Genomic DNA, 1,153,433 nt, shown 5'->3' on the forward strand with positions numbered 1-1,153,433 from the left:
TTCATGAGAAGACTCAACAAAGCATTAGGAGAACTGATGCTCCGACTGATACTTGACTCTATCAATGCATTACCTTAAGCAAATTACCTAATTATTTAAGACTGGTACCCTGTGGGTAGGACTGAAGCAGCAATACTCTACCTATCTCAGAGTTGTGTTCACATTAAATCTGTATATAAGCTTTATGAAAAACTAGAAGCCCTATTTTATCACAGTTGTTCAGCAAAACATACATGTAGATAGAAATTTCAAATGCAGATAGAAACTTGATTATACATTATGATTACTCAATTGTGACTTTACGCTACATAGGCTGACAATTTTAAATAGCAGAATCACATTTTACAGTTAAGAAATAAAAATACATTTTATCATAGCATCAGAAAAACACACAAAAAATGTTATTGTAGATATTGAACTACTGACCTTTATGATGATTTCAAGGTTTGAGAATTCTTGCATATTCATTTATCTGAAAGATGAGGAAGACCAAGAAATACATCACTTCAGTCTGTGGTAAATTCCCAGAAGATATACGGAAGCCGATGTTTCACATACTAAAGGTATTCCTTATACCACGTAATCTGATACAAACTTTCCATTACACATGGTTCTTACAGTGTACCTTAACAAGAGAGTCACTATTGCTGACTGGATTTTTCCTCAAACCACTTAATGAGGTTATTTAAGGGAGCCAACAAGTTCAGGACCAACAGTTTTTAGGTTCTCTCTCTCTCACATCCCAAGTAATAAGCACAGATGCCATGGATGTGACTGGTACATAGAACCCTGACCAAGAGCTGGGGACACAAACCACCTCTGGACCGGAGACAGGGCAGCTAGTGTCCTGGGGCACTTTCATGACCTGATGTGTCCTTCATGATAATGGGGACATCGAGGCCTCTATACTGAAGTCTCAGGTGTGCCAATTAAGAATTAGGACCTAGATGGGGGCTGGCCTGGTAGCATAGCGGTTAAGTTCACGCGCTCCACTTTGGCGGCCCAGGGTTCGAGGGCTTGGATCCTGAGTGCAGACCGATGTACCGCTTGTCAAGCTATGCTGCGGTGGCGTCCCAGACAGGGGAGAATGGGCACGGGTGTTAGCCCAGGGCCAATCTTCCTCAGCAAAAAGAGGATTGGTAACAGATGTTAGCTCAGGGTTAAAATGCCTCACAAAAAATAAGAACTAGGACGTAGAGCTCTGGTTAGTTGTAAGGCAACCACCTTCTATACTGCTGCCTTTATATCAACCACTAAGCCCCACGGTGGCCCCCAGAACCTCTGACTTCAACTCATTTCCACAACAAAGCAGGCCTTGGTGAGGTTCATGAACAGAATATCCCCATAGTTCACTCTTCCACTGCTCAACTCCACAACATTCTGTGATGGCAGTTTGTTAACTAATGCAATGTCTTATGGTAAGTGTGACAGCCTTGGATTTAGATCTCAGCTATCCTCCCTACTGTTATCAGAATCAGACTTCACTTCTCTAAGCCTTGTTTTTCTCTTGTTATTTAAAAGGGGACACTACAACCTGACCTTGGAAGGCTACCGTCAGGATCAATTACGGGAAGTATCTATGAACCTATGAAGCATGGAGCGCAGTCTACCTCTCACGCAGGACACTGTCTTGCACATAGTGGGTGCTCAGCTGGGATCTGGAAACTCCACAAAGCATCCTTCCCTGTAGCAGCCAAGTCCTAGCTGAACAGGCCAGGATCCCTACAGCCACACCCTCCTCCCCTGGAGAACGTTTGATACTTACCACATCCGGTTCTGTAATGGCATCTCCTGCATCTCAGATCAGCTGAGAAGCAGGCACAGGAAAAGGGTCAAGTACTGAATTAGTATATGATCAATGAGTCAGGATTTGATTAATGACCATTAGGTTGGTAGTGTAACAGATAAATTTAGTGCTGGAGCTTCTTCTTCTCTCCAATAGTTTCCAGGCTTCCACGGCTTTTTGCTCACCTCCACTGTCCTCCCATCCATACACCTCCCAGGCCTGACCTCCGCAGGTCTTTGACCCACAAATCTCCTCCCTACCACTCTCTCTCAGGCAGCAGTGAGTGACTGCAATCTGAACCGACACCTAATGCTCGGCCAGCAGCCATAGCACAGGAGCAGAAAGCCTGGCTGGCAACCCTGCGTCAGGCCACAGCAGACTGGGTTCTCACAAGTTGTATCTCTCCATCATGACACAGGCTGAAGAACAGCACCCCCTTCCTTGAGCAATAAGAAAGCCGGGGCAGATCAGGGCAACCAATGAAGAAACAAACTCAAAAGAGACTCTGCATCATGCCTGCTCCAACAGAAAGCAAAGCTAATGCTTCACAGATACATCATGGTTTCCAGAATAAGCAAAGAGATATAGCAACCACAAGAAGGAAGGACAAAAAGAAAGAAGTCATCAACACTTCTGGAAGAAGAGAATTTTTCCCAGCGTGAAATGCACAGATAATTTAATGGAATTTACTTGATTTTCCCCTCTCAGGGTCTGACTTCAGAAAATCAACTTACAAAGTCATCATCACATCCTAGATTTATTACAACTGACCTGCAGGCAAAAGGATATAACTATTACATAAACACTTCGATTCCATGTATATATCTTAAATAGAGGAGGAATTCAAACAAGAATACAGGATAAAATATTCCAAAGCTCCAAGAAGCAGTTATGTTACTGAGCTCCATTTTTACAGACAAATAAGGCAATATCCCTGCACATTAGCTTTTTGATAATTTTTATACATTTTTCTATGGTACAAGAGAAAAATAACCAGAGCTCACAATGTACAGTTCTTACACTATTTTCACAGTTTGTGAACACTATACACCCTTTTGTTTTAATAAAGATACATTGTAATAAACTCATTGCCCTTAAGTTTATAGTTTATAATAATCTATGATTAATACACTAAAATTGCCTTTTTATGTGGTCATCCACACAATAGAATGGTCAGATTAGCTCCTGGACAGTCAGAACTGCTTTTATCTCCATTTGTATAATGGCAAAGTGACCCTATGCTGCGCCAGACAGGAAGTTGACAGCAGAGAAACAGATTCCTCTTGAGTCCCCGGGAGCAATGGAGGATGATGGCTTGGTGTGGAAGGAAGACATAGAGCAATGCTTCCTTTCAGAACACTGGGAAGTCTAAGGTTTAGGATGCAGTGGGGGAGAAAATAGGAAGATTAGGCATGTGGACCAAAGCGATAATTCATTTTTGAATTTTGAAATTTACAGGGATGTAACTTTATACAGCACCATTCTCCCTTTATCGTAGTGTTTATGACTGTCACTCTGGGAGGAGACACAGCAAGACCTGCCACCATTTAGTTCTGTAACGGCATCATCTGCATCTCAGACCACCACTGTTTTGTATTCCAGTGTGCTCGAACCGTTGACAGTGCTGCTTAACTGTCACACAAAGCCTAGTGCTCAGTGCCTGCGACCAGAGCGAAACCTAAGGAGAACCTGGCTAACGGGTCAGTGAGGAGGCACAGCAAAAGATGGCAGATTTAAATGGCCTCTTCTAACTGTGAAGGGTTTGTTGGTTTGTTTGTAGAATTCCAATTTCAAGAAATGGTGGTGACTTGCTATAGATTCTCAGAGGTGACGAGCTTATCTACAAGTCTGCCATTTCAGATCTTCATCTGGTCAAATCTGTCTAGAAAAGATGCTTCCTTATCACCTATCGCATTGGCTGGGCCCCACATTTCTCAGCCTTTTAAACATTAGAGCATATGAGAGATTTTGGGCTAAAAATCCTTGGTAAAGAACATCCCTGGTAATTATAAAGGTTTTTGATATAGGAAACAAAGGCGAAATATTGGATTAAGCAAAAGTCACATGGTGGCAATAAACCACATGGGTAGGGAAAGAGATGCAGAAACTGAAGACCTGGACCAGTGATGGCAAACAACTGAGATTTGGTCTTTTGCTGCCTACAAGAAATCTTTATCTAATCAATCAAGGCACATTGCTACCAGCTACTTCTCCCCGTTAGTGAGTTACGATGGCTAAGGTATCAGGCTTGGGACCAAGGGGAAATATATAGCTGCTACAAGTTGTTCCAGATAAGATACTAGAATTAAAAACATCTGTAAACTTTGCCCTCCGTACTTTTTCTTCTTTCAGTCCGGGTGGTTTGTGGCAGGTGGAACATCAAGTTGGCAGCACACCAAATTCTGAGAAGGAAAATTCTTAGGGTCAGCACCTTCTTTGACAAGTGGCAGACTCCTGAGTCTTCCCAACGAAGAGTAGAAGGACTGGTAAAGGAGAAAAGAACACATTCTGTCCTGTCTCAATATTTTAATGTTCACCTCTTTGAACGCAACATGGTTTTTGGTAAAGATAAATTCATTCTAATTTAACATGATATTTCAAACAGGAAATTTGGCTGAGCACATCCATCCCCACACATCGACTGTGACTGTAAAGCAACAGAATATCAAATCAGTAAATCTATTGCACTTGGTGAAGAAAGTAAATTCCTCCTTTGTCTCCCCGCTCCGGAAGGCAATGTGTCTCGTTGGCTGTGCAAGCTCTTCTCACTCAAGCCCAAGTCTCTATGTTCAGACATAGCACATCCATCACCACATACTTCCAGGATTTGGAAGTCTCACAAAACACCATTCCAGTAGCTGCGTCTCCAGGTTTCGAGTCTAGAAATGAATTTAAGATGTGATCTAATCACGGTCAACGAATTGATCGTACTGACTTCCACATTTCATGAATATGTTCATCACGAAAGAGCAGGATGAGGTCTCTCTGACCAGCACTAACACTGTGTGATCAATTGGTATTACAGGGATGCACGCTCTAGGTGACAGATATACAGACAGGATGGAAACAAACACCAATCTTATTGCACATGGTGTCTGGGCGAGCAATAAAAACACTGTGATACGGGATGAAAATTCTTTACGTCTTGCTTCCTCTCAGCCCTTTTTCCTAGAGTCTGACGTAGCAGCGATATCAATCGACATACATGGGAGAGCTGGGAGTAGCTGGCATTTGATCCAGGATTTTACAAACGTAGCATGCGACCTCTACGGTACGTTCTTCATACATCAAAATAAAGGGATGTTTCTGCAAGAAAATTGAAAAAAGAAAAGAAAAAATATCAAAATTCATATCAGAGCCCAGACTGAACTTTTCCCAACTTTGATACAGCACAGAACCAAAGTCTCCAACCACCTACGGCTGTAAAATATTGTAGCACAAACTCAGACAGGCAAGCACAGCCTGTATTTCATGCAGATAGGTTAGAGGGTCTGGGCGTGCCCAGATAAGATGCACGGCGTTATGACTGGGAGGAGCCACCCTGACCGTGAGGTCTGGAAACTTATCTGTGTACCAGGGAGTATTTGTCGAGGCACAGAGTAGAGTTGTTCCTGAGCACAAAACAGAGCTGGAGCCTCTGCCACCCCCTGAGAGCCAGGAAGAACCACATGAACACCGGCTACTCTTCCTCTTGGGACAAGCATAAACTCCAAGTCCCCGTGTCTCTCCGTAGGGCAGAAGGATCTTACAAAAAGGTTTCAGTTTCAATCCTTCTGACTCCCACTCCAAAAGAGGCTCAACAGAAACTGATCCTATGAGCTTCTCCAAAGCCTGCAGCCCCATACCTGCCTCACAAACCCACCTTTTCATATTCCATCTCCATCAATACTTTTCTTTCATAGCTTCTCTAAGTACGTTGACTGAATATCTTTAGTCATTGCTGGGGTTGACCATAAGTTTGACCTAACATCCTAGAGAGCTAGAAGCTAAGTGTGACAAACAAGTAGGTCGTTTCTTAAAATATTCCCACATTATTAGATCATAGCACTTTCTTCACTGCCAAGACCAGGGGCACATCACTCTTCCATTACTCTACACTGCTTAAAACGCCCAAATTCCACGGAATGGGTGAGAACTTTCAAAGAAACAAGAATTGGCCTTATGATGTAAATTTGCGTGAAAGCTTCTAATAAAGGCAGAGTAAGCACAATACATTCTTACAGATGCCTTATCATACATAGGCCATGCAGTGGAAAACGGTTCCTTAAAGTGAATGTTAAAAGTCTTCAGGGTAATTTTTATAACATGTCAAGGCCAAAATTTTTCATGAGAATCTAGCCAGTAAATTAGTCGGAAAATTCTGACTAAAAATGTTCTCTTTCCAAATATCTTTGTTTAAAAACATTACAAAAAATACTCAATAAGGTCAAGCTGTTTGTCCATGACAGAGTGGCCCACTGCATGCTTAGTGAACCAGCATGCTAAGAGGATCTGGGGTGAGGAAATACCTAAAATTCTCCAAATCTCATACTCACCAGAAGTTCTTTATACTTTGGCCTTTTGGATTCATCCTTCGTAAGGCTAAAATAACATAAAAATAACATTATTAAAACGGAGACACATTTATCCAAGTATTTTTATTTCCACAAACAAAATATTACAAAGAATCAAGTAGTTTTTTCCTTCAGATACTAAAGTAACAAAGCAAGCAGACAACCCGCCAAACATAAAAAAAATTAGAAATAAGTTAATTGTTGAAAACTGCATAAATTGTGGCATAGCTACACAGTAGAATACTACGTAGTTAGATACGTGAATGTCTGTATAAGTATAAAACTGTATGTGTCTGTGTTTCTGAATATATATGCACATATTTATAGATACCACCTAAGAGAAACCAGGTGGTTTCTATTAGAATTCCAATAATTCTCAGTAATATATATGAATTTTATCAATTTATCCTTCGATTTAAAAAATTTTTACACTCTGTATCTCAATCCTATGTTCTTTGGGCCAAAAGCTGACAACAGTACAACTTCACTAAGGACTGTATCAGGATATTAAAAGCATATCCTCTGCTGGTATTTTCCCCTTGAATTCTACCTTGTCTAATCAATGTAACCAGGAGTATTTTCATTTTGTTTGTACTTACCTGATCATCTTGGACCACATCGTAATCACCACTCTCCTCCAACCTCAATTAAATTTACTTTTTACCATCAAAAGTTAATATTGGTAACAGTTCATTTATTTCTAAACTCAATGCTGTTTTTCACATCCCGTGCCTTTTGTAGTGGACGCTGCGCTGTGGTACACAGACGCCTTGTTTAGGAAGGAAGGACTTATCCCTCCACTGCAGGGAGGGCTGCCGGCAAACAACCTTCAGTTGTCGGCTCTCAGGGATTACCTCAACTGAAGAGAGCCAACTGAGCCTTCCTGGGGGCAGCCTGTATCTAATGACTGATCCACAAAGGGATATAAAAATCCAAGACCCATACCTCAGGTCGAGTCAACCTTGGAGGACCAGCCCAGACTCATAGCTTCTTACAAGGTCAGCTGAGGCCTTTGCTGAGACTGCACTGCAGCCCACCTTCTCTTTCTGCCTAATCCTACCTTCCTTCTCTGGTTGTTGATCTTAAGATCACTACCTACTCAACTTCCTGTACACGCATCTCTGTCAAAAGCCTGATTTCCAGGGAACCAAGCTGCAACACCCTTCTGCTAGGTCTACTTTTATTCCTGGTCAAGCATATCTTTTCAAAACAATCTATGAATGGTAAACTCTTAGTCCTTTCATTCCTGAAAAAACATCTGTATTGTCTCCTTATTTTGAATCATTGAGTGCCCAGGTATAAAACTTTAGGATGAGGTTGACAATTATTTCTGCTCAGCACTCTGGAGCTGACTCCACCGTTTTCTGGCAATTATTGTTGCTATAAAATGTTTGCTGTCAGTCTAATTAATTAATCCTTAGCAGGTACTCTATCTTCTCTTCCTGCTTTTACTTTATTATTGTTCTGCAATTTTGCTTCAGTGCATTTGGGTAAAAATTTACCTTTGTTTATCCTACATGATACAGAGACTTTAATTTCAATGAGAACTTATCCTAGATCAATTTTCAAATGTTTTTACTAGTATCTCCTTAAATACTGCTTCTCCACTTTCAGAGTTGTCTTCTGTTATTTCCATTATATACAGCTTAGAACTACTCATTCTGTTCTCCCTAATTCTTATCTGCTCTTTCAGATATTTTAATCTGTGTCACGCTGGGGAAATCCCTCAGGTCTATCTTCCAGTTTCCCAATTCAGGCTTTAATTGTTTCCGGTCTAGAGTACATCAAATCTGTTGTGTCTTTTGTGTCAATAGCTATGTTTTTTTCATTTCCAAGACTTCTAATGAAAGAGTTTCCATATCCAACTGTTTGTTTCATTTGTTTTACTTCTTTCTCAGTTTTAGTGGAAATTAAACCTTTATTTCCTTGGGCGTCGTAAAAATGCTTATTTATCTTAAAGTGTATTTTAGACTACCCCATAAACTCATCTCAATTTAAAGTAAATTCATATTCTAGTTTGTTGGTTGCTTTTCTCAGCATCAGACTCCATGTATTTTGGAATTCTGGTTGGTTTGCAGACTCACTTTGAAAGACCATGCTTACATTCCATGCCAATCCATACATTTGTTCAACAAATATCTGCATGCCTACTAAGTACTATGAACTGAAGCAGGAGCTCGAGACACATCACATAGAGCAGTTTCAATACTGCTGCTTCTTTTCAGGCCCATCACTATAGAACAAGGTCCTATAAAGGATCTTTGAAGTTGCAGTCCTCTGTTGACACTAGGACTATTACAGATCCAGTCCCCTGGTTGCAAAAACAGTATCTATATCCTTGCCATTCTGTAGTCCTGCAGCTTGCTGTTGCCCAGGCAGTGCTGACATCAGTATTTCTTCAGCCATCAGATCCTGACTTCTACGCAGTGGGTCCTATCCTGGACCCACAACAGAGCAGTTGCAGAACTTTGGTCCTACAGGAAGTAATGTCCCAGCTGCCACTGCTGCTTCTGGACCTGGATATAGCCAGCCCATGGCTTCAGACCTCCACAGCATTTATACATATATCCGTTGTGCTCTTCTTCCACACAAGATGTGTACTTTCTTTGTAAAACTGCCACCCATTTTTGGTTTTCTATTTTTATATCTCATCTACTAGAGCAGAAAATTGTGTCAATGTATAAACTCACAATGCCATTTGAGTAGAAATCGTTAACCAAATTATTATTACCTTCTGTTTCAGAATTACTGCTGCCATTGGTATGGCTATCAATAATCACATTAACCTCAATTAAGCCTGTGCCATCCAACAAGGCAGGCACTAGCCAAATTAATCTCAATTAAATAAAATAAAAAATTTGTTTACTTAGTCACACTAGCCACATTTCAAGTGCTAATAGCTACCACACTAGAGAGAACAGATTATAGAACATTTCCATCATCTCAAAGAGTTCCAATGGCAGAGCTTCAGATCTCCTTCCAGTTCACTAATCTCTCTTCAGTTATATCTAATCTGCTGTTTAATCCAGCTATCGAATGTTTTAATTTATGCTTTTTATTTCTATAAGTTCTATTTGGTTCTTTAAAAATTTCTGTTTCTTGCTTATATTTCCAAACTTCTTGATTTTTACCCACATTTATGAAAAATCATTTTTTTTCTATTTCTGATTATTCAAATATCTGAAGTCTTCACAGATCTATTCCCACTATCAGTTGTTTCTACTAATTCTCATTCCTTGTGTGAGTGTTGGAATTTTTTTCTGAAACAACTCATATTCCGTTTATCTTTGGGAATTCTTGGAGTCCTAGGATTTGCTTTTGCTCCTGCCCATCAACTGAGGAGTACTTCCAATCAGGGAGGGGCCTCTTACAATCCTTACCTCCCATAATTTCTGATTTCACTCAGTGTTAGAGCACTATAGACTTCTTAGTTTTATACCAACTCTGATACATTTAAAAAGATACTTTAACATGCTTCTCCAGTATTTTGGTAGTTTCACTGAAGTACTGTTCAAGATGTAATCCACCATAATAATCTGAAGTGGTCACACTCATCATTCTATAGCTCTTCTCTACTCTTCAGGTATTGTTCTGATTTTGTGTCTTTCTACACAAACACACATACATTTGTGTGTATGTGTTTTAACTGAATGCTTGTCAAGTTTTCTTTATCTTTGAAATGCTTAAAACAAAAAAAATCTTACAACATACCTAGCCGTGCCTTTTTTTTTTCCTTTTAGTTAATTTGGTCTGGTATTTTAATCTAAAGACTCAAGTTTTTCTTCAAGGAAAGAGAACTTTCATTTTAATTCTTTCTCTGTCTACTATCAGTTAAATAGAATCTCCTGGATTTTTCCTCCATGTCTCTTATCATTTGCCTCATAATCATCTTTTTGTCTCTTTCTTCTGGAAGATTAACTCAAGGGTATTATATGACCTACTTCATACATTTGGTTAACCTGTAATATCCAATATGCCGTCTACCCCCATTTTCTCCCATTCAATTCAGAAATTACACTTACTATTTGAAAACCTTTCCTGAATTCGAATTATTCCATTCTTACAATTTTTCTCTGACTTTTTCAGTGGTAACTTGACAAGGGAGTATTTGTTAAATTTCTCACCCTGATACAATTCTCTGAACCACTGACTGTTTTCATGTGCCAGTGATCTTTCTTTCTTTATTCATCCCTAAAGAGCATCCATGTTTATCAAATATCACAGGATGATCTTGGTGACAGAGCTAGGTGACTGCGAGAAACAGTGGAGAGCCATCACTAGAGCGTCACCACCTTGCCAAGGAATCTGTTTTCTGGGTTTGTTGTAACAACTCCCAGCGTGCTATCCATCCTCTAACCAACCAAGAGTCCTCAGTAGAAGTGATCTCAGCAAAGCTTGAGCTTTTTTTTTTTTTTTGGTGAGGAGGACTGGCTCTGAGCTAACATCCATTGCCAATCCTCCTCCTTTTTTTTTTTCCTGCTGAGGAAGATTAGCTCTGAGCTAACCTCCGTGCCCATCTTCCTCTACTTTAAATGGGACACCGCCACAGCATGGCTTGAGGAGCGGTGCGTAGGTCCGCGCCCAGGATCCGAACCCTTGAACCCCGAGCCACGAAGCGGAGCAGTCGAGCCTAACCACTACTGGGCCACGCCCCTTGAGCTTTTCTTAATAGGTCCTTCCTGCCAAGTATAAAGCAGGAGTAAATACTGCCACGGAGTCCCAGCCATGTGTGGGATCTAGTATATAAAGCATTTCCTCAAGACACTTTTAGGATCAAGATTTGCTTCCTGATTGTCTGTCCCACAAGTTGCCTTCTATTGCAGGTCCTGCTGTTCCAAGCTAAGGATTTCCACTGCAGGTCTTATATCCTCCTTCTGTATATAACAAACTGGAGATTAGTCAATCTATCCCTGATTTCAGTCTCATCTACACAATTTCACAAAAACTCCTTAAGGATAGTACCTTTTGCTCTCTTCTAGAATAAAGATTTTTTTGCGTTTTAAAAAATTCCATTGATGATTTTTAGCAGGAAGTTAAAGCAGGGAGGAATTTAAAATGTGAGCTGAGATCATCATTTTGATCCATAAGTCTTTATCTCTTTTTTATTCCTTAAGCAAACTTTTAATTGAAGTATACATACAAAAAAGAAGTCCTAAGTGTAGAAGAGTAACAATATTCCGACTTCTTTTATTAATTCTGTCTATTAAATTTCATATAAATAATTTTTTATGTCCTTCTTTCACTCAACATCGTTTGTGAGATTTACTCATGTTGTTGAGTGTAGCAATAGTTTATTCTTCGATGCTATTTCCATACCATTGTATAAATGCTATAATTTATTATTCATTCTACTGTTGATAGATGTTTTTTCTAACTATAAATTACTATGAATATGCTGTTAACATTCTCACACGTTTTTTAGTGTATTTATGTCTGTACCTTTTTTCTTGGGTGTGTAATTAGGACTTGAGTTGCTGGATCATAACACAGGCATCAGCCATATTAGATCAGCTATCTAAGACACTGCCACAGTTTTCCAAAGACACTGCATTACTTGACACTCCTACAAGTCATGTCTGAGACTTCCTCAGATCCTCCTGGTCCTGTCAGTCTTACATTGCAGTCATTCTAGTGATTGCAATGGTATTTCATTGTCGTTTTGATTTGCATTTCCCGGATGACTAATAATGCTGAATGAACACCCTTTTGTATGTTTACTGACCACTTGAATATCATCTTTTGAAATGCCTTTTCAAGTATTTTGCCATTTTTGGTTGTCATTTTCATATCTGTAAGTGTTTTGAACTTATTAAATACTCTTTACGTATTCTGGATAAAAGTCTTTTAGCAAATATCTATAAGGCAAATCCACTGCGTAGGTTGGCATTTCAACCAGCACTGTCTTTTAATCAATAGAAGTTCTTAATTTTAATGAAATCCAATTTTATCAGTCTTTTCTTTTATGCTTAGTTGCCTTCTGTGTGCTGTTTGAGAAAAGTTTATCTATCCAAAGGCTATGAGAATATTCTCCCATGTTATCTTCTATATGCTTTTAATATACACAACTGAAGAAACTCAGTATGGCAGAAAAACAGTTCAAGGGGACCACTGAGAAATGTGGCCATACCAATAAACCAGGTCCGGATCATAATGGATTTTGAAAGCCATGTTAATTTAGACTTTATTTTAAGGGCAAGGGGAAGCCTCTAGACCAGTGCTTCTCAATCGTTTTTTTATTATTGCCCTTCCCTCCTGTGAAATTTAAATACTGTAGATCTGTTTATATGCTGTAGCAGCCCTTTGGAGGCCTTTTACAAACCATTATATTATTTTTTGTCTCTCCAAAACAAATTTTTGCCCTGTTGGGGGTGATATCACTCCATTAAGAATGCATGCTTAGACAGTTTTAGAGAAGTAGACACTTAAAGAAGTAACATGATCAGATATGCATCATAAAAAATACAACTCTGACAAAAAGGAAAATGGTTTGAAACAAGGCAATACTGGATTGTGAGGAAACCAATTAGAAATGTGAATAATCCAGGTTAGAGATGATCGAAAATGCCCAAAGATAGTGGAGGGGAGAATGGACAAACGTGGAGAGCTGATAGGAACATCATAAAAACAAATATACTTCAACGGTAGACCATAATGATTTGGAATGAGATGGAAACATGACCCTACTCAGGGAAAACAATGGGACATTGATGTCTATTACCATTATCTATGGGAGAGACCTGGCACAGAAATAAAAAAATATACAAGCACTAAACGTTTATAAAACAAAACCAATAAAGAGATCAAGGAATTAAGAAGAAAGCAAACTCACTGAAGGGTTTACAGGTGATCATTTTAGACATTATGCTCTATGACTCACAGATTCTTTTAACCAAATATTTCATTAAAATGTAATATATAAAATGGTCACATTTATGTAATTATATAAACTGTATACATGTGTGCAAATTGGTATAAAGAGATTGTTTTTAAAAAGGAAGAAGCAGTTATCCTACAGCCTTCTTCTGTCTAGAAAATCTTGAGGTATTCCTCTCCCTTCTGAAAACCAACACAAAAGTAGAATGTGGTTAGAGAAGATGAAAGGGAGTTGAAAACTAGAGTGAAACAAATGTTTTCTAATTATTAGAAAAGAGGGCAATGCTAGACCATGAAATATAAATCCTACAGAAAGTATGGAGAGAAACAGCATTCAAGGCAACAAAAAAATTATGTGGACAAGAAAAGTGTTTTAAAGAATGAAAAGAAGATAAAGTAAATGCTCTGGCTTTTTGCTCATAAACACATCTCATTTTTAAATCATGTTAGAAAAACAGAATAATTATCAAAAATATTCAAATAACAAAAAAAAGTTTTATTTAAATAGAGTGAAACAGTAGAAAGCATGACTGTATTATTGCCGTATCTGCATATATTTATTCCTATGCACTACACACACGTAAACATACATACACACACAACTGTTTAAAAGGTGCACAAACAACATGATCAGGTGTGGGGTTCACACTTTCTTTGGAATAGGTTTCAGAGAGCCAACACATAGCTCTACCAATTGAGCTCTGGGCCTGACTCTACTACACACACCCAACTATGTTATATGTATGTCAGAGCCGAGATCCACCCTGGAAAGTCTGATCTGGTAGGGTCTTGACTTAGTAAAAGCTTCCAAGTGATTCTGGCACAATTTCATTGTGAGAACCATATCAGAATAAGATGATCAGTCTCACCTAGGCTGTATCTCTTGTACAAGGTATTAGAAATCTGAAGGCAGCAGCTTCTCCACCACCCACATCTATTTTTCATCAGTACCTGAGTAGTAGAATAAGAGAGTGATACTTCTCCAGGCTAGCTGGAACCTTCCATGTAGCACAGTGATCCAGTGTCCCAGCTTACAAGGCAGGGTGATAAGAAGGTGGCTCCCCTTCCCTGGTGCAAAGTACCGATGTTGCTAAGATTAAGTAAACCTCAGCGTTCTCAGGGCGTGTTTTCGAGTATTCATAAATCACGTACTCACCACAAGTTGACAAAGTTGATGAAACTTGGGGAGAATTCCCTTTCCTCAGAATTACTCAGCTGTGGAGGATCTCCTTTTACGACTTGTGTTAGTTGATCAAATACACTATTCCACTTTGGATAAGGAAATCGGCCTGTGGCCAACTCGTACTAAAGAGAACACAGAGGAAAAAGCAAAACACACTAGGCATTATTTACTACTCCTCACTGGAATGGCCACCTTGAAAATCTAACCTCCAAAGCTCTTGCAAAAGCCTTGAATCAAACCCAGATCAGGCTGAGGTGGAATCTTCAGAGTTATTAAGGCTAGGTGTAGGTGATATTTAGAAATCAATATAGAGAATGCTGTATCAATCAAATTCAAGGACTTGGACTAAAGGGAAACACCAAATTTAAACCCTGACAATGGTCCCACAGTGCATGCTCCAGGGCAGCCTGTGGTTCTGAATCCTTTGTAACAGAGATTCTGGAAGGCTGGTTTTAGAACTTTTTTAGCACAAAGTTTGCACAATTTGTAGTCATCTGAACAGAACGTCATGGCCCAGAACAGCGGTCAAATTCTTTCGTAAGGTAAAAGAACATTCAACAAACAAAAGCCCAATCTGAGCTGAAAGGAAACAATTTGCAAGTCCTAATCTACAGCTATTCTGTAATTACTACAGTTTCAACCACAACCAGATATTCCTATTACTGAAGAAATCAAGTCAGGATCAAACCCCCACCCTGAATCCCAATAACAATGCTCAGGACAATATTTCTAAACCATACTAAACCAGATCTGAAGAGTCTTATGGATGTATGTCCCAATCTGTCAAGGGTCAAAAATATTTGTGAATAGTATTCTCATCTTTTCCTCACTCTGTTCTGAGAAGAATGAAAACCGGGAAATTGTGCTTTTTCCAAGAAATAGGTCTAAACCTGCAGCATGGCCTAAATGAATCCCATTTTATGTGCATTGACAGGTGATTGATATATGAGGATGAGACGTCAAACTTATTAGAGAGGAAGATGGCATATATGAGAGAGAGAGCACTATCTGAGAACACTGTTTTGGAGTTTCTTCAGCTTAGATTTGATCTTCTCGATCTGGTCAGATATTAAATTACTAGCTTATACAATGAAAGGAAAGCTATCAAGCAAACACAAAGCCATCTTCAAATAGAAAGCTAGTAGGGGAAGGCCTTCTTCCCCAAAAGATGCCTCCTTCAGCTCACTGCTGTCTCCAATTACACACACATGCCTGTGAAAAAGCAGGCAGGCATGCATGCACACACTCGCAGAAATTCATTCTTTTGGCTGTAGTTTCTTTTGGATAAAAATACAAATGCTTTGCAAGAAGTAAACTTTATTGGTTATTCACAGCATTAGGAATAACTTCATTCGATTCATTCTTGAGAGCAGGTTTTAATAAGAGAAGGAACATTCAGATGCACATCATAAGTGAAGGACTTAGGATCTTAGAAATTAATTTCTCATATTTCTTATAATTTTGATAAGATTATCCATATGAAAAATAAACTATGAAGCAACTGTGAGTACTGAATTTGCTTTTATTTTTTTTGCTGAGGAAGATTTGCCTTGAGCGAACAGCCTTGAGCGAACATCCATTGCCAATCCTCCTCTTTTTTTTGCTTGAGGAAGAATAGCCATGAGCTAACATCTGTGCCAGTCTTCCTCTACTTTGTATGTGGGTCGCTGCCACAACATGGCTGACGAGTGGTGTAGGTAGGTCCATGTCCAGGATCTGAACCCGGGCTGCAGAAGTGGAACGCACGGAACTTAACCACTAGGCCCCTTGAATTTGCTTTTAAACAAAGTTTAGCCACATGTACTAAAGGAACTTGCTGAAAAATTTCTATGTTAAAACCTTTCACAGAACAAAATTTTGTTTTCATACTGAAGTAAATACTTGCTTTTTAAACATAGCTGGTTTGGTCATAGGTAGGTATTTCTGAATCATGAATATCCCTTACACACAAACAGTTGCCTCAGCTGGAAGCTACAGATCTTGCTGTAGTCTCTGGGACAGTCACCAGACCTAAAAAGATGCCCAAGTTCCATGTTCTCTCCTGAATATGGAGAAGGCATTCCTTCTCCTTTAGTCAGTTGGCTTCAAAATGAGAAAAGACACCAGGAGGTATCTCCCATATTTGGTCACAAGGGAAACTCGAAGAAGTCCTCTACAGAGGTGAGCTATTAGTCTCGCACTCTCTTATAGAGAGAATTCATTAGGCTTGTCAACATCACTCACCAAGAATAACTAAAAAGGGTATGTGATTCTGATCTACAGGAAGAGGATCCTGGGACCATATAACGCCAATGAACAAATGGAGATTATTTAATAAGCTACAAGAAAGTTCGTTGCTCTGAATCTGTGTTATCTCTGGGCCATGTGGTTTTACTGAAGAGGGGAGGAAAACCGAAGGAAAAGTTTTGCGTTGCCTGCCGAACAGAACACAGCCCCATCTAGTGATGGGAAATTACGTCAAATGTTGAAGAAGCTGTAGAGGCTGTCCAAAATCAGAAAAATGTCATTAAGCCCTGGTCAAACAGCAAGAACGAGAAAAGACATCTACAACTTCAAAACGAAATTTGGTAATAAAGAAATAAGCAATTAAAGATACTTTTTAAATAGAACCAAAATTTCAAGTCAGTCCACAGGTGAGAAAGAAGTTATTTAATTGTGCTTGTTAGTTGCAAATTAAGTAGCATTCTTACTATTCTCTCTGTGTTGTTCTAAAGTAGAACTTTCATTTCGAACAGTCACCTAGGTAGTTCCTCAACAACTGAATTACTGTCAGCTCACTCATTTTTTATTTTTCTAGTCAGTGAATAGAAGATTCCAAACAGAAACTACTTCCATGCATATAAACATGTCTACCTAATACATACACCGTGTGCTGTATTACCGGACACACTACTCTTGCTTGAGATGGAAGGGGTCTACGCGCCTTCACCGCTGCACCGGCTGCAGTGGGCTGCCTCCCTCCCTCGTCCTGCTCTTAGTGTGGCTGTTGACTTGTAGTATCTGTGGCCAAGACACCCAGCGTGACAACATTAAAGAGCTCTAGGCACGTCATAAAACCTTGAGGGAAATAATCAACTCTGGTTTGATTTAAGGTAAAAAACATATCTTTTTTCAACAACTAGATAATATAGTCCCTGTGGCTATAGCTGGGAGGGCAGGGGAAGACAAGTAAATAAAATCAACGACTACAAGAGAAAAGCAGCAGTTCTTATGAGGGGTGGAAGACTGGTTAAACTTTCTTGCATTTCTGAATTTCTTGTTACACTGCTGTTACAAGATAGAGTCAACATAAACATACCAACGTGATCCCCAAACTCCAGACATCGGAACGGACGTCGTATCCTTGTCGTGATGCACTCGGGTCTATTCTTTCGGGCTGGAACACAGGAGAAGTCAGTCATTAATTAGGCATACCCTCACGGAGCAGACAAATGGAAGCAAAGCTGGGTGAGGTAGTCAAAACGCCAGCATACTGCTAGAGGAATCCATGCCTAGTGTCAGACCTGGAGTAACAGGAAGTCATCATCATATTAAAAACAAACAAAAAAACCCAACTCAATGGCTACCCCCATAAAGGGCACACAAAGCAACTCTTCTAATTTTTCCCCCTAAGGACTTACAAGCATTTACAAAGCTGAAGCTGAGAACTGACAAAGGGAGAGAAAGGGAGAAAAACGGAAAAATGGAAAAAATAAAGAATTACAAGGCCAGATTAGTAGCAAGTGGTGGTAAACAGAAGAAAAAAAAAAAAAAAAAGACCAGGTCTTCTGATTTTACCAGTCTTTGTTTCAGTGACTAAGGCCAACCAAAATATATTTGAGATACAAAAGCAAACATGAGCTAAATTTATTATAATTATTCCACCCATTCTTCATCATAAAGCTAAATTTATCACTATGTATATCTTTAAAGATATTTGTCTCTTAGTCATTTTTAACCAAATTAAGGTACTCCCAATATCATAATATATTATCCTATCATATAAACAGCAAAAATCATTTTTAGTAATTTCTGTGAAGAGAGCACTTCATATTTCCTTGAAATAAGGGACCATTATTTACAGCGTGTCAAGGAAGGAGAAGAAAAGAGAGGGAGGCTATCAGTAGCACAGAGCTGACAATGGATCCTTAGCTAAGATGGAGAGAAATGGCTGCTGAAACAAACATCCAGAGAAGCATAATAGTTGACTGTATTATCTCTGCCTGACAGCAACAACTAGTTTGGAGACCTATGTGTTTTGTTTTGAACATGAGTAGTGTTCACACTGAAAACTACAAAATGTTGCTGAGAGATAGCAAGAAGACCTAAATAAATGGAGGTACTAAAAAACTAATGTCAAGATATCCACAGGCGAATGGATAAATAAATTGTGGTCTACCGACACAATGCAAAACTTCTCAGCAATAAAAAGAAAGAACTAATACACGCAACAGCATGGGTGTATCTTTAAAACATTATGCTGCGGGAAAGAAGGCAGACACAAACAAGTACATACTGTAAGGTTACATTTATATGTAACTCTAGGAAAGGCAAATCTAATTGATAGTGACAGAAAATAGGACCAATAATCTTTTTTAGATGATAGACATATTCTGTATCTTGATTGATGTGGTGATTACATGAGTAACTACATTTGTCAAAATTCAAATTGTACACTAAAAATGGGTACCTATCACTTGTGGTTATGGACGTAATGTCATTCTGAAACTGTTGTCTGTTTATGTCCCTGAAAGCTGGAATTTCTAACGTGTGTGTGTTAGGAAAACTTATCCAACACCCAGAAATAAATTTAAAAAAGGATTCCATTTCCTTTCAGTGTCATACTGGAGCACTGTCTAACAAGCCTACCCAAGGATTATTTAAGTATACTTTTGTTCCACTTGATACTTGGTACTCATTAGGGCTCAGACACTTAAGTTACATGATAACTTGTAGATTTTTGCCAAGTAGAGATGCAAATGACTTCTGTCCAATAATCTCAAAAGTTACTGTTTCACTGACCTGGAGATAATTAGCAGTTTTGTATTTAAATTAGCCATCTATTCCAACATTCTCTCTCTAGTGACCATAAACACTGAATTACAAAAATGCTCTTGGAGCCAGCTTCACCATCCTGCCTGTCCAGTTTTCTTATTAATGAGTTAAATACATCTTTGACACATGGTCCTTCTTTACTTGTATGTGTAATATTTTTAACATTTTGAAAGCTATCCTTTGAGAGGAGTAGAGATTTAAGATCTATGAAATTAATTAAAGACTCTGTACCCTAAATCTAAATCAGAAGTATAGGATTGAAAAACAAAAAGCTTTTAAAAAGTATAACAGGAAAATACCAACTTGGAGAATAGGACATGTAACATTAACAGCAAAAAAGTATTAGATAAAAAACAATTTTATCCAAAAAACACAGAATTTACAATAAATACACAACTCAAGTTACTTTCTATTGAAATACATAAAATAAAAAGCAAGGAATAAGGAGAAATTGGCAATCACAATGTTAACAAGTTTTGAACAAATCCTCAATTTTTTTGGATTAAAGAGATAAGAAGTGTTGAATAAATGTGATTAATAATACAAAACAAACCTTTTCCAATATTTTGTTTTTTAATTGACCATTTATCATGCTAAAAAGAATCTTAATATGTCCCAAAAGGCAGAAATGTACAGGCTAAAATGATTTGAAACCAAGTAATAAGCCAAAAGATTAAAAAGAATCAATGAAACACATGTATCAGTTAGCTATGTTGTGTAACAAATTACCCCAAAACTTAAACAACAAACATTTATTATCTCAAGGTTTCTGTGAGTCAGGATTCAGGGCACATTTCCCATGGGTGGTTCTGACTCAGAGTCTCTCATGAGATTGCAATCAAGGTGTCAGCTGGGGCTGTAGTCTTTACTGGGGCTGGAAGGTTTGTCACCAAGCTCACTCACACAGTCACTGCCAGGAAGCCTCCGCTCCTCACCACAAAAGTCCCTTCCTGAGTGTCTCTACAACATGGCAACTGGCTTCCCCTAAAGTGAGCAATCCAAGAAAGAAAACAAGAAAGAAGCCACAATGCCTTTTTACGACCTACTCTCAGAAAGGACACACCATCATTTCTGCCATATGCGATTCATCAGAAGTGAGTCACTACGTTCAGTATACACTCTAGGCTGTACTTAGTCTCCACCTTTTGAGGTAAGTGTATTAAAGAAATTGTGGACAAATTTTAAAACTACCAAACACTTGGATATTAAAAAACACTCCAGGGGGCCTGGCCTGGTGGCTTAGCAGTTAAGTTCGCAAGCTCCACTTCGGTGGCCCAGGGTTTGTGGGTTCAGATCCTGGGCTCGGACTTACACACGGCTCATCAAGCCATGCTATGGCGGCGTCCCACGTGCAAAGTGGAGGAGGACTGGCACAGATGTTAGCTCAGGGACAATCTTCCTCTCAAGAAAAAAAAAATACACTCCAGTAAACAGCTCTTACACCTAACATTTAAAACAACTAAGACAACGAAAATATGTATATGTATACACATACATGTGCACACATGTGCTGATGCTAAGGAAAGAGGAAAACTTTCTACTTTCAAGGAATTATCTATCTTTCTCCAAAGATTCCTGCCCAAGATGGATTTCAACCTCAAAGAACAGAAAACTATGCCACTACAACTGTTACAAACTCTGGGGAAAATTTTTTGAGCTTGAGGAGGCCAATGATATGTTTCTGATCACCAGATGATCAATAATTTCTTACTGCATGAATAAAATAAATACAGCGGGCAATTTTCCCAATTCGATTTCTAAAAGCTAGCATAACCCATATAAAACTTTTACAATGTAAACTATAAACCAATCTCACTTAAAAATCTTTATGCAGCAATCATATATATTAACATACCAAATGTAAAAATATATTAAACATACAAACTATGAGCCACGTAGGCATTATTTCTGGAATGCCAGAATGGTTCAACCACAGGAAATATATATTACTATGATTTGTCATAACTGTGCAAAGAGCAACATTTCACCATGTCCTGAATGACGCCAAAAAGGCATTTAATAAAATGTAATAGACATTCCTGAGTCATTCTCATTCTCTCTCACACACACATATTCTCACACACAGATACACACAGACACTTAGTAAACCAAAAAAAGACATTTGCTTTTAAGTCAGAAACACAAGAATTCTACTATCAACACTGTCATTCAACACCGATCTAGAAGTTCTAGGCAAAGCAACAAAAGTAAATATGGGAAAAGTAAAATACATATATATTTATATTTACATATATGAGAAAGATCAATAAATATGAGGAAGGCCCAAGCAAAAACTATTTGCAGAATGGTACCTTGAGTACCATCTGAAACCTATTCAAAAAAGAGGCAGATCAGTACTTTGGCTGGTTAAAAAAATAAACATCTCACTCACTATAAACAGCTTTCCCATATATCAGCAACTATTAGTCAGGAAAACTATTCAAAATAGTTCAAAATAGCAACAAAAAACTGTCTTAGCACCCAAGTACACAGCAGGGAACTAAACAAAGACTGTGGACTCAAAGGGCCCACAATCTAGGAGACACATATACTAAGACAAACAGTCAGGTTAAAGGTTATGAAGCCAAACAGGGTTAAGGAGATAAGAGAGGAATGGATGGTGCTATTTCAGATGTGGAGGTCCGGGAAGGATTCCCTAAGGATGTGACATCTGCTCCGAGACCTAACTAAAGTGAAAGATTGGCGCATGAAAAACATTCACAGGGGAGAGAGTTCAAGGAACAAAGGAAAAGACCCTGAGGTAGAAACATCCTCCATACGTTTGTGGAACAGCGAGGTCAGTGTGGGGGCTGGAGCTGGGCAAACGAGGGGGAAGGTAAAATGAGAACAAGTGAGAGGGACAACTGAGGGTCAGATCATCTAGAGCCTTACAGGCCCACTACAGAGACTTTGGAAAGAGTTTAAAGCCGTGGGGTGGAATGACCTGGCAATGCTCTGAAAGGAGAACTCTGGCTGCTACGCTGACAACAGACTGCAGCAGAGCAAGGGTATGAGCAGGGAGACCAGTCTGGAGACTACAGCAATAAGGCAGGTGAGAAATGCCAGTGGCTGGACCAATGGGCAATGATGGTTTTAACAAGAGGGTGGGTTCCAGATACACCCTGAAAGTAAAGCAGAAAGGATTTGCTAACGGACAGGATGTAGAATATGGCAAGTAGAAAGAAAGGACACTCCAAAGTTTGTGTCCTGAGCAACTGGAAAGAGGGCGTGAGTATTTACTGAAATACAGAAGAAATAAGGAGGGGGAGGCAGCTCATAGATTCCGTAGGGAGCAGAGAAGTGACAGCAGATCAAGAGTTCAGTATTGAACATATCATATTTACAACTTCTATGGAATCTAGAGGGGATATAAAATAGCAAACTAGATACATGATTCTGGAGTTGACAGGTGAGGTGTGGGCAAGAAAGAAAGCATCAGCATTCATCATTTTCCTGAGCGTCTACTAAGTGACAGGAACTGCAGTTCACTGAACAAGACAGACAGGTCGTATTAACCCTAAGACTAGATGAACTCACTAAAGTAACTTCGGTAGTTAAGAGAAGAAAAGAGACTGAATACTCAGCCCTCGGGCACACCAATATGAAGAGATCAGGAAAACCAGGAGGATGTAGAGAACCAGGAGAGAGGGACTAGCCAGTAAGGTAGCCAAGAGAGTGAAACGTCTTGGAAACCAGGTAACGAAAGTGTTTCAAGAATATGGTATTTCAAATATTACAGGTAGATTAAGGAAGATTATGACTCAGAATTGACCACTGGCTTTGGCAATGTGGAAGATAATGTTCACTCCGATGGCAGCAAGTAAAATGGAGTGATGTGAGTAAAAGAATCCCTTAAAATGGGTCCAAAAAGAATAAAAGGAGAAAAAGCGGAGACATTAGGTGTAGACAAGTATTTAGAGTTGACAATAAATTTGAAAGTATTTATCAAGAAATGTGTACAGCCTTTAAGAAGGAAAAGTTAACAAGAAACATTAAGACAACTTGAATGAATGGAGAGAAATAACATATTCATTGAGAAGACAAATTATAAAACAGCAATAATCAAATTAATTTATATGTCTAATGAAATGCCAATAAAATTCCTGCTGAGTTTTTAATAATGATATCAATATTCATACGAAAAATACAGAAAAATAACACAACAAAGGCCAGAAACATTCCCAAATCCAAGAAAATTCTAAACAAGAGAGTTTGAATGAACAGATAATTAAAAATAAAATTTTTAACTGGTTAACCATTTGTGGGTAGAAAAGTTATACTCTTTCCTTTGATAATATACCAATATTGATTACAGTAGGATTAAAAAAATGAAATGTAAAAAACCAAAGCCTAAACTTAGGTATTAAAATAAAATTTCTAATCTTGGCATGAGAAAGATCTTTCAAGATATGACAACAGCCAGAAACTTCAAAGTTAATGATTGATAAGCTCACCACATTAAAATTTTCTATTTCTGTAATTCAACCAAGAAATATGTAAAATTTAAAGACAAATGACAACTTCTGAGAAAACATGTAACATAATAAGAAAAAGGTTAAAATTCTCCTTATATTTTACATCAATACAAAAGATTAACATTCTAACAGAAAAATGGGCAAAGGGTAATGTACAAAAGTAACCCAATATAAGAAAAAATGTAAAAGTATCTAACTTTGTCAATAATTTTAAAAGATATAACAAAAAATGCAATAAATTAAAAAGAAATTCCATTCTGGCCTATCAACTTGACGAAGATAAAACTGTAACATTCTGATGCAGACTGACACCTATTTAGAAAACACACTCTTTCAAGCAGTATTTAGTATAACAAAACACAAGAAAAACTTAAGCAGGCAAAAATAGAAAGTTAATTTTTAACGGCTAAATTCATTATATATGAAGATGTATCAACCTAGAAAAATGCCTACAAATACCTAAAAAAGCAGATGAAAAACATATATGCAACATGATTATATTTACATAAAAGTGTAGCAAGATGTATACTCACACAAAAAAAACAATTTTTTTCCCTTTATGAATGAATTATGGGTAATTAATTGTCCATTTTACTATTCTATATTTTATTTTTTATATACTTAACAGGGACATAATCTTCCACATTTACAAAACTACCAACAGTAGAGTTCTTCAAATGTAGAGTTATTTTAACATTTTAAAAAATAAGAATAATGCAACGGGATCTCAAAGTCACCAGGAAGCGAAACTATCAAGCCACTGGGGTAAACTATACATCTCCAAGTTACAGATACTTACAGAAAAAGTGCCACATAAGTCTCATTTTGGAATGTGCATATATATGCATTCAAGGGAGTAAAAAATCAAACCTAGAATCTTTCCCTGAATATTCCAGTATGTTTACTAGGCAATAAATATTAGGAATCTTTAAGAAATTCAAAATTAAAGTAAAAGGCTCTTCTTGGAAGAAAACTGTCATGAACTTGTACCTAAGATTGAGGGGCAGTTGTTTTCTAACATTCAGAAATAAACAATTCAAACTGCTAAATAAACAGAGAGTATTGGTTACTCAATTGCAAATCCACATTTCCAAAGATGGCAGCAGCAGTATTGCCAATGGATAGTGGTTTAGTAAACTTGATTTTTGTGAAGTCAAAACTCTCAGGGACTGTACACACCTCCAGCAGTCTCAATACTGACTCACAGAGAACAGTGGTCTTCAGTTGCTTTTTAAACAACTTTACTGAGATATAATCCACATACCACACAATTCATCCATTTAAAGTAAACAATTCAATGGCTTTTAGTACATTCACAGATATGTGCAACCATGACCAGAGTCAATTTTAGAACATTTCCCCACCCTACACCCTTTGGCCATCACCACCCCACTCTACTGCATTGTCCCACCACCAATAGCTCTAAATAACCACTCATCTACCTTCTGTTGTGATAGGTTTCCCTATTCTGGACTTTCATATGAATGGAATCATAGACTATGTGGTCTTTTGTGTTTGGCTTCTTCCATTTAGCAGAATGTTTTCAAGGTTTACCCACGTTGTAGGATGAATCAGTACTTCATTCTGTTTTAAGACTGAGTAGGGGGCCGGCCCCACGGCGCAGTGGTTAAGTGCGCGCACTCCGCTGCTGGTGGCCCGGGTTCGGATCCCAGGCGAGCACCGATGCATCGTTTGTCAGGCCATGCTGTGGCGGCATCCCATATAAAGTGGAGGAAGATGGGCACAGATGTTAGCCCAGGGCCAGTCTTCCTCAGCAAAAAGAGGAGGATTGGCGTGGATGTTAGCTCAGGGCTGATCTTCCTCACCAAAAAAAAAAAAAAAAGACTGAGTAATATTCCTTTGTACAGATATACCACATTTTGTTTACCCATTCATCCACTGACAGACATTTGGGTTATTTCTACCTTTTGGCTATTATACATTCATGTAGTTATGTGTGCCATAAACATTCATGTGCCAGTTTTTGTGTGGACATATGTTTTCACTTCCCTTGGGTATATGTATCTAGGAGTCCAATTACTGGGTCCTATTATACTTCTATGTTTATATGTTTGAGGAACGTTCAGTCTCTTTTTCCAAATGGCTGTATCATTTTACATTCCTACCAGTGGTGTAGGAGAGTTCCAATTTCTCCACACCTTCAGCAACACTTGTTACTATCTGACTTGTTGATTCTAGCCATCCTAGTGAGTATGAGGTGGTATCTATCTCACTGTGGTTTTAAGCCTTCAATTTTTAGACCAATAAAGAACTAGAATTTAACTGATTAGCAAAGCTGTAAAAAACAATTATAGTAGAATCCTGCCTGACTGCACTGAAGCAAATTAATTTTTTCCCAATTGAAAAGCCAATTTTAGACAGTTACATCATTTTTAACACTACTGAATAAATTCTTCTCCATAGAATAGAAACTCTTCTAGTTACTAATAGGCATGCCACAAAATAAAGTAGGTTCCGCTGACAAATATTTGGGAAATGCTAGATTCAGAAAAGATATTTCTTTACTGAGGTTTTCCTCAGTACTTTTAATTAGTATGCTAATATACACTATGTATCTATAAAACTAAAATGGCATACAGTGATTCTCAAATTTATTTGGACCTAGAAACCTTTTTTCACAAAATACCTAAAACATTTCACCCAGAAATAAAATTTTTAGGGCCGGCCCCATGGCTTAGCGGTTAAGTGCACATGCTCCGCTGCTGGCAGCCCGGGTTCGGATGCCGGGCGCGCACCGACACACCACTTCTCCGGCCATGCTGAGGCCACGTCCCACATACAGCAACTAGAAGGATGTGCAGCTATCACATAGAACTATCTACTGGGGCTTTGGGGGAAAAAATAAATAAATAAATAAAATTATAAAAAAAAAAGAAAGAAAGAAAACTTTTAAAAGGCCACTTTGTACATTATCTGCCAGTTCTTTAAAGAGGATTAGAGTAAAGCCATAGTGTCTTCATTAAATACGATATATAGAATGACATCAGCAAAAATGGCAGAGCAGGTAGTTCCAAGGGACCATCCCTCCAGAGAAACATTGAAAAATAAAGCAAAAACTGTCAGAATCAACTTTGTTAGAACTCTGGGAAAAAAACTGGGGAAGAAAATCAAAGGTTGACACCAACCAAGCAAACCCTGAATCAAGAAAAAGGCAACTTAAAAATGGTAAGAAACCTTGCGACATTTTTACTTAACTTGCCCCAATCCCTGCTCCAGCTCAGTGGCAGTCTTAAAGATGGCAGTCAGCATTCCCAGGGACCTTGGTCCCTGGGTCCAGAGGAAGGAGGAGGCAGAGCAGACCTTATTCGTAAAGAACCGTGTTTCTCTGTTCTAACCTGTCTGGGGACTATATGAAGGATAGACGTGCCTGCCTTTGTTTCGCCTAACTTGGCACTCACTCAAGGCAGAAAAGCAGTGGACATTCCTTGAAAACACTGTAAGGGAAGTGAATAACCCACAGATGCCTGGTGCAAATATAAGAATTGAGGCATACATTAGAGCATCAAAAGCCTGGGGGAAAAAGCAGAGGGTTGCATTTCTTTGGGATATTAAGCCATTCAAAATCACCTGTGTATACTGGGAAATTTAGGGAGCCATGTGCACACCCAGGGCAGGACACATACTCAGGAAAGACCTGAGAAGATGCTAAACTTTAACCTCTGGTTGATCTATAGGCTGAGGGCAAGTAGGAAGTGAAAGTTAAGGCAGAGTTGTAAATGGCCCAGCTAGCACTGAAGCAGTGCCCCAACACAAAGCTAATCTGCAAAGACTGGAATAGCTGGGTGTTTTTTCCTTTGTTTTCTTTGCGGAATTGTTTTTTCTTTTTGGATCCTGGTATCCAAAAAAAAAAAATCTCTGTTAAAACACTAGCTGAATACAAGCTAAGGGAACTGAGACATCAGAGATCACCTAGGATTAATAATACAGACTTTAAAACAATACTTTGGAAAAATCACTAAAGAAACAGCTATATCCCACAGCAAGGAACAAAGCAAAGAATGAGGAGGGGGAAAGAACCTGAGTTCCAGAGTCACCACATTATAATATTCAAAATGTTCAGTTTTTAACAAAAAAATATAAAGCATGCAAAGAAACTGGGGAGTATGAAACTGTGTATTTCTCCCATTCACTGGAGAAATACACAGAAACTGTAGCTGAGGAAGCACAGACATTGAACTAACTAGATGAAGACTATATTCATTAACTGTCTTAAATATAATTGAAGAATAAAAGGAAACCCTAGACAAAGAGTTAAAGGAAACCAGGAGAAGACGTCTCAACAAATTGAGAATATCAATAAAGAGACAGAAATTTAAAAAAGGAACCTAACAGAAAAACTGCTGCTGAAAAGTATAACTGAATTAAAAATTCACTAGAGAGCTTGAATAGCACATTTGAGTAGACAAAAGAATCAGTAAACTTGAAAACAGGTCAACTGAAATTATCCAGTCTGAGGAGCAGAAAGAAAAAAGTATGATGAAAAACAGAGTCTCAGAGACCTGCAGGACACCATCAAGTGCACCAACATACTCATAATGAGAGTCCCAGGAGGAGAAGGAAAAAAAGGGCAGAATGAATACTTGAAGACATAATGGCCAAAATCTGTCCAAATTTGATAAAAGACACAAATCTATATATCCAAGAAGCTTTACAAACTCCAAATAAAAAAGTGCAAGTCACATCAAGGCTCATTATAATCAAACTGTGGTAAGACAAAGGGAGAATCTTGAAAATAGCAGGAAAGCAGCAACTCCTCACATACAAAGGATCCTCAAGAATAACAGCAAATTTCTCATCAGAAACCATGGATGCCAGAGGGGACTACAATGACATATTTAAAGTGTTGAAAGAAAAACACTATTAAGTAAGAATTCCATTTCCAGCAAAACTGTCTTTCAAAAGTAAAGGAGAAATTAAGACATTCACAGATAATCAAAAGCAAGAGAGTATGAAAAGACACTAGAGAGGAACTCGGAATTACATAAAGAATTCCGGTAAAGGTAACTACATAGGTAAATATAAAAGCCATTATGATTATATTTTTGGTTTGTGACTCCTCTTTTTGTTTCTTATATGATTTAAAAGACAAATGCAAAAAATAATAATTATAAATCTACGTTATTAGGCATACAATGTTTACATATATGATTGGTGACAATAACGTGGCTTGATAAGCTGTGTGTATGTCCGCGCCTGGGATCCGAACCTGCGAAGCCGGACCGCCCAAGCAGAGCGTGCGAACTTAAGTGCTACACCACCAGGCCGGCCCCTAGTTTTTGTACGCTTTTGAAGCTAAGCTGGTATTAATTCAAACTAGACTGTTATAAATTTAGGATATTAATTGTAATGAACATAATAACCAATAAGAAAATACCTAAAAAATACACAGAACAGAACGAGAAGAAAATCAGAAAGGTACACCACAAAAAAATCAAATAAAAAACCAGGCAGCAACAGAGAAAATAAGTAACAAAAAAGGTATAAGATACACAGAAAACAAACAACAAATGGCAGAAGTCCTATCTTATCAGTAATTATTTTAAATGTAAATGGATTCAACTCTCTAATCAAAAGGTAGAGAGTAGCAGAATGGATAAAAAAAGATGACCCTACCGTATGCTGTCTATAAGAGACTCATTATAGATCCATAAGTACAAATAGGTTGAAAAAGAATGGATGAAAAAAGATACTCAAAGCAATAGTAACCAAAAGTGAGCTGGAACAGCTATACTAATAATATTAGACAAAACAGTCTTTAAGTCAAATATTGTTACAAAAGACAAAAGGTCATTAAATATCTATAAAAGGGTCAATTCATAAAGAAGATATAACAATTATAAACATACACACTGAACAATAGAGCTGTAAAACAAATGAAGCAAACCTTGACAGAACTGAAGGGAGAAATACACAGCTCTACAATAACAGTTGGAGCCTTCACCGCACTTCAAAGAATGGATAGAACATTTAGACAGAAGGGCAATAGGAAATAGAGAACATGAACACCACCATAAACCAACTGAGCCTAACAGACATATACAGAACACTTCACCCAACAACAGCGAGAATACACATATTTCTCAAGGAAATATGGAAATATGCACATGGAACATTCTCCAAGTCAGACCATATGTTAGTCCAAAAACAAGCCTCAATAAGTTTAAAAAGATTGAATCATACAAAGTTATCTTCTCCGAACACAATGGAATGAAGTTAGAAATCAATAACAAAAAGAAAATTGGAAAATTCACAAACACGTGGAAATTAAACACAACTAAACAACCAATGGCTCAAAGTAGAAAATACTAGGAAATTAGAAAATATTTTTAAATGAATGAAAATGAAAATACTGATTATCAACATTTATGGGATTCAGAGAAAGTAGTGTTCAGAGGGAAATTTATAACTGTAAACACCTGCATTAAAATGAAGAAGATCTCAACACAACTTTATAGCTTCAGTAACTAGAAAAAGAACTAAACTCAAAAATAGCAGAAGGGGGCCGGCCCCGTGGCTTAGCGGTAAGAGTGCGCGCTCCGCTGCTGGCAGCCCAGGTTCGGATCCCGGGCGCGCACCACTTCTCCGGCCATGCTGAGGCTGCGTCCCACATACAGCAACTAGAAGGGTTTGAGAAAGGCCCAAGATAAATAAATTGACATATTTCAAAAAGCACTGCTTTAAAATGAGTTCTTATTTCTATTACCAATTAAGACTATCTTATAGGGCTGCCCCGGTGGCTTAGCGGTTAAGTGTGCGTGCTCCGCTACTGGCGGCCCGGGTTCGGATCCTGGGCTCGCACCGACGCACCGCTTCTCCGGCCATGCTGAGGCCGCGTCCCACATACAGCAACTAGAAGGATGTGCAGCTATGACATACAACTATCTACTGGGGCTTTGGGGAAAAACAAGGAGGAGGATTGGCAATCGATGTTAGCTCAGGGCCTGTCTTCCTCAGCAAAAAGAGGAGGATTAGCACGATGTTAGCTCAGGGCTGATCTTCCTCACAAAAAAAAAAAAAAAAGACTATCTTATAAACAAATACAGATGGGCTTCTATGATAAGGAGAAGAGGAAATGCTATTAAAAGACAGGGAAACTGACACGACTTTATTTAGAAGTCTCCATGTTAGAGGGCAGCAGGGCAGCAGAAGAGAAGGGTGAGAGGGTATTGGGTGAAGGAATCCTTCGAAAATAAAAAGATTATGAATTACTCATTTGGAGGGGAACAAAGGAAAAAATTTGAGGAAATGAGTTTCTATTCTGCAAATATTTCAACTTCTTAAAAGAAAAAAAACATATCTATCAGCATTAGTGAAATAATATTATGTGCCTGTAATGTGATACAATATAAAGTACACATCATCCATAAAATATTCAAGCCAAAAAAATTTATAGTCTGAAACCAATCATGAGGGAACAACCAGACAAATGCATAATGTGGGACCTTCTAAAAACACTCCCAAAAAATCAAAGTCATGGGGAGAAAAGAAAAAAAAGAATGGTCTAGACCAGTTTAGATTAAAATAAAGAATGTAACAGTTAAAAGCAATGTATAATCTTGATGTGATCCTCGACTGACAGCTAAAAAATAAATTTATTTTGGACAACTGGGAAATTTGAGTATGAACTGTATATTAGATGATACTATGAAATTCTTGTTAATTATTTTAGGTTTATGTTTTAGGTGTGGTAATGATATCGTGGATATGTAGAAGAATGCCCTTTTTCTTGGAAGATATGCGCTAAAGTATTTAGAATGCAATTCATGATATCTGCAACTTACTTTCAAATGGTCCAGAACACATACATATACACATATACAAATATATGTATGTATATACATGTATATACGTACATCTATATATACACCTAGATGTGTATGTATACACACACATATACACACCTAGATGAGGAGCTCGGGAGGTAGCAAAATGTTAATTTGTTTATGGAAAAACTTATGTTTAAACTCTATTTTTACACAGTTTTTATATTAAATAATAAGAAATCACAATTCTTATAGACTAAATACAAATGATAAATCTTACATAAAAAGACAAGATACAGTTCTGATACCGTCTGTCAAGATACATCAAAGCAGAGTCAAGTCATCTAGAGGCTTGTAAAATTAATGCTGATTACATTCTTGTGCATCAGACAGGCCTCGGAAGACGAACAGACAGAAGCATTTCATTTAGTTCAGTAAAGACCAGAAGCAGAGTTTATTACCACCCTGCCTACTCCACAGCCGAAGACGGCTGGCAGGAGAAGAAAAGCCCGGCACCTTCTGGGCCTGGGAACCTTATTTCTGCACAAAAACTGAAAGTCTACTTCTTCCTTAAAAGTTACCTGAATTCAAATATTCAGCTCTATCTGGGCTGCAATTACATTTTTTTTTTTTTTTTTGTGAGGGAGATCAGCCCTGAGCTAACATCCGTGCTAATCCTCCTCTTTTTTTTTTTTTGCTGAGGAAGACTGGCTCTGAGCTAACATCTATTGCCTATCCTCCTCCTTTTTTTCCCCAAGGCCCCCCAGTAGATAGTTGTACGTCATAGTTGTACATGCTTCTAGTTGCTGTATGTGGGACACGGCCTCAGCATGGCCGGAGAAGCAGTGTGTCGGTGCGCGCCTGGGATCTGAACCCAGGCCGCCAGTATCAGAGCACGCGCACCTAACCGCTAAGCCACCGGGCCGGCACTGCAATTACATTTTTAAAACCTGCATAAATCCGGGGCCAGCCTGGTGGCGTAGTGGTTAAGCTTTCGCGCTCCGCTTTAGTGGCCCAGGGTTCACGAGTTTGGATCCTAGGCAGGGACCTACGCACCACTCATCAAGCCATGCTGTGGCAGCGTCCCACATACAAAATAAAGGAAGATGGGCACAGATGTTAGCTCAGGACAATCTTCCTCACCAAAACAAAAAAACCCTGCATAAATCAAATATAATTCTTAGCCAATGTTACACAGCAAAAACACTTAGTCAACCCTGGAACGGGGACAAGCCCTAAAAGTGTAAATAACAGTTTACAGTTCATTCTCAGGGTGTCATTACTAAATGTATAAATTATATGAATTCCCAAATGCTCCATGTTTCAATTTTTTTTATTTCTTGCTTTTGAATTTGTGATGAATGCAAGATCTTTCAAATTTTCCCAAGAATCTGACTGGCCAGTCAACATCCACGGAGCCCAAACTTAAAATGAAGGTCTCTTTTTGTATTAATATACACACACACACCCTCACACACCCTCTTACATTTTCATTTGTAGAAAAGGTGACAAGAAAAGATATAACAAAAATAGGGTATTGAAAATTGCAACAATTCTAAAATATTGTCAACAACTGAAAATTTTCAAATACAATATTTTTCAAATACAATGACCAGAGTGTAAATAGGCAACAGAACATGTACAAAGAATATATGTAATACCGTATCTTACACTATTTACAGACTGAGAGATAAATAAAAAGAGAGAAAATCGTTCATGTTAAATTTATTTTCAAATGATGCTGAAAATAAAATGTATTTAAGTTTTTGAAGTAAGTGTGAAATGCGGAGTAGCACTAAGCACACCCATCTACAAACAAGATAAAAAGGCTATAATACATAGACTATGATCATCCTTACTTTTCTATTGCTTATACCACTGGGTTTGGAAATACATAAATCAAGAGAGAAACTAACAAATAAAAGGAGAGAGAATTTCATTCAGTTCTAAGCTTGTCTAAGCTTTAGAAGAGTCTACAAAGACTGACACAGGAACCGCTGACAGAAGTGCCTCAACAGACGACTGCAAACCCTACTGTCACCATTTAGAGTGGTGTGCTGGCCCCAAAGAACCACAGCCGCACAAAGGAGACACCAGCACATAGGGAAAATGTTTAAAATACAAACACTAAATTTCCAATCAAATCTACAGCAACTCCAGGCTGTAGAACAGTCTGTGCACATACGCTGGGGTAAAATGAGTACGATACATGTAGGAGGGAGGTAGAATGGCAGAAGACCTACGCACACGGTACGTGTAGGTCTGTCTCCCTGAGGAGAAAGAGGCTCCAGGTTGGTCAATACCTAAGGCCTCTACCATCGCATTTGTTAGTGTGCTTCATCCACCTCTACAGAAGTGACCAACAATATTCAAAACACAGCCTCAGGCTCCGTAAGACATACCAAGTTCTATTAGGAATTCAAGTCTTTCCATTCTTCTCTAACCGGAAATAGAATCACTTAGTGGACTGACATTATTAACGTGTCTACTACATACAATGTTATCTACCACAGTCAAGATAGCACATGGGGTGCCAGAAACGCAAAAAGGCCTTCTGAGAACGAACCATCTGGTTGATTAACAGAGTTAATATAATGAAGAAACAGTAATCAAAGAAGACCACAAATGCTAGGCGCCAGATTAGAGGAACAGAGTAAGACAATGAAACAGGAGTTCGCTAGGATAATTTCACAAAGTATCATGGGGAAGCTAGAACCCGAGTTTGGTCTTTAGGGAAGAGAAGAATATTCTAGTATGGTGAAACTGCGCGACCAATGGCAGAATCCTTAGAAGTATAGCACCCAAGGGCACAGGCTCTCTGTGCAATGACTGTCACACAAGAAGGCTTGGCCTTTGCACTTACTGCCATGTATGGCCTACACCCAGCATCTCTTGTCTTGGCAATGGAGTCCACAAGCTGTCCACTGATGCCAAAGTCACAGAGTTTAATATTTCCACTTCTGTCCAGAAGAATATTGGAAGGTTTGATATCTGCAAGAGATAGATGTCACTCAGTGTACAGTAGTCAAATGAGCTATATTCTAAAGTACTTTAAGCAAAAATATTGAAAAACCTTAGACAACATAAGTGATCAAGTCCTTAAAATTCAGAGATGTAAGAAGAAGAGAAAAATGAGAAAACAATTTTCTAAATGCTGATGCTTAAAAACTCAGTATCAAAAAATGCTTCACAATAAATTTAGGCATTCTGTTTTCATCAAAAGACATATTCATTTACTTGTTTCAAATTCATTACTCAAGTCAAAATATGAAAAATGAAATTAATCTATAAGAGTATACTAAACTACTTTACAATATGTGCCCAAGACTATACAACTAAATGCAAAGTAAAAAATTATAAACCCACAATGTAAAGTAGAGCTTTATCTAACTTAGAAAAAGTATCCAATCCAGTACATCTAAAAGACCACAAGGTTTGGGATCACAGAAGCAAAGCTTCAAAATCTGGGTCTGAAATTCACAATGTGACCTGAGGCAAGCTACTGAACTTTCACTTAGCAACCACACTTTCCTCATCTACAAAAGTAAAATAATAATTCCTAATTCACAGAGTTGTAGAAATTAAAACACCTAATATGGTATCTGAACATTATTTGTACTCAATAAACGTATCTACTTAATAATTATGTCTCCTTGAGAGATTTTTCTGATTTTAGATGGCTTCATCAAGTTTCTCCCAACCAACCCTTTCTTAGAGTCATCCTTGAGAAACCAGATTCATTTTTACCACTCCCAGAATGTGGTCTTTCCCACAAATTAGAGAAAGCCAAAACCCTTCCATCTGGTTCTCAGGTTTTATACAGTCTTGTCAAATTGGCCCCTAGGTTATCGCCTCTTCCTCACTGACAGTCAGATCACTGCCAGTATATGCTAATCAGTTGTCTGGCCAATTCTCCCCCTTTACTCAGTAATTCTCTATACCTATCTCAATCCTTCTATCCATTTCGTTGTCACTGTCATGGCTCAATGAATAAAAAGTAAGGATAAAAATAAATGTAGAATACAAATATTTATCTATAACTCAGGTGACTTACAAAAAAAATCCAGATAAGATCTCTTACCATCACTGACACACTGACTGCCTACCAAATATCCATTCCAAACCACACCATCCTTTCTAATGGAACCCGCATTGGATTGAGGTATCCATCTCCCTCTGTGTAGCTCTATCCACACCTCTAAAAACTGGGTCCTCACTGGTCTAAGCTTATCAGGGTAGTTTCACGCTCCCTGCCAAGGGACCTGGTTTAGGTAAGGGCATGAGCAATCCTGGTGAATGAAACAAGAGAAAACATTAGAGACACGTAAGGAAGATTTCCCTGCTCCGACGACAGCCACACAGGAAGAGAAAGCTCCCTTTTCAATAGGTTGTCGTATCTGGATGTGACACTGGGGACCTGAGTTAGCTGTTACTACCCTGAGGATGGAGCCAACACACTAAGGAGGGCAGAGTCAAAAGAATGGACCTTGAGCCCTAATCATATTGTGCTTGGAGCCACCCTATCTTTGGACTTATTACGACAGATAATGAAATCCCTTGAAGCTTAAGACAGTTATCAGGATTTTCTGTTACTTGTGATCAAAAGTACTCTAATTGCAACAAAAAAGCTACCTGTCCCAATTAATAAAAAGACTGCCATAAACTCATCATTTTATTTAGTAAGAGGAAAACCAAAGTTGTTTTTGAAGCCTTTCCCTTTAATTCAGCTATGCCTCAGGCAATGTCTTAGTGCTTTACTGTGATCAGCAAGTTCCCCTAAGGTAATTGCCAAATGCTCTAAAGGTGATACTCTCATAATTACAAAACAGCCAGAAAAGGAGGGAAAACCCCACAACAAGAACAAGATGAACTACAAGAGAAAGAAAATAAATTTATTTAGGGACCTGACCCTACATAATTTTAGGCCAAAAGAGAAAATAAGAAGCCTACCTAATATTATTTTCAACAAGCATTAAGCCTGGCAAAATCAAATGAAATATTCTGATGTTCAAGGGTAACTAATTTCAGTGTTCCAGGGTGAACCCCAAACTAAAATTACTTAAATAAATGCCCCAATTACTAATTTCTTTAACCATGAGAAACTATGTTTCTTAGAATTCAAGGTTTTTCACTTCTCTGAATACGACCTTTTACTGTCTGTCCTATTTATTGTCATGTATTGTCTTGGATTTGTCCATTACAAATTTATTGAGGACAGTGAACTTGTATGCCTCTTCAAAGCCACCACCTCACTACCCTGAGTCTGGCATAGTAATAAATAGACCAACTATTTAATGTATTTGCTGAATTAAATTCAGGATGCCCACTGTCTTCCAATAGATCTACATCCAATGTTTAAATTTGGACCTGTGTCTAATAAGGCCAAGATCACTGTTTTCACAAATACAAATGCTTTAGAGGAATTTCAATGTACAATACCAATTAAAGAATCTCTCTCAGTTTGCAAAAATATCCTCTAAAGTAAAGAAGAAACACTTAATAGGGACAGTAACGTGCCTTTAAAATGCTCTAAGGTACTATCCCTCAGATTCCTCTTTGGACGTCCACAAGATGACCTTCAGGCCTTATTTGTACACAGAGAAACATTAACTATCAGGCACATGAACAACTATTTTTCAACTAAGAGTAATAAGAACTTAACGCAAAATCTATTTCAATTTCTACGCCCATACTAAGCACATGCTAATAAGTTAGACTGAAATCTATAGAATCCCACAGGGAAAAAACCCTAAATTAATAATAAAGTTGTAGGGTACACATAGTATGTTTTGCTAAAAATACAAATATTTCAGGAAAGTTTATACAGTGACACTGTAATTTTCAATAATTTTTTCCTATTAAGGAAAAATATTAATTTCTAGTCTATAAAAAGCAATTCATACCCACCTCTGTGAATGATTTTCAAGTTTTCTTTTAAGTGGTTTAGTGCTTTCACAGTCTAGGGAGAAAAAGCAGAGATGGGATAAACAATCAATTTCCTTTTAATCAACACAAGAGTTCATCATACGTAACAGCCCACGTAGCCCTCTGCACTCTTTTAAGCTTAATGTTTCAATATTCTATTTTTTATGAATGATGATTTTAGATCTGAAAATTTAGTTGCCTTACAGGCTGTTCCCCAACAACTAAAAAAATCCTGATAACTTATAATTTTTTAAATGAGTCATTAAAAAGTTGTATAATGTTTCTTGTACCTTCAAACTTTTCAAGAACAGAAATATTTAGTACAAGAAAGTCCAACAGTCTTGTTCCATTATCAACCCTCATTTAATGTTTTTCCAAATTCTCAACTGCTCACAATCATTCACCCTCATTGAGTGCTGAGCCTTTAAAGTAATTTTTGCAGAGCCAGAATCTCTCTGCTCAGCCACTATCGCAATTTATCCATAATTTATCCTATTGTTAGATCATTGCTCATGATCAGAAAATCAGAGATTTCTTCAGGAATGAAGGGAACACAGACTTGAATTAAAATTTCCACAACCTCAAACTGAAAGAGAACTAAAGAACCGGCCAACCATCTGCTATAGAAAGGTCAAGTCTCTGCTGCCATCGAGCTGCTGCGAATCAGGACTGCAGAAGAGGCAAACCTGTCATGTTTCCAGTAGCTAGGCTCCTGTGTTCACTGGGTTATTAGTCAGCAAGAAGAGATTTAATACAAAGTAATTTTAAATGTTGTGCTTAATGTAAAGGGTGATCACCAAGTCTAGAAACACAGGCAAATACATAATAAATGATTTATTAGAGTACTTATACTACACATATTGCGATATATGATAAAACAATTTTATCTGTTTTTCGACTTCATGATCACCCTGTTGTCTAGCGGTTAAGAGCAGGATTCTGGGATCAGGCTGCCTGGGCTTAAATCATTTACCACTTACAACTGTATGAACTTCAAAGCAAATTAATTACTTAACTTCTCCATGCTTCAGATCTGTCATCTTTAAAAAGGGGGTTATACTATCTACCATAGAGAGTTGTTACGAAGAAAAAATGTCATAAGACCTTGGCCTAATGAAAATAAACATTCAATAGCTATCATCATTATTCTACTATTGTTCCACTATAATTATTATGAACAGTAACAAGTTCCAAGATAATACTGGGTTTGGTATACTGGAGAGAGATGACTAAATTGATCAATACAAAATTCCATATACCTATCTGAAAATAAGTAAGTTTCTAAAATAACTCAGCTTCTTTTTATAAAATTACCTGAAAGGATATATATCTTAATATTTAGCTCATAAAACATTTAAATTTAAGCATTAATTCAGCTAAATAACTTAAAATATTAATATGAGTCCTATTAATCTTAAGATTATTAATGACTAGTTTAATCAAATTTTTAAAATTCCAATTATACACACACACACCTCTTACAACTAAAATACAGCTCAGAACTGTCTATATATTTTTAACATTAATTGGCAATTATCAGGTAGACTACATGGGAGGTGGAAGATGTAGCGAAGAAAGAGACAGGAAATTACATGCAATCAGAATATCTATCTTACAACTTCCTATAAAATTTAGTTTACACATCCACTAACCCAGGTCATGAATTAGCTCAGATTCTCAAAGGTTTGTAAGAATCTTATTAATTTTACTCCAAAAAGAAATTTTTTTGTGAAAAAAATTGTCGACTAAATGATTCAGAGCAAGAAAGAAAACGATCATGAATTCACTTTCAAAACTATAAACACATATGCAAAAGAGTAGCTCTTCTCTTTTTGGTACTCTGGTAAAAGTGAATTGACAAAATTAGCAGTAATGCTGGTTACTGAAATTGCTTGTCAAAAATTGAAATGGTTTAGACTGGATAACCCCAATCTTAAACCACAGGAAATAAACTTTGTCTAGAGTTTCAATCAAGGGACTTCAAGCAGACTGCTGTGATTCAATAACTGTGATAACATAACTTATTTAAAAATAGTTAAAGCAACAGGAGAAAAAAGAAACGGAAAACTGCCTTTTCTAGTCTTCTTTACAGCACACTCTATTAGGGTTCATTGTGATTTTAACGAAAAAAATATTGTAGTATTTATGTAGACCATATTTTGAAAACTGTTCTTATGACTTGTGTTAATTACCCCATAGAAGTGATTTTGTCTCTATTCCTACTACAAATGATTTTCCAGGAACGTCAATTACATTCTGTGAAGGACATTCAGATATGTGCATTCAAAACTCCAGCAACATCTTTATATAAGTTTATATAAAATGAACAATTTGAAAACCAGGTACTTACTGCTAAAGTGATTTTGCCTAAAATTTCTTCTGGAATAACATCATCTAATACACTATATACATATTTGTAAAACTTATCAAACGAGGTAGACATGAGTTCCATACAGATCCAACAGTCACCCTATAAAATAACAAATACATGTTATTCTTATACATCTTAATATTAAGTACCACCTTTCCTTTACTTAAAATAGGAATACAATTAGAGAAGAAGCAATCTTCTTCTTCTTCTTCTTTTTTTAATCTCAAACTAGTGGTAGTTTTTGGTTCCTTATTAAAGCCCTGGGCAGAATATTCTCCTCACGTTTAAACACAAACTTATTTGCCCAATTTTCCCCACTCTTAATTGTAAGGACACAGACAGTCTCACATAGGAAACTTTTGTCTTTATAAATATTTCAAATTTTGCCATAATTAAATATAAAAATAGAAAATATGTAGGAAACTGTTCATTCTCACTAACAAAGAAAATAGGTTACAGCAATCTTGAGATACTACATAAACTTCTTACGTTAGTAAAAAAGAAAGAAAAAAAATACATAAAGCAAACCCAATGCCTCAAGTCCTTGTCAAATGCCACCTTCTCAGTGGCTAATACTTAAAATGCCTAACATTTAAAATGCAAGTCATCCACTCTTAGCATCCCCTTACCCTGCTCTACTCTGGACAGCTCTTATCATCTTCTAACATAAAATATAATCTACTTATTTATTATGTTTGTCATCTATCTTCCCTACTAGCACTTATCCTCCACCAGGACAGGGGCTCAATAAACACTCCTTAAATGAATGAATGCTGGCTATAATTAAACTGAATCATTCAAAAACTGCTGGCTGCATTATAGAGTGTTTTTAACCAGTTTGAAGGCAATTTGACAATAAAACAAGAGAAATAAAAATGTTTATACCCTTTGATGGAGTCATCTCATGACTGAGAATCTAACTTAAATAGTCCATAAATTACAAAAAGAAAAAACAAAAACAAAACTAGCAACCACTGAAGTATCTCACAAGAGGGAATGGTACATTATTAAAGGGATTATCTAAAATTAAATTATTTGGAAAACTATATAGTTCATGAGAGGTATGCAAGAGAAAATGTAGAATATAAGCAGATATCATGTTATAATGATGTAAAAGTATGTGCACATACAAACAAGTACTACAAATTACCTTATAAGAGTGAAAACAGCTATCGGGATGATGACAAAAATTATCTTAGACGATTTTGTCGTTACTAATTTATGGATCCAGTTGTATCCTTGGAAATTTTCTACCACTATTCTACCCCTCAAGCCTGACCTGGATTGATTATATAAGAGATTAATGCCTGTTAAAGTAAAATGGCTTGCCCAGAAGAGCACTGCTAATTAGTGATAGAGCCATGAATAGAATCCAGTCTACTTAACTCCTTTCTCCTATCAACACCTTCGATGCAAGGATACTTAGATGCAAGGATACTTAGATGCAAGGATACTTAGATGCAAGGATACTTACCTTACTCGAGACAAAGCATATCTTATGATGGCTATTGAGATGGTAATAGCACTCTTACAATAGGACCACCTGCTAGAGGAGTCATGTAGCTACAGGGCTTCACAGAATGCTTCTTTTAAAGCATATTTGACATAGTGAACTTTTACTTATGTTTTCTTATTTAAGTCTTTCTTCTCTGTCTCTTTTTCTTTTGAGTGCTCTTGCAGAATGACTCTCACAAAAGACTGAGCAACACCCTTCACCCAAAACACACACCTGAATTTATTGTAATCTAAAGACACCATCTCAATAGATTCACTAGAATTTTTTTATTAGAGAAAAAGATAGCACTTAACTCATCTACTTAGAAAAACAGTAAGGAAGGAACTTAACTTCAGTAGTACAGTGAAGTGGAAAGATCATTGATTTAGCATCTGAAAGGCCTGACTTACTATCCAGGCTCTCCCACTTTCTACTGATATAAGCTTGAGCCTCCGAAATGGGGATTGCCCCATCATCCTCAATGGTTTACTATAATGATCAAATCAGTTTACATATGTAAAGCCCAAAATGAAGTGCCTGACAGGTGCTCAAAGCTATAGCCAAGAAAATGAGGAGAGAAAGGGGAGAGATGGAAAAATAGGAAGGCAACCAAAAGAGACAGACAGACCTGGGCAGAGGGGAAACAAGGGAAGAAGGAAACGGAGAACTGAGGCTGAGACGAGGAGGTGTGAAGGAGCAGTCAGCTCCAGAGAGGGAGGTCTTTGTGGTTTCTAAGGCACACAACCTAATGTCAACTTCTCATTTCTTCTAGCGGTTCCTTTTGGCCATAACTGAGAATAGACAACAGCAATGAGTTGCATTTAAAAAAATGGAATGGTCTGAGCTGCCTCGAAAAGCGGTGACAGCAACATTACTTTCAGGTTCAAGCAAAGATGAGATGATGACACGACTGAAATACAAAAGTGGAAGTTACTATATGCGGTGCTGCGAAAAAAGATGGAGGATAATGAAAAAGTGAACCACTAAGATCAAGACAAGGGTTCCTAGAGATAAGATCCAGATAAAACCAATAACGTATTTATATACCAACAGGAACAACTTAGAAAATAAAATGCTTAAAAAGACACCACTCACAATAGAGAGAAAAATTATAAAGCACCTAGGAATCTATCTAACAAAAGAGGCAGAATATTTATGAAAACAAGTATAAAATGTTACTAAAGGACATAACAACCTGACCAAATAGAGAGGCAAAGCATGTTTACAAATCTGAAGACTGAAGATCATAAAGATCTCCAATTCCCCCAAACTAACCTAAGAATTCAGTTAGATTCTAATCAAAATCATCATGCATCTGGACAAGCTTATCCTAAAACTTATACAGAAAAGTAGAACCAAAAAAGACTATTTTAAAGGAGGAGGACTGATCTAAGAGACAAAGACTTTTTATAAAGCCATCACAACAAAAGACGGGGGGGGGGGGGGGGGCGGGGGGGGAGTAAACATATCAATGCAACAGATTCAAAAGCCCATGCACATATGGAAATTTGATATATGATAGATGCAGCGAAGCAAATAGTGGCAAAAGGATGGAATATTCAATGACTGCCATTGGGACCAGTGGCCTTCCATATAGAAAAAAGTTAAATTAGACCATTACTTCAAATCATTCACAAATAAAAATATGAAAACTCCCAAATGGATATTTTGAAAAGCAAAAGTTTAAAACTTTTCATAAGAGTTCTTCATGACTTCAGGGTGGGAAAAAATTTCTTCCCAAAAATATATACGAAAAGAATAAATCACAGGGCCGGCCCCATGGCTTAGTGGTCAAGTGAGTGCGCTCGGCTACCGGCGGCCTGGGGTTCGGATCCTGGGCCAGCACCGATGCACCGCTTCTCTGGCCATGCTGAGGCCACGTCCCACATACAGCAACTGGAAGGACGTGCAGCTATGACATACAACTATCTACTGGGGCTTTGGGGGGAAAATAAATAAATAAATAAAATTTAAAAAAAAGAATAAATCACAAAAGATAAGACCTGTTAGGCGCTGGCCCCGTGGCGTAGCGGTTAAGTGCGTGCGCTCCGCTGCTGGCAGCCCGGGTTCAGATCCCGGGCGAGCACCGACGCCCTGCTTGTCAGGCCATGCTGTGGCGGTATCCCACATAAAGTGGAGGAAGATGGGCACAGATGTTAGCTCAGAGCCAATCTTCCTCAGCAAAAAGAGAAGGATTGGCACGGATGTTAGCTCAGGGCTAGTCTTCCTCACACACACACACACACACACACACACACACACACACAAACAAGATAAGACCTGTTAAATTTAATTCCATTATAATGAATATTTCAGTATGATAAAGGATACCATACCAAAAGTTCAAAAATAAGACAAAAACATCTATTGAGATGTAAAGACACAAAGGATTGGCACTGTGAATAATAAAGCACCATGCGAAATTAATTAGAAAAAGACAAAACTTAACAGAATAATGGCAAAGGGAGATGAATAGGCAATTCACAGAAAAGAAAACTTAAACACACAAGTAAAAAATTCTGTACCTTGCCAGTAACTAGGGAAATGTAATTTTAAAAGTGAGATATCACTTCAGACCCACCTGATTGCCAAAAATAAAACATTTAATAATACCAAATGTTAGCAGTGAGATCTGTGACAATAAATGCTTATAGCCTGCCCAACAAACACTCCCCCTTTGTTAGGTACAATGTGCCCAGCTAAAACTACATTTCCAGGCCCTCTGTGTAGAGAAGGGCAGCCAATGAGCTATCAATACAAACAGCTGGTTGATGAGTCCAGGACAGCCTGTTTAGTCCTTCCCTCTTCTCTTCCTACGTGTGGGCATGATAGCTGAACTCTGGGAGCCAACTTAGACCACAAGGCAACCTTAACAGTGGAAACCACAAACTAAGTAAGCCATTAGCAGTCTCCATCACTGACACCTGAATACAATTCCTGATACAGAAATCTTCATTCTTACTGGTAGGAATATAAGTTAGCATAACCACTATGAAGAGAAATATCACAATATCCACTAAGGTTGAAGATATTTATATCATTTAACCTAGCAATTATATTTTTAGGTATATACTCTACAGAATCTGTAACCTGGGTTGTCAAGGAGACATGCAAAGGGAAGTGCATTTTTACATTGTTTATAATTGCAAAAAATTAGAAATAATCTACATTAGGATTATTAAAGAAACATAAAAAATGGTATATTTAATCATTAGAATACTAGATAGCAGTTAATATAAATTAACCAAACCCATATATTACAGATCTGTATTTACATGGACAAATCTTGAAGATTATGCTGAATAAAAAATGCTATGGGGGATACATACAGGATGATTCCATTTATGTAAACTTTGAAAAAACATAAAGCAATACTATGCATTACTCAGGGTAAAATACATATTTGGAAAGCCTAAATAACAAGTTGAAGAAAACATTAACTTCAAGGTAGTGTTTAGATCTGGAGAGTAAAAAGGGGAATGGAATGGGGGCTTCAACTGTATCTATAATTTAAAGACAGCTAAAGAGTAAATATATCAAAATACGAATCTGTGGTGTGGGTACACTGCTATTCTCCTGTAATTTTCTGTATGTTTGAAATATTTCATAGTCTACAAAAAGCAAGAACTACCTTAAGAAACTAGAAAAAAAACAAATTAAACCAAAATAAGTAGGAGAAAGGAAATAAGAGTGATCAGAATGAAAAATTTAAAAAACAGAAAATAGAAAAACAATACAGAAAATTAATGTAACTGAAAGTTGGTTCCCTGAAAACCTCTAGCTGGACTAATTAGGAAAAAATAGAGAAGGTGCAAATTACCTGTATCAAGAATAAGAGGGAGAGGGATGAGGTAACATCACTATAGATTCTACAGATATTAAGATGATAATAAAGGAACATTATGAATAACTCTATGCCAATTAATTTGACAATTTAGATGAAAGGGACACATTTCTTCAAAGAAACGAACTACCAAATACCAAAGATCATTCAAGAAGAAACAGATAACTTGAATAGAATTCTATCTTTGAAAGAAATTGAATTTGTAGTTAAAAATCTTCTCACAAAGAAAACGGCAAGTTCAAAGGAGTTCATTGGTGAATTCTACCAAATATTTACAAAAGAAATAATACCAATTCTATGTAAATTCTTCCAGAAAATTGAAAATGAGGGAATATTTCCCAACTCACTCTATAAAGTCAGCATTACACTGATACAAAAGCCAAACAAAAACATTATAAGAAAACTATAGATCAATATCTCTCATGAACATAGATACTAAACTTCTAAATAAAATTTTAGCAAATTTAATCCAACATATAAAACGAGATAATACACCATGATCAAGTGGATTTATCCCAGAAATGCAAGGTTGGTTTAACATTTGAAAAGCAATCCACATAACTTACCATCATAAAAAAGAATTTTTTTTAAACACCATACAATCACCTCAAAGATGTAGAAAAAGAATTTGACAAAACTTTAACATCCATTCCTGATAAAAACTCTCAGCAAACCAGGAATAGAAGGTAACATTTTCAACCTGATAAAGAACATCTACGAAGAAAAGCCTACAGCTGACATCATATTTAATGGTAAAAGCATGAATGCTTGCCCCCTAAGATCAGAAACAAGACAAGGATATCCACTCTCCCCATTTCTATTCGACAGTGTACTAGAGGATCTAGCCAGTGCAATAAGGCAAGAAATAAATAAACATACAAATAAAAGGAACCCAAACTGAAAAGGAAGAAGTAAACTCTCTTTATTCATTGATGATGTGATAACCTATGTAGAAAATCTGATGGAATCCACAAAACACTACCAGAACTCCTAAGTGAGGGCCGGCCCTGTGGCTTAGCGGTTAAGTGCGCACGCTCCGCTGCTGGCGGCCTGGGTTCGGATCCCGGGTGCACACCGATGCACCGCTTCTCCGGCCATGCTGAGGCCGTGTCCCACATACAGCAACTAGAAGGATGTGCAGCTATGACATACAACTATCTACTGGGGCTTTGGGGAAAAAAGTAAATAAGTAAATAAAATTTAAAAAAAAAATTTAAAAACAAAAACTCCTAAGTGAGTTTAACAAGGTTGCAGTACACAAGATAAATAAACAAAAATCAATTTTATTTTTACATATTAGTCACAAAACAAGAGGAAACAAAGTTTCTTAAATATCACTTATTAAAGCATCAAAAAATTATTAAATACTTAAGGATAAATTTAACCAAGAATGTGACAGACTTGTATAGTGAAAACTACAAAACATTGCTGAGAAAAATTAAAGATATAAATAAATGAAGTGAGATGCCACGTTAGTGGGTCATTACACTTAATATTGTTAAAATAGCGATACTCCCCCAATTGATCTATAGATTCAGTGTAATCCCAACCAAAAACCCTGGGATTTTCTTTGTAGAAACTGACAAGCAGATTCCAAAATCCATATGGAAATGGAAAGGATCTGAAAGAGCCAAAACAACTTTAAAAACAATAAAGTTTAAAGACCAGCACTACCTGATCTGAAGACTTTCTATAAAGCTAGAATAAACAAGACAGAAGGAAATCAGTGCCAAGACAGGAATGTGGATCAGTGGAACAGGCTAGATAGTCCAGAAACAGACCCACACACATATGGACAACTGACTTCTGACAAAGGTGCAAAGGATATCCACATACAAAAATGTAAACATTAATTCGTACCTCTCACCACATAAAAACTAACCCCAAATGGATGATAAATATAAATGTGATATCTAAAATTGCTAGAAGAAAACATAAGAAAAAAATCTAAATGATCTCAAGTTAAGCCAAGATTCCTTAGATACAACATCAAAAGCACAATACATAAAAGAAAAAACTGACAAATTGGCCTACATCAACATTAAAAACTCACAATTTCCCAAAAAACACTGTTAAGAGTATAATAAATAAGCCCCAGATTGGGGGCAAATATTTGAACTCATATATCCGATAATAAACCTGTGTCCAGAATGCATTAAAAAAAAACTCACAAAACTCAATAACAAGAAATAAACAAAACAAGAATTTTTAAAGAAACGGACAAAAGATTTGAACAGAAGCTTCATCCAAGAATACATATGGTTGACAAATAAGCACACAAAAAGTTGTTCAACATAATTAGAGAAATGCAAATTAACAGTACAATGAGATTTCACCATACATCTATTAGAATGGCTAAAAATTAAACAGACAGACCATACAAGTGTTGGAAAAGATGTGGAAGAAATAAAACTCTCAAACAGTACTGGAGGAAACTGACAATTGTGCAACTACTTTAGAAAACAGCTTGCTCATTTTTTGAAAAAGTTAAACATACACCTACCATCTGATCCAGCCATTCCACTCCCAGGTATTTACCCAAGGGAAATCAAAGTATATGTCTACTCAAAGACTTGTACACAAATGCTCAAAGCAGCCTTGTTTGTAAGAGACTAAAACTGGAAACAACCCAAATGTCCATTAGCAGGTGAATGAATAAACAAACTATGGTGTATCCACACAATCGAATACTACTAAAACTACTCAGCAATAAAATGGAACAAACTATTGATACATGCCACAACATTAACTGCAAAATAATCATGCTGAGTAAAAGAAGACAAAAAAAAAAAAAAAAAAAAGAATACACACTGTATGATTACATTTACATAAAATTCTACAAAATGCAAATTCATCTATAGTGGCAGAAAACAGATCTGTGGTTGCCTGAGGATGGTGACAGCAGAGAGGAAGTGCACATTACCTACGGGGCACAAGGAAACCTGTGAGTGATGGATATGGCATTGTCTTGACTATGGTGATAATTCTACAGGTGTATACATTTGTTCAAACATATCGAATTGTATACTTTAAATATGTGTGGTTTATCGTATATCAGTTTTACCCCCATAAAGCTGTATTTAAAACTTGCAAAGGGGAAGGAAAGGGAAAAGAGAATAGGAGTAGAAGTTGAGGACAGAAAGGGAGGAGATGATTAAATTCAGCTATTATCACTGACTTTACTGTAATCTGATGAACTTCTATAATCACAAATTACTCAGAACACTGTCTCCTAGGGGGGTCGGCCAGGTGTTGTAGTGCTTAAGTTCGCATGCTCTGCTTCGGTGGCCTGGGGTTTGCAAGTTCAAATCCTGGGTGCGGACCTATGCACCACTCATCAGGCCATGTGTGGCAGCATCCCATACACAAAATAGAGGAAGATGGGCACAGATGGTAGCTCAGGACTAATCTTCCTCACCAGAAAAAAAAAAAAAAAAATCCACAACAAAAAAACCTATCTGCTACACTAGAATTTCCCCAACCTCAAAAGATATTTGAAATAAGGGTTTCCTTGCTATTATATTCTGAAAATTTATATATTAAAAGACACTTTTTAAGTGATTCTAGGTTTCAGTACTGATAAGATAAATGGTGGGTACAGGCCTTTAAGGAACCTATAGGCTAAAAGTTACCTTTATTATTCAACACTGTCAAGCTCTTTTTTTCCCTGTCTACAAAGTCTGAAAATGACTTTAGAAACCTTGCAATTAGGTGTCTTACTAACTTATCTAAATCACATCCAAGTTGTACTTTGGGCTTTTTATTTAAGTTTAGCCCCATCCTCAAAAGAAGTATACATGGGTGGATACAATGGCAACAAATAAGTTACAAACCTCACTGTTAACATTATCCACTGCTCTGAAGGAAGTTATGGAACTTCCAGAGGCTCAATATTACTCCACCCAAGATTAGTCTCTACACAGTAGCTGCAAGAAGAAAAATAACATTCACAAACTCCTTGATTCACGGTTGATTGAACCAGACCAAGAGCTGATGTCTTGTGGTCACATAAATTATGTGAGATGACATACTCTGGAGGGTTTCTCACAGTGACAGGAATTAGAAGCATTTGTCTCTCTCATAGGGATGGTACGGTAAGAAGTCCTGACTGCATACCCTCACCTCCATTCTTTCCTTCCATGAACCCAGAGTTCTGTGTCTATTATTGGAACTGAATGTCATGTCGCCAAAAAGATCCTTTTCTTTTAAGTGATGAATTTGGAAAGAAAAATGTTTCTCTAAACCCTTATTAAATCTGGTGAATATTCTGAACCTTTGTAACTTCAGGAAATACACTTTGACTATGTACTCTTTAAAGGTGAGCTTTCTATTTCTAAAACTTCATTTTTTACTATTCAGAAAGTACCTATCACTTCTTCCATTTTAAGATTTATGGGGAAGTTTATGTTCACTCTATCTAGGCACTGTGACTTTATACAACCAAACTGTATAGTTCCTAAGCCTTCATTCATCATATTCAAAAATTGTAATGTCTAAAAAGCAGATTTCTTTTTTTTTTTTTTTTTTTTTGCTGAGGAAAATTTGCCCTGAGCTAACATCTGTTGCCAACCTTCCTCTATTTTCTATGTGGGTTGCTGCCACAGCATGGCCACCGACGAGTGGTATAGGTCCCCGCCCAGGAATGGAACTTGGGCTGCCAAAGCAGAGCATGCCAAAATTAACCACTAGGCCACAGGGCCAGCCCCCAAAAAGTAGATTATTTTTTAAATGAAGCTAAAAGTTCATCCCTGGACCACTTGTGGTATAACAGAAAGAAGAGTGAGATTTTTATCTTTGAAGTTCTGTCTCTGACACTTACTGGCTGTGTGACTTTTGTCAAATTAGTACTCAAATCGCACTTTCCTCTCTGGAAGAAGGGAGATAATACCACCGGACCCCTGACACTGCTGTGAAAACAATATACGTGAAAACTATAGAACATTCAATAGATGTTAGTGCTGACAGCTGTATATCTCAACTCCCTTCAACCCTCCTGAGATATAAAACTGAATTTTATCCAGCTATTCATAAGAAACCATAAGGATACGGTCCATATACTATTCCAAGCTTTCTGTTTTGTTTCCAATAACTTTTCAATCATGGATATCACTTACTCTGCCTTCTTTTCATAAAATCAGACTTCCACACTATCTAGCCTGGGGCTATAGATTTAAATGTTGTTTAAATGAATGATTAAATAAACATGAGAAATAAATTGGTGTATTCCAGCAATCAGGAGGTGAATTAGGGTTAAGATACAGCCAGTGAGAGTCGACAGTGACAGTGAACACAGCGCTGGGAAAACTGACTGTGGCATCTAGTTAGGAGAGAAAATCTAGTCCATCCTCTAAATAACTACTGTTCAGCATAAGATGTGAAGAGTCAAGTGGCCAGAGGATTTAGTTATTATGAAGAATAAACTCACGGTTTAGGGGAAGTAGGGAGGAGAAGATGGCAAGATTCTTGTGCAACATGAAGCAAGTTCCAGATTCATGACCTTACAAACAGAACAACACTATGTAATACTTAGGTCCAGGATACAGTTATGTACCTGAATACACGACTGTATACTGAGGCGATGTAACGCTGACATGTGCAATGACGAAGGAAGTTAACGAATTCACTGCATCTGGTCATAAAAATGAATATTCAAGTCATAAAAAGTACAAAGATAGGAGTAGACAGAAACTATATAAGTGTAGAATTAACAGTGATTAGTTAGTGATTCCACAAAGAAATGGGCTCTACGATGAAGTAGAATGCTTCTGGTTATTAGTCACCTGTTAAGAGCACAGAAAAATAAATTAAAAAAATTTCAGGATTGGGTGGAGAATTAATTGACTAACCTTCAAGGTCTTCTCCAAGTATAAGATTTCATATATTTCTATTCAGTGTTACATTCAGTCTTGTCTTACAACATAGTATTTTTTAAGTCAATAACTACAATAAAACCCCCAAGGCTACACTCTTTGTGATCCAGTGCCAAAAAGAAGAGAGGGGTGGAAAGGGTTTTTTTCTCTCCAGTTCATAACAACTCCCCGGCACCAGCTCATCCTAACATTTGCAAAATGAGAATGGTATTTTCTTAAGAGAATTTAAGGGCCAGCCCCCAGTGGCCTAGTGGTTAAGTTCAGCGTGCTCAGCTTCTGTGGCCCAGGTTCAGTTCCCAGGCGTGGACCTATACCACTCATCTGTTAGTGGCCGTATTGCGGCAGCAGCTCAAATAAAAAAAAAAGCAGGGGGAGAAAGACTGGCAACAGATGTTAGCTCAGGGTGACTCGTCCTCAGAAAAAAATAAAAAAAAAAAATAAAAATAAGGGCAGGCCCAGTGGCATAGGGGTTAAGTTCATGCACTCCACTTCAGCAGCCCAGGGTTTGCAGGTTTGTATCCCGGGCACGGACTTAACGCACTGCTCATCAAGCCATGGTGATGGCAGCCACATATAAAATAGAGGAAGATGGGCACAGATGTCAGCTCAGGGCCAATCTTCCTCAGCAAAAAGCAAACAAAAAAAAAAAAGGAGGAAGACTGACAACAGATGTTAGCTCAGGGCTAATCTTCTTCACTAAAAATAAATAAATAAAAATGAATAAATAAATAAAAATAAAGAGTATTTAAAATGCTTAAGAGTTCAGTTCAAGTCCTCCTCAGCTAACTAAATATCACAAGTGTTTGATGATTGTCCAGGAGACCATACATTATTTGATTCATTTACAGCCAGCTTTACTCCCTAGCCCTAACTCAGTTCCCTGCTTTAGGTACTGGGATGACTGGAAATGAGTAAATGAGCTGACAGCTGGAGGCAGAAGTGATAACCCCACATCAGGACAAAGAATAATCAGAGGTCAAAAGGAGAAACATAATCATGAGACAAAGAAATTAGAGTTCTAGTTTGTACATAAAAATCTGGATAACAGAATTAGATAAAAGAATTTCTATTATAGTTGTTAATTTCCATGTTTGATGGGTTTTCTTGAGGATTGTGGGTAGGGATGAATAAATGCTTACATTAAATGTGGATACATTTGATGACAGAAATGAATAAAAGTTTTTAAAAAGGGGGTGGGGAGACACTGATGGAGCTCAAGGCCAAAACAGATAGATCTAAACCTGCAGCAAAAGGGTTAATATTTAGAAGTCAGCTGATATGTCAGGTTCCTAAAGAACAGAAAATATTTATAAATGAAGAAAGGAAATACAGGATTCACAAATGACACTCATAAAAAAAAGTATGAGATTCACCCCTTAACCAAAGGAACAATAAGTGGTAGAAATTAATGTGTAGATTATCACGGCTATATACTAAAATACTGAGAAATTAAGTTACTACTAACGTACGGCATTTAACTGAAAATTAGAATCTAATCCTGCCATCCTCTTATTTATTCCAATTAGATTTTGTCAGCTAAAACCCAAATAGTTTATTCCTACCTCTCTGAAGAGTGCACCATAAAATTGAACAATGTATGGGCAATCACTACTCCGCATTACTACATCCAAATCCATGAGAAGTTGTTTTTGTTCTTTTTCATCCACTGTTGACCGAATTCTCTGGAAAAGAATGACAAAAGATGTCATAAAACCATAAACCAACTTCAGAAAACAGAAAAACCACTACCACAACAAGACTGAAAATTTCCAAGCAAATTTCACAAATACTAACCAGACATAAAAATTATCATCTTCCTTAAACTTTACAAGAACAATTTTTATCACAGAAAAACAAAACAGTACTTAGGAATTTTTTTTAATTTTATTTCTTTTAAGAAAACAGCACTTAGGAATTCTTTGAAGGACACAGGGCTTTTAAGCAGAAGCATTCACAGATGATGCTGGAAGTTATGCAACAAAGTTCCTGGGCAGTGAAAATTAACCCCAGGTGCAAATGTAAAGAAAATCATAATGAACTACACTTTAAACTGTTTTCATGTGAAAAACCATAGCTAGCTTCACATACACTTTTAATCACCATTTCAGAAATGTATGGAATCTAGGCATTCAATGCAAGAACAGCCCTCCTCACTCCCTGGCTCCCTACACCATAGCATCCTCATTCATTAGAGATGGAAAATCCTCCAGAACAGGTAAAAGTGAGAACTACTGTAGGGGTAGCGCACAGGCAACAATCCATGTCTCCCAAATCCTAGGCTAGAATTCTCCCACTTCACCACACTTTCTACATGTTAAAAACAAAAAGTTCCACCTGACTCTCCAACCCATGAGTCAGAATGCAGGCCAGCATAAACATGCAGAAGAAAATCTAAAAACGAGGAAACAGAGGGCTCTTTGTCTATTCCCAAGCTGAAGAGGCCCTCCTCTGTACACTGCAGACTTGGGCCATATCCCTAACCCACCTGTACAACAACTTCTCTGTACAATTCTAAAGACTGCCACAAAAGATCAGTACTCCCTCCTCCCACCACCCCCCAGGAACAGAATAGAACATGGAGACGTTCAGAGGGTCAGTTCCCACTGCACTAGAGAGAGGGGAAAGAATCAAGTTCAGAAACTCTAAAACATTAGTAATGAAGTTATAGTTTAACATCAAGCCATGCAAACAACTTTTGTCCTCATAAAAAAGTTCACAATGTCACACTGTGTCACTGTGTACAATACATAGCACATACTTACAAGGCAAGTTAGTATCAAAAAATACACAAGGTGGCATTTTGTCTTCCAAAGACTTCAAAGTATTTGTCCTCAATGTTCTTGAAAGGGTTGAAGGCAGTCATTAAATTCTTGAGCCCATTTTAAAGAAGAGAAGCCAGAGGCACAGAGAGATACAAAAGACGTATTCCATGTGACAATAAGCAGTTGTATAAGGAATAGAAGTAGGTCCTCTCATTTTCATTTTTCCACACTAAATGAGGAATTCCACATATTCCAAATACAAACAAATTTAATTTTGCTACTTAAAATGTATAACCTGCTAGCTACAATACTTCACACCAAACAAAATTTACTAACTGGCATCCATCTTGTATACACTGATTTATTTAAAACTTGTACAGTGATTATCACTGCCCAGATAAACAACAAAAAAAAATGAGAATGAAAAACAAAAACAAATTAAGACTAGTAATTTTAAAATTAAGAAAATTTCCCTTCTCTCTCATTTCTATATTTTCATAGTTTGGGGATTAACAATCTTGCTTTTAAATCAACATCAGCATAATGTTTGCTCAAAAAAGGATATTTTTAAAAAGCCAAAATAGTCCAGAGATGTAATTTGCATTTGTTCAAAACATAACATCAGTAACTTTTATAAACATTTTAATTATATTTATTCCTGCTTTAAAAATATAACCTTAAAAATGTAGTTGTAGAAATACTAACTTAGGAAGGCAACTATTTTTAAAAAGACTTAATCCCACATATCCTAATTTAAAAGACAAAGAGCTGGTAATTAGAGAAAAACAGGGAAGAAAAAGCAAATGACCCTCTGGTTGGGGAAGATTTCCAACTACTAAAGAATTCTCATTTTAAAAGGTTTAAAAACATATTTTTTTCCCTATTTTTACTTGTATGGATACATTGGCAAGTGTAAATATACTAACACACACACTTATAAAACACTATTTTGAAAGATGTCCTCTGCTGGTTTATTTTGTTTCCCTAAACTGGTTATATGGTTTTCTGAATTTACATTTGTATACATGCTTATATTTCAACTATTAGAAAGCATATTACAGTCAAAACCTCAAAACTGGCACACCTTGGAGATATTTCGGGTTCTGTTCCAGACCACTGCAATACAGTGATTATCGCAATAAAGCGAGTCTCGTGAATTTTTTGGTTTCCCAGTGCATGTAAAAGTTATGTTTACACTATACTGTAGTCTATTAAGTATGCAATAGCATTATGTCTAAAAAAAAATACATATATTAATTAAAAAATACTTTATTGCTGAAAAAAATGCTAATCATCATCTGAGCCCTCAGCAAGTCCTAATCTTTTTGCTGGCAGAGAGTCTTATAAAAACAAAGCAAAACAAAACAAAATACAAAACACAATAAAGAGAAGTGCAATAAAATGAGGTATGCCTGTAGTTATCAGTAACTGACTCTTGGGGACCAGTTTCTAAAAACACTGCTGTAGCTACAGAAAGGATACATGTTACTACATGAATGGGAGGCCTAATTGAAGTCCCAGCATCTGAGTGATATCTAATACTCAATCCCTGACAGGATTACTATTAACCAGAGTGTAGCAATAGTGCCTGGCACAGCTCTAACCTTTGAGATCATCATTATGGTAGGAAAATCTATTCATCTGTAAAATATTCTTCAATGCCATTTTCTAGTACAAAATAGAGCATGGGGCTGCTGGATGGCCTAGTGGTCTCACATGAAATTGATTCTGGCATCAACAGGTCAACACCTCAAGCTCTCTGAACATCCTGTCCAAGTGACAGGCACAGGGCATAAGAGTAGCTGCTGGTATTGCATCTGAATGGTTTGGGATTGAGCAAGCACAGCTAACTCTTAATTATACTCAAGTCATAGGGTCGTATTGCAACATTTATTGTATGTGAGCACACAACAAAATAAACTAATTCAAAAGGCCTAAAAGACTACAAGCACACACCTACAATAGCAGTAGCTTCAAATTAATGAGTTTAACTCAATAAATGATTCAAGTTGGAGAACACTTAATGATAGTCAATGATTCAAATGAGTGAACACTTAGTAACAAACATCACTACCAGGAAAATTCTTCCAACGGAACATCAAAACAATGTGTATGGAAAAGACTTCTACTACTTGAAATAAGTAAGGCCAGGATTTTCTAATATTAAGGAAGCATAATCACCTGAAATGAAACACATCAACGAGAAGAAACTTCCCTTCCTTTTACAAAACTGTCCTTCATCAAGGACACTGGAAAGTGGAAGTGCAAAGGTGAAGCCAATTATACTATAGTCGAGCATCGCTTAACGGGGATACGTTATAGGAAACGCGACATGAGGTGATGTCGTCGCTGTGTGAACATCATAGAGCGTACGAAAAGGGGACGAAATTTGCCACCCCAAAATGTGTCTCTTTAACATGAGGATTATTGTAGGCTGATTATTTTTAAGAAACAAAAGACTCAAAGTTTTTGTTGTTGTTACCTCCCCCTTAACTGCCTAAAAGAATTCAGATACAAAAACCTGTCTCAGGAAGCCAGCTATCACCTTAGCAGAACATGAACTGGGTGGTAGACAGGGAGGGACCTAGAGAAGCAATGTTTGTTCCTCTCCCCTCTGTGTTCTTCTGTTTCTGTGTGGCCAAACACTTACTTTCCAAACATTTGCTCCTTTTCACCTACCTGTGAATTGCCTTTGAAGTCCCTGACTATCCCCACTCCCAACATCTTCTCTTGTCTTTAGCTGAGGATGGTATTTTAGGTGAGGACCTTGGCCATTTTGGTGAGTTACTTGGTTTTCCTGGGTTTCTCCCATGTATACATATTATTAAGCTTTTTTTTTTTGTTTTTCTCCTATTAATCTGTGTCCTGTCAATTTAATTCTTAGACCAGCCAGAAGAACCTAGAAGGGTAGAGGAAAATTTCTTTCTCCCTTAGAGTACTTACACAAACCTAGATGGTATAGCCTACTACACACCTAGGCTATAACGGTACTAATCTTATGGGACCACCGGCATATATGTGGTCTACCATTGATCGAAACATCATTATGCAGTGCATGACTGTACTTGAAATTCTCTTGTAATTGGAATGTTCAGAAATCAAATGTATTGATAAACGCCTTGACTTAACAGAAATTTTTCATTTATTTATATCATAAATTTAAAAGTTAGTCAGACTAATGTTTATTTGGGCTCGGCAAACCTTTTTGTTTTCTCTCATAAAGAGTAGGGGATGAAAAGCCCAGACAAGACCACAAAATATTTAAGAAAATCATCTCAAGGACCTTAAGTTAAAAAACATTTTATTTTCACCCAAATATCAGAACTCATTAAACTCTTGTTTCTTCATTACGGGGCTATTGACCTCTTTTACTTGTCAATATTTTATTAACCTAGCTTAAGTTATTACATGCTCTTGGGACAAATTAAATTGTACTTTTTGAAAATCAATCCACACTGCTTTCCAATAATGAAGTATTTTCAAATTTTTACAAGTTTTACTTTATTTGGAACATAATATAGAGAAAACAATTAAAATCAAAACAAAAGTACTACCCTACATATAAAATTAGTTTTCCACAGTGAAAAAATTTATATACTTGAAGCTAAAAAAAATTTTAAAAATTATTGTCCTAATCTGTATTCAAGGTTGTTTTATATTTTATACTCCTAATAAAACTTTAAAAGCAGGTAAACATCAATAAAAACAGCATATAGCTACAGTCACAACTTCAAAACGACTCCAATTGAAAGTCACTTAGATACACAGGGGAAAAAAACAAATTAAATTCCCAGTTCTCTGGTTTTATGACTATTAGTGTTATACACGGTTCCTGTCCAAAAAAAAAAAAAAAATCAAAAGAGCTTCACTTTTGGAAAATAGCCAATCCAACTCATGCCATTGGCTGGAGCAGCCACAAGTTCAGTTACTAGGAATTCTGTATGGATTAAGCTACAGTGATGGAAAGTTAACACATTCCATAAGACAAGCAAAAAACTTAAGTTAGAAATTATCTTCTTGCCCTCTCCTACCTCATGCGCAAAACACAGCAATGTCCCCTTTGAGAACAGTCCCAATCATACAGAAACACCAAGAAGTTGCTGAAAGTGTGCTTCTCTTCTTTCTGTGCAAGGTGGCATCTAGAAGTCATTGGTAAATTTAAATGTATCAATGCATTCATAGTTACATTTATACAATACATTATACTTGGCCTCATTTGGAATGCCTCAACTTTTAACAACTTGAATTTAAAGTATAAATACTCTTTTACTGATACTGAACAACTATTTAAATATGGTCTAGCTCCAGATGTCCACTAACTTTACACCAGGATCCTCAGAGCAAACCCTGCCAACTCCACCTCCCACACACAATTTGTAGGCACTCATCAGGGATGAACAGCTACGGAAAAAACTAACATTAGTAACTATGAAGAACCTTCAAGGAGATTAAGACACACTGTTAAAATGGAAAGAGATTGAGGGAATTATTAAGTACACTCACTGAAGTACTAGAGATGGGAAGGGCAGAGAGAAAGAGAGCAAAGAGGATGGATGGAAATAAGCAGCATATACTCTCACGGACACTGATTTCACCCCTTCTTACTGAGATATTATGACCGCATTAGTGTCATTTTTTTGTTTCTCTTCCTTTCCTAAATTTATTTTCAGGGGTCAGGAGAAATAGGGTGAAGGGCTAGAAGGAAAAAGTATGATGATGACCCAGTCGCTATTATGGGGTAAGGCAAGGATGGCTCAACTGTGGCAAGGAGGACGGGCTGACAACACAGCAGCTAAGGGACAAGCTGTAAAGGAAGCAAAATCAGAAAGGCCCACAGGTAGGTCCTCAGAAGCAGGGCACCAAAGAGCATTCTGCCTAGGTGCTAAATAAATACCTAGCTGATTCTGGTAGTGGCCCTTGCCGTTCACTGATTCAGTTAACCCTTCCATCTCCATATCAGAGTTCTCATAGATAACTCAGTTGTTAGAGAGACCAGGCATACACCAAAGCACCAGGGCCTGCCTTCAAATGAGCCCAGTCTGTGTCTGCCTGTGTCCTGACGTGAGGACTCCTGACTCTCACCAAAAACCCAGGGTTTTTCTTCCCACCAACTGAAGCTGTAAGAAAAGGTTAGGCCAATGACAAGCTCTATCTCTTGAACAACATGTGTGTGAAGAGGAGGCCCTCGGGGTTACCTGATCCCATTCCTGCTTACAGAAGGGAAAAATAGGTCGGTCATCATACTCAAAAGACTCAAAAAGAGATTGGTGACAAGTCATACATGCTCTTGATTAAAAACAGTAGTATGACAGTGTATAAGACAGATGTTAGCTCCTAGGATCTGAGCATTCCAGGCAAAAAAGATATGAGTCATCTGCAAACATATCAGGAATCAAGAACTGAGGAGTCCAGGAACTGACTTTAGAAAGACAGACTTGAAAATAGCAACACAGTCAAATAAACATACAAAATGTCTATCAGTTCTAACCAATACTCTTCTTTTGCTGTTGTTTTGAAATGCAGAAAACATATGGGGGAATGAGATGTGGGGAACAGAAGAAATGGGAAAACTTATGTGGAAGGGCATGACCACTAGTCCTGGCAGATAAGGTCTCTAAATTCTCACACAACAAATTCTCGTCAGGTTTTTGTAGGGCTCAGCTGAAGGTCCAGAGGGCAGTAGAACAGGGTAATAAGGGGAAGGTAGGTGACCCATATCCCTGCTGTACATGTTCCTCTTGAGCTGCTTAGAGTAAGTTAGGAATAAGGTGCTAGTATTCAAAAGTGAAAGAGGGGCTAGTTCCCCAATCAGAAATTAGGGCATGGACACAAGGAAACTCAGCAAGGTGACAGATACAGTAACTATAGAGAAAATCAATGCATGACTTTAAAGATCACTCTAGGCATCAATTAAAACAATCTGACATAGGCTAAAGCAATGCAAGCTATTAGCATTTTGGCCATTAGCAAGGCAAGGGCAAGTAAATTTTCAATTTACCTCCAACCAAAATCAGAACACCAGAACACTTACTCTTTAGCAAAGCTGTGTGGGATCTGCTATCACTTGCAGGCATCTAAAACGCGCACCTCAGTGATTGTGGCTCATTCCTCCACATCAGCACCTATCATCATCGAAGGTTACCAAAAGTATCTATAGTACATATTTCAAGTAATTGCCAAATGTCTTGCCAAAATGGTATGATAGCTAGAACAACCACTCACAGGACAAGAACGAAATCAAAAGCTCCCTGTGTCGACTTTTCGTGCCAAGTGGACACTGCTAAATACCACCCATGCAGAAATCCTAGAACTGGTACATGAGCGAATATATCACCTGGGATCTTAGGTGGAACTCCCCTACACAGAAAATAAAGACCCTTCCCGATACAGGGAAGGGTCGACAATATTTCATTTAAAATCAAAATATGAAAAGAACAAGAATTATCTTAATTGATATAGATGTAATAATGATATTTTGAAAATGCGTCCAGTTCCTGGGATCTACAAACACCAATACTGCTACGCTATAGATGCACCCTCGTTCATGAAGCATTCTTTGCTAAAGATCCCTCCCAAGGTTAATATCTGTGAATAAAATAGGAAGGGGAGTCCACTGCCAGTCAGTGGTTGACTTCAGATCAACCTAAATCAGTGATGTAGGGGATAGGAGAGCAAGGCTCACACTGAGATCCCCAAGTGTCTCCTTGGATCCTTACAAACATTCTGGTCCTTACAAACAAATATGCTGCTTTCCCAGCAGAACTGTCCAGAATTCAGTTCTAATACAAAGCTGGAAAACCCCAGAACCACTGCAGCACATCCGTGTGCTATCACCTTCCTCTGAGCTACAGGAAAGCTTAGACATTCTTATTTTCCCAATTTCAAAACCAAGACTCTATATCCCACAGATGCAGCAAGATTCTTATCCCTGCTGCACAGGTTCATCCCTAGCTGCTGAAGAGTCTTCCAAACAGATCACACACAAAAATGCCCGTGATATCTCGCAACTCCTTTACTAATATGGTCAAAGCAGATGGCAACAGCAGCCAAAACAAACAGTAAAAAAAACCAAAGTATTTGGAATGCTGATCACAGATGCAAAACTGATTTTCATGTCAAAGAGTAAGAAATAGTAAGTATCTGTTAAATCAACTGTTTTAAATTATCAAAACACATGATTTTACTAAGGCAGGAAGAAAGGATACTAATTCTTAATTGCAAAATCATCCAAGTCTTTAGAATCAACTTAATGAACTCTCAATCGTATATTAGTCAAATTAATTAACAGTAGTTCTTCCTATTCTTCTCACAGGATACCGAGGACCAATTAATTCCTTTGCATATCTTCTGCTATGCATCATCAGAGAACTTGGGAGATCAGTTCCAAAAATATATGTTATATTACATCATGGGAAGAGCTGCCCTGATGACAAAGTTAACGGGACAAGTTTGGTACTCCTGATGAGGGTAGTATCATCTTCTTCCTCTTTACTAATTATATCATCTACATAGAAAGGGTACAATGTTAATCTTAGCACTGAAATTTTTAAGGGCCTAAAGATCATAAATGACAGATCATTACTTTAGTGCCCATGACGATAAAGCGAGATAAAAGTAGAAATCTGGTGTATAACCAATTTCAGAGGCATGGCCATAAGATAACAAACAACAACAGAAAATGTGCAGGAGGTATATCAAATATTGGTTCAGATGACCCTCATTTAGAGTGCAGTGTGATAAGACAGGTTTTTCTCCAAATAACTACATAAATGGCATATAGTCGTACATCACAATTCAGTCAGGTCAACTGAGTGATGGTACAGGGTTTCAGAAATTAGGTATCCAGAATGTTCAGAAACACATAATAGTTGATTAAAGTTCTCCTGGAACAATCATTTCCAAACTGTCCCACTTGGACCCCAAAGCTTTCCTCAGAGCTCACGCCCCCAGGGCTTCCAACACGGGCAGGCAGGGCTCCCATCTCCTATCCCTTACATCAACCAGAATATTACTAATTTTGTCTACTTTATTTATTGAGGTCTACATACAATTTTGTTAACACAAAGAACCCAGAGTCTGAAAACTACTAGGAGTAACAGCAAAAGAAACACATGTATACCAGGAGTTCCAACCCCAACTTCACAAAGGACCTGAGTTAAAACCAAGGCTGACTGGATGGCAGCCCGACCACATCCTTGGGATCTGCCCACTCCTGGAAGCACTCCACTTATACTTTTCATTTGCAACACCACAACATTTAAGCAACATTAGGAAGCATAGAATAATATGGCTCAATCAATCGTGAATTTCTTAATAAAGCCACATGATCTAGCCAATCAAATGAGACCATAAGACACTGGAATTCAGTCTCAATTTAAAACAAGATAGCCATGACTTCTGCATCCCCCAAGTGATCTGGATAATCAAATATTAGCACTGTGGCCTTTCAAAACTCAACACAATTACCTAACAAAGCACTCTATACCATCGAAGGAGCTTTTCCAACTTAAGGCCACTCCTGCCAAATATCATTCTAGTGCTTTCAGAAGAATGTGCAAGACTAACGTTTAAAGACTAAAATGAACCCTCTCCAATATGTTCACAGTCCCCACCAAAATTATTTAGCAATGGAACTCCTGACAGAAATGGCAAGGTCCCTGCAGTGACCGGGACAACAAGCCCAGCCATATTTTGCCCGCCCCTGCCTTCCCACTTGCAGTACCATCTGCACCAAGGAGCCTACCTAACGAGCAGATGAAAGCCCCATCCTGCTCAGGGGAGGGCTGAGCTATGGGCTGCGGATATTGTCGGACAGAGGGCTCTGGTCCTTCCCACCAGGCATCCGGGTTAACCTAGGTCTCAATTCCAGGTCAAGGACACTGGAGTCAAGATCCAAATACTAAGGAGAGGCAAGAATGCAGGAATCAAGATCAAGTTACCAGCCTAGGATCAGAAGGACTTAAATCAATGCAACAGGAGAGTTGGAAGAGTAGAGAAAAAACACTGAGGGATGAAGGACAGACAAGTTAGGCAGATCACGAAGAAAGGGAAAACACCTTATCATCACTAACTCAGTCTGGCCTAAGCACCTAACCTCAAACAGCCAATCTGGTTTTCTGATTAACCCAGATAACTTCTCAAGTAGAAGACTGAAAGCTCATCATAATGATCAACAGAGACAACCTTAACATTACACCTTTCTAGCCACCTACCTGCCCAATATTAGTTCCATTCTCCAATGAGATGACAGCTTTACTCCAGCAGTAACCCTCCAAATAACAATTCTACTCCCTTCCTAAATCTATAGCGATAGCAATTTTATGCCCTTATATTCCCTCTCATTTCCATTCTTTTCTACTACCCCCTGTTTTTTCTCTCACAGCCTACACAAAGGAACAGGGCATGCATACTTTCAAGAAATCAATATGGACATGAGTCTGTGAGAAAACAACAGGGAAGCTGGCAGACTAGATATGCAGGATTTATGCTGCAAGCAGGGTCAGGTGGGGAACACACTGTCAGGTCTTGAAGGTTCATAATCATTCCTCCCTCTGTTAGCAGTCTGTGTTTGTCATTCCACTCAGTTCCAGCCCGTGGGCCTGAACTGTGGCAATACAGCTACTCTTTCTAACGCTTTACTCCTGTGTCTCTGGATTTGCTTTGACATCTTGATTCTGATCATCTGTGGACCTAACTATGCTGGATGTTTCTCCCAGATCTGAATTTCTCTAACCCTAGCTCGGAAACTTAGTCCTGATTGCTTCTTCAAACATTCAGTCTGAATCCTGGGCTTTTCCCCATTATAATTGACCCTGCCAGAGAGCTAACCAGACACCGACTTTACTCTTAGAGCACAGCCATTGTGGGTATCTAATTTTTTCACTCTCTAGTTATCCCACCATCACGCAAAATAGGGCATTAACTAAATGTTATTTGCAGAGGATGTTGATCAAAGCCTAAAGTACCCAGCCAGAGCTGAAGGTCCTCCTTCCTAACCCTGTGGCAACAATGGCTTTGTCCTCGGCAGCCCTACGACTCAGTCATTCAGGCAGAGATAGACAAACCAATAGTATTACTCTCAAACACAGAAGAGAAAGACCTGTCTCCCCAGGCATGTGCAATTAAAACTGAAGGGTTAAAATCTTCCACATCTTAGGTCCTAACACAGAACCTCACTGGCAGCTTGGGGAACTGTCTTCAGGCCAAAGGTCAAGAAATTGTCGTAAGTATAACTCTTACATATGCTGTATGTTATCTTGCTGAATCTGATTTATTATATCCTGATTTTTAGATCACATGTCGGACATAATTATTTCTGGTAACTAAGAAGTCATCTTTTCAAACATTTCTTGTATGAGGCAAAATAAATTTGGGGAAGGGCTCCCTCACAACTAAAAATGAGGGATAATAAAAAAAATCAGGCTAATAGCACAATTCACTTTTGTACAGATATTGCAAGTAAATATTAAGAATAATTTCCAGGATAAGCTTAATATCTAATAAAGTAATTCTTCCATATTCCTAAAGTACATATTGAAACACTAGTATAGAGCTACTTCAAGTGTGTTTCTCTTTTCACCAACAGCAATGGAAAACTCGCAGAAGTGTGAACCACTGTCTCATAGTTCCTTTAAATCTCTACAGTCCTTAACAGAGCTAAACACAGTGGGTGCTCAGTAATTGAGCTGTCTACATGTAAAATGTCAAATTAACTCCTTAATCATACATTGCCTCCGTGTATGTACTTGTCAATCTAGTCTGTTTCTAAGCAATGAGGGAACAAACTCTCTCAGGTGTGATGAAAGGCTGCTTTTTCAAAGAGCCCAACAATAACTACATTTTAAAACTTGTAGTAGATGGCATATTTCAGTCATCAAATTGATATCAAATTTTAAAGTATATTAACGCAAAAACACTTATTCTTCCACTATTATATAAAGTCATGCAATCCAATGGTACGCCTCACCAATATGTTGATTGATATGTCATCTTACCCCCCTCCCCATGCTAAACTATCATGCTTGATCAAGAATTCAAGGTGATAAACAAAGGTAGACAGTATCACCTGGTGGGCCGAGATGTGACAGTTGACAGTATGTAGGTCCCATGACCACCTTAGAAGTATTCCTTAGAGTTGGGATTTTTAACAGCATTCCAACAGGGGCTCTCAAAATTAGGTCAGATTACAAATGGCGGACAACAATTTCCTATTTTCACTCCTAAATTCCCTCAAAACTTGAATAAGCATTACACAGTTCCAAATGTTATCAAATTAAGAAAAACTTTTTTAATGTCAAATGAAGCATCCTCCTTATTTACCTTTAAAACCTATTAACCATGGCTCAAGTCCGTCCAGATTACTAAAACAGATTATGATGCTGACCAACATAGTAAGGCACGCATAGCACAGAATGAAAAAAGCAGGACAAGTTATTTAAAAGTACTTTCTCTAGGATCTGGGAGAAACGTTTAGAACTTTAGTTATATAGGACAGCTTTCTCTTAAGACCCAGCCAAGTAAAAGTAGATGTCTTGCACAGATAGCCCATAAGGGCAATGCAACACACTCCAAAAGAGTCTAAATAAAATGACTTTCTTTCCACTTATACTGCAGTGGTACAAAATAAAAATAGAGAAAATCATTTCATATTCCAAGAAATACAGCATTTTATTTCAACAGATAGTTCAGAGCAGAAGTCCTAGCCTGTGCATCTCTGGAGGTCTATGGGTTATAAGCAAAATTTTGTATATGTGCATCTTCCTAACAAAAAAGTCTATAGTTCTCATCACACTGTAAAAGAAGTATGACCAAAAACAAGGTTAAGAACCCATAGAGAGAACTGTAAAATTTTTCCCCACCATTAATTTCTCATTAGTTTTACATGACACAGCAAAGAGAAACGCTCAACAAAACAGCAGGCTAAAAATTTGCAAAATAGGAGGCTAAAATTTTGGAGTACCATTTTGCTCACAATAAACTTCAACACAGGCAGCATTTTATACTAATACAATACAAATCCACTCCCAAAAGTCAAGTAAGAAACTGAGGCTCCTCCTCGCATCAAGCCAATTTAATAACTTTCAAAATAGGGGATTAACAGGAAGATGATTAGCTTAGACTGTCTGCAAACTCACTCTCAATACGTGCAAACTAGGACATAAATTGTTCCCACAAGAATTTTCAGTTTGATGAACATATAGCCATATCTTATTTTTCCCTTTTCTTTTTAAAATGCCCCCCCTTACCCCAACTGTCAATTTTCCTGAAATACCTTACATAGAGCAAATATCCGTTAAACATCCGAACAAACAAATGAATGGATTACAATTACATGGGCCCACTAGGAGTTGATGGAAACCATCAGTCCATTACAGGTACCAACTTAAGCCTGCCCAGTACAGTCTACGGGCCAATCTCCATTTCTGGCCATTCTTGATTTTTTTTTTAATGAACATATTAAGAGGCATGACACACACAATAAGGACAGAACGTGACAGCATTATCACAAGGTATGCATTTCAATACAGCTTTCAAACCAGGGAACAGGGCAGTACTGAGTGGAGATGAAATAAACAAACAGAAGCCGAGCCGGTCAGGACCGAGTAAGGTTGAGGTTAGTGGCAACAGCATGTGCGTGGTTTCCAGGAAACCTTCAGTAAGACTGCTGTTAGCCCTAGCCCCGCACCTTGCCCAACCCAGTGTGCTGCCTCTTCTTCCAGCTCCCCGCCTGGCTCAGTGCAGCACTGCCCTGCTCCCAGGGTGCAGCCTCCCGGCCTGAACTCACCTTGGCAGTAGAAGGGCCTGAAGTTTAAAACCTGTTAATGCATCATGCCAAAAGTGCAGCGAACACACGCACACTTCACACACGCATGCTTCCAGAGACAGAAAACGCGCCACCATTAAGACCACCTCCATACAAAACACCCTAAAAGAATTTGAAGAAACAATTTCATAAACACCCAAATTTACCACAGAAGTAAGAACAGAACAATAGCAGTATTACTGCACCAAGAAATTGCACCTAATGGATTAAAGTGCCAAAATAATTATGGGCATCACCTACTTTAACTGCCATTATTTGCCCACTTGGTTTGTGGACCATTTTGTTGACGGAACCATAAGCTCCTCGTCCAATTTCTCCAAGGTCTTTCAAGTCCTCTGCAGTGAAATCCCAGTGTTGTTCAGGGGAGATCTTCAGTTTTCCTGACGATTCAATGCTGTGTGTTCTCAGTCTCTCTCTGTTAAAATATTGGGAAGCAATTTTTCCACATTTTAAATAGGTTTTGACTTTTTTCTTTTAGCTAGCACTGATTAATGCACGGGAAAATTTGTTTTCTCATTTACTGTAGAAACTAATTCTGCAGACCAGTTTTCATTTCCAAATATAAGATCTTTGTCAAACTTTGCAAAACTGCATTATCAAACGCAGAATCTCAGGAGCTATAAACCTCATTTCCAAAAAGTTCTTATCCTAGCTTACCAACGTTAATTATTCTAGGTTCTCAATCCCTGGTACAGCTGTTTACAAAGTCTGCTGCACATCAGAATCAACTGGAGAGATTTTAACAATCCCAATGCCCAGGTATCATGCCATCGCAATTAAATTAGAATATCTGGGGATAGGAGTCAGAACACAGTATTTTTAAAAATCCCTGGGTGATGCTACCAAAGTTTGAGAACCAGTCCCTTTGTATACTGCCCTGTTCACATTAATGCCATGCTGAGGTGGGGGGATAGTTAAAGGAACAGCCAGCTGTCTCTAAGAGGAAAACTGTCACATGCCAGTCAAAATTGAACCGTTCAGCCCTTGTGCAATAAATGGAGCAACGAAGTGAAAAACAAATGATTCATGGACGAAAGAGCTCACTCGTTACAGCTTTTCATCAAATAAAAAAATCATCTCCAAAACTCCAGCCTGGAGGTCAGAGAACTAACTTCTAACCATGCTTGTAAAAAAGCGAATCCAATGAAATATATAAAATCAATCTCGTTTATCTCTTTCTCTCTCTCTCCCTCTCTCTCTCTCTCTCACACACACACACACTCACACACACTCCTGTGAGGAATGAACTGTACCAAATCAGAGAGTGCAACATACGTAAACAGATTCCATTGAGTATCATCTACATTTTTTCAATTTCGTATCAAATGATCAGAATCTCTTTTAAAGTCTAGTCTGGTGATATAAGCAAGAAATGTTTATGTGCTTGGTTATTTTTCTCTTCTTCCAAAATGTAGGAATGATTTCTCAGATTAATAGAACTGGTTTTTGTAGCTACTTTTAAGGTTCTCAAAATATTTATAATTTTAAAATTGCTCCCCCAGAATAATCATATATGATAGTATTAATAATAACCAAATTCAAGGGTATAGTTCAAAGATTAATATGCTTTGTCTAAATAAAAACTTAGTGAACCAGTATTTCAAATGCCAGATTCTCAAATCATAATATTAATGTCATAATTCCGGCTTTCATTCATACAAGTTCTTTTCAGTCTACAAAATACTTTCACCAATATTATTTATACTGTAGCATCTAGAGTCACAAGAAGCCCAGACAGAAATCGGTGGTCTGAGTGACCATTCAGGTATGGAGATGAAGCCTCAACTGACCTTTCAAGATGGAAATCAGACCTAGGCAAGTAGATCAGGCCCAGTGACTAATTTTCTCAGTAACTTTTTTCATGAAGTAGACCGATTAAGCCAGGAAATATTCTAACATGAAGAAGTTCCATGTATAATCATTACTTTTCTATGACAATTGGCAAGTAAACACCATCTCTATGGCTCAGTTTAATCACTGGTGAAACATACAGTACCGGCCTACCGTTGAGTGTACCTGAAAAAAGTTAATTAAAATTATATGTAAATTAGAAGCAACATTTTTAAAGCATTCACTAATTTAAAGGCTGTGGCAGACAGGCTCTCAGGTGACCCCATGATCTCCATCTTCCTAGCATTCACATCTTTGCGTAAGCTCCTCTCTCTGAGTGCAGATGGCACCTGCAACTTGCTTGCAACTAGTAGAATGCAGCAAAGGATATCCTCTCATGATTACATTGTGTTATATAACAGTTGTTGCTAGCTTTCCTGAGAAATGAAATGAATGATATTTCATTACTATAAAAATTTACAGGGGCCGGCCCAGTGGTGTAGTGGTTAAGTTTGCATGCTCCGCTTTGGTGGCCCTGCTGTGGCAGCGTCCCACATACAAAATAGAGGAAGATTGGCACAGATGTTAGTTAGCTCAGGGCCAATCTTCCTCACCAAAAAAAAAAAAAAAATTACACAATAACAACAGTTAAAATATTATCTATTACTTTAAAGATTATGTTTATTCTAGAATTATGCACTATCTCTGCTAATAGTTCAGCATACTGTAGTCTGCTATGTGGTCTCTGGATAAGGTCCTTTTTTCCTTTTTGGAAGTAAACAGATTGACAGACAGCTAAGGGATGTGGATTATCTTCTTAGGCTAACGAAAATGTTCAAAAAGTCAGTAAGGTGATAGACACATAACTCTGAACATACTAAAAGCAACTGAATTGTACAGTTTAAATGAGTGAATTGTATGGTATGCAAATTATATCTCAATAAAGCTGCTAAAAGAAAAAGATGGAGAGGAGAATGTGATGACTACCCAGAGTTCCATTTTCTCATTTAGACAGGAAAAGAATTATGAAAACCACAGAAAACCATGCTACAGTTATGCCATCACCAAGGTATGCTCATAGAGTCTTCATTCATACTGGGCTGGCAATCTTTCCAGTGAAACTGAATCAGTTTCACAGCTATTGTTTTAAGAGTTAGTCCAACTATGACGGCTTCCAAAGAAGGACTGTACACAGATACAGTACTATAGTGAATAGATCTGGAGGCCTGACCTGAACGTTTACTATTAAACTCTAGCTGCCAATCACTAAGGCAACTATACCAAGTGGCCAAAACTTTAGTTGCAGTTTTTTATCTTGAGACAAATTTGTCAAACAAGACTTCAGTGTTACTTCAACTAGACAGTATCAGAAATTCTCAGTCATTTCATTATTTAATTTCTTACCCCAAAATTAGTTCAACTTGACTCCACAAACCTGTAAGTTATCCCCAGTGCCTTTGCCCTATCGGTAAATAAGTTCAGCCTACAAACTTACATTTACTCTTATATTCCTTCTAAAGTGTATGTTAATTGCTCTGCATAAGTAATACTTAACCAAGACGTTCCACTATTCTCTTTGTTGGGTCCATTCAAGAAACGAGCAAGGGACTGAGGTTCCAAGTTTCAAACAGGAAAATAATCCCAGCCCCATTTCTAACCTTCTACATAGAAAAGTTCAGTAGAAAAAGTCCATAGAAAAATTAGTAACATTCTCCTTTGGATTTAGAGGTCTTTAACATGAAAACAAGTTTTAGTAGTCTTTGTTGTAATAGGACTTGTAATTAGACTATCAAATGATACACATTCCAGGGCCGGCCCCGTGGCTTGGCGGTTAAGTGCGCGCACTGTGCTGCCGGCGGCCCGGGTTCGGATCCCAGGTGCGCACCGACGCACCGCTCCTCTGGCCATGCTGAGGCCACGTCCCACATACGGCAACTAGAAGGATGTGCAGCTATGACAGACAACTATCTGCTGGGGCTTTGGGGGAAAAATAAATAAATAAAATCTTTAAAAAAAAAAAAAAAAGATACACATTCCAGTTAAAAAATCAGCTATACACATTTTTTAATGCCTACAGATCATAAATCTGAACTAAACAGTATATCTCTTGAATACAGTATTTGAAACGTTATGCATTTTTGGATAGATACTAACACCAGGGAAGCTGTTTAGATATAGATTGATGTTACCATTAAAATATTTTCTCCTATATAAAAGTAAGTAGAAATTTAATGGCAATAGTAAACTTTGGTGAAATCTACAGACATCAACACAAAGGATTAAAATCTAAAAAAAAACAATAAACCTTATTAATCGATTTGAATCAAATTTGAAAAATCAATCCATGGACATAGTATATCTTACCACCAAATTTGCTGGTTAATATAAATAGACTGGGTGTCTGTCCCATGTGGTTAATATCTTCATGTTCCTTTTCAAAAGACTACATTCCCTGGCTTTTTAAAGGGATGCCATTCAAATAACTGGAAAATATCAAAGATTTTAGGGCTTACGTCTCCCAACTGTTTAAGGGAACACTTATTCCTCCCATGCCTCATCTTTCCATGCAGAGGGATCTGGTCTCCCAGCTCAGCCCTTACTGGCTGATGAGTGAATATGGAAGAAGAAACTGAACACACTCCGTTCAATTCCTCTCTTTTGAAGCTGGCCTGCATACAGAGAGGGTACATACACTCTGGCTGTCCCTCAGTCATGCCTTATAAGAGGCTGCCACTCATGGGGCAGGTAAGTCTAATTATTCGAGGGCAGAGGGAGTTAGCAAACTATTCTGGCCTCAAATGTAGAGCTATATTTCCAATTTTATCAAGAAAAAGATGAATCTTATCATCTCCGTCTGTCTGGCTCCTGCATCTCTCTCAATTGGTTCCAAGCACAAATGGAAAGGAGGCTGTTTCATTTTTTACTAGACTTTCATATAAACAAGACCCCAAAATTTTAACAATTCCTAGGGTTCAAAGAAAATAACACAATTTCAATGTGACCTAAGGTCTTCCAGGCTCCAAGAGTTTCAGAGCTATGTAACAGACCCTATAATCTAAAATCAATTCCCTTTTGTCCCCTTGTAGAAGTGCAGAGAAGTACGCAAGACAAATATTTTCGGTGAAACTGAGTTATACCTGTAGCTTCAAAGTGCTGGTTTATTCCATCCCTGGAAAAAGTTCGCCAAGAATCTCAAGGGCAACGAGGGATCGTGTGCAATCTACTAATTGTAATTTCTGTCCTAAGATACAATTTTTCTCCTAAACTATATAGGAGGCCTAGGAAAAAAAGAATATGAATAGTAGAAAACATACTCATTGCGAAGATTAGGGAAAACTAAAAACCAGCAGCAATGTAAAGTTGCCATTATTTGTTGGCAGATATTTACCTACAGTTATAGTCTTAAAAGGAAAAAAGGTTCCCTGACTTCTCTTTGGGATATCACTTTCTTGAGAATAGGGACTGTATTTTATCAGAAATAATTCCTAAATATCACTCATCTTTCCTTTCATAATTTTCTATGCATACTTTTATACAAATCATCCTTGGCTGCCTTCAGTGAACACTCCACAGGGTTCCAACTCCAAGCCCCTGATTATCAACCCGGGAAACTCAGCCAAGAGCCCCTGTGACAGTTACTACCAGCTGCTACCCAACATCCATTCTCTTCTCCTTTTTTTTTCTTTTTCTTTTCTTTTTTTTTTTGTTTATTGCAGTAAAATTGGTTTACAACATTATATAAATTTCAGGTGTACATCATTATACTTTTATTTCTGCCTGGATTACATCATGTCTCTTCTCCTTCTTAATGGGATCTTCTTTTATTGGGGGCAGCAACACACTCAGCTAAAATACTTCCCAACTGTGGTGGACTGAACTGTCTCCCCCTCAAAATTCATGTAAAAGTCCTAACCCCCAATATGACTGCACTGGAGACAGGGTCTATAAGGAGATAATTAAGGTTTAATTAATTAAGGTGGAGCCCTAATCTGATAGGATTAGTGTACTTATAAGAAGAGACATCAGAGAGTTGCTCACAGGAGAGTCTCTTCTCAACCTTCACACGTGCACAAAGAGGTCATGTGAGCACACAGCAACATGGCGGCCTCCTAACAGCCAGGAGAAGAAGCCTCACGATGAAACCAACCTCGTTAACACCTTGATCTTCCCAGCCTCCAAAACTGTGAGAAATAAGTTTCTGTTGTTTGAGCCATCCAGTCTGTGGTATTTTGTTATGGGGGCCCCAGCATAAGAGACTAAGACACCAGACTTCCTTGCACTTAGAGGCAGGAATATGAATGCAGTACTTAAAAGAAGCTGACTCAGCTGGAAGGAAGGTCTATTATTTTCTTTTCCCCCTTTCTCCTTCTGGTTGCCTGGAATGTTGGTGATGACTGGAGTTCCAGCCACTCTCAAGGCCCTTGAGAATGGAAACCATTACTGAGAATGAGGAAGCACAAAATTAAAGCACTCTAGAACTTTGATGCCCATGAAGCCACCACACCAACCACAGGCTGCCTATCCCCAGGCTGCATCTATGGAAAAGAGAAATAAACTATCTTGTTTAAGCCATTATTTGTTCTTGTCATTGTTGTTGTTTATATGCAAACAAACACTTTTAGTTAACACAGCCCCTAACAATATTTTATTTCCCAGTGATTCTCAAAGAAGGAGGCACTACCCAACACCCCGAGCATCTGGAAGTGATGGGAAGGGAGGGTACAGGCAGCTGTTTGGTCATCACAATGACTGGGAAGTGATGTGAGTATTTAGTGGCTGGGGGCCAATGATGCTAAAAGTCCTCAAATCCACAGACCAGTTCCAGACAACAGGCCAAAAGCACTTCCTTGAAGAAAACCCATAACTCTGGTGTCCCTGATTTCTTAGAGCCCATCTAAATCCCATAGCTAATAATTCTTGGTTCCCAGAGACTAGCAGTTCCATACCCTGGCAACACACATACACACAAACAACTGACACGGATGCTATGGGCATCCCCAAAAAGTGAAATATGTGTTAATAAATGTAACTTTTACAAAATATGCAAGATTAATATACAGTTCGAATCCATACAATATGGGCCTTATTAAAATACAATTCAATGTACAGAAGTTATTTTTTGAAATCAGGGAATTATCTTGTTACATGAAAATCTGAAAACTGTAATTTTTGAGCCCACATGTTTGCTCTGAAGTCTGTTCTGAGTACTTTCTCTGATTATTGATCTTCTGGATAGAAATGACTAATTTTTCCGTTTACTATTTAATACTGAATCATCACTACTATATTTTAATTGTCATTCTTTCATTGATCCAGACTAATCTATAAATTACTGAAATCCTACAGGTTACAAAAAAACCAAAGAACCGTGACATAATGCTCCAGAACATTAATGAGACTGGGCACTGAGAAAAGATTTATTTCCATCTACCGTGTCTAATAAAGCTGCATGGGGCTTTGTATATAGGTGGGTGGACTTGTTTTTTTGCGTGTGTGAGGAAGATTGGCACTGGGCTAACACCTGTGCCCATCTTCCTCTACTTTACAGGGGACGCCGCCACAGCATGGCTTGACAGGCGGTGCGTCAGTCCACGCCCAGGATCCGAGCCTGCGAACCCCGGGCCACCAAAGCCGAGCATACGCACTTAACCACTATGCCACCGGGCTGGCCCCCTGGACATGTTTTTTAAAGAAATACAGTGGCCCAGCCAAGGTTCCCTGGGAGAGCTCAAGCCCCCCCCTCCAGCCCACCCTCCACTCTACTAAATAGTGTTTGCTGTGCAAGTACAGCAGCAGTACCTGAACCTCTTTTTCCAACCAGTTACCTAGTCCTAAATCCCCCCTACAGCTACACAGAAAGAAGTTAAATAAAAAAATAAAAATCAATCATAATCCAGAGAAAACCACTATTAATAGTTTAGCATATATCCTTTATATTTTTCTGTACTATGTGTCTAGGTTACAAAATGAATCATCACACCTATTGCTTTACAGACTTCACTCAATATATTTGACGTATCAGTCATTCCACAGTCCCCATGGTCACTGTAACGCTGCAGAGCGAGTGGCACTGACTGAGCAGCACCATCAGTGAAGTGCCCACTGTGCCCAGTCAACAGCACCCTTTGCTCTTACGCCGACCTGAAAGGGGATTAGGGTTAGATCACTCTTTTAAGCTGCGTTTTGATTTATTACTCTTAGAGTTGGGCATTCTTAGCTATTCTGTGAACAAGTGTTTCTTCTTTAGTTAACTGCCTGAGGTAACACCACTGAGCCCTCCATGCTCAGGCATCTGTTTTGTTGTTGCTGCTTCTGCTAAAAAGTTCTTTATCTATTAACACATCTAACAACCTTTTGTCCTGTGTTGCAAATATTTCCCCATGGTGTTGTTTACCTTCCCATTATATTTATGAATTTATGTATGTAAAAAATTCGGTAACTTGTATGCTTTCAAACCAATCATTTCCTTTGTGTTTTCTTTGACCATTATGCAGTATCATTTATGTTCACCTCTGCATGCAATATGGACTTCATCCCACCACTGCATTTTCAGTTTCCTAGCAATGTCTTTTTTTCTCATCTATCAACCTTTTCAGTAATCCTGTTGCCTAGTCATCCAAATTTGTTCTCTCCTCAAGATTTTCCAGGGCCGGCCCTGTGGCTTGGTGGTTAAGTGCGCGCACTGCAATGCTGGTGGCCCGGGTTCGGATCCCGGGTGCGCATCGAGGCACCACTTCTCCGTCCATCCTGGGGCCGAGTCCCACATACAGCAACTAGAAGGATGTACAGCTATGACATACAACTATCTACTGGGGCTTTGGGGGGAAAAAATAAAATAAATAAAATCTTTAAAAAAAAAAAAAAAAAGATTTTCCAATCCTTTTTTATAAATGTCATGATTTCTTCTACTCTATTAAGAATGCCAACCATTCTTGTAAAAAACTATTTTGAATGCTGCAAAGTATATTCAGAGATGCTCTTTCTCAAAGTCATGAAGATATTGTTCCCTAGTTGCATAATTCCAGCTCCCATCTTAACAATGAGTATCAGTGTGGCTCTCAGGCTTGGGCTACTATGGAGCATCAGGAGATAGACTTACCCTCACACTTGAAACAACCAACAAAACAGACAAGATATATGAGATGGTCTTGAAGACACCAGACATCAGGCAACAAAGGGCGTTGAGCACTGAGAGAGAGGAAATACACAAGGTGAGCCCTACAACTGCCCCCAGCTTACTAGGGGGGAGCCTGGAGAGAGTTCACAGACTGTGATGCAGGGAGCAAGGGATCCAGGCAGATCCTGGCCGTATCCATGTGTTGAGGAGATGGATCTAGGAGTCTAGGTAGACCATGGTAGCCAGAATTCACAAGGCAGAGTACCAGATAAGAGAGAGCTGCACAGAAAGAGAGAAAGAGAACTCCAAACATATGCAGATGGCCCTCCTTGATCAGCCACACTTATAAGGAACCTACACAAGCCTGAGGAAAGAACCACCCAAATGGATTAGAGGGAACAATACCTGGCTCATACAACAATTCCTGTTCCTGTCCACTAGAGTGGAAAACTCCATAATTCATGGAGAATCCAGTAAAGTACTTAGAAGGATCTGGTCTCTATACCAAAGCTAAAAAGCAAGACCCAAAAGGATCAAACTATTTATAAGTAACTTGACCAAAGAACAAAGCTCAAAAATATTATAGGAATATAAAAACATCCACCACCAATGTCTGGCATGCAATCCAAAATCACCAAGTATGCAGAGAAGCAAGAAAATATGACCCATAATGAAGAGAAAAATCAATCAACTGAACTTGACCCAGAAATGACAGAGATGCTAGTATTAGTAGACAAAGACAATGAAAGTGTTTATTACTGTATTCCATATGTTCAAGAAACTAAAGGATGGAGAGAACATGTTAAATAGACATGGAATATATTTAAAAAAAAGAACCAAATCAAACATCTAGATATACAAACTACAGCAGGGCAGGAGGAAACTCTTGGGGATGATAGAGATGTTCATTATCTTGCCTGTGGTGATGGTTTCACAGGTGTATACATATGTCAAAATTTATCAAATTGTACACTTTAAATACATGCAGTTTATTATACATCAATTACACCTCAATAAAATCGTAGAGAGAGAGAAAAAGAGAGAGGCAAAAGACTGTCCTTGGTTGGGCCTCACTCTTCTTGTGTGAAAGGGATTTGCCTCTCACATGTGAAAGGCAAGTCTATAGTTTGAGACATCCAGGACTCAGTGTATTACCAATTAGAGCACTCACTGCTCCAATGGCCAATTCTCCTATACCTAGTCTCCTTGTTCTTTAATACCACACTCTCAACTGACAGTAACAAATACAAAAATACAATTCTCAGTCTACATTGCTACTACAGTCCTTCTCTATGTCCACCTAAAACACTACTCATAATGACCACAATCCCCAGATAGAATGTGTCTGCATCCATTTCTCCTTCCTCCTCCCATCCCTCCCCAACGTTATTTTCTGGTAGTTACCAGTGAGGGGGGAGGGAATGAAAGGAGATGAAGATGCTGTGTCTTTGAGACTAGCGGCTCAGATGGTCACCTTTCCTCAGGCAGTCTCTGCCGGTATGCTGTAATAGAAACCCTAGGTAAATTTTTTCTTTACTCTGGATGTTATTATTATTACAGATCCTATATAGACTTGAGCATTAAGTTGTCTTAATTTTGTGTTTCATCTTCGTTTCTTAATAAATATTTTAGACAGACACTGCTACTCATACATCATTTTGTACTACAAATCTGAAATTGCTTTCACATACTCAGAACTTTAGTTCCAGAAGCAAGTAAGTACCAAGAGTCTTAACTACTTTTCATTCATAATCTGTAACTAATTTTTAATACTATTACTATGTGAATTGTCTTTTAAACACATACCTATAAAATAACTACATTCTCAAGCTTACTTTTCTTATTTTGGGGGACATTTATCCGAACAAGTTAATGAGAGAAAAAGATTTTATAGAAATAAATTTTACTAAGAGACATTTAGGAACACATTTCTAACTATATAATATACATACTTGAAACCCTTATAGTGCTTACATTTTAGCTTGTATGAACTATGATCAACTAGTTTAAACTTAATCCCAATCTAAGATTTAAACCTTATCTCATTCTATTTCCTCATGTATACTCCAGATGCCAACAGAAAAATAAAAAGTTAAAGTCTAATTATAGTTGAATTTGAATCTTTCTGTGAAACTATTTAAGCTTAAGCATACAATACACAGGGGGCACTTACTGCACAAAATATTTTGTTAAAGGAAGAAAACTTTCATTGCCACAGCTTCCTAAAATCTCAATTTGGTGTTCAGGATAGACACAGTCACAGACTAACAGAATTTGATTAGAAAGGAAATACAGATTTCATCCAGTCTTGTCCTTCAGGAAACTCTGCCTGAAAATCCCGGATTGGGCTTAAAATTCCTCCTCTGTACCCATTATGTTGAAATCAAGAAACACCTAGTCCGTGGCAAATTCCTAATCTACAGTCCCAGTAACATTTTTTAATAAGTATTTTAGGCTAGTTTGGTACTGCTTATTCTTGGTGAACCTAATTTGGGTTCACTTCTAACAGCTTGTGCTAAATTCTTCTGATGATTATCTCCATAAAGTCTAAATCAGAGGTTTCATTTTAAGGTACAGAGGTGAGGATACAGGCATTAGGCTAGGATACCTTAAAATACAGAATTAGGAGGGTTTTCTCTGCTGCTCCAGCATCCACACTGGAACCCCCTGCCTATTAACATGATTCTTCACCATGAGCATGTATCACTTAAACATTTCCACATATACCCAAATAAGCTAAATGAAACTTCCAAGGGATGCAAGGATAGATATCTACTATCCCTACTACGACTTACAAACGTGCTGAGATGATGAGGAAACATCACAGATCTCTCCCTGCCTAGGCCGATACTCCCATAATGATACAGAGGTTCTCCAACCAGAGTCAAGTCTCCAACTCAGCAGTCTATACGCTGGTGTACACATTCTACATTGCCACTCTCCACTCATTTATGAACTACCTACTTCTAATCCTATACATATTTCCCATTGTCATAATCTAGTCATGAATCTAATCTCTCAAAATTCTGATTCTCATTTTGGTGCCAACTATCTTTCATTAAAATTCGAAATTCACTTGGTTGTTTTTTGGGGGTGGGAGTTGAGGAGAGACTGACAGAGACATGAAGCGTTAGACACTGCTTATCAGTTTCCTGGGAATTTTTTGTACTTTTTCTCCTGTGAATATTCTAGTACTACCTCTACGCTGCTGCTTATGTTTGCATCACAGAGGCTGTCTTCTATAATTTTAACTATGCCTGTATCGCCCTGTCCTCGAAAAGTGAGTTTAATATCCTCTCCGGGAGGTCAACACGACTATTGCAGAGTACACTCTTCATAGGTTTCCAAAGGAAACTTGCCAGGAACTAGCTATTCTTAACATAGAATGTGGTCTAAGAAGCCAAAACCCAGTTCTTCAACACCATATGCAGTATGCTGAATTGTGGCCCCCACAAAAGCTATGTCCATCCAGAACCTCAGAACATGACCTTATCTTTACAGATATAATTAAAGATAAGGATCTTGAGAAATGATCACGCTGGATTAGGGCTGGCCCTAAATACAAAGATGAATGTCCTCGTAAGAAACAGAAAAGGAGAAGACAGAGACACAGGGAAGTAGGCCAAGTGAAGACTGGCAGCAACTGGAGTTATGCTACCACAACCCAAGGAATGCCAGGAGCTATCCAAGCTGGAAGAGGGAAGGAAGGATCTTCCTCTAGAGCCTTCCGAGGAAGCATGGCCCTGCCAACACCTTGATTTCAGACTTCTGGCCTCCTGAACTTCAAGAGAATTAATTTCTGAAGTTTCAAGCCACCAAGTCTGTGGTAGTTCGTTACAGCAGCCCTAAGAATCCAATGCACCATCTAAACCATGAGTCATCAAACTTTTTCTGTAAAGGAACAGATAGTAAATATTTTAGGCTTTGCTGGCCACATAGTCTCTGTCATAACCCAATGGGTGTGGTTATGTTCCAATAAAACTTTATTTACAAAAACAAGCAATGGGCCACATTTGGCTCAGCAGCTGTAGTTTGCTGACTAGTACATGATCTAAACGATAGCTAGTCACCTAAATGATAGCTACCATTTAAACGATGTAAATCCTATCTATTCAGTTTTCAAATCCTTTCTCTTTCAAATTTATAATTATGCTCTGGAAGATAAGAAACTCCACGTATCTACCCAAATCCTGGAGTTTTATGTCCAGAACTTAATCTCGAGATACATTTCAGGCTTTTTCTTGAAAATCCCCCACAAAGCAACACGCAGTGGGATTAGGGGTCTGGTACCCTTCCCTGACACTCTTATAGCTTAGGTAAATAATAAGTACAGTAAGAAGGCAGCACCTTGGGCATTTCTCATATCTATGTATCTTTCAGCAAGTAAGAGCTAATTGCCTTAACAGATTTCTTCTTCCTGGACATGAGAATTCGATTCCTCAAACTTGCCAATGCCTACTATTTTCCTTTCATAAATAAATATCTTCTTGTGCATAGAACCACCACCAGTAAGAACCTTTTATTACCTAATTAGTTTGAAGTGTGTCTTTTCCTCTTATTTCATTACCACATTCTTCCATTTCATTTATCTGGATCTTGATTTCCTCCCAATGCTATCAAGCATATCTTTCTTCTCAAGTTATTTCTTCCTTCTCTTCCCCTAAGCATCCTTGACTTTATCAAGCCAGCATATACTAAAATGCCTCAAGCTGTTTCACTCTCTTCTCAGCACATACATATAACTAGTAATCCTCCTCAGACAGGAAAATAAACATAACACATACCCTGCACACCACTGCAACTGTTCCTCTGTGTCCATACTGTTAGGAGCTCTAGACGAATACTGCTTTATGCATCCTTCTGCAATGCAGCTCTGTTAATTCCGGAAATTTCCACAGTAAACTCAGTCTGTCAGTTACCATGGAAACTGCCTGCTTCCTGGCACAACTAACAAAATGAGTATCTCTGCTAAGATATAAGATGAGGCAAAAGGAAAAACTGAAAAAAGAAAGATGTTGCTCAAACACTCCAAATATAAATTTTCAAATTCTGACATGTATATTCAGTGAACAGAAAGTCTCAATTATACAAATCTGCAGTATTTTGAAGTAGTACTGATTTATGAAGTAGAAAGCAATTTTTTATCACCAAGGAAAAGACCTATATTAGAGAGAACACGACAAACGTTCACATTTACATCTTGCTGCTATGGGTGGCATATTCCCTAAGAGCTGATCGTGTGTCAGCTGCACTCAAAGCCTACCATTAGAATAGTTTTTATGGGCTATGCTTCTTACCGAAAAGGTTAGGAAAGCTGCCCTAATTCAAGAGGTTACAAATCTTCTTAAGACTCTTTCCCTGTTTGGGCCCCAATCTCCACTGGTGGCTAAAACCCCATCCCCCCAAGTAGTACAAGAAATCAGAGTAGTGAAGTGTATCTCAGGAGTCTTCAGCAACAAAGCAAACTTATTAGTACCCTCAGAACATCAGACACAGCTGACCATCATCCCCCCACCACCCGCCCTTTGAAACAAAGCTTGGTTTCTATGACATCACATCCTACCGATGTGCTTCCTACCTCTCAAGCGTCTTTCCTATTTCTGCCCGTTACTCCTCTTTATCCCACCTCCAAATGTCATATTTCCTCAGGGTTCAGCCCTGGCCCCAGTTCTCTCATCAAGACACGCTCTCTTCCTAGACAACATTCTCATCTATATGGCGACAACTCTCAACTTACTATCTCCAATCTAAGTCCTCTTCTCTGGGCACCAGATTCCTATTTTCAACACCAGAGTGTGTATTACATTTATCTCGTTGATATCTCTAACAGGATACTCCACAGGCATCACAAACTTAACATCTCTAAAGCTGAACTCTAGCTCTTCTATGCGCCCTCATCCACAGATGTTTCATATCCAGTGGTCTCCATCTCAGTAATGGCAACTGAACCCATTCACTCAAGCCAGAATTCTGGAAGTCGCTATGAACACCTTCCCCTCTTCACCACCCACATTCAAATTATTATAATTTTCATTAATGCTACCTTCAAATCTCTTTGGAATCTGTTCATTTCCTTCTACCTCCACTGTCATCAACCTAATATCATCACCCATTATGTTTCAGCTACACTATCACAGCTTTACTCAGTCTCCCTAATTCTACTCTTGCCTTTCTCCTAAACATACTCCACACAGCAGCCAGAATAATCACTTTACAATGTAAATCAGATTGTCTCACTCGCCTGCTTATAATCCTTCCAGAGCTTCCACTGCACATTGAATATCATCCCAACTCTTCACCTACAAGGCCTTATATTATCTGGCCCATGACTACCTCTCCTCCCTGATTTTAAACCACCTTTTCCTTCCTCATTCAATCATTCTCCAATCAAACTGGCATTCTTCCAGCTCCATGAAAAGTTTAATCTCTCCCACCTTGATACCTTGCAATTTCAAATACATGCCGTTCCCTCCACTTGAAACACTCTTATGGGTCCCTTCCCCAAATCTAGTCAAAACCTACACAGGTTTAGAAGCCTTCAGTGGCTACCATCTCTACTCTAAATTAGCCCGTCTTTTATCCTCTCATGACATCTGTTCTTTTCCTTCAACAGCATGTAGACTATTTATAATTTACTTACTTCCTCACTAAATATCTGTGTATACCTCTAAACCTTAAGCTTCACGAAGCAGCAATCACATCTCTGTTTTTTAACATGAAATACCCAGTGCCCATTACAGTACCTAGTAGATGGTAGGCATTTAACAAACACTTGCTGAATAAATAACAGAATGTGTATTGGGTTACTTTGGTTTCTGACAGCTATCAGTTGCTCACACAGCTTTGATGCACTCCCTGGACTCCATGAGATATCGCTACATCCGTTGCTCAAACTCTCCTTTTTTTGCATCCATTCAAACCCCAAGATAAAGAGGAATATGCCTCATATCTGACTTCCGGAGCTCCTGAGTCACGAGAGAGGTAACAGTAACCATCTGTGTGAACCTGAGATGCTTTCTGTACCACTGGTCCTCAACCATCAGCAATTTTGCACCCCAAAGGTCATTTGGCAATGTCTGGAGATATTTTTGGTGGTTATAACTGGGGGAGCAGGGTGTTATGGCAACTAGTCGGTAGAGTTCAGAGATGCTGCTAAACATCTTACGATGCACAGGACAGCCCCCTACAACAAAGAATTATCCAGCCTAATGTCAATAGTGCCAAGGTTGAGAAGACACAGCTATTTCCACAGTCTCCTAAAATAGAAGAATGTGGGGCCGGCCCGGTGGCGTAACGGTTAACTGCTTGAGCTCCTCTTCGGCGGCCCGGGGTTCACAGGTTCGGATCCCGGACACGCACCGAGGCACTGTTTGTCAAGCCATGCTGTGGCGGTGTTCCATATAAAGTAGAGGAATAGGTTAGCCCAGGGCTAGTCCTCCTCAGCACAAAAGAGGAGGATTGGCCTCGGATGTTAGCTCAGAGGCCAATCTTCCTCACAAAAAACAAAAATAAATAAAATAAAATAGAAGAAGGGCCAAAAACTGCCAATCTACGAAGGCTTAAACATTTTTTAATCAAAAAGATACTGCATTTCACCAGCACAAAGTTGTTTTTTAAAACATTGTTTTAATTAAAAAATGAAAATAATCTAAATGGCCACCAGCAAGGAACTAGTTAAATATACAATACACCTATACAATGTAATGAAAAATATCTAACTCATAGAAAAAGAATAGTGTATATACTAATTTAGAAATATCTTCAACACGTACTAAGTGAAAAAAAAATTAAACTACAAAAGCAGTAGTTTTTTGTATAAATATTTTCAAGGATCTACATAAATTATATTTTGATTATTTGAACAAGTTTTTCTTCAAGGACATATTACACTTAATAGGGTTTTATTTTTAGAAAGAAATATTAGGGGCATGAAGCTTATTTCTTTTTTTTTGGTGAGGAACATCAGCTAACATCCATTGCCAATCCTCTTCTTTTTGCTGAGGAAAATTAGCCCTGAGCTAACATCTGTGCCTACCTTCCTCTATTTCGTATATGGGACACTGCTACAGCCTGGCTTGATGAGGGTGCATAGTCCATGACCGGGATCCGAACCTGTGAACTCCAGGCCGCCGAAGCAGAACGTGCAAACTTAACCACTAAGCCACCAGGCCGGCCCCAAAGCTTACTTCTTATAACTTTCTGTACCAACTGAATTCTCTTACCAGAAGCGTGTATTACTCATTTTTTAAAGGATAACATGAACTATCTGGATGGTGGGATTATAGGCCATTTCAGTTTTCTTCTTTATACTTTTCTGTATTGAAAAAAACACTAGTAAATGTTCTTTTTAAAGCATAATGAAGACATATTCCCACACTTTTTTTCGGGACATCCAGCTACTCAGAGTTATACCATACCTGATGTGACTTGACAGATGCTCTAGATTAATCCTCAAAAGATATTTGATAAACTTAAGAATTTTACTCTACGTTTCTTCAAACATCATGACAAGGGAAACCAAATGGGCAGAAATAAAATTTGTCACAATATTGTTCTACAGGCATCAGGGCTGAATTCAATAAAAACAGTGTTCATATACTTACCAAGTGATTGCTGAAACGCATAGGTGCTTTGAGAACAAGGACAGAAAACCACAAGTACTGTTCAGTCACAGTAAATAATATGCTCACAACTTTTATTGTTTTTATTCTGGTTTTTTTTAACTGAAGTATCATTTTGATATAGTGAAATGCACACATCATAAGTATACAGTTGGATCAGTTAACAAATGCATACACCCTTATATCTCACAATCCTAACAAGACATAGAACATTCCATCACCCCAGAAAGCTCTCTTGTGCCATTCTTGTCATTCCCTTCCAGAGACAAACGCTGTTCTGATTTCAATCACCACAGATTGGTCTCGCCTATTTTAGAATTTCACATAGACAGAATCAAGCAGTGTGTTCTCTTGTGTCTGGCTTCTGCTCAGCATTTTTGGAGATTCATCAGTGTGACTGCAGGCATCAGTATTTTGTTCTTTTTTTTATTGCTGAGGAGTATTTCATTGAATAATATACCACAATTTGTCTATCCATTCTTCCATCATTGGACATCTGCCTTGTTTCTGGTTTGGGGGCTATTACAAATGAAGTTTTTATGAACATTCATATGAAAGTCTTTCTGAGGACATTTTCATCTTGGGTAAATAACAAAGAGTAACATTGGTGAGTCATGGGATAGACATATGTTTAACTTTATAAGAAACTATCAAAGAGTTTTCTAAAGTGGTTGTACTATTTTCTACTTCTTCAACAATATATGAGAATTCCAGTTACACAAGATACTTGCCAATATACTGTGTGGTCTTTTAAATTTTATCCATTCTGGTGGCTATGTGATGGTGTGAGACAATAGAAAATATATCTTGGTCTCTGCCCTGGGCTCTTGGCACAGAGCTCCTAAAACTCTTGTAATTTCCTAAGTGATAAGAGCTCTAGGAGCATCTTTTGTTCTAATGAGGTGACTCTAGGAGGGCTCCTGGATGGGGGCTGGTCACCAGAAAGACCAAGCCGTGATTAGAAGCTTGGAATTTTCAGCCCCACCTGCTATCCGCCAGAGAGGGGAGATGGGCTAGAAATGGAGTTAATAATTGATCATGCCTACATGGGCAAGCCTCCATAAAATCCCAATAGTAAGGGATTCAGAGAGCTTCCAGGTTGACACCCACACCAAGAGGGTAATGCACCCCAGCTCCACAGGGACAGAAGCTCCTGTGCTCGGCACCCTCCCAGATCTTGCCCTATGTATCTCTTCATTTAGCTGTTCATCTGTATAGCAGTAAAGGAGACTCACAGGAAAGAAACACACAGGATAAAAACCTGAGGTTTTTTCCTTTACAAACGGTATCTCCTTGTGATTTTTTAATTTGCATTTCTCTAATTACTAATGTTGTTAAGCATGTTTTTCATGTACTTATTATCCATTCCTATACCTCCCTTGTGAAATGTCTATTCGTCTTTACCTCATATTTATAATTGGGTTTTTTTTGTGTGTATATACTTTGTCAGAAATATAAACTGTGAATATTTTCTCCCAATATGTAGCTTGCCTACCTATTTTCCAAGAAACCTTTGATGAACAGAAATTTCTGATTTTGGTGAAATCCAATTTATCATTTTTTAATGGGTATTTCTTTCTTTGACCTCTCAAAGAAATCTCTGCCTATGCCAGATCACTAACTTATTCAGATATTTTCTTTTAGAAGCTTTATAGAATTTTTGCTTTTAAGTCTACGATCTATCTCAAACTAATTTTTGCATGTGAAGAAGGAATCAAGATTTATTCTGTTCCATAACTTTTTCCAGTTGTTCCATCACCATGAAAAGTCTATCTTTTTCCCTACTGAATTCTACAGGCATTCTGGTCGAAAATCAATTGACTGTATGTGTTTTTGTCTATTAGACTTTCTATTCTATTATACTGATCAATTTGTCTGTCCTTAATGTCCTTCCACAAAGCCTTAATTACTGTAGCTTTATAGTAAACCTTGAAATCAGGTAGCTTGAGTCCTCCAACTTAGTTATTCTTTTACAAAATTCTTTTGACTATTCTAGGTCCTTTACATTTCCATATAAATTTTAGAATCAATATGTCAAATGATATATATATTTTAAAGTTTGCTCAGATTTCATTGGGATTACACTGAATCAATAAACCAATGTGGGAAGAACAGACATCCTAGTAATATTATACCTTCCAATCCATGAGCATGGCATCTTGATCCATGCATTTAGGTCTTGAATTTCTCTGCAATGTTTTGTAATTTTCAGTATAGAAGTCTTATGCATTTTTCATTAAATTTATCCATAAGTATTTTACACTTTTTCATGCTACTAAAATCATTTTTTCAATTTCACTTTCCAAATATTTTTTTGCTAGTATTTTTTAATTGATTTTGGAATAATGATCATGTATCTTGTGATCTTGCTAAAGTCTCTTAATAAATCTAGTAATGTTCTGTAAATTAATTAGGATTTTCTACATATACAAAGATATTATCTGTAAAAATAACAACAACACTATTTTGCTTCTTTTTCTCCAATCTTTATGTGTCTTTTAATTCTTTTTCTTACTTTATTGCAGTGGCTAGGAACTCTGTTATAATGTTGACTAGAACTGGTGAGTGCAGACATTCTTGTCTTGCTACCAATCCTACAGAGATAACATTAAGCCTTTTGCCAGTAAGTATGATATTAGCTATAGGTTTTTCATAGATGTCCTTTAAAAAGCTGAGGAAGTTCACCCTCTTTTCCTACTTTAATGAGAACTTCTATAATGGATGGATATTGAATGCTATCAAATGCCTTTCTTGCTGCATCTACTGAAATGATTACACGATTTTTCTCCTTTATTAATGTAGTAAATTATATTAATAATTTTCAAATGCCAAATTAAGATGAATCCTATTTGGTTGTGACGTATTGTCCTTTCTATATACTGCTGGATTCAATTTGCTAATATTTTTGGGGGGATTTTTGAGTGTATGTTCATGAAGGATAGTGGTCTATAGTATTCTTTTTTTTACAATGTCCTTGTCTAGTTTTGATATCAGGATTATGCTGACTTAATAAAATATGGTGGGAAATGTTCCCTACCCCTCTATTTTCTGAAAAAGCTTGTGGAAACTTAGTCTTATGTCTTTTAGTGTTTGATAAAATTTACCAGGATAACCATCTGGGGCCTCAAGTTTCCTTTGTGTGAAAGTTTATAATTACAAATTCAATTTTTTAACAGATATAGGAATATTCATATTTTCCATTTTCTTCTTGGGTCAGTTTTGATTATTTACATCTTTCAAGGAATTGGTCTGTATCACTCAGGTTATTGGATTTATAGGCATAAAGTTATTTATTGTATTTCCCTATTATGCTTTTATTGTCTGTGGGATCTATAGTGATATCCCCTCTTTCGTTTCTGCCAGTGATAACTTGGGCTTCCTCTTTTCTTTGATCTGTCTTGTTAGGGGTTCATCACTTTCAATGATCTTTCCAAGAAACAACTTTTGAATTTGTTGATTTTCTCTATTATTTGTCCATTTTCTATTTCCCTGATTTCTGTTCTTATCTTCATTATTTCTTTTCTTCTACTTACTTTGGATTTCATTTGCTCTTCTTTCCTAGCTCCTTAATGTTATTCATTACTCTTTCTAGTGATTCTGTGTTTGTTCCTTGCCTAGGCATTTAAATATCTGGGAGCAATAAAATCACATTTTCTATTTCTTTCTGATTCATTCAGAATCTATAATCATTCCTTCAAATGAGTTTAATTCATCCCATTTCTTTTTTTTAAATTCCTAAATTAAGAAACAAATATTTAGGGCCAGCCCCGTGGCTTAGCGGTTAAGTGTGTGCACTCCGATGCAGGCAGCCCAGGTTCGGATCCCGGGCGCACACAGACGCACTGCTTCTCTGGCCATGCTGAGGCCGCGTCCCACATACAGCAACTAGAAGAATGTGCAGCTATGACATACAACTATCTACTGGGGCTTTGGGGAGAAAAAGGAGGAGAACTGGCAATAGATGTTAGTTCAGAGCCGGTCTTCCTCAGCAAAAAGAGGAGGATTAGCACAGATGTTAGCTCAGGGCTGATCCTCCTCACAAAAATAAATAAATAAATAAATAAAATAAAATAAAAATAATAATAAGATATACTTCCCACAAATGTGGGGGAAAACTGAAAAAAAAAAAGCACAAAATCCCAGAAACGGGGAATCAAAATCAGGAGTAACATAGGCATTTACAAAACAACGGCAAGAGCGTGAAGCAGGGCTGACATGCAGCCGCTCCAGGTCACAGCAGGAATACGGGTGGAAAGATGGCTCTAAAACAGAAAAGAGCTGAGTGATCACCTAACGTATTTCATCATGTTGAAGAAGATTCACAGTGAATCATTAAATGAGGCAGTTATTAACTCAACGGAAAACAAATTTGCTCAAGAACAGTAATGTAATCATAGCGTGACTCAGTTGTTAATAATAAAAAAGAATACTCTGAAAAGATATGTTTCCCTTAAATAGTATAATTCCTTATTAATAGATAAGTTTCCAGAAACATGTCTACACTACAAAGGCCAAAGACTTCAATAATATTCTGAACTGAATCAGAACTCGACCTTGCTGCCTGATTAGAAATGGCTGGAAAACTCATCGAAAGCAACGAAACCAGACATTTCTTTAAAGAGCAGAACTTTGCAGTACTGTAGGTTAAAGAACCAGGTATACCTTTTAATGTCTGTCTAAGTTTCTGACTCAAGAACAAAGATGATTTAAAACACCAAAACTAAATTCCTTTTTCGTAGACAAGTAACTCAACAGCATTTATCTTTAATTACTTTAAATAAATATTCCAGAATTAACATCCAATACCTTGGCTATAAACACCCAGCTCGAGAAGAATTACATTAGTGAATCTCCAAAGGTGGGGGCCACAGAGGGAATCAGGTCAACTACACCTACTACCACCACCCTCTGCTGGGAATCACTTCTCCAGTGAATCTCTGACCTAAGAAATGTACCACAACCATCAGATGCACTGAGGTAGAATGTGGGGCTGAGGAAGATTCAACACCTGTGAACTTTAAGAAGTATAAGTAATGCAAGCTTTAAAAGATTATCTCACACAGCAGCATTCACTATTCACTCTGGTCAAAAGGTAGAAACACCCAAATGTCCATCAACGGATGACCGGATAAACAAATGTCATATATACATACCATAAAGTATTATTCAGTCTTAAAAAGGAAATTCTGACACATACAACAACACAGATGGAGTACGAAGACATTATGTTGCATAAAATAAGCCAGACACAAAAGAACAAGTATTGTATAATTCCACTTATATGAGGGAGCTAAAGTAACCAAATTCATAGAGACAGAAAGTAGAATGGTGGCTGTAGGGGCTGAAAGGAAAAGGAATGGGGAGTCAGCGTTTAATGAATACAGAGTTTCAGCTTGGGAAAACTCAGAAAGAGTTCTGGAGATGGATGGTAATGGTGGACACACAACAATGTGAATGTACTTAATGCCACTGAGCACTAAGTACTTAATACTTAATTTTACTTAGAAATGGTTAGGATGGTAAATTTTGTTATGTATATTTTGCAACAGTAAGAAAAAACAGTTTGCAGCAGTAAATCTAAACTAGCAAAAAATAAAAAGATTATTCCACAGAATTTAACACATTTGGCATTTTAAAATTTGGGGTATTAACTTGTACCTTTTAATATTTCTACCATTACTGCCATTTCGTGAAGGTAGTCCAACATAGAAATGTAGAAATTCCAAATTACTATGATTACATCAAAAAATTTCAGATATGGAAAAAAATTTTAAGGTCATGTAGACTAGTGGTATTCACATTTAGGAAGTGACCAGAGATGTCCTAGGGACTATATTGGGGAACGAGGGCAGACAAAACTACAAAGCCTTCTCCCACCTCACAAACACTTAGCCTACCTGGCTTGTGCATAAGATTTTATTTGAAGAAAGTAGCACAAAACTGGCTTAATACATACACATACACATACACACATACACACACACTCTCTCTCTCTGTCTTCTTATTCACTGCGTAAAATAATGAAAATCACTATTCTAATTGAATGCCTGAACTGAGATCAAAGATTAAGTGACCCACTCAAGGTCACAGAGATAGTGATGATGCTGGGATAGAAACCAGGACTCCAACATTAACTAAAACCATTAATCCAACATAGTAAAGTTTAAAGGATAAAGTTTCTACAATTTAACCAGCAGTAAGTACCTAGATAATTTATAATTGCTGTTCTACATTTTAAGATAAAGCTCTACTGAGTGGGCTCATCATAGAATTAAGAATACCAGTGACTAACTGGGGATTTGAAAACTATTTCCTAAATGTCCTATAACACAACTGAGCCTTTTTCTGCTCAAATGTAATAAAAATAAATGAGATCCTCTTGGTCTCAACAAAGAGATTCCCTTAAACTTAGAACATATGGTTCCAAAATGTTTAGCTTAAGCCCCAAAATGTATCTGTACTCATCATTATTTATTTCCAATGTTAGCTTTTAAGCTAGTGTTTCTTCTCATACAATTCTAATACGTTGTGAAGATAAAAGGGCTGTTCTTTCAGAATAACAACTGTATTTGGAGCATTCTAAACGATTCAGTACACTGAGAGCACTCACATTACTCAGCATGATGAAAGCAGAGAATATAACAGTAGAATATCTATTTCTGTTCATGTCACATTTATATAAAGAACATGATTTTAGCACAAGCCTGCCACATTTATCAGAATACCCCTGGGATATCAAAAAGACTTATAGTGCCTAGTATAATCCAATCCTGATGGAAATTTAGAAGGTAGCCACATGTTTTTCCTTTAGTTTTCCCTTGTACTCTCTAGTTTTACAGCTTACTCTTTCGTTTAAAAAGCCAAAGGGCAAAGTTGTAACATCTGTTACATGTAGGTAGTAGTTACAAGAGTCTCTATTATAATACTCATTTTGTATGTCTTGGAAATATTTATAATTTTAACCAATGATAATTAAAAACCAAGGTTTCCTGTCACATGAAAAGAATGTTTTTTTTTAAAAGAAAATAAACAATGAAGAAACTGAGAGATTTAAACAAATTTCTTAATGCCTGAAAGCAGACAAAAATGTATAGACAAAGCAAAACTAATCAATTCCAAGAGAAGGAACTCTGTAGTTTCAAAGACTTACCAGCCAACTGATGCAGGGCCTTGTTTAGATCCTGCTTCAAACTATAAAAAAGCTGACAAAGTAATCTGCTTATTTGATGATATTAAAGAATTATTTATTCTACCAGATGTAATAACGGTACTGATTATGTTTTTAAAAAGGCATCTTTGTCTTTTAGACAAATACATCCTGAAATATTTATAGATGGAATAATCTATCTGAGGCTTGGTTAAAACTAAGGAGGGTGGAGAAATAGATAAACACAATATTGGCCATATTAACTAATGAATCTGCTAAAGCTGATTGATAAATACATACAGATTCATCTACCACTCTCTAGTTCTGGATATTTTTGCCACTTTTCACAATAAGGAGTTTAAAAAACAGTAATAGAGAAAACTACCACCCATAACACATGGTGGGAGGCGAGCAGGCAGCAGAGACGAGAGTTAAATAATGGTCCCAACAAAACATTAGAGAGGATCCATAGTTGGAAAGTATGAGGGCCTAGAAACAGAGTTCATTAAAATTCTTTCTAGAAAAAAGGTCTCATTAGTTCCTCCTTTCCTCTCCACACTCCACTCAAAATGAAGAGAGCACGTCTCTAAAGAAAACAAACATCCTATGTGGAGAGAACTAGACCTCCTAGAGTGAATGTTGGCCCTACTCATTCTGGCATCTAGATTATTCCTGGCATAACAGCCAGCTCTCAAACACTCAGAAAAGTAAAGTCAAGCCCACCAGAGGTTGCAGTTGGTCTTTTAATTTTCTCATCCTCAACTATCAATGGAGAATCAAGAATTACAAGACACACGGAAAAAAACTAACACAAAGGAGAAAGACAAAAATAAAAGAAAAACTGACGCGAGGAAACAGATTACCTAAAAGATAGAAAAGAACTTTAAAATTTCAGATTTTACAACCATAAATTAAGAATAGGATACTAAGAAAAAGCCACAATCAACTTCTGGAAATTAAAATCAATTGCCAAAATAGAATATTGCAAAGAAAGGTCAAAAATAAAGGAAATCAAGAAAAAAAGAGATGGAAAATACGAAAGAAAAGTCAAAGACTCAGGGAATTCAGGAGATCCAACATCCAAATAACACACAGCAAGAAAGAAAAGGAAAAACATGAAGGAATCTATTCAAAAGAAAAGCAGCAGAAATTTCCTCAGAAACAGAGATAAACGAATTTTCAAACTAAAAGGGTTCATCCAGTGCACAGAAAGATGATTCAAGAATAAAGAAAAAATGCTAAAAGCTCCCAGAGAGATAGAAATAGGTAACTTATAAGTAACATCTCTGCTATGGTTAAATAGATCTATCTACACGTGATCCCCAAAACTTTCTTTGTCCTTACACTCACAGAATGCCACCCTCCCTTCCCTCCACCTATCCTTCTCTACCCATCTTTCAAAATCCAATTCAAATCTTGTTCCTTTGTGAAACTTTCCACCAAATTGCGTATCTAAAGTGATCTTACCGCCTCCTGACCATTTATTTGAAATTCCACCCGTATTACCTTGTGCCTTGCTTCTTCAATTGCTCTAGCGAACTGTCATTTCCTGGAATTTTATTTAAACTGTTGGTTCTCAGAAAATAAGGACGTTGTCTGAAATTTTTTCTAAATCTTCTACAGAATCCTGCTCCCAGGAGACATCAGATGCCCGATGGATGTGAAACTAGTTCCTGGAACATCTCAACTTCATTAGTTGCTTTTACTTCATCTTATCTTTCCCTAAATTCATGAAAAAATTTTATATTTACGTCTGTAACTAAAGTTCAAGGAAACTTGAGTTCAAAGAAATTTTAGAAGGAGAAAACACCTAAATGGCACAAAGGTATCTTTTCAAAACCCCCACAAACTGCAAGTTATATTTTTTAATCGCAAACTACTTATCCTAAACAGACCAGTAGCGGTTTTAGTGCCTCACAGTACAGAACTTAGAGGAAGAACACAAAGGATCCCTCATGGAAGGCGGTGGGGAGGTTGACGAGACACGCTGCCCTAAGTGACTGTCTCTGAGCAATACCAATGCTAGTACTTGCATATTCCTGATCCAGACAACAGACCAGTGCCATAATTAAATTCAAACAAAGTCTGGATCTAAAATCTTTCCACACCAGCATCAAATTCTAAAGACTCTATCATCAAGTAAAAATGCCTATTACTATGTCATCTCAAACTTTCAACACCTGCTAGGAAGAGACAGAGGATAAGAAACCTAGCTGGTTATAGGATTACTATTATGCAGGTGTTGTTAGGTGTTTTTTTAAAAAAAAAGAAAATCTGATCAACTCAAATTCTGGAAGGAAGTTTTTTTCACTGTGTTTACTGTTAAAAAAAAAAAAAAAGATTTTTGTCCATGAATTCCCTATATGTGAAGAAACTCTTAAGGGAAGAGAGTACAAATATGTGAATATTTTTCCAGTTCTAAATGTAACTCAGGTTATCTTTCTCTTTGTCCAAGGGACCTTTAAAAAAAAAAAAGACCTGTCAAGTTTGGCAATCACCACGTATCCATTCTTTCTTTGACTTCAAATATGTGGTTCAGCTAGCAACCAAGTTAATAGAAACAGACTACGTTCAAGAGTTAGTTTTGTACTAGCTTCCACGAGAAATTCTAGGAAATGAAGAAGCAGCTTCTTTTAAGAGGGTTTCCTTACTGCTGGAACTCTGACTAATTAAGAAGTACTGAGTTTCCTTCCTCAATATAGCCCCCGTTTGACGTTTCAGAGAAGGTAAAAAGGCTGGGACTCTAGGCTAAGCTCTGACAAGAAATCTCATTATTAACACCAGTCTAATAAAACTGACAGACACCAATCCCAGTCAAATAAACTGCTACTCCAGTTTTCCTTTAAAATATTTTTCATTCCCTTTAAGGTTACAGGTGAAAGCATAACAGTGTATACACACACACATACGTTGCTTCCTTCTAGACACTGCTGTTTTTAAAACAACAAAATATTTTCAGCATTCCTACTGCGAGACACTCTACCTGCCACCAATTTGTTACTGTTTGCAAATACAATGCATCAATCATCAAAAGAAAAGAAAATAGCAGTAGATATGCCTCTTTGGGAAGAAATAAATATATTTGTATTCTAGTAAGGTTTGCATACAAATTGTTGAGGAATTATTAAAAACTATAAAATAATGTATTCTGACAGCTTTTTTAACCATACCTTCCACCACTTGCCTTATAGTTCTCAACACCAGAACTAGGTGAAAATTATTTTTATGGACATGAGCACAAATGTAAAGCCCTGGCTTTGACCCTTCATGTTCACGTAGGTTTTGGGAGGAAGAAGACATTATTACTTAATACATCACTTCACTTCTATTCAATCAAATGTTTCTGTAAAATGTTATTCTGAAGATATTTTAAATTAACCAACAGATGTTTCTAATATTTTCAGTGAGATGCTACAATATCATTTCCATTTTTTAATAACAAACATTCAGGGAATAAATTCAAAAAATAATCACTGACCCCTGTATACTGACGTGTACATACCCTTTCAATTTCCTGTGACATGGAAATCTTACAGGAAATTTAGTTTCTCAAGAATGGGAATCTATTTTGTCACCTAGTAAGTGGGGATGATTTGTGCAGATGATGGGGGAGAGTGAAGTTTCCTAAACAACACTTACAATTTAACTGGAAATCCAGAAGGTAAGATATAAACAATATTCTCAGAGAGCTCAGTAAGACAGAAATTTAAAAGATATAAATGTATCTGGATCTTCAGCTCTTTTTTCCCTTCAAGTAAACTTTAAAAAGGAAAATTGTGTTTACCTACTTCAGACCACAGAATCAATAGCTTTCTATTTAAGCTCAAATAGTAATATTTCAAATGGCCCATAACATAATGGAAATACCAACCCCTCAACTTGAAAAAAAAAATCATAAAATACAGTAACTTTAAAACCTTTGCTTGAGTTGAGCCTTTCATTTGACAACCAGGAATACTCACATGTGTGGGTTTTGAACTCCTGTAGGATTGGGATTCAGAGTAAACCTTGCTGTAGATTTGAAAGGTGGATTTGCAAAATTCAACTTCAGTGCTTTGCGTTTACCTAAGAAATAACAAATAAAAAGTAAAAGTTTCAAGTACTATAAAACAGGTACTATTCTGAGGGCATACGAAATTCACACCAAAAGGCAGAAAAATTTGCTTTAACATGTAATTAATATAATATTTTGAAAGGCAACAAAGAACTTTTCAGAATTAAGAAAAAGTAAATAAAAATGATCTAAAGTTGTTACTAACCACGAATCACTCATTATGCTCCAATACAACAGAAAACTATGCTCAGTGCTTCCAGTTTATATTGTTCAGAGATGCTAACACTTTTGCAAATGAAAATACCACTATAAAAATCATTTACCTCTGCAGATATATTGAAAAATACTAAAATATTACTACCTTTCCAGCGTTACACTTTAATGCCTTGGTTTAATAAAAATCATTTTCCCTCAAATGTAATATAAACAATTGAGTAAAGAATCTAAAGCATTCTGCAACCATAACAGGCTAAAACACTCACACTATAGTCAACTTCAAGTTAATAACAGGTATTCTAAATAATCATTTATTTGGAGCAATTTCTTTGGGGTGGGGAGGAGGAAAATATCAATCTTTTATATTATACAAACAAAACATGCCCATTACAGAAAAGCCAGAAAATTCAGAAAAAATAAAGAAAACAAAAATGTACAAAATATTATATACATCCATAAAATACACAGGCTTTAAAAAAAATTTTATAAATACTTTTAAGTCCAATTATCCCAAAATAATCATTATCTATTGTAGACTATTTTCTATACATAGATACAGACATTATTTTTTTCTCTACAAGTAAAATCAGACTACAATACTTTTTGTAACATGCTTTACTCACTAACCGTATTTCCTTCTACAACAATAAATCTTATAAGATCATTTCTTTAGGATTCTACTATACGGAAACTTTGTAAGAGTTGGGTTTTTAAGCATTTGTAGCACACCTTGGTTTCATGCACATATTAAGGATACTTTTTCCAGCACTCACTCTTCAGAGTTTATTATACATATATCTACCTACTCAAACAACATCTCTGCAATCCAAACACTTTCCCACCTCGGTGGATGCAGAAGATCTATTAGAGGGCTCAGCCTGGTGCTTTCAATGAGGTGTGTAAGTTTGAGTGTGCCACACTAGCTGGACAGGACTGCAGGACAAGAGCACAGAGCTCCTGGCCGTGGCTCCTGATCAACTCTCAAGGACGGATCTTTCTTTCTACAGGTTAATGTGAATTCCCAAAACCAGACACGTCATCTCAGAAACAAGCATAGCACAATGTGAATTTTCCACATAACTTGCCCTTTCAGATATCAAACACTTATTTTAACATAATTTTTATTCGACAGCAAGTAAAGAAACGACATTCAAACTATACATGCAAAAGGTACTCTATGAAAAAAGGGCAAATTTGGCTGTATTAAAAGACAAACTCTGGTATCTTACCAACAAAAACTAAAAAATTAAAATGAAAACTTGGGAAAATCCTTACAATACAAAATCAGAAACTCTAACATATAAAGACATCACACAAATCAAGAAAAATACAAAAATTGGCAAAGGTATGAACAGTAAAGCAAAATTGAGAGAAAGTACGAAAGGCACTCACCAACACCAAAAACAGTTACAATTTTTGTTCATGTGAAATTGGCAAGGCTTAGAGGTTTTATTTTATGCATAAACATACATTTTTTTTTAAGGATAACGTGTTGATCAGAGTGACCAGGTAAAAGAATCACTAGTACAATACATTGCTGATGGAAAAGTAAACTGATTTAACTTTTCTAGTGAGAAGTTCAGCAATCGACAGAAAATTTTTAAACAAGTATGCTCTTTTACTGCTTAGAAATTAGTCTTTAGGAAATATTTAAAGGCAGAGGATTATTCCCAGACCTTGAAACTTAATGGAATTTGCCCTGTTGGATTTTGAAATCGCTTAGGACTGCTGACTCCATTCTTTCTTCATTTTTCTCTTTTTTTTGAATGGGAATCTCTCTAACTGTTATCCAATGCCTGAACCACCATTGTATTTTGGAAGCAGATAACTTGTCTTCTGGGTCCTGGGTCCACAGATGGAGAGGAATTTTGTGTCACGATGGATCATACTCACAGTCTCATCCATACCTGATTAACATGATTTGGATGATGAGATTCGGGACTGTTGAGATGATGATGTCTAGATGAGATCAGGATTTGAGCTGATGCTGTGGTGAGTTAAGACTTTTGGGGATGTTGGAGTAGGGTGAATGAATTTTGCATGTGGGGCAGACGTGAATATTTGGCCAAAAAGCAGACTATAGGGGACTCAATGGTGGCCTCCCAAAATACCAAGTCCTAATCCCTGGAACCTATGAATGTTACTCTATATGGCAAAGTTTCTAGAGATAAAATTAAGGATCTTTGCAATCATAAATTTGAATGAGCTCAATGCCCACAAACTCCCCAAATCAAAAGCTGAACACCACCTGTCATGTGGCATGTGTTTGAAAACACATGGTCCCTCATCCATGATCTCCATATGGGGAAAAACTGATAAAAGACTAGGATCAAATGTAGGACAATAACAGAACAAAGAATCATTGTGAAAACTATCCAAAGAAAAACACCAAAATTGGCCCTTGCTTCAAAAGCCCAATTTGAGGAGACAGTAGCCAACCTTTGCAGGCAAATAAAATATATCACTATAATTAAAATAAACTTTTCTTGGAAATAAATATTTATATATAATACACACACACGCATACACACAGAGATTCTTTTTCAACATTGCGTTCACATCTAAACAAAGATAAATTGAGGTCTTTAAAAGACATATACTGCATAAGTGAACAAGCACACAAGTGTAATGGAATGTGACTTAACTTACATAAATCAGACTGAAACACACTCTACACTTCAGAAACATCTGCAACTATCTTGAAAACTGTCCAAGTACATATTCTGGTCATTCACTAGCAAAATATACTAATTAATTCTATAAAAGTTCAAAGCCTCTCTAAGCAGAGATGACTCAGAGCCTAAAACTGGTGCCAACGGGAATGGGGCAAGATCAAGTTACATGGCCTGTTCTCAGTGGTCACCAAATGATGATCAGTTTAAGATGAATCATAAGGCAGTCTTAAGGAGAAGGAACACCTCAGAAAATCAATCAAAGGTGAGATTCAGGGAAAGGCAGAAAGCAGCAGCTTTTAGAATACTTTAGGGCCAGCCCCGTGGCTTAGCGGTTAAGTGCGCGCGCTCCGCTGCTGGCGGCCCGGGTTCGATCCCGGGCGCGCACCGACGCACCGCTTCTCCGGCCATGCTGAGGCCGCATCCCACATACAGCAACTAGAAGGATGTGCAGCTATGACATACAACTATCTACTGGGGCTTTGGGGGGAAAAAAATAAATAAATGAAATTATAAAAAAAAAAAGAATACTTTAGAGAGGCTGTTTCTGGCTATCTGTAGGCATGAGCCCCCCTTTTTTTTTTCTTTCTTTTTACCATCTCCTCCTCTCCCATTCACTTTCTCTAAGGAAGAACCTCTATTAGGACTGGTCCTTCTCATCTTTACTTCTCTTTCTCAAGGGCCCCCAAAAATACTAAGCCCTAAAGACAACCTGTCACCATGTATTCAGATATTTTTCATGAAAAGACTACAAACAAATGAGACATTAGATCAATACGGATTTCTTTTAAAAGCCTGCAACAACTTCCACAGGGAGAAAAGGGTACAAGCAAGGAAGTGATACTATAAATGGCCTGTGAAGATTTTAGAAAACTAACGGGGAATAAAATATTTACAACAGGGCTTAAAGTAATTGATCAAGAAAGATTATAATTTTGTGATTATAATTCCCCCTTTGGTGACACTGTCACCAAATAATCAATTCCTAACCAGTCAACAGAGATAAACAGAGCCTCCCCTTTATCTACAGCAGGATAGAAACCAGGCATGATCAAACACCTTTATTTATATGGAAGGAGTTTCCTTTGAGAGAAGATTGTATACTTAAAGCCTAAGTTCAGTGCCTGATACAGAAAACGCTTTCAAATGTCTATTGATCTGGGAATAAATTTGACATGGACAGCCCCAGACAACTCAAGTGTGGGTTAAATTAACCAGAATAAGTTCCCGTTGTCTGCAACCAAGAACCCTGACTGATAAGGAAAACTGTTATCTGTCGTCATGCCATCACATGTCCGAAGCACTGCTATGTCCTTTAAGGCAATACTGCCTCTCTCTTTTCAGGTCGTGGCTTACACAGAAAATGAGGACATTTGTTCAACACACTGGGAAGATCAGAATCATAGCTAGCCCAGAGGCTGGCCTAGGGGGTTCAGCCTCAGGCCCCACTCAGCCACTCCAAGAACTGAGGGGATCAACCTCTCTGATCAATCTCAATCACCCTTGAATTCAAAGCCCTGCCTTAAGAGAACACCCAGTTCTATTTAAACAACCTTTGCCACATCGTCTACATACAATTTCCTCCTCAGAGTTCTCTTGAGAGACGCATTCCAAAGCAAGAGATCTTCAAGCATATTCAGAATTACGATTCTGAAGAACAAGGATTTGTCTAAGCATATCCATACTCACTAAGGTCCAGGAATATCTTTTGCCCTAACTCTGACCACAGAGCAACTCACAGACTCACAGAATATTGAAGTTGGAAGGAAGACATCTTTCAGCTTTTCTTGGGCCTTAAGCAAGATGATAAAGAGCCCTGAATATTCTCCCTCCACCAACTTCCCAAGCAATACAAACCTTTAACATCATTTTCCACAATCAGCTAAGCTGACCCAAAAGTTGAGTTCCACCTTGGCCAAAGATCCCACCAAGGGCAGCAGAGAGTCCACCACTCCAATATGGAAGATGACCACTAGGTTATCTGCAATCTAAGTTACCAAAAGCATCTCTCCTTCAACCTTCCACAGATGAGGAAAAGATGTCATTTCCTCATTATTCATTAAGAAGCAACATTATTTACAGTTTCCAAAAACATCAAAACCTGTCTGTCCTCAGAGAGATACTTACTATGTTTACACTGGGTCCACCTTGTCACCCTCTCCCAAACTCCTCAAGCTTGTTCTCATCATTAAATTGTGAGCAATTTTCTGTTCTAAATGTTTAACTATCTTTATCTTTGAACTCCGCAAATCACCTGTAACAGGTAACTAGAACAAAATAGCAGTTCAACAAATATGTATTGAATTAGAATTATTAGATTTTTTAATCAACATTGCACTATCCTCTCATACAACCTAGTGGGCTTATTTTCTTTTATTATATCATATCAGAAAGCAAGCTTCTGTTACCCTTATGGTCAGAATCAGAGAACCAGAATCCTGCCACCAAACCTGTAAGACTGGAGACCATCTCTAAAATATGTCAGTCAATCCACCTATCTTCAACACCAGTGATTTCACCAAATTTGAAATAGTAATAGCAAAGTTCTTATTGTTGACGGCAATAAAGATCTCTGAAGGACCTGTAATAGCTGCATCTAGAGGATGGCTTTTTTGATATAATGCTAATGGATTACTGTGGGTTATGTGGTAGACTGTTACAAAAATAGCCACCAATGAATTACAGCTCCCTGTGTCCATACCTCTTTGCAATGTGACTTCAATGCTCCTCCCATCAACAGGTGGAGTCTCTCTCCCTACCTCTTGATTCTGGGCTGGCCTTGGGACTTGCTTTGACCAGAATATAGCTAACGGGATGTTGTATGACTTCCAAAGCTAAGCCTTATGAGGTATTGCAGCCTCCACTTTCACCCTCTTGGGAAGCTACCAAGTCTAAACGTAAGGCAGTTCAGTCTAGCTTCACTGATGATGAAAGGCCACATGGAGCGAGAGGTCCAGAAGTCCCAGCCATCCCAGCTGAGCTTAGTTCACCCCAATAGACCTACTAGCTGAATGCAAACACCTACTAGCGAGCTCAGGTGAGACCAGCAGAAGTACCACCCAGCTAACAAACAGAATCTGGAAAATTAAATACTTGCTCTTTTAAGCCATTACTCACAGGCCAAAGGAGCTAGGTAGGAATAATCAAAAAGCAATCAGAATCGGTCACTCTTAAGGAACCCCTACTACCACCACAGGGGATTTCCTAGAACCAAGCATAGGAAAAAGTGAGAACTTGAACTACAATGTAGAAGCCACTCATATAACACCTTCAAGAATACTGGTGATTGACCTGCAAGTGTTCGGAGCATCCCACTGGGGGTAGGGAAAAAGGACTGCCTTAAATTCTCAGTTCTCCCTTAGCTCTAATTCTTAGTACCTCATTTTCAAAACAAAAAGAGTATCCAGAATAACTTTTTTAATTATCTGTAATCACTGATTATGAAATGAGGAACACATAATTCCAAGTACGCAATTTTATATTCAAACAATTTCTGAAATGAGGAAATAAAGTGGAAGACAAGAACTTACTTTCATTCCCTTTTCTGCCTAAATTACTACAGTGACCAGTGTCCTAACTTATTTCACAAGCTCAAGAGAAGAAGAGAGGAAGGATGTTAGACTTGGAATTAGAAGAAACGGGCAACTTTGTCAGTTCTATCCTAGACTTGCAATCTCAGGCGTTTCAAGTACTAAATGAGCTACTATTAGCTAATATTATATTGCCCCTCTCCTCCAACCTTTGATACACAACAGTGAGCAATTTCCAAAAATTCATAAAATCTCACTTAGAACTTTGTACCCCCATCAATAAAATAAAACACCATTATTCTTCCATGCAGCTAAGCACTTTGGAAACTGGCTTGTTCTGAGTTTGTTTAAGAAACCAAGTAAATATGCCAACAGCCCCTATTAGCCCATTTTAACACTTTTGTGTGTAAAACGGATTTTTGGGAAGTCCAATATAATAATGTACGTAGCCATAGGTGAAGAAATATCACAATTATACACAAGCTATTGTACCAGGCAGTGGAGACAAAAAGATAGGTAAGGTAGCTGATCTATCTACAGACTGTTTTGTTTGGCATCCTGCCAAAACTAAAAAGGACTGTGGCAGGAGGAAGCTAAAGAGTAGAAATAGAGGGGAAAAACTCTTTTGAAGATGCTAAGTGATCACCACTGAAATACTGATAAAGAGGAAAACAGGGATTTTTCTGTGGTCCAGTAATTTACACAGCTATAAAACCAAGACAAAAACAGTCCCTTACTCGGCAAGCACTGCCGTGGGGAGGATTAATGTAACTTAAAAATGCAATGGCTGGTAAACAGTAGCTATGAAAAATGATAACTACTATATTAGTTATAAGTATTAAAACCTAATTGAAAAATTAACTGTTAAATTCTCCAAAAAAGAAAAAAACTGGAAAAAGTTTGTCTGATACGTTTTAAACCAACAAAACATATGAGCAAGAAAGAAAAGAAATTCAGCTTGCTCTGTAGATTTGTTTAAACTACTATCTCATAAAAACCCCATTCCTATCCAAATCCAGCAACCCAATGGTGTTAATTAGAAACTAGAAAAACCAATGTGGAGCGGTAGAGCCAGTTGACCTAGTTTTGAAACTATATACTCTTGAGCAAGAGTACACAGCTGGTATACTCTGCCTCAGTCCCACTCTTGCCAAATGGGATTAATACTACCTTCCTCAGATGGGCGTTGGGAGGAGTAAAGGTGTTACTATGTGTAACAGTAACGTCACTCATTTTTTCCCAGCGTTTATCATCAGTTACATCCAAGTGTATGATGGCGAGGTCCTGAACTAGGATGGTAGATCAGCAACACCAATGCTTCCTAAATGTGAAACATTTTCCTCATCTGACAAGCTTGGGCCTCAGAGGCTCCACTGCCAAAGAAAGAACCAAAATAATTCACTCTCACCTTTCCTGACCTCTGGCAGACGATTCACAGTCCTCTCCTTGGGTAGAAAGGTTTTTTTAACCTGAAATATCAGGGACTCTGTTATTCCTCTATCAGTTCCTGAAGGGGTACTGCTTTGACACAAATGCATAACAGCTTCTAGTAGATTCTTACTGGACTCCACACAAAGGCAAAAGAAGCATTTTACTTGTTGTAGACTGCACGTTACTATGAGGCCCTTGTTTGGTTAACGAAAGTCTTCGGGGAGAGTCTGAAGGCTTAAAAGCCCCAAACTCACTCCCAAGTTGATCATCCAACAAGGAAAAAAAAACTTTAAACTCATTTTCTATCACAGTTAAAATAGGGAGTTTATTAAGTTTCATGGAATGAAGCTCATAATACGCCCTGAAATCCTTCCAAACCTAATAGCAGAAACTCATAATTGATTCTTCCTTCTCTGATTCAGCTAACCATCAACTCTCACATTGATTATACGAGCCCCTCTATGATCACCAGTAATTTTACCTCAGTTATGCACAATGTCATTATTACGGGTTTCTATAGGTAGCCACACCTTTGAGCTAGCAATTAATTAAAGCCAATAACAGCATCACTTTTGATCAGACTGAGCCAGATGTCTACTACCAGCAAACAAATATAATTCCTCATCCTAAACTGGCCAAGTCCTGATTAGTCTAAATTCCTCAAAAGCACCCAGGGAGCTGGCTAATTCAGGAAGACTCTACTGGGATTACCAACACAGCACAAATGTCAAGGCTTTATTGAAATACATGGGATTTGAGATGCCTGCCCACACAGTCATGCAGACGGAACCAAACAGATTCTGCTGAGCAGAATCTTGGTTTTCGATCTCCGTGGTCCCAAGTTCTCCTGTGAGATCCCCAGCTTCACTGAGGAGCAAAAAGAAAATACTGAACTACATAGCGCCAGCTGAAGTCACTACCTTCTGAAATGACAAACGGGGGGGGGGGGGCTTATCTAATCCATATGACAGCAAATATCCCAATTAGAAAATAAACAAAGCACACAAACAGCTAATTAACAAAAGACTACAAATAGAATACAAATAAATCATTAAAATGAAAAAATCATCAAATTATAAAATTCTTCTAGTTATGTAAAAAATTAAAATTCCGTTTTTGCCTTTAATACCACACATAAATAAAAAGAATCCTAATATCTATGTTAAAAAGGGTATGAAGAAGTCTCTTCAGAACTTATCACAGCTGTACTTTTACATCTATTTGTGGTTATTTGATGTCTACCTTCCCCACCACACCCTAAGCTCCAGGAAGGCAGAAATTCTATTTCTCATGCACCTCAATGCCTAGAATTACATCTGACACATAAATCCTTAACATATGTTCAGTAAACAAACGAACACAGACAAATGAATGAACAAACAAATTACTGCTGTGAACATAAATTGGTCCACTTTCTAGAGGGCAATATTTAGCAAACATCTCAAAATATCCTTACAATTAACCCAATAACTCCATTTCTAAGAATTTATCCTTTAGGAAGTTAAAGATTATGCAAAGAAAGTTATTAAAAGCAGTGATATTTATGTTATATTAGTTGCAAAAATTATGGCACATCCATAACTGGAATACTACACTGCCACCCAAAAAAACACACATAAAAGACTACTGACATCAGAAAATGTTAATTACAGTTCGGGCTTTTTAAAATCAGGCCCTGTGTCTAATAAATTATCATTTTAGTAAAGCACATGTGCTTATGATAATTTATAATACACACAGGTCATTCTCCAAAATATCACTGGTGATTAATTCAAGGTGCTATAATTATAGGTGATTTTTTTCTCTTTCTACTTTTCTGTGTTTCAGTGTTTCTACACTAAGCACTTATTGTTTCTGTTTTAATTATAATCTCCTTGCTACTCACACTAGAGCTTTCTAAAAGGGACCAATCTGTTCTCTAAACCCAATCTTACTGAGGTCTAGAGAACAAGTAAAAACATGGCCTTAAAAAATACAAATATAGGCACTTTCACATACCGCTAATACAACCTGGACATTTCCATACCCCTATAATCTCGGAATATTTCACAAACGATATCTTTTAAGGTTTTTCAAGGTATATGTATCAGCTACATTTAACAATAACTTAATCTCCAGCAAAATAGGAAAAGCTTATCCAACACAATCCCCCCCACAATTCCATGCTCCAATGATTCTCCAAGCACAGCCTCCATGGGAATCTAAAAGACCTAGAATTCCAGGTACACACCCACCTTGAGAAGGTTCCAAATGGATACCCAAAAGGTGTCAGCCATTACTGTCACACATCTCCACCCCCAGTTTAGGCAAGAGTGAGGAAGCATGTGCTAATTCTCTGAGTTCTTCATGTGTCCCCAGCATCCTTCACAATCCTTAATAAGAAAGGCCTAACCTGCTACACATTTGCACTAAATCCATTCACACAGAAGCACTATTGCTATACCTGGTGCTGAGAGCTCTAGCTGGGAAGGGGGAATGTTTATAGCCCAGGAAGTTGGTAAAGGTACTCAACACCTTGTCCAGGTGCTCAGAACACTTTAAATCCATGTAATGCCTAAAACTTGGCCAAATCCACAGGGCATTGATGTTCTTAAGCCCCAAATTTGTGAACATATCAATAGGGGCCCCATGGAGACAAGTGAGACAAAAAACTGGTGTTAACCAATTCCAACAAAACTTTCTATGCAGAATGGTCAAAGTGATCCCATCTTCTGTGATGTGTAGGCCATACGGTGACATCTGCCTCCCAATCAGACCCCTCACCATTCTAATTAAGCTCCTCATCAGCTCCCCAAAGTTTTAAGTTAAAGTCGCACCAATAACAAGATACTAGGATTTCTGGAAAACAATCCACATAACTGACTTAAACTTCTTGATAGCCATCTTTCTAGTGGGACAAAGCACATAATACACATACTTATGAAAACTGTGTCACGGAAAGTCACAAGGCTTGTTCCGGTTTTCATCAATACCCCAGAGCCCACGCAGCGGCTTACAGTTGACCTCCCTGTTGAGGCAGAGGCACACAGCACACAGCATATATTCTCAGAACAGCTTCCTTGGACTCTAGCAAGGAACCAAAGTGCCCACTGGTCTTAGGTCATGTTTATTTTTCCTTCTTGGTAAACCTCACAACATCCTATCATTGCTATTTTAACCTTCCCCCACCCATAAAGGATATAAGCACATGAACTATATTTTCTAACTATACCATCAGTATTTTCTCATTCAGTGTGTCAAACCTTTTTTCTATGTGCCATGATGTGAAGAAAAGAACATCTGTACCACACAATGAAGGAAAAACAAGTCTGTTCTTGGCTAAAGGCCAATGACTTAGCGCTCTAGTGAGTTGCTTCAGGCCACAGGGCTAAGAGATCTATATTTCGGCTGCAGATAATGTATTCAAAGCAGCACCCAAACTGAGGAGCTACTCAAACAACCAGATCTGACTTCTCCTTCTTGAAGAGTTTACTTAGAATAATATTATTAACCACACAACAAAGCCAAATTTTTGTCAAACATTAATTTCTTCCCTTATCTGCCCAAAACACCAGTCAGGATTCCCACCAGTCATAAATTATTATATATGTAATGATATGTATGTAATATGTAGATAAATATATAAGTAATTACATATTACTAATCTCTTCCAGACTCAATTCTATATGAACTTCATTAGCAAGTAGATTAGGATAAAGAAAGTTGTAAAATACATGCAATTTAGCATTATAGCAAAGGAACTCTTTTGGTCCTAAGGGATAGGTCATGTTGATCCTTCTTTACTACAAAAAATCAACCACCCACTGGCCAAAATGATATTAGGTACCCACTCTTCTTTCCAGGTAACTGTAGATCAGCCCTCCATAGCTCTGAAACCTTACAGATTCAAAGCTATGGGTCTATTGTGTGCAAGGTAATTTTGCTACAGACAGTGTCTGTAAGTGATAGAGAAGTGTCTTTTGTTACTCATAACAAGCCCCTTTCAACCATATCTGAGCTTATGCTAATGAGGTTGGAGGGGGCACGACGACGAGGACAACCTACATAACTTCAGGATGGGAGCTGGTCTCCAGAAAACCCAATCAACTGATTAGAGGGTTACAACTTCCAGCCCCACTTAACCTCCATGGAAGGGAGAGGGGCTGGACGTTGAATTCAATCACCAATGGCCAATGATCTAATCAATCATGCCTACATGACAAAGCCTCCATAAAAACCCCTAACAATGAGTTTGGGGAGCTTCTTGGTTGGTAAATACATCAAAGTGCCAGGAGGATGATGTACCCAGAGAAGGCATGGAAGCCCTGCACAGTCTCTCTCTCCATACCATGCCCTGTGCATCTCTTCCATTTGGCTGTTCCTGAGTTCCATCTTTTCGAATAAACTGGTAAATGTACGCAAAGTATTTTTTTGTGTTCTGTGAGCCATTCTAGCAAATAATTGAAACTGGAGTGGGGGAGGGTCTCAAGGGAACCCTCTAATTTGTAGTCTGTCAAGCAGAAGTGTGGGTAGCCTGGGCACCCCATCTGCAGCTGGATCTAAAGTGGGGGCAGTTTTGTGGGGCTGAACCCTTCAACTTGGGAGATGTGACGCTAACTCCAGTAGATAGCCTCAGAATTGAAGTGAATTGTTGGACACCCAGTTGGTGTCAGAGAATTGGAGAATTGCCTGGTGTCAGAAAACACCTCAGTGTCAAAATTTGAAACACTGAAAAGTGAGGAATATTAAGATTTCCTAAAGGCAACAAAAGTCAGTTTCAAAAAATAAATCTTTTCTTATTTCCATTAATACCTGTAATTGATGTTTTATGCTATCCAAATCTATAAGCAAGCCTAAAAAGAGGTGAAATACATTCCAATCCAATTAGAGATAAAGTGGGAAGATACAGTTTATGAATATATTTTTTCTCTATCATATACCAACAGTTGATTTATAAATTGATATGGTAAAACATTATCAAGGATTATCAAGCCAAAAGTCCTTCAAATACCTTGGCAGACTCCTGATTTCACGCAGGTCTTCTTAGAGCAAAGAATGAACACACATGACCACATTATACTAGCTCAGGAAAATCAGACAGGGGGTCTTATTTACTTCTTTTCCTTTCTATTTGGCTCCACAATGGATCACAGTTAACTATTTACTCCAGGCTCCAGGGAACACTTGACTCCCTTACCCTATTTTGCCCAATTAGCTTATCCCCAAAGCAAAAAATCCACACCACCATAAAAACTTCACCTGTAATAACCCTGCTTTTCACCATGGCCTTAGGAATCCAGAAAGACAAAAGAGGGAATCAATTGTGTTTATATACATAATTTTCCATATATTTTAATTCAATTAAGATACTTTGGAAAGCCTTCAGGTAACCTTTTACCACTAAATGGCATCTTTAAATGACAATAAGGCTAAATTTTACTGACCATTTGTATTGATGGTTGAAGACAACCTACACTCAAACAGGTGAGCTACTTACTTCTGTGAGGCAGTGGAATACAAGCGTTTTCCCGTTAGCTTACTCTACCTAAAGCAGAAGTAAATCTTTACTTCAAAGATGACTTCCCCGAGGCCGGCCCTGGGGCATATCGGTTAAGTGCGGTGCTCCACTGCTGGCGGCCTGGGTTCGAATCCCGGGCTTGCACTAATGCACCATCGTCAGGCCATGCTGTGGCAGCGTCCCACATAAAGTGGAGGAAGATGGGCATGGATGTTAGCCCAGGGCCAGTTTTCCTCAGCAAAAAGAGGAGGATTGGCATGGATGTTAGCTCAGGGCTGATATTCCTCACACACACACAAAAAAAGGCGACTTCCCTGATTCTAAAACACCATCAATAGATTAGCAATATTTAATAACTGCAGAGGAGGGTAAAAAAAAAAAAATCACACTATACAATTTTTGACTAGTCATCAACAGCATACTCCATTTATCTATCTAAGAACCCCTTTCTTCTTCAGGAACACAGTCAACATTTGAACATAAGCATTCTTCACAGTCAGAACCTAAACATTCATCTGGATGACTTTTGACCACTGGAAATTAGATAGAGCACTCCAGTGACTCAGTGCTTTTCATAACAGCACCTGGCATATCACAGGAACTCAAATACTTCTTGAATAAATGAATAATTCAAGCTCAAGTTTTTAATTTAACACCTTTAGGACAAAATAGTTTCAGATATCTCACTTGGGGATTTTATCTGTATCTCCTGATAGATCTAATTTGTTGCTCTTCATTTTTTTCTCATTAATCAAAATATGTATAACTAGAAGTTAAGTAGGTTCTCTGAAAAAGTTAGCTAGAAGCTTTAACTAGAGAAATGCTCCTGACAGAACTTCCTGACACATGAATCAGTCAGCCATCTTTTGGCTTTAAAAAAAGATATCTGAGGGTCCGGCCCAGTGGCATAGTGGTTGAGTTCGCACGCTATGCTTCAGCGGCCCGGGCTTCACAGGTTCAGATCCCAGGCACGGACCTACACACTGCTCGTCAAGCCACACTGTGGTGGCATCCTGCATGCAAATGGAGGTGGACTAGCATGGATGTTGGCTCAGGGACGATCTGCTTCACACACACAAAAAGATATGTGACATTTTTAACTGCCTTGAGTTGCATGACGTGACAACTTTTGTATACTCAACTGATTTTTTCCATTTCAGTGCTGAATTACACTATGTATCCTTTTAAAGAAATTTTAAGTAATAATTTGATCCAATTTTAAATTCAAATCCAACTGTGTTACTACCAAAGCAAATAACAGAGGTGGAAAAGTAATAAGCATCTTCTACACAAAGCTAATATTATAAGTATATGTATAAGCAATAACTATGGCACTAATATACTCCCCTTCTGAACAGCTTCTTTGGATCCCACTGAATAATACCTTCCAATTTAAAAAACATTAAGATGTAACACTTCCATTTCTTAGTGGACACAATTAAGCACTATTTGTTGTCCACAAATGTATTCTACAAACTGAGGTTTTCAAAAGGTTAGAATAAAGTAAGATTAATCAAGAGAGTAAATGGCACTCAGAGAGGACATGTAGCATCCTATCTACTTCCTGAATACAGTATATGTAAGGATCCTCACTGAAATTTCTCTAATTTGTTATTTACAAATTGTGTAAGATAAATCAGTTTTAGAACATCATGAAGGAGAGACTTTAATAATTTAGTTACAAGACAGGTGACTGAACAGGAACAGCACAAAAGGAAAGCTGGTTGAGAAACTGTTACTACTGAGGGGTGAATAATGGCACCTGTGGGACAAGAATTACAGGTCACTGAAAAGGTCACTGCCAACTGCAATACAGGTAGTTCACCAGGTTTCTCACATCCTGATGAGAACTCTTATTTACTTCCATTCTCACCAAATGGCCTTTCAATGGCTAATTCTGGTTCCCCAGTACTGAGAATGCAATGCCCAAAAACTGCATATAAATTAACAAACAAAGCTGGACTCTGGTTTGGGATTCATCTTAATTTGGCAGAACTGGTCTCACATACCCATCAGTTTTTCAACTTCACCAAAAAATGTCAAAAATTATAATTTGACATGGTTTTTGATTATCTTCAGAGATTAAGAGATTCTACGAAGTTACAAAGAACCCTGATTAATGAATAGGTCAACTCATATCTCAGGGTATGAAGCATAGATAGATGTCCATTTTTAATTCTCTCAAAGTACAGAAAAGCACAATAAATGTTTGTGTATATGTGTGTGCATATATACACATACTTGCATATCCATCAACGCCGGCAGTCAAGTCAGAGATGACTAATGCTTAACTCTCTAATTTGCATTCGATGGTACGCCCCAAACACAAACTTTGTTTTTTGGCTGACTACAGCTACTATTTGGAGAACCTAAAAAAGTTTGGAAACACGAGTTAACCAGTCCCTAAAGAAATAATTTAGACAAAAATCATTGATGGTGGCCAAAACCACCACATGAAAGACTGAAGGGGAACTTTATCCTATATGAATCACACTGACAGCATCTAAACCCACTGATCAATCTCAACAAGAGCTATAACCAGAAATCATACCCCTCCTGATGTGATGCAACAAGAAACACCCCGCACCACCTATGAAGTGTTCTTGCCAAAAATGTGAATTTCTGTGTGATCAAGCCTCTACATCTAACCACCAATTAACAGGAAATACAGGGCAAAGCGGAACATGTGAAACACTAATTACTAAAAGGATGTAATCAGCCAAATCCAAAATGTGCCAAATGCTACAAAATACATGACCCAATGTTTTCAATGAATAAATGGCAAGAAAAAAAGGAGAGAAAAGGGAACTATTAAAGATTCAAAGAAACTTATGGGACATATCAACCAAACACAATACATGTGTGAACCTTGTTGAAATCTCAACTTAAACAAATCAACTGTAAATGAGGCATTCGTAAGGCATTTGAGGAAATCTGGACACTGAGTGGCTATCTGATAATACTGTTTTGTTTATTTAACAAAATGATAATGTTACTCTGTATGATAATAACACTGAGGTTATGTATTTTAAGAGTCCTTATCACTTAGAAGGCATGTGACTGACCTATATGTGGATGAAATAATGATAATCAGAATTAGCTTTAAGATATTTAAGTAGAGATAGGTGGAAGCAGGAGGAACAAATGAAATAATTATATGCTGATAACTGTTGATGCTATGTAGTGGGTACATGGGGCTTTATTACACACTATTCTATTTTTGTATATATTTGAAAACTGCTATCATTAAAAGTTTTTCAAAATTAAATAATGTTCTTTCTTCCACCTCTAACTAAAAGAAAGTGAGAGGGACACCAATCTTTTGCTGAAAGCATCAACTCGTTGTTAAGACACCCTGTATACAAATCTGTCCTCACGCAGTGCATGGCTGTGCCACCTCATTCATTGACTCCCAAGTCTCCTGACCTACTCATCTTGGTCAGCTGTTCCCCAGACACGCAAGGCCTTTGAGAATCCCGGAGCAATTCATTCTCCGCATCTGTCTGGGCCAGAATAACTTCTGTTTTTTCACTAAAGATTTTTTCCCTCGTGGTAGCTCTCCTATGTCCCCAGCTTCAGAACCACAAGAAAGAATCTTTCCAGGGAATGTTCAGTCAGGCTTATTAGACAACACTACGAAACTCGCTGGAGCAGGAAGATCAGAAATGACATGAACGGTAAGTCCAGATCTCGTGACCATTCACAAGAGAAGACCCCTCCAAAGGTCTGGTTTAGAAAATCATTCCTCGGTGCCAGCCCCGTGGCATAGAGGTTAAGTGCGCACGCTCCGCTGCTGGCGGCCCGGGTTCGGATCCCGGATGCGTACTGATGCACCATCGTCAGGCCATGCTGTGGCAGCATCCCACATAAAGTGGAGGAAGATGGGCACGGATGTTAGCTCAGGGCCGGTCTTCCTCAGCAAAAAAAACAGAAGGATTGGCATGGATGTTAGCTCAGGGCTGATCTTCCTCACAAAAAAAGAAAAAAAGAAAAAGAAAATCATTCCTATAAGCACCCACACTGCTTTCTTTCAAGAATCAATAGGGCCGGCCCTGTGGCTTGGTGGTTAAGTGCGCACGCTGCGATGCTGGCGGCCCGGGTTCAGATCCCGGGTGCGCATCGAGGCACCGCTTCTCCGTCCATCCTGAGGCCGAGTCCCACATACAGCAACTAGAAGGATGTGCAGCTATGACATACAACTATCTACTGGGGCTTTGGGGGGAAAAAAATAAAATAAATAAAATCTTTAAAAAAAAAAAAGAATCAATAAAACACTATGGTTTTTAGCATGTAATCTGTGACCAGACCAAGATCACACAGTTCTGCCACTCATCAGCTGTCTTACCTTGGAAAATTTACTTAACCTTTCTGTGCTTTTGTTGCCTCATCTATAATAATTATTATACCTACTTCATAAGGCTGCTGTAAGAATTAAAGGAGTAAAGTACTTAAATATATATCTATATATATAGTGCTTAGAACAGGTTGAGCACACAGTAAATAAGAGTTATCTATCATTGTTTCTACAGCATAGTCTGTCTCTACATGTTCAATCTCTCAAAGAACATAATCTTCTTCAGGGTAGACTCTAGATTTAACTCATCTTTAAAGACCACAGTGTTACCATTAGTTGTGTACATATATTTGTTAAATGTTACATTTGTGCCTCTGTTTATTTAACCTTATAAGGGGTTCTCTAAAAGGGAGGGAATATGCTTGGATACACTTGATTTTCATTTCTGATTAATGTTCACTTAATTCTACCTAATGAGAGGATGAACACCAACATGGGAGTTGCAAATTTCTTCTAGTACATCTTTTCATCTAGACACTTGTGTCTGAATTTTGAAAGCACTCATAATACCATGTAGTGAGAATTCAAGTATTTACTACACCTTGTCTGAAAACCATTACCCTAAACTGATAAGTAAATTGAAAACCACTTTGAGTAACTGGAGGTTTGGTTGGGAATACTCTCTGGAAACTTTCCACATCCTTTCTGCCCTGTATCTGTTCAACTACAAAAGTTCTGTCAAATGTCCCTTCACCGCTAGTAGTAAAGTTCAACTGGCAGATGAAGGGAAACTTTTTGCAATGTGGGAGAATCACTAATTTTGTTCTCGTTCAAAAATATCAGACATTAAGCTTCTCTAAATGATTTTTAACATGCAATAGCTATTCGAGGGCCGGCCCCGTGGCTTAGCGGTTAAGTGCGCGCGCTCCACTGCTGGCGGCCTGGGTTCGGATCCCGGGCGCACACCGACGCACCGCTTCTCCGGCCATGCTGAGGCCGCGTCCCACATACAGCAACTAGAAGGATGTGCAGCTACGACAGACAGCTATCTACTGGGGCTTTGGGGGAAAAATAAATAAATAAAATCTTTAAAAAAAAAAAAATAGCTATTCGAAACCTTACTTCTTCTAGCAACAAAAACCATTTTTCAGGAGGAATTAATGTTCCCACCACTTCCAAGATCAGAGATAATTAGGCAATATTCCCCTTGGAGTGGTACAAGGTATACAGAATTCGTGAACCTTGACTCTGCCTACACCAGTACTACAATTCACAGGCTTTAGTATAAAAGCTGTTTCCAAGCTGATGGACTTTCCATTGGCAGTTTATTGTGGTCCACAAAGATAGTGATGACTACACTAGATGCAAGTAGGGCTTATGGCAAATCCTACAAAAGTCTCATCTTTCAACTAACTTCAGCATCTATATAAATTTAAATAGAACTTGTTAACCTCCAATAGTAGCAAACGTGGTTATTTTGTTTCTTAGGATTGCTGAAAAACTTAGTTGAGTTTAATAAATTCCAAATGATGAAATTTTAGTTATTGGGTATAGACTTTTACTACACGAAATGGGAAATTAGAAATCTACTCAGCTGAATTTTCTAAGTTCTTAGTTTTAAATGCAGGACAGTTTGACCCTCCCTCCACTCCTTACCTCCCCTGGTTTTCTACACTCCACCTCCCATAAAGTCAAATACTCTCTTGAGCAAAACACCATCTTTTACAAACACTTCTTATCAGGTCAGTAAACTTACTAACGACTTCCTCAAATTTCTGGGAAGATTCACAAAACATCCTTCCTTTTCTTTATTGTTTCCTTTTTACTATTACCAATTTAAAAACAATTAGGGATACTTATTTAAAAAGGATAGTGTCACAAAACAATGAGAATCTGTCATTAGGATACCTCCACTTTTTCTCCAAATATTCTATGTGCAGTGTTACCAAAAGCAATCACTATCTGTAATCTAATTTCTATTAGTGACTTCAAGGATAACAGCCAGCTCTGGAGCATATAATTTTCTAAATAAAGATCCCATTGCTATGCAAACATTCCCAAGTAAAACGATTTTTAAAAGCCACTAAAAGTTTTTAAAGTTACCAAAAGTCTAAGAGGCAAAGCTACAGAAATCCAACACTACCCAAACCTGTCTTTAGCACTCAAAAACTCTACAGCCATGGGCTGAAAATACATAGCAGTACAGGGGAAAAAGAAAAAAAGGCTAAAAATGCCCTTGTGAGAAAACTGAAGTATCAACAGAGTATTTGCCAAACCCATAACTACTATCACTTTGATTAGCACAGGATTCTGTTAGGCATTTTCTGGGGAAAATCCCTATGCCCCAGGATCCTTAATGGGTCACAATTCTCATACAAATAAAAAATCAGAATGTTGATACATGAAGTTAAATTTGCCATTTATAAAAGCATTTCTAAAAACTTTGTTTCTAGGCAAATCTCATGCCCCCTCCAAAAAAATTAGTTTTATTAAGCAAAGCAAATCACATTCTAAAGAACTATGTTTACAAGCCAGCTCATTAAAGCCAGAGATATAATTCAAATTTGGTCATAAATCACATTTCACAAGTGCAAAATCATTATCTCTAAATGATAAATGATGAATTAATCAACCTTCTAAATGTAGGAGCTCTACATCGAAAAGAGTATTTTTCCCTAAAGTAGTTTTACACTCAGACTTCAGAAAAATTTAATGCTCCAACAGTGTTAAAAGACATATAATACTGATGTCTTAATTATAACTTTATTTACTTATCTTAAATATGTATTATCTTAAACATATATACTTAGAAAACCAAAAAGCAAATAAATGCACAAACTACAATTGATAAAAAGGAGGATCATGAGGTGCAAAGTGGATTTTTACTGAATTTCTATAAAAATCTAGTTCCAAAATTAAATGTGTAATCTCACACTATTTGTTTGCGTGTGTGAATACCTACACACACATCTCCAATAAAACTCCACTAACTTGTAACAGGCAGTTGTAATAAACTGATTGCAATAGTCATATAGCAATATAAAAAACAAAAACTGTGTGCAATTCAAAAGATGGGAAAAAATTAATCCTTCAGAGCTTCCATTAGTCATCAGAATCATTTTACAATAAGTCTTTTTGATTTGTGAAGGAGAATTGAGCATTTGAAGCAGTGGTACTCAAACATTGGACTTTTAACATCTAATTTTGTGCTTAGTGCCCCTTCCCCTCCTACAATTATTGTATGATACATAATTATTTTTAATGAATTAAATGTAAGTTTTCCTGGTAATTTTGAAACACTCAGAATAAAACTGGAGATTCTGGCACTAGAGTATGCCCTAGTGCCTTGGTGATTTCAAGACCTTTATTTTTAAAGAAATGAGTGACCACTTTTAACATAAAGTTAATGTCTATATTCCAGAGCAAACTGGAAGACAGACTGTCTGCAAACATTACAAAATTGCTCTTTTAATTTTTAAGTCACGAAAATCACAGGACCAATCTTGGAAAAAAGTGTTAATATAACATTGAAAGTTAACTGAAAACTTATCATAAAATATAGGTACCAATAATACAAAAATAAATGCTGTCAACTTAGAGCTGGCCATCCCTTCCAACATCCCAGCTCCAACCCTCCCTGATACGTGTGCTCCCTTTCCTCGAGTCATCCAATGAGGGCTGAGCCAGCACAGACAGCTTTGCTTAACTCCAAAGGAGGGCAGGCCCATTGCTGGATCTCTGAGCCACGGCCTCCCAGGAAAGCAGCTATCACGAGACACACAGCACCCTTCATGCTTGCTCTCTCTCATGACAAAACAGCAGGAACAGAGGTACCCAGCACACATCTGCTCCTGCACCACCTCACCCTGGGTCCAGCTACTCATCAACCTGTAGCATCAGTAGTGGAACACTTACAGTCAATGCAGGACAAACCCCAGTCCACTACACTAAGAGCCTGCTAAGGGCAGGGACCTATCCTGTTCACTTCTGTACCAATAATCTCCCTCACTTTATGGTACCCAGGTATCCAATATGTGCTTTGTGAATGAATGTACAAAACTGTGTTGAATCCCAGAAGCTGGAAAATAAAGGAAGGCCTCCCAAAGAGAGAAGGAGAATTAAAAAAGGAGATGTGGGAAAGCAGTCACGGTGTGAAGACAACCAAAGGTGAGCATTTCAGGGGGACTATATACGCCTCCTTGTTAGACTCTTCCACGTGTAAGAAAGCAGGCAACACTGCAAACCCATCATTTCCATAGCAATGGGAAAAGGACAGGACCATGTAGATAGTCTAAAGGTGTCTTTAATCCACCTACAGAGCTATTTATAGACACTGTAGTCACCATTTTAAACTTGAGATCAATACATTTCTCTTGTTTTATGTCCACAACAGGACCAAGAGAGAGAAAAGAGCAACAACGTGAATGCAGTTTTAAATTTTCAAAACATCAGCATTTTTCTTAAATCAGATTTTATGTCAATATATACATTAAAAACTAAAAATTATATTAAGTATTAAATAGAAATATTTTATGTTACAATGTAAATGAAAGCTAAAAATTTTCATAGTAAATGTGTTAAAATTAAAACACAGCATAAAGTAGAAGTTGTACCATCATTACATATAGATATATATCATGTACAGAGGTTCATTAAGGGCAGAAAATCATATACTATTTTTAGTTTAAGGTAAGTGAAGGATGATAATAATGGACCAATTAAAAAATTTTTATCCTGGGGTTTAGCTGCCCTACTCTACTACTCATTATATATTTATATCATGAGTGATCCATTCAAGAAATAAATTTTTGCTAACTACATTTCAAAAGAAGTCACAGTGTTCAACCAATGGAAATTAAGCATTTTGATTCCATCAGAAAATTTAAAAACAACAAAAACGTTGTCTCCAGGTTAAGCTTTGTTTCTTTTGAACTAACTTACTTAAGAATGATACGTATCAGGGGATCTGAAACGTACAAGCATGGTGACTATAGTTAACAATATTATATTATATACTTGAAAGTTGCTAAGAGAATAAATCTTACAGGTTCTCACCAAAAAAAGGAAATATTAATTATGTGAGGTGATGGAGGTGTTAACTAACTCTACTGTAGTAATCACTTCACAACATATAAGTGTATCAAATCATCACGTTGTACACCTTAAACTTACACAATGTTATATGTCAGTTATATCTCAATAAAGCTAGGGGGGAGAATGATATATATCTAAGAGCAGTCATGATTCTTCCCCACTCTATGAATAAATCAGCAGAAGATGAAACTAGTTACATTATACTTTGGGATATTTTTATGTTAACTGGAAAGTAATTTTTCTACCTGCATTTTATACAAATGATATCTAAGTTTAAAATGCATTTGTTTTAGCTTTATAAATTTTGTTTTTTTATAGAAATCTATGCTGTATTCTATGCAGACTAGTGTCCCAATGGAGAACACTAGTCTATACTAGGGGCTGGGAGGAGGCAAGAGGAAGAAACAAGTTTTGTTTTAAAGAAAAAAAATTAAAATGTATTAAAAGTATGGTTTAAAATAAGTCAATTTGTGTGTGTGTGTGTGTGTGTGTGTGTGTGTGTGTGTGAGGAAGATCAGCCCTGAGCTAACATCTGTTGCCAATCTCCCTCTCTTTTTGCTGAGGAAGATTGGCCCTGGGCTAACATCTGTGCCCATCTTCCTCTACTTTATATGGGATGCCGCCACAGCAGGGCTTGACAAGCAGTGCATCAGTGGGGCCCCGGGATCTGCACATGATCTCTGAGTACAGTTATATACTTTTTGCACCACAACTGGAAGAGTGAACTTTCCTCAACTTGTGATTTAAATCATGGTTAACTCCAAATACCTACATACATCTTTCTATAACTGTATATACATGAATACCTATTTATATCTTTCTATACCTGTATATATCTTTCTAAATCTAGTATATCTTTCTATACCTATATACATCTGAATAGCTATATATATCTGAATATCTAATATATATCTTTCTATACCTATATACATTTGAATACCTATCTATATCTTTCTCCTATTTCAATTTCAAGTGAAAACAAAAACAATTTACAAGCAAGAATGTAACACAATTTTTTTTGTATTTGGGAAAAGAATGAAAAATGGAAGCTCTTTTAATGTAAAATTGCCATGGTTGGTTAGTTGAAACAATAGTGGACACATTCCCAATACCAAGATGGATATGAAAAAAATAAGTAGCATAATATCATAAAATTTGTAGCTTACTTTGTGCCTTTTCACAGCAGTTTATCTGAAAGCCTAAAGTAAAAGAGATAAGTTCCAGTTCATTTACTGTAAATCAAACAAACCAAAATTAGAACATGACACTGCATTTTTATATTACATTCTGAATAAAACTAATTCAAGAAATTTCAAATCACATAACCTCGGCCATCACAGAGATAACTGTAACACATGGGTTTTCTTTAAAAATTCAATTCTTTCTGATATAGATGTAGTGTATTACATGGAACTGAAATCAAGTTTAAATTATAGGAGTTACATGTCTTTACCTTTATTTTTCACATCTATTCAATAAAAAGCATAGCTACTAGCCATTGGAAGTTAAGAATAACTTTTAGGGTAGTTTTCTCAATTTTTTTAATCTACAAATTCAGAACATATTACAAGTCATTTTATTAACTCAAATTACTGATTTAGAACTACTCATGATTAATTACTACCCCTGATTCAAAAGCTTTCATAGTTCATAAATTGTGAAACCTAAAGCACACGAAGCAACATTTTCTAGTCAACTAGGTAACTTCAAATGATACGACAATGAGCTACGGAAGAGGTGCTGAAATTCTTCTAAAGCTGGCCTGAGAAAAGGCCACGTCCCTAGGAACAAGGCAGAGTAGGACTTTACAAGTTATAAGAAGAAAATCTGCGAATTCTCTTTGGAAATATGAACACATTTTCCACATCCAACCAGATCCGGTTACACCTTATGCACACATTGTACACAGAGGTAATTTTTCGTAAAACTCATCCAGTAAAATAAGCTGCTTCAAACAAAAGCCTGCTCGGGCCGGCCCGCGGCTTAGCAGTTAAGTGCGCGTGCTCCGATGCAGGCTGCCCGGGTTCGGATCCCGGGCGCGCACCGACGCACCGCTTCTCCGGCCATGCTGAGGCCGCGTCCCACATACAGCAACTAGAAAGATATGCAACTATGACGTACAACTATCTACTGGGCTTTGGGGGAAAATAAATAAATAAATAAAATTATTTAAAAAAAAAAAAGCCTTCTCAAAATATTCTTTCACCCTTTTAGTTTATTGGGTGAATGTCTGGTTTTCTTAGTGGTCTACCTATGCTTTTGTTTACGACTGCTTTGGGGAACAAAATGGGGAAAGTAAATTTAGAATGAGTCTCACTCAGACTTGTTCTTACACAAATTCAATCAAAACTCCTAGAAAAAGAACCAGGACTTAAAGGAAGTATATGTTTAAGTAGTCTTTCCCATTCAGTTATCAAAATTCTTAGGATTCTAAGAAGATAAAGATATCACCTATATGTACAAATACTGAAAAATGCTAATGCAGCTACGTTAACACGAAGGCACCTTTGGTGAACGAAAGTAACCCACTGCTCGCCACCTAATCACACAAAGGCAACGCAGGAGGAAGTGAGAACAGAGAGACTTCATTCGACAGAAGTACAAGGGCAAACCTGGAGGCAGTGCACTGACACTCATCTCTCTACCACTGAAGCTCAGTATGCTGTCCCCCAGATGCGCAACAGGAACAGACTTCAGAAAGAAAAACTCGGAGATTCGCGGGTCTTATAAGCCTAAACAACTAAAAGCCAGCCAGTCTCCTATCAGGCAAAATGAGGCAAGCACAAGTCAGGAGACAAGGGAATTGGCTCTCGGGAAGCAGCAGTGGGAAAGAACACAGAAGAGCCTCAGCCACAGTTCAGAAAGAAGCCAGTCTCCCACCCCCTCCCACTGCAGGAGGGAAGGAAAATTCACCTAGACCACAACTGGAGACAAGCTGATGAAACACTGAAACAATTTTAAGGCAATAGTTACTCTTCTCTTTTTAGCTCTTAATACAGTCAATGTTTGCTACTAGGTATCAAAAATAAAAGGTGAGAGAAGAGGCAAACAAAATAGCAATATGAATGAGGAAAGGAGCAAGAAAAATAAATTGGAAAGATATTCTTTGAAAATAATGAGCTGAATCTCTATGTACGGTTATATAAAAATAAGTTGCAAGATAAAGTATAATAAGTAGAAGAAAACTTAAAGGTATATGTAACTGAGAATGTTCGAATGTCACCAATTACTGCTCTAACAGACATTAGAAGTTAAGCTCACTTTAAAGTGCTAAAAAATTCTCAAAACTTGAAGTTCTGTCATCAGTACAGAATCAATGCAAGTGGCTAAAAAGGGAGGGAGTGAAATTCTCAAAGCATAACTACAGATTTGCTCTTTTTACCTAATTATGGATGAAGTGACCAGGTGAACGGATTCTGAGGCCTCATACCAACATCCATCTCTGCATTATTTCTCACTCAGAAAAGAATTGCTAACTGACCCAGAGTTCATCAGCGAGCAAGGGCTAACTAACTGGAACATGGCTCACCTTCTCCTTATTGGAATTCCATTTAATCTTATCAATCAAATGAGATAAAAAGCTATTAGCTAAATCTTTCTAGAGCTCTAAAAGACTATGTATATATAGTCTATATATAGCCTATAAGACTATATATATTCATATACATAGACAGAGCCTCTCTCTATATATGACTATACAGAGAAAAAGATTATATATATGAAAAAGAACCTGCGAAGGTCAGAAAGCTGTGTGCTTACTGTACAGATTTGGGAAAGTACCAAATAGTCCCCCTAGCTCATAATACTCAAAGGGTAGGGAGGGGCCAGGGGGCCCCCCAGCAATCTCGTACAAGAGGAGAAAGACGGTAGGAAAGAAATGGTGAAGAAAACTTCCAAAATCTTCAACTTCATGAAAAGCAATCGTATCTGTCCCCTGGGACTTAATTTTACATGATCCTCCACTTGAAATTTGAGTCTCTTTTATTTTATCTGGCCCCAGGCAAGATTATTTTCACTAAATCTCAGACCCTCAAGAATAAATACTGAGATGTATAGGGCGCAGGGCTAGGAAGCCTACAAAAGAAAAGCCTATGTGAGGCTTTTTTCCTCTCTTTTTTCTCACTAGACCTCTCCCACCTTCTTTCCCACATTTTCCCCTCTTCTCACCCTTTTACCTCAATCCTGCGAGCTCTTAACTGGTCATAACTTGAAACTTAAAATGCACAGATCTTCCTCGACTTATGATAGGGTTATGTCCAAAAAAGCCCATCATAAGCTGAAAATATCATAAGTTGAAAATGCATTTAATACACCTCTCCTACTGCACATCATAGCTTACAGTAGCCTACCTTCAACATGCTCAGAACACTTACATTAGCCCACAGTTTGGCAAAAAATCATCTAACACAAAGCCCATTTTATAATAAAGTGTTGAATATTTCATGTAATTTATTGACTACTGTACTGAAAGTGAAAAACACAACGGCTGTCTGGGTACAGATGGTTGTAAGGGTACCGGTTATTCACCCTCCTGATTGCATGGCTGACTGGGAGGTATACGGCTCACTGCCACTGCCCAGCATCACAGAGAGGATCCTACTGCAGATCGCCAGCCCAGGAAAAGAGCAACATTCAAAATTCAAAGTACAGTTTCTACTGAATGCATATCGCTTTCACACCGTTGTAAAGTCAAAAAATTCTGTCAAATGATCATAAGTCCAGGACCTTCTATACTGTATTTAACAAATAAGGAGCCTGTCTATATTAGTTTAAAAGGCTCTTTTGGATGCATGTAAGTGTATATTAAAACAATAGGCAGGGCCGGCCCTGTGGCTTGGTGGTTGGGTGCGCGCGCTGCGATGCTGGTGGCCCGGGTTCGGATCCCGGGTGCGCATCGAGGCACCACTTCTCCGTTCATCCTGAGGCCGAGTCCCACATACAGCAACTGGAAGGATGTGCAGCTACGACATACAACTATCCACTGGGGCTTTGGGGGGAAAAAATAAAATAAATAAAATCTTTAAAAAAAAAAAAAAAAAAAAAAACAATAGGCAAGTACTATTTGAGAAAGTAGAAAACGAAATAAAGAATATCAGGAGACCAAGGTTCTAGTTCCAACTGTGAAACTCAAACAGGTATATTTCACTTGAGCCCCAGCTTCCTCATTTATATATAAAATTAAGAATATCAGGAAATCTTAACCTAGAATTTGAAAACAGTGTGTCTACACCTAATTCTGCATGTGTAATGGTCCTCATAGGGTGCTGCAATTATCCTGTTCCCCTTCCTCTGGGTTGATGGTATAATCCAGGGAGGGTGCAGAGCAGGGGCATAAGGCGTTTCCCACCTTCTCAGCAGTTACTCATGGTTCCCTGGACATCTGGGATTTTGGTACTGCTGAAAGAGGATCATGAACGACAGTATGAACCCACACTAATGTAAAGAAAATCAGAGCTGCCTTACCAGGTCATGCCCATAAACCAAGCTACCAAGTCTTCCCCTGACACAAGCACGAAGAGTCTAGTTGTTTTCTGCCTTCCAACTTCAACCTCAAAAATGTGGCATGTGCCTTAAACTGCAAAGTTACTCATAGTACATCATTATGGCTCTAACATCTAAGGATTTATCTAAGCTTGTTCAAAATTTGTATTTTCATTGTACTTAGAGTGAGTTCCACAAGATTTATTTCCTGCTGTGTTATTTCCTTTAGCTTTCCTTACTTCATCTTTCTCAGACTTAAAAGGGAGCCACCTTAATTTAGTAATTCCGGGTTGTTGGCATCATCCAGAAACATTCATGATTTTATAAATACTACTCAAATCCTTTCCACGTTTTTTTAAATTCAGGATGTTGTCAATCTTCATATGCCAGTTCTTTTCCCTCCCTGTGGCCAATAACTACCTTATTTACTCTTTGCTTATGTAACTAAATGCTACAGTATTATCATCTCAAGCCTGTTCAATGAAGCCTAGTACACCCAGGGAGAGCAACTTATTAACTGTGTGGCTATGGGCAAGTATCTAACCTTTATGAGCCTCAATTTTCTAATCTGTATAATAGAATAATAATACCCAACAGTGCTTTGTGATGAGTAAATAAGGTAATATATCTAAAACGTCCAACACAGAGCCTGAAATACAGCAGGTTATTATTATTATAGTCATTATTATTCCCCATCTCTCCCCCAGGGGAGCAACAATTGTGGCACCTTCCCTACCAGACCAGCTTAACCTACACAAAACCAGTCTCTCTTCTTTCATTCCCAGTCATCTTGAGATCATTCCCAGTCACCTTAAGAGAGTTAAAAGGGAAGGACTCCACACCACACGGGGATCCCCACCCCACTCTCTACACCTCTGCCTCAGCCCTTCCTAGACACGGCCTAGTGTCCTGAAGATTCTAACAATTTCAAAAAAGTGGATACTGTTCCCTGGCATGAACCCAACCCAGATCTCAGGGATACTGGCAAGCACATCAGGGGAGCCACTTAATGTCACTTATTTTTTAGCGAAGTCAGGCAATAAAGAGACACAGGCGTGTCAGATATATATCAGAGGTATATCTGGCAACACTTTTCTTGTTTCTCTCTTTTTAAAATTTTGTTTGAGTGACTTTGGGTAAGATGAAATACAATACGGCTTGAACAGGCCTGCTGTAGTGTCCACTTCAACTGTCTTTCCCTGTGGTGGGGAATGATGTGGTGTTCTTCAAGAATCAAGCTGTGTAGGGTGTAACTGTTATCTTCATTCAAAAGGCCCATCTTGAGTTGTGTTAACTTCTGGCCAATGCTCCCTTTCACTGTGTAGCCACAAGTTAGGCCAATATTATCACTCCTTGCTCTTGAATCCTTTCTGTAAGTACACATTAATTCCCGCCCTTGGCAAGAGTGTGAAGAGACACACGGAGACTTTCTGGAGTTTGGAGGAAAAGGCTAGAAGCTAACCCATGCCCATTCGCAGGGACAGTAATTTGCCCAGATAACAAATTTAGCCAGAATGGCAATATGTGTTATTAACTCTTATGCTAAATGGGTTCCTTTTATATATTATATAAATATGATATATATATATATCACATATATATAACATAATGGAAAGAGTTCCATTATCGTTCAAATCTACATTGGTCTCCTGGGCCAACGCCTAATTAAAGTTTTCTACTTGCTTGTGGATTCCCAATCAAAATGTCTCCAAATTCAAAATGCCACTGTTTAGAACTCTATATCATAAAGGAGCATCAGGAAGCACCATGGCTCCAAAATCAACCCAAAAGTGGCTGCAGGCTTAGAGCTTCCACCCCCTGACTATAACCTAAAATAATCTCTCTCTCCTACTCCTGAATCGGCATCATTTCCGGCAAAGATTTTTCTCTCTGACCTGAATGGCTGAAATGACTCAGAGAGCCTGTGTGAACCCGTGTAGCAGACTAGTAAGAAGAGCAAAGGCGACCAGGCATCCAGGTGAATTAAAACCCACCTCGACTAGGGCAAATTACATAACTTAAATGTCAGTTCCCTAATCTATGCAGGGGACTGTGCCCACCTACCTGTAAAGGGTGCACACGAGCATCAAATTAGGTAGGGACAGGGAAAAAGCCCTATGCTAACTATTAGCTTCCCTTTCCTAATTTTAAGTCTGAAGTAAAGATTCTCAGGTTAGGGGCCGGCCCAGTGGCGTAGTGGTTAAGTTCACACGCTCCACTTTGGCGGCCCAGGGTTCATGGGTTTGGATCTCGGGCGTGGGCCTACATACCGTTCATCAGCCATGCTGTGGCGGCATCCCACATACAACATAGAGGAAGACTGGCACAGATGTTAGCTCAGGGCCAATCTTCCTCACTAAAAAAAAAAAAGATTCTCAGGTTGTATCATTTGGGCTGTCTCTATCTCCTAGAGATGGAGACTGTGAAGGAGCTCAACCTGGATATGTATAATGGAGTTGATTATGATCTCCAGACCCCTACAAATAAGCAAAACTCTATGGGCCAAAATCAATCCAGCTTCTCAAATTAGGTAAAAGAAACAGAATGAAAAAAGGGAAATTTATGAAAAAAGAAAACCTGACTCAAAATACACGGTTAACTAATATCCCATCTTCAACAAGTTTCAGCACACATTCACTCTGATAAGGTACATTAGAGGAAAATGTGAGAAAATTAGTATCCTAAAAGGAATATGTTTTCCAATTCCTTAAGTTTTAATACTAGGGTTGCTCTCATTTTTAAGGGAACATAGAGAAATGTAACATGTGCTTTGAGGCGGGACTAATTTGCTGAGCTGGACTTATAACAGGTTATGTTAAATAAATGGTAAAAAAAAAAAAATTGTATGCAACACACTGGAAAAGACAAGCAATTTGAGTTTGGAACTATATCCACTGTCCACACAATTCAGTTCTTTAAAATTAAGATAAAGGAACCCTCCTATGGTTCTTGAAAACCACAGACTAAATGGAAAAAATAAACAGATAGCCAAATATCATCACAAGTAGGGCATTTCATACATATTTTATATATTCAAATATTATTGCGAGAAAAAAGTACACTGATTTTAAACCTTTCTTCACCTTTTCTTAACAGATAATGCTTCATTACACTTGAAAGTTTTGTGTATTTTTTTAAAGTAGAATCAAGCTATCATCTTTTTCCTTAAATTAGTATTTATAAAATGTTCAGCCAAGGGTAAATAAGTAAGGACTGGACTAGTCCATAAATTTTCTGTGATACATCTATATTTGAGACCCAAGAAGAAGAAAAGAAAAACTGCCTAGATCAGCACATTAAGAGAATCAGAGGCACCTACAACATATACTTTATAACTATTTCGTAACAAGCACTTTACAAATCCCTCTGTGTTTTTTGGAATCAATTCTAGATTCTAACCATTCGAGCCATTTTTTAAAGACATTTTTAAAAAACTGACATTTCTCAGCTACCCAAGTAAAGTTTAAGGGAAAGTTTTATTTTTCCCTGCTTTAAGTCTTCCATAATAAATTTACTTCTTGCGTTTGTGATCTTTTAAATCTATTACATTTTAAGTGACAGGTAACTATAGCAGGTGAATACCCAAAACAGGTGAATAACCATGTCTACTAACAATCCCTGCATACTTATAGATATTTTATAATTTTCAAAGCACTTTCACTGCATTAATAATGTGATTCTCACAACAGCCCTGTAAAGTATTATCCTTATTTTAACAGAGGAGAAACTCAGGGTTCAGAAAAGGTGGATGATTTCCCCAAGGTCACAGAGCTTGTACACGGCAGAGCAGTCACCTGAACCCAGGTAGGATAAAGTCACATCAAGCATATTCTGCAAGGAAATGCTCAATAATGAAATCAACAAGTTAGAGAGAAGGGTAGCACCCAGTAATAATGAAGCTAAAGAAACCGTGTGGTGGATCATGAGGGGTCAGGGACTCATCTACTAATAATGAAAGAGACCATTAACGAGACCATTACAAATAACAGTATTGTTGCTATTAACAATGATGAGGGCTAACACGTATCACATCTTACCATACGTCAGGCCCATGCTTTACATGCATTCTCAACGTACCTGTGAGGTAAACATTATTCCTACTTTCCAATTGAGAAACTGAGGCTTGAGGAGGTTAAATATTCTGCCCAAGGTCACAAAAATCTTAGGTCCTGATGAGGGGATTCAAATCTAGGACTCCAGAGCTCTGGCTCTTGAGCATTATGATATTAAGAAAACAGTATTTCCCAACTTCGTCCACTCTGGGGCCACAAATGTCAAGCCATGAGAAAGCTGCAGGGTTATCCAGTGCCCAGCTCAGTACTTATCACACAGAAGGACCTCCAGTGTCTGTTAAATGAAATATATTCCATATGTCCCACCACTGAATATTGCTGTTTGAATGAGCCTGGTCATTAACAACTCCCAGAGAGGCAGTGTTCTGGGGTGGCGAGTGGAGGCAGATTGCGGGGAAGGGGTGGCATATACCACTCTCTTCTAAGGATCTGAAGTCTAATCTAAAGCCAAAGATCTTTATAGATGAAATATGGGAGGTTAGGCTCTAACATTACAAAACAAACAAAAAAGAGAGATCCTAAACGGCTGCCTAAGCTCGGGCTTTATAACCCAGATGGATTGAGCTAGACAACATCCTGAGAACTTCAAGCGCTTCTCTTCATTCTGAGTAACCAAAAGAGGTTCAAGAACAAGATATAACTAGCAGGTTCCTGAATCAGTCAAGGCTAGACACAGTGCTGATAAATAAAATTCATCAGTAATTCAAAGAGACATCTCATGCCCTCCTTTTCTCCCTTTTAAAATGGGTTCTGCGGGCCGGCCTCGTGGCTTAGTGGTTAAGTGAGCGCGCTCCACTGCTGGCGACCCGGGTTCGGATCCCGGGCGCGCACCGACGCGCTGCTTCTCTGGCCATGCTGAGGCCGCGTCCCACATGCAGCAACTAGAAGGATGGGCAGCTATGACACACAACTATCTACTGGGGCTTTGGGGGGAAAAAATAAATAAATAAAATCTTTAAAAAAAATAAATAAATAAAATAAAATAAAATGGGTTCTGCTTACTAGGAAGTTTAGTTTACTGGGTGTCAAAACATAGGTGTCAGGGAGGAGAATGGAGAGCATCAGAATAATTCCTAAGCACAAAGACTCTCTCTGAGTTCCTAGAACTCTCAAAGCTCTTTCCCACTTGGGAACCTTCACACGCCCTGCTCCCTCTTCTTTATGCTGAGAGAGTCACCCTTCCAGACAGGTATTCTTTGATCATCTTATCAAAGCAGACTGGCCTCTCCCCTATCATCTTCTATCCCAAAACCCAGCTTGTTACCTTCATCACACTTTTCTCAATTAGTAATTTTCCTTATTTACCTGCATATTGTCTTCCCTCCCCCGCCCTATCAGGAGGGTAAGCTCCATCAGGGACAAGACTGTCCCATTCACTCTTTTCTGTATACCCAGCACTAGAGTACTATGCCTGGCACTCTGCAAATGCTCAATAAACTTTTTTTTAACAAAAATAAATAAATTTATACAGCTTTTTCAAACTACCAACTTCCTACCCCGCCCCGGCAGAAAACCCCCCAGAAAAACTTGCATTATTTTTATAAGCTTTGTAAGTCACCCATTTTGGATAAGCAATACAATCCTAAAGTGTCATTTTGCTGTTTCATTTCCCCACCACCACCAACTAGACTGTAAAGCTGTAAGATCAGGAAACCCATCTTGTACTTCATTTGTATATTGTGCTGTGCAACATAGTTGCATCCAGTAACTAATTCAATTTGAATTAATTATCTGAGGGCCTGCACAGAAAGTGTCCTCTGAGCTCTGACATCATCCTGTCCATATATCTATCACCGTTCTGTATGTATACTAAAATTATCTCAGGGGGAGGGCGACAGGAATATAAAAATGAATAAAATCCTGTCTCTGCTTCCTGAATCACACACCCTCTCATAAACACAAAATATTCCATAAATGTTGAACCTAACTAGACACATGGTTAAGACAGACCAAGGAGCCCTTTAGAAAGAGTTTAATCAAAGAGTAACCATGGTCACACTAACCACCAAGGGTACCCCGACGGATTCTGCTAATAATTTAACATAAGCAGTTTGCTAAAGTCGTCATGAGATATTTTGAAACTCCGGTTTTAAAAATAGTATTACTACTCGAAATCCCCTAGTAAACTCAAGGAAATGGTCCCCAATGGGCTAGGGCCTGGTACTTTCACAACACCCCCTGTCAACAGCCATACAGAGCTAATAAGCATTCCCAGCGGGGAAAGCCATTAATTAGGAGAGCTGCCTCAGATGTCCAGACACTACACAGTACCACTGTGACCCCTGCCTTGCTATTTCCTGTATCTCTCCTTTTCCACCGAATTCACTCTCCATTTATTTACTTATTTTGTCTGCACGCAACGCTAACACAGAAATTCCTGGCCCGGAACAGACGGCCTCTCCAGGTCAATGGCTGTCTACCTACCTTACAGGTGGCACAGGCCTGAGCGACCCCCCGCCCCTCCCAGCGCACAGGCACCCTGCAGAAGTTTGGAAACGTGGGGTCCACCCAGCCCGCGGAGCCCAGAGGGCAGCTCGGCGGTCCGGCTCCGGCCGTGCTCCGCAGGGAACCAAGATGGCCCTGCGCGGGGCCCACTGCGGCGGCGGGGCGGGCAGCGCGCCGGGGCGCACGGCCGAGGGGCGCGGGCCGGGACGCCACCGCCGCCGCCTACCTGAGCGGCCGGGCACCGGGGCCAGGCCCCGCGGCGCCCCCGCCCCCGCAGCCGGGCCGGCGCGTTCCCGGAAACGCGGGCGGGGCGCGCGCCAGGTAAGCGGCGCCGCGAGGGGGCGGCGCGGGGGCGGGCCCGGGCCAGGTGGGCCCCGCGGCCGGCGGGGAGCCGGGCAGGGCCGAGGGGCCGCGCGGGCGGAGGCCGCGGCCGGGCCTGCGCGGGCCGGAGCGCGGATCCAGGCCGAGCCCGGGGCGGGAGGCCGGAGGGAGGGAGGGAGGGAGGCCGGCGCGGGCGGCTCCGGTGGCTTCCTCAGCCGGGTCCGGGGGCGCCCGCGGCCGCGGGGACAGGCCGCGACGACGCCGACGGCCGCGCCGGGGCGCCGGGGTCTCGGCGCGGCCGCGCTCCTTACCCTGCATGCTGCTGATGGCCGGGTGGCCCGGCGCCGGGGACCCTGCAGGGCCCGGGGTGCCGCTGCCGCTGCCGCCCCCGGAGCCGCCGCCGCCGCTCGGGCTCGGAGCCGCCATTGTTGGGAGTGAGGAGCCGAGCGGCGCCGCGGCGGCTGCAATGCAGCAAGCTCGGCCTCTCGCACGGCCGAGGGGCGCGGCCTGCGCCCGCCCGGGCACGCCCCGCCCCGCCCCGGGCACGCCCCCGGGCGCCCCGCCCAGCCTGACGCGGAGCCGCCCCAGATGCTGGGCTGCAGGGCCGCCCGGGTGCGTGGGGCTCCACCCGAAAGGCAGGCAGAAATCCTGCAGCCGGGCAGCGGGGCCTGAGGAGGTTTGCAGAATTAGGCGAGTGTGTGCATTTTCAGGAAAAGAGGGTACATACAGAGCTTTCGTCATTCCCACAGAGGTCTGTGACCCCAAAAGTTTAAGAACCCCCTTGTTGCAATCTCAGAATCCAAAATCAGAGTAGTAAAGCTGAAAGGGATCCTAAGGGTCAGCCTTCTGGCAAGGCGCTTCCAGTGGGGACTTGGCTCTACCTATGGTTCCATCTGGAGCTCCTGTTAAGCCCTGCCCAACACCCCAACCCTCCACACTGCCCTGGTGCTCCTAAGGGGTGCTACTCAAAGTACTGTCAATGGACCCATCGCAAAACTACTGAATCATAATCTACATTTTAATCATATCCCCAGGTAATTTGTATGCACATTAATTTGAAAAACACTATCTTAAACACCCATTCTCCCTGGCCTCCCAAAATATGCTGTCCTACATCCCCATCTTCCCCCAAACACATACTGGATTCCCTCCTCCACCTCCTCTACACCTTATAAGACCAGCCATAGTCATTTTTATGAAGTACATAAAATGGCAGCCCAAAAAACAAAATCAGGTTTCTTTCAGCACTTTGCACAGAGACTTTGATTTTAGGAAGGCAGCGGCTAAAAGCAAAAAAAAAAAGTCCTCTGTGAGGTTAGGGGTTTGTGGGCCAACAGAAATGTAATTGGAATGATGAGACGTGGGTCTCCGGGCAGAGTTATGTCTTGCCTGTAATAGAATGACCAACTATGCTACGTCCCAAGTCGTCTACACCACGGAGCTGATGTTCCCTGCCCCTTGGAAGCACTGCACAGTCTGTACCAGGACCCCCTTCTCTAACTGCCCTCCACGTAGGCTTTATCTGTGCTGCAACTTGCTCCTAGCGTATTGGAAATGTGTCCTCAATCGAAACAGCCCTGCCTTCTTGCTCCAAATCCAACCTCGGCCATCACCTTGATTGCTCAGATGCTAATAGTGGCTAGAGACAGGGCTTAGGGAAAGTAAACTGGGGAGATCATAAAGGCAAATTGAAGGTGAGAGCAGGTAGGTGTCCTTGAGTGGAGAGCCTCGCATCCAGTCTGCCAGGACTCTCCTCGGCAGGCTTGGCTGACTGAGCAATATCTCCAAGTCTAGGTCGTTATAAACATTCCTAGATCCCCATGTGGGAATCAGTAGCCCACCCTGCTCTCGTTGGTCCTGGAATATCCTAAGTGTGGGGTCCTTGGAGGGGAAATCTTATCTAAGCTCGAAAGGAAAGTTCCCCATCCAGGCTGTTCAGCCCAGAGTACAGGCCGAGTATTCTATCTACATCTTCTGCATATTGCTGATGGGAAGAGAAACAACAAATGAAAAAGAAAAGGAGGAGCTGCGGCTCCCTAACATTCTCTTAAGATACATACTAGAAGATGGCTTTCTTTTCTTTGGAGTTTATATTTTAGTGCCTGGAGGGGTTAGTATCAAAATCGAATGAAATTCTTTCAAAACATCAATGCAGGGCCAGCCCCGTGGCTTAGCGGGTAAGTGCGCGCACTCTACTACTGGCAGCCCGGGTTTGGATCCTGGGCGCACACCGAAGCACCGCTTCTCTGCCATGCTGAGGCGGCGTCCCACATGCAGTAACTAGAAGGATGTGCAACTGTGACATACAACTATCTACTGGGGCTTTGGGGGGAAAAAAAGGAGGAGGATTGGTAATAGATGTTAGCTCAGAGCCGGTCTTCCTCAGCAAAAAGAGGAGGATTAGCATGGATGTTAGCTCAGGGCTGATCTTCCTCACACACACACACAAAAATCAACACGGCATGCCAACGATTAGAAAAGATTGATGCAGAAAAATAGGGACTCCCCCCAACCCCAGTACGATAGTTTTGCATTTCCCTTGGCTTTGCCATTTTGGTATACTGAGAGAAGTCATCAACAGCCTCATAGTTCACTGGTAAATGATCCAGATGTAGTATCCTATCGTTATCAGGCTCCAGACACAGGATGACCAGATGCCAAATAGTTCTATTAGAGTAACTTTCTGATACTTCATTCAGTACCTGCCAGTAGAGTTCCCAACCAGTTCGTGTTGTCTGCCATCCCTGTTGTGTGTGTGTGTGTGTGTGGTCTCATTTCTCGTCTTCAGTTCCTTGTGGATTTGAGTGGTGCCAAGAAATGGCTTGAAGGACTTCTAGTCTCCTCAACCCCATAAGCACCGTGAGCATCCCTCCCTCATTCTTTTATGTGGACAATTGATATATTCACAGTCTTATGTAAAGTGCAACTAGCCCCCTTTTCCAATTATACATATTTTTGTAATAGAAACTTACTTCTTTAATAGAAATCCTAGCAATACCAGATTAGGCAACTACTAGAAAAAAATTTTTAAATGTATAGTTTTCCAATATTGTTTTAAATTATGTATAGGTTACATTTATGATGGTTCAAAAGGAGTTTAATTAAGTAAAAAAAAAAAAATTGGCCTGATATAGGTAAATGAACATAGGTGAGAAAAATATGTGACAAATAAATCTAAGGGAAAGCATTCAACTTAGGAAATTCATTCAGTAAAGTTGAATTAAAGGAGTCATATATAACAAATGAGGTTTTTTGTCTCATAACACCTAATGCTGGGTTTGTGATAAAACTGACAGTGTACTTGCATTGCTGTTAATATTGTAAACTTGTGGAAAAGAACCAGGAGTAAGAACCATCATTAGGTCTGCATATGGGCAAAAAGGAAAAGGACCTTGATTTGTTCAAACTAATGAAGCTATGAGTTTTGGCTTTTTCTAATGCTTATATTTTTCTCATATATTTATGTTTTATGGTTTGTTATGAACTGCATTGTGTCCCCACCGAATTTGTATGTTGAAGTCCTAACCCCCAGTACCTCAGAATGTGACTGTATTTGGCGATAAGGCCTTTAAAGAGGTAATTAAGGTAAAATGAGGTCATATGAGTGGCCTTAATCCATTATGAGTGGTGTCCTTGTAGGGAGAATAGGACACAGACACATACAGAGAGAAGACTGTGTGAAGACACAGGGCAAAGACCAACATCTGCAAGCCAAGGAGAGAGGCCTCAGACAAACCAACCCTGCCAACACCTTGGTCCAGGACTTTTAGCCTCTAGGACTGTGAGAAAATAAATTTATGTTGGTTAATCCACCCAGTCTGTGGTACTTTATTATGGCAGCTTGAGCAGACTCATACATGGTTCAAAAAAATGAATTGCTTAAAAGAAGTTTAACCTAGGGCCGGCCCCGTGGCTTAGCGGTTAAGTGTGCGCGCTCCGCTACTGGTGGCCCGGGATCGGGTCCGGGTGCGCACCGACGCACTGCTTCTCCGGCCATGCTGAGGCTGTGTCCCACATACAGCAACTAGAAGGATGTGCAACTATGACATACAACTATCTACTGGGGCTTTGGGGGAAAAATAAATAAATAAAATTATTAAAAATTTTAAAAAAAAAAGAAGTTTAACCTTTTTAGTAATAATAGTAGTAGCTGGCATAATCTTTGGGGAGAAGGAAGGCAATTATGTATCAATAACTAGCAAATTCACATTTATAAAAGCTCCTTGAAAAAAGCCCCAGATGGGCCTGAGACTCTTGACTCAGCCATGTAATGATCTTTCCTTCCCACCAGAGAGGATGCGAATAACAGATTAAGACCATTGCTCTGAGCAGTGTATGACAAGATCAGGGTGACCTGTCCTGAAAGAGGCTGCGGGGAAGAATGACATCTGCATATCCCTGGCTTAGAGCACCTTTGTTTAGAAATCCATCTTGCTGGTTCTTTGCAATACATGTCTCAATGGTTACATTAAGGGGACATTTCTCACTTCACATTCCAATTGGATTTTACCTTAGGACCCCAATTTCACTCTAAGAAAGTGAGAAGAAGGGTCAGACACCTCTATTTGGCTGTAGCAATCACCAGATAATCCCTCTAAGGGCTCAGCAGTTGGCTTTGAGCAAAACCCATCTCCTGTCCATCCCCAAATCGCTGGCGGCTCAGGACCAGGCCATCCGATGACTGATATTGCCTCTGTGCAGGTTTCTGGGTATTGGTAGAACATGGCGTTTAACTGGAAATAAAGGAAATGTGAGGGGCCGGCCCGGTGGCGTAGTGGTTAAGTTCTCCGGCTCCGCTTCGACTGCCCGGGGTTCGCAGGTTCAGATCCCGGGTGAGGACATATGCACCGCTTGTCAAGCCATGCTGTGGTGGCGTCCCATATAAAGTAGAAGAGGATGGGCACGGATCTTAGCCCAGGGCCGATCTTCCTCAGCAAAAGGAGGAGGATTGGCGACAGATGTTAGCTCAGGGCTAATCTTCCTTACACACACAAAAAAAGGGAACGTAGGAATCTTTGACTGATTCATGCCATCAAAAGAACCAAAGTTCAGTCTGGTTCAGATAAAAAGAGATGTTACTAATTTGACTATTAATAATCATGCATACATATACAGATTTATCAGCAAATGTTCATCACAACATTATTTATAAGAGTTAAAAAATGGAAATACTGCTCTCTAAGTCACTACCACTAAGTGAAAGATAATACTGATAGTGTTAGCCGTGCTCTGACCAGATACAAATATACTCTAGAAGGATGTGCTTCTCATCTGCCAGAACTACACCCAGAGCCTGTCCTCATATTCTATATTCTGTTGACCTATCCTTACTATTTTTTAAAAAACAAGATGAAACTAAAATGGAAAAAAAGAGAATAGCGGACACCTTTTGGGGAGGGAAGGGAGTGCAGCACAGTTGCCTGGGAAGGGGCAGGAGGAAACTTTCTAAGGTAATGGTCGTGTTCTATGCCTTGATGAGGTTTGGGTTACACAAGTACATGCACCTGTCAAAATGTAGCAAATTGGTGCTGGCCTGGTGGCGCAAGCGGTTAAGTGCACGCACTCCGCTGCGGCGGCCCGGGGTTCGCCGGTTCAGATCGTGGGCGCGCACCAAAGCACTGCTTGTCAGGCCATGCTGTGGCGGCGTCCCATATAAAGTAGAGGAAGATGGGCATGGATGTTAGCCCAGGGCCAGTCTTCCTCAGCAAAAAGAGGAGGATTGGCAGATGTTAGCTCATGGCTGATCTTCCTCACAAATAAAAAAAAAAAAATGTAGCAAATATATGCTCAGGATTTGTGCATTTCTATGTATGTAATCCTGTATCAAAAGGAAAAACTGTAAACCAATATTGAACTCTAGCTAATGATATGAATGCTGAAGTGTTCAAGAGGACATGTATTGATATCTGCAATTTACTTTGAAATGTGTCAAAAAAGATGGGTGAATGGAAGGATAGAGGGATAGATAGATGGATAGATATGTGCTAAAACAAGCATAATAAAATGTTAATGGTAAAATCTAGGTGATGGGTAGACTGATGTGAACTACAATCTTTTCAACTGTATGTTTGAAATTTTTCAAAATAAAATATTAGGGGAAAAAGAAAAACGTAATAAAACAAAAAAAATTGCACAAAAATTAAACATATTGCTAAATCATATTGCCCCTAAAGCAAAATTACAAACCAAGTAATATAACTTCTAATGACTAAGTATAAATTTGTCTAACCAGGGCCGGCCCCATGGCTTAGCGGTTAAGTGCGTGTGCTCCGCTGCTGGCGATCCGGGTTCAGATCCCGGGCGCGCACCGACGCACCGCTTCTCCGGCCATGCTGAGGCCGCGTCCCACATACAGCAACTAGAAGGATGTGCAGCTATGACATGCAACTATCTACTGGGGCTTTGGGGGAAAAAAATAAATAAATAAAATTATTAAAAAAAAAAAATTTGTCAAACCAATTTAATCTAATTGGGTAGGTATCTTACAAAAATCAGGACTTATTGAAACCTCTCATCTAAAGGAAAGGAATCACCTAAGGTAGAGCCATGCAGGGTTCTCACGTGCAAGGGCGTATATCAACTATGGACTTACGTGAGACCACAACAGGCATCTCTGGCTAACTCAAGATTGTAGAATTTATTTTATTTTATTTTATTTATGTATTTATTTTTTTGTGAGGAAGATCGGCCCTGAGCTAGCAACTGCCCATCCTCCTCTTTTTTGCTGAGGAAGACTGGCCCTGGGCTAACATCCGTACCCATCTTCCTCCACTTTATATGGGACGCCGCCACAGCATGGCTTGCCAAGCGGTGCGTTGGTGCACGCCCGGGTTCCGAACTGGCAAACCCCGGGCCACCGCAGCGGAGCGCATGCACTTCACCTCTTGCGCCACTAGGCTGGCCCCAAGATTGTAGAATTTAATAATTACTTAGGGGAGGACATTGTGGTTTTTGTTATTGTTGTTGTTTTGAGATTAAGTAACAATATCTGGTTTGAATTTAATAACATTCTTTATGTTTCATTGTGGTTTTTTTGTAACCACTTTATTGAGCTATAATTCGCATACCATCCAATTCACCCATTTGAAATATAATATTCAATAGTTTTTAGTATACTCACAGAGTTACGCAGCCATCATGATAATCAAATTTAGAACATTTTCATCACCCCCAAAAGAAACTCCATACACTTTGCAGTCACTTCTAATTGGCCCCAACATCCCCTACCTCCGGCTCTAGGCAACCACTAATCTACTTTCTGTCCTCATAGATTTGCCTATTCTAGACATTTCATATAAATGGAATCATATAATATAATGGGATCATATAAGATGTGGCTTTTTGTACCTGAATTCTTTCACTTAGCATAATATTTTTAAGATTCATCCATGTTGTAGCATGTATTAGTACTTCATTTCTTTTCAGGGCTGGATAATATTCCATTGTATGGATATGCCACATTTTGCTTATTTATTTGTCCTTTGATGGATATTTTGGGTTGTTTCTACTTTTTGGCTATTATGAATAATGCTGCTATGAACATTTGTTTACACGTTTTTGCGTGAACATATGTTTTCAAATCTCTTGTGTACATTCCCAAAATTGGAATTGTTGGGTCGTATGGTAACTCTATGTTTAACCATTTAAAGAACTACCAGACTCTTTTCCAAAGTGGTTGCACCATTTTACATTTCCACCAGCAATATACAAGTGTTCCAATTTCTCCACATCTTAGTCAACACTTATTATTATCTGTCTTTTTGATTATAACCACCCTAGTGGGTAACATTGTGTTTTGAGGCATTTCATCAATAGTATCCACTGAACTGGACATTGGCAGACATTGTATATTTTATAAACTAAAAATGAAATGTTCATTTCAAGAGGAGCTACCACAACATGAACTCTTGTGACATAGATCAGTCACACACAATCAGACCACGTTAAATCCACCAATCAGAGCTCAAGAAAGTTGTGCCCTTTTCCAAGAGTTACACACAGAGTTGTTGGCTTACTCTAACCATCAGAAATCAGTAACTAAATTCTATTAGTAGTTGATGAAGCACTTTAGCAACACAGATTAACTGAAAAAATTATTGCTGGACACATAGGAAATTCTCTATTTTTGGAATGTTTAAAAAAATTGAATTATTCAACATTCAGAATTGATAATAAAGTTATACACTACATACACGCAAAAATATTAATGAGCAGGAGAGATGTCACAAGAACAAAAAGTCTGAATTAGGTTTTACAAAAAGACAAAGTGGACACTTAGGAAAAATGTAACTTACCTTATATTAGTCAGATGCTGAGAGCTTTGTTAACTCTAAATACATCTCTGAAAACTATACCTCATTGTAACCTGGAACACTTCATATGTTTCTTTTTTTTTTTTTTTTTAAAGATTTTATTTATTTATTTTTTCCCCCCAAAGCCCCAGTAGATAGTTGTATGCCATAGCTGCACATCCTTCTAGTTGCTGTATGTGGGACTTGGCCTCAGGATAGACAGAGAAGTGGTGCCTCGGTGCATGCCCGGGATCCGAACCCGGGCCACCAGCATCGGAGCATGCTCACTTAACCACCAAGCCACGGGGTCGGCCCATTTCATATGTTTCTTTGTGATACATAAATGGTAGACAAACTTTTATTTATTTTAATATCTAAAGAGCACATAAACCAATAAATGAATACTGACAATGCAATAGGAAAATGAGTAACAGATAAATATAAATGGCTTATAAACCAATGATTCCAAGTCTCATTCATAATTATAGTCATATACATTAATATATAATGATATACAATATTTTCCTTTAAAAATTGACAAATAGAAATTAAATATATTTGGTAATATATTTTTCTGTTGACCTTTCTAACATGTGAGTTATATCAGATACAGTCTCCCATTAGTTGAAAGAAAGGACGTCTTTAACTAAACTCCATTCATTTAAAGTCTTTCTCTCCCTGATCCTACCTCAGTTCTTAGATAGAAACTAGCAGACTGCCTCTGATAGCTCACAGAACGTAGGTACATCCCAATACCAATTTAGAGTTGCAAGATTTTCACATGATACTACATCAAAATTTGTTATAAATAAAGAGCTGAAATTTCATAAACAACTAGAATTTTATCACTTCCTATCTCCTTTGTGCACCTTTTCTTTTTCAAGATCATCTCCATCTTCCCTTTCCTTTGTGATTTTCTTTAAAAAAAAAAACAAGACTATCTTTCTCCTTCTCTCTCCAAATTGTGGTTTCTCAACCTCTGCACTACGGCATGTTTGTACCAGATGATTTGTTGTGGGGGAGCTGTGCTGTCCTGGGCGTTATAGGATGTTAAGCAGCATCCTTGGCTTCTTTTTTTTTTTTTTTTAATTGTATTTATTTATTAAGTTTTTCCCCAAAAGCCCCAGTAGATAGTTGTATGTCATAGTTGCACATCCTTGTAGTTGCTGTATGTGGGACGCGGCCTCAGCATGGTGGGAGAAGCGGTGCGTTGGTGCGCGCTGGGGATCCGAACCCGGGCCGCCAGCAGCGGAGCGTGCACACTCAACCACTAAGCCACGGGGCCGGCCCGGCATCCTTGGCTTCTACCTAGTAGATCCCAGGAGCACCAACACTCTGCTCCCAGTAATGACAATAAAAAATATCTCCAGACATCACCCAGTGTCCTTTGGGGGCGAGATTGCTCCTGGTTGAGAACCACTGATCTAAACTCTCCTTAATGTGGAGTTGAAGTGTATTTTCTTAATTTATTACATTTATTAAGGGAAATTTTATCGATCCATTTCTTTAATTCAAGAGAATGAAATTGAACATTTTGTCATTATTATAAAACCTAAATGAAGTTACTTTTTACTTTTTATATGACCCACAATTACACTTTTCTATGGGTTGGTCACACTTTATAGAAAAAAAGATTTCCTATTTATGGTCTGAATAAAACTGGACAAGGAGATTATAAAGTTCATATGGAAAAATAAACCAGAATAGTCCCCAAAAAGTCTGAAAAAGAAGAAAAATAAGGGATCTAGCTTGGCTAGATATTAAAATATTTTAAATCTACAATCTATAATCTAAATATATTTTAGATTTTAAAATATAAGATTTTAAAATATGAATTTTAATTTAAAATCTAAAAATATTTTAAAACTTTATGGAACTGATACATGAATAGACAGAGAGATGGAACTAATTAGGAAGACCAGAAATAAACTCAAAAACTTGTAAGAATTTAGTGTAATTAAAAGTAGGATCTCAATTCAAAGGTAGAAATCTGGGAAAAAGTAAACTTGAATTCATACCTCAAACTTTAAATCAGAATAAGTTCCAAATGAATAAAAGATATTAATGTAAAAGAAAAAAAGGAAACTATTAAAATAGAAGATGAACCCATCTTTTCTAAGGATGGCACAAAGCCAATAAAGAAAATTTTTTAAAAATTCTTCTTGGCAAAAACCACAATAAGCAAAGTGAAATGACATACAACTAACTGGGAAAACTATGTTTCAACTTATAACACAGATAAAGGGTTAGTTTCCCTAATAAAAATTTCCTATGAATCAACAAGAAAGAGACCAGACCAATAACCTAATAGAAAAATGGGCCAAAGATGTCAAATACACAGAGCTCAGAAAAGGAATATAAATGTCTCTTAAAAATGCAAAGATGTTCAACCTTGCTCAAAATAAATGAAATGAAAATTAAAACTACACTGAGATATCATTTTTCAATTATCAGGCAAAGTTTAATAACACAATATGTTGATTAGAGTGTAGAAAACTGGCATTCTTATACATTGCCAGTGGAAACATGTTTGTACAACTTGGTGGAAACAATTTAGCAATGGCTATCAAAATTACAAATGTATATGCCCTTTAACCCAGAAATTACACTTCTAGAAGTTTATTCCTACAGATATTCTTACATGTTTGCAAAATGATATAGGTACAAGGTTATGGAGTATGGCATTTTTATAGCAAAATATTAGAATCAAACTACATGTCCTTTAGCAGGTGAACAATTAAATACAGAGGGAATACTAGCAGCTGTAAATAGCAGTAAAAATAAGGGAGCTCTTTATATAGTGATATGGAATGATTGTCAATATTTATTGGTAGGCAAAAAAAGCCAGAGGAAGAGCATCATGATTAGTATACTACTATGTGTATGAAAAGAAGGTAAATGTATATTTAATATACGCATACTTGCTTAAAATATATTTGGAGGGATACCTAAAAAACTAAAAATATTGATTATCCCACAGGAGAAAACCGGGTGATTGGGCAACAGAATTGGGAGAAAGTCTTTTCATCATGTATTCTTTGGTAGCTTATGAGTTGTGAATATTGTGAATGTAACACCTAGTGAAAATTAATTAATTAATATGTAGCTAAATCAGGAATGATCGCTGTCCTTTCTTTTGTTGTTGCAAAGAGCATTCTTATAAAACAGTTACAAAATATTTATTACCATGTATTTATATTCTGTTCAACAGTTTCATTTAAAAATGACTGAAGGAGGACCGGCCCCGTGGCTTAGCGGTTAAGTGCGCGTGCTCCGCTGCTGGCAGCCCGGGTTCCGAACCCGGGCGCGCACCGAGGCACCGATTCTCCGGCCGTGCTCAGGCCGCGTCCCACATGCAGCAACTAGAAGGATGTGCACCTATGACATACAACTATCTACTGGGGCTTTGGGGTGAAAAAAATAAATAAATAAATAAAATCTTTAAAAATGACTGAAGGGGCGGGCCCTGTGGTGTAGCGGTTAAGTGCGCAGGCTCCACTGCTGGTGGCCCAGATTCGGATCCGGGGAGTGCACCAAGGCACCGCTTGTCAGGCCATGCTGTGACGGTGTCCCATATAAAATGGAGGAAGATGGGCAAGGATGTTAGCCCAGGGCCAGTCTTCTTCAACAAGGAGAGGAGGATTGGCAGATGTTAGCACAGGGCTGATCTTCCTCACAAAAAATAAATAAATTAAAAATAAATAGATAAGTAAAAATGACTCAAAAACACAAATTATTTTTGAAAAGTCTGTTTTGTAAAAAGATATGTCCTTTCCTTATAAATATATTCTATTTTACTTGTACAAAATGTTTCTATTTTTCTCTTTATTAAACCAGGAAATAAATGTACCAAGTTTTTATTCTCTGCTCAGATTCTACTTGAATAGCAAAGAATTATAAGATATATAGATGATAAGTCCTGTAAGAATTCATTCAGTAAACATTTATTACTAGATTAATAGAGTAAAATTCATGGATAGTACTTTTTACTTAAAAGTCTTCATTGGTTCTCTTTAAGCCTGAGAATAAAAATCTATTAGGCCATCCTTTCTATTTCTCTGTGTATTCTAACCTATTCTTGATAGGTGCTACTGTAGAGTTTTTGAAGCCAGGTACCTGAGGGTTACTATAAATATTCAATAAGAACATGATTACCCTTTGACCTTGTTCCCAGCACAGACACAGATGAAAAGAAGTTAATCTTGTTAATTTGCTGTTTTCTTGTTTAACCTGAAGGGTGACTCAAGGTTCACAAGGATTTATGAGCTTGTTTTGCAGAAGAAAAAGAATGACTTTGAGGGAGCTAAGATCACCAGATAACCAGTCCCCAGCTGCTGTTGATGCCCAGAAGTCTGATTGCTCAAGGGCTTATCTGGAGTGAAAGAAACAAGGATTTCCCCTTTGTTTCTCTAAAACTCCTCCTCCCAAGTCCCTTAGCTCTATAAAACCTCTGCTTTCTTCTTTTGTTAAGGGGTATTTGAGAGAACCTATCCTCCTGCCTTCTCCTTTTGGCCAATTTGAATAAACCTTTCTCCATCTATAAGCACCAATGTCTCAATGATTGGCTTATTGTGCATTGGGCACACGAATTTAAGATTAAGAGGTTCAGTGTCATTTTCACCCTATTTTTGGTCTCTTATGCCTTATTAAATCCAGGCCATATGTGCATCAAAGAGAAAGTGATATTCCTTCGGTCGTTTTTAAATTACCCTCTTCTGATGTTACCTATATAAGCCATATTTTAGCTCTTTTTTTCTATCATCTCACAAGTCCGTGTATTAGAATTCAGGAATATATTTTTAGATAGTTTGGTATGGTTAGTGGTTTTCAGGGCATAGTTAAGGGATTTCTTGTTTCTTTTCCCTCTCAGCTAGTCAGGAGCAAGGAGACATGATCTTAAAATCTCAGGGATGCGTGACACAGAAATGAGTGGAATCTGATCATGGAGAACCATAGAACCCTGCAGGGACCTAAAGATGACTCCCATCATTGTTTTCTGAGATCTCAGTGATGCAATTTGGAGTAAAAAGTATGTGGTTGCCTTGAAGGCAAGGCTGTCCTCTTGGAACCTTGGGTGGTGTGGGTGGTTCTGGGAGTAGCCCTGTAGGGAAACATAGGCTCACAAAGAAGGTTGTCTACACCAGTCCGTGTCTGTTTGAATATGTGTGTTTTCAGGTGTGTAGAGGAAACCCAAGATCATTCAGTGGATTCTTCACTGAGAAAGAAGTCCAGATCCCAGTTTATAAGTGAGCGTAACCCTGAAAACTTGACTCCCCCTCCCAGATAGGGCTTGAGGTTCTAACTCCTACTCTCTCCCCCCTGCTCCCCCCACCCCATCCTGTGGACACTGTCTGAGATCTATACAACTCTAGTGCTTACATGTCATGAATTTTCCAGGACAGTCACTGTTTCAGATACTGTGTTCCCAATTTTGAACCATGAGATCTGAATTTTGGTTCTGGAAATAGAGTTAGTATACACCTAGGCTAAATTCTTGTCTGTTGACCTTGGCCAATTCCTTGATATTTCTCTCTTGGGAGTTCCATGAATAATGCAAAAATTGGGAAAGAACAGTTCCTAGATGCCTACTGCCTGGAGGAGGCAACAGACTGGTAAGCAGGCTGTGAGTGTGCTGTGGGATAAGGCTCTGACAAGGGCAGTGCCCTGCAGTAGTTAGCCTTGCCTCTTCCTCTGAACCCCCCTAGACCCTCTAGCCAGCAAAGCCCTCAGGCATCTCCAATGTGTTCTAAAACCCAGAATCCAAGGTGAGCATCCTTAGCTCTCATCTCCTATACCTTCTGGAGAATATTACTGAGCAATCCTGTTCAAATGACTTCAGAGGCCAGGTAGTAAATTGCTGTAAATATGTAAAGGGACCTGATTTAAAGGGATGACCAGACTTAACTGTGAGTGAAAAATTGCACCCACCATAAAAGGCATTCAAATTCAACGTAAGAATTTTTAAAATTGTGCTTGCCAGAAGAAATATGTGCTGCCAGTTTCCAACTCCTGGTTTGGAGGGTCCACGTTGGCATCAGAAGATGAGATCTTGGCTAGAATTCTGTAATCTTTAATAAATACATTCCATACCTAATTCTTAGTAACCAGCTTCTTCCAGAAAGGGGCTTATGTTTTCTGCCTTTGGCTACATGCTGTTTGTTCTGCACATCTCCATGGGCAAAACGAATCTCTTTGTGGTGACCCTCTTCAAGGCTTTCTAAAACACACTACTGACGCTGATTAACTTTATTTTCTCTCTGTTCTCCTAACACCACATAATGAATAGGCTACATTCTGGAAAATAGTTTTTAAAAAAACCAAAAAACCCTGGTGTCTGGTTAATCTCAATCCTTTTCTCTCTGTGTTCCCCAATGTTCAGATCCTTTTTGCTAATTAGCAGTGACAGATGAGTCACCCGTCTTGCTGTCTCCTCAGGGGAAGAAAATCTTGCTTCTCTTATTGATCTAGGAGACCTTCAGGAGTCACCACATGCTCCTGGAAGCTTCTGTCAGAGGGAGAAAAGTTCAATCTGAGAAACCCAGTGCAGAATGAAGCTCAACACGGGCAGATGTCCAGCCATCCCTAGCATTAGACAGCAGGGACAGATGGGGCTTCCACTGTTCAATGCTGATGGGATTTTCAGGAGTCCTGGCCATCAAGAAAAGGTATATGTCACAAATCCAGCAAGGGCAAGGTCTGGTTGTCCAAAGTCACCAGGGTTGTCAGCTCAGCAAGGGATTAGGCAGCTTATAGCAAAGGAGGTCCCTGGGTGGCAGTAAGTGACAATACAAAAAGTAGAAGTCAATTAACAAGGGGTCAAGATCAGGTCCTTATGGGGACCAAAGAAGGAGATTCTGGGTGGTGGAAGGTTTAAGGGAGTCTGAGATCTCTTACTCTATCCTCTAAAATCGTTATCTGACTAGAACTCCCCAAGTTTTAAAGGGACCCTGGTCAGTTGATGAGATAAGGAATCGCCTACAGAGTCAGAAGCTTTGCAGATCTTCCTCTGAAGCCTGGAGCTCTTTTTCTAGCATGCACTGAAGTTCAAAACAGGGAGCAACATATAGACAGAGTCTTGACCAGGTGAGATCCCAGCATTCAGTGAAGTTTAGGCTCTGTGGTTGAGGCCCTAACCCCTTCTTGATGGGAAAGCTGGGATCTTGATATCTATAAGGACAGAGATTAAGCTCAGAGGTACAGGCAGACTCTAAAAAGACAGACATAAAATAAAATAAAGGTTGGCCTGTCACAGAACACTGCATTAGTGATAGATAGGTATCTCTATGAGATGGCAGCCATAGTTTTTCTTTGGGTTTATTTATTTATTTTTTATTTATTTATTTATTTTTTGAGTGAGGAAGATCAGCCCCGAGCTAACATCCATGCCAATCCTCCTCTTTTTGCTGAGGAAGACAGGCCTGAGCTAACATCTATTGCCAATCCTCCTCCTTTTTTCTCCTTTTTCTCCCCAAAGCCCCAATAGATAGTTGTATGTCATAGCTGCACGTCCTTCCAGTTGCTGTATGTGGGACGCGGCCTCAGCATGGCCGGAGAAGCGGTGCGTCGGTGCACGCCCGGGATCCGAACCCGGGACGCCAGTAGCGAAGGCGTACACACTTAACCGCTAGGCCACGGGGCGGCCCCTTTGGGTTTATTTTGAATCTTGAAGAAAAATATGATATTTATTACACTATTGCAGAATGTGTCACATTCTATGTAACTAAATTCATTCAGTTGAGACTTTGATTATATTTCTAATTATTACAAATCAGTTTTTTCTTCTGGGATATCTGGACGTTATGTTGAAACACTGTGGCAAAAGCAGTGAGACAAAAACAATGTTTATGATCAGGTACAATAATTTTTGATTACTATTCTCTCCAGGAATCTCCTATCCTAAAATGGATGGTATATAAAAATTATAATATCAATAACAACTAGAATTTACAACATGCCAGGCACCATATATTATCACCATATATTAATTCTCTTCACAATCCTAAGAAGTGGTATTATTATCTCTCCTTTTACTGAGGAGAGAACTGAGGCAGGAAAAGGTAGCTGAGCTGTTGTACTAAACAGATTTCTATGCTAAGAGTTCGCAGAGAAAAGTCAGCACTGAATGCTTGTTCTGTTTTAGCTTCTTGCAAAGTCATCCTGATTACCAGTCAACTGTGTTACTCCCTGTGTTGTGTTATCATCATTCCCGCCCATGTAAGTTTTGTCAACTAACTGGATCTATTTGTCTCTTGAAGTTTGAGTTAATAGATGATTATTTATAATTGTGCATAGTAATGCTTCTCCTCAGATCAGTGCCAAAACCATAATTTTGGAAGTTTGTTAAAAAAAATCATATATCCAGGCCCCACCTCGTAGAGAATCTGATTAGAGGAGAAGGCAAGAAATCTGGATTTAACATGTTCTCTGTGTGAGTCTGATGTGGAGCCAGGTTTGAGAAGCCTGATTCAGAGCAGTGGGCTCTACCCTTTGTTTTTGTTTTTTTTTTTTCATGAGGAAGATCAGCCCTGAGCTAACATCCAGGCCAATCCTCCTTTTTGCTGAGGAAGACTGGCCCCCCGGGCTAACAATCGTGCCTATCTTCCTCCACTTTATGTGGGACGCCGCCACCGCATGGCCGGAGAATCAGTTCGTCTGTGCGCGTCCAGGATCCGAACCCGGGCCGCCAGCAGAGGAGCGCACGCACTTAACCGCTACGCCTTGGGCCCGCCCCTCTACCCTTTGTTAATCAAGCACTCTTTACCAGTAAAAATATTTGGGGCTAGATAGCCACTATTTGCATATGTATTTTTTATAAATAATATGTATGTATTATTTTGCCTACATATTATATATTATAAAACATGCAAAAAGTAAAAGTCAAGAAAGGCTGAGGTAAGAATGAGAAAATAGTATCTGAAAGATATTTATTTTTCTTATTGAATAAAGTTCTTACTAAAAGTATAATGAACAATGAGTATGCCTCATTATTTGAGCAAATCTTGGTTTAATACCTTGTCATACAGAGATTTCTCAGGTCTGGTTCTAAGTTTAGTTTATTTTTCACATTTAGTTTTAATGGTTTTCATAAGTGAAAAAAGAAACCTCACAAAACCTCCAAATGGAACAAGTACCTCACTGGCAGCACATATTCATTTTTCAATACCATCTGCTAATTAGGCAAAAGTTTTTGATGAAATGTGGCTAGTAATTTCCATAGTCCCTGATGTAAGTCTGTAGTAGCTCTTACAAACTAATTGAAAGATATGTTGCATTTTAATAACTTTAATCTGTGAATTTAAGATGAAAAGCACTGAAACTTTTTATATGCAACATTTTTGTGTGTTGATTTTCATTCATTAGGACCTTAAAGAGGCTACCAAACATTTTTCATTAGATTTAATGAAATTTCATAAAGTACTTGATAGGATATTGTATGACCTTAAACATTGCTGAAAAATTGTCTTCATGTTCTGGAGCTGTGTGTGTATATATATATATATATATATATATACACACACACACACACACACACACACACACACATATATAATCTGTATTATATAATCTCTATATTTCTAATTCATATATATTTAGTAATTTGTATATATATACACCATCACATATACATACATGTATATTTACGTATAGTATATATACTTATATTTACTAGTTTAAATATCCATAAACATACTCATACATATTTATATATAGTATATATAAGCAGATATATTTTTGTATATATAAGTATATATATACTATATGTAAATATACACACATACATGTATATAGTTAAACTGACATCATTAAGAATAGTGGATATAAGTGCACCTCTCTAGTAGACTTCTTTTTTTTTTTTTTAAAGATTTTATTTATTTATTTTTTTCCCCCAAAGCCCCAGTAGATAGTTGTACATCATAGCTGCACATCCTTCTAGTTGCTGTATGTGGGACGCGGCCTCAGCATGGCCGGAGAAGTGGTGCGTCGGTGCGCGCCCGGGATCCGAACCCGGGCCGCCAGCAGCGGAGCGCGAGCACTTAACCGGTAAGCCATGGGGCCGGCCCTCTAGTAGACTTCTTAATATTTGAAATTATTTTGCCTGAGTTTTGGTCAGATCTGATTAGGTTGGCACTATTTTCCAGTGTATCTGAAAAAGGGCTCCAGCTAGAAGTGTAGTTCTGCCATTTTCTTGTTATTTACCTGTGCCTGCATTATTACTGTAATCTTCAAACTGAGATTACTTTGCAGGAAACTTTTAAAACTATGTGTCCATTTTGTTAGGGTTAGTTTAGTTAAAACTAAGTGATGTAATCCATAAATCCACTGAATCCAATACCTGTCAACTTCAGTATGTCTCAATATGTTGCAAGCAATAAAAATGTGGGACCCAACTGTCAACTACTGCATGGCGTGGACCTCCTCCTCTTCCCTCAAAGCACCTCCCATACTGTGACCCAAATCTGCTCAGTGTATGACAAATGCGGGGACCAGTCAGCCCGTTGTATTCAATACTGGTGGAGCTGAATTTCTTTTTTGTCTCTCCAGGTCCATGGATTTAGAAGTTTACAAGAGTCTGCTTAAGCAGGCAATGACTTTTTAAACTTAAAAAAAAAATCATAGATCCATTTGAGAACCTCCCTAGAAAAATTCCCATACATACAAACATCTGTATAGAGGGTTGGTCACTGAAATCCTGCAGGCTCAGATTGAGGACCCTTTGTCTGAAGACATTCTACGTTCTCAGAAGGAATTTGGTTTGGTTAGAAAAGCATCAGGATTTATCCACAGATTTTTTAAAAAGATAAAAACTTTAGGACTCAGATTTCTCCAGCCGAGTTTGTGGTCCCTTGTGTTACCTGGAGGCACTATAGGAAGTCATTTCCTAGCCCCACCTGAACCTTAGTGAATATCTTAAAGCTCTCCTTCAAGACATCCCACGTAAGACAAGTGATACATCAGACTTCTCCTAAACAGAAAAAACAGAATTAGCATCTTGTTGAATTCTCTAGTCTCTAAATAACCCACAGAAGACAATGCAGGTTCCTTCTGCCATGAGTTAAATCACTACTTGCTCCAGTGAAGTCAACAGGATGTAAACCACATCTTGATGGCAGAGAGAGTGTTGGGACTGGTTTCTGTTCTGGTCTCCCCTCCCTGGTCTACATGGTTGGCTGCATTTTTTTTTGTGTGTGTGTGTGAGGAAGATCAGCCCTGAGATAACATCTGCCAATCCGCCTCTTTTTTTTTTTTGCTGAGGAAGACTGGCCCTGGGCTAACATCCATGCCCATCTTCCTCTACTTTATACGGGACGCCACCACAGCATGGCTTGCCAAGCAGTGTGTCAGTGCGCGCCTGGGATCCAAACCGGCCAACCCCGGGCCGCTGTAGCGGAGTGTGCGCACTTAACCCCTTGCGCCACTGGGTCGGCCCCATTGGCTGCATACCCGTGCATCCTTAACCTTGAGTCAGTCTGAATCTCTCCCTCAATTCAACAACTCTTTTCAAATTTCTGCTCTTAGATTTCAGAGAATTGCTGGTGAAATAACTGATTTGGCCCACCACAATCTCATGCAATTTAACTTTATCCTTGTATTAATTTTAAATTCTTCTCATAGGAGGTCTCCCACAATAGTTCTCCCAAACCTTACACCACCTCTTTGAGCAGCGTGTCCCGGCTGCCCAGCTCTATCCTGGGGCATGGTGTAGCAGAGACAGGGGAGAACATGAGATTTGGAGTCAGAAAAAACAGTTTAAATTCAAGGTCAGCAACTGAATGTCTTTGTGGCTTTGAGTTAGGTACTCACCCTTTCTGGATCGCAGTTTCCTTCTCTCTACAATGGGAACAGGATATTTGCTATGTCTGACTCTCATGAAGATTTTTTTTTTTTAATTTAAAAAGTGAATATCTTTTAGTTTGTAAAAAACATACTTGGCCTGATAGTTGTATTTTGTTTCCCCCTTCCTACCCTTTTTCCTTTCTTTCTTCTTTTTTTCCCCCCATAATATTCTTTGTTTTATGGTTTCTATTTCTTTGACCTCTTTGAACAACTTAGAATACTTATTTTAAGATCTTTTTCAGATTGCTTTATTATCTTTAATTTTGGGGGTGACAGTTCTTTCATTTTTTTTTTGTTTTTTATAACTGGTGACCGTCCCTTTTGATGGATTGTTTTTGGTGTGCCTTGTAATTTTTGACTTTAAGCTCCTCTTCAGTGAAGAATGTTTTCTGTGGGTGCCCCACATGGCCTAGATTGTAGGAGTGCCCTCAAGCCTTGTTATTCAAAGATCAACCTCTCCTCTGCTCAAGGATACAGTTCAGGAGTTGTCCCTTCCCTCCTATGCAATGCAAATTTTTGCTCCCTGCTGGATCCTTCCAATCAGCATATAAACATGCTGTAATAGCTCCTAATTTGTCTTGTTTTGACTTTTCCCTTATAGGAAAACTTCTTGACTGACTTGTCTATATTTGTTACTCCAATTCCTCTCCTCTCATTCTCTATTGAACTTGCTCCATTCAGGCTTTCTCCACACCCAATTACTCTTGTCAAGGTCACCAATGGTTCCCCTGTTGCTAAAACCAATGGTCAATTCTCAGTCCTCAGTATACATTTGATCACTAGCATTTGATCCAGTTTGTACACTTGGCACCCAGGACATTACTCTCTCTTTGTTTTCCTCCTGCCTCAAGGGCTCCTCCATTTCTTTCTCCTTTGCTGGATCCTCCTTATCTCCCTGACCCTACATGTTGGTGTGTCCCAGGGCTCACTCCTCACACCTCTTCTCTTCTTTATTTTCACTCATTGCCTCAGGGCTTGGGCCCTGTTATTTCCTCTGCCTGGAAAGCTCCCCCCAGATATCCGCAAGCCTTGCTCCCTCACTTCAAGTCTGGGTTCAAGGTTGTTTTGTCAGTTAGCCTTTTTCTGACCATCCTGTATAAATTACACTCCAACTCTAACACTACCTATCCCTCCTTACCTTGATTTAATTTCCTCCACAACACTTGTCATTATCCAACATACTTATTATTACTTGTGTATTTATTTATTGTCCCGCTGCCTCCCAAAATATAAGTCCCATGAGAGCCGGGGCTTTATCTGTTTAGTTCACTGGTCATCTATTTAGTATACCCAGCTGTTGGAACAGTACTGGGCACAGAGGAGGCATCAGATAAATATTTATTGAATGAGTGAGTGAATAAATAAATGGAAAGCTGAAGTAGGTATCTCCTAACTTTTAAAATATCTTTTTTGGTTGTTCAGTCTGCTTGGAAAGAAGGGTATTTTCATGTTTCATCCCAAATTGACAGTTTATAAAGAATTATTATTATTTTTTTAAAGATTTTATTTATTTATTTTATTTTCCCCCAAAGCCCCAGTAGATAGTTGTATGTCATAGCTGCACATCCTTCTAGTTGCTGTATGTGGGACACTGCCTCAGCATGGCAGGAGAAGCGGTGCGTCGGTGCGTGCCAGGGATCCAAACCCTGGCCGCCAGCAGCGGAGTGCGTGCACTTAACTGTTAAGCCATGGGGCTGACCCCTATAAAGAATTATTAAACTGCCAAGTGTCACTTCCATTTCAGGAACCATTTACCAGTTAGAATTCTCAACCTGAGGTTCATGGATTCCAAGGATGGGCCACAGGGCTCTGTGAGCTCCCTAAATTTGTGTGCAAAATTTTGTGTGTAGATGTGTATGTGCATCTTCCTTGGGAAAAGATTTGTAGCTTCCTTCAAAGTCACAAAGTGGTCTGTGGCCCAATTAAAGGTTTTGAACTACTGTTATCTTCCTTGGATGTTGATCAGCTAAAAGACAACATGTTGAATCTTCATCTTCATTATCTTCTCCTCCAAAGCAGCTTAGCTCTTCACTTTCTTAGGAGCAAAAAACCTTGGTGCTGGAAGAAACATCCAATACAGGTGTCTGTCTAAATGTTCCCGATAAATTGTTACCCATGCTCTGCTCAGGAACTCATAAGGCAACATTGTTATACAAGTCAGCTTTAGAAACTGGCTCCTGGGTTAAGCTGAACTAGTAGTTTTCACACATTGGGACCTAGAGAATATGTTGAATCTCTTTTCCACTGGTTAGTTTTTCAGATATGTGAAGATATCATGATTCATACCTTCTCCTCTCGCCACCAACACTTTATTTCTTCAGAGGAGATGTCTCCAATTTTTTTTAAACATGGGACAGGGCATGTCACCGTACTGCAACTCCTTTTTTTTTAAAGATTTTATTTATTTTTTCCCCCCAAAGCCCCAGTAGATAGTTGTATGTCATAGCTGCACATCCTTCTAGTTGCTGTATGTGGGACACGGCCTCAGCATGGCCAGAGAAGTGGTGCGTCGATGTGCGCCGGGATCCGATCCGGGCCACCAGCAGCGGAGCGCGGGCACTTAACTGCTAAGCCACGGGGCCGGCCCTGCAACTCCTTTTTCGAATGCTGTCCAGTTTGCCAATCGCCCAAGATTGAATGTATAGTACACATGTAACTTCAGTCTCCCAGATTTGGACATGATACTCCCATTACATCTTAGTATCACAAGACAACTGCTGTGGCCAAGTGCAGGATGGCCTGAAAATGGGCAAGACTGGAAGCTCAGAAACTGTGAGACGACTGTGGCTGTTATCTCCGTTAGAAATGAGGCGGAAAAGAGCCGAGGTAGAGGTAGAGAATGGAGAGAGACAGATATCTGAGGAAAGGAGATCAAATCACAGGACGTGGCTATTGTTGGAGTGTGGGAAAGCGCAGGAGAAGGGGAGGAAGGAGGCAAGGATGACATCTGTGCTGAAGTAGAGTGAGCATAAAGGGGAGAGAGTTAGAGGGAGACAGACAGACAGACAGACAAGCGACGAAGGTGGGAGGAGAGGTTGGTGCCTCACTGAACTCCAACACTGAAAGGGGAGAGGGGGAAGGAGAGCGCCCAGGAAATGCAGAGTTGGTGAGAGTTGGAGAAGCAAGACAGAGAAAGGTCGGGGCAAATCGAATGCCCCAGGGAGGTCAAACGAGCTGAGAATGGCAACGAGGGGAGAGACTGGGTTAAGAACCGGGGATAATTGCAGGGTTTCTGCTTTGGGTGTGGGACTGGGCCGAGGAGTCTGGGGTAGACAAGGAAATTATCTTTGTAGCCCTCGCAGTGCTTGGCGCAGACTAGAAGCTCAATGAATGGCTGTTGGGCGAGATCCGCAAGAACACAAGGAAGCTTGAATGAATGACTAACTGGCCGGCTGCGGGCCTAGGAATGCGGCCTTAGAGCCGCGGAGGCGGGGCGGGGCGGGGCTGGGCGGCCCGAGCGGCGAATCAGAGCCTGCGCCTCAGCTCCGGCCCCGCCCCTCCTCCGGCCCCGCCCCTCCGCCCCGCCGCCGCCGCCGCCGCCCGCCGGCCGCCAGAGGCGCGCAGCCGCCGGTCTCCCGGAAGTGCGCCCGAAGCCGGCGCCGCGGGCCGAGGTGAGCGCGCGCGGGCTGGGCGGGCCTGGCTGCGGCCACCCGGGGTCGGGCCTGGCGCCTCCCGCGTCCGCGCCGGACTCGGCCGGGCCCCTGGGAGCGGCGGCGAGTGCGGGGGAGGGGCGGCGGGGCTGTGAGTGGACTCTGGGGTCGTGGGGACCCGGCTCTGCGTCCCTGAGCCTGTGGGCCCCGCCGGACTCTCCGGCCACGTCTCTGGACTGGGACCGAAAACGGGCACGTCCCCCCTGCCTTCTCCACGACGACTGGAAACTGGAGACTGGGAAGAGGGAACTGGGATGGGCTGATGCCAGAGTCTCTCTCTCCAGGGTGCTGTCGGCGTTGGGGCGGAGGGTGGAGAATACCTGGGTGGGGACCACTGCCCACCGCCTGCAGGGCTTGAGCAGCTCTGGCCTCTGGGGCGCTAAATGCCAGGAGCCCCTCCCTCCCCCTCCAGCCGCCCTCACAAATTTCTAAACGTTGACAGCTCTCCTCCCCAAAGCACGGGCGTTAGAGCTTCCTGGGTTTGAATTTGGACGGCACTTGTGAGCCTCAGAGGTTCCTGATCTGTAAACTTTAATATTTACCTTGCAGGGGGATAGCGAGGATTAGAAATGACATGAACGGGGCCTAATATGGAGCTGATACATAGTGTTAAAGAAAAAATTACTCAGACACTCGTTAGGTGTAAGGCAGACTCTTTTTAGGGGGTCTACTACAAGGGGGTTTTGCAGTAGCAGAGAGAAATTGGGCTATACTGTGAATACAGCCAAGAGGAAGTGCAGAATTATAGCCAAGGAGCAGGGTAGGGGTCAGTGGATGGAAAATTACTAAGAGGAAACGTCTGAGGTAAAGGAGGATTCAGTCTAAACCGACTTGACATGAGTTTTCCTGAAGGCAGGCCAGCGTGATAGGAATTTGATCAGATATCAGGGTACTCAGATACCAAGGTTGGGGGATGTAGAATTTGATCAGATATCAAAGGTGGGGGATTTTCTCTAAACTGGACCCAACAAGATTCTTGCTAAAACTAGACTAAAACGGCCAAGGACAGAGCCCAAGGGCCAGGTCTAGTCAAAAAAGAGGACTCAGGAACTTGACTAAAGTTTGATTAAGGAGAGAGTCTTTGTCAATAGTGGGTGCACAACAGTTACTCATATATGTATGTATGGTAGGTATACTTACCTAGATGTACATTTTAAATTCATTCTAATTTGTTATAGCTTTAATAAGTATAACAACTATACGTTTGGGATAACTTGAATTTTTTTTGTAACAGGAGCAGATTCTCATTAAGTCATTGGGATATAAACCCATAAACCCTCTATAAGTAATTTAATTTTGAAAAATTGAGACATTTTTCTTGCTGTTATATGAGAGTATAATTACTAAAATCAGATTTAAATATTTTATAAGATTTATAGTTTTTCCTAAATGTCATTTTCCCTAAATGTTATCTAAACTGCTGTCTTAATTCAGGAGCCAAATAAATTTGAATAAGTCTACCCATCAGTCTCTTGCTATCTGAAATCTTGCTACTTGTTATTTGAAACTCAGAAGCCAAATAGATATAGATAATGAAGGATACTTGTATATTTATTCAATTTTTAAATATATTTATTTAAAACTATACATTTCCCTCTAAGTAGTGCTTTAGTGGTTTCATACAATTTTGATATGTTGTATTTTCATTATCGTTCAATATGAAAATATATTTTAATTTCCTTTGTGGTTTTTTTTTTGAGCATAGGTTATTTTAAGAGTATTATTTAATAATTTCTGTATATTGGCATTTTCTAGATATCTTATTGATTTCTAATTTAATTGCACTGTGGTCAGAGAATATATACTTTAAGATTCCAGTCTTTTGAAACTTAATTATGCATGTCGTCTGTTTTGGTGAATGTTTCATATGCCCTTGAAATGAGTGTGTATTCTGCATTGTTGAGTCTTTTTTTTTTTTTTTTTAAATATTTTATTTATTTTTTTCCCCCAAAAACCCGAGTAGATAGTTGTATGTCGCAGTTGCACATTCTTCTAGTTGCTGTATGTGGGACGCGGCCTCAGCATGGCCGGAGAAGTGGTGTGTCAGTGCATGCCCGGGATCCGAACCCGGGCCGCCAGCAGCAGAGCACGCGCACTTAACCGCTAAGCCACGGGGCCGGCCCCTGTTGAGTCTAAATGTCAGTTAAATCAAGTTGGTTGATAGTGTTGTTCAGATTTTGTATATCCTTCTATATCCTATACTGATTTTTTTTTTTTGCTTACTTGTTCTATTATTTACTGAAAGAAGGCTGTTAAAATCTCCAGCTGCGATTGAGCATTTGTCCCTTTAGAGCTGATATTAGGTGCATATAGATTTAGGGTTGTTTTGTGTTTGACCCATTTATCATAATGAAGTGTTCCTTTTCTTCTCTTTGTCCTGAAATCGCTGGGTCAGATACGAATATAGCCATACCAGCTGTCATGTGCTTGCTGTTTGCATAGAATGTCTTTTTTTTTTTTGTGAGGAAGATCAGCCCTGAGCTAACATCTGTTGCCAATCCCCCCCCCCTTTTTTTTTTTTTCCGCTGAAGAAGATTGGCCCTGGGCTAACATCTGTGCCCATCTTCCTCTACTTTATATGGGACGCTGCCACACCATGGCTTGATGAGTAGTGCGTTGGTGCTTGCGGGGATCCAAACCTGCGAACCCCAGGCCGCCAAAGTGGAGTGCGCACACTTAACCGCTGCACCTGCACCACTGGGCCGGCCCCCGCATAGAATGTCTTTTTCCCACCATTTTATTTCCAAACTATCTGTGTCTTTATATATAAAATCTCTCTTCTAGACAGCATATGTTAGATTTTTTAAATCTAACAATCTCTACTGTATAATTCAAGTATTTAGTCCCTTTACATTTAATGTAATTATTAATATGGTTGGATGTTAATCTACCATATTGTCTTTTTTTTCCATTTGATCTTTCTGGTTTTTATTCTTCTCTTGATCCTTTTCTATCATGTTTTGGGTTATTGAGTTTTTAGTATTCCTTTATTGGCTTTTTAGCTATGCCTCTGTATAATATTTTTATAGCTAGCAGTATGCATCCTTAAAGTATCAATGTTTACTTTAACTTGTCAGAGTCTGCTTTAATATTGTATCACTTTATACTTCACAATTCACATTTCTCATTTCCTGCCTCTCACTTAACACCTTTAGACTTCCAGTTTGTCACCTGACACCACCACTCACTTCCCACTTCCTACTTCTCAATTAGCAGTTCATAAATGTAATAACCTAACAACAGATTAATTCCATTTATCCCTTCCTTTGTGCTATTTTTATATCTTTTACTTCTATTGATGTTGTGTTCTACTTATACTGTTGTTATTTTTGCTTTTAACAATCAGTTGTCTTTTAAGGAAGTTAGAAGAAATAAAAGCATAGTATTTTATATTTATTTACCATATATTTACCGTTTTTGGAGATCTTCATTCCTTTCTGTAGATCTGAGTTTCCCTTCATCTGAAAGAATGTCCTTTAGCATTACTTAAAGTACAAGTCACTGGTGAAAAATTATCCTAGCTTATTTATCTGAAAAATGTCTTTATTTTAATTCTTGTTTTTGAAAGATGTTTTTGTTGGATGTGGAATTCTGGGTTGATGGTCGTTTTTCTAGGATTTGCATTTGGTTCTTTTTGTACTTTCTATTCCTCTGTGGAAAGTCCCTATCTCTTCTTTCATTAAGAGTATTTTTTTCAGGGGCCGGCCTTGTGGCGCAAGCGGTTGGGTGCGCGCGCTCCGCTGTGGTGGCCTGGAATTCACCTGTTTGGGTCCCGGGCATGCACCGACGCACTGCTTAGCAAGCCATGCTGTGGTGGCATCCCATATAAAGTGGAGGAAGATGGGCACAGATGTTAGCCCAGGGCCAGTCTTCCTCAGCCAAAAAGAGGAGGATTGGTATAGATGTTAGCTCAGGGCTGATCGTCCTCACAAAAAAAAAAAAAAAAAAAGAAATAAATGATTTCCTGATATAGAATGAATTGTTTGGGTGAAGTGGTAGGGATGAGGACATTACTTCTTATACCTCAAGAAAAAAGCAGCTATTAAAAGCTAGAATATTGTACTGATCTCTGTTTAAGCCAGACACCCAGTGACTGGGTGTTTTTTGATTGTTGTGGTTAGTGTTATGGAGAAGTGATGACCTCCTGCTCCTTAATAACGTTTAAGAATTGACCCAGTAATCCAGTATTGGGGTTTACATGCAAGAAAGTTAATTAGAAATAGTGCATGATCCTTTCAAAATATCTTAATATTAACTTTGCCGTTTCATGTTTCTCTTTTAACTGTCTTATAAATTTTGATACCACTTGCCATAAATTGTTGATTACTTAGTTCAAGTCCATAGTAATGTTTTTGAGGTAGTCAGTATTTGTTCTAAACCTTCTTTAAGCGCAAGGTTGAAAGTTTCAGATGTGACAGATTTTTTATAAATTCCCAAATAGGCCAGTTTTCACCATGGCACTCAAAAGAGATCATCTAGAAATTTCATTGCACCTTTTGGGGAAGGGTTAATCTGTCCTCTTCAACTTCATATTTATTATCTAATCATTTCACCATTAGCCTTTACTTCTAGGGCATTGATGTCTTTGTTTGGCTTTATTGTTTAGTCTGCAGACGTATAGATGCAGATATAGAAGTGTTTTGAAGATGAGCTGTTTACCTGGAAACCCATAGTGAAAATGCGTCATGTGGTGCATTTCATTCTTCTACTCCATTTGGACATTTGAAGACCAAGAGAGAACATTGTGAAATGGTCAGAGTGATGGTGACAGTTTAGATATGGTATTAGTGGTTTGTTTTGTGGCTTCAAGTTTACAATCTTTCAAAATAGAATAGAGTATCCACTGATTTCAAAAGAGCCGTGGTTGACTCCAAGGCCTCTCAGGTAGGGCATGTGGATTTGTTCTTTCTGAAAATGTGTCTTCTCCTCCGTATAGCACTCATTGTTGTTCCTTCTCTAGGGTCCCTGTGAGAGACTCTGTGAAGACCTGGTTCTCCAGAGATAGCTCCATCCCAGAAGCACTTCACCTAAAAGGACTTGTCAAGCCAGACGATGCCCGTTGAGCTGGGGCAGGCCCTAGTCCTGCTGCCGCCACTGGCGAAGGCTGAGGACTCCCCATTCCCTGGCCCAGATGCTGTCCCTCGCGGGGAGCTCTCTAGCCCTGAGGCTGCACGCCAGCTTTTCAGGCAGTTTCGTTACCAGGTGATGTCTGGGCCCCACGAGACCCTGAGGCAACTTCGGAAGCTCTGCTTCCAGTGGCTGCAGCCAGAGGTTCACACCAAGGAGCAGATCCTAGAGATCCTCATGTTGGAACAGTTCCTGACCATCCTGCCCGGGGAGATCCAGATGTGGGTGCGGAAACAGTGTCCAGGCAGTGGAGAGGAGGCAGTGACCCTCGTGGAGAGCTTGAAGGGAGACCCCCAGAGACTGTGGCAGTGGGTAAGCAGAGGTATCATGATCTGTGAGTGAAGCACAGGGCTCTTCTGGGGTCTTATCAGATGTGTTGTCTTTTTTTTTTGACATCAAACATGTGGCATTTTCCACACCAACGATCAATTCTCCAATTCTCTGATACCAGCTGGGTGTCCTACAGTTCAGTTCAATTTTGACACTAACTATCTGGGATTGGCTCAGACCTCACAGGATAGGGGTCAGTCTCACAAGACTGCCCCCATTTCAGACACCAGTTGCAAGTTGCAGATGCCACCTATACTAATGACTGACTAGCTATAAATTTGGAGGTTCCCACGACCTCATTCTTGGGTTCGATAATTGCTATGGTGACTCATAGAACTCAGGAAAATACTTATGTTTACCATTTTATTATAAAGGCTATGACTCAGGGACAGGCAAATGGAGGAGATGGGCATGGCACAGAGCTTCCATGCCCTCTCTGGGCATGCCATTCTCCCAGCGCTTCGATGGGTTCAACTCAGAAGCTCCTTAAACCCCATAGTTGAGGGTTTTTTATGGAGGTTTCGTTACTTAGGCATGATTGATTAGTCATTGGCCATTGGTAATTGAAAATCCCTCTCCCTTCCCCAGAGGTTGAGAGGTGGGGCCCAAAGTTCTAACCCTCTAACCACCTGGTTGCTTCCTCTGGGGACCAGCCTCCATCTTGAAGCTTTCGAGGGGCCCACAAAGAGTCTCTCATTAGCATAAACTCAGGTATGGTGGAAAGGGGTCATTATGAATAACAAAAGACACTCCCATCCTTCAGGAAATTCCAAGGGTTTTAGGAACCCTGTGCCAGGAACTTGGGACAAAGACCAAATATATATTTCTTGTTCCACATCAGTGTGCCCCATACCTCACCTAATTCTAAGAATCTCTTTGATTCTCAACACTTGTTAGCCATTAGAGATTGGAGATCAAGTCTCCTATCCCATTCCATCTTTAGATTAGAATGTTTGAGAAGTTATTCAGAAGACTCTTGAGTTTTAATTGGTGGAGACTATCCAGTAGAAACACAGTATTAGTGGCATGTCTTGAAGATCTCCCGGGCCTGATTCAGGCCTCAGCTTTTGGTCTCTCTCAGGATGTTTCCCTCACTGGTTCCTGCTGGGCTAGAAAGAAAAGCTGGTTTTCTCTTTCCCTACTCCATATCCCTAAGGCCTGCCTTATGATCTGTTATGGAAGGTTAGCTTTGTATCTTTCAGAAACCCTCACTCTGGATCTTTTGGTAATTAGTACTATGTGGTCTCTAGATCAGCATCCAAGTTCTAGGACAGGAAATCTTATCAGAGAAGGTGGAATCTCCAACCCGCCGAGTGGGGGAAGTGGAGCCCCATCTTGAAGTGATACCTCAGGAACTGGGACTTCAGAATTCATCCTCCGGGCCTGGGGAGCCGCTCAGCCACATTGTGAAAGAGGAGTCTGACATGGAACAAGAATTAGGTGAGGGGCAGTTATTCATGGTGGAGTGTGTTGCTCTCTTGGAGAAACTTGAGGATGGTGGTTAGAAGGCCAGAGTGAGCTGCTCAGATGGGGATATTTCTGGAAAGTTTGGAGACATGGTAGACCTACATGAATCACTCTGATTTGGAGATTCAAAGTCTGTAATTTAAACCACGTTATGACTGGGCTGGACCATTTGGATTTTGGTTCTGAGGAAGGAGATGGAGGAAAATATGGGTGAGAGAATTTGGAAGGATGGAATTGGAGTTTGTTAGAAAGTAAACCCAAGTTTTTAAATCATGGATGGCAGAACAGGTATCAGTTCTAATTTGTCTAGATTTTATCTATACCCTCTGGGGAATTGTTGAGAGGACATCTAGATTCTTCAAACTTCCTGTTTCTCACTTCAGTGATGACTGCTTCCCAGCTTCCTGCCCAACCTGAGGAAAGGCTCATCAGAGACCAGGACTTCGGAGCCTCCCTTCTCCAAACAGCACCTCAGGTGAGCTGGGCTCCCCTGTTTATTTTATCCCTGAACCAGGCTTTGAGGGTGTGTCAACAGTGAGGAGGATTGAAAGGGGAAGCAGTCTCAGAAGTGGAGTTGAGAGGGGCCTCGCAAGGATAACAAGAATCATACACATGGAATGAAACCTGAGTTTCACTATTTCTCTAAGGCAGAATGTTTCCTAATTGTCATCTTGAATAATGGAATCTGGGCCCTGGAAGAAGTTGCTGTGAAGAGGTAATCTTGTCTCTACCCCACATACAGTTGTCTCTCCTTTTTTGATTATCGTCGGGTTATACTAAGAAAAGACTGTCTTTCATTTCCTAGTCTAGGCCTCTCATATAGAAGTCAGTTTGTGGTTTAGAATGGTTATATTTAATGTAGGACAGGTGAATCTTACCCCTCTCCCAGCTTTATGGAGGTATAATTGACAAACAATAAACTGCACATATTTAAAGTGTACAATTTGGTAAGTTTTTTGACATATATACACACGTGAAACCATGACCACTATCAAGATGATAAACATAGTCGTCACTCCCAAGGTGTCCTTTTGCCGTTTGTAATCCCTCCCTCCAGCCCCTCTATGCTCCTCCAATCCTGAGGCACCTACTGATCTGCTTTCTTTCACTATACGTCAGTTTGCATTTTCTAAAATTTTATATAAAATGGAATCATGCCATATGTGTTCTTTGTTCTTCTACATAGAACGTATGTTTCTTGCTTCTTTTAATATTTTGTCACTGGTTTTAAATGATGTGTCTGTGATGAGCCTTGGAGTCATTTTCTTCATGTTTTTTGTTCTTGGGGTTCATTGAACCTCTTGGTTCTGTGTGTTTTTTAGTTTTTATCAAATTTGGAAAATTTTTGGCCATTATTTATTGAATTATTTTGTTCTGTCTCTCTTCTCTGCTTCTTTGGGGACTCTGAGAAGAATACACATGTGGGATGTGTATAGTGATAACGTGTATACGTATACAGTCATGCACCGCATAACAGCGTTTCAGTCAATGATGGACCACGTATATGACTGGTGGTCCCATAAGGTTATAATGGAGCTGAAAACTTCCTATCGCCTAGTGATGTCGTAGCCATTGTAACATCTTAGTGCAATGCATTAATCGCGTGTTTGTGGTGATGCTGATGTAAAAAAACCTACTGTGCTGCCAGTCATGTAATAGTATAGCACATACAATTATGTACAGTACGTAATGCTTCATAATGATAATAAATGACTATGTTACTGGTTTATGTATTTACTATACTTTTTATTGTTATTTTAGAGTGTACTCTTTCTACTCATAAAAAGATTTACTGTAAAACAGTATGCTGTGTTGTGTCAGCAGCAGCCTCACACATCTTGTTTGCATCTCTTGATTGCATCGTTTTCTCTCTTGCTTGATTTAATCTCGTATTGTTTTGTTCATCATGGCCCCTAAGCATACACAGTCCACTGCTAATGTTGCCAGTAAGAAGGCATATTGAGTGACTGACCTGGAAATTAAAAGTGATTAAGGACTATGAAGTTAGAAAATCAGTGATGGTTATTGCTCGCCAGTCAGGCATGTCCCATTCCACCATAGCTGTGATCTTGAAGAACAAGAACAAAGTGATAGAAGCTGTTAAAGGATCTGCTTCATTTAAGGGAACGAGACTAACAAAAATTTGAGAAGGGCCTCTGTCAGACATGGAGAGACTTCTAATGACCTGGATTGAAGACCAAACACAGAAGTGTGTCCCTTTCAGCACCATAACAACCATGGCCAAAGCAAAAAGTTTGTGTGCAATGTTGAAAGAAAAGGCTAGACCCAGCTATGATATTGAATTTACTGCTAGCTCTGGGTGGTTTAAAAGCTTCAAGAATCGTTATTCATTACATAATGTGAAAGTGAGTGGTGAGTCTCTGAGTGCTGATGTAAAGGTGGCTGAAGAATTTTTGGAAACTCTAGATGAGCTGATTGTGGAGGAAAATTACTTGCCAGAGCAAATATTCGATATGGATGAAACCTCCTTATTCTGGAAACAGATGCCTGAAAGGACTTTCATCCACGAGGAGGCCAAGTCAATGCCAGGTTGCAAGGCTTTTAAGGACAGGATAACAGTCTTGCTTGGGGGCAATGTTGCAGGCTACAAATTGAAACCCTTTCTGATCTGGCACAGTGAAAACCCCAGGGCTTTCAAGCATATTAATAAACACACACTGCCAGTGTACCACAGGAGCAATAAGTCATGGATGGCCCAGCTCCTCTTCCAAGATGCCCTCCTGAATTGCTATGCCAGCCAAATGAAGAAGTACTGTTTGAAGAATAACATACCTTTCAAGATTTTGCTTATTGTTAATGCTCCTGGACATCGTCTTTTTATTGGTGATCTTCATCCCAATACCAAAGCAGTGTTTCTCCCTCCAAACTCCACCTCTTTAATCTAACCAATGGCTTAAGGAGTTAAAGCAGCTTTTAAGGCCTACTACCTGAGGAGGACCTTTGCCCAGGCTATTGCTGCAATTCTGGAAGGATTACAACATCTATGATTGCATCAAGGAGTGATGGAATCTATGATGTCACCAAGGAGTGTGTGAATGGCATCTGGAAGAAGACACTCAAGAGGTTCGTCCATGACTTCAAAGGATTTGCCTAGGATGAGGAAGTTGCAAAAATCAACAAGGCTGTGGCTGAGATGCAAACAACTTGAACTTGGATGTGGATGAGCATGACATTGAGGAGCTCCTAGAGGTGGTTCCTGAGGAATTTACTAATTAGGAGTTGTTGGAACTGGAACATGAATGCATAGCTGAAGAAGAGGCAAGAGAAAAGAAAACGGCAGGAGAAGAAAAAGAAGAAGCCCCAAGAACATTCACAGTGAAGAGTTTAGCAGAAGGTTTTACAGACCTCAACAAGCTTGTTAAAATGTTTGAAAACATGGACCCCAGCACCAAAAGGTTTTCATTAAAAGAGAGGAACATTATCTGCTTATAAGCAAATCTCTGATGAAAAAAAGAAACAAGCCAAGCAAACCACCATAAGACATATTTCTGAAGAGTGACACCTCCTCAAGAAAAGCCTGAGGCAGGGCCTTCAGGAGACATTCCAGAAGAAGGCATTATCATCATGGGAGATGATGGCTCCATGCATGCTATTGCCCTGAAGACCTTCCAGTGGGACAAGATGTGGAGTGGAAGACGGTGATACTGATGATCCTGACCCTGTCCAGGCTTAGGCTAAGATGTATGTTTGTGTCTTAGTCTTTAATAAAAAAGTTAAAAAAGTAAAAAAAAAAAAAAAAAAAAAAAGTTTTAAAATAGAAAAACTTATAGAATAAGGAAAAAAAGAAAAAAAATATTTTTGTACAGCTGTACAGTGTGTTTGTGTTTTAAGCTAAGTTATTACAAAAGAGTCAAAAAGTTAAAAAGTTTATAAAGTAAAAAAGTTACAGAAAGCTAAGGTTAATTTATTACTGAAGAAAAATTTCTTTAGATAAATTTAGTGTAGCCTAAGTTTACAGTGTTTGTGAAGTCTACAGTACTGTACAGTGATGTCCTGGGTCTCACACTCACTCACCACTCACTGACTCACACAGAGCAGCTTCCAGTCCTGCAAGCTCCATTCATGTTATGTGCCCTGTACATATGAATCATTTTTTCTCTTTTTTTGCTGAGGAAGATTCGCCCTGAGCTAACAACTGCTGCCAATCTTCCTCTTTTCGTATGTGAGCCACTGCCACACTATGGCCACTGACAGACGAGTGGTGTAGGTCTGCGCCTGGGAACCGAACCCGGGCCGCTGAAGCGGAGCATGCCAAACTGAACCACTAGGCCACTGGGGCTGGCCCCATTTTTTGTCTTTTATGCTGTATTTTTACTGTATCTTTTCTGTGTTTAGATACACAAATACTATTGTGTTACAATTGCCTACAATATTCAGTACAGTAACACGCTATACAGGTTTGTAGCCTAGGCGCAATAGGCTATACCATATGGCCTAAGTATGTAGTAGGTTATACCATCTAGGTTTGTTTAAGTATATTCTATGATGTTCACATAATGATGAAATTACCTAATGACGCATTTCTTAGTATATATTCCCATTGTTAAGCGACAGATGACTGTATTAGATCTCTTCAAGTTGTTCCACAGCTTACTGATGCTCTTTTCTCTTTCTTTCTTTTTAATCTCTGTATTTCATTTTGGATAGTTGCTATTTTTATGTCTCTAAGTTCATTAACTTTTCCTTCTCCAGTTTCTAATCTGCTATTAACTCCATCCAGTGTATTTTTCATCTCAGATATATTTGTCATCTCTAGAAGGTTGAGTTGGGGCTTTATTATATCTTTCATGGCTGTACTTAACGTGTTCAATCTTTCCTTCGGCTTCTGGAACATATGGAATATGGTTATAATGTCTACATTAATGTCCTTGTCTACTAATTTATCACCTATGTCAGTGCTGAGTCAGTTCTGATGGATGGACTGGTCTCCTCGTTATGAGATGTTTTTCTGCTCTTGGTATGTTTGGGAATTTTTGATTTGATGTTAGACATTGTGAATTTTACCTTGTTGAGTGCTGGATATTTTTACATTCTCTAAATGTTCTTGAGCTTTGCTCTAGGATGCACTTAGGTTACTTAGACATAGTTTGTTATATGGCACCAGAGAAGTCTTTAGGGCTAATTTTTCCCCTCTACTGAGGCAATACCCTTCTGAGTCCTCTACCTGATTGTCCTTGATGTACAAGGTGTTCCACTCTGGCTGGTGGAAATATGAAATATTTCCAGCCTGTATGAGCTCTGGGGATTGTCCCCTCTGCTTCTTTTGGGAACCTTTCCTGGACTTGAGGGGTACCCTCTGCAGATCTGTGGATGTTCCCCCTTGCCCCCCCTCAGGTCTTCTGCTCTGCTAACTCTGTAATGCCCTTGATCTCCCCCTGCTCAGCCCAGAAGGGCCACTGGGATCTGCCAGGATTCCCCCTCCCTGTCCTGCTGCCTGGATGCTTCTCCAGGCAGTAAGTTTGGGCACCTGTAGGACTCATCTAATTTGTTTTCTCACTTTCAGGGATTTCTGTTCTCTCTGCCTAACATGCAGTGTCTGCAGACCATTATTTTGTATGTTTTGTCTCCTTTTTTAGTCATTTCAGGCAGGAAGGTAAATCCAGTCTCTGTTCCTCCATCTAGGCTGTAAACAGAAGTCTCTGGGACAGTTTTATCTTGATTGTGTAGTTGACAACTCTGTAAGTTGGATTTGATAAAAAAAAGTTTTTCAGGAACCTATACACCTTAATCAAAACATTGTTTCAAACCTTTGGGGAACTCTTCTTGGGACTTGCCTCGTGAGGTACTTTAGAGTGAAGGGAAAGATAGGAAGCCGATAGGTGGTGCTTAATGCAGTGCTGAAGACCAGGTCTGAGCTTCAGCTTTCCAGGCTCAAAGATTTAGACACCAGAAAACCAACTTCACAGTTTACCCTGGGGGACAGAGTTAGGAGGGGGCAGCGGGGGATATACCTTTTTAGTGACTCAAAGGTGCCCTTCTTCCTCCTTTTAAGGTACCCAGAAACCAAACTGCTAGGCAGGAGGTTGCTTGGTGAAAAAGATTTGGGTATTCTGTCAAATGTTTCAAGCGGACTTGAGGACTACTGTTGCTTCTGTAGTAAGTACAGAGTATCCCTATGAAAGGTATATACAATTTATGAACATATTTTAACTAGTGGAGTTAAACATTAACTCTACGTAACATAACAACATTAACCATGACCTGTTCTGGATAGCTTAAAGTCAAAAGATTCAAAATGCTCACCAGCAGCACTGTATATATGTACATGTATGTATGTGTGTATATATTTATAAAATTCCCTATACTTAGCAGATAACTGATTAATAGTCACTCAACCCAAACAAACAAAAACCATCCCTACCCAATCCCAATATCCCTCCCCCAAACTAACAACAACTGTTTGCATCAGAAGGACCTTGATATTTAATAGAATTATCTTGTAAGTGAAGGGAATTTTTAAATATAGGTAATCATTCCCTCTAATCTCTTCCATAAGTTAGGAACTTCGTGAATAATGCCAGAGTAATGTAGTAGCATCGCTACTCTGTGGTACTCTGTTATTAGAAACCGTGACTGAGTTAGAACCTCAGTAGACTCAGGGATGCATGTACTCACATTCTGTGTTTTGAAACTTTGGAAAAGGAACTCAGTACAAATAACTGTGCAAGTCAATTGTGGCAATGTCTCAGAAACCCACAAGGTGGTGCTGTTTCCACACAAAACCGAGATTATTTCCCCATCAAATCCCACACTTCCCTCCTTCCAGAATAGGAATTTAGATTTTTTCCTCCTCTCATAAAAATGAGAAAAAAGCAAGATGGCTGCAGTTGGCGCCTTGCCTCTTAAGTAAGGGGTTTTACTCAAGTATCCCAGCTTCTTGGCAATTCCTTGAGTAAGTTCCTGGCTTTAAATTGGAGGTGCACTGTTGAGAGACTCCTGAAGCATCTTTTCTGGTGTTTGAAAGGGCTGGTTGTGGCCTGTGGGGATTGTGGTGGCTGTCTTCTTTTTTGCCTTGTGCTGTGCTTGGTAGTTCCCATTCTGGTGCCTACAGAATAGGCCCTGTATCTAGCAAGCCCGGTGGCCATGAGATATTACCGTGGTTGGCGTGCCTGTCCTCTTCTCCGCCAGCACTGAAGCAAGAGTCTGCGTTCTGACCGGGAAGCCTGAGGACTCCCGTATTCTGCAATGTTTGCTCAAGCTGGTTATTTTCAGGAGGTTGTTAAGGCAGCTTCATTCACAGAAGATTAACAAAATAAGCTGCTAACAATTCCTACTTTTAAAATAAAAAATTTAAAATTTAAATTCATACTAAAAATATGGTGATAGTTAATAGTTAAATGTATTGAGGTCACTTTTCACATTTTCACCCTAAAAAATCTAACCCTTTTTCTTTTTTAAATTTTTGCTTAGTGTCTGCTAATTAAAGACTTTTTGGTCTCTCCATTCTTTTTCACTTTTTCATTTTTTCACTTTTTCATTTCCACTTCCCTTTGTTGTGCTGGGGGCAGACTTGATTTAGGACCGAGGATGGCTTCCCTAAGTAGTATACTGTGTGTGCTAGGAGATGACTTCCTCTTCTCATCCTTCCTCTCTTCCTTTCTGCTCCTGTAGCCTGGCTATTCATGACAATAATGGATGGCTATCAACTTTGGGGTTCCTGAAAGTGTACGGAATCCCTTAATTCTCTCTGCAAACCCTTGGGGGTGAGTCTGGGAGACCGAGTATCCCACAGACTGCATATGATGGTAATAATAATATAGATCACCTACTGAGGACTTCTTTGCTAAGGGCTTTATTTCACCCAGACAACATGTATTGAGTGCCTGCTCTGTCCTGGGCAGGGCGTGGGGACTGGGAAAGAACAGTGGAGTGTCCTTTTCTCATGGCCGTTACATGTTAGTAGAGGCAACTGTCAATCAAATACTTATGTGTGTGTACATACACATAAATATTTAATAAACTGTGATGAATGCTATGAATGAAAAGTACAATGTGCTATGAAAACAAGTGACGCTTCGTTATTTCTATTAAACTTCCCGACAATTTTTTGAGTGCAATACTATAAGTAGGAGAGAACTGAGGCTCAGAAAGGTTAAGTTACTTGCTTAAGATCACACAGCTACAAAGTGGCAGAGCTGGACTTGAAACCTTGTATGTTTGACTCCAAAGACCGTGCTATTAATCACTCTTTCTATACAAACTGAGTTTCTAACAGTCGGCTCCTTATTGAGAAGATTGAAATTTGAATTCACAAAAGTAGGCTGTAGTTAGACAGGATTCTCAGTTTTGAGTCTCCAGTGCCCAGCTCCCTGGGAAAAGAAGGGCATGTTTGGGGGATAATTGAGGGACACTTTGCTCCAGAGAACCCATCAATTTCACACCACCTGGGAGGAAAACTGATTTAATTTTAGACCCTAAACTCAGAACTGTTGGGAGATTCCAAGTGTGTATGGCTGCAGCCTCTCTCTCTGCTCTGAATCCACCGTTCTGTGTTTCAGAGGGAGACTTACAGCTCAGTTGACATCGTTGTTGACTCTTGCCACCGTTTTGCTGATTTGCACTCGCCTTTCCAACAAATTCCTTTTAATTTTTTTGTTTTCCCTCTTGAATTTCCAGATTTTAGAGAACTCTTGGGAATATCAGGCTCCTACTCTTCAAAGGCCTCTGTTCTAAGCACTAAGGAGTTAAAACAAAAAGGACAGTGTGGAAAAGGCTCCTGCCTTCTCTTTGCTCTCCACTCTTAAATTCGTGCAGCTTAAAAAAATCCAGGACTTAAAACCTAAATGTTTTCTAACCAGGGTAAGAAATACTCATGTAGGGACTGTACTTTTTCCCTGGCCTCTTCCCTTGAACTGCCCACCATGATTTCTTAGATCTTCTGATGGCCAGGATCCTAAGGCACATTCCTTTCTTCTCAGCTTTCCCGTAGGCAGAGAAGGCAGAGTTCAGAAACCTTCATTGGAGTCACGGCATTGTATTTTTTCTAGGAGCAGTGGAGGCATCTGGATTCTATTCAAAAGGAGCAATACTGGGATCTCATGCTGGAGACCTATGGGAAAATGGTCTCAGGAGGTGAGGGCGGGTTAGCCTGTTGGAAGGAGATGGGAAGGCTGTTAAACATTTTCTGTGTACTCTTGGAGATAGCTGCTCTACTTGAAGTTCTCTGGGTGAAGGAAATCGCTAGAGACATGGTTGGGAACTGGAGATAGCAGAGTTACAGTAAGAACTTCCTTGTATTGAAAGTATTCTGTGTGCCAGGAACTGTTGTGGGTGCATTACATATAGTAACTCCTTTAATCTGTGAAATGGGTGATGGTATTCCCATTTTAAAGATGATGAAAGTGAGTGTCAGATCAAGTCACTTGCTCACTGTTACGTAGCTTATAAATGGTGAGTTAACGGTGGAACTCAGTGTGGCTGACTCTGAGTCCCTGCTCGTTTCTACTAAACCACATAGTCCCAATCAACCATTAGTGGGGTTCCAGTCATGACCCTTGCACTAGCTTGTCGGGTGGTCTGCAGGCCCTTCTGGCCATCTGCCCAGATTCTTCTTTTTGTGGCCTTCACCATATATCCTAGTCATCTTGTGAGTACTGGTGTCTTGGACGCTCCACACACCCTTACGTGATCTCCAGAGCCTTCATATTTCCACTTCACACTCAGGGTGTGCCTTTGAAAGACACAGCGTGGTCCCCAATCCTCCCCATTTATTGCTTTCTCTCTGTACCAGGCATTTCCAATTCCAAGCCTGACCCAACTATTTCAACAGAGTGTGGGGAAGAGCTGGCAGGACTGCACCTTCATGTCAGTGAGAAGACCCCAAGACCCATCTGTACAGGTGAGTGATCTTTCTTTGGTCCAGAGCCATTTCTGACCTCCTGTCATTAGATTGAAGGTGGTGGGGGAGGTATTAGGACTTGATTTCTATTACATTGGTTATAACTAGCCACGATCTGGTCAGTCCAGTTTGAATACCGAGGCTCGGTCTCCTCATCTCTTGCTATAGGGCTGTTGACACATATATTTAATCATGAAAGAAAGACTACACGTCAGATCTGCTGCCTTCAGTCTTGTCTGCTGTGACAGCTTTCTTTCTCAGAGAGAGTTAAGATTAGTACAGATTAAGACCAATACAGATATGGGTAAAATTCCATGACAAAAAAAAGATTATGTAACAGCTATTATTACCCTTCCTAACTCTTTTGTTTTTCTTTTTCTTTTCTTATTTTGGTTATAGTGAATAGTAACCAACCCACCATCACAAAATAAAACAAAACAAATAAACAGAAAAACATATTTTAGCTAATCTCCATGCATCTAACTTTCTTAAACAGCAGCAACAACAAATACTTCATGTAAATCACGTATTTTAAGACTGGAGAAGAAGAAATATGAACTTGTTCTGTTGTAAAATAGCAATCACTCTTTGCCTTCTACACTCTTTTTAAAACATTGTGGTTATGTGAAACCTAACTTTCAAACCTATCTACACACACACACACACACACACACACACACACACACACACACACACACTTTTACATATACAAAAGATCCCAGAACTCGTTTGGAGGAAGAAAAAGACCAAGGATGAGAATTGTATAACTTGACATTCTTTCTCCTCAGTGGGATCTAATTAATTATTTTCCTTTGCTAATATACCAAAGCATATGATTTTAATTTTAAGCAATATATTTATCATAATACTATTTCACAAGGATTTCTTTGGAGCAGTATTTTTCAAACTGCATTTCATGATCAATTAGTGGGTTGTGAAATCATTTTATAGAGTGGCAACCAGCATTTAAAAAAATGAAACGATAATATTGAATGGAAAATATCAGAATACAAATGGAAGATATCAGATGTTGGGGTAGATAGTGTTTCAGGAAATTTTTGTTCCAAACGTGTGTGTATATTCAATATGAATGTATTTCTTACTGTGGGTAGCAGACAAGTTTGAAAATACTGCTTTAGAGGTCGTTAGAGTAGGATTTTTGTTTTAATAGACTTTATTTTTTATAGCAGTTTTAGGTTCACAGCAAAATTGAGCAGAAGGGACAGAGATTTTCCATATACTCCCTTGCAGTAGAATTTTATTTGTGATATAGCTCACTGTATCTCCATATCGCTATTCTTTTTTTTTTACTTCATCCCACCTGCTGACATGATCCCGTTAGATCTTACCTTGAACCAGACTGTGGAGAGTCTACAAAGCCTGCCTGCCTTGATAAGGCAAAGAAATGCCATTGGAGGTTCCTGAGAGGGAGGATATGTGGAAGGAGGTTGAGGAAGTAGCCATGTGCAGGACCGACACTTGGAGCAGAGGAGCCCTGTGGGAAGTTGATGCGGGAGTCCAGGTGTTCAGGGATGAGACCCTAGACTTGTGTGGAAACAACAATAAGAAGATGGGAAAGGAGTAGTTCCATCTCAGAGCTACAACGGTTAGCCAGTCGGCCAGATCTAGACTCACACCAGAGGGCAGAAGTGACAGGAGAGAGTGTATATGCTATTTTATTTGACCATATGGAAGAACAGCTCATAGTTAAAGCAGGTCAGCAGGGGAGTAAGTCTCAAAAAGCTATGTACTCATACTTCTAATCAAAATGCCGAGAAATTAAAAAAAAAAAATTTGGAAAAATGTTTCGTAGGTAGTTATCTGGAAGAATTCTGCAAGAATAGGAAAAAGTTTTGAAAAAAGAATCAATATTAGATCTGTAGATATTGAGTCTGTCATTTTATTTTATTTATTCATTTTTTTGTGAGGAAGATCAGCCCTGAGCTAACATCCGATGCCAATCTTCCTCTTTTTGCTGAAGAAGACTGGCCCTGGGCTAACATCTGTGCCCATCTTCCTCTACTTTATATGGGACACTGCCAGAGCATGGCCTGACGAGCGGTGTGTCGGTGTGCGCCTGGGATCCGAACTTGCAAACCCCGGGCTGCCAAAGCGGAGCGCACGTACTTAACCGCTGCGCCACTGGGCCGGCCCCGAGTCTGTCATTTTAAAAAGGTAAAATCATTAAAATAGTGGGATCCTGATATAAAAATAGATGCACAGACCCATGGAATAGAAAAGGGAGCCTAGGAAGAGAAGCCAGTCTTGGTAAGAACTGAACGTACAGTGAAGGAAGCAGCAGCACGGGGCCCCGGGGTGAGTCGCTCTTCAATGAGCAGCGTCAGGAAAAAAGATTCTTTGGGAAAGGGAATCAGTTTAAATTTTATGTATGTCATATATTGAAATATTTTGGAAATAGATGAAAAAGACATAAAATATGAAAATAAATAACAAAGAGGAAAATGGGTGAATATTTGACTCATATCTGGATGGGGAAGATTTTTATAAGTATAAAAGCAATGTAAAAAAATCATTAAGGAAAAGATTTATAGACTATTTTTTTTGTGTGTGTGTGTGAGGAAGATCAGCCCTGTGCTAACATCTGCCAATCCTCCTCTTTTTTTGCTGAGGAAGATTGGCCCTGGGCTAACATCCGTGCCCATCTTCTTCCACTTTATATGGGACGCCACCACAGCATGGCTTGCCAAGCGGTGCGTCGGTGTGCGCCTGGGATCCGAACCGGCGAACCCCGGGCCACTGCAGCAGAGCGTGCGCACTTAATCGCTTGCGCCACCGGGCCGGCCCCGTAGACTATTTAAAAAGAAAAAACCACCACTCCTATACATAAATATAACCCCAAACAAAATTAAGGTAACTAAATTGGTGAAAAACATTTTTCATGAGCATGACAGATAAATGATTGTTTTTCTAATATAGAAAGAGTTAATGCAAGTTGATAAGAAAAAAATGACTTTCCCAGTAAAAAATGGACAGCAGACGTGGAGCATAAAAAATAGCTCATAAATGTGAAAAAAATTCATCCTTTAATAACTAAGAATTAACATTTATAACAATGAAAAACCATTTTTCACTCTCATTTGTCTAAATGGCAAATACTTAAAAAATATTCAATATTCAATTCATTTGAACATTCACCTCCCCTTTGCCCAGCTTCTTATACCAGAAGATGGCATAGTTGTTCTGGAAATCTATTTGCTAGTAGGTGTCAAGAGCCTTAATAATAACATTCATGCCTGTTGACGCATTAATTCCACTTCAAGAAACCTCCTCTAAGGTTTTGATCAGAAATGTGGGCAAGAATTTATGAAGAAAAATGCTTATTACATCGTTATTTATAGTAGCAAAAACACAATAAACAACTTAGATTTCCACAGTAGGAGAACTCTTAAATAAAATATTCATTTATTATTATGTGTTTATAATGACATCTCCATGCTGGACCATTATTCAGCTCTTTAAAATGGTATTTATAAAGGCTTCTTTAAAAAGAGAATACCTTTGCCATTTGAGGGGAATGTGTTTTAAGTCTTTGTGAATTAACAAGTTCAGGTTTCATTCTCTAGCAGGTGCCTGGGTCTCTAGCAGATAATTTGAAAGATACTAATACAGGAAAGAGAAAGGTAAATAGTTTCTTTAGATCTACAGGAATAAAGCAATTTATAAAAGTTGAAAATAAAATCCACCACCAAAATAAAACCCTTTACTATATGCATCATTAAGCAGCAATAACCAAAAACCTAAGTTATGATGAGAAAAACAAAATTTTAACTGTGATGCGAATTAATGAAGCACAAGTGAATGCTGGATTCAGGCATAGACTGAGAGGGCCTCACTGCACATTACAACCATAGAAAAATAACACATTAATGCATTTCATGAATTTTTGGATTACTTGTGGATGGGAGAATCCATGTGAAATTGATAAATACCACCACTTACAATTTAAATGCTGCAAAGCCACATATAGAACTGTACCTATAATATGGTATCAGTTATGTCAGAAAAAAGCACACACGTGCGTATAGGTTAAATAAAGACTGGGAGAAAGTTGATGCTTGTGGTGGGTACCCCTGGGTAGTATGATTGAGGTTGATTTGGTGGTCTTCTGTATACTTTTCAAATAGTTTTCAGGGATCCTATTTATTTTTTATATATAATCAGATAAAAACCAATCGTTTTTTAAAGTAGTACTCTCATATAATACACTTGTTTTTCCTGGGCCTTCACAAGTGCATGCTGCTTATTTATAGGGCGGTCGGCGAAGCCCTGTATGAGCCCTCCTCTGCTCTCAGAAGTTCTGCTTGGCTCCAGAGCTGAAACCCTTAGCCTGGACACAAGTGAAGTGAGGGCCAGGCACTCAGAGGGGATGATATTTTTCTTCCTCACTCACTGATGCCCTCTTGCTAAAAAGAATTAATGTTTTATGATGACCCTTTCTTTGACATATGAATTAGAAAACAGGGTATACCGTTTATTGAACTGTTTCAAATCTTCTTTCTTCTTTCAGGAAATAGACAGGAGAATGACAAAGAGAACCTAAACTTGGAAAACTATCGGGACCAGGAACCTCAGGCCTCAGGAGAGGCACCTTCTCAGCCTTCCTTGAGTGGCCTCTTCAGCGAGGATGCACCGAGAGGCTTTGGAGAAGGAGAGAATCTCCCTGAGGCTCAGGAAAACCTTCAGGGTGAGGGGGCAGGGGGACAGCTGTCTCCTCAAGAAAGGACTTCTGGGAAACAGCTAGGTCAGCATTTGCCCGGTCCTCATCCCGGAGAACTGTCTGTGCTGTGGCTTGAGGAGAAGAGAGAGGCCTTCCCCAAAGGGCAGCTGCGGGCCCCCATGGCCCAGAAACTCCCCACCTGCAGGGAATGTGGGAAAACCTTTTACAGGAATTCTCAGCTTGTTTTTCACCAAAGGACTCACACTGGAGAGACATACTTTCAGTGCCCCACATGCAAAAAAGCCTTTCTGCGAAGTTCAGACTTTGTGAAACATCAGAGAATTCACACAGGAGAGAAGCCCTGTAAATGTGATTACTGTGGGAAAGGCTTTAGTGACTTCTCAGGATTGCGTCACCACGAGAAGATCCACACGGGAGAGAAGCCCTATAAATGTCCCATCTGTGAGAAGAGTTTTATTCAGAGATCAAACTTTAATAGACATCAGAGGGTTCACACAGGAGAGAAACCTTATAAATGTTCTCGCTGTGGGAAAAGTTTCAGCTGGAGCTCGAGCCTTGATAAGCATCAAAGATCCCACTTAGGGAAGAAGCCCTTTCAATAGCCAGGTTCTCTTAACCCATTTCTATTTCCCGGTCCATTTAAAAATACTTAACTCCATCCACAGAAATTACATCTCTTAGAGGACATTCCTGTTCTCTCTTGTTTCCATGGATTGGAGAGGAGAGACTTAAACATGGTTTTGGACTTGGAGGATATATTGGCCTCTGGATTGGATTTCACACTGGTTATTTCTTGCTTCTACACCAGGAGAAGGAATGGTCTTCATCTTTCAGCTCATCTCTTCTTTTAGACCCCTTGGGAAAAAAGTATCACTTGGAGATCCCATTTTGGAAATGCTGTCTGGGAAGAGTTTGACTGGATTAGCTGCAGTTGCTGCTCATGAGAAGAACCTTGGATCAGCCCTTTAGAACTGGGGTCCTAGACCAGGTCTTCTGTTACAGAAGGGGGAGCAGAGAGGGCCAGTGAGCTCACGTGTGTTCTTTGTCATACGGGTGCAAAATTAACTTCAAGTGCCCCTTGTTTTAAATAAACGTAGTAGAGTCGTTGCTATCTTATTTGTGTCTGAAGTATCCACTGTGTGTTGACTGTAACTCAGTGCATTTTCTCACAGAAGACCCTAAATGGTAGTTGAGCTCCTAGATCAGCCTATACAAACCTATCCAGTTTATCAATCAGCTGGACAGTGATAGGAAAGTACTAACCTGGTGCCCAGGTGTGAGAGCTTGGCCAGTGCTGGGCACTGTTTGTCTCAGGTAAGTCTGTCTCTAGTGTCCTCTTTCTGAGCCCACCTCCCACTTGCTCATGCACCTCAAGCTGCCCCTCTTTCTCCTGGCATCCACTTAGGCTATCATTTTTGCCAGTGTTCTATGCTGTAAAATTATGTTTATTATCTCATTTTATCTGTAGGTGTTAGGAAGAAATCAATAGTATTGATCTAATTTATAGTGTGTCTAGAGGTTTCTTAACACATATATCTAACGTGTCCACCCATCCTTGTCTTCAAAAGTTACATGCCCCAGAGCGTCCTGCTGTCATATAGTGAGACTTCCACCTTCCTTCCGTCTTGGTCCTCCTCTTGCCTGCTCTTATTGTTCTGTGCTTGGTGAGGATCAGGAAGGATGATGCTAATGAGGACGACACAGCTGTCTCCCTGAAAAGAGATTAACCTGTAGGCAAGAAACTCTAAGTTGTTGGCAAACAATGGGAAGTACGTTACTGGTTGATGAGAGAAGAGAAAACTCAGGTTGGAATTCCTGGATTCCAGAGGAATTGATTATCTCCCTTATAGCATGAAGATAAAGCATAAGGCCCCTCTTCAGGGGATGCAGGAATGAAATCATGGGGCAGGAAGCAGGAAAGTCATAGTGGAATTGGCATTAGATTCTGTATTCTGCCTAGCAGAGATTTGTAGGATGGTGGAATTTTATGTTTTAAATCAGGAGTTCTCAAAGTGTGGTCCCTGGACCAGCAGCATCGGCAATTTGTTGGATTTATTGAATCATAAATTTTGAATGGTGGGGCCCAGCAATCTTTGTTTTAACAAGCCCTCCAGAGGATTCTGCTGCCTGCTCAAGATTAAGAACCACTGTTCTAAATAGTAATTAATCCAAGGATAGGTAGGAATAATGATCCTAGAAGGAATAGTGAGCCCTCCTAAACTTTTCTTACCAAACAATCTTCCCCATAGAGCTCTTTAAAACTCATTAAAACTGTGGAACTCTGGACTTGCAGTGAAAATTTGTTCCACAGAGGAAATTCTAGAAAACTTTTAGGTTAAACAGCTCTAGGTGAAGAGTTTCTCCTTGGGTCCCTCTTAAATGATCTGAAGGTTGATAGAGATACAAGGAAACAACCCACCTTGTTCACAATTGTGTTCTCAGCAGAGTAGATGTTAGATAAAAATTTATTGAATGAATATGTGAATTAACAGAGGGTAAATATCAAATATATACGTCCCTTATCGTCTAGAGTGGTGATCAGCAAAATATGGCCCACCATCTGTTTTTGTAAATAAAGTTTTATTGGAATGCAGCCACACTCATTCGTTTATGTATTGTCTATGGCTGCCTTTGGGCTACAGTGACAGAGTTGAGTAGTTGCAACAGAGACAAATGCCCTGCAAAGCCTAACATATGTACTGTCTGGCCCTTTACAGATCAAGTTTGGTGACTCCTGATCCAGAATAATGTTTATCAAATAATAATGTGCATACAAATCACCTGGGGAGGTTGTTAAAATGCAGACTCTGATTCATGGGTGATGCCAATGCCGCTAGTTCACATAGTACCTGGGAGCTACAGCACTGAGTATAGCGCCGTGTGACAACGTCAGGGCTCAAGTGTTTGTGGCTCATTTCTCGTGGTCTCTTTGGGATCATTGATGACTCTGCAACTCGCAAAGCCTGGATCAGACACAGTTGAAGACTCAATCACTTTATTAAGAAAGGTTCGGTGCTATGAAATGCTTCTCCCCTATTCCTGGTTATATACTCCTCCAACTCAGCCTCACTGTAGGCACTTCCCTCTGAGTTCCCTAGAAGCATTCTACAGAATTGTGAGTACTTATGATTTCTTGTCTTTCTATGTGTCTGTGCTCACCCCTCACCCACTTGTCCCTCTGGGCAGCCTCCAGCCCAGCCTTGTTTTCTCAGTGGCTCTGCAGGAAGCTAAATCTGGAGAAGCAAAGCTACTCCAGCTAGAACCCACTTAGATGGGTTCTCCTTAGTCTTCAGGTTGAAAGTCCACACGTAGGTGGGTCCCCGCTGACAAGTCTTGTACACAGGACAAGGATAGACACTGCGGCAATCCTGCTTCTCTGCGGGAATGGCCTTGATGAACATCACAGGCATGGGGGGTGTCAGATCCTTCAGCTTTGCCTCTGTAATGATCCCAGCCTGAGGACAAGAACATGAGAAGAGCCGTCTTAGATCAGACCCAGAGCCCAGCCAGTCAGCCTTCTCTTGTCAGAAGATCCAATAGATGAGAAACGAGGAAGGCCTGGCTACTTTTATGTCCACCCCCTTACAGGTTCTCTCAACAACTCACAATAGAATGCATCTGATAGGTGGAAAACATGTTTCTACTGGCTTCCAGCCTAAATCACTTTTTGAAGGAGAGTTCCAAAAGCTGTTATGTATTTATCAGATACAAATTAATCCCTTTGAAGCTTGAGTCCCTCCTACTTTTCTTTTTTCATTCATTCATTTCATAAGATATTGAATGCTACTATTTGCCAGATGTCATGCTAGGTGCTGGTGATTTAAAGATGAGTAAGACACAGTTCCTGCCAGCACATGCTTTAGATTTTAAGGCTTGGGTTATGTCCTGTTCAGTTTCATGTGTGAACTCATCCACCCTCTAAAGCATTTTCACTTTTTGAGCAGAGGAAGCTGTGTTCTATCTTTACTCAGGTAATAGGGATCTAACCATTCTGTAGCTTTCCAAGTGGGGCCTCTCTATAATTTTCTGAGATGTCTCTAAAGAGTTGACCAGGGCAGTTTTTCCTGCTAGTCCTGAGAAACATTTTGAGGAAGAAAAGGGTTCCTTCATCAAATGAGCTTGGGAAATGGTGCTTACCATACCCTGGACTTGAAGCTTTACAGTGCACACTAACACATTGAGGACAGGAGAAGTCCTAGCAATAAAGAAAACAGTTTGACTTTATTTAACTTGGTGTTTCCCAAACTTATTTGACCACAGGACCCTTTTCCTTGCAACCTATTCTTTTCCCATGGCACTTGTGTTTTATGGAACATACTTTGGGAAATGCTGATTTAGAGTGATTCACAGATTCCTTCCCTATGTCCAGGTAACACTGTGCCTCTTATGCTATAGATAGAGTTTGGTTTATTTCCCATGAAATTTATTTAAAGGGAAAGATGTTCCCTCTTCAGTTCTTTTAGATGCTGATATCAGGCATGATGAGTAATAGAACTAAGGTAAACAGTGGGAGGGCCGGCCCTGTGGCTTGGTGGTTAAGTGCGCGCGCTGCAATGCTGGTGGCCCGGGTTCGGATCCCGGGTGCGCATCGAGGCACCACTTCTCTGTCCATCCTGAGGCCGAGTCCCACATACAGCAACTAGAAGGATGTGCAGCTATGACATACAACTATCTACTGGGGCTTTGGGGGGAAAAAATAAAATAAAATCTTGGGCCGGCCCTGTGGCTTGGTGGTTAAGTGCGCGCGCTGCGATGCTGGCGGCCCGGGTTCGGATCCCGGGTGCACATCGAGGCACCACTTCTCCGTTCATCCTGAGGCCGAGTCCCACATACAGCAACTAGAAGGATGTGCAGCTACGACACACAACTATCCACTGGGGCTCTGGGGGGAAAAAATAAAATAAATAAAATCTAAAAAAAAAAAAAAAAACAGTGGGGACTCTCTTGCACCCTACAACTGAGTGTTTATGGCGGGGAGTGGGAGGAGGGGTAGAACGTTTTTTTCCTCACATACCATAAAACAAACTCTTTTAAAATGTACAATTCTGTGTTTTTAAATGTACAATCATCACTTTCTAATTCCAGAACATTTTTTGGGCCGGCCCGGTGGCGTAGTGGTTAAGTGCGTGTGCTCCGCTACTGGCGGCCCGGGTTCAGATCCTGGGCACGCACCGACGCACCGCTTCTCCGGCCATGCTGAGGCCGCGTCCCACATACAGCAACTAGAAGGATGTGCAGCTATGACATACAACTATCTACTGGGGCTTTGGGGAAAAAAAAGGAGGAGGATTGGCAATAGATGTTAGCTCAGAGCCAGTCTTCCTCAGCAAAAAGAGGAGCATTAGCATGGATGTTAGCTCAGAGCTGATCTTCCTCACACACACACACAAATAAATAAAATAAAATAATTCCAGAACATTTTCATCACCCTCAAAAGATACTCTGTAACCATTAGCAGTCATCATTAGTGGGGGGGTATTGACGACTCCAATTGTTATGGTTGAAGTCTCTATTTGAATGGCATGTTTTTTTCCATCTGTTTACTTCCAGTCTATTTGTGTCTTTGAATCTAAAGTGTGTCTCTTGTAGACAGCATATAGTTAGATCATTTTTTAAAATGTATTCTGCCATTCTGTGCCTTTTAATTGTCGTGTTTAATCTATTTACATTTAATGTAATTACTAATAAGGTAAGATTTACATCTGCCACATTACTATTTGTTTTCTGTACGTCTTATGTCTTTTTTTGTTCCTCTCTTCCTCTATTCCTGCTTTCTTTTGTGTTTAATATATATACTTTAGTGTACCATTTTAATTCTCTTATTTCTTTTTACTATATTTTAAAAAATTATTTTCTTAGTGGTTTCTCTGCAGATTACAATTAACATATCTTTTTTTTTAAGATTTTTTAATTAATTAATTTATTTTTCCCCCCAAAGCCCCAGCAGATTGTTGTATGTCATAGCTGCACATCCTTCTAGTTGCTGTATGTGGGATGCAGCCTCAGCCTGGCCAGAGAAGCCGTGCGTCGGTGCGTGCCCGGGATCCGAACCTGGGCTGCCAGCAGCGGAGCGTGCGCACTTAACCGCTAAGCCACGGGGCCGGCCCTAACATATCTTAATGTATAAAAATCTGCTTTAGATTAATACCAACTTAATTTCAGTAGTATACAAAAACTTTACTCCTAAATGGTTCCATTCCTTCTCCTTCCTGTGCTTAAGAACTTGTGTTGTTTTCATCATATAAATTACATCTTTGTACATTTTGTGCCTATCAACACAAGAGTTATAATTATTGCTTTATGCAGTTGTCCTTTAAATCAGAGAGGAGAAAAATAAAAGTTACAAACAAAAATTCATTTATATTATCTTTTATATTTACATATGTAATTCCCTTTACTGATCTTCTATTTCTTCATGTGAACTTGAGTTACTGCCTAGTGTCCTTTCTCATCCTGACAGACTCCCTTTAGTATTTCTTGTAGGGCTGCTCTGCTGGTGATGAAGTCTTTCTCACTCTTTTTTTTTGAAATCTGAGAATGTCTTAATTTCTTCATTTTTGAAAAATAGTTTTGCTGGATATAGAATTCTTGGCTGACAATTTTTTCAGCACTTTGACTATGTAGTTCCACTGCCTCTGGCCTTCATGATTTCTTATGAGAAATCAGCTGTTAATCTCATTCAGGAGCCCTTGTGATGAATTGCTATTCTTTTGCTGCCTTCAACATTCTCTTTTTAAATTTCAACAGTTCGATTATAACTTTTCTAGGTATGGATTTCTAAGTTTATTCTATTTGGATCTTGTTGAACTTCTTAGATGTGTAGATTAATGTTTTTCATAAAATTTGGAAACTTTTCAAATATTTCCAAATTTTTCAAATATTCTTTCTGGCTCTTTTTCCTTTCCTTCTGAGACTCCCATATACATATGTTGGTATGCTTGATGGTGTTTCACACGTCTCTAAACTGTTAATTTTTCTTCATTCTTTTTTCTTTCTGTTTCTCAGATTGGATAATCTCAATTGATGTATTTCCAAGTTTGGTGATTCTTGACTACTCAAATCTACTGTTGAATTCCTCTATTGAATTTTCATTTCAGGTATTATACTTTTCAACTCTGGAGTTACTACTTGTTTTTTTTAAATAATTTATTCTCTATTCAGTGAGACATTGTTCACATACTTTCCATTAGCTATTTAGACATGGTTTCCTTTAGTTCTTTGAACATATTTAAAATAGCTGATTAAAAGTCTTTGTCTAGTATGTCCAGCTTCCTCAGAGGCCATTTCTGTTGACTGCTTTTTTCCCTGTGTGGGGGCCATTCCTTTTTGTTTCTTTGCATGTCTCATCATTTTTTTGTTGTTGTTGAAAACTGAACATTTTAAATAATATAATGTGGCAACTCTGTAAATCAGATCTTCTCCCTTTCTTGAGCATGTGCACAGCCCTGGGCATGTGCACACCTCTGCATATGATCATGGTCCTCTAGGTTCTAGAGGACCTTGTTATTGTTTGTTTAATGACTTTTCTGAACTGATTCTGTAAAGTCTGTATTCTTTGTCATGTATGGTCTCTGAAGTGGCCTGCTCAGTTAGCTTAGTGGTAAGTAAATAATTGGACAGAGATTTTCTTAAATGCCTGGAACCGATAAGTCTCACAGTCTTTGCTTAGGAGCTCTGCATGTTGGGGCATGCCTTCAATGCTCAGCCAGGCAGTTTAAAACTCTACCTTAGCCTTCACTTCCTACTTGCACAGAACCTAAAGGTTAGCTAGAGGTGAGAGCTTATGGCCTCCCCAGGTCTTTCTTGAGCATGTGCACAGCCCTGGGCACATGCACACCTCTGCATATGATCATGGTCCTCTAGGTTCTAGGAACATGTTGGAGGTTTTCAAAGCCCCCTTTGGACATCTCATTCTCCAGCTTCTCCTCTTAAGCTTTTTGGTTAGCCTATTATTTGCTCCATTGTTATCTACTGCTTTAGGCAAGCTGCAATGTTAAACAGTTGTCTTTGGTTGTTTTCAGTAAATGCCTCTGGGCAAAAGGCTGTTGCCCTGGGTGAGCTCCAACTCAGGTCAAGTAAAGATAGACTTGTGAGTGGGGTCTTCCAGGGAACCATCAGACAGGGAAAATGACAATTTTCTAGGAATGGCGCTTTGAAGGTACTCCAACTCCATTTTGCCCCCTCCAGTGGCTGCTAGGTTGCTGTTTTCATTGTGAATGTAGCCTGTTGGTTTTCAAGGCTACTGTAGAGCTGGGGGGAGGGGATGGGAATAGGGCAAGTTAAAAGGCCACAGAGCTTGCTATTCTTACTGAGATTCAGCCATTTTTCTTCAATAAACACTCCTTGGATTCCTGAAAGCCTTTGGTTAGTTTCCAGAGTTCTGAAAAAGTTGATTCTGACAATTTTGGGGCCAGTGTTCTTATTGGTTTACAGAGGAGAGGACTTTTGGACATACGTACTCTTCCATTTTTGCTGAAATCTTTTTGGAATAGAAACTTTGAGAACAAGAGCTCTTGGTGGGCAGGTATTGCCTTTTGGAAAGTTTTTATTATTATTATTTAGAAACAAGGTATGAAAAATTGGACAGAGATGATTGGAATCAATATCCTTTTTTTCCCACAGTGCCAATGCTCTTCCTTCTGAGCTTCTTCCCTGCTTGTCTTTTTTTTTTTTTTTTTTTAAGATTTTATTTATTCATTTCTTTTCCCCCCAAAGCCACAGTAGATAGTTGTATGTCACAGGTTCACATCCTTCTAGTTGCTGTACGTGGGACTTGGCCTCACGTTGGACGGAGAAGTGGTGCCTCGGGGCGCGCCCGGGATCCGAACCCGGGCCGCCAGCATCAGAGCGCGCGCACTTAACCGCCAAGCCACGGAGCCGGCCCCTGCTTGTCTTTTTTGTACTTCTCTCATTTTGGTGTTTTTGGTATTCTAGCTCTGGCTCTCCCTAGGCCACCCTACACCTAATACAATCCATTTGTTATCCCCCTGACAGACTCTTGCACAAATGTTCAGGTGGAGAGAGGGAAGTCAGCTTCCTTCTCAAGGGTCAGGCTTTTGAACACTGCCCCACTTTACTGTCCTTTCTCTTGGCTCTTGATTGGTTTCCTAGGGCTGCCATAACAAATTGCCACAAACTGAGGGGTTTAAAACAACAGGAATGTATTCATTGACAGTTCTGCAGGCCAGAAGTCTTAAGGTGTAGGCAGGGTTGGTTCCTTCTGGAGGCTCTGAGGCAGAAACTGTCCATGCCTCTCTCTCAGCCTCTGCTGGTTGCCGGCAATCCTTGGCTTATAGATGCATCACTCCAATCTCTGCCTCCATCTTCACAGGGCATTCTCTTCTGTGTCTTTAACATGGCCTTCATATAAGGACACTAGTCATTGGATTTAGGGCCTACACTAGTATGGCCTCATCTTAACTAATTATATCTACAAAGACTCTGTTTCCAAATAAGGTCACATTCTGAGATTCTGGGTGGACAAGAATTTTGGGAGGACACAATTCAACCCAGTACAGCTCTCTCTCTATATTTACATGGACTTCTAGGATCTTTTGGATCTTCTAACAGTTTTTCCCCATTAGCTTTGTACTGACTGCTAGGAATAGTTTAATGTCACTTGCCAAATGGGATATTTAACTATGCACCCCTTCCAGATCATCTGTGTAAGAAATGTAAACTTGTTCTAGAGTTATCCATGCTTGCTCCTGTCATTTTCCCCAGCCATCTGTGCTTGTTTGCCAGTTTCCTATCTGTGAAAAACATCTCCAATCTTATGGTGACTCAAATTTTTATTAGGCCTCAGTGAGGAATCCTTTCAGAATGTTACTTTAAATGATATTTACTGGCCCCCCTTTGCAGACGGGGGGATGTAAAAGGGAGAAGGGATTCCTGCCCTCCTAGAGCTCATGAATGAGGAGAGTGGACCAGGGAGGTGCAATGATATCCCCGGGTCACACAGCGGCAGGGAGAGCTGACTCCAGCACTTTTTGAACACTCCCCATGTGCCAGGCACCATTCCAAGTGTCTTACATATTAACTCATTTAATTTTCACAGCAACTCTATTTTCCCATTTAAGAGTTGAGTAAACTGAGATCCGGAGAGGCAGAACTACATCCCAAGTTCACAGCGTTAATCAGTGGTGGTGCTGGGATTCAGATCCAGCCAGTCTGGTTCCAGAGTCCTTGCTTTTAACCACTTCACTCTACTCAGTCTGCAAAGTCTGTGCTCTTTGCACCATCGCTGGCTGCATAAAAATGGCTTGGCAGCCTGAAGCAAAGGTTATCTAGGTCTAAAGATTCACGGGCATTCCTTTTAGTAATCACACTTTATGGAAGGCAGTGTGTATTTAATCAGCACACAGAGGATGCCCTTTGGCTCATCCCAAGATTTACCTGTGTGTCCCAGCGAGCGCCTTCCATGAAGAGGCCATGGACGTAGACCCCTTCCCGAGGAGGGCTCCTGAATTCCTCTCTGTTCTTCTTTGTCACGTCATATTGCAGGGCCATCTGGTCCAGTGGCCATTCGTTCTTGCGGGCCATGGACTGCATGATGGCGGTCAGGAAGGACTGGGGGTTGAAGAAGCCTGTCAGCCACACGGTGGAGGGCATTGCCAAGTCTCCTACCCAAGCCTCCAACTCCTTGATTCGGCTGAGGAGATCCAAAAACCAGGCCGCCAGGCCCGCGGTGGAAGGGTAGGCTCGCCTGGCCCAGGACTCTGGCACTGTGTCTAGGTACAGGGCATTCTGTAAGTTCTCCATGTCGCTGGTCATGGTCAGCTCCCCCTGAAGACAAAGAGCAAGAGGGGAAAGAGTGAGGGGGCAGGAAGGCCCTGGAAACAACCGGCCTCAGGGACCTCTGGCTCACGGCATGCAGGCAGACAGGAGATGACTCCACAAGCGGGTGACATGGTGACTGTCCGTGACCAGTACTCAATCTGCAGGGTCTGTCTCACGAGGCTGGTGCTGTGAAACTCTCCCTGCTCCAGTGCCACCAGAGTCTACACCCATCTACTGACAACAGTTAAGGTCCACTGCGGACCTCAAACCACCTGTGGGCTCCATGCGGCTTCAACAGTACCCTAAAGCTTGAGTTCCACAGTCCTCTTCTATCCTTGGCAGCAGTCCTGCAGACTTCTGCACGCAGTTTAGAAACACACGCCAAAGCCTAGAAGATCTATATTCCTCCAAATTGAGGATTTTCTTCAGAAATCAAGCTCTTAAATACATAGTCAACTTTAAGGGGCTAGGCAAAATTTGTAAAGAAAAGTTTACATTAAAAATCATCTTTAACTTAAACTTTGTAGGGGCCGGCCCGGTGGTACAGTGGTTAAGTTCATGTGCTCCACTTCGGCGGCCCAGGGTGTATGGGTTTGGATCCCGGGTGTGGACCTACACACTGCTCATCAAGCCATGTTGTGGTGGTGTCCCACACACAAAATAGAGGAGGATTGGCACAGATGTTAGCTGCAGGCTGATCTTCCTCACCAAAAACAAAACAAAACAAAACAAAATTAAACTTTGTAACTTTAGTTATTCAAGGATCTTAGCAATTTCTTGAAGACCCATCTCTATTGCAGTGGTTTCTGCATAGGAGTTAGGATACCCGACGAGGTTCATGTTATGAACTGGATGTTTGTGTCTCCCCCAAATTCATATGTAGAACTCTTAACCCCCAATGTGATGGTATTAGGAGGTGGGGCTTCTGGGAGGTGATTAGGTCATGAGGTGGAGCCCTCATGAATGGGATTAGTGCCCTTATAAAAGAGACCCCAGAGAGCTCCATCACCCCTTCTGTCTTGTGAGGAGACAGAAGTCTCACCAGACACTGAATCTGCGGGTGCCTTGATCTTGGACTTCCAGCCTCCAGAACTGTGAGAAATAAGTTTCTACTGTTTATAAGCACCCCCAGTCTATGGTATTCTGTTATAGCAGCCCCAACGAACTAAGACAGCTTGGCTCACCCATTAAGTGCAGACTGCTAAAATGAGAGAGAGGCCTCCCTGGGGCCTGGAGGCACCTTGCCTGTGGGATGGGAGACAGGACCATGTAATTCTAGGTTCAGCTCTTTCTCTTGACTCTTGGAACTGTTAAAAAGAGTTCAGCCTCCCTTAAAGATGAACGTATTTCATGTCCTGAATGACAGCTAGAAACTAACCCTCTGACCCCCGATTTATAGGAAATATACTAATAACTTCTTTACGAACTTTCCAGAGAGAGTGTACTTATTACTATACACTTTCTATACCATAGAGTCTAGTGGCTGGGATATTTTAAGATATAAATACCTTCATATTTTAAAAGCCAAACATCCCTTATCAGACCAGTGCCAGACAGGACAGCATGAATGAGTACAGCCTGAATTACAGATTTTTTTTCTCTCTAGTAAATGGACTTTATTACAGGGATAGAAAATTGATTTCATTCCACATGTCTACTCAGCTGCACTGACGTGGCTGACCAGAGCAGTGTGTTCTGAAGGATTCTGAGGCCACCTCAAGGTTCAACGGGAGATGTAAGTGTCCTGTATCTGCCACCAAAGTTGATCACTTTCAGCTACACCCAATTACGTGAACAAAAGTTTCTTCTGGTGGATTTCCTTAAGGGTCTGCTGAAATAAATACTATTATTGCGTTAAAATAGAAAAAATTGTTCTTTTTTGGAATCTCCACTTCAGTGGAGGCTTCTGAAAAGAGGCTATAAAATACTACTTATATATTTGAGCCAAAATCAAGCTTCTGAGACAATATGGTTTTTCTTATGCCTGCAGTTATGTGATAATTCATTATTAAATGCAATTTACAATTTATGTAATAATGAAGTTTCCCTAACAATAGCTGATTATTTAATAAAATAACATTAGGCATTAAGACTAAATTTAGTGCAAAGGAAAAAAATGATCAAAGATGACCAAATCTTTTCTTTCATGAGACTCCATCTGTGTGACTTTTTCTTGCCTTAGTGCACTGTCTAGGACCTTTATTACAATGATGAATAAAAGTGATAAGGGTAGACATCCTTGCCTTGTTTCCAAACTTAGAGGGAAAACATTGTCTTTCACCATTAAATATGATGTTAAGTGTTTCTTAGATGTCCTTTATTAGGTTGAGGAAAGTCCCTTTAATTCCTATTTTTTTGATATTTTAAAATCAAGATTTGGTGTTAAATTTTGTCAAATGCTTTTTTTGTATTTATGAAGATGATTGTATGGCTTTTGTATTTAGTACATTAATACGGTGAAATTCAATGATTGATTTTTGAATGTTAAAACCAACCTTGCATTCCTGGGATGAGCCCCATGTGACCACAATGTATTATCCTTTTCTTGTATTGTATGATTTGATTTACTAACATCTTGCTAAGGATTTTTGCATCTGTGTTTATAAGGTGTATTTGTCTCTCATTTTCTTTTGTCATAATGTCTTTGGTTTTGATATCAAATTAATTCTGGCCTCATAAAATTTGTTGGGAAGTTTTCCCTCTGCTTTCTATTTAAATTAAACTTTTTATTTTGAGATAATTGTAGACACGCATGCAGGTCTAAGAAATAATACAGACTAGTCTTGTGTGTCCTTTACCCAGTTTCCCCCAATGGTAACATTTTGTAAACTATAGTACAATGTCACAAACAGGATACTGACATTGATACAGTCAAGATACAAAGCATTTCTACTGCCACAACGATCCCTGGATCCCTGCTGTTGCCCTTTTATAGCAACACCCATTTCTCTCTTATCTCCACGTTTTCCATAACCCTTAGTAACCACTGATCTATTCTCCATTTTATAAGCTTGTCATTTCAGGAATATTATATAAATGGAATTATTTATACAACCTTTAACCTTTTGGGATTGGCTCTTCACTCAGCATAATTCTCTGGACATTCATCCAGGTTCCTGCAGGTGCCAAATAGTTCATTCCTTTTTAATACTGAGTAGTATTCTATGATACGTGTGGTAGGAGGAGTAATAACCTCTCCAAAGATGTCTACATCCTAATCCCTAGAACCTGTGAATACGTGCCTTACATGGCAAAAGGGATTTTGCAGATGTGATTAAGTTAAGGAGTTTAAAGTGGGGAGAGGGCGGCCCCATGGCTTAGTGGTTAAGTGCGCGTGCTCCGCTGCTGGTGGCCTGGGTTCGGATCCCAGGCACGCACCGATGTACTGCTTCTTGGGCCATGCTGAGGCCGCGTCCCACATACAGCAACTAGAAGGATGTGCAGCGATGACATACAACTATCTACTGGGGCTTTGGGGGGAAAAAAATAAATAAATAAAATTAAAAAAAAAAAAAGTGGGGAGATTATCTTGGATTATCAAGGTTTGCCTAATATAATCACAAAGATCCTTATATGTCAGGCACCTTATAACAACGTTTCCGTCAACAGTCGACCACATATACAACAGTGGACCCATGAGATCAGTACCATATAGCCTAGGTGAGAAGTAGGCTATCCCATGTAGGTTTGAGTAAGTACATTCTATGATGTTCGCACAAGGACGCAATCACCTCAGGATGAATTTCTCAAAATGTATCCCCATTGTTAAGTGGCACATGACTGTAGGAAGGAGGCAGGCAGGAGGGTCAGAGCCAGACTGGAAGATGCTACACTGCTGGCCTTTAAAGATGGAGAAAGGGGCCATAAGTCAAGGAACATAGCAGCCTCTAGAAGCTGGGAAAGGCAAGCGAATGGGTCCTTCCCTAGAGCCTGCAGAATAAATACAGCTTCGCCCAAATCTTGATTTTAGCCAAATGAGACCCATTTCAGACTTCTGACTTCCAAAACTGTAAGATGATAAATTATTTTAAGCCACTGAGTTTGTGGTAACTTATTACAGCCGCAATAGGAAACTAGGGGTAGAGGAGGAGGAGGAGGAGGTGCAGGAGGAGGAGGGGAAGGTGCAGGAGGAGGAGGGGAAGGTGCAGGAGGAGGAGGGGAAGGTGCAGGAGGAGGAGGAGGAGGTGCAGGAGGAGGAGGGGAAGGTGCAGGAGGAGGAGGGGAAGGTGCAGGAGGAGGAGGGGAAGGTGCAGGAGGAGGAGGAGGAGGAGGTGCAGGAGGAGGAGGGAAGGTGCAGGAGGAGGAGGGAAGGTGCAGGAGGAGGAGGGGAAGGTGCAGGAGGAGGAGGAGGAGGGGAAGGTGCAGGAGGAGGAGGGGAAGGTGCAGGAGGAGGAGGGGAAGGTGCAGGAGGAGGAGGGGAAGGTGCAGGAGGAGGAGGAGATGAGCTCTGAGGTGCCAAAAGCAGCAGCGGTGGAGGAGGTAGAGGAGGTGAGGGGGTGGACAGCTTCTGACTTCTTATCTCTCTTTGTAGATCAAAGATTTTTAATTTTGATGAAGTCCAATTTTTTTGTTTTATGGCTTGTTTTGATATCACGTCTAAGAACTATTTTCCTACCCCTAGAGCTTGGAGATTTTCTCCTGTTTGTTTTTTTTTTTAGAAGTTTTATAGTTTTAAGTTTTACACTTAAGTCCTCAACCATTTTGAGTTAATTTTTTATGAAGTGTGAGACTTAGCTTGAGGTTAACATTTTTTTTTGCCTATTGTGTCAAATTACTCCAGCACTTTGTTGAAAAGGCTATCTTTCCTCCATTGACTTGCTTTTGCACCTTTGTCAAAAATCAGTTGGGCTATTTGGGAAGGTCTATTTCCAGCTTCTTTATTCTGTTTTGTGTATCTGTCCCTCCACCATTACCACACAGTCTTGATTACTGTAACTATAAGTAAGTTTTGAAATTAGGTAAACTGTTTCCTCCCAGTTTATTCTTCTTTTTCAAAATTGTCTTCACAATTCTAGTTTCTTTGCTTTTCCACATAAATTTTAGAGTAATCTTCTCTGTATCTACAAAAGATTCTTGCTGGGATTTTGATAGGAATTGTATTAAACCTGTATATAGATTTGAGTAGAATTGACATCTTTACTGTATTGAGTCTTCCAATCCATGAATACAGTATGTCCCTCCACTTATTTATATATTCTTTAATTTTTTTTGTCAGTGCTCTGTAGTTTTCAGCATACAAGTCCTGTACATGTTTTGATAGATTTGCACATAAATATTTCAACTTTTTGAGCAGTTATAAATGGTACTATATTTTTAATTTCAGTGTCCATGTTTTCATTGCTTGTATATAGAAATATTATTAATCTTTGTGTGTTTATTTTGTATCCTGATACCTTCCTGAATTCACTTATTAGTTCTAGGAGTATTTTTGTAGAGTCCTAGCAATTTTCTATGTAGACAATCATGTCATCTGCAAAGAGACACAGTTTTATTTCTTCCTTTCCAATCTGGATGGAAACGAAGAAATTTATTTCCCTTTTTTTTTTTGGCCTTATTGCACTGGCTACAACTTCCAGCACTATGCTGAATAAGACTGGTGAGAGCAGACATCTTTGCCTTGTTCTTGATCTTAGGGGGAGAGCATGCAATCTTTCACCATTAAGTATAACGTTATAGAGTAGGTTTTTGCAGATGCTCGTTATCAAGTTGAGGATGCCACCCTCTAGTCCTATTTTTCTGAGAGTTTTATCATGAATGGGTGTTGAATTTTTCAGACGTTTTTTCTGCATCAGTTGATATGGTCATGTGATTTTTTGTCTTTAGTCTGTTAATATGGTGGATTATATTGACTGATTTTTGAATACTGAACTAGCTTTGTATCTTAGTCATTTGGCCATGGTAAATAATTCTTTTTATATATTGCTGAATTCCATTTGCTAATAATTTGTTAAGGATTTTTGCATTTATATTTATGAGCAATATTGGTCTGTAGTTTTAATTTTCTTTGTACTGTCTCTAGCTGGTTTTGATACTAGCTTCACAAAATGAATTGGGACGTGTTCATTCCTCTTCTATTTTCTGGAAGACATTGTGTAAAATTGTTGTTAATTTGTCTTTAAATGTTTAGTAGAATTCCCCAGTGAAACTTTCTGGGCATGGAGATTTCCTTTTTTTGGAATTTTAAACTACAAATCCAATTTCCTTAATAGTTATAGGCCTATTCAAATGCTCTTTTTCACACTGTGGTATTGTGGTAGTTTGTGTTTTTCAAGGAATTGGTCCATTTCATCCAAGTTGTCAAATTTATGTGTGTAGAATTGTTTCAAGACTTCCTTTGGATATCTGCAGCATCTGAAATGATATCACCTGGTTCATGTCTGATATTGGTCATTAGTGTCTTTTTGTTTGTTTATTTGTCAGTCTTGCTAGGGTTTTGTTAATTTTATTGATATTTTCAACGAGCTAGCTCTTTGTTTCATTGATTTTCTCAGTTGTTTTTCTGTTTTCAGTTTCCTTGCTTTCTGCTCTATGTTTATTATTTCTTTCCTTCTCCTTGCTTTGGGTTTATTTTGCTCTTCTTTTCTAGGTTCTTGAGAGGGGAACTTAGATTATGAAAGTGAGACTTTCCTCTTTTCTAGCCTGTGCATTTAGTACTATACATTTCTCTCTCAGCACTGCTTTAGCTGTGTCCCACAAATTTTGATATGTTTTATTCTCATTTTCATTCAGTTCAATGTATTTTTTATTTCCCTTTAGACTTCCCCTTTGACCCATGAATTATACAGAAGTATGTTTTTTATTTCCAAATGGTTGGAGATTTTTCTGTTAACTTTCTGTTCTGATTTCTAATTTGATTCCATTGTGGTTATAGAACAAACTCTGTATGATTTCAATTCTTTTGAGGTTTAATGGCCCAGGATATGATCTATCTCGGTATATGTTTCAGGACACTTAGAAAGAATGTATATTCTGCTGTTTTTGACTAGATTAAATCCTGTTGGTTGTTGGTGTAGTTGACTTCTATATTCTTGTTGATTTTTGGTCTAGTTATTCTATCCAAGGGAGAGGGTGTTGAAATCTCCAACTATAATTGAGAATTTGTCTATTTCTCCTTTCAGTTCTATCAGTTTTTACTTCACACATTTGTGCAGCTCTGTTTTTTGGTGCATACACACCGAGGATTTGCCATGTCTCCTTGGTGGATTGACTCTTGTATCATTATGTAACATCCCTCTCTGTCTCTGGTAATTCCTTTGCTCTGAAGTCAACTGTATCTGATATTAATAAAGCCATTCCTGCTTTCTTTCTTTTGGTTTATATTTGCATGATATATCTTTTTATGTTTTTATATTCATCTTGTCTATAACGTTATATTTGGAGTGAGTTTCTTGAAGACAGCACACAGTTGGCTCACGTTTTTTAAACTACTTTGCCAATCTCTCTCTTTTAATTGGTATATTAAATGAGGTGAGAAAGACCCTCCCATGGACTGAATTGTGTCCCACCAGAGTTCGTATGTTGAAGCCCTAACCTACAATATGACAGTATTGGAGCTGGGCCTTTAAGGAGGTAACTAAGGTTAAATGAGGTCATAGCGGTGGCCCTGGTCCAATAGGATTGGTGGCCTTATGAGAAAGGAGAGGAAGATCAATTTCTCTCTCTCCCCTTCCCCACATCCTCCCTCTCTTCCTCTCTCCTTCCCTCCCTCCTCGCTGCAGTGAAAACACAGAGAGAAGGCAGCCTGAGCAAATCAGGAAGAGGGCTCTCATCAGAAACCTAATCTGCCAGCACCTTGATCTTGGACTTCCAGCTTCCAGAACTGTGAGGAAATGAATGTCTGTTGTTTAAGCCCCCAGTCTATGGTATTTTATTATGGCAGCCCCAGCAGACTAACAAACCCCAGAGAAGAGGACCAGGAGAGAGGTGAATGGGAGAAGTGTTTGCAGTGGGCTAAAACAATGGCCTGCAAGAGCTGCAAGCCATTGTGGTGCCGACGGGCTCGAATCCACCTTTGGGGCTGATGAGGGACTGTTCCTTATGGGAAAACCACCTAATGTTCTCCCCAGCAGACACAGCTGCAAGGCAAGTCCTTACCCATTGTTCTGGGCCTTACCCTGCAGTTCCCAAACACAGCTGCTTTAGACCCATCATATTAGTGTCTCATATGCTAACCACCAGCCCTATGTAGCTATTTAAGAGCAAGTGAATTAAAATATAAAATTAAATATCAGCACCTTAGTCATATTAGCTACATTTCATGTGCTCAATAGCACATGTGCCCTTATTAGTGCAGATATGGGACGTTCCCATCATCACAGAAAGTTCTATTGGATGGCATGGGTCTAAACAGAAAGGCTTCGTTCTCTGTTTGGTAATGTAAACTGTCGTACATGTGTTTTTTCCAGGGTTATGTTAAGAATCCCATATGTTGCATTTTTAATAAAACGCGTTTATGGGCATACAATAGTACATGCTTGCCGTAGTGTGGTTAGGAAGATGTGTAGATAAATCAAGACTCATTACAAAAAAATAAAGTCCAATAGACTTAAAAAAAAAAAGATATAGGCCATATTCATTTTTCCCTTTAAAATAAAAATTTTAAGAGGTTTTCAATGGCCAATTTACTTACATGACTGTAAAATGCTTTTATAAACAATACACCAAGAGAAATTTGCTTCTCCATACCATCGTGTGGGTTTTGTTAAATCTGGGTGTGTCTATGGAAGTACGTTGTATGTGTGAATGTTGTCTGCCACGAGAGTAGACAGGGACTAAAGGTCCCCCGTCCTGGAGTCGTCCCATAACATGACCTAACTGAAGTGGGTCAGCAGTACCAGAAAAACCGTGATGAAAATGTCCCGGGCCTTCGGCACATCCTCTGAGGACCATGGCAGAGGGAGACAGAAACTCCAGACTCTGCCAACGACTGTCCTGTGCTTGTACAGAGAAATCCTTTGTTTCCTGGTCATCTACCCCGGCTGATTAAACCGCTTACTCCGTGTCACCATGCCTCATACAGAGATGCGCCTCTGCTGAAAACAGTGAGGTCACACCAACCCTATTTCTCTGCATTTTGTTGTAAGAAGAAATGTGCCTAAGATTACAATATATGCAATAGAGAATGTTTAGGGTAGTGACACTATTCTGTAAGACACTATAATGGTGGATACATGTCATTATACATCTGTCCAAACCCACAGAATGTATCACACCAAGAGGGAACCCTAATGCAAACTATGGACTTTGGGTGATTACAATGAGTCAGTGTAGGGTCATCAGTTGTAGCAAACGGACCACTCTGGTGGGGGATGTGGAGAGTGGGGAGGCTGTGTGTGGAGGGGGGCAAGGAGTATATGGGAACTTCCCATGCCTTCTGCTCAATTTTTATATGACCTAACATTGCTCTAAAAAATAAAATCTGATAATAAAAAATACATATGTAATACTTAATTTTTAACACCCTTCAGGAACCTAAAATCATTTTTTATAGCAGAGGAACATAAAATGTGTAACTTGGCTTTCTATAAAATCTCTCTCATCTGCTTGTAATATAATTATAATTTATTCTGACAATGACTTTGCATTTACTAATTGAATGTGCAAGTGATACAGCCTTAAAGAATGTGCTGCCTCTTAGGTTTTTACAGTACGAGAGGGAGGCAGGAACAATTTAGGAAAAGAAGAAATCATTAACCTTGTAGTAAGGTTCCTGAACTAAGATATTCCCATGACCTTGAGTGGAAGTAGAAATGATTCATTTTCAGGAGAGGGGCTGAGAAGACAGAGAGAGAACCACACCCCACATTCACCAAGTGCAACCTGTGTCCCTCTCTCGGGAGAAGAGGGACACATCTGCAGACTCTAGGACGGCCCTTCCTGAAAGGTGTTCGGAAAGAAATAGTTTCCTAAGATGCTGCCAGGTTGGCGGAGGCTGGGGTGGGCGGACAGGAAGTTTCTGTGGCCAAACTCCGGGTAAGCAGGCCCTTCTTAAAGACAAGCTATGCTACTGCGGAGAAGTCTGCTTCCCTTTGCTCAAGCCCGAGTTTCTCGGACCCTCCTGCCTGGACCCCATGGAGCCAATCAACACACGCACTTGTTGGCTCACAGGTCAAGAGTCAACACAAAGCTTACAAAGGAATCACTAAATCCTTCTCTCAAGAAAATGTCGCATTTCAGGGTCCTGTGACTTGCTTGCTCCCTGTCAGCACTGCAGTGAAGTGTGGGAGAAGTAAAGGCTGGGGGGACCTTATGGTGGATGGGAGGGCCATCTGGCCGTGACCTTGACCACTTTACTCATCCCTATAAATAAATGCTTTCATAGTCTTTCTTTGCTATAGTATGAAATGGAAACCTTATTTTTCCTGCAGATCTTCATTGCTTTAAGTCAGTGAGCTGGTTCAAAGCTCAGATTCATGGGCTCCAGTCCAAACCTAAGGACTCCAGCCTCTGGAGGGCCAGGAACGTCCATCTGGAAAGGGCACCTCTGGTGCATCCAAAGTGGCTGGTGCTCTGGGCTCGCATTCTAGCCACAGGGGTCGCCGACACCCACACAGTCCCTTCTCGAGGGGCTGCGGGCTGCGCCTGTCCTGAGGGTCCACTCCTTTCCGCTTTTTCTTCCCTATGAAGACGGCCTTTGCAACCAGCTTTCATTTGTATGAAAAACAGGAGGGGAGGAAATGGGAAGAGAGGTGGGCATGACATGGGTTCCCCCCGTTCCAGTCTGGCTTCCAGACTGAGGGTGACAGCAGCCCACCCGCCTGGGTATTCTGATAGAGTGCTGGAAGACCAAAGGCAGACGGGTGGGGCTGCTGCCGGGTGGCGGGGGGGTGGTGACTGTAGGTCATTAAAGGGCCAAAGCGACACACCCCTTTCAGACCTGCGCCGTCAACACACGAGGGATCAGAGTAAGGGCCAGAGTAGCTCTCCAAGTCAGCAAGCGGGACTTGAAGTTTGAACATCTTTCACGTAGTTAGACACAAATTTTGTCAATCAGCCACTGAAGCGGGGGGAAAACGTCTGATGCCTTCAGACATTGGAGTAATAAAAGATAGTTTCCCGCCCTGACCCGATTCTAGGCTGGCCATGGCTCCATCTAGAAGAGCACTGCCTTAATGAAATATAATGCACGCCACAAACCTAAGCCACATATGTCATTTTAAATTTTCTGATAGCCACATTAAAAAAAGTAAAAAGAAATAGATGAACTTAATTTTCATATTTTATTTAACTTAATATATTTAAAATGTCAAATATAATTTCAATATCTAATCAACATAAAAATTATTAATAGGATATTTTACTTTTTTTGTAAACGCTAGACTTTGAAATCTAGTGTTTAATTTACACTTACAGCACGTCTCCATTTGGACTAGCCTCATCTCAAGTGCTAACCTGTCATTAGTGGCTACTGTATTGGACAGTGCAAGTCTGAGAATTTAGCTTTTCATGTAGCTTTCCTACATAGGCAGAGAATTTTCTGGGCAGGCTGTCAACAGTATATGGCTCTTTGAAAATTATACCTAGTGGTTATTGTAAAGGACTAATTTGGCTTTGGGGAGTTTTGTACCTCAGGCTTTTGTGTGTTTGGTGAGTGGGAGTCAGTACCTCTGACTAATCAACTCAGAGGACCTGGTTCTTCCTTGTGTAAGGCTGAGAGCCAGAAGTCTGACTGGTGCATTCCCAAGGAAATTCCTGTCTGTGGGAACATAGCTGTGGCTAGCCGACCTCCCCTAGGTGACTGCCATGCCTTCCCCTCCGACTTCTGTGTACTGTATGCTTTGAGCTCCCACAGTCTTGGGTGCTTGGCGTACCTCTCAGTTCAGCTAATACTTTTTGGGTAGCATTATGGTTTCCCATTCAGCCAATTATGAATGATGACAAATAAAAATTTCCTTATCGTAAATGCTAAGAGTATTGGCTTAATGACTTAAAAAGTTAGACGTTTTCCAGCCGTGGTGCCCAGTCTGAGCAGAGCATTTGGGTTTGCCTGTCTGATGTGCTGGGTAGCATGAGTTGCCCGATGTCTCCCTGTGCCTTACCTAAAGCACTCCCAGAACTTTAAAGTGACCATCAAAGAGAAAGAAAGAACAAGGAGGAAAACCTCCATCAGAACTTCCTCCTCCTCCCTGCTGCCTGCCAGTCACGCTTCCCACCAGCCTTCCAGGGTGGAGGAGTGTGGTGCCAAGTGGTTCCTCGCTGCTCCATTTATCAGACTGTCCTTCAGGGCCCTCACGTCTCCCTCACATGCCGGGCCGTCCTGTGACCACCTGGTCAAGTCACTCCCTCTCGCTGGTTCCTCTCCTGCTCTCCTTTCTTGCTAGCTCAGCTTGATCTCTTCCCTAGACTTAAACACTTCCCCTTTGAACTCTGCTGCCTCCCCTCGCACCTTCATTTTTCATGAACACATCTGTCCATCTTTTGCTTCCACCTACTTGCCTTAACGCTGTGCTTCACAAACTTGACTCATCACAAGAATTACCTAGCTGCTGGTTAAAAATATAGATTTCCCAACCCCAGCCCCAGAGGTTGGTAGGACTGGAGGGTGGAGATGGCAATAAGTGTTGTGATTAATCCCCCAGGAAGTCTGATGACCTGGCCAGTTTGGGGACCTGTCCAAAGGAGACTGGGTTTTCATGGCAGCATTTTTTTGATGGAAATTGCTCTCTCTGTTCTCCAGCTCACAGGGGGACCAGGAGGAAAAGGCAGTATACAGTTGTGTTGACTGCTTCTGGGTCAGTCTTCTGTCACCGCCTTTGGAAGTTCACCACCTCACTATTACTCACCGGAGTGGACCCTTTGCTCCGGCCAAAGCAGGTTAACTCTTGGAGCAGGCTCAGGGCTCCTCTGCTGGGATCCTCTGGAAGACTCTCTCCTTGTCCCCACCTGTCATAATCCTACCCTTCCTCCAAAGTCCCCTCAATGCCACTTCTCCTCCAGGACCTTCCTGATCCCACAGACGTGTTTCTTCCTTTCCTCCCCCACATCTTTCTATGTGGCATGTAATTAATTCTGCCTTGTGTTACAACCCGTTTGTGTGCCTGTTTTTCCTCCAAGACTGTCCCTGGAGAGGAAGGCTCTGCTTTCAGTCTCCTTTGCATCCTCCAGCACGGAGGGCCGAGACTTGCCCAAAGAGCTCGTCAATCAGCAGCACTTGAACAGACTGAAAAAGAAGAGGAGCTTCCTCCCCTGCCCCCTTCGTCTTTGCCTGGGCGCACTCTGATTCATGACACTGAACCACAGCCGAGGCTCTGGGAGGAAAAATGAGGGAGTAAATTGGAAGCTGAATGGATAAATAGACTGCACCAAATTGCATGAATTCAATAAGCTAAGTTTGCAACAAACCTACGCCAGATAATTACTAATATATACCTGCGCACCGCAGTAATGGGGCTGCATAATGTGACAGGAAAAGTCCTCATTTACATTTGAGATTGTTCCATGAAGGTTTGATTTCATTTGATTACAAGCTGGTACGTAATTTGGAAACATTACCAAACACCGTCAGTCTCCAACATCCCCTTTCTGGCTCCTTTCTCCTTATTTCCCTCCATCCATGTTGAGAGGAGAAGAGAAATGAACAGATTAAAAAAACCCCACTAACCTAGATTTTGCATCTGTTTCACAGTTTCTGTGTGACGACACGGGGAGAAACTCACAGCTGTTTTCCTGCGCACACGTGACCGCGGTTTGGAACGCCAAGAGCCAGACTCGAGGGCGGCAGGCGGCACACCACCCCCCGGACCTCTGGGGCTTAGTTGACCTTTCACGTCAGCTACAAAACTGGGTTCCCACGTTCCCTCTGTCTGGGTCACAATTCCTTTGATAAATGCGTCAGTGTCAACTGACAACAGTCCCCTTCCTCAGCTTGAAAAGGCAGCAGGCCCTCCTGCTTACCTGTTATCCAGGTGAAGGGTAACAATAGCGCTTATCTCCTAGGCTCTGCGCTGGGCACTTGACAGAATCATCTTACAGTGAGTGAAGCAAGCTTGTTCAAGTAATTGGTGGTAGACACAGTAGACTCTTTCATCGCTCAAGAGAAACGTCAGAGCTTGTGCAAGATCTTGGATCTTTCAGGCAACCGTGAGGTTAGAAAAGATTAAAATTCTTTCCTTTCCCCTCATGGGGTGGAAATAACAATACTGTCAGCTAATACTTTAGGGGTACTTACCATGTGCCAGGCATTGTTCTAAATATTCTATGTAAATCAGTTTATTTAACCCTTATAAAACCCTGTGAAGTAGGACCACTATCCCTGTTGTACAGGAGAAGAAACTGAGACACGGTGAGATTTAAGTCACTTTGAGGCCACGCAGCGAGGAAACGGAAGAGCTGGGAGTGGATCCAGGCAGCCTGGTCTAGAAGCTGTACTTTTATCCAGCACACGCCTTTGCCTCCCATGCAAGCAACTTAACCTATGTCAGTAGAAGACACCAGATGGTCAGGACTTCTTTTGCTTGGTGCTCAGAGTGTGGTCTTCCAGGGCGGCTCGTGTGCCCAGTGGCCTGTCCCGGCTCCCTATCATTTCAGCACAGCTTCAGGCTTCAGAGCCACATGTCTTAGCCTCCCCGCAGCCCAGCCAGACTCTGGTTCCTGGGCGTGACACCTTCCTGGGCATTCGGATTGCTGCGGGACAACTGCTCTCCAGCTGTCAGCTCCCCCGTGCCCCTCTCTCCCCAAGGGGTCCAGCTGTGTCCTCTGGCAGTCCCCCTCCCCACAAGACCTCACCCACCTTTAAGCCAAGGTCCAGCTCCCTCAGCGAGCGCTGGATCTCTCTGGTGAGGAGGTTCATCCGCTCACACTCCTGGAACACCACCACAACATAGGGGGTGCGCTCCTCCACTTTTGCCATCAGCTCTGGGATGTTAAACTCGTCTGTCACGCGCTCTAGTATTTCTTCCAGGAGGGCCTTGACCTGTCCCATGACAGGAAACACAGGGTTAAGAAAGGGCCCTGATTCTCCAGAAGGACTCCGTTCCCCTGCAATATGGCACTGAAGATGCCAACCATCCATCGCTTCGCCATACTCTTGTCTACTTGCTTAGGTGAGCTGGGTCAGGGATTGGGACGGATCACAGGTGGCCTCTCCCTAGGCTGGCCAGCTCCCTGTGTCTTGTGTGACCAGCTTAAAGGGATGAACACAGATGCCCTTCCAAGAATTAGGAGTTGGAAAAACTGGAACTGACCCAGTTAGCTGTGGGAATCAAACTAGAAAGGCACACGACAGACTTGGCCAAGGTGGTCATTTTGGGCCACGTGAGGCTGAGTGATGAGCAGCAGTGATGAATATATATACACTCTGCTCTGAGATTCCATAAGGCTGTACTGTGGTTTCTGTCCTCGGGTCCTGGAAGAAGCATCCCCATCCATCATGTAAACCTCCTCCCCCACCATGATTCCTTTACCACACAGACTTTCAGCTAATTAGACCAGAGGAGCCAGAACAACCAGGCTCTCTCCCCTGGAAATTGGAATTGAGGCGCTGAGATACTGGGTTATTTTGGGGCAAGCACTTGGAGGCTGAGTCTGCTGTTTTGAGTAAATGAGTAAGCCCAGGAGGTCTCTCAGCAGAGAAAGAAAAATGAAACCAGTGCAGACATAACAGAAGGTGTGGCCAGCAGAGGGATGGATAGAGGGAGGGAGAGAGGGAGCCTGCGCGAGAGTGCCAGCCAGCTCCAGGCACACTCGGTGGACAGCTGTTTTTCTGTCTGTTCATCTCTTTCCCCTTCTGCTAGTAACAGGTCCTGATCTCCTTTTGTGAAATTACCTCTTCCCCATGTTTTAGGGGTACAGTCACTGGGCCCAGCCATCCCCTCACCCAAATTAGACCAATCAGATGATCCTTCCCAGTACAATGACAATTTGACTCTCAAGCCTAGGATTGGGGGACAGAAAGTGGCTGGAGCCACTGACAGGATGGGAGTGTCCTGGAAGGACCGTCCACTCTTCTTTTGCCCTGAGGCCCTAGAGCCACTGTGGTTTCTGTCCTTTCTTAGGTCGAGTCCTTTGATATAGTGAGCTATTTCGTGCCTGTTTCAGCTAAATTGGTTTCTGTTGCTTCCAACCAAAGAACCCTGACTGAGTCAATACAGTTCTGTTGGGTGTCACCCATGTGAATTTAAGCAAGTCACTTAGGCCTCAATTTTCTCATCTATAAGAATTTCCAAGAACGTCTTTCTCCACTTGCCCCCTCCCCCAATCCCAGGGCTGAAGCGAAGATCAAATCGAATAAGTTGATGAATGTGGCAGCCTCTGAAAGCTATAAAGAACTATATAAATGTAAGGGATTATTAATACTCAGTTTGCCTTGTATTGTTAACATACAATACATTCTCTAGGAAAAGAGCTGATGTTAGAAAAGAGAAAGTAAATACTCATCACCTTGTCACAAACGGGTCGCTGGTGCTGTCATAGCAAAAACCGGAAAGGAATTTGAATGGCACCTGAAAGCCGCGGCTAGGGTAGAAGACAAATGGCTACAATTATACCATATTTCTGTCTCTGGAGCTGAATGTGAGGAAACAGCCCTATATCAGCGAGCTACCATGCGGACATTATTCACAAAGAGATGATAAGATAGTCTGCAGGCATTGGTCCAAAACACATTGAACATGGAGACACAGAGTTCTATTCTGTCACGGATCAGAAGGGAGGATTTGGAGACCCGACCTGAGGAGGCAGAGCACTGTGAGGGAGGAGCAGATCCACAGACATATAAGACCCTCTTTTGTTCAGAGAACCCCAAAGACCCCTTCACATGGGAGGAGTGGATTCCAAGGGACGTGGTCTACTTTATTTTTTTTTTATTTTTTAATTTTTTGTGAAGAAGATCAGCCCTGAGCTAACATCCGTGCTAATCCTCCTCTTTTTGCTGAGGAAGACCGGCTCTGAGCTAACATCTATTGCCAATTCTCCTCCTTTTTTTTCTCCCCAAAGCCCCAGTAGATAGTTGTACGTCATAGTTGCACATCCTTGTAGTTGCTGTACGTGGGACGCAGCCCCAGCATGGCCGGAGAAGCAGTGCGTCGGTGCCTGCCCGGGATCAGAACCCGGGCCGCCAGTAGCAGAGCGCGCGCACTTAACCGCTAAGCCATGGGGCCGGCCCGGTCTACTTTATTTTCACAAGCAAACGCCTCTGCCTTTTTTTTCTTTTTGGGAAAGTAATAAATGCTTACCATAAAATCTAAATATTATAGATACTTATGATATTAGAAACAAAATCCTCCCACAATCTGGCCTCTTCCCTCTGTTAACTGTTAATTTTGGGGGTTTATAATTCCTGCAGATGTCCTTCAATGCATATAACTCTATCCATCCATCCATCCATCATCCATCCATGTGTCTATCATGTCCATCTGTCTGTCTGCCTTCCTCCTTCCCCCATCCTCTCTCTCTCTCACTTTCTTTCTATTTATCACTAATGGAATCAAATGACACATAGCTTTTCCAGCTTGTTTCTTTTCACCTTATAATAAATCTTGGACACAGTCCCTCGTTGGTACACATGGATTTGCCTTTTTTTTTAAAACAGTATATATTATTTGACTGTTTTGGCATACCATAACTTATTATGTCATTCCCCTATTGATGGATATTTGGTCTGTTTATCATTTCTGCTACTACAAACAATCCTGAAATAAATATATATGTCAGAAAATCTGTGCACTTTTGAGTGTTTCCACTGGCTGAATTCCTAGAAATAGAATTATGAGTAAAAAATATGAACATTATTAATTTTAGTAGCTCTTGTCAAATTGTTCTATAATTTAAACCTTTAGCAGCAGAGATGACAATGCCTGTTTTCTTATGCCCGCACCACTGGATATTATCACATTTTAAAATCCTTACCATTAGGTGAAAAATGATATTTCACTTAACTTCATTTGTGAGTGACACTCAGAATATTTTACTATTTTTATTGGCCATTTGTATCACTATGTGAATTTCTTTTGTGTCCTTGTTTCCCCTCCTCTTCTCCTCTCTCCTTCTTTTTCCATAGGTAAGAACTCTGTATATTAGCAGAATCTGCCCACTTCCTGGACTGGTGCTGCAGATCGGTTCTCCTGCTTTGTCTTTGACTTTGGTCATGGTGTTTTTGCTTTGCAGATGTTTTACATTTTTTAAGTCATCAAATTTGTCAATCTTTTTCTTTACAGATTCTGAATTGCTTTTTTTTTAATGTTTTATAATGCCTTCCTCTTCATAAGATCATAAAAGCATTCACCCAAGTTTTCTTTCAGTACTTTTTATGTTTTCATTTAAATATTTAGCTATCTGAAATATACTTTGGTATAGGGAGTTAGGGAACTGCTTCACTTTTTTCCAAATGACTAGCCGGTCATTCAACACTAAGGCAATCCAGTGGTCAAGGGCAAATGAAGGAAACAGCCCACCTCACCACCAGGGAAGCAGGAAGGGTGGACGTCCAAGGGAGGCCACCAGTGGCCAGTGTGATGGGCTGAATCATGTGTCCCCAAATTCATACATTGAAGTCCTAACCCCCAGAACCTTAGACTGTAGCTATTTGGAGATAGGGTCCTTAAAGAGGTGATTAAGTCAAAATGAAGCTAAGGTGGGCCCTAATCCAATATGACTGGTGTCCTTATAGGAAGAGGAAACTTGGACGCACAGAGAGAGGCAAGAGGGGCATGCGAGCATTAGAGGAAAGGCCTCGTGAGGATACAGTGAGAAGATGGCCATCTACAAGCCAAAGAGAAAGGCCTCAGAAGAAAACAACCCTGCTGACACCTTGATCTTGGACTTCCAGCTTCCAGAACTGTGAGAAAACAGACTTTTGTTGTTCAAAACACCCAGTCTGTGGTACTGTGCTATGGCAGTCTAGCAAACTAGTACGGCCAGGTACCCCCCTGATTAGCAGCAGATTCATCTGCCTAAGAGAGGCATTTGGGGCCACACAGCAGTTCTGGCTCAGGTCATCAAATGAGCCCATGTTGCCCTAGAAAGAGAATCCAGGCTTGGGCCAAAGGCTGTGGTAGACTGCTGGTGTCTCCTCCCTAACTCCCCCACCCCCCACTTTTCTCTCTCCTTCCTAGGCACACGGCAGCCCAACTATGCATTGAATCTCCCAAGGTCTCTTCCGTATAGATGTAGACATGTGAGTAGATTTGGGCCAATACTTTGTGAACGTATGTGGAATGTGCAACCTCTGGGTCATTTCCAACTTAACAATACAACACTCTCTCCTTTGGCTCTTTGCTGCTCCTCTTGAGCTGTTCTGTGGATGTGAAGGAACATACCTCATGAGAACGTGTGAGCTATGTGAGAAACAGACTATCATGGTTGGCCCAAATCTACTGACATGTCTACATCTACATGAAAGAGAACTTGGGAAATTTAGTACATTGTTGGGCTGCCATGTGCCTGGGAAGGAGAGATAAAAGCCGAGGGGTGTGGGGAAGTTGGGGAGGAGACACCAGCAGTCTACCATGTACTAGTTTGAGGGCTGGGGTATAGCACAATTGACATACACAGTAACCTGCACACCTGTTGCTTCCTGCACAGCATGATGCTTGGCAAATGACCACGGTTCATTCATTTCTGCAACACACACACACACACACACACACCCCATTTCTTGAGTTGGACAAAGCGGATAAGCAAGTGACGAGAACTAGAAGCTTCTTTGAATCCCACCCAAAGCACCCTAAATCTATTACTTGTGTAGTCCCAGCCTTTTTCATTTTTAGAGCCAGGAACATTTTTCATTCTAGGTGGCTTGGATTCCGGGCAACATAAAATTTCTTCTCTTCCTTTTGTTCTCAAACTATGTCTCATGCATCAAATAGTGGAAGAGGCTGAGCAGTGTGATTTAGAGCAGCTTTCTCAAATATGCCCACCCGCATCAAAATCGCTAGGGTGCAAATTCCTGGGCCTAACCCTGGACCCCAGAATCAGGATTTCATGCCCCCTAGCTCACTCTGGGCAGATTAAAATCCGAGAACTGCTATTTTAATGACACCACTCCATATGTTCAAGCAAAGAAGTCCAGCTCTGTTAGTGTGAGTCAGTCTGTTTTCCTAAAATCAATCCCTGGAGCCTACAGGCTTGACAACTACCCAGGTTTCCTAACCCCTAATCTTCTAAGTATGTTTCACGTAAACCCAGTGGACTTTCTAATGGAAGGAATTAAAGGAATCCAGGCGGTACTGCGGAGTGGAGGAGGTGAAGGAGGCACATGTCTTGGAAGCTGAATTAGCTTGTCCTAAGAAAAGTTTCACTGTGGTGCCCATTCCTTTTCTGCCTCTGCTATGCCCACACCAGGAACAGAGCCCTCCGATCGCCTCTGGTTGTCCTAAAACCCAAACCTCATCCTCATCTGCCTTTGTACCCCATAATTCCTCTCCACCTTCCTGAAAATTCAGGAAGTCCTGTGCTTCGTAGCACTTAACCGTGTGTTAAGAGACACTCGGATTAAATGTCATTCACACCAAGAGAAGGCAGCATTTTGTCTTACAGAGGAGCGAGTTAACCCTAGTGACCATCTAGTTGGTGGAATGAGGGTGGAGGTGTTTAAGAATAGCTGCCCCCCCATCATCACTTAGTTTGCGAAAGAATCGTGAAGTCACCTCAAGGTTCGCAAACCACCATCATTCAGCCTTGCCCTTTCTTCACTTTGGCAGACAAATGGAATAAAAACTGCCTTTGAGTGGACTAGGAAAGCAAACTGGCAAACCCAATGGCAGGAACTTCCTATGATTTAACCCGACGGCCACATGGTGACACGACTGGGGAGGGCGTGGGGTTTCTGGAGGTGAAGGGCAAGCCCATCAATGCTGGACCGGCATGTGCCAGGGGAAGGTGTGCACCCTGAGGTCTGTGCTGTGTACCGCCAACGCGGCCAGTGGGAGAAGGGTCTTTCCCTGCAATCCTTGGGCTCCCCAGAAGGGTCTCAGGCAATCCCCTCATGTACCTTCTCTTCTCTGGAGGCCCCTGCTCCATCTCCAGCGTGGCTGTCCCGGGGCTGCAGCTCCAGCACGGTGCGAAAGAGCTTTTCCGAGTTCTGGGTCAGGAAGCCAATCTCCGCGTTGGGGTGGAGACCATAGAGATATGGCGATTCTGGGGGCAGCTCGGCATCAATGTACTGGAAGTCAAGGGCAAAACTCACTTAAAAACAAACCGAGATGCTCACCAATGCTGGCCGATGCCACCATGCTCTCCATCCATTAGTGCACATCCTTTCCTGACACCATCTGTTTTTGTATGCTGGGCCAGTTTTCCAGAACTTCCACATTCATGAGGTCATTCTCTTTTTTGGGAAGCTTAGCCGACTTTATCCATCTCCCATCTTACCCCTCCCACCACTCCCTGATAGACACCTAGCCCTCCGCACACAGGAGGACTCCTGAGTCCTATAGAAATGCTAATCCCTACCTGGTATTTTTACTCAAGCTTTTCTAGGATCCCAGCCCTCTTCCTCCAAATTCCTTTTCTCTCCCCTCTGTTTATCTAAATCAGGGATGACGAACCTAAATGCAAACACGGGATCACACATGCAAAATAAAAGTATGGAGCTGGCTGTAGGGCGAGGTGAATTTTGCTGTGAACTGAAGAGTTCCTGTATCTGGCGAAAAGCATTCGAATTAAAAACTTTTAAAATGACATGTCACCCCAACAACACATCTCTGTGGTCAGTTGTGGTGGGCACAGTCTGCCATCCTTGAAAAATCCTCCCCAGTTTTTAAGGCTCACTTCCTTCTCCAAATGTTCTCTGAGTTCTCCTTCACAGTTCTCTCTATTACAGCGAGAAAACATCCCTGAAATTTAGCTCCTCATTTGACTTTGATGATGTCTTGCTGTTAGTAACATCCCATCTAAGTAAAAGATTGCTCATTCTTTTTTTTTTTTAAAGATTTTATTTATTTTATTTTTTTCCCCCCAAAGCCCCAGTAGACAGTTGTATGTCATAGCTGCACACCCTTCTAGTTGCTGTATGTGGGACTCGGCCTCAGCATGGCCGGAGAAGTGGTGCCTCGGTGCGCGCCCGGGATCCGAACCTGGGCCGCCAGCAGCGGAGTACGCGCACTTAACTGCTAAGCCACGGGGCCGGCCCAAGATTGCTCATTCTTTAAAGGAAAATTTGTGGCTTATTTTTCTATTTCTTCCAGCACCCAGCACACTCCTGGACTCTCTTGGTGAGTGCCCTGGAACCATCTGTTAACTGACAGGTTAAAGAGAGGGATGAAGAAAAGGAAAATCTGCCTCAGTCATTGGGAAGCATGCAAACCATGTTACTGTTGCCCACCGCTACTCTAGCCTCTTGTTGAATTGTTCCATGGACACTAGGGGATGCTCTTGCACAATTTTCTTGAGTAGACCCTCTAAGCTTTTTGTTCAAGTAATTTATAAAAAAAATTCCTCTTATTTTCTTTAACTAGTCTTACTGTTTTTGATTTCTTCTCATAGGTCCAGTTTTTCTGGATCGAATGACTTTTACAACTTACCCTCTTAAATTTTATGAAGTAAAAAAAATTTTAAAGCTGTAGTTGATGTTCCTACGACCAGTATTTCCCTTAGGTTTGGTATTCAAGACTTCTTTTAGGCATGTTCAAAAGTTAAGCAATGAAAAAGATTTTTTTTTTTTTGTTTATTTGTTTTTTTTTAGTTTTTTTTTGTGAGGAGATCAGCCCTGTGCTAACATCCGCCAATCCTCCTCTTTTTTTGCTGAGGAAGACGGCCCTGGGCTAACATCTGTGCCCATCTTCCTCCACTTTATCTTCCTCCACTTTATATGGGACGCCGCCACAGCATGGCTTGGCAAGCAGTGCGTCGGTTCGCGCCAGGGATCCGAACCAGCGAACCCCGGGCCGCCGCAGCGGAGCGCGTGCACTTAACCACTTGCGCCACCGGGCCGGCCCCTGAAAAAGATTTTTTAAAAAATTATCTTTAAATATATTTTCCATGGCAGGCTAAGTAGGCAAAGACAAACACCTTAAAAATAGCGGTAATAATAGTAAAATGAAAACCCAAAGTAATAGTAAGCAAAAGCCCCATGAGAATGTTTTTCTTGGCATGTGTATGTGTGCCTGTGTTCACAGCCACCGACAGGGGAAAGGCAGGGTGAGTGATCTGCCCACAAGATCACGTCCCTCTGAAGATACTTAGCATCACTAGTATAAACTCAACCAAAAGTTGACTAAGTTCTTACCTGGAACTTTGCTTTTAATGGCTTTGTCAATATCCTGAATGAAAACAATCAAATGAGTGCCCCAGATGTTATTTGTAGAAAAGAGCAACAAATAGAATTATTGAACCAAACATCAAGAATAAAAAGATTTCCTAAGGCTCAATTTTATCATTAATTTGAGGCTAGAAATCCTATAGCTCTCAAATTGAGCAGGGTGAACTTGAGGCTGAGAACCACAATCCATATACGCTCAGCTTTCTAAGCGATTCTTCCCTGGGCCCGCTCGAGCATGCCCAGTGGTGCAGGTCCGCATGGGAGGAAGGGCCAGGTCCCGCGTGAGCACCACCACGCCGGTGTGAGGAAAGAACAGAGCCTTACCTGATGGTAACCGCTGTAGTCCATGTTGCCTGGGAGTGGGAACCCTGGGGCCAGAGACAACTCTCCTTCCAGCATTTCTGGTTTAATAAATTCTTCCAGATAGGTTCTGCAGAGTCTCCTGTCCCAGTCATCTGTGATGTGGCCTCCATACATGATCTCTCCAAAGAGGTAGCGCAAATCATCATAGGGGACCTGAGAGACAGGGGAAGGAAAGAAAGACCTCCACACAGGCATCGGGGCCGGCCTGATGTGTGGGCAGAGCATCAGCCACAAAATGGGATGCTTCTCGAGATCAGGAGCAATCTCTATTAACCTGCGTACCCCCAGTGCCCAGCAGAGTCAAGCACGTGTGGGAGCTCATTAAATGCTTGAAGAATCCCATCAAACGGTGAGGAGAAGTAAGTGCCAACCCTCTTGCATATATACCTTCTCTCTTTCATGGTCCTTGAAGTGGCAGTGAAGTCAGGGTCTACCTACAAGTCCTTTAAATAGGTGGATATCAAATGGAAGAAAGTGAGGACCAGGGTACTTTTCTAATTTCCTGCCATTAATTAGCATATTAATTAATTGTCTCCTTCCCGAGTTCAAAGTGAATGAAATACAGCAGGCAAGTTCATGGGTGTTGCAGTTGGGAGGGAAGCCACTTGAGGAAAGGCTGTGGCAGCGCAGCAAATGAAGGGATGGTGTTGTAGGGGGTGGGCTTCCCTGTACCCTGGAGCTGGAGGCAGAGGGATTGCTTAGGGTGTCTGGGCCTGATTCACTTCCCCACCAGGAAGAGGAGGTGGCCTTGCAGATGCTGCTATGTTTGGTGCATGAACTAGAAAAGCCTCGATGGTGTGAATGTTCCCTTAAATGGAAGGGCATGGATTGTTAGTGTAAGTTTTCTTTGACACAGAGATATCAGACAGAGAATGAGGGAGATGAGGTGTAGCAAGAATTTGGCTTCTTCTTCAACTTGAGCAAGACCTTACCTATGTGAGGAGCTGGGTGCCCCAAGAGAAGTTCTGCATCCCTGGCTAATTAAATTGGGAATGTGTATCAGGTGAGTGTGGGGTCTCTTCCTGCTAATCCACAGCCCCCTGCATGCTGCAAGTGCACAGGGGTGGTCCGGTGGGCCCTGGGATGAACGCTCATGGGACTGACCCACACCAGGCTTGAGTCACTAGTTTGGTTTTCTGAGCTTTCTTGGCTCTAACCTCTCTGTGGGACTCTTCTTGGCCTCACTCCTGTCCTGGGGTTGGCCGCCTGGTTAACCTCGCACTTCCTCACTGCACTTGGGGAGGGTGTAGACCTTCCCCAGTGCGCGCCCATTCTTCCGGGTGCTATGCTGCATCACCCTTCTCAGAGGCGTCCCTCCCGACCTACCCCTGCGCTGGAACCTTTACCTTTGCGTTGGCCTCCAGGAAGTTGTAGAGTACATTCACAGAGATGGTGAGGTCTCCAGTGTTGAAGGGGTAGGAACGATTCCATCCTTGGGGCCCAAACTTTCGTCTTTCTGCCACCACCGCATGAAAGTAACAAAGAGCAAAGAGGATGCTCTTGAACTCCGTCTCCCGGGAACACATCTCCAGGGTGTCCTGAAAGGAAAGTGTTGCCTCCAATGCTACTGTTACACAGTGCCGGCCAGGGGGTGGGTTATGGTGGCTGGGGGTTGTGTTGGATAAAGTTACTGAATGTCCTGGTTAGGGTTGAGCTACAGTAGGACTATAGATGGCACTGTGGATAGGCGTGGGCTCAGGGTTTGAGGGGACCTTGCAGAGGGGTGGGGTTTTAGTTTAGAATCTCAGTTAAGGCTTTGATTCAGGTTATAATGGGGTTTGGTTTATGGTTAAAGCTTGCACATACGGATGTGCTAATTAAGTTCTCAAGCATAGCTAATGGAAAACAGGGTAGTGGGCCACAGGAGTCTCATGTTTGTCATATTAATGTCACTTTGCACTGGGGTGTGGGTGGGGACTCCCACAGCATCTTCTCTAATTTCTTCCCTTCCTGTCACACTTTTCTTGCCCATCATGGAACCCTAGTAGGTGTGATTACTGCCTGTGAGACTGAGGAATCCCCAGCTCATCTGCTGGGGGAGTTGCCGAAAGGGGGGACAGGATGGAAATCAGAGCCACGAACAACAGGGCAGTGCCGAGCCCTTCACCACCCAAACTACTCCACTCAGCCCGAGCAGCGGTGATCAACGCGCGGCTGCGGAAACAGCACTGATGGGTCCTGGCTGCAGAGCACAAGGCAGGAGAAAGACGTGGCTCATGAAGAGGGGATAAAAGAAGCGACAGATAGAAGAAAAGAGAAGCAGGAGGTAGTCCAGAGGAAGGCAATGCAATTGTGCTTGGAGGATTTTAAGGAGCATGGTGATGATGGTGGGGAGGGGGAAAGTCTGAATTTTGAAGAGATGGTAGGACAAGAACCCCGGGACTTTTTGGAGTTAAAAATAATTTCCTCTGAGTGAGACCTTCTCTGCTCAGGAAGGAGCAAGATGTTGCAGATGGATCCCAAGAGAGGCACCTTCACAGCTCAGGCAAATTGGACGGGGTTCAGTCCCGGCATTTCTTCTAAGAATTGGTCCTTAGACTTTGCTCACACGGGCAGGAGGAGCAGAGGGGACAGGCCAGGTTAAGCTTCTGGCAGGTCTGACTTTTCCATGGAGAACCCATGACACTGTTTCCATCTCTCTCTGGACATGTGGGGATCACTCTGGTGCCTTTGCTGGGTACCAAGTTTGCCATGAAGGTTCAGATGTGAAAGGTCAGAGGTGGTGAGAGGAAAGTCACTGCCTCGTGCAAGCAGGAACTTAACAACTGCTGTCTGGACAGAGCTGTTCTCTCAAGACGGGTAGGGTGCTTCCTTTGGTACTTCTGACACATTTGAAAAAATTGGGTCCTGCTGAAAAATGCCTCTAAGCACAAAGACAAGAAGTCACCCGTTAAAATGCGGAAACTGGTTGACAGTGGCACACTCAAACAAAGGTCAGAATAAAATCATCATCCCTAAACAGCACAGCTATCAGGGAAGTGGGGATAAAAAGAGCTCAGTGCTGCAATTAGTCCCTTAAATGGTTAAAATAGGGCTCCGAAGAAACAGAGTGAACAATAGCGGGTATTAACCAGGCCTCTGCTCCAGGGCACTCGTAAAAGCAGAATGGAACAATTAAAATTCTCGTGAACAATAAATATGCCCATAAATCTCTCTCTCTTTCTCAGAATGAGTTACTGAAGATGGCTGCAAATGGCCAAAACACCAACTGTGGAAGGGACAGAATAACCAGGAAAAGCCAGTATCTCTTGGGATATATTTCCCAGTTGTCTGATAACCCAGACTGGACGTTGGGCTTGCAGGGGGATAAACCCAAGAACAAGGGCCCGTAGGGAGGCCAAGAAGATGAAGCCAGGTGTGGCTGTGGACGATAATACTTCTACTGAGGTATAATGTTATAATAGTAATTACTAGGAGATACGGCATGGGAGGCATCTGCTGCCCTCCTCCCTGGCTCTGTCTAAGACCCTCAAGGCAGAAAAGTTGGAAATGCTCTGGCCCTGCATCCTTCAAAAGAGCTAGCAAACTGCATTCCAATGCCTTTTATCCCCAACTTTTAATTTTTTAAAAAATTGTGGTATAGATGGCTAACAGGTAAATGAAAAGATGCTCAACATCACTAATCATTGGGGAAATGCAAATCAAAACCACAATGAGATATCACCTCACACCTGTTAGAATGACTATCATTAAAAAGACAAGGATAAGTGTTGGTGAGGATGTGGAGAAAAGGGAACCCTTGTGTACTGTTGGTTGGAATGTAAATTGGTGCAACCAGTATGGAAAACAGTATGGAGGTGCCTCAAAAAGTTAACAATAGAACTACTATATGACCCAGTAATTCTACTTCTGGGTATCTATCTGAAGAAAACAAAAATACTAACTTGAATATATATCTGCACCTCCACGTTCATTGCAGCATTGTTTACAATATCCAAGACATGGAAACAACCTAAGTGTCCATCACTGGATGAATGGATAAAGAAAATGTGGTATATGTACACAATTGAATATTATTCAGCCTTAAAAAGGAAGGAAATCTTGCCATTTGTGACAACATGGATGGAGCTTGAGGGCATTACGCTAAGTGAATTAAACCAGACAGAGAAAGACAAATATGGTGTGATCTCACTTATATGTGGAATCTAAAGAATAAAACAAAACAAAACAAAAAAATCAATCTCATAGATACAGAGAACAGATTGGTGGTTGCTAGAGGTGGGGGTGGAGGGTTGGCGAAATGAGTGAAAGGAGTCAAAAGGTACAGATTTCCAGTTATAAAAAAAATTGTGGTAAAATATAGATAACATAAAATTTACCAACTTAACCATTTTTTTTGTGTGTGTGAGGAAGATCGGTCCTGAGCTAACATCTGCCAATCCTCCTCTTTTTGCTGAGGAAGACTGGCCCTGGGCTAACATCCATGCCCATCTTCCTCCACTTAATGTGGGACGCTGCCACAGCATGGCTTGACAAGTGGCGCGTTGGTGCGCGCCTGGGATCTGAACCGGCGAACCCTGCAGCGGAGCACGCGCACTTAACCGCTTGCGCCACCACGCCGGCCCCGCCAACTTAATCATTTTTAAGTGCACAGTTCAGTGGCGTTACGTGCATTCACATTGTTGTGCAATCCAACGCCTTTTCAGGGCAGAAATGTCTTTGCTTGGAACCAGCAACACCCTCCTGTAAGGAAGGCTGTAGATTTTAAAGTTAAGGATGTATATTTCCCCTACATGGACTAGAAAACCTAGAAAATTTAGAAGTTTTGACCTCTGGTACAGAGTGCCTAGTAGTTTAGCCAAGGCCTATTGAGGAAAAAAGCAAAAAGGAAAGAAAAGAAATGCCCCTGGACGAGAGGGCACTCTACCTTCTGCCCCAGGTTGCAGTGGGCAGGCATTTCTTAACAAAAACAGCAAGCTAAAATATCCTGAACCTCCTGGTCATGTTCCGCCGTTCTCCGTTCCAGATTATGCGTGGGTTTTGGAGTCGGGTGAAGAAGCTGAGTGAAAAAGGAGGAGACTGGATAAATTCTGCTTCTCCAATCTCTGTGGCAGCTTCCTTCTCCAAGTTGAACTGCTTGACTCCTACGCTATGAGGGGTCTCAAGCACTTAGTAAAAGCTTGAGACTCTGACTGCCAGATGGTTTTCATCTTATTTTAAGTTAAACCAGGCCCCAAAGGGCTGCTGGTCCTGGAAGTTTATGTTGGGTTAACTAGAACAGTTGTGCTGTTGGACGGCCTGTTTCAAGTCACCTAGATGACCCTGCGGGGACTGTGGTGAGTTTTAGCATGGGTTCTGAGAAGCTAGAGACTCACTGGTGCTATTATAAGATGACATCAGAGAGGACAGATCCTAGAACCCTCCCCTTGGACTCCAGCAAGGCCCAGTGTGGCAGACGGACTTTAGTATGCCACTTTCCTGGTGTTCACACCTGTGTGTATTCCCCTTCCCAGGAAAGCGGAAGTCCCCAAGAAAGAAGCAACAAGAAAGGATATCTTCCTGAGAAGATTAAAGAGGCCTGAGCTTCAGACTTTGCAAGTGCTACTTTATATATGAAGTTGGCCTCCCATGGGCCTAGCCTTAGCTTTAAATAAACACTCCACAATACAAGTCTTAGAATTCCCAGTCAAGGAAATTCCAATACCGTAGTAGCCTGCATTTGAACCTTATGCCTTGATACTCTTAATCTCGTTGTAGCATAATGTCCTTAAAGTTGACTGTACAATAGAATCCCCTGGAGGACTTCTTAGAACACAGACTCCTGGGCCCCACCCCAGAGTTTCTGATTCGGGAAGTCCAGAGTGGGACCTGAGAATTTGCATTTCTAACAGGTTCTCAGGTGATGCTGATGCTGTTGGTCTGGGGGCCACACTTTAAGAGTCTAACACATGGCTACGTTCCAAGTCCAGATCCCCACTATCTGATGCTTGGATTATTTGAATCCTTGATACTCAAGAAGCATGCAGATGTCAACTATTTTCATCTAAACAAGAGCATCATCCCCCTGCTTGAAGATAGTATGCTTAGCCAATAAGTGTGTGACCAGTATATCATATCAGTTAGATTTATAGCAACATGTCCTTCTCCATCTTGGAATATTTAGTTAGCACGTAGACTTGCAGAAAGTTCCCCTACACCTCTTGCCAAAGAAAGACCCTAAGCTTGGATTCCCCAGGTGTATCTGGGAATTGAGAGCTGAGAGCTGTACTCATTGGGCAATGGGTGGAGGTCAAATGCAAAGGGAACACAATTCACTTCCATTGGGCATTGCTCCAAAGCCCACTTGGCACCCCACCGCACCCCTGGTTGCATGCTCTTCTCTCATCCGGTTTGAATCAGCTGTTTGCAAGCTGGGGTGCTCTTCTCCCCTCCCTCCCAGGGCTGTACCTGACTGAAGTTGTCCAGGGCCTTGTGCAGGTTGGCATGCATGCCCGTGGGAGGCTCATTGGTGATCTTAATGGAGTTCTCCAAGATGCCCTGGGGGATGATGTGGCCCTCAGGGGAGGGTGCAGGCTCTGCACTGATGAAGACCCTGAACTGTGGGTGGCTGTTCTCTCTGTGCTCCTCCAGCTTCTTCTCCAGGGTGCTGAGCCACTTGGCCACCAGGTGAATGTTCTGGTGGGAAGGAAGGAAGGACCCCCCAGTGCAGACATCTGCTTAGTTCTGTTAGCAGTAAACAGTTATTAGGAAGGCAGCTAGAGGAGGCTCCTGGCCTTAGCTGCAAATAAATCACATCGCAGCATGAGTCTTGGGATTCCCAGTAATGGGGACCTCCTAGTAATCTGCAATTGAACCCTACCCCTTGCTATCTTAAGTCTCTCTAGCACAATGTTCTCAAACTTGACTAGGCATTGGAATCCCCTGGACCACTCGTTAAAACAAAGATTCTTGGGCTCTACTCCCGAGTGCTTGATTCAGGAGGTCTAGGGTGGAGCCTGAGAGTCTGCATTTCTAACAAATTCCCCAGTGATGCTGATGCAGCTCCTCAGAGGAGCACACTTTACGTGGTGACATTCCAACTCCAGATCCCCATATCGGACACCTGGATTATTTGAACTGTTGATACTCAAAAGCGGGGCCCATGGACCGGCAGTGTTGGCATTACCTGGGAGCTAGTTAGAAATGCAGACTCTTGGACCCCACTCAGACTTACCACATCAGTGCAGTTTAATAAGATCCTCCAGTGATTTCTATGCACGTCAAAATTTGAAAAGCACTGATTGAGGCTCATTCCAGCTAGCTTTCCTTCCTCTCTCCCCCTCTCCAAACTATTCTGCTAATTGTCGCCAAACAGATCTTTCTAAAACGCATGGAAACATTGCTGCTCACGTCCAGGGAAGGCTCTCGCCTCCGAGCCCAGGCTCCTCTGTCTGGGTCTTTGAGCCCTTTTCCCCCACCATGTGATTCCTATCTGTCTTTCTGTCTACCAACCTACATTTGTTTCTTAGCACTACTTTGCAGAATGCACCTTTCACTTTAGTAAAAATAGTCACTTTGCTTCATTGCAATATGTTTCATTATGATGGACAGATAAAAGCTCTTCGATAAATATTTGAGGAAATCTGCTTGCAGAGCCTTAAATACACAGATCAGCACGGAGCACAGTTCTTGGGCCACAGCAATCTGGTCTCTAAGTGCTGCTTTCTCTTCTATGAAGAGAGAAATAACAACAATATTTCCCATACTTATTTCACAGAGTTGCTGCAAATAACCAATCGTATTGCATTTGAAAGGGCTTTGTATACTGTAAAATGCTAGTTAGTAGTGGTTGTTGAAATGAAAATTTGTTAAATTAAGGAATTCACTTACAATCACTCCATTGGGGTGGAGAATTTAGGGGCTGCCTGGAGAGCCAGCGTTCTGTTAGCTAGGCAGTGCCACTGACCCACCACAGAGGTGGGTATGGGGTCAAGGACGACCCCAATCAGGGCAGAAAGGACATACCTGCAAAATAACCCAGTGACCTTTCTTGGCAGCTAGGTCCAGCGCGGCCTCAGCCACGACCTCCTGTCCTTGCCCCAGAGACACGTTGTGAAAATTCCGATTGTTGAAGGTGTATCCGAGTTTTTTACCTAAAAGGAGTATGGAGTTGTCATTATTATCTCCTGTGTCTAATGATCTGTGTTGTTTTATGTTCAGAAGGAAGTGACACCTCCATACCACTCCTCAAACATGGGCGTGCCTGAACCCGGACCACGAGCCTCATGTACTGATGCTTTTCCTTCACGGTGCAGGGGTGTGTGTGTGTGTGTGTGTGCGTGCGTGCGTGCTACATTTCCAGCTTTTTGTTCCCAAATAAAAGGAAGCAGTTGTCCAGCCCCAAATTGCTTCACCCCTCCCTCCTCACTTAATCCCCAAGAAGGGGTAGAAGTGCTGCCGCTCTTCTGCACAGCTTCCATTTGAAGGCCTGGATTGGTCCACTACCCTAGAGAGTGCTGATGGGAAAAGGCTCAAAGAGTAGCCAGCACGTGGGTGTGGCCCCTTCTGACTTGCTCTGTCCTCTGAATTTATGTTTTCCCTGAAACTTTACTGGGAGGTGTGGCCAGTAGGGGCAAGATTCAGGTAGCTTTGACTTCCTGTGCTTTACTCCACATTTACCTCCTCCCCTGTTACTCCCAACACATAGAAACATTTTATCTCATCATTTTTCATGAATTAGAGTGAAGAGAGGCAAGAGGCAAGACAAGAAGGGGCGTGGTTGCCTTGGTGTGAACGCTCTGTTGGATGTATCTCGATAACGTCTGTTGAATGTTGCTGGTGCTGGGAAGAGTAAGGGAACAGCTACACGAACATAAATATCAGAACCACATCACTGGAGCAAGGCCAGTGCTCATGCGTTGTTCTTCAACCCCAAGAAAAACTACACAAAGAAATGACCTTAATATAGAGAACCAGTTCTGCTTGGACATCAGCTATTAGTGTGAAACAATAAAGTTTAGAGAAATTACATAATATTCTTTAGAGAAAAGGATCATAAAAATGTATTATACTGGGAAGGAATTGTTGGGCAATTTTTCTAGGAAGGTGGAGTACACAAGAGAAAAGAGGAGAAATTTAAAAAGAGAAAAAGAATAAAAATCTGTACTTAAAAATTTACTTTCAGGGGAACTAAAATTGAAGATGCAATCTGATACTTGTCAAGAAAATTTAAAAAACCTGTCAACATCGGCTATTTCTTTTAAACACTAAAAAAAGTATAGACTCTCTTTCAGTTGAAGCAGACAAAGCAAGATGATGATTTTTTGTAGTGAGGAATAGTTATTATAGATTCAACTGAGATGAACCCAAGAAATACCCTTATTAAACTATAAATCCCAGCTGGCAATAGATTTGATGTCCGTTTTAGAAGCAGGGGTATAGACAACTTATTCCAGAGAAAATACCAGGATAAAGATGCTGAGATTATTAGATATCATCGGTAACGTTTCTACTCACAAAAGAACCTATTTTTCTTTTCTTTACCAGCAAGAGAAAGATATGGGAAAAGAGAGGCTTAATGAAGACTAGTTTGAAATCTACAGACTGGAGGGACTTAGTGGCAAAGTCCAGCACTGCACAGACCAGCTAGGATCAGTCTGCATTAATCTAGGCTTGAGGCATGATGACAAGGCTGAGGAGAAAAAAATGGATCTCAGGATGCTGAGAAGCGGAAAAATTGATGGGGTTCGCACTGACTGAACACTCAGCCAAAGATAGCTGCACCTCATGCGAGCCTTGTGAAGTGCTGAGGCACCCTTGCAGAGTCCTTCCGTTTGCAACATTGAGACTCTCAAGATGCCTTGCTGGGTCATCAGCAAGCCACTCCAGCCAGCTATGTGCTCTTGGGTTTTCATCTTTATATTGTTTGTGCTATGGCTTCCAAGCCTCCACCCCTACCACCTTTAACTCGTTTCCCTTTCTGATCTTCCTTCCAACCCTCCATCTGGTGGTGTCATCTGGAATCTTGCCCCATTGTAAACCTTCTTTAACGTCTTCACAGCGTGCCTCTTCAACCTCCAGCTTCTTTGAGGACATTGCAACTTCTGTGGCCCTCTCCCTAGTTCCACATACCCATGGGGCTGGGAGGAAGGGGAACATTTTTCTAGCCTTCTCTTGCTACTTGCAGGCTATTTCTCCTCCCCCTCCATATAAAACCCTTTCTCTTCTTCTTTTTTTTTTTTTTGAGGAAGATTGGTCCTGAGCTAACATCTGTTGCCAATCTTCCACTTTTTCTTTTTTCTCCCCAAAGCCCCAATACATAGTTGTGTATCATGGTTGTAGAGTTGTAGCTCTTCTATGTGGGATGCTGCCTCAGCATGTCTTGATGAGCAGTGAGTATGTCCGTTCCCAGGATCTGAACCAGCAAACCCCAGGCCACTGAAGCGGAACACGTGAACTTAACTGCTAGGCCGCCGGGCTGGCCCCTCCTTTCTCTTTTAAAACACATGCCATCTGGCTATATTATCTACTAACTTTTATGTGCTCTGCATTGTACCAACTTCCCAGTGAGATTCGCTTTTCTTAAGGGCTTTGGAACATGGTTTAAAATCTTCCATACTTCCTGTTCCATCATTACCCTGGTAAATTTTAATGTCACTGTGGATGACTCAGCCAACATCTAGCCTCATGTTTCCTCATCTTCAAAGAACTTAATTCCACTCTATTTCTGTTACCCATTCCCATTGGCTGCACCCAGGACTTCACTATCACTGAGAACAGTCCCATGTCTAAAACGTTATTCGTTCATATCTGCTCATGACTATCACTTCCCACTGTCCAGACTGTTCGCTCTCTTACTCACTTCTCACCTATTGTTCTACTTTAGTGAATGTCAGTCCATTGGCTCCTCTATTTTTCCTAATCTTCACCTTTACCTTTTATTTTAATATAAACCCAATAATCCTTAATTTGAGCCATGATCCTACAAAATCCTCAACTCCATTAACCATTCTATTTCTGTATCACCGAACTTCTGTAAAACTTCAACCCTGGACAAATCTAAGCATTAACAAAAGAGAAAAATAATACATTTGGTGAATTGGAGCCACCAAAAGTTCATGACTCTGAACTTCAATGCTCTTTGGTAATCTTTCCATGTGTTCAGAAATTGGTGACATTGTCCACTCCCCTCTTTCTTTAAACTTCCTAATGAACCCTACCCTTCTTATGCTCAGCACTTTGCTTCACTCTCTACTTCCCTGAGAAAATATATACCATTGGTTAGGAACTCCTTCACTTCACTGCCACTTTATCTGCATCTCTGTGCATCCCTATTATGTGTCTATCCCTGCACATTCCCGTTTCAACGGAAGAGGTGCCCTCCTGCTGCCCATCCCTCATCTCTTCTCCAAATCTCATCTCTTCTTCTATCCTCAACCTTTATCTCTCTAGTCATTCTCCCACTTGCTGGCACATGAACAAATGAGTCTTTCTCAACACAAAAAATAACACTCCACCAATCTTGAAGCTGCTCTCTAAGGACTGCACTTGCTCCAACCTAGCCAACTTTCAACTGACTCTTAAAAAAAAGAGAATGGGGCCGGGAACAATGAAAAAGAGAATCTTAGCAAAGTGTTGATAATCTGGCTGTAAAGACATTAAACTGAAAACTGTTTCTTTGAGCACACCTAGTAGCAGGCCTATAGAAATCTAAGTGAGCTCATGGTTCTGACTAGCACACTGGAAAGAGAAAAAGGAGGCAGTGGAAGGCAAAGGTGGTAGACATAGCTTCTTTCTGATCACAAAATGGAAATGACAGAATTCATTTTGTCAACGCCAGCTCACTGGACAAAGGAGGATGGAGACCAAGCAAGATCATGCTAGAGTCAAGTGAAAGAAAGACCAGAGATCCCTGTGTAACGGCAGAAAGTGGAAGTTCCTCTTTTGGGAGGGCCAAAGATGAAGCTAGGCTTTGAAAGGATGTGACAAAAGGATGTAAAGGAAGGAACAAACTGAGCTGCCTCAAAGCACAAACGAATCATCGTCATCATTGTAATGCCATACAATACTACCATACTTTTAACGCTTCAAAGCCTTCTCACATGTGAGATTTCATTTTTATCCTCACAGTAACCCTAGGAGGAAGGTATTATGGATGATTGGAAACAATAAGGGATTGCTTTTAGATGAAGCAAAAGCAAAAATAAACGTGCAAATAAGGAAGCATGGCTCATTCAGGAAGAAGGTGATGAGAAAAAGAGAGAGAAGGAGGGACAAATTAAAGAGCTGTTAAAGGATTAATCCGAGAAAGCAAGAAGGAAAGCAGTGGGGGTGGGTGGCGGCAGGTTTCATGTTAAAACAGAGGCCAAGAAAAGTGGATGGAATTTCCTCTTCCTTCTCTTCCTCCTCCTCCTCCTCCACCTCCTTCTGCTTCTGCAAAATTGTTGAGGAAGGGAAATCTCGGAGGAGATTAAGAGACACGAAAGTGGCAGAAAAGCATAGATTCCTAATCAAGGGTCAATGGATGAGCTTCAGGGGCTTAGAAAACTCCCAAAATCATCCACAGAATTTTATTTGTCTTGGGTTCATGCATTTGGGGATGGTGGGGGTGGAATGATGATGAGGGAACAGATCTTTCATCTGGCTCTCAGGGTTTTAAAATCCTATCCAATATTAAGAACTGCCATGATGAAGCAAAGGGATAGAGAAAGGAAGGAGTTAAGAACATAAGTCACATACTCAAAGATAGGAAAAGATGCCAAGCTTTGTACGAGTCTAAATGGAGTAAAACAGTGACCTGTCTGATGCAGAGACTCTGCCTAAGCATGAAGACAGTTAGTTTACTTAATAAGCTGGGGCTAGGGGAAACAGGGGAAAGCATTTGAGTCAGTCACGTGGATTCCAAACTTGAGAACAGAAGCCCATCAGGCAAACTGGTTAGATCCAAGATGCAGAAAATATGGATGTCACCAGAGCATATGTTCTAAATGGGTGAATTAGAAAATAAATGAAACCATCAAGAAGGCAGGGAGGGAGGAAGAGAGAGAGAAAGAGGCACAGGTGCCTAAGTGATCTCTAGCTGATGAACAGCAATATTGCCTCTGGTAAGGAAATATGCGATAAGATTAAGCCAAGGGCAGGGCTGAGATAGTGTATTCAGAGACAAATAACCAATATGGATCAGGAAGGGTCAAGCTTGCCTGAAATGACAGAAAGCTTCACACTACATGATGGAATAGTTGAAGGTCAATTGGCAAAGAACAGTAGGAAATTGCTCATAAACAGGGCATATAAAAGCTTCCAAAAAGGAAAATATTGAATAAAAATGAGGAAACTAGATTTGTCAATATGAAAGGAATAAAACTTCCAGGAGACAGAAAGAATACAGACCTCTATAAAAGGGTGAAAGTCAAGAAAAACTTGGCAATGACAACAATCCCGATGATATTCGTTCATCATTTGTTTCTTAATTCATTCCACAAATATTTACTGGGCACTTGTCTGTGCTGGTTATGCTATTACGCACTGGTAAGAAAATGATGAGCAAGATAACACAGTCCCTGACCTCAAAGATCTTAGTGACAAGCAGGTAGGCACACATAAGTTAAAATTATAAAAGAAGGATTTAATTAGAATTGTATTAAATGCTCTGAAGCAAATATATGTATAATGGGGAACCAAATGGTCTTGTGAGGAGAAGGTCAGGAGAGGATGATACCTGCAGGATGAGTAGGCAGTGGATTGTTGAAGAGTTGGGGAGAAGTATTTCAGGGCTTGTGAAAATGCCCTAGGTCAGGAAGGTTTATGCTTTGACTGAGGATCTAAAAGGGCTGTGTGGCTGGAGTAGAGTGAGCTTGGGGGAAGATAAGGTCCAAGGCTGGAGAGAAAGGCCAGGCCATGCAGGCCACATAGATCATGTTAATGGTGTTGGACCTTACCTTAGGAACAATGGGAAGTCACTAGAGAGTTTTAAATAGGAGAGCGTCACGGTCAGATCTGAGATTTAGCAAGATGACTCTGGCTGCAGAGTAGCAAAACATTGCAGGCAGGGGGAGAAGAGTGGGGATGAGTTAGGAGGCTATTGTGATAGTCCCAGTGAGAGATTACAGTGACTCAGACTAGGGTAGGGAGGCAGCAATGAAGATAGAAACAATTAGACGATTTGAAACATATTTAGGAGGTAGAATCAATAGGACTAAATGTGGTGGGTGGAGGAGGAGGCGACTGGTTCCCAGGTTTCCAGCATGAGCAACTTGGTGAATGGTGGTGGCATTTACCAAAAATAATAAAGCAACATTTCTGGAGATAAAGAGAGGTATGACTCTTCCACTTGAAATGGCACGCTGAGTGTTGAGCAGATGAATGAAAAAGACCAAAACCTAACACAGCTCGTGAAATTTCAGAATACAGAGCAGAGAGATGATTCTAAAGTTTCAAAGGAATAAAAATAGGTCACCAACAAAGAAACAAGGAAAGAATAGCATCCTACTGGCATATGACCTCTCATGAACAAAACTGATTTCTAGAAGACAACTGAACAATGTGGACACATTCTGAGTAAAAATCATTTTGGATCTAGCAAAACTATCAAACAAGTATATGGGCAACACTGAAGTCTTTTTAGACACCCAAGGATTCAGAAATTTTACATCCTGTGATTTTTTTCTGTTGACTTTGCTAGCAAAACTAGGGTGGAAGTTGAAAATAAAAGACATGAGATACAAACATAGTAGAACTAAACTAGAACATAAAGAAAATAAGTCCCAGGACGATAATTTCCTATAAGGTTAAAGTATAATCTATTTCAGAACAGGATGTAAGTGGGATCTAGGTAGAGTATTTTCAAAAAGAGTTAAGTGGATTCTATTCAATATATGGAATGAATAAGAAGTTTGAGATATTAATGATAAGAGTAAAGGGGACATTTATTTCTTCTCCCAAGGACAAAGAAAAGGCATTTAGAAACTCCAGAAAAAACTAAAAACTACCTAAGAAAATTATCATCTAAGTATGAAGCAAACTGAAATTTCAATCTTTATGCTGAGAACATTCACTTTTGAGAGACCCCTAGAGATTATGACATTGGAACCATAAAGAAGAAAATGTAATCCTAGCATATTTATTTGCCTCTGTAGTGAATAATATGTATATATTAATTATGATATAAATGCTGTTTATTGGTTTTCAAATATTATAATTAGCTCATAGACTAGGCATGAAAAAAGTTAATAATGGTAACAGAGTAGAATAAATATATATCTATCCTTGACTGTGTAAAATAAAAGCATAGCTAATACTAGTTAGAAAATGGAAGCCTAATCTTACATAGAGGTAAGTCAAGAGAAATTATCTAAAATTCATGGAACAAAAAATTGTTTTAGTAACAACATTTAAGTTAACATAGTAGAAGAACTAAACATTTTAATACAGATATCAAAATTTTGGAGGTATTTGCCAACAAATTTGATAATTTAGATGAAATGGAAAAATTCCTAGAAAGAAACAAATTACCAAAACTGACTCAAGGAAAAATAAAAAATCTGAATAGACCCATAATAAGTGAAGCGATCAAACTAGTAATTTAAAAACTTCCCACTAACAAAAGCTCAGGCCCAGGTGGCTTCATCTCTGAATTCCACCAAACATTCATGAAGAATTAATACCAATCCTTCACAAAATCTTCTAAAAAATATAAGAGAAAAGAAAACTTCCTGACTCATTCTGATGTATAGATTACTAGTTTTATTATCCTGATACCCAACCAAACCAGACAAGGACATCACAAGGAAAGAGAACAATAGGTCAACATCCCTTCTGAATATAGATGTAAAAATCCTCAACAAAATATTAGCAAATTGAATCCAGCAACATGTAAAAATTATTATACACCAGGACCAAGTGGGATCACAAGAATGCAAGGTTGGCTTAACTTCCAAAAATCAATTAATGTAATACGTAATGTAATATTAATAGAATAAAGGACAAAACAATATTATCATCTCAATGGATGCAGAAAAAGCATTTTACAAAATCCAACACATTTTCACGATATAAGGGAAAAATTCAACAAACTAGGAGTAGAAGGCAGCTTCCTTAATCAAATAAAGGACAATCTACAAAAAACCCACAGCTAACATCATACTTAACGGAGAAGACGGAATGATTTTCCTCTAAGATTAGGAACACGACAAGGATGTTCAAGCTTGCCATTTCTATTTAATATTATATTTGAAATTCTAGCCAGGGCAATTAGGCAAGAAAATGAAATAAAAAGGCATCCAGATTGGAAAGGAAGAAGTAAAACTACCTCTATTCATAGATGACATAATCTTGTCATCTTTATAAAATCCTAAGGAATTCGCTAAAAAACTATGAAAACTAATAAGTTCAGCAAGGCTGCAGGATAGAAGATCGATATACAAAAATATACAAAAATCACTAGCAATGAACATTACAAAAATGAAATTAAGAAAACAATGCGACTTAGAATGGAATCAAGAAGAATAAAATACTGAGGAATAAATTTAACTACTGAAATGCAAGACTTGCACACCAAAAACTACAAAACATTGTTAAAAGAAATGAAAGAGGATCTAAATAAACGGAAAGACATTCTATGTTCATGGATCAGAAGACTTAATATTGTTAAGACAATACTCCCTAGATTGATCTACATCTTCAGTGCAATCCGTATTGAAATCATAGCTACTTTCTTTTTTTAACAGAAATTGACAAGCTTATCCTAAAACTTATATGGAAATGCAAGAGATCTACAGTAGCCCAAACAATCTTGAAAAACACCAAATTTGGTGGACCCACACTTCCTGATTTCATGAGTTAATACAAAGCTATAGTAATTAAGGCTGTTACTGGCATACAAATAGACATATAGATCAGTGGAACAGAATTAAGAGTCCAGAAATAAACTCTTATGTTTATGGTCAACTGATTTTCAACAAGGGTGCCAAGGCAATTTAATGAGGAAAGAATAGGCGTTTCAACAAATGATGCAGAGACAAATGGATATCCACATGCTAAAGGATGAAGGTGGTCCCCTTCCTCACACCATACACAAAAATTAACTCAAAATGGATCATAGACCTAAATGTAATAGTTAAGCCATAAAACTCTTGGAAGAAAGCATAGGAGAGTAAATCTTTGTGATCTTGATTTGACAATGGTTTTTTAGATACAATATCAAAGCACAAGTGACTAAAGGAAAAAAATAATAGATAAGCTGGACTTTAAAAAAATTGAAAACTTTTGTGCTTCAAAGGACACCCTCAAAAAAGTGAAAAGAAAACCCACAGAATGGGATAAAGTATCTGCAAATCTTATATCTGATAAGGAAGTTCTATCCAGAATATATAAAGAACTCTTACAACTCAACAATAAAAAGACAACTCAATTTAAAAAATGGACAAAGGATTTGAAAAGACATTTCTCCAAAGAAGATACCTGAATAGCCAATAAGCACATGAAAAGATGCTTAAAATCATTTGGGAAATGAAAATCCAAACCACATTGAGCTACTACTTCATACCAACTATAGTGGCTATAATTTAAAGATGGAAATAGGAACCCCATACATTGCAGGAGGGAATGTAAAATGGTGCAGTTGCTTTGGAAAACAGTTTGGTAATTTCTCAAAAAATTGAACATAAAGTTACCATATGACCCAGAAATTTTACTCCTAAGTATATATTCAAGAGAATTGAGACCATGCCCTCGTGTACATGGATGTTCATAGCAGTGTTATTCTCAATAACCAAAAGAGGAATGAGCCCAAATGTCCATCATCTGATGAATAGATAAATAAACTATGGTATAGCCATACAATGGACTATTATCAGCCATAAAAAGGAATGAAGTTCTGACAGATGCTGCAACATGGGTGAACCTTGAAAACATTACGCGAAGTGAAAGAAGCCAGCCACAAAAGACCACATAGCATATGATTTTTTAATAGGAAATTTCCAGAATAGGCACATCTTTAGAGACAGAAAGTAAACTGGCGATGACTAGGACTGGGAGGTGGTGGGATGAAATACAGAGTGATTGCTAATAGATGCAGGGTTTCTTTTTGGGTAGACAAAATTTTCTAAAATTAGATTGTGGTGACGGTTGCATAGCCTTGTGAAAATATTAACAAACATTCAATTGTATACTTTAAATGGGTGAATTTATGGCAATTATATCTCAGTAACTTTTAAAAATTTGAGAAAAAGAGGAGAGTTTTGTGGGCAGTAATGGGAGCTAAATTCTTATTTTTCATATCAGGGAATAAATAGATACCTAAAATTGATAAATTCAGAAATAGTGATATAAGATTATTAGCAGGAAACAGACAAGTAACTACAGGAAGACTAAATTCAGAAATGGGCAAAAGCACAGAGTCTGGGAAGGGGCTCCGGGTACGGGGAGGGCTGGAGCTGGGAACTGTTGCTTTTCATTTTAAATTCTTATTATCTATATTAAAAAAATATGTGCAAGTGTTACTTGAAATTTTTAGGAGACTACAAAAATATACATTAAATTAGTGAATATGATAATTCTTTCCCTTACACAGATCTTATCCATCCTTTAGGGCCAAGTTAGCTTCATCTCAACTAACCCCAAACACCAGGCATATGCTATACAGTCCTTTCCTCACATAATGAATATACTGCTGATGGACTTGTATTACATGGTCTGGATTCTTACCTATAAAGTCCTGGCTCTATAAAAACCTGTCGGGTCTTTATTTAACTTTGTGAAATGTTGTAGTTTTGCTAGTTTTATAGTTTTGATTAATTAGTCATTCATTTGCTCATTCCTTCATTTAACATAAATATTTGCTGAGTACTCATCACATGAAATGCACAGTGCTAGGAACTGGGGATACAAAGGTGAAAAGAACACCTATTCCTAAGGAGCTCTCACTCTCACAGGAAGACACAATAGTCACTAGACAATTACGATGGGATATACACAAAGAAGGGTACCCTAGAACCACATGGGAGGGGAACCTAGCATCTTGGAAGTCAGGTAGGGCTTCCTGGAGGTGGTGACATTGAAAGTGGTATCTGAAGGATGAGGAGAGGCTAGCCTGGTGAAGGGGATGTGGGAGGGGAAACAGCATATTTTGGAAAAAGGAACGGCTACTGCGTAGAGTGCAAAGGAGGGGAGAAGGGAAATGCAGGCAGAATAACAAGCCCCCAAAGACGCCCATGTCCTAATCCTCACAACCTGTGAATATGGCAAAAGGGACTCTGCAGATGTGATTAAATTAAGGACCTTGAGATAGGGAGATTATCCTGGATTATCTGAGTGGGCCCAACAGAATGATAGGGGGTCCTTAAGAGGAAAAGAGAGAGGCAGTAACACCCATTGATGACTTCTGACCTCTAGAGCTATGCTCAATTGACCATAAATGTAAGAGTTTATTTCTGGACTCTTAATTCTATTCCACTGAGCCATATGTCTATTTGTATGCCTGTTACAGTCTTGATTACTATAGCTTTGTATTAACCTATGAAATCAGGAAGTGTGAATTCACCATATTTGATCTTTTTCAAGATTGTTTGGGCTATTAAAGGTCTCTTGCATTTCCATATAACTTTTAGGATAAGCTTGTCAATTTCTGTTCAATAAAGGAAGTAGCTAGGATTTCAATAGAGGTTGCACTGAAGATGTAGGTCAATCTAGGGAGTACTGTCTTAACAGTATTGTCTTCTGATCCATGAACATAGAATGTTTTTCCGTTTATTTACATCTTCTTTCATTTCTTTAAACAATGTTTTGTAGTTTTTGGTGTATGATAATAAATTTGTGTTATTTTAAGCCTCTCAGTTTGGGGTGATTTGTGCCAGTGGCAGTAGGAAAGCCATAATGGAAAGTAGCCTGGAGAAATAGGGAGGGACTGGATGACGAAATTCCCTGTAAGCCACGTTAAGAAGCTTGGACTTTATTCAGAGGGCAAGAGGACCCTGTGAAAGGATTGTACTTGTATTTCAAAAAGATTGCTCCAGCTACAGTAAGGGGAATAGGTGGGTGGAGGGACAAGGTCTCCTCAAGAACCCGCTACTGTGATTCCACCTTATATAGCCCAGAGTGGTCCTTTCTCTGGTGATGGTCCCCTGGTATTGGTTCAGCAATGATCCTGACTTCTGTGTGGTTAGCAAATACAGAGGATTGTGTAATGAGCCTTGAGTCAGAAAAAGAGAAACCAACAGACACAAAGAGTGAAAATTCATGGAGTTGGTGCAGCTTTGGCTCCAAGTTGAGGTTTTCTCACCATGATTTTCCACGTCCTTCAGTGGGTCCACCCCTGGAGACAGGATAAAAAACATGGGAGTGGCTGGTCCTGATTCCTCATATGAGGTTGCAAAGTCTAGTGCTCTTCCCACAACGTATTTGCTTCCTAACTTCTCCTCAACAAAATCTCTGCCAGAAAAAAAAGTACACATATGTATATCAGTCACAAAATAATAACAATGGAGAAATGGAGGCCTATAGAAATGGGAGGATGTGCTCAAGGTCATGGGCTTGGTAGTTACAGAGCTAGGACCAACTCCAAGTTCACTACTTATTAATTAAGTCAACACTTAGACCTGTGCTGCGAGTTGCCAGCCTGCTCACCTAGATCAGGGCTCCTTCTGAATCCCCATCCATCCCAGCCACCGCTGACCCCTCTGTGAAGCCTGGCTGTCCTGTCGCATCACCTCCATCCATCAGAAGACTGCCAGGACCAATGCCTCTGAAAGCTTGCAGGCAGCTAAATCCTCCGCACTTCATATCCCTGCGATCCTCCCTTCCTATCCGAGATTTAAGGCCTGCCAGTCTTCTATTCCCTCATGTTCTGTCATTCTCTGTGTTTCCTTTCATCTTACGCCACATACTAATGTTCCTTTCCAAAGTGTTCCATTTATGCTAAACAAAACCTTGCAGCTAAAAGCACTTACTGACCATCCAGCCCAACTCCTGGCCTAAACTCTTCCCCCAGGACACTATTTTACCTGTAGCTTTCTCAACTGGGCTCATTCTCCTACATCTGACCTATCCTGGATAGGGAGGTGGGATCATGGTCCTGCTCACTGAGGACTGCTATTTCCAAACCACTACTTTTCCATTCTTTTGGCTCCATTGAGACCCAGTTCCCCTGGCTGTATCACCACTATTGTACATCAATGTCATCTAGTGTTCCTTTGGTCACTCTAATCATTCACTGAACACTTGGACACTTGGCTCATGGATTTTCTCTCCACCAGCCTGAGTGACATCAACCTTCATGTGGATAATCCTCCAGATTCTTAACAATCTTCATTTCTTCCCCACTTCAGCCACCTGACTCCATGGCCACACTCTCATCCTTGTCATTACTTGAGAACTTTTTTATATCTGAAACCATAAATGCAAACATCCCACTCTCTGACTAAACCTTCTATTAGCAATTTAGCAACTTACCCTTTCTTCACCTATTCTTTGCCTCTATTGGTGTCACTACAAATGCAGGATTTTCAGTATTGTGGCCTCCTGGGTTTTTTTTTTAGTCATTCTCTTGTTCTCTTTACTTCTTTCCTATCCAGTGCAGACTTCATGACCTATAACTTCTTTTTTTTTTTTGTAAAGATTTTATTTATTTATTTCCCCCCCCACAAAGCCCCAGTAGATAGTTGTACGTCATAGCTGCACATCCTTCTAGTTGCTGTATGTGGGACGTGGCCTCAGCATGGCAGGAGAAGCGGTGCGTCGGTGCGCGCCCGGGATCCGAACCCCGGCCGCCAGCAGCGGAGCACGCGCATTTAACCGCTAAGCTACGGGGCCGGCCCTAACTTCTTTTTTTTAAAAAAAACTTTATTGAGGTTCAATAGACATACCATAAAATTCACCCATTTTGAGTGTACTAGTCAATAATTTTTAATAAGTTTGCTTAATTGTAATTGTACTTCACCATAATCCAGTGTTAGAATATTTTCATCATGCCAATAGGATTCCTCATGCCCACTTAGATAATTCTTATTCCCACCCTCCAGCCCCAGGCAACTACTAATCTGCTTCCTGTCTCTATTATTATGACTTCTAAAATCATTCTCTTGCCAATATCCTCACCTCCGTTGCCTAACTCTTGTTCCGACACACCAACTTGTAATGATCCATGCTCTGGATCAACTTAACTCTGAATCTACACCTGGGATGCTGCTGTAGAAAACCATCCAATGTTGAAGACTGGTGCCAATACAAGTGCAAGATCTTAACTAGGTGGGCCCACACAAACTCAACTGATGATCTTGCTTCCTACTTCTGGGAGAAAATGGAAGTCATCAGACAAAATCCTTCTCAATTTTGTGTCATCCTTCTATCACCTTAACTATAGCCATATCTGTCTCTTTTTCTTCTTTGTGATAAAAGAGATGTTCTTCCTGCTAAGCATGATCCTTCCCTCTGTTCTCTGGATCCCATCATCTCCTACCACATTAGATGTGACCAGAATTCTTCTCAATGCTGATATTGATAAGTACCACTTTCCAAACTGTCCACTTAGGTATTAAGAAAATACATGGCAAAACAGAGCAACAGGCCTCATGGGATTTTGGATGTTGGCACAAAGGCTCCTACTACTATAAACACATGACCTTTGTGCTCAGCCCTGCTGAGATTGCAAGATGCCTGTCCTGGGCCTGCCCACCATCCCCTGTTCCCTACCGCATGGCATAGGTCATCCGGTCAGGCCGCATGGCTCTCATCATGCAGAGGCGCTGCAGGCCTGTCTTGCTCTTCCACTCCTGTGGGAACTTCTCCTTCTCGGGACATTCTGATTCCACAAACTTTTTCCAGCTCTTGGCAGATCCCTCAATGTCCCGATCCAGGTTATAGAATTCTTCCATTGATGAAAGTGCCTGGAAAATTTCAGAGAATCTTGCTCTAAAATGCAGTTTCTCCAGAAAGCTGTCATTCGCATTGTGTTGGGGGTTGAAGGACAAGATGATATTATAGACATAATTCTGTCTCATTTGTATTCTTATCTCGAGCCTTGGATCTACCCCCAGGTAAACTCAAGGAATAGGAAGGATTTTGATTATCTCACCTTCAGCAAATTGCCCCAATAACATGCAAGGTTTAGCAAATAAAGTGTTCGTGTTATTATCAGTAGTATAGACTGAGCAGCACCGGCCTACAGGGTATTACTTGGAAAGATGGACAAGACGGGATGCCATGATTTTTCTGGTCATGGTTCCCAGATACTTTAAGTCTTTGACTTCTCCCTTTCATCCCCATATTCACTCTGCCAGCAACTCCCGTCAATTCCTCTCTCAAAATGTCTCCAGAATCACTGACTTTGTGTTAATGCCAACTCTAAAATTTCCATGAGTTGCCTGCTTCCATAAGGATTAAGTCCAAATGTGTAACTTGGTAATCAAATCTCATTTACTGCTCCTCTCCAATCCACCCAGTTAACCAGGTAGCCTACTTCCCTCCCACTCTTGCCTGCTCCCAACCTTGGAAATTTGCCAGACTCATTCCCTACTCAATTCCTTGTTCACACTATTATCACCAAGTGAAAGGTCCTGTTCTCTATCAAATTCTACTCCTTCCTATTCTTGCGCTGGTAATGATTATCATTTGTTAAGTTTCTACAAGTTGTTCAAGTCCAGTTCAAAATCAGCAACTTCCCACAGGTACATCCTCTCTAACCTAGAACACATAGCCCTCCCACCCTTTTTTTGAGGACCACCTAGAACTACTCACAGAGTTGATATCTTTAACAAAGAGACTGACTCAATTTTTAGATGTTTGACTGCTGATAGCTTTTAAGCCTTATCCCTCCCTCTTCCTCTTCTGATCCACATCTGGGCAAGCTGATAAGTAAGCCTAGATACTCCCTCCTATGGTCCTGGAGGGAAGTTGTACCACGCAAGCCCCTGCCCATGCACAGGAACTCTCACCCTGGCCCCACTCTAACTACCATAAAAACTCCAAACTCTCTCAAGCCATTTTCAGACTGCTCGGGAGCTCTCCTGCTCTCTCAGAAAGTCTCATTACGTGAGCAGCAAACTTTTTCACACTCTCTTAGGTACGTGTGTGGCATCATCAGTCTTGACATCAGAACCAAATTTTGGGTGGGGCTCCATCCTGTTTCTTCAGAGTGCCCACATAAACATCACTCACTTAGACAATTAGTTACCTGCAGCCTTTCCATTCTTACTCAACTCTGCCTGGATGTTTCACCTCTCCAATGAGAGCACAATGCCATGAATTTTAAGGAACTCATACATTTTGTTATTCGAATTCATTCATTCATTTGATATTTATTGAAAGTGTACTACATGCCAGGTACATGGGAATACAAAGGTAAACAAAAAAAGATACACGCCTTCAAGGAGCTCACAATCCTAAGCTAAAGAGAAAGAGGAGATGAGGGAGGCCTTGGTAGTTATGTAAAATTCTGTTGGGCAGAGATAGAGGTCAAGAGAGGGGAAGGACATTTTATGGGGAAGGATCAACAAGAGCCAAAGCCTGGAGGGGGGAGAGTGTGGGATATGATAGAAAGCAGTATGATTGCAGTAGGGACGTCTTATAGGCGACAAGGAGAAGCTAAAGATGGAGGAGGATATATACATTTGACCTGGTCTTGCCTATGCTCTTCTCTTGTGTGGATGAACACATGTCCTGTCTTCACATGCCCTTTCACATGGGCTCTGTGGCTTCCCAACTTCACCCGGACCCCTGAGAGCAGGGAACGTACCCTCATTCGTGCCCAGAAGTGGTGTGGAGTGGTGTGTAGGATGGTGGAGGAGGCGCCAGAAGACGAGAGCTCTGGTCCCAGTGCCACCTCTTATGACTTGAAGCCTGTTTTTAAACCTTTGTGGGCTTTGATTTTTCTTATTTGGAAAATGAGGCCAAGTCATCGTTGTCTGCATAGCTCATACTCTAATGCAGATATGGTGCTTCGAGGACGATGAAGCTCTCCCTGTGCTTTGTCGGGGCTCCTATAGTTACTGAATTGCAATTGCTGGTTGACTTGTCTGTTACTCCCACAAGATTGTGAGTTCCCTGCGGGCAAGAACTTTCATAGCAGGCTGCCTGGCACTTAGGAACTGCTCAATTAATAAAGTTTGACATCTGGGCCGCCAGCAGGAGGGCTCTTGACAGGCTGAGAAAAGATACAGCAGCTGTAATTATTTCTCTCTGGGCTGAGGAACCAACCTTCATCTTCTTTCAGGCAGCCACTTCACCCCTCTTCCCAGCTTGCATCATCATTAACCCTTCTGCAGTCCCATTATCCCCTCTGGTGTCACCACAAAACTGAGCAAATTATGCTGTGATCAGTGTTCCCAGCTGCCATGACTGGGTCGGAAACACACTTTCCTGAAGCTCTGGATCGAAGGCAATTGCAACATTTAATCTTCCAAATGAGGGAAAGGGATTTCTAGCCTTCTAATAAGCTAAATGGAAATGACTAATTAACCTAATTACATTGGACTGTGCAGCAAAATACAACTGTGCTAAATTGGCATCCAGAGTGGTAGTGAGGTGCCTTTTCAAAGGCTAAGAAAGGCGTGCATTGCAGATGAGATTTTATAATGAAGAACAGAACATGCCCGTTGCCTTAAGTTTGGCATTTGATGAGACTTAAAAAAATCCTTACAGAAGATAATAATACAAGCAGTATTCTATCACAAAGATTTCATTCATTAGCTGCTTATCAGTTCTTCTGGGGAAACAAGGCAATCAACCTTCCTCATCGGTGGGAATGCTGAAAAAAATTTTTTTATCATGTCTTATTCAATTATACTTATTTTGTTTCTTTAGGCGAAAATCCAACGGAACACTTAAAAAGAGCATTCATCAAAGGCTTCAAAATGTGCACTGCTCATTGCATTGTGTTTCACCTGCTCACATCCTGTACTGTGCTTGAGTTTGATGGGTCTGGACTTGGCTGCTCCTCATAACACAACTCAGAGAGAGAGATAAAGCTTCCGTCATTTGCAAAAGCCTTTGAACAGCCAGATGAGCTCAGCCCACAAAACAAAACCAAAAAGCAAAGTGAGAAAAGGAAAGCAAACAATCCATTTTGTGAAAAGAAGAATGGAACTAAATGGCACAGCAGCTTTTGAGTTGAGCTACGTAAAATGAAAGCATAAAGAGAGCTTTTGAATCATTCATTCTTTACGACTTGCTGCAGAGGGTTTTGTGGGATAATATAGAGAAAGGCGGCTGGACTTGGCCCAACTGGGCAACTCACAATTCCTCAAAGTTTTTCCTTCTATGGGCAAATTCTGTCAGGCACAATCCATATCAACCACAGCATGTATACACCTTATTGCTGGGTAATTAATAATCGTAACCATTATGGGGTGAATTGTGTCCCCCAAAAAGATATGTTGAAGAACTAACTGCCTAGACTTGTGAATGTGACCTTACATCTGGAAATAGGGTCTTTGCAGATGTAATCAAGATAAGATGAGGTCCCCAGGGAGGGCCCTAATCCATTATGACTGGTGTTCTTATAAGAAGAGAAGAAGAGACACAAAGACACTAAGTGGGAAGATGGCCATGTGAAGACCACCATGGAGACAGAGGCAGAGTTTTGCTGCCACAAACCAAGGAAAGCCTAGGGTCACCTGAAGCTGAAAGAGGCAATGAAGGAGCCTCCCCTGGAGGCTTTGGAGGGAGCATGACACTGTGGACACCTTGATTTCAGACCTCTGGCCTCCAGAACTGTGAGAGAATAAATTTCTGTTGTTTTAAGCCACCCAGTTTGTGGTACTTTGTTATGGCAGCCCTAGGAAACAAATACAACAGCCATCCCCATCCCCATCCCCATCCCCATACCCGTAATCGTCTTCCACACACTGAACATTTACTATATGTTTGACATAACCCTGTGAGGTAGGTATGATGATGGCCATTTTGCAGGTAAGGAAACAAAGGTTCAGAGGAATTAGATAGCATGCCAGAGGCCACACACACTAAAACTTGAACTTGAACCCAGGAATGTCTGACTCCAGAGCCTGTGTTAACTAGCCCATCTCCATGATTGTTCTAGTTCTGAGAGTGGGCTTATTCAGATCTGCTTGCTAGAATTTATTTTCCATAAGGGCATCAGACATGATTCCTTATTCTCAAGCTCTAGGGCCATACTGTCCAACAAGGTAGCCACTGCCCATAAGTGAGTATTAAGCAAATGAAATGTGGCTAGTGTGACTGAGGAACTGAATTTTTAATTGTATTTCATTATAATTATTTTTAAATTTAAGTTTAGAAATTGGAACTTGCTTTAGTAATTGGAAAACTTAAGTATGTTTGGAACAACTTGGGTACGGAAATCAACTGTTTTAACTCTAAATTTTATGAAATCTAAATACATATCGAGTAATTCTCAGGAAAATTTAGTATCTGAATTGAGATGAGCTTTAAGTGTAAAAAAATACACACCAGAATTCGAAGGTTTAGTACAAAAATCTAAAATATCTCATTAATAGTTTTTATAACAATTACATATTAAAATGATAATATTTTGGCTGTATTGGGTTAAAGAAAATATATCAAAATATATCAAATTAATTTCATTTGTTTCTTTTTACATTTTTAATATGACTACCAGAAAATTTTAAATTACATATGTGACACGCATTGTATTTCTTTTGGACAGTGCTACTCTAGAGGGGGTCTATTCATTCATATCTTATGTAGCATATGAAAGTTGACGGTTTTCCACACATATGCTCTGCATTTATTATAATTATTCTTAGGCATTTTGGAATTTTGTGATTTTGGTTGGTGAATGGAGTTCTCCCATGTTTCTTTCCCAATATTTTATTCTCCTTCTTATTTGCCAGATTGAGTCCAGAATGGCAAATGAAGTTAATACATAGAAGTCAAATCACACCTTTATTATTTAGGTCAGGGATCACCAAACTACAGCTTGCAGGCCCCCTCTGGCTCACCACCTGTGTTCGCAAATAAAGTTTTATTGGAACTCAGCCATTTCCATTTGCTTACATGTTCTGTGTGACTTTGGCAGAGTTGAGTCCTTGTGACAGAGTCCGGCCCTCAAAGCCTAAATATTTACTATGTGGCCCTGTACAGAAGAAATTTGTAGGAGTCCTGATTTATACACAGACCAAAAGATAATTAAAAGAACAGCTACAGACTCTGAAAAAGCAGGTAGAAAAATACTTTGGGCAATGGCAGCATGAGTGGAATTAGCCTTGAATTTCCTACGATGGCTCCTGTGAAGAGGACAGCACACATACAAACACTCAGTTCTGGGCTTTTGTTATAAAGTAAACCAACTTGGATGGATCTCAAGGGAATTATGCTGCATGAACAAACCAGTCCCCGAAGGTTACATACTGTATGATTGCATTTATATAACATCCTTGGAACGACACAATTATACAAACGGAGAACAGATTCGTGGTCGCCAGGCATTAGGAATTAGGGGAAAGAGGAGGTTGTTGTGGTTGTAAAGGGCAACATGAAGGATCCCTGTAGTGATGGAATTTTCTGTATCTTGACTGGGGTGGTGATTACACGAATCTTTACACATGATAAACTAAACACACACGCATACACGCGTGCACGCGCACACACACACAGGAGTGCATGAAAAACTGGTGAAATCAGAATAAGATTAGTGGATTGTATCAATGTCAATTTCCTGGATGTGATATCGTACTATAGCAATGCAAGATGTTACCATTGGGGGACACAAGGTACAAGGGATATCTTTATTATTTCTTATCATTGCATGTGAGTCTACATTATCACAAAACAAAAAATTTAGTAAAAAATATAAAGAGAAAGAGAGCCAATCATATTACCTTAGACTCATACTTCTTTGTGCCATGAAATATGTATAAAATGCAACAAACTTGGGAGGTCATAAACAGGATTGATTTTACGCAGATGCTGCTCCTCACACACCACAGCGCCTGCCGCGGGCACTCATTTGGGTATGGACCGACAGCTGCCCACAGGGAGAGGGCCTGGGCTCCCTGGAGGTGGTGTCACTCAGACAACGTTTACTGCTTGGCATCATGTCAGGCCCTGTGAATGCAGGCATGGCCCCTGCTGAAAGGAGCTTACAGTTTGTCATCTTTTCAATGTTCCTGGAATCCCAACAAAGCTAAGTTGCATAACACGGAAAGAAAATGGGCTTTGCCACCAGACAGACTGAAATTTGTGTCCTGGATTTGCTACTTATAAGTTGTGTGACCTCAGTTTCCTCATACGTTAAATGGGAACAAATAACACCTATTGCCCAGGTGGACATGAGAAGGAGATAAGGTAATGCATCTCTGAGGTGCTCAGTGAATGTGAGCTATCATCAACCACTGGGACTCCCAGGCTGGAATGCATCCCCTGCTTTGAGTCTGAGTTAGGAGTCACATGGAGACGCCTGACAGAGCCCCGGGATTTGTCTGTTTCATGGAAGTGCTGTGACATCATCTTCACGCCAGCCCCAGGGCCTCACAGAGGAGCCCATATTCCAGACCTAGGCTCTGGCAGGTGAAGGGCAGCTCAGTGGAGTCCGAGAAGCTTATAGGGTCTTACTGTTCCCTCACACCCTGAAGGCAGAGCCCTCACACCAGCACGCACCTGCTCCTTGAAGCCCCAAAGAGAGCCCCGCTGGCTTCATGGGGACAAGTGTCAGGGAAAAGCTCCAAGAGATGAGAACTTGCCTTTTTCTCTAGGGGCCAGCACTGACCTTGATGCCACCCCAGGCCTGATGGGAGAGGAACTCCACCGGACTGGCGATGCCTGTCTGCACTGGAGACCGCAGCAGGAAGTCCAGCTCCGCCGCGCTGACTTCCTGGTTCAGGAGGAGAACCTGCAGTGAGGAAGGATAACACCGTGTGGCCTTAGCTGCTGGTAGTTATGGGGTCCCGGAGACCTAGCGCTGCCCCTCAGTGTAATTATCGCTGCTTCTAACACTGCGGCTTGTCCATCTTCGGTTGTTGAAAAAGGTTGGGGTGGAAGAAAGTGTATATCTGTGCAAACCACTTCTGTGTGCATGTGTTTTCACCCCAAATATCAGTGTGACTTAAATGCACACAGTGAATGATCATATATTTGGTTTGCAAGCATTTTACCTATCAATCATAAATGCCATAGAGTACATTCCTGCAATCTAATTGAGAACATGACACATACAAATGACACGATATGAGGAGAGTGTCAAAGTAATATATGAATGTATGCAAAATAGACGTGCATATATGAATCAATAATGCTAAAGGAGTTCCAGAACAGGGGAGTGACCAGTAAGCAGCGTTGTGGGGGTTAATTTGACTTAACTTTCTGTAAGTGGTTTTGAATTGGGTCTTGGAGAAGCTAAAACATGGGAATATTTAGACAGGAGGGGAAGGCTTTCCAGGGAGGGGGCTATGGAAAGTGCAGAGGCTTGGAAGGGGAATGAGTAAGGTGTGTGCAGGGTGGGTAAAGCATTTGTCTTGGGTAGAGCTAAGGATTCACACTGAGAGGTGCTGGGGAAACTGTTCTCCCTTCGTCAAATGGTGTTCTCTGCTGAGAGGTTACAGATGGGAATGCTGACTTCTTAGTGGTTTGGTCAATTTGAGGAAAAGTCTCTAAAGAGAAAGACTAGAAATCGCAGAAGACGTGGAGAAGTCCTTGTAAAAGGAGGTTGAAATATTTACGAGGAAAGAAGAGTGAAAGCTAGGGTGGAAGCTCCTTGGGGTCTGGGGGAAATGAGTGGCAAGAGGGAAACTGGTCTATACTGGGGCCCCCGTTCTTTTTTTTTTTTAAAGATTTTATTTATTTATTTTTTCCCCCAAAGCCACAGCAGATAGTTGCATGTCATAGCTGCACATCCCTCCAGTTGCTGCATGTGGGATGCGGCCCCAGCATGGCCGGAGAAGCGGTGCGTCGGTGCACGCCCGGGATCCGAACCCGGGCCGCCAGCAGCGGAGCGCGTGCACTTAACCGCTAAGCCACCGGGCCGGCCCAACCCCGTTCTTTTTGTGAAGGCCAAACTGTCATCTGGGCTGGAGTGGGGATACCGAGGGTGAGAGGGATAAGTCACACTAACAGTCCCCCAGGAATTCTGGCTCTGGAACGTGCAAACAGTTGGCACAGAAGTGATCACAGAATATCTGACTTTTAGAATTGGAAGAGGCCTTTAAGATAATCTAGTCTGTGCTCCCAATTTACATATAGAAAAAAATTCCCAATCCTCAATGATTAGAGGGATAAATGCCAGGAAATTGTCATGTTTTTTTATGTTGAGAATAGGCGGAATACAAGGGTTTCTTATTAACACTGGAGGTCCCTGATACTCCCAAAACCTTGAGGATCAGAGTTCTTAAGGACTTTCTTAAGGGTCAGGCTGCTACGGCTATAGGAAGACATGCTTAATTTCTTATTCCAGGGGAAGGTTGGGACGTTAAACTTGCAACCCTAAAGGTAAATAAATAATGAGGAATACTGTAACAAAGTTCTTACAGCATCTCAGAAGGTATCTAGTTACTGGTATGGCCATCCAGTTTCATCTTCAGTGCCAGTTTGGATTGATTGGCAGTGGCTGCTTGAGGGCTATGTTGAGGAGGATCTTAGATCATCCAGGGCCAATAAGAAAGTAAAATGATTGCTTAAGCATTTCAGCCATGAGTGGGACAATGGTGGGGGCAGCATGCATGCTCCATATTGGACCTTCTTGTCTGACACCTCTGCCTAGAGCTCGATAGTCTGCACATACTACGGGAAGTGATGATAAAAGAGGAAAATTTCTTGACACCTGCTGGTTGGGTACTAGAAAATGACCTGCTTTCTGGAAACTTCTTCAATGCACTTTTACCTGAAATGTGAGCTGGGCAAGGTAGGTCAGCTTATCACACTCAAAGAGCCCACGGGTGGTGTACTGGTACACAGAGAAGGTGATGCTGTCTATTAGATTGGTTACCCGCTCCTTGAGGCTCTCATCAGGAGCAGCCTTCTCCACAGCTTTCTGGAAGACGATACTGAAGGCCTGGGGGCAGAAGGTAGGACATTGGTGATTTACACAGCTCTCTTTGTATATAGCTAGTAGTCTTACCTGTGAAGAACATTATAATTTGGCAGCCACAGAAAAGTTTTCCCAGCATATCCTGCTAAGAAGGGACGTTGGCAACAAAAAACATGCTATTAGCTCTTTTCTTAGTTTGCTCATATGACTTATTACTTTGTCACAAAGTGGGCAAGAGCCTACAGTTTTGACCAGTGAAAAATAAATGTCCAGTAGCCAAAATAATTACATTAAATCCAATAAGTTTTGTTGGATAACTATCCAAATAAAAAGTAAGCGTAGTCAACAATAACCAGCTGAGATTAACGATTCTATCCACTGGATTATAAAATTCTTGATGGTAGAACAAACGTGTTGTACAACTTAGTCCTCCAAAAGAGACCATTGTGCCTAACAGGCCCTCAGAATATTTTTAATGAATTATCTTTTCTTTTGGTAATGATCAGAATCTCACGTATTCTTTTTCTTCCTATTAACTCTGCAGTCATTTGATGAGCCCTCTTCATGCCCTTTTGTCTCATGGACCTTTCCTGCAATGCTAGGAGCATAGCCTGCTTTGGTAATATCTTCTGAACACTATGAATATAACATGAAACTGAAATCATATGAATCAACTTTCCATTGTTTTAAACTTAGATATAGACTATTTATAAAAATAAATATTAGGAATGCTGCATTTTGAATGTGATATGAATAGAATGAATCATTAGAGAAAAGAAAATTCAAGATATAATTGGGCCTTTTCAATTGCTGGCTATGCAGATTTCTCTATTTTCCTTCTGTGGCTTCAAGGGCGAAAAAAAATTTAGGTCTTTCTAACACTAGGTATTTGAACCTCAACGGAAGCCATATAAGATTTGAGCCTCAGTATTTCCTCATTTGCAAAATGGGGGAAAAAACGTAAATATTCTCTCTGTTCCATAGGTCCACGGTGTTGCTTGTTAATGAGCCCTGGCAGCCTTTCTTCTATGTTCACTTTGATGATCCCGGCAAAATCTTCTGACCACCTTCAACCCAATTCATTGTGATGTTCACCCTCACTTGGTAGGTTTTAGATTGGAATAATAGCTCCTTAGGGGCCGATAATGTCCCCCTAGCCCCACACAGAGCAATTTGAGAAGCTTCCCCCATTTGCAGAACAGGCCCATAGAGACCCAGTGTATAGCTTTCCCTAGGTGGTTACTATGGCTTTTCTCTAAAACTCTATCTTTATCAAAATGACTTTAGTATGACTCAAAATAAATGTCTAGTTACTAGGTTTTAACACAGTGATTCACAATTCAGGAAAATAGCTAAAGAAAATTTTAAAACCTAGGTACATTTAGTATTTTCTTTACACAAAACTAATTTTGGCTCTCTTTTCCTTTCCATCCCAAAAAAAGACCTTCCTTTTTATCTTCCTTGTGGTGTCTGAACAGCCCTGGTGCTGGCCTGATCTCGGCTTCTATGGCTTCCACCAGAAGGTCTCTTCTCCTGCCCATAAGGTCTTATTGCTGGCTCTAACTACTCTTGTGCTCTTTTAGGGCCCTATCTGTTGCCTTATAGGTTAGATATTTTTTTAATCTTTTCACCTTCACCAGATTGCGAGCACTCTGAGGGTGGGGGCCAGGCTTTACTAACTTTCTTATCTTTCCCAGAATCCAGCCCAGCTTTTCCCATATAATAGGCACCGACAACATTTGTTAAATGAATGGCTGTGTCTTGCTAATGCCAGAAAGAGCTTAGGCAAAGCTTGAGGGCTGCTCTAGACCAAGGGTCTCAAATTCAAATGCCTTCAGGACCAAGTGTGTAAAACCAAATAGGGAGGGGGCAGGGACTGGCAACATGGAGGGCACATGCCCATCTAGGGAGCAGCCATCCCTCAGCCCCAGTGAATTTATACCACATGGAATGGAGCTCTGTGCTGCCAGACCTTCCAAACTTTCCTGAGAAACCAGAAATTGAGATCTATGTGAAACCTCCTTGTTTTTAAATCTTTGTAACCAATGAAAGTATTTGAAAAGCCCTCTGAGGATCAAAGAAAACAGGTCAACAGGCCTTTGGGCCTCCAGTTTGAGAGCAGTGCTCTGTCTTCTGCTTGCTTCTGCCTGTCTGATTCTTCCCTTTCCCATCTCTCTGAGAAACCTTATTTCTCCAGCCGTGCGCCTCCACACAACGCACCCAGCAGAGGGAGCTGGGCCTTCCACCAGCGCGCAGGAAACCCCAGCGAGGTGTCTTCTCACTCAGGACACCCTGGCACCCTGCAAATGTGTCTCATTAACCCTCTCCTAGCCTTTGACTGAGTTCTTGAAGAAAATTACTTTATAATCGCTTAAGTTCTATCTTAACCATGTTATGAATTCCCACACTCATTCAAAACTGGCTCTCGAAGACTGTTTGTTTGTATAAAAGCAAATACACACATTTTAATATATTCCTCTTCAAAACATTTTGGAAAATTGGGATGAGTGGCTACCGCCACATTGGCCTATCTGTGGTTTCCAATCTCTGAGAATGCCTCTCTTTTCTCTGCCTGGAGCAGGAAGTGTAAAATCCAACCTCAAAGCCGAGACCATGAGAACTCCAGTGGTTAGTTTTTCTTTAAATCACCGAAGGCTTCTAAGTGTACTATTGTTTTGGTAATTTGAAGACACTTATTTCAGCTTGTACTCATTAAGCATTTAAATCTGCATCCAATGATCAAGCTGGTCAATGAACAGTTGCCTTTGGCAGTTCTTAATAATAGCACGGGGACCCAAATTGCTCCCCCTCCCCCCATAAATAGTGCTTCCAATGACACAAGAAGCCTATATCAGGACGTTATTGCTGCAAAACAACTTACAACATGTTTTTGAACACATACTGTCGTGGGCTTCATTTGATTTCTTTTTTTCAGGAAAAGTCACTGCGGGAGATTTCAAATACTCTTGGAACTAAGGAGGTGATCCTGTAGTTATCAGGCTTATCATACTAACCTTTATACTGTTTTAAAATATTTCATAATTCTTTCAAACGTTGCTTTGACTCGAATACAAGGCCAAGTATTGGATTTCTTTTAAAAACATAAAATATTACAAACACAGTTCACCTAATCTACAGAGACTCTGAGTTGAGGGAAGGGGATTGGGAAATGACGAAATGCCATCTCCAATTAAATGACTCCCAGGTACTGGAGGCCTTCTGATTTCTCAGCTGCTCACCTCCAACCCCACACCTTGGCCTCCATATGGTAGTTGAGCTTCACAGAATGAGATGTGTTCTCTGAGTATGTGTGTGTGTGTGTGTGTGTGTGTGTGTGTGTGTGTCTTTATGTCTTCCCCTCACACTCCTTGTGCGTGTGTCCTCTCTATTTGTTGGGTCAAACCAAAGAAGTTGTTCAGAAGTGCTCCACCAGCCCCTAATGCCTCTTCAATTGTGGTCTTTTCATGACTGCCCTATGGGAGAAAGATATAGTTTCAGAGACGTACTTACAATTTGTGGGTTTTTATTTTTTCATGTGTAAGATGAATTTAGTCAGCACTTGCAGTTTGCTAACATCTTTGGTTTTGGAAATATTTCAGCAGTCCTAAAGCAGTAGCTTTGGGAATATTAGGGTAATAAGAAAAGCAATTTAAAGTTGGTCTATTATTATTGCCTGCTTTGGTCTTTAACCAATATGAATGATGTGCACTTTTGATAGTCCCTATTATATTTTAAGCTCTTTGGGGCCAGGGATCACTTCTGACATTTCTAGAGATCCTCTTCCACACATTCAGTAAACACAGTACCTGCCATATCATATGTGCTTACTGAATGAGTGAGGCTGAGACTTGCTGTGGTGTCTCCTTCTGTTCCAGCCAAAGTAACCAATGAATCACGAAAGACCTAATTAAACAGATGAGGACTGTAATATAGGTCTGAAGGCAATGTAGCTGCTCTCCTGGATTTGATCTTAAAGATCTGCCTTAGCTAATGAAGCACATGGGAAAGCTCTCTTGGAGAGTTGCATTGGCTATATTATATTGCTTTATTATGATTATGCAGAAAACTCTAGGTGTAAGTCACCTTGAGAGAAAACTGGTACATTGGGTGGATCTTGCTGAGGTCATTCATGATGAAGTAGAGCAGTGAGGCTCGGGCAGCTGCTGGCCGATAGTGCTCTCGGGCCTCGTTGATTTTCACTTCGGTCACCTTGGCCTCCTGGACCTGTTAGAAATATAAATAGTGGTCCATTATTCAAACCAACCAGGGCTTCCTGACAATCAACTTGGCCTCTCTGTGTAAGCACATATGTGTCTGTGTGGGGTAGGGTGGATTGGGATGGGGAAAGTGACTAGAGGGTTGGAAAGCTATTGTGGTATTTTTTAATAGAGCTTGAGTGAGAAAGAAGATCGTATACTTCTAGTCTTTCACAAGGGTGAGGGTGTCAACTCTTCCAGTTTGGAAATGTGAGCCATGCAAGCCTCTAAGCTCCATTTCTAATGAGAACAATTTCATGGAAATACAAAAATATACATATTACTTGAAAATAAACTAGAACTCCAGGGAGTGGGAATTCAGCAGAAGCATAATCTAATTTTCTGTTTTCTTAATTTTTATGAAAGAGGTAATATGTAAATTCACAAAAAAGATCTCTTTTAATGGAATATTCTATTGTTAGAAAATGTATCAGAGGTAGAAATAAGAAAAGAGATCTAAACATCAGAAAGAGTGATATCTGTAAGAAGATGTCACTAAACACAAACCTCAATATGCCCTGCTTTATGCTCCAGAATAGAGTGAAATTACTGATAATTCATGAGAGTCCATAGGAAAAAACAATGATCCCTACTGAAGATAAGCTAGCAATAAACAATTACAAACTTCAGGAGGAAGCATTACCAAAGGGGACAATTAGAAGAACCCTCCATAAAATAAAATCCCAGAAGGACTAGGATCCCAGGAGCTGAATATGATTAAACAATCTAAAACTCACCATTAACTAATTATGTTTAAAAGCATTAGAAATAAAAGAAAGCACAAAATTAGGACATTACAAAAAAGAAGAGGCACATCTGAAAAAGAACTAACTAGGACGTCTAAAAATAAAAATACAGTTATTTAAATGAAAAACTCAGTGCACAGGTTAAATAATGGACCAGAGTTGAAAAGAGAATAAGCAAACTAGAAGACAGATCTGAGAAAATCATTACAAAAGCAGCTCAGAGAGAAATAATGATGGAAAATAGGTAAAAGAGGGTATGAGACTTGGCAGATAGAATGAGAAGATTCAAAATATATCTAACAGAAATAAGTAGAGAATAGAGAGAATGAGAGAGAGGCAATATTTGAAGCTCTAATAGTTCAGAATTTTCCAAAATTGAAAGACCAGAGCCCTTACTTTGAAGAAGCAGTCAAGGTCAAAGAGAGCTTACTATCCACAGGCCCTTGAAAAAATAATGATTTGCTTCAACTAGAAGGAAATTGAATCCAAAAGGAAGAAATGCAATGCAAGAATTTCTTAAATATATGGTTAATCTAAATAACAAATACTGCAAAAAAATCACAACCAATTTGGGAGGAGTTGGTAAAAGCAAGGTTGAACTAAAATATTATAAAACAGTAACAGAAGGTGGGAGAGGATAATAAAAGTATTCTAAAGTCTACATAGTTTTGAAAGACGCTAGATATATTGCTTAATTTTAGACTTTGTTAAGTTAATATATATATTAAGACACATATAAGATGAAATATATATTTTTATATATAAATGAAACAATGAAGAATAATCAATAAAACAAAATATAGTAAATAACTTTAAAATCAGCAAAGGATAAAAGAGAAGTATAAAGAAAAATCAAGAAAGGAGAAAAAATAAAAAGAATGGTTAATGGAAAACAAAAATTAAGATAGAAGAAAGAAATTCAACTATATCAATATAGTTAATAAATGTATTTTGGTTAAATTCAGTAGTTAAAAGACAAAGATTTTCAGAAGTGGAACTGAACAAAAATAACATAATTTCTCAGATTGGTATTTCATACTCTTCAAGCTCACCTGGGTTCTTAATGCTGCCCATTAATCTGTGTGTCCCAAGTCGACTTTTATTCCCGTTTCTCACAGCAACTATTATAAACTTTCACTCCTCTCCCCAAGATCCCTACCTCTCCACCACGTCCTCCTTCTCAGTAGATGAACTTGACTCAGGTTTTCACTGATTATATAGAGCCCATCAGGAAGGGATTGCCTTAATTTCTGCCTTCTTTTCCATTTCCTTAATTTTCTGTCCCCCTACCCCAGTTGCTGACATGGATCCACAGACCATTTCTAGACTCATGTTTGCCCCCATCCTCTATCACACTGGAACTAATTCTTCATCATTCTAAAGACAAACTCTTCATCTGTGACCTGAAATATATTTCCCCTAACTTTCATATGTACCCCATTGTATTAATCATTCCTTCTCATTCTTGTACACTCAACTCTTCTTCTCAACTGCTCCTTTTCCTTTACATCCATGAATCCTCCCACTCTCAGCATGCTCAGTCCTTCCCAGCTCAAGGGAAAAATTCTCCAAGGATCTTATGTCCTCCTTAAGTTACAATCCTTTCTCTCTCCACCATTTCATAGTTTGGCTTCTTTAAAGAGTTGTCTATACTCACTTCCCCTTTCTCAACTCCCATTTACTCTCATTCTAATACAGTGTGGCTTCTGCTTCCACTACTTTACTGAAACTGTTCTCTCCAAGATCATTGATAGCTCCTTTTTGCACAATTTAGTGGAGACATCTCAGCCATATCTTATTTGAGTTCTCAGCATCATTCAACACGGTTGACATCCCTTCCTCTTGAAATGTTTTCTTTCATGATACCTTATTTACCTGCTTTTCCTCCCATCTCTCTGCTCTATTCCATGCTATACATCTTCTATAATTCTCTTAAAATTTATTAGTATTCCTCAATGCTCTTCTCCCAGTCTTATCATTGCACACACGTCTCCAGGTGACTTCATTCACTCCCAAAGTTCAAATGATTAACTACTTGTTGATGACTCTCAGCACTTTATTGCCAGCCCAGATCATATATCCAAAAACCTATGGGACATTCCTATGTGAATGGCCCAAAGGGATTCCCAACTCAATACAACACAAACTAAAATCATAATTTCTTCTCATCCCCAAATCCACTTCTACTCTCTTCTTTCAGTTATTGGCACCAATACCTATCTAGACGTTTATTACTAGAACCTGAGACATTTCCTTGACTACATTTTTATCCATATATAATTATATCCAACTAATTAACAAATTTTTCAATTCTACCTCCTTGAATTTGCCCATAGCTCTTGAATTTGCTCACTTCTTTGTGCCACCACTGCCCCAACTTTAATTCAGGATACCATCACCTATAGTCTGAATTACTGTACCTCCTACTACTATCTATGCCTCCTGCATTCCCAATCTGTCCTCTAGATTGTAGCTGGAGTGATCTTTCTAAAGCACAGATCTGGTCATGTTACTTTCTTGTCTAAAAAGGGAAAGAAAAACATCTTTAATGATCTCCAACTCCAATCTAAAGCCCAAACTTCTCAGTAGAGTCTACAAAGCCCTTTGCAATGGAAACACAGCCTACCTTTCATGTCTCATCTCCAATGACTACTTGTGCCCCCCTCTACAATCTCTCTATGTTCCAGTTACACTAATGGGAAGCAGCCCTCTCCTTCTCACCCAACATGGGTTGAGCACTTCTCTGCATGTTCATGGCTTCCTCTGGTTCCTCTACCCCATCATCACAGTTTTGTAATTGTCTCTTTACTTGTCTTTGTCCCTTAGAGGACCAGGTCCTGGAAGCCTGGGACTCTGGCAATTTCATTGTTATATCCCCAACTTTCGTCATGGAATTTGGAATAGAGAAGCCTTCAGGTAAGTATTCATTGGGTGAATGAATGAGAAAGAAAAGAAGACAAAAAGAAAACAATCAACAAAAGAAAAAAAAGGCTCCGTACAACACTTGGCACATAGCAGGCACTCAACAAATGTTCAATGACTTTAGAGAGAAGGATAAAGAGATAGGGAGAAGAGATCAACACAGTCGATTCCATCTCTGACATACTCCCTCTATGTGAGTTGGGTTCTGTACCCCAATCTCTCCTGCCCAAGGCAGTGGAACTCCTACTATAATTATTTTACAAACTCTGCATACTCCTATCTAGAGATATGGAGGCCACAGAGAACCTACAGTAAAACCTGGTGGTCACACAGTGGCCACGGAGACTATGTGAGGCTGGACCTTCCTCCTTTCAGTCTCTCCCTCCAACCTTAGTTGTCTGTTATCCCAGAGTGGGTATGACCTGGTTTATCTGCCCTGCCAATCATTACTTTTCCTTTTTCCTACCTTGTCCTTACCCAGGACAAAGTCTTTCAAATTTGGAGAAATCAGAATTCCCTCAAAGGTGTATTGTTCCTGGACACTGTTACAGACACTCTTATCCTGCTCAGAACAAGTATCTTAATTACTCTTCTGATCCAAGAGCAGGCTGAGAATGCGAAAGGGCCTGTGTAGGTTCAGCAGCCTGCTGAGAAAGGGCGAGGGGTTTGGCCTCATCAAGTCATGTCTTCTAGTCCCCCACACGAGGGAATAAAAGCCTTCCAAATGTTGTGAAATAAAGGAAGGAAGCTATGTACAAAATAGTTTCCCAGGCTGATATCATTTTTGAGAGCTGAGTTTCCTAGGAAGTTGTTGAAGTTTTCTCATTAAAATCCGACTTGTGAGATTTTTGCAGGCTGGTGGGTTTTCTCAGGGTGCAGTCATGCCTGAACCAGTCAACTCTTACAGCAGTGTGATTCTTTAGCTTCAGGGCAATTCCACAGGCTCACTGAGGTATTAAGTTTGAGTTACCATTCCCTGCACAGAATACGAGGTCCTGCACAGACTTAAGTGCTCATCAAAGGTTTTTGGAGTAGAGTTGTCAAGAGCATTTTCCAGAAGATGGGAACTCCATAATGCGGGATGTGAGGTAGTCATTTCAGGAATCCTACCTAGTTTGATTTTCTAACAGAAATGTGGGCAAGTGAAAAAGCCATCTCTTCTGCTGACTGCTTTTTTTCCTAAAAGTCAAACTCAGGGATGAGCAGGAGGGCCTTTGCCTCCTAGCCTAGGGAAGCCTTACCTTTCTCTCAACTTCTGCAGCGGTCTGCTTGGTGATCTCTAGGTTCTCCACCAAGGTCGTGTCTCCCAGGAAGTTCCCGGATGCTGAGGAGAGGCGGGAGAGCAGGTTGTCTTCTAACGTTTTGAGGGTGATTTTGAAGCCATTCTGCTGCTTCGTGAGATCTGACTGCAAATATCAAGTAAGGGGGAGTCAGGTGGAAGCCCAGAGCATCCTACACTTGGGGTAGGTCTGAATAAATAAATGCCCTGGGGTCAAGCTCCTTCCTTTAGAGGGACGAAACGGGAAGCAGAATAGCAGAGTCCTTGAGACCATGAGCAGGTAAGACGAGCAGACGAGACAAGTAGATGCGTTGAATCCCAGCTGCACCATTTACTAGTCATGTGACCTTGGGCTAAGTCACCCTCTTAACACTTCAGTCACCTCAGCTGTGTTAACCCCAGTCCCTACTCATAGGAGTGTTGTGCAATGCTTAGAACAATGCTGATACAGTCTGTTCACTAAATAGAACCTACTTCTGTGAATAGTTAGAGGTCAAGTTTTAGTTCTCTGGAGGGTCCTCTCTACCACCACTTTACTGCCCCTAAATGAACAGCTCTCCAATGGATTACGTTTAAAAAAAAAATCAACAGAAACTGTCTTACACAGTTTAGACAAGATCATCGCAGGAGCCCTTCTCAAGGCTGGAGTGGGGCACTGGTACCCAAGCAGATCTCCCCACACTTCCCTTTCTGATTGTTAGAGTCCATATCCTAAAGTAGGACACTCTACTGGGGAGGGGGCACACGTAATGTCAGGCGGCTGTAGTTTCTTTGCCCTTGTACAGTCTGGGATTTTGCTTTGGGATCCATGGAGAGAACAATCTTCCTGTTGGAGGCTCCAACCACAGCCACCCTGGCCTATCTTCTGTTTCTTAAAAACACACACCTCAATCCTGGCTATGACTAGGATTCGCTGTTCTCTCTGCTGGGAGTGCTCTGTGCCAGATGCTTTCAAATTATTTAGGAATTAGCTCAAATGACATCTCCTCATAAAATGTTTTTCTGCCTTCCCAGTGTAAATTAGCCCCCTGGCTCTCTAATATCACCCTGCTTTATTTTCCTCAAAATTCTTATCACTATCTGAAATGACATTCTTTTTTTTTGTTTACATTCTTATTTTCTGTGTTCCTCCACTAGACCATAAGCTCCTTGAGGACAAGGACATGGTTGTCCTTGTTCACTGCTGAAGCCTCAATAGCACCTCCAATCTTGCCAGAGTTGGTGTTCCATGGTTTAATAAATGAATGCTTGTAGGAAGCAGAGGCCCAGGGACCCCTGAACTCAATGTCACATGCACTATAATTTTGGACTTGCATTTTATAATCTAATCAGGTCTAAAGAGAGGGAAAAAAGGATACTACTTGCTGTGGGTAGAATTGTGCCCACCTCCCAGATTCATATGTTGAAGCCCTAACACTTACATGACCATATTGGAGATGGACCTTTAAGGAGGTGATTAAGGCTAAATGAGGTCATGAGATGGGGCCCTGGTCCAACGGGATTAGTGCCCTTATAAGCAGAGACACCAAAAAGCTTGCTCTCTCTCTCTGCACTCACAAAGAAGAGGTGGTGAGCACATGGTGAGATGGTGGCTGCTTATAATCCAGGAAGAGAAGTCACCAGAAGCCAACCACGTTGGCCCCCTATCTTGGACTTCCAGCTTCTAGAACTGTGAGAAAATAAATTTCTTTTGTTTAAGCCACTTAGTCTAAGATATTTTGTGATGGCAGCCCAAGCTGACTAAGACACTATCCTAATGTGGTTGAATCCATTTCTGGCCCTTGCAAGTTCAAATCCACATAGTTCTGAACATAGCATGTGAACATGTATGATGAGAGGCCCTCATGAGCTAGCCCAAGCATGTTCGTAGCATTGTGCCAGGCCCTGCTCTTGGCAAGAGGACTGTCTGTTCTCCCGGCTGTCTTCTGCCTCTTTGTTCTTTGGCTCTCTCTAGCCTCCATTTCCCCACTTGGTGTTCCAGGTGGCCTGATGAGGTTGACACTCCTCCAAGTTCTAGCAGAGGCCACACTGCTCAGCTCCAGGAAAAACAGCACCACCCCCCCCCGCGGCCCCGGCCCGAGTGAGGAGTGCTGCAGGATCTAGTGGCAGAGCATTTTCTTTCTCCCTTCATTGGTGGATACCCGACGCACCTTCAGCTGCTCCAGGTCTGGCCTCTCCATGCTGACCACAGCAGCCAGCAGCTGGTCCTCCAGGCCGTCCCTGGTCACAGTGAAGTTGATCAGGGTGGCCTGAGCCTGCAGCTCGGGCTGGTAGTGAGGATTGGCCAGCTTCGTGTGAAGGATGAGCCGGAACTTGGGATTATATTCACACTCTTTGTCTCCGATTTTAATGAATCTGGAACATAAAGGTTCATGTGAAGGTGGAGTGCCTTCCTGTGAGATTTGGTCAGGGACAGAATTTTAGGGTTTTTTTTTTGCAAAATCATATTAAATAATATTGCCATATTCAGATGGATTCCTCCTAAGCATGTCTAGCGTGAGCCCTAGGATCCCCGCTTGCCCTGTGTGGGGAAGGAGAGGGAGGGTAATAGACCCTCTCCCATGGCCACCATGTTTGATTTTGCATGCACAACTATAGGGAGAGCCATTCACATGGTAGTCAGTGTAGATCAGTACATTATGAAACATTTCCAGCAGATGGCAGTAAAGTGTTTGCAGGAAGGGACATCTTAGTTTGCACTAGGGTGCCTTGTAGGCTAGCAATATGGCTTACTTTTTTTGATGGCTTATGGAGAATAACTTCTAAGGGTGAAAATGGTTAATTAAGTGAATGAGCACATCCTAAGGATATGTAAAGGCAATTTATGGCCTGGGCAGTGGGTGAGGCTTCCAAGTCAGCAACCCTTCATGATAATTATCACTCCCTCTCCTATGTGTCTGTTACCCTTCTCCTTCCTCTCTTTTCCTCCTCCTTCTGCCAGACTCTTGCTAAGCCCTGATGAGCTACCAGCACCCAAAGCAACAGGAGCTCATTAAATTGACAAAGAGCTGAGTTCTCAGAGCTCATAGGTCTGGCTTGGACAAAATGCTCATGCTTAAAAGTCAGCCTGCTTTTTAATCACTTTCCTTTCAAAGTTCCTCTAAAATAGTGCACTGTGGCTATTTAGAAGGAAGTCAAGGAGGACACTGGCTGATGGAAGGGAAGTTATTCTGGGAAACTTTCTTTAGGAGATGAGGGCGGCTAAATTATTTCTCTTCAGGAAGAAAGAGGTGTGTGTGCTGCAGGGAGCTACTTGACGTGAGCTGAGGAGAGGATGTTCTAGGAAGAGCAGATCCGTCCACAGTTCTACTGGGGCGTAAACCAGCTCCTCACAAAGGATCGGCAACATAGCTGAGCCTTACCGTCCTTTTTTAATGACTTCTCTCCCAAGCAGGGGTCCCAGAACAGGATCAATGGACTCTTCTAGGTTTTCAATCAGCACCACATCTCCAGTTTCCAGGGCGTGCTCTATGGTTTGAAGGTAGCTGGGGAGAAAGTAGGGCAGTATGAGCCCGTGGCAAGGTATGGATCCAGGCAATTTAACAAGACAACTGTGGCCTCTGAAGCACAGTCATAAACTTGGAGGCACAGCTATCTGGGATGATTTCAGTGGCCACAGTTTTCTGCATTTAAAATGATATTTATGTGATCTTATACATTTTTTAAAATAGGGAAAAATTACAAAATACAAAAAAGAATATGAAAATTAATTGTAACCTTTCCATCTGTCATTTACATTCTGGTGTTTACTGTATACGTTTGGATATATTATATTTTAAGTTTAATGTTACTATTTCTATTTATTTTATATTAGTTATTTATACTTGCATTTATATTTATATTTATTTATTATTGGATTCATATAGCACATTTGTTTTATAACTTGGTTTTTGTACATAAAATGTATTATAAACATTTCCCCATGTCATTAAATATTCTTCTTATAACAATTTTTACCTGACTAGGTATTAGACCATGTTGATACATCTTAATTTAACAATCAATTACCAAAATCTAGGTTATTTAAAAATTTTCAATGTTATGTAGTTTAATAAACATGTTAAAAAAGGTTGTTATTCCCTAAATAGATCTATAAATTTGATGTAATTTCAACTCAAACAATAAATAACCATATAACTTGATAGACCTTGACCAAAAATCTTAAAGTTAACCTAAAAGAAAACAATGAGGATGGTAAAAAAAAATGATAATGAAGAAGAGGAGGGACTCAGCTAATACTGAAATATTTTCTATAACTTTAACGATGCAGATATGTGGAAAGAAGTCTTAAAGGATATCATATACCAAAAAGTGAGCAGTGTTTTTCTCTGAATGATGAATTATAGGAGTTTTTAATTTCTTTGTTTGTTTGTTGTTTTTTCTTGCAGCTCCCCTCCTTTTTTTCACTATGATGATATATTACTTTTGTAATGAGAAAGGCCACAATAAATGCTACTAAATATAAAACTAAATATTGAAGGCTGGTATAGTATTATATAAATAGAAAAGAATAAAGACTCTTTAATAAAATAATTTAATATGGAGTAAAATGTCATCTCCAATTAATTGAGGGAAGGATGGAGAATTTAATAAATGGTATTAGAGCAATGGCTAACCTCTTGAAAATGAAAATTAGGTCTGAACCTTATATGGTACCCAAAAATATATTTCAGGTGATTGGATTTCAATGTAAAAGGAAACATAAAAAAACTAAAAAATCTAGGTGAATATTTTATATAACTCCTGGAGAGAAAAAGACTTTTCTAAGCATGATCTATAGAAGAAATGGGTGAAAAATCTGGTCAAAAAAACAACCAAACCAACCTGTAGCATGTCAAACCCCACAAATGAAATTAAAAGGCAAATGACACACTTGAACAAATTTCCATTCATATGATGAAGAGAGACTATACTTAATAGTCTTAACACATTTTATATGTAATATAATGTTTGCATTCAGATAAAATACAACAAATCTAGAACACCATCCAACAGAACAGTAGTCAATGGATGGGAACAGAGAATTAATTGAACAAATATTTATTGAGGGCCTACTAAGTGTCAGGCACTGTTTTTGGTACTAGGGATATAGGAATGAGCAAAAACAAACACTTCTGTCTAAAATGCAGTTATTGGTCAATTAGAAAGGAATGTTTTAATCAAAGTTTGGGGAGAAGGCCAGGACTAGGTTACTCTGACTGATGACGCAGATAAAAATATATCATGTCATATCTTGCTGTTCATTTCCCATCATATCCTCTCTACAAGAAAGGATCCACTCTGGTATTCAACATTCGCTTTGTTTAACTATTCTCATAACATTGCATTTTGATTTAAACAACCCTGGCTGATCTGGACCTCTGGGCAACTGTGTTTGGGACGTGTGGCCAGAGCAGCAAATCTCACCTTGGTGGCTGTGTATTAGAGTGGATAAACCTTGGGTTTCTAAGTGATAATCACCTTGGTTCAAATAGAACCTCCATCAATTTTTTAAAAATTAATTAATTTAAAATTGTGGTAAAATATACATCACATAAAATCTGCCATCTTAACCATTTTTAACTGTACAGTTCAGTGGCATCAAGTACCTTCACATTATTCTGCTACCATCACCACCATCATCTCCAGAACTTTTTCTTGCAAAACTGAAATTCTGTACCCCTTAAACAATAACTCCCCTTTTCCCTCTTATCCAAGCCCCTGGCAACACTATTCTACTTTCTGTCTCTATGAATTTTGATTACTCTAAGCATCTCATATACAGTATATGTCCTTTTTTGACTGACTGGCTTATTTCACTTGCATAATGTCCTCAAGATTTATCCATGTTGTAGCATATGTCAGAATTTCCTTGTTATTTTTTTTTTTTGAGGAAGATTAGCTCTGAGCTAGCATCTGTTGCCAATTCTCCTCTTTTTGCTGAGGAAAATTGGCCCTGGGCTAACATCTGTGCCCATCTTCCTCTACTTTTTTATATGTGGGACGCCTGCCACAGCATGGCTTGATAAGCGGTGCACAGGTCTGTGCCCGAGATGCGAACCTGCAAACCCCGGGCCGCCAAAGTGGAGTGTGTGAACCTAATCACTAAGCCACTGGGCTGGCCCCAGAATTTCCTTCCTTTTTAAGGCTAAATAATATTTCATCATACAGATATGGCACATTTTTATTGTGAATAATGCTGCTATGAACATGAGTGTACAAACAACCCTTGCTTTTAAAATGGTGTACTCTTGGGGAAATTAACTTGCTTCTGTGAACCTCAATTTACTCAGATGTGAAATGGCACCACTAACACTAACCTTACCAGTTGTGTGGATTAAGGAAAGCATTTGAGATAAAGTCCCTAACATTAAGACTGGCACATACCAACCACTAACGAATGATCTCTGTCCCTCTCCTTCTCCCCCATTGCCCCATCCTAGTTTCCTCATGGATCCTAATGGCACAGAACAAGAATTGAGTGCTGAAACTATAAAGCTAAGTTATAACACAGTTAATGAAGCCGTGGGGTGAAAGATGCTGAGGTGGCCTGGGCCTGGAAGGTGCATGTGTGCTGGACAGACATTCCCTCTGGCACTTATGTCCCTTCATGTGCTAACTCCCCCATCAGGTATGAACAAAGCTGCGTGGCAGGTCCAAAGGGCTCTGAAGATTTCATCACTGACTCGGCTGCTGTGCGTCCACTGCAATGTCGATCATTCCCCAGGAGACAGTGTTTAGGTTTGTTCTGTGTGGCTCCGGAGCGGAGGTAGGAACAATGGGTAGAAGAGTGCTAAGGATGGCAGTTTTCGGCTAAATGTGAGCAAGACTTTGTAAAACACAGAGTTGTCTGACGATGGACTGTGATGTCTGGGGAGGCAGGAAGCGTTCAACGAGAGATGGGAGGATGAACGCCAGGGATGGCAGAGAAAGGACTCCTGAATGATGTGGGAAGCAGATGCACATGATTTCCAATGAGAAAGAAAAGCAGAGACTCAGTGCCCGAGCATCTCGCATTGAGATGTTTCCTAAATTGGAAGGAGAAACATGAGAAACGTCACAGAGGGACCAGGAGGGTAGAAACCATCCACTGGGGCTTAAGATCTGCTCGTAACATTTTTTTCTCTGCACAAATGGCAAAACTGGGAACTTATATGCTCCCCCACCTACCCCTTCTGGCCAATCTGGGTGACCCGGAGGTCTTCGCCATATTTGTTCTTGATCCATTTGATGCCTTGTAGCTGAGGGTCAATCATGAGCGGCCAGCGCTCGCAGTTGATGAGGATGGTGGCGTTCTCCATGGACATGCGGTCTGCAGGGAGGCCCTCGTTCTGCCAGGCAGCCACGTCGGCATCATCCGTCAGCATCCTCAGGGGATCCAGAGTGGGGGTGACAGGGATGGGAACCTGATGTGAAGAAACGCCACATACACTCAGAATGGAAACATGCTTTCTCAGCTGGGGGTGGAACACACAGTAGCTCACTAAAATGACACAGCTCCTTTAAAAGCAAGATCAAAATCCCCCTGAAGAGTGCTTTTCTGGCTGTGTGATTATTTATGGAAGCAGGTTTTCTCTTGATGGATGAACAATAGCAGAAATTCAGACTGTGTGACCCTTTGTTCTTCAGTATATTCACCCAAATCAAATTTCTACCCTAGATTATCTGTATTTTAATCAATAGCCTCCTATGTGCCATTCCCCATGTTAACGCCATTTCTGTGTTTCTCATGCATGCTTCATGAAGGAGGCCCCACACCTAAAAGGAAGGAGGCTTTATCCCGTCTGTGCCAGACCACAGTAACCACTCTTTTCCCTCATGTACTTCACCACCTGCCGACAGAGGCCTAGCTTGCAAAGAACTGTGCTGGGAAGCCGGTAAACAAATCATCAGGCCTGAGGACACCTCCCCATGGTCCTCTGTTTCCCTTCATGGCCCCTGTGTGTGCACCAGACCCTTCCTTTTCTGTCTCTTTTGACTTCTCTCAGCTCATTTAATTCTTCTGCAAGTAATCTTTTTCACTGGGGACACATATAGTTTTTTAAAAAATTGGGGTAAAATTCACATAAATTAACCATTTTAAAGCGCACAATTCAATGGCATTTAGTATATTCATGATGCTGTGCGACCATCAACTCTATCTAGTTCCAAAACGTTTTCATCCCCCAAAAGGAAACCCCACACCCATTAACAATCACTCCTCATTCCCCCTACCTTCAGCTGTTAGCAACCACTAACCTGCTTTCTGTCTCTATGGATTTACCTATTCTGGATATTTCACATAAATGGGATCATATGGCATGGCACCTTTTGTGTCTGGCTGCTTTCACTTAGCACACTGTTTTTGAGGTTCACACATACACCTTTTTGACCCCCACTCCCCGTCTCTCTCTCCCTTGCAGTTTGTGTTCCCAGTTACGTTGGCAAAACCTCTCCCAAGTGTCTCCTGTCCCTTTAACCATACCTACTAAGGGTACGAATGGCACGCGATGGAATCCAGCAAACCTCCAGAGGGAAATGTGCCCCTGGGGGGTCTTATCCTGGGATCAGAAAGGTATCTCAATGGAATTGTTTTCCTTTGCAGTCTTACGCATTCTACTTTACGCACCAAAAAACACTATTGTGAGAAGGATTCACAGGTCCTACCAGACTGCCAAAGGGGTCCATGGCACAAAAATGCTTGAGAACCCCCAAACAAAGCCAGAAAAGTTCTTGTTAAGCTGCTGCCGAGCTCCTCATCTTCACCCACTCAGTGAGTGAGCGTCCACTCCACAGCCTCCTTTTCCACTGATGCTCAGGATGAATACATAGCAGCTTTATTTTTTATTTCCTAGTACTGTAACAGTTTTAAACTACTATGTAACAAATCATCAGGTGCGTAAGATGGTATGAGCTGATCTGTGAAACCGACCATCACTGGACAATGTGGGTTTGGGTTCCAAGGAGATCCCTACAAATTTGGAAGACAATCCTTGCTGCACGTGCTGAATTTTTGTGCTCTTACGATAGCTGCATTTTATGCATCTAATCTCCTCCACTGGACCATGAGCGTCCTGCGGGCGTCCTGGTCTTGAACGTCTTCTGTATCTCCTCTCTAGTGGAGTTGCAGGACATGCTGAATACTCAGGGAATATTAGCGGATTGAGGACCATGAGTGATGTGGAAGTAGAAGGTACTATTAGGAATTATTCTGACTACAGGCTCTAGGCATAACCCTGAGTCCTCTTCAGTCAGGAACTAGCACTTCTGCCACTTTATCGTGTCAGTGTAGGGGGAGGGGTTGGGAGTAAAATCCCCCTACTTATACTAAGAGGACAAGCTGAGTACACGTGACTGAAGTAGAGGAAACGAAACTGTTTTCATCAGGGTGCCCATGAGCCATGGGCACAGACGGAGCAGCCCTGGGGCCCAGTGACAAGGTGCAATGCAGAACCTGGGAAAGGAGCCTTGCCCCACAGCTACTATGAAGTTTGCTCAAGAGCAGGCAGGTTGGGAGGAAACACAGGGTGCTTTTGGTGCCCCCCAGGTTTTACAGTTTTGAGGATTGCTAGGAGAGAGCCTGTTGGGCAGTGGATCAGAGTCCCCACTGAGGGCCCCATTAAGAGGAAAGATGCTGTCCTCGGGTGGCCTAGAGGGCAGTGGATGGCAATGTAGGGCAGTGGGGAAGGACATGGCTGCACATGTCTCATTCCTGGATCCCAGCAATCACTAGGGAATGCTCAGGTGGTGGTAAGTACGCAAGAAAGGACCAGAAGATTTGGGCTATTATTGACATGTGGGCTCACTGGTAGCCACAGGCTGACGCAGTTAGGAGAAATTCAGGCTGTACGTACCTTCAGCTGGCTCAGGTAGGGTCTCCAGGCCCCGTCCATGAGGCTCTGCCGGTATTTCTTTGTAAAGAAGCCAAGGTACGAAATGAAAGCCGTAATAAGTAAAATGTCTCCACATAATTTCCTTTCCTGTTGTTTGAAGTCCTGCACAGCTTCTGCCCACCTCACGTTTTCAGAAGCAAGTCCTCCCACCTACCATTTCAAAGACCAGAGAGGAGAGAAGACTCGTCATCCCGCAGGCTATACAGAGCCATGGATTCAGTCACAGAGAATGCACAGAGCATATTTAGTAGCAGGAAGACGCAGACATCATTTATGTGGCCCTTTTGATCAATGGGGATTTGTACCGGCTGCAGCGAACATTTCAGTAAAAATCCCCTGTTCTGTGCTATGCATTATGTGGGCTGTGGAAAGATGACAGGTCTTGAATGCAAGCTTCCACGCTCTGCCCTTTTGTAGGTATGGAGATGAATACCACCCACCTCGAAGGGCTGTTGAGGGGATTAAATATGACCGTGTATGTTAATCGCTTAGCACAATGCCTGGTCTGTAAAACATATTAGAAAATTATGCACCTCTCCCTTCTCCTCTCTAAATGCTGGGGACATGAAAATAAATAAAATCAATTCCATGAGCTATAAATAATTCACAATGGGCGGAGAGATGGACACGGTAATTAAGACACAGAGTTAGAAGTGCTGAATCATGGGTGTGTACAAAGTAGCAGGGATGTGGAACACATCTTGACTCTGCTGACCCACTTTGGTATGGCACTACTCTCCGAGGGCACCCCTCTCGGGGGTGGAGAGACATCCTTTCCATGGAGGACTGTTAGGTGTATGGTGGAGCTTAGCTTCTGTTATGACTTATCCTTGTTTCTTCCTTGAAGGATGGTGTCATAGAATGTCAGAGCTGAGAGAGACCACAGGGATTTGCCAACCCAACCATTCCCATGCCCATTTTTTAGATTACACAGATAAAGACCAGAAAGTTGAAGTATCTGGCCAGAACCTCTAAGCCAGTAGAGGCAGGGGTGGCCCCAGAGCCCATGCATCCTGACTCCTAGAGCAGAATACCACACTGCCTCCTACGAGGACCAACTCAGAAAATGCTCCAGCCAGGCAAAGAAGGCCGTGCTAAGTTCTGGAAAGCAAACAGGGAACTGAACGGACGACAGGCCAGCTAGGAGGTCTGGACCACTTCTTGCACGTTTGCAGAGGAGCTGTCTCCAGACCCAGCTGTTCAGCTAAACTGATCATCTCAAAGCTATGCAGCAGCAGGTTCAACACACAACACAACTGTGGTATAGCCTCTCCTTGCTAACGCATGGCTCAGTTCATGATTGTTATGACTCATTTCTCCCTAGACTAGAAAATCTGCCTTTGTTGTATACATAAACAGTGGCTGGAATAAATGTAAAGAGGTATCGACTCCACTTCCCTTCTTTGGTGAGGAGAGTGCTGTCAAGGCTCTTGATTGAAGAGAAATCACATCTAGTGGCCATGGCTTTGCAGGACTGTAGCTGATTGATGATGAGAAATACAAGCCACAGGGGATTAAAAAGGCCACAAATTCTTTGACACTCTTCTCATTAAGAGTCGGTGTTTGTGCTCCTCCCCTTGAATCTGTGACTGCTTTGACCAACAGAACACAGCAGAAGTGATGTTGTGCTGGTTTTCGGTCCCAGGCCTTAAGAGACCGGGACCTTCTACCTCCTGTCTCTTGGAACACTTGCTCTTGGAGCTCTGAGTCACCGTGTAAGACATCCGACTACTCTGCTGGAGAGATCTGAGACTACACGGAGAGGGCAAGGGGCCCAGCTGAGCCCACCCTTCCAGTAGTCCCTGCCAAGGTGATGTGAAGGAAGTTGTCTTGGACCCCCCAAACCAGCCCAGCCACCGGCTGAATAACCCCTAGTGGCCCCAGTTGGCCCCACATGGGGCAGAGCTGGCCAGTTGCACCCCGCCCGAGCTCCTGACCCACAGACCAGTGAGATTTAATGAAACAGTCATTGTGTTAAATCACCAAGTTTTGGAGTAATTTGTTATGCAGCAACAGACATCCATAACACAAGCACCCTGCTCTGTCCCTCAGATTTATCTTCTCAGGGAGACCAGAGCCTGTGTATGTACGTGTCAATGTTTGTGTGTGTGTGTGTGCGTGTGTGTGTGTGTGTGTATGTGTGTATGGGCAAGGTCATGTTCAGAAATGCTCAGGGTCAGTTGATCTCATCCTTTTCTGTTTCTGTCTCAGTTCTCAGTCCTGGCCACACACTTATTATCAAACATTACACAGGTAAAATCCTCCGAGTTTGCCTATCAAATGCTAGCTTCGTCTTTTAATGCTTCCACTGGCTGATACACACATACATAAGCATGTCACGTCTCGCACAGCTGCCCGACAGATCCACTGTTCCCACCCTTCCAACCATCTCTGTAGGAAAACTCCTGTGATCAGACCAGGGTATGCATTCACACTTTCTCAGGATTCGGTCCCTGCATCCCAGCGCATTTTAATATTTCCCCCCAAGTCACAGCGGTGCTGAGGTGTGCTCATCTATTTGCACCTCTGCGGCACCTGACAAGCTCTGCTAACATAATTAAAGCTCGGCTGCTGAAGCTCACACTCACCAGGCGATTTGCAAGGGAGATGGTGCCTGCGGTCACTTCGGCTTCCTGCTGACATTTGAGTTTGTCTGCCGTGGCTTTCTCAAACTTGGCTGTGAGTTTGGCCAGGTTTTCATTAAGGTGCTGTTCAGGAAGGAACACAAGGTCCATCAGTCATTCCAGCCCAAGTCACCTCCAGTGCTTCGGAGATAGGATTCATGTGGAGGTGATTCTCAAGGAAGGTCCCTGGGGGAAGCTGGAAGGGACTAGGGGAGGCAGGCAGGGAAGGAAAGGAAGGCAAATTAGGGGTGATCTCAGGAGGGTCCCAGCAGAAGACAAGAGCGGTCATGACCCAAGGGAGAGGGCTGAGTTTTCCTTCTCCAGCACCTCAGCCACTGGTTCAGGGCCGCGGGGGGTGGGGGCCATGGAGGGGATGCACAAATTCTGTCTCCCCATGTGCTGGGGACAGATGGGTTCCAGTAGCCTGTCAAAAAAGTGCAGGTACTGCTATTCGAAGCAAAAGCCCACTGAAGCCCGAGGAGGCCTGTAAATGGTCAGCCGGCTCCCAGGGGGCCCTGGGAGGAACACACACACAGTCTGCTGCAGCAAGTCTGAGGTTTGGGATCGGGCTGTCTGCAGCCTAAGTCCTCCACTTCTTTTAGGTCCTAGGGGTACAAGATAACTTTTGCTTAACCTGATCTATTTTCTCCCATTATCCCGAAGCAGAGGAACATTTTTAAAAAGGTCATGGTTTCAGTTTTTCTAAATTTATTAACAATTTAGAATTGAAGCACATAGCTTTTGTTGCCCCCGGAATACATATTTGCATACACATGGCAGATACCTCCAAGTACGTCTCATTTCTATGCAATAACCAAGGTTTGGGCTGCTCAGTCGGTCATTACCAACTCAAAAGAGAAATAAATTAAGGGCCGAGGTTATACAGCCAAGCAGTTTGAAAAGCAGGTGGTGAGTCATCCAATTAATGACACCAGACTGGCCACACTTATTTGCCTCCTCTTCTTCCAGATATTTCTCTATGATGATTATGAAGCAATTAAAAAAGTCGTAACACCAAGCACCTGTTGAGGGCCATTGGAAGGCAAAGGATTTCAATAGATTTATGCAAGATCACACTGATAGAGAAGTGGAAACTACCGGGGCACAGCAGAGGAAGCTGCAACCTAGAGTTGGCCTCAGTTCACCAAAGGGGAAGCCAGTCAGCCCTGCAGAGCCCCGTAGACACTGGGGACTTGGAAATGTCAGGTGTGATTGAGGGTGATGCTGAAAATAAGAGGGTTAATTGGAAGTCTATTGATTCCCCACCCCATATCTCCATCCCTGTGCCCAGCATGCAGTGGCACCAGGCATCTATGTCACCAGGCAGGAGATTCAGTAGTGGCAGAGAAAAGACAACACATTCTGGTATTTAGGATGCATCCAGCATAACTCATCTGATCTTGAAAGCAAATTCTGCCAGTCAACCAGTTCTGCCCTTGCCTGCAGAGCTATGATCAGCTTTTGATCACTACTCTCGCAAACATGAAAGGATAAGAAGACATTTGATGAAAGCCTAGATTAAGATAAACAAGAAGACGAAAATGACCTGGGAAAAAGAGATAACTTCAGCAGCAAAAATAACAACAAAGCATATAACCCTTCATAATTAGTTTCTCATAGAGATTCAAGATGTTTCATCTATAAAACAAGAAGAGGATGCTAGTAAAAAAATGTTGTGGAAATTCTCATTATTGTTAATGTGAAAAATAATAAATTCAAGGGGAGGTTAAAAGATGAATTTGAGGAAATCCAGAAAGTTTAAGAAAACATAAAGCGACAAAAAGATGAGAGAAAAGAGAGGACCCAGCAGAAGGTACAACATCCAACCAGTATGCGTTCCAGAAAACAAGATTAAAAAAGAAACAGAAGGGAGATTGCTAAAGAAATAATACAAAATACTTTTCCAGAGCAGAATTAAACAAGTTTCTATATGCCAAGCACAACAAATAAAAAAAGGATGGCAGTGAAGCACATCAATGTAAAGTTTCAGACACCAAGAATAATGAAAAAATGGAAATATTTCCAGAAAGGGGGAAACACAGGGCATCAAGGAAGGAAAGGGACCCTGACTTTTCATCAAATGAGAGGATAAAGCATTGAGAGTTCTAAGGGGAAAAAAAAATCAACAACTCAGAATTCAATACTCAGCAAAATTTTCAGTTCAGTTTAAAAATAAAGGCATTTCCAAACTGGAACTATTCAGAAAATTTACCTCTTAATATTTACGAGAAAGTTACTTAAGAATGAGCCTTAGCAAAACAAAAGAAGAAATCAAGAAAGGAGAAGGCACGGGGTCCAGAAGTCCTTGGAACCAAGCCGAGAAAGCAGTGAAATGTGTTTACTCTCCAGCACTGTTTGGAGCTGAGTCAGGGACAAGGGAGAAAGGTCTTGGGGGCAAAGGGGGACTTGATAGAATATTGGATTGGATGAAGAGTTTAAAAGTAATTGAAGCTATGCCAAAGGAACTAATGGAAGAGAAAGAAAATAAAGGAAAGTAGAAACTCCAGGGGGAAAAGAAGGTTGTACTAAAAAAGGCAATGTAATTATGGTGTACCACTTAGATCTGCTATGAACAGCATAGACATGTTCACAGAATATAAATGGAATTTACTGATTTTTCAACTTTTTGAGTTAGTAAATGGACAGAGCATGGGACACTTAATTTTGGTTATAGAGCAGAATGTAGATATTTTCAGTTTGGTGATTAAACAGCAACAGTAACAATAAGTAATGGTAACAGAAGTTGGGAGGTGGAAGGTGGGGAGAAGAGCTGAAGGACAGGGTACTAGCTTCATCTTGAAAACTGAGGGCTCCAAGGAAGCTGCGCTATGTGACAGAACAAGAAACAAAGGTTACATCAACTAAAAGTGGTTGCCATAATGATATTGGGAAGACATGGGAGGAACACCTTAGAGCCTCACCTAGGAGAAAGTCAACTGCCTGAATAAGATACATCAAGAAACAGGGATGTCAGCACAGCTCATAGACAGAAGTCAGAAATTCAAATGAGCGGAGGCCAGGAAGATCATGTAAACTGGTCAGATGAGTCTAGTGCTGAAAAAAAAGAAAAAAAGGAGTTGCTGGGGACTATGGCAACACTGTCTGTTTGAATGCCACGCCATGACTTAACTCCAGGATCAGTTAATGATACGTAGGAATCTTCTGATTATTTGAAGACTGGCCAGAAATCAGATTTTTACAAAATCTCCTGCTGTTTTAAACTTTGGCAATTAATTAAATCATTTCAAACACTATGTGCGGCCCAAATGAGACACATTTAAGCCGCGAGGTAGCAAGCCTGGAGCGGCATTGACAAGCAGCTGAAACAGACAAAAGAATTCAAATGGCAGGAAGCTGTTGTTTCTCGTTAGAAACCTTTCTCTACTATTTGACATTTTACTTATGGTGAGTACATGCTCAATGAAATGCCTTGTTTGTTTTTATTACTATCATTTTTATAAATTATAACATTAATATATGTCCATTATAGAAAAAAAGAAAATACAGATAAACAAAAACCATCTAAAATCTACCACCCAGAAATAATCACCACTATTTACATTTTTTTGTACTTTAATTACATATATAATCAAATTGAAATTATACTGTGTAATCTCTTTTGAAATATGCTTTTTTCACTTTATGCATCTCGAATATAAAGTTTACTTGGAATGATCCTAAAATCCTAAAAATAAAGCTTAGGGTGGATGCAACTGGTGAAGGCGGGCAGTGGCCTCAGTAGCACACAGGGAAGAATTTCCTTCCCCTGGGTGGGCCTCCTCAGTAGGGATGGGTGTTAGCCCATTTCCTCTGTCATTGGGGGCAAGTGTCCCAACTCTTGGGATGTTGATAGGCATGTGGATAGGCAAAGGATGGAGAGGAGGTTGTTAAAAGTGAGAATACGTTTTTTCAAAAAATATTTTGGCAGAAAAGAAGTGCCTTCCTAAGGTAGCCAAGTATTTTAAAAATATTCTTATTTCACGGGTTGAGTGGGCCCATCATATGAAATGTTGGCTACTGGAAAAGAATAAACATTTTGAAAACATTCCTTTTGCACCAAATGTTCCTCTAGTTAAAATAACTTGAGTAAAGAGATCTTTGAGAATGCAGTTCTTATAACACTTTTCTGGGAGAGACTGCAGGATATGAAAATTATCGGGAGGTCTTTTGCTGCAAAAAGCAGTCATGGGGATGTTACGGTGTTTTGCACTTGGTGTTCTTTGAAGAGCGTCATTGTTACGGTGATTATCACCTGTTTTAAGTAAACTGGTCCATGACCATCTGGGTTTATAAAGCAAACATATTGAGAGGAGGTTATTGCTTTGCCAAAGTGTCTTTTCTTTATAGATAGATTGGTTGCAAGGACCTTTGAATGAGAGCCTTTAGCCATAGATTTTAATCTAACAATCAATAAACCCACAAAACTTGAAGCATGCAGCATTTCTACAGTCTTACTTTTCACAATTAGTAAAACCCTTTTTATCATCATGCGAAATTTGCAACAAAAATCTTACTTGTCTGGAATGCACGTGTAGAAATGAAATATCCAGGAAACGTTTTGGATTGAACTTGATCACAGTAGTGACTGATTACAGGGCCTGCACGTGCATGTGACAGCACACGTAGTTGAGGAAGGGGGAGAGGGAGCTGGAGGAGAGCGGAGGTCAGCAGCCATCAAGGGTTATGGTAACCGCAGGAGTGGCCCAGCTCCCCGCACTCCTAGGTGCCGGGCTCTGGGCTTGGGTTTCATGCACTCTCTCCTTTCATCCTCACAGCAATCTCATGACAAGGGGACGTTACTGTGCCCACTTTACTCCAGGAAACAGAAGTTTGGGCTTTTTAAACACCTTTCTAAAGGTCACACATCAGTAAATATTACAGCTTGGATTGGAAGTGAGGTCTGCCAATGGACTTATAGCTGCTATGCCTCTCTGTGGGGTTCCAATTTCTACCTCTACTTGGGTGAGGCAGATATAATCAAACTATCAATGAGAGGTTAATAAAAGCTAATGACCCTCACAGTTTTATATTTATGGTCAAGGGACCACCCCCAAACCACAATATACTACTTGCTTTTAAAAGCTTCTATACAACAATGCGGATAACATAAAATACATCCTGCATGCCCACATGCCCACACTGCTGAGAGCGAGACAGGTGGACGGCTGGCCATAACTGAAGATAATAGGTGCAAAAGGTGGGATAAGGTGGATAAAACCTACATTTCAAAGGAGAAAAAGAAAGAATCTCCAATTTTGATCTTTTGTTCTTCACCATAGATGTGCAAAAATGTTAAATTCATTGCAGCTAATAAGATAACCATTGGCTCCGTGGATAACACTCTAGGTCTGTTATACATATCTATCTGTCATCTTTTCTTTCCTCAGAGGAAAAGGAGAAAACCTTTTAGGACCAAAGCAGAAACCAATGGTCCAGTGGATTTGTCCTTTTTGGACAATACAGTGTTTGAGAAAGAAATTTTAAAAGTTGCCTCTATTGAAAAACCAGGAGATTTTGCATAACAATTTGGTTTTCCTGCTTCTCTCTAAAAACCAGGATGCTAGGTGGAGGGTATTTGTAGTAGAGGCTGCCCAGCAGGGTGGGTGGGGGCTCTGGCTTCACTTACAGCGATCTTGGCTTTAATGGCTGCCAGCTTCTCCTGGGCAACACTGAGGTCCGAGGTGGCTTTGCTCAAAGCTTGGCGCTTGGGTTCCACATCACAGAACACCTCGTAGAACTTCACGATGTTTATGACCCAAGAACAGAGGCCCGCAGCCGCGTAGGACTTGGTGGCCACGAACTCTGGGCTGAACTCGGGGTCCTGCAGATACGGCCTGATGGCCTTGAGGCAGTTCTCGTGAATGTTCTCTTTGTCAAAGTTGATTAGGGAGTCCAGGAAGCTGTCCACTTTGGCCATGGCGACCTTAGCGGCCTTCCAGCTCCGGTCCTTGGGAACCCTGCCCCCGGGCGCCATGAGCGCCATCACCGCAGCGCTGACGTTGCTGACCGCCGGAGGTGGAGACCCGAATGACTTCAACTCCGTCAGGTTGGTCTGAGAAAAGAGAACGAGGTTGTTAGAGGAAAATGAATGGGCTTTCTTTGTCCTCGGCCACTAATGGAGTCAGGCTTTCGAGTGATCAATCTGAAAGGGCTGCTTTGAAGCCTGCAGCAGCCCTCTGAATTTTAAATATCATGACTCATCAAAAGCAAACCAAAGCTACTCCCCAGTGGCTTCAGACTTCCCTGAACGGTTAGCCGAGACTCAGTTACATTCTCCCAGCACTTGAACTGACTCGTAGCCCATTAGAAACACACAATTATTTCACATCCAGCTGAAAAACAGAAGGATGCTAACATACTCTGAAATATGTAGCACGCCATGAATACACGATAATGTTATTATAAATTAATTTCCATCCTGGATGGAAGAGAATAGCACTGTAACTCAACTAATTTTTTTTCTTTAATTAAACTGCTTTGTTCCATGAGCTTGTTCTAACTAGACTTGACTGTCCTGGTAGCAAAGTGGCATTTCCTGCCAAGAAATAATTCAGACAGAAAGCTAGGCACAGCCTATGCAGTGGCTGCCTCTGCCTAAATGTGGGTTTGCCCTTTGTTCTAAGTTTCACTTGCTCCAGAGGGATATGGCTGAAAGGGCTGACCTTGGCAAGTCACTTAAACCTTCCAGGGTCTCAGCATTTTCATCTGTAAATTGGGAGCAGGGAGACTCATTAGTCTGTAAGGAAAATTGTGTCATAAATGCATATGGAGTTGATTTCAGGTTTGTTGTGACCGTCAATGAGAAGCCTATGACGTCAGAAGCACTTGCTTTCTGGGCTGATTTTGTAAGTGGGGGGAAATCTTAATTTCAAGATTAGATCCTTGTGTCAAATTAATTTTGGGGTACTCTTGGGCCTGGAAATAAGCGAGGAGAATTATTTCTAGCACCTAAGGAAAGTACCTAGGAAGATGCTGCATTTGCTCTTGCAACTGTTTTCACATTTGGTCATGACCAACTTGTCAGGGGCAGGAATGAAGGACAGTACAGGTGTGGGAGGTGTGCTAGCATATCTGTCGTAGTAGCCTCCACTGGGTCAAAGAGGGCAAAGTGGAAAAACACAATCAGAAACAAAAAACCCAGAATTTAAAAATAGTTTAAGAATGTTCAATGTACTGAATCAAGAAAATACAAAAATGTGTGAAGATGAAATTCAATTTTATAACCTGGATACGTCATTGTTAATATTGCACTGTAATTATAACCCTCCAGGGGGCCCTCCAGGACCAGTTCAACTGACCCCCCGTGCCCCATATTATTAACAGAGTAATTAAGAGTGGTTTTTCAGGAACTGGGACCCCTTGTCTAGTTCAGGCTGGTTGAGACCACCAACCCATCAACTGGGAGTGCACAAATGCTCAATAAGTGATCTTTTTGATGTCAAGGACCTAAAAACTCCACCCTCAGATCATGGTAATGCCGCCATTTTGTGAACGTGTCCTCTGAAGAGTCATGAAGCTTGACTACGCTTGCGTAGATCATCAACTACCTCACTTCCCCCTACCTCCAATCATCTATCTCCACACTTAAGACCGCCCTGCCCTTCATCCCATAAATTGTGCCCCAAGGCCTAGATTGCGGAGACAGGTCTGAGAGCGTATGCCCCTGTCTCCTTGCAGATTGAGCTCACAAAATAAAGCTACATTTCCTCTTCCAAAAGCTGACATTGTAATAATTGGCTTTTTAAATGCACATCAGGTAGGAGAACCCCATTTGTGTGGTAACATAATTCCTTCCAGTCTTTTTTATATTCATGTATATCTATAAATTAATCTTGGCTCTTTTGGTATTAGTGACAGAAAAGCTAGCTGAAGTACAAAGGGGGATTTTCTCGCTCATGTATCTGAGAGGGTGGGCTTGGAGCTAGCTGCAAGGATGAGTGGGACTGTGTTTTGAACTTTTGCAGGATTCTCCGGACCTTCTCTTGTTTCTTCCTTCTGTGTATGAGTTTCTTTTCTGCATACCGCCTACCTCTCTGACCTCAACTTGGCCCACCTTCTCCATCTCTCGTGAAGCTCTAGCCACAGTTGCCTCCTCCCAGCATATTGACTTGCCAAGCTCATTCTCACCTCAGGACCTCTGCCTGGAACACTTCTTCCTAAGCCATTTGCATGGCTGATCCTTTCTAATCCACCAAGATCTCAATTCACACGTCCCTCACTCAGAAAGACTCTCCCTGCCAGCGCCTCCTTCCTAGTCACTTCCTATCCGAGCCCCCTGATGATCTTCAGAGAACTCAAGGCAGTCGGAAATGATTACCACTTTTTCCTTGTCAAATTACTTTATTCCTCTTCTTCATGAGAACAGGGACCCCACCTCTCTTGCTAAGCACTGTAGCTTTGGTGCCTAGAACAGAAGCTGGCACACAGCGGGTACTCATCGACACGTATATTGAACAACTGAATGGGATAAACGGGTGTCAGCAGCTCCAGGCTCATATCCATCACTTTGCAACCAGAAGGGAAGAGACTTTTTCTTTAATTCGAGTCCAAATAAAAAAGTCCTAGGAAATGATCTTGTTTAGTTAGGCGGGGCTCCTGTAGCCAATCACCATGGGGCAGGCAACATGTTATTACTAATAGGAACACAAGGATGGAAAAAACACTTCTCAGAAGAAGGCAGGTGTGGTTTTGAGCAAGCAAATGTTAGGCATGCTCCACTCCCTCCACCCCACCCCTGCCTTAGGGCTCTTGTTCTAGTCACTGCCATGGCCTTCACTGCTCTTCCCAGGTGTCTGCCTGATGAATTTGCTCTCCTCCAAGTTCTTCTCAAACTTCTTCTCAAGGAGGCCCCTGCTGATCACCTTCTTTAGTACTGCAACCTCCCGCCTCCTACAACCCTCCGCCCTAGCTACCCCAGCCCCAGAGCTCCTCCTTACTCTGCTCTACGTTTTTCCTTTTTCCACAGCATCTGGCATGTTCTAATACATGGTATAAATTACTTTTTATAATTTTTATAAAGTATTTGTTACTTTTTACGTGTCTCGTCTCTCACCCCTCACCTGTGCTGGAATATAAACTTCATAGAGGCAGCGATCTTTGCTCATCGATGCATCACATGCACCCAGAACAGTGCCTGGTGCACAGAGGGCAGTCAACTAGTCTTTGCTGAGTGAATTAATGAACAAATAAATGTGTGTGCATAGTCATTCACTTGGCGAATGGGGATACAATGATAAACAAGAAAGGCAAAGTCCTTTTACTCGTTCAGGTGGGAGAGAGAGGCAAGACAGAGCTCAACCTTTGATATTTTGGACAATGAGAAGTTCTTTGGGAAAAAACAACAGGGCTAATGGGATAGAGGATTCTTGAGGAGTGAGGATTCTGCTTTAGCTAGGGAGGGAGGTCTGGAGGACCACTTTGAGCACTGGGCATTTCAGCTGGGGTGTCGATGACGGGGAAGACGCAGCTCTAAAGATATCTGCAGGGGGCTGTTCCAGGAAGATGAATCTGCAAACACAGAGGCAGGAGGCAGAACAAGCCTGGCCACTGTGTAGAGTGTGGAGGTGAGGAGAGTGGTGGAGATGAGAGAGGAGAAGCAGTCAGGGCCAGACTGCCAGGGGCTCCAGAGCCGTGGGGAGGCATTTGATTTCACTCTAATTTCAATGGGAAGCCGTTGCAGGGTTTTAGGCAGGGAGTGAAATGATCTAGCTTTGAGAGCTTGTTGCGGTGTGGACCCACCGTGGCAGGGCAGGGGTGGACGGCAAGCACAAGTGAGGGAGGCTGTTTAGTTGTCCAGGCAGGGGACTGAGGCCCCTTGGGCCAGGGCTTTCCTAGAGCAGACGATGAGAAGCAACTGGATTTGGGACATGTTTTGGAGATAGTGTAGGCAGAACTTATTGATCATTTTAAAAAGAGCTATGAGAGAAAGTTCCTAGTTATTTTTAAAGTCGATATACCATCAGATGGATGAATCACAATTTATGTAAAACATAGTCAATTTCTGTAAACCTCGGTCATTTCCACCAATTTACCACATGGATAATGCTTTGCTGGACATTCTTCTATATAAATCTTTGTGAAAATCTTAGATTAGTTCTTTAGGATAATATTCCTAGAAGTGGATTTTCTGGGTCAAAGAGTAGAAACATTTTTACTGTTCTTTCTACATATTATCAGATTATTTCCCAGAAATTCCAATACCAGTCATCAGTGTTTGAGAGAGTCTGTATACACTCCCATCCTTTTCAACAACTGGCAACATTATTTAAAAATTTTTTTTCAGCCTGATAGGCTGAAAGTGGGATCATAATATTGGCATAATTCATATACGTATATATATATTTAGTAGTGATGCTAAACATTTTTTTTCAAGTTTTTAAGCTGTTTGAACTTCTTGTTTTGTGAATTGTTTGGCGTTGACCTTTGCCTACATTTCTACCGGGCTGTCTTTTTCTTTATGACTACTGTATTAGTCAGGGTCCCTGCAGGCAAAAAGCTGATACAACACACTGGCTCATTTGAAGAGAGCTAATGCAGGGAACTACTTATAAAAGCGTAGATTGAAGAAACCTAAGAGCTAGTGCGTTACCCTGGGCTGGTAATGTTGGGCAGATGGAGCTGGGGTGGCTCCATTTCTATCCCTGGGCCAGAAGGGACAAGGGGAAGATGTGGTTAGCAGAACCGAGGGGGCGCAGGGCGGGGGAGAGAGAGAGAGAGAGAGAGAGAGAGAGAGAGAGAGAGAATCCTGTGGAGAGGGACCCTGACAGGAGGTGTAATCTTCAGCTGAGGGCAGGTTGGGGCCAAAGGAATGAATACCTTGATCTCAGGCTCTCCCTCCCTCCAGTCCCCCACTGGCACTCGTCTTGGCCAAAGGTGACTGGAAGCTAGAGGGCAAGGGAGGGTCCTGGATGAGGTAGATGCAAGTCAGTCTCCCAGGTACAGAACAAACAGAGCTGGGAAGGGCAAAGAGTAAATGGGCAGGGAGGGAGACAAATGGCAGATTTCCAGCACAATTTATAAAAGCTCTTTACATACTAAGAACAGTAACTCTTTTCTTTTTAAATTTAAAAATTTTGTTTATGATATTTGTGATATGTAAAGATTTAGCTCTTATGTAGCCAAATTTAATAATCCTTTTCTGGATGATATCATCCTTTGTTTTTATGTTTAGAAGGGTCTTTCACATCTATTAAAACTGATCTGATCTGATGATAATTTTTCAAGGTTTTTTACGGTTTCATTTCTTTCTTATTGTTAACTGTTTTATAAGGAAACACTATTTTGTCCTTTTATTAAAAGAATAAATATTTATTGTGAGATATTTAGCAAAGGTAAAGATGAAAACAAGAAGCATTCATAATCTTACTACCCAGAGACAAACATTAGTTAGGTCTTGGTGTGTTTCGTTATAGATATATAACAGATAGACTAACAGGGAGACACAAAAAACAAAGATAATGAATGAATATATATATGAATATGAGTATGTATGAAGAGATATATATGTGGCTCATTCATCTACATACGTTTACATGTATATATACACACATATATACACATATTAATCACTGGTTATATTATTTTTTGAACCCGATTTTCACTGAAAATTGTATCTTAAACTTTTTATGTCATTAATTATTTTTATTAAAGCATGATTTTAAATAAGTATGCACAGTTTTCTTTCATTTAGATGAGCCATATTTCATTTAGCCAACTCCAAATTGCTGGATATTTAGGTTATTAAATCTTTAATACTGGTTAAATGATATGAACTTTTAATGACATTAGAAACAAATGGGCCAAAAATCAAATTGGAGTTAAATTAGACTTATATTTAACAATTAAATTACTTGAGTAGTGATATTCTTACAATATTGAATCTTCCCATACATAAACTTGGTATATTTATTTGTCTATTCATATCTTATTTTATATTTCTCAACAAAGGTGTAGTTTTCGTCACATAGTTTCAGCACATTTACTTATGCTTATCTGTACCTTGTGTTTTGGTTGCCATTTTGAAAATACTAGATTTTGTAATTGGCTACTTCTGATATTAGGGAAGCTATTAAATTTTGTAAATTATTTTGTAATGGGTTCTTAACCCTTCCCTTATCTTTGTTTTTAAATGTTTTTATGACATCTATGAATAATGATACATTTGTCTGATATTTTACATTTATAAGATTACTATTCTTCATTTAGTATTGCATTGGCTTGAAATTCTAGGGCAATTTTTTTATAATGGTAGTGAAGGGGATCATTATTGTGCTTTTTCTACGTTAATGGGAATGCCTCCAATCTTCTACCGTTAGATAGGATGTTTTGCTCTTGGATTGGGATTGACTGCCATCTGTAGCAAAATATCCAAATATCCTTTTATTCCTGCTTCACTTAGAATTTTAATAAGGACTGGGTGTTGAATTGCGTTAAGTACCATTTTGTCATTTCTCAAAATGACTATATAGATTTTCTTCTTTGATCTATGGTTGGGTATGGTTATATGAATAGTCTTATACATGAAAAACCAGCTGGTGGCAAAGAGAGTTTGATTTACTAGTATTTTATATAGATGTCTTACACCACTATTCATAAGTTAGATTAATCTGAGGTTTTATTTTCTTGTACTATCTCTGTCACTTTTAGTATCAAGTTTATCGCATAATAAAGGCCTTAAGAAGTCCTGTAGGAAAGAAGTCTGTTCAACTCTGTAACCCTAGAATTATCAAAATTATTTAATTATACAATCTGATTTTTATAATACTTGTCAATATTCAGTTAAAAGTCAAATGATAGGGAGAAAATATTTATAACATTTGTACCCAGGGATTAATAGTAAAAATTTATAAAGAAAAATTGTAAATCAATAAAAAGGGAAACTATCTTACAAGAAAATGGACAAAGAATCTGACCAGCAATGGACAAAAGAAGAAATCTAAATATTTGAAAAGATGCCCAGTCTCATTAGAATGAAACCATTTATCATTTTTAAAAAATGAAAAATTTTTTGCTCTCTTATTGAGAAAAATTAAAATGATTGAAAGTATCTAAGATTGGCTAGGATGTGGGTAAAGCAGTATTCACAACTATAAACAAGAACAACCATTTTGGATAGACACTGGGCATTGTTTATTAAAAAAAAGAGCATATTGTTTATATGAGTAACAAATTACTGCCTCTGTAACAAATTACCACAAACTTAGTGACTTAACATGAATTTATTATCTTACAGTTCTGGAGGTCGGAAGTCTTAAACTCAAGGTGTTGGCAGGGCTGGTTCCCTCTGGAGGCTGTTGGGAAGAATCTGTTCCTTGCCTTCTGCAGCTCAAGAAGTTGGCCTCATTCCTTGGCTCATGGACCCACAATCACATCAGCATTTTTCCCCCTGTGCTTCCGTCATCACATCACCTTTTTTTGACCTTCTTGTCTCCCGTTTCTAAGGACCCTTGTGACTGCATTTAGGGCCCACCTGGATAATGCAGGATAATCTCCCCATCTCAAGATCCTTAATTTAATCACACCCACAAAGTCACTTTAGCCAAATGAAGTAAAATTCACGGGTTCCCGAGATTTAGAATGAGAATATCTTTGTGGTGGAGGAGGCATTACTCAGCCTGCCATGTGGCTCTCTGAGACAACTGTACTTCTTTTTATTTGGCATAGAGAAATACGTGCACATATGCAATAAAGGTGTATGCACAAGAATATTTGTATAGAAAAAAAGAAAATTAAACACTCAACAACAGTTAAGTAGCTAAATAAAATAGAGTACAATTATAGCACGGAATACTACAAAGCATTAAATAAGGTTTCAACGTATGTACTGGCATGAAATAGTGTTGCTTCATGATAGAAAGTAAGTTGGCATTATCCATTCATATTTAAAATATGATATATTTTTATATGTGCATTTGTACAAACATAAATGCATAGAAAAATTGCTAGAATAGATATATCCCAAATGATTACAGGAGTTCTCTTTTGGGAGAGACCTGGGGCTGAGGGTGACTTTATATTTTACCCTATATATTCTATACTATTTGAGTTATTTTTAACGATGAAGATGCCATTATATGTTATTTGTATAATAAAAAAAATAATTTCACTGTGAAAAAAGAATAGGAAATAAATAGAAAATTCCAAGTAACTTTGTAGGGAAAAAAAAGGCGACGAAATTGCAAGCAAAACCATTTCTCAACTAAGGCAGGAAAAGTTATACCAGATTTATTTCAGTTTAGCTATAAAAGTGAAATAAAACTGCCTAAGCAGAGACTTAAAATGCACAGAGACTTACTACCAAGCTCTGATTTACAAGTGTTCTTTATGTATTAACTAAAGATTTATTGTTAACTTTGAAAAGGATGAGAAAACAAGGAAGTGGTCCTTAAATACCAGAGTCCCGTGCCTGCAGAAGGGTTTGAAGACACTCCAGAGGTCCTTGGGTTCATGAAGCAATACTTCCCTTATTACAGGCAGTACAGTCTGGTCCATTCTACCTCATCAGAAACAAATCAGAATAGGAAGTGTGGGGGGTGGGCGAAATGAGTGAAGGGGTTCAAAAGGTACAAACTTCCACTTATAAGATAAATATGTCCTGGGGATGTAACGCACAGCATGGTAACTATAGTTAATAACACTGTATTGTATATTTGAAAGTTGCTAACAGAGTCAATCTCAAAAGTTCTCATCACAAGGAAAGAAATTGTAACTACATGTTCTGATGGCTGTTAACTAGGCTTAGTATGTAATCATTTTGCAATACATACAAATATCAAATATTGCGTTGTACACTTGAAACTAATATAATAATGTTATACATCAATCATATTTCAATGCAAAAAATGCTGTTTGAGACACTGGTCCACAGTTAACTTGTTAGTGAGGCTGCTGTTAATGACCCTGCTCAACCCTCCTTAGAGACTTGTCACGTCACTTTCTGAGGCGCCACTTGTGCACCACGGCTCAGACACGCCACACCATTTCGTGTGTCCGTGTCTTCACACACATTGCTCCTCTCTGGGGTGGTCTTTTTTACATCCGTCTCCATCTAGTAAAATGCTCATCTTTGTTGTCCTTGCTTCCTGGGCTTTCTTTTTTTTTTTAAAGATTTTATTTATTTTATTTTTTCCCCCCAAAGCCCCAGTGGATAGTTGTATGTCATAGCTGCACATCCTTCTAGTTGCTGTATGTGGGACTCGGCCCCAGGATGAACGGAGAAGCGGTGCCTCGGTGCGCGCCCGGGATCCGAACCTGGGCCGCCAGCATCAGAGCGCGCGCACTTAACCACCAAGCCACGGGGCCGGCCCTGGGCTTTCTTTTCTCTAGTTCCTACCTGGCCAGGCAGTTAGCTATGCCCATTTCTGTGCTCTCAAGCCACTGAAAATTTAAAATTTTTATTTCTGTTGGTGTAATATATGCTCGGAGTTTACAAACTCCAACAGAGCCACAAAGCTTAGGGCAAAACACACGCCCACTATCCTCCAACTCCAGCTCTCCGGAAGCCACCGCTTACAATTTCTTCCATCATTACTTCTAGATCTCACTCCTTATTGATGAAGAACACGCTTATGCTGCTATGAATTTTCATTTTAGATGCTATCAAGTGACTTCCTATTGTAGAGTGGGATTATGTTGTCATTTTTACTGCCCTCCTTTCCCTCCGAATGGTCCTTCCCCCATTATGGTTATATCAAGTTTTTAGTTAAAATCACGTTCAGTATGTACATGATTATAAATATTGTTTACTTTGGGTTATATTTTCTTTCTTGTATATCTTAATTTTTTTTCTGAAATTAAGAAATACTTTTATTATTTGTTTTCTGATAAGGTAACTTACAGGAAAACGCCTTGAAGAAGAAGGGGAGGGAACCACGGGGATACTTGGGAGAAGAGCATTCTGCACAAAGGTAATTTCTCGTTCAAAGGCCCTGGGGTAGGATTGCGCTGGGAGTGTCTGAGACACGGTGTGGGTGGAGTAGAGTGACAAGAGGAAGAGTAGTAATTGATGTAGTAGAACAAGTGGACCAGGCAAAATCACGTAGGGCCTTGTAGGCCGTGGTGACGACTTTGGATTTTATTCTGAATATGATGGGAAGCCAATGAAGCTTCCGAATAGAAGGATGACATGGTCAAACTGCCGTCTTCAAGAGATCACTCAGACTGCTGTAGGGGGCAGAGGCATCACTGTAGCAAGGGTGTCAGCAGGGAGGCCAATGGACAGGCCGTTGCAATAGTCCAGGAAGAGATGATGGTGGCTTGGACCAGAGTGGTAGCAGTGGAGACAATGTAAAGCATTTGAATTATGGACATATTTTGAAGGTAGCATTGATAGAGTTTGCTAATAGATTAGATGGTAGTGTGAGATAAAGAGCCCATTAATTCCTATTCTGCCCCTTTCTATGTAATAGAGAAAAGAAACTGAGGGATGAAGAACTTCAGTGGCTTGTGCCAGGCTACATAGCCAGTTAGAAGAAAGCACCTGTCGTATCGACTGGCACACAGTAGGCACTCATTAAAAATGGGCTTCACTTCCGTAGTGGCAGAGAGATCTAGAATTCAAGTCTAGTGCCATTTTCAGAATCCTGTCCTGTCACTTCTGTGAGTTACATCTCTATGTTTTTTTCTACCAATAATCAACCAACTAACTAATAAGCCAACAAATTAATCAAAAGTATTTATGTGCATTCACATTGTTTCTAGTTTGTGGAAACAGAAGAGATAACGTGGGTTTTAATGACATCAACAACAACAACAAACATTTACTGAGTAACTGCCATCTGTTAGGTACTTTTCATTCATTATCTCATTTAATTCTTATAGCAACCTAATGGGGACTATACGACTACTACCTCCATTTTACAGATGAGGAAACGGAGGCTCAGAGAAGGTAAAATCATTCCCAGGGCCACACACAGTAAATAGGTCAGCCAGTATTTGGACTCAGCTCATCGTAGACAACATAATCCCTGTGTCAAGAGATCTTATGGAAGACATCAGTCTTCTTGGCAAGAAGTGATCAGTGACCACCATATGCGAGTGCATAAATAAAGTGGTCCATCTTTAGTGCTCTGGAAATCAGAAAAGGGAGAAATTGATCTAGAATGTAAGTTTTATACTGAAATATGGGTAGGATTTAGGCAGAATGAGAGGAAAGGAGATGGAATCCTATATGATGGGAGGGGCAGGGGTAGTAGAGTTTAATCAGAGGCCTATAGAGGTTGAAATGGATGCCACTGTGAGGGTCAGAGAGAAGCCTGGCCTGGCCGTATTAAAAGGTTCAGGCTAAGCGGTGGCATAATTGGGCTACACTTCCAAGTCCTGGTCTACTGGACAATACTCAAAAGTTCCTGGTGGAGAAGTCTTGTGTTTCCTATTGATGTAGGGTAGAGGCCCATTTGAGGCCTTTATAGACCCTAGGCACCCTTACTTTTAGGGAACCCCCACTGTACATCATTAAAAGTACTAAAATGCATATCTCACATTAAATACAATTCATATATTACTATATGTAACAGGATTTTACAATGTTCCTAGTTTAGTTTCAGATTTGCTGAGGCCCTAAGCCGACTGATGCTACCTTCCAAAATGAGGTGTGAGACAGCTATGCAGAACTAATAAAAGAAGGTTCCAGAAGACCAGTGTTTTGACTTTTAAATCCCTCACTTGCATTGAGCGTATAAAAGAGTCAGGAAGGCGAAGAGTAAGAGAAAATTTTTCGTAAGAATTGTCGCTGAGTCTCACCCACTCTGCCTTTAAGGGAGGATGCAAGGCAGCCGCCCCTTTCACATCAATGGTAGAGGGAGGGGCTTTAAGGAGACCACTCAGAGAGCTCAAATGTTTCCCCTGTAGTTTGAGCAACGCAGTGGACCAGGGTCTAACTTATGCCCCAGGAATCTAGAGTGTGAGAATAGTGGGTGAGCCTCCTGACAGTGAACTAGGGAGAGCAGCCAACACTCAGCGTGTATGTGGGGAAAGAAGACACAGGTGACTCCCACGGACCAGAGATGAGCTGCTTGCATGGCAGAGCTGGATAGGTTGCCTCAGACCTTGACGAAGTGGTCCATGTGAAGGGGCAAGTGAATTGCTAGACTCTCAGGAGAAGGAGGAGAAAGCAACCTGCAGGGCAGAGATCCCAATGACTGGTGGAGGGTCTCCAAAGAGCCTAGGTAGGCATCCCAATGGAGAAAGGGTCAGCTTTTCAGTCCAGCTCCTGATGATGTGAGTCTGCTTGCCTCTTTTTCCTCCTTCCTCCCTTTGCCCCTCAGCCATGGTTATCCAAATGGGAAAGAAGGTTAATTGTGAAAAATGATAGAAGTAAATAACCATATTCTCTCCCAACACATAGAATAAATTTAAAGGGAACCAAAATAAAATTGCCTTATGGCTACATCTCAAGAGTCATGCTTGTTCCACCAAATGGTTATATATAAGACTTGAATTTAATTTACAAACAATTACACATTGTTGCCACTTAATTGAATACTTGCTAATTTTGATTATCTAGATTTTTTTTTCATATTTTTGAGGCAACATCTTATTTTAATCTCATATCTTAAACATTTTCACATGGCTTTAAAAACCTCACGTGTCCTATAGTATCTAATGGGTAAAATGACCATGGGATGTACAGCCAGGAGATCTGTGGGCTTGGATTCTGAAGATGTGAGTTAGCAAGTCTAGCTCTAATATTGAGGTTTGCGACTTGGGCAAGTCAGTTCTCCTCTCTGGGCCCTGGCTTTCTCATCCATGAAGCGAGGAGGCTGGACATGTAGGCCTCTCCTGTCCTGACTGGTTCTGACTTACATCTCTGGGATTTCATAGGTAGCTTGTGGATCCTAGCAGACAGTTTAAAAAAAAAATTTGTTTGCTTAATGAATAAACCAGTGACAGCTGGAGCCCACCATAAGCCCTCCCAACTTTGCCTTTGTATCTCTTTGGAACTCCGGGGTATCTCAGAGGAGGAGTCGGCTCCGTCCCGTGAGGGACAAGCAGGCACGCAGACCATCCTACCTTGTTGAGGGTGTTGAGAGCTGCCTGGGCTGCCGTGAGCGCTGGCTCTGCTTTGGCCAGGTCCTCCTCACAGTCCTTCTGCTTCTGTTTCACCTCTAGCATGATGAGGGCCACCTTCCGCTCTTCCTCGTCTGCGACGGCTTTCTCTCTGCTCACCTTGTCTGTTTCTCTGCCCACGACATGAATCAGCTTGTCTGCATCTTCATTCTTCTGCTTCAGCTCCACTTCCTGGGTGGCCAGCTTGGCTTTCAGATCATCCACCTGCATCAGAGAAGCACCAGGCTTATCAAGAGTAGAGGGAACTCAGACCTGGCCCTGGGGATCTGACACTGCAGAACAGAGAAGAATGCCGACTCCCGATGTGAAGGTGCAAAGCTAAGCTCTCAGCTGGAACCGAGCTCCCTGACCTGGGAAAGGAAAGGAAGCCTGGACTCCCTCTTCCTTTCTCCTCTACAGTAAATGGGATAGAAGATTCTAAGCAACACATGCCCTGACCTTTCTTTCCCCTTGACGCCCAAATGACTTAGGCTGCTTCTTACTGACATTGGTGCCTGTGTCTTATAACACGTGCCTAACATAATACTTTGTATGTAGTAGACCCTTAATAAACATCAGCCATTATTTAATTGAAATTGGCCAACGTGGAGTGTACCAAGGATTTAGCAAGCTACAAAAAGTGAGTGTCTACTGTGCATCCTGAGAAACTGAATATATGAACAGACAGTGGCCAGACCATATATAAAAGTAGAACTCTGACTCACAGCCTGTAGCGACCTGTGGCCCAGGAAACCAATCCATTAGCTATAATAACCAGCTCAGGAAGCCAGCCTGTTGTAAGCAGACTTGTAGGAAGTCAGACGCCTCTCTAGGTAACAATCCAGGAAGACAAACAATAACTTCTCTAACAATTGAGCCCAAATGGCCAGGACTTGATTAATAACTGACAACTTCCTTAATTTTTGTCCTTGCTTCCAACTTAGGACCAACTAGAGAAAGCCAAACATGCACCCCTAAGGATCACACAGGACACCCCACTTCTACTCAGCCTGCCTCCAGCTTCCCCAGGCCAACAGCCTCCATCAGGGCACACTGAGGCCTTTCCTTTCTTCCCGCTGGAAAGCTCTCCCACTCCTCTGCTTGCCTTTGTGTCTCTGCCAAAATGCGAGTGATGGTGGCTGACCCTCTTGCTAGAACAAGCTCTGGCCAAAGAGCTTTTGCTTGTTCTCATTTGATTGGTCTTCATTTATTTCCACAATCCTTACAAGAAATAGATGACCAGGCTGAAGTGGGACAGCTAGAATCCCAATGGTCCAGACCAGCTGGGTTCCCCATTCAGCCTCTGTATTCACATGCGTTTTGGAGGCAGTAATGAAGTGATGGGAATATCAGCACCTAGGAAATCATCTATTTCTCTGATCAGCTGGAGAGGGAGGAATGGTTTTCTATATACAGTTAGTTCAATAGCGTGTGGTGGTTCTCAGAGTGTGGTCCTTGGACCAGCAGCATCAGAATCACCAGGGTACTTGTTAGAAACGCAAATTATCAGGCCTGCTCTAGACCAGCTGAATCAGAAATTCTGGAGGTGGGGCCCGGCAATCAGTGCTTTAACAGGCCCTTCGGGGGATTCTGATGCCCGCCTAGGTTTGAGAATAATTGGCCTAGTGTTATGGCCCTTTCACATGCAAAGAGAAGAGGCAGATCTATTTATTTCTGGAAAGTAAAATAGCCATTTACATTTGCAATATGGCCCATAAACTTTACATTCCAGAATGACCTCTTGTCTCTCATTTTTCTGCAGTCTATTTTACGCAACAACCTAAGAATACTTCAGAGCTCCTGGAACACGTGAAACAGATTCAAATGCTTTATGATGCAAAATGCATAAGGGGAAAAATAAAACGGAGGCTCAGACGCTGCTGATAATTTCCTTTTCATGGCAGATCAAAAGAAAAGAAAAGGAAAGCAAAAAAAAAAAAAAAAAGAATGCTCTTTAATTTTGTGTATTCATAGAAACTGGAGACTTTGCATTAACCTCAGATGGAGGCCTGCTCCCTAGAATTCGTCTTATATTCCCATGTTGGAAGGTTAATCCATTTCCATCTCCCGTTGTTCAGCTGCAGAGAGTTATTTCTATAAGGACAAAGATACAATTGTAAATCAAAATGACTGAACCACATAATCACTCCAGTCAGCAAACACACCAGTAACTTTTTGTTCCTGTTTAAGTCTTGGGAGATTTGAGAAAATTGAAGTGGTTTTTTTTGTTGTTGTTATTGTTGTTTGTTTTATTGATTGCAGATATGGCTTATGACCGCAAGCCCAAGGTAAATAATCACCGGCACTGTGAATGGGAGCTTTATAGCTCTTAAGCGGTGACATGGAATGACGTGAAGGGCTCAGCAGTCAGAATTCGGCTGCTCCCACAAAGCTAGAGAGAAGGTATAACTCAGGTTCATTTTATGGCTCTTCTGCAATAGAAGAGGAAACTGAAATAGGTTATTTAAAATTTTTCTCTTCTCTTTTTCCCTTATTCAAAGCATTCGAGCCACACTCTGGATCTCTTTTTCTTTAGACACTCTCTGCACCTGGAGAGGAAGATTAAGAGGGAAAGTGCCAGCAGCAGTGAAGAGACCCTTTCCCTCAGTCTTGCTGGCCCCACACATGTTGACCGTGTGAGGTAAGCGGGGGGATGTTGACTGAGTGGGGTGGTGACAGGATGGTGGTGGGGCACACTCCCTTCCTCAAGGACCAGGCACATGATGCTAGAGAGAGGCCAAGCCTCTCCCCAGAACTCCAGAAGAAGAAGAGGGAACCCAGGATAATCAACAGCAAAACATCCTCCACCGAGGGTTGAAGGCCTAGAGACATCTTCCTTCTTACCTCTGAGTCCATATAGTCACCCAATACTTTCTGGTCTGAATGTGGACTTCAGGAGGCTTTCCTCTTCGATATAGACATTTCCCATCCATAGTAGACATCTGTTATGTTTGCTTGCCTCAAAGAAAGTTTTCACCCCTGTTCTAGTAACATGGTTTGATTCTCCTTTGGAGAACTCCCCCTTCCCAAGTCCCTGTAGTTTGAGTGGGGCTGACTCTGGTGGTTGCATTTGATCCTGGCTTGGCCAGTGAGAGTATCCACGTCCCAGAGATTGGTTCAACTATAGGCAAACCAATGACCCAAAGAGGCCAATCAGAGGTACTGACCATTCACCCAGAAACTTGCCGAACATACTGGAAAAGAGGCACTCTTTTTTATACTGGGATTGCAAAGCAGACAGAATACAAGTCTGAGGTTGTCAGGGCCACGGGGGTTGCCCACCTGAACAGGGGCATCTAGGGAGTATCTAGTTCCAGCCTTGTCCAAATTAAGCTCTATCCCTCAATTTTCAGTTATATGAATCAATTCATATCCCTTTATTTTGTTTTGTTGTTTTGCCTAAACTTACTTTAGCTAGATTTTGGTTAGTTGCCATCAAAAGGGTCCTGATAGATATATCATGTAATTTCAAAATTTTCTCTCGCCGTCTCTCCTCCCCTTTCCTCTTCCCTCTCCTCTCCCCTCCCCCGTCTCTCCTCCCCTTCCGCTCTTCCCTCTTCCTCCACTCCCCTCCTTCTCCTTCCTTTCCCTCCTGCCCTTTCCTTCTTTTTCATTTTTGTTTTTCTTTTTGATACGTGAAATTGTGTTAGATTTTTACTTGCAACCAGGAGTGCTGACGAATACATCATCATAAATTATTATCTGTCAACTTCAGTTAAGTTTGGTGGCCTGAGATTATTTGAAACCCCAAGATAAACTGAATTTAAAAGTTTCCAGATTGACAGACTTACAGATTAAATCCTACATGCAGGGAATTGGCAGTGGTCTGTAGGCCTTTTCTGAAGATTTCTTCAACCCAACAGCCCCTCCTCCTCATGAGTATCCCTGAGTTAGATTCAGAAGCGAGGGTGACAGTGGGTTCTGAGGATGTCAGTGGGAGACGAAGTGAGACCTAAGTCAGGGTTGGGGGCTCTGACTGTGTTAAGAGAGAGAACACAGGTTGTACCAACTGTGAAGACTTCAGCTGAAGCTAAAGCAAAGAGAGAAGATGCCACCTAAAGACCTAGCAGGACCAGCCATTGTCATCAGAGCCAATGAGAACTGGAGGACCACACCATCTTTCCTTAGCTGCCTCCTGAAACCCAACACCACCACAGAGGCAAGGAGGAAAAGATTCTTCAGAGGGAAACAGCCCAGAGGTAGAGTTAGAACTCTGAACTGACAGCCCTCCAAAGACTGAGTTTTTGACTTGAAGTGACCAAGTCAACCTGGAATGTAAGATTAAGAGCTTTCTACTCTTAAATGAAAAAGACAGATCTAGAGCTAAGTTAAATTCAGTTACAGAAAAATAAAGTTACATTTCTGACCAGCTGAGTCTAAGCATGAAATTATAATTCTAAAGTTTATAAACTTTAGATTATCATACAGTTGTTAATTATTGTCATTATTACCATTATCATTACTACTTCTAACACTACTATTATTGCTAAATAAATTTGGAATCTGTCTGAGCCAGAGCTGTGAGATTCACTTAGCCTACTCCTACCAGATTATATACACCAGAAGCTGTCATAACTGGGTAGTAGGATACTGATACAACATCATTCAAGTCGTTACTCTTATACCAAGATTATCATGATGTGCTTCAAAGTCCTTTTCTTCCAAAGGAACAATTCCAGATGAAGGGTTTATATCAGAGTTAGGAACCTCAGATATCATTTGCACAAGAAGAATCATCATTTAACCATCAATAAGTATGGAATATATACCATGAACATAGTATTGCCAAGACCCATTCTCCACCCCTACTCTGAGCTTGTAGGTGATTTTAGAACTTGTTCATTTGTTTATCTGCCTATCCATCTATCATCTACTGACCTATCCATTTATAGAACACCTACTATGTTCCAATGAATCCTGGTTTCTGCCCTGAAGGGCTGATAGCAGTATGACATGATACATGCAAGAGACGAAACATAATTCAAAGACGGAACCACAGAGAAGGGAATGCATAACTGCTCAGAGCTTAGAAAGGCTTCTGGGCAGGAGATTAGCAAATTGTTAGGTCTTGACAGTGACAAGCTGACAAGGTGGGGTACATGTGAAGACACAGAGATGTGAACTAGCTGTGCAATTTTGGGGGAACTACCAATAGTCAGTACTGTTGGACTTCAGGGTATAATGTGGTAGACTAGAGGAAGAAAAGAATGGAGCAATATGCAAGGATACAATTTTAAAAGTTCTAGAAAAGGTTAAAAAATCTGAACTGTAATGTCTAAATCATTAAGACCTACAAAAGGGAATACTCAGACTTATGGTTTGAGCAAAGCTCACTCTAAGAGCAGGGTAGAGGTTGGTCCAGAGCTGTGCTGTCTAATTTGGTAGCCATTAGCCACATGCAGTTAACAAGCACTTAAAATGTGGCTTGTTCAATTGAGATGTGCCGTAAGTATAATCATACATACTAGCTTGTGAAGCCTTGTAGAAAAAAGGGGAAATATTTCATAAATAACTATTTTTACATTAAATACATGTCAAAATGATAATATTTTGGATATGTTGGTTTAAATAAAATATATTATTAAAATATATAATAAAATTATATATAATTAAATATACTGAAAAAATAAAATTCACTTGATTCATTTTACTTTTTTTGATGCAGCAGTTAGAAAACTTAAATTTGCATATATGACTTACAGGTATCTCTACTGGACAGTGCTGGTCTAGAGTGTTGTCAGAATATAGTCAGGGAGACTAAACAGAATGCTATTCATTCATTCATTCATTCATTCAACAAATATGTAATGAGGGCCCACTCTGTCCTGGGACTGTTTTAGGTGCTTTGGATACATCAGCGAACAAAAGAGACAAGGATCCCTGTCCATCCCAACAGATGGAGCTAGACAACAAAAAATAAACATGACAAATAAGTCAATTATATAATATGCTTGACAGGGTAAGTGCTATGGAAAAAGATAAAGTAGAGCAGAACAGAGAGATCATGAGTGATGTGGGGTTGCAATTTAAAATGGGGTCATCAGGGCAGGATTCATTGTGAAGGTGACATTTGACCAAAGAATTGAAGGACGTGAGGGAGTGAGCCATGGATATCAGAGAGAAGAACATCCCAGGTAGAGAGAACAGCCAACGCAAAGGCCTGGTGTGTCTGAGGAAAGAGCAAAGCAGCAGCCTGGCTGGAAAGGAGTGTCCCAGGGGCGGGTCTAGGAGATGAGGTCTGACAGCGAACAGGGCGGGGCTGGGGAGGAGCCTTGGAAGGCATTGTAGTGCAGAAAATAGGGGCCATCTCAGGGTTTGAGCAAAAGAGTGACGTGATCTGATTTATGTTTTAAATTGATCACCCCGACTGTTCAGTTGATGCTAGACTATAGAGGGGCAAAAGTAGAGGCAGACAAACTAGTTAGAAGGGCATTGTGGGTGTCCAGTAAGACACGTCCGTGGCTCAGAGTAGGGTAGTAGCAGTGTAGGAGGTGCAGTGTGGTAGGATTCTGGGCATACCTGAAGTTAGAGCCAACAGTGATGTTCTGATGGACTGGGTGTAGGTTGTAAGAGAAAGAGAGGAATGAGAAGAGTCCAGGATGACCCCAACGATTTTGGCCTGACGGATGATGCAAGAGGTTGTGGGTGAAACAGGTTTGGGTTGGGGCACAGATGTGAGAGTTCAATTTATTGAAATAATCCAGGTAAGAAGTGTCTACATCAAGACATTGAAAATTGGGGATACAGCAAGAGGGGTACATATGAGAGATATTCAGAAAATGTATAGAATTTGTTAATGCTTAAATGTGGGAGGTGAGGGAAGGGGAGGAGTCTAAGGTAATGCCCAGTTTCTGGCCTAGGCAACTGGGTAGATAAAGGTACTTATTCATTGAAGTAGAGAATATAGAAGGAGAAGAAACTAAAACTGATGCCAGGACTTGGGAGGATTCTTCACTAATTATATGCAGATAGAGCTGGATTCACTAATGGTATAACCAGGCTTCTGTTTGTTAAATAGAGATCACCTAAAACAGGAAAACAGACATTTACACTTTCTTCGTCGTCTGTTCAAAAACCCAGGGCCTGTACAAAATAGATTATTCTGTGCTGCTCCATGAGAGCATCAGAGTGCCTTTCCTATTGCTTGCTCCCTACCAAATGTCCTCTACACAGATTGATCAGCAGAAGGCAAGTGGGTAGGAGGTAGAGTAAGGGCTGGTGGGGGTGCAGAATGTTCTGAGGGTACTGTAGGTGGGGGGAGACAGGAAGAGGAAGATGTGGAAGATGTTAAAAAATCTGGTAGTACTGCATTCTGGGATTCTATCTTATGCTGTTTTCTAGAAGTTCAGAGATTGAGAGAACCAGAAAGTGATCGAGAGAGACAATGTTACCTTTCTAGAACAAAGGTGTACACCAGGTAAAGTCCTAGGACCTTGACTGGGATCTGTGTACCTCAACCTACCCTGAACTGTAGCTCTAAGAAGGGGTTTTGGTCATGACACAAATGGAAAGAGAGCAGCGTGATAGATAATTGTCACATGCCATTTGTTGCCAAATATTGAGTTTGAACAGATCTCACCATGCCTGAAGGTACATAAAGAAAAAAAAAGTCTTTATATAAATACAGAACAGGGAAAGGATTAGCATCTAGAAGGCTAAGAAGAAGAACACAGCTCTGAAAATGACCCATTACCGGATCTAGAAAAAACATTCAGAAAGCTGTTTGGCATCATCAGTAGAATGGTTTCTGTGATACAGTTGCAGAAAAACAGGCTGAAATAAAAAAGCAATAGAATGTGTTGGAAGGTGAAAAGATGAGATGAGGAAGGGCTGCTAGGATATTAAAAATGTAAGAGCAGAATTAAAGTCTTCATTGGAAGCATAAGAAACAGAAGCAATATTACACACTATTAGATTAGTATTGTTGAGGATAAACTTGAAAAGCTCTCCTAGAATGTAGAGAAAAAGGCCAAAGGGATGAAAACAATGAGTGAGAACATAAGAAATATGGGGCACAAGGAACCCATCTAGCTAATCATTGCTCCTGGAGGAGAAGCCAGACCAGATGAACAAAACCAGATAATAGAAGAAAAATTTCCCGAGCAGAAGAAATTCTATGTGTATAGATTGCAAGGGCTCACTGCATCCCACTAAATGAACTGAAATCCTTTAGATATATTACACCTATGAATCAAGCAGCTGAAGTCTGGAGAAAGGACAAGTAAGAAGGAAGTTCAAGTGAGCTATTCTAAAGGCAAAGTTCTGAGACAATGACAGTAAATGAAAGGCTTAGATATCTACAGGAATGTGTGATGTCCAAGAATTAAATCGATGACAGTTTTAGCTTAATTGTGCAACTGCATGAAATGTCACTACCTTAATGAGAGGCTGGCTCTGTTGCTGGTAAACAGGGCACAAAAAGGGGCCATCAAGGGACCAGCAATGTTTGATGGGCGTGAGCAGGGGTAGAGAAGGTGCTAGAGTTGTCCCTAATTCTCAAGGGAAGAATAATAAATTAACTGAAATAAACTCATTCCACTTGGAAGAGTAACTAGAAAATATAGCAAGGACAGGATGACAGGGGCCTTCTTTTAATGGCCAACCATTTAGCGATATGAGGAAATGAATGAAATGAGACAGGATTTGGTTCTAATGGCTCTTTGACAGATAATACAGCAAGACAAAAAAAAGAAAAAATAAAAAAAGAAAATGGGTATAACCCTGCAACCATTTCTCTCAACCATTCATCTCTTTTGGTTTTGAAGATGGAAGGAATGTGGACTGGAGAGGAAAGGAAAGTAGTGGAAAAGAAGGACATGGTAAAGAGGAAGAGAGAAGAGGAGCTTCAAGGGATTCCAACATCAGTGAGAGGAAGTGGACCAGATCTGAAGCTGAGAGTGGGCCCTTCTGCTGAGAGAGCTCAGCCTTTGGCACTGTTTCTGATGGCACTGGGGCCTCTGGAAAACCATCAGTGATCTCCAGACCTTGATTGTGATCCCTCCAGTTCTCTGGAGAGGGGCTGCTCCCACTCCCTCTCAGTGCCCCACAGGCAGGAGAGATGGAAAGGATGTTCCTCACCTGGCCAGAGGTGCTGTGGAGCTTCAGCAGCCCATTCTCAAGCCGCTCCATTTTGGACTTGAGCTCTCTTCCATTCCTGCGCAGCAAGCTCTGGTAGAGCCTGATGAACTCCAGAAATGATTTGGGAGTCGTGTAGTTGTAGCGCTGCTCATTGCTCAGATAAGACTGGGAGGTTTGGTTGACGCTTGTGTGGACAAAAGCCATGAACTTGCTAATCGACTGCTTGACTGTGGGCTAAAATCAAAGAGCAGGAAATAAAGGACCATCTCGCCACATACACTGGGGTTGACTGTCCACCTCGCTCATTGCTTCATCACACAGGAAGTTGTGCTCCAACAACCATCCAAGCCTGAACTTAACCTTGAAATTCTAGACATAGAATTCCTTGTCCCCTAAGGTTAAGAGGAACTTGAGGAGTGTCCCCTTTTCCCTCTCACCTCAATGCTCTCTGAGTTCTGCAGGAAGCGGAGGCTGACAGACTCCAATGCCTGCTGAGGCCACTCGTGGAACCAGTCAATGGCCGTGCAGTTCACAATGGCTGGGAACTTCCTGCTGCGGACCCTCAGCTTGTTCCCCACCGGGGAGAAACAGAGAGTCACCTGGTAAGTCAGAAGCGTGGGGAGAACCAGGAAGGTATCAGAGAAGTACTCATAGAAAGACAGATATGGCCTTAGATTCTTTATTTCCCAGAAAATTGGGAAGCACATCAACAGAGACAAAATCTATAAATGCCATCCAGCCTTTCTATCCAAGAGATTAAGAATGCTGGGACTACATGAAGGAAGAGGGAGGCCGTTGCCCATGAAGAAGATGAGAAGCGCAACCTAGCAAAGGTGCACAAGCTGAGAAAGGCACTGCATCCTCACCACCCATTCCCAAGACAATCAATAAGGACAGCCGTGTCCAAAATACCAGTAGAGGCTCCCATGAACCACCTCTGGTCCTCCCCGCCCTGGGCAGCAAATCCTTCTATACCTTCAGTTGTCGTCGGACTCGATCTATAAAGAACTTCCAGCAGTTCTCTCTGCTGTCAATCAGACCTTGGCTCTTGACTTCATTCCTCACATTGCTTATGATGTTTTCAACTTCATCATCAGAATAGAGATCTGGGATTTCTCCTGGGAAGAAATGGAGCACAGATGGGCAGCTTTGGCATCTCTCTGCACGATGTAATTGGACATGAGAGGTTATTCAACCTTGGGACACAGGACCTTTTGTTTTTAGGCCATGTTCCCGTATTCTTGCTAGTGAGACTGGACAGATACCAGGTCTACTCCAAACCCAGGGTGGCGGAATGACACTTTAAAGAATGGAACAGAGTGTATGGCACACTCTTGTCCTGGGTCAGCAGTTGGTAGCACAGTGTTTTCAATTGTCTTTTCTTCTTTTGCATAAAGAATTTATTTATTAACTATTGTTAGTAGGAATTGTGCTCCTAAGAGCTTAATATCTAGCAGGAAAAATAAAATGGTTGTAAAATAGCCATAAGATTATGGGTGAAAGGGCAATGAGAAACATACATTTAAGTTCATATATTTAAGAAGAATGAGCTATCACTTGCTATTAGAGAAGAAAGAAAGAAAGAGAGCAGGGAATTAGTATATGATAAGTATGACATCTTAAATAAATGAGAAAAAGATGAACTATTCAATACATGGTATTAAGAAAACTGGAGTCTGAAAAAAAAATTATGGTTTGATCCTTATATTCCACTGTACACTAGGATAAATTCCAAATGGATCAATGATTTAACTATAAAAAATAAAACCATAAAAAAGATAGAAAAATTGAGGGAAATACTTTTATAACCTCTGAGTGGGGAAGGACTTTCTAACCATAACTCAAAATCAATATGCTTTAAAAGAAAGATAAATTTGATACATATAAATTAATAAATTTTATACGAAAATATAAATATACATTTTGTATAAAAATTAAAAAATTTGCATGGTGAAAATATCATAGGCAAAGTATAACAACAACAACAAAACCCAAAGAACCAATTAAGAAAATATATCTTTTCCAAAGAAGACGTACAAATTGCCAACAGGTACATGAAAAGACTCTTAACATCATTAATCATCAGGGAAATGCAAATCAAAATGACAATGAGATATCACCTCACACCTGTTAGGATGGCTATTATCAAAAAGACAAGAGATAACAAGTATTGGTGAGGATGTGGAGAGAAGGGAACCCTTGTACACTGTTGGTAGGAATGTAAACTGGTACAGCCACTATGGAAAACAATATGGAGGTTCCTCAAGAAATTAAAAATAGAACTACTATATGATCGAGCAATCCCACTTCTGGGTATATATCCGAAGAAAATGAAATCACTATCTTGAAGAGATATCTGCACTCCCATGCTCATTGCAGCATTATTCACAATAGCCAAGGTTTGAAAACAACCTAAGTGTCCATTAATGGATGAGTGGATCAAGAAAACATGGTATAGATATCTCCAAGGGATTATTATTCAACCTTAAAAAAGAAGGAAATCCCGTCATTTGCGACAACATGGATGAACCTAGAGGGTATTATGCTAAATGAAATAAGCCAGACAGAGAAAGACAAATACTGCATGGTATCACTTACACGTAGAATCTAAAAAAAAAAAGTCATACTCATAGAAACAGAGAGCTGAGGGGTGGGAAAAATAAGGAGGGATTGGTAAAAGGGTTCAGATTCTCAGTTATAAGATGAATAAGATCTGAGATCTAATGTATAACACGGTGACTATAGTTGATAACACTGTATTGTATAACAAAATTTACTAAGAGAGTAGAATTGAAATGTTCTAATCAAAAAAAAGGGGGGAGGGAGAGAGAAAATATATGTTTAACTCAGATTATAGTTAAATAACTAATCTCTTTAATATGTAAAGAAACTCTCTACAAATACAGGAAAAGTTCAATAATTCAATAGAAGGATGGGGTGAGGGATACGAAAAGAGAGTTCAGTACGGGAAATACAAATGTCTCAAACACATGAACAAACGCTTTACCTCACTTGTAATAACAGAAATGTACATTGAAGCTGTGTTCAGTTACTTTTTTGTTTGTACAAATCAGATTGGCAAACATGAACACTCTCAATCTCACTCATAATAACAGAAATGTTCTTTAAAACTATGCCTAATTATTATTTTTTACCAGATTGGCAAAATTCTGAAAGTTAGATAAACTGTATTAATAAGGCAGTATATGATGAATAAAAATTTTTTAAAATCCTAACTAAATACATAAAAATAAATATATGATAATGAAGTAGAGTTTATCCTAGAAATGCAAGGATGGTTAAATATTAGAAAAATCTATGAAAATAATTCACTACATTAATAGATTAAAGAAGTAAAACAATATGACCATCAAAATACATGCATTTTAATTTCTAAAAATTTAGTTCATTAGCAAACTACGGATAATTGAGATTTCTCTTAAGCTGATAATTGACACCTATTGTAGACCTAAGGCAAACATCATACGTAACGGTGAAATATTAAAATACTCTCTTTCAAATCAGGAACAAGACTAGCATGACTGCTATTCATGTTTTCTATTCAACATTATAAGGAAGTCCTAGACTATAAAAAGTCAAGGAAAAGAAATAAAATGTACAAGGGCAGTTAAGAAAAGAATAAAGCTATTATTGTTCAAAATCTAATTTTCTACATAGAAAATCTAAGAGAATATATACATAAACAATCAGAACTCATAAGTGCATTCAACAACGAGCTTGCTGGATACAAAATCAATATTGGAAATAAAATGGCATTTCTGTACTTCAGCAAAAAAATGTTATTTTAAAAGTAATTTAGGATACCAACGAAAACTATAAGGCAGGCAGTAATAAATATATAAAAAGATATGCAAGATCTTGATGTAAAAGCTATAATATACTACTGAAGGGCATAAATAAAACCCTAAATAAATGGAGAGAAATATTGTGTTCATGGGTGGATGACTCAGTATTACTAGCATCACAAAGATGCAATTCCAATAAAAAAATCAAATGGGTTTTTTTTTTTGATCCTGACAAGCATATTCTAAAATTTATATGGAAGAGAAAAGGGTAAAGGTTGGCCATGATATTTGTGAAGAAGAATCAGAAGGAGGGATTTGTCTTACCAGAAATCAAGTCTCCTTATAAAGCTACATTAGTTAAAACAATGTGAAATTGGTACTGTAAATATATTGGTAAATAAATAGAAAAATGAGTAAAACACCTAGAAACAGACCCAGATATAAAGAGGAAATTGACATAAAAAATCAGTGTGCAGACAAGGGATGGACTAATCAATAAGTGATGTTAGGAGAATTCAATATTAATATTAAAAAATAAAATTAGAACACTATACAAAAATACATTTCAGGTACATTAAAGATACAAATACGAAAAGCAAACAGTAACAATTTAAGAATAAAATACAGGAGATTATTTTTATGGTGTTGGATACGACAAAATTTCTGAAACAGAGCACAAAAAGCACAAAGCATAAAAAAAGACTGTTACATTTTACAACATTTAAACTAAATCAGCATGACAAAAGTCAGATAGAGACTTCAAAAAGATATTTACAACCCATATAATGAAAAAAGTGTTAGTATCCAGAATACATAAAGAACTCTTACAAATCCATATGAAATGACAAAGAAAAGAGCAAAAGGGCAAGTTCTATAAATAGGCAACTAACAGAAGATGAATAGCCCATAAACACTTGAAAAGATGGTCCAAAGTCACAAGTAATAAGAGAAAGGAAAACAATGAGATTGCATTTCATACTAATTGGCAAAAGTTAATATATCAGATAAACCAAGTGTTGGTGAGTTTAGGAGGAAACGTATTCAAGCAGAAAGTAAATTTGTACAACTACTCTGGAGAGCAACTTGGCACTTTTTAGTAAAGTTGAAATGCACATACCAGACAATTTAATAACCTACATTACCTATTGTAAAGAAACTCTTGCACATGTACACCATAAGTTTCTATTTTGCAACATTGTTCATAATTTCATGGTTGTTTCTTTTATTGTCTTCTGTATATCCAAAATATTTTGTAAAGAAATATAGAAAAACATAAAGGGGAAGAAATAAATGTGGGTGGTGAGAATGTGAAAACTGTGAGGGAAAGTCAGAAATAGAAAGAAGAGAGAGAATGCAGCAAAATGCTGAATTAGGAACGAGGAGGTGGGCTCCTAGCTCAGATGGAAGACTTGGCCTTGGAAAAGAGAGATGATAATGTTGGAGGAAAGTGCAAAGAAATGGAGACATTCTGGGAGGTAGAAAGGTAGCTGTGAAGCTAATACTAAATGACACCAGTTTTCCCAACAAGAGAGAGGAGATTGAGGGAGGTAAGAATGAAGGAAGCATGGGTATAGCTAAAATCTTGAAAACACTGGATATGACGGAAGGTGAATGTGATTCATTCCAGGATATTCTATGGGTATCAGAAAAGCTCTTTCTTATTTCCAGAACAAGGCTTTAGGTAGGTATTGAAGCTATGTGGACATGGAATCATATACAAGCTCCCCTTTAAAGTTCTCTACACCCACATGCTTCTTCCTTCCTCCATAACCAACATGTCATAGAAATGTTAGAGATGGAAGAAGCCATGGGGCCACCCTACCCATGCTACTCTCTTGTGGACTTGGGTGAGGTCGTCAAAGATGGGTGGTTTGGCAAATGGTCTGTAACTAATCAGAGTGATGGGAATTATGATTCTATTTGTCATTGAAGCTGCCGCACTTCCCTGAATCTGGAGGAAACCATGCCAACTTTCCAACAAATTCTGGTAGCTTGACAACACTAATCCAGCCAAGAGTTTATGAAGAGTTTTATACTAATTAGACTTACTCATTTAAAAGGTCAAAATAAAAAAAGAGATTATCATGAAAATGATCATTTATTATTTTCTGTTAATTGGGAAAACTTGATTTAATTTCCATTCATTAAGATACTTCATAGCATGCATATAAAATACGCTGTGCTATAACTTGTCAGAATCAAGGTCTTATTGATGGAATAATGCATTTCAGCCTCATTTGATTAAAATAGGGGTCAGAGAAAACTGCTAGGACAATGAAATGGTATTTAGCATGGGGTTGGGAGTTAAGGAGTTCAGGGCAGTCTTAAAAAGAGAAACATTCCAATAGAAGTGGCATGAGCCATACTCATCTAGCTTAAGGGGCTGACTACCTGTAGTGGGCGGTATTCCTTTCTCCTTCGCCTCTCTGATAATCTACATTTCCTAATCTATTAATATCTTAGAGTCCTCCAGTGAGAACTTGGATTCCCTTTGGTCTCATTATTTGTAATAATAAAGTCACCTTTTTCTTACTTGAAATGTGTAGGATTTATGTTCTTTTGGTGTTTTATGTATAAAAGCTGGATATTGAAGAGGGAAACTATGGTCTACAGGCTAAATCTGGCCCTCCATCTCTTTTTATATGGCCTGCAAGCTAAGCTGGTTTTTACAATTTTTAATGGTGGAAAAAAATTAAAATAATAATATTTAATGACATGTGAAAATTATGAAGTTCAAATTTTATTGTCCATAAATAAAGTTTTATTGGCCACAGCCACACTCATTCATTTGGGTATTGTCTGGCTATTTTTGCACTACAATGACAGACCTGAGTCGTTGTGGCAGAAACTGTATGGTCTGCAAAGCTGAAAATATTTACTTTCTGACCCTTTATAGAAAAAGTTTGCTGACCCTGGTTTATGTGATACCCTCATAGCTGAGATGTAGAAAGTCTCCAGAATATTTTAGAGACTTTTTCTACGTTCTTAGGATGGTGGAGTTTGTCACGGGATCCCAAGAGCACGTAAGAAGAAGACCATCAGATGGAATATCTGGGGATAAACACCTCTGAATTGGGAGCGAAGTTTGCATTTTCAGATTTGTTCCTCCAACTTCTGACGATGTTCCTGTCACTTACTGTGTGATGAAGGTAGTCATGCTGAAAGCACGAAACCGAACTGCCAGAGGAAACCAAACAGAGGCAGAGGCCATTTACATATTTGAAGTTTCCTCCTGAGACTTAAAGTTGGGAAACCCTATTTCTGCCTCCAAGTGCTTACAGGTTTCATGCGGCCATTAACATGTCCTAATATTTTGCAAGTCAGACTAATCATCATCTTCTCCGTGTTAGTCTGGGCTCTCAGAGGCCACAGCTGCTTTTGGGGGAGGAGATCTTGATGGTTTTAAGTGGTTCGGTTAGTTGGAGCTTGGTGATATAAAGGGCAAAGCTAAGGGTTAGATTCTCCATCAACCAGTTAGCTTCACACTGGCTTAAGGACTTTGACCCCATCTAGGCCTAACATTTTTCAAAAACATTTCCCTGGTCTCAAGGCAGGAAAAAAAAAAGGGAGTGTTGTGACTTTCTCAGAACCCCTGCCCCCCTCTCTCTACATGGCTGGAAACCTCAAAGCACAGGTCCAACAGTAATACCTAATATGTAGGATGGCACATCACTCTCATGATATTATGCACCTTAGTTCAACAAATACCTTCTGAATGCTAATGATGGACCAGGAGGTGCGTTAAGTGCTGACAATATAAATGATGAAAACAACACAGTCTCTGCAGAGGGTTATAATTATATCAGTATTGTTTTGTTTCCTAAGCTGGGTAGTAGGTATTTAATCCTTATTTTTTGCATCTCTGGATTATTTAATAACAAAAAATTAACCAACAACAGAAAACTTAGTCTCTGCCTTTCATAAGTTTACAATGTTGTTTCAATGCAACGGTGGTGTGTGCAACCATTGAGTGCTACAGAAACATGGAGGGATGTTTCTCATTCTTGGGGGCGACAGTGGATCATTAAAGATTTCCTAGAGAGATAACACCCAAAATAAGTCTTGTAATACGGGTAGAAGTTAATTCAGACAAAGAAGGAGAAGAGCATGAGGTTCAAAAGAAACTGTGAGTAAGTAAGGATGTCAGGAAACAGGACAGCATGTTATCTCAAGGAGTTAGGATTACTAGATCATAAGGGGGGAAGCGAGGCTAGCAAGAAGGGAAGGAAGCAGGTCAAAGGCATTTTTTTTTCTGTACAAAAGGATTTTATTCTGCATTCAGTTAGGAACTAATGAAGAAATTACAGTTTAGATAGACTCTTTTGGAAGCAATGAGGAGAATAGATTGGAAGGGCAATTGCCTGGGAGGTAGGGAGATGAGTTCAACAAATGACCTATCCACATTTGTTGAAACAAAAGATGAAAAGATCAGTGGTAGCCATAACAGAGAAGATATGGATTCAGAAATGGTTAAGGGGTAAAATTGATGGCAACTGATTATTTCTTGGATATAGGTGGTAAGGGAGAGCTTAGCAATGTAGGAGAATGCAAAAAGACATAGTCTCAAATAACTTGTGTGAGAATTCAGTACTACATGAAGAAAAGAAAAGGCTGATTACTCAAGCATCTTTTTGCATTACCCTTTTGGTATTTCTGTTTGTCAGTTGGAAAACCAACTAGCTGCTGGTTTAAATTTCCACTGGCTGTGGCTTGAGAACACATCTAGTGAACAGATCTACTAAGACCACAAAGTACGTTTAGGAGATCTGGTGCATGCTTGACAGCTTCTCTTTTGTCCCACAATTTGTCATTTTTCCTTTCAGGGAAATTGAACCAGAATTCAGCATATGTAAAGCATAGATGGCCCATCAGGAAATCCAGTTCTAGGTGCTCATGGGAGAAGAACAATCCAAGTCTGTTACAAATATTTCCAGACTCCACATTCTCATGTGATGTGTGCATTCCACTAGCATGTCAATCTGGGATCTAATCCTAAAGCACCTGGAAGATGAGGTGATCTTTTCATATTCTGTATACCAAGAGGAGATTTGGTCCAAATATAAAAAGGACAGTCTGGTTCAGAGATGGAGAGGCATATGACTTTACAAGAGAGGAGACCCAATTTATTATAAAGTATTCCAATAGACTACATAGAGGCTGTGTGATATTCACTTTTGAGCACAGCACCTACTGAATGGAACATGGGAGCTTAATAAGTGGTTTGGAATATATGAACAGATGGAAAGTCATCTGGTTTGGGCCAGGGAAAATAAATCCTAATTTTGGAGTGAACAATTAAGCCTTTTGAAAAGCAAAAGGAAAGTCCCAACATAAGATCTTAAAGTAAAATGAAGTATGACATCTGGCAGAGTTAGAAGAGGAAGAGACACCACACCTGGAGCAGACTTCTTATCTGGGACTGCAGTAAAATGGGCTTTCTGGAATGCTGGAAAGCTGGAGACGGATGTGCTACACCAGAAAGCCAGGGAATGATTCTATTTTCTCCCTCTAGATTAGGATGGAGCCTTGATGATGCTGATTTTGGTTTAAGGACCAAGAGAGAACAAATTTTGTAAAATTGTTTTAAATACCTGGGTTTAATGGCCAGTGTACATTCTTCAGGAATTATTATGCAGGGCAAAAGGGACATGGCAAGAATTGAACTTTTCAGATACAGCAAGGACCAATATTTCACGCATAGTTTCACCCACAGCTGCATGACCCCCCATTAAGCACTCTGGCAGCCAAGGGAAGTGACTCAAAGATATGCTTCACTTATTCTGATCTGGATGGCCATCTTGCTTCTTATACAATTATGTGTCCTTGCTAATTAAACCAGGAATTTAATTTAATTTTTAAACTTCATGTGTAGGATTTCTTCTTATCGATCTGTAACCCACCTGAAATGCAATCTACATAATGATGGGTTCTGAAATGTTTGGTTGGTGTCAGAAGTGGGATTTATGCAATGAATTACCATCACGTTTTGATTTTGGAAATGGTGTCAGGAATCCAAGGGATGAAACAGTGAACTAAAGAAGTGTGGGAGGAAACAAGATAGCCTACGTGTGAGATCATTGGGTCATTGAGGAAGATGTTTTTGGGGGGAGTCGAATCAGTGGGATTCACTCACTTTACCTTTATGTCCAACCTAACAGGACTTGTAGATAACTAGAGAAGTCTGAGTTGATGCCAAGGGAGCCCAATGTATAGTTTCCTAGTCTTTACTGTGTTATACAAGAATGGAGTGATTGCGCAACCAAATAAAATTGAAAAACTAAGGGGATGGGGAGGTTCTGAGGAATCCCTGTAGCTCTGCCTGGACAGGTAGTCAGTGAATTTCTAGACAGAAATTATTTATTTGACAGGGAAAAGTAGAACTAAGATACACTTTATTCTTCCCATTAAAGTGGTTAAGAAAATAGGGGAGGAAAATTAGAAAAGCATTACTTATAATTGTATCTCCATTTTAACATGTGTGTGTAAATCTTGTTTTTATATAAAAGTCTTAAAAGGGAAATATGAGCTTGAAATGCCATGATGTTGGAGCAGCTTGATTGCATTAAGTTTCCACTGGGCAGGACTTCAGAAATTCATCTGAACTTAAAAAAAGTGGTTTTCTAAATTAAAAATTAAAAATACTTAATTGAGGAATAAAACTTCAATTGGTAAAACTACAACATCTTCTGTGTCTCAGACATTATTTTAGGAGAAGGTGACCTGGCTGGATTGGAGCCAATTGAGATAAAGGATGAGGCTGGCAATATGCCTGGCATCTCCAAAGCTATAAGTCTTTGGAAGCACAATTTTACCCTTTTTGATTGTTTTAAAAAGCAGACTTTAGGTCACAGCTACAGGGTGGGAGGGCAGTTGGACCCCTCTCTCATTATTTAGTGAAATAATAAAAGTTGAGGCAATGTTGTAGGTGAAATACTATCGTAGAAGGTGGTGTAATGTTAAAAAGACAGTATTTAGGAAAGGAAAAATTTATTGTATTGGAGGAGAAAAGGTGTAAGAGTTAGTAGGCAAACTCCTGGATATAAAGCTAACTTAAATAGGGTGTGTTGGGAAAGAAATGAGAGTGTGGGATTTGTGTAATGCTGGGCCCCAGCACAGTAAGGAGCCTGGGACTCTGGTTCTCATCAGAAACAAGCCAAAGTTTGTTCACAGAGCCTGCTAGTGCATGATCTGGACCAGGGACCAGTGGCTCCTCATGGAAGTGTAGTAAAATGGCCTGGAGTACAAGGGCACAAAATTTGAAGCAGACAATGATTCTGAAACAGTGAAATTCCTAGAGATTGTATGGCAGGAGACATCCTGAAATATATTTTATATGACATGGAATAGACTATGGCGAAGTATATTGTGATCATGGTCTGTGGACTTTATAAACTAAAAAGCATTCAGCCAAAGAGCCAGAGGGTAGAGAAATAGTCTTTCTGAAATGTTGAAAAGCTGAAGGCAGAAATTTTGTTCAGGAACATCTGTGCACTGACTATTTTCTTAACCCAGATGAAGAGGTGGTTTTGCAGATGCTGAATTTGGTGTAAGAGCCCGGAAAGCATCTTCTCCTTTTAACTAATATAAATATTAAAATATACACACACACCCCACATTTCTGAAAATGCATAATGCATGTACCATACTGTCTTGTCTTCTTGGGTATATATATTTATATACACCGTGGGTATGTTTATATATGTATTTATATATATATACATATATACATGTATATAAAAATTTTTTTCTAGAGTGTTTGACATAAGTCCTGAATCCCTAAATAAATAAGGACAGTGAAGTATCAAGAGTTGAACTTTCCACTGAAGTCCTATCTTGTACTGAGAGTGTCACAGGGCAGTTGACAGCCCCTGTTAAGTTCTTTGGAAACCAAGGAAAACCATGTAGAGGTATTCTACATCTGTTCTTGCTTCCACAAAGTTCTGAATCCTTGGTTAATTAAATTGGCAACCTAATCTTGCCCTGTTATGTAAGTTTTGTGTGTGCACATTCTCTGTGTGTTTCTTCCTGCTAATGCCTAACCTACCTGAAATACTGCACACATTCTAGTTTCTCTCTGTCTTGGATATGGGAAGGGAGCAGCAACTTCTCTCTGGGCTCAGCAGATCAGCAGTCCCTTACCCTGCTCTTTTTCCTATTATCAGATCTAGCCCCACTAAGAGAATCTCAAGATTATTGTCTGTTTTGCAATGAAAGGAGAATGAAAGAGCCAGGACAGCAAGTCCAGCACCAATCCCAGAAGGACCTTGACGAGCCAGTTCTCCACTGTATCAGTTTTCACCCTCATTTCTACAACCTAGCCCTTCTGACCTTGGACCATATCTCCACTATGGAATGACTCCGACTCCAGGGGAAATTTACTAGAGATATTCAAGTGCAAAGAGTCTCTTACCAGACGCCAAGAGATCATTGATGAGCACAAGGAACTTCTCATCAGCCACTTGGGCATCAGTCATGAGAAACACCGTGCTGAGATTCTTTACCCCGGCTTTCAGGCACAAGCTGGCCAGGTCCATCTGCAGAAATAATCCAACAACAGTCAGAGATCTCTGAGAAGAGGGCCTTCTTGAAAGAGATCCTCATCCACTCTTTAGGAATGGGACCGTTTTCTTATCTACTTCCATGGGAAATAAAGCAAGATGGTAAGGGGTATCTTGCACTGACAAGCAGGAAATATGCCTCCTTCCTAGGCCTGGATCCCAATAGTGGTGGGCAAGTAAAATTAAAAAATGATGATCTTTAATTCAAACAACCACTTGTGGCTCCTGTATTAGCTTCTGGAGCTCCTGCTTTGTGCAAAGAGGTAACAGCTTTCCAAAGGACAGAGATGGCTCCCAGTTTATCTGTGTTACTTATATCATCATACAAGTGAATGACCAGCCCCAGGAGGCAAGTGATTGCTCTTGGTCTTGACAGAAGAGTAATGTACTTGGGGCTACTGGCCTGGGGGATGAATATATCTTATGCCAGCAGCCTCTTGTGCTCTTATGGCTAGCTCCAGCAAAAGACTTGTGTTGGGAAAAAAATATATTGGGGAACACACACACATACATATAATCACTTGGTAGGAAGTTACATCCATTCAAAACTGGAAGTGCGTGAAGTTTTAGGCTAGGAGGCCAAGCCCTGAATTTTTTCCAGCTTGGTCAACCTTGGTTCCTTTGTTGTATCCCTCTCACAACGCTCAGCCATCAGTCCCTAATCTTGCTCTTCTCTCTCTCTCACACCACTCAAAGTCCATTCTCTAACAGCCTCATACATTTCCTTATAGCAGAGCTTCATTAATGTCTAAATAATTCCACTTTAAAGTTAATAAACTTCCTTTTAGATCAACGGTTTTCAACCTTATGCATTTACAGAATTACCTAACACAATGTTTTTCAACTCTCATTAGAATCATCTGGGACATGCTTTGAAACATCGTGATGCCCAGGCCACTCTCCAGATTAGTTAAGTCGGAATTTCTGGGGGGTGGGATACAGGCATCAGTATTATTTGAAAGGGATTCCAGTATATAGCCAAGGTTGAGAACCACCGTCTTAGATCATTCAGTAAACGCATAATTCTCATATGCACTATCTGGTCTTCTCTTTTTTTGGAAGTGTTCAAGATTGACCTCATGTGAACCTGATGTATGACCTTAGATTCAGCCAATGACCGAGAGGCTGGGCTGTGGTTTCAGAGCAGCAGTGAGCATCACTGGCTGAGAGATTATGAAGGCGATGGGCAGGTCTGGCTCAGTGCTGGCTGGAATTCTCCCAGGGAAAGCGAGAGCAGCATCCTGATGGAAATAACATCATGACTCCCTGCCATGACTCTGTTGTGGCCAGGGATAAAAGAGAGGAAGCTGGACAAAGTGACCTTTGAAAAATTGTATATGATGCCTTTCTCCACTTTTCAGAGTGTGTGCATTATCTTTTAAAATATGAATTTCTTATAAAATTTGGGCAGACTGTCAGAATTCCTCCTAAGTTTACTAGAGCTGCTAGAGAGTTGTGTGCTGAATTTGAGGTAGATATGCTTCTGATGTGGGTGAGAACTGAGGCGCCACACACGTAACTAAAGCAGCTGAGGTTGCACAAATACAGACTTTGGGAAGGACCCTGCTCTCAGGCTGAGTTTAATGAGAAAAGAGCCCCTCATGTCACCAGCCCAGAATCTAAGAAGAAAATGGACGGACAATTAAGGGCAAGTTCTGGGCATGGGAACTGAAGAGCTAATGAAGGGTGACAGGGAGCTATGGGTAGTTGGAGAGAGGTTGAATCTCCTCCCACAGCCGCCAGGCTTTCTTACCTTGAAGTCAGGGATCTGGTAGCCTTTTCGCAGAGTGATCTGGAATACATCCATGGAGCTGATAAAAGCCGCCAGTCTTGTCAGACTCTGCTTGCCGCTCCCACCTACACCAACCAGCAAAGCGTTTCCCCGTGGGGACTCCAAGATGCGATTGATATGGCAGCTAAAGAGAAGGAAACAGAGCATATGGCTTTGGTCAGACTTTCCTCTGTGAGGAGCATGCATAATGGTCCGAGTGAGAACTAGAACCCTCTTTGGAGGCACATCATGGGCTGAGCTGTGGGAAACTTGAGTTAAATTGTCCCCAAACTTGGTCTCACCTTCTTGCTCAAGTTGATTGAAGTCGCCGCTGCTTTGCTTTAAGCCAAAGCCTCTGGTGAACTAGTGGCAGTGGAGGAAGAGCTCATGGCAGCCAGGCAGGATGGGAGAGGGCGCGTGATGGTGAGGGGGAGGGGACCTGGCTCACCCTCTGTCTCCTCCCCAGCCAAGCCTGACTCTGCCACATCTCCCCACTTCACTTTGCCTCACATGTTTGTCGTTTTAGGCAAGAAAAGGGGACAGAGAAAAGAGAAAAGTAGAAAGCAAACAATTAGACAAAAAAATTCAGAGAAGGCTAGAGGACAAGCAGGAACAGAACAGTTTGTTCTTCTTAGGGAAGAAGGAGCAAAATTAAAGTCAGCAGAATAGCAGAGAGCCTTGACACAGCTCTTGTCTCTCCCTCGTTTGTCTTCCCTGGATGTTGACGCCCTTGTAACGAATATCTGTGGATTCTTAGTGTAACCTACAGGACACCCACTTCCCTGGCTTCTGGATTCTTCCCTTTGCAGCTATACTTACCACTCTGAGTGCCCCAGCAATGGGGAAAGGTTTCCAGGCCCTGGGCTTAGACCAAGCCCTCCAGAGGACCCCCCTCCTCCTGCCCCTCCAGGCCTTCCTCAAACGGTGCTCTTCTATCAAGCTGTTCACAGCCCCTCCTCCAGGATGTTCCACCAATCTTTTCTTCAATTCCCTTCAGCACTATATATATACCCTATGTAAGGTACTTACACTCTTTATAAAAATAACTCCTACTTCCTTTTCTTTTTTCATCCTAAAAACAATGACTATTCATTATACAAAATGCATAAAATACAGAAGAAACTACAATTCTACTATCTAGGAATAAACACTGTTGACATTAATTATATGTCTTTCTGGACTTTTTTCTGGTGTCTGTCTGTATAAGTATGTATTTATGTGTATATACATTAAGTAATCTGAAAACTCAATATATTTCTACCCTGTAAATTTTCAAAATTGGGTTCACACTGTATACTGATGATGGTGCTCAGGGCAAGCTGCCCCAGGAAGCACCACTCTGGTATGCGGATTATTTCGAGCTGAAGACAATAAGGACTCAGAGAGCTCAGGAAAAATATTTGAGTTTCCCCTCCCAAACTGCCTAAAGAATTTAAAACCAAAAAATCTGTTTTAGGAAGGGGTTATTATCATGACTGTTATAAAAGATAATTTAAGATAGAGGTTACAATAGAAAAGGCACCAACAAGCCCATCTTATCGGGAGTTCTGTCTCTCTGGCCACATTCTTTGTATGGCCCTGCGAGGAGTTGTCAGACAATCATTTACAAGGGAAGTCTCCATTTGTAAAGGTATCTCCCTCTCTGTATTGAGAAAAAGGGGGGGTGAGCTCATTTCTAGTAACTTATCAATGTGGAAGATGAGGCCTTGGGGCTGTATAATAAACCTTACTCTTGTTTACTGTGCTTTAGTGGTAATCTCCTGTAACTGACTCCCCCCACCCCCAAATCCTCCTTTGTCATTGGCTGAAAATGATATTTAAGACGAGAATTTCTGCTATTGTGTTGAGAAACGCAGTGTCCCTGCTTTCTCCCATGTATACATGTTATTAAACTTGGTATTATTTTCTCCTGCTAACCTGTCTTGTTGATTATTTGGCCAGCCAGAAGAACCTTAAGGGAAAGGGCAGAGGGAGATTCTCCCTCTTCCCCCGACACTGAACATAGTGTTTTGAAACCATTTTTTCATGCAGCAATATACTGTGATTATTTCCCTATGACACTGAGTAATCTGCTAAGCCATGCTTCTAATGGTGGAATGATAGTCCATCGTATAGAATAAGCTCCTTGACTGCAATAGCCTACTGTTGGATATTTAGGTTGTTCTCAACATTTTCTAGTCATGAATAATGTCATATAAGTATTTCTAGTTTATATCTCTAATTATGTCCATGGGATAAGTTCCTAGAAGTAAAACTGCCAAGTCAAACAGTAAGACAATTTTTACAGCTTTTGATACATACTGAAAAACTAGTCCCCAGATTGGTAGCACCAATTTGTACTCTTCCTAGGTAGAATAGATTAAAAAGTGAATCTGTTATATTGGAGGATGAGCCTATGTTAGATTATTTTAGTTGAGTTAGAATGTGTTAAGTCAGGGGCGGGGTCCGTGACGTAGCGGTTAAGTGCGTGCATTCCACTGCTGGCGGCCTGGGTTCAGATTCCGGGCGCAAACCGAGGCACCGCTTGTCAGGCCATGCTGTGGCGGTGTCCCATATAAAGTGGAGGAAGATGGGCACAGATGTTAGCTCAGGGCCAGTCTTCCTCAACAAAAAGAGGAGGATTGGCATGGATGTTAGCTCAGGGCTGATCTTCCTCACACACACACACAAAAAGAATGTGTTAAGTCAGTGAATTTGGGGATACATAACACAGTGATCAAGCCACTGAGGAGAAATGGATGAGATAAGGAGGGAGAGACAACAGGTGTTGGTGATCTTAGAATCCAAAGAGTGTGTAAAACAAGAACTCAAGTAAAGTCCAACCAAAGAGATCAGAGGACACGTCTGAGACTGCATTGCAAAGGCTACAATCCTGGGTTCCTGTCTTTTGTTAATGATATTATGAGAAATGCCATATTCAAATTAAGTAATGGTAATTAGGGGTGCCACAACCAGCTAACCTCAATTTTGAGGAAGGGCTGGGGAAGTTTTAGCAGGTGGGGTTTGACATGTCAACAAAATATGAGTGTGTATGAGGTTAAACGGTCCATGAGTTTCTGTGGGTTGAATTTTCTTATTACTGCAAAGTTCTTTCATATACTGATGACTTAGTCATAATTACCATCATTAAACTAAATGTTTATGGGTCTTTATTGCCTCATCTCTTCTATGGGATGTGTTCGGTATTTGAAAGGAAACCCTAGGAGAAGGGTAGGTGAGTCAACAAGTCCCACCACCAGCAGGTAGGAGAGTCTGGCCCCCACACTTGTTGACACTGGATCTTATATATTTTTTAAAAATCTTTGCCAATTTAATGGTTGAAAATATTAAGGGTTTAATTTTTACTTCTTTGATTTCTAGGGAATTGAACATTTTTCTTATTAATCATTACGTATTTTTTCTTTTGTGGGTTTTCTTTTCACGTCCATTGCTCACTTCTCAATTGAAGTGTTCTTCTAGATTTGTAAGACCCCTTTATGTATCTTTCAAAATATCCCACCAATTTGTCACTTTTACCTTTTAGTTTTAATATTTTTTGGATGTATAGAAATTTTTAGCTTTTTGGACTTAAAGTTGTAGGTCACTAAATTTACATAGTTAAAACTTATCCCCCTAAATATTAAGGAGTTATTTATTGACCTATATCTAGTTCTCTTATGATTTTACTTTTTTCACTTTATAATTATTTAATTGTGATACTTATACTCTGTCTTGTATCAGATAGATTCACACTTCTCTTCCTCTCTTACTAAACCATAGTTTGTAGACATCTGAAGCGTGTGTATACTCATCTTGTATTCTCTATAGTGCCAGCGCATTGAAGGTATTCAAACTTTTCTTAAATTTAAACAAAACAATCCATTTCTTATATTCAGCATCACATTTGGGGTGATGTACATAATCATTCATTATGCCAAGTGCAAAGAATCATCTGCTTTGTGTCTATAAAAGGAGGGGGCAGGGGTGGATTAATGGAGGAGAGAGGCAAGCATGGAGGAGAAGCCCAACTGGGTTCTCTGTGCCGCCTGACACCCAGCTCTATTCTGGAAAGCCTGAGCTCAGCTTCGCACAGTCCACACTATTCAGTACCTAAATGGGAAATGCATCATTAGTGATGAAGTTTCCAAAGAAGAATGGTTAAGTCTGCAACTGTCAGCATTAGACTCCAGCTGGGGATTCATTAACAACCTCTGATGAGGCCAAAGGACTCTGCATTTAAATTACAAAATTTAAAAAGAAGATCAATATTCTAAAGGGCTCCTGGGCCAGAAAACCAAGGCAGTCTAAGTTAAGCCCATTACTGAATTTCTGGGAGATTAAAAAGAAAAGCTGAAGATGTACCACAGCACAGCTGGAGGAAGCTAGCTTATTGAAGACTAAACACACACACACGCACCCTGGAGGACTAAGACACACAAAAGAAGGGGCACAAGAGAGTGCATCTAATGCTCTTTTTTTGTTAATGATTGAGAAGTGATTCTAAGGGAAAAAAGGGGAGGCAGAAAAATATATGTGGCAGTGGAAAAACAAGAAAGAGATAGATTAAGATTATGCCAAGAGCAGGGGAAAAGATCTAGTGGAAAGCTTTAAGAAAAAGCAGAACAAGACTCTGCTGAAATGGTGAGAGAAGTCAGTAGGAGAGCAGAATGGTACCACTAAAGGAAGAGAACAAGCCTCTAACATTTATGGACCGCAAAGCGCTTCACGCAGACAGCAATAACCCTACGACGGAGGTATTTTTATTATCCTTGTTTTCCGGAGGATGAAATTGAGGCTTGGGGACCTTAGGTGTCCTTTGCAAAGCACCAATAGCCAATGAGAGACAGAACCAGGATTTGGACTTGGGTTTGGCTCTAGGTCCAAAACCTGTATGTGTAACCACTACGCGGTGCTCCATTATTGGGTTCAGCATAAAAGCAGTGGAATGACAGCAGTGAAGGTTGGGAAAGGTGTAGAATCAAATAGAAGAAAATGTTATGAATTCAGGTGGTGAGAACAAATAGCCAGATAATATAGTCACAATGATCATAAGCCTCATTGCGCCTGTAATATAGGCCCTTACCTCAGCTCCTCGGCCAGCCCTGTGGGCGCCTGGGAAAGCAAATACAGACTGTCCTTCTCTGCCCTGGCCTACTCCACCTTGGGTATCAGAAAGTGGGACCTTCCTGGAGTGAGTCCAAGCCCTCTGCCTTGGGCATGGTATGGAGTGAGGCAAGGCCATGGGATCTTCTGACATTCTTAGGTTATCTGTGTTTCTCGCTGTATTGTTCGGCATTCCTTTTTCTGGTATAAGAGGGGAATACTTCTGCTCTGTCCGGCTAGTTGAGGCAGCAAAGATGGTTGAGGAGCCCCAGGGAGGGGAGGGGAGGAGAGGGCAGTGCAAATAAGAAGTCATGGCACATTGATATTTTTAAACAAACATACAGGAAATTATACTTCCGCATACAGTTTATTCTTCAGAATTGCCCCCCTCAAGGCAGTTCATTATTCCAGTTATTTTGCCAGAGTCTGTTTAGGATCCACAGGAGAAAAGCTAATTTTCATAGCCTTATTTATTTATTTTGTTTTGTGAGGAAGATCAGCCCTGAGCTAACATCCATGCCAATCCTCCTCTTTTTGCTGAGGAAGACTGGCCCTGGGCTAACATCTGTGCCCATCTTCCTCTACTTTATATGCGACGCCGCCACAGCATGTCCTCGCAAGCAGTGCCTCTGTGCGTGCCTGGGATCCGAATCCGGGCTGCCAGCAGCAGAGTGTGTGCACTTAACTGCTACGCCACAGGGCCGGCCCCCTTCATAGCCTTATTTTTCCCTAAAAACAATATTAGTTGGTTTGATCATCCACTTTGGAAACCACATTGACTTCATCCCTTGCCATTCTCCCAAATTAAATTCATGCTTAAAGGATGGGGATTTTCCTCAATTCCAAGACTATGACACAGGCTCTGGTAGCTCTTAAAGAAGAGGGAAAATACTCACTGAAACTTCACAAGGTTAGTCAACAGACTTTTTAAAACCCTTATTTACTGAGCATCTGCTATGCACCAGATACTGCCCAAGGTACTGGGGATTCAGCGGTGAGCAAGACAGTGCACATGCTCAAGGAGCTTACACTGGATCAGGGGGAGACAAAGAAGCCCATGAAGGAGCATCACAGTGTGACGGTCAAGAGCAAACACTCCGGATCCAGGCTGCGTGAGTGTAGGCTTTGGCTTACGTATTTCTGGGGGGTGTGACTTTAGGCAACTTCCCTCATCTCTCTGGGTATCAGTTTCCACATTAATAATATAGGGATAATAGAAGACCTTACTTTCTTCAGGGATTTTGTGAAGACTAAATGAATTGATCTATGCAAAGAACTATGGACTAGGCCCATAGTTAAGTGTATAACTTCTATGTTAAATGTAGCTCTTACACATCATATCAACTGCTGCCTTCTCAGTGAGGTGTTCTGACCACCCTGTTTAAAATCAAAATCACCCCCAGCACTCTCTATCCTCCTTCCCTCTGTTTTTCTCTACATCATTCATTCCCATATGACATGCTAAGAATTTTTATTGAATACCTGCTATGTTCTCGGTACTGGGGATCTAGCAATGAGTTTAAAAAAAGATCCTTGAACTCATACTGAGATGGTCTAATCAATAAATATGTGTTGGGTGGGTGGATGTAAACAAATAAAAAGAGTGGTTAATCATGACAAATGTGGCAGGGCACTCAAGTAATACAAGGTGAGGACCCAGCAGTGACAACTGACTTTAGCAAGAGGTAGGTCTGTGGCAACTTAGATAAAAGCTTCTTTGTTCAAGTGATTATAAGTGGACTGAGGAGAGGATGAGAAGTGAGAAAGTTTGACAAGTATAGACGACCATTTTGATGAGTTTTGTTGTGAATAGGAGCAGAGAATGGGGTAGTAGATGGAAAGGGATATAAGAATCAAGAATAGTTTATTATTTTTTGATAAATGCTACCATGGCATGTTTGTATGTTGATGCATATGATCCAGAAATCAATGAGTTAATGACAATGGGATAAGAGGGAAGAGGGAGAGAGAGAAAAAAGGAGAGAGAGAGTAAAATAGAGAAAGAAAAGAGGGGAGGAGAGGGGAAGGGAGGAGAGAAGAGATAATTTCAGGAAGGAGTAAAGTCACTGAGAAGGTGAGAGGAGATGGGATCCAGTGTGTACATGGAGGGACTGGCCTTAGGTAAGAACAGGGACAGTTCATTAACTAAAATAGTAGGGAAGGCCAGATTTGTGGGCGGGATGCAGGTGGGATACAGATAGGCTGTGAAATTTGATGGCAGGGAGATAAGAGAATTCTCTTCTGGTCACTTTCATTATCTCAGTAAAATAAGAGATATGCTTATTAACTGCAAATAAAGAGAAGGAAGAGATGTTAGAGGCTTGAGAAGAGAAGAAAAAGGTATGATGCAGTCATCACATGAAAGGAAAAGAGCACACTGCCTAGGGTAATGGAGGAGAATTTCTAGCAAAGTTGAGGGCCCATCTGATATTAGTGGCTGAAAATCTGAAGCAAACCAAGTCAACATGGTGGCAGATTTTTCTTCAACAATCTTCAGATGCTTAGGGGCAGGTGTGGAATAAGAAGACAGTAGAGTTTAACTAGAGTGTGGTTTTGTCACACGGATGCGATGACAGGAAAGTTAGGGGTGTTTACACTGGGATGATGGAGTCTATGGTGGTTGAGGAAAGGAAAGACATGGTGGGGAGAGGGATAAAGGAGTCTGAGAAAGTAGTTGGCTCCATGAAATGAAGTCTTGATGAAGTTTAAGAATAGCTGGAATAAAAACTAGAGCAGGTGAATGGAAGTGTAGGAGGTACAAGTAAGAGAGTGGGATGCTTGAAATTGAGATTTTGGAGGTGGGTTCATTATTGATGATAGAAATTCTAGGGTAGGAACATGTGAATGGCTGAGGTGGGATGGAAGAAAAGATCATTAGAGCTAAGGAGGCCAAGGAAGAGAAAGACCAGGTGTTAAACAGATGCCAAGAATGAAGAAAGGTATGATTGAGGAGAGAAGGATAGTTCGGGCACGAAGGTCGTTGGTAAGGCATGGGGAGTAATTGGATGTCAGCAGATGACAGTAACAAGGAGAGGCAATGGGCTTGAAAGTCCAATTAGTTGTGCTTCAAAAGAACTGGGCTTTGTGAAGGATAAAAGGAGAAATGGTTTAAATACGCCATTGGGGTGGGGTAGGGGTAAGGAGGGTGCTTACCTCTCTCTGGGCTCTAGGGTGCATAGAATGGGGAAGAAAAAATAGCTTTCCTCAACGCAGGGTCAGTCAGGTTCCAGTTAGAGTTCATCAGTGAAGGGACAGTTCAGAGACGTTGAAGATGTAGTGGATTCTGCTATTGAAGGCCATAAGTACTGGAGGCAGAGTGGAAGGATTTGGACAGGCAGGGAGGGGTGGTAAACGGGACCCAGACTGGGGGATGTAAGGAGAAGTACAGGGATAGCACTGGTGTGAATATAAATGACCTGGGAGGCTTGGTGACTACTGTCAACGATTCATGTGATAGCAACAATTGAAAGGATATTTAACTTTTGAAATACATGAGCACTTAAAAACCTTCAATCTCATTATTTTAAAATTAGGCCTTGGACTAGTACGGGATGGGGATGCAGGTCTGAGTTGTTCTGGTGCCTCTTTTTGGGATCTCAAAATTGCCCTTGGTGTCACTGTGATCATGGCCAGGGATTGTAAATGGCAGACAAGGAAGCAAATCCATTTGTGCCTAAATTCAGCACTACGCTGCCTCCTAGGGCCAGTGGCAGAAGCTGCAGTGGCTGCTCTACCAGCTGCTATCTTGACTTTCATGGCAGAAGCAGTAGCTGCTTTCCTGATTTTAACAAGGTGTCCTCAAATGCCCAAATGAGACCTCTGAATTGGGAAGAGGAGGGAACTGAGAAAGGGCAACAAGAGAAGCACACTTACACATGGCGCATGGCATCCTCAAAGAGAACCAGGTCCATCACTGTGTTGACTTCATTGTGGTTCTCTAAGGCTTCCACCAGAGTTTGGGTCAAAAGTTCCCATGATTGTACAGGCATGTACTTGGGCTCACCAATGCCATTTGCAAAGTGGCAATACATGTTCAGGCTTCGGGTCTGCTCCACAGGATCTTCAATATCCTGGCAATGAGACACAGGGACAAGACTCTCCTTACTGGCTCTCAATTCTGATTCCACACAGAGTGGAGACACTTGATTTGCCTTTTCTCTCTGCACACTCTTTAAAATTAAGTATCAGTGCTGATTCCAATACTTCCTCCCTCTTGAGAAGCCCTTATAAAGTGGACGTTTAACATTCGTTTAGCAGATCCGTGAAGTCATGGATGATATTTGTTATTCCTTGTGGGCTGAGGATGGGAAATGGTAGGTGGGAGGTGCCCTTCCCACATACACAATAAGAGCCCACGTCTCAGCAGAGGAGTGGACGGGGACACATGGGTGGATTCCCCTGACCAGGGGCTCTTTCACCATTGTTGGGTGAAGGGGATCATGGCTCGATGGCCTTATCTCCCCTACACCCATTCCGACAGGTCTTGCTCCCCAATATGCAGCAGTGTCATAAAACATCCCTTCCTGTTTCCTATGAGATTACACACTATAGATTGCCAGTCCCAACTTCATAGGCTCAGCCCAGAGGGCTTGGCTTCTGAAAAACATACCATCTTGGGTACATCAAAAATGAGCCATCCTTAGGTAACTGGTTTGTTTGATGAGAACATTCATAATTTTAAAGCATTTACAGTAGAACCTCCTATTTATAAATCTTCCATAAAGGTTCGGGCTTATTGTGTGTCAACTCTTGCCCACAGGACAAACCTTACCATGTTTAATAAATACCTAGTATAACTCAATTAACTGAAAAGATATGGAGTCTATGTCTTCACCACCAATATGTCCTTTAATTGAAAGGCAGCTAATCTTTTTTTTTTAAATTCAGAAAGGAACTACTTACTTATCAAAACCTGAGATTTCGAGAGGAAGAAAGGCTATAGAGGAAGTAGGTCCAAGAAAGAATGGGTTTTCTAGTGTATAAGTAGGAATTTATACCAGCACGAGCAATTGTCCCCATTTGTCATTCTTTTCTCCTAAGGTTCAGACTGGGAGACCCACCTGGGAAAGAGGTAACCAGCATGCTATTCACCAGCAGGGATATTGCCCAGGGCATAAGTCACTGTAGGGTTTGCCTTGTAAGCCCATGGGACAAGATTCATCAAACCTAATGGAGGAGGGAAAGTGAAGATGACAGTGACAACTATAGAGAAACCAGGACTGCTGCCTGGTTATAAGAAGAAAGAAGAGGAGAAAGTTAAATATCAAAGAGTTATATTTTGAAGGTGCGTTAGGTCCACAGAAAACCCTTAAACTATTCTGGCTTTGCCAGACAGTAACAATAAGTGTCCAGCCATTTGGATAAAACGTTAATGTAATGCAGGAGACACATTCTTGCTAGTTGAGGAAAACACATGGGAAAACGATATGGGAATACATTTACCTAGTTTGAAAATAGGCTAATATACTGGGAATTAGTCCTGTTGGCAGTCATTTTACACTCATGATCCAGCAGAGGACAACAGAAGCACAGTTCTGAAAAGCCTGGCCTACAAAGACTCTTTGATGAACAAAACAATAAGTCTCCAATTTCATGATCAGAGCCATGCTGTGTAGAAGGGAGAGAGAAAACCAACCCACACAGTGAACAAAAGACTTCTTAATAGTGGCACCATATCACACCAGGCCCATCAAGCAGAGAACTTTAAGCTTTTAAATGTGGAAACAGGACTGTGTTGCTTCCTTGGTGGAAATTTGGCAACTTTTCTTTGATACTATTACCAAAATTTGGTACAGCCAAAGGTGCTTCAGGTTGGCTTTTCATATCCTTCTTGGGGGAAGGATAATGGCACTATTAATTCTATCTGGGTCCATGATCAAAAGGATGTGTCTTTAGTATTCAGACTCACATAAGAACCACTATTTCAAAGACTGAGTGTTGTTACTCTGAAGTGCTAGCTCAGACCAGCTTAAGAAGACAGCTAAGGCTCATTTGCAGAGCTAGCAGTGAATACAAAAATTGGCAAACTCTACAATGCTCAGAGAGGGGCATCTAAGATGTGAGAGTGCTGAACAACAGGCCATATAAAAATGATGGGATGACTGGAGGAATTCAGGGTGTTTGGCCTAGTAAAGAGCAGATCCAAATAAGTTACTTAAAATGCTGTGCAAACATTCAAAAAGCTGTCATATAGGTCCAGATGGACTGTAAATATCTTCAGAGGTAGACCCAGGATCTTATCAGGAAAAAACATGGAGGTAAACCTAACAAGGTGAGCATGGGGACAACATGGTACACTTAAAGAAAAGATCTAATTATTTCTAAGTTCAAGAGAGGACAGACAGCAGTATGTGTGGAAAATATGGGGCTTTGGTCAACAGAAGGCTTGTGTTAGTCATGCAGTAATTTTGACACTAAGAATGTAATATGATCTTAGGCTGTGTTAATTTATCAGTGTTTCCCAAGGCATATTCAGTGGACCATTCATTCTGCAAATTATTAATAGGTTTTATGAAGGGAAAAGAATTTTAGGGTCGAATATGTTTGGGGAATGATATGTGAATCAGGGGTATTCAAGATTTTCAGGGCTTTAATGTGCTGAAGGCACAGTGAATTTCCAAGAGAGGGATATAACATGAAGTACTTTTTCAACTTACGTTATCATAGGTACCTTCTTTCCAAGGAGTACACTGTAGTACAACTCTTTAGCAGGACACACTTTGGGAAACACAGTAACAAAACTATAGCAGATGAGAAAAGGAGAATGATGATCTTGCTTTTGGTCAGACCCCATCTAGATTGTGTGATGAAAGTTGGGCACCACAATTTCAGAGGCAAGAACTGATGGAAGAGTAACCAAGATGATGTCAAATTTCTCTGGCTTTGAAAACAAGCCATGTCGGAAATGACTAAGAGGACAGAGGCTATTTGGCCTGGGGAAGAGAAGACCCAGGAAGGACAAGATAAATGGTCTTGAATATTTGAAGGTTTGTCATGTAGACATAGGATTAGTGGACAGGGAAATAAATTTTAGAATTCATTATTAGAATAAATTTCCAGTCTTTAAAATTGTTCCAAATTTCAAAATTGTTCTAAATTTTCAGTCTTTAGCAGTTCCAAAATGGTTGCCTTGGGAAACATGAGATTGTGCATTTCCAAGGATGCTGGAGTGTCAACTGGAATGACTAATCTGGGAAATGCTGATAGGAGTTAGTGCAGGATGAGGATTTGGATCAGGTGACCTTCAAGACATTCTCAACACTGAGATTCTTTGACTAATTTGTGTCTCTTCTTGCCCCAGCAATTTTTTCCTTGGCAAAATAATGATAGATTTTCTTTGCTTATCTAACCCCGGATTTTCTCTAATTTATGGGCTAGATTTTATCATTTGGGTGATCATCTGCATAATTATCATTATTTTTCAAATGTAAAAGAAATTCACAGGGCAATACTCACACCAAAAATTTTCTTGACCACTTCTGTCTGGATTTTATCAAAAAGATCAAAGTCCTTTTCTTCCACCATCTTATCCCGATAAACCCGATTTGATTCATGAAGATAGAGCTTTACTAGGTCCTGTGTGGATTTTACACATTCCACTGAGGAGAAGAGAATGCCCTTTAAGAAGAACAGACAAAAAACAAAAACACATGAATAACAACTTAAAGCTACAACAGCTACAATTTATTGAAGCCAGTTATGTGATAGGTACTGGACTAGATGTTTTGCCAGACAGAGCTCATTTGACCATCATGATGATTCTACAAAGTAATTTTTACTATACTCACTTTTTTTTTTTTTGTGAGGAAGATCAGCCCTGAGCTAACATTCATACCAATCCTCCTCTTTTTGCTGAGGAAGACTGGCCCTGAGCCAACATCTATTGCCAATCCTCCTCCTTTTTTTCCCTTTTTCTCCCCAAAGCACCAGTAGACAGTCGTATGTCATAGCGGTACATCCTTTTAGTCACTATATGTGGGACGCCACCTCAGTGTGGCCGGACAAGTGGTGCGTTGGCGCGCACCCGGGATCCGAACCTGGGCCACCAGCAGCGGAGCGCGCGCACTCAACTGCTAAGCCACGGGGCCGGCCCCTTACTATACCCATTTTGTATAATGTGGAGATTGGGATTCAGAAAGATTGGAAGCATGCCCAATGTCATACAGTTAAGTAGTCTTAGTTCAAAACCACAATGTCTGCCTGACCTCAGAACCTGGAATTTTAACCACTACACTCTAAATCACCACAATGATGGGCGAGGTGGCTTCTCTGCTGTATTTCAATTCCATAAGTGCCATTTTGAAAACTTATCTAGGTGACAATTGCTTATGTAAAATCGGAACGATGACGAAGGGCTGGAATATAGCCAACCTTTGCAGGTCAGCAAATAATTTATTCATCTCTAGTAGGTTCTCCTTCCTATATGCCACAGGGATTATTCCAAATCTTTACTATTCTTTACAAATTTCTCTGTCACCTATCTCTGTCACTATTAGTCAAGGTCTTAGCCTTCTTTTTCATTGAAAAATGGAGACCACTAAGATTAAAGCCCCTCAACAACTTCAACAAGTCCTATAACTTCAAATTCACCCATATCTCTGCTTGCCCTCATTGCTTTCTTTCTCGCCTTAAAGGAAAAGGGGTCATTGAATGGTTCCTCACGACTGACAGAATAATGCTCAGCTTCATCAGCATGGCATAAAGGGCTGGTCATAATACGACTACCAGTCTGCTTTCTCATGATCAATCTTACCACCACTTCCCATAAAATCTAGATTTCAGTTTCACAAAATTCAAATTATTTTCTAAGCCTGCGTACTTTCTGTGCCTTCGTGCCTTCTACTTTGCTTGCTATGCTCACATCTCAAGATCTAGGTCAATTGACATCTCTTTGTTGAAGTCTTCCATGACATCTCCTTTCCTGTCCGACAGCATTCCTTCTGATGTGCTCCACATAACCCTTTATATATAAATCTCTATTATAGAAGAATTATTAGTTTCTAAAATTATTTTTCTTTGTGCAGGTTTATTTCTTCCAGGTCATGGTGAATGTCTCAAAGGCAGGGAAATTGAGAGACTTCATTTTGGATGTGGTTTATTTCTATCATTGTATTATTAGCACCTAGCATGAAGCCTGGCATAAACTAGATTTTCAATGAATGCTGTTGAAAAAAATGAATGGACTAATATTGAATCCTTCAACTGCTATAACATAGCAAGAAGCTCCACCAAGATTTCTGGTTTTGGTAATGGCAGAATAGCTGATCATAGACCAAAGTATTGAGATCAACTAGAAAAGACAAGAGAGCTATTCTTTTTTTTTTTTTTTTATTTTTTTTTTAAAGATTTTATTTATTTTATTTTTTTCCCCCCAAAGCCCCGGTGGAAAGTTGTATGTCGTAGCTGCACATCCTTCTAGTTGCTGTATGCGGGACTCGGCCTCAGGATGAACGGAGAAGTGGTGCCTGGATGCGCACCCGGGATCCGAACCCGGGCCACCAGCATCGCAGCGCGCGCACTTAACCACCAAGCCACAGGGCCGGCCCAAGAGAGCTATTCTTAAAGCTTCATCTTTTTGTAGGCATTAGAGAGTAACCAAGGCAATGGGGGCTTGAGGGGCTGAGATAACAGAGAGAAGAGAAGGAAGATAGAGGAACCCAAAATTCAGCACCATCTTTCCTCTTTAGACATTTGTCAATTCACAAGCAATGGCTTACAGGTTCAGAAAATGAAAAGGCAGAGACAAGAGAGAAGTTAAGATGCTGAGCAAAGTTTTCTTGTCTCATGGAGTCTGGAAGATGAAAATTGGAGTTCAGGGATTACCAAGAAGGGAGTCTAGCTAAAAACCCCAAGGGACCTCCTCAGAGGGTTATACACTAGGAGTATGCATGAACCACAAATCATTCAGCCCTCATAGAAACTGAAGCCGAACTTCAGTCTCCTCAATCCCTGGTTACTACTTGCCAAAAGCAAAAGTATATATTCTCTGAAAGAATTTATCATCATCTAAACCCCCAAATTATCTGCACATTTTAAAACTCATAATATCTGGTAATCAAACAAAAATCACCAGGAATAACAGACAATATGACTGAGACCAAGGAAAAAACTGAACCACAGAAGATATATGTATTGGAATTATTATACACAAACTTTAACAAAACTATGATTAATATGACCAAGAAATTAGATGACAAGGTAAAGAATTTCAGCAAAGAACTAGAATCTTTAAAAATGAATCAAATAGAAATTCTCAAATAAAAAATTATCACAAATTACAGTAACTGAAATTAAGACCTAACAAATGGGTTAACAGCAGAATAGACACAGCTAAAAAGAGAATTAATGAACAGGAAAAGAGATTAGCACAAGATATTTAGATTGAATCACAAAGAGAAAAAAAAGGAAAAGAGCATATAAGACATATGGGATATAGTGAAAAGGTCTCATATATTGGAATAAAAGAAGAAGAAAAGACAGAGAAGCAGAAGCAATATTTGAAGAGATATTGGCTGCAATGTCTCTAAAACTGAAAAAATACATCAAACCAGATTGAAAAGTTCTACAAACGTTAAGCAGGATAAATATAAATACTACTGCCTTGGACAACTTAGGCATAATAGTAAAATTTTTGGAAAATCAAACAGAAAGAGAAAATCTTAAAAGCTGGCAAGTGAAAAAAATATGTGTGTCCTCAGAGAAACAGTAAGACAGAGATACTTTCTCAACAGAAACAATGGAAACCAGAATACAATGGAATGACACCTTCAAAGTGCCAAAAGAAAACAGCTGCCAACCTAGAATTCTACACCCCCTCCTAAAATTCTTAAGAAATAAGAAACAAATGCATTTCAGTCAAATAAAAACTGAGAGATTCCTCTCTAGCAGATATACACTAAAGTAAACACTAAAGGAGTTCTTCAGGCAGAATAAAAATGATTCCAAATGGAAGAACAGAAATGCAGCAAGAATAAAAAGCAAGGGGAAGAATAATATGTGAATAAATCTCGATAAATGTTGACTTACTAACATAAAAACATTTGTGTATTATGGGTTTTCAATATACATTGAATTAAAATGAATAGCAACAGCATAAAAATTGGAGAAAGGTAAATTCTTCTAAGATTCTTGCATTGTATGGCAATTGATAAAAGTACTAATTTATAAAAGAAAAAAGGATAAAATGAGGTATTTGGTAACCATTAGATGTATAGTAAAAGGATGTATAGCATGATAAAGAGAGAGAAAATAAAAGAAGAAAAACTTATATAATTTGTTCCATAGAATACAAGGAATGAGAGGAAAGAAAACATAGACTAGGTAGTGCATATTGAAAACAAATGGTATAAAGTAGAAATAATCCTAAATATACTATTATATAAAATAACATCAAATATAAATGAAGTAAACATTTGAATTAAAAGACAATGATTATCAGACTAGATTGAAAAAATCCCATCTGTATGCTGCTTATAGGAGACATAAATTAAATACAAGAATACAAAAAAGCTGGGATAAGAAATGGGAAAACAATATATCATGAAGATACTGATGAAAAGCATATGGAGTAGCCATGCTAATATCATACAAAGTTGACTTTAAAGGAAGAGCCATTTTTAGAGATAAAGAAGTCCATTTAATAATAAGAAAAAGGTAAACCCACTAGGAAGATATAGTAATTCTAAATTTGTATGCACCTAATAACACAGCTTCAAAATACATAAAGCACACATGACAGAAATAAAAGGAGAAATTGACAGGTTCACGATCACAGTGGGGGATTTTAACATATCTTTTTTGGAAACTGACAGAACAAGCAGACAAAAAAATCAGTAAGGATATAGAAAATTTAAACAATATGATTTACAAGCTTGACCTAATTGACATATTGATAAAACTACACCCAACACCTGCAGAAAGCATTATTTTAAAAGTGCACATTTGTCATATCTTGGGACACAAAGTAAATCTCAACAAATTTCAAAGGAATAGAATCATATTTTACTAAAATTATAGTGTGCTACATATAATTATATTTTATTAGAATCAAATCATATGAGTATTTTTTCTAATAACAGCGAAATTAGGCTAGGCATCAATAAAAGAAAGATAACTAGAAAATCTCTAAATTTTGGAAAATAAAGCAATATACTTCAAAATATCCCATGGATTAAAGAAGAAATCATAGGGGAAATTAAGATCTATTGTGAAATGAATGATAATAAAAATACAACATATAAAAGCTTGCATGATACAGCTAATGGTATAATTAGAAATAAATTTATAGCCTTAAAATGAATGTTTTAGAAGACATGAAAGGCTGACAGTTAATGATCTAAGTAACCACGTCAAGGAGTTAGAAAAAGAAAAGCAAACTAACCCCAAACCCAAAGTAAGTAAGAAGAAGGAGATTATAAAGAAAAGGGAAAATATTAATAATATAAAAAACAGATATCAAACAGAGATAGTCAATAAGGTAAAAAAAAAATATTGATATACTTTTCAGTTTCTTTAAAAGACTAGTAAACTTTAAACAGTTGATAAACTTAGTAAACATTAAACAGTTGATAACTCCCCAGCAAGGCTGTTAGAAGATAAAAAGGGAAAAATAGAAAAAGGCGCACATAATCTATATCTAGAATAAGAAAGAGGATGCAATGTGAGATACAGCAGATATTTAAAAGATAATAACAGGATATTATAAACAATTTTATGCCAATAAATTAGAAATTGTTGATGATATCAACATCTTATCACAACCGATACATGAATAGAAAATCTGAACTAATAAGTATTAAAGAAATTGAATTGATAATTTAAAATCTTCCACAAAGAAAACTCCAGATGATTTCACCAGTAAATTCTTCCAACATTTAAGGAAGGCACAATACAATGTTTTACAAAGTCTTCCAGAGAGTAGAAAAAAGAGGGAACTCTTCCCAATGCATTTTATGAGGACTTCATAAACTTACAATACTAGAGGAAAGGAAAATTATAGGATAATATTATTAATAAAGATGTAAAAATTATATAGAAAAAAATAGCAAGTGTAATCCAGCAAAATATAAAAAGTTCAACATGTAACAACCAAGTTGGGTTGATTCCAGGAAGGCAAGGTTCATCTAACATTCAAAAACAATCAGTGTAATTTATGACATTTCCAGAACAAAGGAGAAAAAAATCAATATAATTATTTCAACATATGCAGAAAAATCATTTCAGTCTCAACACACATTCATGGTTTAAACTCTTAGTAAACTATAAACAGGAAGAAATTTTCTTAATCTGGCAAAGAGCATCCACAATATAGTAAGCATCATACTTAACGGTCAACTATTAAAAGCTTTCACCCTAAAATTAGGAATGCAACAAGATGCCTCTCTCATCACTTCTCTTCAACATTGTACTGGCAGTTGCAGCCATCACAGTAAGACAAGAAAAAGAAATTTGAAGATTTTAGGATTGGAAAAAAAGAAATTACTATTATTTACCAACAACATGATTGTATATATAGGAACAAACAGACTATTGAACAAAGATACAAAAGAATATTTACCATATGATTCTCTTTATTTAAAGTCAAAAATAGGCCAAAATAACTTATGGTGTTAGAAGTCCAGACAGTATTTACCTCTGGGAGGAGGAGGAAAGAGTGAATGAAAGGAAGGAAAAGGAGGAGCTTTGGAGATGCTGGGAATCTTCTATTTCTTGACCTGAATTGTGGTTACATAGGTGTGATGACTTTGTGACAATCAGCCAAGCTGTATGCTTATGTCTTGTGCTCTTTTCTTCTTGCATGTTATATTTTAATAAAACTTGATTTGAAAAAAAAAAGAAATTCCATCAGGTCCCTTTGGCTCTACCCACACACATATCTCTCCTTCTCAGCTCTCCTAGGTATCAGTCATGTATCAGATGCAGAGGGCACTAAGAAGTGCCAAGCAGCCACCCTGCTTCTAGGACTTGGTGATTTACAGTGAGATGTGCTATCATTTGAAGTTTATAAGCCCTGTTATAGCCACACCCAGGCTGACTGAAAATTAAGGGCTCAGTCAACGTGAGCATGTCAAGTGCAAACTTTGCACCATCTTAGATAGCTATGTGTGGCACTGAGACGGGAAAGGCTAATGATTTCTGCTACTCAGAGCACTATCAAATTCTGTCCTGACGGGTAGAGTGAGGGAATCACAGAGAGGGCCTGAATTACTGAGACTTGAATCAAGCTGGATGGAAGAAAACAGTCCGTTCTCTAGGCAGAGCCTGTCTCCTGTGGGCATTCAACCATCCCCTTCATCTCTTCCATCAGGCCTCTAGACAAGCAAGCAGGAAGGGAGCGAGGCAGGGGGAGTTGTGGTCAAGCCTTGAGCTTGACACTCCCCTCCGGAGGAGGAGGGCGAGGGGCTGTGTGGTTGAAGGAAGGCAGGCGCTCCAGTGGAGGATGCACTTTCCCATACTTGTGGCAGGTGACTGACGGCTGGCAGACTGCAGAGAGGCCTGGCTGGGATACAGAGCCTGGGCGGTGGGGGTGCCACTCAGGCTGCCTGAGTCAGGCAAAGAAACGGGCCAGAGTGAACAAGAGACTTAGACCCCACTCCAGGATCTCCTTTCCCTGGTTCTTCCTTGATATTGCGCCAGTTGCCACTAAAACAGGGCTGGAATAGAACCCTCCTTCCTCAAGAAGCTTTTGTCACCCTGAATTACCTGCACAGTAGGGCTGAACATTCTAGTTTTGGATACCACTGCTGCTGCTTACATGATCATGCTCAAGGTACTTGATTTATCTGTAGCACAGTTTTATCAATTCTAAGTTGGAAATAATGATTCTTTTGCCTTATATGGTGGCTGTGAGGATTAAATTATTAGCTAATAGATGTAAAGGTCTTAGGACTGTGTTCAATAAATGCTAGCTATTATTACAGACTAAAGTCAGACTTCTTACGAGGGCCCAATCTGGTCTCAGATTATCTTCCCAATCTCATCTCTCACCAGCCCCTCCATACTGCTCTCCATTCCCACTGGGCTGGGCTACTTGTTATTCCGCTAACATCGTTTATGCTTTTCTACTTCCATGACCACTCATGCTGTCATCTACTAGCTGGTAACTTCTCTGAGCCTCTGTTAAATTGGGATAATAATGTGTATCCCAAAGGGCTGTCGTGAGTATAAGTCTCAGGCTGTACAGGTGACAAGGTGCCTGTCCAGGCAGGAGCTAGGGCTGGGAGCTTCTGGTAAAAGACTTACCCACCTCTCCTCCTTTTACTTCTGCCACCATGAGCAATGTGAATTTGATCAAATGACTTTAACTCATTTTTTTTTCATTTGGAAAATGTGGATGGTAACACCTCCACCTCATCACGCTGCAGTGAGATTTAAGAGAGGGACTGTGTGATAAAAAATGTCTTTCTCAATTATTGCTCAATAAATGGGAGATAACAGTGGGTAAGCACAAACTTTGCCCTTGTCCAGGCCTGAGGGCCACAGAGCTGCAGGCTCTACAGCTTGGAGCTGAGTCTTTCTTGCTGCCCCAACTGTCTCTTGCTTGTTCTCCTCATTGGAAGTATGGATGAGAAGGACAGAATGGGTGCAGGCCAGCCACCAGAAGACTGAGATTCTAGTTCCAGGTCCTTCACTAGCTGGCTGTGTGCTCTTAGGCAAGTCTACACAATCTCCGTTTCCTCATTTTGAACCGGCTTACTGTTTGGGAGGTCCATGACCCAGGGTGCTGTCCTGAGCCAGCTTGGATGTGATCTCAGAGACTTGACCCTGCTGTAGGACTCAGTGGCACCACCTTCAGGTTAAGCCTTCCTGGAGTATAGCTCTTAGATCTGTGAACTAATGTTTAGTAGGTTTCTGCTCCTTTCAACCAAGAGTCCTGGCTGGGACATGCAGCCCTATGTCTTCAGGATCTTGACCTTTGCTGAGTCTGAGGTTCCCCAGAGTCCTACCTGCACAGGCCGTGCCCCAGGTAATTAATTCCAACCACATGTGCTCCCCATGGAAGGTCATGGCTCACTTCCTGGTCACACTGACATTTCCCTGCAGCTGTGGCCTCTGCTTGGTGTAAAAGGCATCCTTCCCTCAATAATGGCTCAGTGCTGTCTTGGGGAGGAGTCTCTCTGAAAAGTAGTTTCTGCAGATTCTTGTCCAGGATGGGGGAGTTGTGGACTCTACTATGTGAGGATGCTGTACCAGACCAATGGGAAGGGAGGGCTGGGGTTTGCTGCATTGCCCTCTGGAGTTTTGACAGTGAAGGGCCAAGCAACTGCAAGCAACAGGCAGAGACAGGCCATCACTATTCAGATGAGCAGCTGGAAGGATCTGGCATGGCTTTGGCCTTGAAAAGAACCTGGAATTTTTAGGACTGAGGCATCCCAGGGGCTGGCAGATGGTGTCATAGGAGTATTCCAACACGGCTTCTTCAGGAAGCAGACCTATCCTGCATGGTTTGGGGGACATGCTTTTTCACCCCAAGAACAATGGGTGTACCACCAGGGGCTGCAAAATAGTTTTCTCTTTCTTTCTTCTGTGCCATTTTCCTTCCTAGGCATGCTGCAAACATTATACAATGTTATCTCCAAGATGCTGAGCCTTCTCCAGCCTGAAGAAACTGACTCAGAAATGCATTCTGCTTACTGGGAAATGATCTAATCCACAAACAGAACTCTATCTTGTTGAAGTCCTTCCTCGTGAAGCCCACAGCACTCTGTCTACCTGTTTATCTTCCTGACCATGTGAAGTGTGCCCCTGCCTAAGAGTTTGACATTAACTATTATTTTACTAAGAACAGAAGGAACGGGATCGTGACTAAGCCTTCTAAGGTGACTCAGAGCAGATGGACTCACCTGAAAAATGTTGGCGAAGTCTCTGAGATTGAAGATGTAGTGGAATTTGATTGCTGTGGGTAGGAATGTGGTGGCGATTTTCTGGTGGAAAGTGAGGGCCAGATTGATCAGCTGGGGGACAGATTTCTGCAGTGACGCTGGGAAGTTTCCGAGCTTCAGATGCTGAGTCAGGATGGTGCTGTAGATGGAGGACAGGGCCTCTGCTCCCGGGAAGGAGAGGACGAACACACTGAAGTGACGCTGCCCAAGGAAACAGAGGCATGTGGAGGAGGCCATGAGTTAGACAAGCCCTATCACAGAATAAAAATCATCTTTTCTGGATTTGGGTAAAACAATGAAGAAATCTTATGGGGGCTTTGAATTCTACATTCTGGTCACATATCTCACACTAAACCCAAACTTAGGTTGGAGCTAAAATGACTGGGGGAATAACGGGCTTTGGACCTTTGGTCAAAGATGTCAGGATGGTGTAGTAGGAAAAGAACTGAACTTGGACTCAGGGAATCTGAGTCCAAATTTGAAATTGATACTGAGTATCCATATCACCTTGGGAGAGTCATTTCATCTCTCTGAAGATTTTTCATTCTGAAGGATGAGTTGACTCAGGTGACCTCTATGACCCTTTCCAGCTCTAAAAGCTTCATGACTCTGGGTCTAGCAGTTTTTCTGTCCCCTAGAAAAGCAAGTCAGCATCCCGTATGACTTACCACTTTAAGAGGCTGGACAGGGGAAGGGCCCATTACTACTTATAATCCAGTGACACCAGCCCTGGTGAGGTAGTATTTAGGACCCAGGTACCACGGCACCCCCCATACCTGAAGCCGTGGGTTGATGGTGAAGCTGCCTGCAGTGGGGTTCATACAGGAAACATACTGTACATTTGTGATCTCCTTTAGGGACAGCTTGTTTCGATCATACCTGGAAGGGTCAGAAACCACAGGTGAGGGTTGTGTGAAAACCCAGGCAGGTGAGCACCTTGTCAAGGCAAGGTTGGATGTGCCCTATCGTAGGAGGAAAATCAGGGGTGTGTGGCACCCGAGAAAGCAAAGGAAGCCAGTATTTCCAAAAAGATGGAAGAGCGCTGCAGACAGAACAGGAAAGACAGTGACCCAGCGGTGTCTGCTGGACTTCACAATACAGACAGTTAGAAGTTGAGCAAGAACAGTTGAGTGAAGTGAAGGAAATAGAAACCAAATAACAGTGGACTGAGGAGTGAGTGGGAGACGAGGAAGTAGAAATAGAGAAACTTGGTTATGTAGGGAGTGACAGAACAGTAATGATATTTTTAAACATAGTAGAAGAAATTTGTGCAAGTTTAAATATTGATGTGAAGGAGCCAATCTGGAGATAGGGGGACTAGTTGATGAAGTGAGGATTTGAGGAGGTGGGAGAGAGTGGGATCAACACGCTGGTGGACGGTGAAGCCTTAGGGAAGATGTAACAGGAGGAGGGAGAAGAGGATGCACCGGGACGTAAATAAGTTGTACAGATGTGGAAGCAGGAAACAGAGATGGTGTCTGTGTTCTTGTGAGGAAAGGATCATCAGCTGAGGTGGGGTGGGAAGTCTGAGGAGAGAGGAGAAGGTATAAAATAGATGTTTCTGGGAGCGGAAATGTAAACATGCTAAGACAATACGGTAGAATTTCCAGGAAGTTTCTACTTCCCATTTAAGGTTTCTGACCATGAATCTAAAGTAAAACTAATTAGCCTGACTGACTTTTTCCAGGGTAGTTCAGCTGCTCAGATACGGGTGCAGAGACTGGGGATGGTTGTCCATGGCGGGCGTCCAGCAAAGACGTTAGGATTGAATGAAAGGCAACTCAAGTTACCATCGTAATTGTAATTCTTCCCTCTGAATTCCTTCCTTGTACTCCCCACTCTTTCTCAGCAGCTGATTCAGTCTGAGGTAGGTGAGCCAGAATTGTCTCAAGTCACCGACTTGCTTTTTTTTCTGGCAAGTTCAGACCTTTTGCCATTAAAACCTATACTGTTGCAAGAGAAAATATCAGACCCTGTGAGTTGCTCTGAAGAGACACAGGCTGTTAAGACCTGCAGACACGTGTGTAGCATACAGTGTGTTATCCTTGAAGTCTATGCTCAGTGCCATGGGACCATGGGGTTGGGGGAAGTGGCTAATTCTGCTTGGGGGGCTGGGAGAAGGCAACTTTTTTTTTTTGGTGAGGAAGATTAGCCCTGAGCTAACATCTGCTGCCAATCCTCCCCTTTTGCTGAGGAAGATTGGCCCTGGGCTAACATCCGTGCCCATCTTCCTCCACTTTATATGGGACACTGCCACAGCACGGCTTGATAAGCGGTGCGTGAGTGTGCGTGCGGGATCTGAACCTGTGAACCCCGCGCTGCCGTAGCAGAGCACGCAAACTTAACAGCTACACCACCAGGCCGCCCTGAGAAGGCAACATGTGAGACGAGCTCAGTACCTTCTCTGACCAAACTCCTCGTGTGGGTATTAACGGCCGGTCTGAAAGAACACTGCAGGAAACAGAACCCCCTGAGGAATGCTGTTTGCCGTGGGGATTCTCATCTGGCACCAGAGCTAAGCCGTGGTCTGCAGTTCCCGCGGAACAGCGCTTAGCCAGCAGCCCTGCCTCAGGCCTGCCCCGGCCGGCCCGGTCCCTCAGTGTGTGTGCTCTCACCAGTGGCCGTAGTCCAGATGCTGCCTGATGATGGTGTGGGGCTGCACGGTCCCGTAGGCGTCCACCTCAGGCATGTTCATGTCATCAATGAAGTAGATAAGCTTCTTGTTTCCCGGGGGGCCATAATTTCTGCCAGCCTTCTTTTCTAGAGGCTTCTCCAGGACAGCTGAGGAGAGAGCCAGTTAGTGAAGGAAGGAGGTTCCAACCTCGGATGCCAGGACTAAGCCAGTATAGATGTCAAGGACCAGCGCTGTGCAGCACGTGCGCGTGCAACGTGAGCAGCAGCTACTGTTAGACTCAGGTATTCTACGGGACCAGAAGGTGACGCTGGAAATTACTAGGCAGTAATGATGACAGTCTCGACCAGGCACAGAACATCTTCCTGTGTACACTGTGTTAGGTTTTTACAAGCAATTATGATCTCATTTAATGCTTATAACATCATTGCAAGATTAGTTTTATCATACCATTTTACAGATGAGGGAACCGAGGCTCAAAAGACAGAAGCAACTTTTCTAGGGTAGAGCCAGGATACAAACCCAAAGCAGTTAAACCTCAAAGCCCATGCTCCTTCCGTCATCCTTGTGGTCCCCAGTTTTCTTTGTTTATAGACTAGAAAGAGAAGATACCATCACAGTCCCAAGGCCTGGTACTCTATCCCCAAGGAAATCTACAAATAACCAGACCCTGGGGAGACCTGCCCTTTCTACCTTGGACAGCAGAGGCGCATGAAGGCTGTGGGTCCCATCCTGGGGCTGAGTAAAGGCCACCTCCACCCTTGGGCTATAAGAGAAGAATTATTGGATATTTTGTCAACAGTGTTCTCAGAGAGACCATCTCCTGGGGTTTTCCCTGAGGGAGAGTAGAAACAACAGCCTCAGAGAATTTCCCAGAAGTTTCCAGTATCATGAACAGCTCCCCCTCTGCCTTCAGGTCTTCAGCCCCCTATCAGAGCATCTCAGTGCCTTTCTGGAGACTAAATTCAGACTCTCTTCTGGAACTGTTTCTTCAATTATCCAGGCAGAGGGAAGGAATCAAACAGCCCCGTTTCCAGCCTGACAGGACTTGTTTAGCACAAACTTAAGTAATAGAGTGAAGATATATGTATTTTTTTTCAATAAAGCAATTAAATATTTATGTATTACAAGAACCAACACTTCTTACTACAGCTGGAAGCTCTAAGAACCATCTGATTCCTTCTCTTGAAAAACAAGTTTGTAAACAAGGAGAAAGTGTCAATAGACATATAAAGGTGACAGATAGAAAGACAAGTTCCCTCAAGAAGCTTGAATATTCTAATTTTCTGGTCCTGAGTTAAATTAAGTGTTTCAAATATGAATTAAATTTAAATTTAATTAGCATCCAATTAACATACACTATCAACCAATTAATCATCCAACACCTTCTTCCCCCCTACAGATATAACAACTATATACGAGATCTGTCAAATTGAAATATAATTAATGGGCCACCAAGGACATGTTTTTGAGAACAGTCCTTCTAGTAGGAAATTCTCTCCTTAGGAAGACTTGTGTCTCCTCCTCCCAAAGTAGTGATATTCTAATCAACCCCTGGAATTAAGCAGACCCTATAATTTGGGTTGATTAAGCTCTTTATGCTTCTAAAGGATTGTTGAGGAGAAAAGCATGTCAGTTAGCAAGAAGTGGCCTTGGAATGTACCAGATTATCTCAAAAGGATGATGTTAAGTACTCCAGAGAGAGAGGACTCCCCTGGGAAAGGCACACACATTTTTGATCCCTTCTTGGCCAAGTTCTGCTCGGAGTCACACCCAAGATGGAATGGTAGTACGTTATTCTGTTTCCAGCCAGAACTGGAGGAGCATAAGTGGGTTCAAGTTTCAGCAAACATGTTGATATTGAAGGCACTAAACACATGAGACATATAAAGAAATGGGACCCTCCCACCACATTTCTGGGTGCGGCATTGTCTAAACAAGTCCTGGGAGTCAAGCCCACGCCCAGGCCTGTAGTTCTTCTGCACCATCTCACTGAATTTCTCCATATAGAATGGCTTGGCGTTCAGCTTGCGGCCGCGTGGAGCAGCGCTGGCTGCCCTCTATGTTTTTATTCACACCGCTCCTCCTGCACTGTTCCACCACCATCGTACGTTTGAAGAGCAATTTCATTTTCAAAGCGGGTTCCCATTTGTTATCTCATTTCACTGTCTCCACTGCTCCCATCCTGTCTGTCAGCTCTCACCTGGTAACTACGAAATCGTCCCAAATGGTCTTTTTGCTTTCACCCTAGATCCCTTCCCTATATTCTCAGAACAGCAGACAAAGGTATCCTTGTAAGATATAAATCAGATTGTGCCAGGCGCTTGCTTAAAACCCTCCAGCGGCATCCCATCTAACTTGGGACGAAAGCCAGTCTGGTTACCTCTGCACAACTTGCATCTCGGTTTTTCTCTCCTGCTGCTCCCTTCTTCACTCCCTGTGCTCCAGCCATCCTGCTTCTGACACACTAGTCACTTGCTGCCTCAGGGCCTTTGCTCTGGCTGTTTCCTCTGCCTGGAATCCTTTTCTCCTACATGTCAGCATAGTTTGCTCCCTCACGCCCATCAGGCATTTATTTACTCAAATGCCATTTTCTCAGTAAGCCCTTCCCTGGAACTCTCTCCAAAATTAAAATCCCCACCTCCTATTCCTTGTCCCCACTTCATTTTTCTCCATAGCACTTATTACCAGGTAAAACCTATATATTTTACTTATTTATTTTTTCACCCCCTCCGCACTATGAACTCCATGAGGCCAGGAATCTTTCTCTGTTTTTCTCATTGTCATAACCCCAACACCCAGAACATTATCTAGCACAAAGTAGGGTGCTCAAAAAACATTTATTAAATTAAGGAATGAATGTATGAATTTTATTATTATAACAAACTCCAGGAATAGGCAAAGAAAGACTCATTAACTCCATTTTGTAACTAAGGAAATCGAGGTGACGGCAGGGTAAAGGCCCTGTTGGAACAAGAATCCAGGTCTGTAGATACTGATTCCAACGTTTCTTTCACATCCCTTGTAAGCCCTCGCATCCCAGCCCCTCTCTAGGGTTGCCCCTGACCATTCCTGTCCCATTGGCTCCCCCAGTCTCTGAACTCGAGCAGCGCATTCACTGGTCCATGGAGCGTTACTAGGAACCCGCGCTGTACGGAGCACTCGGCATGCATGATGTCATCCATCCCTCAGAGCAGCCCTATCACGTGATGTCATCACCTTAAAAAAATCTCTTAACGAATGAGAAAACTGAGGCTTAGAGAAATTAAGGGACTTTATCCAAGGTCATACAGCTACGGAGGGCAAAGCCGGGATTCTAACCCGGGTTACCTCATGTAACCACGACCCCAAACCACTTCTGAAACATTACTAAAACACGGCTTCTGCCCTTGAGAAAACCCCAGTTTAGTTAACTCATTGCCTGACCATATTTTTACAGAGGTCATTAGTAATCCACCATGTCTTACCTTGCACTGACATGATTTGTGTACCTGTGCTAGAACTATTTTCCTTCCATATTATCTAATTTTTCACGTGTTAAGATGTTTCAGTTATATTGTAAGGGCTTTGCATTTATTCTTTCAAAAACTAACATGCTTTGCATGATTATAAAAATAATACATATTCATTACATAAAGATTAAAAAGCATAGAAAATAATAATGATGAAATGAAAATTGCTCATAATTCTATGACCTAGCAGTAAGCACTACTTTCAATATTTAGGTGTATTTCATCCTAGTCTATTTGCTCTGTTAGATTTTTCCTTTACAAAATCAGAATTATACTGAATATTCTGCTTATATATGTTTTTTTTATTTCACATATTGTAAACATCTTTATATGATAATACATATCCTCCTAAAACATGATTTTAATTGCTGCATTGGGTTCCATAATTTAGAGGTCCCCAAATTTCTGGAATGGTTTCTCTATTGTCTGAAACATGTGTTGTTTTCAGTTTTCTTATACTTTGAAACTCTCTTCCCCAATGCCAACCAGAGTGTCTTGCTCACCAGATGATAAATCTTTGATGATTTAATTTTGTGTCATCTCCTTTTCGGAAGACATTAAGGCAAGTGGACGAGCACTGTCTCTCTGTAATAATGTAAGCTTGATGATCTTTTGAGGTTGAGAGTTTGATCAGCTCTTTTAAAGGTCCTGTTCAACCTTAAACTTTTAATGAACAGGTTACAGAGATTAGTTTTACACAAATACTCAGACACCTGAGCTTCTATCTAATTAGTGTAATTAAGCACTCAAATATTTGTTGACCTAATAATTCAAATCACAGTTGGATGGTAAGAGAATTCAGAATTGTGAAGAGCATCATTTTGGGCCCACTCTCTTTACACTGCAAACATAAGCCCATCGATGCCTTGGCCAAGTTCTTTGCTTCTACTTTTCTCTTTCTAAACTATTCTGTCTATGGGTCATCACAAATTCTTTTATTTCTAAAAATTACTTATATTTTCAAAAAAGAATGAGAAGAGGCTTAAGGTATTTGAATAGACATAAAACAGACCAATTAAAAAAGGTTCCCAAACAATATAGGAGAAACTTATTTGTACCAATAATCTAGGACAACATAGTTACTATAACCAAATAAAAATGTATCTCACATTGTTCTTTATGAACCACCTACTTAAAAGATCAGAACTAAACCTGTGTTTAATTACAGTAGCTGTTTTATCCTGAGTTACTGGTACAAATCCATCTCTACATATGTATGAAAAAAGTTTTCCAGCCACTAAATTCTAAAAGGCATATCATGGATACTTACAAAGGTATATCAGGCTACAAAATGAGCATGGTCTTCAACTGAGATTTTGCAGAAGATATAAAAATAACTTAAAATTACCTTGTGTCATCCTAACCCTCAACCATACCCAAGGGTGGATCACTAAATTGTAGCTCAGTGAAGAGAATGAAAGCGATGCAACTGGGTGTGTGAGGTTTAGAGAAGCTGGAGGAATGGAGAATGAGCACAGATCCCTGTCTCTCTCAACTTGAGACGTCGGGGTTATTAATCACGTGTGGTGCAGCTGCTGGAGAGTAGTCAAATGAAGGTTGAGTGTTTCAATGACCAACCAAAGGGACTGTTTCATTTACTATCAAAAGGAAAGCTATTCATATGCTCTAGATATCAGATGAACAGAAGCAATGTTGGCATACTTTGATGGAAATTAAGATGCATGACTTACAGTCTTATCAAAGTGGAAGGCCACTATGGCTTGACGAAATAGGACAGCTTGGCTATTAACTCATTGTGTGACTTTGAGGAAAGTCACTTAACACCTCGAAGCCCATTTTCTCATCTTGTGAAAAGAGCGAGTATCATCAGATCTGTGACGGAAACCACTTCCAACCTCCTTCTCTTTAGTCATTTTCCAGTTGGGGTGGCCATGTGACACTGTTCTGAACAGTAAGACACAGACATAAGTCTGTGGAGTTCCTGGAGAGCTATCATTTCCTGACATGGGCACTAACTCTCCCCTTTATCTTTTTTTCCATTTGGAATGCAGACATGATGGCTGGAGCAGCAGCCATTCTGCCACTCTAAGGGAGCAGTTAAAGGAACAAAGATATAGCATTGATATCCTTGAGCCGTTGATTTAGCAACTGCCTACCTCAAGACTTCTCGTTGCATGGAAAAAAAAATCTCTGTTTATGTCACTATCATCAGATTTTCTTCTTCTTGCCGTCAAAAGCATTACTGATACAGTGTCTCATTGGGTGGGGAGGAGTAAATGAACTATAGCACAAAGTTTGGCACATTATAAACACTAAGTAAAGCATGTGTTGTCTACACTAGCGAGCAATGTGAACAACCCCATTTGTATTTAAATGAGTTTCAAATCTGTGTTTAGGAAAGTACTCAATGGAGATCCCAGAGCTGGATGTAATGGAAGAGAGGAGAGCTGCAGGGTTATCAAGCAGCTGCCTCCTCTATAAAACAACATCTGATTTTGAGAAAAATGGCATTCAGTGGACTAGCAGGATAAGTGAGCTGCAAAATATCCCCCTGGAGACCTTGATGAATTGACTCCCTGGGCGGAGTTATTGCCCATTTGAAAGTCAGAATATTTCTTCCAAAAATATTATTTTTGTTTTAGCTTAGTTTACGTTAAACTCCTTTTTCAAGCAAAAGGGGTTCGCTTGTGTTCCTTTTGCTTTGGCAGTTGGGGCTTAGAAATTACTGTATAATATTTATAAATTCTTAAATTTGAGCAGGATTTTAATATTATTATAAGCACAGCTTCCATTTACTAAGCACTTGTATGCTAGGAATCATTCTGAATGTTTTACCTATTTTATTTTGCTATTCAGGAATGAAAAGAATGAACTATTGATACACTCAACAACATTGATAAATCTCAAAATCTGGCTGAGTGAAAGAAGCCAGACAAAGAAGAGGGTATACTGTATGATTCCATTATATAAAATTCTAGAAAATGCAAACTAGCCTGATGTGAGAGAAATAGATCAGTGGTTGCCTAGGCACAGGGCAGGATTGGGAGGGATAGGGAAGGGTGGGAGGGATTACCAAGGGACATGAGGGACTTTTGGAGGTGATATGTTCATTATTTCAATTATAGTGATGGCTTCATGAATGGGTAAATATTTCAAAACTTATCAAATTATATACTTTAATATGTACCATGTAATGTATGTCAATTATAACTCAAAAATGCTTTTTTTTTAAAGGGATAATGTTAAAAATTATGCTGCTTTTTAGTAGGAAAATGGATAAATGAGCTATGATTTAGTCATACAATGGAATTCTATGCAGCAGTGAAAACCAGTGAAATAGATCTGCATGTATCAAAACAGCCAATGATTAAAAAAGTAAGTTGCCAAAGAAAGTTACAGTATGATATACATTTAAAACTTAAATACACACAATAACATTGTATATTTTTATGCGTACATATATGTATCAAAAGTGTGCATTTGGAAAGATAGACACAAACTTTAGTAGTCAGGTTAGTGAGGGGCAAGGAGGAGGAAGGGATGGGGGTGGTATGTTGGCTGTACTTATAATGCTAAGATCTACAGCAAAATGACAAAATGTTAACATCTGTGAAATCTGGGTGGTGGGTACATGGGCATCTGTTGTATTATTTTCTGTACTTTTCTGCATGCTTGAAATATTTCATAATTTAAAAAAAAGTTTAAGTAATTCTCCATTCCACTCTTAGCAGCCAATTCCCCTTGCCAGGGGCAACTGTTGTTATCAGTTTTTTTTGTGTCCTTCTGAAGATATTCTAAGTACATATAAGCATAGATGTGTGAGTGTATATATATGTAAATTTTTATATATGCCTTTTTTAGAAAGACACAATTTAGAACACACTGTATACACGGTTCTATATCTTGCTTTTCTCACTCAACAAAGCTTTGGAAATAGTTCCAACTCAATTCACACAAAATTCCCTCATTCTTTGTGATAATGCTTAGCATTCCATCATATGTATAATTAGGCTATCTCCCACCTTTTGACAGTATAGACACATTATAAGCACACATTTTGCACATTTGTCTGGGTGTACTACCTGCCCTTTAAAGCAGACTACACCACATTGCATGCTATCTTTCTTAATTGCATGGGGTCTTAAGCACAAACAGCACTGAAAATGCTGGGCTGCAGAAACGGTGATGGGCTCGTGAGCTGGGTGGGACAGTTGATGTCAGAGTAGCTACCCTTTGAGCTCCTGTATTCCTTTCTTAAGTTTTCTATCTTCTCTTGGATACCGGGTTTCTGGCTCCCTCTTTCTAATTGTTGGTAGCACCCTTTCTCCTGCCATTTTCTTGCTTCTAAAATGTTTTAGGCTAAGATCCAAACAATCAAAGTGTTTGGACTGTGACTAAAGTAGGAGGCAGGAGGTTCCAAGTAAGAGAGTCCAGCATCTTGCAGAGTCAAGGGTGTGAGCTTTGCTGCATGGACTTTGTTAACATGTTTGCCGGCTGCTCTGGGGCTTTGGGTTACTCCCCAGTTCCTAGTCGATTCTGGATGGGCGAGTTTATAGGACAGCTGCTTCATCCATTATCTAGTGCGAGAGGAGGGAGGGACCCAGAGGCTACTGGGGAATTAACAGGAGGAGAGAGTGTTGTGTTTTGGTGCATGTCCAGCTGCAGTGAGGAGCCGGCGTTCGTCCTGGCTCTAGTTCACAGCGTCCTGTGACTGTCTGAATAATGCTCTGTGTTCCCACAGGAGGGAAGGAGAAGGTCCTCCAGGTGAGGGACGCAGAGTAAGAGCGAGAGGTCTGGGCAGCAGTGTGAGAAGCTCATCTCCTTTTCCTCGGCTATGAATTTCTACTCTCCATTGAAAGTATTGTTTACATTATAAAATCATTATCATAGGATTCTAGAAAAGAACTCCTCTAGAATACTCGAATAGTAACACTAATGATAATAGTAATAATATCAAATATCTATTGCAGTTTCCAAAGTATTTTCTTACCAGGGAGGCAGTATAGTCTAGTGGTTAAGAGCACAGGCTCTGAAGTCAGACTGTCTGGGTTCAAACCCTGGCTCCACCACTTCCCGTGTGGCTTAGAGGAGCTTATTTAACACCTCTGTGCCTTGGTTTTCTCATCTATAATATGGAGATGATACCAGTACTCACCTCCCAGGGCTGTACAAGATTAAAGGATTAAAAAGTGTGTAAAAGTCTAATCTCAGGTTAGTGCCCGACACATACTTGGTGAATGTTTCATAAATGTCAGTTATTATTATTATTATTAATATTATTATTGTAGTTGTAAGAATGGGAGTAAATGGGCAGAGCTGGAATTGGATCAGTCATTGGACTCAAGCCTTGTAAATAAGTGTAGAGGTATATCTTTCCATGGACAAGAAAGAGAAGCTATGTTAGGCATACCCAACAGAGTTAACATGGGAACCAGCCAGCACAGGAAGTCTGCTTACAACCACTGCTGGCGCTAATGTGACGGTGGCAGGCCACGATGGAAGCTTAGGACATCGTGTGGCATGACGGTGGCTGAGGTCTCGTGGAGCAAAGACGAAGCCAGCAGTTTACTGGAGCTGCCTCTTGAGAGCTGACAGTTAAAACTGACAAAGTTTTGCAAGCTGGTTGATAAACACAGCCATTACTTAAAAAGTAAATTAGATAAACTTACAATTAAGTAAATTGTAGTAAAAACAAAGGTAATAAATAGTCAAAACTCATCGTATCCAAATTATTCTACTACATTTTCCCACCGTCTATACTCAGGAGGTTATTGTCATCTATTGCATCCAGAAAGTGGAAATACTATTAATGGTGGGCTACTGGGCAGCTCTTCCCAACTCCATGTTCACCAACATTGCCTCGGTAGCTTGAAATTGGTCATATGGGAGTATTTACACTACAGATATTGGCAAACATACAGACCAGGGCTTGCTTGTTTTATTGATTGTGTAGACTTAAGAAAATACTGGAGAAAAATGTTAATAATGCAGATTAAACTTAAAAGTGTATCAGGCCTGTAACTGTTTACATTGTGAAGAGCACAAAAAATTGATGTCTCCTTTCAGTATTCAAATAGAAGATGCTCACATCACGGACGAACTAGTGAAGTCCTGACATAAGTCTTCATCATTTCACTTGGTCTTACCTGTTAACATTCATGTGGGAACTACAGTCAGTTGCTGGATTGGGACCCACGGTGTGAAACATTTACCAGCCCAGCAGGGGATGAAGCCCAGAGGCTAAATCAACAGAGGTGGAGAAGTCTCTGTCACTGAGGGGGAGAGGGGGGACAGCCTGGACTTCCATCAACAAGCTTCAGGTGCTTAACTGCTACGTGAGGTAGAGATCAGAGACAGTGCTGCTCCTCACTAGCATGCAGAGCTGGCCAGACCCTCATCCTGAAAGAGCTGCCAAAATGGTGCAGAAAGAAGGTGGGAAGTGAGCTGTTCTCGTACACGAGATTGGGGAAAGTAGAGCACTGATAACACCCTGCTGGTTGACTCTGGGATTCACAGTGGGCAGGGGCCACAGAAGCACCGGAGAAGTAAAAATGGTTCAGTCTGTGCAAGTGGTGGTCAGAGTGAAGCCCGTTTTGCAAGTCTGCTGGCCTAAGGCCAGGATGATGTAGTCGGAGAGGAAAAGTACCAGGTTCACTTTCCATGTTATAAGCTCTGGCTTATAACTCACAAATCTGCAGACAGCTCGTATGTTGAATTCCTCCCTCTCAGTGGATTTTGCATTCTAGGGCTGGGGATGCACTGTGGTCTCACACGGAAAAGCCTGGGCCGAGTTACAGAGCGTGGGCAAGGCCGTGACAGCATGAGACGTAAGGCTGGATCTCCCCAGCTCTGCCATGCCCGCTTCTTGTTGGGAGGCTGGCTTGGCCTCTTCCTCAAAAGGAAGCTATAGGTAGGGTTAATGTGTTGAGTGTTTCTATAAAAACGGGGACTCTACTCTAAGTGAGGGTCAAGGAAGAGGGGAAATGTCTTCTGCAATGAGCCTCTGACCCTGAAGCCATACCCTGGAGGGCCCATGGCCACCCGGGAGCCCGGTGCATAAACCCCAGTGAAAAGCACACTGACGTGGTCAGAGGCTGGATGTGCCATGCCAGCCTTGCCACTAAGTGGAGACCTTGGGCAATCATGTACTTTCACCTGAGCCTCAGTTTCCCCATCTATAAGATATCTATAAGAATGAAATGATCTCTAGAGACACATCTGGTGCCAAAAGTCTACAAGACCCTGCAGATCTCTCAGTCGGTTCTCGGCTTTCTCTGTCATCAAGGTGCTGACCAGCTTTGCGTTGAACTCCCAGCCCTGGAGGAATCTGCAGGCCAGGCAGGAATGTGGGGAGAGAGGATGGGAGAAGGGGGCAGTGCCAAGGGTGCTGGAGAAATGGGACAGAGGTGCTGTGGGAGAGAAAGGAGGGGAGAGGTGAGAAGGGGAGTGAGAGGAAACACACAGTGCTGGGTGTGGGGGACATCAAGCCGAGCAGGTGCCTGACCCCTGCTCCAGCTCTGCATCAGTGACGTGGCCGCTCAGACGACCCACCCTCTCCTCCGTGCCCTCTGGGGCCCTACCCTGCAGCATCGCCGACGTGGTGTAGTAGTTGAAGGGCACGTTTTTCACCAGGTATTCCTCGGCGTCGAGGCTGGCCAGCTTAGCTCCCACCAGCACCGACTTGCCGACGCCGGCGGTCCCCACCAACATGACGGGCCGCCGCCGCTCCATAAGCCGCTCCATGAAGTAGCACACTCGGATCGTCTCACTCGTGTGCACCAAACAGGCCTGGAACGGGAACACGAGGAGCGTGCCAGGTGCCCATGGGAGAAACAGATGCACTGCAAAATGTTCCGGAGCATTTCAGAAGAGGGAATTCTGCTGTCAGGGTGGAGCTAGCTCACCACCTTGGGCAGGAGTGTCTTCCCCAATATCCACGGTAAGACCATCCTATAAACGCATTTACTGGGTAGAGAGCATCCCCTCCCTCCTCTACCAGCTCTGTCTGCGTCCCTACGGCCTCTCTAACTCTACGGCCTCGGCCTCTGTGTACTTTAGAACCTTCTGCTCCTGCTGTCTCTGCCCCCACCCCTTTCCCCAGGATGTCAGTGGGGCCTGGTAATTAAGTTATCTAGCCTTTGGGGGATCTTGTGACTTCATGGCACCCGTAATTTCCTCTGAAAAGGTGAGTAGCTGGCGATGACTCGTTCTTAGCAAGGTCTAAACACTTGGAGACCAACAAGAGGCTTCAACTAGAGCTGCTGCATATCCTTGGGGCGACTACACTTTCTTGGTCCCTCAGTCACACTCACCTGCAAAGGCATCTCAGGGTCAAATTCAAACTGGGGGATGAGCCTGGACCACGGCTCGAATTTCTTGGTCTCTGGGTCTATGTAATAGTCAAAGATGGTTCCCTGGGGAGGAAACTTGACTGTCTTGAACTCGGTCAGCCACCATTTGCTGAATTCTGCCCGGTAGTCCACAAGCTGCCAAAACAAAGCAGGTCAGGGGCAAGGCTCTGCAGAGCTTGAGAAGCCTGGACAGGCTGCTCTGGCTTCAGGCAGAAGGTCAGGAGGCACCACAAAGTGTTCCTGCTTGTGCAAACTTGCCCAGTGGACCACTCCTCCAGGAAGGATGCTAGTTCCCGTTCCCTGAGAATCAACCCCGAACAAGACCCAGCTACCCAAGGGCCTCCCTTGAGCACGTACAAGCACCCCTGCTTGACCACGCGGCTGAGCCTCTCTGGCATTGGCGCATCTCAGAGCCATTGAGGGGAGGAGGGTGGCGGGAGGGAGGTGTAAGAACGTGGAGGATAGTGGGAGCCTGCAACCACAAGATGGGCAAGTGTGGCCGCAAACTCCTGAGGAGACAGATCAGCCCCTATCCTCCTGGACTCCTGGGACTCTGAGCCAGGTCCAGGATGGCAGTCAGGGATGGAATGAATAAAATGGCGACTGTTGACACCTAGGGTCATAGTGTGGTTGAGTGAGAAGAGCCTCAGGAGGGGAGTCAGGCACATAACCACAATCAAATAATTTCTTTCTGTGGTTTAGTTTCCTCATCTGTAAAAGGAGGATTCCAGAAAAGAACATTTCTAAGGTTCCTCCAAGAACTAAAATTCTAAAATCTAGGAGCAGCAGAGACAAAGCTATTGTGGTCTTTCTGACAGAAGAAGTAGGTAGACACATATAATTTACATGCGTACATATTAGATCATGAGCCCTGAAGGATAGGGCTGTACACCCGGTGTACTCAAACTATCTTATTGTGTCCAAGCTGAACACACGTGTGCACGTGTGCACACACTCACACACACAGCCCTCTGGGGGAGCAAACCCACTCTTGGAACACACAGACCTAGGAAAAATCCTAAAAAGGAAAGAGGCCCACACTGGGCATTTTAGGAATGTTCCTGGAGGGCAGGACAAAGATGGAGCTCAAAGGAAGGACAAGCCAGGGAGCCAGGCACATGGCAAGGAGTCTGGACTTGGAAGAAATGGCACTCTTCATTTTGCTGTCTACTAGGTAAGTAGGATTGAACTCTTTTGCCTTAAAATGAGAACGGAAATAGGCCCTAAGGTAAGGACAGATTTGTTTGCTGTTCTTCTTCTAATCTGAATTCAGATTAAGGGGACACTATCATCTCAATACTGTTCTGTGCAATCAGACGCCTTAGAAAAAATTTCAATTTTTAACTCATGAATAAATTCTTGAAGACCTTTACCTTCCTATGAAAACCAGATTTTAGGTTAAGATGGAAAATCTGAGACAAGGGCCACCTTTAGAAAGAAGGAGGTTGGTGGATCTTCTTTCCTCACTCCCAGTTCCACCTTGAGCTACCCGATCAGTTTCTCAGCCAAGACATTAGCAGGGCTTCCATCACTGTCTCGCCCTCCTGTAGTCTGGAGCTTGACCTCTCTTCTACTACAATTGAATACTATAAAGACAAGGTCATCTCTGCTGATTCATCCAATGGCCCTTTCTCAGTTCAACTCTTTGGGTGTCTGTTTAGCAACGACCTTCATGAAGAGGCTCCTTCTGAAATCCCCGTCTCTTTTGGATTCCGACGACTCTCTGGTCCCCTTCCTGCCCTTTGAGCTTGACGACACTAAGGTTGTACTGGCATACTGCAGTAGAGTTTGGAAACCAAGATCACCTTATTTGATCTTCACAGAGCTCTAAGTTATCCTGGCTGCTGAAAATTATCTCTATTTTATATATGAAAGGACAATAGCTTAAAAGGTTCTACCTCTAGAAGCATACGGCAGAATTGGGAGTTGAACTCAGGTTTTTAGTCTCCCAATCCAGTGCTCCCTGAGAGATCATTTCCTGCTATTGCTACAAATTATTTAGGCAGGCCCCCTACCCCCCCTTTTAATTATTGGGACTTCAACTCGAGCACAGGCTGTAGTTTGCACCTCTGCTTTGCTTTACTGACAGGTTTTTAAATGGAAACACCATTGGTGTTCCTGATGTGAGTATTTTGGCCAACTTTCTCTCTTTCAATTTAGAGCATTATTTTGGTGTTGGGCTTGAATGCAGGCTGTGTGGGGGTCTTGGACATTCCCTGCTGCTAAAAGCTTTCTCTCTTGTCCTCTCCCCAGGTACCAGCACGGCTGCCTACAGCTCCAAGTGCTCCAGAGCCCAGGAGGCCTGGAGGGATGCTTTCTGCTGGGCTTTTAAAAAGAGTTGAGTGGATTTAATTTTTTCTATACAGAGATAGAAGAATTGACCAAGTATCTTCATCCTGAGACCCCACTGCTTGGCACCAGCATAAGAGAGAAGCCCAGCAGTGGTTGCTGTCTGACATTTCAGCAGCCGAAAAGTCAGACACTGCATTTGATGGAAAGCAATAACCTATGAATTCTGGACGTCTGTGCATTTCAGCTAGGTCTCATCCATCCTGCTGCACTCATTGCTTTCTTGCCTCAAAGGGGAAATGTAAAGCTATCAAAGAGGCAGTGCACGGAGAAGCTCCAAGGGCTGCGGAAGAGAGAGCATGATATTCTCAGATGTCAAACTCCCGTCCATCCAGGCATCCTGCTGCCCTTGGAGAGTGCCCCTTTCCTACCAGCACCTCGCGCTAGAGAGGGAGAGGGAGAAAGGCACATGTCCTAAGGACTTCTGAGAGCTGCTTTCCGAATTTTGAGCACCAAAGAACACGTTAGGGAGTTATGAGAGGTAGGATGGATGTTACAACCAGAGCCTGCGAAAATGGAAAAGAAATTGTTACTTCTAAATAAATTGTTAATTCTCCCAGCTCACCTCCATTCTGGATACTTAGAACCTGGTTTGCTCTGGGAGGCTGAAACTTTTTATCTCTTTCCTTGAAAGAGCCCCTAATCAACTCAGATCAGAAAGAGTAAATCATAACTCTCCAACAATTACAGCTTGGTTTGATGCCCTGTTGTGAGAGAGGCACCAGGTATTTGCTATGAAACTGAACATTTATGGTAGGAGAATATTAATAATAAGCACATATGTGTGCCAGCACTATGCTAAGTGCTTTGCACATATTCATGTCAGAAAATTGGAACAGTATCCCTGTATTTAATCTTTACAACCATCTTAGGAACTGGGTACCACACTCATCACTCTCATCTCCTTTGTACACCTGGGGGAAGTAAGGTAGAGAGGGGTTAAGTTACTTGTCCAGGGACCTCCAGATAATAAGTGGCAGAGCTACAATTCAAATCTGGAGTCCATATTCTTAACTTCTATAGGATATTGCCTGATGGCTAGAGTCACTTGTAAAAACTGGTCTGTATAACCTTGAATATGTTGTTTCTAGGTAAAATACCTCTTATTTTGAGGAAACTAAGTAAAGAAAAATGCTGGAAATATAAGAAGGGTTAGGGAATAGGATGCCAAGATACTCCAAGCCAACATCCCTACCCTAAACAGCATGAGGCTACAGCAGCCAACACCATGAGAAAAAAACTACTTTGGTTTCCCACCTCCAGATGTCAATTAACCTTCAGTCCAACGTTCTATGGACAGCTCCACATTTCAGGAGTATAGTGATGTGATGGTTAACTCTGGTCTGGCACAGAGTGGTACATGCTTGTTCTGGAAGATTTTTAGAAGGTTAAAGGGATTCCTTTCACTCAAGCTTCTACAGCACAGCATCATTCCACCTATAAAATGCATATTACCCTGCAAAGTAGTGTACTTACACCTCCAATTGTTCAAACTCAAAGACTGCCACTCTCCAAGAATTCAGGGATACATTCGCTAACTCAAAAAGCAACAGCTCAAAACACAGCCCAATCTCACCTGTCTAACCCCACGAGGCCCTTCTATGGGGACTGATGTCTTGAGCAGAGCAGTGGATAAACTAAATAGTTTGATGCTTTCCTGTTGATTATGACGTTGAGCTGTCCTGTCTTCCAAATCTTTGCTGCAAGATCAGTGTTTGCCACTGTGGACTTGCAATGTGGGTGTTAGCCTCAGCACGTCCTCTTACCTGATCTTGGACCATTGCTCCACCAAAAGCCCAGATGGCAGCAAACACAAAATAAAGCTCATAGGTTTCCTTGGGGCAGTCTGCAGGGATGTCCTCTTCAGTCAGCAGACACTCGAGAAGGTGGCACAGCATCTGAACCATGCTCTGCTCTGGGATTGGAATTATCTTCTTAAATCTGCAAAGAGAGACCCAGGTGTGCTCTAAAACACTGGATTTTCCATCCTAGAGGTTGCTGGATAGCTATGGAACCTAACTGGTTTCTGTGGACTGATGATTTGTCAAGTTCATGCCGTTTTGCAGCAGCAAAAACTTGAGGATTACAGAGAACCATGTTGCTACTTAAGCCTTTGTTCTCCTCAGCTATTTTTGGGTCAGCTTCCTTTGCAAAGAAGTAAGGGTCTGGAGCACTCCTGAGAAGGTTCCTTTTCTCATCTTATTTTCCTCTGACGCCCTCCCCCTCTCCTCTTCCCTTCTCTGAACACTGATGGTTCTCTCTCAGTCCTTGGGGATTGTAGGCAGCTACAACTAAACGACTAAATATCTCAGTTTCACTTCTTTCACAGTTTCTTCAAGTGTCAAAAAGCACCTACAGAGTCAAAGTGGGTGCAGTTCTGAGGTTGGCCCTTCCACTCCTCCAGCTCAGAGGAGTTCCCTCAGTTAAAACACATTGAAAATATTTTCTCTGGGGCTAGAGTCTTCTCTGGGGGGCAGAGTAGGCGGGGACAGATGGTTATTTTATACAATCATGATTTACTGATGGAGTTCCTCTTCCAAAAATATACCTCTGTGAGTTTGTCCTGCCCTGGCTTTTCTAGTTTTAATCTTGGCTTTGGAGGTCTTGACTGAAAATCAGATATCAAGAGATGCACAAAGGTGAATCTATGCCCAAGGGAGCAGGAGCATGTGTGTGCATGCACGTGTGCATACACGCACACACACACACACACCCTTGGGCACTCTCACCCCACCACCCATGCACACAGAGTACACCACGTACCCACACACTAACCCCCTCCTGTACACCTGCCCACGTTGCCACCTCCCATGGGAAGATGAGCTCACAGGCTGCACAGAGGCAGAGTCCATTGTGATAAGATGAGCAACACCATCAACTGACACCTTAAAAGTAGTTTACCAGCATTGGGCCTCAGGGTTTGATAGCATCCCATTCTCTTCAGTGTTTTGTGTTCGCTCTTGTTTTTAAACTAGTTGCAATCCTCACAACAATGCTTTGAAGTGGTCTAATAATCTAGGCATTACATCCATGAGTAATGAGAAAACAGAGAACTTGATAGGCTTTCCTTTATTTCTTCGACACATCTTTGTAACAGAATGCTAAAATGGAACTATCTCAGGCTCAGTTCTGGATGAGGTGCCAAGACAATAGGGGCTGACTACTCTGACAATTCCAAACTGAGATTCCAGACAACCAAGGGGAGACTTGCAAAGGGTTTTGCAGCCCTGGCCTCTGGTCCTCTCAAGGGTATAGAGGATCAAAGTGGGAGATGCTGGAAGGGCTAGAAATTAGCATACAGAATTTTGGGGAGAGCTCTTAGCATGCAATGAGTGCTCCCTCTCCCATAGGGAAGGCAGGTGCTTGCCCCAACTAGAGAGCCAGAGAAAGGGGCTTCAATAGGACTACTCTGAGCTGGCAGAGGACCCGCGCCTGGCAAACCCTGCAGAGACTTGCTGATCTCACAGTGGAGTGTAGAGAGGTGGCTTACTGGAGCAGCCTATGCTTCAGTTTGTCAAAGCAAAGGAGGGCTGAGTGTTTCCTGGAATCCAGATGTGGGCTGTGAGCATGTGGGGTTATTTTAGATGCTGGCTAAGGGGGCACCTGGATGGGTTTGCATGAGTTGTCCATGACTGGCTGATGGAGAGACATTTACTTGCTTCAAGGAAAGGCCTATGGGAGATTTCCAGTGATGGCGAGGGGTCCAAGGAACCCACGAAAGCTGCCAAAGAGAAAGAGGCAGATTTCAAATCTGCCACAGTTAGGGTCACTGAGGCCACGCCCACTGCAGTCATCAAGACCTTTCCTGACCCTTACTCTCTTCTCTCTGTCCCTCGTCAACCCTGAAGGGTCAGAAGCTACAGCTGGTTAGAGAGCTACTGGTAGAGTAAGGAGAGAAGTCAAGGACACTTCCTTTCCCCACTGCCCCTGGAGAGTGGGAAGCAGGCCTGAGCTGGGCCGGCAGGTGGAGAAGCTTTCATTTTAAATGGAGTTTGTTTTTAAAAATTTTCATGTGTGTTTTTAAAAATTTTATGTGTGACTGTGTGACTAGAAGTGATCCGATGCCTTTTTATTACTGAAGAATGTCATAAAAGTCACGGATGGTGACCTAGATTTCATCCAGGGGCAGGAGGAGAACTGGACACATTAAATGGTTTTGAAGGAACAGTGGGAGACAAAATAAAAGTGCTTTATAATCGCCCCTTATGAGGCCTGCTCGTTCAATGTAAAAATTACTATGTCGGCATCACACAGCTTCGTAGCAACAGGGCCACGTAGAGCCGGCATGACAAGGCCATGATGAATAAAAAAGAAGTAAGACTTCGATGTAAGAGCTTTGTTACTAAGCAGCTGGGACACTGAGGGAGCATCATGGAACCTTAGCTCCCTGATCTACAGGATGGTTAGCTGTCTTAGGAATGTTGTGAGAATTAAATGAAATAACACCCAGAGCGGGTGCCATAAATTACAACTATTTTTTTTCCTTGATAACCATAGGGCTCAGAGATTAGGGGGAAGAGTTGTCTCTGGATAGGCTTAATACAGAGTCTTCAAAGCTTGTTTCAAAGGCTTGTGCATGCACATGAGCACACGCAGGTACACACAAACACACTCACATACTCACACACAGATAGACAAGAGTTTGGCATCTCTTGTTCTAAATGACCAGAGTGGGAAATGGCCTAACTTTTAGTCAAAGGATATTTTGGACAAGTGTCTCAATAAACCATAAAGAATAGGGCTATACTATTTTCCTAAAACCTTCTCCTCCTGGGGTGTTTTAACTCTTTGCTGCCCTTGCCCATTTGTGACACTAACCACTATTGCCCACATCCAGCTGCTCAATCTCGTTAGATCCCAAGGCTGTAGAGCCCACAGGCCACAAGGGGCTAAAGGCTTTTCAAGGGTTTATGAAAATGTTGAAGTTTGGAAAAATAATTATTGACCCTGATATATAAAAAGTACAAAATCCAAATTAATAAATATTCAATTAAATATCTAAAAATATACCACTATGTAAACTAGTTGGCTGCAACTCAGGTTTTAGTTATATAAAATTCTTTCTTAACTTGGGTGGATTTTGATAGGATGAGGGGCCGGGCATGTGAGAGGAGAGCTCCTGAGGCCCTCCTGCAGCAGGAAGTTCCCCATCGCCTCTGCCTCCACGCTTGCGAGCAATTCTCCATTCTGTGCTTGACAGACCAAAGAATAAGGAGCCAGGGTCATTTTGAGTGACGGACCTAATTTCTGGGAAACATAATCCTCACCCTAACTTGTTGAATCTTTAGGAACTATGGATTTCTGGGTCATGTGGCCTTCACAGCACCAGCTTCTGATGGTTGAACTGGGCTAAACTACAGGGTTGGGTACCTGATTCATAGACTGATGCATCAAATGGCAAAAAAGAGAACGTAAAACAAAACCAGGTTCCAAACACCGGAACCTCTCTCTGCAGACACATATAATATTCTTGCTGTAATAAGTGTCCTTTTGGTTAAGAGCAATTAATCTCTTGTTTATGTGATAAATGATCAGGGCTTGTTGCTTTTACTTTTGCAAACCTATAAGAGGAAAAGTGAACCCTCAGTGTCCAGAGGGGCAGGATGTCAAATGATGCAGTATACACAATCCTGCATTATCTGGGCCATGAACATACACAGCCAGGAACAGGAAGTGGGCCCCACATGTCACTGACAGCTGTCATCTTCCCTTCTAGGTCTGTGGATCTGGCCCATGCATCATTTGTAGGAGGGCTAGCTGCGTGTCCTGCAAACTGAAGGATCTCAGGATTGTTATCTGATATTACAACCTACAGCCTCCTTCCACTACACCCATGTGGCACTGACGAAAGGCACTATATGTCTTCCTCCTCTTCACTCATCTCACTTCTTGCCTGAACTGACAATAGGCATCCCATGGCCATCCTAATGTGTATTCCCCTCTGCCATCTGCCATATCCAGAGGGGAATGCTCTAGGGACATCTGACTTTGGGGACAGGACAGAACATCAGCGGGACATCAGGTGTGAGCCAACAGGCTTTTTCCTGCTGATTTAATTTGTTACCTTCCTTATTTCTTGGCCCACCTGGTTCTGAGTGTGTCTAAGCAGATTGGAAGATACTTGTCAAACAGAATGGTTAGGTTAGCTCTCTCTGTCTGGATTTCCCTCCTGTCAATCCAGCTGCTCACTGGAGGGTTCCATCCCAGGTCTGCTGGGTTGATGTACAGGATCCCTGGGAGCACAGAGAATATTATTTAGTGAAATTTTCCGTAGATGTCAGTATATTTTTCACCCCAGTTATTTTCTCTGTTGAGAAAATGTACAGAAGCCCGGACTTAGAAAGAACGGAGATCTGGCCCAAGTCTGAGAGGGCAAATGGGTTTGCCATTGGGATCAACTCCAGACTGATAATAGCTGATACAAAGCAGTGTTAAAAAGGATCCAAAGGCCAACTCTAGGCTTAGGAGGAAAGAAGGCTGTGATTGATTAGCAATACTTGTCATGGTGCGGAAGTGTGTAGCAGGTTGAAATGTAGCCCCCAAAGGGATACATCCATGTCCTAACCCTGGAACCTGTGAATGTGAGCTTGTTTAGAAAAAGAGTCTCTGCAGATATTATTAAGGTGAGGATCTTGAGATGAGATCATCCTGGGTTATCTGGGTGGGACATTTACAAGAGTCCTTGTAAGAGACAGAAAAGGAAAGACACACAGAGAAGAAGGCCATGTGAAGATGGACGTAGAGATTGGAGTCATGTGCCACAAGCCAAGGCACGCCTAAGCTGGAAGACGCAAGGAAGGATTCTCTCCTAGAGCCTTCAGAGAGAGCACAGCTGGGCTGACACCTTGATCAGACGTCTGACTTCTAGAACTGTGAGAGAATAAATGTCTGTTGTTTTAAAAGCCACCAAGTTTGTGGTGATTTGTTACAGCAGCCCCACAAAACGAATACAGAGTAAGAGAGACCAGTCTCCTGGCCCGTGGTCACAACCCCAGCACAGATCCTTAAAAGGGAATCTGATAATATGGTAGAGATCAAACATGTTCTCTTTATCCTCTAGTCGCTGCTGATAAATTTGCCCAGTGGAAATAGAGCAAAGTTAAGGTAGAAAGCTGTTATTTTCCACCAGGCTGTAGTGAGAAATTGCAATGCTTGGTCATCTCCATTAACCTGGAGGCTAGAACTGGCCTAAACGTAGCCTAATTCGAGGCACTTACGTGCAGAGGACAGTTGTCCAGCTCAGGGGCCATTTCTCTTCCCATTACCATAACATTTCAGAATTAAGAGGATCACATGGCCCTGGCCTTAGAGCACTTGCTCACCCTCGTTGATGTGGATTAAGGCTGAGGATTAGGCCAGAGTTTTGGATGATCGATGTTGACTCCTGTTTGGAACTTCCTTCAGAGCCAGCAACATCCTATGGAACGCTGAAGGCACCTGTTTTTAACTGAGCAGTTTTGTGGTTTTTTCTTTTCTTAGGTCATACCTGCTCTGGAGACAGTTGCTGGTGTGGCCGTGCGCAAGTGGCTGATCTCAAAGAGGAGCCTCATTGTGGGATTCAGAGGGATCCTCTCGTTGCTCGCCAGAGTCAGCACCTGGAGACAACAGAGAGGGACACGCCAGGAAGGGCGGAGTTAGGACACACGGCCAGCTGGGGGAGATTTAGCTGATTACTTCTGGTAGGGATTATGGATGATTATTTTCTTACTTGTAATTGTAAGTATTTTATAAATGTACAACAATCCTCTCTCTCCCCTCTCATGCCTCCTCTCTCCCCATCCCTGTATGCGTGTGTATTGAATTGGGAAATAAATTATCTAAAAAGTTTAAATTGATGTCAATGATTCAAATAAACTAGGCCATATTGGAATAATAAGATTATTCAAGGAAAAAAGCGTAGGCTTTATATTACTACTGTTTCTTTTAAAGCAGTCCCTCTGGGAGAGCATACATTTATTCTAATGATCCTGTAAGTGTTGAAATCATCATAAGACTTCTAATCTGGATGTGCTTTCTGAACAAGTTTAGGAGCAGCGACTAGCTTCACAGCCACTTTATCGGCATTCATTTAGTTTTCATTGTTTATGAAAAATAATATACTCTCAATGGATAAAGATTTGCCACCATTCAGGATGTCTGATAGGCTCAGACTATTTCTGATCTTCAATTTCCTTATTTATAAAAAAAGAAAAAAATAAAGAAAAAAGATTTGAATAGATCATTTAAGATTCCTTTCATCTCTAAATATTACATTAACCTACGTGCAGAAGATTCTGAAGGAAATTACGACAATGCTAAAAACGGTGTGAGTAATGGCAGTGCCATTGAAGTAAGTGAAAGTTGCTCATTCCGATGAATCTGAGATGTCTGTCAAAGACAAAGGTAATAAAATGCAATTAGGATCTTGAAGAGATATATGCACCCCCATATTCATTGGAGCATTATTTACAATAGCCAAGACATGGAAACAACCTAAGTGTCTGTCAATGGATGAATGGATAAAGAAAATGTGGTGTGTATGTACAACAGAATATTATTTAGCCATAAAAAAGAAGGAAATCCTACCATTTCCAACAACATGGATTGACTTGGAGAGCATTACGTTAAGTGAAATAAGCCAGACAAAGAAAAATACTGTATGATCTCACTTATATGTGGAATCTAAAAAAACTAAACTCATAGAAACAGAGTGGATTGGTGGTTGTCAGGGATGGGGGGTGGGGAGAGTGTAGGAAATGGGTGAACGTGGTCAAAGGGTACAAACTTACACTTATAAGATGAATTATTCTGGGGAGCTAATGTACAGCATGGTAACTATAGTTAACAATACTATATTGTATACTTGAAATGTGCTAAGAGAGTAGATCTTAAAAGTTCTCACCACACACACAAAAAGGTAATTATGTGGGGTGATGGAGGTGCTAACTAACCTTATTGTGGTAATAATTTCACAATATACATGTATTTCAAATCACCACACCTTAAACTTACGCAATGTTATATGTCAATTATAGCTCAATAAAGCTGGAAAAAATTTAAGAAATAAAGACATTGGGAATAATTCCTTACTCGGGGCCAGCTCTTGTGTGGAGTTGAGATTTCCAAACGCTCCTGCCATGCTGGGGGACTGGTTTCATAGACGATTAGGGATGATGTAGGGATTTCCCTTCCCACTTGATACCTTGTTATCATCCATGACAGTGTTCAGAGACTCAATCCACATTGGATCTATGTCGCCATCCAGTAAAATCCACTTGGGCCCATCATGGGTGATGTTGGCAAGCTCCCGCATGATGGAAGAGAACAATCCTAAAAGGAACCACGGTATCTTATTTTCCACTTCACCATCAATCTTCTTTCTCTTAACACAGCCTTTCTCTATTAGCTACAGCACTCAGAAGGAGGTGTAAATAGAAAAGGCAGGTCAGAACTGGCTTTGTATCCAACTCTACCAAAAATCTGACAACGTTCAAGTTGCCACTCTCTCTGTGCTTCAGTCTGACTTTTTGTAAGAATGACAGCAGCAAAATAACAACAAAACCTAATAGTACTAGCTTTTTAAGTGACAAGGGACCCAGTGGATCATCTCAACAGGCAACTGTGACATGATGGAATTACATAAAACCTTTTTAGGTAAGGTTTTCATCCTTTGTAACTGCAGCCCAGGCAAATCTTGTCAAATGCAGGCTTTGAGAGAAGGCCTGATGTGATTCTAAGAAATTCACATCTTAGTTTGGATAGCATTGATTTTTATGATATTAAGCTTTCCCAATCAATAATATGCCATGTATTTTCATTTATTCAAATAATGTTTTCTGTTCCTTAATGAATTTTTGCAGCGTTTTCAATGTATTTCTTTGGCTAAATGTATTCCTAAACATTTCATAGTTTTTGTTGCTATTGTGAATGGGATTTTTTTTTTCTGTATTTCCATTTTTAGCTGGCTACTGCTAGTATAGAGAAAAGCTATCAAATTTTGTGTTTATTTTATACTTAGTTACATTTAATAAATTTTCTTATTAGTTCTAGTGATTTTTCAATAATGTCTCGAGTTTTCTAGGTATAAAGCTGTATAATCAGCAAAATAATAATTTTTCTCCTTTTCTCCAATTTATACCATGTATTCCATTTTCTTGTCTTACTGCATTTTCTAGAATCCTACCAAGCAATGCTGAATAATAATGTTGATAATAGATCTCCCTGACTTATTCCTGATTTTAATGGAAATAGTTTTAGTTGCTCATCACTCAGAATGATTTCTTTTTCCCTTTGGGAGGTAAAGAGTATTTATTATATTTAAGGGATTTTCTTCTATTCCTATTTTACTTAGAATTTTTTTTATTAGGATTGGCAACTGAGTTTTTAGCATCTATCCATTTTTCATCCATCAAATGATTTTCTCTTTTAATTTGTGCTTTAGGTTAATACTTAAAAAGTAATTGATCTATCTTTACATTCCTGGAGTAGTTTCTACTTGGTCAAAGTGTATTAGTCTTTTGAGATACTGTTGGATTTTATTTACTGATATTTTATTCAGAATTTCTGTATCTATACTAATAAGTGACATTGGGCTATTGTTTTTGGTTCTATATAGAGGTTGATATCAAGATTATTCTGGCTTCATAAAATTATTTGAGGAGTGTCCTTTTTTATTTTTTAGGATTTATCTTTTTTTTGTTCTCCTACTATTTTTATATTTTCCTTTTCATTAGTTTACTCCTTTTCTACTTACTGAGTAAATTTTGTTAATATTATATTTTGCTAGAGGATCATCTATTTCTTCTAGTTTTTCAAATATGTGTCATCTAATTAAATGTTCTCTTCTATTTTAATCTTGTCTATATCTACTGTTATATATTCTTTCTAATTCCTAATCTTATATACTTTTATTCTTTTTATCCTCACAAAGTACTTATTGGTCTTTACAAAGAGAATATTTATATTTATTTATCCTTCCTATGATTTTTTTTTTGCTCCTTCCCACTAATTTCAGCTTTTATCTTTATTAGTTTCTTCTTCCCAATTTTCTTCAGGTTTGGTTTATTACTCTAATTTCTTAGGAGCGATACTAACTTCCTTTATTTCTAGCCTACTTCTGTAATAAAGAGAGTTTAGAGTTTTTCCTTATTGACTTTAGATGTGTCCCATAGGTTTTTGTATGAAGTGTTCTTCTTTATATTGCTTCCTAGAGGGGTTGGAATTTAATTTTTTCTTTAATCCAGAGTTAAGTGAGCACTTCTTGATTTGCAAATGTAAAATTATTTTTGGTCATTTTCTTACTATTTGTTTTTAATTCTATTGCATTATTATCAGAGAATGTGGCCTGTAAATTGATACTTTTGAATTTGTTATGGCTTCTTCTGTAGCCAGCTAAATTTTTATTTATTTTTTATTTTATTGTAGTAACATTGGTTTATAACATTATATAAATTTCAGGAGTACATCATTACATTTCAATTTCTGCATAGGTTACATCATGTTCACCACCCAAAGACTAATTAGGGTCCATCACCAGCCATATGTGCCTAATCATCCCTTTCACCCTCCTCCCTCCCCCCTTCCCCTCTGGTAACCACCAATCTGATCTCTGTGTCTATGTGATTTTTTGTTGTTGTTTTTATCTTCTACTTATGAGTGAGATCATATGGTATTCGACTTTCTCCCTCTGACTTGTTTTGCTTAGCACAATACCCTCAAGGTCCATCCATGTTGTCACAAATGGCTGGATTTCATCATTTCTTATGGCTGTGTGGTATTCCATTGTGTATATATACCACCTCTTCTTTATCCTTTCATCCTTTTATGGGCACCTAGGTTGCTTCCAAGTCTTGGCTATTGTGAATAATGCTGCAATGAACACAGGGGTGCGTGTATCTTTACGAATTTGTGTTTTCATGTTCTTTGGATAAATACGCAGTAGTGGAATAGCTGGATAGTATGGTAGTTCTATTCTTCATTTTTTGAGGAATCTCCATACTGTTTTCCATGGTGGCTGCACCATGGTGGCTGCACCATTAATTTTTGGAAATGTCCCATGAACCAACCAAGAAAGGAATATTTTGTATCTATAAGATGCAAAGTTCTATAACTATGTGTTATATTGAGTTTGATGATATGTTTCCCATTTCCTCTATATCTGTACTTATTTTTCTGACTACTGGACCTGTCTGATTTTGAAAAACGTGTATTATTATAATCCACTATATTTCTGTTTTTATCAAGTACTTCTAAAATATTTTAAAAGGCTATATTCCAGGGCCGGCCCCGTGGCTTAGCGGTTAAGTGCGTGCCCTCCGCTGCTGGCGGCCCGGGTTCGGATCCCGGGTGTGCACTGAGGCACTGCTTCTCTGGCCATGCTGAGGCTGTGTCCCACATACAGCAACTAGAAGGATGTGCAGCTATGACATACAACTATCTACTGGGGCTTTGGGGGGAAAAATAAATAAATAAAATCTTTTAAAAAAAAAGGCTATATTCCATTTACTTGGAAGTTCTCTTGTTTAGTGAATACAGATTTAGGATTATTATATCTTCTTTGTCAGTTTCTCCAAATTTAGTGTATATATTTAATAAAACATTCAAATTCCAACAGAGTTTCAAGTTTTAATTATATTATGTGAACTTAAATTTAATATGGAATAAGAAGTGCTTGAGACTAGCCAAGAAAATTACAAAACAGTATTGAGGAGGGACTTACCTCATCAGATGTTAAAATATGTTATAAAATGATTGTAATCAAGGGGCTGGCCCCGTGGCTTAGCGGTTAAGTGCGCGCGCTCCGCTACTGGCGGCCCGGGTTCAGATCCCGGGCGCGCACCGACGCACCACTTCTCCGGCCATGCTGAGGCCGCGTCCCACGTACAGCAACTAGAAGGATGTGCAACTATGACATACAACTATCTACTGGGGCTTTGGGGGAAAAAAAAGGAGGAGGATTGGCAATAGATGTTAGCTCAGAGCCGGTATTCCTCAGCGAAAAAAGGAGGATTAGCATGGATGTTAGCTCAGGGCTGATCTTCCTCATAAAATAAATAAATAAATAAATAAAAATGATTGTAATAAAAATAAAGTGACATTAGTATAGGATTAGATAACTAGAACAGAATAGAAAACCCAGAATCAGATCTCGGTATATGTGACAAGTTGGTGTTTAAATCAAAGACTAAACAAATGGTGCTGGCACATTCAGTTATCCATGCAGAAGGAAATAAAGTTGATTCTCTGCCTTACCTCATACTAAGCCCAAAAATAAATTTCAGATGGATAAAAAATTTATTGTGGCATGGAAAATATGCCATGAAATGTCTATGACAAATGGTAGCCAGGGAAAAATAGCGATGCATACAACAGATAAAGAGTTAATACCTTTGGTATATAAAGAACTCTTACAAACTGTTAAGAAAATAATAAGGGGAAGTAAAATCACAAAAGAGCCAATTACGAAGACCAAGAAGAAGGAAAAGATGCTAAGCCTCATTAACAGCGAAATAAAAAGCAGAGAGGCTGCTCGTTAAATCCCCTTGTTCTAGGCCTCTGATGAAGGCCCTTAAATTAGAGGAATCCAGGCAGTTTGACCCTGATGTAATCAGCCATTGAAACATTAGGAGCTGAGATTTCCTCGCTTCAAAAGCCACAGAGGTTTTAGAAAGAAGTCCTATCAGCTCATAGAGAGTTTTCTCTATTTTCTTTTCTGATCTCTCCCAGTGACAGGAGACCCTTTCCAACATGCACCTGTGATTTTTAAATCTTTGACGGTGACTCTGAGGTCTGCACCTAGTGAACACGGGTTTGGGACCCTTGGAATCGCTGTGGAAGGAACCATGGTTCTAGGGCCCTCCTGAGATGAATGATGTCTTCAGCATCACGGGGCCTGGCCCCAGAACCGTCTTCTGTAGCAGCTTCCCCATCACTCCTGGAGCAGTGCTCACAGGGAGTGGTGCCCTTCGTGGAATGCTAGACTGCACTGTTCCTTTGGGAATGAGCCGTGTGCTTCCCTACCCCACCTATGCCTTAAACCCACTGCCAGGCAGTGTAGAGATGCCATGGCTTGTGTTCCAGAACCACTAAACTACAGATGAATGCCTGCGTGGCTCTATCCTCATTAAGTGCCCTCTCTCAAGGGGCAGCTGGAAGAGGTCTCCAAGAAAAGAACACCTGAAGGGCTGAGGTTCCCTTCCAAGCCAAAATTGGTTTCTTCCTTTCTTTGATTCTTTTCACCATCTTCTCCCATCCCAAACAAATCAATCCAGTGTTCTCTCCTCTGCAGTTCACCCCACTAAATTCAAGCCTGCCCAAGGGGCTCTGAGAATAGTGGGACATCCTGGGAGTATCCCACTCTCACCGTCCTTCCATTCTCGGGTGGCTGGATTGATGATGCCAAAGAGCTCATCGTTTGTGACTGCTTTGGGATTGAGGTCAGTCCAGATGGGGCGGCGTTTCATGATCTGATAGGTCCTGTGCAGGGACCTCAGCACCTGCGACTTGCCGGTACCAGCGCTGCCCACCACGAACACGGAGTGCCGCACCGCCAGAAGCTCCTCCAGCTGGGCCACCTGGGGAGACGCAAAATTCAGTGGAGAGACCAACCTGTCACTCACCGACATCCCAACTGCTCTTCTGTGAGCCAGGCTGGTGTCTGAAGTGAGACAACGGAGGAAGGGTTATTCATCTCTAGATATGAGGGGTCCTAAATGTAGGGGAAACATGATTTGTTTATTCACTTATTCATCATTCAGTCATATAATTATTAGTCACCAACTAAATGCTAGAGAGTATACCAGTTGAGGGAGACTCAGAGATGACTCTTCTGCCCTCCATGATCTCATAGTCTGATGGAGAAGCAAGTCATGTTGACAAATTATTATAATGTAAGGTGATAAGTGCTATAGTCGAGGTATTTATAAAGTGCTATGAGAAGAGAGAGGAGGGCACAATTGATTTTGTACAGATAAAGGGAGCAAGAAAGGCTTCACAAAGGAGCAGGCATTTGAACTGGGCCTTCAGGGATGAGTAGGAGTTTGCTTAGAAGAGGAACAGGAGGATATTCCAGGCAGAGGTAACAGCAAAAAACAGGCTTGTGGTGTGACAGAGTATGATGTGATTGGCCAGAGGGTTTGATGAAGCCAGAGTCAAGGAGTCCCCTGGGGACAATGATAGCATTGAAGGTCTCATCACTCTTGTTCTAGCTTGCCTTCAGGCTCACGTTTTCACTCTGTTGTAGGAGTACACTTACTGCAATGAAAATCTGATCATGTCACTGTCATCACTCTGTCCCTTCATTGGTTCTCCACAGCTTTGGTGATGAAATCCCAAATCCTTAGACTGGCTTACAAGACCCTTTTTCAGTCTGACCCATACCAGCCTCCAGTCTTATCTCTCATCCCCCGACATGCACATTCCAGGTGGACAATTATTTGGAGTTCTTCAATGATGCTCTTTCTTGTGTCTGTGCCTTTCAACATACCGTGCCTTGTGTGCAGAAGGTATTCTTTCTCCTCCCTTCCTTGGCCAGCCCCTGCACATCTCTGAAGCTGGGGCAGGTGCCCCATACCTATATCCTACATCCTAGTACTTATCAATATGGCAATGGTCACTTTTCTGTCTTCCTATTAGATTATCAGCTCTTGAAGGCAGGCAGGACTGGGCTTCTTATCAGTCTATTTCCAGTGTCTAGCAGGGAATCTGGCACATACCAAGTGCTGAAAAAATATTTGCTGAAAATATGAAGGATGACTGGAAAGATTGGATGGGCCCTATCATGAAAGGTCTTGTATGTCATGAGCTAAAGCATTCGAACTTTATTATGGATCAAGTCTCTTCATATTTTGCACTATCAGATCCTTGATAGCAGCAGGAAGTGAATTGAAGAGGAAATGTGCTGAAATATTGACAGTGTAGTGGGACAATGGAAGGTTTTTTTCCCCATACATTATATTTATTCTACATTTTAAAAAGTGATAAATAATAACTCCTATACTTTTTAAAATTTAAGTGACACAGATATTAAAAAGAATTCTAGACTCATACAACCACGGAACCAGAAGGAGAGTGGTACTGCTAAGCTCAGTATGAAGGTAGCAGATAAATGGCTGTTTGGGGAGCAACATGATTAGCTTCCATTCTGGCAGGGTAAATGATTGAGATATTAATTTGAGTTTTGTTTTCCATAGCATCAATATTTTTCTCTTCTCTATCGCAAGCCATTGCTGTTCCTCCGATTCAGAATCCAAAAGCACCCAGAGGCGAGTCTCACTCCTGGCTCTTGTTTTTGTCCTTCCGGGCCTTAATGCAGGATGTTCCCGGATAAGGATGAGGAGAGTGGTCGGGAAGGGTCTCTGAGGGGCTGACATCTAAGCTAATATATGAATGAAAAAGAATCAGCCCTGTGAGGACCAGCAGGCAGAGCGTTCCAGCTAGAGTGACAGTGAGTGCAGCAGCAAGCTTGGAGGGCTCGAAGAACAGGAAAGAAAAAAGGAGACTGCCATCAAATGAGATAAAAAAGGTAAGCGGGAGTCTGATATGCAGGAATTGGTAGTTGGAATTTGATTCTAAGTACAAGAGGAAGCTTTTGGAGGATGTTAAGTGTGCAATTGACCTGAGGTCATTGCATTAAAAAAATGCAGGAAGAGGAGGGCCTAGGAGAGGTGGTGGTGCTCTGGCCATTGAATGGAGACTGTATTATATTCCTAGATTTTTTTGTGTGTGTGTGTGAACAACTGATTCCCCGATACTGGAAAGACTTAAAATTGCTTTCTAGTTCAATCAACTCCTTTTTGTTTGTTTCAACAGCTTTATGGACATATAATTTACACACCATAAAATTCACCTTTTTGAAGTGTACAATCCAATGGTTTTTAGCATATTCACAGAACTGTACAACCATCACCACTGTCCAATTTTAGAACATTTCATCACCCCAAAATGAAAATCGTACCCATTACCAGTTACTCCCCCTCCCCTGACCCCTACTTCAGCCTATGTAACCCCTGATATACATTCTGCCTTTACGGATTTGCCTATTTTGGACATTTCACATAAATAGATTCATGAAATATGTGGTATCTTGTGACTGGCTTTTTTCACTTATGACGTTTTCAAGGCTCATCCATGCTGTAACATGTACCAATACTTCATTCCTCTTTATGGCTGAAAAAAATTCCACTGTATAGGTATACCACATTTGTTTATCCATTTATCAACTGATGAATGGGTTATTTCTACTCTCTGACTGTCATGAATCCATCAACTTTTCACAGTATCTTTTGTAAGATAAATATATAAACATCCCTATCCTTCTATCTTTCCTTCTTCTCTCCATCTCCTATCTTCTTTCAGATACATTACATTTTACATTGCCATGTTTAATAATATTTATTTTCTGTTCTATACTTATATTTAGACATTTTATATTTTCCATGATTCTAAGACTTGAGACCAATAGTGGCTTACATTTTTATGATTGTAGACATTTTTCACTACAGAAGAAAGTAGTCACCTGGAATATATTGTGTTCTCATTGGGCCTGGTGTCATGACTTGACAGAGGAGGTTCTAAGCATCAATCCAAGGTCAAATGGACACCCTTTTCTTACTCTCCATAACTGATCAATATCAGGTCATAGCTACTTAAAAAAAAATTTAGACCATGACTTTTTTCTCTTGATGTTTTTAATTGCTCTCTTTTCTCTTTGTTAAAAGACATATGCCTTAGTTCCCATAACATAGAAGTTGAATAAAACATATAAGAACTTTCATCTTGTGAGTCTATTCTTGCTTTGAATATATCCATTTTCGAAGTCCTTTTTCTTGGAGACCACAGACTTCCTGCTCTAATTTGGATTGACTGCTTTCTAGGTCTATTGACAGCTGTCATTCCAGGATCCCTTTTTTGATTCCTTATTTTTTGAATCTCATAACATTTTTATTGTTTTTCATCCTTATTTTGCTGCAGTATGCCCTTAAGTAACTTATTCCAAAAGGTTGCATACAAAGTAAAACTTATGGATCTTTGAAAATATCCTGAATGATAATTTGGTTGGTATAGAATTCTAGTCCTGAAATAATTTCCCCTCAGGACCTTGAAGGAATGTTTCCTTGTCCTCTAGGATCTGATATTGCTGATGAGAGGTTCAGATGTCATCCTAAATTTCATTCCTTCCCTGGGTCACCTGTACTACCACATCACTCCATCACCTAACCAAGAAACTTTAATTTTTTTCTCTTGACCCTTGACTTCTGAAATTATGTATGATGTGTCTTTGTATAAGTCCATTTAAATCCACTCTGTTTAGTACTGACTGAGCCCATCCAGTCTGGACACATGTCTCTCCAGCTCTAGCAAGCTCTCTCTGTTCTTTCTTTCTAAAATTCCCATTGGTAACATGCTGCATAACCTAGATTGATCCTCTACGTGTCATCTCGCCTCTTGTACTTTCTATCCCTTTGCGTGTGTGTGTATAGTATACATGTTATATTTTATTATACACGTACGCTTACATATACACATGTATAGTTTCATCCTAGAAGATTTCCTTGACTTTATTTTCCAATCCTCTCACTGAATTTTTTGTCGTCAATGATACAATTTTATATTTCAAAAGGTTTTTTACAATTCTCTTTTTTTTAATAGCATCTCATTCTTGTTTTATGGATATTATTTTCTTAATTTTCTTCAAGGATGTTAATTAGAACTTTCAAAATGTTCTCTTCCTTATTTCCACTGGAATCAGTTACTCTGCGTGTGTGTGTGTGTGTCTGTCTGTCAATCTGTCTTTATCTCTAGTGTTGTTGGTTTTCTCCAGTATCTGTGAGCCTCAAGTTTAAATGTAGAGCTGCACTGTGTTTCCTAGGAGGCCGGGATGGGTGCCGTCTGCTGCTGGATGTGCAGGTCTCTTTCCAGGGTGGGAGGACTGAGAGGGAGCTCTGTGCACACAGTCAGATCTCCGCCTTTGTCTTTGTCCTTTCTCTTGTGGGTGAGCAAGCAGGTGGTTGGCCTTCAGGCCAAGGGACCCCAAAAGCCTTTAAAGCCTTCAAGGGCTTTGAAGAGGGGGGCATCAATACCCTAAGTGCAGTCACAGTTTTCCCCATAGATATTATTAAATTCCCTTAGACTTTTCTTTTGGGCTGCATGCTAAATGCCTGGCTGCACATGATCTGCATTCTTGGGAATTGGGGACTAGAAGGAGGAGGTGGGAGAAGAGTGTGGGGAGCCGAGTGGCAAAATTATAGGGTAAACAGACTTGACGATCTCCTCTCTGGCTGTTTTCAGTTCTCTTTCTCATCCCCGCTGTCCTTAACTACCAATTCCAAGCCCAGAGCTTCTCCAGGGTTCTGCTTGGCAGGCTGGCCGCCTCCTGGCCCCTCCTCCCCTGAAGCCCTTTCTATGTGTATTCTGGCCCACAGGCCCCCTGCTCTGCCTGATCTGCCCACTCGCTTTCATCCTCTTTCCATCTTTCCAGAAATCTATTGTAATATCCCCTTCCCAGTTTCTACACTTCTATGGGTTTATTCATTTTTCTTAAAAATGTAAATTTATATTATCAATTGTGAGGGATCTCAGGATGCCATCTCAAACCAGAGCCCCACTAGGGTGTTTTGATTAATTAACTTTCAGAAGTTTAAGTGGACAGTGCAAATGAAAAGTGGGCAGAAAACATCATCTGTTCCATGAGCCATTAATAGAGAGCATCTTTTTCATCAGAGGAGCAGAAAGCAGTTATGAAAAAGAAGGGAAGAAAAAGAAGAAAAAAAGAAGAATGTGGGCCAACTGACAAACAAATAGAAAGGAAGAGAAAGATTCTGAGTAGGAAAGAAATGCAGAAGATGGGGAAGGAGGGTCATATTGCCTCAGCAGACTCCTGGAGTCTGGAAAGACGTGGACTCTCGGTTCTAGGACATCAACCCCAGTGTACTGCATCTTAGGAGCCTCATCGGATTTAACTCATCTCTGAGGTTGGGGCGCCTCTTAGGATCAGACTCTTCAAGAGAAAACTCCTCCATCTGGCATTCAAGGTCCTCTACATCATGGTCCCATATTATCATTTCAGGCCTATTGCCCACTACCCCCCACCCCCAACTCCAATACCTTTTTCTTTAGCAACACTGGACTCGGTGCTGCTGCTTTACAATCTCTATGTCTCCCCATCTACCCTTTTGCTGACCCTTTGTCTCTACCCTGAAGGCCATCCTGCCCATTTCTACCTTTAAAAAGTCTATCCACTGAACTTGGGAGGAGAAAGGTTGGGAGTAGGGATGGGCTGACTGGCAAAAACAATCACAGCTGCAAAGGACCAGGTGATGCTTTGCTTTCTTCTGTGAGATGTAATCTCAGAAATGAAAGCAAACACTGACTCGCAATTCTATTCCTATGTAGCCAGGGCTTAATCTCTACCGATGAACGTAAACACCTCCTGGAGCGGAGTAGGAGTACGCTGCCATCCTAGTCTGTAAATTCCTCGACGGGGAGCGCATTCTCTCCCGTGAAGCAGCCTAGTGGCGTATATTGGAGAGGTAACAGCATTCCAGTTCCCTCATCTGTCAAGTGCCTCATCTGCGTCATTGGCCTCAGGGGTGGTGGGGGTTCCAATGTGATACAGAACATAAAACCGCTTGTGAACTCTAAAGTGATGTTCATATGATTCCTAAAGATATTACTGTACAGGGAAAAAAAGTTCTATCCATGTCCCTGTAATCCAGGACCCTCTTGTGGCACTTGTCACATCCTGCTCCAAGGCATAGTTATTTGTGTGCAGGCACTTCTAATGTAACAACATGTATGCATCCTGAAAATATTACCTTCAGTAAAAATAACAGACTTACGGAAAAACGGGATTGGGCAGACCACTCAAAATGTACAGAACTTGGTATCCAGAGCCCTAAAAACTCAACAATGCATCCTAATGCCAATAAGTATGCTAGCACAGTTAAGTCACTAGAGAGTTTGCACCTTGCCTCATGTTGGTCAGTCCTTTGCAGCCTTGAATCTGGGGGCCTGTGCTTCCCTTTTCTTTCTTTCTTTCTGTTTTTTTTTTTTTTTTGTAAGGAAGATCAGCCCTGAGCTAACATCCATGCCAATCCTCCTCTTTTTGCTGAGGAAGACCGGCCCTGAGCTAACATCTATTGCTAATCCTCCTCTTTTTTTTTTTTCCTTCTTCTCCCCAAAGCCCCAGTAGATAGTTGCATGTCATAGTTGCACATCCTTTTAGTTGCTGTATGTGGGACGCCGCTTCAGCATGGCCGGACAAGCAGTGTGTCGGTGCGCGCCCGGGATCCGAACCCAGGCCACCAGTAGCGGAGCGCGCGCACTTAACCACTAAGCCATGGGGCCGGCCCCCTGTGCTTCCCTTTTCAAGAGGTGGGTCATGGATATATTCACTTCTAGTAAGGAGCATTTTAATCACAACTAAAGATCTTATCTAGATGGAGCCTTCTTCATTAATCCAATGTTTTAACACAAGGGGAAATGTCTTCACTTGCCCTGAGCCTCCCCAGAAAACAGCACAAACCACCACGATTCCTACGGCCATGAAACTAGTTACACTTGCCCAAGTTTCAGTTTTTTTTCTTCAGGTCTGTATTTATTTCTAAATCTGTTCATTTTCTATGGCTGATGTAACAAATTACTGCAAACTTAATGGGTTCAAATAACATAAATTTATTATCTTACAGTTTTGGTGGTAAAAAGTCCAAAATGGGTCTGACTGGGCTAAAATCAAGGTGTTGACAAGGCTGGTTCCTTCTGAAAGCTCTAGGGGAGAATCTGTTTTCTTGCCTTTTCCAGCCTCTAGAGGCTGCCCACATTCCCTGGCTCATGGCCCCTTCCTCCATCTTTAAAGCCAGCAATGGCTGGTTGAGTCTTTCTCCCATGGTGTTGCTCTGACACTGACTCTCTCACTCCCTGACTCACTGACGCCTTCCTCTTTCACTCATAAAGACCATTGAGATTACACTGGGCCACCTGCATAACCCAAGATCATCTCTCCATCTGAGGGTCAGCTGATTAGCAACCTTAATTCCATCTGCAACCTTAATCTCCTCTTGCCAAGTAATATAACATATTCACAGGTTCCGGGGATTAGGATGTGGACATCTTTGGAAGGAGGCATTATTCTGCCTACCACCCTAAGGTTTTTTCTTTAATTGTAAGAAAGCTCGCCCCTGATCACTGTGAAACATTTATAAGCTCAGAAAAATGGATATGAATTAACACAGCTTCCATGTTATACCACTATCATTCCTCTATAATTGTGTCTGAAGTAATTCACAGGAAAGGAACAAATGCTGTACCACAGCAGACTGTGTCTTATTCTTCCTGTTAGATCGTGAGCTGCCTGATGATAGGGGCTCCATCTGTCTCTAGTATCCCCACCCCAAATTCCACATTGTACGTGCCCCAATAAAGAGCCACTGAAATGAACTGAGTTATTACAAAGTAGATAAATATCTGTACATCTAAAGCAATCCTTTGGATTAAGGATGAAGTATAACCTTTCATCCAAGCAAAGAATTAAGAGACAAAGAAATCTTGGGAGAGAAAACCCTGTGTACCTTGAGCACAAAGTTGTCCTCAGCCTGGAGCTTCAGATCCACTACCGCCTTCCTAACCAAAGCTTCGAAGTTGAGGTCTCTCCTCCGAGGGACATCCAGGGCGGGAAAGAGGTCCCCGATCAGACCCATGAACACTGGCATATCATCCGTCACGATCTTAGGGATGTTGAAGTCCCGCAAGGAGCGCATTAGGACTTGGTCCTCGGGCCGGTCGGGGTCCCCTCGTTTCAGGGATCCTGCCACCACCAGCACAGACTTGATGGCCCGCAGTCCCCAGTCATAGTGATCCTGCGGGAAGGCAGTGTGAGTGAGACCAGAGTCGCCGGGATGCAGAACACCATACTAGCGTGAGCTAGCGTCTGGAAAATTACAGGCATCTCATCAGGGTTAGGTTACTTCTGAGGCCAAGTCAGAGGCATAGGAAAGGATTAGTGACATAGAAGATCATGAGCATGGAATCCTAGTTCTTGGTCTGGCATTCGCTACTTTTCTAGCTGTGATGACAACAAAGCAGACACAGAACATGTGGGGGCTGGGGGTCAGGGAGATTAAACAGAACCATGTCCAGACCTATCTGGCTACTTCTTGTACATTCAGAGGATGGACAAGTTATCCAGGAGGGAGCGATGTTAGCTCTTGGAGATGATTGAGGTTGAGCTTACATGTTCCACCTTGGAGTTCTTCAAACTCTCCAAGAAAAGTAGTTCCAAAAAAAATAATTCCTTATAAATGCTGCTAAAGGCAGAACTCACTGGTCACAAATTCTAACAGTAGATTCCATGGGAGAGTGGACCATACTGCTGATACCAGGTCTCAGAGCAGCATGGTGGGGGAAGTGGTGGAGTGTGCAGTTCAGAGCATAGAGTCTGAACTCAGAGTCTGAACTCAGAGTCTGAACCTAGGTTCAAGTCCCAGCTCTGCTACTTGCTTCATAGCGGACTCTTACTTAATTAGAGCTGTGATACATGCTACAAAGGGCAATTTGGTGTGCAATGAAGACAATGGACATGGCAGCTATACCTGAAATTGACTGTCTTCCCTCCCCTGAGCCTCTGGACATCCTATTCCTTCTGGCCTTGACTGCATTTCTTTCTCGTCTGTGCTTGTCTGAATTCTCCTCCCTCAGGTTTTCTTTAATATGGTTTCTTCAGGGAGTCTGATCCTTAGCCTAGGTACAGCCACTGTGTCCTTTGTCTTCATTGCATGTTGAACTCAAAGACGATAAGTGTAGGTACAGCATAACACAATTTGAAGAGAACTGTGAACTGAAGTTGTGGGAAGAGGCAGGAAACAGAGCCCCACACAATCTTTTGCAGAGAGTGTTAAGGATATTGGTCTTTATCCTAAGACCAGCGAGGAACATTTTTAAATGGCCACTCTAGCTGGTGGCTAAAGAATGGATTAGAAGAACTAGAGTAGAGGTGGAGAAACTAGTTAGCAAGGCAGTTCCAATAGTTTAAGCAAGAGATATGGGTGCTTGGAAAGCACCATACCACCATAAAGTGGTAGCAGTGAGTACGGAAAGAATATGAGATGTGTTTGAGAAATATCCAGAGAGTAGAATGAACAACAGTCCGTTCATGATTAGATGGAGGGCTGAGGAAGACGAAAGTGTCAAGGATAACTCCCAGGATTCCAGACTCAGCAAGTCAATATATGATGGTTCTGCATATTGAAGCAAGGAATGCAGGAGAAGTGGGCTTGGGGTGGGGGCTGGCAGGAAGATCAGCTTTAGAAGCTGAGCTGAAGGTGCTTTTTAGACACTCAGGGAGAGCAGTGTTACAGAGCATTGAATATACAGGTTTAGAGTTCCAAAGAGAGGTCTGGGATAAAGTCGTGAAAGTGAGTCTCTGGCCTGGAAGTCAATGGTGGCAGAGAACCTAGAGAGAGGATGCGGTGAGAACAGGGTCTGGGGAGTATGAAGAAAACAGGAGAGGGTTTTTTATCCATCTTTCACATATTTCACAGAGCTGAGACAGCCTGCGTTGTGGCCGCAAAGATGATCCAAGCAAGAGAACCCCAAAGGGAAGAGAAACTCATTGGGAACAGCCCAGGGTAGCTGGATTGGCTGTCCTTGCCCCCAAGAAATTCTCCATCCAAGGCATGCACTTTGGAGATTCTTGGTCACATTGTAAGGTGCTATTCCTGTGAGGGGACCTGCCCCAGGCAGAAGCCACATTTAAGGACAAGCAGCAGTGAGAAGCATGGGGCTCCTTAATGCCTGACTCTCTTTCCAACCCTCTCCCCATCTCATGTACCTTCAGGTAAAGACCATTCCCTCTAAGAGTTCTTGTTGGTTATGGCAGTGTTTCTAATAGGACACCAGTGATCTATGAGATGTTGCTAAATATTCTATTAAAAAACAGAGTTCTGTGGTCAAATAATTTTTTTTAAAGGTTAGGCTAAAAAATAGAACACAAATCTTCATTGTAGAAGTGCTCAGAGCTTTTAATACGTTTGTGGGCACAGTGACTCTCTGTAAGAAGGCTCTAACATATTTCCCTAATACATTGGCCCCAGAACCCATCCAGAGCTGGGGCAATCACACGTGACTGGTCGTCCAGTCTAACTAGAGAGTGTACCTGTTTGGAGAGAAGCTCTTTGCACAGCTGGTAAAGGGTGATGAACTTTCTGGCTAATAATCGGGCTTCGATGAATCCTTCCGCCACCAGCATGATTTCACAGATCAACTCAAAGTCTGGAACAACCATTGCACAAGGCCTGTGTACAGGGAGACAGAGGGCTGAGACAATTTTCCCAGCCACACAGTCGAAGGGGAGCTTGCAAGACAAGAGACACTGGTTGAGGTCACGGACAGAGGCATCTGTGAGTGTAAAAACTCAGACCTTAGCAATTATTTCATCTAAGGCTTTCATTTAAAGATCAGTTAACTAAAGATAAAGGAAGTGAACTCTCCTGCCCAAGGTGATAAATGGTGTTAGCAGATACGGGCAGAGTTGGGGCTACAACTCAAGTCTTGTAGCTTGAGTCTCGTTCACCAGATTAGTAGAGCAAGCCATCTAGAACAGATTAGCGGCTAAGGGTGAGGAATTGAGTCTCTCTTGGTGTCTACAAGAAACAGAGAATCTCTCTATTCCTTATCTTTGAGACTTGTGTCCCTTCCAAGCCTAGACATTCAAGGCTTTTTCCATACTTACTTGCACACAAATGTAAATATCTAATGCTGAGGCCTAAAGTAGGTACCTATTAATCCCACCTTGTCACAAAATGGCATGTACAAGAATATGGAAGGGGATTTATGTCTATATGTAAGAACTTACTGTGATTTTTTCCTCCGGTTCTAGAAACATTTGATTTTAAAATTACTTTTTAAAATTAATTTATTAGGTATTTAGTAGGAGCCCAAGGTTCTTACATTTCTTTAATTGCATTTTCCCTACACTGATAAAACATTTTCAAAAACATTTCATTCAAGTACATTTTCCTTTAAATTATTTTACATTACATTCAAATTCAAAGGAGCAACCAAATACTTAGATTCTCATAATTATTTTGCAACCTGAAATAAGGTTAAAAATGCATCCCTACAATGGAATGCAATACGGCCATGAAAAATAATGCTGTAGAAGGAAAACTATTTAATGGCATGGGAAAACATTAATTAATGAAGGCAGGATACTAAACTTGATAGGGTCTGATATCAAGTTTGAAAAAGAAATACTCTGCCTACACAATATTGGAGGGAAGAATGCCAAGTGGTTATGCAGACTGTGTCTGGATGACAGGACTGGGATGGGGAGAAGCAGAGAGTCTGGAGTCAGACTGTCTGGGTTCAAACTCCAGTCCTGCCACTTACTAGTTGAGTTACTAGCTAACTCTAGTAACTAGGGTTACTACCCTAGGAAATTTGTTGAATCCATCTGTTTTCTCACTGTACAAGGTAGATTCTAATAGTATCCACCTCATAAGGTTTTTGTGAGAATTAAATGTAAAACTAGATATTTGTATTTATTGTTTTTTTACAAATATTTTTGTGTTTTTTTCCCCCCAAATTTTCTTCCATGGATATATGTTCCCTTTAAATTCAGGGGAAAAAATGTAAGGAATAATTCTTATCAGAGTGACAACCCACCGCCCTTATCATTTGTAACACAAGGATCATTTAATAAACACTTTGTGTAAACAAATAGAAAACAATACAGTATTCTGTGGCACCGGTTTACACAGCCTCTTGACACTCCAACAAACTGTTGGTTAAAGGGGGGACGGTCCTGAAGGAGGAGATACCTAACCACTCCCGTGATACAGGAACTTGCCACCCTGGAGCAGTTTAAAAGTGAGGGACGCAAGTAGACAGGGAGCTTTCTCCCTGCGGTCTCCTAGGCTTCCATGTCCCCAGACAGAGAGCACTGGGTCTCTCAGTCCAAAGACGACACAGACAGCTTTGTCATGGCGCCCACAGCCTACCTCCCTTAGGTAACAATTCAGCAGGTGGAAAATCAGAAGCCATGAAGCATCTTTCAGTTTTCTCTTTGTTGGGCTGACTTCTCTTTTCAAAGAAAAGAATGGAGACTCCAACCCCTGCTAGGAAATGCATTTGTGTTTTCTTATCAAAACGAAGAAGATTTGAAAGCATGGCAATATCCACCGGTGGCAAAGGCAAAATAAAAGAAGTGCCCTCACGCATCCCCACTAGGAATGTAATTCGGCACCACTCTTTTTAGAAAGCAATTTGGCAACGTGCATCAAGAGCCTTAAAAATGTTCCTCTCTGTTAACTCAGTGATTCCACTTCTGGGAAGCTAGCCAAAGAAAATAATCATGCATACAGAAAAAAAGACTTATGTACAAAGATGTGTATTACAGCATTATGCATACATTTATTTTAAATATTAGCAACAGTCCTAATATTTAACTACGGGGGACTAGTTAATTACATGGCAGACCATGCACTTGATAGAATAAAACACAGTCACAAAATGAGATTTGTTGAGAATATCTAACAAAAGAAGAAACTATTTATGATAGGATTATGAGAGACTATGAAATGAAAAAACAAAACAATATAAAACTGTGTGTAGACCACAAATATACACTACAAATGTATGACTTTACGCATATAAAGAAGAACAGAATACAATTAAGCAAAAGATAATTTTACTGGTGATGGTATAACAGGTGGCTTTTTAATATATATGTCATACATGTTCAGAAAAAATAAGAGAAACTTCTCTTTTGGACCCTCGAGTGGGACAGAGCTGATGCTCACCTGAACAGAGCCTTGAGGTTCTCAGGCAGCTCTGTGCGGCCGGCGTAGCCCGGGTTCATGGTGATGAAGATGCCCACAGAAGGATTCAGGCTGATCTCCTCCCCAAGGAAGTTGAACCGCTGCTTCTTATCTCGAATTGCATCTTGAATGCTTTTTACCTGGTGAACGAGTCAATGGAAGATGCCTCTGCTATGTTTCAGTGGCGGGGTGGTAGCCACAGCTGGGAACTCATGGTTACACACAACACAAACACTTTTCCTGCAGCCCCTTTCACTGAAGGATAGGCACAGTGACCGCACCTGGACCCTTTACTGCTGGGCACTGGGGGCACATGTAAAAGAAATATGGCTGCCCCGTATGCATATTTATAACACAGTGGCTAAGAGGTTGGGAGTAAACAGCAAACAGGTGTTTAACTCTCTCTGAATGTTGGTTCCTTCTGTAGCAACAGTTAAAATGTATTGGCACTGACCACGTACCGGACACTGTTCTGAGCACTTTTTATGTATTAACTCATTTGAGTCTCACCTCAACCCTCTAGGGGGGCACTTCAACGCCATTGTCCCCATTTCTCTCTGATGCAATGGAAGCACTGAGAGGTGGAGTAGTTTGCCCAAAGTTACACAGCTACTAAGTGGTGGCGTCTGGATGTGAATCCAGGCAAATGGATTCTAGAGCCTGGGCTCTTAGCGACTCCCTCCTGGGCTTGTTCTGAGGATTAAATGAAAGAAAGTCTGTAAAGAGCTTAGCATACAGAAAATGCTTAAAAATAGCCGCTAATATGGACACTGTTAATGTGACCATCATCATCGCAGTTGTGGTCCCTGTCTTGGTGTAACTCCTCATGGCCACTCCCCAGACTACATGTCTAGAACAGACTGTGTAAGCACAGGTGACCCCTTTAGGGATGCAGTGTCTTGTCCTCGGTGAGGAGTGGAAAGAGCCACACCGGCAAAGGTGGGCTGGGGCCAGAGGGGATAATAACCCCAGGGCTATTAGTGCCTTTCCAAAGAGATTAGGCTGTTTCCTACATCTGGTCTGGAGCCAGAGGGGATTTAAGCTGAAGCTTGACCTGGTCAGATCTACATTCTAAATCAGTATTATAGCAGTGGGAGGAGAGACAGAAATGAAATTCACCCATTTATTTTTACACCTGGTGCTTTGGAAAGGCATGCAAAAAAGACCAACAGCAGAAGGAGGGAAGACAAAAGGGGTGCACTTGTTCAGCCAGGACCCAGAATGTCTCTGAGTATTTCTAGCCTCTCAGGGTTCTTCAGGGAAAACCTGAAAGCTGGGGCCAGGGCAAGGTTTTGAATGAGCCCCAAGCACATCAGCTATGTTCTGGCTGTTTCGAACAGCTAAGCATTCTGTGGAGACTGGGCTGCAGGGATGTGTGTGTGTGTGTGTGTGTGTGTGTGTGTGTGTGTGTGTGTGTGTATGAGAGAGAGAGACAGAGAGAGAGAAAGAGAGATAGAGGGACAGAAAGAGAGACAGCTGGAGCATATATGAGAGAGAGAGACAGAGAGGATAGCTGGACAATAAACAAGAGAGAGACAGAGAAAGAGAGACAGCTGAAGCATAAACAAAAGAGAGAGAGAGAGAGAGAGAGCTGGAGTATTTATAAGAGAGACAGAGACAGAGACAGAGACAGAGACAGAGAGAAGGGAGGCAGCTGGACCATCTACTACTGGACAAGCCTCTCTCCAGTGCTGGGAAGGGCAGTGTTTGCCAGAACGCGTGACGGTTCTACAATTAGGATTCAGCTCCTTTCCCAAAGTGAAGCTCTAATGACGGAATGCATTTGAGCTTGCAGCAATTAGTTTGAGACTGAAACTTCTTTCCTACATGCAGAATACCAATGCCGTTCTGGCAGGCGGTCCCCAGCACCCAGTGCGCCCGTCAAACAGATCAAGCTCTGCTGGTTCCTGTGGTGCTCACAGAACAGCTCTGCCACAGAGCCCCTCACCACCCTCGTCACCCTGCAGGTTGTGTGTGTGGTAAAGGCTGGGGTTCTCCCCTTCGGCCCCAGTCTTCTCATCTATAAAACATATGAGCTCTCCCCTTGTACTGCAGTGGGGAGGGGAGTTTAATTACCATTTACAAATTTCTCAGTTACCTTTGGGTGAAGGCTAGGGTGAGAGCCCAGGACCCTTTCTGCTGTTCGTTCTGACTCAGCATTCCCTCCTGCAACATCAGGAATCAGAAACCTCACGCTCAGCGAGAATTTCTGATGTACTGTAGGACTGGCGTCATCTGTGCTTCTGCGTAAAATTCTATAGGGGGGCCGTTGAGGGAGAGTGTTCACAGCCTCGAGGATGCAGTTAGCATTGGAGCATCCGTGCTAACAGCAGGCTCTGGTAGCCTGGCTTGCACAGAACAGGGCCTGCCTGCCTGGCATTTCCTCATTGCCTTCACAGCAACAAAGGATCACGGAACAAGCCATTAGAATGTAACCGTGGTCAGCGTCCAGGAGGCCCTGATACAGTCCAGGCCCTGGCAAAGTCCAGATGCCCTTCAGGATGCCAGGGGGAGAAGCAGGTGGACTGGGGTTGTATGGACTAAACTGCAAGGTGCACACACAGGTAGGCACACACTGATACCTAAGGCTGCCACACCCCTCACTCGTGGGGGTCTGTTTCTCCACTAAGACTCACTGTTTTTGGGTTCTTGAAAGCCACAGGGAATAACAACAAAAAAATAACTGACATTTATTGAGCACTTGATAAGTCCCAGGCACTATTCTGAGTATTTTGCATGAATTATCACATTCAGTCCTCTCAACAGCTGTATGAAGGGGTGGATTTTATAGTAGAGGAAAGTGAGGCAGAAGGAAGTTAAGACACTGTACCACAGTTACGTAAGATGTCGACCTTAATGGAGGCTGCGGGAGGGATATGTGGGCACTCTCTATACTGTTTTTGCAAGTTTCCTATAAATCTAAAACTGGTTCAATATGAAAAGTTAAAAGAAAAAAGGAAACTTGCCAGATGTCTGCCAGTTGCTAAGTGGGGCAACCCGAGTTAAAAACCAGGCAACCTGGCGCCACAGCACTTACTTTTAGCCACTTCCCCAAACCGCCTGCCACCAAAGCAACGTGGTGCCAGCCACACGCAGCTCCTCGTCAAACATTTACATTCCCGGAGTAATTTGTTTCATTTTGAAAATAGTCATGTTTGTGATAATTTAGAGACATAAGTTTCCACTAAATAAGAAAAGGTGCTTTTGCTACCCATTAAGGAAGACAGACAAAAATGGAAAGCTATGTAGAAACCAGTGTTCTCAGCTGGGGTGATTTTGCACCTGCCCTCCCCAGGGGACATTTGGCAATGTCTAGAGACATTTTTGTTGTCACAACTAGGGAGGAGGTTGTGCTGCCATTTAGTGGGTAGAGGCCAGGGATGCTGCTAAACATCTCACAATATGCAAGATAGATCCTCGCAAAAAGGAATTATCAAGCCCAAGACATCCATAGTGCCAAAGTTGAGAAAACCATGATCTGGACCAAACATTTTACCAATAAGGAAATTGAGGCCAAGAAGATATAAGTGACTTGTCCACCATTCCACAGCTTGTGTCCCACCAAATTCCCACGCAAATTCTTAGCCTCACCTCAGATTGACCAAATCAGAAATTCTGGGGATGGGGCCAACAGGCGAGTTTTAACAAGCCCTCCGGGTGATTCTGATGCAGCCTCAAGTTCAAGAATCACTGCAATCCAGTCAATGCTTGGACTTCTACTCATACCTGCTCTGCCCAGGCGTCCCCATTCATAGCTGCAGACCGACCCCCTCCCTCTCTCAGATGAGCCTGAGTCCTCCACTCCCCTCTGCACACCTGCCGTGGAGAGGACTTGTCCCTGCAGCCCACTGACCTGGACCAGCCAGGCTCGATCTTGTGGGTCTCGATGCGAACCCAAGCTCCACAGTCCTCAGGCACGTTCTCCCTACTTCACCGTCTCCCTCTCGGCTCTGGTTTTCAAAGTTTGCCTAACGATGGAACCATGCGGGATGTTTATTTTTAAAAACACCCAATGCCCATATCCTGCCAATGAAATCAGAATCTTTGGGGGTGGAGACTTAGCATTTGTGCATTACTATTTTTCAGAATTCTAACTGGCAGCCAGGGTTGAGAATACTGTACTAGAGCAGCACGTCTCCAACTTGACGGTGTGTACAAATCACTGGGGATCCTGCGAAAATGCAGATTCTGTTGCAGAGGTCTGGGGTGGGTCTGAGAGTCTGCATTTCTGACAAGTTTCCAGGGGATGCTGATGCTGCTAGTCCACAGCTTGAGTAGCCTTTAGCTACTAGAGCTAGATGACACCACTTGAATGTCCACTCTCAGGACACCTTGTGGCCAATTAAGCATCCTTGCTGCTGGACCACACCGCCCTATACCAATTTCATGACCCACCACTGCCCCTCGATTTCTCTTTCCAGCCTCTGCAGCCTTTAATTGCACCTCTCTAGGGGAACTTACTTTCTGCTTTATATTGTAGATACATGTATAGGTTTTATTTCTCTATATTGCAGGTCAGCCCTGATTTCAAATGATCAGTCCTGTTATCTGCACAAGCCGTGTGCTTGTCTGACCATGGGGGTTTTACTGGACATCTGAAGAATGATATCTTTCCCTTCAAAGACTGGAAGTTGGTAATTATGGAAGATTCTGCCCCTATATCCTCCCAACCAAGATAGGGCCTTGCATCGAAGTATTAAAAATCATACTATCTCTCTGCAGGTGACATATTTTAAGGAGGTCATCAGCTGGCTCTGTGATAAATGAATCCTCTCAGCCTCTTTTCCACACCGCTCTACCTTGCCCCTTTCATTCCAGGGAGGTGGCCCATTCTATGGTCCCCTGTGGTCATTGTCTTTTCCAGCCTTTGCCCCCAAATACCATGTGTTTTTAAAATCCTGCCTGGCTCACTCCACGCTTCTCTCTGCAATGACAGATTGGTGTCTGCTGCCTTCAGGAAGTGCAACCCACTCATCACTTTTTGCAGTTTTCTATATTTCTATGTTTTTACCTTAGACCTTAAGCTCCTCTATAAAGGGTATTACATGGGAAGCTCCCTTGGCTCTGAGACCCTAGCATTTGTTCAGTGCCTTGAGTACTTGGAGCACTATTAGGGGGGCTCCCAAGTCTTCGCTAACTCATCTGCTGCTTCTAGCTATTTCCTGCCTCCGCCCAGCACACTGTCAGGGCTTATACCGTAGGGAAGGGGAGGAAGTGGCAGGGACACCTGGCTAGGGAGTGTGGAGGTGGACAAAGGGCTGGAGGTACAGGGTGGTGGAGTGTCTGCTGGTGGTTCATGTCCCCAGGCCCAGACAACCCAAGGCGTAGCAAGCTAACTGCAACAGTAATGGCAAAATATTTTTAAAAAGTAAGTAATACCTTATATGTTTTAAAAATAGCTGAGTAATTTCTCTTGGAATTGTCACACTTTTCCCTAACTGGATATGCAATTCTTCTTGACCAATCTGACAGAGACGAGAAAATATCCATCTGCAAGGACACTGAAGTGTACTCAATTTTGTAGAAGTTACTGGGAAGAAGAGCACAGACAGGCAAGGAAGGGAGAGGAGGACAGACAGAGAAGGGGAAGGGAGGGTAGGGGAGAAGAACTGTCACAGCTGGTGTGGCTTCTGAACCAATATGCCAGCCTGGATTACCATGTGAATAATTAAGTACAATTTTCTCCTTGGATGGGTATATGATTTTAAATGTTACCAGCTCAGATTTTGCCCAGGCTGCTGTCAGACCATCTTCTTGAGAATGTTTCCTATGGGTGTGTTCCTAGACTGGAGTGTGAAGGCATCAGGGGATTCCAGGTTGAATTTATTTAATTCTAGAAGTAAAAGGAAACTGATCTTGGAGAACCCATTACTGATCTCATGTTGGGCAATTTCAAATTAAGGCAAATTCACAGTGCCTATCTATTATGCATTGGGCACAATGGCTGTTGGGCACTGCCTCATCTGTTAAGACACTATTAAGTTTAGTAAGATAGCCGAGGCTGAGCTAAGAAGGAGTGAAGGGTATAAAGGAGACTGGTGAGATAAGGGTGTGGACACTCCTTCCCTGTCCTGTGTGTTCCAGCCTTCTACTTCTCTTCAACCCATTTCCTGCAATGTTGAGATAATAATGATAGTAATCATCATCACCACCACCATCACCATCACCACCAACTTCACCACCAACATTACCACCATCATCATGATCACCACCATCATCATTATCATCACCACCATCATCATCATGGTCACCACCATTGTCACCAGCACCATCATCATCATGGTCACCACCATCATCATCACCGCCAATATCACCACTATCATAACCATCATCATCATTATCATCACTATCATCATCAACACCATCATCATCATCACCACCACCATCATCAACACCACCATTATCAACACCACCACTACCATCATCATCATAACAGAGACTAAAATTTAATGAGTGCCTACTATCTGTAGGGCTTTGTTTTAAGTGCTTTACACATATTAACTCATTTATTATTTATTACCACTGCATCAAGTAGGTACTATTATTAACCCTCTTTACAAATGTGGAACTTGAGACATGGACTTGCCTAAGGTCAGTAAGTGGCTGAACCAGAACTGAACACTGGCAGTGTGGTTTCAGAGCCTACACACATAACCACTTCCCCGCCCCTCGCCTGGCTAACTCCACTCTGCAAGAAGCTGTTTCTTTTTGTTTTGGCTGAGGAAGATTTGCCTTGAGCTAACATCTGTGCCAGTCTTCCTCTATTTTGTATGTGGGTTGCCACCACAGCATGGCTGCTGTGTACGTCTGTGCCCAGGAACCAAACCTGGGCCGCCAAAGCGGAGTGTGCTGAACTTAACCACTAGGCCACAGGGCCAGCCCCAAGAACCTGTTTCTTTTAAAATCCCAACTGCATGTGGAACTCACTCATACAATCTCTGGAGCCCAAGACAGGCTCTATGCTGACTCTAGTCCAGCTCTCACTGCTTCCTGTTTGCTCTTCCCCTGGGATCCTTGGAGGAACACACTGAGACAGCCCTTTGGCAACCCCTCAGCACTAAGGGCTGCATCGGGACACCATAGGTCTAACTATTCATGATGAATGGTCCTGGATTTGAGTGTAGTCACAGCAGTGCAACCTGGCTGGTGAGAACAAGAAACGCCCTCTGAAATCTGTGGCAAGTGGCCAGAAGAGAGGGTGCAGAAAATTATAAAAGCAAAGATGAGAGAGGTGGACATAAAGGTGGGTTGAAATAAGAAAGGATAGTGGGCAAGGGAATAAAAAGATGGAGGAAGTCATCAGCCACTAGATACCTGCAGTAGAAGACGTAAGGAGAAAAACTCCAGGTACACAGTATAATTATGGGTTATCAATCAAAAACCAACGCTTCTCTCCTGATTTTCAGAACCATTCTAGGCCTCCAGTTAGTACTCTGAGAAAGGTTTACTTTACTTGTTTTACTCCACATCTTACACCTGAAAATGGATTATACCCAAATTTCAAACAGACCTTACAGGGGCATCATTCCTGGTTCCAAGTTGTGAAGTGACCGTGCAGAGGTGAATGCAGCCAGCTAATGTGTTTTCTTTGTCCAGCCCAGGTTTTTTTTTTTTTTAATTGAATGAATTGACAACTTTTAGAAATCTAGAGATTTTTTAATAAAAAGCTGGACTTTCAGCTTCTCTTTAAAATTTAAAAGATGTGGCGACACTGACCTCACAATCTTGCAAGGCAGAGGTGTGTTGATATATGTTTAACAACCAGTTCTCCAGGAAAGCAAAAATGCCCCTAATTTGTAGAATTTGCCAGTTTTTCAGTGAAAACACTCCCACAATAGCCAATTTCAGCCACCAATGTGACAACACTGAAGTGTGCACAGTCAGGTCTTGTGAACAAAGCTAGTCAAGGGTTTTCAGTCCAAGAGAATGTGCAGGCTACCTATTTAACTTCCTCTACTAACTCCTACTGAATCAAATAAACATAAGGAAAGGGAAAACCAGTCATCACTACCAGGAACAAGAGAAGAGCCCCACATTTTTGCAATTTTTGGGAGCTTCACCAAGAAATAGTCCGGGCAATAGTTGGTGAGTGGGAGCACCAACGTGCTGTCAAATGCAAGAGATGGACAGCCTGACCACTTTAGGGAAAGGGGGAAGTTAAGGGCCCTTGCAGAGCTCCCAACCACCTATGGCTCCCAATCGCAGCTGGAGATGAGTGTGGGTCATGGAACTAGCTGATGGTGTGGGTTCCACCACTGTTCAGCCTTGTGGTGGCTTCAGCACCTGCCCACAGCTCCAAGTCCAGCCTACTTCTGACAGGGCCAGATGCCTGGATGAGAGAGGTGACAGCATATGGGGGTTACATGTCTGGAGGCTGGTTCCTGCCAGGGCAGACAGGCCAGTTGGAGGGGGAGGATGCTGCCCCAGCTGGCTTTCCTCTGCCATGGAAAACCTTCCTTCTGCAGTTCATCCCACTCCCCTTCTGCCGCTCTTTCCCTCAACCCTGCACACTTGCTGAAGAAAAATGTCGGTTAAGGTAAAGTTTTTCCTTGTTCCTTTGTCTGGACCTGAAAGAATTAAACAGAGGCCCGTAGGGACCAAAGAGCCCCTCATAGCTCCAGGTTTCTTTTTTGGTACTGTATATATATTGCTTTGGAAAGAAAAGCAATTGACAAGAGGAAAATTAAACCATTTTTGATTGTATGGTGTGTGGACACAAACTAGGAGCACCAGTCATGCAACTGTCCCAAGCACCTTGCCCCAGCTTTTGTCACTGTATGGTACCCTGACATTTGCTTTGCCTTGTTGAGGCAAGAGGGGCTGGTGGGCTCTGAAACCACAAGCTCCCCTAGTGGTAAATGGGGGCACTGGGCTTAGTGCTGGCAAAGGATATGCCTCACATGGTGATTGTGGGCCTTATGGGAGGCCAGCAGCCTCCCATTTAGGCCTTTGCAGCTCCAATCAGGATCCCCGTGAGAGACCCCTGACTTGACTGCAGCCACTGATTCTCCTACCGCCCAGCCCCTCCTTAAGACTGCTGCCAAGCAGAGGGGTAATTTCCCTTTCAGAATCCCCAGGGGTTCCCTGTTGCCCACTGAAGAAGGTATAACACACATCATGGCATTTAAGTCTGCCTACTATTTGGTTTGAACCTGCCTCTCTAGTCTCATTTTCTCCTCTAGCATTTTACCCCCATACACCAAATCTGTACCCGGTAGTGTAGGTGGTGGTGCTGGGTTCAAATCCTAACCTTGCCACTTGCCAACAGTGTGCCCTTGAATAAGTTACTTTTGTGCTCTGATCTTCAGTGCTCCTCTCCGTTTTATATATATATATATATGTTAGATAATGGTGGCTTGTAGGGCTGCTCTGGGAATATAAGAGATATATAAGATACAAGGTATAAGAGATGGTGCATGAGATGTACCTGATACAGAACAGACTTTCAACAAAGGTTTGTTCACTTTTGCCTACCCCCTCCACTTTGCACTGTTCCCACTGTCTATGGGATCCTTATCCAAATCCAAATCCTCTCCATCTTCTTGAGGGCTGGCTTCAAGACAACGTATCTAGAAGTCTTGTCCCACACTGCGAGTCAGAATTCAAATCACTTCTAGAACACTGAAGAGTGCTCATCTCTATCTCAAGAACTCAAGTTTTTTGAAGTTAGGGATCATGTCCTATACAATTGGGGGCCCTTCACCCTAATCTTGAGCACAGCACTTACTATGTTGTAGGTGTTCGAGTGCTTTCTAGATGACTTGAAAGACAAGTGGCATGCTTACATAAAATCTGAGCAAACAATGATTGCCTTCATTCAATAACATTCACACTGTAATCCTCACTTTATATACAGTCAGGCGTCACTTAACAAGGGGGATACGTTCTGATAAATGTGTCCTTAGGCAATTTCATCGTTGTGCGAACATTGTAGAGTGTAATTACATAAACCTAGATGGTATAGCCTACCACACACCTAGGTTATGTGGGACTAACCTTAAGGGACCACGGTCATATATGCAGTCCGTCGTTGACTGAGACATCATTATGTATCACATGACTGTATAACTAAATGAATTAGGCTGAGAGAAGTGGAATAACTTGCCCAGACTCTCAGGAAATAGAAGAGCTGAATTTTAAGCCCCAGTCTGACAATTTCCAAAGTCCATGCCCATTCCAAGGAGCCGGGTTCTGCCACCTTGTTTGATCTTTTCCTCACCCTTATTAAGCAGGTGGCATGGATATTCTTTACTCCCATTTTTCAGAGGAGAAAATGGAGCCCCACAGCCCGTAAATGGATCCACCTTGGTAGGGACCTGCAGGACACCCAAATCCTACCCTTGGGCCTGATTTCAGAGGGATGAGGAAGGGGCATGAAATGCAAGGGGGGAGGGGGTCAGGGAAGCGGATGAGGAGAGGTTGAAAACAAGAGGATGTAGACTTCTACAGTGCTTGGCATGAAGGCCATGGGGCTCCCACCAACTCTGGCCCCCTTACCTGCACTGCCACCACCGACAAGACCTCCACGGAGATTCTGTTGAACTCATCAAAACAGCCCCAGGCTCCGGTCTGTGCCAGGCCCTTGTAGATGTTGCCGCAAGACTGCAACAAAACGTACAAAGATTAAATTACTAACAGTGCTGGGCTTATCATACACGTCTAAGTCATTTTCTATCCTCTTTATTATAGATACTTCCGGTCCCCTAAGGACCACTGGTTAGAAACTTGTATTAAAATTTCAAGAACCATTAAATTTTGATGGCTATGAGTGCCAACATAAGCCACGGGATCAAACAGAACCTTTTCAAGACACTTGGACCAAAATCCCTTTAAAATGTCATCAGTTTGCATTACTGTTGATTCTCTAGCTTTCAAAATCCCAGGAAATGAATAAAAGATTATTTTTCTTGCACCGTACAGACAAAAAGCCTTCCACTCAGCCTTTGGCATGCACTGATGAAAAGTTTATATCTGTGTCTTTAAATCCATGCCCAAATATCCAGGTTTCCCAGAGTGATAGGAAGCTAGAGACGGGAGTGAGAAATGATAACATCTAGAGAAAATAAATTATAGGTAAATTTTTGCAAATGAAAACAAGGAAGGAATTTCAAAGGAAAGATAGTATATCTGTCCTAAAAATAAAAACCACTCTGGGCATTTAACATGAACTAGTAAACCATGAAGCAATAAAAAAGGATAGGTTACTGGGAGACACTCTCAAGGCCATTGGCAAGGGGACATCACTAACGTGTTGGGAAAATGCAAATAATGGAAAAGTCCCATTCATTTACTCAGTGGGCATTTTTCAACTCTCAGCTCTGTGCATAGCTCATGTGCTAGACACAGAGGGGCTCAGTCCCTCTAAGAACTTCTAGTTAGGCTGTGAAGATAACGCATACAAATAGAGCAGGTAAAGGATTAGATCCTGCGTGAAGCTGGAAGGTAGATTTGGGAGTCATCAGTATACAGGTAAAACCTGAAATTATAAAAGAGGATCAGAAAACGAGATCGAGAAGGCAAGATCAGAGAGTTGGGGGAACTGTGGAAATATAATGTTTCAGACACCAAGAGAGTAGGGAGTCTCAAGAAAGAGTGGGTGTTCTATAGTGTTGGTGCCACAGGGAAGACGAAAAGAATTCCAGATATTTTCAAGTTCAAACCCATTTGATGTTTCAGCAATAGCCTCTCCAAATTGAGGTCAAGGGAGGAAGTATTGCTGCTATCATATAAAGAACATCTTAGCGCTAAAATTGCAGCCGTTTCCAGAGAAAGTGGCTAGTTTTATAGGTTTTCCAACCAGCACTAATAGAGAAAAGCAATAACTGTCCCTTTTCCCCAAGTCTCCACACTGTTCTTGTGTTCACCCCATTACCCAACGCCTCCTTTTAGAACTCCCGAGGCAGAGGGGATTGTGAGGGTCCATGACTACAGCCCAAACTCTCTTCTTTAACTCCTCCCTCTGTTTCACCACCCACCCCCTCCCCAGCTTCCCTAGTATCATATATATATATATATATATATATATATATATATTTTTTTTTTTTTTTTAGGCCTCTAATTCTTTCTTTTCCATTCCTGCTATCCCATCATCTGGCTCCTCACCTTCTCTGGTTTGAATGACTACAATGTTCTCACCAAATATTTTGCTTCCTTCCAGTCTCTTCCTGTCTCCATTCATCTGGCTGCTCAAAGATTCTTCCTTAAATCCCATTTGTTTTGTTCATGCCCCTACTTCTGTTCTGAGGCCTGCAGGGTCTTCCTGTAGCCCACCGCTTCAAGGTCAGAGTAGCTCAGTGGCTTTATGTCCCTTCCCTCCTTATTCAACCCCATCTCTTGTCTTGTCCTGTTCCCCAATTCACTCTAATGTACTCAGTCATTGTTCCGTGTTTATTTCTAGTTTTTCTCTGGAGATACAGAAACAGAATACATAGCTTGTTATGAATAACACATCAAAATGACGCCTGGTGAAGTCCATGACAGGTCCTCCTGACTCGCACTCCATTCCTCTCTCGTCCCAGCCAAGACCTACGAGGAGAGCTTGGGAGTGAAGTCAGAACCAGGGGTAGGGCATCGACTGCACATAGGACTTGGTCCTGTCTTTAAAGCTGGCATTTTAATGGGTTAGGCTTGTTAAAATGTCACATGTCCTATTTGGCACTCACTCAAACCTTAGATAGCTCAGGTCTCACACCCTCCATGATGTCTTTCCTGACCAGTGCACTCTGTGGCCCTCCCCCTACTCTGGAACATTCCAGGGCTTAGAGTTTGTAGAACACACATTAGCACTCAGTGTAATGCTGTCTGGTATCCCTCTTAATTATTTAATATATCTTTCTTGTCTCTCTAAATGGACTGGGTTATACTTTCTATCTATCTATCTATACATCTATCTATCTATCTATCTATCTATCATCTATCTATTATCTATCTATCTATCTATCTATCTATCTATCTATCTATCATCTACCTACCTATCCATCCATCCATCCATCCATCCAACCACCCACCCATCTATCCAACCCTCTATCTATCTATCTATCTATCTATCTATCTATCTATCTATCTATCTATATCTAGTTTTGGTACCCTTCTGTGATGCCCAACACATGCGGAGCAATGGTGATACTCAATAAATTAACTTGAGTGCTGGATGTGCTTTGTGATAAAAATAATTCTGAATAGCTGGATAACAAAGGGAAGAGGTTTGCCAACAGTTTAGTGAAGCTGTTTAGTTACAAAGGATGTTTGGTGTCTAGGACACCAAGCTCCTTCTGGATTTCATTCTGGCTATACACATTGATGTCACTCTGATTGGTGTCTAGCCTAGACTCACATGACGGAAGCTTCACTCAAAGTTCAAACAAACTAAGGATAGACTCCTTTTTTCACCCTGTACTCTTAGAGGAATCCGTCGGGTCAGGGTTCAGTGATACTTTTTGAAAGGATTGGGTAAAATGGCCTTAGTGACCCCTGGTCATGGGGCCAACTCATCTCTTTCTGTTTGCTATGCTAGGCATGACTTTGAAGAAATGTGGTTGATTTTCTTCAATCAATTTTCAAATAATCACAAGGACTTCTATATCTAAATGAGTGTGTCCTCCAGAATGTTCCTCTTGGGAAACTATACTGCCATTGCTCAACTACAGAAAAATCTAGAAACAAAATAATCCTGAAGGCTGAGTTTATTTCTTTAAAAGGGGAAAAAAATCTTCCTTCTTCCAGCCTGACATAAAGAGAAACATTACTTAATGTGTTCATCAATAAAGGCAACTATGTTAAAATTTAGAGCATGTAGACTATGGTGAGGACAGCTATTTTGGGTTTGAATCCTCATCTTATTTGCTTGCTATGAAAAACACGATGCTATAGCATTCTGCAAATCTTTGCACAGCAAAATTGTATATACAAGAGAAACTATTAAAGTTATAGAAGAATCTCATTTGAAGAGTTCTATATGTGGTAACTGCAAGTGTTATCTTGCAGTCTCTAAAATTATTTTTAAAATAAATTTATTTTACAATCAATATATCGCATGATTTATATATAAAATATTTAATCTATTTAATGCAATTGCTTTCTTTTTTTTCCATTTTAAATTTATTTACATTCCTTTCTGTTTTCAAAAGAGATTTAAGGCAGTTTACAAAAATACATACAATAAAACAGAATAAAAATAATCAGACAGGGAGACAATCTGTTAATATACTTCTTTAAAATAGAATCTATATAAGGTCTAGTCACGAGCAGAATGTTGCTACCTAAGAAGTGACCTAATGGGCCTTTTGTTTCTCTTGCTTTTCTCTATGACACAGAACCCGGGATACATTAAAAAATGAAAAAATGATGAGTGCCTGAATGAAGAACATTAGCCTTGCACTTGTCTTTTGTGAGTGTCTCTTGGAAAGAGTAGCGGTTAATCCATTCTGTCTTCAAAAGTCATACCTGGGGGCCTGCCCCGTGGCTTAGTGGTTAAGTGCGCGCGCTCCGCTACTGGCGGCCCGGGTTCGGATCCCGGGCGCGCACCGACGCACCGCTTCTCCGGCCATGCTGAGGCCCCGTCCCACATACAGCAACTAGAAGGAAGTGCAGCTATGACATACAACTATCTACTGGGGCTTTGGGGGAAAAAGGGAGGAGGATTGGCGATAGATGTTATCTCAGAGCCCGTCTTCCTCAGCAAAAAGAGGAGGATTAGCATGGATGTTAGCTCAGGGCTGATCTTCCTCACAAAAAAGAAAAATAAAATCATACCTGCACTTGTAGAATATTTTGCCCTTGTAGATATTTTAGGGGAAATGCCCACTTTTTACAGAAGAGCACAAATATTATTTTTATGTGAAGATTTTATATTAGCCACTTACGAGACTTTCTGTGGTTCTAGGTCAAATACTGAATTTAAGCCTGAACATATGTTCAACTTCTTCATTTTACAGATGACAAAAGGACGACCCCAAAGGTGAAGTAACCCATCTGCGGTTGCAAATCTCATCAGTAGAAGCAGAGTCCCTAGTGCTGAGGTTTACAGGGAGGTCAACAAGTTCCAGGAGTCCAGGGTCCTGAGGTCTCCTGTGAAGGAGGGAGCAGAGGCCTCCTTGTCTGGGCCTCTGAGCTGGGCCAGGGTTGTGGGGATAAACCTGGTCCCTGGTGTGAACTGCCACCCAGTTCCTAGTCCCCCCTGAAGCTGGGCCTGTACCTTGTAGTCCATCTGCTCTGAGCAGTTAAACACGTAGACCATGATGCCCAGTGCTCGGCCTAGGTCCTTGGTGGTCTCCGTCTTGCCTGTACCTGCAGGTCCTGCTGGAGCCCCACTCATGGTCAGGTGCAGAGACTGGGTGAGGGTGATGTAGCACCTGCCGAACACAGGAGGGCAGAGGTCATTCTCAGTGCCACAGGTGGCCAGAGGAATAGCTATGACCCTGCTGGGTCCTAGTGAGATAGAGCTAAGGGTCATGGCCATGGGAGGTCTGACATAGCTCCTGTAAAGGAAAACACAGAGCCCCCCGCTCCTGTCTGTTCCCTACAGTGCCGTGGAGAGAACTTTCTAAAGGACCATCTGATCACGATGCTCCCTCCCCGAAGGACATCAGTGGCCCTCTGCTAGGCCTTTCCTGATCTTGCCTCTGCCTACTTCTCCAATTTCACTTCTCATTGCTCCTCTCCCTCTCAGCCCCAGTACTCTCAAGTCCATTCATGTGGAGCTATTTTTACTTGTCTAGTGCTATGGTCTGAATGTTTGTGTCCTCCCAAAATTCATATGTTGCCATCCTGACCCTTAAAGGTGATAGTATAGGAGGTGGGGACTGTGGGAGGTGATGGGGTCGCAAGAGCAGAGAGCACATGAATGGGGTTAGTGCCCTATTAAAGAAGCTCCAGGAGGATCCCTTGCTCCTTTCACCATGTGAGGACACAGTGAGAAGGCAACAGCTAGAGAGCCGGAATGAAGGCCCCCGCCAGAAGGCGACCACGCCAGCACCTTGATCTTGGACTTCCCAGCCTCCAGAACTGTGAGAAATAAATTTCTATTGTTTATAAGTGACCCTTCCCATGGTATTGTGTTACAGTAGCCTGAATGGACTAAGACACCTAGACATGCTAGGACTGTGCTTGTTCCTCTCTCCTCTCCCATCCAGCCCCCAACCTTCGCACAGCCCACCTGGATGATGCTCCTCTTCAATCTTTGTATGGCTGACTGCTACTAACCCCTTGAGGCTCATATTTGACATTACTTCACCCACTAAGTATTCCCGGACCCCTCAGCGCGGAGTGAGCAGATACTCCTCAGCTGAGCTCCTACTCTGCTGCGCTCCACTTTAACTTGCAATGGTATGTATGATATGTATATGTAATACACATCTTCCATGTATATCTTCATAAGATCCATGAAGGTGGGGCTATGTCTTATTCATTGTTTCGTCTCCAGAACCTAGCACAGCTCCAGGCACATATAGGCTCTCAGTAAGTATTCACGAAACAGACAAATGAATTCATGAATGAATGGATCAATCATTCAATCTGTTTGATCCTCCCGTGGCTATTTTTACTAACGACAACAAAATAAACTCATCTTTAAACTTGTTTCCGGTACTTCTTAAAAAGGACTTACATTTCCATTTAGTCTCAGTTTGAAACATGCCTTTGGGTAATAAGCACATGAAAAGATGTTCAACATCATTGGTCATTAAGGAAATTCAAATTAAATCCACAATGAGATACCACTACACACCCATTAGGATGGCTATAATCAAAAAGACACCATAACAAGTGTTGGCGAGGATGTGGAAAAATTGCAAACCTCACATACTGCTGGTAGGAATGTCAAATGGTACAGCCACTTTGGAAGACAGTTTGGCAGTTTCTTTAAAAGTAAATCTTACCATATGATTCAACAATTCCCCTTCTAAGAATTTACCCAACGGACATAAGAACACAAAGACTTATACAGGAATGTTCACAGCAGCAATATTCATAACACTAAGAAAATGGAAACAACTCAAATGTCCAACAACAGTGAATGGATACACAAAGTGTAATCTATCCATGCAATAGAATACTATTCAGCAACATAGGAGAATGAAGTACTGATATATATTATAACATGGATGAACCTTAAAAATATTATGCTAAGTGAAAGAAGTCAGATGCAAAAGATTACATATTATATCATTTCATTTACGAAATGTCCAAAAACACCAATAGAGATAGACAGCAGATCAGTGGCTGCCTGGTAATGGGGATGAGAGTGGGGATTGACTGCAAATAGGGTGATGGCAATATCCTAAAACTGGATTGTGGTACTGGTTGCACAACTCTATGAATTTACTAAAAATCGTTAAATTGTATACTTGTAGTGGGTGAACTTTAAGGCAAGCAAATTGTACCTCAAGAAAGCTGTCAAAAATGTGCCATTGGCCTAACTTTTTAATACTTAGCACAGCAAAACATAGGCTCTCAACTTGCAGGGTGGATGGGGAGGGAACATCTGAAGGGGCCTCTGAAATGAATTCTCTTTGTTTCTGAATCTGATGTCTAGCGCTGACCAGAGACTCCGAGTTAACCCCTTTCATGCCAGATGGTGACTGAGTCCCCACTGACCCTACTAAGCCTAGAACCAAAATGGTTTTGAAAGACTTGAAGGGAGTTCTCAAATTCTGCTTTAATTAAGTGTGAAATTCCCATATCTACTTCGGCCTTTGGAAGTGATACCCCGGAAGGCAGATTCCCCAAGCAGAGAGGACAGGGGTGTAGGATTACTATTCCACTGGAGTTTTCCTGTGTAATGGAATATGTTTACTCAGCTGATCAGGGGAGCCAGGCTGCATTTAACCCCTGGTGAGTTGGGCTCATGCAGCTGCCCCACTTTTCCCTGTGGACAAAGCTCACAGTAGAGTTATCTGTCAGGCAGGCCACGAGGAGAAGTGAGTCAGGGTTAAGGTGAAAAGCTGGGTCCCATCTCACCTTGCTCGGTCACTCACCATTTGGCGATGCTTCTCTCCTCTCTCAAACATTCATAGCCAGCTCTTCACAGAGTCCCCTGTGCAGCCCTAATCATACCTGCCCTCCTTGGCTCTGAGTTTCTGGCTCTAGATTGGCCCCATGCCTTCCACCTCTCCTAGCCTCAGGCTTCTTCTACAACTATTTGGGCCTGCTGCATCCCAGCCCTGTACTTCCCAGGAGGAAAGGCAGCTGCCTGGACTGGTGGCGTCCCAGCCCGCAGCCCGACTCTCCTCCCCATCTTCCCGGCCACCCCCTTTCTGCCCCAGGCTGTCTCCTCTGCTGGGCGGATTGCAATCACAGGCCTCTTCTCTCTGAAGCTGCAGGGCTCTCAAGAAGTCTGGGAGTCCAGAAGTACAAGGCTTCACAAACATAGAATTCTCATAGAAAACTCAAGAATCTCTGAAAGAAATCCTCAAATCTCATTGTCAATCTCTTTTTGGGCATCTACTGAGCTTCTGACTATCACAGAAGAAGCACTTGGGGGAAAATGCCAAAATATATATATTTTTCCCATAATAATACTCTAGAGCTGGGAGGGACTTCCGAGATCAAGTAATCTAATCCCTCTGTTTTATGGACGGGTAGACTGAGGTTCAGGGAGGGAAAGTGGGCTGTCTGATAAATTCTAATAACTAACATAGGGCCAGCGGGGCTTAGCTTGGCCCATAAGAAAAACACAAAGAAAAGAAAGAAATAGCATTTCTCTCTTCTGCGCCAGGGGTTGCCATTATGATTGGTGCGCTGAATAGGCAGGATGTCTCAGTCCTTTGGGACATATACTCCTGCTCTAAGATTCCATCTGTGGTCTTGTTAGATTGTCCATCTCTTTAAACATCCAAGCTACCTGCTGCGGTCTGCTCCTGTTTCCTAGTGAGGGGGGCAGATCATGCTACAGTGGGTTAAGTCAAGGATTCTGGAGTCAGACAGACTGGTTTCAAATCCTGCCTCTACTACAAAGTATCTGTGAGACTCAGCCAAGTTATTAAACATTGGTGCCTTAAAAAAATGTGTTATTGAGGCCCATCACACAGTATTTTCTTTGTGCAAAGGAATGTGGATAAATTTGCTGCTTCAAAAAGAATAGCAATTGTGAAAATGACAAGGAATTCTTTAAGAAGAGCTCTTGCCTAGCCAACTAACCCCAACACAGATATGGATCAATTTAGTTTTGTTGCTTATTAGAAATACAGACCTTTTAGTGTTGGAGGAGACCTCAGAGATTTGGCTCTTTAACCACATGAGGCTCTTTCCCATTAAATCCTTCAAATACAATCAGGTACTCTTTTCTTCCAGTACAGCAGTGTTTATTATTTTAGAAGGCAGCCCCTTCCACAGTGGGCCAGGTCTAATTGTTTGAAAGGCCTTCCTAATATCAAGCTAAAGGCAGTTTTGTTTTCTTTGGGTAAATGACTTCTATAGGATTTGTTCTTATCTGCCTCACCAGGCCCTTGTGAGGATAAGATGAGACAAGAGATATGAAAGTGCCTTGAAAAGCAGAAAGCCAATCCACTTTCAAGGTATTATTTTTTAAGGTATTAAATATATGAAATGTAGCTTTTTTTTTTTGACCCAGTTATTCAACTGGCAGATAAATAAAATATCAAAGAATCTGTATCTTGATTTCAGCTATGAATAGAAATAAATAAAAAATATAGTCTAGCTAATCATAGAATTTGTGAAATCATAGTTGGTTTGTATTCATTTTCTATTGCTGTGTAAGAAATTACCACACACTTAGTGGCTTAAACCAACACTCATTTATTATCTCACTTCTGTATGTCAGAAGTTCAGGTGAGTTCTCTACCTAGGGTCTCACAAGGCCAAAATCAAGGTGTCAGCTGGGCTGGACTCTCATCTGGACACTGAGGAAGAGTCTGCTTCCAAGCTCATTTGAGTTCCTGGCCAAATTCAATTCCATCAGTTGTAGGGCCCTGCTGGTTGCTGTCAGCCAGAGGATCTCTTAGCTCCTAGAGGTTATTCTACCATCCTTGCACATGGCTCCCTCTGTCTGCAAAACCAGCAACAGCATGTCAAATTCTTCTCATGCTTCAAATGTCTCTGACTTCCCCTTCTGCCCTCAGCCAGAAGAAAGCTCTGCTTTTAAGGGCTCATATGATTATATTGGGTCCACTTGAATAATTTCCCTTTTTCCATAAAGCAAAACATAATCATGGGAAAGACATAATCATATTTATAATTTTTATCCATACTCAAAGGGAAGGAGATTATACAAGGGAAAGTTCATTGGGGATCATTCTTACAATTCTACCCATCACATGGTTCAATAACCACATCAACATGGATGCAATAATATCTGCCTGAAGGGAGGCCTGTAGTGGCGTCACCAGGACTCGAGTCTCTGATATTCAATACTTTTATCGATAACTTGAATTAAGAAATAATTGATTAGATAGAAGATAGACTAAAATTCTAAATAATTTTAACAACTGAAAATGATGGAGTAGACTTAACCAAGTGAAATTTAAGAGGGAAGAATGCAAAGCAATCTTCCAAGAACTTGCACATATATAGAACAGAGGAGATGTGGTTAGATGGTAGTTCACATGAAAAAAGACGCAGGGCTTTTAATAGGTTTCAAGCTCAACATGAGAAACAATATTAATAGAAGAAGAATGTCCTTGGCATCAACCTAAAACAAATCTCTTCCTTTCATGACATCTTAACATTTAAATTTTGAAAATTATCTGCCCTCAGCATAAATGACCCCAATTCTAGAATCTGTTCCTAACGCCATTTGGTTACGAGAGCCTCATAATCCAGAGTTCATCTTTCTCTTTGCCCACACTAGTTGGTAAATGTCTTTCTCAAAATGTGACACGAAGAACTGAGAGCAATGATCGACATACGATCTCTCTAGCAAAAATAACAGCATGTTTAGTAACTAAACTTGAGTAGTTATAACTATGCTACATATTATGTATATGTCTTAAACACGATTAGAAATTCTAGAAGTGACTTAGAAAACCCAAGAGAATCAAGAGTAAAATTCTTAGAATTTTTAGTACAGGGTAGTAAATGGGCAGATTAGAAGACACATTTACGAAAATCAATTTTCTCCTGTACACAAGTGAAAAGAAAGTTAAAGAGATAATGAAATTGAGCAAAGATTTCTTAGCTATGACACCAAAAGCATAGTTGATGAAAGAAAAAATTGACAAATTGGATCTCCTCAAAATTCAAAACTTTTGCACTTTAAACGACATCATTAAGAAAATGAAAAGATAAGCAACAGACTGGAATAAAATATTTGCAAACACATGCAATATATCCAGAATATACAAAGAACTCTTACAACTCAATAATAAGAAGACAAACAGACCAATCAAACAGTAGGTAAAAGATATGAACAGACATTGTGACAAAGAAGATATACAAATGGCTAATGAACACATGAAAAGATGCTCAACATCATTAATTATTAAGGAAATGCAAATTAAGACCCAAATGAGATACCACTTCACATCCACTAGAATGGCTATAATAAAAAAGACAGACAATAATAAATGTTGTGAAAGATGTGGAGAAACGGGAACCCTCATACATTGCTGGTGGGGATGTAAAATGATCCAGTCTCTTTGGAAAATAGTTTAGCAGTTTCTCAAAAAGTTAAACACAAAACTGCCAGTGACCCAGCAATTCCCCGCCTAGGTATCCACTCAAGAGAAATGAAAATATGTCTACACAAAGACTTGCAGGTATATGTTCACAGCAGCATTATTGATAATAGCCCCAAACTGGAAATAACTTAAATGTCCATTAACTGGCGAATGAATAGACAAAATATGTCGTATCTATAAAATGGAATACTATTCAGAAATAAAAAGGAACAAACTACCTACACATGCTCTATCATGGATGAACCCCTCAAATGTTATGCGAAATGAAAGACGTCAGACACAAAAGACCACACGTTGTTTGGCTTCATTTATAAAAAATGTCCAGAATAGGCAAACTTATAGAGACAGAAAATAGGTTAGTGATTGCCTGGGTCTGGAGGTGGGAATGAGGATTAACTGTAAATGGGCATGAGGGGTCTTATCCAGGAGGATGGAAATGTTGTAAAACTGATTTATGGTGATCGTTACACCACTTGGTAAAGTTACTAAAAATCACTGATTTGGACACTTGGAATAGGTTAAATTTTTGATATGTCAAATATATCTCAGTAAAGTTGCTTTAAAAGATATATAATGAAAAAAAAATCTTATATAGCAACAAAAATTTTTAAAAAAGACCTAGAGATAACAATAAAAAATACTCAAAACCTATAGGAAGATACTTATAAACTTGTCTGAGACATGTAATTGAAGATATGAATAAATAGAAATATATCACATATTATAAAGATGGCTGTTCTTCTAAAATTAAGTTGAAGCTATTAAGTTTCACCAATCAAAACCCTAATTGTTTGTATTTTGGAACTTGACAAAATGATTAATTCATTTGAAAGAAGAAAGAGAAGAGCTAAAAAAAAATTAAAAATGACGATAGATATGCAGACCTTTACTCTAAAAATATTACAGCTCACGATGAAGCTACAATCTGCTTAAATAGTGAGGCATATAGACGGATCAACATACTGATGAAACAGAATAGACACTTTTGAGGTAGTTTGATAGACACAGAACTTTGAATATGGTAGAGCAAACATCAGAAACCAATGAGAGAAAGGACCCATCACTCACTAAAAAATGTTGGGACCACTGGTTACTTAGAAACAACAAAAATAAATAAAATTATATACTCCCTGCCATAGTTTCTGTGGGTTTTCCTTGTCCAGGATTCCACACTTTGGAAAGCCATCTCTCCTGTACACCTTGTACTTAGATGGGGCTGCCAATCAAAGTATTTCCTACCCTCCCACTGGTGGGCACAGGGCTCAGGGTGGGCAAAATACTCAATCTCATTCGTCACAGTGACTGGCTTAGAAATGGCATATGATCCAAACAGGACCAATCAGAGTCCCTTCAAGGAATCTGATACCTGCTGCTGGGAAATGGAGGGTCTCTCTACCTCCTGGATCAGGAATCATAAAAGTGTGGGCGTGGAGTCTATTTTTCCAGCCATACAAAGAAAACCTATGCAAGAAAGAAATCAACACTCAGAAGAAAGCAAAGCCATGATATGAGAGAGAGAGTTCAAGATCTGATAGTGCTCTGTCTAGGCCTTGGAGCTGGTTACACTGCACCAAGCTGGACTCAGTTTCCAGGTAGGCGAGACAAGTCCTCTTTCTGTTTAAGTTAGTTTGAGTTCGGCTTCTATCACTTGTAACCAAAAATGATTTTGACGAAAACACTCATTTTACTCAATAGTCAAAAAGTTTACCAAATAATTGAAAAGGATTAAAGGAAAAAGTAAAATAAAATTAACTATAATAAAATATGGGTGAATATTAAACTGATCTTGACACAGGCAAGAACTTTCTAAGCAAAAAAGTAATAAAATATGAGCAAGGACAGTAACAATTCACAGGAGAAGCAAATCTAAAACCCAATAACCATATAAAAATGCTCAAGCCTGTGAATAATTAAGGACATTCAAATCCAAATGAGATACCATTTTGACTAATAAAATTAGTAATATTTTTAAAAATAATAGTTAACGCTGGTGAGGATGTTGTGAGATGGAACACTCGTACTCTGCTAGTGAGAGTGGGAACGATATTTTTTCAAGAATAATTCCAAGTATGTATCATCTAATTATCTCGCTTCTTGGAATCTCTCCTGGGGAAATAATGAGAAATACGGTAAAAATTTATAGATAAGCAAGTTCATGGCAGCTTTATTTTTAATAGTAAAAGGTTAGATATAATTTAAATATCCCCCCATAAGTATGGTTATGTTACATAAATTACTGGATACTTGTAAGTAGACTGTAATTCAGCTATTAGAGTGTTTTAGAAGAATATTTAGAGAATACACACATGATAATATAATGTTAAATAAAAGCAATCTATAATATTTTATATACATCATATGATTGTAATTTTATTTCTTTAAATCTACATGCAGAAGAAAACAGATTAAATATTAACAATGGCTATTTCTGTGTGATTTTTACTTTTTTTTAATAGATTATTAAGTTTTTCAGTAAGAATATCAGATAAAAACTTAAAACAGAAAGTGTGGGACTTTTGCTGGTTGTGTCCTTGTCCAGCAAATCACCTTCAAAGACTCTTGCATCAATTATATCTCACTCACTTGCAGTAGTCCTGAGAAATTAAGAGGTACTCAAAATTGATAAGCAGTTGATTAAAATGGTACTTAACACAGCACAGGGCTGAAAGGGGCGTTTGTGTGTGAAGGTGAGGGAAGGGGAGTAAAGGGAAGGAGATGATCCAAAGGTTAAGAAACAACTTATGAGAATCGCTTTTGTTCAGCCTGAAAAAGCATTTCCATTTAGTTCTTCAACTTAGCATTGCGCCAAAGTCTTGTGACAACGGCCGAGCCATCGTACCTACTTGTATATTCAAGTCCCATCCAGGCACTGGGAAATTCCAAAGAAATAGGCATAAGCAGTTAAATGTACTGTAATGCGGGTGTGCTTTTAATGAATGTGCAAAGGTTGTACAGATCAATGGTCCATTTGATTAATTCCTCTGGCAGGAGAGAATTAAATGTACTTAAGCTACACACCCGTCAGAGCTGAATGCTCTCTAAAATGTGATTTTCTGCGTTGAGGCCAATTTTTTTCTGGGCAAAACATTTCTTGAGATAATAACAGAAGTCAATGAGAAAATGGAATTTGCTGTATAAATATTCAACTACATACTACTTTGTCAGAAAAGCATCTAATGTGCAGAACAACGTCAAGGTCTACATAGTATTCACCATTATTTTCAGCAAATCTTTTCAACTTCTTATTTGCATGATTTCATAGTAGAGGTGATAAATTCCTATTTTAGAAATGATTCATTGTCAAAACTTTACTCTTTCCCTTGATAAGGCATTCAACATTAGCATACTAGAGACCTCTAAATCCAAAAGAGGTAACTATCTTCTTCAACTCCTGGCCAGGTGTGAAGACCCAGAGAAAAGAAAAGTATTGTCCTTTTATCATCTTGAACGATAATGTCTGATACATCAGTGGAAAGGAAGAAAATATTCTGAATGGTATGAGGAAGCTGGGCACCTAATCAGAGTCTCAGAAATCATTTCGCTGCATTCACTCAACGAGTATTTCTTGAATGCCTGTTATGTGCTGGACATGGTTCTGGGTCCTGGGGGTAGAACAGTGAGCAAATCAAAGTCAACACTACCATGGAGCACATAGTCCAGAGTGGGAGACAGATATTAATCAAATCACTGAAATACATAATAGCTTCATTGTTCTGCTCTAAGTGATATAAATTCCCAAATCATTCGCTCATATTCCAAGGTAGGCAGAAAAATTCATTGCAAAAGGGAACACTGTACCATATTTCCTTTCTGTTTAGGGTAGTTGTCTTGCTGAGAATCACTATAAAGACAAAGACACATGAGAGGGTCCACTCTGAAGCTTGAGATGGGAAGACTTTTCCTTTAACCCACACTGAAGGGAGCCCCTCCAACTGACTGAGCTCAAGGAAAGCCCAAGTAATACCCTGAAGATGCCAAAACTCCCACAGTTGCTGCTGCCTTTGCCGTCCCGACTGTAGAGGAATGTGCACCTCCCTCTGAACAGACGTTATCTGCCTTCTGTCCTAAGCTGGAGCAGGGAGGAGAGTCAGTCCCCAGCTAAGAGCAGAAGACAGAGTAGCTGCTCCTTCTTCTTTGGCAGCCAAGACACAGAGTCCTGGGTAGATCCCTCTCCTGAGTCAACCGCCACATCTTGATTCTGTCTGTTCTTATGATCTGGGTCTTCGATATTCAACCACCATTCATTCATTTGACAGACATTAATTCAATATCCACCAGATGCTGGTGATATGGCAACAAACAAGACAAAGAATAACAATGAGTTTATATTCCAAAGGGGAATGCAGACAACAAGCAAGCAAGCAAGATCATTTCAGAATGTGGGAAATATTAGGAAGAAGATAAACAGAGGGGTTGATCAGGGTTATTGCTCTGTGGATGTGTGTGTGTGTGTGTGTGTGTGTGTGTGTGTGAGGTGGGAGAGGTTGTCTTTTAGAAAGAGTGGTCAGGGAAGGTCTCCTCAGAACTGAGAGTGGAACGAAAGGATGAGAAGGTGATGGTGGAACAGAGAGCATGGAGAAGGGCATTCCAGGCAGAGGGAAGCACATATGCAAAAGGCTCTAAGTTGGAACGAACTTAAAGGGATCAAGGCACAGAGAGGAGGCCAGTGTTGCTGGAGGGCAGGGAGTGAGGCGTCAGGGCGGTTGGCAGGAATTACGAGGTCCCACGAGGAATTCAGATTTTAGTCTAACTGCAGTGGGGAGCGACTGGAAATAGTGATGTGACCTCTACAGGCTCCCACAAAAAAGAGAGAGATAATAGTAAACGGGGAGTGGTTTGATTGGGACTCCGGGTGGAACATCTTTCCAGACTAGGCAGGAAAATGAATTAAAGAAATGGAAAGCGTGGGGGGAGATGAACCATGCGGTCTTATTCTGGTCTTACTAGAGGTCTGACTAATCATGAGATGATGTTGGGATTTTCAACTTCTTTGGATTACCCACGTCCCTATGCATTCCATGAGCACAGTAATTACAATTTAACTAAGCGTTATTTGGAAATATATCTGAGGATTTAACCAGAATACAAGCACTTAAAATAGGCAGAGAGAAAATTAAGTAAAAGATGGCACAGATTCTATTTGTCCATTTTAACTTTCACAATTTATGACAATCTCTTCATTACCTACAAGTGACTTATTCACGGTGAGCCAGTCATTCAGATATGCAACTCTTTCTGGAGGAGAAGAGACACAGTGTTCAATGGAATTATAAGGGGAAAGGGCACCAGCTCTTAGCAGAATTTACAGGAATCTCAGCAGAATTAAAATATCATTTCTCACATGGACCATGACCTTATTCTCCTGTCTTTTCTCTTCTTTGCCCATGTTCTGCTGTCAGATAAATCTTCATAAAATACAGTTTTCATCATTTTACTCCTCTGATGAAAAATTTTCAATAGTTTATCACTACTTACTGGATTAAAAAAGAATATACTCTTTACACTTTATAGTCTGACTCTTACCCACCTTCCCTGCCTTATGACCACCATCTCCTGCAAGTTCAAGACTCTTACTCTCTCTTCCAAGAACATGTCTTGAGTTTGTTCATTTCCATGCCTTTGCCCATAGAATTCCATTTTCCAGAATGCTTATCTTTAAATTTTGGTGATCCTAGACCACTTTAACAGTTAATGAATGCTATAGATCCTCTCAATAGAAAAAGTGACATGTGCACAGATTTCCATACAATTTCATGGACAGCCACCCTATGACGTACTGAAATCCCATTGGAATCCTACACGTCTTTCAAGGTCCAGATCAGATGCCATCTTTTCCCTGAAGTGTCCCCAGTCTTCTTCCCACAGTGGGTGGGAACTTCAGTGCTCAGAGGGCTCACTGCAGAGTCTCTTGCTTGGAGATTTATAGCTTATGGCTTTGGCATTATTTTATACTATGGCCTTGCACTTTTTCCCCTGGTGCTATTTAAAATCTTTTATCTACATATGTCTTATTTCCCTCAATAGAATTGGAGTCTAAGAGCAGAAAATGTTTTAGTCATCTTTGTATTCCCAGTGACTAGTTCAGTGTCTGGTGTGAATTCATTCATGAGTGAATTAACATGAACCACAGAGAATAAGGCTCATTAAAAAACTGTAAGCTCCTTAATTTTAGGGATGATCTTACTTTTATCTTTGCGTTCCCAGAGTGAGAGGTGCTGAATAAATGTACTAACTTACCGATAAGAAACAAGTAATTGGGATTATTTACTAAGCAATTATTATACACCAAACTTTTTACAAGCATTACTGTCTTTTATGCTTATAAAACTCATGTGAAGTGTGAGTTACTACCTCCATTTCACAGATGAAGAAACCAAGAATTAGGTCAAGTTTTCATGGTCAAACAGCTGGTATGTGTTAGAGCTGGTGTTAGAATCCAGGTGTGTATGACTGTCTAGTAATTCCTTAAAAAGTCATGGCTCATTGATTTGCTCTGGGTTTTGTTCTGAGAAGGGCTGTGCCCTACATCCTTTCACTTTTATTTTACATTTGTTGTGTTAAGTCAGGCCCTCCCCCTGCAGCTCTGTGGACAAATAGCAAGTGATAGTGGCCTTGACCCTGGATGGCCATTGGATGGCCTGAGCCCGACAGCAGTAGGGTTCTCGTCAGTGGCTGGCATCAGCACTCACCTGTCAGTCAAAGGTGTGATCACCAGGCGAGGTGTGTTTCCCAGGTACTCATAGGAATAGAGAAACTGGGCATCACAGATGTTTGCAAAACAGTGTTTGGTCTCGTCATCCCAACGATGCCGCAGCTGTGACAGCCAGAGGAAGGCCTGGGCATTGTCTACCTAAAGAGAGAGTGGCAGAGTGCTGGGTGAATCACAGTGTTCAATAGGTAGCAGGTGGCCTTTTGGCCACAGGACACACAGGGCTCTAGATATCTTGAATGTTGTCTACCAGTCAAGAGCCCAGCACACTGTGCCCACCACAGTGTAGAAAACATGGGCTGCTCCCATTACATTATTTTGCAGGGGGTCTTAAAAGGTAGGAGCAGCCACCATGATCCTCTCCCAGCTCTCTGACCAGTGCAGAGCCTGGGGCCTCCATGTGTTGGCTGTATGTGAACTTCTCCCTAACCCCATTATTCACGGTGTAGCTGTTCACAAAGAGGGACAATCCCAGATGTTTGGGACCCACCTTCTGAGCAATCATTTTGGCCACCACATCCCGGGCATGCACATCAATGGTGCATATGGTCATGATCTTCTGCCGGTCCCCCTTGGAGAGCTGGCCAATCAGCATAGTGATGAGGGTTTTGAGCTGGGCCACTTGCTTCTTGTAATAGTCCTTCATGGCGTTCTCATAGCCTTCCTCCAGCCTGGCAAATGCAATGCCCACCTCTGTGGTCCACCAGATCTGAGTGCAGGTCAGGGCCACCTGTGGCACAAGGAGTCACTTAGTAAAGCCATTACCAAGACTGTTTCCAAAACCAGCCCACTCCTCACACAGCAAGGGCTCGCAATGTAATCGTGTGGGTGACATAAGCCTCTTTCCTCCCTCTTCCACCAGCCACATGCCTCCGAATCCTTGGAGATATGAAGTGGTTACAACACAAGTGGGGAAAGTACTTTCTGTACTTGAAAAATGTATTATTTGGTTTAGAACAGCCAAAGACTGACTCTGGTCAATGTCAGTGGCTTTTAGAAATTGCTACACTGATCATTCCATTTTTACTACCCAGGCACAGCATCTTTCCTGTGCTTGGGAGCACAACAATATGTTGATTAAGTATCTCAACGACACTCAGTCTTTGCTCTGTTCTGGAACATCTTCTGCTCCGAGTATTCTAGTTTGATTAGCTACTGCTGATCATTTGTGGCATATTTTTGCTTGTCCACAATATTTTCACTACCTTTTTTTATTTCTTAAAAGCTATAACCTTGAAAGGCCTACTCTTGAAGGTCAAGGTGAATTACAGCAAAATTCAATGTGGTCAGTATGATTTGTGTTTTTCAGAGATTCAAAATAAATAAACGGGAAAAATGATTTAAATGAACATTTCTTCTGTTTGTTGAGAAACTTAACATGGAAAATGCATAATTTTGATTATTCATGGTGGAGACTTTAGATACATTTGTCACCTGTAGTGTCATTTGGTTTGGGAGACACTGCTTTAGAAAATCTCTGTCACAATAGCAGGAGGCAACAAATTTTCTTGCTTCAAAATTCTAATTTAGGTAAACAAGGAATCCAATTGGCAATTAGTCCCTTTGTGAAATAGAGAATCCTGCTGTAGTAAAAAGTACCATTCCCCTAATTTATTCGTTTTTGCCTTTAGATTTAGACATATTGGATTTTGGTAAAGAAGTTCCTCCTACACTGTCATCTTGCTGGGATGGTTTGAATGTGATGTGTCAACTGTACTGTTAAAAAAGAAAACCTCTTCCCTTCTGCAGTACTGACTTATTTCTCTTCTCTTCTCACTGTCTGTTTACACTGTCAACATTTTACCGCATTCTTCTCCTTCTCAACCCCCTGCAATATGGCCTCTCCTCCACCACTCCACTGAAATGGCCTCACCAAGTTCATGGGCACTCCTCAGCCTCTTTATTTTGCTTGATCTCTTAGAAGTGTGTGGCATTTTTGACCTCTCACCTGCTATCAACAGTTTCTTTTCTGGTTTCCATGATTACCATTTTCTGGTTTTCCTTCTACCTAAAAAGGTACCGTTTCTCATCCTGCTTTACTGGCTCCTCCTTGCCAACTCAGCCATTGAACAGTGCTCAAGGGTTTGTTCTACACCTTCGTCTCAGTCCATGTATTTTCCAAGGACAATCTCATCTACTCCTATGGCCTCAGTAACCATCAGATATCTTCTAACCCCAAATATTCCAACACCAGTACTATGCCACTAACAGGGGAAGGGAGTGGTATATTGCAGCCAGAACCATTAAAAAAATTCTCATTTGTTCTCTCCTCTTATTACCCTCCTGAGAACCTTGTAGAGGATTCAGATATATTTTAGAATCAAGTCAGACTCCCTAGTTGGCTGTAAGAACTGGCTTCTCGTTTCCTCTCCAGAATCTATCTGCTGCCTCTTGCTGCCTCCTCCTCCTCCTCTTACTCTTGCTTCAACCACACTCAATTCCTCTCAGTTCCTCAAACACATCAGGCTCTTCCTGGCTTTTGAGCCTTTGCGCATACTCTTCTCCATGCTTGTTTTCTCATTCCCACCATCTCTTACTTGTTAACTCCTATTTCAAATCTTAGCTTAAATATCATATCCTCAGGGAGGTGATCCCCAGACCCCACTAACTAGCTATATGTTCCCAGAGTACCCTAAGCCTCCTTTATTATTGCACCAGGTCTCATTTGAAAGTGACTGACTTCCACGCCAGTCTGTAAACTCCAATAGGGCAGGGTTACCTTGTCTTGTTCCCTGCTGGTGTCTCCTGTACTCAGCATAGAGCTTGGCACATGCAAAGTAGGCCGGCTCAATGAGTTGCATTGTTTACACATTCTCCCTACTGGAGCCAATGAGAGTAAAAATAGACCACCTTTGATTCTTTAAGGTAATGGTTGAATTAGGTCATGGCTGCCAATTCCCCTGCTCCCTCTTGCTGACCCCTCACAGACCAGCCTGTCCTGACTGTGAAGCACACAGTGAGTTTGATGTCTGGCAGCCCCAGAAGGCTGAAGGAGGTCACTGAGGAAGAGGGGATGGTGGCCCACCAAGGTCCCAGTTAGGCGAATACCTGAGCTGGATAGTCAAAGAGCCACTGCTCCCTTGGCTTTTCTTCATAGGCAGTTACTCCTTCTGTCATCTCCTGCCTCACAGTGGCCTTCATATGAGCAAGTACGTGGTTCAACCATATTTCTACCTGAAAAAAGAACTCTGGGTTAGACAACGGGTTCCTAAGAAACTATGATCAGTACTACACAGTTTCTTCCAGTCAGCCTAAAAGAGTGAAGAAAATGGAGCCCAGGCACGGTGTACAACCCCAAATGGCTGCCAGAAGGCACATGGAGACATTTGTTTGTGTAAACCAAGGTGGCGATAAATGAGAACTAGGATTTATTAACAACAGGACGATGTGCCCATTTGGAACACGCAGGACAGAGGAGCAGGATAAAGGGATGGGGGGCCACCACCCAGAGTTCACACACAGAAATCTTAATCTGGGTTGAGCTAGGTGTAAATAAGTCAGTGGACTCTCATGACCCTGTCCACACTGAATATGAAGATGTAAGCCAGGTTTATGTTTTCCAACTAAATGCTTTCTGAGTCTACAAAAAGAACATATTCTGAATCAAACTCCAGGACCCTCTCACAAAACTGAGAACGTGATTATTTTTTGGTACTAGAATTGCTTTCCAAGACACATGTGGATGACGGTAGAACCCTGTGAAAGATCTTTTCCCTAGGTGATACTTTGGACTAGATTAGAGCCCCCAGGGACAAGGCTTTGTTGGATCATTTAGGATAATGAAGAAGGAAGGGCTTATACTTTAGTGGTGATGCTAAAGGATGAGAAGGAGATTCAAGAAGAGAGTCATCCCATGTTTCGTGTTTCTTGAATTGTACCCGGGAGATCTAGCTCTTGGAGCAGGGTGGCAGCTGGCTCTCCAAGAGGTAGAGCTGTGGGAGGAAGAGACTTCAGGTGTATTTGTACAGATAAGTGACATCTTAGGAAAGTGGTTGATTTCAAAGGGCATTTTCTCCCAGGGAAGATGTCAGTGCTCCAGATTTCCCTGTGGGGTGCTCCAAGGGTTGTCATGTTAAAGTCTCCTGGTGCTGCTAATTATTTTAAAATCCTTTTCTCGTTTACTCAGGAAGTTGTTTATGTGCATTTTATTTCTCTCTGTGCAGATCTTTGGTTAAGGAAGAGATATGAATGTTGACATGTGTCCTCCCAGAGAGAAGAAAGCAGGCACTAGAAGCTGTTTCAATGTCAGTTCAAGTCAAGGGAGGCTGGAAGTCCTACAACATGGACAGCAGTTCTGGCCCAAGGTCAAAAAGGCCGTCTTGAAGGTTGATGTTGACCATATTTGAACGCAGACACTGGAGAGAGAAAGGTGTAAGAAGGAAAAAGAACTTTTATGTTACCTGCCCACTGCAGTCACAGGGCTCACTGAAGGCCACATATTCTTCTTCCTTGCTGTACATGCCAAGACTTATCTTGGTTGGTTTCTCACTGCTGTCTAGCTGGAATTGCATCTTGGCCATATTGTCAAAGAGTTTGGAAAGGTGGCGTTGAACCTATGGAGGGAAACCGTGCCAAAGGATTGGAGAATGTGTCCAGGAAGTTACTTATGAGTATTGTTTAGAGGTCTACCATGCGACATCCTTTAGAGTGCTGAATACCAAGCATTTAGAAGGAAGCTTGTGGGAATGATGGTGATATGAGGATGGGAATCAATTGAATCGAATAATAAAGGCCAAAGGAATATAAAACTAGTGGGAATCATGCACTAGCTACAAACCAGTGAGGACACAAAAATTTGATTAATTCCTGTTTGATCTACTACAGATGGGAACAGATTAGAGAAAAAAATGATGGTTAATTCATAAACTTTCTTCCTAAGAAAATACTACTGTGCAGCAGGAGATGAGCACAGGATAGTCTGCAGAGGAATGGTAACATGCCCGAATCTGGAGGGTCAAGGGTAGTGGTGGCAGTGGCCTGTGGAAGAAGTCACTCAGTTGTTCGAACCATTTCTAGAGGGTCCAAAGCAAGGGCAAGCATGTTCACACCAAGCAGAAAGCCTGGGTGTGCCAGGGCTTCTGCTTCACATGGACTCTCACTGTACAGAGGCCCTTTACAGGGATCCCCTGGGTGGTTGTTCTAGGAGGGATGCCAGACAGAGCCACACTGTGGTCCTGAAGTGAGGGAAATGGCAGGCTGAAGAAGAAACAATAAACAGAAAGCTGTCCTCTGGTAGAACTTTTTGAAATACAACAGCCTTTAGGCTGCTGGTACCCTGAGTTGTAATCCGAAATTTACAACAACCAGTTCTCTAGCTTATGAGATGAGAGGAAAAATTTTGAGTATTTGGGTAAACTGTGAAGGTACTGGAGGAGATCTCATCCACAGTGACTTGGGACAAATATCTTGATGGGATGGACCTTTCTTAATCCAAGAACAAATAGTAGATTAAAAAAAACAATCACCACCACCAACATGGGACCTATGAAATTATCCTGCAACTTAAAAGAAGGAGAAAACGAGACTCAAGAGATAGAGTAAGAGTATATATATATATATATAAAACTTTAATAAAGGAAACAGAAATAATTATGAAAAACATCACCTTGTGTGGTTTTCAATTAAATGAAAGAAACATGAACTCTATAAAATACAAGGTGAAAGACAAGATGTGTTGCTGGAAGCAGAGAAATAAAGTAAGGAAGTCAAGAAATGACACAGCACAGTTTATAACAATATTATCATGACTAAAGGACTGATTAACACAAACAAAGTAAATATGGTGGATAAACTTGAGAAACTATTGAAGAATACCAAGGAAGAGGACTAAGAGATAAAAATATGTAGGAATATATGAAAATATGTATGAATATATGAAGGTAATGTATATAGCACAGAGAAAATAGAATCTCAATTTACAGAAATGTGATGAACCCAAAGGAAGAAATATCCAGATAAATGGAATATAAATATTTAAAAGCATAGTGAAAGAAAACTTTTTTTAAGATAATGAAAGTTCTGGATTTCAGATAGGAAGAAACTTCATCATGTGTTGGAAAAACTAACAAAATAAAGCAAGTATCTAAGCATATACAAATTTTCTAAAATTAAAATTTAATTTAAATTTTGATCTCTTTAGAGATCCAGGTAGAAATAAATTAGGTAGGAAAAAAAAAAAAAAGCAGACCTCAGACAACTTCTCTGTAACAAGAAACAGCAGAACTATATCTCCAGGGATTTGAGGGGAAATTGCTGTGACTCATGAATTCCAAACCCAACCATTCAATCACTCACATGTGAAAACTAAAGAGAGTCACAAATATAGAAGGAATTGGGAATTATTCTATCACACTTCATCTCGGGGGGCAGGGAGTGGGGGAAATTACTTAAAGATTTACTCAAACCAAGTGAGAAATAAAAAAAAAATATTTAAGAATGAGTATATCATGTATAAAGGTATAAAAGATCTGGCAATGATCTTTGACCTCTCCCGTACATAGAATTAGTGAACATATAGTTACAAAACAGAAGGCTAATGTGATAAATATTTCAACTCCACCATGCCTGGGCTACTTTGGAAATATTTCAATCTATAGGAACAAAAAGGGTATAACTATCAAGGATAATTTCTCTTTAGTACTTACTTTTTACCAAACCAAAAACATAATTTCAATAATTTAGAAAGTTAACAACAAAGGTAGAAAACTTATGCATGGGTGCCATCTTTTGGCTCTGTTGAAGAAGCTCTTACCCATTGCTGGTGGTGATGCAAAAGGATACAATTCCTAGGGAGGGAAATAAGACAATACCTAACAAGACCACTTTGTCTTGCGTGTGTCCTGTGTCAATTACCCTTTGACCCAGCAATCTCACTTCTAGGAACTTACATGGAGGATAGACCTTCAATAATACAAAGTCTAAAGTTATTCAATGCCACATTATTTGTAATTACAAAATATTATAAACAATCTATGACCAAACTACGATATATTAGTCCATGGAGCATGATGCAGATGTAAAAATAATGAGGAAGATTTCTTTGAATTAATACGGAGCAATTTCCAGGATATATAACTAAGTTAAAAAAAGCATGCTACTTTTTGTGTAAGAAAGAAGGGGAAATAAAAAAATGTATACGTGCAAACGTAAATGTACCTCTGCTTATTTTTGCAAAGATAAACATAAGAAAGATAAACCAAAAACCAATGGAACTGGTGATGACATGGAAGGACTAGGGAAGGAGGGACACTGCTGGCATATCTTTTTGCATAGTTTGACTTTTAGAATTCTACATATTCAAACAATCAAATCAACAAGGATGGAGAAAATCCTAAAACTGAAAGCAGAGAGAAATAAATGAACCCAACTAGACTTTGAATGAATAACAAAATCACACTGAGGAGGAAGAGAACTCATCCAAGTAACTTCCGAAGACAGTATTTCGACTACGTATCCTCAGTCTAAAGGAAAATAAGAGAACTACAAACAAATCTCCAACTCTTCTTAGGGTGACAAGGGAGGAAAGCTACAGGAGCATACAGCAGAGACATCATCCCTCCATCATGTCAGTCATTTTGAGACTCAGACTCTATGTCCTAGAGCAGTGGTTCTCAAAGTGTGGTCCCCAGACCAGCAGCATCACTTGGAGAATCCTTAGAAACGCAAATTCTCCAGCACCACCCATACCTACGGAATCAAAAACTCTGGGCGTGGGGCCTAGGAGTCTGTATTTTAACAAGGCTTCTAGGTGATTCTGACACACTGTCAAATTTGAGAACCACTGACTATAGCTCCAAATACCAACAGTGCTTCAAATTAGTTACTTTAATATTTAAAAGTCTTGTAACACAGCAGGCTTCTTCTATTTTACAGATGAGGAAAGTTTATCGCAAAGAAGTGATATGCCCAAACTATCTGGCTAATAAGTGGCTAGAACTAGGGGTTAGAAACCAAAATTTTGGTCTCCTCATATATACTCTTTCCACTAAGCCATCCCAATCTCCAGTTAATACAACTTTCATCATATCTCCCTATAGAAATTTTAGCTATAACTGTTGACTCCTATTTACTGGATCTCTCTACAGAATCAGATCAAAGGCATTCTCTGTGAAGGCTTCCCTTCCACCTTTGCCATCCTCAAAGCTTCTTCAATTCTACTTTAGGGAATAGTAGCCACCGATGGGCTGGAGGGCATCCTGAGAAGCAGTAATCGTGGGAATGAAGGTCTGAGGTTTGGGTTGATGCTGGTGGCAACATAGGACTGAAATACGAACACTGCCAGAGAGAGCAGGTATAATAGGGAACCTGAAACTCTCCTGGTAGGAGCTCCTCCGTCCTTCTAGATGTTTCTACAAGCACTCCCTCAGCTTACCTGTTGTGGAGCTGTGCCATTGGAAAGGATGTCTAACAGATCAGAAGAGGAGAGAAAGTAAAACCTAGGGAAGGCAAGCCTTTTGGTGTCCAGGTACTCCGCCAAGGCCTTCTCACACAGGTACAATCTGAGGGCACAGACACAGAATTTCCTAGTTAAGTTTGCCTAGACTCATAGGTACTTAGACACTACCTAAATGCAAACTTATGCAATAAATGGAATATGTGCAGAAATCAGGGCACAGAACACTTATGAGTATTGCAAACATATACACTGATATATTTCCATCAGAATAAACACCTCTAATAATACCCCATATTACCCAAACACACAAGCAAATCAAGGCACACACATAGACACACTCACTCACTCAGGTAGTTAAATAAAGTAAGGATCTCAGAGACAGAGGAGGAAAAGAAAATAGGGCGTCCTCTGTTTCAAAAGTCTCAGCAAGCAGACCATCACCTGCTCTGAATATCTTCCAGCTTTTCATAAAGACCTGGTTTGTTGGTGGCTTCCACTACATTTGGGGTTTTCTGAACGTCATAAGCTAGCTCTTTAAAGTCAATGTCAATGCCTTCAAATCTTTTAGAATCCTGCAAATAAAAATGTAGGGAAGAATTAACTATCACTCCCCTCAATTCCAAGAAGCTCCTCTCATGTAGCAAGTCAGAAGCAAAAACCTGCTCCTAGGCTATCTAAAACAGAGATTAGTCTTGAAGAAGGAAATACCTTTAGCTTGAAATAGTGGTTCTCAAACATGTTGGTCTTAAAATCACTTTATGTTTTTAAAAATTACTGAAGAGTTCAAAGAGCTTTTGTTTATGTAGGTAATATTATATCTACCAATATATCTCCTGTTCGGAAGATAAAGTTGAGATATTTAAAAAAATACTAATTTATTTAATAAGTAAGAATAATAAGCCCATTATATTAACATAACATGTTTTTATCTAAAATAATTGTATTTTCCAAAACAAAGTAACTTAGAGAAAACAGTGGCATTGTTTCCCATTTTTTTTTCAAATCTCTTTAACGTCTGCCTTAGAAGATCATATTCTCTTCTCTGCTTCTGCATCCAATCTGTTGTGATATCACATGTCACATAGCCTCCAGAAAACTCCGCTGCATGCTCATGGAAGAACGAGAGTAAAAAAGGCAAATAACATTTAATGTTATTATTAAGATAGTTTGGACCTTAAGGATCCCCTGAAAAGGTCTCAGGGATCCCCCCAGGGGTCACCAGACCACACTTTGAGAACTACTGGCGTAAAACATATAATTCCTAGGTCAGGTAGATAGTGGATCCAATGTTCTTTCTGGGCCCTGCAAAAGTTTACATAACCAAACTAAGTTTTTCTTCAGCAAAGTTACTACTATGATGTCAAAATTAATTAGATACTATCATTTCTCCCAAACACACACACCCTCACAGTGTTGTCGAAATGATTGAGACAATAATATAGGCCTTTAGCCCAACACCTGGCACCTGGTAAGAGCTTGTGGTATTATTATTACATAACAACAATCATAATGGTATGTGCTATGTGCACTGTTTTAACTCCCTGAAGTAGGTACTAGTGTCAGTCCCAGTTTACATATGAGGAAACCGAGGCACTGAGAGGTTAAGTAACTTGCCCAAGGTCCCGCAGCCGCAGGCGGCCACCAGCCCCAGTCTGCTTGAGATCTCTGTAATCCATGCACCTCTCCCAATGAAATTTAAAAACAAGAGGGCAGGGTAAAGCAAATTATGATTCCTCATTGAGATATCTTGCTCCAATTAAAAATGAAAAAGTATCGGAAATATCTGGCATAAATGTTCAAACGAAAAGAGGTAAACAGAAAATTGTAATTGCACTGAGAGCAATTATGTAAAAATATGTATATATATAAACAAAAGCTGGGAAATATTCATAATGAATGAAGATAGCGACTAGTTGGGGTGTAAGATTATTACTGATTTTATTATATTTCAGAATTGTCTCTATCATATTGTTAATACAAAGAAAATAAAGGTATTTATGTTTATACACAAACCTGTGGCACTTTTGGGGCGTTAATCATATCAATTCTTTATTACGTTTAACTGAAAATTCTCGAATGTCTCCTTTAAAGTCTTTACAAAAGTCTCCACCTAAGTCCTTGCTCCTCATTGAACCTGCTCTTCTTCAATCCCTAACGTTAAAGATAAATAAAATCTGGCTTATTCAATCGGGCTTAATTACAACAGCTGTAACAGAATTGTTTTCTGTTATTTTTCATTGCAAATGTACAACCTTTAATTTGCATTATTACGTTAAATATGCTTTTGTGGGATGAGCTGGAAAAATATAATGTTCTGATGGAATGTGCCTTAACTTTTAAATAAGGTCTGGGCGACATGATATTTTGGAATCAAACTGATTTGTAAGCAAAGAACTTGCTGTGCTGAAGGAATGCAGAGGAAGTCTGCAAAAAAAATTTTTTTTAATGAATTAGAGTCCGCTGAGAGAGGGGTAAGTTAATGGCACATTAATTAGGACAAATTAGAAGGGGCAATCAACCACAGGAAAGGTAGTAAGGAGAAGAAAGCTTATTTTAGAGAAATTCACTGTTCAGTATTTAGCTAAGACTGGTATTTAGAATGCTGTCACAGGCCAGAGGTGTACAGAATGGCTTGCTGCTGAGAAGGAACTTGCATTTGCCTGGAAACAATTCTCACTTCCAATCGATACCTGCATTGTAATTATCTGTGGAGCAACCCATGAGCAGCTCATCTCCGACTTCACTAGCTAATATTTTTGATCTCCTTGCTCGTGTACACATTTTTTTAAAACCAGGTTCTCCTTTCCTTTTCTTACCTATCTAGGGACAAACTAATTGGTGTGCATTTCACCTTCTCTCTTTTCCTCTGCCTGACTTTTGGTGGCTTGTAAGGTCAATGTTTGTTGGAGGTGCCCTTGAGTGAAGCCAAGGCAGGCAGGGAGAGAAGGGAAAGGTCTAGAGGATGCAGGAACTGGGTGCTCTTCCTTTGACTCGGATAAGGAAACAGAGCTGATTTCTTTAGCAGGTACCTGGGGCAGCTGAGCCCGGATATCTTCAGATCCAATGAATATACTTTCTAGGTGAGACCACGTGCGCTGCACATCAAACCAGACAGAGATGACGGCATCAGCTGTGGACAGCTTCTTCTGCCAGCCCGACACTTCCTCCAGGAAGAAAGCAATGTACTTGGACATCATCAGGTTCTGGAGCTGAACTTGGTTATCCTCCAGAACCTCGATGAGGTCCTCGTCTGACCGCAGCAGGGGGATGTTGGTCCGCTGGTGGGGCTCATACTGGAACTCCATGCTGGCCCAGGTAGTCTGCAGCTCCTTTAAGATCTTCTCCATACCCATCTCTTTCACAGCTTTATCCACAATGTCCCGGACCTCATCCTCAAAGTTGTGCAGCTGGAGCTGCAGGAGTTGTGCCAGGGTGGTGCCCTTGTCCATGGTGAAGCTCACACCTGTGGCCTGCATCAGCTGCCTCCAGTGCCGCTCCCGGATGGCTGGATTCTGCAGCTCAGCCACTGCCCTCAGGGAGGTTAGAGTGTTCAACACGGTGCTTTCCAGGCCTGTGAATGCATCCCAAGCCCTGACCTCCTTGTCAAGGTTCCGGATGTGCCTGGCAAACCGTTTGCATTCCAAGTCCATGGCCTCCACATTGATATCCCTCCATGTGGTGGTCTCCCAGGCATGGATACTGGAGGTCACCATCCCAATTGTGTCCCAGAGCTCCTTCAGCTGGCAGACCTCCTTCCTGCACTGCTTCAGCTGCTTGTAGTCAGGAACGTTGACTTCAAACAAGCCAGCGGACTCAGAAATGGAGGCCATGGTGGATTCCATTTGCTGGATCTCAATGTGTCTGGCATCCAGCATTTGATGAGGGTCAGTGCTATCAAACCTACAAAACACAATGTGTTCTCTTGTAAGTATAGCACACAGGGGCCTGTTTCCTAGAATCACCAAAGTAACAGCAGCTCAAATCTTTAAATGCTTAGTAATTTAGCAAAGAGCAGTGAATTTCACCAAAGCCTGGAAAGAAAAGACACTCAGTGTAGGTTGGAGTAGGGTGAGCATAAGCAGTTGAAGGAAGGGCGGTTCAAGAAGAACATCATGGTTTGATCTTTTCTTCACATCTGAGAAGGTAAAAATACTCCTCTCATCTTCCAGCTCCTCCAACTTCCCCATCCAGAGGGCTGTACAGGGGAACACCCCTTTGTTCAAGCCCCCTTTAGATTCTGCTTCCACTTGTTGGCTTCCAGACCACTTGACACAAAAGAGTATTGTCATGTTACTGTGGATGCTGTGAAGCCAAAGCTCCTGCCAGGAGCTACTAGTGGTAGGTGGTCTTTAAGTAAGAGAGCTGGCACTTAGAAGTCCAACTCTGACCCAATCTGGCATCGCTTCCTCTAGGGCAATGGCTCTCAATCTTGGCTGCCTATTAGAATCTCCTGGAAGCTTTAAAAGATCTCCATGCCCAGGATACTCCCCAGTCCAATTAAATCAGTATCTTTGAGAGGTGGGACCCAGGCAATAGCATTTTTCATACTCCCCAAGTGGTTCCAGTGTGACAGGTTGGTGTCTTTGTCTGTGGTGAGGCTCACACTGATGGCCTGCATCACCTTCAGGCAACAGCACCTCCAAGTTTGAGAACCACTGATAGGGGCCTTGAAGACCGAGCACAAAGCTCTCACCAAGGTCCTATACTGTGGCTGTGGCTTTCCTTCACTATGTGCCTCAATCCAGGCTCTCCATCTTCTTAAGTCCCTCCTCCAAGCTGTCTCTGGTCTCCTCCTGTATCCTGGGACAACCTGTAGTTCTGCACTTGACTTCTATAAGCACTATGTCTAGCTTTACAGTTTTAGTTCATGTTTCCTCGTCCTCTTCTCTCCAGTGCTTTTGGCATGCATCCACTGCTCCTGATCCTCACCAGTGTTTACCTACTTTATGCTGCCACCCCTCCAGACTTCCATTCCTGGCAGAGCCCGTCCTCCAACGTAAGAACTCTACGCCCAAAGGAAGCCACATGGGCAGATAACATTACTTTGGTCAGGAGCACTCAGAACCCATGTGTTCAAGGAGCATCTCATTTTCCTCCCCTAACCTCCCTTTATCCTTTCTCCCAATCACCAATCTCACGTTTTCTTGTTTCTGTGTGCTTGGAGGGCTAGACATTGGGGATACCATGACTTAAGGGTGAATACTACGTTCCTCTAAAATCAGAACAGGGCATCACAGGGTTCAGCATCAAGCGGAAAGTTGAGAGGAAATGAGTGACTAGAGAACTGGTCATTTCTTTCAACCTAGTGTACGTGTGTGTGCGTGTTGGTTGGTTGGTTGTGTATGGAGGAGAGGGAAAAAGGAAGACGATGACATAGAAACCTCTTTTCTTTAATGACTCTTCTCTCAGTTGTCTTTGGAAATATTTGACATGACGGATGGAAAGTAATCCTAATTAAAGTCATTTACCTGAACTGCTCACCACTTAAGTCTAATTACCATGCAACACAATAACAGTTATGCATACTGTTAAATCAGTGTCAGATTAACTTTGATGCTTGCTATGTTTGATTCCCACTTGTTCCATCTAAATAGTTTTTGGCTCATGTGCTCTGGTTGTGTTTTTGCGTCTTAAGAGAATGAGGCTGAACATCATTGCACGTCTTCACTGTTCTCCAGCTCCCAAGTGTTTCAGAACAGAAGGTGAGGTTAGAATTCTCAGAGTTGAAGAAGGCCCTTTGTCTATATAGGCAAGAACGTTTCTCCCCTATGAGAGCAATGGGAAAAGAACCAGAAGGAAAGAAATGTAACATCCTCATGGCAAGTGGTCTAGCAGGAAGGATGGTCAAGCACGAATGGTCCTTCTGCTTACTCTTCATTTCCAAAGACTAACTGTTGGAGTGTGTAGGTTCTACTTTTATCTTGACTAGAGTGACCTTGTAAAGTGAACTCAGCCTTTTGGTGTTAGTGCAAGATCTATGAGACAAATTCTAAAAGCCTGCATTCTGTTTAATTTATTAATGGGATATAATTCAGGAATGACTTCTTAGGTAAGATCTGAGCTATTAGAGTGGTTAGGGGTGTACACAGAAGATAATAAATGACCTTTCTAATCATTCTTTTCTCAGCATGTATAAACACCCTTAAATCAATATTGGTTCCTCAAATATTTGTTAGAGGCAATCATTTGTCAAATCTATTCCAAACTTCATCTACCCTGTGGCATAATTTTTGTTTATAGTTTAAATTTGTGGACAGTCATCTCCTGTAGCTGAGCATATATAAAAGTTAATTTGGCCTTAGGAGTAAAAGGAACCTCTAGATATGAGGGCAAGTAACTCTCTTTCCATTTCAAAACTCTAGTGCAAATTGTCAAGATATTCGTAGACCTGATGAATGGGCCTAATAAACTTGAAGCAGCTCTCCAAAACCTGGGGGAACAATATAGTTTAAGAACAAGGAAGTAATAAGAGGGAAAATGGTGTAGTTAGTCTTTGAAATTGAAATAATAATGCAAAAGTATTTTAATCTAGAAGAGAAATGCCTGGAAAGTCTGGATGAATAAAACTCTAATTAAGAGAAATGAAAATATGTTGCTCACACATGTGATCTTGGACAAATGATTGATTCAGGCCTGACCCAGATGTAAGCAGAGAAAGAGAGAGAGGAATAAGTGACTTAAATTGATTCTCAGGAAGCTAGTCATTGGTAAACGTTAACCTCAGTGTCATACCTGTATACACAATGAGTGATGACACACCTGCACTTGATACCCCACAAGTATCATAAAACTCAACACTTCCAACTTGAACTTGTGATCTTTCAGTTCTTCCCATTCTGTGGTCCCCCTCTCAGTGAACAACGACTAGCACCACCTTCCATCTATTTGTCCAAAATGTCCAAAAAAGATGGAGAATTGTGTTAGACTCTCCTCTCTCCCCATCTCCCATATTCAATCAATCCTGCTGATTCTCCCTCCTAAATCTCTCTCAAATCCATTCTCCTCTCTCCATTCTCACTGCCACTGCTTCACTTCAGGCCTATTGCTTCTCACTGGGCTGTTGAAATCACTCTCCCATGGAGCACCTGGCCTCGAGTCTGTCTCACTCCATTCTGTTCTCCACAGCCACGAGACAGTGGTATTTACATTATGTTGTTCTCGTGCTTAGACTCCTCACTGGTTGATCGCAGTCAAAACCTGTTCACATGGACCTGTCCATTCTCATCTTCCACTTCCTGCACCCAGCCATACACACATGCAGTTCTCCAGCTGTTTCTTACATTTTCACCCTTCTGTGTCTTTGTACGGTCTGCTTCCTTTGCCTGGAATAGCCTTGCTTCCCATTCCTCTTTTTTCCAAATGGCTAATTCTCATTTGCCCATTGGCTCAAGCATCATCCTCTACACGGGGTGTGTGAACTGCCTCCCCAATGCGGGTTAAAGTTGGCACCCAATGTACATGTCTTATTAGTCATTTTTGAAATTGCCCCTGAGGCTTTAAGTACTTGAAATCAGGGTATGTGAATTACCTTAAAATCCTAGCACTTACATCATTTTTTGCTAACTCTACAACTTTTTCTGCTCTATGAAAGCCTGAATCATGTGAATGAGTCACATTAACTAGAAGAACAGGCTCAAGCTGAACTAATTATATGTCTTAGGTTATCTACACGTCCCTGGGAGATTTAATGACTGATATTGCTCTTTTCTCCAGCTATTGAAGAGAAAACAGGTACTGTGAAAGCAAGACAGAGGCCCTTTTTTCCCTCATGTCTGCTGTATTGGGCTGTGTGGAAAGCCTTGCTTTTTCTGGTTGCCATGCAGGACAGCACCCAATGGGAGGGTGTATTCAAGAAGGCTCTCCTGGGCCAGCCCTGTGGCTTAGCGGTTAAGTGCGCGCGCTCCGCTACTGGCGGCCCGGGCCTGGATCCCGGGTGCGCATTGACGTACCGCTTCTCCGGCCATGCTGAGGCCGCGTCACATACAGCAACTAGAAGGATGTGCAACTATGACATACAACTATCTACTGGGGCTTTGGGGGGGTGGGGAAAGGAGGAGGATTGGCAATAGATGTTAGCTCAGAGCTGGTCTTCCTCAGCAAAAAGAGGATTAGCATGGATGTTAGCTCAGGGCTGATCTTTCTCACAAAAAAAAAAAAAAGAAAAAAAAAGAAGGCTCTCCCAACTGTTCATAGAATCTGGTTGCCCACCAGCTGAAAATATTAATGGTCTCCATGGACCTGGAGCTCATAGGAATCAATTGTTTTGGCTAAGAAACCCCTGAATTACCTTGGTCTTGATGTGGCTAAGAAGATTGTATGTCACAGCATCATTCCTTAAGGTCAGGAAGACTGAACAAGAGAATTCTGCTACAAGCATGGAGCCTGCCTTTCATTCAAGGGGGAGAATTAGTCTCCAATTTTAAGAGTTGTGAAAAATCCTTAAATCTGAGTATGATGATTTAGCCAATTACCATGAAGTGTGAAAGCTGAGCTAGGAATATGCTGATACAGCTAGAGTTAAGAACTAAAGGAGGAAGTACAACTTGATTTGAACGTGAAGAAAGAATTTCAACCCAAACACCCTGACTTCACCCAGCACCTGTCAGACTGCAAGGGCCTAACGAGACCCTCACTTTCTTTTTCCTCCTCAAAGATAAGAACAACGTGAACTTAACTTGCAATCTAATCAGGAACAGAAATTTGCATTCACAGAGGAAGGTACCCGGGTCTGCATTTTAGAAATTCGTATATGATCTAAAAGTGAAGGAACCAGAATTAAACTCATTTACCGCACACAGTACCTAAAAATTTTAAACACACATTCACACACACAAAACTAAGAAACAAAACACATGAGTTGATGCCCACTAAGATTCCTTTCAGCAATAAATCCACAATTATGCTTTAGCCCTGATGGGTTTCTTGACAAGAAGAGAAATATGTGGAAATTGCAGAAACGTTTGGTTTACCACACTTCTGTGAGCAGTTCTTTTCAAAGTACTTTCTTGCAAAGATTCATCTGCATGTTAAATTAACAGATGTGAGTTTCGAAAACCCAGCTAAGGGTAGCAATATTCTCACAGCCAGCAGATACAAGTGCTAAGAAAGAAAAATGCAGCTATAAATTTAAAAACAACAACAGCTGATCAATACACATACACAATGTAACTCTGAGGGAAGGATACCAGATTTCCAACAGGCACACAAAAACACACCAGCAAATGAATGTTGTTTCCTTTCAAGCAGTCTCAGAAGTCTGTTTGGGGAGATATTTTGCCAAACATCTTTGGAATTCCTTTTTTGAAATTTTTTAAAGAGACAGTTGATGTAAAGATATTAGTGTCACTATTTTATGGCTGTTGCCATTGGTCTGGTTGTTGTTAACACTAAGTAGTATTATCCAGCTTGAACACCCATCTCCCTCACCAGCTTTGGCTCTGCATGATCAGTGTTGAATTTCAAACATTAAATTGTACACTCAAAGGAGAGTCAAAAGAATGTGCCTCTGACTCTGAAAGAATAGTCCCAAAAGAAGTTCCACAAATGTTGTGAGTGATAGATGTTTCTTTGGAACAAGGGGATAGCTCCTAAGGCAATTATTCCAAAGGGACACAGACTCGTTTGGCGTTATATGCCCTGTTTAAGAGGGAACCAGTTACTTCCCCTTAGGGCAGCAGTCTCAAACCTGGCTGCACATTGGAATCACTTGGGGAGATTTACAAAATACTGATGCCCAGTTCTCAGCCCAGAGAGTCTGATTTAGTTGGTCTGAAGGACAGACTGGATATTGGAAATTTTAAAAGCTCCCCAGGTGATTCTAATAAGCAGCCAACATGGCAGCACACTGCTTTAGAGTCATAGGCTGTATACATAACTTGACACATCTGTCCTTCCCTGCCCCTTAACATGCTCTTCTTGTTCTCTCTAGCCCCAAGTATAATGCTTGGGAGGTAATAGCTGCTTAATAAATGTTTGATGAATGACTAAGAATAGGTAGGCCCTTATTGTGTGCCAGGTTGGGCGACCAACAGTCCCAGTTTGCCCAAAACAGAGGGGCTCTCTTAGATGTGTGACTTTCAATGCTAAAACCAGAACAGTCCCAGGAAAACCAGAATGGTTTGTCACCCTAGTGCCAGCTACTATGCTAAACACTTGCCAAGGTTATTACTTTAATCCTAACAACAACCCTGTGAGCTGGATACTATTATTAACCCCATTTTACAGGTGAGGGAGCTGAATCGCAGCTCCCCTGACCAGGCAGTAAGTAGTGGACCTGTGATTAGACACCAGGAAGCCTGAGTCCAGAGTCCATGTGCTTAATCATTATGCTATATTTCCTTCCAATAAAGTTGTGATTTTTTAAAATAATTTTGTTTGTTACTTTAATATGTATCTTTCAATGTAATATTTCTGTGGGTAAGTAACCCTTGAAAATGATAAGGTTCCTCACTTCTTACCTAAGGCATTTTCCAGTTGGAGACTTCCAAGCTTGTCTACTCAAAACTGTAGAGGAGAGCCAGCAAGAAGCTCAGCTAGAGAAACAGAAAGCCAACCCTGGAGCTGGAGTGAGGGGAGAGTGCCCATTTCAGCCGGCACTTTAGCAGACACAGGACCACTCAGAACCAGCTTGTTGTCCTGGTTGGAGCCCCTAATGCTGAGCAGTGGACCAGGAGCAGACCCTGGGTAGACTTCTCCACCAAGGCAGGAAGCCTCTGAGAAAGGAACCACGTGTGGGTGCACATGTGAAAGTATTGCCCATCCTATAGTTGTTTTGTTTATGTAAAGACTCCTAATAACAAGTAGGGAGGTGTCTGAGCATTCCCAAGCAGAGAAAGAACACCCTGAAGTAAATCCTTCACCCTGAGTCCTTCCTTTAGGCTACCAAAATGCCTTCCAAAATTATTTTAAAATTCTACCAGCCACTTTTTTAAACCAAAAGAACAGAGTCTGTGAGAACTTAGAATACTCACAGTTTAGTAAAAACCTAGTAATTTTACCACATGCAGTCCCTTTATAGACGTGGAGACACAAAAGCTTCTAGACTTTTTTTTAAGAAAAGGTGCTTATACAACCTTTGGTCATCTCATACAGGCCATGATAGGACTCTGCCCACATTAGCACCATTGTTTTAACCACTGGATCTAAATGGGAGAGAAACTGCTAAGTAGTCTTCATCTGCTAAAAGAACACGCAAACTCAACAGACAGATCATCAGTGTCTCAAAGGTTGCCATGGTTAAAGGAAAGGAGGCAGTTGGGTCCATACCTGAAGGGAGCTTCTCTGTGGAACTGCTCCCAGAACTGCTGCTGTTCGACATCGAAGGCTGTGCACCGCTGGCGGAGGAGGGTCACTTCATTGGCCTGCAGTGGGGCCACCTGCTGCCTCACAGTGATGGCCATCTTTTTTATGTTGTTCCATTTCTCGGGCAGCTCCTGCAAAGGAGACGTCAGTGTGGTCAGACCCACATTGTGCTCCTCCCTCTCCCTAGTCCTGAAGCTGGACACACCCAGATATCTTCCTCTCTGCTACGTGTCATGCTACGATGTTGTGGTATCGTTCACCCATTCTCTACAGCTCCCCCTTCCTCGACTCATCTCTCTGGTTGTCCGCTCTCCTGACTGTCACCTTTTTCTGACTCAACGCTATCCTTCCTGCCCTCAGCCTCCAATCCAGTGACCCTTGCCCTTTTCTATATTTTCCAACAGTGCTTGGTTATTATGTTTAATGCTCCACATTTCCTCTTAGACCATCTTAACATTTCTCAAACCTGCTTTTTTTCTTTGAATCAAAAAGTTGGCTCATCCCTGTTTCTGGAAAAAAACCCCAAATACTTCACCCACATCAATTCTCCTGCTTATCTCCAGCATTACATTGGTTTATATTTACTGAGTTTCCAGAATGTGGTAGACATTATACATATACTACACATATAGTACCAAAACATGGTCATCACCGAGCCCTGCTCTTCATTTACACCAACACACCTCACCCCACTCAGAAATCTCGAAACTCTCCCTTTATTTCTTTTATTAAGAAAACATAAACTTTGCACTGACCTCCAGCTGCTTAAACACTGTTTCTGGCAATTCTTGTTCATAGGTCTTCAGCAATTCAATAGTTTGCTTTAAGGGCTCAAACATCTCATCAGTGCTGCTCTGCCGTTCTTTGAGAGCCATAAGGTGTCCCATTACCTCAACCAATCCTTTGAAATCTCCTTTGTCGACTTTCTTGAGCAAGCCACTCTCACTATTTTTTATAAACACTTCAAGGTCCTCCAAGCTAAGCAAAATAAACAGAACATGAGGAGCCATTCTCCTTCCAGTCCTCAAAAGGAAGATTTATTCATCCCCAACAACAATAGTGACTATTACGGATAACTTGCCATGTGCCTAGCACTTGACATAGACTATATCTTGATAGTAAGAATATGGCTCTCTTCAGAAGTGTCAAAGTCATGAAAGATCAAGACTGAGACCTCCATGATGGAGGAGCTTCAGGAGATATGGCACGTTAGTGGGACAAGTGGCGAAATGTGAGTAAGATCTGTAGGTTAGTTACTACCTCTACATCAATATTAACTTCCTTGTGTTGATAATGGTACTATGGTTATGCAAGATGTTCTCATTTGGGAAAGCTGAGTGAAGGTAAAACAGAACTCTTTGCACTATTTTTGCAACTTTTTTTGTAAGTCTAAAATTATTTCAAAGTGAAATTATTTCAAAGTGAATATATTACAAATTATTTTATTTATTAAATTATTCTTTAAAAACTGAAAATAAAAAAATATTATGGTCTCTAAAGTCATACACACTTGGGTTTAATTTTGACCCTCACTAGATGTGTAACCATGACCAAGTCATTTAACATCTCTGAGCCTCAGTTTCCTCGCCTATAAGACTGGAAAAATCATTTCTATCTCACTGGTTATTGTGAGACTTACATGAGATTCATGCTTTAATTCAAAAATGTATGTTGAGCATCTATTATGAGCCCTAGCATGCTTCCAACTTCTGAGGTTAGAATGATAAATAAGATAAACAGAGGCTCTGCCCTTATGAAGCTTACGTTCTAGTGGGAAAAATAAATAGGAAACAGATGGATGAAATAAATTGCATAGTTTCACAGAGTGATGAGTGCTATGAGGTAAAAGGACAGAGACTAAGGACAGGACTATTTTCTATGGAGTAGTCAGTGAAAGCCTTTCTACTGAGGTGATATTTGAGCAGAAATGTAGAGGATGCGAAGGAGTGAGCCACAGAAAGAAATGGGAGAAGAGCTTTCACGTAGAGGGAGCAGCATTAGTAAAGGCGCTGAGGCTGGATTCAGTTTCATTTTTTGAGAAAACGGGAAAAAGTCAGGGTGGTAGAAGCATAAGGGGAAAAGGAGGAAGCATGGAGGGAGAAGAGGCCAGAGAATTAACAAGGGGCCAGACACTGTAGGGCCTTATGTGGTAAGAAGTCCAAATCCTATTCTACATGTGAGAATTCTGAGTGGGAGAATGGCATGATCTGGCTTATATTTTCAAGAAGATCTGTAGCTGGAGGAGAATAGATTTCAGCTGGAGGTGGTGATGATGATGGTGGTGATGGTGGCATCGGTGGTGGGGGGACAAGAAGGGAAGCCAGGAGGACATTTAGGGACTATAACAGTTGTCCAGGTGACAGAAGGTATTGGCTTTGGCCTTGATGGTGGACATGAGGAGAGGTCAGATTCAAGAAAATTTTGCATCTAGAGCCAATAGGACCCACTGATGAGTTGCAGGAAAGAGGTGAGGGAATGAGAGAAATCAATAATGATTCCTAGCAATGGAGTAAATGATGGTGCCATTTAAAGACATGAGGAAGAATTGGGGAGGACTAGTTTTTTGGAGGCAGAAGAGGGAGAGAAATAAGTTTTAAACACTTTAGGTTGAGACGCCTCACACTAGACACCTAAGGGAGATATTTACTAGGCAGTTGAATGTAAGCCTAGAGTTCCTAAAAGATGGGGCTGAAAATATGAATTTGGTAGTTATCAGCACACAGACGTATTCAAAGTGTTGTGTTAGATATCAACTGAAATTTGACTGTAGGTAGAAAAGAAAGTCCAGGATTGAGGTTTCAGGAATTCTAATATTTTGAGGCCTAGAAGAGGAGATGAGCCCAGCCAAGGAGACCAAGAAGGCATAGCCAGTGAGATAGAAAGAAATCAAGAAAAGTGAGGTATCCTGAAAGCGACAAGAAGAAACTGTTGGGAAAGGAGGGAGTGATCCAGCTGTGCCAAATACTGCTGAGATGTGCAAGTAGGATGAAGACTGTAATCACCGCCCGATTCGGCCGTATGGAAATCACTGGTGATCTTGACAAGAATGGTTTCAGTGGAGCAGTGGAGCAAAACCCTGACCGGAGAGTACGTTGGACACTGGAGAATGGTGGACTTCTGTTTCTAGTGGTATGATGTACATGACGGTACGAATGACCCTTCTGCTAAAACAACTAAAATGCTTAAGAAAATATTTCAAAATCATTTGAAAATGGATCGCAAAGGTGTTATGAAATTAATGAATCTCTAGACACTGAAAATGTAGTGAAAGCAAAACTCTGGGGGGTAAGTGAGGTTCAAAGCTGGCTTTCATGTGACAGTTTCTACTGAATGCTGGAGACCTTGAGCTGCTATTTTGATTGCTTTATGAGATGTGGGAACAGGTGATTAAGCCCAGGGCCCATACAAGGGTGAGGAAGCTAATAGGAGGCTGTATGTGAAGTCGCAACACCATAAGGATGAACGGGAAATAAATATTCTGCACAGCAAGGGACAGTATGGAACCTTGCTGTACTAACCTTGGCACTAGACGGACTACTGCAAGCTGAAGTACAAGTGGTCTGGAGTTGGAAGAGTCCCTGGATGACCAGCAGAAACAAATGAAAATCCTTTCTGGAGGAATGCAACTAGAATCCAATCCTCAAAGGATTAAATTCCAAGGAACAAGATTTTACAATCAAAAGTCACAAAATACACAAGGAAAGAAGTCACCATGAGTGGGAGCTAACAGAAACAGCAAAATTAAACCTGTGAAGCGTTCAGATATTGGAATTCAGATGCAGAACATAAAAACGAAATATTTAATGTATTTAAAGGACAGGAATTCCTGCTTAGGTGCCTTTCTTTATTGTTTCTGACCCACATAGCAGGAGAAAAATGCCTTCCCTGCAGTTTCTCGGACATTAATTCAAGACTGACTGAGAAAAATACTTTCATCCTTTTAAGCACGATATATCAGTTTATACAGAAATGCTCTCTTTAGGGATCACCCTTCAGAAGCCTAGATAATCTCCTACATTCTCAGTAGGTCACTGCCCCTGTCCCAACCTGCCCTTTAAGTTCAAGCATAAATTCAGCATTGTTTCAGAGTCAGGAATAGAGGCAATTTCAGAAGCTCTCCATATATGCCCAGATCTGTGATAGCGTGTGGACTTTCATATTGAATGATGCATTCTGAGAAGCGACAAAACTTATTGAGGTGGATAACATGAAAATTATGACCTATGATGGCATTACTTTGTGAAGAGAGCATAGGAAAATCTTTCCACATATATTTTAGCAATGCAAAAATGATCCTACTGTGCTCTGCTGATAGGCAATTCCAGGATAACGAAGTTAAAATTTTTCTGTAGGCCTTTATGTTAACTTTAATCTATGGCATGAAGAAATGAACCACTTTTAAGTTGACAAATCAAAAGATATCTTAAGATGCTCCTCTAATGAACACATTCTAAAACTTAAAAAATGAATAAATAAAAGCCTTAAAGTTTGAGCAAAGAATAAGCGGGTATAAAGACGAGCAAGGAAAATTAAAAAATAACCAAAGAGAAGATCTAAAAATGGAAAGTATAATTAAAATTTAAAGCTCAATGAACAGATCAAGGAGATTCAGACAAAGCTGAAAGAGAGAACTGGACCGCTGTCTGATACAAGTGAAGAAGTTATCCAAACCGCATGCAGTAAGACAATGACTGAAAACTAAGAGAACTGTTACAAGACATGGAGGATAGTGAAAAGATCTCACATAAGTGTAACAAGAGCTCTGGAAAGAAGCAGTAGAGAGAATGGGCAAGAAGCAATCTTGGAGGAGATCCTGGCTAAGAATTTTTTTGAATTGCTGAAAGACACCAAATGTAAGATCAAGAAAGCCCAGTAAATTCCAGATAGAATTAACATAAAGAAATCCTCACATAGGTACATCCATATGAAACTGCAGATTACCAAAAATGAAAAAAACAATCTTAAAATCAGCTTCAGAGCAAAGACATATTTCTACAAAACAAAATTAAACTAAACTAAACTAAACAAAACTAGACTGATGGCTGACTATTCAGCAACAAAAATGAAGGCAGGACACAGTGGAATAATATTTTCAATAGACTCACAGAAAATATCTGTTATCCTAGAATTCTCTCTTCCACAACACCATTTTTTCAAGAACAAGAGCAAAAAACATGCATTTTCAGACAAAGAACAAATGAGAGAGTTCACCAATAGACCCTGATTAAAGGACCTTCTAATGGATACACTTCAGGTGGCAGGTCTGTAAAGAAGGAAGACATAAGGAGCAAAGATATCAGAAATCATGTAGGTAAATTTAAATAAACATTGTGTGTATAAAAATTAAGTGTAATTTGTGGGGTTTAAATAAATAATAGATGGGCCGGCCCCGTGGCTTAGCGGTTAAGTGCGTGCGCTTTGCTGCTGGCGGCCCAGGTTCGGATCCCGGGTGCACACCGACACACTGCTTGTCCGGCCATGCTGAGGCCGCGTCCCACATACAGCAACTAGAAGGATGTGCAGCTATGACATACAACTATCTACTGGGGCTTTGGGGGAAACAAGAAAAAGAAAGACATTCCTGATTTCACATGAGGAAATGGATATAGCTATCCCTGAAGTAAGATCAATTCCTGGATTTTCAAGTGCAGTGGGTCAATAAATTAAAAAAATAAAATAAAATAAAATAAATAATAGAGAACAATTGAAATTACTGGGAATGATAGAATATAATTTGATGGATGTACAACTGAGATCAAACTATTCTAAAGACTCTGTATTGGATGTGAGCAGAGTAACAATACTGATAAATTTATTCTTTTTATTAAAATAGCTATGGTAACCATTAGAACAGTAGATCTAGATAGTACAACATCCAAACTAGCAGAAGGGAAAAAACGGAATAAGAAAAGGGGAAAATAAAATTAAAAAAAAAAAATTCAACCTAAAAGCAGGCAAGAAAGGAGAAAAAAAGAAAAAAGAAGAACAAATAGAAAGTACATAATAAAATGGTATAAACGAATCCAAATATAGCAGGGTAAATGTTAATGAACAAAACTCCCAGTTAAAAGATAAATATTAAGGTAGATAAAACATTCAGTTTTATGCTGATTATAAAAATCTCTCCTAATATAAAGGCACAGAAAGATTGAAAGCCCGAGGATAAAATGAGAGACACCAGGCAAATATCATACAAAGAAAATTGGTTTACTTATATTTATATAAGACAAAACAGACTTTAACACAAGAAATATAGCTAGCGATAGAGATTTTTAACGTGTGGCTAAAAGTTTCAATTTGCCAGGAAGATATAAAAAGTCAAACTCTGCATGTTCATATAACATAACTTTAAAATATATGAAACAAAAAATGACAGAATTACGAGGAGAAGGTCACAATCTACCATCAAAGTGGAAGATTTTTAACAGGATTATCTCAGTAATTGATAAAACAAGGAGACAAAAAAAGGCAGTGAGGACACAGTGGATTTGAATAAAACAAGTTTGTTCAAATGGGCATGCACAGAACACTACAGCCAACAGTTACAGAATACACATTCTTTTCAAATATGTACAGAACATTTATAAAAACTGACCATACTGTAGTATATAAAGCAAACATCAACAAATTTCAGACATTTGCTATTACTTATGTCACATTCTCTGACCACAATGCAATTGTGAGAAATTAATAACAGAAATGTAAATAAAAGAACCCCATGTTTGAAGATTAAAAAATATATAAACACATCATAATCTATATTAAAAATATTTAGAACTAAATTGTAATGAAAATATTACATACTAAGACTTGTGAGATGTAGGTAAAATTGTACTTAGAAGGGAATTTATAACTTTAAATATTACATTAAAAAGACAGAGGGCTCAAAATGAGTAAGCAAAATATCCATCTTAAGTTAGCCAAAGAATAGAAAATAAATCCAAAGAAAGTAGAAGGAAATAATAAACATAAAAGAATAAATTATTAAAATAAAAATCAAATTATAACAAAGAGGATTAATGATCTCATAAGAAAGTTCTTTGCAAATCTCTGGCAAGATAAATCAAATAAAGTAGCCAGAAAGCACAAATAAAAATGAATAGAAATGAGAAGAGGGACATAACCATAGATTCTGTAGAGATTAAACAGGTAAGAGAATATTATAAATTTTATGACAATAATTTAAAGATTTATAGGAAATAGATACATTCCTAGACAAATATGACTTACTAAGGAATAGAAAATCTTAATATCCTATAACCATTAGAGAAATTATAGGTAAAAATCTTACCAAAAAGAAAATACCTAGCCCAGATGGCTCAGTAGGAGATTTAAATCAAACTTTCAAGGATCAGAGAATTCCAATCTTACACCAACTCTTCCAGAGAATAAACAAGAAGGATTACTTCCTAATTCATTTTATGAAACTAGCAAAACCACAGAGCAAGATTAGACAAAGACAGTATAAGAAAGGAAAATTGAAGGCCAACCTCAATCACAGACACAACAATGCTAAACAAAATATTTGCAAACAAAATCAATCAAAGGATGTTTTCAAAAAGATAATATTTTTTGTTAGGCTTATCTCACTAACACTCAGTTGGTTTAATATTAGAAATGAAATAATATATTCACCACTTTAACATTTTGAAGGAAAAAACAGAATTATCTTAACAGAGTTAAAAAAAGCACTTGATAAAATTTTATATCCATTTATGCTAAATCCTCTCAACAAATTTGGAATAGAAGAGAATTTCTTTAGTCAGATGAAGAGAATCCACAAAAAGCTCACAGCAAATGTTACACTTGGTGTGAAATGTCACGACCAGGGACAGGACAAGAATCCCTGTCCTCACCTCTTTATTCAACATTATCCTGGAAGTCCTAACCAGTGTGCTAACACAAGAAATAGAGATAAAATGTATAAAAATAAAGACTGAGAAGAAGGATTAAAACTATTATAAATTTGTAGATGATGAGTACGTACATAGCAAACACAAAAAAGGACACAGATAAATTATTAGAATTAATAAGTTAATTTAGCAGAGTTGCTTGATACAAAATCAATTCCATTTCCACAGAAAATATGATTTTAAAATATCATTTATACTAAAAAAATCAAAAAATAAAATACCAAGGACTAAACCTTAACAAAGACATGAAAGTTATTTAAAAGGTAACAATTACAACATTTCGTGGAAAGACATTGAAGAAGACATAGATAAACAGAGAGACAACATGTTCTTGGACGGGAATACCCAATACCATAAAGATGACAATTCTCCTCAAATTGATCTATAGTCACTGCAAATATAATCAAAATTTCAACAGATTTTTTCTTCTACAAACTGACTTTAAAATTTGCGTAAACTAGTAAGGGCTAAAAATTGTTGAGACATTGTTAATGAAAATGAGCAAGGTGGGGACTTGCCCTGCCAGATATCAATATTTATTACAGAGCTATAGTAGCTAGGAGCCAGCCCTGGTGATCTCTAGTGGTTAAGGCCTGCTGCTCTTAGTGCTGTGGCCTGGGTTCATTTCCTGGTCAGGGAACTACACTACCATGTCTGTCGGCTGTCACACCGTGTTGGTTGCATGTTGCTGCAAAGCTGAAAGAAAGCTATGCTACTGGTATTTCAAACACCGACAGGGTCACCCATGGTGGACAGGTGTCAGTGGAGCTTCCAGACTAAGATAGACTAGGAAGAAGGACCTGGTTACCTACTTCTGAAAACATTGGCCATGAAAACCCTGTGAATGGCAGTGGAGTACTGTCTGATACAGTGCTGGAAGGTGAGAGGATGGTGCAAAAAGACTGGGCAGGTCTTAGCCTTGCTGTGCATGGAGTTGCTAGGAGTTAGAATTGACTCGATGGCACTAACAACAAATAGTAGTTAGGACTGCTGTCATATTAATGCAGTGATGCACAAAGGGCTACTTGATATGAAAGATAAAACTGTAAAACTTTTAGGAGAGGATATAAAAGTGTATCGTTAGGATCTCAGAGCAAGAAAGGATTTATTTAACAAGACAAAAGAGAACAACATAGCAGAAAAGATGAACACATTTGGCTACATTAAAATGAAGAACTGTTCATCAAAACATACCATAAATGCAGTGGAAGGCCCGTCCACAAAATCAGAGACTATACCTGCAATATATACAACTAGAAAAGGATTACATATAAAATATATAAGTAACTTCTAAATATCAAAAGCAAAGCACAAAGTCCAACAAAAAATGGGCAAGAGCTATGAACAGGCACAGAAGAGGAAATATAATGACTCACCAAAAACCTAAAAGGATGAGCCACTTTATTCAAAATTAGAGTAATGTAAAATATTTACCACGATGAGATACCACTAAACTCCCACCAGAATGGCCAGCATTAAACAGTTTGTCAGTACCAAGAGGTTTTGAGGATGTGGGGCTACAGGAATTTTCACACGTGGCTGCCCTACCCTGGAGACATTGACATTATATGCATTGATCCAGCAAGTCCACTCTTACATATATACCCTAGAGGAATACTTGCCTATTTATACCACGGTACACGGATAAGAGTACTCATAGCAACATTGTTGATATTAGCAAAACCATCTGAAACAACCCCCATGTTCATTGACCACAGAATGGATAGATAAGTTGTGGTATATTCAGATAGTTGAATACTCTACAACGGTGAAAATGAATGAACTACTGCTATGTTCTCAACATGGATGGATCTCAAACATAATACTGAGTGAAAGAAACAGGACACAGAAAAAATATATAGTATGCAATACTGTTTCACTTTCATAAACTTTTTAAATGCAAATCTATGCATGTATAGATATATGTGTGTATTTCTATATACATATAGATATATGTGTGTATATCTATACATATATATGTGGTGTGTATATATATATGTGTGTGCGTGTGTGTATACATATATATACTAAGCTATAAAGAAAAGTATAGGAAGGATTATGTCACATTTGGAGTAAGGGTAACATCTGACAGAGAGGGAGAAGGATTTGATCAGGGAACAGTCTGTAAGGGAATTTTAAAATACAGCTAATGTTCTGTTTCTTAGCTGCATAATGCAAATGCAAGTATTCGTTTTAATATTTTTCTCTAAATTTTATGTACACTACATGTTATAATAAAACTTTTTGTAGAGAGAGAATGGAAGATGAAGAAGTAAAGGAATCAAATATAGATACATCTTTTGAGGAATTTTGCTGTGAAGGAGGGTGCACAAAAATGGTGCTGTAGCTGGAAGGACTTGTGGGACCATGCTGCTTTCTTTTTTTTAAGATGGCAGATATGACAACACATTTGCATGCTGTTGAGAATGTATGAAGGAAAAAATGGATAATGTTGTTGATAGGGAATATTTAAGGAACTAAGTTCTTGAAGAGATGAGAGGAAAGAGGTTGGACTTAGAGAAGCAGGGAGAGCTTATCTGCTGTAACAGGTAAGGTAGCCGAATATACAGCTTCAAATGCAGGTAGGTTGTAGATTTGTTGGTGAAAAGGTGAATTAATTCTGTTGTGATTGCTCCTAATTTTTCAGTGAAATGAGAAACAAGGTTACAAGGGCAGAGAGGATATTTGAGGTTAAGTAGAGAGAGGCAAAGGAGTCTGGGAGAGTTGGGAAGCATCTACAAAAATGTGCCGGGCCTACTTGAATTTTATGTTCATAAATTTAATATGAGATTGGTCAGAAGAATGGTTTGTTTTTCCTTCAACAAGGATGAATTGCTCAGGTACAGGTGCGGAGCACTGAGTTTAGACAGAGTCAGGGTTTTACAAGGTGGGAATGGGAATGGGGAGCAAGGGTGATAGACTGAGAAAGTGTTGGGGCCAATGGATTGGAAATCCTGATGGGTCTGAAGCATTTAGCGTAGCAGGGTTGCCAAGTAAGTGAGCTGGAAAGATACCAGGTGGTGGTCAGAGAATGGAATGCTTAAACCTGAGATTTTGAAGGGAGAGCAATTACTCCCACACTTTTCCCTCTGCCTCGCTGAGAGCACAGCATGGAATTAAGTAACAGAGGTATGGCGGAGGGAAAGGGCCTTGGAGAGAGAGGTCAACAAAATAAGAGGCAGGTATAACAGAGACTCTATGCAGATGTTGAGTCACTGAGGACGATTATCAGCAGAAGGGTGGGAAAGGGAGACCAAGCCAGCTGATAGGAGCTGCAATGATGGGGAAGAATGACTAAGAGCTTGGTAGGTGATTGCAGCAAGGACAAGCGGCAGTTGGTACCATCTGATAGAATTTGCTCCGGTGGAGCTGAGGGTTTTGAGGGAGGAGAGTGATGAAATGATCCAGAAGCAGCACTGAAGAGCAAGAATGTCTTCTTCACCTCCAGGCCTAGGTGTAAGAGGGATACAGCAGAAAAACCATGCCCTCGCTTGGTGGGGGGCGGGTTGCAGGGAAGGCAGTGTCCTCAGGTGAGAGCCGGGTTAGAGTAAAAAGAGGGTGAGAGAAGATGAGGGGAAAAGTGGGCATTTGCTGATGAAAGACCCTAAGTTCTAGAGGAAGGCCTTGCAAGAGCAGGGGTGAGGGTTGAGTCAGATTAGGGCATAAGCTGAATGGGGATAAGAGTTTATGGACTTAATGTTCGTGTCCCCCACAAATTCATGTATTGAAGCCCTAACCCCCAATGTGATGGTATTTGGAGGTGGGTGGGGCCTTTGGGAGGTAATTAGGGTTAGGTGAGGTCATGAAGGTGGGGCCCTTATCAGGGATTAGTGTCCTTATAGGAAGAGGAAGTGAGAGAGATCCCACTCTCTTTGTGCACACACACTGAGCAAAGGCCACATGAGGACACAATGAGAAGGCAGCTGTCTGCAAGCCAGGAAGAGAGCTCTCACCAGGAATGAAATCAGCCGGCACCTTAATCTTGGACTTCCTAGCCTCCAGAATTGTGAGAAATAAATTTCTGTTGCTTAGGCTACCCACTCTGTGGTATTTTGTTATGGCAGCTACTAGGATTCTAACACCAATTCCAATGTGTATGTGTGGTGGTGGGGTTTCCCCATACCACCAAGCAATTCTCCAAAACCAGCAGGGTGTCCTACAATTCAACTCAACTCTGACACGATCTACCTGGAGAGAGCATCAGATTCCACAGATTAAGGGCTCAGTCCTACAAGACTGCCCCACCCCTTTAAGACGCCAATCACAAGTCCAGGTTGTCATCTGTGCCTCTGACCGATGGGTTATAGATCGGAAGTTCCAATGACCTTCTCTTTGGGTTCAATTTATTTGCTAGAGTGACTCACAGAACTCAGGGACCCTGTTTGCTCACTAGATTACTGGTTTATTATGAAAGGACATAACTCAGGAACAGCCAGATGGAAGAGATGCATAAGGCAGGGTGTGGGAAAAGGGCGCAGAGCTTCCATATCTTCTCCAAGCGCACCACTCTCCCCTAATCTCCACATGTTCACCAACCTAGAAGGTCCCCAAACCCCATCTTTTTTGTTTTTTAGGGAGGCTTTGTTACACAGGCGTGATTGATTAAATCATGGGCCACTAGCAATTGATTCGACCTCCAGCCCCTCTCCCTTCCCCAATATTGGGGGTGGGACTGAGAGTGCTAGCCTCTAATCACAAGGTTGGTTCTCCTGGCAACCAGCCCCCATCCTTAGGTGCTTCCCAAAAGTTTTCTCATTAACATAACAAAAGACACCTTGATCACTTTCAACACTCAGGAAATTCCTCTCCAGCTGTGCCAGAATCCGGACCAAGACCAAATAAATATCTCTTATTATAAACCACAATAGCACAGCAGCCCAAGCTGAATAAGACAGATGATAGGGAAGAGTTGGGCTTCTGACGGTATATGTAGTAGGTAAGATGTAAGGCAAGGTGGGATTAATCCTGACACCTAACAAGGGAAGGTGGAAATCACAGAATTACATGGCACATAGCAGACACTCAATAATAAATGATTTTTATTGTTCTTACTGTTTCTATTTTATCTAATCTTTGAGAACACAGTAACACATTCTCCTCAAGTGTAGCAAAGTAGTGGAATCACCAACTGACGGAACTGGAAGGCACCTTAGAGGAATCCAGTCATACCGTCTTCTTTCAAAGACAAGGAAACAGGGGTTCAAAGACAAGAACTCAGGCCTCCTAACTGCTGCACCACGTGTTTATCCTGTGAAACCAACTGTTAGATCCTGTGAATACTTACCTGATAGACATACATGGCAGCTGCTGTCACTATGCCCTGTAACATATGTTTCTGATCCTCTGACACCTGGAGCCTTGCTGACTCTGGAAGGATTGACCTTCCCAGGGTTAGCCAATTCCTAGAGATAGTAAATGACTCCCCTCTGAGTGTGCCTTTCATATGCAAGCCAATCAATCCAGAGTCTATATCCCTAACCACCTTCTCTATCTGGCTCTCACACTCCAGGCCACTGTCCACTTGCCCTAATCACCCCAGGGCCAGATACCAGACAACTAAGGACAGCCCCTATACCCCAGACCCTGTTGAAATTGTTCAAACTAGCAATCTTAAACTGCTTACCTTATCTCACCTATTCTTTTTCATGGAAACCACAATAAAGTCTGTTGCCCACATTTCCCCCTCACTCTCTCTGCCTCCTCACTGACCCTGGTGCTTCCCCTGGTGGCCGTGCATGGTGCGATGTGCCCCACTCCTCTTGGAATCTATGAGTCTAGCAAACTATCTTCTCAATGACAGTCATCTCCTGATCCGTTAGCCTTGCCGTACCTAAATAATAATAAAATCTACATTTTGAAACATGCCCCCATGTCCTTGGATCACCAGACCTACTAATGGAGAGGGACCACAGAGCAGCTGTCCCTCCCAACAGTACTCCATTCCGGGGCATCACTGTCACTTCCCAAACATCCACCATTGCCTCTCTGAATGTGGAAAACTGGCTTATTCTTCTTAAAGAACACCTGGGAAACCCTATTTGAAACATTCCACAATGCTTTCCTGGGGTTTCCTAGAGTGGTAGACCATCACCCTTGCAAAGACTCTAGGAATTTGTTTGTAGTTAGACACATCCTCGACTAGGCTGTTTCCCTTCTAGATCACTGAGCAGGGCAGCTACAGCATTAAGCAAGACCAGGACCAAACTCAGGGGAGGAGTCAAGTCGGCTCCTCTGTAGCATCAGCTAACACACCAAAGGCAGACTGCTGAATGCAGGGACCATGGCTTCCCTACAGGATTTTGTGGGGAGGAGGTGGGAGTCAGCAGATTTGTGGGGATGAGGCTAAGGTGAAGTGACAGGTAGACTGTTAACCAACTTGATTATTTATCTAGAGGCTGACGTTCTGGCTTAGGGAGCCTGGTGCTGGGCTGGGTGGTCTAGGTCCATGGTGGATCAGACAGAATTTTAGATCCAATCTGTTGCATGGCTAGAGAAGCACAGACAGGCATCAGGAGTGTGGGGATTTAGTGACTTCCACATTGCACAGCTGGATAATTGGAGACAAGGAGTAAGTGGTAGAAATAAAATCTAAGAGGCCCATTAGACCCCCTTGGCTTCTCAGGCTTAAAGAGATTTCACAGTCAGAGTGTGAAGGGAGGTTGGATCTGCTATTACTGTATCGAACATTATTTACCGCTTACTGAGTGCCTTTCACACACTGGGCACCAAATGGAAAATAAAACACAAAGAAGCCACATCTAGTGCACAAAGGAAAGAGCAGGACTAAAGTTACTGCTGGTGTCCAAAACCCTGCAACCTCCAACCAGCTGTTTTAATTTTTAATTTAACCAATGAATCCATGGGGAAAAATAAGAAGAAGATTAAAAACATGGTGTTCCTGACAACTTGGGATGCTGGAAGAGAGCTAGAACAACCATATTACCTGTTAGTGACATAGTCAACAAGATGCTGTTTGAACATGAGGCTCCACTTCTTAATTATATTCAGCAGAGATGCTTTAAAGGGTCGCACATCGATCTTCATCCAGCTGTCAAACACCTTGACGGGCTCCAGCCTGCACACATCTTCGTACAGCTTTTCATAGGAGTCAATCTGCACTTTAAACTGATGGAGGAGGGGAGGATTCTCTGGGATGCCATCTTCTGCATGGGCTTCAATCTCCTCAGGTGTGAGGACATGCCCATACAACAGAAACTGACCCAGAATCTCCTTCCGGTCCTCCACATAGAGGTAGGAATATTGGCTGAAGGTGTTCCGATAGCTGCAGCACAGGGCCATCATGCTCTGGACCCTCTCCATGAGCACACTCCGCATGCTTGCCAAATCAGCCAAGCCCTCCATGTCAACCTGGGGGAGCAAGACAACAGCAGGCAGGTCACACCAGCTTCACAAGAAGTTCCAGATTTGGTTCGAGGGCAGTATGATTGCAGATCCAGTACCTGATAGTGGGGAGAGCCGTTTTGTGCGGAAAGCCTTGGCACCAAAGAGGAAATTCTAAAAATGCTGGTGACAAGACCCTCAACAATGTCATAGAAGCCACCCTTCACTCCAGACTCCAGAGATGGATAGAAAACTAATTCTGGGATTGCTAAGCTCAGTTGTGCTTCAAATATTGGTGTGAGTCCTGCCTTACACTCTGAAAAATACGAAAAACAAACAAACAAAGAATGACTAAAATAGGCAAAGTGCAAAACCCTTTTAAAAGCACTCAAAGCATTTCTTTAGATGAGCAGTTTGGGTATAGGAAAATGGAAATGTAAAATTTGCTAACATCCCTGAAAAGGTGAGGGTGACAGCCTTGCAGTGTTTGTCAACAGGGGAACCACTGACATTTTGAATAGGCCAATTCGTGTGCCGGGGCTGTCTTGGGCATTGCCAGGACATTTACTCTTCCTGTCCTCAGAGAACACATCCCAGTGACTGATCAACCCAAGCTAGTTCCCTTCCACATTCCCAAATGCCTCCTGGGAGGCAGTACAGCCTCTGGTTGAGAAGAGGTTGAATTTGCAAAGCCGGTTTCTTGCAAGAAGCTGATTTTTTCTTAGGCACAAACCAGGCAGTTTCATTAGCAGGCACTAGGGTCACAGGAGTATATTTATCCAGGGATGTGTAGGCATGAAAAACAAAAAGAAGTTACAATCCTGCCTGTTCTGCTCCTTTTTCACAAAAATAGAACTTATTTTAATTCTGTAGTCCTGTAGTGATAAAAATTTTTAAAATAATGTAAATAATTAACCAGTCCCCGATTATTTGCTAGACTAAGTTGCCTTGCTAAATTTAAATCAAAATATAACATGGAGCGAGATGTTCCAAGTACAAGATAAATACTTAAACTTACATCAATAGCCACTTATTTTCATATATTGTAGAAATATTTAGGAGGCTGTTATGTGCTGGATACCACGGGTGGCAGAGACCACTCAATGAAATTTGTTATCCCCTTCTTCCCTATAAACAGAGTTATAACTAGGTGTGCAGCATTCCCCAGCTTGCAGTTAGGTGTGGCAACATGATTCCCTCACCAGTGGGAAGTGGGAGGAAGTGATGGGTGACACTTCTGGGCTGGGGCCCTCAAGAGAGCAGGTGATCCTTCTCTACATTCTCTTTTTTCCCTTCCAGACTAGAGCCTGGATGAGGCAGTGACCCAGCTCAACCACAGACATGAAGACCCGGCCCTAGAGAGTGGCGGAACCACAGGGTGGAAGGAACGTGCCGCTAACTTGGAGAGCTCATTTTGGACTAGTACTTGGGGGACAGACTTCTTTGTCCTCTAAGCCACATTATTTATGGAGTTTTTGTTACCATAACTTAGCCATTCTCCCTAACTAAAAAACTACGGGATCCTTAAAGATATGCAAGACTAGGGTCTTGCCTTCAAAATGGTAGGGATGATAAATCTGCATTATTGGACACAGAAGTATCCCAACAAATGCATATTTAACTACAGGGAATGAAAGTTCCCATATCATAGTAACTATCATTGTAGAATAGTTTAAAGAAAAACATCTATAAAACTTTGCTTTGCATATGTACTCATGATATATTCTATATTCCTATATGCGTTAGATACTTATAATTTAATAGATCGGGTTGCATGTAGTTTAAAGGATTTAAAAGACTTTCAAGAATATTTTGACTATATGAGATTTTTGCCCTATGTGTTGACATGAGAACACATGATGCAATGCCAACATAATTGCCATATAAGCCAGATGGTTTTGGTGGTTCCACAACCTTGGTACAAGTAAATCACTTTAGGAATTGAGAAAGGGATGAGCATTTCTGGATAGAATGGGTAGCATTTAATCTAGGCAGGATTTGGGTTCTGAGAGACTACTGTGAGGCCAGCCTAAGCCATGGGAATTGTATTGGCTTGAACAAACTTGAGAAGGTGGAAATGGTAAGGTGGACCAGAGAAATAGAGTTGTCCAGCTGGGCTACGGCAAAGGGTCATGGTGATTTTCTTCTTCTCAGAGGCTACTCTTTTTAGGTTCCTTCCCCTCCCCTTGATAACCAGTGCCTTTTAAATTTTATCTATAGCTCCTCAGCTCAGGCAGCTGCTAAGTCCAGTTCCTGCCCATTCTATATTCCCTTTCCCTCCCACTTCCATGGAGGGAAGGTAACTTCAGCTATCTTGGAGAAACACTACCATCCTCTCTCTCCGTCCTCTTGCTCCCATTCATTCCTTCTTACAAGAGGAGGACAAGTGACACATCAGACAGCCCAGGTCAGGAGAGCTGGAGAGCCATTGGCCAAGGGTGAGTCACTACATTTAGGGACCATCTCTTGTGCAGTGCCTGTGCTCCAGTGTGGCTGGGCATCTCCCTAGATCTTCTAGAGGAGGGCTGAGTGAGAAGGATCCCCAAACTTCCAATGTCAGAGGAGGTTTGTCTAGTTCACTAAGGTGAGCACTGTTGGCGCCAGTCCCTAGGAACCAGTTCTTTAGTCTCAGTGCCTGTGTTCCATGCGCCACTGGTTACTTGCCCCTAGGCTCTAGAAGGTGATCTCTCACCTTGCTGACTATGCTGGAGCCCTTTCTTGCTGTTGGATCTCCTTGATTTGGAGAACTCCTGCACCCTGCAAGCAAAGACTATGCCTCTGACCTCAGTCACTCTACCTACCAAGACCACAGGGGGTTTCCCCCTCCGAGCTACACCCAGCTATGGGCCTTGCTCCTCTCTGTATTCTCAGTCGAGGTGTCAGGATGTGCTCTCTTGTATGGGCTGGATATCTGGACACTGATCATGGCCTACCTATTTTAACTCTGCATATGATTTCTTTCCTGGGTTGGACTTGACATCGTAAACTCTCATCTCACTTCATCCTTTGCCTTTCCATTTTGACTAATTCTTCAATATGACCCTTGCTAAGCTCTTCAGAATCTACTTGAATGTGAAAGGTTTAATTCAACTTTATTCCTAAACTCTTCTGCTCTTTCTATCCCATCACTTACTAGACAAGGTTAGAGCTTACTATAATATCTCTGACTCTGTGTACCTTACCCCAGTGTATCTACCATAATTCAAAGCCCTTATCTATCTTTGAACAGCTTCAAAGCTTGCCCATTACCTTCTTAACATTCCTTTTCCTTCTGGAAGCTACCTCATTCCCAGCTTCTTGCCTGACTCTTTCACACAGAAAAACTTCTGTTTCTTCCACTTAACCTGGCTACTACAACCTCCCTGTCTTCTCAAAAGGCTACAGAAATAGAGTCATTAAGCTTGAAGGCTCAGAATGTCCCCCTCCCATTGCCATGAGTCAAGTCCAGAGGAAGCCGCCATTACTAACTGTGCTTCCTGCTGCTCCATTTAGTCACCCCTCTTCACTGAAGCTTGATTTAGATGGAACCAGCTTTTGTTTTTGCTTTTGCTGTGGGCTTCCGTATCTGAGGACCTGGTTTATCATCTGAGTTTTGAAGAGAGAGATGTCTTTTCTCTTTGAACAATTTAGAAACTCAGTACCTTTGCTAGTTTACTGTGTGTAATTCACAAAATGTCCACAACATTTTAGGAAAAGTCACAGAGCACTCAATTGCACTTCACTGTAACTCAACAGATGCTATTACTGTTATCTTTCAGTAATAACCCACACCCATAAGCTAGTAAATACCAGTATTTTCCAGGAGGTACTTGAGGGAGCACTCAATGGCAAGAAAGAATCCATCCAGCAACATATTGTCAATATAGCTAACATATGTCTTCCAGATATTGGAAGTTGGATCTGCTGAAAAAAGACCCAGGTTTTCCTACAAAATAAAGAAGAACGGATGTAAACCATGTTTAATAATATGGAAGGACTTTCTAATCATCATTAATGGGAATGAAAACGACACACGGAGAAAAAAAAAGCATTCTTATGAAGAACGTGTAGCAAACCCATTCTGTCTAATACATGTAACCACGGCTTGAGAGGAACACAAAGTTAATCTACGAAGGGATATGTGGTGTCTGATCCTGTCCCTAACAACAGAGGATGGGGTTGGGCCGCTTTCTCAGGAGGAATGCTGATGGATGCAGTATGTGCTTCATAAATGCTGATTGACGTACTATGGAGGAAGCTGCATCAGAGCAGAAATTAGGGTAGGTAGAGAGAGGCATACTAAGGGTAGAGGGCACTATAATTTAAAGCTTGTAAGAAAGTTGGGGTTCAAGCAAGTAAAGCATTTCCTGGATGACCCTTAGAAATGTGCTGGAGTGTTTTGTTATTGGCATTTAATATTAACTGAAAACTTTTATCATACTGAGTGACTTAGAAAACAGATACACAGAAACAAATGCGCATGTGCTCTCTCTCTCCCCTTCCATTTTACATGATATAGTCCCTGACCTGGTGTTATGGCAAGTATAGACATCCCATTTACTCTTCATCATTTTCATTATTAAGCCTTTTTACAGCAACTTTCATTTACTTTATATCTTCAAAGAAAGCCATAACTACTTTGCACAAGTAAATTTTCTAGGTAACTCACACTTACTCCTTCAGGAAACACTGCTGTGTTGTAAACTCCCTTGCACGTAAAAAATCTCATGATCCTGCCTTGAAGTGACAAAATTCTAAAATTTCTAAAATGCATTACCTACACTTTTCCTTCCTAAGTAGACTTAAGATTTAATGAAAGTCCATCACCATGCAAATCATAACACAGGGACACTACAGTGTTGCCCTCAGGTTTTATTAAGATGTGTATGTCTGTTTGCCTCTCTAATTAAAAACTTTTAGTTTTTATGACTGCTTTGTATAGCTGTTCTATCTCTTCCCTATTGTCACCCTATCAATATAACTATCTGTACCTTTCACCTTTCTACCTCAACTACTATGGTCCAAGGAGCAAACATGTTGGAATTTTCTGTGGACTAAGAGGAAATAGCTCAAGTTTTTGATCCTAAACAAAACAGAGGAATGAGATCGGACTTGCCCTTCTACTACAAACAAGTATAGACCCGGATACAGCACAAAAAACAGTTGTTTTGGGCAATTGGATGACAGACAGTACAGGCATGTGATCCTTGAGAGAAGGGAAATACTCAAGGTGAGATTCACAACCAAGTGGCTTCCTACCTAGAGGCACTTTCCAAACCATGGCATAGGAAAATGGACCTCAATTAGATCATGATTCCTGCTGGGCAGAAAAGATAGAAATTGGAGTTTAGAGCTGCTGAGGTGGCTGAGTCTTCTTGAGTCTTTGGCTGAGTATTAAGCTGTACATATTTAGGGCAAGACCCTGCAAGGCCTGGGGGCTCTAAGCTGAATGGAGATTGTGTAGGTCATACAGTGCTCTAAGATGTTAGTGTTCTAACAGAAATAATGAAAAGACCTTGCAGATAACCCAGGACTTCAGTTTAGACGCCAGAAATGCCATGGTTTAGGATTAGAGCCGCTCTCTTCTAGAGTAAGGCCTCTTTAGACCCTCCCTAACAAAGCTTAAAATTGAGCTTCAACAGGATCAAGCTGAACCACCGGTAAGTTAATTGCCTGCCAAAACAAAAACAAGCTCTTCCAGGGAAATAACACCCAGATTCTAAAATGGCATCCAACACGAGTAGAACATGATAAAAAAATTACTAGACATGCAAAGAAGCAGGAAAATGTGACATTTAACCAGAGAGAAAATAATCACTAAGAACAGACTCAGAAAACAGCTGCCATACCAATCCTGGAATGCCTATTCCTTAGACTTATTTTATGTGATAGAAAAATAAATTCTGCCACATTTAAGAAAACAGACTCAGAAAATAAAATAGATGTTGGAATTAGCAGACAAGAAAGGCACAATTTGATTAAAAATTCCCCACATTTGGTAAAAAAAGAATTAAGAAGCTCACGCACTCTAAGCAGGATGAATATAAAGAAAACCTATTCAGGCACATCATAATCAAAAGGAAAAAAAGAGTCTATTAAAAGTAGCCTGAGAGAAACAATACATTATGTATAGAGGAACAAAGATACAACTTATGGCTCGCTTCTCATCAAAAACATTAGAGGGTAGAAGACAATGAAATGACTTCGGAAAGAAAAATAAAACTGTCTACACAGATTTCTATATCAAGTGAAACTATCCTCCAAAAACAAAGGTAAAATAAGGACATTTTCAGATGAACAAAAACTGACAGACTGTGTCATTAGCAGACCTTAACTGGAAGAAATATTAAAGAAAGTTCTTCAGGCTGAAGAGAAATGACCACAGATGGTAACTCAGTTTTAAAGAAAGGAAAAACAAGTCTGGCAACGGTGAGGTTGTGGGTAAATATAAAACACTATAAATATTTTTTTCTTGAGTTTAAAAGCAAAAAATTATAATACTCTATTTTGGGGGTTATTTTATACACATGCACACACACACATACACCCCAATAGTAGAAAAGATGGGGGGATGGTTTGAATTGAACCATACTGTTGCTAGATTCCTATATTCCATGGCAAAACTCTAAGTCGATTGTGATTAGTTCAAGAGACATACTGAAACCTAGAGCAACCACTGCAAATGTAATGCAACAAGGTGAAGCTTAAACGCCCACTGAGAAATTAAAATAAAATACTAAAAAATATATAATTAGTAACAGAAGGTGGGAAAGGAAGAGAGGTGGAATAAAAGAGATGAGGCAAACAGAAAACAAGTAGCAAAATGGTAGACCTAAATCCAACCATACCAATAATTACATTAAATGCAATAGTCTAAACATTCCAATTAACAGGCAGAGTTGTTAGACTTTGAAAAGTAAGTTTCTACTATATGCTGTCTGTAAGAGAAGAAATTTGAATCCAAAGAAACAAACAGGTTGCCTGTAAAAGGGTGGGAAAAGGTGGACAATGCAAAAAGTAGGAATAGTGAATCTGGAAGGAAAGGCAATAGTAGTATTTTCAGAAAAAAATAGACTTCTAGGCAAGGGAGTATTATTAGATATAAAAAGGGAATTTCATAATGATAAAACAGTCACTTCGTCAGGAAGTTATAATAATTATAAATGTGTTTGCAACTACTAGCAGAACTTCAAATACTTGATGAAAAATCTGACAGAACTAAAATATTAAATGGACAAATCCAAAATCATAGGTGGAAATTTTAACACGCTAACTTCAGTAATTGGTACAACAAATAGATAAAAACTCAGAAAGCATATAGAAGAGCTGAGCAATACTATCAACCACTTTGAACTAATTCATATTTATAGAACACTATACCTAACAACGGAAGAATAAACATATTGTTAAGGGCACAAGGAACATTCAATAAGACAAACAATATTCTAGGTCATAGAACCAAGTCTCAGTGAGTCCCAAATGATTGAAATCTTACAGAATATTTTCTCTGACCACATGGAATTAAATTAGATATCAATTTCATTAAGATATCCAGAGAAGCCCAAAATATGAGGAAATTAAACAATACACTTCTAAACAACCATTGAGTTAAAGAAGAAATCACAAGAGAAAAATTTAAAACTGAATGATAATGAAAATGAGGCAGATAAAATTTGTGGAATGCAACTAAAGCACTGCAAAAAGGAAAATTTGTATCAAATGCTTGTATTAGAAAGGAAGAGAGGCTTAAAATCAATACTCTAAGTTTCTACTGTTATAGGATAGAAAAAAAGATGATTAGCTACAAAGAAATAAATAATAAAGAACAGAAATTAATGAACTAGAAAACAGATAAAGAAAATTAACAAAGTCAAAAGTGCAACATTTTATTGTGCTTCAAATGATAGATAACCCAAAGATAACAACTGTGATTCATTATTGACTTTGTGAATGAGATCAAGCTGTCAGAATTTGCCCTATGGCTACTTTCATAGGTTTGGAGTTGGTGGTCATTTATAGCTCTTTTCCACTGTTCAGTCTTTGATGATGGGACACAAGGTTGCCCTGATCACAATGCAGGGCAGAGCCTTACTGCATGAAGCGCAGCACTGTGCGTTTTTTCTTCTCTTTAACAAATGCAGTTAGGGATACCATGGTAATCTCTCATCTCTTCAGGCTCTATAGAGCTATGTTATGAAGAAGATGTTGGAGGACCACAGGAGGTTGTATGGGTGAGTTGGGATGGTTAACGCAGTAGATAATTTAGCATTCTGTCCTAAGTAGCTCCTTCTATCCCCTTGGGGTTTAGTGTGGGACTTAAGTCATGTGACAACTAAGTGCTGTCACCATTAAGATAGCATTAATTTTGACACACTGATACCAGAACATGACTTTGTAGTTCCCCTACCTATTAGCTTTAGTTCTTTTACTATCAGTATAAACTTCTATCCCTGACTGCAGAAGACACAGCATCTATTGATTGTTCTAATTTCCAAATCACTTCTTCCACCTAAAAACACCTCTTGATGCTTTCCCTATGCTCACGGTATGTGTGTCTGAGAGGTTGGTTATTACCTGAACAAGGGCATGAATCTTAAGGCCAGATTCTTTGATGAGGTTGTAGTATTTTTCCACTCGATCATGTTGATCATCCATAGAAAGAAGGCATTCCTTTTTCCCATCTTTTCTCTTAAATATTGGAGACACCCATGTTTTCATGATGCTTTGAATCTCTTCCACATTGTCTTTAGTTTTTTGAATTCTTTGTTCAAGATCATGAATACTATTGGTGATCTGAATGACATAATCCCAAATGCCTGCTCCCCAAAAGAAATATAATTAATTGAGATAGCTTACAGTAGCATAGCTAAAGGTCTAGTTTCTATGAAAGAGGGACTCAATACTCATGGGTTTTATAAGACTTTTCTGCACAGGTTACTTTATTATAATCAGAGTCTTTTTCTTCCCAGTTGTATCAAAAAGTCAACTTTTAGCATAACCCTGATTATGGAGGAAAAGAAACAAAGAGGTAATGCTTACTTAAGCACACAAAAGTTGGTACAGTTGTTGGGGCATCCTAGTGCAACTTGATGACTTTATTTAGGTTAATGAATCTTTTTTTTTTAAAGCACTTTCACCGTGTTAAATGCTGAAAACGTCATTCCTTCTTATATATGGAATAAACTTCTAACTTGTTTAGTACGGCATTCCAAGACTTCCATGAGCTGACTGTGATCTTCTTTTCAAACTTTAACTCTTCTGAGGATCCTGATGCAAATTAATCTCCCTTCCTGGGGATTCATCACACTCTATTTTTAACTCTCTGATGGCTTTTTATCATAGCCTGTATTGTACAATTTAGATTATATATATGTCTGTTGTCCCCACTTAATGTGAGCTCTGTGAGGGTAGGGGCAATGTCCCATACACCTCATATTTCATATTCTCCCCACCGGTCCCTCACATGGTACGCTGCACATGTTAATCAATCAATGAAAGTTTATTGAATTGAATTGGAGGATACAAGAGAAGCAAATGCATGGTTCCCTCATTAAGATATTTAGAATCTAGTTAAGAAAATTAAGTAACAGTGATAATATAGTAAAAATCTTCATTCATGGAGTGTCCAATATATGCTGGAGACTGTGGGAGATCTCACGCAATCTCTGAGCCTCCCTAACTGCATGGCAGCAAAGTTTTCTTACATACTGATCATATCCAAATAGAAGAAAGAAAAGGAATACCAACCCTCCTTGCCTTCTCTACTTTAGATACATGTCTGAGGAGAGGATAGACTTCTGTTTCACTCCCATATCAGATTACCAGGAAATCATTTGAGCTTCTACCAACTTTATTAGAATCTTGACTCCCAACCTTTTCCCTAGACTCCAGGTGGTGCCTGTTACCTTCTGTTTTCCAGTTCAGAGTCTCCTCTGCAGCTTTCAGGTGGAAATCAATATTTTGAAGCTCTTGCTCCACTAATGGAAATTCCACCTCTAGCAGAGTTTTCATAACCTTGTTGTACCAATTTGCCATCAACTCCAAATTAGCCACAAGCTGCCGATAGAATTCCCTGGAGGAGAACATGGCTGCTGCTATCTCGGGGATGTGCTTCCTCTGCCCGGGTTCAAGATAACTCATTTCTTTCAGCACTGAAATCAGCTGGGGAAAAAAATCGACATAAGTGGCTATAATTCAGTGGCGGTGAACAGCAAGAATATCAGTGAAGGAAAACCCCAGGGGACCCAAAGGCCTTCTGGGTCCCTTCTTAGCTTCTCCTCCTACTCACTCCTTAAATCTAGTTTCAGAGAAGGGAAATTGAGTATTAGGCAGAAGAAAGATGACTCAGAAAGCAGCAAGGTTTACTGAATCTGTTAATCCGAAACAAAGAGTAGAAGAGGAAAATCTGAGAAAGGAGACGTCCATGATGGCAGGGGAGGGTTCTGCCTTGATGCTTCGGGGCGTGTGGCTGATGAGATTAGAGGTCATGCTGATCAATTCAGTTCCCATAGAGGGATGGTGGTATGAAACAGGAGGATCATCTGGTCTGGGCCACCCAGATGCATGAGAAGTCTCAGATTTAGACTTCTGGCATTCTCGTCAAATGAGGTCATACACATAGTCATAGACACTGACAAGATTGAGAGGAGATGCCCACTGTACAACACTGTTAAATATAATCATTTGGAGTATCCCATAATTTCTGTAACCCTGTACTGGCATGTCTTTGTGTTTTAATCTACTAGGAGGTCAGGAAATAGAAGCCACCCAGGCCCTCTGAACTTCCATGGGGCACTGTGTTTAGTGGCAACTGCAGAAGTGAGAAGCCAAGCAGATGTGGTCCAGTGAAAGAGAGAGAGGCCACCAGCAGGGTTGCCAGGGGCCCTGCTCTTCATCCCTTGCTTGTTTATCATGGCTGTCTCTGAAACTATGAGGACTGATGTGATTGGTGTAAGTGACAAAACAGATACCAAGCCATAGATTCTCTGTCCCCACCACCCACCTCCACTCCCCACCCCCCACCTCCATATCAAGACCCCCTGGGCTCCTAGCTCTCTTTCCAGTGGCTCTGGGTCAGCTCTTCACTGTTGCCCAGCCAACCCTACTCAGGGTCAGGACAAATGCTAACCATTTGGTGGGGAAATGACCTCAGCCTCCTAGTTTACTTTGAAAGAAGCTCAAGATAGACATTAAAAATTTAAATGTAAAAAATGAAAACAAAAAATTAAAAGAAAATGTGGGGCTATTTATATAATATTGAGGCAGAGATAGCCATTCCAAACACAACCACAAAATAAAACATAAAATTTATATGTATAAAATATCATACACGGGGGCTGGCCTGGTGACGCAAGCAGTTAAGTGCGCGCGCTCCGCTGCGGAGGGCCGGGGTTCACCTGTTCGGATCCCGGGCGCGCACCCACGCACTGCTTGGCAAGCCATGCTGTGGCGGCGTCCCATATAAAGTGGAGGAAGATGGGCACGGATGTTAGCCCAGGGCCGGTCTTCCTCAGCAAAAAGAGGAGGATTGGCAGATGTTGGCTCAGGGCTGATCCTCCTTACGAAAAAAAAAAAAATCATACACATAATAAAATGGCACACTTCAACTGGCAAAAACATTTGCAGCAGATTTTTTAATATTTGACAAATATTCTAGCAAATTCACAGGCAAAGAGGGCACTTTCCACTCGAAAGTTGGCAAAGGACGTGAACAAGCAATTCATACAAGAAGAAATAGGAACGACCAATGAACACGTGAAAAAAAAGTTCTACTTTACTAGTTGTCAAATAAATGCAAATTAAAACAACATTGACATATTTTTCTTTAGTTCAACAGGCTGGAAGTGATTTGAAGAAATGAATGCTGTCTTGCTGGCGGGAGAACGACTAAGTTCCATTTTATGAAGTATAAATTGATAATATACATGAAAAGTCTCAAAATGTGAATACTCTTTAGCCCAGCAATCCCATTTCTAGGCATTTTTCCCAAAGAAATAATTAAGAATGATGCAATAACTAAAGATATTTATTGTAGCATTATTTATACTATATTTTATCCAACTGTAAGATGCCATCAATCATAAGATTCACTCTTATTTTATGTCCAACTAAGGAAGAAAGAAAAAATGTGGTTTACTAAACTATAAACACATGCCATCTTCAGAGATATTAAGATGTAAAAAAAAATGTGCATCCTAGAATCAAATACAGATTGACAAAACCAGAAAATAATTTAAATGCCCAACAATAGGGCATTTAAAATAATTTAAATAAATAATTTACATAAATTTATATATATATTTATTTATTTTTTTACCCATACAATTCTCGTCCTGGCTCCAAAGGGGCAAATCTCTGATCATGTCCCTCTAGAACAATGTGTGTGACTGTTCACTTTCGCCACACTGCTTAAAGTGGGAAGTCAAGGGATGTTCATAGCTCTTCTTTGACTTGCTGTGTTTGTAGTTGTCTCCTTTGACTCACATTATAATTCAGGTATTTACATACCCCTCTCACCTTTTCTTTTCTTCTCTCACTCCTTTTCTCTCCATCTTTTCCCTTCTATCACCTACAAACACCTACAAAGCACACTATGTGTTACACATTGGCACAGAGAGAGTCCTTGCGCTTGGAGTATTTGGAGGAGGAGTGGTCTGTCCTCTAAACTGTCTTCCACCAAGGACTTCATTACTACAATTATAATACCTAGACTATGGCCTAGTTGGTAATCCAGATACTCATCTCTTTGGGCATTTAACATTCAATATGGCTCACGGCGAACGCTGATGAAATTACTCCAAGGAGTGAAATGAGTTAAACCACAGACTCACGTATTACCAAAGTGAGGAACTGGATCTTCCAACTCCCTTTGTTGACTTTTACTCCAGTCAGAATTGATGTTCTACTTACACTGCAATATTCTCAAAAGACACCAGCATGCTATCAGCTTAGTTTTCAACAATCTCTACCCCACATTCCTGGAGAACATGCCATTAAGACCGAAGTGGGTGACTGCTTTTAGCTCAGTGTGGCCGATACTTTTTTTTTAGCTGGATAACGTACTTCCTGATATGGGCTAACTTTGGTTATCATTTTCTCCAGCATTAAGCTTTGCATGGCTACTACAATCCATGCTCATCTTCCACCCTTCTGATCATCTAGACCAGGGTTTCTCAACCCTGACACCATTGACATTTTCAGACAAAAAACCCTTTGTTGTGGGGCGCTGTCCTGTGCACTGTAGGAAGTTTAGCAGCCTACCTGGTATATACCCACTCTATGCTACTGGCACCCTCTCCATGTTTGACAGCCCAAAATGTCTCCAGGAGGACAGAATTACCTTGGTTGAGAACCACTAATCTAGAGTCTTATTTCCAAAGCTACTCCTTTGAGATTTATCATATGCTATCTAATATAGACAGATTTTTGCACGTTAAGGTTCTAGCTCCCAGCTAGCTTGTGGGTCCCTTGAGGGCAGGAACCAGGTCTTATACTTGGTTGGCCCTCCAGCGTCTGGTCAATGGCCTTCACGTGTAGCTCACGTTCAAGGTAGACCTAGGAGACTCTGGTACTAAATGGTTGATAATATTGTTATTCTATCTGTCCAAAGATGGGTAGCAATATCTGTTACCTGTTTAAATACCTTCTGGAATTTCATATAGTGCTTTTTGATGACTTAATCTTAAGTGTAATTGTTATTCCAACTTTGTATATGAAGTCAAGTTCATAATATAGCTATTATCATATGAAAGTTCAGAAAAATATTATGCAATATTTTCTGTTGTGCAAAATCAAAGCAAATATATTAGCCAACACTGGAGGAAAATGTGAACATTGGACAACTTAAGAAAACAGTACACCGCAAGATTCATCCCAAAAAGGAAATCCAGATTGCAAATTTTTTTGAGCAGCGTTTGCATATTCTTATAAAAAGTCTTTTTGCCTTTGAAATCAGCAGAGTTAAACATAACCCTTTAGGAATCCAAAAGGAAGTTACTGCCATCTGACTTACTTGTGGGTTAAAGTTGACAGTGATCTGCTTCATCTCTGGGTCACGTTTCAGAAGTGGCCGGGAAAGGTTGTACTGTGACTTCTCTGATACTGTCTGACACCAGTCATCATAAAGCCTTGTCTCATACCTGGGAGGATCAGAGACAATAGCCATCTCATAAGCACCCTCCCAGCTCCCCAAAGCCTGGCAATGATGAACTGAAGATATATATAACATATCTGTCTATAAATAATAACATATATAACATATATCTCTATATAATATATATTATATTCGTGTGTGTCTATACATATATAACATGAACTGAAGACACTATTAATAAAATTTCTGAATACACTCTTAAGTCAAAGTCCTTGACTCAGCCAGGCAGGGCAGCTCTTGCAAGTAACCACTCATTTCTAAAGGTGGTGTAGCTCAAATCAGAGGAGAATAGAAAGAGAGATTCTAGGCAATCTTTTTGAGGAATAAGGGAAGTTGTGGTTAGTCTCAGTGAACACCGGCAGAAGTTATTGGGTAAGATTTGCTCTCACACTAATCTTCATGTAGCTCATGGACATTCGCCCTTCAGTCATTACACACTGACTGAGCACCTACCATGTGTGGGGCTTGGGAGATAAAACAATGAATAAATACCCCATAGTAAAAGCAGCTAATGGTGGGACCCCAGGTAAACAGAATGCAGCAAATACAATGCTAGAGAGATGTACAGAGCCTTAGGCGTCTAATGGCAGGGTTGCTCGTGATAAGGAGAACGCCAGGGACGCTGTCATGGAAGACGGGCCGAAGTCATGCTTGACTGAGTCTCAGAGGATGAGCAGAGGTTGGACAGTGAAAGGGGAATGAGTGTTCCTGGCAGAAGCAAGAGCATGGACAGAGGGTGGAGGCGAGAAACAGCAGACTGTGTGCCAGAAATGGCAAGTGGACAGTGTCGAGGCTGGAGAGGGAGGCAAAGGCCACACCAGGGAGAACTTTCCACTTCACATTAAGGAGTAGATGGGAGGCACTTAAAGGCTTCCCAGCTGTGGGGTGTGGTGACATTATCAGATTTAGTAACAGTGTGGGCACGGAGGGGCACAGATCCGGAGCAGGGAGCCCTGTTAGGAAGCTGCTGCAGTAGTTCAGGCCTGAGAGGTTCCGGCCTCTGGTGAAGATGTGGCTTGTGGGGACAGAGAGGAGGGGACAGATTTGAAGCTGTTTGGGAAGGAAAAGGGAGAGAACTTAGGTTACCCGGTAGGTGGAGGTGCCATCAATTGCTTTGTCTACACAACGCTCAGCATAATCATATCTATAAGCATAATCATAATGTCCACAGTCCCACTCTCCTGAATCAGGAGAAAGAGCAAAAGGGAGAGGGAGGAGGAAAGACAACAGGCTGTTTCTAGACTCTGCACCCCCAAAAGACTTACTGCAGCGTTAAAGCAGGAACAACTATGAACCCATGTAAAGCTTTCATCTGTATGCTTTCTCTGTAAAAGGACAAGCAAGTATTTTTGAAACTTCTTGTCTCTTTGTGCAGCACAAACTGTTGCTTTCTGCTCAGTGAGCAGCTGCTGTAATTTTCCGAGACACTGATCTCCAAGTGCCACAAGGAGCGCCCCAATTCTTCTAGCTCTGCTGAGTTCATGCCCCTAATAAAATTACACTGGAAAAGTGTCTGTTTCTAGAATAGAGCTCTATTCCCCAGAGACCCTGTGTCTGCAACCCAGAAGCACTGTGCTCACAGATATCGTGGTTATAACATAAAACACAGAGTGGCATTTCGCAGCCACTGAGGAATCTGCACAAACTCAGAACTGCAAAAGGCATCCTGGGGACTGTGCCATTTGCAGAACAATACAATCCCGGAAGCTGCTTACTTTTCCAGCAATGAGAGCATATCTTCATATTTTTGTATCATTCGCCTTCCTTCGGCAGATTCCATGCAACTACCCACAAAAAAGAGAGAAAAAATGACATCAAATTAGAAGAAGTCAAAATAATGATCTGAGTAACAAACTGCAGTATAAAAGGAGAAGAGATTGAATAGCTTCCTGGGCTAGTTTCCAAATGCCCCTAAATGAGCCTGTCTTCTTCTTCCTGAACATCCTCCACAGGCCACTAGAGGGCAGCTGCACGTCCTGAAATCCAGGCAGCCCCTCAGGTGACACAGATGGCAGAACCTCTCCCCCCATGGCTACACCAACCCCCTCACCCTAGCCCAGCCAGTCATGCACAGGTAAATGAAGTCCTTCAAACACCTGAATAAAAGGGAAATTGAGACATGAAAGAAAAATTCTAGGTGTTGCAGTTTTCTGTATTTAAGAAAAAAACTGTCAACATTTTATATGTATAACATTATATATGTGTGTACATATGTATATAACAATGTTTTATGTATGTACATAATAATGTTTATGTATATATATACACCACACACACACATATAAACATTGTTATATACATGAAACATATATGTATATTTCACCTTCTCTGAAATCCATCTAGGACATGTGATGAGAAACTCTGCTACTCATTACTCACTGACATGTTTACATGAGGTTCCCTCCCATCTCTCACACCCTCAAACGTGTACACACACAATGCACATACATGCACACACACATGCACACACACACACGTGCTCACACACACAGACACACACTTGGAGGGAATGCTGAGGACCACAGAGGAACGTGAGCAGAGTTTGGCCTGAGGTCCCGTGACCCACACCTGCTCCCCTTGCTTGACACTCCTTTGCAACAGTAAATGAGAGTCCAGCCTCTGGGAAAACTGGGGAAGTGTTTGTAATTTTCAGAAACCTTCACACTAAGTGTGTTGAAAGGTCTGTTTTTGTTTGTTTTGCTAGCAAAATGAGGCAGCTTACAGCAAAGATTCTTTAAAATCCATTTGCTGTTTAAGCCAACACAGTTTTTTTCACAAGATCCCCTGAGCTTTCAGTGTAAGCCCTCACGCCTGCAGAGGAAGCATTGGATTTCCTGGTGTTTTTTCCAGTTGCTTAGTTCCCTGTCGTGGTGAATGAGCAGATGAGTCTGCGAGGCAGCAAGCAGAAGTGAAAAGGGCTTCCGACCAGGTGGGTGGGCTCACGCCCAGCCCTCCCCTCACAAGCTGTGGGATTTCCACATGCCTCATAACCCCAGATCTCAGTTTTGTATCTGGAAAAGAGTGAGGTTAGAGGACAGAGCAGCTTCCCACACTGGGGCCTGTGGCAGTCGCCTAGAAGGTTTGAGAAGTTACAGGAGCAGGTGTCATGAAACTCCCTGTAGATTCTACTTCAATTCATGGTGTGGAATCTAAGACATTTTTAATAACCAATACATATATATTATAGAGTACAATACAATTGTGAATTCATTTTTAAAACAAATGGGAATTTTCATGGGAGTTGTAGAGGACATGGTGGTGTGCCATTCAGATCCCCTTTTGGGACCACCGCAAGCCCCACCCCAACCTCCCCCCACCATGCTGGGAGTGCTGGATGCTGATGAATCACGGTTGCCTCCCTCTTTGGCAACAGCCTCAGCCAAAGAGAGCTGCCTTGTCCAAGGTCACACTGCACCCTCCAAAAGCCCACATCCAACGACTATCTGATGTCAGGGCACAAAGGCGGGGCAACCCTGAAGAGCCAGAGTTCCCCACTGGATGGGCTGAGGCCTTAGTTGGAACTATACCGCAGCTCAACCTCCTTCTGCCTGATCTCATCCCCCCATTCCGTCACAGGAGTTCTTCTCAAGAGCATCGCCATAAATTCCTGCACACATACCTCAGAGTCTTCCTCCAGAGAGCCTGACCTAGGACAGCTACCACAGTCCACATTCCTAGAAGCAGCCCTGCCACCCCTCCCCACCTGTTCACATATCGTCTCCCTCCTGCCTTGGGGGCATGTTTGAGAAGATGAGGGCTCAGCTGTACTCCAAGCTAAGCTTCCTACAGCTTGGGGTTCCCCAGAAAGAGCTCTGGGTTAGAAGCCCTGAGACCCTGATGCTTGTTCCAGTTCTTTCCTTGGCTCTCTCTGGGACTTTAGGCATGTCACCTCATTTCTGTCTGCCTCAGTTTCTTCATCTGCAAAACAAAGAACTCTCTTAGAGCAGAGGCTGCAAATGGATCACCCACTGGGCAGACCTGACCCACAGGCATGTTTATTTGATCTGTGCAGAGTTTGAGAAAAAGTGGGATGCTTGCTAATTTTAAAGGTGGGTGTTTCACATACAAATCCAGATTTTCAGCTTTCCTCCAACAGTCAGGAGATTGCTCACGTGGAGTCTGCTTGGCAACACTGGATGGAGTGGTGACGGCCCCCTTCAGACCCCATCCTGGCTGTCTCGCATAGTCTTCCCGGCCTCTGAAAGCGTTCAGTCCTGCCACCTGGGCCAGAGGGCCTCTAAAGTCCTTCTTAGAGCTTAACAATCTTTGATGCCAATGTCCAGACCCAAATTCCTTTGTTTCTGTTGTGTTTGCCCAAGCAGGTGCTTTCAATAAGATTGAGTCTTTAGAAAGAGGGGTCAGAGAAAGACTGCCCTTCCCTAGGCAGCATCCTGGATGTGACATTGCAAACAGCTCTTCTCTCTCATTTGTAGCAGCTGAGATGCTCTAAACAGCTTGGCTTCCAGACTCAGCTGTAAGGTAGGACAATGGTTTCCAAACCTGGTCACCATCAGAATTGCAGGGGGAGCTTGCTGAGGAAGCAAATTCACAGCCCCCAGCCAGCTCTGAGATTCAGATTCAGTAGGTGAAGGGGGGCCTGGGAATCTGCTTTTAACAAGTGCCCAGGGTATTCTAACTCACAAGGTGCTTATGCCATGCTTTAGGAAACACTAGACTCCATTATTTTCCAGCGGCCTCAGTAGCAAAGAGACATTGCGTCAGAAGGAGATGTGCAGAAGAACTCCATAGAGCTTGAAAACCATGACTCATTTTCCTCCAGAAATGAATCTCATGTAGCACCAGGAGTCAGCTCGTTGTCCATCAAGCCTCGTTTAGCACCAAATATATCAGTCTCATTACTGCTGGTCAATAGGTATGTGGTTGCTATGGACTGAATATTTGTGTCCCTCTAAAATTCATATGTTAAATCATAACCCTCAATGTGACGGTATTAGGAGGTGAGGCCTTTGGGAGGTGACTAGGTCATGAGGGTGGATCCCTCATCAATGGGATTAGTGCCCTTATAAGAAGAGGCTCCACAGAGTTCCCTCACCCCTTCTGCCATGTGAGGACACAGTGAAATGACAGCCGTCTATGAACCAGGAAGTGGGCCCTCACCAGACACCAAATCTTGCACTTTCATCATGGACTTCCCAGCCTCCCGAACTGTGGGAAATAAATTTCTGATGTTTATAAGCCCCCTAGTCTATGGTATTCTGTTATAGTAGTCCAGACGGACTAAGACATTGGTCAATTGCCAGAAATGCAAAGATGAGGATGATTTTCATGCTTCAGGTAAATGAATTGCATTTCCACAACACTCAAAATCCAGAGCCAGAGCAGAAGCCTAAAACAAGCCTCCCTTTCAGGAACAAGATACTCACGGATGTGTCACGCGTCTAAAGTTGTCGAAGGGACCCTGGATGCGCTGCCTCAGCTCCTGCGCCCAGCGGAGACCCCCGGCCACAGCAGGCATGTTCTTGTGTACGGAGGAGAACCCTGGGGACACGGCACAACCAGAGGGAGGGGAGGCTCTAGACTCCCAGCCTGCCCTGCCAGGAACACCTCCCCCCAGTTATTCCACTTTTGCCTCATCTACCTCCACGTACTCAAGTCTCCCTGTGCTCACACAGAGATGGGCCTCCCCCATCTTTCAGGACTCAGTTCAAGGCCACTTTCCACACAACTCTCCCTCAAATCTCCCAGCCCAATTCATCTTGTTTTGTTATGATTCTTTATAACTCAAGTCAAGCACTACTTATATTCTGCTTGTGTTACTGTCAACTCTGTTCTACATAGCTGGTGTGTTCCTTGAAGAACCACCTTTTAGAATTAAGTATTCTATCCCTTACCTTGGCTTGCCTCTGCATACAGTCCCACAAATGTGTCCTGCATATAGCAAGAACTCAAGAAATGTTTGTAGAGCTTAACTGAACTTGTGTTTGACTTGCAAACAGCTAAGATAAGTCATTTATGAACTGCAATAAAAATGAGACATCACGCTTTGGCATGGTACCGCCCTCTGTCAGGCTCCTGCTGGGTCCTCCCTCCAGAAGCATGGTTGCCATGGCATTAGAAGGGATCAGAAGCTTTTCTCAGGCATGTAAAAATCTATTGTGGAATTGAGGTATGTTGAAGATTAATCAGCGTGGCAACATTGATCAAGAGTGAACTCATACATTATGCTAAGGTCTCAGTTGACCAGAGGCGGTCAAGACTTCACTGTTCTGGGTCAGCCTGCCAATCTCAGCCCCAGATACAAGGAAATGCACCGTTAAATGAATTCTACGATCACCCAATATGGTCTGGAATTTCAAGCAAAAACGTTGTGCTTGCTTTTCTTGGAAAATGTCATAAATCCATAGTGGACATTTAACAAACACAAGAGGAGTGAGTCGCACCCTTCCCAGGAACAGAACTCTCCCATCCAAATCCCCCCGCAACAAGCCTACCAAGTTCTGCCTCCTCCTGGACACGCTGACTGTAGATTAGCTTCACTGTATCCAGGTCTTTGTTGAACATTTGGATGAGCACCAGGTATTTATCAGATACATCTTGTGCTATCAGTGGTCTTTCGAGGAGGTTTCCTGCTATGTCTAGCAGCTACAGAAGAGGCAGAGAAAGAAGAGGAAAAAGTCACAGATTCAATCTTTCCAAAGTTACATAAATCTTGTTTCCTGGCTTTTCTTTTATATGTCTATCAATGTAAGAGGGTCAAAAAATCATCACTGTGCAACTGGATCAATAATTATTAATAGGTGGATATTCATAGTCTGCCCCTCTCTTCTTTGTTTCTAAAGGAGAAGGGTTCTCCTGTCTGCTGAATTATCTACCAGAACTTCTTGTGTTCTAAGAATCCAAGTAAAGGGTAAAACAAAGACAAAACTAAAGATGTCAGAAAGGTTAAGCTGATCTACATAAAGAAAGACCTAAAACAGAGTAGGAGGGTGAAGAGGAGAAGAAAAAAAGAAACTAAGTGGGCTCTGTGTCAAGGAGAATTTGGAAGGCTAAAATTTGAGAGTGAGAGCAAGGAAAAAGTTTCAGAGAGACCTAATTCTGGAACTAATTTCTGGAATTAGTTCAAATGCCTGGAGAGGGAAATCCTATAGTCTTCCTATGTGAGTTATGGAAAGGCAGGTACTTATTAAAAAGAAAAAAAAAAAAAAATATATATATATATATATATATATATATATATATATATATATATTCAATGATCCAATGGCTAATGAAGCCTGGCAATTTGGGTCACCCAATATTCTAGAATAGCATGGATTCACCCATCCTGGCTTTAAGCCTCTTCTACAGCTGTCCCACCAGTCATCCAGTCTACGTTTGGACATTTCCAGTAACTGGAAACTTAACTACTTCTCAAGAAATCGTTTCATCTTTGGATAGCTTTGACAGAAATCTCTTTCTTCTATTGAGCCAAAATCTGCCTCCTTGTAACTTCCACTGATTAGTCCTGGTTCTAATCTTTAAGGCTTTACACAACAAGTCTCTTTGTAGTTTATAGAAGATCTATCATGTTCTACTAACTCTTCATGTTTCAGACTCAGATTCTCAGTTGTGCAGCCATTTATCTACTCACTGTCTTGAACCTTCTCCTCCACATTCTTGTACCATCTGATCTGGGCAATATAGAGCAAAGTACAAGTCTTCTTATTCTAGTTACTTATACTTGAATCCTACAACCAATTACCTGGTAGGTGGTTGAATCAACCTGTTAGCAATGGTTAAATAGCCATGATATTGTAGAGCCATCGTTTCAGGATGGTGACTCTTCACTTTTAATGAGTACCCTACTGATAAGGCCCAAAGAGAGCATTCTAGAAGAAACTATTGAAAAGTATATTTACATCATCACGTTTTCAGAAAAGCATTACTAATCAACCTGAGAAGCCCAGTTCTGCACACTCCCTTGTCCTAGGACGCTCACAATACCTCTCTACTAGACTAATAAGAACGATTAATATCTGCAGAAACAAAACCATTGGAAGAGCGTCCCTCCTCTCCTCTGATGAGGGAGGGGGGAGAGCCGAGCACAGAGGTGGCTCCTGCTCGTACAGACCTTAAAGGCATGCTCCAAACCAGGTGCATCATCAAAGGCTTGACTAAAGACAGTCCCCAGTCTTCGGTCAAGATCTCCTACTCTCTGGTTAAATTCAGTGACATCATTTTCAAATTCCTGAAGAGACATCACATAGACATGAGAAAAACATGATTTTCTGAAAGCCAGTTACACTGTGCCCTTTACTATTAACTTTGTACTTGAGTTGCTTATACCAAGGATTTATTGTAATTCTCTAAAATTCACCCTGGCTTGACTTAGGTTTTATCCATGTACATAGTTACCCTATTATTGTAGCATTTTTTCCTAGATGCTCTAGGCAAAATGGTAGAGTGAGTCAAATGTGAGGTTGGCATCCTGTCACCTCCCTTTCTGTGCCCCCTCTTCCACCTCCTAAAGCCCCTTCTCTTTCACCCACGGTGCCAGTTCATGCCACCCGTGAAAGCCACCTCAGCAGCGACAGCTCCAGCAATGGGGCTATTCCATCTTTACCACCCATTTTCCTTTCTCCCCCAAGTCAAAATCCTATTTTCTCAGTGTAACCAAACTAATCTAGCCATTAGGAGGAAAGTAAGCTAGTTAGACTAACATACATTATTTCTTCTACATACGCTTTAATTGGTTAAGACAGCAGCTAGCCATTGTTCCTAAGATTGCCAAATTTAGCGAACAAAAATACAGGACACCCAGTTACATTTAAATTTCAGATAAACAATAAATTTTTTTTAGTATATGTCCCAATTATTATATTTTACCTGGCAACCCAAAGCGTGTTCTCCTTCTTAGACTGTAGCAATTTTCAGAAAAACATTGTTAACTCAAATCTTTAATTTATGGAATTATTATCATTTATTATTATTACTTTACAACAGTAATGCACATTCTTATGAAAAGACAAAGAAAAGTAGAAAAATGGTATTGTTCTGCTTCACAAACCCAACCACATTAACATTGTACTATGTTTCCCTGCGAATAGGATTTTCTTTTGTTTTGTTTTATCATATGGTAACAAACACATGGTATATATCCTGCTTTGTAGTTCACCTTCTTTTCCTATTTTCGATGAATGAAACTTTTAAGAAGTGACATGTCCCTGGGTTTGGCCAACTAAGATCTTTCCAGATGTCTGAAGTTGTTCAGAGCAGGTTCCTGCTCTAATTGCTATCTCCTTTTCCCTCATGTACTCTTAAAATTCCTTCTCCATTAACTCAGCTATTCCCTTCTCAAGGAGCTCCATTACCTGTTTCTGTTCTGGCTCTCTTTCTTCATTTTGTCTCCTGTGGGCTTGGACTCACAGGTCTCAGCTCTCCTGGGCTACAGGTGGGCCCTTATGTCTCAATCTTGGAAAACCAAGGTCATACCAGAAAAACTAGGCTACTGCTTCACCTACCCCTCCCCAAGCCACCAAGAAAATTCTGCCCAGGTGTGCCTAGCCTTCACATAGCCATCCCTACTCCAAGCTTAAAGCTTGGAAGCTGCAAGGCAGCCAGAGCCTCCACCATCATCCCATACCCATCTTGGTGTCTCTGAAACTCTGGGTCTCATCGGTCTGGAGCAGTCAGCAGTTGGAGGACCCTCCCTGATCTTGATGCAAAGAATAGTTAGGAGCGGTCTCTGTTGATAAAACCACTGAGACCAGAGAGACAAAGGAAATGTACAAGGAAAACGCAAGTAAATACGCAAAACTCTACAGGCTGCAGGCATCTGACAGAGACAAAGCTTGCAAGTCAGCCCTTTTAAGCCCTACCATGCTTTGGGGGTCCAAGCAATCATAGGAAGACTCTGAGAAGACTCTGTACATCTCTTGAAATTCGTTGTACATTTGCTGGGTCTGCTGACTCAGGGCATTCCCTCTGATGCCACTAAACTCAAGCTTCCACAATTTGTGGAAATCCAAAGTTGTCTTCAGAAGATCCTACAAGGGATAATTCACAAAAGAGTTAAAATAATAATAATGATGATAACAGTGGATGACACTCAAATTAGTATGGGAAGAGCTGGAAATCATATGGGGGTGGTGGTTGCTTAGGAAAATGTGAAGCTTGATTAGTTTTGTAACCTTATTATTAGATTGGGTTGGTATAAACAACTCTTGGCTAAACTCAATAACAAAGCAAAGAGAAAGTTCCAATAAACAAAATTCACACACACAAAAATCAAATTTATGCCTTAGTCTCTTTCTGTGTTCTCTAATAAATAAAAAAATAACAAAATAATAACATTATTTACATGATTGGTGGCTTTACTACCCATTTAAAAAAGTCAATTTCAAATGGACCATGTTATCTGCTATCTTAGAGGATTGACAGGAAAGTGGATCCTTCAAATAGTCTCAAAGACAGGCCCAGAGGGTGACACCAACATTCTCAGCAACTACTTCTGCCAAGAAAAGAAATCTGCGAGGTGCCCTTCCCAAGCATACATAGCACAGTAACCATGTGGCCAGCTGGGTGACAGTGGGAAATTACTTGACATCTCTGTGTTGGGTTCCTCCACCTGTAACAGGATACTGATAGCGAGCACTAAATAAGTCAATGCAGACTTAGGATTTAGGCCAGTGCCTGGCACAAAGTAAATATGCAGTGTGTGTATTACTGTCACTGTTGTTGATATGGTAGTGTCCCAGCTGTGCTCAGAATTAATTGACAGGGAGACAACCCAGAGCCTCCGGGAGGAGCCCCTCCTGATTCCATGGAACCTGCTTCACCTCTGATAGGACAGGAGCCTCTAGAACATGCCTCACATGGCAGATTGTATTTATCTCTCATGAATACCCATCTAAAATCACAAAACCTCCAAACCAAGATGTTCTTCCATTACAACTTCCAATCTATGTGCATATGTCTTCAACAGGAAAGAGGTGGGTAACGGTTACCTTTGTGTGATTTTGGTAAACATTTGGTGTAGACCCCAGGAGGAGATCTTCTACCCCGAGGAAGTTTGCCCTTTAAGGGCAAGAAGAGAGAACACTATGTCACGATGCTGAAAACCCAGCAGATCCTGGTTCCACTCCAGGAAATTCCCACTGCCAATGGCCACTGCTATGGGTTGACCCATCAGGCTAGCAGAAGGTTGCCTGATTCCTTTCTCTCGCTGGAATTCCAAGTCCAGCAGTAGTGACAGGGGCACTGGGAAGTGGTGAGAAGTGGCTGACTTTCCCCACGTTTCCAGGAGGGCACCGGTGTAGCTGGGCAGCCACCTAACAATCCTTTTTTGCTCAGCTATGCTCAGGCACAGCTGTCAGCAAGTAGCTGAAGAGGGAGAGGAGAGAAGAGAAAAGAACCAGCCAAGGAAAGGAAGACATACACTCAAACCAGGGGGATCTTGCCACCGATGGTGGGAAAGGGGGCAGTCTTTATTTAAAAACACATTCAACTTTATATACTAGGAGGAAAACAGAAATGAATTGATTTAAATGAAATTGACTTAAATGGTAACTCAAGTCATTCCAAACAGGCTTAGTTGTAATCAGTGCTTTAGGAGAAACGTATTTGTGCTGTGGAATATCACCTAGGTGCCCATTTTTCATAATTCCATGGATGTCAATTTCAATTTTTAGGAAATACTCTCTAACCATTTTAAACGACAGATGCGTTGTGATATGTTTGACTACACCAGAAAACTAGACGATAATTTTGTTATACCATCATATTTCTCAGGAATACGTGAAGCATGGCATTGGGTGGTCACTGGAAGATGTTTTGCCTCCAATCTAAATCATAGGTTTAAAGAAATATTTTTTTAACCATTCTATTTTTGGAGAAACTCTGCTCGCCAAAAATAATGAATATTTACATTGCTTTATTTAACAAACACATGATGGGCCACACATTTATTTGGGGTTTAAGATCTTAGAACTTTCCTTACCTTCTTTTCTAAAAAGATCTCTCCCCACCCCACCTTTCCCCTGCACTCTCTGTCCCCTTACCCTGTGTAAGCTTTCTGCAGAGCTCTAATCATGCTCCAGCATTATAATGTATTATTTGGCATTCTATTGTATTATTTGTTTATTTTCTGTCCATCTTTCCCAGTAGGTTGTCAATGCCTCAGAGGTATCGTTGTATCTTAAGAGTCCCAGATGCTGACAAACATTTGTTGAATGAGTGAATACGTGATCTTTGACCTTTGACTTAGCTATAGCACCAGGAGAAGGTGACATGGTAATAGGGAACCTAGGAATCATGGACTCAGGAGCAATTGGTAAAAACAAGGAAAATTAGATGAGAAAAGAGAACTATAAAGCAAGGCTGAACTGTGCCTTTGAATGCTTCAAGGGCCTTGGTCAAGTGCAAGGCACGCCTTGCACGGTGCTACTCCCAGGGCATAGCTGAGGCAAATGAGTGAATGGAACAAAGAAGCAGATGTGGCCTCAACTTGTAGGTTGAACTTATGAAATTTCTTATATTTGACCATTTTGACCTACAAGAAATGGCAATTTCAGGGGGTTCCACTTAATAAAACAGAACCATCTAACGGTTAGAAATGCCCAACCACAGAATGGGCTAAGAGAGGTAGTGAGCTCTCCATTTCTGGATGAATTTACTAGCAGTTTGACATCAGAGGTTTTGTAGAAAAGATTCCTGAATTAGGCGGGAAATTGTCTTGCAACCGTAGAAACAGATTTATTGTAATGACTGTGACTATATCCTTGATTCTTAAAATATTTAAATGTAAGCTCTTTTCATTGTTTACTTAGAAGTCCTTACAAAACAGATAAAAGGCAATTTAAATCAATAAGAAGTTTAAATGATACTTTTTAAATATCCATTTTTATTCATCACAGTAGTAAACACATTAAATTCATTATGCTATATACAGGCTGAAAATATCAACTTTAGGGATACACGCATCACGGAAAGAGTCTAGGATCAAGGACCCAAAATTCCTGGGTTGATACCATCTTGGTCTGCCATTTACTAGCCAAGTTGCTTATAGCAAGACACTTTACTTTTTTAAGCCTGTTTTCCTAACCTGCAAATGGGTTTGCTAATACCTGACTTGCAGTGGGGTTACCGAGTTACAATACAGGTGTCTTTGCAGAACTTCAATAAACAGTGGCCACTGCAATTAATTATCACCACCCTGATGTCATTTGATCAGGTTGGTAGATAAAAGATGTATAACGGCTGACATACAGATACTCCTTTCCAGATGGATGCCACAAAGAGCATGGGGTCCCAGGCAGTTGACTGGGCTGATTGCATCCTATTCTTATGAAAACCTGTGCAATCTTTAATGGGGTGGTGGGGGAGGGTTCCATTTGTGCTATGGCCCAAGAGGTGGAAAATCAAAATTGGGGATAATGGCAAATCTCACAAACACAAGCCTGTTCTCGAAGGAGAGGTCATGCAGCCCATCTTAAAAGAAATGTCTTCAGAATTCATTAAGGGAGAGCACAAAGCAGACATTCATAGATGAAAAATCTCAAAAGGTCATTGGGAGAAAGACTGTTTTCTTTACCTTTCTACGGTGGCTGACCTTAAGCAGCTAATGGTCTCCTACGTGAACACATACTCAGGCTGGGCTAAAAGGGAAGCTGGCCCAATTAGGCCCGAATGAAAGGAGGCAGCGGAGTGGCTGGAGACGGCGGAAAGAGCAAAGAGAATGCGGTGTATATTAGGTCAGCTTATTACCTATCTCCCTGCTAATCACCTCGCATAAAGCCTCAGCAGGAAATCATTTTGTCTCCAAGTAAATCACAGCTTTATAGCAATTTTATAATGAAAGAAATGAAGGTTCTCTCCAAGCTGCTCACTTACTGCATTATTTGGAGGGAAGAGGCTGCGGGCAGAAACATAAACAGGCGATCTGCAAAATCTACAATATTATGGCACAAAAATGAACTCTATGTGTGTGTGTATGTGTGTGTGTGGTATATGTGTGGGTGGTGGTGTGTGGGTGGTGGTGTGTGGGGTATGTGTGTGGTGTTTGTGTGTTGTGTGTGTGGCATTGTGTGCATACGTGCAGTGAATGTATTTGTGTGTACGTGTGTGTGAGGTGTGTGTGAGGGTGTTGGTGTGTGTAGGGGTGGTGTTTGTGGGGTGTGTGTGGTGTTGTGTGCATATATGCAGTGTGTGTATTTGTGTGTGTGGTGTATATGTATGGTGTGTGTGTATAGTGTGTGGTGAGTGGTGAGGGTGTGTGCAGTATGTTTGTGTGGTGTGCATGTTTATGCGCAATGTGTTGGCGTGTATGCAGTGTGTGCATATGTGTGGTGTGTGTGCACATGTGCAGTGTGTGTGGTACGTGGGGGGTGTGTGTGTGTGTGCGCGGTGTGTGTGAGTGCTGGAGAATTGAGCAGGAAGGCAGGGTGAGGGTCTGCAGAAATGTAGACGTAATTGAACGATTCTTTGCCCCTTTGATTTTTGACTATTTGTTCAAATTGCAAAGACTTTATACACTTTTGGGATTTCCTTGGTAAGTCAAACAAGGCCCTTTCATGGGATGGGAATTATAATTTTACCCAAATTACTTTAGATAAAAAGACCTAGAAATCATACTGTAAAAATAGAATACGCAAAGGCAGAATTGAGTATATAAGGGCAGAATAAAACCACAAAACGAGTTTGGGACCCTCAAAATGGACGGAGGGAAGCAGGAGGGAGAGAGGGAGGGAAACAGACCTTTAGAATCTCCTGGGACATATCCAAGTTTGGCAGAAAGATGATACTTGGAACCATATGCCCCTGGGTAAAAATCCCAGCTAAACCTCCCTGAGCTGTGTGGCTCGAGGCAAGTTAATTTACCGAGCCAAGTTAATTTACGTGTCATGCTTAATTGTGCTCATTTGTTAGAGTAAGAGTATTGATACCTAGCTGTTATGATGGCTGTTACTTCTTTATTTTTCTATTCTTCCTTTCCCTCCCAAGGGTTAGCTCTCCAAGAGATCAGCTGTATCACGGGTGTGATGAGAAGGAGGAGGATGGTGGTGTGCTGACAACGCAATTACTCCGCATTCCGCACACCTGCTGAAAACTGCTCAGCAATAGACCACCTCCTGCCAAACAGCCCCGCCCCCACCTCATTTTAGCAGGCGCCCAGAGGGGAAGAGTCGATCGTCACAATAAAACTTTCTTGTGCCAAAGAGCAATAGCGAAAGAGAAAATCAAGCAACACAAATCAGAAGGAAAAAAAAATCCGAGAGAGCTATGAAGATTAAAAACCAGCCCTTCACAACAGGACCCTGGACGTGAGCACGCAGAAGGGTAAACGCACTGACGTCCTTTTATTAACTTGGCTTCATGTATTTATTAATTGTAGCTACCCATGTCTCGGGGCCACATATTGTATTAGAACAGCAAGATGAATAAGGCTAGGTTCATGCTAATTCTTGCTGGAGAGAAGCAGATTAATCTCATTTCAAACAGGCATCGATCACAGAGATCCACAGAATGTTAACTAAAGGGCTACATGAAATATGTACCGAGACAATCGATAGTTCCGTGTCCCGCTGCCCTGAGCTGAGGAGCGGAGAGATGGGGGAGCCAGAGGGCACGAGGACGAGTGTGAGCAAACGTTTGGAAGATGGAAAATGAACGAGGGGAGGAAATGCTAGGACGGGGAAAGGAGCAGCCACAGGAAAAAAGGAAAATGGCAGAAATTCAGGGAGAAGAAAGAGGAAAGGGAAACAAGAGAGAGGCAAACAGAGAGGGGGGAGGGAGACAAGTGGAAAGGGAAGAAAGAGGGAACAGCAGCAGAGAAAAGAAATGTGGCGTTTGGCCTAACAGCAAAGAAGGATCTCAGAGCAAAGGAGAGAAAGCTTAAGAGGAGAAGAAGTAGGAAGACGAGAGTGTGGTGACATCCAAGTCGTCCTCTAATTAGACTGGGGCAACTGCTTGTTATGCATCTGTGCCCTTGATTCAGAAAGAAAAAGCAGCCTGAGAGCCGACTATTGTGAGGGTAATGACTCTGGGGAGACTGGTGGCCTTCGCTGCTTGTATTTACTGAATATGCCCAGCAGATTAGGGGCCCTAATGCTACAATAGCTGTCTATATGCAAAGTCACATCATTAGCATGTGTGCACAGGGCTGCGGCCCCAGCCCAGCAGTCATTTCTGAGCTGTGCTCTGCTTCTGCTCCAAGGGCCAGGGCTGCAGAGCCTGCAAGGCGGTCATGGCGGCCATTCCACCGTGGTCAGCCCGGCCAGGGGCAGGTTGGAGCACCTCGCTAAACAACAGCGAAGGGGTTGATGCAGGAGATGAGAGGAACAGAGTGGAAGGGGAGGAGAGGAGAGGCTGCACATCAAGAGCTGTGATAGAAATGGGGGGCATTTAGAATAAAGCTATATATCAAGTATTCATACTCTCCGCCATCCTGGTGAAGGATTTGAGGTGTGCCTTTCATAAGATCTAGCTTCTGGCTTTCTCACGTTTACATTTCCTCTGTCTTATGCTCTTCCTCATCTTCTTTCCCTGGCGAATTCCTACTCTAGTTTGGAAATTTATTTCCTCTTGTGCTCCTCACTTTCTCAGAGCCCCTTCGGGTTAGGAACCCCTTTTCTTGCTCCCCCAAACACACCAATTTCTCTTTTATCATGGCATTTTAATACACCTCAATGAAGTTTCCTGATTCTGTGTCTTTCCCTCCCTGGATCGCCTCCATTAGTCTGTCTACATTCTCCTGCTACTGCTGCTATGGCTACTGACCCATGAGCTATTTACAGATGTAGAACCAAACTAAAATGGAGTCACTTATGTCAGGGACGAAATGGAGATGGTCAGCGCAGGTGCATAGAGGAAACTGAACCTAACCTTACAGGAACTGACAGCTCTTCTAGGACAACAGCCAATCCCCAAAGGCCAAGTCTGTTCACGCTGTCTCTGCACTTCCTTGCTACCCTGACTCAGCTACCCTGGTCCAAATAAGAAAGAAGACCACTAGGCAACCCATCAGCTGAAAAAGCCAAATAACTTCTGTATTTACCCCATAAAAATCCCTTAGTCTGTGAGCAACTCAGAACTCCTTGCTCCTGTAGCCTTGAGTTTCCTGGCCTGCAGGTCGAAAGCCTTGCAATAAACTCATCTTTCTGCTTTGTTTTAGTCAATATTGAGAATTTGTTTCTGTTTTTGTTTGTTTGTTTTTTGGTGAGGAAGATTGTCCCTAAGCTAACATCTGTGCCAATCTTCCTCTATTTCGTATGTGGGATGCTGCCACAGCATGGCTTGATGAGCAGCATGTAGGTCTGCACCCGGGATCTGAACCTGCAAACCCCAGGCTGCCGAAGCAGAGAGTATGAACCTAACCATTATGCCACCAGGCCGGCCCCCAGAGTTTGATTCTTGACACAGGCAAAACCATATTTCAGTCATCATTGTATCTGCAGTGCCTCCCTCAGTACCTGGTACATGGCTGTGCTAGATCAGTGCTTTCTGAACTGAAATGAACAGATTCAGTCTCATACTTTCTTACGCTCATAATCCCATGGTTTGTCCCACTTATCACAGCTTCTTCCCACCATATTTCCTCTCTCCATATCAAATCTCTGCTGATAATAGCTAGAAATATGATTCTAATTCCTTCTTGGTCCCTTTGGCTATTATCCTAACCTTAAACTTGACCCTGAATTTCTCAAATAAATTTTAGGATAAACATGTACTTCATTTTATTATGCCCAGTGCCTCCCAACAAAGTTCTATCAGCAAATATAGACCTGTTAACCACCTAAAATTCCACGGATGCAAACAATCAAAAGAAAAAGCTTCATGTCTTCTCACCCTGGTCCTTAAACTAACATTCGCATTAACTTTTAAATAATTGGGGAAAAGACACAACTTTGAGCAAAAGTCATATTTCTTTCACACAAGGATTCACTTGTTTTGTAGTTTTTGGAGTCACTTTGAGGATGGGAGAGTGGAGGAGAATTTCAAAGCAGAGGCTTTGTGGGAATGGCCAGCTGCATTCAGATGAGCTCACTTTCATTTTGCACATCAGACTTTCTAGCAAAACTTTATTTGAAACAAAGTTCAAAGACTATGGGCAATTTGAAAACCAAGTGACTTAGTTGACTGATTCCTTGGGCTTTCTTCCTAAATGGGTCTATGATCAGAATTTCCTAAAGTTCTAACAGAACCACATTACATGATGATCAGTCCAACCAATCAATCCAAATATTTGTTGAATCTTATTATGGGTTCTTCCCACCAGTGGAGGGTTGGCCACCATGTTGTGTTGTTCATTTTCTTATTTTGCTTTTTGGATGCCTGGATTGCTTACTCCTGTGTGGAGCTGGGAGCCTGAGGGGAGTGAACATACTCACCTCCACCATGTGCAGTCGCCCCAGGAAGCCATCCAATCTCACAAAGACCAAAGAAGACTGGAAATCCCACTCTCTGACCTCCTGGTTCTCTTTGAAGTAAGTATGAAGATGCTCCCTTCTGTCCTGGAACACCTCCTTGAAGACGTTCAAGGTATCCATGACCACTTGCAGTTTTCTCTGACTTTCTTCTACTTCACTTCTCAGGAGGTCTTCAGGGCAGAGGTAATTAGAGGCCTGGAATGTAAACAGATCAGTGTCACTAAGCGTGGCTGTGAGTACAGGATATCCCACAACTTTGCCAACATCAACTCTGAACCAAATAATTGCCCAAATAATATTTTCTAGAAGCATAATACAGGAAACATCTGACCCCATCCTCAGTTCCACAGGTGGACTTGGACCCGGGTTCTGGCCAGATAGTCAGTGATTGGCTCAGGGATGTGCCAGCGACCAATCAGAGACAAGGAAACATGTGAGACTTTTGTTGGGGCAGTTGGGGCTGGGGCAGGCGTTCTTTTGTGACTTACTGGCTTTCTATAGCAAAATAATTCAAGTGCAAGGATTCTTTGGACCATAATTATTTCCCAGTTTCCAAGAGACCTGAACCTGGAAAGCTGTGAAGTTGAAGCTGTTGGACAGCCATCTTCGCCACCAGAGGGACAGGCAGAAATAAGTGGGTGCTAGTGACGTCATGTAAGGCCTTACTGTAAGCCAGGGCTGAAGCCGGCCTTACCTCGGACTTTCGAGGTACATGACTCATAAGTTATCTTTTTGTTGATTCCAGTTTTGGTTGGGTTTTCTTTAAATCAAGTCTTTTTTTAATCAAAAGAGTCCTGGCTGACAAACCCGGAGCAATGGAAGAGTGCCGAGCTGGGAGTCACAACCTGGCTTCCAGGCCTGGGTGGGGTGGCCTCTGGCAACTCAGTTCACCTCCCCGAGCCTTAGCCCACATCTTAAATAATAATAAGCTAACAAGGCTCTCCCTGCTCCCCTCTCAGGGTTCCTCTGAAAACGACCAGGACCATGAATGTCCCATCAATTTGGAGGCTGCAATGTGCTCCACAGATATTAGTTATTAATAGTTTCTTTTCAAGTGTGTTTACTGTTTTCTCAGGGTTGCAGCTCCTTAGAGGGAAAGAAGCCAATTTGGGGGGAAGATAACCCAAAACTTGTTAAGACCTCCAGTTCTGTTCAGACACACTCCTTGGGATTTATGCTGCGCTGGTTGGCGCTACAAGAGTCCCTAAGAGGGAGGAGCATGAAGTGTGTAATCCAACGAGCTGCTTCTCTGTAGCCCACAGACACTGAGTTCTTAGCACGTGCTGGGCACACTGTAAACCTTACAAGTATGATCACATCGGAGCCTCACGGACAGCCAGCAACCCTTTGAGAGAATCCTCTTCTTTTCAGCATTGCACAGAGGGGCAAAGTGAGGCACAGAGCAGGTAAGTGACTTGCCCAGGCACACACAGCTAACAAGTGCTGAAGCAGGATTTGGCTCAGGGATGCCTGGCCCTAGAGGCAGCATTCTTGACTGCTGAGCTTTCCTGCTGACTTAACAGTGGTCCGTCAGCACAGATCATTAAGGCGGTTGACATTCACCACGCTCTGCCTTCACCCAACCCAGAGTCTTGGGCAGAGGGGAAAGGAAGACTGGGCCTCCCAGATGTTCCAACACTGACAACGTCTTTGTGAGTTATTGGCTGTGACAGTAAAATAATTCAAGTGTGAGAACCCTTTGGACCATAATTATTTCCCTGCCCTGAAAAAATGTACACTTCACTCTTTTCCGTGACTTGGTGCCCACCACCCCCAGGGAGAGGTTGTTGGGAATCCTGGGGTGGCCAACCTGCTGGATGAGAAGGTTGCAGATCTCCTGGAGCAGCACAGTGAGCCGCCCTGGGAAGCGGTAGGACTTGCATGTGGCCCAAATGAGACAGACAACGTGCAGCAGAGGACGCAGCCGTGGCTTCACCTCTGGAAACTCCATGCTTCCGAGGGTTTCCAGGTGGCCATGGAGCGGCATCAGGTGTGTGTGGATGTCCTGTGCCTCTGTCAGAGCTGGAAGGAAGTGAGACCGTCACCTTCCCCGCTTGAGGTTCATACCCCCCGAGTGGAGCCCTGGTGCCTGGGAAGTGAAGGACCTGCAGACTGGTGGCTGCAATCTCTTCCCGAACCGAGAGAGCAGAGAGAAGCCTGGTCCCACCATGCTTTCTAGCTCTTGTGCAGAAATACTGAAATCTGCAGAGCCCTGGACAACAAGGATAATGGTCTGAGGAGTCTCTCTTACAAAATTCCTGTATCTGGACTTCCTCCTGGCCCTCCTAGCCCCAGTCTGGAGCTCTGTGTGTAGAATATACTTGATAACTGTCTGCTGATTCCTTTACTGCTGATGTTTCCAAGGCAATACAAAATAGATGAATAGATGGACAAGTAGACAAAATAGATGAAAGAGGACACATTTTAGAGTCAGAAGGATGTGCCTTCAAATGCCAACCCAGACACATACCTGATGTATGACCTTGGGCATGTTTAACCTCTCTGAATCTCAAAAACAGGCTGAACAGTAACTAATTTGAAGGGCTCTTGTGAAGGCCTGAAGGTAGCATGAACAGAATCTTCATACCCAGCCATCACAGGGCCTGGACCCAAGCAGGCGTTCCGTAAATGGTAACGTCTCTGATAAATATGTGCTAATCTCTGATAAATATGTGCTAATAATGAATCTCATTGAGCTCTTTAATGGAGGAGAGGTTGTAGGGAATAGAGAAACAGCACAGATTGATTATGGCAAGGCTCTGCTGGTTTTCAAAGCAAGGAAAATCTCCTCCCATTTCCTTTGAACACAGCCAAGGAAAGAGAGGTGCCTTTCACCAGCCATCTTGTGGTGACTGAGAGGGGAAAGTCAGAAAACCAGCAGCATTGGGTACTAATATCTGCAAAGCAACTTAGAGGGGATGCAAAAGCCCACTGAACAAACTCACCTGGAAGGGAGTGTTTATAGAGTCTGGTTCTTTCTCGGGCAGATAAGCAGGCACTATCATATGAGAGCAGATGGTCTTAGGTTATGTTATGTGGATGAAGCTCTGCATTCATCCTAAAGGAAACTCAAAATCTACACTATTTAGTAACGGTTTCAATATGCCACACATTGTTCTACTCACCAGACATATACTATCTCATAGAAAACCCTGCATGGTAGCATTATTACTCCCACTTTATAAGTGAAGAAATTAAGACCTCAATAACTCGCTTAGGGTCTTCCCGTGAATCAGCCAGCCCCGCCTTGCTGAGCAAAAGGAAGATTACCCCAAGTTTTTTATGCTGAACTTGATGATTGTGGGGGCTCACTACACACAGGAGTTTGTGATGTGTACATTTCTACTTGATATCCCAAATGGAGTTGTGGGAAGTAGCATGGGAATCGAATTTTTGAAAGTCAAATATCACAGTAAATTGATTAGAGCAGCGATTCTTAAATCGGGGAGCTAACGGGAGTATTAAAACCACTGTGCGGGGATGGAGGATATCAGAATGATGGGAGTAGCAAAAGCACCGTGTGGGGGTGGGGGACATCAGAATCCAATAGCCATTCTAATGAGCACACACTCTCGCCTTCACATGAGCCCTAAGAAAGGAGGCTGAGACCATCAGCCCAGACGAGCTTTCTCTTTATGATACCTTTTTTAAAGGCAAAAATCTCCTTAAATTGTACAAATAGACACTCTCTGATTTTTAAAAGCACAATATTTGAGGGTTGGCTCATCCAGTCCTGTGTGCAATCACCTTGGCTCACACAGAAATAAAGAGAGATGAACAAGTCTGGGCTCACACCTTTTAAAAAACGTAAATATAAATGGCCAGCTGCACGGTGATGTCCAGTGGTTTGCTGGTAAATCTTTCACAGGCTCTTCTGGGACAAAAGGCTTTATTTGTAGCATTTGCCAATTTCTGTGGTGTAAATGTTCCCAATCTTCCCACCATGTTTGATTTCAAGCTACCAGCTTGACTTCACTGAGTGTCGGGGAGGGAGAGTTTGAAAAGAATTGCATACAGTGGGCTCTCACAAGCCACTGCAAGCCAGTCCGCATCTGCTCTGAGGCACCACCAGACTTTGGCTTCTGGAACTTACACACCTACACATATCCAGATTGGCAACAGGCTGTACTGTGCCAATCCTGCCCCCTGGTGGCCAGGGAAGAGAGCTCCCTATTAGTCTTGATTGCCTTTGTTCTTTTCCCTCCATGGTACTGATGATTCCTGTTTTCCAAGGTTTTTCATTGCCCAATCAATTCCACTTCAGACAATCTTGTTCCCATACTTTTTCCTACATCCTTTCAACCTCCTTCTTTACTTCTCACTGTTTTCCGATTCGTGCCCGCTAATCCAGGAATATTTCTCTTCCTCTCCCTCTCTTCAGTCCATCAGAGAGCCAAAAAACTACCCAGATCATGGCTAATGAGAATAATGCACATAGTAGAGCTATTTAGGGTAAAGAAAGACAGACGCTCTGAAATTAGATTAGAAATGAGAAAATCAGTCACCAGCCTCTAAAATATTTTTATTCTCTAAAGATCCCCCCAAAATTTCTGACCAAGTCTCTACCTAACTCCTCTAATCAAAGTTTTTTTCCTTCAATTATTGGAATTGAGTTATACATTTTAAATATTTCTATTTTTACAGGAGTGTTTATCTGGTACTATTATAATGATATTGTTTTTTCTAATTTCTTTTCATTGCCATCGTATACTCTACTGCAAAGAACTTTTTGAAGCCAGCCTAAGGAACCAAATCTTTTATAACTATTGATCAATGTGAATGATTATAGTCTATCCATCTATTAACTTGAAAAATATATTTGGGGCTCTAAATAATGAACTCATACTTTTACTACACGTTTTTTTTTATTTTAGAGCCTCAAATTCCGGTCATTTGCATACCTCTTTTATATTTGTCATTTCTGCATACAACCTGTAGTATTACTTAATACTTTTTTCTAAATTTGCTCTCATTTTAACCTAAATAGAATCATATAAAATGAAAACTTTAAATGAAAAGCTTATATCACTTGCCAAAAACAGTTATCTTTTAACACAGTTTTTTCTTTTTTGTGAGGAAGATCGGCCCTGAGCTAACATTTGCCAACCCTCCTCTTTTTTTTTGCTGAGGAAGACTGGCCCTGGGCTAACATCCACGCCCATCTTCCTCCACTTTATATGGGACGCCACCACAGCATGGCTTGCCAAGCGGTGCATCAGTGCACGCCCGGGATCTGAACCGGTGAACCCCGGGCTGCCGCAGCGGAGCGCGTGCACTTAACCGCTTGCGCCACCAGGCCGGCCCCAACACATTTTAAAATATATCTGTCCTGTCTCCCACAATCATCTCTCATACCAACAGGGGCACGCATACCACTTTCTGAGACACCTGTCCCATCTGAATTGAAGTACAAATTGGGAACAACAGTTGATTCCTCTGGGACACGAGATCCCTCAGTGAAGCAACAAACCGAAGCCTCAAGAGGAGCCTCATTCCAAGCCAGCTTTCTGTGCTGGCAGAGTGGCTTCTGTGATAAGATTTCGGGTCCCAGAAGGACCTCCAAGACTGGCCACTATGCCAGCTCTTCCCTGTTACAGAGCGCGTGTCGGGAGCTCCACCACTGGAACTTCCATTCCTGTAGCTGAGTGGTTTCCAAGCCCTGTGGCATGAGGAGGAGGAGGTGCGACAGGGGATCAACCAGTGGGCTCTAGTCACAGGATGCTCCCCTCTTTAACAGAGCAAATATACCTTGATTACTTTTACATTTTGGACACACATAGGAGATTGTATTTAAAGAAAGAGTTCTCATAGAGAAAAAAAGTTGGAAAATCACCGCTTGGATTAAGCTTACTTAAATCATATTTGAAATTGCAAATACCTTTACAGGCACGTTCCGACCTATAATACTGAAGAGCTAGGAGGAGGTCTGAAAAGAGAAAGGAAAGAAGCAAAGTGCACCGGTGAGGCGAGAGGGAGCCCTGAAAAACTGTATCTACTTCTAATTATAGACTTCGCTTGCTTTGCAATTTTGACAAGGGCCAATCTTGTCTGGTGCTCAGATGGCCAGGAAATTGCAGTCCCATCTGACAGTAGGAACAGAAAAAGCAGAATGGAGCTAGAAATGGAATAGAGACTTCTCAAAGAGCCAGGGCGGAGGGACCTGAATTCCGGTGGTGAGAGATGACAACATGCATTTGTACGGTGTGGTACAGTCAATAAAATACGTCCACTTATATCATCTCACAACGGCCCAGGGAAGTAGGCGGGAAGTATTTGCACCATAACCATGGTGCACACTAAAGCTCAGAGAGGTTAAGTGACTTTGCCCAGGTCACAAAGTGGTGGAGAGGCAAACAGAGCACAGGGTAGCTGCTTTCCTGCTTCTAGATTTGGTATTCTTGCCATCATGCTAGCTTGTGTCAGGTTGGAGGGTTATAAGGACTGGAAGCTGCTGAAATCAGAGAGAAGATAATACAGCACTAAATGAGAAATTTGAGTCAAAAGTATTTATGAAAATACTTGCTGGTTCTCACCTGCTACAACATCTCTGAACATGGCTTGGAAAGCTGGGAAGTAGCTGCTCTGAAGCTTGTCCAGGAGCCCAGCCATGCCCCTCACCTGTATCCTTCTCAGTTGCTTATAAATGTATTCCAGATCCTCAGACCTGCAACACCGTGGAGGAGAGTGAATCCAGGCGAACATCAGGAAATGTGAGTCACAATGTCATGACCCACCCTCAGAGAGACAGAGGGGAGCCCTGCCTCAGGATGCTTCCACAGGGCCGGCTCCAGCCCAAAGAGCCAGGGCATCTGTTCCCGGAACAGTGAGGGCAAAGCCTGAGTCCGGAACACAGGTTCAAAGGGGCAGCTCCAGGAGGTAACAGCAGGGAACACTGCTGTGACCATCTGGTGGCTCAAAAGCTTGGCAGCTGGAGGTCATTAGCTCTTGCGGTAAGGTTTGGGGTGGGGTGAGAGAGGTGCTGTCAGAGCAAGGCTGCTGGAGAAGGGCCCCAACGTAGGTCAGCAGGATGGTCAGAAACCAGGCAAGAGGATGGGGCATCTCAGCATAGTGGCACAAATAGGGCTGGAGCTCTACAGGAGTGCCTGGTCATGTGACACGGACACACTCCATTCAATGCAAGGACAGGGATATCTGCCTCAAACATTTGTCTGTCTCCTTTTGAGTAAAAGATTAATTAGCACAGTGATAAATAGGAGCAAGGAAATGGGGAGGGAAAGGGGGAATGAGCAGGAGCAATAATTAGGTCTTTCTGGATTCCTGTGGGGCTGGGACACAGTGGATGATGGGCTTTCCAGCCCTACTAACCATCGGCTGGGACTTAGGAGAGGCTGTTCTGCAGCCAAGTGCCAAAACCCCTCTCTTTCTCCAGATCCTTACAAAAAGTGTGTGCATAGACCCTTGATGGTCCAAGGAGAAGGGTGTAGACAAATAGAAGAAAAATATGAAAGAGAGTTTGTTAATTTTACAAGTAGTTGAAAGACCCTTTGAAGAAATGTCAGAAGATATACTGTCTGTAGCCCAAGAAAGGAGAGACGACTATTGAACTTTGGAGAAAGTGTGCCTAGAAAAACTATATTCACCCAAACTACACTGAGCCATCTGCTCTAGGGGAGATGAGAAACATCGGAAGTGGGACCAGACCCAATGGCTGGCTCCCCCAAGCCTTTATCCTCTGGAAGACATCTACTCCCCAGGGTTTGGGTATGTGCCCACCTGCTCTTCCAGAACTCCAACTCCACCTTAGGAGTGGGATTCTCCCCTTGTAGGAGTGGCTGGGAAGACTCTCTCTTGAGCACCATCTGGACTTGATGGCTCCATTGGATCACTGCAGACTCAATGGCATAGATGACTGACTTATCTGTGGAATCCAAGCTGTGAAAGACACAACGAATCTCCTGGGACACTGGAAATAACTTAACTCTGGATGTCCCCCAAAACAGAATCCTAAGTCTCCTAAAAATAGGTGGGAAATTCCATCTAGTCTAGGCATTCTTAACCTTTGTTGGAAAATAGACTGATGAGTAGTCAATGAAAAGTACAGATCCTCTCCCCAGACAAACTGCTTATGCATGTGTGCATGTACAATTATTCATACACAATTATTCAAGATTCAAGGGTTCACCAATATTCTGAAGACTAGTTTAAGAACTTTGAATCCTATCAAGTCTTTCTGTCAATGCAGGAATACACTGGACAGAAAACATTCAGATGATCACCCAACCTTTTCTTGAATCCACCAATGTCAGCAAGCTCCCTACTTGACAAAGCAGTGCATTCCGCAGTAGATCAGATCTCCCTGGGAGAAAGTTTGTCTCTACTTTGAACTATGTCTACCTCCCTGCAATTTCCTCACTTTGATCTTAGTTCTGACCTCTGCAGTAAGGGGAAATAGGTTACTTCCTCCTCCACGAGGCAAACCAACAGCCATCTGAACACCAATATCAACTTCACTTTGTCCTCACTTTTCCAGTGAAGAATGGAATTCCCAAGAATTCCCCCTCATACATCTTTTAAATAAGTAAATAAATAATGAATAAATAAACCAGGAAGTTTTTGGAAGGAGTTAAAAATCAAAAATACATTTTGGTTGCCTTTTCACAAAGTCTTAATTGAAAATCACTCATGCCAAGAACCCAGGACATGAGTGACAAAGAAAGAGTCTACCATTCATGTTTTCATGCCAGAAACTCATCTTCACTCAATTTAATTAAATTCATATTTGCTGAGCAATGATATGGCACAAGTGATTATGGAAGGTATTAAAGGGAGAAGATATTCACCTCCCCGAAATATGATCCAGCCTTTTGGGAAATTATCAGATTTGAACAAAGGGAGACAAACTCAGTAATGATTATATACACATACACTGAATGTTACTAGGTTAAAATATAAAAGGAATAGGAAAAGGCTAATTTGAATTTATTTATTTTGAGAATTGAATATTTTTATTAAACCACAATAAGTTTCTCAGTTAACTGGGACATTGCTCAAATTATATATGTAGCAAATTCCAATAGCAAAAACTTATTATAAAGTACATTTCTATCCCATGAACTACTTATTATTCAGATCAAATCACGGGCCCTGAATACACAACAATGACAGTAATACATTGGGAAACTCCTGGCATTAGGGCAGACTGAGCTCATGTAGGAAGGTGGCCTGTTGCCACAAACACATAGAAATGCTGGGTAGTCTCAGGCACCCGTGGCAGTTGGCATTTGGGAATTCACCCATCTTGTTTGATGGAGGCCATCCAACTTGGAAGTCACTCACTCCAGCTTTCATTATGACCTCCTTCCCCCAGATTATCTTTGAAGGTGTACATCTAGTACCTCCTGGACATCAGCAGGCCTTGCATTTTTGCTCTTTTGGCCAATCCCCAATCTTAAGTCTCTCTAACTTGGTCATAATGGCTACCATTTATCAAGCGCTATTATGTGCTTGGCACTGTCCTAAGAGCTTTTGTCATCTCACAAGAACCCTGAGTATGAAGTAGGTGCTAAGGTTATCTCCTTTTTAAAAATGACGCAACTGAGGCCTGGAGAGATTAAATGATTGCTCCCAAGTCACCCGGCCACTAAGTGGCAGAGCCTGAATTAAAAGCTAGGATCCAGGCCGGCTCCGTGGCTTAGCGGTTAAGTGCGCGCGCTCTGATGCTGGCGGCCCGGGTTCGGATCCCAGGCACGCCCCAGGGCACCACTTCTCCGTCCAACCCGGGGCCGAGTCCCACGTACAGCAACTAGAAGGATGTGAACCTATGACATACAACTATCTACTGGGGCTTTGGGGGGAAAAAAATGAATAAATAAAATCTTTAAAAAAAAAAAAAAAAAAAAAAAAGCTAGGATCCAGAGCCTTTGCACTAAGTTCTATAAGACCTTGCCTCATAGCCAATGACATTTCATTCAGACACTCAAGAAAATGAGAAAGATAGTAGATTCTGTCATGGTCCTCCATCCATCCATGTTGCTATGTTGAACCAACACAACATTTTAATATCAGGATCTAAAAGACCAAGAAGATGATTTTCTTACTACTACCAACAAAGGCTTAAAATGAAATCATCATGGGCATTTTTATTTTGGCAACCCAGCAGATGAAATTCTTTTCTGTGTTTGGGGAATTCCCTTCTCTTTAAGCCTCTTGTTAGGAACAACTCCCCTCACCCCCCCCCCAAAAAAAAGAAATGTTGGGTAAAACATAAAACATATATAATTTAGATACATAGCCTGGCTTGGAAGAAAAAGAAAAAGTCCCCATGGGACAGAAAGTAAGATAGCTTGTAGCTGGAATGGTAAGTGTAAGCTGAAGGTACATATAACTCCTACAAGGAGAAGAGGCTGAGGTTTTCATGTCTATCCAGGCATGGGAGGCATGGACTTCAAGCTCCAACAAAGCCAGATTTGTTTCTATTTGGGAAAAAAAAATCCCCAGGACTCGAAAAAAAGCCTCCAGCTGCTGGGGGAGGACAGTCTGGAACTGTAACAAGAGCCACTAGAGTTAGTTCTGTGACATTATGTGCTGGGTAAATGCTGGGAAGAGGCGCGGCTGTCTCCCTGGACCTGGGCCTTTGCCAGTGGTGAGACACTGTCCTGATAAGCAAAACACTGAAATCAGTGTGGCTGCTCTCAGCCCTGAAATAATTCTGAGTGGAAAAAAGGCCATGTTGCCGTGATGGCCTTAAAAGATGTCAGAAGGCGGAGGGATCGGGGAAAGGGTAGTAATCAGCACAAAACATACAGTCCAAGGATGTTGGCAAACAGAGCAGACAGTGGGCTTGTGCGCAGAACAAGGAGATGTACAGAGTCAGGAACAGAAAAGTTGTAAAGAAAACATTCGGATAAACCAGCATGTCCCATATCTCAGCATCCCATATGGTCAAGCTGGCGGTACTTACACAGTCTCACTCTCAGAATTCACAAGCGCCATTTTTTCTGAGCCTACTGGAAGAGGCAGCAAAGTTTTCCCCTTCACTTGCTCAAGGATAACCAGGAGGTCACACTGGAGGCTGTGGGCATGCCGCTGGACATCTTGACAAACCACATGGGGCCAGTCTAGGTGATTCTTCTCATTAGCCAAGACGGGGATAACAACCTGTCACAGAGGTGCACACAAAATTAAGGCGGGCCTTCTACTTCTGAGATCTTAAAGAAAGACTATTCTGTGAAAGGCCCAGAAAGCTATACACATCCTTTTGCAAGTCACTGTGCTGTAGGGCCTAATATTAAAAGCCAACATAATGTACTGCCTTGACATCTGGTAAAACCGAGAGAGCCTTGAATAACCTCCTCACAAGTTTCCCTCCCGTCTCTGCTCCTGCAGATAAGGTCCCTTAGCCAAACAACCCTCTTTATCAAGGGGACCAGGCACAGCTGCTGCTTATCCCTAAGTAGTGAGCTGCAGTTCCCTGCCAGCCTGTGGAATTATTCGAACAAGCCAATCTCATCCTCCCACAGGAACCAATGGGCATCACACCCTCTTGATACTACAAAGCTTGCCTCCCACAGCCCTTGGTTGTTGACTCTGTTCCCAAGCACAACCCCCATGTGGCCCTGCATAACGTGGTGTCCTCCCCCTCTGGGCTGTGAGTGTATGTGACTAATAAACTTCTGTCAGTCACATCTGTCCAGTGTTGTATGTCTGGCCATCCCCATAACCCTAGGGCAGGAATCCCTCCCTCATCAACAGGGTAAACAGGAGGTGACTGAAACTGTCACAAGGGCCAGAGGCAAAAAATCAGACAAGTGCAGGTAAGGATGACCAGCTGTCTATAGGTGGTATCTTAAAAAAGTAAGCAAAGTTGAGGATCTTGAATCTATCTGTAGGGTGAACATTACACTTCTCAAGGATAACATTCTCAACTTTATCTCAACAAGCCATTGAGTGGCTGGTTTTGGCCACTCAACATAGTTCCTCTTTTTTTAGTACTCATCTCCAGATCCAGAGGTGGACATGTGGACAAATCTGAGCCAATGAGAGTCAGGCCAAACTCTCTTATCCGAACTTCTTGAGGAAGAGAAGCTTTCTCCTATCCATGAGTCTGGAGCTATTGGTGGCCATCTTGCTACCATATGGAGCCTTAGAATTGGGTCAATATGGAGATGAGAGAGTTTATAGATGGAGAAAGACCAAGTCCTATGACATCATTTGAGCTCCTGAATCAAGCTGCTCTTCATGTTTCTGAGCTAGTTTAAATTGAGTTTTCCAACACTAGAAACTTAGAAAGTTGAATTAATGCAACTCACTGGAAACCTCTGCCTGTCAAAAGCTCACCACTAATGGAAAGGGAATACTAGAAAGAAAAACAGATGACCAGGTAATGTGAGGAACTACCAAGTAAATAATGAAAAGTAACTAAGGACTCATACAGTTGGTGGGTTCTGTATATGGTCAATAAGTCCGTCTGGCTATGAAATAGAAAACCTGGACCCAGCATGTGAAATCCCAGAGGTTGATCCTTGATCCTTGCCTGGTCTGTCTGGAAACAATCATTGAGCTGAGAACTTACAACAACGGATGAACAGAGAGTGCCAAGAAATAAAATATCACCAACTGAGCTCTACTCACATTCCTGTCAAGAAAGGACCCTTTAGACTCAGGGGAGAGAGGATGAACTGGAATTTTGCTTCCTAGAGTCTGGCATATAGGAAGCACTGAATAGAGTTTCATAGGAAAACTGAATGTATCCTGTCTGAAGAAAAAGTGGTAGGTAGGTTTGGGGTTGGATTTTGGAGGGCTTTGAGTGATAGAAAAATAATGAACATGAACTCTCTATGAAATGAAAAGCTACTCATTCACTTATTCAATGAATATTTATTGAGCATCTACTATGTGCTAGTACTGTTCTGGGTGCTGGTGAGGTACATCAGGGAACAAAACAGACAAAGATTCCTGGCCTCATGATGTTTGTATTCTAGGAGAGAGACAGTCAATAAACAATAAGTTCTGTGAAAAAACAGATAAATAAAGCAAGTGAGGAGGATCAGGAGTGTGGGCTGGAGGGGTTGCAATCATAAATGGAGTGATCTATGCAGGCCTCATTGAGAAGGTAACATTTGAAGAAAGACTAGGAAGGATAGGACGGGGGAGAAACTAATCCTTGGGGGAAGTATATTGCAGGTAGAAGGAACAGCCAGTGCAAAGGCCCTGAGGTGGGAGCATGCCTGGTGTGATAAAGGAGCAGTGTGGAGGTCAGTGAAACTGGAACAGGATGAGCAGGAAGAGTAGGGGTGAGTAATAGGGGTCAGATCACATGCAGCCCTGCCTGTAGGATTTTGATTTCTACTCTCAGACGAATGGAAATCATTGAAGGGTTTTGAACAAGTGAGTGACTTGTCATGGCATCTTTTTTGGTAGAATCACTCCAACTGCTATGTTGAGAATAGACTCTAGGGGGCAAAACTAGAAAAAAAGTTCAGTTAGCAAGTTATTGCTATAATACAGAAGACAGCGGCTTGGGACAGGAGGTAGTGGTGGGGATGACAGGAAATGGTCTGATTCTATTTAAATTTTGAAGGCTCAGCCAATATGATCTCTTAATGGCTTAGTTCTGGGGTTGTGAGAAAAAAAGAGGAGTTGGGATGACCAAGGTTTGGGACTTGAGCAACAGGAAGAATGGAACAGCCATCAACTAAAGTGGGGAAGAACAAGGGTAGAGTAAGTTCTTAAGGGAAGATCAGGAGCGTGTTTGCGGACACATTAGAATTTGGTATATTTATTGGACTTCTAAATGGGGACATTGAGTTGGCAGTTGGATATGGTAGTTGGGAGTTCAGAGGAGCAGAAAAGGCTGGAGATAACAAAAGGTGTCAGTGTCAGATACAGATTTCATAAAACCCTGAGACTGAATGAGTGCCCCCAAGGAACTGAGTACATATAAAGAAGAGAAGATGTAAAAGGAAGGAGCCCTAGAGCTCTCAGTGTTACGAGCTGGGAAGAAGAGGTGGTATCTTCAACGGAAACTGAGAAGGAATGGCCACAGCGACAGGGGAAACACAGAAGACTGATGTCCTGGAAGCCAAGTGAAGAAAGTGTTTCCAGAAGCTCAAGATGACATGAGCTCTGCGAAGTGCTGCTCACAGGTCAGGCAGGAAGAGGACTGACAAATGGCCATTTGATTTAGCCAAGTGGAATCACTGGTGACACTGACAAAGTGCTAAATTTCCCTTCTGTGCACTGTGTGGGTAAGAGTCTGATGAGTGAGTATAAGGTAAAACAGGAAAAGAATGGGACACAGCAAGAGCAGACACATAGTCTAGACATTTTTCTATAAAGGGGACCATAGAAATGGGATGATAGCTGGCGGGAGGAAAGAGGATTTTGTTTGACGGGAATTGTCTAGCGGAGAGGGGAAAAAAAGAAGGTGGGAGAGAGGGGAGCATTGCTGGAGCAACCTCGTTAAGGAGAGGAGAATGGACAGGATTCAGAGCAAAAGTGGCAGCTTTAGTCTTAGTGTTGGCATCACAAGGCAGCAGACAGTCCATCGGTAGTAACAGAAGGGACGGCAGAGTATATGAGCACAGATATCAGCAGATGAGGTAGATATAAGAGTTTGTGAAAATTTTACTCTATTGTTTCCATTTTTTTTTAAGCAAATTGAGAAGGACATCACAAAGTGAGGTTGGTACGGGAGATTTTGGACATTGGAGGGAAAAAAAGAAAGTGTCTGATAGTGATCTAGAAGAGCAAGAAACTAATTAAAATAGGAAGTAGGGGATGTCGGCTGGGAGGCATAACAGTGCTACTGGAGGTTCAGCGTCATGAATTTCAAGTGCAGCCAGCTGGTTTTTCTAGGGCCCCATTCATCTTCGTGGGTGCAGGAATGGAGCAGGCAGAGAGCCGGATTTCACTAGGATTGTGGTTTTGCAAAGCAAGGGAGAGGCGAGTAAGTCAGGAGTTTATGCCAGGGAATGATGATAATGATGGAGCACGGCACCCGAGCTGGGTAAGGGAGGAAAGAACACGGGTGCGAGTGAGGGACAGTGGGAAGGTGGCAGGACCAAGGAATTGGAGGTCCCAGCAGGGCCACAGGCTTGTTGTAGGGGGATATTGGAGTGAGCGAGCTGGAAAGACAGGAGTAGTGATCAGAGAAAGAGGTGCCTGAAATTGGATCATGGGGGGTTGGTTTGGTAATGCAAGGTCTGGGAATGGCCAAGGGAAGAGGTGGTTAAGATAGGGAACTGAACAAGATCACTGGTGGAAAAAGGTTCAAGGAGCCCAGAGAGAGGCCAGGTTATCGGAAGGATCATTTATGTGTCTATTGAAACAGCCACATGTTAAGACAGGAGCAATGTGGGGAGAGTCACGGTGAGCTGGGAGCCCAATCATGGAGAAAGGAGGGCAGTGCCGTCAGTACGTGACACAGCAGTGAGGAGAGAGGGTGGCTTCGTCCGATGGCATGAGATTCAAATGATATCTTTCGATATGAATGTAGAAGCAGCAGGGAGGGGCAAGGAGGACACCTATCCCACCCCCAGGCCCAGAGGGAGAAGGGCTATGGGGAAAATACAGCTGAGTTCTCCATGGAGAGCCAGGTCAGGGGAGAGCAAGTCGACGAGGATCGGTCAGAGAAGTGAGGAAGCTTTCAACTGGGATGGAGAGTGATAATTCTTGTCCTTCATGGAATACCTACAGCATAACACACTCGATTTCTAATTAGGTGTCCTAATATATCATTTCTAAGTTTCCTGACAATGCTGCAAGGTCGTTTGACCCTGACGGAGGTGAGCTAACCTGCTCACATCACACTGATGAATTTGACAGAACCAGGATTTGAACCCAGGTCCATCAGACTCCAAATGCCATGCTCCCTCTCTAAAACACAAAACTTCAAAGCAGCATCCAAGTTCCAGAGCTCTAGGAAAAATAACCTGGCAGCAGTCAATGAAGTGACTGGGAGGAGGAGGAAAAGGAACAGAACTAGTTACTAAATTCTGTCAATGCTTTCTTGGAAACATTTCCTGGATGTGTTTTTTTTTTTTAGCTCATACTACTGTAATGGGACAAAAATAATGTTAAAAGTTTATAGCTTTCTCCCTCATCAACATCACCCCTTGCCGACCCCGGCACCCCCCAACACAACACAGGAAGACTTCTCTCAGCCAGGTGAATCTTTTGGCTTTAGTGCTGCTGAGTGGGGAGGTGGGAGGATGAGGGGAGCCTGCAGCCAGGGGCTACACCGATCCGCGGGAGGAGAGGCGAGTGGGCAGGAGAGCTCGAGGGGAGCAGGGTTCTGAATGGCGCTGGATCAGCTTCAGGGCGTGTAAAAGAAGTAGATGGGAGAAGAGAGGGCTGAATGGCCCAAGGATGGTGTTAGAGGTTCTGAGAAATGAAGATAAAGGCCTGGAGGTATTTTAAAAATAATTTTATTTACATTTTTAAATAATCACAAATTTACATGGTCCAAATTTTAAAAGTACAAAAGCTTTTACAGTGGAAAGTAAATGTTCTATCTACCCCTGTACCTCAGTCACCCACTTCTCCCGGCCTGTGGATCATTCTGTTAATGAATGTTCTTCCTCCCTTCCTTCCTCCCTTTCTCTCCCTTCCTTCTCTCTCTCCTTCCTTTTTTCCTCCCTTCCTCTCTCCTTTCTCTTTTTATCCAGAAGTGGTAGCATACTATACATACAACTCTGTACCTTTAAAAAAAATTATCTTAAATTGCAGCATTATTCACGATAGCCTGGAGGTAAAAGGAACCTAAATGTCTATCCACAGATGAATGGATAAAGAAAATGTAGTCTATACATACAATGGAATACTATGCAGCCTTAAAAAGGAAGGGAATTCTGACACACGCTACAAGACGGATGAACTTTGAGGAGGTTATGCTAAGCGAAATAAGCCAGTCACAAAAAGACAAATACTGTATGATCCCACTTATATGAGGTACATAGAGTGGTCAAACTCATAGAGACAGAAAGTAGAGTGGTGGTTGCCAGGGGCCGGGGGAGGGGGAAGTGGAGGGTTGTTGTTCAGTGGCTGTAGTTTCAATCACGCAGGATACAGTGGTGGTGGGGGTTCTGAGGATTTGTTGCACAACAGTGTGCATGGGATCAACAATATTGTACAGTACATTTGGAAATTGTTAGGAAAGTGAATTTTATCTTATTTGGTTTTTTTTCCACAATAAAAAAAATTAAGAATTGTTCCATACCATTCATTCCTTTTGATTATAGATGGACCTTATTCATCCCCCCAGTCTCTGACTGATGAACATCCAGTTTGTTCCAATCTCAATGCATCAATGAAAATTCTGGAACACTTGAGGATTTGAATTGTTTTAAAATTACTTTTGCTTGCTGGACTATATTTCCTAGGCCATGAACACAACTCTGAGATGGACCCGTGGTGCCCCCCAACACACTAGGTGTAGTTCCATCTCTGAACCTTTGTTCAATCTGCTTCTCATACCTTGAAAGTTACCTTGCTCTCTATTTATCCTACTCTTCTTGTTAGGGAGCCAGTTCAGCATTTGAGGCTAAGTATGGTTCTCAGACCACATGCATCTCTCTCTCCTCTGAACCCAATGGCACTTCTTTCTATCACTACCATTCATTAGGGCATTTATCCAAGCTTGGACTTCTGCAGGGATGGTGTTCAGACAATGCACAGCAGTAAAGCCATTCTGGTTGTTAAAATATTGAAATACTTCCCACCAAGAAACCTAGGTTTCTTGGGCTTCCTTGGGCTCTCTGAGAGCTCCTCTGTCACCCCAGCCCCTTCCCTGGAATCCCCCTACCCATAGCTTCCTGAGAAAGCAACTGCAGGGCTAACACTTGATAGAGCTCGGAGCCTCCAGGACCTGGTTCCAGCACCGTGGCCAACTTGAGGTAAGCTCTACGTCCACCTCAGTCATATTAGTTTTAAATAAATATGTGATTAATTTCACGGGTGGGATCTTGTTTCCTATTTCTTTTGTATTCCTCATGGACCTATTATACGAAACATCATATACCCAGTACTCTATAAACACTTATTTCACAGCCTGCAGGATCCAGGGCATCAAGCCTCCAGCAGCACACACACCAGACTGGCAGGGAAGTTCACTCTCTTTCCAGAAAAGTCTAAATGTCCCAAGAATCTCTCCTGAGCACCCCCTCTGAAATCTCCTGCATTCCCCAGGCTTCCGCTATGGTGCCACTGAAGCACCCCATACTCCACATTTCCAGAGATCTTCCTCCCTGAGCTCAGGCAGACCCCTCCAAATGTCTGTTGGCATTTCCAACTGGATGCCCCAACTTCCTACCTTGGCACAGAGCTGACCTTTGGTAAATGGTTGTGTGATGAATGATGAGATGAGCATCAAAACCAAACCACCTCCCTCTTTGAACCCTTCTCAAGGAAGTAACAGCTGTTCATAGGCTTTCACCTCCTTCGCCTCACTGACCCAGCAGAAATGCCCCCCTGTTCACCACTTCCCGTCCTCCCCCGTCCCAGGTTCCAGGCGGGATTAAGAGAGACCGCCTTAAAAAGAGGTCAGGACCCAGGCACTCTGCAGACTGCAGCCTCCCCTTGACTTCGACTTGGACCCAGACCAGGACTGAAGCACGTCTTAGACCCTTCACATGCTCACTCTGGCCTGGCCCTTACTCAGATTCCCCTCAGCTCCCATCTAAGCTCACTCCGGTCTCAGACGTCATCTCCCGGTCTCCGTTTCCACCCAGCTCCGCCCCTCCCCCCACTCTGGCCCCGCCCCCACAATCTCATTTTCCTCCCGCTCCGCAAACTCCGCTCCTCCTCTTCCCTCTCCCGGGGCCCCGCCCCTCTAGATCTGGCCCCGCCCCTCTGGCCCCGCCCCCGCCCTTGTCTCCACCCCCTCCCTCCCCTCCCCTCCCCCTCCCCAGATGCAGCCAGCGCGGGGCCACCTACCCACCCTCACCTCGGAGAACAGCGCGGCCAGGTGCTCCAGAGGCGCCGCGGGCACGTCCCCGCAAAGCACTGCGCCGCGGAGGCTGTTGGGCTCCGGCGGATCGGGCCTGGTGCGCAGGAAAAAGAGCCCCTTAGCACGAGGCGGGCCGGACTCGGGTCCCGCGTCCAGCCCCGGCCGCACCGCCAGGCCCCCGGGCCCGGGCCGCACCACCAGCAGCGGCCGGGGCCCCTCCGCAGCATCGCGGCCCAGGAAGGCGTGGAACAGCTGCTCCGCCTCGGCCGTGCCCGCGCAGCGCTCCCAGGCGCCCGCAGCCGGCCGCAGGCTCTGGGCCACGTAGGCCCCCAGGAGTCGCAGTCGCGGGTCCGCGCCGGGTTCCTCGGCCGCGTTCTCCTCTGCCAGCGCGGCCCGCTCCTCCGCGCTCGGCATCGCGCGCGGCCTCCAGCTGCAGCGGTTTCCCTGGCGACGGGGACGCGGCCGGGACTCCCTCCTCCGCTCCCCTCCTATTGGACACATGGCTCCCGGCCCCGCCCCTTCCAGTCTAATAAGGTAGGAGAAGGACGGCGGGGGGGAAAGGGGCGGGGTCGCGCCTTGTTGCTAGGAAACCAGAGGACGCTCCTATTTAATGTCTGGTCTCTTGCATGCGAGGTGCTCAAGGGTGACTGTCCAGGGCAATGGTTTATTGATGTGGTGCGTGGCGGGGAGGTCAAGGATATAAATGCTGTTAAGGATCCTGTTGGCTAAGGTCAGATTAAATTCTTTAGCGTTCTCCAGACGCTGAAAGTATTGTGGTTCTCCCACCTATTCCCCAAATGTGTAATTCAAACTTGAAAACAATGTCAAATCATAAAGTAAATGTAAGGCAATTCAATGAAGTTTTCAATTTCTTTTCCATGATAACTTAAATACTTTAAAACAGTGCTTATGTGGCTATTGAGCATTTGAAAGTGCTGGTGCGACTGACGAACTGAATTTTTTAATGTTATTTAATTTTAGTTAAAGTTAGTCACGTGGCTAGTAGCTATCATACTGCATAGCTCAGCTTCAGAATTCTAATATCAATTATAAAAAAGTAAAAGGTGTTTTCAGGTTCCTGCTTTGTCCATGCCTTAAGGGTGTGCTTAATCTGACAAAGAGGGACTCAAACTCTGAGAGCACTTTGCTCTCCGTGAGTATGGCCCCAATCGGTTCTTCTTAAATGCAGCACACCACTTGTAAATATTCAGGATGTTCAGAGCCTTCCATTCCTGCCATATATCTTGATCTTGTCTTCAAAAAGGGATATGTGAAGCACCTTTCCTGACCTCAGAAATTAGCATTTGTCACCTGCTGAATCCTTCTCCATGATCAGGATGTAACTAGCTTGGCCCTTTGCATGCTTGTAAGGCGAGAATGGGACAAGGAAAGGGACAACCTGAGCAGCATGAGGCCTGCAGGTCTGACATGAGTTCCCCTCGGCCCTACCACCCTGATTTTAGTCACCAACCAGAGACTGCAAAGTTTCTGGGTAAAAGGAATGTTTATAATGGGCTTCAAAGGAATGTTAACAGAATAAGCTCTTATCAAAGGCAGCTTGGCTAACAAGAACCCCTCAGGAAAAGCTAGTAGCTGGAAGGTAAAATGATTGATTTCATAATAACTGGGGCACAGGAGGTGCTATGATGAAAAATGTTCACATTAGAAAATGGATCTTTATGTTTGTAAAGAGCGTTTTATCACTGCTGGATTAAACAGCATTGTTGAACCAACTATGAGTTCAGGGACAAAGCAGAGGCACTAAAATGATTTTTAAGATGAATTTGATCATTGACATTTCAAAAAAGCATCTTGGGAAAATAGAATGTTGGGGGCTTCTTACACCATCGTAGTTTTGTAGAGTTTTTGTTTTGCACATAGGAAGGCATCATTGTTGTTTTAATGCTTAGAGCCTCCAAATGTGTCAATCCTGATCATGATTTGTCTAGAGAGTGAATTCAGGCCCACTAACTTCCTGTAAACCCTTCAAATAAAGTTTCTACTACACCGACCACAGTCTATTTTGCCCTTCATCCTTTTTGTCCCCTTGCCCCAATATACCTAAAAGTAGAAACACAAGAGCCTGTGAAGATGACTCGAAGACATCTGTCTGAGAGTGAAGGCTCTGGAACACTGGCAATCCCAGCTCTTGCTTTTTTTCTCCAACACCACATCTTAATCTCCATTTTAGAAGGAGATTTGGGGGGCATCTATTTGAGATTTATTTAAAACAATTGACATTGTCTTTATATTGTGTAACTATGGTAAGGAAAATAAAATAACAAGTGTATAAGCTATCTATTACTATGTAACAAGTTACCCTAAAAGTTAGCAGCTTAAAATAGCAATAGGCATTTATTATCTCACATGGTTTATGATGGGTCAGGTATTTGGGAGCAGCTTATCTGAGTGGTTCTGTCTCAGGATCTCTCAAAATGTTTAGACAAGATGTCATCAGGGGCTGCATCATCTGAAGGCTTGACTAGGTCTGGAGGAGCCACTTCCAGGACGGCACACTCACATGGCTGGTGTGTCAGTGCTGGCTGTTGGCAAGTGGCTTTAGTTTCAGCAAATGGAGCTGTCCATTGTGTGCCTGAATGTTCTCATAGCACTATGGCTGGTTTCCCCTAGACTAAGTGATCTAAGAGAGACCAAGACAGAAGCCACAATGTCTATTATGACCTAGTCTTAGAAGTCGCACACCATCATTTTTGCAATAATCCTATTAGTTACAGGAGTCTACCCTATTCATTGTGGAAGGGAATTACACCAGGACGTGAAAACCAAGATTTATTGGGTGCCATCTCAGAGGCTGGCTGCTACAAAAGGTGTTAGAGAAGATACTGAATTTATTTAATTGTTTAGATGAAATAATTTCCATTTTTAAATTAGAAACTTGAACTTGCTTCCGTGAGCATAACATTTTTTAATTTCAGAGCTTTTGATTGAAATGGCTATGCACAAGTCCTGTTGAGCACTTTTTAACAATAGTCTCTTTAAATTCTGGATACTCATCATTGACAAGAAATTTGTTCACACAAGCAAGTAATGCAAAATTTAAAGCCTTTTACAATCATTCAAAAATTAACAGTTGACATTATATTTACAGAATCTAACAGCTCTCTTTTCTTCCCTGATAAATATTGTGTTGAAATTTTTTGTGATGCTGCTAATGGATATTGAATCTAAATCAACTCTTCCCTATCAAATATTCAAAATAATGATGAAGTTTTAATTCAAAGAATGTGCGTGCATTGTTAGAATAGTTTCTTTTTGGCCAACATGGACGCCACTCAATGAAGACATCAGACACAAATGGGCAGATATATTGGATACATGTATAGAAGGAGAGTCCAGGCTACCTGGAGCTCCATCCAGGAGACATGTATAAGAATATTAATTGTTCCGTTGTTCATAAGAGCAAAGTCATGGGAAGCAAACCAAGTGTTCATCAGTGACAGAATGGGTAAATAAATTGTAGTGTATGCTGTTCATAGAATGAAATACTGTGCAGCAGTGAAATGAGTGAGCGGTAGCTGCATGTGTCAACACGGATGAACCTCAAAGGCATAAACAAAAAAGGCAAACTGCAGATGAACGCATTCAGTGTTATATTTATTAGAAGTTTTAAACCAAACCAAACAAATAATATTTTGTTAGATGGACATACATATGAAAGAGTCTAAAGAAAAGTAAGGGAATGATGATCACCAAATTCAAATTTTGATCACGTTTCAGGGGCGGAGGGCAGAAGAGGCATGGCATGGTAAGGGACGCACAGGGGCCTTTTATGTACTGGGTGATGTTTTATTTCTTAACCTGGCTTACAGGTTGTCATTTTATCATTCTTCTTAAACTCTACATATATATTATGTACTTCTTTGTATATGTATGATATACTTCACGATTAAAAAAATAAAAAGGGATGTGCCATTTCTTGTACTCTGAATGTTGTGGGGCAATTCATTTCAGTTACTGGGAATAAATGTGTTATTATTCATTTAAATGCTAGTGATTCATTAGATTTATAAAAACACACATCTTTAAATTTTTAATTGATTAAACTTTACAAATTTTATAATTGTTTATTACTGGTGGCTTCTTTGTCATCAAATTCAATAGGCGCTGTTCAGCCCTTACCTTACTGTACCTCTTGGCTCTGTTCAACCCAGTAGTTTCCAGATTCACTGTGTGGAAATGCTCTAGACTCCTGATTCCATGACAGTGACCCTCCTCTTGGCCACGTCCTGTCGTTCTCTTTGCTTGCTCTGTTTTTGCCTAGCCGTGCAGTATTGACTTGACCTTGCTTAGGCGTCTGTCTCAGACCTTCTGCTCTTCTCACTTTACAATCTCTCCCTGTATGGACTGACTCATCCAAGGCAATAATTCTTCCCTTTATGCCAATAGCTCCCAAATCCACATCTCCAGCCCAGAACTAAGTAGGTATAACGTTTACTTGTTTTCCCCTCAAACCTCTATAGAAATATTCCATTGTTTTCTGAAACTTAGTGTTAAAGAGAAGTCTGAAGCCAGCTTGATTTTGTTCCTTTGTAGGTAACATCTTGAAACTATATGATTATTTAAGGCACTTTTTTCTCCCTTTTTATTTTTTTGACTCAAAAAAATGTTTTAGCATATAGCTCAAGTCCCATCAAATAGGTTTTTGCCTAAAATTATGAGAACCCATTTGGTTCTCATAACAATGTGTTTCTTCACAGCAGGAAAGATTTGTTCTATGGAATCTTTGATTATTACTTCTTTTCCATTTGCACTTTCTGGTGTGGTTTTCTGGCAATCTAAACTGATAGAATGTGCTAACAATTACAAGTAGGGGACACATTTTGAAATACTGATTGAGGTTTTTCGTTTCTATATGTTTTGATATTGTCCTGTGGCTCTTCTCTTGATAAGTTGGTAACATTTAATACCTTGAGGAAGTGTGGATACACCCTAAAACAGACCACTGAGTTTCTGAATAGTTTTTAAACACATAGCAGAGACAATAGCTGTGAAAGCCACGCTTTTCTTTGACTATAAAAGCCAAGCATTTAAGGGGGAGAAAAGGTTTATGCTGTGTTGCTTGTTTGTTTTAATTCCAAGAGCTTGGCTTTGAATATACAGGGCACAGTCTGGAAAACCGAGAGGGTAGAATGTATATGTTAAACTATAGATGATAAGAGTGCATGGCGATATGATAAGCAGACTTCCTTAAGAGGAGAGAGAAGTCTTTCCAGGGAGAGGGGCTGGGGAAACAAAGTAGAGGACCACTTGGATATGGCTGGAGAATTCTTGACCCTTTCAGGAGAGTCCAGGGAAGGGGACGACATGACAGCTACTACAGAAATGCTTGAGTGTCCAGGAGAAGGCGATGTTTGAGCCTGGCTTGCCAGGAAAGACATGGGAAACTGCAAACATGTGGAGAAGGCCTTATCCAGCCTGGCCCCTGGCGTTATAGTGGCAGTGGGTGAAGGCAGGATGCAAAGAGAGTGACCAGAAGGCAGCCTTTCAGTGCTGCCTTGCTCTAGTGTGGTTCAGGGACAGGGGCTGACACTTTCCAAGATCTTTGTAGGACAGTTAGGAGGAGGAGAACAGAAATGCTTAGAGGGCCAGCTTGGGGTCAGGCTGAGAAGGACACAATATAGGTACCTGTATCGCCCAGAGGCCTTGGTGGATGATAATGCCTGGTTATAAGGACTATACCCCATGGTTTATATCTCAATGAGGACAAAGGACAGATGTAGACCCTCTCCTGATGTCTGGAAGCTCTATAAGCTCTCCAGGAACTTACAACCCTTCATAGAAGAGAGTAAAAGGAAAGAATCCTGAATAGCTTACACGGACATCAGAAGTGATCGCATTACCTTGAATTGACAAGACTGTGTTTTCTACCCGAGGGGATGTAGAGGTGGATCAGTCTGGACTTGGTTGGAGCCACTCCAAATATTATAGAAATAAGGAGTTTAATGTAGAAATCAGAGCTTCCATGACTGTGGGAAGAACTGGGAAGTGAAGGTATGGAAGGCTGTAGCTGGGGGATCAGAGAAACAGTCATTAACAACATTAGCTTATAGCACTGGAATGAGCGGAATAGCCTGAGTTCATAGAAAAGTGTGAGAAGCCGTAGCATCCGTGTGTTAGAACCACAAAACAGGAGCCTGTGGAGAGATCTTCGAAAGCATGTGTCTGCCGGAACCACAAAGGGGGAGTTCTGGGAGGGGTCTGTGAAGGTTCCAAGCCTGGCCACTGTGTCCTCTAGGATAAGTGAGATTGCCAGACAAAATACAGGATGCCAGTTAAATCTGAATTTCAGATAAATAACAAATAAGTTTTTAGTATAGGTATGTCCCAAATAGTACATATAGGAATGTATGGGGAAATGGGGCATACTTATACTAAAAAATTATTCGTTTATCTGAAACTCAAATTTAACTGGGTGTTCTGCATTTTTATTTGTGAAATCTGGCAACTCTACCCATGAATAACAGCATCCGTTTCATCTCCCCTTTCCAAATCTTATGTGAATTCCACTCCGTGGCAAACTCTAACGAAGAATCATATGGTAAAGGAGATTCTGTCAAATGTGGTTCTCTGCCTTATAAGGGATGGTGGTGCCAGATTGATAACAAACAATTTGGAGTAGGACATCATGAGGGAACTTATAGATATATGAAAACAACAACATACTGGAAATTGACGAAGACCACCCAAATGAGAGCAAGCAAAGGTTATTTATTCAGAGTTTACTCTAGCAAGGGAGTCAGCCACCATCACTTGTATTTTGACAGAGACACAAAGGCAGGCAGAGGAGTGGAAGAGTTTTACAGTGGAAAAAAAGGAAGATTTCAGATATGTTGGCCTCAGGAAGCTGTAGGTGGGCTAGAGGTGAAGCGTCCTGTGTGATTGGTTAGGGGTCTGTTGGAAGTGGGGGCAAAAATTAAAGAAGCTGTCAGTTATTAATCAAGTCCTGGTGGTTTGGGGCCAGTTGCTACAGGGGTTATTGTTTGGCTTCCTGGACTGGTTGCTACAGATTATGGATCAGAATTTTGTTTTTTTATATATGGTCTGGCCATTTTCCGTTTGTATATTCAGTCTCTCAGTATAGAACTCTTTTTTTTTTTTTTTTGGCAAATCTGAGTTTCATGACCTTGGAAAATGTACCTTCATCCCATACAAGTACTACTATCTACTATCTTCTGATACACACCTCCCAGAATCCAATCTACATCCAGTCCCATTGTTTTATGGAGTTTCTGTTTCTGATCGTAGAAAGATGATGAGGATGGAGAGTGTGGAGTAAGATTAACTGGAGGATTGGAGGGGTAAAATATTTTTTTGGTTACTGCACGTACTCAGCACTTATGGTTAACATTACAGGTCAGCAAACTATAGACTGTCTTTCAAATCCAACCTACCACCTGTTTTTGCAAATAACATTTTAATGGAACACAGCCATGCCTATTCATTTACGTATGTACTTGTTTATGAATTATATTATGAATTATGAAAAGTCTATGGCTTTTTTCACACTATAAGGGTGGAGTTGAATAGTTGCAAATATACAGAGACTGGATGGCCTGTAAAGCCAGACAATGTTTGTGATGCTCTCATTTAGATTATATACTACCACATCTTTTGGTTGGTAAGGACTCAAGGTGGAGAACATATACAGCAGTCTCAGTTTCACAAAGTCAAATTCAGAATGTGTTTTGGTGGTTTCCACATGCTTTAGAGTAAGAGGTCATTCTTTGCAGATTCTAGAATCAGGTAACCCATCAGTCATAGTTGTCAAAATGAAGATCATTCTTCTTTTTGTGTTTTCTTAGTTATTCTAGTGAGAAGTTGAGAGAGATTGCATTGAGTCTTTAGCCAGATTTCATTTTAAACAACAAATCCATAATGTACTTTGTCATTAATGGTTATTAATTGTACTAACTACTTTCTTTTCTCCCTCATGACCCAACATGTTCTTGTGGGCTGTAGAAGAGCCTCTGAGAGCAGGAGTGTATTCATCAGCCATTTATTTTGCCTGCCTTGGGGATGCAGTGATGAATAGGATATGGTCTTCTCTTCAGAGAGAGGGAACCATCTAGTGACAATCCCAACTTGTCATAAATTGTTATTAATAACAATAATAAAATGTGAAAAGGACAATACTGGAGGCTGTCTATATTCTGTCTGAGTCTAGTCACTTTCCATACTGTACTTTCCCTGTTATTCAAAAGTCAGCAGAAAGGTGGCTTTTGTTTATTTGTTTGTGTTTTTACCCTGGCATCAATTCACCCTTCTTCTAGTAACTGTTCACCACTTTTTCTTTGGGGAACTACCTCCACCCTCTGAACCACCTTCTACCCACCATCCAGTCCAGGTATTTCTGATAGGGCTCAATTCTCAACTCTAGGGCTGAAGCATGTGACTTGGCCTAAGCTAACTGGATCAATCCATCCCTCGTCCACAGTCATCAATGGGGCAATGGGCATATGATCCCATCAGGACTGTAGAGTCAGACCCAAAGCTTTAGTTTGACTGTTGAAGTAAATGAGGGCTTTCTATTTTCTCTTGGGCTTGAAACTGGGAGGATGTAGGGCAGGGCCAATGTGGCCACCTTGGCACCATGAGGAAAGCTATCTGAAAGTGGAGGCAAGACAATGGAAGTGGAGCCAAGAGATGGAAAAGAGAAAGCAGTTCCCGATGACATTGTTTGAGCTGCAGCCTCTACCCTGGACTTTTCATTAACATGCGCAAAAGACATCTCCTCTCCAGTAAGCCAGTGTTTTTTGTCCTTCTTAAGCAAGAGTCACAATTGATGCAAGTGGCAAGTAAAGAAAAATTTCTTCAAGAAACAGGAGAGATGAAGATGTTTATTGGTAAAGGGGAAGGAATCCATCAAGGAGACAGTTGAGAGAGAAAACATAAAAAGGATACTGTACTTGCTGGGACAATTTCTATAGGTGATGTGAAGGGCGAACGTTCCATCACTTTATCACATAACGACTCAAGATCACAGTCTTAGCTCTTGATTTTCACTCTGCTTTTGAAGTAAGGCAGTAACCAGAAATTAATATGGGCACATTTCCCCGTTTATTCACCACTCAATGTTTAATTCCCAGAAGGATGAAAGAAATACTTACTTAATTAAATGTGCTAAACAATAACAACCATGTACTTGTCTTACAAAAATATGCTATGAAGAGTCGATGAAGCTATTTTTAAAAAAATGAATCCCACACACTACTTAATTATAATAATCTATAGAGTGTAACTGTATATTTTCCACCCCGGGATAGGGGTGGGCAGAACAAGGAAAGCTGCAGAAAATACACCTTCTCAGCTCTTTCTTTTTGCGATTGCGAGGAATCTCAGGGCTTGGTGTTAACTTTAGTTCTTAGAGGCGGTCCTCTTTTTTTTTTTTTTTTTGTGAGGATGATCAGCCCTGAGCTAACATCCATGCTAATCCTCCTCTTTTTTGCTGAGGAAGACTGGCTCTGACCTAACATCTATTGCCAATCCTCCTCCTTTTTTTTTCCCCCAAAGCCCCAGTAGATAGTTGTATGTCATAGTTGCACATCCTTCTAGTTGCTGTATGTGGGACCAGACCTCAGCATGGCTGGAGAAGCGGTGCATCAGTGCGCACCCAGGATCCGAACCCAGGCTGCCAGTAGCGGAGCACGCGCACTTAACTGCTAAGCCATGGGGCCGGCCCAGAGGTGGTCCTCTTGATTTTTGGAGGAAATCACACATCTAACAGGCTTAGGGATCTGACCCTTCTGGTGGGAGTGGGATTATAAATTTGCCAAATATATATTCAGTCGTGACTGCATGAGTGAATGAAGTAATACACATCTTATCAAACATCTAAAAAATTGTGTTCATCTCTGAGCTGGTCACGTGGGTGGGTGTAGGATGAGGGGTAGGAAGGCAAAGAGTTGCGATGGAAAATGAACACTGTTCTTCAGGGTACCTGGGATTGAGAAGAAGAGAAAAGATCCTCGATTCTTTATCTAATTGCTATTTTCTCTCATATTCAAAGATAACTTTCCTAATTTTTCTTGTTTGCCTCGAGGTAAGTGGAAGATCTCAGTTCCTTTTCACTTTCTTCCTTTTTTAGCTACAACCCCCATCCTAATAGGAGACGCAGAACCAGATGGGCCAAATTACTTCCAGGATGTAATGGACCTAGTCCACCAAGAGGAAGGACCCTTCCAAGGGGTGAGAGATGAGATGAGTGTGACTGGGCTGTGCTGCTCTATTCTGGTGGTTCTCAACTGCAGCCACACATTACAGTCCTCTGGGGATATTTAAAAGTATCAAGACCCAGGCCCACCCCAGGGTAACTGCAGCAGTATCTGGGGATGGGGCCCAAGCTTTAGAAGGAGTTAAAATATCTCCAGGTGATTCCACTGTGTTGCCAGGGTGGAGAACTGCTGGGCTGTTGGGAAGCCTTCCTTCCAAAGGGTCAAGGCAATGGGAGAGCCACCTCTTTTCTTCCCCCTCTTAATTCTCCTTCTTTCTAGATCTCTGTTTCTCTTTCTACCTCTCTCTCTCTCTTTGACTTTGTCTATCTTCATCTATTTCTCTGCTTTTACCTTTCTTTCTCTCTTTGTTCCTTCAGACATTCTTGTTTACAGAGACTCTAAGGGAAGACTAAGCCACCACTGCCTCTTGTTCCTTTAGAATCCCTTCAGATACTGAGGGCATGACTGAAGTAAGAGAGTTGCAACAGCTCTCAGTGGGAAGCCGATGCCAGCCCTATAGAGCCCTGGGGTGGAATGATTAGGCCTGTTTTGCTCTAGGGCTGGGCCAGTGGTTCTCAGAGTGTGATCCTGGGCAGGCAGCATCAGCAGCGCCTGGGAATGTGTTAGAAATGCAAATTCTTGGTGCCAGAGCCAGATTTACTGAAGCAGAAACTCTGGGAGTGTGTCTCAGCAAATATGTTTTCAGAAGACTTCCAGGTAGTTCTGAAATGCTCCATGGCTTACTCTTCACAGGCCTCTACCTTGGAGAAAGGAAATCTTCCAGACATCTGAGCTCACAATGGGTTTGGGACCTACTTTTTTCCAAGTAAATAATGCTATCTGCTGAAAGAAACAACCCCAAATCTCAGTGACTTGCATGGAAACAAAGAGAAAAATGAGAAATGAGAAAAGCAGAGGCTCTTTATTCCGAGCTTGCTATAACAAGGGAGTCAGTCACTCTGTGAGAGAGAAGGAAATTTACGTAGGTAATACCTCCTCCTCCACACACACACCCAGTATGTTGAAAGTAAGCAACAACCTCTGCTAAAATTTATTGAGAGCTTACTCTGTGCTAAGCACTATTTTAAGTACGTTACATGTATTAACTTATTTCATCCTCAAAAAAACCCTATGACTTAAGCACCATTGTAATCCCCATTTTACAGAGGAGTTGTCTGAAGCAGGAAGGGTTTCAATATCAGGTCTCTAGATGGTAATGGTCTGGCTCCAGGGCCAAAGTCCTTACCGCGCCCCTGTACTACCTCTTGCCCTGTGTGGGGAGATTTCTCCCAAGTGAATTTAATGTTCACAAGTGATGAACTACACAGATAACCTACATGTGTTGACTAGCATCCTGGCAAATATGAAAACAAGAAGATTTTGTCTTTTTTAGTGGGAATAACAAGGTTCTTCATGTCAAACCTCATAGGATGGCAGCAAATTTGTGCATTTTGAATTGAAGGTGCAACATTATTTGGGCTAGATTGTTTCTGGTGCATATTGTGCAGCCCTATCTGATGAGCTTATTTGGCGTTGGAGCTAAGCTTAATTTCTGTGGAGACATAGAAAAGAGAATGATGATTGGCCTGGTATGGCCTGGAGGTGAACCTAATTTTCACTGTCTTGGCTTAACCTGTTTCATCAGAGTCTAAGAGCAAAATCAGAGACAATCACCATGGTTGTGAGGGGTGAGTTGCTCACTTCATTGGTCCTCATGGGGGTCAGAAGGGACCTGGCAGGCCTGGCAAGGCAGCCCATGAAGGTGTAGACAGAACTTACGGGGCTTCTCTGACATTTTATTGCTCTCCTCCCAAGGAAAGGATACCAATGCCCACTGGTGACCACAAGCTTGAGTTGAGCCTTTAAGTTAACAGGAAGACAGGAGAATGTCTGGTCTCCAAGGGAGTGGAAACTCACATCAACTCCCTAGACTACCTCTCTTCCTCTCTGTCCACCCTGAATTCAAAGAGGAGGACCTCTGATCTAGATTGACAAATTCCAGGACGCAATATTTATTCCCAGTCCAAAGTGAACCCCAGGGACACTCCTTGTTCACACATCCAGAGAAGTTGAGAGGGCAGGGATTTCTCTCAGTGGAGAGAGGGGCCAACCAGCTCGATTTCACCTTGGCTGTCCACGCTACGTTCTCCTATCTTCCTTCCACCACCACTGCCCAACACACATGCTTGGGAGGCATTCTTACTCACGGGGTTGGATAAACAAGACTGAGTTGGAGCTATTCTTTTCGAAAAGAAAGTCAGGCCATCTTTTTTTCTCCATTTGGTCTTTCGTCCTTTGAGATCTTTCTCCCTCGTGGTTAATGTCAGCTGACCTGGGGCACACCTTGAAATGGAGTTGCCTAGCTCTAATAAGGCCTGGGCACTCTGATTATACCAGCTGTGCCCTAGACTTAAGAGTCTCTCCTTCTTTCTTATTCTTCCTCCAACTCTTTTTTTTTTTTTGTGAGGAAGATCAGCCCTGAGCTAACATCCATGCCAATCCTCCTCTTTTTGCTGAGGAAGACCGGCCCTGAGCTAACATCTATTGCTAATCCTCCTCCTTTTTTTCCCCCTTTTTCTCCCCAATGCCCCAGTAGACAGCTGTTTGTCATAGTTGCACATCCTTCTAGTTGCTGTATGTGGGATGCCGCCTCAGCATGGCCGGATAAGCGGTGCGTCTGTGCGCGCCTGGGATCTGAACCCAGGCCACTGGTAGCGGAGCGCACGCACTTCACCGCTAAGCCATGGGGCGGCCCCCCTCCAACTCTTAACTAGAGAAAAAGGAGTCTTCCGTGAGTTCCAGCCGAGTTCACTAAAATTCTGCATGGCCCTAGACAATCATAAATGCTTCTTTGTTCTCTTCTTGTTGCATATATTTCTCTCTAAGATTTTGTGTTGAGAAGTGACAGTTTGAGGGAGAGATTTAGATGTTTGGGATTTGGTATTTCATCTTTCTCTTTCTGCTGTATTTTGACATGATTTCAATTTACTGCTACACTGACTTTCTCTTGGTGACACAGCTTCCTGGGGATCTCAGAGCTACACAGTGAGAACAAGTCCAGGCCAGCTCCAAATCTTCAGAAGCTTTACTGACCTGTGACATGTGAGAAGGGCATTGTGGAAATAAGCAAAATGATATCTCAAGGCCAGCTAAGGGAAGTAAACTTCATCAGAGGTTTATATAGATTATGCTGTGCTCATATTGTTCAATAGCCTCTTGTGTAGCCAACACCTTTTACTATAAAAACCTACATCCCATACCTCCCAGGAAGTAGGATGACATCCATAATTTTCAATATCCGAGGGAGATGTTTATACCCAGGAATTCTTGTTTATGATCTTGTGGGTTCTTGAAATGCCCTGGCCATTCCCCTTGGTTCAGGTATTACTCGTTTATTTGTGCCCAGGCTATTTTTCAGAATTACAGGTTCCATCCCTTATATTCAATATTAGTAGTTAAGAGCTACTATAGATGTGGGAGAGTAAGGAATCCTAGCTCTGACTCTGACTGTTTGATTTGGAGGTTATGTATTTTTGGTCAGCCAATCCGAGGCTCACAGATGTATTGCATTTAGCCAGAACTCATTGGCCCAGAGAGTATTTTCTTTTTAAATGAATTAATTGCCATCATTTTAAAATCCATGTATTTTTATTCTTTAAAAATATAAAAGATAGGTCATTCTGGGCTGGCATTTCCACATTGTAATGATTGGCTGCAGGTGAGAGGTGTCCCTCACCTCTCACCTCTTTAGACGGGGCTTATGCTCTTCAATGCGGTGTAGTCCTTGCTACTTCCTAATGGATCTAACACATGTTGTATTAGGCTAAGATTAAAGATAGCCTAGAAATAGTGTCTCCTCAAAGGCAGTGGTAATTGTCCTAGAAGAGATACAACAGGGAGTGATGTCGACTGGGCAGACCAGAGAGGGTGTGCCCTTTTTGAGAGGGACAGCTGCCACTCACTCAGCCCATCTGGCCCCTGTTGCAACCCCCAATTTACCAATTCCCCAGTTACAAATGGAACTAAAACACTCTCTGCCTATAAGAGAGTGACAAATGCACTGTCCAGGGAAAGAAAGAAAAAGGGGGCAAAGGTCAGAGTAGGCTGATGGCAGACTCTGCCCCTTAAGGTGGGTGCCCCATAGAACTCCTCGCATTCGTACTTGAGTCTGCCTAATTTAAGCCAACTTCTGTGTGACTATTGGGGCTCCTTTATAGAGGAGGTTCCACTGGAGAATGGCGACAACCTTTGCTGCTTTGTTTTCAGGAATGTGTGGCATCTTTGTTCACAGTGAGTCCTCCAGTCCCACTTCTTTGAAAAATTAAAAAAATAAATTTTATTTTTTTCCATTAAGAAAATAATGCATGCTTATTATAGAAAATCAAGAAAATGCATACAAGTAAAAGGAAATTTAAAAATTACCTAGACTCACTACCACTGTTAATAATTTGGGGTAGCTTTCTTCTAGTCATTTTGCTACACACACTCACACACACACACACAACACATATACACATACGCGCACACACACACATATATATGTATACACACATGTATATTATATATACACACACACGCACACATATATATTTATATATAAAATGATCTAATGATATTTATAACATTGCATATGCTGATTATTTTCAGAATATAAAAGTAATATCTACTCATTATAGAAAATCAGAAATTATCAAAAATATAAAGAAATAATTATAAATTAGATAGAGTCTTACCACTGAGTGATAACATAAGTGATTTGTAGGTATATTTACTTACTCTATCTACACACTTCATACAGACACATGATTTGGATTTTTTAAAGCATAGTATTACCAGAATAATCACAGTTCTACATGGAAGATAAATAGAGGGAGACTTGTGATGAATCCTATCTACTGCTAAGTAGTTTATTAGTCTACATATTTTTTAAAAAAATTAATGATGTGGATTATTCAATATGATTTTCTAATAACGAGAAAATGACTCAGAATCCTTAAGTGACCACTAAGTTGCTCTATTGAACTGAAATTGTAAGGATGGGGCAAAAGTTCTGATTTGGTGGATCGCTGGGCACAATACCGCCATGCTCCTCACTGGTGTCCCTGCCTTCAGCAGGAATTTCTCCAGTAGAACTCTAGCGATTCCTCTGAAGTATAACCTTAATCTTGCCACCACGCTTCCTATGGCCCCTCTATGGCTTCTCTTCCTTCTTGGGATAAGGCCAAACTCCTTAACAATGGGACATACAGTAGTCCCTGCCCGGGAAGAGAAGGCGTGAGGATTAAATGGGTTAACGCAGGCAAAGTGCTTTGGAATCGTGCCTAGTGCATAGTAAGCCTTGAATTAACGTTAGCTATCCTTATTATTCTTTTCTGCCGCCTGCATTCTTTTCCCTTATTGTGTGGGATGAGGCTTCTGGTAGCCCCAGATTCGAATTATTAAGATCCATTCGCTGAGACGGAAGGAATTTTCTCTCTTTAAATTTCAATTTGGAAATTAAAGAAACAGACTGTAATTGGTCTGGTCTGAGTCATGTACCTACACTGGTGGCTGGTGTATGGATGAAGTCTGTTACCAAGAGGTGTGGGGGGTATGGCGTGGTGGCCAGGATGATGTAGGACAAAATATCAGATGTCCATCCTAGCTCTCCTTCAGATTTTCCCCTTTCCATCCTATTTCTCCTTAAGATTTTCTGCTCCTAATGTATGAAAGCTTTGTCTTCTTGTAGTCTGTCGAGAATACCATATAGTTTCTCATTCCTATGCTTTTACGATCCTCCTTTGAGTCTTTAGCATGAATGTTCCCTTTTCCTTAATCTGGGGTATTTTGCAAAGGTCTCATGCAAGATGTGTTTATCTATATAACCATTGTGTCAAGCAAGTAAATCCTACTGTATTACCAGTAAACAACTTTATTCCTTCCTCCCACCCCCTACTTTGAGGTTATTCTTAGAAAATAAGAAGTCATTTGGTAACTTCTCAGCTTAATAATTAATATGCCCAGTTCATTATAATAGTAACAATTCCAAATTAATGTGAAATTCAGGCTTTTCCCTGGCCTAACTCAGGCTTACTTTGGGCTGGTCAGCAGCAGTGGGAAAGAGGGGCTTTTCCTGTTTCCTCTCTTAGTGCTTCTCCTCCTCCTCCCTGCGTTTATTAGGCTGCCTCTGCAGGGAGGTATACAGGGTGTGATATTACAACAGACTAACTGCAAGAGCACATATCAAAATTTTTGTTGTTAGTGCTGTCAAGTGGATTCTGACTCTTGGCGACCCTGCGTACAGCAGAGCAGAACCCTGCCCCGTCTTTTTATGCCATCCTCTCACCTTCCAGTGCTACATCAGACAATGCTCTGCTGCTATTCACAGGGTTTTCATGGCCATTTTCTTTGGAAGTGGGTGGCTGGGTTCTTCTTCGTAGTCTGTCTAGTCTGGAAGCTCTGCTGAAACCTGTCCACCATGGGTGACCCTGCTGGTATTTGAAATACTAGTGGCATAGCTTTCAGTATCATAGCAACACACAGTCCCCACAGTATGACAACTGACAGACTGGTGGTGTGGTTCCCTGACTGGGAAACAAACCCATTCTGCAGTGATGAGAGTGCCAAATCTTAACCACTAGACCAGCAGGGCTAGCTATCAAAATCTAATAAGCCAGACATTAAAGAAATTTGCAACAGAGTAAAATAGTTCCACTCTTCTCACTATTTTTTTTTGAAAACACAGTTATTTCTCATAAAAATGTATTATTTATGTTAACATATCCTGGATGTATTGTTCTTATTTTAAAATGATTCAATAAATAAATTCTAATTTATTAATTCTTCACTTTAATTTCTAATATAATAAATGTGTATAGATATGTTTTACCCAAGCATAAGCTCTTTGGGAATCTCAATAATTTTTAAGAGTGGAAAGAGGTCCTGAGACTAAAAGTCTTGAGAACCACCCTTGAAAGATGTTGGGTCTCAGGATATGGGTGTATATAGCCGTAACTCAGATATGCAGATTGTGCTTGTCTTTATTTCTCAGTAGTGGTGGCTCTCTGCTATTGTGAGCCCCGAGATACCCAGTCTTCAGAGATATATTTCAGATCCCTAACTAGGGCACTCATTGTCTTCTGGGTATCGCTTGGGGGCTGGGGGCCTGGAGTTCAAGGTGGGAGAGGGGCTCACTCTGTGTAGACCTGTCTGGCTACCATTTCCGTGCTACCATGCCTACTATATGTGGGCATGGAACATTCATCAGGAATTTTCCTCCCAGAGTTCAAGGCAGGAAGCTGAGCAGAAGTCCAAGTTCTGCCCTCAGATCCTCCAGTCTATCTGGAGGATTCTGTTGTCCACCTCCCCCCTTCCCCCATCCCTACCAGCCTACCCCATGGTGGTGACCAGGGTTGGGGCTCTCTCAGAGATACATATGTATAACTCTCTTCTCTGATTCTTCCTGAATTTCTTCTCTCAGTACAGGAAGGTATTTCTCTCTGTCCTGTATAGCAGGGAAGTGCTCCTCTACCACATCCTGTACACAATCTACTCTGCGGTTTCTTATCAAGCTTGGCTCGTTGATACTCAAAGGTCAGCTTTCAATATCAAAGAAAACACTCTCTTTCCTCTTTTTGCTCCTAGGAGCTTGACAAAAGTCAACTTTGAAAGTCGAGGTTGAACAAAGACTTCTTCCTCTGGTCTCTACCTTTCCCTAGGGGCAGAGCGGATGGAGGGTTACTGTCGTTGTTTGAAATGTGGGGGAAAAGAGTAGGGGGAAAAGAGTAGGGGGAAAAACCCACCACAGTTTAAAATCATCACCCTGTTGTAGGGAAATATTTTAATGTGATTTCACAGAATCCACTGTTTGCATGTCCTGTTCACTATCTTCTCTGGAGTCCTAAGTTTGGAACTGTAGAGCAGATGCTGTGTTCGTGGGATGCTTTCTCAACACTTCACGGATGTCCCACTGTAAAGAGGCTGCTCAATGTATAGGCTTATCCTACACTTCATTTTCTGAAATCTGCCCACAACTCCAGGGGTGGACAATTGCCACCGTTTTGCAGTATGTGACCCAAGCTTCCCTGACCACAGCTATGGGACCAGGGATAGACACTTGACCCAAAGTGTGGCTGACTGCATTTTCCAAGGATGGCATATCTTCCATCGACATACTTTTCTTACAATGTAACCTTGCTATACTCTCTTCAGACAGTGGAGTCTGCGTGCCCTCCCCTTGAACCTGGGCAGAACTTTGTGATTCTTCGACCCAGAGAATGTGCTGTGTAGCCTTCTGAGGCTACATCACATGAGATGATGTGGCTTTCTCCTGGATCACCCTTTCAATATCTCCCTTTCATCCACTCCCTCTCTTTTTTCCTATCTCCAGAGACTTGCTCTTGGAACCCAGCTGCCATGTGATGAGGAAGCCCAGGCCACAAGGAGAGGACTCATGTAAGGGTTCCAGTTGATAACCCCTGTTGAGGTCCCCCAACACTAGCATTTACAGCCAGACATGTGAGTGAGGAAGCCTTGGACATTACTCCAGCCTCAGCCACCCTCTGACTGCAACAACATAAGGGACCCTGAGTGAGAACTGTCTGGCTGAGCTCAGTTTACTCTCAGAATCGTGAGAGATTACAACAATAAATAATTGTTGTGGTTCTGCTGTTAAATTTGGGGTGTTTTGTCATGCAGGAAAAGATAACTGATACACGAAGGGAGTCATTATAGCGATTTTCAGATTTTCTCCCAGGAATTTTGGAATTGAGGCACAAACAGATTGTGTCATCTACCCATAAGGGTCGGACCTGGGAGATTATGCAGACTCAATTGCTAAAGATGTCATTTCAGTCAGGTTTGACTGTGTGAAAGGAACCACACAAAGAGGATTAGAGATTTGCAGAAAAAAAGAAATGAGTCCATGCCACCTACAGAGAGAATGTTACCATGGTTTTGGATGACTTTCAGCTTCTTGGATTTGGAGAGACCCAGTTATACATTCATGCCCTAGATCCTATGAGATGCCTTTATATCTAATAATAATCATCATCATCATAATAATAAATGGTACTCTCATTTTTTGCCTCAACTACTTTAAGTGAGTTTTTGTTTCTTGTAACCAAATGACTCCTGATTAAGATGTCTACTAACAAATTTGAAATGGAAATGGACATACTACTGGCTCCATATAAAATAAACCAGCTGCAGAAAAGTTTTACCTGCTTTAAAAAGTGAGAACCTTATGATAGTTTTGCTACAGTGATAGAGGAGGGGTCATTTGCTTCTGTAAATTCCCAGTCCGTAGCTCACAACATGGCAACTGTGGTGGTCATTGATGCTACTCATTGGGTATTTCATGCTTCCCACCTGCCTGGAACATTGTAGAAGCATACTTCCCGGCTCTCCTCTGGTGGGGTGGGACTGTGTAACCAGATCTAGCCAAGAAGATTTGAGCGGAAGTGATGTGTGTCACATCTAGGCTGCCACTTAATTGTCCTTGCCAGACCCTCCAGAGTTCTCTTTTTCCTCTGGTGTGGTGGCAGGCAATGTTACAGATAGTGGCTGCTCTAGCTATCTATGAGCCCTTGAGTAAGGATGAGGAAGTGTAACAGAAGACCCAGCTGATCCATGACAGAGGGGGAGTGAAAAATAATCCTCTGTTGTTTTAAGGATATTTGGGAGTTGTTTATTACCATAGCATAATTCAGCCTATCTTGCCTGATTCAATGACTCTGCATCATACATTGCCAAGATCATTGAGACCCTCCAGGAAAACCTCCCTGAGCAGCCCTTTCTCCTAATCTCACAATGGCCGCCATCTTGCCTTCCTAAGAAGTTTCTGAGGAGCAGCTCTTCCTCCTCCTGTACTCCTCCTATGCCCAAGGGAGTGGATCTTGTTCTGTATCCACATCCTTACCCAATTCTTCTTTCTCTTCAAATTTTAACACACTCATGTTTGTGTAATCTTTAAAAATTCTCATTCAACTCTATGATTCTTTCCAAAAGTCACATATTTTCTCTTCTATTAAACTTTCCTATAGATATTTTATACACTCTGCCTCAGCTTTCTCCTCATTTCCTAAATACTTAATCCTCTGTAAAATCAGTTTTGTTCTAACCTCTTCACTGAAGCTGGTTTCCTAATATTGTTTGGCTACAGAGATCAAGGCTACTCTGATCCCCCAAATTCCAAATCTTTATTCTTATCATAGAGTTATAGAATTTCAAAACTGAAAAAAAAAAAAGGCAGAACGATGTGCTTCTTAAACTTTAATGTGCATAGAGTCACCTAAGGATCTTGTTAAAAGGCAAATTCTAGAGCCCCTAGAGATTCTGATTCAGTAAGTCTGGGGTGAGGACTGGCAATCTGCATTGCAGTGAGCTCCCAGGGAGTACTGATATTGCTGCTCTGTGGGCACACTTTGAGTAGCGCTGGATTAGATAACAATTTTTTTGTTTTCTTTGAGTCTAAAATGAAGACTGATGTATGACCAATACCCCTTAGGTAGCAAAGGTTGTCTTCTCCATGGTTGCTGTGATGAACCAGCAGGAGTAGCTCTTACAAATGGTCAAAGAAAGAATCATTAAGGTATACACAATTGGGAATGAGGGTAATGGTCCTAGTATTTTACATTTGACACATAGCTCCAGAACTTGGATTTGGGATTAAGATTGAGGCTGGAGGCAAAACAACTTCTTTCCTCTTTGTGGAGTGAGCCATGGTCCTAAAACATACATCTATTTCTATGGGCAAACAGTAAAATAATGAACTGTTGAGAACTTTCTGTGAAAATGCGTTCTTTGGGATTTTTTTTTTTTAACAGATAAGTTGTTGATTTTGGGAAATCACAAAAAGTTAAGTTAAACAGAAGAGGCAATTTTCCAAGGACCTTTTTCTTCATTTAGCTTAATACTTTTTCTTCCTTTATAGCCATCTTGTTGACATAGGGTAGATAAGCTGGCAACCGGGAAGATGCTATCTTATAAGCAGTGGCTCTAGCCAAGGGTTTTCTCCTTCCCTCCCATCACTCTACCCTCCCACCCTACCCTTCTGCCATGAATAGTACCAGGTGAGCTCACCAACTCCTGCAAAGTCTTAAAAAAGTTACAGAAGCAGAGACTAAAAGTACTGAGAAGGATTTTAGAGATTTAGAATGATCTGGCCCACTCATTTTGTTTTAAATGAGAAAATCGAGATTTGAAGAGGAAAAATAAGTCTTTCAAGGTCACACAGCAAAATACTGGCAGAGCTGGTATAATGAACAAGTGACTCCCAGTCCAGCGCTCCCAGTCCAGTGCTCCCAGTCCAGTGCTCTTTGCACCTTATTCTCAGGGGATGGGAAAGTCGAGATGGGCAGGACCAAGTAAGACAGCAGGATGGGTTACTCACAAGTTCATTCAGCTACCTAGAAGCCCAGATATAATTTGAGTATTATTTTGTGATAATTCAGTGATAAGATATATCAGATGTGGTAAGAACCTTTGAGTCTAATACCCAACTTTTACAGATGAAGAAACCAAGGCCCAGAAATGACATTGGCCAACACATCCATGATGTAAAAGTTACTGATTCCCTCATTCTGGAATGTTCAAAGCATTCATTCCCATCCTCTGCTCTTTGTGATTTTCCCACTGAGTGTCCTTGGTTTTCTTCTTAGACTCTTGAAGGAAAATCTTTCTTACTCCTCCCTAGTGGTTTTGTGCTTCCTTCTCAGCTCAACCAGAGAGGAGAAAGATCAATGTCCAAAGTGACATTGAAGGTGAAAAGCTATCGGACACTCCGATATCGGCATCTCAATGCTTCCAACGTGAGTTTTCTCTGTCCTTTGCTTGTTATTGATGGTATATTAAGACCTCATTTATTCAGGTCTCACCAACTTGGAATTAGTGTCAACTGTGATAGAAGCTAAATTGAGGTTTACCTTTGAGAATCAAAGAGAAAAAGTTGAAGAAATTGTTAAGAGTTAATGATATTTAAAGGGGGATATTTAGCCTACTTAAGAGAAGAATCTTTTAAAGTATTTTAGAAACACCTTTTAAAGCATGTTCAAAACTCTCTGATCCATACCTCTTGACCATTTTTTTATTAATTACCCATTATTCTTATCTGTTCAATAAGGAAGATTTCCTGAGATTTTCTATTAGAGAACATGTTGCTAGTCTAATTTAGTCATTATATGTATGTTTTTTTTAAAATTTTTTGTTTATTGCAGTAACATTGGTTTATAACATTGTATAAATTTCAGGTGTACATCATTATACTTCTATTTCTGCATAGATTACATCATGTTCACCACCCAAATACTAATTACAACCCATCACCACACACATGTGCCGAATTATCCCTTTTGTGTTCATTGCAGCGTTATTCACAATAACTTGGAAGCAACCTATATGTATGTTTAAGCATTGTAATTAAATTGCACTTCTCTAAAAAAATATATATTTCTCCAATTCAGAATTTTGTTTTCACTTGGGTTTTCTTCCAATAGTGAATATAGATTAATGAAGCTTTCCTATGCTTGTAATGTGTGTGTTTGTGCATGTATGTGTGTGTGTGTGTATGAGTGTGTACTTGCTATGAGTCATCCTGGGTTAGAGACTCTATGACTTGGAAACAATGTACTGTAATAAAGATTGTTGTAGAAAGCAAAATACATTTCAGAATATGTGTGGTTATGTGTTATTATGTATTAGAATAGTAAACAGGTTTGTAACTTTGTCCTAGGTAAAGAGTGCCATTGGCAGGAGATAAAAGGATTTTTGAATATAAGCTCAATGCATCCAAGGAGAACAGTTTTAATTACAAAGCAGTTGGGCAGTTGGTGAGAGAGTATGACTGTGGATTCTAGGAACTATGGAGGTGCTGAAGTTGGCTGAAGACCATGTCCTGTTTGGCAACAGTTTGTTTGCTGAATTTGAGCCCACCAGTATCTAGGTTATGGTGAAAATTCAGAAACACAGAACAACGGATGACCTTAGCAGCAAAAGTGAATATGTGCCAAAGAAAATAATATAAAAGAGGAGTCCAGAGAAAGAGAGTCTTGAGCAAGACTCCAAATCTAAATCAATTTTCATGGTGCAACTTGATTCTCTGGTTTAAATGGTGTGGATATTTAACCACCTGTGCTCTAATCCCCCATGGTAACTACAAGAACTAATTCTAAAACCAAATTAAGACCTAATGTCCAAGAATAATAGTGCTAGAATAGATGAATATGGATACAAAGTTATAACTTCTAATTCTGCTTTGAATTGGTATACCTTATCCTGGCACTTGTCTTACTACGCCTACCTTCCTACATTCCTTTTGTTCACCATTTTTAAGAGCATCATTAAGGTCTAATTTGCATATCATACAATTCTCCTGTGGTAAGTATACAGTTTGATGTATACAGTTTGACATCACCATAATCCAGTTTTAAAATGCTCCCATCACCCTAAAATTTCCCTCATTCCCATTTGCAGTCAATCCCTCTTCTGCCCCCATGTCCAATGATCTTCTACATCATTTCATGATTTTTAATTATCTTTTGTTTTGGCTCTGTGTTTGTATAAGAAAGCACGTGGCTACTTTGAGACACAAGTTATGTTGAAACAGCTTTATTTTTTTAATCCATAAATATCTGTTACTGACAAAAGTGGAAAAATCCTTAAGACTAAATCTTACTAAAGTGATAGCTGTTTACAGTACATATAGAATGTGCTTTGACAGGTAAGTAGAATGATGAGATTTGTATGAAGCAGCAGTTACAAGAGCACTGCTCATCATGAAGCTTACTTATGAGGAAGGAAGAAACTGTGCAAAGGTACAATAGAAAGGTACTTTTCATCAGTACTACCATATAATAAACATGGAATCCATAAATTGGGCTAATGCGTAAAAATGTTCATTAATCCCCCCTTAGGAAATTGTGTCCCCAAACTAAAAATATTACAGTAAGAATTGCTTTTTATTAGAGAATTTCAAGAATTCTTTACTACAAAATATCTAGTTGAGTTATAGAACTAGAGGAATATTTGCCACTATGAAGCAAATGAATGAGTCTTCCCATGGAGTGGCATTCCAGGGTCACAGCAGGAATGGAGAGCAAAGTTGAGCAGGGTCCTTCCTCTCCCTCAGGTGGGAGGATATCAAGGAAACATATAATGTTATTTCTCTGACTGATGGAAGGTTGATATGTTTGCCGATTTACAGGATGAGTTTGATGATACTGACTTGTATTCGAAATTCTTGCTTCACAAGCTTTCACCGGGAGGACGGTAGTGTCATGAGGAGAGGCTAGAAAGCTACTAGGATGGGGGAGTGTCCACCTCCTAGCAGCCCAGGGGTTGATGCCTCCTCCCCCTCCAGCTGGAATGGAGCCCAGTGTCCAGACTCGGTCTTCAGGACACAAGTTCTGGAGTGGGATATGATAACATCCATTGCTACACAGAGCCTTTGTGGCTTGGAATGCATTTCCAAGCTGCCCTCAAATACAAACTTCATGCCCTTGTGGGCCAACCTCTGGACCTCTCTCCTCCAGCTCATTCCATCTCTGAAATTGGAACCGCCTCCCTCCAGCTTTAAGGACCACATCAAAATGAAAATTTCAAATTCAGAATTCCCCAATGACACAGACACCCAGGATGATTTAGGCGTGACTATATGAGAGGCCTTCCATGACACATGGTTGGTGACCTATTGAATGGGTAGGCCCTTACACCTTCAGATATGAGAGCATCCCTGGGTGGCTGAGACCATGGGGCCCACCCCAGACTCTAGTGAGGAGTCTGATGGCTGTCTAGGGTATCTGAGGACATCGCCTTCGGGCAGGCATAATGAGATGTGTGCAGCTCAGCTGAGGTGGGGAGGAATTCGAAGAAAGGAGGGTGTGCCAATGGAGAATGAAAGCCCTAGCATGTAGGAGCTGGATGAAACTTCAGAGCTCATCTAGTCAAAGCCCCTTGTTTTACATATGGGGAAACTGAGGCACTGAGCAAGAACGTGACTCAGCCTTGGTCACATGGCAAGATGGAGACAAAGCCAGGGCCAAAGCCATGTCTCCAAGAGCCTCAGCCCTGTGCTTTTTCTTCCTGTAGTATGCTGCCTTCTGAAATCAAATATAGAGCCCAGGAAGACATATCTTTCATATCGACTCTGTCATTAAAATGCTGCATTTATAAAAATATCATTTGAACCCTGAAAAATACTTCATTAAAACACAACGAACTTCCTTGAAAATACTCCAGAGCAAAGTTTCCCAGGTTTGGGGAGGATGGTAGAGGAATGTATGTGGGAGGTAACATGTCAACTCTTCCCAGAGCAGGTGCTTTCTAGGGTCCAGGTCATTGGCAGCCCTTTTGGATTATCTCCGGTCAAGTCCACAGTGGCCGTGGATGGAATCTGAGGATGGAATGTTGGTGGCAGACAAGGTTTCTCTGAAGAAAATGCATTATTTGGTGCAGGGTTATTAGAATGGATATTTCTCCATGCTTAGAGAGTCATGAGGCTCTCCAATCTTTTGGGCCAAAAGGGGATGTGTGACACACAAGCAGGACAGGCGTTAAGTGAGGTGGAACAGAGGCAGAAAGCCCTCAAGGATATGACTCTTTGGCCAGAGCAGGAGCGTCTGGGCTAGTGGCAGGCTGGGGCAGCAGCTTCAGGAGACTCACCAGCTGTAGGAACCAAAACTGATGTTTGAACCATGATGCTTCTAATAGGACAGCTTCTCTCCCTTCTCTCTCAAAGATCAGAGGGGAAGAGCCCTTGGCTACATGCTCAGGGCTATCATCTCATAGGGGTAGAAGGTGAAGGATAAACTAATGAGGCAAACAGAAGACCTGAAGAATGTCTCATCTTTTGATTGTTTTCGTTGAGATCTCTAAGTTGTAGAACTAGAGAGTATAGCAGGACTGAGGAAAAGAAATTAGGAATGGAGGAAGAAGGCAGGGCCAGGGAGATGAGAGGAAGGAAAGAATGAACTGGCATAGAATACTGAGGTTAAGACAGGAGTTTCAGGGTGTGAGAGTAGAAAGAGGGAAGGAGAAATTTGAATTAGGGAAAGGTTGGAACTTTCTAGAAGGCAGACCCATCGCCCATTACACTGGGGATCCCTGAGGGCAGAAGCCCAGTTAGGGGGTTAAAGGAATTCTTGGGAAAGCCTTTGTGACTTATGAACTCAGGGAGCCAAGAGTGAACTGGAGGAAGCAGGACAGGAAAGGTGGCAGTGCGTGAGCGATTCTAAGAGCTTCTCTGCCATCGAAGGCCAAGGAGACCCGCAAGAACCTTCAGGGCCGGAGAGAACCTGCGCAGAGCCCCGTCCATTCCCATCAGAGCAATGGAAACTCGCACAAAGCACAAAACAAGCAGAGGGCAAGTTTGCGCTTAGGGCTTCCCTTGCGGAGGGAGAGGACTTGCATTGCAGGACTTGCATGGCCCTTCTATGTGTGGTAGAGGACACCAGCCTGGTGGGGCTGGAAGTCAAGACATCTTTTCCAGCCCCAGAACCCTCTCTTATCTGCTACATGAACTTATCTGGTAATGCGGCTTTGCTTGTTCTACAAACATGGATGGGGCGACTGAATAAATGATATTTCTGTGTCCCATTTGAGACATAATTTTACAGATTTTGAAATGAGGGACTGAATTGGAACAAGTTTGTAGACTTCTCTCTCTTTTTCTCTCCCTGCCTTCCTTCTTTCTTTCCTTCCCTCCTTCCAGAGCCAAGGGTGAAGCAGAAGAAGCATTTCAAAGAAATAAGAGTTCAGGTAGAATTTTCTGATCCAGCTGGCAACAAAGGTTTTAAACCAGACAGCGGTAAGGCTGGGATGAGACGTGTTTGGGAATCAACCAATCAAACAAGCCCTGAGACAGACAGACAAGTCTGGGTGGAAGCGTGATCCTGAGGGCTGGAGAACTTGGTGCCAAGAAGATGCTCTGACATGGGATGATCAGGTTTCTGGTTCAGGGTGTATGTGTGTGTGGACACCTGGGGAGAGGATTCTCACCCACCCATGTCCTTTCCCCTCCGCACCAGCAGGCAACTCCATGAGACTGGTTGAGGGCTGGATTAGAGTGCAGGGGTTTAGGGGACCAGCTGTGAGAGACAGACCTTTGTTTCTGGGAGTGGCCAACTGCTCTGTTTAGGTTGATTTCCTCCAGCCCAACCCTCTTAGCCTCGTCTTCTGGAACAAACGCTCATAAACCCTTGGGGACCAGCCCTTGAGAAGGTTTATGTGTTTGTGGGGGAGGAAAGCAAAGACTTATTCCTGTCCTCACAGCCTCACAGTCCCAGTGACGTCGCCCCAGTGAGGAAGCTAAGGGCTGTGCTCATCACCTCAGCCTTAATTCCCTCCTGACTCATGTGATGGTGAGCCTTGGGTGGGGACAAGAGCTTTGGAATTCTTGAAATAAGTAAGAGGCATCAGTCCATTGATTTCTCTGTGGATTGTGGACTTGGTTAGATTAAAACTTCCCAGGGCTGACACTGGGGAGTTCTGTCTGCCCCACCTCCCTTTTACAGGGCCATACATGTTATATAGAGAACTGGGGGAAGCTAAAAATCCCACTTTAAGATCATTGCTTTTGGGGTCTGACTGTAGCAACAGTCACATTTTTAGTGTCATACCTTCAGCCAATAATCTGGAGCTGATTCCCCCAGCCCCAGCCCAGGGAGGTTCCCTCGCCCTGAGAATGGGGGAGCCTCTCCTTGGGGCTCTGGTATTGGGGGATTGGATGCTGCTTATTTCACTGTCTCCAGGACGCTGTCACACCCCGCCCACCCCCCAGGTTGGAGGCAGAGAGAGGGCCAAGATGGGCTGGCACGGGTGGTCCCCTAGCAGAGCTGAGGGAATGGATCTGCCTGGAGCAGGGGAGGGACCGGGGAGCTGCCCAGGTAGCCCCCAGCCCAATAGCCTGGAGTACCATTGTTTGTGTTTGCTAATGGGTCTCTGTCCCTTTGATATAGAGGAGGCACTGGTCTGAAGAAGCAGTAGCCAGGATACAGTAATGGAATTGTAGGAGGACAGGAGGTGAGGAAGGGGAACAGGCAGAGAGAGCCAGTTCTAAAGAGAGAAGGGGCCAAGCATGTGGGCAGCGGTGGGGAGAGAGGAGCGGGCAAGGTGCAGGACAACTGTGTCGGGTCCTCCGTGATTAGGGGCTGAGCTGCCCCTCTCTAGAAGCCTTTGCCTCAGTCCTGCCTGACGTGCCTAGTGGGAGACAGGCGGAGCCCTGGATTATGGGAATGGTGGGCCCCTGAGACCCAGGGCATCACAGTGGCCCTCCCCACCCACTGGTCTCTGGACATGGGCAGACCCCTCTAGGGTGCAGAGTGGGGGAGGGGAAGGCAGGCCTGAGTGGCGGGTCATAGTTCAGACCTAGAGGCCCAGAGGAAGTGTGGAGATAATCAGGTTGCTGGGGAGGGCACCCCAAAAGTCCCTGCACCCCATCGCTACTCTCCTATGGGAGGGCTAGAGTGAGGCGCCAGAGGACTCAGGGGTGAAACATTAAGGGCTAGAGGAGGGGCAAAGTCCCCCAGAGGAGAGGCCAGGGGAGCCTTGTAGGTGGAGCAGCCAGCTGGAACTGGGCTAGGTGCCCAGCAATGGGGAGGCAGCCGAAGGGGGTAACCCCTCCCTGTCCTGGGCTTGGGGGAGGGGCACAGGGCCAGGGTGGGGCCCATAGGTGTCAGCAAAGGAAGGGCCACTCAGTGGGGACCAGAGAGTTCCAGCAGGCAGAAGAGAATCGTTATTGTGCTTATGGACACAGCAGCTCCCTGGCTCTGAGAGAGCGAGCAGGCAGTTTTTAGGCACTAGAAGATTTCTGTGATGCGGTTCTAGGTAAATGAAGGAGACTGAGTAGTCTATTGGGTCAGCTGTACCCACTGGCCAATTCAAACCCAGGCAGCCTCAGACCAGGGTCAGGCCAGGGTCTCTTGGCTGACAGAACCTGCAGCTGAGCCCCCAGGAGAGGGAGAGGGGACATGGGACTGCAAGGGAGTTGGTGACGGTGGTGAGGGTGAGACTGGGGCCTATACCCTCTCCTCACTCCCCGTTGACACTTCTGGAAGAGTGAGAGCGATCGCTCTAGATCTCATGTCTGAGCATGCTGTGCCAGGCCACCGGGCTGTGTCCCCCGGGAGTATGGCTTTCTGGGCAAAGCTGGCCCACCCCCAGCTCCTATGGAGGGGACAAGGGACAGGAGATGTACAGGGCTGGAAGCTCTGCTCCAGGCCCCTCCTGACCCCTGCCCTGCCCCACCCAGTGGCCCGCCCCTCCTGGGGGTCACACCGTCACTTCCGTCTTGCTGGCTGTGTAGCAGGTGTGGTGGCCTGGGATGTAGTGCAGCTGCTCCACCGTGTTGTGTCTGCGCGAGGCAAAGGCCTGGCGCTTGGCTGCCGTCTGGCTCTTGCCCAGGGTGGCGTAGGAGTTATTGGAGGCACTGGGATGGGAGTGCATCTTGGTCATGCGGTAGCGGTCCAGCACGGGCGTGGACACAAAGACGTCCGTGTGTGAGATGGCCCGCGACAGGGACTGCTCCGGGAAGGCCGTCCGCTCCGGGGACAGCAGCGGGTCCTGGGAGTGCAGGCGCTCCGTGGAGAGCAGCTGCTCATCGGACAGGATGCGGTCATAGGGCATGCCGAACTCATCCGGCAGGCCCCGCTCTAGCGACAGGACCCTGTCCTGGGACATGGCCCGGATGGGCCGGCGAGGTCGCTCTCGTGGCAGCGGCTTCTGCTGGGACATCTGGATGACGTTGAGGGGGAGGGTGCCGCGGGCGGCCAGGTCGGGCAGGTGCCGTCTCCGCATGTAATACTCATCAGCCTCCTTGTCAGCTGCAGGGGAAAGACAGAGAGAGAGAAGGCAGCTGGGGTGACACCACAGCCAGGACTGAGCTAGGACCCTGCAGCCCAGACAGGTGGAGGCAATGCTTCTCCATTGAATGTGCAAACCGGTCCCCAGGGGTCTTCTTAAATGCAGATTCTCATTCAGCCCTCCTGGATCTGGGGTGGGCCTGAGAGTCTGCATCTCTAATAAGCTCCCAGACAATGCTGATGCCCCTGGTCCGTGGGCCAGTTTGAGTAGTGAAGAGTTAAGGGACTTCCTCAAGGTCCCCAGCAAGTTGAGGTCACGGCAGAGTGGAGGGCAAGCCCAGGCCCCTGAACTCCCGCCCCAGAGCAGCTTCGACCACACCATGGTCAAGACGCAGAATGGCTCCCCGGGTCTTGCTGAAACACCCAAGTAGCAGCCGGCAGCTTTCCAAGTCCAGAGCCTCCTTCCAAGAAAGCTGGGTTGCGGAACCAGCCTTCTGCTAGAATCAAGTAAGATGCTCCAACTAGGAGGCACTTGTGAAAATACTTAGCTGGTAACTTAGGAACATAGTGACACCTTCTCTGAAGTAACAGCCAATGCACAGGAAGCTGCCACATGGGCATCCACCCCCACACAACCACAGAATCAAGCCTCCACATACTTCACCTGTGCCCACAACATGAGCAGGGCAGAACGATCCTATATGTGCACCTCATTCAGATGCTCCACCCTTCTCTCCACCAGGAGGCCCTCCCAAGCTCACACTGCCTGCTGCACCCTTGAACTTACCCAGCACGCGCACAAGCCTGCTCTACCCCAAATGTCAGGAATGAGGCTTCCAACAGACAGCCTTCTAGATCTCTGCAAAATGTGGGAATGCTGACTGCTCCTCAGTTTTCCCAGAGGGTCACAGATGGGTAGATCCTGCCTCCTGAGTCACATTCCCTCATCCTAGGGCATGCATCAGATTCCTCGGGTCGTTGGGAATCACCACCTCTAGCCACAGAAACTCAACGTTCCACCTTGGAGGTGGCTGATGTGGAATCGTGGGCTGAACTTCTATCAGGGTGTGTTACCCTGTAGCTTCAAGCAAATGCTCAGCCCTGAAGTTGGGTGGTGATCAAAATAGATTTGATGGGGAATGGGGGCCGAAGGTCAGAGGGTTGGAAAGCCAAGAGACAAGAGCTCTCCCACCAGGTACCTTCTTGACATTGTAATATCTTAAACCGGTCAATCCCCAGAGCTTCTCCAGACTCAAATGTCAGAGCTGGGATCACTTGATGAACTGGACTCAACTGATGGAATGGGGTGCCTGTGTGGGACGAGGGGAGTCTCGGGTTCTCAAGACAGTGTTGGGCTGGGGCAAGGCTCTCTCTTGCAGTTAAACTACTGCATGAGTTGAAGCATTGCCTCCCGTGGCAATGTGGATCTGAGGATTCCATGGCCTCTGTTCTATCTTTGGGGAGATTGGAATCAGGCCATAAAGAACAAAATAAGTGGCTTGTCTATTCTCGTCTTCATGCTACACCTTGTTCTTTGTTCTTGGGACTTTACACTGGTCCCCTCACATGTAGGGCAAGAGAGTAAGACACAGGAGGATATTGTGGAAGCCCCAGAGGCAGACCCCAACCCGGGGAAAACCCCACTTACTTAGCCTCTTCAGGGATGAGTACTTGCTGGGGTGGGTCTTCACTGCAGACTCATAGGACGGGGGCAGGTGGGCCAAGTTCTGGAAGGACCGGGAGAAGGAAAGGTCATAGGGCTCGGTGGCCGATGTCAGGATGTTGTTCATCCGTGGCTTCTCTGCAAGAGAAGGAGGGGTGCATTGCGTTAGTGAGGACAATGTTTGGGGCAGGCAGGAGGGAAGGGTCTAGGTTCTATCTCTTCACTTTCTGCCTCATCCCCATCCTGCTTTCCTGGCCTCCTGTGCTAAGACACAGGTGGTGCTAGTGACTCAGTTTCCCTCATGCTCAGTTCCAGTAGGTGCTATTTTAGCTGCCACTAGCAACAATGACAGTTTGCCCTTCCTTGAATGGCAAACTCTTTCTCCCAGCACATCACTGTGCTGTCTGATGAAAATGTAAACCTGATGGAGCTGAGGGGGGTCATAAAATCACCTACTTAGGTGTGAAAGTTCTGTCCTTTCTCTAATAGCTTTAGGCAAATTTAGTTCTCAGGTTTGGAAACATCTGGGTTTGAAGGAGGGGGGCAGTGACTGGTCTTTCTACATACCCATAGAAGAACTGGGTCTGAGACCCAGCTCCACTGAGACTCCAACCCACACTGTTGTGATGTCATTTCACTTCTCACATCATCCCCTTCTGCCTTAGGCCTCTCTAATCCCCACACCTGAGTACCCACTGGGAGCTACAAAGTCATTTCCTCTTACTTCGATTCCTTTCTCTGAAGCCTCCTTAGCCATCTCTGAGCTGCTGGAGGAAAGAATGTGGGTAAAATGCTTAGTGCATTATTCCCCTTTTCTCCCTCCTTCCCTTGAAGTAGAACCTTGAGATTCCAAAATCTAAAGAGAGAGAAGGGAATGTTGTTCAATGCCAGCCCTGGGAAAAAGAATGGGAGAAGGAATGAGAGAAAAGGTGAAAGAGAGATGAGGTGAATGACTAATGAAGTGAATGAGCTGGGCTGGGCTCTGGGGGCCAGATTAGGAATAGCACAGGAGTGAGGGTAGAGGAGATGCAGGTCTGGGTGAAGGAGTGGCTGTGCAGATGGAAGGATGTAAAGGAATGGAGATCTGGGGAAGGAAGATGAGCATGCCTTGGTGCTTGACTGACTTGAGGCACAGCAAGAAGTCAACAGGTAATTTCTGGGGAAACAGTGGTACCATTCCCAGAGTGAGATAGCTAGGTGGCGCTCGTTTGGCCATGTCATCCCTCCATCCTCTTTGGTTTGGGACGCCCAAGAATTGGAAGGCTTTATCTTTGGACAAATGTATCAGAGGACTGTGGCTCCCCATCCCTCTTGGCAAAGAGATTGCTGAACCCTGGAAGGCAGGAATTCTATGAACCATGGGACAAAGGGAAGCACTCCTAGCCTGGTCCAAGGGCAGCCTAAGCACAGGGAACTTGCAGCTTGTCTATCCCTTCCTGCCTTCACTGGCACTCCTAAACTGGGGATTGAGCCAGGGGAGCCCAGCCAATGAGCTGGTGTTCACGGCAGCTCAGTACATATGTGAGGGGGTGGGGGATGTTCTACATCCCCGTGAGATCAGAACATGCTGCATAGAAAGAACCTCCCTGGCATGGATTGGGACAGATGCCAGGAAGTGGAGTGGGCAGGAAGCTGGGAGCACTGCTACCCAGAGCTGGGTAATAGCCACCATCCCTTAGCTCTTGTTTCCTCATTTTTGGCCATGGTGGAGAAGAACAAACTTCCTTCTGCCTGTTGGCATCATACTGCCAACGAGGGTATCACTCAGCTCATCTATTTCCAAATGCAACATTTCTGGATGCTCTTGCCCTACACTGTTCTCCAAAACATGTCACTGAGCCAAGGCCAGCTCTCCCTTGCCTTCTGCCTCCACCTGATTGCCCTTGGCCTCTTGCTCATGCTTTCTCTCCTATTGCAGTGCCCTTCCTTATTCTTCCTTTATCCAAATTCTCCCCTTGCTCAAGGCTCTTTGCTATGACAATGTCATATCTTTTCAGCCCACAATGATATCTGGTCTTTAAGCCCCTGTTGCTCTTATAGTCAATACCACCCAATTTAGTGTCTACATGATCTCTAATCATTTGACTTGAGTTAGTCTTGTTGATCTCCAAAGATTACAATCTCCTTGACAGCAGGAGTCTTGCTTTCCAATTTTTCTGATGCCTTCATAGTGCTTGGCCCAAAATAAGGATCCAACCAATGCTCTTTGCTTAATCAAGTAGATACAGGCTCCCTCCTTTCTTAATAGTCACTCTGCCAGCTCCTGGGAAAAGTGTAACATCCAAAGAAGGGATGCAGAGAAAACCCTGCTTCCACTAGGCTGTGAGCTGCTCAAGGGCAGGGACTGAGTCTCATCTGCGTTCAGCTCTTTGCACCAGGTGGGAGAGAGAAGACAGGAAGAGGAGGAGGGAAGAACGGTTCCCTCTTTTGTATTTAACAGGCTGTGCCTATGTTGGCTCCTTCTGGGGAAAACCAGATCATAGTTATTCTTTCAGAATGTTACTGAGTAAGGGGGGCATTTCTTGCTTGCCTTTTCTGGCTCCTCTTCCTGGTGCTGCTTCATCGCCAGGGGCATCCCCCAGTCTGTCTGCTCATGCCTTCTGCTTTTCTCTTTCAACCTTCTTGAACAGATTGCCCCTACTCCCATGGCTTCTGTTACTGCTTCTAAAGGGTAACTTACGTCTTCAGCTGTAACCTCCCTCCAGACTCCATGTTGGCATTTCTAACTGCCTGTTTAATGACTTTCTTGCATATCCTATGGTTGTATCTAGCTCTAGCTGTCAAGATCTAAACTCACCATCACCAACTCCATCCCCTGTACACACTGGCTGCTTTCCTGATTCTTTAGATTGTGTTAATAACTGCCCCCCATTCTTCTAATTAATCTTGGCTCTCCATTTTACTCATAATTGATTCTCATCAGTTAGTAACAAAGTTTTCCCAAGTCTTTCTTCAAAATGTATCATATCAGAACCCTCCTTTCCATTCCTGCTGTCAAAATCACCACTGGTATTAGCTTCTTTTTAACTGATCTCTCTGATTTCTCCCAGTTTTAATTTTTCCTAGACCCCAGACCCTTTCACATCTTATTAAACTGTTGCTGTCATCACATATTTCCACTAGAAGCCTAGCACTGGAGGGGGACATCAAAAGAGTCCACTTCTCTCCTCCTAATTATATTGCCCTTCAATTTCAATGCTGAAGCAGAACATAATCTGACATGAGAGTTGTAGGTCTCTCTACCCGGTGAGCTGTAGAATTTATCTTTGTTTTGAGTTTCTCTCTCACTAAAATTTAATGATGTTTTCATTCCTTCACAGCAAAGACAGAAGAATGACTGATAGTTCATAATTTATGTGGCTGTCTTATGTTCTATCAAGTCTTGAGCAGGTATCAAAAATAGTTTTTCTCTGCAGTTCCAAATGTTGTGATCTGGTGGGAGGATATTGTAACCTAAGAGGGAAGCGTGGCTTGGCAACCCTTCGGCACTATGCTCACACTCCTGTGCTCTACCATTTTCAGCTTCTTCCCCTGCCAAGAAGTGGAAGCTCAGCTCACCCAGTTTGGTTTTGAGTTTTATCAAATCTTAATTAGTTTGAAGAGGATGGATATAGTTTACCAGGTCTCATGTCATTTGTAAATGGTACCACAAGTAGCCTTGGGCAACGGAGAGTGTTCACTTCTTGCTGTGAACATATGGAATTTATGACTGTAAAAAGTGATCTAGATTGCAAGTGAGAATGGGTTAAGAAAGGGTCTCACTCCTTCCCTTTCATGGCGCAAGATCACTCTGATATTAGAGACAGAAACACCAAGGGCACAATGGTCTAAAAGTGAGAGTGAGGCATTGTGGCCCTGGAGGAGGGCGGACACCTGACACCCTACACCTCCTTAGCTTCAATGAGTCAGTGACCATGTGTCTGATGCCCTGCCAGGCCTCAGTAGTCAGGATGGAGCCACTTGAAATGAGGATGGAATGCAGAGCACTCTCAATCATCTCTCACCATGTGTAGGGGTCTGGGTAGCACTGCTTAAAATCGGATGGTTATACTGATGATCACCTGAAAGTTATAGAAAAGAAATTTTTAATGAAGAGTTCAAGCATTCCATCATCTCTCCACAACAACAGCACCTCTCTTGACCTCTAATATGCTTCTTTGAGTGGAAGGAAATACTTCTAAAAAACCCTGGCCTTTTGATGACCTGGAAAAGTGAAGGGCAGGGAGCAGTGTGTTAGGCTCAAAGAAACTTCCCCTGCTGTTTCTGTCTCTCTCCTTCTGCATCAGGGCTTCCTCTGTCACCATGGTGACCCACCCACATCTGTGGATCTGGCTGACTAGCTATAGAGGCTTTGTTGGGCAGGGGTGGGTAGAGGAGGAGAAGGATGGAGATTAGGGGGCATTTGGCAAGTATGCACACATAGGGTGGGGAACTGGGCAGGGGAAGTAGAACCTTTTTTTGGGGGAGGGAAGGTGTTAAGGTATGGTTAGCCCAGAAGAAGATGCCTTAACTTAAGGTGCTTATCCCATATGGGGCTTTAATTTGTCCCCCATCTTTATACACAAGTGTCTGCATACTGAGATGCAGCAAGCTGATGCAAACCTTCCCCTGCCTGGGATCAGGACTCCTGGGTTCTAGGCTTTGTCCTGCCTATAAATGACACAACCCAATATTTCAAAAACATTTATTTTAATTAATAATGCAAACGTCTACATAGATTGAACAAGCCACAAAATTAATAAAGTCAAAGTTGCCAAAGCCCGGAGTTCAAGGCATTCCAAGGGCTTCTAAAATTGAATGAAGATTCAGCTTACCACTAAAGCACACTTCAACATTGCATTATTGCTTCAATTCAACATTGCATCTTTGTTTTTCATGAGTGCATGCATCTAATTTCAACTAAAGCAAGGGGAAGAGGAGGCATGACATCTTTGCTTTAGTTTATCTAAACCATGGATTACAGCTCTGCCATCCTCTGCTAGAAGATCTGTTTCCATTTTCTTATGTCTTGTTATGGAAACCATCTTTCCTACCCTTGGCATTGCACCCTCTGGATACTCATTCTCCAGCTCCTTTACTAGGTCCTTTTTCCTCTTCTAGTCTCTTAAATACCAGTGCTCCATAAGGCTCAGGTGTGTTCATGAGGACCTCGGCTCTGCCTTCTTGCCCAAGTTGATTCTCATATCTACACCTCTAGCTTGAGGTCCATCTGGTCTGTAGGGTTAGATTTTAAACTGCTTATGGACATCTCTTTGAAATTCCTGCCCTTAGCCCAAACCATTACGTCCCAAAGTGAGCTCATCATTATTCTCCAATGCTCAAGCTTCTGTCCGTGGTACTAATATTCCATGGGCTTGGAATGTGAAACTTCAGTCATCGTTCACTATTTCCCTCCCTTCATCCTCTATATCCAGTGAATCCTCAAATCCTGTTCCTATATCCACCTCTTAAATCCAGGCCCACAATATATATTTTGTTCAGATTTCTCTTAGCTCCGGTCTCTGGTCATTTCTAAGATAAATCATCCTGTTTACTCCTACCAGATAAACTTTCTCATACCAATGGAATCATTACATCATTCTTTTGGTTCAGACCAGAATTTTAAATCGGATGGTTTATCTCCATGGACACTATCCAGTGGGGTGTGGATTTGGGCAGTAAGCCAGAATTTCTCACATGAAGACATTCTCCCTTCCCAAGACAGAATATTAAGTTATATCCAGGGAAAAACCATTTGCCAAAGGTTGAATCAATTCTACATTGGACTTGGATTTAAGCTAGAAGAGAGACTCCAGGAAGGGAGATAAAGGATAGATTTTTTTTTTTTTGCTTTTCCTCCAGAGGCAAGGAGAAAACGAGTTTCATTGTTTTTTGTTGTTGTTGTTATCTTTTGGTTTATTTGTTTTTTAAGCAATATGGCAGCTTCAAAGAGATAGTCACAAGAAATGAGAGAACCCATGTTGAATGGTGGACAGCGGCAGTGAGAGAGAAACACTTTTAATCTCCCATCTCAGAGTCTAGGTGTCACCAGGAAAGGGGAATAATTCATGTTCGGTTAATAATTCTTGGTAACCAACTGTGCTGCAGGCTCTGTGCTAAACACTCTCACCTACATTTTTTAAAAACTAATCCTCACAGTGATTTTAATTTGAATATGTACTATTGGCCTACTGATTTCCAGACCCTGTAAGAAACTCCTTACGTATCTTATTTGAAGTAGTTCTTATAATTTTTTTTTACAAATGAGTTTACTAACAGGATAAATGTCTTGAATTAGGTATTTTGTAGACAAGTGGAGTGCTTTTCCTTTGTTTGAATCTCACTTCAAATGTTTTGCTAACATTTGATTTTTTCCTACATTGGCATTAAGGAAAAAAATTTAAAGTATAAAGATGAAAATTAAAACTGTCCTAGGCCGGCCTGGTGGCGTAGCGGTTAAGTTAGCACGCTCTGCTTTGGCGGCCCTGGGTTCGCAGGTTCAGATCCCGGGCGTGGACCGACACACCACTTGTCAAGCCATGCTGTGGCGGCGTCCCGTATAAAGTAGAGGAAGACGCACATGGATGTTAGCCCAGGGCCAATCTTCCTCAGAAAAAAGAAGAGGATTGGCAACAGATATTAGCTCAGAGCTAATCTTCCTTAAAAAAAAAAAAAAAACACAAAAATCCCCCACAAAACTGTCCTAAAATAACCACTGTGACATTTTGTTATATTTCCTTTTGTTTCCCTCCCTGTATAAATTACTGTGTGTGTGTTTACATACACACACACACTTAAACAATATTGCAATGAATAACCTTTTGCATTTTTCCTTTTGCATGAGTGATTATCAGATTACAGCTTTTAACATGGAGAAATGGAGAAATCAAATATGGCGATTTGATCCTCACACTTGTGCAAAATAACACATATGTGAGGTTACTCACTGCAGCATTTTTATAGTAGCAAAAAAAAAGAAACAACCTAAATGTTCATACATATATGTACACATACACACAGAGATAAATATGGATAGCTTCCACATATGTAGACATGCTATATATACTACTTTTAATCTCTTTTCTTTATACTTAATGGACAATGTATCTTGAATATATTCTCATGTTTTGAAATATTCTGTGAAATATTTTATATGGTTTCATAATAGTCCTTTCTATAGAATACTCTATGGTATATTTGTATATATAATTTAAGTGTAATATGTTTATTTAATATATATACATTTAAGCATTCTCCTATTATTGTGTATTTAGATTGTTTAAAAGTTCAGAGGCCGGCCCCATGGCTTAGCGGTTAAGTGCGCGTGCTCCGCTGCAGGGGGCCCGGGTTCGGATCCCGGGCGCGCACCGACGTACTGCTTCTCCCGCCATGCTGAGGCCGCATCCCACATACAGCAACTAGAAGGATGTGCAACTATGACATACAACTATCTACTGGGGCTTTGGGGGAAAAAATAAATAAAATTATTAAAAAAAAAAAAGTTCAGTAATGTTATCCCAAATAACCTTGAACACAAATCTTTGGCCATGTCTCATTTTCTTAGGCTAATAACTAAATGTAATGTTTCTAGATCAACACACTGCCAATTGCCTGGTGATGCAATGAAGTGGACTGATAGATTTCCTCATATTGAACCATTCATTTATTCCTGAGAAATACTTTATTTGATTTTGGTGTCTTATTCTTTCATTACAACCCTGGATACTATTTGCATATATTTTATTTAATTCAGATATATTCATAAAGGAAAGTCATATTTTTTTGTGCTAACATGTCAGATTTTTGTATGAAGATAATGATTGTAATGTCAAATGAAAGAGTTTCGTCTTTCTTTATGCCTTGAAACTATTCGTATAGCATATAAAATACCTGTTCTTTGCAAGTTTGAAGGAATGCGTCAATAAATGCCTGGTGTCTTTTGGGGAGTCCTTCTGTTAGGAGGACTGGCTTGTGTTATTTCATTGACTGCAAAACAACAACTTTGGGAGGTAGATATTGTTATCATCACCAAATTAGAGTTCAGGAAACTGAGGTTTGGGGGGGTTGAATAATTTGCCCAACAGGTGAAGCTGGGATGCCAGCACAGGCAGATTGGTCCTAGATCTCACATCCTTAATCATTATACATACTGCCTCTCATACTTGGCAACATTTTCCTGGCATATCGATTCATTCAAGTTTTCTAATTCTAAATTCCATTTGTAATTTCTGTTTTTCTTAAAAAAATCCATTGGGCATTTTAAACTTTATTAGCTTAAAACTATAATATTCCTTCAAAAGAAAATCTCCATATATGAAATTATATCCTTTTCTCATTCTTAAATTTCTATATTAATGTTTTCTGGATTAGCACTTTATTCATATTATTATTCTTTTTCAAAGAGCTACCTCTTGTACAAATCAGTTCTTTTTTTTTTTTTTTTTGTCTTCAAATCATTATTTTATGCTTTTGGATTTGTTAATTCCTGCCTCCTAATTTTCTTTGGTTTGGTTTGTTATTGTTTTCTAATTTCTGGGCTTGAATCTTTAGTCCATTTATTTTAACTCTTTTCTGTTAATAATATAAGGTCTTTAGCTCTGAATTTTCCCTGACACTATCCCATGAGTGTCGTTATGCAATGTTCATTGTTTTTGTGTCCTAAATGATCTGTAATTGCAGCCTTGATATTCTCTCTGACCCGAGAGCTCTACAGTAGAGTGTTGTTAATTTCAAAGCGTTTGGGTTTGTTGGTTTGAACTTGTGCCATTAATTTTCTGTTTTATTGTATTGTGGTCAGAGAACAGGACCTGTACAATTTCTGCTTTTTGGAATTTGAAATTTCCTTTGTGGTCTTATATATGATCAGTTTTGGCAACTGTTTCATGAGTGCTTAGAGAAAAGGTATATTTTCTTTTTGTCGAGTACAAAATTGACATATATCTATTAAATCAGACACATGGAATACGTTATTCAGTTCCTCTCTATCCTCATTCATTCTTAGCCTACTTAGTTTGTCAGACTGAGGCAGGTGCATTAAACTCTCCCACTACTGTTGTGCTCCTGTCATTTTCTCTTTGTATCTGTTACAGAATTGGTTTTATGTATTTCATAGCTACATTATTCAGCACAAAAAGATTCATGATGCCTGTGTCTTCTTTGTGGCTTATATTCTTTATCAACATTAAATAACACTTTCTGTCCTATTTAATGCCTTTTTTTGCCTTTAAATCCTCTTGGTCTGATATCTGTATTGCCCACCCAGCTTTCTCTGTTTGCATTTGCCTGATAAACTTTGCCTATCTTTTTATATCTAACCTTTCTGTGTCATGTTGTTTTACGTTTGTCTCTTGACAAGAGCATACATTAAAAAAAATTACCTTATGTGCTTTGGCACTTTCTGGATTGTCTTGACAGCTAAAATCTTGATGGCTAATTCTCCTGCTCAGAAAACTGTCCTCCCTTCCATTGAAGTATCCTCTCCCTCTGCTACAGTTGTACGATATGACCCTGCTCCTCTGCACACAGCCCAAACTCTAGGTCAATCCTGATTTGACCACATGTGAATACCTAACTCAACCTGTGCCTGTTAGAGCTCCTTCTCCAGAAATTAAGAATTGTTATAAAAGAGGTGATTCTGGATCCATGACATGTAAACTAGGTAGCTATGGGCAGTCTTGTAGAGTTGGAAGAGAGATAGTCAGTCTTTAGAGACTGTGGCACATTGTATTTTCCAAAAATGGCCACAGTTATATTTCTAGTCCTACATGCTCTCCCAGAACTTTCTCATTTCCTTATTAGATAGAGTATATTCTCCTTCTCCTTGAAACTGGAGGGTCTTTGTGACTGCCTCGGTGTGCATAATGAAGCAGAAGTAACACTGCATGACTTCCACAGCTAGGTTGCAAAAGGTGATCTAACTTTCATCTGGCTCTCTCTCTTCTGGCACACTCAACCGTGGATCCCAGCCACTGTGCTGTAAGGAAGTCCAGGTCACGTGCAAAGGCTACATGTAAGGGCTGACAGCTCCAGCTAAGGTAACCATCAACAGCCAGCATCAACTGCCAGGCACATGAGTGAGCAAGACTTCAGATGATTCCAGCCCCCAGCCTTCCAGCAGCCCTAGCTGAAACATGTGGGATAGAGAAGAGCTAGCCCCACTGAGCCTTGCCCAAATTATAGATTGATGAGCAAAATAAATGTTGTCTTTACTGTATCATTTTCTAAAATTAAAATTTTTATTTTGAGATCATTGTAGCTTCAAATGCAACTATAAGAAATAATACAGAGGTCCTGTGTACCCTTTAGCCAGTGGTAACATTTTGCAAAACTATAGTACTATATCAAAACCGAAACACTGACATTGATACAGTCAAGGTACAGAACATTTCCATCACTCAGAGGATTCCTCATGTTGCCCTTTTATAGTCACTTCCTTCCTGGATCTACCCCCTCATTAACCTTTGGCAACCATTAACTATAATTTTGTCATTTCAAGAATGTTATATAAATGAATCATACAGTATGTAACCTTTGGGATTGGATTTTTTCATCAAGCATAATTCTCCGGAGATTCATCCAAGTTGCTGCATATTTGTAACAATAGTTAATTGGTTGCATCAATAGTTGATTCCTTTTTATTGCTGAGTAGTAAATATTCCATGGTGTGGATGTACTACAGTTTGTTTAACTGTTCATCTTTTGAAGGACATTTGGGTTGTTTTTGGTTTTGCAATATTATAAATAGAGCTGCTATAAACATTCATGTGCAGGTTTTTGTGTCAACATAAGTCTTTTTATGTATCTGGGATAAATGCCTAGCAGCACAGTTGCTGGATTGTATGGTAGTTGCATGTGTAATTTTTAAAGAAACTGCCGAACTGTTTTCCAGATTGGCTGTACCATTTTACATTCCCACCAGCAATGAATGAGTGATCCAGTTTCCCCTCATCCTCGCCAGCATTGATGTTGTCACTATTTTTTATTTTAGCCATTTTTAGCCATGATAGCTATGTAGTGATATCTCATTGTGGCTTTAATTTGCATTTCCCTAATGGCTAGTGATGTTGAACATCTTTTCATGTGCTTATTTTTCATCTGTATATCTTCTTCAGTGAAATGTTTCTTGATTACTTTTGCCCATTTTCTAATCAGATTGTTTGCATTTTTCCTGGTAAATTTTGAGCGTTTTTTTATATCCTAGATACTAGTCCTTTGTCAGATATATGATTTGCAATATTTTCTTCATCTGTAGCTTGTTTTGTCATCCTTTTAAGATGGTCTTTTGCAGAATGAAAGTTTTAATTTTGATGAAGTTCAATTTATCAATTTTTTCTTTTATAGATTATGCTTTTGGTATCAAGTCTAAGAACTCTTTTCCTAGCCCTAGGTCCTGAAGATTTTTTTCTGTTATTTTTCTAAATGTTTTTTAGTTTGATGTGTTACATTTAAGTCTAAGATCTATTTTGAGTTAATTTTCATATAAGATGAGACTTAGGTTGAGGTTCTTTTGTTTATTTATTTATGGATGTCCAATTACTCCAGCATCATTTCTTGAAAAAGCTCTCTTCCCTTTATTAAATTGCTTTTGCACCTTTGTCAAAAAATCAGTAGGAAATATTAGTGTGAGTATTTTTTGTGGGTTTTCTATTCTGTTCCATTGATCTACATGTCTATTCCTCTGCTAATAACCACACAATCTTGATTACTGTAGCTATATTTCTTCAAGTGTTTCTTGAAATTGAGTAGACTGATCCATTCCACTTTATTTTTCCTTTTTAAAATTATTTTAGCTATTCTAGTTCCTTTGCCTTTCCATACAAATTTTAGAATAATATTATCTATATCCACAAAAAATCTTGCAAGGCTGTTGATAGGAATTCTGTGAAATCTGTGTATTATTTTGGAAGAATTGACATCTTTAGTCTGTTGAATCTTTCAGTCCATGAGCATGGTATGTTTCTCTGTTTATAGTGTACTGTTTTAATTACTTTGACATTTTTACTATATTTTTTAGGTTATTTTCTTAGTGGTTGCTCTAGTGATTATAATATGCATCTTAACTTATTACAATCTTCAGAACTAACTAAATTCCAGTAGAATACATAAACTTGGTCCCAATATTGCTCCAATGACTAATCCTCCTTTGTACTATCTTTGTCATATATATATCTATCAATCTATCTATCTACATACATGTTATACCCAACAATACTGTATTAAAATTATTGCTTTATAAAATGTTATTTTTTTTAAAAAGTGAAGAAAAGACAAGAGAAAAATGTGTGTATAGGGTCTCTTACATTAACCATGTATTTATCATTTATGGTATTTTTCATTTCTACCTATGAATTTGAATTATTGTCTAGTGTCCATTTACTTTCAGTCTGTGAAGATTCTTTAGTATTTCTTGTAAGTCAGGTCAGCTAACAAAGAATTTTCTCAGTCTTTGTTTATTTGAGAACATCTTTATTTCACCTTCATTTTTTGAAGGTTAATTTTGCTGAATATAGAATTCTTGGTTGACAGTTTTTCTTTTAGCACTTTGAATAGGTCTTCCCAACTGCTTCTGGCCTCCATTGCTTTAGATGAGAAGTCAACCATTGATCATATTGCTGCTCTTCTATATGTGGTGAGAGGGCAAGGATGTCACTCAACACTCCTAATCCACTGAGTCCCTTTAGACCTAACAGTAGCACAGTTGTCGGTACTCACAGCCTGCCGCATCCTGGCAGAACCTTGTCCTGACTGATCTGGGGGGAGGATGGGAGCAGCCCTTGGCATGAATGTCACAGACTCTCCCTGTTCCTACTTGAAGTTCAGCAATTTTTCAAGCATAAACACTTCTCAGATTGTATGCTTTTGATCAGTTTCTAGAGCATGGAAATGGCTTTTCAATCATTTCTGTGCAGGTTTGTAGTTGCTCTATGGAGAGAGGATTTGCTAACCTTCTCACTGGGACATGGCCAGCTTCACCTAGGTGTTTAGGATACCCTCCCTGATCACACTCCAGCTCCCTATTTCTTTGCTAGGCTGGTAGAGTCTCCCTAGTAGCCTGGAGACCTCAGTGCTTAGTCAAAGAGATGTTGGAGGGAGGTGGGGAAGAAAGGGGAGCTCTGGCTGGGTCCTTAGTCCCTGGGTAGCTTAAAGGTATTTTCAAACCTTTTGGTATCAGTAAAATCCCAAATATATTTTACATCCAGGGAGAATGAGATCTGTGTCCAGATTTCAGACTCATTCACACATTTTAATAGTTAGAATATTGGCTGGGAAGAGTCATTTCATATTGAAGACACCTCCTAAGAATGCATAATAGGCTCCAAAGATTTTTTGCTCTGCGATAAAGGAAATTACTTGTTGCTTAACACTGACTTATTTTTAGAAATAGAAAGATTCCACATAGGGCTCTTTGCCAGCCTCGCTGTAAGTGCAGACTCAATGGCTCTCTCTACCTCTTGGGGTGGCAGGGCGGAGTGAAGGAGGCAACAGTGACTCCATGTGAAGACCATCTTGTGCTCACATCAAAGCAGGTACTTAAGTGTACCTCTAGGACAATGTTTCCAAAACTGGTTCCAGGGAATCTTGTGGGTTCCTTGGGAGTGCCTCAAGGGCCACTGTTTAAGAGATTGAATCTAGTGGGTAGTGTTTTAGCACTGTGCCCCCACCTTTGCCTCACACAGAGCAGCTTGATTTCCATCTGTCTTCTGTATTGGGCTTATTCCTAAGATTTTATTTGAAGAAACAGTTCCAGTACAAATACGTTTAGAATCTGCTGATCAAATTCATCTACTTCATTTTACAGGTGAGAAAAGAGGCCGAAAGAAGCGAAGTGACCTGCCCAAGATCACAAAGTTGGTGGCAGAGAAAGGACCAGGTCTTTTTCCCAGAATTGTGTTATTTTCGTGACACACAATTGTCTGAAAGCTTGTGTGCTGTTTACAAAGTCTCTCTTGTGCTCTCCAGCAGAGGCTCCAAGGAGCTGTGTTTTCGGGTGTCTCTGCCCCTCTTTGCTAGGTGCATTTGGCTGAAGTTTATATGTAGGTTCCCTGAAATACTTACTCTGAATTCTGGGGTTGTGGGGGAGAATGGAGGGTGGTTCTGGGTAAAGTAAGCTTTGGGTTCTACACACTAAATCCTTGCCCTTGGATAGTCACCATGCATGTTAAAAGCTAAGAAGTCTAGCCATAAATGACCCATTTTATTAGTTATTTGACCATGGGGATTTTTTTTTTTTTCACCTAACACAAGGAGGGCGCAGACAGGAAACAGATACACATCCAATGGGGTATTTTAGGGGGACTTAATAAAGGGACTATTTTCAAAGGTGTGGGCAGGGTGTAGGGAACCATAAGGGATAGTGCAGTGCCCTAGGACTAGTAAGAGTGGGCAGCTTTATCCAAACGGAGCCTAAATGCTGAAGGAAGGGAGTTGCTTCTGGAACCCAAAGGGAGAGAGTTGTGTAGACAGAGCCCCCTGATCTTTGATTGAGGGACACAGCCAGTCCCCCATGAATGTGCCAGGAGGTAGCCTAGGAAATAAGTATCCCACCTTCATTGTTCTCCATCCCTCTGATCTCTTTCTAGGATTCCACATTTACCAAACCCAACTAACATCCATAGAACAAGGTAGCCACAGGAAGCAATCCATAGAGGTTAGCACTCAGGAGACTGAGCAGGGTGGGCAGTCGGTACAGAGGGTCAAGTGGACAAACTGTCCAGCACAGACTTATTAACCCACTCTGACAAATGCTACTCTAGTGCAGCCTGAAGATGGTCTATGGGGTTTGGGCAGATGGTGTTCTAGGTAATGGATGGAGGTTTGGGGTGTGTGGGCAGCTAGGTGTTGATGACAAAGGGAGAAAAGCAGAATTCGTGATGTACAAAGAATAGGAAGGCTAACAATTCCACGATTTTGCCCCAGAGCTCCTCTCTATGGTGATGGGTATACAGTCTGTTACATTTGGCATCCTGTGTCTCCCTGAACTTATCAACAGATCACATCTCCACTCCTTCAATTACCAGTCTCCCTCTCCTCCTCCCGCTTCAGGGAGTCCTGGGCTTGGCACAGTGCCCAGTCAGGGCCATCAGCCTTCCTGATGGATTGAGCTGGATAACATAACAATTAATTAGCACTCAGGACTCATCGATGGATATGCTGATAAGACTATAAAGTGACAAAACAATCTCCATCTGAGCTCCAAGGCTGCTTGAAGGAAGCGGAGAAGCAAGGCGGGGCCCTCTGCCCACTGAGAACGGTGTGGACCACCTGTGGTTAACAGTTCTGTTAGAATCAGAACATCCCCCCTCACCTCTGCAGCTGTGAAGTCGCTGGAACTGACCGTGAGTTGTCTCACATTGGTATCTGGCTTAACTGCTAAGGGAAGTGGCTAGTTTTCTCTGTGGAGCAAATAAGCTGTGTGCATATATGTGTGTGCATGCATTCATGTGTCCGTGTATTTGCTTATGTGTGTGTTTGGAGGGAGGAGGGTTGAAAGAGAAGAAGAGTGATTTGGTGTTGGATGTGCCTAGTGACAGATGTAGCAAAAGCAATTTCTGTTTTGTGAGTCACAGGAAGACTGTGGGGTACAAATAATACCCAAAGACATAAACAATGACTTGATCACCGGGATCCTGAGAGTACAAAACAAAGAGGTAATATGTATATTGGTTATAAACTCTCAAGTCTCCGGTCTCACCACCACACTGGATTTGCTAGACAACCTCCTGCTCTCCTCCCTGCCTCCAGTCTCTGCCCTTTTGGGTCCATCCTACACATTCCTGCTAGATTAGTCTCTCTCAAATGCTAATTTCATCCTAGCTTTTAGTCAGCAAGTATTCCAAACTACCAATAGATTAATATACGCCTAAGGCCAAAGACTTTTGAATTCTAATGTACCTAAGAATCACATGAGGAACTCATTAAAAAATTCCGGCCCTTCCTCCATCCCATGAATTATGATTTAGGTGATTTGAGATGGCCCCAGGAACTAGCGTTTTTCAAAGCATCCTAGGTGATACTTTTGCAGCTGGAATCTGGACCATACTTTGAGAAATGTTACAGATGTCGCTGCATTTCAAAGCTGCCCGTGGTCCAGGCTCATTTCATCTCACCCAACACACCAGTGACTCATATGAACTGGTTTTCCCTCTGCTATTCCCAACCCCTGTCACCACCTTGGTGCTTTGCTCAGGAACATATTCCACCAGATTGCTCTTCTCCTCACTTCCCCAGACCCTTTCAAATCCTTGAAGATAAAGCTCCAGATTCATCTCCATAAAGTCATTCTCCGGTCCTCCAATGCACAGTGATGTTCCTTGCTCTTCTAATAATTGGAGCATTTATTACCACCACCATCTGCTTTTGGTGCTTAAACATATATTATTTTGCTTTTTTACTTCTCTGTCTCATTCATTCACTCTTTCAAAGATGACTAAAACTTCTGCATGTAAGGCACTTCTCCCCAACTGTTAATACAGTAAACATTTCTGGAGATGGAGATGGATCACACTTCTTTTGTGTTTACCTTAACACAATACTCCCTGGGCTGGGCTCCTTGGAGGCACTTATACAATTTCTTGAATTATGAATGAATGAGTAAATGAATCAACTCTTGGGCAAGAGGCCATGGTGATGATACTTGATTGCCCATCCTACTTTCTCTCTTCTTGTTCTCTACCCTCTTCTTCAGGCTCAGAGTGGCAGATTTTCTGGGCCTGTAGCCAGGTTTGTGGGTTGTAATATTTTGTATGTGTCTGAGTATGAGTGTGTGTGGAGGAGTAAAGGCGCCCCTCCTTCTCCACCTCAAATCCAACCCACATTTTGCACTCCCCCCTTGAGGATTAGTTGCCATTATAATGCATCCCAGCACAATGTTTCAATTCTGGTGGCATGAAAAAGTCAATGTAGAGAGGCAGGCTGTGAGTCATGGTGTCAAAGGTGGGATTCCTCCCAAGAGGACTGGTTGTTGCCAATGACATTGTGAGGCCATCAATCCCTGTGCTTCTGTCCATCCTTCCTCCTTCTTTATGTCTCGGTCTCCTCTTCTTACTTCACAGGCTTTGATTCAGGGTCCCCTGGGTCCCACCCATGAGAGTCTGACTTTGTGTGAGCACCTCCCTAGCGGGCCTGCTCTGCTTCCCCACTTCTGGCGAGGATTTTCATTTTCAATTCTGCCTGAAGAAAATGGCATCATGGGGGTTGTCATGCCCACACAGGAAAACAATGTCTTCTGCCAGATTCACTTAAAAAGACAAACTTTAGGTTTCCCTGGGAGAGATGCCTGCTACCTGCTGTGATCTACTTCTTCAGGACGGCTTTGGTTCATCTGAGCCCGGAGGCACTGGAGCTGTGTTTGTTTTGCTAGTGGTTATTGTGATCATTACAAAAGGAGTATTTACCATCCCCTTGGCTCCAGAGGACAAATTATCCTCTTGGCAATAAGGACTCTGAGCATATTCCTGAGAGCTATTTAAATCATACCGACAGGGCCGGCCCCGTGGCTTAGCGGTTAACTGCGTGCTCTCCGCTGCCGGCGGCCCGGGTTCGGATCCTGGGTGCGCACCGGGGCACCGCTCCTCCAGCCATGCTGAGGCCGCATCCCACATACAGCAACTAGAAGGATGTGCAGCTATGACAGACAACTATGTACTGGGGCTTTGGGGGAAAAATAAATAAATAAAATCTTTAAATCATACCGACAGAAAGTCAACCTTGGAATGCCCTGGAATTACCTGGGAGTAGGATAGGGTATGAGCACAGTTGTGTGATGAGGTGGATCGGGGAGAGGGTGAGATGGTCTTGGCCTCTGACACTAGGCTAAGCTGACATGTCACCTGGGCTCCCTAAGGAGGTTTAAGGTCTGAGATATTCCCCTAGAAGTGAGAGTGTTGTGAGATTTTTTGGCAAATTCCACACTCTTCTCACTCCCACCCATAGGCACCCCATCCTGCAATTTCCCGAGCTTGATCTTGGCACCTAACACATCTACTGGGTAATACAAAGTGGCTCAATGTAGCAAAAGGTGACTGAAGTTGAAATAACTAGAACAGAGGGATGATTGATATTTAGAGGGCATGCAATCTTTTGGGAAACCCCAAAATATCCCAAATAAAAAGTAGGTCACTAGAGGACCTGCATCTCTCCTGTAACTACCATGAGCTATGAGTGTATCTGACATAGTATATTTCCCTTTAAGAAGTGGATTTTTTTTGTGATCTGGGTCCATTTTTAACCTTCACATTTGTTCACATTACAATACCAACCAGAGGAAATTCTAAGCATGGTGCCTGGTGCAAGAAAAGGCACACATTGCTATCCCAGCATAAATAGAGTTTTATCATGTTTGGGCAAAGACTATATATATATATATGTATATATATTTTCCTATTAGCTACAATTTGTGGTGTCAGACACTTACTGTGCTAAGTAATTTACAAGTATCATGTCATTGAAATCTCACAACAATTCTCTGAGGTCACTCACATTTTATAGATGACATTGAATTGCCCAAGGTCACATAGAAAATACAAGGCTGAACCTGGATTCAAACTTCACATCTAAAGACTCCAAACACAGTGCTCGTGAACTCTACACTGTACTGCCATTTTGCAAGAATGTGCCAATATAGACTCATCTGCAGCATCAACTACAGAGCTGGACTGAGTTTCTAGAAGTATGTAGGTTCTCTTGATTTGCAAACTAGTAATAAATGGCTGATACTTGGAGAAAATATCATACAATTTCTAATCTACAGGAGCTGCTCTTACACCCACCCCACAGACCTCTATGAAGGCTGCCCCCCGACTCAGCCCAGGGCAATGCAGCTCTGTCTCATTCTTGCATTTCCCCATTGATAGCAGTCTTCTAGCTTCCCATTGCAGCTCTTCTGTTCCTTCACCTAAAACCATCATCCAGTCAGTGCATGCAGCTTAGCAGAAGCCAGCCACACTTCTAGGGACATAGGAGACCAGGAGTTTGGGGAGTGATTGCTCTTTCTCTGTGGATCATCATGCAGGCAGTGAGTCATGGCCCTCTGGAGAAGTGTGAACATGTGGGAGTGCTCTGCCCTCCCATGTCTGCTTTCCTGCCCATGGCCTTCGTAGAATAATCTCACAGCTCTTGCTGGCCTTGTCACGGAGTTCCATCTATACACAGTCATCACTTTCTTGTACTCTGATTCTTTCTCCCTAGCATGTCTCTTCCCCACGGCCACTTGCTAATTTCTTATCCGTCCTTCAAGACCAGCTGAAACACCACCTCTTCCATTGCAGCCTTCTCCAATCCCTTCAGAAGCAGGCGATCTCTCCTTGCTGTGAACTCTCTATGCTCTGTAATTTCTTGGGGCCCCTTATCACTTTCTACATTGTGTTGTAATTACATATGTGCATGCCTTGTCTCTTCTAACATACTGTAAGTCTCTTGATGATGGTGGGTGATAGAGGATTCATCTTTGTACTCCCCAACTAGTCTAACATAGTGCTTCCACTCAATAAGCATCTATTAGATGAATAAATGCGTTCATTATGTTGAGCACTTCACAGATGTGAAGGTGCATCTGACACAATCCTATGTGTAAATAATAGGTGTTCAATAAATATTTTTGAGTGAAATAATAAAAACATGTATATATAATTGCAGAGGGTCCATAAAATATTTTGAAGATTTGGTAGAATGTAATTAGGGAAGGCTTCATAAAGAAGGTAATTCTTGAAGAAGGCCATAAAAGAGACTTGATTTTGGACTAGGGGATGGGAAATCAGAGGAAGGCACTTCCTTCAATTAAAGGAAGGCCAAGAGTAAAGCGTGAGGGTGCAGCTGGCAGGATAGATGGTTAGGATTAGATAGAGGGCATGTGCTGGGGAAGGCAGCAATACAGGTGGGTAGAATGAGGTTAGGTTATGCCAGCTTTTAACGGCAGGTTGAAGACTCTTAACTTATCCTGAAATGTGTTGGTTCTCAAACAGGAGGGTGATATGACAAAGGCCTTGTTTCCTAAGGATCGATCAGTGGGAAGGACTGGAATGAGGAAGGGAAATCGGTTGGGAGGTGTTATGTTATGTTTGTGTCTCCTCAAAATTCATATGTTGAAATCCTAACCCCCAATGTGATGGAATTAGGAGGTGGGGCCTTTGGGTAATTAGGTCATGAAAATGGAGCCCTCATGAATGGGATTAGTGCCCTTATAAAAGAGACCCCAGAGAGCTCTCTAGATCTTTTCCTGCCAGGTGAGGATACAATGAGAAGTCAGCAGTCTACAACCCGGAAGAGTGCTCTCACTAGAACCCAACCATGCTGTCACTCTGAGCTTGGACTCCCAGCCTCCAAAACTGAGAAATGAATCTCTGTTGTTTATAAGCCACTCAGTCAATGGTAATCTGTCATAGCAGCCAGAATGGATTAAGACAGGAGGCTACTGTAGAAATGCAAGTGGGAAGTAACAGGAGCTGAATCAACTCCGGGATTTCTTCCAGACTGACGTCCCTATAATTTGTGGTCTTCATGTTTAATGAGCAAAGAGCCAGGCAGAAGATGTAAAGAGGGCTGATAATAAATACTTGATTACATTTCTTCATCAGGGGACTCATTCCTGCTGATTGTTGGTTGTAGCGTTTGTCTCAGGCAGATGGGCAGACTTCAGGGCTAACAGGCGGAGCTCAGCTGTGATGACAACCACAACCCAAAGCTGCCGTCCACACTCACACAGTCTCTCAGATCTTTGAGAGACTTGAGGCTTGGGCTTGGGGCTCTAAATGAAATGTGGGGAAGGGGAGAAGAGAAAATTTCCCCAAAAAAGAATTACTCTGGGAGAGATGGGGAGGGGCAAGAAAGAAAAATATATGTTCACGGGGCACCAGGCGCTTCAGTCTTGGCGTTCACAGATGCTCTTTCTCCTGTCCACCATCCTACGTTTACTGGTCCATCAGACCCTAACCATGCAGGCCTCAAAAGGAGTGGGGAAAGGGTATGTGTGACTTGATCCACCCGCTTTCCCTATATTCGGTTCCCTATTTCTCCCCTAACTATACCACTTATATCCCAGTTCAAATGTACCAGCAGGCGCTGGCCAAGTGTTGCTCCAACCTTCTGTTCTCTTGTTGCAATTTTCTCTCCCGACTATCAGATTTCCTCTTCTGTGTCTCTGCATTTACCATCTGATTTCTTACTGAATTTCTCCTCCTAATTACTAACTAATGGCACTAATTACTAACTAATGATACTTGGAGAAAATCTTATGCAATTTCTAATCTACGGGAACTGCTCTTACACCCACCCCACAGACCTCTATGAAGGCTGCCCCTCATTACTAATTTTCTCATATTTCCTCTGCTTGGATTTCATCAGGCATTGTTTTTGAATCTGTGCATGAAGCATTGATTTGTGTCAATGTCATAAATATAAAAGACTCAATAAACTTTAGGGACTGACTAGATTCTTTAAATACATTACTCTATTTAATCTTTACAGCAACCCTAAGATGTAGGAACTAGTATTATCCCCATTTTATAGATGAGAAAACCGAGGCACTGAGCGATAACTTGCGCAGGTCACACTGCTATTGATCATGGCACAGGCTGATGAACCCAGCCGGCTGCAGAGCCACCATCTTAACCCTCACTAATCAGATCTGAGCTGCTGTTTGTTCACTGATACTTCACAGTTGATCGTGTCATGAGCACATTCTACTCAAATCACTTACTAAGACAACTGAAAAGACTATTGATCTCCTGGGAATCCAGTCCATATGAATATTGCAGTAAAATAACAAACATCAGCTGATATCCCCCATGTGAAAGAAAGAACAATTAATAAATTCCTCATTTGCTGGACAATTCCACTGTGAAGCAGATTTGCTTATTAGATTGAGAAATGTCTACTGTCATTATCGAGTTCAACTCCTTTGCTATGAAACATATCCTTGCTTTGTTTGTGAAAAGTTCACACACTGCTTCTTTCCCTCATGAGTATGGAAAGCCTTCCACAAAGAAGAATATCTTAAATAAATGACTAACCTTGACAACAGACATGGCAATGATGCTGCTCAAACTTGACACCCTGGTGTTCTGAGACATTCCTTCAAGAGTGATAAAGCGAGGGGAGACTTGAAGGAAGCATTCCACATCCGCACGCATTTGTTGGGCTCCTGGAAGTCTCTGGGACTATCTCTGTTGCCCCTCTGAAAACAACTCCAGTTGTTACTGGTTTTAATTTTTAAAAACTATATAATTAACACGTGTACTTGTTGAAAAACTAGAAAACAAAAATGAACTAAAAACAAGATATGTGTATTTTTTCCACAAAAAAATGGGATAATGCTGAACAACTGTTTTGTGATGTGATTTTTCAGTACTGAAATGCCGTGAGTATTTTTCCAAGTCAATAGTGAACACATCTATGATGACTGTAAATGGTAGCTCAGCATTCAGTCATATAGATGCTTCATAGTTGTCGATGCTGGTTTTTGTTTTTAACTAGATCCCTGTTGTCAGAAATCTGGTTGTTTCCATCTTGGTGGTGTTATAAACAATACTTTATACCTCTGCAGGCAGACCTTTGTTCCTATCCTTAACTGTTTTCCCTAGGGAAAATTTCTAGAATCATAATTTCTAGGTTAGAGGGAATGTAATTTTAAAGGTTTTGGTTTAATTTCTTGTCAGAAATGTGCCAACTGATAATTCTTGCAATTCTGCATGAGAGTGCAGTACCCATTTTTCTCACTCTGTGTGGCACTGGATATGATCTTTTTCTTTTTTGGGGGGAATAGTTTTTGCCAAGTTGAAAGACTGTATTTCATTAACTACTGGTGAGATTCATCATTTTTTTATTTCCCCTATATTTGGTAGGGAAAATATGTTTGAATATGTTTGATAGTTTCTTTTGCTCATTTCTCCTCCATTCAGGTGATTATCTTATTTTTATCTTTTTTTAAAAATTTTTAAGAATTCTGTATATAGAGGATATCAATCCTACATGTATTACACATTTTTCCCAAATTTCTTTTATCATATGTCTTTTAATTTTTTGACTCACAAATATCTTAATTAAATTCAAATATAGTCAAACTTATCTGTATTTTCCTCTAAGTTTTGTCTCTTTGGCAATTTACTAATTTATCATTCAAAAAGCAATTTGTGAGCACAGACTCTGGGCCTAGTGTTGGGATGTGCTCAAAGAGATCATTTCCATTCCCAGATGGCACAAATATTGTTTTTCCTATTCTTTTATGGTTTCACTTTTGGCATTTTAATCTTCAATATACATGTATTTATTGTGTTATGTCATGAGATAAGAATTTAATTTATTTTAAAATGGTTAACTATTGAGTCCAATGCAGTCTTTCCTCACTTTTATGCAAATCCATCTTAATCCCATACCAGATAATTATCCATCGAGGAAGCCTGCAGCTTGGTGGCTAAGCACACAGGCTATTTAGATTCATGATAGTAAGAGAGCGTTGCCCAGTGAGAGGTCTGCAGAGGGAACTGTCTATGAACTTACATCCAGAAACGATTCGATAGTTTTGAGAATATTTTGATAGAGGAGCAACTAGGGAAATTAAGATTTTGATTTGACTACGAATCCATCTTTTAAAGTATTCAGCAATAGTTGATTATAAAAGAAAGTGGAGAGCTAAGCTAGATCAAGTGAAGCCTGCCTCATGCAGGCTGTTGTCATCCGGGGTCTGTAACTCGAAGGCATCTCCCTGGGACTCAGACTCCAGCCTGGTGCTCCCGAATGCTCCTGCCGCTGCCCCTGGGTCTCCATGCTGTGCAGTAAGTATGAGCATGTTCCTGTTATGAAGTGAGCGTTTATTTCCACTCAAAGTCTGTGTCTCAGTGCTCTCCCTGTCGACCACAATTCATCACACACACAGCTCCATGCTGCTTATTCTGTCTTTTTGGTACCACTCTCCCACTGTTTTAATCATTAAATTTTTATTTTACCTTTAAATGTCTAAATATCTAGCAGTGCAAATGTCCATCTGTACTTTTGCATGTGTGTGTATGCACATATTAGTCCCATGCATTTATTCTTCCAGAGGTATTTTACTATTATTTTGTGAAGTTAACAAATTCAGATTTTTGTTTGGAATTACATTTATAGATTAATTGGAGGATAATTGAAATTTTCCCCATTCAGGGATATGGTATGTATCCCCCATTTATTTAAATCCTTATAAATATAAATATTTGTTGTCTTCTTTACATAGATCCTGCACATTTTTTAATAACATTTATTTGTAATTATTTCATGTTTTTCTTGTTACAGTGGTTATAAGGGCCTAGTTTGGAAAATACTATCAAGCCAAAAATAACTTCAGGAGGTTATAATTTATTCACAAAATTTGGAAGTAACTCCCGGGGACTTTATAATATTTAAAGTTTATTTTAAAGTTCTTCATCTTTAAAAGAAAAAAAAAAACTGATGCACCAGAAACACATAGGTTTACAAATAAACCTAAAGGGAAGGGGCTTGCTGATAGATTTGGCAAATGGATCAGACAACGTGGTGCAGTTCAGAAGCGTAAGGTAACCTGTGGATGCGCAAATTCTGAGTGACACCAAGAGGCTTCCGCCTGTCTCTCTAAATCTAGGAGTCTCCCCTGATGTTTTACCTCAGGCTCCTTTTCACTTCGAGTCTGGCAATAGTTCCTCATTATACAGCTGAGTTTTAAAAACAAACCAGAATAGGGGCCGGCCTCATGGCTTAGTGGTTAAGTGCGTGCGCTCCGCTACTGGCGGCCCAGGTTCGGAACCCCGGGCGCGCACCGACGCACCGCTTCTCCGGCCATGCTGAGGCCGCGTCCCACAAACAGCAACTAGAGGGATGAGACGTACAACTATCTACGTGGGCTTTGGGAAGAAAAGGGGAAAATAATAGGAGGAGGATTGGCAATAGATGTTAGCTCAGGGCCAGTCTTCCTCAGCAAAAAGAGGAGGATTGGCATGGATGTTAGCTCAGGGCTGATCTTCCTCACAAAAAAGAAAAAACCAAAAAACAAAAACAAAACCCAGAATAGAACAGTCAAGAAAGTGTTTGCTTCCAGAGCTGCGTTAAGGACCACTCTGAATGATGTGCTCTGTTCCTCACTAGCTTCTTGGCCTTAACAAGCACTCCAGGTGAGATCCTACCTGCCTGGATGAAACAGAAAGTGAACCCCATCGTCCAAAAGGGTAACCCTTTACCACTCCACATTACAGACCTGTTCCTTTCCCAGACATTTTACCCAAAGAATAAGCCAGCTTCTCACTTGATCAACCAAAGGTTTGGGTTTCCCCAGGTGGAGGTTTCATATGAAGAATGGTGGATGTTAGTCTTGGCTATTCCATTAAGACCTCTTCCTATTCTGTGAAGAAATCCATAATGAAAACTAATAGACTACATACGGATTAAATAGGCTTACGGAATCAGTTCAGGGTTACACTATAGGAGTTCCACATAGATTCTTGGTTTGGATGGAAATATAAAAACTGTACTGCAATATTATTATTATTATTTTTTTCTTTTTTTATGAGGAACATTAGCCCTGGGCTAACATCCGTGCCCATCTTCCTCTACTTTATATGGGATGTTGCCACAGCATGGCTTGATGACTGGTGCGTATGTCCGCGCCCAGGATCCGAACCGGCGAACCCTGGGCCGCTGAAGCGGAGTGCACGAACTTAACCGCTACGCCACCGGGCCGGCCCTGCTGTACGGCAGTATTATTGTAGGAGTTGGTAAAAATCTCTGGCTGAGTAAATTGGTTTGAATTTTGTCTTGTTTGTTACTACTGTGGGTCTACTGTTGGATGACTTGTACAGGCACCTTTTCATCCATATAGGGATGAGAGGATAATCATTCTTTTTATACTGAATGAAATTTTTATACTGTTTATTTTATTAGATTATTAAATTAGGAATAACCTGATGAGAAAATTGGTTTTTCTGGGTAATTACTGCCAGAAAAAATGACATAGATCCAGGGTTGGCAAACTGTGGTCTCTGGGCCAGATCTGGCCCGCTGCCTATTTTGGAAATGATATTTTATTGGACTATAGCTACACTTCTCGTGTATATCTTGTCTGTGACTCTTTCATGCCAGAACAGCAGACTTGAGTAGTTGTGAGAGAGGGTGGAAGGCCTGCAAAGCCTAAAATATTTCATCTCTGGCCCTTCACAAAAAGTGTTTGCCAACCCCTGACATAGATCACCTTCTAGACATCTGAAGTTAGTTATTATTTTTGTTAGATGGTCCCTAATTTTTATCCATTTGACACAAAATCTCATACAAGTTACCTTATCCATTCTGCAGAGTGTTTACCCCTGAAGGTATTGTGATGTGGCAGTGTTCAAACTAGAAATTGTGTGTTGAGAGTTTTACTTTGCCTGGGGTGTGCGTGTGGCCAAGCGTGCTCCAGAAACTTTGCAGGCTAAAATGGTTTTGTCCCTGCTACGTGGGGTACGACTGTGACGCTCTGGTCGCCCACCTGTGCCCGCGTGGAGCAGGTGGAAAACAGTGGCGTCATGGGGACAATCTGTGGGCACATCTTTGACTCAGGTCTGCCATAGAAACGAGGCAGGCACTCTTGCCAGGCTTCTTAGTTTTCACAGGCAGATGTGAACCGCTCTCAGATTCATGGTCTAGCTCGCACTGCAGAGTATTTGCACTGCTCAGAATACAGTCTGCTGCTCTCTACCATGCAATATTTATCAATAGTTTGGTTGAAAGAAACAATATCCAGGGAGCATTGTAGGAAGGAAATATAGGCCATTGACTCATCCTGATATTTGAAACCGTATCTGGGCCAACTAAATCAGCAGAGGGCAGGGAGCTGCTCACAGCACAGCATACTGTTGCCACTATTTGCGTTTACTTACATCCATTCAGATACCCTCAGTCTATTGACAGTTGTATGTGAAACAGCCCTGTGAACCTCATCATTTAGGATCTCTTTATTCATTACATCACATTATCCCCTTTAAGAAAAACACGGGGAGAAAGAAGCCTGATTTGCACACATCTCTTGGCAGATAGACTGTTTTCTTCTTAGGAATATTATGAATTGTACACCCGAGAAGGTTCCATTTCTCTGGCTGGCCTTAGAATGGCCAGATCAAATATGCAGGTGGGTAAATGACTGTGCTGTACAGTTTAGCTTAATTCCTGCCTTTACTTTGTCCTCCACCTTCGTTTTATGTTCTCCCCCTTTTAAGTCCTCTTTTGCCTTTGTAAGGCTCTCTAATTCCTTCTGAGGCAAGATGAAAGCTATATGAACAACGACAAAAGTCAAACACAACAGCAACGACAAAACCCCGCTGGTCTTCCGTGTGTTAGACATGAGAGAACCCTCCACCCCTTGTTCCAGGGTTTTGGAATGTGTAGGAGTTACTTTTCAAGATGGTGATCTAAAAACAATAGAGTCAAACCGTCTCTAACCTCTTTTCTTTTAAAAAAAAGATTAAAAAAAATTCAGATTATAGCAACAATTGATGTTGTTGCAAAACATTCAGAAATTATAGAAAAACAAATAAAATAGAATAAAGTAAAAACTACCTAGAAGCCCACTACCCAGAGGATTATCTTATTTCTTAAAATATAAGAATTGAACTCATCTGTAATCCATGACTTCAGCTTGCCTCCTCCAGGACACTTTCGTTTATAATTCTGGATCATATTAATCTATAGAAGGAAAAAAACAACTTGTCTTTCTAGAATACTTATTTTTCTGCTCCACTTTGCCACAAGTTGCCATCTCATGATTTTAGGCGTTGCCATTTCATAAGTGAAGAGGTAGGGCCCAGTCTCCTTCTTAGGAGTTTTAGGGCCCTGTGACCAGATAGCACAAGTGTGACCTCATCATAGGTTCAAGCTGAAAGGTATGCATATTCTCCTCAAGGAGTTCAAGATTGTAGCTCTGTACTGCTCTCCCCCAGTAAATAACCGTATGGAGAATAAAGCAGATAAACATAAGCACGTTTTAAATAAATATCAAAGCATCCCATTTTCAAAGCAGACACACGCACCGCGTTTGACTATCATAGTTAGCGTAATTAGTTAGAGCCAGCTTGGCTCTTCGTTGGCGGCCACACCCCAAGGTACAACTTTGACTTCTTGCTCCAGCTTTGAGCAAAGCTCGTTTCCCCTCTCTCAGGGTATCTATCTCCCGGGCTCACAAGAGAGACATCTGCCCGCTCCTGCAGTGATCTTTCAGCATTTTGATTCAGCTACACTTTTCGGTGTTTTGTCAGATTTCCTTTGCAGACTCTAATCCTCCCACAGACAATGGGAGGAATAAATTGCCAGAAACAAGAACAGTGAAGCTGCAGCCCTTGTGCAGCGGCAGCGAATCCGGCAGGAGCAGACAGGATGCTCTTCTCCCCTCTGTCTTTTTCAATCTCTCCAACTTCTCTGCTCAGCTCTAGGATGTGCCTACACACATCGTCCGTACCTGTTAACTCACAGGCTTAGCTAGTGGCCCCTAGAAAACTTGCCATCGGGATTTTTTAGCAGCTCAGAGAGCGCTCAGCATCAGTATCCAGGATGAAATCACTGTAAACAACTGCTTGGAGACTGTGTTTCAACACTGGTAAAATATTCTTTAGAAAATTCTGTTCAAGCAAAGGATACAAATTGTTTTGGAAAATGGATCTGAAAACAGGAAATCTAAGGCAATCGGTGATTTCCAGGCCTGTCTGGGAACTTGCTAAGGCAAAGAAGCTTCTGGAAGCCTAGATGTAAGATATTATTGCATGCAACTCAGTATAAAGACGTTCTTGTTGAAAACACTTCATTGGAACGGTGAACAAAAGCACAATCCAAATAATATGAAATATGCCGTCAGCTAATGAGACAGATCCAGGGTATGAGTTTGATTTTTTTTAAAACAGTCAATGTAAAAACTACATCTCTCAGTAGGCTCTCCTTCTTCCCTCCTCCTCTTCTGTCTCTTCAAAGAGAAAAAAGATAAGCTAGGAGAGAAGAGTTAAAGTCTAGGTACTTTCTTCATAACTACTTTCGGAAAGGCAGCCATTGTGAGAAAGAATCTCTGGAAGTTTGCAACCGGCAACTCTCCAATAAGCTGCCAATATTTTTGAAGTCAGGCTGATTTAAGCCTCAAACCCCAGGAGGGTTTTGCCTAAGTTAAGAATGAGGATAAAATGATATTAGGGATTCGTGAAAGGGATACCAAATAAATACTCAGTTCTATAAAAATCTTGCTTTAAGTACAAAATATATATTTAACTATTATCCTCAAAAACTTTCTTTGTAGAGTAATATAATCCACTGGTTAATATTGATTGAGATCAACTGTCTTAATAAAGAATTCAATTTTTGCTAGTAAATTAAAATGGGGAAAATTCAGGATTAGAATTTTTCTGGAGCATGACAAGAAAAGTCTATCTTAATCTGGATCCAACCTTTAAATCCAAGGCATCATGTCTCATGGTGACCCTGTACCCCAATCTGTCAACCAAGTATTTATCGAGTGGACGTGCATGTGCCAGGCAGACACTGTCAGAGGGTCTCTAGGAATGTAGTGGGGAATCAAACAGACACAGAGCCTGTCCTCATGGAGTTCAGGACTTACTGGCAGAGACAGGTAATAAAGAGTTAACAAACATAAATAATTGCTAATGGTGATAAGGTCTAAGAAGATAACAAGTAGACATAAGGGATGGATGATAACAGATAGTGGGGCCTATTTAGAGTGATCAAGGGAGGTGGGCTTCTCTGAGGAAGTGACATTTATGCAGAGATCTTAAGGATGAGAAGGGCCAGCCATGCAAACAGAAATGGGGTGAGGAGGAAGAGTGAAGGAGAAGGAAGAATGTGTATGTGTGTGTGTGTCTCTGTGTGTGTGTGTGCGTGCAAAGGCCCTGGGGCAGGAAAGAGTTAAGCTACATTGGGCACAAGCATAGTTGAGAAACTGAAATGACCAGTGTGGCTAGAGCATAGAGGCTGAGAGCAAGGAGCAGAGAGGCTGAGATAAGGTTGAAGGAGAAGATCACTTAGGACTCTGGAACAGTAAGAAGGCGACTGCAATAGTCTAGCTTAGAAAAGGTGGTGATTGGTCTGAAGAGGTAGTCGGCACGTTGAGAAGCAGACAGATCCAAGACATAATTTTGAAGGGAAAACTGTCAGGATTTGCTAATGCATTAGGTGTGGAGGATGAGGACATGAGAGAAATTAGGGATGCTACTCAGATTTGAACAACCCAACCTTTGCTGAGCTGGAGAAGAAGGCTGGATGCACAGCTTGGGGGGGGAGATAAAGTCAAGAGTTCCATTTTGAACACATCAAGTGTGAGATGCCCGGGAAACACGGAAATGGTGGTGTTGAGTAGGCAGTGGAGTGTACGGGTGTGGAGTTCAGAGAAGACGTTGGGACGAGAGATGTAACTCTGCGAGTCATCAACACGTAGATTGCATTTAAAATGGTGAGAGGGGACGAGTTCCCCTAGAGAAAGAACAGTGTAAACGCAGAGAGGAGAGAGAAGGTCTGAGAGAGACCTGAGGAACACTTAAACCTACAACCTGAACCTGGGGGCCCAAGAATGAGGGGGGCCGTCAGGAGGAGAAAACAGGAGAGTGTGATGTCATGGAAACCAGGGAAGCAGAGCATCTCAGGAAGAGAGCGGAGTGCCTCGGCGAGGCTAAGTGAGAGGAGGAAGGAAAGGCGTTTACTGGATTTGTAAACATGCGTGTCAAGGTGACCTTGGCCGGAGCAGGGTGGGTGGAGGTGGGAAGCAGAACCCAGAGTGTTTGTGGGTTGTGGAACAAATGGGAGGTTAGAGTGGGGAGAGCAGGTGTGTGCAGCTGTTATTATCATTTTTAACTGTGGTAAATGCACATGACATAAAATTTACCATCGTAACCATTTTTAAGTGTACAGTTCAGTGGCATTAAGTACATTGACCATGTTGTGCAGCCATCACCACCCTCTGTCCACAGAACTCTTTTCATCTTCCCAAACTGAAATTCTGTACCAAATAAATGATAACTCCCCATTACTTCCTCTGCCCAGCTCCACGCAGCCACCTTTCTACTCTCTGTCTCAATAAATTGGAGTGGGATCACACAGTATTTGGCCTTTTGTGACTGGCTTAGTTCACTCAGTGTAATGTCCTCAAGGCTCATCCGTGTGGCAGCACTCGTCAAATTTCGTTCCTATACATTGTGTGGCTCTACCGCATTCTGCTTATCCATTCTTCCATCCACAGACACTGGGGCTGCTCCCACCCCTCGGCTACTGTGAATCATGCTGCTGTGAACAGGGGTGTGCAGAGATGGCTCTTTTGAGTAGAGTAACCAGGGTGAGAGCTGGAGGGGATGTGGAGTCAAGGAGAGGGTTGGTTTTTGTTTTTGTGTTGTCGTTGTGTTCTTCCCCAAGCTGAGAGAAGCTGGAGCGTGTTTGTGTGCCACCGGCGGTGATTCTGTGGGGAAGGAAAGGCACATGCTAGGGAGAAAGAGGGACGCCTGGAGGCGGGAGAGGGACAGAGGCCAGGCTCTATGACTGCACGTGGGCAGGGGCACCCGCCGCCTCTGTTGAGAGAGAGGAGACGACTTGGCTTCAGATGCAGCTACTGTAGGAGCTTTGGCAGTGCGAGGATAAGGAAGTTTCCTTCAAATGGCTTCCGTTTTCTCCATGAAGCATGAAGCAAGTTTATAAGCTGCGAGTTGAAAGAAGGGAGGGTAGGAGGTTTAGAGGAGAGAGAAGGTAGGAAGTGATCATCTTAAGAAATGTTTCTCCATCTCAGCTGCACGTTAGCATCACCTGCAGAACTTTCAAAATATTCTCATACCTGATCCCTCCCCTACATTGTGCTTGTGATTTAAGTGTCTTGGGTGGGTCCTGGGCATCTACAATTTAACTGTAGTTTAGTTAAAAACTGTATAGTTTTAAACTACAGTTTAGTTTACAGTCACTATAACTAACAGTAAAGTTAGTTATAAACTCCTTAGATGATTCTAATGTGACGCGTGGGTTGTGAATGACTGTCTCAGAGTGGGAAAGCAAGCTCGTTAGAGCAAAATAATAGGATTACTGGGAGAGCGGAACCCCAAGTTGAGATTTATAATCATAAATTTCAAGTGAATTGAGCTTGTACAGTTTTCGCAATGTGGATGTATGTGTGTGTGTGTGTGCGTGTGTGTGTGTTTCCTGGCTCAACATGTTAAAGTCCAGGAGACTGTTGTCATCAGCCTTTGTCTTTTTGAACTTACTCGTGTAAGAGCCCATCTATTTCTCATTATTGACTTCTGTCAATAATAGTAACAGCTAATGTCACCATGTGCCAAACGCTGTTCTAAGCATCTTATGTCTATTAATTTTTCCAGGCCTCACAATATCATCGTCTCCATTTTACAAAGAAGCAAACGAGGCACAAAAACAAACCCAGGCAGCTTCCAATATTCACACAGTTAATGTGTGATAATGGCGGAAGCTGAGACCAGGAAAGCTAGGCCAAGAGTCTGTGCTCTTGACCGCGGCACCACACCACCTCTGTGCGCACAATCTGAAATATGTCCCTGCAGCCCTGTCCTTCCCACCACATGAAACAGACCATGGAATTGACAAGAATGCAATTGTTGGGGGACACTTCACAGGGTTGACAGAAATGCTTTGATAAACACTCTGGCAAGGAGGAGACCCTACAGAGTGCATGGGAGTGGTGGTCAATGGAGGGTGGACCCCGTTGATGCTGGGGTGTGGTGGGCGAGCAGTCAAGTGAGCCGGGAATGCAAGCCTGAAGGCAGAGCTGAAATTCTCCAGGAACTAGAGTAGAGGGGTGCAAGGGAGGGCCAGGAGGGGTGGGGTGAGCCAAGGGACCTTTGGCAAACAGATATGTCTGAGGTCGACTTTGAAACCCTACCCTGCATGTTCCCCATGAAATCGTCTGCCAACCTTACATTGCCCACCACTAATGTCCTTGGTGTTAGTGGATTATTTTGGGGAAAGGTGATCAGGTGCTGAGGTCTAGGGCAAGACTGAGTGGGTGGAAAGCAGACTAAAGAGGGGGTCCATTGCATCTAGGTTAATTACTAGGGCGCAGGCTACAATTTTGATGTTCTGCTGGATACTTACACCACTAAGCTCATCAAATGCAGAATTACTTCCCTAATGCCCCAAGCCAGTTTCTCTTTCTGGCTTCCAGACTCTTGCCAGTGGTACCAGATTCCCCCACTCAAAGACTGGAAGGCTCAGCACCATCTTTGAGCACAATGCCTGTACCAGAAGGTAATGAATTTGGGTGGGTCTTGGCTGTAGCAATAGAGGAATTATTTTTTAGCGATTTTTTATCAACCCGTCTGAAGGTTTAGAATGAGCATCAGACAAAGACCCTTTTAGACATCCCTGTGGAGACTATTCCTTAGCTGAGAATAGTCCCAGTGGCTCCTTTCCTAAGCCGTTTATCCAACAAGCATGGGCAGGAACCAGTAACCACCGTTTTGATAGATTTAGCGGTACTGTATTGGAGCCACCTCCCACCAGCTCCCTTGAGCAGATTTTCAAACATTCAGGAATTTTGCGAGTTGGTTGTTAAACCATGGGTAGTTTGAAATCAGCCATGGTGGGAATATTTACACCACAGAAATCAGCAAACACTATAAGTCAGGGTACTCTCCCTAGTTTGCCCCCTGCTTCAGCCAACTTACCAGCACATCACTGAATTAGTGACCTGTTGTGATAAGGTGCTATTAGGTTTATTTAGAAGCCAATCCTTATTCTGCCCCCGTGAATGAGCTCATCTAGGCTGAAGGAGGTTAAGTGTGTTGTCAAGGGTCACTTGGCTGGTGAGAAAGAGAACTGGAAATGGAACCTAGTGTCTTAAACTGAAGGTCTGAAGAGGGTGCGGAATTAGACCCTGAGGTATTATTACAAGGAGTCCTTTTGACATCTGCCACCAGTGTCTGACCTGGCCAAGCAGAGAGTTCCTGAGTTTTCTGTCAGAGATTCTTACAGGAGAAGTAGAGGTTTCACTTCTGAGGCAATGTGATGCTTGAGGAAATGCTCTGGTGTTCAGCTTATAAAAAGATTCCTAATTATCTGCATGCATCCCTGGAGGGAATGATGGAGACTTACAAGCATTTTCATGCTAATGACTGGGATGATGTCATAACATTTAAAAGTCTGTATTTGGAGAGACTCCCTGGCACTCCACTGAGCTCTCTCAGTTGTAACTTTGTTTTGCATGAAGATGAGAGAGAGAGACAGAGAGAGAGAGGCTCCTAAAGATTAGGCAGAGAGCTCCGGATAGGGGAAATTTCAGAGCACACAGCCAGAGCAGAAGTCTCTGCATCATGAAGAATTTGAAGGAGAAAATGGTCTTCCTCATGTCTCATGAGCTCCTCACTTAGGGAAATGAAGTGGATGCTGCCGTGTCCCACTCAGGGCCCCTTTGTTGAGCTGATGCATCTACTCCCAGCTCTTGGGACGATTTCCCTGGGCAGAGTTCAGCCGCCACCATGCTGGGAAAGTGTTGGGGTGGGGGCAGCCTTCAACCAATGTCTGACTGCCAAGGGGCACACAAGGCCAGTCCTTTGGCCTCAAGGCATGAACAACACTCTGTGCTCCAGGGTGTTCCGTGGGGCCAGTCTCCAGCTGAGCCCACATCCTTGCCAGCTTTCTTCGCCTGCCCTGTCCTCCCTCTTTTACCCCCTTTCTCCTGAGAAAACTCCCTCAGTACAACACTCGCCCAAGAATCCCATTTCAGGCTCAGTTTCTAAGGACCCCAACCTAAGATGGGAGATGTCTCTATTCTGGGGATCCAAGAAATACATGAAGTCTTAGTGGTTACTTGGAACATCTTCTAAGGCTCTCCTCCTAACGTCACCTCCTCCTTCCCCATGGCCCGCTGGTAGAAGGATATGGGGGAATTCCAGGTCCTCCGGGGGCGACTTCACCCTCCCTGGCAGTGACATCATCACCTGCTCTGGTCTCTGAAGGGGGTCCACAGAGCTCCATGCGCCGCCTTTGCAGCTCCCTGTGCTCCTTGTAAGACCACCTCCTGGCTCCCACAACACCCCCTCAAAGCACAGGTAGAGCCAAGGATGTGGGTGCACGCTGTTCATTTGGAGAGATGATCTCGGCATTGAGGCAAGGAAGGAAAACAAGCCTTATATTTAAGGTGTGTAACTGAGGCTGCTGCTATGTGCAGTAAAAAGGGGCCTCCTGAGAAATGTGCAGGTGCGTCCTGGCCTTGCCCACCCGAGGGAAGGGCGGCTGCAGCACTTAATGTGCTGGCTCCATCCCACACTGGCTGCGAGTTACCCCGGCTGTGTTAACTCGCTCGAATTTCTGGGTTTCTGCTGCATCGGACAAGGCCTTTGAGTACAAAGATGTGCATAAGGGGGGATGCTGTCCTTGTGAGGGACTCTGAGGTCGCATGGAACTGTCCCTGGCAGTGGAGGCTGAAAGCAGTCACCCACCCCATCATTTCAAAGTGTCTTCAAAGCAATTCCAAAAAGGAGGCCATCCTTAGAACTGGTTCTCACATTCCCTTAAAAAACGTTAAGACTAATAGCCTCATGCCTTACAACTATGTCATTTCAGACACCACCAGGAGCACAGGTCTTATGCCTGATGCCCGAAACACAGTGAGTTCTTAATATGCATGCATTCAACACAGGGGAAATAAAACAAAACAAAATATGAAACTTCAGATCAGGACGTTAAGCATGGGTCAAATCACTTTAAAAAGATGGATGACTGACAGGACAGCAAGACCAGACAGTGCCGTGCCTGAAGCTGAGGGCACAGCTAAGGCAGGGCAGGGCTGACCACGGGAGGTCAAGGTGCCAGTCAGCCACAAAGCACAGAACCCAAACTGGCTGTGCCCAGCCAGGCGCTGTCCAGGGGAGAGGGTGGGAAACGGGTGCAGCAGAGCCTGATGCTGGCAAACTTCCAAGTCCTGTAACCTCCTCCCCTCGTTCTGCTCTCCTGCTCGGAAAGCACCCTTCTGAGCTGGTCAGCTGCTTCTGTAGCTTGCCTGAGGGATCAATTGTACTGGAGAGTCCAGCAATTGTCTGGTCTGCCTGACAGTTCTATTTCTCATCACATAAAGAAGTTGGCTCTCTGGTTTATATAGGCAGGTCTCCTGTGAGTTTAGTCACTAGGAGTCAGCCTGCTCGGGATCAGCTCGGGGGAACTAATGAGGTGGAGCTTCTGGAGGGGGAAGATGGGCTCTCAACACTAGAACGGAGTACATTCGCTGGGGTAGATTCCACATCACCAGGGCTCTTGTGGTCAGCTAGCTGGCATCCTTGCCGGGACCTCCCCTTCATATTTCCGTACTTAGTTAGTGACAAGGCAGGAGAAGAGCAGGCGAAGGGCGGTCAATAATGAGGTCTCTGGCGAATCGTCCCATGGAGGATGGGAGAGAATTTACATAAGTCAGCTTACAAGATCTGTTACCCAGAGATGTGCTATAGGTTGAAAATGAAGAGATTTAAGGAGCAATTTGCTCATTTAAAAGTTATATCTTTTTACATTAATAGAGAATTCATAGAAGAAAAAATACAAGAAGAGTCCTTGGTATGTAGTAGCTGATTAATTAATTATTTGTTGAATAAATGAACTATAATTGGTCAGTGTACATGTGAAAAAACATCCAGCCACGGTAATCAAAGAAATGCCTATTCAAACAACAATGAAATATCATTTTCTCCCTCTTAGACTAAAAAGTTAAGAGAAAAATATATAACATAAATGAAGAAAGTAACACACGCTCCTTGGGAAAGGGAAAGGAAATAGGTACTCATATAATTACTACAAAATTTCTGGAAATAAATCCAGTAATATGCATCAAAACTCTGAAAAATATTTAGACCATTCTGCCCAGCCATTTCATTAATAGGAATGGACCCTAAGAAAATAATTGAGCAAATTCACTGTAAAATTGTTGATAATTGCAAGATATTGAAAACAAACTCAGTGTGCAACAATAGCAGATTAGTTGAGTAAATTTCCCAGCAATGGAATACCACTCGTCTTTACAACTCATAATGTAGATAATTAACAAGTTTATACCTGTTAAATGAAAAAAGCAGGTTGGAAACAGTAAAATAGAATATGACTCTCTCTTTTAATTATGTGAACTATTTGCATGTAAAGTAAACAATCTAAAGGATATATAATAAGACGTTATCTTTGAGTGGTAGGATTATTGGCATTTTTATTTGCTTTTTTGACGAATTCGTATTTTCTAATTTGTCTATAATCTACTTAGATTGTTGCCATAATAAAAAGGTACTTATACTTAAAAAACAAAGTTAATTAAATTTTGCCAATTTCCAAAAGGACTTGATTTGACTCATTGTCAAATCATAAGGTAACATACAGTTACAAAGTTACACTGTACATCGAGGTTAACCAAGAACAGAATTCACTACAGACAGTGGAAGAATGAGCTGTTCCTGGGCGTGTGAGGTGGTTACCGTAACGGGGTGCTGCATTTATCTATGAGTGTCCTCGTAGGTAGGGCAAAAAGGAACCGAGGAGGTGAGACCGTTTTTTGCCTGAAAGGGAAGGCAAACAGATTCATCTGAGGGGCACCTTCCCCCAGGCACAAAGATGAGACAGGATGTATTATATATTAATGCCAGTAGATAATGCTGTTATTCTTTATTATATAGATCATCAATATCTCATTCAAGGAGGTAATTTTGAATAGAACTTTCTTTAAAAACAGAGGGTGTAACATTAAATTGTACTTTGAAATCACTGAATGTTCAAATTGGGTGGAAGTAACAGGGAGGGTCAAACTCATTTACAGATGAAGAAACTGAGGCTCAGAGTGGTGAAGTAATTTGCTCAGTGAGTGAGAGAAGTGGGACTAGAATCCATGTCTCTTGATTCCTGGCCCAGTGCTCTTTGTACCACACCCCGAAGTCTTCATCCTCCATGTCTGTGCCTTATTTGTGCATTCAGAACCACACAGGCCATTACCAGCCATGTGTCAGTTGTGTCTCACCCACCCTCCAGTTAGGGTCTTCTCTAAAGCAGGAATCTCGTCTGTCACCCACACCAGCTGCACAGTCTCTGCACGCACAAGGCACTTGGGGCGGGCTTATTGATTTGCAATCAATGAGGGGATCGTGTACAAGATGAGAGTTTTATAATATGATAATTTTGCTTTCTTATAACCTAACTGTATATAGCTTTGAAAGTTTAGACAACATTAAGGGTTGATAATAACAAGCACGGCAGTTCTAATTGAACATCTACTGAGCACTTGCTGAGCACCAGGCAGGCTTCTGAGCACTGTTCATATGTCATCTCATTTCAGTCACAACGCCATGAGGTGGGTGCTCTTCCCACCTCCATGTGACAGATGAGAACGCTCAGTCACAGAGCAGGAAATGAATTTGTCTGAGGCAACGTGCCTAGAAGATGGCAGAACTGGGGCACCAACCCAGGCAGAATGTTCTAGAGTCCGATCCTCAGCTACCAACTACATTGACTCCAGGAATAACAAGAATGATAATGCCTACCATTTGGTGAACCATTTGCATGGACCAGGTTCTGAGCTCAGTTAATTCTAACATACCGCTCGTTAGACAGTACTGTCTGCATTTGATTCAGGGCCTGATGTGAGTTATTTACCCCAACCCAAGACAGCTGTAAGTGGTGAAACTTGGATTGAAACCCACGTCTCTTAAATGTCTGCATTGTTTCTACTATATCTTATAGGAAATAAGAGCCCCACGATAGGACACATTTGGAACCTCTGCATAGGAACCAGGCCGAGCAAGGATTTTACTTGCCTCCTAGATGGATCCCAGGATTTGTGGCTTAAGAACTACCTAGACAGTCACAGGATATGGGAATGCCTCCCTCACTGGGGGCTGACCCCTTCACTAGGCAAGGTCCATTGGGTGGCTGTTTCTGCATTTTGAGGCTTGGAAAAATTCTTGCCCAACAAGAAGGCCCAGGAAGGCCTTCAACTGAAGCAAGAATAGAGGCTAATCGAGGCTTCTTCCCCCAACCAGGGCTCACCAACCACTCAGGCACTCCATGTAGTGGGTGGACAGGTGAGCACATGGTGTCCTAGAGGGGGATCACAGGCCCTTTGGAGGGGGTAGGTGTCAGAGAAGGCTTCCTGGAGGAATTGATGTCTAATCTGTGATATCAAGAAAGAATCAAAGGAGTGAGCTTTGGAAAAGGGGGCAGTGAGTGAAGTGGCTGAGGGACAGGGCTCCGCAGGTTGGGAGGGTGCCAAGTCACTCCTGTCCCTTGAGGGCTCAACCCTGTGCAAAGCTGCAGGCAGGAAGTGTGTGCTTCCCTCCCGTCTTCCCTTATGTGCCTTTTGCTCCTTGCATGATCCCTTTCTCTCCTCTCCCATCTCCCACATCTAGTCTGCCACTTCCTTCATGGACCCCTGCTTTCAAAGCTTCTCTTCCCCAAGACCTAAGTGATCAACAAGACCACACATGTTCCTCCACGCAGGGTGATGTGCACAAAGCATCCCTCAGATCTTTAGGAAGCTGTGCATCCTCTCTCCTCATCCTGCCTTCTGCTTGCTGCCACCTTAGCTTTCTCTCCTCTACCCCAGAGTGGGACACCCGCCCAACTCACCCCGCTCCCTCTGGGGAAAGTCCAGCCTTGTGCTTCTCATTGTTGTAGGAGTTAATTTACTTGCTCTGGTCTCTGTAGAGGCACTTTGGATAACCTATAGGGGAGCGAGTTTCCAGGCCAGGCAGCAGCTGCCAAGGTGAGAGTGAGGACACCTCTGCGTATCCAGTAAACAGCTCTCCACCGCTGTGGAAAGGCACTGTTCTGGTTTACACCCCAAGAAGTGAGGCAGCTGCAGGCATTTCTGCAAGCTCCCTGAAACTCCGTCTGCTGTCTGCCTCACATGATTATGGTGAGCCTCTAATGAGATAATGGAGGTTGACAGTGCTTTGTAGATGGCGAAGCCCTGTGCAGGTGTGGACTATGTGTGATGCTATAGTTGACTGTGGGTGGGTGCTTTTGGAGTGAATTCACTCAGACTTGGTTCCCCCACCTTAGGATTGCTAATGGGCTTGGGGTTAAAGCCTGAGGATCGGCTCTCCTGGCAGTGACGGAGTCACTTCTGCCCACGCCCAGGGTCTGTATAATCCTCCAGCCAGAGAACTGGGCCTTCAAACCTACTTAGACCTGGGTTATCTGAGAGACTATGGTTGTGTAGGCATGGAGTCTGAATTTCCTCCTCCTGCCCATCCTTTGAGAGTCAATCAATGCTTTATGCAGTCAAACCTTCCTGGGAGGATTTTAAGATGCCATCATTATCCCATTCAGGTATAAAATCTTGTCCCCAATGCTCATTATTCCTATAAATGAGAATGATTGATTTAGACTCTTTTAATGTAATACTCAGACAAATGAGTGCTTCATTGAAACTTAATATGACCACCTGGAAAGGAAATTCCCCCCTGAGAGTCAAGGAACCAGACAGATTGTAAGAGAGACATCCTGTGGAAGGCATGTGGGAAAGGCTATAGTTTCTCTCTCTCTCTCTCTTCCTCATGCCCTCCCACTTGGGTGTGTGTGGAAGGGAGAGGGCAGTAGGAAGAGTAGGAAGGATGGAGTGGGTATGTGGTGTGTGTTGGAGATGTTCAAAGTTAGAGAGGAAAGAGGCTGGATGAACTCAAGAGGTTCCATTTTTCACTCAGTTTCTCAGGCCAAAAACTTGGAGTTATTCTTGATTCTTCTCTTTCCTTCACACCTCACATCCAATTTTTCAAACAAAGTGTTGGCTCTAAGTATAAAACATGGCCTATTTGGGAGGGTCAGAATCCTTGCATGGCTTCTCCTTGTGCTCAGAGTAATATCTACACTCTTTACCATGGCTTGCAACATCCAGTCTCTTTTGGCCTCTGGCTTCCTCTCTGAACCCACCCCCTTTCTTTCTCATACCAAACAAGACAAATAAGCTCCATTTTTGTTCTTCAAGCACAGCAAGCTCATCGCCACCTCAAAGCATTTGTCCATGGTGTTCCTCTACCTGGTCTCAAGGCTGATTCTTCCCTGTCATTTAGATCTAAGTGCACATTTTTCTCTGACCCCCTACCTAAAGTGTGTGCCATGTCACTCTGTTGAATCCTATTGCCTTATGAACCTTATCACAATTTGCATCTGTCTTTTTCATGTGCTTGGTCATTGGCTCTCTCCCCACTAGAGGATAAGCCCTGTCAGTGAAGGGACTGTATTTGTCTTTGTCAATGCTTGTATCCCTAGTACCTTAAAGAGTGCCTGATACATGGTAGGTAACGCAGTAAATATTTGCTGGATGAATAAAAAGGAAGCCACAAGAGTGCAAGCCAAGGAGGGAAAGAGAGAAGGAAGTGGCCCTCTGGATGTTGTGTCTGCCATCTTGTATGTAGCACCGACCTGTGGACACCACCTATGGGGACAAGACCAAAGAGCAGTGGCAGGGTAGACATAGGGACGCTCATAAGGACTGGCTCAACCACTGTGGGACTTGAGGACTTGGCCACAAGTTCCTAGGCCTTAGAGATCTTCAGGTGTAAATCCTGTCTTTCTTAAAATATGTGGGAAATGAGCCTCAGAGAGCTTCAGGCACTTGCCCAAAGTCACACAACTAGTATATCTCAGAGCAAGAATTAGAATCAGACCTTGACTTCCAGTCCAACATTTTCTTACTGTGCCTTGCTACCTCCAAAGCCTTAGGGTGGAGAAGAATGAAGCTGCTTTGGTAGAAGGCTTAGAGAAGGTCCCCAGTGTGTCCAAAATTAGTCATCTGGATGATGGAAGTGTAAGCAAGTGGCTAGTGGTTGGCACTGGGATCCTTGGGCTAACTCATTCCCTTTGGCTTCCTGTCTTCCTTGTATGGGAGGGTGACATGTGTATCAGTGCTTGCAAGTCAAAACTAAGTGGAATTTGAGCAGATGTTTCAAGAGGAAATACAAAAAGAATGAAAATATTATGAGGTTTGAGGGGGTGCTGAAGATGAGAAATTAAGGAATCTTGTTTTAAAGGAGAGATGTACTTTTAGTTAGAGGCAAGAGACACATTAAGATCATAATGTTGAAGTTCAGGGGTGTTGGATGGGCAGCAGGCAGATTTGCACTGGGTTCATTTGCTCTAAATACTCTTTTCAAGTAATAAACTTGGAGAGGTGGTCAAGCCTCTTCTGTATTGTAGGAGAGAGTATCATCTCTCAGAGATCCAGGGAAAGAGGGAAGGGGAGGCTAAACTTCTGTTTAAAAGTAAGTGGAAAAGTAAGACAATGGGTTACTTTTCCCAGGTGGGAAACATAGGATATCTCTTAATGTAACAGGCAGTGCAGACTGAAATATACCTGGTGGTTCAAGAAGATGGAGAAAGATGCCTGGAGTCTTGGTGGAGAAGAAACCCCTGTGCAGAAGGCAGAGGTGGTGGTGCACTGCTCTGTTCCATACATCACCAAGGCCAAGAAAGCCTAGGCTTGCCATGGGTGGGAGGTCTTATGTGTCACTTGCAAGGAAAAGGCAGACATTCTGTTCTCTAGGCTGCCTGTCCAATTCACTTTACTTCAGTAATAATAACAATAATAGAAAAAGCAGTATTTATTGTGCAATTTATATGGCAGGGTGTTTTATACACATTAGTTTATCAAATCTTCATGAAATACTCGTGGGACAGGTATAGTTATTTTCCCCATTTTACAGTTTAAGAAACAGGCTGAGAAAGGCTAAGTAACTGCTGAAGATGCACAAGGGGTGAGTGGCAGAGCCAAGACTTGAACCCCCACTCTGCACCTTTAGGTTACACGGCCTCAACATGTCTGGGCTCTAAGATCCTCTCTTCACGGGCCGGCAGTCTTGACACCGCCTGCCCACTGCCCTGGTGCCCGCCCTTGAGTCAACGTGATGCTGCTTCCTAGACCCTCCCCAATAGACTGCCCAGGTGCTGTCCTAGGTTCTGAACTTTGTTTTATAAAACTTGAAGTGCAAATGGGCATCGGAAGGAGGGTCTGCCTGCACTACCGATTCTAATTTTAAGCTCTTTTATAAAAACGCATAGCAGATCATGGTGTCATGCTTTGAATGGCATAGGGTCACTATTTTTTCAGAGAGTATCCAGTGCAGAAGCTCCCAGATGAGCATCCCACTCTCACTTAGTGCTCCACTGGGGCTGAGAATGATCACAGGGGACCAGTTGGGTGCAACTACCACACCTCATCATAATAGCATGAGTCAATACATAGATTGACTTTGCAGATCTCAATCCTGTCTAAGTTCTCGTATGATTGATTATAACTTATGGGTTTTGAGGGAGTAGGGCAAATAAGGACGATGTCTCTATTTCCAGAGGAGAAAAGAGACCATGACCAAAGGATTTACCTAATGCTAAATTACTTGCTTGTGGTACCCAGGTCTCTCCACCTGAATTAAAGACTCTTTCTGCTATTCTATATCATCTCCCCAGAGTGATGACAGACAGGAATCAAGGAAGGGGAGGAAAGAGAGAGCAAGAAGGAGAGAAGAGACACAGAAAGATACAAAGGGAGAAGAGATGCAGGGAGGCCAGAAGTAAAAGGAAAAGAGGTGTAGATGTGTTGGGGTAAGGGCATAGGATGCTCTGATCACTTCCTCAGGTGTCACTGGGAGAATGGGTTTTCATCAGCTTCATCAATATCAGCATCTCACTCAAGGACACAATCCCCTGGATATGCTCTGTTCCCTATCTCCTGTTTCAGTGGAAATCTACATTAGGAGTAACCAACTGTCACACCATAACTGCAGATTAAGAATCAAATTCTTCCCAGTTCTACCATCCCCCAAGCCCCATGAATACTCCCTACCCTTTCACTTCTCATCACAACTGTCTTCTTTGCCTGCAATATCTTTTAAGCAACTAGCCCTTGGTCATGAAGCAGTTGAGAGGGCCACTATCCTTCCCTGAGTCCATCTCTAATGAAACCTCTTCAAGGAAACTTTCCCAGATCCTTGTACTTGGAAAAATTCTCTCCTTCTCTGAGTTCTCCATTATCTTTAGATTGCACTGCTATTCCAACACGCATCATGGACTGTCTTGTGCTATTATAATATGTATCTGTGGCTTCTCCATTTGATTTTGCATCATCTCTGGAAAGCAAAGTCTTTATCCTGTTGTTTTTTGGTCTCTTGCCTCCCACAGCACCAAGCACACTGGTTCACAAAGAAGGTACTCAATATCGTTTAAATGAGTAGCATTTTTTAGTTGAAAGCATTTTTAGGACATATATAGGACTTAATTCTACAGAAGTGACAAAACCATAAAAGAATCCAGTTATCTTGTCTGATTTACAGTCCAGTCTTTTTTTATTCCATTGCATTCCCATCCACTCCAAGGCTCTGGGAAGCCCCATGTGCTTGAGAGTCATTGACCTGAGTCTGCATGAAGCAGAAGACTGGTTCCCAGGTCAGTGTTCCCACTATATTCTAGACTATGTCTAAGATGGCCAGCTCAGGGAGACCTAGTGTAGGAAGGTCTTAGGAGAGAACTAAGAGGCACTCTGCGGTCTTCCTACACTAAAGCATGTGTCTAGAGTCCGTGTAGTTACATTCTATTCCATATCTATCTTTACAATGCCAGCAGACAGAGAGATTTCCATTTTTGGAGCCCACACATGAACCCAGGAATGTTCAAGAGGGATGCTCTTGGCAAGAACTTCTCCAAAGGACTGTCGTGTGTGAGATCCTGGGAGATAAGCAACACTTTCTCTTTAGAGGAGACAAAAATTTTAAACTCCTTTCTGGAGGAGAAAGGAGAGAGGCAGAGTTGCCTGGACTTTCTGAAAATGCTGGAACTTTTCTCCCAATAACACAAAAAGACAAGGTTCTGGTCAGATATTTACAGCCCCTGAATATGGAGGCTTTGCTAAAGCATACCAGTCCCAGATAAGTCAGGGATTTGGAAGTCCAGTCTCAGGAATCCCAGATGGGCACTGGCCAGTAAGGACTAGGACAGCTCGAAGGCAACATTAGACACATATTGATTGAACATCTTCATAAAATCCTAGGTGCTTTTTGGGACATAAGTGCTGGGTTTACCTTCTCTGTGGGGTTTTCTGGGCCCTGCTAAGGACCAGTGGTATTACATGTCTGAGACCAGCAGCTCCTTTTCAATCCTAGTATCTCCAGGTCCCTAGAATTTGTCTCCTTTCCATGAGAAATGTGAGGGAGTGTGTGCCCCTCCCCTTCTTCCATCAGTGGATTATTTGTGGCATCCCTGATGACTTCCACCCTGATGTTCCAGGTTACTAGAAGCTGGAAGTTCCTGGGATTGGGTTGTAACCATGGATTCTCCTGTATCTCTTTTTGCAACACCCTCCTCCTTTTCTACCTGGACCTATCCACGTGGTTTGAGAGACAGTTTCCTTCTCCGTGCCTTCGAATCTCTGGCCAAAGCCAGGCATGCTGGCTTTACTCCTTAACAACAGGACCATGTCAAGATCTTGGGACAAATCTCTCCCAGATGGGTTAAGTTCCCCAGGCTTCTATGATCAGGACAGAGAGGGCAGGGTAGGAGGAATGGACAGCCTCCTCCTTATGATGGAATTTTCTCAAGGTGACTAAAATTCTCAAGGTGAAATTTTGCAGAGTGGTTTAAAAATTCTACCAAAGACTAGAGGCCGTGGAACTTCCACTGATACCAGGAGACTCAGTCTGCTAAGAGCTGCCTCATTTCTGCTCTGCACTTTGAGATTTCATGCAGAACACTCTGGATTGGAATGATTCACCTGCAAGGCCTGTGAAATCACCCTTCCCTCTTCCTCCTCATATGTAGGCACCTTCTTACCTGCCTACCTTCAGCAGAGGGCCAAGAGACTCAGGGACCCTTCCAAGGTCATTGAGGAGTCATTTTATCCAGTCCACTGCCTTTCGGTAATAACTCATGCATCCATCCCAGATAAGTGAGCATCTCCCCTAGGTTTAAAAATCGCCAGAAGGCGTTGTGTTCTTTTGGTTCTGTTTTTATTACATTGTGAACATTGGTACAAGGTTAAATACACACAGAGACAGACATCAGAAGGCTGCAGAGAGCGTACACATTAACACACTTGTACATATAGAAGGAGTACAAAGAGACTGACAGAGCACACAAGTACACATAGAATACAGATCACAGCCACAGGAGTGCTGCTGCCCCGGTATACATTCCTACACAGAACAGAGCACAGCGTACAGAGAGCGATGTCAGTTGATAAACATCATCCATTAAAATCCAGCCATTTGTGTTACATTTGACAACAACACAATATACAAAGCCTTATTACATCTCCAAGGAGCAAAAGGTCTAGGGAACCTCAAAGAGCTTTTAGGAGTTGTCTCAGAGGCCGGGCTCTGAGAGGAGGAAAGAAGCAGGCAGACCACAAAGATAATGAGGGGAGGAGAGCTGACTGTCAGGCTGAGAAGAGGGAACGATGGAGGCAAGTCGGTGGGGACAATGGGGCCACATTCTTCAAGAACCTCAGGGACATCAAGAAGATCAGAGACCCCCCTCTGTCCAGACCCTCAGCCCCAGCCCAACCCCCACTCTCCAGCCCTGCTGGAAAAATCCAGGGATGGATAATGACCAAAGAGGAGCCTGTTTTTGCTTTAAGTTACAGTTGGTGACTAAGTTCCCAGCACCGGCTACTAGGGAAAGGCTGTCACCCCTGTGTAGCGAGAACTGCCAGCAAAGCCTCTGTGCTGTCAGCCTTGGGTTCTAGCCCTGCTTCTGCAATCAACTAGCTGAGCGATCTTGGACAAGTCACTTAACCTCTCTGGGTCTCAGTTTCTTCATCTGTCATATGAGGGTGCTGGCTAGATGACCTCTAGGCCCCTTCCAGCTCTTATAGAGGGAAATTCAGGTGCATTTTAATAGCACCTTTTTCTGAAGGAGAAATAAAACGAAAAGGAAATGGTTGAACAGAGGTAATCCAGCTTCCCAACCACCCATCTACCCATTCACTTCCACAGTCACAGTCACTCCAAAAGACCAGACCCTGAAGCCCAGCAATTAGATACCATGAGACCTGGCTTTAAGCCTAAATCCATCCCAAGAAGCTACCTTCTGTTCAGGGTAGACTTCTCAGGATTAGGAGTAAACTAGTGCATGCTCTTTGAAGGTAGAGGTGACGTATTTGCTGAGTAAACCCTAATACCCCAGCCCAGTGCCTGGCAAAGAGAAGATATTTTTAGTCTTAACCATCTGCAACTCTATATGTCAGAGTAGTTGGACTGAATTTCTGCAGGGCTCGAGTTCCAAACATTCAGTGTCTCCCTTTGTTCCTGAGGCTTAAGTAGAGGGACCTCAAAAAAACCAAAGTGGAAATAGGGAAACATAAAGTGATTTGGTATCAAGAATTGTCCACTTCCTGGCAAAGCATTGGCCAAGGGACACGGTGATTCCTCCACTCTCTCTCTCTGTCTTTCCCTCCCTCTTCCTCTCCTTTTCCACCATTAGGAGAGGGAACAAGATCCCTTTTGTTCTTGCCCCTTCCGCAAGGCACCATTGGGACCATGAAGGGTGTGTAACAGGAGACTCTTTTTCTCTGAATATCTCCAGGTGACAGTTATCATCTCTCTCTTTGTCTTCTCCATTGCTCAGTGCTCAAGAATCACCACCTTATGACCATCTGAATTCTCTTTGCTCCATGTCTTTTCTCTGGCCTTTAGCATCCACGGAGGGCTACTGCCTGCATAGCTGTCACCCATTCCCAGAGATGCGATTAAATCACACTTGGTCTTCTCTTCTAGTACCAAACGAGCCCCATTAATTCCTGTAATTGGTTCTGAGCCCTTTAGTTGTCTTTGCCATCTTGAAAACAGCATCTGTTTGCTTGGCTCTATAGTAGCACTTTGGTCTATATCCTTTTCTATCCGTTGAAAGCAGCAGAGATTAAGTAAGTAAGTACCTGGCCTCTGAAGTCAAGCAAACTTGAGTTGGAGTCTTAGCTCACCACTTACAAGCTGCGTGATCATGGCACGTTACTTAACTTTATTGGGTTCATTTTTAGAAAGGGATGAATGAGAGCACCTACAAGATAGCGGTTGTGAAGACTGAAGGAGGTCATACATGCAAAGCGCTTACCACAATGCTCGGCACACTGTACACCTTAAAAGTAAAAAAGCAACTCTTTCTGCCTTGCCTCCCAGTCTCCCTGTAGACCCGTGTATAATCTGTAGTCCAGTTGTGTCCACCTAGAACTTTCTAAGATGATGGAAATTCCAGTATGGTAGCCGCTAGCCACATGTAGCTGCTGAATACTTAAAATGTGGCTGGTGCAAATCAGGAAATGAAATTTTAATTTTATTTCATTTGAATTAATTTAAATTTAAATTGCCACATGTGCTTAGTGGCTACCATATTGGACGTATCCAGTGGATATATGGACACATATATATATGGACATATCTGGGCCAGTGGCTACCTATGGCTATATCTTTGCTGTGCACAAGGGAAGGGTTGGCCTTTTCAGCAAACCAGGGAAACTGTGGTATAAAATGTGTCATGTGCCGGGGCTCTCCACTTGACATGGAACCTTAGGCAGGTCAGTTCACCTTTGTGCCTCAGGTTCCTCACGTATAAAGTCAAGTAGTTGACCAATGTTCCAAGATCCCTTCCATGCAGGGCTGCTGTATATGAGCACATGGACTGTGCACAGCACTACTGCAGACAGCGCCATTCACAGAGACTACAATGTGAAGGGTACCCCCTGGAGTTGTGCAACCTCATAGTGTTGTTTCCCTCCCTAAATATTTTGGGCCTTGACAAGGTTGATTTTCCAAACTGCCTCTTCTGATGCCTCCTGCAAGTCTCGAGGGGCTTCCAGACCACTTCAGAATGCAATCTGTGAGAGGAACAGGGATGGAGGAGTAGGGTGCATGCATATGACATTAGGTCAGAGGCCGTCTGCCAATACTGCCAGGTTAATCTGCCCCACTCGCTGCCTTGGTCTCAGACTCCACAGACATAGTGCTAAATGTTTATACCCACTATTTAATAGGGACTAATGTAAGGCACTGCTCCTATTAAAGCACTGAATGAGTATACATACAGTCTTAGTAGACATTAACACCATAGCACAAATTAGCCCATTCTAAAGCGCTAACTAGCTGAGGGCTGTTCTGCTAAAGCAGAGAGCTATTTGCAGCCCGCCTAGAGAAGGTAGACCTAGGTAGGGCCTGGTGGGGGAGTGAAGCAGAGGTTTGTGCTTGTGTGAGTGTCTGTGGGGGTACACGCAGAAGTACTTTAGAGGAGACGAAAGGTGCTGAATGAGGGGACAATAGTGCTCCATAGCCCACTTCCTGGGTAGCCCCATTCTGCCCGGCGCTGGCCCCGCACAGGGATGGAGGACGCCCCATCGGACAGCAGTGCTGCTCCCACCACCTCCTCTCAGGGGCCTGTGGTCTCTCGCAATTCAGTGACACAGCGCATTCTAGGTCCCGTGAACTTCCTGTCCCAAGGTGGACACTGCGGTTTGCATCCTTGCCCTTCTTTTCAGAAGAAAAGCTTCAGTTGGCTGGATGTTACTTATGCATCCTTAGGAAGCCAGCCGACGTGTCGCTGCTAAGGGGTGCAGCCACAGCTGTTGCCAGCCAAACGCCTGGAGGCCCACAGGACATGCCTGTGACAGCAGGGTAGTGTGACTGCAACATCCTTCCCTCTCTCTTTCCCTCTTAAAAAGAATGGTGACAATGAAGTAAAAATAACAAACATTTGTTGGATGACTGTGCCATGCCCTGTGCTAAGCACTTCAAATCTGTCACCTCACCAAATCCTCAAACTAATCCCTAAACGTAGGGATTCAGGCTCAGAGAGGGAAAGCAACTCCTACAAGGTCACACATTTTATTATGTGGTTGAGCAGGAACTCCAACCCAGGTCTGTCTGGCCCCGCAATCCAGGCTCCTTCTTCCCCCTTCTTCTTTTTCCTTTATTACATTGCTCCTTCCCTCCCTTCTCTCTCATGGAAGACAGACCCAGGCACTGCCCTCAGGGAGACAGACACTCACATGGATGTTTTTAATGGAGTGTGAGACAGGATGGGATGTGGGTGCATTGAGGGTGTTTGGGGGGACGGGAAGGAGGGGCGGACTCAGGGAACGATGAGCCATCAGGGAAGGCTCTACGGGAAGATGCGCTCCTTGGGCTGAGCCTTAATCATGGAAGACGACACCTCCCTGTTTATCTGAGGGCTCCAGCTTACCAGTATATCCCCCCTGCGGATTCCATTTGTGTAGGAGAGAAAGAGGAAGAGGAAAGCGTGAGCTGCTAGGCTAGAACTAGTAAGTGTCCCCCACCCCTCACCCTACTCCCTTCTTCTCTTCCTTCTACAAACACTGTGTTCATAAAGTGCTTACTGGGAGCTGAGGGATGAATATACAAAGAAATAAAGTCCAACACCTGCTCCCAAGGTCTCGCAATCCAGGCTGGGAGCACGTACACCCAATGGCTTGTGCCGTAAGTCAGTAAAAGAGAAATGAGCTTTAGCAACATTCAAGTGTGGTGCTACGTGGGCCTGAAGGGGAGGAGGTGTCTGAGCCTGTTATTGAGGAATAGACGTGGGCAGAAGGCGAGAGAGCAAGAGAAGGTGAGGAGGAGAGCCTTAGACAAAGAAGGAAATGGAAAATAAGGCGGCTGCTGGGAGGATCTTATGAGGAGTGACAACTCTGATGGGCTGGAGAGCTCCAGGTTCTGGGGAACGCAACTGGTGACAATTTGTGGCCAGCTTTGGGGTCAACGGAGAGATTTTGGACAAATGTTTGAAAAGGTATGATTAGTTCCTGAAGTGGCATTTTCCTGGTGGCTTGACACACTTGCCGCTGTATTCCAGGCCAGCAGCCCAAAGTGTCCGGGAGGGCTTCCCTGTCCGCACCATGGTCCCAGACTCCTTGGCTGATGCACCTTTGCCACAGCTATTGGCTCTTGCTTGGACCAGTGCAGTAGCCTATTCAGCTGTCATCCTGTTTTACTTGGACCCTGCCACAGCCCCCCTTTCTCCTCACAGCAGCCAGAATGATTGTTTTAACCCATAAATCTGATCACCTCCCTCCCGCCCCCCGGGCTTGATGAAACTATCATTTGAAAATGACAGCTGAGACACAAGAATTTCTAGAAGCAATCGCAGAACATGAGGCAGGCTGGTCTCCCATGACTGCAGTTTCCTTGTTCTTCATCCATTTTCTTTGCCCATGATGCTCCCTTCTCCTCTCCTCTCTCCAGGTCAAGGCTTCAGGGTATCCCCTATCAGAAATGGTCCTGAGGAAAGAATCTAAAGAAGCCTGGCCTAGGACAGGGGTCCTGGGGCTCCTCCCTGCTAGAGTATGTGGTTCAGTGTCTATAATTATGGGAAGCAGCATGCAAACTGAATCTGGCCTGCATAGGTATTTCTTCAGCCTTCATTATTTTAAAAGTTAGGAAATTATATACAAAATCTGGATTCCTGACTTCTCTTGAAAAATGAGGAGATACAGTCACATAAGATCTGCATTCCCACATGGAAATTATTAGAGAAAGCTCAATAATTGGCTGGCTCCTTTAAATGGGACTGTGCTTTCCAGTTTGCCACAATCCCCACCACTCTTTATTGTTTTCCACCTATCTCACTTCATCTCATTCTATGCCTAGCTCTTGTAGGCATTTGAGATTATAACCCCTGGGCTAGGGCAATCTCTTATTAATTTTACTCTACAGTGAATCCAAATCTAGATAATAACTCTTGAAGAGCTTGCTTTTAAGTCTCTTCTGTGATGGACTGAAGGGTGTTAAAGGAGTTTCAGGTGGCAGAAGATTGGTTGCGAGAAAAACAGTGGTAAGGGAAGGGGCACCTTCCTGTGGACCCAGAAATCTCACCAGGTTGGACACCCTTGCTTGGCAAATGGGGAAGGCCAGTTGGCTCCCAGGAGATTACGCCTGGAGAATCTTAAGTTTTGTTGCCAGTACACTGTGAGTACTAGAAGAGCAGGCACCAGATTATGTCTAATACAGGGTAGGCCATCAATAAACAGTTGTGGGATGGATGGATGGATGGATGGATGGATGGATGGATGGGTGGACTTCTGGTCTCAGCTTCAGGCTTTGTTCTGGCTGAGTGGGGGCATGGGCCAGACGTGAAAGAGGTGCCCTGAGAGAGGTCTCTGGAAATCCCCAGATGCAGCCTTTCTTAATAATTGACACTTCTTTCTCTCAGCGTCTGTGTGATTTAAAAGTCTGGCCTGCAGCCAGAACAGCACAACTGTTACACATTTCATAGATAAATCACGCCCCCCTGATGGTTTGAAAATAAAGGGACTGAGAGAATGTGAACCCAAAACATATGAGCCAACATGCTCACTTAATTCTCTGAGGGATGGTGTGGTGGCTGCGCTCATGTCAGGAACAGCGGAAGATGGCTCAGAGTCCTTGCAGTCTGGTAGTCTTCATACCACATGGCCAGGCCAGGGGCATAGCTAGGGGACACAGAGGCAGGCAGCTGCCCTGAGAGGAGCTCTGAGGGAAAATCCTGGACAAAGGGCTCCTCTTTGCTAAATTCTGCCAACCGGCATTGGAAGGAGCTGGAAGAAGGAGTGCATGCATGCTTAGGGCACACCCCTAGACGAGTGGTAACCCCAGCACGGGCAGGCCTCCTCCTCTCCTCTCCTCTCCCCTGGCTCCTACTCTTCTCTAGCAACCTGTCGAGAGTCCCCAGTTCTCTTGGCCTCCTGGAACGTGTTTCCATCTGGCCCCATGTGCTGTAGAACACAACCCACCCGATGCAGCTCAATCTAGGACCCCCGGGGAAGGTGAGAAGGAAGAAGAGAGAAGTACTGAACTGCTCGGTAGAGAAGTCAGCTTGCCCAAGGTCACACGGCTAGTCAGTGAGGGAGCCTGGCTCTCTCTGACTCCAAGCCTCACGCTGTTTGATTAATGCACCCCAAAGACTTGAATGGACAAGATGCTTCCACCTGAGGTTTGGGTTTCTCCCACTTAGAGCTGTGTGAAGGCAGGGTGACCAACGCATTCCACCTTGCCCGGGCCTTTCCTGGTTTTAGCCCTGAATTTCCCAGGTCCCAGGGAACCCCTCATTCCTGGGCAGACTCGGAATGGTTGGTCACCCTAAGCAGAAGGTAGGTCATCCTCAGCCCAGTGAGCCTCAATTTGGCTACATATTTGATACTTTGAACAGTATTGGTTACTGGCTCCCGATTCCACACATTTTGATTTAATTGATCTAGACTTCAGCCTGAGAACCAAGAGTTTTAAAATCTTCCCTGGTGATTCTAACGCACAACCATGGTTGAGAACCACTGGCTTAGCCTGAGGAGTCTGGCCTGATACTGTTGCCAGGTTAGCCCATCACCTGTCCATGTCCTTCTGTGAGACTGTGATTTATAATAAATATGTATTTGGTCTTCATACCTGTTTCTGGCATGGAGCTCTTAACACTCTTGGAATGTCCTGTAATGAGAGGATCTGGTTGACATGACATGACATGACATATTGTCATGTCAATAAGGTGACTCTTGGAATGCATATACCTAAGGATGGGGGCTGCCGGGAAAACCACCCTTGTGATTAGAGGGTTGGAACTCAGTCCCATCCCTCAACCTCCGGGAGGAGAGAGGGGCTGGAGGTTGACTCAATTGCCAATGACCAATGATTCAATCAATAATGACTATATAATGAAGCCTCCATAGAAACCCAAGAGGACAGGGTTCAGAGAGCTTCCAGCAGAGTGAACACGTGGAGGTGCTGGGAGAGTGGTGTGCTTAGAGAGGGCATGGAAGCTCTGTGCCCTGTCCCTACACCTTGCCCTATGCATCTCTCCCATCTGGCTGTTCCTGAGCTATATCCTTTTAAAATAAATTGGTAATTTTAAGTAAAATGTTTCTCTGAGTTCTGTGAGCAGCTCTAACAAAGTAATTGAACCCAAGGAGGGGGTGGTAGGAACTTCTGATCTATAGCTTGTGGGTCAGAAGCACAGGTGACAACTTGGACTTGTGATTGGAGTCTGAAGTGGGGTAGGGAGCAGTCTTGTAGGACGGAACCCTTAACCTGTAGGATCTGACGCAATCTCCAGGTAGATAGTGTCAGAATTGAGTTGAATTGTAGGACACCCAGCTGGTGTCATGGAGAATTGCATGGTGTGGGGGAAAAAACCTACACATCTGAATTGGGTGTCAGAATCTTACCCTCCGACGAGTCCCTTTTTCTTATCAAAATAAGTATAAACTCCTCAGCTTGGCATCCAAGAGCCTCCCGCCCGGTGGCTCCACCCTAACTTTCTAGCCCTATCTTTATGTTTTCACTTGATTCCTGCTAAGCTCCCTGTTATTGTAAGCAATCACCCCTGGGAATCCTGACGCAAGGGTCCCGTAGACCACACTTGCAGGAACTCCGTTTTCATCGCCACCTTCTGAGGCTCCCTGTTCTGCGAGTGTGCGGAGGCGGCGCATTTATACCTGTAGACGTCTTAGCTGATAAGTAACCAGTAATCGAGGAAACAGAGGATTTGAGGGTTAGGTGTGGGCAGCGAGTCACTGCTGGGGGTGTGGGGGTGGGTCTGGGTAAGGGCGGTAAGCAGCAGTCGGCGCGAGGCAGGGAATAGGATGGGGGTCTGGGCTGACGAGGGATTTTAAGGCAGCGAATTCTAATGAAGTAGGAAGAGGGTGAGATGAGGGGGCTATAAGGCGACGTGGGGAGAGAAATCCTCTGCCCCTGCCCCGGTTTGGCTCTGGGGCGGATGAAGCCCTGGGTCCCGTTCGGCACATGGGCTGTGAGTGTGGGGGGGAGAGAGGAGCCCCTGGCTGAGCCCCAGTCTCCAATAAGGATGTGAATGAGGTATTTCTCCTAATTATCAGATTTAATCACCACCTCTCCGGTGAAATAATTTTTGACTCAAATGAGAAATTAGTATGAAAAAAGAACAAGTAGAAAAAAAATCCAAGGGAGAACAGAATTCAGTAAAGGAAACATTTTTAAGTGACTTTTTGGTGTCACGAAACATTTTTTCTTTTCCATTCTATCTTTCTGACAGGAGCCCAGAGGCCAGGGTCTCTAAGGGACCCCTGGACTTGGCAGTTGTCTCCAGCTGGGGGAGGAGCCAGGGGCTCTGAGGTTGGTGAGGCTGGGAATTTCCAATCCTAAAATGTCTCTCCTGCTTTGGTGCCCATCCATATGGTCCCCCTGTGCCTGGCTCCTGCTGATAGGTCAGAGGTGAAGAACCTGTGGCTTCTCTTGAACTATGGGGTTTTCAGCAGGTAGTGAGAGAGAGACACCGAGAGGGAGAGAGAGAGAGAGAGACAGAGAGACAGAGAGTGTGAGTGTATGTGTGTGTGCATGTGTGTAGTGCGAAACAAGTAGCAATTGCTTTATTTCCTTCCAGGAGCCATATTTGGCTGACCAGCTAAGTGGCCCCAGTGATGGGGAGATGACCCTGCTATATCGATGAGGGAGGTCCCCTGAACTCACCACGGTCACTAGCCAAAGCTTCCTGAACATCCTTTACTTTCATAGAAAAGTTAAATAAATGTTAGCATTTGGGGGATCAGGGAAGGGTCCCCACTTGCCAGAAGGTGGCCAAGGGTAGATGGGCTGACCTGTGCCGGAAGTCAGCATGCCTGAGAGAGACTGTGGGGCAGAAGAGGGTAGAGAGGAGTGGAAACCTGTGAAGAAAGTGTGATAATAAAGAAGCAAAGGGAAGTGAGGGAGGGGGAGAGGGGCTCGGGGCTTGGGAACCCCAAGACTACCTGAACACAAACAGCCTGAGCTAGGGCCTGATTTCGGGAGGGGGTGCAGACAGGGCCCTGGGCTTCAGGATGAGGCTGCACTTGCCTTAACCTATCATCAGCTGAAGGGACGCCTGGGTGAAGGGACACCGAGGCTCGATGAACAGAGTGGTGTGTTGCACAGGGGCGTGGGTGGAGAGAAGACATAAGTGTTTCCTGAGACCTCACCATGCACCACGGTCTGGGCTAGAAACTTCCATGCGTTTACTCCCAACAGCAGCCTTGAGAAGTGTCCATCATCCTAATTCTATAGATGGCAAAACTGGGCTCAGAGGGGTTAAACGATGTTCCCACAGGACATACCCACTGTCAGTAAAGGGAGAGCTGAGACTTAAACCCAAAGTCCCTCTGATTCCTAAACGGGACCATCTTCCACTGCATCACCAAGGCTTAGGCAGCTTGCTGGGCATTGCAGTCATAGTTTCCATGAGTCAGTGTCAGGGTGCATTCAACTTAATGCTGTTGTGACTATTAGCACAATGGACCTAGATCCAATAATAAGAAGCTAAACATTTGGAACCTGTACTCTCAACCTTCTGCGGCCTTTTAGCAGCTCATCCCTCATTGACTGGGCCTTCTTGGAAAACTCCAAGAAAAACATGAAGATTCAGGGAGGACCCCCCCACCCCCACCCCCCTTCTCTCATCCAGGACTCCAATCACATCACACTTCACTTCCGCAAAACCTTCAGTAGTTTCCTTTGAATTGTGCAATAATGGACACTAATTTTCAAGTTGGCATTTAAGTCCCTGCACGTATGGGCTCAATGGGTCCTTCCAGTCCTTCCTCCCCTTACCCCTCTGTACTGCAATCAAAACGGATACCTCTGGGCTCTTTTCTTGTGGCTCCATTTACTCAAAATTCAGACCCAACTCCTCTTGGCCAAATCTCCACTTAAGGCCGTTATTTCCATGAAAGCTTTCTCGGTTCATTCTGCTGATAATGGGTCTCTCCCTCCAGGTCACTCAGTAAGTTACAGAGCTGTCCCGCCCCACTGGACCCTCACTGCCCTGGCCACTAGCTTAGTCCTTTCCTAGAGAATCTTGATGTTGGGGAGGCCATTCCCTAACCAGGCAGTTGCACTAGGCTGAAGGAACTCCAAAGGAACCTGTGGTACTGGATCTCCCTTCCACCTTCTGGGATCTGGCATGAGATCTGAGTTTGTGTTTTAAATCTGTGCTCGTCCTACTTGTCCTGGGAGGCCCACGCAAGGTTTGCTGCACAAAGCCACTGGCAAAACGTTTTCTTTTCATTGGGCCATCAGGTGGGTGGATGAGGTCATCAAACTTGAAATGCTCCTGTGGATGAACATCTCTCCCTGGGCTTTACAGCCCCACACAAATTCATCCACAGACACTTCCCTTGTGCTCCCTCCCACCACCACTCATGCACAATCCGGAGGAAACAAGACAGGAAACGTCAAGAAAGGCCTCTGGCCCAGGTCTGACCACCAGCAGCTGGGAGCCAGGCTGCCCTCCCTTCCTTCTGCAGCGAATATGGATCCGCAGTCACCACCGGCTGAACCTCTCCAGAGTGTAGTAGAGCGTGTGGGCTCAGAAACCGCTGGAACAGAGTGTGAATAATGGGAACTGCTTCTGACTTAATTAGACTCGCATTAAAATCGCGCTCCCTGAAGCTTACGGAGGTGGCGGGGAGGCCCCTACACCTCCCCCCTGCATGACCTGGGATGCTCTTCTCGTGCCACCCAAGTCCAAACATCCTTCCTGCTCTCCCCTTCTCCTTCATCCCTCCTCGTCCCTTACCCCCTCTCAGTGTCTGCTCTCCTGTCACGATTACTCACGGTTCTTCTCTTCCCCTCTCTCCCTCCTTCTGCCTCCACTCTTGGGGGCCCCCACAGCCCTACAGCTCTCCATCTACAGCGTCTCTCTGCTCAGTAACCATGAGCGCAGCCCAAAGCCTTGGCACGCGCTGGTCGAGTGAAAACTAGAATGGATGGCGGGAAGAAGTTTCCTTCGGCTCTGGCTCCTGGTACGCAGGCCTGTATATTTCCAACCCCCCTCTGATAAAGAGGAAATAACAGTAATGGCTGATTTAGTCTGCCTGTGGCTGAGGACAGAAGGGAAAGCCGTTAGGGGCTATGGAGGGAAACTCTTCTCTGTGGATACTCCTAAGCCAGGTTTCTCAGCCTCAGCACTATCCACATTTGGGGGCTAGATGATTTCTTGTGTGTCGGGGTGTGTGTGGGGGGTCTATCCTGTGCATTGTAGGCTGATTAGCAGCATCTCTGATTTTTATTCAATAGATGCCAGTACACTGGCATCTTCCCCACCAATTGGACTAATGAAAAATGTCTGCAGGTATTGTCCAATATCCCTCGGGGAGCAAAATTGTCCCCGTTTGAGAACTGCTGTCTCAGCTTAGCTTCTCATTTGGGCATCTGCATGGTTGAAATAGAAGCCCCCTGGCCTTAGTGTTTATGTCCCGATCTGCCATTTCCCAGCTCCCGCCCTTGGCTTCCTGGTGCCCACCCTGAAGCACAGTTAAGCTGAGTTGGTTTTCTCACTTGACAAATGGGGCCGTTGCCTACTTCACAGGATTAATGTGAAGAACAAATGAGACACAAACTCTAAAGTACCACATCATATTACAGAAAGTATATTTCAGCACTACACTATGTTATTATTATATGCAAATAAGACTAAATTTATATACTGAAGGGAGAGTTAATTTTCAGTGATGATGGATAAGGGCACTCTAGAACCTCAGTTGATTAGATTGGGAGATTTGTGAGAAATAGTTTAAAGGGAAGAAGGGACTCAGCAGTTCGAGTGGGAGAAGTAGAAAAACATGAGACCAGATGTCGAGGGGAAGATTTCTGTAAGACTAGGGGCCCTGACAAGCACTGTGGCTAAGAGGCTAACAGCGGTCTGGGGTAGACTTCTCCCTCACTGAGGGAATGATTAGGAAAGTCAGTGAAGAGACATGTAGCACAGGGTTGAAGGGAAAGTGTAGGGGCACTGGAGTGAGGGGAAGACTTGGAAAGAATTGAGAGTCCTCTCGGCTAGCTAAGGAGAGTGCCAAGGAGAACCTGAATGAGAAGGATCCAAACCAGGAGTGACGCTCCCCAAATTAAGAAAATAAGACAGCTCAGAGATAGACTTGGCAGGGAGCAGCATGGATATCTGCTGTCCCAGCATCTCCCGTCCCTTCCTCTGGGAACACTACCCTGATTTTTCTTTGGGGAATGACTCATTTCCCATTCTCTGTCCATATGACTTCAGGAGTGGACATGAGTATTATGTTCCCCCACTGCAGCGACAGAGTCGAGGATGGGCACGTAATCAAGTGAGGCTTCAGAGCCAATGAGCATCAGTCCTGGGACTTCTGCATACATTGCTAGAAAGGATGCACTCTCTTTCTGCTGAGGTTGCTAACCTGGAAAATGTAAAGGAGCCTGTCTGAGAAGGAAGCCAACACAGAACAAAGCAGAACAGAGATGGGCAGAGGTAGATTACTGATGACACCATCTGTACACCTGGATCCAGCTATGCCTGAACTCCAGCACTCCAGGCATTTTCAGTAAAATGAGGCCATAAATTCCTTTTTTTTTTTTTTTTTTACTTAGTCCAGTTTGACTTGGGCTTCTGAAGTTGAAAGTAATATAAGTACTTCTTAGGAATATAAGGAGTAAATATAAGGTAAGGTAATATAAAGTAAATTGGCAAAAATGTTGGCTTAGGAATCAGGAATTCTAACCTTGGCTGGAGGAAGTCATCTCACCTCTTTGAGCTTTAGTTTACTCATCTATAATATGAGGATATTGAACAAGGTAGCGTTGAGGGACACTTCCCACTAGTAAATGTGATGGTTTTGACTACTCTAATACTAATAATTACTGCCTACAAATAGTGAGTACTAAGACTCCTCAGAGCCAGTCACTGGACACTGTGTAGCTACTATGTGTGGCTTCTAGTTATCTATTTGCCAGAAAGCTGATGGCTCACAGGGTTGGCCTTGAACAAAACTGGAAGCATAACCTCCTCCAGTGTAACAACCCTCTATGTTCTTTAATTCCAGTGCCCCCACCAAAACGAAAACTGATCTGATGATAGACTTTTGCCCTTTAGTCTGAATGAGATTTGAATGAGTTTTTGCCTTTTAAAGCAACTTGGGAAAACATTTGGTTGGGCTCCTAATAATTTTCACCGAGAGGCACTTTATGACCCTCAGGGCAGCTGGCCTGAAGGTGAGTTGTCACCAGCGACGTGCTATCAAAATGGTCACATCCCTAAGACTAGACTCCAGGTTCTCAGGAGGGGGCACTGCAAACTAATTTCATTCCAAACTGGAATTCAAAAGAGACTGGCAGACCAGAGAGGATATTTACAAAAGGGTCCTGGCATTAGCAGATTGCTAAATTGAAATGTTTCTCGCCGTCGAGTCAGGGGCATTAGTACACTCTGGCCGATGCTAAGCCTATTATCTGGAGTTCTCGCAGCACGTTCTTCTGGCTGGAGCCTAATCTCGGGGTGGATTACTGCGGGGGGCTGCTTTTCATTCCTGCTCTCCATGCTTTGATGATATTTCCTGGCTTATGACTGGATTAGGACAAGACTGCAGCCGGCCCTTCCCTTGCCCCCACCTCCTCCCAACCAAATCCCACATCATTTCCTGGGAGTACCGTTTATGGTTAATAGTGATGAGCTAGTGAGAAAGTTTATTTTGCAAATAGTGAAAAACAACAACAGAAATCTACCTTCCACCCTAACTATCAGGCTTTAGTTGGCACAATAATTGTCATATCCTCTGGATGCCCAAGAGAGGAGGAAGAGAACCTTGCTACAACTCGGAACTTCATTCATTCATTCATTCCTTCATTGCCCTGGCTCTTGGTGCCTCCTCATGGTGGACGTGGTGATGGTCTACCTGTGCTTATGCAAGCCTGTGCACGTGCACAAACAGGGCTGCCTGTGTCTTCCCTAGATTGGGGGTCAGTAAACTTTTTCCGTAAAAGGCTGGAGAGTAAATATTTCAGGCTGTGTAGGCTACACGTTCTCTGTCGCAACTACTCAACTTTGCCATCATGGCTTGAAAGCGACCATTCATAAGATGTTAATAAATGGCGTAGTTACCTTCTAATAAAACTTTACGAGAGCAGATGGTACCAGATGTGGCCCCACAGGCCTAGTTTGCTGACCACGAGGCTAGACACCAACTGCACTGAGGGACTTGGTTTATTAGTGTAAACATAGTAACGACAGTGGGCCTATTTCTTCTGCACCCTTTCTGTAGTGGGTGCTGGATGGCCTTCTTCCCGGGAAGGTATGAGGAGAGCTGATGAAGACAAGCAGGGTAGATGAGATGCCCCTTGAGATTCCTCCTATACTGGATGCCAGGGTTCAGGATGGATGAAGAACAATGGAAAACTCTTCCTCCACGTGTCTATTTATGGTCTCACCTTGGGTGGTGTCTCTACTGGCATGGGAAGGGTCCTTCAAGATAATGTGGCACAGCGCCCACCCAGGGCTGGGGTCTCTGACAGCCCATTTTCTTGAATCTGTGGCGGTGCCACTTTGTAGTGTATATTTATCCATTCAACTCCTTGTTCTTCCCTTTAGCAGGACTTGCATATTTATAGTGGAGGTGTTTCATAATTATTTGTTGACATCTGCCAACTACGTGTCAGGCCTTGTGCTAGGCATTCTGGGTTCAGAGGAAAAAGACACGGTGTCTGGCCCCAGAGAGCTCAAAGAGTAGTAGGCAAAAAGAAAAATAAACCAATGCAGTCCAGTGTGTTAGTGCTATGATGGCGGTAAGCCAGCAGTACTGTGGAACGACAAGCAGTTCAAGTGCTACCGCAGACTAGGGAGGCGGTGACACCCAGGCCCTGTCTCTTTCTGGGACCAAATTCCAGAGCACAGAGTGCTGCGTGGAAGAAATAACTCCCCTCTAGGTGGCCGCTGGAGAACCACTGAGTGCTGTTCACCTGCTTAGAACCACAGTGCGCTGAGGCAGAGGCCTTCAAAGCACATTTGTAGAAACGAAGAGCGGTCCATTCAAGGAAAAGAAACTCCCCCTATTTGCTTCTTACAGCAGTTTTTGTTTATCTCATTATCTCCCAACCTGAAGAACAGGACCATCTGGCATGCGGGCATGTTAACAAGATCATAAATTAGGAGGAGAAATGAAGCCAGATTTCCATAATGGTCGCAAGTCAGAAATCAACAGCGCTGGGACAGCATTTGCTGGGAAGGTAGGGTGGGAGGGAGATGGAGCAAAATGAAAATGCCTCAGCACATCCAGTCTGAATGAAAAACACAAATCCAGAGTCATTTAGAAGGAGTGTTTTTAAAAAGTGCTGGTGAAGCATCTCTCCCCCCCTCTCTCCCCCTTCTCTCCCTCTTCCTGTCTTCTGGGTCTTCCCTGAGGAATGGGGCCAACTTGAATCCCCTCGTTCTTGTAGGTCATTATTACAATTATTGTAGTAATTGTGTGAAGACTCCTTTGGCTTCTCATTTTGCAGAGGAAGCCTCGCCCCAGTGCACAAGGCCACATGCTTGGGCCAGAGCTCTGGGCCACCAGTGCTTCCTGAGATTTCTAGTATATCCCAGGACTCTGTGCCTTGGGTCTGGCAAAGACACTAACTGTGGGTGATTAATGAGAGGGAGCATTGCCCACCAATGGCCTGGATGCTGCGAGTCCCCAGGACACATGAACATACACAGCTCTCCCCAGTGTCACCACCCATTAGATTGCTCTTCGCTTCTTGGCAGAGAGAGCCCCTCCCCATTCCCCAGGGTGTATTAAATAGATTAAATGCCCCCTTCTGTGGTGGCTCTGGACCCCTTTCCTGGTCTGCCACAGCCTCTGCAGTCCTACGCCTCCCTCATTGTGAAAGCTGGTCTCCTCTCCCAGCTCATCTTTCCCTTCTTTTGAACCTATCCTGTTAAGAAAAATGCTATATCTGTTTTAAAAATGTGGGGAGTGGGAGATAATTTTGTTCCATTGACTGTACTTATAGAGGTACATAGGGAAAAGGGTCTGTCCTTTTAAAAATCAGGAGCATATGTGATAGGGAGAGATTGAAGAAATCAAAGGTAGGCTGATTTTAAGTTACCTGGTGGGAGGGGAGGCTGATATTGTGAGGGCAAAATAACAAACTCTTTTTTCAATTGGAAAAGTAACATCATACGTGGTTCACCTTGGTGTTGTGAGGCATAAGGCTCCAATATTGCCTGCAAATTTCTCTCTGCTCAGTTTCCTTTCGGGGGCCAATTCAGTGACAAATTTTTCATTTTCTTCCATGATTTTTCACCTAGTCAGGTCTTTAAATTTTTTTAAAAGTCAATTTTGATAATTTATAGTTGCCTAGAAAATTGTTCTCTTTGTGGATATTAAAAAATATATTTTTTATATTTGTGGTTTCTTACCCTATTTTTGTCCTTATTTTGTGTATTCCTATCTTTCTAGCTCTTTCTCATTAATGTGGACACTTGCTTTGTATATTTTATTTGTATTTTGTTTAAGCTGCAATTCTTGGATCCATTAATCAATTCTGCTTTGTAATTTATTAATTTCTGCTTTTATCTTTCTCAATTATGTCCTACTAATTTCCAAGGATTTATTTAATTGTATCTTTCTACATTCTGAGATGAATGGATAATGCCTTTGTTTTCATTCATTTTTGTTCAATCAATTCACTGATGTTTTCTTTATGGCCCAATATATGGTCAAATTTTGTAAATGTCTGATGATCACTAGAAAAAAAATTTTAACTTCTTTGTAGGTTAGTGAAGTAAATATTTTATTATTGAATATTTATACAGATAATTATGGCCTTATTTACTCTTTGAATTCTGGATTTCTCAAGAAATGCTCCCCTTTATTATTTCTGTCAAAATTCTTTTTCAATTCTAACTATTTGGACTTTATATGTTTTGATGTAATATTATTATGTGCATGAAGAGGTAAGTCAACTTCATTATGGATTATTTTACTTCATCAGTAAAAAATGTCCTATAAATGATTTATCATTTGAATTCTATGCACAACTGCTTTATAAAAATTTTTTTGCGTCACCTGGAATTTTTCTGTCCAGCTCTTAACTTTAAAATTTTTGGAGTAATTATGCTGTAGATATGTTTCTTGTAGGTAATATAAAGCTAAGCTTTATTTCTTGAACCATTCTGAAAGTCTGTAATTTAATATAGGAGTTGAATCCATTTATCTTTCTCTCATACCTGATATGTTTGTTCTTATGTCTGCATTATTATTGTTATTATTATTTTTTTTTTGCTGTTTATGTTTACTTGGTGTTTGTTTAATTCATATCATTAGCTTTATGGGACCATGTTTTGTTTAGTTTTTCCCCTATAAGATTATTTTGAATCCTACTAGTAGTTACTTTCAATTTTACAAATATTGTCAAACCTGTATTTTTTATATTATCAAAATCAATAATGAAACAATACCTAGTGACTTATATACATATGAGAGGAAAATATGACCACATATTTACATCTTCTCTCTTCCTCCCAGATTTACCTGTCATGCTATCAGTTTTTTGGCCCTATTTAATATGGATAAATGATTATATTTACAATGTCGTTTTTTTTGCTTTCAAGAATCATGATATTTGCATTGTCTTATAACTGCGTTGACAATAATTTTTTAGACTTGTATGTGTGAGTAGTTTCCATGGTCACCACCAGTGCCATGGCCTTCTCTCCTGAGCTCTCTGACTCATCGTTTACTTGTCAGGTATACATCTTGGTGTACTTTCTTTTTAAGAGAAAACTCTGCATAGTATACTTTTGGAATTTTTACATATCTGAGAAAGCCTTTGTATTGCCTTGAAAAGTAAACAACACCCTGGTTGGCAGGTGTGTTCTTGTTCTTGAATCAAAACCTTACCCTCCCCTGTGTAGCTGCTGCTCTCTCTCAATCTCTCTCTCTTTTCTTTTATAAATTTTTTTTAGCCTTTTAACTGCTTTCTGGAACTTACATCATCTTAAGTTATGGAAATCTCTGCGGCAAATCTAACTTGTGTTCCTTTGTAGAGAGCTTTTTTTTTCTTTTTTAATTCTTTGCCTGGACGTTTGTCGAATTCTTTCCTTACCCTTGAAACTAAAAAAAAATCATCAATATATGTCTATGTGTTGGTTACTTTCAATTAATTGTGCCTGCAGAGCCCATGCCATCTACTCATTCAAGTCTTTCTAAATTCAGGAAAGTTTTCTTCTACTCTGTCCTATTTTATCCTTCATATTGATTTGTTTCCTTTTTTAAAAAACAAATCCCCTTTCACTTCTTCAAGAACTCCCTTTATCAATATGTTGGTTTTTACTCTCCGAGCTCAAACCCCAAGGTCCTTTCTCTGGCCATTTCCATCTCTTAGTCCTTTCTGCTTCAGCATCTGGAGAGCATCTCTAGCTTGTCCTTCACAACTCTGTTGACATTTTTTATGGAATCTATTTTGCTCCTTGTCATTTCCAATGGCATTGTTTTCTTCCTTTTGTTCTTCCCTTAACCTATCATACCCTTAAAAGCATCTTCAGTCTGTCATCTTATTATCTCCTGTTTTGTCTCATGTTTTATTAAGTGTATGGTCTCTTCTATTTCACTTAAAATAAATGCCATTTAATAGTTACATATGTTTCTAAATATTTTTAAATCATTTTTTATTGCTAATTCTTGAATGCTATGTTCATCTTTTTATATACTCCATATTTTTAATATACTTCACCTCCCTTCAACTGACTTATTTTTAAATGAGATGGCCATCTGGGCCTCTGCCATAGCGCCAGAGGTAGTACTGTCACATTCTCCTTGGGAACCCTTTCTGTTCTATCCTGGATGTGTACCGCCTCAGATCCTAACTTGGTGTAAGTTTACACACAGCTGTGGACAATTCCAGCATGTGACTGTGATCACTGTCATTTCTTTCCAGCCAAAGCTTAGCTTTTGCTGTCTCGTAGGTAACAATGTGGGGGAGTCTGGCCCCTTCTTGGAACCCATGTGGGGAGCACACTGAGGGGAAACTCTGCCATGGGTACAGCACTCCACAGAGTCAGGGGAGAGCCTAGTAGACAGGGGCCCTGTGACTTTGGGGTCAACCTGGCCAGGTTCTGCTTCTCCTGGCAGCTGTCTGGTGGGGCAGCATGTCACTTGGGCAACTCCTACTCATTCTTTAGATTTCTTTTTCATTCATTTATTCAATAAATAGTTTATTGATCCATTCAACAAGTGTTTGAGAATATGTGCCAGGCATAGTGCAAGTTGCTAGGCATATGATCCAGAAAAAGAAGAACAAGGTCCTCTCACCAGGCTTCATTCCAGTGAGTCAAACAGACTCACCAGTCCCAGTCTAGAGACATATAGCAAAGGAGTAAACAACCACCCAACGAGTTAATTACAGACTGCGGTAGATGGTACCGAAGATATCATAAGGGTCACGTGCCGTTACTTTAGATCCAGAGGTCAGCGAAGGCTTCCTCGGAGGAGATGACATTTGAGCTGAGACATGAGAGGTGAAAGGGAGCTTGGCATGATGGAGATCAGAAAGGAGTCCAGTGCTTTGGAGCAGAGTCAGCGTGCCGGTGCCTTCCATTAGCTCTCCAAATCCATTCTCTCCTTCTCTGCTCTGTGCACCCCAAAGTCCCTGATCCTCTGGTTTCCAGCTGGGCTCAGTCAATGGGGATCCCTGGTAGGAGACTGGAGAGTGGGTGGGTAGGGAAGTCAATGCCTCCAGCAGTGCCCGTTTCGGTCACTGTGGGTTGGCTCCAGCTCCTGTGGGTGGCTTTTCCATACCTTCTCTGGGTTCTGGCACCGACTCCTCCCCTTGCCTCATTAGGTCAGGGATTATAACTGCTTCCCACCATTGTCAGCCCCCAGGGACTGCATGCTCCCTTGTTAGTTTCCCTAACTATGCTCACCCTTTCTTCAAGAACCCAGTTCAGATGTGCCCTTTGCTTCCTGCAGGAAGAGAGTGGCACAAGATGACACTGCACATTTTTCCGGGCAAAACAGATGACTATTCTCTGTCCTACCACCACACGTTTCTCAGATGCCGAGTTATGACTTCAGTGCTTACTGAATTGAATCACTGTCTCCCTCATGTCTGCGTTGTTATTCACTTTAATCTTGTTTCACTTGCTGTTGGTGGAGACTGAGGAGGGGATGCCTGCTCATCTGGAAGGCTGGGTCCCAGCTCTTCCTAAGGATCGTGTGTCACCATCCTTGCAGAAGAGAATCCAAAATGAGGGGGGCTTGGGTGACCTTTGGGTCTCCTTGAGGGGGACATTCTTCCTCAGTAAGAGAAGGGTGAAGAGCATCAGCAGTTTTCTGCACTCGCCTCTGGGGACTGGGACCTGTAAGGTGGCCTCCCTAGAGATCCCCCTCACCTCCTTCTCACTGAGTGCTCATAATCGGCCATTGATTATGAGCATGGGGTCAGGGGGGATGTGTTGAAACAGCACCTGTTTCAGAAAGGACTCAGCTGCGTGAACAGAAGCTTTGCTTACAGTCAGAATCTTGATGGTCCCATGATGAGGAAAACCAGAGCTGAAGGTCTGCTGCTGAGGCCAGGCAGGAGCCGCGAGAAGAGAAAACTGCCTCCTTGCCATGCAGTTCAGTCAGAGCTCAGGCTCTACTGGGGCAGTGGGGAGAAGGAGGGGAGGAGGAACCAGGGTGCTGGGGAGAGGGAGCCAACATGGCGGAGATGTGGAGGGCGCCTCCTACGAGGCCCATCTGACCAAGTGCGCCTTACCACCAGAGGGCAGGACGCCCTCAACGCCTGCTCTCTTTCCCTCCTCCTCAGGGGGCATATTAGTTTCCCTCTGCTGTTGTAACAAATTACCACAAACTCAGAGGCTGAAAACAACATAAATTTATTGTCTTACAGTTCCGGAGGTCAGAAGTCTGAAATGGGTCTCACTGGGCTAAAATCAAGGTGTTACCAGGCTGTGTTCCCTCTAGAGGCTCTAGAGGGGAATCTGTTCCTTTGCCTTAGACACTGCCTGCATTCTTGGCTTGTGGCCCCTCCCTCCACCTTCAGAGTCAGCACCTTTTAATCTCTCTCTCTTACGGGCACCCTCCTGCCTCCCTATTGTAAAGACCCTTGTGATTACATTAAGCCTGCCCGGATAATCCAGGATAATCTTCCACTCCCCTCTGCCATGTAAGTACCACACACACAGGTTTCAGGGATTAGGATGCGGACATCTTTGGAACCATTGTTCTGTCTACCACAGGGGGCTCATTCTGCTTGTGCCAGAGGCTTTCTTCTGTCCTTGGGAGGGCACCAGGGCCCATTCTACCATTTCCTCTGAAGATAAGTCAGAGAAGCCACAACATCTAAATCAGGACCCGGTGCTGGTTGTGGACTCTTCAGGAACATCCTTTCCCTCTCAGGTGGGCTTGGAAAGGAAGGAAATACTGGCCTGAAAAAGGTGAATCATTTAGCCAGCCCTGCTGGTCTAGTGGTTAAGATTCGGCACTCTCACCACTGTGGCCCGGATTCATTTCCTGCTCAGGGAACAACCCCACCTGTCTGTTGGTTGTCATACTGTGGTGGCTGCGTGTTGCAAATAGCAGCACGGTCACCCATGGTGGCCAGGTTTCAGTGGAGCTTCCAGACTAGGACAGACTAGGAAGAAGGACCTGGCCATCCACTTCTGAAAAAATTAGCCATGAAAACCCTGTGAATAGCAGTGGAGCACTGTCTGATAGAATGCAGGAAGGTGAGAGGATGGCACAGAAAAGACCAGGCAGGGTTCTGCTCTGCTGCGCACAGGGTTGCTAGGAGTCGGAATTGACTCGATGGCATTAACAAAACATGAACCAAGACTGGGTAGAGGAGTGGTAGATGTCCCAGCAGGGTCTCTCCCTCAGCCCCCAATTCTGAGAGGGTTGGCTCCCCACAGTCAAATGCACGCTCAGTCCGAAAACTCAGGGAAGCTCAGGATGGGCTCCCAGGGCTGCCAGGGCCATGCAGGTCTGACTCCAGTGGGCCCATGCAGAGAAAAGTGAGGCCCTCCACGGTGGGCACAGGGGCCCCCTTCCCACGTCCCTGACCTGCATTCAAGACAGGGGCCTCCTCGGGGATGGGAGGGGTTGGGGGGTTTGTGCTTGCAGCGCATGGCTTCACCCCGCACCTTCTCTTAAAGGGAACGATGGGCTTCCAGCTTCTCCTTTTGAGAATCAGGCTTGGAGTGGCCTGTGTGCTGACAAATCTGGGTGCTGTCCTGTTATTACTCTGGGAATAACTCTAGGGTAACAGGGCTCCTAGGGTTAGTGTTCAGATGAAAACGAGCCTCCAGCCCTCCTGAGTTCTCACTGTACTAACAGAATCAGGCACAGTAACCCACTTCCCGCAAGCCTTTGCATGCAGGCTGCACCCTGCAGGATGCCCCTGGATGATTCTGTCCCTGACTTATGGGATCTGGGCCCTGTCTGTGCACAGCCTGTCCCTCTGTAACCCAGTTAAGACACCTGAAGCAGACAGAAGCTCTATGGCATTCCAACCACAGACAGGAGAGAAAAGCCATGGCACTCATGTGGATGGTGTTTCAGGAAAGCAGGGAACATCCAAGAATAGGTTTCTTGTGGAGAGCTGGCCTGGGGAGTGGGGTGGGGGTGGAGGGAAGGGCAGTGAGTGGGCAGTGAATGGAACAGAGCAGGGGCAGAGGGAATCGGAATGGATAAACTCATCTCCCCCAAGTTGGTGGACTGAGAAAATTAAAAATATAAATAAAATAACGCATCTGTTCTCCGAGGTCCCTTCCAGCTTTAAAATTTTATGCTTCTATAAGCTTTTGGGGAAGAGAATAAACCAACCACTAATATCAAGGAGCTTTTGAAAGCTTTAAAGGTTTTAGGAGCTGTATCTAACAGGAACAAGGGTATTTGCTGCACACACTGGATGGTCTGGAGGGAAAAGGGCATGCTCGGCTCTCCGCTATCTGAATGGGGCCTTGCCCAGAGCCCCCCTGCTTTCAGGCACTTACACTGGATCTATTCCGCCCAACTAAGCTCTCAGAACAGGGATACTGTTTCCTCTTACACTAGCAGGAGCGGCAAGAAAAGGCCCTCTAATCCCCCATACAGTCCCACTCCCCAAAGAACTGAGAACCAGTGAGGACAGAGAGCAAAGGCTTCCCTGTAAAAAGCCCTATGAGGGCGCATCCCGCCTAAGCTCGGAGGCTCTGAATGGCACTACCTTTGGCTGTGACCACCATGGGGATGGGTTCCTCTCCTGCCCCACCTCCCTCTAGCTTTTCTTCTTTTATGCAGGGACACAGTCATCTGCCATGCCTTTTTGCCATCTAATAAATAACAGGACACTGTAAAGTCTTTGAGGACCATTGTCATAATATGGTTGAGGTGACAAAAATTAGAGGTGATCTTTAAAATCCATAAATTGGGGGAGGGATGGTCTCTATTTGAAGTTAAACATGAATTATTTCCCAGGTGGAAACCAGTGTGTGTGTGTGTGTGTGTGTGTGTATGTGTGCACACATACACACCCTGCTGGTCCATAAACTCGCTGAGCGCAGAGACCATCTGTAGCTTGTTCCTCATTATAACCCTGAGGCCAAGAGCAGCACCTGGACACAGTAGATGCTCAGTAAGGACTCACTGAATGAGTCGACAATTAGGAAGGAGATAAATCTTCGTACCCGTAGGAACTAACTCTGAACAGCTTGCAAATACATCTTGATAATGTTCCCCATCAGGTCACTGAAACTGGTGAGAGGGATGTTCCACGTTAAGGAAAAACCTGTAATTTCAAAGCTTCTGGTGTTTCCTTGTGGCTGCTGAGAGGGAAGACCAGAGACACGGTCCTTCGTCTAGCAGGCATTCAGTGACATTTGGGAACCGTAAGAAGTAAGCCCAGAAGGCCAGGATGTGAGTGAACAGCCTAATCTGCACAAAAGAGCCATAAGTAAGCAGAAAGGAGGAGGGACAAGCCGGCTCAGGGGAACACGTGGGCCGTGAGGAAGATCCTGTGGAGGGCAGTGGTCAGTACATTTCTAGGATCGATGATGTGTGACATCCAGTTAGAAACTGTTTCCTGCTCTCTGCTTTTATTTTACCCTCATAACTCCAGATTTTCAGAAAAAGTGCTTACAAAACCTTGTGTAAGGGGGGCTTTGGAGGATGAACAGAAAAGGAGGATGGATGGTGTCTGGGGTGGGTGGTCTAGGGAAAGAGGGTGTCTGACTGAGGAACAAAGGCCAATTATGGACAGGCACGCGGAGGTGTAAACTGTAGAGTGAGTCAGGAATGGACAGGGGCAAACACACCGGTGGCAGGCTGAATAATGGCCCCCTAAGGATGTCCCCAAAACCTGTGAATGTCACCTTACCTGGCAAAAGGGACTTTGCAAATGTGATTAAGTTAAGGATCTGGAGACAGATTATCCTGGATTATCTGGGTTGGCCCAGTGTAATCAAGGGTCCTTATAAGAGGGAGGCAGGAGGGTCAGAGTCAGAGAAGGGGATGTGATGATGGAAACAGAGCTGGGAGTCATGTAGTCAGGAGCCAAGGAATGCAAGTGGCCTGTAGAAATTGGAAAAGGCAAGGAAATGGATTCTCCCCTAAAGCCTCCAAAGGGAACACAGCCCAGTGAGACCTATTTTGGACTTCTGACCACCAGAACTGTTAAGATAACAAACGTGTGTTGTTTTAAGCACTAAGTTTGTGGTAATTTGTTACAGCAGCAATAGAAAACTAATACCACACTTTACCGCAGAGAGCAAGGAAAAAGCTAACCCTTGAGAGAAAAAGCTAACCCTTGAGAGAGGGGAGACAGACAGCAGGGTTCCAATGAATGGCTGGGGGTGATAAGTTCTGATCATCTGAACATTCTGGTTCAGTAATAGGTAGTTCAGTGTGGCTTTCTTTCTCCCATCTTAATTCTAAGAGCTGGAGACCCATGAAAAAGCTAGGGGAGGAGGGGGGGAGATGGAAACTGTCCTTCACAACATACAACTCCTACACTTGCCATCAGCCATCCTCCACCAAGATCCCAGTTATGAAAGGACTGATTGGCAGGTCCGATGGTCAGACTGTTGAGCAGAAAGGCAGGTCCTGAAATTGTAGAGCTTGGTGGCACCTACAGCCATTTTTGCCGTGTCAGGGATGAGGAGCTGAGGTCCAGATAAATGACTTGCCCAAGCACAGAGCTAGTACGAGGCAGAAGTGGAATCAGAATCTCAGGCTGTTCTTTTCCAAGTACGTGCCCTTTGCTCCAGAAATGCCCTTGCCAAGGACTGAGCCCCAGCACAGGGTTGTCTGACCTCTCCCTGAAGGCAACATTCTGCTGAAATGCACAGCTCAGTGAGCCAGTCTAGAGCACGATTATCTATGACTACGAGGCCACCCAGTTCCCTCTCCTCCTCGGTGACAGAGCCGAGGACCTCGGATTGGGCCTGCCTGTATTGGAGAGGGTCACTTCAGGGGAGGGGGGTCTGGGCCTGTGGGTGTTGGGTTCCCCGCCCCTCATAAATGGCCTTTACAGCCAGAGCTGCCACCAACCCGGAGGGCACCTTGGAGTGGAGGCTGCTTCCCTTCTTCAGGAATGTTTTCCCCTTCCTCAAGCTCCATTATCCTTTATGGCCTGTTTATCACCCTTGTATTCTTTCCCTGACCAGCCCCCTTGGGTCAGGACCTCTCTGTCTGGTGGATTCTAAGCACTTTCAGGCTCTACATCAGCTTTCTTGACTTGACAGCAGGCGTGTTCTTTTATTCTCTGGATGTTTGCATTCATTAGTTCATGCTCGGCAAGTACGATTGTGCAGCCACTGTGCTAGGACTCCCAGGTGCTGAGGTCTCGAACCCTGGAGCCCAGCTCCGAGGCCGGGCCTGTGGGCTGTGTGAACACAAGCTGCTGCAGCCCTCTCTGGGCATTGCAGTAGGAGAGCGCGCACCACTGCACCCCTCCACCTCTCCGCCACAGTGCCTTCCCCAGGACTCTGTTTCATGAGAACCTTCTTTGGCTTGAATTTTTCCCACTGGGTTTGGGGTGGTGGTGGAGGGAATGTTTCTGCTATTAGCAGAGTTGAGTTGAGAGCAAAACAAAAACTACAAGACTGTGTAGAAGCTCTCTCTTCTCAAAGGGCGTTTCTCCCCAAGCCGGGGAGAAAGGCATGGAGGCTGCATCTGCGAGGGCTCCCGGCACACCTGCAGTTGTGTGAACTGCAGCCCTTCTGAAGGGCGTGGCAAGGTGACCCAGTGTGAAGCTCAGCCTGGGAGCAGTGCCATCCCCGGGGTTCCTCCGCAAAGCACAGGACTTGGGCAGAGAAGGAAGAGCACGCTGGCTCTGGCGGTGACTGGGCAGTGGGGGAGGAGAAGCCAGAGCAGGGCGGGAGTAGCTGGGAAGAGTGGGATCAGACAGGGGTGGGCCAGGATGTGGGTGCGGGGTACAGCATGGATCCAGCATTCTAGAGAAGATTCATTTCTCCTGGGGGCAGACAACTAGGACAGCCCAACAGGAGAAGCTGAGGAAATAGCCTACCTGATCTAAGTGACTGGTTTCTGGGTTCTCTCCCATAGGTCAACTTCCTGGCTCTCCCAAATGCCCCCTCCCTCCCTCCCTCCTTCCCTTTAGCTGAGGACTACACCCACTCTTTTCCCCACACCTACACCAGCACCCTTACTGGAGGATGAGAAGCCTGAGCGGTGTGTTTCTGGAGGCCTACCTGCTCTTCTCTCCGCTACACAATGCCGGCAGCCTGGCAACTAGATACTGATTTGGGAAAACCAGAAAACAGTCCTTGAAAAATTAACAATGTGGCTGTAAGTCATGTTCTTAACTTTGCACAATGTTTTAAAACATGCATTAAGTGCTTATTATGTACAGGGGACAGGAGATAGTAATAAATGCTTTGTGTGGCCTGATGCCTGTCCTCCGGGAGCTGATAATCTAATACAGGACATAAACCATGTATATGCAAACAGCAGCCATGCAAGGCTGGATATGGGGGGTGTCATGAATGTGAAAATAATTTAAGAGACAGACACTATTGTTATACCAAGGCTTCCTGGGGAGGTAGCCTCTGTACTAAGTTCTGGATGCCTTGTAGGAGCCAGTCAGCTGGAGATGGGAAGGCAGAGGGAGCAGAGAAAGCAATGTGGGAAGCAGGAAAGGACACAGTGTGTTGGGAAGATGGGGAGAGGATCTTGGGCCAGATCCTGTGGGAGATGAAGCTGGAACAGTTAGTTGAGGCCAAGTGGTTGAAGGCTTTGAGAGCTGGTCTGAGGAGTTTAAGCTTTGGGTAAGTGAGGGGGAGCCACTGAGAGTCTGTGAGAAAAGTAGCAACATTATCAAGGGGTGGCTTTGACGCCTTCAACAAACAGCCTGCACCTGTGCTTATAAAAGGGGATTTCTTTTTTGCCTTGTTTTCCTTGCCTGGGGGCAGGACAGGGCCTTCACCCACTATAGGACTCTGAGCTTTCCTGGCTCCCTTCCCCAGGGAACAGCACATTCATTTCAGGGAAGGGAGCATATGATGGGGGCCTGTGTGTAGAGGAGATCTGTTACCAGGCAGAGGTGGCCAGTTTTACCTCGTTCCATACCTTTCCCGAAGTGATGAAACTTGAAAATCACTCAGGCAGGATGGAAAATGGAGTCTTCTGCCCCCTGGCCCCCAAATCTATGAGAAACATGTTCTCCTTTGAGTGATGGGGCTAGGGCCCAGGGGGGCATGGGATTTGGCTAATTATGATGTTAACAATCACAGTTCATCCAAACAGGAGGAAAACAAAGCACAAAATCTATTGATCATATGGCTTCTCGTGTATTGTAAATTTAAACAACCTTGAATTCAATAGCTCTTTCCCAAATGCCTTATAGGTGCTTGGCAAGTACTTACAAAATGTATAAGCAAAAGATTTTCCACATCCTCTTACACTTGAGATGCATGAGGATTACATCCTAAATGTCCATCAATAGGGGCTTGGCTAAATAAAGGACGGCACATTCATTCCATGAAATCCTATGTAGCTATTAAAACAAGAACACGATAGATCTGAATGAGCTGACCAGGAACATGCTCCATGATACATCGTCAAGTGAAATAAGTTCCAGACCAATACAGGTAGCATAATTTTGCTTTCATATAAAAAGATATGTGTGTATATACACACACAGATACGCAATAAAGCCTAGCAAAATGTTGGAAGAGATTCTGTTAAAGGCTAAGTAATGGAGGGTGGGATTGGAGGAAAAGAGGCTGTAATTTCTACTTCTTTCTTTAATCATTATAAATGGTGGGATTTGAGGCAGCTTTCATTTTCTTTTTGCTCTCCTGTATTGTTTTTTAAGATAAAACCCTTTTAAAAGATTCATAAAGGGCTTTCACTATTTAAAGAAGTCGTTTGGTAAAGTGAAGAATAATAACAGCTATTATTTGTTGAGTACTTGCTGTATGCCAAGCCCTGTGTCAAGAGCTTTACAAACGTTATCTTGTTGATTCAATCCTCTTTTGAAGTAGATACCATTATTATCTCCACTTTGTGGACAAGGGAACAGGCTCACAGAGGTTAAAAGACTTGCTGGAGATCCCACATCAGCACGTGGTGGAGCCAGTATTCCATTTGCGGTCTGGTGCCTGCATAGGCTAATTTTGACTGGTACACTGCTCCTGAACCATTTCTTGAAAAAGGGAATAATTCTGTGTTCTATATTTAGGTTTTTCATAACGCAAAATTTAAAATCATGGCTATATGATGTGATGATTCGTGGTGATGATCAGCTTCATAAGAACAACTTCTGAATTTGTACTCCACTTTACTCTTCACCTTTCCTTCCTTCCTTCCTCCCTTCCTTCCCTCTCTCCTTCCTTCCTTCCTTCCCTCTCTCCTTCCTTCCTTCCTTTCCTTCTTTCCATTCCTTCATTCCACTTTCCATCCATCTATCCATCCATTCGCCTACCCATGCACTCATCCATCCTTCCATCTTTCCATCTATCCATCAATTTAGCAAACATTTATGGGATACATGCAAGGCTATTTGTTAGGAACTATGAGGAATACTAAATAGTATCAGACAATTCTCAAGGAACTTACAGACTAGCCCTTTGTCACTGTGATGTGGTTCTTGGGCTGGATCAGTTGAAAATCACAGTTATGAAATGGAGGAAGCCAACGCCCATCACTTCCTTGGGAGCCTGAGCCCAGGAGCCTCCACATGGAACCTCTGAGACTCAGGCCTGGAATGCCCAGGAAAGTGGCAGCCTGTATCTGGAGAGGAGGGAGTGCTTTGGAATCTTGCAGCAAGGTGAGGGCACCTTGGGAATGGGGATTATGCCTGCTTTTGATCTTCTTAGGAAGAGACCCAGGCTTTAATAAGTCTGAAGAAAGCCTGCTTTGTTCAGCTGGAAGGTTGCTATTTTTGATAATGGTGTGACTGCTTTTGTGGGAGACGTAAGCTGAGAGAAATGGCTAGGCTGCTGGTGGGGATCTTGGTGATGGTGGTGAGGTGGTGGTTGGGTAGTGATGTGCAACAGCCAGAGACTCTCTCCAGTAGGGTCTCCCAGGGATGACAAAGGACCCTCACCAACAACTTCCCACAGGCCTGGGCCTGAGGATCAAATTGGAAGAACAGGAGTGTAACTGCATGAGAAGGGATCACAGTTCCTGCCTTTTCTCCCCTCTGAAGCTGGGACATCCTTAGACATAGATGCTATTTTGAGTTGTGCCACTGTCCCTAGTAAAAGCAACTGTGATAACAAGGGAAGAGTACAGGATCTGGCATCTGAGTTCAAACCCTGTCTGCACCATTTAATGAGCTCATCATCATAGGCATGCAACTCAACCTCTATGAGCCTCTGCTCATATGTGGAATGAGGGGTCATGCCGATTAAGTGAGAAAGTCATGGTGCGGCGCCTGGCATGGGTGCTCTGCATTTATTTTGGTGCATGTTTTTGCTGCTGAGTGAGCCCTTCTCCCAGCCCGACTGCCATGTGCCTGGAAGCTGCAGGACATGTCCCGATCGGTTCAAGAGACAGGCAGATCAGAGGACTCCTCATGCTGCTAGCAGGGAGTCTGTCCTTCCTAGATGAACTTCTACATCTCTTCTCAGTCCCTGTGCTCCAGACCTATCCTTCTAGAGCAGCAGCTCTCCGGCAGGAGCCATTTTGTCCCCTAGGGGACATCTGTAAGGTCTGGAGACATTTATGATTGTCATAACAGGGGAAGAGGATGCTACTGGCCTCTAGCGGGTGTAGGCCAGGGATGGTGCTCACCATCCTACAATGCACAGGACAGCCCCCCAACAAAGAATTATCTCCCCCAAAATGTCAATAGTGCCGAGGTTGAGAAACTCTATTCTTCAGTCAAGAATGAGAACAATGATGCCCAGGTAGAGAATGTGATGCATTAAGGCCAAACTGAGTGTGGATACTAACGGCATCCTTTCTGAGCATTATTAATAACAATTATTATGATGCTTCTAATGATAATATCAAACATTTACACCCAGTGTCTTCTTTCCCAGTCTTCTCCGTCTCAAACACGCAACACCACCCAGTGTCCAAAGCTGGATGCCTGCAGGTTAGCCTGCATTCTTCTTCCCCTCACCCTCCTCCATGTCCTACTCAACTGCTGGTTCTGGAACTGCAGAGTACACCTTGAATCCACCTGCTGCCCGAGGCACCTTCCTCTCTCTCGACTTCACCATTCAATTGCCTCTTAGCTGATTTTCTCCCCCTCTTGCCTCCTGAAATTCAATCTCCACAGAGCTGCCAAACTGATCTTTTAAAAAAACATTAATTCAATCACATCATGCCCCTGCTTCAAACTCTCTCACTGACCTTGGAAGAAAATCCAAATTCCTTGACGTTTCTTGGAGTTTAGTTCCTAGAACAAGTCATGTTCTTCCCTCCTTGGGGCCTTTGTGCATCTCGTTCGTTCCATCTGTGCAGAGAGCTCTTGCTCTGCCTTGCCACAGGTTGCCTTCCCCTCAGCTTCCTGAGATCTCAGTTTAAATGACTTCCCCTCGGAGAGGCCAAAGCTGATCTCTCCAAACAGGCCCACCTTATTATTCTCTTCCACACATCCCTGTTTATTTCTGTCACTGCATTTACACAATGTGTAATTAACTGAACTAATTATTTTGTGTACTTTCCATCTATCTCCCTCTACTAAACGAGGGCATGACCCGTGTTTCTCACGTTCGTTGCTGTTTCCCCAGCACCTAGCACAATGCCTAGCTCTAGCAGGTGTTCAACAAATTCATTGTCAAATAAATGAGCTGCCTTTTAAAATTACATACAGGTTGTAGTTGACAAAACAGTGTCAGCCATATTTATTATCTCGGGAAGGAGGGTAGTAAAGGGAAGCTCTCATGGACGGTTGTCTGCCATCGGCATTAATGTTGGTGGTGGCTATAAAGTAGATCCTGCTAGTAATACCACCTAGTGGCAGCTGCACAGCACTCCATCCTGGGTGGGGGGTGGGAGGAAGTTCAGCAGTTGCCAGATCTGTTGTTCCCAGTGGCTACACAAACTTAGTAGACAGCTGTGTTAAGACTGGAATCTGTGATCTTGGAACACAGACAGACCTCTTGGCCTATTGGGGAGAAACTCTTACTAGTGGCATCCTTAGCATGCCTCCTAACTGAATAAGCCATTCAGCCTCCAGGGCATGCTTTATAGATCATAGATTCACACTGACTTTGCCCTCCCCACCCAGGGGGAAGCAGAAGGAAGGAGGGGACAGGAGGAATGGGCAAGCTTTAATCTCTCTTCTCTGTCCCTTTGCCTGATTTCTCTAAACTTGCTGGTCTTTTTCCTCCCCTTTGTATGGCTTTGCCTGAAATATTTTTGCATCTCTCTAGGGTTCATTAATTTCCAATTGTCTACCAACATCAACGCAACTGTAAATTGTGTCCCTATTTACACTTTTGGATGTAGAGTTGTATTAAGTATATTTTCTTATTTATTGTATTTTTGATGCACTGGCACCTGAGGCCTTGCTGACTGGGGGAGGTATGCCCCTTCCCAGGTTAGCTAATTCCTAGAGATAGTGAGTGACTTGCCTGTGAGCAAGCCTTTCATATGCAAGCTAACAATCAGAGTCCTCCCTCCCCCTATCACCTCCATGGGTCTCTTACACTCTGGACTACTACCCATCTGCCTTAATCACTCCAGGGCTAGGTACCAGACAACTAGAGTCAGCCCTGATGCCTCAAAGCACACTGAAATTATTCAAACTAGCCAATCCTAAGCCGTTTACCCTGCCCTGACTCTATCCAGTTCCTGCAGAAGGCACAATAAAGGCTCTTAACCATGTTTTTCCCTCGATTCCTTTGCTTCCTGACTGACCCTGGATGCTTCCTTCAGTGCCCCTCCGTGGCGTGCCGTGCCATCTGATTCTAGGGATCTATGAATATAAAATCTTCTTCTTCCATAATAGTCATTTCCATGTCTATGTATCTTACTATACCTCACTATAAAACACATCCTAAGTAAATATTAAAACAAGTGTTTTCTATTGAACTGTATATCAAAAGATGATTTTTATGTCTATATAAGTATTTTTATTTTTAACAGATTCAACACACACTCTTTGGAGATACTAACAGTTCCTGATGAAGACAGAAACCATGAGATATTCATTCATGAATTAATTGATAAACCTCTATGCTGAAAAAACATCCCTCTATGTTGTAAGCACACTTGTTATCCCAGTCACAATCCATTGATTATGGCTTTGTCAGTCAGTAGCTGATTAAGAGACACTCAGGGACTTGTCACCCCTCTGCAGGCTCCCCCATGCTCCGGGGCCAATGGCAGGACCCATGTCAGCGGATGTGGGTTTTGCTGAGTCAAGACTAGATGTCTGGGGGTCTCTCTGGCCCCTCTTCCTCACACACTCTGCCTGATGGATCACCCAGGAGTCCTGGATCTGCTCCGGAGGGAGAAGTGTAAAAGCTCATCATTCTCTTTCTTTTCAGTCCCAGATGCAAAAATTGTTGGGTTTCTCTGCTAGACTTGGGTCCATGATTTTTATCAAGAAAACCAGATTATAAAGCTGCTCTGGGAGACTGTCCTGGCGCCCGGCTGTGCTGATTGCCAGGCAGTGGGAAAGTTCTTCCTTACTACGTCTGGACAAAATCTCTCATGCGGCAGTTCACGCCCTTCTCTTCCTGTTCCGGCCTCATTGAGTTGGGCATCACCATCCTTCTTGGAGAAAATGTCCACAGACTTGTACGTTGTTATTTGTTCTCCCCCACAATAAATCAAACAGATGGTTTCATCCTTTCCTCACAGGTCCTATTTGCTGGCCTTTAATCATGTTTGTTGCTTAATGTTGGCCAATCCGCTCAGCAGCCATTTGTCTGAGACCTCTATGGCCGAGGCCGTCCACAGTTCCTCTTGAGTTAGTTTGGGTTCTGGGGTTTGATGAGCAATCGCTCCTATCAGCAGGCTAGATATTAAACAGCTGGGGCTCTCTGCAGCCGTTTCAGGGAATTGCCCAGAAGACAAGGAAGCAATTTCAGAGACAAGAAACAATTGCTTTGAAGACTATCCAGTTCCCTCGAAGTGTTCTGCGGCTGAACACAGGAAAATGATGGGGGGAAGGAGCTGGGCTCTGTGTTTCATATCCAGACTCTCTACTGTCCCCGTTATTTCCCACTTATATCACCAGCTCACTCAACTGGGGCCTGTTCCCCAGGCTGGGGAGTATGGACCTTAACAGAAATCTCCTTCTCTTGCCTCTTGATACTTAAAAGCACATAAAAGTAATATGCAGGTTGAGTCCAGGCAGAAAGGGGCTTTCATTCTTTCATTCATTAGACACTTACTGAGCATCTGCCATGTGCCAGGCACTGTGCTGCAGATGGTGGTGAATGTAAAGATGAATAACATCCATATCCTGCCCGCCTGCCCCCGTAGAGATTATGATCTAGCAGGCAAACAGACACTGCCCTTATCAACCAGGGCAGGTTGTGAGCAATGCTATCACAGGAGCACATCATTAATATTCGGGAGGCAATCCAGAGGAGTACAAGATTAATTCTGTGTAGGAGGGTAAGGGAAGGCTTCCTGAAGGATGGAGCATTTGGAATGAGTCTTGTATTCACAATGTCTTTTAACCCATGACTCCATTTAATTCTCACAATCAACCCAATGATGTGGCAGAGATTATGCCCATTTGTCAAGTGGGATATCAGGGCTCAGAGAGGTTCGGTGACCAATCGAAGGCCACCCAGAGTGTAAGTGGCAGATCCACATGGAGCCTGTCTAAATCTAGGAGCAGTGTTGTGCCATCTTGCTTCTCAGGAGCGGAGGCTGGGCCAGGAAAAGGCACTACATCTGGGGCTGGTGGATGCCCAGTTGGTACGAGGACACAAAGGTGGTTTTAACACCAAACAAGGGGACCTAGTCTAGCCTGACAGTTTGGAGAGGGGCTCCTCATCCTGGCCATCATGAATGTCTGCATCTGAGGTTCAGTCTCCTCTGGGCGTACAGATCCTTTCCAGCACACAGCCCTATCCATCCTCATTAGCACATGGGCTGCTACGCCCAACAGGGCAGCCACAGAAATAACTGCTCCTCCTTTAGTGTCTGTTTCTATAGGGTTCAGAGCTCACTCCTTGGGTCATTTAGCCTTCTCTATTCCCTGACAACAAACCCAGAGGAGGGGGAGTGAAGAATGGGTGATGAAGTGAGAGGAGGAAGAACTACCCTCAGTGCCAACTGACTAGCTTTGCAAGGCTTATTTCCTTCCATCATTTCATCCATGTAACAACCCAACAGGCAGATATTTTCTCCATTTTACAGATGAGAAAACTGAAGCCTGAGAAAGTTCTATCATTGCCCAGGAGGTACTCACTGGTTTGACCTAAGAAAGATAAGACTTGTGGAGAATGATGACAATTCTTAACACATGGTAAGTGCTCAATAAATGCTAGTTGTTTTGTTGATGATGTTGCTTTTGTTCAGCATCAGTATCTCATCTATCTTTATGGAAGGCAATGGAAAACTGGGTTTCCTCATGCAGAAATTAGCCTCGTGAAGTTCATGGAAAGCTTCTGCTCTGCAAGAGGGGTTTTAACCTGTGTTGTATCTGTGGTCTGTATAGGTGGGGGTGTAACTCAGAGAAGGCTCCTCTGGAAGACTTGAGGCAGGCTAAGGATCGAGGCAGTACTTGAGGCAGTAAAGGATTGATGGGTTGGGATAACAGCAATGGGGGAGGAGTGCATGGCACAGAGATGAGTGGCAGGGACAGCACTGGGAGGGAGGGAAAGGGACATCCACCACAGCCCAGGGAAGGCTGCATGCATTAGAAAGACTGTGTGTAGAAAGGCGAGGAGACGTGGCATTATGGAGCTTTTTTGGCGTGATAAATATTCAGTTGGTCACCATGAATATTCAATTAGGCAGAGATTCACAGATAGGCCCTTGAGGGAGCTGGAACTGACAGGGGGACTCACTTCTTTTAAGAATTTCCCAATATTGAGGGAACATATGCCACAGCAGAGAACTGGACAGGATCGCAGGTGGAGGCAAAGAGCTAGAAGTTTCAAAGAAGAGAAGCGGGTGAGTGACAGCTGGCAGGAGCTGAGGGTCTGCTAGAAAGCCTTGAAAAGCATCGCTTAGTTGAATGGCCAAGCCACACAGTGGAATTGTGGGTCTTATTATTTCCATTTGTGTGCAACTCTCTACAATCTCTAGGGGATATTTTTCTGCTTGGCGGGTTCTAATAAAATCACAGAAATATAGTGCTAAAGAGAATGTTAAAGGCAGACACTGACTCCTGCGGTTCTTAACCATGTGCGGAGGGGCGTGGCACGGCCATGGTGGTGACCAAGGGTGCAGGCTGCTACCCAGCTCCAGCTGGACATCCTCAAGGTTATTCCCTTTACTTATTGGCTCCTGAGAACAATTTCTTCAGAGTACATGGCTCTGCAGCTACAAAACAAAATGTGTGAAAGACAACTCTCTCATCCACACTCATCATTTTATGGATGTGGATGCCGGGAGCCAGAGAAGCGTCTTGTCTGACTTAGAGGCAGAATCCAGGCTGAGACTCAGTTCTGCTCACTCCCAGGCCAGTTTCTGCTCATTTCTGTCTGTGAAGGAGGGTGTTCATGGAGCCGCTGCCAGCTCACTTGGTGCCTTTACGTGAATCAGGAAAAGGAGGACTCCTCTGGGTAGTCATAGCCCCAGTCAGCAAAAAGCCTCCTTCTGCCAGATGTCTCTGTGCAGAACAGAACTTGTACAGTCCTGCATGATGAGAAATTAGAAGTGGATCTGGTGGGGTCCTGGGTGCCATTTATGTATCCTCCCTCCTCCCCTCCAGTCTTCTCTGTCCCACTCATTCACTTTTTAAAAATACGCATCTAATAAATGCCTCCTGCATGCACAATGACACCTTCCCGATTTGTCTGGTAAAGAATATCACTGAAAAGGGAGAGTGATGGGTTTAAATTTACAAAGAGCTTTTCTGACCATGACAATTTTAAATTGCTAAAGTGAGGGTAGGAGACTGGGAGAGGCTGCGATACTTTGAGCAGGTGAGTGGGGGTGAAGGTGTGGTTAAGACAGTGTGGACTTCTATATTTGGGTCTCTCCTGTCAAACTGCAATCCTTCATGCTCAGTTGGAGAAAATGGGTTAGCTCGAAGACAAAGGTGATTTGGAAAATATCTTACAACGATATTTATTGTTTTGAGGGCAAAGAGACTCCTAGGAGCTTCCTGATGACCAAAGGGTCTGTAGGTGGTACATCATTGCAGACACAAGCGGTGCCCGGTGCAGTGCCCTGCTGCAGAGGTATGCTCTTCAAAATGGAGGAATGCACGGTTTCTGTGGAGGTTGAGATGTCAGGGAGAGGGAGCTCTAGGGTGAGGGGAGAACCATCACTTCTGGGCTGTTCTTGAAGCAAACTTGGAAGGGTCTGTGTTCTGTTCTCATGAGGAACGCCATTTGGTGCGATGCGTACGTTTGTGCACACACTTCCTTTATTGCAGACTCAGTAAATATTTGTTGAAGGAATGAAGAGATTTGTTCTCCTAAGAGGGTTAAAACCTCTCCTTTCTCACAAGATTGCTTTTGCCACTACTGTTTTTTAAACTCAGACTTATATCATGTCCACTATGTGCCAGGCACTGTTACAAGGGTTTTACATGCATTGGCTCATCTGATCCTAACCTTATGAGGTAAGGACTGTTACCCTATACCAAAGCCCCACAACTCCCTCTCCTTTAGTTTTCTAATAAGTGGTATAGGCTGTCATCCTTGCATTAATTCATTCATTCATTCCTTGACTATTCTTAAAACACCCACTATGTCCCAGGAACTGTCCCAGTACTAGTGAAAGCCCAATGAGATCTCTGCCTTAAAGGTGCTCCTGTTTTAGTTGGAAAGACACAGACAACAAGTTAATATAAAAATAACCCATTTGGATAAGTGCCCTGATAGATATGAAGGCCCTCTGAGAAGGTGGCCCATAAACGAGGGTGCAAAGGAGCCAACACGCACATAGCCCAGAGAAGAGCATTCCACAGAGTAGGCAGCTTGTCCACAGGCCCTGGGGAGGGAGAAGTTGGCTTGTTTGGAACGTACAGAAGGCCAGTTGACTGCAGCAGAGAAATTGCAGAGGGGAGTGGAAAGATGGCTGAGCTGTAAGCTGGGGCCAGAGCACCGAGTGCTCTGAAGGTCAAGTGCAGTGCAACGTCAGCGGAGGGCTTGAAGTGGGGAGTTACCTGATCCCATTAATGTCATAAAAGAACCACTTTGGCTGCCTTGTGGCAAATGGGCTGTAGGGGGAGAGGGCAGAGAGGATGTGGGAGATGTGTAGGCAGTCTTGCAGTAGCCCAGGCAAGAGATAATGATGACTTATGTCGAGATGGTGGCAGTGAAGAGGGATGGAAATGGACATTTAAAGCTAGAGTTTGGACGTAGAACCATGAAGACTTGCAGATAGAGTGAATGTGGGGAATTACAGAGAGTGATCGAGAATGATTTCTAGGTTTTGACTTTAAAAATTGAATGGATGACAGCCACTTGGGAAAATAGTTTGGCTTATTGATTTATAAAAGCCAATCTAAGTTATTGGTTTAACTTATAAAATTAAACATAAATATACCAGATGACCCAGAAATCCCACTCCTAGGTATTTACACAAGAGAAATAAAAACTTATGTCCAAACAAAGCTTGTACCCTAAATGTCCTTCAGTGAGTGAATCGATAAACACATCATGGTACATCCTAACCCTGAAACCCTAGCAACCACTGATCTGTTTGTCCCTATAGTTTGACCTTTTCCAGGATGTCATATTAATGGAATCATAAGTATATAACCTGTTGAGACCGGCTTCACTCACTCAGCATAATGCCTTTGAGATTCATCCATGCCATTGTGTACTTCAGTACTCCATTCCCTTTATTGTTGAGTATTTTTCCAGCAACATTTCCACCAAAAGCCACTTTTAATGTATGTAAATTTAAAAGCAAATTTAACAAATGTCTTCAAGCAGAAAGGGAAAAAGCAAGGAGCAGAAATGAAATAGAAATTTTGTGGATGGTTGTACTACTTTCTGAAACGGCGAAGATGGAGGAAGAAAGGGATTGGTGGGATGGGGAGGGAGATAAAGAAGCTATATCTAAATTCCATAACTTCTAGTTTGGTAGGCTTGGATTAAGCATAAGGGTAGGTTAGGCAGCAAGTAAGCACTGCCCCTCCGAGGGTCTGTGGGAGGGGAGGAGGGTGGTTGCTTGAGGGAGAGGAATGGGCAGAGGGAGAGGTGGAGAGAGAGTTGAGCCTCCCTGAAGCTGCTGCGCTGCCTGGACCCCAGGCCCTCCCTCTCCGAGTGTCCGCTCTGTGGCCAGCACTGTCCAGGGAGCCAGCCTGCAAATGACCTTTTAGCATCCACATCTGATTTTCTCTTCTGTCCGTACGCAGGTCTTACCCTGTTGGGGGCTGGCTCGCAGTATCTCTGAACCTTTTCCAAAATCATTAGTGTAGATTAATGAGTCATTACAAGAGGAAGGGAAGTGCTAGAAGGAAATGGATGCTGATGCCTGTCTGTGCTCTGGTCCTTCCCAGAGACGTGGATCTAGACTGAGTGTGGGGAGGAAGTGGAGAAGAAAAAGGATGAGGAAGGGGAAGAGGATGGGTAGAGGAGGAGGAGAAAGATGCTGGCTCCACATGTCTTTTAGATTTCAGCTTTCTGGTTAGAATCTCAGGCCTCCAGTGTGTGTAGCCTACCTAATGGAAAGGTAGTGCTGGAAGCAAGAATCCAGGCACAAATTCCGCCCACTTCCCACTTTCACAATGGAGAAAAGCCTATGGATATATATATCTGCTTTTCAGACGTTTCTGCAACAAAGGGATGGAGAGGATACTAAATTGTGAACACTGATTTCCTTTAGGTGGTGCAATTATCAGTGACTTTGGGGGAAAAAAACTATCATAAAAAGGAAAAACATTGAGAACCCTAAGACATGGATTCCACACATGAAGCTCTTCATCCTCACTTGTAACATTATCTTAGCTACTTAACTACTGGACTATTTCCTGTCTTCCTCAACTAAATGTAACCTCCTTGAGAGTATTCATAGAACATATATCTGACTTACAGTAGATGGTAAACTTTTTTTGAATGAACAAATAAATATGTATTTATGCGTGTGTATAAATATGTACTTTTATCTCCTACTCTTTTGGAGAGCAAAGAGAATGATAACTGAAAAAGCCAATTGGATGTGGTGAAATTTTAAGATAAGAGTGTATAGTGGGGGAAAAACCCTGAGATCATTTTGAGGGGGATAAAATGGAGCCGGGGGCTGTGGTAAAACCATGCATCTGAGATGCTTGGAAGAGTGGGAAGGAGCAACTGGCAGCACAATGACAGGAAGGATCCATTTCTTTATTATCTGGCTCCTAAAACCTCAGCAATCTGACCTCTCTTCCTTTGTCATACTATTGAACCTGGTCATGAATAATCTTGCCACATCTAAATTTTATTATTTTTTATTTTCCCATTTGTTCTGCTCAACCTTGCTCCTTATCAATCAATGAATAAATAACATTTCAACATCAAATATTGAATTCCCACCATGAAACTGGACCCAGTGCTTATGAGGCAAGGGCTCATCGTCTGTCATCAGAAAGGCATCGTGGGGCCGGCCCCATGGCTTAGCAGTTAAGTGCGCGCGCTCTGCTGCTGGCGGCTGGGTTTCAGATCCCAGGCACGCACCGACGCACGGCTTCTCCGGCCATGCTGAGGCCGCGTCCCATTATACAGCAACTAGAAGGATGTGCAGCTATGACATACAACTATCTACTGGGGCTTTGGGGGGGAAAAAAATAAATAAAATCATTAAAAAAAAAAAAAAGAAAGGCATCGTGCACTGCAATAGGTTTCTAAAACCATTGACCAATTGTCCTTTCTCAAAATTCCTCCTCTCTTATTGTGGTTTCCTCGTCTCCCTATATTTTGGTTCTTGACCTACTTTCTCGGATTACTCTTCGTTATGGGTTGAATTCTCTCCTCCAAAAAGACATGTTGAAGTCCTGACCCCCAGGACCTCAGAATGTGACCTTATTTGGAAACAGGGTTGCTGCAGATGTAATTACTTAAGGTTAAGATGAGCTCATAATGGAGTAGGGTGGGCTCTTAATCCAATATGATCCAAGTCCTCATAAGAAGAGAGCCACAGGGGAGGAGGGCAAGTGAAGATGGAGGCAGAGATGAGACTGAGGCATCTACAAGCCAAGGAAGGACATGGATTGCCAGTTGTCACCAGAAACTAAGAGAAGGGCTTGGAATAGATTGTCCCTCAGAATCCTCAGAAGGAACCAAGTCTGGAGATGTCTAACCTCCAGAACTATGAGACAATAAATTTCAGTTGTTTTAAGCCACCCAGTTTGTAGCACTTTGTTACAGCAGCCCTAGGAAATAAGACACTCTTTCTTTCTCTGCTTGGTTGATTTCTCTTCTTCCTTCAATTTTCTGTCTTACTCATCTACGATTCTCCCACTTCCTCTTTCTACAAGATTACCATTTCTTCACTCTCTCTGACTTCTACACTGAAGTCTTCCAAGCCTCAATTTCTATTCCTAACTTTTCCCTCAACTTCCTACAGATCTTCAATCTCAATGCTCCATATATATTTCACACTCAACTGGAATCATACTAAAATAATCTTCTCCCCTCAGCCCAACTCTGTTTCCAAACATCCCTCTTTCTGCCCCTTGTCACTGCCTTGCTTTTCCTCACCCAGACCTGGTTTTTGTCTTCTCAGTTCTACCCCTAAGTGAAACTTGATATTACCTTTTCTCTATTCCTCACTTTTTACCATCTTAATTCAAGACCATATGACTTGGATTATTGCAATAGTCCACTAACTCATCCTTGTCTCCAGTCTTTCCTCACCTGGGGGCCATAAGGTCTATGAAACTCAGCTGTCACCATGCTCATTCCTCCTCAAGGACTTATGGTCTTTCTAGCAATAGGCAGCTCATCCCAGGCTAGCCTTACATTGCCCACATCTGGCTTGGCTTGAGACAACTTAACTCTTAGAAAACTTTCTTTCCTTATTTTTCTCATAACACAATCAAAGAGCACTTTTGAGAACTAAATAAAATAATGTAGGCAAAGTTCCTGGTGCTTAGGAGGTACTCCATAAATGTTAGTTCTCCTCTTTGCTGCTCTTTTTCCCCTTCTTCCCCCAGGGGATTACAAACAATGCAGTTATTATATTTCCATTGTGTGCCCTAACACACCGTGTCCTGGGGAATGCACAACAGACAGTCACATCAGAGAGTCCAAAGCATCATTAGAAAGTGGAAAGCACTACTATCATGCAGCTGCCCACGCCCACCGTCCACTGCTGTTTTTAGGTTTGATAAGCCTTCTCCTGGCTTATCAGCCTTCATCTTCATAACATGCCCCCTCACACACAATGCGGGGTATTTCCATCACTAACAGAACACGCCTGCCGTGAAACACTTGGGTTTAGAGTGGAAGAAAATGGGAAGAAGAAAAATTCATTGAGGAATAATCACAAAGCTTGTGATAAAGCCTTTAATGAGGCAGCTCTCCTGTGATTCCATCATAGAGGACCGAGCAGGAATCTGTCAAATCAGCAAGGGTATTATATATGGAGAAATATGAAAGGCCTGCCTCCTCTCTGAAAAGGTTTAGTTGGAAAAAAGAAGAAAACCCTGTGGAGGCTGGAGTGGGGTGAGCTGTTAATGAGTCTGGCATTAAGAGATTTGTGTTAACTCAAGGGAGGTGGCTCCATTCCCAGGTTTGATTCAGCCTGTTCTGGGGGAGCTGCGGGGGGTTTTCTCTGAGGTCAGCAGCAGTAAAGCTAAAATATTCAACTGCTCATTATTCTCATAGATTACACCACTATCCCCAGAGTATTTTGGGAATGAGACAATAGCCCCACATTGGGTGAATTAGTCCAGCCCTAAATTTCTGAGAATATCGTCCTTAGATCAGAGATCCTTCCTTCCCCTTATTTCCTTCTTGACTTCCCTCCTCAGAAAACTGTGTATGCTGTAGGTTACTCCAGTTCTGAATGTCACCTTGACACCATTTCTTGTGTTTAAATGTATATTGTTTGTTTTACACGCCTATGGCTTTATTTACATCTGAGGATAGTTCATTGTTATTGAGGCAAAAGTGATAGCTCTCGGCTTCCTTTGGAAGAAGCAAGATGGCACCTGGTCTCAGAGAAGACAGGCTTAGACAGGGCTCCAAGAGTCTAGATTAGAGCAAGGTCACAGGGTGAAGATTTTGAGCTAGACAAATGTTGGGGATGAGACTGTACCTGCTTCTTCAGGTGATCAGACTGAAAGAAGTAGAAGGGTTCTGGAAGCCATAACTCCCTGGCTTCTCCCACATCAGTGGGAGATGAGCAGGCATGTATTACTTTGGTTTTCAGATGAGGAACCTGCAGCTCAGAATTTAAGTGACTTGCACAAGATCACAAAGGGAAACACAAGATGAGAAATTTTCTGGGCTCCACACCTTGGAAGCTGGGTCAGGAAAAGCTGGATCAGGTGACTGGTCAGAAATGTCCAGAGGGAAGAAGAACAATTACATATCTTCTAGGCTGGACACAGCAGGAAACTACATCTCCTCCCACACCTCTGCCCACGTGTGGATTTCATCTTTACCTGTCTGCTGCAATTTCTTTTCACTCAACATTTGTCTAAGAGTGTTTTGCCAACAGCAGCCTTTCTGGGGAAGAATTGGATTAGAAATGTTATATTCTAAAGGTCAGAGCCACAGTAATTAGCACAAACATGATTGAATAGTGACAGCCACGCGCAGGAAGGATGGAGAGCTGCTGTGTCTCCATAGTTCCTAAGGCTTCAAGTCTTTGTCTTTGAAACCAGTCCCACCATACACGAAGGCCCAGTGTGTGTGTGTGTGTGTGTGTGTGTGTGGGCGTGTGGGCGTGTGGGCGTGTGTGTGTGTTTGGTTCTATGCATTTTTACCACACATAGCTGCATGAGACCACTACTACAGTCAACTGACGCACAGTTCCATCCAAGTACACTGCTTTGACCCTTGGTGTTCCCTCTGCTTGCAACATCCTCCCTCACTTGCTAGTCTTTGGTTTGGCCAACCCCTGTGCATCTTTCGAGACTCAGCCCACAGGTCATCACCTTTAAAAAGCTTGCTCTGATCTCTTGTCAACTCATGGACAAGAGGTCTTGTTTACTTCCTTTGGGCCCCCAGAGCTTCCACTGCTTACCTCCTTAGAGCCCTCCTTGCCTATTTATTGTTATAGCCTCTCCTAGCCTTTGAGGTCAAGGACAGAGTCTCTAATACCTCTGCATCACGAGTACTTAGCACAGTGCCTGACACATAGGAGGGGCTCAGTCACTGTTTGCTGAATGTAATCGAAGGTTACAGAGAATAAATGTCCCATGGCCGAGGGCGAAACTGTACACAAGCAAAGCTATTGTACAATTAGGATTTAATATACTTGATTAATATCAGCATACTTGCATTGCTAAAACACATTAATATTAAATTAGTCTGAGCTATTTTGCAAGGATATATGTGTGAGCGTGTATAGTGATGCTTTGCATGCAATTACAGCTCGTCTTTCAGGAGTATTAAGTGCTATGCAGATCCTCTCCTAAATCCTGCCCCTGAGTTTTGCTTTAGTGTTATACCTCCAGCTTCATCAAGGGCCAATTTTAAAAGTCATATTAAAACCACCTCTCTACACCTGCATTTTCTATAAAACTGTCAGTCACTGCCTTCTACATAATTTATCTTCACCGTGCAATAAAGTTATTTTAGAATTTGACAATGAGAAGATCATGGTCTCCTCTGCAGCACTGGCAAAACTCTATCTTTCTAATAACTAGATGTATATAACTGATCATCTTTTCCTTTTTGACATGGTTGCCGGGAAACTCAGAGTCACATCTGACTCTCCTTTGCTGATTCTCAATCATTATGTTAACCGCTTTCTGACTTCCTGGTATTTCCCAGGAGAATTATAAACTGCTGTTAAATATATCTCTGCTGCTTCTTTCCTTGGTGTAAGCCACAGGGGTTGCCTGTTTGAGAGGAAGCTCCATCCAGCTCTACGCCTGCAACTAGAGGCTTCTCCCTTGCTGACTTTAGATTTGGGCCTCAGATTTTTTTGTCGTTGTGATTTTTGTTTTGTTTTGTTTTGTTTTGATCCAGACCATCCAAATCCACATAGCCCATCCCTCCTGACGCACAGGTAGTGAGGGATCTCTGGTGGACCTCAGTTTGGATTGCTCTGGAGGACCATTGGTCTCACTGAGGTTTCTTCCGTAACCTCTCAAAAAGGCATTTCACGTATGTTGTATCATCTGTGTGAAAACACCTTATGGCTGTTTTCAGGAAATATCATAACAGAAAAAGAGACAGAAACTTAATTTTCTTCTTCCTTGCTTGATCTTGATTTTTCTACCCCTCTGTTATTTCCCTGACTTTATTTTATACTTGTCATTTATGGTAAGATGTCTCAAATCCTTTATAGAAGGGAAAGGTCCCTCTATGTCCAGTCCAACGTCTCTGACCCTGTGACTCTCTCCTGACCTTACCCTCCCCACCCACCTCAATAGGCAAAATGGACACCTCCCTTCTCTTTGTTCTCAGAACAACTTTATCCTATTATTGTTTCTGTTACAGCACAAATCACATTATGTTGTAATTTTTTGTTCATATGCCTAAGAATCGCCCTAGCCTCTGTGCCTCTTATAGTCAAGTGATGTGCCCCATTATCTCTGTATTCCATGGGCCCACCCTTAGTGGGCAAGTTGCATACACTTCTTATGCTTCAGTTTCTATATCTGAAAAATAGAGATAATAATAACATCTACTTTACAGGGTAGTTGCGAGGATTAAGAGAGATGAGCCAAATAGGGCCTGGCACACAGAGCAACCATTCACTGAGTGCTGGGTTCATAGTAACTATTATTCCCAGTAGTAGTACCAGTACTGTTGTTTATAATATTCCTGGTACATAGCAGTGCCTCGGACATAGCATAAAGCTCAATAAATATTTGCAGAATAAAGGCTGAGTGCTGAGTGTATATGAATATGCTAACCCTCTCTCCTTGTGAGGGGCAGCATGCTGCCCATTTCTGAGATGGGAATGTAGAGGCAGACAGAATAAAGGGGGGAGCTGATGCCAGAATCCACGTGTGCAAATTCCTGGCCTTATGCTTTATGCTAAGATGTGCAGCCTTTGTCTGAGGGCTCAGGCAGCTGCAAGAGAAAAGAAACTCTTCAAATCCCAGGGTGTCCTTCAGGACTCCTGAAGACAAGGCTTCTCAGGCCGGGTCAAGTGCGTGTGTCAAAACTGTCAAATTTAACATCCACTCAAATACCCAAGACTGGAGGGAGAGAGTACACACACCTCAGTGTAACCGCGGGCCCTTCAACTTCAACTCAACTTTGACTAGTTCTGGGCTTTCTTTTTTCGCTAGGAAGTGCCGGGATGGACAGGACTTAGACCTGTTTCCGTCCCTGTCTGAGCTCAGGTGAAGTGCTAATGAGCAGTGGCTTGGCCACAAGGAAGGCTGCAGATGACAGGTGAGACATCGTTAGACTGGACGCCAGGGCCAGCCCAGCCCAGCACGGCTCTGCTGCCGGGACCCCACACCACCCTGCTGCGCGCCCAGAGCCCTGCAGCCTCCCCTCTCCCAGGCTCCCTCCCACCCTTCCCACAGTGGGTGAGAGCTCTGTCTGTAGGAGGATCTTGTCCAAAGGCAAACCTCCATCACTGGAATCTATTAGCACAGACAGTACCGGCGACCAGAGTGTGCGTCAGGCGCTGGGCTAAATATTTTATACATGTTATTTTATTTAGTCTGACAACAGCTTTCTGAAGGAGGTGCTATTATTAGTCCCATTTGCAGGTGAGGAAACCATGGCTTAGAGAGGTTAAGTACTTGGTGTAAGGTCACACAGCTGGTGAAGGCTGAGCTGGGACTGGGACTCAGGTCCTCCTGGACCCAGACACTCGCTCTTCATGGCAGTGTTCTCTCTGCTAGTCTCAAGAGCAGGGCTCTGATGGAGTCACAGAAAGGATAGGTAAGTTTTTTTTGGGGGAAGTAGGGGATGAGTGGGAGAGGAAAAGGCCAGAAACTTGGGAGGCTCTACTGGTGGGCCAATCCAAGTGGATCAGGTTCAGGCTGCCCCCAGGCAGGATGATTCATTGCTGGTTGCCCAGCATTCACGTACCATCCATGTGACTTTGAGTCTGAGGCTCCATTTCTTTAGCTATAAAATAAGGATAACAAGACTAAGACATAATAGTATTCTGATGCCAAAATATTGGTGAACAACCCTGAAGCATGTACCAGGGTTGTGAGGGTAATGATGGCAATGAAGAAGTCACTGGTATACACCCAGAAAGGGGATGGCAGAGGAAGGAAGGGCTCCACAAGAGGGAGATGAAGCAGTTGCAGTTCTCTGCTTCTTGGTTTTGCCCTGGTCTGCTCTGATGAGTTGCTCTGGGCACTGCACTTGTTAGGAACAAAGGCCTCCAGTGTTCTCTCGTTTAGCAAAGGTGGGATGTGCACAGATCTGCTCGCTGCTCACAGAAGGCTCCCCTGGAAGTTTCTAACATGTGGTTTCCCAGCACTGGGTCAATGGCGTTCATTATGGGACCAGACCCAGCTCACAGTCCACCCAAAAGAAGTTAGTGTGGAAGTGGCAGGACCCTGGATAAATGTCAACTTAATGTAGGTGAAAATATCTAACACTATAAGACTCATAGTGAGTATGAATATATTTTGGGTTTGAATCTCGAACCTACGATGACATTTTCCTCCCCACTCTCCCTAACATACATACCCACTATGGAAAACATTTTGGACAGTAATTTTAGCCTTTTATTTTTTACTGCCATGGATGTTCAAATCAGAAGGGACTCTTAAAATCTTGAATGCCATCCCTCACCAGATTCTCACTAAGCTTATGCTCTAGCATGTCTACTGATGAATGTTTCACTCCTGATGGAGGTGGCCCGCTCTACCTGAGGACAGCTTAGATGGTTTCACATCTTCCTTATGCTAAAGAGTCCAAATATGTTCTAGAACCCTGTGATGGTTCCAGATGGGTCAACTTTTTAGAATATCCAATCCCTCATCCAAATGAAAGATCCTCACATGTCTATCCCCATAGTCTTCTCTTTTCAACCCTTCTCCCTGGGGGTAGTTAGAAATCTTTTCTGTGTGCTCTCCTGAATTTATCTTAAGTTGGCTCTTTCAGGGAAGGCAGCCTTTGGGAGGCCCCATCAGTGCCTTCAGCCTGGCTTCCTGAGAGCAGAGGAACTGGGAAGGGTCTAAGACGGGTCTGGAGTTGGACTTACGGAAGAAAGAAGCTCCTTCATTCATCAGAAGAGGCTGAAGCTTTGTGAGAAAATGGTGGTGAGGGACTCAACTTCTTTTCCTCCTTTCCTCCTTCCTCTTTTCTCATTTTTCCCTGCTGTCCTCTCTACTTCACCAAGTTTTTCCCTTCTTCTCTCCCTTCCTCCTGGTTGCCCATTGCTCTCCATATTCAGGCTGTTTTTATCCTGCCTCCCCTCTCCTCTCTCTCAATGGAGCTGTAAGAGCAGTATGCCTGGGAGTGTCTGGGCCGGGAAAGGACCAAACCCAGACCTCTAGTTATCAGCTACCTTTGGGTATTGGAAGTGGGCAGGAGGAGTCAGGTGGCAGCAGTAGCCGTGGAGGTGGTGGCGGTGAGAATAATGAAAGAGCCTCCATTTGTGAGGTGGCTATTACTATACTTCATGCACTTGCTCTGTGTTATCCCTGAGTCTTACACCCAGTGTAGATGAGCAAACTGATCTTAGAGAAACCATGGCTTGTCCAAACCCACAGAGAGGTAAGTAATATAGTAAGATTTAAAGAAATAGCTTTGGGGCTATTTAGATGCAAATCCAAGGCGTATGTTCTCTCTGCCATGCTCCCCTGCCTCTTCAGTCACTCCTGGGCAAGCCCAGATCCAGCGGGAAGGCATGGAGGGGTAAGAGGAAAGAGGAAAGCAGGATTGAGGGCTTGTATGTTCTCCTGTTACAAATTTGATGTTCCCCAATCCTTCTTCCACATCCCCTCTCCTCTTAAAGAAACCCACAAAAGTCACTGGATGGCAGTAGTTGTTGGCTAGAGTTTACTGCAAATTATCAAACACCAAATATTTGCTTTTGGTTCCCACCAATCTTCTGTTTCTACACCTCCTTCCCCTTTCTTTGGTTCCTAAAGGAGAGAAATGTCCTGTAGGGCAGGTTCCCAGTCTTGGTCTTGTTTCCTGCCTAGCACTAAGCAAGTACTAGATAAAATGGAATGAATGAATGAATGATTAAATTCACCATGCAGCACACTGATCACCCTCAGGCTGCCTCTTGTTTAGTTGGGAGCCATCCTGCTATGCCGTGCCTGGGTTGTCTTTCCCTTTCCTCCACCAAAGTACAATTAGGGTCCATCCCTTCAGTATGTCTTAGTCATAAAAGAGTGTGAATCTCCTCCCTTCTCAGTAAAGGACCAGAAAACATGGAAGGAAAACTCATCATCAGATCATAAAACCCTCTCTCCCCAAAGTGCTAAAAACTTTAGACCAAAAGAGAGACAGGAGGAGGCAGAGTTGCCTTCAGATGTTTCCAGAAGCAGGCATGTGATTACACATAAGGAAGAAAAGACGAGGGTGGAAGGAGAAACTAATATTTCTGAAGTCTTCCTAAGTGCAGGGTAATTTCCTGGCATCTTTATTTATCCGATGTCCCCATCTTATAGACGACATTTAGAATTAGTTGGATTTGGTTACTTGAGTGATGGCGTCACTTGCTTAAGGTCGCACAACTACTAAGTTGTAGATCCAGGATCCAACTTAGGTGTGCTGGACTCCAGTCCATGCAGTTTTTTATTTTTTTTATTTTTCAGGGGTCTATGAGGGCACAACCTTTTGAGGTTTCTACTCATGAAGTGTGTGGCTCTCCATTGCTAAGCACTAGGGCTTTCCTATGTTCTCTTTGGGAAGGAAAAGTGTTGGCAAATGACTGCGTGCCTTCAATCTGAGAGCACGGCTGGCAGGGGTGACTGAGCAGCGCCCAGAACGCTGGTTCCTGTGCTGACTGCTCTTCCAACCCTAAATAGACTGTATATTTTATTCCTATGTTGATGGGTCCCCTTGACCACTTCTGTGCACCCTCCCCTGGGTTAAGTGTGCTTTCTCCACTGGAAATACTTGTCTCTTCTTTGAAGGATTTTCTTGGGTGCAGAGAACTGGAAATGCCTGGAAATTTATGTCCCCAAGGCAGGCCCTTATCTGATGACTAACAAGTTCTGGAGTAGGAAAGCCCAGCCCCCAGGCCAGCACAACTCTAGGTATAATTAACACCCGCTGTGGGATCAGCCCTCCTAGGGACTTTGCCCGGATTTGCATTATTTGTTTTCCTTCTTCTCCTTCCTTGCCCTGTTCACCCATTCGCTTACGCTTACCAGTCTCCTCGGAGACTTGCTTAATAAATCACTTGCACATGGATGCTCATCTCAGGGTTAGCTGTTGGGGAACCCAAGCTTTCCCTGACTCCTGCTTCATCATCTGTGACGGGGGTCCCTGAAGGTGAGTCATATTCTAGCCCATTGTTTTCCAACAGGAGTAAGTAACAGTATCTTTAAAATAGAGTGAGCTTAGGGCCAGCCCGTGGCTTAGCAGTTAAGTGCGCGCGCTCCGCTGCTGGCGGCCCGGGTTCGGATCCCGGGCGTACACTGACGCACCGCTTCTCGGGCCATGCTGAGGCCGCGTCCCACATACAGCAACTAGAAGGATGTGCAGCTATGACATACAACTATCTACTGGGGCTTTGGGGAAAAAAAAAAAAAAAAAAAGGAGGAGGATTGGCAATAGATGTTAGCTCAGAGCCGGTCTTCCCCAGCAAAAAGAGGAGGATTAGCACGGATGTTAGCTCAGGGCTGATCTTCCTCACACACACAAAAAATAAAAATAAAAAAAATAGAGTGAGCTTATTACATTTGCTTATTGTTATGATCTGAATTATGTTGCTTCAAAATTCATATGTTGAATACCTAACCCCCCAATGCGACTATATTGGAGAGAGGGCATTTAAGGAGGTAATAAAGCTTAAATGAGGTCATGAGGGTGGGGCCCTAATCCAATAGGACTAGTGTCCTTATAAGAAGAGGAAGAGACAGCAGAGCTCTCTCTCTTTCTGGGCATGCTCACAGAGGAAAGGCCATGTGAGGAGACAGTGAAAAGACTGCTGACTGCAAGCCAGGAAGAGAGCTCTAACCATACACTAGCCCTGTTGGCACCTTGATCTTAGACTTCCAGCCTCCAGAACTGTAAGAACATAAATGTCTGTGGTTTAAACCACTTGCCTGTGCTGTTTTGTTATGGCAGCCCGAGCAGACTCATACAGTTACTAATGGCACACCCTAGGCTTTTAAACAGGGCTTAATGTTTGGAGAACTATGAGGATGAAAACAGGGACAACACAGTTGTGAAAATAATGCTTAGGTCAAAAAGATCACTAATTAATTAATTAGTTGATAATTAAACAAAAACCATGTACCAAGCATCTGCCCTATACCAAGCATGAGGATGGGTGATGCAGAGATGGCCCTCAGGGAGCAGTGTAGTATGAGAGAACCTTGTAGAAAGGATGGAAAATAAGTCAAGCATAAATCCTCAACCATCCTAACTCAACCTGCCGAGGTTCAAAACATCACAACAAGTGACATCAGGCCAGAGTCATCTTATCACTATTTCCAACATTACCATCACCATCTCCACTTTCATCAGCAGCAACAGTGGCTGCAGCCCCAACATCAGAGAGTCTCTGTTAAATTTCCCCTGATCTAGGCTGCACTGGTTGCTCTTCGAAACAAATCCACCACTACAGCTGCTCACAAGGACCTGTTAGGCTTAGAGACTCACTCGCAGAATCAGAAATGAATAAGAGAAACACATGGGACATGCAAGCACATAGAGGGGAATGTACCTCGGGAGCTCTGCTTGGAGGGTCAGGAGAAATGACCGACAGTTTTACTACTCCTTTGAGGAGTCCTAACTGGCTACTAATGAGCCCACTCACTGTTCCATCCCTCCATGCCAAGTGTGCTCATGGCCTAGAGAACAAGGCTATCATCAACTTAAGCCTGAGATGAAGAATGAAGGAATTGTGTTACTGCAAAAGAAAAACGCTGAGCTGATGCTCGCCATGGTAGCAAACACTTGTGATATCCCACCTCTGGTTCCAGGCACAGGTATGGTTCCTGCAAGTGTAGACTCATCTGGCCTGTGTCCCATTTCAAAACTGCACTGTGTCTCTTTCTCCCTTCGGCCTCGGAGCCTTCTCCAAAACCCTTGAAGTCTTTACCCAATGGTAGCTTGGAAGTAAGGGGAGTAAATGGTTCTGGGGTGATCCTTGGCCAACAAGAGACAGAAGCTGGTGGATAAGTGACCTGGTGTCCCATCCTTTAAGAGACAATTCTGGGTGCTTTCCAAGGTTGCAGCTTAATCAAGCCTCTGTTGTCTACAGCAGCAACTTGAACAATACAACCCTATGTTGGCTTTTTCTCCTTCCTTCTCTCATCTCCCTGTCCCTCACTCTTGCTTCTTTGGAATAACCTCCCTGAACCCGAGTCCCTCTCTTGGCTCTGCTCTCAAGGGAACAAACTAAGACAGTCACCATTTAGCCACACATGTGTTATACACCAGAGGCTAATGATTTTTCTCCTAGGCCTTTCAGCTTTAGTTGGGTGGTGGCCATGATGTGGACAGCCATTTACAAGTTTGGCCTTATGGTTGGAAAAGCCAGATTTCCAATAAGGGCATCCCTGAACTGAAGACCAAATGTTACAACTCCATGAGGCTCTTCGAAAGTCTACAATAGAATCCTTTACTAAAACAACCAAGCAAGAGAAGTTACTAATCCATAATATTCAGTAGCATCAGGATTCATTCATTCATTTAAACATTCAACAACTATTTCTCAGTGTCTACTGTGATAAGCTGTGAAGCTACAGTAGAGTGCAGGACAGAGAGAGGTGCTGCCCTCATGTGGCTTACAGTCTAGCAGGATAAACAGATGTTGAGCAAGTAGTTAAATAAATTGGTGTAAGAACAACCAAGAAGAAATACAGAGATGCTATGAAAGTGAACAATAGGGATCTGATGAAGAATGGGATGGTGGTAAAGTCAGAAATCTATAAATAATTGTCATTTAACATTTACAAGAGAATGATATAGCTGAACAGCTTGTAGAATACCATGTGGATATATAAACACATAGGTACAATTCAGTGCCTATCTTAGTCTGCTCTGGCTGCCATAACAGAATACCACAGACAGGGTGGCTTAAATAACAGGAATTTATATTCTCACAATTCTGAAGGCTGGAAAGTCCAAGATCAAGGTTCTGGCAAGGTAGGTTTCATTCTGAGCCCTCTTCTCTTGGCTTGTAGGTGGCCGCCATCTTGCTACGTGTTCACATGACATCTTCTTTGTGTGCATGTGCCAGACAGAGAAAGAGAGCGAGAGCGAGTGCTCTTTGGTGTCTTATAAGGGCACTAATCCCATCAGACCAGAGCCCCACCCTCGTGACCTCATCTAACCGTAATTATCTCCCCAAAGCCTCACCAAAAAATACCATCCCATTGGGGGTTAGGGCTTCAACATACGAATTTGGGGGGGCACAATCATTCAGTCCATAATGGTGCCTCTTTCAACAACCTTTAACTGTTTTCAATCTTTAAAATTTGTGAAAGAGGCTAGAGTAGGAAGATGTAGAAATGTGGTGAAAAATTTTCACTTCCTTCTCCTCTGTCTTGGATATTTCCTTGCATTTCAGGTTAAAAGACGTTTAAATATACTAGATAAGTAGAGACAAGAGTGATGTTATTAGACTAGAAAAATTTTAAAATGTGGGAGAAAATGGTACTAGGTACCAGTTAAATAATGCATACAAATTATATTTTATGTAAGTTTCTCCTGTACATAAAGAAAATTTCTAGAGGTGACACAAAGGATAACTGAAGAAACTGAAGATGGATTTGTTTGAGCCCAGTTACACCTGCTGCTTTATGCTAAGAAACACCAGAATGCCATCCTTATAAACCTGTAAAAGGAATTGGGGGAGGGGGGGTCAGATGGCTGCAGAGTTCGGGCCAAGGTCAGCTTGCTTTGGTATTAGACACCGCTGCAAATACTTGTGAGAAGACTGGGGAGGAAAAATATTTGGGCTGTGATAAGTCTAGACGGATGAATTCCAAGAGAAGGAGTCTCTCATGGTATACCAAACCGGGCTCTGGACATACCTGGAGCGAGAGTGCACTGATTTTGGCCTCTCACATCCATTTTCCCTCCTTTGGTTACAGCCCCTTGATTTCCTTTTGGCAATTACCTGTTTTCCATTCAATGTAGTCTTGTTTAGACTACAAATCCCCAAACAAGTCAATAAGGTGCTCTCCTGGGGCTTTGCATCTCGAGTGGAATAAGCGAACGTCAGGACAAGAGTGGCTGAACGTCATTCAATCCATGGGAGGCACCGTCTAGAGTGTCCTAGGTCTTGAGTATTCCTCAGCTAGGATCTCCACACTCCCTTTTTATTTTTTGAAGGTTTTCAATGTAATCTTTTAAAAAATACATATTACAGTTTTATTGAGCTGTAATTCATATACTATACAATTCAATGACTTTTCATATATTCACAGTCTTGCAACCATCACCACAATCAATTTTAGAACATTTTCGACACCCCAAAAAGAAACTCTGTACCCATTAGCAGTCACTCTCCATTTCCCCGCAGCTCTCCAGCCCTAGTCAACCACTAATCTACTTTCTGTCTCTATAGCTTTCTCTCTTCTGGACATTTCATATGAATGGAATCATACAACATGTGGTCTTTTGTAACTGGATTCTTTCACTTTGCATGTTTTCAAGCTTTGTCCACGTTGTAGCACGTGTCAGTACTTCATTCCTTTTGTGGCTGAATGATATTCCATTATATGGATATAGTACATTTTATTTATCCATTCTTCTGTTGATGGACATTTGGGTTGTTTCTCCCTTTTGTTTTTATAAGCTACCTGATGTCCTTACAATAAATCCCATTTCTACTTAAGTTAGGCAGGGTCGGTGTTCACTGCTTGCAGCTAAACAAGCATAACAGATACAATTTTCTCTATAACTGCCCATATATGATATACATTTCAGATGCAGTGGCCCCAGGGTTCAGGCAGCATCCTGCCCTGTGCCTCAATCACTTCAGCCTTTTGTTATAGGACTCTCAGTGAGGTAGGCTTGGAATAAAAATCAGGGCAGCAAATTAGAATTTATAGATAATTGAATGTTTGGGGGGTCTATTCAACTGTCCCATTCTCACTGACTCTGACTAAGCGTCCCCCTACCTAATGTCCCAGGAGAAATGCTCATAGCCAACAGCAGAACCCATCCTAGACAGAAGTGTGAAGTCACAGAAATCTATTTTTATTTTTCATTCTTTTAGCTTCTTCTCAATGAACCATTCCTTCACTACCACCTCCGGGCCTTTATCTTCTCTCTTTCCTGAACTTTCAATGTCCATTCCCTTGGAAGACTTAGACCTTCAATGTGAGCTTGCATCTTTTTATTCTTTCTTTCAAGCACATTTGCTTTTAGGATTCTTGAGTACCTCAAGGGTACTCGATTAGTGGCAAGGCCTTTGAGCTCAGTTTGTTACATCTGTAAAATGAGGGGCGGGGGCAGCTGGACAGGTCAGTGATGTTTCAACTTTATTTAGCAACAGAAGCAATTCTTCCAAGGCTATCACGGGTGGAAACCAAAAACAGATGAGGCTGAGGAAGAGCTTCTCTGTATTTTTTTTTTTTTTCACTTAAAGTACCTAAATCTAGCTTGGAAGATGGTACTAGTATCCCTCCCTGCCCCTGGGTGTGTTTGTAGACTGACTAATTTAGGCTAAGGGAAAGCTGCTGCTGGGTGGAGAGGAACAGGGAGCAGAGTTCTTGGGTGAGATCAGCCCCTACCGTGGGGTTTTCTGAAAGGTGGGTACAAATTCACAGGTGGAAGGCTGAAGAAAGAATCACTCCCAAAAAAACTTGGACTTGAGGACAAAGAAGCAAAATTAGGAGCTGGGGCTGTCCATCATGTCACTCCCGCAGGAAAAGTGGTTCTCCTGGGACCACGGGAAAAAGTAGATTTAGTATGTAGTTGAAAATATTGCTTTTTTTGACTCAGCGATATAACCTGATCTTTGAGCAAAGTCTGATGCAGCCATGTGACCCTGTATGATGGTGGGGTTTGGACTAAATAGAGCCATAAGTGGGGGGTGCACCTCTGCTCTTGCCTGTGTGGAGATTGCAACTGCCTACCAAGGGACTAGCGTTCATCTGGCAGTCGTGAGTGGTGAGCAGCTGTGAGAGAGACAGTGCTGTTGCTCAGTGGTATGGAGGGCAGCACAGAGCAAACAGCCAGAGGAACAAGCTGTTGGGCTGACGACTCAGGCAGTACAGAAGAGAATTCTGCCTTCCCAATGGAAGAATGTGCGGGAGGCCGATACTTGGGTTACATGATAATCTATGCTTCGGTCCCTCCCCAATTGTCCCAAATCTTGACACCCCAACCCTGTGTGAACCAGTCCCCAGCCCAGCTGAAGGGAGACTGACCTAGCAAATGCCCATTCCAGCCTCCAAGGCTCCTCCGTGACAAGCTGCTCTGATGTGAAGATGCTGCTCCATTTAAACCTCTTTCAAAAGCCTCTTGCTGTGCTGTGTGTGTTGGAAAAGGCTTGGGAAGGGATAACACTGCTCCTGCTCTGTTTGTGCTCTCTGCTATTTTAAAGCAGGGAGTGTTCAGACTGAATGAGGTGGTGGGGTTCACAGCCCGCCTCTGAGTATAGCCTTCGGACCCTCTGGTCCTTATTCTATCCAATTGTGTCCTGAAATAGACGTCTGCCATTATGCAGACACCATGGAGCCAGGTAGCTGAGGTGAAGGTGAGTGCCTGCCATGCCTTATGTTGCCGTAGGACAGAAGCAGAGCCACTCTCGGGGCAGCCTCCACACCCCCCTCACTCTTTGCTCCATCATCTTCTCTTTAGAGGTACATCAGTCAGGAGTTTGAATTCCCTCCTCCCACAACCTCAGTGACTCCAAACAGCAAAGTTTATTTCTTGTTCATGCTACGTGCCCACTGTGGGTTGGTCGGGGGTGGGATGAGAGGGTCTGCTCATCATAGTCACTCAGGGATTCAAACTTTGCTGGTGCCATGGCAGAGGGAAAAGAGGCCCCTGGAGGGTTTTGCCATTAAATGCTTGGGCCTGGAAGTAAGACTCTTCACTTCTACTCGCAATGCCTGGGCCAGAACCAGTCTCCAAGCCCCACCCAATCACAAGAAGCCAGGAAGTGCAGTCGTCCTATTGGCCCTGAGTGGTCAGAACTGGAATTCTTTGACAGACAGCACTAATGACTAAGATAATTGGAAAGAATGTCGTTTTAGGATCAGGGAAACTCAAATCGCCCTCTTAACTCCACCCTTTCTTGACTGGGTGACCTTTTGTTGTTGTTGTTGTTGTTGTTAGCGCTGTCGAGTCAATTCCAACTCCTAGCGACCCTGTGTTCAACAGAGCAGAACTCTGCCCCATCTTTCTGCACCATCCTCTCACCTTCCGGCAGTGTATCAGATGGTGCTCTGCTGCTTTTCACAGGGTTTTCATGGCCAACTTTTTCATAAGTGAGTGGCCAGGTCCTTCTTCCTAGTCTGTCTTAGTCTAAAAGCTCTGCTGAAACCTGTCCACCATGGGCGACCCTGCTGGTACTTGAAATATAGGTGGCACGACTTTCAGCATCACAGCAACATGCAGCCACCACAGTGTGACAACCAACAGACGAGTGGTGTGGTTCCCCAATTGGGAAACGAACCTGGGCTGCGGTGGTGAGAGCGCTAAATCTTAACCGCTAGACTACCAGGGCTGACTGTGTGACATGTAGCAAATTATTTAAGTCTGTGAGCCTCAGTTTCCTCATCTGGAAAGTGAGGAAATAATACCTTCCTTGGGATATCCGCTAGTGTTTAGCACATACAATATGGCACTGACAAATATTAGCTTCTTTCCTTCCTTTTCCTATTCAAATACCTGATCACAGGTAAGGATCACATCTTGATGGATATGATTTAATAATCACTTTCAGCCTGAAGGGTAAATGCAGATAACAACATAAGTTTACTGGGTTTTTTCCAACTCTTATTGGAATTTGATGGGCATTTTGCATTTTAATAGGCAAAGATCACTTGGTCAGATAGGCTTTGAATACTGTGGGGTGAAGCCCTCTGAAATGGCTCCCATGATTCCCACTCCCTAATATTAACACTCTTGTGGAATCCCCTCCCCTTGAATGTGGGCTGGACCCAGTGACTTACAGAAATGATGGGTGTCACTTCTGAGATTAGGTTACAAACGACTGTGACTTCTGTTTTGCTGGTTTTCTCTCTCTTGACTCCTCTGATGAAGCAACTTGCCCTTTTGGAGGGGCCCATGGGGCAAGGATCTGAGGATGGCATCTGGACAACAGCCCAACAGGAACTGAATCCTGCCAACCAACACTGAGTCAACTTGAAAGTAGGTCCTCCCTGAGTTGAGCCTGGAGATGACTGTAGCCTTGGCCGACCCTGGGATTTCAGTCTTATGGGAGACCATTAGCCAGAGGCACACAGGTAAGCCAGGCCTAGATTCCTGACCCATAGAAACTGTGAGATAATAAATGTGTGTTGTTTTAAGCCACCAAGTTTTGGGATAATTTGTTATGCAGCAATAGATAACTAACACAAACACTAGCTATATGCCAAGCATTCTGCTAGGTGTAGAGGCCACAGATAGGTAGAACATATCTCTTCCCTATAGAGACAATCATGCTGCCACCACCCAGTCCCCACACTTAGCCTCACTCCTTTAAGCAGGGACAACACTCCCATTAAATCCAGCCTGGCCATGCTCAGAGTGGGCTGTTTTCGAACACACTTGTGCCTCCCTTGACCTCAAACTTTCTCATGCTTGATTAACCCTGACTTAGCTGTTTCAAAAGACTGAGAACATGCCTGTTTCCCACCCCTATTCCAGTACTTTTATCAAGAGACAGTTTGGTGTAGTGGTTAAAATCAAATTCGGATCCCAGATTACCTGAGAGTCAAGTTCAGTCCCACTACTTAATAACTGTGTGCCTGTAGGAACGTTATTACACCTCTCTGTGCTTTAATTTTCTTATGTGTAAATGGGGGATGAGATAGCACTTGGGTTGTCAGAGGGTAGAACGAAGTATTACACGTAAAGAGCATAGTCTAGTGGCTAGGCGATGGGTAAGGACTCAATAGATGTCAGCTCTCCTTCATCTCAGACCTCATGCCTCACTGACTGGGTAGAGTGTTTGTAGTGGTGAACATCAACATGCTATCAGTGCTATTTTAGTCTCAGCAATTACACTCAGTCTATATCAGTAAACTAGGGGCAGCCAGGCCATGAATGGTTGCAATTCAGCTCAACTACAGTTATTTGCTGCTCCATCTCCCCACCCCAAGAACAGGTGCCATGAATCCATGCTAGGATACTTCATATTGGGGGTTTTACTTTGCTTCATTTACATAGCAGACTGGAGTTTTCTGTTCTCTTCACCTCCTATTGGCCCTTATACTACTTACCTCTGATGGGAAGGGAGTCCTTCAGCATAATAATTCATGTAAGTTATGTAATGAAAAAAACCCATGAGAGGCAAGTTGTGCAGAGAATATCCTTAAAATTAATTGATTAGTTAACTAATTACTTAACTAACTTGAAGATGTTTCCGTCTGAACAGTGAGGGCCTAGAGTGGAACAGGACTCACCAACGCAGCATTGAGGGGTGTCATGGGAACTGGCTTGGGTTGGGCTGGGAACTGGCAGAATGAAGCCTGGGCTTGGAGGGAAGGAGGAGTAGAAAAGCAAAGAGAAAACGAGATGAGAGATGGATTCTTCTGGGTGTTTTGACTGAAAGGCAACCAGAGGAGTCTTGGAACACTTTTGCTCTATCCTCAGGGCCCTGGAGCACATCCCTAGTTTGTGACACATAACATTAGGTTGCTTCTGGTAATATATTTTGTACCCCTTGATTGATACATGATTGCAATGTGGTTTGGATGTTTTTTTCTGGAAAAGGGCTGTGGAAAAGGAAGATGGAACAGGTAAGATGAAGGTGAAGATCTAGAATATCTGGGTCAACAGATAAGGATGGGAGAATAGAGAAATGCTTCCCCAACCATTCCCTGCTTCCTCATATTTTACCCTCCCCCATTTCTAGAATTATTTAACTATATGGGAATCACATCCAACAAATGTTTTCTATGCTCCTACTGTGTGTAAACATACCTATTTTTATTTTAAATTATTAAGATTTATCTATTTAGATTTATTAAGTTTTGAGAGTGGTTCAAAAATAAATGTAATTTTTTTCTTGCAGTGCTGTGAAGATAAACGATTTGCAGACTCTCATGTTCTATTCTGACAGAGTCAGAGTCAGTATGGGCAAAGTTGTTACTTGCCTTACACGGTACTATTCTCTGGAGGTGTGCACCGTGCCCCAATCATCTCTTGGTAAGATGTCAGGCTCTGTCTTCCACAAATTAACATAACCCCTTCTTAAACGATTTACTTTTCATTTTTACTATTGGGGAACATCTCACGGCTCATTCTTTCCTGTCATTCTAATTAGAATTAATTTGACTGATCCTAAAACTACATCTTCAGGGTAAATAAGCCCCTGCCTCATTCATGAATACTATAATTTGGAGGCCAATATGGGTTTGTCCTTGCATGGTCACTTTTTATGCTTAGAATGCTCTTCACTTTTAAAATTTCTCTCTCACCTTCTGTCATTCTGTATAAAAAGAGACTAAAATTCTTAGACTGTCCTTTTTGGGAAATCACTCCTGTAATTTTGTGGGTTACATGTTGTTTTTGCCATCCAATATCCATTCTTCCTCTTTCTGGTAACCACATCCTAGTTTCTGTCTGGGAAATGACAACCTCCCCCACTCTTAGTCTATATGGCTAAAGTGAAACATGAAACATGAAAGTCCAGATTGGGAGCATGTTGAGAACTCAAGGTGATCAGCACATAGCCCTCTCCTGTCTATAATGAGTGGCTCAGTGTTGGGCTTAGAAGTCTATCAAAGCTAACGAGACACAGTGAGTGTTTCACTGGGACTTCAGGGAAAGAGATTTTGCTTCTTGTAGTAGAGAAAACTTAGAGGATTTAAGGGCTGGAGCTACCATCACCATCTGGCTACAACCACCATCTGGTTTATCACATGATGGCTGAGAAGGAAGCCAATGTAACTAAAGACACACCATAGAAGATTAAAAAAATACCTTAGGCACAGGATAGTTTTTTTGAGCCCCCAAATTGAGTTGTGCCTAAAGCTAGTCCTACCCTTAGTTTTTCATCTTACATAAAACAATAATTTTTCACTTTCCTTAAGCCAGTTTGGGCTGAATTCCATGTCAGTTGAAACCAAAGGAGTCTTTACTAATACAGCTGCATTAGTGGAAGCCATTTTTATGCCTGAAAATGTGGCCATCTGAAAAGTCAAAGGAAGCGGGACAAAAGAATGCTGGAAATGGAAAGGATCTTGTTAATTAACTAGCTCCAACCCCGTTAATTAAAAGAGGAGGAAAATGGAGAGTCAGGGAGGGGAAGTCTGTGCATGTGTTCCGGTAGCTGCTTAGTGGTAAAAGTGGGAGCAGGACCTAGATTTGACAGCCGGTTCTCTTTGTCACCTCTTTCCAATCAGATTGGAATGGACTCTCAATCCCTTCTATCCTACCCAGCAGTAACTACTATCTTAAATGTGGTTGTACTTTTCTCAATATTGCTTTGTACTTTAAATACATGAACAGTAGATACTTCAGTGTTGAACTTTAAATTTTATGTCAATAATATTGTACATATCCTGTTGGAACCTGCTTTTCTCACTCAGTATTATGTTTTGAGGCTTATTTATGTTGATAGAGGTAAATTTCTTAGTCTTTGTGCAAAAAAAATGTATTTTGTCTTGACTCCTGAATGATAGATAGTTTAGCTGGTTATAGACTCCTAGGTTGATGATGATTTTGCTTCATCACAGTGTTATCTGGCACAATTGTGTATGTTGTGCCATACACACACAGTTCAAATTTGTTCCTGTGTCAGGAACCTGTCATGAATTTCTATCTGCTTTAAAACGTTACCCATGATTTTGGATTTTGATTATTTCACCTGCTTGAAAGGTCACCATATTTCTTGAATCCATGGATTCAGGTCATTCATCAATGTTGGAAAACACTTTGCTGTTATCTATTCAAATACTGTTTCGCCTATATTCTCTGTATATCTTTTCCTTCTGGAACATATAACATATTAGTTATGTGTGGGATCTACACATTTTAAACTATTTAGCCTAATTCTTCCCTTTTATACTTTCCCTCTGCTTTTTGTTCTGTGTAATTTTCACCCAATTATTTTCCAATCTACTAATTCTCTCTTTGGTGGTGTTTAATCTATTATTTAACCTATCCACTGGGTTTTTTTTTTATTTCAGTTACTGCTTTTTCCATGTCTAGAAGTTGTATTTTGCTCTTTTTCAAAGTTGCCTGTTCTTTCTTCATAATAGTTTAATCTTTTACTAGCAGAATGACTTCTTTCTTTTACATGTTCAATAATTTTAAGTACACTTTTTATATTCTTTTTCAGACTGCTCTGTTCAAGTTCTGGATGTCTATTTATCAGAGAGTTTGTGTGGTTGTATGGTGAGTTGAGCTTTTGAGGACTGTTCCTTTTTCCTTCAGAAATCCTGTGGTTTGCCTTCCCACTATATTTCTGTTTTTGCTTCTACTCAGCACCCCAGGAGTATCAGTGTCCCTAGGAGAATCAATGTTTATGTGTTGTATGATATATTTTCACCTTGATGGTTTACCTATACCTCTCTAGCAGTATAAAATCAGACCTCAGACCTTTAACAAATGCAGTCCTAGTTTTGATTATTCAGGAGAAACTTTTTTACATGACCAAATGCAGGCAGTGAGAGAAAAACTTCCTTGTCACACTGCCTTGTACTGATGGGTATATATTTTTTCTAGTTTTACTAAGGATGCAATCTTTTCAGGGTCCTGATTCTATGCTTCTCACTTTGCTCAGGCCCAAGGTTGTGTGTCCTTTTTCTGTGTGGGAGGAAAAAAAAAATCCAATCCCATAGGTTACTGGCATAAAAAAGACACTCCTTTCTATTCTCCAAGAGTAATTCCAAAACCAGTCCATACATTTACCAATCTGGTTTTAATTTCCTTTTTTTTTTCTGGAACTAGGGATATCCCCTTCTTCCTTTTGAGTCCAGCAGTGCATTTTTCATTTATTTGTACTCTATAAAGCAATTTTTGATGTGTTTAGTGAAAGAGTTTTCAGGTTATCTTAGCATACCTAACCCAGTTTATTTACCTCTCTGATACCCTTGGCCATGTTTTTCTGTTGATGATACTGGTGAGCCTCCATGAAGATCTCCTGGCCCAAATGCATTTTTGTAGGTACAAAAGGAATGTTTCCATCTCTGTGCCCTCCTTCATGGTGTTCTACTTGTTTAGTTGACTGGTGTCTCTGCAGTGACTGCTCTAGGTCCCTCACGTCACTCACAGGCATGTCTTGTGCCTTGCTGTGCATGCCTCTCATTCCTGGGCTTTCCTGTTGCTACTGAGGCATGAGACACTGTGGGGCTCTTTGATGCATGCAATGACCTGCCCAGCAGGCCCAGCGAGGCTGCAGGGGAAAGATGGAGAGTGCCACTGGCTCCCTTCTGTCATGGGCTCAACCTGAGTATTGTGGCTTGTGCCATGGATGCTACCTTCCTAGGTGCCAGGGATCTGGATTCCTAGGTGGCTACTGGAGGGCCTAGAAGGTAAACCCAGAAGTATAGGAGAGTTGATGTCACATGGGATACTTTCGACCAAAGAGAGATAAGAACTAGCATAAAAATTTGTCTCCCTTCCTACTCCAAGATGGACTACTAAAACATGCAGTGGTTTTAGGTGGCCTCTCTGAAAACACCTTAGAGACTGAGCAATCAACTGTGCTTGTTAGAAAAGCTGTGATACAATCCCTTAAATTTGCTCTCCTGCCTTTCCTGACTCATTCCTGTTTTTTCTACACTCCATTTTCCCCCCTGGAATTGTATTCCTTTATATACTGTTAACACCTAAGAATTTGCCTCAAGATCCATTCTCTAGGGAACTCAGGCTAAAATATTAATTTGCCATCTTACTAGAATCTGTAACCCCTCTCTTTGTTTCTAATCAGGCAACAATTGGGGGAAAGCAAAAGCCCCTGCAAGAAAAAGGTACATTCTTTCCATTGTTTTATATATGGATATCAGCCTTGAATAGGCTCTCAAAGCTTCCATTCTTTCTACCTCATGGCCATATTGCCTCTTGGTGCTGGATACAGGCAAAGTGGAGATGGTGTATGGAAATAGCTTGCAGTATAAGATCTAGGCAGTGCTGAAGTGAGCCAACTTCTAGCTTCATGTTACGGGACATTTGACTTGTACAACCCCATCTTTAGCTTATATAATAAAGTTTAACAGTGGACATTGACGGGGCCTGAGAAATCCTCCTGGTGCTGTTATTATCTCTTTCTTCTTGTTGAGCAAATTATCTTTTCCAGACATGCCTCTCTGCTGAATCTGCAAGATACTTCTGATAGTAATCTTCATTTTAAATTTGAGGCTCTCTAAAATTTCATCATGAAAACAATGTCCTTAACACAGTGCCTTATCACCAGGAAAATGCTATATGGCAACATTTAATCATAAAATCTCAAAACAGGAGAGCTAAAGGAACCCCACCATGGTGGATGGTATATGGGAAAGATTCAATATTCATTAAAAGACTGAACACATTTATATGAGGAAACATAAAATGGTGAAAAGGTCTAGGAGACTGGAAAAAGGAAGACATAGGATTTAGCCCTGCCAGTAATAATTTGTGGCCCTTGAGTAGGTCATTTAACCCAAATGGGCCTGAAATTGACTTCTGAACACCCTTCCTATGTGGTGAGAAATCCCAGGAGAGATAACAGACAGAATCTTGCCTCCTACTATGGAAGTTGAGGACGGTTAGATATTCCCTCTCTCAGCATTCTGGCAACCAGAGTGTAAGCAGGTAATCTAATCTTAGCCAATTGACTGGTCCCACTCAGGACTTTGAATCTAGAGCAAATGATGCTATAAGGCAAGTGACCATTTAGAATTCATTTGGGTAGTGGCAGTGTCAACTCCTTCTGGGGCCAGTGGTAGTAGCCGTAGGGCCAGTTGTGGCAATAGCAATGCCAACCACACTCTTCCTGTGGCACCTTACAGCTGCAGTTTTGGCCTCTATTTTCCATTGATTCTTGGATAATTTCTGAGCTTAGATCTTCAGCTTTGCTACTGAGTCTGTGAGCCATGTGGTATTATTCCAATATGCTCCTTTTCTGCTTAACATACAGAGTTAGTTTCTGTTGCTTACAACCAAAACCCTACAAGCCAAGCAGAAGGTCTAAAATTCCTCCCTTGCTCCTAAAATCCCACAAACTGCTGTGTGATTCTTTGGATCTTGCATAGTACTTTAATCATGGTCTTATATCATCCTCAAAATAACCATATGGGAATGATTTATCATCCACATTACGGGTGTGGAAACAAATGGAGATCACAATGGTCAATGGTTTGCTCAGTGTCACACAATCAGTCATGATGGGGCAGGACTTGTGGCCAGTTGAATTCCATGTGCTTTCTTTTATGTCACCAGTGGAACCACAGCCAGGTTCAAATGAGATGATAAACATGAAGGTGCATTCTAATCTGAAGAACACTGTACAATTGTTACTATTGTTTAAGGTTACCCAGGAAGCAGGTAGCAGAAATGGAATGTAAAGGCAGATCTGAGTTCTAGCCCAGCATTGTTTCCATTACACTATACTCCCTCCCTGCAAAGGAATGCTTTTAATTAAATTTATAGGTTACATTTTTTGGTACTTATTTTTACAGGTGGTTTTGGCATAGAAATAAGAAATCTCTTGGCTATGTTCAAAGAATTCAAGAAGTCTTTGCATGGTGTTTTCAAGAGCCACACGAAAATGTCTCCACCTCACCCTGAATCCCTAATGATTCATTCAAGGTCATCTAACTATACCAGTGATTTAATCATACCTCTTAAGTGAATTTATGATAACAATGGAGAATCTGCTCTGGAATCACCCAGTACCATCCAAATTGTCCTAACAGGATTCCTTTCTTAGTTCCTGTCTCTTCTGCCTTCTCTTCTTGTTAAACTTTTTGACTTAATCACATCCCTTGACATTCCTGGCAGCCTCCCATCTCCTAGTAGGGAGGAAGAAAGCCAGGTGAGCAGAGGAATGGAAAGACAGGCAGTACCCCTACTAGTGGTCACTGTTGAGCAGATGAAAATGGAATAGAAAACAAATGATCTCCACTGACCAGATAAACAAGACCCAAGCAGCTGAAAGGGAAAAGAACAAATCCATCATAAACCCAAGAATGTGATGGTGACAGTAGGCTGGGGGTTGCGGGAAGAGGCACTTCCTTCCCTATCAGCCTTTTCAACAAGCAAAATGACTGACAGCCTCAACCAGGACCACACTTATGCTATGGTGGGAAAGGTGGGCATAGGGCAATAATATCACAACAGAAAACTTATTTAGATAGCACTTTACAGTTTGCAAAGTGAGGTAGGCAGAGCAGTTATTACTTGTCTTTTATATATGAGGAAATAGCCTCCAAGATATGTTAGGAAACTTGTCGAGTATCACACAGCCATTAAGTGGTAGAGCCAGGGATCAAGCCAAAGTGTGTGTGTGTGTGTGTGTGTGTGTGTGTGTACGTGTGTTGGAGGAGGGGGAAGAAGAAAAAAGAACAAAGAAATGAGAGATGGTTGAGAGGGGAAGGTGAGAGAAAATGTGGAATAGAGACGTCTCTCATACAACAAGATGGAACTAAGAAGAATGATACTGATAAAATATCACTAGGATAAAAGGTCTTATCCAGTACGGTACTGAGAGAGAACATTCCAGCCAAATAGAGATCGTACAAATGATCTACCATCATTACTTGGACACCAAGATATTCACAGACTTTTTAAAAACATCATACTGATTTACAAGAAAAAAAAATACACTGTCACAGAGCATAAAGAATCATGACTTACATTGCACATTTTTTTGGTGATACTTTGGATATATTTCCAACATTTGGAAGGAATTTGTTTGTTCTGAAGTTTGAGGGTTCAGGAGGGGCGCATTGGCCTGTATTCCACATGTACCCCTGCTTCAAGGTGTGCTTATGTCTGTTTCTTGAGCACTTCTCCTTGTCGCCTTTCCCTTAAAACTGACCAAGCTAATTCCTAGATCTCTTCCCTGATAATAATAGAGGCTGAATTTATTCAGAGGGAAACATACATCCTGACCTATGATCTCTTAATCACTTTGCTTCACAAATGCTCAGACTCTAGCTCAAATTCCAGAAGTTCTGTTCCTGCCATGACCAAAATGCCAGCAGTGACTTTGCTTTGAAGAGGATACAAAGTATCTTAGCTAAATCCTAACATGAGTGAAGGTTACAGTTCCAAACTGGCCCCCAGTCTATAAAAGGCCAGATCTGTCCCAGAGGGTCTCAACTGTGATCGTCAACATCCCAAGGTGAATCTACGACACCGTTTTACCGAACAGACTGTCTAGTTGGTCATCAGGTGGTACCAAAGGGCATGTTGTGAGTGAGCATCGTTGTCTTACATAATCTTGCAATCAAAAGTTCCAAACACCAATTACTCAATGATGTATCCATTTACTTCTTCAACCTACTTTATGTTTTAGAATAAACCATCTCTTGGCGGTAATACAGTTAGTAATTTATTTGCCTATTTTGTTAAGTAATAGTTTGATCTTTCTGAAAATAACCCTAGTCAAGCTTTAAGGACTAGTCCCTGATTTTTGAATCTAGTGAACTCTAGTCACTCTTCATGGTTTAACAGATACTGATTACACCCTCTTTTAGCCTCTTCTGTCTCATGGGAGTAATGTGACTGTTGTTGTTACTATTATTATTATTAGTTTGCCAATCAAATCTGTTTTCAAATGGTAGCTTTTCTATCACTTTATTTTAATTCGTTTTTTGTTTTTCTTTCATAATAAATAGAATATATGTTTTAGAGTCAGGTAGATTTGGGTTCAAACCCTAACGTTTTGCTTATTATCTGTGTCAACTTCAATAGTTTGATTTATGTGGAATGCAGGTTTTGTATTTGTAAAGTGAAGACACAAATAACTACCTCAAAGGGTTAAGAAACGATTAAGTCAGACACGAAAATGACCTACACGAAGCAAACACTCCAAAAACATTAGTTTCTTTCCCAATTAAGTTTTCTTATGTCTCTCTTGAATTTGGCACCAGAAATCTAAAGTAGTATCCAGTGAGGACACAGCATACTTTTTGCACATAGTCAATATACATACAGAACATAATGGATACTTTTTGTTTGCTATTTAAAAGCCAACACAAATTATGTTTCTTATTTGTCTTTAGGTAAATAAACATGGGAAATCCTAAATCTTTAAAAGCAAAGTAATTTTCACTCAAAATGAAAAGAATTTTTAGAAGAATGGGAAGAAAATAATTTAAAAACTCAAGAAACACTTTGATATTTATAAGTGGAATTGGAGATCTATACAGCTCTGCTGACACTTATGAATTTTGACCAACCACAAAGAGATCAGATTGACTAGCAATCAAAGAGTCAGTATTTCTCATTATCCAATAAGTATGGCTAACAAAGCAGAATGGACTGTTCTCTTGGAGATCCACATTGCAGATTACAATATATAAAAGGCTCCGATAAATTTTGCAGTAGACAAACAAACCTTCCATGTTAATGAACCTTACGTTTTACAAATTTATTTGGGACCCTTTTTGTTCACGGGACACCTATGAACACTAAACAGACTTAGCTGTTAGTATTCTGGGGAACACAGTTTGGGAAACACTAATCTGTTGGATAATACCAAAATCCTATAATACAAAACCAATAAACAACAATAGCAAACCCCACAACAAACTCCAGACCTGTAAATGTAGTTTCATATACATAAATGACATAGCTAAGGAATAACTTCATTAATAAAGATCTTGTTTACACCTTTTAAAATTACCAATAATCATCGGGCTTAAGTAATATCTTCTCCTTTATTAAATGACGGTCATCAGAGCCCATGAGCAACTGCACATTCATTTGAGTGTTAATTGCTTCGGCTCTCACACAGGGCATGGGCTCAGTCGGTCAAGAGCGTCAGCTGATCCTTGTAAAGCATAAATTATTTTCTGGGCTTACTCACAACTACTTTTGCACCACGGATTATAAATAAATAGAACACAGTGTGTTCTGATGGTCAGGAGCAAGGGCTTGAGGTCAGACAGAGGAGAATTTGAATCCTGATTCTCCAAGCGGGCTGTTGGAGACGACATCTAACTTATCTGTGCCTCAGTTTTACCATATGTAAAATGGGGTATTTCTACTTCTTTAGATTGTTTGAGGATTAAAGGAGATTATGTAAGATGCTTAGTATACCACCAGGAGCATAAGTGCTCCATAAATGCTCACTGTTATTCTATGAACTTCAGATCATGAGTTTATTCATTGTTTTTCTTTTGTGAATAATAACCTTCTTTATCCTCGAGGTATATATATAGCCACTGACACGCCAAAGTAGCCAGCAAGATTCTGCATCCAGACTGATATTTACCTACATGCCATTTACAGATCATTTGGCTTTCAAGTAAAAATCCGTAGGGAGAGTTATTATTATACGCAGGTTTTTGAAGGTCTCCTTTCATACCTCCTCACAGAGTGTGTTTCTGAGGAGAGCTAGGAAAACCACAGGGAAGCAGGGCGGCCCTTCCGTACTCAAAGATACTTTGCCAAGTTTGTGCTGACTGACATTTCAATGGTGGGCGTGGCAGAGAAAGAAAAGAGGCATATTTTCTGTATCACTCACCCTCCTTCAACGCCTCAACAGGAACTCAATGCCATTTTGAGGGCTGCCTGGGTCAAAATGAGTGCTTCCAGGAATATGCTAACAGGAATTGCATCGGGGCTGAGGTTTCTGACAGTGTAATAGGGACGCTGGTCCAAGGACTTTATTAGCAAAGTCAAGAATGAGGGTTAAATGATATGGTGGGTAGTACAAAGTGGTTTATCCCAACACCGTTTTTCCTGACCTGTCTTTATTATAGGGTCTGGTAAAGCTTACAAAAAAAGGAAGAGAAGGAAGAAGAAGAGAAGGAGGAGGAGGAAGGGGAGGAAGAGGAGGGAGTAGGAAGGAAAGAAGAAAAAGAAAGGACAAAGGCCTCACTTTGCCAGGTTCAGTTTTGGCTAATGAGTCTGTGGCCACCATCCTCCAGCCCTCCCTGTATGCACATCTCTTCGCATTGTGACTTTGCAGCGACTCCCATCAGGCAGGGGGGTCAGTTTTTCCAGCTCTTGAAGCTGAACGGCCTTGTGACTTGCTTTGGCCAACAGAATGAGGCAACGTGATGTTGGACCAGTTCTGAGGCCAGGACTCAAGAGGCCTAGCATGCTTCTGCCCTCTCTTGGAGGCACCGCTGGGCTGCGGCCAGCACAAGCCCAGGGGAGCCTCTGGGATTATGACAGACATGTGGCCGGGCACCACATCCACAGAGGCTGATCCGCCCTACTGACCTCAGCCCAACACACACACATGAGAAAACCCCAAGGACAAGAGAACCGCCCGGCTGAGCCACCCCAAACTGCCTCCTCACAAGGATGTTAGTTAAAGAAACTGTTGTTGGTTAAATAAATGCCCTAGTTTTGGGATTGTTTGTTCAGCAGCAATAGAGAAATGATACAGAGGCAGAAGTGGTGGTGTCTGGTGATATTACTCTCCCTCTGACCTCACTCTTCTGCCTTTGAATGCCTGGACGATGTGACTGCTGGAATTTTCCATCCATCAAGCAACCATGAGGGAGAGAACAGCCTTCTTGCCTTGTGAGGTAAAAAGAACTCCTCTTGGTTTAAGGCCGATTTTCTGTAACTTGCTGCTCAACAAAATCCCAACTGAAAAGGGGGTGTTATGGAAAGTCTGACCAGAGTTAGGGTGATCCATGATGGCAGGTATAGAAATGGCACAGTGGAAGGAGATGGTGGCCTGGGGATATAGAATCAAAGTTCACTCATTCTTTTACTCATTCATTTAAATATGCACTAGTGCCTATCTGCAGACCCGTGAGTGGAGGGAGCCAAGTGGATGGGCATCAGCCCCACAGGCTCTCATGGTTGGGAAGGATGTGAGGAGTCACCAAGCCCTACTTTCCCTCAATAAAACCTTTTATGATGTCTCTGAAAGGCTCCTCATTACCATGCAGTCTCCCTCTAATTGTTAGAAAGTAACTATTTCCAGTTAAGCCATAATCTGTCTGCTTATTATTTTCACCCACTGGTCACAGTCCTACTTTCCAGTGCTTTTCAGATTGCTCCTGTGAAGTCTGCCTAGGAGTAGAGAAATGGATGCAATACACAGGGTGGGGCTGGTAGAATGTACAGAATACAAAGCAAGGAAGCAAGTTTATAAAGTCTAAACTTTCTTCAAAAGCATGCCTTATCTTAAAAATTCAAAAACATGTAGAAGAGATTAAACAGAATCTTGGTTTGTTTTAGTATAAAAATCATATTTATATTTCTTACCATGAAATAAATGTGGTCCTTGAGGAACATATGCTACATTTACCTGGTGGCTTCCATACCTCTACTCCTGAGGAAAGAGGACCCTTTCACTCCCTACGATAGTAAAAGTTGTTATTTATTGAATACCCACAGTATGCTGAGCAGTGTGCTAGGCACTTCACTCTCATTCATCATATAATTCTCACAACAGCCCTCTGTGGTATTATTCTCTCCATACTAAAGATGGAAAAATCAAAGTTCAGAGATTTTAAATGATTTTTTTCCAAGGCCTCCAAGCTAGTAATGTGGAAATGATATTCAAACCCATGTTCGTAGATCTCCAAAGCTCATCTCTTCCACTACAACTTGCCATTAATAAGCAACAGCCTCACATGTTCAAAGACAACCTTTTTCTTATTTTCTCCAAATATCCTGGGGAGGAAAGGAAACTAAAAGGAAATCACATTCCCTTTTCAAAAGGGAATCATAAAATGGTAGGCATTCATTAATTAGAGAAAATGGAAGAGAGAGGCGCAGTTCTTTTTTTTTTTTTTTAAGTCACTGCATCCCAGAAAGACTGGAGACCATTTGAACACACCCATTGGAATCCTGGGTGCATGTGTGTACCAAGGTACTCCGGGTACCAAGAATAAAATCCTAATCACCTGGTAAGGTTAGGAGACAGGCATTGTCTCCTTAGATGGAGAGGTTCTCCATGTCAAGCTTGGGGGGGGGGGCGGGGTCCATGATAGTCTCAGCGAATTAGAAGTGATTTTGCCAAACCAAAAACCAATATGAGGGGCTTCAAAGCCAATCTAAGAATTTTTTTTTTTTTTTTGTGAGCAAGATCAGCCCTGAGCTAACATCTGCCAATCCTCCTCTTTTTGCTGAGGAAGACTGGCCCTGGGCTAACATCTGCCAATCCTCCTCTTTTTGCTGAGGAAGACTGGCCCTGGGCTAACATGCATGTCCGTCTTCCTCCACTTTATATGGGACGCCGCCACAGCATGGCTTGACAAGCGGTGCGTCAGTGCGTACCCGGGATCCAAACCGGCAAACCCCGGGCCACCGCAGCCAAGCGCGCACACCCAACCGCTTGCGCCACCGGGCCGGCCCCTAAGAAATTTTTAAAATACATGAAAGACAGAAAATTAGTGAGGAAGAGAGTAGGAGAGATTAAATAGACTGAATTTAGTCTGTTTCCCTGTTTGAGTCTATACCAAGGAATACGTTAGACCAATGGTTCTCAGACCTTGCCTATGCATGAGAACCACCTGGAGGATTTGTTAAAACCCGGATTGCTGGGCCCCACTCCCAGAGTTTCTGATTCAGTAGCTCTGGAGTGGGGCCTGATAATCGGCATTTCTAACTTGTTCATAGGTGACATTGATGCTGCAGGTCCAGGGGCCACAATTTGATAGCCACTACCTCCTAAACTATTCCTTTAGGAGCCAACCAGACTGGAGTAGTGAATGCATGGGGTGTCCTGGACCTAAGGGATGGACAGGGAAGACTGTCCACTTGCAAAACTTCCACATTACCAGTCAGCCAGGTTATTGGAGGGCAGTTTATTGGGGTGACCCACATTCATAACAAGGGCCAGGGGAGAAAGTGGACTTCAGAGGTAGACCTTACTCTAACCCTAACTGTAATTGGACCCAAGCTCAGATCCTAGCTTTGCTACTTAATAGTTAAGTTGGATAAGGCACTTAATGTCTCTAAGCTTCATTTTCCTCACCTGCACCAGGGAGATCATAGTACCTAACTTGTAGAATTGTTATGAGAATGAAAGAAGACATAGGTGAAGGACCTGCTCACACAAAGCGATGCTCAAGAATTGATATTGCTTCAGGGAATGGGGTAAACTCATCCAACTTCCTCTGACCATTGTGGATGGGGGTATTAACACTGAAAAGTTGAGGTCAGAGCCAAATTGAGTTACTCCTCCGTGCTAGAGCCTGACCCTATGGATTGCAGCTTTAGGGAGTCAAGGCTGGTTTAATAAGGGGCCTAAGAATCAGGGCAGTTCTTAGACTTCTAGAAGACTGAAAGGCATCTGGATCTTAACGCACAGCTTGTGTTTACTGCCAGTGAAAGGGGATGAGGAGAGCTGAACTCTTCCACCAACACAAAGAATTCTGTGACCTTATGACCTCTTACTACTTTGCTTCCAGCACCATATAAACCTTTCATCTTAGTGCCTTTGGACTCAGAGAAAGGAAATGACCAAAGATAGGTGCATCAGAAGCAACACATTAGGTCATGCCAATGGTCTACCCAGGTAAATTGTGGTGGTGTCACCCAAGGGGGCCCTGGAACTCTGATCCTTTATCATGTTATCCATACATGGTTGGGATGATATCCTAAGAGCTCCTATGTTCTCAAACAGACACATGACATTGTCAGTTACTAAAAAAGATATTGCTGGACAATAGCTCCATGAACCTGGAACTGTGGATCCTCTTGAATTTGATGACCTCCTATTTTATCTTTAATCTTGCATGTGAACTCATGTCTGATTTTTTTTTTTTGAAGAGGGTAATTATAACTAGTATTCTCCATAGAATAGTACTGGAAAGGCAAGTTAGTTATTGTCTGACCTAATTAGGTGTGCAACTTTTAGAATTTGTACTGGCTTCTTCAAAAAGAAAAGCTATAGTTATTTTAGACACTGAGGCTATAATGACACAATGATACATGGGTCTAATGAGTAACTTTATAAAATTAATTATTTCTGAAAGGATAAATTTTTATGCTCAGAAAAAATCACTCCAGTGTTTTTACGTTTTGATCTTTGTAACTAATTTTAAAGATCACATTATGCTTGTTCCATTTCTCTGTGAGTCTTGCAATGGCCCCAGTCAAAAGCAATAACATTTGAATTTGACGGAAGCCCCAGACTTCATAGTCTTTCAGTGCATCCTATCACTCTGGGTGATTCAAGTCAGTTGGTTGAATTAGCTTTCAGAATTTTCACAGTTTAATATCATAGTTTCAATAAGGCAGCTGTGAACAAGGAAGACAGCTGAGCTCTTCCAAGTAAGAACCATCTAAATTAATCATCAGGCCTCAACCACATCCGACCTGCCTTGATCAATGGGCAAATAATGGTGTGTACACTGGGGAGGTAGTTTTCTGAGGTTCAGTAATAAATGGATGGCTTCAATTTCCAAGCAGTTTATGTCTAGCTCCTTACAATGTGATGAAGCTTCATGCCTGGTACAGAACTCCATTACTAGGTAACATCAGCTGAGATATCTTTTGAGAACATGATACTTAAAGGATTTCGCCTTTGCATCTGTCTACTTGGGTGAGGTCATATATTAAGAAGCATGTTTTAATTATATATCTTAATTCTTTATGGTTCTCAAACTTAAGCATGCATCAGAATTAGCTGGAGGATTAGAATTAGAACACACATTGTTGATCCCCACCTCCAGAGTTTCTAATTTGCTAAGTAAAGAATAGAGCCCAAGAATTTGCATTTCCAACAAGTTTCCAGGCAACATGGATGCTGCTGGTATGGGGGTCACACTTTCAGAACCACTGCTTTAGAGATATTGATACTACTTTTATTTTTAAAAATTAAGTTATAATGGTTTCCCATGTGGCATAAAAAGGACGGAGAATATAGAAGCTATTGCCAAGTTCTTACCTGGCTGGATATTTTTCTTTCCCAGAAGAAGAGTCTGCTGTAGAGAACCTGGTTAAAAACATCAGCTCCCAGATTCTCCCACTGACCTCAGAGACAGGAAGAGGCAGTATGTCTACGTGGTCTGAGCACATCAAGTCATATTTGTTTATAGGTGTTAGGGAGACCACATCTTGGAGGAAATGGCCATGCAAAAATCTTGATTCCAAGTCTTAGTTTTTCAAATGTGAGGTCACCAATGAAATGGTTCACACAAAATGTGAAAAACTCCAGGAATGAGGGCAAATTCATTTCACAGGAAGGTCCTTGATTGTGTGACAAGGACCGCCTCACTCTGATTTTTTTCATGAAGGAAGGGGATTGGACACACTCCAGAGAGCATAGGCAGAGGCCTTAGTTCCTGGTTGACCTTGAAAAGAGCCATCAAGTAAGGACAAAGAGTGGTATCATTAACAGGAGTATTATAGTCTCAGAAACTATCAGCCAAATTCCTTATTCTAGCATCCAGTCTTATATCCAAAAGCAAATAAAATTCTAGGAAAACAATAGCATTGTTCTCATTCTGAATAATTTTATTTTGCTTTTTAGATAAGTTGTCCATTGAAGGTTCCTAAGTCTCTATTTCCCGAGAGATGGGTATGTATTTGAGAGAGAGGGAGAAAATGAATTGGATATGCCTAAAATTTGAGGACTGCCACTCTGGTAAGATGGAGAACTCTGATGGTTCATCCTGCTTCCAGGGGTCAAGTTAGGTCTCTTACCTTCTACCACATGAACTATAGGGAATGCTAACAGAGTCCTATTGAGAAATTTGACTAATGTTGTATCTTAGAAGAAGCCCTCTCTAGTGCAGTATAGTAGTGAAGAGCACAGACCTGAGCTAGTCTACCTGGTCCCAGTAGAGACTCCACCATTTACCAGCTATGTAATCTTGGCCAAGTTACCTAATCTCTCTATGCCTTAGTTTCTGCACTATGAAATTGGGATACTAAGAGTACTTCTCTCATAGGGCTGTTATGTTGAGTAAATGAGTTAATATATGTAAACTACTTAGAGGAGTGCCTGGCACATAGAAAATGCTATGTAAGTGCTAGCTATTATTATTTATGTCCAAATACTGTGCCATCCTTCTCCTTTTGTTCTATGCAAATTCCTCATGCTAATGCTATTTAGATTGGCTAACATCCAAAATTTAGACTTCTGTCATAATTATCTACACATGGCAGCAGGATCATTCCAGAACCACCCTAATGACTTTGATTAGGACCAATCACCTGTGCCTATTTACACAGCAGAATGATTGGCAGGGTTTTGGAAGGACTGGGTTTTCCAATTATACTCTCATCGGGTACTCATCGCTTTTAGCAAATACGCTAGTCAGAATCATGCTAAAACAGATCAGTTTCTATACATTTTATACAACCCAACAGAGAGAGCAGAAAAAAGACAGAAAGAGGAGATGAACCATTGATTCATTCCATAAATATTGTTTGAGCCTCTGCTATGTTCTGAGCATTGTGCAAGATAATGTAGATCGAGAAGTGGGCAAGCCACACCCACTCTCAAAGAGCTCACTGTCTACTGGGGGAAACAGATTAGAAAATCAACAAATACTGCACAAAATCCTAAGGATTATAATAGACATCCCACGGGCTGCTGGAGGAGCACAGAGGAGCTGCCTAGAATTGCAGTGCCCATCTTGGTCTGGGGAGGTGAAGTCATTCCAAAGTCAAGAAAGAAAGAGCTGAAAGACAAGTAAGAGCCAGCCATGCCAGCAAGGAGGGCAAGGGCATTCTGAGCAATGCCGTGTACAAATGCTCAGAAGTACAGATGAAATTGAAGAAGGTGGAAGAGGTAGGGAACCCTAATTTCTTAGGGTTCTCAAGGAAGGACCAAGGAGTATAAAATGACAGGAAGTCAAAGATGGAGGGATTGTGTGAATGAGAGGTTAATCCCATGCATGTGGTGTGTCTACCACATGCCTATGTAGATGTGTAAATGCTCAACACCGATTGCTCCAGGAGAGGGAGAGAAGCCAAGAAACCATTAACCAACAATTAAGAATTAATTTTCTGTGCAAATGGAATATACTGGATGTACAGGCTTTGCTAATGTCGCTACTGGTTATCTGCAGAAAGGGATGTGTTTCAACGAGCTCTTCTATGATGATAATATGTATTGTCTAGCTGTCTGGAAAAAAATATGCAGTGCCCAGCTGGTTGGTTGGAAAACGGATTTTGGAGAGTAGGTAGCTGGTCTGTGGTTGAGATGGGAGCTAAGCTGCCGAATCGCAGATTCACTCTGGTAGGAAACAGCTCCTGGACCAGCAGTTCTCAATGGGGCTGCACAAAATTATCACCTAGGAAGCTTTTGAAATTACTGATGTCTAGGTCCCAGCCCCAGAACCTATGACTTAGCTGGTCGGGAGTTCAGCCTGGGCATTAGGATATTTAAAAACTCCCCAGATGATTCTAATGTGCATCCAGGGTTGAGAACCATAACTCTATCCGTTTGTTACCTAAAAAGTTTGCTCCTGGACCCGCAGCAACTGTACAGACTTGTCAGACTTGCTGCATCTCAGGCCAACCCAGACCTACAGGATCAGATCTGCATTTTAACAACATCCCCAGGTGATTCAAATGCACAAGAGAGTTTGAGGAGCACTGACCACAGTGTGTATCAGAATCACCTTGGGAACTTATCAGTTATAGATTTGCACTTCTATAGAATATGATTCAGGAGTCTCGGATGTAGCCTTTCATCTGCATATATTCTTTAAGTTTTGGTGGATCTGGTAAGCAACTGGAGTTGAAAACCACTGTCTTACTGCACAGATAAAGTTGACCAGAGGGCCCATGATGGAAGGATTTGGGTAAGATTGCTTTTATGCAGAAATCCTATGCACAAAGGATGCTCCTCTTTCTCACATAAAGGCAATTCCATATTGAGAAGGGGAGCATTATGTCACTCAGGGATTTTGTTGGGGGGCTGCACAGCCCCTTGTAGCTGCAGAAGGAACAGATGGAGATAATCAATGAGCCCAAAGGTGAGGTCATCCTTGTGCTGTAAAAAGACTCACAACTTCCGTACGATTCTCCAGAAGAAAGTTGAGGAGCAAAGAGTTTAAATCTCTTTGTGCTCATCTGTGTGTGGTGTGTGTGTGTGTGTAGTGCAATCGAGCATTAATATGTGTCTCTGGGCATCCTTTGGTTCTTATAAGAGAGTCTCTCCAGTTAAGGAGTCCCTGTGATTCACGCCTCACACCGACCTCCTTCACCATCTGGCCTGCAGCTTGTAATTGGTAGAGTTTGAGGCCCTTATGAGCAGTGAGAGGGAAGATGGAGGAGGAACGTCAAATATAAAGAAATAGCCATGTGAGTTCATCACAGGCATTTTCCTTCCTCTACCTCCACTGAGAGGAAGCTGGAAGCAATTTGGCGTCTGGGTCAGTAGGGAGTTGGGCTGCAGAGGCAGAAAGCCTGTGGACTACTTCTGCCCTCATTCTGGTCTTCAGGGGGCTAGATCAGGGCCCAGCTCCAGGTCTCTGATGCCATTCCCAGCGCAGTGACATTCTCGGCCAATAGAATCTTCCAGGGTCTAGCACAGGGTCAAATGCAGAGAATGAATGAATGAATGAACAAATGGGTGGATGAATAGATGAGTAAATAAAAGTATGTTATTCCTATTGCAATTCCTATTTTTTCATTCAAAAGAATAAAGAAAAGAGTCTCAGAAGCACCTGTGCCAGGACCTTTTACTGAATCTGGCTTTGATCTCCCTAGAAGCTGCTCGATATTTATATTTTTCTTTTGACAGAACACCTCGCTTCTTTGGCTGAAGTGTATAATTTCCTACCTAGCTCTTGAGTGGTGCCTCAGCCCTCAGGCGCAGGAGTAAGAAAGCAGGTGTGAGAGCTTCTTGTACCTGGGGTGTGGCTGTCTCTGCCTTGGGATTTCCAGGTGACTGTGGTCCTGAGTGGCCCGAGTGGGACCTGCCTGGGACTGATTGACAAGAGGCCTCTGGGAATACCCCTCAGCCCTCCTTCCTCTCTGCCTCCAATTACCCAGGGGGGGGAATGGATTGAGAACATATTTAGAAAATGTGTTCATTGTTGCTTTTAAAAATCTCCTCTGTAATTAGGTACTACAGGGGTAGTCAACCATGAAAAGCCACAACCAGTGCTGTCAAGTTCCATAAAACAAAAGAGAAACCAATTAATCAAAACGAAGAAGAGGCTGGCTGAGCCTAGCACCTGTCTTAGCCTCTCCACGCCTGCGCCCACCCAAATGGCAGCCTTGACTCTCAGGCAGGCCCTGCTCTGCCTGGGCATTTCCAGAACTCGTGTGTCACTGAGTTGGCATGAGGTCACTGAGTCTTTGACCTTTCTCCCGAGAGTCTATCTCATCAATCATGGGCCAGCAGTTTTGTTGTGGTCCTCTAGAGAAACTTCCAGAATGGGCCCCTGACCCTGACAATTGCAAAAAAAGTAAACCAAACAATCGGGTTCTTAGCACTTTTTGCATGGCAGTGGCTCCTAGGAAGTATTTGCATCCACAGGAAGAGATAAAGCGTGCAAAGACCTGCTCAGACTTCATCGTGTTCCCTGATGACTTCTGAACTTTCTCTAGTCAAATCTGAGTCTTGAGAGTGACTGCTCTCTAACAAATGGAGGGATTCCAGTGAGAGTGAATTTTGAGTAGAGTGCCTGATGAAGTCTTAAGAGTACTAGCATAACCACCAAGAAGCATGGTCTCTCAGGGGCATTGACTCTCCGGGATTCCAAGCCACATAAAATGAATTCTCTTTCAACCTTCCCTCTCCATGGGGGAGTTGCTTTAGGGTACCAAGGTCAAAGGATAGGAGGCTGTGAGGCAGCCAATCCAGAAGCTTCTAGGCAGAGCACCACAGTTCTTTCCACAGGGTGCAGTTACCAGCACTCCAAGTATTTGTCTGACTCTGACCCAAAGGAAGAACCTGCACCTTCTGGCATCTTCTGATCCACACCACTTCTCGTTCCCTCACTGAGGCCTGCCTCGGTGCCTCACAGTTGCAGCCTACAGTTTCCACCCAGAAGTGACACACCCCGTACTATTCACTACTGGATCTGCCTCTCCTTCCCTCCCAGTGCAAGAATACATTTCTTTGCTCTCTTGAAGTTTGGTGTGTCCCTGTGACTTGCTTTGGCCAATGACACGAGTGGAAGTCACATGTATCACATCAAAGTGGAAGCATTGAAGAGCTGGCGTGCCATTTTCCCTGCTCCCTTTCCTCTCCCACATTAGCTGAGAAGGTCAGTATTTTAATTGGAAAAGTGACTCAGAGTAAAGAACGTAAGGGTGTGATCTCCCACAAAGTCTGATAGGCTCAGAATACCTCCTATTAAGTGGGGGGAAGAGGTGTGGGCCTAGGAAGCAAAGGAGCAGCAGTTCTGAGGACTGTATCTCAAGAAGAACTACCCATGTTTACTAGTACACGGAGTTAACTGGAATCAAAAAGGTAAGAAACCTCCTGTCTTAACAGAGTTGAACTGCCAAAGGAACAGGGAACCTGACACTTTAAACAATCCCTGGGCCTCTGACTCTCCATGGGAAGTTGGTGGGCTGAGAAAGCTGTGTGGTTCCTAGGACATATTCCCCAACACCCATTTCAGATATGGCCAAGGAAGATAATGGAAAACCTCCTAGAGGGCAGAGCCAGGAGCCATGGCAAACATTGGACAAGGAAGCCCCTCCAGAGAGCAGAACTGCAGCGTAGTCAAGAAACATTCCCCAAACCAGATCAGGGGCCCCTCACCATGACTGCTCAGGGAGGTTTCAAAACTTCTGAGGATCAGTGCCTGCCTAGTGCCTCCCTTTCTGAACAGGAGTGCTTGTTGTGGATTCCCTGTCCACATTCTACCTCATTGGGTGTGTGTGGAAGGAAGCATGACTTTTTAGTTTATAGATCTCTAGAGGGATTATGAAGAGCCCCCGATAGACGTGCTGTGGGGACTTGGATGTGTGGAAAACTCTTGGAGGCTGAAGTATATGGAAAAAAGCAAGATTTATGTAGAGCTATAAATTATGAGTAGGATTTAAAGTAAGTGAAAAGATGGGAGACCAAACATTTCAGGTTTCATGGAGATAAAAAGAATATTGTACATTCAGTGAAAGGTTAAGTATACCAGGCAGGCTACCTGTGTATGGTCTGAACAGAATAGAGGGGCAATCAGAATGACCAGGAAGGTGGAGGAAGTTGAATGCCTAGCTAATGGAAGAATGGAAGAAATAAAGGAAATGAGGAGCCACTCTAGGATTCTGAGCAGGAGTATGATTTGCTGAAAATGATATTGAAGAAGGATTAACCTGGCAATGGGCTGTGGGAAGTTGCAGAGCAGAGACGGGGTAGGCAGAGATTCCAGTTAGGCAGCTATTAAATTAAATTAGAAATTAGGTGACATTTGTATTGGGGCAGTGGACAAATGTGAAATATTCAAAATTTGTATTGAAGATGGACCAACAGAACAAGGACAGGGGGCAGGGAGTATGTACCAAAAGAATAAAGCAAAAGTAATGCTCATGCTTCCAGTTTGGGTAACTAGAGGAAAATGATGTCAATGAATTTTTATCAAAAATAGAAGTTGGAGGAGCCGGCCCAGTGGCGCAAGTGGTTAACTGTGCGCGCTCCACTGCTGGCAGCCTGGGGTTCCCCGGTTCTGATCCCGGGTGCGCACTGACGCACCGGTTGGCAAGCCATGCTGTGGCGGAGTCCCATATAAAGAAGAGGAAGATGGGCACGGATGTTAGCCCAGGGCCAGTCTTCCTCAGCAAAAAGAGGAGGATTGGCAGATGTTAGCTCAGCGCTGATCATCCTCACAAAAAAAAAAAAAAAAAAATAGAAGTTGGTTTTGGAGGAAAGATGCAGATTCATTTTAGGACATGCTGAGTTTGAGGTGATGGCAGAAAATGCAGGTAGATCTCTCCCTTTTCCACTCCCTGCTAAAAGACTATATCAGTGGGGCCAGCCCCGTGGCTTAGCGGTTAAGTGCACACGCTCTGCTACTGGTGGCCCGGGTTCGGATCCGGGCGCGCACCAACGCACCGCTTGTCCGGCCATGCTGGGGCTGCGTCCCACATACAGCAACTAGAAGGACGTGCAACTATGACATACAACTATCTGCTGCGGCTTTGGGGAGAAAAAGGGGGAAAAAAAAAAGACTATCAGTGGAGTTCAGCTAAAAGGTCAAGGTTGAGAAAGATGGACTTTGGGCTCTTTGGCTTAGGAATGATGACAGGAGTTACGCACATAAGCACATTCTCTAAGGGAAAGTTTTAAGAGAAGACTAGAAGGTTAACACAGAGCTTGGAAAATATTTGTGGAGTGATGGAAGGAAACTATATCCAGAAAAGGAGAAAAAGAAGGTGTGGGCAAAGAGAAACTATAGTCTAGCGTCATGAGAAATGACTTTCAAGTAAGAGTGGTAGTCCATAGTATCAAATTCTGGAGAAAAAGCAAAACAAGGAGAATGAAGACTAAGACAAATCCTTAGATCTGGAGATTTAATTTTTATCAGAGACCTTTGGCAGTGGAGTTTAGTCTAGTTCTTTGCCTGAAGAGTTGCATCACCATCTGCTAAAATCCCTCACCTTCTGCATGGCCCAACATTTCCATAAAAGTTGTTCTGATTCCTTTCCTCGTGCATCTGCCACTCTAGGAAAATGGGGATTGGGGTGATGAAATAATTCTATAGTTGTCAACGACATAATATTTAGTCCTATATCCAATATTTAGTCCTACATTATTAGAATTAATAATCACTGGTTAGGGTTTCCATAGTCAGTGGCAAAAGCAGGAAGTAATTACTGCATTACACCATAAGGCCGTGCACCATGGCTGATCAAGTTAGATTTTGACTCACATGTGTAGCTTTATCCGTATACCTGTATATTCCATGAATCCTCTCCATCAATGTTGTTTAAGACAATCAAAAGCTTTATAATCAGACCGCCCTGGCCTTAATTCTAGCTGTGTGCTTTGCATAACTAGAAAATGTCCAGATTTTAAATTATATTTAATGAAAAAAGAAAAATAACAAATACCAGCAAATTATCTTTCCAATCCTGCTACAAGCCTTGTGGTGAACAAGGTCAGTCTGGCAAAATCTATATGGAAGAGACAGAAGGGGAGGCAGCATATGGCCTAAGAATGATCTAAAACTGCTGTTGACATGAGAAACTTCACCCTAAGTGTGAAAACACTGAAAAGGTGTTCTAGTAGGCCAGAGTACTGACTACATGCAATTCAAAGTGACAGTCTTCTAAAGCATTGCTTCTGGATAAAAGGAAGGTAAAAAGGAAGGGAGACTCTTTGGTGATTGGCTGGTAAAGGGGAAAAGAAGCACAGGGGTGGAGAATGGGTCCTGTAACATAAAAGAGAACAAAAAAGTCAGAGGACACAAATCTCCTTCCTAGTAATACAATTATAATAATAGAATCCGTTAGAGAAATTGTACTTCCTGTACTAATAGAAAAGGCTACTATTAAAATAGGAATCTGATAACTGCCCCAAGTCAAAAAACAGATAGAACAAGTATGAATAAACATGTACAAATCTACTGTTAAAAAGTAGAAAATAAGAATCCAACAGACACATGAAAAGATGTTCAAAATCATTAACTATCAGGGAAATGCAAATCAAAACTACAATGAGATATCACCTCACGCCCGTCAGAATGGCTATAATTAACAAGACAGGAAACAACATGTGTTGGAGAGGATGTGGAGAGAAGGGAACTCTCATACACTGCTGGTGGGAGTGCAAACTGGTGCAGCCACTATGGAAAACAGTATGGAGATTCCTCAAAAAATCAACGATAGAACTACCATATGATCCAGCTATTCCACTGCTGGGTATTTATCCAAAGAACTTGAAAACACCAATACATAAAGATACATGCACCCCTGTGTTCATTGCAGCGTTATTCACAATAGCCAAGACTTGGAAGCAACCTAAGTGCCCACCAAGGGACGAATGGATAAAGAAGATGTGGTATATATACACAATGGAATACTACTCAGCCATAAGAAACGATGAAGTCTAGCCATTTGTGACAACATGGATGGACATTGAGGGTATTATGCAAAGTGAAATAAGTCAGAGGGAGAAGGTCAAATACCATATGATTTCCTTCATTAAGTAGTAGATAATAACAACAATAAACAAACACATAGAGACAGAGATTGGATTGATGATTATCAGAGGGGAAGGGGGGAGGGAGGAGGGCGAAAGGGATAATTCAGCACATGTGTGTGGTGATGGGTTGTAATTAGTATTTGGGTGGTGAACATGATGTAATCTGTGCAGAAATAGAAGTATAATGATGTACACCTGAAATTTATACAATGTTATAAACCAATGTTACTGCAATAAAAAAAAAAAAAAGAATTCAAACGCCTTTACTGATGACAATTTTCTCCAACCTTACACATGCACTTAACTGCTGCACCACCGGGCCAGCCCCAGAGATAGAAATTTAAAGAGAATTCACTGAATTCAGGAAAGAAATGGAAGAAAAAGACAAGATGAAGACTAAAGTACAAGATGCCTAAAAAAGAATAGAGTCAAAATAAAACTTACTAAAGACATTGATGAAAGGCAAGAAGGCAATCGAGAGAATGAAAATGAACTAATGAAAGCAAAAAGAATTAGATAGAACGTGGGTGCACTGGAAGACAGGAAAGAAAAAACAGCATACCTATAACTGGAGTCCCTTAAGAAAAAAAAACAAAACTGTGGAAGATAACTAATATACAAAAATATAATTCAATAAAATTTCCTTTAAAAGAAGATTTGATGGTACTTATCAAGAGAGTTCAACAGGTACCTGGAAAAGGTACTCAGAATGATTAACTCTGATGTCCTAGTACAACTAACAGACTTCAAAAATAAAGAAAAAATTCTCAAAGCTTTCAAGCAAAAAGATAAAATAACTTACAAAGTCAGAAGAATTAAACTGTCGTCAGACTTCTCAAAAAATAGCATACAAAGCAAGGCAACAATAGAGTAGCATTTTCAAAAAACTCAAGGAAAGAAAGGGTGAACCTAGAATTTTATAACCAGGCAAACTTTCCTCTAAGAGTCAAGGCTATAGAACAACAGTTTCAAGATACAAGAACTTAGGGAATTCTGCATCCATGAGCCCTTTTTGAGCAATCTTTCGGAAGATGAACTTCATCCAACCAAGAGATGACTGGGCAAAGTTCAGTGGAAAAATAACAATGATGACCATATAGATATATAGATATGTACAATCTTGCGTCACTTAACAACAGGGATACATTCTGAGAAATGCATTGTTAGGTGATTTTGTTGTTGTGAAAACATCATAGAGTGTACTTACACAAGCCTAGATGGTATAGCCCACTACACACCTAGGCTATATGGTACTAATCTTATGGGACCACCATTATATATGCAGTCCATCGTTGATCAAAATGCTGTTATGCAGCACATGACTGTACATAGAAACAGACATAGATCTCAAAGACTAAAACACAGGTGCATAAGAGGGTAGATGATTAATGTGAAGATGCTATATCTGACAAAGTAGAAATAATGCAACTAAAAACTGGGAGGAGAAAGTAGAATAAATATTCTGATTGTTGTATAGTCAAAAGGTGTAAGTTAAAGGATATTAATAAAACCTGATAAACCAGCTGAAAAAGATTAAATATAAACACTTAGGACAAAGGAGCATTAAACATTAAGTACAAAGGTAACTACTAGGAAAAAAAACAAAAACATAAAAACCAACTTAAATACCAAAATTTTAAAAATAAATTGAATAGCAAAAGAAATACACATCTTGTAGAGAAAGTTATTAATAAACTACTCTCCAAAAGCTCCAGGCCCTGATGGTTTTACAGGAGAATTACTGCAAATCTTCAAAGACCAGACAGTCTCAATGTTGAAAACACAGTTCTAGAACATTGAAAATGAAGGAAAATTCCCAATTCCTTTAATAAAGCAAGTGTAACATTGATACTAAACATGACAGAGATAGTACAAGAAAGAAAAGGATAGACTAGTATCATTCATGAATATTAATACAAATACTAAATGAAATAGTAACAAACAGAATCCAATACAATATTAAGAAAATAATACAACATGACCAAGTGAGATTTATTCCAGGAATGCAAGATTGAGTTAGGAAATCCATTACTATTACATATCATATTAATAGATCTAGCAGAAAAATCATAGATTATCTCTCCATAGATGGTGAAAAAGCTTTTGACAAAATTCAATACTTATTCTTGATTAAAAAAAAAAAACCCTCAAGAAAATAGGAATTGAGAAACACTTTTTTAACATAAATTAATCTGAATCAATATATATCTATATGTCTGTCTATCTATCTATCTATCTATCTATCTCTCTATCTATCTATCTATCTACTTTTTCTCTAAAGACAGTATCTTAATGGGAAAGCTCTAGAGCATTTTCACTACCATCAGAAACAAGGCAAAGATGCCCTCTATCTCCATCACCATTCAACATTGTACTAGTAGTATTAAGCCAAAGCCATCAGACAAGAGAAATCAATTAGAGGTATAAGTGTAAAGAAGAAGTAAAACTACCTTTATTTGCATATGATATGATAGTGTACCTGGAATGCCAATGATAAAAATAACTCAGACAATAAAAGAAATCACTAAGATTGCAGGATATATAATTGACACACAGAAAAGCCTTCATACACACAAACATAACCAGTTACAGGTCATACTGGTAGAGAAACCCCCCAAGATGATCAAATACTTAGAAATAAACCTAACAACATGTGATCCTGGACCAAAGACTCACTTTTCCTTTGCTATAAAGGACATTAATGGTACATTTGAATAAAAGGTGTAGATTGGGGTAATGGTATTTTATCAGTGTTAATCTTCTGATTTTGACAATCATACTGTGGATATGGAAGAGAATGTCCTTGATTTGAGGAAATGCACACTTAAGTATTTAGGGGTAAAGGGCCATATCTGCAAGTTACTCTCAAATATTAAAAACAAAAAAGTAAAATTTTCTAAAAGTACATTTTACCTATGTACTTTTAGAAAAAAAACATATATACACATATATATGTGTATGTGTATGTCTATATATATATATACACACACACACAAATACAAATGTATGGAGAGACAGAGAATGATAAAGCAAATGTGATAAAATGTCAAAATTTGGAGAATTTGAAGGCATACAGGATTTGCACTATTTTTGTAACTTTTTTGTAAGTCTGAAATTATTTCTAAGTAAAAACATTAAAAAAATCGCAAGTCAGTGAAAAGTAAGTGGTGGTCCTAATACTGGTTGTGTAAGTGATGGTATAATAGGATGGACTATTAAGCCACCGTTGGAAAAATAAAAGAGTGAGGTAGATCTGCATGTGCATATATTGAGTGACCTCCAAGCTATACTAAGTTTCAAAAGCAAGATGCAGAATGATGCATACATTGTATTCTTTTTGTGTTTAAAATGCATATGGTTGGAGTTGTAAAGGGTACATAAGGAGTACAGTGATGGTGCAAATAAAGGGGAACTAATTCTTACAAAAGTGTAGAGGAGCGGAGAGCAGCTGTGGAGAAGACTGAAGAAAGGACCCAGGAAACCACCCACGCCATCCCTGACTGTGTGCCTCAGCACACACGCACAAGTCCTGGAACATCAGGACCAGAGGCATCTTGTAGACAAGTCTGCAGGTAGGGAGAAGCAGACCCACAGAGGTGAAGCAATTTTCCCAAAACCACATTCACCTGCAAGAACTTCTCAGGTCTCCTGACTCCCAGTTTAGTGTTGTTTCAATTCATTCATTCATTCATCCATTCATCCATTCACTCACTCATTCACAAATATCCACTGAGCATCAACTATGCGCCAGGCACTGTGCTAGTATGGGGAACACAGTGGTAAACATCCCCAGACATGGTCCAAGCTCACATAGTCAGTGGTAAAGGCAGACATTAGGCAAGAAATAATACAAATTACAAACAATTTATTGAAGAGTTTGGGAAAAGAAATATTAAGGGTGCAATTGAAAAATATAACGGAAGATCTAGTTTCCATTTGAAGGCCAAGGAAGACTTACTTGAAGAAGGGAAATTCAATTAGAGACCTGAACAATGAGTAGACTGGTCTGATAAGGACCAAAGGGGAAGAACATTCCAGATGGAAGGAACAGGCTGTGAAAGGCCCTAAGGAAGGAAGAACAGAAAGTAAACCAATTTTGGCTAGAGTGCAGTGAACAAGAAGGAGAACAGCATCCTAAGAGGCTCCATCAGTAGGCAGCGGCCAGAACGTGCAGGGCCTTGTATGCCACCTGTTCGCTTTGCTCCTGAGTCATGTTGTCAGCAGAGGAACAGAGGAAGGGATGGGCAGTATGTGCACATTGTCATTTAAGAGTTTTGAACTCAGCCAGTATTTTTATGATGGGCGAGTGGTCTTCTGAAGAGTTAAGGTTAATATTTAAGACTCCGGCTCCAACATAGAGCCTTGGAGATTTCATAAAGCAGAGGGTGACAATAGATCTAAGCTTTAGGTTAGGTTAGGTAAATTGGATTAAATCAGATTAAATTAGGTTGGAATAAGTTAGGTCACTCTGGCTGCTCAGTAGAGGACAGGATGTGGGGGGCAAGAGTGGAACTCCATGTAGGAGGTCTTTGCAAGTTGTCTAGATGGGAAGTGAGGGAGTCGTGGACTGGGATGCTAGGTAAAAAGGGGAAGAGCAGTGGTCAAGGTCAAGATAACGGAATGGAATAGTAATGAACCCGGCAGTGGGCGGTGTGGGAAAGATGTCAAGGACAGCTAGGGAGGGTTCTACTTGAGCACCTGAGTAACCAGGGGTGCCATTTGCTGAGGGACCCAAGCCTCCATCTGTACAAGCAGAAGCTTCTGTCAAAGCTGTGACCAGCCGATCTCTGCACAGCTGGCGTCCGTGTCACAGCCTCGTCCATTCCAGTTGAATGGATTGAGGGTTCAGGAGCATCTGTGTTCAATCGCTCTTAGTAAAAAACCAGAAAACCATTATACTCCTCCGGAATTGCTCACCCAGGGCAAAAGTAAAACGATGCACTGGGAAGCAGATGAAGAGAACAAGAATCTGACATCAATCCTATTCAAGCAATGAATACTTTATAAGCTCTGGCCCCTCTGAATCCAAGTTGCACATTTATGCACTGCTGGGGGAAGGGCCTTCAGATACAAACTATGAATGATCTGCTGTTAACCTTGGAAAACATCACCTCTCTCCAGCACTACACATGTATCCAGAGGGTCTTCTTGCAAGTATCTGAGAGTGTGGGCAGAAGAAAAGGCCACTCTGAGAACACACGGGGGTGTGCAAACTCAAAGCCTCCTCTGAGAGAAAAGCTCTCTGCCTTATTCTGTGCAGTACATTCAGGAGGTGTCTTATCCTGAAACTACCCCAGAATATCAGAGAACAAAGGGGCTTATTAATCCTTAGTGCACTGATCTGTATGAGGAAAATGAGGTCCGACACAGTGAAACTATCAACATCACAAGTCAGAAATCCACCGCTGAGGCCACAGTTGAGTCTCCACAGAGCACTTGCTCCACGAGCCCACTCCACTCCATTCCTCTCATCTCTGCAGTCAGAGCTACACCAGATTCACGCAAGGGAGCTCACTCTTGGTGGGGGGAGAGAGGCCCGGGGAGTTGACCATAAGTTTGCTACGTCCATCTCTGCCCATGGAGTCAGCCTCCCACAGAGGCCTGCTGTTTGGGGTTTCTTTTATTTCATAGTTTTATTCTTAAAAGCAGAAAAGTAGAGAGAAGGAGGGTATGGGTAGTGATAATCAACTAGAATTTCGAACTCAGCCTATATTGTGGGCCTGGGAGGATTCAGGACACTGCCTCCAACCCACCTTTCTAGTTTCATTTCCTGCTATTCCCCCCTACAGGTATCCTATGGCCCTGTCACTTTCCTGCACCCCTCTAAGGGCATCTTGTGCCATCGCTGCCCTGGCATTTCCACTTCCATGCCTTTGTTCTGGAGGCTCCCCCACCTGAAGTGCCCACCCTGCCCCACTCTCGGCTTCTCACATTCTTCCTGCCCCGCAAGGACCATCTCAACTCCTATCTCCTGTAGGATGCCATTTAGGACTCCTCCATTAAGAGGCGATGTTTTCCTCTCTTAAACCCACGCCACTCTTCTCGGGATCTACTTCATGGCACTTCCTATTTGCTTGGCAGGAATTGTGTTGCCTGGCTTCTTGAAGGCAGGCACTGTTTTACTCATTTTTGCTCAACTAATACTTAGGTGTCACTGAAAAAAACAAATCTCCATGATTCTGACATCTGGGGCAGGTCACTGGGGTCTTAGGAGGTCTCTTTGCAACTCCTCAGAGCTCAGGTATTCCTCCTCAAGTTACGTCCCTCCCCAGCTGAAGGACAACCTGGCTTTCAGTATGCAGGGTATCGAATAAGACTTCACGGCAAATGAATCTCAGAAATGGAAGTGACCTTCAAGACCATCAAAAGGACTGCACTTAAAGCAAAATTTCTTCTATAGCAGTGCTTCTCAAACTTTAGTGTCCGTATGGATCACCTGGAGATCTTGTTAAAATGCAGACTCTGATTCAGTAGGTTCAGGGTGGAGCCGAAGAGTCTGCCTTTCTAACACGATCCCAGGGGATGCCCATGTGGCTGGCCCTAGCGTTATCCTTCGAGTAATAAGTTTCTACAGCAGTCGTAAGCTATGGAAGATATGAAGAGCTACCATTTCTTGAGGGCTCAGTGCTCTGGTGCATGTGTTATCTCATACAATCTCTACACTAGCCCTGTGAGGTAGATGACACTATTACCTTATTTTATGGATGAATGTCAGAGAGGTCAAGGTCACGTGGCTAGCAAGTAGTGGAGCCAAGAGTGAATGAACATGTCTGACGCCAATGATGCTCTTCTTCTCATCATTTTGCTTCTTCCGCAGTTATCTAATCAGGGAAGTTGACATCATTATTTGGAGGGGAGTAAGACTGAGGCTGAAGCCATGACTCTAGGCAGGAAGGGCTGGGATTTCTTTATTCTGCTACATACATAATCTGCATGGAAGCAAAGTCACTGAATTATATGGTTATGTTCCAGAGAGTGGTGTCCTGAGAATCTGAGAACATCAGTATTCTGCCCCACTTCTAGGCCACCATGAAATCCTGGCAACTGTTGATTGAGAGGCTGTCTTCTCCTGGCCACAGACTCCAGCTGGCATTGAGATGGCATTCCTGCCACCCTTCCTGGGGCTTGACAGCCCCATGGGTTAGCTGTCAGGGATTGTGAGACTCTTGGCAGTGAGCAGCAGAGGACGAGGGAAGCCAGTGCCAAGGGCTGGCTCCTGGGAAGGGGAGATTCCCAACTTGGATGACTGGTCAGTGCCAAGACCAGTGCCAGGAAGAGACTGTACTGGCCCCAAACCTGCCCCTGGGGCCCACTTGAGCCATGGGTCATGACAAGAGAAAGCACAGTTCTGACACTAGGAAGGGACTCAAAAACAAGAAGAGCACAGCCCAGAACTGCTAGACCTCTGGCTGAACAAGCCAGCCTCTGGGAAAATGGAAGAACTTGATCCTCTACCCTCTTCTAATGAGGATTTAAAGAGACTGCTGAGATTCAGGGCACTCAAGGCGTCCTGTGCACCTTCCCCTCCTGCCTGAGCAGAAAAGGGGAGTCAGGCTGGTGGAAGCTGACGAGTGAAGGATGCTTCCCTGACCCCAATGACCAAAAGGACTTCTTTCTTGCCCCACTGCTGGAGACTATGGGAGATCTACCTGTGCCTGGTTACTTCTCTTTTGAAGAGAACATACACATACACTAGAGGTAAGAGTTGAAACTTCCCAAAGCAAGGAGACTTACAGTGCATCCTGACCCCTGTCCTTTTCCCTGTACTGTCTCTCCTCTCCTTACACCAGCCCAGCAGATTGTCCCAGTGGACTGGCCTGGCACCATACATGGGCCAATGGCAGCAGGCCGACAAACAAGCATTAAACAGGGACACATACGGTCCAAGACTCAGCAAAAGGCCTGATGGATGGGAATTTTTGTCTGTGCCACCGTTTACTGAGATAATATGAGTTGGGTGACAGCTATGATGTCACATCACCTGTCAGTGTGCCATTTCAACCTAAGCACTGCCTTTAGAATGAGGTGAGCCAAAGAGGGAAGGGAAGATTGTGGACTGACTTCCTCATTGCCTCAGAGAGTGGGTCTCCCAGTGGCCAACTGGGTGCTCCTAGCTCAGAAGTAGACTCTCGGATGGCTCAGGAAGTGGGCCCAGGGCACCATGCTCCTCAGATCAAGGTGCAAGGTTGAACTGCTGCTAAAACCAATCTAGGTGGAGACAGAGTCCTTGGTCAGACTGAGGAGAGTCACAGCACCCTTTCTGCTTCCTGGGGGGCCGTGAGTGTTCTTAGCAAGACCTACAGGGGAAAGGGGGTTTTGCAGAATAGCTGCCTTGAAACAAAATGGCTGAGTTTCCAAATGGAAGGATCCAACTGAGAAACTCTCAAAGGTATTGCACTGGGTTGTTTTGTTTTATTTCTTTTTATTTTGTTTGAACAAAAATGTTGAGAAATATATTCAGCAGGTGAGCGTGGAATTCGCCATTCATGTAGACCCATCTTTGCTTCTGCAGCAATCAGTTTTAACCAATTAGCCACTGTGTGAGGTTGACTCAGTTCTAACAAAATATGGAATCACGCTGATGCCACGTATTTTCTTAAGTGTAAGGCTTGGGGATAGCCTGTGTGTGCTGGCCTGGATCATGTGAAATACCATTGAACAAAGCTGAGCACGCTGAGTCAATACCTGGTTCTCGGTATCCAGCCATTACTCAGGAGTGAGCAGCCACAGAGTAAACAAAGGGAACCATCCCACGTGTGCAGATCAGATGGCTTAGATCTTTGGTGCTCTCAGCCCGGAAGCCAAGAGTTCTTCCCTGCTGTGCTCCCACTCCTTCCCACCCACCCGTGGCCTATGGAGAGGTAGGGGAAAGAATGCTCCCACGTGATACTGGCTTCTCAGAGGCCAATCTCAGGCAAACCAGGCCCAGCCTTCCCTCTCTCTTGCTTCCCGGCTCATGGTTGCCATGGAGACCAGACACCTTCTGAGTTCGGCACTTTATCTGGAGTCCAGCCTTTGAACACCTTGGTTTAGTCAAACCCACTCACTCCCTGGGCTCCTTAGAGTGTGAAATATCTAAGCTGGTTTCTTTAACCAAATGGCTCAAGAGTCCCCTTGCCACAATCCACAGGATGGTCTGAAGGCTCTTGCTCAAATCCTGGTGTGGGGGTGGTGGCCTGCAGTTCTGTAGAAGCCTACGCACCCATGCTTTCTTTTCCAGAAGAGAAGACCTAATTTCAAACCCTGTATCACATGCAGCTGTGGGCTGCTCAGACAAGTGGGCTGGTGAGAGAGGTGAGCAGGGCCCAGGGGGCACATGGGGTTCAGACGAGCAGTGGAGCTTGGGCAAGGGCTGAGGGAAGATACCTGAGAAAGTCAGTGCTGGGTGGGATGTCCACAGCCCACATGCAACCTGAAGAAGCCCAAGCAGGTCCCTGACCTCAGCTCTGATTGACCTCAGCTCTGATTGACCTCTCCACTTGATCTGGCCACCCACTCTCAGGGTTATCCCTTGGACCTTGATCACCAAAAGCTACCCCACCTCCTGTACTCTAATATCTCCCACCCATCATGCTGACCAAAAGGCTCTGGTCCTTGCTTTCTCTTGCCCTGCCCTGTTATTCTTGGCAGGTCTTTTACCCAGACTCATCATTGGCTAACACCTGTATGCTTTCTGAATGTTAGAACCCATCTTTGGCTTCATTCCCTTCTCAGGGAGCAGGTGCCACTGGCCCAGCCCCTAGAATCTGTCCAGCCCCTCCCTCTGGACCACTGCTGCAGCTCCTCCTCCCTAGATGTGGGGGCTTGAGCAGCCGGAGTGTCACCTCTGCAACTCCCCTCCTTGCTGAGACTCCTAAACTGTCATCAGGATGGTCACTTTTCCAGCTTTGATCTCAGCACCTGCTCCGACATTCTCACCCCTTTCACAGCATTTATGCCTCTCCCTAATTTTCTGCCTCAGACCCCACAAAGAGTGGCTGGGCAGCGGGATTGGTCGCGTCCAGCCTAGGCCCCAGAGAGCGTCATTTAGACAGAATGAAGAGATCCATTCAGGATCTTTCTGTGGGGTTTGGGATGGTCCCCACAGGGCAGCAGATTTTTGCATTGTGGCCTTGTCTCCATGTCCCAGGTAATCTCAGCGAAGTCCCAAGGCTTCTAAGTGCCTGGCGACTGTGCAGGTGCCAGCTCCAGGCAGCAGCATCCTCATTCCACTTCTCTGGGCTCTAGAGATGGGTGTGAAAGATGTTCTGAGCCCAGACAGGCTGCCTGCTCACCTGTCTTCACTGGGGTGACCAACTGCCCCATCTGCCCAAGACTGAGGGGTTTCTTAGGACACAGGTCTTTTCGTGCTAAAACTGGAACAGTCCTGGGCAAACTGGGATGGTTGGTCACCCTAACCCTCACTCACCGCTGATGACCTTGCTTCCCAAATCACTGAGCAAGGATCACATATGGCCACCTGTGTGCACCTGTGGCCATGTACTCTGCCTTCCACCTGCGACTCTGGGTGGATTTCACTCCTCGCTAAGGCCAGCCCCTCCACCTGGGTGGTAGATTCCATTTGCTCTCACCTATCAGAGATGTCCCTTCTGAAATACACCCCTCACTCCTGCATCATCAATTTTCCCTTCTTTACTGGATCATTACAGCATACAAATATACTGTGATTTCTCCCAACTTAAAAGAAAAAACTCTCTTTACATCATACTCCCTTCCAGCTACTGTTCTCATTCTCTACTCTCCTTCACATTAAAACCCTAAGGAGTTGTCCATACCTGCAGCCTCCTATTCCTCTTCTCTCATTCTCTTATTTAAAAAATCTTATATAACCTTTTATTATGAAGCATTTCAAACGTATCCCCAAAACAGAGAGAATAACACAATGAACCTTCCTCTTCCCGTCACTCAGTCTGCCCGGATCACGTAGAAGCACATCCCAGGCATTATCCCTTCTCTCTTGCATCCATTGGACAAAATGTTGCCCCACTACCCCAAACTGCTCTTGCCAAGCTCCCCAGTGACCTCCACGTTACTAGGTCACAGCCAGTGGTCACTTCTCAGGCTTCATCTCATTGGACTTCTCCACAACTTATAACAGCTGATGGCTCTCTGCCTGGAAATACTTGTTTTTTTTCTACCCGGTTTCTAAGACACCACACTGCCCTGATTTTTCTGCTTCCTGGCTTCCCCCTCCTGACTAGTGTCCTCTGTAGGTCCCTCCTCATCTCCCCAACCTTTCCATGTTGGGGTGCCCAATAGCTCCCGTCTGGAGCCTCTGCTCACCTGAGGACTGACACTCACTCCCTAGCTGATCTCATCCAGTCCCCCGGCTTCACATACTGGAAACTCCCACATTTATATCCCCAGCCAGGACATCGCCCCTGAACTTGACATTTCCACATGGATGATTAATAAGCATCTAAAACTTAATATGAAGCCAGACTGAGTTCATGTCACCCCCAACCTCTGCCTAAACCCTGTCCCTCCCACAGATTTCCATCTTCCTAATGCCTCAGGCCAAAAATATTTTGTTTTTCAGATCCTTAAATGACCCACAGGCCCTGTGTGGTCAAGCCCCAGCCCCTTTCTGACCTCACCGCCTACTGCCCACACTCCAGCTCGTCTGCTCCAGCCTCACAGCTGTCCCCATGCAAGCCAGGTGGGCAATGCGTGGCTCTCCCCTCAGCCTGGGTGACCCCTCCCCGGGAATACAGATGGCTTGATCCTTCACCTCCTTCAGTCTTTGCTCAAATGTCACTTTTTTTCTGAGGCCTCCTGGATGCTCTTTTAAGAATTGCAACTGAGGAGTTGCAATTCTTTCCCCTTTCCCTGCCTTGTTTTGTTCCATAGCTTTTAACTCCATCTGACACACTTCATATATTGACTTCTTCTTTATTTCTATCATCTCTCACTGGCATGTCAGTTTGTCCGCTGTGTCCTCAGTGCTCAGGGTTGGGCAGAGAGCAGGTGCTCAGCATGTGTGCTTACGTGAAGGAACGAATGACCAGATGGGCAATGGTGTCCGCTGCCCACAAAGGGGCAACCACTTTGGAGCTCCTACCTTTTAGCAAAGCCTTCAGGGATTTCTCTGTCTCTCTCTCTCTCATACACACATGCGTGCGCACACACACATGCCCCTCTCTCTGGCTCCCGGCATGGTGGGAAGGACCTGGTGAACAGTGAGAAACACCAGAGGAAGAGCAGGCAGTAGTAACCTGCACTTCACTCTCACTCTGCACACTGCCTGAGTGCGGGAGGTGGCTGCGGTGAGCACAAGCCGTAAGGACTTGGCCTGAGTGGCCTAGGATGCACGAATGGAGATCACTGGAATTAACTCTGTTGTCACGTGGGGCTTCTGGAAAGCGTCTTCGGCTCTTTCGGCCAGCCTCAAAAACAGCCAACCTACCTGCGATTGTAACCAAACTGCCTAAATAGAATAGAGTCCCTGCAGGTGTGTGCATTTAGACAGGCCCTGAGAAATTATCAGAGGGGGCTGAGCTTCCTTTCTGGAAGGCCAGACCCGGCTAAGCTGGTGTTAACAATGTTCTGACGACTGGTCTGTCTGCTTTTTGTGACTTCCGATCTTACAAAATGTGGACCTCTGATAAGAACAGCCGTCGGTTATTGAGTGCTTACGTGTGTGGGTCCCGCTGAACCGCTGCCCATACCCCACCTCGCTCCTCCCTTCGTCCAGAGGCAGGATGTGCAGTGGTTGGGAGAACAATCTTTGGAAATAAGCCTGGATTTGGAGTGAAACCGCACTGTTTGATGTTGACTTGGGCAAGTTACTCAACCACTCGAGTTTCCGTTTTTCACCTGTAACATGGGGATAAGAAGAGCTCTCCCTCGGGGTTGTTGTAATGGTGGGAATAAGACAGTGTGGTGAAGCGCCGGCAGGTACCACCTGGCTCGGTAGATAGAAGCCTTTATCCTGGGGCTTTCATCGCCGCAGCCCGGGTGGACTCTGTGCCTCCCTAAAGACTGCTCTGCGCTTCTGCATGGGAGGCTGGAGGATCTTGTCTAATTAACAGAGAAAAGGTTGTAGGGGGACCAAAACTCAAGGCCACTCTGATCACTATCTTCCTTAGCCTTGACTTCCATTTACCCTAATGGATGAGCAAGCAGGAGGTCAAAGGAAGAAATCAGAGCAGGGGAGACTGGCAGAAGTAGTTCCTTAGAAGAAGGAGAAAGTAAGAGGAAAAGTCAGAATTATGGGAAAAGGCACATCATTCAGTGAGGAAGTCCTGAAGAGGGGCGTCAGCACAGACTCTGGTGCCCGTGAGCCTGAGGCAGTGCTATGCCACCTGGGAGGTTGGCCAATGACTTTGTGACCTCCTAGGCTAAAATGTGGGGTCTCCCAACAGGACAGAGATGGAGCAGGGAGCTTTGGTGCTTATGCAGCCCCCATGGTCAGAATTCTATTTCTTCTAATGTCTCAACTTCTCAATTCCACTAACAAAACAATATGCACTTATTTAGGCTTCATCTGAGAGGATTTAATTACCCGTGCACATGCGGATCTTGCTATAAAGCAGGCAGATCTATACACATCCTCATCGCAGCTCTCTGAAATTGGAGGAGCCCTCACGGAAGCTAGAGAGCACTTCTCTGCATGACGCCCTGGGGCCTGTGAAGTGGCAGACAGGACTGGCTACATCCAAGCTTCCCATGAAGGTTTCCAATGCCATTTAGAACAGGGACCATCCATGCTAGGTTTTCATATAATCAGAGTCTGATTAGAAATACATGTTCAATTTGGTGATACAGGTTGGTATGGCAATGATATTACCTTCTAAAGCAGATGTTAGCTACCCCACTAGTTCTGAGGGTCATAGTGGGGATACACAATCAGCCAGTGCCACCAGAAAGCCTAAGGCAAATGTAGGAAAAGGAAAAAAGGAATAAAGAGGAACCAGAAGGCAGTAACTGAAGTTGAAGCAAAAAAAAATAAGTAGAGAAAGAAAAGGAAGAGAATTAAACACACATGATGGACAATGGTCCCAGTTTAGATATCTGAGTGGTTCCCTTCCCACGGGATATTCACATGGGGCTGGTTTGCTTACAGGTGCCACTCAGAGTTGAACTTAGTTTGCTCTGAAGGAAGGGAGAATGGAGCCTGGCTCTTTTCCAGAAATCTGGGCTGTGCAGGGATAGAGTCCCTGATACTGGATTGGAATCCCCATTTCCAAAGTCCCCGTCCCCAACCCCAGTCTCTTTGCTCATGAAACTTGAGTTATTATCTAAATAAGAAAATACACACAAGGCACATTCCTGGTAAGAAAAGGATTTAGAGGCCTTGGGTGGAAGGGAATGGAGAAGAGGATCTGGTAAGGGCAATGGGTGGGAGGACAGGCCATGCATCAGGCGTGCACAAGAGGGCTGGGTGAGGCTACAGAACAAGCTAAGATGGGGAGATAATATGCAGTGGCCATAGCCAAGCCCCACACGCATGGGCAGGATAGAGTTTCCTGGATGCCCCAGGTGACAGCAACCAAAAAGACAGACGGGGACAGAGAATCGCCTTTATGTTGTTCTGATGGAAGTCTAGTTAATTTGAAAGCAGCCTTATGTCCACCACCTGATAAATGCATCATCTGGCTCCCCTATGGCTCTGATCCCATCTCCTTCTACTCATCCTCTTCTATCCTGCCTCACTCACACTGGCCTCCTTCCTATTTCTTGACACCACAAGAAAGCTTCTACTTCAGGGCCTTCCTGTTGCCTCTGCCTGGGATGCAGGTCTCTGCTCAATTACCACCTTATCCAAGATGCCTTCCCTGATGAGAGTAGCTTCCTGCCACAGCCCTCTCTGCCCCCTTACCTGCTTTGGGTTTTCTCCTTGCACTTATTATCAAGAATTTATTTTGTCTGCTTCCCCCAATGGAATGTGTGTTCTACAAGGGCAGATTCTATTTTGTTTACTTCTGAATATTGCTTAGCACATAGCAGGCCTCGTGAAATATTTGTTGAATGAATGTGTGAACCAAAAGCCACAACGTTTATAACATATGTACAAAGAGTTTCATTGATTGAACTGTTTGGTGTTTCAGGGTGAACCACATATATGGAGTAGGGGTAAGGATGGGAAACCACTGCAGTTGAGAAGCCTTAGTAAGAGTTGCTGTGCTCTGTTGGAAAGATCCAGATTTGTAGCTCTGCTCCATGGGGCCTAGGCTTGTGGTAGCTAGCCTCCAAAATGGCCCCCAGTGATCCTCAGCACCTGATATTCACACTTTGTGTAGTCCCCTCCCATCTTGAATAGGGCTGACTTGCATAACCAATTGAATATTGTGAAAATGATGGTGTGTAACCAATAGGCTTGGTCATAGAAGACATTGCAGCATCTGTCTTTCCCTTTCTTAGATCACCCATTCTGAGGAAGCCCAGCTACCAAGCTGTAAAGATGCTCAAGTAGCCATGGAGACAACACCATAGGGAGGAACTGATGCCTCCTTCCAACAGCCAGCACAATATGAGTGCACCATCTTGGAAGCAGGTCCTCCCGCCCCAGTCAAGTCTTCAGATGATGCAGTCCCTGCTGACATCTTGGCTGTGACCCCATGAGAGACCCCATGCCAGAAGCACCCAGCTCAGCTGTTCCCAAATTCCTGACCCACACAAACTATGTGAGATAATAAATGTTTATTGTTGTTTTAAAATGCTACATTTTAGAGTAATTTGTTTCACAGCAATAGGTAATTATCATAAAGCAGATGACGTGTGGGCCAAGCCATCCCAGGTTTGAGTTGACATGGTTATGACTAGGAGTGTGTCTTTCACTGGTTAACTGTGCAGCCCATGTCCCCTTCCGGAGCCAGCTGGTCCCGATTTGATTCTTCAACTCTTAGTAGCCACAAATGCCACCTGTATCCTCAATAAACTTTATTTAGACACAAAGAGACACAACAGAAAATACATACACAGATACAGATTTTTTTTTCTCTATAGGATGAACAAACATCACATAAGGAATTTAAAAATTTGGTGCATGGAATGTAAGAAAGAATTGCAATGTTCCTTGTTCACTCACACTTAAAACAGACACAGATTTCAGAGGAAGACAGAGATGTCCCATCCCTACAACATAATTCACAGTTAGACTATAACAGTACACAGGTGTGAGGAAGGTAATCACAGGAGTTAGGGATCGAGTTACTCTTGATATGACAGAATGCTCACAACACTAGTAGGACTCTGTTTAAACAAAAGACAGAATCGAGGCTCCCACACCCCCTGCACAGATGCTCTGCAAGCTGTCAGCTAGGTCACAAAGCAGCCCAGCAGAAACGCCACATTAGCTCTCGTCTTGCGGCTTGAAGGTCTGCATAACCTCTACCTTTGTGTCCACATCACAGAGAGTTTACATAGACGCACTTAAGACGCTGAAACTCTCGACGTGCACGCTGGCTTAGAAATGCACAGTACAGAACATTGACATCAGTTTATGAAATGTGGCTTTAGAAAGGAAAAGGAATAATAGCCAAGAGGAGAACAAACACTTTGCAAATGCTGCCACATCCACGGGCAGTGTTTGCCACTAGGCTGCCTGTGGTCCCCTCCCACAGGGAGCCACTGGCATCTGTGTCCTGCTCCATGCCATGGGTGGAGCAGGACGGATGTCTCTTGGAAGTCTATTATTGCCTTCTAAAGCCACACCTGTGGCCTCCCGGTCACTCCTGCCAGAAGCCATGCATGTCACCTGGACAAGCTGTCACGGAACCACCCCACCTATTCCTGTGCCGGACAAGCCTCTGGCCTCCACACCGTCTTCACATTTCACATCGGGGTTCCCTAGGCAACCTCTGTATTTTAGTAAAAAATGGTTTCCACTGTACCCTTCGTGTGTCCTCTTCCTAATGTGACAAATCCAGATGAGATGAAGTTATGGAGATCAGGTCCTCCACTTCGGTAAGCATCCTTCCCATAATGTCCTGCAAGAAGATGGGGCAGAATTACCTGGCGCATCCATGACACCAACAAGAAGACAAATGTTGCAGCTCCAGTGCACCCCGTGATGATGATGAACTTAAGTTCAAATCATCAGCTAAGTCAGAAGGCAGAAGCAACCAAGAAAAAAAAAAAATATATATATATATATTTTATATATAAAAATTTATATATGTTTTTATATATAAAGATTTATATATAACATATAACATATAATATATAATATATAGTGATATATATATTATTGTGCAACAAAGAACAACCTGGGAAGGTTATGTTGAAAGCAGAACGGGGAAAAGGAGACATGTGGCTTGATTCTGGCATTTCTGACTGAGCACACCAGAACCTCAGTCTATTTGTCCTACCATCCTTTCCTTTGTCCCAGCTTCCTCCTTTCTCTTTCTTGCCTCACTCATTTGTTGTCTCTCTTTCTGAAGCACAGAGGCCTGGGTCTGATCAGGACTGCTCTATGGACGTGGATGTTTATGAATCACACCACATCCTATGGAACTATAGTCTTGTGGCTTAGGAGAAATCCACCTCCGCTGAGGCTGACAAGTGGAATGGGGGTTATAAAACATTGGAAAAATATTTATGTGCTCTCCCCTCTTGACTTTCTGCAATAAGATCTTATCTCTCGTCAGCCTAATGCATCCTTCTACCTGTGGGGTTGGAGTGAGGAAAAGACCGAGGACAGGTTAGGACCTGGGAGAAGAAATTCAGAGAGAAAGAGAGTTAATGTTCTGCTTCTGACATTCAAAGTAGGATTTCCCAATACACTTGAAATGCAGGCACTGTAAAGCAAGAAAGGACTCTCTCAGTGCCATCCTGAGTGTGCACATGTGAAAATGGAGAGAAGCCATATTTTTGTCATGTTGCCACAAGAGCATATTAAACACCGTACTTACAATTACAACAATGTGCAGAACTACATAAGATGTAATGTTAAGTCAAAAAGTGGACATAAAAAGCTATATTAAATATGATCACAATGCTTTAAAAAATTCAAACCAGTGCCTACCAAAAACAAAAAAAGAAGAGCTTGAAAGAAAACACACCAGATACTGACAGTTGCCTTTGGATAGTTGGAACATGAGTGTTATTTCTTCTCCCCTTTCAACTTTCTACATTTCCCTAGTTTTTCCTATAATAAATATGTAATTTTTATAATATAAACAGGTAAAATAAATTTTTAGGGGGAAAATTTATGATAAATGCAAAGACAACCTAAATCATATTTTTTTTTAGCAGGGCACCCTCTGCTTTAGATCTCAAACATGGGTGCATGTCAGAATTATCTGGAAGCTTTTAAAAATACAGATGTCCAGACATAACTCCAGTGGTTCTGATTCAGTTGTCAGGGTCTGGGCTTAGACAAGGGTATTTTTAAAAAGCTCTCTAGGTGATTCTAATGTGCCACTAGAAAGGAGAACCATCGCCCTGGAGTAAATGAAGAAGCAACCCAAGTTCCCTTTATTCAGGTGGGTTCAATGAACATTTGCTGGGACCCTTGTGGGTGCCTGGCACCACCCACTATTTAAGTTCTGGGATCCAGAGTCCTTCCTCTGAAGAGTGGAGTCTGGCTGGCTCACCCCTTCCTTCTTCTCCCAGATCAGTGGTTCTCAAACCTGAGTGTGCATCAGAAAAACCAGGAGGGTATGTTAAAACACAGCTGGGCCCACTCCCAGAGTTTCTGCTTCAGTAGCTCAAGATTTTGTATTTCTGTCGAGTTGCTTAGTGATGCTGATGCTGCTGGGTTCAAGGACCACACTCTGAGAATCGCTGTCCTAGCACATCAGGAACATAAGAGAATTTTACCACAGTCTCCCTCACGCCATGCACTCTGGAATAAAATATCTCACTCCTCAGGGCACACAGCTTTTCACGAGGAACTCTCTTTTTGTAAAATATGTGGTCACAACCCAGAATTTTATGGAATAGAATTATTGGAGCTGAACTAAGAGGCTTCTGTCCACATCCCATATCTCAAGCGATGTCATGGCTCCAAAAACGGGATTCTAGTACATGAAGAAATGCATCTTCATAAGGAGATGAAGGGGAGGGAGACAGGGGGTGTGTGGAAGGGTGCGCTACCCACCCCCAGGGAGAGCAGGGGCTTTTCTCCTTCCCTGCCATGAGACAACAGAAGAGTCAGAAAAGGAAGTAACAATTCAAAACCCTCATAAATTTGGATCTCATTAATTCAGAACCTTGTGATACATCCTGCAAAATTTGGGCTAGTTTATTTTTGTGCTCCTTATAAATAAAATTTTTGATAAACAAATCAATACTGAGGAGGATGGAACATAAAACAGTGGCTGTGCGACTGACAAATCATTCTTATCTGTCAGCTGGAACAAGGTCCCTCAGGACTAAGCGCAGCTCTAGTGCTTTGGGGCAATGCTTGTTTGCAAGGGAACCCAGTGAAGTTTCCTGATCACCTACTATGTGCCAGGCAGAGGGACAGAGCCTCTGAAAACACGGCTTAATTATTCTGACACAATAACAGCGAATATTTTGTAGCATTATGCAGTTTATAAAGAGCTCTCACATATACTATTTACTTAAATTTTTAATCACTACTGCATAGTAAGTTGTCTATTATTATTATTCCCCTATTTTACTGACGGAAAAACTGAAGCCAAAGGCACAAAGTTGGTAGATGACTAAGCTGGCGCTGGCATCCAGGTCTGACTCCAAACCCCGTGTCTGTTCTATTGTGGTTTCATTTACTCCTCACAAGATCATGTGAAAAACAGTCACTTTCCCAAGTTCATGGAGCTAGTCGGTGGTAGACCCTGCATCCTAACCAGGTCTACCTGCCTCCAAATCCACAATCTTTCTATACCTCTCATCTTAGCCACCTGATCCCATGGTCTGAACAGTGCAGTTGTGACTCTTCTCTGGTCCAGAGCCAGGACTCTGTGGAAATGCTAAGCCAGGAGAAGTCCACTTGATGGTGAACAAGTTCCTAAAAGTTGGATCTGAGATGCGTGGAGCTTCAAGTACTGAGGTTCTGAGTTGGGAAAAGGAAAGATATGCTCAGGGGTAATGAGGCAGGACCAAGAGCATTTGATAGCGATAAAGAATTCTCTGGTCAAGTCAGTTTGGAAAACATTGAGTTAAATGAAATGAAAAGTAAACATGAAAACCAAGTCTAGTGAGCTGTCAATGGGCACCCAGCTCTCCAGGGAGACTTTACATTTTTCAAAGGCATCTCTCGGGGCACTTTTTAGGAAAGCTGCCCTGAGGTTGAGTTGGAGAAGACAAGCTGGTAGTTTTAGCTTTTGTTCCAGCTGCGGTCCTCAAATTTGAGTGCATCAGACTCACCTGGATGGCACATGGATTGCTGGACCCCAGCCCCAGAATTCCTGATGTAGTAGGTCAGAGGTGAGGCCTGATAATTTCCATCTCTAACAAATTCCCAAGTGATGCTGATGATGGTCACAAGTCCAAGGAGCACACTTGATGACCACTGTGTTAGAGAGAACTATTGACAGGTCAGTCTTCAGCTGGATCCAAGCCAATGCCAGCAGGTCAGGGTCTAGAATGATTTACACCCTCTGTATCCTCTAAAGGAACAACCAGTTTAGCATGAACAAGGGCAGCATAGGAATAGTTGCTACAAGTGAAGCTCTACATAGGTGGACAGTCAGAAGAGAGGGGAGTCAATGCCTCTTCTTTGCCTTGGTGATGCACAGAGTCCATGGGTTGATGACAGGAATGGTATGAATGGGTATCATAGACCTTTAACCATAACACAAAGAACCACTCCCTTATTAGTTCTGCACTTTGACCCCAAGTCTATGCCCTTCTGCCAACCATCAAGGCAGGAGGCCAAAGGCGTACGAACTTTGCCCAAATTGCAGTTCCAGAGACATAGCCATATATAAGAGAGCTCGGGGCAGAAGTAAGCAAGAGGTCCATGAGCACACTTGTTAAGTAGCATGTGCACACCCATGTCACAACACTACAAACACACAGCCCTGATCAGGAACAGGGGTGGTTTCAGCTGCAGAGTGTGCCCACCACCACCTGCTGAACCAAACTCTGCAAAGCAGCATCTGAATGAATTCTCCACCTCCAGTCCTGCCGCTGCCCTCTCACCATCACCATCATCTAGAAGTCAGAGTGACAGCACTGAGGGGCAACTGTCCCCAGGCAGGAAGCAGATTAAAGCTAAAGAGAGGTCTGAGGCTGGTTTCCTGGAGTTGTGCAGTGCTGGTGGCTCTGATAAGGAAGTGACCCTGAGGAACTAGAGGGAAAGTTTCTCTGTAAAAGAGATTTGCTGCAGGAAACAGGAGGAAAAAATGAAGTAATATCTGAATGGTGATCTCAATAAGATGTAAGAGAATTTCGAATCTGTGAAATGAGATTACCAGCCATGGGAGGGAAACAAACTGAGCAGGACAGTTTGCCTGAGTTGCAAATATGGACAATAGAGTGGATACTGAAGGAAATTGGTGAAGTAAATTCCGACGAGAGAGATGCACTGGGTACTCAGTGGGGAAGGACAAAGAGATGAAAATGATGGGAGAAAAGAAGAGACAAAGAGGAGAACTCTAGAAGTTACTATCTATTTAAAATAAGATTCCCAGAAGAGAGACAGAAGGGATAATTCAGAAGCAATAATTAAAAGTTAATACATATATGTTTTTTCTGAGCAGATGAAAGACTTCAGTCTCTAGTCAAGTATCACACTATATATTAGAAGGGACCAACGCCTAGATATTTCCCGGTGAAATGCCATTTAGAAAAATAAGGGAAAAACTCAAACCAACTTCATAAAACACTAACCCTATAGAAAGTGAAGTAACCTTTTAAAGAATTAGACTTATTTCCGTAGAGGTAGGAGACTGTACTGGGCCAAGAACACACACTTCAGAATTGGTTGACAAGAGTCAAACCTTTCTATGCGTCTCTATGCCTCTGTTTCCTTAAATGCAAAAGGAAACAATAGTAATACCCATTTCATAGACTGTTGAGAAGCGTCAATGAGTTCATATATATAAGGCATTCAGAACAATACTACTAAGTGCTATTTTAGAGTTCGCTAATATTTTTGAGTAGAGATATTTTGATTCCATTCCTCTATCTCAAAACTCATTGAAAATAATGAAAAGAAGAAAGAACAGAAAAAACTTTCTTCAGAAAAAAAAGGCCAGACTTTTCACTAAGTAGAGGTAGAACAACTGGAAAACACACACACACACACACACATACACACAAAAATCAATTCCAATGGGACTAAAGACCTAAATATGAAAAATCAAACATTAACCCTGTTAGAAAAGACTATAGGAGAATATGTTAATGATCTCAAAATAGGGAAAGATTTTTAAACAAGGATCAAAAGGCCCAGACTAAAGAGAAAACAACTGAAAAATTTTAACTGTGATACATCAAAAGCCATCAGGAAACAACAAGTCAAAGGCTAGAAACATGTATTTGCACTAATTTCCAGAACACACAAATCACTTGAAATTAACAAGAAAATAAAAAACCCAATAGAAAAAAGAGGCAAAAGAGATGAATAGGCAAGTCACAGAGGAGAAAACCAGAAGGGCCAATGCACATAAAGTGGTGTTCAATCTCACAAGTAATCAGGGAAACTCAGATTAAAACTATAATGAGATATCATTTCACACCCACTAGACTGGCAAAAATGAAAATGCCTGTGACAACCAACATGGATAAGCAGGAAGAAGGACTCTCGCATGCTTCTGGTGGGAGTGCAACTGCTCTGGAAAGAACTTTGGAAAGAAGACAGATTATATCACAATTCCACCTCTAGGTGCATGCCTGCGATAAGTCCTCACACACGTGCGCAAGGTGCACAAGCATGTTCTATGCAATACAGTCGTCCCTTCGTATCCACAGGAGACTGGTTCTAGGACCTCCACAGATACCAAAATCCACGGATGCTCAAGTCCATTATATAAAATGGCGTAGTATTTGCTTATAACCTACATCTATCCTCCCGTATACTTTAAATCACCTCTAGATTATTTATAAAACCTAATATAATGTAAATGCTATGTAAATAGTTGTTATACTGTCTTATTTAGGGAATACTGACAAGAAAAAAGTGTGTACATGTTCAGTACAGACACAACCATCTAGGCCTTTCCATCCACAGTTGGTTGAATCCGTGGATGCAGAACCCACGGATACAGAGGGCTGAGTGAACTGTTTATAATAAAGACAAACTGGGGAAAAAAAAAATCTATATTCCTACCAAGGGAAAAGTGGTCAATAGTGGTATACTCACACAATGTAATCCTATACAACGTGCAGATGAAATGAACCAGAGCTCTAAGTGTCAACATGGACGATTCTCAGTCATAATGTTGAGCACTCTAAGCAAGCTAAGGAAAAGCAGGAGGATATCAGACAGAGAGAGTTTTAAAACATGCAACACAACACTACATTGTTTAAGGATACGAGCATATCCACTGTCATACAAGTATAAGGAAATTCAAGGAAATGATAAATATTGATTTCAGGAAAGCAGAAATTCTGGAGGTAGGGAGGGAAGTATAATTGAGGAAGGATAAACGAGGTGCTTCTGTATTTTATTTCTTATGCTAGGTAGTTGGGGACATATTTGACTGTTAAATAATTCTTTATGTTATTTTGTTATTAGATATATAAATAGATAGATGATGGATGGATAGATAAAGGATGGATGGATAGATAGATGGATAGATAGATAGATGGATAGATAGATAGTTTTTGGTTAACTGTTATCCAAGTATTTTATTCACTGCCAAATTATCCTTCAACAATAAAGGAAACAAAGAATCTCCAGTTTTAAGAACTCAGAGACTAAAATACCCACAAGTCCTCACCAGGGGTAAGAAAAAGCTGATGATGAAATCCATCAAGCAAGAAGTAAATATATAGAATTTCTAAAATCATGGATGTATTTATTTGTCACCTTTAAGCAGTACACAAATCCAAAAATTCATTAAGAAAAGATTGGTAAATTAGATTACACATTTTTAACACTTAACAAATTGTCTTTATTGTCAAAAATAAAGTTATAAGTGATACTAGAATTGCCCTAGAAAATCTGGTATGCAAATAGGGCAATAAAAATACATTATTGTGATGAAATAAAACCCAAAGCAGCTTTCGTGATGGGGGAGCAACTCTCCATCTTCAGAGCCTGCTTGAAATGCAGAGCATGCACCAGGAACAGACACGGAGCTGCTCTCGGAACAGCTGGCAAGGAGCTCAAACAGCGCTGGGGCCCCGCTACGCCACCACGTCACTGCTGAACTTCTCTATGGAAAATATGCCTTAGACAGAAATCAAAGCACATGTTAAACCCCAGGGAAATATTTTCAGTACATGTGAGAAAGGGCTATTTCCTTTGTTTATAACAAGCTCAATCATATCAATAATAATAATAATAATAAAACACTAGAAAAAACGCACAAGGAATACACAGAGGTAATTGCCCTCCCCCGAACAAAAAGAAAAATTTTTAAAAAGGCCAAAGGAGATACACAAATACGATTACCTTAACTCATAATTAAGGAAATGCAAAACAAAATATAAAGTATCTTTTTTAAAAACCAATTTGGCAAAACTTAAGCATTTGATGATACCCAGCGCTGGGGAATGGGCTCGCTGGTTGCTGCTGGTAGGAGTGTAAATGAGTGGTACCTGTTTGAAGGACAGGCCTTTGACTCAGTATCTCCTTGCTAGGAATTTGCCCCACATGCATGCTCTCAATTTTTTCCATAATATATGAACCAGGCTAGACAATGCAGCATTGACTGCAGTAGTTTCTGTCAATGGAGGCTGACTAAGTAAACTAGAATCCATCCATATGATGGAATACTATGTGGCTGTTAAAAAGAATGAGGCAGAACTATATGTGCTGATGTGGGAAGATCTCCAAGATAACAAAAGTTAAAAAAAAAGCAAGGTGCAGAGCAATGTTTCAGTACGATCCTTTTTTTCAAATAAGAATGAAAAGAATATACACAGAGAGAATATACAGAGACCCACTGAAGGCAGGATGGTTTATATACAAAATATTTTTTTCTGGAAATAATCGTGTTCACAAATGACCAAAACTTCCTTTACTTTAGGGAGAGGGTCTGGGATGAAAGGTGGGAGGTGTTTACCTTTGAGTTTTATTACTTTCATTGTGGTTTGAATTTTCTAAACATGTATACATATTATTTTTATTTTTGCACTATTTACAGAGTTTCTCTGGGATTGGGAGTAGGATCATAGGGCATTTTTTGTTTTCCTCTTTGTACTTCTTTACAGGAAAAAAACTCTAATAAATGTCACATTATAAAAAGTAGTACAAGGGCCAGGAAGTGAGAGAGGCCACTTTTCCCTGTATAAACGACGAGGCATTTATCAAACGCAGATGCTAATACCCACCTGGCAGGAGGGTGGTAAGGATTAAATGAGATCCTGTGTATAAACTGTTTCCTCTAACCTCTGCACCAATCAGCCTCAATAAATGGGAGCTGCTGTTCACATCAAGACTACAGTCTTTCCTCTTTCCCATGCAGGGTATTCCCTGGGGTCCTCTTACTCTGTGAGTGCCCCAAGCTGACCTCAGGCCAGAAAGAGTCGAGAGCAGAAGGAGCTGGAGAGAGCTTGGGCTTTGCTATCCAGCCTGAGGGCTCTTCCCCCAGGAAACTCCAAGGCTCTTTCCAGTTCCCAAGAGCCTACAGCCTTGGCTCCACCAAGGGATGGGGGCTGGCAGCCAGGAGGCCTGAGTTCCTCTGTGCAGTCACTTTTCGCTGAGCAAATAAGGCAGCTCTGAGCTCGCTCCTCCAAGGTAAACTGGGGGCAGGCCAGGTCTAATTGTAGATTGCGCTGACAATGACTATTTACTAGTTTAAAAATCTCTAGAGAGCAGCAACTGGGAATGCTTTAATTTTACGTGACAATTCTAGTGCTTGCTCACACAAGCGCATGGGGACTGCTTCCTCTAGACTCTGTGGAGTTAGCAGAGCTGTTGGCAAATACTCTGGGCAACCCCAAAGATCTCCCTCTGGTGTCTCCCCTCTGCTGACTCTAGCCAGGAGACCTGGGGATGGTCAGCAGGAACACAGCCCACCTGGTGAAGGCTGTGTGTCCACAGCTGTGAGGGATCAGGGTAAGCAATCGCAGATTGCCAGAACAGCGTGGGAACTACCTTGCCCAACACTTTCATTTGACAAAGGAGGAAACGTAAACCCAGAGAGGATGAGTAGAGGCATTCTCAAGGTCACAGAGGGAAAAAGTTTTGGAAACCAAACCCCCTGACTCTTGACTTTCAAGATGGTGCTTTTCATCCTATCATTGTGCCCTAGGAAAGCAGGAGATCTCATTAGATACAGAAGAATGAGGATCCCAATCAATGTCAGGTGAGGGCAGGACCTGGCATGCAGCTTGATAACCATGGCACCAGACGGCAAATCCTCCAGGAAGTCATTCATAAACCAAACCCCTTCTGTTCAAATTATTGTCCACTGAACCATCGGTTTTGTTGGCTTGGATTTAAGAAAACACGTACTTTGTGTTTGAAACCAAACAAACAAACAAAAACATAAACATGTATTCTACGGAGGTCTCCAGCTGGGGCCAAGGGCAGACTTGGGGTCGACCTCATTCATGGCAACAGGGGAGCTCTGCTGTGGTTTCTTGTATATTACATAGGCTTTTGGGTAAGATTTTTTTCACAGAAAGCATTATATTGCTCAAAAATAAAAGTTTGAACATCACACTTCCAGTGCCTCCTAATTACTTACCAAGTGTTTGGGAGAGAGGCTTGCTTGGTGGTGGCATTAATCTTCAGAAATATTAGGAGGGCTAAGCTCTCCCCATCCCTGAAGCCATTGAGACAGAATCAGAGAATGTTACAACTGGAGGAGTGTTCAAGGTCACCTTTTCTAGCCTCAACATTTATGGATGAGGAAACTGGGGCTGAGGAGGGAGAATGAACAGCCCAAGGTCATGGGGGTGTTGACTGCTGGTACTAGAATCTACATCTTCCCAGGCCAGAGCTCCCCACAACGCACCAGGCAGCCCACAGCCTCCTCCATACCAGAGGACACAGCGCAGAGGTTGATCTCTATTTCAAGCGACCCCAGTGCGCCCATTATTTTCCAAGGCTGTAATCCCCTCGGAAAGATGCCCAGAGTCTAACCAAATTCCCTTCTCTGACTGTGATCATCATTTCAGTTCTGTCTCATTCTTGAGAGCAGGACCCTGGCCAAGAAGAGTCCTGAAGAAGGCCTGGGTAGAAGAGGCAAAGGATACAGGCACACTCTGCAGGGAGGGGAGACTCTTTCCTTGCCCCAAACATATTAGGAGATTAGGCAGACCTCAGGAGCTAAGAATCTGTGAATTGTTATCCCTTCTTGTTACCACAGTGCAGACTCACAGTGAATGGCTTAGCCCATGGGGGGACTGCAGCCCGCTTCCTCTCTGATTCTTCGCTTATTCTCATACTCTGCAAAGACACTGAGCTTCCTCTGAGTGCATCCAAATTAGTAAGGGTCAACGGAATGATGCTGAAAGACTCTACCATTTTTATATAACTTTATGATGTGCCTTTACACAGAAACATTGGCAATAAATGCCTTTTATTATCTAGAGGAAAATATTTGAGGAAAATATTAACATTATCTCCATTTTGCAGATGAGTAAACAGTCTCAGAGAGGTTAAATAATTATACAAAGTCACAGAGTGGCTAACCTGTGATTTAGAACAGAATCTAAATTCTCTGTCACTGTATATCCTGGGGGGTTCCTTTCATTCTACTAGGCTTCTAGGAAAGCCACGCTTCCTTCTAGCAGCTGCACAAGGGACCCCATCTCTGCCAAAACACCTAAGAGACCCTTCTGACTGAGACAGAACAGAAGGAGAAATGGGAGAGGAAAGAATTTTACAGGCTATGGTTTTTTTCAGACTTTACCTCCCCATGGGAAGGCAATTTAATTTGTGGGCTATTACATGTATCTGAGAAGTTATCAATGAGAGAAAGTTCATATTCAGATTACTGAGACATGTCTCAATAATAAATAGGTGATAAAAGCATAGGCTTCCAACAAACTAACGCAGCCCTGACATGAGCTGTGTGGCTCTGGACAGACCATTTACCCTCTTTAAGCCTCAGTTATCCTCATCTGTAAAATGAGATCAGTGCCTGCCTCATAAGGATATTATGAATATGAAATTAAATGCAATAATGCAAATAAAGTACAGAGCACCTTATGCTTATTTATTCTATAAATGGTTACTATGATAATTCTTATTACTAGAGGAGCAAATCTTCTCGAGTATACTGAATATTTCAAAATACTCCAGGGAGAAAGAAACGAAAGAGTCTTAGGTTCAAAATTATTCAAAGCTCCAAGAAGCTCTCTCCTCCCTCTACCCACTCTTTGGGTGAGTCCCAAGGCTCACACTGGTGATAGCATTTTCCCTTGGTAGTTTAGCGTCCTCTTGGCAATTCTCACGGATGTGATTTGGAAAAGACAGACTCACGAAGATCTAGTGAGAAGAAACACTCAAACCCAGCTCCTGTCACATCAAAAGGAAACCTCTCCGTCTCACACCAGCCTGCCCGATTCCTCTGTGATTCTACGGCCCCCATTTTATTCCTCAGATACTGGGAAATTTTATGTTTGTGTGGGCTGGACCACATACTGAGTTCTAGGAACAGAATTTTGCTTAGAAGTACCCAAGGCTCTTGTACTGTATTGTCCAAATGTGACTTATATAGGGCATCTGGTGGTATTTTACGTCAGCTATCCACTCAAGTTCTTTGGAAAAGTGGGTCACATGAGAGACTGGGAGTGGGGGGTGGGTGGGTAGATTAATTAAACATTGAGGGGCTGAAGGAACTACAAGTACTCTAGTTGGGGGAATACCCGGCTAGCAGCTGCTCAAGGGACCCCACCTCTTCCAGAACACCTAAGAAAGACCCTTCTGACTGAGACAGAGCAGAATAAGAAATGGGAGAGAGAAGAATTTTAAGGACTGTCATTTTTTTCGGAATTTTTAACTCTTAATGGGAAGGCAATTTAATTTGTGGATGATTAAATATCTCTGAGAAGTTATCAATGAAAGAAGGTTCATATTCAAATCCAGGGCATTTTTACACTGATTTAGGGTAAGCATTTGTCATGTTCAATAATGCAGCCCAGCAAAATTTGAGATGAGAAACAAAACAAAGTGAGTGAATTTTCGGCATAGGGTGCAGAGTAGCCTTAGAGTTTATGGAGTTAATGTCACATGTGACTCTGTTCAGATGTTTCCTTCTGGGGGCAAAGCAAGATTGTCCACCCCGGGTCCCAGGAACAGTCACGAAGGAGCCACTGTTGTTATGGGCGGGTGGGGAGAGGGGGTGTCGGCCTCACTGTGAGCATGACATACCCGATCAGCCTCCAGTCTCCTCTCTTGCCAGGTTTGGGGGTGGGGGCAGCTGCACTCTTAAGATGACAGAAAGCTGGAGGGGAGCGTATATGGGAAATGATCCACAAGAACTTGTCCCAACACTGCACCCTCTTGGGGGTGAGCTCCTGCCATTTTCTCCTTCCTCAAATCCACCACTCCCGGGGGTAGGAGAGGGGCGGGGGATGATGTACTGGTACATGAGATGAACACTTCTCTATTTTTCCATGTTTCTCTATTTGGTAGGTGAATTTATTAGTGCATCCATGTGACCCAGCCCCTTGGTCCACTGACAAGGGGAGCACAATCCGCTTCTCCACCCCTCTCCTGCTGAGTGTGCAGCCCTGTCAGAGGCAGGTCAAGGGCCCCTCCCTCCCCTCTGCTCTCGCACACACGGTCATCTTCATTGGGTGTGAGGCAGAATATGACTCTCCCCAAGACTGCCAGGCTAAGTATCTGCCCTGCAGGCCCTGCTCCTCCTATGTGGGTCCCCAAGGCTGGATTTTGAAGGTGGAGGTGGCAGGGCCTCCATTTGACCTCTGTGAACTGCATCACAGGACCCTTGACTTCCAGTTAGTTTGGCCAGGGGGAGTCACCAGCAGGAAAGAGGAGGGCAGGAGGAAAGTGAGAGTATACCCCTGCCCCTCCATGGATGGCCTGCAGGAGTTCCTCTCCACAGAGCACTCCTTTCTTGTTCCCACCTATGCTCCCTTCCCCTGGTCCCTTCAGGCTTTAAGTGCAATGGCTTGCCACTGTTGCTTGTCCAAAAAACTACACCACGTTTATAGTTTCTTTAAATCCTTCCTACTTCTTTTTATTTTTTTAATTAATTTTTTTGTGTGTGTGTGAGGAAGATCAGCCCTGAGCTGATCCTGCCAATCCTCCTCTTTTTTTGCTGAGGAAGACTGGCCCTGGGCTAACATCCGTGCCCATCTTCCTCCACTTTATATGCGACGCCGCCACAGCATGGCTTGCCAAGCAGTGCGTCAGTGAGCACCCGGGATCCGAACCAGAGAACCCCGTGCCGCCGCAGCAGAGTGCGCGCACTTGACTGCTTGTGCCACCAGGTTGGTCCCCCTACTTCCTTTTAATAATGCTTTTGTTAAACTCTTCTCAAATTACCCCTTTTAAGAGTACCGTTTCCTGCCCAGACTTTAACTGATATACCATCCATCACCAACCTGAGCCTTCCTTCCCACCTTATCTGGTTGAGGTTCCATGGTCCATCCTTATCACCGCCCCCAGCCTCCATCTCACTCCACTGTGCTCACCCAGCAAAACTACCAGTGATGAAAACCAACAAGCTGCCATTTAGTAGCTGTAGGACTTCAGCCAAATTATTTGACCTCTCTGAACTCTAATTTTCTCATCTGTAAAAAGAGACTAATAATAGTACTTAATGGGGGTTTTATGATGATCAAACTAATTAACATATGTAAAGTGTTTAAGACTTGCGGTAGATATACTAAGTACTCAATAAATGGTGGCTATTACCATTCAAGGGCTGAGCAAATGAGCCTGGCTAGGCAAAATGATGCACCGTGCTAAGGAGCGGTCATGTGATCTGAGGGGAAGGGCCTGCACTCTGGAGCCACACTGACCATCTGAATTCAATCTCAGCTTCATTTCTTATTAGCTGTGTGATTTAAGACAAATCACTTGACCTCCCAGTTCACTCATCTATAAAATGAGGAATATAGTAGAACCCATCTCATGGGATGATTGAACAGATTCGATGAATAAATATATATAAAGAGTTTAGAACAGTGCCTGGGATGTGTTAAGTGCTATACGTTTGCTATGATCATTGTCACTGCCCAGTATCTCCTAGAATTAATGACCAAAATTCTCAAACGGCTTCTCAACCCTTTGGTAATCCTGCTCTCCTTCTCTGGAATGTTCGCTCTTCTACTTTCCGAATGTCTTTTATAGTTTCTCCTGACTCCTGGAACCTACAACACCTCCTGCTCTCTGTACCCTTAACTGATGACCTTGCCTCACACTCCATGGAGAAACTGGAGCAGGAAGAAAGGAACTCTCTCATTTACAGGGAACTTATGTCCATCCTCTCTCTGTCTTCTCTGCTAGCAAAGTGAGGGAAATGTCCTTGTTCCTATCTGAGCCTAACATCCATCCCCTTTCATCTTCTCAAGGACATAGCTCCTGAAATTATCCCCCTCCTTCTCTACCATCAATTTCTCTCTCTCGACAGGATCATTCATATTGAAACTTCTCCGCACTCTCACAGCTCTGAACACAACACTCTCCCTTGACCTCATGCCCCCATCCGAGTCGCTGACCCATTTCTCTGCTGCCCGTCACAGTAAAATTTGTCAAAAAAGTTTCTAATAGTAAGTTACTTTCTTCACCTCACACTTGGGTCTCAAGTCTTTCCTCTCCAGCTTATATGTCTATCTCTACACCCAGTTATTCTCGCCAGCATCAGCCATTGTCATAATGGATTAAGACCCACCCTAACTCAGTATGACCTCATCTTAACTTGATTACCGCTGCAAAAATCCTTTTTCTAAATAGGATCACGTTCAAAGGTACAGGGATTAGGACTTGAGCATATCTTTTTAGGGGACACAATTCAATCCATAATGATGGTCAGAAGAAAATCTTATTTATACAGCCCCCAAAACTCTCTCTCCCTTAGTCTCCCTCATCACTTACCCAATCCTGGAGTCTTGAGTCCTCTCTTTATCTTATCCTCCCTGTCATCAGCAAGGTCTCATCAAGACTACATGCACAATTCATCTCCTATTCACCCACTCTTCTCCATCTCTCCTGCCACCTTCTAGTCAAAGCCAACACCACCTCTGCCTGACCTATTGCAACAGCAGGACCAGCCTTCCTACTTAACTCTTCACTCACTACCATCTGTTGTACACGTAGCATAACTTAAAAGTAATTCCTAAAAACAGACATCAGATCATGCTGTGCTTCTTCTTAAAATCTTTCAAGGCTTCATAATACACTTAAAATGAAAGTGCAAAATAATCTGTAAGACACTACATGCTGTGGCTCCGGCTTCCTTCCCTCATTTCACTTTCCCCCTGGCTCACTACAGCCACAGGGGATTCTTTCTATTCTTCAAATATGCCCAGCTCAAGCCTGTCTGACAGCCTTTGCACTGGCAGTTCCCTCAACCTGGAACACTCTGTCCTCAGATCTGTGCAAGCCTAGATCCTTCTTAATTATTTAGGTCTTGCTGCAAATGTTGCCTCCTGAGAGAGAACTTCTGTAATCACCACATCTACTGTAGGCTCCCCAACATTCTCTATCACATTTGCAAATGTTGCCTCCTCAGAGAGACCTGTAATCACCACATCTACTGTAGGCTCTCCAACATTCTCTATCACATTGTTTTATTTTCATCATGTGTATGCATCATTATATAAAACTATCTTGTTCACCTATCTGGTTGTTGTTTATTGTCTGTACCCTTTCTTGCACCCTGGAGTTTATAAGAAGTTCCATGAGAAGGGAAACACAGTATCTAGAAAGGTGTTGGTCACATAGGTTGTACCCACTGGATAGTTGTCAATGGAGTAAATGACTTTCTTCTCTCATCACTCTTCTTAAATTCATGCCAATTGCCATAGAAAACTTTAAACCATTAAAACATATATGTTTCATAATTTCAACCAATAATGTCTCTATATGTAGGAAAACCTTAATCAAACAAAGGATTCCCTTACCTCAATTAGATCAACTGCAGTAATAATAATGATCATCATAATAATAATAGCTATTTTTGTTTGTTGTTAGTGCCATCAAGTCGACTCCGACTCCTAGCACCCCTGTGCACAGCAGAGCAGAACCCTGCCTGTATTTCTGCGCCATCCTCTCACCTTCCAGCGCTGTATCAGACAGTGCTCCACTACTATTCACGGGGTTTTAATGGTCAATTTTTTTGGAAGTGGGTGGCCAGGTCTTTCTTCCTAGTCTGTCTTAGTCTGGAAGCTCCACTGAAACCTGTCCACCATGGGCGACCCTGCTGGTATTTGAAATACCGGTGGCATAGCTTTCAGCATCACAGCAACACGCAGCTGCCATAGTACAACAACCGACAGATGGGTGGTGTGGTTCCCTGACGGGGAAACGAACCCAGGGCGCGGCAGTGAGAGGGCCGAATCTGAACCACTAGACCACAAGGGCTGGCTAAACAGTAGCCATGATAGTTATTATTTAATACTGAGGGTTTTTATAAGCCAGACCTTCTGCTTTGCAACCAATATTTCATTTAATCTTCCTAAACCTCTGGAGGTGGGCGAGAGTACCCACTATTTGGTAGTTGAGGATACTGAACCTCAGAGTGTTTAGGTATCTTGATCCTATTCACATATCTCATTGGTGGATGACCCGAGGCTCAAAAACAAGTTTCTTGTGGCTTAAAAAAGTTTTTGCTTTTAACCACAATGAAATACCACTACACACCCAACAGAATGGCTAAAATTAAAAGACTGGCAATACCAAATGTTGGTGAGGATGCAGAGCAATAAGAACTCTCATACACTGCTAGTGGGAATGCAAAATGATCAACCACTTTGAAAAGGTTTTTGGTAGTTTCTACTGAAGATAAAATATCCCTGCTCTATACCCCAACAATTCCATACCTAGGTGTTTACCCAAGAGAAAGGAGTATATATGTCCACAATCAGACATGTGCAAGAATATTTATTGCAGGTTTATTTAAGAGTAAAAAAAAAAAATGGAAATGACCAGAATGCCAATCAAATGGAGATTGAATAAATTTACTGTGGCATATTCACGGAATGGAATACTATACAAAGTGTGAACTATTGGTACATGTAACAACATGCATAACTCTCACAAATATTATGTTAAGTGAAAAGCCAAACAAAAGACAATGCATGCCATATGATTCCGTTTATAAAAGACCAAGACTAATTTCTTTCGAAAGAGACTCCAAAAGAACAGGCAAAGCTATTTGATAATGACAGAAGTCAGACTAGTGATTACCTTTGGGAGTTAGGCTGGGAAGGGGCATAGGGGAATCTTATGAGGTGATGGAAATGTCCTATATTTTTAACTAGGTGCTGGATAAGGGGGTGGGCATGGATGGATAGATGGGTAGATAGATAGACAGATAAAATCATTGACTTATATACCTAAGATTAGTTCACAATCCATATTTTAGGATTTATGTTATACCTCAATTTTAAAAATCCATGCTTTTAACCCTTGTGCTAAATTGACTCTTGTTTGTACTCCAATTATAACAACACCAAGAGAAAGGCAACTGTTCTTAGTATTCTAGTCCCCTAAATGCCTATATTTAATTAAATTTACAATCCAAAGGCCTCAGAGCTCCAAGGGAACTTAGAGCCCCGCTCACCAGAAAAATGAGGAAATAGACCTGGAAACAGAAAGTGAGCTGTAAAATGCACAGCGCTCATAAAGGGCAGGATGAGTCTAACACATCCTTTCTCCTGCCTCCAAGTCCAGCTAATGTTCTTTCCTCTACACAACACTGCTCAGAAAGATTGTCTTTGCCACTCTTCTGCAAGCAAGACGATTCACAGAGACTTAGGAGGTATCTCTGGGAGAGCTGACCCCATGATGATGAACAGCCCAGCAGGCTTCCTTCAAGGAAAAAGAATGCGCCTTGGAGCTGGCCAGGAAGGAATGGAGAAGGGATTCGGTGTGAAGATTGTTAAGCGGAGAGGCTTCAGAGCAGAGGCTTAAGCTGTGCCTCTAATGAAGCTGTAGCATCTGAGCCTGCTCACGCCGGGTGAGCAATGAGGGAAAGAGATTCCAAAAGAAAGTGGCGCTGTACACGCCAGGAAGCAGAGAGTATTCATCTCAGCAGTGGCCCGAAGACATTTATCCCACTAATAAACTCAGTGCAAGAGCTGACAAGGAGTTTAAGGCCCAGAACTCCTTCTCGAGTAGCGATTTAAGTAAAAAGAATTATTTTCACTGAAAGGTGAAGCCAGGCTAAACCCAGAAGTGTGATAAATCTCTGGGTTTAGGAGACCTCTGATCCAAAGGGAAGGCCAACTATTAATAAAATGGTCACCACTTCTAATGTGGCACTTGACTATATGTTTTACATAAAATCTCATTTAATGGAATCTGTGAAACAAACTCACAAAGAATGCATTCATTATCTCCATATGGCACACAAGAAAAATAAAATCTTCCTCAGTTTAAACAATTTGTCGCAAACTGCACACCTAGTAATGTCAGTAGGTAGGATTTCAGCAAAATGCTGTTTTACTCCAAAGCCTGTGGTCTTTCAGCAGCATCAGGCTGCCATGAGAAATAAAGATATATTATCACAAGAAAGAGAAATTAGTGAAAGCATCAGAGAGAAGGGCAGTAGAGTCAAGTTCAAAAGAACTGGGCCCAGGAATATGGACATGGGGATGAAGGATCTCAACTCAATGGTGAGAAGTATAAAGAATATTGTGTTCAATATTCTGGGCTCAAGCAACCATTTGGCAAACCCCCCAGGTGGTCAATTGGATAATACGGCTTGTAGTCTGCTGTCCCCATGAAATGGAGAGAGAAAAGGCCCCCTGCACCCGGCTGGCTGTGGCCTGATCCCACCTCTGAGTACCCACAGCACTCACCTGCCGTGTTCCTTATGGCACGACTACCACCTTCATGATTATTACTGGCGAGCGCGTCTGATGCCACTTACTGCACAGCAAGGACCACGTGCCAGCTTCATCACCAACCTGCAGCCAGCATAGCGCCTGGCACGTGGCAGGGGTTCATTAACTGTTTGTTGAATTAATTAATGAACAAATACCAGTTTGTTTGTGCTCACATTCTAATCATTTGAAGTTCCGAGTCATGGAACTTCATGCTTTATCTACACGTCGGGAAGTGTAGTCACAAGGACCCATCCATGGGGTGAGCAAAACCTCCCAAACTGCTTTTGCCTCCAAGTAGCTGCCTCCCCCCAAGTGACCCACACAATCGTCACAGCCCCCTTGGAGCCAAAGTCCACGGACATTGACTTACACACAACATTCATCTACTCATTCACTCCATAGGATGCTGGGTGAGATTAACTTTGAACTTCCTATCTTTGGTGATGTGGGGGATCCAGTTTTTAGGTGCCACGATACCTTAAAACAAAAAAATCCTCTAAATTAAATTAACTTTGTTTAAAAATAAGAGGAAATAGTGCACACATTAGATATTGTGAAAATGTAAATTCTCCTCAAAGTAATTTATTTGTGGTTTTAAAACAATTCTAATGAGAACCCTGCATATGTGAACTAAAAAGCTGACAAGTTGAGTCTAAAGTAAGAGAAGAGCCACGACATTTTAAAAAAAGATGTAACAAAAGACAACTTGTACCAGATACTATATACTATATAAAGCTACAATCATTAAGACAGTATGGTACTAACCTCAGAACAGATCAATGGAAAAGCCAGGAGAAAGATCCTAGTGAACTTAAGGAATGAGATTATGATAAAGATGGCATCCTTGGGGCCGGCCCTGTGGTGTAGTGGTTAAGTTCTCGTGCTCCACTTTGGCAGCCCAGGTTCGCAGGATCGGATCCTGGGTGCGAACCTACACTACTTGTCAGCCATGCTGTGGCGGCAACCCACATACAAAATAGAGGAAGATTGGCACAGATGTTAGCTCAGGGTGAATATTCCTCAGTGAAAAGACAAGACAAGACAAGACAAGACAAGACAAGATGGCATCCAAATCAGTAGAGAAAAGAAAAAAAGAAAAAGGGTATTGGTTATCTACTTGGGAAAAACAAGAGTGATGTCCACAGTTTCTCCTCATACAGACATCTGAGGGTGCTGGCGCAGCCCACACACCCTATCGGAAGCCCTACACTAATTTCCTGATAAAGGGGTAGGCCTGAAAAGCCTTGGTTTTTTGTATCACATGACCCTCTCCCATTTCCTGGCCAGAGCTGATTGGGCCAGAAATAAAAAGCAGTTTTTGCTCTCAAGAATATAAACTAAGAGTTTGAGATACTCCAGTCAGAGTAGTTAGACATGTAAAGTCACAGAGATGGAGCTGGAGTCCCTGTCAAGACACCTCAAAGCCACAGGCAGTCCATAATTCTGCGCTCTCCCAAACCATGTGTGAGCAGAAAACCTGGTCCAGAGAGAGGGGAGCTGTTGCAGAGAGAGAGGCCCCAAAGAGAGACTCTGCCCAGGTCCCAGGAGGCCCAGCTGCTTCTGCAGCCATGAGATGCCCCCTGTATTGCTGAATAAGCTTCCTTTTGTCTGAGGTATCTTGAGTGGGTTTGTGTTTCTTGCAAACAAATGTATTCTGAGTAGAACATACACCACTCATCAAAACATGTTATCTAGAATTTAACATGAAAGAATGAGATCATAAAAGAAGTATAAGAAAACATTTAGGAATATTTTCCTAATCCTGGCTGAGCGAGACATGTCTAAACATGAGAGCAAAGAGGAGGTGCAACAAAAGGAAGGACTAATGGTCAGATTTTATAAAAATTTTTAGAATTTTGTGTGTCAAAAATCACCATGAATATACACCCATGTTCATAGCAGCATTACGCACAACAGCCATAAGGTAGAAAAAACTCAAGTGCCCCTCAATGGATGGATGGATAAACAAAGTGTAACACATATGTTCAATGGAATATTACTCAGCCTTAAAAAGGAAGGAAATTCTGACACATGCTACAACACGGATGCACCCCGAAGACATTATGCTAAGTGAAATAAGCCAGTCAGAAAAGGACAAATACTGTATGGTTCCACTTCTATGAGGTACCCAGAGTGGTCAGATTCATAAAGACAGAAAGTAGAATGACTGCCAGGGGCTGGGGGAAGCGGGGAATGGGGAGCTGTTGTTTAATGGGTATAGTGAGTGTTCCAGTTTTGCAAGATGAATAAGTTCTGGAGGTGGATGGTGGTGATGGTTGCACAACAATGTGAATGTACTTAACATTACTGAACTGTACACTTAAAAGTGGTTGAGATAGTAAATTTTATGTCGTGTATTTTATCATAATTAAAAATTTTAAAAAAACAGTTAATATTTTTAGTACATATAAAAAAGCCCTTACCAATAAAAAGAAGAGATGAAGTTCCTTAGGGAAAAAACAGGCCATGGACATGAACAGGCAATTCAGAAAAAAAGAAATAAAATGGGATGGTACCTCTTTAGGGCAATATCATAATATATAATAAGAGTCTTAAAACATGCACACCTTGTGACTTAGTAATTCCACTTACAGCAATCTATCCAGGGGAAATAATTACAGAGAGTGGATATTTGTGTACAATGATTATCATCACACTATTATTTATAGTAGTGTAAAACTAGCATCAAGCTAAATGTGATCGACAGGAGAATGGCTGAATAAACTACATCACCTCCAAAGTCTGGATGCCATGCAGTCATTCTTTGCTATCTTTTGAAGAATATTTTAGTGCTGTGGGAAGTTCTCATGAAATAACATTAAGTGAGCAAAAGATTTATAATTAACATATAATGTGACGATATCTTTGTAAGAAAAAAAAAGGGTGGGGGAGACACGGGGGCAGAGGATATATTAGTTGCCCTCAAGGAGTTTGTTGGGATTATGAGTTATTTTCTACACTCTTCTGTGTTTTCCAAACTTTCTTTAATGGGCAGATATTTCTTTTATAATAAGAAATAGTCTATATTTGAAATAAGGGTGCGTTTCGATGGGAGGGGTTACTATGACATTGAGCAAAAAAAGTCATAATGCAAAATGCATGCACAGCCTCCTCTGAACCAGCACAGGCCTCCGAATCGGTGCAGCCTCTCTGCTTCTTGCCCTCTTCTCTTTTCATGGCACAGCACAGCGAGAGGGCGAAAACCCTGTGCCAGCCAGGTCTCTCTCCGGTCCTCACCTCCCTAAGCCTGGGAAAGCCAAGAAGGCCCTTCTTTCCCTACCATGCAGATTTCTTCCCTTCCACGGCATTTAGAGGAAAGGAAAACTATCAGTCCCCTGCTCACCCAGCAGGGACTTCACCGTGTAACTTAAAGGGGACACCACGGGGGCCTGGGTACAGGAGTCAGCAGCTGGGGTGCTGCACTCCTTGAATGAACAGGAGGGATGCTGTGCTGTTGGCGGCTTGCCCGTGGTGGTCCTCCACCCAGAGGCAGCACTGGGACTGGCAGAGGCCAGACAGATGGTCTGCACTCCACAGCTGTCAGCCAAGGGGAAGAGGCCCCCTGATTCTCTGCTCATTTAGGAGAAATTAGGCATCAACACCCTCGTCTCTTCGGGTGAAGTTTAAATAAGATGTTCCAGTTGCACAGGGTAGAGGAAGCTATCTCGCTGTGACTGGGAAGAGAATAATTATTCAGGATGTTTGCCTTGCTAAACAGCAGCCCTGGGAGCTGGCTTCATGCAAGTGAGACAGACCACGGAGGAGAGGCCCGAGGAGACTAGCTGGAAGCAGCTGCCTTCACACGGGCTGATGGAGCCGGGGTTTGGACAGCTGTGCCTGCTGCTTCTAACTCACATGATGTGGATTGCCCAGACTAGCGTTCTTGTCTCTGAGCCCCTGGAGGGCGGAGTGTACACCAACAGGAAAGATGGGGAATTGGTGCAGGTCTGCTCATTAAGCCAATCCTGTCATGTGTGGATTCTGCTGGGCTGAGCCTGCTCCTTCCTGGCCCAACCTCAGTCACAGCCCCAGAAAGGGATGTAGCATTTCAACTCCCTACCCTGGCTATGAACGGCCAGAGTGTTGTGAAATTGCTTTGGTCAACAAGAATGAATTCAGTGCCTCATTAGAGCTACTTATTCAGAGGTGCTGGCAGGTGGGAGGCATCCTGCCTGAGGAAAAGTCAGGAACAGGAGAGGGTTGGGATGGGTTAGAGTTAGGAGTGGAGGGGTAATTGAGGCCAATTTAGCTCCCCCGATCCTTCAGACTGAAATCTTGGTGGGCAGAGCCCATGCCTGGCAAATAGGCATTCAGCAAATGTGAATTCCCCTCTGACCACCATCCTCTCCTTATTGCCCACAGCAACCTTGAAAGGGAAGTATCATCATATTCATTTGATCAGGGAGAAACCAGATTCAGAGAGCATAAGCAAATCACCCAAGGTCACCCAGCTATTGAATAGCAGTGCGTCAAATCCATTACCCTAACATTAATTCAGGTGCTGGTCATGCTCACCAATTTGTTCAAGAATTTAAAGCCTATGCAGGGTGAAAGTACAGGTTTGAAGCTTTTGTCACGAGCCTTAGATAGAGATGTACGTTTAGGCTGTGTCAAGTGTGCCCACCCAGGAATGAGGCATGGCAGTGGGGTGGAAACCACAGCACTCAGGGGCTCCCTGTGGCTTAGGAAGACCAACAAGGGAATCAGGGGTGGATGTTACCAGCCTTATTTTCAATGTTGAAAAAAACCGGCCTATTTTGGAATAAAATTAACATATATCGGCAAAAAGAAGCATATACCTGGTTTTCCAGCTCTGAAGGACTTCGATTTGCTGGACCGACTTCTCAGGATAACAAACTGAAGCCTGTCTTCAGGGCTTGAGAACAGAAGGACCTACACACAGCCCTTGGCTCTGCCCTCTCTCTAAGCTTTAGGGTGCAGAGGCCTGGAATCAAGTGCTCTCAATTGGCCTTTCTGGAGAGTTTAATAAGAGCTTCACCCTAATGTGTTAATAGTTAAGGGCTGAATACATGACAGCTCCTATAATTATTTGCATTTAATGGGAGCTAATACCCTGGCTAGGAATCCCTTTGTAGGGGGTAGGAGTGGGGGTTGGTATCTTTTCATTATGTTCCAAATCACGACACTACTTGGCTTCCAAATAAAGCCGGCTGCTAGCACTTTTAAAGAAAGTTCCATGATTAAACATATTCACATCTGAAGGCTCAATGGCACACAGACTGGGAAGAAAGAGAGCCTTCAGCCCCATTTCATTTAAAAATGGCTATTCTGTTTCCGGAGGGAAGGAACAAATGAGGAAATCACTGTGTGAGTAGGGGTGAGGCACGTGCCCACAGACAAGGCACAGACCATCTGGTCCCATTAGCTGCTGTGCCCTCTGAACTGTAGCCCGTGGACTGAGACACAGCTGCCTTGGCTGATGTGTGAGCAACTCTGGGCCTCTCCAATCTCTCCATGCCCAAGGCTTCCGGTGTGACATTGGAGGCATTAACAATACAGTTGAGATGCGCCTCATTAATTTTCTCCCATCTGCCCTATGCCCTTCCAACAGAGAATGTGGAGAATGGGACACTGAGTAGTGGGGGAGGGGGGTGGGGGGGTCCATTCTTGGTGGATGTCCTTGCTAAGATGGGGAGGACGGGACCTGGTAGGATCTCTGCTGCCACCCAGGCTCCACCCTGTGCGGTGCTAGGGTGTGTAGGAGGAAAAGTCAAGCAATGTGAAGATGGCACTACTCAAAGTGTGGTCCTTGGAGCAGCAGCATTGGCATCATCCGAGAGTTTGTTGAAAATGCCGAATCTCCACCCCAGACCTACTGAATCAGAATCTGCATTTGAACAAGGTCCCCAGGTGATTCTCATGCACCTTAAAATTTGAAAAGCATTAGTAGAGAGCAGTGGTTCTATAGAGGGAGTGATTTTGCTACTACAGGTGACATTTGTCCATTTCTAGAGACATTTGTCAATGGAGACATTTTTGGTCATTACAACTGGGGGATGGTGCCTGGGTAGAGGCCAGAGATATCGAAAAATATCTCACAATGCACAAGAGCAGCCCCCCAAGAGTAAAAAATTATCCAGTCCAAAATGTCAATAGTGCTGAGGTCAAGAAACCCCTGGGGTAGGGAGTTCTCTTAGGAAAGGGAAAAATTCCCTGGGATCTGTTTCCTTTCCATGTCTTCCTCATAGTTCACTTGAAATTATTATTTAAACATGAATTTATACAACATGCCCAGGACAACTCTATAAACAGATGTCTTCTTTCCAGCATTTAGTCCCAGAAGGCAGGAATGATGTCTTCCATTTCAAAGCAACATTAAAATCCAAATTATGAACAGATAAATTATCTTTCTTCCATTCCTCAAAGCGTGTATCTGTTCCTCGTGATTATCAGGGTACCCTCTGAGTACAACCATGAGGATGCGAGGGCCCTGTGGCTGTGGGCAGACCTATTGCCTGGTTTTCCCTAGAGTTGGAGATAGACTGTATTCAACTCAGTTTATACATCACCCCAATCCAGGCACTTGCCTTACCTGTTGGTTGCAATGACTTAACAATGGTGTAAGCCATGAAGCCAGTTTTCTGTCACAGGTGGTGAGGATCCTTTCTAGGGTCAGATTCTAGAGGAACCAAAGCAAGATCCTCACCAGATACCTAATCAGTCATCGAGTCTTGTTGATTCTTCCTTCTTATTTCTTAATCCTAACCCCTCCTCCCTAAGTCCACTGTCAATCATCTCTTACTGGACCATTAAAATATTGTGCCTACTGTTTTCTCTGACTTTAGTCTTACCCCTTTCCCTATTCAATTATCATAGAGTGACCAGAGCAATCTTTCTAGCATATAAATCTGGTCATGTCATTCTCTTTCTCAAAATTTCTTAATAGTTTCCCACTAATGAAAGGATAAATGCTAAACTCCTTAGCATAACATTAAATATCATCCTGCGTTCATCTCCTGTCATGCTTATCTTTGAATATCCAAATACCAAAGTCATGTGTAGTTCTCTCAAAACAATTATCTTGGGTATCTCTACATATTTTTACATACTTTTTCTTTTTCCTAGGATACCTAGTTCTCAAAGTGCCTACCCAGTAAAATTCTACTCATCCTTCAAGTTTCCACTTGAGCATTACCTCTTTTCTGAAACCTATGCTGATCCTTTAAACAGATAAAATTCTGCCTCTTTTATCATTTCTTAATCACGCCTTCACTATAGCAGTGATAAAATTTTATTACAGTTGTTTTGTTTGCACATATCTATTTCCATTAGACCCTGAGCAACATGAGGACAAGAACCATATTTATTCTTCTTTGTATCTCCACCCCCTGGCATAGGTTCTAATACATATCAGTAGCTCATGGGATATTTGTTGAATGAAGAAATCATTTTTAGAAAGATGGCAAAGTCAATGTCATACGGAAGAGGGGGAACCAAAGAGGTGTATGCTATGGTTATAGAACAAAGCTCTACTGAAGATCTACATAGTACAAAGAATCGATGATGATCTATAGTTTTTTTAACCTGAAGTGGTGGTACTACTGAGGGTGGGGGGAGAATAAGGAAGTCAAAAAGAGACATAGGTTTCAGGTGGAAGATGATTTTAAGTTTTTGATGGGATATTTATATGGAGATATTCATCAGGAAGGACAGAGCAGGGGCAAGAAGTCAGAGCTCAAGAAGTAGATTCGAGAAGGACCTACCTAGAGGTGAAAGTGAGACCCATGAGAACAGAATACATTAACAAGAGAGAGGAGAGAGAAAGAGCAAGCAAATGTTAAAGAAAAGAAGCTTTGTGGAAATATGTAATCGTAGATGATGGGACAAAGAAGAGGAATCCCAGGATGGAGAGAGATCTGTTGGAAAGGCAGGCACAAAATGGAGACAGGGTTCATCTTGGGAAATTAAAGGAGGAAAAAACTCACCAGTCTGAAAATGGTTAATAGCTTCAAATACAAAAAACAAATAAATTAAGGACTGAAGAAAAGGCACTGAGTTTGGTAATTAGGGGGTCACCAGTGCTCAAAAGCTGGGTAATTTCAGAAATGGAAATATTACATTAGCGACTTCAAGAAGACTGCAGGATGAGATAAATGAGGGTTTTGATCAACTGTAGGCACCTACAGTTTGAGCTTTTAGCAGTGGAGTTGATCTTGATGCTGATAATATCCAAAGGGGAGCTGCTGGTTGCAGGTCACTGAATTTGGGGAGATGGAGTGACCAAGAGACGCTGATGTTCCAAAGATGAAGGCAAAAGAAGAGTCACCTGCTGGGGCTGAGGTTACTGAAAGAGCTGGTGCACCCAGGGCAGGTAGGGTCCGAACAACAGGGTAGGTGGGGGCAGGTCAGAACAGTGGCTCCTGTAGCCACTTCTTCTATTGCAAACAGAGTGTTCTCTTTTTTTTGAGTGGTCTTTTTAAAGAGCAATTCTGATCAAGTTTCCCCTCCCCCAACCACTATCAACCATTTTCAAGAACAACAAATCCCACATCTATTATTATGTGTTGGTGATAATGTTTTTGATAAACATTGGCATTTAGAGAAGCAAACAATTCTTCCCTTGATCATACTACTCAGAGTTTTCAAATTCGGATCACGTCCTGCCCTAACCTTTGTCTTTGCCAAACTGAAGGGCACTAACCTCATGTTTCTGTTTCAATATGGCAGCCTCCAACCTTCATCCCATCAATTATTTTCACAGTCTTCCTTCTTGACATGTGGCAACCAGAGCCACACAGAGCTTTTCAGCTCCCAAGGAATAATAGTCATAAAGAAGGACATTGTTTTCCATGGTTTTCAGTAAGCCCTTCATTACCACATTGGGAGGCAAAGAAAACGCCAAAGAAACATTTAGTTAGACAAGCAAAGCATATTATGACATTCTTCTTTTGGTTCCTCTGGGGTCTTGCAGGACTCCACTAATATCTATTAAGAGAAGGTGCAGTGCAAAGAGCTTTAACCCTGGGTCCATACAACAACTTCCAGGCTTGCTCATATGGACACCCCAATGGCTTCATTTTCACCTACTTCAAATCTATTGATTTGAAACTTTTAATGTAAAAAATCACTCCTTTTTTTCTTTTTTTAACCTTATTCCATTCCTTCCCATGAGTTATCAGACTTAGCAGATAGTTGAAGCTGATTGACAGGTAGAACACTGCTGAGGCCAGTGCAGACATTTGGAAAGCACTGGATCTTTGTAAACAAAGCAGTTGCCCTTAGCACTAAGACCTGAACATCGCCCCAGGCTGCTCAGCTACAGGACTCGAGCCCAGGAAGGCACAGTCACTAACATTTATAGTTTCCTTCCAAAGTGTTGACCCATAAAATCCATAGCAGAAATAACTTCTATTGTTACTACGTAGGTGGGTGACAAAAGCCCTATTCAAATGACTTTGTGCCAACCAAGCATAGAAAACAGTGCCAAATAATCTTATACTAGTGTATTTACTCCAAAACCAACTCTGAAATAAAGGAATCTGAGACGTGTTAACCTAAGAGGCTAAAGGTCTAAGCCATAAGCTGAGGAATACTTTCCTTCCGACCCAATGCAAGCCGAAATATGAACAAAATCATACCGATGGATGATCAGGTTAGGCATGGTTCTGTTGGTGATCCATGATGGAGAGACATGATGGGGGGATTGAATGGTAGATCTATGGGGTGGTACTTCTAGCAAAATTATCATGGCCAGCCGAGGTTTTATACTTCTCTGCAAGGCACAAACAAATGCATCTAGCTGACAGCATGTCTCCTCAGTGGCATAAAATTAAACCAAAGGATCCCAGGGCAAATGTGGCCTTTAGCTCATCTTGTATTGTGGTATAGCGCCCCTTCCTCTCCAACATCTCACAGCCTGTAGGAGCTACTTTGGTATAAGTGCACCTCTGCTTGCCCGTCCCCCCCAGTGAAAGCAGAGCCAGATGAGTAGGAGGAGCAAAAGGATGGCCAAGTTTCATGATTGCAGTTCTGATATTTGTTTCTATGTTTGTTCAACTCTCTTCATCAGTGTGAAGAATACGTTCCTCACAAGATAATTATGTGGTTTGGAAATGAGCAATCTTGATACAAACATGAAATATATATTCTATTTTACTACTTAGGATCCCGAGTGTTAAAATATACAGATTGGGCAGACTGCTAAATATAGGCCCAAAAGGAACTGTTTCTTTAAAAGGAAAAAAAGAAAAAAGAAGAAAAAAGCTTGGTCAGACATTGCTCAGTACCAACAGAATAAAAGAAATAAAACTTCACTCATCAGTTCAGATGAACAGCAAGGAGGCCCATTGCGATCACAGAATATTTTAAAAGAAATCATATGATTATATAATTATTATATTATATGAAATCATATTTTATAATTTATATTTACATAAATAATTAAATCTATATAATTTGTAATTATATATTAAGTAATTGTATTCAATAATTATTTGTTTTTAACACGGAAGGTGATAAGTGTCATTAACTAACCAAGAATTGTCAAGGTCTTCAGGCCTGCTTTAATAACAGGCAAAAAATTATTTATAGTTGGCATACCCATGATCTTGTAGGTGAATGGTTATTGTTAAGTTTTTGAGAATCATTTATGTTCTCTTAAGGAGATATAACACCCCCATCCTTGTTTATATAAACAAATAACTTGCAAATTCTTTTCTGGTCCCATAAATAGAGCAAAGCTAAGTTGCAGCTTTGCTCCTGTCTAGACCTTCACAAATATCAAAGCAATGGGGCCCAATTAAATTCTGTTTCGCCATATGTACTCTCAACATGCGAAGGAGAGGGGGGCTGGTTAATTCAGCTAGGACACATTTCTTATGGTACTATTATGCTTTACAGAGCTACTACATTCTGCAAACAAAATTGAATTTTACATCCCGTTATGGATCACCAATTAGCTCTGCTAGTCTGAAAAAACCCCTGTTTACTCTCAGAAGTTACCTCTGAGTTTTGGTTTTATATGTCCCCATGGATCTTTCTTTCTAGGTCAAGTCAGTTCATCAAAGAGGAGTGGAGGGGGTGATGGAGGACAAACCCCATAAGCCCCAGGCCAGATGCAGCATTGAGTGTCCTCTGCTATCACCCATTCGGGGCTCTCAGAGGAAAAGGTGTCCACTTTCACCCTTGGACACAGCTCTCTTCTCTGAGTCCACTTCCATCTTCACTGACAGATTCTGGACCTCTCCTATGTCTACCCACGCTGCTGTGATTTTCTTCATCACCTGCTCCCTCCTTCTTTCTCCTTTAGAGTCTGATTGGGTTTGAATTCTAGCTTACAATTTACTTTCTTTTGGACCTTTGGTCACAGTAGTTAACACTTCTGAGCTACTGTCTCCTCATCTATGAGATGGAAATAATAAGATCTCATAAAGTTATTGTGAGTATTATTCAGATAATACATGTGGAATACATAATCTATGTTCTGATATCTATTAGGTTCTCCACTAGAGGTAGAACTGAAAATGTCCTCTCTAAAGTTACCAAATGACGTACCAAACTATAAATCTGAAAACTGTTCTCAGCCATTTAGTCTTTTCCGTTGTTTCAGTCTGTTGACCACTCACGCCTCTCTCTGCCCTCCTGGTCCTTCCACCTCTCTGATTGCTCCTGCTTTATCACTTATGCTGTCTCTTTTTGCTTTCCTCTTGCCAATGTAGATATCCTCAAGGCTCAGTTCTCACTCCTCTGCTGGTACCCCATTTGTTCCCTCAAAAGATGACACAATCTTTTAGTTCCAGCCCTGACCTCTATCCTCAGTTAAGTTTCTACCTTCCAACCTTCCTTGTGAATATTTGTACATGGAGAATATATCATCACCATCTCAAACTCAGTATGTTCATGTACATGAACTTTGCAGCTATAACATGATTTAAGCTATAGATTCACCTCCACAAGCATGCAATACAACGGCCTAAAAGCTTCATGAAATTTTGCCCCTCAAAGAATAACTCACTACATCAAATGATATATATCACATAATTATTCATGAGAATATCTTCAGTACATTGACTATACCATGACCATATTGTTGAGTCAAATAAGTATACCAATTCATTATATCAAATGATATATATCATGTGTTTCATGAATATATCATGATCGTTATATTGAGTGTATCACTGAGACTCAAATAAATATTTCTACTCATATCAAATAATAAACTCATAAGGACATAAGTGACAAGTATTTCATCATAACAAAAAGAATATTATTCTAGACTATAAAACAAGCATAGAGTGGTATATTATTTGGGGAAATTAGTTTCAGTAGAAATTAGTTTCAGTCTTTAACTATCTCCAGAAATATTTATTTACTGTTTTATCTCAGATGATTCCATCTCAGGATGAACTGACAGATTTACTTTACTAGTTTAGGATTTAGAATACTCTCAATCAGACCTAAATCTTCAAAGTAAAACTAATTCTTCAGGCAATCATCTAGCTTTGTAATCTCTGAGAGCTCATTTAAAATGGTTCTTTAGCTCTTAAAACAATTTCAGAAAGGCAAAACTTCTTGAATATAGATGTAAAAATCCTTAATAAAATACTAGCAGACCAAATCCAGCAACATATAAAAGGATTATACACAATGACCAAGTGTGATTTATCCCAGAAATGCAAGGTTGGTTTAACATCTGAAAATCAATTAATGTAATACGCCATATCAACAGAGGAAAAAGGACAAAAAAACCCACATGATCATCTCAATAGATACAAAAAAAGCATTTGACAAAATCCAACACACTTTCATGATAAAAACACTCTACAAACCAGGGATACAAGGGAACATCCTCACCTGATAAAGAACATCTATGAAAAACTCACAGCTAACATTATACTTAATGGTAAAAGACTGAATGCTTTCCCCCTAGGATCAGAAATAAGACAGCAATGTCCACTCATAACTTCTGTTGTACTGGAGGTTCTAGCCATGACAATTAGCCAAGAAAAAGAAGTAAAAGGCACCCAATTGGAAAGGAAGAAATTAACTATTTCTATTTCCAGATGACATGATCTTTTATACAGTTATGTGTCTACTTAATAAGGGGGATACATTCTGAGAAATGCACCATTAGGCGACTTCCTTGTTGTGTGAACATCATAGAGTGTACTTACACAAACCTAGTTAGTATAGCCTACTACACACCTAGGCTAGATGGTACTAATTTTATGAGACCACCATTGTATATGCGGTGTGTTGTTGACCAAAACGTCGTTATGTGGCACATGACTGTATATCAAATCCTAAGGAATCCACTAAAAAAACTACTACAACTAACAAACAAGTCAGCAAGGTTGCAGGATACAAGATCAACGTACAAAAATCAATTGTATTTTATATACTAGCAACTTTGATCTTCGGGCAAGTTACTTATTTCTGAGCCACTGTTTCCTCAAACAATCTGAAAATGAAATCAAGAAATCAATTCTATTTACAATAACATCAAAAATAATAAATTTAACAAAGAAATGCAAGACTTTTACTTTGAAAACTATGAACATTGTAGAAAGAAATTAAAGAAGACCTAAATAAGTGGGAAGACATCCCATGTTTATGGACCAGAGGACTTAATATTGTTAACATGGCAACATTCCCCAAATTGATTTACAGCTTCAACGTAATCTCTATCAAAATTCCAACTAGCTTTTTAAAAAAAATTGACAAGCTGATTCTTCAAAACGCATATGAAAATGCAAGGATTTTCAGAATAGCCAACCCAATCATGAATAAAAAAACAAAGTTGGAGGACTCAGACTTCCTGATTTCAAAACTTATTACACAGCGACAGTAAATAAGACAGTGTGATACTGGCATAAAGACAGACCTATAGATCAACAGATTAGAAAAGAAAGTCCAGAAATAAACCTTTACACTTATGGTCCACTGATTTTCGACAAGGGTGCCAAGAAAATTATATGAGGGACAAAATAGAGTTTTCAACAAATGGTGCTCCACATGCAAAAGAATCAAGTTGGCTCATAAACCTAAATATCAGAGCTAAAACTATAAAACTCTTAGAAGAAAATGTAGGAGTAAATCTTCTTGAGCTTGGGTTAAGCAAAGGCTTCTAAGGTACAACACCAAAAGCACAACAAAAGAAAAATAGATAAAATATATTTTAACATATTTAGAAACTTTTGTATTTCAAAAGATAGCCTCAGAAAAGTTAAAAGACAACTTACAGAACGGGAGAAAATATTTGCAAATCCTACATCTGATAAGGGACTTGTATCCAGTTACATAAAAACCCTTTCAACTTAAAGATAAAATGACAAATGACCCAATTAAAAAACAGACAAAAGATTTAAATAGATGTGTCTCCAAATAAGATATACAAATGACCAATAAGCACATGAAGAGATGCTCAATGTCATTAGCCATCAGGAAAATGCAAATTGAATCCGAAATGAGATACTTCTTCACACCCCCTAGGATACCATAATCAAAAAGACGGATTAATAGCAAGTATTAGAGACTATGTGGAGAAATTGGAACTCTCACTCACTGCTGGTGATGTAGCCACTTAGGACAGCGGTCTAGCTGTTCCTAAAAATGTCAAACATAGAGCTACCATACGACCGACCATATGACCCAGCAATTCTACTCCTACTTGTATCCACAAGAGAATTGAAAACACATGCTCATGTAAAAATCTATACACGAATGTTCATAACAGCATTATTCAAATAGCCCCAAAGTAGAAACAATGCAAATGTCCATCAATTGATGAATAAATAAAGTCTGATGTATCCATACAATAGAATATTATTTGGATGAACCTTGAAAACGTTAGCTAAGTGAAAGAAGCCATCACCAAGGGCCACATATTGCTTGAACCCATTCATATGAAATGTCCAGAAGAGGCAAATTTATAAAAACAAAAATCTGAGGGCTGGGGGTGGAGGAGGTTGGGGGAAATGGAGAGGGACCGCCAATGGGAGTGGGATTTCTTTTCGGGGTGATCAAAATGCTCTAAAATTGATTGTGGTTATAGTTGCACAACTCTGAATATACTAAAAACCATTGAATTACACACTTTAAATGAGTGAATTCTATGACATGTAAACTATATCTTGATAAAGCTGTTTTAAAAAAATGTTGGATACCCTACTTACCTGTCACATCAAATCTACAGAATCAATGGATTCTGTAAAATGGATTCAATGAACGATGCTGTTTTTGATGTTATAAGGAGTACTACTAAGGTTTGGGACACTAATTGGCGGAATTATAGCTGGGGCTGCTAACATCCCCCCTAATCCCATCTACCCTTCTTCTCTATATGAGGTTATGAGAGGCAATGGCACGTGGAGAAAAGGTGATGCTTTATTAACTGGGCTTCTGCTGGAAATCCCATTTTAGAGCTCTTTACTCAGCAGGGCTAAGACTTCTGGATTATCCAATGGTTCTTCCACAGTGTGTCTCAGACCAGCACCATCAGTACTACCCGGGACCTTGTTAGACATGCAAATTCTCAGGCCCACCAAGAATTAGGGAGTGAGAAACTCTGGGATGTGGCCCAGGAATTCATGTTTTAACATGCCCTCTGGGGGATTCTGATGTACCTCAAGGTTGAGAACAACTGATTTAGCCTAGAGCCTAGGGGACCCAGGTCTCAGGGTCTCACCATCACCTCGCCAGGTCCCTGGTACTGGAAGGCAAAGAAAATGTTTATGCACGAATGTATCAATAATTTCTTATACCCCATTTCACATTCTTTTGTCCACTTTTGCTTTTGGCTGTGACAATAGCTGCCATCTGGCTGCACAGAGGTGTGTCTGGAGAGCCCCTCACTTCAGCTGCTACTAGTACCTCTTGCTTTTTGCCCTGGGGCTTTGCACACCACTGTGGGAGCCTGCTCAGCCATCTCATCATATGTGCAAATCCGGAGTGAGGGCATTTAACCACCTCTGGGTATGGGATTCAGGAGATAAATGCTCCCTGGTTCAGCATCTCAGGCAGACAATTTCAGAAGCCTTTCCTATGTTCTCAGCAGGACTGAGTTCCTGATATCCATAGTTATAACCAGCTCAATAACCCCTGGATTAGCTTTCTCTCCTTCCTTGTTTGCCTTCTGGATCCTCCACCCCTTGGAATCACGCCCCAAAATAAACTATCCCATCAAGCCCTTGTCTCAGGCTCCGCTTTCTGGGGGACCCCAGCTAAGTCACTGATCCCTGAGAACAGAGGCCAAAAATGCTCAACAATGGAACCAATCACAGCAGCTTCCTGCCTCTTAGAGAAGATCAAGGAAATTGATTGGGAAGCTTACCCTGGCTTGAGAAGAAGAGTTGAAAGCTCCTCTCTCTCTCTTCCAGGTGCCCATTGGGATGACACATGATTTTCAGTTACTATCCTAAATAAATTATTAATTTGTCTCCAAGCTAAAATCACATACAAGATATTGGGAAGAACGGAACGGGCACGAGAGCCGGGAGTTACAGCTGCGTTTCTCTGGGCACTCTCTCTCAAGCATGACCCCAAGTCAGCTCCTGTGTTTTCTGTCTCCTGCTGCACGACGCTGTGGGTGTGAGGATTTCAAGTCTCCCGGTCTGCAAAATGAGAGGCTTGGACAAGAAGCCCCAAGGTCTTACCCTGCCCCCACACTGTCCCTGGTTCTGTTTCTGGAGAGATGTGCAATTCACACAGCTTGAAAAATACATAGGAAATGGGTAAATGTGTACCCCCAAAATCAACATGAGACCGGGGCTTGCTCTGCCTCCCTCCATCCCCAGCAAGTTGGGCTTTCCAGAACCAGGACCTTCTCTGTGGCATTCATAGTCAGTATTCATGGCCCACTCCTGCACAGAATAGCTGTGATATAAATATCTGTGCAATTGTGTCTCTTCCCATGAGAAAAAAACTTAACAGAATTCCTCTCAGAACACAGGTCTGTCTTATACTCCACGATGGAGGAGGTTGGTTGTTTCTTTTAGGGTGACCCCATAACCTGTACTCATTACTAGAACCGTGTTACTGCTCTGCTGATGGGAATTGAGGTTTTGAAAAATCATCTGTGCCCTTGGGAGCATCTTTATCCTCTCCCTTTATCATCAGGGATAATACCCTGGATGCCAACAGTCGACTCCAAGTCCTTCATTTCTCTCTGCATCACCACTGTCCCAGCCTGGGCCTGGCCCTTTGCATTGGCTACATGCTGCACAGGCCCCAGACATCTCTTTCCTTCCTCCTTCCTTCCTTCTTTCCTTCTCTCTTCTTCTCCCTCCCTCCCTCCCTCCCTCCCTCCACCCTCCTCATCACCTCAGGTCTCAGCCTCTCTATGATGGGCGGCTCCTCCTTCACCCCTGCTCAAAGACTGCCCCTCCCAGAGGACTTTGGCTCCCCAGTGATTTAATATTTATGTGGCTTAGGCTACAGCTGTGTAGCTCTTGCTTTTCTGGCAGACGCCTCAGCTTCTCTGGGCACTAAAGGCTCTGGGGTCAGAAAGGAAAGAGCAAAGCAGGAGGGAGCTTCTCCCCATCACCCACTCCACTTCAGCCGCAACAGAGGCAGGAAGTCATTTAAGAGGCTGGATGAAAATTAGCTAGACTGACAGGATAGCCTGGTGATGTCCATTGGTCTCCGGGAGGCTCTGAGGAGGGTGGGAGAGGTGCAGAGAGGGTGGGGTGCAGGAGGCTCCCATCTCTGGGCTGCCCCCACAGCCCCACCATCTTCCCCCACTGCTCAGGCCTGCTCACAACTCCCAGGTATCTTCTCTAGTGCTAGGCCACGGAGCTGGGGGAGGTGGCAGAGCCTTCTGTGTCCCACTGTTTCCTCCTACAACACTGCACATGGTAGAACATGGGCTCCCGTGGAAGGTGGGGGGAGCCCGTGGAAGTTACCTAAACTACCCCTGTGGCTTCAGGGCCGACCACATTAAAAACCAGGCTAACAGATGAAAAGTAGTCCACTAAATTGTCCTCAGGCATGAATCGGCCGTCTCTCACAGTAACCTGCATCCGTGTGTGGCAATTCTCACTCCTTGATGGTTAGATTTGGGGTCAGTGTGTTGCCCTCAAGTCCATTAACCCTTGTCCTAGACTCAGTATGGACAGAGACCCAATAATACCACCCCCAGGGATGCATCAAATCCATTTTGGCGGGAAACCACGTATAATTAATCAACAGCTAAATATCTAGTCTTCCCCATGATAGTCTGTTGTGAATGAGATCACCAAGTACATTCTATGGGCAAAGGCACTAGGATCACAACATGGTGGGGGAGGCAAAGTCTGCATGTTAGTGGAGCACAGACTTGGAGCCAGGCTGTTGGGGTTGAAAGTGCAGCTCCACCTTGGGCACGTAACTTAACTTCTCTGTGCCTCTGTTTTCTCATTTGTAAAAGGGGTCTAATAAGAGCATCTACTTTACAGAGTTGTTTTGAGGATTCAAAGAGTCAATATAGATAAGGCCTGCAAGTGTTTGCCACCATCACCACCATTGTTATTATTATTGTTGTTGTTGCAATAACACTGTAGGATGCTGGGATTATGGGCCCTGAGACAAACTCAGCCCTGGGTCCCCCAGATGTTCTCCTCCCTGTTCCCAGCATCTGTGAGTGAGAGCATCTCAGCCAGAGACCTGACCAACAGGGCTCTCCTTTGGAAGGTGGGGCACGACTGTTGCTGACGTTCACCAATCATCCACAGAAGAGACTTCAAAGGAGTCTTGGGGTGGCGTCCTGCCTGGCTGAGTGCCACCTCTGGACCTGCAGCTGACCAGCAGTGCTCCATGGGCCCCAGTCTTTATAACCCTACCTTCACCTGGATCCAAGCTGTATCCCTTTTTTTTTTCCCTCTTGTGTCCCCCTAGGGAATTGTTGGGACAGATGGTCACTAGCCTTCTCATTCCACAGGTCACTGCATGGTGTCCACTATTCCAGCCAAGAGCCCCAAGAAAACCATCTGAGATTCCAGCCTTGTTAGGTGGCCTGCATGTAACTAGGGTGTCATCTCTTTGGAGTGTGATATTGGAGACTTCGAGCTGCCAACATAGCTGGCTTCTTTCCGTGCTAGACTATCTGCAAAGATGATCGGCAGTAATTCTTCCCATCTCTACATGCATGCGGCTACTCTATCAAGAGATGGTGTCTGTTTTCCTTCCCCTTGAATCTGGGCTGGCCTGTTATTTGCTTTGACCAACACCATGAAGCAGAAGCAATGCTGTGTCAGGTCTGGGTCTAGGCCTTCAGAGGCCCGCAAGCTTTTGCGTTAGCCTCCTTGAAACACTTTAGCCACCACGTAAGAAATCTTAGCCTAAACTACCAAACAATGAGAGAACACAAGAGAGAGAAGTCCAGCCTCCTGGGGCCTAGATGAGCCCAGCCCCCAACTGCCCCACCAGCTGAATGCAATCACAGGAGTAAGCTCAGGTGAGCCCAGCAGGACAGCCGTCCAGCCAACCCTCAGAACTGCAACAAATAACTAAGTGCTGTTGTTTTAATACACTAAGTCTTGGGATAGTTTGTTACGCTGTGATAGATAACTGATACACTCCCCCATGCCCCACCCATACTCTGTTCATTTGTGCTCAAGCTTACATCATCATGCTTACATGATCACTGAGAAGTCACGTGCCCTCAACTTTTAAAATGGCAGAGGGAACAATGTACAGGAAGGCAAAACACTGGTACCCCGTTTCATTACTTACTTAGCTTGACACAATTAGAACACTAATTAGCTTTTAACAGGCTGCTCCTTTGTTTCTCTCCTGGGTCTCATCTAGGGTCCTCGTGTGGTAGCAATTCTTGAACTTCTCTGACTTTTCCAGCCAGTTCTTACCTTACTTCTATGTGAGCTCCAGTTCAAATGTCTTTCTCCACTTCCTTAACCCCTAAGGGCCTTTGAGCCTAGGTCCCAGGTCCACACTCCCAAGTCAGAACTGCTCTCTCTCGATGGCAACCAAATATCAAAAGGGAAGGGAAATTCTTCCCGTGGCTCCACTGGCTGAAATCCTTTGGTCTCGCCTCACTTCCATCTGAACCCTTAATCCTTGCAGCCACACTCTCCTGCGAGGTAGGAGAGAAGAGGGAAGGAAGAGAGTCACTGCAGAAAATCTCTCTAGGTGCGGCATGTGGAGGAGACTTTGTGCTTTTTTATCTTACTTCAGGGTGAACAGGATAGTCCTAAATCATACTGTTCAGACATCTACAGTGCTGTTAATGTTCATAGTCATCCTTCAAATACTTTTATTTTATACACACAAATGAAACATGTTTCTTGTAGAAAAATTAGAAATCACAGGCCCAAAAAAGGGTGGAGGGCTGACTCACTTATAATTCTATCACTTTACAATAACTACAGGAAACATTTGGAGATGATCATTCCAAATCTTTTCATTCATATTTAAATAATGATAGTGAAAACAATTTGATCATGGCTGTATACCAATTTTTAATTTACTTATTTCATTCAGTATGTTACGGACAGGCCTTCATGTCAACACATATACACCAACAACATATTTTAATGGGCTGGGGGGAAATTTAGTGGCCTCATAGTTTTCTACTGTATGGATGTACCACACACATTTGTTGGTTTTTTTTTTTAAATGAATCCCCTATTGTTGGGCATCTAGATTACTCCTGGTTTTTTAATATTTAAACAACATTGTAGGGAACACACACATGAAGGTGTAGTTTTTGTACATCATTCAATTTATTCAGTATTTTCCTATCATTGTACATTTAGGTTATTCCCAGTTTTTCAATAATTTAATCAGCAAACATCTTTTTCATGTATCTTTGCAGCTTCAGAAGTAATCTGTAAAGGAGTAAGATTAGCATAGCCAGTTAAAATTCAAAGTTACCTTGAACCACAAATCACAGGATGACCAATTACAAGACTGATAAACCTTTCATTAAAAGCCTTCTGGTATTAAGGGGACTTGCTTAGCAGGCCATGTCTCCAGGATACAGATTCTAGGTTGCTTTTCCACTAGTAGTTTCTCCCCGGCCCATCCCTTTGGGGCCAGAGGCCCAAACTGTTATGTAGCTGGGAGGAGGGAGGACACAGTGGTAGCCCCAACATCCTCAACAGCAGCTGGATGCCAAGCCCCTGTCTAGTCTGCATGCCGCTGTTCAACACCATGCTTCCGTTTGCTCCGCCCCCTGCTCAAGACCTTACCCAAATCAGATGCTGAGTCCAGAAGATTCTCTCTCAACAATGTATCTTTCTACATGGTTCCTACTTGGACTCTGGTTTCAGGCCTCACTCACTTCTTCTTGGGCCATTGCAATGGTCCCCAACTGACACCTGTGCTCTCCATCACTCCCCTTCCAAGATTTCCTAAAGCTCAGAGCTTGCTACCCTCACCTCAATCAACAGCAATGGCAATGAGTAAAAGCACTTTCTGTAGTGGGCACTGTTGAATGCATGAATGAATAAATAACCAGCTAACCAACAATTATTATAGGTTAGGCGGCTCAGCAGGGGCTCAGGGAACAAAGACAAAGTGGTTACAGCTCCTCCTCCTCCGGGGACTCATGTCTGATAAGAAAGACTGGCAAACCAGCAGGATAGCAGTGGGATACAGACTGTCCTCAGCCAGGTAGGAGTGTCGTGAGAAGGAGTCCAGAGGTACCTCATTACACCTGGGCAAGAAAAGCCAACCTGGAGCAGGTAACCGGTGAGCTGACTCTCGAAGGAAAAGGGAGTCAGAAGGACAAAGGGAGTCCCTGTCCCTGCCTCTTTGTGCCAAATGGAGAAGCTGCATTTCCCAGGAGGAACTCTGGCTCTCTGTAGCTGATGCTAAGGGTCCACCATACCCCATCCCCGGGCCCGGGGTCTCGGCACAGCTGTGAGGGACAGTTCTCTGTGCGTTACCAGCCTCCCACATCAAGTGTGCCAGGTATGTCTCTGCCTTGCTGCCTTGGGGTTTTGCCCAATCATCTGCAGGTGCAATCCAGAAGTGCTGGGAACTAATGCACCAGGGCGCTGGGAACAGGCGGCCAAATGGCCCCCCTCCCACCTCCCAGTGGGGCGATCCTGAGGCACATTCTGCATAGTGTGGAGGAAGGTCCCCAGGGGGGCCCGGATTCCAGTTGCCCAAGATAACCAGCCTGTCCACGCATCCCAAGACTGGCTTTTCCTCTCGCCCAGTCACACTTTGCCCACTCCCGCATTTCTGCCCCCTGGACCCCCTCCCAAAACTACCTGCAGCCAAGTTCTTGTCTTGGACTCTGCTTTGGGGAAAACTTAAACTAAGCCACACTCTAATACTCACTGTGATTCCCGGGTCCTAAGGAAGATTTGGGACTCAATCTTAGGTCGAGGGAGCCAAAAAGGAAAGAGAAAATGAGTCCATCTGGGGTTTAAGTCTGGCTTATCCTTGTCTGACTTGACACTCTCTCATCTCGCTGCACACAGACTCTGAATCCCTTGAACTTGAGGAATCCTAGCGTGTTCTTACCACCTCTGTGCTGCCTGCCCTGGAGGAAGTTTTCAGACGCTGGAGCAGCTCCCACACAGGTCTGCTTAATGACTTTCTGGAACAAATCAGAGGTGACACAAGCACTGTAGAGTATCACAATGTGCCAGCTCTGAATCCCTGTGCCCTGGGCGACTGGGGAAGGACAGGACAGATGGCAACTGTCAGGCCTTTAATTGCACAATGTTCCTCAGAGATGGTCAGGGAGAGGCTGTGCTCATGGCTCGGTTCCTGTCTCACCCCTGACACAATGGAGGTGAGAAGGGGGTATCGTGACTTCTCCCCTGTCCCCCCTCATCGGCCTTCTCAAGCCCCAGGTGTGTGAAGTGGAGAAGCTTCATCATGGGGTCAGAGTGCACATGGGCATCCTGGGATGACAGCTGCAGGATGTGCCCCATGAGTGCAATATTGGGGTCTCTGAGGGGGTCCACCCTGGGCCATGTTGGTGACATAAGTGTCTCAACCCCCCAGCATGCCCACCCTCTCTTCTCCCTCTCCCCTCCAATGGCCGTCCTCACTGTCCGTTAAGCTCGCAGTACCCCTCCCCAACCCCGTACCCACATTAAGGTTATTTAGGCAAAAAAGATATGTAAGGACCAGAGTCATAAAATAGAGACACTTATGGAGTTGGCTAACATTTCACAGCACTCTGCAGTTTTATAAGGTGCCATTTGCACACCTCATTTGAACCTCCAAGTGATGCTGTGTAGTAAACACTACTGTGAAGCTCGTTCTACAAATGAGGAAAAAGAAGCTCAGAGAGGTTCCACGACTACTCAAAGTCACCCAGCCAATGAGTGGAGGCACCAGGAAAGGAACCCAAGTCTGCCTCTCCTCTATGCTCACTGGAACCTCAGGCATCTGATGATGTCTGGGGACGGTTCCATTTTCCTTGGGCGTGAAGTTGGTTGAGACTCCAGGTCTCTGCCACAGGAAGCTTCTCTACGGAGCTGGCTTGGGGAGACAAGGGAAGAAGGAACCATGAATTCTGCGCCTCTGGAGCCTCATCCCCCTCGTCATGCCTTTGGAGGCCCCGGACCCTGATGAGATCCCCTGTGGCACCAAGGTCCCCCCCTTTACTGGGCCACGTGTCCTTGTAGTCGACATACAGAAGGAGCATTTTCATTCATTCACTCATTCGTTCACCTGTTCCCCCAGCGTCCATTTGTCAGCGTCCCTATGTGGCTCTGGAGTAGAATCCCAAGGGAGCACAAGTGTCTAAACAGAGACCTGCCAACACAGGATGGGCGTTCTAGCAGGGAAAGACCAACCTGCGAGGCCAGCGGAGGACAGGGCTTTGTGACAGAGGAAAACACTCTGCACTCACACCTGTGTCCCCTGGTCACAAAACTGTCATTGTTTCTGAGCACAGGCCACGCTCCTCCCCACAGCCTAAGGGAAGATCTTGAAATGCTGCCTGTCAGCACCCACTGAATGTTTAAGATCCTACAGCTGGTCATGCCGCGGCCGGGACGCCACCAGCACCTGCTCAGAGCACCGGGGTCTGAAATGATGCTGTTTGATCTGAGGGCTGGGTTTCTAGGGAAGCCTCTCAGTGCTCCAGTGCGGGGTGACAGCGGCACCATGCAGCTTTCCCCACCCTTGGACATCCAGATCTGCAGGGAGAGCCCGTGCTGTCCAGGGATCCAGCTTGGCTTCAGTATCAAACCGAAAACCTACCTATCCAGTGCTCTCCTGGGGACAAAGCCAGACAAGCTGTGCTGTAGCCCCCGGTATCCTGTTAGGGACCCTGTTCCCCATATGGCTGAGCTCAGGGGAGATGGCACCTTGTGAGTCTGTTGCAGACAATGATTTCCAGGCCCCAGGGGCTGATTCTCATGTACTCTCAATGAGCTGTTTTTACTCACAACACTTCTACCACCGAATGTGTAGGTTTTCCACACCAAGCAATTCTCCAATTGTCTGTGGACACCAACTGGGTGTCCTACGATTCAATTCAATTCTGACACTATCTACCTGGGGTTAGCGTTAGATGCCACAAGTTAAGGGATCAGTGCCTCAGTGCCCCCAATTCAGACTCTAGTCGCAAGGCCTGGGCCTCCCATACTTCTGAACAACTGGCTATAAATCAGGGGTTCCAATGATCCCCTTCTCAGTTTGATAATTTGCTAGAACAGCTCACAGAACTCAGGAATATGCTTTACTTATTGTCACTTATACTTACTGTTTATTATAAAGGATACGACTCAGGAACAGCTAAACAGAAGACATGTATAGGGCAAGGTACAGGAGGGCAGAGATGCACAGAGCTACCATGCCCTTTCCGGGTGCACCACCACCCTCAAAGCTCCTCGATGTGTTCACCAACCCAGAGGCTCTCTGAACCCCATCGTTTAGGGGTTTTTCTTGAGGTCTCATCACATAGGCACGATTGATTAAATTATTGGCCTTTGGTGACTAAACTCAATCTCCAGCCCGTCTCCCCCCTCTGAAGGTTGGTAGGGACAGGGAAGCAAAAGTTCCAAGCTCCTAATCATGGCTTGGTCTTTCTGGTGACCAGCCCCCATTCGAAGCTATCTAGGGGCCCACCAAGAGTCAAATCATTAAAACAAAAGATGCGCCTATCACTCCCGACACTCAGGAAATTACAAAAGCTTTAGGAGCTCTGTATCAGGAACTGGAGACAGGCTAAACATATAGCTCTTATTAGGCCACACTCTCCAATACTTTGGCTCTCACAGGTCTGCTCTCTGTGTGGACCAGAAGAACCCACCCGTCCTACCACCATGAACATCATGGGATGGGGCATAAATATTCCTTATAATGCAGACCTGTCCCAAAAACTCAAGCAACACCATGAGAGAGCTGGCACTGATGTCTCTCCATCACAGCATGAAGCAAGCCATCCACTGGCAGCCGCTGCATGGGCAGTTCTCTCTGAAGTTCCCTCCAAAGGCTCCTGCTTTCGCCATCTCACCACATAGACTACACCTGGGCACTGCATTGGCAACACAGGCTTCTGCCACCACCTGAGAGGCAACGACACCAAAACACTCCTGCAGGCTCCAGAGCCAGGGGTTGAGAGGCTTCCAGTGGAACATCACGTGATGGGACTCTGTCACATCCCTCCACTAATCTATTCATGATTTTTCTAAAGCAATGAAGTGCGTTAACCGTCGATCTGATAGTGTGACAAAGCCCTGCATGGACATATTTATCCACTTCAGTTTAAAGTGCTCGAAATCTGGAGGAGGTGGCTCCCAGCTGAATTCCGTGGAGCCTGGTCTGCACTAAGGGGTAAACAGCAAAGACGATGGACAGCAAATATGAGCTGGAGCAAGGGAGACAGGTCTGCGGCCCTCTCCCTTCCATCACACGTGGCCCATGTCCACGTTGCACCATGGGAGGCCAGAGGAGCCAGAGTTGTGTTGAGTTTACAACTGACAAAGAACAAAGGAGCCTTTTCAAAAGTTTTGGGGGTTTATGGATCTGAGCCAAGCTGTGGTTACAGTGCATGCTTATTTTTAGGTGTCCGGATGAAGAATTCATCATTTTACCCAGAGGGTTCGACAAAAGGCAAGTTGTCCCCAGTCTACGGTGCCCAGAGTGGCAGAGCTGGTGTCATACCAGAGAAAGCCCACAGACGACACCTCTGGTGGCGGCACAGTCCACACATGATTGTCTTTCCATTGTTTTCAACCCTGGCGCTTCTGTCTATTGGTACCAATGAGACGAGTGATGTTTTAATTAAGATGCTCACTTGTCTCCACTTTTCAAGGGAAGCAGGGGAGGACTGTGGTGTTTGGATAATTGAATCCATAACTCCTGCCACTGTAAGTGTGCACCACTAATCAAGGAGAGTGTGTGTGCATTAAAGAGAGAAGGGGGGGAAGGAGGGAGGGAGGGAAATAAGATGGATGGGAACTGAGGGATTAAGAGAAGAAAGGAAGTGACTGAGGCCGGCCTGGCAGTGTGCGTGTCTGTGAATGAAAGAGACACAGAGAGGGAGAAGCAGCTACTGAAGGCTCGGGTTTGTGTGTAGAGCTGGGGGCTCAGAAGGAGGAGGCAGAGAGACGACCACGAGACTGGCGGTTTGTGTGTGCGAGAAACAGCTGGATGAAGAGAAAGACAGAAATCAGGAAGTGACCAAAAGGCTCTGTGTGTGTGTGTCTGTGTTTAAGGGAGAGAGAATGAACCGTGTGCATGCGAGTTGTGTAACAGAGAAAAAGAGAGACAGGAAGAAAAGAAATAAAGCAAGCTTGTGAGTGAAGGAGAAAGCAGGCGGGTCTGTTGTGTTTAAGTGTGAGTTCCTGTACGTGTGTGCTTTGATCAATGCGTTTAGTTTCATCATGCCGTCTTTTCCATTTTAATTGTGTGTTGTTTATTTTCATTTAAAAAGTAATACACAGTCGTTAGAAATAGGAATATATAGAAAACCGAAGGGAGGAAGAAATCACTCACAGACCTACCTCTCAAGAACAAAAGAAGCAGGCTTTGCATTTTTTTCTGAAGCATAGTTGTAAATCCTATTTAATTGGACTTCTGAATTCGGTGGGGAAATTTATCTGAAATAACTTACACTAAGCATTTTGCAAAGGGCCCAACTGAGAGTCAGCATGCAATAAACGCTGTGGTTAGTTTACGTTGTCTTTTTTGACCTCTACTTTCCTGAGGAAGCTTTTCCAAAGGAATTTCTGATGTTCAATTACAGAGTCCACCAACTAAAGAAAGGTAATAATTATGAAGTCCCTCCCTTTGAAGCTTCATCCAGATGCCACCGGGACAGGAGAGCCTGAGCCTCCAGCTGTCCATGCAGTGACCCGATGGGTCCAGGTGAGGGTGCCTGCACAGGTGTTTCCCCTCTGGACCTCCGGATGGCAGTGTGACATCCTCACCACAAGGACTGTCAGTCGGTTCCTGTAAGCAAGACATCCACTTGTGTTCCTAACTTCAGGGATCTCTTGGTTGGCTAGAGCTTCAAATCTGTTTTCCAAGACAGTACACATCCAAGAATCACTTCATGTCGTCTCTATAGGTGAAAAATGTTCTCTCTGGGTATAAAGTCCTGGCTCGCAAACTCAGAACAGCGGGACACTTCTCCATTGTCTTCTAGCCCTTGATACCAGACAGAAGACCAAGGCCAGCCTGAATTTTATTACTTGGAATATATAAACATTCTTAAATTATCTTAAATGACTGGATGCTTACTGAACTTTTTAACTTTGTTTGTATACTCCAGTAATCTGGCAAGGGCCTCTGGGCATAGCTCTCTGTCCTTGGATTTTGCCTGGGAAAAACAGGGAAAAGTCAGGGAGAGTGATTCACTTGTATCTGATTCTTCTCAAAAGTTGTTGTGGTGTGTTTTTAGGAACAGCTCTCATTTTTGCCTTTTCTCTGTCTTTTCTACCTAAAATATTTTCTCTCTCTGTCTCTGTCTCTCTCTTATCTCTAGCATTACTCTTAGAATTATTGGAAAAATTCTCCCTTTTCATCCTCGTTACTGACTAGGTTTTTCTCAATGTCAGTTCTACTCTTTACTCTCTCTGGCATCATCTAGCACAGATGGAAAGAGTGTGAGCTTTTCATCTGCCTAGAGTCCCTAACTTTAGGGAACCACTTCCACAACAATTGTGCGCAGTCCAGGTGGTTCAGATGGGTTGGCTCCCTCTCCCCGGGGCCCCTGAGAGGCGATCATGTGATTGGTCTGACCAATCAGAGGACCTTATGCCGCTGAAATTGGTTTAGATATGGGCCAATCCAACACAGGTCAACCAGGATTATAACCAGAATCCTGGAACATTTGCTGGAAATATAAGGAAAGGCTTCACTTTCCTTTGGGATATGAAGCTGTAAGGATTATGCATGTTGGGAGTTGCTGGGGGCCACGTTCCCCTCACGTGGCAATAGCCTGTCCAAGAATGAAGTAAAGGCAGAGAGACTGGGGGGGGGGGGCAGAGGAGAGAGAGAGAGAAATTGAGAACTGAAAACATCACTTGAGCACTTTGATCCAGGTCAGCCTGACACTACACAAAACGAGCCAATACATCCCCCTTTTACATAACCTATTTTAGGTTGGTCTTCTCTACCCTACAACCACTAGAATCCAGACCAGGAGAGCTGGTTCTTCTGGACCACAATGGGATTGTCTCCCACCCCTACTTCCTGGTTCTGGAAGACTTCTTTAATGAAAACAGTATTAGAAAAACTGTACTGCCCACCATATTTGTGGCCAAGGCTCTTCCTATCTCTACCCCTACCTAAAACGTTTTCTTTGTGTGGAGACTATATCTCCCAAGATGCGTTGTGCCATCACCCATCTCTCTGCCCCTTTCTGGAGTCTGCAGGGAAGAAGCAGGAAAGGAAGGGCCAAAAACTCATCAGTTGGAGTGAGAACAGATGCCCAGTTTGTCTGGAAACTATGATTTCTCAATGAGTGGGCAGTAACTGAGATAACAGTGAACGCTAATCCTACATACAGTAATCCCACAGATTTGATGCCAACTTACATTTTTAATCTAGTTCCACCAACTTTGTAACTAGTGGAAATTCCCCCAAGATTCTGATGGCCGGTGGACGCACAGTCTCGTGGTGGGTAGTCCACGCATGGTTATACTTCTCTGTGTCTTCACAGGTGTCTTGACAGAAAGTTGGAAGAGGCTGTACCAGGGGCTCTTAGCCAGACAGCATGTAAAGTCGGAAGCCCGGCCATCTTTTCTTTATTTTCTCTTTGAACACAGCCGATTGCAATTTTGAAACACATGCTAACTATAATAACTTGGAGGGCTACAAAGAGAAATGTGCCTGAGCAGTGTCCTGAACATCCATTGAGCACTGTTTATGACATCATCGTTTTTCTTTATCATTATTACCATCATTATCACTAGTGTTATTAGCAGCAGAAGCACATTTCAGCATCGGGGCCTCTACATTCACTGTTCTCTCTGCAAGAACACTGGCCCCTGATGGCCTCAAGGCACACCCCCTCACTCCATCCAGCTCTTCATCAAATATCGCCTCCTTCAGGGTGACTCCAGCTAATGAGCACCCCTTCCCCATCACTCCGCATTAGCCTTTCCTCCGCTTCATGTCATTCTTCTCCATCATACTTATCTCCACCTGACCTACTACATATTCATTTGTTTGTGTGTTGTCTCTCTCCTCTAGAATATAAGCTCCATGAGAGAAAGGCTGTTTTCTTACTTGTAATTTTTGTTGAAATTTTTGTTAATTTACTCTTGTTGATTGTCTTATACTTTACAACACTCACATACAATCTATTTATTGAGTTTTTACTAAGTACCAGGCACTGTTCTAAGCACTTTATACATATTAACTCACTTAATCCTCAAGAAAATCCTGTAAGATGAGTACCATCATCACTCCCATTCTCAGATGGAGAAACCAGGCATGGAGAGGTTAATTAAGTTGCCTGAGGTTATGCAACTAGTAAATGTCAGAACCCGGCTTTGAAGTCTTACAAATCTAGCTACAGAGCTGCATTCTTTTTCTTTCTTTCTTTTTTTTTTTTGTTTTGAGGAAGATTGGCCCAGAGCTAACATCTATCACCAATCTTCCTCTTTCTCTTTTTTCTCCCCAAAGCCCCAGTACACAGTTGTATATCCTAGTTGTAGGTCCTTCTAGCTCTTCTATGTGGGACGCCACCTCAGCATGGCTTGATGAGTGGTGAGCAGGTCCACACCCAGGATCCGAACCAGCAAACCCTGGGCCACTGAAGCAAGCACACGAACTTAACCACTAGCCACCGGGCCGGCCCCCAGAGCTGCATTCTTAATCTCCTCACCACATGCAAAATGACCCTCTGCGGTAAGTTCTGTCTTTATCACTATTTATGATGGTGAGACCTGAACCCACGGAGGTGGGGGAGCTGTGCTCACTCATACTGTGGAGAACCTGCGCTCGCTTACGGGGCCGCATTCAGGACCCAATTCCCTGACCAATATGCCGTCTCCTTGTAGTCCATTTGTGTCCACCTTGACATAGTTTTCATGATCTCCACTTGATAGGTGAAGAAACTAAGGCTAAGAGGACTTAAAAGACTGTCAAGTTGCATAATTAGTAACTGACAAAGTGCTCTGAAAATAAAATACAAGTCTTACCAAAAAAAGTGAGTTTTTCACTTATTAAAAAAATATATATGCTTTCAAATTTATTAAAATCTGTGTGTACGCACACATGTGTAATGCTTCTGGAATAAGTCTGGATGGAAGAGCTTCAACTTTTAATTGTCTTTTGTCACAAGTTTATACCTCTTTCCTTCAGTGTCACTGGACTTACACTGGATTTACTGCTGCCATTGCTGACAAAGATTTCACCAAAAAAATAGACTGAGCTCCTCTCTCCTCCTCTTAGAGTCCAGAAGCCTCTCTAAACTAGAGCATCAGGGAACATCCTGGACCTGTCCTCTCATTTCTCTCATGGAGAAACTGATCCTCAGGGAGGTGAAATGACCAGCCCAAGGTCATCCAGCTAGTGAGCAGCAGAAACATTAACTACAGAAGCCCAATCATGGTGTTCTTTCCAAATCACGTTAGCTCAGAACACTGTCAGGCTGTCTCAGATTAGTGTGTGCTCACGGTGCACAATCTAGGAATAATCCCTCTATCCTGGGTGAATTTGGAAGTGAGATAATAGTTACTCTGGTCTCTGACCCTGCATCCCAGGCTTTAAACACACGGTTTTTAGACTCGTCTTCTCAACATCATCTGTGTAGACCTCCACTCCGGTCAGATGATGCCCCTATACTTCATAGGTGAGTTCTAACCCTAGAGCTCCTCTTGTTCCCCTCCAGACAATTAAAATGGACATATTTGGACATTGATACTAATAGGTGGACATTCTGGTGGGTGAAATAAGGGATTAAAGTTGTTACTTTCATGGGAAGATATCCTTTGTGCTCTTTAGTTTGTTATTTCAGGATCTCATTGTCTTAGATTGCTTCCTCAAGTCCTACCTTGCCCTTGATGTGGTACGATAAGATGAGGGCTGCTTCCCACTTTCACAGAGGCTCCCTACTCTGGTATGTTGGGAGGGGAGCCCAAGGGAAAAAGCCTCTAAAGTCTGCCTGCATTCTTAGCGTTAAGTAGTGCAACAAACTCTTGGGTGGTCTAGTCTGTCTCCAAGGCCAGGGGGACTGCACAGGGAGATTTGGGTTCAAAGACTTCTCATCATGCTCAATGTATGTTTACTGAAATGTCCCCTGAGCACAGAGCCCTCTGGAACCAACTAACAAAGACAGGCAGATGGTCTAGGATTAGGAAGTTTGAGGCATTGGCCAAATATGGTGCCATACCATTACGAATGAATGAGTAAATGAGCTTGGCCCAAACTCCATGGACTGCTCTGTTGGTGATCAGCTATAGGATTCACTGGCTGCCTGTTCCCCCTTCACATTACATCACTGGGAGTTTAGAACCCTCAGTGCTACACTACGCACAAACGAATGCACACTGGACTCTGAATGCCCTGGATGCAGGAGTGACCTGGAGAGAGTACAGATCTTGGGAGAAAAGTAGAGAAGGCAGCTGACCTCAGCCACCTTTCTTGTCCTTGCCCTGCATCCCCCTACCTGGGGCTTCCGATACTGCTTTGTGGGGTCCTCCTCTCACTAGATCTCTAAGCCTCTCGGGATGGAGGAGGGACATCATAACAGTGGCTATCCCCCTTATTGTTTCTTGGCATTGTTAACTAGAGACAATGTATAGTCATAGACTTTCCCAGCAGGAAGGACCCCTAGAGATCGTCTAAGCCAACACTTTCATTGCACCACTGAGAGAGTCAGGCCCTGAGAGGAAGTAATTTTTCCATGTTTAGCGACCCAAATCAACGTTTCTTGATACCGAGCTTTTTTTTCCCCCTAATATGGCACACTTTCCTACAATTATTTTGCTTCTCCAGACTACAAAACATAAAAGTAGATGGGGAAGATTTATCGTCATCGCATTTCCTAATTCTGTCTTTTTTTTTTTTTTTAAGACACTCAAAAAGCCTCTTTCCCCTTATTGTTTGGGATAAGCTTCCTGCAACAAGAATGGGCTTGATTCCATTTGGTGTCATAAAACTTGCTTCCACCTAGAGAGCCTGTCTTGTCAGTGCCCCGGAATTAGGGGCTGGAATTCCAGATGGAGCTGGACGAGGAGATGACCATTTCTGGGTCACCCAGCTGCCCAATGCCCTCGGGTGGCCGCAGCAGCGGGGAGGGTAACCTAGTTTGCTTAGGAAATATTGCAGATGCCCCAGTTTATCTGATGCAGTCCTAGAAAAGTATTGGCACTGTCCTGTTTCTACAGCTCGTGCAGCTAACCTGACAAATCCCCGCTGTCCCTTCAGCCTGATCAACGGAAACACAGCCCAGCTGTGACTTCTGCTGTGATCTGCCCTAAGTTTTCATTTCCCTTTGGGGTGATCCTAGCTAGGATCAAGGGCACTCTGACATGTCAAGGATGCCATCTGAGAATGATGGCACACCTCTCAGAAATATTTTTAGGGACATTCAGACCTATTGGGTGAGGGACTGGAGCCTGAAGCCTAAGACCTCAGGGTGTGTGACTGAGTTGGTCAGTCTGATTGGCTGTGTGGAGCAAAACTGGTGGTAGTGGGAAGATCTGGGGCAGAATCAGTGGGGTGGGGAAAGCACCTGGGATCAGATATGCAGGAGCATGGAGTTCCTGTCCTGCTTGTGCTACTAATTAGCCATGCCATTTTGGGTAACTCCTGTCACCTCTCTGAGTTTCAGGTTCCCCATGTATAAACTAAGGAGACCTAACTATAGCTGGGGAATAGTTAACAATAGTTTGAGATTTCAAAGTAAACCTAGAAGTCATGCCTTCCAGATTTCCAGAATATGGTTCCAGATTCTCCAGCTTGGACTCTCAGAGGTTTGTGGAAAATTCCAGATAGGAGGTGAGGAGGGAGAGGATTACACCCGGCTTGGCCTCCACTCTCCAGGCTCCCAATCAGGGGCATAACTGTGCCCTCTTGTGCCTCCTCCGAAACCCACCACCCAAGGGCATTTACGAATTTCCAAATAAAAAGTGCTCTACTCACCAGGAAGCACGACACTTAATTCCCTGGGTGCTCCATGGAGACACAGAGCTGTCTGTTTTGACCCACCACATATCCCCCATGCCTAGCACAGGCCACAATGCTCAGGCAGTGCTCAAGAACTATTTACTGGATGAACAAATTAATATGAGTTTCTTCTTTTCCCTTTTATGCCAAAGACAACTCACAGATAATTTTCTTTCTACGTACTACGTTACAGGGGAAAGGAAGGGTGCCACAGACAGAAAAGGAGTCCAGGGAACGCACTGGGAAGTCTTCCTCTGTGTATGGGCATCAGATTCGACAGCCTACAGTCTGACACACTTGAACGAACCTTAGATAAGATGAAAACCCAGTACCAAAGCTGAGAAGAGATGCAGATGGGTAGGGAAAGATTTCCAAGAGATTTGGAGCCAGAAACTTAGAAATCCGAGTCTTTAGGGTTGTTGTTTCCATGAAATAAGGGTGCATTTCCTGCTGGGTATACACCCTGAAGTGTCGAGGCGTCTTCAATTGTCTTATTTGGAATAGCCTTCCTTCTCTAATTGACATTCTAGGATCTGGGATCCAGATTTCAGGCTGCAGTAAAAAATAAATGACAAATGGGTGCATTGTATAGTATATACATTATATCTCAATAAAGCTGTTTTAAAAAGTAAGCAAAGCCCAGGTAAAGCTGGGACTGTGGATCAGGGAACTAAATCTATGCTGGGGCTCCTGGAGCATAAGGAAAGGATGGACAGGAAAGAGATGGTTGGTGTGCTGCAGTATATGACACCCTGGCCAAGGAGAGCAGAGACTGCAGGTTCAAGTCCCAGCTTGGCCACTAAGGAGCGTTATGACTTTGAGCAATCCCTTCTAAAGTTTCCGGTTCCTCATTAGTAAAATAAAGGTGGTTGGGTGTGATGAGTGCCAGCTTTCTATTATTCTTTGGTTTGGGAATTATTTTAAGACAAGCTAATGAAGCTGAGATAAAATTAGAACTGTGTGAGTTTTAAAGAACTCACCCTGTTCTCAGTGACAGATTAAGGAACAGAATGGAATTCCACGTTCCTTTGCGAACTTTCTTGATAAAGGACTTCTGAAACATTTGCTCCTGTGGGAATAGGGTGAGAAGAACTGGTTAACCTGACCTGAAAATATTTTTCCCAAAACAATAACATCAGTGAGTCACTCCTCTCTTCTGTATCTTTCTCCCTCAAATCTTCAAATGTTCCCAAAAAAATCTAAAGAAAAACCTCAAAATTAATGTCTAAAATAAGCATCCTATTGATACTCCCCTGCCCAATTGGCCCTTTAAAAGATGGATGTAATTCCACATTTTTACTAGGAAGCTGAGAATTTTTAGGTAAGATACTTGATGAAAGCATTCTAATTGAAACCTGGCATTTTATATTTGGATCAACCCATTATATAAATACAGTAAATTTCCCCCAAGTGGATCAAATACATGGGGCTATTATCCCCCAAAAAGGGAATGACACGTTGGAAAATAATTAATAAAAGTTAGGTTTTCAATTCTAGTATAACTAAAAAGGAATTGTACTCCAGTTTCTTAAGTCTTGAGCTCCAGTTCCAAAATGGCTTATATTGAACTAATTATAATCTCTGGGCAAAAATAGAAAAAAACAAACTGAACCATTTGAAGGTACCAGAGAAAGATGAAAAGCAGGCTGAAACTAGGGGATTTGACCCTAGAAAGAAAAAAATCATATCTGGTGAGATGTATGTTTGTACTGCTTTCCTCCTGCAGCAACTCCCCAGCCCTCATGGAAGAAAGCACTTAGAATTCCAGCAGAAAGCCAAGTAGCGTTGGCCTGAGTCAGGGGACAGGTCTTGGGACTGTCAGAGGGGCCGAAAATAGAAGGGTGAGATCCTAGAAATGAGGAAAGCACAGAAGGTGGGACTCCCAAAATCTGCACTTAAACTCGCCACAAATCCTTGGCTGACCCCTGAACTGTGAGTATGGAAACAAGACCACAAGGGGTCAAAGGAGAAAACAAGAGCTGCAAAGTTAAAGAGTGGGCAGATTTCAGCTGCTGCCCACCCAAGGGGAGATCAAATTTAAAGTCCTTCTAAGTTAGAGAAACTTGGTAAACACCTCAGACTTTTTAATATAACCCCAGAAAGGCCATGCTTTAGGGGTAAAGACTACATCTCAGAACTAAAGGATCTGCCCTTAGGACTAAGGGCAAAACCAAGAGACTTGCCCAGCAAAGTGCAAAACCAAGCCTCCACAAGTTCATGATCCACCAGTAATCTAACTAGTCACTAGAACAAGACACATCACTCTTCAGAAAATGAGAGCAGAATCCAGAGTCTCTAAAATGCATTGTCCACAATACCCAGGATACAATTAAAAAAATTATCATGCAGACATGCAAAAATATTTGACCAATATTTAAGAGAAAAAGCAGTTAATAGAAGCAAATCCATAAACAACCTGGATTTTGGAATAACAAAAAAAGGACTTTAAAATGTGTTAAAGAGTCTTCAGAACAAGTTGGATATAATGAGTGAAGAGATAGCAAGTTCCAGAAGAGATATGAAAATTGTAAAAAAAAAAAAAGAAAAAAAAAAAAAAAAACCCAAACCCAAATGTGTGTGTGGTTGAGGGAGGTTAAAGCAGAGAAAATCTTAGAAACATATATGAAATAAAATTTTTAAAATAAAATTGAACCTTATAAAACAAAAGTGAGGACCATGATGGAGTAACTGGTACTGGACTAGCCTTCCTGCTACAAACAACCATAAAATTGGACAAAATATATGAGGCATCAGTTTGAATCTTGGAGAAACACACACGACGAGGCCCACGATCACCCAGCTTTCTGTCTTTAAGCACTTTCCAGATTGCAGCACAGAGAGGTGGAAGCCACACAGAGCTCAGGGGTTTCACCGAGCTGGGGAAGCAGAGATCAGAGTCCACTGAGGCTACTGAAGTGCCTGAAGTCTGCAGAGCAGAGTGCCACAGTAAAGAGAGCAGCAGAGAGAAGTTCCCACATCTGCATAGGGGTGACCTCAAGAATTTGTTCAAATGCCGAGAAGCACACAAGCAGGGTGAGAGTCCATGAACCTGGCAGTGAACAGTTGCTTGGGAGCTGTGAAATGGACAGATACTCCAAAAGTACAGTACTAGGAGACTTAGGAGTTCTAACCAGGCTGAGGAGAGAGTCCTTGTTGCAAAACCTCAGCTAAAAATGCCACAGCCAAAGAATAAGATTGCTCTAGCCCTAGACCACCATCTACTCTAGACCTATCTGAACAAAAATTTATAAGCTTCAAAAGGTTCAAGCAAATTAAATTCCTTCAAGAATAAAAATCAACACTTTCTAAAGGAAAATGACAAAAGCCACACTCTCAATAACACAGCATCCAGAATGTCTAGCATATAAATAAAAATTATTGGGCATGAGAAGCATCAGGAAAAGGTGACCCATAACCAGGAAAAAATACCAGTTTACTGAAACTGGCCACAAAAAATACCAAAATGCTAGAATTTAAAAAGAAGGTTTTAAAGTAGCTATTATAAATATGTTCCAATACTAAAGGAAAATATGGTGATAATGAGTGAAGAGATGAAAATATAAGCAGAGAGATGGAAACTCTAGAATCAAAGAGTCAAATGGAAATTTATAACTGAAAAATAACAACACCTAAAAGGGGGAAAAAAAAAATTAATGGATGTGCTTAACAACAGGTTGGAGATGACAGAAGAATGGGTCAGAGAGCTTGAAAGACAGATCATTGGAAATGACCTATTCTTAGAAACAGAAAAAAGTTCAAAAACAATGCCTCAGTAACCTGTGGATCAATATCAAGCAAACTATCATATATGCAATTGGAGTTGAAGAAGGAGGGAAAAGAGAACAGTGCAGAAAAAATATTTGAATAAATATTGGCTAAACGTTTCCAAATTTGAATTAAAAAAAACACATATATAAGAAGCTCAGTGCCTTCAAGCAGGATAAATTAAAGAAAAATACATAGGCACATCCCAATAAAACTGCTGAAGACCAAAAACTTAAGAAGAAATCTTAAAAGCAGTCAGAGGGCAAAAATGATATACTGTATACAAAAAAAAAAAAAAGAGAGAGAGAGTACTACTGACTTTATTGAGAAACAATGGAGGCCACAGACAATGGAATAACATCTTTAAAATGCTCAAAGGAGGGCCGGCCCCGTGGCTTGGTGGTTAAGTGCGCGCGCTCCGCTGCTGGCGGCCCGGGTTCGGATCCCGGGCGCGCACCCACGCGCTGCTTCTCCGGCCATGCTGAGGCCGCGTCCCACATACAGCAACTGGAGGCATGTGCAGCTATGACACACAACTATCTACTGGGGCTTTGGGGGGAAAAAATAAATAAATAAAATCTTTAAAAAAAAAAAAAAAATGCTCAAAGGAAAAAACAATGTCAACATAATTCTATAAACAGTAAATAACTTTCAAAAATGAAGGCAAAAATGCTGGAATGACTTGACCACGGAAATAAAGCAGTACTGGATTATAACCCAAAGTATAAAATAAATATCCACAAGTCTATACTGATATAAATAAATGGAAGAGAATACACAAATCTCTCATGCAGAAGATTCCAAAATAATTTATGGAGATATTCCACTCTCAAAGAGGTGGAGAATAAATCCCCATTTCTTTTTTTTTTTTTTTTTTGTGAGGAAGACCAGCCCTGATCTAACATCTGATGCCAATCCTCCTCCTTTTTGCTGAGGAAGACTGGCTCTGGGCTAACATCTGTGCCCATCTTCCTCTACTTTATATGGGACGCCGCCACAGCATGGCTTGACAAGTAGTGTGTCAGTGGGCGCCCAGGATCCTAACCAGCAAACCTCAGGCCGCCGAAGCAGAGTGTGCGCATTTAACCACTATGCCACCAGGCCGGGCCCCCATTTCTTAAATGTGGGCTGCACATAGTGACTCCCTTCCACAGAATACAGTGTGGGAGTGGAGGGAGAAGAAGAGTAACTTGACAGTGAAGAAGATCACAAACACTGCCTATGCCAGGTAAGCAAGATGAACATCAAGAGCAGTAAGTCATATTGATACCCTTGATTTGTCGTGATGAAAATGACACTTTACCTCTGTGGTCTTCCTTTTCAAAACACATAAAGGCAGTCTAGTCATAAAAAGAACACAAGACAAATACCATTTGAGGGATATGATACAAAATATCTAACCGGTCCTTCTCAAAACTGCCACAGGCATCAAAAACAAGGAAAGTTTGAGAAACTGTAACAGCCTATGGAGACTTGACAAATAAATGTAATATGATATCCTAGATGGAATCCTGGAGAGGGAAAAAGACATTAGTAAAAACTAAAGAAATCTGATAAAAGCATGGACTTTAGTAGTAACAATGTATCAATTCATTAATTGTAACCAATGTACCATAAGAACGTGAGATATTAACAACAGAAGATGTGGGGTGTATAGGAACTCCTGGCACCATCTTTGCAAGTTTTCTACAACTCTCAAGATGTTCTAAGTTAAAAGATTATTTTAAGAGAAAGATAATAAAGATATAGATAAAAATTTTTTGAATTATGGCAAAAAAAGACATTTTTAGATCAATACAAGATGAGAGAATTTATCACTAACAGATCCACTCTATAAGAAATTGTAAAGAATTTTCTTTGTACTACAGTGAAATAGTACGAAGTAGAAATTTGGATCTCTAGGCAGGAAGAATAGTCCCTGACAATGGTAAATATATATTTAGATAAAAGCAAAAACTATTTTTCTTTCTTTTGTTACATTCTTTAGTTGACTAAAGTGAAAATAAAACAATGTAGAATGGGGTTTAGAATATATGTAAAAGTAAAATTCATGTCACCAACAGACAAAGAATGAGAAAGGTATAAATGAGATTATACTATTGTAAAGATCTTACATTATACACGAAGGATATAGTATTAATTCATGGTAATGTAGACACTGATAAGTTAAGGAGGCGTAGTGTAATCTCTAGAACAACCACACACAACAAATTATTTAAAGATGTATATGTGAAAAGCCTATAGAAGAAAAAGAATTCAAGCAAAGAACTCCAAAACAACAACAACAAAGCTTGATTAACCTAAAAAGAGGCAGGAAAGGAGGAACAAAGGAACAAAACCAGAAGGGCCAGATAGAAAACAAACAGCAAGACAGTAAATTTAAACTCAACTATATAAACAATTAGATTAAATATAAATTGAGTAAACACTATAATTAAAAGTCGGGGATTGTCACACTAGCCACAAAGCTACAAAAAACAGACTTGTCTTATGCTGTTTGTACTGGATGCCCTTTAAATATAAAGTCATAGACAGGTTGAAAGTTAAAGGATGTAGAAAGATCTACCACGCAAAATATCAAATCCCTGACCAATATTATTGGTTGCCAGCCTGGAACTCATTCTCATTCTCTTTCTCATTTGCCTTCCTTTCCTAAAGAAGCTGGGAAAGCTAAGAGTTCACTTTCCTGGCCTCCCCTGCAGCTAGGAGTGGCCATATTTCTACTTCTGGGCCACAGATGCGAAGGGAAACTTGCTCTGACAGCATTAGCTTTCTCGATAAATAGGATGAACATAGCTAAAAATCATCCTTTATCTCCATTGTCCTTGCCTTGAATGAAAATGTGATGCATGGTGCTATAGTAGCTGCAAAGGTTCCTGGATCCAATTTCAACATGTGCATGTGGAGGCTTCCCCACACCAACAAGCACTTTGCAGCAGGGGGTCCAGGAATTCCACTCAATTCTGACGATTATCCACCTGGACATAGAATCAGATTCCACAGGTAAAGGGCTTAGTCCCACAAGATTGCCCCTCCCTTCAGACACCAGTCACAAGCCTAGGTTGTTACCTGCGCTTCTAACCAACTGGCTACAAAACTGGAGGTTCCAACAAGCCCCTCCAATTCAGGATGCCAGTCTCAACTTCAGGTTGTTACCTGTACTTCTGACCGATTGGCTGTAAATCAGATGCTCCCACGACCACCTCATTGGGTTTGACTAATTTGCTAGAACAGCTCACAGAACTCAAGAAAACCCGTTTACTCACTAGATTACCCATTTATTATAAAGGATATTAATGGATAAAATCAACAGTCAGATGAAGAGATATACAGGGCAAGGTCCCAAACAAAGGAGCTTCTGTCTTTGTGGAGCTTGGGGCAGGCATGGTGGCACATGGAAGCATTCTGACTCCCCAATGTGGAAGCTCTCCAAAATAAATGCTGATGAGCTGTCCTTTTGGGGTTTTTATGGAGGCTTCATTGCCTAGTCACGATCGACTAAGTCACTGGCCATTGGTGACTGATTCAAACTCAAGCCCCCTCCCCTCCCCAGAAATCAGGGGGCAGCACTCAAAGTTCCCTTCTTCTGATCACATGGCTGGTTCTCCTGGAACCAGACCCTACCGTTGGGTGAGGTCCGAAAGTCACCTTCATTAACATAAAGCGTTTTCAGGAACTGAGGACAAGAGAACAAATATTATAACAGAAGATGCTCCCATTGTTCTTATCGCTCAGGAAATTCCAAGGACTTTGATAGCTGTGAGCCAGGAACAGTGGATGAAAACCAAATATACCTGAGAAATATATTTTGGTTATCTGAAGGACTAAATATACATTTCTTATAAATCGCAATATTGTAGTAGCTATCAGGTGACATAAGGAAAAAAATCAAGAAAATGACAGAGATGTTGGCTAGTATATCATTGAACTGCTGAATACTTGATACCTGTTATTTTTTGAGAAAAAATATATCTCAATTTGTTTATGCAATACGAGTTATTTTGTTTTGCTTTAAAAAAGCAATCCAAACTGATACAATTTAATATAGACATGAAAGAGAATTTTCTTGAATCTGCATCTATTATGATCAGTCTGATATATTTCTCACTCTGCATTACACTCAGAAAATACATTTTCACAAATGTTGGTTCTCCGGCGATCTCACACTAATAAATGTTTATTTCCATATGAGAACCACAAACAGGACCATGAAGAAAGAATGCACTAACAGCTGGCACCTTGCAAATGCACAAATGATACGTGAGGAGGTGGACGAAGTCTCTCCTCACTTTTCCTGCATTTTTGTTTCCTCAAAGGCATGATCACATCAAACAAGAGAACAGGGTAGAGGTCGGGGCCTCTTTGCCAAAGTGCAAATAAAAATGGGAACTTCTTCACAGATGTTCCTTTACTTGACTTGTTTTTCTCCTCCTCCTCCTCCTCTTCCTCTTCCTCCTCTTCTTCCTGCCCCTCTGTTTCTCCCCTCATGGTCCCCCCACCACCACCTCTCTCTCACCACTCCCACCCTCACACACAAACACTGAGGAATTATAGATTGGTGACTGAAGACCTAGTACTTCCCAATTTCCCTGAAACAGTTTGTCACTTATTTGTTAAGCATCAAAGATATTTACAATTCACCCTAAAGAGAGTCAAGGGATAACTAATGGTTGGAATTGTTTTCTCCACTATGTCTGAAACCGAGCAGGGAAGAGGTTAAGAAATCTTCCCTGGGCTAGAAGTTAGCAAAAACTTTGAGATAAGCTTTGCTAATTGCAGCTGTGCATATTCGGCATAATCAACTGTTGTTTAAAACTAACCAGGTCTTTCTGTCCCTCCTTAGCATATGAGTGAGCTGTTTCTCCCAGGAAATCAAGGTCCAGACATCAAGATTCAGCCTCACAAGGCCAAACGCAGGCTGAAGATGAAAACTAACCAGAAAAGTCCAGACAGTCAAGGGAAAGAAATTCAGTCTTCAAGGTCAAATGCGAGCTGGCGGGAAGGTGCCAGCCAGCACATCCACATGCCCCCCCCCCCCACCTAAAACCCCAGCACATGCTCTCCCTCACAACCTTTAAAACCCCTTGCCTCCCATCTTTCGGGGAGACCGGACAAATAGGAGAGCTCTCGTCTCCCGGCTGACGTCACCTGAAATAAAAACTCTTTCCTTGCCAGAAGCCTGGAGTTCTAGTTTTATCTGGCCCCTCTTGCGTGGCGGGTAGAGAACCTGGATATGTATCCAGTAACATGTCCAGATAAATAATTGAAAATATTAATTTAAGAAGAAGACTTCTGTTCTAGTCCTACATTAATTCTCTCCATTCTCTGAATGTCCATTCATGCATTAAAAACGTATCAAGTATTCACTATGTTGCAGACACTAGAGATGCAAAAAGGAAATAACCACTTATTTTCCCTCTCAAATATTTTAGAACTTTTCCAAGTTCTTATCTTCTAGTTTTCTTTTTAGGTGATAAAAATGATAATCCATTATCATGATTGCTTTAACACTGCAATATTGTAACTATTTATTTACATGTCCTTCTCCCCTTACTTAGCTGAACTGATAAGGGAAAGAACAGAAACTTCTATTTCCGTCTCCAATGCCTAGGAATGTAGTATATGTTCAATTAATGTGGGTTAAACATTTTAATGAATGGATGAATGCATGTTGAATAATCCTTATATCCTCAAGCATGGAAAAACAGAATAATCTGAATAATCATAAAGCCATTATGCCATTTATTTTCCTTCAATTTATAAAAGGGAATAAGCCAGACATGAGTGACTTAGACGGTTAGAGTATTAATTTTAAAAGTGAGAAAGCAACTCCTAACTTCCAACCCCTCAGGGAAAACAGCAGAATGAAAACGAAGTACTGTACTGAGCAAACTGAAGAATTCCTAAGAACAGAGTTAACTCGAGAAACAGAAAACAACTTTAAAATAAGTAAAATTTATCCCCTCAGAGATGTGAGAAAACTTCACACTATAAAATAAGAATACACTGACATGAAAAAGAAGTAAAGTTCTTGGAAAATTTGCTGCTGTTCATCGAGTCGACTCCGACTCCTGGCGACCCTGTGTGTGGCAGGGAGGAACCCTGCCCGGTCTTTCCGCACCGTCCTCTCATCTCCCCGCACTCTGTCGGACAGTGCTCCGCTGCTATTCACAGGGTTTTCATGGCCAATGTTGTCGGAAGTGGGCAGCCAGGTCCTTCTTCCTAGTCTGTCTTAGTCTGGAAGCTCTTTTGAAACCTGTCCACCGCGGGTGACTCCGCTGGTATTTGAAACACTGATGGCACAGCTTTCAGCACCATAGCAACACACAGCTACCATAGTATGACACTGGGCAGGCGGATGGCATGGTTCCCTGACTGGGAAACGAACCCAGGCCACGGCGGGGAGAGCACCGAGTCTTAACCACTAGACCACCCCTTGGAAAAAATAAAACATCATAAAAACAAAAACCCAGGGAGAGCTGAATACCAGTCCCAGCACAAATTGGTAAACTCTATGGAAAAGGATAACAAATTAAAATTATGAGAGAAAAGTAGTATAGACATTTTGAGCAAAATCTGGTATCTATCTGATGAGAATTCCAGGAGCAGAGAAACAATAAGATGGAATGAAAAAAAAATCCAAAGAGAAAGTATTCAGATAATAAAAACACCATGAATACCTTACGAAGATATTCGTCATTCATTTATTCAAGCAATTCGAACATTCAAGTGTTTAATAGATGTTTGTTGAGCATTTACATGTGCAAAGCACTATGCTAGGTACTGCATATACAATGAGGAGCAAACATAATTACAACCCCTGCCCTCATGGAGCTTATCTTATGGTGTAGTAGGAAAAATAGATGCTATAGCAAAAAAAAAAAAAAAAAAAAACCACACACACATAAAATGTACAATTACAGTTCTGATAAGAGGATGAGGAACAAGTGAATGGTGTTATGTAGTATAAGACTGGAGGTGTACAGGCAGCATGCCAGGGAAGTGGAGATGACACTCACATCTAAAGGCCACGTGGAGGTACATAAGTAGGGAGTGGCAGGACGGTGTACATGGAGAACAGCATTCCAAAAAGAGGAAATAGCTTATACAAAGGCCCTGTGGCTGGGCACGTTAAGAAACTAAAATGCCAGCATGGCCAGAGCTCAGAAAATAAGGAAAGGCATGAAATAGGTGAATCCCGAGTATAAAAATCAAATATTGCCAGTTGCCAAAAAGCAAAAATCAAGTGAATTTACAGAGAGAGCTTGTTATTATACTTCTCACCTGCAAAACTAGGTGTGAGAAAAGAATGGAACAGTGACTTCCAAGTGTTGAAGTTCAAATAATTTGAATCTAATTTGAATGTGTTAGGGAAGCAACGTTAATTTTTTTGTATGATAATAGCATTGTGGTTGTTTCCAAAAGCGTGTCTTTATCTTATTATCTTTCAGAAATACAGACTAAAATATTTACTATTTATGGATGAAATCGTATGATCTCTGGGACTTGCTTCAAAATAATCCAGTGAGGGAGAGTGAGGTAGAAGGAGTCAGAGCAGGTGAGACAAAACGAGGGTAGCTGAGAGAGACGTACAAACAGTTCCTCATACCATTCTCTATACATTTGTCTCTGTTTGCCATTTTCTATAATACAAAAGTAAAAACAAAATTTTTAATTAAAATCTAGAATAGTAAAATAAAGATGTTTTTCAGAAATACAAACACTCATAGACTTGCCCCCCAAATACTCAATCTATTTCGTAAAAGAAAAGGAGATTCTACCAAAACAAAAACAAATGAAGGAAGGAAAAGAAAATATGCTACCAAAGAAAACAATAAAAATAAAGGAAAATCTAAACAATTAGTTATACTATGGCTATGAAACTCAATCAATTATTTTTTTCAAGGATTCCTAAGATGTAAAACAAATATATACACATCTATATATACACATACACATATATATTCTATAGACAAAATGATATAGAAAGGCAGAAAATACAGGACTGAACAAAGATAAACTACACATTATTAATAAGGAATCAGGACTAGAAATATTATATCAGATAACAGATATTACAAACCAAAAAAAAAGCATCAAAAGGGATAAAAAGGAAACCATGTTTTGGTAAAAAGTACAGACCAAAGAAATAATAGCAATCATGATTTTTTTTAAGCAAAATAAAATGCAGTAGAGAAACATTTAAAGCAAAATCCAAAGAAATAAATGAGAGTTTAACAAAACCACAATCACAGTGAAAGATATAACTAATTCACTATTTAAGTTTTTAAAATATGAAGCAGGAAAAAATACACAGGACAAATACATTATACATAACAAAACTTATAAACATGGATGGATAGCCAAACAAACATAAAGTACATTTTTCCCAAATATCCATAAAGTATTCAGAAAAAACAGTCACTAAGCCAAAAAGAAAAGCTCAAAAAAACCTCTCAAAGTAGAACTCATAAAAGACACTCATTCTTAAATCAAAATTATATATTATTAAGTAGGCAATGGTCAAAACAATAACTATCTGAAATATTTTTGATCACAAACATAAAAACTCTTCTAAATAATTTTTGCGTAAAAAAGGAAATTGAGGCTAAAATTATACATTCTCTAGAAAATAACGTTTTTTTTGTTTTGTTTTGTGAGAAAGATCAGCCCTGAGCTAACATCCCTGCCAATCCTCCTCTTTTTGCTGAGGAAGACTGGCTCTGAGCTAACATCTATCGCCAATCCTCCTCCTTTTGTTTTCCCCAAAGCCCCAGTAGATAGTTGTATGTCATAGTTGCACATCCTTCCGGTTGCTATACGTGGGACGCGGCCTCAGCATGGCCGGACAAGCGGTGCGGCGGTGCGCGCCCGGGATCTGAACCCGGGCCGCCAGCAGCAGAGCACGGGCACTCAACAGCTAAGCCACAGGGCCGGCCCTCTAGAAAATAACTTTTAAAACTGCACTATTCAACATCTATTAGATGTGGCCAAAGTCTTATTCAGAGCAAAAATTATACCCTTAAATGCATTTGTAAGTAAACAAGAATGAACAAAACTGAATAAGCCTAAAGAAAGAGAAGGATGGAATTAATACAAACACAAGGAGAAACTAATTGCAAACAAAAAAGCAGACCTGACAAACCCAAACCTGGTTTATTGAAAAGCCCAATAAACAAAATGTGGCAAAATCTGTTCTTAGCTGGAGAGAGTAAACACACACAAACCCATACAACACCAGGAATGCCAAAGGAAAACTAACAAAAGCTACTGTGAAAACTTTACAGCTAATTTTTATTTTTATTTTTTTGTGTGTGAGGAAGATCAGCCCTGAGCTAACATCCGATGCCAATCATCCTCTTTTTGCCAAGGAAGATTGGCCCTGGGCTAACCTCCGTGCCCATCTTCCTCTACTTTATATGGGATGCTGCCACAGCATGGCCTGACAAGCAGTGCGTTGGTGCACGCTGGATCTGAACCTGCAAACCCTTGGGCCACCGAAGCGGAGGGCGCACACTTAACCACTACGCCACTGGGCCAGTCCCTACAGCTAATTTTTAAACATACCATGTTCAAGTTTATACCAATAAGTTTGAAAAATTAGATAAAACAGACAAAATTGGCTCAGGATATAATAAAAATTAATCCATAAATAACAATAGAAGATAATGAACAGATAGCCAAAGAGATACTTGCCTCAAAATTCACCTTGCCCAGATCATTTTATGACTGAGTTTGATCAAATTTTTAAATAATATATAATTTCTTTGTTATTTGAACCATATCAGAGCAGAGAAAGAGATTAAAAATTCTTTTCAATCATTCTTTGAGTCTAAATGATAAATGCCTTGTAATAAATACAAGAGAAGTGTCAGACTCTGTTTGGTCTCTCATACCAAAACTAAACAAGGATATTAGAAAAAATGAAAGTTCTAAACCAATCTCATTTATAAATTTCAATGCAAAAAGTCTAAATGCTAGCAAACTAAATCTCAGTGTAATAATACAATAAAGCATGAAGGCCAAGGTGAATTTATTCCAGGAACACAGGGAAAGTTCACAGTGGAAAGCAAAATAAGTTACATAATTCACAACATTATAAGGAAGAAACACCATATGATTGTCGCCCTAAGTGCAGAAAAAGTCATTTTTTAAAATTTCATTGTTCAGTAACTTGAAAAGGTTTAACTTAATGACGAATCTCAAAAACACATTTCTATAAGGAGTGCCTGTTACCACTATAATTATTTATCTTTTTAAAAAATGTCACAATCACTGTACTAAGAAAAAAAAAGTAAGAGAATGAAATATTGAAATGGAAGAGGTATAACTCATCATTTGTAGATGACATGATTGTTTACTTATAAAATCTAAGACAATTAACTGAACCACTATGAAAACTACTGAGAAAATTCAATAAAGTGACCAGATAGAAGAAAAGCATTTGAAAATAAATAGCTTTCCTGCACACTGGCCAAATCCAGTGAAAAGTAACTCCATCTGTTTAACACTAAAAATGATAGAATGCCTTGTAATAAACACAAGAGAAGTATCAGAACTCTATGATGAAAGGTTTGCTAAAGGAAATAAAAGAAGGAAGGTCTGGATAACTGAAAAGACATACCATACTACTGGATAAGAAAACTTAAACATTTAATATGTCAGTTCTCCCCAAATTAAGACATCAATTCCATTCAAGTCCTTTTTTTTTTTTTTTTTTTTTTTGGTGAGGAAGATTAGCCCTGAGCTAAGACCTGTTGCCAATCCTCCTCTTTTCCCTGAGGAATATTGGTCCTGGGCTAACATCTGTGCCCACCTTCCTCTACTTTATATGTGGGATGCTGCCACAGCATGGCTTAATGACTGACGCGTAGGTCCATGCCCGGGATCCAAACTCGTGACCCTCAGGCCGCCGAAGCGGAGCGTGCAAACTTAATCACTACACCAACTGGCCGGCCCCCATTCAAGACGTTTTAAAATCTCATTCTTTAAAAACAGAACTTGACAAGATGAGTCTAGGAGTCATATAGATAAGTGAATGCAGACGACCAGCCAGTAACATTCTGTAAAAGAATATGATGAGGGGATATTTGCAGCTCCAGACATCACAATGCACCACAGAGCTCCAATTTAAAAAGCCGCATGGAATGATATAACAGTACATAGAAAAAATATACACAGTAAAAGTTTCCTACCTTATTTATATACCAAAATAATTTCCAGATGCATTTTAAAATTTGTGGGTTTTTTTTGACCTAAATATTGAGAGAAGAAAATACAAAAGCATATTTTATAAATTTGCAAAAGGGAAGATCTTCCTAAATGCAACAAGGAAACTCCAGAAGCAATAAAGGAAAAGATCGACAAGTCTGACTCCGTGAAAATTTAAAACTTTGATACTTCGAATCATGAAATAGGTTATAGCCAACTGCGAAAAAATATTTGCAACATATATAATAACCAAAGTGTATCTATTATTCAAAAGATAGCTGAAAATCAGTACAGAAAAAACAATGGGTCATTTCCATCCATAGGGCTGTCAGTTACAGCAGAGCACAGGAGGCAGTTTGCATGCACCCCTGCAGCTGTTCCAGATGACCATGCTGGTCTAGAACACTGTTCCTTCTCACCAGGAACAACAAACAGCCTCTTAACCGGCTCCCAGATTCCTCTCTTGCCTCTCTATACTCCATTTTCTGTAGAGCAGTAAAACAGATCTTCATACTTTTATTTTCAGTAGGATTACATCAGTTCTCTACCTAAAACACCTCAGTAGCTGACCGCTCTCTTAGAACAAAATCTAATCCCTCTCCGTGGTCTGCAGGGTCCCACATGGCCTGGTGCTTCTCTGTCTCTCCCCTTCATCTCGTTCACCTCTCCTCCTTGATCCCTATGCTTGGACCTCACGGATCTTCTTCCAACCGTCGCTGAATTCTCAGGGATTTTGAACACGCTGTTGCTGCTGCTTAGAGAGCTTATCAACGCTGCCTCTAACCTCTGGTCCTTAACTCACACTGTCTGCCTGGCTGGCTCCTTCACACCTGTGGGTGTCAACTTCAGTTCTACCTCCCCAGAGAGGCTGTCCGCAGTGTTCTATCTACGGAGGTGTCCTTTCATTTTCTAGCTCAACTCCTGGGTTCTTAACTTCACAGTTTGTTTTCAACTTGTAATAATTTTATCTGTCTTGTTGCCTAGAACACGAACTTTTCTAGCAGAGAATAGAATCTGGCTTGTTCACTGCTTTATCTCTAGCAGCTAGAGGAATACACAACATATAGAAGGTGCTCAATTAAAAGGCTGTTGAATGAAAAAAAAAACGAGGGTAAATAATGTGAATAGACAATTCATAGAAGAAATAAAAGTGGTATTAAACATCTGAGAAGAAATGCAAACTAAATAAGAGTGAAACACAATTTTGTAATCTATCCAATTGGAAAAATCAGAAAGATTCTTACTATTCAGGGTTATTGAAGTTATAGAGAGAAGTGCACTATTGCACACGGCATAAGTGTAAATTAACCCAACAATTTTGGGGGCGATATGGTTGTTCCCAGTGGTATGCTAGAACCAGCTTGAGCTGGCTTAAATAAGCTCACAGGAGTCCATAGTTAAATATTCAGGATTTTTTGAGAGCAGTTGCTAGCTCACAATTGGCCATGGTGGCTGTATTTACACCAGGGAAATCAGCAAATGCTATGAATCAGATGGTTGTTTTTGTTAGCTTGTTTGTTTTTTTGACAGCCAGTTTATGAGCACGCCAATGCTTTTATACATAAGAAGGAAAAATGGACATAATTTTGATCTAGTATTCCTGCAGAAATTATTGCACAACTGGACAAGGAAAAAATAAATTTAAAAAATAGACAATGTCGACACCTAGATGCCCATTAGGAGGGGAATGATTAAATAAATTTATTCCATATTACAAATTAGCTATTTAAAAAGAATGAGATAGATCTACAGATAGTGCCATAGCTTATTGTTGAATAAATAGAAGAATTTGGAAGGTACATATAATTTTATCTCATTTTAATAAATTATAGCTGCTTATAGTATATTGTTTTATATGTGTTTGGACAAAGTCATTTGGATGCATGCCAAATTGTTGAACATAGTTATCCCTTGGGACTGATATGGGGTGGGAGAGGAGGTGGGGTGAGCTTTGCTTTTTAATTTATCCTTTTATAAACTGTATGCATTTTAAAAACTGTAGCAGATATTATTTTCAGAAAAAAACAATCAACTTTTGGATTAAAGAAATAATCAAACTGTCATTACAGACTATTTAAAAATCATGACAATGAAAATAATACATAGTAAAAATTATGGAATGTGGCAAAAGCTGCAATAAGAAGGAAATTCATAGCTTTATATAATTTCATCATTAAACAAAAAGCATGATAATAAATTAACCAAGCTCTCAAATCAACATGTTAGAAAATAAAACTCAGGGAAATCAAGAGAAAAGGATTCATGGATAAGAAGCAGCAATTAATGAATTCAGAAAACATGAAAAGTATAAGTAATAAATAAATCCTAGGCACCTCATTTTATGACAAAAAATCAGTAAAACTGGCACATTCATCAACAAAAGAAATATATATATATATTTATATCTACCAAGGAGAAAAAGGATTTAACTAAAAATGTGAAGACTACAATTCATGAGAAGAGTGATACACTTAAAAATTGAGAGCCAATAAAATGGATGTGCTATTTTTTAAAAAAAAGAAATTTAAATTTTAATTTAAAAAAGAAAAAAACAAAACTCAAACAGGCTATTGACTAACAAAAGAAACTTCCAAATTTGTGTCCCCTCCAAAATGAGGTTTTGAAACTTCAAGGAATGCATCATACTTCTGCTACTTAAACGATCCTCACAGTAGGAAAAAGGAGGTAAGCATCCCAATTCATTTGAGCAGTATTTTATGACAATGGATTTGTAATACAATATATTAGGATGCATTTTACTGCTATAACCATGACTCCAAAACTTGACGCTGTCACATACTAATAAGAAAACCTCAGACCAAACCCCATACACATAAATGCAAAGATTCCAAAGAAAATACTTCTGCGTTTCCTCTCCACAGAGCAGCCAGAAGTGATCCTTTCAAGCATAAGTAAGATCATGTCTCTCCCTTGACCCTCCCGGAGCTTTTCATCTCACTTAGGATAACTCCAGAGCTTTCCTCTGGCCCTCAAGGCCCTTCATGAAGGGCTCTAGTGACCTTTCTGACCTCATTTTCTTCTCCTCTTCCCAAGCTCCTTCAGCTCCGGCCACTCAGGACTTCTGATGTTCCTCAAACAACCCAAGTGCAGACCAGTCACAGGGCTTTGCATTCCCTGCCTCTGTGTGAGGCAACCAACCTACCTATGTAGTGATTTTGGTTATCCTATATCCCCTTACCAGCATTATTTTCCTTCATGGGGTTTGCCATTATGTAAAGTTATAATATGCACTTGATTATCTAACTACTGTCCATCGTCTTGAGCCAATGGCAGTTCCATGATGAGGGCACAGACTTCGCTTTGCTCACTCTTGTAGTCTCAGCTCTAAAACAGAGCCTGGCACACAGTGTCACTATGTGAAGTTATACTATGATTTAAATATTTATTTACCTCAAGTCAAGGTAGACTTCATGAGAGCACAGACTTTACGCAAATAGCCTGCACGATGGAGACTGCCAGCTGTCCATCACAATCCATTCTCCCTATCTTCTGTGGGAAGAGACCTGCCGCAAGACACAGAGGTGGACATGCACTTAGGATCTCACCTAAGGAAGGTGACAAGGGTATCACGTGCCACTTCCGCCTGAAAGATACTGGACCTGCGTCCTCCCTTTCCCCTTCCTTTCAGCTGAAGAATTGATGCTGAAGCCCAGCTTTGGCCGTGCAGATGTGGACAATGCCTCAATATGTCTGAGTGGATAAATCTGACTCCTCTGTTCCAGATTTGGAAATGGGGAAGGGAAATCCAAAACCAAGATAAACCACAGGAATCTCTCTGCACAGGAAGAATTGTAGAAGAGAAAGAAGAACTATTTGTAAAGTGAATTAAGGAAGTCAGCATGCAAATCCAAGGCAGAGGAAATGCTTGCATAGAGAGCGTCTCTACACTTGATTTAACGAAGAACTAAAGTTATTGACAAACCACTCTGTAAATTATTGATAACGTTTTACAGCATGGTCACTTAACAGAACTCGGCAATCATTCACCAGGGGATGAAAATCTAACATCGGAAGTTAACACATCAAGGCATCGCAGACTGAGAGCCAAAACAAACACAACAAAATTGAGAGAAACGAGGGAATGACTCCACCCAGGCACGCAGTGTCCTCCTGCCTCCAAAGGAGAAACAGCAGACAGATCACTTATGAAACGGGATCCAGGCAGAACAGATACAGGGTCAGGGTGAGAAACAATCCAATGGATCAATTCAAGTTATTGCAGAAACCACTATGCAAAAGGACCCAACTAGCATCTTATTCTCCCTAAAGGACAAAAGCCAGTTATGTATAGTCTCCGCCGTCAAACACTGGCTTCAAGAATGCCCATGTGGAAGACAAGCACTTCACCACCAGTGACGAACCTTTGGAAGTTTCGTTATCAGGTGAAGGTATAAAACTGATATCCTACAGGTTTACTGAGCTCATTTGTCACTGTGCCTTCAGATCCTACTCTAGAAGGTTGTCTGCTCTCCCCTTTACGTAACATCCTCTTTACAGCTGTTGCCTGCGTTGCAGCCACCAGGCTGGGAGGGACTCCCCTGTGGATACTTACCAAACAGAAGTCGAGTATTGGCTACAGCCTGAGCCCTGGGCAAAGATCAGCTGTAAGATCGCAGAGTTTCTTTATTAAAGAACAAATCATGCTGGACAAACTTGATTGCTTTTCGGATCAGCTTGTGAAATGAGGAGGATTAGCAAACACAGGCGAGCACGGGAGCTGGGGTCTTTAGTGAGTTATTTAATGAAATGCTCTGGAAATTAGACTTGGGAAGCCTGAGATGTTTGGCTTTAGGTAGAAGGAGAATGAGAGAGCACCCATGGTGCCCTTAGGTGTGGAAAGGAGAAAGCTCTGTTTTCTGCCATTTTCAGGAAATGTCATTTTGCTGCATTTGTGTGTGCACATGAGGTGGGGAGTAAGCGCTAGGCATAGGCAGATGTCTGTGTGTTTAGGGAGCTGGGATCACACTGACGGAATTCCGGCAGATGTGTCCCTCTAGCTGTGCCTTCTCCACTTAGCATGTCTTCCCTCTGCACGGCCATCCACCTGAACAGGAATTGTGAAAAAGCCAGAATACTGGGTGAAATTCAGGGCAGATGATTCCTCCCTCTGGATTTCTGGTTTCCCCCCTGTAAAACCAGAGGTTGGACTCGGCTTTCTAAGGATCTCTTTCAGCCTGCCCTTCCATGATAAAACTTTAGTAACCCGAACATCTGGCTCCCTTGTGCCCACGTCCTGACCCCACCCCAAGTTGGACCATCAAGACAACAGCTCAGACATCAAGCTCATTTGGAGTATTGAAGGCACCAGAAAAAAAATGCTCCTTTTTAAGGGCACTCCTTTCATTTGCTTGTTGATACTAAAAATTTTATAGCTAATTTATCTTAAATGTTCTCATCTCTTAAATGAGGGGTTGGACTAGGATTCCTAGGGTCTCTCTACCCTATCTACTACCAGTTTTGGTCATTCCATATCCCATTGGCTACATTATTTTTCTTCATAGCACGTGCCATTACGTGAAGTTATATTAAGAATATGAGTATTTATTTACCTCCTCAAGTCAAGGTAAACTTCATGAGAGCACAGACTTTATGCAAAGAGCCTGCATAATGGAGGCTGCCAGCTGTCCATCACAATCCATTCTCCCCATCTTCCATGGGAGGAGAACTGCAGCCTGAAACACAGGTGGCCATGTGCCTACGATCTCACCTAAGGAAGGTGACAGGAGTACCATATGCCACTTCTGGTCTGAAGCCTGAAAGATGGTAGACGTGCCACCTCTCACTTACTTTCGCATTTCTATAAGCTCAAGAACTGATTCTGAAGCCCAGCTTTGGCTGTGCAGATGAGGACAATGACTTAATGAAGGCAGAGACACAATATGGAAGGAATCTGGGTTCCCAGACCATCTCATGGATCAGAGCTGCTCACCAACCTGACACTTGGACAGCTGTGTGAGCAATAATTATCTCGTTGAAGCCACTGCATTTTGTGGTCTCTTTATTAGAGCAGCTTAGACTCTGATGCAGAAAGAGTAGTGTTAAATATATGGCACTGTCTTAATGGTTACTTCGCAAACAGAGATAGAAGGGAATAAAAATTTTCCAGAAATGGAGGGGCATAAGGTTGGAAAAGCCAACTGCTTCTATACTCTGAATATCAGGAGATAGACTGATTTCTTCCAAGTCTCCTTCAAAGACCTGTTAAGACTTCTCAGTCAAATGAAAGCATCAATCCTTTTGGCAAAGATCACTTAAGAATGCAGCCTCCCCTTCCCACCAATCTCTACTGTTTTGGATGGCCTTAAGACAGCCACCACGGAAATGAAAGAGACAGGTATAGGTACAAAGAAGCAAAGACATAAAGCAGATTTAAGAACTATACAAAGAATACTGAGTGTGGTTGCTGGAACATGGAACTGACTGGAAGTAAGCAGACCAGAAGCCTACTAAATTTTTTATGAGAATTGCATTGCCAAAGAAACACTGGACTGGCCTGAAAAAGCTCGTGACTGTTCCATGCTTAAAACAACCACCAAAGCCCTGAGGTGTACAAGAGGGAAGCAAGTGGTGAAGCTCTCAGTCCTCCAGGAGGGCATGCTTCCCAATGCCCACTCAGTGCAGTCACAGAGGAGAATGGATAAGGAAGACCCCTCCAGGGCAGGGATCGGCGGGTAAATACAGTCATCACAGAGCATGGTGGCCATGGACACGGGAGTTTTTCCCAGAGAGCAGAACCAGGGTCTCAGTTAGAAACCTCCTCTAACTCTCAAGGCAAACGGTCTTCATAATTCCCACCCAGCAGAATCCCATTATTGCTGTGGACCAGCTCTGTGTCTCCCCTTCTTCCCTTTCTGAGTGAAAACTGTTGTTGTGATTTTTTTCTGCCTGTACTCCACTACTGTATATTGTGTGGAGCCCAGGGAGAGTGGCGTGGGATGGATGAGGGGCTGAGGTGGAGGGAGCGCTCAGATCATTTACTTTAACGTCTAGACCTCTGGACCACAGATTCATCCAGACCCCATGAAAGGAGAACTGCTCTGGATCCAGGGACCCTGAACCCACACCTGGATGTGCTAACTGACAAGACTCTGGGTGGTTTTCCTTGGGGCAGGGTCGAGTGCTCTGTCTATAAGAAGAAGGGTATGCACAGTTGTTTGATGGCCAGGAGCAGACTGTGGGGATGGAGACTGACAGTTGCCCACCAGTAATGCCTTCCCCCCTCCATCTGTGGTAATAAAATCAGAGCCTCGCTCATGGCTGGCCAGTTCACTTCATTTCCCAGCCTTCTCTGTAGTTGGGCTTCCCAACATAGGCAAGCAGAAGTGATGGTGTCACACCTAGGCTGAAGGAACGGATCTGCCTCCCCGACTCTCATTCATTCCCTGAGGGCTAGAGCACAGATGGCTGTGACCCAACTTCAACCACACAGGAGATGCCCTAGGCTTAGGGAATGGCAGAGCCACCCACCAACTCCAAACTTGGACTATGACAAAAGAGAGAAAGAAACTCCTTTTTTGTTGGTGCATTTTGGGGTCTCTCTGTTAAAGCAGTTTAGCATGTCATCCCAAGAGGGCTTTATCAGCCAATTCCAGTTTGTTGTGCATAAGTCTGTGAGGGGACTTGGATGTCACAACCTGGCCTAGGCCTTTCCTGATCCCACGTCAAGGGCTCCCCAGCACAAGTTGCTTTTTGGTTGGGTTTGTTTAGCTCTGTTCTTCCTCTTGCTTTGCATTGCCTATCGATCTTGAAAATTTATGTAAAGTCACTGAATCTTGGTTTCCTCACCTATTGAATATGAATATGAATTCATAGTTAACATGGCTGTTCAGAGATTCATGAAATAGCTAGTTTTGCTGAATGCTGGCAATGTACTAAGTGCTTTATAAATGCTTGCTTATGCAATGCAAACAATTTACCCCCAATGAGGTTGATCTGAGGAGCTCTGTTTTTCACATGAGGAAACCAAGGCACAAAAGATATTAACTCACTTGCCCAAGGGTACACCACTGGCAAGTGCTTTGCTTCACCTGGGATGAGATGTGATATACGCAGAAGAGCCTGGAAAGCCTCAACACTGCAGGCCAACGTGACAGCTAGGCCTGCAGTTGTTGAAGGATACTCTGAACCACGTAAAACCTGAACAACATGCTGTCCATGGAAACACACAGTCTGAGAATGCTACTGTCACAGCAACTGTTCCTGGTCCCCTTTGGTCTTCAACCAACTGGTCACCCAGCAGCCAAGCAGGAGGGAGAGGTCTCTTGCTAGTGGTCAAGGGTGGGAAGACCAGCTTGGCACTGCCCTCACCCCCACCCCTGCCAGGAGCAATTGTAGCATGTCTCAGGACGCAGTTCCCTGGCACTCAGCCCTGGAGTGTCACTGGAAGGTTCCCAGAGTTCTCCTCTGCTCTCCTCCACACCTCACTGATACTCTTTCCTCCGCATCATCACTGAAGCATAGCCCTAAAGGGCAGAACCGACTGTGGGCTGTGTCTTGGCTTCGGGCCTTAATCATATCTTCCTCTGATGCCCTCCCCCACTCTCCAGCGTTCCCTACTCACTTCCTCTCCAATCAGCTCAAAATGCCACTGCAAAAAGGCCCTTCCTCCTCCATCCCAGCACATGCATGCCCCTTGTTTCTCTCTGCTGGCTTCCCCCGTAGCATCCTAGTAGGACGGCTTCCCATGCATCATTCATTCCCACCTCACAGAAACCCCAAGGTGGAGGCTCAAATGGGGGCTGAAAACCCTTCTTTTGACTGCAGGTGTTAGGACCAAATCTGTATGAGGAAAAGGTAGGTCTTGAACCCAAGACATCAGGTGCCATGCGGCTTTCTCAACAGACCCTCCTCTCTCTCATCATCAAGTCATCATCTCCTTGTTTTCATGATTTCATGCTGCCTCCCCTCTACCCTCCCCCCTCATAGCTTTCATCCAGTTCCAGGTAGTAGCATCTCGGGAGGCCCCTATACTTGGGACAGAGCAGGCTGGGAAAATCCTCATGAGGCTGAAACCCAGAGCAAAACAATCACCCAGCTTCTTGCTCCTCTATCAGGACCCCATCCTTCACCAGGAAAAATGCAAACTACCCAAAGGGTTCCAGGCAATTGCTCCCATACTAAAGTCTGATTCCTGAATGCTTTCCATTCTCTATTCTCCTTTCTAGAAATAAGAAGGTCTGAAGAATTCATTCATTCAGTCACTTATAGTGAGCACTTCCCAGGCCCTGCTAGAGGCTTATCTATGATACAGCTTCCTGACATGGTGGGCATCCTGCCCTCCACTCCTGTGTCCACCTCACTCTCCCTAAAACCCAACTGAATGGAACAGGGAGAGAGCTTGTCATCCCCAACATTTCTCCTTGTCCCCATGTCTATCCCCGAGTCTCGAGGACCCAACTCAGCACACTCCCCTTAGGAGACAGCCCCAACAACAAGCTTCATTTCCACCCTTCAGTTCTGCAGGTGTCTGAGGAGAGAGGAAGGTCATCTGGAGGAGATGCAAGGTCAGCATGGATTGGGGGCCTCTAGAGAATCAGACCTGATGGCCCTCTTTGTCCTCTGAGTCCTGGAGATGATTCCCCCAGGCTCGGCCTCTGGGTACCTGTGTGGGTCTCCAAAAGATGGAATATTCTGACTATCTCCTGGTAGGATAAGATGAGAGCACACTCACACAGACTCACATAATTATACAGAGTAACATACAGTCACATAGTCACACACACATACAATCACACACAATAACACATTTACATGCAACCACACAACCTACATTCACAATCACACACACACAATCACACAAGCACACAGGTGGATCACAGCACTGCACAGGATGGGGCCTTGCTCACCCTCACGGGGAGTTATCACACTCCCCAGCCAGACATCCTTTCCCAGGAGGCCCCCAGACCCATGAAGAAACCACAGTGTATCTTGCTGGGAAATGACAGAGTCTCCAGCCTTCAACTAAACTCCAGCAGAGCTTGCAGAAAGTTCCAGTTTCCATCAAGAAGGCTCTAATGTCAAATCTCTCACTCTACTCTACCTGGATTAATCTCTGCTTCTTTTTCCTCCCCTCCCCCACATTGTTTCTATAGCAACCTCCAGCTCCTGAATATGGCGGCTGCTGCTGCTGAGAGCTCTGACCCTTGGGGGCTGCCTTCTTGGCCTTATCCAAAATGGCTGGGCTATGAGCCATGTATAGATGCTCCAGGACCAGAGCATTATCATTCATGTTAGAAGCAAAAGAGGGCTTGGACCAGTCCAGATGTTCTAGAGGCCACCAACCCACTCAGGCCATTTCCTCAACATCTGTTCCTTTCTCTCTCTCTCCTTTCAAATGCATATGCCTGGCAAGGAAAGGCTCGCCTGTTTCAGTCACTTTGGTGTACAGAGGCAGATGCATAGGTGCTCATGTGTAAAAGGGAGCCGAACAAGGATCTGGATGTCCTGGGACCTGGATTCTGGCCATGGGCCTGCCACTTTCTGGCTGTCAGCCCTTGGGCAAATTCCTCATCTGTAAAATTAGGGGTTTACACTGGATGAACTTGCGAGGTGTCTTCCAGCATAACGTTCTGTGATCTATTTCACTCTCCACAACTTCTTAAATTTTGCTGGCAGGAAACTGAGCTGGACAAAACTTAGGATTCTTTCAGGAAACTCCAACGACAGGCCTAAGGTTCAGCTCTAGGCCCCTAAAGCCAAGCATATGCAAAGGGAAGGGACCCCCTACAGCTCACAGCTTTCCCTATGGGACATCTTTCCTCGACAGTGCTGCGCCTGCATTCCCATCCTTTCTACCTGCATGACCTTGACTTGGGGATCCAAAAGGATGCATCTAGATTGCAGGAACCTTCATGGGAAATGCAGCAAATGTGGGATGTTTCTGGAAGCTGCCCCTGGCTGGAAGAGGCAGGAAGGAGGAGAACAGCAGTGAGATCAGACTAAGGATGCTCATAAGAGGAGAAAGGATAATTCATGCACGGTATGACCTGAGGGTGAACAGCCGCCACCGCAGTCCTCTGGCCAGCACCCCCACAAAGGAGGGAGTTAAGGGAGAAACCAACCCAAAGTGCAGCTGTCATTTGGACTAGCACATTAGGCTGTGGGAAAGCCTGGGGGCCCCCAAAGAAGTGGGAAATTGGAAAGACAAATAAAGGTCAATGTACCATCGCCTCTGGCTGAGATGGGATTCTACCCACCTGGGGAATCGGATGCTCTGCAGAATGTGTGATTAGCGGTCCAGGAGGTTGCAGGGCACCCTGGGGGTAAACAATTCAGCTTCCACTTGAGAGTCAATGTTCCCAGCCCGACCTCAGCACCCACCACCACATTACAGGCTGCAGGGGAAACAGAACACTAAGGAGGGTTCCGGCTGCTTCCCGGGGGTCTGACGTGGGGCTCTAGGGAAGAAAACCCAGCACTGCAGGGAGGCTCTGACACCCAGAAACAGAAAGGCTGAAGATGAAGCTGTGGCTGGAACTCCAGGAGGCTCTGCTGGGGACTTCTTTTGGCGTTGGGCCTTGCAAATGCCCTTTAAAAGTGTTTCCCTCACCTGATATTGAAGGCTGTTTGTTTTCTCATCGGAGTGAACATGTTGTGATTTTCTCTCTCCTCCTCATGCAGGGCTCAGCAATTACAGTATGTTCTCCAAGCACGGGCAGATGGGGCAGGAGGGCGGGGCTGTGCTCTCCCTGTAGGCTCCACCTCCCTCCCCCACTGCCCAAACTCTTGAAATTATCAGCTCACATTTCAGGGAGAGCTGTGGTTCCTAGCCAGCACACCAAGGAATCAGAAAATAAGAAGACTGCTTTTCCTACCACCATCTCCTCTTAAGAAGTTAATGTTTACACCCACAGTTGGTGAGTTACAACAAATGGCTTTGAACTTGCAAAAAAAGAATAGTCTCCCTAGAAGGGCACACAGGCTTGCCACAAATAACCGTCTTTCATTAGAACCACAGAAGTCTTGGATGTCAGAGCCAGATGGGACTTTAGAGATCAAAACTGAGAGTGGCCCAAAGCCTTCATCGTGCCTGACAATTCAGATCAATTGATGGAGCCGCCCGGAGAATAGCGTTGAGAAGTGTTCTGAAGATGCATTTGGATTCCGAGGGACAGAGGGTGCAGTCAACTACTGAAGCACCATGGGCACAAAAACAAGAGTGGTGGCTCACGTGCCATGCACTGGCCCTTCCTGACTCTGCAGCAGGATGAGGCCCAGGGCCAGGACCACACTGGTTGGAATCCCATGCCTTGGGCATGTGTGGTAGACAGAATAATGGCCTCCAAAGAGGTCCACATCTTAACCCCTAAACCTGTGAATAAGTCACCTTATAGGGCAAAAAGAACTTTGCAGATTGGATTAAGTTAAAGATCTTGAGATGGAGATATATCTTGGATTCTGTGGGTGGCCCACTGTGATTACAGGGTCCTCCTAAGAGGGAGGCAGGAGGGTCAGAGTCACAAAGAGAAGGTGATGGGATGGTGGGAGCAGAGATTGGAGTGATGTACTTTGAAGATGGAGGAAGGGGCCACAAGCCAAGGAATACAGGCAGCCTCTAGAACTGGAAAAGGCAAAGAAATGGATTCTCTTCTAGAGCTTCCAGAAGGAACCAGCTCTGCCAACATCTTGACTTTAACAAAGTGAAACGTATTTCAGACTTTTGGCCTCCATAATTGTAAGAGAATAAATGTGTGTTGTTTTAAGGCACTAAGTATGTAGTAATTTGTTACAGCAGCAATAAGAAACTAATACAGCATGTTACTTATTCTCTGTGCCTCAGTTCCCTCATCAGAAAAATGGGAATAATAATAGTGCCTACCCCAGATGGAGATGTCCGGACAGTTAAACGTAATGCAATATATGTCAAGCACTTAAAATAGCATCTGGCACTCAGCAATTCTCAGTAAATATTACCTATGATTATTCTGGTCCAATTGCTTTATTTTATAGGGGAGAACATTTAAGTCCAAACAAGGAATATGATGTACTAGAGGTCACAATGACACAACGAGGAAATGTGGTTATTCCTAGTTCATTACTACTGAGTAGCTCTCTCATTTACAAAAGGGGACAGGGGAGCTGCAGAAGATTCAACTCTTCTAGGTCATAGGAGGAGGAGGGGTCCAGAACTAAAGCAAATTCAGCAGCTGACTCTGATTTTCTACTGTCCCTGGACAAATCTACCATTAATGTCAACCCGCCCTCAGACAGCCGCCTTAAACAGAAGCTGGGCTCCTTCCTATCACTCTAACTCAGCAATGAGCTCCGTCTCTTTGAGTTGGCTGCCAACAGTGAACTTGGCACATGTTTTGCCCACTAGGAGCCACTTACTAGTGTTCTTAGTTCCCACTGAACCTTCCCCCAGCCATCCACCCACCCCTAGGCTCCTATCTCGGAGCCAAAATCTGTACCAAAAAAAAAATATCACCATTTCAACACCCCATTGCACCACATCCGAACAAGTTCATTTGCTCTAGTCACCCCACTGCCACATTCCTCAACCTCATTGGGACGGAACTCACTGCTTTCTCACTAGCCCTCACTCTTTCTTGTCATTACTCTTTCCCTGCTGGCCCAGCCTGGATTTCATAATCTATCATTATAACATCTGCATTTCAAACAGTCTCAAATCTCTTGCTGTGTCTCCCTCTGTCACACTCACCTGGAACCCTCTAATTCTCATTAAATCTATCTGTCTCCTTCTCCGATCCCGTACTCTGCAGCAGGACTTTTCCAGAGACAACCACACAATTGGGCTTACTGGTTTCACTTTAAACTCATGGTCCCAAATCTCCACTGGGCACTCAGTCTTGTCAAGCATCCCCTCTTAGTGTGTTTCCCACTCTTGGAGAAGACTGTCCCACACCTCTGGTTCCAGACTGGAGGCAGTATGCACTGGGGTTAAGAACGTAGGTGCCGGGATCAAGCCACTAGAGTTCAAGTCCCTGTTCTACCACATTCCAGCTGTAGGATCTTAGTTAAGTAACTGAAACTCTCAGGGCTTCAGCTTCTCATCCGTTCTTCAAAAGGTTACATCAATTAATGTATGTAAAGACTTGAGAGCAGAGGTTGGCATAGAGTAAGCCCTCTGCAAATACAAGCAATTATTAGTCTCTTTTCAAAACTCTCCAGCATTGAATCCTCTCAGCTGTTGACCTCACCCCAAAAGAGAGGAATTTTCTTGTGCAGTAGCCACCAGATACACAAACCCTCCAGCATCAACATCCACTTTCTTTTCTTCCTGCTGACACAAAGGAATTGTACCTTCTTTTGCTGAAGGCCAACTCCTCTACTCCACCTGGGGATTCCATTCCTATGTGACTGTGACAGAAACTGCTAGAGACTCTAGACTTTGACAGAGGCAGACCTCTAATAGCTGCCCCATCCTCCTTCTATGGTAGGAGAAACTCCAATGTTCAGCTGACTACAGGAATACTAAGAAAAAAATACTATATTTCCAGTCTCCTTTGCAGCTAGGCACAGCCCTGTGACCAAGTTCTGGCTAATGTGACATGAGGAGAGGTGATGTGTGCAACCTCTGGATACAATTTTAAAAGGACAGCGCTGGCTCCTTTATTGCCCCTGCTTCCATCTGGATGCTTGGAATGCAGATATAGTGGTAAATTACTCTGAACTCTGAGGACAATGACCTTAGAGATGGTGGAACAAACAGATTGAAGGAGCCGGGTCCTTAAATAACCTTGTGTAATAGAACCATCACTCCAGCCCTAAAAAGCATATCTTGGGCTAGTATTTGAAAAAAAACAATAACTTTCTGTCTTACTTATGTTATTTGAGGTCTCCCATACACACAGCCAAACCCACATCCTAATTAATACACTCAACTTTTCTTGGATTCACTCATCTATTTGTCCTTTCTCCACCTTCAATCTCCTATTTTCTATTGGATCAAGCACTTTGCTATACTCACATGTTCTGGTTTCTTCCATCTGTACAAAACCCATTCTTGACTCCATATGCATTCCAGCACCATTTCTTCAATCTCCTTCCAAGCAAAACTTCTGGAAAGTGTCATCTATACAGTTTCCATTTCCTCTCATCCAACTATTTTACTGAACCAACCCAAACTGGCTTGAGTCCCTACAGCCTGACTGAGACTATTCTTTCTGAGGATACTGATGACTTACTTCCATGTCACACCCAAATGGGTGTCTTTTTGTTCTCATCTTATTTGACTTTTCCATGGCTTTGGACAGGGTGGAAACACTCTCCTCTCTAGCTTCTAGAACACCATGCTCTCTGAGTTTTCTTTCTTCCTCCTTCACATGATTCTGTCTTTCCCTTGAAGTGTTGGTGTGCTTCAGTACTTAGTCATTGGCCCTCTTCTCTACTAGTTCAATATTTTCTTCCCAGAAGACTTTACCCCATCACTTCCTTTACTCCCTAGGTGCGGATAGCTCACACATTTATATTCCAAGGCAGGCCACTCCTGAGCTCTACAAACACTTGTCCACATTGCAGACAGGACAGCCCCATCTGAATGTCTCAAACAGAACATGTCCAAAATGATCTCAATGTAAATGTTGCCTCCTGAGACAGGCTGTTATGGGCTGAATTGTGTCCCCCTAGAATTCATATGTTGAAGCCATAACACCAAGTACCTCAGAATGTGACTATATTGGGAGATAGAGTCTTTCAAGATGTGATTAAACTGAGGTCTTTAGGGTGGGCCCTCATCCAGTATGACTGGTGTCCTTATAAGAAGAGGAAATTCAGACACCAGACGAACATGTGCACAGAGGGAAGACCATGTAAAGACACAGGGGGAAAACAACCATCTGCAAGTCAAGGAGAGGGGCCTCAGAAGAAACCAACCCCGCCGACGCTTTGATCTTGGACTTCCAGCCTCTAGAACTGTGAGAAAACAAACTTCTGTTGTTTAAGGCACCCGGCCTGTGGTATTTTGTTATGGCAGCCTGAGTAGACTAATACAGAGGCCTTCGTGGGCACCCAGTCTAAAGAAGCCACTAGCAACTTTCCACCACATCACTCTATTCTAATTATACGCATAGGAAATATCACTCTGATCTTCTTGTTTGCTTATTTATTATCTCTCCCTCATTAAACTCTAACTCCTCCAGAACAGGGACCTGATCACCGCTCACTCGCATTGCCTACCATGGTGCAGGGCACACGGAAGTCCCTCAGTAAATATCTATTGGATGAACGACTACATGACTCCACATTCCAGTTGATTCTAAATAAAACTGAAGAAAGAAGAAGAAGGGAGGAAGTGAAGGGGAGGTACCAGCAGAATAAAAATAAGCTGAACATCTTCCAAATCACTGGAGAATAAGAGGCAAAAATAGGAAAAGAATTGAAGGGAAACAGTAAGGAAGGATTTTTAAAAATGGAAAGCAAACAAATGAAATAAAAAATATAAGAACCAAGTATATCAGTTATCAAATAAACACTCATAGGCTTAACACCTCCGTTATAATAAAAGCCTCTCACATAGAGACACAAAACAAAATCTTAAGGTAAGCTGTGTAAAAGAAATGCACCTAAAATGACATTATATGAAAAGATTAACAAGAGGGATGAGCAAAGCTTTATAAGGAAAATGGAAACATGCAAAGAGTCAGAGCTGGCAATATTAATGTTACAGAGTGTAGAATTCCAGGCAGAGAGCATCAGAGATAAAGAGGATATAACCCACGATAAATACACAAATTCAATGAACCCGTACACACCAAACATAAAAAATATTATATTTTTAAAATATTATAAATATAGGTTAAGCCACAGGAAATTGCCAATATTTAATTGTCCACACCTATAAAACCAGCAATTTCTTATGTGCATAACACAAGAAGAAATAAAACACAATCACAGTAGAAGAAATTAACACATCTCTATCAACTTTGATCAAGTGAACAAAAATAAATAAGGATAGAAAAGATTCAAATAACATGATTAAGAGACTTTCTTTTAATTATTGTATATTAATTATGTATTGTATACAGATATTCTTTTAAACACCCACTAATAGTTACAAAAATTGATCATATAATATACCACACATATACAAAAAAAAATTGAAAATTTCCAAAATTGGGAATAACGTTGGTCACACACTGTACCTAAAATGCAATCAAATTATATGTTAATAATGAAATATGAACAAACAACAAGGCAAACTAATTGAAATTTAAGAAACAAAGTCTTCACAAAGTCTAATCTTTAAAGTCTTAAAGATTACTCTTTGGGTAAAGTGTAATTCTAAACAGCAACCACAGACATTTAGAACATACCAGTAACAAATATAGTACACATAAAAACTGTTAGGATTCAGTTATAGCTACCCTTAGAGAAGAACTTACAGCTCTAAATTCTCTCATATTTAAGAGGAAACAATAACATTTCACGAATTCGGAATCCAGCTCTAATATGTGCACTGATTCTATGAAACAACTAATTAAACATCTGGAACCCCAGTGAGAAGCAAGAGAACACAAGCACCCAGTGATAGAAGAGAAGAAAGGTATAGAATTGCCGTTCCAGAAGGGCTATTTTTAAATAATAAGAGGCTGTTTGCAGCGCTATGGCAATGATTTTCTTTGAAAATATAAGCTGCCAATATTAATTCAAGAACAAGTAGAAAACCTAAAAGTTGCAATAATCATGGAAGAAATTGAAAATATTGTTTAAAATATATATATTTAATAAAATACAAACATGTGTGTGTATATGTATTTTATATATATCTACACTTTTTTTTTTTTTTAAGGTTCTTGCCCAGGGTAATTTCACATGTAAGTTCCTTCAAAGTTTCCCAGAACAAAATATACTAGGGCGGGGTTAGAAAGAAAAACTTCCAATTGATTTTTCAAAGCTAGCATAACCTTGATCTCAAACCTTAACAAAGATACTTCTGAAAAATAATGAGAAAAGACAGTTTAACTCATGCAATTTGATGCATAGACTCTAAATAAAACATTAGAAAATAGAATCCAGCATTATTTTAAAAGGATAATACACTTTTGACCAAATACAATCTACATTTCAAGAGGGAAGAATATATCAATGCTAATACATCATCATATTAACAAATCAGAGAGAAATATAAGTAATTATTTAAATAAATGCCCCAAAAAGGCAGTATTAGATAAAATGCAACAACTTTTCTTAATTTTAAAATAAGTCTTAATGAAAGGAAATTAAAATACGCCTCTTTTCATGATAAAAATAACAAAAACACCTGTTGTATGTTTACTATTTGAAAGGGTCTGTGTTAAGTGTTTTATAATATTTTTTGAATCCTCAGACAAGATCAATCACAAAGAAATAGCCGCTATCAGGCAAAGATGAACCGTGAACAGAGGCATTTCCACTCAAGCTGGAAGTGGAGCACTGATGTCACTCATCCTTGTCATTTGGCCTTATTTTGAAGTATTAGCCAGTGCAATTAAACAAGAAACAGAAATAACAGGTAAGCATATTTAAAGGAAAGGGTCAAAATCATCATTATTACCAGATTATATGAATCTAGATCTAGAAAATCCAAGAAAATCACTTTAAAAAAAAAACCCACTGAAACTAATAAGAATGTTCAGTAAGGTTGTCAATTACAGAATAAACGTACAAAAATTAATCTTTTATACCAGCAATAATTAGTTTGGGGGAGAGAGAAAAAGAGAGAAGAGAAAGAAAACAGTGGTCCTATTCACAATTATGAAAAATTACATAAAATGCATAGTGTCTTTTAAAAGAAGTACGGGAACTCAGACGAATAAAATTTAATATATTTACTGAAGGACATAAAATGCTTGTTCTAGGACAGGAATTCTCAGTGGTAGTCTAACACAAATTAATCTAAAAATAATCTACTATCTAAAAATGCAGTCAAAAATAAAAGCTAGCTCTACTGTATTTTTATTTTGACAAAATAATTCTAACGTTTCTACAGAAGAATAAAAATAAAACTGCAAGAATAATTAGACAGTCTCCTGTACTGCTCATGAATTGTGTAAAGGAGTATAATCAATATGGAAGAAAATTTGGCATTTTAGACTAAAAGTCTTTTAAAAACACACATAGCCTTTGACTCAGCAATGCCACTTTTAGCAACTTATCCTAAGAAAATAATTAGACAGGTGTGCAAAAACGTTTGTCAGAGTTATTCACTGCAGCGTTATTTGTAAGATGGTGAAAAACAAGAGTACTGTCTTCTGGGGCCAACATCAGGGTACCAGTTGAATGAGTTATGCTGCAGCCCCTATGGGAAAGTCACATGCAGCTGCAAGAGGAGATTTGGTAACTGGCTGGGTACTTGGTCATATTAAGGAAGTACGGCTAATTTCTAATTTTTTTCAAGTGAGGTGATGGCATTGTGGATGTGTTTTGCTTTTTTTTAAGACTGCATTTCTTTTAGAGACTTAGCCTTAAATACTCACAGATGAAATGATATCATATCTGGAATTTGCTTCATAATAATCTGGATAACAGCAGTGTGTATGTGTCCGTGTGTGTGTGTGTGGGTGTTGAGTGGAGAGTGATCGAGAGGCTACGGATAAATAGGATTAGCTGTGAGTTGACAATGTTTGGAACTGGGTGATGGTATTTGGGGGTTCATTACATATACTATTCTCTTTGCTTTTACATATGTTTGAAATTTTCCAAACCAAAAAAAAACTGTAAAAAATGATGTTCTACATGTGTACTTATTAATATGTAAAGATATTTATGATATATTAAGTGAAAAGAACAGGTTTTGAAACACAATGTAGAGCAGAATCTCATCCTAAAAACTCAGATGCACATAAAAAGAAAGACCCAAATGTCAACCAGTGATTACGAGTGAGATTATGTGTAGTTAATTTTTCTTTTATTCACTGCATTTTCATATTTTTCTATAATGAAGTGTTTTACTTGACTAATAAAAATTATTAAAGTAAAAAAAAGGAAGATCTTCAATGGGAGCCATATCCATCAAGAGCACAGAACAGTCATGTCTGCTGGTCGAGATGCTTCCTTCCTCATACCAATAAACTTAAACCAAAATATTTATATCAGGCACTCAGGCTATCATCTCCTCTTCTCCATCATTCTGATAAACACATTGAACTTCTTTCTCCTGCATCCTGCTTCCAAGGCTAGGTGCAGTGTTCTGCATCTGAGAGGCTCCCAATTCGTGTCAATTAAATAAGTGAACCAATTATGAGATTCTGGACAAAATGGCCTGGGGTCCCATGGGGTTTGAGCAGACATTTCACCTAATGAAAGAGCCTGTCCCTGGACTGGGTTCTGGTTCCTACGAAGGGAAACCGATGTTAGTCCTGACTTCCATGGAAGAAAACCCTTCTCTGCCTCACCAGCAACATTCCTTCCCCAGTGACAGATGGGATTTTCTTGGATATGTTCCAGCGACATCCAGACACATAACTTTGATAAAGGGCAGGATGATGGGAGTGCTAACTAGAGCTACAAGCCAAAAGCTGTAGGGGAGAGAAGAAGGGATACTGATGTGGATGAAGGGAGGAGGAGTATCCTGGAGGGCCTCCCAGAGGAAGCGGCATTTCAAATAAGGCTTAGAGGATGACAAGGATTCCATAGGTGTTCAAGGGGAGGATGGGAGTTCCCGGAAGGGAGAACAGCAAAAACAAAGGTACAGAATTGTGTGAGCTCAGGTTGCAGGGACACAGCCCTTTATACCTGTTCCTGAATATTCAGTAGAGAAGGATACACACACGTGCCCTTGTCCCCTTGTCCGTGACAAGGCCTTGTCTGTGGGGTGTGGGGTGGGCAGGTGGTGGGGGTGTGGTGGCAGGTGACCACCGGGGAACTGGACCTCCCTTGTGGAGGTCCACTCGTTGCTGCTGAGGCGGTGGGTGGCACAGCCCAAGCTCTAGGATGCACCTCGCACATGGGGCCTCACCTCCACCTGACAAGAGACACACACACAGCCGGCCCCAGCCCCACCCTCCCTCTCATTCCTGCGGCTGTCACTGCAGCCACCAGCTTCTACAAAGTGCCAAAGAGCCACCCCCAGCCACCATAATCCCCATCTCGGCCACAGTTATTTTTACGGTAAACACAGACCTGTGCGAGCCTGGGCGCATGGGTTGCACAGGCTCCGCAAAGGAAAGGGGGATTCCTGTCCCATTGGCAATTCCTCAGACTAAGCTGTCATTAAATGTGCATGGTATCCAACTGAATTCATTCCAACTAAAGGCCCCTGAGCTGTCAGTCACATTCATTTTTTAAAAGGCGTCCACGTCATTACTTCAGACAAAGAAATGATGCCCCTCTCTCCTTTTTAAGATACACGCTTTCCCGGCGGCAAGGGACAATCTGCTCCTCTCGGGGCACAGCCAGGTGGTGGGGTGTGTAAAGATCGCCCCCTTGTCCCCCAGAAGTGTTGTCTGCGGCAAACTGAAGGGAAGGAAGAAAATGGCAGCAACTCACAAAAATCACGCGCTGCCTCCAGCCTCAGGATGAGGAATCTGTCCCTCACCACACAGATGTGCAAACCGCATCCCAGCTCAGACCTCTAAGCACGCATTTCAAGGTCCTCAGATCAAACTGGAACAAGCAGCATCCCCAACCGCAGAGCCTTCTCCGTGAAGATTTACCTCTGAGGAGCACGTGTGTATCACGAAACCTGAAACTCGGTGGACATTTTCCAGGAATTTTTTCCTCGTTGATTTCATGTCAGCAAAATGCCACATGTGTTTGCAAACTGGCACCACGTTCCGCATCCTGAGCCGAGTGGCGGGCCATTGGGCCTCTGGGGTCATCCTGGGGAAGCACCTCCTCAGAACCACATCAGCTCTGGTCAGGAGGAGCAGAGGGGAGCTGTGGGATGGAACCCTGCAAGAGGAGGACCTGGGCTGAACACATCACTAAACCTGTCTGGTCTCAGTTTCCTCCCGTGAAGGATGGAGGCGATGATATTTGTATCTCATGACTGTTGTTGAGTTTAAATTGGACCACGTCCGTGAAAATGTAAAGTGCTATAGAAGTAAAATACAGCGTTAATGGAGTCATAAAAAATAGAACGATTTCCAAGGGGCATCGAGATTATTTTATCATAGGGAGATTTGTTAAAGTGAGCACACAACCAAAAGCCACTCCTCAATGAAGACGTCTCTTTTGAGCCCATAAGAAGACAGAAGAAAATATACTCAAAAGACAGGGCAGACACTGAGTTATCCACCCAACAGTCAATTTGTCCCTCTCCTTCTTTGCTAACAAAGCACACATTATTTAGGGCAGCAATAGAGCCAGCTACATAAAGGTTACTGGCACTGCCTGTCCCCCATTCCTGTTGCCTGGAATGCAGATATAAAGCCTGGAGCTGGGGCAGCCATCTTGTAATAATGAGGTAGTAAGCATAAGGTGAAGAGAGAAGATGGGAAAAGTCTGATTCTCTGAAGGCGTTGCTGAGCAGCTGAACCAGCTCCAGAAATGGCCTACCTTTGGACTTCCAACTAGGTAAGAAAATCAGCCTTTATTTGTTTCAGCCACAGTTGGTCAGTTTTCTGTTACTTGAAATTGAATATAATTCCAAACGATACAAATCATTTCTCCTATTCTTTACTATGTAAGAGTGTGTGTGTGTGTGTGTGTGTGTGTGCAGTTTTGAGTTGGTGATATGGGATCAGAGGTTTCTAATGGAAGTTGTTCCATGCAGAAGTACAAGAACTTTTGAATGAGGAAAGCTTAGGAGAACTAAAAAGGAACTGGGGAGAGGGCCCACCTGGTGGCACAGTGGTTAAGTGTGTGCGCTCCGCTTTGGCGGCCTGGGGTTCACAGGTTCAGATCCCAGGCGCACACCAACGCACCGTTTGTCAAGCCATGCTGTGGCGGCATCCCAGATAAAGCAGGGGAAGATGGGCACGGATGTTAGCCCAGGGCCAATCCTCCTCAGCAAAACAGAGGAGGATTGGAATCAAATGATTAGCTCAGGGCTGATCTTCCTCACACAAAAAAAAGAAAAGGAACGGGGAACATCAACCCACCAAGAAACCCAACAAGCCTAAAGTGTTAACCACACATAAGGCTCAAGCTAAAGATTTCCACAGATACTTTCCACTATGCTTCCCTCACAGCAACAGAAATATGAGATAAGTTGCCCCACAGCACAGGACAAAATTGGAATTTCCTTATTAGCCACTAAAGTTTTATGTTATTGAAATCCAAAACTGCACCTTACTTCTGTTACTTCCCCCTCCCTGTTCCAGCAGAAGATGGGTGTTTGGCATCTGCAATATTACCTGGCTTCTCTGCATTCAACAAGTATTTACCGAGTTCCCAAAGGCTGGTGTTAGGGTTATGTGCTTTATACAGTATCTGCTGACACCACTTCAGTGTGACTAGCTTATTTTCCTTAATTCAGATTCAAAAGAACAGAAAAATAAGCGTGTGCATGAGTTTATTCAGCATGAGGCTTCAGCCCTACTTGATTTTATTTCTGTAGGAGACAAATGAGTGGCTGAGCTGTAAAGGGAGGATGCAGAAGTAAAAAGAAAAACAGACCTTGAATCAGAAGACCTGAGTTCAAGTTTGGGTTAATACCTCTAGGTTGTGTGATGATGGATGCATTAATGAAAGCTTCTGAATCTCATAGTGAATCACCTATTTAAATGAAAATACTTCTTCCTCAACAGACCGATGTGATGATTAACTGATATATATACATACACATACACATATTTATTTGCTTTTGTAGAATGCTATATGAATGCAATGCATTTTATTACGTACATTGTCTAAAAGGACAGTAAGTAACAGTTAACTTTTTTATGGGAACACTTTACAGAGTTCAATAACCCTGAAAAGTAGGAAGTCTTATCTTCACTTATCAAACAAAAAATCTGAAGATTTGGTTGAGAAAAAACTCAGGCTTTCTGCTCCAAGTTCAATGGTTTTTGCACTCCGCTAGATCAATTAAACTATCCTGGAGCAAATCATAAACGAACAGCAGGACTGTTTTTAATGTAAACCTATGTTGAGCTCGCCACTCTATAAACCTGAATGTGGAATGTGGCTTTTGCAGAAATCAGAGTGAATGGCTCCATCTAAATTCCACCTTGCAGACTCGGAGCCTCAGTGAGGAGGCATCTCCCCCACCTGCTGCTTGAAGCTGCCCCTCGGGTTGGCAGGTGGGGAGATATTTGTTCACTTATGTCTCTAGATTATGGTGGTGAACGCGCAGTGTGACAGTAAATAAACAAGAATACGTTTAGTGCAAGTCATTTGCTCTCTTGTCCCTTTCCCACCGTCTACGTTCTTTCTACCTCGATGAGTCAGCTCTAGAATTCTACTCTGATGTTCAAAGTCTGGATAATAAATAAACAAGAGGATTCCAAAAAGCAAGACAGTGTAAGCTGATTTAAATAGTAAAGAGGGGGAGACCTGCAGAGGCCAGTGGGCAGAGTTTGGAGGAGTTTTGTGAGAAAGGAGAGAGGGGGAAGCAGCTTCTGTGGAAATGTAAGGCACTGAGAGTGAGGAAGATTAAGGAAAGGTTTTTTAAACATTTTTTAAGTTGTTTTAATTTAATTTTTTAAAATTTTTTAATTCTTTTAATTTTTTAAATTTGTCATATACCACAAATGTTTCATAGATCCCTTTGTTTTTTCTTCCAGAAGACCAAGCCAAGATTTGAATTGCTTTTTAATTATATTTGGGTAATTGACTGTCACTTCTTTGACTATAACACCACGTCAAGATAGCCGCCTAGTCACCCTGACTTTTTGTGAGTTATATTTTGTGGATGTTCTGAGATCAGAGACTTCAGAAAAGTTTTAAAGTGTTTTTTAGTTATGCTTGGTTATTTCAAAAAGAAATAATCTGAATAGGCCTATATCTATTAAAGAAATTGAACTTTTAGTTTAAAATCTTTAAAAATTAACAAAACTGTAGACTCAGATGGCCTCACTAGTGAATTTTACAAAAATTCTTCCACAAAATTGAAGAGGAGAGAAAGCTTCCCAATACATACTATGAGGTCAGAATTACACTGATTCCAAACCAAAATGACAAGAAAACAGAACTACAGACCAATATCCTTCAAGAACATAGACAGAAAAGTTCTTAACAAAATTTTAGCAAACCAAATCCAATAATATATAAAAATGATACGAAATCATAACCAAGTAAGGTTTATTCCAGGAATGAAAGGTTAATTTAACATTTGAAAACTAATCAGTATAATTCACCATATTAACAGACTAAAAAAAAAAAGCCATATGATCATCTCAATAGATACAGAAAAAGATACAGATATAGACACAATCCAACATCCATCCTTGATAAAAACTCTCCACAAACTAGCAGTAAAAGGAAATTTTGTCAACTTGATAAAAGGCATATCTGGAAAAGGTAGTACAAACATCACAACATAAATGACAGAATGCTTCCCCCTAAGATCAAAAACAAAGCGTTCACAGGAGGTCTTAGCCAGTGCAATAAGGCAAGAAAAAGAAATAAAAGGCAGCCAATGAGAAAGGAGAAGTAAAACTATCTTTATTGCAGATGATGTAATTGTCTATGTAGAAAATTCTAAAATCTATGAAAAAACTAAAAACCTAATCAGGGAATTAGCAAGCTGCAGGATAGAGGGTCATTATATAAAAATCAATCCTATTTTTATATATGAGCCACAAACAATCAAAAATTGAAATGGCCAGCTGTTTTCAAATGGGAGTATAAATGTGAATGTAAACACCACTATCATTATGATGTTCCCCTCAGGCATTCCCCTGGGACAAATCCTGGCATTCAAGGCCTCCACATTCTGTTTCCAACTCCCTTCTCTACCTTGCTGTCCTATTATTCCACCCCCTCACCATGAGCATGCTACTTCAAAAGGGCAGGTCTATTCTCTGTCCTATGAAGCCCACTCTTTCTACCCTGATGCTTTCCCTTAATTCACCCCATTCTTCTCTTGGCCAATCCCTCCCCAGCTTTCTGACTATCCAAGTCTTCTCTACCCTTCAAGGTCATATTCAATATCTACCACCTCTCATGCTGCCTCCTTGGCCCATTTCAGTCTTTGGCACAGTGCCTGGTATGCAGCAGGTCTTCACCAAAGCCTAAGAGAATGAATGAACTTACAGCATGCTCCTATCTATCTGAATGCCTATGCACAATTCACGGGTACCCCTCAGTTCAGGCTGGTTCATATGTTGTATTTCGACCTCCTCACAGGCCTAAGTGCAGCACCTTATTTCTAAGGATGATAAATAAACATTTCTTTAATCACAGTTTTTTTGCATATTTTTAACTCTTAGACAGCTATGTGACTCTTCATGTATACCCATCTTGTTTATTTGGTTAGACTAAATTCTCCATGGGCATGAAATCCCATCATTCGTTCCACAGTGCCTACAAGAGGGTCAGTACTCAATAATGGTTGAATAAGTGGATTCATGAATCTCAATCTACCTGGAGTAAATTTCAATCACAGCAATCATACATCCCAGAGGAAGTTTCAAAAAAGGAGCTTCAAGGTGCTTAAGCAAACCCTTACGTGGCAACAACATAAACAGAACTGCCACCAAGGCTTGTTTCTATCGTGGCTAATAGTGGCTCCTATTTAAGAATGCTTATATAGGAAAACATCTTGTTCCTTCTTAGAGAATGGCAAAGCTCAGAATACCCACTCGGCCCTTCTGACTCACTCGAGCCCACAGGCTGGAGGTTGCTCGTTGCTCTGGCCAGCCTCAGCTAAATCATCATGGCTCTGAAAATCACCGTGAGCTTCTTTTACAGGAAAATCTAAGGAGCCAGCTGTTTGCCCAGAGCAGCCCTGAGAGCGTGAGCCTGCTAATGAAAACTGAAAATACAGGTCAGTGCCCTGGCCTCGTCTCTCTCTCTCCCTCTCTCTCTCTCTCTCTCTGTTCTCTGCTGTTCTTGGTCTCAGTGACCTTATGGCTGTGAAAGAAAAATAATAGCAGGGCTGGAAACAATGCTCGACCGGGAGAGTTCAGGGAGCCTGTCTTTAGAAGCTCTTGTAACCACTCCTGGCACTGCCACATACAAGCTGTGTGACCTTGAGCAAGTCAGTCAGCCTCTCTGAATTTCAATCCTGTCATCTGCAGATGACAATGAGGATAATCATATCACTGACCTCATAGGATTCCTATCCAATTGCCTCTTAGGAAAGTGGGTTCACATGGACTAAAAGAAACTACAGAGTTCCCTGTCCTAGAAGCTATGGAAGGAAAAGTCTACGATTACTGTACAACACGGATCAAACTCCATAACAATAATACCAGTGCTTACCATCTATTACACACCAGCCATGAGCCAGACTGTGCTAGCTGCTTTATATTTACTGTCTCTTATCTCCACAAGGATCCTACAAGTAGATACTAGGATTCTTGTGGAGACAAAACAAACACAAGTCCACAGAGGTTAAGCCACGTCTTTGCTCAAGGTCACACATCTCGCCCGCTCTTTCCACGACAACGGTGCTTCTCTGGAGCTGAAACCATGGGCTGGTGGAGTCCTGCAGCCCCTGAACTCACCTGTCCCTCCAAAGGACTGTAGGAAGTGTCTTTGCAGCTGCACCAGAAGGAGGAATTGAGTCGGGGCCCAAACTGCTCACTCCAGAGAGGATTCAACAGCAAGCCTAAGACGTTGCTGCTTTAGCTTCTTTCCACGGAAAAAGCAGGGCTGTTTCTCTGCCACGAGGACGCCCTACCACCTCCCTGTAAAATGACCCAAACTGCACCCTAGCGTTCCCCATCGTGAGGCCGTTTGGCAGCAGTGTCTTCTCGCCGCCCTGGCCACCCAGCTCCACCTCCTGCCCTGCCCGGCCTCCTCTGAGGCCCCATTTCCTTTCATCTAAATCTTATGGGGAAAGAAATGCCACATTTATTAAAGTGCAGGCTTATCTATTTCATCACAGATCTAAGCTGCAGTGATAAACCCCCACGCTAAAAACACACAAAGGGAACTATGAAGCCTGAATACCGACCAGAATCCAGAAGCAGGGAGGGGTAAGTGTGGGCTTCTGCCCAGCTGCTGGCTGTCTTCCCCACCCACTCAGGGGTCTCTATCCAGAAGAGACTGTTCCTGCCTCCTTGCAGGGGGAGGTGGTTGGGCTGAGGCAAGGTCCACACTGACATACTTTCTAGATAGTTCTGGCAAAACCTCCACAAACGTTCTATTTAGGAAAAATTGGCTTTGTGGCATCTTATACAACTCCCGAATACTCTAAATGGATCGCCTTCTCTTCATTCAGCAGCCACGGGCCAGAACACAGGGTGCAGGAGAGCCCAGAGTTCCTGGCAGTGAAGATGCGAGGACCCACGGGTGAATATGACACAGCTTCGGATTCCAAGTCGCTCACAGCCGGGGACACAGTGTTGGGGACTCTCCTCAGAGGTTTCCCAAAATGTGTCGGCTTCACTAGTGGAGTAACATCTGTGGCCTCCACATCAGAATCAAATGTAGGGAAACACCACTCTATCAGAGCTTTCGGACACTTCTCCAGGGGTGCCCCAGTGGCCTCAGCCATCCTGTGCAAGGGCACAGTCCACTGAAGGCCACGACAAACCGTTATTACCGTGGGAAGCACAGACCGTAGCCACAGGGATTCACCACACCTGATGGCTTTTTATACCGGTGGTTTGTTGTAGAAAGCATCACACGGTCCCAAGCCCCCTTCCAGGCCACACTGTGACACTGATCACTAATTGTCCCACATGAGTCATTCTTCTCTAGTGGAAGAAAATATTTTAACTGGTCACATGGCCACCCAAAATGAAGATTACGTCGACTAATGTGATGTAAGTGGGAGTGGTATGGCAACCTCAAACAAGCGTCCTTAAAGAAATGCGGCATGATCTTCTTGGTCCTTTTTTCCTCCTAATGCCTGAAATGCAGACATGATGGCATGAGCTTGGGCAGCCATCTTGGGCCATGATATGGAAGCCACATGCTTAGGAGCGACCAGACATGAAGAGCTTGGGTCCCTTACACTGTAGAGCCATACCATCCCGGGACTGACTTCTCTTACAGGAGAGAAAGAGAAGCTTCTCTTTTGTATCAACGACTGTTATTTTAGGTATTCTGTCATTTACAAGCATGCATAATCATAACCGCTGCACCCTGTCTAACATATTAAATAACTGCATTCATTCTGTCATCCATTTATTCAAGAAATAGTTATTGAACACCTACTAAGTGCCAAAGTATGTGCGTTGTGAATACAGTAAGCAAAACAGAAATGTCTCTGGCCTTGAGGCACTTATAGTCTAATGGGTCATTATTGCTTCTGCTTAGATATGGTGAGATGTACCTATGGCTAAATTCAGGTCTAGAACTCTCGGAGAAGGAAGTCTGTATAAGTACATGTACATGTGGGAGGTGTGTGTGTGTGAGAGAGAGAGAGACAGAGAGAGAGACCAGATTCTTTGACTTCCTTTATAATTGTTGTGGCAACATCTACTGGAAAACTGGACAACCCAGCTCAGCTCAGCTCATCCATTAACACTCAGATCCTTCCTTATTTTCTTCTGGGTAAAAGCTCTCGGCTAGTCATTCCAGGTCCTTGCACTGGCCTGGCTATGTTCATCAACCATCTGCTCTGGCCCAAATCTTTGAAGTCATCCATGACTCTTATCTTCCCCTCAGACTTTCTATATAATCCATCAACAAATGCTGCCATTTCTACTTTCAAATAAATCCTGAACTCTTTATTAGATACTAGGATTGTAAAAATGATGAATTTCATAAATCTAGTAGTTGTTTCCTGGCTGTGTAAGAGAACATCCTTGAATTTAGAAGACACATGATGGAACAGTTAGGAATGAAGAATCATATTATGATATCTACTACTTACTCTCAGATGGTTCAGTCTGATGATGATGATGATGGTGATAGCAATGATGATGATGGTGACATTGATAGAGATGATGATGATGGTGATGGCGAGAATGAGAAGGAAGGGGGGGGCAAATGTTAACAACTAGTCAAGGCCATACAGGTGCTCACTGTATCACTCAATCACTTGCAAATTTTCCATTGGTTTGAAATTGTTCAAAATAAGAAGTTAAGAATAAATAAACCCCAAAGCCGAGTCTTTCTTACATCCTCCATTACTACCATGCAGTCCAAGCCTCCATCTACCTCCCATTACCTGGATGGTGAAATAACTTCCACCTCTCCCACCACCATCTCCTTTCCTCCATCTTTGCCTTTCCAGGGTCTATTCTGAACATGGCGACCAGAGTGATTATTTAAAACACAGTCAGATCACATCACTCATCTGCTGCAAACCGTACAACGGCTCCTATGACACCCACAATGAATCCCAAGACGCCACCATGGCTCACAAGGCCCAGCTCTGTGACTTCATCCACTAATGGTCTCTACCTTGGCTCTCTCCACTCCAGCCACTCTGGCCTTCTTGTTCCCCAAACACAGCAGGCGCCATCCCACCTCTGCCCTGCACACACACATGTGGCTCTTTCTCTCAGTCATTCAGGTCTCTGCTTCAGTGTCCCTTCTTCAGATCAGGCTTCTTCCTACCACTTCCCACCATTTCCTACTTCCTTTCCATGTCTATTTCTCCCGGAAGCACTTATCATTACCTGATATTATGTTGTATGTTTGTGGGTTCATTTTCTGCCTCCTCTAACTGGATGTAAGCACCAAGAGACTAGGGACTTCGTTTTGTTCACTCCCATATCCCCAATGCCTGATACCTGCTAAAGGATCAAAATCTTTTTCATATGAATAAAGGGATCAGTGTACCTTGAGTTCCACCCTGACCTCCCCCTTTCCTTCCTCCCAAGGTGCTGCCAAGAGGCTGTGGTCCTGGCGCCTCCTCCTCTGGGAACCTCTCACCTTAGACCCTCACAAGCCTCCTCTCCAATCCCCCTTGCAGGGCCCAACCTTGCCCCATCCCCACCCCCATCCCCATCCGCCATCACTAGCCCAACTGAGCCATATGGCAGCTCCACAGTAGGCACTCCCTCCCTTTCCCACACACCTCCTGCCCTCGAGGGACACAGTCTTTATGTTTAAAGAAGGAAAAACAAAAGTCCTCTGCTCAGAGCAGCCTTCTACAACAGGACACTGAGGTCCAATTCCTTCTGGCCTTTTCCCCAGTTCTATAATCACTACTGTCTGTTTACAGAAAAGCCACCACCAACCGTTCCAAAGGAATTGGTCACTGCTCTGCTTTGCAAACCTTTGGTCCCTAATCATCCCTGCCCTCTAGGCTCTTGTTGACCCCAGTTCACCTGCCAGGAGCACCCTCCACCTTCCTCCTTGCACATTTAATCCTACCCACCCTTCAAGACACTCAGTGGCCCCCGCTCTGACCAGAGCAGCTTCCTTCTGAACCTTCTGGGCACAGGACCTGTAATTCTGGTGGGGCACCTGTATGGCTGATTATTTTTTTATTGTGTAGTCTTGTCTTTCTGCTCCTGGATTTAAGCTCCTGAGGTCGGGACTGTGTCTTATCCATCATCTCACTCCCACAGAACCTAAGGGAGTACTTGGCGCATGGTGGGTGCCTCACATCCAGCTGTGGATGGCTCAATACTGCCTCCTCCTCCATCTTCGGTTCCTAAATAGCCTTTACTCTGCAGGTGATGGACTTGGAACCCCCCAGGAAAAAAGACCCCTGACGCCCACTGGGGTAGAGGCTGGTCTCTCCCTCACCCTGCAAGCTCCCGCCCTTTGCAACCCTGAGGGCCAGGTCATCCACCTGCCCTCCCTCGAGCCCTGGGCAAGTTGTCTTCCTTGCCCAGTGCCCTCTTGCTCCTGTCCTCATGCACAGTGGCTGTTGGTCCCTCTGTTTTGCCAACTCACTGAGGTAATTGTGAATTCTAACCCTGCCCACAGTCCTCTGGCTTTCCCTCTCACCTCACTCTGGTAACAGCCAGAACATATTCTAAATCCTCCTGCTTCCTGGGCGCTGTGGGTAATTAGTGGGCCAGCTCAGAGACTCTCCCTTCTCCCCGGCCATACGGTGAGATTAGCCTCCGTCTGCCCCTCAGTCAGGCTCAAGCTGCCTCCCCAGCAGGAGGGCCGGGGTTGGGGGTTCCGTTCTGGCCAAGCTGGCTCCTCCCGCCCCGGGAGGATGAGGCCTCAGAGTGGGGAGGCCGCCCAGGGCACAGCCGGCCTGGCCAGGGCAAGGGCAGCTCCTCTGGCTTCTGGAAGCCTCTGCTTCCCCTTCTTATGGCAATCCTGTGCTGGGAAAAGCCACTCACCGCCCCCAGGATGGGAATACAGGTGCTTGGGACTCACTTTCTAAATGGCGTTAAATTGTGAATAGGAATGAACTCCCTCTCATGACGAGCCTGGCGCTGAGAATGCAATAGTGATTTGGCCATTGGGCTTGCCTGGGCTCTGACCCCAGGGGTCACAGACTCCCAAGAGAAAGACAAGTTGGTGTGGCCACTAAGAAAGTGAGCCCAGGATTGGGCAGCCTGAGTCAGACCCACATGCTGCCACTCCAAGCCGTGCACCCAGGGACAGGCTGCCCCGTCGCTCCGTGCCCCTGCCAGCCCCAGTCTGCTGGGACAGCGAGAGGACTCACAGGAGGAGGTTCTGAGCACAGTCAGCCCTTGACAAATGCTAGCGACTGCTCCCATCATAGTCTTAGAAAGGGAGAATCTTAGAAGTTGCTAGGCCAGCCTCCTGCATAAGCTGAAAATGCCCAGTGGCTCCCCATACCCTGCTTACAGGCATCCTGGGTGAGTGGCTCAGTACCGGCCAGGTGCCGTCCTGGAGCCGAGGGGCTCACGTCATGAGAACATCTGCCCTCAGGTTGAGCAAACCCTGGCCTCCTCTGGGGTCCTCCTGCAGTCTCAAGTCCACGCACGGGGCAACCAGGAGCGGGCACAGATGCACGACCATGGGACAGACTTCACAGAGCTGCAGGGGGTCCTGGTGCCCTGTCCGCACCTCTGGTCAGCCTGACTTCAGGCCTTGGGCTCTGGGGTCAGACTGCCTGTGTTCAGAGCCCCGACCAGCCCCCTCCTGGTTGCGTGACCTTGGGCAGGATTCTGAAGCCCCCGAGCCTCAGTGTCCTCATCTACAAAGTGGGCGTGCTAACAGTGACAGCTTCACAGGGTTGTATAAGTTGAGATGAGCCAATGCATGGAAAGCACTTTACACAGCATGTCAGTTGTTAATGTCATTTAAAGAATGGGGTTCTTGGGCTTCCCAGCAGCCATGTCACTCTCCTGGCATGCACAGGGCACAGGTGTCTACAGCAGGACACAGGAGCACAGGTGTCAGATCCCTAGTCATGAGAAGAGCAGGCGTGTCCCCGCCCTGGATCCGGATTCGAGGTTCTTTCAATGCAGCCTAAAAGCAGCTGTTTCCAGAGCTACCAACCCATCTGCTCTGTTTGTTCACACCGAACAGAGCGTGAACTGCACCCCACGACTCTCTCATGTGACCTGCTGTTCCCCACGCAGAACTTATGGGGTCTTCTGCCCCAAACACGGGATTTTTAATGTGCCGTTCACGTCACGTCTTGTGTGTGCCAGGCCCTGAACGAGGCTCTGGGGACTGAGGGGTGGGGTGAGCTGAGCTGACGCCAGACATGCCTTAGGGAGACTGGAGAGCACAGGGGTTACTAACTCATTTAATCCTCACTACCACACATGGGGGAGATATTATTATCCCAGTTTACAGACCAGGAAACTGAGGCACGGAGAGGTTAAGTAAACACGTCAAGGCCCACGGCTAGGAAGAGGCAGAGCTGGGTCCCGAGCTGGGCCAACGCCCGTGTTCACCCACTCCACCGCCTCTACAATGACGGGGAGAGGAGGGAGGGGCTCACCGGCCAGGGAGTCAGGGAATGCACCCGGGGAAGCGAGAGCTAAGCTGAGACCTGGGAGATGAGGAGGAATAGGCGAGGCTGAGGGAGAGTGGACAAGAAGAGACTATCCCAGACAGAGTGAGGAGCAGAGCATACGCGAGAAGCTTGACGAGGCAGAGAACGTGCCCCCACGAACCAAACGGGCTCAGGGGGCCAGGGCTTCGGCCTTGATGGAGGGAGAGGCGGGAGCTCCATTGTGGCTGCAGAGCCCAGCGGGAGCCTGCTCCCCGAATCCCAAAGGCATGTGAAGGAGGTCGCCGGGCCGTGGAGGGGACAGAAGCCAGTCTGCAGTGGGCTGAGGGGCAGGTGGGAGAGAGGAAGTGGATGCAGCAGGCGCAGACAACTGTCTTGCAAAGTTCAGCTGTCAGAGAGAGAAGGCAGGAAGGGTGTGAAGCGGAGGGGTGGTCGTCCTCCTGCGTTAGGTGGGGGAGTGGAGCACACTGACATGCTAAAGAACAGAGCTCCAGAGGAGGGGAGGGGCACAGATCAAGGGGGCAAGGGGTCTGTGGGCTGGAAATAAATGGGATCTGAGAGAGAAGGAGAAGGATGAGCCTTGAACAGCAGAAGGGGGCCTGTTCAATGTAACCTTGGGGTGTCTACACCCATGGAGACATTTTGAACCCTGCATCTGTCATTATCCAAGGGGCACTCGCCATCCCTCCTAGTGATGTGTCACTTGTAAATTTAATAAGCACGCTTTCTACATCATCACCCAGGTGACAGATAAAGCCACCGAGAAGGTCAGGGCCGCGGAGGACCCTGGTCTCCGCTGTGATGTGGTTAATTCATCAACCCTCGTTAGGCCTTGTTCCACTGGCTGTAAAATCAGGATCAAGCAACACCCTGGCCAGTGTCGCAGGAAAGGGAGGAGGGGAAACGGGCCCGACATTACAGAGCACCTCAGGGGCTCACGGCTCTGCGTTGGCCCTTGAGTCCCCACAGTATCCTGGTGAGGGATGTGTCCCTATTCACTTGTCACACGGAAGCAAACGTCACCTGGAAGGAGCCTGTGGCTTTCAGAGAGAGGTTAAGAACAGAGGCTGACAAACTAGAGCCCACGGGCCAGATCCTGCCAACCGTCTATTGTTGTTAATAACGGTTTACGGTGACACAGCCGTGCCCGTTCATTTCTGTATCACTGTGGCTGCACTGGTGCTACGATGGTAGAAGTAAGTAGCCTTATGACCGCAGAGCCTATAACATTAACCATCTGGCCCCTTTCAGAAGAAGTTTGCCAACTGCTGTCGAAGAGCCCTGGACTCAGGTCTATCAGCTCGTCCAAGCTCAGATGGGATCTGGACCTTGGTTTGTCTGATTCCAAAACCCACAGGCTACTGCTGCATCACCTTGCCCCTGTACGGGGGGTGTCTTCTTGTGGAGGAGAAAGTCAGAGAAAGTTCTCTCGTTAACTAGTTAAAAGTTCAACGTTAACTCGTTGCTATTAGAAATGCTAACTGGTTATCCTGCTTCTCAACAGAGCCCATTTCTACTACTCAGCAACCAGAGCAATCTTATTAAAACAGAAATCAGATCATCTTAGTTAAATCAAATCCACACTCGTTACTGTGGCCTCCAAGACCCTGCATGACTGGCCCGTGTCTACCCTCTGTTGTCATCAGGCACCCCCCCATTCCTTCATTCACCACACTCCATACCCATGTCTGCTTTCTGTTCCTTGAATTTGCCAGGTTTGCTCCCGCCTCAGGGCCTTTGCACTTGCTGTTCCCTCTGCCTGTAATGTTCTTCCTCTAGATCTCCCCATGGCTGGCTCCTCCTCCTTGGTCAGGCGCCAGCTCAAAAGCCACCTCTTAGGACCACACTATTGAAAGCACTCCTTCTCCCCAGTGTTCCCCTAACACATTACCTGCCTGAGTGTGTCCTGAGCATTTAGCACTCTCTGGAGTTATTTACCTGTTTACTTTACATCTCCTCCCATGCAGTGTAAGCTCCACAAAGGGAGAGGGTTTATTCTGTTCACTACTGAAACTTGAACTCAAGTAGACACTCAACATCATGAACACTTAAATCAGCTCTGTCCAATGTAAGCGTCATGTGAATCCCAGATGTGAGCCACGTATGTAACTTTACATTTCTCAGTGGTCACATTAAAAAATAAGAACAAGTGAAATTAATTTTAATAAGAGATTTGATTTAACCCAATATATCCAAAATGTTATCATTTCAACATATGATCAATATAAAAATTCATGGAGATATTTTACCGTCTTTTTTTCATATCGACCCCTTGAGATCTCCCGTGGCTCTGGAACACACTGCAAGCCCTCAACAGCCACATGTAGCTTAGTGACCAACAGGGAGACGGCACAGACTTAAAACAGTGTTTCCCTGGCCAGATGCTGCTCTGACTGCTCAACATTACAACTCACTTAATCTCCACAGCAGCCCTAGGAGGGAGACACTATTAGTAGCCCCATTTTACAGATGGCAAAGTCAAGGCAGAGTCTGGATTCAGACCAGTCTGGCTCTGTAGTCTCTGCTTTTAATCAGCACCTAAACTGCCTTTAATTCTTCGTCGAAGCTTGAATGAATCAAGTGATGGAATTTCATAGAAAGGATCTAGTGTCGTGGGGGAACTGGCGACATCAAGAATACATGTGGGGAGTGGCTCTGAAACAGACCATGTAAAGGTCTCGTTGTCCAGAAATCACTCAACTGAAATGTCCTGCAAATCCAGAAGGAAGCAAGAAAGGAAAATTCTGGAACAACCAAAATGGATGTAAAAGAATGGGTAAAAGGCAGGTCCTTCCACCCAGAAAGGTGAGCAGGGCCTATGGACTGTTACTTACCACACAAGCTTAAGAAGCTTGGTGGTCTGCTTGCTCATCTAGATTAAAGCCTTGACTAAGAAAGAGGAGTGGCTGTGCTGAGGTCAACAGGAGGAGTGAGCTGACCGCTGAACCCAAGGGAGGAGATGACCACAACAAACCACAGAAGCTGACCCTGAACCCACAGAGCCCCACAGTGTAGGGGGCCTCACACCCACACACATGGAAGCCCCTGGCAGCATCCCTCTCACAGAATGCTCCTTCCAGACTTCATTCACCATCCTTATGATCTCGGCAGGCCACTCGCACCATTTGCATACCCCATGCCTGCCCTTTTCAGCCTGTTGAACTCTTTGGCATCCTTCACGGCCCAGTCAAGCATCCTGTCCTCTGTGGAATCTCGGGCTTCTCATTCCCTCCTTTGCACCCATACCCTGCGTCATCCTTGTGAGGACGTCTACATGCTTGTCAGCACTTCTTCAGGGAGTAGGAGCCAAAAGGGTTCCATGCACGGACCCCCAGGACCCTACACAGCATCAGGTACATGATAAGCTCAGTGGAAACTATTTGGGAAGACAGAGTAATACGTAGTGTATTTTATCCTAATAATTCTATCTTTCAAAAACAAGTGAGACAAAAATTAGTTTAGATGCTTCAAGGGCCAAATGCTTCACCCCTAAACCTTGGGTCAAGCGTAATAGCAGCCTCTTTGCAAAGCTGAGATGAATGATACCCTGCTATCTATGTTTAACATGAAGTGAAATATAAGGAACCAGTAACAGAAGAGAGGCTCGATAGCACAGAGCCTGAAGCCCAGGCTCGGGTCGGAATCCTCCCTCTACCAAGGACTACGTATGTGACCTTGGGCAAGGTCTCCAATCTCCCTGTCTTCAATTTTCTCATCTGTAAAATGGAGATAACAATCACACCACCTCACAGTTGTGCTGATTAAATGATGTAATGTGGGTAAAGCACATATAATGTGCCCGGTACTTCATATTAACTACATTATAAGTACCAACTAATGTTACTCCTGTTATCAGGGATTAGTGATACCTTTTCTCTACCACCAGCCTTGACTCAGTGAACTTTCTGGGTTTTTTGGATCCTGTAAGGAGGCAATAAAGAAAGAGTGGTTGCCTCATGTGGCTGCTGTGGTCAGCCTTCGGTCCACCCTAGGTCACCCCCAGGTGGAGACTTACAGGGCCAATGGCTGCAAGAACAAGGGCACAGTGAGAGGGAATGGAGGGAATCTAACATTTGGGCAAAGAGTAACGAGACCCCATTTGGAAAAGGCCAATGCCAGTCCACTGGGAATCTGTCCAAATAACAGGTATAGATTTGGAAAGAAATTACTGCCAAGAGAAAACACTGGAGGGGCAGGGGATGGCCAGGAAAGTAGTAGGAATGAAAAGACAGGAGCAGTGCGGGCTCAATTAGTGCATTTTTTAACAGAAGAGCCGAGAACCAGTTACAGCTGGAGACCCCTAAGGTGAGAGATGGATCAATATAATCAGAGAAACCATGAAAAGGAATGTAGGCAGATGGAAGCAGTGAGAGTCAGGAAGAAGGAAAAGGAGAAACGACTATGTAGAGAAAGATGGAGGAGATGCAGCTGATAAGAGAGGATGGTCATGATGATGATGAAAACGAAGATGACTGCTGAGCATGAACCCTGAGCCAAGCCAGTGCTAAGCACTTAAAATACAAGGATTACTTCATTCAACTCCTTCAATGGCCCTTCGAGGAGGGTTATTCCTCCTAGTTATTCCCACCTTACAGACATGGAATTGAAGCCACATAGCCTGGGTCCTGGAGCTTATAAATGGGGAGCCAAGATTCACACCCAGGTCTGTCTAGTGCACAGACCACATTTTCAACCCCAACACTGGAGCCTGGATGCTGAGGCCTGGCCCTACCACCTCTCACCTAGGCAACCCCTGTGTGCCTCAGTTTCCTCACAGGCCAAGTACAGGTTGGGTCAGCTGATCTCACCATCCCTTTAGAGCTCCTAAGTCTTATGAGGCCATCATCTCAGCCTCCTCTAGAACAAGACAGTCCTGTTCCCCTGGGGATGACTAAGCAAAGAAAAGCCCCATTTCCCAGTAGGGGCTGAGGTTGACTAGAATTTTCCCAGAATTCAGGCGTATAGCACAGGTTGTCTGGCTTCACCTGAAGCCCTAAACCTGTCCCTGGGAACAGGGACTCTGAGCTGCCTGGGCTTCCAAAACCTCTGTAAAGGAGTCTTTCTTGGCAGAGTGAGCAGAATGGGCAGGACCCCCCTGGGTTTCCGCATCTCTGAGCCCAGCCAAGGAAATGAGGCTCCCAGCCTCTGGCTGCCCTGAGCCTTGGAGTCCTGGGTCAGCCCCAGACAGGAGGAGAGAGGCCGTGGGGCTTGGTGAGAAGCCTGGGCACTGGAAATCAGGGCCTCCCAGCTCAGCTCCCCGCTGGATGACCACTCCACTGGGCTGTCAAAGTGACTGACTCAACACTGACTTTGCAGAGGGCCACAGAAGGTACACACAACCTTGACGGGAGCTCTTCAGCATGCAGCTATGTAACCAATACCTGCATGTTGGCTCCTATGTCCATCCAAGTAAAGGACGGTGTCCTCATTCATTCATTCCCCGCTCAAATGGCCATTGAGCAATTACGATGATCTTTGAGGCAATGTCCTTGGTTCGGGGACAACACCGTGAATAAGAAGACCAAAGCTTTGCCTACACGGAGCTTACAGTCTGATAGGGAGAGAGACAATAAACCAACAAACCAAATATACGATGGTAGGTGGCGTGGGTGATCAAACGAAATAAAGGAGGGGACAAGGGCACATGAGGAGGTTAGGAAAAGTGGTGCCAACTGAGCATCAAATTTCACAGCACAAACTTCTGATGCTGGAAAGTTTCTGCCACAAAACAGAGGGGGAAAATAGCAAGAACACACATGCCATGAGGAGGGACAGGGTGTCTGGATTCCAGCGAGAGAAGCAGAAGGTGACAGGAGCTGAGGTTAGGGGAGCACGGAGTGGCTGGCTATGCAGGCCTGTAGCAAAGAGCAACTCTGTCAGCTGTCCAGCCTTCCTTCTTCATCTCAGTGAAGCTTAAAGGGTCACACCCCTCGGGTCCCTTTGTTGTTGTTAGTGCCATCGAGTCGATTCCTACTCCTAGTGACCCTGTGTACCCTGCCTGGTCTTTTTTGCACCATCCTCTCACCGTCCAGCATCAGACAATGCTCTGCTGCTGTTCATAGAGTTTTCACGGCCAATTTTTTCAGAAGCGGGCAGCCAGATCCTTCTTCTCAGTCTGTCTTAGTCTGGAAGCTCTGCTGAAACCTGTCCACCGTGGGTGACCCTGCTGATGTTTGAAATTCCAGTGGCATAGCTTTCAGCATCCCAGCAACACGCAGCCGCCACAGTGTGACAACCACAGACAAGTGGTGTGGCTCCCTGACTGGGAAATGAACCAGGGCCACAGCGGTGAGAGCGCCAAACCTTAACCACTAGACCACCATTGGCTCCCTTAGTTGGCCATCAAAGTGCACGGCTTTGACAAGAGGCAGGGTGACTGACTGCTCATTTATACAACTCACAGTGGGGGGTAGCTGGGGCATAAATATTTATTTCCTCCAGCTCATGCCACTCTTGATAATGGGAAGTTGGATATCAAAATTCTGGAACCCCAACACATGATGTCATTGCTACTGCCAGGGACAGATACTCTACCCTATTCTCCCCCAGCTGCCCCAAACCAGGCTCTTTAGGGGCAGGTCAGGCCAGGTGAACATGCTAGGTCTCCACACCTCCTCATCCATGAAGACCAAACAAGCCCACAAGAACCCTCTGAGATCCTGGGCTCAGGGGACCAGCAACTCCAGGCGTGGTGCATTTCCTGATGCCTGGCCCTGCCTGGCCCTCTAATCAATTCTGATATTTCTACTTGTGCCTGCTTCTGCCCAGGCATCCCCATTCATAGCCTCAGACTGACCCCCTCCCTCTCTCAGATGAGCCTGAGTCCTCCACTCTCCTCTGCCCACCTGCCGTGGAGAGGACTTGTCCCTGCAGCCCACTGACCTGGACCAGCCAGGATCCATTTTGTGGGTCTTGATGTGAACCCAAGCTCCACAGTCCTCAGGCACGTTCTCCTTATTTGATAGTCTTCCTCTCAGCTCTGGTTCTCAACGTTTGCCTAACAACGGAACCATGCGGGAAATTTTTGAAAAATACTAGTGTCCAGGTTCTACTCCAGACCAATTAAATCAGAATCTTTAGGTGAGGGCCAGGCATTAGTATTTCCAGAATTGCCCACATAATTCCAATGTGCAGCCAGGGCTGAGGATCGCTATGCTAAACGGGTCTTCTTCAACTTTAATGTGCGTACAAATCACCTGGGGATCTTGTTAAAATGCAGATTCGAATTCAGTAGGTCTGGAGAAGGGTCCATGGTTCTGCTTTTCTAACAGGCTCCCATGGGATGCAGTCACTGCTGGTCCACGGACCACACTTTGAGTAGTGAGGGTCTGTAGGCAGCCAGATTTGAGTAGTGGGGGATGGAAGTGGGCTACACTGATTTTTCTACATCCTAAGTAACCATCTATTATGAAGTTCCCTTTAAAGTTGGAAAGAGACTTCTGGAAGAGTTAGGATAAAAGGGAAGGGAAGAGAAGGGAAGAGGAATTTTCTGCTAATATGGGATTAGGGGCTCCTACACCTAAGAAATGTTACAGGATCCACTCTCTGTTATAAATAAAGTCCCCCACAGAATATCCAGCATATAACAAGTGCTCAATAAATGGTACTTGTGCTACCCATGGTATCACTGTTTTTATTATTATCAGGGCAGGACCCTCATTCCACTTCCTAAACCAAACAAACACGTGCTTTCGACATCCAAGACCCTGACAGACCCCACAAAGCCCTACAAAGCACTTTCACTTTCAGAGGATGTGCCACAAGCAGACTTGAGTCCAGGGGTTTTCATCCCAGACACAACCCCGTGGACCCTGCCTGGTCTAGGGACACAAAGGCCTTTGTTTCTCTCATTTATTTGATTCATTTGCTGTGATTGGTGGATATACTCCCACAGCCCAGTTATGGCTAATATTGAGTGTTGACTATGTGTCAGGACCCATTTTTAAGTGCTCTTGCTGGTTTAACTCATTATATCCTTAAAAACAACTCTAGGCAGCAGGTACTATTCACCACAAGGGCAGATGAGGAAACTCAGAAAGGCAAAGAAACTTGCTCGAAGTCACATAGATCATAAGTGACAGGACCAGAAAACAAGCCGAGGGGGATAGATTTCAGAGCCCAGGCTTTTCCACGGCTTCTCAAACTTTACTTACTAAGTGATTTCACTAACATGCAGGTTCTCATTTAGCAGAGAGATGGAGCCTGAGATTCTGTATTGCTCACAAACTCCCAAGTGTTGCTGATGCGGCCGGTCCACAGACAGCCTTTTGAGTAGCAAAACTCCTCATATGCTCTGCTGCCTTCTGGTATTACCGGATATTTTCCTTAAGATCTCTCTAAAAGACTCTTGCCACCATACTCCTACGATCAGTGATTTGTTGATTTGACCAATGGCAAAATCACAGTAAACCTCCACTTTGAACACTCACACAAAGCTCTGTTTAAACTTCTGTTCGAATTGCAATATTTTGTGGCAAAGGATATCGGCTATTTGGAAAAGCAGTTGGGTCCATTATAAGCTGTAGATGTTGCCGGTTGTTATGAAATTGCTTTTAAATGTAAGTGTCACCATTAAGAATGCCTTCTGGGCCAGCGAAACAAGTCCCATCTCTAAAAGCCGAGTGAAGAGTTCCAATTTGAGAAATATAGGGAGGATTTCTCGAAACACAGGAGTGAATCATATAACTCGAAGCTTTGCTTCTTGGATCACCAGAGGAGAGGATGTATACAGAAACCAGAGAAATGACAAATCTTCCTGTCCAGTGAAAGGCATTTAAGGGCAAATCAAGACCGTCCACTTAATCAGGCTGGACTCAGTGGCTGGAAACTAAATTTCCTTGAGCTTCATTTATTTTCCCTATGATAAGGAAAATGAGCCCTGCTCAGTTTCCTTCACAGGGTCATAGGGATGACCAAGTAAAAGAGTAGAAGGTATAGTGCTATTAAATAGCAGCTCATCATACATCCAAGGAATCTATAACGCACAAAAAAGGGTCACCCTACAATGCAGACATAATCCCCACCCTTGGGAAGTGCTCTTTGAGATAGTTAAGCAGTCTCTACATCTGACTGCAGCAATTTCTTGTCCCATACCTAGCACCGTAGGCAGCCTAAACCATCCCACCACAGGGGCAAGTGGGTGACCGCACTCCACCACGGCTGACGCAAGCTCCCTTTCAGGGAAGAGAATTGTGCCAGCCCCTCACTAAATCACGGATGCCCTAAATCGTCAGCTCCATTCTAGCCCGGACACTCACTGGCGGCAGCCTCCCATGCCAGTCCCTCCCCAGGGGGACAGTCCCCAGACTTGTTCACAAGCCCGCCTGCCCATTAGAGTCTCTCACCACACAGGGCTTCACGACCTGCCCCGCCAGAGCAGAAACATCACTGAAACCTCTCACCAGCCTCAGCAAAGACTCAAGGTGATCAGATCGCTCTCACTTACCTGGAGTCTGCTTGGCCGTACGCACGGGGGTGTAGTGGTTTTTAGAGGACGATCTGACCGGCGTGTTCTCTTTGGGAGAGGTATCGATAGCCGAGATCGTTTCTCTTTCACAGTGTGCTATGGGGATTGGTCCCTGTTGTCTTAAGATGTCAGCCAGAGCCCTAAACGAGAAGGAGATCACACAATGAGATTTACCGAGCAGTTGTGCATGGCCACAAGGAGAGCTGGCTTACTTTTGGAGGCCTTTTGATGTACGGAGCCCTGGGAGGAGATGGAGACACAGCATTCACAGTGCTCAATAGTCACAGTTTCGTTTGGCGCTGGTCTCAGTGGGAAAGCAGGGTAGAGGCTGCCATGCCTGGGGATACAGGCACCAAAAGGCAGTGATTATGGTTTCTTTCTTTAATTCATTTCATAGCAACAAACTCTGAACCTTTTCAAAATACTGGCTCCCCAAATACCCCCCATGCCAGGCAGACCTCTACGGTCGCTGACCAGTGGAATGCCACCACAGTGAATGGTGTCAAATTCAGCAGCAGGTTATTAATATTAGGGGCACCAATATCCCCATCGAAAAACACACTGAGTAGCATGTAGTCTACACTGGTGACGCAAATAAATGCAACACACAGCTCCCGCCGTCAAAGGAAGGCTTGATTTAGCTGCAAAGACAGGACGTACAGATAAAACGATAAATATCAGAACACATGGATGGTGCAGACAGCGAATGCAACTGGAGCTCAGAGGAGGGCGCAATTACAAACACAGACAGGAAAACACACAGGAAGAAAGAGAGATGCACAGAGATGTTTCTGTAGCTGGAACGGCCTACCGCCTCTGCAAGAAACGCAGTTACCCCGAGAGGGCAGCTTTAATTCGCTCAACACCTAGCTTCAACAACCACACATGCACTTATTGAGGACTCACGTGCATTGGTCGCTGCAGAGACAGAGGGAAATCGGACATAATTCCTGCCATCGAGGGGCTCACAGTTAGGGGAAATCACTCCCACACCTGGTTTCAAACAGGACTCCCTCTGTGGGTGTGACACATGAAATAACCACTGTCAATGGAAACACGCAGGGATGCTGTAAGGAGGGAAAGACGAATGTGGACAAGCCACAGGAGACCACCATCTGCATACTGTTATTTTAGGGTCAGGTCTCTGGTTCTCAGTGCACCCCTGCTTTGCATGAGCCAGGCAAGGAGTCTTCTATCTACTCAGGGTGTTCCTGATGGGCGGGCATGGCACCTCACCTCCAGGCCTCTCCCAGCCAGCCCAGCCCACCCTAGGCTTCATTCACACTGGGATTCCAGCTCCTGCATTCTGCCCCCTTGGAAAGTGACAACCATGGCAGTTTAAAAATGTGTCTGAGAGTGAACTGTTTCCTTCCATTAGGCCGCCTCTGACATGCTAAACCTTCCCAGGAGAAGAGCATCGAGCTGGCAATCTTATCATCTACTGGCATTTATACAGCAATTTCAGATTTTCCAAATGCTTTCCCCTCGCTGGCTTTCTTTTCTCTCACGCTGTAAAGGAAAGAGCAGACACATGCCACCACCCCATTCTCTTGCCTGGACCAAGGAGTGAGGGAGAACACACAAGCTTTACTTGGTAAAGGAAGTTCAGGCAGACCTGGGGGTCTGGGTCATAGGCCTAAGATTCAGGGCCTCGGAACAAGAAGAAAGCACTGCCCTAGAAAGTCAAGAGATTTGGGTTCTAATCCCAGCTCTGCAGTTGATTACTGTGGCCCTTTGGGCAGACTTGTTAACCTCTAAAATTGAAATTTAATCTTTTTTCCCCATCATCAAAACAAAGGGGATAAACTAACATGACCTCTAAGATCCCTTCTAATTCCAAAATTTGATAAATATTATTTATTTTTTTAACCACACACCCATGCAAGTTACCTTGATTCCTTCACCCCTCTGTTATCAAAGGCAGTTTCCTACCATCTTTCATGGTAAGAAAACAATGAGTTAAAAGTTATAACAGAAATAGACCAATGGAATAGAATTGAAAGTCCAGAAATAAACCCATACACCTATGAACAATTGATTTTTGACAAGCGTGCCGAGATCATTCAATGGGGAAAGAAGAGTTTCTTCAACAAATAGTGCTGGGACGACTGGATCGCCACATGCAAAAGAATGAAGTTGGATCCCTACCTCACACCATATATAAAAATTAACTCAAAATGGATCATAGAGCTAAATATTAGAGCTAAAACTATAAACTCATAGAAGTCAATCTTTGCAACCTCAGATTTGGCAATCCTTTTTTAAATATGACACCGAAAGCACAAGCAACAAAAGAAAAAAGTAAATGAAATGGATTTCACCAAAATTAAAGACTTTTCTGCATCAGAGGATACCATCAAGAAAATGAAAGACAACTCGTAGAGTGGGAGAAAATATTTGAAAATCATATTTCTGATAAGAGACTTGTATCCAGAATATATAAAGAAATCTTACAATTAAACAACAAAAAATAACCCAATTTAAAAATGGACAAAGAATATAAATAGACATTTCTCCAAAGAAGGTATACATGAAAAGTTGCTCAACATCATCAGTCATCAGGAAAATGCAAATCAAAATCATGACGAGATACCCCTTCCTACCCACTAGAATAGCTATAACTGAAAAGACAATACCAAATGTTGGCAAGGATGTGGAGAAATTGGAGCCTTCATATGCTGCTGGTGGGAATGTAAAATGGTGCAGACCTTTTGGTAAACAGTTTAGCAGTTCCTCAAAATGTTAAAACGTTGTTACCATATGGCCCAGCAATCCTACTCCTAGGTATATAACCAACAGAAATGAAAACATATGTCTACACAAAACTTGTATATGAAGGTTCATAGCAGCATTATTAATAATAGCCAAAAGGTGGAAACAACCCAAATGTCCATCAACTGAAGAATGGATAAACAAAACGTGGTATATTCACACAATGGGTTATTATTCGGCCTTAAAAAGCAATGAAGTACTGACACATGCTACAACATGGATGAACCTTGAAAACATCATGTGAAGTGAAAGAAGCCAGTCACGGAAGACCACACGCTGTATGATTCTATTTATGTAAAATGTCCAGATGAGGCAGATTCATAGAGACAGAAAGTAGATTTGTCCAGGGTCTGGACGAAGGACAAATGGAGAGTGACTGCTAATCGGCACGCAGTTTCTTTCTGGGGAGATGAAAATGTTCTAAAGTTAGATAGCAGTGATAGCTGGACAACTCTGAGAATGTATAAAAATCACTGAATTGTAAACTTAAAATTTAAGGAAGAATTTTATGGTAGGTGAATTATATATCAATAAAGCTATTACAAAATAAAAAGTTTATATTCTTTTTCTTGCCTCCCAAGTTCTTATCAAGACTCCTACATCTCTGATGAAGGAGAATGGAGTCCTGTGGTTAAATCCAGCACCTTCAGTAGGCCAATATGATTCTACATTAGTGGTTCCCAACCACGGTGATTCTGTCCCCAGGGCACATCTGGTAATATGGAGACATTTTTGGCAGTCACGACTGGGGAGGGAAGAGCTACTGGCATCTGGTGGGTAGAGTCCAGAGATGCTGCTAAACATCCTAACATGCAAAGGACAGCCTCCCCACAACCAAGAATTATCTGGCCCCAAATGTCAATAATGGCGAGGTTGAGAAATCCTGATCTACATCTACACAGCACCAGATGAAGTGGGCCTTTGATTAAGGTTCAGTGCAGTCTAGTTCCACAGATAGCTACTGAGCAGCTGTATGAAGATCAGATGCTGGGCTCTGGGACACACTGGGGCTGGGGACACTGAAACGAATGTTCTAGAGGAGCAGGCCTTGTCTGTTTAGGCCATCGTTGTATCCTCAGATCCTCAGGTCTTGGCACGTTGCCCAGCTATTACATAACAGAGAAGGGAATGAAGATGGTCCCTGCCCCAGCCTCTGTAGGGCTTTCAGCCCAGCATCACTTTTGTCCACATTGACAGTGCAAATGTCAATTCCAGAGCAGATTCTCTCCAGGGCTCATTGGCCAAGGAGGAGCCAGCAGAGAAGAGATTTTCAAACAGAGTTCAACTCTCCTGGCACAGGGTGACACTCAGTGCCCGTCTCCTGAGAAGCCCACAGGACGCAGGTTCTGAGGACCATCAGGCTCAGTGGACACCAAGTGTGCTTGGGTCTGGCTTGCTGCTGGAGAATGAGTTTTAAGTCTGGGTTACAGCTAAGCTATCTCCACCTGTCTCTAGGTCACGTGAGGAAAGAAGCTCATGACTTGCACTGAATTCTCTTCTGATGCCCAGCTGGCTGGACTAAGCTGGGCAACACAGCCAAACGGGAAGAACAAGCTAGAGAAGGTGTTCCTGAAGGCAGGCCATCTGGGGGGTGGGGACCCTGCCCTGTGTGGTCCAAATGAGGAGGAGGTAGCCAGGGACATGGTCCTGGTCACCCAACCTGTGGGCTTCCATGACTCCTGAACACCATTCTCCAAGATCTATCCTTTCCCAGTGCCTTCTGGCAACTAGAAAGGTGGCCCTAATTCTCAGACAGTGCGTCCTTAGGAGCGATCCCCTCTGCCAGCTCCCCTCCCCCCAGACCACACTTCCCTCCGCTCCTCAGCTCAGTGACCTCCCTCCTTGCTCCTGTTTCTTTCCAACTTCCATCTCCTTGTCTCCAGGGTGCTTGATAAACATTATTCTAATTGTGAAATGTGCGATTCCAGTCTCACCTAATTAATTTGGATACGCCGGAGGAAATGGGTTAAGGCCTGAGCTACTTTATAAGGGTAGGAAAGAAAATTGGTCACTTGAGGAACAGGCAAGCAGATGCTGTAAAAGAGCAGGCAGCAGGTGTCAGGGTCTGAGAGAGACAGAGACTTCGAAGGAGGGGAAAGACAGGGACAGACAGACAGTGACAAACAGAGAGAATGGGAGAGACAGACGGACAGAGGTAGAGGCAGAAAGAGAGGGAAGGGAAACAGGTGGAGAAAATGAAATGACAGAAATGAAGCCAAACAAATGGAAAGAGAGCGAGAGACAGTCAGAGACTCAGAGGCAGAGAGAGGCAGAGATGAGGGAGGAAGAGAAAGAGACACAGACGAGCAGACAGAGAGAAAAGGGAGACAGAATTAGAGGGACAGAGACAAATACGTAGAAAAAGCAAGAGAGAAAATGAGAAACAAAGAGAAGTTCAGAGACAGAACGTGATTCAGAAGGTGAGAGATGGGGAGAGAGGATCAGAGAGAGGCATTCAGAGGGAAAGAGAATCAGAGGGAGAGAGAGAGAAATGGGCAAGTGAAGAGTGAGGAGGGGTTCCCACCAAGTTCCCAGGGCTGGGAGGGAGCCACCCCCACCCGCACTCCCAGGCCGACTACAGATGTGGCTAATTTAAGAACCTGAAGAATCTTGCTAATTGTCCTGTTCATTCCAATCTCCCCCTCCCCTGAGCCACTTCTGCTGCAATATCTGAATATATCAAACAAAAGAACGCTTTTGCCTGCACTATCTGGATAACTGCCTTGGTTCGCTGCTCCTTTCGGCACATGGATTCCTTGGCTCTCAAGGATGCGTGGCCAGCAGGGGAGAGTAAATTAATTGGGCAGCAAATCGGAACAGGGAAAACAGTCAGTCTGATCTTTCAGGCCAGGAAGCAGTGTTCCTCAGAACTCGTGTTTGCATATTAATCACCTGCATAACGGAGGTCCCATCTTACATTTGGAGAGCACTTCACAGTTTCTAAATGTGTTCACCTGCCTTATCCTGTGTGACTCCCATTCTAACCCTGTGACCTTTGCAGTTATTAGTACCCTAATTTTTAATAAGAAACTGGGGCTCAGACTAATTCTAGGACGAGAACATGATGGAACAGAAATTTAAATCCAGGGCTTGTGACTTGAGTCTGAGTGTCCCTCTGCTCACTGGGACCATCTCTTACATAGATCTCACTATCCTATGAATCCTCAGCTTGAATGAGTCCTCCTGGTCTCTCCAGCAGGGTCTGCTAATTTAGAAAACGCCAGTTAATACTTGGGCATGGAGAAACAATTAGTAAATGAGTGATTCAGACCAAGACTAATTATTTATTTGCTTAAAACCTTGGTTAATGTTGTCAGTGGTCCCAAGGAAATGAAAGTGTGTTTGAATTTCCCTAAGTGTTGCGTTATCTTGATGCCTGAGGGACCAAGTCCAGTCAACATTTTGACGTGCTGCCACCTGCATTCAAGACATGAAATCTTTCTTAAAATGGCAAATGATTTCCCTTAACAATAGAAAAATAAACAAAACTTTGCTCATAACTTTGCTTCATAGTCTTGCCTGCTTGGGAAATTAACGGCTATCATTTATTGAGCAATTGCTATGTGCCAGACATTGTGCTTAACTCTTAAAAGCACCATATTATATAACCCTTAAAACAACCTTACATGGAAGGTGCTATCAGCCTCTGCATTTTACTGATAAGAAAACTAAGACTTTGAGAGGTTAGATATCTTACCCAAGGTCACAGGGCCAGTGAGTAGTAAATCCAGATTTCAAACATAGGTAGGTTAAACTACAGAAGCTAACTTTATACCACTGAATTACCCATCCAAGACTCCGTCCATCCCACCATCCATCCATCCATCCATCCATCCATCCCACCATCCATCCATCCTTCCAACCCTTCATCCACTTAATCACATTTGTTTTTCCACCTACTATGTCCCCGCAATGGTCTCTGAACATGAGATTCTGGAGAGTGGTCTTTAGTGGAAAAATCCACACAGAGAGAACTCACCTGCTGCTCAACTGCCCAGTTCTATTCACCTAAGTGAATCATCAACATCAACAGCTTTGAAGGTTTTTATGTTGTTTTAGCAGGCAACATTTCTGTCAAATGAAATTCTGAGTAGAACACCAATATACTTCACTAGATCCCTGCTCTGCATGAGGACAAAGTAAGGAACCAGAGCCCTGCTCTACCAAGCTCTTGTTCTCTATCCAGTAGTCCCTGGGCTTCATGAGATGTCCAAGTTTGAAAACAAAAGAGTGCCAAATGAAAAACTTGGAATTTTTTTGTCCCAATCTTTACTCATTGAGCAGACAGCAAAACTTAGGTCCCCTCAAATTAAGTGGGGAAACTGGAGACCCTTCGTTCATCCATAAGTCTTTTTGATCTCAATTAATATGCTTTCCAGGTGGACCCCATGAAAATCAGTGCTCACTAAAGTGGATCAATTGGAAAACAGACTTCTGCTTCCGCCACGTCTCTGGATTTCTGAGCCATATCGATGCCACAGAAGGGAGAAAATAAGTTCAGCTAGTATTCAGTAAGTTTTTCTGTGCCAAGAGCAAGGCAAGCTGGATAGTTTAGACCTCTAATCATGCCCTTTCTCTTTTCAGTGGCAGTAGGAAGAAATTTATGCCGTTGGATAGGTATGATAAAAGGCCAAGTGGGTGAACTATTCCATTAATAAGCTATTTTGGTTAATGTTCTTATTCCTAAGGACTAAGGAGAACACTCTTGTTTCTGAAGAATTTTCTAAAAGCATTCCTGCCTAATTAAGTAGAATATGCCGAATATAATTAATCTTTTAAAAAAAGAATGCAAGGTTCTTCCAAGAGAGGGCCACCAGTCTAATCTTTAGTTCTCTTCACAGAGAAAGCTAAGTAAAATGTAGACAATCTAGGAAATGGAGTTATTCATATAAAAACTACAGGACAAATCATGGAAGGCTTCTTTTCTTTCAGTAAATCTCTGATAGCTACTTCTTTTGTACTTCTCCTAAAAGTAGAATGTAGACATTCTATTCCAGTTAAACGCAAGAGTCTGGTTATTTGAGTCCTGGATAACTGCACTTTTACTTGACTGACAGCCACCGTCCTCTTTAACATCACTCTCATGCTTATCCACTGGGCAGTCAGGGTGCCTTCATTCTCTGAAATACGCACTTCGGACAATTGAAGTGAATATATTTTTAATAAACACGCACCAAGGAAAATGGCTTAATTTAGTTCTCCTTATTCCTGGTTCTCTCACAGTCCACTTGAAAAACACAGCTGCCGGCTTTGTGTGTGCACAAGTCTGCTCTCCTCATACAGAGAGGCTACGAATGGATGTGGAGATCTCCTTTGTTGTGCTAACAATGTTTGTGCATCTGCACTGAGCTGTTCTGCAGGTCTGAGTTGTCCCAGGCACAATTGGAATTCATCATGGCCAATAAACATTGCAGGCCTCAGTGAGGGAAGGCTCGGCCTGCCTGCTTTACTTTTCAGGCAAGCAGGGACAGTCGCTCCATCCCGATGGGCACCTGTCCTGGGCTGCTGCTCAATGACCAGCCACGAGCTAGGTAGATGTGCATCTCCTGGGGCCTCAGTTCATCCCTAATAGCATCATCTCCACACACTCCATCCCTTGCCTCATGAATCATATGAAAATTTACCCAGGCCTGGGAAATTTGGTAGCATCAACACCAAGCCTAGACTTTTCAGAAATATTTAGATTTTCTGAAAATGAATCTAAGATCTGGATGTGTCAAGTACAGCTACCATTTGGACCTGGTAAACACAAATGCTACGAGATTTGTTAACAGAGCCACATGGTCAACCTGGTGATAGATGAGTTAGTAAATGTACCTTCGTACAAGGTACGATGGCCTGCTGCTATTGTTGTGACTGCTGGTGTTGTTTTCTTGATTGGCTAGGGGCACACACCTAAATCTGTAGGTGATGCAAAATGAAGGCAGCGTAGGCTAGTGGCTAAACCTGGGGATTCTGGAGCCAGAGTACCTGGGGTGGAATGCCGGCCACTTAGTAGTATATTGGTGATCATTAGCTAGCTACTTAAGTGGCCTGTGGTTCTGTTTCCCCATTCAAAAAATAAGGCCAAAAATTATGTCTACCACTTAGGGTTAGTATGAAGATTACATAAGTTAATATTTATAGAGCACTTAGAACAGAACCTGGCACCCAGTGAGCACTATACAAATATTTGATTAATAAATAAATCCAAATGCAACCTCCCGTTGTCTACACAGGCTCAGCCTATAAGACCAAAACAAAACTAGAGGTGGAAGAGAGGAGTCTTGGAGGACTGACTCAATAATGCCAGACAGGCAAAACTCTTGTTGTGGACAGTGAGCCATACGGCACGGCTGTGGCCATGGGTCATCCTGGAAGGGACCACCCACATGCCATATTTTCCTCTCAAGCCTAAGGGCAGGAATCCACATGGTCACACACCAATTTTTCACTGAACCTTGTACTGGGAGTTTGCAGGCCAAGCGCCAAGAGAGTGTCTGTTGGTTCCTTTCTGCAAGGCCATCAAAAATTGTCCCTCCACTAGCGTGCAATGAAGTGAGATAAAGACCCATGGAAAAGCAAGGATTCACATCAGGAGCAAAAGAAATCAGGATTCTATTGGGGCAGAAAGAGCAAATGTAGCAAACTGGCCAGGGCAACATTTTCGGCAAAGGATTCAGTTATTTTTTTTCTTCAATCTTCCTCCCTCCCTTTTTAATTCTTTTCTTTCTTCTTTTTTTTCTTCTTTCCTTCTTTAAAAAAATTATAAACATTATTGTCATTTCCAAGCTCATGTCATTGTCATTTCCAACTTTCACACCAACGCAACCATCAGAAGGGTGAGGTACACAAAAAAAGACCACCCAAATCCTCTCCACTTTAATTAAGTCATTCATTCATTCATTCATATTTACTGAGCACCTACTCTGTGCCAGGCACTGCTCTAGGCACTAGAACACAGGCGTGAAAAAACAGCCAAACACAGTATCCTCTTGACATCATGGTGGGGAGATGGATTGGTGCCTAGGGCTGGAGACTGACCAATTTCCCCAAAGAAATCTTTATAAGTTTAAATTGTGTTTGAATGACTGAGACCCACATGTTGCTCTTGGCAATATCACTTGGGATTTTGCTATAGAATTATAACCCCATTTCTATGTGGACAACCTTCGCACAGGCATGAACACTTGAAACTGTGTCCTGTGAGAAACAGACTTGTAACCAGGGATGTCTGTCCAGGAGAAAGGAAGATTGAAGGGGGCCTTGACTGCTGTCTTCAAAGAGATGTCTTGTCGTCTTACAGAAAAAAGGATCCATTTCCACTGGGTTGCTACAGTGGGCAGACTTCATGCCAGAGAAGTCAAAGTTAGAAGTCAATTCCCCACGAGAATTAACTGGAATTGCATCTTGAGAAGAGAATGGACTGCCTGCAGGTGTAGGGGAGTCCCAGCTCTAGATGCCTGGTGCAGGAGAGGAGGTGGATCTGGTGACCAGAGGGAGAGGCACTAAAACACTTCATGAGTCCCTTTCAACCAAGAGATTCTATGAGTTTAAGGTGCTAAAAACAATCATTCTCATGAGGCCATTTGCAGATAGCATTCTTATCTGAATGGAGTGTGCAAGAAAAATGCATTTTCTCCCACACCCCAGCGCTGTTGCATTTGAAAGTACAGATGTAGACTGTTTTCCCAAACTTCCCAGGTGTGCTGAGATCAGAATGGGCCAGAGAAGAACATGCCTCCACAGCTTGATAGCCCCCATCCTATAGCTGGGCTAATAGACCAGAGCAGCGCCGAGGGACTCACCCAAGGTCATGGGGACAGAAAGTGACAGAAGCTGGGATTAGCCTGTCTCCTATCTCAGCTCCCAGGAAATGCTCTAAGGCAGAGAAAGATGGATGACAACCTCCAACAGTGAGAGAAAAAGGGGCTTTGCTAGGTGTCCCTTGAAAGCCACATAAGCAGGTAAAAGGAAGAAGATCACAGTCCTTTCCTATAAGGGGCTGAGTGCTGACTAAGTGCATCCTGTCACGTCCCACGGTAGGTGTGATGCTGTCTCCTCAATCCAAACAGTGGTATTGAGGACAGTGATGAACGAGCAGTCTCCTTAGGAAGGAAGAGGCATTTGAGAAAGAACAGAGGGAGGAAAGAGTGAGCTCACTGTCTTCTTATCCCCCAGAGACATTGTCCTAAATCTGCCTCCAGGTTCCTAACCTCTCGTGCCCAGCTGGTCATCCACGTGGCAAGAGGGGATGAGGTGAGCCCTGGGGTGGTGGCATAATCCCTAACAGAACTCTCAAAGCCGAAAGAGAGTTTCTGGATTCTAAAAACTCAGGGAAATACAAAAGACAAGAAACAAGAAGAAGGGAAATTAGTGGGAGCCCCCAGAGGGAATTAAAAAGGGAATTCGAAGCAGCCTACAGTCAAGCATCACTAATTCAGCAGAAATGGGGGCAGGCTAATCCCAATCAATGAAACAGACATGAAAATTATAAAACACTTTAAAGGAAATGCATTTTTACTGCTTCCCAGGCCACTGCAGGATTACAAACTAGGCTAAAAAAAAATTGATCTTTGGAGAGCTACTTTATTGAATAGATAAGAATGATTTGTAATTAACATGCCAATTGTCTAAGGAAGAGCCTTCTTGAAAACAATCTGTCCTTCTGCATGGTGTATGTGCCCTGCACAATCTTTGCAGTCTTGTCTGAGCTATTTAATCTGTTCATCACAGCTTCTTATCAGACAGAGAAGAGAAAAACAATTTCACCCAAGTCCAATTTGGATAAATTTTGAATTAGCGGAGTCTGAATAGACATCGTTTAATGAAGTTACAGCAGGACAAGTTCAAGAAGGAGAAGTGGAGGGAGAGAGGAACGGGACATAACTCCACAGAAGAGAAGAGGAATCAAAAGGAGAACAGATGGAGAAAGAAGCGACTGTGGACAAAGACACAGAAAGGAACAAGAAGAAACATTTTAATGATGTGACTTAAAAGAACGAGAGAGAAGCCACAGATCCTCTGCTAAGAGACCCGATTCTCTTTGCAAATACATGAGGGTGGGGGACGAGGCGCTGGCACGGAGGTGGGTAAGAAGCCGGCTGTCGATTGTCTGAGAACAGAAAAGCTGTGTGATTTCCCACAGCCTAGGGAGCCTTCCAAGCCTACGGGACATCATTCCTGCGAAAGTTCAGGCAAATTCCTCAGGACGCAGTAAAAAGTCAGAGAGGGCCACCTGTTAATCCAACAGAGAGGCTGGAATCCAGATTCTTCTGCAAGTTCTGGAGCAGCCTCAGCATTTGGGCTTGGGCCGCTGCCCTGTCATTTTAGGGAGGTGGGTTAACATGAGCCCACCCTCAGACGAAGCTGCCCAGCCGTCAGGGACTGAGGCCAGAGGCCCTACTGATCAGATCCAAGGCGATACTAGGACTGGGGGAGAGACGTTCTCCTGGCAACAACTTCTTTGCTTCTACGGGGTTTGGCCCCCTCCCTGCCCAACCCCTGGGGATGACAGCAAGGGTCTGTATTCTCAGGACCTCAGAAGGGAGGGGACGGACGGCTCTGGAACACACTCTCGGATGCCACTTAAAATGAACAGCCACTCCCCCTCGTCCCGCACGTCCTCTCGGGGTTCAAATCCCTCCTCACCGCAGCAGCAGGACAGAGAAGAGAGGGAAGAAGTGACCGTCTGGGTGGAAAGCATACCTCCCAGGACATTTGGCTAAGGGAAGCACGAATATGGCCAGAGGACAGATGTCCTAAGTAATGAGACTTTAATGCCGGAGCTAATGGGAACAGTACACAAGACCAAATGCCAAAAAAGCAAGGAATAATGAGTGTTTGCAAAGCCTGCAGAAAGCAGCGACTCTTCTCCCGAACGCTGGGGAACAGGGCCAAGGTTCTAGCCACCCAGAGCCTTGGATGGGGCTCAGCCTCCATGGGTCTCGAGATGGGGATGGCAGCTCTGGGCAAAGAGGATCAAGAGTTCTCCTGCCCCTCCGACCAGGCCAGAGTATGAGCCACGGTGGAGGCTGAAAACAGTGCTAGGAACTCCATGTTCCCGGGGAGAGCGAGGGAAATGGTTCCCACACCCACCTCCATCAGGTGAATGCCCTGGTCAGGGACCCCTGCCCTGGAGCCGCAGACCCCGGAGCACGAGCCCCACCACAGACCACCGCCATGGTCATGACCACCCCCACTGACCATGATGACTGGAGCCTGAGGGTGAAAATCAGGGCTCCGGCAGGTGCCCAGGATTCCTTCCTTTCCAGGTGCCTTTCAGGACAGAGGGCGTGCGGGCACAAGAGACAGAGAAACACGGCAAAAGAGCGAGGAAGTAGAAAGTATGGCTGAAGAATCAAAACAGGAAAAGAACAGAACTAGAGCAGGGAAGCAGAAGTGAGCTGGCTGAAATTCTGTGTCTTGTGTGCATAGTGCTAGATGTTATAAATGGGGCAGGGAGGGGACCTGTGATGAATGGGGCTGTTTGTGAGCTGTACATCTCAGTAATTAAAACTGGGGATGGCCAAGGTCCATCCTCTCGCCCCCCAAAGTGCTTCTTTTCTCTAGCGCCCTTGTTACTCTCAGGAGCTGGGACTCGTGCCCTGGGATTCTTTCAATATTGTAAAGGTTTGGGTTGGGTTTTTTTCCTCAAAGTCAAGGTGTTCTGTTTTGTTTTTGTTTTTTCCATCTTCTCTGTATTGCCTTCACTGTCCTCAGCCGATATAATCCTTTCTAGAAAAAGAGCCCTTTTACTGCCCTGGTGCCTTCATGCCCTGCAGGCAATGTAAGTGAGGGCCACCAGCCCAGTTCCACAGCACCCTGATTTGGAGGTCGTGTATCCTCCCATCCCTTACTGTGATTACCATCCCTGGGCACAGGCAGCTGGGTCTTTTCTTTCTCAAGTAATCTGAGTATCAGTGACCCACTTACATCCAGGAAGGTGAGAGCCAGCTGCTCTGTGGGTCCCCAGGAGACCAGCGATGTATTAGCTGTGTGACCTTGGGCAAGTTACTAAGCCTCTTTGAGTTCATTTCCTCGTCTGTTAAATGGGCAGCTATATTCAGAGGGTGATGGAAGGATGCAGGGAGACAATGCATGTCAAGTGCTTAGCAGGGTGCCAGGTACCCAGCAAGCCCTGGAGAACGGGAGCTCTATGAGAGTTTCTCTATTGCCCTCCCTGCTCCATCCACGTGACCTTGAGTCCGCATCTAACTGAGATCTCAGGTCCTCCTCGAAGCTGGCTTTTTGGGGTTGCACAGGTGATTGGGTTGTGTAAGCTCCTGAGAGTCAGAGCTCCCCCATTCCTGACACCTGAGCAGAGGTTAGGGGCTCCCCAGCCACAGAGCAGGACTGACTCCTCCCAGAGTGTCCAAGAGTGCCCTTTAGGGCCTCCAGGGGGCCAGAGGCTCTGCCCTAGCCCATGCAGTGGGAGCAACACCACTGCCCAGTCCCTCACCACCCATTAGGTCATGACTGAGAATAGGAACACCATCCTACCCATGACAGCACAGCCTGCTGCTTTCCCAACTGCAAAGAGGAATGAGAATTGGCAACAGCTGCTGTGCCTGGTGGCCCCTTGTCACCTGTCCTTAAACTCAGCCTGCCCCACCCTTGCTCCATTTCTGTGATCAATCCCACCCAACGAATGCACATTTGGGGGCCGTGGAGCGACTCAGTAAATGACCATCAGGAATCTACCAGCAATGCTCACTGGAAGCCCCACCTTCCTGTGCTTGCACACATTTCTACTTCATCGATGGCTGTCTGGACCAAGCGGTGACCCCATCTGAATGCCAAATTGCAGGGGCAATGGTCTCAGATGGAGAGAAGGGAGGGCACGGACCCCAAGCCTGGCCACATGCATCCCAAATAAACTGGGTCCCTTTACTCTCAAAATCAAATTAGGAATCTAAATTGAGCTATCTGTCTACTGTCTCATGCAGAAATGTGGGACATTCATTTTTTTTTCACCCTTTCTGGGCAGTTACTTGAGCTGTTTTCTGCATATTCAACTCCTTTCTTTTCCCCTCTCTCCCAACTCTTCACTGTCTGCCCTGACACACTGATCCAGCACGAAGCTGATTTTCTTCAGGCCAGTAATTATCTTTCCACGTTGAGGAGTGGCCCCTTCAGAGTGGTCATCAGGGAGAGCAGGGCTCTGATCCACAGGACTGCCATTCATTACCAGAATGCCTCTTCTGGGCACCTGCCTTTGGAGACAGCTGACGTGGTTCCCAGGAGAGCAGGTCTCATTACTGGAGGCACTCTTTATTTCTGATGAATAACCGGCCCAATCACCTATTTCATTCATCGGACGCAGCCCCGTGACTTATCGCTGCTTACAAGAATCAAATCTCCCCTAAGGGGATAAAAATATGCTACCATTACGGAAAGCCAGAATGACATGCCATGGGCTCTGAAAGCACTTCCAGGAGAGGAACTGTGGCAACATCTTCCAGGGAGGAATCAGCGTGCAGCCTCCCAAGGTGACTGCTTAGAAGGACGACACATTAGGATATGTACGTCCTGGTTCTTTCGAAGGAAGAATCAGGCACATTGCAGGCAGAGGCCCCAAACTGCATGTCATAGAGATTAATTTCACATAATGATTGGACTCAAATTTCCAGCTTCCTTAGCTGCCCTCCCTGAAGTTTCTCTGGACCCCTCACCTTGTATTCACCTTGGCCCTGTGGTATCTCAGCCCAGAGATGAGAAAGGGCAGGACTGGCAGCAGTGCTTGTGTTTCTGTGGTTCACAGAGCTGTCCTATATATGCAGGGAGCCATCCTGGAGCACAGACCTGAAACCCCACGCACACGGCCATGGCGTGCCTGGAGGTCTCTGGTCTCTCGCAAAGCTGAAACGCGTTGATCTGCCAGGTCTCAGTATTCCCACCCATCTCTGGGAGAGACAGAAAGCATCCGCAGCCCTAATTTTTAATTACAGATTTCTGCTCATAGTTTTATTCAGTGACCCATTGCCCTGGTTCGCAACTCTTTGGCTTGTGCCATGCTTTCCTTCTTCAATGGTTTGCATTACTCAGATCTGATTAAAGGATTATGCTTAGATCAGGCCATTGCTCTTTGCAAAGGAATGTGGAGAAGCTGCAAAAGGACCAGGGAAGATCAACAGAAATCATTTTAGAGGATGGAAAAACTGAACGAGGAAGAACTCAAAAAAATGTAAGGAAGAAAGAGAAGGGAGAAGCTGTCATTCACATCTGTAAATATCTGAAAGTTATTTGGTGATGACTAAGAAACATGTGCATAGAGTAAAGCAGAATGGATTTTCATTGGGGAAGACGAGGCCAAACAATACTGGGAAAAGACCACTGGCCTAGGACACAGGCCCCCTGGCTTCTAGTCCAAGCTCATTCACCCACTGGACAGGGAACCCCGGTGTTGCAATCTAGCCTCCCTGGGCCCCCTTCAGCTGCCTCACTTATAAAATTACAGAGTTAGGTTAAATGACTTGCCTGCAGTAAAAATTCTGTGATTCTGTAATAGATGACAAACTAATAGAAAGTACTACTCTGCCTTTTCAAAACATTTTGCATTTACTTCTAGAGATAAAAAGAAAAACAGGCAGGATTAGCAATCTGTCCTGAATGGGTTTGAAATAAGCCTGCTCAAGTTCAAGGGTCTGACACCTTCTGAGGCTTCGCTGGTAAACCCTCCCACCAAGCCCTCTTCTCCATCTGCAACATCTACAAAAGAAGATGCTAGAAATATGAGGTCATAAACGTGACTCAGGGAAAAATAATGGGTTGGAATGTCCTAAGATAGAGAAAAGAGAAAAAAAAATTACAGCAGAAGGTATTTTTAAAATGAATTTAACCTAGGCCTGAATACAGCCCATCAGAGGCCCCTCCTCCATCACCATCTTATACACCAGTAAGTTCAAACCACAAATTTGTGGTTCCACAGGATATATATCATCAAGGGACATGACCAAAATTGTAGGACAACATGCACTCGAATCTACCACAATTTCAAAAATAGATTGCGCAGGACTTTGAATGGGGGGATGGTGGCAGGGACACAGGAGAGTGGTGACATCCAATAGCCAGTAGCTGGGTTAGTACCAGCATGTAGTGGGGATTTTCACGGACTACGAAAAGGAGCCAGAAAGTTAATATCTAAAGGCAATGCTGCCAAGCCCTGGGGAAATCAGGCAGTGGAACTGGAAGGATGAAGCTTGGTGTAGTTCCCTTCTATTCCAGATCTGTGGGCACGTCTGTCTGGGGCTAGTGAATTAACCTCTTTCAATCAGCTCACTTTCTCAGCTGTCTTAACCACTGCTTCCTGCAAAATTGATTTGAATTGACTGCACGGTCAATCTGATCTCTTACTAAAATACGTTGAAAACAATTAATTGGGCTTTTTCTCTACCTGTGTCTTGGCAGCGTAGAACTGTGGGTAAACTCTTGGTATCTTAGCAGCAGATTCCTCCAAATGATTGTGTTCTGAGCCAGGCAAGAGGGACAGAAGTACATGACTTCTAGGCTTGGAGTAGGGTGGGAGGGGACAGCAAGACAGCAACAACATACCAGAGAGAATTGTCAAAGTGCAGATTTTTGAAAAGTATTTGCATGGCTGCCCTGCTCAATCAAGAATGAACTCTGCTAGCCTCATGTGTCAAAGGTAACATACACTTTATAGGTTTCTGTTTTACAGTTTGGTATCTTGCGCACAGGAGGCGAGCAGGGCCCATCTGTTGAATGAATGCATTGCATGTAGCCGCCGGCGGCAGGAGGAAACCAAGCATGGGCCCTGGGCAACGCCATACACTTCTCACCCGATCACCTTCCTCCTTTTGCTGTCTTTGCTGCTTCTGTCTTCCTGGTGTCCTTCCCCTAACCCCTCCTCCATAAGCCTTCTTAAATTCTACAATTTCGCTGCTTTCTCCACATGCATTTTTTTTTCCACTTAAAGAAAATGGAAAACATGCAAGGCTAAGACCTTCAGTCCAAGGCAAGTTATTTTGTGTGTCCTTCCAACTGCTATATTTGATGTAACTCTCTGTTTAGATCAATTCATTCTAGTGAGCCCACAGTGCTTCAAAAAATGGAGTGTTTGGGGGTGATCCGACAATTCACTGCCCAGGAACCTAGGGCAAGAACTCACTAAATCAGCCAACACTGTGGTCTTGCTACTGTAGTTATGTGGTCTGTGAGGACAAAATAGAGCCCTTTGGGCTTGTAATTAATTTCTGGAGGGAGAAAAGGTGGAACAATGTGTTCCCCTGATTCCTCTAGAAATAAGCAGAGACCCCAAGACGAGCCCTTTGCCGGCTGCAGGGGTCACCTCCTAAAGCTCTTCCTTTTTCCTAATAACGTCTGCTCAGGTTTTTCTCCCACAACCCTGAGCACTTCCCCTCACCCCCCGCCCCACAGGCCTCCATGCCCTCCACCCCTGAGCAGGCAGTGGGAGGACCCAGAGCAGCTCTGACTTCACCACCTCATCTCCAGCATCCTAAGAGCTTCCTGGCCCATCTGTTAATTAGCCATTTAAAAAAGAAGCCACACAGTTCCTCCCGCAGTATGAGTCTTCTCTCCAAGACACTCATGAGTCAACTCAGGGTGAGGAGAAGGAACAGGTCTGGATGTGAGACAACTGGTAGGGAACTGAATGGCAAAAGGCAGCCAGTCTCCTAGGCCGTCTCCTGGGCCGAGACCCTGATCTTGGAGAACACGGTGGGCCCTCCCTGAACAAACAGCCCCGGGCAGCAGTGCAGAAACCACTCAGGAAACGTTACAATCCGCGTGGGCCTGCGGTCATGCGCTTGAGCCGCAGCCTGGGCAGCTGGAAAGAAGGGGAAGGGGAGGTAGAGAGCCTGGTGAGAAACGGGGTTCTGAGTGGGAAAGGAGGCTGCCCGATGTCCAGTGGCTCTCCAGATCCAGAATACGGGGTCCCTCTGGCCACCTCTCTCTCCTCCCTGGGGTCCAGCTGAGTGTGACTTTGCTCATCTGTGAGAATCACCAGAGCGCTGATTGTTTCCCCTACAGACACTGGCTTCTAGCACAGAAACAGGATGGCAAGGTCTAATCACTTCTGGAAAAGACCAAATCTGTCCTTCCCTGCAGGGGCTGGAGACGTGAAAGGGGGCCCTGCCCTCAGGAATGTACGTGCAGGCAGGCGAGGGCTGGCCAGCCCAGGAACACAGGAAGAGGCAGATGGACCACCTTGGAGTGGCATCCTTCTTTTCATCCCTTCTAACACTCACAAATATCCCCTTCAATGAGGCAGCTCTCCTCCCTCAGACTCAGCCCCTTCTTCCCCATCTGCATCGTCTGAGAGGAACACACAGTGGAATAAACTCCTTGCCTTTTCAGAAAGGAAATGTCTTTGCTGAATATTCCAAAGAATACGTAAGAGAACACACATCCCACTTCCTCGGTTGACCTCTGAAGGGTCTATATTCTTTCTTCTCCCCCACTTTCCCTGGGGAAAACTCACTGTGGTGTGAATATTTATCTCCTTCTCCACTGCTCTCTCCTCTTCTCTACCCTAACTCCCCAGCAAGACAATCTGCACAAAACTCCCCAGAGCAGCAAGCAGCGAACTCTGAGGTGTGAGCAAAGTGAGATGAGTCGTGGCAACACTCACACCCAGGAGTCAGTGAGCAGCTCCCTGCAATGTGCACACTCACCCTGACACTCCTGGGAAGGAAGAGGTGGAGATGGGATGCTGTTGTGCCTGAGTAACCCAGAATGGAAAACTAAGTTTCCCAACCTGTCCAAGGTCACTCATGGAGTGTCCTAGATGGCTTTCTCATGCTCTGTCCCCTCCCTCCCAAACATAGACAGGCATTGTCCCCTACCCAAGCACCAATATGGTGGTTTCCAAAGCACTGATCAGGCGAGACTGCAGCTGCTGGAAGAGATGCTGTGAACTGAATAAAATCAGGAGGTGAATTTGATGGAGAAGCATCCCATATTTACATGATGGTCTGAGGGCTGAAATTCATCCCCTTTCCCACGGTTCTCTCTCTTCCCCGACCCAAGAGAGAAACTGCACAACGGCATCACCATTGAGCCATACACCCATACACAAACCAGTTGCCCTAGCTTGGTGTTGGGGAAGTCTGTGTGGTGGGGAGGGAAGAAAACACCAAGAGGAACAGTGATGTCTCCAGGGTCACAAGCCAGTAGAACACAGGCCAATGCCAGCATCCAAAGACTATCAATATCCTCCCAGGTGTTGCTGAATAAACTCAGTAGGAGGTGGCAAGGTCAGGGCAGGGGGCAGCTCTCTCTAAGAGTGTAGAGAACAATGGCTCAGGGAAGAGAGAAACTCAAAGAAAGGTATGTGAGAATCAGCCAGCAGGAGGCCATGGCCAGAGTGGAAGGTGATGAGTAACCAGGACCACAGGAGAAGGCAGACAATTTTCTGGGCCTAGAGACAGGGCTGGAGGGAGCATAAGGACCAGGCATCTCTGCATCAGGAAAGTGCTTGCCCACAGGCATTCCTTCTCTGCTTTCCATAGTGAGCCGAGAGAGAATTCTTCGCCAGACAAGACCCAAAAGAGGGAGTGTCCTGTCCTTAGTTTGCTCTCCATCCCACCTGCCCTCTGCATTTGAGAGCAGGGACTGACCACAGACCATGTGTCACAACTCGTCCATCAGTTGCCAGGACCAGTCCAGGCACAGACTCATTATCTGAGCCATAAGATGAGGACAGAAAGGAGGGCAGTGGCACTTGAGGGTGATGAGTGAGGATTATAAACAGGTCTCCTTTTGGAAGCACCCCAATTCTAACACCTGCATTTGTCAGTATTGAAGTACCCACGCTTTGAGGATTTGACTCAATAAAACCTGCCAGGGAATATGATCTTTTCTCAACATCCACAGTATCAACAGAAAAAAAAATCATGCCTAGAAATTTCTATCTGCTTTTCTCTCTCTTCATCAAGGCACAGGTGATTAATGTCCACAACAGTGAGGGAAGAGGTTTTCAGGCCAGAAGGATAGCAAGCAGAGTGCGGAGATGAAAGGTGTATGGCTCAGGGTGGGGGCCTGCTGGGCAAACTCAGAAGCAGGATTGGTCTGGGGGGTGGTCCTGGTTACTAGGGTAGTGCCCACACAATGTGCCAGAAATGGAAGTATTTCCTGGGGCAGGATTTGTTCCCTGAAAGGACTCTGCTGAACCACGTCCAGCCATTCATCATCACAAGGGGACAGAAGCAAAGCTAACTTTGCATCTCTGGGTGCATCACTCCTAGAGTTGTAAAGAGAGGCTGGTTTCCTGTTCCCTTGGCTTTGACTTCCCAAAGGGCTCCCTTGGAGCTAGGGTTGTGGGGCAGGCGGCAGTCAGGGTAGAACCATGGACTACCATATTTGAGCTCCTGGCATAAGTTTCGATAGGAGGCTGTCCCCACTGCCTGCCTAATATAAGCAGTGAAAGATGCCCACCAGGTTTAACAGAGCAAGAAGTGTTAACTCAGAGAGTTCTGCCTACAAGGTTTAAGTCTCAGCAGGAAAGATAAGCATCCCACTCAGCAGGATGCAATGAAGAGACACCATCTGCCCTTGGTCAACACGGAATGGATACATCTTTATTCCTTCTTCCCCCAGGAAGCATCCTTTCCATATCACCTTCCTCGCTACACCACCCAGTTTACACTAAATCACTTAGTACTCTTTCCAGTAAGATTCTAACATTGGTCAGTTTCCTATGTTGAAGATAAGCTCTGGTTTGACTCAGAAACCAAATGCAGTAAGAGCCTACACCAAAGTGCCCACATGCCACGAAAACTGAACCCTAGACCCCCACCCAGGATTACAGAATTTGCAAAATTTTTACACTCAAACTTCATGGACTCGACCAATCCAACTTACTTTGCCTTGTAAATCCCCTTAGCCCCAAAGCAGGCGCTCCGGTTCTAAAGAAACGAAGAGGGAACAAGCGGCTCTGATTTATTGCATGTAAAAGAAGCAAGGGTGAAACTGACTAGCGAGTCGAGAGACAGGTGGTGATGCCAAGAGTGGAGAGGACAAGGGAAGCACGTTAAGAGAGGTGAGACCACGGGGAGACCGGGGGCAGGCGCCAGGGGGCCGCTCTCACCTGTGGATGTTCATCTCCCGCGGAGGGCGGTGGGCCTTGTCATAGGAGACCTTGGCGAAGACGCCGGCCACGATGACGAAGGCGATCACCCCGCAGGTGATGTAGACGGTGAAGTTGGTCTTGTCCTTCTCGGGGTCGTACTTGTTCTCGGGCCCCGGCGACACCACCTTGGTGCTGGGCGTCTGCACCCACACCGGGCTCTGGTAGTTGGTGCACTGGCGCTGGTCCAGCTTCTCGTGGCGCTTCTTGCAGCAGAAGCGGTAGTAGCAGGTGCCGCAGCAGTACAGGTAGCCGCTCTCGCTGTTGTTACACTCGAACTCCTTGTCGTACTGGCCGCTCACGTCGTAGTAGCCCCAGCACGTCTCGTAGGTGACGGCCGCGCTGGCCGCCGCCACCGCCGCGGGCTGTCCCCGCCGGCTCCCCGCCTCCGGGACGCCGGGCGCCCGGGCAGTGCCGTTCAGCTCGCGGCCGCCCCGGGCCAGGGCGCCCCCGGGCCGCCGGCCCCCGACGGCAGCGGCGCCGGCGCTCAGGGTCCGGTTGGCGGCGCGGCCGCGGGCGCCGTGGGCGCTGGGCAGCAGGTCCAGGGACTCCAGCGAGAGCAGCAGCAGCAGCAGCAGGAGGCGCCGCAGCGCCATGGCGGGGCCGGGCGGGAGGGCGCGGGGAAGCTTCCGCGGCAGGCCGCTCCCGCGACCGGCCGGGCTCCGAGGGCGGCCGCGCGGGCCGGGCTGGCAGCGCGGAGTGGTCAGCGGCGCCGAGGCGATGGCGCCATCGAGGCGCGGGCGGCGGCGGCGGCGGCGCGCGGTGCGCACGGACCGGCCCGGCGCGGGCTGCTCGGGCTCTCACGCTGCGCGCCGGCTCCGCGCTCCCCTGCGGGCTCGGCGCGCCTCCCGGGCAGCCCCATCCCCGCCGGCGGCGGCGGCGGCGGCGGCCCCGCGCGCGGCTCGGCTCAGGCAGGACCCGAAGCGCGGCTCCGGGCGGCGGCGGCGGCCCCGCGCGCGGCTCGGCTCAGGCAGGACCCGAAGCGCGGCTCCGGGCGGCGGCGGCGGCGTGGTCCCGTCCGGGCGGGTCCTGCGGGACAAGACGGGGAGCCGGTCACGGGGTGGGGCGACGGGCGCTCCCGGAGGCGGGAGGCGAGCGGCGGGCGGGGAGGGAGCTCGCAGCCCTCGAGGAGCGAGGCTCCGGGCCGGGAGGGGCGCGGAGACCGCTCCCGAGACGGGCCCCGGCGTCGCTGCGCGCTGGCCACCGAGGGCGCACGGGCCACCCAAGCCCCTAGCTGCCCGGCCCCGCAGCGCGCTGCCGGCGCCGACTGGCTGCCCGGGACGGAGCCGGCTGTGGCTGGGGTCGGGTGGCAGCCGGAGGAGTGCGCGGCGGCTGGACCTCAGTCACTCACCATGCCCGGCTGCGACTGCAGAGGCGGCGGCGGCGGCGGAGAGGCGGGAGCGCAGCGGCCGGAGCGAGCGAACCCAGAGCCGCCGGCTCGCTGCCTGCACTAGTGCTGGAGCGTGTGTGAGAGGGAGCGAGGGAGACACACGCACTCACACACCCGCACACACGGGAGCGCCGCGAGGGGAGGGGAGGGGAGGGCAGCCGCTCACCGCCGCCCACGTTTACACGCCTGGGCGCCCGGGAGGAGGGGGGCTCCTCTTTGCTTCTCCGTCCTCGCGGCACTTGAAGCTCCGCGTCACCAAAACCCGGGACACCCGTTAATCAACACGGCGAACCAGGCGGGCAAACAGGGGGCCAGGAGCAGGGCGGGAGTGTCCTCTCTGGAGCCAGCCTGCGGCGGGGCCAAACCTCCCCTGCCTTTGCCCCGTCCAGCCTTCGCGGCTGGTGCCACCCTACCCTACAGTCCTGGGCTGTGCGCTGCCGAAGCAAGAGTTGGGGTTTTTTGCAAGCCTTTGCTTCTCCCTAGTGGCGACGCTCACAGTTGAGGGAAGAGGTCAAACCCATTGCTACAGGTTCCTAAACTGAGACTAGGGGTCAAGTGGCTTGTCGGAGGTTACTGGGCTACCAGTAAGCACGGCCAAGTCTCTCTTCCCCTTGGGCACTCTATTCCCCACCCCGCCTCTAACACGCGCACAGGCACAAGACAGCCCCAGCGCTGGGTGGCCCCTCTTATTTCTCCTTTCTGGGACTTTTTCCAGAGCAGAGCGTTGGGGCAGAGTTAGAAAAGCTGTCTGAGCCTCTAAGACTCAGCTTTGAAATCCCTCTGCGGTAGCTGATGGGGGCGGGGAAGGGGCTGTGCAGAAGCCGGTGTCCCTGTGTGGTTGCTGGTTGGAAAGGAGGACTGGGTCGAACTTTCAAAGCCATGAAGCCGCCCAAGGGGGAGTCATAATCATCATTTTTGGTATGTGTCTGTGGAGCAGGTGGGGGAAATGAAAACAAAAAGGAGTGGCCACTGCCCAAATTCTGCCTTTGTGTCTTGGCCTTGTGAGCAAGTAAGTGAAGTTGAAGGCAGGGGACAGGTTGTGAGAGTGTGGGCTGGGTGGTAGAGATTGTCCCCATGGGTGTCCATTCAGTCCCACTCATGCATGACCCAAACAAAGGATGCCGCATGAAGGAAAGGCAGAGCACCTCTTCTTGAAACTCCGGAATGGACAAATTGGAGCTAGAACCCGGATTCCAAGGCACAGGAGGGAGATCTTGATCCTAGGATGGGAGGTGCACTACCGCCCATGGCAACTCCCCTGTTGCTGCTGTCTTTCCCTTCTCTCTCTCTCCGTCTCCTCCCTCGTCCTCTGCGCTTCCTCCCATTCCCTCAACTTCTACTCAGCTGCCACCATTTCTCAATGATTCTGCTCAGCAAATATTTATATAGTGCCTACCCTCCACCAGGCACTGTGGTGAGTGCTGAGATAAAAGATGAATAAGATGGTCCCTTTCCTCAAGGAGGGGGAGCTCGTAGACCATGGGGGAGACAGATAAATGATTACTATACATGGATATGTCCCACGATAAAGGTGGGCATGGAGTGCTCTGAGAGCACAGATGACAGGCACCCAGCCTGGCCTTGGAGGGGAAAGGTGGGGGTCAAAGGCAGCTTTCTCAATGAGGTAATAAACAGAGTCTTGAAGAATGATTAAGAGTTAATACAGCAAACAAGAGGGGAAGGACACTCCCAGAAGAGGGAACATCGTTAGCAAAACCAGAAAGACACAAGTGGTGAGGGTGTATGAGCAGGTGATAGAGCAGTAACATAAACTCCAAGGAAGTCTTCCAAATAAAGCTGGCAGAAGGGCATTGTATCCCCTGCCAAAGGACTTGAATTTATTCTACAGTCAATGGGGAACTGGTGGTGGGTTTTACTCAAGGGGAAGACACTGTCAGATTTACACATTCGCTGGATCTCTAAGTCACCTAGAGTAAGGAACACGGGATGGGAGAAGAGCAATACGGAAGCCATTCAGATAATCCAGGTAAGAGGTGATGAAGGGATGAAGTAGATTACTCGTAGTTGGTGCCTATAGTGGAGATGACCAGCCTGGTGAGAAAAGCAGGTGGGTTCAGCACGGCGTTAGCAATGGTCGTGTTGAAGTGCCTTTAGGAGCTCTAAGTGGAGCTGTTCAGTGCAGGAGTTTCAAGCTCAGGATAACAGGTAAGAATGTACATTTGAAAATCACAACATAGGCATATTCATCTGGTAATCATAGAACATTTTCTTTACCCTCATACTAAGTGAGTTTTTAAGTCACTCTCTTCCTTTCCTTTTCCTGAGCTTTCACCCTCCACCCCTTCATTATCCCAGAATTGCCTGTTCCGTGTATCTGGCAGCTTCCTGGCAGTGGGTAGAAACATTTGTTCCTCATGTGGACTCCAACAAGATTTGATTGGTGGCTCTGAATAAGGGAAATTGTTTTGGTTCCTTAGACCACTCCACTCACAAATGTGTTCTGAACCCCTGTGCTCATAGATGGTGGCATCAACAAACTCACAGAAAATAATAGTATCTCAGAGCTGGATAGGATCTCAGGGGTTATTTATTCCAACCCTGACTACAGTACACTATACTTCTTATTGACACTTGCTGTCCTTCCGATTTGCCCTTTGTAGTGTACCAGGTTGGTTGCTTACCAACATCCATTTCCCTACTTTCTCCTTCTAGTTTCAGTACCTGAACTGTTGACAGTATAGAAGTTTCTTTCTTTCATGGATTTGATTCATTAAAAAGTGCCCGAGAAGAATTGTCTTTTTCAACACCTATACCAACTTCAGACAGCCCATGAGCTTAGGAGAAAGTGACTCAATCCCTGGCTCTAGAAGATAGATCCCAATTCCTGAACCAACCATAATAATCTCATTCCCCTTGCCAGTGATTGGTTAAGAATGGACATGTGATCCAGTTCTGGCCAATATAAAGTGAGGGAACTGTTGGGAGATTCAGGGGAAATTTTCCTTGCTCTTAAAAATAATGGTAATTCCTCTACTTTTTTGAATGTTGTTTCTGTGGATGTTAGGACCTTGGGGAGGGGGAAGGCGAGGGCGGGCCAGAAACCAGTCATTAGTTGAAGTTGATATTCAGTTTGATAGTCATTTGTGCTGCTCTCTAAATATCTCTGCCTTCCATGCATAGAGTAGAATTGCAATTCCTGGCTCATTTGTGAGTAGGAGGGAAAAGTGACTTAGTACCACTGATCAACAAATTGTGAGCAAAAATGATGTATGTTATTTCTGAACCAGAGCATCTAATCGCTGCTTCAAGACGCTCTAGATTTCTCATTTTCTTCTGGCATGGCAATTAGCAGTGTTCTATGTGGGAAAGGCTTTGTCAGACCATCAGTGATGACAGGAGGGAGAACCCCACAGTTTGTAAAAATAGTGCCCACCATGGACATGTAGCATGAATAAAAATATACTTTTTCTATGCAGAAATAGAAGTACAATGATGTACACCTGAAATTTTTACAATGTCATAAACCAATGTTACTGCAATAAACAAAAAATTAAAAAAATATATATATACTTTTTCCTCTTAAAGACACGGGAATTGGGTCTGCTATTGCAGCATATCCCAGCCCATCCTGACTGATACACTAAGAATGACAGATGGAAAGATGGAAGGAAAATTATTGAGCCACGCATGGAACTATGTCCAGGGCTCTGTCAACTCTGGTCTTCCAGTAATGTGAGATAATTAAGTTTGCTTTTGGTGAAGCCTTTTTGCATCCAGAGTTTCTCTTACATGCAGCCAAAGGCATCCTAATGGATGTATCATGTATTTTCTGTCTCCATTCTGACTTTCTTTAGGGTTTCTACCTAGCTATGCAACTTTGTACTAATCATATCACTTCTATGGAATTCGGTTTTCTCCTCTATAAATAGGGAGCTAAGTGGAGGGAGTGTTTCTAACAAGCAATCTCTATGGTCTCTTCCCACTCTGAGTCTTTACCATAGCCCCATGGCCCTGCATCCTCTGGTCCCCTGCTATCCTTCTAGGCTCATCTCCTGCTATTCTCTCCTTACTCATTCCCTCCAGCCACGCTGGTGTCCTTGCTGTTCCTCAAAGCCTTTGCATTTGCTGTCTGCCTAGAACCCCTTCATGCCCCAGACATATGCAGGGTTTTTTCTCACACCTCTTTTGGTTTCTGCTTAAGCATCACTTATTAGAGAGGTTTCCCTGACTATCCTGATGAAAAGAGCACAACCATCACACCACTACTCAACAGTTCTTCTTCCATCCTGACTGTCTTCTCCCTATCATGTTGCTTCATGGCATTTATCACTAATTGATGTGCATTCATTTAGATACTTTTAAAAATTCTATTCTCACTTTCCACTAGAATGCTTGCTCTTTCTTGAACTTTGTTGTCTGTTTTGTTGCCTGCTGTATTCTCAATGCCTGGAGCAGTGCTTGGCGCACAGTAGGCTGTGGTGGACACAGAAGGACTCATCTCCAGCTGTCAGCTCCTCTAGGGTCTGCCTCAGCTGCAGAAAGTTGTCTCCTCTGGAAACACAGGCTTCCTTCCCTGGACGGTCTACATCTAACCACTAATCAAGTTGAAGGTATAAAGGCCCAGCTATTTCAGCCCAATGCAGTAACTCTGATGGGCCATATTTTCTCCAAACATCCAGAGCTCCCTGTGGCCAAGGCTTTGTTGGGCCTGAATCTCATCTGCCCAATCCTGCTTCCTCCTCCATTTTCACAGGTGTTGATCACTATAAAAGAGCCTGCATGGGGCCGGCCCAGTGGCACAGCGGTTAAATGCGCGTGCTCCACTTCAGCGGCCCAGGTTTCGCAGGTTCAGATACTGGGTGTGCACTGACGCACCGCTTGTCAAGCCATGCTGTGGCGGCGTCCCGTATAAAATAGAGGAAGATGGGCACAGATGTTTGCCCAGGGCCAATCTTCCTCAGCAAAAAGAGGAGGATTGGCATCAGATGTTAGCTCAGGGCTGATCTTCCTCACAAAAAAAAAAAAAAAACCTGCATGCCAAAGTTTGTCTCAGCATCTGCTTCAAGAGGTCTGAGCCTGCACCATGGACATTCAGTAAATATGTATTAAATGAATAAATAAATGAATTAATGAGTCTATGATCCCCTAATTCCCTTGATGGCATTCCTGTAAGTGATTATATAGCATTTGCTTTATCACATCTAGTGACAAGTTAGAAACTCTCTCCTAGGGCCATCAATTCCAATGTTAAATAGTTCTAATAGTTAGAAAATTAGAGTACATTGTGTTTTGTTATTGTTGCTGATAGGCAAATCAATTTATTGGCTCAGACTGAGCTCATAGTTGACTAGAGTCTTTTTCACACCTGTACTAGTTAGGATGACTTTTTGCATCCATGTGAAATACTTCACATAAAAAATTAAGTAAAATATATATTTTACTTAATTTTACAAACCGGAGCCCATTATTCCAGTCTTTTAAGCATCTTAGGAACTTGTCATCCAATGTGCTATTTCTCTCAATGTAGTGGACATTTATTCCTTTCCTCCCAACATTCTTTCCCCTTTCTTTCAGCAATAGTCTCAGATCTTTATTCAGAGATTTGCCCTCCATCACTCTCATTCCATGGGATCTGCATGGGGTTCCACAGGACCCAGATTTAAGCTGAACAACACACCTTAACTCCTTAGACTGGAGATTCAGACAGAGTAAACCTGTGGCAGAAGCCCATCCAGTCAGATGAACCACAGGACTAAGAAAGATGCTCATTCTTTCCTCTGGGAGGAGGTCAGAATGGCGTTGTGGCATCTTTCTTGCCCTGTGAAGGGAGAACTCAGGGCTGCCGCAGTCCCTCCAGGAAGCCGGAGGAAAAAGCCATCCAGATACTAGGCTGAGCCAAGAGATGGAGAGAAACACGGTCTTGTAGGCACCATTTGAACCTTGAATCTAGCTTCATCGGAAGCCTGCCTATACCTACATTTTTGTGTTACCTAAGTCAATACATCCTTACTTTAATTAAGCTCTTTTTCACTGGATTTTCCATCTGTAACCAGAAGGGTTCTAACTGATACAATTGACCTCACAGTTGATCAACAAGACTGAAGCCTTAAGTTGGAAGAAGTGGTTTTGCCCTCTTCGGAATGACCACACAAGTCCCCTGCTGTTTCATGGCAGGTGAGGTCTGGAGGCTGAGGATGAAAGAAGCAGGACAGGTCAACATGTGGGAGATATGACAGGTGGCCCTTCATAGCTGATGTCATCAAGGTGCCTCTAAACATAGGATTTAGGTTAAGGCCCTCTAGTTCACTGGCAGCTGGGAGAAGGTACAGACATGGTGAGTTTCTTCCTGGCATGAAAACGCACACCAGAGTGGGACAAGGTCGGGGGAAAATGACCAGCTATTGAAGATTGTTCCAAAGGTGCAGCCAAGCTTGTCAAACCCAGTGTCCAAGGGGCACATCAGTCTCAACGAGTTTTGGGAATTGTCAGAAACACAATATCCATTCAGATAGACATGATATATAGATACCCAAGATTAGGGGATCTAGGCAATTATCAACAGAACCAGCAGAGTATATTAGTTAGGAGCAGGGCCTCAATTTTGGTGGTGGCATTGGGTATTGGCAGAGTGATGCTGGGGAACTGAAGTTAGGGATCTAGCCAGCAGCTCTGGTAGAATGAGCCAATGAGCCAAATGAGCCAATGTGGGGAGGTGCATGAAAAGGTTCAGCTTGGAGGTTTGTTCCCTTGTGTGACTGACAGCAAAGGAGACTTGAGGAGCAACATGGAGGCCAGAAGCCATGGCTAGTTCTTAATCAAGATTGAGAGTGGCATTGAGATTAAAAATGGGATAGCCCAAGCCACTGCCATGCTTTCTGCTCAGACAAATCCTGTAGGTGGAACCAGTGTAAGGCATGGGGGAAAGCAGCTTTAAGACGCACAGGGATACAGGCAAGGGCAGGGGAGCAAATGGCATGTTTATAGTAGATTAATGATGGCCACTCTTCCTAACAAGAAGTGGAGTCCATTTGTCCTCTCTTTGAAGCTAAGCTGACCTTGTGACTTTGACTAATAGAATGTGGCAGGAGTGATGCTGTGCCAGCTCCAAGTCTAGCCGTTAAGAAGCCTGGCTGCTGCTTCTTTTGCATTCTTGAGATCCAGCCACCATGTAAGAAGCTTGGGCTACCTAGAGTACTGAATGATGATGAGTGAGACAGCCATGTGGAGAGAGATCCTGGAAGATGAGATGCCATCTTTGGCATTTCATTCCCAACTGAGCTTCCAGCTGAATGCAGTGTAGGATTGGGCCCAAGGGAGACCAGAAGAGGAACCATCCATCTGAGTCCCAGCCAACCCACAGAATCATGAGAAGTAATAGATAATTGTTGTTTTGGGTGTTTTAGGCCACTAAGTGTTGTGGTGGTTTGTGACAACACAATAGACAGCTAAGACAATTCACATATAGCACAGACTCTAAACAGAAATGTATTAGGAGCAACTTCTGGCCACTAGATGTCTGAAGCTATTTTTCATTAGCTGCTGTATTCAATTGCTGTGGCTGCCATAACATAGTACCACAGACCAGGTGGCTTACAAAACAGAAATTGATTGTCTCACAGTTCTAGAAGCTAGGAATCTGAAATCAAGGCATTGGCAGGGTTGGTTCCTTCTGAGGGCTGTGAGGGAAGGATCTTTTCCAGATCTCTCTCCTTGGCTTGTATATGGCTGTCATTATGTTCACATGATGCTCTCCTTGTATGTATGTTGATCTCCAAATTCCCTCTTTTTACAAGGACACAGGTCTTATTGGAGTAAGGCCCACACTAATGAATCTGTTTTAATTTTATGACATCTATAAAGACCCTATTTCCAAATAAGGTCACATTCTGAGGTACTGGGGGTTAGGACTTGAACATATGAATTTGGGAGGGGTGGAGGCACAATTCAACCCATACATCTGCTAAAAGGAAGGGTAATGTGCTCTGTACAAAGCATTATGAAAGCACATGTGCAAGTGAAGAAGAAAGGAAGAGAGGTCGTGTTTGCCACTATCTCTTATTAAAGAGATGCTAGAAAATGCCAGTTTAGGTCATACTGGAAATGACTTTTTTTTCCCTCCCATTTTCAAGACTCAAAGCAATTGTTCTAGTGAAATAAAATATATTCCAAATAGGGAGCACAGCAAAAGGAATGTCTTCCCCTGGCATTCCCCACCTAGAGATGGAGTTAAGGAAGTTTGCGTCATGCATAATTAGAACTCTACAATTGTGGCATTTCAGAATTGGACGGGTGCACAAGAATTCATATTCTCTAGACTCTTTCTTCTAAGCCTGTATCTAGTCAGCCCAATATGTGAAGGCAAGGATGACCTCAAACTATCTCTATGACTAGCCTGGCCTAGGATTAACTCAACTCTGCATTCATTTTTTCATTCTTTATCATTTATTCTGCCAATCATTCCTTCAATAAATATTTAATGAGCCCCCACTATGTGCTAGTCATTGAGTGGACCCCAAAATGAAAACAAATAAATTATGCTTTCTGCCTTTCCATCTGGAATCCTACTTATGACCTCATAGAACTACCTTCCCTCTACCACATACCAGGTGTTACCAACTGAATGTTTGTGTCCCCCCAATATTCATATGTTGAAGTTCTGACCCCCAATGTGTTGGTATTTGGAGGTGGGATCTTTGGGAGGTAACGAGGTTTAGATGGGGTCATGAGAGTGGGGCCCCATGATGGAGTTAGTACGCTCATAAGAAGAGGAAGAGAACAGAATTCTCTTTGCCATGTGAGGACCCAACAAAAAGTCAGCCACCTGCAACCCAAGGAGAGAGCTCTCATCAGACACCAACTCTGTGCGCGCCTTGACCTTGGATTTCTAGTCTCCAGAAGTGTGAGAAATAAATTCCTGTTGTCTAAGCCACCCAGTCTTTGGTATTTTTTTCATGGCAGCTGGAGCTGACTAAGACACTGCTAAGATTGGGAGGAAAACGTACCTCTTGAGAGGACTTCAGAAATGTTTTTCCCCCTAGCTGAATGTCCAGCAGCTTCCTGGACACAGATTCTTTCAGTTAGGTCAGGAGCTACACTACCAGGAGGATGCCTTAGCAGATTCAAAGCATCTCAGGAGACATTCTGGAAACACAATCAAAGAGTCTAGAGTTTGGGCCACGTGTGAGCTCCATGTCCTGATAGCTTCTTGAGAAACACGACTCAAGGGGCTGCTTTCATTCTGTGATCATCTAGGACTATCAAATGTGGCTTTCTCCACATTTTTTGCAACATTATTAGCAATGATAGGTGAATGTGCATGCACTTTGGTACTTTTAACTCCAAAATGTAAAACCCTACTGTTAGTATTGATCTGGTTATTGTGGCTATCTTAAGGGTAAGGTCAGATTACAGCACCAAATGATTGAAAGTTGTTTGGGTTTTTTCCCCCTCCTAACATAAATAAAGCAATTCTGTATACCCAAACATGCATTGAGTCACAAAGTAGCTCATATTAGTTGTATGTTTCCTGGGTAAACTTGTACTGAACAATTTTCAATGGACACATTTAACTGGACCTGTGAAACATGATTTCTCTGCATAGCATTACATCCAGTCACTCCTTGTGGCTAGAACAAGCTCTAACAACATTCTATGCTGTAACGCCCTCCTCCTGTGCCCATGGCAGACATCACTAATCATCAGACATCACTAATCAATTATGGAACCCCTTCCTGCTGAGACCAATCACAGCCTCAGAAAGCCCTTCAACACACAAAGCTCCAAATAGCCAGCGGGGATTGACTGGAGTTGGAATTAGTACAAGAAATAAATCTTATTTGCCTAACAGCTCAGTGAGTGGCAACAGAATGGTTCAAGTATAGTTCTATTACTTTATGGAGACATGGTTTTAGAATTCTGTTCCAATTATATAGCTTTATTGCCCCAAACTGAAACATTTATGAAAGGAAGGGAGTGAGACTGCAAGGGACACCAACGTCATTGGTTATTATGTGCTTTTTACTGAAAGATGTCACTGATTTATAGCTAGAGGAAATGCACACTGGGGTTAGCCCTTCCCGAGAAAAGTGATAATGAAGAGTGTGCAAACAAATGCCAAAGATAATCGTCATGCAGCCACTCGCAGACATTCATGTGCAGATTCTGTGCATCACTGTTACATTTTCTCTTTGAAATTTGATATTTTATACAAAACTACCATCAGTTAACCTACAAAAATGTATTTCCTTATAAAACTAAGAGGCCTGTTATGAGCACATTAAACATAGGTGTGATATTTTCACCAGTGTGATGGTTTGTATCAACCAGCATTCTACATCAAGATAAACTGATTTTCATCCTTCTGTGTCCTACCTTTAGATCACGCCTTTTGTGTCTATTGTCAGCTGGGTCATCTTGAATTCTGTTTCCAACTTCCATGAAGTTAAACATACCACAGACAGTGGTATCTTCAGTAGAATAGGTACATGTAATCGAAACCACCCCAGCAAAAATTGATTGGTGTGGCTTTTCTTTTTCTTTTAAAGGAAGAAAATTTGAATTAACTAATTGGATCTAACCCACTGATCTAATCCAATTGACTGGGCACAAATTGGTCATTAATACAGCCAAATGAATAAACAGCAATTCTTGATTCTGTATCAGGATGTAGATACTATCTGGATGGACCATCTGTTGGTTGAGTGCCAAGCTAAGGGTGAGTCACTGAATAGTCAAATGCCGTTATTAAAATAACGGAGGTAACTGGGCTGAGAGGACCAATTTTGTTATTGTTAACTCCTACCAATTTTCAAAATTACCAACTTGATCCTGGAATTACTTCAGTGGACAGACATCCGTTCTGACATCCTCAGCCTTGATCAAGACATTGAATAGCCCCATCTGTAGACATAACCAGTGCAGAGGTAGGGCCTGCTGGAGCCAGGTACCAATTGAAGGAGGGAGGAGTGTCCTGAAGATGCTTGGCAAGGGAATTTCTGGAGATAGTTGGCCAGAGAGCCTAAGAACCATTTTTTCAATCTTTGCTTCAGAGTCTGGTTTTCCAATTTATTTTTCAAATGCTAGCTCTCCACCTGATTGTGCCTGCTCATTTTACCCTCCTGTTCATTTCCTAGCCCCCAGCCTCAACTCCATCTCCTAGAAGTCTAAGCTTGGGGAAAGGAGATGAACTCTCTCCAATTCCTTCTCTCAGGAGGAGTCAGCAGGGGCTGAAGGACAAGGTCATGGTGGTATTGGTGTGGTGATGGAGGCAGCTATGGGGTTGTAGACAGTTACCGATGAAAGAGAGAAACTGGGACCAGGATAATCCTGAGACATACAACACTGGCGTTGTGCTCAGGACATTTAGAATGGGCACAAACTCAGTGAAATCACACGTGGAGAATGAAGCAGGGGATTCATTTAGAATCAGGCAGTCAGCTCAGAGAGGTTACACCCAAGAGGGAGGTCAAGGCAGGGCAGTGAATTAAATCTGGCAGACCTAGAAACCTCAGAGCAGGAAGAGTGATAATTCAATGTCCATCTAGCAGTTGGAAATAAGGATGTCCACAAGAACTGACAAGCAGGGCAAGACATTGTCGCTGGGTCCGGTCACAGTGACAGGGACCCTGGCCAAGAAATGGCTTACAAGCTTTCAACATGAGCAGGTATTTATTGCAAGGCATGGACTCTCCAGAGCTTGCAGAGGAAAGTAGTTAGAGATGCAACTGACATGTGAGATAAACCCCACTAGGTCAAGTGGGAGAGTCTGTGGCCATGTGGCCTCCGTTAGCCTGTTTAGATGACCACACTCAACTCTCAACACATCACTTCCATCACAAGTCTCTCTTTAGGTCCCTCCCCTCAATGGATTTCATAAATATGCACACTATGTTGGTTGCACAATTTTCATGATTGAAAATGTCTAATTGACCATTATTTTTATTCCCTTTCATTTTACCCTTCCTGCCATTCTTTCAGTTTGGTATCTTTTCGTGTTTTGATTTTCCATCAGCATGTTCCCGTTTTTGCATATATCCCCCCAGGGTATTTTTTTAATGTATTTAATTTCAGGATATGCCATTCCCTCTGAGAGATAATATATTCCAAGTGAAGAGAGGAAACTTGGCAAAAGAACTTAGGAATTTGGCCTTAATTCTCATCTTCAAATTGCTTATTGTCCTATCTCAGAATTTCTTTATTTTTTGCTCTATCACTTTTATAAAGATTACATAGTATAGGACAGTGGTTTCCAACCTGGGGATGATGGGGAATCTTTTGAAATTATAACAAAATTGCATGTGTGTGTGTGCATGCGTGTGTGCGTGCGTGCATGCCATTTTTAGGAGACATTTCATCAGACAATCAAACGAATTCAGATCCCAGAATAAAAAATAAAAACATTAGTATAGGACAAAAACTCTAATAGTTAAATTCAGAAGACCTGGATTCCAGTTCTAAGGCTACTTTTTTACTAGTTCAGCAACTAGCGTGTGACCTCCTGGGGCACAGTTTCCTTTTCTGTAAAAAAGAGAAGGTAATTCTGGCCTTTCTTTTAACATAGGGTTGTGAGGATCAAATAAGATCATGAATGCTAAACTATTTTTGAAACTCAAAAGTTCAATGAGAGTGTTCATTTTTCTTATTCTTCCAAATCTCTCAGTTACGCAAAAACATAAGGGCTGGATCAAAAGTCAAACCAACCCAGTTCTGGCAGTAAGGGACGTGCTGGTTTTGCAGCACGCACATGTCCTCTGTGATATTTAAGTCTTAGCGAATTCCTCACTAGCTTTGTGTGCAAATGCAAAAGGAACAGAAGCATAATGGCAATTATCCAGTTTATTAAATCAATTATCTGGATTTTTAGACGAATGTGATTGTATATTCTTGCTTCACTATTTCCATCTGAACCTCACTCTTTTGGTGTATAAACATGACTAAGGACATAGCCCTTGTGTGGACAGCTGCTCTTGGAGAACAACAGTTCTAAGAAGTTTCTGAAATTAGTTCTGTGTGGCATTGACTCTGTTACCAGCTCCAGTGACAGCCAGTTTGGAGTAAAGGACAGAATGGCTCAATATTTTCGCTCCAACAGAGAAGAGCTTTGACCTAAGCAGAGCCCCAGATGATTTTGGCATCTGAGACCAGAGTGACCCCAGCTAGCAAATTAAACAAGGAGCCAGATCCAAAGAAGCCAGAGTGAAGACCCAGAGGGACAAGGTTACACTTGATTACCAAGAGAGTAACACCTTCTAATTGGTTAACACAACAAATAAAGAGGTGGCAGCCTTAGCTGGCTTTTGATTTGTTCATGCACCAAATGGGTTTGAGAAAACAAAATCTTTTCCTCACTTAATTTAGAAGTTGTGATTTTGATTAGGAAGCAAAAGGCCACACAGGAGACAAAATGTGAAACAGAAGAAGGCTTCTAACTGATAAGAACTGAATTTATTAGAAAGTCCCCTTAAAGCCATGCATAATGAAATGAAAATAATGTTATTAATTCCACATTAAGAGGAAAATGTTAGACTTATGAATGTCAGGAAAAGGAAAACCACATTTTGTAGGATGCAGCATGGGAGACCTGGGTTTACGAGGACTGTTTAATTTTTAATAATGCATATGTCAACTTCATGGATCCTTCCCCAAATTTGCTTCTTTCCTTCTATAGCTCAGTCATCCCTCTCTGTCAACAAGCCTAGAACAAATAAATTGGAATGCTAAAAATATTGCTTTCACTTCCAAAGGAAACTACCTGAAATTATAGGCATTTAGAATAGCATTAAATTTTAAAACCACAGCTTGCGACCATCATAATTTTTTACAATATAAGTATGGCTATGTAGGTGGCTGTGAAGCTTCTGGGCTCTGATGGCAACTGTAAGGGTTTTCTTTTCCATCTGGATCCAGTTTCATATTGTAGTTGACTTTTATGGTTCCGAGCAATTATATTGATATATTATTATTAACTAAAGTCCATACTTCATTCTGATTTCTTTAGTTTTTCCCTAATGTCCTTTTCCTATCCAGGATCCCATCCAGGACACCATGTTACATTTAGTCATCATGTCTCCTTACACTCCTCTGGACTGTGACACTTTCTCAGACCATCCTTGTTTTTGATGACCTTGACAGATTTGAGGAGTATTGGTCAGGTGTTTTGTAGAATGTCCTTCAACTTGGGTTTGTCTGATGATTTTTCTCTTGGTTAGACTGGAGTTATGGGTTTGGAGAGGAAGATCACGGAGGTTAAGTGCTGTTCTCATTATATCAAGGATACATGCTATTAATATGATTTAACAATAATGATGTTAACCTTGATCACCTCTGCTGAGGTAGTGTTTGTCAGATTTACCCACCATATAGTTATTCTTTTTTTCCCTCTCTTCATACTGTACTCTTTGGAAGGAAGTGATTATGTGCAGGTCATGTGTAAGGAGTGGAGAGTTACTCTCCACCTTCATGAAGGGGGCATATATACATAAATTATTTGGAATTCTTCTGTACATGAAATTTGTCTCTTCTCTTTCACTTATTTATATATTCAATCAGTTATTTATATCACTATGGACTCATCAAGAAAAGACTGAGACTCAGGAAGCCAGCAATGAAAGAATTAGGAAAGATCATCAAGTGTAAGTGTCATTAGAGAGCAAGGTCAAGCTTATCCACACTCTTATGTTTCCAATTTCTATGTACAGGTGCAAAAGCTGGAACGTGAAGAAGGCTGACAAAAAAACACGTTGATTCATTTGCAATGCGGTGTTGGAGGAGAGCTCTGCGGATACCCTGACTGCCAGCAAGACGAGCAAGTAGGTCCTAGAGGAAATTAACCCTGATCTATTACTGGAGGCAAAAATGATAAAACTGAGGGTGTCCTACTTTGGGCACATCATGAGAAGGCAGGATTCTCTAGAAAAGACAATAATGCTGGGAAAAGTAGAAGGCAGCAGGAAGAGGAAGACCAAATATGAGATGGATTGACTCCATAAAGGAAGCCATAGGCATGAGTCCACAGGAGCTGAGTAGGGCAGTTGAGGAGAGGATACTGTGGACATCACTCATTCATAGTGTCACTAGGAGTCGGAGCCGACTTAATGGCACATAACAACAAATGGACTCATGGATATTTGTACTTTGGGTTATAATCCTATACCACATTATTCATTTTCTTGCTCAAATTGCCCCAGCTTTGCCCACTGAGAGCTCTTTCAGTTGGCTCTCATGTCCCCTTATATACATTCATTGGAGTTTTATGTTGTTTTGTTCTGTTTTTGAGCACTTCCTTACTTGCCAGCACTATAAGATCTTCCAGGTTAATGTTGTACACTTCCTGCCCCAACCCTAGACTCAGCCATTTCTCCAAGGAGCCCTGGTTCCTTTTATTGAAGAATGGTATTACTTCTCTTTATTTTCTTTAAAGTATCTATTTATGCCACTGTCTCCCAATCCCTCCATTGTCACCCTAACTTTAGGAATCCAATTCTTTCTCCTAATTCTTTGCTATTCTCTTTAGTGTCTTTAAACCTGCCTTACAGATTTTCACCACATTTGGAGCCCCTTCTCTAATATCTCACTTTTCGTTCATATTTCTGCTGAACATCACGTTTTCCCCTCCCTGGCACCTAGAGAGTGTCAGCTGAAAGTTGGAAGGAAAGGAATACAGAGGAATACTAAGAGAAGTGAGCTCAAGCTATCTCCCCTGTGGCATATTATTTTTAATTAACGCTGCTGCCATTTTCTCTCTTTCCCAGCCAAATTAACTCAACAAGAATTGTGTTGGCATCTGCAGCAGCAAATGGAGAGGAACAACAGTTTAAAAGGAGGAAGGTGAATGCCCCCCACCCCCAATCTGGGTACACTTTGGAGCAAGGCACAATTCACATGCAGATTGCCAGAATGAGGCAAGTCAATGAGCTGGAACTCAGCGGCTCTGGGAACACGTTTCCTCCATGACTGGCAGCAATTCCTACTCTCCATCATGTGAGAGACTTTGAAGAAGACTCTTTCCTCATGAGTTCCCTGCAATCACACATAGGGCCAGCTTATGGTGAAGGGAGCAGAGGGGTAAAAAATGAGCACCCCCAACACCTTGCTGTTCATTTCTAGAAAGAACAGGGGTCACAGGAGAGTCCACTCCCTCTCTTCACTTTGACTCAGTCGTTCCTTCCTTACTCTCCACTCTTCAGATCACCACCCTAAGAAAGCCAGATGATGTCCTTTAAGTTTGGCTCAACAAACAGTTCTTGAGGGCCAAATGCACCAGTGTCTGTGGTTCATGCAAGAGGTTCAAAAGGGTAAAAGATATGGCTCATGCTACAGTGCAGAGATAAACTATGAGCAGATCATATCAGACTATACATTATCCTTAGTATACAGACCAACATTTACACACTGTAGTATGTTATATAGCCAGCCCTGATGGTTTAGTGGTTAAGATTTGGTGCTCTCACTGCAGAGGCCCTGGTTTGTTTCTCAGTCAGGGAACCACATCACCCCGTCTGTTGGTTGTCATACTGTGGCGGCTGTGTGTCGCCGTGACGCTGAAAGCGATGTTTCAACGGAGCTTTCAGACTAAGACAGACTAGGAAGAAGGACCTGGCCACCCACTCACAAAAAAGTTGGCCATGAAAACCCTGTGAATAGCAGTGGAGCACTGTCTGATGCAGCTGGAAGGTGAGAGGATGGTGCAAAAAGACCGGGAAGGTTCCCCTCTGCTATACACAGGGTCACTAGGAGTTGGAATTGACTCACCGGCGCTAACAACAACAAATTATGTTATATACATAGACACTGTGGCTTTTATCAATTTTTTATTTTTCAAAAAAATATCTTTTATTTCTAGATAATCAAACATATATCTTTTTATTTCTCACATAATATGTAAATGCATTCTTCTTTTAAAAAATTAAAACATTACAGATGAATATAAAGTTCCCTTGAACAAGCTTACCACCTCCTCCCCAAACTCACCTTTACCTTCTTCTTCCCAAATCCTGAGGCAACTGCTATTTTGGGTTTGTTGTTTATCTTCCCAGAGGAAAGGTATGTTTTTTAAAAAGATGCTCAAATTCAGAACTGTCTAATTCATAACAATATAGCTGACAATCACTGCCTCATCTCTCCCCTTTCCTTCCATTCTTTTCTGCCTGTCACTTAGCCTGGGTTGGTGATAAAATTCCAGGCAGTGCTTGGAATGTGGGATGAGCCAAAATGCGTCTTGTCAAAACTGAATAATAAGGATTGAAGAGAGAGGCTGGGCCTAGGGAAAGCACACAGATGTCTTCATTGACTAGTCCAGACTGGGCCAGCTCAAGGGGGCTGGACCAGGAAAATGAGCAAGGAATGAATATCACCAAGGGAAGCACTAGGGGACAAGTGCACAAAATTGGAGAAAGGATCCAAGCTGAGGTGGAGACGTGGAGAAGGAGGACTATGTTCTCAAGCCCAGATGGGCCTGGAAAAAGCAGGGCCATGCAGGCAAAGCCATGATCTTTGAGCAGACCTTGGTGACAGACAAGAGACTACATGGATCCCAAAGACGAGGTTTGGTTTGACCAAGACTTCCTGTCTTGGATATCCTTTATATATTTTATTAACAGTACCCAGATTGAGAAACGTAACATTGCCAGGTGCACAGAAGCCCCCTCCTTGTACCCCCTAAAAGACTTGAGGTCTTCCTTCGCAACCCTATTCAAGGTTTTCTGTCATGGTCTCGAAGAGCTCCATAGGGTTCAGCAGAACAGAGAAAGGGGAGTTGTGTGTGTTTGTTGGTGGAAGAGAGCTCTCTTTTTCTTGCGTAATAAGGACAAGATTTTTAAAATATTAATGTGCTTTTCTCTTTTGTCCTTCTGAGTCCATGACCTTCTCCTTAATAGACTCCAGATATTAACCCACCTGGGGAGGAGAGGGGACTGGTTTACTAGGGAGGGAATGCGCAGGACTGGTTGGGAAGGGAAGCAAAGAGAAAGCTTCTGACCTGTGCAAAGTAAACAACAGGGTTGAGAGCTAGGCATTGTTGGGAAAGGACTGATGTTCTAAATTCCCCAGCTCCCACTTCACACATCGAGGGTTAGGCCAGCCAACAAGCTCCCAGAGTTTTAAGTAAAGGAGGTCTGAGTATCTAGGAAAGAGGTTAAAGAAGCACTCACTCTTTCTGACCTGAGTGCTTGTGGGAGTCAAAGGGAGAGAAAAGAGGAAACAGAGGATGGGGAGAGTGACTAGAGACTGTTAAACGCAACCTTATTTCCCCTTCTAGAATGTCTCTCTCTGTATAATTATAATATATAGAATTAAGGCAACCTGGGGTATCCCTGCATAGCTAGGAAGGTGGAGGCATTGGTTGGGCTGTGAGCAGGTCTGGCGTGCTCCCCTGAGCCGCCCGTGCACCCCATGGTGTATGGACACCGCCTCAAGTGCCGTGAGGCCCACTGGGAGGAGGGTGAGGTGTCCACACAGCAGAGGCTGAGAGGTAGACAGCCTTGGCCAGGGGCCAGATAGAGGATGTAGCAAAGACACTGGGAGGAGCGCAGCATCAGCAAGAGCAGAGAGGAGGCCAGGGCACAGTGATGGGCCCTGGGTCCTGGCCCAGCCAAGAAAGAAAAGACCCTGGAGTTTCAGTCACAGGCATTAACATCGAACACCTGCAGGACATCCAGGGATAAGATCATGCCCGGAAACGTGCTGTGGGTTCCTTGGGGCAAACGGGAGTGCCTGCAGGTGCTTGGATCCTCCCTTTATCACAGAAGAGGGGAGGGGTGATCGCTGACCTCTTGTGTTTTCTGGGCCACGCATCACTGCAGCCTTACAGGGTGCACTGGGCGCATTCTCTTTACCCCCTCCACATGCCCTCTTCCTGGAACAAGAAGTACAGATACCCCTGGCTCTTTCTCCAAGTGTTGTTCTCCTTGTACCTTCCCTGGGACAGGCATTTTGGACAGCTTAGTCTCTTGTGGCCTCTTCCTGGGCAGAAGATTCTTGGTCTGGGCGACCCAGCTGTATGGGACAGCTCTGCCAGCAGCCTGGGCCCCAAAGTCTCTCCTTGACACTATAAGACCAAGAAAGAGAGAGCACACCCCTGCCTCTTAACAAGGCTCCCGCAGAGCTGCTCCTGATAATAGAGAGGAAATAAGCCCGAGATGGCTCACCAGGGGAAGCTGCCGCACTCCCAGCCTTCCTTTCAGGATTCGCCAAGTAGGCAGGATGCTTCTGCCTGAGCTAACTTGATAATCACAGGGCATGATGGCAGGGAGTGCTCTGCTCTGAGAGGTGGCTTCCTCCAGAGCCTTCCCAGCCCCCAGACGTGGAGAAGAAGGGACAGCAAAGGCTCAGCTTCTTCCCAAAGTTGGAAACAACAAAAGCCAGTCTAGAAACAAATGAGCACTCCTGGCTTGGATTGCAGACTCCCACTTTTTCTGGAGAACAACAGATAGGCTCAGACCTCAGGCTGGGGTCTGTAGTCAATATGAATGATCTAAGACCATCCTGGTTTCATATAATATTCTTTCTTCAATAAAGGCCCTTCTCGTGGCCAGCCCAGTGGCGTAGCGGTTAAGTGCGCACGCTCTGCTTTGGCAGCCCGGGGTTCACTGGTTCCGATCCCAGACGCGCACCAACGCACCACTTGTCAAGCCATGCTGTGGCAGCGTCCCTTATAAAGTAGAGGAAGATGGGCATGGATGTTAGCCCAGGGCCAATCTTCCTCAGCAAAAAAAGAGGAAGATTGTCATCAGATGTTAGCTCAGGGCTAATCGTCCTCACAAAAAATAAAAATAAAAAAATAAAGGCCCTTCTCTCAGTGTATAATCAATTGCCATTTCACGTTAATATCTCTGTAAGGCTTTTCATCTCGATTTTAAAAATTCCATGTGCTCAATTTGTGGATCTCAAAACATGGTCCCTTCCTGTATCCATAGCTGCTGAAGCTGGATAGGTCAGCTGGGATCCCTTCAGAGTCCATACTCACTTATCATATCACATCACAAATAATTTTATGGGAAAGTGTTGAGTGCTATTAAAAAAAAAAAGCAGGTTGAAAGTGACTTATGAATTCAAAAGAAGGAAAGATGCCATTGGCTTGGGGGAAGTGAGAAGGTTTCACGTGTCCTCTAAGTGGTAAAAATAAACAGAAGAGTTACGTTGTGCCAGATGATATCATACTGCCTAAATGTACACAGAAATTCATTCACTGTGGGGTAGTGGAAAAGTCCTGGAACTAGAAGTCAAGGCGAGGTATTTAATCCTTAATCTGTAAAATGGGAAGAAAATTCCAGCCCTGGCATCCATAGTTCTCAGTTTCTATAGACATTTTTCCTACAGAATGTGTTAAGAGTGTACATTTTTCAACCAGCACACTTGGGTATTATATACGTCACATTTCTTGATTTTTCCCCCTAAATAAAGAAAAACTGATCAATTGGTTTTCATAAAAATTAGCTTCTGCTCTGTGAAAGTTACTGTTAAGAGAATGAAATGACAAACTACAGAGTGGAAGAAAATACTTGCAAACCACATGTCTGACAAAAGAGTGTTATCTAGAATATATAGAGAAACCCAAGACTCAACAGTAAAAAGAAAAAGTCCAATTACAAAATGGGCAAGAGATGTGACCAGGCATTTCACTGATATACAGAAGGCAAATAAGAACATGAAAAGATGTTCAGCATCATTAGCCATTAGGGAAACACAAATTAAAACCACAATGAGATGTCACTATATTCACATTAGAATGGTTAAAATAAAGAACAGTGGCAATACCAAATGCTGGTGAAGATGCAGAGAAACTGGGTCACTCGTACATTGCTGGTGGTACAGCCACTCTGGAAAAGTTTGGCAGTTCCTTACAAAAGTAAACGTGATTATAAATGACCCAGTAAATGCACTTTTAGGCATTTATCCCACAAAAATGAGAACGTGTATTCACACAAACCCCTGTACATGAATGTTCATAGTAGCTTTACTCATAATAGCCCCAACTTTGAAAAAACGAAATGTCCTTCAATGATAAATAGTTAAGTGGTGGTACATCTGAATCATGAAATACTGCTCAGCAATAAAAAGGAGCTAATTACTGATATGCAACAAGTTGGATGAATCTCAGGGGAATTACATTGAGTAAAAAAGCCAATCTCAAAATGTTACATACTGCATTATTTCATTGATATAACATCCTTGGAACAACAAAATTATAGAGATGGAGAACAGATTAATGGTTGCCAGAGCTTCATTACAGGGGGCAAAGGTAGGAGGGAGGTGGGGGTCATTATAAAAGGGCAGTATGAGAGATCTTTGTGCTGATGGGAAATGTTCTGTATCTGTGGTGATGGATACGCAAACCTATACATGTGATAAAAATGCATAGAACTAAATACACACATGTGCACACACATGCACACACAAATACCGAGGAGATGTAAAACTGATAAAATCTGAACAAGATTGATAGATTATATCAATGTCAATGTCCTGTTTGTAATATTGTAGTGTTGCAAGATGTTACCATTGGGGGAAAATGGATAAAGGGTATATTGGATTATGCTGCCATAAAATATAACATAAAACTCAAATTTCATAAAAGAAAATATTGATAAATTTAACTTAATAACAACAATAATAATAAAAGGTCTGCATGGGGGAAATATTTAGCAAAATCAAAGACAAAGGACAACCTCAGAAAACATTTGTAATTCAATCACAGATGAATTAATTTTTCCAATACGTAAAGAGCTCCTCCAATTACGTGAACAAAAGATGTGAATAGATTCTTCATAGAAAAGGATAAGATGATCCTCAAATACCTGAAAAGATATGAACCTCGACTATAATAATATAAATAAAAAATTAAAACCACACTGTCATAACTTTTTTTTTAACCACTCAGATTGGCAATGATCAAAAAGTTTGATTAACATTATACTAGTGAATGTGTGGGGAAAGAGGCACTCTCACAGACTACTGGATGAGATATAATGGTATAACCTCTATGGAGGAGAGCAGTTAGAAATCTCTCCAAATTATAAACATGCATTCCCTTTGACTTAGCAATTCCACTTCTGAGAATTTATTCTACTTATAAACTTGTCCATGTGCAAAATGATACACAGACAAGGCTATTTTTGGCAGCACTTACTTGAAAAGCAAAATAATGGAAACAACCTACATGCCTGTCCATTGGGGAGTAGTTAAAGCAATACTGGTACATTCATATAGTGGACTACTATTCAGCCATAAAAAAGTAGAAGGAAGTGCTTTATATACTGATATGACATTATCTCCAAGAATAGGAAGTGAAAAAAGGAAATTCAGAACAGTGTGTATCATATGTTGCCATTTCTATCACAATGGGAATACGTATATGCTTGTCACTGCTTGTAAATGATTAAAATTCCCCAGTAAGAATATAGAAAAGATGAATGACATTGATTTGCCTCTGCAAAGGGAAGTTTTTTACTGGGGAACAAGAGTGTCAAGGAGATTTTTTTTCTATGTACATCATTTCAAAACGTGGAGGTTAAACTATGTGTATTAATTGTATATTCAAAAATAAATTAAGCTACTTTTTTAAAGAATAGAGGATTTGAAAAAATATCCTTTCCTAAATATAAATGATCGCCAGAGTTTTCCAAGGCCCAAGAGGCCTCCACTTCCCCTGCAAGGCTCTTCCCAACCCCTGCACGGCTTTCGTAGGTGATTGGCACTGCAGCTGCACGTGTGCACAGGAAAGAGTGAAACTGGAGCCTTTGTGGGCAGCAGGGACTGGGGGCTCTCAGGGAGAGCTGAGTTTGAAAGAGCAGATGGGTCTTTTCACCTAAAGCAATGCAATTGGGACACCTGGTGTCCAGTGATGTGGGCTCCTGTCACCAGACCTGCCCCCAGAACCAGGTTGGCAAAAGAAACAAAAAGGGGACATTTAAGAGCCCCTGCCTTATTATTTTTGTTCTGTCACATTTTTAACACTGAAATTACTCCTACCTGAGATGATTTCATTAAGTATGTTTTTGGTTCGGCAACCTGGGGAGTTTCCCAGGTGAAATCTGAAACTGGCCCCCTACACAGAGGGCAAGGAGAGACCAAAGAAAGAGGCAGACCACCCCAGATTGGTAGGCAGCAGTGTTAACAAGCAAGGGAACCTACATATGAGGGTTGTCTTGGGCGGCCACAAGACAAGTAGATATATGTACCCACCTGCTGGAATCTTAAAAGTTTATATAAAGGCCTTAATGAGATTCAGTCACCTATACTGTCCAGATGGTCTCAACACCTTACTCTCTGAAGGCTGCATCCTTGAAAATGGCGCCCACTGTTGGAACAGTGGGCAGAACATACATTCCAAGGACAGGGGTGGGGGTGAAGAGCCTCTGATTGACCAGGTCCAGCTCTGAGGGTTATCCAGCATCCACATCCTCTCCACGACCTCCTCCAACGATGTTTATGAAACATCTCCTGTTAATTTCCCCTTTACCAATGGAGTGTTTAAACAACCAGGAGTAGCTCCAAGAGAAGCACTTTTAAACTTCCAGGGCTGTTTCGTCCCTCTTGCAAGGCTAGCCCAACTCCAGCAGTGACACTGTAGCTCTGTAGCTCTTCTGTGGCTGGTTGCAAGAAGCACTAGAGTCCAAACTCCCTCCCAGTATGTGGATCTAGACCATGACATCCAGACATGGCTAACTGCATTACTAAGATGAGCAAAGGCAACTCTAAACTAATAGCTTACTGTTGCATACGCTATCCATTTCTCTCTTAGATGTCTTCCTTTTGCACAAGACTCTGAAGCTACTTGCCCAGGAGAATTTGTCTCTAGTTACAACTTCCTGAACTGTCTTCACAGAGCCTGCTATGTTTTGTGCTCTGATCTGCAAGTGAAATTCCTAAGGATGCATTAGATTGGAGGTCACTGCACCCACTTCCAGTTGTTGCCTGGAAAGCTAGCTGGATACACTCTTCTCTACATCCCCCTCACATGTATAAATCTGTGGTTCTATTTCATTATCCTGTTTTATTCTTTGAGCAGCTATGGTGTTACCGTGGCAGAAACAAGAAGCTGCAATATTCACAGGTGTATTCACAGAAGATGTAATAAAATCTGACCCTGGAGGTCAGGGGTTCATACTCCACGGAAAGTACTATGTGCATGGGCACGAGGATTAAATGTATATATTATACTAGGGTTTCAGTTCATTTGCCTAATATATTTGAAAATGGTTCAATTTATTGCAAACTAAGATTTAGGAAGCTCAGTTTACAGGTCGACAAATTAGCATTTGTCTGCACATATTTCACTATTTTGCATAATTAATTCCTCCCCATAGTACACAGGCATTTTCATCTACAACAAAACCAGCCTATTTCTCATTCCCTTCCTGTTAGCGTCATGTAAATGGTATTGATTCAGAAGATGCATATTCTTTTCCAAAGCATCCCCTGAAACAGGACTGAGATTTTCATCCCAGTCATTATCAGCTGTTTATTACCCAGCTTCCCAAATCTCATTCATAAAAGAAAATTAGAAAAGGAAAAGTTGAGTCATAGGAAACAAAGACAGCTGATGAAATGGATTCTCCTGACTCAGATTAACTAGGTGTATTAGCTAGTGTTACAAGGCACAGAGAAAAAAGCAGCTAATTAAAACTGGCTTTAACAATAGAGAAAATATACTGATTCACTTCCCTGAAAATTCCACAGGTAGAGCAGCTCGATAATGCCACCAAGGGTTTTTTTTGGTCTTTCAACAATGTTTTCCTCAGAATTGTCTTCTCCTAAGGCTGGCTCTCCTCTTCATTCTAAGATGGCTTTCAGAAGTTTCAAGAGCTACACAGCTGCAGCAAGAAAGAGACACCATCTTTATTCCCAGCAAAAGTCCAAAGTATCACTCTGATTGGATTGGTTAAGGTCACATGCCCAACACTGAGCCAATCACTGTGGCCAGGAGGACAAATGCCCTGATTGGTCATGTGCTCTATCTCTAGAAGAGGGGTAAAATGAGCTTCCCTAGAACAACAGGCATCCCCAACCCAGACTGGGAGCTGTTAGGAAGAAAGAAGTACGGGTGGAAGGGAGGTGGGGGGGAGACAGACAAGAAAGCAACCAAAAAGTATTTACTACAGTAGAGGAGAGTGAATCTGAATGAGGGAAAAATCTGAATTATAGAAGATCGCCAATCTAAATTTTTTAAAAATATTCTATACTGCAGTTTTATTTCTTTCACATACATGCAGTAACTTGAATTAGGCCAACAAAGTGTTGACAGGCACTCGCTTGAATGAACAGACATGGTTGATTGGCAATTAGCCTCTCAATTATATGTAAGCACATTGACTTTTTTTCTTTTTTTTTTCAGTAAGTACTTAAAGAGAGTTTGCTCTCAAGCAGGTGCACACAGCCATTTTATGAAGTACCGCTCATTTTTGTGTGTTTGAAATCTTGAGGTCACTGAGGTAGGAGTGGCAAGTAAGGCCTTGAACGGAACAGGAAAGAGGCTTACCGCTCTTCCTTCTCTCTTGGAAAATCAGGCAAAGCAAGGAGTATGGAACACGTGGCTAAGAGACTACGATGGAGAACGGGCAAGGACAACAGGTCTGGATTTCCACCGGGTAAACATTTGCGATGTTCTAGTATAGCAACCATCTTTAGCAGTGTAACATAATCTCACAATGTGTTTCTATTATTGTTCACATGGCAAATCTTTCCCTAATTGGAAATTGCAGGAAAGAGATGGTACTTATCAGGAATGACTGAGCCTTTCTACTAGAGTGGAACTTGGATAACTTTACAATCACTGCCCAAAGCAGAAATTGCAAGGATGCGTCTGATTCTCCTTTTCCTTGCCAATGGCAGACATAACTAATCAATCAATGTTCACTTTTCTGCTAAGCCTAGAAATGACTTCACCATCTCTCTTGACAAAGTGCTCCAGAGAGCCACTTCCAATTGATCAGACTTGGAAATAGAGATAAAACCTGCTTGACATAAATTTTAGCCTGATTCTTTCCCATTTTCATTTTCTGTGATGTTTCTCTGAAGGACACAATCCATTTGGTGGCTCATTCTTTCTCTAGGCTAAACTGATGAATCTATGAATCCTCTTCTTCCTGAAGGAATCCTTCTCTGTTCACTGCTTTTAGGTGCCTCCTATGAGAGCATTTTCTCCAAGGATTATTTTTAAGCATAACTAGCCATCCTCAAATCACTCCTTATTTCATTATCTGTAATCACCAGTGATTGGTTAATTTGCCCTCCTTTTTGATAATACTGTTTATTCCTTTCTTTGGGGTTCTTGCCTCTGCACTCCATTTGGAATAGGATGCAGCTGCACAATATCTCCTTTTTTATCCCCTCCTCATCTTAAGTAAATACACCCAGCTTTCCAGGTCACGTAAGGTTTGTGTAATGTGTGCCGATTATTTCTTAGTGTGAAGTCAATGCTTCACCTGCATCAAAATTGACAGGGCGGGGTCTTTATTAGAAATGATATTTCTGGGGCTGGCCCATGGCTTAGCAGTTAAGTGTGCGTACTCCGCTACTGGCGGCCCCGGGTTCAGATCCCGGGTGTGCACCGACGCACCGCTTCTCCTGCCATGCTGAGGCCGTGTCCCACATACACCAACTAGAAGGATGTGCAACTATGACATACAACTATCTACTGGGGCTTTGGGGGGGGAAAAAAAGGTGGAGGATTGGCAATAGATGTTAGCTCAGAGCCGGTCTTCCTCAGCAAAAAGAGGAGGATTAGCATGGATGTTAGCTCAGGGCTGATCTTCCTCACAAAAAAAAGAAAACAATAAAAACAAAACAAAAAAAACAGAAATGGTATTTCTGGGCCTCACTCTGAAGCCAATAAATCAGAATTTCTGGTAATCTGACTTTTTGGCAGATTCTCAAGGTGATTCTTAAACCCATTAAAGTTTGAAAATAACTGCTACCAGAAACAGCAGATTGGAGGAAAATCATGGTGAGCTTACTCAGACAGAAGAAGTCTTAAAAGTTTTGAACACTGGTATCTCCTGAGCTCTATTGATTTTTAGGCGGAGCTATGTCTGATCCTTCTTAAGCCTTCACTGACTCATCTCTTGTGATTCTTCTCTTCTGAAAGTCAGACTAGAGCACAGCCAGATTAAGAGGCAGGCTAATGGAACATTTGTGTGGGACACCAACCCAATCAGGCCACTAAAACATCACTGAAAATAAAACAAAGTGGAGAAAATTGTGTTTACTGGAATGCTTTTAGGAAGTGACATGCACGTGAGTTAGAAGGAATATTCTGATGAGTTGCTTAGGGGGCAAACATCTAAGAAGCTTTTCCAAATAATAACAATAATAACCACAATAATGATAATGATGATGGTGATGATGATGATGATAACATGGCTTTCTAAGGAGATTGAGTGTGGTGAACTACAAGGCTTTGGTTTTGCTGCATGGGATGTTCCAGATTTGGGCCAGAGCTGAATGTTCTGGATGAGAGAACAGTCTGGGAACCAATGCCAGTGGCCTTCCGTCACTGCTTCACCACCTCTATGATTGGCTGTGCTTATAAATAAAAGGACCAACAAATACTCAGATTATAGCAGTTGTAAGAGGCACCAAATTTGTAACCTTCTCAGGAAACTTGTATATTTCAGTGTGGCCTGTCAGAACTATCCAAGTCTTTCATTTTTCATTTTCATTCTTGGGAATTTTTCTCCCAGGGCCCTATCCCTTTCTCTCAAAAGTCAGCCCTACAGACTTTACAGACCACAAGATTCGTGCATTAAAAATAGAAACAGAAGCCAATTAAGGCTCTAAAATTTCAAATAAGAGTTATTTGCGTCTCTGAAGAAACTTCTGACAAGCATGACAAGCAACCACAGCTAATAGGTCTTCTCGCTTCACACAGACCGTCTTCTCAGGCCAGTCCCTAGTCCTTTCTCTTTCTCCTCATTGGTGCCTTTGAATCCCAGCATACAACCCAGAGGGAACGCTTGCCTAATATCTCTCTACTTTGAAAGATTTATCTCATCTCCTCTACTCACCTATTTAAGCAAAAAGTCAGTTAATTTTCTGGTGCTCTCCCTCCCCCCACCAAAAGTGCCTGCAGTATAAAATACAAACTCTTCAAAGTCACAGAAATATTGAGGACTTGCCTCTAAAGCGTTCATGCTGGCCATAAAATTCTGTGTCATTTTTTTCCCCATTCTCTGATGTTTGCTGTCCTTTATGCTGCTTCAGTGTGTGTGTAAGATAAGGATAGCCTTTGGCAACATGGGCAAATGTACCACTCTCCCTTGGGAATACTCATTTGGGTGCATTTTTGCATGAATTTCCCCCAGGTAATTATTTTTATGGGATATTAGCAGATGGTATATTCTTTACTTGCCCAGAACTCCTAAAACTATCTAAAATACAAGATGAGCCCTCTTACCACTGAGTTCTATTCAGGAATTTAATATATTCTGGTTCAGGATGACAGCCTGTGCACATGTTGCTACTTCCAGATTCTCCAAAGTTTGTATTGAAATTACTTACACACACACACACCATAACAGAACAGGGGAAAAGAAATAGATACCATTAGTAACTCTTAAATTTTGAAGACTATCTGGAGGATACAGTATAGTTTTTATCTGATTGACCAAGAAAAAGTGGAAGAAATCTTTGTCCAAGGCACCAGAGTTAAGCATCAGTCCTCTCAGAAGAGCCCAGAGAAGATCCAAGTTGGAGTCCCCAAATGCAAGAATGGATGTAGAGGTCATCTTCAAGGTTTTTATTGAAGAAGTACATTTTAAAGACTATGTTAGTGAGCCTTTTTCCCTTAAACAGAGTTGCTGGCAGCCACAGCTTTTATCTTCTGGCCAAAGTTTAATAACTGCTTTTTAGAGAAAGTAGTTGATCTGTCGCTACAAGAAATGGGTGATCTATTTTTGCTGCTTTGTAACAAACCACTCTAAAACTTAATGGTTAAAAACCATTCTGCATTATCTCCTCTTATCTTTCTGTGGGTTGACTGGTCAGCTTGATGGTTCTCTCTCCTGTGTAGGTGCAGGCAGATTTGCAATGGGGCTGGTGGAGTCTGCTGAAGGTTTCTCATTCACATGTCTGGTGCCTGGGGGCAAGCCATCCAAGTGACTGGGACATCTGGGGTCTGGTCAGGCAACTGTCTCTCCATACAGCCTCTCCATGTGGCTAGCTTCAGCCTCCTCACAGCATGATGGTCTCAGGAAGTTGGACTTCGTACATGCCATTGCTGACTTTCGCCAGAGCAACTGTTCAAAGAGACAGGAAATGAGAGCTGGCCCAGCCCCAGAACTGACAGTGTCACTCCAGCTGTATTCTATAGGTCAAAGCAATCACAGATCCCTACAGACTCAAGAAAAACAGGATCAAACTCTACCTTTCAATGAGAGAAGTAAACAAATGATTTGCATCCATGTCTAATCTACCCTAGGAGAGCTCTTGATGAGGATGCCGGGGACTGCAAAAGAACAGAGCAGAACTGAAACATTCAAGGGCTCCATTCTCAGAGGGCTTTGCAGTGGCAATTATGGAAGTCACTAGCCTGTTTCCTTGTTCCTGGTCCCCAAACATTACAAGGGAGCCTGCCTATAATTATGTTTGCTGACTGAAAGCTCACATTTGGTCTTTCTATTTAAGAAGAGGCCTGTTATGAAAAAACATACACAACTGCTGAGTAAATGCACACCAATTATCTGCACATATCAGAGTAGCTCTTCATTTAAAAAAAAAAAAAAACAAATACTTGCAAACGAAAAATGTAAGGCATTTCAAAAAAAACCCAACATCATGAAAGAGAAGAAAAGATCAGTATACACCAAATAAATAATCCCAGAGGGGAGAAAAAGAGATAACTCAGGGAGAAGATGAGACTTGTTTAAAATACTTTGATTTCTGCCTACAGGTTTGACAAGATACTATAACCACAAATTAGCAGTCTGCTTTGAAAGTTTCAATCAGAATAAGAAAGAATTTTTCAAAATTAAGATATTACTGCAAGAGTAAAGATTTCACTAGATAGGTTGAATAATAAACAGTCAGAGATGATCAATTTTTTGATCTGGAAAAGAATGTCAAAGAAATCTCTCAGAGCTCAGAGCAAAAAGATAAATGAAATGTAAGAAAAAAAAATTAAGAGACACAAATGACACATCTACGAGGCCTGACAGCATTCTAACAGCCTTTCCAGAAGAAGAAAACAGAAACATAAGAAGGTAAAAAATAATTATAGACATTAAAGGTAAAAATAAAATTCCCAGAGCTGACAGTAGACATGACTCTTACTATTGAGCATCTACTGAGTAGAGGGAAGGATAAATAAAAAAATAACCCACATATAGACACATCTTGCTGAAATTTCCTAACTCAATAAAATAGAGTAAATGTTCTTAAAGCTTCCAGGGAGAAAAAGGAGGTCACTCCCAGAAAGATAAGCATACTGACATCCACTTCATGTCAACAACACCGGATTTTAGGTAGAGGAGCAATATATTCAAATTTCTAAGGATGAACTTTTGAATGTAGAATTCTATACCCAGCTAAACTATCAAGAAAATGCAGGGACAAAAAAAACAAAAAACGATGTTTATGGACAAACAAGGATCCAGCAAGTGTATCACCTGTATTTCTTACATGCAAAGAGACTGCTTATCAAAGGCCTCCCACTAATTGAAGAGCGACTGCAGGAGGAAGGTGGGCATGAAACACACAGAGTGGAGGCAGCTGAGTGTAATTCAGAAGTGGAGGGAGCAAGAAAGACATTAAAAGAGAATACCTCGGACTGAAGTGCTTGGAAATTATAAAGAAAAGATTGATACCTTACCCAAACTTTTAAAAGCATACACAACTAAAAAAAGGTTGAAATATAAGTAGCAAACCAGAAAAAATATTCGTATCACATATGATGAAGGACTAATATTCTTAGTGTGTAAAGAAAGTGCTTTTATAAGACAATTTTAAAAATGGAATAGAAATAGAGAAATGGGCAAATATCATGAATGGGCAAGTCACAAAAGGAAGAAGGAAGTGAAACCAGATAAAGGGTGACTGTTATGGACTGAATGTTTGTGTCCCCCCCTCTAATTCATATGTTGAAATCCTAACCCTCAATGTGATGGAATTAGGAGGTGGAGCCTTTGGGAAGTGATTAGATCATGAAGGTGGAGCCCTCATAAATGGAATTAGTACCATTATAAAAGAGACCCCAGAGAGCTCTCTCCCATTTTTCCGTCATGTGAGGACATAAAGAGAAGACAGCCGCCTATGAAGCAGGAAGCAGGTTCTCACCAGATACAGAATCTGCTGCCACCTTGATCTTGGACTTGCCAGCCTCCAGAACTGTGAGAAATAAATATTTGTTGTTTAAGCTACCCAGTTTATGGTATTTTTCTTACAGAAGCCTGAACAGACTAAGACAGTGACATTCTCTGGATTTCCCACAGGGCTGCTCCTCCCTAGAAATTCAACCTGAGCAGAAGGATTGCACTCACTCTCCAGGGCTCGTGTGGGTGTGTGGGTCAGGAAGGAGTGTTGGGAAGTCTTGACTTTCAAAGGAGGCCATGTGGCAGTGAAGGGACTACATGTAGAGGGCAGGGGACATTTTTTAACAGCTGCCACATGTGTGAGACTTTAAGGAAAGAAGTTAGACGAAGGAGAATTTTTAGGAAGTTTGATTCTGCTAAATGTGTGTATGTGTTTAATAATTGTCATATTTATTCATCATTATGACCTCCTGAAAAACAGTTTGCTTCACAGTCAGAACTTGGTGAGTTCTAACATCAATCAGCTTTATTTTTCCTATCGGTGCCTTCATCCACACTCTATTGAATCTGCTTCCCACCCCCTTAGACACAACTTGGGCAAATTGCATAACTTTCTGGTTCCTTTGGTTATTAAAAGTCCAGTCTGGTTTAAGGCTTTAATCAAATATCCTATTTTAAATTTTTTATCTCCTTGTAATGAGCTTTGGAGCCCTGTAGTGATGCAGGGGGAGGGGGTCTAGTCTTACACTCCTCTCTTGCAGTGCAGGGTGGGTCCCTGGTCTGCTTCTGGGTTCTTTTCTTCCCACCACATTTCCAGGCTCCATTCCTTCAAAAGGGCAGGGAGGAGTTAGAGGGACATCAGAGATGACCTTACCTGTCAGCTTTGTGAAGCAGCCTGGTCTCGCTGGGTCCGTCTCATTCCATCTGTTTCTGCTGGTCTCCAGAAATGTGGTGGCACCTGTGTAGATGTGTGCAGGTTGTCCTGGGATAAAGTTCAACTTCATTGTAGCCTCTTTTATCACTGATATCCTCCTTGTCTCCCTTCGGAGCTGCCAGTGGTCCACACCCTTGACCTTGCTCCTGATGGGTATCACTGTGCTTGCCTGGCTGAGCCCTTGGCATGTCTTCAACACCTGCCTACTATTCTAACTTAGGCAGTCCTCCATGTGATGCTCTGGGATGACTAAGTGCCTCTTCTCGCTCTTGGAGGGCCCGGGAGGCCTGGGGTGCTGCCCTTCATCCTCCATCAGGCACACTCTACCACAGTCCCCACAGCTCACCTGCTGAGGACTTCTTCTGCAGGCTTCCTGCCCTTAGAAATCTCCAGAGAAGGGGGTGTCTGTCACTCTGTCTATATCACTTTCAGGGACATGGTCAGATTCTCCCAGGAATTGTCGTGTGTGCCCTGTTCCGAATGTGGCATCCAGCTCCTCCCTGCAGGTACTGGCAATTTCTCCTAGTGACGCTCTTAAAACCCTCTTCCCCACCTCTCACTTGTTTTTTATTTTTTAGGGGGGAGGGAATAAGCTCCCTGCACCCACGAGAAGGAGGAGTAACACTCCCACAGACACTGTCCTCAAACTTCTGATGATCCTCCTGCTCATCCCTCTTCCTACACTTCATGCTCACACACTTCAGCACAGCAGAGAGCTTCCATCTTTGCCTGATGAATCTCCAAACCATGGGACCTGACCCAGCTCAGGCTGTGCCCCATCTGCTAGTCCCACCTTGCAGCCACCCCCTGGTTTTGCCAGGGATTTTTAAAGCAGCCTGTGGTGCTGCAGAAGAGAAAAGCCACACCTCCCTCTGAAATGTCAGAATACTTTCCTGACTATGGCCATTCATATACTGAAAATGATTCCATTCAGATTTTTTTGCTGCCTCTCTTTGCATTTGAAAAGACAAGAGCATTAATTAACATATGACTTGATGTAAAAACATAAATAGAAATCATAACAAAAGTCTAACCTTTAAAGAGTTCAAATTTAAAATCTCTGAGAAAGCAAGTGATTATTTTATTGATGTGGTTTCTCCACCAACTCTCAAAGCCTGCAGGTGTTAAATTAGCTGCACAAGAATTTCTCTCTACTTCCGAGTCTGCAGTAGAAACATGCTAATGAGAATTAGAGGAAATTAATGGGAGAGGGTCTAGGAGGCCACGAGAGAAGTTCAGCACAGCTTCCTGTTGGTGAATTTTCAGAAAAGCTGCTTTAATTTACCACAACCCAGGAGCTGATAAGTAAAAACAAAAAAAATGTGCAAAACTACACCCTTAACCATTCCCCTCACCTAACACACAAATCTAAAAAACTCTAAAGGCAATGTCGGTGTCCAAAGAGCTATTGCCAAAAAAACCGCCCCAAAACAACAATCAAAAAACAGGAGCAGCAGGAAGGCATCCCCCACACCTGTGTCCACGAGACTGAACAAGAAGAGCAATATTGATGTTAATATCGATGGTGATACAATGATTATATAAACTCTGATTCCAGCATGAAAGACAAGGCTAATGCTAGGTCTTTGGCAAGCAAAATGTTCAGAGTTTATCTGGTCCAAATGTCTCATTTTACAGATAAAGTAACTGAGGCCCAGAGAGATTAAGATGGTACTAAGACAGCTCCTAAGGTCTGTGACAGTGTCAGGATTTGAGTTCATGCCTAGCTGCCAAGTCAGCTAAGCCATATTGATGGTGATGCAGACACTGACAGGGACGTTAGTATTAATACTGATCTTGGTCCAGTTGTGTCTGTGACCAAGAGGGTGGTGACTGCGTTGAAGCTGACCTGAAGGCCAGCACGCATGCAATTACTAGTATTCCATTAAGTTCCATCTGGCAAACATTTATTGAACACCAACTACACTAAGCACTGTTACTGACCTCAAAGAATCCATGGTTTACCAAAGGAGGCAAATGACCAGTATTCAAGCAAATACATATAAGCCAAGATGATAAATGCTGAGCCAAGTGCTCTTGGAGCAAAGATAAAGGAGCAATTAATCCTATATCAGGCACAGGAGAGTGAGGTGGCTTTCTGGAAAGAGTGGAGAAGAGTAGCTATATTTTTAGAGGAGATGAGTACCAAACTGGATCCTGAAAGATAAGGTGTCCATCAAGAAGAAAGTGGGAAGAGTGGTAAACCATGAACCAAAACAGAGCCCAGAAAGTGCACAGGGAGTCTGGGGAATGGGAGGTGAGTCCAGTTTACAGAAGGGCTAGAAATGTCAGCGGGAGCTAAGCTGGGTTTGTATAACCTTCTGCACCGGGCTGGAGATTTTTTTCATCTTGCAAATGATGGAGAGACAACGGAGGATTTTTTTAGAATGAGTGAGAATAGATCAGATTTATGCCTGAGAAAATGATTCTGTTGGTATTCCAGAGGATGGATGGGAGAGTAGAGAGTCTAAAGGCAGGAAGATCAATGAACCAGCAACTGAAATCGTGTAAGCAAGAAATAAATGCCCCACCAAAGCCGTGCTTCTGGCGTTGGAGAGGAGGCTCGGGTTATGAGCAATGTGTCTGAAGTAGAATTGACAGGACTGCTGATGATTGCATGTGATAGCTGGGCAGCTCGGACTCCTGGTGAGAGCATTGTCGATGTCAATGTTTAAAGGAATGTTCATAATGATGATGAAGCTAATACTGAGCTCTCGCCTCCTCTCTGCATTCCAGCATTGACTGCTGTCTGGTTCTTGAACATCAAGCTTGTTTCTGCTTCTGCTTTACTCTCTGCTTGGAATGCTCAGCTCCGGATTATTGTGTAGCAGCATCCTCACCCTTTAAGTCTTGTTAAAGGTTGAATTATGTCCTCCCAAAATTCATATGTTGAAGACCTAACCCCCCTGGTGCCTCAGAATGTGACCTTATTTAGAAATAGAGTCATTGCAGGTGTAATTAGTTAAATTAGGATAAGGTCACACGGGAGTAGCGTGGGCCTGTAATCTGATATGACTGGTGTCCTTATAAAAAGGGGAAATTGGGAGATAGACACGCACACAGGGAGAATGCCATGTGAAGATGAAGACAGAGATCGGAGTGATGCCTCTTCAAGGGGTGATGCCTCTTCAAGCCAAGGAATGGCAAAGATTGCCAGCAAACCACCAGAAGCCAGGAGAGAAGCTTGGAAGAGATTCTCTCTCATGGCCCTCAGAAGGAAACAACACTGCCAACATCTTGATTTTGGACTTCTGACCTCAGAACTGTGAGACGATAAATTTCTGTTATTTAAGCTGCCCAGTCTGTGGTACTTTGTTATGACAGCCCCAGGAAACTAATACAGGTCTCAATTCGAGTGATAACTCCTACTAAAGGCCTTCGCTGACCAAACAATCTAAAATAGTGCCTCCCCATCACATCACCTTGTTTCACTGTCTTCACAACATTTAACATTTCCTTAAGTTATCTTGTTAATGTACTAATTTAGTTGTTTTATCTATCCTCCGAAGCCACACTCTGCCCTGCTACTCTTAGACTGTATCCTCCACGACACTGGGGGATTTTTCTGGGTTTTTGCTGTATGTCCAGATTTTAGGACAATCTGGCAATAGCAGGCAATCGATAAATATTTTACTGAATGAATGGGTAAATAAACGATTATCAGTCTTGACATTAAAGCTAACTCTAATGTCAATAACAACTCAAGTGTTATCGTCTATCCTCATTGGATAGTGTTGAATTAGGGAGGCTTATCTTCTAGGGCAGAATCATCTTAATAACTCTTCATTCAAATATCTGGGCTGAGATGACTTGAAGAGCAGGACTGTCCACCAGAACATCTACATGGGCCTCTCTAGGTGGCTTGGCTTCCACACAGCATGGCAGCCTCAGCAGAGCTGGACGTATACAGTGGCTCAGGAATTGAAGTGTGAGGACTCTAAGAACAAGGTGGAAACTGCATCATCTTTTATGACTAAGCCTCGGAAGTCACTCAATGTCACTTCCACTGTTGTTGATTGGTCAAAGCAGCCATAAGCCCATCCTGATCCAAGGAGGGAGGGGGACACAGACCCCACCTCTTGATGGTGTGGAGGCAACATTATATCACAGAAGACAATATGGGATGGGAGGTATTTTGTTGCAGCTATCTTTAGAAAATGGAGTTTGCCACAGATTCTTATTCAAAACCTGAATCTTGGGTCTTGCTCCATGAGATTCTGATTTCTGGGTCTCAGTCTAAGACTGGAAACCTTTAGGGGGTAGTGGGAATGCACATTTTCAACAAGCATTTCAGGTGTTTCTGATGCAGAGATCCACAACCCCACTGTCTAAGAACTCTACTTGGGTCTGTTTAATGTCTCCCGGCAGCTGCCACCATGCAATTCCAATGCACAAGCCAGTTTGCTGTTGCTCTCTCCCCAAGAATGAAAAACACAGAGATGCAATAAGCCAAAATGCCAGCGCTCCTAAATCTATAAAAACAAGCTATTAATATAACAATATGTAGAGATAAAAAATGACTATATTTACATATAAATTTTTAAATAGCATTGGAGAAATATTGCAGAATGAAAAAACATAAACCAAATTTTATGCCCTCACTAGTGCAACTGTTCTCCATTTCTGCCTAATGAAATTGCTAATATTCTCCTGGTCCTAAATTATGAATTTACTGTAAGTCCCTTCCCAGTATCATAGACTTTGTGGGGTGTACTTGTGCTTTCTCTGGTTACTGGGGATGCTTTAAAAATCCCTCTAGTTGGCATTTTTTTAGAGGTAGCAACTCTACATCTCACCCAAGCTTTTGGGTTAATACTGGTTTTTCCTGGTCATTGTTCTCTTATTCATATCCACCCCCTGTCCTACAGGCAATGTCAAAACACCACAAACCAATATGACCTCATCTATTACAGTCCTTGGGATTATTTTATTGTGAATTTAGGTTTTTCTTGCAACAGATTACAAACCAATCCCAAAGCACTTAGAGGCCTTTGTGAGAAGTTAGAATGGCTTGCATCACTTAACAATTTTTTAAAAAGCTAACTCCCTGAAAAGATTTGAACCTGATTTCTTTCCAGAAATTGTCTTTGAATTGATTATGTTCCCCGCCCCCCCTTCTCAATCTTGTAAACATAATCTGAATGTCACAGGAGAGCCCTTAAGTGAAGATCTATTGCGGATCCCTCACAGTTTGCTGGGGGCAGGGTGATCTGGGCTGTGTATAAGCAGTTCCTGAAACTGGTTGTTAGGGGACTCAGAGTTAGACCCAAATTACTCTGTAGATCAGATCTAGGAAAGGAAAGGGGCCAGGTGAGTTCTGAGAAAAGCAAAAGGAAGTGGGGGGAATACGAGATCAGAGACCAGTGCACACCCTAGCAGCCAGGCCAGCCAGGAGCTGAACTAACAATGGCTGTTAGGAGAGCTAAAGCAAAGCGAGTGAGAATGATAATAGAACAAGGTAGCCAGGAAAGTCAAAAGCGGTTCTTATATGGACAAGAAAGCTTTGGCTCATGGCCACCATCTTAAGGATGTAGCTGGGAGTCCCGTGATGATGCAGAGTGACTGAGCATGCTGGTGGTGCATGTACAGACCACGTGGGTGCGGATACTCGGGACCCCGTCTCTGCAGGGCAACGTTGGCCAGGTGTTCATAGGGCTGCCCTGGGCAACTCAATGCCAGTTGGCCAGACTCACTGCCCAAGTGCTTCCCCTGCCTCTTCTTTGGTTCCCCAGAACTATAAACTCACAGGGGAGGGATCCCCATGGGTTCTGGAGAGTGGGGCGTCGGAGGGAGAGCATTCCTGAATCATCTACAGGATGCTGCCCTTTAAGAAGTTAATTAGGACTTCAGTTGTTTATGATAATGATTGTAATCATGATTACTGTAGAGATTACTTATAGCTCTGCGAGGAATACTTTCTGCAAATCTGTGTTGTTTTCTTCTTTATTGTGGCAGCCTTCCTCATCTTTCCTCCCCCTCCTTTTCTAAGAAGCCTCACCCACCTGCTTTCCACCTTCTCCTTCCCTTCTCTCATCTCCTCCTTTTCTTCACCCTTTCCCGTTTAGAATAATTGAGTCATAGGACGTTAGAGATGGAAGCCGAATCAAGACCACCTCATCTAACCTCGTCTCTTTACACCTGCATAAACTGCATCCAGAGGGAGGAAGTGACTGCCATGGTCACACCGCTGGCTCATGACAGATCTGAGCAGAATACCCAGGGCTCCTGGGGCCATCTGATGTTCTATTTGTTGCTCCACACAGCCGCATCTTCCTGTTTTTCTTTTTTCTTATTGCCTGCCTTCCTCCCTCCTCTTTCTGACTCTGGGAAAGATGGGTAGGCTCCTGAGGGCTCCCAGAATAAGAAAAGCTATGTGTTTGTGGTGTGAAGAGCTTGCAAGTGGCAAGAACTGCAAGCCAGAAACAGCCATCTGAAGCCCCTGTGGACTCCCTGCCCAAACTTGTCCCAGTAGAGACCCACACCTCCCTTCGCCTCCAGCACAGGAGCACTGGAGGGGTATTCTGACTTGCAAAGTGTAAATTGGTTGTTTGGTGATGGCTCAAGCAAGAAGCCACTGAATCCCAACCGACAGTTACTGACATTATTGCAAATAGCAACTTTTCTGCTGCAAATGAAGCTGCAAATGAAATGTTGGTTTCCAGCAGGGCGCCTTCAACTGCGTGTGAATTGTTTGCAGGCATACACACTGCAATGTTGGCCCTTTCCTAGTCATTAATTTCTCTTGTCTTTGCCTAGGTCATGGTTGATGCTGGGGAGCCTCATAGAACTCATTCCTACAGACCAAAGTCACAGAAATCCTATTCTCTGCTGTTCCTTCTCTGCATGGTACATCTATTACGATGATAGAATCCTAAAATCCTTGAATTAAAAGGAACCCCAGCAATCACCTCCTGCTCTACTCTTTTATTTTGCAGATGATGAAATTGGGACCCAGATAAATTAGGGTCTGGCATTTAGTGACAAAGTCAGGAAGCAACCTAACTTAGGAAGCAGGGGGAGGGTGGAAAGGAGGGACTAATATTTGTTGAACTCTTACAACGTGCCAGGCTTAAAACTTGTAATCTCATTTAATTTTCAAATGAGGGCTTTTAAAAAGGAAGGGCACTGGGGCCCTACACAGATGAAGGACTTGAGCGATGCCCCACGGTGCAGAGGAGGAGCCAGTGGGAGGAAGGCTGCTTGGTCTCCCTCCAAAGCCCAGTTGGTTCTTTGTTCACAACCTGAGGGAATCTTGAAAGTGCACTCCCGCAGACCTGCACACACTTAGAAGGAGAAGAGAAAGCAAGACCTTCCCCAGGTGTGACAGGAACTCCACTCCCCCAGCCCTGCCCAGCAACTGCACTGAATTCTTCTCCACACACACAGCGCACTAAGGTGTATTTCCTGCAAGCCTCATATAGACTGTCAGAGGGCACTTCTTGAGACTTCTTGTACTTGTGCCCCTAGCTCAGTGGTGCGATTCAACTCAGGTTCACAATTATAAATGCCTATTTGTTGCTTTACCAGAAAGCTGTGTCACTGAAGGAGGTGAGAGAGTCACTTGGGTTTACCAAATAGGAAATTAGTCTGGAACCATCGTTGTGGATTGGATCTATCCCAGAGACTTTTCAGAGACATGAGGATTACAATGTAGGTATTTTCATTTCTGCCTCCACGTTTCCAGCATACGGGATTCCTGGGTCATAGAAACATTCCTATTTTTAGGCTTCTTGACTCTCTGTATTTATGGTTCAGTATTAATTTTGCTTATTCTAGTCATAATTACTTTTCAGCTTTCTGTGTGTCTATATGTGTCTAGTACTTGCACAATTTGTCACACTCAGCCTGGTAATACTCCTTTATGTGATTATTTTGATAGCATCTGGCCCCTCCATCAAAATGTAAGCTGAGAGGTGCCAAGTTTTTTCATCATTATACTCCAAGCCCTTAATACAGCACCTGGTATATAGTAGATGCTCAGTAAACGTTTATTGAATGAATGAACAAATGAATGAGTGAATGAATGAAATAATAATTTGTTTTTTGGTTGCCAAAATGGGAAGATAAGAAAACTATAAATTTTGTGATTGTTTTAGAATGATGAATAAAACGCTTAGAATAAAGTGCCCTTATTCAGCTATTTGGTCTTTAATTCACACTTGTGTTTTTTAAACTTAAATGCTAGGCATCGTGGTTTAGTGGTAGGAGCACTGGAGATCAGGTTCCAACCTGGAACTACTATTTTGGGTGACTTATGACAAGCTGCTTTTCGTCTCAGGCCCACAGTGTCTCCACTTGTAAATCAAGGGTGTTGGGCTCAATGAGTGGCTTATTTCCTTCTAATTTAATACTCTTTGAATTTTGTGAGAAACTATGAGCCATATCAGATCAAGAGAATGTCTGTAGGCTACAGTTTGCTCAGACATAACAGTACATACACTTTGCTTCTAGGCTGTACTGCCAGATGCATATGAAAAGGAAGAAGGACGCAAGGCCTTGCTGATAACTGGGCTTCTTGCTTTTGACCTTTTGTTATTGGATGTGTTTCTTCCCTCAATCCTCATCCATTGCCGTGGAGGGCAGGACACATCCATGCCCCACTTCGTGTTTGCCATGCACAGCTGGTCCTGGCTTACCCACCCCTCAGACACTTCCAGGTTTTCCCAGGGAGCCTGGTGGAGCTGGCGTGTTGCAACTAGCTTGCCCTGGTGACCCCTGACCTTGTCTGCACAGGTAGACAAAGGCCTGAATGAGTGAGAATGGCAAGTGTTCAAAAATTCGAATGCTGTTTCTCAGTGTCTTCTCAGAAATGTTTTTCCAATAAGAAAACTGCTTTTCCAATAAGAAATAAAAAATGTTTGCCACTGTCAACAAGGTCTGGGAAATGCTGCCTAATAGAACCACTTCTTAGAAATTCACAACACACTCCGCATATTTGAGTGTCTGAGTATTGACACAATAAACTTAACTTAAACTTTATTTAATCCTGTTTCCTTAACATATTTGACCACAGAAGCCTCTTCTTCCTCATCACCCTTATTCATAGCTCACAAAACTCTTCCTTGTCACACTTGCATGGGAGACACTGAGATCCTGAAGGAAGAGAAATGGCCAATGCCAGCCCAGGGCCAATTTGCAAAGAAGATAAAGTTTACTTAAAATGCACTCCTATTTCACTTTCTGGACCCCTCTCATCTCCCAGGGTCCAGAGCCCTCCTGTTGATCTCTTTCAGCATCAAACCACCGGATTCTGCTCCCCACTGGCTCATTTCGTCCAAATGAAGGTTGGACTAGGAGCTGTACTTGTTAGTGCATGCTGTAGCCATAGGTCTGAGTAGATTTAATCATCACCGAGATGGACAGAATGCCGCATCAAGGCATTAAGGGAAATTTAAGTATCTATTTGTGAAAAATACTGTGAAGAAGAGAAAGGTAATATCAAGACAAAGACAAATAAGAATCTATATGTGAAAATGATATATTTCAGAATCAAGGACAAATTATAAGGGCATGATATGGCATTTTCTGCATAGTACAAGAAGTCATTATTTCTCTGACACATAATAAAAATATCTTTAAGGAGAGAGTGACCTAAATGAAAAGACAGTAGGATAAGATGGAAAAGGAGATGGAAAAACATGACAATGAAGCTAATATTTTAACAGCAGTTGAAGAAAAAATAGAACTGATCCTGCAGGAAAAAAAAAAAATTGTATAAGTGGCATAGAGAGCAAATTGGAGAAGTTACCCAAGAATGTAGAAGAGAATGAGGGGAAATTCCAATTAGAAAAATAATAGATAACGAGAACAGAGAATGTAAAATCAGCGTATAGATAATTATCATTCTCGAAGTAGAAAATTGAACAGTTTAACTATAAGCAAAAATCAAAGATATAGTAGAAGAAAATCTTCCTGAGATGAAGAAAGACTTGTGTATACATAGTGAAAGATTTGCTGCACAGTAAAAATGTATATGCTTTATTTTTTAGAACCTAGAAAAAAAGAATTAGTCAAAACAATAATATATAGTCTGACTTCTTAGATATGACCACTGTCAACATTTTGGTGTATCCTTGTGGCTTTTGTTCTTTTCATAGTTTATATGGCAATATTAGTATTTTGGAAAGAATTTTTGAGAATTCTATTTAGTGAAAAGGATAAAAATAAAGATGTTTATTTCTGCTTGGGCCATTAAAAAAGGATCAGTGTTTTCTTGGGAACCAGCATGGCGATGGTGGTGGCAGTGGGGGGGGGCAGTGAGAGACATGTGAAAGATGGAGGGCCTCGGGGCTGGGGCTCTTGGTCAGCTACCCCTCCTCACTTTAGGTTTTCCTTCCAAAGGTAAACTTTAAAATTTTGGATTTTGGTTTAGAAAGCACTGACCTGCAACCATTGATCAGTTTTGTCTGTAAAAGAGAAGAAAAACACAATGTAGTGGATTACTTGACCAGTTGTGGGATTGAATTACTCGTAGGCAGCTGATGGATGTCAGTACCCAGATTGTGCGTTTCCTTGGGTATGTTTAGGAAAAGCACTGATAACTCTGTGTGGAGGATTTCAGGAATCTACTTGTCTTAAGGTGGGAGGCAGGGCAGATGAACTCTAAAGACCCCTTTCTGTCTGTTAGTTTGTGTCTCGTAGGTGCCACTGGATCCACTTCTAGTCATTCATTCTAGTGTTTCATCACCATAATTAACATTGCTGTGTGGAAATAGCAAGTGTGTAGGAAACCAGGGGAGAGAGAACTTAGGCACTAATGAGCACATCAATTACAATAAGGATAAACTTACTGTCATTCCCACCATTGATCTTCACATTACTCAGCTGTTGATTCCAAACGAGCAGAAGGAAAAATCTCTTGTACTCCTACCACCCATTAAATTACTACTAACTTTTAGGCGTATGTCCTTTGAAGCTTTATACTGTCCATATTTTATACATGATTTTGATCATATGCTATAGTTTAAATTGCATATATTCATTATTTAAAATTCCACCTATTTTTCTGATACGAAAAAAAATAGATATTCATTGTAGACAATTTGGGAAAGTACAAAATATATAATGAAGAAAATTTTAAAATCATCCAAATGCCCATCACTTAGACAAAACATTGTTAGCATTAGGTGTATATCCTACAAGTGTTAAAAATCTTTATTGTCTTTCTTGATAGTAGCAGTTTTATAAACATATTGTAAAAATTCAAGCAATATAGAAATATGTAAAGTAGAAAGTGAAGTCCCTTGTCATCACACCCTTCTCAAAATGACCACCGATAAGGGTTTTCTGTATATTTTTCCAGAATTTTTTCTAAGCATAGAGATATGTGTATGTTTATTTCTTTACTCATTTTTTTACAAATGTGGATTATAGTATATATTCTCTTTTCTCATATTCTTTTTGCATTTAGCAATATGATATGGTAACATTATTATTTACTATAAAAAGTTTCCAATTGATTCATATTTAGGTTTCTTCCCTTTTCTATTACAAACAAACCTGTAAGGAATACCCTTTTACCGTGTCTTTTCATAGCTGCATAACTGTCTCTGTAGGAACCACAGGGTCAAAGGCTCACAATTTTAAAATGTTCATAAAATGTAAGTTTTAAATCTTAAAATATATTGTCGTCAAAGGAGGTGTTCCCACACTCGCCAACAATGTCTGAGATTTCCTGTTTGCACAATATTGGGTATTTTTAATATCTGAAAATCTGATAACTGAAGAATCTCAGTATTCTTTTAATTTGCATTTATTTCCTGTCTGGTGAAGCTGCGTATCTTTTCATGTTTATGGTCATTTTCACTCATTCTGTAAATTGCTGTTCTTACCCTTTTTCCATTTTCTTTTGGACTTTTTCTTGTTTTCTTACTTACATGTTGAAACACTTTATACATTATGGGTATTGACCTCAATATAAGTTTTAAATAAACAGAAAATTTCCACTCAATTTCCTGAACAATGAAAGTATCAGCATGTTGCTTTATGGAGCAACAAATAGAAATTTTTGATTTAGTAGTTCTGGTGTGTAACTGTTACTAACAAATGGCATAACAAAACAATACCAGACAGCATTTTAAACGATCAGCAAGCTTGTCAAGAATTGTGAGGTGAACAATATGGCCCAAGAAAATATATTTCCCAGAAAAATACATTTCCAAGAACGCATATACTTTCTGAAGAAGGCTCTGCAGAGGCAAATTCTCCCCACAAGCCACAGGATCCCCCTGAATATAGAGAAAGAACAAGATTCCTAACTTAGAAACCAAACTGAGTAAGGAAATCTTTCCAGCTCCTTTACTATGGTAACAAGATTAGAGATGGGAGGAAGAGATGGACCCTGCCCACCCCTCCCCACATGCCCCCACGTTGGAGCAAGGACCAGAACTCAGTTTTCCCTGAGATGCAGACCTTGAGTTTCTGATCCAGAGTAAAGATATTGAAGAAGGAAGAAATGCGTTTCTACTTATTTTCAAGTAGACAGACTCACCCGCGGCATCACAGAGGTGGTCTGCCAAAATGGCTTTCCATCCTATACGAGCAGCCTTGAGGCACACAGAAAATTCCCTCCAGTGCTGGCAACAGGTTTGACTGCCAAACTTGGAGTGCTTGAGTTTTCATCTTTTTTTTTTTTTGCTATCTTAATAGTCATTGCAGTGAGAAAGTTAGATTTTTCAGGGATTGCTATCCAGAAGCTGCTTAATTTTTTGAGAGGCAGGCAATTACGCTTGCATATGTGTCTCTATTTGTGTGTGTGTGTCTGTGTGAACCTTTAATTAAAGTATAATATATATTTAGAAACATTCACATCTATGCAAATCAATTAACTTTCACAAAGTGCACACAGCAATGTAACCAGCATCTGGATCAAGAAACAGAATATTACCAGTACTCCCAGAAGTCTACCTGGTGCCCCACTTTCCTGACTTCTAATTTCATAGATTAGTTTTACCTGTTTTTGACATTTATATAAATAAAATAGTATATTATGTACTTTCTTTTGGTCTGACTTCTTTCATTCAACATTAAGTTTGTGAGATTCATCTATACTGTTGCATGTAGGTGCAGCGTGTTCAATCTCATTGCTGTATAGTATTCCACTGTGTGAATGTACCACTATTTGTTCATTCTATTGTTGTTGGGCATTTGGTAAGTTTCCAATTATGGGCTATTATGAATAGTCCTGCTATGAACATTCTACTACATGTCTTTGATGAACATATGTATGCATACGAGTGGAATTACTGGGTCATAGAATATTGCACATATTTGTCTTTAGCACATAATGCCAAAGAATCTTCCAAAGTGGTTGTACCATTTTATATTCCTGATAGCAGTGAATGTATAAGAGTTCCAGGTGCTCCCCATTCTCACCAAGACTTGGTATTTTTTGTCTTTTTTATGTTAGCAATTCTGGTGGGTGCATGGTAGTGTCTAGGTGTGGCTTCAATTTGTATTTCCCTCATAACTGATGAAATTGAGAAACCTAAAGAAATTTTTTTTAGCCACTGGATATCCTTTATATGAACTATTGGTTCAAATCTTTTGCCCTAGAAACAAACCATACTTTAAGCAGAAGTCTTTCTACATAGTTCTTTGCCCATTAGAAAGAGTTTACATTGGTTCCCTAAACCAGCTTCATAACAAGGAAGTCATGTGGGAGGAAGTTAAGATGTCCACTTTACAGGTGAGGAAAGTGAGGTACAGCAAATGGAGATGACTTATCCAGGCCTTTATTCTTGGTAAGTGAACCCGGGTCATTCAACTGACTCTTAGATTTTTCATTCATTCAACTGACTCTTGTATTCTACCATATTGCTAGTCATGGTCACTAACTATTATTATGGAGCACCAACTATAATTTCCAGGGTCAGTGGTGGATCTAGAGGACTGAATGATAAATAAGGCACGGTTCATGCCTCAAGGAAAGACCTTGCAGATACCACTTACTGGTAGTATAGGTTGTCTAAATTCATGGTCATGGCATGTGATAAAATGGGCACAGTACCCCATGCACTAACTTATCAAACCTGGAGAGAGCTATCTCAGAAAAATTAAGAGATGGCTTAGGACCAAAATACTGGGACTGTATCAACTCTGGCCCTGCTGCTTGGGTTCAGATCCCAGCTATACCACAAAGTGGCGTGAGATCATGGCCTAGTTGCCTAAACTCTCTGTGCTTTCATTTTTGTTTTTTGTGAAAGGAGATAATTATGATTCTTAATTCATAGAGTTGTCACCATGATTCAATGAATTAATATGTGAAAATGCTCAATAGAGTACCTGGCATATGGTAAGCACTATATGTTATGATGCCAATAAATATTAACTATAACCATTATTATTATTATACCCTGAGCTCTACTAGCAAAGTGACCACGTGATTCTTGGATGAAACTCTCACAGTATCAGAATCACTCATTCATTTTCCCTCTATTTTCTTATCTTCTTTCTACTATTCCTTCCCATCACTTCTACATCTCTTCTCTTCAGGTTAACGTTTAATTTTGTCCCCCATTCCCTTATGGGCCAGGGGACATGAAAATTCTAACAGGACATTTCCTGGGATGTGATAATCTATCTCAGCATTTCCAAAACCTGTATTACCATTGGCCCCCTGGAGATGATTTAAGGTGGTAAACACATAAAGCATTGCGTTACATTGAGTCACCTTGTGAAAAAGTTATAACCCTTTAACCCAACTCCAAACCTTCTTAGGACACCAAGGAGAACATCTCAGTATAGTACCAGCCCGTCTTTAATGCATCTGTAATGATTGCTACTCCCATTTTGTTTTTAACAAAGAGACAAAAGGTCCAACCTAAGAGCTTTAAACAGGAAATAATATTTCAATGATATCTAATAACATTATCTTGTATGTGTAGTTATCTTCATTTTATATGTGATACTGGTTTCCATTTAAAGTAGTAGAGATTCATTCCTTTATTTAAGCCAAATATGTGAGATGATTTAAATAAAATTATCAAACATATTATGATATGGCCAAAAATTATGTGGGTGTGAAAAACACTGCTTTAACTTGAGGAAGTGTGTCTTTAATGATGACACAACAGCCTCCATGGCTGACCAGTGGAGAATTTCTTCCCCTGCAGAAGGAGTTCCATTCTGTAGGAGAAATAAGAACTTGGGTCTAAGAATTAAATAGACTTGGTTTTGAGTGGTTTCTCCACTTGCTTACTATTTAACCTTGAACAAATTATTAACCTCTTTAACTTCAGTTTTATCATTTGCTAATTGAGGATAATTCCTTCTCACTGATTAAATTAGGTAATGCTCTTAAAGCATGTCATTTAGCATCTGACTCACAGAAGGTGTTCAGTAAAGGCAGTCATTTTATTATAATACCTCACCATATGGGTGACTGTCTCTCCTGCCTACTGTTTTGCATTCTTCAAATCCTAATCCCAGTTTCCAAAGACCTCATCTCTGAAGTCCAGCACAGCGAAGGGCACCTAACCACAACGCTCAATTGACAGATAGTAGGTGCTCAGTAAGGGCATTTTATTTTATTTTATTTTTTTTTTTTTTAAAGATTTTATTTATTTAATTTTTTCCCCCCAAAGCCCCAGTAGATAGTTGTATGTCATAGCTGCACATCCTTCTAGTTGCTGTATGTGGGACTCGGCCTCAGGATGGACGGAGAAGTGGTGCCTCTATGCGCACCCGGGATCCGAACCCGGGCCACCAGCATTGCAGTGCGCGCACTTAACCACCAAGCCACAGGGCCGGCCCAGTAAGGGCATTTTAATTGATCAGTCGGTTAATTGATTAGGAGACCTCAGATAGAGTTGTGGTTGAAATCCCCAGTGGGCCCACATCAGCACATCTATTTATTAGTCTACTCCAGAGAAGTCTTTAAAGTGGTGGGAAGAGGCACATAGCATGATATTCTGTCTGATTAAACTCTTGTTTTATTTTCTCCTTTACTTGTAATAGGTGGGGTTTGAGGTGGTGGCAGAACCTAGGTCTACAGGATGAAAATAGGAGATCTGGTCTACTTTGGGATGGTCTCTTCATTTTGCCCTATTTGAACCTACTAGTTGAAATTAATCACTCTTCTGTGTGGAGCCATAGAGTCCATCGTATCTCTAGTATAGCCATTGTCACTCTGTTGCTGAACTTCTTCATGAGAAGAAGAGGAATAATTATCTAATTGATGAGTTTGGAAGAAAAAAACCCAGCGTGCTTAGCTCAGGCCTTTCTCTCTTCTTCTTTGAGAGCCAGCCTACCTGCCAGAAGCACACATTCTCTGCCTCTCCATGCGTTAAGTTTATGAGACAGCCTCCTGTGGTTGACAATCTGTGCCCATGACTGGAAATACTTGCATGTAATTAGGAGGGCAAATATTAGGAAGATCATTGCAAACACATTTAGAAGCATTTCCCTCCAGCCCAGGCGACTAGACTTGGGGTACCCTTCACCTTAAGGGAGGATTGTCAAAGCAGAAACAGAACAATGGAACCAAATTTTTTACTTTGGATTTCTAAAGTCAGGATTCAGGATGTAAGACCAATACATTTAGAAGAATATGCAAAGCAGTTTTTCCCACTTCCGGACTAGATAAAGACATCGCAGACTGGTTGGGAGCAAACAGATAGAAGCCAAGTCGCTAATAAGGGACTGTCCATCCCAGACACAAGTGAGCTCCATCTGTCCCCAGTACCAGAGTGGCACGTGAGAGTTGAGTCACTACCTGAAGATCTTCCCTTCCCATTCAAGTAAGAACTGAACATCCTGTATGCCAAGGAACTGTGAGAAGTCCCACCTCTTTGCCACCTAGTGAGTAATTTTCACGGATAGCTGCCAGAACATTGTCTGTTGATTAAGAGTGATAGCCAGCTGCATTTGGACACTCTGTACAGCCCTCCTCCGCCTTGCCATGTGGGCAATCCTCCTAGGATGACCCAGGACTCTTGGAAGCTCTTTGAGATGGAGGTGATGGTGGTCTAGAAAAAAATAAAAGAATGGTGGTGGTTTAGAAGTAAAACCCTATATTCTTAGTTAAAATGAGACTGAATTGGACCAATCTAAAATTCACCCCCTGCTCATCCCAAGAATAAAAGCCTCCCTACACCTGTTACATTCTTCTGTATTCCTTGAATAATCTAATACAAAGGAATTGTGAGTTTAGAGGGCCCTCGATAGAATACATCTTTGTTGGATTTAATAGAGATTTGAAATTTAATGACGCTTTGCCTATCTGGTCAATGGGCCACACCTCAGTACTGATCATTTTCTGACACTTCGTTCCTAAAGTAACTCTGGCCAAAGCTAGAAGCAACAGTTGTCTCTGTATCTTTGGTTTCAGGTACTGAGGTTTCCATGCTAGGAAAGAAATCTTTTCTTCAAAGAAGAAACAAAATTTTAGAAATCCTCCCCAAACACAGCAGGTATATTGATACATAGTGATATGTACCAACTCCCAGACTAGGGCATATTTGGAGAGGTTGAAAGTGGTGGACATGTCAACAGAGGACAATAGTTAAGTTAAGAACTCCAACTTTGAAATTTGATAGATACAGGCTATGCCACTTTCTGCCCATAATACTTTGAATAATTTATTAACTTCTCTATCCCTCAGTTCTTCATTTGTATAAGGGGGTAAAGTTTCTATAACAAAGACTTGTTCTAAAATTCAGTGAGATGGTGTCTGTAAAGAGCTTAGAAAAGTCTCCAGCACAAAAAAGTAATCAATATATGTTAGTTACAATTTTGCATAGTGAAACCACACTATGACTTTTTAAACCCAAACCACCATTGCTTATTCAGTTGAAGCAGTGAGAGACTACTTGCTAGAAAGCTAGGAGAAGAGTGAACTGTCAGGTCATGTGACTTCCTCTCAGAGGCTAGGAAAAAATGTTGTGGTAAACAGTTGGAAAACTGCCCTATGAATCAGAATCTCAAAGCGCTAGTCTAAACTCCTCCCTTTAGCGGCACAGCAAGTCTGGGTCACGCCTGAGCGGCTTTGGACACGAGCAGCGATCATTGCACTGGAACCACCGCCATCTTGGAAAGCCTGCTACCAGCCGAGGTGACACAGTCTGTCGAGCACCCTGGCACTTCGCTGGGAAGAGCTCAGTGACCTGTGGCTGCAAGTGAGCTTCTGGCAGGCAGCAGACTGCAGAAATAGCTTGAGTCGTTTCAGGCTCATTAACACCATCTGCTATGGCCATCTAAGCTTGGTCAGCTGGAGAGGACTCCTAGGTTATTGACACCACGGGGACATTTCAGGAAGTGATTTTCATGCTGTTCAGTGATCGCCACTCTATGGAAAGGACCTCTGTGAAGTGATACCCATCTTCCTTGGTTAGGAGTAGGCAGTCATTTCTGTGTTGCAATTTGGGGTGTACTGCAAGGATTCCCCACCCTCCCCAAAGCTTTCAACTTCCCCCAATTCCTTACCATCCAGCCACTGTGCCTGCTCCTAATTGTCCTATATTTCCAACAACTCTGTCACTACTTTGAGTGATAGCATAAACATAGAGACATAGTTCCCAGAGGTCACAGTTAAATAAGCTTCCTTACTATTTCCTTATCTAAGAGTGGTGTACCCCTAATCTTCTTTCTTTATGCACACTTTGTCTCTCCAAAGTTTTGCTCATTTATTCGTTCAAAAAATATTTTCTGGGGCCAGCCCAGTGGCATAGTGGTTAAATTCATGCATTCGGCTTCGGTGGCCGGGGTTTTCATGTTTGGATCCAGGGCACGGACATACACATGACTCATCAATCCAGGCTGTGGCAGCATCCCATGTACAAAATAGGGGAAGACTGGGACAGAAGTTAGCTCAGGGCCAATCTTCCTCACAAAAAAATAAAAAAAAAATAAAAAAAAATTTCTGAGTGCATCCTATATGCTAGGCCCTCTGCCAAATGCTGGGGATATAGTCGTGACCAAGACAGACAGGGGCCCTGCTCTCATGGACCATATGTTCTAGTGCAAGGAGACTGAAACATGTAAATGTGTAAATAAGATCAGTTCGGATTGTGAGACAGGCAGTGTGGTGCAGTGGATACAAGCCGAGTCTCTAGGCCTAGGTTCAATTCTTTGTCACTTCATTTGTTAGTTGGGTGACCTTGGTTGAGTTACTTAACCATGACAGAATATTCTTGATTTGTGAAATGGGGATTCTAATAGGACATCTCTCATATGAGCCATTTGAGCTGAGACTTAAATGCTGACATGGAGGCAGCCATATGAAGAACTTGGACAAGAATGTTTTAACAGCAAGTACAAATGTCCTATGATGGAAACAAGCTTAAAGGATTTTAGTTACTAAAGGAAGGCTCGTGTGTCTGGGATACAGTGAGAAAGGGTAAAGGTGATAAAGGATGGGACTGGACAAGCAGGCAGGCACCAGATTATGATGACCTCATAGGCCACGTTGAGAACTTTTAATTTTATTCTGATTGAGGAGGTTTCAACCTCTGCCAGGAGTGATTTCCCCTCACCTGGTCCCTCATCTTTAAAAACAAACCTACTGATGAAATATTATTCATATTTCAAACTCAGTTCTCATATCATTTTCTCTATGACATCTTTATTCCCATAACCATCAGAGAAATGGGTTCCCACCTCCTTGGTGCTCCGATCATCATGTTAGTTGTAGATATGTTTGTTTCCTTTATTCACTGTGAGTGCTTGAGGTCAGGGATTGAGTCCCATTCACTTTAGAATCACCTAGCAAAGTGTGTGGCACAAATGCACAATAAATATTCTTTGAATGATTGAGTGCATGAATAAATGCATGAATGTATAAATGAATGAGTGAATGAATTATATCTGCTTGGGTCTTTTGGTCAGATTTGCTAATTGAAAATCTGGACCCCGAGGGAATAATATAAAGCCCAAGTAGATTTCACTTGCAGAAAAAACAGACCCTGCAAACAACAGGGAGAATAGAGGACATAAAAGGGAAAAGAGTTGAAATGGAACTCTGTGTGCTTTGATGGAGGCCACATGTCTTTTTCTCACTTCTAACCCTAGCTATTGTTATGTGAGCTGGGGAAAATCACTTCAACAAAAATCACTCAATAAAAACCACAGTGCTCCACTTATCCAGAAGTTAGACTTCTGACAACCCCAATCTCTTTAACTTGACAAAACAAAACAAAACCTCAAATGAAAACAAAAACAAATAAACAAAGAACACAAAAATCAAAAAACCAGAAGTTAAACAACTATAGCCTAAAGAAGCGATTATAAAACCCACCACCTCAGAGCAAGACTGTCTTCAGGTAACAGCCTGTTTATTTCCTTTCCTTCCTTCCTTCTTTCCTTGCTTCCTGCCTCTCGTCCTTTTTCCCACATGTTTATTGAGCACCTACTATGTGCCAGCACAGCACTGCTGCTGGAGCTAAGACAGTCAGCAGGACAGACATGTCCCTGTGCTCAGGGAGCTTTCTTTCTCCTTCGCTCCTGCTTCCTGCCTCCCTGCCCTCCTCCTGACCTACCTGCCTTCCTTGCAAGCTTCTCCTTCCTATTGTAGTAAGAAAAGACAATGGATTCTGAAATCAAAGTTTTGGGGTTCAATTCCTGCCTCTGCCGGTTAGTAATTTCTCTCTTGCCCCAATTTTGAAAGCTCTAAGTTAAAACCTGCTCTGGTTGAGAAGTCATTATGAAAGCATAAAAGAGAAGACCAGCACAGGAGGATTAGAGACCTAGGAGGAAGCCTCAGCTCTGGCATTTTGACCCCTACGCCCTTGGGTGGGTGTGTGACCTCTCTGGCCCTCGGTCTCTTCATCTGTAAGGGGCAACTGTTTTCCTTTTTATCGTCCTATGGCTCTGGGCAGCACCTTTCAAAGAGATAAGTCAGCTACCATCCCCGCCTCAAGTGCTGTGGTATGTGATGCAACTAGCAGACGCCACTTCTGCCAGCCTGTAACAACACCTCCAGGGAGAGAGCTTTAAAGATTTTACGAAAAACAGGTCTTTTTCCTTTCTCTGATGAAGAGACTGACTTTAAAGCCAGGAAGAGAGAAATATGTGCAATTTGATGGGATTCAAAACATCAAAGGCGGTTGAGTTGGTGTTTGGAACAATCTCTCAGGTCAAATCTAATTTTATCTGAGCTGATGTTTCTGAGCTCTGGTAATCGCTCCTAGCATCACCGCCAACGGCTTGTCGTGAGGCGGTAAGTACAATTACCGCAGGGCTTCCAGCAGAGGGTCCAGCAGATGGCTTTGACTGTGTTGCTCTCGGGGCCGGGGAACTATGCAAGCCTTAAATCTTGGGAGCTATAGGCTGACGGAGCAGAAAGGATACTGGACTTGGAGTCAGGACCTCTGTCTTCAAATCTTGGTTCCACCACGGATCCTGAGATTTTCCTTCCCAAGGGTTTTCTTGGTTGGACTTGACAGTTTTGTGTGCTGGTTTACGGAAGACTTTGTGACAGAAGAGGGATGGAGAGAAGCTTGGGTTGGTGGATGGTAAGGTGCCATCTGGGCTCTAGGGAAGGCAAAATTGACAGACAGAGGCACAATATGGTGCAATGACTAGTACACAGCCATTTCCCTGACTTAGAAAAAAAGTGTCAGCCTAAAGGTTAGGAGTCACTGAGAATTACAGTAGACTGCTGGTGTTGAGGCTGACAATGTAGTTGTGGAGAAAGGACTTGTGATAGTTAATTTTATATGTCAACTTGACTGGGTCACAGGGTGCCCAGATATTTAGTCAAACATTATTCTTGGTGTTTCCAGGTGTTTTTGGATGAGATGAACATTTAGGTCAGTAGACTAAGGCAGATTGCCCTCCCTAGTGTGGGTGGGCCTCATCCAATCAGTTGAAGATCTGAATAGCACAAAGGGCTGACCCTTCCTCGAGTGAGAAAGAATTCTCCTGTGTGACACTTTCATACTGGGTCATCTGCTCTTCCTGGTTCTACAGCAGCCCAACGGCCTTCAGACATGAACTGGGACATCAGTTCTACAGATTTTGTACTTGTCAGCTTCCATAATCACATGGGCAATTATTATAATTCCTTATAATAAATCTTAAAAAATAATTTCCTATTGCTTTTGATTCTCCAATTGATTTTGATTCTGTTTCTCTGGAGAACCCGACTAACACAGGGCACCATGTCTGTAGGAGACTCTCTTGCATTCAACAAGGGAAGGTGGGTAGAAAAGTTCAAATAAAGAACAAGTAAGAGTCCAAGGCAACCCCTCACTTGATAAGCTGTTTGAGTCTGGCAGACTCTAGCCCCCAATCTCTTGCCAAGCATAGAAAGGAGGAGGTCTACTATTCTCCAAGCACAGCAGAGTGCCCTCTAAATTTTGGAAGATTTCCTAATCCTTCATCCTTATCTTCTTGTCCTACCTTGGTAATGAAGGTTTTTGTACTCTAGACATCAGTATTCCTAGCCCACCCTCTTAGCTCAGAAACAAACATGGCAGATACCCATCTTATACCTCCTCCACTCGTGATATTCCAGATTCCACTTGAGAAACTCTGTGACTCTCATCTGGTCCCTGGCTTGTTGAGGTGGAGCTTCCACAAAGTATGTGGGGATGCCCAGGCGAGAGTTCCTGGGCCATGCCTTGAACTAGTTTTGGGCTATAGGCAGAAGAAAGTGTATGCAGAAGTAATTTTATTTGAAGTAAATAACATTTTGATATTAATGGGTATGATTTAGTTTGATTTCTTTTACCCTCTACCTTTCCCTTCGTCATGGAAGAAAAGGCTTTCCATATACACTGCCCCTAGGGTACTGATGGTACAAAGTGAACAGCAGAGTCAAATTCAGGGCTTTTGAACTTGCAGCTAATTTTGGGAGAGTAAATCTCCTTCCCTCCCTCCTTCCTTTAATCTAAGAGTTAAGTAACCTCTTAGAGGTTAGGTTTTTAGGATTTCACAACAAGTGGGTGGCGAATGTGAGATTGAAATTCAAATATCTACGATTCTATATCCCTTGCTCAAAGATGACTCAGTTATACTGAATTGAATTGAATAGAATGACATGTATACTGGCCAGAAATGTCTGAAGGACTCTCCCCCAAATCATTCCAATCATTAGAAATTTAATAAATAATTGTCATTTGTTTTGGCTGCCCATCGTCTACATCTCTCTGTGTTTGAGAGATTTCCCACTGTTGGGTCTTGGTGGGAGGACTATTTGTAATGGCTTTTGGTGGACACCAGCAAGCCTCACTTGGTACATGCTGAGATTCAAGGGTAAAAGTGTCCGTAGGTTCACAGGTCACCCATTCTCCCATCATCCCACAGAGCAGTACTGAGACCTGCACAAGACCTGCTGGGTGCACTATGGGATCATACACCAGGAAAGGGACCTCACTTTCCTTTTGCTCTTTCATTTTACAGGGCAAGCATGAGAGCGATTTTGCACGCAGCAAATAAACATGGACTTGGGAACCAAATATGTGTTTAACTGGGCCAACTGTTCTTGGAGGTGCTGGGAAATGCCAGCTGGCTAGCACTTAGAGACTTTGGAGGAAGTTGAGATCATGTGCAAATTCTCCTCATGGGGAGAGAGGGAGCCCCCAGTCTCAGCCAGCTCGTTGCAAGGCAACCTGAGTTTCACAGGTCATTCGATAGATAATCTTGCTTGTCTCCAAAGTCCAGGGGGCTCATCAAAAGTAAATCTTCCCATTAGGAGAAATGATGGGTCCATATATATGAAATATGAAGAAACAAAGTGTTGCTCAACCTCTCCTTCTACCCACTCCCTGGTACTGGAAAACTTTATGTCCAGCCTTAGGCAAAATCTGTAACCCAGTTCTTTTCACTCAGGTAATCTCAATTCAAGCAATGAGACCTGTTCATTCCCAACTGATGGACAGCCTACATCCAGATAAAGCCCACATTCAGATTATCCACATGCTTCCAGCTGCTGGGCCCAGCCCAGGCAAGCAGAGGCATTCACTGATAAAGGGCAAAACCAAGGTGGGGATTAAGTCAGTCAAGAGGTAAGCCATCTCCCCTTCTTACTCCACCCTCAAAACCCAGGGATCCCCTAACAGGTACTTAGCCCACTGGCCCCCAATCCATTCTGTGCCATACACCCATACCCCAGCCGTGTCCCAGCAAGGGTATAGAGGACAGAATCCAATATGGGTTATAGAGACTAAAGGACACTGCCAGCTGTTGGCTTCCATCTCAAGTTCTGGACTGTGTTATTTCACTCCCCACTCCAGCTTCCTGAGTGTCTAGGAGCTTTGCCAGGACAAGGAAACCTAGAATTGTGGACATTCTTTCAATGAGATCTTCTCCCTGAGATGCCCCCCTGCAGTCAGCAGGAATTGTTCAATTGATGTGTTGGCACATTTCCCCAGCGTCAAAAGAACAGCTCCATAATCCAGCTAAAAGGGTTTAAATGGCAGCTACCTGCACTCCAGTGCCTAGCAAGCTCAGTAATATTTGAGGTCTTCCCTGGTTTTCAGTGCCCATGGTGGCAACATTTCTGTCACTATAGGTTAGTTTTGCCTGTTCTTGGGCTCTTCTATGTCTGGCTTCCTTCACTCAGTGTAATGTCTTTGAGATTCACCCAAGTTGTTTTGTGTATCCATAACTTGCTCCTTTCTATTGCCAAGTAGCATTCTGTTGTATGAACATGCTAGAAATCATTTATGCAGTCTCCTGTTAATGGATATGAGTTTTATCTTCGAGTTTATGGTTATGCTGAATGAGATTTATATGAACATTCTTGTACAAAGTGTTTTTTGTGGACATATGCTTTTTGTTTCTTGTGAATACATACCTAGGAGTGGACTTGCTGGGTCATAAGTTAGACGTATGTTTAATTTTAATAAGCTTCTTTTCTGCTAAACTTACCTAGAGTTGGTTTGTTTCTGAGACTTGTAATGAAGAACATTCACACTACTAGCATCATTATCACTGCTGTTTATTATGTACTTTTATTGAGCAGCGTAAAATGTCAGGTACTCTGCTGCATGTGGGATACAGAGGTGAATAGACAAATTTTGTTCTCAAGGCAATTAGAATCTAGAAAGAGGGACAACACATCTACACATGATGTTAAAAAATACAAGGGAGCTTATGTCAGGGGCCTGGCAAAGAGAGAGAGAGAATGTTTATTAGTTCAAAGGAGGGAACATTCTCTGAGGCCTAAGGTATCCACATGAGGCTTCCCAAAGATGTGGGACTGGAGATGCACCTTGAAGAATGACTCAATTTCGTTAAGTAGATATTAAGTGGATTATAGAACATCAGCTCCATAGAATATTATATGGTCATTAAAATTATAATTAGAAAAATTGTGTAATAACTTGGAAAAAATGGTATACTATTAGATGAAAATGGCAGAAAAAAACCTCTCCCTGCTATGATTATGACTGTGTAAACTCTATGCTTATGAATGTGGGATGGAAAGAAAGCTGGAAAATAAAAACAAAGGATGTGATTTTGTGGTGCAATTCTGGGTGAATTTTCCTTTTTTTTTTTTTTTTTTAAGATTTTATTTATTTATTTTTCCCCCCAAAGCCCCAGTAGATAGTTGTATGTCATAGCTGCACATCCTTCTAGTTGCTGTATGTGGGACTCGGCCTCAGGATGGACGGAGAAGTGGTGCCTCGGTGCGCACCTGGGATCCGAACCCGGGCCACCAGCATCGGAGCGCGTGCACTTAACCACCAAGCCACGGGGCCGGCCCTGAATTTTCTTTTTAATTTCCATTTTCTTGTGGATTTTTTGTTGTTGTTGTTGTTGTTGCAATGACATTTTTAAAACAGTAGAGGCTGGGAAGGAGATGAGTATTCCTAGCCAGAAAAACAACCTTGTCACAGACTTAAGATGTGAACATAGTTTGTTTGCATTCTAGGATTTCTGCTGTTGAGTTTTGTCTGTTGAATAACTGTGCTCAGATGACACTACTAAACCAGAAACCAGGACTGTTTTGACTGAATGTGCCAGACAGGCACAACTTGGGCAAGCAGCCCCCTCCCTCACTCAGAGAAAGAGGTTCCAGTGTCTGAGCATGTCCTTTCTACCTGAGAGGTGCAGGAGAAAGAGAGGGACTTGGGCACTCAAGGGTGGAAGGTGTTTGGTGGGTGAGTCTTGGTGGTAGGGAGTTTGGGGGCTAAGAGGATTGTGACCAGAATCAACCATCTTTGCACTGGTAGTTTTAGGGGCAGTAGTCACACCCTTTGTCCAGCAACACTTACCTAGCATCCCTTTGTCCAGAAAAACTGAGGAGTAGGGAGCTGCCTATCCAGTAGCCAACTAAGCTGTTTTCCTTTTACTTTAATTGGCCCTAAACTGGTTAACACGGATGTGGAGATGCTCCCTCTCCTAGCATCCAATGGCACAGTCGGTGCAATCCAGTGAGAGCATGCAACTTTCGAGCAACTCAAACAGGGGTGCCCAGCTGCAGTCCAGATCAAAGAGATAAGCAACTTGTTTCCACATGAATTACGGGTCAGAGTAGGTTGTGAGGCACTCTCATTTTTCTTGCAGAGAGCAACCTTGGAAAGGTCTCCTGAAGGGTGGAAGGGTATGGAAATTCAAGAGATCACAAACACTGGGGCTGCCTTAGCTTTCCTGGCTCACATATCTAATATGGAATATCAGATGTCAACTTGAGAGGAATAATCATCAGGGCTTTCTCAATTCCTTGCTTGTCCCCAGGCGTCCCAACCTGTGGTTATAAATGAGGTTGCATTAGTGTGAATTGGATACCCGTGTTGCTGACTCCTGCTCTCTATCTGTTCCCTGTAACCTTTCCCAAAGCCCCACTGTGAATGCCCGGGTCCCCAGGGTGCTCCTGGATAGCCTGCTTAAGTTCACCTGCCTTGAGCTTCTTGTTGATGTCTGTCTCCACATGGCAGCTTGAACGAAGCCTTGCCACTACTGCTGAGGCTGCCAGGGATTTTCACAAAGATTGTCTGCTGGTTCAGCCAGAGCTGCAGACCCCTCAAGGCAATGCATATTCACTGAGTTACTGCTCCCCACTGCAGTGATCCTTAGCATGTGAGCTGGGCTGGCTTCCACCCAGAAGTAAGGAGCATGCCCCCCAAACTCTCTGCTTTCCTTTGTCATTTGAGCCTCAAAGCAGCCTTGTTTGTGCCTTGAACGACCTAGAAAAGCAGTTGATTCTCTTTGTACATTCAGTCTTTCTCATTTTAGGATTCAACATTGACCATAGAGCAGGGCTAGTGATCAGACACCCGGACAGGTCCACAATATGCCTTCAGTCACATCCTTCCCTCCCAGGAAGGTCCTTCTGCCTCCTAGGCACTTTCCAAGCAGTCTATGCTAAGAGACACATAAGTATCACTAGCCACACACCCAGAATGCTTGACACTCTGTGAGGCTCAGCCATAATCCCCCTCTATATGCCCTCAAGTTTTCTAAACTCAGACCTTCTTCCAAATACAGGTGCTGAACAACAGGATATGAGACACTATATCACAATCACTATCAAACCAATCACCTAACTCCCTCCTCTTCACCATGTGCCTGGGGTACCAGGATATACTGATGCACGCTCTGGTCTCATTTAGCATCAACTATCAGCTCATATTTGTCTGAGACCAATGACACTCTGAATTTGCTTCCTGAGTATAAGTGAAGCCAGTTAATATTGGACAGTATCTTTGTGTAACTGTGTTTTAAAATGTACCTGGGATTTGTTTTATCTAGGTTTGGTAAGACATGCCGGCACAGAAATGACTGTCACGAAGGAAGAAGGTTTTATACTCATAGATCCTTAGAAACAGGAGGTATGCAGGGCCATACAGGGAAACATCAGGGTCAGTCAGGAGGCGGAGGAAACAAAGGGAAATGTGGACAAGAGCCTTAATTGTGATTTCTGCAGGAAAGAACTGGAGAGGCAGGGGAGATAGGCTTAGGATTGGCTAGTTTGAGTAATTTCCGCTGGCTCTAGGGCATAGGGGCTGTTCTGTTGGTACCTGGCCTCCCAGTGGGGTAATTAGGGCAGGTGGATGGTGGTCTGGAGTGTCAGAGTTCAATAACGGAGGAAGTTGGAGAGAATGGTCTCTGGACTAGGTAGTCTGCACATGAAAGGCGCTCTCAGGTGGGTTGTTTGCTATCTCTAGGAATCAGTTGGCCCTGGGAGGGGCAATCTCTCCAGGGTCATCAAGGCCTCACATGTCAAAGGATCTGAATAAAAAGACACGTTTACTGCAAGCTGTCATACACAGTTTTATTATAACAGGTAACTGTTGAATGACCTTACATCCTAATTCTGGAGCCTACAAGTCTAAGTTCCCAAGGGGGTCAAAACTATCAAGAAGGCAGAGGTGCAAAGAGTCAAGACACTCCTGAACCATCACGGAACATCAGTGGTGAACTTGAAGGAGGAAAAGGTCACCAAAGGGAAACCCAGAGAGTGTGTGGATAGAGAAGAAGGCTGGCAGGGCTGGTGTAGGGTGTGGACTAAAGGTCTATGAAACAGTGGCCTCTTCTCCATTGGCCGAATTGCTGAATCACTAACAGAAGTGAATAGTCCTCCAAAGGACAGGGCTTGGATCATGCCACACTCTTCCTGAACCACTGGTCTCAGCATCATTTGCTCTCAGTCCCTATGAGGCAAAGACTCTTTGATGTAATGTGGTTGAGTGGGACAGGCTGAGATTGCTTTCCAGCTCTACAACTCACTACCCGAGTGTCTTTGGTAATTAGTAACCTCTCTGCACCTTTGTTTCTTAAGCTGTAAGGTGAGAATAATATCGCTGTTGTAGGGTCGCTATGAGAATTCAATAAGATAAAGCATGTCAAGTGCCTGGCACAGAGCCTAACACATGGTAGGAGCCCAACAAAGTGGGTTTCTTTTCCCTGACTTTGACAAGGCAGTGCGTGTGTCGCTAAGTTGGCCTTTCACCTCATGGAAGTCTTTCAAAGAGCCAAGCTGCGGAAAGTAGAGGGTGGGTCCTTGAGGCCACTGCAGATTTTAGACCCTAAACAAGGATTAGGGGACGTGCTTCATGGAATCATTTTATCCACTGAGGCTCCCATGGTGAGACTCGTAATGACTTGGAAATAGCAACCCAAGGTATTTGTTGGCACTGCAATTCTACTGAGGGAACAATAAGCCTTTTGAAAACTGTCATGTGCCGTGGACACCAAGTGGAGAGGAGACAGGTGTCTAGCCATCCTGTCCTTGCCTGGAGAAGGATTCTGCTTCCTGGTTACAGAAAAATGCCAGGAAGGGGATCACAGAAGCATGAATTTTATGAGGCTCTTTTTCCAGAGCCAACACTGGGTCACGATGGAGAAGAAAATTTTCTTCTTGTGTTAATAGACATTTTTTAGAGCAGTTTTAGCAAAATCAAGAGGAAAGCACAGTGAGTTCCCCTATACCCTCTGCTCCCCTTCCACACACACGCATAGCCTCCCCCGCTATCAACATCCCACCAGAGTGGTACATTTGTTACAACTGAACCTACACTGACATGTTATTATCACCCAAAGCCTGTAGTTTACATTAGGGTTCACTCTGGGTGTTGCACATTCTATGGGTTTGGACAAATGTATAATGACATTTATTCATCGTTATAGTATCATGCAGAGTAGTTTCACTGCCCTAAGAATCCTCTGTGCTCTGCCTGTTCATTCATTCCTCCCTCCCCTCAACCCCTGAGAACCACTGATCTTTTTACTGTCTCTATACTTTTGCCTTTTCCAGAATGTCATATAGTTGGAATTATACAGTATGTATTCTTTTCAGATCAGCTTCTTTCACTTAGTAATATGCATTTAAGTTTCCTCCATTCTTTTCATGGCTTGATAGCTCATTTCTTTCTATCATAATATTCCATTGTCTGGATGTACCACAGTTTATTTATCTGTTCACCTACTGAAGAGCATCTTGGTTTCTTCCAAGTTTTCGCAATTACGAATAACTGCTGCAAACATCTGTGGGCTGTTGGTTTTTGGTGGAGCGTGTTGTCACAGAGAGAGAGCCTTGGACTAGGAATCAGGCCTGAGATCTGCCTGTAACTGGCTGCAGGGACTTGAACGACTCACTCAACTCCCCTTACCCTTGGTTTCCTCAGTCTGTTTTTCCAAGTCCCTTTGGCCCCTGCTGTCCACTGTGGCTGTGTTCTAGAATGACGATGCTTCCCAAAGAAGCAAAGTGGAACCTGGGTCCTGTGAAAACGGGCATGTAGACCAGGAAACAGAGAGTGTTAGGAAGCAGAAAGGAGTGGGGAATACACCAGGAGTGGATGCTGTGTTGAACAACACCGTGCCCACCGCCAGGCCAGCCAGGGAGTGAGCAGGGGATGAGCAAGGAAAGAGTTGGGATTGGGAAGAATCTCAGAGCAGCAGAGGTGCTGACCATCCCTCCCTGGTAGAAACAAACAGACGCCACACAGACAGGCTGGAGACTAATCTGGGTAGGTACTGGGATGCAGGTTTTCCAAAGATGATGCATGTTTATGTTGTTAACATGGAAAGATATTCATGACATAATTTAAATGAAAAAGGGAAGTTTCGAAATAGAAACCATGTTATGAGTGTGTCAATGCAGTGTGAATATATGTATGTATAGAATAACACAGGAATTTTTCCTATACCATGGGTTTTGCCATGGGAATTGTGTGTAAAAGAACCTCCATCAGGAGCTTCTTTCTCTTTCTTTTTCTCCCTTCATCCTTTACTTCCTTTCTCCTTATCTCCCTCCCTCCTTTCCACCAACGAATGCTACTGGGCCCCACCTACTGTGGGATCCTGTGAAGCCAGCAGAATTGATAGAGCTCCTCCCTTGTTGGGTAGCTTCATAGGACTTCCTTCTCCTTGAGAGCATTTATGACTATCTGACATTGTACACACTATGTGTTTGCCTGTTTGTTTTCTGTTTTCCTTCTAGAATGTAAGCCCATGAGAGCAGCTCCGAGTTGCTGGAGTGAGCCCAAGTGAGTCCTCATTCAACAGGCCACTCCTCTGCACCTTGCTTGGGGTAAGGGAGGGGAACTCAGCCTGAGAGTGCAGCCCACCCACTCCTTCTCAGCCCCTTGGACAAGGGGAATGAACTGTATTGCAAGCAACATGGCAAAGATCAAACGCAGAAATAGTAGCACTCATGAAAGAACCCTGGGGGTGTGGACTGAACAGCAAACACAGAGGCATTTCATGTTTTGGTTCGTTTTTATCCAAAAATTTATTCTTTTCAGCTTGCAATAAAAATAGATTTATAACTATGGAAGTGCTTTTATTGTTAAAACTGCCATAAGAAAAATAATTTTTTTTGTCAGTCTGAGACTCTATAGCCTCTATTTTATTGTTTGTATGGAAACGATTGTTTTTATAAACTATTTTTTTAATTGTTAAATATAGCACGCAGGAAAAAACTTGCAAAAGAAAAGATGGATAGCTCAAAAATGTATCACAAAGCAGATATCCAAAGACCCGTGTACCTAGCACCAGATCAGGAAATAGAACATCATTAGCACCCTAGGAGCCCCATTCACACCTAAGCCCAGTCACTGCCCAGCCCTCCCGCCAAAGGGAATCATCCTCCTGATTTTTATGGTTATCACTTCTGTGCATGTGTATGAGATATATGTATATATATGTGATATCACACATGTGTATATAAATGCTACATTTTAGTTTTAGCCATTCCTTAAACTTTCTATAAATGAATTATACACTGTATTTTGTTGTTGTGTCTGGCTTCCTTCATTCAACACTGTGTTTTCATGTAGCTTTACATGTGTTTTCATTGTGAGATTCACGTTGCTGGTGCTTCATTTTTTTTCATTTCATTGCTGTAAGATGTTTCAGTGGATGGATACACCACAAGTTATTTATCCATTTTTACTGTTGATGCACGTCGGGTTGTTTTCAGTTTGGGGCTGTTACAAATAGCAATGCTGTGAACATTCCAGTACATGATTCCTGATGTACATGTGTACACGTTCCTGTTAAGTATATAGGTGGAAACCAAATGCTGAGTTATAGGGAAAGCAGATCTTCAACTTTAGCAATGACTAACAGTTTTCCAAAGTGGTTGCACAGATTTATATTCTTTATAAATTTGTAAACGATTTGCTCCCTGTCCTCACCTACTTGGTCAAGTCAGCCTTTCAAATTTTAGCCATCATTCTCATGGGTATGCAGTGGCTTTGCATTATAGTTTTAATTCACATTTCTATGATTTCTAATGAGGTTGAGCATTTTTTCATGTTTCTTGGCCATTTGAATATGATCTTTTGTACCTGTTTAAGAGCCTGTTCAAGCCTTTTACCCATTTTCCTGTTAGACTGTCTGCCTTTTCTTATTGACTTATAACAGTTCTTTATGCTCTGGCTGTAAGCCCTCTATTGGCTTTATGAGCAACAAATATATTCTTCCAGTCTTTGGGTTGCCTTTTCATGCATTTTCTTAATGGCATCTTTTGATGAGTAGAAATTCTTAATTTTTTAAGATAGCTGAGTTAACCTTTTCCTTTGTGGTTAGCCGTGTGTGTGTGTGTGTGTGTGTGTGTGTGTGATGTTTAAAAGTCACCTACCCCAAGATCATGAAGATATCCTTTAGAAGTTTCATTGTTTTCCTTTGAACACTTAATACATGCTAAATTCAACTAGAACTGATTGGGGTATATGGGGCATAGGATAGAACTGATTTGGAGACATGTGAGATAAATGCCAAAAGTTTCTTTTTCTTTTCTTTATTTTTGCATATGAATATTCAATTGTTCCAGCATAATTTATTGAAAAGACCACCCTTACTTCCTTCTCTGAGGTGTCACATCTGTCATCTGTTATCTATCCATATATGCATGATTCTATTTCAAAGCTCTTTTTTATTCCATTGATCTATTTGTCTATCCTTGTCTTAATTAATCTAGTCATAATAATTCTTGATATCAAGTAGAGTCAGCTTTCCACCTTGTTCCTCTCTGAGAGCATCTTAACTATCTTTGCCATTTGTTTTTCCAGGTAAGGTTTAGGGTCAGTCCCCAATTTTCCACAAAAAGTAAAACCCTGGGAGTGTATTGAATGTATCAATCTAGCTAACAATCGACATCTTAAAAATATTGAGTTTCAAATTTGCATGGTACATCCCTTCATTTATTTCAGTCTTCTTTAATTTCTCCTTTTACATTTTCTACAAAGAAGTCTTATACAACTTTCGTTAGATTGATTCCTTGGTATTTGATATTTTTGATGCTATTGTAAAATGTATATATTTAAAATTTTTATTTTATAGCAGGCATTATTTCTAATCTCAAAGGGAAAACTCAATAATTCACCATTAAGATTATGTTTGCTGTAGGTGCATAGGCACACGTGTGCGCACGTACCCTTTATCAGGTTCAGGAAGTTTCTCTTTTTAGCTTGCTAAGGTTTTTTTTTTTTTTTTAATTTAATGAACAGATGTTGAAATTTGTCAAATGACTTTTCTGCATCTGTTATTTTTCTCCTTTATTCTGTTAATGTGATATATTATGTTGTTTTTAAATGTTTAATTAGGGCTGGCCCTGTGGCTTGGTGGTTAAGTGCACGCACTGCAATGCTGGTGGCCCGGGTTCGGATCCCGGGTGCGCATCGAGGCACCACTTCTCCGTCCATCCTGAGGCCAAGTCCCACATACAGCAACTAGAAGGATGTGGAGCTATGACATACAACTATCTACTGGGGCTTTGGGGGGAAAAAATAAAATAAATAATATCTTTAAAAAAATAAATAAATAAAAATAAATGTTTAATTAAACCATGCATTCCTGAAATAAATTCAACCTAATCATAATATATTATCCTTTTCATATGTTGCTGGATTTGGCTTGCTCATACTTTCTTTAGAATTTTTGCCTCCCTGTTCACAAGTGAGTATTTTCTTTTCTCATAATGACCTTGTCAGGTATTTATGTTAAGGTATTCTGACTTCATAAAACAAACTGGAGAGTAGTCTGTCTTTTAATCTGAGGAAGGTTTGGTGTAAGACTGTCATTTACCAGTGAAGCTCTTTGCTCCTAGAGTTGCACTTGTGGAATATTTTAAATTATGGTTTCATTTTCTTTAAGAATTACTAGACTATTCAGGTTTTCTATTTCCTCTTGTGTCACTTTTGATAAATTATGTTTCTGGATCCATTTCATCTAAAACTTAAAATTTGTTGGCATAAAGCTGTTAATAATTTTCTCTTATTTCCTTTGTAACATCTGCCTGATCTTTAATGATACACTCTGTTTCGTTCCTGACATTGGATATTTGTCTTCTTTTTTTTTTCTCTTGACAATCTCATTAGGCCTGTATCGATTTTACTAGGCAACCCTCTCCCCCAAAATTATGGCTTTATTGATCCTCTTTTGTAGGCTATTTTATCAAATTCTGCTTTTATATTTATTTTTTATTATTCCACTTTTTTATAATTAATTTACTCTTTTAACTTATTCCTTTTCAAATTTCTTGAAATATATGCATCCCACTAGTTTTTTGAGTTTTGTGTTAAAATACACATAGCATAAAATTTACCACTAGTAACATTTATTTATTTATTTATTTATTTATTTTAGTGAGGAAGATCAGCCCTGAGCTAACATCTGATGCCAATCCTCCTCTTTTTTCTGAGGAAGATTGGCCCTGAGCTAACATCCGTGCCCATCTTCCTCTACTTTATATGGGACACCGCCACAGCATGGCTCGACAAGCAGTGATTCGGTGCGCACCCGAGATCCAAACCAGCGAACCCCAGGCCGCCGCAGCGGAGCACGCGCACTTAACCACTTTCACCACCCGGCCGGCCCCCCATTAGTAACATTTAGTACATTCACAGTGTTCTGCAACCATCATCACTATCTAGTTTCAGAATATCTCATGACCCCAAAAAGAAGCTCTGTACCCATTAAACAATCACTTACTATTCTGCTCTCTTCTCAGTCCCTGGCAACCACTAATCTGTTTTCTGTCTGTATGGATTTGCCTATTCTGGTATTTAACATAGATGGAATCATTCAATATGTGGCCTTTTGTGTCTGCCTTCTTTTACTAAGCACAATGATTTTGAAGTTGATCCATATTGTAGCATGTATCAGTACTTCATCCCTTTTTACAGCTGAATAATACTCCATTGTATGGATATACCACTTTTGTTTATCCATTCATTGATCGATGGACATTTGAGCTGTTTCTTCCTCTTGGCTATTGTGAATAGTGCTGCCATTCGTATACAAGTTTTTGTTTGCACACCTCTTTTCACTTACTTTGGGTATATACCCAGGAGGGGAATTGCTGGGTCATATGGTAACACTGTGTTTAACTTATTGAGGAACCACCAAACTGTTTTCCTCAGTTGCTGCTTCATTCCATCTCACTACTTTCTTTTTTTAATTAATAATTATTTTTTAGGGCAGTTTTAGGTTTACAGAAAAATAGATCAGAAAGCACAGAGAGTTCCCACATGCACTCTCTCCTACTCTGCACATAGTTTTTTCTATTATTAACCTCTTATATCAGTATGTTATATTACAATTGATGGATCAATATTGGTACATAGTTATTAACTAAAGTCCAGAGTTTACCATAGAGTTCATTCTTTTGTGTTGTATATTCTGTAGATTTTGACAAATGTATAATGAGATGTATCCACCTTTTCAGTAATAGAACAGTTTCACTGGTCTAAAAATCCCTCCTCCACCTCACCCCATTAATTTTTGTCATATTTTTATTATCATTTGGTACAACTTATTTTCCAATTTTTATTGTAATTTCTTCACAAGTTGTGTATAAGCTTAGTTCTTAATTTCCAGCCATTTGCAGGATATTTTTAGTATCATTTTTGATTTATAGCATTCTTGAATTTGATCAGAGAACACATTATGTATCATTTCAATCTTTTAATTGAATTTTATGAAACTTGCTTTTGGGCCAACATATGATAATTTCTGTAAATGTTCCACGTGTGCTTGAAAAGAATATATAGTTCTATGTTATTGAAGGGAATATTTATATCTCTATTAGGTCATGTTTTCTAATTGTGTTATTGTAATGGTCTATAACTTCATTGATTTTTTTGTCTATTTTTCTAACTTATTGAGAGAGGTATGTTAAAATCTTCTACTATGATTGTGGATTTGTCTGTTTAACTTTGGTTCTCTCAATTTATCTGTATGTATTTTGAGGCTATGTGATTAAATACATACAAATTTACAATTGTTATATCTACTTGGTGAATTGAACCTTTTTGTCTTTCTAAAGTATTCCTTTTTTATTTGCAGTAAAACATTTTGCCTTAAAGTATATTTTGTCTCTTGTTAGTTTAGGTACACTAGGTTTTTAAAAATTAAGTTTTGTGTAATGTCTTAGTCATTTGGTCTGCTATAACAAAGTGCCATAGACTAGGTGGCTTATAAATAACAGAAATTTATTTCTCACAGTTCTGGAGGCTGGGAAGTCCATGATCAGAGTGCTGGCAGTTGCAGTGTCTACTGAGAGCCTGCTTTCTGCTTCATAGAAGGCCATCCTCTTGCTGTGTCTTCACATGGTAGAAGGTGGGGGAGGGAGGCTCTGGAGTCTCTTTTATAAGATCACTAATCTCGTTCATGAGGACTCCATCCTCATGACCTAATTAACTCCCCAAAGCCCCCTCCAAATACCATCACATTGGGGATTAGGTTTCAATATATAAAATTTGGGGAATACAGTCAGTCTATAGCATATAATATCTCTTTTTCTACCCTTTTATATTTCAACTTTTTGTATTTTTATATTTAGAATACATCTCTTATAAGATGAATGTCTTTTGATTTTTTTAACCCAGTTGACAACTTCGTATTTTAACTGAAGTATATAGTCTTATTTATTGAGGTAACATTGGTTTATAACATTATATAAATTTCAGGTGTACGTCATTATATTTTGACTTCTGTATAGACTACATCATGTTCACCACTGAAAGTCTAGTGGCCATCCGTCACCATACAAATATGCCCCTTTACCCCTTTTGCCCTCCCCCCCCCCCTTTTCCCCTCTGGTAAATACCAATCTGTTCTCTGTATCTATGTGTTTGTTTGTTTATCTTCCACATATGAATGAAATCATATGATATTTGCCTTTCTCTGTATGGCTTGTTCTGCTTAGCGTAATATCAAGTTCCACCCATGTTGTCGCAAATGGCAAATTTCATCTTTTTTTATGACTGAGTGGTATTCCATTGTATATATATACCACATCTTCTTTATTTGTCAGAATGGCTATTATTAAAAAGACAAGAAATAAGAAGTATTGGAAAGGATGGGGAGAAAAGGGAACTCTCATACACTGCTGGTGGGAATGTAAACTGGTGCAGCCACTAAGGAAAACAGTATGGAAATTCCTCAAAAAATTAAAAATTAAATTAAATTCCTCAAAAAATTAAAAATTAAATTAAATTCCTCAAAAAATTAAAAATAGGAATACCATATAATCCAGCTATTTCACTTCTGGGTGAAAAAGAAAATGAAAACACTAACTTGAAAAGATATATGTACCCCCATGTTCATTGCTGCATTATTCATAACAGCCAAGACTTGGAAACAACCTAAGTGCCCATTAATGGATGAATATATAGTTTATTGATGTTTATTGTAATTACTAATATATTTTTGTTTCAATATTTAAACCATCTTTCTATTTATTTTCAATTTGTCACACCTTTACTTTATCCTTTTTCTCTTTTTTTTTACTTCTTTTGGATTTTGTTGTACTATCCCATTTTAGATATACAAGCTTTGATTACTCTTTTAGTATTTACTCAACACTCAATTTTGAATTTTGGAAGTCTAATATTGATTAGTAATTATATCTGTTCTGAGAAAATGTAAGCCCTTAGAACACTTTAGCTCATTTTTTCTCCTTTTCATCTTATAAGCAATTTTTTTTGTGCATTTTAATTTTATATATATTTTAAACCTAATATATTATTGTTATTGTGTTATAAAACCAATATTTATTTGGCCATGGAGTTTTTTTTTTTTTTAGAACTCCCAGTTTCTTCATTATCTCTGAACTTCTATCTATATTTATTCTCCTAAAGAACACCGTTTAGTATTTCCTTAGTGTAGTTCTTCTGGTAATGAAATTATTTATCATTGTTTTAAAATAATTTTACTTCTCTATTCTTGAAAACTATTTTTCTGAATAGAATTTTTGGCTGTCTATTGTTTTCTTCCATTTTAAATTCATCATCTGTTGTTTTGTAATTTCCATTATTCCTCTTGAGAACTTAGTTGTAAGTCAAACTATTGCTCCTTTAGATGTAATTGTGGTACCTCTTAACGCTGTTCACCGATTACTTCTAGCTCTTCAGCCCATGGTTGGATTGTACTTCCTGGACACCTGTGGTTGGATGGGAGCATGCGATTAATTCTGGTTAGTGAGAGGTGAGTAGAAGTGAAAGGTGTCACTCTCAAGTTGAAGCATTTATTTGCTTATGCAAGACCTTTCAAAACTCTCTTCTGCTTCTGGGATGGTGCCTGGCGGCATTATAGCTGGTGGCTTCCCCATGGTATCAGCTCAAGTCCTTCAGGAAGTAGAAGCTTTGACAGGGAAGTACAAGAGCTTTATAGGTGGATGGGTAGCAACTGTGCAAGATGAAGGAGGAAGAAGCAGTTGGGTTGGGAAATCCTTCAGACCACAATGTAGAACTGACGCCAGATGTAGATTTGAAGGGGAGGAGGAGTGGAATCAGGTAAGGAGAGACTCAGATTACCATGCAGATCTGACAAAGTCTTGGCCAACCAAATGGGGAACTCTGGGACAAAACCTTGTCCATTAGAGGACACTCTAATTGAGCCACTGTGCTCAGCCATTGGCTGAGAGATGCTTGGGAAGTGTGTAGTTTTCGCTCTAATGCTGTCGTAGATCCTGAAGATGCTGAGGCTGGAGGCTCAGTTAGTTGCACTCCTTGCAGCTAATGGCAAGTTCCTTCTTGTAGGGAAATCCAAGTGGTGCCATTTTATTGCCTCCACACCCATCAGCCTGGGTCCCTTAGTAATTATGATGAGCCGTGTATCTTGGCTCTCATGCTGACATGCAGTGGGTATGCGATGTGAACAAGAAACTTACCTTTAGTATTTATCATTACTGCAACTTTGAGGTTGTTAATATAGCTTATTTTGCTTGATCAGTAATGTTTTGTTTTTCTCTAGCTGCTTTTAAAATTTTCTCTTGGTCTTTGGTTTTCAATAGTTTTTATTATTATGTATTTAGATCTGAACTTCTTTTCATTTGTCCTTCTTGGTCCTCTTGAACTTTTGCCACCTTATCTCTTTAAATACTGCTTCATCATTCTCCCTTTCCTCTCCATCTTGAGCTCCTCTCCTTCTCACTATATTCATATCTATATTATCTTCTATTTTGTGTTTTCCACCCTTTTGTCCTCAAAGATTTATTCTGAATATTGTCTTCTGATCTATATTTCATCTCATTCTTTTCTGTTTGGCTGTGTCTAATATACTGATAATCTGTTGAATTCTTTTTTTTTTTTTGTGAGGAAGATCGGCCCTGAGCTAACATGTGCCAATCCTCCTCTTTTTTTTTGCTGAGGAAGACTGGCCCTGGGCTAACATACATTCCCATCTTCCTCTACTTTATATGGGACGCCGACACAGCATGGCTCGACAAGCGGTGTGTCAGTGCGCACCCAGGATCCGAACCGGCGAACCCCGGGCTGCCGCAGCAAGCTCACGCACTTAACTACTTGCGCCGCCGGGCCGGCCCGGTTGAATTCTTAATGTCACTTTTTATTTTCATTCTGGAATTTTTACGTCATTGTTTCATTTCATAGTTTTAATTCTCTGTCAAAATTCTCAATTGCATCATTTATTGTCACGGACACAATAAGCATGTTTATTGTAAAGTCTATGCCTAATAACTAAAACATCTAGAGCCATGGGAATCTATTTTACTGTTTGTTGTTTTTGCTGAGTTTCGTTCATGTTTTTTTTTTCTTTTGTGCTGTTTTTATTGTGTGGCAGATATTGTATTGGAAAAATTCTCTGTAGAAATAATTTACATTTGCATCTGCCAGGTATTTGGTAGCGTTAACGGTAAGGGATCATCGGAGATACAGATGAGTGGAAGATGTACTCCATTCCCTGGCAGGACCTGTCTACTTCTGGTGCACTATGGTTTCTAGGGTGCTGTACTTTGAAGGCCCAACCCAAAGTGAGGAAGGTCACAAGACCCCAGCCTAGTGGACCCTAGACTTTAATCTTTGACCTACTAGATCCTCTCAGCCACCCCCCGAGGAATCAGAAATTGCCCACAAGTGAAAAGTGACCACAAACTCTAGGCTCAACTTCCTGGGGTCTGTCCTTACCTGCATCCTATCCAGAAACTTTCTATTACCTTGGAGTCCTTCCTCTGCAAGTCAGTTTCCAGTTTGATTGATTTTTGAGATGAAACTTTTGTAATGTAATTTTTGTTGTCACGAGGTGTCATAAAAACTCAATTATCTTATTATACCAAATGTGTATCTGTGTGTGTGTATAATATACATATGTATATGTGTATATATAAATACTATATATGTAACTTCTTATGATAAAGCAATAAGTAGGAACTAAAAATTCAATTGCATACAATGTAGGTTAATGGAAATCGATATTTTTTCATGCAATCTATATTGCTTCAGTACTGTATTGTCATATACTGTACAATACTGATTGTGCACTGAAATGAGAAAGTCCCAAATTATTACAAGGCTTTCACCTCTTACTGGAGTCTTTCTCCAATAAAAGGTAATAAAATTAGCCATCCTTGTTTCCAAACGGGGGCTGCCAGAGGATGAGAGCCCAAACACCAATCATGTCTTTTCCAAATTCCCACCCATGTAGAGTGCATTATTTCAGGGCACACACAGACACACACAGCTTGAGTTAAAACCCAAGGATTACCGTATTTGTAGCTGTAGACCATATAATCTTCGTACTTTAGCAGGAAACAATTTATTAAAGGTTATTTAGTAACTTAGGAAATCTTTGGAAAGGCTGGTGGAACAGGTTTTAGGCTGTTTCTAGAAACAATTACGGGTGAGAAACAAGGAGCAGAACCAGTTACCTCTGCCATGTTTAGAAAGCTGTTGCCATTGCCTTTCTCTGTAAAGTGAATGATCCATGTCTGTCTCTTATCTTAGCTTCAAATCAAAGTCTCACTTGGGTGCATCTGATTGGTGGAAATTCAATTAATTTGCTTGCTATTATTGTGGTTGATTTTACATTATTGTCCCTTTAAATCCAACACATTCTTGTCAACTGCTTTGAGAACAACACAAAAACCCACTGCAGATTCTTGCTCTTGCCTCTGTAACTTCCTCAGGCTCAAGAATTATCCTGGGCTTCTTCTTGCTGATTTCATGACTTTCTTTTGTCGGCTCCCATCATGGCTGATATCAATGGTATACTGACTCTTCCTCTGTGCCCTGCTCTGTTGGAATTGGTGACCTCATTTTAAACTGCCTATTTGAGCCTTAGGACAGAGTGTCCAGTGATTGTGCCTCAGTTCCATGCACCAGGACCCTGGGAAAGTTTCCTCCATCATCTATGATGCACCCAGGACTTCGAAATACTTCTCCAAACAGTCCCACAATGCCCTCAGCCCCTCTGGAGGGGAAGGGGGAGGCACTGTACTGATTTTTTCATAAAAGAGAGTGCATTAGCATAGGAAAGCTCCCCAAAAAAGTGAAGGGTGTCTTCTGGATTTGTGCAACATGGCGGTACTGACACAATATCCATTGGTGAGAGAGAGAAAAAGAACTGGAGAGGAAGCAAGTGGATACAAAAGAGGAAGAAGATGAATGAAACCTGAGATAATATTCCAAGATGATAGTGTCACTTAGACTTTCAAGGCCCCTAGCACACTCCTCTTGCAGGCAGCAAAATAAAAGACATCATAATAAGTTTCTCTGTGCTTGCAAGCCGTGGGTCACTTCAGCGAGTATCTGGGTGTGGGGGGAGGATGATCATTAGATACCTGTGTTCTCACCATTGCACCTGGAAGCACCTTGTTTCTTTTGATCATTTTCTATTTCATGTACTATGTTTAGAATTTCTACATTTATACTTAGGCCTATGATCTTTTGAAGATCTAAGCACATGAATTTCTGTAAAGGTCAAAGAAATCTCATTTAACGTTTTCTCCAATTTTTGGGTGACTTTTTTTTCTACCCGTTAATAAAGATTTCGTTTTTAAAAATAAGAAAAGATGTCTTTGATTTCCCAACTAAGAAAATTTCTTTCAAATACATTTTTCACAGCTGCACATATATTTATATATGTCAGACTAGGCAGCTTTGGAAGTGTTTCATGCCTATGGGTCCCGATGTGTGCATTCATGTGTGTGTGCATGTGTGTATACATGCATGTATACTATGAACTATTACTATGAAGTAATGAGATTGGTTTTTGTAACATAAATGCTGAAATGACAAGAGTAGCAAACATCTATGGCAGTGAATTCAACTGGGAATGGTTTTGCTCCCCAGGGGGTCTTGTCTGCAGACAATGTCTGCAGACATTTTTGGTTGCCACAATTGGGTTTGGGGTGCTACTGGCATCTAGTAAACAGAGGCCAGGGATCTGCCTAACATCTTACAATGCATAGGACAGCCCCCCACAACAGTTATCCATCTCAAAGTGTCAGTAGTGCCCAGGTTGAGAAACTCTGGTCTAGAGGTGGAGAGGTAGGCATATCATTAATTGAACAAATGACTATTGGGCACTTACAATATGCAAGACTCTATTTTAGCCATGATTCAGAAATAAGCATAATTCAAACATATTTTGATATGCTCTCAATTTATTTAGTAAGGGAGTGTATCTGGCAGGGTCCCAACTGGAAATATTTGGTAGGCCCAGAATATGATAAGCTGAAGAACTATTTACAAAGGAACGAATATAGGAGAAGCACGAGGAATAGTATGGTTACCTGGGCTGGTGAAGCTGCGGTGCTGTCCTCCCCAGGCCCTACAGAACTTAGGGATGTAGTGGATCCTGGAACCCGGAAAGGTATGGAGTCTCCTCATGTCGGCTATCTTGAAAGACATAGCTACCATGAGGTGACCTCCCGGGGAAAGAACAAGGGGACTAAATACCCCAACCTCCCTCCTGCCTACTGTAAGAGCTCCCCAGGGGCCCACAGAAGCTGGAGAGCACAGGCAACTGTTGGTGTTTTGCATACAGCTCAGTGTCCTCCTGCAGAAGGCAGGAAGGAGAAGAGTGAAAAATGGAGTGGCACGGGGGGAAGTGAAGGCAAACCAAAGGTGTCTGGGCAAGGAGTTCTTTATAAATAACTCTCATTTAAAGCAGAAATTGGTAAGTGCCATAAGGGAGGCCTAAATCAAGGGCTCTCAGCTTTCAGAGGTGTAAGGGATTCTTTCTAGCTTGGATGAGCTCAGGGAGGGCTCAGTAAATGATGCGGCATTTGAGAAGACGGCCTTGAGGAGTGAATAGAGTAACCAACACGTCAGCCTCTTCCCACTTTGAAAGGTCACTTTCTTCTCATACGCGCAGGGAGTGAGGAGGGTTTCGTTTACTGGCCTTCCAAGCCTCACCATCCTGCTCCTTCCCACAGCTCCCAGCTCCATCTCTGTTCTCTGAACAATTTGTTGGGAAGCAGTTTCTGTCTAGGATGCTTCTCGCTCTGCATGGCAGCCCATGGAAAGGTGAACTGGGCAGGCCCTGCTTCCCTTCATTAGTCTGTTCCTTTGTCCGTCATAAACCAGTATTATACATATATAGACATATATATAGATATATATATATATACATCGATTATTATGTAGGATTGTAGTAACCAAAGGACATTATACTAGAGGAGCACAGACGTTTAAAACTCCAATATGACTTTAGCCCTGGTAGGGAAAACACTCACAATGTTAACCCCACACAGGGAATGCCCTCCTGGGCTCCCTCCAGCTCTTAGTGGTGCTCTCTTGTTTGGGGGTTTGCTCCTCATCGTGAACCCTCTCCTTCTTCTACTCTCCTTCTCATGAGTCTTTACTCATGTTTCAGGAAGACTGTCTGTCTTCCTACAGGGACGGATCTCGACCCAGTAACTACCTCCCTCCAGCCCAAGAGAACACTCGCCCAGCTCTGAGTCCTTCCATTTAAGACAATATCCCAGGGAGAGTCCATGGTGGCCTTTGGCATCCCAAGTCCCACAGAGCTGTCCAGGGTGATGTGGTTACTCCCATTCCAGCCCCCTAGGGCTCTCCCTACCATAGAGAGTGGAGGTCAATCTTCCTTCTTCTATCGATGGCTCATTGGAGAGCTGTGGGGTTTCCAATTCCTCCTCCAGCATACACACATACACATTTCCCAAGGATAAATATTAATTATCAGAGATTACAGTCTAAACCCATAAGCTGGAAAAGAAATATTTTTCTAACATCCCCATAGTTTTCAAAGCCTCCTCTCTATGTGTAATTATTGCTTTATACCATTTACCTTTGATCAGTGTAGATGCCCCACCCTTTCAAAGTGTGACCCATGGGGCCTGTTGGAGATAAGAAATGGGCCCATTTTCCAGCTTTGTGCCTCTTAAGAACTGCTCTCATGCCTACACAAAGATCTAACAGGGGCTTGGTAATTATTTCTTGAAAGAGCTAGATTAAATTCTTTGCCAAGGGCCATTCTCTTCCCCAGACTCTCTGAAGGGAGAGGAAAAGGATAACTTTGTTTTTCTAGTAACATAAGATTTTAAATTGAGTGATACAGATTGGAGTGCAAGGACGTGATATTCAAGGTGAAGAGAACAATGTGAGCACATCACAGAGGGTGGAAATAATAGACACAACCTATACTTTAAATTAACATTGTCTGAATACGTGAAAGCAATTAATTATGTGTATATATAGTGGGCATTAAATTATAGCTGATGTTTAATTATTTCCTGTAAAGATGTTTTTGTATTTTTAAAAATCATATGTAGCTGATTTAGAGAAGGATATCAACTCACTAGAATAGAAACACAAAGTCATGTTGTTTTTCTAGTTTCTGCTATTACTTGGGTTAAAATCAACTTTTTTCTCCCTCATGTGAGAGTGCATTCCCTTCATGACTTTGCAGTTGAATTCCATAACTCTTTGATCACTTTTGGTTACTAAATCAATCTTGCTTCCTTTCTCGTAGATTCAGTGCTGTTTTAAATTGCTAATTCTGTGATCATTTCAACTTCCCTCTCGCCCATCCCAGAGCAGCTTCCCCTCCCACGGGGCTAGACTTGCAGCTAGTGGCATGGAAGATAGAGGGTGGTACATACCACATGATGTCAGCGTGCCAGGGAGGAAGGGGGTGACGTGTTTTCTTACTGGCTGCCCAGTGGGAAAGTTGCTTCTTTCTGTCGGCTGCTGTTTCTGCTCTAACACTGAGTAGCCAGTGGCCATTGGTTCTCCCTGTATGTCAAGTTTCCAAAAGAATCCTGGTTATTTCACGCAGGATGTTTGTTGCTGTTTCAGAGACCCTTAGGGGGCCTGCCCCCCTACATGTTACCCTGGGTTCATCTCTCGGTTGCGATCTCCTCCTCCTCCTCCCAGGACCCACTCCAGGCTGTCTGCCCATCACCTTGTTTATGGATCTCCCAAACCACACAAGCAGCCCTATAGGCTGAAGTAGCTTCAAGTCGTCTGGAACTATCTGCCCTCGTGCATTCTCAGATCACATACACATCTCTGCCACGTGAAGTGGTGATGAGTCCTGGCTCCCCCACCAGCATACCCTATCTCAGCCATACCTTCTCTCTTCTATCACCTCTGACATGTCCTAGTGGTAGGGATTTTGCCAATCCATTCGCTTGTCAACTTTCAGACAAGATGATCTCCAGCCCCCGACTTAGTGAAGGGAGAGGAGGTTCAGGCACTTTCCACTTTATGATTGATTTCTTGGTAGCTCTCTCTCTCTCTCTCTCTTAACTTTGGGGAGAAAAAGCAAGAGCTACTTTTCACGAACATGACACTCCTTCAAAATGCCACCTCCTCTCCTTCTCAGCCTTCCTTTTATATTACAGTGTGTGAGCAGTGGGTGGGCAGTGCTAACTTTACTGAGTGGCATCATTCTACACTCCCTGAAGGAAGGGGGCTGACCACGTAGCTGGTGACCCTCTCAAGGGAGAACATGGGGCACTTAGCAACACTTCTTCTTAGTCGTGGACCCGAGTAGCCAATTCCAAAATGTGGCAACTTACATCATTTTGTTCCTGTTGTGACCACGCTTCAAAGACAGGTAGACCTCCTCCCAAAATTTGGTTTGTATGTCAAAATGACGATGCCACACACTCACCAAGAAGGTATGAAAAGGCTTGTTCCTTAGATAACTGAGGTCAGGGCTCTCAAGCAGGTCCAAAATGACTTGAGAGATGGACAAAAGGAGACTGGCCTGGGTTATTATGGTGGTTAGGGGACGGGGCTGGGGCGAGAGGTCCTACGAAGGGGCAGGGGCTAGGGGAGTTTGAATTTCCTGCTGGTGCCAAGGAAGGGGCACCCAGGCTTTCTTATCAGTTCTCCCAGATGCGGGGTACAAGAGGTAGGAGGAAGGATGGAGCTTAAAAACCGTCAGTAGTCAAACATAAAAAATAGGGCCAGATCTTTTACTACAGTTACCTAGATATTAGAGAAAACAAAGATGATGCTGTTCTTTTAAGTGGTCACTGTAGAAAGCTGGGTCTGGTCCTCCAAGAAGCAGAAACCAAGATGGGATTAACTGTGTAAAGGTTTTTAGGAAAAATGCCTATGGGGAAAAAAACAGGGAAGGGACCGGGCAAGTTGGAAAAGCCATCAGACTGTGATGCAAGTTTGACCTTGAGTGAAGGATAGAGGAAGAGAAGGTTTGATGGAAAAATCCTAGACTGCCGTGTAGTCTAAAAAAGGGTCAGGAAAGTCTTGAGATATCTTTGAGCCAAAGTTGGCCATCAGAGGAGTCCCTTCTGAAAACTGATCTGCCCTCATATTCCTGCTGCCTGCATTTCTGAGCTGGGAGCAGCCCGTGGGAGGCCTGGCCTTCTTGTGGAAATGAATGGATTTCACAGCTCTGCAGCTGGGCCCCTGGTCAATTGTCCTTGCTGTAGTTGGAGGACTGCGAGGCACATTCTCATCGCCGCCACAAACATACACCTGGTCCAATGATTCTTTCATTGCTAAAAACATTTAGGAGTTCCTTTTCAGGGAAACTTCCTCACAGGGGAGTATAGAAGCAATGAAGGGACAAAAGAGTTTGATAGCTTTTAAAAAGACTCTCTGTTTGTTGTTGGTACCGTTGAGTCGATTCCGACTCCTAGCACCCCTGTGTACAGCAGAGTGGAACCCTGTCCTGTCTTTTAGCGCCATCCTCTCACCTTCCAGCGCTACATCAGACAATGCTCCACTGCTAATCATACGGTTTTCCTGGCCAATTTTTCAGAAGTGGGCAGCCAGGTCCTTCTTCCTAGTCTGTCTTAGTCTGGAAGCTCTGCTGAAACCTGTCCACTGTGGGTGACTCTGCTGATATTTGAAATCCTGGTGGCACAGCTTTCAGCATCCCAGCAACACACGGCTGCCACAGTGTGACAACCCACAGATGGGTGGTGTGGTTCCCTGACCAGGAAAGGAACCTGGGCCACAGTGGTGAGAGTGCCAGATCTTAACCACTAGACTACCAGAGCTGGCTAAAAAAGACTCATCGGCCAGCTTGACTATCCATCTTAGTACTTATCAAGGCTGGTTCTGTGTGGCTTTGACTACTGCAAAAAAGAAAAAAAGAATCTGCACTTAAGAGAGAAAAGTTGTCATCATTAATGATATTCCAAGGAACATGCTAGAGGATCTGAAGGCAATTCCAAGGAAAAATTCCAGATACATTTTAAACAATGGCGACATGGTAAGAATAAGTGCACAGCCTTCCAAGATGACTTTACTGAGGTGAACCATTCTTAGTACATACGGAATTTCAGGGGTAATTCTAAAAGATAAAAATAGCTCTGTTTTATCCCTTCTTTTCCTCTCTGTATGTGCACAAGCAGATGGGTATGTGCGAGGATCATTCACTAAGAAGCTGATGAATGGAACCCTTCCAGGGCTCTGTACTTAATTTTGTATTTCTACTTTTATATTCTTTTTATCAAAGGGAGATTCCCAAATTTTGTAACCCCTAGGGCCCATGAAGCCTTCATCCACCGCAGTATGTGTATTTGTGTATAAACATCCCAGGGTGTTTTCTGTGTTTCTATGGCTTCTCTTCCTCCATCGTCACACTTAGGTACATATGGTTTTCCATATGCAGTAATGCTCATCTTCACTCATGTTTTTAAATGTCTTTGGATTGTTTAATTAAAAAAAAGTTAAAGGGTAAAAGAGAAAAAAGTCCTGGTTACACAAATCTGTGAACCAGAGAGAGGGATGGAGGAGGAATATTTTCTTTCCCTCCCAGGGCCTCAAGCTTGAAGTTTCCACTGTAGACAAGTTTTGGGGAAAGGATGTTGTTCTCCAAACCACTAGAGGGCATCAGTGTGCAGACAATCGTCAAATTTGGGCAGGATGCTGAGCTCCAGGGACTGTGAGGGAAGGTGACTTTCACATTCCCATAGCCACTAAGTCTGTTTTCCTTTTCAAAACACATCTTCCTCCAATCAAGACATTTCTTCCTGGCTCTGAATCATCCTAGTATTTCTTCCTCATCTCCCACACTTCAGTAAGGCCACACACACTCCTCCAGATTCCTTGTGACTATCATCTCTGTGAATGAAGGCTAAAGGACTCCATTATCTTTAGGACTGTAGACCAAGGAGACATATGGGCCAATGAAAAAACACTGAACTGACTATCAGGAGACCTGGACTCAAGCCCCAGATCTGTCATTGGCTGTGTGATCTTGAGAAAATCACTTTACCTCTCTGAACCTAGGTGTGCATATCTGTAAAATGTGAGGAAGAGTCTCCTAAAGTTCTATGTATCTACAAAGAAAAGGACTGGATCTAGGTAAACATTCTCATTTGAAGGCAAAAGCCTAGTTCTTTCCTGTCATTCACCAAGTAAGCAACGAGTGGTTAAAAGCTGTCATTCTAAAATTCTAAAACCAGCTTCCTTAATATGGTTTGTAAGCTCTTGATGAATAAAATTCAAATGAAAGACTTCTTGGGGTTTCTAGACCAACATGTAAGGAGCTTAGAAGTCATCTCTTCCATCCACCAACAACAGAAAAGATGAACAAACTGAAAAGCAACAACTCTTCTTAGATCCATCAGAAAATTGATGTTATAAGGCCAGCTGATGCCCCCCAAAATGGAAGAGATAGACAGGCAGACAGAGAACCACACCTTACTGGAGCTGAAGTCCAGGAGCAGAAAACTCTGCAGGAACCAATACCGGGTTCCTTTTATCTGTTACAAAAAAATGACAAGGCATACTATAAGACAAAAAAAACACAGTTTGAAGAGACAGAGCAAGCATCAGAACCAGACTCAGATATGGCAGATATGTTGGAATTATCAGACTGGGAATTTAAAATTACTATGGCTAATATGCTAAGGGCTCTAATGGAAAAAGTGGACATTATGCAAGAATGAATAGGTAATGTAGGCAGAGAGAGGGAAACTCTAAAAGAGAATCAAAAGGAAATGCTAGAAATCAAAACACAGTAACAGAAACGAAGAATGCCTTTGATGGGCTCATCATTAAACTGGACTCAGCTGAGGAAGGAATCAGTAAGCTTGAAGAAATGAATGAATAAACGAATGGATGAATGAGTGAATTTGGCATTTGGATTCCAAAACTGAAATGCAAAGAGAAAAAACAATGAACAAGACAGAACAGAATACCCAAGGACTGTGGGACATAACAAAAGGTGTAACATTCGTGTATTAGGAATACCAAATTAAGGACTTCCATTCTCATCTACTCATAGTACTCCACCACCACCCACATAAACACACCACTCTACCCTGCAAAACCCTGAGATGAACCATGTTTTCCCTTGTAACTCCTAACATTGCCAAACCTTATTAAATTGTCTCTGTTTAAAAGATGAAAGACTTCACAAGGGATGGGTGAAAATTTGAGGCAGGGGAAAGAGGGCTCACTCAGTCTCTCTGTCACCTCATTAAATTGGGCTTGAAGTGACTTCTACCTTCTCCTGTCTTCTACCTGAATCTCTGACTCCTCAAAAGACAGCTCGTTCAAGCCATTAGACTCTGACACATGAGGCCTCAGAGGTGATGTTTCTTTATGGTATAAACTGGAAGGTCTTACTCCATTTCCAAAAGAGCTTTGTATGGAGATGGAGAAAGATTGGACCAGGGAGTTTGGAGAGCACATGGAGAGATAGCCTCCTTGTTCTCCCTCCAAGGACACAGTCTTAAGGTCTCTTGACTATACTCATTTCTCCTGTTCCATCCCTTTTTCTTCATTTTATTCACCTTTATTATAAGTTCCTCATAAAAGGCCTGCCACCTTCCATCCTCATTCCTACCCTCTCCGCTGTTCCGTTTGCATCCTGCTTAAGATTCTTTGGTAGTATCCTTCTTGAGAGTGACATTCAAGGTCATCTGTGACCTAGTGAGATGATCTCTTACTTATCTCTCTGGCTCTTTCTTTTCATACCAGCCACTTGAGTTTGTGCAACACCGAGCTATTTATAGTTAGCGAAACCCAAAACATCTTCCTACTTCCTTGCCTTTACATATGCTGTTCCCTCTGCCCTAGAAAGATCTCTCCCCATTCTTTGCACTGAATAATCAACATCATGCTTTAAGATACAACTCAAGTGTTACCTCTACCAGGAAGTCTTCCCTGAGAAGCTAGTCCAGATTGCATGCCTCTCCGAGGTCCTCTCCCATAACATAGGCATAACTCTGCTATACCACTTGCCCTGGACTACAATTGCCTCCCTATTAGCCTTCAAGTGTCTAGAGGGCAAGGATTATGTTCCTTTCTCTAAACCTACTGTCTAGGCCAATATATGGAACAAGGTTTGTTACATGATAAAAGTATGAATGAGTTGATAGAATGCAAAATCTCAAAAATAAGTTGTGAAAAGAAGGGAAAAGAGAGAAGAGAAAAGCAGAATTTAAACAAAAATTGGATAAATTAATGTTTCAATTCTGATTCAGATGATTAAGGAAATGCAGTTTAAGAAATGCCTTTTGAAAACCATTTTTGAAAAAAAACTTAAAGAATCAGTAGAGCTAAAATGGAATACGTCTCTCAAAATGCTAACTCCATTTATCATAAGTCAGAATGCGAAGAAAACATAAAAAGGTGGAAAGCATAGAAAAGATGACAGAAGAAAGATCAAACATAGGAGTTGTATCAATAAAAGCGAAAGGATCAAGCTTCTTTATGAAAAGACAGAGAGATGGGGTCAAAACCCGAAACCTGAGTGTGTGTTGTCCACAATTTACACACTAGAATAAAATGACCCAAACAGACTCAGATCCATGTATAAACAAAGACACGGTTGAAATATTAAAAAAGGAGAAATATGGAAAATGGAGGTTAATATGTTAATAGAAGACAAAGTAAAGTTCTAAGGTAAAAGACATGAGAAAAAAGGTTTTATGTTTTACTTTTTAATTAATTTTATTTTTTAATCAAAAATTAAACATGTGTGTAGTCTAAAAATGTTTTTAAAATTCTATGATGATATAACAGATATATCAAATCCTTATCTCTCACCACCATCCAATATTCTAAAGGCAACATTTTTTAACTCTTTTAGCTAAAATATACATGGTAGCTATTATTTTTTAGACTTTTGCATTTGTGTCTTAACAGTTGATTGAATATCTTGCCAGTCTAGGATTCTAGGTTGGAAAAGGTTTCTCTCAGGTCTTTGAAGTCTTTGCCTCATTACTTTCTAGCTCTTGCCTTTTTGCAGTCCAGTGCCATTCCGGTTGTGATCTGTTTCCCACCCCACCTTGGATGTCCTAGGATCCTCCCTTTAGCCCAGTATTCTGAAATTTCACTGTTGTGTGCACTGATGTGAGTATTTTATCACCCGTCGTACTGAGCATCTGGTAGGAAGTAATCTGGAACCTCTTACCCTTCCGTTCTGGGAAAGTTAATTTTATTGTTCCTTTGATAATCTCTTCCTCTACATTTTCTTGATTTCTGTTTTCAAAAACTGTAATGAAATTCGGAGTTGGATTCTTTCCTCTTGTATATTTCTTCATCATTTTGTTCTAGTTTTTTGAAGACTTTTCAATGTTTTCCCAACTCTGCTGAACTTTTCATTACAGTTATCACAGTTTTAATTTCCAAAGGCTGTTTCTGATTCTCTGATTGTTGCCCCTCTGCTTTGCAAACAGCATCCTATACTTGTGTCACAGACGCACTGTATTTTATAATCTCTGTGGATATTAATTCCAATTTCTTTAATGTTTAAAGAAATTAAACTTTACAACTCCCTGCATTGTTTATACTTCTGCCAATTTCCTTTTTGTTTGTTTTGATTCCTCTCTTTCATATCAGAAACTGTCTTCAGAGATCTAGTCATTATCTGCTGTTCACATTTGAGAATGAAGCACTGAAGAACTAATTGAAAGCTACATAGATGAAAGTGATCAACTTCACTGTACGGTAAACAAGTGGCCACTTAGCTTTTCCTTTGGAACCTAAAAATCAGTGTAGGTAGACATTTTCTTCGGCTGTGTGTAGAGGGTTTAGTTTCTCCAGCCTAGCTCCCAGAATTCTGAGGCTGGTAGGAGATGTTCTCACCATCCAGTAAACAGACTTTTACCGAATTCCCTGTCTTCAGTCCTCCATCTCACTCCAACCCTACTCTATGTTTAATATATCTGAGTTTAAAGGCTCTCAGCTTCAACTTTTAAAAAGTATTTGTCTTTTGCTTTACATTTGGGGATAATTGCCTGACTACGTAAGGTAGTGGTAGGTAGGGTGGGGGATGTTGAATCTAATTGCTTCTTGTAAAGACTTTCAAAGAATCCTCTGCTTGTCAGCCCTACCTCACCTCTGGCTTCTCTGGTATTTGCTTTCTCCAATCCCTAAGCTTTCCAGCGCTTGGCCAGGCAATACCACCTGCTTCTCACTAGCTTCCCCGTCTACTGTAAGCAGGATGGACCTTTCTCAAATTGTTATGTCATTTAGCAGTCATCTATTCACGCTCCCATTTCACGTAAGTAATCCTGTTTAGGGTTGTAGAAGTCTTCTGGTTTCATCAAAGATGGAATTCAGGGTTCAGTTTCTCCTTGTTATTTTGGAATGATTTTGAAAAGAAATGGAAACCAAACCACCTTTTCTCTGTGATTTTAAAACTAGAAGCCTCATTTGTTTTGATAAAAGTCACAATTCACAGTGAATATATAACTGACACAAATTTTTATCTGGGGAATTATGTTGCATCAAAATATATAAAAGCAAAATAGTTGATATTCATGGAGAAATGGACAGAATTAGAATGGTGATGAGGAAGTTATTATACTTCTTTAAATCTTTGACAGATCAATAGGCAAAAATGGGGAGATTGAAGATCTGAATAATGTAATTAATTAGTTTGATTTAACAGATATGTTTCAAACTCTGTACTTCACAGAGAATACAAAGGAACAAAATACAAACCTCAGTAATAGATCCGAGACCATATGAGAATGTGTTTCACGATGAAGTTGGCATTTCAGATGGGTAAGTAAAGGGTAGATTATTCAACAAATGGTGTTGGGAAAACTGGCAAATGATCTGGAAATAAAGAGAAAGAGACTAATGATTTCTGCCTTTTAGTTACTGCTGCCAATTCTTGGCAGAGAGTTTGACTACGGGGGATTTTCCCAAAGAGTCCTTGTTCCCTGGTCTCTTTCATGTTACCATAGGCTACTTTCTAGGGATTCCAAAGAATAATCAGAATTAAGTCATTTGGCTTCATCTGGTGATTTAAATGGCTGCACTTCAGTCATGTGCGGCATAACCATGTTTCGATCAACCACGGACTGCATATGTGACAGTGATCCCATAAGATTTGTATCATATAGCCTAGGTGTGTAGTGGGCTATCCCATCTAGGTTTGTGTCAGTACACTCTAGGATGTTCACACAATGACAAAATCACCTAACCACGCGTTTCTCAGAGCATATTCCCATCACGAAGCGACACATGACTGTATGTCCTTAACTCTAAGACACACATTTTTGTTTCACATTTTAACATTTCTGATACCAAGATGTATCTTACAGTCAATAGTGTCTTATAATTGACAACATTTTTTTTCAGAGATGTATAAAATAATAGTGTGTCTTAAAATCTTTGGTGTCTGAGATTCATGAACTAGGGTGCTTTACCATAGTTATGTGTGTGCTTGATTTTACCTTAGTCGTGCTCAGTAACTTTAACCAAGAATTCACACCCCAGGAGTGGTGAGTTAGCATTCTAATCAGAAAGCCCACCTGCCAGAGAGGCTATTGGATGTGCTTCAGTCATGTTATCTCTGATCAATGTCTTTGGTCAATATAATTAGCATGGCAAATTCTAGAAATGGATTTTCATTGGTGAACTAATGGTGTTCAAGAAATGTGAATTGGCTAAAACATCTTTTTTCTTTTTACAGGTTTTGTGTGAACATATGTTTTCTTTTTTTGTTTGTAATTTTTTTCAGTTCCATTGAGATATAGTTGACATATTGTATAAGTTTAAGGTGTACAACATAATGATTTGATGTATGTATATGTTGCACATTTGTCATACTAAAAGATTTTAAAGTAAATTACCACAAACACATCAATGATATATTGATTGTATACGCAATTGATGACAATGAACTATCAAGAACAATGTTATGGAAACATACTCGTTCTGCAATATGAAGAATAACATGCAATAAAGATTAAAAGATAAAAAAGAAATATATTTGTTTGTATTGAGTGATGTTTACAATATGCAGGTATCAAAAAAGGGTACACACTGGGGCTGGCCCAGTGATGAAGTGGCTAAGTTTGTGAGCTCTGCTTCAGTGGCCTGGGGTTCACGGGTTTGGATCGCAGGTGTGGACATATACACCACTCATCAAGCCATGCTGTGGCGACGTCCCATATACAAAATGGAGGAAGATGAGCACAGATGTTAGCTCAGAGCTAATCTTCCTAGCAAAAAGAGGAGGATTGGCAATGTACGTTAGCTCAGAGCCAGTCTTCCTCACACATACACAAAAAGGGTACAAACCACTATATATATATATCTATATATATATTATATATATATAGATATATATATATAACACATACACATATATATATATAACATCAACCTCGTTGGGGCTGAAGGTAGGCCATCCCCAAATATGCCATTTTGGCATATTGATTATTTTGAATTAAAGTTACTTGAGAAACAACCAATGCAGGAAGGACACTCTGACCCTCCTTTGTCCCCTTTAAAGTGGGATATAAATCTCCCATGTGAAAGATATCCTCCCTGTACCAGGAGAAACAGAGACATCCTTATCACCAGAGATAGGGAATTCAGGGCCAAGAAGGCTGTGTAAACAAACCTTGTTAATTCTTTACTAATTTACTACCCCAAGCCCAAACTTCTTTGTCTTGTCAATTCTTCACAAATTTATTGTTTCTTTGTTTAAAAGGTATAAAAGCTGCCTGCCTTGGTCACTTCTCTGAGACTCATGTCTTTGGGGATCCCATACATAGAAAATTAAATTTGTTTTTCTTTTCTCCTGTTAATCTGTCTTATGTCAGTTTAACTATTAGGCCAGCCAAAGAACCTAGAAAGGAAAAAAGGAAAAGTTTTCCTCCCCTACAACCCCTATTCTCCTTTTATATAAAAGATTGGAAATAGGTCAGCCAAAATGTTACAAAAGTTTTCATAAGTTGCGTCAGCCAAAATGGTAATAGTGATTATTTTTGGATTATGTGTGATATTTTTTCTTTCTTTTTGTTTGAATAATCTGTACTTTCTAAGTTGTCTGATGTGAATACGTGCTATTTGTATAATTAGGAAGAAGGTAAGTTCATTTATTAAAGTTACTGGCTGGAAGGTAAAACTTCTCTTGTGAAGGCACTAGTACCCTACATGCCTCTTCTCAGTCTCCTCACTCTGTCCCTCAGCAGCTTTTAGTACATGGTACGCTCTCCTTTTAAAAATCTTCAGAAAAAGTTTTAGAAGCTTTATTGAGGTTTAATTTACATACCATGAAATGTGCCCATTGTAAGTGTGCAAGTCAACAACTTTTAGTAAATTCATGGAGTTTTGCAACCATCACCGTAATTCAGATGTAGAACATTTCCATCACCTGAAGAAGTTCCCCCATACCCATTTGCAGTCAATCCCCACTCCCACCACAGAACAGGTAATCATTGATCTTCAGTCTATACAGAATTACCTTCTCCGAATATTTTGTATAAATGGAATCATTCGATATGTGGTCTTTTGTATCTGACATCTTTCACCTACCATAATGCTTTTGAAGGTCAACTATGTTGTAACTTGTATCAGTAGTTTGTTCCTTTTGATTGTCAAATAGTATTCTACTGTGTGAACAGATCATATTGTTTTTCTCCATTCACTAGTTGATGGGCATTTGGATTGTTTCCACTTTTTGGCTATGGAACATTATGCATAATGCTCCTATGAACATATTCCTAAAAGTCTTTGTACAGACATAACTTTTTGTTTATTTTGGGTGGATAGTTGAGTGGAATTGCTAGATCTTTTGGTAAGTTTAAATTTAACTTTTTAAGAAACTGCCAAACTGTTTTTCAAGTAGTTATCCCATTATACCTTTTCATCAGCAGTGCATTAGGGTTTCAGTTTCTCCAAAGAATGGAGAAACTGAGTGGTTAATGTTTTATGAACCGTTCATATATCTTCTTTGATGAGCTGTCTATTTAATTCTCTTGCTCATTTTTAATTGGGTTGTTTGTCTTCTTACTATTGAGTTATAGTTCTTTATATTCTGAATATAAATCCTTTTCAGATATGTAATTTTCCAATATTTTCTCTCATTCTGTGATTTTTTTTAACTTTCTAAACAGTGTCTTTTCAGAGAAAAAGTTTTTAATGTTTCGTAAAGTCCAATTTTTTAATTTTCATCTTATGGGTTATGCTTTTTATGTCATATTTAAGAAATCTTTGGATAACCCAAAGTCATAAGATTTTCCCCCACGTTTTCTTCTAAGGCTTTTATAGTTTTAGCTCTTAAATTTAGGATTACAGGGGCCGGCCCCATGGCGTAGTTGTTAAGTGCGCACGCTCCGCTTCGGCGGCCGGTGGTTGGGATCCCGGGTGTGTCCCGATGCACCGCTTGTCAGGCCATGCTGTGGCGGCGTCCCATATAAAGCAGAGGAAGATGGGCATGGATGTTAGCCCAGAGCCAGTCTTCCTCAGCAAAAAGAGGAGGATTGGCAGATGTTAGCTCAGGGCTGATCTTCCTCACAAAAAAAATAAACAAATAAATAAATAAATAAATTTAGGATTACAAACAATTTTGAGTTGATTTTTGTTTATTGTGTGAGATAAAAATCTGTTTATCTTTAAAAAAATATTGACATACAATTGTCCCAGCACATTTGTTGAAAAACAAATTCTTTTTTTAAAAAAAGTAAAATATACATAGCAGAAAATTTACTATTTTGGCTAAAATTTTTTTAGTATGATTTTAGCGTAGTTCGTTTTTTAAGTGTAGTTCAGTGATATTTAGTGCATTCACATTGTGCAACCATCACCACCATCCATCTCCAGAACTATTGTCATCTTCCAAAACTGAAACTCTGTACCCATGAAAAATAATAACTCCCCACTTCCTCTTCCCTCCAGCCCCTGGCAATCACCATTCTACTTTCTGACTCCATGAATTTGACTACTTTAGTCGAACATATGTAAATGGAACCATACAGTATTTGTCCTTTTGTGATTAGTTTATTTCACTTAGTATAATGTCTTCAAGGTTCATCCGTATTGTAGCATGTGTCAGAATTTTCTCCTTTTCAAGGCTGAGTGATATCCCACTGTATGTATATACCACACTTTGTTTATCCACTCATCTGTCAATAGACACTTGAGTTGCTTCCAACTTTTGGCTATTGTGAATAATGCTACTATAAACATAGGTGTACAAATATTTGTTTTGAGTCCCTGCTTTTAATTCTTTTGAGTATATACCCAGAAGTGGAATTGCTGGATCATATGGTAAATCTATTTTTAATTTTTTGAGGAACCATATTGTTTTCCATAGCATCTATACCATTTTACATTCCCATCAGCAGTGCACAAGTGTTCCAATTTCTCTACATCCTTATCAACACTTGTTATTTTATGTTTTTTAAATAACAGCCATCTTTATGGATGTGATAAAAAAAAAAAAAACCCAAACAAACACACATTCTTTTGAATCCTTCCTTCTTAAAACATTTTTGTCATGTGGCTTTTAGAACTCCATATGGCTAGGTATTTCTTCCTACCATGCTGGTCATTCATTCTCAGTTTCTTCTGCTGCATTTGCCTCTTCTTCCTGATATACAACTTCCGACCTCCTATTCTCTATCCTTATACCCTAAAGATATTTAAAAAATTAAAACCCATAGTTTTAATTGTGATCCATATCCAGAATTTATCTGACTTAAAATCTTCAGTCCCAATCTTCACCCCAAATTCCAAATTTGAATATATAATTGCCCAATCAGTATTTCTACTTTCATAACTAATAGACTTCTGAGACTTAAAATATTCAAAGCACATTCTTAATTTTCACTCCAAGTCTGCAGATCCTGTTGTGCCCCTCTCTCAATAAATGGCAACATCATCTGCCCATTTGCTTAGGACACATATCTTGGATTATCTTTCACTCATTTCTTTCTCTCATACCCTCATCTCATTCAACAGAAAATCCTACCGACCTAACTTCAAAACACATTCTGAATCCAACCAATTCTCATATTCCACACCACTGACATCTTAGTTCAGGCTATATTAATACCTCACACAGACTTGTAATATCCTCCTTATCGGTGTCCCTGCTGGTATTCTCCTCTCTTCTCCCCATAGTTAATTTTTCCACATGCAGAAGCCGGAGCAATCTTTTGAAAGCATCACCAGCCATGTCACTCTTTGCCCTCAACCTTCCAGTGACTTCCCATGACCCAATATCATCCAAAGTCCTTACCATGGCCATCCAGGCCCACAGGATCTCAGCTCTGGCTACTTCTCTGACCCTGTTTCTGACCACTCCTGCTCGTGGCACATGGTCACAGTGGCCTCCTTGTTGTTCCGCCTTGGCACTTGCTGTTGTCTTTCCTGGAATGCTATTCCTCTAAATATTTGTAAGGCCTCCTGCGTCACTTCAAACAGGTCTCTGGACACACTTCATTTGCTTTTCCTGATTATCTTTTATAAATGAGCTCCCTGTCCCGTCATTAGCTATCGTTTTACTTCTGCTTTACTTTCATCCCAGCTCTTAACATTAACTGACCAAACATTGTATAATTACTTGTTTGTCCATTTATTTTCTCCCAGTCCTGTCCCATGACAGCACAGACATTGTCTTTTTTGTTTACCTCTCTATTCCCTAGCACCTAGAACAGTGCCTGGACCCAGGAAGAATTTATATTATCGTTTAAAAAAATAATTAAAAAATTTGTGAGGCTTCTAAATAATTTCTTCTATAAGCCAGTAGCCCTTTTATATGTTAACAAAAAATTTCCCCCTCTTTATTTAATGAAGAGTTTTATTTTCTGATCACATATTCAATAACAATCAAATAAAATGTCAGTCTAAAGCCAGTGTCCTGACATGCTGACCTCCTTTCTCTGTTAATGCTTAAGAAATTTCCCTGGACAATCCCTTTGCTCTGACCTTCCCCATCCCACTTGAAGTCATCAACAGGACAGCCCTGGCTTCCAAGTTTCTATGTTAATTTGATCTCAGGCACAGCATCTGTGCCCTGCAGTGAGAGAGGGAGAAATCCCAGGAGTGTTGCTAAATCAGGAGACGGGCTTCATTATTATGCATCCCCAGTAAATCCTAAGCATGACTTATGAGACTCCTTTTAGGATGATTAAAAGAAAGTAAGAAACTAATGAGAAGATCACACACTTCATTTATAGCAAACATTTCAAGCAGTTTTCTTCCAAGATGTTTATAAGGAAATCCAGGGGAATGAATTGGGTCTCTACATCTTGATACCCCAAGTCAGAAACTTCAAGAGGCTATATATCTTAAAGAAGAATGCGGGATGTCCTGTAGAGCTGAAACATAGAGACAAATGGTGTGTGGTAGTTGGTCATGTGTGTGTGTGCGTGTGTGTGTGTGTGTGTGTGTGGTAGGTGGAGAGCTGATGTTGGAGAATGATGAGAATGAGGGTAGGTGGTGGCCAAATGGTAAAATATCTACAAGAATTTTCAATGGGGAACCATTGAAAGGTTTTAAGCAAAGATCTGGTTTAATAAAAATTGCATTTGGGGAAGATCTCTCCAGTTGCAGTGTGCAGAAGGAGGTAGAGGGTCACGCCGGAGACATCAAGACAAGTGACAAGGTCACTGTAGTAATTCGGGAGAGACATAAAAGTGGCAAAAGTGGACAGAAAGAGATATATTAAAGTAGTAGAAATGACTTTATATCCTGGGATTTGAAGGAGCAGAAAGACATCTTTAAAGAATTCTAACCTCCTAAGAGTAGCACATTGCTTTCCCTTGGAGAGGTGGACAGAAGATGAAGAATTATAGCTTTAGTTACCTCTGCAAACCCTGAGAATCTTCCCAGGGGACTAAGGTCCACTCTGCAGATAAAATGAGCTTCTTCTTCTCCTTCAGTTCTGATAATATGGACAGACCTATGTGGCCCCAAGAGGGACATGACCTATTAAGAGAGATGTCCAGCATGAGATGGAAAGTCAAGTTTTACAAACCTACTCAGAGTAAATCCTGCTCTCACCAACTTTCCTCAACCATAATAATAAGGGCAGTGAGCCAGGAATAGATGTATGCTGGGAGAATTCTTTAAGATTCTGTCAGGCAGGGCAGTGCACCAACTTGGAAATGACAAAAAGTGAGATGCAGACAGGTCACATGTGATATCAGAAGCCTGGCCACAAATCTGCTATGGCACCTCCTCCAAAGAAGCCCCATACAAGCCCATTCTTCTCTAGGATCAGACCAGGGACCTTGCATGGACCTCCTTCTGAGCTGTGATTTCCTGCCAACCAATCTTTCCTAGCTTGTGCCTGCTGGAATAATCTGTCCCAAACCCACACATTGGAGACTACTGAAATTTTTCTTTTTAAAAGCAGAACTTCATACCCGACAGCAGTCCTGTGTGATTATTCTCCATCTGCCAACTCCTCTTCACCAACCTTCAACAGATCCATTCTCCACCTTTCTCTGCTCTGCTCTGTGTCCTGTATCACCCCAGGCTCTCTTTCCAGATGGTTTCTGATTGGGTTCGACTGATGGGAAGTATGAGCAGGAGACTGGAAAGTGGAGGAGAGAGAGGTCAGGATATGTCTTCCCCTCTTCCTCCCATTTTTGGCCCTTCATCTTTGGCTTTCTTCCATGACTGTAGCTCCCTCCAGGTGGCCCTTCCTCCACTATTCCAACTCCTTCAGGGCTTCATGAACGTCTTTCCTCCCGATGTTGCTTCAGCCCTAGGGTGGCCACAGCTTCCTTCTGCTGCTGATCTCTCCTCATCCTTTGTTTGTCCCCTGAACCCAGCCTAGCTCTCTGTAAGTGTTCTCATCATGTGCTTCTCTTCATTTGAACCATCCGCAGTGAATTCAGTTTCCTGCTAAGACTCTGACAGAAGCACAATTCCATTGTAAATCATGCCTGTCATCTGCATAGTTCATGGTGTTTCCCATCATGTTGAACTTCAGCCCATGGAAACTATGGGTTAGTACTCTAACTCATGTTAGGATTCGCATGTTTTCTTCTAGGCATTCACCTATAAGGGTTTGTCCTTATCTCTTAAAAATACACACATGCATACTTGGCTGTTCTACAGCAGCCTTGCACCTTTCCCATGCTAAAAGGACTGGCCTCAGAGGAGTCTGTATAACTTCCCTTTTGAATCTGACGTGGAGTGCTCAGCTTCATCTCAAGTCATATCTTTCTTTTCCTCTACTATGTGTCCAAAAGTTTAACATCCATGGTGAGGATGTAATTCTGGTCTATTCTAGGGTGGGGATTTAATTTGAGATCAAGTGGGAGGTTGTACCTTAATCTAAACTATTCAGAACAGTATTCCAAGATGGAACTCAAATCCTGACTGGGGATCTCCCCACCTGAGCCACTGAGCAAGCTGTCTGTTTTACTCCTGTGTCAACAGGATACAGAAATCAGGCCCTTTACTAGTTTCCACAAGAAATCTAATCAGCCCTAACATTTTATGATTTTTGTGGACTTAACTAAAGGTTTGGGGAGTCACTGAAGGCAGTAACATCCCATCATGCCCACATTTTGCCCTTTCAGTTTTCTTTCTTCTCCATAACTCCTTCCTCTCAATTTTCCCCCAGAGGCTCACAATTCCCCTTCATAAAGCAGAGTAACTTCCCTCTTTCTCTGAAGATTTAGCCCATGTCTTAGATTGGGTTTCCTGGATACAGACTCTGAGACAGCAAGTTGCATGCAGGTTTTTTAGAGAGTACTCTTAGGAGGCACAAAAGAGTGAGAAAATAAGATTAGATAAAATGAGAAGCTGACTCACATTGTGTTTGCAACTGGGACCTCAGATGACCCCATGGGGAGCCCTGGAGTTGGGATGGTCCTTCCTAGTTGTCCCAAATTGTGCAAGGGACTGAATTGTATTCTCTCATCAGCCAATCACTGGCAGTTCTCAGTTAGAGTAGCAGATTACATTCCCAGCAGTTTGGGGATGGATATATTGGCTTAGAGAAAGGACCTAGGTGGAACACTGCAGGCTACTGCAGGCTGATGGACACCTTGGCCCTATACGCTCAGCTTCTAATCCCAAAAAGGATGCTATCAAGCATTATCTCAGCAAGTATTAGTTTCTCCCTAAGGCAAATTTTCATACCAATTGGTAAGTGAATAAAAATTTCTCCCCATTTTTCCTTTAGTAATATCTGTGCTGTCCATAACAGTGTTCATTATCTGAGTGCAAGGGCAGCCACTCTTCAGGACCTTGGCCACTGAGCATCTTTAACAGAGCATACACAGCCGTGGATATTTAAAAGCAAAGCTACCATCTCATGGAGCTTGTGGGGACCATCCAAATTTTGAGTCATTGAATTAGGGATCATAGAGCTGCAAGTTTCCATAGTGAGTCATTAGGTGAAGCCTCCTACTTTTTGGAAGATAAACAAACACGTTTTACATACTAAGCATCTGAGTCTTCCCATCATTTATCTCTAGTCATATGAAGCTGTAAAGAAACAACCAGAACACAAATATCTTACCTATCAAAAAGCACCTTTTCCAGGACACTGTACTCTCTCGGCGGGGAGTCGGTAATACCCTGCCTGAGAAGCCCACAGACAAGGTAATGGAGCTTGGAATAAGAACAGGAGATGCCATTTGTATAGATAGATAGTGTGCTTAGCTGATGAGCTCCAGACAAGATCAGTAACACCCACACATTCATCATGATTCTTTCTTCAGGGAGTGCCTAGCTCCCCATTTGGAAGACCTTCTCAAACTACCTTAAAGGGCTTGTTCAAGAGTCAGTTTACACAAGGGTTCTTCACTGCCTTGGTCTACCTTGCAGTGATACTGCCTTTGCTTTGAAGCCCCTCAGCTCTTCTATAATGCCACCATCACACTACTTGACTTACTTGGAGCCTCAAACTTTAACCTTGTGTCTATGTCTCTTTATCCACAAATTAAATTTAGCTGCTCAACATTTTCCCCTTCTTTTTGCCCATTATTATCTCCAATCATAAAGTAGAGATGGTATAAATTATGGATCTGTGTAGTTACATGATATTGCTTATGTCCCTAATATATATATTTAATATATTATTAATGGTTAATCTGGAGAGTAAAATGAATTTTTAGAAAGAAATAAAATATACGGAGTTTTGATTATCTGAAGAGGCAATCTGTAGAAAAAGTAATTTTTGCTCAGATAATAAAGTTCTATCTAACATTCAGGAGTTACTTGACAATCACATTAAAATAACACTGACATGACATATATATGTGACGTATATTTACACATATGTAAATTAATAATTTATTTTAATTCATTGTTGAGATTTATGTCTTTCCAACTTGATTTTAATTTAGTCTGTGATATACTTTGATATCTTATTTTTTTATTTACCTTAGAATCTAGCATACTTACTTGCACATAATACTCACGAAACGTGTTGAATGGATAACTTGTTGAGATACAATATTCCACCATGTCTCTGCTATTCTCCTATTTTTGTTAAGGTAGTGTTTCTTTCCCTCCATCTAGCCCCTCTCATACCCACTGAAATTTATCTGAACTAGGTCTTGTTCTCACATTCTAGAAACGTTCAGCTATAATGATAAACGTAATCCAGTTCATATGGTCAATAAATTGAGGTCACTTTAAGATGCTATATCAGATAAACCACTGGGTCTCTGTGGCTTAGCATAATAAAAGTTTATTTTTCACTCACATAAAGCCCGATGTGGGTGATCCTAATTGGCAGGTAACTCTTCTTGATGCAATGACATCTAGATTCCTTCCATGTTGTGACTACCATGTGGCTTCTAACGTTACATGCTTGTCTGCCTCAAGATGATGAAAGGGCAAAGAACCTTGAGATTTTTCAGACCAAGCTTAGAAGTGGTGCTGGCACACCATTGGCAGACTCAGTCAGGTGGATTCATCTGACTACAAGGCAGGTCTATTTCCATGTCCAGAAAGAAGAGAGGACAAATGGTGAAAAACCATCCCATCTCTATCAAATAGGATTTAAAAGGGGAGAGGAGAAGAGTGAAGGGTATTATGGGAAAATGCTGTATAAAAGCTTCAAATGCCATCTTTATGCTAATGAGTTCTAAGTCCATCTCCCCAGCCCAGATCTCTCCTGAGCTCCAGATCTCATATGTATGTACTGATGACTCCACCTGGGTTTTCCACATGCCCTTCAAACTCATCATTGTCCTTTACCATAGCTACTGCTCCTCTTAGGTTTTTCTCTGTAATGATGGGGAAAATGGTTATTCATCACTGCAGGTGACGAAGGAGGATAGCTCCTTTTTACTGCAGGTCTCTATGTTTGTTGAGCATCATGATGGAGTTGAGTTCACTATGCAAGTGTAGGAGTAGAAGCTGAAAGCAAAGCGCAATTTCTCTTAAGAGGAAAGAGTAGAGTTGTTTTGCCTGAGGGGGGTGGGTGTGGAATCCAGGAAGATGAGCATTGTGGGGACAGAAGGAGAGAAAGGAAGGGTAAATACAAGAGATAAAGACTCCTTTATTGTTGGTGTTATCTAAGGGAGATTTCATAGAGCTGAAATATCTAACAGGGATTTTACAGCTGTTTGTTGTGGAGTGAGCGATATAAATCCCTCATCTACATAATCTTCAGTGATGTCTTTCTTGCTCAGTAAAGATTTTGAGAGAATGAATTATTTTATAGCTGTTGAAAGATATATGAAAATTCTTATCTTGTTCAACATGGCAAAGAGCAGAGACAACATTCAAAGTTGAAAAAACTTGAGGATAGCAGAGGGTACATCCCCGAGAATTAGCACAAATTGTGGAGAGCACTTCAGAGTCTCATAGGCTATGGAATTGATAGAAGTAGGAACAAATTGTACAAGAGGACCTCATCTGACTTCAGAGATAATCTTGACTCAGTGAACAGCAAGTTCCAAGCCAAAAATCTGAGTGTCATCTGTTCATTGATGTATCCCTACAGTTCCATATATATATATGTATGCATATATGGGTGTAGTTATGTTATTTTATTAAATAAATATTTATTGAATGAATGAATCCTTGGTTCCTCTCTCTGCCTGACCTAGCTCATCCAAACAGTATCTAAGTCTTATTGCTTCTAACTTCATTGTGTCTCTTAAACCTACCTTCTTCTCTTTACCTCTACTTCTACTCTATTTTAGACCACCAACACCCCCCACTTGGACGAATGAAGCAACTTCCTATCTAGTCTCCCTGATTCCAGTCATCTCTCCTTCTAATCCATCTTTCTAAAATGTAAATTTGATCAAGTCACTTCCTTGCATAAAACTCTTCAATGGCTCCAAATTGCCCTTAAATTCCTTAAAATGGCTTACAATAAGGTCATTCTTGATCTGACATCTATTTAACTTTCCAGACTTTTCTCTTGCCACTCTCAAGCTCACATGGTGTGTTCTAGCAACACAACAAAAGGTTTTCAATCATGCCATATGCTCTTTTACCTCTGAGTGATACAAGCTCAATACCAGGTTGACATAAGAGGAGCCATATTGTAGAGGGGAAACCATGTGGTGACTTGAAATGACCTCTGACTAACTCTTGACTTTACGGCCCCGCCCGGCTGCTATAAGTTAATAACTTTGTTCTTTTGAGTTCCTTAGGAATGTGATGTGATGACCCCTGGGCTGAGAGTCTATGCTGATAGCCATCATCAATGACAACTGAAAGATCAGGGTAGAGGACATTGCTCCAGTCTCTGATGCATATCAAGTAAAACAAAAGACTATCAGGAACTAAGACCAAATGGATGCCTTCACCCTGAGACCAGATGCCTCCACCCAGTGATCAGATGGATGCCCCCATCCTGGGACCTGATGCCTCCCCTGCTTGGAGACCAGCCTTCAATATAACTGGCCTATAGTCTTTGTTCTGTAAGATGGTTCTTTGAAACGTCAGTCAGCCATCTTCCCCCTTGCTAGCAAGCTATAATAAATGGCCCTTTCTTTTCCATGATCTTGCCTCTCAATGTTTGGCTTTTGTCTCATGGAGAGCAGATTGTGCCCTTTGTGTGGTAACATGGGTCTCAACTATTCCATGTTTTCCTTGGGACTCAAACACTCCATGTTCTCTCTTGCCTTGGGACTTTACCCAGAACACTCTTTCTTTCTCTTGCCATTCCCTGACTAACTTTTACCTACCTTCAGGTTTCAGCTAGATGCTACTTCATCTGTGAAGCATTTCATGGTTCCCCTAAGGTGTAGATTCATTTCTACTCTATTGCACCCTATGTTCTGTGCCTCTATTGCGCTGTATGTTTATTTTACCAAAGCATTTGTAACCTTGTATTGTATTTGCTGGTTTACTTGTCTGTATCCTTTACTAGACTCTACAGACAAGCTCTGTGAGGGCTTGCTCTATCTTTGTATCAGTCATGGTCTAGTCAGAAAAACAGAATCAACTCCAGTAATTTTAATAGAAGGAATTTAATACAAGAAATTGGGCAAATAGGTATTGGAGAACTGAAAAGGCAAAGGAAGGCCACTGTGGGAGATCAGAATTGGCCACCCCAAAATGTGTCTCTTTGGCATGAGGATTATTTTGGGCTGGTTACTTTTAAGGAACTGCAGAAGAGAAAGAAGATCCAAAAAGTAGAAGTTACCCTATGTAAGAGATATTTACATCTATAAGGGAAATCTCCATTTGTAAAGGTATCTCTCTCTCTATGCCAGGAAGAAGGGGAGATAATCTTATCTCTAGAAACTCTTATCAGTGCTGAAGGGGAGGACGTAATTCTGCATACTCTTGTTTACTGTGCTTTCTGGTAATCTCCCATAGCTCACTTCCCCCAGTCCCCAACATCCTCCTTTGTCTGTAGCTGAAGGTAGTATTTAAGGTGAGAACCTCTGCCATCTTGTCGAGATACTCAGTTAACCCAGTGGGTCTCTCCCATGTATACATGTTATAAAGCTTTGTTTGATTTTCTCCTGCTATTCAGTCTCAAGTCAATTTAGTTTGTAGCCCAGCCAGAAAGGACCTAGAGTGGGTAGAGGATAGTTTTCTTCCCCTTCAACACTAAGGTGTCACAGGTATAGCCACGCAGGAAGCAGCACCACCACTAAGACTTGGGAAATGAAGGAAAGAGGTTGGGGTACTGGAACCTCAAGGCCTTCAAGGGGATCCTATAGAGCTAGGACCCAGGTCTCTGAGGGACAAGTGTTGCCTGGCTGGTGCTGGTGTGTGGTGGTTTAGAGGAGGGGCCCCTCAGAACTGGGACCCAGAGCCATGGGGGCACTGGCTGGCTGGAGCTGTTATCTCTTGTGGGGGACTTGATGAGCCTGGTTTTGGGAGTATGAGGAAAAAACTGGGACTGGAACTAACTGCCACTGTTGGGGTAAAGACCACTGTCGTGGCAATGCTGACAGGAAGAGCAGCAACCAGGAAGAAGCTGATTTCCTCTCCCTCCTTCCAGGGTCCCTCTAGCATCCCCTGTTGGAAAAACCTGGCAGGGTGCCCACCGGCAACAGGACCATGGTTTGTAGAGTCCTAGACCTAGAATCACAAGGGGTGGCTTTGGAGCTGAGAGATGACAGCTCAAGACAACACAGTCTAGTTCACTGTGATTGTGGCATATTAAGCACTGAGGAAATATTTATGAAGTGAATGAATGAACTGAAAATGAGCAACTAAACTTCTGTCCCAGAAACTGACCAAAATGACCAAAATGAAGTACCAATAGAGGGAAAACTCCAAAACTCTTCTCAGGGCAGAAATAAGGGAATAGTGGCAACCATGTCTGGTACCACCAACCACTGTGCATGATTACTTCTGGATAAAGAGCAGGTCTTGCCAAATTCAAGAAAGACAGTGGGAATCAGCAGATAACTCCCCTGCCTGAGAAATAGATAACAAAATTCTGACAAATCCAAATGATATCCCTGAATTAGAGGGCATGGAGAAGTTGTGGGAGAGCTGGGGGCTGCCCCACTGTGTTAACAGCATTCCCCCACCATGCTGGTGGGTTGGAAAGAAAGCTCACTGCACTGCTTTTCTCTGACATGGCTCAGACTTTCTCTGGTGGTATAGGTGGTGGGTAGGTGGGGAAGAAGCAGGGAAACATCCTCTATTGTGTTGGGTGAGGTCTGAAGAAAGAGCCAACCAGGAGATCTTTTGGGATTACTCTATTGACAGCCATTTCTTCATTCTTGAACCAGTGAGAAAGAATATAGAAAGCAGAGCTTTTAGCTAAAGTAACTGTGTCACGCCAAATTCCGATAATATTTTCAGAACCAGAAGGATAAAACCGCCCACCCCCAAGGGGCAGAAAGGAGACAGAGCCACATGGTGTCCACATAATGGAGTTCATCCAAATAGAAAATCTTATGGAGGAAGCTTGTCCCTAGTGATGCAGTTTCAATGAACACAAAGAAAAGAAAATACACAAGTCAATTCCCCTGATGAGACTGTCATGGCCTCAGCCCCCCTCCCACTTCTCTCAGGACTCTGAATAGCTGAGCTGGTGATATAGACCAACAGGACCCAGGTAGAGAGCAAATGGGCCACAAGAGCATCCACCTTTCATCTTAGTGGAATGATTTGTCTGGATTGACCTGAATAAATTGAAGGAACAGTAAACAGCAGAACCAACAATAACATGTAACTTATTTTAATAAGCAAAACATTAAAGAAGGAAATAAATAAGCCATGAAAACGATAAATGAGAAATCACTGAAACATTTACCCTAAGGAGCCAAAAAAAACTTTAAGCTGTAGCTGCTCTAAATTCTTTTTCAAAGTGGACTTAATGAAAATAAGATGACAAGATCATAGGTTAAAGAAAAGTGATATGAGAGACAAAGAAAAAGGTAGAATTGAAATAGTTTCGCTTCAGAGTTTACAACGGGAATTAGAAGCAATGAGAAAAATAAGCAGAGCTGCAAAAACGAATTATATGGTGTGGATAGTTTTGATAAAAATCACCCATAATGCAAAGAAGGAGAACAAAGAGATGGATGTAATCAGAAATAATCTGACAGATGAAGGGTAAACAGTGGAGATTCAACAAATTAGGTAATCAGCGTTCCTGAAGAAGAGGACAGAACAAAAGGAACACAAACATTTTCAAAGATATGTGAAAAGAAAAATTCCTTGGACTTAGGGAAGATCTTAAGTTCTGCATCAAAAGAATTCACCAATTCTTAGGCAAAATTAACAAAAAGAAACAGTCATATTACAGTGACAATATTATTTCAAGAATAAAGAATCCTACCATCATCAAGATAGAATGAGCAGGTCATCTGCAAAAGAAAAAGAAATTGGGCCATCCTTAGATCTTTCTTTAGTGTTGAATACCAGAAAATAATAAAGAAATGTTTAGAGAACTTTGAGAGCACTCAAAAATGGCCTTCCCTGTAAAACCACCATTCTCATTTGAAGACAGTAGATATGCACCAAGTTAGGGAGTATATGACCCATGTACTCATCCTTAAAAATCGACTCAGGAAGGTAAAAAACCAAGAGATGAATTAAGTATGCGAAACTGATAAATAGGGTAGCGAAGATGCAAAGAGCTTGCTAGGGGACTGAATTCATATAGATGTATATGTTCTATACATATAGAGCACATCTAAATAATTGTGGTAAATGTGGTTACAAAAACCGTGGAAATAATAAAATTATTAAAAGAAAAAAATAGAGAATGTAAATGTAATGAACAGAACAAGACAAAAATTTCTAAAACTCTCCAAGGTAGGGCAGAGGAAGGAGGTGGGTTGGAGCGGGATGAGGGGGCGGAGGGGGGAAGGCAAGGGTGTTGAAAGAAAGGAAAGGAGCTGGGCCGGCCCGGTGGCTTGGCGGTTAAGTGCACGCGCTCCACTACTGGCCACCCGGGTTTGGATCCCGGGCGTGCACCGACGCACCGCTTCTCCGGCCATGCTGAGGCCGCGTCCCACATACAGCAACTAGAAGGATGTGCAACTACGACATACAACTATCTACTGGGGCTTTGCGGAAAAAAAAGGAGGAGGATTGGCAGTAGATGTTAGCTCAGAGCCGGTCTTCCTCAGAAAAAAAAGAGGAGGATTAGCATGGATGTTAGCTCTGATCTTCATCACAAAAAAAAAGAGCCAATAGTAGCTGTTGTATTATAGAAGTTAAAACTTCAGGTACTCAGGTTTTAAGTGTATTCTTTAAAGATTTAGAAGTGACTACCAGTAGAATGAAAATAGACAGTGTGACTTCCACATCACCAGAGGAACAACACAGATGATCTCTAAAGAAGTGCTTTTCAAACTGCAAGGTGCATGCAAATCACCTTGTCAAAATGCAGATTCTGATTCTGTCAGTCTGGGGTGGGGCCTGAGACTCTGCATTTCTAACTCCAGGGGGTGCTGCTGCTGGTCTGCAGCCACACTTGTAGAAGGATGTTTATGACAGCAGCGGGACCACATACCCCTAAGCTCTGCAAACCCTGTTCACAACAGCTTCAAACACACTAGACTTCTCAGAGTGCTTGAACACACTCTGCAGCATCCTATGCCTATGCCTTGAGTCACATTGGGTATCCTACTGGGAATGCCCTTCTGGGCACTACCCTCTCTGTCAAAATTCTACCAAATGACCCAAGGCAAGGTCTAGGCAAGTCATACCTGCTCCATAAGGCCTCTCTGATTCCCTAGGCTAATTAACCGCTTCTGTCACTTGATCCTTTTCTACCCACATTCTACTTCATCTTAAGCTGTCTGTGTACATACATGTTCTCGGTCCCTTAGGAAGGTAAGGATCTCAAAGTGGGGATCCTGTTTTATTCAATACTATTTACTCATAATACCAAACACAGGGCTTTGTTATATTCAACGCTCAACATTGTTAGTTGAATTAAGTTAATTGAGAAATGCACAATGTATTGGCGAGAGGAGAACTGTATGGAAGCAGGAAAAACTTGAAAATATCTTCTCAAGGAGTACCTTTTTTGGCTGCTTTATCTATTGTCTCTGGGGTCTCTCAGGAGAGTTGGCTAATTGAGGTGGTAAATCTACAGCCAACCCATAAATCCAGACAGTTTGCCCTGTGAGTCAACCAAAATCATTCAACCCGCCAATATGCAGAATGTAGGGAGGAAAAGCATTCTGTTGATTAGCTGAATTCCTCATCTTGAAACCATTTGTTTTGGCTTGATATATATACACAATAAATATCAGTCTACAAAGAATTAATTTTCTTAAAATTTATGAGTAATTTCTTCCATTCCCTTACTAATGCATTTTTATTTTTCTCTGTCCAATTTCTGGGGCAAATTTAAGACTATATTTAAAAAGAGCTGAAAAATGAAAACACATAGCCAAAAATATAAAAGTCGTTCAAATGAACTCAAAGTTTGTTTTAATTACATTTAATCAGACTACTTGGAGACAAATGTTATTATATTAACAGATGACAGGGAAAAGGCTATTCAACTTCTATTTTCTTCCTTTCTTCTGCATTAGGGAAAGTATATTCAAATCAGGAAGGCTAGACTAACCATGAAGATGAGACATCTAAAGCCCCAGATAGGAAGAAGGCTGGTTAGAGGACTTCTCACCAGTCTCAATGAATCCAAGGGACTCGAGCCTTATAAACTACAGCCTTAAAAACCAAAGGGATGTGCAGATGTTACTGAAGAATCAACTCTTTCTCCAAAAAGTTATAAAAGATGGGTAAGGTGACAGAACGCCAAGAATGGGAAAACACTGACCTGATTTTTTTAATGGGAGAAATCAAATTCTTCAAAATAGAGATTTGCCCCCTGACAAAACCCCAGAATGGATTATTTAAATGTAATTCACTCATTATCTTAAAATTATTTGTGAGCTTTTGTTAAATAAACGGAAGATTACTGAGAATCAGAATAGGGTCACCTTAGAATTATGCAAAACAACCTCATTTTCCTTTGAGTAGGATCCTTGGTCTAGAAAATCAAAGAATTAAAAGATCAAATGTCTATTATCTCAGCAGAAGATGTAGCATAGATTTGACTATGTTATTTTGGGGCTGATAAACTTAACCAAATACACTGTTAGTTAATGGAGCAATATCAAAATAGAAGTCTCTAGTAACTTGCCACGGGGCTCTGTTTTTTACCCACTTCTGCTGAACACATATCAAATGGTGAATTTGGGAGGATATTGTAAGTGGTCTGCCACTGCACACTCCTGGCCTTTGCCTTTATTAAGCTCAAGTCATCCTTTAGTTCTCAGCTTAAACATTAGCTCTCTATGATTTCCCCGTGATTGCTCAGGCTCCCTGTCCATAGGTTTTCATTGTATTATGCAATGTCTGAAGACCTTGGGTTTTGCAAAACCTTCTCAATTTTGAAGGTTCCTTTTCTTTATCAAAAACCTTTAATCAGACCTCAAGAATCTTTTTTACATGTAGGGTAGGATGATCAACCTTTCTGGTTTTCCCCGGGACTGATGGGTTTACCAGGATGCTGGACTGTCAATGCTAAAACTGTGGAAGTCCTAGGTGAATTGGGACGAGTTTGTCACTCTAACCTGAGGAATCCTTGCCTCTTTACTCACTGTCCCCAGAACTTTGCTTCTCTTCTTCCTCTTTGGATGGCGCAAGGCTCGGCTCCAAGGGTGCTGGATGGTGGAAGCACCACTTGCCAGCACAGGCCACCTTTTGATACATCATGGCCTGTAGGATGAATTTGCATCAAGTATGATGTGTCTTGAAACAAGACATCCTTTCCTTTGTTAAGTATTGAGTTGAGTTACAGTGAAAGACACCTGTATATGATACCCCACCCTCCAAATGTGGGTGAACGAGTTAGGGTAGACTTTGTTTTTTTTTATCAGGCATGCTCGATTGGATTAGTAGTGATACTGAACCTCTTAATCTCAAGTTTGTGTGCCTGGTGCACAGTAAGCCAATCACTGAAACACTGGTGCTTGGAGGTAGAGAAAGGTTTATTCAAATTGGCAAAAACAAGAATGCAGGAGGATATGTTCTCTCAAATCTGCTTTATGAATGAAGAAAGCAGGGAGTCTTTATAGAGCTAAGGGACTTGGGAGGTGGAGTTTCAAAGAAACAAAGGAGAAGTCCATGTTGCTTTCACTTCAGACAAGCCATTGGTCAACCAGACTTCTAGGTCTCAGTGGCAGTTGGGGGCTGCTTATCTGGTGGTCATAACTTCCTTAAAGGCATTCTTTTTCTTCTGCAAAACAAGCTAATAAATCCTTATAACCCTTGAGTCACCCCTCAGGTTAAACAAGAAAATAGCAAATTAACAAGCCTATAGTGATGCTTGGATTAACTTTTTTTCATCTGTGTCTGTGCTGGGAACAAGGTTGAAGTGGTTCCTGCATTCTTATTGTATATTTACAGTAACCCTCAGGTACCCAGCTTCAATAGATTTAGGAAGTGGAAAGTATTGGTTTCAGGATTCTAAGAGGAAGTCAGTTCTCCCAAATCAGGATTCATTAGAAGCGTATCTCCTATGAACAGTGGAAGAACACTCATTCATTGTTTATATCATGGGAAAGCTAAAATCTCTATCCTCTGGTAAGCTTGTAAAAATTCAATTTCTCCTTCTGGGAAAGTTTTATATAGGACTGTGGCCAGTACAAGTGTTTTGAGAGCTAGAATTGGGAACAGAAATGAGAGTTGAGAAGGTGAAACTCAAATTGAGCATCGAAAAGAGAATGAAATGTGAGTCCACAATAGGCACAAACCAGGATGGGGGCAGAGGATAATCCTGGAGACACAAAGAACGAGGACTCAGGAAGAAAGCAGGATGTGGAAAGAGCCCCTGGGAGGTAGGTGTGTGGGATGTGGGTAGGCCACCCATGGCCTGTGCCTTCAAGGCCCTGAGCTTGTCCTGACATCATCTCCCACCCAGGTCCTCTTTTTTGAGTGAAACAGGATGAGGCAAGCTAGGTAGAAGGTTCTCACCTGCTGAACAGCATCCTGAGGGTGAGATGCAGGTTCCTACATTATCCCTTCAAACCAAGTCCTTCCCAAAAGACTAATGTGATACTGTGATTTTTAATAAGAAATATATATTTGGTCTTCAACCCAGTTCCTGGCACAGAGCTCCTAAAAGACTTAGAATTTCCTAAATGAAGAGAGAGACTAAAGTGTCTTTTGTTACATTAATGAAGTGACTTTTGGAAAGCCCCTGAATAACCTAAGGATAATGGCTGGTTGCCAGGGGAAACAACCATGTGATTAGAGGGTTGAAACTTTCAGTCCCACCCACCCTGACCTCCAAGGAGGGGAGAAGTGCTGAAGATCAACTTCAATCACCAATGGCCAATGATTCCATCAATCATGCATATGTAATGAAGCCTCCATAAAAACCCAAAAGGGCTGGGTTTGGAGAGCTTCTGGGTTGGTGATGTGGGAGATCAAGATTTGGCCACGCTGAAATCTATCTCTTTACCTTGGTTGTTTTCTCTAGGGACATTTGACCTCCCCCACTAACTGCCTAAAGAATTTGACATGGTGACTCCTTCCTGGAACAGACCTATTATGACTGCTATAAAAGATAATTTAGGATAGAGGTTACAATAGAAAAGGCACCAACAAGCCCATCTTATCGGGAGTTCTGTCTCTCTGGCCACATTCTTTGGATGACCCTGCGAGGAGTTGCCAGACAATCATTTACATTTATAAGGGAAATCTCCATTTGTAAAGGTATCTCCCTCTCTGTTTTGAGAAGAGAGGGGGATGAGCTCATTTCTAGTGACTTATCAATGTGGAAGTTGAGGTCTTGGGGCTGCATAATAAACCTTACTCTTGTTTACTGTGCTTTAGTGGTAATCTCCTGTAACTGACTCCCCCCACCCCCAAAATCCTCCTTTGTCATTGGCTGAAAATGGTATTTAAGACGAGAATTTCTGCTATTGTGCTGAGAAACGCAGTGTCCCTGCTTTCTCCCATGTATACATGTTATTAAACTTGGTATTATTTTCTCCTGCTAACCTGTCTTGTTAATTATTTGGCCAGCCATAAGAACCTTAAGGGAAAGGGCTGAGGGAGATTATCCCTCTTCCCCCTACAGTGAACATGTGGATATCTGGGGAGAGTGGCATGCCCAGAGAGGGTATGGAAGCTCTGAGCCCTTTTCCCATACCTTGCTTATGCATCTCTTCCATTTGGCTGTTCCTGAGTTATACCCTTTTATAATAAACCAGTGATATAGTAAGTAAAATGTTTCTGAGTTCTGTAAGCTGCTCCAGCAAATTAATCGAATGAGAGGATGGCGTTGTTGGAACCTCCAATCTATAGCTGGCTGGTCAGAAGCACATGTGACAACCTGGACTTGTGATTGGCATCTAAAGTGTGTGTGGGGGGGTAGTCTTGTAGGACTGAGCCCTTAACTTGTGGGATCTGATGCTATCTCCAGGCAGACTGTCAGAAGTGAGTTGAATTGTGGGACTCCCAGCTGGTGTTGGAAAATTGCTTGGTGCTGTTGGAATCAGCCCCCACCTATTGGAACTGGTGACCAGAAGCTTAACTATCCTTGACAGTTGCCTCAGGCAGTGTTTTCAGGAATCAGTATGTCACTAGAAATTTGCAAGATCCACAGTAAATTAGAAGGTTGCTGAAACAAAGGAAGAAAGGTGTGGTCTTAATGGTTTAGGCAGTTAAGCAAAATGTGGATTATCAAGCATTAGAAGGAAGCCAAGGGGATTGTATAGGCCAAGCAGCATCACTGTATAACTCTACTGACCAAAGTGTTTTAAGGACAGACTTCTATATGGCAGCTTCCTGAATATGGATAAAGTTCGAGATGTGCAGGTGGTCTAATTTTGCAAAGACATGAACCATGAAATATAAATTAAAACAATAAGGAGACAGGATTGTGTGGGATACTTTAAAATTTCTGTAAAGTTTTATTTTTAAAACATCCAAAGAAAATGACAAAATGTTAACATTTGTCAAATATCAGCAGTGAGTACATGGAAGTATGTTACATTATTTCCTGTACTCACCTTTGAGTTTGAAATATCCCATAAAAAACTATTTTTAAAAGTCAGAAATAAAAAATACATGCCCCATGGAGTTAGTCCTGGCAGTTGAAATCAGCGGGATCAGGTAATGACCACAGATGGAAACCACCTCCTCCCTCCTATTCAGAGTTTTAAATCTTTATTGTACCAGCTGTCAGCAAATGAACCAGGGAACTCTTGCAAAGAGTTAGTACAAATTGGCAAGTCTTATCTTTGTCAATCTTAGGGGTTTACTTGTGTTAAAAAGAAAACCACAAGCCCAAAATGGCATCACTGGTACTAAAGCCCATGATATCAAACCTAGATTTAATACCTGATCTAATGCAGTTTCAACCTCTACCCAGAAATGTCATCTTCATCAACCAGTCTGGAATTTTCTGGTCAAGCATCAGTAAGGTAATGTGGCATGTGGGCCCTCTCCATTCCACAAAAGATGAAGAGGTAATCTGCATGATAAAGACCCCTGCCATTCCCTTCCCCAAAGAGGAAATGGCCTGGCCTAAAAATAATCCTTTCTTTTCATTTGCTAATAGCTCCCTTGCCCCACTCTTCTTCCAATAAAAATCTTCCATTTTGTACAACCTCTTGGAGCAATGGGATGCTACCTGATTCATGAATTGTCTAACAAAGCCAATTAGGTCTTCAAATTTACTCGGCTGATTTTTGTTTTTTAACATTTGGATTGTATGATATATTTTATCTTCTTTGGTCTGTTTTGATTTAATTCTTTAAAAGCTAGATGTGACTTCTCTTTACATATACATTCCCCTATCAATGCAAATTTGGTATGGCTGGATATATGGTCTTGTTTCATGATCATTTAAACTTTATATACTTTAGTTATTTCATGGAAGAACTGATTATTTGTTGGGAACTGATTGTTACATTAAGTAGCAAGTCTGGTGATATCTTCCTTGGTGTTTCTAAAGAATGGAGTGATTGCTTCCCTAGACGACAAATATGTTGGAATTTGTCCAGGAAATACGTTAACAAATGCAAATATCAAATACAGAACTTGACATAACTTTATTATTGAAAAAAGAAGACAAAAAACCAACAGCCTTGAGGAAAAACTGAGTCCAGCTTTTAGAACTGGTGAGGTCAAATTCTGCATTGCAGTTACCTAAGGCATAAATCTGGTGAGTAAGGTTAAAGGGGCTCTATAATTTAGAAGTGGCTTTGGCTGCAAGTAACAATGCCCAGCTTGCAGAGGCTGATGCATAAAGACATTTGGTTGTCTCACAGGGCAGAGCCTGCAGGCAGGAAGCCCAGGACTGGTTCAGCAGCTCAACTGTATTGACGAGGCCCAGGCTTTTTCCATTTTTCTGCTCTGCCAATCCCAGCATGGTGTCTTGTTGTTTTCACGGTTGTAAGATGGTTGCTGCTGCTGCTATGAGCATCATGACTGCCTTCAAAGGCAGGAGGCAGGGGCTGGGAAAAATGGAGAGAGACAGTGTGGGAGAAATAAACAAAAAAAGACCCTTTTCTCCAACGGTTCTTTCATCAACAAAGGAATAACTTTTACATAACCTTCCAAACAGGTTTGATTCACGATTCATTGCCCAGGCTTGGTATATTACAACCCCAAGAAAATTTGGGCTCTTTTAGCAAAAAATGAGTGTGGAAGAAGAGCTAGTAAATTGACAATAGAGAGAGTCTTTAATAGAGGTGCCTGGGACCCTCACTTCTTCAGGAACTATAAACTAGATAAACTGCCTTAAACTTGGTGTATCCCAGGCCACTTCCAGACTGGGGAATGGTAACAGCCCTCTAGAGTTGTTTCAAAACCCGTGGTGAATAAAACAACCAGAGATATTTTTTTCTGACAAAGCTATTTAAGGACCTCACAAAGGAATAAAATTCACTTTCTGCAGACTTGTTAACCTTTATTGGTTTTTCAAATATGGCCCATCTGACTGGAATCAAAGTATAGTTTATTCTATTTTCAAAATAAGCGAACATCCATTCTCCTTAAATTATAAGCCTATTAGTTTGTTGTGCAGTCCATCAATATTGTGCTCTAGTGACTTAACAAATTGCAAGTGTGGGTTTCTTAGGTCAAAGTTTTACAAGAGTTGCAGACAGTTTTACGTCTTGGCTGGTTTCTTGTGGACAATTTTTACAACTTACCACCTCCTAGAATAAGCAGCCCAGAAAATAATGGAGGATTAATAGCTTCAATTGCTCTTTCTCAACCTTTGACACTATAGACAGGAACAAATTTTGTGTTCTCAGCTACGCTGAACTACATTTCCCAGCATTCCCTTTCCCGCATTTTTCTGGTTTCCATGGGCCTCTGGAAGAGCCCTTACATAGGGCCCTGTGAAGTTCACAGAGAACCTGAACTGTAACCTGCCAAGGGCATTGGAGCTGAACCATAACATTCTTTCAAGAATACTTACTAAATGCCTGTTACATGCCTGGAGCTGTGCTGGTTGTGAAGTCTTCTGAAGTACACTTGGAGACTTTCAGGTGTAAATCAGGGATATATCTGGTACTTTTTATTTTCTGTTGTTTTCTTTTTTTTTGTTGATGTCATATAGTTTATAACATTGTAAACTTTTAGTTGTACATTATTGTTTGTCAGTCACCATATAAATGTGTCCCTTCACCTCTTGTGCCCACCCCCCAACCCCCTTCCCCCTGGTAACCACCAAACTGTTCTCTCTGTCTCTTTGTTAGTTTATCTTCCACATATGAGTGAAATTGTGTGGTGTTTGTCTTTCTCTCCCTGGCTTATTTCGCTTAACATAATACCCTCCAGGTTCATCCATGGTCTTGCAAATGGGATGATTTTGTCTTTTTTTTTTTATGGCTGAGTAGTATTCCATTGTATATATATACCACATCTTCTTTATCCAATCATCAGTCGAGGGACACTTGGGTTGCTTCCACTTCTTGGCTATAGTGAATAATGCTGCAATGAACATAGGGGTGCATAAGCCTCTTCCGATTGTTGATTTCAGGTTCTTTGGTTAGGTACCCAGAAGTGGGATAGCTGCATCATAAGGTATTTCTATTTTTAATTTTTTGAAGACTCTCCATACTGTTTTCCATAGAGGCTGCATATATCTGGTATTTTTTTAAAAAACTTCTTTTCGATCTGATACCTCTCTTAGTAGATCAATGAGGGATCAATTGGAGAAGCACTACCACTAACATATATAGACAGATAGATAACTCTCTGTATGTAACTCTATAACTTTCTCTCTCTATATATATATATCTGATGCATAGCATGAATCTGATAAGTATTTGTATATATATATATACAACATATATATATATACACAACATATATGTGTATATATATATAAAATTAGTTACAAAGGCTTGACCTTGTCCAATTGTGGAAGCTGGTTGTGCAGTCTCTGCAAGGCTGTTGCCTTCACATTTATTGCTTGAGCTTGAAGTCCAAAGGGCACAGAGAGCAGGCGGTTGGGAGGGAAAGCAGGATGTAAAGTAGAGAAAGTAAGAACAAGACAAACAGAACCACGAGCATGAGCTGGGCCCTTAAGGATGGACACACACCCATGTCGGTTCTTGTTGCTTCTGAGCTTGGTGGTGTGGGCATCTGCAGAAGCCAGGCCCCCTCATTGTGGAGCTGAGCACACACCTCCGCCCACGGGTGGGAGCCGCTGAAGAAGGATCCAGGGAGGGTGGGGCAGTTGCAGCCACTGCCGCCTCACACGATAAGGTGAGCCGGCAGAGCAGCGCCACGTGTGTGAAGCTACAGAGTGGCTGCCGCTTCCCCTCCACCCTCCAAACCTCCCGTGGCAGTCTCTCTGTGACCCCCTCCCCTCGAAAACACCCAGGAAAAGGAATTCTGGGAAATACAGTTCAGCCTGGTCAAGGGGCTCCATCCCCACGCCTCCATACTCCGTGAGCTAGGAGAATGTAGCTCTGTTACAGAGACCAGAAAGACCTGATGTTCTCAAATAGAAGATGTCCTAATCAGATAATTGTCCCTCCTACCTAATGTCTTTTTCTAAAAAGGAGGGCTACAGATCATCAACTCAAAATAGCTAATAGTGAGTGCTTGTTACATGGCAGACCTTGGACCTTGGACTGAGCACCTAATATGTAATAGCCTCCTAGCTGGTCCCCCTGCCTCCACTCTTGGCCCTCTACAACCCATCCTCCACGCAGTGGCTTAAAAACATCAATCAGATCGTGTAACTCCACTGCTTAAATCCTCCAATGGCCTCCCTTTATTCATGGAATAAAATCCAGGCCTCTCCCCCTGATGCCATGAGCTCTGGCTCCTGTCTACTTCTCCAACCCCGACTCTTTCCACTGGCACCCTCACTCCCTCTGCTCTAGCCACACTGGTCTTCTTGCTGTTTCTTAAAACACAAGGCTCATTGTTGATCTTTCTTTTGCTTAGATGGTTCTTCCCTGACACCTTTCATTTCATCTTTCAGATCCCCATTAAAATAGGGTCTTTTCTGAGAGGAATTCCCTGATCAACACATCTTAAAAAGGGCACACGTATACCTGTTACTCTAGCCCTATTACATGCATTATTTCTTTTAGTAAAAGTATCACTGTCTGAAATTATGTTGCTTATTTGTTTCCTTGTCTTGTGTCTCCACCACCACCGGAAAGTAAACTTCATAGGATAGAGACGTAATCGCCATCCCTTCCTGTGGGGCTGGAACAGTGCCTGACACCCAGTGTGTCTCAATAAATATTTGTCGAATCTGTGATAAATCCTCACAGCAATACAGTAAGGTGGATGTTGATTGTGCTCACTTTTACAAAGGAGGACGTGAAGAGTCAGAGAGATGAAGTCATTTTCCCAGGACAATCAGTGGGAAAGCAGCAGAGCTGGGATTTGAGCCCATTCCTCTCTCTTGCCTCTCAGCTATTCTCAAATTAAAAGCTATTCTAAACTACATCTGAAGTTATTCAACTATTCTTAAATTATCAATTGTGTAGATATTCCCTAACTTCTTACTAGTTCAAAAATAGCTATTTCTCATAAGAGGCTTCCTTTTCTGGTCACCCTTTTGCACCTCCACCCCAACCAATGCACACACTAAACATTATTGCTCAAAGTCAGATGTTCTGGATATATTTTATTGAGATTTACTTTGACAAAGAAGGGTGTCTGATTGTCCTTCCTTAAATATCCTTGATTCAACTCTATCTTTAACCTTGTTTCTCTTTCTTTTTGTATTCTGTTTTAAATCTATTCTATCTTATCATATTTTATGTGTCTTTTCAGGCTACCTTAAATCCTCCTTAGTATAAAGTGGGAATAAAGAACATCAATAGTTAAATGTGTCTTCCCGAGGGATGCACTCGAGAAATATTGTTCTCAGTAGCACTAACATTGAGTGTAGGTAAAATAGTAAAATAAAATTTGAGTTTCAGCATTAAGAAGCCAGAGGGGTAGCCATTAAAAGTGATGATCACAAAGACTGTAAAACTGTGCAAAGATGCTTATAGTATAATGTGAGTAGGAAAGCTGGGTGCAAAATTGCGTATTCAGTACTGGTTAGAACAACTTAAAAAATAAGACTGGAAGGAAATACAAATGTACTCCATTTTGTGCAAACCTGAGGTATGCAGATTTGAAATACAATGATATACAAATATCTCACTTTATATATCAAACTTCATGACTATGCCCTTTTTTTTTGTTGAGGAAGATTAGCCCTGAGCTAACATCCAACGCCAATCCTCCTATTTTGCTGAGGAAGATTGGCCCTGGGCAACATCCATGCTCATCTTCCTCTAATCTGTATGTGGTACGCCTGCCACAGCATGGCTTGATAAGTGGTGCCTATGTCCACGCCCAGGATATGAACCCATGAACCCCAGGCTGCAGAAGCAGAGGATGTGAACCCAACCACTATGCCACCTGGCCAGCCCCATGACTATTCCCTTTTTAAATTCTTTATTATGAAGAATTTAAAGCACACAGGACACAAAGAGAAGAAGGTAATAAACTCCATTCATCATCACCCAACTTCAACAACCGACTTTTGCTACTGTTTCTATCTTCACCTACTCTCCACCCTTCTGGAACGTTTATTTGTTAAATTTACTTATATCAAAAGGCATAAGGTATGATTTTGAAATCCATGTAAGCTACTCCTATTATTCCAGAAAGTTCCCTATTATCCTTTTCCAGTTAATCTCTCACTACAACAGAGGAAACCACTGGTTTTGAAGTTTTCCACTGTAAATTAATTTTCTTTATTCTAATGTTTATTCATTTAAACAGAATCATAAAACCACAGTTTTTTGTGTCTGACTCCTTTGTTACCTCTATTAGCAGTTCACATCTCCTTTACTTTCTGAAATAGGTTGTGCAAATTAGGTGTTATTTCTTCCTTGAATATTTGATGAAATTCCCCAGTGAAACCACTGGGGCCTGAAGTTTTGTTTGTGGTGAGGTTTTTATAGTCAGTTTAATTTCTTGGTAGGCATAAGGCTATTCTTGTGTCACTTTTGGTAATTTGAGCGTTTCAAGGAACTGGCCAATTTCATCTACATTGTCAGTTTTGTTAACATAAATTTAGTTATAATATTCCCTTTTAATTGTTTTGATAATTATGCAATCTGTAGTGATAATCCCTCTTTCATTTCTGGTATTGATCATTTGTGTTCTCTCTTTTTTCTTAATCACTTCACCTTGGGGTTTATCAGTTTTGTTAATCTTTTGAACAAAAGAGCTAACTTTTGGCTTTGTTGATTGTTTTCATTTTCGTTGATTTCTGCTCTTATCTAAATTATTTCTTTCTCTCTACTTGTTTTCAGTCCATTTTGCTAGATTTTATTTAATTTCCAAAAGTGGAAATTCAGATAATTGATTTTAGTCCTTTCTTCATTTCTAATAGAAGCATTTAAAGCTATAGATTTCCTTCCAGAAAGATGTATGATGAAGATGAGAGAAAGAAAAACCAAAGCAGCGAACTCTTTGGGTAAGCCAAAGGGATGGCACTCAGGACAGCAATGGAAGGACCTAGTTTAGACTAGTGGTGAAATAGCCAGCCCTGATGGTCTAGTGGTTGAGATATGTTGCTCTCACTGCTGAGGCAGGGATTTGTTCCCTGGTCGGGGAACCACGCCACCCATCTGCCGGTTGTCATACTGTGGTGGCTGTGTGTTGCTGTGATGCGGAAAGATATGCCACTGGTATTTCAAATACTAGCTGGGTCACCCATAGTGGACAGATTTCGGTAGAGCTTCCCAACTAGGAAGAAGAACCTGGCCACCCGCTTCTGAAAAACTTGCCATGAAAACCCTGTAAATATCAGTAGTGTAGCGGAGGAAAGCATATTCCTCTATCCTCTAAGTTCTTTTGGATGGTCTAAGAATTTAATTGACATGAGACAGAATAACAGGAGGAAATCAAACAACTTTAATAACATGTATACATGGAAGAAACCCAGGAAAACTGAGCAACTTACCAAAATGTCCAAAGCCACCACCTTAAATAGCATCTTCAGCTAAAGACAAAGGAAGATGTTGTGGGTTGTGGTTTGGGATTTCAAAGGATAGGAAGGCAATTCACATGGAAAAGGAAAAGCAGAAGTTTGGTCAACAAATTTTCCCATACCTTGCAAAGACAATGGGACATGGAAAGGACTTTGATTAAATGGGCCTTGCTAGGTTTCTCTCTGTCTAGTTTATTTTATATTATAGTTATCTACCGTAATAGCTCCTTCCTGAAACAGACCTTCTATCTTAAATTCTTTTAGGCAGTTAGGGGGAAGGTCAAAGTTTCTTCCTGAGTCTTTTGTTCTTAAAAATAATCAAGCCAGGGGGCCAGCCCGGTGGCACAAGCGGTTAAGTGTGTGTGCTCCACTTAGGCGGCCTGGGGTTTGCGGTTCAGATCCCTGGTGCACACCGATGCAATGCTTGTCAAGCCATGCTGTGGCAGCGTCACCTATAAAGTAGAGGAAGATGGGCGTGGATGTTAGCTCAGGGCCAATCTTCCTCAGCAAAAAGAAAAAAGAGGAGGATTGGCATCAGTCATTAGCTCAGGGCTGATCTTCCTCACACACACACACACAAAATCAAGCCAGGTGGCCCAGTGGCGTAGTGGTTAAGTTGACATGCTCCGCTTCAGCGGCCTGGGGTTCACAGGTTTGGATCCCCGGCACGGACCTATGCACTACTTATCAAGCCATGCTGGGGTGGCGTCCCACATAAAATAGAAAAAGATGGGCATAGATGTTAGCTCAGGGCCAATCTTCCTCAGTAAAAAAGAGGAGGATTGGCAACAGATGTTAGCTCAGGGCTAATCTTCCTCACGAAAAAACGAAACAAAACAAAAAAATCAAGCCAAAGAGACACATTTTGGGGTGGCAAATTCTGATCCCCCACAGGAGCATTGTCTAATATAGCACCTGGCAGGGAGAGGATGGTGCAAAAGGACTAGGCAGGGTTCTGCTCTGCTGTCCACAGGGTCACTAGGAGTCAGATCCCACTGGATGGCACCACGCATAAAAAAGTGGTGAAACGCTCTTCATTACAAAAGAATAGGAAAAGGAGAAGATGGAAAAAAATGAGTGAAGACTTACAGATTTACTGATGGGAAGTTGAGAGAATTTCCATCTGGTGGCTTATATTTTCTCAGTGAGCATGAGGGGAGATCACCAACTGACTGTGTGGGAGAGGAGAGTGAAGAAGGTATGAGCAAAAAGGAGACTCTGTGAAGTCGTCATCTCAGAGTGTGGAGAAGGGAATTGAATAATGAAGGTAACAGATGCATCAGGCAGAATGAAGGGCTCACCTGGGGATAAAGGCTGTGATTTCTAAAGCAAAGCAGTTAACCTGGATCTGTGATTTTCTCAACAAATCTCAGCTGCTCATGTGATGGCATGGAGAGGCAAACATGTGGGTTCAGCCAGAGCTGGATTTTACCAGGGAAGCAAGACGGTGAGACAGGAGTCAAGGGCCTGAGAATATTTGCAAGGAAGTGATTAACCTAATAAGCCATGGGTTTGTAGCTGGGCAATTAGAAAAGTGAGGGTAAGATTTGGAAGTCAGAATGAAATCAAAGGATCATAACATCAGGGGATACCAGAGTAAAAGACCCAGAAGTAGTGGTCATAGGGTCAAACTCTTAAAGTCAGTTCTGAGGCAGTTGTGGTTATTGGGGTTGACAAGGAATAGGTGTGACCATGGAAGAGAGTAGATAATGTAGAGCTGGAAAATGTCTTGGAGATGATGAATCGAGAACTGAGAGGCCAAGGTGCTATTTGAGTCCTTGGCATAAATGTTCCTATCATCAGAATGTTGACAGGGGTAGTGGTAGACAGGAAACACGTGAGACCTAACATCTTCAGTGAATGATGGGGAGTGACCGGCCAGCCAATAGATGACAGGGATGAGAAGGGAAAGAGAGTGATAGAGCTAAATAGCATGAACTTTAAGTAAGAAAGAGTGTTTGCAGGAGGGGGAGGGGTAAGTGATCTGGAAGTGGCAATGGTGGATTAGAAGAACATTGAAACTACTTCCTGACCCTGAGGTCTTTAGTCTGTGAAAGGAAACTCAGACTCTGCTTGAGTGGCCTTCAGAGACACCAGGGCTTTCAGATGGCGTCCGGCGTCAGGTAAGGAATGTTCTAAGAGAAAACTGAAGTTAGAGGGGAGATAATGAGTCATAGAGTGGGAGTTCCAGAGGACACAGTGACAGGATCTAGGCAAAGAGGAAGAGTGGAAAATTGACTCAGATCTGGAAATATAAAAAACTAGGATAAGGGCCGGCCCCGTGGCTTAGTGGTTAAGTGCGCGCTCCACTGCTGGCAGCCCAGGTTCGGATCCCAGGCGCGCACCAACACACCGCTTCTCCGGCCATGCTGAGGCCATGTCCCACATACAGCAACTAGAAGGATGTGCAGCTATGACGTATAACTATCTACTGGGGCTTTGGGGAAATAAGTAAATAAATAAATAAAATAAAATAAAATAAACTAGGATAAGATTGCGAGAGGAAGAGATGTGAGAACTGAGTTGAAAAGGGTGGTTGGAACTACATCTGTGAGTGTCAAATATGCCCTGGAATGTCTTTTATGGGGTATGTATTAGTTTCCAGTGGCTGCTATAACAAGTTATCACAAAATCAGTGGCTTAAAACAATACAAATTTATTATCTTACAGTTATGGAGGTCAGAAGTCCAAAATGGATTTCACTGGACTAAAATCAAGGGGTTGGCAGAACTGTGTTCCTTGTAGAGGCTTTAAGGGAGAATTCATTTCTTTGCCTTTTCCCATTTCTGGAGACTGCTTGCATTCCTTGGCTTGTGTCCTTTGCCTCCACTTTCAAAACCAGCGATGTCTCTAGTTCTGATTCATCCTCCTCCCTCTTCCTCTTTTAAGGAACATTAGACCCACTGGGATAATCCAGGATAATCTTTTTATTTTAAGGGCATCTGATTAGCAACCTTAATTCTCCCTGACCGTGTAATATAACATATTCACAGGTCCCCAGGATTAAGATGTGGACATCTTTGGGGGGCCATTATTCTGCCCACCACAGTGTCTTGCCCAAGAGGAAAGGATATGCACAGCCACTTAAAGGAGCCATGCCAGGTGGCACAGGAGGTGATGGAGGCAGGGGAAGTGAGGGGCAGGAGAATAAGCTACTGCTTGGTTTCCAGGGAGAGAAACACATTTTGCCAAGCTGTTCCAGGACCTCAACATCCAAGGATGGAACTATGCTGTAAAGCAGTGGTTCCCAAACTTCACTAAGCATCTGAATCACCTGGAGGGTGTGTTACAACACAAAGTGTTTCCCCCTCTACCTCTCCCCATTTGTGATTCAGTAAGTCAGGGGTGGAGCCTAAGATTTACATTTCTAGCAAGTTTTCAGGTGATGCCAATGCTGTTGGTCCAGGAGCTGTACCTTGAGAACCATTACCCTAATGTGTTCTTGCTTCAAATATTCAGTGAATGAAGATATTTTTGTTTGTTTGTTTGTGTGCGTATGTTTTGTTTGTTGTGTTTTTATTTTTGGTTCAATCTTCAGTGTTGAGCCCATCTTAAATCCCAGCTCCATAACTAATTTACTGTGTGACCAATCTGTTACTTATTCTCCGCATCTGTAAAATGGGGACTATGATAGTACTCACTTCATGGGGAAAGTTATGAGGATTAAATGAGTTAATAATGTAAAGCATTTACTAGTGCTATAAAAGTGTTAGTTGTTATTTGAGAACTTTATCAGTCAAGAAAGAGGAATAACGAGAGGTCTTCATAAGAGAGGGAGTTTATTTAGGGAATTGGTTATACAGGTGATAGAAGAGCTGGGAAGCCAAGATTAGTAACAGTGCGAAGTCACTGCTACCTTAGGGGCCGGGACCACAGGAGATGTTTCTGGAGCTCAGACACTGGGACCATAGTGGGGGCTGTCCCATAGGAACAGAGTAGGGGAAGGGCGCAAAAGGGTCTGCCAGCAGGCAGTAGTTGACTGGCCCACTAACTTACCCATATATCTTAGTTAAGGATAAAAAGAGCAAAAGAAAAACTCTTCCTGCAGAATCCCATGATCCCAGTTAACTGATTTGTTTCAGCTCAACTGTGGTTCAGGCAATCCCCATTCATTTCCCTCTCTTGGAATGATTAACTCGGAAACAACATTTAGAGCAGACACCGAGAGAACATCTACTCCCACATACAATCTGTTCTTGCGTTCAGTTCTGCACAAGGAGACTTCATTAGTGCCTGAACACGTGCTGGAGTCCTCATGTGGCTCTGGGAGTGTGCGGTGGGGCTTCCTGGGGGGCAGCCCTTTCAGCACATGGAGGAGGCCAGAAGGTACTCAGTGAGATGTATCACATGGAACAAACCGAGGAAAATGGAAAGAGGTAGATCCTGGATGTGTCTGGGGCTCAGGGGATTGTAATGTCTGTCTTGTTGGTTTTCTTGAATATGCTTCAGAAAGATCATTTATCCCCAAACGGCTTTGCTGTATTTCATGGGAAATTGCTTCCTTATGTCATTATGATGAGTAACAACCATAGACTATATGGTATCTTCTACACAGGGTGTAAATTCCTAGATGCTAGAGGCTCATGCTAGAACACAGAGACATGGGAATGGTGCTTGGAGAAATGAAGACACTGGCATTTAGAATGTTGTCCTCAGCTGGTGCCTGCTCATGGGCAGCTGCCAAATGGACCTGAGCGAGCTGGACCTGGACCTGGAATCAAGGTTGACCTATATGGATGCAGGCTGGGAACACCCTTCCCACATGTTGCCTCCTATGATATTGTGATTTATAATAAGAAATAGATATTTTCACCTTCATCTAGGGTTCCTGACACAGCTCCTAAAACCCTTGGAATTTCCTAAGTTATAAGAGCCATAAAGATGTCTTTTGTTGTTTTTAACAACCACACCTGAGTTTATGTTAATGAGATGACTTTTGGAAAGCCTCTAAGGATGGGACTGGTTGCCAGGGAAACCAACACTGGGATTAGAGGGTTGGAACTTCCAGTTTCCCGCTCCTCCCCTACTCCACCTCCAGGAGAGGAGAGGGGCTGGAGATTGAGTTCAATCACCAATAGATAATAATTTAATCAGTCATGCCTATGTAATGAAGCCTCCATAAAAATCCTAACTGCAGGGTCTGGAGAGCTTCGTGGTTAGTAAACACAGGGAGGTGCTGGGAGGGTGGGGAGCCCAGAGAGGGCATGGAAGCTCCTTACCCCTTGCCCCATACTTTGCCTTATTCATCTCTTCCATTTGTTTGTTCCTGAGTTGTATCCTTTGCAATAAACCGTTAATCTAGTAAGTAAACTGTTGTCCTGAGTTTTGTAAGCCGTTATAACAAATGATCGAACCCGAGGAGGGGGTTGTGAGAACCTCCAATTTATAGCCAGTCAGTCAGAAGCCCAGGTGACAATCTTGACTTGAGGCTAGTGTGTGAAGCAGGGGCAGCCTTGTGGAACTGAGCCCTTAACATGTGGGGTTGGCACTAACTCCAGGTAAATAGTATCAGAATTGAATTATATCGTAGGTGTAGAGGAGGAAGAAATTTTTTTCTACCCTTCCACATTCTTCTGGCTGGTCTAAGAATTTAATTGACATGAGATGGAATAACAGGGGAAAATCAAACAAGTTTAATAACATGTATACATGGGAGAAACCCAGGAAAACAGAATAACTCACCAAAATGGCTAAAGCACCACCTTAAATACCATCTTCAGCTAAAGACAAAAGAAGATGTTGGGGTAGTTGTCTGGGACTTTGAAGGGGAGGAAGGCAATTCACATGGAGATGGGAAAGAAAATGTTTGGTAAACAAGTGTTTGCCATGTCTTGCAGAGACAATGGGACATGGAGAGGACTTTGATCAAATGGGCCTTGCTAGGTTCCTCCCTGTCTACCATGCCTAGTTCATATTATACTATAGTTATCTATGGTGATAGCTCCTTCCTAGAACACTCATTCTATCTTAAGATCTTTTATGCAATTCGGGGGAGGGTCAAAGTTTCTTCCTGAGTCTTTTGTTCTTAAAAATAATCAAGCCAAAGAGATACATTATGAAGTAGCAAATTCTGCTCCCCTACATAGGACACCCAGCTGGTGTTGGAGAATTGGAGAATTTCTTGGCATGGGAAAGACCCACACATTTGGTAACCAGAAGTATTGAGAATATTCTATGAGTAGACAGAACACAGAGGACTCTTTTCTTTATACCTCCCAAGGTCAAACAGGAAGGAAGGTTCAGTGAGCAGCCTTTGGCAGGGAGGCTGGGGACAGCATCTTGAGACTAACAGGCAGACAATGGAAAATTGTTTTTGGCTTGCTCTTTTTGGACTCTCTTCTACCCTGTGACCTGTTGTGAAAGTACTGTCTTCCACTCCACAGATTCTGGACTCAATCTTGCCCTTAAAGAGAGGGAATTGAGGAATTCCTTGACCATTCAGTAGACCTAAAGTGAGGACTGAAATCAGTATTTTTAACTAACATCTCAAATAATTTTTACTAGTAAGGAAAGGTAAGCTTAGTAAACACCAGCTGTAAAATCTGATCCCAAAGCTTCTCACAATCCACGAAATGCCACAACCAAAATAGAGAGCTTCGAATGTCCCAAAAGGTCCTGTCTTCTAGACAGGGTTCAAACCAGTTCTACATAACCATAGTAAGAACACCCAAGATTATAAGCAAAAAAAACTAAAAAAAAACACTAAAATTTAGGAAAGAAGGGCTTATATCATGCCTACATTTATGTATTTAAATATTTTACCAGACTTTATTTTTCCTAATATGTTAAAAAAATAAAGTTATGGTTGGTTAACACTTTGTATATTATTTTCAATATACCTGATTTTTTTGTTTGGAGAAAGTAGAAAAATCAGCAAACATCCTATATATTCTCTCTCTATCTTTTATTAGTGGTCCATATACATGAAAGGCCAGAGCAGTGTCTCATGCAGTCATGACTTGAGGTTGCATAAGATAAAGAACATGAGCTCAGAAGCTGAAGGCCTTGTTCTTATCCATCCATTTCAAGACCTGTAGGCAGATTGCTTAATCTCTGGGCCTCGATTTCCGTACATCTAAAATGTAAAACAGTGATAATCATAAGATTCATAGGAATCATATGACAATTCATAGGATTGTTGTGAGGATTAAAAAGTTTAAAAATACATGTAAGGCACTTAGAAAAAGGCCTGCATTTAGTAAGTACCTAACTATGATTATTATCACTTCCATCATTTATCTTTTGGCAGGTACTGTACATACGGTACTTTGCAGAAGTCAAAACCCTCTCTGAAGGGTTGGTCTCATCGGTCATATTTGGCAAGCCAATAATGGACCAAATAATCATCACAGAACTCAATTCATTTTTCTGACGTTTCTCTAGAAATTTGATACAGAACATAGCCACTGGGCATCATTAACTTACAATTTCCTGGGCAGCATCGTGGTGATTAAGGAAGGAGGAAATCAGACAGGGACCCACAGAACTCTCCCTTCCACCAACCCTCAGGTACACCCTAGACGGAAGTGTCTCCTCAGCTCCTAGAACTGCCTTCCTGGCCCTGCCTGGAATTGGCTTCAATATGGCTCACCCTCCATTGGAAAAGCGGTGCATTTCAGTTGAGTTTTCTTCCAACCAGCACTGCCTTGGTAGGTAATTTCTGCTGATTAGATCTGATGACACCACCCCAAGAACTGTGGTCCTCAGGGCCCATGAGGCCTGCAATATTCATAACCACTGCTTTTTGTGTTGAGCTTTCTGAAGCCGGCAATTTGTTAGGAAGACATAACAGATATACTAGAGCTGAAATTCAGAAAATAACAGCTCTCCTGCACTCCCCTCAGTGTAGTCAATGACTTTGGGATCCACAGGGGCTTTCGTGCCTGTGTTTCCGCCTGCTAAAAGTCATTGTTTCCGTTCTCCATGGGGACTCCTTTCAGCCAGAGGGGTGGCTGGGTCGGCCCCAGAAAGGACAGAAGTAGCTCAGGGACCAGGCAGCTGGTGAACCAGGACAGAAACCGGAGTCAGGAGCAGCATACGTGCTTTTCAGCGGGTAAATCCCATGTGTTAATGTTTCTCAGGAACTGTAAGTAAGGTGGTAAATTGACAGGATGCATGTGGAAACTGGAGAGGAGAGGGAATCCCTACCTGTTACGTAAATAACACCACAGCCTGAGAATTGGAAGACATGACATTGCCCCTGTATGGTTCTGTAGATCTTGGCTACATGGCTAACCTCACTGAGCTGTGGTGAGACAGCACAGTAAGTACCTGGCACAGAGTAAATGCTTAACAAATGGAAGTCATTAATAACGTGATGATTATTATCAACTCTTAGGGTACTATGCCCTGTTCTATCCCTTTCAGAGGATGAGTGTGGAAATTGTAGTAGTAATAATAATTAGTGTATCTACAGGAACTTTGTGCTCTTTCTAGGTGATGCTGGCTTTTCCCAAGTTTGAGGGAACTGAGACAAATGTATTAGGTTTCAGAGAGGCCCCTGGCTCTCCTCTGGGAATGTTGCTTAGATGCTCCATCTCTTGTATAATCCCATTTGTTGAGAAGTTGGAAACTAAGGTGGAAGCTGTGGAGTAGAGAGAAACATCACTGGGTTCAGAGCCTGAAGACCTGACTTGGAGTGTGTGGGGGTTTGAGGGATTCGGGGCAGATCAAGGGAAAAGGTAATATACAAGGGGCAGTAATGCAGAACAAGCTGTATTGGGCAGGGCTTGGTCTGGGTGGCTTGAGAGGGGCAGCTCCTCACAGCCTGAGATCATCAGAGGCTTAGGAGTGAGGGGCCAGCATCCAGGAGAGGAGGAGGGCAGGGGAATTTCCGCAGTAGGGGGCCATCTGAGAGGGGGCTTATATCTGGGTTGTCACTCAGCAGCAATGTGGGGAGTCTCTGGGTCAGAGAGCTCCACAGGCCAAGGTCATAACAACTTGGGGTCTTTATAGCCTGTGGCTTATCTTATTCATTGTCAAGAGATGTGGGCTGAGGTTTCCTGGGGTATGCAAAGGAAAGAAGCTCTAAATGGCTAAAAATCTGCTTATTTGGGCTATTTTTAAAACAACCGGATGTATAAAAATTTGAGGTAGGCACCAGCCGGCTTTTGAGCTAATGGGTCTCAGCCTGCAGTGAAGAAATAACCAACCTAGAAAAAGAAGAAGAAATAAACAACCTTGGGGCCAATTTACAGAGGCCATTGAGGGGGAGCAGAATACACCACCCCTAAATATGCCATTTGGCATATTGATTGTTTTGAACTAAAGTTACTTCAAAAAAAGACAGTGCAAGAAGGACATTCTAACCATCTTTTGTCCCCCTGAAAGCAGGAAATAAATCTCTCATGTGAACGGTACCCTCCCTGCACCTGGAGGGTAGAAGGCATCCTTATAGCCAGAGATAGGGAATTCAGGGCCAAGAAGGCTGTATGAACAAACTTTATTACTTCTTCTCTAATTTACTACCCCAAGCCCAAACCCCTTTGTCTTGTCAATTCTTCACAAATTTGTTTCTTTGTCCAAAAAGTATAAAAACTGCATGCTTTGGTCATTTCTTGGAGTCTCATATTTCTATGAGCTCCTGTACATACGAAATTAAATTTATTTTTCTCCTGTTAATCTGTTGTATGTCAATTTAATTATTAGGCCAGCCAAAAAACCTAGAAGGGAAGAAAGGAAAATTTTCCTCCCTTACACCATCTTTAGCTCATTTATATAACAGAATACCAAGACAATCATTTCCTGGCTGTGTTTTGGAAGATTTCCTTAATATCTTTGAGGCATGGCCTTTTCATCCCAGCCCAAGAGTTTCATGGCTAGTCTTTTTTTTTTGGCCATTTTCTTTTCACTTGAGAAAGTGAATGGCAGCTCTCCTTTGCTAGAAAGTCTTAAAATGAGAGGAATGGGGCCCTGAAATTGAATCCATTCCCCCATCTCACCTCTTTAACCTTGACTTTGAAGACATCATCCTTACCTACCTGCTGCTTAAACTTTGAAAAAACAGAGGAAAGGGAAAGTAATCCAAGAAAGGAAGAGGAGGATGACAGGCAAGGGGTAAACCTGAAGAGGGTCCCAGGGACGCTGGGCATGTGAGCATAAGCAAGGAAGTAAAATTAGCAGTATTTGGGGCCAGCCCAGTGGTGTAGTGGTTAAGTTCGAGCTCTGTGCTTCTGCAGCCCGGGGTTTGCTGGTTCAGATCCTGGGCGCGGACCTACTCACCACTCATCAAGCCGTGCTGGGGCAGCATCCCACATAGAGAGCAACTAGAAAGATGTACAACTATGACATACAACTATCTACTGGGGCTTTGGGGAGAAAAAGGGAAAAAGGAGAAAGATTGGCAACAGATGTTAGCTCAAGGCCAATCTTCCTAAAAATAAATAAATAAATAAATATACTATGTTCTTAAAAAAAAAAAATTAGCGGTATTAAAAGTAAAACCAGGTATGACTCCTTTCCAGTTCCCCTCATCAGCCTAAAATGTCCAGGCTCCCTCCTGCTCCAGCCTCATGGATGACACGCCTTGGACACAGAGAGTCAGTCCTTCTCACCTGATACCCCCTGACCATCCCTCATCTGTCCTACAGGGACAGGACCTTAGCTTAAAAATCTGCTGAGCTGGCTCTCTTCTGGCCTCCAAGGGCATCAGTAGCATGTTACTAGCCCTGCATTTTCCCGCATACCAGGGCTTCCCAACCTCATTACTATTGACATTTGGGGCCAGATAATTCTTTGTTATGGGGGATTATTTTCTTCATTGTAGGATGTTTAGCAGCATCCCGGCCTCTACCTACTAGATGCCAGGAACAGCTCCCCCAGTTGTAACAATCAAAAATGTCTCCAGATGTCAAATGTCCTCTGGAGGACAAGGATAGGGGGGCAAAATCATCCCAGTTGAGAACCACTGCCTTATTATACCCTCCTTTACATTTTTTTTCTATTTTCTTCTGAGATGAAGTTAAATTAAAATTCAAGAGCTTGAAGTCTCCTTGCAGTCAAAGCACTTTGCAGGACCTCTGACATATATAAGCACTGGCTAAGGGCAACCCCTCCTTGATGTCTTCTTGAAGGCCTCTGCTAGAAGTAAGCACTCTTCCCTGAAAATTTTTAAAGCATGTTGTCCTTCTTGTCACATTACCTTTCATATCATAGTTGTTTGCACGTCGCACCTGTTGGAGTGAAAGCTCTAATAGTATAAGCATCAATGTCATTGATCTTTAAATCCCTGGAGAAACTAGCACCATGCTGCAAACTCAATCACACAGTGGTTTACTGTTTAGCCAACACGGACTCATCCCCAAGCCCCATTCTTGTTGGTTTTTGTTGCAAGCAGGGAGAATCCAAGTGAGCTTCTCATTTAGACCATGAGCACCTTGCACTCAGGTACTCCATCTAATTCTTCTCCATATCCTCAGACCTCACACAGCCTTGGCCCAGACAAGGTGCTCTGGAACTAGGTCTTGAATCAACGTGCCTTGATGCACTGTCCCTGTCGATGTCTCTTTCCTCTTCTGTTACTCCTCCAAACCTCCACAGTCTCCACCTGCCAGAAGAAAGCAGCTGTATCTCCATGGAGCCAGAATCCAACCATTTCTTGAAAGTTTGCTTTGCTTTATGGGCTAGCCAGCACCAATTATTAAAAAATATTTTTCAGCAAAATCTAGAGCCGTGATGTTCCCAGCCCACTGGCAGGGTTCCCTCACAAAAGAGCTTTCTTCCTATTGGCAGGGGAGAGAAAATGAGAAACATGGAAATTTAATATTTTTGCATTATGCAGATCTGATTTAATCAGAGATGAGGGTAAAGTGCAATAAAAACTATAGTTTCATTAAGTTTATGACTTTCAGACTGTGTGTCAATTATTCTGCTACCATGGCCACCAGCAGTAACAGCCTCTGCACGATTGTTTCCCCACAGAGATTGGAATGAGAGGAAATGGATAAGAGACAGGACTGAATTTCCCATTTTATATCCTTTTCCTGTGTTGGAGTTTTGTGGAAAGGAGTAAATCAAGTCGCAAGAGTCTTGATGATTCCTTCTAGAAGGAAAACCAGGTAGAGGATGAGAAGGAAAGGAGGGAGGCCATGTCTGTCTTCCAATTTCCACATGTTCCAAGAGTCTTACAGAAGCTTACCTTCCCGGAGCAATTCAACCCAGAAATATTGCCACATGTGAGCCATAAGAGCTCAGCTATCGCCGTGTCCTCTTTCCTTGGCTTGCCAACATGATGATCCATCCGGTACCTTATGCTCTTCTCAAGGATTGCAATATAAAGCTAAATTTGTGGAAGAGGGTGGATGGCAGTTGTTTAAGTGGTGGATTGTATGGCTGCCACCTCTTCCACACACTCCATGGGGTATGGGGGCATAGGAATCACCAAAGTGAAATGTTGACAAGTTACTCGTGGGAAGTTTGGCTAGTGGCTCCTAATATAGCTGTCCCCATACAGCTGACCCATGGATATTTGGGAGGAAGGAGGTCAGCTCTACATAGGGGAGATCGTGGCTATTCTGTTAGACATGACACTGAGAAGATTGTGCTAGTTGCCTGCCCCAAATCCATTCCCATCTTCCTTATAGGCTGTATTCCTACTTACAGACCACCCAGCTAAAGCTGCTCACTCTCCAGGTTCCCTTCTGGCTAGGGGTGGCCATATGACACATTTCTGGCTGAGGACAATTAAGTTAAGGGTACAAGGGAGGTAGTTTTTCCTTTCCTGATTGTAGAAGATGATTTTTGTGCCTTCTACCACATCTTCTCCACCCACCTCTGATTTCAGCCACAGCTGTGGTGGGCAATTCCAGGCTCGCTGCCATCTCAAGGGCATGTTACAGCATTTCTTTATTTTTCTGACTTAGGATTTTCTTTGAAGCCGCAGAAGTCCACTCAGCTCAGATCCTGCCACAGTGAGGAAGAGCAGGGAGGTTAATGCCCCAGGGGTTAACCCTCAAACAGGGGGAGATGGCAGCCCATGGATTAATAACCCAGTCTCCTGTCCTTTAGACAGAAAATTCTCAAAGACATTCTATATGCTTCTCCAAGATCCCCAAGGAGCTGAGTTCCCCTACAGCAGTAGTGTACCCTTTATTGGCTCCTCCTTCCCTGCCTCGCTCTTACTATATACACTCTTGCTTACTCCTGTTTCTTTGGGTCATCTACCGAATAAACTGCATGCACCCAAGACTTTGTCTCAAGTTTTGCTTTTGCAGAAACTTGAACAAAGATATGAAGAGACCAATCCAAAACTGACCACCATTAAAGCAGGATTCAGATCTCTTCTCTGCTATCCGTTCTTTCCCTACCACCTTTGTCTTCATAGATAGCATCCCTCTGTCTTCCCTCTAAGCTTACAGTCTATGAACAACAATTGACCTTTCAAATAATCACTGTGTGGAATTGCTTGCAGTGGGCTCCCCATATAAGTCTTTTCTTCAAATAAATAAATAAATCTAAGCTTCTCTAGGACATGGATGATGTCTTACACTTCTAAATATCTTCTACCATTTAACACAGTGCTGAGCAGATGCCCATTGATGCTCTATGATTAGTTCATGGATTGGATTTATAAATTTATGTATTAGTTAAACCACGGATAATGAAGAAAAAAAAATGAATCTCATTTAAGGTGAAAAATACATTCAGCTTTAAGGAATTTCCTGTTTACTCAAATGGATATATCTAGTCTAGAGTGATATTCAGACACCAAGTTTTCTCTATCTCTTTTGCTCTCTTTTATCTCCTTGTCTTTAAGAATAAAAAATGATGTATCTGAATAAGATAAATCTGCTCAGCTAAACATAACTAGATTCCGAGGTCAATGTGGTATTTGACTAACTACATTGTATAATTGGTGCCCTGAGAATTTTTTACTGTATCAGTTTCTTAGGTTTTACCCTCAACTTTAGCTCAATAATATTCCAATGGAGTGATGATATTCTTTTATCAGCGTAATTTTCAACTTCAACTCTGGTTTCTGCTACCAGTCTTCTCTTAATCACAGACACATGCTACACTGGCTTCTTTCTCTCCTTCACATAAGTAGCCTCCATTCATACTTGCTCATTCATCTCACACAGGCTTCACACTCATAAAGACAATTTTGATTTCACTTTTTCGACTCTCATTAGGTGTGATGGGGAAATGATGCAGGTAACTTAGTATAATGCCTGGGACATAGTAGGCACTCAATACATTGTAGTTTTTCTAGTTTTATCATATTTTCATATTTTACTCTTTCATGACTATCCAAATGTCTGGAACACATCAGGGAGAATTTTTATTAGGGAGGAAATATCATAGAGTGGTCAAGAGTACAGCTTTGCAGAGAGCAGACTCAGGCTCAAATCCAAATTCTGCCAGTCTCCAAGATGTCTCTCAATGATTCTCTCCTCCTCATACTCATGTTCTTGTGTAGGAGTTTCCTCTATTGAATCATGGTAGGCTGTATGTCCAACCTGGCACGGTAGAAGGGCCAGTGTGTGACTTCTGGGATTAGTTAATAAAGACATTGAATTTTCCACCTTGGTCTCTCTTTTGGATTACTCAGTCTGGAGAAAGCCAGCTGCAATGTTGCCAAAACATTACAGCATCCCCCAGAAAGGCTCCCCTGGTGATAACCTGAGGCCTCCTTCCAAAAGCCAGTACCAGCTCACCAGCCATATGAGTGAGCCATCTTGGAAGCAGGTCCTCCAGCCCCAGTCAAGCCTTCAGATGATGCAGCCCCAACCCACATCTTGACTGTAACCTAATGAGAGGTCCTGAGTCAGAAGTACCCACTAAGTTACTTGTGAATTCCTGACCTGGAAATTATGTGAGATGATAAATGTTTATTATTATTTTAAGCCTCTAAGCTGTGGGATAGTTTGTTATGGAATAAAAGATAGCTAATACACTACTTATGTTGGTAGTATGGGATGTTGAATATAAGCCTTATTTTCCTTATTTTCAAAGTGAGAATTATAATGCACTTACTCCAAGGTGTTAAGAGAATGCAATGAGATAATACACACACAGCAATTATAAAAGTTCCTTGCACATAGGAGTGCTCAGTAAGTAGTAGTATTGTTATTGATGACAAATATTTCCTGATCCTGTTGTGCATATAGCACTGGCCTCTTGAAGTACGTTAAGAAGCTGACTTCCTCTTTACAGCAAATTCTGTCTACAACAGAAGGAAGATTCATCACAAAAGACATGGCACTAGCTGATTCAGGAATAATCTGGATTCCAAGGATGGGAGATTTCCTGGACCAAGGAACACTGGGAAGATGTAATTTAAGAAGCAAAATGCTCAACTGCTCTTTGACTTGTTAACGTACCTGTACAGTGGGTACCTGTTCAGATAACAGGTGTAGTTGAAGCCCTGTGGTGGGGGATTAATCCCCTATGCACTCTACCGGATAAAGTCTGTGGCAGTCCAGCCCAGGAGTTAAATTTTTTAGGCTTGAAGAACTATACAGAGCAGAAATAGCCCACAATCTTCACTCATTTTTTAATAAAAATGACAGTCTTTTGGTTTAATAATGGGCACAACTAAAAGTTCACCCTAGCTTTTTATACAGAGCAATTGTAAAGCACAACATTGAGCTAGCATTCATTTGGAACTCCTCTCTACAGAGTCATCTGTAATTTAGCTGATTAGCAAGAAGTGCTTGAAGAGCCCCCTTTGTCAATTTACCTCGTGCAGATACCCAGCTGGCTCCTAGGTGCAGTTTGTCTGCAGCTGCCCTTCAGAAGTGCAGTGCTAATTATTTCATTAGCTCCTACCCTCAGAATTCCTCAAGAATTTAAGAGCTCTTAAGACATCTTTGGCTGTTGAGGCTCCCACCTCTCCTCCTATTTGTGGATAAGTGCTACAAAATGGAGAAATGGACTTTCACCTTCATCTCTGTTACAAACCGAGCATCTGAGGACCTCCTCCTTATTGCTCAAATGGCCCGCTCCCCATAAAATTTTAACTCATTAAAACATATACAGAATTTGAACACACTTGGTTTTATGAACATGTTGTGATAGTGATAACACTTTTTTTTTTGGTGAGGAAGATTCGCTCTGAGCTAACATCTGTGCCATTCCTCCTCTATTTTTTTGCATGTGGGACACTGCCACAGCATGGTTTCATGAGCGATGTGTAGGTCCACGTCCGTGATCTGAACCCACGAACCCCAGGCTGCCAAGCAGAATGTACAAAATCAACCACTACACGACTGGGCCGGCCCCAATAATACACATTCTTAAGTAGCTCCTCCAGAACTGAAGATCAGAAGCCTCAGCTCACCATTGACTAGTGGATGCTGAAGAGGGCAGGAGGGGTGGAAGAGATAAATAAAGCCCAAAGCTTCTTGGCTTACAGAGATGGCAGCTCGTGGCAGACCTGAAACCCAGCCTTTCTTCAAGAAGCACAACAGAGTCTGTACTTTGGGGCTCTGTGACCCACCTGCTCTTCTTACCACCTCTTACCGCTTCTGTCACAAAACATGGAAAGCTGGAGACGGTGAAACATCACTGTGTTTGTAGGTACCACGCAAGGAGCCTCAACTGTGGTGTCAGGAGATCTGTGCTCTCATCTCACTTCTGCCTGTAACTAGCCAGTCATGTTGGGCAAGTCATTTTCCTCTGGGTTTTTGTTGATTTTTAACCTAGAAAAAATGCAAACCTCTACCTGGTGCAATTGCCCGGCTTCTGGTATGAGTCAGAGGAAAAAGAAAAGCACTCAGCTTTGAATGCCACTACGTGCCAGGCTTTTTATAGATACGATTTCATTCCATCTGTATGAAACCTGTGAGATAAGTGTTTAGTTACCATTTTATAGATGAGATAGCAAAGTTCAGAGCTCAGTCACCATCTGACTCATCCCCACCTCTCCAGATCTCATACTCCCAGAATCTCCTCTGACCACCTGTGACAGGAACGCTTGGCATCCTCCAGGTACATATTTGGGGCTTTTCATCATCTGGTACTTTGGTGCTCCCATCACACCCTGTGCCTATTTCTATCATTACATCACAATATTTCATAATATTCTGGTTGAATACAAGTATTTCCCACTTTAGTTGGAACTCCTTCAGGACAGAAGCTCTTAGTTATCTTTGCTTGACCAGGTTTCACATACTGTCTAGCATATAGTAAGTGTTCAGTAAGCATTTTTAAGTAACATTTGTTACATTATGTGTTTTTTTTTTAACCTGGAAAATAGAAAGAAAATTGAAATGGCTCTTACTCTCACCACCTAGATAACACTGGTAACCTTAAAATAATAGTAAATGTATTACATGTACATCATTTAAAAAATCCAAATAGTACCAAAAATTAAAAATAAAATTTTCTCTTCCCCATTACCCCCTGTTCCTTTCTATAAAAGTGCCAAACTAAAATTAAAGCTTTACTTTCCTGGGTATCTTTCTAAAAGATGTATGTACATACACACATGTATAAACATAAATATATAAATTATATATGTATACACATATATTTTGCACACTAAATACTTTAGTCTGTACTTTGCTTTTTCCCTTAATAGTATAATTTGGAATTCTCAAATCAGAAGAGAGAGCTATATCATATTTTTAACTTATGCATAGCACAGTATTTCGTGATATAGATATTCCATAGTTTATTTAACCAGACCCCAACTATTTAATGATTGGGTTGTCTGCGGTCCCCTCTGCCCCCTGGCTATTTCTACAATAGCCATCCTTCTCTAAGCATCTTGATGTTCTTTTGTATCTTTATCCATATCTTCACATTGACAATGTTGATGACATTTACATTATGCCCTGCAAAAATATTGACAGTCATTTGTCTAAAAGCTTATTCTGAAAGCTGAAAAACTGCCAAATGCACTTACAGTATTATGACTGTGCATGTCTTGTTTATTGCAGAGCCAGATAGTGGTCTAGGATTATAATTCCTCCTTTACACACTGTGATAGTCAGTTTGATGTGTCACCTTGGTTAGGTTACAGTCCACTGTTATTCAGTCAAACACAAATCTAGGTGTTGCTGTGAGGGTATTTTGTAGATGTGATTAAAGTCCATAATCAGTTGATTTTAAGTAGAGATTGTCCTAGATAAACTAGATTCAGGTGGGCCTGAATCTATCAGTTGAAAGGCCTAAAGAGCAGAGCTGAGGCCTCTCTGAAGAAGAAGAAATTCCACCTGTGGATGGAAGCTTCAGTTCATACTCAAGAGTTCCAACTGCCCTTTCTGATGGCCTGCTCTTTGATTTTGGACTTGCCCAGCCAGCCCCCACATTTGCACAACCCAGTCCTTTGCAACAAATCTCTTAATACATATCTCTTACTGGTTTTATTTCTCTGGTTGAACCCTGACAGATACACAGACCCAACGTCACAAATCTTGTATCCCTCAATGTAGACTTATTTCAAGTGCCCAGATCAAGTGGACTATCTTTTCTTGTACTTCATCAATAGCTTAAAACTATGCTTCATTTTTTTTACTTCCTATCTAGATTATGATTTTTTATATGATTGCTTTTCCTGAAGTTTGTAAGTGACTTTCTTTTCTCTTACTGAGAAAAGAAATATATACATTCTTTGCCATGTTGCTATAATCATCCAGCCACTTAATCCTTCCATTGCTTGAATAATTTCCATTTTCTTTCATGAAGACATTCTTCTTGGAATTTGTTGTATATGTCTGTTTAATTTTGGCCTGCTGCACAGCTGTCACCCTAGAATTTCTTTTCTTTAGCTTTCTCCATTTCTTGTTACTTACATCTTTTTCTTTCTTGACTTCTATTCATGTTTTTCTGGAGTAAATACTCAGCCTCCTCAGAAAGGGATCATAGGAGGTAAATTTTAAATTTTGCAAGTCAGAAAGTCTTTCCCTCTTAATCTGCACTTGACCGGTAGTATAATTGATCACAGCATTTAGGTTCAAAATAATTTCCCCCCAAATTTTGCCTTTGTTACATTGAGTGTTGCTACTAAGGAGCCTGTTGATCTGCTAATTTTGGTCTCCATCTGTGACTCTTTTTTTTTGAAGTCTTTGAGGATTATCTCTTTATCCTTGGGTTTCTGGAATTTCATATGATGTGTATTGGTGTGGATCTTTCTGGGACTTCCCACAACATGTGTCAGTGTGGATCTTTCTGGAACTTCACATGATGTGTGGCAGCGTAGATTTTTCTTCATTTATGATGGTCTGCACTAGGAAAGCCCTTTAGAATCACCAAACACATCTTTTCACAGCCTTGGAAATGCCTTTACTTCTGTTTATTATCGTCTGATTGCTCCCCTCCATTTTCTCTGTATTCTCTTTCTGGGATTCTACGTGGAAGGTGTGTCTCTTGAACCCTCTTTATCCTCCATCCTCCTATCTTTTCCAGATTTTCCACATCTTTGATTTTTTGCTCTGGGATCTGGGAGATATCCTTAATGGTTTCTTTCAACCCCTAATTGAATTTTTAATTTTAGCCATTGTATATTTGCTTTCCAAGAGCCTTCATATTTTTTAAAGATTTTATTTATTCATTTTTTTCCCCCCAAAGCCCCAGCAGATAGTTGTATGTCATAGGTTCACATCCTTCCAGTTGCTGTACGTGGGACTCGGCCTCGCGCTGGACGGAGAAGTGGTGCCTTGGGGCGCGCCCGGGATCCGAACCCAGGCCGCCAGCATCAGAGCGCGCGCACTCAACCACTAAGCCACAGAGCCGGCCCCATATTTTTTAAATTCCTACTTTTTTATAACACACTTTTGCTGTTTTATGATTGCAATATCTTCCCAAATCACTACTCGGTTACTAATTGGAGCTTCTTTTTTTTTTTTTTAAGTTGTCTTGTTTCTGGCACTGATTGTTCTGCTTGTTCATCTTGGTCTTTCTCTTTAGTGCCACTGCTTTTTATCATATGTTTAGTAATTGAGGGGCTGGTTGATTCTTCTAAAGAGCTGTCTATTGCTGTTATTTATACTGGACGATTTTCTGCTGGGTCTGTGCCATGAGTGGGAAAGCTGACTGGGACTATGTGGTGGGAGAGGCTTGTAGGTGAGCAGGTTGCTATAGGGTGAGCAGGTGAGAAGAATGTCTTAGCTGGGGCCCAACTGCCAAAATTTAGATGATTTAACTTTGGTGTACTGTCATCCACTTTACCTGCCCTCATTGTTCCCAAGCAGTTTATTCCATTTCTTTGGACAGGAGGCCTCTATTCCTTGTAAATTAACCAGCTAGCATATTGCAATTTCCTATCTTATGTAATTTTAATTTGTTACTTGACTCTTTTGCTTTTACAAATTATACAATCATATCTGCAAATAGTGATAATTGTGCCTCCTCTGATTTTATTCTCTTGTCTAATCACATTGGTTAGGGCTTCCAGAAGAGTGTTAAATAATATTGGTACTGGGAGTATCCTCTTTTGTTCTTGACTTTAATGAGCATTATTCTAGTGTTTCCCCACCAAGCAAGATGCTAGCTTTTGATTTATGCTCTATATTTTATTATGTAATTTTCTTAAGGCTTTGTTTTTACGGCTTTGTCAAGAATCAATGTAGAGTTTTTTCAAATGCCTTTCAGCATCTACTGGGATTGTCTGTGGTTTTTCTCTTTTAACCATTTGAGGGCTAGGAGGGAGAATCTGTGGTTTGCTGGAAGTCTTGGGATTTCCTGGCTTGTAGGTGCATCATTCCGATCTCTGCCTTCGTCTTCACATGGCGTTCTCCCTGTGTATCTGTCTGTGTCCAAGTTTCCCCTTTTATATGGACACCAGTCATATTAGATTAGGACCTACCCTAATGACTTCATTTTAACTTGACCATCTGCAAACACCCTGTTTTCAAAGAAGGTCATATTCACAGGCATTGGAGTTGGGATTTGAACATCTTTTGAGGGGACACAATTCTACTCATAACACCAGTCTTACACCCTCAAAAACCGAACAAATAAACCCATAATGATATACCATTCATTTGACATTTTGCTAATTTATTTTGATAATACTTGAAGATTTTCTCCATTGATAATCATAAGTAAGGTTGGTCTTTGTGCTATTTTTTATCTTATCTTGGAAAAAATTTTTGTTTATGATATTAGTATTAGAGTTACTGTAATTCTGTATATATATTAAAGTATACATACTAAGTATATATTCTTAAAAATTTCTCTTTAAGTCCTAATATCTAGATAAGAGTAAACAGTATTGGAATGATATGTTCCTTGAAGGCTAGAATGATGTCTGTGAAAATGTCTGAGACTTTTGGGTGTTTGTTGTTGTTGTTGTTCTCAGTTTCTTCCAGTATTATCAGCGAATTAAGAATTTCTATCTCTTTCAGAACTTTCAGAAATAGCTTTGGCCATTTATATTTTTCTAGGTAATTATCCATTTCATCCTGTTTTTTCCTAACTCATTAGCACAAAAGTAAAGTGCTCTGCAATGTTTCGATTTAAAGTATTCTCTTTATATGAGATAATTTCACCTTACTCATTGCTAATTAGTTACTTTTTTGTGATGTGTGTAGGTGTGTCTGTGTGCATGTATGATAGGCACCTAGTTTGCCTCTAATCTTGTGCTCCTGCAAACAATTTTGCAATAAACGCTGCCATATGAGGCTCTCTGGGGACTCGTGGGAAGCTTCTCCTGGGTATGGACAGGATGCTGGATCTTGGGATACAAGCTTACTTAAGTTCACCAAGTGCAACCAGTTTGCTTTGAAGAATTGCTGCACTTCCTCAGCAGAGCATGAAGATTCCTATTTATTCACATCCTCTCTAACACTTAGCATTATCTGAGAGTCTAGATATCAACCTGATGGGTGTAAAGTAGGATCTCCATAAACTAATTTTCCATCACCCAACTCAGCAACCACTGCCTCTTATCTTTCCAGATCCTTTTTTCTAGTAATCAACTCAAAAACCCTTTTTCCATGGAGACTGTCGATTAATCCATCTATACCATTTATTTTCATTATATCTTACCCTGTTGATTCCTACCATCATCCTTACCCAGCTTAAATTCATGGTTTATCACAATAATCACTCCAGTTTCTTTACTCCTCTCTTACTTCGTCACACTGTCTTGGCTAATCCATAGCCCTAATAGCCCTAATTAAATTTAACTCTTCACCCACTTCGTGCCTGCATCTATCAAGCTGAATGTGGTTGGAATAAGACACACAGCACATTGATTAGTTTCATTTTAAATTAATGATCACCAGCCTTAAGTGGGCCCTTATTGGAGACCAGCCACCGCACCATATTTTCCTAGTCCATCCATTCTCCTCATTCTCTTAGATGACTATTTCAAACATTTCCTCTCTTCTCAAACCTCTAACACCTCCTTCCTCATCCTACTGTTGGCTGGTGACCTTGCTTCGTATTTTACTGAGGAAAGAGCAGCACTCAACAGAACTTCCACATGCTCCCACCAGCATTACTCTACATACCTACAGGCTCCTATGCCCATAACTCACCTCTTTTCTCCAGTTATTGTGGATGAGCTGTCTATTCATCAGCTAAGATCAACTATTCCGCTTGTGAAAACCCTGTTGGTGCTAATGTCACCGTATATTTAGAATCTGACTGCGTCTCACCACTCACACTGCCACCATCATGGTCCAAGCCACTATAACGGATTATTTCAAGAGCCCCGTTATTAGTTCATGGTTTCTTCCTTATCATCAAAAGCCTATTCTCAATTCAACAGATGATGTGGTGCTGGTGAAATTGAATTATAGCATGGCATATCTCCATCAAAAAGCCTCTGGGGGCTTGTCATCTCATAGTAAAAGCCAAAATCTTCACTATGAGTGTGATAATTGAACTCTCCATCACATCTCTGAGCTCATCTCCCACTACTTTCCCCCTCAGTTACTCCACTGCAGCAACACTGGCCTCCAGGCTACTTCTAGAACACATCTGGCATCCTCCTGCCTCAGAGACTCTACACCTCTTCTTTCCCCACCTGGACAAATGGCTTACTCCTTACTTCTATTAGGTCTTTATTAAAAATACACTTTTTTTAGATGAGTTTCTTGCATAATATTGGGAGTTTGGATCCCCGCAATCTAAATATTTTTTCATTTTTGTGTGTGTGTGAGGACGATCAGCCCTGTGCTAACATCTGCCAATCCTCCTTTTTTTTTTTTTTTTTTTTTTGCTGAGGAAGACTGGCCCTGGGCTAACCACTGTGCCCATCTTCCTCCACTTTATATGGGATGCCGCCACAGCATGGCTTGCCAAGCGGTGCGTCGGTGCGCACCCAGGATCCGAACCGGCGAACCCCGGGCCACCACAGTGGAGCACGCACACTCAACCACTTGTGCCACCAGGCCAGCCCCTGCTATATTTTTTTCTTTTAATAGATAAATTTATACCATTAGCTTTTATTTATATAAAACATTTATATGACCTTAATTCTATCTTATCTTGTTACATTTTCTTTCTTTAAAGTCTTATTTTTTTTCTGTTTTCCTATAAGAGCTCTGTTTCCTTTGTTTGGGGGGGGTGTCATCCTGGTTTTAGAGGGTTTATAGTCTGCTGTTAGTCCTTCTATAGTCTCTGCTTGTGCCTTTTCTTCCCTTTCATCCACTAGTTTTCTCAGAGGATCTTGGCTTACATATTTTCTCTTATGTATCTGTCTCTGTTTTTCTAAATCCTTGTTCATTCCTGGTGATAATTAGCTTCCAGTGATTATAATCTTTCTACTATTCCTGTCTATTTTTTTCTGGTCCCTTGTGGGACCAAGGTGGTGGTGCGGAGTCTTTTCCCTCCAGCCTCTGCACTTCCAGCCTGGGATAACTGCATAGCTCTCCCTCTACCTCTCCCTAAATGGGGGGCAATGAATGGATTCTGTAGGACTGTTTCTTTTATCCCTCCCTTCACCCCCTCCCAACCTCAGGTAGTATTTCTGGGGGAAGGAACACGAGTGCAGGGGGTTCCAATCCCGTCATGATGCACCAAGCTGTGCAGTTTCTTGGCATCTTCTGTCTCTTTTTCTCTGGCTGGCACTTTTTAAAGGTTATGGCTTGAAGTTTCCATTTATTGCTGATGGGAAGGTTTTTTATTTTAATTTTTCATCTATCGTATTAAGTTTGGTGGAGGTAGAATTTGTGATTTCCCCATAATTGTGCTCTTTTACCCAGGAAAAAAATGAACATCCCTTGGAAGAAACAGTGGGGTGAAATAGTGGGTGTGCCCTAGATCTGTTTGCTCTGTTTGACACCAGACCTGTGACAATGATGGCAGCTGCCACCAGGGGTTCATGGTGCCTACTTAGTATATTTACCAGTCAGTTGTATTCTCTCTTGCAAGGAAAAATTTTTTTTTTCTATAAAGATAACTCTTAAATTAATCTGTTGAAATATGAAAATGTTTCCCATTTCTACTTAAAACTAAGAAAAGTTAAGACCAAGGCAAAATGAATAGAAATAGAACTTGAACTGCTTCAAGATGGCAGCTGTCTCAGCACTCTCAACGTTTGAAAACCATTGCTTGATTGAAACTTGGCTGTCGGGTCCAGCGAGATGATTTAAGTTTTCCTTGAGCTGTCTCCAGGTTTGGGGCCTGCCCTGCCCACGACATCCAAAATCAAAGGTCAGTCATTGAAGCTTTATGTGGATGGCCCCCAACACGAGTTTTCCCGGAGTCTGTGTGAACAGACATTGAGTGTGGTACAGCTTCCAGAGTTAAACTATTCCTCCTCTATAGACAAATTTCTAGTCTGGGAGAAAATTTCAAATCTCCTTTAGCATTCACTATCTAATTCACAATTTTTCCTCTTCAATAAAATGATGGTTGTTTTTTTTCCCCTAAAACTCATTACAGCCCCCAGAAGATTACCTAGATAACCAATCTTGGGGGACCTGATCCCTGATCCCCACCACAAATATTATTTCAGCAAAGGTTTTGTAAAGTGAGGGAGACATTACTGCAATTATAATCTGACTGATAAAAGTTAGAGTGGCCTATCACTTTCTTTCTTTTCTACACCATGTTATTTGAATTTAACAAAAGCTGACATTTGGCCTTTTTGAAATGTTATGTTATTTGACAATGCTGACTGTATGGACTAAATGTGTCTCCCCAAAATTCCTATGTGGAAGCTCTAACCCCCATGTGATGGTATTAGGAGGCAGGGCCTTTGGGAGGTGATTAGATTTAGATGAGGTCATGGAGGTGGCACATTCATGATGGGATTAATACCCTTTTAAGAAGAGAAAGACCTCTCTCCCTCTCCCTCTCTCCCTCTCTCTCTCTCTCTCTCTCTCTCTCTCTCTCTCTCTCGCTCTCTCGGTCTCTCTGTCTCTCTCTTTCTCTCGCTCTTGCTTTCTCGCTCTCTCTCTCTCCCCATGTGCAAGCACCAAGGAAAGACCATGTGAGGACACAGTGAGAAGGTGGCCATCTGCAAGCCAGGAAGAGAGCTCTCACCAGAACCCGTCCATGCTGTTCCCCCGATCTTGGCACTCCAGAACTGTGAGAAGAAAATAACTGTCTGTTGTTTTAACCACCCAGCCTATGGTATTTTGTTATAGCAACCCAAGCAGACTAAGACACTGATTCACATTGTACTTACCACCAGAACTCCCAAACATTCAGTCACTTGCTTCCCTTCTTATGCTGGCGATGATTTTTTTAAAACCAAGATGTGAAGATTTATATTTATCTCTATTTACATTTCATATTCTTATTCAATATTTTTATTTATATAAATCTTAAATCTTTTTATTATGACAGTTTTTCATTGTTCCCAAGGTGAGTCTTGTAAATTAGAGAACCGAGGGAGGGGTCCGGGTCCCTGAGTAACCCCCACAGCCTGAAAGAAGTACAGTCTTGGACTGGGCTTGAAAAGGAAAACTTGCCTAACAGCACAAACATGGGGGATGAAATGCAGATTGGAGAAGACAGAAATAGTTGAAGCTAAGCCAAGTTCATTGGATGTACCTCTAAGTTCCTGGTTCTGCACATATTTTACCCACTGAAATTCCGTCACAAAGTATTCAAGTCATTTGCAGCCTAAAGAGATGACTTGCTGACCTGACTTATACACATTCACTATTGTACTAAAGGACAACATATAATACAATCCAGGCTGAATGAAGAATGTAGAAAAAGGATGTACCTAGCCTACCCAGATTCTCATGGAGCCCTGTTGTGTAAGTTAAACAACATTTCTGAACACGGATTATTTTGATCTGTGAAATACAAGCCTTTGTTCTGAAGTCCCTTCCAGCCCTTAGGTTCTGGATTTCTGGTGTATAAATGTAAAGAGAGATGGGGTAGAGGATGCCAGCCTGTCCCTGGTGTCCTACAGTTTGACGCTTAAGGGAGCTGAGCAAAGGTGTATGGAGGAGCTTGCTTCTCACTCCATCTCCTCCACATATAAATAAGAACTAAGAGGAAGGAGCGAGTGATTCTGCAGTGAACAGCCCCTCCTGCTCTCCACCATGAGCCACCTAAATCAGTTCCTGTCGCTGCCAACACATCCCAGAGGGTCCCCCGAATTTCCAGGGGATGTAAAAGAGACGTGCACACATTCCAGCCCCTTTCTGCTGACTCTGGGATTGCACAGCAAGCTGCAGCCATTATTTTTATTGCTGATGCCACTTCCTATCGAAACAATTTGGTGCTAATAAGCCCCTATAATAGTAAGCAATGGCTTGGCTGAATAATTGTCACTAAATACCATTCAAGGCTTTGTTGCTTCTTGGGCATATTGCTAATTATTCCACATCTGAAATAACACCCAGAGGCCCACTGAATGCTAGTAAATAGGGTTTCTTCATGATCCTGAAGCCAGAGGCTGGGCGTGATTAGGAATGCCAAGACTCTAATCCAGTAAACAATAGCTGCCTCACAGTCTCAACTCCTACAAAATCACAGTTTTTTGCAAATTGTACTGGAGCTCAGACAAATCAAGGCATCGGTCTCGTGCTGAAATTGGTAGAGGAAAGTGGGACGGGTGAGGGTCTCCTTGGGGCTGCCCAGGAGGGCTTCTGGGGTGAACAGAGGACTGGTGTTTGTAGGGAGAGGCAGAGTGGCATCCCAAGGTCTGGCTGGTCAGCTTCAGAACTGGATCAATGTGATAGTCCCAGCGAGGACAAGCAAAGGGTGGTAATATAAGGGGAGTAATCCTGGGAGCGGGTGGAGGGGGGAGTTTAGAATACCCACGTCAGCTCCATATTACGGAGCAGTCCACACAGACTTCATTTGCACCCGATCAAGGTGACATTTTGTCTTTCGTCTCCTGGTACAGTGCCATGCCAGACCCTCAGTTTCCCTGCTTGCACAGAGAGTGTGGCACCCCACTCCTCCTCACTCTCAGGATGCTTCGGTTGGCCAAAGACCATGCTGAGACTCACAGGGATCTGAGGCAGGATCCTGCGCAGGAGCACAGGGTTATGGAATTAACACATGCTTCTACATGCATCAACAGTTTGACAAAGTTCCGTAAGAAAGGAGATAACAGTAGTAAGGCAGAAATTAGGGGACTTGGAGACAGGAGTGGAAAGCAGGCACACTGTTCATTGTATATCACTTTCTATAAAGCAATATCTGCATGGTAAAAATAGTATTTAAAAATATTATAGCATGTGTGGGACCCTGGCTAAGTTCCATGACTGACAGTCGGTGGACATGATCAGTGGAAGTACCCATAGGGCATGGTGGCTTTTCGTTTTTCTGCAAAATTTCTACTCCATCCATCCAATGTTCTTCAATCAACAAGTATTTATTGAGTACCTGTTGTTTGCAGGCAAATTCTAGGCCCCAAGGTTAGAAATTATTCTTATAAGAAAGGCTTCAGTGTTCTTGGAGTTAAAAACTTGGTAGAGGAAAGACAGAAAAGTTCGGGAATAATTATAATAAAACTTGATAAATCCACCCATTCAGGTGTGTACAAGGGATCCTGGAAGCCCAGAGGAGAGAGGGTACTGAGGATGGCTTTCTGGAGGAGGGGAGGGATGTGGAGGGGGTCAGGATAGGCTGTTGAATGATGACACAACTTAGAACTTTACTCTTTTGAGCACTTAAAAGGCTCCTATGATTAGAAGAGACATCACTCAATTTCAAAGTGTAATTGTGTTGGGGAAACTGATGCAGATTTAGGGAAATGACTTACCATACTCCTCCCTCTTATTTGCTATTGGGATGGAGAAGAGGGCTGTTTCCTTGAAGCCTAAAATCAGGCCTACAATCTTACCTCTGGTGATGTGGAAGACAAAGATTTCTTGGATAAGGTGGAAAATGCTAGAAAATCAGGGAATGGGGGTGGGGTGGGCAAGTCAGCTGCAAGGAGAGCCACCTGGAGCTATTAGGGTCAGATGCTTCCTTGCCTTGCAGGCAGCAAACACCTAGTAGGGAGGTGCTGGGCATCAGGCAGGAGGAAGGTGCAGGTGGGAGTGAGGTGGAGGGGCATCCAGGACAACCATCAGATGAGAGAAGTGACACATGTGTCAGGCAGGGCCCTGCACCCCCTTCATTTAAAAGGGAGTTAGCACTCAGCTTCCCTGATGGACATGCTGGACTCATCATAAACCCAGGGATAAAATGAGAAGAGGTCTCCCAGAGAGGAGCAGCTAAGACACCTTCTTCCTCAGATGCCTTTCTTATTCTTCTCAAACCATGAGAATGAGGTTTAATTGCACAAAATTCAAACCTACATCCACCTATCCTACTTGGGAGGAGTGGTGATTATGTGCATTTTGACTGAATTCGGACACAACTTCTGGATTTAGGTTGGGTACATTTTGCTTTTGAAGCAAAGGGTCTTTTCTGGAGAAGTGGTACAGCCTAAACCTCTCCAAACCCTTTCCTTTGAGGTCCAAAGTTGCTGAAACATGTCAGCTGGTCTAGGGGAGAAATGACTACTCTGCTCTATCCTTGTAGTGTGAAAGCAGCCCTGGGCAGCACAAGACCCCTGAGTGCACAACCAGGTACGGCAAAAGACTGAGCTGATGACCCACACTGACATGTGGACTGATTCTGAGGACCTGAATAACTGAGTACCCGGATTCAGGTGGCCTGGTGCTAGAACTTCTCCTGACCTAGCCACTTTGGCACTGTGGGCAAGCTCAAAGGAAATTGTTATGCTCAAGGAAATGGCACTCAACATTTGTTTGTTGACTAAATGAATGCAAAGATCAGATCCTGAAGAGTTTAATTTGGGGAACCTAACTTTGGCCTGGAGCAGTGGTCAGAAAGCAGACCACGGGGAAAAGAACACTTCTCTTCATGTTGTGAGGAAGCTACACGGTGCTGGCCCCTCTGCTGGATGGACACTACTGCACGGCCGCCCCACTTGTGTGCATGAGGACTCTCTTGGTGTCAGTGAAGGCACTGACCACAAAGGGATGCATGAGAATTTCTGTAAGGAGAAGAAAACAACTAATGGAAAAAACCCTGCAAGTCTATAAGCAGGCCTGGAGAGGGGAACTGTAGAAGGAGGGCTATATTTCCTGATACTCTGAGCAGAAGCAGGGGTCTGGTTGGAATGGAGTGGGAGTCATTCTAATTTAAACATTAAATGAAATATACTTGTATTTTGTAGGTGAAGAATGACACACAGGTGATCATGTTTTTGGAAACTCCTCCTCATCCGCCTCTTCCAAGAAAGCTTTTCATTGACTCTACATCTTCCTCCCACTTCTGCCCTAACGTTCTCCTCCACTTAACCGGTAAATATCTTGGAAAATCTGTAGATACTCATCATCTTTACTCCCTCCTTTTACGTCCACTCCATTACTGTATCACTTCTTTTCCACTACTCCATGAACTGTTCCCTCCAAGGTCGCCATTGCTTTCCTTGTGGCTAAATCCACTGGACACTCCACAGTCTTCACTTCTCGCCAGTACTTGGCAGCATTTTCCGTCTTGAAACACTTTCTTGCCTTGGCTTCCGGGTACTTTCCTTGACCACCTTCTCCCTCTCTGGCACTCCTTGTTTTCTTAGTTTGCTCTTCTCCTATATCCATGCCTTAAATGTCAGTGTCCTTAAGTGTTCCTTTTTTAGGTTCTCTGCACATTTTACTTCTTGATTTACATATTTTTTTCCCTGAGTGGTCTCAAATACTCCTATTACGTTAATTACCATCTGTAAGCTGACAGCTTTCAAATCTCTGTCTCTAGTCTGGCTTTCTCTCCTGAACCACAGACTCATATATCCAAATTTCCACCCTGTGAGCAAAACTTACACCCAGCATCGGTGATGCTACAGGAATCCTCGAACACAAGGAATGTAAAAATGTATAATTTTGGAGGTTAATTTGGCTATACTACCAAATCTAAAATTATGCATGGTACTTCAGCCTAAACTTCCATTTTTAAGAATTTATTCTGTAAAATATTCCACTTATATGAGAAAAATAAAACAGTCAAACTCATAGACACAGAAAATAAAGTGGTGATTCCCAGGAGAGAGGGTCGAAGAAGAAGTGAGGAGGTATTGTTCAACACATACGAAGTTATAGTTATGCAAGACAAATAAGCTTCTAGAGATCTGCTGTAAAACATAGTGCCTATAGTCAACAATACGCTGTTGTGCACTGAAAAATTTGTTAAGAAGGTAGATCTTAGGTTAAGTGTTCTTAACACACACACACACGCACACATACACACACAAACGAATCAAAGGGATACAAGGAAACTTTTGGCCATGAAAGATATGTTTATTACCATGATCATGGTGATGGTATTATGGGTGTATGCATATATCCAAATTAATCAAATTTTATGCATTAAATATGTGCAGTTCTTTGTGTGTCAATTATACCCTAATAAAGCTATAAAAGAACTGAAAAAAATATGCACGAGTGCACAAAGACATACATATAAGACTATTTTTTGTAGTATTTTCTACAAAAGTGAAAATGGGAAATAATCTAAGTAACTACCCAAAATAAGTACTTAAGTAAATTGTAGTACATGTCTACTATTGCCCTTTCATTCCACCTCAGCACTAACTGTCTGGGTATATGCCAGCAGCATCCCACCTGCAAGCACTTGTGACTTTTAGTGTAGGAATCACCAAAATTTTTCTGCAAAGGACCAGATAGTAGATATTTTAGCCTTTGTGGAACAATCTCTTTCACAACTACTCTACTCTTGAAAGACAAAATATAAATGAATGGGTTTGGTTGAGTTCCAATAAAACTTTATTTACAAAAACAGGAAGTGGACAGGAGTTAACCTGTAGACTGAAGTTTGCTGACCCCTGATCTAAGGGCTTTCTTTCAGCCCCCATGTATGGCAGGCCAAAAGTGCCAGGCAGTTAATGCTGTCAAGAAAAACCATCATCCAATGATAGAGAAGAGTTAGAGGATAAAAACTACAGGTTCCTTGCCCTTTGGAGGGGGAACAACTGTAAGATTCCTATCAGGATTGAGTCTGAGTTGCCCACAGCAGCAATGTGCTCATTAACATAACCTCTATTGGCTTTCTTCCCTTCCCTATCTCCTTCCTCACTCCCCTAGCAGGCTTCATGGGATCACCTCCCTGACAAACCATTTGAACTCAAATTTTTGTCTCAAGATCTGTTTCTGGGGAAGCCCAGCCCAAGACAGTTGGTAAAAGAAGTGATACCGGAAAGCAGACCCTCAGGATGGATTTATGAAATTGGATCCTTCTCCAATCATATGACGACAAGGGACGTATGGTCAAAATCTTTATCTCGCTGTAGAATCACATTTATTAAGATTCTTACCTATGGTTTATTTGGATAGAATGATAGTGGAAGGGGATACACATGCTTATGCAATAGCTCTGGTGCTTGAAAGATATGGGCACAGTAGTAGATGCAAAGATTATGGAGTCAGGTCTTGTTTACTGCCATAGAAGCTCTACAGGAAGAAAATGACTCAGGTCAACCAATTATCGACTTAGGGCATAAGGGGAATGCTAGAAAGTATCCATTGTAGTATTTAAAGGGATTCTCATCTCCTGCAGGCAGAGGGAAGACCGTGCTGAAAACCAGGCCCAAGACTTCACTGTAAGAGTGGCAGAATTATAAAGGAGGCTGAATGCACAACCCAGTGTGTCTCCTATGCTGATTCTTGAGAACTTTGAACCACTAGTTTCTTCTGAACTTTGTGGGTCAACAGAAGTGACCTTCTCCCTCTTGCTAGAGGACATCAACCTTATTGCCTGGAGACCAGCAAGGGGAACTCCTAAGGAGCATGTCTTAGAAGAGTAAGCTTGTCTTTCTCAAGATCTGCCTCTGCTTTCTCTCATTGTTTCAAGAGCAATAAGGAGGGTCAAGATTCAGCATGACTCAAGTAGGGAAGTGCTATTTCTGCTATGAGAAGAAAGTGATTATTTTCTAAAAGAGCCTCAGGCATGGCTAATGTGTATTGGAATGATTTGAGAGTACATAGTTGGGCTCTAGAGAGTGTTGGACAAAAGAAGCTGCAATATAAGTCTGGGAGTGGAAAGTTCATTGGTACAGGCATATTCTCCAGTGACTACAGACTTAACATCCTGGTGAGGATACTTGGAGTTGGGCAAAATATGTTGCTGGAATGGCTTCTTGAAGCTTGGAAACAATGATGTTTTACAGAAAATGTAGCAGATATTTTGGAATTGCCTTAGCAGAGTTTTGAGGAAGATGTCAATAGACTCAGAGGCACGCATGTTAGAATGGATTTTTAAGGAATATCAGACAACTCTCCAGCTGACTACGTTCCCTGGGAGGGCCCAAAGGAGAGTACTTTCAGTAAAGGAATAAGGAATGTGCTAGTAAAGAGACCCTGGCTTTACTGAGAGGCTCAATGATAGCTTCCTCTATAGCCCAGGGTTGATAGTTGGAGATGCTTCAGTAAAACTAGGGCTCCCTAGTATCAATGGAAATGGTAGAATAGCAGATGCAAGATGGTGACTTGTAACCATCAGAGGCATGGTGGACTTAATGATCATAATGGACAGCAAGGCTGGAACAGGAGGCAACCAGGAGGCCTAGAACTTCAGGGCTCTGTGGCAAAGACTAACAGACCATGGTATTGCTAGGGGCAGCTTGTTGGGGAGCCAACACAGTACTGCTTGGCTTTTGTAACCAAAATAGACCAAGAGTAAATGATCAGCATGCTGAAGTTGGCTGCCCAATGTAATGTAATAACCCCCCACCCAGTTTCCAGATCTGAGCCAGTTCTCTGATCCATAATCTTGTGATTGAGGGAGATACTAAATGCTCTTGCAGAGAATCCTACAAAGCCTCGGAAAGAATATATAGTAATAATTCCCTCAATCCTTCTCCAAAGGGACCTACACTGCATAAAGGGAAATACTCATACAATGTACACTGCACTGTGAACTGCAGAAAGGGAAGTACCCAGATATTTCAAAGGCTGTTGGATCCAGGGTTTGAGCTGACATTAATACCAGGGAAACCAAAGCACCATCATGATGACCTTGTTAGAGTGTGTGTGTGAAAAACCAGGTGATAAATGGAGTTTTGGCCCAAGTCCATTAACTTACACTGTGATAATTTTCACAGTTTCTGAGTACTTAATTGGGTTGGACATACTTAGAAACTGGAAGAACCCTCACATGGGTTCCTGACCTGCAGAGTGAAAGCTATTATAATAGAAAGAGCCAAGTGGAAGCCCCTGAATCTGCTCACCATTCCAGCCAAGATAGTAAATTAGAAGCAATAACTCATTCCAGCTGAAATGGCAGAAACTAGTGCTACACTAAAAGACTGAAACGTCTCAGAGGTGGTCATGGTGTGGACCGAAATTAGAGTGCTACCAAACTATAACCCAACACAGGGGTGGCTCTCAAATAGTGGTTGGGGAAATCCTCTGAGGGAGCAGAGCTTAGAGCAGTACACCAGGGCATCAACTTTGTGTGGAAAGAAAAGTGGCCTGAGATAAAGATATATACAGATTCCTTGGTAGTGGCAAATGTCTTGGCTGATTGTCAGGGGCCTGAGAGTGGGGAGACTGGAAGAACATAATCTGGAGAAGGGAAGGGGCATATGGATAGACATACAGGAGTGGGCAGGAAGTGCGTAGGTCCTTGTATCTCATGTTAACGACAACTAGAAAGCATCTACTACTGACAAGTCACTGAAAAACCAGGTGGTGGGATGACTTGTAGATTTCAGCCAGCCACTGTCCTCAGCCACCCAGTGCCTACAAAAAGAGCCCTTCATCCATAATGAAGGATATTCATGGGCCCAACAGCATGAGCTCCCAATCACCAAGGCTGAACTAGCTACTACTGCTGCTGTTGTCTTGGCCTAAAAGCAGTACAGCCCAGCACTGAGCCTGGTGTTTTCAGGAGACCAACTACCACTAGATGTCAAGTAGATTACATTGGAATCATTCTTTCCTGGAAAGGGCAATGATTAATCCTTATTAGGATTGGTACATATTCTGGTATTGGTTTGCTTTCCTGACCACAGTGCCTCAGTCAGCACCACTATCCAAGGGCTCATGGAGTCTGATCTTCCAATACGGGATCCTGAATAACATCAGCTAAGACCAAGGGACCCACCTTAAGGCAAAGGAATTGTGATGATGGGCACATGATCCGCTGGTCTCATCGTATACTGCTTCATCCAGAAGTGGCTCATCTGATAGAAGATTGGAATGGCATCTTAAAGTTACAGCTAATACACCATCTTAAGGGTGATACTCTTGAAGAGTTTGGGTGCTGTCCTTCAAAAGGTAATATTTTCTTGGGTCCAGGAGCCAAGGAGTGATAGTAGGAATGGCTTTTCTCCACACCTGCCAGAGACTCAGTTGGAGAAATTGTGCTTCCTGTCCCCACAACTTTAGGCTCTTCTGAGCCAGAGATACTGGTTATTGGTGTGGAAGGGATAGTTCCACCAGGAGAAACAATGTGATCCACTAAACCTAAAGCTATGGCTGATATCTGTTTATTTTGGACTCCTCATTCCAGTAGATTATCAGGCAAAGAAAGGATTTTCTATACTGGCATGGGTAATTGATCATGATTACCATGAGGAGATAGAGGACAGGAAGAAATGTTTGTGATTCAGGGGACTCCTTGGGGTACCTCTCGGTGCTTTTATGCCCAGTGACGATGATGAATTGGGCAATTTCAGCAACCGAGGCTTTACAAGGGTCCAGGGAATCAGGAGCTCAGACTCTTCATGGATGAAGTGCTGGCTAAGGCTAAGGGTGCTACCCTTTATCTGTAATAAAAGGTAGAGGAAGGAGATGCTGAACCAGGACCAACCACAGCAGCAGAGATTATAGTCCATCTCACCAATCCTCTTGTAAGTCCTTTTTGAAAATTCGTGATCACAACTTCTTTGAAAAGGCAGTGTCAGGACCAAATGAACACGGGGATCTGAGCAGTGCCAGGGGTCAACCATAGCAGATACTGTGGGTTCCCTGCTCATATGCTTTTGGCACTAACTGTTTCTACAGCATCCGACAGCAATCACTGTAATTCTCCACCAATGAGCTTTCTCTTAACCCACAGAATGTGGGGAGTTTCCACCTCCAGGAGCAACTCTCAGCCGATGACGGATGGGAATTAGAAAGGATAAATACCCTTGCTTCCTTGCTCCTAGGTGGGATAATTCTGGGGCATGTTCCATATAGTCTCCCAGATGCACGCATTGGGACTGAGTCCTGGTCACCCACAGTGATAACCTGCTCACTACTGCACTTTGTATTACTTCCTTCTCTTTCTGTCTCCATCCTCCTCTACCTGTGCTTCCTGGGACCACCTACCAAATTAGTCACATGTACTCAAACCCTTGTCTCCAGATCTGATTCTGAGAGAATCTAGCCCAAGAGTCATACCTTTTAAGCACTGCCTTGGGGAACATTGAGTCATAAAAGTGATGTTCATCTCAGAATTATTTAATATTTAAAACATAGATATGTATCTGTTAAAAGTTCTGAAGAAGGCAGAATTACCTTTTCCATAGTGTATCAGCCAGAAGTGTAAACTGAGCTGTGTCATATGTTTTAGCCGATGAGTGCTAAAAGGAGATACTGGCTTTTCTCAGGTTAAATGTTGCTGGCCAATCTGCTTGCCCCGCTTAATTCTCTTTCTGCCACTGTTTCATGTTATAGTAAATAGCTCTGATCCATAGTAGCTGACAGAAGACATGCGAGATAGCGTGCCAGGAGTGTTGCAAAAATGCTAGGAAGAGCATCATAGTATAGGTTTTCGGCAAATATCAAAGTGCCGCCGCGTGTCTTGAAGGAAATCGAGGGGGAAACAGTGATATAAAGTTCAGCAGGCAATTAGAGGCTGGTGGGCATGCCTTGACGTTGCGAAGGTATTATAAACATCACTGTGTACTGCAAGAATGCACAGCCAGATCCATGTCCTGACTGGGACTGGGAAGGGAAAGGAAAGATTTGCCAATGGATTCAGTATGGGGATCGCATTTCCTAAGGGCACTATAGTGACCCCAAGTAATGACAAGGAAGTCAGAGGTTCCATTTTCAGAAAAATTGAGTGAGTATATGTGCGTGTGTGTCCATTCATACAGAGAATGTTCTGTGTCTATATGTGCTGACATGGAAGGAGGTATGAGATAAGTTTTAATACATGTACATGTTTATTAAAAGTGAATTTTGTTAAAAAATTATTATTATTTCTATACACAAAGAAATAGTATATTATGGTCATAGGTTTATTGTGCATTTTACATTTCCTGTCTCTCTATTTTTGACTAGTGTAACTTTTTTATAATAAGTATACATTTTTCTTATAATCCAAAAAAAGAATCTTTGCTCCTCTTTTCTTCTTGAAGCTGCCTGAAAACAACAAAACAAATGAGAAACAGAAAACTACATATTTGATGAATCTAAGACATAACTCATAATTGCAAACTACAATTTATGAGTAAGGACTAACACACATGGTTAAATTCAAACCAGGGTGAGAGAAGATGCTGAGAGAGGACTCTGGCCTCTGAGGTCTTTGGATGGAGGAGGCAGAGCACAGAATTCTCAAGTGAGACACTTAGTTTGGAAAAGTAAGTTTGGATACATGGTAACTAAGAGAGTTTCTCCTAAAGTTGGCACCACGGAATAGTGGGGAAGTGGGGCTGACTATGAAATTATATAGACCTGCCACCTTTATAAAATGTAGGTCATCACGGAGGAGAAACCAAAAGGTGGAAAGCATACTTAGAGCTGCCACTCTGACCTGCTGGAGAAAATGAAAGGCTAAGTCACTCCCACCAAAGCAACTGTGATGTTCAGAGCTTGCCTATGACCAAGGAGACCTTCTGCCAGCCTATGGCAGGAGAAAATGCCCATGAAAAAGTTCTTAGAGACAGCAGACCAAACTTCAGGCTGCTCACTATCCCAGCTCGTCCCTGCCACCCCTTGCTCTCACTATCCATCATAGTGAGCTCATTTAGGAAGAAGGAACTCCATTCCAAGAAGAGCAATAATTATAAAGAAAACAACAAACCAATGTGAGTGGGGAGAGGGGGAACCTAAAAAAGGACACACCTTGGAAAGCAGGTAGAAATTATGACAAGAGTTCTATATGAAATAAAAGATATAATGCTCTACATGAAACAAAAGCTCCAAGAAGAGATACAAGGTCTCAAGAAAGAAATGATAGCATAAGAGAAGGGGATGAAAAGTGTGTTGGTATAGCTCAAGAAATAAATGGAAACAAAAATTAAACCATTTCAGAAATGATGATAACACCTGAAGCAGTAAAAAAGAAAACTAGATAATGCCGCAACACAGTCAGGAATATGGAGAAAATGGAGAAAAAGAATTTGAATAGAATAAAGAGTTTAAAATAATTAGAGAGAAAATGATAAAACAGATCAGGAAAACTATTCAAAGATAATAGGCAAATACTTTGGTGTTATCGATAGATTCCCCCCATGGAGACTAAAAGAGACTGAGGAATAACTACTAGCAGCAAAAAAATACCCTAATAAAGTTAGAGGAGTTCAATGAAAAATTATAGTTAAGAAAGCATTCTATCCAGACATCCTGTATTAGTTACCTATTGATGCATGACACATTACCCCGAAACTCAGTTGCTTAAAAAATCCAAACATCTACTATCCCACAGTTTCTGTGGATCTAGTATCCAAGTGTGGCTTAGCTGGTGCCTCTGGCTAACGATCCTCATGAGGAAGCAACCGTGGGCTCGACCCAAACTGCAGTCGTCTCAAAGCTCAACTAGGGAAGGATTCACTTCCAAGCTCACTCATATGTTTCTTGGCAGGATTCAGTTCCTCAAGAGCTGTTGGACTGAGCTCTTCAGTTCTTCTCTGGGTGTTGGCTGGAGGCCATCCTCAGATCCTTCCCTCGTGGCACTTGACTAAGCAGCTCAGGATATGAGAGCTGGCTTACCTCTGAGCTAGAGATGCCAGATAAAACACAGGATGTCCAATTGAATTTCAGATAAACAATGAATAATTTTTTAGTATAAGTATATCTCAAATATCGCACAAGACATACTTATACTAAAGATTATTTGTTGCTTATCTGAAATTCAAATTTACCTGGGCATCCTGTATTTTTATTTGCTAAATCTGGCAACCCTACTCAGGACAAACCAGTAACAGAGCTAGAGAGGACGAGAAAGGCAGAAGTCACAGTCTTCCTGTAACTTAATATTGGAAGTGATACCCCATCACTTGTGCCAGATCTTATTTCTTAGAAGCAAGTCACTAGGTACAGCCCGCACCCAAGGTTGGGGATTTCACAAGGGCATGAATACTGAGAGGAAGAGATCATTGTGGGTCATCTTAGAGCGTGCCTAATACACACTCCTACACACACACACACATACACACACAAACCAAATCATATACAAGGATGAAATCAAAATTAGGCATGTACTAAGACTTATCTACAGCAACATTCAAAGCTACAAAACTGTGAAACAATGTCTACGAAGTTCTCAGGGTGGTGTGTGTAGGGGGTGAGTAACTGGAATTAAGCTGTAAGGCCCACAGAAATACTTGCAAATCTTCAAGAACTCAGGTTGTAAAGGTCCTAGAGCATTTCCTAAAACAATAAAACTGAAAGGCAAAGTCCAGCTCTTCATGAGATGAATGCAGTCACAAAGTAAATGGACTGGTTTTGTGCATCAACATAGAACGTGAAACTAAAGCTAAATATCTGTGGAAAATATAAGCATATGCTTACCTTGAAAATGTGTAATAGTATAATGAACCAAACTCATGAGTCTGGATGTAGAAAGAAAGTTGGGGATCAAGTATGTGGGCTAACCTCCTTGTCTTTCAAAGCAGGCCAGGGAGGGATGTCAAAAACAGGATACAGAGGTGATACCTAAGATAATAGGGTTGTACATGGATTACTTAGTTTATAAGGTTAATCACAAGAGAAACCATGGAAAATAATATAACCAAGTGAAATTAGGTGGTGGGAGAATCAGGGCGAAGGGAGATGAAGGAGAAGGGGGGAGAACACTAACATATACCAAGTTTCTTATCTTACGTAGTGGGGGCCATTAGATGCTATCTAAAGAAGAAAACACTATAGACAACCACTACAAGAACAAAAAGAAAGTGTTTATAACCTTCCAAATTACCAGAAGGGAAGGACGGTCAAAACAAAGAAAACAAATACGTACAGTGAAAAGCTTTTTTTTTTAAGCATTAAGAATAGAAAGAATAGAAAAATAAGATGATATAAATAAGGTAATTTGTCTCATCAATAAATTTAAAGCAAATACACTCACCTTTTAAAATCTTTTATTTTGTTAAGTATTAGCACACTGAACCAAAAAGCAAAGCCCAAGAGAGGTATCGAAAACAAAATGATCTGAAGAATTGAAAATAGAGGAAGAGTCAATGATATAACAAAAAAGCATATAAATAAACGTGAAAAAATCATTATGTGGGACAAGGAAGGGTTCTTTATCATAATAAGTTTATAGTTTATAATATAATACACATTCCTCATGAATTGCTATACGTTAAACAGTATGTAAACAGTATTTGTATGGCAGAATTGGAAATTTTAATGCACCTTGCTCAGTGCTTGATGGATGTAGTAGATCAAAACCATATAGTGATAGAGACACCCCAGACAACAAACAAGGTGCGTATAATGTATAAGAACATGTCAGGGTAAAAAGGAAAACTCTCCTCAAGTGACTGTGGAACACTTCAAAGAGCAGAAGTAACACAGAGCATGTTTCCTGAACACAAAGCAATAAACATAAAATAACGAAGTAAAAGACTAAAAAAAACCCCTACTATCTAGAAAAGTTCAACTTGTGTTTAAACAATTCTTGTGCCAAAGAGAAAAGCAAAACCAAAATTGTAAAATGTCTAAAAGATAAGGAAAATTTAAAAAGACTACATTGGTCTTGATCAGGAAAAACAAAGTCTGTTTCTTCAAAAAGACATATATGTCTTTTCATGCCATCCTGTTCCTTAAAACTACTCAACGGCTGCCCATTGCTTTTTGAACGAAGTCTAAACTCTGGAAGGCCTTTTACGTTCCATATGTGTGGCAGGTGGTCTCTAAGATGGTCCCCCAAGATCTCACCTCCTAATATTTACATCCTTGTGTAATCTTCTCCCACAGAATGTAGACTTGGCTTAGAGAATCCCTTCTAGCAAACAGACTGAGGCAAAAGTGATGGATGTCACTTTTGAGATTAGGTTTAAAAAAGGCTCTGGTTTCTATCTTTCTCTCCTCTCTCCCTCCCTCCCTTCCGCTCTTCCTCCTTCCCTCCTGGCTCTGAGGGAAACCACCTGCCATATTGTGACTAGTCCTATGGAATGATCCGTATGGCAAGGAACTGATGTCTCTGGCCAATGGCCAGTGAGAACCTGAGGCTGGCCAATATTCACATGGGTGAGCTTGAAAGTGAGTTCTCCCCCAGTTGAGCCTTGAGATGACTACAGCTCTGGCCAAAACCTTGATCATAGCCTTGCAGAAGATCCTGAGTCAGAGGCACCCAGCTAAGCAATGCTCAGATTCTTGACCCACAGAAACTATGAGATAATAAATGTTTGATTTAAGTCATTCGGTTTTGCGGTAATTACTTATGGAGCCATACATAACTAATATATCATGTCTCTCTTCATTTTGAATCACCCTCCACCTATCCACTTGAACTCTGAGACACATCTCAGTCCATCCTATTCTTCTGTTCCTGCTACCACAGTCCCTTTGCACATGCTATTCCTTCTGCCTGAAGTGCTCTCCCTCATTCCAAATTTATTCAAATTCATTCTTCATGGCTTAGCTCAACGATACCTTCCCTGAGCTCCTTAACAGCTAAATCTCCAAATTATAGATTTCCTTCTTCAAAGCATTTGTCAACATTATAATTTTAAAATTGCTTTGTTAATTATTTGATTAATGTCTACCTCCCTCTACAGACAGTAAGTTCCCCAAGGGTCAAGGTCATGTAGCTTTTCCCATCATTGTTTACCCAGCACCCATCACAGTGCCAGGCCTCATAGCAGGTGCTCAGTAAATATTTGTTGATTGAACGAATTAAGTTCTATTAATTTTTATTTCCTGATATGTTAGTTTTTCTATTGGTTAAGTATGGTATCTCTCTTTGAAGGTATTTATTTTCTTCAAATATTGTGGTTGCTTTGGTTGTAACTTCATCTTGGTGTTTGACATTTTCTGTTTGCTTGTCTGTTTGTACATCTTGTAATAAAGGAATTTATGTTTAATTACTGTGGGAAAAGGGCGCAAATTGTGGACAGATGGAGAGTATTAAATTTTCTTCTGTTAGAGGAGGTCATCGAGAGGACGTGACTGCTGGTTGACCCAAGAGCTGGACCCAAAAGGCTCCTCACCCCTTCCCCTGTCCTTGGAATACGCATTCTGCTCACCATTCCCACAGTGGGAGCCATTTTCAAGGATGCAGCTTTGAGAGAGTGATGTGTTGCTGGACTGTCTGGACTGAATATGTGGCTTGAACCCAGTTGAGGCCTCTATATAAACTTTTAATATTCTGGCAGGTGGGTGCAGAGATCTACTTGTCTTGTGGCCACCCAAGACAAGCCTCGTATGTAGGTTCCCTTGCTTATTAACACTGCCGCCTACCAATCTGGGGTGGTCTGCCTTTTCCTTCGGTCTCTACTTGCTCTCCATGTCCAGGGGCCAGTTTCAGATTTCACCTGGGGAACTCCCAAGGTTGTGAACCAACATCTTCTGAGTACAGGGCTCCCTGTTGCTCCCCAAAACCAGGAAATACTGGGGTTTCCCACTCTCTCTTTTTCCTTCTTTTCTCAGAGCCTAAACATACTCTCCAGCCTGTGAACAAACAGACCTACCTGTCACTCTATGTAAGCCTAAGGGAGGATGAGTAAAGGGCTCATATGGACAATATCACCTCTTTAAATATTTTTAAATCAATCAATTCTACATTTTAAAACTCTTAAAAGGATTCCTCAATCAAAGGAAATGTACAATTAGAGAATTTAGGATTCTTCTAGATATTTCTTGGAAGACACATCTGAACACTGATTTTTCTGTACTAATTGAGATACCATTGGCCTAACCTCCCCTATGGGAATTAGGACTAGATCATGGTTTGTATAGTGTCAACTTGAGGAAGCTGGAACTAGTTTCCCAGAGTCCCCTCCCCTGTATGGTTTCACATCAGATTTGCACAAAATGTGCAAGAGAGTTGGAAAGCAGCAGGGAAGCACGACTTGTGGCAGCCATTGAGGTGAGATGTGGTGACACGCAGACACAGAGCTACTGGTGGGCTCCAGCTTGTTCTTGCTGTCCTCCCACTGCCTCCAGCTCCCTCCTTCCCCCTTCCTGACCCTCTGGACCAACAGCAGCCCTGGGTTCATCAGCAGATGCTTAGGGGTTGATCTGTAGAGACAGAAGCTAGAGGGGCACCTTCCCATAGATCTGCACTCGAGCCTTCCCTTCACAGCCCCACTTTGGTGGCTGGACATGTTTGGCGTCTCAGATTGAATGGACGATGATCTCTTCTGTGGTCCTCCACCTTCCCTCTTGGGTCTTCACTTCCCCACCTCCGCCCACAATTGTGCCTGGTCAAATTCCTCTCCCATAACTCATTGTAGTTCTGCTTGCCAGCCTGAATTCTAAAGATCTTGTCATACGAACAAACTATGTGCCCTCAAGCATTGCATGTAGCCAGGAAAAGTGCTCCGCTAATGCTCCCATGAGATGTTACTATGGGAAAAGAAGAAATCTGGAAGAGAGAAGTGAGGCTGATGCTCTTGAAGGTACAATGTTTTCTCAAACCCAGCCAGAGTGAAGACTCATGTGAGGAATTCTGTTTGTGCCAAGTATAAGCAAAGCTGAGTCGTAGTTTTGGAAGAAAGATGATTCAGGAAGAATCAAAGTGAAGTTGTGAGAGACCTCCTAGACATTTTATCATTTAGGTAAACTCATAGGGTCAAAAACCAAGTGAGGAAGCACCGCTGAGGAAGCTGGTGTCTCAACTGCTGGTCTCGTCCCTGTTCAGATTCCCCTGCCACTCTCCTCTTCCTCCTCTCAGTACTACTGGTAAGAAGCTAACAGTTATTTAGCACTTACTATGTACCACGAACTCCTCTACGTACTTTTATGTGTATTAACACCTTTCATTTTCACAACAACCTTGTAAGGGACATGCTAATTTTTGTCTTATTTTTTTTAAATTGAGGTACAATTCAAATAATGTAAAATTCACCATTTTAACCACTTTAAAGTGGCTTTTTAGAGTGACAATTCAGTGGCTTTCAGTATATTCGCAATGTCATGCAAATGTCATCACTATCTAGTTTCAGAACATTTTCATCATCCCCCAAAGAAACCCTATGTCCATTAAGCAGTGACTCCCCATTCTCCCCATCTCCCATCTCCTGGCAACCACTGATCTGCTTTCTGTCTCTATTGATTTGCTGATTCTGGACATTTCATATAAGTGGAATCATACAATATGTAGTCATTGTGTCTGGCTTGTTCCACTTAACACAATGTTTTCAAGGTTCATTCAAGTTGTAGCATGTGTCAGTAATTCATTCCTTTTTATGGCTGAATAACATTCCATTGTATGGATATACCATGTTTTGTTTATCCCTTCATCAGTTACTAGACTTTTAGATTGTTTCCACTCTTTGGCTCTGGAATAATGCTGCAATGAACAACTGTGTGCAAGCTTTTGTTTGAAGATAGATTTTCTATTCTCTTAGGTCTATACCTAGGTGTGGAATTGCTGAGTTATATGATAATTTTATATTTAATTTGTTGGGGAACTTTCAAAGTGATTATTATGGTGGCAGTACCATTTTACATTCTCACTAGCAATGTATGAGTGTTCCAATTTCTCCATATCATTGCCAACACTTGTTATTTTCCATTTTTTGATAATAGCCATCATAGTGAGTATGAAGTGATATTTCATTGTGGTTTTGATTTGTATTTCCTTAATGACTGGTGATGTTGAACATCTTTTCATGTGCTTATTGGCCATTTGTATATTTTCTGTGGAGAAACATCTATTCAAGTCTTTGCTCATTTTAAAATTGGATTATTTGTCTTTTTGTTGCCAAGTTGTAAAGGCTCTTTCCTTTAAATTTTCTTTTATTGTTATAAGAACTCTTAACATGAGATCTACCCTCTTAAAGTTTTAAGTGTACATTATTGTTGACTATAGCTACAATCTTGTACAGCAGATCTCTAGAGCTTATTCATCTTGTTTAAATGAAACTTTGTACCCTTTGATTAGTAACTCCCCATTCCTCCCTCCCCCAGTCCCTGGCAACCCCCATTCCACTCTTTGATACTAGGAATTTGGCAATTTTAGATACCTCATATAAGCGGAATTATGCAGTAGTTGTTTTTCTGTAACTGGCTTGTTTCGCTTAGCATGATGTCTTCAAGTTTCTTCCATGTTGTCACATATTGCAGAATTTACTTCCTTTTTAAGGTTGAATAATATTCCATTGTATTGTATATGAAATTTGCTTTATCTGTTCATCTGTTGATGGACATTTAGGTTGTTTCTACATCTTGGTCATTGTGAGTTGTGTTGCAATGAACAGAGGAGTGCTAATATCTCTTTGGGATCCTGATTTCAATTCTTTTGGATAAGTATCAAGAAGTGGTATTGCTGGAGCATGTGATACTTCTATTTTTTTTTTTTAAGGAAATTTCGTACTGTTTTCCATAGTCACTGCACCATTTTGCATTCCCACCAATAGTATGCAAGTGTTCTGATTACTCCTCATCCTCAGCAACACTTATTGTCTTTTGTTTTGTTTGATAACAGCCATCCTGACAGGTGTGAGGTGCTATCACATTATGGTTTGATTTGTGTTTGTCTGATGATTAATGATGTTGAGAATTTTTTAATATATTTGTTCACTATATGTATGTCTTCTTTGGAGAAATGTCTATTCAAGTCAGTAGCCTATTTTTTAACTGGGTTATTAGATATTTCACTATTGAGTTATAAGGAGTTTCTTATATATTTTGGAGCTTAACTCCTTATCAGATACACGACTTGCAAATATTTTCTCCCATTCTGTAGGTTGTCTTTTCACTTTGTTGATTGTTTCCTTCACTGAGCAGAAGGTTTTGTTTGATATAGTCCCACTCGTTTATTTTTGTTTTCATTGCCTGTGCTTTTGGTGTCATATGCATGAAATCATTGCCAAGACCAAAGTCATGAAGCCTTTCCCCTATGTTTTCTTTTAGGAGTTTTACAGTCTCGGGTCTTATGTTTAAGTCTTTAATCCTTTTTGAGTTGATTATTGTGTATGGTTTAAGATAAGTGTTCAATTTCATTCTTTTGCATGTGACTATCTAGTTTTTCCAGTACCATTTGTTAGAGAGACTGTCCTTTCCCCATTGTGTATTCTTGGTACCCTTGCCGAAGATCAGTTGGCTGTATACACATGGATTTATTTCTGGGCTCTTTAATCTATCCCATTGGTCTATGTGTCTGTCTTTATGCCAGTACCATACTGTTCTTATTACTGTAGCTTTGTGATATATTTTGAAGTTAGAAAGTGTGAGGCCTCCAGCTTTGTTCTTCTTTCTCAAGATTGATTTGGCTACTCATGGTCTTTTGTAGTTCCATATGAATTTTGAGATTGTTTTTCTACTTCTGTGAAAGATACCATTAAAATTTTAAAAAGTATTGCATTGAATCTAGATTGCTTTGGGTAGTATGGACATTTTAACATATAGAGTCTTCCAATTTACAAACACAAGATGTCTTTCCATTTGTTTGTGTCTTCTTTAATAACTTATTATTATTATTATTTTTGCTTTTTTGGTTTTCAGTGTACAGACCTTTCACCTCCTTAGTTAGGTTATCCTAAATATTTTATTCATTTTAGTGCCATTGTAAATGGGATTTTTTTCTTGATTTTCTTTTTGGATAGTTTGTTGTTAATATATAGAAATGGAACTGATTTTTGTATGTTGAGTTTTTATCCTATAACTTTACTAAATTTATTTATTAGTTTTAACTTCTTGTTTGTCGAATCTTTAGAGTTTTCTATATATAAGATCATGTCATTTGCAAACAAGGTAATTTTACTTCTTCCTTTTTGATTTGGATATCTTTTATTGCTTTTTCTTGCCTAATTGCTCTGGCTAAGACATCCAGTACTATGTTGAATAGAAGTGATGACAGTGGATATTCTTGCCTTGTTCCTGATCTTAGAGGATAAGCTTTTGATTTTTCACCATTGAATATAATGTTAGCTGTTATTTTCATATATGGCCTTTATTACATTGAGGTACTTTCCTTATACACCTTGTGTGTTGAATGTTTTTCTTATGAAAGTGTGTTGAATTTAGTAAATGCTTTTTATGCCTCTATTGAGATGATCATGTGATTTTTATCCTTTATTCTGTTAATGTGTTGTATCATATTAATTGATTTTTATATGTTGAGCCACCCTTCCATTTCAGGGATAAATCCGATTTGGCCGTGGTGTATGATTATTTTAATGTGCTGTTAGGTTCTGGTTTCTACTATATTGTTGAGGTTTTTGCATTTATACACATCAGGGATAGTGGCTTACAGTTTTCTTTTCTTGTGGTATCTTTTTCTGGCTTTGGTATCAAGGTAATGATGGCCTCATAAAATGAGTTTGGAAGTGCTCCCTCCTCTTCAATTTTTCGTGAAAATTTGAGAAACGTTGGCAAGCTTTCTTCTTTATGTTTGGTACAATTCACCAATGAAGCTACCTGGTCCTGGGCTTTTCTTTCTTGGGAGGTTTTTGATTACTGAGCCAATCTCCATGCTAATTATAGACCTGTGCAGACTTTCTACTTCTGCATGATTCAGTCTTGGTACATTATATATTTACATTATATATATATACTTTTTTCTGGTACATTATATATTTCTAATGTATATATATATTACCCATTTCTTCTAGGTTATCCAGTTTGTTAGCACATAATTGTTCATAGTAATTCCCTACACACCTTTTTATTTCTATGGTATCATTTGTATTGTCTCTTCTTTAATCTATAATTTTGAGTCTTCTCTTTTTTTTTAAATTAGTCTAGTTAAGGATTTCTCAATTTTATATATCTTTTCAAAAAATCAACTTTTAGTTGTTTTTCTATTTCCTATGTCATTTATTTCTGCTCTAATCTTTGTTATTTCCTTCCTTCTGCTACTTTGGGTTTAGTTTATTCTTTTTCCAACTCCTTGAGGTATAAAGTTAAGTTGTTTATTTGAGACATTTCTTCTTTTTTAATGTAGGCACTTATCATTATGAATTTCTCTCTTAATATTGTTTTTTTCGGGATCCCATAAGTTTTGGTATCTTGTATTTTCATTTTTCTTTGTCTTGAAATATTGTCTAATTTCCTTTTTGATTTATTTTAACCCAAATTGTTGTTAAAGGGTACGTTGTTTAACTTCCACTTATTTGTGAATTTTCCAGTTTTACCTCTGCAATTTGATTTCTAGTTTAATTCCACTGTGGTCATAAAAGATACTTGATATGATTTCAATCTTCTTAAATATGTTAAGATACATTTTCTGACCTAATATGTGAAGTATCCTGGAGAAATATCTATGTGCACTTGAGAAGAAAGGATATTCTGCTATTGTTGGATGGAATGTTCTGTATATGTCTGTTAGGTTCATTTGGTCTATAGTGTTATTTAAGTCCTCTGTTTCCTTATTGATCTTCTGTCTGGATGTTCTATTTATTATTTGAAGTGGAGTATTGAAGTCTTTTGTTATTATTGTATTTCTGTCTATTTCTCCCTTCAGTTCTGTCAATGTTTGCGTTATTTATTTAGGTGCTTTGATGTTGCGTGCATACATATTTATAATTGTTACATCATACTGGTGGGTTGACTCTTTAATCATTACATGATGTTCTTCTTTGACTGTTGTGACAGTTTTTGACTTAAAGTCTATTTCGTCTGAGATAAGTATAGCCACCCCTGTTCTCTTTTGGTTGTCATTTTCCTGGAATATTTTTTCCATCCCTTCACTTTTAGCTTATCTGTGTCCTTAAATCTAAAATGAGTTTCTTGTAGACAGCATATGATTGTGTCTTGCTTTTTATCCATTCACCCACCCTATGTCTTTGGATAGAGGAGTTTAATCCATTTACATGTAAGGTAATTATTGGTAGGGGAGGACTTACTATTGCCATTTTGTTAGTTGTTTTACATTAGTCTTGTAGTTCTTGTATCTATCCTTTCCTCTCTTGCCTTCTTCCTTTGTGTTTTATTTACATTTTCTATTGATATGCTTTGATACCTTTTTAAAAAATTTAGTGTAACTGGTATAGGCATTTTGTGTGTGTGTGGTTACCTTGGGGCTTACATAAAATATCTTATAGTTATAACAGTCTATTATAAACTGTTAAAAACTTAAGTTCAATCATATACCGAAACTCTATACTTTAACTTTCCCTACACACACAGTCTTTATGTTGTTGTTGTCACAATTTACATCTATTCATGTTGTGTATTTTTAACATATTTTTGAGTTATTTTTAATATTTTTATTTTAACTTTTATACTAGAATTGAAAGTGATTTACCCACCACAATTACAGTACTCTGTATTTTTCTATATATTTACCTTTACCAATGAGTTTCATTATTTTGTTATGCTACCATGTTGCTGTTTAGCATTCTTTCATTTGAACTTGAAGAACTCCATTTAGCATTTCTTGTAAGGCAGGTCTAGTGGTGATAAATTCCCTTAGCTTTTGTTTGTCTGAGAAAGTCTTTATCTCCCTTTCTTTTTTTCTTTTTTCTTTTTTCTTTTTTTTTTTTTTTTTCAGGAATATTGGCCCTGCACTAACATCTGTTGCCAATCTTCCTCTTTTTCTTTTTTTCCTCCCCAAAGCCTCAGTACATAGTTGTGTTTCATAGTTGTAGAGTTGTAGCTCTTCTATGTGGGATGCCACCTCAGCATAGTTTGATGAGTGGTGAGTAGGTCCACGCCCAGGATCCAAACCAGTGAACCCTGGGCCACTGAAGCAGAATGCACAAACTTAAATGCTACACCACCAGGCCGGCACCCTCTTCATTTTTGAAGGACAGGTTTGCCATATATAGTATTCTTGATTTTAGGTTTTTTTTTTTCAGCACTTTAAATATATCATCCTATTTTCTCCGGCCTGCAAGGTTTCTGTTGAAAAATCTTTTGAAAGTCTTATGGGGGTTTCGTTGTATGTGAAAAGTGGCTTTTCTTTTGCTGCTTTCAAAATTCTCTCATTGTCTTTGACTTTTGACAACTTGACTGTAGTATATCTTGTGTGGATTTCTTTGGGTTCATCTTTTTTGGTGTCTTTTGGCTTCTTATATCTAGATGTTGATTTCCTGCCCCAGATTTGGGAAGTTTTCAGCCATTTTTTCTTGAATAAGCTTTCTGGTCCTTTCTCTCTGTCTTCTCCTTCTGGGACTCCCATAACGTGTATATTGCTTCATTTGATAGTGTCCCATAAGTCCCTTAAGCTTTCTTCACTCTTTTTCATTATTTTTTTCTTTTTGCTCCTCTGGCTGAATTATTTCCAATGATCTGTCATTGTGTTTACTGATCTTTTCTTCTGCTTGATCTAGTCTGCTATTGAAGCCCTCTATTAAGTTTTTCAGTTCAGTTTTGTATTCTTCAGCTCTATGATTTTCTTATTTTATTTAATATTTTTATCTTTTTAATATTTTCTATACTTTGTTGAAATTATTACTTTGTTTCATGCACTACTTTCCTGATATTGGTGAGCATTTTTATGACCATCATTCTGAATTCTCTGTTAGATAAATTGTGTAACTCCATTTTAGTGAGGTCTGCTTCTTGAGATTTATATTGTTCCTTTGTTTGGAACATCTTTGCCTGATTTTCATTTTCCTTGATTTTCTGTGTTGGTGTCTGCTCATTAGATAAAGCAAGTACCTCTCCTAATCTTCATTGACTGGCCTCATACAGGAGATGATTCCCACCAATCACCAAGCCAGAGATTCTGGGGGCCTCTATCAACTCTTTTCCTCCCCAGGGAGAAGCAGGCAACTGTGGGTTTTGTCTGCTTACTCTGTGCTGAAGTGTGTTGAGGGAAGCTATGGTATCTACCAGTCTAAACTGCCATCTCTATTCTACCCCTGGTGGCTAGACTGTGATGGACCCATCAGAGTTCCAAGACAGGCAAGACAGATGCTAGTTCTTTAGGCAGCCCCAAAGAAGTTAGGTGTTGGTTGCATGGATCAACTCTTTCCTTCCCTAAGGGGAAGCTAAGAGCTGTGGTTTTTGTCTGTGCTGATCAAGTGAGAGGGTTTACGGTGTTCACCATCCCAAGCCACTGCCTCCATTCTCATGTAGGTAGCCAGACTGTAGCAGAACTGTCAGAGCTCCAATATTGGTAAGATGGAAGCCAATCCTCTGGGAGCCCCCCTCAGAAAAGTTGGGCTGCTGGAGCATGAACCAACCCCTTCCCTCCCCTAGTTGAAGCTAGGTAGTAGGGGACCTCTTCTTGATCATATGGCACTGCACCAGGGGCAGAGACTCTCCCTGTACTGAATCTCCCTACTGGCTTAGGTGAGTCTGGTTTCACGTTCTCCTGGGGTGCAGGAGCCTTTCAATGTGAGTTTCTGAATTTCTCACAAAGGGAAATTGTCCATGAATTGTTGCTGAATTGGTGTGTTTATAGGGACAGAAAGGATCCAGGGTTTCCTATTCTGCCATCTGGCTGACAACATGTCCTAAAGATTATTCATTTATTCTGGATACTAGATTCTTATAAGATATATGAGTTCCAAATACTTTCTCCTCTTCTGTGGGGTGCCTTTTTACTTTCTTGTAGTGTAATTTGATGCACAAAAGTTTTAATTGGATGAAATTCAGTTTATTTTTTATTTGTGGCTTCTGCTTTTGGTGTCTTATTTAAGAAAGCTTTGCCTAATTTAAGGTCACAAAGATTTACCCCTATGTTTCCTTCTACAAGTTTTATAATTTTAGCTCATAAATTGATCTCTTTGTTCCATTTTGAACTAATCTTTGTAAATGGTGTAATGTAAGCATCCAAATTCATTGTTTCGCACATGGATATCTGGTTGTCCCAGCATCACTTATTGAAAAGACTATTCTTTCCCCTATTAAATGATCTTGGTACCCTTGCCAAAAATCGATTGACCATTGCTATGTGGGTTTATTTCTGGACTGTCAGTTCTATTCCATTGATCTATATGTCTATACTTGTGCTAGTATCACACTGTCATGATTACTGTAGCTTTGTAGTAAGCTTTGAAGTTGGGAAGTGATTCTTTGAGATATCTTGCAATTTCATTTGAATTTTAGTATCAGCTTTTCCATTTTTGTATCACCATCTTAACTATATATATATAGTAATATTAACACCATATATATATAGTGTTACTTTTATTTATTTATTTTTTCATTGAGGTAACATTGGTTTATAACATTATATAAATTTCGGGTGTACATCATTACATTTCAATTTCTGTGTAGATTGCATCATGTTAACCACCCAAAGACTAATTACCATCCATCACCAAACACATGCACAAATCACCCCTTTTGCCCTCCTCCCTCCCCCCTTCCCCTCTGGTAACCATCAATCCAATCTCTGTCTCTATGTGTTTGTTTGTTCTTGTTGTTATCTTCTATTTATGAGTGAGATCATATGGTATTTGACTTTCTCCCTCCCGCTTATTTCACTTAGCACAATACCATTAAGGTCCATCCATGCTGTCATAAATGGCAAGATTTTGTCTTTCTTATGGCTGAGTAGTATTCCATTGTGTATATATGCCATCTCTTCTTTATTCATTCATCCCTTGATGGGCAGCTAGGTTGCTTCCAAGTCTTGGCTATTGTGACTAAAGCTACAATGAACATAGGGGTGCATATATCTTTAGGCATTTGTGTTTTCATGCTCTTTGGATAAATACTCAGCAGTAGAATAGGTGGATCATATGGTAGTTCTATTCTTAATTTCTTGAGGAATCTCCATACTGTTCTCCATAGTGGCTGCACCAGTTTGCTCTCTCACCAGCAGTGTATGAGTGTTCCCTCTTCTCCACATCCTCTCCAACACTTGTTACTTCTTGTCTTGTTAATTATAGCCATTCCGACAGGCATGAGATGATATCTCATTGTAGTTTTGATTTGCGTTTCCCTAATAATTAGTGAGGTTGAACATCTTTTCATGTGCCTGTTGGCCATCTGTATATCTTCTTTGGAAAAATGTTCAGATCTTCTGCTTATTTTTCAATTGAGTAGTTAGTTTTATTGTTGTTGAGATGTATGTGTTCTTTATATATTTTGAATATTAACCCCTTATCAGATATATGGTTTGCAAATATCTTCTCCCAGTTGTTAGGTTGTCTTTTCATTTTGTTGATGGTTTCCTTTGCTGTGCAGAAGCTTTTTAGTTTTATGTAGTCCCATTTGTTTATTTTGTCTATTGTTTCCCTTGCCCAGTCAGACATGGTGCTTGAAAATATGCTAAGACCAATGACAAAGAGTGTACTGCTTATGTTTGCTTCCAGAAGTTTTATAGTTTCAGGTCTTACATTCAAGTCTTTAATCCACTTTGAGTTAATTTTTGTGTATGGATTAAGATTATGGTCTACTCTCATTCTTTTGTATGTGGCTGTCCAGTTTTCCCAACACCCTTTATTGAAGAGATTTTCCTTTCTCCATTGTATGTTCTTGGCTCCCTTGTCGAAAATTAGCTGTCCATAGATGTGTGGATTTATTTCTGGGCTCTCGATTCTGTTCCGTTGATCTGTGTGTCTGTTTCTGTGCCAGTACCGTGATGTTTTGGCTACTATAGCTTTGTAGTATATTTTATCATCAGGGAGTGTGATACCTCCAGCTTTGTTTTTTTCTTCAGAATTCCTGTGGCTCTTCAGGGTCTTTTGTTGTTCCATATAAATTTTAGGGTTCTTTGTTCTCTTTCTGTGAAAAATGTCATTGGAACTTTGATAGGGATTGCATTAAATCTGTAGATTGCTTTAGGAAGTATGGACATTTTAACTATGTTAATTCTTGCAATCCAAGAACATGGAATATCTTCCATTTCTTTGTGTCTTTTTCAATTTCTTTCAACAATGTTTTATAGTTTTCAGTGTACAGGTCTGTCACCTCTTTGGTTAAATTTATTCCCAGGTATTTTATTCTTTTTGTTGCAATTGTAAATGGGATAGTATTCTTAATTTCTCTTCCTTCTATTGACCTGTTAATGTATAGAAACACAACTGATTTTTGTATGTTGATTTTGGATCCTGCAACTTTGCTGTATTCATTAATTATTTCTAAAAGTTTTTTGGTGGATTCTTTAGGGTTTTCTCTATATAAAATCATATCATCTGTAAATAGTGACAGTTTCATGTCTTCCTTTTCAATTTGGATCCATTTTATTTCTTTTTCTTGCCTGATTGCTCTGGCTAGGACTTCCATTACTATGTTAAATAAGAGTGGTGAAAGTGGGCATCCTTGTCTGGTTCCTGTTCTTAGAGGGATAGCTTTCAGTTTTTCTCCATTGAGAATGATATTAACTGTGAGTTTGTCATATATGGCTTTTATTATATTGAGGTACTTTCCTTCTATACCCATTTTATTCAGGTTTTTATCATAAACGGATGCTGTATGTTGTCAAATGCTTTCTCTGCATCTATTGAGATGATCAAGTGGTTTTTATTCTTCTTCTGTTTTGTTTTTTTTTTTTTTTTTGGTGAGGAAGATTAGCCCTGAGCTAACATCTGTTGCCAATCCTCCTCTTTTTGCTGAAGAAGATTGGCCCTGGGCTAACATCCGTGCCCATCTTCCTCTACTTTAAATGTGGGATGCTTGCCACAGCATGGCTTGATAAGTGGCTTGTAGGTCTGTGCCCAAGATCTGAACCTGTGAACCCCAAGCCACTGAAGTGGAGCGCATGAACTTAACCACTAAGCCACCGGGCCAGCTCCTATTCTTCACTTTTTTAATGTGGTGTATCATGTTGATTTATCTGTGGATGTTGAATGATCCCTGCATCCCTGCAATAAATCCCACGTGATCATGGTGTATGATCTTTTAAAAATATTGTCATAATTGATTTGCTAGTATTTTGTTGAGGATTTTGTTGAGGATGTTCATCAGTGATATTGGCCTGTAATCTTCTTTTATTGTGTTGTCCTTGTCTGGTTTGGTGTCAGGGTAATATTGGCCTTGTAGAATGAGTTAGGAAGCTTCCCCTCCTCTTCAATTTTTTGGAACAGTTTGAGAAAGATAGGTATTAAGTCTTCTTTGAATATTTGGTAGAATTCACCAGGGAAGCCATCTCGTCCTGGACTTTTATTTTTTGGGAGGTTTTTGATTACCATTTTGATCTCTTTAATGGTGATTGTTCTATTCAAATTCTCTATTTCTTCTTGATTCAGTTTCGGAAGGTTGTGTGATGCTAAGAATTTATCCATTTCTTCTAAATTATCCAATTTCTTGGTGTATAGCTTTTCGTAGTATTCTCTTATAATCTTTTGTATTTCTGAGGTGTCTGTTGTAATTTCTTCTCTTTCATTTTTGATTTTATTTATTTGAGCCTTCTCTCTTTTTTTATTGATGAGTATACTTAAAGTTTATCAATGTTGTTTATCTTTTCAAAGAACCAGCTCTTGGTTTCATTGATTTTTTTCTATTTTTTTTTTTTTTAGTCTCTATTTCATTTATTTATGCTCTGATTTTTATTATTTCCTTCCTTCTACCTATTTTGGACTTTGCTCTTCTTTTTCTAGCTCCTTTAGGTATACCGTTTCAGTGTTTATTTGAGATTTTTCTTATTTGTTGAGGTAGGCCTGTATTGCTATAAACTTCCCTCTTAGAACAGCTTTTGCCATATCCCACAAATTTTGGCATGTAGTATTTTCATTTTCCTTTGTCTCCAGGTATTTTTTGATTTCTCCTTTGATTATTTTGTTGACCCAATCATTGTTCAGTAGCATTTTGTTTAATCGCCACATATTTGTGGCTTTTCTGAATTTCTTACAGTAGTTGATTTCTAGTTTCATGCTGTTGTGGTCAGAAGAGATGGTTGATATTATTTCAATCTTCTTAAATTTATTGAGACTTGTTTTGTGGCCTAATATGTGATCTATCCTGGAGAATGTGCCATGTGTATTCAAAAAGAATGTGTATTCTGTGGTTTTTGGATGAAATATTCTGTATATATAAGTCCATCTGGTCTAATGTGTCATTTAAGGACAATGTTTCCTTGTTGATCTTCTGTTTGGATGATCTATCCATGGTGTAAGTGGAGTGTTAAAGTCCCCTACTATTATTGTGTTACTATTTCACCTTTTATGTCTGTTAATAATTGCTTTATATATTTAGGTGCTCCTATGTTGGATGCATAGATATTGACAAGTGTTATATCCTCTTGTTGGATTGTTCCCTTTATCATTATGTAATGCCCTTCTTTGTCTCTTGTTAGTTTTTGTTTTAAAGTCTATTTTGTCTGATATAAATATTGCTACCCTAGCTTTCTTTTCATTGACATTTGCAAATGAAGTATCTTTTTCTATCCCTTCACCTCCAGTTTAGGGGTGTATTTGGGTCTGAAGTGTTTCTCTTGTACGCAGCCTGTATATGAGTCTTGTTTTTTTTATCCAATCAGCCACCCTAAGTCTTTTGATTGGAGAATTTAGTCCATAGACACTTAAAGTAGCTATCAATAAGTATGTGCTTACTGCCATTTTGTTACTTTTTTTCTGGGAGTTTTAGTAATTTTTCTCTGTTCCTTTCTTCTTCTCTTTCTCTCTTACCTTGTGGTTTGATGGCTTTCTTTATTATTATGTTTGGGTTCTTTTCTTTTAATTTTTTGTGTATTTATTATAGGTTTCTGGTTTGTGATTATCATGAGGTTCATATATAATAACCTGTCTGTATAGCAATCTGTATTAAGTTGATGGTCTCTTAAGTTTGACCTCTTGCTAAAATCTCTACTCTTTTCCTCCCCTCTTTGCACATTCTATGTTTTTGATATCATATTTAACTTCTTTTTTGTGGATATGTATCTGTTACTCTCTTATCCTGAAAATAGATAATTTTAGTACTTTTGCCTTTTGACCTTCATATTAGCTTCATAGGTGGTTGATCTGCTACCTTTACTCTATATTTGTATATTTGCCTTTACCAGTGATTTTATTATTTGGGAGTATTTTTGATAATTTTCTTATTCCCATTTGTGGTCTTTTCTTTTCCACTTAAATAAGTCCATCTAGCATTTCTTGTAAGGCTGGTTTCTTGGTGATAAACTCCTTCAGTTTTTACTTGTCTGGGAAACTCTTTATCTCTCCTTCCATTCTGAATGTTAACCTTGCCAGGTAGAGTATCCTTTCAGCACCTTAAATATAGTGTGCCATTCCCTTCTAGCCTGTAAGGTTTCTGTGAGAAGTCAGCTGATAGCTTTATGGGGTTTCCTTTGTATGTAACTTCTTGCCTTTCTCTTGCAGCTTTTAGGATTCTCTCTTCATCTTTAACTCTTGACATTTTAATTATAATGTGTCTTGGTGTGGGCCTCTTTGGGTTTATCTTGTTTCACATAAAGCACGTACTTTATATGCTTCCTGTACCTGGATGTCTGTTTCCTTTCTTAGTTTAGGAAAGTTTTCAGCTATTATTTCTTCAAATAGATTCTCTGTCCCTTTGTCTCTCCCTTCTCCTTCTGGGGAAACTATAATATGGATGTTAGTGTGCCTGATGTTATCCCAGAGACCCCCTATACTGTCCCCGTTCTTTTTAATACTTTTTTCTTTTATCTGTTCAGTTTGGGTGATTTCCTCTAGTCTTTTGTCCAGCTCACTGATTCTTTCTTCTGTATCATCTACTCTGCTACTGAGTCCCTCTAGTGAATTTTTTATTTTTAGTTTTGTATTCTTCATTTCTGATTGGTTCTTTTTTATATTTTCCAATTCTTTGTTGAAGTTCTCACTGAATTTATCCATTCTTCTTCCAAGATCAGTGAGAATCCTTATGACTATTAGTTTGTACTCTTTATCAGGTAGATTGTTTATTTCTGTTTCATTTAGTTCTTTTTCAGAGGATTTATCCTGTTCCCTTATTTGTAGCATATTCCTTTGTCTTCTCATTTTGCCTCTTTCTCTGTGCTTATATCTATGCATTAGGTAGATCAGCTACTTCTCCTGACCTTGGAAAGGTTGCCTTATGTAAGAGGTGGCTTATGAGGCCCAGCAGTGTGCTTCCTTCTCATCACCAGTTCCAAATGTTCCAGGAGTGTCCCCTGTGTTGGCTACATGTGTCCTTCTGTTGTGGCAGGGTTGCTCTTGCTATGGGTGCATGGGGAGGTTAGGTTGTCCCCCTGGCTGGCTGGTTGTAATGCTCATCTGCATGCAGCTGCTATGGTCCCTTCAGTCACTCTATCAGGCATGGAGAACCCCGGCACAGTTAGCTGCAAGGTCTAATAGCACATTCCTGCTGCAGTTTTTTTTGTTAAATGGGTAGGTCCCCAGAGTAGCTGGTTACTAGGCTCAGGGGCTTACAATTGCTGTAGGCCTCTGGCCTGTAAAGCTCTGGTCAGCTCTTTCAAGAGTGCAGCTGGGTGGGACCAGCCCCAGGCATGGCAGTACACAATTGTTTCAGACATTGGAAGGTGGGGCCGATGCCCTATGTGGCTGTTTGAGAAGCACAAGGCTGCTGCAGCTGACAAGCCCCCCATCCCACAGGCCCACGCACCCTGTCAACACAGTCCTGCCCCATGTGCCTGTCTCAATCCACTGAAGTGGACCCACTTGGCCCTGCTGCAGAGGTCCCAAACACTTTGCCAATGCAGGCCCGCCCCTTGCACATGCCCTGACCCACTGAAGCAGACCCACTCATCCTGCTGCAGAAGTCCCACACACCCTGCTTATGCAGGCCCATAAGTTGCCCAGGGGCTTGCTGTTGGTTTGGGTCAGTCCCTAGGGTGGGCTGCCTGCCCTGGCTGAACTGGATTAAATTGGTGCTCTAGTGGGTGGGGCAGATTCCTGTGCTAACAGTCCAGGGGAATAACTCCAATGGTGTCTGCCATCGTCTGTGTCAGCACACTTGTACTAGGTCACGACAATGGCTGCCACCAAAGTCTCAGTCCTGGGGGAGGTGGTCTCAGCCTGGGGAGGTCTTACCTCTCACCACGATGTGCCCAGAACCTATCAAGTGAGTCATTTTTCACCAAGGGACTGCGCAACTTTCTTTCCAGTGATTTTAGGTTACTTTCTGAAATGAGTGAATCTGTGCGTGCACCCGTTAAAAGCAGGTTATCTTTCCCCTTATGTCCAATAGCTTTTCTGGGGGTATTCCCATTGTTGTTAATAGCCAGCAAAGCCAGATATTACGACATTTGTCCCAGTTTTGCCAAGTCCAAAAGCTGCTTGTTGTGGCAAAGCTCTCCCACTCAGATCCCCCACTACTCCAGGAAAAGCTTTGTACCTTAAGATTGCTCCCAGCTGAAGTGCCATGGCTAAAATATGACTTTTTCCTCTCCAGAAAGGAATTTCTGCCTCTTCCACCTTAGTCAGCACTGTCCCTTGTTGTGGGGGTTCTTTTTATCCAGTTTTCAGTTCCCTCTCAGGGGTGATTGTTCTAAGAGTACTTGTAAACTCGTTGTGTCCATGGGAGGAGGTGAGTTCAGAGTCCTCTTACACTGCCATCTTCCCAGCAATCTCTCATCTTACCAATATTAATTCTTCCTTTCCACAAACACTGGATGCCTTTCCACTTGTTAAGTCTTCTTTAATTTCTTTCTATAATGTTTTGTAGTTTTCAGTGTATAAGACATACCTCCTTGGTTAAGTCTATTCCTAAGATTTTGCTTCTTTTTGATGTTATTGTAAATGGAATTGTTTTCTTAATTTTCTTTTTGGATTGTTCATTGCCAGTGTCTGGAGAAACAACTGAACTTTTGAGTGTTGATCTTGTATTCTGCAACTTTGCTAAATTTATTTATTAGTTCTAATGGTTTTTTACGGATTCCTTAGGGCTTTCTATATATAAGATTACGTCATCTGTGAACAGAGATGGTTCTACTTCTTCCTTTTGAATTTGTATGCCTTTTATTTCTTTTTCTTGCCTAACTGCCCTGACTTGAACTTCCAATACAATATTGAAAAGAATTGTTGAGAACAGACATCATTGTCTTTTTCCTGATCTTAGGGAGAAAGTTTTCAGTCATTCACCATTAAGCATGATGTTACCTACGGAATTTTTATAACTTTTCAGCAGGTTCAGAAAATTCCCTTCGATTCATAGTTTATTGAGAGTTTTTAGCATGTAATGTATTGAATTTTGTCAAATGCTTTTTTCTGCATCAGTTGAAATGATTATGTGTCTTTTTCTTTCATCCTTTTAATGTGATCTATTATGTTGATTGATTTCCATCTGTTGGATCACCCTTATCTTCATTTTATAAACAATAAAACTGAGGCCCAGAGAGATAAAGTGACTTGTTTGGAACTGGGATATGAACCAGGGAATTTGATTCCAGGGACTAACCTTTTTAAACATCATGGTATATACCATCTTTAAATTATATTAGCTCTTAAAAAACTATCTAAATTTATTAATCATTTAAGAACTCACTGCCAATTTTAGGTTTTTGAGTTAAGATTTGGTGGTATTATCATGGTATTATAACCAGAGAACCACAAACGCCTGATTCCTACTATTCACTTTTTCTCTCTATTGGGATTCTAACCAGGGGAGCTATATCCTAGAAACAAGGGTAGGAAAAGAAGAAAATGAAATAAAGAATACTGTCCAAGGACAAAGAGAAAATCTTCAGGCAACCAGACAGAAAGTACAAGTTATCCACGAAGGTAAAAGAATAAGGCAGGCATCAGACTTCTCATCTGTTATACATTGAGTACATTGATATAATAAGGCTGCATCTCAAATTTTATTCTTGACCAAGATATCATTCCTTGATATAAACTTTAGAAAAGCTGGGATAAAACTATGTAGTTTTTTTGGATGGTATGATTGTATGCCCAGGAAATTCAAACATGAGTTGAAAGCTATAATTAAGATAATTGGATCAGATCATTGGATAATTGGATACAAGATACATGCATAAAAACAATAGGTTTTAAAACACTAGTAATAAACACTTAGGAATTAAAATTTTTTAAAAAACACCATTCACTATGAAAAACTTTGGAGTAAATTTGAGAGGAAAGGCATATATAACCTACATCTTAAAATGTACAAAATCTTACTGAAAAACAGAACAAGATCTAAACAATTGGAAATGATCACGATGATAATAATAATAATAACTAGCACTAATACATCATTGGTATGGCAGATATTATAGTAAACACATTGCTTATCATGTTTTGGGATGGGAACACTTAATGTCACCAAATGTCCATTTTCTCTAAATTAATGTTTAAATTTGCTGTAATCTAATTAGAGTCCCCATAGGCATCTTTTAATTGCATTAACTACTTTAAATTTTCATTTGGAAGAATAAATTCTTGAGAATAGACAATAAACAAGCAAAAGAAGCCTAGTGAGGAGAGTTGTCTTAATAGTCAATGTGATCAAATCAACACTGGGTTTTTGTAGAAATATACAAGTAGATAAGTGAAACAGAATTGAGAATGAATCAAATACATATACATATATAAACTTTGATGTGATAAATGTAGTATTTTAATTTGTTGGTAAAAAATAATAATTTATTTAATAGGTATGCTTCATGAAGCCAGCCCTCGTGGTCTAGTGGTTAAGATTCAGTGCTGTCACTGCCACAGCCCTGGTTCGTTTCCCAGTCAGGGAACCACACCACCCATCTGTCAGTTGTTATACTGTGGCAGCTGCATGTTGTTATGATGCTGAAAGCTGTGCCATTGGGATTTCAAATACCAGCATGGTCAGCCATGGTGGACAGATTTCAGTGGAGCTTCCAGACTACACAGACTAGGAAGAGGGACCTGGCCACCCACTTCTGAAAAAATTGGCCATGAAAACCCCATGAATAGCAGTGGAACTTGTCTGATATAGCACCAGAAGGTGAGAGGATGGAGCAAAAAGACAGGGCAGAGTTCTGCTCTGCTGTCCACAGGGTCTCTAGGAGTCAGAATCCACTGGATGGCACTAACAACAAAAGCATTGCTTCACGGAGTTCAGGCCCAGCGTGGTAGAATAGGAGATACCTAGATAGGTCTGTCTCAAGATGAGTCTTACAGTAGTTTGTTTATCAAACAGAGAGAGGGAGCAGGAACCGAAGGATCATGAAGGCATGAGGAATTTCAACACAGTGATCATTCCATGTCTATGGACCAAAAAGTGTCTCAGGGTCTTGTTCAACTAGATTAGGGACTCTTTACTCTGTGTGTGAGGTAAAGTGTGGGAGAGCTGGGGGAGAAAAGCCACGAAGGGGATTGTCAGAAGGTTAAGAATGAAGGGAGTGTTAAAGTCTTGCCTTCTCTGTGAGATGAGGAGGAAGGCTAGGCAGAGTGACAGAATCATCACCTCAGCTCAATCTGCATTATTTCTCTTCTTTTAACTCAGTGGCTCAACAGGCAAGCCCATGGTCAATAGAGATATGGTTGTTCCCCCAGGGAAAGAGAGCAGGTCTGTTCCCACTTCCTGAGCCCACCCCCATGGAACCACCACACCTCCTCTGCATTGTTTTGGAACCATGAAAGGGGCAGTATATTTAAGACTCATGGGAGTATCTAAAAGAGATCCAAAAATACCTTAATCATATTTATTCCAAAGCCATAGGGTACAGAGTGCCAAATTTTCACCGTCTAGTCTACTTTCCCTCTCAAAGTGTGTGAAAGTTCTCTGATCAATATATTATACCAGAGACTGTACAATGAACCCATCACAAAATAAGAATGTTTAAATTTTAACAACAGACAACCAAAAAGAAATCAAGATCTACAAATGAAAAATGCTTTCTCTTCTAGAAATAAAAGTCTTCCAAAATTACAATGCAAAATTCTCCCCTCCCCAATTTCTCACTATGCTTTAACCAGGCAAAAGGGTCTCACTCTAAGTTTTTGGTCACACATTGGGTTTCTTAGGTCTTTGGCACTGATACAGTTGAATTAATCCAATCCTAAGTTCTCACATGTCCTACTTTCCAAATGCATGAAAGATCAACATATAAGAAATGCATTCCCTTTTGTGTGCTCTGTAACCTTTCCTTTTGGTAACTGACTCCCCCTCTCAAAGTAATTCTGGTGGAGCTGTCCATCAGGTGGCTTTGTCTCCTCTACCATAGTGCTAAGCATGTCACCAAGATGGGCCATCAGTGGCCTCCTTCCCACAACAGCTGGAAACATTGATTGGCTTCAATTTGGACACAAGACCCAAGCAAGACCAATCAGAGCCCTTGGGGGGATTTACATGAATGCCAGGATAAAAAAATATTGCTTTTCTTCAGGGAACAAGAGTTCTAAAGACAATATAAGCTTGGAGCTACAGTAATGGGAGTGGCAGGCGTAAGATGAAGACGAAATGCTATTATCACGTGGGCAAAGCCTAACTGAAAATAGAAACGAGCAGACAAACAGCTGAGTGGTGGGGAGTGACAGACAGTCAGAAATAGAGAGAATTCTGAGGACATTATTTGAACCTCTGTCGCCACTTCAGCTTGAAGCTAGATCCATCGCAAGATGCCCCAGTTACATGAATCAATCACTTTCCTTTTCTGCTTAAACTGGTTGAGTGGGTTTCTGACTCTTTTAACTCAGAGTCTTGAGTAGTCCAGTCAAGGAGACATGCGTGGTTTCTACGGTGTAAGACAACCCCTCCCCAACACACACACAACATGGACCAGACGGCTGTGGCAGAAATAGCATGTCCTAAGCAAAAGCAGTCCTGTCACTGCTAGCCTGGAGCCACAACGAAGACTGTGTTATCTGGGATGGGAGGTTGCGGGGGAGACGGAGAAAGCAGGAATGAAAGGAAGGAGAAAGTTTGGTTTCAACTTTGCCAGGAGTCCGCCTATCAACTTAAAACTGGCTGGCAGAAATCTCCTAAGAAGTTAAATGTGCTGCGATGAGCTTTTCCTGAAACTTCCAGAAATCCCAAACTTTCCTAGCCTTGTGTGCTGTTTTGGAGCTTCCCAAGCCTGTGTCTTTAGAGACACAGGGACTTCTACAGGCTCTGCCCTGACACTGTCTTTCTGAAGCTGGTTAATTCTTCTAGCCGTAGGTAGCTCACTAGTCCTATGATAGGACACATATCCTTTTCTTTCATCTCTTCTCTTGACTTCGTGATCTCTCCTTAGAATCATGAGTCCCTCACCTCTCATGGAGAGAATTAATTATAGAACAGGAAGTCTCGAGAACATAATCTGTTCTACTAATCTACTAAAACTTGTAGTTTGAAGTGAGCCGTCCCTGCCCTTCCCCTTTAGAAAGAGGCCTGCCTCCCCCTCATGCACTTTAATGTTGGGGAATAATAAAACCACCTCCCTTCACTCCATAAAAAATCTCTCTATCCCGTACCAAAAGCAGGAGCCTGCTATTTCAGTGTGAGGTCAGGACACCCCTCATCTGGCCCCAATCATTCCTCTCTCTTGCTAAATCCAGTTATTGGTGCCAGCGGCCATAGCCAAGCCAAGCCAGAGTTGGATCCTAGAACTGGGTCCAGAGCTTTGATCTCCCCAAGTAGTGTTTTGGCCCCCAATGCTCATTTTTGTGCATTTACCAACCTGGCTCCAGATCAGACACTAATACATTATTGATTCAGTGTGGAGTTTTGTTAATATGATATTATTACATCCAAGACCCATAAATGCCCAGGTATTACTGAGGGACCCATATATTAGGAAGAAGAGAAGAATTACAATTAAAGTAATCATTGCTTAATACATGCGAGCACCTAATATGCGCACTATAGGGCTTTCTGTAAAAAAAAAAAAAAAAAGGAAATGTGGCATAGGCCTCTTGGCTTTCTCCCCCCCTGAATTCAATATGATCAAATTTTCAAGGCAGGCTCCAAACTACTCACCCAATTCTAGGTGCAGAGGAAGTAGATAAGAAAGAAAGAATTTATCAATCTGCCTTGCTCTGTCTGCTTGCCACACAAATGCCAGAAGAATCGGCTCATGGATGCTCAGCCTTTAACTCATACTGAATATTCCTGGTAGTAACTCTGGCCTAATATTTTTTGTTCACTTATCAATTATTTGCTAAGCATCTAATATATGTCAGGCACAGTTCTAGGCATTGGGGATACAACAGGACAAAAAAAAATTGCTGTCCTCACTGAGCTTACACTACAGTGGAACAGACTACAATTAAGCAAGCTAACAAGAAATACTTAAAATGTGGAAATTGATTTAAAAGAAATTAATATGGCACTATGCTGGTGAGTAACTGACAAAGGTGTTGGAGAGGCTTGGGTTGTGTATGAAGGCCTTTCAAAGGAGATGTTTGATCTAGATCTGATGAATGAGAAGGCATCTGTTGTGCAAGGAGCCAGAAGAGACACATTAGAGCAGAAATATCGTGTGCAAAGGTCCTGAGGTGAGGAAGACTTTAGCACATTCTCAGAATCGCCACTGGAGTTGGAGCACCGAGGGTGAGAAGAAGGGTTGAAGTCAGATCATGTGGGGCTGACAAGGCCATTATGAACATAGTCAGGACTTTGGAGTTCATCCTAAGAGCACTGAGAAGCCATTGGAGAGTATCAAGCAAGAAAGAGAGAGAGCTGATTTGATTTATTTTTTAGGAGAATTACTCTAGCTATTCTGTGGATGTTAGACTGTAGGAAGGCAAAAGAGGACACATGTTAGAAAGCAAAAGTGAAAGTCTTGTTGGTTCCAGACTCTGAGCAACTGAATCTTCAATTCTTCCTCCATTAGGGGTGGAGGGAATGGAAAAACTGGTTGCTAAAGAGGAAAACATGATGAGAAAACCCTACAGACTCCACACACACACACAAAAACTTTTAGAACTAATAAATTCAATAGTTGCAGGATACAAACTTAACATACAGAAATCAGTTGTGTTTCCATACACTATTAATGAATTATTCAAAAGGAAATTGAAAAAACAATCTCATTTACAATAGCATCAAAAAGAATAAAATGCTCAGGAATAAACTTAAACCAAGGAGGCAAAAGACTTGTACACTGAAAACTACAAAACATTGATGTAAGAAATTAGAGAAGACACAGACAAATGGAAAGACATCCTGTGTTCATGGAGTAGAAGGCTTAATATTGTTAAAATGTCTAGCCTGGGCTGACTAATACATCACCTGCGTGGATGACACCAGAGGATAGAGTATGATGTTACAAAATTTGTGTTAATCAGCTTTAGTTTCACTTCTGGAACAATTCATGCTGATTCGCCTACATGAATGCCTTTCCCTTTCTCTCTCTCCTCCTTTCTTATTCTCTCTGGTGCTTTATGGCTCCCATTTAATACCTTCCACTCTGCCCCTGCTTTTACATTTTTTCCTCATCTGGCTCATAATATTTATTTACTTAACGCTTTCATGAGTGACACTTTTTACTTATTCGGGAGAAAAGGGAGGAAAGGAGTCAGATGGTGAGAAGAGCAGGGGTGGGAAGATATGGAGAGGGGGAAGAAGCACACAGCTCCTCCTGACAGTCATAGGAATCATGGGGGCCTCTTGTAACTCCTGAAATGTGCACAAGGAATCTCAGTGAGTAGGACCGTTGCTATCGTCTGAAATCTATGAGTAGATATCCAAGGCTGGCAACGATAGGTTCTCACATTCTAAAGAGAACCTCTCGGTAGGGTAGATGCTCCCTCCAGAGCTTAGTAAGAACTGGGCCTGGCCCCACTATCCTCACCCACCAAGAGGCCAGAGGGAATCTTGGGAGGAACTTGGGGCTGCTGGTGGCCCTGAGAGGAGAATGCTGCCTTTCTCCCTGCCATGCCTCATCTCACCCTACATCAGTAGAGGGATTGCACCAAAGGAACTATTGGCAGAGATTGAGGCGTCCACAAATAGTAAAGACTGAGATCCCATTCCAGTTGAACATCTGCTTATGTTCACTATTCCTATGAAAAAAGTGTGGAAGCGTGGTGAGGCGAGACAATTGGAGCAAGATGGCGGATGGCGGAGTGGAGAGAGCAGTTATCAGTAGAGCGACCAGCACTCTCCTTCTATCAGGGCAAGAAGGTGATGGCTTTGCAGAGTCTGATCTTAAGCGGTCTTGTTGTTACCCTGCCCAGGACAGCTACTTGATGTAAGGGATCCCTGAGCAGCAAGAATTTTGGATGTCCCAAAAGGAGCAGAAGCTAAGGGAAGCCCAAAGTGGCCAGAGCAAATCCCCACCTCGGGCCCCTCATGACCTCTCTCAAAGAACTCATCCACTCATTCCCCACCCGCTCCTCTCCCAGACCCACCAGGAGAGAACCACCGGAGCCACCAAGACAGCTGAGAGAGAGCTGCTGCAGCCTCAACCGCCTTAGAAAAACGTGCGTCCTCCTCCTTCCACTCCACATGCAAATCCCAACACACCAGGGGAGGAGTAGGAAGGAGTACGAAGAGAAGTCTCCTTACTCTCCCCACACTGAGGCCTGACCATTTCTGAGGGGAAAGAGGAGGTGACCACAAACTGGAAGGAGCTTGAAGTCCCACTGGACTCTTTAATATCAGAAAGTGACCAGAAAACTGAGGGGTCTGACGGAGACGTTAGTAAGGTACACAAAGAAGAAATGCGGCACAGCATTTTGAAGGAAGTGATTGGACAGAAAAATGAATTTATCTTGCTCAAACTTGGTCAAAACTAGAGTAATAATGAAGATAATGACAGTTAATATTTACGGAGCGCTAACTCTGTGCCTGGGGCTGCACCAAGCACAGAAATTTTCTCCCAGCTTTGCCGTGGATGCCCTGTTGAACCACTGCAGGGACCTGCTGAGGTCCTGCTGCGGAGACTCACTATTCAAATGCAGGCACCCCTGCCTCAAAGACCACGCTCCTCCCCAGGGTTAAGATCCACAATCGCCATTCTCCCAGCAGGTGTGCTGTGGCACATGGGAGGGCCTCAGGTGTTGCAGGTCTACGGTGTAAGCTGAAGCCTGGGGTAGCTGGATCCTCTGGCTTGACCAGCCTCATCTCTTTGTCTCAGTGTGCTTGCTGTCACATCATTATTTCTCTGGGATCCATGGTGTGAAAAAAGGATAGCAAGCATTGCTATAGGGGAAAGGCAGAGCCTGAACTAACGATGATTAAGCATCTGTTCTGGACCAGGCTTTCCACATGCCAGGCACAGTGCAGGGAGGGTCACACGTGCTCTTCTTTTGATCCTCCTAATAACCCTGGGAGGGAGAAACCAGTGGCTCCTTCTCACATTAAGGATGTTAGGCTCAGAGAGGTTAAGTAACTTACCCACAGCCACGTGTTGTGTGTCCGGGTCTTAATTTATAAAAGTGACTGAGTGATGACACTGAGAGGTCAATGCCATTGAAAGAAAACTTGGCTGTTGCACACAGTCCCCTGAGAAACAAGAGGTGTGGCTCATCATGCAGGGCAGCAGGAGGAAAACCAGGTTTTGATCAGGAAGCAGAAGTAGGAGCAGTCTTCTCCCCAGGCAGAAAGATTTTTTAAGATGTGAAAACATCATAAAAAACAGAATACAAAACACATGATTAATACACCACGAAGCTAGAGAGAGTTGGAGCTGGGATTCAAACCCAGGTCTCCTCACTCTGCCTTCTTTCTGTCGTGAGATTGCCCATGTCAGCATCAGGACCGAGGGTCACAGCCAGCTCCGGAGCTGACTTTTGCTGAGGCTTCACAATAGCTCAGACTAGGCCTGAAGAGCAGGAGGTCAGAGTGGTCAGGAGTCAGCACCACCATGGGCACAGAATCAACAAATGCAGAGAGAAGTCACATCCGTGCTCGTCATCCAAGCAAAGCTCTGAAGGGGCTGACAATGCAGAAGAGCCAAGAAATACCCAGGACCTGTGGCCACTGGGGAACTCTACCTTGTGTCTGGGATTTTCTGTTGTTTACATGAGGCAGAGGCCAGGCTTACAGGAGCTGAAGAGAGCCCCCAAGGAAGGAATCAGGCACTAGAGGCTCTTGCAAGAAGCCTGCAGCAGCTTCTGGTGAGCAAACCCTGACGTCCTACAGGAAGGGAAGAGGAGGAGGGCAAATTAAACCAGCTTGTGATGACCTCCAAAGGTGAGGTTTCTGGGATCTTCCTCTTCTTCTACGTTTTGACTCTAAAGAGGATAAGAAGTGGGTAGTCGTATAGAGGAGGAAAATCAGAACCTGTTGTCACCCCCCTCACAGTTAAAGGACCAGAGAACAGTCAGGTAGAGAAAGATTGAACTGAGTTTTAAGGAGGCAATTAGCGGATTCTATCTAGTATGAGTGACAGGTCATGAAGGGCCTTCGATTTTGCTTTTGTGGTTTTGGACTCAAGTGGAAGAGGTCTAGACTACCAGGCTATATTAATGTAAAGGTGTCCACATTCACACTCACACACACACACACACACACACACACACCACTTAGACACAGTCACACCACCATTCTTAGCACCTCAGATCTTACAGTTACCACAGAGGGCTGACCAAGGTGAGACCCACAGTGTTGGACCCATTTACACGTGCAGCTTGAGAATAACACGGAATTCCACCAATCTTCTCTCTTTTTATCTTCTTTTACATATTCATTTTTGACACTATTCTCATCATCTGCAGACAGCTCCTATTTATTCTGTCATCTGTTCATTCATTCATTCACTCATTCATTTATTCTTTAGATACTAGTTGAGCTCCTTTTATGTTCCAGGACTCAGCTGGAACTAAAAAGACAAACAAGATGCAGTATCTTCTGTGGCTGGGACACTGGCGTTTGGCTCCAGGACCGTTCTACTTCCTGCCATGCAAACGTGACTCTAATTGGGAGATGTTGTGTTTTTTGTCATGCAAATGTGATTTCCCTAAGAACAAGATTTTGAATTGATGACCAAGATCATTTTTTTTAATCATAAAAGCATCACACATGCACGCACACACACTAAATTTTCTTCATCCCCCAAACACAGGCATTCTGCCAAAGACTGATAAGGATGGCCATCCTCCTATGAAATTAATTAAAAACACATAATTAAATAAATTTGATTTATAGCAACACTTTTTATAATGCCAGTATTGACTTACATGGTTTGGCTCTTCTTTTCCTTTCATTTCAGCATCATTTTGTGCTTTGAGGTTCTGAAGAGACAGAAAAGCCAGGATATCAATAGCCAACATTTAAAAAACATTCATTTTTTCCCATGCACTGTTCTTAATGTTTTTCATGTATCGCTTCAGCTAATCCTTACAACTATCCTACCGGGGATAGACTGTATTATCTCTGTTTAATGGATGAGGAAACTGAGGCACAGAGAGGTTAACTTGCTCAAGGTCATGCAACCAGCAATTTGGCAGAGCAGAGATTCAAACCCATGTTGCCTGGCCCCAGAGCCATTTCTCGGCTACTATGCTACTCTGCGTCACAGTGCAAAAATAAACACTGCCAGTGGAAAGACTGAAGGGTAAAGTAGCCCCCAGACAGACAGAATTGGAAGATTTCTCCATAACGTGAGCAAAAAACTGAAATTAGAATAATTTGACAGATGGGGCTGAGGCTTCATGGGAAGTTATTTTTGCTTCTCAAAAGAAAATGCTTCCCCACACACACGAGTGCTTCCTGCAATTACACACACTACACAAACCTATGTCTAAAATCTCCATGTTTAGAGGTCTTTACAATTATAAAATTTAGAAGTCAAATAAGAACAAAATACAAAATTAATCTCAAATTACTAACATAAATGTCATGGGCTAGGTGACACCTTGCTGAAACTAAATTGCAAAACCCAGTGTGACAATGGTCCCAGTTGCCACAGGAAGGTCATTTTGAGCCCACACATCTCAGTTGCCCTGTGCTGGGTAATCTCTCCATCCTCCTACTGGGTCTCTCCGCTAGGACTTTGGTTAAACCTTTGTGGATACAGAGAGCCTGGGCGCCACATGGCCTCACTTGCTGGGAATGCCTCTATTTTGTATCCTGTTGTTCTTTACTTAGTAACCTACACAATAAAAGAAACACTACTTATGGGGGCACTGAAATTGCACTGCTCCTAAGAAAGGGAAAACAAATGCCACAAAACGAGTTTTGCTCAGGTTCTCATCAGGGCTTATTTTATTGTGCTTGGCACACAGCTTTAACAGGCTCAGTTATCTGGTTTCTCAACCTACAGCAGATTGGAAGCAGCAAATTAAAAGATGGGAGAGATACCGCCATAGGCAAGAGAAGGGAAAATACTGAGAAATGCCAGCTGAGAGCAAGAGAGAACAATATCAATCATGGTGCCATTTAGCGTCAGCCCAAATACGACTGGTCCCATTATAGAACAATACAATAACTGACGCTCCCCGTGATGACTCTGAGTCATAAAAGAAAGCTTAAATGATTCCCTTCATGCTACGTAAGATGTCAGAAAATGTAAAATGCATTTGTCAAAGATGTTCATTGAAAATGATTAAAATAAGAAAGTGTTTTGATGCTTAAAGGGCAAGCCCCCTAAACTGGCTCATTTGGAAAAGCCCAATTCCTGAGACATTGTAATAGTGGAGAATTGTTAAAATTATAATGTCTCATCTGCATATGTTCTTTCTTATGTTAGAATATAGGGAACTTGACAACAGGTACTGAGGATATATTTCTGGCCTCTGTGATACCTAAAAATAGACTGTCATGCATAGTGGGAACCACACATTGTCATCATCATAATCACTGATTACGTCATCATGTAATCAATTACTGTGTATTGTCCCAGGCGTCACACTTGTTGAATCCTCATAACAAGTCCACAGAGTGGTCCTGTTGTTAGCCCCATGTTGTGGTTTTGTGATGTGTCCACCTAGCTAGACTGAACTATAGTCCCAGAATCCCCTTTCCAGTGTGTTTCCGTTTAGGGTGGGCCACAAGAGATATTTTTCGCGCCAGATTTTGAGGGCAGAAGTGAAGTGGCTGCCATTTTGTTTTTACACTCCCACGGCTTGCTGCCGATCTCTGGACTCACCTCAGTGGCCGAGGGCAGCCATTGGACCTGCAACTGCTCCACCTTCCCCTGATCCTCCTTCAGCTTCATCATCTCCTGGGCCAGGTGTGTGTTCAGCTGTGTGACGAAGGGTGCCAGCCTGTCTTGCAGGACACCCACTTTATTGAAGTTGGAGGCAGCGAGAACTGACATGGGTTTGGGTTGGTCCTGGCAGGCTCCTATTCGTGTCCATGGGTCCCACCTTGTCTTTTCTCTTCTCTGCCTTACATCCATCTGCCCTGTAGATTTCAAGTACCAGCATCAGACAGAACCTTGCAGAGACTGCTTAACCAGCTCCCACAATGAATACATCCAAATCCTTGATACATATATCCTAGTGTGGTTCTGCTTCTCTGATTGAGTCCTAACCGACTAATATGCCCCATTTTGCAGACAAGGAAAGTGAAGCTCAGGGAGGGTAACTTGTTTGAGGCCTCAAAGCAAGTGAAGAGGTAGAGCCAGGCTCAGAACTCAATGAGACTCCAGCACTTGTATTCTTACTCATTAGACCATATGGCCTTTATAACAAAAATTCGCTAAATGAATAAATTAATAAATATAACATCTGAAATGGTAGGAGCTTCAAAGTCAGGAAATCATTTCATTTTCTTGAGTACCTACTTGGTGTCCAGAGAGCCTGGTCCTGGCATTGGGCAAACCAGCTGCTCTAGAATCTAGTTTATGAACTATCACCACAGGCCCTTTTGATCCCATCTATGTCTAAAGAACCACCAGTCAAATCCAGCTAGAGCTATAAGCATACTTTCTCCTCCTTTGAAAACTCTTTTAGAAGCATCCTCATAGACATAATTGTCTAGTAGAATGTGAAGGCGAAGATAAACATGCATACATTAATGTCAGAAAGGGCTCTGGGGCAGTGATTTTATTTTCCTTTCAATGTGCTTCTGTTAGTGAAATACATGACTAGTCATTTCTACTTAAAGTAACAATAGAGAAGATTAATCCAGACATGGCGTATCTTCTGAATAGAGGCATGCAATTTGCATACACCAATGTTGCTAAACTCTGAAAAACAACTTGACATTTACTTTTTGTTAGGATTTTTAAATGGAGATTACCTCCCTCATCCTACTATGGGAATGCCTAATGTCAGAGTAAATGTTCTGATCTGGAAGTCAGAAGATCTGGGGTCTAATCCTGGATGTACCAGTAATAGCTGTGCAACCCCGGGCAAAGTACTTCACTTCTCTGGGCCTCAGTTGGCACACCTGTGAAAGGAAGGGTCTCTAAATTACCTCACGGGCCTTTCTGACTCTTTGTCATATCTTCCAACTTGGCTGATCATTAGCATTTGCTGTCCAGGTATAGGACAATCAAATGAGAACTTAAAGTTTCATAACATATTTTCCTGCCAGAAAGTATGTAAAAATCAAACAAAAACAATTTGGTCATATGTAAATTCAATCCCAAAGTGATAAGAGTACTAACTCTTCACATAGACCCGAATCTCCTAAAGACTGTTCCTCCACCAGCTTTGCAAGATCCCCTTCTGGAAAACTGAATAAGATCCTGTCTGATTAATTCTTGATCCTCCAGGAAGGCCCAAGAAGGGCAAGAAATAAAAGGGATGTCTGTCTCTGTAGTCTGAGGGTGGGATTTCAAGTCTTTTGAGATGGTCCAACATCTAGAATTGCATCAGTGGTTTCTACTTGTTGATCTAAAGTGGGCCAGAACTGTAGTTCCTTGTAAGTTACCAAGAAAAATATGAGTTGTAATCTCTATCTTAAGGAGGTATGATCATGTGGCATTTGTACTGAAGAAGCAGGACCTTAGAGTTAGAAGGTGCCTTAGACATGGTCTAATTCATTGGTTCTCAAACTTTAGACTGCGTCAGAGTCACCTGGACATCCTGCTAAAACACAGACTTCTGGGCCCTGCCTCTGAGTTTCTGACTCAGCAGGACTGAGGAGGAGCTCAAGAATGTTCATTCCCAACAAATTCCCATGTGATGCTGATACTGCTGGTCCAGGTGTCATGGTTTAAGAACCACCAGGCTAGGAGGCTCCCCACCTGTGCCCAGGGGCCTCTAATGGAGACTGTGAACATTCTAATACTGCTACTCATGCTTCTATAATTTGGCCCTAAACCCTTAGAAGGTTTCCAAGAAACCACTCATTGGAATACCAAAAATAAAGAGTAATTTTTACTAACACATTTCCCACAGAGGCTTTATTTTCCATAGTTTGGGTCCTTAAATTTCCTACTAAGTTCAAACATTGACTTGTTCATTTTAAGGATCTGCTTTAGTTGTCTTTTCTACCTTACAAATCTTTTGTATCTGACTCAGACCGAGTATTTTCTACCATGCTTAAACAGTGAGGGAGAGTTCACAGTTCATTCTATGGTTGGATAGCTTTTCCCAAAGTGAACTCCAAAACCACCTCACCATTGGTCCCTGTTCTCCCATTTAGAGCACCACAGATCAGGTCTTTACCCTCTGCTGTATAGAAATTGCTTCAATATCCAAAGGCAGCCGTCATGTCCTCGCATAGACACATCAACCTATCTCTCTCTTCTCTAGGTTTTTCACCTCAGGTTATATCTTCATCTCAGCTGGGACTATATGACTTCACCTCAGTTGTTCCTGAGCTCATAGGGGTTTGGGGATAGGCTCAAACTAAAGCTAAGTTTTTCACCAATCATCCCCAAATATTTACTGACTACTTCCTCCATGCCAAGAACTATGGAAGGTTTGGAGAGAGATGAGAAAAATACAGACTCTGTGTCACTCTCCATGGGATTCACATTCTCATGGGAAAAAATGAATATGATTTATCCTGTCTTCTTGACCTTTTATTTCACTCTTGCTGAATAAATTTTATTTTTCTGTACACTTTGCCATCTTAAAATTAAATTCCTCCCAACATTTTAGCATTATTTTACCTGGAAGATTCAGGCTATGTAATGTGAATGTCCTCATTTATTTACCCAACACCTTCTTATTGAGATATATTGAGATTCACTCAGGAGTGTAGTGAAATATAAGATCACTGGAGGAATCCTGTAGGTACTTAGAGTGTGGTAGGTGAGGTGAACTACAAAATTAAGATGGTTTGAAAACATGCCCCCCAAATTCTTTGATACTCCTCCCAGCAAGAGATGGGGGTCTACATCCCCTCCTCTTGAATCTTGACAGGTGTGTGCCAGCTTTCACCAAAATAGTACAGCAGAAGAGTTGTTCTGTGTTCTCCAAAACTGTGTCATAAAAATCAATGCATCTTTCACCTTGTTCATTGGAGCATTCATGCGGGAAACTGAGTCCCATACAATAAGTCCAACTACCCTGAGGCTGCCATGCTGTGAGGAAGTCCCAGCTACATGTAGAATACCTGTACAGGTATTCCAGTTGAGGTAGTCCCAGCTGAGATCCCAGTTTGCAGCCAGACATGTAAGTGAAGACACCTCCAGGTGATTCCAGCCTCTGATCATTGAGACTTCCCGGCAGAGTCCCCAGACATCTTGGAACAAAGATAAGCCATTCCCATGGGAGCTGGACCCACAGAATCTGTGAGCATAATATAAATTGTTTTATACCACTAAGTTTTGAGTAGTTTATTATGCAGCAATAGTAACCCAAACAAAAACACACAACTATGTCTATTTTCATTGATTCTCATCCTTGTAAACTAGGATCAGAGCTTTCCACATCTTTTCTAAATGTCTATCTCCAATCTTTTTCTACTTCCATCTGCTATCCTATAATCTCTTTCTGTCTGTCTCTCTCTCTCTCACTCCCCAGTCACCCTCATCTTCAAATACAACTAGTTCTCTCCTAACTTTATTAGATCCTGTTGCCTCTTCCAGCCTTTGTCAGCCTAAGCAGTGAATATGCCACAGGAACAAAACACAGAGTAAATCATGTTATAGTTGTCACATCTGTAAGAGTCTACCCATGGAAAAAAGATCTCCAAGCCCCAGTGGATAACCTGCTTGTTTCAGACAATGTTTGTAAAACAATTTTACAGTCCCATGGAGAAGTGACTCTGTCCTACTCATCAAACAAATGATCGCAAGGTAATTTAGAGACTCTATGATTTTTACTTAACTTCCAATATTCTGTCTGAGAAAACTGACGTGAATGATCCCGCGTGAGGCAGGAAATCTGAGTGACAACTTCCTATTCCGAGTTAGGATGCTTTCAATTCTGCACTCACATTAAACCTTTACGATTACCTAATGTCACCAAAACTACCATTTTTTTCCTTTGCCTTCCAAGCATACAATGCTTACAACCTTAGTGCTCATCAGAAGAGATGAGGAAGCTTATGTCAATACAAGCTCATTTCTATAAACTTGCTAGCTGAAACCTGGAGACCCTACAGCTACCACTGGGTAGTCAGTGAAGAAAGTATAATTAAGGGTAAGGAAGAATTCATCATTAGCATGTAGCAAGGGTCATGAAGCCTTGGGAATGATTCAGTGGGAGGGGAGAGGTGGTAGAAATACTTGCTTGCTTTCACGTGGTTGGAGTTGTGGTCAGAATGCAGGAGAGAGGATCCCCAGGGGTTTTCGAAGAAGACTTGGCTGCTCAGAGGACTGTGACTCCATCAGAAGACGTGCAGGACCACAATAGATCGCTCCCTCTCCCCAACGCACACGCAAAGTCAATGGCTGCAGACTAACCAGCATCAGTTTCAGAAAGAAACAAAAATCACTCCAATATTGGCAGTTGTGTTAACAGAGAAAATGAAACCTGAGAAGAGCTTAAAAGCCAAGTGGCAAAAAAACAATGTCTACAACAGGTAAAAATTGACAAAATTTTCTAGCTCTTATGGATATGGAACCCTTGATCCTGATGGCACATAAACCCACAAGGTTTGTGCATATCTATGTACACTATTTTGATCATAGTAGTGGTTTCACAGGCATATACACATATCAAAGTTTGTCAAATTGTACACTATAAATATGTGCAGTTTTTCATGTAACAATGATACCTCATAAAGCCAGAAAGAAGAAAGAAAAAAGCCACAGATTTGAACAAAAAGACTAACTTCTTTTGTTTATTGGAGGTACTTTCTGCATCTAAAGATATAAATGCATACACAGTCCCTATCGTTTGATAGGTCCCTAGTGTACGGCTCAATTCTTGGGAAAGCTAGAGTATAATTAGCACCAGGCCTCATCTCAATCTTTCCTCCAGAAGCATCAGACAGGATTTTCTTAAAGGAAAGAAATTCTCCTGTCTATTTGACATTTGTTTGAAATACTGAAAATAAAGTATGCCTAGCAGTGAGGGCTTGGCAACATACAATTTTCCATTTCTGTCAGGAAAGAAAGACAGGCAACTCGTTATATGGTGTGATTTATAGCAACAAGAAGATGAGAAAGTGTGTTGTCTTCTTTTTAAAGTTAAAGGCCTCTTCCAATTAAGAGAGAACAGGGCTTGTTTTTGAAGCATTGGGGACAGGAGGGGATGGTTGCCAACACCATGTACCTGTGAGAAGCAGAAGACAATGTGTTGGGAGTTGTGGCTGTTTCATGGTTTTACATGCCAGAAGAACTGTCACAGACAAGACGCACAGAAAGGAGCACACAAGAGAATTGTAATTACAACATTCAGTCAAAACTGAGCATCCAAACAGACCACCATGCTCTTTCTCAAACCAAAGATAAATAAAGTACCTTATGTTTGAAAATGCTGTTTTTTGGTGTGTAAGTCTCCTCACTCAATTAGTTCACTTATGAGCATTTACTGAACTGTCTGGTAGATGCCAAGAACGGAGAAGGGGTAATAGAGATGAATAAAACACATCCTTGATAACTTAGAACTCATATGCTAACTGGGTAGATGGAAGAATAAGCAATGAAAAGACAACTTACCAAATGGTGAAATAGAGATTTGTATAAGGCACAATAGGAGAAAAAACTCTAGGTGGAGAAATCCAAAAGTGCTTGGCATGGAAGAAAACCATTGGGATAGATGTTCAAGGAGGAGTCGAAATTGGAAAGATAAAGAAGGTATATTGATATATTCCAGGCTTAGGAAAGAGCATTGGGTTAATATATGAAGGGTTATGTGTGAATCATGTATTGTATGTGGGTTAACATATAAAAAATGAAATTTGATGAACACTACGGAGTTCTGTGTGTCAAGTACAAGACTAGTGGTGGCAGTTATGAGGGGTAAGGAGTTTCTTCTTGATGTAGAGGGTAGCAGTGCCAGAAAGAGCAATGGGGAAATTTAAGAGCAATGACACAGATAGACCGGGGCATGGGCAGCTGCACCAGACAATAGGCTAGAGACTGTGACAAGCCCTGACTATCCCACAACATTACGGCTCATCCAGATGTGGTGGGCCAGGAATGGGACCATTTGACCAGGTGCCCAGCTCAGTGGCTTTATCCAGAAAAGACACTGCCCATTCATGAAATTGGCCTTCTGATGTTGTCCATAGCTGTAGGTCTCTCTCCAGTCCTCAGGCTACCCTCAAGCTTAAGTCCTCAACGAGATGATTTCAAAAGAATCTACTCATCTAGTTTGGTGAAGACATTCTAGACACAGATAGAAGCTTTATTGTTCAAAGATTAAAAAATAGAAACAAAATAATATGGGACCTATGAAAAGATCCTAAACACAGATGGGTAGTATAATACTCATGAAGCAATAGAAGAACATTCTTTTTAAAAAGATTTACTGCAGGAAACAGACATAAATTTTAGACATTTGTCTTGTATTGTCAACAATATTTAAACAAAAGACAACACAGTGAGAACAAAAGGCAGCTGCTAGAGGGAGTTATAAAAAGAGAACTAGATGAGATAAGCAGAGAACGTTACTATTAAATATGTAAAAAGAGATTTTTAAATGTATAAAAAAATAAAGACTCAACAGTGCATAAAAATCACATCAGCAACGTGGAGGACAGTCTTGAGGAACTCACCCAAAATCAAGAGGAAAAGGCAAAATAAAATAAAATCATGAAAGAGTAATACAAATGATAACAGAAAAGAGAGATCCATAATACGGATTAATAGTGTATTTGATGGAAAGAATAAAACAAATAGAGCAGAAGCAAATATAATACCAACAATTTAATAAAAGAAAAATCTTAAACTGAAGTCCTGAGCTGCAGATCAAAAGGCTTCAATAAATGTTAGAATTCCTATTAGATAGAGATGTATCTTGAACTTAAGGGTGAATAAGATCAATTTAACTGGTTATCTACCTTCCTATTTGCTAAAAATAGATTAACTTCAAAATTATCCACTGAAACATTAATGCCAAAGGTAATCAACAAAGTTATGGAGGAATATGAGTGAGACCAAAATATTCCTTATGTACCTGTTTTAGTTAAGATGCTTCTTGTTGCAAGAGACAGAAGCCTTGAGGAGGAGGAGCAAAGTACTCTGATTGGCAGTCTCACAACTATCCCACAGAACAGGACAGAAGCTCCCCAAAGGACGAGGGACAAAGGAGATGGGAAATCACGCCAGAAAGACCACATCCATAGCTGCCACATTCTACTACATTCCGCCCTGTGAGCTCACACTCAAATGCCCTTCTCCTTTACATTCATTTCCAAAAATGCTCCCAACTAACATGATGCTACAATCCAGGATATAATCAAAATACACATCTTTTCCCCAAAGGAAGACAACTCAGTGTCTCGTCTGGTTACTGCATCCACCTGCAAGTCCAGTATCTCTGGAAGATGTGCATTCCTCTTATTGTGAGTCCTCCAAACTCCTGCAACCTAAGGCTAAATGATAGATTTAGTCACTTCTGACAAGCCTAATGTTACAATGATAGAGAGAAAATAGGATTAACAAAATAGTAACTAATTTGGAAAAAGGAAGGAGGGAAACTGACTTCAGTGGTCACTGGGTTGTAACAGTTCCTGCTGATGAGAAACAGACAGGTCTCAAGCCTGATAGTGGAACAATCAGTAAACTGGGTAGCCTGCCTTCTGCTCTCTCAGCCATCATCTTCCATGCCACACCTGAGAGGGGCACAAAGGAGAAGTGGTGAGAACACCTATTTAGCAGACTATTCCCTATTGGCCAAGTGACACAGGCCTGGGGATTGTATCGGGGCTGAACAAACACAGGCACCTCTTAGCCAGGCTTGGAGCTTCTCTCATTATAATTCCCTTAAAACTTGGTTAACGATTGATCAGTTTGATTTCTGAAAACTCTGTATAACCAACACTCATCTTAATGAATGCTATGATCTCTGAATCTTGGCCCTACCCATGCTGTTTCTGGCTCTTAGGAGCAAGCCAAAGTCATCTTCCATCAAGACTCAGAACCAAATCTTGCAGCTTCACTCTTGGCTGCTGCCTCTGACCATCACCAATGGCTGAGGCAGAACTACTGTGCTCCTTCCCCCATGTAAAGGGAAGACTAATTCTGACAAAGAATACACAGCAGAAGGCATTTGGGAGGGACTTGGTGTACCTTAGAGGGTTGGGATCTTATACGTCAATAAGTTTCTGTGTAAGCAGCTTCTAACGACCCCTGGTGATCACTACTTCCTGGTATTCACCCCTACGCCCCAACCCCCGCCACATTGAGCATGGCCTGGACTTACTGAGTGGCTTCTAGGAGATTAGGTTACAAAAAAACTATGGCTTCTATCTTGGGCACTTCCCCTCTCCTTGATCATTCACCCTGAAGGAAGCCAGCTGCCATGTTGTGAGGCAATGCACTGGAGAGGCCCACGTGGCCAGGGACCCAGCCTGGGACCACATGAGACAGCTTGGAAGCAAATACCCCCGCTGCCCTAAGTAGAGCCTTCAGATAAGTCCACGTCTCCGGTCAACACCTTGATTGTAGCCTTGAGAGAGACTCTAAGTCAAATTTACTCAGCTACGCTGCGTTGGAATTCCTACCCCACAGAAAAGGGAGATAATGTACATTGTTTTAAGCTGCTAAATTTTGGGGTAATTTGTTATGCAACAATAAATAATTAATACCATTTTTCACCCCCCTGACCTGCCTTGCATTAACTTGAGTTTGATGCAAAGGATTTGTCAGAGTATATGATGATCTGACTGGCTGCTGTCTTAGATAGCTGGCCGCAGCAGAGGGAGCCTCTCTTACCACAGTTGTATGATATTCCTTTCCTGCTTTTGGACAGGTAGCTGGGACTAACACTTGATCCTTTGTTGAGAAAATTTACTAGTCTACCAAAAAACAAAGGTAGCCTATTCCAACAGTCTGACATCTTTCTAAAGCCACAGTTTGATGGGCACTTGGACCAAATCCTAAAATAGAAAGGGCTTCAGCTCTATGCGTAACAGTTTAACCACTTGCTTCATGATTGCATAATGAATATCGCCAAATTCCCAGCTGGGATTGAGGGCGTCCTTGCCACCTTAGAAACCGTCTTGGCTTAGTCAGTTTCCCATTAGGATTTTGTAACACACTTAGACCAGCCTGAAGGAAAAAAGAGAACTTATTAACTGAGATAACTGTGTAATTCTGTGGATAAATCTTCAGGTACCGTTAAACTCAGAGGCTCAGGTGATGACATCAGACATCAGAACCTCTATCCATCTCTCACCTTGATTCTGCTTGGCTTTAACAAACAGAATCTCACCCGATCGCAGTCATGATGTCTCCCAGCTATTCCCACTAACACGCTTCTCCGTATACCGATCTCAGGGGAAATAAAACTTCACTCCTCCAATAATCATATAGCAATCCCTGTGGTTAAGGGTGGGGTTCTCATAAAGGGATAACAAGAGAAATTCCCTGAAGGCACTTGAAAAAGGGAGTTGGAAAGTCTGGTGGGCAGAGAGAACGGTAACACTCCACTTCACTCTTGCTACTCAAAGTGTCGTTCACGAACCCCCAGCAGCGGCAGCATCACCTGGGAGCACGTTAGAAATGGAAATGTCACATTGCAGCCTCCATCCAGAACTTCTCACTCTGACTCTGCATTTAACAAGCTCCCTGGGTGATTCGCATGCACACTATAATTGAGACAGGCTGCCTTAATAAAGTGGCCTTCCAAGTAAGAATGCACTGGAAAAGCATTTTATGCTGGTACTTAGAAAGTATAATACCATGTATCCTCCCTGAGAGAAGACATTCAAAGACGTCCAGCCATTTGAGAGATACATAATGAATTCAAGAATGGAGATGCTGAGATTTAAAAGGGTAGATTGTGAGCATTCAAATATTCATATAAAATAGAATTATGAGTAACATGATGTCTTGGTTGAGCTGCGGGTTTGTTCTCTGAGCCTCAATTTCCTCATCTCTAAAAGGAAGGAGATTTTCCATCAGAGGTGCTCAGCCCTGGCTGCACATTGGAATCCTGGGAAGTTTTACAAATACCACTGCCAGGCCTCATCCAGGCCAATTGAACTAGAATCTCCAGCGAGGAGACATGGGCTGCCTTAATTTTTCAAACTCCCCAAATGGTTCTAATAAGGGTTCATGTTTTCACTAAAGTCACAACAAGAGCAATGTTCCAGGAAAGGCTAAGAACTAGCTCTCGCATAGTTTTTCTTAAAGCTTCCTAAATTCTACCATCCTTAGCTTGTAGCTGGTCTTTACCACTGAGTAGGGGGGCAGAATCTTTTCCCCTTTATAATCCTTAATGTTCTTGAAGAAGTTCATATCATACTAAGAGTCAGAGTTTTCTTCTCAAACTCTAGGTTTTCTGCATGCAAGTTTGGGTGTAGGGGCTGAGACCTTCCTCTAGTCTTAGAGTTGGGTGTCATCAGTTGGCAAAAGAAAGGGGAAGGGGCTCCACATAAAAAAAGGAAAAATTTGGGGTTCTTTGGAGGTGGGGAATGTGGAGAGAAAATCCAGAAAAGGGTAGAGGAAAGAACAGAAATGGGGAAAAGTGAAGATAGTAGGACTATCTGTGAGGTGACTCCTCTACATGAGCCCCACATTTTATTGAAATATATAACATGGCTGGTGTGAGTGGATTTTTTGTGGAAATCTAAAAAGGGGCTGAAGTTTGTGATTATGGGGATGTAGAGAAACAGAGATATCATATATATGAAGGTACTGGACTCAGAGGAGCCTAAAGCAGGACCCATAGAAGCACTTTGGGAGGAAAGAAAAACTAACTGTTGTCCATAGCAGTTGCATCCAGACCTCCAAGAGCAGTGCCTCCCTAAGTGACAACTGCTTATACCTTGTGCCCTCTCTGAATAAGCTTATCTTGGCTCTACACAGCTCTCTTCACACTGCCATTCATTCTTTCACGTAGCAGCCACTGAGATGGGGCTGGGGATATAGTGCAAAACCAGACAGGTCATGGGGCTTAACATCCAATGTTGAGAATATATATTAATCAAGTCATCACAGTGTTAAGTTTGTAATTGTAAATTGAAGTAAGCGCTATGAAGGGAAGGAATATGGTTAGAGGAGAGCAGATAATGAAGAAATCCATGATGGACAAGGTAATCAGAGAAGCTGTTCATGAGAGAATGATGCTTGAGTTGAGATCAGAATAAGATGGCGGGGGCATGCAGTAGAGTTTGGTCTTCATCATAAGATCAATAGGAGGCCATTGAACCATTCTAATCAGAGAGTAAAAAGATCACTCTCCAGTGTGGAGAGAATCTTGGAGGGCTCGGAGTAGATGTGGCGAGACTAATTAGGAGTCCAGTAAAGACAGATCATGGCTTGGATTCCAGCAATAGCAGTGGAGATGGAAAGACATAATCAGGATATTTAGGAGGTAATATTGACAGGACTCAGGGCTAGATCCAGCATGAGGGGTGAGGGCAAATGAGGTTTCCTGAGTTTCTGGCTCACACCGTGGGATGGATGGGGGTGCAACTCAGAGGTAGACAAGATGGGTATGAACCTAACACCAGATGATTCACCTCTCCTGTTGTACTTTCTCCATTTAGAGGTTGAAAGCAAGCCAGCGAGGAAGTCAGATCAAGAAAGGGAACCCTCACGAGCCACATTTTTGCCCTTTCTCTACACGCCCTACCTCTCAGATAGCCCCTGAAATGCATCTCCCAGCTCCTGTCATTAATTAAAGATAAAGGAATTGGAATCTTCTTCCTGAAGGATTTCCTTGGAAATTCCACAGAATTTCTAGCAAACCAAAGAGAGATCCTCATTCTGCTCAGCCACAATGCTTTGAAGGCCAGCCCCACACCCTCTGGGAAGGTACAAAACCTGTTTATGGGGTAAAGACTTCTAGCCTTCTAACTACGTCATTGTCTTCTTGTCTTCTGAATGATGGTCCAGCAGAGAAAAGGAAGCCAGTACACAAGTCTCTATGACTCATTTTGAAGGGCATTACAGTCCCCACTCAGGCCACTAGAGGAAAGCAGAACTGTACTGGCTCTGCTCCCTAATGTTTCTACTGCAGACCTTCACAGGACTCTCCTCAACTTGGTGATGCAGATGAGAAGATTTGTGGTGTTATATGGTGCAAAAGACTTAACCCCATTAATTATGCCCTCCTTCTTGAAATATTTTCCTCACTTGGCTTCTGGGAGCCATTACTCTGCTAGTTTTCCTCATACATCACTGGCTGCTTCTTCTAAATCTTCTCTGCTGGTTTCTTTCTCCTTAACCTTTAAAATGTCAAGTTCTCTAAGGCTAAGTCTTTGGATCGCTTTTCCCCCTCCTCACTTACTCCCTGGTGATCCCACCCAGGCCTATGGCTTAAAGCATTATTATACCCTGACGATTCTGAGGTCCATATCTCCGGCCCCAATATCTCCCTTAGTTATCTACTTGTTTTCTTCTCACATCTCCATTTTTATATTAAGCCTAATATGTTTAAAGCTGAACCCTTAATTTTCTGTCCTCCCGCATCCGTTGTTCCTCCACCTCAGTTCATGGTAACACCGTTCTAATAAAACCCAGTTTTATTGACCCCAAAAGCATCTTCATCCTCTAAGAGTATTCTATGAGCAATTACTATCAGCTCTACCTTCAAGTTATATCTTGAATCCAATCCCTTCAGCCAGATCTCCACCAGTACCATCTTGTGCAATGGATCATTATCTTTCTTGGACTTCTGCAATGGCTTCCTAAATGAGCTCTTTGTTTCTATTCCTGTATGCTCTTGATTCTTCACTCAGAAGTCAGAGTGATCCATCTAAAACATGAACCAGATTATATCACTCCCTGCTCTTCACCCTCCAGTGGGTGTCATCCAACTTAGATTGACTCCAATGTCTGACTGTGACCTAGAAGCCCTCAGCCCACCCCTCTAGTCTCACCTTCTACCCCTCTCCCCATCACTCACCAAGCTCATCCCCGTTGGCCTCCTTGGTGTTCCTTGAACACACCAAGCACCCTCCCACCTTAGAGCTTTAGCACATGGTTGTCCATCCTCTTTTGGGCACTGCTGCTTCATTCAGGTCTCTGCTTCAACCTCACTTCCTCAAGGAGGCCTCTTAAACCATTTTTTTAAAAATACCCATCCCCCTTCATTCTTTACAAACTTATTCTGCTTTATTTTTCTTCAGAGCATGTATCATTATCTGACATAATGATTTTCAATTATTTAAATCTGTTGGTCTCTCCTATAAGACTAGAAGGTCATAAGGATGAGGACTATGCCTACCTCATTTGCTGCTGTATCTGCAGTGCCTCGTTCAGTGCCTAGCACATAGTAGGTGCTCAATAAACATTTGTTGCATAGTTAAATGAATGAATGAATGAATGCCTAGTTCTGTTGTAAGAAAGTTAAGGAGAGAAACACTTGTGGAACCCAAAGAGTTTCCACAGGAAAACACTGGCCATCTGAAAGTATTACCTGAATTTTGGAGCAAGTCGAGAAATATTAGCAGAGAAGGCAGGCTATGGAGAAAAAAAGCAAGCTACAATAAAAAAAAAGAAAGAAAAAAGATTTACAGTGCCTTGTTGAAAGGAAGAGGCTAAAACAAGAACAAAGAATAATGATATTGGGCTTACATACTTCCTGAGACCACAGAAAACCTGAAGTTGGAATGTATATAATACAATCAGAAGAAGGACATTCTAAAAGCATAAATTCATTATGGAAAAGCAGAGGGAGAAAGAAGGGATGGGAAAGAATAAAAATATGTCTCTATTGTGTTTACCAAAGCCATAATGTCCTTAACTGAATGTTTGTGTAAATGGTTTTGGTTTCCCGGTGGTGGGAAAGGAACCGCCAATACTGTGTGTACACTATGGAAATTCATTTCGCAACTTTTGAAAAGCCTGCGAGAAGTGAATGCAATAATAGATGTGAAAGTATAAAGAGTTCTGCAAATGGAAGGTATTGTCATGAGAGGAATAAAAAGCGACGCTGCTAGGATGTGAGAGTTGACTTCGGGGAGCCTGCTCAGAATTCTAAGTGGCCCAGAATCCGGGGCCATGAGCAAACCCGGAACACCTGTTGTTGGATAAGCGAGGCAGCCAGGGATGACCTGCTGAAGTAGCTGCTGTTAGTGGGATGTGGGCAAGGAAGAGAGAGAGAGTATCCCCTGGAGAACTCTTGACCCTTAGGAATGCTCAGAGCTAATCTAGCTTAAAATAGAAATAAATTTGCTGTGCCATCCACCGATCCATAAGCCTTCCCCCCCTTGACAATATCCATTGCTCATCATGCAGGTGAGCAGATGCAGACAAGCAGAGGCAGGGATGTGGCTCAGAAAGTGCCTAAACAGGGATACAGTGTCCCTGAACAATCAGCAGATGACAACAATGGCAACTCCCACCAGAAGAACAGCTTCTGCCCTTGACCTACACACCCTCCTCCTAGGTAATAGCAGAAAACTATCCTCTCTGCCTTCTCCCCCCAAGTTTTTGCATTGAACTCTGCAAGGCACAGCCTGTAGCCCTGCTGGAAGTGTAGCTTGAAAGCTCCACGGCAGTGGTGAAGGCACTTTGCAGAGGGCTTCTTGGAGGCAAGCTCTGAAATCGTGCTATGCCAAAGTCAGTGATCCATCCCCCTTGTCCATCCTGTGCATCTTTAGAGTGGTCTGGAGACAGAGCTGAGCCAGAGCACCAGTCCTGATGCTCTCCATGCTGGAGGGAAGAAGACACCCTTTCACCCAACAAAGACACTCCCTGCTGGGGACCAGGTTTGGAACAACCAGAGAAGGCCCAGCCTCTGTTGTTTGTCAGCACTTTCCTTCCCTTTTCTTGGAAGCTGTGCCCAGAGCAGCCTCTCTCATTCAGACATAGGGTGATGCCATGCCTCCTCCTTGTCCCCTCCCACATCTCCAGACACACATGCCTACTTCCTCCTGCAGCTGGTGCAAGTTCAGCCTCCCAACTGCCAGCAAAGGCTGGGACTTAGAGACTCAGGGTGCTCCCTGGAGGAACATTGAGTGACCTCTGTCCTCTTTCAAACCCTCTGGGCCAACGCTACAGGCACAGCCCCACCGAATGTCACTTTCCCAAGCCTGACACATTTTCTAGACACATTTTTAGGATGAGCAAATGAAACATCAGGCACACCTCCACTTGAGTTCTAAGACAACAATGACAACTTTCCCTGTGCTCTCCACTCTAAGAGCAGAATCTTCCCTGAGTGTACTCTGCTTGGGAAGAGAGCACCGATGGACAAAGGAAGATGGCCTCCTTTCTCTGTGTGCTAGGACTCTCCTGGAGACATACCAGGAATCTCTCCAGTGCTGCAAAGACAGCCACTCCTAGACTAAAAGGGCAGCTTTTATTCTTGCTGCGAAGTTTATATAACTCTTTTAGATGCCTGAGACAGGTGAGAGGAAGGATCAGGTTGGTATCTACTCCTTTCAAATATCTCAGCAATTTGGAGCCTGAATCAGTCAGAATATGTTGTCATGCTGCACTAACAAATGACCCCCCAAATTTCATTAGGTTCAAACAATAAAAGTGTATTTCTTGCTCATGCTACATGTCCGTTGAAGATGGCAGAGGTATCAGCTCACTGGAATCACTCAGGGACTCAAGCTGATGGAGGAGCCACCATATTGAACATTCTGGGTTACCGTATCAGAAGGAAAAGAGATCTGGAAAGGGTCTCATACCAGCAATTAAATGCTCCAGTCTAAAAGTGACACACGTCACTTCTGTTCACAGTGCCTCTGTCAGAACTAGTCATTTGGATGCATCCAATCACAGGGGGGCCAGGAAGGGCAATTCTAGCCTACTCCAGAAGTGGAGAGAATCAGAAATGTTTGGCAAATGGCACTAATGAGTACTACAAAGTACACGGGGTTAGGAAGCCAGCTCCCCAGTGCTGGCTCTCCAGGAAAAAGACCACCCTTTGCTTCAAGCTCAGAAGCAGCCCCTCATCCTTTGCTATTAAATTTGAAGCCAAGAGAGGCCCTGTGATGATCCCAGTGGGAAGGTCAAGAGAGGAAGTGGTGGCTAGAGGGTCTTCTGCAAGAGAGATTTTGTTACCCTCTGATGACTTTTATTAAACAACAACACTTACTATGATGAATGGCTCCTGGAAACATGACATTTAAATGTTTATCGATCCCATAGTATGCTTGGACAGGACCCAGGAGATACTCAAAACTGGGCACAGAGCCAGATTGGCCAACTGCTCTGTATAAAGTGTGGCTGACAGATATCCCAAAATCCAGCCCACTAAGGGCACAGCATCTTCCTCACCCCTGCAGGACACACATGAAGCCCTGAGGTTCAGTTATCCCCTCAAAAAGGCCATGCTGCCTGAGCCCAGAAAGATGAGCCCTGTGACTAGGCCTTCTCTTCTTTTTCTTGAAATTCACACCAAGGGTTTCTTTTCTTGCTCACTTTTCAATTGTGTGATGAATGTCAGTGGTAACAGGTACAAAGCCTTCTATCTAGTCCCTCCCCAGTACGCTTTCCCAGAGCCTGGGAGTACATGCCAACTCCAGTCTCCTTCCATACTCCCGTCTCTCTCAGAGCCTCCTGGGAACGAGAAGCTCAATCCTAGCAAAAGCTGTGTATGGAATTCTCTCTTCTTTCTGAGCAATGCCACAACTGAGGGAAGCTGAAGTGTGAATGCAACAATTAAACAGATGCAGTGGAGTGCGGAGTTCTGAGGCCATGTTGGTCTTGGGAAGGAAAAATCAGGAGCTCAGCAGAACCTAGTCTGCCATGGGAAGAGCTATTTGACATCTTGTTTGAGTCAGGAGTATGAGATCCTTGGGAGAAGAGGCTGCAACCGGGTGAGAGCAACACAATGACTCAGAGGAGACTTTGAAAGGGGCTTACACAGTGATAAGCTGGCAGAACTGGCTGGACCCCTGGGAACCATGCCCAAGCTAGCCTAGTCACCTTACATTAGGGAAACTGAGGTAGAGGATAGCAGCGTGCATTGCGCAAGGTCACGGGGCCAGTCCCAATGGCAGAATAGAGACCAGAAGATCTCGGGACTCCTGGCCCAGTGCCCTTTGCACTGCTGCCAAGTGGGAGTGGCGATGCTGTGGACTCCAGGCAGCCACGATGCAGCAAAGTCATCTCTGGACTTGTAGTCAGGGGCGTGCTGAGAGGCGAGCAGTGCAGAGGTCATTGCTCAAGTTCTTGAGGATTCTGAAGAAAAAGGTTACAGGTGCCCCAGGGCCAGGGAGGAACGCAGGTAAAACGCAAGTTATTCCTTCCTTAAGATTAATCCCACCCTGATTTATCATTCAGGCTCTCGAGGGAGCTTCAACTGAAATGGGGCTTTTACTGCTTGCATATGGTTGACAATAAACAGTTGTCACAACTTTTGACCTTGAAAATGTTTTCCTTTAATGCTATATTTGTAAGGACTCTTTGAGTCGTGACACACACAAATTGGATTAAGGAAGGGAAACTATTGGCCGAACAACTGAAAAGTCAGGGATGTAGCTTGTTCAGGGTATCAACTCAACTGCAGGCATCAGGAATCTCTCTCTCTCATATTTGTCTCTCTCTTTCTAATCTCTATCTCTCTCTCTCTCCTCTGTTTTCCTTTGTTTTTCCCTCATTCTTATGAAGCTGACTCTTCTTATGAAGTGGCCACGTAGCTGCTGACAGGACCAGACACTCATTCTTACAACCTGGCACCACCAGCAGAAAAAGAGCTGCTCTTGCCCTGCAGTCCCAGAAAACACTCCACAATTGCCTCTTCTTAACCCTGCCTCGGTCGTTTGACACCCCAAGCCAAGATTTGTGGCCAGACAATGCAGTAGAGTTGACCAGCCACCCATGTCCAGAGCTGGGGGTTGAGAGCTCAGCTTCCTCGAATGGCAAGGACTGATTCTTAAAGAAAATAAAGATGCCCATTCCCAGAGGGAGCATGGATGGCTAAGCAGGCAGAAACAACAGCTGTTCACTCCGAACACCTGCTAACCTTCCATGGAACTAGTTTGTGAAATGCTGTGCTGCATCTTGCATCCTCCCTAAGCAGCCATTAGTTACTGCGATAAATGGCTGTTTAGTTTAATTCAGTGAGTTTATTGTTGAGTCCGAAGAGGTTGAACCCAAACAAAACACCACTGTTCCCCCTCTAGCTCCTCTTTTGTGCTCTGTGGTGGTCAAAAAACAAACAGAAAAGTGAGTTTCCCTCTACAGCGATCCAAGTGTCTCTTCCCTGGGATTATGATTCTAGCCATTTTAGAAGGAGATGCAGGCCCTATATCAACTACAGGACTCAACTGAGGTTCTTAAAGCCTTCTGAGTTGTTTGTAAAATACAGTTGCTTTCTCTGAATTTGCTTCATTCAAATTAAAAGTCTGTGCTTACCTAATTGTTTGCAGAAACCCTCACAAATGAGATTAACATTTAAAAAAAAGAAAAGACAACAAGATAATTAAGTCTGATGGCTCCACAGCAGGTTGGTGACAGCCCTGGAACTGTGCCAACACTAATTGACTGGAGATATTTCCCATACAGTTAATTGCAAATGGTCATTGAAAGCCCTTGAAATTATCTCAGGTCACCTCAGCTAAAGTGTGGAGAAGGGATTTAGAAGTGTGAAGGAGACCAGGGCTTAGAAAGGGGGCCGACCAGGGATGTCTGGTCCTTCCTGTCCTAGAGTGCTGTTCAGTGTTGTCAAATCCTGTCACCTCTCTGGACTTTGGTGTTCTGGTCTGTAAAATGGCTGGGGGTAATGAGGGTGGAGAGGTCATGCCAGAGTGGGACGATGGGAACTTCGGTGACCTCCTCCAACTTTGATTAAACTTTGACCGTGTGCAAGGCCTGTGTTGGGAATGGCAGGGACACAAAGATGCCCGAGGCTTCTGGTGGCTTGAGCAGACCTGCAGTGGGTAACTAAAAAGTGCAGAATGAAATGCAGAGGGCTCCCGGTAACAGGATGCTGAATCTGAAGGAAAGATGGACTGACCAGGAACGGACCAAGAGTAAGAGAATCAAGGAAGGGCTAGTTGGGAAGATTCCCTTTAAGTGAGGTCTTGAAGAGTAAGATTTAGGTCCATGGAGGAGGGCAGGGGAGGGGAGATCAGCCTTAACAGAGAAACACAGGTGTGTGTGGTGTGTTAAAGGAAGTCACAACACGCTGGTGAGGCTGCAGTGTTCTGTCCATTGAGAGAGTGGTCTACTCTTTCGGTGCCAAGGAACAGACAGTCCATGCCTGTTTGTTGGCAGGACTCACGTGGGGCCAGGAATCTTACAGAGACCTGGGACTCCCCAGGCTCGGGGGGCAGACTCGTGTTTCAGGGTACAAAGCAGCTTATGACAAGGTTTCCCTGCTGCCCTCTCACTAGAGACGTTTTCTGATACCCTAGCGCTTGTCTGTTAACGTTACTCAGCTCTTCTCTGCCTCGAGATCTCTCCTCTAACAACGAGCTTCAGTTGATGGCCCTTCACCCTCGCCATTTCAGCGTACCCACGGCTTCCCCTTCCTCATAGCTTCTACCTCCCCACATTGTCTTCTGCCTTGTGAAAGCCGTGTATTGTCCTCTCTCTCTGCATTTTCACTTTTTTACTTTGGCTCCTCATGGAATGAATGATTTCCTACCCACAGTTCCAGTTAAAATCCTCACAAAGGTGAACCTGATCAGACTTGATGACAGGTAAAACTGTCACTGACTGATTTTTGATCATGTGTTCAGTACTGGTCAAATCAGACACCTGTGGTACAGAACATGGACACCTGTCAGTGATTTCCTGGAGCCATTTGCCTCAACAAGCAGCTGTGGGAAAGGGCTGCTCAGACGGGGTTTAGGATGTCAGGTTGATCAGCTTGTCTAATGCAAAAAGAAAAAGAAGAGAAAATTGGCTTAGGATAAGTACATAAAGACATTGAATTCTAGACCGGTGATTCCTAAACGTGAATGTGTATCAGAATCACCTGAAGGGCTCTCCTTGGTTTCTGATGCAGTGGGTCTGGGGTGGAGCCTGAGAAATCTCACTTCTGACAGCTTCCCACGTGATGCTGATGCTGCTAGTTCAGGGACCACGTCTTTGAAAACCACTGGTTTAGACTGACTTTGATTACTTTCTTAGGTCAGTCTGGCCTGCTACCTGTTTGTGTATGGCCCACGAACTCAGAATGGTTTTCACATTTTCAAACGGTTGTAAAAAAGTAATAATAACATTTTGTGATGTGAATATTATATGAAATTTAAATTTCAGTATCAATAAAAAAAGTTTCATTGGAAACAGCACACTCATTTTATTTACATATTGTCTATGGCTGCATTCATGGTACAATGGCAGAGTTGAGAAGTTGTGTAAAGCCCACAAAACATTTGCTGTCTGGAGTTTTATAGATGAAGTTTGCCGACCTTGTTCCGGACTAAGGAGTACGATATTATTCTAAAAGTCCTGGAGATTTATCTGAAGAGAAGCGATACACATAATTCTAGAAATTCTCTTGAGGAATTCTTTGACTCATAAAATGATCTGGTCCTCAAGTCTCTGCTTCCCAGGCTCAGAGTAAAGTGCCCCCTCTCCCACAGGACCATCTCTGGAAAACTATCTCAGCCCCCAGATGCGGATCCACCTCCTGGAAGCTGGGAAGGGGAACTGAGGTGCTAAATCGTCAGCTAAGCTGAATTGTCTGTACAGTTGCTCTTCATACTACCCAGTTTAATAGATCATCATCCATTTCCTACTTAAAATAATTAGTGGAATCGTAGCCTGCTCTCCCCAACCCTGAGGGAGGGGATAAATGTGACCAAGGTGCTTCCTGGCCGTCTGGGCTTTGTTGCCCTGCATTCCCAGAATGAACTTCTCAGAAGCTTCTGGCTTGTACATTCTGACTGTTGTGATACATCCATAAACTAACTTAAGAGATGGGTAGAGATGAGTGGCTCTCTGTTCCTTCCCCTCCATCCTCGCCAACCTTTGCAACACACTGATCTCCCACTTCTCCTCCCCCTCTCTTCACCCTTTCCCCCTTAGATTGTTAAATTAAGCCCAATAAAGATAACTAACCCTTAGTGAATGTTTCTGTTGTGCCAGGTACTGTTCTCAGCCTTGTATATGAATTAACATAATGAGTCATCTCAAGAAAACTATGAGGAAGGCAGGATTGTTACCCCCAGGAAACTGAGGCACAGAGAGGGTAAGCAACTGCCTCATGTCAAGCAGAAGACATAGTACTCAGAAGACTCGGGCAGTCTGATTTCAGATCCTTGTTCCTACCATTATGGGGCATTGCCCCTCAGCCATGCTGTAGATTCACCAGGCCTGGGAAAACTTATCTCGGGAAGATGAAAGGAAGCTTACCCCAATCCCCATTTGAAATGTGAAAGGTAAAACCTAATAAAGCTTTTCAAGGAAAACATCTTTGTAACCTTGAGTAGACAAAGATTCCTTAACAGGACACAAAAGAGCTAGCTGTAAAGACAAAAAAATGATAAATTGGTGAACATTAAAGTTAAAAAATTCTATTTTTCAAAAGACACCATTAGGAGAGTGAAAAGATAATCCTTTTTTTTTTAATGGGCAAAAGATTTGAACAGACTCTTCACGGAAAAGGCTTGTAAATATAAACGGCCATTAAACATACAAAAAAGTGCTCAACTTTATTAGTCATCAGAAAAATGCAAATTAAAACAGCGATGTGATACACTACACCTTCACCAAATGAAAAATGAAACTGAGCTTTTGTCTTTCAACAACTAAGGGCTGCCGAGGATGTGAAACAACCAGAACTTGCCCACACTGCTGGTGGGAATGTGAATTGATACGACCACTTTGGAGAACTGGCAGCAGCTCTTAGAGCTTGACGTTTGCATGCCCTACGACCCACAATTCTATTCCTAGGTGTGTATCCCAAAGAAATGTGTATACACATCCATCAAAAGAAATGTACCTGATAACAGCACAATTTTTAATAACCCCAAATGGAAAGTACCCAAGTGCGCATCAATAGTGTCATATACGCACAATGGAATGCTACATAGTAATGATACACTACAACAACACAACTACTCACAATATGGATGGATTAATCTTACAAACCATGTTGAACAAAAGAAGCCAGATACAATATGTGTACAAAGAAAGATAATCTATGCTGTTAGAAGTCAGGATAGTGGTCACCCTGGATCCAAGGGGCTGAGTAACTGGAAAAGGCAGCTTAAGGGTCACTTGGAGTGCTGTCAGGTTCTTTCTTGATTTGAGTACTGGTTACACAGGTATGTTCAGTTTGTGAAAACTCACTGTGTGGTATTTTTATTTGCACTTTTCCTGTATGTAGACTATATGCACATTACCTGTATGTACATTGATAAAACATTTATAAAATATCTCTATTGGACATACAGACACTCTACAGTTTGTACCTGATCTGAGTGATCTGCAGTCACAATATGCTCAGATTTCCTAACCCAGTGTTTAGGTAGATATGAGAACCCATTGATGGATTTCTTGTTAAGTGAGAGGTTAAGCTCAGAAAACTGCCCAGTCAACCACCTTAAGAGTAACGAAGACACGCATCCTGAAAGCAATTTCCAAGCCTATTCTAAGCTGAGTTAAATCTCTCAAACATCTCATCTTATTCTGGTTACATGGAGAGAGACTTCTACAGCCTGATCCCTTGCCCACATCCTGACCATCAGCAAGCTTCCCTTCGTTATTTAGGGAAGAAACTCTCTTACCAAGCTAACAGGGAAAGTTTTTCCTGAGCCTTGGCTCTGCATTGTGGCATCCCAACAGACTTGTGAACTAGAATCACTTTTTGATCCCTGATATCCATAAAGATCAGAGGCTGAAAACAAACAGGTGTATCTGCCTTGACAACTTGTTTTGTTTGGAAAGGTGGTATTCTATTTTAAATTTGAATTTGTTGTCAATATCTGAAAATCAGATTTCACCTAAAACTCTAGGTTTCTGGCTTCTCTGGAAAAATTAAGTGCCATCCATCTCCCTGAGGCCCACGACCAGCCCACTTCCCTTGGCCACATTAGGTCCTCGCCCCATAAATATGGAGTTGCAACCCCCAATGTAGAAAGTTGAAAAGAACAACAACAAAAGGCCCTTGTTCTGATGGACTTTATAAGGTATGACACTGGACAATTCGTCAGTTGGGTGAAACAATATTGATTTGTCAGGCCCTGTGTTAGGAGCTAAGCCAGCAATTTAAGCATTTGGGCCTTAGTTTCATCATCTTTAAATAAGAGAATTGAACTAGAGATTTTTTACAGTCCCCTCCAGCTTTAAATTTTGATCCATCTATGATTTCATTTAACTGTGGAGAAGTGTAACGTGACTGTTTCACGGATAGGGCAGTCATTCCAAAGCAGCACCCGTGAATCTGTGCATGAATAGCGAGCCTCGTCATGGTCACTGGGTCCAGCAGGGCCTGTCTCCCTGAGGATTTGGGTTTAGGAATCTCTTAGTAGTCCCAGGAAAAGAGATCATGTAAGAAAACATCGAACCTCCAGACTTCTACTTAAAGAAGGCATTGGATGGTTTTCTTCTAGAGGCCTCATTGAATTTTCCCATTTTTCACACCATTATCTGGAAATCCCCAGCTACCCTCATTCCACACCTACTGAATCAAAGTCTGCATTTTAACAAGATCCTTAGGTGATTTATATGGCATTTGTGCTCCAGACATGCTGTTTCAGAGGAGACTTTTGGTCAGATATTCTAACCCTGGGCTCCTTAAGAAGATCATGGACATTCCAGCTTCATCTCTGCCTGTCCCAGCCAATGTCAGGACGCGGGAGGACGATCAGCAGTCCTGGTGTCAACCTTCCTTCACCAGCAACAGGCATCCTGGATGACATCCACACTCACTTTCCCAGGGACAAGCCCACCTCCCAGTGGCTCCACCATTTTCTCTCTAGTCATCAGGGAAATACAAATCAAAACCACAATGAGATATCACCTCACACCTGTCAGAATGGCTATTATCAAAAAGACAAAAAATAGCAAGTGTTGGCAAGGACATGGAGAAAAAGGAACCCTCGTACACTGCTGGTGGGAATGTAAATTGGTGCAGCCACTATGGAAAACAGTATGAAGGTTCCTCCAAAAATTAAAAATAGAATTACCATACGATCCAGCAATTCCACTTCTGGGAATTTATCCAAAGAAAACAAAAATACTAACTTGAAGAGACATATGCACCCCTATGTCCATTGCAGCATTATTTACAATAGCCAAGATATGGAAGCAACCTGATGTCCATTGATAGTTGAATGGATAAAGAAGATGTGGTGTGTACATATACAATAGAATATTACTCAGCCATAAAAAGGAATGAAATCTTGCCATTTGTGACAACATGGATGGACCTAGAGGGTATTATGCTAAGTGAAATAAGTCAGGTGGAGAAAGACAAATACCATATGATTTCACTTATATGTAGAATCTAAAAACAAAACAAACCAGAAACAGATGCAAGGATACAGGAAACAAACTCGTGGTTACCAGAGAGGGGAGAGGATGGGGGAGCATGCAAAATAGGTGAAGGGAATTAAGAGGTACAAACTTCCAGTTATAAAATAAATAAGTCACAGGGATGTAACGTACAGCATAGGGAATACAGTCAATAATATTGTAATTACTTTATATGGTGACAGATGGTAACTAGACTTATCATGGTGATCATTTCCTAATGTATATAAATGTCAAATCAATATGATGTATACCTGAAACTAATAGGATATTGCATGTAAATTATACTTCAATAAAAAAAGAAAGAAAGCATCTTGGAATTCTAGTGAGTAGAAATGACTGTTCCAATTTATTATAAATTTTCAAAAGCAGATCATGCACTTGCTTTCCTCCTGTCATTACTATCAAACAACAAATTACCATGACCCTCTTCACAACTGCACATGACACACCAGTGGAGGGAGACACACAGCTGAGGACTCTAGACTGGGGCCTGGGAAGGCAAGAACAGCTCCGGGCGGAGGAGGAGTGGGACTGCCTGGTCCCCCTCCAGGCAGATGCTAATGAGCCTCACCAGTCCTTAACCTCCTGGCCAGAGAAGCAAGCTGGTAATGTGATGAGCTGTCACTGTTCATTACAGGGACAGCTGATGGGTCCAGAAGTATCCACGGGCACAAACGGTCCTGTGGGGGCAGGTTAAGAGTAGGGACTATGCTAGGGACTGAGGGCCTGAGGAAGGGGGGCAGGGACAGAGAAGATCCCACCCCCAGGTCAGCTTTTGCCCTGCGTGTCTACTGGGCAGCTTTTCCTCACACACACAGGCTGTGAGGAAGGCTGCTCGATAAGACGGCTTGCTTCCTGCACACTGCTGGCTGGCATGGCAGAGGTCTGTGCACTGGCCAACCAGAAGAATGAACCTGGGGTCTCTCTGACTGCCCCAGCAGCTCCAGAAGAGGGGCTGAGGGAGAGAAGAGAAGATAAGGTAGAGTGTGGACTGGCGAGGAAGGACCAAGCTTTTCTGCTGGTCCTCGTGGGAATTCCACTTTTCCCCGGGCAAATCAGACACCCCCACTCACCCCATGTCCCTGGTGAGTTATTGGGTCCTGGATCTGAGAGCAGGATGCAACCACAAGATTTGATCTGTTCTACATTTCTATAATCAGAAATAGAATCAGTATCCCCTTGTCACAGATGAGGCCACTAATTCTCCAAATGATCAAATGACACACTCAGGGTCATTGGACCAAGACTGTGGAAAATGGAGGAACTAGAACTCTGTCTGCATTTCTGCCTACTGACGTGGGATGTTTCCACAACCCAGAGGCTGACGATGGTGGTGGCCTTGGGGCAAGAGGCAGGAGGGTGATTTGTGTGCACACAAGACTAAGTTTGCAGCTTATTCCTCTGTTGACATGCGTTCCCATTCCTTATATCTGGGCCAAGCATCTTTCCCCTTGAAGCCTGCCCTCACCCTATTCGCCTCCATGGCACCCCATCCGTCCTACAAGCAGCTTTTAGGAAGTCAGCCCATCAACTTGTTGCGATTAACATTCTGTCTGCTATGTCATGCGCCGTCAGTATCTCCCCACTAGATTGTAAGGTTCTCGGGGTAAAGACTGTGTAATTTTTTTTCCCTCTCAATTGATCCTAGTCGAGTCCAATGTATATTGTAAATTCTCAGTATGTGTCTACTGACTGAGCAAATCAGTCAGAGGTGACCCCACGATTTTTAAACAAAAAGTACCCAAGCAAGAGAAAGATGGAAGGAACTTGAAGGACCCGTTTCTAGAAGAAATTATGGATCTGCCAAAAAAAAAAAAGAGGGTGGGTATTTCTGACCTATAAGCACCTTAGGGACAGGTTGCTATCTTTATATTTCTGAATCCACTCCTCTCACTCCCAATTCTAGCATAATTCCTGGCACAAGGTAGGTGCTCAATGAATGCTGGTCAAATGAATTTAATGAGGGAAGAAAAAGAGAAAAGGAAAAGAATTAAGAGAAGGCAGGACTGAGAGGTGGAAGGAGCGAGGGAGCCTGTTGGTCATTGCCTGTTTGGCTTCAGGGCCATTCCTGGCATCTCACGCCCCGCTTTGTCCCAGCAGTGGTCACAGCGGGTGACAGCCAGAGCAGCCAACACCTGTGGGTTCCAGGGATGGCCCGAGTTCCAGCAGCAGCAGTGGTAGGCAGCTGTTGCCTCCAGTGGCCTCTTGCTGCTTTCTGCAGTGGATAGGTGATTTCTTTGAGTTAAAACAGGAGCCCCCAGCAGTGCCAGCCACCATTGGGTTCCTCCAGCCTGAGGGGTGACGGTAGCTTCCTGCCATTTCTAATCTCTGGGATAGCTCATCTTCCTCCTTGTGGCTCTTTCAGCCCTTCCAATGCCTTCAAAACATGTTCCATCTAGTAGTTCACTTACATTTGACATATTTAGCCTGGGTTCTGTTTTTCTGGCTGGATTTTGACTGATAAAGAAAAATAAACGCAAAGAAAGCAAAATGGAGGGGAAAGGTAAAGGAAAGAAGAAATTTATGTGGTGTGAGCAGGAGCAAAGATCAAGTTGTGATCAAGAATGGGAATGAATTCAGAAGGCATCTGTATTCGATCACAGGACTCTCCGCACCCAGAGCACTGTTAGAAACAAATAAGACCTCCTCCTTTGAATGACGCCTTGCGGTTTGGACTTTCCATCCCCTCCCCAACTTTCCTCGATGATCCTGTAATCTCATATACAGCCAAGCACACGATTTTCTCAGACGCCACCTCAAACTCCAGCATCAGTTCTTCCCCCTTTGAAGGGAGAGCACAGCCACCACCTTGAGCTCATTCAGCTCTGAAGCCAGACCTATGATGCTTAACTCTGTGTTGTGTGAGGTACCAGGAACTCCTCAGAGACTTTCTTGGCCTTGTTATAGTTTACATCATTTGCTCCTCCTAGAAGTAACAACTAACAAAGTGTGTCTTTACTGTGCAAATCCCAGCTTCCACTGGAGGAGAATTCTCCATTTCCAACAAAAACCTTCAGCCGTGAATGGCATGAAGACAGTGGGAGGGAGGCAGCTAGTGGGGGCCTGGTGTCAGGTAGCTGCTGGGCCTCCATGAACACTTAGCATTCTCTCCCATGTTCCACGCCCTGAGATGGGGAAGATCATTCTTATCCACCTCCATCCTGCCAGACCCTCCCCATCTCATCCTGTCCCATTTCCTCACTACATTCTTTCTTGACCATTTCCCACTTGCATTCTCCCTCCTTTCTCCTCTGCCCTACTCAAGACAACTTCATCTTTGTAAAGTAAGAGATGAGGTCATCAGCTGAGAAGGTGTAAGTGGAAATGAAGTCAGGGGCTTGAGGAGTGTGGGGAGCAAGTCCCCCACTAGATGGTGAAGGGAAGCCTTGATGAATGTCAGTGAAGCCCTCGTTGAGATTCAGTAACAATCATCTGTGGGACATCTACCAGGACTGTTTCATAACTCTCTCTAGAAGGATCCTGCAGAAAAGGAATGGAGAAATAGGACAGTGCAATTTATTCAGAGCAGGGGCTCAGCAAAGCAAATGGTCAAGGAGATGAAGAATTCCATGGGAGTTTTGCAATCAGTGTTGAAATCGCTGACCATGAAGTGAAGGCTCTGTAGGGGAACAAATTGACCACAGCCAACAACTTCTGGAAACTCCACCTTCCCTGCTCCCCCCATGCTTCCCCTGATACGCCCTAAGCTAACAGCTGATTTTCTCCCATGATTTGCCACAGTTTGGGAAGTTATCATGTTTGGTTGTGTCCAATAAAAAAGAACAAGGACACTTTGGGCCCTATATTTGGGCCAGTTCTTAACTTTGTTTTAGTATGGAACGTTGTGCTGATTCCCAAGTCTTCAAGGAAGCTGTCTGTGGAAGAGAGATGGTGTCTCACTCTTCTCCCCACATTCATACTCTCAATTCCAAACTAAGACAGTTTGCAGGTTTACCATAGTAGGTCTCTGGGCCTACTCACTGATTTGTCATGAACAGGATTCCTTATGTTCCCTGTGTCCCTTGGCTCCATTTGGCTCCACTTGAGGAGGGTCATAAGGAGTTAGGCCCAAGTCCATGGAGGGGGCTTAGCTGGAGAAGGAAACTCATGTTTGGATTCTGATGGAAGTCTGGGTCCTGCCAGGCCTTGAATCAGAGCAGGGTGGGACTTGTTGGGAGGGGCAGCACAAAGACTGGCAGTCCAGGGTGAGCAGGGGAACACTGACAAATATTGAGGCAGCCATCTAAACCCAAGAAGGTGAATTTCAAGAGGACCTGAGGGGACTGGAAGACCCCAGGCACTCTGTAGGTCCAGGGTTAAAGGCAGACACAACCACAAGTGTTAGCTGGGGCAGGACATGTCCCACAGGGTACCGTGCACCTGGGCAACCAAGACGCCAAGTCCATGAAATTAGAGGTGGCAGGAGCACCAATGAGCAGAGTCATTGAGGCAGAATCAAAATTATGGGTCTTTCCTCCTCGTGTTTGAGGAAGGCAGGGGAGGAGAGAGCCATCTCTGGCCAAGTAACATAGCCAAGCTCTCTTAGCGTCTATAATCCAGGAGTCAGGAAAGGCATCTGAGAAAGTGATACCAGGAAAGCCAGGAAGACAGCTAGATATACTGGCTGGAGAAAACAGCATTTCTAGTTTAAAAGTCAGGACGTACAGTTTGGGCGTATGCAGTGGGGTGGCGGTGTGGAAGAGGACAGTCTGATATAAACATGCTTTGTTTGTGATGGAACAAAATAAAACTTTCAGCAAGTAAAGTACTGAACCATCCTGGTTGTTAAACAGACTCATCAGGGTGAAGTCAGAAATTGTCAGAAAAGAGCCTAGAACTTTAGCAGCACTGATTTCCTTATGTAGCATTGGAATAGACTTACATGGATGGCATATATAGGGAGGCAGTCTAAAGACTAATTTTCTCAAAGCACTCTGGTTGACAGAGTAGAAGGAAAAGAGTTTGCTAGATTAGAGCAAAGATAAATGAGTATAAATTATGTGTTGGGTAGTTTATCAGTTTGAGCGGGAGAATTAATCTACGATGAGTGTGTCTCTGGATGTGTGTGGATATATAATTCAGAAATGGCAGTGAGGCAGCATTAAGGTTGAGAAATGGTGCAATTAAAAGAGTCAAGAATCACCTCTGTGAAGGCTCCTGCATCATCATTAATTCAGCCACATTACCTTCCACAAACAGTGCACAATGTCTCGCTGGCAGCCTCCAACGACTCACAGAGTAGGACCAGCTGCCAGTGGCATCTCTGAGGCTCCTTGGGGAAATTAGTGATTTTCCTACTTGATCAGACTCTAAGTTAACTAAATCCTGCCCAGACCAGCTGCAGCTGTTTATACTATAACCCTGGAAGAGCTGGCAGGAAAAAAAATGAGAAGGCGATCAGCTACCTAGTGGTGGCCAAGGTTTCTGTTTCCATAGGTCTGGAATGGGGCCTGAGATTCAGCATTTGTAAATGCTCCCAGGTGATGCTGACACTGCTGGTCCCAGGACTGCCTTTGAGTAGTGAGGCTCTAGATGCTTTGGATCAGAAGCATTGACATCACCTGGGAGCTTGTTAGAAATGCAGATCTCAAGGCCACTCCAGACCTCCTGAATCAGAGTTTGTATTCGAACAAGATTCCTTGGGTGATTTTCGTGCTTATTCATGTTTGAGAAGGGCTGCTTTAGAGGATTTCCTTGGTTTCCTTAGAAAGATCTGTGATACCCCTGAAATGATATGCAAAATTGCATGTGTGCGCTTACGCGTGTTTAGGGCGCAGAAGGCATTTCAGTCTTTGAATCCTGCCACTCATTTCTCTTTCCTTCTGGGTTCTCAACTGAAGGAGAGATAGGGAAGGAAAAACAGCCAAATAAAGAACTCAATACAGAAACAAAAAAGACTGTAAATCAGAACCTCTGAGCCAACATCTGCTGCCTCCTAGTGCAGAGCTTCTCTAATAATGTGGGCCGGTGCACAGGCCCAGAGAGCCCAGCAGGATTTCCTCATCTTGTAGAAATGTCTGGATCTGTGGGGCAAACTGAGATCTCTTGTCCCATCAGCCACATGAGCAAGGATGGCCCATCTGCCTCACTCTCCCAGGTGAAACTGGAGGTGCTGGAACAGACATGCAGGGCCTGGCTAGCCCACCCAGAAAGGCAGGTGGGGCCTTATGCATGCTTGACTCACAGGGACAGGGCTGGGGGAATGGAGGTGGGGAGGAAATCTGCCTTGCTGGGCACCAGATGTCAAAGAAGAAAGAGACCTTTGTTCTTGTCATTGTAGTCATTTGAGGCAGTCAGATTAGCAACTCCTCTTGTCTTTGGAAGAAGCCTGTAAGCGATGTTGGTAGAGAGATGAAGTTCCCTCACCCAGCCCTACCCAGGATGAGTGAGGGAGTAGAAGTCTTCATTCCCTGTGGGCTGAAGAAGAAACACGGAGAGGGAAGTTCCCACTGTAAAAGTGAAGAAAGAACCTATATTCCCAAGGGAATCCATGCAGGAGAAAAGCTTAAGATGCTCTAATCTGCAGCCTTCCTTGGCCACCACCTGAAGCCTGGAATGAAGAGGTACTAGGGCCTTGAAAGATGCTCTCGGCCAGATCTGGCTGTTGGCAGGTCAGCAGACTCCTGAGCAGAGATGCCCAACCTGTTCAATATGTGATCAGTTGTGGATGGCAGCCTCCACCACAGCTTCCTCGCCAGAGCCCAAACATGTTCCCAAGGTGGGAGGAAGTGTAATTAATCCCCACTGGCATGCCTTCTTCCCTGCAACCCATTGGCAGCCACCTCCGCAAATGCCTCGCCACATCTCTGCCCCACAGCAAATTTCCCTCGAAGCTTAAGTTTCAGGGTCTCCCTCCCCTGCAGAGACGGTACAATGTTAGGAGTCGATGGGGGTTGCAGAGAATTCTGGGGAGACTGGGGATACCAGCTCAGAAAAGTGTTTCTATTTAAGCTGTTTTTGTTTTTTGTGGGTTTTTTGGTAAATTGTCTGAAGAGATTTTAAAAGAATGGTAGCTAAGTTCCCAAGGCTCTAGAAATTTTTTTGACTGTTTTCTCATTCTAAATAAATATTTGTTCTTCTACCAATTTTTTTCTTTTTCTTAAAAACTCCTCCTAAATTATATAAACTGCAGTCAAGAAAAAGAAAAAGTGGCCTCTCTCTGCAAAAAGCTGAGGTCGGCTCCAGATGCCCCTCCCCTCCATTCCTGTTTAAAAAAGAATGAGATTTCTCAGAAGCCCCTTCACTTCTCAGCCATGATAAGAAGGAGGGAAGCATCCTTAAAGAGCTCCTGGCTGATGGGTTGAAACTCAGATTCTCCTAGAAGAAGTACAGGTTCCCTCTACTCCCTTGGAAAAATGTCTGATTAAAAACAAATCCGAAGAAAAATTCAGCAGCATCCGTTTCATGTAGCTCATGCTTTGAACATCTCTTGTTTGTTGTCCGCTCTTTAAAGCTCAAGTATGCAACTTGCTCTCTGTCTGGTCAAGTCAACTGTGAGCCTGCTCGCTCTTCTCCACCACTTTCTAAAGACCCATCTTTCTGCCTAGGCTTCAAATCATACCTTGTCTTTAAGAAATGGAGGGAGGGCCGGCCCGGTGGCTTAGCGGTTAAGTGCGCGCACTCCGCTGCTGGTGGCCCGGGTTCGGATCCCGGGTGTGCACAGACGCGCCACATCTCTGGCCATGCTGAGGCTGCGTCCCACATACAGCAACTACAAGGTTGTGCAACTACGACATACAACTATCTACTGGGGCTTTGGGGGAAAAAAGGAGGAGGACTGGCAATAGATGTTAGCTCAGAGCCAGTCTTCCTCAGCAAAAAGAGGAGGATTAGCACGGATGTTAGCTCAGGGCTGATCTCCCTTACAAAAAAAAAAAAAAGGAAATGGAGGGAAACATTAGGCCAGGACTCACTTGGAGCAGTGAGTGAGGGCAGTGAGTTTATGGCCCCCACGATGAGCTGTCCAGAATGGGGAGGGAGGAGAAATTGCCTTAAGTTGGCCGTTTGAGAGAAAATCAGATGGACAAAGGTCATCTAGGTCAAAGGCCCAGACTAGAGGTCTATCCGTAGAATTGGTGGTCATCAACGCCAGGGTTTTCACCTGGGATTGAATAATGTACTAGACTAAAGCCAGGAAGCCTGCATTCAAGCCTGAGCTCTGTGCAGTTTTTATCTATCTCTCCATATCTATCTATCTATCTATCTATCTATCTATCTATCTATCTATCATCTATCTATCTATCTTAACTGTAACTAATTCACAGCATTGATGTGAAGATTAAGTGAGATTATGTACATGGAGACTCTTTATAAACACCAAAGATCTTATATTTATAGATATAACATTCCTCACAATTTTGGGCCTTCTTCAATGACAAAGCAATTTTGGTAGAGAGATTATGATGTGTTATTTTGCATATATTTTGGATTGTTATTCGGATGTGTTTTTTCTCATATTTAACTTCACCATTCAGTCGGTTACGTAGTTGTCTCAGGAGAAGATTGACAAAGTGGTAAAGTCTTGCTTTTGAGATTTGAAATGTGAGGTCTCAGGAGAAAGAGGAGCAATGTGGGAGCTCCAGCAATAGATTCTGTACAGATTTTGTCAAAGCAAGGCTCCTCTCCACCTTGCCCCCAACGCCAGACTAACAAAGGAGAGAGAAGGTAGCATCTGGACAAGACCCAGAGGGATCAGGATGAAGGATATAGAATCAATGTAAGGAGCCTCCCAACCAACATCCTTGTGTCATAGAGAAAGCTCTGAACATTGCCAGGACTTGGGAACAACATGGGAGCCAATTGAGAGCCTGCAGACCACCCAGTCTCCATTTGCATGAGCACTATGGAAAAACTCCATTGCTGCTCCCCACTTTGACACCTAGTAGTGTCCAACAGATCATTTGATAAGCATCCTGTAGAAGTGACACCTGCTATGCATATAGATATAGGTATAGGTATAGATATATTTAGGTTGCCATCTAACTTACTCCATGTGGAAAACTCTCCTTTGAACATCACAAGACATTTCTAAGATCTCAACTCAGAGGATGGGGCATGGACATACCAATGAGGTGGGTGGGGACATGGAAAGGCATGCCCCTGCACCTGTGCCTCAGTCAGACTTCATAGACTGGTTTGAGATCTTCTTTGGAGCTAATACAATGGCAAAACAAGCACCATCACTCCACTGCTCTGAGAAAAGGAATCAGAGGACCCCCACCCCAAAGAATGGAGTCCTGGGGAAATACAAAACCCAAGGGCAGCAATCATATGAGTTGCCCTGGTAACAAAAGTGAGTGTGATTGATCCCTGTCCCCTGTGTCTCTCTGAAGAATGAAAGAAACTTTTTTCATCTTCTTTCTTTTTTATTTTTTTTCTCAGACAGCATATGGCATTTTGCTGCGGCATATACTGTGATCATTCCCGATCCCATCCATTGTCAACACCTCCACTAGTAACAACTCTATTCAAAATAGATATATTTTAGAGGCAGAGTTGACAGAACTCGCTGATAGATTGCACAGAGAAGGTGAGGGAAAGGCAGGAGTCAAGAACAACTTCAAGCATTTTAGCCTCATCAACTAGCAAATGGTGATGTCTACCGAGCTGTAAAGGGAAGAACAAGTATTGATGCCTGAAATTATATTATTTATTTAGCTAATTATTGGTAATTTTCTGGCTCTCCTACTAAACTATAACCTTTGTGAAAACAAAGACTTAGTCTTCTTTATATTGTTCTAGAATAACGCTTGGGTTAATGATGACACTCAATAAACATACATCGAATAAATAAATTGTGAGAACTAAAAGTAAGTGCAATAGGAGTGGGGAAGGGTTTGGGATGGGAGAAGTATGGTTCTGTTTGGTAAATGTTAGGTTTAAAAAGACCAGGAAGTATCAAACTGAAACATTACACAGTTTGTTGGGTATTGAAGCTTGGAGCTTAGGAAGGGGTCAAGGCTGAAGAGAAAAAGGTCAGGGTCATCAGTGTTCAGTTGGTACTTAACATCATGTGATCTGACGAGGTCACTTATGTTAAGGTCTCTTTCAGGATAAGAGGGAAGAGCCCTGAGGGCCACAAACATTTAGAGATCTAAGAAAGAATGAGGAGTCAGCAAAAGAGTTTGTGATTATGTAGGAAGTAAAAGGAGAGACAGTACTGTCTCAGGAACCATGACAGTAAAGGGTTTCAAGGGGGAGGAATCACACAGCTGTGTCGAATTCTGCTGAGACGATGCATAAGGTAAATGTTGGTCTTGTGCCTCCCACTGAATTGCAAGCTCACTGAGAGCCAATCTTTTGCTGTTGCCTCATGCCATGCCCAAAATAGTGCCATCCCTGCCCCTGTTTGTGATAAGAAGCACCAGGGAGGCAGATGTATAAAGTACAAAGGGCCCCACCAGGGAAACATGAGAGACATGGGTCCTAGTCTCTGATGATGACACTGGCTACCTTTGATGGAGAGCCTACTCCATGGTTGACACTGTTCTAGGCATATGACCAATTATATCCCATTTAGTACTCACAACAAGTCTATACGGTACTTGTATTATGTCCATTTTACAGATTTCCCAAAGTCAGGGTGCTGGTCAATGCTAGAGACCAGTAAGACCTGTCTGCCTTATAGTGTGCTGGTTAGGAAGATGGGCTTTGGATTCAGACAGACCTGGATTTGATTCCTGGTGTTGCTACTGACTGACATGATCTCATGTTTCTGGATCTCAGTTTCTTTACCTGTAAAATGATCCAACTGGATTAGAAAATCACCATCATTCCTTTCAATATGACATCCTATGATTGTGGATTTTATTCTTCAAGGGCACAGTGCGGAAGGAAAGGTGACTTTCTGGGGAGTTCAACCCATGCCTGACAATTAGTCAATATCCAAAGATGTGTCCTCTCAGTCACCTAATTGTCTGTCACCAAATTGTCTTCCCAAAGTCTGCTCGAAGACAAATGACCTATTGCTGCCCCCACCACTCCTGGGACCAAGAGATTGAGTACTGCCTCATAGGTTGTTCCTCATTCAGTGGGCGCCAGGCAATGCTAGGCTGATGGTGTGGTGAGGAAAGAGCATTTGATCTCTGCTGGCCTAGTGCTGGGTTAGAGAAGGAGGTGGCTAGAGGAGAAGCAATCAAGGGTTGTCTGCCTTTTTCTGGAAAGAATCTGAATAAATGCATTTTCTTGCTAGGAATAATGACCAGGAACTCTTATTATACATTTTAAGGGAACACAGAGATGTTTAGTCTGGAGTGGAGGGGAACCAAGAGGAGGCACAATGCTGCCTTCTGAACATAACCATACCTCTCAGCTGTCCATGGTGCTTCCAGCTCACTGAAGGACATCACGCCCCTTCTCTCCAAGGTACAGGGCCTTGAAGAGGAATGGAAGGGGATTTGTTTTCTATTGCTCCAGGGAATGAATGAGGACCAATGAGCAGAAGTTACGAGGAGGTTAGTTTCAGCTTAGCCTAAGAGACAGAAAGGCGGAATAGCTAAGTGCATGAGCTTTGGAGTCAACCAGCTGTATGACCTAAGGCATGTAATTTGACTTTCTGTACCTCAATTTTCTCATCTATAAAATGGGGATAAGATATTTAAAGTGTTTAGCATTGTGTCTAGGTCATATTATCTTTGTTTTCATTAGGAGTAGAAAGAGCATTTTAACAGAGTGTTCTGACAGCTGGCAAGACCACCAGGTCAGGGGTCAGCCTTAGACTGGGAAGGTTTGGGTAAATGATCCTCTGACAAGGAAGAAAGATCTCAGGATACAGATGAGCCCTGTCTAACCCCAGTCTGGGCAATGCTTCTCTGTGCAGCTCACCAACTGAAGTTCTCCTCTGACTTCTGTTTCTAAAACAGAGGTCTTGTTTTGTTTTGATTTGCTTTGCTTTGTTTCCCAGAAAAGGGCAAAAGAGCAGGAAAACATACTAGAAGTGCTAGAAGTTCTTTTACATGGATCCTCAGGGCAGCAGTTTCTGATGTCTCTGAACAAGAAAAGAAAAGAGCAGAATGCAGCGTCTCCAGCAACATATCTGCTTTAGGCTGAGTGAGGAGGGGCCTCCCAGTGCAGTTGCCTATACTATTGAGTATCTCGTGACTGTCTCTACGGCAACCCATGGCTGAGAGGACCTGGGTGCCAGATCACAGATAGGCACAGTTAATCTCTCTCTCACTGATGCCAGAAGACCCAGCCACCCCAATGGTTGCAAAACCTTGGTCTGCACTCTTTCTGAATTAAAGTATCTGAGGAGATACTGCAGCCTGTCAAAAGAATTTTTGTTATAGCAGCAGACCCTGTTCTTTGTATGCTGAAGCACGTAAAATAGGACAAATTGTCTTAGCTGTTCTGGGCAAGGATGGGATGGGGAGATTTTGCACCCTGCCTCCTCTGAGAAGGTTCATGAGGCATTTCAGGAGAGCAGGAGAGCTCTAGGACCTCACAAGGAATCATGTTTAAAATCCCATTGGTCTAGACTTTAAGTGCTATAAGAGTTGGAAGAAAAATAAGACTGGGGAAGTCAAGTAAGGCTTCATGGAAGAAGTGGAATCTGAATTAATCCTTGAAGGATGGATAGCAGGTGGTGGGCAAGAAGGTTTCCAAGGCACCTGTGTCAGATGGGTCCTTAGAAAGCTCTTTACCCTGGACTTCTCCATCTATTTTCAGTGTTCAGATCATCTTCATTTCTCCTTGGCTGCCCACTCTGTCTCCAATCTGGTTTAATCTTATGCTTTTCTGAGCTTCTGTGACCACTAAGGAGGAGAGAGTCTCTATCTAAATCATTCATTCATATAGCACATATTCACTGAGCACCAACTGCACGAGAATACTCTGCATGAGGAAAACAGAAAGCAAACCTTAGGCTTCAAGAACTGTCAGCCCATCAAACAGCCCACTCAAGTGGGTGCAAGTGAGAGAAATAGAGCAAGTGCAACTATTTGTTAAAAATAGAACTTTCGTCTCTATAAGAATAACATATATTCATTGTGAAAAAATAGTAAAATGATGATAAAAGTAATCTTATTATTCAAAAACTTATATGTATAATATTTACATATAAATAGCATATATACATATTTATATATATATATATATTTATAATTCATATATAAATGTATATAAAAAACACTAAAGTCTTGGTGGCTTAACCCAACAAAAATTTATTTACTTTTCATGCTGCAAGCCCTACTAGTTTGGCAGGGGCTCTGCTCCACATAATGGCTCCACACCATCTTATTATGCCTCTATCTTAATATAATGCTTCAGGTTTTCTCTGACAGGGGAAGAAAGGAATGGAAAGTTGAGCACTGGCAATTAAATGCTTCCACCGTTGTGCAGGTCACATCAGTTTGCATTTCGTAGACCAAAGGCAGTCGCATGGCCAGACCTAACATCAAGCTTGACAGGGAAACACAACACTTCCACTTCCCTGGTCCTAAGAGGGAAGGGGGACCCATTACTGGTGAACAGCCCGCTGCACAGGTATTTCAACATGTGAATGTACTGTATTTGTTCAAACAATTCCCCAGCCCTTGAAAGAGCTGATAACAGTGTTGCCAAACTGGGCCAAACCTTAGGACAGAGTTGGCCTAGAGGCCCACTTAGGTCTGAAATGCCAGAGTTGAAATCAAGGTTCACAACTGAGGATGAGAAAGCTGGAGAGTGTTACTAGAAAACCAGAGCTCTCAGCTGCAACCACAATGTTCTGTTAGCTGTGCAGATGCAGTGTATTACCAGGAAAGAAATCATTTCACCATCAGTTGACCGTGAACTCACACAGAGTCTAGAGATGATTCAAATGTATTCAAACATACTTGATGATTCAAAACATACTTACCTATTGAGTCTCGTCTCAGTCCCTAGAGTCTTTATTGGGAGGATGTCAGGGGTCACTTCCCTGTCTGATCTCCTCCAGCCCCATTTTCTTTCCTCTCTCCATGATCCCCTTATTTTGTCTACACCTCTGCCTTGCCTCTCCTCCCCAACCAGTGCTCTAGCTCCACCCTGGAGAAATTTTATGGGTTTCTCAAGTCCTGAACATTTCCCCTGATGCAGTCTTGAAGTGGTATGGCACATAAGCCACATAAGAAGAAGGATTTATATATTTTTGATTCTTTAAAATGGAGCATCTGCACCCTTTCTCTTACTGATATTGCCCACTTGTGTAGATGCACATCGAGCATTGTTAAGCGGTACCTGAAAATGGAACTCACCAGCCTCTTGGACCCAAATCAGAACATAGATGTTCAGTGTGGAAGAGTCACTTAAAAAATCTGATTGGATGTGTGGTCTGTGGTTAAACGGTTGAAATCACATTTGAAAGGAAGGTGGGCCTCCTGCCCTTTCCTAATATGATTTGCCAGAGTCCCAGCAACTGACCAAGCCATATTTAAACATGAGTGGGGTGACCCGATTTGAAAGGATGGGCAATAATCAAACAATCAATCAATCATCTCTCCCTTCTCCCACCTAACACTCCCATGTGGTAGGATTGATGAGTGAGCTCAGAGCCCTCCTCATCAGGCCAAGGCTGACAAAGTGTCTCCTCCCTCCCACATACCCAAATGCACTCATCCTTGCTACATTGAGAGGGACTAAGATCCCAGCACTTGGATTCTGGCTTCAGAAGGAGATAGGAGCCAAAGTTGGAGTTCAAACTAAGTTTTATCTTCCAATTCTGCTCTTTCAGAGAACTCAGCATTGGGTGTTGGGTGCAAAGGGCTTCTTTGTTCCCCATACAGCTTCTCTTTGTGTATACCTATTTTGAGGAAGAGGCAATGGATCAGAAGATCAGAATTTGGGCAATGCAGAGACCCTTGTCCAGAACAATATCAAAACATACTCTTGACCTAACAATGTGCTATTCTGAGATGGGTAAAGACACTGCAGAGGAGTGGCACTGGAGTTGCGACTTGAAGGACGAAAAGAATTCTGGCAGGCAGATAAGGGTACCTATTCCTCAGGATCCCTGAGAGTTGGAGAAGGGAGGACTTGGGGCAAAGTTGCCCAGGGAGCAGGGAGCTTTCCTACAGCCACAATGGCGGACTCTGCTTCTTTGATGTTCCCACCATCTACTTTGAGTTGTCTAAGTGATGGATGGGCTAGGAGAGCTGTTTCTTGGCATGTAAGGGATTCTGAGTCTGCTGGGTCGGCATGTTTTTGGCAGGCTGTCTGTCTTGATTTGTTGCTTTGAAGGACCATTGCTCAGAAAGCCTTTGTTAGCAGAGCCTGAGTCTGCTGGGTCATGTCTGTTTCTGTGCTCTAGCAGGCATGCCATGCCAGGCTCAAAGCTTTTTTATCTTTATTATCCAGCCTTTAGTAACTCCAAGCCTGGAGGAGGGATGGATCCAGCTGATTGCTGGACTACTCTGTCCATTTGATGTTTGGTGGGCTGGGGATTCTGAGATGGGCTGGAGTCTTTGGGTTCACTGTGGGGACTTGGTGAGTTGCCTGTGAACTTGGATGGAGCACGAGACATTTGATAGAGACAAGGCAAGATGGCAAGTAAGCCTGCTATCCACTGTGTTATATCCATGCATTCACTCATGCAGCAAACATTTACTGAGCCCCTATTTTGTTTCAGGTGCTGGGCACAGATAAGAACGGCACCCACTTTCTCCAGGAATAAAGCAATGAACACAGTAGCATGTGAACGTGCCGTATCAGAGGCAAGCTCAAGGACTCTTGGAGCATGGATGAGGGTTTCTGCCTTGTCCTAGGATGGAGCATAATATGATGCAGTTAAGGAAGACTCAGCCTCTAAGAACTTAGCACACCCTATAGGATTGTTGTAAGGACCCCATGACTATTTCAAGGGTGCATAAGCATTGAGTAAATAGCAAAGCTAAAGAGAAGAACAGAATTATTTTTATTGTTACTCTGTGGCTACACAGTACAACAGAGTCCTTCAAACAAGTGTGGTGCCTAAAGATTTGATTCAGGTAGCCTATGCCTCTTAACCCCAGGATCTAGAATTTCCTCATATTGTTTTACTTTTCCAGAATGTTTTTCTCCCAACATTCTTCTTTACCAACCCCCAAACCACATTTGTCTCAATAGCAACCTTGATCTAGCCTCATATAGAGCCCTTTTCTGAACATGCTGAGCACAAAGACCCCCTCCTCACTCCCACACTGGATTCCAAGTAACTCACCTTCCAACCATACCGCTAGGAGGGAGGGAATCTGCTCTCATCTCTTCTGGCTTCAAGCCCCAAACAGTTCATAGGCCTGCTACAACTAACGTGGCTGTCAAACATTCTTAACATTGCCCTCAGTTTGTTTTGTGAATGAAAATCTTATCTTCCCCACCATATTGTAAGCCACGCAAGGGCAGGACCAACGCCCTTGGACTCTTTTCTTTTCTCTATGTTGGCTGGCATTGTGAGAAGCACTCAGTGTTTGTCATCATTTTATCAGCAACACTGATAAAAATGAGGCTGTTAATTCCATCCTTGGGACTTCATTTGCAATTAAATGGATAGCGATGTCTTGGTTATGGCTTAATTAATAAATTCAATAAACGTGAATTAAGGATCTATGATGAGTCAGACACTGTGCTGAGCACTGGCTCCACAGAGATGAATGGCAGGGCTCAGCTCTCAAGATGTTCACAGTCTAGTAAGAGATGAGCGTGTGCAAACAGATATTTATAATACCAGGGGTAATTGCTAGAGAATAGGTTTGCTTAAAGGACTGTGAAAACCCAAAGGAGGGAGCCCGTGCTTGCTGACATGATGGGTTATCTTGGTTTTGAAGGATGTGAACAAAATTTCCAAAGAGGCAGGGAAAAGCATTCCAGGCAGAGGTAATAGGAAGTACAAAGACACAGACACATGATGAGGCAGAAAGCCATATATGAGGAATTTGAGCATCTCAACTTGTCTAGACATGGGCTATGTGGTGGGGAATGGTGTCAGATTGTGAAGGTCCTTTTATACCAGCTCAAGGATTTGGACTGTATGCAGTACTCACAGAGAGCCAGAGGAGATTTTTAACACATGGGGGTGGCATGATCCTATTTGCATTCTAAGAAGACACCCTGAGATCTATTTCTGCCTGAGTGCCAGGAATGGCTACATAGAGGCCAAGAGGGGCTTGAGGATCAAATGAATTGAGGTAGAGCAGCTGATGGCAGAGACCAGTTTAAAAACTCGCTCTAATAACACTGTGACATATTAAGATGACTCTGGAAGTTGGGGAACCCGTCAACTGTGAGAGGAGGGATGGAAGACACAGTGAACCATTAACAAAGAAAGTGGGACACTTTTATTGACTTTTTAAAAGACCTTTTCTATAAGAACAGAAAAAAGTAATTAAAATAGCTAAATATGAATTAGATAGGTTATAAATATAAGCAAACAACATTTTAGAGTGTAAATAGCTAAGTACAACTTAATATCTTTTCCACTAATGTGTAACTGTAATAGATCACTGCACAGTGTAACCTGGTCTTCTCCTAGGCATGTGTGGAATTAATCCACATCAAAATTTTCTTGCACCAAAACCTGAAGATTTGTCCAAAGTTCTTCAATTGTGTCCCAAGTCCTACTAGGAAACTTCTCTTCCATCTTGGATATCCTCTCTACAGCAGTCCTGACCATGAGCCCTCTGATTCTCCACTGTTGGTGGAGGTGAGATAGATGTTGTCAAAAGTATAAAGCATGTCGAGAGCCTTCACAGGGCAGCAATGCCCCACGTGGGTCACCAGAGTCCAAAATCTCATCCTCAGTTTTGCAGATCCACAAATCCAATTTCCTCAGCATTCAGGAGTTAATTAAGTTCAGAAAGGCTGAGCTACCAAAATCTGCCAATTCATTAATTTACCATGAGAAACATAACTGCCAGAGGGAACAGTTACTCATGTCCTCCAGCCCAGCTAGCACATTTACTCCATTTTGACATTTCCGCAAGAAGCCAAATTACTGCTTGAAAGTTGCACGGTGAGCAAGGAATCCCAGCAATGGGAGACAGATGTCGCATGACATTGTGCGTCATGCACAAATAATTGAGGCCACTGGGTATGGTCGTCTGATGCCTCCATGTCCCTCAAAGGAATTTTCCTACCCGTACACCCAGGCAACAGTAGTCTCCTGGTGGCAATTTACCCCAGGTGTAGACAGAGAATTTAGGAGAAAATATTATCTGAGATGCTCATATTATTTACCACAGAAACTGAAAAGTAGTGGGCAATATCAAGCCTCAGAATTAAATCTGATTAAATTGGTCTATAGTTCTAACAGAAATTGTTTCCCCAACAGATTTATTAAATATTTAGCTAACATATGTCTGGCGTGTTCTAAGTGCCAGGCATCATGCTATATCAATAAACAAGACAAGGACTCTGCCGGCAGGAGGCTCAGAATTCAATAGGAAGCAGATATGTTGGCCGGCAATTACAACACAGGGTAATGTTTGCTGTAATGAAGGATTGTTCTAGATAAGGTGGGAGCCAGGACAAAGGGTCCTAAATCTGCCTATGGGTCAAGAAGAGCTGCAGAGAGGCCAAGAAGCTTAAGCAGACCCTACTTCAGTATCTGATTTTCACAATTAAAGGAAATGCATTTTTCTGACCACGTGTTACTGATAATACAATTACACAGAGAACCACTGTTAGCCTTGTGGTGTATTTCTTTTTAATTTTATATGTTTTGTACATATAACTTTGGAATCATACAGTGTCATGCTGCGTTCACTTAGCAGGAACATGAATCATTCCAGTGCAATGTAATAAAACTACATTTTTTAAAAAATTACTGCTTGGTATTCCATCATCTGAATATATCATAATTTATTTAACCAAGCCCTGTTGTTGAACATTTAAGGTATTTTCAATTATTCAATATTTTAAATAAAGCCGTAACAGAGGACCTTAGAGATTATATGGTAAAATTTTCTTACTTTACAAATGAGGGAATTGGTTTCCAGTGAATTTAAGTGATTTTCCCCAAATCACATAGTTAGATAACTTAAGAGCTGGGTTTGGACTCTGATGAAACACATTTTGGGAGGGAGAAAGAGAGGTGGGTTATCTGAGAGATGATAAGAATGAAGGCACTGGAAAAACGCCGTGGGCAGGCAGAAGCAAGGGCTCCACAGTGGAGACGAAGGGCAAGTGACAGGGTTTGGATGGTGCCAGTGCACTCATGTGAGACACTGCTCCTTCAAGGATGCTGATACCAGCCTCTCAGCATGCAGAGTGTGAGCAATGTGGCCCTTCTGAAGACAACTTGACAGTGCGTATCAAGATCCTTGAGAAAACCGTTGAATAGCATGACCCAATAGCCCACTCCCAGGAATCTGTCCTAGGGAGTTGGCATGTACATGGGTAGTCACTGAAACGTTATTTATAGTACAAAAAAAGAGAAATAGAATCAATAGGATAGATAAATATTTAAATAGGTACATAGATGATAGCTAGCTAGCTAGAGATATATAGAGACAATATATAGAGATTTTTCTTTATGTATTATAAATTGGCTCATTATATATTATATATATTCTTTCCATATATTATATATGCTTTATAATATGCACTGAGATTATTATAAGGAATTGGCTCACACGATTATGGAGGCTGATTCCCACAGTCTGCCGTCTGCCAGCTGGAGACCAGTGGTGTACTTCTGAGAACCAGGGGGCTGATGGTGTAAGTCCTAGTCTAGGGCAGAAGACTGATGTCCTAGTTCAAGCTGTCGGGCAAACAGAGCAGATTTCCCCTTCCTCCACCTTTTTGTTCCACGCAGGCCCTCAACAGATTGGATGATGCCCACCCACCCTGGGGAAGACCATCTGCTTTACTCAGTGAGTTAGAGACACTACCCAGTCCTCCTCCTGAGTTAGAAAAAACTTCAGTCTTCCTCCAGTGTGTCTCCTCTCCTCCTCACACAGAACACTCACAACCCTTCCGGTCGCCAAATGTGTGTGTGTTGTCACCACCAAGCAATTCTCCACAATACCAGCTGGGTGTCCTACCATTTAACTCATTCCTGACACTATCTACCCGGAGATCGCATCAGATCCCACAGGTTAAGGGCTCAGTCCTACAAGACCGCTCCCACCCCACATCAGAACACAATCACAAGTTCAGGTTATCACCTTTGCTTCTGTCCGACCGGCTACAAATCGGAGGTGCCCACAACCCCCTCCTCAGGTTCGATTAATTTGCTAGAGTGGCTCACAGAACTCAGGGAAACAGTTACTTATGTTTACAGTTTATTAGAGGACATGATAAAAGATACAGATGAACAGCCAGATGAAGAGATACTACATAGAGTGAGGTCTGGAAGGGTCCCAAGCACAAGAACTTCTGTCCCTATGGAGCTGGGGCATGTCACCCTCCCAGTGTGGATGTGTTCACCAACTTGGAAGCTCCCCAAATGCCCTACAATTAGGATTTTATGGTAGTTTCCTCATGTGGGCATGATCAATCATTAACTCCATTTCAGGCCCCTCTCCCCTCTCTGGAGGATGGCGCGTGGGGCTGAAAATTCCAAGCTTCTAATCATGGTTTGGTCTTTCTGGTGACCAGCCATCATCCAGAAGCCATCCAGGAGCCCACCTAGAGTCACCTCATTAGAACAGAAGATGCTCCTAGAGCTCTTATCACTTAGGAATTGACAAGGGTTGTAGGAGTTCTGTGCCAGGAACCAGGGGCAGAGACCAATATATGTATTTTCTACTATCTCACAGTCTACTGATTCAAATACTAATCTCTTCTAGAAACACCCTCACAGACATACCCAGAAATAATGTTTAGCCAAATATCTGGGCACCCCATGATCCAGTCAAGTTAACACATAAAATTAACCATCATAACATTCAATGTTGAGGAAGGTTAAGTAGATTATGGAACGTTCACAAGAGGCCGAGTCATGTTCTATGATGACGTCTTTTTTCTTTTCTTGGCTCAGCTGGCCCCCCTCTCTCTGCGTGTAACCTCAGGGCTTTACCACTCAGTCTCTCCAGCAGGCTGGGGCTTACCCCACTCAGTTCAATCTCTACCTTGGGCCTTCCAAAAGGCACTGTGCTCTTTTCCCTCTTCCAGTTTAGTAGGGTCTCAGGAGACAGAAGAGATAAAAACATACGGTCAATCTGCAATATTTAATTGAAAGAACATTGTTTTTTATTTAAGTTAAAAAACAAGTTAAGAGTCATAAAAATATTCATAGTTCTTTTTTTTTTTTTTTTAAGATTTTATTTATTTTATTTTTTCCCCCCAAAGCCCCAGTAGATAGTTGTGTGTCACAGCTGCACATCCTTCTAGTTGCTGTATGTGGGACGCGGCCTCAGCATGGCCAGAGAAGCAGCACGTCGGTGCGAGCCCGGGATCCGAACCCGGGTCGCCAGCAGTGGAGCGCGCTCACTTAACCACCAAGCCACGGGGCCGGCCCTATTCATAGTTCTTAATTCAGGAATTCCACTTAATGTCAGTAAATGTTAAAAAAAAAAAGGAAGAGCTAAAACTATGACTATTACTACAGTGCAAAACTGATAGCCGCTTAAAGTCCAATAGTATGTGGTTAGCAATTTAAAATACAGTGAGTGCACATAGACAGTATTGGGTAGCTTTTAAAAAAATTTCAGTGATAAGATGAAGATGAAACTTTGGAAAATTCTTATGTTATAATGTTAAGTGAAAAGGCTGATTACAACCGTGTAAAAATATATAAGTATGGGAAAAAAGATCGAGAACAGACAAATTATAGAAATTGTACAAGAGCAGTGATGTTTCATGTGATATGTTTTCTTCTGTTCTGAAAACTTGCTCTAACGTTGTCACATTGGTTTTGCAATTAAAAATAAAAGATACTGCCACCACCACCCATTATAACATGGTTATTTTAGTGTGTTGAGACACTGAATGAAATGCATTTGAACAGGGTCACTGCAAGGCTTCGGATTGGAGGCCAGTGGGCCCAGCACCTCCAGCTGGCCTGTTGCTCTGCCACGAGAGCATTTTCCCAACACTGGCAGCTGAAGCGCGTGAGAGACCGAGCCTGGCAGACAGTGTGGGTTTGTGCCTGTGAGTCGGTTGTGTCAAAATACATTGTACTTCGCACCTTTATGCCTCCTGGCACCGAGAGACACACAGTCCTTCCTGTGCAACTTGCTCAAAGTTTTTGTTTTTGTTGTGTTCTAAATATGGATTTCATCCTGAAATGTGGAGTTTCTCATCCCCAGAGGACACCAGCAAGCTCCGCTCCGAGTGTGCACTGAAGGAAAAACATCGCTCTTGTCTTCCGTTCCAGAGACTACATCCCATAAGGCAGTTGAACAAATCCTCCAGGGACTGGATCCCACTACAGCCATGCATGTGGGAAGTAGTTCCAGGTGATGCTGATCGGTGGCTCTGAGCGGAGGACAGACTGAAAGCCAGCTCTCAGAGCCCAGTTAACCGGCTTAAGACCACGTGGCTTAGATCTGAGCACCTCAAGTGGAGGTGGAAAGGACTTCAGAAGTTCTCTAATCCTAGCTCTTCCTGCACCTTCCACAAATCCTCCCATGCCCCCATCCCCATCAAGCTGTCAGCTGGCTTCTGCTTGACCCCTGCAATGCTGATAGCCTTTTCAGAGAGCAGCGGATGTTAGAACCATCTTCCATAGATGGTGCTGCATGCTACCTCTCTGTCAGTATCTCTGTAAGCCCGATAACACAGGAACCCCTACTAAGTGCCGAGCGCTGTTCTAAATGTTTTGTATATGTTAACTGATTCCATCTTTAGAATAACTCTGTGAGGTGGATACTAATATTACCCCAATGGATAGACAAGGACACTGGAGCCCAGACAGTTTAACTAACTTGTCCAAGGTCAAAGTCACACAGCTAGGAGGCAGCAACGCCAGGACTCGATCCAGAGACCATGCTCTTAGCCACACTATGCTCCACCTGGAAGGCCTGCTTCTGCCTTCTGGAGCCAGACAGGACGAGCGGGCGTGACTCTCCCTGTACATGCTAAGCATTCAAATATTTGAACATTGTCAGGTCTTTCTACCATTCCTCTACCATATCGCCCTTCCTCGGCACAGCCCTGCCCCCGCCTTCCTTCCACCATCCCTAAGTCACTTCACCAGGCCTCTAAGCCCTCACACACCAAGTCCTACGTCTCCTCAGTCCCACCGCTTCACAGCTCAGCTGAACTTGACCAAGCGGAATCTCATGTGTTTTCATAGATAGAATTATTTCACACTGGGCATCTGCTGGCCAAGGCTCCCAAGGGTAAACCAGACGCACAGTTCTGTCGCCTCCGTCTCAAACTCTCAATAGGGGATTGAGATATCTGAAATCATTCAGAAAGGGAGATGAGAACTATTAGTGCATTAGAACGAAATTTCTCAATCTGGTTTTCAAAGAAAATTGGCTTTTCATTTCCCCAGAGACTAAATATAACTACCAAGTGAGGGGAAAAAATGGAGTAATAATTTGTAAATGTCTCCAGCAGGAAAGAAGCCACTGCTATCTCTATTTTCCATGTCACCACTGTAAACCCTGGCACTGGACAAAAGTGGGAGGGGTGGTTGTTTTGAATATATAAATTGCCAGATGATGATGATAAACTCTGACCTATTAGTGGGAGCCCCTCTTCTAGAACTAGGTTTATATTAACCATGGAAAGAAACAAGGTGAAAGAAAACAAAGGGCTCCAAGCCAGCAACCAGTCAGAACAGACACCTGGCCCATCAGAAAGGATGCTGGCGGATAGGATGCAATGTATCTACCAACTAAATGCCAACCATCGTAGATCTTCTGATGGGTAAGTTCAGTCAACATTTGGACTAGCAATGTTAAGTAAAATTAAAAATTATCACAATTTTTTTTACACAATTAAAAAAGTATATCTTACATCGAAAAATATTGTTTCCCATGATGGAGTGAGATAATATTGTTTACAATCTGTGCTTAGCCAGTGGTACCCAGCTCATGATGGCTCAATCAAGTTCTTCATCTTATCAGTTCTTGTGCATTTGGTTTCTCCCAAATCAGAAAGTTCTAATTCTCAGTGGAAGGTTATCAGAAACGGCAGGGTCAAGTGTTTGCTTGTTTTTAAGAGAGTTCGAAAAAATTGGATCGAAGGTGGACTGAGAAATTATGGGAAGATGTCTCACTGAAAACTACTTTCCACATTCCGCCGGACATCAAGACACCCAAACTAGAAGGCTGGGTGCCTCAAGTCACGAGGTGATGGCAAATGAGTTCCTAATCTTGGCTTCAACTGGTCTCAGGGCTCCGTATTTGTTTATGCCCATTGCAGCCTTTGTATATGATTTTAAATAATACATCACTTAGTGCTTCTTGACAACTAAAAAGAAAATCAGAAGGTGACAGAAAAGAGACAGCTTTCAATGACTGAGTCATTTGTATCAAGTTAGGTCTTTTCGGAAAATCCTGATGTCTGATTTCTCAATCTTAAATTTACGATATTTTATCCCTAAGGTGATAGTTCAAGCTACTCAAGATACTAAACAGGTCATTGAGAAATACCACTTTAAGCAAACCTCTTTAAGTTACCAAAATATACCAATTTTCTTTAGTCAAATTCCTTCCTTTTATTTATTTGTTTGTTTATTGATTGTTGAACAACTCAAATAGTTCTGTATGGCTTAAAATAAAACAAAACTATCCTCTGCCTACCCCTCAATATCCCTAATTCCCATTCCCCAGAGGCAATAACTTTCAATTCCTTTAACTGCTTTTTTGTTTTTTGTTTTTTTCCTGATATTTACCTCCACCTTTCTAAGGAATGTGCTTACAGTCTTTGATTTTTTTTTTCAGTATTAAAATATTGTCTCTTGAATTGTCACTGAGGATGGTGAGAATTTAGCTCTCCTGCTACAAGTCTCTGTCCCTAAAGACACAGAGACTACCCCTTCCCCATTCTTCCAAATGTAGATTTATCATGCTTTGCTTAGATGCATATTTATTACTTACCTTTTTTTTTTTTTTGGTGAGGAAGATTAGCCCTGAGCTAACATCTGTTACCAATCCTCCTCTTTTTTGCTGAAGAAGATTGGCCCTGGGCTAACATCCATGCCTGTCTTCCTCTACCGTATATGTGGGATGCCTGCCACAGCATAAGCAGCATGTAGGTCTGCACCCGGGATCCAAACCCACCAACCCTGGGCTGCAGAAGCAGAGCAAGTGAACTTAACCTCTACACTATCCGTTGGCCCTACTTACCTTCTTTTTACTATATGGCTATTTTTGTAGTTGAGCTAGATGGTGCCTTCTTGAAAAATGTTTTATTTTTTCTGATTCTCTTGTTTAATACGTCTTCTGAGTATCCATCACCAATTCATTTCCAAGTTCTCTACCAGGTGTGTACATCCTCTCATGGTACATTTCAACACATTAGGTAACACACATCGTTGATTTCCCCTCCCCCCCCCCTTACCCCCCACCTTCCCCGCCCCCACCTTGGGGCCCTTATTCCCCGCCCCACCCTCCCCCACCCCGCCCCCTCCTGTTCCAACCTGACAGGTTGCTCTCTATCCCCACTGCCCCTGGGAGCTCTATTCACCATCACCCTAAAGCGTCTCCTTCATCTTTACCCCGTATCAGATCCCCTGCTTTCCTGGATCCTGTTTTTTTGTCTCTCTTTTTGTTTACTTCTTTGTTTCTATAGAGTTCATCTTCCAGTAACTTCCAGAGCAAGTGGGCGAGTAAGCATAGAAGATAAAATATGTAAGTCTTTTCAGATCTAAGATATGTTCATTCCACATTAACATTAATAATTTGGCTAGTTATGGAAACCTAGAAACCGTAGCTGGCAATTATATCTCAGAATTTGAAGGCACTGACGCTGTTGTCATCTAGCTTCCAGGTTGTTGGTGAATAAGCTCATGTCAGTCTGATTCCCAATATTTTGTATATGACCATTCTCTCTCTTTCACCTCTCTCTCCATCTCTCTCTCACACACACAGACCTTGTAGCATCCTCTCCCTTTCCCAAATGTTCTAAAATTATATGATGGTGGATCTTTTATTTTTTAAAAATCCATTGAGATACATACTCGGTTTGCCTTTTCAATATGAAAACTCACATACCTCAGAATTTTATTGAAATATTTCTTCAAAAAACCCCTCCATCCATTTTCTCTCTCTTCTCCCATTCTCCAGCTGTCAAATCCTACCAAACTGATCCCCTATGTTCTTCTCTCTTTTATCTGTTTACTCTATTTCTGAGGGAGTCTCTCAACATCATCTTCCAAAATTTACATTGAATTTTTCATCTCTTATCATATTTTTAACTCCCCAAAGCTTTTTATTTCTCATCTAATATCCCTTTTTAATAGTATCCTGTTTCTGTTTCACCGTACAATATTTTCTCTTATGTCTCTGTGGATGTAAATAAAAGGTTTTTTAAGATTCACTTCTGCCAGTGTTGCTTCTGCTTCCTCTAAGATTCTTCTTTTCTGCTCTATCGTGTCTCGGGTTTACTCAGGGGTTCATGATCCTCTATGGTGAGGCACTGCAAAGCTAGTAGGGATTTGTGTGTGCCTGAGGACAGCTTTTGACTAAGGCAATCTGGTGAATGTTGTTTGGTTGAGAGATTCCCAACTATCAATTTCAGTGTACATTTTCCCTTGGTCAATTCATGTTCCTAAGAGATGATCTTGTTATTTCCTCTCTGGAGGGGTAGCCTGACTGGCAGCCTTCCAGAAGCCAAGGGGAGGAAGGAAGCTAGCAGTCTTATCATTCAATATATAGGTTTCCATTTTTTCCTCTATTTTCAGTAAGATACCCTACCCACAGGTATCCCTGAGTCCAGAACTTCTCTGGCTCAACTCTCCAAGCTATAAACCCCTAATCTTCTTCCAAGATATCAAATGATGTCACCTGGCAGCAGAGATTTGGGAGGGAATCTGATCTAACTGCATCTTATACAGAACTTTCCACCGCTTCTCCCATTTTCAGCTTCCCCGGAACTCCCACTTTCCGATGGGTCTGGTACCTCCATTTCTGAGATTCTGGAGCTTTGAAATGTTAACAGTCCTCTTCTGGGCCTCCTCCATGTCAGCTCAGCTTTCTGATTTCTCTGTCCTAACAGATTTGCTACCACCCATTTGTCTGCTCTCCAGCTTTCAAAACTTTTGTTTCTGCTATTTCTGTTCCCATTCTCTTTACCCTTTGGCCCATGCCTTTTTAGTACCCGTATTTTCATTTCTGAGGGATTTCAGGAGGAAACTATGATAAAAGCATGTGTTCCACTTGACATATTTAACAGGAAGTCACAGCATTAAGTCTTTATTTCATCCTTCATGTTAACAACTTACAGGAAGAAACAGGTAGTAATATTTGTCACTAGGGAACAGACTAGAATGACAGGAATCATACTTTTTTTATATGTACCCTTTTAGACATTTTAAATTCTTCACCATGTGCAAAGATTACCGTTTCAAAACTAATTAATCAATTTAACAAAAACAAAAGCAAAAATACTCCCGTGAGCATCTTTCTCTCCACGACTAGCATACTTTAGAAAAAGGAGAGTATCGTTGTCACTGCCCATTCCATCACATAGCTTGCTGCAAAAACATAATCTCAAAAGTGCCATGATTTTATTATATGTATAATTTATACAATTTCCTTCAACTTTGAATTAGGATTAGAGGGAATGTCGTTGATCATCAAAGGCTGTCAGAGGCTAAAGCTCTGAGTTGACATGCAGGTGTGACCTCTCTTAGTTAAGGACCAATGTCCTACCTGGCTGCAACCACCTCTGATGCTCCATGGGGCTGACTCCAACACCCTCTGCAATCTCTAGCAGGGCTCACAAAGTAATGGTTAATTAAATTAAAAATATATCTTACACGATATGAGTTTTCAGTAATCAATAGGAAAAATGTTGAATATGTGTCCCTCATATATAACACACATGGGCCAAGAATTAATTCATACTCAGCATATCAGTGGTTTCGTGCAACTATAGATAAATGTCAGGTGGCTTACAAGTGAGAAGATAGTAGTGGTTCTGTGTGTTATCCTGAGAACCTACAACAGCCAGGAGTGTCTTCTAAGGAAGGAATCTTGCCGGTAGTTTGTTCTGCTTTCTCTCTCAGAGCACAAGATTTGTCATTACTTTTGCATCTGGTTTTACAAGATTTTCAGCAATGCTGTGACTTGTACCTGTTTTTGCTAGCAAGGATGCAGCCTTGAATGATGCCTCTGTAATTTTAGCCTTTTTTTTCTTTAGAAGTAAGATCCACACACCACCAGAGTGGAAGATATTAGTTTGTGCTTGTTCTTTAAAAATTCAATTAATTTAGTGAAAGATCATGGGCTTTGTTTGCAAATGACACAAAAGCTTTGATGGCTTCACAAAAACAACTTGTAACAGACAGCAGACAGAGCACAAGCAATTGGAATCCAATGGAATGCCAGTCCAATAAAATCCAGCTTTCAGACAGTCACCATCATACTTCCCGTTCACTCTTCTCTTTTCAGTGACTTGTCCAAAATCATTGGATTCAGTCTTACTCATCATTTATTTTTATGACAATATTTTGAGTTGTAGTATTTCTACTATTATTTTCATTACTATTTTTAATAACTTTTTCTAAGAACAGTTTTAGATTTACAGAAAAGCTGTGAAGATTGTACAGAAGGTTCCCATACACTACACACCCAATTCCCCCTATTGCTAACATCTTTCATTACTATAGTACCTTTGTCACAATTGATGAACCAATATTGATTCATTCTGATTAACTGAAGTTTATACTTTGTTCAGATTTCCTTAGCTTTTGCCATATTACATTTAGTTGTCATGTTTCCGTAGGCTCCTCTCATCTGTGACAGGTTCTCAGACTTTGCTTGTCTTTGATGACCTTGACAATTTTGAGCAGTACCAGTCAGGCATTTTGTAAAATGTCTCTTAATTGGGGTTTGTCTGATGTGTTTCTTATGATTAGACCAGAGCTATAGGTTTGGGGGAGGAAGTCCACAGAGGTAAATTGCTGTTCTAATCATATACACCATATCAAGAAGTCATGTTATTAACATGACTTATCACTGTTGATGTTAACCTTGATCCTCCCCTTTCCATACTGTACTCTTTAGAAGGAAGTCACTATGCATAGCCCATGCTTAAGATATGGGGACTTAAGCTCCCTCTCCTTAAGGGTTTATTATGTACATAAATTATTTGGAATTCTTCTGCACAGGATATTGTCTATTCTCTCCAATTTATTTATTTTTCCAATGATTTATTTATATCAGAATGGGCTCTTGGATATTTATTTTATACTTTGAGTGATAATCCAATACTACTTTATTTATTTTGTTGCTAAAATTGTTTCAGCTTTGGCCATTGGGAGCTCCTTTGGTTGGCTCCTGTATCCCTTTGATATGCCCCTTTCATTGTAGTTTCTTTGAGCAATTCCTTACTTTTTGGAACTGCAAGATGCTACAGAATCATCTTGAATCTTTCTTGCTCCAGCCTAGAACCAGCCATTTCTTTAAGGAGCTTAAGGATTCCTTTTATTGGAGAATGGTATTAGGAACCAAGATCCGGGCACTGAGAATGCTCATTGCTACTGGAGTGTCATTGCTTCCAGACCGTCTCACCTGACAGAGGAAGGAAAAATATGTGTGTATACTAAACTATGTAGATATGCATATGTATTTCTATATGTATCCATCTGTAATTATATTAAGCTAAACATGCATTCATACAGATGTCTTCAACTCCAATCCAATGCCACATGGATCATTCTAGCATTCTCCTCTTGCTTGTCTTTAATCTCCCCTTCCAACAGTGAAAACCCTGGCTCCCAGCACCCACCATCCATTTACTTAATTGTTCAATTCCAGTATACACATATAGTAGTTTCAGAATTGTTCATCTGTACCCTTGTGGGAAAAAAAAACTTTATCAACTAGAATACAGCTATTATATCCAATTTCTTTTGCCATTAATCCTACAGATTCCACTAATTTCCAGTTACTTAGGTCAGCACCTATTACCCTCACCCCATTCACTGAGGTTGTTTCATATATTTGCAATATAGTTAGATTCTTTTGTTACAGTCTGCATTCCATTCTGGGATCCCCTGAACTCTAAATGAATTTCTAAAATTTGCATATAATAAGGTTCACTCTTTGTAGGTACTGTAAATCTCTGTGAGTTTATACAAATCTATGATGTCGTGTATCCATCATTACACTACCATACAGAATATTTTCATCACCTTAAAGATACCCTTGTGCTTCACCTATTCAATGCTGCCCCTCTCCAAATCCCTCACAACCATATCTGTTTACTGTCTCATAGTTTTGCCTTTTGCAGTACGACATCCATAGCAATACAGTGTATAGCATTTTCAGACTAGCATCTTTCACTTAGCAATACATATGCATTTAAAATTCATCTATGTTTTTGTGAATGTTGATAGCTCATTTCTTTTTTGTTCAGCTTTTTTGAGGTATAACTGACAAATAAAAATTATATATATATAAGATGTACAAACTGATGTTGTGATGTATGTATACATTGTGAAATAATCACCATGATCAAGCGAATTAACATATCCATTTCCTTACATGGTTACCATTTTCTTTCTTTCTTTTTTTTTCTGGTGAAAACACGTAAGATCTATCCTCTTAGCAAATTTCAAGTATACAAGACAGTATCGTTAGCTATAGTCATATTGCTTTACATTAGATCCCCAGAATTTATTCATCTTTCATAACTGAAACCTTGTATCCCTTGACCAACATCTTCCCATTTCCCCCTCCCCCAGCCCCTGGCAACCATATTCTATTCTCTGATTCTATGAGTTTGATTATTTTCAATTATATATATGTGAGAACATTTGAGCAGTAATTGTCTTTCTGTGTCTGGCTTATTTCACTTAGCATAACGTCCTCCTGCTTTACCCATGTTGTTGCAAATAGCATTCTTTATTAAGGATGAATAATATTCCATTGAGTACATATACCGCATTTACTTTATCCATTCATCCATTGATGGACATTTAAGTTGTTTCCATATCTTAGCTCTTGTGAATAATGCTGCAATGAACAGGGAAGTACAGATATCTCTTTGAGTTACAGTACCAATTTCATTCCTTTGGATGTATACCCAGAAGTAGGATTGTTGGATCAGAAGGTAGTTCTATTTTTAATTTTTTGAGAAACCTTACACATCAACAAATTGGATAACACAGAAGAAATGGATTAATTCCTAGAAACATACAACCTCCCAAAATTGAATCGAGAAGAAACAGAAAGCCTGAACAGATCAATAACAAATAAGGAGATTGAATCAGTAACCAAAAACCTCCTAAGAAAGAAAAGCCCAGGACCAAATGGCTTCATAGATGAATTCTATCAGACATTCAAAGAAGAATTAATGTCAATCCTTCTTAAACTCTTCCCAAAAATAGAAGAGGGAATACTTCCAACTCATTTTATGAGGCCAGCATCACCCTGATACTAAAGGCAGACAAAGACACCACAAGAAAAGAAAACTACAGGCCAATATCCTTGATGAAGTGTTCAAATCAGTTGGATAAACACCTAGGAGCACAATTGCTGGATCAGATGGTAAGATTATTTTTAGCTTCATAAGAAACTGTCTTCCAAAGTGGCTGTATCATTCCTACCAGCATTGAATGAGATTTCTCCTTGTTCTACAGCCTTCTCAGCAACTAATATTATCAGTTTTCTGGATCTTAGGCGTTCTAGTAGATGTGTAGTGGTATCTTACTGTTGTTTTAAATTTGCAGTTTACGTAAACAATCACGCTACTTGCAAATAAAGACACTTTTATTTCTTTTTTTCTAATCTGTATACCTTTATTTATTTTTCTTATCTTATTACACTAGGTAGGACTTCCAGGAAAATCTTGAATAGAAGTGTTGGAAAAGGATTTCTTTTCCTTATCCCTCATCTGAGGAGAAAGCATTCAGTCTCTTGCCATTAATTATTATGTTAGCTGTAAGTTTTTCCTAATTCCCTTTACTAAGTTAAGGAAATTTCCTTCTATTCCTAGTTTTTGAAAGTTTTTGTCATGAAATGTTTGGTGTTGAATTTTGTCACAAGCTTTTTCTACATTATTGATAGGATCATATAGGTTTGTGTTTTCAATCTATTAATATGAATTACATTAATTTATTTGCAAAGATTGAACTAGCCTTGCATTCCTGGGATGAACCCCATTTGATCATGATCTATTATATTTTTTTATATATTGCTAGATTTGCTAAATTTTTAATGGATTTTGTGTCTATGAGAGATACTGATTTGTGGTTTTAGTTTCTTGTGATGTCTTCATCAGGTTTTGGTATTAGGGTAACACCGGTCTCATAGAATGAATTGGGAAGTGTTCCCTCTGCTTCTATTTTCTAGAAGAGATTGTGGGAAATTGGCATTATTTCTTCCTTAAATATTTAATAGAATTCACCCGTGAAACCATCTGGTACTGGTGCTTTCTTCTGTGGAAGGTTTTAAATTATTGGTTTCATTTCTTTAATAGAAATAGGGATATTTAGATGATTTCTCCTTGAATGAGTTTTTATAGTTTGTATCTTTCAAAGAATTGATTGGTTTCATCTAAGTATCAAATTTCTGGTCATATGGTTGTTCTTACTACTCCCCTATTATCTTTCTTAATGTCCATGTGATCAGTAGTGATCGCCTCTCTTTCATTTCTGATACTGGTAATGTGTGTCTTCTTCCTATACATCTTCTTTTTTCCTTGTTTAGCTTGGCTAGAGGTTTATCAGTTTTATTAATCTTTTCAAAGAGCCATTTTTTGGTTTTATTGATTTTCTATATTGTTCTCTGTTTTCAATTTCACTGATTTATACACTAATCCTTGTCATTTCCTTGCTTTAGCTCGCTTCAGGTTTAATTTATTCTTTTTTCTAATTTAATTCCAATATGGTCTGAGAACATATTATGTAGAATTATTTGGTAAAGTGTGGTTCGTGATCTATAATGTGGTCCATCTTGATAAATATTCCATGTTAGCTTAAGAAGAATCTGTATTCTGCACTTGTTGGCGTATTCTATAAATGTCAATCAGATCAAGTTGATTGATAGTGCCATTTGAGTCATCTATAGTCTTAGTGATTTTCTGTCTGCTTGATCTATCAATTATTGACAGAAGGATGTTAAAGTCTCTAACTATAATAGTAAATTTGTCTATTTCTTCTTTCAGTTCTGTGAGTTTTGTTTCATGTATTTTGATGTTCTGTTTTTGGGTGCATACATATTTAAGATTGCTATGTCTTCTTGGAGAACTGAGCCCTCTTATCCTCGATAATCTCTCTCTGATAATCTTCTTTGTGACGAAGTTGTGTTTTATCTGACATTAATATAGCTACTCCAGTTTTGTTTTGATGGTTGGCATGGCATATCCTTCTCAATCACTTTACTTTTAACCTATCTCAGTCTTTATAGTGAAAGTAAGTTTCTCATAGATAATATGTAGTTAGGTCTTTTTTTTTTTTTCCCCAAAGCCCCAGTACACAGTTGAATTTATCATAGTTGTAGAGTTGTAGCTCTTCTATGTGGGATGCTGCTTCAGCATAGCTTGATGAGCAGTGAGTAGGTCTGCGCCCAGGATCTGAACCAGTGAACCCTGTACCGCCAAAGCGGAACATGCGAGCTTAGCTGCTATGCCACCAGGCCAGCCCCCAATCCCTGTCTTTTAATTGGTGTATTTAGACCACTCATATTTTAAGTTATTGATGTAGTTGGATAAATGCTACTGTGTTTGTACTGTTTTCTATTCACTGCATTTGTTATTTGTTTCTTTTCACCCCTCTTTTTCTGACTGTGGTTTTAATTGAGCATTTTTTATGGTTTTCTTTTATCTCCTCTCTTAACTTATCATCTATAATTATTTTAATTTTTTTAGTGCTTTCTTCACAGCTTACAATGTAAATTTTTAAATAATCTAAGTCCATCTTGAAGAGCAATTAAAAATAGAAAAACAAAATACTTTATCTTATCTTTATTCTTTCTCTGCCCTTCTTTGTTTCTTTATGTAGATCCAAATTTCTGACTGATCTCATTTTCTTCTTTGTGAAGAATTTTTAACATTTCTTGCAGGGCAGCTCCGCTAGCAATGAATTCCATTTTTTGTTTGTCTGAGAAAGTTTTTATTTTTTCTTTACTTTAGAAGGATAATTTCATTGGATATGGAATTTTGGACGGGTAGGTTTTTTTCTTTCAACCTGTTAAAAGTTTCACTACACTGTCTTCTTGCTTGCATGGTTTCCGACGAGAAATCTGTTGTAATTCTTATCCTCATTTTTCTGTAGGTAATCTTTCTTTCCTTGCACATCTTTCTTTTAAATTTTATCTTTGTCTCTGGCTTTCTGCAGTTTGATTATAGTGTGCCGAGGTGTGGGTTTTGTGGGGGGAGGGGGTTGGTTTTGTTTTTTTCTATTTATCCTGCTTGGTGTTTTCTGAGTTTCCTGGATCTGTGGTTTTGGTGTCTGTCATTAATTTTGGAAAGTTCTTTACCATTTTCACTTCAAATGTTTCTTCTGCTCCATTCCCTCTCTTTCTCTTTCTGGAATTCCAATTACACACATGCTATGTTTTTTGATCTTCTACCACAGTTCTTGGATGTTCTCTTCTGTTTCATTAGTTCTGTTTTCTCTTTGCATTTCAGTTTCAAAAGTTTCTATTGACCAACCTTCAAGCTCACTGATATGTTCATCTATTGTGTTGAGCCTACTAATAAACCCATCACTTCTGTTACAGTGATTTTTATTTCTAGCATTTCCTTTTGATTTTTTTCTTAAAGTTTCCAATTATAGTCATTTTAAATTCCTTATCCAATAATTCCAAAATCTGTGACATATCTGAGTCTGGTTCTGATGACCACTTTCTCTATTCAGACAGCATTTTTTTTTTTTTTTTTGCCCTCTGGTTTTTTTGAAAGCCAGACATGTTGAATCAGGTAGTATTAACTCAGGTAAACAGGTCTTTAGTGTGCAGTTTTAAGTTAATCTGGCTGTGAGCATTGCGCTGTGTTCAGTGTTCTTGTAGTGTTAGCTACCAGAGGCTTCGAAGTCCGCTAGGGACCTTGTTTTTGTCTCCTGTGTTGGCTGTGCACAGAGACTCTGTTTCTTGCTGCTGTAATCCATGGTTATTACACTGGAGCCCTACTGGTATGGTGGTAGAGTGTGGGGGAGAGGAGAAAGACGTTCCGTAATCTTCCAGTTAAGTCTCAGACTTTTAGTGGGCTTGCCTTGGGGCTATGGTCTTCACAAATGTCTCTATTCCTCTTCCAGTGGTACAGTGGTCCCCCGTATCTGGTGGGATATGTTCCAGGACCCCCAGTGGATGCCTGAGGCTGTGGATAGTACTGAATCCTATATATACTATGTTTTTTCCTATACATACATACCTATGATAAAGTTTAATTTATATATTAGGCACAGTAAAAGATTAACAACAATAACATAATAAAATAGAACAATTATAACAATATACTGTAATAAAAGTTACTGTAGATCTTAGCAACCTCAGCATATGATTTTTTTTCTTTCCTTAGTAAATTGAGAGATTTCACCCTTTCACTTAAAGGAAGCACTTTACGGCTTCTCTTCAGCAGACCCGAATTGCCAGCATCATAACTCTTGTGCTTCAGGGCCATTACTAAGTAAAATAAGAATTACTTGAACACAAGCACTGCCATACCGCAACAGTCCATCTGAAAACAGATGGCTACTGAGAGACTAACGGGTGGGTGGCATATACCCACTTTGTGGGCTGCACAAAGGGATGAATCACTTCCCAGGCAGGACCGAGCAAGAGGGCACAAGATTTCATCACACTACTCAGAATGGCATGCAATTTAAAACTTATGAATTGTTTATTACTGGAATTTCCATTTAATATTTTCAGACTGCAGGTAACTGAAACATGGAAAGCATAACTGCAGGTAAGAGAGAGTACATATAGCATTTCCCCCTCCCAACCCCCAGTCCTCCCCTCTTGCCCTCCTGCCCCACTCCCTTCCCTGGCCACAATCAATGTTCTTAATCTGTTTCCTTGGAGCCCTATCCCATGTTGACTTTTTGTTCACCTCAGGGGGCTGGAGTGGAGAGGAATTCTTTTCCCCCAGTTTTCAGAACTGTGCTTAGGCAGAGTTCTTCTCCCTGGAGAGCAGGCCTTTGTTACTGAGAAGAGTCTCAGTATGTTCACAATGGCTAATCTTTCCCTCTGTCAGGGTTATGAGGGGATCATCATTGGATCTTCACCATGAGAAACTTGGCGAAGTTCCTAAAAGGAAGGCCCATGAAAGCGTGGGGGCCCCAAGACTGTGGCACCTATGAGTCTCTCACTGTCATACTGAGTCCACACTCAGCATCCAACAATTTGTCAAATTTATCATTTAAATGTTCCCACCAGTCTATGGCTCCTGGCTTCTGTTCCAGGTACACAGTCTCAGGTACCATGTCTCCCTGGATGTACCTGACCCTCCAGATTTCAGGATGGCAGTTTGCCCTGTGACCTCAGTTCTTTGATGGATCCAAGGAAGTTTATTGAGTCTTCATTTGTCCAGCTGTTTCTTGTTTTAAGGATGACAATGATGATTTCCAGGCTCTTTACGTATGAGAGCTGAAACTGGAAGTCTCTTCATACTATTCAGTAGATCACTACGAGTGATCTTCATACACCTCAAGGGATCACTATGATTCTCTAATCCCTTTTGGTGCACTTGAGATAAACACAACACAGCCTGACCACAGAAAGGCAAATACAACAAACACAATCAAAAACACCATGAAGCTACAGCAGTGAGATAACCTTACTCCATTTTTGAACTGAGATGGACTGAGGAGTACATTCCTTGTGGTGCTCACGTGGCCTTCAATGTTTCAATGACTTATAAAGTAACAGGATTTCTAAGAAAAATCACAAATCACACATTTCTTTCTTATGAAATACATGTTTTTCACAAAGAAAAAAGAGTTTTTTCCCCCTTATTAATTTTTCCTCTGAAACTGCTAAAACATCTGTCAACAACTTGATAAAATCCTAGAGACTACGCTGAGAAAGTCCTCACAAGGAAGTCTTTGCAATTTTCCCGTGAAGTGTGATATCTTGTAAGAGAAGATGGCATTAAGGGGTAGGTTCAAGGGGTGATGCAGAATCAGGTATCCATTTATGTTTTCATTCATTTACTATATTCTTACTAAATAGAACATATTCCAAGTACCCCAAGGCCAGATATATACCCCCTTTGGCGGGGCATTGCACGTTATTGTAATTGTGACACTCTCCATATGTATAGGGCTTGCTGTAGAGGAAATTCATTTGTTCAAGGGTCAAATGAGTATTCCCTTTGCCTTCAAGGAGGATCACTTCTCTAGTTAAGCATCAACAAGCCACAACAATTGTGTCAATTATAGCAAACTAGCTGATAATTTTTGGCCCAGAGGCCACTTATCACTAGCTCTTTCTTTACTACCATTTGTAGGAATCACATGTAATATGAAAAACTCATCACATGGTCACTACCTTCACTCCCTACCTGACTTCACAGGAAGAAGGATCATCTAATTGGTTAAAACTGGGCTCAAGTGTCTTGTCAGAGCAATAGAGAAACAGAATCCATGGTCATTGCTTAGCATTGTGATGGCTACCCACTGCTTCATAGGAGTGGGATGTTTTCAAAGCTGCTCACTTTAGAAGCTCCATGTTGGCCATTTCTATCCATACTGTACATTCACACTTTCATCTCCTCTAGCCTTGCACTAATGTTGCTGGTATAAATCTATCCTTTCTCTGGCTCTCAACTTTCTTGAGGGAAGGGATGTGACTGCTTCTTACAACTCAAGTCCTTTGTGGATCAAGGTGGGAATGCATTTTTAAGCTTGCCTGTTAGTATAACAGGAATATTTTGGTCCTGATTTCATTCACTATGTTTAATTATATTTGTCTCAATACATACATACCCCAGCCATTGTGATTGACATTGGCTGCTTAAATGTAGGGTCTGGACTTCATTCTTAAGCTGTGCCCTGTACAAAGTCAACAGGCAGAACGAATGAGTCTAGTCCTTCTGTTCTGTTCAAGCTGTGGGCCAGAGGATATATTAGCCCTAGGGAAGGAAATCCTTTTTATAATTTATCTTCCCAGATAGTAATTGGTAGAGCTGACTGCATGTAGCCCTTACTGAACTGGTGACATCAAGGGAACAAAATGAGCAAATAGACCTCACCCACTGTGATTAGGAAGAATGGGTCTTGGAAAGATCAGATAGTAATTTCAAACAATGAAGATAGGGATGTGCATCTTTTTTTTTACATCTTTATGTATATAAATAGATAAGTTAAATGTATGTCTACCCACCAATGAGAATATAAAGTTAAGGGTAATTCTCTATACATTGATCTTCTTATAATGTCAACTACTAAAACTGCTCTCAGTGGGCAATTTGGTAATTTAATCACTGCCAGATTAAGAAATAAAAGCTTGACACCCATCGCTCCAAAATCATTATTATCTTTGATGGATTTGTTTCCACTTATTTGGATTACTTCCAACACTTTTATTTAAAATTCAAATAATGATTTACCCGTGTGTGTAATTTACAACTAATGTATCCTAAAGCTGCATTGCAAAATATTCAACTGCTTTTGGAGGTAATATATATTAGCAGTGAAAAAACTCAAAGTTTTATAAAGACTTATTATAAAGCTGTGGTAACTATCACAGATGAATATTTTCACAGAATACATAAACAGAACAATAGGACAGAAGAGAGAGCCCAGAAGCAAATCTATACATGTAAGGAAATTTGATATATAATAGTCATGGATTTTTGAATTAATGAAGGATGAACTATTCAATAAATGGGGCTGGGTCAATTGATTATTCATAATTAAAAAATGAAATTGGAACCTAACTCACATCGTACACACAGATTAGCAGCAACTTCGAAATCTGGTGATACCAAGGGTTGGCGAGGATGTGGAACAACAAATAGGACCTCTGAAACACTGCTGGTGGCGTGATTTTTTTAAATTACTGTAAAAAATAATTTGTCATTTTCAGTTAATGTGAAGATGTGCATGCCCCACAATCAGAAATGCCACTCCTAAACATCTATCCTAGAGCAATAGTTGACAACCTGATCAGACTCAAGGTGCTCTTTTGATAATATGTGCCCTCTTTACTATCCTTATATGAAATTCATAAACAATATAACTTACCTGTACACATAATTTCAAAGTCAAGAGAAACCAGAGAATCAAGGATCTGCTATGAAGTAAACTAAATTGCGGCCTGATTTTCAGCAACTGATGGTGAATAGGAAGGGAACTTTACTTTCCCTTGAGGCTAGGAACGTTCTGTTCTGAGGAGCATTAAACCTGCGAAGAAGGAAAAATAATTGTAGAGCACTACTTGATTCTTCAATTAAAGATATTTATAAAGTCATAAAAAATTAACATGATATCTAACTGTAATGAATAAAAGGAAATAGCTTATCATAAAATAATATTATTTCAATATTTGGATATACACCCAGAAGTACAAAGTAGAAGTAGAATGGACAAAGTGATTTGTCCTTTTTTAAGAAAATGTATTTTTTTATTGTGGTAAAATATACATAACATAAAATTTACAATTTTAGCCATTTTCAGTGACATTAAGTATATTCACACTGTTGTGCAACCATCACCACCACCCTTCTTCAGAACTTTTTATTCTTGCAAATCTGAAATTCCATATCCATTATACAGTAACTCCTCATTACTCCCTCCCCCCACCCCCTGACAACCACCATACTACTTTCTGTCACTATGAATTTGACTACTCTAGGTATCTCATATATGTGGAATCATACAATATTCATCCTCTTGAGATTGGTTTATTTCAGTTAGCGTAATGTCTTCAAGGTTCATCCATGTTGTAGCATGTGTCAGAATTTCCTCTTTTTTAAGGCTGAATAATATTCCATTGTACATATCTATTACATTTTGTTTATCTATTCATCTGTTGATGGACACTTGGGTTGCTTTTACCTTTTGGCTACTGTGACTAATGCTGCTGTGTACATGGGTGTACACATATGTTTTGAGTCCCTGCTTTCAATTCTTTTGGGTATATACCCAGAAGTAGAACTACTGGATCATTTTGTCATTCTAAGTTTAATTTTTTGAGGAACCACCATACCGTTTTCACAGTGGTGGTACCATTTTACATTCCCTCCAGCAAAGCACAAGGATCCAATTTCTCCACATCCTCACCACCATTTATTTTGTGCTTTTTTGATAATAGCCATCCTAATGGGTGTGATGTGATATCTCATTATGGTTTTGATTTGTGTTTCGCTAATGATTAGTGATGTTGAGCATCTTTTCATGTGCTTGTTGGTCATTTGTATATCTTCTTTAGAGAAATGTCTATGCAAATGTCCTTCGTCCATCTTTTAATAGGGTTATTTGATTGCTGTTGTTGAGTTGTAGGAGTTCTTTACATATTCTGTATATTAATCCCTTATGATTCTCCCATTTCATGGGAAATGCTTAACCTTGACTAAACTAGAACATACCTTTGTGTAGAATCACCATACACACAGCGGTTACTAAGGCAGATTGACACAGGCATGTTGAATGGGCAACTCAAGTGCTACCAGTGGAACTGCTGATGGTGATGTGATTTTCCAAAATGGTGACTACTTGGTAACGTTCTGAACCAAACAAAATGCTTTAAAAAATATCCATGGTAGTTACATTCTTGGAAAACTCATTAGATTAAAGCTATGCAGAATACTTTATGTTTTTATGTAAAATAGAATTATTTTATAGACTCAGATAATTACAAACTGATTTTTCACCTGAAGTTCAGGCAGGACACTCCAAAGTCACATGAGATGTGCAGACAAATCTTTGTTTATAATCACATGTTACAGTACATCTAGCTTCTCTTGACTTCACCCACTAGATACCAGTAGTACACCCCACATGCTGTCACAAACATAAATCTCACCCACAATTTTCCAAAATATCCCACTGAGAATCACTGTCCTAGAGAAACTTTTAAACATGTCCACCTGAAGACATGTACAACAATGTTCAGGGTGGTATTGTTATAATAGCAAAATATTGAAAATAACCCAAGTTGCCATCAAAAGAAGAATAAATGCAAGTCCAATAATGAAATGCTATCCAGCAGTGACAATGAATGAATGTGAACTACATCTACCAAGATGGATAAATCTAAAGTATGTATAGTTGAACAAAAAAAGAAGTTGAAGAAAGATGCATGCAATATGATACCAATTATTTAATACTTTGAAATATACAAAACAATATTATGCATTATTTAGGGCTATCCATATAAATAGTAATTATAAAGGCATTCATTGGAATGATATTGATTTCAAGAATAGTGGCTATTTCTGGGGTGCAAGAGGAGAAGGAGATCAGGGAAGAGTGTGCAGGGCTGTCAACTTTATTTCTAATATTTTATATCATAAGCTGGGCCATGGGAACATGGGTGTTCAATATTTTATACCTTATATATTTTATGTCTAAAATGTATTTAAGCAAACAAAAATGATGCCAGAGAGACCTAGTTTTGAATCTTGGCTCTGTTACTTATAAGCTGTGTGACGCTGAGCAAATCACTGAACTCCCCTAAATGTTAGTTTGCTTTTCTGTAAAATGGGGAAAAAATAGAAGCTACTACATAGGAATGCTATAAGATATTAAAATGACAGGATACATTTAAAGCCCTTAGCATATTGCCTCGTGCTAGAATAAGTATCCCTTTGTGCCAAAGAGGAATGACTTCTGTTTAAACACACCTCATATAGTCTCCTTGATTTTTTTTTTTTTTGTGAGGAAGATCGGCCCTGAGCTAACATCTGCCAATCCTCCTCTTTTTGCCAAGGAAGACTGGCCCTGGGCTAACATTGATGCCCATCTTCTTCCACTTTATATGGGACGCCGCCACAGCATGTCTTGGCAAGCAGTGCGTAGGTGCGCGCCTGGGATCTGAACCGGCGAACCCCGGGCCGCTGCAGTGGAGCACGCGCACTTAACCGCTTGCACCACCGGGCCAGCCCCCTAGTCTCCTTGATTTTTAATAAAAAATCTTATCTAGCTTCTGTCTGATCAGTGTCAAAATACACGTATCAATCCTTAATGGAACTACTGAATAGATGTACTCTAGCTACTTGTCAGATAACTCTCTGTTGTCCAAATCTTATCAAAATCCTGTTTATGAGAATAGATATTCATGGAGGATTGCCTGAAGAACATGCTATTCATCTATTCTCCAGAAGTGATAAATTTTACCCTTGGATCAAATCACACCATCTGAGAGCTACATACCCAGATGGCGTCATTCTGACTGTTGTCAAATTTACTTGACAGAATTGAACTTTGCCTGCTGTTCCAATACTGGCTTGCATTGAGGGATGCTGTAAGGAGCAACCGAGCAAAATTTGCTCTTGTGTTTATTGCTGAGATGGAGTCAGGATGTTATTTTCTGGATCAAAAAGTGTTTTCTTTATGAAGACCCAATGGAGAAATTCTTTTCAGGTCAGCAAGATGAAAAGCTTAAGCAACTGGTTTGTCTTTATCCTGTGGACAATATGGCTCTTTTAACTGAGAATATTTCCTTACTTACTTTAGTATCCAGAAAATGTACAGTCCAATCTATGGCCCATCTCTAGTATCTGTATAAAACAATTGGGCATAAATTCCTGAGAAGTAGGTAAATTTACGCTTGGATTGTTTTCTGACCCATATTATCTCTTTGTCCCAACATTTTTAATGATTTATTTTTCATGTGTTTTTGGAAGCTGCCTCTTGTTTATGAAGCAAGATAGGAAGAGAGAAAACGGAAAAATGAGAAGAGAATAAAGAAAAGTGGGGTATAAATAATAAATCAAGTAGATAAAACTGTGTCTTGTTTACTTTTGTGTGGCTCAGAGCACCTTGCGTTGAACTTCACAACTAGTATATAGTTAGTAAGTGTTTGTTACAATAAAAATAAAATAAAATCTCTCAGCCTCCAGACCATTCTTTTTCCTGCTTGTGCATAGCCATAAATTTGGGCTAGACATAAGAAAGGCTTGATGAACCCCTGGGAAGCAAAAGAGAATCCTCTGATACATTTTGAGTGATGTCTGACATTTCCTGAAGGAATGTTCCAGCCACTCTTCAAGGCTCACTCCAATGCCGTCTACTTTATGAAAATATCCTCAACTGTAAACAAAAATTTCTCTCCTCTAACTCCTTCAGAACCTACTGTCTCTAAGCACTCATTTAAAATTTGTTTTATGATAACTTACTTTGAGATATAAAGATGATAGATACATGATAGATAGATGTATAGATAGATGGATAGATATTTGGAAGGGGAAAAGAGCATGCTTATAGATATTTCTTTGTATTCGTAAGAATATTAATGATCATATATTTGTTCAATAAATATTTTTAAATAGGTAAATGAAAATGTAGTTCATTGATTGATTTTTTGACAAAGCTGCATTAAAACTGTTGACATGCAACTATATGGATGACTCTCAAATGCATTATGCTAAGGGAAAGAAGTCAGACTCAAAAGGGTACGTACTTTTGATTCCATTTATATAACATTCTTGCAAAAGCAAATATATAAGGATAGAAAACAGATCAATGGTTCCCAAGGGCTGAGAGTGAGGTGCGGAGTTGGCTACAAAAGAGAGTGAGAAGAGGGGGTAAGTTGAGGGGTAAAGAAACTTTTGTGTATCACAATTGTGTGGTGGTGGTTACACAACTGTATATGTTTGTCAAAACACTCAGAACTCTACTCTAAAAAGTGTGGATTTTACTGTTGTAAATTATGCAAAAATTTAAAATAATGAGGAAAAAACTTTGTTCAGTATCTGCTGAAAATACTGAGTACATTTGCCATTTTCATTTATCTGTTAAGTTAACCCAATCCCTAGGCCATCTGTACATGTGCTCCTCTCCTCTCTATGCCCACAGTAGATATTGTTAATCAATTATGACATTTTTTTTCACTCTGAGGCAAGATAAGACCTCACACAGAATCTTCAACAGAACACTCCAGGCAGCCACCAACCGTCTTCTGGAACTGGCATGAGACTAAACCTATTTGCTGCCTGGGACCTGTGTCATCCCAAACGGGTACGTCCATTTGATTAGTTATGCCTACTCTAAGTGCAGGCAAAATGCTTACAAAGAGTTAATTTACCTTCAGGTGACTAACTTTGTCTCCTTGATCTCAATTTAGTGTATTAAAAAAAGAAACAGGACAAATATAAATGTGAGCAGGGGATTACATTTTGTAAGCTACATCCAGACTTACAATTTTCAGAAAGTGTGTCTCCAGCCATAAAAATGGAAGACCAAATGATCTCAGAATGTGATTCTGACACAAGGAAGGAGATTTGGGGCTAGGGAACTAAATGAGAAGGACAGAGGAGACCCCAGCAGAGCTCTTTTTTAAGAAGTGGCTTTTAGGGCCCAGCCCCGTGGTGTAGCGGTTAAGTGTGCGCGCTCTGCTGCTGGCAGCCTGGGTTCAGATCCTGGGCATACACCAACGCACAGCTTGTCAGGCCATGCTGTGGCGGCGTCCCACATAAAGTGGAGGAAGATGGGCATGGATGTTAGCTCAAGGCCAGTCTTCCTCAGCAAAAAGAGGAGGATTGGCATGCATGTTAGCTCAGTGCTGATCTTCCTTACCAAAAAAGAAAAAAAAAGAAGTGGCTTTTAATCTGAAGGGTATAGGAAACAGAGGTGTTGGCCAAGTGGGGTGGATGAGGACATTCCAGGCAGAGTGCTGTGCTCAGATCTTGAAGAGAGTGAAAGTATAGAGACTTGGCCCAATGAAAGACTACCAGTGTTGTAGGGAAAATTGTCCTAGGAATAGGGTGACTCAAGTTCAGGCAGGAATGGTGGGCAGGGGCTAGGTACACAGGTCTCCATAGTCCATTCTGAGGATTTAAAATATATCCTAAGAGCACTGGAAAGCCATGAAATCAAGTCAAATCATCATTAATACTCTGGACCAACACCCATTTTTCAAGAAAAAAAATAAGCTTCAAGTTACTCTCCAAAATGAAATAAAATGAAAAACTTAGCAGCATGAGCTCCTATAGCATTTTATACCCATTATTTTCATATCATTTGTTACACTGTGTCAATACAGTGTCTACTTGTGTCTTCTCTGCTGGACCAAGAGCTTCTGGCAATCAGCAACTAACTAAATCTTATGAATTATTATATCTTCAGGTTTTGAAGCATAGTAGGTGCTCAATAAATATTTGTTAAATTGAAATAAATTAAACAAAATGTCTAAACATACAAATATATAGCATTCCAAAGCCAACTTCACATATGAATTCTCTGTTATGTCCAAAGGTACTGCGAGACACAAAGTTACAAATGCATCTGCCTAAGGATAAAATAGCATTTTTGAAGCTGTCATGAATATATGCTGATCAGAATTACTCTGAGAATCTTCTGTCATGGTTCCAGCAATGTAGAGAAAAACAAAAGACAATGTGGAAGTAAAATTACAGGTTACAACGGATTATTTTTGGAATTCATTCAAAAGCCAAGATAAACACAGCAAGAATGTGAGAACAGCCAACCAGTGATAAAATTCCCCCTCAATGGATCAAGAAGGAGTCAGAAAAGGTAATGAAAGCCAAACAGCAGAGAATAAATCAAGCCAAACTTCTGAAAAAGGGAAAGATGTGTGGATCAGGTGACTTCGTTTTACAGAGAATTTGGAGATCTCTCAAATTCGCCATTGGCGGAGAACAAAACGGGATAGAAGTAGCAGCAGAAAGAAATTACTGGCAAGGTCATTGTTACAGGTTGAATTGTGTCCCCTCAAAATTCATATTTAATCCTAACCCCTAGTACCTCCAAGTATGACCTTATTTGGAGATATGGTCTTTACAGAGGTAATCAAGTTAAAACTGAGGTAATCAGAGTGGGCCCTAATCCACTATGCCTGGTGTCCCTTATAAAGAGGGAAAATTTAGGCACAGAGATATGCATGGAGGGAAGACATTATGTAAAGAGACATAAAGAGATGATGGCCATCTATAAGCCAAAGGGAGACAGAACAGATCCTTCTCTCACAACCCTCAGAAGGAACCAAGGTGCTGACACCTTGATCTTGGACTTCTAGCCTCCAGAACCATGAGAAAAGAAATTTCTGTTGTTTAAGCCACTCAGTTTGTGGCACTTTGCTATGATAGCCCTAGCAAAGTTACGCAGTAATCAACCTGGAAAAATCCTCATTTACTGGAGGATTAAAAAAGTAAAGGAAAAAAAGTAGCTGAGTTGGTAGTTCAAGGAATAAAAGAGTTCTCCTCAGTTCATATTTACATGAAGTAGGTTTTTCTGGTGGAAACCCATTCAACAGAAACTACGCAAATTTGAGGCTTGGAATGATAACGTAAACTAATAAAAATGAATAACAATAATAGGTCTTAACATGCACCAGCCACAGCATCATGTGTTTTACATTTATACGTGAAGGTTTTCAGGAGGGGAGACAGAGGAATTGTCATCAATGGGATAGAGTAGGGAAGGAAGAGAATTAGGATGGAGCTTACTGGCCACAGCTTATGAGCCACAGGATCTTGGGCAAGTCAGTTAACAATGTTCATGGGACTATATATTTATAGGGCAATCACTTAATTTTTAAAATAAGTATAATTGATATGCTAAAGGACAAGGTAAAATGGAACTGTATAAAATGCTCAGTTAAAACCAGAGACAGAAAAAAAAAAGGTTGGGGTGGGGGACAAAGAACAAATGCAAAGGATAAAAAACAATGTCAGTAATACTAAATATTAATTCAACTGTATCGATAGTCATTTTAAATGTGAATGCTCTAAATATGTCAATTAAAAGACAGACATTTTCAGAGTGGATAAAAAAAACAAAAAATACACTTTAAATATAAAGACTCAAGTAGGTTAAAAATAAAACAATGGGAAAGATATACCATCTAACAGTAATCAAAAGAAAGCTAGAGTAGCTGCCTTAATTTCAGACAAAGCAGACTTCTGAACAAAGAAGATTGCCAGAGATAAAGAGAGAAATTACATAACGACAAAGGGGCTGATTCCAAGAAGACATGATAATCCTAAATGTGTATGTACCTAATAACAGAGAATCAAAATACATATGGCCAAAACTGACAGAACTTAAAGAAGAAATAGACAAATCCACTGCATATTTGAAGACCTCAACACAGCTCTGTCAGTAAAAGAGAGGTCTAACAGGTAGAAAATCAGTAAAGATATAGATGGCTTGAATAACATTATCAATCAACTCAGATTAATTGACATTTATAGAATATTCCAATCAACAACAGGAGAATACCCATTCAAGTTCTAATGTAACCAAATTCTAATATAACATTCACCAAGATAGAAAAAATTGGGGGCCATAAAACACACCTCAATAATTTTAAAAGAACAAAAATCATACAAAGTATGTTCTCAGATTATAGAATTAAACAAGAAATCAATAATCAATCTTAATAAATCAATCAATAATAAAAATATCTGGAAAATTCCCGAATGTTTTGAAATTAAACACACCCTTTTAAATAACCCATGGAACAAAAATAAGTCTTAAAAGAAATTATAAATATTTTGAACTAAATAAAAATAAAGCTGCCCAAAACATGTGGGATGAAGTGAAAGTAGTGCTTAGGGTAAAATTTATAGCATTAAATACATACATTTGAAAAGCAGAAAAATCTGAAATTAATAACCTAAGCTTTTACCTTAGGAACTAGGGAAAGAAGAGCAAATTAAACCTAAAGCAAGTAGAAAAACAGGCATAAGAAAAATTAGAGCATAAATCAACAAAATTGAAAACAGGGAAACAATACAGAAAATCAACAAAACCAAAATATGTTTTTTTAAAAAGACCAATAAAATGATAAACTTCTAGCCCAGCTAACCAAGAAAAAAGAAAGAAGACACGAATAACCAATATCAGAAATGAAAGAGAGGTCATCACCACTGACCTCAATGACACTGAAAGTGTAATAAAGGAATACTATGAACAACACTATGCCCATGAATTTCATAATGTCAATGAAATGGCGTGAATTCTTGAGAGACACAAAGTACCAAACATCACACAAGAAGAAATAGATAATCTAAATAAGCCTATGTCTATTTTAAAAAATTGAAGCAAAAATTAATAACCTTCCCCCAAAAAAAGCAAGGTGCCTAGATGATTTTACTGTTTAATTCTTCCAAATACTTCAAGAAGAATTGATACCAATTCTCCACAATCTTTTCCAGAAAATAGAAACAGAGGGAACACTTTCTAACTCATGCTATGAGGCCAGAATTACTCTAACACCAAAACCAAAACATAAAGGCATTATAAGAAAGGAAAAGTGCAGACAAATATTTCTCATGGATATAGATGCAAAAATCCTCAACAAAATATTAGCAAATCTAACTACATAAAAATAATTAGACATCACAACCAAGTGGGATTTATTCCAGGTAAGCAATGCTGGTAAAACATTTGAAAATCAATCAATATAATCCAGCACATTAACAAGCTAAAAAAGAAAAATAACATAATTATGTCAACTGATTCAGAAAAGCTTTTGACAAAATCTAACACCCATTCATGGTAAAATTTCTCAGAAAACTAGTAATAGAGGGAAACTTCCTCAACTTGACAAAGAACATCTACAAAAAACTTACAGCAAACATCATACTTAATGGTGAGAAAACGGATGTTTCTCCCCTAAGACTGACTGCACAGCAAGGATGTCCCCTCTCCCCACTCCTCCTATTCAACATCATACTGAAAGTGCTAGCTAGTGCAAAAAGACAAGAAAAATAAATAAAATACATACAGTTTAGGAAAGAAGAAATAAAACTGTCTTTGTTCACAGGTGATGTTATTATCTATGTGAAATATCCCAAAGAATTGACAAAAACTCCTGGAACTAATATGTGAGTCCAGCAAGGTCACAGAATAAAATGTTAATATACAAAAGTCAATTGCTTTCCTATATAACAGCAATGAACAATTGGAACTTGAAATTAAAATCTCAACACCAGAAAAAGGAAATATTTAGGTGTAAATATAACAAAATGTGTACAGGATCTATGTGCAGAAACTATAAAACTCTGAGGAAAGAAATCAAAGATCTAAATAAATGGAAAGATATATTCCATGTTCATGAACTGGAGGACTCAATATTGTTAAGATGTCAATTCTTCCCAAATTGATCTATAGATTCAACACAATCCCAATCAAAATCCCTGGATTTTTGTCCAGTATTATAGTATTGGGTAGTGCTCTCAGCTGAAGATGAAGACATGGGAAAGTGTTTCAAGATTGAATAGGAGAGTTAAGATTCATTCCTTAATACTGCCCATGATAATAATTAATTTACACAACATGAAAGCTATTACATAATCCTCATGACAATCAAATAATGGAAAGTCACACTCTCTACAACAAAGCTTTTGACTCTACAATTCCCCAAAGCTTCTTTGGTTAAAGCCAACAGTTTTCTCCATTCCTATGGTCAATTCTCAGCCCTCATCTTACTTGGACTGTTGTCACTATTTGACAGAATTTATCATTCACTCCTCCTCAAAACACTTCCTTACATGGCTTCTAGAACATCTCGCTGGTTAATCTCAGTCTCCTTTGCTGGTTCTTTCTCTTCCTCACCTTTCCATATTGGAAATCCCTTGTTGGGCTTTTAGACTCCCGAGGCTTCCAAAACTCATCTATATTGAATCCCAAACTTACATATCCAGCCAAGACCTCTCTTCTAAACTCCAAACCTATATATTTAACTGCATGCTCAATATCTCCACTTGGATATCTGACATCTCAAATTTAACATGCTCCAAACAGAACTGCTGATCTTCTCCCCAAAACCTGCTTCATATACAAACCAATTCCCTGTCTCAATGTATGGTAACTGCATCCTTCCAATTTCTCAGACCAAAAATGTGGAGTCATCCCTGACTTGACTCTGAAACCCAGTACTATCCCATCCCTCTGCCTGTAATGTTCTAGCCCAAGAGAGTGACATAGCTAATTCCCTCTCTTCCTTCAAGTCCTTGCTCCAATCGCCTTCTCCATGAGCCTACCCTGACCAGCCCTATGTAATATCACATTTGATCAACTTCCTTCCCTAGCACTCTTGATTTTCCTTATGCTTCTGTTCTTTTTCTTTCTCTCATGGAACTTATTAACTTCTACAACACATATAACTTACTCATTGAATTATTGTCACAGTCTGTCTCTGCTTGGCAGAGATCTTCAACTGTTTTGTTCACTGATACATCTCAAGCACATATAGAGCAACTATTGCCAAGGAAACATCCCACAAATAATTATGGAGGATAAATGAATATAATTATTTCTGTTTTACAAATGATGTAATAAACTGCAGTGTGGCTAATAAATGATGAACTGGAGTCCTAGATATGCTTGATTTCCAAATCTTGGTGCTTTCTATCATTATATTTTTTTCTTCTTTCTTTAGATTCAGTGTACCCCAAAACTAGCTACATGTCAAAATCACCTGGGGAACTTTAATAAAACACTGGACCCCATTTTAATTTTCAGTTGGTCAGAAGTGGGGGTCCATGTGTCTGTATTTTCACTCTCCTAAGTGACTCTGATGAACATCCAGGTTTGTGGACCATTACTGTAGATTCTATCCTCTTGTGTGGGCATGGTTCCCTTCCAGAATTCTTAAAGAATTAGAAAGGTGTGTCTGGGAAGCGTTAGCTCATTAATGTAGCAGCAGTTATACAGCATCATAAAGGAACAAGCTGGCCCATATTCATCAATTTATAAAATTGAAGTTTCCTCTTTTGAGCGCCAAGGGTTTTTTAAGTAAATCATTTCAGAGCCAAATCTTTCTGAAATGTAAAGCCACTTTTTAAAAAACAGTGTATTGAATGAATTTCAGCTTCTTTTTATCTGTGTTCTTCCTTCTTCCTGGAATGTCCCATGTACCTGGACAATTCCCACTCATCCTTTATAACTAAGCCCAAATAGTCCCTCTTCTTGGAATCTTTTCCCCAAATCCCTCAGGTTGGATGAGGTTCCCATTTCTGTGCCTTTTTTTGTCACAAGGTGTTATAATAAGTGATCAACTCATCTTGCTCCCCTACTTTACTATAGCGTTACTAATAAGGACTATTTTTATTTCAAAAGACAGAAACCTATCTCTAATTGATTTAAGTGAAAAAGAGAATTGATTAGCTAGGTAATTGCAAAATTCGTGGGTAGATCTGGCACCATTGGATCTAGGTGTTCAAATGACGCATTCAGAAATCTTACTCATCCCAACTCTCAGTTCTATTCTCCTTTGTTCTGGCTTCATTCTCAAGCAGGCTCTCCCAGATGGTAGCAGGGATGGCCCCCAGAATCTCTAGGCTTCCATCCTGCCTCTTAGCAACACTGGCAGAAGGAGAACTCCTCAGTACCAAGAGTTCTAGCAAAAGTTCCAGGACCTACTCTCTCGGACTGACATGGCTCATGTTCTCTCCCTGAACCAATCATTGTGGCTTGGAAAAAGTGAAAATGTGCTCTGATTGGCGAGGCCTAGCTCACCTGCCCAACTGTGAAGCCAGGGAGTAGAATCAGTCCCTTCCTACAGATCCTTGTTAGTAGAAAATGGGAGAGGGGGTCCCTCAAGAGGAAATTAAGTTGTAATTATCAAAAGAAGGAAAAATAGATGCCGTGAAAGCCGCAAACAACAGAGGTCCAGTACCACTGGATGCCTTGAGAGCAGGGACCTCGCCCTCTTGCTCATCCATGCATCTTCATCTCCTAACACAGTACCAAGCACATTCAAGGCACGTCATGTTTAATAAATCAGTCAGTGGAACAAACCAATGCAGTCAGGGTTATCAGGAAAACCATCAACTCTTACCCTGTGCCATAACACATGGTGTCCTCGCAGGCTGTAGATGTGGCACCCCCTCTAACACCAAATGCCTACAGCCTGCTGGATGTGGGCTACATCACTATATGGAATATAGGCCTCTGGGACAGATACAAAGATGCTATTTTTTTTGTCACAGAGATATAATACTCAGCTCCAAGCATGACTATTGGTAAAAGCATTGTCAGCCCTCTAATTAGGTATCCCGGGAGACCAGGCCCAGGTTGTTATAGGAAGACAAAGCCAACAGGAGGGACAGTGGAAATATCACCCTCGTTAGTGGGGCCATTCACAGGAGGAAGGGCCTACCCAGGGCCCTGGTGAGTGTCAGAGGTCAGCTTCCTGCCAAGAACCTGGAGTGAGTGTCAGAGACAGCAGCTGCAGTGCCTTGGCGGGGGGAGGAGTGAGTTAAACAGAAATAAGGCAGAGGGAGGAAGAACATCTCCAGGGCAGACCCCAGCCCTGCCACCTCCACAGCCCCCTGGGGGATCCTAAGGACTTTCTTCCTGACCTGTGCATGTTGTGGTTATTGCTTATTTATTTCCCATTTATATTAATGCACTCTCATTATCTGCAGCTTCCTACTATTACAGACCTGAGTCCTCTGACCAAGTAGAAGGGCAGATGAAGGTGCTTTCCAAAACACAACTTGCTTCTCCTCCTGGAAGCACTGCCAGTTCCCACTCCTTTCTCTGCACACACACCCCAACCAGCCCACATGCAGAGGGCGAGACTGTCATCCCCATGCTCCTCTCACTGCTCCACATCACACACCAAAGGACCTGACTGGCCACAAACTTGTCAGAATGTTCAAGCTGAGGAATCTGTAGCAGGGAGAGCAGTGGAGTCAACCAAAGTCCTGAGTCCCTGCTCTGTCACTAACCAGCAAGGAGACCTTGGGCAAGTCAGCCAAGTCTCACTTCTGTCTCCCCCTCTGTTAGAAAATAAAATCAAGAGCAGAATCATGGAGGAGTCTTTGATCTCTAAAGTCCCTGCCCTGGAATGAATAAAAGCTTCAACAAATGAATAAAAGCCCTTGCTGAGGGGACCAGATCCAGATCTTTTGGATGTTAGAGCTTCTCAGTTACAGGAAACAGAATCTAATTCTGGTGAAGTTGAGCACAAGGGGCATTGGGTCATGTAAGACTGAAGGGAGTTTGGAGAGCCAGGCTTGGGAACGTCAGAACTCAGAGGTGATCCAGAGGCAGGCATCCAGGTACCACACTTGTCCCACAGCAGAAGCATCTAGCCAGGACACCACCTCTGGGGTCCAGCCATTTTCAGGAGTCCTGTCTCATTGTCAAGGAGGAATCACCTACTTGGCCTAGATTGGGTCATGGGGTGGCTGGACCCTGGTGACGTTTCCATCAGACATTATCTAACAAGGAAGAAACGATGCCTCAAAGGAAATCAGAGGACCCTTCAGAATAGAGACAGATTTTGTGAAAGAGGAGAGACAAAAGCTGCCATTAGATGAGAAGCCCCTCTTTCTCCACAAGTCTAGAATTGCAACAGGCCTAACCACATGTGCACCTATAGAGAACTTCCAAGGTCACAGCATGCCAACTCAGCCCCCAAACAATAGCTGTACCTCTACCTGGTTCTCCACTGTCTTTTGCAGTTTTTCCATGAAGACCAAGAGTCCTTTGGTCACTAACCCCCCACCAAGTAACTTTGAGGAGAAATCTTCTGCATAGCTAATAAGCTTAGCTAGGGAGACATTGCGCAGGTAATACTGTCATGGCAAGTGGTCTACCAAATTGCATTTAGGAATAATACATTAAAATGGTGGTCTCTGTTGACTAGAGACAGTCCCTCGGGAATTTGCAGAAAGTGTGTTGGGTGTAAGATCAGGGACTCAAATCTGAGTTCTCACTGGGGATCTTCTGCTTCTTAGCACCCAAGCTGGGTAGCCAGCTCTATTCTGCCATCTGTATGGCTGCTCCACATTCTCCATTCCTTCCCACCCCCTCTCTCCCAAACCACCTCCCACACACACCTCCACCCTCCACAATATTTTTCAGCCTCTCTGTTTGAACACAGCATCAGTCTCTGAAGCTGAGCCAAGGACCCGCTTCTCTGGGTAGATGAGAACAGGCTATCTCCACCTCCCTCTCTCCATCCCCCAGGCTCTGAGGCTGCCCCTGCAGGTTAAGCAGAGAGAAGATTAGAAATTATCTAAATCACAACAATTCCCTGGCACCTTTGTATGATTGCAGGCTCTGGTGAACTAAACTGTCCAGCTGGGTAATTGAAGGAAACATATTTATTGAAATTCACATGCTTACAGTTATACTTAGCCCCTGGATATCAGCAAGCTGACCTGAAAGAGAATGAAAAGCCCCTTACAGCATTCCAAGTAATCATTCCATACAGGCCCTTTGGGGTTTAACTCTCTGGTAGCTCAAGAAAGCTTTGATTTTCCACACTCCTGGTGCCTCTCAGCTGCTGCCAGCTGCCAGCTGGGCTGCCAGGACTCAGGAAGGATATGACAATGAGACCCACCAGTGCTGACATTCCCCCCTCACGAAAGGCTTTTCCCAAAAGGTGTCAGCACTATGGCCTTACTTTTCGGATTTCATTTTATGTTCAGAAAGAGGAGGGCTTTGGTCAGCTAGTGAGCTCACTCTGAGTGACAGCTGCAGCTAGTAGCAGATGGGTCTCTAGAATCAGCACCTAACACAGAAAAGCCGATTGGGCAAGGTCACCCTGGGCTCTCCACAGCTTCACTGAGATAAGCTGGAAAGATATGAGGTTCAGGCAAAGTGCAGGATGTATTACAACCAAACAGATATGTTTTCTTTTCATATAAAGGAGGGTTTACACTGAGGTTACTCCCACCAGGTTATAGAATCAAAAAAAATATCCAAGATCACCGGAACCTGTCTTCTGCTAGATGTTGGAATCCTTTTCCCAAGACCGCATTATCCAAACTGGGATTTTAATTAGGTTTTAATTCATAAACCCATTCATAATTAGCAGGGGCTTCCTGTAGTTGAGGTCTGTGTGGCCACATTTCGATTCATCAAGAAAGAATGACGTGCGATATCTGGCAAGGGCTCTGGTGGGAGCAGTTATAGCCCTTGTGCAAGGTCATTTGCTGTCTCTGAGTTCACCTGTCAGCAGTGTTGCTGGTGATGAGAAATCTTCCTGCTAAAGAGGCCTGGCCTCCGTAGCTACTGGGGTGACACATGACAGGCAAAACCAGCCTGAATGGAGAATTGTTAAAGCTCTGTTGGCCCCTTGGTCAGCTACTTGGAAGTAAGTAATGGTACACCTCAAGTCCAACTACCAGACATATATTTACACACAGGTTTATGTAGGTCGTATGCTCCAAATGTGGAGATCCCAATTTCTTTGGAGATCCCATCCAATAATCTCATCTTGTTGTGGATTTTTTAAGCATCCTGAGGCATATTATAGCATCCAACTGTAAGCACTGGAAAACTGTAGATGGATCCAGAATCTTGGCACTGAGACTTTCTGGATCCATGTACAATTCCCCAAAACAAGCAACAAAGGACAAGACAAAGGCCAAATGACACAAATCCTATGTATTAGGGGAATAGTGAAAGTAAATATTGTGACATCAAAAGGAATGCAGGCTAGAATCACTAGATAGCCCATCTGTATGTAAGGAATGCAGAATTTTCTTGAGCAGTAACAGGATTTAACCCAAAGGAAAAAGAGGAGCAAAATACTAGCCAAGGGAGACCTGACTTCAGACCCCTACCCCTTAATGGGAGCCCAGGGTGGCTTCCCCCAACTCAGACTGAGTAGTCTCCAAGAAGAAGCTCAGACCTTGTGACTGGAGATTTCAGAGCGTTCATGGGTTGCTATTTGAAATTATACCTTGACTTTGTTAATCAGGCCTCTGAATTGGGAGTAAAGCTCATGCTTGCATTCCCTGCAACAAAAGGGCTTGCAAAGTAAAATAGATTGCATAAATCCCATTTAAGGGAATTACAAGAACAAACTGATTTTAAGGACTTTAGCACATTAATCGCTGGAATAAAGATGGATACAACCAATTACCAGTGGTTTCAGAGAGTTTCCAAAGTGGTCCTCCAGGGCATCACTCAGAAATACTTTGTCAGCAATTAGTGTTGTATGTATTTGAAATTCGGTATAAGAAGTTAAGGGCTTTTTTAAAACGTAACTCTGATTAGCCTACCCCTCAACAGGGGGGTTTATTCCACTTTAAACAAATCCAATGTATGAAGAAAACCTAGATTTATAAAATAAATAATATATTATAAAACAATTTGCTGTGTTATTCCTATAAGCAGTAAGTTCCTCTACTGAATCTAAAATTTAACTCTTTCCAAAAAATAGGCTTAAGGACAACTTCTTAGGAAGACGTTAGTTATATAAAGTGACCCATATCTATGGGACAGATTTATGTCAGCAAGTCTGGGACATTTTATGTGCTCTCTCATGGGACCAGCCCAGTGAATACAGAGTCTGGATTTGCATGGGTGGTGGTTGCCCCTGGTTTGTATGAGAATAACAGCTCATCCTGCTTGCTGCTATTTGGAGTGTGTGTGCCTCTGTAGGAGTATACATCACATGGTATTGAGCACCTACTATGCATAAGAATACACACATGCTGCACATGGAGTGTCCAGGAAGTGAGCTCCAATCTTTAGGGATTGACAGTGAAATTTTGTTAATGTATTTGACTGTTTTGACTAACTGGTATCAATTTCTGCTTCTTGACAACACCTTATTTTCCTTTTAAGGAGTCACCTCTTTCCTCTTGGATTGATCATGGGGGCCTGTATTCAGAACATCCACCCTCTCCTGGTCAGGTATGGGCCAGGCCAGTCAGGTGTTCCCTCCCGAACTTAACGAAAGTGTTGGCAATTCCATGCCATTTGTGTACCTCTGTTTTGATGATGCTCTCTCTGCCACAAAATGGCAGCCACACTTCTGTTCCCTACCCGCCAGCATGGACGACGTCAGCTCCTCAGCCTTTCCTCCTTCTGTGACTCTCTAATAGTCTTTCCATACATTCCCTCCTGCTGAAGTCAGCTAGAGCCATGTTCTGTTGCTTGTAAGCAAATCATCACATGGTGCGAGACCTTAAACTGCTATACCATGCTTCAAAAACTTCCTCCAGCAAAGAAATTAAGCCTCCTCCTCCAATATCTTTGTATTTTCTAGCTGCTGTTAAGTCATATGATTCAAGCCTCCTTCCCCACAGTTTTAGAGGAAGCAGTGTCCTTCCTGCTTGAAATTGATCCCTCCACTCCGTAGGGTGACCAATTCATCCAGGTTTACCTGGGAATCGCCCAGTTTTAGCATTGAAAGTCCGATGTTCCGGGAACTCCCTCAGTGTCAGCAAAGCAGGAAGGTTGTTGATCCTAACGTAGAGCTTTTCTCCCATCTCTTTCTGCATACTAGTGGAAGCTTTCTCCTCTGCCAACAAATCATTCAATCTTTTGCTCTGATTACCTCCCACTCTCTCAGAGATCTTATGGAGTTGTTGCTAAAACTGTGCATCTCAAGCCTTAAACCTTCACCCCATCTTCTCTCCAACACTTACAAGGTATTTAAGTAGAGATGCTTTGTGCTGACCCTTCAGACTCAACATATTCTCAGCTAAAGCCATCTTCTGCTCACAAACACTGCTTCCCCATGTAGGTGGGCACAGCCACTTTGGAGGCAACACATCCAAATGGCAATGTGACAGTAAATACTGAAATTTTAAAAATGAGTGACCCATTTACCCTAGAAAAACACTCAGGCGTGTATATAGGAAGCAGGTACGAGGATGTTCATTAGAGCGTTATTTACAACGGCAAAAATGGAAACCACCCGATAGTGTATCAATAGAGAGTAATGTATAAATGAACTATGGCAGGTCCCTACTGTGGACTCCCATGCAGCAATTAAAAAGGACAATAATTGTTAACTCATATAGAGCTTACTACGCTGGGACTCTGTTCTAAGCTCTTAAGTGTAAAAAGAAAGGTCTAGAGAAATATATACCAAAATAATAATAGTGTTCATCTCTAAGAAGGGAATTGAGTTTGTTGGGAGGTAATCAATAAAGATTGTAAAGTTTTCGTGTTTTACTCAGGATAGTATTTGCATATATTATTTGAGTAATAAAAGTTCTTTTTGAAAAAATGTGATTCTCCCACACGATTCCCCATTCGGCTGATACTGCTATTCTTTAATCACCAGACTCAAATCCATAGTATTAGTCTCTGACACTTTCCTTCCCTTTATTTCTTCTATGTAATCAATGAGTTTTCAAGCATCATCAAACCCTTCTTGAGATCAATGTTGGGATCAATGTGCTGGAAATTGCTGTTAATAGGCAAATGTTACCTGAAAGGAGTAGCAGATTAAACATGTAAACATGCAAATCAATAACAAATACCTTGGCTGGAATTAGTTTGTCCCATCGGCGCCTACAGATTCAGCAATGGCAGCAAGGGAAGGTAGCAAGTAGGAGATGGGAAGAGTGGCAGCCTTTGGCCCTGGGAATCTGATGGGGGTGGGGACAGGCTTCAGAAGGATAAAGAACGAGGCGTAGGGAGCCAAGCACAACTTTTGCTAAGCACCTGGAGAGACAGGAGATTTATGTAGAAGAGATCCTATAGGAAATTCTCTAGAGGGTTTTAAAATCTCAGAACAGAACAAATAGTATTTGACTAGCGAGGGTTTAGAGGCTGTCTCGTCTGACCCACCAGGGAGTATGCAACTTGAAGCCAAGAGCAGTGACTTTTTTCTCAGTGTTCCTAACACTTGGCAAGGCCTGGCACAGAGAAGGGGCTCAGTAAATATTGGTTGAACAGATAAAATATACAGATAAGGAAACTGAGGCACAAGAGGTTTAGTCATTGGACTCAGCTCCCAGAGCAAGAGAGGGCAGAGCCAGGAATCACCCTGACGTCTCCGGTGTCCTGATCTAAGCCCCACACCAGATTGATGCACTCAGCCACTTCCCCAGGAGCTGCCTGCCTGTCTTCTACATACAAACCCTTGGCAGGCATGAGGCACACCCATTCAGTTTTTTTCCACTCCACTGTCTTGGACTCATTTGTACAGTGTGAGTATTCTCTGCCCCTCTCAGTAGCCAAATACCAGGGCTTTAGCTGTTCCACGCTGCTCCTAGAAGAGGGAAAGGGCTGCCTGCCCCTGCTACGCTTTGTCAGTATAGCAAGCAAGGCTTCCAGACTCCTATGACTCCCTCTGACGGTCTGCAGGGTTCCCCAAGGGCCCAGGGCAACAGGAAATTAGGAAGCATATCCATTCAATGAAATAAAATCGTCCCTCCCACCCTCCCTTCTACTCTGATCTCCAGGCAGTGAGCAGAATAGAAGCTCTGTTTCTGTTTCTGGACCAGAGGCTCCGGCTGTGGAGCGAAAGTTACACAGACCCCCAAACAAAATATGGCGTGTGTGACAGTTCTCCCTGTTTCTGAGCCCAAGTCTTTCCTTTCTGAGTGCACTGAGAGATTCCCATTCAGCTTTCAGGACTTCTCTTCTCCTAAGAAGCCCTTCCTGCTTCCCCTCAAAGCCAAGTGCAGCTGCTCTGTCTGGGTGCCACCAAAGAAATCCTGACTTTCCTGGAGGTAGGACCTACGTCTCTCTGCCCTGAGGGTTCATTGCTCAACTCACATTTTTCGTGAGGTGCGTGAGGACACAATTTTTTAAAACACTCCCATGAAAGCCGAGCACAATATGTTGTGTTATCTTGAATTGTGAAGAATAGAAATACTGTGTGAAAGGCTTGTTTTCTCGTGGCTTTGACCCAAACAGTCTAGCCTTCGGCCCGCGGAGGGCAGCTCTCCCGGAGGCAGAGCGAGAGACTCCATGCCCCTGGCCAAGCACAAGAGGCTTCAAATGCTGCCCATCTTCACCTTTGCTTCAGGGCAGGGCTTAAGGTGGGTGGTGTGAAGGGGACAAGGGTCTGCTCTAGGCAGAACTCAGCACCGGTGAAGATGCCCCACCAATGCTCACACCCCACTCCTGATACCAGGTCACAAAATTCAGTTCTCTGGTGCTGCCCACAGAAGAATTCACCACATTCGCTCACGTCAAGCTGGTGCCCCTAGAGCTCCAACATCACCCTCCTGCCTCCTCCACCCCCTCAATCTCCAGGGAGAAACTCAGCTAGGGGACAGGGAGAGAGCAGTCTGAAGGCACTAATTAAGGAATGTCTGCGGTGCAGTGGCAGTTCAGATACTGATTTAACAGGTTTAATCAAAATTTCAAGAATCTCAGGCTTCGATATGCAAAAAAATGTAGCTTTCTTAATTTCTAGGGCTGACTTTAATTTCTGACTCTGAGCCCCCACTCTGCCCTGGAGGAGGTAAAATAATACAGTCCATTTGGAGTTTTCATATTCCAATGTGATTTTTTAAATTAAATCTAGGATCATTAACTCATCCCCAGTCTGATTTAAAATTACTTGTAACAAAGCCATTCCTCTCTCTACTTTCCTTCCACTTTCCCAACCAGCCCTAAACTCTCTGGAGTGTTGCCTGGCCATGGCAACCACACTTGAGGTGACAGCAGAGAGGTCATCTTTGTGATTGGCCCAATGTTGGTGGAGATGAGAGGAAGTGGTCCATCTTGGTCTCCTGTGAGCTGGTCCCTTCCTTGTCCTCTGTCTGTGCCCTCAGCACTGGCCAGAGGGCTGAGTCTGGACACTGGAAGCCAGCAAGTTCTCCTGGGGAAGATTAGTTTCCATGGGCCTCATCAGGCTAGACCCTCATGTGACCCCTAGATGGGAAAAACTATGTCCTTTCTCTACTCACAACATTTCTGACCCTACCCATCCAGAGTTAGCACAGACCCCACAGGTTAAGGGCTCAGTCCTACAAGACTGGCCCCACTTCAGGTGACAATCACCAGTCCAGGCCTCCCTTACTACTGAATGACTGGCTATAAATCAGGGGTTCCCTTGATCCCTTCCTCGGGTTCAATAACTTGCTAGAATGGAGCACAGAAGTCAGGAAAGAGCTTCATTTACTGTTACCAGTTTATTATAAAGGATACAGCTCAGGAACAGCCAAATAGAAGAGAGGCACAGGGCAAGGTACAGGGGAAGGTGTGCATCGAATTTCCATGCCCTCTCCAGGTGCAACACCCCCCAGCACCTCCATGTGTTCAGCAACCCAGAAGCTCTCTGAACCCCTCTGTTTAGGGTCTCTATGGCAGTTCCATTACATAGGCATGATTGATTAGATCATCGGCCAATGGTAATTAACTCAATCCCCAGCCCCTTTCCCCTCCCTGGAGGTCCAGGGATGGGGCTGAAAATTCCCACCCATTAATCACAAGTTTGGTTTCTCTGGTAACCAGCCCCTATCCCCCCAGAGCCACTGCACTGGCATAAACTCAGATATGGTTGAAAGGGTCTTATTATGAATAAGAAAAGATGCTCTCCTCACACCCTTTCACTCAGGAAATTCCAAGAGTTTTAAGGAGCTCTGTGCCAGGAACCGGAGAGAAAGACCAAATATATATTTCGTATTATATCACAATCTCCCCCCTCCCTAAGAGATTCTGGGGCACTTTCCATCCTTCCTATCTGACTCTGGCTGCATCTACCTTGAACACCCCTGCTGCGTGGCTCTGGAGCCCACCACGGTGGTCTCTGGCAATCTTGACGGACTCTACATTTCAGATTCCCCAACTCAGGAGCAAGAGGAATTTTAGGAAACTTCTTCTATCACCTTTGACAAATGTGCAAATCTAAGAAGGGGTCTAGGTCTTAGAGTATGCCTACACACTCCACACTACCAGGACTCTTAGTTTCGAAGTCAAGAAATAACCTGCCACCCTCTCTTATTCGCAAATACTTTCTCATATCACACAGGACCAGAGGGGCAGGGAATGGGGAAGGTGAAGACTACTACCAAGGCATGTTTACTGTGACCCTAACAAAGTTTAAGCTTCAATGCCCCTCACCTGCACAGCCCCCTTCTAAGTTCCTGGGAGGAACCTAGCAATATCTTTACATAGTCACATACTGTAAAATTTGCAAAAGTCAAATATTTTAATCTCCGTTGGTTAAGATCACTGTTTCTTTCTGCTCTGACTTCCCCTCCACCACACCTCCTCTCATGTCTGGTGGCACTGGGACGGCCATGAGCATTTTTGGGATATAGTTAAGGGTAAGTTGAGTTGGAAATACATTTTAGGTTTAGTGGGATATAATTATGTGTTTCCCAGTCACTGCCATATATAGTAGAGCTGTTGCTGGCCGTCCTGACACAGGAACGGCTTCCAGGAAGACAACTATCATCCACTGTGCCAATCACCCAGGTCTCGACTTTGTACAACATGGTGCAGGGCCAGAGTTGGGTCAGCATATGAATCTGCCCCGCATCTCACCATAGACAATGTATAGGCACAGGAGAGGAAAACAAGACTTGAAATGTTCTGAGCCATAAGCTAGTCTGTGGAACATTCTTTCCATCCCTTCAGACAAATAACTTTGTAAGAGGAAGATTTGTTTTTCATCAATCCTTAGTCAAGACAGAAGTCCTCTCTTATCAGAAATATAATCTGAATAAAGGAAAGTACATTGCCTTGCAGGAAAATGTATTCTTTCACCTAAAGTAGTCCCCTCCACTTCAGGTCCCTGGATCTGTCCCTGCTTCGCACTGTGTCTTTCTCTCTTCTGCTTTTCTCCATTTCCTCTATCCTAAACTCTCCTTCCCACCTTTAGCTCTCTTTATCTAGAACAGGCTTTCTCAGCCTTGCCACTATTGACATTTGGGGCCAGATAATCCTTTGTTGTGGGGCTGTCCTGTGCACTGTAAGATGATTAGCAGCATCCCTGGACTCTACCCACTAGATGCCAGGAGCTCTTTCTTCCCTGTGACAACCAGTTGTGACAACCAAAAATGTCCCCAGACATTGCCCTTTGTTGAGAACCACTGACCTAGATCATAGGACTGTAAAAGTAGTTCTATCTAAACACATTCAGGTAAATCTTCAATTCTTCTTTGAGCTGGGAATGTGGAGTCTGGTGCCTTTGCTTTCATGGTGGGCTGGCCCCAGAATGGTGGAAGCTTCTACTATTTTTCTGTGAATGGGAGGGAGTCAGCAGCTATACCATATATATGGTATATGTAAGTAAATAGAATATTTACTAATACTTTGAAATGTCATCCCACTATAATAGTAATGAAAAAAGGAGCAAGTCCCTTCCCATCTCTGAGTCTCAGTTTCCTTATTTCTAAAATGAAAGAGTTAGAATCAGTGAAGTCTAAGGTTGTTCACAGCATTCAATGCCTCAGCTCCCACTTCAAGCTCTGCCACAGGATGGCAGAAACCCAGCTCTGGAGGGAAGGGAATTGACTCACAAAGCTAGCTATTGGGTCTACACACCTATTAGGGTTCCCTCCACAGCAGGCCGTCTTTTCTATTGCTGGACTTAAGCTTCCATTACTTTGGTCTTCCTGTCTATTAAAGGATCAATACCACACTGCTTTAATTATTGAGGCTTTATAATATATTTTAATACCTGGTCATGCTTCTTTTTCAGGTCTGTCCTGGCTACTATTTGTTTAGTTTTCCATATGAACTTTTCAATCAAATAAATTAGCAAATTGATTAACTAGGTTTTAATTCTAGTCTTGAGCATGAAACATAACTTCTCTTAACACTGACTTATCATCTGTAAACTGAGATCGTAATGATTATCTTGCAAGGTTATCATGAGGATTACGTGAACTAACGTAGTGAAGGGTCCTGCACAGAACTTAGCACATATTAGATGCTGTCGGAGAAGAAGAATCCCCCTCTGCCCTTTCCCTTAAGGTTCTTATGGCTGGCTAAATAATTAAAAGACAGGTTAGCAGGAGAAAATAATACCAAGTTTAATAACATGTATACATGGGAGAAACCAGGGAAACTGAGTTTCTCAACACAATAGCGGTGATTCTCATCTTAAATACCATCTTTAGCTAAAGACAAAGGAAGATGTTGGGGGTGGGGAGGGAGACAGAAATCACAGTAATCAAGAGTATGCGGATTTAAGGCCTCATCCTCCACACTGATAAGTTTCTAGAGAGGCCATCCCCCCTTCCCCCCAGCACAGAGAGGAATATACCTTTACAAATGGAGATTTCCCTTAAAAATGTAAATGTTTGTCTGGGAACTCTCTGTAGGGCCACCTAGAGAATGTGGCCAGGGAGAGACAGAATCCTTGACAAGAGGGGCTTGTGGTGCCTTTCCTATTGCAACATCCATTTTCCCTTATATTACAGCCATCTTATGATAGTAACTACTTTCTGGAACAGGTCTTCTATGTTAAATTCTTTAGGCAGCTTGGGGGAGGTCAAATGTCCAGCAGAGAAAATAATCAAGGTAAAGAGATATATTTCAGGGTGGTCAATTTTGATATCCCACAATGCTCAATAAATAAAAACTATTATATTATTTCTTTGATGTCCAAATAAACAGTCAAAATTATCAAATATGCAGTCCATTTCACCTAAAAGCAAGTCACTTCTAAGACACAGTTTCCACATCTGCATTATATCTAAAAGTGGGACTTCCTGTACCATTAAATGTGGATAAATATGATGGCCCAGTAGAAATACTGAACTATGGGGGAGAAACACTGAAAAAACCTTCTGGGGATGTGGTTGAAACTCCAGGCACAGGAGGAAGGGGGAGAAAATTGTCCATACATTTCCTCTTATTCAGAGAAATACAAGCTAAAGCAGGAAGCTCAGCTCCTATTGTTGAGAACAGCAGGGAATATTAGGGGCTGTGTGTGCTGAATACATTTTTTGTGTATTATCATGTAAGGAGTGGCAAATTTGGCTTCATAACAGGGAGATCAAGCGTAGCAAATTTACTTAAATTCTTGGAGTGCTTTACTGAATCACACAGCCTTTCTATGCATTTCACCCCTAGAAAAGGATTTAATAAACTCTCTGCTGCATTCTTTGAGTAAAAAGCAAGGGAATAGAGTATGAGTGGATTTGGTGAATTACAACTTGTCTTGGGCATAGGATAAAGCTCATTTTGTTGTCGCAAAAGCAGAAAATTGGCAACTCCTGTCAGTGAAAAAACTGGTGTAGCCTAGGAAAAAAGGTGAGCTTGCCCTCTTGCCCTCTGAAGCCTTAAGAAGCCTGCCTGTGGGCTCTGGTGCTCATCTAGACATGTGCCCACAGGGCTGGAGAGTGGGGATTGTCCTGTTTGAGCAGAAGACATAAAGACAAATGTCTGATCCTCGACTTTGAGTGACTGTAGGGCATGCGTGGGCCCAGCCCATTGGCAGAGCTTAACAATTCTTTGATTCATTGGGGCTGAGAATTGGTTATGTTGTATAGGACAGTGCTGAACCCTGAATTCTCCTCCCAGTGAAACTTAACCCATCTTGATTAAAGCAGATTCACAATTCCCAGCACATTACCTTCTACCTCTCCCCAGATGAAGACGGGGTCTAAGTATGCGAGAACCAGCATGCAAGCAAACAATATTGGTCCAGAGGAATCTTCACAGTGGCGTGCACATGGCCGAACCCGATCCCCTAAGGGGGCCCAACAGATAAGCCCAGACATTATTCCTCCGTGCTCCCAGAGTTCGTCCATTCTGATAAAAGATACTGCAGCTTATCCTACAACTGGAAGACTCTAGTATAAAAACAAAACAAAAAGCAAAAAAAAAAACCTTTTCTATAACACTATTGACAGCATCTCCAGATTTGCAGGTATGTCCCATTTACAGAGGATTGGTTATTTAACTTGGTGAAGGTTAATGACTCACAGGTCTTGAGTCTGCCTAGACCAGTAGTTCACAGTCCTGACTACCCATTAGAAATGCCTGGGGAGCTTTTAAAAAATGTCAATGCCTGCGGCGCTCCACCATGGGAGATTCTAATTTAGATGGGCAGGGGTGGGGCCCAGAGCATCTACAGCTTTTGAAAGCTCTGCAGGTGTTTCCAAAGTGCAATGACTGGCTAAAGAAAGGGCAATAGAGCGCCTTAGAGGGAGACGGAGGGAAGCATTTCTCACCACACGTGTAAACACCAGCCCAGCAGTCCCTGAACTGCAGGGTCACAGAAATCAGTTTATTTTGAAGCTAACGAAGGCAAATAGACATTTCTTGAAATCTTTAGTTAGAAGCCCTGAGTGTTCCCATTTACTCAGAACCAACTAGTGCTACTTTAAGGGTGTGACCCAAAGTAAAGGCTGAGCATGGAGGGAGGAATTTCAGAAAGGAATGCTCTAGACTTCTTGGTAGGAGTGATTCAGTAATTAACATGCCATGCCCAGCCCGGGTACATTAATTGGACTCAAAATACAAACGGTGCCTCAATACTTACCAAGAACCCTTCCAGGTTCCCTTAGGCAGCATGCTCTCCTATGGTACACATAGACTAGCTCAAACAGCTTCTCCTGGTTTTCTTTCTACTCTCTTGTCCATACTTTATCTGACTCTGTTGCTTCCCTTTTCTCTTCCTGAACCTTAAATGTTGCATTCCTCAGAGTTCAGTCCTCCACTCATTTCTCCTCCCATTCTACACATTCTGCCTGGGAGATCTCACCTGTCGGATGCAGACTGATGACTTCCACATCCGTTACCTACAGCCCAGATCTCCTCAGACACACATCCTCTTAGCTAACTACCAAGCAAGCATCCTCACTTGGATATCTCAGCAACATCTACATTCAATGGTGCCAAGTGGAACTCATCATCTTCCTCTCAAAACTGTGTCCTCTTCCCAGGTTCCCTACTTTGGTGAAAAGTGCACCACCCACCCAGGACCCAAGTTAGTCAGCAAAGACTCTTTTATCTGGCTTTTCCCACCTAGCTAATTACTCACTGAGCCCTCTTGATTTTACCTGCTAAATGTCTCTCACATCCAACCACTTTTATCTATACCCTACTTCAAGCCACCATTGTCTCACCTGGAATAATTTCAATAGTCTCCTAAAACATTTCCTCTTTCCAAACCTGCCTCCCTCCAACCTCTTCACTACGGGTCAGAGTAATCTTTTCCTTAAAACCCTACCATGTCTCCCATCGTCCTCAAGATAAAATCCAAACTCCTCCACAAAGACCTATATGGCTCTTGATTACCTGGTCTCTGCTTATTTCCTGCTGCTCCCCACCTTCCACCATACATCCCAGCTGTGCTGACTGCTTGTCCTTCCCTTCATCCGGCTAATTCCTGCTCATCCCTCAAGCCTTCCCTGGTTAGACCTGGTTCATATGGGCTGCCACAGAGCTTTATACTTATCACTCTTTTCACTATTGCATTGGGTTTACTGGTCCACTTCCAAAGTAGACTGTGAGCTCCTTGAAGACCGATGCTAGAGTTCATGAGTTCAATAATCATGCCTCTCTCTCCTTCAAAGTCTGAATGAACTTAGATAAAAATCAGATGGGAACCACAACATTAACTTTATTATTAGCAAGTCGCATTGGGGAAAGAAATTTAGCCCTTACTCCACAATAATTACCCCTCCCCCATGGAAATTACTTTATCCTTCAACTTTAGATCCTCTCTCTCCCACTGACCAGGGAGGGAGGCAGGGCAGGGCATTTACTACACGGAGAAATAAGAATGCATACAGCCAGGATCCAAGAGAGAAGCAAGAAGGAGACTGAAAATGCACAGGCAAGCTTTCCTCAGTTTTAACATTTGGATAAGTCGCTCCTCCTTTCTGGAGAAGAAATAGCAATGGGGTTGGAAAGAAGTTTTCTTCCTATGAGAAGAGGGAGGAAACGGTTCCCTTCTACAGCAGGCATTATGTGCATTGTGGTAAACCTAGAGGACTGTTTGGAGGCACAAGGAAGATAACCCCAAAGCATTCACTGGATGAATATCAGAAGCAAATTGCTGAGGGATTTGCATGAGAAGCAAAGAACATAATACTCTCCTTCCCAGGACAAAATGGCAGTCCCTTCTCTAATGGAGAGGATGCATGTGACTTGCTAATGAATCATGCAATTAATGCTTCCGGAGATGTTGTACCCATTAGTGAGATGAAGTGGAGAGAACCCTGTGCTTTGAGTTCGGTAGCCAGGGAAACGCAGGCCCTCTATTGATTCAGCTCCAGAAACAAATCTGGGCATCCGCGGCAGCTCTGGAGGACTCGCGTCCACCGCAATGAAGAGAAAGCCGACCTCCTGACACCCACTGCTTGGCTACTCAGTATGACTGCATGCTGGAGGCTCTGCCTTTTTCTCCCTCTTTAAAGCAGGCATAATATTAACTAAACCATTAATATGATCATTTTGGGCTTTAAATTATGTAGTCGTTCTTAAAGAAATGTTTCACTTTTCTGTTCATAAATTACTTGTCTGGCTCAAAATTGAAACTGCCACATTACTAGAACTATTTCTCTCCAGATAGGAGGGGAAACTTTGGATTTTAACAGAAAGGAAACTGCCTAAGTGTGCAGTGGTGGAAAAACAATGTAATTCTGCACAGACTTCCCCTTCCCCCTTTCTCTGTGTTGTTTGTATAAGAGAAAGGCCTGACCTGGTATTCAACACCCTCCCTCTCAAAATGAAATAGTCTTTATCATCTGCTCCATAAGGCTTCCCATCCAGGGTCACCTCCCACAGACACCCTCCCTCTCTCCTTCCCTTCCTTCTTCCTTCCTTTCTTCTGTCCATTTAACAATATTTTTGAAGCCCTACTATGTGTGTGCCAGCCACTGTGCTGAACCTAGTGATTTCACAGACAATATTGCCTGACCTCGTGGAGGCTCAGAGACCAGAGTGTCAGTTTCTCAGCAAATTCATCAACACCTTACTGTTATGTCTTTCCTTAAAAGGAAAGACTATGTGCACCCTTGCCCCCTAAACAAAAACAAACAAACATGCAAACAGCCTCCTCTTCCAAGTTAAAGCAAACTGCAGTGCACACTGAGTCCTGAGTCCCAGCAGGAGGGTGCTGGAGGTGTGGAGGAGGGAGGTAAGCCACCCTCTCCAAAGCCCGCCTAACCCCATTCTCTGTCCCTGTGACTCTAGGTGAAGTGGAGTTGGCCTGTGGATGTATCTTGGGACCCTGGCTGAAGCTGGCAGGTGGACTCCCTGCCTCCTCAGCACTTATCCCCCTCAGTCCCTTCTTCCCTCCTCCCCACCTGAAGGCCACCTGGCTCTCCAAGAGCGTCAAGCCCAAGGCCAAGTTAGCTGGTGTCCCAGCACTTGGAGAGGATGTCATGCCGCTATAGCTGCCACTAGCAGCCTGCACTCTGATTACAAGAAATCTTGAAGCTCACAGGACTAGCTGAGCCAGCTCCTCACGAGTTTGTTTCTCAGTGTTCTGGAAATGTCATTGAAAATCTTCTCCACGTTCCCCAGCAGGCAAGTGACCCATTAGAGTGTTAATTGTGAAAAGCCTCAACTTTGCTCTCTCCACCTCCTGACAATGCAGGCAGAGCAAGGGTGAAACCTGGCTTTAAGGGCATGAAGCAGAACTATGGACCTGGAAGAAGCTGAGTGGGGTCTCAGATAGACACACAGAGGAGGAAGACAGAGAGAAGACCATCCTGGGAGTGCCTAGACCCGGAGGTGTGAGAGTGAATTGGCAAGATATCTGCCCGTGGACCAAACTCAGCTTGCAGTTGTACTTTGTCTGTCACGCAAAGCGTTTTTGAACATTTTGGATTATTTTTCAGTATTTAAAAATCAGAAGGTTCCCCTTAAAATTTGAATTTCCAGCTTCCCTTGAAACTCATAAGATGGGTCATGTCTGGGCAGGCAACACCAGCAATGGATTGGAGAAGAGTGGTCTTTTGCCCCTGCTGACAGACACATGCTCTCAAGTTTGCCACAGTCCTCATCCAGCCCTTTCAAACACTCAAGTGATCTGTCCGGCCTCTGCTTGCACCTAGCATGCATGTGTTAATTGCAGTTTTCAACTGCAGGGAGTGTCCTGACCCCTCATGAGGCAGGACGCTAGTAATAAGTTGCTGATGGTGGTTACAGCCTCAATATCTGCAAGTAATTTACTTTTAAAACAGAACAGCGCCAAAGTTATCCTTGGAATAACTTTGTATTATTCTCAGTCACTTGTATTCTGACATGCTTCTGGAAGGAGAGGGAGAAGGGGAGAGTTAAAGCCAGGAGGTAGGCTGGACACAGGTGTGTGAACATCACCTGTCTGTCTCATGACAGGAGCAGGGTTGAGATGTGTGGGTGTAGAGAGCTGGTCCCATTTCTTGGATGAAGAAGAATATTCCAGGGATCGAAGAGACAACCTTGGAAGGCAGGCAGAGTTAGCTGGTTGGTCTCCCATCAGACAGCACCAGAGACGAGCACAGCCAACCCCACCATATGAATGTCTCCAGTCTCCAAGACCAGAGTCCCAAGAGCTGGATGGAGGAGGTTGCTCCATCTCGCACAGGGTCAGGTCTGCCCTCGGGTGAGTCCCACACATGGTCTGCGTAAGAAGATGTTGTCCAGCTCCAGTGAGGTTAGAAAGGAAACAGCATGGGGACTTGAGAAAGCAAAGGTGTGAGAGTCTGCAAGCTAAGGTCCTAGGCATATAAAGATAGACCAAAGGCCCCTGTCAGGTTGTTAGCACGCAATCAAGTCCCCATCCTGCCCACCCCATTCTGTTCACCCCTCTGTCTCTCCCACTCAGCCAAAGTACTTTGAGAGAAGGGACAGACTTCTGTATCTCTCTGCAGACATATGCCTCCCAGCCTGTGAACATGCCTGGCTTCTAGTGAGCACCAGATCAATGTAAACCTACTTTCCCAGGCTCATTTCCTATAACTTTAACTCATTAAATTTAAACTAACTATACTGCTGATACAAGAGGGGTCTGCTGCTCCTCTTTGCAGCAAACTCCTTAAAAGAAGAGTCTAGACTCACTGCCTCCAATTCTTCTTCTCTTCTCTCCTAATCCCACTCTAATTAGGTTTTGCCTCAATCATTCCATCAAAAATGCTCTAGTCAAGGTTATTGCTAAATCCAAAAGGAAGGAAGGTAGGTGGTAGCTAGTGGGGAAAATGGGGCCAACAGAAGATTTTCTCTTTAAGATAGGACAATAGTAGGCTTGTATACTAATAGAAATGATCCAGTAGAGAGGGAGGAGATTGATGCTGAAAAAGAGAGGGGGCAGAATACTAGGGTGATGTCATAAGTAGAGGGGAAGCGATAGAATTAATGTGCAAGGGCATGACTGGCTTGTTGTGGGAGCACAGGCAGTTCATCTACAAAAACAGGCAAGGCAGAGCATATGGTGCAGATGCTGGTGAGTGGGTGGATTTGGTGGCGGGATCCTGAGGAAACCCTCTTCATATACTTCATTTTTCCAGTGAGATAGGAAGCAAGGTCATATCTGAGAGTGTGGATGGGTGGGGAAGTTTGGGAGATTTTGGGGCAAGAGGAGAAGGTACAAAATAGAAACTTGGGAGAGAAGGAGAGTGATTGAACTAGGGAAATAAGGCATGACTGCTGGCAGCATTAAGTTTGTAGTTATGAATTAAAATAAAAGAGATTCAGCTTAGTTGTGATTTAGGGTTTTTTTTAACAGCCATATTCAGCTGCGTGGGTATAGGCCTAGAGCAGGGACAGTAAAACAAAGTGAAATGACAAGGTTGTTGAGGGCACATGCCAGGGAGTAAAAATAATGTTCAACCATGGAATTTAGACTGGAAGAGGAGGGAAGCAGTAACATCAAGATGGTGTGAGCAGGGAAAAGGCAATTGAATCAATGTCTTGGGTGTCCCAGTGAGACTGAAGGATTGTTAGAATTGGATACTAGATGGAGTGAGTTGAAAGATAGGTGGTAGGGGTCAGAGACAGTTGTATAAAATAGAGATTATGGAAAGATGCAATTATTGGTAATGACAAGGTCTAGAAAAAGACCGTGAGAGTGAATAGTCAAGGTAGAGTGGAATGTAAGCTCAAAAGAAGAAAGGAATTCAAGAACTGAGAAAATTACCCAAGGATAGGGGAAATCACCAAGAATGAAGATGGGAGCGGTGTTGGAGAGAGTGAGCAGCCATACAGGAGACCAAATTGTCCAGAAATGAGAGGACAGACCTGAGGAGTTGGCAGAGGACAGAAGCACTGCAGGGTAGGGACTGATGTAGCCTCATAACTGGAGAGTCAAATCAGAGTTTTAACAAAGGTGGAAGGAAGGCTGGTCTGGAAGCAGAAATGAGGAACCAGGAGGCCCAGGGGTCTGAGGGAGAGGTATGGAAGAGAAGATAATCATCACCTAAGAGCTGCAGAGGAAAATGTCCCCAGTGAGAGCCAGCTTCCCATTAGAGCAAGAAGGAAAAGAGAACACCCAGAGAAGATGTTGAAGACATAGAGGATTTTACTGATGATGGATCAGGAATTCCAGAAGTCACAGCAGACAGTTTCTATGAATTGGGAGGGGCGGGAGATACAACAGAGATGTAGAGCATCTTTGGGGATTTTATGAGCTCGAGGTGCAGTGATCTGGGAATCTGGGGTTTTGTGTGTGGTGGACATGAACAAAGATAAAGGAAACCAAGAAATTAATTGTGAAGGACTCAAGGCAATTAGTAGCAGTAGGGCCAGAAGTAGCAGTGGGACCACAGAGAAGTAGGGGTGTCTGGGGCTTACTCTGGACTCTCATTGGAGATGAGGAGGTTTGGGGAAGCTAAGTCTTACTCCAGAGTCCACAGGCTCCTTCCCAATCCCTGTCAGGGGCTGATAGGTTTCCTGGGAAGGTGAGGTCTTAGACACAGTGCCTGGGGCTCACTCTTGATTCCTGTTGAGGGCGAGGGTGGCCTTGCCTCAATTTCCTTGTATGAAAAAGCGAGGCATAATTACAGCTACCTCACAAAGTTGTTTTAAGAATGAATGCAAAAAGAAAGAATGTAAAAAGTTTGGCACACTTTAAAGATGCTGATGGTTTCTTTCCTCTCAATCACAACTCCATCAAAAACTGTGCTATTAATTGGTGGAAGAGTTTTGTTTAGTGAGAAAAACATGCAGATGAGTAGATCCTGTGCTGAATGCCTACTTTTCCTGGGGATGCATTTGGAAGGCCAAACAGCTGGGCCTCCATCCACAGGCTACTGTTCTCCAAATGGAAGCTAATCAAAGTGCCTGGGAGGAATTAATCAGTCTCTGTAGGACTGGTCTAGAAACCCACACTTTTTAAGTGACATAAATTCCGACTGGTAGCTTACTAAATCTTGTTGATTGATTGGGAAGGCAGTGAGGGGCTGGAGCGTGGCTGATGGCTCTGTATTGATTGTGGCTTTCAGCCAAGTTATTAAGTGGTTGGAGATAGGGGGTTGTATGGCAGAGTCCCACATTCCCTCTCCACCCTCCCCTTCCCCGACATTTCAGCTTAAAGCACAGCATTTCCCAAAGGGGTATTAGCTCTTGCGGACAAAGGGGCCAACGCATTAAGCAAGACAGGCTTTATTGCACATATCAAATTTTCATGTGCTGCGTGGGGTGCCTGGGCTCTTAGCAGAGCAGCTCACCCCTCACTCAGAAACCTGAGAGGAGTATAGAAGCCTGTGTGGCTTGGGCATTTTGAGAAAGAACAAAGAGGTCACCTTCAGAAAGGACTCAGTGTATCTTTGTCCTCCTGGAGTAGGGAAATTAAGATGTGCAAAATGCCTCACCCAGCTCCAGAAATTTCCCGTTTCTGGGTCAGGAGGAAATAAATCAATACACTCATGGGATTTTCCCCTGAACAGAGCCTACTTAGCATTGATAAAATTGATAAGTCTATCGAGAAATAAATTAATGAAGGGACCAATATTATTGAATGTGAACTAAGGCTAAGACTGGCTTGGATGCTTTAAATACAGTCTGTCAGGCTTGGTCTCTGCATTATTCTATAAAACTAGAACAATCTCACATTTCTCCTCCAGATAAACTCTGTAAGCTCATGGTCTTGTCTCATCAGATCTTCCTGGTTTATCTGGACAGAGGAGGACACATCCAGGTCCTCTCCCATAATTACAGTGGGTCCGATATCTAGACTGTGAGAGTTATAAATGCGTCTTGCCCACTGGGTCTCCTCTTGGAGCGTGAGAACTAGGCTGCAGGAAGATTCCTCTGTTACTGAGTGTAAGTACGTAGGGAAAAGACGAAAGCACTGCACACCGAGGACTGAAGATGGACCCTTCCCATCTGGGAGAGGGAGACAAGGGCACAAGCACAAAGGATGACGCTTCTCCAAGGCCCTGCCTCTCTGTTCCAGTTGAAAGACTCCTTGGCCTTCAAATGTAGAATGGTCACATGTAAATAAGTCTCAACTCCTCCCCTCTCATGCTGAGTGCAGGCCTTGGGGACAATTTCACAGGCCCAGAAGACCAAGCGGGAGGGAGGTGATACACACCCAGGAAAATTCAGACTCAATAAGAGGGAAATGAGTTGGGATTGAACTGAGGGTGGGACTTGATGATAAAGAATTAGATATTTCAACCGCACAATACACCCTTTTTCTTCCTTTCTACAAGGAAGGATTTCCAGTTATTTATAGCCTTACAAGGTTCTAGGACTTAAGGGTGTTGGGAACAAAAATCCAGAAGGATTAAGTAACTGAGCCCAAAAGGTATGAGGAGGGGATAGGGGCAACACAAGCTATTAGGACAGACAACATTAAGCAATGGATGCCCACTGTTGAGCGAATGCCCATCCCATATCTTTCATGGCCGGTGGTCTAATTTCAGAAGTAACCTTTCCGTTCTTATGAGAGAATAAAGATCAGAAGAACAAAGATCTCCAGGGTGACCACCTGCTGACAGGAGAGAGCCTTCCAGCTGGCTAAGGAGGGATGCTGGGATGGGGGGTGTGGCAAAGCTGTACCCTGCCAGGAAGGGCTGAGGCCAAAACCTGGAACATCCCCAGTCTCTGTGTGCCAGGTGCCCAGTGAGCCAGTACGACATAGAGTGGCCCAGCCTGAGCACGTCATCATCCAGAAACATGGTGGCAGTGGTATGGCTCAGAGTGGCAGAGCTCACCCTGCACCTGCTGGGCCAGCCCAAGCAGAGAGGAAAACTAGGAAAGCACAAGAAAGGGGCCTCAGTGGGAGACGAAAGGAGAAAGGACTGTGTCCTTCTACCTCCTCAGCACTCAGCACACCACTGGCCAAATCAAATGGATCTAATTAATCCCCAGCTCTGATGTTATCTCTCTGTGTGAGCTTGGGCAAGTATTTACATATCTGAGACTCAGTTTTCCCACCCATAAAATTGGGTCAATTTTTTTTGGCATGTGGTAAAATCCACATAACATAAAATTTACCATTTTAACCATTTTAAAGTGTACAATTCAATGGCATTTAGTACATTCAGATCTTGTACAATTATCACCACTATTTAGTTTCAGAACATTTTATGGAAACCCCACACTCATTAAACAATCACTCCTCACTCCACCCTCCCCCAAGTTCCTGCAACCACTAATCTGCTTTCTGCCCCTGTAGATTTGCCTCTTCAGGATATTTCATATACATTGAATCATACAATATGTGGCCATTTGTGCCTGCCTTCTTTCACTTAGCATAATGTTTTCAAAATTCATCCATGCTGTAGAATGTATCAGTACTTCATTTCTTTTTATGGCTGAATAATATTCCATTGTATGGATTTACCACATTTGGTTTATCCATTCATCTGTTGATGGACATTTGGGTTGTTTGTATCTTTTGGCTATTGTGAACAGGGCTCCTATGAACATTTGTGTACAAATTTTTTTTTGAACACCTGTTTTCAATTCTTTTGGGTGTTTACCTAGGAGTGGAATTTCTGAGTAACTCTATTTCTAACTGGGATGATATGTTTAATAATACCTCACCACGTATTTTGGTGATGGAATGAGATAATGCATACAAACTCACTTTGAGCACTACAGAAATATATAAGCCAAAATATCTTTTTTAAAGATTTGTATTGCTGCTTCCCAAATATACCCAGATATTAACATTCCAGTGGCTAAAACAGAGTCACTTTTCTCAGGGACATTTTTCCATTGAAAAATATGGATCATCCAAATTGTAAGAATGGACATTTATCTATGAGATTCAATTAAAGTTTTCATTTTTCATTGCTTTATTAAAACGTGGCCCCTGGGTTGGGCCTGTGTAAACAGGTAGCTCATCACTGTAGAAACTGATGAAGAAAAGCTGGAGTTTGAACTCAGATATCTCTGGACCCAAACTCCACACATTTTCTGCCAGCAATCCCCAAGGAGCTTACACACTTAACATATGCACATAAGCAGAAAAAGCTTTTAGGCAATAGGAGAATTTTTCCATTTCTATAGTACTTTTCAGATTACAAAGCACTTCCACACAATTCTTATGAACACAAGTGTCTCCTCAAATCAGCATTATTTCTGGATTCTTTCAAAATAGCATTTGATAAATGCTTGTTTAATTCGTTCAAAAATATTTATCAAGGGCTCCCAATGTTCCAGGCATTATGTCATGCTTTGTGGAGATAAAGGCAAAGGAAATACCCTCTAGCTTCAAGTAGATCACAGTCTAATAGTGAAAACCAGTGAGTATGTGGGAAAACAGCATGATGAATGTTTTGCCCAGTTTGCTATAGAAACACACTAGAGAAAGGCCAATTGGGGCTTGAGGTGAGTCTCAAAGAATGAGAATTAATAAATGAATGCATGAGTGAATGAATGGCTCAGAAATTTTTTGCATTTAATATAATGCCCCACTTCTTTAACAAGAAGGACCAAAGATAGACCCCTTCATTACCTGAATTCCAGTGAATGCTTCACTTCAATGTAAATTACTGTATCTTGAGCACCTACTATGCGCTAGGCGTTACACTAGAATCTACATTTCGGAGGACATGGCAATGAATTAGATCAGGAGTCAGCAAACTTTTCCTGGAAGGAGCAGGATAATAAACGGTTTGGCTTTGATGCCATACAGTCTCTGCAGCAACTACTCAACCCTGCCATTGTAGTGCAAAAGCAGCCACAGACAATACATAACCAAATGGCCTTGGCTGTGTTCCAATAAAACTCTATTTACAAAATCATTTGGCCTCTGGGCCATAGTTTGCTGAGTCCCTGAGTTAGAGAAACAAAATTATCAATCTAAAGGAGTTTACGTCTCACCCCATCCCACTTCTCATCAATTTGTAGCTGACTTTCTACTTTTGCTGTGTTCTCCCCCACCTCCAGCCTTTTGCCCCTGGTGCTCCATCTGCTTGGATGACTTCTCCACCCCCTACCTCTCTGCCATCCTCAAAACACCCCCCAACCCCAACCTCTACACACACAACACACTTCTTTACCTGGCACACTCCTGCCGAGTCTTTAGAGATGGCTAAGGTTGTCTTTTCTTGTTTTTTGCTAAGTTACTAAGTCTTCCCAAAAGCAATATGGCACTCCCTTTGACAATTACGTGTTGCAAATGGTTTATTTCATAAAGGACACCAGAATTTATATTTCTCAAAATTAGACATTTAGTGGTTCATTCTAACATTTTTTATAACCCATGTGGATATTAGATAGTATCTGCTTTAAAAAGCTTTCAAAGTAAAATGTTTACAGCTATGTTCCATGGCTTAGAAACTTGGAGCCTTAATCACTCATTCATTCATGTGTTGAAACCAATCCACATTTCTTTCTGATGAATGCATTGTCCCTGAGAAAAAGGAAGAGACAAGGAAAGTTATTCTAAACAATGCCAGAAGGTATGACGTATGGTGGTGGGATGGCCTTATATTCAGGTATATTTACTCTTAACCTACTCAGCACCTCTAAAATTATTTAATAATTCACATTTTTCTGTCCTTAATTAACAAAATAGGATAACTGTACAGTAGGTACTTGTCAGAGAGAATACTGTGAAAGGCATTGTTGCCCAACACTTAACAAAAACTCTGTTGAGACTTTTTGTTCAAAAAGATGTTAAGCAGCAGCCCCTAATCCAATCTCTTCAAGATTGTCACTCAAATTCCCAGGAAGACTGAGAAAAGGTGGAAACCTACAATCCTTAAAACTAAGGCTAATGGATAATCAACTGCCAAAATAGAGAATTGGGGCTTATTACATAGCAGATGGAACTGGGCAGAGAAAAACCTACTCAGGCTTCACTCGTGGCACCCTTGTCTTCATGTTATTAAAATGCCTAGAAAAACATTAGGAAGGTGTTTTAATTTTTTTATACATCACTGGACCTAACTCAGCGCCTCTGCCAGCCAGCCATTTGTTATCCTTCAGATTTTAGCTCAACTCACTTCCTCGAAGAGGGCTTCCCTAACCCCTCAATTGAAAGGAGTCATTCTCCAGTATAAGAGCCTATCTATTTTCTACTGAACACTTAATTCAGTAAAAAATTATCTTGTTTAAATGTTTACTTGTTTACAATCTGTTTCCCCCCCTTAGAACATAAGCCACATAAGAACAGGGCCCATGTCTTCTCCATTCACTGTTGTTTCTATGGCAACTAGCACAGTTCCCAATACCCAGAAGATACTTAGTAAATACATCTTGCATGAATGAATTAGGAATCTACTTGGGAAAAATAATGTTGGACCCTGTCTCTCATCATTCACAAAAATAAGTTTCAGATAGATAGGCATTAAATAAAAGGTAATATGAACAAAATATTTATTTTTATAACTTTGAATTCAGAAAGACACTTTTTGAGCAAGACATAAAACTCTTGAGCATAACCAAAAAATTTAATTTAACTATAAGTATATATATATTTTTTAATTCTCCACATAGCAAAGTATCAAGGAACAGACTGGCAAAAATATTTGCAACAGTAGACTTAAGATTAATATCTGGAATATATAAAGAGTCCCCACAAATCAATGAGAAAAAAGGCAAATGACCCAGAATGAAAATAAGCAGAACATCTGAAAGGGACATTCATGAACAAAAACATAAATACAGCCAATAAACATACAAAAAGTTGCTCATTCTTTAATGAGTAAAATGTAAATTAAAACAATAATGCAGAGTCACTGTTTGGCCAAAAGTTAAAGAGATAAATAATGTTCTACAAAAATTCAAGGTTATAAGTAATGTCCTGCATTATACAAAATGGACGGAAACAGGCACTTTCATACAAGGGTGATGGAAGTATACTTTGATAAAGCTTTTTGGAAGCATAAATGGTAATATCTAAACAATCTTAAGTGTGCATACCTTTAAATTCAGAAATTGTTCTTTTAGGGATCCTCTCTAAATAAATATTTACATATGTGTACACATATGCATGTTTAAGAATCTTAGGAATAGTGAAAATTTGAAATCAATTTAAAGGTCCAAGTTAAATAAATTTTAAGGCACAGATATTATGAAACATATGCAGCAATTAATAAAAGTGAACTAAATCTATATATGTATTGAAATGCAAAGATATTTCAGGTATATTGATAACTGAAGAAAAGGAAACCATAAGACAATAAATATTGTATGATTGCACTTATTTTTAAAAAGATCTATGTGTATGCTTTTTTTTTTAAAAAAAAAAGATATATCTGTATATGTACATTATAGATATTCAATGTGAGACCCATATGAGACCTTTGTGCAAATTACAAAAAGGTGCCCCTTCCTCAAGGTGGTTTACTTCCAGCTGTCAGAAGATTATAATAATATTCCGATTTTGTTAGAACAAGACATTTTATTGCCTTCTGCTACTGCCATGATAACTATACGAATCTATAACATCTAGATGTGGTATTCTGTGCAGTTTATAACATGAAAAACCACAGATTTAAATGCTTAGAAAAACGTCTGAAAGCAAGCCACTCCACTGCCAGCATCCTTTCTCTGGAGGAAGACGTGAGAGGTGGGGCGAAGGTAAGGGGCGGCTTTCACATTTTACTTTGTATGTATATTTTTAATATTTGAATCTTTCATGATGAGGCTATTCATGTATTGCTTGGGTAAAATAAAAGACAATTAAAAAGAATCGGTAAAAGTGATTAACAAAGATTCTAATTACCGAATAAATATTTTAAAAAATTGGTCTCTTCCTTATAAATCAGAAATAACATTTAGAAAATGGAGTGGAAAAGAATCCTATTTATGATGGTAACTACGATACAGTTAGGAATAAATGTAAAGGGACTGTGATCATCTACTCCGTGGCACAGCTATTTAGTTGTAGGTGTTTACCCAAGAAAAGTGAAAACGTGTCCATAAAAAGACTTGCATAAATATGTTTATAGCAGCTTCATTCATAAAAACCCCAAACTGGAAACAACCAAAATGTCCATCAACAGGAGAATGTATAAAAAATATTGTGCAATAGTCATAGTAGTGTGACATCATAAGAAATATATATATATTTGGTGTCTGTCCCCAGTTCCTGACACAGAACTCCTAAAATCCTTCTAATTTCCTGAGTGATAGGGGTGCTAGGAGCATCCTCTGTTCTAATATTTGGTCTTGGACCCTGGTTCCTAACACAGAGCTCCTAAATCCCTCAGAATTTCCTAGGTGATAGGAATGTCTTTTGTTCTAATAAGATGACTCTGGGCGGGCTCCTGGATAGCCTCAGGATGGGCGCTGGTCACCAGAAAGATCAAACCAGGATTAGAAGATTGGAACTTTTGGCCCCACCTCTCAAACCCTGGGGAGAGGACAGGGGCTGGAGACCGAGTTAATTATCAATCGTGCTTACTTGATGACGCCTCCATGAAAATCCCCAAGCTTCTGGGTTGGTGAACACATCCACACCCCAAGAGGGTGGTGTACCTCAACTCCATGGGGACAGAAGCTTGAAACTCTTCCAGAACTTGCCCGATGTACTTCTTCAACTGGCTGTTCATCTGTATACTTTATCATATCCTTTATAATAAACTGGTAAAGGTAAGTAAGTGTTTCCATGAGTTCTGTGAGCCATTCTAGCAAATCATCAAACCTGGGGAGGAGGTCGTGGGAACCCCTGATTTATCACTGGTTGGTCTGAAGTACGGGTGACAACCTGGGACTTGCTGTTGGTATCTCAAGTGGGGGACAGTCTTGTGGGACTGAGCCCTGCAGAGTCTGCACTAACTCCAGGTAGTTAGCGTCAGAATTGCTTAATGTGAGGGAAAAACCCACCCATTTGATGTCAGTACTATTCCACTATTCTGTGGAATAGTACTCAGCAATAAAGAGAACAAACTACGAATATACACAATTACATGGGAAAGCAAAAGAAGCCAGACACAGAGGAATGCACAGGGCACAATTCCAGTGGACAAATGCATTTATGTGAAGTTCTAGCACCAGCAACACTAATCTCTGGTGATAGAAATCAGAGCCATGATTGCTTGTGAGCATGGGGATTGATTGCAATGGGCACAAAGAACATCCTGGCAAGAAGGAAATGTTCCATGTCTTGCTGGGATGTTGGTTACATGAATAGATACATTTGTCAAAACTCATCAAAGTGTAAGGTTAAGATCTGTGCCGTCACTGTTTGTAAATTTTATCTCAGTAAAAAGTAAAACCAAATAAAAAAGAAAGAATTGCAAAGAAGTACGTGATGGGGAAATATTTGACATTTCCTTGAAGAAATGTCAGCTTTCTTGTTGTTTACAAAGGATGGAGGAGGCAGAGACACGATCAAAAGTTTTCCTGCCTGCCTGCGTAGTACATTTCAATTCTGTGTACACGTGAGGCTGCCAGACCTCTGTGGGTTTAATAATCACTCTCCATGATAGCAGGCCCTGGTAACCATCTTACACTCATTAGCAGAGGCTGTAGAGGCTTATGCAAATCTGGTTCACAGGACATCAACCAATTCCTGAGACACATCCACAACCACTCCTCTCTAATGATGGCAGATGGCATTCTGCTGATAGAAGTGCAAGACGTCAAAGAAGAAACTGCCAGATCTCACATAATCCATCTAGGAATGTGTCAAGCAAATACATGAATAACAATAACATCAGTGGGAGCAAAACTTAAGTAGATATGCATGGATTTTACATAAATTCCCCCGCAGCAGAAAAGTGCGATTAGAAAGAACATCATTTAAAAGCCAGGGCAAATGCACCTGCACATCCCCACATCACAGCCCAAGCCTTGCACCGAGGTCGTGCGGGGAATGGCGATGGCTCATTCCTATTCTCTGATGGCTCCGAAGCAGCTCAGGAAGAGACTGAAACAAACACCAGCTGCTCAGGCTCTGCTCCCCAGTTCTGTCCTCATCCTTATGCTTTGCTCAAAAGCTGGAATCGAGATAATGATACCCTGACCCTGTCTGAGAAAAGCTCAAATGGAAGTTATTCTTACTCAAAAAAATTTGAATAAAACTACAAAAGTGAACTTTTTCTTATAAAACCTATTGAACTGGTGAGCTTGCTCACTGAAAAGCCAGAGCAGAACATCTGACAACAGAACATACCAAGGGTGGAGGCTGGCCCTGAGCAAGAATCCCAGCCTCCCTGAGACCATCTCCCTCTCAGTTCCCTGTCTCCCATGTCCACTTTCGTGTCCCATAGGCATCTCCATGGCATTCCAAGATGGAGCCAACATTTGCTTATTCCTGTCCTAGCTACACAATTAGATAAGTATCTGGTGCTCTGCTCCCAGGGCTAACTAAAAGTATATATTAGAGGAATTTCCAAGAATCAAGACAACTTGAGCACAAACACATAACTGTACAGATCTCCCCCTCCCACCCCGGTCCTGACCTCCCACATCACAACTACAATGATCAAAGAAATAGCAAGGTATGGGGAAACTACTCTGGAAGTTAAGAGAGAGTCACTCACATGGCATTCCCTCAGTAAGCTCCAGGCAGTGGACCAGGTGCTGTGTATGTCATAAAGGTTCAGATATTTCTGCTGGATATAGAGGAGAAAGCATGAACCTGATGGATATGCCTTGGAAATGGATATGCTCTTCCTGGGATCCTCTGACGAACAGCTGGTTTGACACCCTTCCATCCACCATGACCTCCATGACAGGCAGCACACGTACACACGCACAGTCTCAAATAAGCTTTTACTGTCTCACTTGAAAAAACAAATGAAAAAAATTGAAAGCAGGGACTCAGATATTTGTACACCCATATTCACAGCAGAATTATCCACAGTAGTAAAACATGGAAGCAACCTGGGTGCTCATCAGTGGATGGATGGATAAAAAAAATGTGGTGTAGACATACAATGGACTATTATTCAGCCTTCAAAAAGTATGAAATTCTGCAATATGCTACAACATGGATGAACCTTGAAAACATTATGCTAAGTGAAATAAGCCAGACACAAAAGGACGAACATTGTATGATTCCACTTATATGAAGTACTTAGAATAGTCAAATTCACAGAGAAAGAAAGTAGAATAGTGGTTACCAGGGGCTGGGGGAGGGGAGAATGGGGAGTTACGGTTTAATAGGTACACAATTTCAGTTTGGAATGATGGGAATTTCTGGAGATGGATAGTGGTGATGGTTGCCCAAAATGTAGAATGTACTTAACTGAATTATATACTGAAAAAATAGTTAAAATGGTAAAATTTATATTATGTATATCTTACCACAAAAAAAAAAAAAATGGCCAGCAAAGGATAACCAGACACTTAAGAAAGTCCTCTAATAGAAAGAGAGCAAAACAATAAATATGAATAAGGACACTGGATGATACAGAGATGATTCAAGAGGCAGAAGAAAAATCTACAAATAGTATCTTTAATGGGCTGAGAGAAGATACTGCCCCTATAAACCACAGAGTACAAATAGAACAGCATACTACACAAATGATCATTTCAAACACAAAAAAGGAACTTTCGGAAATTAAAACATTTGATAACAAAAATTCAATAATAGAATATAAAGTTGAGGAAATATTCCAGAAATTGACCAAAAGATCATGAGGTAGAAAATAGGAAAAAAGAAGGAAAAGAGTATTTTTCAGAAATTATGATATCTAAATAATTGGACTTCCACACAACAGAGAAAATAAAAAAAAGGAAATAATAGGAAAACATTTTTCAGAACTGAGAGGCGTAAATGTCCAGATTGAAAGGACTCATAAAATACTCTGCAAGATGAATAATAAAAATTCAAATAAGGCACATTTTTCTGAAATTTCAGAACCCCAAGGATAAAGAAACAGTTCCAAAAATATCCAGAGAGGAAAAAATAATAGGTCATATGCTAAGGATAAGAAATCAGAAACACAACTGGCCTCTTTTAAGCAACATTAGACACTAGAATAAAATGTGGCAAACCCTTCAGAATTCTGAAGTTTTTGTATGGGAAAGCGTACTGCCAACCTGGAATTTTATACCCTCCAAGCTATAAATTGAGCATGAGAAAGAATATAGAGATTTTAAGACATATATAAGGACTCAAAACTTTTCCTTGCTCTTCAGTCTTTCTTAGGAACCTACCAAGCACAAAAAGAAAACGTTAAATGCAACAGGGGACAGTGAAGAAGTTCCAGGATAACAGCTGTGCTTTACAGTCTAATGCAGGCTTATATTCTGCAATTAGACTTTTATGTCCTATTTTTCTTGATATCTAAGCAGGAATCACTTGCATTATCTCATCTAATCTGCCCAATGAACCCTATAAAGTAGACATGATTTTTAACTCCACATGGGTTAAAGGTTAAGATAGGCTATTATCAGGAAAAGGAACAAGTTTTAAGGGGAAGTTAAGAACTTCTTTTTGATTCACTGAACTCGTCTACAGTTGGCTATGTGGATCTGAAGCTTAGGACAGAGGTCTGGGCTGGAGACAAATTTTAGGAGGAAAAAGAAGTTATCGGAGGGGATAAAGCCACCTATGGAAGTCAACATATTTTAATAACAAAGAGTTGAAAAACATAAAAGAAATGACAATGAAAAGAGAACAGATCAAAGCTAATAGAATAGAAACAGTAATCAAACCTGTATCAGAAGAAAGAATCCATGACTTATAGAAATACCAAAGCTACCAATGAAAAGGTTTTTCCCACATAGCTGGAAAAATTAATGACAAGGGATCAAGATCCAGAGCCGTCTTAGTTAGATTTGTTATATTATAAAAACAAAGATGAAACAAGAACAAGTTTCCGGATAGAAAATGCTGGTTACTATTAAGGGAACAAGTCTCTCTCTTAGTCTCATGCTTCCACAAAGAGGAACTTCTATGACAATAATATTCCTAGCTTCTCTCTCCATCCCTACTAATTTCTCCACATGAGAGGAGCTGTGATTTCTCTGGTATTTGCATTTGAGAGAAGGAACTGTGCATGCCCAGCCCAGCTCCTACTCCTGTCTCTTTGGTCAAATTCATCAGCTATAAAAAGTATGCACCGTGTCTCCTTTCCTGCCAGGCGGTAGGAGTCCAGCCCTCAGTGGGGACATGCAGCTGTACCCTGACTCTGCCCATGATTCTGTCAAAATTGGAAGATAGAGATTAATAAGCCCCTCTGACCACAGATCTAAAACCACTTTCTCCAATCAGCTTTAAGATAATGTAAGAGACATTTTGATCTTCCTTTTCCTATCTTCTGTGTTCTCAAGTCAATCTCAAAGTTAGTCCTAACTTGAGAGGGAAAAAGGAAATAACTTAAAATACCAATTTTTACCCACAAAAGATTACCCATAACATTAAACATGAGAAGACAATAGCAAAGTTCACAAACCACTAGTTCTTAGGCAAAATATAGCCCAAGTATATGTTTTGTTTGGTGATTTTATTTGGCATATACAATGTTTTATACGGCCATGTAATTAGGCAGGCATAACATTTGATTATAACACGTCTTCCTCCTGGGCTGCCTCACATTTAGGTTTCCTGCATAACTTCTGTAGAATTTGAGTTTGCTACCCCTGCAATAAAGCACTGAGTACAGAATCTGAAGTTAAATAGAATGCTATAGATAAGTGCCAATATGGCTAGACCTCCAAGCCAACCGCTGACTGAAAAGGCAAGGTGCAGAATAATGCCTACAGGAGGGTATTATTTATGTGTACTTAAATACAACATATTTCTGATTCTCTGTTCTTCATATGAAAGTTTTTTTCTTCTCTGTCTAGAATTTTGTAGGATCTTTCCTATACACTCATGTTCTGAATTTCGTGTTGATATGACTATGAACATGAGAGACAAAGACCCTGACCTCACTGAGCTTACACGTTCCAATGGGTAATAAACAATAAATAAATGAATACATATGTAATATGTTACGAATTGATTACTTCTACAGAGTAAATAAATCATAGCAAGAGTTTCCCCCTTTTCCCAAGGTTGTGTCTAAGCTTTTGGTGGTTTGTAGAGGGCAGAACCATCATCTCTGGGGGGAGGGGGACATTTCTGAATAGAGTTTTGACAGACACCACCAAACTGTCCAAATGGCCATCCTAATTTATAATCCCACCAACAGTAGGATTATCTTCCCTCCGTTCAATAGGTGAAAATATTGTATCCATTTTCATTTCCTTAATTAATTTGTGATTTGCCTCTTGATGTTGTTTTTCCATTGGGTTGTCCAACTGATTCGTAAGTCTCTTTCACAGACCCAGTTTCTGGTTCCAAGTTCTTCCATGTCCCCATGGAGCTCTTAGCACAGGGTCCTTCCTGGACAGTGTACATGAAGCACTCCTCATGCTCAATTCAATCACCCAGTTTGTATTTAATGCTTGCTCTGAGCCCGATGAGGTGATTCACCACCAATGTCTTATTTAAGCCTCACCACACACTGAAAGGTAAGTGGTAAGTATTCTCGTTGCACAGATAAGCAAACAGAATTAAAGACGATAAATTACTTATTTCAAGGGCCCACAGCAAACAGTTGCAGGAGCCAGGATTCAAACCATGTTTGTTGATGTCTAAAGCCTGTGCTCATATCCCTTAAATACTCTCACTGTCAGACTTTAGGCACAAAAGCTACTCTGCTACAGCATTGGCTATTTCAAAGTTAAACTAAATTCAGACTGGCACTTGAGGGAGTTCACATAAATAAAGCCTTTGCAGTTGTCTACAGATAGTCTTAGCTCCTGTTCCACCCCAATCCAATGCTAAAGCTGTTTCATCCCTGAAAACCAAGGTCTTCCTTTCCTTCCAGGTTCTAGGTCCACTCTCTGTGTTCGGCCTTAAATTGCTCTCTGTACTGTTTGACAGTTGCCCAGAATATGCCCACAGACTTTTCTTCAATTGTTGCTTCTTTTAAATGCTATAAAATCAGGAAAAACATCTAAGAGGGATTTTTCTAGCTTCCAACATCATTTTCTTCTGCACAAACAGTCACGTAAACATCAACATGTCTAAAACCAAGTTACATGTCAGTTACTCAGCTCCCAGACAAATGATGACCCCTTTTAAACCATGTAAAATTTAAGATCACAGAATCCTAAAACATTGATGTTGGAGGGAATTACAGCATCCACTCAGGCCAAGGATGGCCAGTAGAATTCATAACTGGAAGTGGTTGCCTGGTGCAAGGCGGCAAGGGAGCTGGAGTCCCAACTGGGCTCTGAGGAAGGAGAGCTGTGATCCACTAGCAGTGTCTGCCCTGGAGTGCTGTGATCCATTAGCAATGTCTGCCCTGGAGTTCTGTGATCCGTTAGCAATGTCTGCCCTGGACCACTGCAGGAACTCCAGGCCTTTGGGGAGGGTGCTGGGAACTACTGATCCAAAAGGAACTCTAAAACATTCCCAGGATAAACCAGTTAGATGTGATTTATCCCTCTCCCACCAAAGCAGACAGCACCCTGAAATGAACATTTAAAAAGTCCGTCTCTGCTGAGGCCTTTTACAACCTTCTCAGGCAGTCCTGGGGAGCTAAAATTCTCAGTCTAACCATCTCATGATATACTGCCTTTTTCTCAGAAGATGAAATTGATTTTACTATATACATTCTTAGAGTGGACTAAAGAAACCTGAAGACAGAACAAGAACACACACAAAAAAGGGAATGTTTTAGAGAATTTATCAGTGTTTTGCTTTGCCCTGCTGAAGTAAATTACCAAATACAATTTTTATTAATAGAAAAAAAATCAGTTGCTTTTAACCTCTCCCTCCTCCCCAGACAAATAAAGATTGAAAATATTTGTAAAGAATGTTGGTTTGGATGAGGGCCAGTTAGGCCTGGCACGCTCAGACGTCACTACCTGGCCCTGCCGCCAGACAGGTGGGAAGGAGGATGCACATCAGGTAGCTGTTCTCTCTAATTTTGTCCAAAGCGAGCATTGTATGGGGGAGGAAACTGAAGCCCAGATAGACTGAGCCAGTTATCTATAAACGTACAACTAGTTAATGGTGGAACTAGGATTGGAATCCATTTCTCCTGCTTGCTAGTTTAGCACTGTCAACCCTACAGCTCCTTGTCCCACAAGCAGATGACCATGGGCCATCTACTTAATGGCCCCGTCGCTCATCAAATGCAGGTACAGGAGGCACAGAACTAAAGCAGCACAGTCTCAGGCAGCATCAGGGTGCTCACAGCCTGATGGGAGGCTGGACGTGCAGACCAGCAACTGCAGAGGACTGTCAGCATTCCTGAGGAACGCATTCGATGTTCTTTGAAAATCCCCAAACTCGCACATACCATTGGTTTTAAACCTCCTTACTACCCGCTCCAGCACTGACAATCGACTTCCTCTCTGATGCTCTTTTTTTTTTTTATACAAAGAAATATATTTTTGACCTTCATGGTAGTTACTGTGCACAGAGCAATAAAGAACCAAAAATAATCCAAGCTCTTTCTTGCTTTACAGCCTTTGCACTTGTGGTTCCCTCTGGCAGGAATGTCCTCTCCCCACCATTATCACACGGTTGGCTCCTTCTTGTCATTGCAGGTCTCCTTTCTTCTTTTTTCAAATTGTGGTAAAATATACAAAAAATTTACCATTTTTACCATTTTTAAGTGTACAAATCAGTGTCATTAAGTATATTCATACTGTTGTACAACTCTCATCATTCCTTCTTTCCAAACATTTTCATCACCCCAAACAGAAACTCTGTACCCGCTAAGCAATGACTCCACAGCTCCCCCTTTCTCCAGCCCCTGGTAACTTTCAATCCACTTTCTGTCTCGATGAATTTGCCTATTCTAGATATTTCATATAAGTGGCATCATGCAATATTTATCCTTTTGTGTTGGCTTATTTCACTTAGCATAATGTTTTCAAGTATCACCCATGTTGTAGCATCTATCCGAATTTCATCCCTTTTTAATGGCTGCATACTATTCCATTTCATGAATGCACCACATTTTGTTTATTCATTCATCTGTTGGTGGACACTTGGGTTGTTTTCTCCTTTTCGCTATTGTTAATAAGGCTGCAATGATGCAGGGCTCCTTTCTAGTGCTGACCTCTCTCTCTCACTTTCCATCACATCACTCTGTTTTATTTTCTTCATAGAACATATCACCACATGAAATTATTTTTTTTTGTTTCTTTTTCTTCCCTCCTCCCACACTCCTCCCAAAAGTACAGTCCATGGGAACAGAGAACTTTTTCATTCACCACTTTACCTCCAAACTGACATCCTAGCATAGAGCTGTCATATAGTAGATACTCAAAATAGCATTTGTTGAATGAATGAATGGACAAGGCAATAATGAAATGCAGAGGCTGAGAAGGTGACCAGACTCACTAACTTGCTAATTAACTCCTGCCCTCCTGTCACAGAGCAAGTCATGCAGGTTTGTGCCTTAGCAGGATGACAAATTACTACATGCCAGGGGTCTTTGGGATATGATGCATAAGGCAGAAATCACTAATGTCACATCCTCAATGCCAAATATCTGCTACATCATATGGTTGAAAATTGTATAATGGCGATGTGGGCAAAAAATCCAGACACAATGAGTAAAAAGAAGAGGGAAAGAAGCTTTGTGTAGCCCTGTGCCCTGAAGAAAGGGCTGCTGATGCCCTTCTTACACAAGGAGAGAATCTCACTTAGCATAAATGGCTAGAGAGGCATGTGGGAAAGCTGTCCGACCTAGGGGCTCTGGCAGCACCTTCTGCCCTGGCAGCTCCCAAAGCTATCACCTGATTTGACAGGTCTCTCTTTATCCCCAAGGTTGAAGCCCACACATCGTCTCCCTGACACAGACTTCTTCCCGTTGATCTCCGCCCGGGAGGTTGCAGAGAATTTCAGTCAGCGCACGTTGATCCCATTACTGCTTACTACATGGCTATTTCCTGGGGCAGGGAGATAATCCAATTCTGCTCCTTTCCAGCACACAGGCATAAAACCATAATATATAACGTATTATGTCAGATGCAGGCTCTATCTAGCTCAGCATTCTGTCCCTGACACCAGGAGCAAGGAATATTTTGTGAGCAACTCTAGTACTTGCTTCACATGACATGGATGCCAAGTCCTGCTCTGGGTCCACAAAGCCCCATGGTGTGCCAGCTTCCTACTCTTCCTTTCTCTCTGGACCACCTGCACACCATCCTTACTGGTTCCACTCAACAGATGCCCACTGGTCTCCTGCAGTGTTCCATATGTTGGAAACTAGAGATAAAAAGATAGATGAGCCATGGCCCCTGGCCTCAAATAGTTCACCATCAAGCAGGAGAGGCAGAGAAATAAATCAGTAATCATAAGACAGTTTGGTAAGTGCTTAATTAGAGTTTATTATAAAGCTCTATGGGAATATAAATGAGTGGAGAGTGCCAGGAAGACCTAGTCTTTATTTGGGCCTTGAAGGTGAGTAGAAGGTCATCAGATAGATAGAAGGATAGACAGGGAGTCCAAGAAACAGCATGTACAGCACAGAGGGATAAAAACGTGTTCCGTGAACAGTGCGCATCAGTGGGGTGAAACTCAGGTGCAAGATGTGGCTGGAAATGGGGCTGTAAAGCAGACTGGAACCAGGTTACGAGGGGTCTTCAAGTGCAGGCTGAGGGGTTTAGACTTTATCTTGTAGCAAATTGAGACCTAGCAGAGGCTTTCAAGCAAGAGTGAGACTGAACTGACATGTTATTAGCCAATTAGATGAAGGCATAAGAGAGGGAGGTATGTCAATGATGCCTCCAGGTTTTTGTAGCTTGGACAAAAGCCTGTGGGGACAGGAGGAATGTTGGGCACATACAGAAGGAACAGAGACAAGAGAGGAAAGAGATGGGAGTGGATGATATTACCACTGAAGAATGTACGCAGTGGAATCAGATGGGTAAGATCAGAGACATGGAAACACCAACAGAGGACAAGAAGCCAAAAAGGGCAATGAAAGAGAAATACAGATGGGCAAAGAGCTGGGACAGAACAGTGCATGGAAGTCCAGAGGGTAAATGGTGCATTAAGAGAGGCATGCTCCATAAATGTTGAACAGCCTGAGGTCTGAAAGGTGGGCACAGAATTTGGGACTGAAGGAGTCTTCGGTGACCTTGGGAAGTTCAGTTTCAGTACAGAGGTAGCAAAAAGAAATGTGGTTGTCATGCACAGAGACTTGAATAGGAGGTGAGGCAGTAGAGTGTGGTTGTCAGCCCTTGGCTGGGTAGAACAGGCGTGGAGATTTCTAAAAGCTCCCCTATGTGATTTCACTGGGCAGAAAAGGGAAGAGCCACTTGACAAGAGCAAGTAGGGACGACTTAGACAGTGAGGAAGCTAGGGACCCAGTGGGCTGATCTTGAAAGGGAAGCAAAGTAGAAAGAAAGGCAAAAAGGATGAAAAAGAGGAAATATGGACATACTTGTATATAAAGGAGAAAAGCCTGGGGAGAGAGAGAGAGAAGATATGAGAGAGGGAATTAAATCTTTCCTAGAGAAGAAAACAGGAAGCAAAGGAGTCAGCAGTTGCTGATGGAAAGGCTAACTTTGGCGATGAGTAATAACTCCTTCAGACAGAATTATGAAGAAAGCAAATAGAGGTAATAATATAGACATATTTAGAAGGACAAGGGGCATACATAAGATAGATCACCTCTGACGGTCTCTATTTTCTCTGTGGAGCCTCAGCCGGTCCCTGTGCTGGGAATGAGGAGGGAGACAGTGGGTTGGGTAGAGTGAGTGGAGGTCAGGGGCAGTAGCTGAAGGGAAAGTGAGAGAAAGTCAACTAGAGGTAATTAAAAGGTGACCCAGCAGCACCGGCAGCTCAGCGGAGGCTGGGAGGCCCATAAATTTGTAATGGAACCAATCCCATACAGTTATGTGATCTTTCTCTAGCATTGTCCAGCAGTCCCAGAGCAGAGAGAGAAAACAAGAAGTTGGATTGACACAGCACTGGGGATGGAAGGGAGGCACAGCTGTGGAAGGAGGACAAGGAGAGAGGGAGATGAGAGCTTGGAGGAGAGTGCCCTTGAAGGAATGTGTAATTAAATCTAGCTTAGGAAGGAGAAAAGGGCAAGGCCAAGAAAGGTCTGACAGCCTGCAAAATCAGTTGTCAAATATATAGAGCATGTATTTAGGCATAAGGCTTTGTATTAGTCAAGGTTCTCGAGAAACAGAACCAATCCCTTATAATGTCTCATTATAAGGAATTGGCTCATGCAATTGCGGAGACTGAGAAGTCTCATTGTCTGCCATCTTTAAGCTGGAGACCCAGGAAAGCCAGTGCTGTGGTTCCATTCCAAGAACCAAGAGAGAAAATGTTGTAAGTCCAAGCCCAAAGACAGAAGAAGACCAATGTCTCAGCTGAAGCAGTCAGGCAGAAAGAGAAAATTCAACTGTCCTCTGCTTGCTTGGTTTATTCAGGCCCTCAATGGGTTGGATGATGCCCACCCACATTGGGGAGGGCCATCTCCTTTCCTGAGTCCACTGATTCAAATGCGAATCTCTTCTGGAAACACCTTCACAGAAAGAAATGATATTTAACCAGATATCTGGGTATCCCACGGCCCAGTCAAGTTGGCACGTAAAATTAACCATCACAAGCTTGATAACAGTAGCTCTTATTGCAATCCCTGGCATGTGTGCACCAGGCATTATGCTAAGAGCTTTACATGTATGGTCTCATTTAGCCCTCTCTCACTTTACAGAAGAGTAACGGCAGTTCAGAGAACTCCAAACATCTCTGACTCCAAGGCTCATGCTCTTAAGTGTCTAGCCCAGTGGTGTCATAGTGCTAGACTTCTGAGCATGTGGCTTTGTACGTTGAGCCACTCCAAGTGATGAACAAGGTATAGGAGGTGGCAGTGGACGTGGATTGCTGAAGTGAATGGAAGTTGAATCATTGCAGCTGAGGAAGTCAGAGCAATCTGTGACCAGAGTTGAAAGGTTCAACAACAGGGATGCTGAGGTTGTGCCAGAGGGCCAGGAGTCAGCGACCTCGGAGATCACAAGGAAAATTTAACTGCCTAGGAGGGTTTATGTGAAGAAGAACCAGCCCTAAGTCAACTGGAAAAAAAAATTTGTAAGGGCCAACGAAACTCTAAAACTTGACAAGAGGTGGCATCTCTCCCTTTGCAGGGTTCCCAGTTGGGTCAGGGTCCCCAAGATCACCGTCAGGTTCAGTGAGTCACCAAAAGGACTCTTAGAACTCAGAAAAGCTGTTATACTCTTGCTTATGGTTTGTGACAGTGAAAAGATACAGATTAAAATTCACGAAGGAAAATGGTGCATAGGGCAGAGACCAGGAGAAACAAGGTGTGAGCTCCCAGCTGTCCTCTCTCAGTAGAGTGGCGCAGACAAGACGTAATTCTCCCAGTGACGATGTAGGACAACACAGATGAAGTATTGCCAGCCGGGAAGCTTATCTGAGCCTTTGCGTCCAGGGTTTTTATTGGAGGTCAGTCACAAAGGCTTGGAGCCCCCACATGACTGACTTTAGCTACTCAGTCTCCAGCCTTTCCAGAGGTCAAACTGGTACAGCATGGCCCAGGGCCCTAGGCAAACAGAAGCAGGAATTCACCATAAATCACTTGTGGCCATAAACTATCTGGGGTGGCCTAAGGCCCAGGTGTACAAAGACACTCTTATCATGAAGAAAACTCCCAGGGTTTAGAAGGTCTTCCTTGTCAAGGGCCAGTCCTTTCCATAGAATGTGCAGGGTTTGAGCGCCCCAAGCCCTCTGAGTTAACCCTTACAGCACGCCAGTGCCAGAGATCTGAATAAACCAGATGTGTGACACCTGAGACCCTTTCCGACCCAGAACACCACAGAGACCTCTAGGGACCAGGGATGACCCAGTCACTTGAGGGTAAAATTTTCATTTAAAGCTAGAATGTCATCCTTTGAGTTTGGGGCTCCTGATGAGCTCAGTTTCTGAGGCTCATCCTAGGACTTTCATACTTCAGACCATTCTATATTCTGTCTACTTAAGGCTCAACTCTCTCAGCTACAGTAAAAGAAGCAAGCAAACAATTAAACAGACAACTCTAATGCCCAACGTTGGAAAAAGAGTTCAGAAGAAGTCCCTGATACCCATTAGGCCTTTATAAACACAGTGCAACAGGGACCAGAAGATTTCTTCTCTACATAATGTGCTAGGATCACGTTCCTGGGAGCCCCATGGCTAGAACTCTCCCAGATCCAAACACCAGGTTGAGGAAGCAACTAGAAAGCTGCTGGTGTGTTTTGGTCTAGCTTTGCAATGAGTTTATTGCACAGAATTGAGATTGCCATCCTTTTGCAACTGGAGGGCACAGTAAGCAACAGCTATCACTTTCTCCTGGGTGCACAGGCTTGTAAAGAGTTGAAATAGAGGTGGAGATAGAGATTAGAGATAGAGACAGAAAGAGAGAGAGATTAGTTTTTGTTAGCATAGTATTTCTATCATTCACTTGCATTATGATATATCTTTTGAGTAGGGAAGAAGGTAAATAGGCCCTTTATACCTAGTATTCTAGACCATGGACAGCATGGACTATGCTCTATGGACGTATGTCATAGTCACATGGACTATGGATTCAGTTCATCATCTTGCTGCTGTAGTCCACTCTAAGATCTATCAGTGCTTCCTGTTTATTACTCACAATGGGTGACCCCTTTGTGACGAATACTCTAGTATGGAGGTAATCCATGAGAGTTTTGCCTGGTTACTCCCATATTTCTACCTTCCATCCACTGAGAGTGAGACCATTCTGTTCCAACTTCCCTTGGGGAAGTCGTCACAGGAGTAAAGAAGGAAAAAATAAATAAATCCATGCTCAGCTTTCATGTTTCAAAATGAACATTTGAACTCATGGCAAAGGCAGAAGTTTGAGAGAAAGAGATATTAGAGTTCCAAAGCAGAGCCCATAAAGATCCAGAGCATAAAGTTTATTACCAAAAAAGTAGGCAAAAAGCATCCATATTTGGTTAGGGCGAGTTTTTACTACCACTCATATTAGATTAAAATCTCCTAAAGTGGAAAAGGGGGGTAACAATGAGTGGTCCTGAGAGAAGGCTTTGTGTTCTGTCCCTTTGGGGTCAAGTCTATAGGGATGGGGAAGAAGCGTAAAGCCAAGAGCAGAAGCAACCATAGCTTATTTGCTGAGCAAGCCTAGGAGAGTGAGGAAGGTCTTGGGGTTCTCCACCTCTGCCCCATCATGGAGCCACAGACAGAGAAATTGACTCAAGGGTCTAGGGAAATGGGTCTCCTTTCTCAGGCTGCACATGGTAAGGTAAGAGGCTGAATGCTTCCCATTCAATCTTTAGGGTTGGTGGACCTTAATGTCTCCTGGTCAGCTTGTGGAGATAACAGAGTAGCCTTTATGGACCAATCACCAGGGAAAAGATGAGGGCTCAGACATCCAAAAGGAGGTCAGCAAGGATGGACAGTGATGAATAGGCCAGTAAAAGTGAGGTCATGGTGGTAGAAGCAGAAGAGAAGACGTGATGGCCAAGAACCAGATGCCACACCCAAAGCCTTGACAGCACTCAAGCTTCCTGGAAGTTGGGTGTAATCAAGAAGAAAAGAGGAGGGGGAGAACTGTGAACTGACTAAGAAAACCTTGAATTGGTTGAGTTTACCCTGAAATGAGTAGGATTAAGTTTCCACTGTCAATGGCATAGAGATGGAGATAGAAATCAAATTCAGTTATTCCTGAATTGGAAGTCTATGAAATGGGCATTTGTCATGTTTTAAAATCCTGAAAGCTCAAAGATGTGAGAACAGGTACACCAGTGGTAGCAGCAGGGGCAGCAGAAGCAGTAGGTCATTTTTATGCTGCATGTATAAATTCCAGTTTGTCCAAACCAAAATTCAGGATGCACTGGTCTGACCATGGAACACGTGTAAAAGTGACTGTCCCTGAAAGTATGAAGTGTATGTGCCCAGGCCATCTTCTTTCTGTATCAGGAGCATAGCCATTCTTGACTGGGTAACAGATACGGTGACCATGCATTTCAAAAGGAGAGGCGTGTATGCCACCTCTGGGTATGTGAAGTCATCTCAGAGATGTAGACTAGGCCTAAAAATGTTGGGATGTCTGGAACAATTCAAGGATCAAGCTCAAACTCCTTAGTATGGCAAACAAAGCTCTTCATGATGGGGTCCTGCTTCCCTGACCATCCCCACAGGGACTTCCCAACAGCACGCTAGTCTTGATGAGCACCAGCAGGCCTCTAAACCTGCCATATTGTCTTGCCCCTAGGCCTTTGCACAAGCTACTCTCTCTGGCTGAATCGTCTTCCCCCTCCTTATCAGCCTGGTGACTCCTACTTATTCTTCACGTCTCAACTTGAACTTACCTCTTCTAGAAAGCCTTCCTGAATTTTCCCAAAGTGGTTTTGTTGCCCTTCCCATGAACTCCTATGGCATCCTGAGCTTACCCCAGTTGTAGAGTTATCATGCTGTATTTTGTTGTCTGTTCACTCATCCATCTCCTCCACTAGACTCTCAGTGACTTGAGGGCAGAGACGTGTCTTGATCATCATTGTATCTCCAGAATCTAAAGCAGTGCCTGGCAATTAGAAAAGCTCCATAAATACTTATGCTCTCAGCAAGGTTGACCACTAAGGGGAAGGACTAGCTTTAATCTGGACTATTTTAGAAAATTCTAGCTGATTGGCCCATCTCCCTAGGGAAATGACCCCCAGAAAATAGACATCAGAGTCAAAGAGTTGTGGCCAAAGAATTTTTCATCACTGGTTCCCCAGAGGAAATTACTGCTTTGAGCAGCAATGTTATAAAGCTGGTTCTTGAAGGAAGAGAAATCTCCCAGGGCTGGTAACTCAAATCAGATGAACAGCCACTCTCTCTCAAATCTGTTTGTCCTCTTCCACAAAGCAGAACCTCAGCATCCCCATCCCTGAGACCACAATTCTGAGTCTAGGCTTTGGGAGTTCGTTATGGGCATCCCCCGGCGTTCCCTCTCTGCTTGGGGTCTTATGAATACCATGAGCAGAAAGACGTATTGGGAACTTTCTCAGTGAGAGGCTCTGAGCCAGTCACTTCCACATAGAGCATCTGATTTAATCCTCACGAAACTGTTGTGAAATAAAACTGTTACTCCCAGATTTATAGAGGTGACAACCGAGGCTCAGGGAGGTTAAATAACTCTTCCAAGATCACAGCTAGTCAGGGGCTGAGTTGTTCTTGGGGGGAAAACAATAACCTCTGTCAGAGACTGTTCAGTTTTTTACACTGCAGTTGCAAAAAACACAATACCCTCCACTACCTGTTTCCGAAAGCTTTGGGTGACAAAGCCCCCAGACACCATGAAGAGTCCAGCAGGTGATAATTGGTGTTGCTACAGCATGAAAGAATACAGGGAACTGTGAAAGTCTCCACTGTCCTGAGAAAGAATCAGGCATTTTTCTACTTTGAAAACCACTGTATTCTCAAGCGTTAAGATAAGGATTTAAGCAATAGTTCCCCATGCTTCTAATTTAAGCTTAAAATTTCCAGGAAGAGCAGAATGTGTCAATTAGTTAGGTCTTTGCCTTTTTTTAGAGATTATGTAAGTTGTTTACTCTCAGAAATAGCCAGGGAGAGTCCGAGTGCTGTTCAGTGGCCTCGTGTCAATATTCCATGTAGTCATTAATCATTCACAGATTACTTTATATTCTGCACTTGCCCTCAAACGTCCCTTTACCGAGGTTGGGTGGCTCAAGTTACAAATGCCAATGCCCATGAGAAGCAGACCCGTAATATAAATGTTAGTGTCCCAAGGTGCATACACGGAGGGGCCTCTAGTGACTCAGAGAGCACATGCTCTGTCTGGACGAGGTGCCATGACACAACTCCTGCCAACGGTTGCCATGTACGATCCCAGAGTCGGTGTGGCTGGGTCTTCTGATTTTCCAAGAAAAGCCATAAATCTGGAATTTTACATGAAATTTCCTGATTTTTAAAACACTATGTGAGCCAAACAGCATATGCTTGTGGGTAATTTTCCATCTGGTCTCTGACCCCTAGATTGCCATCTGGAAGAGTGCTGTCCCCTAGGACCCAGGTCTTCAATGGGTCCCTCAGAATTGAACAGCACAGCCCATAACTGAAGAGCAGACAGGCACAGATATGAGGATGGGCAGCCATGGGCAAGGCAGCAGGAGGGCTTCATGTCTGATGAAATCTTGAGCATTGAGCCAAGGAAGAAGAGAACTATCTGTCCCGTAAGAAAACTACAGTGCTCAACAAGTCTTTATGGTCTCAATTTTAACATCTTTGCTAATTCTGCAGCAGTAGCACCTGCTCAGGCAATATGAGACACAGCTGTGGGAACATTATAGACACCTTTTATCTCAACTCTAGGTGAGGTGAGCTACAAGTACAAGCAAGACAATCACAGATACAGAGATGTGCCAAGGTGCCTGGTGTAATTCAGAGGGAATCTGACCAAGAGATTAAACTGATTTCCAAAAGGGTAGTGGGAGATGTTAGAAGAGGCTGAACTGATGGGAAAACTCATGACAAGGTGTTCATCTTCAGAAGCATCTTTCATTTCTTCAGCAGGGATGTTGAGGGGATTTCCTTGTGCCAAGCACCGCACTAGACACCAGGGATGTAGCCGTGAACCACAGTAACAAAGCCTATTGGCAGAAGCGAAGAGGAAGCCCCTGAATTCTGCACTGTCCAGGCAAGATCACCCTTTGCCCAACATTGCCCTTCCAGTAGCAGATGTGACAGGAGTTCCAGGGCTTTCTGCCCCTGGCAACACTCTCCTTCCTTCCCTCCTTACCTGAGACACCAACAGGACTGGTTCCATCCAGCTCTTCATCTCTGCTCACTTCTGCATAAGAAGCCCTAAGACTCCCTAAACTCATCTCCATCATGCTGCCTCTCATTCCTTAAACCTCTGTCCGCCCCCTGACCTGACTACCCCTACCTCCCCAAATTCCCCCATTGGGTCTTTGGGAACTCACAGGCCATTATCAGCAAAATCCCTATAGCTTCAGTTGCATCTCTAAACATTCCCTTCACTTTTCTGTCCTAACAGAACAAGGAGCCCATCAAGAGCATAATATTAATTTTAAAAATTATAATATTACCAGCAAAATCTAATATTCACACTTTCCATGTTCTGGGCACTGTTCCAAGCACTGTGCCTATATCGATTCCATTAATCTTCACAACAACCCGATAATTAAGCCCATTACCCCCCTGTTTTCTGATGAGGAAACAGGGAGGTTAATCAATTAGCCAAAGTTCACAGAGTTAACAAGTAGTGGTGCAGGAATACAGGATTTGAATCAAGGCAGTTGGACTCCAAAGCCTATGCGTGCAACCACTGTGACATATTGTTTCACAGACTGGCCTGTGGTCAAAGAGAAGACAACTCCAAGAAGAGGTAACATGGGCTACAACAGAGAGGCAGCACTAGGAGGAGTCCAAATCTGCTTGAGTCTGGAACCCGCCCCTAAGAAAATCTCAAAGCTCCCCCTAAGAACACAGCTTCCCCTACTGTCCTCTCTAGAGGTGGCCATTTTTTTTTCTCATTCTCATACCCCTTGTTCCACCGGGCCTGGAGGTAGGGTAGGGATCCTCCTTGCTCTTTATTAATCTTCTGTACCACTGTTCCCCAACACTCTTGGTTTTGAAGGTCATGCTTCCAGACTGAATAACCCACTACCTCTCCTTGTTGCAGTCATCTACAGACTCCTGGGTCATTCCCCTCGTCCCTACAAGATCTGAGCACCCAGCTCATTGTCACCCTCTCCAATCCTACTTCAGTTTTGATCCTCAGTGATGTCACTTTCCATAGAGAAAATCCCTGCCATGCCCTGAACTCACTGTTCCACAACCTTCTCTATTCCCATTCTAACTCATCCTAACTCAACCACTCCCTCCCATGGGCATACTCTAGACCTCTCCGTACAAGTAATTCACTCCTCCATTATCTTAATTCTAAGGATCCTACTTTCCAACTCCTACTATCTCTCATCTTTAGTTTGCCAGTTTCAAAAATTAGTGACCCCTCTATAACCTAAATACAATGATCGTTACCACCTTTTTACTGTCCCCCAATTTCTTCACATCCTCGTATTTCTTCTTACCCTGCTTATATTCAAATATGTATTATTATCATAACTCCCTTTATATACTCCAAACCCTTACTTCCTCTCTCCGTAATACTCACTTAGAAAAAAATACAACCTTTCTTCAACTATTTTAAACCTTTATCCAAGCAATGGAACTTGGTGGGAGAAAAATACACAAGCATACTGACAGGCTTACTTCAAACGCGTGGTGACCAACCTCTAGTGGAACCAAATGCTATCTTGCAATCCTACCACATTTTCCAAAGCATTCATTCATCCACTTTCCTGCCCAATGCAATGCTGAGGGTCTCTGATCAGACAATTAAACAATTATTTTACAACTTGTCCTCTTTCCCACTCTTCACTCTCAGCCAAGAAAACAGAACCAACCAGAAAAGAATCCCATAGCCTCCCACCAACACATCTACCAACCTCAGGGCATCTAGCCCATACACTCTGTCTTCCCTCACATTGCCATGGATGAACTGAAAAGCTCCTCTCTGAGGCCAGCCCCTCTGCTTGAACCCTGTATCTTCATTCTCTTTTTCAATACCAAGGTCATTGATCAGTCAATCACTCCCTCCCCTGTATCAACAAATTTTCCCTCTCTTCTTGATCAGTCCTATCAGATACAAAAGAAAAGAACCTTCCTGACCTTTTGCTCCCTTCCAACTCTGCCTCTCATTTCTCTGCTCCCCTTCACAGAGTTGTCTCCACTTTCTCTCCTCCCCTTTTCTCTTAAGTGCAGTCTTCACAAACTTACTTCCCCATCACTCCATCAAAACAGTTCTTATCCAGGTCATCAATAACTTCTAGGTTGCCAAATGCAATGGTCAATTCTCAGTCCTCATCTCACTTAACCACAGGAACATTTGACAAAGTCTGTCCCTCCCATCTCTCTAAAATCCTTTTATGATTTGCCTCCAGGATGCTTTTCTTGCTAGGTTTTCCTTCTACATCACTGACTGCTCATATCCCAGATCTCTGAACATTGGCGGGACCCAACTCAGCCTTCAGCTTTCTTTTGTCTGTCTACTTTCCTGTCTAGGGACCTCATGCAGTCTCATGGCATTAAATCCCTTTTACACTGATGGCTTCTAAATTTCTATCTCCAGATAGAACTCTCTCCTGAATTCCAGATACCTCAACTCAACTTTAAATCTCAGTTGGACTTCTAATGGGAACCTCAAATTTTACATGAACAAAACCCAACTGATGGGGCGGAGTCAAGATGGCGGCGTAGGCAGACTCTGAACTCACCTCCTCCCGTGGACACAGCCAATTTACAACTACTCGTGGAAAAATTACCCCTGAGACAGAACTGAAAACTGGATAAGAGGAACTCCTGCAACAACGGACAATCCTAACTGGGGTAGAAGAGGCAGAGACTCCCTTCTGGAGAGGAAAAACGCCGCCTTCACAAGCCGCCAGCTTCACGGCCGCCGGGAGCAGCTCACAGGTATGCAGCCTCCCTGGAGGCGTGGGGCCCTGAGCCGGGGAGCGCCCCCGCTGTGGGCATTTTGTGGACCCAGCACAATTGAGACCAGCAGCATAATATCTGACTTTGCCTGCTACTAAAGCATTGGGTAGCACCCCCAGAAAACCAGGTTCACAAAGAAACTAAAACTGGCTCTTAAAGGGCCCGCGCACAAACTCACCAGTTCCAGAAAGCATCCTAAAATCACCAGAAAGAAAGGTGCACAGTGCTTCGGTGACAAGAGACTCACCTAATAGGCCCTGAGTGCATCTCGGTGAGGGGTGAGACCTCTCCAGGGACTGGGACATTGGCGGCGGCCATTGTTGTGGCCTGGTGTGAGCGTGCTGACACAGACGCCATTGGAGTTCTCCCTGAGACCTGCTAGCCCAGGGTCTGCTCCACCCGCTAAAGCACCGATTTAATCCAGCTCAGCCAGGGCAGGCAGCCCACCCTAGAGACTGGCCCCACCCAACAAGCCCTCAGGCAACTTGTGGGCCTGCATAGATTGGTGACTGGATTCTCTGCAGCCTGGCAACTGAGCTGACTTGAGCGGGGCAGGGTGTGCACAAGGAGCGGGTGGAGAGTGTGGGGCGGTGGCAGAGTGTGTGGGGCTCCCGCCATGGAGAGACTGGGTCCACTTGGGGAGGTCGGGGCACTCACACGGGGCAGGACTGTGTTGACTGTGTGTGTGGACCTGTGGGCGGCAGGGCTTCTCAGCCACAGAAGACTTGTACTTCTCAAAGACCCACATAGGAGGTTTGCTCCACCTTCCAAAACCTGAAACAATTGGGTGCTCCTGTGCCTGAGGCCAGCCCCACCCAGCTGCAATCCTCAGAGAGCTGACAAGAGACCTAATAGGCTAGAGGCTTACAGCAATGGTAAGGCCCTGAGCCTAACAACCTGCCATGGTGGGGGCCTACTCACTTAAAAGAAATACTGCAACACAAATGTGGTATTAGAACTTGCAGCCAACTGTGCTGGGGCTCCCCACAGCTGATAAAGAGACTGAAGGGCCCACAACAACTACAAGCAGCTGAGCATTACAACAGCTGGCCAGGAGCATAACTCAGCCTCCCTGGGCGCCTACAGGGAGAGCAAACAGGCCACAGCAGAAGGATACACGTAGCCTACATAGGGGTCACCCCTGGAACATTGAGAACTGAGGGAAGCACACTGGAAGCCTCCTAAGCCATCACTTACATAAGGTCACCTATCCAAGAGCAGGAGACGTAGCTGACCTCCCTAATACGTAGACACAAGCACAGGGAAAGAGGCAAAATGAAGAGGCAAAAGAATACATTCCAAGTAAGGGAACAGGACAAAACCCCAGAAAAGGAACTTAGTGAAACAGAAATGAGCAACCTACCCGACAGAGAGTTCAAACTAAGAGTGTTAAGGATGCTCACTGATCTGGGGAGAAGAATAGATGGACTCAGTGAGAATGTCAACAAAGAAATGGAAGATGTAAAAAAGAACCAATCAGAAATGAAGAATACAATACTGGAAATGAAAAACTCATTAGAGGGACTCAAAAGCAGAGTAGAGGATACAGAAGAACGGATCTGTGAGCTGGAAGAAAGACTAGAAGAAATTACCCAAGGTGAACAGGTAAAAGAGAAAAGAATTAAAAAGAGTGAGGACAGTCTAAGGGACCTCTGGGACAACATCAAGCGCACTAACATCCGTGTTATAGGTGTCCCGGAAGGAGAAGAGCGAGACAAGGGGGCAGAGAATCTATTTCAAGAAATAATAGATGAAAACTTCCCTAACCTAAGGAAGGAAACAGACATCCAGGTACAGGAGGCACAGAGAGCCCCAAACAAGATAAACCCAAAGAGGCCCACACCAAGACACATCATAATCAAAATGTTCAGAATTAAAGATAAAGAGAGAATCCTAAAAGCCGCAAGAGAATGTCAAGTTACATACAAAGGAAACCCCATAAGGCTATCAGCTGACTTCTCAGCAGAAACCTTACAGGCTAGAAGAGAATGGCATGATATATTTAAAGTGCTAAAAGGAAAAAACTTACAGCCAAGAATACTCTACCCAGCAAGGTTATCGTTCAAAATGGAAGGAGAGATCAAAATTTTCCCAGATAAGCAAAAATTAAAGGAGTTTGTCACCAAGAAACCAGTGTTACAAGAAATGTTAAAGGGACTGATTTAAGGGGAAAAGAGAAGACCACAAATAGGAAAAATTATCTATTTCCACGATTAGAACGTAATGGATACAAATGCACAAAAACGAGGTTGGATATGATATCAAAAACATAAAAGGAGGGAGGAGGGTAGTTAAAGAGTTCAGCTTTCAGACAGAGGTCAAACTAAAGTGACCATCAATTCTGTATAGAAGAAGTAAGGAACAGAGAAGGACTACTAAAACACTGAGAAAAAAAAAAAAGATAAAAAATGGCAGAAAGGACATACTTATCAATAGCTACTTTAAACGTCAATGGACTAAATGCTCCAATTAAAAGGGATAGGGTGCGTGACTGGATAAAAAAACAAGACCCATATATATGCTGCATACAAGAGACACACTTCAGACCTAAAGACACTCACAAACTGAAAGTGAAGGGATGGAAAAAGATACTCCATGCAAATGGCAATGAAAAGAAAGCTGGGGTAGCAGTACTCATATCAGACAAAATAGACTTTAAAACAAAAACTGTAAAACGAGACGAAGGGCATTACATAATGATCAAGGGAACAATCCAACAAGAGGATATAACACTTGTAAATATCTACGCACCCAATGTAGGTGCACCTAAATATATAAAGCAATTATTAACAGACATAAAAACAGAAATAGACAGTAACACAATAATAGTAGGGGACTTTAACACTCCACTTACACCAACGGATAGATCATCCAAACAGAAGATCAATAAGGAAACATTGGCCTTAAACGACACACTAGAACAGATGGACCTAGTAGAAATATACAGAGCATTCCATCCAAAAACCGAAGAATACACATTCTTTTCAAATGCACATGGAACGTTCTCCAGGATTGATCACATATTAGGCCACAAAACAAGTCTCCATAAATTTAAGAAGATTGAAATAATACCAAGCATCTTTTCTGACCACAAAGGTATGAAACTAGAAATCAACTATAGGAAGAAAATCAGAAAAGCCACAAATACATGGAGATTAAACAAAATGCTACTGAACAACGACTGGGTTAATGAAGAAATCAAAGAAGAAATCAAAAAATACCTGGAGACAAATGAAAATGAAAATACGACATGCCAGAATTTATGGGATACAGCAAAAGCGGTTCTAAGAGGGAAGTTTATAGCAATACAGGCCTATCTCAACAAACAAGAAAAATCTCAAATAAACAATCTAACAATGCACCTAAAGGAATTGGAAAAAGAAGAACAAACAAAGCCCAAAATCAGTAGAAGAAGGGAAATAATAAAAATCAGAGCAGAAATAAATGAAATAGAGACCAAAAAAACAATAGAAAAATTAATAAAACCAAGAGCTGGTTCTTTGAAAAGATCAACAAAATAGACAAACCTTTAGCTAGACTCACCAAGAAAAAAAAAGAGAGAAGGCACAAATAAGTAAAATCAGAAATGAAAGAGGAGAGGTTACAACAGACACCTCAGAAATACAAAAGATTATAAGAGAATACTATGAAAAGCTATATGCCAACCAATTCGACAATCTGGAAGAAATGGATAAATTCTTAGAATCATACAACCTTCCAAAACTGGATCAAGAAGAAGTAGAGAATTTGAATAGACCAATCACCAGTAAGGAGATTGAAACAGTAATCAAAAACCTCCCCAAAAATAAAAGTCCAGGACCAGACGGCTTCCCTGGTGAATTCTACCAAACATTCAAAGAAGTCTTAATACCTATCCTTCTCAAACTCTTCCAAAAATTGAGGAGGGGGAAGCTCCTAACTCATTCTACGAAGCTGACATTACCCTGATACCAAAACCAGACAAGGACAACACAAAAAAGAAAATTACAGGCCAATATCACTGATGAACATCGATGCGAAAATCCTCAACAAAATACTTGCAAATCGCATACAACAATACGTTAAAAGATTATACACCATGATCAAGTGGGATTTATTCCAGGTATGCAGGGATGGTTTAACATTCGCAAATCAATCAACGTAATACACCACATTAATAAAATGAAGAACAAAAATCACATGATCATCTCAATAGATGCAGAGAAAGCATTTGACAAGATCCAGCATCCATTTATGATAAAAACTCTGAATAAAATGGGTATAGAAGGAAAGTACCTCAACATAATAAAGACCATATATGAGAAACCCACAGCTAATATCATCCTCAATGGTGAAAAACTGAAAGCTATCCCTCTAAGAACAGGAACCAGACAAGGATGCCCACTGTCACCACTCCTATTTAACATAGTATTGGAAGTCCTAGCCAGAGCAATCAGGCAAGAGAAAGAAATAAAAGGGATCCAAATTGGAAAGGAAGAAGTGAAACTGTCACTATTTGCAGATGACATGATTTTATATATAGAAAACCCTAAAGAATCCACCAGAAAACTTTTTAGAAGTAATAAACGAATATGGTAAAGTTGCAGGATACAAAATCAACATACAAAAATCAGTTGCATTTCTGTACACTAACAACGAAGTAGCAGAAAGAGAAATTAAGAATACCATCCCATTTACAATTGCAACAAAGAGAATAAAATACCTAGGAATAAACTTAACCAAAGAGGTGAAAGATCTGTACACCGAAAACTATAAAACATTTCTGAAAGAAATTGAAGAAGACACAAAGAAATGGAAAGATATTCCGTGCTCTTGGATTGGAAGAATTAACATAGTTAAGATGTCCATACTTCCTAAAGCCATCTATAGATTCAATGCAATCCCTATCAAAGTTCCAACAACATTTTTCACAGAAATAGAACAAAGAATCCTAAAATTTATATGGAACAACAAAAGACCCCGAATAGCTAAAGGAATCCTGAGAAAAAAGAACAAAGCTGGAGGTATCACACTCCCGATTTCAAAATATACTACAAAGCTATAGTAACCAAAACAGCATGGTACTGGCACAAAAACAGACACACAGATCAATGGAATAGAATCGAAAGCCCAGAAATAAACCCACACATCTATGGACAGCTAATCTTTGACAAAGGAGCCAAGAACATACAATGGGGAAAAGAAAGTCTCTTCAACAAATGGTGGTGGGAAAACTGGATAGCCATATGCAAAAATGAAAGTAGACTCTTACCTTACACCATACACAAAAATTAACTCCAAATGGATTAAAGACTTGAATGTAAGACCTGAAACTGTGAAAGTTCTAGAAGAAAACATAGGCAGTACGCTCTTCGACATCGGTCTTAGCAACATCTTTTCAAACACCACATCTGACCGGGCAAGAGAAACAATAGAAAAATAAACAAAGGGCACTACACCAAACTAAAAAGCTTCTGCACAGCAAAGGAAACCATCAACAAAACGAAAACACAACCTAACAATTGGGAGAAGATATTTGCAAACCATACATCTGATAAGGGCTTAATCTCCAAAATATATAAAGAACTCATGCATCTCAACAACAAAAACTACCAACCCAATTAAAAAATGGGCAAAAGACCTGAACAGACATTTCTCCAAAGAAGATATACAGATGGCCAACAGACACATGAAAAGATGTTCAAAATCACTAACTATCAGGGAAATGCAAATCAAAACTACAATGAGATATCACCTCACGCCCGTCAGAATGGCTATAATTAACAAGACAGGAAACAACATGTGTTGGAGAGGTTGTGGAGAGAAGGGAACTCTCATACACTGCTGGTGGGAGTGCAAACTGGTGCAGCCACTATGGAAAACAGTATGGAGATTCCTCAAAAAATCAAGGATAGAACTACCATATGAGCCAGCTATTCCACTGTTGGGTACTTATCCAAAGAACTTGAAAACACCAATTTGCAAAGGTACATGCACCCCTGTGTTCATTGCAGCCTTATTCACGATAGCCAAGACTTGGAAGCAACCTAAGTGCCCATCAAGGGACGAATGGATAAAAAAGCTGTGGTATATATACACAATGGAATACTACTCAGCCATAAGAAACGATGAAATCCAGCCATTTGTGACAACATGGATGGACATTGAGGGCATGATGCAAAGTGAAATAAGTCAGAGGGAGAAGGTCAAATACCGTATGATTTCCTTCATTAAGTAGTAGATAATAACAACAATAAACAAACACATAGGGACAGAGATTGGATTGGTGGTTACCAGAGGGGAAGGGGGGAGGGAGGAGGGTGAAAGGGATAATTGGGTACATGTGTGTGGTGATGGGTTGTAATTAGTATTTTGGTGGTGAACATGATGTAATCTATGCAGAAATAGAAGTACAATGATGTACACCTGAAATTTTTACAATGTTATAAACCAATGTTACTGCAATAAACAAAAAATTTAATTAAAAAAAAAAAAACCAACTGATTCATCCCCAATACACACACACACACACACACACACACACACACGCACTCACTTGTTCCTCCACGGTCTTCAGTAACTGGTACCTTAATTCTTCCATCCAAAAACCTTGGAGTTAATCTCGCCGCCTCTCTTTCCGCCATTCCCAACACTCAAACAACAAATCCTGTAGACTATATTGAGAAAGGCAGTCTCATGTACACTATCTTTTAACCCCTACTTGGATGCATAAGAATAGGTCTTGGGCCTGGAACACTTCCTTACTGAGAGAGAAAGAGCCCACACAGCCTGTGTTGGGCTTATCATCTGGGAATACTTCTCCGTTTTAGGCACAGTTAGTGCTCCCTTGTTCTGCGTAAGCGTGTATACATCAATGGCCCTCAGGCACACACCCAGCTTTCAGTGTTTTAGACTCAAGAGGGGAGATGTTGAGATCTTTCCACTGTGGCACTAGAGGGATGCACATAGGCCAATTGCCCTGCCTCAGCTGCTGGGGGGACCTGCTAGCCATGAGGGACTGACACATACTATTGGAGCTGATCTTGCTCTGTCTCTTCTCTGTGTAAGAGAAGTGCTGTTCCATTCAGTGCTGGACTGTTGTGTTTTCCTTGGTGACTCCAATACCAAGATGCAATGGGCAGAAGTGTTTGCAGCCCTCCCCTGGGACTGATAAGCGGCACACAGTACTCTGCTTGACACTCCACCTTCAGAATACATAGAACATCTGCTTCTTACCACCCCAGTCTAAGCCACTCTTACCTGGATTGTGTAACAGCAAATAACTCCTTGTTTCCACCTTTGTCCCCATGACAGTCTATTCACATGGCCGCCAGGGGAATCCTTGAAATGGTCATCAGATCATGCCATCATTCTGCTCAAAAATAGCTTCCCATCTCACTCAGAGTAAGAGCCAGGGCCATCTGCTTCCTCTCTGATTTTATCTGCTACCACTCTAGAACTGGATCATTTGGCATCAGCCACCTTGGTCTCCCTGTTGTTTCCCGAACATACCAAGCATGTTCCAGCCTCGAGGCCTTTGCACTTCCCTTTCTCTCTTCTCAAAATGCTCTTCCTCATGACATGGTCTCTTGCTTCTTTCAGGTCTCTTCTTGAATGCCACCTGACCACCATATTGAGTAGTAGTGATACCCTTTACTCCCATCCCTGGAATGGGAATGGAAGTTCTATGAGGCAGGCTGTGTCTGCATGGCTCAGAACAGTGCCTGGAATGTGTGTGGGTGAGTTGTAGTTCTTTGTGGTATGAATGTCCCCTGTCCCCATGGAGCTTACACCCTAGTAGGGCAGACAAAAATTGAGGAATTGATGACATATAAGTCAATGCATCGCTGATAAGTGTTGTGAAGGATAAGTACAAAGTGAATTAAGGGTATATAATTAACATGTTCAAGATCCTGAGGTAAAAACGATCATGGTTTCCAGACCCTAAGTTATGTTAGCTCCTTAAGGATCAGATTTATCTCTTACTTACCTCTGTTTAAAAAAGAAAAGAAGTATGGCATAAACATGCCCAAATTAATTTGTCCTAGAACTTGCCATATTCTCAGGCATTCATTTACCCAGATAGCTCTGCCTCTGTTTTTAGCTACATGTAAGGCGGACTCAGGGGAGATGGTAAAGGAGAGAGGAGACCCTGTATGTTCAACCCTTTAGTGACAAAGCATTTTCAGTTTTCCCAGATGTAAACATGTCCCCGTGGTACACCCAGGCCCAGGGAAGATTGGATAGGAAGGTTTCCAGCATTCTGTGCCTAGAATAAGCCTTCTCTATGTCAGCTTGAAGATACAAGTAGACACATGAGAGAGGAGGAATAGTTTCATTCCCTCTGGCAATATCAACACCTTGAGAGTAAAAAGTATGCACTTTATACAGAACAGCACCTAGTGAGAGCTTGATCAAGGATGGATGGATGGATGGACGGATGGATGGATGGATGGATGGATGGATGGATGGATGGATGGATGGATGGATGGATGGATGGATGGAAGCATGGATGGATGGATGGATAGATGGATGGATGGATGGATGGATGGATGGATGGATGGATGGATAGATGGGTGGATGGGTGGATGGATGGAAGGATGGTTAGTAAGTTGGGAAGCTGTCAGATGGTCTGCTTCATTCCCACTCTAGTTCCTCAAGTTCTTTGCCATGCTCTGTGGAACAAGAAGAAAAATTCAGGAAGAATCTATGTCAGCCTGGTGATTAGATTCTCAATTCCTATACTTTGGATTTGGAACGCTAGGGACAAGAACTTTCCACAAACGCCCTCGCCAACCAGCATTATTCAGCCTCTCCTTGAACCACAACAGTTGGGACATCATCTTGGATCAACTTCACAAAGATTCTGGAGCTCAAAATGGCTTGTTATGCCTTTGGTCATCATCATCATTTTTATGAAATCAGTGCTTAAAGAGCACTTAACTCCATGCCAGACAGGTCAATGTGTGTATAATATAGATCATCTCATTTAATCTCACTCTCCTCACATCTTATAAAATAGGTATTTATTATCTTTATTTACAGATTAGGAATCAGAGACCGACAGAAGATAAGCAACTTGCCCAAGGTACAGCTAAAAATCGACAGAATCAAGATTCAAACCCAAATCTGACCCTTGCTCACTCCAGACCACCGTACTGTCACCCCCACAGGCCCCATCTCTGTGCCTGATACTGTGTGTTATACATTAAACACATTACCTCAAGTGATTTAATCCTCATGTCAACTCTCAGCCACTTTTTGCAGATGAAAAAACTGAGTCTCAGAGAGACATTTATAAATCACCTATTGAAGGTCATAGTGCAAGTGAGGGGCACAGGTGGATTTCACCCAGGGCTGTCTGCAATGCCAAATTTCCTCGTTTTACAAAAGAAGAAGAAGAAGAAAAAGAAGGCAAAAAAAAGGTAACGTGAAATGCTGAAGGTCAACATCATTAATTAGTGGGAAAGGTGGAACTTGAACCAACGTTGCCAACTGCTCAAGAGTATCGTAGTGCCCTCTGAGAAGTGGTCTTGCATCCAGCCCCCTGACCCCTGCACACTGAGTCAGTGTGTTAGTGAGTTAGTGAGTTAGTTAAGGGAGACTTCCATTTTTGATGCTGCCTGAGGCTGAGTCGGGTTCCCCCGTGGGCAACCAACCCTTGGCCAGTCTTTCCCCAGGAGTAGGCCCAAATCAGGCAGACATGACGGCAGGAAAGGGTGGGCAGAGTGGATTCTGCTCTGCCTCTGGGTCACACTTATTCCCAACAAGATTGCGAAAAGGAAGCAATCTAAAGCCAGCATCCATCTGCCCAGCGCTGGACCCAGCAGTTGTGCGTTTGCCTGGGGGACGGAGTGTAACATGCTGGATGTGCGCTACATTTATCTTGTTCTCTGTGCCCCAGAGTGTGCTGTTTACTTTCTCACTGAAGGTGCAATTATTTAATGAGGTGCTGAAGCCTGGGGAAGATTGCACATTTTAATCAAAGCACCAAATGAGCGAGTCTAGATGACTTTACAAAATGTATCTGAGGCAAATTTTGCACAGCAATGTCTGGGTATCAGGTAATTAAGTGAAAAGGGAAATAACTTCCCAAGGGGTGTAAACAAACACACCAAGTGAGTCTCATTTCAGTGTTATGCTGAGTGGGGAAAATGGATTTCTGAGTGGACTGCAACCTAGGGCTCTTTCCTCCAATGTCAAGTCAGGCTTTGTGGGGCAGGAGCCCATGGGCTGAGCTGTGGGGCCACGGTGCCTCCTAAAGGTTGAGAAGAGAAAACAACCCTTGGAGAGAGCCTTGTCAAATACACTCAGTAAATAGAGGAAGGGGAAGCCTGGTGACTTTCTCAAGGTCTCATGGCACTCAGTGGCAGAGCCAAGAGCAGACGCTGGCTTTCTGCTTCCCAGTCCTGCGTTACTTCCAGTCCACCAGGCCAGTGCTACCCAGATGTCAGCCATTAATAACAACAAAAACAATAATAACAACAACTAAAACAAGGTTGCTGTGAGCGTACATGCCAGGTGCTAGGCTGCATGCCTTGTAGCCATTAACTCAATAAACTCTCCCAAGGAGCCCATGGAGACACTACTGTTATCCCCAGCTTACGGGTGGGAAAACAGAGGCAGACAGAATTTCAGAAACCAACCCAAAGTTGCACAAGTAGTGTCGTAGACAGGGACCAGACAGACCACCTGACCTGCCATCTAGCTGACCTTGGGCCAGCCCTGGCTTCCACAGTCTCTGCATGTCCAAAATATTCCCCCGGGTCCTGAGATGAGCCCAGGCATCTCTGCCTCCAGGCTCCTGCTTCCAGATCTGCCATATGGGTTTGGACCACACTGATCCTGATGAGTAACTCAGCCTTTTTCTCAGTTCCCACAAAAGCAAGAGCAAACAAAATGCAGGATGCGTTTGAGAGTGTCGTCAATTTTGGGGTCACTACACACACAACACCTCTCAGCGATTCGCCAAAAGCCACTTACTGGACATTTTCTGCAAAGACCCAGGGATTGTTTTTTTTTAACTGGTTTTCTTACAGGGATTTCTTGCTCTTTTCTCCTACATGGGTCTCAGCTCTGGTTTACACCCCAGGTCTTATCTCGTCCCTTACCCTGCTCCCCTCCCCCATCCCCTTTCTCTCTCTTTCTGTGTGAGAGAAAACAATTAGTTTCATTGGACATCCATGCCTTCAAGGTCTCACCTTCTGCCCTGAGCAGCTTATTAAGATGTTTTCCTGGACAGAGGCAATTTCCTTCTCTGAGAGTGTTCTGGAACTAGCTGCTAAGAAAATTCATTATTCACTTTGTGACACCAATAAATATGAGGTCTCCACTTGCATTTTTTAAGCCTGCATATATGTTGATTTGCACGGTGTATGGTTTCTACATGATAACGCACACCGGGAACCAGGGAAGTCAAGCTTACTGATTTATCCTGTCTCCTCTAAAGTTTATCCTTCCTTGACTTTCAACCCCAGGACTTCGTAACGATGCAAACTTTATTCCGGCTGAGGCTGAAGGCTGTCCACTCACCTACTGACCCCAACCTCCGAACGACTCTCTCAGAGAGAGAAGATCTTTGAGAGTAGAGGCCTTTTCGGTTCAATTCTGTATCACCAGAAGCTAGCATAGAGCCTACAAAGAAGGCACTCATTTGTTAATTCATTCATTCATTCAATTATTCATTCAACAAACACTTGTTGAGTACCTGGTATGCTCCAGGTCCTATTCTAAGCTTTAAAGATATAAGAATAAAGAAGATGTAGTCCCTGAACTCAAGGATGAGTACGTATTGGAGGTTCTTGAAATTTTGGGGATGTGGGTTGCAGTGAGAAGTTGGTCTTATATCATCTTTCTAGAAAATACATGTAATTTAGCATACAGTCCTTGTAAAGAGCAGCAATGGCCCCCATTCTTCACTTTTTTCTGTGTCATGCTCTTGGCCATGTAGCTTGGGGGAGTCTTCCCACCATGGGTAGGGTGGGGTGACCTGCCCCACAACTTGGTTTTGAGCTTATCCGTGTACCTTGCTTTGGCCAATGGGATGTTAGTGGGAATGACACAGCACAAGCTTGAAATGGGCTTGCACTTTGGGGCGTGATGTCTTGCACTTCCTCCACCACCACGAGAAGGACGAGCCTGGGCTCGCTCTCTAGTCCAGAAGGGAGTTGAAGGACGGGTAGAGCAGAGCCCAGCTGCCCAGCAAAGGCCGACCTAGATCAGTCAACAGCCAGGAATCCCCAGAGATTTAATCAAGCCCATTCAAGATGAGCAGAGCCTCTGAGAGAACCCCCGCTGACTCCAGACATGTAAGTAATAGTCACTTATTGTGGGAGGCCACTGAGGCGTCGGGGTTATTTGTATCCAGTATTATTGTGACAGGTTATAAACCATTCAAAATTTTAAGGGCTTTATGAATAGCCTAAAGTTCCTGTAGATCCCAAGTTGAGAACCTGTGGTCTTTCAGGGGACACAGTGAAGGAAGCAGGAATTACAGCATAGTGGATTAAGCACTGCAATGGGGTAAACAGAGGTGCTTTAGGAGCACCTAACAAGGGCTTGCTTTGCAGAGGAGCTGATGCCCCATCTGAGATCTGAAGAAGAGGCAGGAGCTAGTCAACTGAAGGGGGAGCGGAAGGGTTCCAGGAGCGGGAATTAGTAAGCACAAACACCGTGAGATGAGAGGAAACAGGACCAGTTAGTCATTTCGGTGGGACTACAGGAACTTCAGCGGAAATTCTTTAAAAGTTGAGAGACAAGCCCTGGACAAGCCCTGGACATTTCCAATTTTTGAGAATGCTGCTGTATTAAAAGATGTAGATAAGCTAAAAGAGGGTACAAAAAGAGTGGTATAATTTAAGTATTTTTCATGGAACAAGTGCACAACTTTAACTTCGGGAGGAATACAACGATCCTGTGTATGGCCTTGTTTGGATGTAACATTAAATGTCTAAGCATGTCTTTCATGAATGTGAGAACTGGGCCTAATGCCCTTCCTGCCCCTCCCAACCTCGTCTAAAATAGAGAGTGTGGAGACAAAGGCGGTGTTGGTGAGAGTTGAGACAATAACTCCTTGTTAAACTGAATGAAGTGAAGTGAATAATTTTCAGACGTCAACAAAGAGAAAATGCTCCCTGGCTCAGTGAGGGTCCTCTCAAAGAGCCCCTCGTGGTTATAAACTGGAAAAGCCTCAACCTCAACCACAGGGCTTGGTGTCCGGGCCCCATTTTGGCCATCTTGGTCACCAAAATGCCCCCAGCCATCGTGCCAGCCCTTCAGAATTGGTCCAAGTTGCTCACTACCCCACAGCGAGGTACAGAGGTGACGACGGTGTCACACCGCCACCTAGTGGCCATGCCTGACAAACCATCTTCTCCACCTCTGGGATTTATGAGCCCACCCAGGTGGGTCTTCCCCTGGAGAAAGGCCTGCCAGTGACTGACAGGACTTAGAGTTATATATATGTGTATATTAGAGTCGATATAAAGTACCTGACCCAGAGCCTGGCACATTACGCTCAGTGCATAGTAACTGCAATTATTATCGTTATTATTGCCATGATACTGTGGAAATAACTGTCTTTGAAATTAATTGGGCTGTGGGAAAATGAAATTTTTGAAGATAATTAAGAATCCATTCCGCTTTAATTTCATTCAATAAACACATACTAAATGTCTAATATGTGCCAGCACTGTGCCGTGTAACTGGGGCGGCGTGAAGAAGACATAAAGATGGCCAAGACCACGTGGTAGACCTGGTCCCCGCTGTAACACATCTCCAGTCCTGAAGGAGAGGAAGGCACGGAAACAGCCAGTTCTCGCATACTGAATAGAGACACCGCCAGCGTGCTGGCTACCACAGCGCAGCGCAATCCATTTAGACGCCTGTGGTTCCCTAACTCGCAGAAGAGAATCGCGGTCCTTATCCTGATCCTACACGGTCTAACCCAGCTGCCTCTCTACGCTGCTTCTGGGCCTCTCTCCAGCATCTTAGAGAGTTCCTGGCCTCGAATGGGTAATGGGAAACTTCAAGAAGTTGAGGGACAGGCAGAAGGCCAGAGAGGGTTGGGGGCATCATTTCTGGAGTCAAAGTTCAAGCTAGATGACCTTGAGCAAGTTATTTAACCTCTCTGTATCTCATTTCCCTCACGGGTGAAAAGGAGCCTGTTAATAACAGCACCTGCCTCATGGTGTTGTTGGAAGGATTGAATGAGTTTACATAAGGCACTTAGTGTCTGACACATGTTAAACTTTCCATCTTTTTTTTTTTTTTCTGTGAGGAAGATCAGCCCTGAGCTAACATCCATGCCAATCTTCCTGTTTTTGCTGAGGAAGACCTGCTCTGAGCTAACATCTACTGCCAATCCTCCTCCTTTTCTTCCCCAAGGCCCCAATAGATAGTTGCATGTCATAGTTGCACATCCTTCTAGTTGCCCTATGTGGGACACCGCCTCAGCACGGCGGGACAAGCAGTGCGTTGGTGCGTGCCTGGGATCCAGGCCCTGGCCGCCAGTAGCGGAGCATGCGCACTTAACTGCTAATCCACGGGGCCGGCCCCAAACCCTCCATGTTTTTATTACCAACTGTGGTCTGCAGAAATCCTTCGGACCCTTCATGAGGTCTGGGTCCAATTTTGTAGCTTTTAGGCATTTTCCATTATAAAACTTAGTCCAACCCCATTTAAAACTTCACTCTTGTGTATGATTCAGTACCCCTCACCCACCCATTTAGGGCACTAGGACCTGGGGGTGCAAAGGGGAGCACCTGGTCAATGGCTTTCTTTCTTCTCTCCTTGAATTTTCTCCTCCGTCATCCTATGTGACTCTAAATCCTAACAGGGCCTTTCACTGGCCTGTGGTCCAGCAGCAAGGACAGGAGGAAGAAAGATTCTACTGTCACTCACATCTCACCTTGGATGTAGTTTGATGGGAGGAGAGGAAATACGTCCCATTTGCCCTGATGCTGGTGGCCTCTACGAGGGAGGATGTTGGCATAGGTGGTGTTCCTGGATTCCATGGAGAGCTGCTCAGCTCAACACTGCCCACCCACAACTCCTTCCCAAAGGATGTCTCTGAAGGCAAGCCGTGCAGCCCTTTGGCCCCAGTTCGTGCCTCACCCCCTCCACCAGATGGCCATCCTATCACCTGGTCTGCTAGACCATGAGATCCACTCAGGCAGGGTCCATCTTGGTCACCACTTGGTCATCAGTTCTGGGTATGGTGCCTGACATATGTGGGTCTTCCTAGTGCTTTTCATATTTTTCCCTTCTCAGGAACGAGAAACACATGGGATTAATATTTGTGACCACCGTATGATGTTCTTAGACAAAGTAATGAAAGGGACCTGGACATCTTCCAGAAGGTGCACCACGCATCTTCCGGGGGAGGAGCACACCCATCATCCTCAAGTCCCTGCTTGGAGCCTCTGTGCTCAGAGAGGCTGCTTGCCTGCTCTTTTGATAAATATGCCTCTGAAAATATGTTGGGGAGAAATTCATTGCATTTTACCCTAATGAAGCAAAGCAAAATGGAACAGGTTATTGAAATGAGACTTTTCCTGTCTCGGAGTTTCAGCTGAGGCCCTAGAGCTGAGAACACTGGGCGCCAAGTAGACCCACATTGAGGTGCTGGGCCATATATGCAGCCTGGCAAAGGCATTGACCATAGCTCCTTCTGCTTTTTATTAGGAACCATCCATCTTCAAGCTATGTAGGAGAAAGCCAAGATTCACAGGAGGATGAAGAGATGAAAAGTGATGAGGTCTTTGAAGAGAGGTATTGGTACTCTGTGTGGGTTGCTCTCCACACACAGGTGAGACAAAGGAGAAAGGTGCTCGCAGCCACCAATTCAAAACAAAGGGCAAAGGCTTTAGATAAACTATTAGGGGAGCTGGATACAATGCTTCCTGAAGGCTGTACAGGAGCCAAGCTCATGCTTGAAGAGTCCACACTCAAGAGGCTGTGGCTGAATAAAGAAGGGCCTTAGGAGCAAACCACACTTCTGCTGAGGGTGGGACGAAGAGCCCATGATCAGTGTTCCAGATGGAAGCCTGGAGGAAGGAGCCAGCCATGAACCTTCTAGAAGAAGCTCCTCTCTGAATATGTCAGATGGCAAGAATTTTTAATAGTTTTATTGAGATATAATTGTCATACTTACTGTCAGTTACATCTCACTTATTGTTGCACATACAATTGGATATACCCATGAAACCACCTCCACAATCAAGGTAATGAACATATACATCACCCTAAATGTTTCCTTCTGCTCCTTTGTAACCTGCCCCTTTCCCCCGACTCCCTTATTAAAAGGCAATCACTGATCTGCTTTCTGTCACTATGAATTTGTTTCTATTTTCAACTATTTTATAAAAATGGAATCCTACAGTATGTACTCTTTTTTTGCCTGCATTCTTTCACTCAGCATAATCATTTTTAGATTCATCCGTGTTGTCATATGCACTAATGTTCACTCCTTTTCATTGCCGAGTGTGCTCCGGTGCATGAACGTCCCGCGATTTGTTTCTTCATTCATCTATTGATAGATATTTGTGTTGTAGGTGGCAGAAATTCAACTAATTATCTTCTGCTCCACTATTCTTAGAAACATTCTGTTGTCATATGTATTGGTTTTATAATCAGGATACAAGTTAATTTTTTTTCATGGAGAGGAAGAAAAGGAGGCCATGAGGACTTTCTGGCAGGGATGAAGTGATCTCAACAGAGGGGTCGAAGGTGTGCCATTGGGCGCAGAGGTGTCGAGAGGAAAGGCTCATTAGAAGCCAGTTGGTGATGGCTTCGCCAGCCTTGGGGGGCTGCAGTCAGAGGGCTCGCTGAGAGACTCATGAAAGTGCCACATGGAAAATGTCATCTGTGCACACCCACCACACCCAGTTACAACTGTCACGAGGGGTCTATTCTGTGCTTCCTCTCCTCCCCGCCTATGGCCCCAACACAGGACGGTTCTAAAATGCCTGCGGGAGTGCTGGAGGAGGCGAGGTGGGAATGAGAGAAGAAGCAATCCCAACACCTTCCCCCACTGCTGGTTTCTCAGCCTGAAATAGGCCAAAGTGATGGACGGAGGGTCTGGAGTGTATTTATTAGACTTGATCAGGTTTTCTACAACCTGAAACTAACCTAATAACTTTTTCTCTTATTGTTGTCTGAGTTACCAGAAAAGCTATTGCCTTGACCCAAAATGTTATCCAAGGGCAGAGAGCAGGTAAAAATGGGCAGATGTGAGACAGAATGAAGCTGTCTTCTGCTTGAGTCTAGCTCATTCAATAAACCAGTTGTCAAAGTTCTGACTGAGTGGCACCAGGAGGCCACACTTCTGCTCTAAGGAAGATCGCAGTGGGGACATACGTACGTGCTCATCCCCGTAAAAGCAAATTTGCTTTGCTGGAAATTATCTCTCGATATCTTTGGGGTCTCAACTCAAGATCGTGGGCAAAGCCTCTCTGCATCTACTCTCATCACCAAGCGTTTCGTGGAAGCTCAAAACTGTTCAGAACATAGGAAAACGATGCAGATCATCCCCCAATTGCTGATTTCCAAACCTGAAATAGGCCAAAGGGATGGAAGGAGAGTCCGGAGTTTATATATTAGACTGGATTCGATTTTTCACATAATAGATTCTCAGAGTATAACAGAACGAAAGATCCATACTCTATCACCATTCCCCACCTGAAGAGCCCATCCCCATGCATATAATCCTGGCTATATTTGTTGAGCCTTCTCACTTTCTTCCTTACAACAGCCCTATGAAGTATCCCGTTTTACAGACGGAGAAACTGGTGATCAGAAATGTTAATTTACATGCCCAAGATCACATAGACAGAAAGCAGCAGAGATGGAATCAAACCCAGCCCTGTTCAGTTCCAAATCCCAGAATCTTTCCACCATGTAACACTGCCACTGTGGGTTGTTACTGAGAGATGAAGAGTATAGTTAGTGTCAAAAATTGAAATGCTCTCTCTTCTGAAATGTTAGATGGTTGTCACTAAGAGGAAAAACCAGAAGGCTGTCTTCCAAGATGTCTCCTAAACTGGTATTACTTACCTTGGGGAATTTTCCATGATCCTAGGTCTGATATCTGCTACTTGGACATTACAAAATCTGAAGAGGGATCCACCTCTCAGTGGAGACACTTTAACCAAGCACAGAACACTGACATATAAAACCCAAATGCCAATTCCTCTATTTACAGTGAAAAATTACTGACATTGACACCTAAAAGCTCGAATTCCATAGACCTAAACCATTGTCTCCCTGTAGGCAGACTCCAAGAGAGGCCAAATCACAACCTGAAAGTTTCTGGAGCGCCTGGAATGAACAAGGGGAATTTGATAATCCAATACGTAAGGCACCCAGCCGAGACAGGCTGATGTTTCCATCTCACCAGAGGGATGGTCTTGCCAAGGGGAGCGGTGACATTTCAAGTGTGTGGGCTCCACTCTGCCCCCATTGAATGAGAACTTCCAGTGACCAGCTCCCTCTTCCCTAGAATGTGCTGGGATAGACCCTGAGATATTTGCCTCTGGTTCTCCCATTTGTTTTTGCTTTCAGAGTTGACCAATCCTTCCTTTGATGGATGCATCCTTTCTTTATGGTAATGCATTCCTCTGGTGACTGCGGAGGCCTGCCCACCTGGGAACTGGGCCTTCTCCTTCAGCTGACTTTGCATATGTTTACTGTGATCCATTGTTTTCCTGCAGCTTAACTCCCAAAGGGAAATCTTCCTTCCTTCATTTCCAAATCTGGAAAGGCAAATGTCTACTGCACCCATGGAAGGATGACCAAGGGAAAGGTGGGCACAGTCTTTGTTAAGGACCTTCTATACTCGAATATTAGATTTTTTAAAGGGGGAACTGGTTTTAATTAAGGTGCATACAATCACTGTGTGCAGAGAACCCAAAAAGGAAGGGGTAAGTATTAACTCCCAAATGCTTAATAAGGGTGGGGTTCTATGCTAGGGGCTTTTAATCAGCACAACAACCCTAGGAAATAGATATCAGTACCCCCACTTTGCAGCTGAGAGAACTGAAACTCGGGCTAAGTGCCTGCTAGTCTCTGGAGAGCTAGGATTCCTACACTGGCCTGTCTCACTCTGAGATTCCACTGGGAACCCAAGAGTCAAAAAAAGTGCTAACCTATATGAGACGATGTTTTGTGAGCTGCCAATGAGGTTACACGGGTACTGTGTCTGAAATTGAAAGGAAAAGAAAGTTTGAAAGGAAGCATACTTCCCAATTAGCAGACTGCTTTTTCAGCTAAAACAGGAGTAACTCTCTAGAATGTTTTGCAAAGAGTCTCTGCTGTCTGAACTGGTTGCATTTCCAGAGGGGCATCATTTAAATCCAGCCAGACTGAGTCATCCTACTACAAACCAGCTTAGCAACTCCTTCACTCAGTTCCATCCTGGATCACTAAGGCGAGGAGATCAAAGGCTTCCAAACTCCTTCAAAAAGAAAAGAAAAAATGTTCCGTCTAAAGCCCATGACTGTGGCTACAGCCGTGCACAGAGCTCACCCAGACTTGTAGACAGTGAATCCTTTAAAGAAATAAGCTGCTCAAAGGTACGGGGACAGAGCCTGCTCTAGCTCACGGCCAGGAGGCAGGCCATGGGAATTCTCCAATTCCTTCTCTCACTCAGGCCCTGAACATCACTGTCCTGGCAGCTCCTGCTTGGCAGCCTCCAACACATTCTGTACTTGGCTCCCTGACCCTTGTCATTTCAAGCTGCAAGGAAATAAAGACAGAAAGAAACTCTGGGAAGGTTCTCACTCCCAGAGATAAAAAGTCTCCAAATATGGGGAAGAAGCAAGACAAGATTATGGATTGTCATGGCGTAATGCTCCTTTCAGATTTCTGGCACCAGGTCACTTCTGCAGCCAAGACAAGTCCTCTGTCACTTAGAAGCACTGTTGGTATATTCAGTTCATGGCTCCGGGCTGTCAGGATCTGGAAGGAAAGCAAGAAAATAGGCATTTATCAAGTTTTTGAAAAAACAGCCTATTTGATTTCACTGAATCCTCCAAACAATCCTATTATTATCTGCATTTTAGGGAGAAGGAAACTGAAGTACAGAGAAGTCAAATATGTGCCCTGAGTCATAGACCTGGTAGGATGAAACCCAGCCTGGAGGAGTGGAAAGTCCATACTCATTTCACTAAAGCATAGATTCAGAAGATCTTTATACACCAATCAGAGAAAGAAAATTTAAAAGCTTACTCATTTAGCGCCAAAGTTTCCTAAGTATTTTTAAAGAATGATATATGTCAATATTTCCTTCTTTCTCCCCCTTTGGTCAAGCTACATCCGGTAGGCAGAATGATGGCCCCGAAGATGTCCATGCCCTAATCCCTAGAACCTGTGAATTGTTAAGTTGCGGGGCAAATGGGAGTTAAGGTTACAGATGGAATCAAGGTTGTTAGTCTGCCAGCCTTGAGGTAGGAAGAGGAGCCTGACTTATCCAGGTGGGCACAGTGTAATCACAAGAGGCCTTAAAGTGGCAAAGGGAGGCAGAAGAGAGGGTCAGAGAAAGAGATGTGACAACAGAAGCAGAGTCAGAAAGCTGCTATGTTGCTGGCTTTGAAGATGGAGGAAGGGGCCATGGAGGCAAGGAATGTGAGCAGCCTCTAGAAGCCGGAAAAGGACAAGGAAATAGATCCCTCCCTGGAATCACCAGAAGGAATGCAGCTCAGCCAATCCCTTGCTTTTAGCCCAGTGAGACCAATTTTGAACTTCCAACCTACAGAATTGCAAGTAATAAATGTATATTGTTTCATGCCACTAAGTTTGTGGTAATTTGTTACAGCAGCAATAGAAAACTAATATAGCACATGGGAAACCAAATCACTACACAACAAGGTGCCAGCTCTCTTGATGCCATAGAGCAGTGGCAGGACATGAATCTTAGAGGCAGACCCGAGCTCTAATCCTCACCTGACCAAGTCTTCCTGAGGTAGTCTGATCTGTCCATCTCACTCACAGTAGGATGAACTTGCCAAGGAAAACTGAAATAGTGCAGTCTGTGAGCTAAAATTCCATCTTGGTTAGGAATGGTTTAATGGCATGGACACATCCCTACTCACTGAAGCTCCAGTTAACAAGGAAGGCTATTTAGAAGCAGAGTGAGACTTACAGAACCAGAAAAATCAGTGCATCTGTCTCTCCCTCTCTCCCTCCCTCACTACTTCCCTTCCCCACTTCCTTGCCCCCCTCTGCTTTTCCATGCATATCTTATTTATTCTTTTCTTCTTGCAAACACTTCTCTGCTTACTCCTCCATTTGCACAAGGCTTCAGCATGGCCATCCCAAGATGGTGGCCTCTGTCCCAGTGACTTTCCAATCTTCCAGCTTGGTTCTCCCCACAGCCAACTGATTCAGTCTCCCCATCACTGATCCAAATGGTCAGAACAGAGACCCATAGGCCCAGCTCCAATCTGGTGTTCACTCCCGACTCTAGCAGTCGTGGTCAGCGTGGAGGGGCTGGGAGCAAGGGCATTTGCGACAAAGGCCTGCCAGGTCTGGGGCTGGGGGTTGGGCAGGATCTTTAAGAAGGCATCAGGGAGCAGGGAGGAAATGATTGGCATCTTCAGGACGTCTATGCACTCTGGGGATAGGCTTATCTTTGGAAACAGAAATGCAGCGCTCTGTGGGCTGACCTGCCCCCCCGTCCCCCCGCACAGGCCACGCTGAGCTGCCGTTTGCCTCTGTGACAACATTCTATGATTGACACACTCTTTTTCAATATGTTAATATATTCAGCCAAGTTACATTCAAACGTTGCTGGTCTGGGAACCATTCTGTATATTTCTGGTGACTTTGCATATTTCCCAGTTTAACTCTCAAAGGCAAAGAATGATTGCCTTTCTTGAGAGAAGGGGCACCTCACTGTGGACCCCAAATTCTGATAATTATAATAATTAATAATAATAATATTAATAACAACAACTTTATTTAGGGTTTTAGAGTTCAGAAAATGCAATCCTTACAATAGTTTAATGTGGTAGAGAAGGTAAATGGTGACATATATCATGAAAATGTGGCTCCAAGAGTTGGAATGATTTATGCAAGGTCCCATAGCATTGTGTAATGCTTTGATCTAAAGAAAATAATAATTATTTTCATTTATTGAAAAGTAATGCCAGCTACTCTACATTTGCTATTTCTAATCCTCACACTAGCCCTTCTAGGTAAGACTTTGCCCAAAGTCCCACAGTAAGTAGGAGCATCTGATTTGAAAGCCCAGGCCCATTCCCAAGGGCCCCATCCCTGTCTCTTTATTCTTGGGAGTGCCTTAAACAAGATCTTCGTGTCCATCCTTCAAGGTCAGCTCAGACACCACCTCCTGTGCAAAAACTTCCCCGGGTCTCTGTGCAGACTTAGCTGCTCCTTCTCCTGCATTCCACCAGCAATCAAATCATGCACAGATGTTTATTGAGGGCCACCCATGTGCCAGGCATGACACTGACGGCTGAGCATACAGCTGGGATGAGGCAGACATGGCTCCTGCCCTCAGGGAGCTGAAGCATGGTGGTGGTGGGGGCTGGGGGAGAGTGTAGGGAGTGTTGAAAAGAAACACAGAGTACAGTGGGAGTGCCCCTTCAGAGGGGCAGAGACTAGCCTGGACAGCCAACACAGCTGGCTTCCTGAGCAACTGGAAGGAAGAGCACAGCATTAGTAGATGGAGAGGGGATCACAGGGCATTCTAGGCAGGAGCATGGCAGAGGCAGGGACAGAAGAGAGGATGGCATGTCCGGGAACTGGAAGTTTTTGGGGTGACTGGAGCACAGAGAGTAAAGGGGCAAGAGGCCAAAAGAAGGCTGGAAAGTCAGGGCCTTTGGGCTGACTTAGGAATTTGGGGCTGTATCCTAAGGTCAAGGGGAGCCTGGGGGGTGGGGGTGTTAACATGATAATCCCATAGTGTGAGCTAAAATCATTTGGCTGCAAGGAATAGAATCAGTTCAAGGTAGCTCAAGTGAAATGGGGGAATTTCTTATAAGGATTCTCAGAAATTTAATGAAATCTAAGGGCAGGAATAGTTCTCAGGAAGGGCTTGGAGTCAGGATCTGAAAAACTTGCAGCAATCTAAGAGTTAGTCTCTCTCCATCTGTCGCTTCTGCTGCTCTGCGTGTCTGCTTCATTATTTTCTCTTTCTCTTTTTGCAGCTTCACTTTCTCAGAAAACAGGGGAGACAATAGCCACCATACAGCCCTCAGGTTATAAATTACAGCTCTAGCCATACAGAGAGACACAATGGTGTTTATTTATTAATCCCAATTCAAAATTCCTGGAGAAAGAATTCAATTGAGCCAGCTTGGGTCAGAGTATTTACCCCTAATTCAATGAGCTATGGGTGAGATACAAAAAGCTTAAAACTTCATAACACATATGGGGCTTCCAGAGATGGGATGGGTCTCAGAGAAGGAGGGACACTGGCTCATAGGCTCAGCAGACCTCAAGTGGCAACTACTATAGATATAATCAGACCTGAAATTGACACAAATCCCCACATCTTCCCTGTGGAGAAAGGACTGCAGGGGATCTACAGTGGAGCTAGAGAGACTAGAAAGTTACCTCTTCCAGGTAAGAGAAGGTGAAGACTTAGGTGAGGGTGGTGGTTGTGGGGCTGGGGAAATGCTCAAGAGATATCGAGGAGGTAGAACTAACAAAACTTGATGACTAGTTGGACTTGAGGTACAAGGGAGAAGAATGCCAGATGATTGTCAGATTTACAGCTTGACTGGGTGGACGGTAATGTCATTAGGAAACCATGGAGGACTTTGGAATAGAAACTGGTTGGGGTGGGTTCAGAACAGTGACTTCTGTCTGGGACACGCTGAGTTTGAGGTAGCCAGTGAGATGTCCAAGTGGAGGATATATAGGTTGGATATATAGGTCTAGAAGACAGGGCTGCCCTTAAGAGCCTAGCAGAGAGGTGCTAATTCAACAACAGAAGTGAAAGAAACGGCCTGGGAAGAGCAGGGAGCATGAGAAGAGAAAGGGGCTTAGCACAGGTCCGAGGGGATTGCAACTTCTGATTGTTTGGGTAGAGAAAAAGGAGCCCACAAAGTAGACTGAGAAGGAGCAGCTGAGAGATGGGAGGGAAACCAGAAGAGCCACGTAAGTGAATGTTTCAAAAAGAATGGAAATGCTATCCGACAAATACTACATAAAGACCAGGGGAAATGACTGAAAAGGGTCCATTAAAACAATGTGTTTATTGTATTATAGTTTTTGTTAGTGTGTATTTCTCTACTAGACTAGAAGCTCCTTTAGTGAAGATGTTTTCATGCCTTTATTCTCAGCAATTAGCCCAAATGCCTGGCACAGAGTAAAGTCTCAATAAATGTTTATTAAGTGAATGAATAAGTATGCCATAAACATTCAAGGATGTTAAAAATTACTTCTGAATGAGATAGAAAACATATCATGAGTCTTCAGTAACTTACAATAAATGGACAAAGAAGTAAACAGGATCTTTGAAAAGAAATGCAGTCTCACTACTGTCCTTTCTATGAATAGCTCAAGGATGGCTTGCAGGGACTGTCCAGCCATAATCACAATCACTTCAATGGCCACCGTCTAAAGAGGGACTTAGTGCTTGAAAACAATTTTATTTATGTGCTTTTAGTATTCAAATTGTATTTGCATAATGAAATTGAATTATCTCCAAAGTCAAGGTCATCTTCAGTCCAATCCTTGCCTAAAATATCCAAAAGATCTGCCATTAATGGGATTTTCTTCTATTTATGAAATGCAGGTGCAACTATGTGTATCAATAGACACCACCAGAAATCAATGCTTGACCCTAGTTGGCTAACAACAGACAGATGGAAAACTCTAAAAATCACTTTTCTTTTTGTTTGTTGGAAAAGTAAACAGGCACTAATTCCTAATGTGGGTAATGCTCTTCCCTAAATACAGAGCTATCGTCAGGCATAATACTTAAAATATTTAGCCATTGGCAGAGATAGGGATAACTCAAAATAAAGACCCTGACAATGATGCTGTATCAGAAGGCCCCTGCTGGACCAGATGTTAAACTTTAGTTGATGAATGATGAGGAGGTCCAGGTGAGGAACCTGCAGCCAGTGCAGTAGAGAGGCACTGGGCAAGGGCTGTGGGCAAGGGGCAGGTGGGATTTGCCATTTGTACAGAAGTATTTCAGCATTTTGATAACTGCAGTGTCTGTACCCCTTTGTACTCATTGTCTACCAGCTCTGGGCAGCAGCCCAACGCAAACCAGCTCAGGCTATCACAGTCCTACTTATTTCACAGATAACGAAACTGAGGTTTAATGAGGAAATGTTTGGATAAAGGCCCGTAAGCCAATGGCAGGAGACCTGACATTAGAACTTGTAAGGAAGGAAGACTATCCTCTACCCACTCTGGGTCCTTTCTGGCTGGGCTACAAATTAAATTGACATGAGACTGAATAGCAGGAGAAAATCAAACAAAGCTTTATAACATGTATACATGGGAGAAACCAGGGAAACTGAGCTTCTCAACAAAATGGCAGAGGTTCTCTTCTTAAATAGGTTTGGGTAAACACAAAGGAGGGTGTTGGGGGTGGAGGGGAGTCAGTTATTGAGATTACCAGAAAAGCGCAGCAAGGTTATTATGCAGCCTCGTCTTTCACATTGATAAGTTTCTAGAGATGAGGTCATCCCCCACCTTCCCAGTACAGAGAGGGAGATACCTTTACAAATGGAGATTTCCCTTACAAATGTAAATGTTTGGTAAACAGAACTTTGATGAGAATGGGCTTAGCAAGGACCCTCCCAGTCTATTGCTTTCAGGCATAAGTTTGGGGGAAAGTCAAAGTTTCTTTCAGAGAAAATAATCAAGGTAAAGAGACATATTTTGAGGTGGCCAATTCTGATTTCCCACAAACTCAAGTCTCTTTATTCCCAATGCCAAAGTTTGATTCTATGGCATCACCCCTAAATTTTCCCTAGAACTGTTATGAGACGCAAATACTGGTCACTAAGGAGTCTACTAAACCTGTACTTGTTCAGCAATTATACCATTATAACAATGGCCATATGGTTAGGAAGAGATGCCTTCCTCCATGGAAAATCCATAATATTTTATTACAGAATTATGCATCCTAACAAAGGCTACTTCCAGTTTCTCTCAGCAGACAAATTCTGAAATCTTGTCCCAGGGTAAACCCCACTCAGGTGATCTGTGTGACTGTTTCACAACAGGGAGGACCCATCTCAGTGCCTTTTTCCAACACCTAATATTCTAGGTATGAGACATGATAATTAATTTCATGTTCTTATAAACTGGGTGGCAATTAAAGCTGAGGTTGCTAAGCAGCTCTGAGAACACTCATTTTATAAGATGTAGTTTTCATACTTTGTGACAATGGTCTGAAAAAGAAGCACATAATGGCTCCTTGTGGATGAGGCCCCTGCTAGTTATGTTTTAATTATTAACCCAATTACATGGATGAAGCAATAGGTGGTAATTTAGCTCCTTCACTGCCACTTAATTCTTGCTCCCTCAGCCACCATCTCAGCCTGGGGAACTCTTCAGAAGCAATTTAGGGAATTTGTTCTGGAATGTATCCAGTTACAAGGTCCACCTCCTTGTGTCTCTAACCTCATTTCCCTGAAACTATGAGTCAGGAATGGGTTTGAGGGTGGTCAGGAAAAGAAGTGGCATGTCCTGGTAACCTGTCGTGATTTGGATACACTAGAATGAGGCAGCACTGGGCAGAATTGGCCCAGGTGGGGATGGGCTCTGAATGTAAGGCTAGGTGTGCCAAGTACAGTGTTCAAATGATGCAGTTACCACTTTCTCAATTCCAAAAAACTCAGGAGGAGGATGAAAATGGTGAATAATCTGCTTGGATTGGGGGATTTTCTGGGCTCCTCACTTAAGATGTGGGAATGTGGATTCAAGGCTTTTGTCAACCTTAAAAATAAAACAGCCAGGGAGAGTGACGTCAGCATCATGGTGGAGTGAGCTTTCCCGTGAACTCTTCCCCCATAAGATACAACAAAAGGAACAGTCACAGACCAACAACGGAATCCCAGACAGTGAAAAGCTAGATCGGAAAGATCCACACTGCCGCACATCTGAGAGTGGAACGTGCTGGGCCCCCCGGAGGAAGTGAGGAGAGGTAAGGAGAACTCCTCTCCGTCCCCATCAGATCAGCGATCCTGGTCCGCGAGGGTCCCAGAGAGGGGGGAGGGGCGGCCCTCGGCGGGGAAACCGTATCTCTTCAGGGCTGTCTCAGCCAGTGGGAAACTCCCACACAGAGGACTCAGAAGAGCCACAGGGCTACCATCAACATCTGAGCACCCCAGAGAGCAGATAACAGGGGGCTAAGGGGAAGCCCCCCACGCCAGGGACCCAGAAGGCAAGAGAGCCTCCCCCTTCCAGCAAACCAGACCCTGCAGCTCAACCAACCAGACCCGACCAAGCGATCTGTGGCAGACCAGACCAAGGCAGACCAGACCAAGTAATCCGCAGCAGACTAGATCAAGCGACTCGACACACGGATCGCAGCGGGGAGAAAAAAAAGAAAAAAAAACTGCGGATCGCAGCAGAAAAACCGCGGCAGAGCGCAGGGGGCTTAGACTACACAGCCCTTTACCACCACACAGTGGCAGCGGATGGAAATTGCAACCAGAGATTTCCAGGATGAGGAAAAACAAAGCCAACACAGGAACCACAATGCAAAGATATATGAAACCACCAGAACAGAAGCAAAAGACAAGCACCCAGAAACCAACCCTGAAGACACAGAAATCCATAATCTAAATGACAGAGATTTCAAAATAGCTATCATAAAAACACTCAATGAACAACACAAACAATTCAATGAGATTAGGAGTTTCTTCACAAAAGAGATTGAAATCATAAAGAAAAACCAATCAGTGCTGATGGAGATGAAGAACACAATGGAGGAGATAAAGGAGAATCTGGAATCTTTAAAGAACAGAGCTGACAATATGGAGGAAAGAATTAGCATTTTAGAGGATAGGAATACAGATATGCTCCAGATGGAAAAGGAGAGAGAACTAAGACTAAAAAGAAATGAAGAAAGACTCCGAGAAATATCTGACTCTATTAGGAAATGTAACATAAGAATTATAGGTATTCCTGAGGGAGAAGATAGGGAAAGAGGAACAGAGAGACTATTCAAGGAAATAATAGCTGAGAATTTCCCAAATCTGGGGAAGGAGCAGGAAATACCACTAAGCGAAGCCAACAGGTCACGTAAATATATTAACAGACAAAGGCCCTCTCCATGACACCTAATGGTAAGGTTAGCCAGAGTTAATGACAAAGAAACAATATTAAGGGCAGCTAGACAAAAACAAAAAATAACGTACAAAGGAACTCCCATAAGGCTCTCAGCGGATTTCTCAACAGAAACTACAGGCTAGGAGAGACTGGAATGATATATTCAAAATACTGAAAGACAAAAACTTTCAGCCAAGAATACTCTATCCAGCAAAAATATCCTTCAAATATGATGGAGAAATAGTAACTCTCCCAGATAAACAAAAGCTAAGGGAGTTCATGGCCACGAGACCCCCACTACAAGAAATACTCAAGAAGGCCCTCAGGCCTGAAAAAAAGAAGAGAAAGGGAATATAAAGCTTGGAACAAGGAGAAAAATAGATAGATAAACTCAGAAAAATAGTAGATCTTTACCAGAATAGGTTAGCAACCACTTAAATACTAAAATCAAAGATCAAAGGAAGGAACTCACCAAAAAGAAATTTAACCTCATCACTGTAAACACACTGCCACAACACAAGATAGAATCAGGTATAACAAGAACGACTTAGAAGGGGAAGAGGAAAGTGATTGAATTGACTTAGTATAAGGAAATAGGAGGCCATCAGATAATGGACTATATCATACACAAGATTTTTTACCCAAACCTCAAGGTAACCACTAAACAAATAATCAAAACAAAACCACATATGATGAACAAAGAGAAAACTAGAAGAGTCATAAGACAGAACAACCAAACTGAATTGGCAGTCTGAAACAAATGGGACAAGAAACAAAGGAAATGCAAAAGAACCAGAAAATAGGTGACAAAACAGCAACATTAAGCCCTCATATATCAATAATTACCCTAAACGTAAATGGATTGAACTCTCCAATCAAAAAATACAGAGTGGCAGGATGGATTAAAAAGCAAGACCCAACAATATGCTGCCTTCAGGAAACACATCTTAGCACTAAAGACAAGCACAGGCTCAGAGTGAAAGGATGGAAGACAATACTCCAAGCTAATGGCAAACGAAAGAAAGCAGGTGTTGCCATACTCATATCAGACAGAGTAGACTTCAAGATAAAACAGGTTAAGAAGGACAAAGAAGGTAAATATATAATGATAAAAGGGACACTCCACCAAGAAGACATATCACTTATAAATATATATGCACCCAACATAGGAGCACCAATGTACATAAAGCAACTATTAACAAACCTCAAAGGAGACATTAACAACAACACAATAATAGTGGGGGATCTTAACACCCCACTTACATCACTGGATAGATCATCCAGACAAAAAGTCAATAAAGAAATAGCAGACTTAAATGAAAAACTGGACGAGATGGACCTAGTAGACATATACAGAGCACTCCATCCAAAAACAGCTGACTACACGTTCTTCTCAAGCGCGCATGGAACATTCTCTAGGATAGACCATATGTTGGGAAACAAAGCAAGCCTCAATAAATTTAAGAGGGTTGAAATCATAACAAGCATCTTTTCAGACCATAAGGCTATGAAACTGGAAATGAACCATGAAAAAAAAACTGGGAAAGTGACAAAAATGTGGAGATTAAACAACATGCCTCTGAACAACCAATGGATCATTGATGAAATTAAAGGAGAAATCAAAAAGTATCTGGAAACAAACGAAAATGATAATATGCCATATCAAACCATATGGGATGCAGCAAAAGCAGTCCTGAGAGGGAAACTCATAGTGATACAAGCCCACCTTAACAAACAAGAAAAAGCCCAAATAGGCAACCTTAAATTACACCTAACAGAACTAGAAAAAGAAGAACAAACAAAGCCAAAAGTCAGCAGAAGGAGAGAAATAATAAAAATCAGAGCAGAAATAAATGAAATTGAGACCAAAAAAACAGTAGAAAGGATTAATGAAACAAAGAGTTGGTTCTTTGAAAAGATAAACAAAATCGACAAACCCTTAGCCAGGCTTACTAAGAAAAAAAGAGAAAAGGCTCAAGTAAATAAAATTAGAAATGAAAGAGGAGAAATTACAACGGATACCATGGAAATACAGAGGATAATAAGAGAATACTATGAGAAATTATATGCCAACAAACTGGACAATCTAGAAGAAATGGATAAATTCTTAGACTCATACAACCTCCCAAAACTGAACCAAGAAGAAATGGAGAATCTGAATAGACCAATCACAAGTAAAGAGATTGAAATAGTAATCAAAAACCTCCCAAAAAATAAAAGTCCAGGACCAGATGGCTTCTCTGGTGAATTTTACCAAACATTCAAAGAAGATTTAATACCCATCCTTCTCAAACTACTCCAAAAAATAGAGGAAGATGGAACACTTCCTAAATCATTCTAGGAGGCCAACATCACCCTGATACCAAAGCCAGACAAAGACAATACAAAGAAAGAAAATTACAGGCCAATATCACTGATGAACATTGATGCAAAAATCCTCAACACAATATTGGCAAACCAAATACAACAATACATTAAAAAGATCATACACCATGATCAAGTGGGATTTATACCAGGGAAACAGGGATGGTTCAACATCCACAAATCAATCTATGTGATACATCACATCAACAAAACAAAGAAGAAAAACCACATGATCATCTCAATAGACGCAGAGAAGGCACTTGACAAGATACAACATCCATTTATAATAAAAACTCTCAACAAAATGGGAATGGAAGGAAAGTACCTCAGCATAATAAAGGCTATTTATGACAAACCCACAGCCAACATCATACTCAACAGGGAAAGACTGAAAGCCTTTCCCCTGAGAACAGGAATGAGGCAGGGCTGCCCACTCTCACCACTCCTGTTCAACATAGTACTGGAGGTTTTGGCCAGAGCAATTAGGCAAGAAAAAGGAATAAAAGGAATCCAAATAGGTAACGAAGAAGTGAAACTCTCACTATTTGCAGATGACATGATTGTATATATAGAAAACCCTAAAGAATCTGTTGTAAAACTATTAGAAACAATCAACAACTACAGCAAATTTGCAGGGTACAAAATCAATCTACAAAAATCAGTTGCATTTCTGTATGCTAATAATGAACTAACAGAAAGAGAGTTCAAAAAGATAATACCATTTACAATTGCATCAAAAAGAATAAAATACCTAGGAATAAATCTTACCAAGGAGGTGAAGGACCTATACAATGAGAACTACAAGACATTATTGAAAAAAATCCATGATGACATAAAGAAATGGAAAGATATCCCATGCACGCGGATTGGAAGAATAAACATAGTTAAAATGTCTATATTACCTAAAGCAATCTACAGATTCAATGCAATCCCAATCAGAATCCCAATGACATTCTTCACAGAAATAGAAAAAAGAATACTAAAATTTATATGGGGCAACAAAAGACCCCGAATACCTAAAGAAATCCTAAGAAAAAAGAACAAAGCAGGAGGCATCACAATCCCTGACTTCAAAACATACTACAAAGCAATAGTAATCAAAACAGCATGGTACTGGTACAAAAACACACACACATATCAACGGAACAGAATTGAAAGCCCAGAAATAAAACCCCACATATACAGACAGCTAATATTCGACAAAGGTGCTAAGAACATACAATGGAGAAAGAAAAGTCTCTTTAATAAATGGTGTTGGGAAAACTGGACAGCCACATGCAAAAGAATGAAAGTGAACCATCTGCTATCGCCATTCACAAAAATTAACTCAAAATGGATCAAAGACCTGAAAGTGAGACCTGAAACTATAAAACTCATAGAAGAAAATATAGGCAACACACTATTTGACATTGGTTATAAAGGAATCTTTTTGGATGACATGCCTACCCAGACTAGGGAAACTAAAGAAAAAATAAACAAGTGGGACTTTATCAGATTAAAGAGCTTTTATAAGACAAATGAAACCAGAATCAAGATGAACAGACAATCAACCAGCTGGGAGAGAATATTTGCAAAACATACATCTGACAAGGGGTTGATCTCCATAATATATAAAGAACTCACACAACTGAACAACAAAAAAACAAACAACCCGATCAAAAAATGGGCAGAGGAAATGAAGAGACACTTCTCCAAGGAAGATATACAGATGGCCAATAGGCACATGAAAAGATGTTCAACATCACTAATCATCAGGGAAATGCAAATCAAAACAACACTAAGATACCATCTCAAGCCCGTTAGAATGGCTATAATCACCAAGACAAAAAACAACAAGTGTTGGAGAGGATGTGGAGAAACAGGAACCCTCATACACAGCTGGTGGGAATGCAAACTGGTGCAGCCTCTACGGAAAACGGTATGGAGATTCCTCAAAGACTTAAAAATAGAGATGCCCTACGACCCAGCCATCCCATTACTGGGAAGCTATCCAACGAACCTGAAATCAACAATCCAAAGAGGCTTATGCACCCCTATGTTCATTGCAGCATTATTCACCATAGCCAAGAAGTGGAAGCAACCTAAGTGTCCCTCAACTGACGATTGGATTAAGAAAATGTGGTATATATATACAATGGAATACTACTCAGCCATAAAAAAGACAAAATCGTCCCATTTGCAACAACGTGGATGGCCTGGAACATATTATGTTAAGTGAAATAAGCCAGAAAGAGAAAGACAAACACTGTATGATCTCACTCATATGTGGAATATAAACCAACACATGGACAGAGAAAACTGTACTGTGGTTACCAGGGGCAGTGGGGGTGGGAGGTGGGCACAAGGGGTGAAGGGAGTCATATATATGGTGATGGACAAACAAAAATGCACAACCCAAAATTTCACGATGTTAAAAACCATTAAAACATCAATAAAAATAAATAAATAAATAAAAATAAAAAAATAAAATAAAACAGCCAGTTATTTTACCAGCAAAACAAGTTTACTGGGGCATAGCCAAAGAATTGCAATTCAGGATGTGCATGCTATGGTGGACCATAAGCAAATCCAACAAACAAGGGAGAGGAACATTATTTTACCGAGAAAAAGGAGGAAATTGGGAGGGGTTGTTTTGAACAAAAGTCCATTGGAGAAAAGCAAGAGTTCAAGGGAGTGATGGTTTCTCATTGGCTGAGTTGCTGGGGTAGTCGATTTCTGTTTCAGTACATTTCTTCCCGTAATCGACCACTCTTTCCTATTGAGGAATTCTGATGGTGTCTGTAACTGACTGCCTTCCTATTGACAACTTCTTTCTGTTGGGGTCTGGAATTGACTCTTTTCTGTAATTGACCTCAAGCAGCACTGCATGGGAGCTCCCCCTTCTGGCCTCCTAACTCCATTTTAAATGAGGTTTTCCTTAATTAATTTTCACACTTCTATAGTTAATATTATTCCACCTGTTGCCTTTCTAGAGTTTTACATGATTTTACATGTCAGACAGAGCCACTCTGTTTCCCTTAGAATGACAGTGGAATCTGTTAACTCTGATACTTCTCTGACTTAGGAGTGCTGGACCTGGTGGGGAGGACCTAACAGGAGGAGGAAAGAAAGAAGGGAGATCATGGGGAGGAGCTGTGGCCCAGGGAAGACAGACCCTAGAGCTTCTGCCTGAAGCCACGTGGTTGGGAATGTGGTCAGTTTCAAAGGTGATTCAGGGAGCCACATGGGAGCCCAGGCTTCAAAGCAAGACAAAGATGGAGTGGCTAGAAGAGGCTGGACAAAGCTGAGACTGAGAGGTAAGGCTTAATTCTACCCAACCAAGTGAACGTGCTGAAGCTACCGATGATATCATGATATGTTCAGTTAAAGTTGGTTTTAAAAAATGAGACACAATAGACATTTGCATTTGTGACGTTTGTAAATATAAATATACTCATATGAGTATATATTTAGCAAATGTGACTCATTCAACACATTTTACTGTTGTAAACTGTGGGGTTTTTTTTTTCATTTAACAATATATCATGAACCTCTCTATGTATCAATATTTATTTTGTCATTTAGTAGATGCCTAGCATTAAAATGTATTTCATTATATTGCTATTGTGGGACATTTGTTTCAAATTTTTGCTGTAACACACAGTGTGGGGCTGAACATCCATCTTTTCCCGGTGACCTGACTGCTACTGTGATCACATACTACATTCCCACATATACGTGGGTTTGTTCTGAATTCTCTGTTCTGTTCAATTCACCCCTCAAGTTATTTATACATCAATCCCATATTGTTTTCATTATTATAACTTTGTTATATATTTCTCCACCCCTCCAAACCCCTGATTCTTATTTTAAAATTTCTAGGCTCTTCTTGTACATTTTCTATTCCAGATGCATTTTTTTCCACAGTTTGAAAAATTCCGTGAAAAATCCCAAGGGTTCTTATTGGAATTTCTTTGTATTTATAGATTAATTTGTGTAGAATTGACCTATTGATAGTGTTGGGACTTCCCACTAGGAACACAGCATATCTCTGTTTATTCATGTCTTCCCTGATGTCCTTCTGAACTGTTTTTTCTATTGGAACGTTTATCTTTCTCATATTGGTTCATGTATTAATCAGGCTTTCTCAGGTTCCAAAGAAGCAGCCACCTCTGGTGGTGGGGTAAGGAGGTAAGAAACACAGGAACAGCCAAAGAGTTGGACTTTATGGAGGAAAAGAAATTAACAGAGAATTCAAAATTCAAGGTAACTCAAATGACCCAAGTGAATGTCCTTCCCTCAACTGTAGGTTCCAGTAATCGCAGTCCCACACACCACCATTGCTGTGACTCAGCTTCTCCCTGGCACTACTGGCTTTTCTCTGCCTCAGGCATTTTCTACGCTTAGCTCAAGCTTCCTCAAGGCTTTTTCTTGCTTCTGCCCTCCCACTGCCAACTACTAAGTTTCTCTATGTGTTTTGCATCCAGACCTCAAAGAGAAAGGGCTAAGTGCTTTGTTTAATCACGAGGGTCCCTGTTGAGGGTGTTAGATCAGCACTAAGTTGTTATTCAACCTACAGATTGGCTGCCCCAAAACACTCAGCTATGACACTAGTACAGGCACATGGTGTAGACCAGGGCTTCTCAAACGATAAAGCATACAAACATCATCCAAGTATCTTGCTAAAAGGCAGGTTCTGATTCAGTAGGTCTGGGATAGAGCTTGAGATCCTATAATTCTGACAAGTTCCCAGGCAACGCCTGCAATGCTGGTCCATGGTCCACACTTTAGAGCAGGGTTTCCCAACCTCAGCAATACTGACATTTGGGACCAGATGATTCTCTGTGGTAGGGAGCTGTCCCTTGTGCATTGTAGGATGTTTAGCAGCATCCCTGGACTCTGCTCACCAGGTGCTGGTAATACCTCCACCCCAAGTTGTGACAACAAAAATATCTCCTGAAATTGCCAGATGTCCTCTGGGGAGCAAAATCACCCATGGGCTTAGAGCATGGTGAACTAGAAGTAAGATACACCATAGAAAGCAGCTTTAAGTGTGACCGTCATTCTCAAATGATGGCACAGTCCCCAGCATGCAACTTGGTTGGCCTGTCAGAGTAATTTAAGAGAACTTTTTACACATGAAGTATTTTAATTCTGCTTATCATATACATTTGAAATATTTCCCCCTTTTTGATGATCTGCCTTCTTTTTAACAGCACATTAGTCAAAAGGTTATTTCCTTCCAAAAGCAAGAACAAACTCTCTATTTAATAATGTTATTTTTTACCCATGGAACTATCAACTATTTGGGAATATAGAGTAACCAGTGTCCTCTAATAGGAAAAAACACATTCTTGCCATTGTCTTCATTCAAATTACTGAACATGACATGCCTCGCAGTAGCCCCATTGCAGAACTATTTTGAGGAAATGTGGGGAAGCCCCTCTCCAATACATATTTTAAATCACATGATGTGATGACCACCTACACATGTGGCTAGTACACATAGAGGACATTTTTGTTATTGTAGAAAATTCTACCAACAGCCCTGTTCTCAACGATAAAGCCTGGTCCAAATAAATAACAAGTTATATTATTATTGCCATTGCTGGAGATTGGAATTCTCATGCACACACAAGGAGAGGCACTCATTCCTACAGCCCACATACCAATGAGCATCAGAGTATGGGGTTGCCTAAGCACTCATATTTCACCATTGAATCTAAAGTAGTCATGAAAGCCATGAAAACATAACTAAATCCTTGAAAAATAGGAGCAAGGGTCAAATAATTATGGGTGCACTGCTCTCAACAAATGTCATTGTCTGGACCATAAATAGATAGCTTCACGAATCTTCTAATTACAGTGGCAAAAAAAAAATGAGTTATTTTCCTATAAAATTGCTAGTTTAGATTAGCCATTTATAAAAAGGCGTGTTCTCTTCTGGATTCTAATATCCTTTACTTGTGTTCTGCAAGCCGAGGACTCAAGGCTGTGAGCAGGAGAGAGTGGGGAGCAATGACAGGGGACCCGCAGCAGCTGGAATCTGTTCAGAAGAAGCCTGGCCAGCTCTGGTGTGATGCAAGAAAAAGACAATCATTAAATCCCAAGGACTTAATAAAACAGTAACTGATGGTAACAAGAAGAACAATAATATCCAACATTTATTATGTGCCAAGGCTTAGGCTAAATGCTTTATATACCTTACCACATTTACTCTTGCCAAAATTCCAATGAGGTAGGTATTTGTCATTATTTCAGTTTTACAGATGCAGAGACTAGGCTCAGAGAGGTTAAGGAACTTGCCTGAGGTCACTCAATAAATAAGTATCAGAGTCAAGGATCAAACTTAGTTATGCCTGATTCCAGAACCCATGCCCCTAATTGTTCATGCCCTGTGTCCCTCATCAGAGTGGCCCCAAATGGAGGAAGTGACTCCACCTGCTCCTTTGGGGAAGGCGCATTGGGGCCCTGCTCTCACTCTACATTCTTCTCAACTTTGGCTCCATCCCAGACTGCAAGGGCCTCACAGAGTGTGGACACCCCAAGCTATACATCCAACTCCATCCATTTGCCTTTTCCACTCCCCTTGAATAGACCCCTTTAGGCCCTGGAAGCCAGCTCAAGGTGGCTTGGACAAGAAATTCTGGTATCCTGAGTGCTCAGAGTATGGTCTAAGGGCAGAGAAGATGGGACCTTGAGCCCACACACTTCTTATCTTTTGGGGAGGGTGCAGCTGGAAGAGGGTCAAGGGAAGGTCCTCCGAAGAATCAGCATTCAATGTGGCGTCCCGAGAGCAGCAGCACCAACATCCCCTGGGAGCCTGTTAGAAATGCAAATTACCAGGCCCCACCTTACTCCAACTGAACCACAAACTCTGGGGATGGGCACGAGCAACCTGTGTTTTAACAAGCCCTCCAGTGATTCTGATGCTCACTAAGGCTTGAGAACCACTGACCTAGGACAGTTCTTGCTTCACATGTGTGGTCCACGGGCCAGCAGCATCAGCATCCCCTGGGAGCTTGATAGACGTCAAATTCTGGGCCCCACTGCAGACCCCATCAGAACTGATGAGGGCAAAGCCCAGGAATATTTGTTTCAACAGCTTCTCCAAGTGAATCTTATGCACATGAATGTTTGAGAAGCACTGCTCTAAAGCAGAGCCTCATCTTTCTCCCCCACTTTACTGTTGTGTTATTAGTAAGAACTATTTCTATTCCAAAAGACAGAAGCTCATCTCATATTGATTTAAAGGAGAAAAAGGAATTTATTAGCTTATGTAATTGAAAAATTCGTGAATAGATCAGGCACCACTGGATCTAGCAGCACACTACAATCCATGGACCAAACCCACTCACTGCTTGTTTTTGTAAATAAAGTTTTGTGAGAACACAGCCACACTCACCTTTTACACATTGTCTAGGCTGCTTTTGCACTTGTTCCTCCACACACCCAGCTGGGCTAGGAGTGCCGGATAGGTTGCTGAGAGACCGAAGAAAAGACCCGGAGACAGTGAATGAGACATATGGGTTTACTGGGGGTGACTTACAGGGAAGGTCCTGTGGCGGCCGGCTGGACGGAAGTGTACACCGCACCTGCCCCATGAGAGAAGCTTGCTTAAGTAGGCAGAGGAACGAAGGCTGTGTGCTTGCCAAGGGGGACTGTCCCTGTGTGACCTGCATTCCAAGGACTAGAGCTTCCCCCGGAGGGCCTTCGTGTTCCCTCAGACCGTGAGGGTCTTTCTGCTAACTCTCCCACGAGAAACAGCTGGGTCGGCCAAGCCCAGGACTGTTATCATGAGTGCTGGTGCGTAGCCCAGACAAGGAGCCTCAAGGACACGTGGCTTAAAGGGCACGTAGGCCAGTGCCCCCACAGCACTAGAACGGCTGACTACAGTAGCTGTGACAGAGACATTAGGGCCCATGAGGCCTAAAATATTTACAGAAAATTCTTGCTGACCACTTCTCTCAAGCACGGGGCCCAGGACACGGACCCCTCCTGCTCAGATGTAAGGAGGATACTGGGGGAGAATGACACCCAGCTGTGGGCTCAACACAGCCTGTGGGCTGTCGTACCTGGCTCATTCAGGGGCAGTAGAACCAGTGGTTTTAATAGCCAACCACGTTTCTTGAATTCCACTAATTTCTCACATACACACACACATTTATGTATATATGTACACAAATGTGTGTATATACATTCATACACGTGTATGTATATGTATATGTATGTATAAATATTTATATAT

The 1,153,433-nt window shown here is 42.1% G+C and overlaps 4 protein-coding genes and 2 long non-coding RNA genes across 13 annotated transcripts; 2 read left to right on the forward strand and 4 right to left on the reverse strand.

Moving 5' to 3' along the window:
• Nucleotides 1-2,524: 2,524 nt before the first annotated feature.
• Nucleotides 2,525-131,043, reverse strand: MAP2K4 (mitogen-activated protein kinase kinase 4). 3 transcript variants are annotated; one of them, XM_087440412.1, is made up of 12 exons: nt 130,913-131,042; nt 119,448-119,480; nt 95,456-95,558; nt 67,019-67,193; nt 52,756-52,875; nt 39,964-40,083; nt 37,596-37,647; nt 34,552-34,679; nt 17,694-17,771; nt 14,369-14,517; nt 6,322-6,367; nt 2,525-5,092 (listed from the first exon to the last, which is right to left on the reverse strand). In XM_087440412.1, exons 1-12 carry the CDS (start codon nt 131,025-131,027, stop codon nt 4,979-4,981), a joined length of 1,233 nt encoding a protein of 410 aa, XP_087296538.1. In that variant the 5' UTR covers nt 131,028-131,042; the 3' UTR covers nt 2,525-4,978. The 3 variants fall into 3 exon arrangements, with proteins under 3 accessions (XP_087296538.1, XP_087296539.1, XP_087296540.1); XM_087440413.1 differs by lacking the exon at nt 119,448-119,480 and having other exon boundaries at nt 130,913-131,043; XM_087440414.1 differs by lacking the exons at nt 2,525-5,092; nt 6,322-6,367; nt 14,369-14,517 and adding an exon at nt 15,886-16,122.
• A 23,233-nt stretch (nt 131,044-154,276) lies between these two features.
• Nucleotides 154,277-177,006, forward strand: ZNF18 (zinc finger protein 18). Of its 3 annotated transcripts, none has more exons than XM_087440419.1 (7): nt 154,277-154,338; nt 159,338-159,816; nt 161,085-161,274; nt 161,685-161,776; nt 170,310-170,394; nt 171,053-171,160; nt 175,689-177,005. In XM_087440419.1, the coding sequence occupies exons 2-7, from the start codon at nt 159,430-159,432 to the stop codon at nt 176,459-176,461; spliced, it is 1,635 nt and encodes a 544-aa protein (XP_087296545.1). In that variant the 5' UTR covers nt 154,277-154,338; nt 159,338-159,429; the 3' UTR covers nt 176,462-177,005. The 3 variants fall into 3 exon arrangements, with proteins under 3 accessions (XP_087296545.1, XP_087296546.1, XP_087296544.1); XM_087440420.1 differs by lacking the exon at nt 154,277-154,338 and adding an exon at nt 154,467-155,503 and having other exon boundaries at nt 170,316-170,394; nt 175,689-177,006; XM_087440418.1 differs by lacking the exon at nt 154,277-154,338 and adding an exon at nt 154,468-155,503.
• Nucleotides 177,007-178,571: 1,565 nt separating this feature from the next.
• Nucleotides 178,572-487,692, reverse strand: DNAH9 (dynein axonemal heavy chain 9). The gene is made up of 69 exons (XM_004433052.3): nt 487,247-487,692; nt 479,264-479,460; nt 476,077-476,235; nt 474,876-475,006; nt 470,153-470,364; nt 468,304-468,537; nt 459,796-459,963; nt 458,049-458,165; nt 456,430-456,580; nt 455,362-455,476; nt 451,693-451,761; nt 449,837-449,963; nt 445,731-445,986; nt 444,400-444,641; nt 439,636-439,771; nt 435,966-436,162; nt 435,449-435,873; nt 421,348-421,570; nt 420,557-420,723; nt 412,321-413,191; nt 409,733-409,863; nt 409,268-409,394; nt 405,297-405,449; nt 403,945-404,070; nt 401,387-401,626; nt 400,877-401,037; nt 387,749-387,905; nt 383,053-383,157; nt 372,538-372,695; nt 369,891-370,029; nt 367,309-367,596; nt 359,106-359,316; nt 353,946-354,073; nt 352,251-352,359; nt 350,850-350,997; nt 346,531-346,705; nt 342,377-342,550; nt 341,645-341,852; nt 330,575-330,740; nt 328,736-328,838; nt 327,921-328,160; nt 318,535-318,696; nt 314,953-315,149; nt 305,980-306,142; nt 304,079-304,202; nt 292,838-292,980; nt 292,300-292,461; nt 291,863-292,096; nt 282,749-283,009; nt 269,367-269,792; nt 263,705-263,824; nt 261,078-261,266; nt 258,415-258,650; nt 254,628-254,750; nt 253,416-253,620; nt 251,228-251,392; nt 246,146-246,286; nt 241,916-242,086; nt 239,810-239,932; nt 232,798-232,991; nt 230,390-230,538; nt 218,140-218,267; nt 216,583-216,810; nt 211,542-211,733; nt 210,157-210,348; nt 207,565-207,735; nt 201,367-201,549; nt 186,255-186,644; nt 178,572-179,314 (listed from the first exon to the last, which is right to left on the reverse strand). The coding sequence occupies exons 1-69, from the start codon at nt 487,661-487,663 to the stop codon at nt 179,087-179,089; spliced, it is 13,461 nt and encodes a 4,486-aa protein (XP_004433109.2). The 5' UTR covers nt 487,664-487,692; the 3' UTR covers nt 178,572-179,086.
• On the forward strand, nt 487,259-625,698 carry LOC147914876 (uncharacterized). The gene is made up of 4 exons (XR_015554621.1): nt 487,259-487,783; nt 600,347-600,455; nt 623,554-623,756; nt 625,529-625,698. It is a non-coding gene; the product is annotated as an uncharacterized LOC147914876 (long non-coding RNA).
• On the reverse strand, nt 511,050-801,073 carry SHISA6 (shisa family member 6). 4 transcript variants are annotated; one of them, XM_014789497.2, is made up of 7 exons: nt 800,607-801,067; nt 799,217-800,284; nt 777,376-777,536; nt 666,481-666,576; nt 522,921-522,977; nt 518,902-519,054; nt 511,050-517,274 (listed from the first exon to the last, which is right to left on the reverse strand). In XM_014789497.2, exons 2-7 carry the CDS (start codon nt 799,849-799,851, stop codon nt 516,724-516,726), a joined length of 1,653 nt encoding a protein of 550 aa, XP_014644983.2. In that variant the 5' UTR covers nt 799,852-800,284; nt 800,607-801,067; the 3' UTR covers nt 511,050-516,723. The 4 variants fall into 4 exon arrangements, with proteins under 4 accessions (XP_014644983.2, XP_087296542.1, XP_087296541.1 ...); XM_087440416.1 differs by lacking the exon at nt 666,481-666,576 and having other exon boundaries at nt 800,607-801,073; XM_087440415.1 differs by lacking the exon at nt 522,921-522,977 and having other exon boundaries at nt 800,607-801,065.
• A 294,458-nt stretch (nt 801,074-1,095,531) lies between these two features.
• LOC147914877 (uncharacterized) lies at nt 1,095,532-1,115,126 on the reverse strand. The gene is made up of 3 exons (XR_015554622.1): nt 1,114,845-1,115,126; nt 1,109,467-1,109,597; nt 1,095,532-1,095,842 (listed from the first exon to the last, which is right to left on the reverse strand). It is a non-coding gene; the product is annotated as an uncharacterized LOC147914877 (long non-coding RNA).
• Nucleotides 1,115,127-1,153,433: the final 38,307 nt, after the last annotated feature.

This window comes from Ceratotherium simum, chromosome 16 (genome assembly GCF_057802395.1).
Source record: "Ceratotherium simum simum isolate JZ-2026a chromosome 16, ASM5780239v1, whole genome shotgun sequence".
In the NCBI taxonomy this organism is placed as follows: domain Eukaryota; kingdom Metazoa; phylum Chordata; class Mammalia; order Perissodactyla; family Rhinocerotidae; genus Ceratotherium; species Ceratotherium simum.

Excerpts from the sequence above, each read along its gene's own strand:
- SHISA6 (XM_014789497.2), bottom strand. The coding sequence starts at position 799,851 with ATGGCGCTGCGGCGCCTCCTGCTGCTGCTGCTGCTGCTCTCGCTGGAG. Across the intron at positions 777,537-799,216 it reads CGGGAGATGAACATCCACAG|GGCTCTGGCTGACATCTTAA; the intron begins GTGAGAGCGGCC and ends CTTCTCGTTTAG. Across the intron at positions 666,577-777,375 it reads TACGGCCAAGCAGACTCCAG|GACATTATGGGAAGGATGCT; the intron begins GTAAGTGAGAGC and ends ATCTTCTTGCAG.
- DNAH9 (XM_004433052.3), bottom strand. The coding sequence starts at position 487,663 with ATGCCGAGCGCGGAGGAGCGGGCCGCGCTGGCAGAGGAGAACGCGGCC. Across the intron at positions 292,097-292,299 it reads AGAACTCAGAGAGCATTGAG|CCCACAGTCAAGCAGTCGAT; the intron begins GTGAGAGGGAAA and ends CTTTGATTTTAG. Across the intron at positions 263,825-269,366 it reads CCATTAAAGCCAAGATCGCT|CACCTTAATGAAAACCTGGC; the intron begins GTAAGTGAAGCC and ends CTTCCTGAACAG.
- MAP2K4 (XM_087440412.1), bottom strand. The coding sequence starts at position 131,027 with ATGGCGGCTCCGAGCCCGAGCGGCGGCGGCGGCTCCGGGGGCGGCAGC. Across the intron at positions 37,648-39,963 it reads TAGGCAAAATCACTTTAGCA|ACTGTGAAAGCACTAAACCA; the intron begins GTAAGTACCTGG and ends TTTTCTCCCTAG. Across the intron at positions 14,518-17,693 it reads GGAGTTTGGGGATCACGTTG|TACGAGTTGGCCACAGGCCG; the intron begins GTATGTTTATGT and ends TGTTCTCTTTAG.
- ZNF18 (XM_087440419.1), top strand. The coding sequence starts at position 159,430 with ATGCCCGTTGAGCTGGGGCAGGCCCTAGTCCTGCTGCCGCCACTGGCG. Across the intron at positions 161,275-161,684 it reads TGACATGGAACAAGAATTAG|TGATGACTGCTTCCCAGCTT; the intron begins GTGAGGGGCAGT and ends TTCTCACTTCAG. Across the intron at positions 171,161-175,688 it reads CCCAAGACCCATCTGTACAG|GAAATAGACAGGAGAATGAC; the intron begins GTGAGTGATCTT and ends TTCTTCTTTCAG.